Raw genomic sequence first — 1,041,861 nt, 5'->3', positions numbered from 1 at the left:
TTGTTTAGGAGAGTCCGGGTGGCTCTCTAAATCCCTCCTTTCTTTTAGTTCAAACTCTAAGTTCGCCCCATCATGGGGAAGGGTATATAAAGTCTGCCAGTCTTTGACTTGGGATCGGGTTAGGACGGAGGCCATGCCTCTGACTCCGGGTGTATGATTCCTGGGAGCTGGGCGGCGGAGTGGTTGGTGACCTCACCTTGACCGGATCCGGACCGGTGGGTCTTTGACAGTCCTCGCCACCCTGTGGTGACTGCTGGCCGGACACCGGAGGTGACAGCACTCCTCCTGGAGACCCCGGGGCACCACCATCCGGAAGAGGGCCTTGAGATTGGGGCTATTCCCCATCTGTGCCCACTTCCACGACCGCCTTGAAGCTCGACACGTTCCTTGTAACAACCTGTTGGCCTCATCTGGCTGTAACCATAGTCCCTCGAATCGCCGTTACCGTCCACACCTCGGGCTCTTAGGGAGTCCGGAATTTCCATCCAGGGTGCCGATCCTTGATGACCACTCGGTCTCCGACTCGAACCAGTGGCTCTTGGGCTCTTCGAGACTCGCTCGCCTTCTGGTTCGTGCCTTCTCGTCTCGCTTGGATGGCCGCTCCGTCTCTCTCAGCTGGGACCCTCCCTGGATCGGACGGGATGATGTCCCGCGGGGCTCGCTTGAACAGGATGTGGGCCGGAGCACATTTAGTTGTGCTGTGGGGTGTTTGGCGGTACACTCCGAGAAACTGGTCCAGGGCTGCCTCCGGGTCTTCTCCATTCTCCACGGCAATCCGCAGCGCTCGATTAAGCGTCCTCATCAATCGCTCTACCTCCCCGTTCGCCTGGGGCCACAGGGGAGTTATCTTCCGTTGTCGGATCGCTAGATTTGCAAGGTATTCCTGGAACTCCCGCCCCTAGAAGGGGGGCCCGTTGTCCGACTTGACTTCTTCAGGCAGCCCCATAGTCGCGAACACTCGGCCTAAAGCCCGTTTGACAGAGGGAAACGCAGTTGATGCTATTACCTCGACGACCGGGAACTTCGAGAAGGAATCGATGACGACCATCATGTGTCGGCCATCCGGGAAGCTTCCGAAATCCATGCTGAGATGCGTCCACGGTGTCTCGCACGCTTCTTCGGTGATCACGGGAGCTGGGGCCGGGTCCCCTCCAGTGATAGTGCAGGCGTGGCATTGCTGAACCATCTCATCTGCTTTCGAGTCCATGGCCGGGAACCAGACCTTGTTGCGTAGCCGGGCTTTAGTCTTGGCCATTCCCTGGTGACCCACATGCGCCAGCGCAAGAATTCTTTCCTGGAGGCTTTCAGGGACCACGATGAGGCGACCCCTTAGAATTACTCCTTCTTCTCCCACGCTGAGCTCACTCCGGACATGCCACAGTTGCTGTCGAGCATGGCTGACCTCTGGTCGCAGGGCTCGGGCCCCATCCATGAAGCGGGCCCATCCGTTGCTGTCCAGAGCCCTGCGGACGCGAGTGAGGGTGGGGTCTTCCCGAGTGGCTTGGCCGATCTCCTCCAGCGTCATGGCCTTGGGGCATGCACCCTGCGTGATTATGCTGACAAATGCCTCAGTGCCACATGTGTCTTCCGGTGTGGCGGGCGGTGGGGTTAGCCCCGGGTGACGGGACAGATAGTCCCCGGGGTTGTGAGCCCCTGGCCGATAAATTACCTTAAAGTTGTATGCCTGAAGCTGTACAGCCCACCGTTCAATCCTCGGCGGCGCTAGCCTCGACAGCCCGGTGAACAGTGGGATCAGTGGCTTGTGATCTGTTACGACAGTGAAGTCTTGTCCGCACAGGTATAGATGGAAGTGCTGGCAGGCCCATTTGATAGCCAGCGCTTCCCTTTCGATCTGGGAATACCTCGTTTCAGTGTCAGTGAGGGCCTTGCTGGCATACGCGACTGGCTTCCACACTTCGTGACTATGCTCCTGCAGGAGGACAGCCCCAAGGCCCACCGGGCTGGCATCCACAACCAACTCCGTTCTCCTTCGAGGGTGAAAATACGCCATGATCGTCTTGTCGAGGAGCCCCTCTTTGATCTCTCGAAAAGCCTTGTTGGCCTCCGGTGTCCATTCCCAAGGGTGATCGTGGTGCGTGAGAGCGCGTAGAGGCTCTGACATGGTGGCCAAGTTAGGGATGAAATGCCCGCAGTAGGTAGCCATCCCAAGGAAACTTCTCACTTCAGTAGGACTGCGAGGCGTGTGGGCGGCTCTGATGGCCTCGGCCTTCTTCGGGTCTATCAGAAGCCCTTCCCGAGTGAAGGTGTATCCAAAGAAGTCCACTCTGTTTTGGTAGAAAGAGCACTTTGCTTTATGTAGTGTCAACCCACATTCTGCCAATCTCTTGAGCGTGGCCCTGAGGTGAGAGTGATGTTCCTCTAGCGTGTTAGAGAAGACCAGGATATCGTCGCTAAGGTTGATCACCCCTTGCAGCCCAGACAGGGTCTCACGGATCGCATTTTGGAAGACTTCCGCTGCTGAAGAGACTCCGAAGCTTAGCCTTTTATACCTCCGGAGGCCGACATGAGTCGAGAACGTGGTAATGTACCGGCTGCCCGGGTCTACCTCCAGCTGGGGATAGTTGGCATTTAGGTCTAGCTTCGAGAACCATTTCGCCCCGTTGAGGTCCGCCACGATGTCGTCCATCGTAGGGGTGATATGCCGCTCCCTCTTCACTGTTGTGTTGGGCAGCCGCATATCCACACAGAGTCTGATGGCCCCCGGTTGCTTAGGCTTGGGTGCCACGACCAGCGGGGACACCCAGGGGGTGGGGCCGGACACCTTCTCAATAACATCCAGCTCTTCGAGCTTTCGCAGCTCCTCTTCCACTTGGGGGCGTAGGTTAAACGGCACCCTCCGGTGCCTGAGGGCTACCGGCCATACAGACTGGTCTATGTGCAGCTTGAATCTCTTGCCCTTGAGTTTTCCCAGGCCGGTGAAGAGTGTAGGGAACTCCTTAAGTATGTCTTCGGCGTGGGAGTCGTGAATCTGGTTGGCAAAGAACACTAGACCTAGGTCCTCCGCCGTATGACAGCTGAGTAGAGTCCCTTTCTTGCCTTCCATGACATGAAACTGTGTCTGAGTGGAGTACTCCCCACTGGCGATGGTAGCGCTGATGACGCCACAGAGGGGAAGAAGATCCGTCCCTCCGTACGTATAGATGCGCGCCCTGGATGGTGTCAGGGGGGGTCGAGGTGACAGCCGGTCATATTGATCAGAGTCCGTCACATTGACCGAGGCCCCAGTGTCTATGAGGGCTTGTATCTTCGTGTCTCCCACCGAGACTGAACACATGGGCGGCGGCCTTCGCCGGGAGCCTGTCCGGCTGACGTACGATACCACAAAGACCTCGTCATCTTCGTCTTCATATATTGGGGGCCGCGGCTGTGGTTGGCGGTCCTGGCTCGGCAGCGGATCTACATGCGAGATCTGGCGCACTTGCTGTGGCCTAAACCTGGGTCTCGACGACGGCTGTCGGAATCACCCGCCCCGGCACACTCGGGCATAGTGATTCATCCTTCCGCAGCTGGAGCACGCCTTCCCTTTCGCCCCGCAGACGGCCATTGCCGGGTGGTCGTCTCTGCAGTACCCACACGACCCTCCTGGTGCGGGTTTAGGCACTTGGCAGGGTGTAGCGGGACGTCGCTGTATCACCTCCACCTTTTCTTCCTTAATGGGTGTGCTCTTGAACCCGGACCCCGTAGCCACGGGTGCGTGTAGGGCCGCCTCCATTTCTTCCGCCCGGGCATCAGACAACTGATGGGACCGGGCAATCACTAGGATCTCATCCAGCGAGATTCCTGGCTGCCGGAGGATCAACTTACGTAGGAGCTTGGAGCGACAGCCTAGGATGATCTGGTCCCTTATCTCCACTCTTTGGTCCAGGAATGGGCACGTGCTGGCCAGCCGCACGTAGAACATGTCGACGGATTCCGTGTCGGTCTGCCACGCCCTTCGGAACTTAAACTTCTCGAAATCAGGGTTGAGGTGTGTGTCAAAATGTGTATTCAGCGCAGCAACCGCTGCGTCGTAGTCATCGTCATTCCCTGTGTTGGGAAGTGTGTTGAATAAGTCGTAGATTTCGGCCCCTCCATAATAAATGAGTAGTGACCGCTTAACTGTCCCATCGGTTTCCCAAGTCCCTTTAAAATAGTGGTTTAATCGCCCTACCCATGCTTTCCAACTTGGCGCAGCCGTAGCCGGATCCGAGGTCTCACTAAACGGTGGCAGCGGTGCCACTGCGGTGTGGGTGACCATTGGTGGCGGTGGTGGATTGTTGCCGGCGCCTTGATTGGACCCACCCGCTTGCGGTGCGCCTGCACCTGCCGCAGGCACCGTGGACATCGTGCGGCTGTACTGGGTGTTGCTGTGGTGTTATTACCGCGTGGTCAGCTCTTCCCCACCAGGTTGGGTGGCCTTGCCAATGCTTGTTTTTATTGTTCCACTGCTTAGGATTAGTATTGCCCACACTTGTCTGGCTTTGCCAATGCTTGTTGCTTTTCTCCTTTTTTATCTTTGTATGGTGCTTTATTGTACACTCTCCCCCTCACTTTTGGATCTGTCACCTTTATTGTGTCCCAAACTTGCTACACTCGGTGCGAGTGAGCATCCAGGCAGGCAGGATCAGGACAGCTCTGCCAAGGTCCCCTTTCTGGAGATCGGCCGAGTCAGCCGGGAGTCAGCGTGAGGAGAGGCACCCACATGGACCCCAGCGCCGGGGGCAGGAAGCAGAGCAGGACACGGAGGGGGCGTCTGGGCAGCCACTCACCCCTCAGATGGCACGCAGCGCCGCAGGCCGCAGATCATCAGCCGGCAGCATGTGGGTGGGCTCCGCGAACTCCAGGCAGCACCAGGTGAGCGACAGGGGCAGCAGCGTTGCGGGTGGGCTCCGCACGAGCCGGGCCTTCCGACGTGCACACGAGGGCGCGACCGGCCTCGTCGCCAGTGTAGCGCGGTGGGCCTGGGTCTCAGCAACTGCCACAACACGAAGTAAAGAACACGCACACCACAGTATATCGTTCTGGGCTGGAAGAGCACGTGCGGTCCCGCCCACGTTTATTTATCCCCTCGGGACCAGCCCGCCCCGAGGGGTGTAGGGATGCGTGTGGTAGTGCAACATTGTTTAGGAGAGTCCGGGTGGCTCTCTACAGAATGGAGAAAGAAGCGCTATCATAGGTGCCATGATTTCCGTTTGCTTAAGTGTTGTATTTCCATCTTTTCAATATGCTCGTATGACATTTTAATGTCTTATGTGTGTTTGTTTGCTCCTCTGTGAACTGTTATACTCTAAAAACAAAAACAAACAAGCTGCAACATTCCTGAAGTGCTTATGCAAGGTCACCGATTACATTCTTTGCTAACATGATTTGGGCTACCTGACAGTTATGGTAGGTAATGTTCTTCCCACTGTGTACGTCTGGGCCATGTGCTGGTAACAATTTCAGATCAGGGACAGACGGTGAGCGACAGTCATGACCTGCCCAAAAGAACAAGCTTTTGCAATGCAATAGGTCTCGCATTTGTGAGAGTTTAAGCTATTGGCATTGTAAATGAGACTGCATTTCATTTATGTTCTGAAAACTCACACATAAATAAAAGACATTGCAATTTAAAATGCCAATAGCTCAAAATCTCGTAAATGCGAGACTTACTGCATTGCAAATGCTTGTTTTATATTGCATACACATGCCACATGGTGCAAAAAAAAAACAGATGTCATGAGATAAAAATGGTGGCTATATACTTCCAAAAAGATGTTTAAATACATTAAAAATAATAAATAATTCACTATTGCAAATAATTGTGTAATAATACAGTAGGGGTGCTTCTTAGCGAACAAGTGTATTAGGAGCGTGCATTGAAACCATAATTTAGCTTTAAAGCACAGAACAGGAAAATATGATTCCTAATGATGCACAGAAAAAGAACAAGACAAAAATTTTAAAATGATAAAGAATGGAAGCTGGGCTTTAAATGTGCCAGGCCCTGAGCACCAGCAGTTGCTTCGGTGAGTAAAAAAACATCAACTCTGCAGCAGTACTACCCTTTACTGCCTTTAATGTAACATCAAAGACACTGGTTATAGTTCTTTCAAAGTCTCATCTTTTTAGAACTGAAGCATTTTCAACATAATACACAACAAAGCCATAGTTGTTTTTTTTAATGTTATGCTCCTAACAACCATTGACAAAGCCAATAGTCCTGGCTTGTTGTAGGTGAAATGTTACTTGTTGTATTACATATGTGGATGCATTCACAGAAGCAGCAAAATACCAGTCGGACGGCACACTATGCTAAGCACAGATTTTTAGCTACTGTGTTTTAAGCCACGCTCTCATTACATCGGCCACGCCCCTTTGAGAGACCCCTTAGTTTTTTCATCCCACTTAAAGCCCTGTATGGAGGGAAGCAGTTTAAAGTAATTTATTGGCGCATCAATCCTGTTCCTAAAGTGTACATCTTTTTAGGCAGATGCGCACGTGTTGAGGCAAAATGCATCGTCCACAGTGCAAGAGAGCCCACGACTTAAGTGAGCTGACCATGAATTACCCCATGTGTTGCCTGCTGCGTTGGTAGAAGCAACATTTTATTTGACACTTCAGTAGAGCAATGAATAAAGAGGGCTGTTCCAAAACCACTCTATATGTCTGCTAGTATTTTTTTATTCATTCAATTTTTATTTAATTATACGAAGCTGACTATCTCTTGGCTAGGACGAAAAAGGTTATGTATGAATCACGAAACCTAAAAAATACAGCAAGGGGCATCCTGGTTAAGTCCCTTGAAGAGAAACTGTACACACACACACACACACGTCCGTCAAAACGAATGGCGTATATTTCTGTTTCTCTACAACTGCAAGGTATTCATAAGCTATCAAGCACCAGTTGTCTCCAGATTTTGCCGCTTCACCAACCTTGGAATCACCCCGTGCCCCTCCAACCTCAATACCACACCCTTCTACCTCAGTCATCACTGCCTCATGTGACGGAAACAATTGGGCTTGCAATAATAACACTTATCCCAAATGCGCAATACAATCTCCTGATTTGTGAAAGGAAAGTTGACAGGCCAGCTTGAAAATATATTTATTACATGGATCTGCCTTCCTTTACCAGTCCAGAAAAATGCATTTGGAAAAAAATAAGAATACAAATGATAAGTGTGTAGTGAAGGGGTATGCCTGTTCCTTATGCCTCGAGTAGCAACCACCCAAGACAAGTACTCTTCTCTCCTCCATTTACAAACACGCGTCCCCTCCCCGGGCTGGCTCTGCTGCTTAACATATTGTGGTGAACAGAATTCTAGCGCCTACAGCCTGTGCTTGTGGCCAGCAGTGCTATACTGGTGCGACACATCCTGCAAGCCACATTCATTGAATCCACCTAACGTTGTGCAACAGCAGCGGCGTCACCAGAGGCTACGAGACAGAGTGGAAAAAAGAAAACAGGGAGGTATTATGATTTCTTATTTTTAGAGAGTTCGCAAGAATGTGGCTTAAAAGCTTAATGGCAAATCGGACGACTTTGAAGCTGAGGAACCAGGTTCGAGTCAGGCGGGAGGCTCAAACATCCTGTGATTGCGGACACATTACTTAATCTCCCCATGTCATGTTTAAAAATAATACGAAATTAAGGATTCCATCTGTTTAAAAATAATAAGAAATGGAGGAGTCCGCCTGAAGAGTGCCGCTAAATAAACAGGGTGATAAGCAGCACGGGCGGAAAAAAAATAGTTCTCTTAGACTAATAGAACAAGCTCATGGCCAAACGTTTTCTGTGCAGCAGATTTCACTTCGTTGCTACAGACACTTATGACAGCCTGTTCAACAAGCATTTGTGAAGCCAATAGGTCTCGACTTTCTGACCTATTGACTTTGTCAATCGTCTTTAGTAATGCCGTACATCATCCCTTATGCTTTGTAGCATGGCTACAAGAACAAACACCTATGATGCGGCAGCACATGTTATTTTGTAGGGGCGCACATGCTCATGCCTACAAAATGTTCAAGGTGCTTTTTTATCTTTTTTCTATAGATCTGAGCTGGGTCGATAGCGGAAAAGAATGCTCTATAAAGATCGTTTTAAAGCAAGCCTGAGGGAGGCAACATGGGGGCGCGCAGAAGCAGCACGGGAGTGCGGTTGGAGGAAAGCAACACATAGGGCATGGGGGTCTGAAGAAAAGCATATGGGTGAAAGGGAGAGCAACATGTAGCACAGAGCAATGGAGACAAGCGCGTTCCTCGCACTAAAAGGAGGCAGCAGGGGGAGGAGCGAGAGGAGGGGGCGAGTGAAAGCGTTTCACTTGCAAGAGCGAGCAGTGCCAGGAGCGATAATTGCTACCATATGGCGCTGCGCGCTTCCGCAAGTGAATCTCCACATGTGCACGCGTTGCCATTGAAGGAAATGGAACGCGTGCACGTTTTTGGCTGAAAAGCCAAACCGATTGCAAAAGGTCTTTTTGCCTATGCACCGCATGCGCGCTGCGAAGGCGAGACCTAACAAGGAATGGTAGTAGTCAGTGTGTGTTTCCTGCGGAGGATGACTTTTGCCGATGTGGACCATTCCCTATATACTTTTAATGGCTCAGAGTCCTTGGTTGCAGTAAAGGGACATTGTGTCGTAATCAAGAGGACAGGCTTTCAGGTAAGTTCTTTTTCTGTAAGATTATTTCTGTTTCTTCTCAGCAAACTGCCGTTGGCACACAGCATAGCAACTGGCCATATAGAGTCCCTCCCTACACGTGGAATCCTAACATTATTACATCAAGCTTCCACGAGCCCACATGCAAGAACTCTACATACAGAACACTACATGGCTCTTTCTTTCTCAAATACAACAATATGTAAACAGGGAAAAAAAATCAAATCTCCTCATGTAAAATATGTCGCTACCAGAAAATATATATTAACTAGAACACAGAATAAGAAGCAAATTTGAGCAAATAAAAACATAAATAAAACTTTAAGAACTTACTGTAAACACACAGTAGCTCTTAGAGGGTTGAAAATATAAACAAAAAGAACTAACACATATATGACAATGCACCAGAAAATAACATGAACAGCTACATCACTCTCTGAAGCGCAAAGGTACAATCCTAAATAACATGAAAAGCTGCATCACTCTTTAAAGCGCAAAGATAAATTACTCACCCTACCCTGACGCATCAACCAAGATTCTTAGTCCATAGATACTAAACACTGTTTCGATCACAAGAACTTTCTTCTTCTCTGTTCACCACTTCACTGTTCACACCTCTCTCAAAATCCTTCATTCTCACCACATTCTTCGCATTCCACCATTGACCACCTTGAACTCTCACACTACCTCCTTTCACATCCACATCTTTAATGGGAACACCAAATTTGCTCCCACTTTTAGCTACATGTACAGGTTTCCAGACGCAAACCATATCTCCCACCTTGATATCTAACACTTTGACCCTGTTTCTTTCTTCAAAGTATTTTTTCTGTTTCCACTGCACTTTGCTTACTTACTCTAGCCCTGTTTTTAACATCCAAGGCTTTGCCCTTATTCACTTTCACCCACGTATTCACCCATTGACTGGGCAAAAACAAGTGGCAGCCCTTCTTCCACGTAGTAATTCAAATGGTGAAACACATGTTGCATGATGAGTGGTACAATAAACTACAGCATACTCCTTACAGCACTGACAACAACACGCTTATTGGTGATTGCCCTCTGAATGTGCTCCCCCAACACTCTATTCATCTACTCAACCAGCCCATTCATTTGGGGATGATACAGCGAACTCTTACAATGCTTCACACCACTAGCTTCCAAAAATACCTCCATTACATTGGCAGCAAACTGCACATCATTATCCGATACTAACATGGCTGGGAATCCCTCTTTCAAAAAAACTTGTTTCAGAAATTCTACTACTACTTTAGAAGTCACCTCACAAATTTCACCTTAGGCCACTTACTGTAATAATCCATCATTACTAGTGCACATCTCAAAGTATTAGCCAATGCGTGAAAAGGTCCTACACTGTCAATTCTGACCTTTTCCCAGGGTTCCCCAGGTAACTCAATTAGACATAACAAGGGAGTTTTTACTTTCATATACTTGTCACAGCTCAAACAAATGACGCACTCCTTTACGATTTGGTCAACCTCAGGATCCATAGCAGGCCACCAAAACCATGATTGCAAACTTTTTTTGTTATAGTAGCGCCTAAATGACCTTCGTGTGCGTCTACAATTATAGAATTTTTCAATTAAATTGGAGGAACAAATCTATCCATTCTCATGAGTAACCCATCCTCCACAGACAATTCCTCTGCAACTTTAACAAAAGTTTAAAGATCAAATTCAAGATTCCTTTCTTTTCACAACCAAGCTCAACATAATTCATGACCAAACACAAGGTAGCATCCTCCTTCAATGCTTTTCTCCACTCTTGTTCAGAGTAGGCCCGCGATTGAGGCAGATCTATGGATGCCACAATACAGTCCTCATTGTTCTCATCATATATACCTGCAGCCTTCTCCTTAAAAGTAGGTGAGCATGATAAAAAATCTGCACAACCATTCTTCCCTCCTGGAATGTACTCCGGTCCAAAATCAAATTGCACCATTTTGTGGAAAGCCTAGCAATACAGTGTAAACCCCTTAGAATTTCTACCACTCAGAATATACACTAAAGGCTTATGATCGGTTTGAATCACAAAAGGCTTACCCCACACATACTTCCTGAACTTGATCACAGCTCAAACAAATGACGCACTCTTTACGATTTGGTCAACCTCAGGATCCATAGCAGGCCACCAAAACCATGATTGCAAACTTTTTTTGTTATACTAGCGCCTAAATGACCTTCGTGTGCGTCTACAATTATAGAATTTTTCAATTAAATTGGAGGAACAAATCTATCCATTCTCATGAGTAACCCATCCTCCACAGACAATTCCTCTGCAACTTTAACAAAGTTTAAAGATCAAATTCAAGATTCCTTTCTTTTCACAACCGAGCTCAACATAATTCATGACCAAACACAAGGTAGCATCCTCCTTCAATGCTTTTCTCCACTCTTGTTCAGAGTAGGCCCGCGATTGAGGCAGATCTATGGATGCCACAATACAGTCCTCTTTGTTCTCATCATATATACCTGTAGCCTTCTCCTTAAACGTAGGTGAGCATGATAAAAAATCTGCACAACCATTCTTCCCTCCTGGAATGTACTCCGGTCCAAAATCAAATTGCAACATTTTGTGGAAAGCCTAGCAATACAGTGTAAACCCCTTAGAATTTCTACCACTCAGAATATACACTAAAGGCTTATGATCGGTTTGAATCACAAAAGGCTTACCCCACACATACTTCCTGAACTTGATCACAGCTCAAACAAATGATGCACTCTTTACGATTTGGTCAACCTCAGGATCCATAGCAGGCCACCAAAACCATGATTGCAAACTTTTTTTGTTATAGTAGCGCCTAAATGACCTTCGTGTGCGTCTACAATTCTAGAATTTTTCAATTAAATTGGAGGAACAAATCTATCCATTCTCATGAGTAACCCATCCTCCACAGACAATTCCTCTGCAACTTTAACAAAAGTTTAAAGATCAAATTCAAGATTCCTTTCTTTTCACAACCGAGCTCAACATAATTCATGACCAAACACAAGGTAGCATTCTCCTTCAATGCTTTTCTCCACTCTTGTTCAGAGTAGGCCCGCGATTGAGGCAGATCTATGGATGCCACAATACAGTCCTCTTTGTTCTCATAATATATACCTGCAGCCTTCTCCTTAAACGTAGGTGAGCATGATAAAAAATCTGCACAACCATTCTTCCCTCCTGGAATGTACTCCGGTCCAAAATCAAATTGCAACATTTTGTGGAAAGCCTAGCAATACAGTGTAAACCCCTTAGAATTTCTACCACTCAGAATATACACTAAAGGCTTATGATCGGTTTGAATCACAAAATGCTTACCCCACACATACTTCCTGAACTTGATCACTGCCCACCAACAGACTAACAACTCTCTCTCAATGACTGAATATTGCTTTTCAGTACAGACAAAACACGAGAGGCATAACCAATAGTCCTGCTCTGCATAACTTTCACCTGAGTAATCACAGCTCTCAAGCCAACATTCCTTGCATCCACTGTCAGTACACAATTGAGATCAGTATCAAAATTCTTCAGGACCTTAGATGCTAACAATTGGTTTTCTACCCACCCAAAAACTTCCTGACATTCTTCACTCCATACAAATGCAACTCCTCTCTTCAGCATACAAGGCAGAGGCCGTAATTTCATTGAATAGTTCTGAATTACTCTTAAGTAAAATTCACACAGGCCAAGGAACAACTTCAGTGTCACTGTATCCACAGGAGGTTTAGTTTGTGTGATACTTTCAACCAATGCAGGTTTGGGACCAATGCCTTCACTTGTAATGCAGTGTCCAAAATACTCGATTTTATCTGTAAGGAAAACTCACTTGTCCCTCCTGAGCACCACTTCATTTGTTTCAAACCTTTTCAACACCTCATCTAGGGCCATATGTAGGTAGCCTAACATTTACCGCTTCATAAATACAGAATTTTACCGATTCGGTATTTATGAAGCGGTAAATGATATGTAGGTAATCTATCGGTAATATTTACCGATTCGGAATGGGTCGGTAATTTAGAATCGGTATTTACCGATTCGGTAATGGTAACTGGCTTCCCATTGATTCCTATGGGCCAGGAGGCCCATAGGAATCAATGGGAAGCCAGTTACCAATACCGATTCGGTAATGGGGGGAGCACAATCAAGGGTGGCAGGGTGTCACAGTGACACCCTGTTGCACCCCTGATTCCTGCATGTGTGCACATGTGGCGCACATACATGCCCTAAGGGCATGTATGTCTGCCACATGGCACTGTTAGTCCAGCAAAATATTGCTTTTTGCAATGTATTCGGTATTTAGCACCAACATATATTTGGTGCTAAATACCTAATTATTTTCCCTACACATCACTCATTTGAGTGTCACCTACATCTCATTTCAGGATTCGGTATTTACCGAATCGGTAAAATTACCGATTCGGTAAATTACCGAATCCTGAAATGTGCCCCCTACATAGCAAAAGCCTAAATACCGGTCGGTAACGGGATATTTACCGAAAATCGGCCGTTACCGACCGGTATTCGGCTTCCTACATATGGCCCCTAATGTTTTGTCATGAGACTGCTGATCTGGGGCAAAAATCAAGATATCACCCTGAGAAATTGAAATCACATGCACACCTTTAAGCCTTTTCACCATCACTCTTTAAAAAGCGGAAGTCGCAGAGGCCAATCCAAACGGCTTCCAACAATATTGATACGTCCAAAAAGGAGACACAAAAGACGTCAGATGCCTTGATTCAGCCTCCAACTCTACTTGATGGTAAGCTGAGGCTAAATCCAGTTGAGATGTTTTTTTAGCTGCCTTCAATTCAGCCAATAACTCTGAAACGTTAGGCAATCGATGAGCATCAACCCAGATCGCTTTGTTTAAACAACGAAGGTCAACACATACCCTCAACTCACCAATGTGTTTACTTGCCACAACCAAAGGTGACAACCACAATGAGAAATCCACTAGCTCATTGATCCTCTTTTTGCATAATGTGTCCAACTCTTTTTCTAAAATCTGAGTGAATATTAAAGGGCACTTTCCTAAGCTTATGTTTCACAGGTCTTGCTCCCTTCTGCACAACAATCCTGTGTTTAAAGTCTTTAATCTTGCCCAATTTACCAGAGAACACATGGGGATATTTGTTCATGAGATTTTCTAGATCTTGATTATACCTAATAGCAAACACTTGCTCACTTGTGCCTGATTTTAAAACCATGTCAAAAAGACCCAGGTGAAACCAACCTAGGATATCTAGCCCTTTGTGTGCTACATAAAGTTTACCAGCAATTCTACGCCCTTTAAATTCTAGAACATCATCAATGTATCCACACAATCCTATACTGTGTCCTTCATACGATACAGCAGTCTATTAGGCCAAACCTTGTTGAATAGAGTTTGAGTGATCATGGATACACATGTTCCAGAATCAACAAGTAGCTTTAAGACCTTGTCACCCACCTTCATGTCAATATATGAGTCAACATTCATACTTGGGTCACCTGTTCTTACATCACTTTTGACAACCGTAACCATGTCTCTCAACTCTCTACCAATGCTCTCTTCATCATCCACAGCACTCTCATTTGAGATGTACTTGATTGAAGTGTCTCCCTCAAACGTCTGACTTTGGCACACCTTGGGAAAATGTGCACACTTGTTACATTGCCTACAAACTACATTTTTAGCATTACCACAACGAAAACACATCTCACACTGTGAAAAAAATTAACCAGGTCTTTCAGCTCGTTTGAACTTCCTGGTGGTTACATCAGTTTTCACAACTGAAACTGGATCAGGAGCTTTGTTCTCCAATTCTCCAGCAGAAATTTGAGACAACTTAATGCCTTTGGCAGTTCTGACAGTAAGATTCATCAATGTGTTTCCCATGGACAGCAACTTTTGTTTGATGGTTTTGTCACTCAAATGTTCTATGAATTGATCCCTCACCAACTGATCCATAAAATTCTCAAACTGACAATGAGCTGCCAGTCTCCCCAAGGCTGTGACATAAGTGTCAACATCTTCTCCTGAATTTTGTACCCTCTTAAAGATTTTATGCCTGACCACCACAATGCTGGGTTGTATATCAAATCTATTCTGAAGTTTATTGACAGTCTCCTGGAACTCATCTACCTCATCCTCACATTCTTCAAACCATAAATCCAGGAGATGTTTCAAGATTGCTCTACCCTCAAATCCCAGTGAATGTAGTAACACATATTTTTCATTCTGGGTGAAAACGTAATGCTCCAAGGGCACCTAGATAAGCTTCAAAGCCATCATACCATTGTTTCCACCAGGCTCACCAGGTGTTTGAAGGAAAGGTGGCGGTGAATTCGCAGCTTGCATTAGTTATGACTTATAGTAAAATATCATCAGAAAAGATAGTGTTAAAAGTAAACAATATTAAAAGAAAAAAACAAGTTTCTTGGAAAAAAAACTTCTAATGAGTGCCCAAAAACAATCTTTGGAATCCTGTGCACACTAGCATGAAAAATGTGCCTAAAGTCCTGTCAACTAGCATATTTGCATAGTACTAAACACACCCATAAACCCTATACAAAATAAATGTAAAATTCTGACGAGTCAAACACTTCAAGCATTTAAAAAAAATAACCTTGGATGAGGATAGCCGTGCAGGTCAGCGAATACACCTGCTCACATGAGAGGAGATATTTGTACTCTTTGCCTATCCACTCTGCACCCTCTGACAACATAGAAAAGTGCTGGATCCTTTGCTGAATCCTACGACGTAGAGCAAACTAAAAGCTGGAGCGGTACTCACAAGCACGTACCTTCCTCAAAGGTCCACAGGAGTGTGCAAAGACATGACACTGAACAGCCACAGACTCGGATGTTCACGCCGCATTCCAAAATGATGCGTTCCACCAAACTTGGATGCTCACAATAAACGTTGTGTTCCACACAAAAGCACCGATAAGCTTTTTTTTCATTATTTTTCCAAATCCGATTTGCCCTCACATGGACAGAAACCACAGTGTTTGGCTCTGTGTGCCACAATCCTGAAAATTCCGGTCTTAGATGTTGTGCATCGGCTAAACTCCACTTCTGGTATTGAAAACAAACAGCTGATATAAACAAGGCACATCGGATGCACAGAGTATTCGTGGTACTCCACAGAATCTCACTTTCTGTGCCAGCAGCAGCGGTAATGTTCGATGCAGAAAAGGCATTTGAATCATTGGAGTGTCCTTTTCTGAGGGTGACGCTGGGCAGAATGGGCTTCCCACAGGGACTCATTGCCTTTTTAAGCTGTTATATACTGAACCATCAGCCCGCATCCACTTGAATGGAACATTGACAACACCTATATTCCCCACTCGTGGAACACTGCAGGGGTGTCCACTTTCCCCCCTTCTCTTTGTGCTGGCACTGGACCCCCTGGTGCACCACCTACAGGAGAAGCACCTTCACTGGGGCTTGCAGTTTAAAACAGGGCCTTTATTAATTAGTCTATATGTTGATGATATAATCCTATGTGTGAGACTCCCAGAAGTTAGCATAGGCTCATTGATCAGGGAAATTCAATGTTATGGAACTTTGTCTGGTTTATACATTAATTGGGGTAAATTGGTGCTGTTCCCCCTGATTCCCCTCCACCTTGTCATGGATAACAATTTTCCACTGACAAGTTATGACGATTCGGTTAAATATCAGGGGATTCATATTGATAGTTAGGTAGATCAAATACTAAGTCTCAAGTATGGACTGGCTCTGAAGAAGCTTGAATCCCGAAGTTGGCGGTGTATGCCAGACGTGGGTCCCTTGCTCACTTTGCCACTGGATTCAAGCTAGCCTGGCTGATGAAGGGTGTTACCCAGAAACCGGTCCCAGGATGCTTGTTTACGGTTCAGGAAAGACCTGGCTTGGCAGTTCGGGCTAGACTGTACCCATGAGGCACAGGTTCAAGACTGATTTGCATATTGCTGGGTCTGAACTGAGGTGACGAAGTGAGCTAAAGAACGATGATGGAGTCAATCCAGATCTGTGACTGGGGGTGAGTGTCTGAAAAGTTTCAGCGCTCCGTCCATCATCTCCTTGTGTTTGCTTTGTTCGCCCTAAGTTGGCAGGGTATGCCCAGACGTGGGTCCCTTGCTCACTTTGCCACTGGATTTAAGCCAGCCTGGCTGATGAAGGGTGTTACCCAGAAACCGGTCCCAGGATGCTTGTTTCAGGTTCAGGAAAGACCTGGCTTGGCAGTTCGGGCTGGACTGTACCCCTGAGGCACTGGTTCAAGACTGATTTGCATATTGCTGGGTCTGAACTGAGGTGGCGAAGTAAGCTAAAGAACGATGATGGATTCAACTCAGATCTGTGACTGGGGGTGAGTGTCTGAAAAGTTTCAGAGCTCCGTTCATCATCTCCTTGTGTTGGATATAAGCTCTGTACAGAGATAGGTAATAAAGTATGTCATTGGTTATGGGAACATCAGTGATTTGTAACTGATTGCGCTGTCAGTAATAAAATGGGACAGTACTACTGTATAAAATGGTGGGATACTGGATTAACTTGTACCATCCTATTGATGCATATATTTGGTGCCTTGTTGTACAATAAAAGAAAATAAAGTTTAAAAAAACGAAACAAGGTACGTCGGTCTGTGTAGGCAGTTCACCAGCGCACGTCGACAACAAAATGTCTGTTTTAATTAAGAGGACAGACAACCAGGTAAGTTCTTTTTCTGTAGGCTTATTTCTGTTTCTTCTCAGCAAACTACAGGTGGCCCATGGCGGAGCACCAGTCCAAATAGAATCCCTACCGACACGTGGAATCGTAACATTACTACATCAAGCTTCCATGAGCCCACATGCAGGAACTCTACATACAGAGCACTACACATTGATTGCGTGTGGCGGTTGTCATGCCTAGGGCATGGTTTTGAGTTTGGTGGTAACGGAAAATCCTTTTATTTTGAAAGCAAGTGCTAAAACTGGAGAAAAATCCACCTGTGGTGTTTCTTTCACCATACCACTTCCTTGGTGAAGGACATTTCATCTGTGGATTTAGTTCAAGAATTATCACTTCATCCAGGGAGCAGAGCAATCCAAATAGCCACCCACTCCAAAATGCCGGGGTTTCCCACTGACTAGCATTTTACTGGCATGGGCAGAATTTTGATGCTAAGACATTTAAAACAAGTCAGGAAAGTATCTCTAATTTTTTCACTGGGGTATATAAACTGAAAACCACATTTACAAGATAAAAACTGGTCAAAAGAATGACAGTGCTGTCTAGATTCTTCCTAAATTGGTTTAACAGCAACAAGAGACAGAATCACAGTGTTTTACAAGAAAACAGAGGATTTTACACAAATTGTTATTTAAGCACCACCTTCTGGCCCGTCCAGAACCTCAAAACACACACACATTGCTAATAATGTTTTTTTGAGATGCGGGCAACCTTACCTCTAAATTGGGGATCATGGGGGCGTGGCCAAGATGGTGACGGCGTAGCAGCTCTCCTGAGGAGCTCTGCTGGACAGGGCAAAATAGCAGTGGTTCTCAGCCCTCTTTGCCCGCCGCTGATGTTCGGCACACCCCCGGTGTGAGCGAGACTGCCGGGGCACCCGTTGATGAAGATACTTCTGCCAAAGACCCTCCAGAGGCGGCCTGTTGCTCGCTGCGGCCTCTGAGAATAGTGAAAGCAGACACCCAGCCTGCGGAAGGAGTTGCGGTCGCGGCCTGAGCCGGCACTGGGACTCGTGATGCGGCAGTGAAAGCGACTCGAGGGGCTGCTCAACACCAGCACTGGGATGCAGGCCCCTAGTGCGGAGAGCAGCGCCCTGGGTGAAAGGCACCCCACAGAGCTATGAGGAAGGCCACCTGTGGAGCAGCAGCCTCACCGGTGGTGTGAAGGTGAGGAGGGGGGCAGTGGGAAAGACAAGGGAGCCAGACAAGGTCCCAGAGAGACTTGAAGACTGCAGCCTGAGGAACAGCAGACCGGGACACTGGACGAGACAGGAGAGGAGAAGCAGACTGGCTCCAGCGCTGATAAAGGTGGACCACTGACCGGTAGTCTGAGAAGCAACCACACACCACTATGGGCCTGAGTGGTGGCCCGGCTGCATGATTGGAGGCTAACCCACAAAAATAGAGCCGGGACTGGCTCTCCTGCAGGACGATCCCCAAAAATGCTGCCTCATGTTAAAATGGCTGCACGTAGGGGCCCAGCGAGGTAGAGCTGGCAGCTTGGCAGGACCCCAGTGGTGATCGTGGTGCTGCTTGTTGGAGGAGTTGCAGGCCCAGAGGAGCTGCAACTTGTTATGACTGAGTGATATATCTTGGCCAAGCCTTGAAAGTGCACCCTGGGCTTACCAGTTGGAGCCTTGGTCCTCAAGCTGGTGGGAACCTAATTAGGGGAGCCATTGATAAGTTGGAGCTGGGGGAGGGAGATGCCTGTGGCCCGGAGCAGTAGTGAGATACTCTGGTCCAGGCGACCTAGGAACCCCAAAGCGGCCTACTTCTAGGGGGCATCGATGATCTGAACAAAAGTGGGTGGAGACACGCTTATGTAGAGCCCAACGACTGGCTAGGTAAAATATGGCGTCGGCCCGCTCCAAAAAAGACTCCTCCATAAAGGATCTCCTAAACAAAGCACACACAAAAAGAGGTGAGACGCTCTCTGATTCCCCGCCATGGATTCCGGCTGGAACAGCACTCCCAGCGGCAGAAGACGCCGGTCAAGAGGAGCCAGTCACCTTCCTTGAGCAGCTGTTCAGCTCCTTGAGAGAAGACATTGCTGCCTTGTGACAAGAAGTGGCCACCGACATCAAGAATATTAAATCCGACGTGTCCGAGCTGGGAGACCGAGTGGACTCCCTCCAAACAGCTGGGAACTGCCGTGAACATGAGCTTCATGATCATGAACAGGAGCTGTTGGACCTCAGAGACAAGAATGAGGAGCTGTATTACCCTCTAGAAGATTTGGAAAACTGATCCAGACGAACAAATATCGGCATCAAAGGTGTTCCTCTGCAAGCAGATGCAGGAAAGATAGATGACCTGGTGGTGCGCCTCTTCCATCATGTAGCCCCAACTCTGGGGGACAAGGACATATTTCTGGAACGCACGCACAGAGCTGGGAGGCCTTCTTCAGGCCCCAGTCAAACCCAGAACATCTTAACTTGACTCCACTCATTCGCACAGAAGGAAATGATCATGTTGTCGAATCGCAACCAATTGGTCATATCCTTTGAGGGTATGCAAGTTGGGATATATCAAGACCTCTACCCAATCACTCTCCAGAGACGTAAAACCCTGCGACTGGCCACAACATTTCTAAGGGAGCATGGAGTTCGATACAGATGGGAGCATCCCTTCTGACTGATTTTTATTTAGAACAAGGAAACCTACAAGTTCTGCATGTTGGAGGAAGCACAGTCGATATTGAGCCTTTCACTAGAATGGGACACTGACAACCACCAAGGTGGCCCAACACCACTTCACGGGAACAAGTCATGGCGCCGACGTCGGAATGGGAAGGACCCATTACCGAATCCCACGGATGCTGAGTGCCTCAGGGAAAGAGAGGCTTTCCTTTGCCAGCTTCAACAGAAAAAAGAGTCCTCGGAGGCCTCTGGCTCATAGCCCAATGCTAACATAGAGATGCCTCGGTGTGTCTTTGCCCCCCCCCGTAGCGGCGGCTGGGAGGTCTCTCTAATGGAGCTTTGTCTGGGGGAGCCTCAAACTCCGACCTGTTCCTGTTCCTGAACTATAGAGATGGCTGATCGCCAGACAGACAGATTCTCCTTAAGTGGTGGCATCGTTTCCCACCCATGGGATTCTTTATATACTCTAGTTTTACTTGTTCATGTTGTTCTTTCTGGGCTTTCTTTTTCCCCCACCCTTAACCCTTTGGAAAGATTTTTAAGTCAAGTTTTAGGAGCCGACTTGGATTATACCCTCATGAATACAACTCACACCCTGCTATTGTGGACAATTGTACAGCATAGTACCGGAAGCTTTACTAATCCCCTCCGACCCACTATGCCCCACGATGGGGCCCATAAACATGGACACCTGATAACACAGCTATGACACGATCTCGGTACCACGTCTTCTAGCCAGATCAGAGGGAACCCCCTCCTTTCACATCCGACGGCTCCCCCCACTCCCCACTGGGACTTCCACTATGCTCAGTCACGTTCCTGCCACGTGACCCACTGTGCCCTCACAGTCGGTCGCTCCTTACCTCTGCTCCGCTCTGACGCCGCCTGCTGCCTGCTGCCTGCCGCCGCCTGCTGCCTGCTGCCGCTGCCTCTCTCCCTCAGGTGGGGAACACCTCCTGCTCCCCGCCGGACGCTAAGCTCCTTGGCGCCTTTTCCCGCCGCCGCTGCCCCTGGTGAGTCGCTCCTCCCGCCGCTGACCCCAGACCCGCCTCCCATTGGTCGCCCAGCCTCCCGCCTCCAAGCCGACCCTCCCACCCGGCTACCTACTTATGACGCCCCCTCAGCGACCGTGCAGCGGACGCGTGCAGCGGGAGCGCCGACTGAGCGCCGAAGGTGCGCCAAAGGTAAGCCCGTCTGCGCCCGTCCGCGCCTGGACCGCGCCCAGCGCCAGACCCCCTGGCCCCCGCGCCCGCCAGCCCCCCCGCAGGACCTACGATGCCGCCACACTCATCGCACTCAACACCGCCCGAGCCCCCGGGTGCTACCAAGCATCCCCGCGACGCACCCATGGACCCTTCGCCTGCCGATCCTGCAACTTCTCCTGCCTCCGACCCGGCACCGCGCCCATCAAGTCGAACAACAGCAACCACCTCAAGTGCATCCTGCTCAACACCCGCTCCGTCCACAGACACGCCGTGGAACTCTGGAACCTCCTCGACACAGCATCTCCAGACGTCGCCTTCCTCACGGAAACCTGGATGAACGACTCCTCAGCCCCCGACATCGCCATAGCCATCCCGGACGGCTACAAGATCATCAGGAAGGATCACGTCAACCAGACCGGAGGAGGTATCGCCATCGTACACAAGAGTACCATTCGCATCTCGACTGACTCCATCGACGTATTCAACGCCGCCGAATACCTGCACTTCCAGATCCACACCGACCCCAAGACTACCATCAGAGGCACCCTCATCTACAGACCCCCGGGACCACGCGCACAATTCTGCGAGGACATCACGGACTTCATCAGCCCTCACACCCTCCCCTCCGCCGACTACATCCTCCTCCGGGACCTCAACTTCCACTTGGAGAACAACAATGACCGCAACACCACCGCCCTGCTGGACAACCTCGCCAACCTCGGACTCCAGCAACTGGTCAACACCCCCACCCACTACGCCGGCCACACGCTCGACCCCCTCTTCTCATCCAGCAAACACGTCACCTTCAGCCACTCCACTGGACTTCACTGGACTGACCACAGCTGCGTCCACTTCAGCTTCAGAAAGAACACGGTCCACCATGACCCGAAGCAGGTTCCCCACAGAAACTGGAGCAAGATCACCGCCGACCAGCTCGCCACCTCCCTCAGCCAGAGCCCACCTGTCAGGACTACGGACCCTAACACAGCAGCCCTCGACCTCACGCAGTGGCTGACCTCCTGTGCCGACGACCTCGCCCCACTGAAGAACCCACTCACCAGGCCCAGAAGCAAGAAGGCCCCCTGGTTCACCGATGAACTTAAGGACTCCAAGAAGGCCTGCCGCACCTTCGAGAAGGCCTGGCTCCTCAACAAGACCGCCGACAACATGACCGCACTCAAACTCGCCACTCGCAGACATCACCAGCTCATCCGCACCACCAAGAAGAAATCTCTGAAGGAACGACTAGTCAAGAACGCCCATGACAGCAAGGAGCTCTTCAACATCGTCAAGGAATTCTCCAACCCCAGCACCGGCAACAACGACTTCACTCCCTCACAGGACCTCTGCGACTCCCTCGCCTCGTACTTCCACCGCAAGATCGCCGACATCCACAACAGCTTCGGCATTCCACCCCCGCACCCATCGGTCGAACCTACGCACCCCGCCGCCACCCTCCAGACATGGACCGAGGTGACCCCCGAAGACACGTCACGCATGATGAACACCATCCACTCCGGATCTCCGACCGACCCGTGCCCCCATCATGTCTTCAACAAGGCCGCCTCTACCATCGCACCCCACCTCCGAGACATCATCAACACCTCCTTCAACACAGCCACCTTCCCGGAGAGCTGGAAGCACGCCGAGCTCAGCGCTCTGCTGAAGAAACCAACAGCGGACCCGACCGACCTCAAGAACTTCCGCCACATCTCGCTCCTTCCTTTCCCTGCCAAAGTCATCGAGAAGGTCGTCAACAAGCAACTGGCAGCCTTCCTCGAGACGAACGGATCCCTCGACCCATCGCAGTCCGGATTCAGAGCCAACCACAGCACCGAGACCGCCCTCATCGCAGCCACCGACGACATCCGAGCCCTGCTCGACAACGGTGTACCAGCGGCACTCATCCTCCTAGACCTCTCCGCAGCATTTGACACTGTCTGCCACCGCACACTAGTCCAACGCCTCAACGACACCGGCATCCAAGGGAAGGCTCTGGAATGGATCATCTCATACCTCTCTGGCAGAACACAGAGAGTACGCCTCCCTCCGTTCCGCTCCGAGGCCACCGAAGTCATCTGCGGCGTCCCGCAAGGATCGTCGCTCAGCTCCACTCTCTTCAACATCTACATGAAACCCCTCGCTGCCATCGCACGCCAACACAACCTCAACATCATTTCCTACGCCGATGACACCCAGCTGATTCTCTCCCTCTCCAGAGACCCCGACACCGCCAAAGCCAGCCTACACGAAGGGATGACAAACGTCGCTGAATGGATGAACATCAGCCGCCTGAAATTGAACACGGACAAGACAGAAGTCCTCCTCCTGGGACCATCGCCCTCCGCATGGGACGACTCCTGGTGGCCTCCAGCACTAGGCACCGCACCCAAACCAACGGACCACGCACGCAACTTGGGCGTCATCCTGGACTCCTCCCTATCGATGGCCAGACAAGTCAACGCCGTCTCCTCAGCTTGCTTCCACAACCTCCGCATGCTCAGGAAGATCTTCCGATGGATCCCGACCGAGACCAGGAAGACGGTCACCCAGGCACTCGTCACCAGCAGACTAGACTACGGAAACACCCTCTACGCCGGTACAACAGCCAAGCTTCAGAAAAGACTTCAGCGTATCCAGAACGCCTCCGCCCGTCTCATCCTGGAAGTCCCCCGACGCAGCCACATCTCGTGCCACCTGAAAGACCTGCACTGGCTCCCTGTCAACAAGAGGATCACGTTCAGACTCCTCACCCACGCACACAAATCCCTCCACGACCTGGGCCCAGGGTACCTCAACGACCGCCTCACCTTCTACACGCCCACCCGCCAGCTACGTTCCGCGAACCTCGCCGTCGCCGTCGTCCCTCGCATCCAGAGAGCCACCGCCGGAGGAAGATCCTTCTCCTACCTGGCGGCTAAGACTTGGAACTCCCTACCCGTCCACCTGCGGCTGACCCAGGACCACCTGGCCTTCAGGAAACAGCTCAAGACCTGGCTGTTCGAGCAGTAGCAGACCCCCTTCCCCAAGCGCCTTGAGACCCTTCCGGGTGAGTAGTGCGCGATATAAATTCCATGATTGATTGATTGATTGCCTTAGTGAGCCATGGACCCCTAGCCACACTTACGGTAGTGACTCAACACCCCTCCCCCATGCAACCCATTAATATAGTTAGTTTCAATGTTCGGGGACTCAATGCCCCAGCGAAGTGACTGGCGCTGTATGAGCTCCTTAGGGAGTATAGCTGCGAGATCTGCCTATTAGAAGAAACACATTTAACCCACCCTGACTGGAAACGTCTCTGGTCTCAGTGGTTTGATCGCCAGTACTTCTCGTCAATGGCTGGGAAGAGGGTGGGGGTCACCATCCTGTTAGCAACAGACGTTCAGGGGAAGATCCTCTCAACTCAAGCTGAAATTCCAGCTAGATTGTTGTCCCTAAGGGTGGGACTTATAAATCATACATGTACAATTGCATCACTATACACCCCCAATGACTCTCCAGAATTGTTTATTAGGAACACACTAGAGCTAGTCTTGAAGTCCACAGACGAGGATACAATAATGGAAGGGGATTTGAACATAGCCCAAGACCCCCAAATGGATAGATCGGTAGAGGGGTCTGGGAAGTCTGGGTCACTCTCGGGTGTTACATGAGCATGGCTGGATAAGGTGGGACTGGAAGACGTATGGCGCCAGTGAAACCCCAGCGCAAAAAGATTCACATTCCAATCAGCCGTGCACCAGACATATGCTAGAATAGACCTTTTCCTGACCTCCCCACGTATGACCTGGGCCACAGTTGAGGCTGAAATTGGGGTGGCTGCACGGTCAGATTACTCCCATATCCCCATCTAGGTGGCGATTCATAAAGGTCCTCTCCCCAACAAGACCTGGCGGTTGAATCACAGCATACTTTCATACAAACCCAATGTACTAGCAATACAGAAGTTCATACATGTGAGTAGCTGGCTTGGTATATGTTGTACAGTTATGTAAGTGAACATCTTGCACCAATCCAGACAACCCTTATGGTGATTTTAGTGGTCTTAGGCAACCTTAGAAAGCTCTCATATATGCAATGCACACAATGCTTTTCAATAGGAACAGATAAGTAGCACAAAATACACAGTGGTCACCAGGGGGAGACCAAACCATATACTAAAATAGTGCGAACCACGTCTTGAGTCAAGACTATACCCAGAAGACGTAGAAGTGCCGGGCACCCAAGGAACCACCCAAGGTAAGTAACCATGAACCCCACAGAGGCCGTGCGCAGAGTGGGAACACGACCGTGGGATCAATTCAAGTCGCGGTTGCAATTTTAAAGAAGAAGGAACCTTCCCAGCGGACCCTGAAGAAACCCTGTGGAAGACAGAAGTTTGGAGAGCCACCCCTCCCGTGGATACCCTAGGAACCAGGATACCTACACCAGGGAAGCCGGGTGCATAGGTGTGAATTGACGTCGGAAACCGCCGTCGAACCCAGTGGAGGACTTCAGGAAGATGCCACTGCTGGATAAGGTGAAAGTGTCTGCTGGAACCCAAAGGTGGGTTCAAGATGTGAAGAACCTGCAAGCAGAGGGGACAGAGTCTATGGCACTTAGGAGTGATCAGGAGGCAGGGAAGACGAATGCCCACCGATGTGGGGTGTTGCAGGGAAGCTGACGGTGACTTTGAAACTGCAGCTGTGTGGACCAGGCTATGCTGAGGACAACCAGCAGATACATTCGAGCTCTCCCACATCGGATGTCGAGAGGTCGGTGTCCGGCAGGAGCACCAACAAGCCTTGGCAACTGCAACCAACGTGGAATTTGATGAAGGGACAATGTTGGGGCCAGCAAGGTCCAGGGGACATACCACAAGCAGGGGAGTCAGGGCAGGCCCCGAGCAATCAGGGAAGCCCAAAGAATACAAAGATGACCCTCAAGAGGACCCACAGGCCGGAGGCACTGGAGTCACAAGAGAACCTCGAGCAGCTCACCAAAGATGCAAGCCCACGATGCAAGAAGATGCAGTGAGGATGAAGATCTTGGTCACTGGAGATGCTTGAGGTTGAGGCTACTTGGAGCCGAAGATCTTGGTGGAAGGAAGCCAACAAGCCTTTGCAAATGCAAGTTGATTCGGTACACAGGGGCTCGGTTCCTGCCGCTCACACGAGGGATACTGGCCGCGAACTTGGTGAGAAGACAGGGCAGGCCTCGAGGGATAAGAAGAACCACCACCTGTGTTGCTGTGCCTTTCGGAGTCCGAGGAAGCCCAGGATCAGCAGACCGGTCAGCTTTGTTGTGGTGCCTGCAGATGCAGTTAAGTGACTCCTTCACTCTAAGGGAGATTCCTTCAGGTGTCTTGGGTGCCCACAGGCCTTAGAAAGTTCCTGTATGGTGCACAGGCATGGATGTTGCAGGAGATGAGCAGGGCGAAGAAATTAGGAGCTGCAGGAGTCTTCCCGGTTGCTGCCTTAATAGCCAGAGCGAAGTCCAGCGAAATCCAGAGTGCCCAGATGGTTGAAGAAGAAGTGGTGTCAGTATTGTATCTTCTACCACGACGAATCTAGGGACCTACCCTCAGGTAAGCCCTAAGGAAAGGGTTGGGACAATACAGGGGTCCCTCCCTAAGGAGGGGCTGTACAAGGGGGAGGATACTCCCCTGTTCTTTGTCCATGTTTGTGCCAGAGCGGGAGCCAACAGCTCCCCGAACTGGTTTGCACTGGACTATGCTTGGAGGGCACCAAATGTGACTTGCACGCAGACTATGTGGCGCTAGCAAGGGCTCCCACCCTGCCCTAATACACTAAATCCTGTCTAGGAGGTGGTCACACCTCCCTGTGACAGGATACCTATTGTTATGCCTTCCCCCTGCCCAAGTTTGGCTCAGCAGCAGGAAGGCAGAAACATGTCTCTGGCTGGCAGCAGCCCTGTCTGGCAGCCCGGATCCGGAAGACTGGTACCAGGAGCGCCGAGGGCCTCCCAAAGGAGCTATACTGTACATGGAATCATACCTCCCACACAGTTTATGGTGTGGGGTATGATTCCAACATGTTCGTTACAGCCAGTTTTGAGATGCTGATCGCGTAATGACCCGGTGCCCCTCTACATGTCGTATGGCTGTCTCACTTACAAAGCGGTACAAAAGTGGGTGGTGATGGACGGAGCATCAGAACCAATCAAACACTCACACCCAGTCAACAGATCTGGGTTTGATCCATCACCGTTCTTTAGCCCACTCTGCCACCCCAGCTCAGACATGGCCATATGCAAATCAGTCTGACCCTGTGCCTCATGGGAACAGTCCAGCCCGAACTGCCAAACCATGCCTTCCCTGGACCGGAAACAAGCTTCCTAGGAACGGTTTCTGGCATTTCAGCCGTCTTCAGCCAGGCTTGCTTGAATCCAGTGGCAAAGTGAACAAGGGACTCACGTCTGAGCATACCCTGCCAATTTATGGCGAACAAAGCGGTACAAAAGGGGGTGGTGATGGACGGAGCATCAGAACCAATCAAATACTCACACCCAGTCAACAGATCTGGGTTTGATCCATCACCGTTCTTTAGCCCACTCTGCCACCCCAGTTCAGACATGGCCATATGCAAATCAGTCTGACCCTGTGCCTCATGGGAACAGTCCAGCCCGAACTGCCAAACCCCGAAACCGGTCCTAGGATGCTTGATTCCGGTCCAGGGAAGACGTGGCTTGGCAGTTCGGGCAGGACTCTTCCCATGAGGCACAGGGTCAAGACTGATTTGCATATGGCCATGTCTGAACTGGGGTGGCGTGGTGAGCAAAATAACGATGGATTAAACCCAGATCTGTGACTGGGGGTGAATGTTTTGCCAATGTGCAACATTCCGTCCATCATCTTGTGTGTTTTGCTGTCTCACTTACAACCCAGGAGAATGGACTCCATGGGCTGTAGGGGTGTCCTGCTCATGCAGCGGCACCCTCCCACTTAGAACAAAGCACCCTGCCTTCAGGATTGTAAGGCCTGCTAAAGTGTGACTTATAGGTTTTAAGTGTAGTAATCCTAGATATAGGGAAACCTATATCTTTCATAAGTGGTGCTAGCACCAGCTTACACAGGCTGTAATGGCAGGCCTGTATTTGTAAATTGAGTGGTCTCATATGGGTGGCATAATAAGACACAATCAAGACCATGGGCACAATCCACTCCGGCTCGCCGTTTGACCCTTTTCCACACCACATCTTCAACAAAGCCGACAGCTCCATCGCACCCCACCTGCGCAACATCATCAACCTCTCCTTCGAGACCGCGACCTTCCCTGAGAGCTGGAAATACGCCGAGATCAACGCCCTAAAGAAGAAACCCAAAGGCGGACCCGAGCGAACTCAAAAACTTCTGGCCTATCTCCCTACTTCCGTTCCCATCTAAGGTCATCGAGAAGATAGTCAACATCCAGCTCACCCGCTACCTCGAAGACAACAGCATCCTGGACCCTTCCCAGTCAGGATTCCGCAGCAATCACAGCATTGAGACCGCCCTCATCGCCGCCACAGACGGCATCAGGATCCTACTGGACAACGGCGAGACGGCAGCCCTCATCCTTCTGGACCTTTACGCCGCCTTCGACACCGTCTGCCACTGCACACTACGCACACGATTCCACGACGCAGGGATCCGAGACAAGGCCCTGGACTGGACCTCCTCCTTCCTCTCCTGCAGAACCCAGAGAGTCCGCCTCCCCCGTTCCGATCTGAAGCCTCCGAGATCACCTGCGGCGTCCCGCAGGGATCCTCCTTCAGCCCGACGCTGTTCAACGTCTACATGGCGCCTCGCGCACGCATCGCCCGACATCACGACCTCAACATAATCTCCTATGCCGACGACACGCAACTGATCCTCCCCCTCACCAAGGACCCCCTCACCGCCAAATCCATCCTCCACCAGGGAATGAAGGCCGTCGCCGACTGGATGGAGGATAGCCGCTTTAAGCTGAACACAGACAAGATGGAGATCCTCATCCTCGGGCCCAACCCCTCAGCATGGGACGACTCCTGGTGGCCCGCATCGCTGCGGACACCCCCCCCCGCACCTACCAACCAGGCACGCAGTCATCCTCGACTCGAAACTCACCATGACCAAACAAGTCTATGCTGTCTCCTCCACCTGCTTCAACACCCTCCGCATGCTCCGCAAGATCTACAGATGGATCCCGACAGACACAAGGAAAACAGTCACCCAGGCCCTAGTCAGCAGCAGACTCGACTACGGAAACACCCTCTATGCCGGAGCCCCGACCAAGCTCATCAACAGACTGCAAAGAATCCAGAATGCCTCTGCACGCCTGATCTTCGACGTCCCGCGCCGCGACCACATCACCCCCCACCTGAGAAACCTGCACTGGCTCCCCGTCGACAAAAGAATCTCCTTCAAGCTCCTGATCCACGCACACAAGGCACTCAACAGTCGACTCTCCTTCTACGTACCCAACAGGAAACTCCGCTCCGCAGACCTCTCCCTGGCTACCGTCCCACGCATCCGTAGAACCCCAGCCAGAAGCAGGTCCTTCTCCCACCGTGCTGCCAAGACCTGGAACACCCTCCCCCTCAACCTGCGACAAACCGAAGACCCTCTAACCTTCAGGAGACGACTCAAGACCTGGCTGTTCGACCAGTAGCAACAGCACCCCCCCACTCCCCACCCTCAGCGCCTTGAAACCCTTGCAGGTATGTAGTGCGCTTTACAAATTATTTGATTGATTGATTGATTGATTGATTGATAATACATGCTTCAGCCCATGGGGGACCCCTGGGTTCCTTAGTACCATATACTAGGGACTGATAAGTGTACACCAGTGTCAAATCTGGGATGTACCTAAGTACTTACCAAACCAATTTATGGGAGAAAGCACAGAAACAGGGGTTCTTATTAGCAGGATTCCAGTCAGACTAGTCGGAAACAGTATTATATCAAGGACAACGTGTGGGTAACCATGAAAGCAGATCCTACTTTCCTACAATACAGGACTACCTGGACCTCAACAATGATAACTGCACATCTATTGCATTGCTGTGGGACCCATTAAAAGCAGTACTCACTGGGAAATTCATCGCCATTGCGGCTAAACCTAATGGGGACAGGAGAAGCAAGAGGGTACAACTGGAGAACAGGGTTAGGGAGCTGGAGGGAGGTTTAACCGACGCACGGGCTCTATTCAGGCAAGACGACAGCTCACTGTGGCATGCACACAGTTGAAGGCCTTGGACATGGACATGGCAGAATACGCACTTCTGCGTACTAGACAAAAGTATTATGAAGGGAGAGACAAGGCGGGTTAAATATTGACTTATAAGCTGCGTGCGCAAATGATCCAATGCACAGTACAGGAGCTGATAGGTCCGGAAGGGGAAGAACTGCGGGTGGATGAACAGATAGCAGGAGAATTCAAACGCTTTTACGCGACACTCTATTCCGCAGAGACACTTGATGATGCGACAGCGGCAGACTATGCTGCACAATCCCTGGTCACTCCACTCCCTGTAGCGGATGCTGCTAAACTAGATGCCAACATAAGCTCTGAGAAAGTGATCCACGCCCTCCAGAGGCTCCCCCTGGGTAGGGCACCTGGGGAAGATTGTTTTACTTTCATAAAACATTTGCACTTATCCTCGCCCCCTTACTCACTCGCCTCTAAAACTCGTTCAGTGCCACTGGGGCCTCCCCCCCTCTACATAAACTGAAGTAATTGTGGTTTTGCTAAAGCCAGGGAAGGACCAAAGAGTTGTGCGTCATACCGACCTATTTCCTTGTTAAACGTAGACCTGAAAATCTTTACTAGCATCCTGGCGGCCTGCCTAACTCCTTACATGCAGGGTCTTGCTGACCCAGACCATTCCAGAGTCATCACCGAGAGGGGTTGTATTGATGGCACCTGGTGGCTTTTTCACCTCCTTTACAAGTCACAACGTTCTCAGTTACCGGCCCTACTCTTGTCAATAGATGCTGAGAAAGCTTTTGACAGGGTACATTGGCCCTATCTGCAGGTAGTACTAGCTAAATTCGGACCAAGATAGAGATTCCAGCGGTGGATACAATGCAACTATACCTCCCTTGTAGCAAGGGTCCTGGTGAACGGTACATCATCCAACACCTTTCAGAGCTCATGTGGAACATGCCAGGGGTGTCCCCTATCGACCCTGTTATTTGCGCTCTACATGGATCCATTGGCAGAGCGAATCCGACAATAGGCCGACATCCCCTGGATTCGCATGGTTGACAGAAAATACAAAATCGCACTGTACGCTGATGACGTACTACTGAATCTGACTCAACCGTTCCTTTCCCTACCTGCCCTGTTGCGAGGCATGGTGGAGTTCGGGGCAGTGTCTGGTTTTAAAACTAATCTCCAGAAGACACAAGCGCTAAGACTAACGATCCCCAACGAGGACAAATCACATCTGACAGCCCTGTTTCCCTTCGCCTGGGTGACCGAAGGGGTGCCTTATCTGGGACTATGGATTTTTTCCATGCCTGAACGTACGCCACTTTTCTCGGTTGTATGACATAATTTCGAAAGACAGAAAATCGACCTACAAAAATATCGCAACAAAAATATCGTGGTCAAGAATATCGACATCCTATCTACAACATGGTAAGTACAAAAATATCGATAATTTAATATCGATGTCAAAAATATCGTCATTAAAAAATATAGTTTTTTTTTTACTTTAAAAATATATGTAAAATAAACCAAATAATACTTATAAATAAAAGAAACATAATTAAATATATTTTATAATATGTAAAATTTATATTTAATATATATAATTAAATAAAACTTTAATTAAACATATATATATAATATATAATATATACACTTACATAATAATTACTTTTAATAATAATTTCTGTAACATATAAATTATTAAATATTTTTTTTAATTACTAATACATCTATACACATAAAACAATAACATTAACAACTATTAAATAATTACATATAGCAAATCATAATCAATATTTTTAATTTGAATAATTTTTATTATAAATTATATATTACAATAGCTAAAATATTACTAAACATATTAAATATCAGACACAATAAAACTACTAGTCCAACTCCAACAAAAACAACAGTAAGGAAAATGTTGGATAGCGTAGGGGTAAAAATAACTAGTCCAACCCCCGAGAGTGCAACAGTAGGGAAAGCGTTGGATAGCGTAGGGGTAAAAATTACTATTCCAACTCCAGAGAGTGCAATAGTAGGGAAAGTGTTGGCTAGCCTAAGGGTAAAAATTACTATTCCCACTCCAGAGAGTGCAATAGTAGGGAAAGTGTTGGATAGCGTAAGGGTAAAAATTACTATTCCCACTCCAGACAGTGCAACAGTATGGAAAACGTTGGATAGCGTAGGGGTAAAAATAACTATTCCAACTCCAAAGAGTGCAACAGTAGGGAAAACGTTGGATAGCGTAGGGATAAAAATTACTATTCCAACTCCAGATAGTGCAATAGTAGGGAAAGTGTTGGATAGCGTAAGGGTAAAATTTACTATTCCCACTCCAGAGAGTGCAATAGTAGGGAAAGTGTTGGATAGCGTAAGGGTAAAAATAACTATTCCCACTCCAAACAGTGCAACAGTAGAGAAAACGTTGGATAGCGTAGGGGTAAAAATAACTATTCCAACTCCAAAGAGTGCAACAGTAGGGAAAACGTTGGATAGCGTAGGGTTAAAAATTACTATTCCAACTCCAGAGAGTGCAATAGTAGGGAAAGTGTTGGATAGCGTAAGGGTAAAATTTACTATTCCCACTCCAGAGAGTGCAATAGTAGGGAAAGTGTTGGATAGCGTAAGGGTAAAAATTACTCTTCCCACTCCAGACAGTGCAACAGTAGAGAAAAGGTTGGATAGCGTAGGGGTAAAAATTACTATTCCAACTCCAAAGAGTGCAACAGTAGGGAAAGCGTTGGATAGCGTAGGGGTAAAAATTACTATTCCCACTCCAGTAAGTGAAACAGTAGGGAAAGCGCTGGATAGCGTAGGGGTAAAAATTACTATTCCAACTCCAGAGAGTGCAACAATAGGGAAAGCGCTGGATAACGTAGGGGTAAAAATTAATATTCCCACTCCAGATAGTAAAACAGTTGGGAAAGCACTAGATAGCATAGTGATTCTATGAACATTATAACCAATTCAATAATTTGTTATAAAAAAATTGCATGTTAACAATGTATTTTTAAAATAATTATTATTAAATACCAATTATATAAAATAAATATTTAAATAAATAACTTTAAATTACATCCCACACTATTCCCCCTTTAACACACAACACACTACACATACAAAATACACAATAGATTTAAATATCAATTTATCTCTTATTTACAATTAATAATACATTCTTTATAATTAATATAGTTATTAATGGACTAATTAATACATATTAACTACGTAATTACAAATATTCACCTATTAATTATTAAATAACAATACATTAATTAGCAATAACAACAAATAAAATTCAATAATAAATTATTTATATTTACTATATTTAACTAACTAATAACAATTAATTAATAATAATTACAAATAAATAAAACATATCATTATTTATTTTATTTTAATTACATCCCACCCTATTCCCCTATAAACCCACAACCCACTGCACATAAAAATTCACATAATTAATTTAATTATCAATTAATCACTTAATAAAATTAAATCACCAATTAATTACTAATTAACAATTAATTAATAAACAATAACAATAAATAATTATTAACAATAAACTAATTATAATGTATATAATTAACCAATTAATAAAATTATTTTACAATTAATAATTAATTAACAATTAATTAATCAATTAATATTATTATTTACCAATTATTAATTAATTAACAATTAATTAATCATAAATACCAATTAAACAATACATATTAATTCATTAATTATAATTAAATGACTTCCCACCCTATTCCCCTATAAACCCACAACCCGCTCTGATGCTAAAACGCTAAGCTAAATTTAAAATAATTATTAATCTCTAAACATTTATTTTTAAATGTATTACAATACATTACAATAATTTTAACATACAAATAAAATACATATTAAATTACATTACACTAAATAAATATCGATATTATTGACATCGAAATTTTTGCTTACGATATTACTTACATCGATATTAATTACTTCGATATTATTAACTTCGATATTACTTACCTTGGGATCGATATTCTGTCCATCGATATTCTTGACTTCGATATTCTTTACCTACGATATTAAAAACACGATATTATTGTAGGTCGAAATTTTGGCTAAACACCACTTTTCTCGCTATGGCAAAATAGGAACTTGTGGCTTGGAAGAAACATACACTGTCTTGGCTGGACAGACTGGCGGCAGTAAAGATAACCCTGCTTCCTCAAACCCTGTATATTATGCAGACATTACCACTACAACACCCCCATCGATCCTCACTAAGTTGCAGCACCTCATCGGAGACTTTGTGTGGTTAGGCAAACGACCCATATGGCCTGGCAACTGACATATCTCAAACAGAAAGATGGAGGTCTGGGAGTCCCCCACTTGGAAAGGTATTACCAGGCAGCCCAACTGCGATACATGGTAGAATGGTACCGCACGGAGTCTGAAAAGCACTGGTGCTTTATTGATCGTGCAGTGGCAGTGATCCACATTTGGAAAGTCCCCTGGCTGCCGAAGAAACATAGACCAGCTGCAGTGTATATCTCCCCAGTAACAAGGGCTAAGGTGGGAGTGTCGGACAGGGTACAGGTTGCACATCACCTCTCCACACTGACTTCGCCATTGACTCCATTCATTGGCCCCTTGGTGTTCCCCCCATTGCTGAAGGGTGAGGGATTCATTAAATGTCAAGTAGCCAACTGTAAGCGGGAGAGGGACCTCTTTGACAAGTGTGGGGGCGATGGACTTCACCCACCTACACGTTGGATATGGCATATCTCAGGAAGCTTACTGACAGTCGGTCCTTGACATACTTTGAGAAATGGTTTATCACTCGCAACTCAATAAACACCTACTCTCAGACATATACTTGTTTCTGACCACACCACTAGAAAAACTCCAGCACAGCATAGGAGGGAATCTGTGTGTGAGCGTTAATTCTCTCCCAGGGAATGGCAGGACATTGTCCACAGAGCAAGGGCCTCCTCATGCAGCACGGCAGGAAAAGAGATGTTCCTCAAAATTGCTCATTATTGGTATTACACCCCAGGGCGGGTGGCTCGATGGAACGTGGGTGGTGCTGGTGTGGTTGCGGGCAGGAGGACACCCTGACCCACTTACTGTGGGACTGCCATAAAATTCAGTCATTCTGGACAGCAGTCCTGTCTGAGATCAACATCATCTATGAAACAGAATTACCCAATGTACCTATTACTGGGGCTACCTAGTGCTTTGACCTATCCTCTTATATCCTGCCATGGCAGAACTATCACCTTGTTGCTGAGTGCAGCTAAACAGCTTCTTTTATCCCATTAGGGCACAGACACAATCCAGACCCGACTGTATTGTTTATATAATATATGGGAACTTTTAGATATGGAGAAACTCACAGCCAGTGTTACACACACTCTCCCACTCTTTGATCAAACTTGGGTCTCCACAATAACATTTTTAGTAACTGAATTTGTTGAACCAACATGTTCGAAATACTTAAGGGTACTTCACCCCACTAGGGCATTACAAATGGCAGAGTAATTTGATTGGGTATGTTACACAGCAGCTGGTCTAGCACACCCCTCACTGAGACCATCCTTCTCGGCTGTCGAATGCTTTCTTTTCAACCTTCCTCTATATCTTTCCCTTCCTTTTCCTCATTTTAGTTATCACATTTGAAATGGTTGCTACTCACCACCAGCCTTCAGATGTAGGTGGCTGCTGTTGTTACTATGATATAAAACTCAATAAAATGAATCATAAATTGGGGTCATGACTGCAATACCATGTGTCAGAAAGCACTAACCTTCTACTCGGAATCCAGCAGGAGAGATGTATGCTTCCTCCCTTCACCGAATCGACCACAAACACATTAAAGCAGAAATATGTGGGTCAAGAGTGGAAATAGGGAAACACGAATTGGATAAGCGAGAAAACATAGGCACTGGATCTCACCCTCTGATTCATCACTCTGCTGGTCACTGACCTCTACAGGTCAAGATGGATATCTAAAGGCAAATGGATATCTTTATAGTAACAGTAAGCTTTATTGTATGGATAAAAATCAGTCACAATAAAAAATAAGAATAAAAGATAAATTAGCTTTTAAGCCGGTTATTGCTTTACATCGATTCCAGCCATCGAGAGGAAAGTTTTTGTTTCTTGAAGAAAATACATAAAATTACTGATATACCTATTAGCATCTGAGAAAATAAATAAATGTGTTGCTTCTCAAATTGTCCTGTATACAGTCTCCATGAATATTGGTAAAAGCAAATTCCTTCTCAAATGAAGTAAAGGTGGACATATTCATATTAAATGTTCAATAGACAGAAAAAATCCTTTTTAACATCTATGTGCTCCCCTGTCTAAAGTGATCAGCTCATGTTGTTTTAATGTTATCTCGTTTGCGGATTACACACAACATTACTTCGTTTTCTTAACTTGATCTGCACCCTCCTTGAAGATGAAATCTGTAACACAGACTTTACAGTTCTTGGGGAGCTAAATTTTCACCTAGATTCCCAAGAAGATAAAGATACCATGGCACTCTTAGGAAATCATGAAGGATTTCGGGCTCCCTCAGCTACCCATATTGCATGCCATCCACAAGATGCCATTTTTCCCAACAACAAATCACTCACTGGGCTGAACATCCTACCGCTCTCGTGGTCTGACCATTCTGCTATTTTTTTTAATTAAGAGGCGCCAAAGAAACTCCAGACATAAATGAGCAACAAGATGTGACCTCCTATCAAGCATGAGCAACATCAACTTTAGTCAATTGTGGCAACAGCTCACTGAAGTCCTGCCTCCCCCTTCATATGACGCCGAGCATGCCACGCAGGACTATTTAAACTGGCTAGACACGGCCTTCTCTCACTACCCCCCACTAAATATATTAAGTAAGGTAAAAAAAAAAAGTCCTCTGCGCCTTGGTATTTCGAGGCGCTATGGGTAGAAAAACAAAACTGCAGACGACAAGAGAGAAAATGGAGACTCAATTATGAATCCCATGAAAAGGAAACTTATAGACTCTCTTTGTTAAAATGCAAAGCTCAGTTGATCAAAGAAAAAACTGCATATTTCACCTCCCGGATTGAATTCTCTAAAAACTCTGCCAGGGAGCTTTTCCAGGTGATAGATAATTTTACCAAACAACCCTAAGACAAAGGCACTAGTAGTTGTCAAGCCTTTTGCAATACTATTGCCTTATTCAACTCCTCTGGTAATAAGTACCTTACGTCACAAACCGAGGACATCATTGGTAATGACAAGATGCGAAATGACACATCTTTGGTCAGTATGACCAACTTTATCCCAGTTTTTATAAAACAGGTTGAGCATCCTATTCCGACCACAAAATCAGGGTCTCCGAATGATCCTTGCCCCCCTTCAATGTTAAAACAAATCCCTGAACTTATAGCAGAGGTTTTGGTAAACATCTTTAACTCCATTTTCCACACAGGCATCTTCCCCTCTCGGTGGAAGAAGAAACTCATTCTTCCTCTCCTAAAAAACCCCAACCTTGATTCAAGATGTTCCCTCCAATTATTGACCTATCTCCAGACTTCCTTTCCCAGATAAAATAATAGAAAAAATCAAGAATAGTCAATTGACACAATTCATTAAACATAATAATCTTAGACCTGACTCAGTTTGGGTTCTGATCAGAACTCAGCACCGAGACAGCACTGATTAAAGCTACAGATTAACTTGAGACCATCCTGGATGGAGGAGGCACTTCGGCTCTGGTCTTAATGGACCCGTCCGTGGCCGTCGACACTGTTTATTCAACATTAATTTGTCACCTGGAGACCTTAGGCATTAAAAGTACAGCCCTGGAGCTTCTTAAATCTTTTCTAAAAGATAGGGAAACACAATGATGCTGCATAGTTTCAGCTCCAACACCTTCTCTCTTTCATGTGGAGTACCTCAGGGATCCTCACTTAGCCCCACCCTCTTTAACTTGTAAATAACAGAACTCGACCCCCTGATTAGATCCTTTGGCTTTTCACTCACCTCTTACGGAGTTGACACACAAACTGTGTTATCTGCTGCTAATGAGCTTAATTACACTATATCTCAGAGAAATAGGCACCTGGATGAGCAGGTACTGCCTTGAATTAAACTCTGATAAAACCGGGTCATCCTCCTCAGAAACAATCCTCGATTCTGGACTCCTTCTAGCTGGCCATCAGAAATGGGCCCACTCCTATTGGCAAACTCCAAAGTCGAGAGTCACGGAGTGATACTCAATGACAAACTAAATTTCAGCAAGCAAGTCAACACTGTCATATCCTCCTCCTTTAACACTCTAAGAATCAATAAAAAGGTTCTCCAATATCTTACTATCAACTCTAGGAAAACAGTCATATCCTCTTAAATCCTATCCAAAATGGATTACTGTAATGGTCGATACATCAATCTTCAGGAACAATATATTAAGAAACTGCAGGTTTTTACAAAACTCCAACGCCAGATTTATTCTTGGCATACCCAAACATCATTAAGTCTTGCAAGCCATCAAGGATCTCTACTGGCTGACTGTTGGGAACCGGATTAATTTAAAGCCCTTTTCTTCACTTTCAATGCCTTGCATGACACAGGACCAGAATTTATGAAACAAGCCATCTCCTGGTACATACCTAGCAGGAACCTCAGATCTAAGGGAACTCATAAAGTCACTACTTTTAGGTTCAAGAAAACTAAATGGGGGGGGGGGGGAGCAGCTTCCTCTCAGGTGCAACCAAACAATGGAATATACACATTAGATCTGCCTCATCTCTACAGGTTTTCAGAAAACATCTCAAAACATGGCTTTTCAACCAATAATTCCCCTACAGTTTCCTCTTATGCTGTCTGCTAAGCCAGTGCTAAGACACCCTAGGTTATTGATGCATTTTACAATTTTATTTAACATAACATAACATCACTATGGGGCCAAATCTGGAATCTACCAAACTAAGATTCAGGTAATGTATGGGAAAGAATGCCTCCTGGATGTCTGCTAACTATCTTCAACTGAATGTCAGTAAAAGAGATTTTGATTTTTGCGCACTCCTTTTGGTCCAGTGACTGGTGGCCCACAGAATTGGGGCCGATCCTAAGCCTAAAAAGGGTAGTCTGGAATCTGGGTGTCTGGATCGATGAGAACCTCTCTCTAAAAGAACATGTTGACACAATCACTGGATCTTACTTTGGTCTGATGCGTTTCTTCAGGAAAGCTTTTAAATGGCTAACCTTATAGACCAGGAAATCTCTTACCCAGACACTCATTGTTAGTCGCCTGGATTATGGTAACACTTTAATGGTAGCAATGAATGAAGGTCTCTTTGACAAGATCCAGGTTGTACAGAGCATGGCTGCCCGCCTGGTCTGTAATTTGCCTCATTGAGCCCCTTCAGAACCCACGCTCAGTTCCCTGCATTGGCTCGCCATAAAAAAAGTGGCCTTTTTAAGCTTCACTGTCTGGTACATGGAGTGGTACACGGAAGTGCTCCACGCTACCCTCAAAATAAATTCCAACCCTATGTTCCCACATGTAATCTTAGATCTAGAGAGCAACTCTTATGTCGATGTCGTATACTGATAGCCAGGTATGGGTGTCTGTTCCTTTTCCTTTCTGGCCCACCAAAAATTGGAACCAGGTACCCGTGCATCTGCATACATGCTCTGAGTTAGTTTTATAAAAAATAATCCCTGAAAATCTGACTCTTTGAAATTTAAATTTCTGCAATTTGTTTTCTGACCTTTGCAGGATGCACCAGCGGTTAGAGACCTTCTCGAGGGAGATTCATTTGCGCTCAACAAATGCCAATAATAAATAGATTCATCATAATGATTACACAAATGACATAAGCTAGATTTAAACTTCAAACTGATGAATTGGTATATAAAATAATCTGCAGGCTAAAAGATTATATTTTTTTATCTTAAAAGATAAATTAGAGTCAAGGTAGAGTTGTTGTCCCTTAGCGTAAAAATCCTGAATACAAGTGTGAAATTTATGTTCCAGAGAGTTCTTTGAGTCCCAATCAGAAGCCTGTTTTTTAAATGTGTTTTTGAGAAGTAATACATATGAGCTGAAATTGACAGATAAACCATGACCTCTAGTGATGGTAGTTAATGAAGAGCTTAACTTTAATGAAATGCAAAGTGTTACATAAACAACATATTAAGTTTTGATATTTTTGGATGGGCAGGGCTGTGGATCCATAAAGTAAAACAGGGACAAGCTTGTGGGTATGAAAAACATGCGCTGTCCCCGAGCGGGGAGGCGTCTCCCAGTTGCACTCTGTTGTGAAAAATTCAATAAATTCATACAAATTGTTTATTAATTCTTGTTTTGAAAAAGTCTTTATTTATTTTGTATCATTGTTCTGTTCTTGAATTCATTGGATTTTTTACTTTCTTCAGTAACATCCTTTTTATACATCAATTTGAGGCCAATGCATCTCGGGCATTACCCTTCTTCAGGGACCTTATTCTGTAAATAAAGAATTGACAGTGGCTCAGTACATTTCATTTCCAGTATAACCGGTGTGTTGTAACATATGTTTACCATATTCAACTTCTGTACACTGACAAACATTGAAATCAACAAAATATTGGCATAACTCTTTGTGTGTTATTGAAGACGTCTAGATGTACAGAAATTATATATATAAGTGTGAAACAGTGAATTAAATGAAGTCTACCGCTTTTTTAGGAAAACTCGAGTTTTAGTGAATGTTACATGACCAATTTGAGAAGACGAGAACAAAAGTTGTGTTTTTTAAAAGGTGAAGGTGAACTCGTAAAAGCAAGTACTTTAAGGATAGACGCGAGTGCAAATGCTTAAGATTAGCTGACTGTGATGGATTCACGTGAAGCGTCGAATAGTTCTGTATTAGATGGGAATTTTTGGTGAATGTTAGTAAATCATGGTCGACATTGGTTTTGTGCCTAAAAATTGATTTACGAAATCGCTGTTGTTTTTGGAGTTTCGATGAGGTTACACAGTTCCAAAAATGAATAGTAACCTGTAACGGTATAACTGTGTTTAGTATTACACCAAACACGCTATGAGGTAGTGAACAATCTTGGGTGAAAAACGATCTCGAATGGAAATCCCGCTTACCTTAACTTTCAGAAATTGTGGGGCTTCAATTCTTTGCAGTTTCTCCCTGCAATTAGTGATGCTGGGAAGTGAGATCAGTATTTCACCCCAGAGGTTATCAGTCACGTGTACATGCTTAACGGAAAAGTGAAAGACGGACTAGTTTTCGGAACTGTCATTACCTGGTGAAGTTAGAGTGTGTTAGTGACCCGGAGGTTGGCGATCACATGTACGTGCTTGACGAAAGACAGACTGAACTGTCATTGCTAGGTGAAAAAAGTGGTAAACAGACTGAATTTGAATTTATGTGTGTAGCAAGACAAAAAAGTGGCTCAAGGTTTTTCATCACATGTGTTTTGTGTACAATCAATTCAAAATGAGCCGGAACTCAATAGACAAGTGCAAAATTAATAATGTAGAACAATTAACCCCTTGCGTGTGCACGACGGCTCCTGGCCGTCGTGCATTACGGTGGGCGTGTGCGCACGACGGCCGGGAGAAATAAACCCGCACACAAGGGGTTAATGAGGTGGTGTGATTTTTGAGAACGTGATAAAGAGATTAAGTGTAACCGTGTGGTAAAGTGACCCTGAGCGGTTTTTTATGAAAGTACATGAAACACTATAATATAAGTTTGAAATCTTCTTTGAAAAGATGTTTTTTGCAATGCACTAATCATTGCATCTTTTATGTGACACTTATGTAAATAAATAAATCAATGTTTACATACTGAGAATGAACAAAAGAGAAATTATTAACATGTTTGAGAAAAACATTGAATGAAATTCTTTTATAAGAAACAACTTAACTCCAACCGTTCATTTAGTCCTTTTAGATTGACTGTGTTCAAGTTATTAATCCAAAATGTTTCTCTTTGCAATAAAAATTGTGCATTGTCTCTTCCTGGTACTTGCTCTCATACCAAAAATCTTAATTGACTCGTATTATGATTGTGAGCGTTGAAGTGACTTGCCACTGTGGATTTCGGGTTTTTTAAACGTTTGGTTCTTTTATGTTCATTCCATCGTATCTTAATTTTCCTTTCCGTTTTCCCCACGTATGCTTGTCCACATGGGCACTTTAACATGTACACTACATTGCTGCTGTTACAAGTCGCTGTTACGTGTAACTTGACGTTTGTTCCACGTGTAGGATGTGGAATCTGGTTTCCCTTTATGATGGCATTACATTTGCCGCAATTCAAACAGGAAAGAGTTCCCCTGTAATCAGATTCTTTCTGGTCAGTTTTTCTATTAAGTAACTCCTTTAAGTTCCATGTACGTAAGTATGCAAATCTTGGTTGATATGAAAAGATGCCTTTGAAATCTTCTTCCAATGCTAGCATTGGCCAATGTTTTCAAATGGAATTTTTTATTCTGAAACTTCTGGTCGCGAATTTAGACACGAATACCATTCTTCGTTCACCATCGTTGCTGTGTTTTGTGGAGAACAAATTGTCCTGTTTTTCCTTCTGTGCTTTGCTGATTGCTTCCTGTAAAATTGTTTCTGGGTATCCCCGTTGTCGGAATTTTTTAACTGTTGTGATCATACTTTCAATATACAATTCTTCAGTTGATGAAATTCTCTTTAATCTCAGGAGTTGTGAAAACGGTAAATGTTTTTTTAGGGATGGTTGGTGGAAACTTGTGAAATGTAAAAGGTTATTGCGATCAGTGGGTTTGGTATATACACTCGTGGTTAGTTGCCCTTGTTGGTTCCGGATCAGGACGTCAAGAAATGTGATTTCTTCTTCGTGAATAGTGTTTCATGTACTTTCATACAAAACCGCTCAGGGTCACTTTACCACACGGTTACACTTAATCTCTTTTTCACGTTCTAAAAAATCACACCACCTCATTAATTGTTATACATTATTAATTGTGCACTTGTCTATTGAGTTCCGGCTTATTTTGAATTGATTTTACACAAAATGCACGTGATGAAAAATCTCGAGACACTTTTTTGTCTTGCTACACAGGTAAATTCAAGTCTGTTTTCCACTTTTTTCACCTAGCAATGACAGTTCAGTCTGTCTTTCGTCAAGCACGTACACATGATCGCCAACCGCCGGGTCACTATAGCAAGTTCTGTGACTTAGGGTTGATCATGGCCAAGAGGGAGCTAACCATGCATTGGAAGTCAAGGGTGGGGCCTAGCTTTCTGAGGTGGAGGACGGCGTTCGCGAAATGGGCAGGCGTGGAGGGCACACTTCGCCTGCAATTAGCGCATAGGAGGAACGACGAAAAGGCGTTAGCGATGGCCCGTGCATGGGAGTCACTTGTGGTTGAACTTCAGGGGCTGATGTCAGAAAACATAGGAGAGGGGGGCATACCTGACCGACATGAGGATGCGATAAGCGGGGAGTAGGAGGGGGGTCACTATGGTAGGTGGACACATTCAACGCGGCTGAACCTAGGGGAACGCCCAAGCTGACAGAGACAGGATTGAATACCCCTATATGCATCATAGTAATAGGGAGGGCCACATCAGTGGGAGGATAGGAAGACGGGGGCACACTGACATGGGTTGCGGGAGGGAGTGGGAGGGGGGGCCCCAGCGGGAAGGGTAACTTCTCCAATGCATAACTGGTTGAAATGTCGTATGTAATATTCTCTGGTGAGTTGCTGGTGCTTTTGTGGGAATTGGATTGGTATGTTGGTAAGAAAACAATAAAAAAATGTTTAAACAACCTCCGGGTCACTAACACACTCTAACTTCACCAGGTAATGACAGTTTCGAAAACTAGTGCGTCTTTCACTTTTCTGTTAAGCGTGTACACGTGACCGATAACCTCCGGGTCACCGGGGTGAAATACTGAGCTCCCTTCCCAGCATCACTAATTGCAGGGAGAAACTGCAAAGAATTAAAGCCTGACAATAACTGAAAGTTAAGGTAAGCGGGATTTCCATCCGAGGTCCTTTTTCACCCGAGATCATTCACTACACTACACAGTTATACCGATACAGGTTACTATTCATTTTCGGAACCGTGCACCAGCATCGGAATGCCAAAAACAATAGAAATTTCATAAGTCAATTTTTATGCACAAAAACGTCGACCATGATTTACTAACTTTCACAAAAAATTCCCATCTAATACAGAACTATTTGACCCTTCACATGAATCCGTCACAGTCAGCTAAACTTAAGCATTTGCACTCGCGTCTACCCTTAAAGTACTCGCTTTTACGAATTCACCTTTACATTTTAAAAAACACAACCTTTGTTCTCGTCTTCTCAAATTGGTCATGTAACAATCACTAACACTCGAGTTTTCCTTCAAACGTGGTAGACTTCATTTAATTCACAGTTTCACACTTCTACATATAATTTTTGTACATCTAGACGTCTTCAATAACACATAAAAAGTTATGCTAATATTTTGTTGATTTCAATGTTTGTCATCGTACAGAAGTTGAATATGGTAAACATGTGCTACAACACACCGGTTATACTGGAAATGAAATGTACTGAGCCACTGTCAATTCTATGTTTGCAGAATAAGACTCCTGAAGAAGGGTAATGCCCGAAATGCAGTAGGCTCAAATTGATGTATAAAAAGGATGTTACTGAAGAAAGTAAAAATCTAATGAATTCAAGAACAGAACAATGACACAAAATAAACAAAGCATTCTCCAAAACAAGAATTAATAAACAATTTGTATGAATTTATTGAATATTTCACAACAGAGTGCGACTGGGAGACGCCTCCCTGCTCGGAGGCAGCGCATGTTTTTCATAGTCAATCATCCTCACACAACAAAACTAACGAACTTCATTAACGGTCTACCACCAATTTAAAAAATCTCTTACTAAGAAGTGCGTGAGTCCAAAGCCTATTTGCAGCACATTTAATACAAGCTTGTGGATCACATCGAGAGAAGGGCCGATAGCCTTACGGCCAAAGTTATGTGGCGAACCTCATAGTAGAAAATGTAATTTCCCTACATTTATGTTTAAGATTTGAGAAGTGCAGATTCCAGCCAACTTTATTCTCGATTATTAAACCGAAATAAGGATATCTAGTAACTTGTTCCAAAGTTATAGCATCAATTTTCCATTAAAAACGGTTTTTGCAGCCAAAGTGAATAATCTTTTATTTTTGAGATATTTATTGAGCAACTATTTATTTGAATATATTGCTCTATTCTATGTAGTTGATGTAATTTGATCTGCATCCTTGATAGAATAGCTACATCCTCAACATAAGCCAAATTATTTAGTCTTGTCCTCCCCACCTTTGGAACTAGCTCATCCTTGTAATTCAAGAATTTCAGGAAGTCTGCTATATAGAGAGAAAATAAAAGCAGAGCTAGTATTCAGACCTCTTTCAGACCTATAGCATTAGTAACCTGGCATTTAATGTATGAAATTTATCATAATAATATAGACTGCATAGCTTAAGAGTATCTCCTGAGTCTGTGTTGTCAAACTGATGCTGATATTTCAATGTAATGGTTTATTTGTATACTTTGTTTAAAAAACTCTGCAGATGAAATATTTAGTTCTTAACTGTTCTGTATGTGCAAGAGTTTACTCGTAACCACATACATTAGTGAAACAGTATCCCTCAGATGGGTATGCTCTAAACAGTGGTCTCTTATTGAGGCGGATCCAAAAGTTGGCAAATTGGTTGCACCACATCTCCTCCTTAACATCCTAAATCAGTCAGGGACATCCTGGTACACAGCTATCTCAAATTACAACCCAGATAAGGATGGTTAAAAGGACAGAAGGTTTCTTCAAGTGTCGTAAATGTAAAGCGTCTTGATGAATTAAGAATAGGAATGTGCACAATTACCAATTGGGAAGTTTGGAAACATCATGAGTTTCATCTCATGTAATAGTGATTATTGTGTTTATGTTCTGGAATATCCCTGAGGCCTACAATATGAAGTTAGCACAATCTTCTCGATATAAACGAGAGTATTATTGCATCTTAGAACAATTAAATACTGTGATCAGAACAATCCAGTAGCCAGACATTGGCAGTTAAAACCTGATCATAATGTGGGGGGTGGTCATGCAGGGTCTGATGGTGGTTTGACCGACACCGAGTGCCTGACGGTGGCGTTCCTACCGCCATCGTAATGAGGCCCTATGTTTTTGGGAGCAATTGTCCTTTGATCCGTTAAATTTCCCCCTATTGGATACTTCATTTGAGATTTGGTAGGTGAAAACTTTCTGCATATAATATGGAGTTGGTAGAGGCTGTTTTATATATCTATCTATATATATATATATATATATATATATATCAAAACCAAACCCGATCTTCTTAAAATCGGACACCGACACAGGAGATATACTTAGCCATCCGGCTAGGGTTTATTCCTTTTAAAGCAACGCGTTTCGGCACAACTGCCTTGCTCACACAAATCAACATTACGAAACACTTTCATTTAAATACAAATCTCAGGGTCACATGATCTCTTTAAAAATAGCCACTGAAAACAGACTCACGCTATTTATCTCGTAATGTTAAGGCTTTTCACACAATGCTTCTTAACACAGTGTAGGTCATCTTGGCATTGTGCAACACTCCCTCCTCTCTCAATATATCAACAATCCCAAATTTCATTTTCATTTAAGGATTTTAAATATACAATTATTACAATTATATTAAAAAAACTAATTAATCTCATAGAGGATACCGGGAGTAGGTGATTCTCTAGCCTAAAAGCCCTTACAACATTACACAATAATATATTTACAATCATATATTACAAGAGAACAGTGGTAATTTTCAAAACTTCATACACGAATCCTGGGCCAGTGCCCCATGATTGTCATCAGTTGTTCATCAATTGTTGTATTGATTGGGTACAGCGTGGTGACTATTTTCTGTCAATCCAATATTCATAACCTTGTTAAGAACAAGAATCAGAAAGAAATATCATAGGATGATCCTTTCATGGTACATACCCTTTAACACATCAGACTGATTTCTTTAACAATAAATAATATAAATATTAAAATTAGTTAAAAGATACTAGTGTATAATGATTTCAAGTAAAGTGCTAATGCCTACTGTGTGCAAAAACGCAATTCCAGTAAAGTGCAATTATAATAAAGTGCAAATGCATTACAGTACTCTACCTTAAAAACAGTCTACGAATCATGTGTTGGGTATGATCTTTCTTGTCTTTACTAAATATAGAGAAATTCCTCCTTATACCATCCGCTAGTTTTTTAAATGACATATTCAATGGAATTGATCTATTCATCTGTGACCCTGTGACAGTTTTAAAATCCTTAAAAATTAAACTAAAAAAGAGGAACTACAATCTCTCTTGATGGATACTACTAAGTCAGATGTACATGGAGATCTTCTTCAACATTCAAACCATTTGGGCTTTTCGTGTTAAACATCATTATGTATTTAGACTCCAATTTCCGTAATTTTCTTTCTCTATCTCCTCCTCTTTGGTCCACGGGAATCTGATCAATAGCAAAGTACACCAGTTCATTGGTGTTACCTTTGTGGAATTCATTCATGTGTCGTGCTACCACATAATTTTTGTCATTGTTACCAATTGCCCTAAGGTGTTGTAGGATACGTACATGAACCATGTGTATGGTACTTCCCACATACATCTTAGGGCAAGAACATTTAAGGATGTAAACAACAAATTCACTTTTACAATTTAAGGGTTTCCTCAGCTTCCAGGGGCTGTTTAAAAGAGGTGAGGCTACCTGTTGTGTATTCTTTCCGTGTTTACAGGCTTTACATTTGAAGCATTTGTAAAAGCCCGGACTTACTTTTAGCCACCCACCTCGTTTTTTGGTCTCCACATTAGTCTTAAATAAATCATCTCTCATGGACTGGGCCCGATTAAACGTCATTAAGGGCCTTCTGGATACTGTCCCCTGTAAGATCGGATCCTGTTTGACCAGGTACCAGTGTCTACTCAGACTATCTCTCACCTGAGTCTGGTATGCACTAAAACCTGTTATCATTCGGATTTCACTCTGGGTGTGTTTCTTTTTTTCTTCGATTTTCTTTTTATCAGGCTTTAGTAACGCAACTCTATCCAAACCATCTACTTTAGCTTTTGCTTGATTTAAAGTTTCCAAACTGTACCCTCTTTGTAAGAACCTATGCGTGAGTGCCCCCTGCGCTTTACTAAGGGCATTCACTTCACTACAATTACGTTTCATTCTTAGGTTCTCCGCATATGGGATACTCATCTTCAGTTTGGTTGGATGGAAACTAACCGCGTGCAAGATTGAATTGCCGGCGGTAGTTTTCCTATACGTACATGTTTGGATTGATTGTTGTGCGATATATACTTCCAAATCGAGATACGTCACACTCTCTCTGCTTATTTGTTCTGTGAATTTTAGATTTAGGTTGTTTACATTAATCCGATCAATAAAATGTTGGGCTGACTCTCTGGATCCGTTCCATATGATGAATAAATCATCTATGAATCGGATCCACTTGACAATGTGATCCCTCCATTCATTACTGTATTCAACTTTGAGCACCTGTTCCTCCCACCAGCCCATATGCAAATTAGCATAGCTGGGGGCGAAACAAGTGCCCATAGCCGTGCCCTTCAACTGTTTGAAGGTGTCTCCTCCGAATAGAAAATGATTGTTGTTGAGACACAACCTACACATCTCCAGCAACATATTGGTATGCTGGTAGAGGTTGATCGGTCTCGAATTGAGGAAGTGTCTCATTGCTCTTAACCCATCATCATGAGCAATACTCGTATAGAGGCTCACGACATCTAATGTAATGAGTATATAGGAATCCTGCCATTGCACATCTTCCAATTTGATCAGAAAGTCCCTGGAATCTTGTATGTAAGCCGGTAGGGCTCTCACATGGTTTTGTAGGAATGAGTCTAAATACCTTGATGTGGGTTCAAAAAGACTCCCTATAGCGGAAATTATCGGTCTCCCTGGCGGTTTTTCCCTCTGCTTATGGATCTTGGGTATCAAGTATAAAATCGGTACAACTGGTTTATCTACCTTCAAAAAGGAGTACTCTGATTGGTTAATAAGCCCAATCCCTCGCCATCTGGCTAGGTCTTTCTCATACTTCATTTTTACTTCCACCAGATTACTTTGTGGCACCAATGCATAACAAGATTTGTCTCTCAGTTGCATATTGGCCTCAACATTGTAGGCATCCAATGACCATAGTACAAGGTTGCCCCCTTTGTCAGCCTGCCTTACCACTATATCCTGTCTCTTCTGGATTTTGGTCATCACCGATTGATACTTTTTATCAAAAGTCGTTTCAGTTTTCAAAAAACCTTTACTGGAATTGATTGATATTTCTTTTAGATCCTTAATCACTAAGTCAGAGAACATGTCTAAAGCATCCTTGGGAGTGTTGGGCGTGAAGGTAGATTTAGGCCTGAAATTCGTGGTTGAACTATCAAATACATCAAAACAAAATGGCTCATTTGTCTGACTGACCTGTTCTACCACATCACTCGCTACCCCTTCCCTCAATAGTTCATGGCAATCAAATAACACTTGCATATCTCCTACTTCCAAATTACCTGGATGTTCACTGATCACACTCTTATTCATCTTTGTGTTGGTGATCTTCATATCAAAGAATTTTTTAAGCTTCAGTCTCCTCACAAACTTAAAAAAGTCAATACGTGTTTGGGTGTAGTTAAAGTTCGTGCGTTTGCAAAAGGAGAAACCTAATGATAGAATTTTAGTTTCTTCGTCTGTCAGGGTCAAGTCTGTTAAGTTGATCACTGTTGGTGCTGCTTCTTCCACCCCTTGCGTTGGGATTGCTCCTTCTTCTTTTTCCCTGAACGCAATTCCATGCCTACTCCGTCGGTTTTTCCGTTTGCGTAATTTTCTTTTCTTTGATTTTGAAACGGTGGTCTCTGGTTTTGAGTCCGGTCCTGATATAAAAAACCGAACTCTTCGATAATGGAGGGTGGTGTGGGAGTTTCTATTTCCATTGACTGCACTGGTCCTTCTTCTGTAAGTGAATCAACATCAGAGCTTGCTCTTGAGCTCATGTCAGAACTTTCTCCCGCAGTGTTAGTTGAAAATTCATTTCCGGTTTGTTTTCCTTTCACTGCGCTCGTTTTCGAAAGCCGTTGTTTTCGAATGGTGTCGAAACGGCGCGCAAATGTATAAATTTGGCCACGTAGGTAATCCTGTCTATCTCGCTTAAATTTGGTGGCTTTGCGTTCTGTTATCGACTGCTCATATTTCTTTAAGCGAGTGTTCATTTCAAGCTTAAATTTATTCAAATTGTCCTCCCCCAAACATTTTAGCAGGTCCACTTCTAATGAAGTAATGTCCGCTAGTAGCTTTTCACGATCTTTTACTGCGTATTTTATCAGGATTCGCATCATGTTTTCTGATGCCTGTGCATTGTTTGCGGCCCATTCTTTGAGCATCTCCGGATCTGGGTTCTCGTATGTGGGGGCTGTCAATACGCGCAGTCCTCGAGGAACTCTCCCCACATCCAGGTATCTGCTCAGTGACTTTACCTCCCACCATTTTGAGATCTCGTTACGGTGCAGCTTCTCTATTTTTCTTTTCAAAGCTGCGATGTTATCACTCGGTTCCTTCGTTGTAGAATCCACTCCCTGTTTTGGATCCGCCGCTGTGTCACTTCCTTCCCCAAATACGGAGTCAGCTGTCTCCTCGCGCAGCTGAATTAGAGTATCCATTGTTAAGATAATTACTTTTATAAAATGTTCGTTGTTCGTTGTTCGTATGTTGATTAGATAATGCTTTTCACGCTGAATATACCCATTTGCCTGCCTAGTTATCTCCGCGTACGACTGTTACGTCGTGGCTCCTCTCCCCGCTGCCTGCAATCACTGACCGTTACTTCTGTAGCGATTCACCTCCGTGCTCCGCTTCCAGAAAGGCTCACAGTCCGCTGCTCCGATGTTGCTCTGTGCGCCCGGTCAGGCATTCGTCGGGACGGCTTGAGGGGGGTTCTCTCGTAGTGTTAGCCAACACTCCACACCAATTGCTGCCAGAAAATCGAGAGAACACCTAAACGAGGTCGCGTCGGTACTTCCGCTATTCCAGCAATGTAGCGGCTTAGTATCAAAACCAAACCCGATCTTCTTAAAATCGGACACCGACACAGGAGATATACTTAGCCATCCGGCTAGGGTTTATTCCTTTTAAAGCAACGCGTTTCGGCACAACTGCCTTGCTCACACAAATCAACATTACGAAACACTTTCATTTAAATACAAATCTCAGGGTCACATGATCTCTTTAAAAATAGCCACTGAAAACAGACTCACGCTATTTATCTCGTAATGTTAAGGCTTTTCACACAATGCTTCTTAACACAGTGTAGGTCATCTTGGCATTGTGCAACACTCCCTCCTCTCTCAATATATCAACAATCCCAAATTTCATTTTCATTTAAGGATTTTAAATATACAATTATTACAATTATATTAAAAAAACTAATTAATCTCATAGAGGATACCGGGAGTAGGTGATTCTCTAGCCTAAAAGCCCTTACAACATTACACAATAATATATTTACAATCATATATTACAAGAGAACAGTGGTAATTTTCAAAACTTCATACACGAATCCTGGGCCAGTGCCCCATGATTGTCATCAGTTGTTCATCAATTGTTGTATTGATTGGGTACAGCGTGGTGACTATTTTCTGTCAATCCAATATTCATAACCTTGTTAAGAACAAGAATCAGAAAGAAATATCATAGGATGATCCTTTCATGGTACATACCCTTTAACACATCAGACTGATTTCTTTAACAATAAATAATATAAATATTAAAATTAGTTAAAAGATACTAGTGTATAATGATTTCAAGTAAAGTGCTAATGCCTACTGTGTGCAAAAACGCAATTCCAGTAAAGTGCAATTATAATAAAGTGCAAATGCATTACAGTACTCTACCTTAAAAACAGTCTACGAATCATGTGTTGGGTATGATCTTTCTTGTCTTTACTAAATATAGAGAAATTCCTCCTTATACCATCCGCTAGTTTTTTAAATGACATATTCAATGGAATTGATCTATTCATCTGTGACCCTGTGACAGTTTTAAAATCCTTAAAAATTAAACTAAAAAAGAGGAACTACAATCTCTCTTGATGGATACTACTAAGTCAGATGTACATGGAGATCTTCTTCAACATTCAAACCATTTGGGCTTTTCGTGTTAAACATCATTATGTATTTAGACTCCAATTTCCGTAATTTTCTTTCTCTATCTCCTCCTCTTTGGTCCACGGGAATCTGATCAATAGCAAAGTACACCAGTTCATTGGTGTTACCTTTGTGGAATTCATTCATGTGTCATATATATATCAAGAAGACTCGAACTCCCATAACCTCTAGGTGGCGATGAAGGAGACAGAGACCCTGCAGTATCAGGCAAGATGTCGATTTAAAATCTTGTTCCCACGAACGACGCGTTTCGGGCTTCAAGAGCCCTTGTTCACATTATATATATATATATATATATACATATTACCTACTGGCGGTCGCCAGTAGGTAGTTATAGTTAGGACCCTGTTTCCATAGGAAATCCGCAACATTCTATTTATTTGGAATAACTTTGGCGCCGGTCGACGAATCCTCGCGAAATTTTCAAAATAGGTGGGGCGCTCCGCTCCGCTCCTACCCTGAAAGTCTCGGGGGGATTCATCAAGCGGGGGCTGAGAAAATAGGGGGGTCCCAAAACGCGTTTTTCCCATGCATTTCTCCATAGGACCTTTAGACACAGCTACAGCCCGAACGGCTGAACAGAGTTACTTGAAATTTGGCAGAGAGGTAGTCCTCAGGTCAAGGAAGTGCCTTTTGTAGGTCTGGTGTAAATCTGTTCAGTAGTTCCTGAGAAAATAGCATTTAAATCAATATATATATCTGTGGCAGCTTACGGTGCGCTTACTGTGCGCTTACGGTAAGCTTACCGTACGCATACGGTGACGTGCGCGAGCGCGATTCTGATTGGCTGTTAGATCTTAGTAAACATTCGAATCGGTCGAAACCAGGAAGCGACGGCCGCCATTTTCTCTCTCGCACTCTGAGGGGGGAAGAAAAAACAAAGGTTGAAAACATGTAAAGGGGCAGGTTAGACAGCTCCTAACCACCTAGCCTTGATTAAGGTGTCCCAAACGAACCCCCAAGGCAAAAAATTCAATGTTATATTTTCTTGAAAAAACGGCGATTACGTTTACTGTACGCGTACGGTAAAAATTAATTATAAAAAACAAATTAACCACATTTTACCCACCCCGTGTGTAAATGGTGCCCGCAAGGCACCTTTTGTACATGGCATAATAGTAATTTGAACATTTAATAGTTTACCTTTCACAACGAAGCGCATAATATGTCCTCCGTGTGCGGACGGTGCGCGAAGCGCATCGTGCGTACATGGCCCACCGTGCGTGCACGGCACTAACTGCGTAAAGTGGGCGCGCGGTGCGCGAAGCGCACCGTGCGCGCACGGAACGAACTGCGTTAAGTGGGCGCGCACGCCACGAACGGCGTAAAGTAACTTAGCATTTAAAAAACCGTACAAATTCACTGAAAAAACCATAGGTTTCACACACGTTATAGTTAGGAATTAGCATTTAAAAAACCTTGCAAATTCACTGAAAAAACCATAGGTTTCACACATGTTATGGTTAACTGGACATTTTACTCATAAAAAAACAATGAAATTCCCCCGTTATAGTTAGTGCAGGCAACTATAACTCACGCGACCGCAATCCTCTGCAGATGACATATGTGTCTTTATGAAAAAAAAATATTTGTAATATATGTATAGCTAAAATTTAATGGAAGAAGACATGGGCAAATAAGTGTCTAAATACAGTATTAGCATCAGCAGAGGATTGCGGTCGCGTGAGTTATAGTTGCCTGCACTAACTATAACGGGGGAATTTCATTGGTTTTTTATGAGTAAAATGTCCAGCTAACTATAACATGTGTGAAACCTATGGTTTTTTCAGTGAAGCTAACTATAACATGTGTGAAACCTATGGTTTTTTCAGTGAATATATATATATATATATATATATATATATATATATATATATATATATATATATATATATATATATATATTACCTACTGGCGGTCGCCAGTAGGTAGTTATAGTTAGGACCACGTTTCCATAGGAAATCCGCAACATTCTATTTTGAATAACTTTGGCGCCGGTCGACGAATCCTCGCGAATTTTTCAAAATAGGTGGGGCGCTACGCTCCGCTCCTACCCTGAAAGTCTCAGGGGGATTCGTCAAGCGGGGGCTGAGATAAAAGGGGGGTCCCAAAACGCGTTTTTCCCATGCATTTCTCCATAGGACCTTTAGACAGGGCTACAGCCCGAACGGCTGAACAGAATTACTAGAAATTTGGCAGAGAGGTAGTCCTCAGGTCAAGGAAGTGCCTTTTGTAGGTTTGGTGTAAATCTGTTCAGTAGATTCTGAGAAAATAGCCTTTAAATCAATATATATATCTGAGCCAGCTTACGGTGCGCTTACGGTACGCTTACCGTACGCGTACGGTGGCGTGCGCGAGCGCGATTCTGATTGGCTCTTAGATCTTAGTAAACATTCAAATCGGCCGAAACCAGGAAGCGGCGGCCGCCATTTTCTCTCTCGCACTGAGAGTTAGGTTTTAAAATAAAGCCCAAAAACATGTAAAGGGGCTGTTTAGACAGCTCCCACACACATAGCCATGTTGAGGGAGTCCCCAAAGATCCCCCAAGGGCAAAAATGTAATTTTTATTTTTTCGCTAATTTCGCCGATTACGCTTACCGTACGCGTACGGTAAAAAATTATAAAAAAAAAAAAACTATCCACACTCTCCCCACCCCGTGTGCAATTGGTGGCCGAAGGCCACCAATTGCGCATGGCTTATAAACAGTGTGATAAACTATAATATTTTTTAAAAAAATAATAAAAGAAAAAATTATCCACACTCTCTCCACCCCGTGTGCAAATGGTGCCCGAAGGGCACCATTTGTGCATGGCTTATAAAAATTACGAAAAATTAAAATATTACCTTTCAAAACGAAGTGCATCATATGTCCTCCATGTGCGCACGGTGCGCGAAGCGCATCGTGCATACATGGCCCATCTAGCGTAACGTGGGCACCACCGTGCATGCACGGCACTAACTGCGTAAAGTGGGCGCGCGGTGCGCGAAGCGCACCGTGCGCGCACGGAACAAACTGCGTTAAGTGGGCGCGCACGCCACGAATGGCGTAAAGTAACTTAGCATTTAAAAAAACGTACAAATTCACTGAAAAAACCATAGGTTTCACACACGTTATAGTTAGGAATTAGCATTTAAAAAACCTTGCAAATTCACTGAAAAAACCATAGGTTTCACACATGTTATAGTTAGCGGAAATTTGACTGATAAAAAACCAGTGAAATTCCCCCGTTATAGTTAGTGCAGGCAACTATAACTCACGCGACCGCAATCTTCTGCTGATGACATATGTGTCTTTATGAAAAAAAAATATTTGTTATATATGTATAGCTAAAAATGTATGGAAGAAGACATGGGCAAATAAGTGTCTAAATACAGTATTAGCATCAGCAGAGGATTGCGGTCGCGTGAGTTATAGTTGCCTGCACTAACTATAACGGGGGAATTTCACTGGTTTTTTATCAGTCAAATTTCCGCTAACTATAACATGTGTGAAACCTATGGTTTTTTCAGTGAATATATATATATATATATATATTTTTTTTTTTTTATTTCATCACACTGAGACTCACGTTCTTACAATTTCCGGCTTTATTACTTCACAAGCTCGCCCCCAGAGAGCGCAGTGCTCTATATGCTAATTAAGTCTGCAGCAATGCTCCGATGCCTACTATAGGATTATAAAGTGCTTTTAAAAGTGGAACACACATTGAACTTACCAAAGTGAATGACGACTGCTCACATCGGGAAACTTCATATTCCATCATGTAGCACATGTCCACTGGGGGCAAGCTTATGAAGTAATAAAGCCGGAAATTGTAAGAACGCGAGTCTCAGTGTGATGTTTACAGCAGCCCAGGATGAAGAGGCTTTAGGCCTTGAAACGCGTTGGCAGAATCAATTATGTTGGAGCAGGAAAGCAGACTGCATCAGGACGCCGTATGGCAGAGCACTGTCGAGTGCCCTCTCATTGTTCCGGGCACATTGTTTGGAGAAAAAAAATATATACATATATATATATATATATATATATATATATACATACACAAACACAATTAGATAAACACCTATTCAACATTGCACATAATCATTTTTAAATATTATGCACAAACAATGTTCTTATTGCAATAATTCTTCCTATTCCTCCATGAGAAGAACTACAGAATTTGGTCAAAATTTGTATTTATAAAGTCTGAGCTAAGAATCAAATGTTCAAAAGAGTTCAAAATGTTTCTCCTGACACAACTTCACAAACAAGTTTAGATAAGGTCTGTTTCTAGTGGTTCATCCCATTTTCCATACCACAGAACCTCTCAAACAGTTGGTCATCCACACTATGCTCCTTAGTTCAGTTGTACGACAGAACAACGTAGGGAAATCCATTGTATGCCTTAACAACACATTTTTAACCCCACATTGTTTTACAACGCATATGCTATTACAACGTATGCTGTTACCACTCATTGCATATATATATATATATAAAAACAATGTATTTGTGGGCAGAGACCCCCCAACTTACATAAATGCATGGTAAAGGCATGAATTCTAAAGACGTACATGTGGTAAAAATATGGGTGGTAAAAAATGTGTGGTAAATTCACAACTTGGTAAAAGCCTCATTGTAAAGTCAGTTTCCCCCTAGTTTAATCAATGCAAAACCTAAAGCCTCTCTTGGAGCCCAACCAATGCAGCTTCTCCTCCTCCTTATTGGGATGTGGCAGAGAGAAAAAGAAGGGGGCATGCCAGGGTGCCCCACATGAACGGGTGACACTATCTTTAGTAGAAAAAATGGCTGGGTCCCACACACCAACTTGTCTAGAAAAAAGGTGGTATATGGAGGTTGTACTTTTAGTTCACTGAGGCAGCACTTGGAAGTAATCACATTGAGGAGAACAGTTTTAGGGGTCAGAATTCTCAATGAAAAGTTGTGCATAGACTAAAAAGATGTGCACATTAAGAAGATTAAAACCAAGTTAGGGTCCCACTGCGGCAAAACAAAAGGTGCAGGAGGAAACATATATGTAAATCATTTAAAAAATGCCTCACAACTGGTGACATAAATAGAAAGGGCTGATCAGGCAAATGTAGAAAGGCCAAGAGAGCTGAGAAACAATCTTTAACAGTGCCCATGGCAAGGTTTTGCTTGGTGAAAGACAAGAGAAATAGAAATATATTAGAAAATTTGGCCTGCAATGGGTTGGCATCCATCACTTCAACGTGCAGGTCAGAACCATTCAATTGATTATGCTCAATCTTCACGAATGGAGGTATAGGTTGTGGAGATTCGGATGAACAGCAGCAAGTCCTCTCAGGGGTAGTCCGAGGGGAGGGCAAATGCTCAGGGTCAGGAGCTCGGAATACTGCCCTCTCCGAACCCATTCTGGAGCTATCAAGATGATCTGAGCCCTGTCTCACCTGACTTTCTTCTGAAGTTAGGGAAGTAGCAGCAGAGGTGGGTATGACTAGAGAAGACCAGAGTCCCAGAGAAGGTGACTATGGTCCCATATAGCCTTCAGGAAGAAACCCAAGAGCGAACGCAAATGGCTTGACAGTGCGTATTCTCAGTGGTAGTGAAAACATCTACCCAAGGCATGCCCCACTGGGTAAAGACATTCTGTAATTCCTCCAGGTGGAGACACCATTCAGCTAGCCCTGACATTCAGGAATCACAAGATGGTTGACAGCCAGATCCCTCGAAGGTTCAGCCAGCACCATAGTGTCATGAAACAAACAAAAGGTGATGTGAGGAATGCTAGCAATTTGTCTGACCACTGGCAGTCGATCCGGAGCATCCCAACCCATCGTTCTTTTGTGCACTATGCTACCGCAGCTTGGAACCAGTCATATACAAATCAGTCTTGACCATGCTCTTGGTTTGACTTTTTGGAAGCAGTCCCCCATCACCTTTTTTGTGTTTCCTGTATCACTCTAAGTGTCATGGGTATGCCCAGACATGGCTCCCATGCTCACTGTGTCACTGGAACCACGCTGTACCCGGTGGAGGAACCCATAACTGGGGCAAAACCAGTCCTGGGTTGATGTCTTCCGGTTCGGGGAGGACCTGGCTTGGCAGTTCGGGATGGACTGTTCTCATGAGGAATAGGCTCAAGACTGGGTCCAACCTGAGGTGGCATGATGAGCAAGAGTGTCGTGTCCCCCAGGAATTTAGGTGTGGCCCCGGGTGACGTTCCCTTGCGATTGCTGTATTTGGGATCCTCATGTCCACGCAGATGCCGATCTTTGAGGTATGTTTCTTGGGAACTGCCACGATCGGGGACACCCATGGCGTTGGTCCTTCCGCTGGTTCGATTATGTCTTGCGCCAGTAGACTTGTTATTTCATTTTCAACTTGTGGTTGGAGATGTATTGGTACTCGTCTGTGATGCTGAGCTACCGGTTTGATCGCTTCATTGATGTGCAATGTTACTGGTTTCCCTTTCAGCTTGCCAAGACCTTTTAGTATGGCTGGGTATTCTTGTAGGATGTTTTTTGTTTCCGACATGTGGTATGTCATTGCTATCAGCCCCATCACCTGTGCCGTCACATTGCTGAGTAGGCATGGTGCTGGGATGTCTCCTTTGAGCACATGTATTTCCTCTTGGCAGAATCTGTCTTTGTATGTCAATATTTCCGTGAATTTACCCATGTTTTCTACTGGCCTTTTGGAACCCCACGTGAACACATCCACTGCTGACGGTGATAGTTGTGGTTTGACTCTCATTTTCTGGTATTCTGACATGCACATGATGTTGCATGTTGCTCCACTGTCAAGTACAAACTTAGCTTGGTGGTTTTCTACACCGATGTACACCGTTGCTGTCTTCTTTATTTCTTTTTTCTCCACAAGATGAATGTGTTCTGTCTCTTTCCCTTCTCTTGGTGCATCTGACATGAGATATAGTCTTGCTTCCGACACCGGAGCTTCTCTTTCTTCTGCTTCTTCTTCGGAGCTGCGATTTGCTGTTTCCATGTGTCGTGCGTACCTGTTACTTGTCATCCTCGGTCTCATTGTTCTGCCTCTTTCACTCCTGAATTGTCTTGTCATGCACGTGCTTGAAAAGTGATTGTCCCTGTTGCACTTCCTGCACTTTTGACCCATGGCAGGGCAGGCACCAACGTGTGGAAATTCGAGGCCGCACCGGTAGCATGTCTCTTCGACCTTCTTTGGTACAGTCTGCGCCTGGAATTCTTTCTTTTTGAAGTTCCTAGTGACGCGATGTGCCACCGCTACTTTCTTCTCTTTTCCTAGCTCCATCTGCTTGGCGTGCTCTGTGGCCCTTGCTTCCGTGCGAGTCAAAGTCAATATTTTCTCCAGCGTTGTTGGTTCCTTCAAGACGCGTGCTCTGAACACCATCAATTTACAGCCTTCGATGATGCGCAGTCTTATTGCTTGCTCATTGTCAAATTTGTCGAACTCGCAGTATGTGACCAATTTTCTTAATCTCGTTGCAAAATCATCTAGACGCTCTTCTCCTTGTTGGCACGCAGCGTTGAATGTGTATCTCTCGAAATCAACATTTCGTTGAGGGTCAAACTTTTGAGTGAGGCACTTAATCACTCCTTTGTAGTCCGCCGTTTGATCAGCGGGGAATGTTAACAATAGGTCCTCTATTTCATCCCCTGCAAGATTCAGAAGCAGGTGCAGCTGCTTGCTATCCGGGACATCCGTGGTGCTCATGTAGCGCTCAAATTTCCTTATCCATCTCTCCCACCGGATGCCCGCTTGTGGCTCCGACAGGCTGAACGGTAGAGGCCTGCGGAATATGGCTTGCGTGCTCGTCTTCTCCTCATTGTCGCTCATTTTCCTTCTCCCTTGTTCTGTATTTATTTATTTGTATATTTTTATTTCTTTCCTTTATTTGTCTTTTTATTTCTGCCGTATTCTGCTTTGTTTCACTGTTTTTTCCTTTCTTTTGTGTCTTTTTCCTCTCTTTTTCACTTTTTCTATTGATTCCAATGGCTGCCTGACCTCAAAATGGCCGCCGCGCTGGTTTTTCGCTCTGATTGGCCCGTTTTGCCTGACTTCAAAATGGCCGCCGTAATCTTGCGATGTTTCGATCTTCTCCCAGTCTGCCTGACCTTTCAAAATGCCACCGCGCTGTTCTTCGCTCTGATTGGCCCTTTCGTCTGACTTAAAGATGGCCGCCGCTCTCGCGAGAGTTCATTCAAATAGCGCGTTGTTCTGCTCGATTTTCCCGGCCTTCTTGTGAGGCACAATGATTGAATGTGACTTCAGTCTCTTACCATTCAAGCCTAAGGGTTAGAGTAGTGAATGGAGCCTATTTACTAGGCACTTCGACATGATTCTGTGCTCTTCCCCATAGATCAGGGCTCGCACACATAGCCTAGGGGATAGATTCGTTAGTATTAGGGATAACCTGTCCTGTAGTGAGGGTATTTCACAGAGCTGTGCTGAATTCAGGCCTGGTAGGCCTCAAACGGGAGAGACTCCATCTTTCTTTCTGCTCCGGCAGCTTGGGATGTTTCTAGGTCAAATGTAATGTTTTAGTTATGAGGTGTTATTCGCTTGGAGAGAACCGGTTCAGGCCGGCCCTTATCGAAGGATTGTATTTTTCTTCATGCCGAAGACACTACATCAGGCCGGCCGGCTGGGAACGTGTCCTTGGTACGGGGAGGTACAAGAATTTGGTGGGTGGCAGGTTACGGGCCGGAATTTTCCATGAGGAAACGCACCTCTATATTAGTGAAAGTCTGAGGCAGTTACATGTTCAGTCCGTAGGCGGCATCTAGCCGTTAGCAGTAAAGCTACTACTTATTCCAGGGAAGACAGACGCCATCTTGAAGGCGGAGAAGAACCGAGAGACAGATGCTTTCCTAGCAGAATAGCCAGAGAGGAGAGAGTAGCCGATAAGGAAGAGGTCCCAGTGACTCGGAGAAGGGTGATTCCAGGCGAGCCGAGGCACAGACGAGAAGGGAACCTAGATGACCACTGAGTGCAGGCTACATACTACTAAGGTGATGTCGACCCTTTCTTATTAGAGTGTACAACTTAATCTTTCACTTTTCTTTGCAGGTTATGTGTTATATCGTAATGTTATGTGATTGTGTATGTAATGAGTAATAAAGTATCCAGTTTGTAGTGAACCAACATGTGCTGCGTGTTCTTGTATAAGAGGGTAGCCTATTCTTCTAGTCAGCTGCGGCTACATGAACAGATGTTAACCCTGATCAGGTAAGTGGTAACTGAATAAGGGAAAGAGGAGCCCCTCGAACCTGAGAACAGGCTATGCTCGAACTGGCAATCCTTGTGTGATCTGATGAATAGTGAGACTGATTCCCTTTTTGTATGTTATGGTGATCATAGGATGAACTGTCGTATGAGACTGCCGTCTAGGTAGAGAGGTCTGGATTCGTATAGGATCGCGAGGCCGCCACTTGTGATACTGTCGTATGGGCAGAGAGGTCTGGATTCGTAGGGGATCGCGAGGCCGCCGATTGTGCTGAGACTGCCGTCTGGGCAGAGAGGTCTGGGTTCGTATGGGACCGCGAGGCCGCCACTTGTGATACTGTCGTATGGGCAGAGAGGTCTGGATTCGTAGGGGATCGCGAGGCCGCCGATTGTGCTGAGACTGCCGTCTGGGTAGAGAGGTTTGGGTTCGTATGGGACCGCGAGGCCGCCACTTGTGATACTGTCGTATGGGCAGAGAGGTCTGGATCCGGATGGGATCGCGAGGCCGCCGATTGTGCTGAGACTGCCGTCTGGGTAGAGAGGTCTGGGTTCGTATGGGACCGCGAGGCCGCCACTTGTGATACTGTCGTATGGGCAGAGAGGTCTGGATCCGTATGGGATCGCGAGGCCGCCGATTGTGCTGAGACTGCCGTCTGGGTAGAGAGGTCTGGGTTCGTATGGGACCGCGAGGCCGCCACTTGTGATACTGTCGTATGGGCAGAGAGGTCTGGATCCGTATGGGATCGCGAGGCCGCCGATTATAAGAGGTCTTGGTATGCATAGTAGGAATCCCCTGTCCTTAGGTGGTAGATATATGTGGTTGCAGGATTGTAAATAGGTTCTAGGGAGGGGGTAACGTTCTGGCTGGGTTAGTGAGGCTCTGATGAGCGGGTTCTATCTGATCCGAAAACCCAAGCAGAACACGCGTGCTCTCTCATTCAGTCTTCTCGTTACACGCTATGGTGCTGGCGCTTCTCACTCCACAGGCGGGCGCTTTAATTATTTAAATTGCGCTTCTCACCGCATTACTTTTTCCGTGGCCGGGGTGGGCTCCCGCGCCGTTTTCCGCTCCACTGCTTCCTCAGACCAGGGTGGGCTCCTGGCTTCTCTGATCGGCGCGATGATCGGCGATCCGCGCGCTTCTTCTTCAATCGTTCGGCGGACCAGGGTGGGCTCCTGGTTCGTCACGCCGGCTTCGTTCGGGAGGACGACGATTTTTGAATTCTGTGGATCCCACCTGTCGTCGCCAGTTGTCGTGTCCCCCAGGAATGACGAAGGACAAAGGTATGGGTTGTCTTCTTTCTTTATTACTCTCTGTGCACGAGCTCCTTACATCTACCTCCACCCTTGTTCCCTCTCGTCCCCTTTCTGTCCCTCCCCACACCCTTGACCGGATGTGGTGTCCGGTTGCCCTTTCGTCCCCCAGTGTCCAGCTGCAGGGTCCTAGTGCCCTGTCCCCAGGTCACTACAAAGAGAATGATGGGTTGGAGTGATACTCCGTGTGATTACAGCATAGCTGCAAAATTGGCCCTGTAACAAAATCGGCCGAAAACCGGTCCTGGCAAAGAGCTCGGCGGCACACCCCCCCGGGGGCGGGGGCGAGCACTTTGCCATGGCTGGTTGTGGTTCCTAGTCCGGCCCTGGCCATAAAGTGTGGTCTGTGATGTGACTGAGGGCCGCATTGATGCCAACGGGGTGGCGTTTGCGGGGTGGGCCTTTGGCAGAAAGGCAGATGAAAGGGAAGCGAAGCATATACATCTAGTGGCTGAATTGCACAATGTGAAACCAGAAAACCGGGGATTAATACTGGCTTCTCCACTTAACCAAATTTTGTGATCCTAGGCAATTGTTTTGACCTTGAAATACATGAATTCAGGACATGCGCTGTAAAAAACCTTCTCCTATGTTTTATTTAATGAACTATAATATTGTGTATGTATAATAGGAACTCAGTTCACCCAAAGAGTGCACATAACAACTGACATGACTCTTAGTTCACGATTGGCTTTGTTACTAGGGTGCAGGGAAGAATGAATGCTTCTAAATTATTTTTTTTTAAAACATTTCAAAAAATACATCTCACTGTACTGATATAATCTGATTTACTAAGTGAAACGGTTCTGCATGGTAATGAAATACACTTTTTAATTTTTGAAGAGACTTTATCACATGTATACACTTTTGCTGCAAGATTTCTTTAAAAATTAAGGTGTTCCTATAGTTAAGAGGTGCAAGAAAACCTAGTGATTTACTTTCTTTAACTTCAATTAACCAGTGAATAGATACTTGCCGGTTTATTCAACTTCTTTTATTGTTAGTGCTGAGTTGAGTGAACAGCAGCCCAGTGCTTCTATTGACCAATGGGCTGCATGTAGAGGTCTAGAAGGCCGTATGCGGCCCCCTGGCCGTACTTTGAGTATCTCTGTGTTAGACAATAGGTCTATTTTATCATTCAAGACCATCACCTTAGTTTTGTCTCCATTGCGTTTTAGGGAATATATGCGCTTCCAAGACCAGATATACCGCTTTATGTTCTGGAAAGCAAGTTGTGAAGGCAATTGACTTTCAAGTCTCACCAACATTTGTGAGTCATCCACATATATGTATAACTTCAAACCCATGTTAGCAAGATTCTTAGCCAATGGGTAGAAATGTATTTTAAAAACGTGAGGAGACAGGTAGTATCCTTGTGGGACTCCACAAGCTGCAGGCCATCATTCTCCCTTAAAAGTGGAGAGTTACACTGCTCGGAATCAGACCCGTGCAGGCCTTTGATACCTGTGGTTTAGAAAAAGTCCATCATCAGTATAGAGAGGAGGAAAATCTTCAGCCCCTTTTCACATCATTCCTTCCATGTGGGGCATCATGAATTTCCTGTACGTCTAAGTCAAACAAAATCTGAAGGTACTGGCAGAGGCACTGATGAAGAACCTTGTTATACCACTGGCCATGGTTTGGCGATTTCATAGTGAGACACTGGTCAATATCTAGCTGAACTCAGCTCCCGATCTGAGACCAATGTTGGAGTTAGATTTAGGACCTGCATCAACCCTATCAACACTAACGTGGTCATCGGCAAGGGAGTGGAGGTACAGCCTGATGTTAGTGGTGGAGGCCTAACTGGGTCAATTGGAGCAGCGGAAGAAACCACCGGAAGAAGTCAGATTAGTGGTCCCGGTGAAATTGTGAGGCTCCAAGGTGCACCAAGGGGAACAAGAATCATCTGGAAAAGTAACATTGCCTTCTTTTGTTGCACCACGGGCCATGGCTCAGCCCGTGGCGCTACCCACTTCATCATTGCGGGCCACGGTTCAACCTGCGACACTCCGGTGGCGCCTTCTTCTCGGGCACGTCGCGGTGCTGCATGGCTGCCCGCTGTTTCAGCATCGCGGTTACACTCCATGACACTTATTTCTAGTCGGGCACGCCACAGCACCACGCGGCGGCCCATTAATCCACAGTAGGAACACTGCAACTCCAATTTTGGAACTGCAGCTTCCAGTACTTCTAAGGGGCATATTTTCACTCACCGTTTGTTTTGCACATTTCACTGCGGCTTCCAATATATTCTCCTGGTTCCATCTTGTTAATTCTTCTTCCCATGAGTCCTTAATCTTGTTTCCCAGAGGGCCTTGGGAAGGTTCTTTGTTTAACCCTTTCCAAGATGGTGACCTTTCGTATTTCTTACGTTTCCTTTTCCCTATCTAAGATGGCAACTGCTTATTTCCTGTTACCTCACCTCCTGTTACATCACTTCTTGCCTATGGGTATTTAAGGGACTGAATAATTGCCTTGCGTTGCAGCACTTCTTGCTTCTGCTGGTGACCTTTGCTCCTGCTGGTGACCTTTGCTCCTGTTTAGTGTATTTTTGCTTCCTGTTAGCGCACTTTTGTTTCCAGTTGGCACTTACTGTTCCAGTATGGATTACTTTAAACCTTCCACTTCTATTTGGAACTCTTGCCTTCTATTGTTCACTCCCTGCTGGTGTTTGTTCTTTTTTGTGGGTTCTTTCCTTCCATTCAGATCCTGGAGGCTACGCCATCAACAGAGGTTTTTCCCTACTAGTTCTTTCCTCTTGGGACTCCTTTTGGAAAGCACATTCTGCTCTGGCTTTTCATTGTCGGCAGCACCTTGGCTACTAGAAAGGGTTGCTCTTTCCTCGGACAGACCAGAACCCTCAAGAACCAAAGTCGAGAACCTCTCCAACACACCAGAACTGGTAAGAACATTACAAGGCGTGACACCTTTAAGGTGTCTACCTGCTGCATATTCACAGATGTCCTGGGAATCTGAGGGTATACTGGCTCCAAATGTGAAATAATATCAGAATCGAACGACTGGCACAAAGTCAGTTATCTGGCTAAAGTTGGGGCCTTTGAGTGCCAACAGTAGAAATGTTCCCTTGAGTGAATGCGAAGCTGGATTCTCATCTGGACTTCTTGTATTTGCATAGAGCCTTGCCCTTGGACTTTAGGCTAGACTTATCTAATGACCGGGACCTAATTTGGGATCAGGACTTAAAGCAGAAACAGGCTAGCAATTTGAAGCATGGCTGGCTCTGCTTCTTATCCTTATACACCTGTACAGTTTGTTGTACTATAAAGGGCACATAGGGTCCCCATGAGGCCGCCAATGCCTGGGGCGCCCCTTTGCCCACTGATTGCCTACTTCATAGAGACATAATTTTGTAAAAGGCTTGAGATGCTTGAAGACTCTAGCTTGAGAATGATGAAGTAGCTAACTTATCAGACCATACAATAATAATTCAGCAAGTTGTGAAGGCAATTGACTTTCAAGTCTCACCAACATTTGTGAGACATCCACATATATGTATAACTTCAAACCCATGTTAGCAAGATTCTTAGCCAATGGGTAGAAATGTATTTTAAAAACGTGAGGAGACAGGTAGTATCCCTGTGGGACTCCACAAGCTGCAGGCCACCATTCTCCCTTAAAAGTGGAGAGTTACACTGCTCGGAATCAGACCCGTGCAGGCCTTTGATACCTGTGGTTTAGAAAAAGTCCATCATCAGTATAGAGAGGAGGAAAATCTTCAGCCCCTTTTCACATCATTCCTTCCATGTGGGGCATCATGAATTTCCTGTACGTCTAAGTCAAACAAAATCTGAAGGTACTGGCAGAGGCACTGATGAAGAACCTTGTAATACCACTGGCCATGGTTTGGCGATTTCATAGTGAGACACTGGTCAATATCTAGCTGAACTCAGCTCCCGATCTGAGACCAATGTTGGAGTTAGATTTAGGACCTGCATCAACCCTATCAGCACTAACGTGGTCATCGGCAAGAGAGTGGAGGTACAGCCTGATGTTAGTGGTGGAGGCCTAACTGGGTCAATTGGAGCTGCGGAAGAAACCACCGGAAGAAGTCAGATTAGTGGTCCCGGTGAAATTGTGAGGCTCCAAGGTGCACCAAGGGGAACAAGAATCATCTGGAAAAGTAACATTGCCTTCTTTTGTTGCACCACGGGCCATGGCTCAGCCCGTGGCGCTACCCACTTCATCATTGCGGGCCACGGTTCAACCTGCGACACTCCGGCGGGGCCTTCTTCTCGGGCACGTCGCGGTGCTGCATGGCTGCCCGCTGTTTCAGCATCGCGGTTACACTCCATGACACTTATTTCTAGTCGGGCACGCCACAGCACCACGCGGCGGCCCATTAATCCACAGTAGGAACACTGCAACTCCAATTTTGGAGCTGCAGCTTCCAGTACTTCTAAGGGGCATATTTTCACTCACCGTTTGTTTTGCACATTTCACTGCGGCTTCCAATATATTCTCCTGGTTCCAGCTTGTTAATTCTTCTTCCCATGAGTCCTTAATCTTGTTTCCCAGAGGGCCTTGGGAAGGTTCTTTGTTTAACCCTTTCCAAGATGGTGACCTTTCGTATTTCTTACGTTTCCTTTTCCCTATCTAAGATGGCAACTGCTTATTTCCTGTTACATCACCTCCTGTTACATCACTTCTTGCCTATGGGTATTTAAGGGACTGAATAATTGCCTTGCGTTGCAGCACTTCTTGCTTCTGCTGGTGACCTTTGCTCCTGCTGGTGACCTTTGCTCCTGCTTAGTTTATTTTTGCTTCCTGTTAGCTCACTTTTGTTTCCAGTTGGCACTTACTGTTCCAGTTTGGATTACTTTAAACCTTCCACTTCTATTTGGAACTCTTGCCTTCTATTCTCCACTCCCTGCTGGTGTTTGTTCTTATTTGTGGGTTCTTTCCTTCCATTCAGATCCTGGAGGCTACGCCATCAACAGAGGTTTTTCCCTACTAGTTTTTTCCTCTTGGGACTCCTTTTGGAAAGCACATTCTGCTCTGGCTTTTCATTTTCGGCAGCACCATGGCTACCAGAAAGGGTTGCCCTTTCCTCGGACAGACCAGAACCCTCAAGAACCAAAGTCGAGAACCTCTCCAACACACCGGAACTGATAAGAACATTACAAGGCGTGACACCTTTAAGGTGTCTACCTGCTGCATATTCACAGATGTCCTGGGAATCTGAGGGTATACTGGCTCCAAATGTGAAATAATATCAGAATCGAACGACTGGCACAAAGTCAGTTGTCTAGCTGAAGTTGGGGCCTTTGAGTGCCAACAGTAGAAATGTTCCCTTGAGTGAAAGCGAAGCTGGATTCTCATCTGGACTTCTTGTATTTGCATAGAGCCTTGCCCTTGGACTTTAGGCTAGACTTATCTAATGACCGGGACCTAATTTGGGATCAGGACTTAAAGCAGAAACAGGCTAGCAATTTGGAGCATGGCTGGCTCTGCTTCTTTCCTTGGTGACGTAGAGCTTCACCTCCTGCTCCTTGATGGTCTTCAGATGGAATAGAGAGCATTTATTACATACCTTTTAATCATGGTTGGATCTGAGACACCAAAGACAGATGTCATGTTGGTCCATGATCAACATCTGCCTCCTGTAGATTCAGCACAGTTTGAAGCCTGTAGTCTGTTGGGAGACATCCCTAGCACTCTGTCAGAAAATCGTAGCACAGCATTAAACCTGTAGTTTTGGGTGGAGACATTCCTAGCACATTGTCAGCAAAATCGTATTGCAGTTTAATAAAGCACCAACAAACATTCAGGAGCAGCAGAGTTTTCCACATGCCAAAGATGGCCACACACTAGCGGAGCTTTGGAGGCCTCCACCAACTCTTGAGTACTACTGGAGCTCTTGGATCGCCTGGCCTGAACATTTGGTCAGTACTGAACCTGGGATTGAACTGCAGCCATGGTGTGGCATCCTTGGCGGCGCCCTGACCAAGGCGCGGCAATCAAAAAGACAGATGGCAGACCCAGGCAAATGAGAGGAGCCAGGCCATCACAGTGCTTTAAGGCAGGTCCTCTGTTGTGGGACTATTCACTTCAGGGCAGAAGTCCTGGTAGAGCCCTGAGTCCTCGAGCAGAGGAGCTTGTCAGGACAAGTTGGCACGGCCTCATGGATGCAGCAGAAGCAGCTGGTTGTGCTTCCCAGGCTGGGCCACCGGCTTTTGTGACTCCCCCACTTGCCTCCTCTACCGAGGATCTGGGGTACGGGGGATTAGGCAGGGTGGGCTTCCTGGCTGGGGTGCCTGTATTGGGCAAAGGTGGCACCACTGCAGTTTGCGGCCCCCTGTACAGTTCCGCACTCAGCTAAGCCTGGAGGCCGGAGTTTGAAGTCTCCCTCCTCAAGAGGAGATAGTTGTCGTCACAGTAGGGCCCATAGGCATTGCAGCAATAGCATGGAGGCCTCCTGTGCTAGGAAGCAGCACACGAGAGAGCCTATGAGAGTTGACCTGGTCAGAGCGACCTGGGCAGTGGCATTTGGGCATAACCTCACCCCTAGCTGGGAAAACTGTGAGGTTGGAAGTGTACCCGCAACCCCTTTGGCAGTAATCCCAACGCTCATACGAAGCAGTGCAACAGTATCCTGGGGGTGAGCAGCTATCAGAGTGCTGACTGCTGACACTGTGCGCGCAGATTGGAGGGGCTGGGCTCCCTGTGGCTGCGGTAGGTGCAACAACTGCCGCAGAGAGAACTGGCGGCCTTTGCCCTTAGGTAAGCCTGCTGCTACATCGGTGCCAATGCGTAGGCTGACGGGAGGCACTTGCAGCAGACTGACGCAATCCCAGGGGTCCTGGGACCTTGGACGCAGAGATCGCTGAGGCCTATCAGGAAGACGGATTGAATGTTAGGTATGCACAGATTGCAGCAGAAAACCCCGTTAACAACCCACAACCCCCACTCGCTGGGGGGAGTCTGCAGCTGGGAATGAAACAGAGGGAGCACATCAGGGGTGGGACACACCTTAAGGACACTGTTGACATCACCTGGTGTGGTTGAGTTGTGGGGGCCCGATGCTGTCCAAGAAGGATGCAAAGTGACATCTGCGACGCTACCTGGGAGCTCAGTGGAGAGCGGCAACCTAACGGCTTCTGGGCCGCATATCTGTGATTTGGGAAGCTATCTGAACTCCACCCGCTCATCTTTTTGACACACTGCACAGAACTTTAGCACAGATATTCCCCTGGCTGAGGAATGCTGGCGGTTGATACAGGTGGGGACTTCCCGGATACCATGGGCAGCACAAAAAGTGCCAGGGAGGTAACGACAGGGGATCGCCCCAGGACTGCTAATGAACCACAGGGAGGTGACATGCGTCAATTACTGGACCTCTTTGACAAACTGGATCTGATTTTGAATGCTGTGAATGAGGCGTGAGGTGCTAGAAAGCAAAATAGAAAATGTCTCTATTGATCCGGGTATTCTTTGTAATGACCATGGCAAGCTTTCTGAGACAGTAGAACAGACCTCCCAAGTGATTGAGGGAGTGAAGCTCACGGTTCGAGGGCTCCTGGAGACTGTGGCAGCTTAACTCCATCGCGTGGACCTGCTGGATAGACGAGGGTACGATGCTGAAGGGCGCAGCTGTTGCAATAACATCAGAATTATTCGACCAACCAAGAAAACAGAAGGGACCAACATGGTTTCAATTCTTGAGACCTGGCTGACCATGGTGGTCGCTCCCTGACACCTGTACAGTTTGTTGTACTAGAAAGGGCACATAGGGTCCCCATGAGGCCGCCAATGCCTGGGGCGCCCCTTTGCCCACTGATTGCCTACTTCATAGAGACATAATTTTGTAAAAAGCTTGAGATGCTTGAAGATTCTAGCTTGAGAATGATGAAGTAGCTAACTTATCAGACCATACAATAATAATTCAGCAGCAGAGGGCATCCTTCCTTGTTATTAAGAAAGGACTGAGTCAGGCAGATCGGCATCGGGATCTTAGCTGCCGAGTCTGAATCACCAAAGACGCCGAGAGGGCGCCAGCGGAGCACGCCTAACAAAGGGGCAGACAGAGAAGGAATGAGCAGCGGCAATTGATACAGCATCCTACTTGAGAATATCACTGGGGCGAACCCCTGAAGACCACCACTCCGCCACTGAAAGTGTGGACTCCGAGACTCTGCATGAGGACCTTGACTCTGGACCTCTGATGACTTCCAGGATGGCAGATGACTTTTAAATCTGACTTTGATTTGATCTTTCTCTCATTCTTGTTGAACCTCCTTGCTGGGGGGGGGAAAGAACCTATCTCATAGATGTCCCCCCAAGGCAGAAGGATTGTGCCGCGAACCGGCCCAAGATGCCAGCTCGCCTGTGTATGGGTGGACCAACTCAGGCAAAGAGTGATCCTCCATCATCCTACTGCGATGGAGACGGTGCAGTGCGGCCTTCATGATATACACTGGGGCAGCCACCCCCTCATGATAAAAAACAGATACACCGGTTTTGGTATTGGGGGTTTGGTTTCTACAGTTTAGTTTGATTCTTTGTTTTGGCCGGGGACCTGTTGCTACTCTGACCTGAGGGGAGGGAGTTGGACAGGGTTATATTGCTTCCACCCAGATTTGGCACATGATTACCCTGCTGTGCGATCTATGGCACGACCGGGGGTGGTGGGCAGTTGGGGGATGGAGGTGCTGGTGGGGGTTACCGAATTGAAGACCTACCACAATGGAGGGGCTGATGGAATATTTTTTTTTGACCTGAAATGTCCGAGGACTGGGCTTCATTGGCAAACAATATGAAGTCCTAGCCTACCTGAAGCACAGAACATGGATATAGCTCTATTCCAGGAGTCCCATGTAACAAGAGCGGAGGCGCCAGAACTACAGAGATGCTGTAGAGTCCAGATATATGCAACAGGGTACTCAGCGTTGTCTAGAGGGGTCCTGATTTGGGTCTGGCCAGATTCCCGTTAGACATAGAAAAGACATACACTGATGTTGGAGGCCGCTGTGTCGCTATGGTGGGAAGGGTTAATGGACTTTGATTGACATAAAACAAATAACTTATCTGACTGCCCTCTTCCAAATCCTTTCATATAACATAACAAACATTTACAGAGCATGTTGTTCACCTTAAAGGTATCATGGCACAATAGCATCTTTGCCACGTTCACTCTATAAAATACCGTAGGCCTCTATCAGCTCTGACGCACCCTCCACCCCATTCATCCGAATCCCTTACTGGAAAGAGAGAACTTTTTTAGGTGTTTCCTGAAGCTATTCAGACTTCCATTGGCTCTAAGGTTGGTAGACAGCTTGTTCCACATCTGGGCCACTTTAATCTGGAATGTCCTCCCCCCCCCCGCCCTGACTTTCCGTGATTTTCCTATGCAGATCAGATTAGCTGTAGCAGAGTGTAGGTTCCTTCTAGGTCTGTAATAGTGGAATTGTTTTTGTTACGGCACTAGTCCAGAGCCATTTAACGCTTTGTGTACTATGTACAATGCCTTAAAAGTAATTCTTTCTTTTACTGGCAACCGGTGTAGGGCTCTCAGCACCTCTGATGATGAATCATTTTTTTTACTCAAGGCCAGTTTTGCTGCAAATATTTCTACCCTGTACAATCTGTTGATTAGGTACTCCAAGGCTCCCAGAAGAAGCGCACTGCAGTAGTCTAATCTACTCAGAATTGTGCCTTGTACTATCAACCTTTTGCAGGCTTAGGCAGTAGTGGGACCATTTGCCTCAAATTCTCTGCAGACCAAAACAGGTAGCTGCTGTTTTGTTAATGTGTGTTTCTAGGGAGAGTATTTCATCTACATACACTTCCAGATTTTGTATCACCGGAGATGATTGCGAATTCTCTCTGTTGGCCCACGGCCAGAAGTTCCTTGGGAGTAATTTGGGAGTATTGGAGGGAGAGCAGCTTAAAAACTCAGTGTTCCATCATTGAATTTTAGGCAGGTCTTATTTAGCCAACTAGCCAATTGTTGTGTAAAAATGTGAAAATTATCTGTAGGGCTGGAGAATTTCTTTTTTCCAGGGTTACAATTAGTTGCGTGTTGTCAGCATAATTCACAAAAGAGAAACCAAAGGATCTATTCAGGTTTAGTAATGGACGCATGTATATGTTGAACAAAATTGGGCTTGAGGTACCCCATGTTCCATTTTTTTTAACTTTGATCGGAAAGGGGGTATAGAGATCGATTGATGTCTTAGGAATTATTCTAACCATTGTAGATTAGTTCTTTCCACTCCTATCTCTTTACGTCTCTGTAGCAGTATCTGTTGGTGGACGGTATGAAATACTGCTGACGGGTCTAATAATACCATGATGCAATTTTGGCTCCGTCAACCACCATCCACAGCTCGTCCATAATAAAGATTAGTGCTGACTCTGTTCCATGTGCTGGTCTAAAACCATTCTGTTCAGCCTCCAAGATGTTATGGTTTTTCAAGAAGTTTGCTTGCACTTTGCTCATATATTTCTCCACTATGTTGGTTAGATAAAGAAGTTGGGAAACTGGACGATAATTACTCAAACCATTTGGGGCTGCCAATGGCTTTTTCAGTAATGGAGTAAACAGAGCTTTTTTCCATACCTCTGGTACCGCACCGGTCTTCAGGAATTGATTTAAAATAAATTGTAGACTTGGAAGTAGTGCTTCTTCTCTATCTTTCCATACATAAGGAGGCAGTGGGTCCATGAAGGAACCCAAGGAGATACTCAACACCAATGTTTTAAATTCCTCAACCTTTATAGGTTAAATTCTATCTAATTTTATTTTGATTACTTCTGAGGGTGATGGGTCTACCATCCCCTCAGTCATGGGTTTGTTTTTTCTCATGGGGTCCTTGTTAATATATGCTAAAATTAATTTTATTTTGTAATGAAAATATTCTGACAGACTATGATGGAGTTCCTGTGAGGGCTTTATTGGAGGGAAATCTATTAATAAAGTAAAACAAAACAATGTGACACAATAATATGGTTGTAATCAATCAATCAATTAGGAAAAGCAGCCAGCCTCAAAAAGAGACCGATGTCTGAAGTTCAAAGTTCTGGATTACACGCAGTAGTATGTATACTGTAAAAGCCACAAAAAACATGGGTTTAAAATTGCTCCATGACGCAGATAGCAAGCTGGGCAGAAAAGATATCACCTAAACAAGTAAGTATTTACAATAATATATGTTTCTTTGTTTAGCAGAAGCCCCCTCTTGTGGGTTAGTTCTCAGAATATAATACAGAAACACATTTTTGGGTTTCTACATAGCAAGAGAATTATATCTTGTTTGATGTCAATAGGCCTAACCCAGCCTATCTGACTTTAACATATTCTCAACAGGCTTGCGATAAGGCAGAATCTACCCGTGTTAACACCCTGTGCTCAATGTCAGTGCAAAACAGTTTCAACTGTTGGCCTCTGGTTGTTTAACAGATAAAAATGTGGTGGCCTTTTCTGTGATGTCTGTACTAATTGTTAATGTCCTGTGAAGTTTGAGTCTGCAAAGAAATATAATCTATTTGTGTTTCAGCACAGTAAAATTCACCATGCAACCTTTATGTGTGTTTCCTAAAACGATGTGCACTGTGACCTATTTCTGCAGAACCAACAGCTAACTTTTTCAGCATGTCCTAGGCCTGTTCACTACTTACATCGATTTAAAACTTCCTCTTACCTTAAATGTTTGTATGGGGATTTGGACTTTTTATATACTTGTTTGTGTGCCTATATAATTTATTCCTATTGTTTCCCTACCTGAGCTTTATGGATTGTTTAGAGCAGTCTGGCTTTGCTAAATTATTCACCACACTAAGGGCACCATTACACCCGCCACCGTAATGGAAATTGGGACCGACCGCCAGAGGTGCGGTGGTCCCACAAGGCAAATTAGGATGCACCCGCCACACTGGCGGGCGCATTCTTGCCTTTAACATTGTGGCGGGGGGTGCTGTAAACAGCACCAGCCGCAATGTTAAAGGTGCATGTCGTAAATTGCAATGCACAACATGACAGGCACCGTGCGGTGCCTGCCACCTTGTGTATGGCAATAAAGGGGGGGACCACATGTACCCCCCGTGCAGCCACCCACCCCCCACCCCCTTGGGGGCCCCCAACGGTCCAACGGTCCCCCAAAGTCAATCTCCGCATGCCTTTCCATGGCGGAGTCTCAGAAGGCTTTCTACACTGGGTCACATTTCTTTCTGGTATAACCTCATCTAAGATATTTTTTATTGAATCCTGCAGGTGTACGTAATTCTGATCCACAGTTGCCTCTCCTTTAAAGCAATTTAAATTGTCAAATATCTTCCTATCCATCAGTTTATTTAATTTGTACCATGGTCTACCTCGAACTATCTTTTTTGCATTTAGCTTCCCCTCACCTGTTTTAGCACATGCCAGCTCAAAAAAGTTAAGTACATGATCTTATCAGCTTTTGAGGGATTACTTTTTTATGCTGTTTAGGTTTGTGGTGGTAAATATGAATTCTAAAATATGTCCTCGGAAACGAATGGGACCAGTCACCAGTAGTTTCATTCCTAAGATCTTGCATGTAGTTGAAAGTTCTCTGTTCTGAATACGGGAGGATGATATGATCCTAACTATCCATTATTACAGAGTGGGGTAACTATAATAGTGTAGTGGATGTCTCTCTAGATAGATCTGCTCCTCCCTTTGCTGATTTACCTGTGAAGAAATTAGCACCGAGTTTCCAAGACTCGCTAACCCACTGGACCATCAAGGACATATGGCCGGACCGGAACCCGGTTCGAAGTAAATTCTCTTTTCACTCCTAGGAGCATGACTTGCATGTCAAACTAGATAAGATGCTGGGACTGGCTCCCCAGGTCATCCGAATTGAGATTGTGGGGCGCACATTATCAGATCATAACCATTTATAGTTGGGGATACATTGGGGCAGATGCATGGTGCCCTCATGGAAACTCTCACCCAGCTACCTGTACAAACCCACTTTTCTGGATCCACTTGGATACTTCAAACCTTCAGTACGAATGCACTCACTGCCTTGCATACCAACATCGAGTGGAATGCATTTAAGGTTGTAATTAAGGGACACTGCCTCAGACAATCATCAGGGTTGGTCTGCTCACTAAGAGCTGAGCTGTCTACAATAGAGGATAATATCTGACAGCTGGAGAATGAGGTCCTGCGGCGCCGGAGACCCAGCTGACCCTTCAAGAGAAATAGGAAAACATTTGCTGGTGTTAGAAAAACTTCACTTTATAAGTAGACAAGACTATCAAACCACTGTGCATACTGAGGGCGGCCAAGCCGTCTCAGTGCTGTAACGGCGGACTCGCTCCGAGAGCAGGTGGAACACTATCATGCAGATGGGAGCAATGCTATACACCCAAACTGGTATACATTAAATCTTTACAGCTCAATATCAGACCTTACATGAGCCCTGTGCTCTTTTGCCGGTAGAAGCTTTGGAGCTCTTCCTGAACAGAGTGACAATGCTGCAGCTACCCGAGGAAGATAGAGAGGCACCTGGTGCCCCCATATCTAAACCTGAAATTAGAGAAGCCATTACAAGTATGTTCCAAAGCAAGATGCCCGGGGAATGGCCTTCTGGCTGAATTTTACCAGACCTATGCCCTGAAGCTGGTTCCAAGACTGGACAGATTGTACGCGGGCACTGTGGACTGTGGTCATCTCCCTGACACGACCAGGGAACCCTTAATCATGTTCACTCCTAAGCCCTCGAAAGTTGCCACAGACGCAACGTCTTATTAGCCCCTATCTATGTTGAACCTAGATTAGAACATCTTCAATAAGGTCCTGGCTATGGGTGTGCCTGACCGTCTGGCGAGATGGCTGCTGACAAGGGTGGCTCCCGATACCCACTGGTGGAATCCCCCACAATCCGTTCATGTATCCATCTTCAGCGAATCCCGGGCCTTCAACACCAGCAGTCACGTATATGCCGAAAAGGTTTTTTGCTGAGACAGCTGGCTGGGAGATGACAGAAGTGAGGTGCAGCCTACTACAGTGTGCGAGGCCACGGTCTCGAGTGCTCAGCCCGTTCCAACTGTCGCTGCTGGTTGAGAATGACCAATATGCATCCCCACAGTGTCCACCCATAACTATATGATCTTCAGGCTAAGAAGACTGTGGGAACATAAAGACTCCTTGTCGCTGCAGTGCCCCAGGACATCCTGTCCAGACTAAGCACACCGACCACAAAGCTAAGAAATATACCGGAGCAGCAGTGAGAGGCTGCGGCTGTACGCCCGGCAGCAAAGCATCTCCTCTCGGCGCACCCGGCCCCTGAGAGACTCTGACCAGGGACAGAGGCAGCGCCATAAAGTAATCATTGGCCTGGCCAGTGGCAGTGAATTTGATGTGAACCCCCTTTGGGGGAGAGCGGTTCCTCGTCTGACGAGCCCTAGGCACGCACTCCAAGGAAGTGTGCCTCACCGACTTCGACATTCGGAGCCACCAAGCATCTAACTGGTGTTGCCATTGCCAAGGGGGTCCTCTCCCTCACCAACGAACCCACAGCCACCAGAATCAACTTTCACAGCGGGATGAAGGCCCTTACCACCTGGATGAAAAAATAGCTGCCTCAAGCTCAACTTGGACAAAACCGAAGTACTCATCCAGGGACCCACCCCCTCAGCCTGGGATGAGTCCTAGTGGCCCACCGCACTGGTAACCACCCCCACCCCCATGGACCACGCACACAACCTTGGCATCATACTGAACTCCTCACTCACAATGAACCACCAGATTAACACTGTATCCTCATCTTGCTTCCACACGCTCCACCTGCAGATGGATCCCGCAGAATCCTGAAAGATGGTCACTTGGGCACTCATCACCAGCAGACTTGACTACTGCAATGCACTCTATGCCAGCGTCACCCATAAACTCATCAGGAAACTACACAGCAATCGGAAAACAGCACCCAGACTGGTCCTCAATAGCCCCCGCCACAGCCACATCACTGAACACCTTCAAGAACTCAATTGACTTCCGGTCAACAAAAGAATCATTTTCAAACTTCTCACACATGCCTATAAAGCTCTCCACGATGCAGGACCTGCATATCTGAACCACCACCTCTCATTCTACATACCTACTAGACACCTTTGCTCCGTCCAACTCGCCCTGGCCACCATGCCACAGATCAAAACTTGAGGAAGATCCTTCTCCCACCTCACTGCCAAGACCTGGAACACCCTGCCTCTCCACCTTAGGCAATCCCTGTTGCTGACTCAATTCAGAAATGAACTCAAGACCTGGCTGTTCGACTGAACCCCTGCACTCAGACTGATCAGCAGCCCCCCCCAGCACCTTGAGACCCTCACGGGTGAGTAGTCGGATATATAAACCCCTGATTGACCTGATTGATCGATTGAAGAGGGTAAAAGGAGCCACTACTGCCCAGGGTGAACTTCTTTTGAACCGTCACGACTCCACGCGAGTCCCAATGCAGTGAGGATTTCCAAAACAGAGCAGCCTGCGCTCCCCTCCTATAATCCATTTTGCTGCCTGCATTTAGTGGAACACACTCTATAGTTGTTGCACCCTGGTCCGTGTGACAAAAACGGACATGATTGGTGGAACTGGTGTAGGGACATGGAGCACTCATGGTGAGTGAGGGGGAATCTTTGCATTGGAGGGCTCTCCATTTGAACCCGCACAGTTAACTTGCTTGGCCGCACATGTACACTTGATCCATAGAGTCTACAACTGCCGACTACACGCTCTTCATCCTCTATTGGCTGAGGCGTACAGAGGATTGTACAGCAAGGTTCTGTAGTACAGGGTCTGTACCCTGACCAACACCTCCTACTAAAGGACTGCCTCCCATTACCAGACTCTTAGAGATCCACTTGGGACTGGACCTGGACTTTGCGTCATAAGTGTAGCTGGTTCTAGCCTGAAGCGTATCCCATGCAATTGAGTCGAGGCACATAGGGGGAATAATTGACAGGTCTCATGGAAGTAGTGTTGTGGTGAGCTCTCCTGACTGGCAGTGCCGACTACCTCAGTGCCCATCTCACACAAGAAGACCTTGAATTTCAGCGAACATGACCGGAGCAGAGGCGCCCAGGGAGGGGGCACAACAAAAAAATACTGGATACATTTGCACTCCCACGAGAGGGGGTGACGAACACTGGGACAATGAATGCTGACCAACCCCTGAATGAGGGTGATACCCTCACAATCAAAGACATGGCGGCAAACCAGGGAGTCTGAGGGCCCTTGGAAACAAAAATAGACACAGTTTCCACTGAAGTTGCGTTGGTCTGAGCAGACCGTGGCAAAATGAATACCTGACTAAATGATGAGGAGGACTCGATTGAGACCCTGCAGACTGAAACTGCGACCCTTAAACAGCAAGTCAAAGATCTGTGCACAACCTCAGAGACCATGGGGGCCAAATTGGAGGACTATGAAGGGAGATCTGGAGAATCAACATTCATATAGTTGGGGTCCCTGAGAGGGCAGAGGACCCTAAAGGAGCTGCAGCCCAAAGACTACTCAACTACTTTTCTGTGGAACATGGCCATAGAGTTCAGCGGCCCTGGCTAAACCTGGGGCGTCACTACATACAATCACAGCAAGGATTTTTAATTTCAGAGATTGATATGTAATCCTGCAGATGGATCTCAGTGCCCTGCCAGTCAAATACAACAATGCAACATCAATGCATCATCAATTTCTATCCGGACTTCAAGCTCTGTGTACAGTGACTGTGTCGTAGTTTTACAGAAGTCAAACAAGCCCTGTGAGAACAGAATCTGAAATACTCTGACATTCCAGGCCCAGTTGTGCATAGTGGCAGAAGGAAAGACCTAGCACTTTCCGACCCCAGAAACAACATGGGACAGGCTAGAGACCAGTTGGAGGAGCATGACTGCCATGCTTGCTGTCAAGGATGAGACAAGAGAGGAGGGGAGAGGAGTTGGCCTAACGGCTGGGGCGGTCGACCTCGAATCTGGGGAACTTGGTTAGAGTCTCGGCAATGACGCTGAACATCCTGTGATTCTGGGAAAAACACTTAATCTCCCCGTGCCTAACAAAAAAAATGTATGTGTCCTCATGTAACGCAACTGGTGCTATGTAAAGTGCTTTGATACCCGATACCTTCAGGTCAAGTTTTGCGCTATATAAAACTCTGTAAAAAAAAAAGACAAAGGATCCCTTTGACACCAGGGACAACATCAAAGAAGCACAGCAGTCCCAAAGATCGCCGTAGCGATGGAATACGGAGACAGCAGGTCACCAGGACCAGCGCACAGACTGGTTTGAAGGCGCTGATGAACCTAATAACCCTTTTAAACTGCAATAGCTCTACATGCACACACTGCAATGGTGCGGTTTCCTTTGCGTAAGGGTAGACACCTCTAGGAGCAGAGGACGATTGCTGGCAACAGACTATGCTGATGACATTCGGTAACATGTAAGACTCTTTTGCGGGGGTGATTGTTTGTGGTGACCACCATCTCCTATTGTTTTAGTGTTGGTTTGGGGTGACAGGCACTCTACAATATTTGTGGGGCAGGCAGTTTTAAGTCCGCTGTGCAGGGACAGTAGGTTTGTTTTGGGGATGTTTGTTTATCAATGTTATTTTTTGGTATGAAAGTTTGGTGGTCATGTGCATTACCGACATTGCAAGTTCACTCACACATACACAGCACAGGATATACTTACACATCTCCCTAAGCTTGCTGCTAAGTTCAATAGCTTACTGTACCTCAGCAACGCCGCACACCTGTGGAAAACTGCCCTTACACATCAGCTATAAAACTGTTATCCTGGAGTTGGAATGGTCTGGGTGACAAACTCAAGCAGTGATTAGTCATGCAATACATTAGTGCCAGGTACCTGACGTGGTCCTCCTCCAGGAGACTCATTTGTTGGGTACTACTTATCGTGCTTTAGATTGATGGGGATACAAAATGGTCGCCCATTCGGGTATATGACTGGCTCCAGGGGTGAGGTCATTTTAATAAGGAAGTTGCTCTCACTTATTGTTTAGCAGATCTGGCCTGACACCTATGGTAGATATGTGGCCCTTACTGGGAGCTGGGAGGGAACTATGCTCAACATATGTTCGGTTTATTTCCCACCCAGCCTCCATGACCTCACATTCCCTGACCTGAGTGCTCTGCTCCTCCAACTGCTGGATGGTAAATTTTTAATGAGGGGGGGAATTTAATACGACTACATGCGATCAACGAGACCAGTCGCCCCACAAGTCGATGAGTTCTTCCCATATCCCACTGGCAGAGTTCCTGACCGCCCCAGGCCTTACTGACATATGGCGAGCTTAACCCCAAGGCCCGTAAGTAAATGTTTCACCCAAGAGTGCATGGAAGCCTTTCGTATATAGATTATCTTCTCACACACACCAACTACAATACTAACTGGGGGCCCATTATCTAGCACGAGGGATATTGGACCGCTGTCCCACATGTGCAAAGTTTGCTCTACACAGAGGCTCGTCCCTTTGAACCATAGTGCTCAATCCCTGGTATCTCAAAGTCCCCCATATAAGGGAGAGTCTTCTTACAACAACAGAACAATACTTTTCTGATAACGAAAACTTGGTCGACTATGCACAGAAATTGTGGGAGGCATATAAGACTGTTATAAAAGGGCAGAGAGTGCCACAATGGAACAGCTAGAGAAAGAAATTTAGGCGTTGGAACAAAACCTCTTTGACCGACAATGCACAAACACTAAATAAGCCCTGCAAATTAAAAAAAAAATACAAAGATGCTGCCATTAATGCAGCCTAAATGAGCCACAGAACCACACAACACTGCCTCTATAAGGTGGACAATAAGGCGGTAAAACTCCTGGAGGGGTTAGATAAAAGAGATCAGGCTAGCCATTGGGTATTGGAGGTCAAGGTTGACAATAATACCATTATCAGAGACAAACGACGAAAAGCGAATGCCTTTGCCGACTACTATGCCTGGCTCTATTCAGCGGCAATTGTGCCACAGTGCAGGAATTGTTGCAGGGATTCTGCACGAATACAGAACTATACGTAGGATTATTAGTATATAGGGTCTGAGTCATCCTACCACCTTAGTACCCATGAACCCAGGACCCACTAGCTATAGTGTCTCACTTGCCCTCCTACTCACTCACAGAGGAACAAGTGATTAGACACCCCAGAACACAACACTCCTGACTCTCTCAGGAATCGCAGTTACAAAGCACACCCTTTCATTCACACTCTTGTACTTGTCCACAATAAGATCTGACAGGGACAAGAACAAGTTTAAAATGTTTATTTTAACTAACGTGCTCTAATATGCAGTATACATTCCACAATAAACAAAAAAATGCATAACACAAATGCAGTCAGCATAGCAAGTAGTCTGTAAATCATAAAAGGAGCTGTCATAATGAGAGACAGCGTAGCCTAACCTCCCTCCCCATGTATAGGAGCCGGATGATTATATATTAGAAGATCTCTGGGTGTTTTCTGCAGACCTCGTACCTCAGCCTATAGATGGTAGATCTACATCATAGGTGTTGTCATGTTCTTCACCCTGGAAAGATTCCTCTCCAAGTATGTGCTACCTATTTGTGTATTCCAATAAGAACAAAGTACGTATTCCCAAACAACAGATGCATCTGTATGTTTTGTCTAGGTGCTAGGGCCTGACCAGAACAGAATAACAAGTGGCATTGTTGTTCGACCTTATTCACAATGTTCAGACTAAATCCCAAGAACCTGTAAGGCGTGAAATCAGCGGTAGGTTCTCAAGTGAAAATATCAAAAGAGCTATTTGCAAAATTAAGCTTGTGTAGTAACATGCGCAAAGCAGCGGACAGTCAGCAGGTGCTCATGCTAACTTAGGGAAAGCGAGAATGTCCTCCTGGGCCACGTGATACCCTCCCCTTGGTCAGGACATTAGCTCTGGACTAAGACAGAAGTCATCGGTAAGCAGAACCAAAGCGCCTCCATCAGAGGACAATTTAAATACAAAGTGCCAAAGCAGGTCTGTGTAAAAAGGAAGAAGGAAAGTTTTACGCAAAAATATATCCAATTACAGCACATCCTCTGGGCCAAAAACTTTGCGTGACAAGTGGAATGCCATGAGCTCCAATAAGGCATCAGAACCTTCCAAATGAAAAAGCGATGCCATCCAATTAAGTAGTAGATAGGAACAGACATGTTCCTCATATCCTGAAGCCGCAAGGAGCACTCCAGGTCAACCTGTGTCTGTCTCGATGAAACGCAGATCCAAGAGGTGCTGTGCACGGGCACAGGTACTTGCTTTAGCCGTCTGTCCCAATAAAGGATTGTGCACAAGACGCATACCCACAGAACAGCCCTGCCAATGGGACATCAATGGACCCTTCAAAAGTTCATAATCCAGGGCAGCGGTAGACGTAGTGTAGAAACAGACATTCAGGGCACATTGAAAATGGCACTGGATGCAATAGAACACAGGTTGAACACAGGTGAAGTAGGTGAAGGTTAGCCAATAGCTGATGCCAAGAGCTTCCATTGGTTTTAAACCAAAAAGCTGCAGCATCCGTTCACTGTACAGCTGCAACTGTGCCTGACTGGGCAGTACACCAGATTGAGCATCCATTGCAGATCAGCAGTAGAAGTACCAGAACGTCACAAACCAGAAGGAGCAGGACGGGAAACACGCCGAATATGCTGGAAAAAATACAATGAATAAAAGCAGGTATTACTCAAAATATAGACTGAAACGATGTAACAAGTTGGGATCCCACAACTTCAAAAAAGTGGGCTGGGCTTGCAGTATCAGACTATTACATGTTTGGTGAATTAATTCCCCAACGTGTAGGAGGAGATTCGTGTTTAACAAAGATTGAATTTTACTCGATGTTCTTGCCACCTGCAGTTCGAAGGTCCCGCGTGCCGACGTGACAGCGACTTCTTGTTGAAACAACGCTTTGAGTCTGCTTAGCTTATTGAGGTCTGTTTTCAAAGTCGGAATGGAAGGCCACAGCGAACTATCTACACTCCTGTATCGGGGGGGGGAACAGGACATTGCGTCAACGAGTAACTTGTCATGAAACCGTTACTATGTATAGGAAGGAAACATCCATAACAATGCAGGCATTATATCGTAATGCCTTCACAATGCAGGCATTACATCGTTAGTGCCATTACAACGCATGCCATTACAACGCATGTGCAACGCATGTGCATTTACATTGACTGTCTTTACAACACATTTTAAAGGTAAGTTTTTTATTTTTAAAGGTATTATTTTTTGAAGTCTTTAATTTTTTGGTTTAAGTAGTTTAATTTTAAAGTAGACATTTTTTTAACATTTTTGTGTGTATTAATTTAAATTAATACTTTAGGTATCTAAAAATTAAATTCTATTACTAAAATTATTTTGGAATATAGGGTGCCAGGAAAATAGAGGTAATGGGTGGGGAAGTGTTTTAATAATTGGGTAATTTTTTTAATACCCAGGTATAATTTTTTTTAAAACATTTATTACTTTTTCATGTATATTTAAATTATCATTATTAATATTTTAAAAGGGTTTTGACATCTTTTCTCTGGCATGGATGCCAGGGAAATAGGGGTTTTGGGTGGAGAAGTGTATTAATACTTGGGTATCTTTTTAAATACCCAAGTATTTTTAAAGCATTTATACCCTTTTAAAATACATTTAAAATGTGTATATTAATATTATAAAAGGGTTTTGACACCTTTTCTCTGGCACGGGATGCCAGGAAAATAGGGATTTTGAGTGGGAACGTGTATTAATACTTGGGTATTTATTTTAATACCCAGGTATAACTTTTTTTACCATTTAAGGAAAAAAACAATATAATTATTAATATCTAAAAAGGGTATTGACACCTTTTCTCTGGCACGGGATGCCAGGGAAATAGGGATTTTGGGTGGGGAAGTGTATCAATACTTGTTTTTTTTAAATATCCAGGTATTAATGCTTTATTAAATGTTTCTTAAAAGAAAATACTGTAATATGTAAAACCTTAATTCAAAAATTAAAATGTACATTTTGTTTAAAATTTTAAAAAATAAATACTAATGTAGTATTTTTAAAAATAGGTTTTTCATTATAAAATACAAGGGACAGTAGTTTTATTCAAATAATAAATTTAAAATATATGACAATTTAAAGAAATTAAACATAATTTATTAAAGAAAGCATTTATGTACTCATCAGCATTCTAATATATATATATATATATATTTTTTTTAGTCCTCATTCACCAATAGATGAATCAGAGCTACTTGAATCACTCCTATGGCCTCCCTCTCAGATAGCACCAATTGGAGCGCTCTGAAATCAATTGGAGATGCTTTACACAAAACCTCACTTTATAACTGTTCTGTAGCCCGGGCACCCTACAGAACCATGGAGGTAAAGTATATATAGAGTAAAGGCTTAATCATTGGACCAGTATCTATATTAATCACAATTTCCCAACCAAGTCTCACACGGTCCCCAAAAGTCTAAACTATTGTCCCTATTGTTATTCATGATTTTTTTCCCAATTTAACTCTATCTAATTTCATCGTATATTTTATCGAAATGACCCAGTCTAGAAGGGTTGGGGATACCTCTTTTATCCACTTTTTACAGATTTCTCTTCTCGCCAACAAAATCAAATATAAACATAACTTATTTTCGCACCTGGAAAGCAGCTTATATTCTGGTAGCATACCAAAAAATACTAAAAGGGGGCTTACCTGAGGATTCAAACCCAGTATATCTCCAATACCTTAATTTACCTCCTCCCAGAAACGATGTAACTTAGGGCAATTCATAAACATATGCATATCATCTGCTTCAGCATGGAGGCATTTTGGGCATTTTGGTGTTGGACCTTTCGAAAACTTCGCGAGTTTACGAGGAGACCAGTACACTCTGTAGACACAAAAAATATGATTCCTTCTCAGATATGCAGGCTGCACAGTAGTGTACAAAATGTCATGAGATACTTGCCAGATATCATCCAGATGAACACCAGGCAAGCTCTCTCCCCCCAACTCCGTTGGTAGATTTAATTCTCCATCCTCCAGGTCCAGCATTAACCAATAATAAATTGATATCTCCTTCTTTTTCCCACTTTTTTTCCAGAGTACGATTTCTAATTCATTTACTCTGCCCACCTCAAACCCACAGTTCTGATGCCAGCTTCTTAATTGCCAATACTTAAACTTTGAGAGTCTATTTTCTGTAAGCGAAGACAACTCTTCCCATGATAACAAAGACTCTCCTGATACTAGTTGTCCCCAACATCGAAGGCCAGCATCTATCAGGGGAGCTGACATAGAGTCTCTGGTCCAGCCAGGTGAGCCTGGAGCATTCCAGATAGGAGCGAGAGCACCAAAATAGCTGATCTTCAAGGCTTTTCTGACCTATGCCCCAGTAACGGCAAATTCCCATAGTACTTTTGATCGGACTTTAAAACAAATCTCAGGTCCTCATATGTATATAGGAAACCTTGACTTCCGTTGTCAATGTCTAAAAGCATCGCCTTGAACATCAGTCCTACATCCAAATCATCCGTGATATCTAAAAGTAGTTTACCTGCTCTGAAAGAGAAAGCCCTAGCATATAGAACTAAACCTGGTAGGCATAATCCCCCCTTATTGTTTTTTCCTACATAGCTTTTTCCCCGATATTCTAATCGCTTTTGAGGCCCAAATAAAGGTATTGAATTTGGACTGAAGAGTTTTTAAACTTTTTTCATTAAAAGCCAGAGGGATGTTCTGAAGTAAACTTGGGCAAGAGCATCATTTTTATTAAATTTACTCTGCCTATCAGAGTTAATGGCAGATATGCCCAACCAGTCAGGGAGTTTTCTATTTCTTTTGTAATCTTTGGCAGATTTAATTCTGGAATCTCATCAATCTTTTGGGATATTAATATACCCAGATATCTAATCACCCTCTTCTTTGGGTACACACAAGTACTCAAATTCCACACCATACATTCAGTTTTTGTGGCGTTAATTTCATATCCTGAAATATTCCTGAACATTCTTGCTTCATTGTATATTAATGGAATTGAGATATCCGGAACCGGAGTAAAAACCATTGGATCATCAGCGTATAGCGCCACCTTTTTATCCCATCCCTTAAAACGGAAAGATTGTATATCTGGGTTTCGTCGAATTTTTTCCGCTAGAAGCTTGATGTATAGATTGAAAAGCATAGGCGAGAGGGGGCACCCCTGCCTAGTACCTCTTTGGATCTTAACAGGAGCAGATAGAATCCCATTCACTAAAATTCTTGCCGTTGGTGTTTTATATAGCAGAGAGACAGATCTACAGTTTTTTTTGCCTAAGTTATATTTTTTTAGTATAAATTGTAGGTAAACCCAATTAACTCTGTCAAAGGCTTTTGTAGCGTCTATCTCTATTATGGCTAAGGGAAGCTTATATATGGTCGCTATATCTAATGCTCCTATCAAGTTATATATAAGATCAAATATTCCTCTTCCCTTGACGAATCCCTTTTGGTCTCTATGGAGAATACACGACGTTACCCCATTCAACCTCTCTGCCAATATTTTCGCATAGCTTTTGTAATCATTATTGAGCAGGGAAATGGGTCGATAGAAATCGCAGGAACTTGGTGGTTTAGAAGGTTTAAGAATTAGGGAAACTGTGGATTCATTCCATGACGGGGGAATATCACCTCCTCTTTCAAATACATGGGCGAATAGTAACGTTAAAACTGGGGTAAGAACCTCTCTTAAAACTTTATATAATTCTGCAGGTAGTCCATCCGGGCCTGCTGCTTTCCCGGATTTACCCAAGTCAATGACCTTCCCAATCTCAGATTCCGAGATCGGTAGATCCATATTCCGTGATTTATCATCAGAAATCTCTTTAATGAGAGAATGGCCCAGCCAATCTTCTATCTCTTCTATTTGAACATTTCGATCTTCACAGTATACTTCTTCAAAATGAGATTGAAACACCTTTTCAATTTCCTCTGGGGAATCATGTACAACTTCTGGAATGGAAGAATTCATCTCACTGATTATTCCTCTGGCTAGATCTTGTTTGGTCTTCCATGCCAGGAGTTTACCACAATTCTCTCCATATTCAAAGTGAGCTAGTTTGCTAGCTTCCCCTTTTCTTTTCAGTCTTGAGTCAGGAATTGCTGCCAAGTCCGATCTCAATGATTGTAATCTAGTCCGCATGTTATTGTCTGGCAGATCGACCTGGTGTAAGTTGATGTAATTCTCACTTGCTTGAATTTTTTTTCTATTTCCTCGATTACCCTTTATATTTTTGTTGTCTAACAAACTGTATGGATGAAATTAGACTAGGGGTCTAATTACATCCATACAGTTTGTATAGCATCCCAAACAATATGTATTGAGGCACTGCCCAAATTTGTTTGAAAAAAGGCCCTTGTTTCTGATCTTAATTTTTCAATTAATTCTTCCTCGAGAAAGATGGCACGCTCTACCGTCCATCTTTTAGGCCTTAACCTAACCGGATTATTAAGAGTTAGAGAGACAGCAGAGTGGTCGGAAAGATGTTCCCCCACATGATTAACGACCTGAACCCATTTCTTTAGCAATAAACTCAACAAAAAATAGTCTATTCTAGATTTATGATTGTATTTTTTATTATGGAAAGTATATCCTCTTTTCTTACCCATCTTATTTCTCCACACATCATACCATGCAAGTTGTTTCATTGTGTTTCTAATCAAGGCCGCCGTTTTATGGTTTACAATAGCTCTACTACTCTGTGATTTATCAAGAGTCGGGTCCAGGACAGCATTAAAATCACCAGCCAGGATTAATGGGTCTGTATATTTCAATAACTCAGACAACAGACCACAAAAAGGTCCTGGGTCATCTGTATTTGGAACGTAAAATCCTGCCACTGTAAACTTGGATGTGTGGCATTTAATCCCAGCTATAACCCATCTCCCCATTTTATCTACCGTACTATACTCAAGAGACATAGCAGAATTATTTTTTTAAATTATAGCAACTCCCTTAGTAGGGTGTTGCTGAGAAGTGCAAACAACAGTTTGGATTCATTTTCTAGACTTGCAAAGAGATCTCAACTCATTCTCTAACAGATGCGTCTCTTGCAGAATGAGAATCTGCTCTGGCACGTCTCTTAAGTATTGAAATATTTTTTCCATTCAATATTTTGACCTCAGACCGTTGAGATTCCAGGAAAGCACCTTCAGCCTAAAATTCTGATCAACCATACGGCAGGCCATTCCTTTGATCACCAACCCTTCTAGAACTTTCTATTTTGATGACTAGGCGCTTTGGACCTAAACAATTTTTTATAATTTTTTTCCCACTGCTCCCCACCCAGTGCACCCCCCCATTCTAAAATAAATTTAATTAACATATAAAAATTAATAAACATTTATAATACTTTTTGTAATAAAAGACAATAAAGAGGACACATCAAAGAATTTATATTTTAATAATCTTTTATTTACCAAAAATGTTAACTTAAAATTCCATTACACATACACATACATATATTTGTTAAATAATTTAATAATAAGAAAAAAATGTACATTTACATTTTAAAAACTTTTCTAAACATTTTTCCCATGGTTTCCAATTGTATTCAATGACTGAAATTGCCCTTTTTTCGTTTTTACATTTCATATGGCGTACGCGGTTGAGTGTATGTTTCTACAGTTGGTGGAGCGTTGTGGTCAAGATTAGATGCAAGGAAGAGCTACGGGTCAATGTAATTCGCATTTCCGATCAACTCACAAGACAGTTGCTGAAGCATTGCATCAATGAAGTTGGAACCTAATCTGAAACTTAAGTTGAAGTGGTTATCTTTCTTTCCTTTTTTTTTTACTTGGTGTGTAAATGTGATGAACAGGGATTTGCTTCCAGATCACTCTGTGTGTCAAAGTGCTCTTTCGTACAAGTAATATTTTGTTTTTTTGCTAAGTGCCGTCTGCCATCTTGGACTGATAAATGTATTAAGATAAAAGAAAATGGCACCTTGGTCACTCAGTAAGCATGTACATGGACAGTGACGCATGCGCACACGTACGTCATCACACTTATTTATTACACACTGTGGCAGGCATATTTTATTGTAAGGAGAGTTGAGGGAGGTATTTAGATAGATGTATATATCCAGTTGTGTTTTTTTAATGTTTTTTTAATGTTTTTAACACCATTTCCATTCCTATGCAGGTAGCAGTTGTGCGCCCACAATGGGGTTTAGAAAAAAGAAACTCTCAATTGGGAAGAATTTCTTTTTTTTTTTTTTTAAAACCAAAGTGTATTAGAAGTAATGTTTTTTCTGAATCTTTTTTGGGCATCGCTACCTTTTTTAAAAAAGATGCGTTTTCATGGATTTTCAACCACGTGGATTTTTGGACGACGCGGATGGGATTGTTTGCCATTACAATACAAAACTTTTTGACATTTTGGAGTACTTTTGAAACTCTATTTTTTGGAAAAACAATTGATTTTGAATCATCCTATCGTTTGTTTTTTGATTTCAAAGACATCTTGAAATGAGAAACAATGGAAAGAGGATTGCTATGCTGGATTTCTAGTTGCATTTTTTGCCAGTTTTGTCAAAATGTTTGGGATTTTTTTCTGGGAAGCGTTTGTTTTAGGAAACACAAATTAATTTGCAGATTTATTTGCATTATTCGATTTGCAAATAAAAATGGCTATGCCAATTTTTGTCTTTTTTTCTAAACTTAAATGCGGGCCTTGAATCGAATTGGGGATTATGGTTACACACTTGGGTGCCGATCACAATCCGGTAAAAACCGGGTACGAACCGTCGGACGGAGCATATTCTCCGTCCGACGCGTACCCGGTCGTCAAAATATACAAACATGGAATTACGATTCGCACGGGTACACCATTACCGTACGAATCGTAAAAAAGACCGACCGAACAAAAAACACCTACCAATGCGATCCGGGAAAGCGCCGACCTGACGTCGGGACGCACGCAGCCAGCCATTCACGACCCAGGAATCACGATTCGCACCGACGTCACCCCGCACGGTGAATATTTTGCGGCACCCAAAAACTGCCGGGAAATCAGGACGACGCGAACAAGGACCACCAGTACACGACGGACAGACGGCGACGCGAACAAGGAGGACCAGTACGTGACGGACACACAGGACGACGCCACCAAGGAGGACCCGTACGCGACAGGACGACGCGATCAAGGAGGACCCGTACGCGACAGGACGACGCGAGCAAGGAGTACCAGTACGCGACGGACAGACATGGACCCGAACCTACGAGTCATCCCTGCCCTCATAGCAGTACACCTCCTCTACAGGTTACGACGCAGACGCCGCAGAAGGTCAGAATAACTAAGGGAGGGGGGAAAGTGGGGTGGGGTGGGGGTGGCACTACCAGGGCAGGCCACAAAACAACCACATGAGTGACACACTACACATGGCCTGGACATACCTGACTCCCATGCCCTGGTCACCACGAGGGGGTGGGGGCGTGTCCTGATAATCCAGCGACCGCCACAACGGAAGTCCGTCACCACGCGAACCGGCAACACAACCAGACAGGTACGTCCCGTACCCACGCCTGAAGAGCGTGGGTACGAGTCGGACCACGCCCACACACGTCACCCCAACAATGGCGGGACGGATCGCACCCACGTGGCAAAGGCCTGGGTACGGGCCGCACAAACATCACATAGCGTGGGGACGGATATGTACGGACCCTACCCCCACCCCATATGCAAGGAGCGTACCCCCCTGCCCAACAGTGTAAGTACGACCCGTACCCCCACCCGCGTATGCATGGAGCGTACCCCCCATGCCAACAGTGTAAGTACGACTCGAACCCCCACCCACGAATGCAAGGAGCGTACCCCCCTGCCCAACAGTGTAAGTACGACCCGTACCCCCACCCGCGGACGTACGGAGCGTACCCCCAGCCCAACAGTGTAAGTACGACCCGTACCCCCACCCGCGGACGTACGGAGCGTACCCCCAGCCCAACAGTGTAAGTACGACCCGTACCCCCACCCGCGGACGTACGGAGCGTACCCCCAGCCCAACAGTGTAAGTACGACCCGTACCCCCACCCGCGGACGTACGGAGCGTACCCCCAGCCCAACAGTGTAAGTACGACCCGTACCCCCACCCGCGGACGTACGGAGCGTACCCCCAGCCCAACAGTGTAAGTACGACCCGTACCCCCACCCGCGGACGTACGGAGCGTACCCCCAGCCCAACAGTGTAAGTACGACCCGTACCCCCACCCGCGAATGCAAGGAGCGGACCCCCCTGCCCAACAGTGTAAGTACGACCCGTACCCCCACCCGCGAATGCAAGGAGCGTACCCCCCTGCCCAACAGTGTAAGTACGACCCGTACCCCCACCCGCGTATGCATGGAGCGTACCCCCCATGCCAACAGTGTAAGTACGACTCGAACCCCCACCCACGAATGCAAGGAGCGTACCCCCCTGCCCAACAGTGTAAGTACGACCCGTACCCACACCCGCGGACGTACGGAGCGTACCCCCAGCCCAACAGTGTAAGTACGACCCGTACCCCCACCCGCGGGCGTACGGAGCGTACCCCCAGCCCAACAGTGTAAGTACGACCCGTACCCCCACCCGCGGACGTACGGAGCGTACCCCCAGCCCAACAGTGTAAGTATGACCCGTACCCCCACCCGCGGACGTACGGAGCGTACCCCCAGCCCAACAGTGTAAGTACGACCCGTACCCCCACCCGCGAATGCAAGGAGCGGACCCCCCTGCCCAACAGTGTAAGTACGACCCGTACCCCCACCCGCGAATGCAAGGAGCGTACCCCCCTGCCCAACAGTGTAAGTACGACCCGTACCCCCACCCGCGTATGCATGGAGCGTACCCCCCATGCCAACAGTGTAAGTACGACTCGAACCCCCACCCACGAATGCAAGGAGCGTACCCCCCTGCCCAACAGTGTAAGTACGACCCGTACCCACACCCGCGGACGTACGGAGCGTACCCCCAGCCCAACAGTGTAAGTACGACCCGTACCCCCACCCGCGGACGTACGGAGCGTACCCCCCATGCCAACAGTGTAAGTACGACTCGAACCCCCACCCACGAATGCAAGGAGCGTACCCCCCTGCCCAACAGTGTAAGTACGACCCGTACCCACACCCGCGGACGTACGGAGCGTACCCCCACCACACCAGTGTCAGTAGACACGTACCCTCACCTCTAATGCAGTGTGCGTAACCCCACCGTGTATGTGCCAAGCGCACATATCCAGAAATCGGAGGTGTGTGTGCAGAGTCCACCCAGCAGTGCCCTGAGACAGGAGGGGTGGGTGCAGAGTCCTCCCAGCAGTGTCCAGACCCAGGAGGGGTGGGTGGTGAGTCCTCCCAGCAGTGCCCAGAGACAGGAGGGGTGGGTGCAGAGACCTCCCAGCAGTGCCCTGAGACAGGAGGGGTGTGTGCAGAGTCCTCCCAGCAGTGTCCAGACCCAGGAGGGGTGGGTGGTGAGTCCTCCCAGCAGTGCCCAGAGACAGGAGGGGTGGGTGCAGAGTCCTCCCAGCAGTGTCCAGACCCAGGAGGGGTGGGTGCAGACACCTCCCAGCAGTGCCCAGAGACAGGAGGGGTGTGTGCAGAGTCCTCCCAGCAGTGTCCAGACCCAGGAGGGGTGGGTGCAGAGTCCTCCCAGCAGTGTCCACACCCAGGAGGGGTGTAACACATGTGTGTGATGCCACAATTACCCACATCCATACTGCCTACAAGGGAACATGTCCCCATGAACTCATGTCAACTGACTCCACACACAAGTACAGTGATCACCAAGGATGCCACGATTGTTGCAGGTGGAGACATGGCCATGCATGCATGGCCAAAGTAGAAGGGCTCCGTCACACACACAGCTCATGTAGACACAGCTCTGCGCTAAACATTGGGATCACCCTGCAGGGAAGAAAGCTGGGTACACAGAGGAAGGAATACACCCTGGGACAAGTGCACCATGCAGTAACTGCTTACATGAACAAAGAAAGTTAGCCAACACCTTGTGATGGCACACAGATCCTAGGGTGGCCCCAAAGAGCAGAACACTACTACAAATCCCACACACCCAAAGCCTTAAACACCACCCAAAACAATGTAGCAGCCCCACCAACACCAATACCACCATAGCAGGAGTGTGATAATGAAAAAAAAAATAAGCTTTAATCAGCATGAGCACAATGTCCGTGGATCAACGGCAGTTCAAAGTCAACAAAGGCCATAGGGCAGTCAATTATTCCCAGCTGCATGGGGGACACAGTGGGATGTGTGTCCCCTACCTTGCCTGCACAGTCAAATGCCATCGTCTTCCATACTGGTGAGGGCATCAGGGGGGGGGGAAGCAACAGGCACCGCAGGGACATCAGGGCAAAGGGGCGGCGTTGTGGGTGCAGGGATGGAGGACTCAACCACAGGGGGTGTGTCATGGCCAAAGGCGGAGGCCAGGATGGCACTACACACCTTAGCAAGGTCCTCCAGGGAGTCCCCTGCACCCGAAGTGACCTCAGGCCCCAAGGAGGGGGGGGGTTCAGAGGGATGGGTTGCAGCGCCACCGGGGGAGGGTGGAGACAGGGGGGGAGACTCAACCACCCTGACCGAGGACTTCCTTGACCGCTTGCGTGGTGGCGTCACTGTGGGGCTCAGGGACAGAGCGGCCATGAAGGAGTCCTTGGGGGAGATGTGGCCAGGAGAGCTGAGGGGAGGGGATTTGGAGGGAGTGGATTGTGTGGAATGCGGACTCCCACTCTGGCTGCGTGTCACACGTTTGCCCCCCGACCCAGTGGGTGTGCCTATCTCACCCTGTGTGTGCGTGTCAGGAGGAGTGCGGTGGACCTTCCCTGCTGGTGTGGTGCCTGTGTCTGTTGTGGTGGGTGCATGCCGACGTCTGGGTGTACGTGGGACAGGCATGGAAGTGGGAAGTGTGGATGGGGCAGGGGTAGGTGGGGGGAGGTCGCGCTGCAGGAGACCCACTGCTGCAGTCAGTGTGGAGTCTAGGGACCTCAGCAAGTTGCGTTGGTCAGCCTGCAAAGAATGAATGCCCTCCAAGAATGCCTCGATGTTGGTGAGGGTTTTCCCGTGGGAATGGAGGACATTCAGGATCGCAGCCTGACCAACCTGCATTTGCCGCTGGATGTCCATAGACTCAGCATTGGCGGCAGCAGTGGAGACAGGGGCAGGGGGTGCGGTGCCTGGCAGGAAGGAGACATGCGGTGACCGGGCACGCTGGGAAGGGACACGAGCAAGTGGGAGGCGGTTGGTGGGAACTGAGGGGGCGGTGGCAGGTGTTGTTCCACTGTCAGCTGCTGGTGCAGCCTCCGCCAACCCTGAGACATCCTCCTCGGACCTGTCAGCTTCGTAGTCTGATGTGCCAGTCGACAGGTCCTCGGCCACACTATCCTCCGCCTCTGTCCCACTCGATGTGCCAGCCCCGATGTCACGGCTGCCACTGGTGCTCGGTCCCTCCGCCTGGTCCGTGTCCATGTCTCCCTCTGTGTCCCCCGACGATGCTGTGGGCAGGGTGGAGAGACAGAAATTAATCAGACACCTGTACACATCTGTCACATGAGTCCAATCTACATAGTCAACATTGCATAGCCTGAAGAGGCAGATCCCTAACATCTGCAAAACAAGGTACCGATGTAGGGCATGAAACACAGTTGGTTGAGCCACCATGCCACTGAAATACCATGGAGAGCATGAGACAATAGCTGATGACAGGAAACGGAGTCTGACATAGCACCCAGGCCCTGGGGACAATCCTGCACTGCCTCTGCACCACACAGCGTTTGTGAAAATACCTATGACCAGGGACAATATCCATGAACTTGAGACACATGCTGCATAGGTAATGCTGCAAACATGCCCAACATAACTCGGTCACTGCACCTTGCGTGTGTGTCCAGTAACATCACACACTGTCCAGACCCAGCAATTAGGAATCAGGATTTGACACATAGGCATTGCCCGCCCCAAGCAACCCCCACACGATGCTAATTGCTGAGACACAGGTGGCACCAACATCTCATAGTCTGGGTGATAAACACAGTGGCAGGCAAAAGGCTAGATTGGACGCAAAACAGCAAAGGTGCGCCTGTACAAATAATGAGGTACCAGTGCCCATCCTCAGATGAGTATAACAAGACACACAGGCACTGGCAACTGTGAGTATGAAGAGGGACAATCAGGTCAGGCTGCACAGTGGACACCTGTACATAATAGCACGTCTATATACATGGTGACAGGGGACAATGGCACAGAGCACAACCTACGCTGTAGACAGTGAGAGTGTCCACGTTGATGATGACACAAACAACACTGAGGATAAGGTGCCCCAGGGGACAGTATTGGGCACGCAACTACATGCTACTGAATGGCTGAATGGGAATGACTGCTACACACGTCACCATCCCTGCACTATGCGTAGCGCACACTCATGCACATCATGTCACAGGCCACTACATAGGACATGCGCGCTGTAAGGCATGACACATGAGAGACCAACTCCCATGTCTGGAGCCAGCATCAGTGCCAACTGACATGGAACCCACATGCAGTGAACTTGACAGTTCACAGGCAAGGTCCCACAACCTGTTACCCACCACCACCACCCATGATGCTACAGTCATTGTTCTCGTGGACAAAGCGCCAGCCTACATTACCTTGTGAAGGAGTGACTACACACAGACCAGGGAACACATTGCAAGGAGGGGAAGGGTGGCAGGGGCGCAGCGCTACACTTGGGCAAACTGGATGGGCACAGCACCTTTAAACCCTGCCAGTGAATTAATGCCACTGTGCCCTTACAAATGCCGGTGACACACAACAAACGCACATGTACCTACCCCCTTCCGCCTGCTGCATCGCCTGTAAGCGCCTCTCCAGGTCTGGAAAGACCACCGGCAGCACACGCCTGTGGAGGTGGGTCAGACGGCGGCGGCCGCGGTTCTTGTGGCTCTCAGGTGAGTCCCCCAGCAGGAGCCGTGCAATCCTCCGCGTCCAGCACCGGATATCCTGCCAGCGTTTCCTCACCTGGGACAGGCTCCGCCTCCGACCATCCACACGCCTCACGGCACTGACGGCGGTCAGCCAGATCTGCTCCTTGGCAGAGGCGCCTACCTGTGAGGAAGTACAAGTGACACCACATCAATACACCAGCCACATGTCACAGAGAGACATATGTGAACATAATAGCTGGTTACTACATGGCATGTAATGCAGACAACGCATTGCACCTCTGTCATAGGGACATCATCCTCTGGTGAGGGAAAAGGCAGTACGTGCCATAGTGGGTACTCAGGTGGAATGATGGCAATGTCACAATCAATGATCAAGGCTCACACTGTGCATCACACCCACCCCTCCTGTCTCAGGGCACTGCTGGGAGGACTCCACACCCACCCCTCCTGTCTCAGGGCACTGCTGTTAGTGATAGGTCCCCACCCCTCCTGTCTCAGGGCACTGCTGGGAGGACTCCACACCCACCCCTCCTGTCTCAGGGCACTGCTGTTAGTGATAGGTCCCCACCCCTCCTGTCTCAGGGCACTGCTGGGAGGACTCCACACCCACCCCTCCTGTCTCAGGGCACTGCTGTTAGTGATAGGTCCCCACCCCTCCTGTCTCAGGGCACTGCTGGGAGGACTCCACACCCACCCCTCCTGTCTCAGGGCACTGCTGGGAGGACTCCACACCCACCCCTCCTGTCTCAGGGCACTGCTGTTAGTGATAGGTCCCCACCCCTCCTGTCTCAGGGCACTGCTGGGAGGACTCTGCACACACCCCTCCTGTCTCAGGGCACTGCTGGGAGACATCAGGCACCCCCCCCCTGGTACCCCCCCGACAGTACATGGCATGTGTGTCACACCGGGTCACAATGCCTGAAGACACAGTCACAACATAGGGACAGTCTGTGGCAGTGGCCTATGCACTCACCTGATACCCTGGTCGCCCATACAGCATGGGGTACTGTGGGAGGATCACATCCAGCAGAGCCATGTTCTCCTCCAGGGTGAATGGCTGTGTCCTCTCCACAGCCCTTGACATGGTTCCAGGGAATCAGTAGCAGCAGCTTGGTCGACAAATGCAAAGATGTGCAGGCAAGTAATCCCTCATGGGACCTGGCTGCCTTATATGTGGCCTTCTGCCCAGTCTCATGCACAGGAGTACAGAGTGATTGGTCACTCACATTTGCATCCTATGTTTCCACCAATCCCTTCAAACCTAGCAGTCTGTGGGTTCTCTATCGGTTTCATTCTCCTGCATGATGTCAGCCCCACAAACACATTGCAACAAAGTAGAAGAATTCCAACTGACTTCTGCTGTGCACCTTCCAGAACAAAATCGAAATTTGAACCTGGTCGCCATGACAACCAGCATGCATGTAGGCCTTAATACTTGTCCCCTATGTAATTAGGAGAATCACACACAGGTACGGTGCGTTTCCGGGCCCTAGGGCACCCCAAATGCATGGCAACGGCCCGTACATGCATGCCGACGTTCAAAATCACTATGGGTCTGCACGCGTATGCGTACACGTAGTGGTACGGACCGTACACACGCATGTACGCTCACTATCACTATGGGTCTGTGTACCCGTAGTGATAGTGAGCGTACATGCGAGTGTACGGTCCGTACCACTACGTGTACGCATACGCGTGCAGACCCATAGTGATAGTGAGCGTAGATGCGAGTGTACGGTCCGTACCACAACGAGTACGCATACGCGTGCAGAACCATAGTGATAGTGAGCGTACAGGCATTTGTACGGTCCGTACCACAACGAGTACGCATACGCGTGCAGACCCATAGTGAGAGGGCCGTACACTCGCATGTACGCTCACTATCACTATGGGTCTGCACGCGTATGCGTACTCGTTGTGGTACGGACCGTACACTCGCATCTACGCTCACTATCACTATGGGTCTGCACGCGTATGCGTACACGTAGTGGTACGGACCGTACAAATGCCTGTACGCTCACTATCACTATGGGTCTGCACGCGTATGCGTACACGTAGTGGTACGGACCGTACAAATGCCTGTACGCTCACTATCACTATGGGTCTGCACGCGTATGCGTACTCGTTGTGGTACGGACCGTACAAATGCCTGTACGCTCGCCATCACGATGGGTACACATACGGCAGCACTCCCACAGTGATTGGGGAACATACACAGGCCCTCTTAGCAGCAGTACGCCGGTTTGTACACATCACTGTGGTGATAGTCGACACACAGGTAGGAATAGGGCGGACATACTTGTCCATGGATGGACATACTTGTCCAGGAATGGACATCAAGGCATCGTCTGTGCATTACTACATGTGTGGGGCACAGGTGTGACAGGCTGTGATGTGGAACATGCCTCCTGAGTGGAGGAGGCACCAGATGTATGATGAGATGTGTACAGGTGTACTGTGTGAGGGTGCAATGTGTGCCAGGCATGCCCTTGACTCCTTTGACATGTGTGCATGTCGTACTGCGCACTTGGGGTGAGCGTCACTGGCATGGCACGGACACCAACACACGGAAGTGTCCCATGATGCCCGGTACAGGGGTCATGACACCTGACTTGTCACTACCCACAGTGCACAATGTGACTATGTCATTTATGTGTCCGGGATTTACATCAGGTTGATGTTGTAGCACCCTCAAAAGCTGCAGCCGTTGCAGCAACCAACATGTGTCTGTGTGTAGATTGTCATTGCACACTGTTCCGCACACCATGCCACATGTGGTATCTGATGTGAGCTGCACATGTATGCATGGGACACGGAGTAGCGTGACAAGGCCATGTCAGCATCCTCACAAGGAATGTGTGGTGAGTCATGACATGTGCACCTTCATGGCAAGGTGTGTGGGCAGGCCTAGTGTAATGTCATGTGACCTGTGGCTCCGGTGTTCCGCTACCAGTCTCTACAATCGGCATCCTACTTCTGCTGATGTGTGTGTGTATGTCACTTCTGTCTTGCGTCGGGCTGTTCACTTGCACTGGGACACAGCTATTCCCATGGCGTGGCATGGGGAGGTTCTCAATCACCGTGTGTAGCTGGGTCTTGGAAGGAGTGTCACCTTGCATCCATACGTGTCCTGGGCATGTAGCACATGCCTGACTCCCTATGTGGCATGTGTGTATTGGCAGATTTACATGTGCTCAGTAGACATGAGTTGTTCTCGTAGTGCACTCACTCTTCCTTGTCACTTCCAAATTACTGCAGAGCGCCTCCTGTTGCCCGAAGAATTCCAGACTTGGCCACCATGCAGGAGAATGACAGGATCCGGCTCTACCGCTTCACCCAACCGTTGATTCTGGAGCTGACGGCGAGACTGGCACCACACCTGCAACCGCAGCACAGGTATCCTACGGCACTGACACCCCAGCTGAAGGTAATGGCTGCCCTACATTTCCTTGCCACGGGTACCTTCCAATATACCATAGCCCATGTTGGTGGCATGTCCCAGAGCATGTTCAGCGGTGTGCTGCATGATTTCTTGGAGGCCATGTTGATTCACCTGGATGACTTCATCAAGTTCCCAACCCCTGAACAGATGACTGAGGTCAAACGTGGTTTCTATGCCCTGGGAGGGATGCCCCATGTCATTGGGTCCATAGATGGGACACATGTAGGTTTGGTACCACCACACGCACGGGAGGTGGCGTACCGCAATCGGAAGCACTACCACTCCATCAATGCCCTTGTGGTGTGTCTGTCCAACATGGTGATTTCACATGTCTGTGCTCGTTTTCCAGGATCAGCACACGATGCCTACATCATGAGGCGTAGCGGGATGCCTGATATGATGATGCAGCTGCGCAACGAACGTGCATGTGTTGTTGGTGGGTACAGTCTGTCTGTCCTGTATTCTGTTTGGCCGAGCAGCACTACCGCTTCGCCAGTTCTAACGATATCCATGTGCTTTCCATTTAGGGGACGCTGGCTATCCCAACATGCCTTGGCTGCTGACACCTCTCCGCAACCCCATCACGCCGGCCCAGCTCCGCTACAACACCGCCCATGGCCGGACAAGGCGAGTGATAGAGAGGACGTTTGGCATGCTGAGGAGCCGATTCCGGTGCCTCCACAAGACCGGCGGCGCACTCCCATATGCCCCGGCGAAGGTCTGCAAGATCTTCATGGTCTGCTGCATGCTGCACAACATGGCAGTTGAAAGAGCTGTGCCCCTCATCCTGGATCAAGATGACGAGGACCATCCACCCGTGGAGGACGAAGGGCTTGGCAATGGGGCTAGTGATGTGGAGGATGTGGTGCCTCAAGAGGACATCCGGACTCGGCTCATACGCGACTTCTTTGCTTAGTGGTGAGTACCAGGGTCTGAGTGTGCACGCATTGGTCCACGTGTGGCATGCGTTGTGATGTGTGTCTCCACCTGCATGTATGGCACGTGGGTCAGAGGTGTGTGTGGGTGTGTCACTGGAGTGATGGTGGCAGTGATGGTAGTATTTCCCCAGACATAATTGTGACCTAGCATGTTGTCATACATACATGTGTCGAGTACATGCACATGCAAGTGGCTGTGCTTCTTGTGGCTGACTTCTTGTGTGTCTCTCTTCCCCAGGTACCTGCGCATGCCGTTTGCTGGTTGCATTGTTGTGGCACTGCTATTCCTCATGGACATGGCATCGTGGGCTGACTCAGCGTTACAGGCACGGACACGTTTGGAAGTCTCCATGGGGTAAGGGATGCATCTGGGGTGTATTGGGTGTGGCAGTTGTTCACGATGTGTGCACACTGCCCCGGTCGGGGTTTGGGTCCTCTGCAGACATGTGGCATCCCCATGGGACACGACATGCAGCTGGGTACACCTGAATAGATGGGCTGCCTGGTTGTCAGTCATCAGTGATGGGATGGTGGATTGTGATGAAGGCATCAATGTGTGTGACACTGCCCTCGGACACATACGGTTAACATTGTCTTGACATGGCGTGGGACTTCCACATCAGCGGATGTATGGTGTATGGCAGGCTCTCCGTGAGCAGCTGTGGGTATTTAGCTATTATCCGACACTTGTGTGCCAGTTCCATGGCTATCACGCATTTGTGCTGCAGAGTGGGGTGCCAGTGTTGGAGCCACATGTTACTCCACATGATGTGTTCATGTGTACTTCAAGTTGCCTCTGCAATCCCAAACACATGACTATTAAAGATGTCCCTATGCCTCCAAGGTGCCTCTTCTCAGTCAATGCTGGTGTGTTGGCACGGTGCATCCTGCATGTCTGGCATGGTATTCCCTGATTGTGGCTATGTGTCAATGTGTCGAGTGGCAAGATGCAAGCTGTGTGTGTGTGCTGAGACTGTGTAATGGGCATGATGTCCATGACTGTGTGGGTATTGTGACATGTGCCATCCCCATGCATCCAACGTTGTCCATGACCCCATTCTCTGCATCCACCGGACTCAAGCTTGCAGGACATGGTTCTGCCACCTGTCTACACGTACCTGGGTGCCCCCCAGGACACGGGCCAGGATCCCTGACCTCTGCGCATGACTGTTGCTGTACTCAATGTGTCTGTCAGCACGGTTGTTCGGCCACCCCCTCAGCTGGTTCTGACCATCACGGGTGTGTATGGTGCTCCATGTCTGTCTTGCCTAGAAAACTGTGACCCATGTGTCCTGTGCCAGACTCAGGCCCCAGGGTGTGGATGGTTGAAGTGAACAGATGACTCAGGCATGTTTAGACTGTACAAGACACATGTTAGGTAATAATGCTACCAGCAGGCATCAACTCATAATAGTGTGATTTATTATTGGGGGGGGGGCCAAGTGAGGGCCTTTCCGGGATTAGGGAATCCAAAGTTCAGTAGGGGAGTTGGTGTCCTTGCCATTGGAAATCCTCAGAGTCCATGCCACAGTCTTTGTCAACATTGGTCAGCCAGTGACCAGCAGGGCCATGTGGCAGAGAATGTCTCTTGATGCTGTGATGCTGTTGCTCCAGTGGGCCAGGTGCCAGGCCAGGTGTCCTGGGAGATGGTGATGTAGCAGCCACCCTCACGGTCCTTTCCGTGGACGACCCGGCTTCCTGCGGGGAACCTCAGCAGCAGGCCGTGACGACGTCTGGGATGCTCCGTCGGATGTTTCCTCCTCCTCCTCATGATCCCTCCCTGTGGGTGGTGATGTTCTCCGCCTTCTGGCACAGGGAGGGTCGGCCATGGTGTCGGCCATCCGACGGAGTTCAGCGTGAATCCCCTGGGACGCCGTCACTTGCTCAGCCTGTCTGTCCTCCATCCTCCGTTGGTGTAGCTGTAGACAGGCTATTAGCTCCGCATGTTGCTGGGCCTGCTGGACCTTGATCCCCTCGAGGACGGACACAACCTGGGCCATGCCCGTGGTGTCCTGCCGGTATGAGTCCAGGATGTTACGGACATGTGAAAATACCGGATCCCCAGCCAACTGGTCAGGCTCGCGCCTCCGCCGCTCTCCACTCCCACCACCCCTGCCCACTTGCGTCTGGCCTGCACTTGTGGGCACATGGGGTCTCCGGGACCCCTGAGGGGTGGCATTGGCGTTGTCGCCTGCCTCCTCCTGGGTGCCCGGGACACCGTGTCCCTCCTGGCGAGCCTGGCTGCATTGTGGTGTTGGGGCAGGGATCCTGGGTGTCTCCTGGGATGTGGCAGGAGTGGGGGTGGTGGTTGGCACGGTTGTACCTGACGCAGGTGCTGCAGGTGGTTGGACACCAGAGGGGCCAGGTCGGTCGGGGTCGTCCGCAGAGTGGTGAGAGTGGTCGCTGCCGGTGGGATCGGTCTCCTGCAGATCCGGGTCCTGTGAGTGTTCCCCCCCAGTGTTGGGGGGTGCAGCACGACGTTGACCTGTGTGTGAGAGAGACAATGTTACTTTGGATCCATGCAACATCCATGTTGCATCCGTTACAAAGTTGGCACATTTCCTCTTGGAATTAGGATCTGTCTTGCATTCCACTCACAGTGCACTTGTGCATGTGTGTGTCCCTTGGGCACCAATTTGGCCCCTTTAACTATGTGTGGCACAGTCTTCCTTGCTGCGTCAAGTGTGACTGCAGTCAGCAGTGGAGTGTGCATGTGTGCCGAGCTATGCGTTTGCGCCTTCCTTGTAGCACTGTACATGTGCACATGGAGTGGATCCACACACTCATATGATGCAGGTGGCTGTCCTTGTGCTCGTGTACAGGTTGTGACATGGCCCTGCATTTTGCCATGATGAAGAGGGGGGGTTCTGGCACTGGGCACCCTTGTCTACATGCACGCAGTCCACCTGCTGACGAGCAGACATTCCCACACACCAAAGGACTGATTTGCTCTCCCTGTGTCTCCCTCCTTCTCTGTCCCCCTCTCCCTCCCTCTCTGTCCCCCTCTCCCTCCCTCTGTGTCCCCCTCTCCCTCCCTCTGTGTCCCCCTCTCCCTCCCTCTCTGTCCCCCTCTCCCTCCCTCTGTGTGTCAGCCTCCTCCCTCTGTCCATCTTCCTGTGTCTCCCTCCCTCTCTGTCCCCCTCTCCCTCCCTCTGTGTCCCCCTCTCCCTCCCTCCGTGTGTCACCCTCTGTCACCTTGGCCCAGCTTCCTGGGCACACACTGTTAGCAGATCTTTGAGTGGCCCTTGGCCTGTTGATGTGAGTTTGTTTCTGATCTCCAGGCACCCATTTTGTCTGCTGTGTGTCTGTGCGCTGCTGCTGTGGTGGTGTGTGCTGCCACTCTTTCACACTGTTGGCTGTTCATTAGCTGCTGGCATGTGCAAAACAGTGCCTTCACCCCCATGTGTTGATGCAAGGCATCCGCCATTTGCTGGCAAGTCATTCCTGTGTTGGGACACAGTGTTTGTCTGGCTGTGACCTAGGCCATATGGGCAGAGGGCATTGTTGTCTGCTTTGGAGTCGCACTATGTGATTCTTGGTGCCCAGCCTCCCGCCATCCGGCTTACCGTGTCATGTGTTGTTGTCTTCTGTGGCCTGTGACTTGACATTGTCCAGCTGGGTGCATGGGGCATGGTGGCAGCAGTGGCATGTGCCTGCTCATGGAGTGTGGTTGAGTAATGCGATGGCTTGTGGTGTTTGCGTGCCTGTTATTAATTTTGGTTGTGGTTGCAGTTCCCCCCATGTGAGGTGCGTTGTTTGTGTACTCACCCGGGTCTCGGAGTCCTTCTACTCCTTCAACTGCCTCCACCGGCAGTATGGCCATCACCCTCTCCTCCCAGGGATGGTACTGTACGGGTCTGCGGGAGGGCCCTCCTCCGGTGGCGTTGGCCTGGTCGTGTTCCTCCTGTCTCTTGGCTCTGACCCTCCTCCGCAGATCGTACCACCTGTTCTGGCAATCCTGCTTGGTCCTCCTGGTGTCCGCAACAGCATTCACAGCATCGACGATGGTCTGCCACATGGCTGTTTTGGCTGCCTGGCTGGTGCTTCTGACCAATGTTCCAAAGATCTGTGGCTCGACTCTGAGGATTTGATCAACAAGGACCTCCAACTCTCGGTGACTGAACTTTGGATTCTTGGTAGTGGGCATGGTGAGGGGTGTGGGTGGGGATGGTGTGGGTGTGGGGGGTGTGTGGATGTTGGGGGGGGGTGTGGATGGTTGTGTGTGTGTGTGAATGTGATGAGAGGGTGTTTGTGAGGGTGGTCGTGTGAAGGTGTGCAAGTGTAAGATGTGGTGTCGCTTGTAGTCTGGTTCTGTGGTGTCTGGCAGCAGTGGGTCTGTTGCAAAGGCTCATGGTTTGTGTGTGTGGGCCCTTTTTATTGGTCCATGGGTGGGTGTGGCAGTGTTTGAATTTTGGGTGGGTGTGTTATAAGGAGTGGTGGTGTATTGGGCCTCTGTTTGTTTTTGACAGTTGCAGGTCAGTGATTGTGTTATTTTAGTGGTTGTTGGCCATGTTTAGTGGCTGTGTGCCTTGCGAATGGTGTATTGTTGAGTTGTTTTGTTTTGTCCTTGTTGTGTACGTGCGTTTTGAGCGTGTGTACGGTGTGTACATGGGCCATTTGGTTGTACGATTTGGTCCTTGTGTGTGGCTTTGTACGACTCGTACATGCGGTTGTGATGTTGGGGCATGGGGTGCGCTCCGTACTTAGAAGGTTGTGTTGGGGGTGCGCCAGGAACGTACTGGGGTGGGGGTACGACTGGAACGTACTGGGGTGTTCATAGACGGTGGTACGACACGTACTGGGGTGGGGGTACGACTGGAACGTACTGGGGTGTACATGGGCGGTGGTTCGACACGTACAGGGGTGGGGGGGTGTACATAGACGGTGGTACGACACGTACTGGGGTGGGGGTACGACTGGAACGTACTGGGGTGTACATGGGCGGTGGTACGACACGTACAGGGGTGGGGGGGTGTACATAGACGGTGGTACGACACGTACAGGGGTGGGGGGTGTACATAGACGGTGGTACGACACGTACTGGGGTGGGGGTACGACTGGAACGTACTGGGGTGTACATGGGCGGTGGTTCGACACGTACAGGGGTGGGGGGGTGTACATAGACGGTGGTACGACACGTACAGGGGTGGGGGGTGTACATTGACGGTGGTACGACACGTACTGGGGTGGGGGTACGACTGGAACGTACTGGGGTGTACATGGGCGGTGGTACGACACGTACAGGGGTGGGGGGGTGTACATAGACGGTGGTACGACACGTACAGGGGTGGGGGGTGTACATTGACGGTGGTACGACACGTACTGGGGTGGGGGTACGACTGGAACGTACTGGGGTGTTCATAGACGGTGGTACGACACGTACAGGGGTGGGGGGGTGTACATAGACGGTGGTACGACACGTACAGGGGTGGGGGGGTGTACATAGACGGTGGTACGACACGTACAGGGGTGGGGGGTGTACATAGACGGTGGTACGACACGTACTGGGGTGGGGGTACGACTGGAACGTACTGGGGTGTACATGGGCGGTGGTACGACACGTACAGGGGTGGGGGGGTGTACATAGACGGTGGTACGACACGTACAGGGGTGGGGGGTGTACATAGACGGTGGTACGACACGTACTGGGGTGGGGGTACGACTGGAACGTACTGGGGTGTACATGGGCGGTGGTTCGACACGTACAGGGGTGGGGGGGTGTACATAGACGGTGGTACGACACGTACAGGGGTGGGGGGTGTACATTGACGGTGGTACGACACGTACTGGGGTGGGGGTACGACTGGAACGTACTGGGGTGTACATGGGCGGTGGTACGACACGTACAGGGGTGGGGGGGTGTACATAGACGGTGGTACGACACGTACAGGGGTGGGGGGTGTACATTGACGGTGGTACGACACGTACTGGGGTGGGGGTACGACTGGAACGTACTGGGGTGTTCATAGACGGTGGTACGACACGTACAGGGGTGGGGGGGTGTACATAGACGGTGGTACGACACGTACAGGGGTGGGGGGGTGTACATAGATGGTGGTACGACACGTACTGGGGTGGGGGTACGACTGGAACGTACTGGGGTGTACATGGACGGGTGGGGGTATACATATACGGGGGGTACGTGTCGGACGTACGGGGGCTGGGGGGAGTGTTGGGCGCGTATGCGGGCACATGTCTCCATGGTTGCTATTGGTGTTCGGTGCGGACGGTGTTTTTTCCATACGGTTGTAGGCTCGGACGCACGGGATGGATCGTGATTCCTCGGTCGGACTTGGATTTTTACGTTTGTAAAGTAAATCGTCCGAGGACGTGTCGGACACATTTTCCGTCCCGAGGACGTGTGGGGATTGATTCCCGGTGCGGGTCGTATGGACTTTTTACCATGCGAATCGTGATTGCCAGTTCGTACGGCACTTGGACGATTCGTACGGTAAAAAGACCCGATACGAGTCGCACGGGGGAATTTTTTACCGGATCGTGATCGGCACCCTGGACTTTAGGGGAGCTGCAGACTCTTGCAGGAAAGTGGATTTTTAGAGAGGAACAAGAGTCGAAGAAGGAAGGTCGGATCCTGTTTTTCTAAATAAAATAAAAAATGTTTTTAAAAAAGAAATCCAAATACAGTGAATTAAAAAAGCGCAAAACAGGCGAGTGAGATAGAATAGGTGTTAGTCATATTTAGAAATGTAGTATGTGAGCAATATTGTCAACGTAGTCTGAAGCCACCATCTCTCAGACATTTCCTTTGTTCTTTTTGTAATTCATGGGTTCAGACTACCAGTCCATGATTGTGCTATTCTCATTTCTTGGAAACTTTGCTCCTTCTTCAAAATTTCCCAAAAATGATAATAGTTAGGGTGAGGTTTGCCAATCAATTTATTGAAGGAGTGCTGCCATCCCTCTATGGAATTATTGGTCTTTGCTTCTCCCTCTAAGCAGGTCGTGTAACAGTTCCACCACTTGACAGGAAACCTCGGATTCCTTTTGCGATCCAACCTGTTTAGATGGCCAATCCATGTGTCCTCAAAGTAATTTAGTAGGGTGACCAATTTTTCTTCATTTGCAGTAAAATACTCTGATTCAGTAAATTGGCTTGTAGTATTCATCCACACTGTTAGGTGGAACAAAGCACAATGCTGTTAGTTTTTTAAAATTAAAATTGTAATTTACTGTCTGAAATGTAATCCTCAACTTAGGATATTTTTTTAATTTTTCGCCAATATGCCTGTGAAAAGTGAAAAAAAAATCCTTGAATTTCGGTTTCCAGGTAGGTTTTAGTAATGATGTTAATCTTTAAAAATTCAAAGTCAATTACCACTTTTCTAGAACTTTTGTTTTTAATTTAACCACCGATAAAAGTTCAGTGTATATGAGGATTGTTTATCAGGGAGTAAACAGTATACTAAGGGAACTACTGTTTTATTAATGTAGGCATGAATAGTGTATATTTGGGTGAATGGATGGGGTGTGGATGTAAACATCCCATCCATCATCCAAATATCATTACTCTCCAATTTCAAAAGGTTATGGGGTGTGCTAAAGATTAGTATTCTCTTTTGAGAGTTTTTGAAGTCGTGTAATAGAAAGGTTTCATTAATAACAGTGACAGATATTTCAGGAGGAATGTTAATATCAGAGAATGTTTGGGGTGTTACACTTTGGGGGTTACTGGCCTATTTTTCCTTTGAATAATTCTTCTTAAGTTAGGGATTGTGGGCATAGAGCTAGCTACATGCATAGGAATGTTTTGGGATACTTCCCTTAAAACTGTGCCACAGGGTTCATTGGAGGCAGGAGCGTAACACAGTCCCCCACAGCCACCGCGGTGCGGAGGAGCCCATAGCTGCAGGGGGCCCCCTCATCACAGTTCTCTGGCTTGAGAGCTCTGGATTAAATCCGGTTTGGGGGCCCCTCTGTGTACCTGGCAGGGGGCCCTCTCAACTTTCCTTACACCACTGATTGGAGGTGCATGCAAGGTCTTTCATTTGATTAATGTTTTCTTTTACCTCAATCTCCATTGCAGAGGCAGAATGGTTATGCACTGTGGTCCTTCTAACAGTATCTCCAAGAGTAACCGTTCTGCCTGTGCAATGGGATGAGTAATATTGCACACACCTCCAATGACTCCTAGGCTCAATTAGTCTCTCCTTATAATAAAGATCGCCACCATATTTAAGGAGAAGATTTCTTCTTTGGGACATAAGATAGATGGCTTTTCTTCTTGATGCCATTATGGTGTTTACTGTAAAAGAGGATTGAAAAATAGTTTTTGCGGTATTGCTTTTTAAAAGAATATTTAGCCTGCAAAGAAAATGTTATTTTTACATGTTTGTTTGTAGACATTCCTTCAATCAAGTTTTAATTTCTATAGCTGTTGTAAAAATCTTATCTAGTTTCGCATTGCTCATTGTTTACAACCTGTAAAAAAACTGGTTAGCAATTTTTTAGGTTGCCTATTGAGTGCACTAAGAACATGCTGATTATATTTTGGCCAGATTTTCACTTTTCCTTGGTTTGATTGTGTCCTATGGTTTTTAGATGGGTCTTTTGAAAAAAAGAAATAGTCATTTTTAACTGCAAATGTAGCAGGACTGGCATTGTGTATTTTGTACAACCTGCATAAAAACTGGTTAGCATTTTTTAAGTTGCCTATTGAGTGCAATACGAACATGCTGATTATATATTGTCATGAATTTAACTTTTCCTTGGTTTGATTGTTTGCTATGGTTTCTAGTTGGGTCTTGTGAAAAGAGAAATAGGCATTTTTAATTGCAAGTGTAGTTGGCCTCAACATAGTAAACTTGCTTGGTTTGATTGTCTGTTCTTTAGCTGATTTTGATTGTTGTCTTGAACTGATTGAGCTGTTTTAATTCTTTTTCTTCGGTGTGAGTTTGGGTTTGTCTAAAATGTAAAGTGGATTTTCAAACAGATGTTTTAAAAAACATTCACACTTGTGCTTCAGTTTGACAAATTAAAATTGGATTTCTGTAGAAATGTTTTGCTTAGTTTTGGTTACAATTTAAGGATTAGGAACAATTATACCTGTGATAGCACTTTGGTTTGTTTAACCTCTGTTCGGAAGATGCTTTCCTGTCCTGTGTATGGTTTTCAACCCAATGTTTTTCTCAGATAAATAAATTACCTGTGAAAAAAACATAAAGCACCTTCCCTGAGGCAAGCACTCTGTGATGTTAGAATAGTTATTTTGCCCCCCCACCACTGACCAGCACGTTCCCTGAGGCACGGACCTTGTGGTGTTGGAATAGTAATTTTTCCCCCCACCACAGACCAGCACCTTTCCTGAGGCAAGCACCCTGTGGAGTTAGAATAGTAATTTTTGCCCCACCACTGAACAGCACCTTCCCTGAGGCAAGCACCATGTGGTGGTAGAATAGTAACTTTGACCCCCACCACTGACCAGCACCTTCCCTGAGGCAAGCACCCTGTGGTATTAGTATATTAATTCTGCCCCCCACCAGTAACCAGCACCATCCCTTAGGCAAGCACACTGTGGAGTTAGAATAGTATTTTTGCCCCCCACCACTGACCAGCATCATCCCTGAGGCAAGCACCCTGTGGAGTTAGAATAGTATTCCCCCCCACCACTGACCAGTACCATTCCCGAGGCAAGCACCCTGTGAAGTTAGAATAGTAATTTAGCCCCCACCACTGACCAGCACCATCCCTGAAGCAAGCACCCTGTAGAGTTAGAATAGTATTTTTGCCCCTCACCAATGACCAGAACCATCCCTGATGCAAGCCCCCTGTGGAGTTAGAATAGTATTTTTGTCCCACCAGTGACCTGCACCTTCCCAGAGGCAAGCACCCTGTGGAGTTAGAATAGTATTCTCCCCACCACTGAGCAGTACCTTCCATGAGGCAAGCACCCTGTGGAGTTAGAATAATAATTTCCCCCCACCTGTGACCAGCACCTTCCCTGAGGCAAGCACCCTGTGGAGTTAGAATAGTATTTGTGCCCCCTCCACTGACCAGCACCTTACCTGGGGCAAGCACCCTGTGGAGTTAGAATAGTAATTTTGCCCCCCAACACTGACCAGCACCTTCCCTGAGGCAAGCACCCTGTGGAGTTAGAATAGTATTCCCCCACCACCACGGACAAGCACCTTCCCTGAGGCAAGCACCCTGTGGAGTTAGAATAGTATTTTTGACCCCCCACCACTGACCTGCATCTTCCCAGAGGCAAGCACCCTGTGGAGTTAGAATAGTATTCTCCCCACCACTGAGCAGTACCTTCCCTGAGGCAAACACCCTGTGGTATTAGTATATTAATTCTGCTCCCCACCAGTAACCAGCACCATCCCTTAGGCAAGCACACTGTGGAGTCAGAATAGTATTTTTGCCCCCCACCACTGACCAGCACCATCCCTGAAGCAAGCACCCTGTAGAGTTAGAATAGTATTTTACACCCAACACTGACCATTCCCATTCCTGAGGCAAGCACCCTGTGGAGTTAGAATAGTAATTTAGCCCCCACCACTGACCAGCACCATCCCTGAAGCAAGCACCCTGTAGAGTTAGAATAGTATTCCCCCCCCCCCCCCACCACTGACCAGTACCATTCCTGAGGCAAGCACCCTGTGGAGTTAGAATAGTAATTTAGCCCCCACCACTGACCAGCACCATCCCTGAAGCAAGCACCCTGTAGAGTTAGAATAGTATTTTTGCCCCCCACCAATGACCAGAACCATCCCTGATGCAAGCCCTCTGTGGAGTTAGAATAGTATTTTTGCCCCACCAGCGACCAGCACCATCCCTGAGGCAAGCACCCTGTGGAGTTAGAATAGTATTTGTGACCCCCACCACTGACCTGCACCTTCCCAGAGGCAAGCACCCTGTGGAGTTAGAATAGTATTCTCCCCACCACTGAGCAGTACCTTCCCTGAGGCAAGCACCATGTGGAGTTAGAATAACAATTTCCCCCCACCTCTGACCAGCACCTTCCCTGAGGCAAGCACCCTGTGGAGTTAGAATAGTATTCCCCCCACCACCACGGACCAGCACCTTCCCTGAGGCAAGCACCCTGTGGAGTTAGAATAGTATTCCCCTCCCCCCCCAATGACCAGCACCTTACCTGAGGCAAGCACCCTGTGGAGTTAGAATAGTAATTTTGCCTCCCACCACTGACCAGCACCTTCCCTGCAGCAAGCTCCATGTGGAGTTAGAATAGTATTTTTGCCCCCCCACCACTGTCCAGCACCTTCCCTGAGGCAAGCACCCTGTAGAGCTAGAATAGTATTTTTCCGCTCCACCACTGACCAGCAGCTTCCCTGTGGCAAGCACACTGTGGTGTTAGAATAGTAATACAGCCCCCCGCCACGGTCCAGCACCTTCCCTTAGGCAAGCACCCTGTGGAGTTAGGATGTATTTTTGCCCCCCACCACTGACCAGCACCTTCCCTGAGTCAAGCACCCTGTGGAGTTAGAACAGTATTTTTGCCCCTACCACTGACCAGCACCTTCCTTGAGGCAATCACCCAGTGGTGTTTGAATAGTAATTTAGCCCCCCAACAGTGACCAGCACCATCCCTGAGACTAGCATTCTGTGTAGTTAGAATAGTATTTTTGCCCCCCACCACTGACCAGCATCTTCCCTGAGGCAAGCACCCTGTGGAGTTAGAATAGTATGTTTCCCTCCCACCAGTGACCAGCACCTTACCTGAGGCAAGCATCCTGTGGAGTTAGAATAGTATTTTTGCCCCCCAAAAACTGACCAGTACCATCCCTGTGGCAAGCACCCTGTGGAGTTAGAATAGTAATTTAGCCCCCCACCACTGACCAGCACCATCCCTAAGGCAAGCCCCCTGTGGGGTTAGAATAGTATTTTTGCTCCCACCACTGACCAGCACGTTCCCTGAGGCAAGCACCCTGTGGAGTTAGAATAAAATTGTTGCCCCCCACCACTGACCTGCACCTTCCCAGAGGCAAGCACCCTGTGGAGTTAGGATAGTATTCCCCCCACCACTGAGCAGCACCTTCCCTGAGGCAAGCACCCTGTAGAGTTAGAATAGTATTTTTGCCTCCCAAAAACTGACCAGTACCATCCCTGAGGCAAGCACCCTGTGGAGTTAGAATTGTAATTTAGCCCCCCAACACTGACCAGCACCATCCCTGAAGCAAGCACCCTGTAGAGTTAAAAAAATATTTTTGCCCCCCACCACTGACCAGCACCTTCACTGAGGCAAGCCCCCTGTGGAGTAAGAATAGTATTTTTGCCCCCACCACTGACTAGCACCTTCCCAGAGGCAAGCACCCTGTGGAGTTAGAATAGTATTCCACCCCACCACTGAGCAGTACCTTCCCTGAGGCAAGCACCCTGTGGAGTTAGGATAGTATTCCCCCCACCACTGAGCAGCACCTTCCCTGAGACAAGCACCCTGTAGAGTTAGAATAGCATTTTTGCCCCCCAAAAACTGACCAGTACCATCCCTGAGACAAGCACCCTGTGGAGTTAGAATAATAATTTAGCCCCCCACCACTGACCAGCTCCATCCCTGAAGCAAGCACCCTGTAGAGTTAAAAAAATATTTTTGCCCCCCACCACTGACCAGCACCTTCACTGAGGCAAGACCCCTGTGGAGTAAGAATAGTATTTTTTGCCCCCACCACTGACTAGCACCTTCCCAGAGGCAAGCACCCTGTGGAGTTAGAATAGTATTCCCCCCACCACTGAGCAGTACCTTCCCTGAGGCAAGCACCCTGTGGAGTTAGAATAATAATTTCCCCCACCACTGACCAGCACCTTCCCTGAGGCAAGCACCCTTTGGAGTTAGAATAGTATTCTTGCCCCCTCCACTGACCAGCACCTTACCTGAGGAAAGCACCCTGTGGAGTTAGAAGAGTATTTTTGCCCCCACCACTGACCAGCACCTTCGCTGAGGCAAGCACCCTGTGGAGCTAGAATAGTATTTTTCCACTCCACCACTGACCAGCAGCTTCCCTGAGGCAAGCACACTGTGGTGTTAGAATAATAATTCAGTCCCCCACCACTGACCAACACCATCCCTTAGGCAAGCACCCTGTGGAGTTAGGATGTTGTTATGCCCCCCACCACTGACCAGCACCATCCCTGAGGTAAGCACCCTGTGGTGCTATAATAGTAATTTTGCCCCCCATCACTGACCAGCACCATCCCTGAGGCAAGCACCCCATGGAGTTGCAATAGTATTTCCCCCCACCACTGATCAGTACCTTCCCTGAGGCAAGCACCCTGTGGAGTTAGAATAGTATTTTTGACTCCCCCCACTGACCAGCACCTTCACTGAGGCAAGCACCCTGTGGAGTTAGAATAGTATTTTTGCCCCCCACCACTGACCAGCATCATCCCTGAGGCAAGCACCCTGTGGTGTTAGATTAGTAATTTAGCCCACCGCCACTGACCAGTATCTTTCCTGAGGCAAGCACCCTGTGGAGTTAGAATAGTATTGTTGCCCTCACCACTAACCAGCACCTTCCCTGAGAGAAGCACCCTGTGGTGTTCTAATAGTAATTTTGCCCCCCCCACCACTGACTAGCACCATCCCTGAGGCAAGCACCCTGTGGAGTTGGAATGCTTTCATGGCAGCCCACTCCACCATAATGGATGAATCAGTCCCAGTATTTTTGTGTGAAGTACTCGCCGATGGCCTCCCCTATTGAGTCACGGAAGATTAGGTCCTCCAGCATTGTCGGTTGTAATCACCTCATAGGGATGTCAGGGGTCCCGCACTCCCATGCCAGCTTAACGTAATGTGGGTTGTGGTCGGAATGTGTGCGACCCGGGTAATCTGAGCTCTTTATGTAAGGAAGGTGAGCATAGAAACCTATCCAATCGTACATGCATGTCATGGGGCACAGAGTAGAATGAATATATCCTCTCCACTGGATTACGATGTCTCCAAACATCTACCAGGTCCCACCCACGCACTCATCCGCTCAGTGCCGTTAAGTTAGCTGTGGCAGTTGTACATTTTAGGAGAGGGAAGGATCTATCTAAAACAGTATCCATGACGCTGTTAGCCACGGTATGTCACACCATTTAGTCAATATTTAGGACAACAGTCTAAAAAATTTACCCTGGTATGTGTTAGGGGCATACATGTTGCCTAACAAAATATAACGCCCATTCACCCTGCCTTTTAGGAACACATATCTGCCGTCATTATTGACAAGGACCTCCTTCACTGCAAAAGGTGTGCCTGGACGGACCCATACTAAGGCCCCACATGCAAACAGTGAGTAATCAGTGGCATATACCTTACCCCTCCATTTTCTTTGCAACCTGACCGTCTCAACCTTATTTAAGTGTGTCTCTTGTAAAAGGGCAATACGCACATTGTGTCTCTTAAGATAAGAATAGACCGCATACCTGCGGGACGGTGTACAGAGACCCCGCACATTCCAGGTGAGTATCATATGGTCTATCATGATGTTACGTTATGAAAAAATAGAATATCACCCGTCCTGTGTATGCCGCCGTATGTGTGAATCGGCAAAGTGCTATGTCACAGCCCATTTCCCCCAAAAGAGTCCTCTCAACTTAAGGGAAAGTAGGTAAGCCAACATGGCAATAGAGAAACATTATTAGAGTGGCCCCCCTCAAACAAGGGGTGCTGCCCAAATCCTGACGGAACAGAACTGTCCGCGTAACCAACTGGTTCCTTATATAAGGAAAAAATAAGAGGGGGTGTACGGCCATGCGGGATGTGCCACTGTGAAATCCCCAGGTTTTTCATATCTATGTGTGTAATAATGCGCAAAGCTAAAGAAGCTCCCAAGCACTATGAGTAGGCCTAGGTGCAAACCCCTCAGTATAATAAACAATGCAAAAGTTACAATACTAAAGGTCATCAGGGGTGCAGTTCTTTAGAACGTTTATGGTGCAAGTGTTGTGTCCCCAGTCTTCATACAATACCATCAGAAGTCTGTGGCGTGACATCTGGCATTCGCAGTGATACAGAGTTTGATAGTCCAGCTGCCGATGAGCCCTCATCTTTCGAGGAGTGAGCTGGGGTTCCTTCCTTGCTGTTCACCTCCGCAGCTTTAGCTGTCCGCTCTGCTACTCAAACCGCCGCCTGCTGCTTCTGTCTAAATTGGTCCTGACCTGGTGACACTGACAGGTCGAGGTTAGGCCGTCAACGACGATTCCTCATTGCGCTTGCCTCACCATTTGGCGTGCCTGGTATGCCTGTTGGCCGAGGACCTGAGAACTGGCCTGTGGTTTCCAGCCAGTCCCAGGTATCTTGGCCCACATGCATCAACACAAAAACCGGTCGCAAACGGGCAGATTCTCAGAATCTGACCCTTTGCTCCCGGTATTTTTGCATTTGGGATGCATCATCCCAAATGCAAAAATCGCAATTTAAGGAATCTTTAAATAGCGATTCCTTAAATTGCGATTGCATTTAAGGAATCTCAAATTGAGATTCCTTAAATGCAATGCATTAAAGTTAAAAAATTAGCGATTTCGCTAATAGGGGGAGCAAATTACTTCATGGTAATTTGCAAATACTTTGAAAAGTGCACTTTTGTGCATTTTTCAAAGTGTCATGTTGCGCACACACATGCCCTTAGAGCATGTGTGTGTGCAACATATGTGCACATATCAATTTCAGGGGTGCAATAGGGTGTCATTTTGACACCCTTGCACCCTTGAAATTGCATGAGCAATTTGCGAGTACCTACTGGTACTCGCAAATTGCTCATGCAATCTACAATTCATTCCTATGGGCCAGGAGGCCCATAGGAATGAATGGGACGGCATTCCTTAATCGCTACTCGCAATTTGCTAGTCGCAATTAAGGAAAGTTAAGGAATCGCTATTTGAATAGCGATTCCTACATGCATAGCCTTTTGCTATTCCTTATTAGCGAATCCTTATTTTTCGCTAATAAGGAATCGCAAATGGCATTGTTGATGCATGTGCCAGCTTGTGGTGTATCAAAAAATCTTGTTTTTCCATCAAAGGCCACTCAGAGTCTTGCTCGATAGAGCAATGAGTGTGAGATATCTAGTTGCCTAAGTTTCTTTTTGACTTGCAGGAAGCATCCCCGTTGACGCTGGCCCGTTTAGATTCAGCCGCTTTTCATGTGGCTGATCGCCCGGACCCTTGAGGGGCCAGCCTTGAACAGACTATTATTTAAACAAGTGCTTCTATTTTCTGTCTCCTTACAATTAGGAGATCCTATTTACACAGCGCCGGGGAAGGATTTACCTTCATTATCCTGATATTAACCTAAATCACGGTAAACGTGGTCCGGATCAGTACGCAAGGACTTATATGCACGCTTTCCTTCTACCGAGAACACAGACTATTGATTTGACTTTTTCCACACTTCCCCCCATTATACTAAGGATCACCATACCTGATTAAATGCAACTAGAGGCCTTGATCACAATAATAACGTACTATTCACACAGGCCATTTAGATTTACCACCACGGGAGCTCTATGTTTCCCTAGCCCAACAGACTATCCAATATGCGAGCTATACATGTACAAGCTAGAGGTTGGTCTGCCAAAAACAGCACACAACCTTGCATACCACGAATAAACACTAACGTGTTTGCGTTGTTGTATATTTGTTTCTTATCCCTATATGGAACATGACATTGTGACCTGGAAACCACAACTTTGTATGTATCTCCATGATTTTTTGTGAAATTTATGCTGCTATGCCCTATACAACTGAATTTTAAATTGGGGCTTGTTCTGATTTTATATGAATCTATTGACCCTGTTTCCCCTATCTTTTCACAACCTCTTGTTACCACCTCACACTGCACATACCCCAGATCGGTGCCCCACTTAATTCCATCTCTTTCTTCCCTTTGACATCGTCCTATTCAACCCTTTACCTATTCTTCTGCGCCCTTCCCTACTGTCTTTTGTCTTGGCTATAATTTCTCCCTTACTATTATTTTTCTCTATATCTCTTTGATTTTTTTCCTCACTCCGTTTTTTCCTCCCTCCATCTTCTTGCTCCACACGTCCCTCTCCCATCTCTTTCCTCAACTTGTCTCTGCGACTATCATGGTCCTCTATTTCTCTCTATTTCTTGTCCTTTTCTTCTCTGTAATCTATATGCTCCTTTCCCATTTGATTTTCTTTACACTGTATTTACTATATACACCTGTGCTGTTGTGTCCGTGTAAATATGTACCTAATACTGTTTACCGTATCATTATGCTGGCTTTTCACTAATGTACAGAACTAAGGAAGCCCCAGCCCAGATGGCCAAGGTGAGGGGGCGAAACACGTGTTGGCTGTGACATGTTTCTTTTTGTTTCGGGGATCTATGATTCATCTTTGCTCTACATGACTCCGAATCCTTAAAATAGTCAAGCACCACTAAAATTATCTAATGAAGGCACTAAATTGAATTTTCCATTAAAGAGTGACGGTTTTGACTTGTTCTGGCACATCCTAAATCTCTGTACCAATAATGGGGAAAGGGTCTCCCATTGCCTTGAACAAGTGAACCACACCATATATGCTCTATTAACGCAGGATTGCTAAGGCTCTGGATCCATTACCCCCCATCCTCTGACCAGTATCCGATTTTATACCCAACAGAAGTACCTTCATTAATCTGCGAAGCCTCTGTGGAGTCAGTACTCTCACTTGACACCAAGATGGTGTTTGATACGGTAGAGTGGATCTATGTGTTTAAAGTCCTGACCAGGTTGGGCTTTGGCGCCCACATTCTGAAGTGACTTCATCTACTACATTCTGGTTCAGTGGCCCTGGTGCAGGTCAATGGGATTAATTCTCAGATGTTTGAACTTAAAAGAGGCACGTGCCAGGGCTGGCCCTTGTCTCCGCTAATATTTGCATTGGTACTTGAGCCTCTCGCATCCTGAATTCATCAGGACCGCTGGTTCACGGCCTCAGTTGGACAGATGACTTTGAAAGACAGAATATCATTGCCTGCAGACGATATACTGCTCTACGTTACGGTCACCATATTATACACTGGACAGACTGATGCAGATATTCTCTTTGTTTGGATAATACACAATAAACTAGAACAAATCCTTATTTTATAACCTTAAGGGTCCACCACCGAAATTACCGTGAATGCGAGGCAATTATAGCTGCAGCGAGGTTCCAATTCCACGAAATCTATATTACAACTGACTCTGAACTGTTTTTTACCAAAAATGTGCTACCCCCACTGAATAGGCTAAAAAGTGATGCCCGTTATTGAGATCTCTGCTGTCGTCGTCGCTCCTCGGTAGAGCCACGTTATTTAAGATGATGTCTCTGCCCCGCTTTCTGTACACTTTACATAATATGTCCTACCTGGTTCATAACACATGCTTCAAGACACTAAAAGTGAACTCCAAACGCTGCTCTGGGATGGAGGTCAAGCCCGAATAGCACTACATAAACTCACAAGGGGATGGTATGATGGTGAGATCGCCCTTCCTGACATCCAGAAGTATTACTGGGCGGTGCAACTGACTACCGTAAAAAGCCAGGTTTTCTGCCATTAGATTAGCCAACATACCAAATGGACAGACTGAGGATGCACCTAAGGGGAAACCTTAATGCTCTGTATGGCACTATCCGAAAGCAAAAAGTCCACAATCCAACGACTGTGGTGATGCACCTCTAGCACACAACCATGAAAGCATTGGGCTGGAAGTGCAAAATCACACGAGCGTCGCCCCTCTGGAATACGGAAGAATTAGGCTCTGAAGGAACGCAAGCAGGGTTTGACAAATGGGATCTTATTAGCCTCTTCCCGGTTGGAGATTTATGGGCTCGAAGGACTTTCATTCCCTTTGTAGACATACAACGTGAGTATGATCTGGCCCGCTCTGAGTCCTTCCCGTACTTACAAATATAACACTCACTTAGTACACCTCTACCGAAAGGGACGTAACACCCTAAGTCCTCGCCCTTAGAAGACAGATTGCTGGATTAATTTATGCCACGCAAAGCCAAATCCATGACATATACAAAAACTGATCAATAACGTGCCTGACGCCTTGATATGAATGTATGATGGTATTCCACATGCATTTAGCACGCATGCCTTCTAAACACCGTCATTAGAACAAACGCATCTTGAGCACGCATTCGTTCAGCTCGCAAGTCATTTTAACGACTTGCCTTAGGGGGATGCTGTTTTAAAATAGTTTCATTTACTGTTCCCAATTGTAGGGTAGGTGTTGGACTTTAAATCCAACACCCTTCCACCAATGCGCCTCCCTAAAGCAAGTCGTTGTAACAACTTGCATGCTGAATGAATGCGGGCCAAAGACACGCTCGTTCTATTACCGGCACTGTGAAGGTACCGTGTGATTCCGGCTTCGTCATAAAGGACTTTTCCCCTTGATATACCTATGGGAAAGAGGGACTCAATATTGAGATGTCCTAGAGGATGACGATTAGCATCCCCAAGAGAGGTGGCCATACTTGCGGGGTTTCGTCTTGTTCAATTAAAAATACTTCACCGCTCTTAGTATGCACAACACACTATGATCAAAATGGGTAGGGTAAGAGATTAAGGTTGCAAGTGAGAATGGGGCAAACTGGTACCTTCTACCACATAATGTGGGACTGCCCGCTAGTCCAGCGGTTTTGGCACTGTATGAGTTCCCTGTGCAAACATGATGTTACTATCTCTGCTTAATGGTGTTTGTTGAATATCTGGGGAGAAAGTGACCTAAATTGTATTGCACGAATATGGGTTAAATTGGGGCTGGGCATGGCCAAAAGAAACATTGCACAACTCCGGAGGGCAGCAGCGGTGCCGCAACTATTGAGTTGGAAGAGGGATATGGACTGGTGTATGCTAGCAGAGAAAGTGGTGTACAAGAAATGCCCCCAGAAATAGACTAAAATTTGGGGACGCTGGAATGAATATCGAGGTTTAATCTGTGACTCTTTTGGTCCAGACACTGGAGAAACAACTGTTCCACGTCCTGGACACAGGTGGGATGCGATTCACTGAGGCACTTGTTCTCACTATAGACATGCGAAAGGCCTTTGATACCTTCCTCTGTGACTGCTTATGGGCTGTCATGGTCAAGATGTTCCTGGGTGACAATTGGAATAAATTATTATTATTATTATTATTATGTGTTCTTATATAGCGCTCAACTTACCCTTGGGCATCTTGGCGCTTGCATTGGGAACCCGTCCTGGTTTTTCCCTGTGAGATAAGCCGTACTGGGCATCCCCAAGGTAAAAGCCAGGCATCCCGCCGCGGGGGGCCGTTGTGGAGATTAAGCAAGCTTGTTGCCCAGAGCTGCATAGTGTGAACTTGTGCTTAGAGTGGGCACCGAAGCGAGAATTATCGAGTCCGTGGACAATTGGGCTCCGGACCCTGCCGCGTCGGGAATTGAACCCTGGTCCCGGGTCTGACCTCTGCTTCAGGGTATGCCTCCTCTAACCAGTAAGCTACACTTCTCCTAAATATATGAATAGGAATAGGAATAAATGGATCACTGCTTTACGTAGGAGCATGAGCATGAGTGCATATGGGCAGGTGCCTTTCTGAAACCTTTGAGATTGGCCGGGGCATGCAACAGGGCTGCCCTCTTTCAACCATGTGTATACGTTAGCAATCAAGCTGTTTGCCTGAGTGCTACATCAGGTGGTCCGCGATAAAGGCATTCCACTCCATGATGGAAAGCATGTGGGAATGCTATATGCAGATGACATGCTTGTCTACCTAAGCGATGCAAAACCTGGAATCCCCTAAGTGTTGCCCTACTGGAGGACTTTGGGCAATTCACAGGCCTTTCTGTGAACTGGCAAATGTTGTGCACTTTCCAGATGTCAGCGGGACTTGAGAGGCCACCAGCCTCAGTGACCAGTTCTGGAATACAAAGGAAGTCCAATGTTCTTAAACACCTGGGAGGTCAAGGTATATCATACTGATGCTGAGATAGGGGAGGGCAACCTTGGGCATGTAATATGTGACCTGTGCAATGGTTTGGCTTTTTGGCAGACATTGCAACTTCTCACCATGGCCTACATAGAGTTGGCTAAAATGGTGATACTACCTAGTGTTGCGGGGATTCTGCACATACACAGAACTATGCGCAGGAAAACAGGACCTCTGTGTATAGGTGTTGTACCTTCCAATCCCCTTAGTACCCAAAATCCCAAAACCGACTAGCTATAGTGTCTCTTTCGTTCTCCTACATAATCACGAAGCTACAAATGATTAGACAACCCAGAACACAACACTCTCTCAGGAATCGCGGTAGCAAGACATGCCCTTTCGCTCACTCACTCGTACTTGTCCACAATAAGAATTGGCAAAGTCACTGTAATAGTTCAAAATGTTTATTTGAACTATTGTGCTCTATAATGCAGTGTATGAGCCACTACCAGCAGCAAAATGCATAAACTCAGAAGAATTAGCATTGTTACAATTGCATAGAATATAAATGGGGATGTCAGCATATACAGACAGTGGAAAAAGGACTATAAGGCGTAACCTCGCTCCCCTTGACTGGAAGAAACTTTATTATTTAAAAGAAGATCTCTGGGTTTTGTCAGCAGACCCCATACCTTAAAGCCTGGATGGAAGGTTTACATCATAGGAACAGCATAGCTCTTCTCCATGGAAAGGTCTCTCTCCAAGTGTGTATTTGAACAACATGTATCCCCGTAATATTAAAGCACGAGTCTCCAGCAGTGCAGCTGTGTTTAGCATGTTTTGTCTAGGTGCTAGGGACTGACCAGAACAAAATAACAAGGGGCACTGTTTATCGACCTTGCACATCGTGTTCAGACTAAAATCAAGGAACTAGCAGAGAACGCGAAAAGCAGACAGTTCTCATGTAAAAGGCATAAACAGAGTCTTGCAAAATAAAGTCATGTAGTAACGTCCGCAAAAGAGGCATCATGGCAGCAAAGCTCATGCTAACTTTTGCCTATTCTGCCTCCATCCTCTTCCAACGCAGAAGTCGAGTATACTTACCCTACAGATGAATCCCAAAGTGAAGTGCCGAACAGACCTCGTCAACACCACGCTGATGCTGCCCTACCACCTCTCATACCCATGGGTGCGAGTGGTTATTTTGGGGACCATGCCAGCTTCTCTTATGACTCATATTCCTCGTCTTCCAGTTTGGCACTTCCACCGACTAAATTAAGCCTTTTCGTCTTAACTGGTCCCCCCATGGACCTACATCTGGTTGGTGCTTATCCTGATTTTCCTCTTCATGTCAATTGGATTTGGGACACTATTCTTCTTACTCATCAATGGTCTTTATTTGCCAGAACGCTCTGCTGTGATCTTGGTCGATGGAATTCTGGCCCCTCACACATCGTCCCATTTCATGAAACGTGATCAGACTCTTGTGAACATTTCAGCTTTCCCTGTTGCACATGGCATCGTTTGGGATAAAGTAGCTTTCGAAATTTACTGCCCGACAGAAGTGCTCAAGATACCATACGTTTTTCGCGTCTCATTAGGAGATGCAGTAACACGGGACATACACAAAATTTAGCAAATACACAAACAGATGGTGCACCACTGAAACAGCATATTTACTGAAATTATAAGATCTGTGTCCAAAGGTGTTCTTCAAAAAGCTTCCTTTATTTTAAATCAATTCTAAAAATTCTATAGATGAACAGAACAGCCAACGTGTTTCATCCAGAGAGATGGACTTCTTCAGGGCAGGTGTCAAAACACTCCTGATATAACATTCTGAAGATTGGGATGTGCAAGCAGTACATTCATTGTTTTCCGATTTAAAGTATCATGCTGCTTTTGATGCTGAGGATTTATATGTTAATTCTGCCAATTATGCTGATTTATTCTGCTACCAACACTATGGGCAGCATTTCTTGCATAAAACAAACACGTTAAGACCTGTTTTTAATTACACTCAATGGGAACATTGTCCTACTCCCGTACAGGGGAGTTGTACAACTCTTGGAGATAAGTTCACATATTTTACAGATTATGACACGTCTAATCAGGAATCCTATTTCTTTAAACTGCAATTATCATCTCAATCCAAATTTATCTTGACCCACACTAAATTGATTTATTCCAACTCTTTTAGAACTATATTGGCCACACAGGGTTATGACCACTGGAACAATACTATTGATTTAAAATCAATTTGGTGCACTAAGCCGTGGCAGGTTCAGGGAACTGAAGCTTTGCATCGTGCCTGCCTGGTCCCGACTCACATTTTATTTTTAAATGATACAGTGTACCAAACCACTTGCTTTGGCTTGGCGACTGCAAAAAATTTGAATATCCCATCCATTCCGTCATTAGCAGAATATGACGATTGGCGTGCTGAAACAAATTATACGATCGATGTATTACAGTCTTTGTTTCAAAATGAAGCTTTCAATATCTCTGAAATTGATTTGTCCGGGTGGTTGGTGTAGCAAACAAAATCAAATGCATGTCAACTGCGTTTTTATAATGTGACACCAGGTTTCACACACACTAGACCAGATCCTTGTTATCCACATTCACATTCGGTTACCATATAATCAGTGGGTAAATTATGCCAATAATGGTTGGAACATTCCACCTTGTCATCAGTGAAACAACACCTGGCACTGCTTGCGTGTAGGAGTGAGTTACATGCGGTTGGTTTGCGGTGTACTCTACTGTGCAGTGTGTTGCCACTTACATATAGCTCTATGTCAAGGAACTCAATTTGTGTTTTGCAGTGTTTAGATGTGAAGCTAATGCCCATGGTGTTTGAATTTAAGTGTTGGTAGAAACCCATCAGTTTCTCTTCTGAGCCTGACCACAATAGTATGCAATTGTCTATGTACCGGCCCCAGTATATGATGTACTTTTTGCAAGGGTTGCCTCTTTCACCCCAAATCCAAATGTCCTCCAAGTGCTGCTTTCGACACTGTCCATCATAACACTCTGATCCTCAGACTCAAAAGTCTGGGAGTGGTCGGCACTGCATTAACCTGGCTACAGTCTTTCTTGAGTGGGCGCTCCTTTAAGGTCTTCGAAGGAGATGTAGTCTCCAATCAGTTGCCTCTCAGTTGTGGGGCTCCTCCCTGAGACCCACGCTATTCAATGTATACATGAGAACCCTGGTGGAGATTTTCCATCCATTTGGCATACAAATCATCACCTATTGCAGATGATATGCAGCTCGTGGTGGCTCTTAACCACCCCGGGAGGTCATCTACCACCCTAGGCTGTTGCCCAGAGGGGGTTGCCAGATGGATAGAACTCTCATGCCTCAAACTCAATGGGGACAAAACACAGCTTATGCTCCTGGGCAACTCCCCCTCCTTCAACTCTGATTTGTTTTGGCCCAACTGTCTTAGGCTTGCTCCAGTCCCCAAAGACCAGATCAAGCGCCTTGGCATCTGGCTCAACAGTTCACTCATCTTCAATTATCAAGCAGCGAAACTCTCAGCCACCTGTTTCGGCTTGCTTAGGATGCTTTGCAAGATACTTCCCTTCCTCCCTTTTCAAGCTAGAAGGATCATGGTCCAGGACCTTGTCCTTTCCCACCTGGACTATGGCAACGTCCTATATCTGGGAGTCCCACAATACACCATCAATAAGCTTCAGATAATCCAGAATTGCGCTGCCCGCTTGCTTCTACAGATCCCCCTCTGGCAGTCTGCAAAGCCAGCCCTAGAGTCCCTTCATTGGCTGCTGATCCAGGAAAGGACTCAGTTCAAGGCCATGTGTTTAGCCCACAAAGCCTTTTGGAAGACTGACCAAGCTGTCATCCAATCTCTGATCACCCCCTACCAACCTAGGAGAGACCTCCATTCAACAGCGGTCTTTCTCTCTTTACCCCCCATAATAAAGAGAGTAAGATGTGGCGGACGGTCTTTTTCCTATAACGCCGCTATCCTCTGGAACGCTCTTCCACTTCATCTTCAAAAAGAGCCCAACCTGTTGGCCTTCCGAAAGCTTTTTAAAACATTGCTTTTTAGGAAGTGTATGTAATTCCAACTGCTCAGTCCTCTGCCGTGTCGTCTGAAGCGCTGGGAGGCCTCTGGGTAGCCATCGCGCTCTATAAATGTCATTTCATTCATTCAAGTGCTCCATGAAGAGGTTCGCAAAGGATGGCGAGAATTTTGAACCCATCACTACACCCTGTTTTTGTTATACCATATGCTGTTGAATAAAAAGACGTTGTTCTGGAGAATTATGGCAATCATTGTTAGTAACATTTCGGTGTGTCTCCATTGCGGTGCCAGCCTCTTTTCTAGTTGGTGTCGAATGGCTCTGTGTCCCAAGTCTGGTTGGATACTAGTGTAAAGCGCCACCACATCTAATGTCACAAGAAACATGTGCTCTTCCCATGTCACATCTGATAAGATATTCAAAATGTGTTTCGTGTCTCTTATGTGTGACAGATGATTTTGTACCATAGGTTGGAGGAATAAGTCCACGTACTCTGCCAGCATCTCTGTGGGACCCCTATACTTGAGACAGTAGGTCTCCCTGGAGGGAACCGAAGGTCTTTATGTACCTTAGGTAGGGTGTATAACCAGGGGTAGGTAGGCGTCAATACCTTCAGATAGAGGTGTTCGTCTTCATTCAACAAACCTTCCTAGTGCCATTCTCCTAGGTGTTTATTGATTTTAATTACTAGCGGACCTATGGGATTCATCTCTAGTCTTTCATAGTATACACTGGCGTTTAACTGTGTCAATATTTCCTGGTCATAGTCACCCCTGTCCATTACCACTATGTTCCCCCCTTTGTCAGCCTCTCTTATTATGATTTGGTCATTTCCGGTGAGTAGGTTGCTGCCCTCACGTTCCTCATTGTTCAGATTGTCCACAATTTTGCATCTCTTACTAAGTTCTCTCCGGTCTGCTCTGTCCAGGTCGTCTGATACAAGTTTGTAGAAAATGTCAATGGAGTTCCCCCTGTCAGTACAGGAGTCCATTTAGACTTCACTTTAAGCCCACTGGCTATGCTGTAATCTGTGTCAATGTCAAGGTCGCATAACCCCCGACTTTCAAAATACGTTTTATGGTCCTAACATTGATTGGGCGACAAGCACATAACCGGATTCAAGTCGTTTATTCTGTAAAACTGTGCTAAGTAATCCTCACATCACGGTTAGGAGCACAAATGTATATAGTGCACATGGAACACACCATAAGGTAGTTTCAATGGGCATCACGCTGTTAAATAAAAACGCATTTCACGAAGAAAATCACAGTATGACGTGTTTGGTTTGAATACATATCATGATACAGTAGTTACTGGCCCCGGTACGGGGTAATCCTCTGCACATGCATACGAATTCCTGTTTACCTGTCATGTCAAATGCCAAAGAATGTTTTCGTTTGAAACAATAAAAACAGATTTAAACAAAAAAGAAAATCACAGTATGACGTAAAGGTTTGAAACTTTGGTAGTCACATGGTGATCACCTTCTTTGTAAGTAAATGAGGTATATCCTCATATGTATTGTGTTGGATCAGCTGATCCCTGACACCGCAATTATGTTTTGTAGCCCTGAAGAAGTCGAATGGGAAAAGACACATGACGAAACACATGTTGGCTGGGCAATCCATTGTATTAAAGAACAAGAAAACATCAAAAGACTACAATTTTTGGACAAAAGCTAATTTTGCTGTATATTTTAAACCTGTAACTGTATGACTGACCATATACTAATCGGAAGTAATGATAGGAACAGCGTGTGCATAGGACTAGTGTTACCAGTTTAGTTTGGATCGTGCCATCCGTCCATTTTGAGGGCTCAGGGTTTCTTCCCTCACCTTTTTGCACCGCTAGATTAGTCAAAAATAGAACTATGAGCACTTGAGAGGTGTCACGTTCCTCACACGTAAGAACACCCCATTCACTATTTTGCAAACTATATTTGGTGTTGCCAAGCCTTTAGCGGAACTTCAAGGGACCTACAAGGACGATAATCCTGAGGAAGGGCCGTGGCAGTATATTCGTGAAACAAATAATCTGTTCCATCGCCTGCGGGAAAGGTGACCCAAGAATAAAATACCTTAAAGCGGTAAGCTGCCTCTGCTTCCACAACAAAGATAAGCGCAACACCAGTATCAGGTACTCCATATTGAATCAAATAAGCCATGAGCGGTGCGCGGTTAGGAGGGGCAATAACAATCGCCATAATCAATTATAGAGAATAAAAACCTATGCGTGGCAGCGCAAGAACGGGTTAATGAGAAAGAGAAAGACCTTTTAAAATTCAAGCTTGAAAAACCTATAAAATATCACAATATAGGAGGCAACACCGTCACAACCGTCTCCGGAAACAGAAGTGAGAGGATCGTGGACGAGCACAAGCACTACTCAGGAGTCTTGCAGGTAAGAACCAGACCAAACGTTGGCGGCACCATGTTGTGGGGATTCTGCACATGCACAGAACTATGCACAGGAAAACAGGACCTCGGTGTATGTAGGGGTTGTACCTTCCTACCACCTTAGTGCCCAAAATCCCAAAACCTACTAGCTATAGTGCCTCATTCGTACTCCTACATAATCACGAAGCTACAAATGATTAGACAACCCAGAACACAACACTCCCGACTCTCTCAAGAATCGCGGTAGCAAGACATGCCTTTTTGCTCACTCACTCGTACTTGTCCACAATAAGAATTGGCAGAGTCACTGTAATAGTTCAAAATATTTACTTTAACTACCGTGCTCTATAATGGAGTATACGAGCCACTACCAGCAGCAAAATGCATAAACTCAGAACAATTAGCATTGTTACAATTCCATAGAATATAAAGGGGAATGTCATCTTATACAGACAGTGGAAAAGGGACTATAAGGCCTAACCACCGTCCCCTTGACTGGAAGAAGCTTTATTATATGAAAGAAGATCTCTGGGCTTTGTCAGCAGACCCGATACCTTAAAGCCTGGATGGAAGGTTTACGTCATAGGAACATCATAGCCCTTCTCCTTGGAAAGGTCTCTCTCCAAGTGTGTGTTTGAACAACATGCATCCTTGTAATTCAAAGCACGAGTCTCCAGCAGTGCAGCTTTGTTTAGCATGTTTTGTCTAGGTGCTAGGGACTGACTAGAAAAAAATAACAAGGGGCATTGTTTATCGACCTTGCACATCGTGTTCACACTAAACTCCAGGAACTAGCAGAGAACGCTAAAAGCAGATAGTTCTCATGTGAAAGGCATAAACAGAGTCTTGCAAAATAAAGTCATGTAGTAACGTGCATAAAAGCAGCATCATGGCAGCAAAGCTCATGCTAACTTAGCAATGTCGACAATGACCCTAATGGCCATATAACACTAGAGTCCTTTAGTACTTTGTAAATTTCCCAATTTGGGTACCGAGAGCTTGGTTCAGATCCCTTGTTGTCCTGCTCAGGTAACTAATATTAAACAGACAGTGCCCTCAGCTGATATTGCACACACTCCAGAGACCTTCGACCATAGGAGGTCTAAATGTCCCAGATTACAAATTAAATTACCTTCAGCCTAGCTGCAATGGATTACCCACTGACTGGCGGCGGTCAACCTGGCAGAACTGGGAGATTTAAGCTCGTCCCAACTTGTAAGCCAAGACTTCTTCATATCACCCTTAAGTGCTGGAGGGTGAATTTGTTGTCAGAATTGACCGACCTTCCTCTATGCCCCAGCAACACCACTGGTAGGTAGGTGACTATACGAGGTGGAGTGGAAACTGTGGGGGACCACCACTCAGAGGGCTCCTTCTGGTCATTGGAGACATTAATGACTGAGAACGGCTTGCCTGGCTCCCTGTTCCTAACTTATAGGGTGATAACCCAGGCCATAAGCCGCTTGCTTGGGGTCTTTGAGCAGGAGCCACCCATACACGACTTTCCTGCAGACCAAATTGATGTTTGGCAGGAGCAGACACCTAGTCTTCTGGTTATTTAAGTTGCACTGACTATGTGGACAAATGACTTGCCGATTCTGAAGGCTAGATTGGAAGCCTACATAGATAGGTTCTTCTGCCGAAAGGAATGAGCCTGAACAATAGAAAGCACTTACTCCTACACTCGTAACAATAGATTCAGATGCACACAATTTAACTGTGAGCACTGCACGTACCTTATACCTTACATGCTCTCTATCATGCTACAGATTTGAGCTGCCCTAGATTAGCTCAAATTTATGCAGATTTTCTTCCCATTGTTTGCCCAATTAGAGTGTACCTTCTGGTTACAAGACACGATGGACCTAGAGCGCACACTAAACCGCAGGTAGTTACATACAGCAGGGATCTGCCTTCTTGGGTTCTACAAGGGGGACCTGAGTGGAAAATTGGCAACAGATTCTTGTACTTTGCTTTGGGGATAGCATACAACGGTATCACTGGATGTCCCCCCATCGCTCACCTCATAGGAGGTGACGTGCAGAAGTGAGAGTCTAGGCTACAACTGAGGGAGAGAGGCTATGTGCCAAATACTACATAGGACTACACAAACATCCACTGGCAGACTTGTTGAGGGAGGTGGTCTCTAGTTTCTTGAAGCTCGAGCATTAACATGAATTTTACCTGGAATGGGCACACTTTTGCTCCCTACTGGGTTAGATATGGAGACATGTCAGAGCTGGGAACTGGCCGAGAGAGTGGGAGGAGTTTTTGGAAAAGTTTCCCAATTCAGTCTGGCACCTAGGGGAATTTAAGAGTTGAGAAACATGCGGTTAGAAGTATCCATCAGAATAAAAAATACTTCTCTGGATGCCAAAAGGTGCTCCAGTAGTCTCTTTTTACTATAGTTCTCCAAATGAAAAACAAACTCAAATTCAATCTCAAAACTGTAGCACAATTACCTAGCAAGGACCTCATGGAACATGACAGAAGTTATCCCAGTGAGAGAAGATGGTCGCTGCCATCTCCAAACAATGTGAGAGTTCAAGGATTCCTTGGAACTATAGTTTTTTTGTCTTCCATTTTTTGGTGCCATCGCTTAGTGCATTCCTCACAGACGCAAAACCATTTTCTCCTTTTGCTTTCTTTCTCTGTTCACTTCCTCTCTTCTCACCCTCCTTTTTTGTCTGACCCCTTTTTCCTTTGCCTCTGTCTCCTTCTACTGCACCCATCCCCTCTTCCTTTTGTCTCTCACATCTGCTCAAACTCAAACTCCCTCCTCCCTTTACCTCCATCCTTACTTCCCCTCACTCTTCTCCCACTGACTCTCCTTCTCTCCCATCTGCTCCTTTTGCGCTTCCTTCTCCTAACCCACATTTCACCCTTCTTCTTTTGCCTCTCTTCTGTCACCTCCTACCTTCCTCCCTTTGTCTGCCTGTATTCTCCTTTCACCCCTATCCCTCGTACATTTGTTGTTGCTGCAATTACACATGTGAGACCAAGATAACAGTTTGAAGTACTGTTTCTCATTCAAATTGAGAATTGTTACAATTCAAAGATTTGTATTGCCTGGAGATAACCACTCATCGCTTTGAGACCCTCATGGGTGAGTAATCGCGCTTTATAAGATTACTGATTGAACTAAGATCAAACCAACAATCAAGTGTCCAGACCACCGCTACAAAAGTTGGATATATGCTGGCAAATCAGGAAACCAATGGATTGTAGGCTGTAATTCATACCTTGGGTATTAGTTGTTGATTCTTTGAGGCTGGTAATACTGCTTCTCAAATGTGTACAAAGAGGTCATAGATGTAAACCTGAAATGATAAGGAACAACAATAAGACAAGTTCACTAATTCACTTTGCCTAGATCTACAATAAGACTGAGTTCACAAATTCACTTTGCCTAGATCTTGCCCCTTCCCTCCCGCATGGTAACTCCATTATAATGTATGGCACTGAAGATTCCCTCAATGCCGCTGAGGAAGATAATGGAAGAGAAGATAGTAGACAGCCAAAGGGAACTGAACCTCAGTCAAATTAACATGATGGTCGAAGTAAAGAAGCGGGGTGTACAGCAGAGCAGGGAGACTTCTCGGGCCAGAGAAGAGGACACAGTCTCACACCAGAAGATGAGAAAGTCTCTTACCAAGAGAAAATGGAGGAGCTCTACAGACTGAATATCACAGTTGTATAAAAGAAAAAAATGACAATCCAGGCAGCACAACGGAAGGCAAATTAAACAAGCATTTGCAATAGGCCTTGCATATAAGCGAGTTTGAGCTATTTGCATTGTAAATGACAAAGCCTATTATTTATGTTTTGGTTTTTAAAACATAAATAAAGGGCATTGTGATTTACAATGCTAATAGCTTAAACTCTCACAAAAGCGAGACCTATTGCAACAAATGGGTTGCATTATGCTGGCAGAACGAATCGTCAGTTACGCGTGGTCTGTTGTGTGCGCATTGCAAGTCATCCGTAACACACAAATTAGGTGTGCGCGTCACAGTTGACAGTACAAGCCGTAAATCATATGCTAGCCTACTATGCTCCAATGACAGTTGACAGTCGCATGCAGATCTGGTTGGGAAAAAAAGAATAAAAACAGCTTTTTTTTTTTTTTTTTTGTCCTCATTACTACCATGGTTTCAGTGCCATACCAGATTACCCTACAGTCAGCTGTCTCAATTCATAAAAGAACTGGCAGGGATATATGACCAAGGAAGTGAGTAGAAGATATCCCTCAGCTATTGCAGTCTCAATCTTGGAAGGCGAAGAACCAGGCATTTCCCTTCTTATAAACCACCATGGTGTAAGTGGCAGCCAAGTCAGCCCGGACTAGGACCAGGTATGGTACGAATGGCTAGGACACCATAATAGGGTAATCATCGGACCCGGGGAAAAAAAAAAAAAAAAAACCCCGGGTATTTCAGTGTACCCATGGCAACAAATACCAAAAAGCTCTTTTACTCTGATTACCAGCCCTAGCCAGGTCCATACGTGATGTATATATGACGGAGGCCTGCCATTCGCCGAAGGAAGGAGGGGACACGTCCTTCCATTTCTTGCAGATCTCCCTTCTTGCCAACAATACCCTATCGAACACTAAGTTTTTGGCTGCACCTTGAGCTCCTTCCAAAATCCCGAAGATCACAAGAGGTAAGTCAATGTTTACTTTAACACCCAATGAAGTGGTTAGGATGTTACTAATAGCTGCCCAGTATGACACTATACTGGGGCAGTCAAAAAACATATGGGTGTCTGGTGCAGCCAGAAACCCACATCGAGAACAAGCTATTGAGTTGCCCTCGGAAAATTTAGATAGTCTGAGAGGAGAATAATATGCCCTATGCAGTGTAAACAAGTGGTTCCTCCGTAACCAAGAAGGCTTAACTATGCTACACAAAAGGCCAAATGAGTCTGTCCAAAGATTTTGTAAGTTTGGGCCAGAGATTGAAGGGCTCCAAAGCGAATCAGGCAGATCGAAAACTCCATCCGTTTCCTCCAGTAGGAGTCTATACCACTGTGAGGTCTCCTTTTTTCCAAGGGGGTTGTTCATCAGGTTATTTATGAGCAGGCTATATCCTCCAAGTGGAAACTTGTTTCTTTCTAAAGCTTGAGATTTGTAGGCCTGAGTCCAACTATGTATTTGAAGGTATTTGAGCCTTGATAGATTAGGGCCGATCTTAGCCTGAAGATGTTCCCATGTAAGCAGCTCCCCTTCAAAAAAAAGAACTCCCCAGACCTCTAAGCCTGCGTCTCTTATAGGAGCCGCTAAAATGTCTCCAAGCCAAACGGGGTTTTCAGGAAGCCCCATAGCGGCGTCTTGTCACAAAAATAGCTTAATTTTATAGATCTTGTGACTTCGGCCCATAATTTTGCCAATCCTTGTAATACCTTCAATTTGATCTTTTTGAAGTACTTGGGGTTGCCGAATTTGAAGAGAAAGGCTGATTGACTAGCTTCTTCCCCTTCTAACATGGCTGAGAACATCAGACCCACCCCGTAGTCTGTAGGTATTTTTAACAACATACGGGAGTGAGTTAACTGGAAGGCCCAAGCATATAATTTCAAGTCCGGGGCAGCCAAGCCCCCTTTGTCCCTTCGCCTTCTAAGCTTTTTCCAAGAAATCCTTGCCTGTTTGTTGTTCCAAATAAAAGATGTTATGTCTGACTGTAATTTAACTAAACAAGAATAATCGAAGTGCAAGGGAATGGTACAAAACAAAAATGAAATTTTAGGAAGGATCGACATTTTGATTAAGTTGATCCTCCCAATTAAAGATAGTGGGATATGAGACCATGAATGCAATAACCTACGGCATTCTTTAGCTACCGATGTTAAATTAATTTGAGCTATTTTTTCTATGTCCTTCCCTATCTGTAGACCCAAATACCTCATCGAGGAGCCCGCTTGTAAGTCTATAGCTTGCCCTTCATGATTCCAAACAAGCATCTCGGTTTTAGTATCATTAATTTCGTAACCGGAAACTTGGCCAAATGAACGAGCAATCCTTGAAATTATAGGGAGTGCAGAGCCAACATCTGAAGTAAGAATAAGCACGTCATCGGCATATAGGGCTACTTTCCTTACCCACCCTTTATACGAGAAAGGCTTAATAGAGGTCTCCTCCCTCAGTTGTTGCGCAAAGGGTTCGATATAAAAATCTAACAAAAGGGGGGAAAGTGGGCAGCCTTGCCGTGTCCCCCTAGTGATAGTAACTGGATCAGACAAATCTCCATTAACCAAGAGGCGTGCTACAGGGTTATGATATAACAAGCCAATTGCCCTACGTAACCCAGCCCCCACGCCAAACTTAGCCAAAGCCCCCGACAGGTATACCCAGTTGACTCTGTCGAAAGCCTTGGTCGCATCTAACGTGAGGGCAGCCAAAGGGAGGGTCCGAGCCGATGCTATATCTATGGCACCTATTAAATCATAGGTTAGCTCGAATAGTTGTCGCCCCTTAACGAAGCCCTTTTGGTCTGGGTGGAGGACCAAAGGCGCAATCACAGCCAACCTTGATGCCAAGATTGTGGTAAAGATCTTGTAATCCACATTCAGGATTGAAATTGGCCTATAAGATCCACAAGCCGTCTTTGGTTTCCCTGGCTTCAGAATAAGGGTGTTTGAAGCATTATCCCAGGAGTCTGGCGGGAACTGACCTTCCAGTAAGATTTGATTGAAAAGAACGGTGAGGAATGGGACTAATTCTATTTCAAGGGCTCTATAAATTTCTGCCGGCAGACCATCAGGTCCAGCCGCCTTCCCCTTCTTACTTCTTTTAATGGCAGATCTTACCTCATCCTCAGTGATAGCGTTATCTAAAAATTGAGATTGCTCGGCAGATAGCGAAGGTAAATTGATGTCCCTTAACCAACCCTCAACAGAGTCTGTCGAGATCTGCTTATCCTCCTTATAGATCACCTGAAAGTAATCTCTGAAGGCAGCCCTGATGTCCTCATCTGAAGAGAAGGTGTTGTTATCTACCATTATTGCGGCAATGTTATTCCGCACCAGATCAGTTTTGGTTTTCCAGGCCAGTAATTTCCCGGCACCTTCAGTGTATTCAAAATGGGCCAACTTACTGGCTTCCCATCTTTGTTGAAATCGAAGATTTAATATCGAACTCAAACTACCCTTCAAAGTCACTAATTGATTATGGAGAGTGGGCAGATCTAAACCGGAAGCCATACGGTTGGAGTCTATATCTTGTTGTATTTGAGATATCTGATCTTCAATGGAAGTGACTTCCTCTCTATGTAACTTCCTACGGTATGAAACTTTCCCAATGATAACCCCTCTCAAAAAAGCTTTAAACGAATCCCAGATTATTCTAGTCGTAGCTGAGCCACTGCTGGAATTCAAAAAATTATGGGTTTCTGATTTAAGAAAAGTAATATCCTCTAAAGATGAGAGAAGAGACCGGTCGAAAGACCATGTGATGGAACTCTTTTTAATCAAACTGGCAAGTTCCATTACTACCGCTGCATGGTCCGACAGATGTGATGGGAGGTAACTAATACTCTTTACGGAATCCACCAGCCTCAGACTTATTAGGATGAAATCTATTCTGGGCTGGTGGTGATATTTATAGTTCCGGAAAGAGACCCCTTGTTGTTGCCCCGACCTCACTCTCCAGATATCAACATACCCATATTGCTTCATGGCGCTTTGGAGCAGGGCCCTAGTCTTAGAAAAAACAGAGGATCGATTATTGGGTAATTTGTCCAACAAAGGATCCAGTACGATATTAAAATCGCCTGCCAGGATAATGGGTTCAGGGAAGGTAAGCAAGTGTGAAAATATAGACTCCAGAATGGAGGGGTCGTCCTGGTTCGGACCATAATATCCTAAAATTGTACTTTGTTTACCGGACATAACAACTGACACTATGGCCCAACTGCCACCTGGGACAACTGCCTGTGATATCAGCCTAGCTTTAGCTCCTTTTTTAAATACAACTGAGACCCCTCTTGTGTTAGTTGTTTGGGTAGTTGAAACTGTGAAGTCTATCCAGCTGTTTTACTTAATAAGGGTAAGCATTTCAGTGTGAGTTAGGTGTGTCTCCTGGAGCACCAAGACCTGCGCATCCAAGTCCCGCAAATATTGCATGATTCTGTTAGCTCTAGGCTTGGTGCGGAGGCCATTAACATTCCAGGAGATATATTTTACACTACCCATACTTAAAAAGAAAAAAAGTTAAAAAAGCCAAGATTACCGTTTGTTGCATTGATTCTTGAGTCAATATATACCTACTTCCATCTTTAATAGAGCTGCTTCGAGCAATGAGGACCATTTTATATTTATGCAACCCCCCAACCCCCCTCCTACCCCCGTGCAACATCACCAGCCCACCCCCCGCCCCTTGGAAAACTCTTGTGTTATCTAACCGGAAAATAATCCGGTAGAAGCACCCCTTTGACAACGATGGAAAATAGAAAGTGAAAAATACACGACGATAAAGTGAAACCCCCACCCGACAAGCAGTAGGAAAGAAAGTAACCAAAATTACTTTAACCGATTAGCTGCACAGAGATAGAAAAAAACATTTTAATCTGTATAGATAAGAAGATATGGCATAAAGTGAGGAGCCTAGACCTATATAGACCTATATATTAAAGGTGAACGCTATCTATAAGGCTTATCAAGAGAGAATCACCAAGGCTATCTCAAAGCATATATAAACTATTTAAGCTCCTTGCCTAACATCATCAAAAGCTCATCGGCTGCCTGAACTGACCTGATGTTATACATCCGATTATTATGCATAACTTTGATGGCTGCCGGAAACATGAGCTGAGCTGTTGCTCCTACTTTCCTAAAGGCATCCAGTCGCCTCCCAAACTCCCATTGCTTCTCCAATGTAATTCTAGAGAGGTCAGACCTGACTAAGAAAGTAAACCCACTCCCTACGAGAGATTTTTGCTTTAATGCCAAATTTAAAATCTGCTCCTTCAACACATACGTATGAAAGTTGACCAGAATTTTACGCGACTTCGATCTCTGGGGGTTCCGCCGAAAGGGATCTCTGTGGACTCACTGTATGTCCATGGCTAACTCCTCAACTGAGTGCTCTAAGCCCAGGGACTCCTTTAACAGAACAGAAATGAAATGTTTTATATCTGAGCCCTCAGTTCCTTCCGGAATATTGAGAATCCGTATATTCCCCCGCCTGGCATTATTTTCTAACGACTCCAATCTCTCGTTTAGACTTTGCTCCTCTCTAGTAAGCTTTTTTATATCATCCTTAACTTGCTCCAAGTTAGTAGAGAGTGCTGCAGAGGTCTCTTCCAAAGCTCCTGTTCTGACGGTCAACCCCTCAATCTTATTGTCCAGAGCTTCACAGTGTTTCCTTATCTCTAACTGATTTGCAGAGGACTCAGAAAACCCCTTCCTGATCTCCATCGTGAGCGCAGAGAACATCCCCAACAAGGAGGCGGCAGAAATGGGAGAATCAGCCTCAAAGTTGGCAGTAATAGCACCAGCAGAAGCATTCTGATACAGAGCCTTAATGTTCTCTTCATCCGCACACTCTCCACCAACTGCCCCCTCCATCACCGATGTCGCTGCCACCTGTACGTCGGAATTTGATCTTACCGACCTTGTCAGGTTTAGTGGGGGACTCAGAGGAGGACACTGTTCGATGATAGACAAACCCCCTGATGCCTGGACCCCCAACACCACCTCTTGACCTGCTCCGGCTTCTTCTAAGTCTTTCACTTGTGGGGTAAACTGTAGTGGTGTACCCGACCCCTCTTCTGTGGCTTCGTCCCTACCTGATGTGTGGAAGGATAATGATGACCCATTATCAGATGGAGAGGGGAGGGTGTCTGGGACAATCAAGACCCCTGCCATATTGTGATCTTCCACAAGGTTGAGAATCTGGGGGACTGCTTTAAAATAAGATCTAAGTGATGGAGTGATCTTGGAGCCCAGAGATAGTACTACCTTAGGACCCTTTACTTTGGATTTAGATTTAGATTTAGACTTTTGTTTACTTCCTCTAGCCTTCACTTCTGTATTTAAATAAGAAGAAGATTTCCCTCTAACCGATATCTGAGAGTACTGGACAGTGCCTGCCCCCCCAAGAGCTAGTGAAACTGCCTCACTTGACTCTTGAATAACCTGCTCCCCATCAGCGGTAAATGACAAGGCATCGAACCCCCCACGAATAACCTCGGACCCCGGCAGCAGTCCAGCCAGCGTTTCAGCACTCTTAGAACTCTCACCACAGAGAAAAATTTCTTTCGCCGACCTTCCTCCCTCGGCTTCTCCCCGAGGAGGCGATAGCGATAGCGACAGCACAGATTTCTGCAACCCGCCTGACGCGGCCTTAGTAGCTACCACTCTGGAGTTAGCCACATAGGCAGGACTACGAAGTGACTGCACCAGGCTCCGCAACTTTCTCCCCCGCCTTAGCTCCAGCGCGGCTGACCAAAGACGTAGCCTCGGCTTCCCCGGGGGCTCTTGCGGTGAAGAAAAAAGAATTTGGCCAGATACTAGCTCCTGGGGCGCCTTCTTCGAGGAACACTGGAGCACTCTCGCCTCTGTCGAAAAAATGACACTCACCACAGAGACAGTAGGGGGAGAGAAAACTCGGCAAGCACCATCCAGCGAGGACTCACACGGGCGAAAGCTGTAAGCAGAATGCAGGCAGGCAAAGTAACGTGGGGCGTCTGATGGAGAAACACGGTAATGCATCTTCGCCGTTAGTTAAAGGGACAGCCGCCGTTACCTGACGAAACAATAACCGAGCCGAAAATGCGTTTATCTTGATTCAAATTGAAGCATTGTAATCCCCAACGATCTCCATTGCAGACCCTACATCTCCGAACACCAAATTTCAGTCATTGCTTCCATCGCATGACGAGGTGAGGTTAGCTCCGACAGGAGCTCGCCTCGGAGCGCCGCAGCAGCCTAGCTAGCCGCCGCCATGTTTTCCCACATCAAGAATAAAAACAGCTTACCTGAGTTTGCATTTTCACCATCACAGTATGCAGTCCATTTATGCCCTTCTGCAGATACACAGGACTAATGGACTTTTGTGTGCTCCGACAAGGTAACCCGTTGTGTATATCACTAATGATTCTGAACTGAGACTGACTCTGTGGAGAAACTGGAACCTTGGTGTCCAGGTACCAACAGTGTCCATGACATGCTGCTCCTAAGATGGCGGCAGGTAGCATCACTATATGCCTCATCCACTTGACTTCCCATGTTTACATTAAGTTGCGGAGCCCCACAGCTGGAATGCAGGTGTATTTCTCAGTAGTTGGTGAGCCTAGTAGCCACTGGACATCGGCTCACCTTGAAAAAGCAACAGCACTCCTGAGCAGCGCCACCTCGTGCTCATGTCACACCAGGATCAGGTGCCACAGGGAACGCAAGACTTTATCTGTCAATATGTAAACTGGGTTCCATGAGAGGATAATGCTTCAGCACTCACTCGGAACAAATGACTTGCCTCCAACATGCATGCAATCCTTACGATCGCGCAGGGATCGTCGCCATTGAAAAGAAGCTGCGAGGCAAGTATAGGCACAATACTGTATTTCAGCAGAATGCGACCGGCAAGACCGAGGTCCGAAAAGCACTGTGGCCCAACTGACCCGCATTCCACAGGGTCATTAACACATTATCTAATGCCCCAACATTCCAGTTCTGTATACAATTCCACGGGCAAAACCCAACACATAACCATAAATCACAAGTCCCCATCTGCTCATTACGTAATGAGCTGCTGTTGGAGTTTAAAACAGACAACATTGTGATGCAGTGCAGTGATGGTTGGCCAATCTGTGATGTGAGGGTTCTTTGTCCAGTTCTGGCTTCGAACGAGAGATGTCAAAAAACTCAAATGTTCTCCTGTGGCACAGTGCTCAAAGCGCATTCATGTCGGTGGTAATCATTATTTCACCAGGGTCTTTGGCCATGCTTGCTTACCCTCTACTGAGTCATGTGTAGATCGCTGTGAGAAAATGAATAATACCCCAAAGCCGCTCTGGCCTTTTTCGGTCAATGTAGAGCAGGGCTTTTTTTGGCACTACAGCGCTGGGTCGCACACTGGGGGGTGTGTGATAGAAATTGGCACAAGGTGTGGCTTGTGGGCTCTGTCACACCACTAGGGAGCATGAATTACATACGTGACGGGTCGGTCCCTTCCGCTCATCAGAAATACTCTTCACTGCTGGAGTGCAGTGCAGCACAGTAGGGACCGCTCGGGTCCGGTTTTGAGTAAATAACGACTCCCTCCTGACTCTGACACTTGGAGGTGAACTGTGGTGTGTCGAGGCACATAACAACACCAATCCTCCAGCCTTTCAGAATACTGAACATGTGCTAGGGTGGTCAGAAATGCAGGGCTCAGAACATGCTCAATCTGGGACACAGGAGCCGTCCACAGCACTCTCCACAGGGCACGTCCCAGAGCAGAGGCAAGCCACCTCCCCCTGCCTTTCATTAAAAGAGTGAGACACTGTAGCTGCAGTCGGCGCTATGTTGGAAGGGCACGGCTTCCAGTTAGTGTCCTTAAATGGGAGGTTAATATCAATTGATTCCTCTCTCTTTACCCTGTATTTTTTGTAGCCTAACGGCAGGAAGAGCAAGCATCCTGTGACTCAAAACATATCCCTTAATCTCACGACTGCTCATGTAAAGCACTGTCATACCGGTGGGTCAAGTTTTCACTATATAAAATTGAGAAAAATAAACTGTGTTGGGAGAGCGCTGCTCACCGGGGCCCTTACATTCCAATAAAAGACACCTATATGCTCCCATTTAGCGATGTTCATAGACTGGTTGGGCTGCAACCATGATTGCAGCTCTTTGTATGCAATTGAAAACAAGCCCAATCCCCTTTCAAATAAAAAGCCCAAAATAAAGCAAATCCTATCAGAAAGAAGCCCAATGCCGTGGACAGCAAAAAGTTTAAAAAAACGAAATAAATACAATAAACAGAGCGGGGCAGCAAGAGGCACAGTGCCTGAGGCAGCACCAACACAACTGGGGCAGTAGAAGGAGATGGGAGGGATGCTATATTTCCATATAAGCAGCAATGGCACCGAAGCTGAACTCAGGGAAACAGTAACAGACCAAGCAAAAAAATAGTCCCCCTAAGACCACATAAACACCCATAGCGGAATGAGGCAGTAGTTAGTCCCTGCTGCATGGGAGGAACGGAAGAGAGAAAGGAGGGACAAAGAGGCAGGACTGACCACTGGCAAGCATGGATTTTTGAAGGACACTGAAACAAACAAATCAAAAGCTATGGGATGGCTTTAAGCCAACTTAAGAAATTACAACAGGTCTCGAATGCTCGACCTAAAAAGCAGGGTCTTGTTTGCAGGAAAATAGGTTTATATAATTGTAATCTATATCCAGGGTAAGTATAAGGAATAGGAACAGGAAATAGGATAAAACAAGGATAGTGTCCTGGTCAGAGGCTGCAGGCGGCTTTTGCCAACGTCTGCGGCCTCATGTGGGTGTCTTCACCTACTGGAGATGAATGCGGCTCAGGTGTTGACGGGGGAGTGTGCCTGATGGATCAACTTACCTTGCTGCTCAGGCCCGGGCGCCTCCTTCTTGTCAGCTTGTTATTCCTTGGCATGAGCACAGGAGCATGTCTCTTCATGCAGTTTCCTTCAGAGAGTTACCTGGCCTAGTAGTGGTAATTGAAGGAGGACTATTCCTCTTTCAAAGGCTTGTAGATGCCTTCTATTGGACAGTTCCTTAAGGTGGCCAATTTGAGATGACAGTCGTGTATTTTTCACCTCAGTTTAGTCCAGACTTTCATGGTGTTTCATCATGTGATCCGCCTTGTCATTTCCTGTTTTTTTCTCCTTATTTTAAAGGGGTTCTTTGCCAAGGATACTGTGTCACAGTGCAGCCGTAGTATTTTTCAGCTGTTAGAAATTTTTCCCCAGATTTCTTTTCCTTTCTGTAACCTTTTAGACTCTGGTTTCTCTTTATCCTTGTGTTTTTTCAGGATGTTGTATCCAGTTTCTGCGGGTTCTCGACTACGAAGCGTTCAGCAACAGCATATTGCTCTGTGTGGAGGCTTTTTGTATCTCTGGCTTTTCCCTCCACCTTGTAGCCCCTTCTTGTGGACACTTTTCATCGCACGTTTATAGTGGTGTGTTTGCATTGTGGCTTCTGGAAGGTTACTGACTGCCTGTTATAATGGTCATCCCAACCCCAAAGCAGTTGTTTCAGATTGTGAGTTTGCCCATTCCAAGATGACTGCCTCTGTTTGGCAAATCAAATCAAGTACATAAAATAATAATTGTTACTTCATCATAATTCCTTACGCAAAAGATATAAAAAACATGAAAAAAATAGCAAGCACATATTTTAAATACAACTATATAACAACAATACATTACATTAAAATACACAGAGCCCAGAATACAACAGTTTTAAAATAAATCACAATAATGCATTTAAAGCAGCATCTGTATTTTACTTTGGAGTAAAGAAAAGTTACCCAAAGAATATCCCTCACAGTAAATTAACTCTCTTCATGTGTCTCAGCCTTTTTGAACAATAGCTCCAAGAAATGGGGCAACATTTTACCCCAAACCAGTGCACAGCGAATTGTGCCATTGAGGCGGGTTTACTCCGTATTCAATAATTTATTCATTTTTTCTTAACGTACTCCTTTTTCTCCTGTATAGTTTCTCTGCAATTATGATCCACACGCGGAAATGTTAGCCATTTTACACGGTTTCTTATGGTCCCAATGTGTCCATCCGGACCTCTATACAGGAACACGACTGAAGCTCTGTTCATCCAAGGCAGTGTTTATTCAAATAAAAACCCAATGCATTTCGGGCGGAAAACGCCCTTCGTCAGGGGTCACTAGAAAATGACAATAAAATCATATTCAGTTCACGTTATTTGTCATGATTTTACGCAAATCTATTCAGAACAAATCCACTACCATATTGCATAATCACTCATTTCCTTGCCCCACAGCGACTTGTGTAATCCACAATACGTGCACATATAACATGAGTATCATAGCATATTCTTTTCCATTTATCTCTCCTATTCATCCCTTGATGTTATCGAAACAGTCACCTCCCCTTCATTGATAGCCCAGTTCAAACTGAACAAGCCTGACAATATCGAGAAACATCCTCAATCCCTTCCCTCCAACTCCCTCACATGGGTTTTCACCCACCTTCCCGTCACCATCTTAATCATCGAACAAGCTGATAAACTACATATTTCACAGCACCCCATTAGTTACTTAGCATTTAATTGTTTATGCTCCATTGAGCCTAAGTCATTAACATAGCTTTTCCCCGAGTGCAATATCTCAACCATTTCTCATACCTGCCATAAGCTTTAAAAATCCTCTAGCCGCATCTGTGCTTCAAGAAGTGCTTAATCGTCCCTTTCCCCCACTCCTAATATACCGGATATCCCATCTATTACTCCTCCCAAATTGGCGCGTAATTACATCATTTCCAGTCGTCAACATCTAGTGTGTGGAACAAAAAATACAATACCCATAATGCAATTGGATATGAACAAACTCAAATTAATGGAATATCAACTGCTACCACCATGCCCATTTTAACCCAATTTGTTATTGCGAGGGCACTGTCCGCAAAATCCATATGTCATTTCAAATTAAAAAGTCATGTTCATTTAAATTCAGCACCGTCTTAATCACTCATTTCCTTGCCCCACAGCGACTTGTGTAATCCACAATACGTGCACATATAACATGAGTATCATAGCATATTCTTTTCCATTTATCTCTCCTATTCATCCCTTGATGTTATCGAAACAGTCACCTCCCCTTCATTGATAGCCCAGTTCAAACTGAACAAGCCTGACAATATCGAGAAACATCCTCAATCCCTTCCCTCCAACTCCCTCACATGGGTTTTCACCCACCTTCCCGTCACCATCTTAATCATCGAACAAGCTGATAAACTACATATTTCACAGCACCCCATTAGTTACTTAGCATTTAATTGTTTATGCTCCATTGAGCCTAAGTCATTAACATAGCTTTTCCCCGAGTGCAATATCTCAACCATTTCTCATACCTGCCATAAGCTTTAAAAATCCTCTAGCCGCATCTGTGCTTCAAGAAGTGCTTAATCGTCCCTTTCCCCCACTCCTAATATACCGGATATCCCATCTATTACTCCTCCCAAATTGGCGCGTAATTACATCATTTCCAGTCGTCAACATCTAGTGTGTGGAACAAAAAATACAATACCCATAATGCAATTGGATATGAACAAACTCAAATTAATGGAATATCAAATGAGTACATGTGTTTAAACTTGAAAAATGGTGTGCATTCCATTCCCTACTTTGTTTGAATCATGCCTAAATTTGGGATAGCACCCGCATGTCGAAAATGGATGCATAAAATGGAACAGTTGCACGAGTCCACACGTTGGTGAAAACATCTTCGTTCATCTATAAGACGGTGCTGAATTTAAATGAACATGACTTTTTAATTTGAAATGACATATGGATTTTGCGGACAGTGCCCTCGCAATAACAAATTGGGTTAAAATGGTCATGGTGGTAGCAGTTGATATTCCATTAATTTGAGTTTGTTCATATCCAATTGCATTATGGGTATTGTATTTTTTGTTCCACACACTAGATGTTGACGACTGGAAATGATGTAATTACGCGCCAATTTGGGAGGAGTAATAGATGGGATATCCGGTATATTAGGAGTGGGGGAAAGGGACGATTAAGCACTTCTTGAAGCACAGATGCGGCTAGAGGATTTTTAAAGCTTATGGCAGGTATGAGAAATGGTTGAGATATTGCACTCGGGGAAAAGCTATGTTAATGACTTAGGCTCAATGGAGCATAAACAATTAAATGCTAAGTAACTAATGGGGTGCTGTGAAATATGTAGTTTATCAGCTTGTTCGATGATTAAGATGGTGACGGGAAGGTGGGTGAAAACCCATGTGAGGGAGTTGGAGGGAAGGGATTGAGGATGTTTCTCGATATTGTCAGGCTTGTTCAGTTTGAACTGGGCTATCAATGAAGGGGAGGTGACTGTTTCGATAACATCAAGGGATGAATAGGAGAGATAAATGGAAAAGAATATGCTATGATACTCATGTTATATGTGCACGTATTGTGGATTACACAAGTCGCTGTGGGGCAAGGAAATGAGTGATTATGCAATATGGTAGTGGATTTGTTCTGAATAGATTTGCGTAAAATCATAACAAATAACGTGAACTGAATATGATTTTATTGTCATTTTCTAGTGACCCCTGACGAAGGGCGTTTTCCGCCCGAAATGCATTGGGTTTTTATTTGAATAAACACTGCCTTGGATGAACAGAGCTTCAGTCGTGTTCCTGTATAGAGGTCCGGATGGACACATTGGGAGCATAAGAAACCGTGTAAAATGGCTAACATTTCCGCGTGTGGATCATAATTGCAGAGAAACTATACAGGAGAAAAAGGAGTACGTTAAGAAAAAATGAATAAATTATTGAATACGGAGTAAACCCGCCTCAATGGCACAATTCGCTGTGCACTGGTTTGGGGTAAAATGTTGCCCCATTTCTTGGAGCTATTGTTTAAATGATGCCATTTGGGCATGGCATCGAGCCAGTTTGCACGCAGTCTTAGTACAGTTCAAATGAGTACATGTGTTTAAACTTGAAAAATGGTGTGCATTCCATTCCCTACTTTGTCAGCCTTTTTGAAGCCACAAAAACCTCAGACAGTCCACCATGTTAGCCGTAGTTAGTGTTAACCCGCAAGCATACTAAATCAACTGATATCTTCACTCATGGTATAAAAGTCGGGGAGCAATTTCCTTTGTTTTATTGCTGTAAGAATAAAACCAACCACTGTGAAGCATATATTACTGTTTCCAAGTCATTGTAAATACAATAGTGCTGATTTGTGATGTGTGTAACCTACCTAATATATAGGGTTAGCCATATCTGTCTCTTTAGGTACTATAAAATGAACACAAAAAAATAGGTGTGCTGTGCATTGTTTAAACAGTGTGTCAGAGGGGCAGGTCTCCTGGGCCTCTGTCCATGTTCTTCTCTTTGGGAAAGCAACCAGATGGTGTACTATGTTCATCTAAATCTTATGAAGCAAGCAATGATACATATCAGGGACGATCCAAAGATGGCTTTGGAAGCCCTGTCCTAAGGATATCATAATATAGTTACTTACATGCGGCTTCTTCTCCTCTATAGCCGCCCTTGCAATCCTGGATATATCGATCAGCTCATTTTTGAGCTCCACTTTTGATATAACCAAGGTTGTATCTGATTGTTTTAGGTCCACATGCAAGCCCAAATATTCTTTAGCCAGAATATCTTGTAGGCATGATCCAGGTAGATGCAGTCTAGAATTAGGGCCTTGTTGAGGCTTGTTTCCGCCTTGGTCCATATGGAGTGCCATTATTGAACGGGCATTACTCCTGTGACATCAGCCACACAAGGACGGCCTAATTCGCAATGACAGAAAAATGATGGAGCTGCCTTAATATCGGGTTTTCTGTCTTTTGTAACCCAGATAGGCTGGTATAACCCCATATACTTGCTCCATAAGTTGCTGTCTTAATACTCTGTGTTATATATCGTGCTCATATGTCATAGTCCGTGGGCCTAGTTTAGATGAAAACCTAAAGATTTTCATGGCTGTAGAATTTAGTTGCTGTGATTTTAATGCCAATTGTGGTTTCAAGGTCCCCCTTGTTTCAAAACGTCTTCCTAAACAGCGAAATGGTTGGATGATAGGGATCCAAGAACCATCAATGATGAAATATACCTTCCAGTATGGCCTTTTTATGATGCCCACCTGCAAATACAGATTACTCATGTATGTGGTGAATCTATCAAATAATAGCTATAAAGATTTAGGGAAGAGCTGAGGAGGAGGTGCCAACCACCAGCATAAATGCTGAGGGCTCTGCTCAGCCTAGTAAGACCTATTATTTACTATTATTATTTCCCTAATGTTGGGTTTTATGATTGTTGTGGTCGTAGGGTAGAATCTTGGGGTATTGGAATGTTGATGCAGGGTTCCAGGACAGGAATTGCTGCCTGGTGTTGCTGGCGAGAAATAAAGTTGCTCTGACACCCTTATCAGACGTCTTCCTTTCATGTGGCGACGAGGATGGGATACGAACCCATGCGGGCAACACACAATGTATTAGCTCTTTTACCTCTGCCCGTTATGGTACGTTAAAATTTTGCCTTGCTTATTTTCTTATATTGTTCCTTTTTTTTCCAACTCCCCTATCTAATGTGTGTTTCATTCCTATTATCACTGCATTATCTTTTTTTCCCCCTATTTAATTTTGTTTTTTTTGGGGTAGCTGGATTTTTTCAGACTAGTCTCTAGTTCTTTCCCTCTCCCCTTTATATCGTGTGCTACTGTAAGACTAAGAACAGATTTTTAGTGCTCTTTTGTCTACTGTGAAGATTAGAGGCCCAAGGAAGCTAGTATTATAAATAATATTCATCATGTCTTTTGAGAAGGCTTTCTTTTTCTTGCTCATGCTCTAACAGTTAACAAGAGAGTGGCCATGGTCATGGACCACCTCCCCGCCTCACCCACCCCCCCAGCCGCCTAGGGTTGTGCTTTGTAATTCATTTATACAGTATATCAGCAGTTCCCATGACAGTGCAGCATGGCTGAAAAGTATGAGGTCCCATTGCATTTGCCAACCAACACCATATGACTTTCATTGACCATTATTCAACCCCTTTATTGTGCTTCAATGACTCAAAGTCATCATGATCATCATAGGCTATAACTCTGCCCTTTATTACTAAAATGTTTTGGTTGGGTTCACTACCTGGCTTTTCTAACATTGACAACCAACAAAAAAAATGCCCAGAGTGATATTTTTGTTAGAAGATACTGCAGTGCTAACCGAACTGTGGTGATGTATTGCAGTTGTATTTTTTTTCTTAAAAAAATATAGGGGAGGCATGTCTTGCATCAAAAAAATGAATAATGTTTTTTTCTGGCCACACACACCACCTGTGGCGCCGGCTTAAATGATGCTGCAGGAGAAGGAGAGTCATTTGGAGTGGGAGAAGCGGCGGCAGGGACGGGCGGTGGCAGGTAACATTGCTTGCTTATTGAAAACTACTATTATACTCACTAGTTACAAGGGTGTCGTTGTGCATCGTGAACACTCCACTTTTCCAGCTGCAACAGGGGTCAAGTTATGACCTCTTCTATCTGCAACTCAGCAAAAGCTTGCATAATGTGAATGCTAAAAATGATGGCTTGAGGTAAACGAGAGTACGTAGCTACTGGTAAAATTGACCAGCGGGAGGCATTCTCTACAGCCTTTTTGGTGGAGCATGCCTATCGGTCCCTGGACCAGAGGCCTGCTCCGGGGGCGACACCACGCCCTACTATTGTTCGAAGGCTGAAATACAGAACGTGGACTGGTCCAAAGTCGGGGAAATACCATTTCCTTTTACCCTGGCTTCACTTTGATGGTCCAAGAGGCTTGTTGTAAATTTGCAGAGGTGAAGGCTTTGCTCAGAGGGCTGGTGCTGCGCTAGTGCATGCTCTACCTGGCTCGTCTTCACGTGGATGTACAGGCTACACCTCCGCAATATTTTCATGTGCTATTTTCACAGCCATACCTTCTTTGCATCTCATTAGCGATGCGAGGCGAGGCTGTGAAAAACGGGCTCTACATCAAAGAAACACACGCTAGTGTGTCCTTGATGATATTGCGATATAATTATCGCCGCTTATCACCCGAAAACAGACGCTAAAGCGGCGATAATTATATCGCCAGCCCTCGCTAATATGCCCCGACATCCTTTGGGATGTGTGAGGGCAACAAGAGACAAAATTTGTGATTGTCTCTATTTGTGAGATCAGAACCTAGACTCCTCTGTTCTCTTCTCTTCCTTTTCTGTGTGGACATTAATTGTCCACACAATAACATAAGAACAATAACCCACTTTTTGGATTTACACTACTGTCTTCCTCCACTGACTCTGGGGATGATGAACACTTCTTTTTGATTCTCCTAAACTGCCAAGGGGCTCCGCTTTCTGTGGTGGTTTCTTCAGGGAGGCCGATGTGCTGGTAGACGGGGGCAATGGGTCGGATTGTTAAATATGCCATACTAATCCTTTATCCTGATTTATAACTGCTTGTATGAGTTTACAACAGAGACCAGTTGTTGATGTGTTGCCCGCCCCCTGCTGTGTACATAGCTATTCTCACTTGCCTGTTTTGGGTACTTTTTCAGTTTTGTTCCCCAAAGGGATTTTTCTGGGCACCGTTTTCCCTGGGATGGGTGGGGCAAGGTGGCTGGGATCGGGCTGTTTTTTGTGATTATGATTAAATACCATGTTGTGAGGATGATTGTGATACTTCATTTCGATGGTAGAGGTACGTATGTAGAGAATGCCCATGTCTTGTAGCACTGCAACAGGTGGACTAGAGATCCCATTCATGACTTGGAATATCTGAGGAATTAACAACGCCCGCAAGGGTAACAAAGTGCTACAGTACCTGGTAAGGCACGGGTTAAAGGTTGCATTTTTTGCAGGAGATGCACATGTCTCTGGGATCCTCTTTGACCCATGCTTCGACCTGCGTTCCACATAGATACTTTTCCAACTATCGTTCATACTCATGTGGTGTATGGATATTGATTCACTGCTCGGTCCCCTTCTCCTTGATAGATAGTATGACTGACACAGGAGGGAGATACGTGGCGGTAATCGGCCACCTGGCAGGCCAACAGAATTGCTCCTAAATATCTAGGCCCCTAACATAAACTAACCCAGTTTCTTTCCTGACTTAACGAAGATAATTGGGAGGGGTGGTCCAGACCATATCATAGTTGGGGGGGCCTATAACTTATGTTTACATCTGGCGTTGGACTCCACAGCAGCTGGCCCTAGCAGAAAGCCTCGTGCAACACATATATTGCGTGACAACGGTGTTTCATACATCCTTAAAGATGCATGGCGCCATGGGCATGCTCAACTTCCGGGCCACACTTTTTACTCTGCACCCCATGGCAGTTAGTCACGACTAGACTACTGGTTTCTTTCTCTCTCACTGATCCCCTGGCTGGGCGAGATCAGATGCCACCCTACACACTGTCGAACCATGTTCCAGTATGTACGGTTTTGAATGTTCCAGTTCCAGGCAGTGTGGCCAGAATGTGAAATTTTCTTTATCACCCTCTCCATGACTCCGTCATCAGTGACGAAGGTCGGACTGCCACAACAATTATTTTGAAATTAATGAAGACACAGTGGCCACACAGGCCACCCTCTTGGAGGCCTTTAAGGCTTACATTTGAGGGGTAGGTATTGCTAAGCAGTGTGGTATACTACGCTACATACGCCACTTCATGGAGCGGGTAGAAACCACTCTTCAGTGCATTGATGCAGCTGACTCAGGGAGTTTCGAAGATGATCAACTCTATCTCCATGCTAAGGCGATGGAGGAATGTCGCGAATTAGCTGACCTCGAGGTGCACTCGGAAAATATGCGGGGCCCATCGCTGCAGTGAGGGCGAGGACCCGGGCCATACTTTGGCAAGATTGCTTAGCCCGCAGAGGGGTTGTGATTACATACCGGAGCTCACACTTGAGGATGGGGCCCAGACACCAGACAATGGCGAGGTCCTGGCAGTATTGCTACAATATTACACCCGGCTTTACACTTCCTGGTTTGTGGAGGAAGGCAGTGCCCTGGCAGACTACGTCTAGGTGGTGGATATGGTGTGGCTGTCTGCTCCACAGCAACAATTTCTTCGTGAAAAAATAGCGGTGGAAGAAATTATCTCTGCAATAGATTCCATGGATGGGTCCAAGGCCCCTGGCTCTGATGGACTTACAGGACTTTTTTAATAAAACTTATAAAAACCTCCTTGCTCCGACTATTTTAAAAATCTATACTGAATCACTTGAGTATACTACCTCCCACGCGACACAAGGCGATCATAATCCTACTGTTAAAACATGGGAGGGACCCACTGCAGTGCTAATCCTATATGCTGCTGTCTTTATTAAATTTTGATAATAAGATTCTCGCTAAGGTTCTTGCTAGATAGTCTCTCCTCCTTGAAACCATCATCTCTCCTCTCCATTCAGGCGTTATTCCGCACCGATCCACCTCCATAACCCTTTGTACGTTGTTTTCAGTCTTGAACCGAATATCTCCTAAGGTCCCTGCAGCTGTAGCTCTACTCGATGCGGAAGAGGCCTTAAACTCCCTTGAATGGCCCTTTCTTTTCGCAACACAGCAGAAACTTGGCCTCCCGTGTGGGTTCTTGGCCCTAATCATGCTTCTCTACTCTCAACAAACGGCGGCTATTCGTGTCGATGGTTCTTTAACCTCTGCGTTCACACTGGCTATGGGCACCAGACAGGGGTGTCCACTTTACCCACTCTTATTCTTTATGGCCATGGGCCCGCTGGAGTGACAGCTGCAGGAGTAACACCTTTGGCGCGGGCTACAATTAAGTGGGCCGGGTATGCCCAGACGTGGGTCCCGTGCTCTCCATGCCCCTGGAGTCAAGCTATCCTGGCTGATGAGAGGTGAAACCCCGAAACCGGTCCTAGGATGCTGGTTTCAAGTCCAGGAAGGACCTGGCCTGGCAGTTCGGGCTGGACCGTTCCCATTGGGCTCAGGGTCAAGACTGATTTGCATATGGCTGGGTTCAAACTGGAATGGCAGGGGGAGTAAAAAAATGAAGGATTTAGGCCCATATCTCTGTACTGGGGTGAATGTATTACATTGTTCCTCATTCTGTCCATCAATTGTTCTTTTTGAGTTTAATCCATGCCCGCTGCTGCTATCACTTTATTTTTTATTTTTTTTTGCAAAAACATTTTTTATTGCATTACTCAAACACAATTGACATCCACAATGTTCATCTGGCCAGTGGCCGCCATCCGCTTATAAAATCACATCCAAATACAATCTGGGCCACTTCCACCTACCAATGCGCCGTCCCCAAACCCTCCCCTGAAATAATACAGCCCCCCCCCACCCACATGTCAGTGTGCCGGGACGACTACTACCAGGATAACCTCTCTCAGAAGGAGCCGTATTAAGAGCCATGAGCCGCCCCCCCCCCCCACCACAGACAGGCCCCAGGCAAAGAGGAAAAGGAGAGCCCCCGGCCCCCATGAGCCAATCAGCTAGCCTCCCCCACCCCTAAGTACCTGCCTGTTGCTCCAGTGCCGCAGGGCCTCCCTCCCCCGCTGTTCCCCATCCCTGGAGATCAACCATTAGTGCTTCCCACGCCCGAGCCATGTCCAGAGCCTTGTCATCGTTACTCCTAAGCGCAAGCTGCAGCCTGAACGTGCCCTCGCTACCCGCCCACTTGGTAAATGTCGCTCTCCACCTCGCGACGCTGGGACCCGTCCTCGACTTCCAGTGGAGCGTAATTTCTCGCTTGGCCACCACCAGCCCCAGGTCGCAAAACTTGCTAGTGATTTTCGTGCGCGGCGTGTGTGGAAACCAAAGCAGCAAACAGACTCCCATCTCCACCCGCAACTCCCGCCCTGTCACTTGGGCCAGGCATCCGACGACCTCCTCCCAGTAGCCACTTAAAACATCGCAGGACCAAAACATGTGTTTAAAGTCAGCCCCCTCCTCTCCACAACGAGGGCACTGCGGCACGGGGCCCCCAAAATACTGAAACAATTTAGCCGGCGTCAGGTATGCCCTATGCAGGGTGAAATACTGCACCAGCTGAAACCGGGCGTTACGCGTGCTCTGCCAGGCCCGTCTCTGAAGTGCAGGCCATGTCAGTTCCGGGATAGGTTTTCCGATATCGGCTTCCCACTTATCCTTCAGCGCAGTCAAAGGAGCTAGATGTTCCGTGGCCATTCTCTGATAGAGGCAAGTAATGGCCTTGAATGTGCCCGCCGCCATGACTACATACTGACAGCCGGCCGCCGTCCGCGGTTCCGAGAGCCCCACTCCCCAGTGCCTCCGCAGCGCCGCCACCAAGGCCGCGTGGAGGAGATAGTCGCCCCTCGGAATCCCGAAGGAGTCCTGCAGCTCCTGGAATGGCCGAAGCTCTCCATTTAGGTACAGGTCTCCCACCATCTGTATCCCTAGATCTTCCCAGCGGGCCAGCCCCGACCAGTCCCCGCCGTGGGGGAGGGCCGTGCACATACCCAAGGGGATCTCCGGAGCGTAAGGGCGAGCAGCGCCGGCCCTCCGCAGGCTCCGGTTCCAACACAGCCGGAGCGTTCGCTCTTCGAGCGTTAGTTGTGACAGCTCGAGTCACTGTTGGAAAACGATAAAGGAAAGCACGTGTCGCGGGATCATTCTACCCTGCGGACCCTCGGGGCCTCTAAATTCCCGTGCCACTGCCTGCGTGAGCCATTGTACTGCTGCTATCACTTTATGTAGATGACATAATGGTTCTCCTTAGATATCCCTCCATAAATTTACATCCTATTATTCAGGAGGTATAAAGGATTGGTCTTTTTTTCGGGTCTTCAAATCAACGGGAGCAAATCCAAGCTTTTTCCACTGACAGCAGTCATGCACCAGTTTCAATGTGATTTCCCTTTGCGTGGCGGGATGATACTGGTAAATATCTTGGTATATATATCCATTGCAATAAAGAACAGGTCCTCCGCCTTAACTACGGGCAGCTGTTAGTAAACTAATAACACAAGTCGATAGGTGGATAAAGTTACCATTATCGTCAGCTGGCCGCTTTTGGATTATTAAAATACTAACACCTCTTTTGCCACTTCGAGGGGTCTTCTGTTGCAGTTAATCTGGGCCGGCCTTAGACCGTGGGTGGGTTGGCGGGCGCTGGACCTCCCCTGTGCAAGAGGCAGCTCTAGTCAGCCACACTTCCACCTTTATTATTTGATTGCTCAGTGTCAATACATGTACCATTGAGCCACTACATACCACGGGAGATCTGTAACCGGGGGCCACGCCTTCTACTGGGCAGAGGACACGTGTTTTGCCACCATAGCGCTACCCTACAGGTTCATTTTGCATCCTATTCAGAGTGCTCTACGGGTTCAAACCCCCTTGTACGCCATTGCTCCTGATGAATTTATCCTCCTCACTATCCTCATAGGGGATGAAACCGGAGAACACTTGGTTTCCAGGCTGTACTGTTAATGTCTGGATATGCTGTCTACCGCAGACCGTCTGCCTGAGGCATGCATGGAGGACCTACCGCATCCCCTACCGACCGATGTCTGGGATTATTGTTGTTTTCAAACCAAATAAATCTCCCCAAATCATAGACATAAATTATTGCACTGTAAATCCCTCCTATGAACCTACATGACACCTAGTCTCATGGCAAGGATTGAACCCACCCGCCCCTCGACATGTCTCAAATGTAGCACCAAGAACGCAGACTTTTTGCATCTGGTATGGACGTCGTTACTGGATTGACATTTTCATGGGGCTTTCCCAGATGGTGGATATGACGCCGGACCCTCTGCTAGCGGTACTAGGGTATGTGGGTGGAGTCCCAAAGGAGCTTCAGCACTTTGTCGCAATTGCACTCCCGGTGGTGAAGCATGAGATTACCATATGCTGGGGGAGCAGTCGCTGCCCCATCCTGCACAGTGGGTCAAAAGTCTTGTTTTATGTGACACAACTAGTGAACTATACGCCCTGATGCAGCCACCCACATCTCGCCCACGAAATATCTGGTAACCCCTGCCACACATATTGCAAAACTCGGGAATGGCTGAACAGGAATGACTCCCTGGGGCTAGTGTTTCAATGTCAAGTACATATTGTGAATGCTGTTATTGCCTGTCTGCATTGTGGACCATGTTGTTTTCTTTCCCCTCTAGATCCACAGAGGTCACAGTAGATCGATTTACCATATGGTATTGAATTTTGGATTTGTCATGTGGCACTTCTTTCAGATATTGGTTTGGACCTACCTGTGTAACATGTTTCCTCACAATTCCAGTGGAACAAACGTGATTTGCTGTACCTTGTTATTTGCTATAATTGTGAACTATACAAATGTCACTGAATGTGGTGGTGTTCTTGTAATCGAAAATGATAAATAAAAATCTGAAAAAAGTTATCATAGTTTTAACAAAAAATTGAGACCAAACTAATACATGACACAACAAAGAATACCTGATAGTAATAAAATAGGAAAATAATGCAATAGTAACTTCTTCTGAGCAATGGGGTATTTAATTAAAACTAAAGTTATGACATTCTCGAGTCATGAAAAAGAGACTCAAAGTCTGGAGTGGACAAAGTTAAGCGTTTACACAACACAAGGCCTGAATAATGATGCAGATAACTGATGTTCTTCTATATCTAAAATAGGGATCTCTTTTATACATAGGTGGCTAAATGGGGCCAGTTTGGGATATTGCTTAGATAATAGAAGTTCCTGAAGTCAGTTGGTGTCACTTCCACCCCCAAAGTGAGTGATCCATTTATGCAGTAAATGAAGTCACATCAATAAATCACACAGCCTGGGGTAAGAGGGTTGGGGGTTTGATTAATTGATGGGAAAGTGGATTTGGGGAAATGTGTGACAGACAAAAACGACACAAGGAAAATATTAATCTGGGCAATGAGAAGCACATCATCATCATCAATCTGTTGTGGAGGGAAACAAAGGATTGAGTGTGTCACAGTACAGTTAAATGCATTGCAAACAGTCATTTTGCCTGGAGACTCAAGTTATCAGATATCTAAATGTTCTGGCTTCTAGGTTTGAAAAAAATCTAATTATGGAGGAGTAAACCCACCCAGTTCTAAACATTTGATTGTTAAAAGAAAAATTATACTGTATTACAAAATTGAGTGGTGCATCTGGAATATCTATTACTCTTGGGTGCCTATCTGGGCAGGTAAATGTAAATGTAAATGTGCAGGAATTTATATAGCGCAAATCACCAAGCGGTCTCTAAGCGCTTGCTTAGGGAACCCGTCCTGGTATTCCCCTGTGAGATAACCCGGCAGGGCATCCGCAAGGTGAAAGCCAGGCATCCCGCCGCGAGGGGCCCATGTGGAGATTAAGCAAGCTATTGCCCAGAGTCGCAGAGTGTGAACCCATGAATCGAGTATGCACTGGAGCGAGAATTATCGAGTCCATGGACATTTATGGGCTCAAGACCCAGCCGAGCCGGGAATTGAACCCTGGTCCCGGGCTGACCTCTGCTTCCAGGTCTACCTCCTCTAACCAGTGAGCCACACTTCTCCACACTTCTCCACAGGTCCAGTAGGTAAGCAGAAGTGTTCAGCTCAGCTTTCACCTTTTGTTCGAACAGGAAACTGGAAGGCCTGCAGATTGTAAAACAGAAACTGTATTGTAGAGTCAAGGAGAAGGACAGAAGGAAGGTAAGCTTCATAAGGAGGGTATCAAGAATACTCAAAGGCAGTGCAACAAACAAAAGAACTCAGAGTTTTACTTTTGCCACCCGGGCAACAAACACATTTCCAAATCAACACACCTCTCTCTATTCCACATAGCTGAGTACTAGGCCTCAGAGACATGGTGTCCCACTCCCTTTGAAGTCGATAACTTCTTTCTTCTAGCTGTTGATGAGGTAGTACCACCCTGAGTTCTTCCATCCTCCCCCTGACTTCCATGAATTCCGTCCCTGTCCCGACCTAAGCAAAATAGATGTCTAGTGCACAGCTGTTGAAGAATAAGTAGAGAAACAGAATTGCAGTATTTTCTATAAGTTTTTGTTTGTTAACTAACGTGACTGGTCTGGTCTCTGAAGAACCAGAAAAAAGGAGTGGACCCTGCAAGTAAATCTCACTCTGGGGCATGTGTACGAGGAAGTGGCGGAGTGAGGCGTTAGCTGTCTTGGCTTAACGCCTCACTCTGCCACTTCGGAAACGCAAGGCTGCACCATATTTACAAGGATATGGAACAGCTTTGCGTTTAACCCTCCGCTAGCGCTACACTTAGCATTGTAGCATCAAATCAGGCACCCTTGCAGGGTGTTTCCGTGCAGGGGATGATTGTTTATGTGTAGGAAGGTGTCCTTTCCTGCACATAAACAATCCTAAAATGCCATTTTGTCACTTTTATGTGTGCTGCTTCATGCAACACACATGAAAGTAGCAAAATTACATTCTTTTTACAGATTGTTTATGTACATGAAGGGGGACCTTCCTGTACATAAACAATCCATGGCAGTTTGTTTTTTCCATGTGTGCTGCACAAGGCAGTACACATGGGGGAAAAAACGAGGAGAAAGAATGCATTTCTCCTCGTTTTGCTAACTTAAGACCAGGTTTTCGCCTAGTCTTAATTTTGGTTCTGACTCCTGTGTACACTGCCCTTGTACATAGGGGGCAGCGTTAAAATCAATGGGTGTTGCGGTGGAATGCCCACCGCAACAGCCACTGCCCACCCCTTTCATGATAACCATAGAGTTAAAGGGGGCCTTATTTACAAGGCAGCGTTAAGCCACATTAAGTGGCTTGACGCTGCCTTGTAAATAAGGTTAAGCCCCTATCACCTGTCACCAGGATGCTTGTTTCCGGTCCAGGGAAGACATGGCTTGGCAGTTCGGGCTGGACTGTTCCCATGAAGCACAGAGTCAGTCTGATTTGCATATGGCCATGTCTGAACTGGGGTGGTGGAGCGCGCTAAAGAATGATGATGGATTAAACCCAGATCAGTTGACTGGGGGTGAGTGCTTGCATTGTTCAACACTCCGTCCATCATCCCCTTTGGTTTTGCTTTGTTCGCCCTAAGTTGGCAGGGTATGTCCAGACGTGGGTCCCTTGCTCACTTTGCTACTGGATTTAAGCTAGCCTGGCTGATGACGGCTGATTAGCCAGAAACCGGTCCCAGGGTGCTTGTTTCCGGTCCAGGGAAGACATGGCTTGGCAGTTCGGGCTGGACTGTTCCCATGAGGCACAGGGTCAGACTGATTTGCATATGGACATGTCTGAACTGGGGTGGCGGAGTGAGCTAAAGAATGATGATGGATTAAACCCAGATCAGTTGACTGGGGGTGAGTGCTTGCATTGTTCAACATTCTGTCCATCATCCCCTTTGGTTTTGCTTTGTTCGCCCTAAGTTGGCAGGGTATGCCCAGATGTGGGTCCCTTGCTCACTTTGCCACTGGATTCAAGCTAGCCTGGCTGATGACGTCTGATTAGCCAGAAACCGGTCCCAGGATGCTTGTTTCTTGTCCAGGGAAGACATGGCTTTGCAGTTCGGGCTGGACTGTTCCCATGAGGCACAGGGTCAGACTGATTTGCATAAGGCCATGTCTGAATTGGGGTGGCAGAGTGAGCTAAAGAATGATGATGGATTAAACCCAGATCAGTTGACTGGGGTGAGTGCTTGCATTGTTCAACACTCCGTCCATCATCCCCTTTGGTTTTGCTTTGTTCGCCCTAAGTTGGCAGGGTATGCCCAAACGTGGGTCCCTTGCTCACTTTGCCACTGGATTCAAGCTAGCCTGGCTGATAACGGCTAATTAGCCAGAAACCGGTCCCAGGATGCTTGTTTCCGGTCCAGGGAAGACATGGCTTGGCAGTTTGGGCTGGACTGTTCCCATGAGGCACAGGGTCAGACTGATTTGCATATGGCCATGTCTGAACTGGGGTGGCGGAGTGAGCTAAAGAATGATGATGGATTAAACCCAGGTCAGTTGACTGGGGGTGAGTGCTTGCATTGTTCAACATTCCGTCCATCATCCCCTTTGATTTTGCTTTGTTTACCCTAAGTTGGCAGGGTATGCCCAGACGTGGGTCCCTTGCTCACTTTGCCACTGGATTCAAGCTAGCCTGGCTGATGACGGCTGATAAGCCAGAAACCGGTCCCAGGATGCTTGTTTCTGGCCCAGGGAACACATGGCTTGGCAGTTTAGGCTGGAATGATCCCATGAGCCACAGGGTCAGACTGATTTGCATATGGCCATGTCTGAACTGGGGTGGCGGAGTGAGCTAAAGAATGATGGTGGATTAAACCCAGATCAGTTGACTGGGGGTGAGTGCTTACATTGTTCAACACTCCGTCCATCATCCCCTTTGGTTAAGTCCCTATCACCAACACAACATCGAAAGAAGTGACGTTGTGATGGCGAAATGGTCTTGTACATATGCCCCTGAGTGTGAAAGGGCCAATCACCGTCAGGAAAGATGATCACCTATCATTCAGACCCCAAACATTGGAGATCATCTAAATCAAGTTTACAAATTACAGTTAAATACCCTCCACCATTGTCTGACACCACATGAATCATCACTCAATAATATATCACTCATTGGTGCAATATTTACCTGCTCCATTTCAAGCAAGGTGGTAGGTACACAATTGTATCTCCTGCTTGATACAAGCAACAGATTGGAATTAGGCAGGCTTTTAAATCAAATGATATTCTGGGGCAGTCCTTCTAGGTGAAGGAAAAGGAAGGATAGGAGTGGACCATAAAGGTTCATTTTTGCTAAACAAGTTCAAAAAGGCCAATTACCTTCAGGAAATATGATCACCCATCATTCAGGCCCTAAACATTGCAATTCATGTGAATCAAGTTTACAAATTACATTTAAACACCCTCCCTTGCTGTCTGCTACCACATGAATCATCAATCATCACTCACAATCACTCACTCATTTGATCCAATAGTTGTAGTTACATCTTCCAATCCAAGCACAGATAGGTTAGGTAGTAGATGCACAATTATATCTTTGATACAGGCAACACATTGGAATTTGGAATTGGCACTCTTGTAAGTCAAAGATCTTCTGGGGGCAGCCCTGCTAAGTTATTAAGTTATGCAAAAAAGGATAGGCATGAGAGGAAGGCAGGCAGTGTCACCAATGTGGAGGTTTTTTCACTGCACACTGGTCCAACGGTAATCCAGCCATATATGTGAGTAAAATGTGGTGAGGCAGCATAAATCTGAAACAAGCATAGGGTTCCACTAGCTGCTTTTCTTTTCTGTCTTTTTTTTTAAAAGAAAGAAGTTCAACAAGAAACAATTAAAAAGTTCTATGGTAGCACTGGCATACTCAGTCCGGAAAGTAGAGTTCATCCTCAAACTCTGGTGGTTCACCCAGAAGTTGGTCAGCTAACATGCTTGATTCTGACCAATCCTTCCCCATCTCTGCTGTTTCAGTAAGGTTGTAATTGTGTTGTATGAAATGTTGTTTAATTTTGATCATGGTCAATCTCTTTTTGAGGCGAGGAACTGGTCCTTCTCACTGTAACAACTGCACCAGCTGCACTGAACACATGCTCAGCAGACACACTGACTACAGGACTAGCCAGATACTTTATTGCCAGCCTGTTGAGCTCTGGCCATTGGCGCATCTTCCCATACCAATACATCAATGATTTTTGATTCACATAGACCTCTTTTTGCTCATCCAGATACTCCTGGAACATCCTCTGGACGGTCATTGTGCTGCCGCTTGCTTGATCTCTTTTGTCATCGCCTCTGCACTGGACTCAAGCCCTGCCATTTGATACCAATACAATGCAGCAGTTGGGTCTGATCCTTTTGTTGCTGGTGTTCTGCTTTGATGGTGTTGTTGGCTGCTGTGAGACAAGATTGCCCCCTCTGGAAGTTGAAGGCGTCACCACAGAACCGAGGGGTGGGACTCTAAGTTCCAGCCGTTCTTCTCCCAGGTCTCTGGCTTGCTCAACAATCCACCTCTTGTATGTTGAAACATCTCTTTCAGAAAAAGTCATGAAAGTGGGCACAATTTTTTGTACCGTGGATCAAGCAGTGTGGCACAGATGTACTGTTTGTATGATATTGTCATTTTGCAGCCTTTAATTAGAAGCCAAGTGAAAGAGTAAGCTCTCAATCAAAGCATGCGCTTCTGTGTTTTCGTTCACACCTACCAGGGCGAACCTTTCAACAATAATTGTTTCAGAATTGTTATGATTTTTACAATTGGATTGTTAGGGCCTTGTGTAGACCTCAATTCCAATAGTACTTTTAAAAGGCCTAGGTGAGTTAGGAAAAAAGTTTCAAAGTTTTAAAAAAATGTTAAAAAAGGTCTCAACTTCCAAGTAGAAAGTTAGGCACAATGGAGGCTCGTAAGGTTCTCGACTTGTCAGTCATCCCAGGATCAGTGATCTGTGGGTTTTGTGAAAAGAAAGGGGCATTATAGAGTGACAGCTATAAAGGAGGAACTTGAAAAAGCCCTCAGCTCCAATGAGAAAAACGACTAGAGAGGGAGGGCCATACCTCCAGGAGAAGACCCCAAAGATGGCAAGGATGATGCCCTAGCCCAAATTGATAATTATGGGGAAGAGCTCAACTCTCCAACCTTGGAAAATGGCCCTCTCTGAAAGGTCCCCCCAAATGTTTTGCTGACATTCTTTTTGTTGGCTTTAGGACTCGGAGCACTTTACCACTGCTAACCATGCTACAGTGCATGGGCTCTCTACTTTAAACATGGTAAAATTGGCTCATATCCAACCAACCTATTTAATTTACTTGTAAAGCCATTGTAAAGTGGTATACCATATACCCAGGGCCTGTACGTTAAATGCTACTAGTGGGCCTGCAGCACTGATTGTGCCACCCACACAAGTAGCCTTTCAAACCTGTCTCAGGCCTGCCACTGCAGGGCCTGTATGCACAGTTTACTGCCACTTGGACTTGGCATTTAAAACCCTTTGCCAAGCCTGAAACTCCCCTTTTATTGCACTTGTCACCCATTAGGTAGGCCCTAGATAGCCGATAGGGCAGGATGCTGTGTAAGTTAAAGGTAGGATGTGTACTTTTACGTTTTGCATGTCCTGGTAGGTTCAAATAACTACATTTGTTTTTTACTACTATGAGGCCTACTCCCCTCATAGGCTAACATTGGGAATTCCTTAATACACTTTTAAGCTGTAATTCCTGCTCAGGAGTAGCTGCATATGTTTTATTTCTTAGAAATGATAATGATAAATCCTCTTTATTGGTATAGTTGGGTTTAACATTACTATTTTTTGACATGCCACTTTTAGAAAGTGGGCCTTTCTCTATTCTTTCTGCTCTGTGTGCCTTGCAGCCTGTCTCCAATCAACGTCTCGGGTAGGTGACAACTACATTTTGTGCATTCTCTCTAGAGAGCCACAAACACGTGAAGGGTGGGTGTGACAGAGAACTCATCTGCATTCTTATAGCTCATCTTAGCAGGAAGAGAGGGGGGATCTGACACACCTGAATAGGCAATGTCCTTTTTCCCACACAAAGAGCTAATTACCCACTACTGATAGTCTGGAGTCAGGACTTCGAAGAAAGGGGGACATGTGCACTCCAAGGGCCTGCTTTAGAGTCACCCCCACTTCAAGGGCTCAGCTGGGTGTAAGTACTAGGGGGCAGATTTACAAGCCCCTGGCACCACTAATGCGTCACTTTTTCCATGGTAAAAATGACGCAAAAGTGGTGCAAGGGGCTTGTAAATCTGCCCCTAGGTCTTTAATCCTACACCACTTTAATCCAGTACACCACTGGACCTGTGAAGAACTCTGTCAGGAGTAAAGACTGCTGTACTACAAGGGATGCCGCTCTGCTTGACTGCTGCTATGGAAGAGATGCTTTTCTGCATTGCTGTACTGCCCTGCTGAACTCTGCCCCACTGAGGACAAGGACTGGACCTATCTCACTTAAACCCAGAGTGACTCCAAGGGCTTGCTGGCTTGTCCCCGGTTCCGAAATCTCAATAAATCAATCAATCAATCAATGATGGGTATGTTAAGCGCAACTTCTCACCCGAGTTGGTCTCAAGGCACTGGGGAGGTCCGGGATGTTTAAGGAGATCCATTGAAGAGCCAGGTCTTGAGGTCCTTTGTGAACTTGAAGAGTGTTGGTGTTTGTCTGAGGTGGAGCTGGAGGGTGTTCCATGCCTTGGCGTCGAGGAAGTAGAAGAAGTGACCTCCTGTCCTGGTCTTCTTGATGCGAGGCACCATAGCGAGGGAGAGCTGGGCTGAGCTGAGGGATTTTTGGGGTGCATGGAATGTGAGCCATTAGTTTAGGTATGCAGGTCCGGTGTTGTGGAGGGCTTTGTAGGCGTGGGTGAGGAGCTTGAAGGTTATCCTCTTATCGATGGGGAGCCAATGTAGTGTACCCAGGTGTTGGGTGATGTGGCGGTGGTGAGGAAGGTTGACAACTAGTCTGGCGGACGAGTTCTGGTCATTCTGGAGTTTACGGGTGAGGTCCGTGTTGATTCCGGCATAGAGAGAGTTGCGGTAGGCGAGTCTACTGCTGATGAGGACGTGGGTGATGGTCTTTCTGTGTTTGCGGGGGATCCATTTGAAGGTCTTTCATTGGAGTCGGAGGGTGTGGAAACGGGAGGATGAGACCGCGTTGATTCAGAGGTTGTGTGCATAGTCCGTGGGGGTGCGTGGGTTCCTAAGGACAAGGGGCCGTGTTGGTAGGCAGCTGATCTTCATCCACTTGGTGACTGCTTCCATGCCATCTTGAAAGTTATGTTTGGATACAATGGGTTTGTTTGATAGGAAGAGGATGAGTTGGGTGTCGTCTGCATAGGATACAATGTTGAGTCCGTGGAATCTGACGATGTGGGCGAGCAGGGCCATGTAGATTTTGAACAGCGTGGGGCTGATGGAGGATCCTTGGGGAACTCTGCAGGTGATCATGTGGGATCCGAGAGGAAGGGTGGGAGTGTGACCCGCTGCGTTCTGCAGGAGAGGAAACAGCGGATCCAGTCCAGGGACTTGTCCCGGATTCCTGCATCGTGGAGTCTGATTGCTAGGGTGCAGTGAGAGACTGTGTCGAAGGCTGCGGAGAGGTCCAAGAGGATGAGGGCCACAGTCCCCCCTCTGTTGAGGAGGGAGCGATGTCTTCTGTTGCGGCGAGGAGAGTGGGTTCAGTAAAGTGGTTCTTCCTGAAGCCAGATTGTTAGGTGTCGGAGGATGTTGTTTCCATCAATGAAGGAGGCGAACTGGCTGTTGATGGCTTTTTCAATGACTTTTGCCGGAAGCGGGAGTAAAGAGATGGGTTTGAAGTTTTTGAGGTTGGTGGGGTCTGCCAAGGGTTTCTTCAGGACAGGGCTGATCTCTGCATGTTTCCAGTCATTGGGGAAGGAGGCAGTCTCGAGGGAACGGTTGATGGTTAAGCGAAGCTCAGGGGCGATGATGTCGGTGACTCTGTGGTAGATGTAAGGGGGCAGGGGTTTGTGGGGACCCCGGAGTGGATTGACTTCATTTTCTTCAGGGTGTCTTCGGTGGAGAAAGCGGTCCAGCCTTTAAGTGTTGGCTGCGTGGTGTCGGGAGTGAGAGGTATGGGACCCACGTCTTGGTTTTCGTCATCGAAGTTGTCGTAGATGGTTTTGATTTTGTGGTGGAAGTAGGAGATGAGTTTTTTGCAGAGATCCTGGAAGTGGGGGATGTCTGTAGTCTCACTGTTGTGTTGGGCAAACTCTTTGATGATGCTGAAAAGTTCCTTGTTGTTGTGTGCATGGGTGGAGATTCCGTCCTGGATTGCTTTCTTCCTTGTGTTTCTGAGGAGCTGGTGGTGGTGGCTGCTTTGAAGTTGTCATGGGCTACTGTTGTTTTGGATTTTCTCCAGATGTTTTCGATGCGTGTGCAGGTTTGTCTGGATTCTCGGAGTTCGTTGGAGAACCAGCTAGCTCTCTTGGCATGTGAGTTGGTGGTTTTCTTGATGGGGGTGATTGTTTCAGCACTGTCGGTGATCCATTTGTGCAGAGTTCGGACTGCGGTGTTTGGGTCGTTGTCCGTGGTGGTTGGAATGGAGCTGCTGAGGGAGGCGGTGAGTTGGTCATCGGAGATCTTGTTCCAGCTTCTGCGTGGGAGTTGGTGTGGAGGTTTGTTGCTGATTGTTGTTTTAGAAGGTGAAGTGGATGCAACAATGGTCTGTCCATGGGAGTTCGGAGATGTGGCTGAAGGTGATGGAGTTCCTGCTGTGAAAATGGGGCAGAGGATGTGCCCTGCTGTGTGCGTGGGTTTTGGTACAATCTGTTGAGGAAGTTGTCCAGGAGGGAAGTGGAGGTGGGGTCTTGGAGGTTGTTGAGGTGGAAGTTGAGGTCTCCCAGTAAGGTGTAGTCGTTGGAGGTGATGGTTTGTGGGGTGATGTCAGTGATGGAGTCAGTGAAAGGAGCGCAGGGTCCGGGGGTCCTGTAGATGAGGGTTTCCCTGAGGGTCATGGTTGGGTTGGTCGGTATCTTGAAGTGTAGGTGTTCTATCAGGTTTGTGGGCTGGTCGGTGTGGGTGTTCAGTCAGAGGTAGGATTTGTGGGCGATGGCAATGCCTCCTCCGGGTCGGTTGGGGCGGTCCTTCCAGGTGATCTTGTATCCTGCGGGGGTGGAGATCGTGATGTCTGGTCTCGTGGCGGCGTCTGTCCAGTTTTCTGTGAGGAAGGCAACGTCAGGTGGTGCTGTCGAGGAGGTCCCAGATTTCTGCGGCGTGTCTGTGAAGGGAGTGGACATTGAGGAGTTTGCATTGCAGTGTTTTGGGTGTGGTGGTGTTGTGATGGGAGGGTTGTGGGGAGTCCTGGGTCTCAGTGATGGTGACGGAGTGGCGGCAGGTGAAGGGTCCATGGGTGTCAGTTGGTAATGAACGCTTGCAGTTGTTGTTCTAGCCAGTGTTGAGTGCGTGGAGGGCCGAGGAGGTGTAGCATTAGCAGGTCGGTGGGCCAGCGTCCCTGGTCCTAATCACGGTTGGGTCGCGGACAGGCACAGATGGGCTTGCCTTTGGCACGCCAAAGGCACATCAGCACAGCAGCCGCCATTAAGTAGGGGTCAAGGGGAGGGAGAGCAGCTGGGAGGCGGGAACATGCGGGGGCGGGACCAGCAGCGAGGGGAAAAGTAAAAAGTAACAAGTGAAAAATAAGGAAAAATAAGAAAAGTGAACTGAGGCAAGAGGTGAAATAAAGGCTCTCAGAGGAGAAAGAAAAATAAAGGCTCTGCAAGGAAAAGTAAAGAGGAGATAAGGCAAAGAAAGGCAGAAGCACGGGCACAGGCGGGACTGGAACACCAATCTGTGGTTCAGGCAGCGTTGGGAGCAGAGACTCTGTGACGGAGCTGCGCGAGGAGAGAGCAATTTCCTGACCAGGAGGTCAGAAGTCTTGTTCACCCTGTCACGCAGTGGCTGCCATTAAGTAGAGGTCGGGGAGAGGGAGAGCAGCTAGGAGGGGGGAGCAGGAACACGCAGGGGGAGGGGCAGCCTGTAAAGCAGCGGCGGGAAAAGAGGGGAAAAAGTGAAAAAGAGTCAAAAGTGAAAAATAAGGAAAAATAAAAAAAAGTGAACTGAGGCAAGAGGTGAAATAAAGGCACTCAGAAGAGAAAGAGAAATAAAGGCATAGCAAGGAAAAGTGAAGAGGAGATAAGGCAAAGAAAGGTAGAAGCATGATCACAGGTGAGACTCGAACACCAAACTGCGGTTCAGGCAGCCTTGGGGGCAGAGACTCTGTGACAGAGCTGCATGAGGGTAGAGCAATTTCCTGACCAGGAGGTCAGAGATTTTGCACACCCTGTCACGCCGTGGCCACCATTAAGTAGGGGTCGGGGGAGGGAGATCTGTTGGGAGGCACGAGTGGGAACACTCGGCGTGGAGGGGCCACTGGGGTAGCAACTGCAGGAAAAGAGGGGCTAAGGTGAAAAATAAGAAACGGGAACTGAGGCAAGAGGTGAAATAAAAACACTCAGAAGAGAAAGCAAAATAAAGGCAGTGAAGAGGAGATAAAGCAAAGACGGGCACGAGCACAGGCAGGACTCGAACACCAATCTGCGGTTCAGGCAGCGCTGGGGGCAGAGACTCTGTGACAGAGCTGCGCGAGGGGAGAGCACTTTCCTGACCAGGAGGTCAGAGGTCTTGCTCCTCAGGGCTATCAAATAATTCCTTCAACTCTGCAACAGCACCTAGAGTCCTGCCCTGCCAAGTGGTGCCAATACAGTCCTGGGCTCAAGAAAGTAGGTTTCTGCTGTACAGAACAATCAAAATTGAAGCAGTGACATCTATGTGCTGATCAGAATGGATGCATTGTCCTTCGATGCCGATGCAGGAGCTGATCTACGATATCGCTTTGACAGACTGCACGGCTTGACAACAATGGACAGTGCAGCTCGATTAGGACGCAGCACTTGCGTCGTAAATGGGTTTGTCGAGGCCTTCATCGTCTTTGTGGATCGAAACGATGCATTGAGTCTTTGAGGTCAACACTTCCTCCATCCAAGCTACTTTTTCAGCTCGACCTGCATGAGTCCTATAGCCGGACTGCCCTCCATCGCGGCTGGCCTGAACGTTGGATTTACCCTGGTCCAACGTGACCTCAAATAACCCTAAGTGCAATTTGCTTCTACGCACTACATTTTGATTTATTCTTTACAAATTTATAATTCCTGTTCTATTTATTGGATTTTTGTCGTTTTGGTCTCGTTTAATGATCTATTTTCCTAACCCTGTGTGGAGTATTTTTGTTGTGTTGATCAAATAATTTTCATATTGCCTCTTTAAATACGCCTGACTGCTCTGTGTCAAGCTACCAGAGGGTGAGCACAGGTTATATTTAAGTGTGTATCTAGCTTACCCTGACTAGGGTGGTGGCTCCTGCCTGTGCAGGGTGCATACTCTCACAACCAGAAACCCCAGTTCAAACACAACCTTTCCCAGACCCCATTACCAGTGAGAAGTGACAGTAGATATACCCCCCCCCCCCCCCAATGTTAATGTGGTAGGAACCCTTTAGGATGAGCTTGAACTACTCTCCCTGGGGGAGAAAAAGCTTGAACTTAAGAGAGAAGACTAGCCCTTGAGGAAAGAAGGGTTAAGTTGGGCTTGGGCCTGAAGATGGTAGCAGCAATTAAAATATTGTTTGACAATAAAATCCCTTAAGGGATTGTCCCCAAGTACAGTGATAGAGATGACATTGATAAATGGTTTGCAGCCTTTGAGAGGACCTGCAAAATGAGGAGGATAAGTAACCAGCACTGGGGCTCTCTGCTTTGGGAGTTATTCTCAGTCTATAACAGAGATAGACTTCTGATCCTTAATAAGGAAGTAGCCGAGTCCTATCAGCATATGAATGCTACCATGATAAAAGGATTTTGATTCACTACAGAAAAGTGATGTTTAGAGATACTCATAAAGGTCAAAAACAGACCTGCGTGGACTTTGTGGACTCTTCAGTCACATCACTAGAAGGCTGGATAAAAGGCAATGAGGCAAACACTTATGATGGGCTGTATAATTTAATTTAAAGAGCTCATTTTAACAAATTGTACCTCAGACAAGTTACATCAGCAGAGAGATGGGCAAGAAAGCTGATGAGTGGGTAAGGACAAGAGTACCCAAGAAAGTCCAGGTGAGTGGCTCCAGGAAGGGGGGGGGTGAGGCCCAAAAAACACTAAGGAGGAAGATTGCAAGCCCACCAAAGAAATGGTCTCAGGACCGCATAACCCCAAACAGGAGGAGACTAGAACCTACCACAACTCTGGCAAGCAGAGTTGGGGGACCCAGGGCTAAAAAAACTCTTGGATAATAGACAGTGCTTTGACTGCCAACAGACAGGGCACTACAGAGGGGATGTAGTCTGCACCAAAAAGGTTGGTAGCACTGGGCTGTCCAATGTAGCCATAGTGGAGGACACCTCAGATGGGGAAGTCCTTAGCTTTCAACTGGTCGAAGGGTCCAGATGGTAAGCTGGTGATCTCTGAGGTCGGCATTAAGCACGGTCTACAGATCAGTATGTGTCAGGAGCACTGCCCAACAACCAAAAGATCCTGGGGATCCTGTCGCTAAAGTTAGGAGACTTGGGCCCCAACAGAAAGGGAAAAAGAGTAAGAAAAGGAAAAGTGAAGCCACTCTTAACTAAAGATCAAGCAGGCCAAGGGCATTCTAACCCAGTAAGTAAGAACCCCAATGTTGGCGCTGGTAAGGCCTCTCCTGACCCCAAAGAAGTCCTGAAAAGTCAGGCAGCTGTTCAGAATCGGGGTGTCACCCCTGTGCAGACAGAAGGGAGAGTAGAAGAAGGGTGTCTGCTGCAGGAAGTGGTATCCCCTCTCACTCTAAACAGCAAAGGAGGTTCCAAGGACCCACAATTGCCTCTAAGGTAGCTCCTCCACCTGTCAGTGTAGAGCTGTGGTTTTGAATACTGACAGCTGTCAGTAGCCTCCTCTCGGTGTTGGCCTTCATGGCAGCACTGTTCTTGGAATTGGAAGCAGACCCCATAGCCAAAAGTAAGTTAAGCCCTCTGACCCTAATGGCCTTGGTGGGTTTGCTCAAATGTTGGGTGACCTCTTTGGATAAGCTATGTCTTGCCCTAGCAAAGATCGGGTTTGAAGAGGTGGGCACCTCAATACCCAAAGTAAAAGGGGAGGAAGAAAAGTCATCTGTAGTTAAAGTTCAATTTAAAATGAGTCCTGTTGCTGTTGAGATGAGTCAACTGCCCAGAGAGAGTGACCTTGATAAGAAGATGTGAGCCAAAGTAGGCCCTACAATAATACAGTCAGTTTTTTGTCATTCTTCCTTGTTGACAAGCCAGGAAGTCTCTTACCGGCTGGGCTGAGATCCCTGAGCATGTTGGCTAAGGTGGGGTGGAGGGTGGAGTGTTGCTTGTGTGAAAATACAGGGTTTTGTGTGTCCATCCACTCCCCCCCGCCCCTCATTTTGACTACTAGGTGCTGGTTTTCGACTCTGACTGTGCATTGAAGCCTGCTAACCAGGCTCCAGTGCTCTCTTTCTAAAACATTTATATGTGAATTGGCAATCCCAATTGACAAGGACTTGACCCCCCCCCTTATATGTTCCTAGTATGAGGCACCAGAGGTAACCAGGGAATCAGTGATAATGGGGTTGCAAGGGCTTGCAACACTGTTTGTGTCACCCTGAGTGACCCAAATAAACTACTGATAGCAGGTCTGCCATTGCAGACTGCAGGAGCTGTGCAAACTGCTTAGACTCGATTTTGCCCTAACCATGGGGCATATTATCAAGACAGGCCATAACATTATCACCGCTTTAGCGGCAGAAAACTGCCGCTAAAACAGCGATAATGGGCTTGATAATATGCTCTATGGAATTCCAATTGAAGCTCAGGTTAGATGTCCTTCACATCTAACATGGGCTTCAATTGGAATTCCATAGAGCATATTATCAAGCCCATTATCGACGTTTTATCGGCAGTTTTCTGCCGCTAAAGCGGCGATAATTTTATCGCCTGTCTTGATAATATGCCCCCATGTGTGGCAAAGTCAATGCACTATCTTAGATATATGCCAGTCATCCCTAAGGAAGGCTTCCTAAAGCCCAGGAGACAGGGTACATTATATCAAACGTGTGGGCATGTACATAACGTTGAAGGACACTATAAATGATAGACGGTCCATAGGATAAAACGGGATAGGGATACTATAAATGATAGATGGTCCTTAGGATAACATGGGCTGGCACCAGGGCAAACTAGAGGTTGCCAGTTTCTTTATGGTAGCGCCTAAATATGTTGTGTTTGGTCTGTACACTAAAATCAGATTTCTGCCAACTTTGAGTGGTGGAATAGAGGGTTCTGGGTAGAAAAGGTGACTCACCTCCTGGATGTGGTCACCTTGGGTGGACTAGCTGCTCATTGATTACTAGGTCCCACATCCCTAACTTACCATTTGAAAAGAAAAAGCATGGACCTTGAAGCCAGTTTTATTGTGTAACTACAGTTGAAATTAAAACACCAGCTAGTTCGCCAATGCAGCAGCGACTGACGCAAAACTAATCTTCATAACCATTATAGATGAATGGAACTCAGAGTGAAGTCTTGTCCAAACCAGCACAAACCCCACACATCTTCCTCCCTTAACCCTGACAAATAAACTAAAAAACAAAGATTGAACAGTAAAGAGGAAATATAAATAGCAATAATAAATGGAATACCGTAAAAAGATATAAATAATCACCAAACTTAGCAATCAGGACAGTGCAGCACTTAAGAAATGACATAATCCTTATTCCGGATTAGGGCTGTCCATGTCCTAATTCTTCCTTCAACACCATTAAATGCAGGACTGTTTCTTTCATGTTTCGACACCATTCACGTCATCCCTTTTCAGGCTCATCAGATCTAACACGTATCCTGTCATATTCCTAAGTACCAAGATTAACATGATTGGGTTCTTTCCCAATCTTAGCATTTCACCGTAGGCTTATGTTTCTCTAGATCACTGTATACTGTTGTCTTGTGAACTCTTTTTTTGTTGTTTTTTTTACATCAGCAATGATAATCATTTTACATGAATCTATGTTTCCATTCCTCCCATTCTTTATTCATTTTTATTCATGCAATTATATATTTTAATAGGGTAAAATGAGACACCCCTGTAGTGATGTGGGTTGTAGTCCTTATAGACCATAATGTGTTCCTCAAAGTGCTTTTATAGTCAATTCTGCTACTAAAGCTAACTGCAACTGATCTTTCAAAACACAGTTCGCTCTCTCCACCAGTCCAATGTTCCTCGGGGGATAAAGTGGTGTTCCAACATGTTTGTTGCTCGTGGACCGCAAGAAATCTTCCATTTCAACAGGCATCAATTGTATCCCACTGCCTGTTACCAAAGTATTTGGATACCCTCCTTCACAAGTACCTCGTGCATAACTAATCCCCAGATGTCCTTTGTGTGCCAAAGATAAAACTTTGCCACACATCCCCTTAGAAACTACTAACAACCCACCCTTCCTAATCAGTCCATGATCACATCACCTCAGTAGTGATACGAGCAAAGATGTGAGTTCCGACCGTAACCCTTTAATGTTTGGCCAACTCTTAATCTTGTGCTCCATAACCTCCCCCAAAAGTGTATCATCTGCAAGACTTTGCCTCCACTCATTCTCGGACAGTATTCAAGTTAGCACACTCCTAAACTGAGTGACCATACAAACAACCTCAATCTCATTTTCCAGTTCAAAAGAATCTTCTAAACCAGGTACAGGCAATCTGGACAAATAATCCACTATGAAATGTTGTGAGCCAGGAACTTTTTCAAATTTATGCAAATATTTGCCAAACATTATTGCCCACTGGCAATCTGTAGAGTGCCATTACTCCCATTGCGGGTGGACAGCAAATGGATCAATGACTCATGGTCTCTAGGCAACATGAAATTAGTGATTCACAAGCATTTCCTAAAATAAATCATGTCCCACCACAGACCTAACATCTCCCTCTCAATGGTATAGTAGGTAGCCTCTGCAGCCTGCAGAGCTCTTTATCCCAATACAGTGAATTCCTTATCATTTGCTATGCTTTGCGATAGGACTACACCCAAAACATGACTACTTGCACACATCATGAGTATACTCACATTCTTGGTATCAGTGAGCCGTAACAATGTTTGACTTAATCATACCGAATGCACTCTCACAATCAGCATCCAACACATAGGGCCAAATGTACGGCCAAATGATTTTGTGAGTCTCTAATTGTAATTTTTTTTGCGACTCGCAATTAGAGACTCGCACAATCAAATGTACCAATGTGTCTGGGACACATTTGGCGATTCCCAAATGGGTCGCAAATGGGCCTGCTTCATCAATATTCATGAGGCAGGATGCAATTTGCGACGCATTGGGAATGGCTACAATCACAGGGATGGTGGCCTGCTGTGGTCAGCAGAACACCATGTCTGTGATTGCTTTTTAAATAAATCAATATTTTGTTTGGTAATGCAACCCATTTTCCTTAAAGGTCTATTAGGGACTCCTTCCCATTTGCGAATGGGTTCCCACCTCCTCTATGAAGTTGGTAAATTATGAATGTTTTGAGAACGCATTCTGTTTGCAAAACATTCATACATACCAGTGCTATTCGATATTAGGAAGGGACACCCTAAACACGCCCCTTCCCAATAACACATTTTAAAAAAAATGCGATTCAGTAAAAATGTTGCCTTTTGTACATGGACCGTTTGCAACCAGAAAAATGCTTTGTACGTCTGGCCTGTAGTGTTTATTTTTCCTTAGAAGTGAATGCAGAGGTGCAGTTTTTGGAGAAACCTGAAGTAACACTCCACTAAAACTAAAAGAAATCAGAACTTTTTTCTATCCACTGGAAGGGTAGCCTCTTCAGACGCTCCAAAAATCTTGAATTATGCTCTACTCCCTTGTTTAGACATGTGATGCCCCTCCTAGTCTACATTATCTGCCGGAAAGTTGCACTTGTCCATCTTTAAAGACCTATTAAAAGGCATACGCTTAGAGCCATACGCCCCTTCTGGAGTCACAAATGAGAAGAGGCGCCTAGTATCCTCATGCAACTCCATCTGGTGATAAACAGCATACATGTGAAGGAATATGAACACTTCAGAACCGTTTAATGTACACAACACTTCATTAATGTTCAGAAGAAGTTGGTAGCTAACACAAATGCTCCAATTTTAAATCTCTTTGGTTGACACACAACCTCAAGGTCGTATTGGCTTTTATAGCGAAAACCACTTAGGTCAACCACTTGGATATGTTAAATTACTCCTAGATCACATAGCTTTTGAATCTCACTCAGGAGTTCACTCCTCAAGTTTAAAGGCACTTTATGCGGTTTTTGTACAACATGCAATGCATTTTTCCTTAACCCAATCTCATGTTGGAAACCTTTGCGTTTTCCCAACGTATCAGTGAACACACTTGGAAATCGTTCTGTCCAAATACTCATTGCATCATCCACATCACAGATACAACCCATAGGAGAAACTCTTGATCTTGATATGACCTGTTCAGGAGGATTAGGATTTTAAACCATATTTAAATCTCCTTGCTTATTTCACCCTAGCAGATTTGCCCTGTCTCACGCAATATATACTGTCCTTAATTGTGTTTTGAAGCAAGATTTACAGGCAAAATAGAATCATCAGCCAGCTTAACAAAGCAGCAGCAACTGGCACAACAAGAATCCTTATGACTATTAGAGATGGATGGAACTCAGAATGCATTCTATCTCCAAACATGTCCAAACCAGCACAAACCCAACACCATCTTTTCCAATTCATTAGATAATTACTGTGTATTTATGTGTTTCACTTTAATCTTACTATCTTTCCATTTCTTCATCATATGTAGGCAATCTTGCAGTGCTTTTGAACACAGTTGACAGTGGTCCTCTAGGTTTTTTTATGACCATTCACACCTGTAACCAGCAGACTGAAACAGGTCTCTTCATCCAGTGAAATAATCACCTGAGCTAACTTAAAATGTAGTCCATTTGTAACCAATAGAGTAAGCCAAAGCAGCTATAACCATTTCATTTTTATTTGTTGTCATTACCTTTGATGCCATGGTTTGTGAAAATAAGGTGAAAGGACTTAGGCTTTAACTCCCCCCATATGTGATAGTCCTTAATGATCACACAGTCTGTCCCTTAATTGCCTTCTCCTTATTTATGAGTTCCTAGAGTCCTTTGCCGTGCTGCTTTTTTACAGCAAGGGAAATCACACACACTTCCTCTTCAAAGTACAGGATTTATGCAAGAATCACTTTCTTCTTCCTTGTATTGTTTATACATGTCTTTCTCCTTTGAGTAATATGTTGGTGTTTAAAAAATATACATTTCCTATGTTTACATCACATTGGGAGTGTGGTGGAAGTGGGATATTGATAAATTGCTTACCTGTTATCCTAGTTCTCTTCCAGGGGAATAGTCATCAAAATCATAAGCACTGAATAGTCCTTCCCATGCGCGGAGACACCGGAGCACATATCAAATACCCTATATCTGTATGTTTAATCCTTAATAATGTACGTAGTACTCTAAAACATACATATAATTTTATTAAATTACATTGAGGTTTTCATTTAAAATGAACCACACACATTCAACATTTCTGCAATACAGAAAGATGGAAACTTTAAAGTGTAAAATATATCCTTTATTTGAAGAGGAAATTGCAAGGGAATGAAAGGCATTGTTAGCCAATAGACTGCATTGAAAAGCACAAAATAAAAAATCGGCACCGTGACATTTAGACCTACAAGACCTCCTGAATCCCATCATGCCCACAGGTGACAGTTAGGGCAGGTTTTTTTGCAGTGACAAGCACATTCAGAAGATAACCCATAGCAAAGGTGCTGTGCTAACAATTCATCCCGGTAGGAGGGAGGGTTGCTTATGACTTTGATGACTATTCCTTTGGAAGCGAACTAGGATTACAGATAAGCAATTTATCCTTCTCTTCCAGTGGATAATCATCAATAGTCATAAGCACTGAATGGACTAGCCAGCCCATCCCATGCCTCCGAGGATGAATACAAGACAATTACTAGCAGCAAAGTAGAAAATTCACCAAAGAGGTTTCTTAACAAAGCCTGCCCTACTTGAACATCTACCTGAGTGTCTGAGTCAAGACAATAATGGCAAGCAAAGCTATGTACTGATCGCCATGTTGCAGCCTTGAAAATCTCTGCATTGGGTACATTTCTGAGTAGAGTTGTAGTGGCTGCCTTACCCCATGTAGAATGAGCTCTGGGTCTGTCAACAAGGAATGCGCTAACTGGTAGGTGAGCAGTATACAAGAGACTGTTCACCTAGAGACAGATTGCTTGGAAGAAACTAAACCAGTTCTTATTGGACCATAGTTGATATACAGATGGTCAGATTGTCTGATATCCTTTGTTTTGTCTATGTAGAACTTAATGACTCCCTTAAGATCTAACAAGTGTAACACCCTTTCTAATGGTGTGGAAGGGTTGGAAAAAAATGTTGGAAGAGAAATGGTTTAATTGACATGGAAATCAGAGCTTACCTTTGGAAGAAAACTGGGATGTGTCCTCATGACCACCCTGTTTGCATGAAAATAACAGATAAGGTGCATAGATCGGCTCGAATGGGGGGGCCCGTTAGGTTTGAGAGAACCACATTGACCTCCCATGAGGGAGAAGGTGGCCTTACGGAGTGGGGGGGTAGACCTTTTTCAAACCTGCTAAGAAGTCTTCGACTGCAGACATTTGAAAAAAGGATACCTGTGCGAGAGACTCTGTAGGCAGTAATGGACGCAAGGTGTACCTTTATAGATGAAAATTGCGATCCAGACTTCACTAGGTGAACAGATAAGGTAAGATTACATTTTCTTGGCCTAGGATCGGATGATGACTCCTCTGTGCGCACCATAAATAGAAGCACTTCCATTTGAAAGTGTATGATTTCCTGGTAGAAGGTCTTTTAGACTCTTTCAAAATATTCATACAGTCTCATGAAAGGCCTAAGTGTCCATATTGCAGGAATTCAGGAACCATGCTGTCAAGCTGAGTGAGGGAAAGCTGTGGTGGAAAATCTTCCCTCCTGGCTTGTAGAGGAGATCCGGTCTGCATGGCAGCTTCAGGTGTGGTGTTTATGGGGGGTGGAGGAGATCCGGGTATCACCACTAGCAAGGCCATTCCAAAGCAATCAGGATCATCCTGTTCATGGCTCTGCAGAATTTGTTACTGCCCATTGGGATCAGGAGAATGGGAAGAAACATGTATAGAAATGTCCAGGACCAACTGATCAAAAGGAGATTACCTTTTGATCCTGGTCGGGAGAACCTGGATGTGAAGTTGCAGCATTTTTTGTTTGTTATGTCTGCAAACAGGTTGATTTGCGGCATTCCCCATTTTTGAAAAATGTCTTGTGCGACTTCTTAGTTTAGTATCTAGTCATGAGCTTTGGGGAATTTGCAACTGAGAGTCTGCCTGAACGTTCAGCGTGCCTAGTAGGTGGATAGCTGAGATGGTCAGGTCCCTCTCATGTAGCCACTGCCATATGGTTTGCGCCTCTAGAGATGGGAGGGCATGACCGGGTTCCTCCCTTCTTGTTTAAATAGTGCATTTTGGTCATATTGTCTGTCTGTATCAGGAGGGAGCATGCCTGTATGTACGGATAAAAGGACTTGAGTGTGAGATGGACTGCCCTCAGTTCCAGCATGTTGATGAGGTACAGTTGCTACTTGTCTGACCACAGACCTTGAGTTTGTAGAGAACTCATGTGCGCTCCCCAACCCTGGGGAGAAGTGTCTGTAATGAGTGTCTATGTGGGAAGTTCCTGATAAAAAGGAACTTCTGTTGTGAGATGACAACTTTTCATTCACCATTGAAGCGATTCCTTAGCAGCCTGCTAGAGAATCACTCTGCAATCCCAGAGGTCTGAAAACTGAGACCACTGGTCTTCCAGTGTTTGTTGTAGTGGTCTCATGTGTAGCCTGGCATTGGGAACAATGTAGATGCAAGATGCCATTGAACCCAAGAGAGGGGCTACTTGCCTGGACGATGGATATGGAGTGTCGAGGTGAGATATATCTTGTTGATTGGTGATAACCTCTCCTTCGAAGGATACACTCTTGCGTCTATTGTACCCAGAGTCACTCCTATGTAAGCTACGGCTTGAGTAGAAATTAGTATGGATTTGGTGAAATTGACTTGCAAGCCCAGATGTTAGAGAGTTTAGATGCAGATCTTAAGATGGTCTTGAGTTAGAAGAGGATAACAACTTTTGATTAGCAGTCATCTAAGTATGGGTAGACAAAGATTTTTCTCCTCCGCAGATATGCAGCGACCACTGCAATGCACTTGAAGAACATGTGTGGTGCTGACTTGACCACGAATAGCAGGACCTTTCAAATGAAGTTTATGTTTTACATGTGAGCATATGCTGGAGGATCTCTTGTACATAATTTTGTGGTCCTGGATCAGATATTGGGGAGCGGGGTGGTCCTCCCCACCTCACAGGCACAGCAGGAGTGGGGGGGGGGGGGGGTCCTCCCCACCTCACAAGCACTGCACTCTCCACACCAAAGCAATTAAATATTTTGTGATTTTTCTTGGAGTGGCATTCCCCACAACCAACCACCTGAAGCAAGAAAATATACATCTAACATTACAACATGGTGGGAAGTTCTTTCAGTAATAATTTCCCTACAGTGCAAATGGAGAACTTCAAACACTAAATAACCCCTTAATGATATCTCCACATGAGACAACCATATTTGTGACTAAAGTATTTCACCTCTTCTACCCGATTGTAAAAAAGTCCTATGATCGCAGACCCTTCAATGGTTATGCTGACTACACAATCCTTGATGATATGCATCTGACGATACTGACAATATCTGTTTTAACATGCTGTATGATGTTTATTTTTCTTTAAGTGTCTCTTGTTCAGGCACCAACAATGGACTTGGATGGCCCTTCCATTCTCAGAATCTCATTTAATTCCGCAATCTTCTGGCCTCAGCTGTAATAAGGAAGCTGTTCAGTGTGTCATACATCTATGATATGCATTTTTACCAGCTAAACCAAGCCATGAGGTGCTAAATACCTTAACATAGCAGTCCCTTATGAAATAGTGTGGCGTTCCAGGCTATGTTATCTTCTGTCTGTCACCAACCAAGACTAACCAGAATGTTTCCTGCCACAGAAGAAATGTAAAGTTGGCCAGTCTTCCCTCCCAAGACACAAATCGCGCCCCAGCAGACCACACGGAGCCAACACAGCATATCCATTCTGCCTCCTCCACCAATCAAGGACAGTATTTCTCACTCGCTACTTCTGAAGGGCCCACCTGGGATCCCTCTGTCCGGGTATGCTCAGTCATAGCAAAAGAAGAAAATGCCATCATCTATTTGAGCCAGGAAGGGCCTTGTGATACAACCCCAGAACAACTGCAACAAGAACCTGCAAGGCAATACTTCATCACTCAGCTCCCATCAATTCCCGTCTGACAATCACACCCAGACTACACACACACCACACCCATACAACATTTAGATCCAACTTCATACAAATTCCCCTAACCACCTCAGAATATCACACACTCCACCTCATACTCATCAACACGGGCTCTGCAGTATGCCACTTGGCCTCAATGGGGTTGAAGTCAGGAATAGTATCTTGGCGTGTCATGTAGGGAGAGAATGTATGGCAAAATTGAAGGTATCTGTAGAACTGCGAACAGGGCTTGTCAAATTCAGTTTGTAGCTCCTGAAAGGATTTTAGGGTCTGACCATGGAGAACTGCCCCAATCATTGAGATACCAATATCCGCCCAGCCTGCCAATCCCTGCAGCCCGGACAGTTGTGGTAATAGACCGTTGTGCCAAAGAGGGGTTTCCTTAGTCAGTTTGCCCCAACATCCTATCCTCTGCAGCACTTGTCGCCATGTCACGAAGATCGTCCTAGTTTCGGGCAGTAGCATTTTAAGAGTCAGACCTGAGTATAGGATTGTATGTCATGGTTTAGTGTTCATTAACCAGTGCTCAACCGCATAAGCTGGATCCTGTCTATCACCATACCCCCAGTCGTTTAAAATAAGAAGGTGTGAAGCGGCATGATATGCTTAGACATCTGGAGTGGCAATAACCTTGCAATATGTGGTCTTGAAACAAGTTCTTAAAGCCACACGTACGGATCCCCCGCCCCAGAGGAAGTGGCGAAGGACAGCATTTAGTTGTCTGAACCAGGTGGGTAATATTGGGTAAGGGTGGTTTTGGAGTTGGTAGAGGAGGCGAGGTACGGCAACCATTTAAAGATGGCAGATCTACCAAATAGGAATAGCAGCAAATGTGACCAGAAGCGCGCTTGCTCCTTGACCTGCATCAACAAAGGTGCCAGATTTTTGGCCCATGAGATGGACTGAGTGGCCGACAGGAACATCCTGAGATATTTAAACCCATCCGGGACCACCGTCACTTCACGCATCCATACGTCCAATTGGTCTCCCTCATGTAAAGGCCACAGGAAGGATTTACGAGCGTTCATGTAAAGACCAGAGGTCTCACCAAAGATTTGCATTATCCTGAGTAGCCACGGATCCGATCTATTAGGTTGTGTTAAGAAAAATAATACATTTGTCTGCATATGGCGCTATGCGGTCAGAGACTTCCCACATCCACTCGAAGCCATGAACATCGGCATCAATTCTTACCCAAGCCGCAAGCGGCTCCAAGGCGAGTGCAAAGAGATGAGGGGACAGGGAACATCCCTGCCGGGTACCCCTACCAATAGGGAATGACTGCGAGGTTGAGTCCGTGACACGAACCGATGCAGTAATGTCCATGTAGAGGTGGATATATTTGATGAGTCGGGGGCCAAAATATAGGCGGTTCAGGAGTGTGAAAAGGTAGGTCCAGCTAAGGGAATCAAAGGCCTCATCAATAACGGCAAGGAGAAGCGCAGCTGGTTTGTCTAGCTGGTCCACCGAGGCAAGATTGTTATGAGCCCAACAAATATTGTATTGAGTGGCACTACCGGGCATAAAACCGGATTGATGAGGGTGGATTAGCTCTGCAATATGTGGCACTATGCAGTTAGCGATGACTTTTGCTAGGAGTGTCGCCTCAACATTAAGCAACGATATCGGTCAATATGAGGTATGTAGATCTGGAGGCCGACCAAGTTTGAAAAAGATAGCTATTTCCGCGTGACGCCAATCGGGTGGGAGTCCCCCCCCATCCATAGCAGAGTTGAGCGCTGCTAGATGCGGATCCATCAGTTGAGATTGGCACTTTTTATAGAACTCACAGGGAATCCGTTCAGACCTGGCACTTTGCCCGAGCACATGTAAGTCAGGGCGCTTTGGATCTCATTGGTTGTTAACTTGGCATCTAAGTCCTCCCGAACCGAGTCCGACAGAGACCTTAGAGGCAAGTCGGCCAGGAATCGATGGATAGTGTCCTCCAGGAGGGTCTCACGTGGAGCATATAAATCTGTAAAGTATTCAGGAAAGTGAGCCGCAATCTGGACAGGGTCGGTGAGAGCTTCTCCAGCGGGACTGAGTACACCAGGAATAGATATAGGCCGAAGTGTCTGTTGACAAAGGCAGTGAAGGAGAGCGCTGAACTTATCACCCCACTGATATATCCGGCTACGACATTTTTAATTCTTGAAAGAATATTTTTCAAAACATTTGACTGTAACTATATGTGCTGAATGTGGTTTGATGTGAATTGCAGATCTTGCTTGAAAAGAGAGAATGAATCCTGAACAATAGACACATTTAAAAATGAATGAAGTGAATTAATTCACTAATAGAATTATGGTAAAGTGAAGGTTAAACTTTTTTGACAGACTGAAAAGTGGAGTTTTTAATGGGAAATAAATAACATTTAACTTCAAAGGAAAGCGATTTCTTCCCCAAAGGTGTGCAGTCTGCTGGGAAAATAAAACATATTTTTATTTAGACTACAAAGCACGTCATCCAAAGACATCAATTTAAAGACCACAACCTCAATCGTGTCTTCTTGACGCAATTTACCCAGTAGGTTTGGCATCGCTTTTAGCACCCTTGTCTATCTTGCTGACAAAATAACCATCTCTGGCGGCTCTTAATAAACTTGCAGCCAGGACAACACCAGATTAGAGATGGAAAAGAATGTGAAAAAAAGTAAAACAACAGGAATCAGGCCTTTTCTGATTACCAACATCCCATTTCTAACAAGACCTCCCTCAAATTCCTTGATTTTAGGCAGAGAACTAAAGCACACCTCTAAAAAGAACACTACAGTTGGACACCACAGAGTCTCTTCTCCATAGGAACCCAGCTGCTCCTCCTCCCTTTATACTGGAAATGCTTACTGATTGTACTCTTTGTCTTAGGATCTGTACAGTGTTTTACTGTTTCTGGCAAGATTTGCCTATGTAAATACATACTTACATAGACACATAAAAGTATTGGCAAAACCAACACGCATGGCAACTACATGAAAGTGCTTTTATTATTGTTTTTTTGTGGATGGATGAGTCAATGAATGGAAGAATGATTTAATGGCTGGTTGGATAGATAAGTGAGTAGTTGAAAGCTTGGGTGGTTGCCTGGGTGAACGAGCGCATGTGTGAAGGACACACACATATTTTGTAGGGGGCAAATATAGGGTGTTAAGGTTCGGGCAGTGAGGAGAGGAGCATTGTTAAAAAGGTAGTATATGAGATTTCAGCAGTGAATTGGTGAGTGATTGAATGCATGAAATTAATTCTGAGTGCACTGATGGATAGTTAGTATGATGGGTGCTTCCGTGTACTCATCTTCTATACTTATTCCATATTAGTGCTTCTTCACTGTAACTGCTGGTGGTGTAGAGAGGACAGGTGTCTTGGTTGTCACTCACTCCATGATGCTTTTCTTGCTGGGCAGGTTGAACAATCACATGCACACCTGACTGGTGGAATACTGACTTTCAAGGGAGGCTTGACTATGTCTATGTAGCAGTGGGGTGGGATCACAGCATTGAAGTCAAGTTCTGGGCACACACCGTTGTCTGTGAGAGTACTATACTGTAGCTGCTAGAAGAAGGAAATATGTTACTTACCTGTAACTATAGCTATCCAGTAATGGTATCTTTCATAGATTCACATGCCTGAATCATTTTCCGTCGTCGAGATGGGAGTCCCACGGTACAATAAACAAGAAAATACATGGTTAGGAGGGTGGGTGCATGTGAATCTATGAAAGATACCAATACTGGATTACTATAGTTACAGGTAAGTAACTTATTTTCTTATTCAGTATTGGGGTATCTTTCATAGATTCACATGCCTGAATCAGAATAGTAGACAGTACCATCCAATCTTTTAGAATGTCTATTGCGGATGGTGGGAGACTTGCACATATTAAACCAAAATCTTAGCTTCTAAGTAGAAGACACTACTTATGAAACCAACAATTTGTTATATAAAAATATATATATATATATATATATACACATGTCCATAACGAGAGGATAAAAAACTTAAACAAAATAACGTAACTAAAGGCAAACCTTATAAAGAAAAGCTGTACGTATTTCCTTAACATATGCATATAAACTTATACCTATACAGTATAATATCTGCAATTATCATAAAGAAAAAACAAAAGTCTCTTTCCAAAGAAAAGAAAGAGGCTTACCTTAATGGAAAAGATGGCGAAGTACTGCCTGACCCACTGCTGCATCAGCATCCTGTGTGGATTCCAGGCAATACTGCTGCGTGAAAGTATGCATGGTACTCCAAGTCGCAGCATGTCAAATCTTTTCCAACGTCACCCCTGCGAATAGGGCTCTTGAAGTTGCAACTGCTCTAGTAGAGTGAGCGTTTACCATTCTCTTCAGAGACTTGTTAGCCTTGGTATGACAGAATTGGATTGCGCCAGAAATCCATCTTGCAATAGTGGCTTTTGTTATAGCAGTCCCTTCTCTGCCGTGGCCATTTGCAACAAGCAGTTGATCAGTCTTTCGAATGTCTTTAGTTTATTGAAGATAAAACTTAAGGCCGCGTTTGACATCAAGTGTATGCATCACCTGTTCCGCAGGAGTTGAAGGTTGCGGAAAGTAAGACCGGAGTATAACCAGCTCATTGAGGTGAAACTGAGAAGGCACTTTAGTAATAAACATGGGATTAGCCTTGATTGTGAAAGCCTGCATCTCGCTCACCCCCCTGGCAGAAGTAAGGGCCAGAAGAAGGGCGACTTTCCATGTGAGGTATTTCAAATTAACTTTATGAATGGGTTCAAAAGGCCTTTTCATAAGCTGTGCGAGAACTACATTTAGTTTCTATTCCAACGGAGGTGCTCGCGCTAGTGGGAAAACATGGAATAGTCCTTTCATGAATTGTTTGACAAGACTTGATGCATACTGGGAAGTGCCACTAGATGCACTTTAACCGAAGAGAAAGCTAAGCCTGATTTTGCCAAAGAAAGAAGATATGGTAAAATCTGTTGAGGGGATACATGAAATGGATGAAGATTATGTCGATAGCACCAGACACAGAATCTTTTCCACTTAAGCTTGTATGTCTTTTTGGTGCTTTCCGCTCTGGATTTTGAGAGAATGTCTCTACACTCCTGAGAAATACTCATGTCCTCGAATTCCAGGAATTCAGAAGCCAGGCATGCAAATGTAGGGATTCCGGATTTGGGTGCTGTACGTGACCGTTGTCCCTGGACAGAAGAGGGGGTGACAACTGCAGACAAATAGGTCTCGCTTCTGAGAGGTGAAGGTGTTTGGGAAACCAATGCTTCCTGTGCCACCTGGGTGCGATTAGAATCAGGCGACACCCCTCCAGCTTCATCTTGGTTAGAACTCTGGGAATCAATGGGATGGGGGGAAAGGCATAGATCCCCGACCATCGCATCGAAAGGGCATTGCCCTGAGATCCCTGGAGAAGGTACCTGCTGGCATAGAACCGGCATTTGGTATTGTTGTTCGTGGCAAACAGGTCCAGCATTGGTTTCCTCATAGAGCAAACACTCTCCTCAACTGAAATTGATTGAGTTCCCATTCGTGGCAATTGTCTGTCGCTCTGCTGAGAGCATCGGCCAGCGTATTGTGCAAACCTGGAACATTTTCGGCTTTGAGAGAGATTCCTTGTTCTGTTGCCCAATCCCACAGTTCCTGTGCTTCTGTGGACAGCATGAAAGATTTTGTTCCTCCCTGTTTGTTTATGTAAAACATACTGATGGTGTTGTCCGTACGGACTAGAACCGAAGATCCCGCAATTCTTGGAAGGAAAGCCTGTAGGGAGAGGAATATGGCCTTTAACTCCAGGCTGTTGATATGGCTTTGCTTTTGGGCATTGGACCATTTGCCCTGAATTTAAAGGTCCTGCAGATGGCCACCCCAGCCATCCATGGAAGCATCCATTGTCAGGATGAAATCTGGTATTTCCTGTAAGAAAGTCAATCCTTTTGAAAGGTTTGGGGTATGAAACCACCATCTCATTGCAGTCTTCATAGCTGGGGTAATGCGAATGATGTCTTCGAAAGATCCTGACATTTGAAGCCATTCTCTTTGCAATTCTTCCTGGAGAGGCCTCATCTTGAGTCTGGCTAAAGGAACCAGATCGATCACTGACGAGCACATTTCTGGCAGCGACTTGTATTTCCTCTTCGAAATTGACGTTTTTCTTGAAATGCTTTTTGCCAACAGACATTTGACGTTCTTCTGACAAGAACGCCTTGCATTGAACTGTGTCCAACCTGGCTCCCAGGAAAGGTAGTGTTTGACTGGGGGTGAAGGAGGATTTTCTGACGTTGACCGTCAGTCCTAACTTTTTGAACAGTTGTAAACAAGCGTTGGTGGTCTTGGACGCTTATTTTGCCGTAGGAGCTCTTAACAGCCAGCCGTCCAAGTATGGGAATACTTGATGACCCTGGGAATGTAAAGCTGCCGCCACAGGTGCCAGGTATTTTGTGAATATCCTGGGGGCCGACTTAAGACCAAATGGGAGAACTTTGAATTGATAGTGGGTACCAGCTACTGCAAATCAGAGAAATTGTTGATGTTTTCTATGAATGAGGATGTGGAAATAAGCGTCTTCTAAATCGAGGGAGGTCATGAAGTCTCCTTTGTTCAGACGTCGTAGAATCACGGTTAAAGTTATCATCCTGAAAGTCTGCTTTCCTAGGAATTTGTTTAACTTTCTGAGATCTAAGATCGGTCTCCATTCCCCTGACTTTTTCAGGATAAAAAAAAAACGGGAATAAAAACCTTGACCTCTGCAGAGTTGCAACTTTCTCTATGGCTCCTTTCACGAGCATAGTTTTTATTTCTTTCTGCAATAATTGAAGACTAGGGGGAGGGGCTCCCCTGAGGGTGTAGTTGGAGGTTTTCGTATGAATTCCAATGTGTGACTGAAAGTGACCAGATCTAGAACCCAACGGTCTGATGTTATGCTCCCCCAATGTTGGAGAAAACTGGATATTTTTGCACCCATGGGAAAGGAAATTGAAGGGGAGGCTGGTACCCTGATAAAATCACTGCCTTCTTCCGTTATCCTTGCCTTGGGACGATGTTCTTTTTCGGCCCCCTTGGTGAGAGAAACCAGCCGTAGTAGGTTGACGGTTGGCAGCAGGTTGGTAGGATTGCCTGTACTGTGTCTGTTAAGGTTGATATTGCTGCGTTCTTTGGTAGATTCCTCTATAAGTGAAAAAAACATGACCCTTAGCTCATCTGAAAGGAATCTTCCTGTATTGAAGGGAACCAAGGGACTTGGCAGTGTCTGTACCTTTTTTGATAGAGAGAAGCGCATCATCTATGTGTTTTCCAAATAAGGCATCCCCATCATAAGCCATGATCAAAACTTTAAATTAGACCTCTGGTCGAAATGTGGTGCCTTCAACCACCCATGTCGATGTAATACAGCCGCCCCTGCTAGTTGACGAAAACTCGTATTGGTTATGTCCATAGCACAATCAGTAGTTTCAGAAGCTGCTGGCTCTCCTTCTGCAAGGATCTTTCTGGCTTCCTGTTGCCTGTCTTCCAGAATAAGATCTAGTAATGAAGCCATATCACACCACATTTGTCTGTTGTAGCGCCCAATGATGGCCAAAGCGTTGGCTGCTTTGATATTGGTTGCAGCCATCGTGGAGAAGCACTTTCCAATAAAATAAAGTTTACGTCCTTCCTTATCAGGAGGAGTGGACATCGGGGTAGAGGGTTTTTTAGACCTCCTTTGTGCTGCCTGTGAGATTACAGAATCCGGCTTCGGATGCCCAGTTAAACAAGAAGGAGAGTTTTCCGGGGCTCTGTATTTTTTCTCAATGCGAGCTAGTACTGGCGGTATTGAAGCTGCGGTCGACATTATTTTAACCCCCTCTTGCCAAACATAGTCAATGATGGGTATTGTGCGCATTGACTTTCTGGTTTCCTCTTTAAAGTCATACAGGAAACATTCTGTAAGCTTAACCTCCATGGGAAGATGAAATCTGTTAGAAGCTCTCTCCATCAAGTTGTGGAAACCACCTATATCCTCTGGCGGAGAGTCCGCTGGATGATGTGACAGAGGTGATGGAGTAGGGATAATATAACTGTCCCAGGGGTCAACAGATGGGTCTGGGATCTTGCCCTCTTCATGTTCTTCATCTGAAGAAGAATGGTCAACAGGAAGCATCTCCTGTGGAACTGTAGGTGTCACAGGTGAAATGGGTTTTTCAGGAAGTTGTGCCGGTAATTATTTGGGAACCTCTTGCATAGTTTGCAGATCTTGGATTAAATTTGGAGGCAGATGGACCATCTGTCTAAGACGAGGCTCATGATATTCATAGTGATAGTGAGACGGTGGTGCCAGGTATGGCTGGTAGTACTGCTGGTCTTCATACTCATTATCATCAAAGTCCTAGCATTTTATGTGCAGCTCTGATGGACTGTGCGCTGCCCCGTATATCCCATCATCCTCCTCTTCAGATTTCTGAAGGTCCAACAAATGTGATGGAGGTAATGAAGAAATCTTACTATAGGTTGACATATCCGGATGGAAGTACTTTTTTGATACTCTAACTATCGTCGACGGTGGTGTCAATGGACTTCTGGTAACCGTTGCTGAAAAACCTGTCGTTGACCGTAAGATCGTCGTCGGGATCATCATCGATGGGTTCGTAGTTGATGGGATCATCGTCGGCGGGGTCGTCGTCGACAAGGGGGTCGTCGTCGATGGAGTCGCCGTCGACAGCATTGACGTAGATGGAACTGTCATCGACGAAACCTTCGTAGACAGCTTCATCGTCCGTGCAAGACTTGGCGTCGATGAAGACGTCGCGGTGCCTTAGCTGGTTTTATTGAAATTCTTAGCATTTGTAAAGGCGGAGAATTCGTAGACGACGTCAGAGTTGGCAACATCTTTGTTGAATGTATGGGTCCTGAAATATGTATAGGAGATGTTCTGTCGGGGGCGTTGCAATTCCTTTTGCTCAATATAACTAATATATCATAAACTTATAAATCACAAACATTACAAACTATATGTGTGTTGCTGTCACGCTAGTCCATGCAGCTTTCCTGACCCTACTCTAAAGTCATATTGAGTCCTAGGATTCATGTTTAAAAGAATGGACAGTTCAACCTAATTGCTATTTGTTTGTATATTATATGTATAGCACTTTTTTCACCATTCAACATAAGTCACTTTTTATGCACTTTATTCACGTTATTACCGGATATTGTATTGCCTCATTGACAGCCATATGAATTGACATGTAAATATATTCTTACAATACAATCGTCATTTTAGAAAAAACAATGTTTCCTTCTGTGTTGTGTTCTATTTACCTTATTTGGTTCTTGAAAAGTGTATTTGAACCATCTTCAACAAACCACACATATAGTTTGTAATGTTTGTGATTCATAAGTTTATGATATATTAGTTATATTGTGCAAAAGGAATTGCAACACCTCCAACAGAACTACTCCTATACATATCACATATACCCATGTTCTGAGGGACACAGGGTTACCCCATTACTACTAATGGGTCCAGAAATAGACATGGTCGGCGCTGTGACAGAAGTAGACTGGGCCGACGACGTGATGGTAAAACTCGCAGTCGTCGAAGATCCAGAGGATGTCATCGACGGTGTCTTCGACGACGGGAATTTTTCAATCCTGACCTTACCAGGATCAGCTGAAGACGCTCTGTGTTTCTTCTCTTTCCTCAGAAGGGTAGAAGAGACAGAGGTAGAAGGTTCAAAGGAGACTTTAGAAGGCTTCTCCTTACTTGAACCCTTGCTATCTGGAGACGGTTTAAGGTGTTTCCTGCCCTCTCCAGAGCCTTTTTCCTCAGACCTGGATCTTATGTGAGATCTGGGCGATCCATCATTGTCTTCATCATACGACTTTTGGTGCTTGGTGGACTGCAACCACAAAAGCAATCTTCATTCTCTGTCTCTCAAGGTCTTGCTAGAGAAAGTACAACAGATTTTAAACTGCTTTACCTCATGGGATGGATGGAGGCAATAGATGCAGTCTTTGTGAGGATCATCAACGCCGACCCTCTTCGTGCCACAGGTCCTGCAAGACTTAAAGAGTCCTATTTTGTCAGACATAATGACAGAGTTTTGATGAGATAAACCTGAAAGGTAGAACAAAAACTGAGCAGAGCTCAGGGAGACTCCCTTAACACACGACGTGCTGTGAAAATCTGAGGGAAACTGCCTCTGCTGGGAAAGTTCTAGAGGGTGCTAATTCACTGATTGGCCCCTTTCAGCTTTTGGTCCTTTTTTGAAAAAGGACATAGAAAGGTTATGATAACATGGCTCAGGGCCATTGTAGCCGATGGCAGTTCTGGAATACTGCTTGTTTATTGTACTGTGGGACTCCCATCTCGATGACGGGGAATTATTCAGGTATGTGAATCTATGAAAGATACCCAAATACTGGATAATCTATAAAGACAGGCGTGGTGTGGCTTGATTTAAGTAAATGAAATTGAAATGGTCCTAAAAACATTTTGTGTTTTGGTGGTTTGTAGTGGGTTGTCAGTTCAATATGGTGGTTTCCCCTATGCTCAGGTAATACATGTTTAAGTCTCCTCCCACTAGATACACAGTTGCTGTGGCTGTGTTATATGAGGATCTGGAACTATTGGTGAACACATTTTTGATTTGTTTCAGACACTTTACCCCAACTTTTTCTAGCAGATGGATGGTTGTGCTTCAGTGTGGAGGAGCCCGTAATGGATAGGGGTTGTATGACAGGGCAGTACCACCTACGTATTAATGGCTGGGTAAAGGGCTCAGTGATTTTCAGGTCACATTTTTGAGTCCCAACATTGCTTTCTCAGCAAGCCAATCCTTTAACGGCCGCTTGCGTACAATTACTTTGGATAAGAGTAAGACCTACTACCAACAGCACTTAAAACACACAAGTATGGTATAAAGTGCTTCACCAAAAACAAATCAGTAGGATTTTGGGAAACTCAAGTGACACCCAACCTCCTTGCGATACGTGTATATATTGCAGCAGAATACAAGCAGGGCTGGTTCTCTCATGACTTCGTGAGACACACTGAAAGAGTTACAGAAAAATTGCTGTTGCACTTCTTTTTACTATATGCCTCACATTCTCCCCACTTTGGTCTGTCCTATCTGGGAGAACTGAGAAAATCGTGATTGCACTGGAAGCAAATAGCACAGTGTGTCAGGCATCATCCCCTCTCTATGGGAGCTAGGTGTTTAATAATATGTATCTCGAAGCAAAGGGGCAAGAAATGTTGCTGAGATGCATATTATCTCTACAGTGTGGTCACTCAATGGTACAAGAGGGAAGGGTCTCCTGTATAAATGGACCTTCCCTTTGATTACCAAGGGGCATCCTGGCGCTTAGTCACCCAAAAGACACCCAAAAACCCCTTGTCATTACATGGTACTGACCACAGACAGAGCAAAAGGCACACATTGTCTACTCAGTGTTTGATAGGTGGTTGCGTCCTTACCAATTTTGAAGCACTCCTCAGCTCTCAACTAAAACTAAAGGCTTTATCTAAATTACAGGCGAGGAGGGGGCATGTCAACTACAAGTAATGGCAATAAATTCGGCTTATTACTGAAAGTTCCTCTTAAGAAGTATGAAAAAGACTTCTTGAATTAAATAGGCAGGGACTGGTCAGCAGCGCTCCTACATACCACACCAAGAAACTTGCCTGTCATGTTGGGCGGGCTGCAGACAGCTGGGTGGCGTGGAGGGTGCATAGCTGCACTTCTCTTCCTAGTCTGCAGATGGTGCTCGCTGAGCTGCACGAGTGGGCTCTCTCTCCTCCCCATTACTATACTCTAAGCAGCTACTCCGGAGACATGAGCAACTGCTGCTTCAGCTTTGAGGAACAGTTGCTTCATGATTTGATTTCTTTTAAAATAAACCAATTTACATGGGAAACTGAAAAGTTGTTCTAAAAGAGCTGTGCTTATGATAGGACAGATCTTCACATTCTTGGAAACAAAAATATCAGCGCTGACATACTTCATGCAGGTAACCAATGTCCGCACAGCTGGCGGGCACCACTACATATTGGTATTGTAATGGAAACATCCTGATCAAGTTGATGTAATAGACACCTTAGACAAGGCGACCCCTTTCAATCCCCCAAGGTTTGATGCCTGACCGATGCAGTGATGAGAGATTTAGTGAGCTAGATCACTTGCTTGCTATAGGCTTGACGAGTGCTTTGGGTGGGTACCCACGTTCAGCCTCTGGGGACCCAGGAAACTGCAGGCACAAGCTGCTGTAGTGCTTCAGACAGACTTCTTTCTGGACCAGCCAACACCAAAGCGAAATGTACACGTGGTTAATTGTAAACATCTGCAAAAGGCCCTGCTGGGTGGATTAAAAAGAACTAATCAGACAAGTCACAACTGCAAAGGGCTCATGCAAACGAGCCAATGGCTTAGGGAGGTTGTCTTCTGTATATTCTTTGTTTGACTGATTATTTGGCATATGCTGAAGCGGTCTGTTACTAGACCATAAAAGGCCTTCTCCAAATGTCCTTGTTGTCTTTTAATAAAGGGCTGCGTGTCAGGCTTCAAGTACTGACAGCGACGTGTGTTTGTAAGCAGAGGACACAGTATTCAGCTACAAACTGCCTTTTAAAGCACTTAGGGAAAATGAGGTACGCCCCCCACCGGCTTTATGGGCATGCTCCCCCTCAGAATTCAAGAACTGTGATTAATGCCAAGATTTCTACCTAAGAAAATACTTCCTCCCAATTTAGATCAATTTCCATCTGTTTTTCAGGATGCCGTTAAAAGTAATATATTGGATGAATAATGCAGCACTTGCTCGGAAAGGCTTTCAGTTCAGAAATAGGTTTGCATGCAGTAATCCACCCTACTCCTTATGCTGTGTAGATTCATCCTGCTCTGAGCCTGTGACGAGCAGATCGCCTGCAAGTTCCAAAAGCAGACGCTTAACCACCCGAGTTAACTAAGCAAAGTGACCAAGTGGCTGAAGGCCTACTCTGAAACGCATGATGTTTAAGTGCTAATGCAGATGGAGTGACTCATCAATGAATATAATTTTACGTAGATGCACATACCTTGAAGTTGAATTGGATGTTTTTAGTGGTTAGGAGGAACAGGTTTATGAGGCTCAAGCCTCATCCCCCGCACTGCACACAACAGCTCAAAGATAGATCGGTGGGGTGGCTGTGGCTGGAGATGGCTCTTTTGCCTCTCGGTGCTCGCCCATCTGGAAGAGGAGGCAAAGCCTCGGCCATGAGCACCGACAGTTCGAACTCCTCGTGGCTGGCATGCGGGCAGATGCAAAATGCGAATTACACTGAAAACTAAGCAAGGCTGAAGAGAGCTAATTCATGTCCCTTCTTGAATATTGTCCTTTGTGATGTTCGAAATGCAATGAACACAAGACTATTGGCGAAAGAGGGCTCACCGAAAGTCCCTTTCTTTGCACATTCTCTCTTCATTACATGAGATCTGACAGACAGTACAAGGCACCTCAATCTTTGCTGGACAATGGAACTGAAGCGCAGAGGGGTGCAGTGATTGACCCTAGATGCAGTCTTGCTTACAACGGAATCTCGTTATAAGGTTTTACCAAGGAGGAGTCAGGAAAGGCTTGCTCTGTTAAACGAAATATATTTTAGAAAGATGGAAATAATAAGTGTTCATGAAACAATTCTATTTTACATGTACAGTTCTACTTCCTCCTCTTCTGTCAGGACAGTTTCATTCTTCAGTCCCTCTGATAAATACACCAGGTTCTCCACTAAGGACACCAGGAGTTGGTACACCTGTAAAACAAGACACACCACTGGTTTAGTAGAGGAAGGACACAGCAACACAGGAAGTGGAGGGGAGGAAATAGCGGAAGGACACTGACAGAAAGCGGGTGAGATTTTGTAACAGTGACTCTGATGTGTCAGTGAAGATCAGAAGTTCAAAAACTGTGATGGTAACAGAAGAACCTAGCAGAAGAAACAAACTTTGGAAAGAGGAGAGGTGGGTGGAGTACAAAATAGCACATGATATTGGGCCAGGTTAAAGAGTGGGTGCAGATGCAACTACCGTGGTTTTCTGATTTCCCTCAACGCATTTAATAAACATGTGTAAAAGATAGGAATTGAAGAGTGTCTGCCCAAGTCTACTAGTCAAAACAGATCAGATAAATTAGACAAATGGGACAGTCATTATGGAGTGCCGGGTTTTGTCCTCCAGAACAGATTTCAAGATGAAAAGCTCAGTAGAGCACTATAAGCATTTTTTGGTACAGCACAATACTAAAAATATCCTTGAAATGCACAAATTATACCTCAAAATGCAACCACGAACCATGCAATTGCTCCATCAGATGCTGGAGTATTTCCCTTTCTTTCATCGTTAAACCTGATAATTTATTATATAGTATTATTTAACAGTTCCACACTCTAGTATTGCACAACCGTTTCAGTGACAAAACTATTTTTTTGCCATATTAGTAAGATTCACAGGCATTAATAATAATTTTTCTGACCCTTTCAAAACATACACATTTCCTTGAAATTACATTTTTATATATTTCCTAATGTATTTCTAAATGGTGCATCACTATATTTCAGTACAATGGTTCATTTATTTTTCTTGTGTACAGCGCTCTGCCACCCATCCACTGGCCTGTTTTGTGTCCTACTTAAATCTGACTAAAGAAGGACTAAAATATATGCAGTGGTACAGTGACCTCTATCCACAAACAGTAATATTTTCACATCTGGATCGCTCCCTCTGTATATTAGGTTCCAGGCTCTAGAAGATGCTGAGAATGATCCCTCAGGGGTTCAATACAGAACCTCTGTCTCCTGGTTACAGCAGTTTTTTAGGTCTGGCTACAGACAGCTTTAGCTGTGTGTCACAGATCACTTCATAAAGGCACAAATAGTAAACATAAAGTGGGCTTCTGTTATCACCCTTAAGCCATTGGCTTGTTTGGGTCAGCCCCCTTCAACCATTTTAGTTTCTTTCACATCTTTGGTTTACAATATATAATGGTTACTGGAAAAGGAGTTCCTCTTGGGATACATTTGCTCTTTGTAAACTGCTACATCCTGTTATTTTGCAATCCTGGTTAACAAAGAGTGTGACTTTACCTGCCACTTCAGCCCACATTCAATGAAAAGGAATAGCTTTTTAACAATGAAATACAGATAAATAAAAAGTTGTTCAGTACACAGAAAAGGGTCTTTATAAGTACTAGTGATTGGTAATACATATAAATATTAGGATGCCATCAACTGCTTCTTCTAGGGCATACATGAGGTGGGTGCACTCAGAGCCGTGATGCCTATCACCGTCAGAAGCCAGCATTGGCATATTTATTTGGTACAAAAAAATTAAGCAACAATAAACGTGAAGTTGTAAATTTGTGTCTTGAAGCTACGTCCTCTGTGGGATCTGCAGTGCAAAGTCAAGCGTTCTTTCATTGTTTCCTTACGCTTTCAACAAAAGAAGAAATGTACAGGAATCTGATTTCTCATTATTCGCAGGTGTCCTGAAACTGAGGTGTGGGATTATACTTGGGACGCCTATGGGATATTTATTAAGAACATGAAATACTGCAGCCTGGTAGTGTTAGAACTTGTCTCTGATTCAAGAGGGATATCTCACAACAGATTACAGTACTGCACCCTTGTGAAAGAATCTACAATGACTCGTGTGTGACTAAAAAGGAATATCAGCTCGAGCACAATTGTTCACAAGGAACCTATTTATATCAAAATAATTTTTGTTTTCAGCAAGTTCCAACTATCTTGCAATGATTTAAGCAACAATTATTCGGTTAATCACATGTCTGGAGAGAGACAGCCCAACCAGTTTTCTTTTTCAACACTCACTTCAACCGAGCGAATGCTTTTTAATTTGCAACAACATGAACAATTAAACATAAAATAGACTTTTGCTGTATATTGACACTATTTACATATATATTTATACGAGAGAGATTGTGACTCATGTGACCCCAGTGGAGTGACGATAACCAACAGGTGAGTGAAGTAAAGTGACAGTTTTAGAACGAATTGATTATTGGAATTAAAAGCTGTTCATTGTGTTTTTTTTAAAATCATGTGTTCTAGAGAATATACAAGTGTTCTGGACTATCCTTTGTAAATAGTCGACGACGTTTCGAACCTCTGTCGATGGCGGGGTCTCTACAGGACGGAAGTTCTGGGGACTGGCGAATGGGGAATTTAGTATTGTTGCAGTGGAGGGTGGGTTGTAATAATTGTAAAGAATAAAGCTTACCCAGGGCAATGGATGTAAGCCGTGGGTTCAGGTATGTATGGTCTTCCAATTTCAAGGATCAATTAATGGTGGAGTCTATGGTAGACAACCAAGACTGTTCTTAGTAGAATTCTGAAATCAATGGTGAAACAGCATTAGTGTTCACTTTGACAAACTAGCACTCGTATCCATGTAATGCAGCCGGCATGGAGAAGTGGGAAAGTGCGCATAACTGGTCACTGCACCCTTTTAGGAGTGGGCAAACTACTCCTCCACTGCCCTACTGGCAGAGCAACCCTGCCCATCCGCCCGCAAAGCAGCCAAACATAAAATTATAAGTGAAAGTTAAAATTTTATGTTTTTGCTTCTGCACTGCTTGAAAGCAGTGGGGCGATGCTCCTCCGCCATAGTGGAGGAGCCGCCCCTGAACATCTGCAACAGTTTTTGGTACTGCACCTTTGAGAAAGAATGGCCAACTGTTTCAAATGTTTAGAACTCAAATCACTTTTCACTGTAAGGACACCCTAATCTGCAATTAAACATATTATTATACAATTCAAGTGAGATGCCACGTGTCCAGGAAAGAAAAAACTATCCCTTTGCATGTTTTACAATTAACTGGATTATACATATTAATTATTGAAACAGACATTTGAATTACTTTGTAAATTCTAGTCACAGTGGCATGATTACAAAGTAACAAATAAAGATATGCAAATCCATTGACGAAGTAAAAGGAAACGAAGCTGTTATCCCACTGTAACATTCTTTCAGAAATGCACTATTTGAAATGGGGATGTGGTTAAACTGTAGTCCAACATCTTCAAAATCAGGTTCTCAAAAAATGTAATACTCTGCCTGCTATTAAGTCATACAGGTATTTTACGAGGAGAGGGATCAATTCACCCCTGGCCTCAATGTACAGTAGGTAGTTGTTGTCTGCATTAAAGAGAAAACGTGAAGATGAAGTTTCTTTCCCAGGAGCATGAATGGCCTTGTTTAACTTTGAAAAACTCTCTCAAAACAGAAACCTATCAATCAACTGTGGACTTTGAAGACCCAACTAAGTTGAACCTTGACATTAGTGATGTATGTAAGAACGGTTATAAAAGTACACTGTACATTTATTAAAAATATTTGCTGATTATGCCCACTGTTCCAGTACTTGTCTATGTGCTTTGCTGTTACTCATGAGGTTGCTTTTGGTGTAATGGGACATGTTTTATCGTTCTATAACATTTAATACTTCAGTTGCTCGTTCTTATTTGATGAATGTTTACATATTAAAAACAATTCAACAATGGATGGTATCCACAAAGCTTATTGATGCACTACTGTTGGAAAAAGGTATTTGGGAACAGAATGAGAATACTTCTGGGTGGTAAAAATATACATTTCATTTTTTTTATTGAGTGCATAATATTGTTTTTTAATCTATTTCCAACTCTTACAGCAAATCGAACACATCAGGTAGGTAGCTGATCCTCCGCTATGTGACAACCTCTAGGGCTGGGGTCTCCAACCTTTTCTGTAGTGAGAGCTACTTCTGCACAAGGAAAGTCTTCCCGAGCTACTAGCAAATTTTATACCAGTAAAATAGTGACTACACTATGACCACCCAAAGCAAGATTTTCAGTAGTAACCACCCAAGTATACCAAGTGCGGTTACCAGCAGAAATGCTGGGAAAAAGTTCTTCAATATTAAATGCCTCCCCTTGACTTATGAAGCAACATTCAAATCTTTACATGCCCAGTGGCACAAAGGACATAAGCACAGCAGTACGTCTCCCCAGCTCAGCTTGAATTCTCATTCACCAGTTTCTGAAAATGCACATTTTTCTATCTAATACTACTTTCCACTCTGGGCAAACAAATTCAATTTTCCAGAAGAAACCCCATTTTTGCAAACTAAAACTGCCTTTAAAATATCAGTTTTCGAGAAATGCACAGTCTCAAAACATCAGCTTGTCATTATCATCATGTACTCCCATGTACAAATGCCTCATATGGACAGACTACTTTGAATTCCTAGGTATTACAGTCATATGCCATGGATGCTCACTATTGGTATAGGAAACAACTGTCCTAGACTTCTTTAAAGCTACAATTCAGTTATGAAAAACATTCATTAGTCAAAGGGCATCCAGTGCATATAGAATTAGCATTGTATCATTAATGTACCACCATTTTTTTTACAATGCAAACAAGTATATCCTCAAAAGGCACAAAGGCACAAAATATCGCTCCAATAGTGACTGTTTATTATTTAGTTACTTTTATAACAGATCACCATATTCAATTATCCAAATAGAGAAAGAGGTTTGTGACTGGGGAAGGTCTAGGAGATCGGAGTCAGAAAGGAGGTCTACCACACGTCTGATCAAACGAGGTTTTATTGTACGGGATACAAGGCGTTTTTGTGATGCCAGTCTTAAGAAAACAGTAACACTGGGGATAATATAGTCTTATCCTGGGTCTTCTTATGGGGCACTACAGGCCTTTCGCGCTGCTGACTAATCTTCGGGTCAGGGCAGGGGTTCTTGTCCTCAGGGAGGTCAGCAAACCGCAGTCCAGAACGTGAAGGAATATCAAGCAAAAGAGAAGAAAAAAAAGAAAAGAAACCTTGCGTCAGGTTTGACCCTTAACGTGAACAGTATTCTACAGGGGAGGGGATAGTGCAGGGACACCGGTGCAAGGGAGTCACTCTCAGGTGTTTTTTTTTTGTCAGTTCTCGTGAAAAGGCAGAGGGGAGGTAACCAGCACCGGGTAGGTACAACAAAACAGCTACCCGTGTTCCTTCTCTTTGTGTCCAACCCACCCCGTGACTCGGTCCTGTACCTGAAGGAGCCACGCTCCTCCAGGAACGCGGCTGGGCGGTCCGTGGTAATGGTGGCCTCCTGGCTTTCCTTCCGACATCAGCTCTGGGACTCCGGCCGGTGTTCCTGATCTTCCGTGTTCGTCTCCGTCGTCTCGTTCAGGTCCGTGTCTTCCGGGTTTGTCCTCCTCCTCGTTCCTCTTGTCTCCCGCTATGAGAGGCTCCTGCTGGATGACATCACAGGCGTGGGCGGGGACTCCTCCAGGCGCGGACGGCTTAAAGGTACAGTGCTGTATTCCGTAAGGGTTCCCAGTCCAGAGGGTGTCAGTTTCCTCTCTCCAGTCTCCGGGCTGCAAAGCAAGGTGAGATTGCGTCACCGTCGGACAGGACCACCAGTCCTCAGGCATGTCCTTCTCTGTGAAAGGCTCACGTATAGGGAGGCGCATGGGGAACTCGTGACACCCCCCTTCCCTAGGAATCTCCCGATCGGTGAGAGGAAGTACCCAAGATAGGAAATCAGCATTCCCGGTCTCGGAGCCCCGGCGGTGCTTGACTTCAAACAAGAAGGGCTGTAGGGACAGGAACCAGCACAGAACTCGGGGGTTCTGTCCCATGTTGCGGCTCATCCACTGGAGAGGAGCGTGGTCGGTATACAGGGTGAAATGAGAGCTCTCCAAGTAATACCTCAATTTGTCAATCGACCACTTAATGGCAAGACACTCCTTCTGAACGGTAGGGTATTTTGTTTCTCTGGGAAACAGCTTCCGACTGAGAAACAGGATGGGATGTTCTACACCCTCAGCGGATGTCTGTGACAGGACTGCCCCTAGGCCGTGTTCTGAAGCGTCCGTGTGGAGAATAAAGGGTTTGGAAAAGTCAGGGGAGGAAAGAACTGGTGCACTAGTGATGGCTTCCTTCGAACGCCTGAATGCGTCTTGTACTGCTTCTGAGGGGTTTTGAAGCGTCCTAGGGTGAACGCCCTTACCCAGGAGATCGGTCAGGGGATTCGCTATTTCTGAGTATTGTGGTATGAATCGCCGGTAATATCCTAGGAGTCCCAAGAAGGCCCTTCCTTCCTTTTTAGATGTGGGAAACGGGGTTTCCTTGATAGCCCTGACTTTTTCTTCTTGGGGCTCTATGAGACTGTGTCCTAACACATATCCCAAGTACCTTACTTTTTGGAAGCCTACTCTTAATTTTTTTGGAGTTGATGTGGAGGCCGGCCACGGACAGGGCATTCAGGACACTCTGGAGGTCTTCCAGGTGTTCGTCCCATGTGGGGCTGTATACTATGATATCATCTAGATAAGCTGATGAAATGGCTTGGTGATCACGTAATACAGTGTTCATCAGCCGCTGGAAGGTGGCGGGGGCCCCGTACAAACCAAATGGTAAGACGGTGAACTCATATAATCCATCTGGGGCGGTAAAGGCGGTTTTCTCTCTGTCTATTTCCCGCAACGGGACCTGCCAGTAACCCTTTGTAAGGTCAAGGATGGTTATATAACGGGCTTCGCACAGCTTCTCAATCAATTTGTCTACCCGAGGGATAGGATAGGAGTCAAACTTTGATATAGCATTCAGGGCTCTAAAGTCCATACAAAAACGGGTGGACCCGTCTGGTTTAGGCACCATGATGATGGGGGAGGACCACTCGCTTCGGGACGGGCGGATAACCCCCATCCTGAGCATGTTTTGGACCTCGTTTTGTATGTCCTGTTTCCGAGCTGCTGGGACGCGGAAGGGCCGCTGCTTTACCACACGGCCTGGTGTGGTTTCTATGATGTGTTCAGTCAGGGTTGTTTTCCCTGGTTGGTCGGAGAATATGTGACCGAAAGGCCTGAGTATGGTGTCCAGTGATCGTTTCTGGGGGCTCTCAAAGGCGTCGTTAATCACCAGGTGGTACAGTCTGGTCCGGGGCTGGGTAAGGTTAGTCTGGCAGGGGTCGGCAACGGTCCCAACCATTTCTTAAGGAGGTTGATATGGTAAATCTGGGTTCGGTTAGGTCTCACCTGTATTTTGTAGCTAGTTCTACCGACGGTACCTATTATTTTATAGGGACCGAGCCACTCTGCTCTCATCTTGCAGGAAGACGATGGCATCAGGACCAGAACCCAATCGTCTACATAGAGTCGTCACCACTTCTTGCCGCGGTCATAGAAGTGTTTCTGCTTCTCTTGTTGCCCCTCAAGATGGGAGTAGGCAAGGTCCCTCAGCTTCCCTATTTTAGATTTGAGGTTTTGGGTATAGTCTAGGAAGTGCTGAGTACCCTCCTCTTCCTCCTTTTCCCATGCTTCCTTGGTCATGTCCAGGAGCGACCTAGGCTGCCTTCCATATAGCATTTCAAAGGAAGAACAACCCAAACTGCTCTGGACCTGACTTCGGACCACGTATAGAGCCAGAGGAAGAAGTTGATCCCATTCCCTTCCTTCTACCATGAGCATTTTTCTCAATATCCTTTTGATGGTACCGTTGTATCGTTACACCAGACCATCAGTCTGGGGATGGTATACTGATGTCTTAATGTGTTTAAGGTTGAGGAGTCTACAGACCTCTGTCATTAATCGGGAAACAAACGGTGTCCCTTGGTCGGTTAATATCTCTTTCGGGAATCCGACGCGAGAGAAGAGTTCTATCAGTCGGTCGGCTATGGCTTGGGACGTGGGAGCTTTCAGGGCGAAGGCTTCCGGGTATCTGGTGGCATAATCAACAACCACCAATGCATACTGATGTCCCCGGCTCGTTCTTGGAAGGGGGCCGATGAGGTCCATCCCTATTCTTGAGAAGGGAGTGCCGATCACCGAGAGTGGCTGTAAGGGCACTTGGGGTGGTCTGTAGGAGCTTGTTTTTTGACAGGTTTCACATTCCTGGCAGTGTCTTTTTATGTCGTTGTATACTCCTGGCCAGTAGAAGTGTCGCAGAACGTTTTGGGTCGTCTTTTCGCTACCCAAAGGGCCTGAGCGAGGTGCGAATGGGAAAAGAACAGAATCTGCTCCCTGAAGGAGAAAGGGACCAGGAGCTGGGGAGGGGCATCTTTATGGCTGACTCTATATAACAAACCGTCTTTCTTTTGAAAGGAGGGATAATGGGGTACCGTACCCTCCCCGATTTGGATGGCATTCTGCCATGCATGTTGAAGGGCGGGGTCGTTTGTTTGAGCAAACCGGAAACTCCTGTCCATGAGCCATGGTTTGGGTGTAACCAGAGCAGGGAGGGGGACCTTGGTGGGTGTGTCAGCGCCTTCTTTCTCTTTGCTGGTCCGTAGTAAGATTCGAAAATATTCTAAGAAATGGGGATTGTCTGTTCCTATGATAAGGTCTTCCGGCAACTCTTGCATTACCCCGACTTTCACTGTGCAGGGGGTCGCATTCGGGTGTGTGAGGGTGATTGTGGCTACGGGATAGGGTTTCACATCCCCGTGTACGCACCTAATGTGTACTAGGTCTCCCTGGTCCACCTGGTGTGACCTAACGAGATCCCCCTGAATGACTGACTGTTTGCATCCGGAATCTAGTAAGGCCCTGACTACACGTTCATTTACCCGTACACTCACATAGAAAGCGTGTCCCAGTTCTGCAGTATACATGACGGGCCTCGGGAGGTATCCGATGTCCATAGGTTCCTCACTCGTTTTCAGTTTGGGACAGGTGCGTGCGATGTGCCCCCAGTCACCGCAGTCAAAACACTGGGGGCCCCTCAGAGAAAGAGGCTCCGGTTGTTTCTGTTTGCTCCCGTCGTTAAAGGTAGGTTTCTTTACCGATGGTCTGACGAGCTTCCCGGGTAGGGGTCGGTATATGCGGTCGGTTTCAGTCCCACTGACACGGGGTTGGGCCCGAGAAAAGGTGGCCGCCATTTCCATGGCTTCCATGGCTTCCATGGTGGTAAGGTTTGCATGTTGGGTGTTGTACGGAAGAGCTTCTAAAAACTGCTCAAGGTATATTTTGTCCATTATCTCTTCCTTGGTGCAGTCTTGGGGCTTCAGCCATTTGTCCGCTGCGAACTTGAGGCGAGAGAAAAGCGTTTTCGGATTTTCCCCAGGGTGTCCTCTTTCCTTTCGAAAGCGAACCCGATACGCTTCTTCGTCCATCCCGAGATGATCCAGGATAATGCGCTTTACTGCGCCGTATGGGGTATTCCCCAGGGGGTTAGCTACCTAGTAGGCGGCTTGTGCTTCGCCAGTCAGGAGTGGTGCTAGGAAAAAGGACCATTTTTCCACGGGCCAGTTGCAGGCCCTGGCTACCCTTTCGAAATTGAGGAGGTATGCATCTGGGTCCTCGCCGATCATATATTTCTGTAAGGGGACTCCTGTCACAGGTGAGTCCTGTTGGACAGGACTTCGGATACTTGGTAGGGGACTGGCTGCTTGCTCGGTAACTATCCTCTGTAGGCCCTCCATCTGAGCGGCCATAGTATTTTTGAATACGTCTCTGTCGGCTTGAGCCAACGTCATCTGTCTCTCCACGGCCCATCCTAGCTTGTCCTGGGCTTTTACTATATGTTGGATTAAGGCGTCCATTATGTTCCTACTAATGGCGATTATGCCCGCATTCGCCACCAACTGTGACGAGGAAAGGTCTAGGAGATCGGAGTCAGAAAGGAGGTCTACCCCACGTCTGATCAAACAAGGTTTTATTGTATGGGATACAAGGCGTTTTTGTGATGCCAGTCTTAAGAAAACAGTAACACTGGGGGTAATATAGTCTTATCCTGGGTCTTCTTATGGGGCACTACAGGCCTTTCGCGCTGCTGACTAATCTTCGGGACAGGGCAGGGGTTCTTGTCCTCAGGGAGGTCAGCAAACCGCAGTCCAGAACATGAAGGAATATCAAGCAAAAGAGAAGAAAAAAAAAAGAAAAGAAACCTTGCGTCAGGTTTGACCTTTCACGTGAACAGTATTCAACAGGGGAGGGGATAGTGCAGGGACACCGGTGCAAGGGAGTCACTCTCAGGCATTATTTTTTTGTCAGTGCTCGTGAAAAGGCAGAGGGGAGGTAACCAGCACCGGGTAGGTACAACAAAACAGCTACCCGTGTTCCTTCTCTTTGCGTCCAACCCACCCCGTGACTCGGTCCCGTACCTGAAGGAGCCACGCTCCTCCGGGAATGTGGCTGGGCGGTCCGTGGTTCCTTCCGACGTCTGCTCTGGGACTCCGGCCGGTGTTCCTGATCTTCCGTGTTCGTCTCCGTCGTCTCGTTCAGGTCCGCGTCTTCCAGGTTTGTCCTCCTCCTCGTTCCTCTCGTCTCCCGCTATGAGAGGCTCCTGCTGGATGACGTCACAGGCGTGGGCGGCGACTCGTCCAGCCGCGGACGGCTTAAAGGTACAGTGCTGTATTCCGTAAGGGTTCCCAGTCCAGAGGCTGTCAGTTTCCTCTCTCTAGTCTCCGGGCTGCAAAGCAAGGTGAGATTGCGTCACCGTGGGACAGGACCACCAGTCCTCAGGCATATCCTTCTCTGTGGAAGGCTCACGTATAGGGAGGCGCATGGGGTACTCGTGACAAGGTTGCTCCAAGGGGAGTGTGAAAAAGGAAAGTGCTTGTGAGGTAGGACCGATATAAAGGAGGAGAATCCAAAAGGCAAATTCAATAACCGTTGTTTCCTATACCAATTGTTACCCAGGTCCGTGGACAATTGTGGGTTACCTCATTATATCATAATGGATGCTCACCATAGCACCACGGATGCCTGGATTATGCCAGTAATGCCCACCATTAAACTAGGGCCACAGTTGTGCCAAGGCTGGAAACCAAAAGGATCAGGGATAATACCACATATCAGTCATGAACATTAATATGCCAGGAATAGGTACATATAGACCAGTCATGCTCAGAGTAGGTCTATGATGGCTGCCAGCATACCACAACTAGACCAAAAATACTGAAATAGTCAAGGATGACTATAATCATGCCATTGACACTATTATGTCACGAATGGACACAATTATGCCAAATTTGTGTCTTTTGAGGATATACTTGTTTGCATTGTAAAGAAAATAATTTTTGCTTATTTTAGTTCCGTAGCGGGTTGTGGGTTTATAGGGGAATAGGGTGGGAAGTAATTTAATTATAATATATTTATTAATCATTTTTAGAAGTTATAAATGTTATAAAAATTAAATATTGTGTTTTAGTTCCATAGCTGGTTGTGGGTTTATAGGGGAATAGGGTGGGAAGTAATTTAATTATGACTAAGTAATCAATAATTTTTATTAATTCATATTTTTGTATTTAATAATTTAGATTGTTAATTGTGTTAACTAATTTGTTATTAATTAGTTATGAATTGGTTATTACTTAATAATTATTATTGGTAAATATGTTAATTGTGTCTTTTTTGGAGCAGGTTGTGGGTTTATAGGGGAGTAGGGTAGAAAGTCATTTAATTATAATTAACTCAGAATAACTGTTAATATTTATGTTTTAATAATTTATATTGTTAATTGTGTTAATTAATTTGTTATTAATTAGTTATTTACTGGTTATTAATTATAAATTAAAAATTGCTAAATATGTTAATTATGTCATTTTTTTAGGCGCGGTTGTGGGTTTATAGGGGAGCAGGGTGGGAAGTAATTTAATTATAATTAATTAATTGATAATTTTATTAATTAATCAATCAATCACTTAGGGGTTTGTAGAGTGGGCTACTCACCGGTAAGGGTCTCAAGGTGCTGAGGGTGGGGAGGAGGGAGCAGATCCGGATCAGTTGAAGAGCCAGGTCTTGAGGTCCTTCCTGAACGTGAGTAGGGTCGGGGAGAGTCTGATGTTAAGAGGGAGCTCATTCCAGGTCTTGGCTGCGATGTAGGAGAAGGCTCTCCCGCCGGTTCTGTTTCTGCGGATGCGGGGAACCTCTGCCAGGGCGAGGTCGGCGGAGCGGAGGTTCCTCTTGGGTACGTGGAAAGATACTCTGTCATTGAGGTATCTGGGTCCGATTTTGTTGAGGGATTTGTAGGCGTGGGTGAGGAGTTTGAAGGTGACCCTCTTCTCGACAGGCAGCCAGTGGATGCTTCGTAGGTGTTGGGTCATGTGCTTGTGGTGCGGTGTCCCTAGGACGAGTCTGGCTGCGGCGTTCTGGATGGTTTGGTGTTTGTGTAGAAGAGTTTTGCTGATTCCGGCGTAGAGGGCGTTTCCGTAGTCTAGTCTGCTGGTTATGAGTGCGTGGGAGACGGTCTTTCTGCAGTCGGGGAGGATCCATTTGAAGGTCTTACAGAGGATGCAGAGGCAGTTGAAGCTGGTGGACGCGACGGCATTGATCTAGCGGTTCATGGAGAGGGAGGAGTCGAGGATTATGCCGAGGTTCCGAGCGTGGTCTGTCGGGGTGGGTGGGCTCCCGAGGGCGGAGGGCCACCAGGTGCTGTCCCAGACGGAGGTACATGGTCCGAGGATGAGGACCTCGGTCTTCTCAGAGTTGAGTTTTAGGCAGCTGTTCTTCATCCAGGCTGCCACGTTTCTCATTCCTTCCTGGAAGCAGAGTCTGGTGTCTTCTGGGTTCTTCGTGAGGGAGAGGATGAGCTGGGTGTCGGCGGCGTAGGATACAATGCTGAGCCCGTGCTGTCTGATGATGGCAGCGATGGGGGCAGTGTAGATGTTGAATGAAGAGCGTTGGGCTGAGTGATGATCCTTGGGGTACTCCACAGTTGATGTCAGTGGGATCGGAGAGGAAAGGGGGGAGTTTGACCCTCTGGGTTCTGCCAGAGAGGAAGGATTGGTCCAGTCGAGGGCGGATCCCTGTATTCCTGCGTTGTGGAGTCTGGCGGCTAGCATGCAATGTGAGACGGTGTTGAAGGCTGCGGAGAGGTCAAGAAGGATGAGGGCTGCGGTGTGTCCCTGGTCTAGCAGCATGCGGATGTTGTTGGTGGCGTCGAGGAGGGCGGTCTCGGTGCTGTGGTTGCTGCGGAAGCCAGACTGGAATGCGTCTAGGATGGAGTTCTCTTCGATGAAGGCGGTCTATTTAATTTTGTTAATTGTGTTAAATAATTTGTTATTAGTTAGTTATTAATTGGATATTAATTAATAATTGGTAAATATGGTCATTGTCTTATTTTTTTAGGAGCGGGTTGTGGGTTTAATAGGGAGTAGGGTGGGAAGTAATTTAATTGGAAATAATTAATAAATAATTTTTATCAATCAATATTTGTGTATTTAATATTTTATATTGTTAATTGTGTTAAATAATTAATTAATTGGTTATTAATTATTAATTGATAAATGTGTAAATTGTGTCATTTTGTTAGGGGTGGGTTGTGGATTTATAGGGGAGTAGTGTTGGAAGTAATTAAAATGTAATATATTTTTTAAATAATATTTAGTTATTGCTATTTTATAGTCTTAATAGTATGAATTAATTTATTATTGATTGTTTTTAATTTGCTTTTTCATTGTTATTAGTTATTTAATTAATTGTTAATCAATTATGGTATTTGTGTCATGTTTTACAATATAGGTGGTGTCATTTATAGGGGGATTTGGTGGGAGGTAAATAATGTTTTATTATTTAAGTATTTGTTAATTGATGTTTACTTAATTGATGATAGTTTTTTTTGCTGGAGTGGGAATAGTAAATTATTCTACTCCGCTATCCAACACTTTCTCTAATATTGCAATTGTTGGAATGGGAATAGTCATTTTATCCCCTCCGCTATCCAACACTTTCCCTACTGTTGTACTCATTGGAGTGGGTATAGTAATTTTCTCCCTTAAGCTATTCAACACTTTCCCTACTGTTGCACTCCATGGAGTGGGAATAGTACATTTTTCCCCTCCTCTATCCAACACTTTCCCTACTGTTGCACTTACTGGAGTGGGAATGGTAAATTATTACCCTCCGCTATCCAACACTTTAGTAAAGTTGCACTTGCTGGAGTGGGAATAGTAATTTTATCCCCTCCGCTATCCAATACTTTCCCTACTGTTGCACTACGTGGTGTGGGAATAGTAAATTTTTCCCCGCCGCTATCAAACACTTTCCCTACTGTTGCACTTGCTAGAGTGGGAATAGTAAATTATTCTACTCCGCTATCCAACACTTTCCCTACTGTTGAACTCCCTGGAGTGGTAATAGTACATTTTTCCACTCTGCTATCCAACACTTTCCCTACTGTTGCACTCCGTGGAGTGTGAATAGTACAGTTTTCCCCTCCGCTATCCAACACTTTCCCTACTGTTGCACTTGCTGGAGTGGGAATAGTAAATTATTCCCCTTCGCTTTCCAACACATTCCCTACTATTGCACTCCCTGGAGTAGGAATAGTAAATTATTCCACTCCACTATCCAACCCTTTCCCTACTGTTGCACTCGCTGAAGTGGGAATAGTAATTTTATCCCCTCCACTTTCCAACACTTTCCCTACTTTCGCATTCCCTGGAGTGGGAATAGTAATTTTATCCTCTACGCTATCCAACATTTTCCCTACTGTTTTAGTTAATGTAGTGTAAAATGTTGTTTTAAAATTAAATAATTATTTTAATATTTTAATTTATTATATATATATATATATATATTATTTTTATATTTATGTTACAGATGAATGTATATATATGTATTTATAATTTTTATTATGTTTCTAACATTTTATAATTTAATAAAATAATTATTTATCAATATTAAGTAAATATATATATAATAATGTTTATATATGTATGTTTAGTTGTTTTTTATGTTACATTCATTATTTATAATTTTTTATTTTTTTAAATAATTCTAACTATGTTTGTATTATTTATATTTATTATTAAATGTATTTTATATTATATTTAAGACATTTAAAAAAACGATATTTTGAACAACGATATATTAAACAACTATATTTTGGTTTCAATATTTTTATACTTACCTTTGTAGATATAGGATGTCGATATTCTTGACATTGATATTCTGTACACAATATTTGTGTACCTCTATATTCCTGTCGTCGATATTCTGTCAGTGATCCTCTCAGGAGATTGTACCAACGCAAGCTCTCTGTAATTCCCTCACAAATCACCTTGAAGCTAAAAATAAATGACATTTATCAGAACTTCTCCAAAATAACTGAGCATGACAGCGACCTATTCAATCCCTGCTCCTCGTCTACCACCAAGGGTCCCACCTTAAGCAAATTTAAGCCACTCTCATCTGGCTGTTCAGAATGTAGTAGCAACTCCTCAATCAGGGTCTCTGGTGGATATTTCTACTACCCAAACAATCTATTACCCAGCAATCAGGCCAGAATCTTGCAGGAAAACTTTATCAGTCACAGAGGTCTATATGAGCTTCAAATGTCTGTGGACTTCTTGGTTGAACAGAAATACGATCAAGGCGCCACTGATCATCTGAAGCAAAATATCGTACTGTAGAGCCTTATAAAATTCACTTGCAAACCAACCCAGCTCAGGGGCCTTTCTTACTACACAATCACTTCCTTCAGTCAGTGAACATTCAACTGCTTTTGTGATTCCCCCTAAGTCCATCGCAATGTAACCCATCTAGAAACGATTTACTCAATGTGAGACACCTGGACTGCTGCATATGGTGCTTGGTGATATCTTAGGAAAGCCTCATTAAACCGCCCGCCACTCATCAAAACCACTGTATACGATAGCTCAGATGGCACCAGTTTTCTTTCTAGTTGGTAAGAGTGAAAAATGTGTTCTCTTTTACAGGGGCACAGAAGGCATCCTGCAATCAACAGCCCAATATACCACCTTCCTCTACCTCACAACCTTCGCTACTTCAGTAAAGTGCCCATATTATTCTAGGATCTGTTTAGCTTCAAATCTGTGATGTTTTAAAGACTCCCCATCTTCAAAACTAGGGACTCTCTAAACTCAAAACTCCAATTTATCTTGAACTTCTTAAAAGGTTATGGGATCATCAAGAATAGAGCCATGGACATTCACCAAAGTTAGCTGTTGGTCAGGGACACTCCCAGGTATGATCGCCTACATGCTTTCCTATCAATTGTTTTAGCTAGTATGCAGCCCTCATCCTCCTGGCCCTCGACGTAGCGTTTGGCACCGTCTCCAATGCTATCCACACCCAACTCCAGGACGATATCGGAATCCAAGGAACCGCACTGCTCCTTCCTCACTAAAAGACCCAGTCAGTCAGCTTGGTTCCCTACAGTTTTGATGCCTGCAAACTCATCTGCGTAGTTCCGCAAGGATCCTCCCTGAGCCAGACCTTTTTCAATATTTTCCCTCTGGTCAGCATCATACGCTTTCACAACATCAATGTCGCCCCACACCCAACACCTGCAACAAGTTGATGGGCTGCATGACTGAAATTGCAGACTGGATGAAGACCAACTGCCTGAAGTTGAACACCAACAAGACCAAAGTCATTATCTTTAAGAACTCCACCTGGTGGCCAACAGAACTAGCACCTATGCCTAAAGCTCTGGGATTGTCATCGACAGCAAGTTTACATGACGGTGTCACTGCCTCATGCTTCCCCACCCTGAAGATGCTGAGGAAGATTTTCAAATGGCTTCCAATCAATACCCGGAAAACCATCATGCACACCTTTGTCACTAACAAACTGGACTACAGAGACACTCTCTATGCCAGGATCAACATTCAACTCATCCGAAGGCTACAAACCATTCAGAACACGGCAGTCAGATTCACTTTCAATGTCCTCGCCCCACTCAAGTCACAATCAGGGACTGTACTCACTCCCCATACCCACATTTTCAAGGCACTACATTACACTGGCCCAGATTACTTCAATAAAAGCATCTTCTTCTACAAACCATCAAGGTACTCTGTTTAGCTGGAGTCCTACTGCCACACATCTCATGTATATAGAGAACCGGATCCGGCAGCTGAGCCTTCTCCTACATTGCTCCTAAAGGGTGAAACGAACTGCTGCTACACATCTGAGCTTCCATCTCAATTACAGAATGCTGCAAAAAGCTAAATACACTGCTTTTCAAGTAGTCCCACTAGGTCCTCGTGGGGATAGACCCACGCCTGCTCAGTGCCAAAATATCTTCCCGAGTGATAGTGCACTTTACAAATCAATGTAACATAGCACAACACAAAATAACTGGTATCCCACTACGTGACTACCCTTTAACATAAAGTAAAAGAGAAATACCTCTGAGACCAACATTTCCTGCAAAGTTAGTTAACATGAGCCACTTGTGAGAGGTGACTTTCTGGTATCATAGCCAGAGCAGTCTTGTGTTGCTCCAAGACCACCAGCACCTGCCTCGCTTCAATGTGATTATTAAACTCTCTGAGCTTTCAAGTAAGAAACTTAAATCATACTCCATTAACTGAACTACCATCCTTAGCCAGAATTGTGGAAATACAGATAGCAATTATGAAACAGGTCCGCCCACAAAATACAGCAGGTGGATACAGATACATTCAACAATGTAATATTACATATTTTTATAATAATCCAGCTGTCCAAAGCCTCACATCCTCTGCTTACTCCCCATCAAACAAAACTGACAGTACATACCCCATTAACCAGCTCCATAAATGGTGACAACGTAACCATTGTGCATCAAAGTACAACCTTATAAATCATTACACACGGAGGTGCAGCAAGGTGGCTACTGTAGCCAAGGAAACAAATATTTTAAGACATATAAATCAACATTTGAATCAAACACTGTTCTGCAGTCCACTAAGAAGATCTTCTGGATCAGCCTAGTCTCACAAATGCACATCCTCTGCCACACATCATGATACCACAAGGTATTGCTTCACATGTATTACACATGCCTGGGACTTTGGTGAGTACAGCACAGATTTGTGACCCAATTCAAGAATGGATACAGAAAAGTAGCAGAACTCTGCATTGGCTCTCATCAGTAACCCCCACCAGTTTGTAGCTGGTCTAATCCTGAGTTCAAACGTCCACTTATATCTCGTCTTATGATCCTTTAGTGCTTGCCTATTCTTTTCATTCCTTCCTTTGGAAATTAAGTTTTTGTGACCTGTGGTCGGCAGGGACATGCTGATCATTGAAGTCTTTGGCATTCTCACTTGCACAGAAAAAATGACTCCTGGTTCAACACACATTTTTGCCAGAAAGAGAACGGCATCTTTAATTCCATGTTTGCACTGTTTTTCATTCATTCTTTATTCTTTGTTTCGGTTGGTAAACCATAAAAGAACATACACAGATATATACAGACTATACAAAACAGATTAAAAGGCTACAAACCCATGATAAAAATAGTAGTAAATTAAAAATATCATTCAAGATAGGACATTAAAAAAAAGTCAGTCAATGGTATGTCCACCACATAGAGCTTAAAAAACGGGAAACAGCATAAGCAATTTGGAGTTCGGTATTGTATTTTAGGAGCCCAAATGCTTCTTTACAGTGTCGTGAGCCAAGGTTTCTACACAATTGGCTCCACCATCTGTGTCTTATTTTGTGGTAACCCGGGCAAAAGAAGACTACATGGATTTCAGTCTCCTCTCCCGAACTACAAGCTGGACACCCCAGAGTGGCACTACTAGACCATTTGTTAGTGAGTGTATGCAGGGGAAGAGAGCCATGCCGGAATTGCACGTAGAGTTTCCTGGCTAGTGCTGGTCGTATTTCGTTTAGACATGGCTCTAAGTTGTACATATCCTTTACTGCCAGAAAATTTACTGTAAGGGAACCAGTGGTGGAGCTTTCATGGATTTTGGCAAGTTTGCCCCCCCTGTAGCTACTGACTAGCTGTTCGCGCATAATTGCCACAAAGGCCGACTCTGGGTTGTACCATAGGTTGTCTCTACCGATAATACTAAGACCTTCTATATGTGCAAACCAAGCCAGATTGCCTATGCCAGGGAGTTTCAGGAGTTCTAAGAGCTCAGACCTGTACTCGGCCAGCTTTGGGCGTCGCCCATAGGTGCCGCCAGGCCATATTTTCGGTTAAAGTGAGGCCCAAGTAGTCGAAGACGGATACCCTCTCCAAGGGAACACCATTCATGTGTGGGTTGGAGTGGGTTGAAAACCATGTAATTTGTCTTTTGTATGTTGATCTCCAAACCCCTGTGCCTACAAAACTCACAAAACCCATCAAGTATTCTCTGGATGCCCATGGGGGATTTGGAGAGCAGTAAGGTGTCATCTGCAAACATCATTGCTAGAATTAGCTTGTGTGTTACCTTGGGGGCGTCAATGTCCCTCAATTTGCTCAGCGCGCCGACCAGTCCGTTGATGTATATACAGAACAAGGTAGGAGCGAGTACTCAGCCCTGTCTGACTCCCCTATTGATGGAAATGGGCGACGTGAGTTCCCCCTTCATCCCATCCCAAATTTGGGCATAGTTGCCGGGATGTAGCCATCTCAGCATAATCAAAAGATATTGGGGTATTCCTAGTTCGCTCAACACTACCCAGAGAGCATCCCTAGGAAACTGATCGAAAGCACTTTTGAGGTCCACAAAGACCAGATACAGACTACCACCTTCGAAATACACTGACTTCCAGTAGAGGAGTTGGAGCCTAAAAATCTGGTACAGAGTTGATGTTTTTTCTCTAAAACCTGCTTGTAAGGTACTCATGATCTTATGTTCCTCCAGCCAGGACTGCAGTCGATCTAGTAGGATCCTAGCAAAGACTTTTTGTGATATGTCGATCAAACTGATCGGCCTGTAATTAATAGGTGATAGAGGGGATCCTTTTTTATATACCAGAAGGATCTCAGCTCCTACCCAGGTATCAGGAAGTGCCATCCCCTGCAAGATGGCATTAAAGACCACCCATAGATAGGGACCCCAAATGTTGGGTTCAGCCCGGAAAAGATCCCCTGGTATCTTATCCAGGCCAGCTGCTTTACCAGGAACAATTCTGAATAGGCCTTTGGTAACTTCTACCAGGGTAATCTCTGGGGCAACTGGTTTAGGATTCAGGGGTGGCAAGATAAATAGAGTCTGACAACAAGCCTCGACATCATGTGAAGCGTAAAGAGCCAGAAAGTGCTCTTTCCAGCGGTCAGCCGCTATATTTGGCTCTAAAGTCGCCATACCAGATTTAACTACCTGTGGTTACAAGGTTCCAAAAAGTTTTCATGTCTTTGGCCACAAGGGCCAATTTCAGACTTTCCCATTGATCCATTTCCCAGGACGTTTTTGCAAGTGCAATGGTGGCTAGGAAAGAGGTCTTAGCAGTTTTTATTTTAGCGTTACACTTATTTTTCATGGCCTCGATCAGGGCCTTCTTTGCCTCTCGACAGCCATCATTGAACCAGGATCATTTTAACTTCGTCCCTCCCCCCCGGGTGCATACTGGCTAGAACACACCCACAAGTTTTTTGGTTAAGGACTCATTGATCTTAGCAACATCTGCGAGGGATGCAGCGATACCTGCTGACTTTACAAGCTCTGCCAGTGCCTCAAGGATGGGTATGATGGCTTCAAATAGGAGGGCCCCTTTTTTGGGCGATTGTTCTATCCATGCCCACCTAACTTTTCGCCTGTCATTGGTGAGTGTCAATCTATTATCAATTGTTGAGGTTGGGTCGGGAGTTCCCCCGAAGGCTGGCATAGACAGCTCGAGTATCAGAGCGTTGTGGTCGCTATCATGAGGTGGCCTGATCGTGAAATCCACAACCCTGTCCCACATCATAGTTTTTACTAGGATGTAGTTTATAATAGAAGAGTGACCAACTCTATTATAGGTGTGCTTCCCGGGAAAATCAGAGCTGGTTGGACCATTACAGGCTCGCAGGGAGTATTTTAAGGTTAGGGCTTTAATTTGAGAAGCCAGCGGTGTCCAGGCCCCAATCAGGAAAATATTGGACTCAGGGATTGCCCACAGCTCATCCTCCTCAGTGACATAAGTGCCATTAAGATCTTTCATGGGCTCGAATTGACAGTTAAGGTCACGCCCCCAGAACCACCATGACGTTGTTAGAAAGACTAGAAATCAGACCATCAAGTAGATCTAGGGTCGGTGATTCTTGGCCGATCCTCACCGGCCTCCAATAAACATTGATTAAGACTAGTTTAAAATCTGGTGCACAGGTCAACATAATGCACAGTATATCAGGTGAGCAATGCTCTACTGGGGAAACCGTGCAGCCTAGATGGGTACCTACCCACGTACAAACCCCCCAGAGGGTCTGCCACGTACCCCAAATACAGCTTGTATTCCAAATGAAGCAAACCCCAGACGTGTAGCTTCCTCCGTTGACCAGGATTCCTGAAACATACATATGTCACAGGTATCCACAAAAACCCCCTCAGTCGGGGCAGCCAAGTTTGCTCTTAAGACCTGCCACATTCCATGATAGGATCTTGAGTTTATCCACTACACATCAGTTGACTATAGTACCAGGAGGGTGGGTAGGGGCGTGTGGAAATATGGGGGTAGAAGGGTCTTGGTCCAGGGCCAGCATACTGTGCTTGGAGCTGGAGGATACTGATAAGCCTCTTAGTAGTTTAGGATGAACAGCAGCGGCAGGATGCACGTTCATAGGGTTAGTGTAAGGATCCTGATTTATGGGCCCGGGCACTGTGATTTTAACATCCACAGCCCTATCCACTGTAAGTACTCTCACTCCTGCCAACCTAGGAACCCTCCCAGCCCCAAGTCAATCGACTTCTTCCAAAGCCCCAAATCTATTTGCCAGGGGCAGGTTAAAAATGTGTAATCTCAAGTGAAAGGGTCTCTGTCCCAGTGTTAACTGATTCTGGTACCAGTCATTCTGTAGGTGACTGATATCGGCCCTTGTTTGGGCCACAGAATTTGAAATGTAAAAGTATGTGAGCAGAAGAAGTCTAATTGCGGTGACTGGTACATGGGGAATATGGTTCAAATGTAGAAGATGTTGTGGAGAACGAGGGTTTCTAAAATTGATTACAACGCAATCCCCACGAAGATCTTTGGGCCTATTTCCCACCCAACCAACCCTTCGAGTCATGAGGATTTCATTGGCATTTGAATATGCATAATGACAGTGTCTAGCAAGCCAGTGCAGACATTTATTTTTAAGCTCAAGCTGAGTTTCCTTCTGACCCTCCTTTCCATTTGGGACTCCTGCAAGGACAATAACATATGGCATTGAGGCTGGGGGATAGTTAATTGTAGGCAAATCTACCTCTGCCCCACATCCCTGGCTCTGGGGCCCAACTTTAACCAGACTGCTTTTCAAGATACTCTCTGTTAATGGTGCCCTAACCCCTGACTTGGGACCAGCAACAGGAATGTTAATAGCCGGGGCCGGGGTAGCGGAAGTCGCCTCGCAAGAAGCATTTGTCTTTTTTAGGGTCTCAACGATGCCAGAAGGTATATGACCAACAGAATCCATTATGCTCTCTCTAGCCCATGGAGGATTTGTAGAAGAGTTTCCTTCGTTAGTGATAAATGGGTTGGCCAGTTTATCAAATCGAGAAAGCACTGGGACTAGTTCATCTCTTACAATGTCTCTAATTAGCCCTCGTAGAACTTCCATCAGGGGAGCCGCCTAGGCTTGGAGTAACGTGTACGATTGCAATCTAGTCCCCTCAATCGGGACCTGATCAATCGCAGTTCCTATTATGACTGATGTTCCGTCATTAGACGTTTTGCGCTTGACCCCTGCCTTTGTAGGCTGTTTAGTTTTACTGGTCTTGGCTGCGCCCTTAATTTTACCCCCTCTCCATGTAATTACTTTAGGTGTTGATCCTGTGCCCACATCGGGTGCCTGTAGTGACAATACCGGAGATCTTTCCTGTGCACTATGGCTGGTAGGCGAGACCGTGTCTAAACTGACTTGTCGAAGGTCAGGGGTAAGTGACAGCCGACGTTCAGTGAGTTCTATCTCTGTGGCCACCACCCCGATGGCCCTCTGCAGCATCCTATCAATGGATGTCAGCAGGAGGGGGGGGTGGGTAGTGGCTGTGGTGGTGCATGATGGATTACATTGGTGGTGCACTTCCCTATTGATAAAATAAAATGACTTAGCAGATTATTAAAATAACAAGTGATGGCACTTATAAATAGTCCCAATATCGTCCTCTCTGGAGCTAAGGATGGACCAGCCCAGGGAACAATAGAGGTCCACTAGGTGAAAGGCCCTGGACACGATCATATGTAGATCCGGATGGAGGTACGAAGGGAAGGGTCCCAGCCTGTTCTCTTCCTGTCTATCACAGGCTAAGACGGGCCCGACATGGCCCGGTCTTTGCCCGGGCCGTGCCCGGGAGTGCCCGTGCGAGTCCCGCCCTGCTGGAGCACGCAAAAACTCTTGAAGCGCCTCTGGACGCAGAAGAATGGCGTCAGTGGGCGCGTTGGTGGCTGGGACCTGTGGTTTCGGTCCCCCGCGGGCACTGCAGGACAGCAGGGCAAACAGACAGCAAACAAAGACGGGCACTGTTTTTATATATCTTGGAAGGATTTTCTAGCTGTAGGTCCAGCCAATCGGACCTCTGGAAAGATCCTCCACTTAGATTCCTCATATTCCAACTCACCTTTCTTTCTACCCATATGAAGCACGGTGTCTCACCCACAGTGGTTCAGCAATTATGCTAAAATGAGTCTGTGTGTGTCCACGGGGTGGTGGTCATGCTAAAAGGTATCTGTGTGCTCGCTTCATGGTGAAATGTAGAAGAGATTCCGAAGGAGGTATACAAAGGACTTTATGTTTGGCATCGGCTTGTTCTTGTGTTGCCCTAGGCTCCTAATATTATTGCCCTAGGAAAAGCTCTCCAAGCCCTTCATCTTGACTTGCATTCCAATTATCTGCAACTGCAATGATTTTACTAGCAGAGAAGTGTGGCTCAGGGTTTAGAGGCAGCAGACCCGGAAGCTGAGATCGGTCCTGGACCAGGGTTCAATTCCCCGCCTCGGCGGGTCTTGGGCTAAAAATTCCACGGACTCGATAATTCTCACCCCGGTGCCTCCTCGACTCACGGGTTCACACTCTGCGACTCTGGGCAATAGCTTGCTTAATCTCCACAACGGCCCCTCGCGGCGGGATGCCTGACTTTCACCTTGTGGATACCCTGCTATCTCACAGGGGAATACCAGGACGGGTTCCCTAAGCAAGCGCCGGGAAACCCACAGCGGGTAGCTGTGCGCTATATAAGCTCAACTACATTTACATTTACATTTGCACTCTCATCGTCTATCAAGGCAAATTTTCGTAGTTCCAGTGTTTATCTAGCTCTATTTTGATATGTTTTAACTTATATTGTTGTACACTCAGTTTAGTGCCCAATCCTGCTAAACTCTTTTTCAGCTTATTAAACCATGACCACACAGCTTGGTGGATATCAGTGGGGGAAGTAGCAAACGTCTTACAATCAGTGTGCCCAACAGTCTTGCCTGCTCTATTGGTGTGCATCTTAGACTGCTGTTTATCCACTATCTTCATTGTGTAAAGTCACAAATGTGTTCAAACAACAACCAGTAAAGCCCAAGTCAGTGGTAGCTGTCAGACCTATTAGCATAGGTTGGTCTTTCCACCAACTTTTTGCCTTCCTCCATTTATGTCTCCTAGTTTTTGCCAGTATCTGAGCACTTTACCACTGCAAACCAGTGCTAAACTGCATGGGCTCTCGCCTCTAAATATAATATTGGCGTATTCCCCAATTGGCATATTTAGCTGGTAAAAGTGGTTTTAACTGATAAGAGTGCACTACATGTGCTTAGGGCCGGTAAATTAAATGCTACTAGTGGGCCTGCAGCCCTGCTTGTGCCACCCACTTAAGTAGTCCTTCAAACATCTCAGGCCTGCCATTGTAGAGCCTGTGTGTGCAGTTTAAACTGCCACTTCGACCTGGCAAAATAAACCTTTTGCCTGGCCTAAACGCACAAGTTACTTACCTTTGGTAATGATATATCTGTAAGAAACATTAGAAGTGATAAATTCCTTACCTTAGAATTACCCCCAGGCGTCAGACTGGATCCGGAAAGTTTTCTCCCCCTGCGCGTCGGAAGGTGGCATTGTGCGGCTCCGCGTCTGTCGTTGGCATCGTGGTCGTCGAGATGACGTCATGGCAGCTACTTAGATGCCGCCCTCGCGCGCTGACATCAGTTCTGTACACGACTTTCCGTACCAGGAACGCAAAGCCATGCAAGATACTGACCACTGGTGCCTGAAACTAGGGTCCTGAAAGGGATGACCTTAACCCTAGAAATCATTTTGCAGTACGGGGAGGATGGGTGGGGCAGTAAGGAATCTATCACTACTAATGTTTCTTACAGATATATCGATACCGAAGGTAAGTAACTTGTGCATCTGAAAGAAACACGTAGTGATAGATTCCTTACCTTAGAATAGATACCCCAGCAATACCAACCCTGGTGGTGGGTCTGCGAACCAAGATCACACCAGAAAGTCCTGGAGAACAGAACGGCCAAAAAAGCCGTCTCTCCGGACTTGGCTGTCCAGGCAGTAATGCTTGGTAAACGTGTGCAGCGAGGCCCACGTAGCTGCCTGACAGATGTCATGCAAGGGAACTCCCCATCCCAAAGCAGTAGTGGCTGCCGTAGCCCTGGTAGAATGGGCACGTAGCCCCACCGGAGGCTCCTTTTTAGCCAAAGAATAACAAGCCTTTATGCACAGAACGACCCACCGAGAGATGGTCCGCTTGTGCACGGCCCGACCTTTCTTGGCGCCCATGTAGCCAACAAAGAGCTGGTAACCCAGAACTGTTGAGTGCGGTTCAGGTAAAATGAGAGCGCAGGTTTTGGGTCCAGACGGTGGAGCCTCTCTTCCTCTTTCGAGGGATGCGGAGGCGGAAAGAAGGTGGGCAAAGTGATGGTCTGTCCAATGTGAAAGGCAGAGACAACCTTTGGCAGAAAAGATGGACGAGTCCTTAGAACAACTTTGTCCGGATGGACAGAGAGAAAAGGAGGTTTAGACGAAAGCGCCTGGAGCTCACTCACTCTTCTGGCAAAGGTGATGGCGACTAGGAAAGCAGTCTTTTAAGTGAGAAGACAAAGAGGACAGTTGTGAAGTGGCTCAAAGGGAGCACACATTAGATATGTCATAACCAGGTTCCAGTCCCACTGAGGCTCTATGAAAGGAACAGGAGGGAAAAGATGAGTAATGCCTTTTAAGAATCTATTTACAACAGGGGAGTTGAAAAGGGAAGGCTGATCTGAAAGCCAAAAAAAGGCTGAAATGGCAGAGAGGTAGTCATTGATAGTGCCCAGAGCAGAGCCCTGCTGGGCTAAAGAAAGTAGAAATAGAAGGACCTCTGAAAGAGGGGCAGAAAGGGGATCCACAGCCTTTGCTGTGCACCATGCCACAAACTTATTCCACCTGCAGGCGTATACCGTCTTAGTGGAGGGATGCCTGGCCACCAAGATTACATTACAAACTTCGGAAGGCAGGTCAAAAGGCGTCAACTGCTGCTGCTCAATCTCCACGCAAGTAGGTGGAGGCTGGACAGGTTCGGCTGGAGGACCGCGACCTGGTGCTGCGACAGAAGATCCTCCCGAAGTGGAAGTTGGATCGAGGGATTGATGGCCATGCTGAGTAGCTTGGGATACCATACTCTTCGAGCCCAGTCCGGAGCCACAAGAATGACTTGGGCCTGGTCGCGCTTGATCTTCTTCAGCACTCTGGGCAAAAGTGGTATAGCGGAAAGACGTACAACAGACCGCAACTCCACTCCTGATGAAAAGCGTCGCCGAGTGAGTGCCAGAACTGATTAAATTACGCATTCTCTTCGGTGGCAAATAGATCTAACCAAGGCTCTCCCCACTGCTGAAAGAGACCTTGTGCCACATCCGAGTTCAGACGCCATTCGTGATCCATCATGCACCGGCAGCTGAGTTCGTCCGCCCGGCATTCAGAGGACCTGCCAGGTGTTGAGCGACCAGGAAAATGATGTTACAGCCATGCACAGAGGCGCAGAGCCTCCTGACATAGGGTCCACGACCCCGCCCTGTTTGTTGCAGTACCACATGGCGGTGGTGTTGTCCGTGAACACCTGCACCACTCTTCCCCGGACAGAGGGAAGGAATGCCTTCAGTGCAAGTCGGATCGCCCGAAGCTCCAGAAGGTTAATGTGGAGCCCGGACTCCGCCAGAGAACAGAGGCCTCTGATCTCCGGATCTCCCATGTGGCCGCCACATCCCAGGAGGTACGCATCCATCACAACTGTGTGCTCCGGATGGGGAAGGGAGAGGGATCTGCCATTGACCCAATCGCGATTCATGAGCCACCACTGCAATTGTTGTGCAGTGCCCTCTGAGATCTGGATGTGATCGGACAGGTTGCCCTGATGCTGTGCCCACTGGAACTTCAGGTCACACTGCAGACCCCGCATATGCCATCTGGCGTGATCCACTAGCAGGATGCAGGAGGCCATCAGGCCCAAGAGCCGGAGTGTCATCCCGACCGAAACCCGGGATAGAGGCTGAAAGATTGGAATCATAGCCTGAATATCCCGGACTCGCTGCTCGGGAGGATAAACCCGAAACTGCGCCGAGTCCAGAACCGCTCCGATGAAGAGGAGCTTCTGAGAGGGAATCAGGTACGTCTTCGGCACATTGATGGAGAACCCCAGCAAATGCAGAAGGTCAGCCGTAGTCTGGAGGTGGGAGACGACTGCTTGGGGCGAGCCCACCTTCAACAACTAGTCGTCGAGATAGGAGAAGACTGGAACCCCTGATCTGCGCAGATGAGCTGCGACCACTGCCCTCACCTTTGTGAACACAGGAGGGGCACTGGTAAGGCCGAAGGGGAGCACGGTAAACTGAAAGTGCTTGTGGCCTACCATGAACCGCAGGTAACGCCAGTGGGCCGGCAGGATGGGGATGTGGAGATATGCGTCCTGCAAGTCCAATGCCACCATCCAGTCTCCAGGGTCGAGGGTAGACAAGAGCTGAGCTAGCGTCAACATCTTGAACTTCTCCTTCCGGAGGAAGCGGTTGACGTTCCTGAGGTCCAAGATAGGATGCAGGCCCTTGTCCTTCTTGGGGACCAGAAAGTAGTGGGAATAACAACCACGACCTACTTCTGGCCCAGTTACGCGCTCGATGGCCCCCTTGGCCAAGAGGGCCGTGACTTCCTGCTGAAGAAGCGCAAGATGGTCCCTGGACATGCGGTGGTGTTGAGGTGGCATGGCTGGAGGGGTAGTCTCGAAGGGGAGGGAGCAGCCCCTTTGGACTATTTGCAGCACCCACTTGTCCGAGGTGATGTTGTGCCAGTGGGGGAGATGATGGCGAATCCTGCCGCCCACTGGCATCTGATGGGCCTGAAAGGACGGACTAGGAAGGCTTGGAAGTGGATGCTGCGGGGGTGGAGGTGGACTGTCCCGCCCGCAGGCCCCCAATACAGCTTCGGCGGTTCCCACGTCCTCGGCCGCGCTGAGGTTGTTGTTGCTCTGGCCTGTGGCTATGAAATGAACGTGTTGGGGCACCCCTTCCGTGGCCGCGAAAGGAGCGAAAGGCAGAAGGCACAGGAGGCCGAGTGGCCAACAGGCCCAAGGACTTGGCCATAGCCCGCGAGTCCTTAAAGCGCTCCGACATACTATCTGCCTTATGGACAAAAAGGCGAGTGCCATCAAAGGGCATGTCCATCAGAGTGTTCTGGACATCCACCGAGAAGCCAGTTGTCCTCAACCAGGCGTGGCGCCGAAGCGCCACCATCGTGGAAATCGCCCTGCCCAGCGAGTCAGGGGTGTCAAGCCCACAACGAATGGTGAACTTAGCTGCGTCTCTCTCAGCTGCTATAGCTTGGGAGAGTACTTGTGGTGCAGCACCTGCGCAACCGTATCCCACACAGAGTGGGAATAACGGCCCAAGAGGCATGCGGTGTTCACCGACTGCAGCCCTAAGCTAGCAGATGAAAACTGCTTCTTGCCAAGCTGCTCTAGCTTCTTGGATTCCCTATCCGGAGGTGCGGAAGGGAATGCGCTCTGGGAAGCGGAGGCTTGGACAACCAAGCTCTCAGGAGTGGGGTGTTGGTAGCAAAAGAGGGGGTCGCCTGGAGCCGGGCGATGGCGTCGGGCCACGTTCCTGTCCACAGGAGCCCCTGTGTTGGGCCTGGACCAAGTGCCCAGAAGAACGTCAGAAAGAGCGTCATTAAAAGGCAGCAAGGGCTCCGAAGAGGTTGCCGCTGGCTGAAGCACTTCTGTCAGGAGGTTAGTCCTGACGGCCACTGTAGGGAGTTCGAGGTGGAGGGCCTCGGCCGCCCTACGCAACACCACTGCGTAACTTGCTCCCTCCTCTGTAGCCAAGGAAAGACGAGACAGCATGCCAAGATCAGGTGAGGTGGCGAGACCACTGGCATCCCCAAGTCCTCTGCCCAGTCCGGATCATAGTCACGTTCTTGTGTGAGAGGACCCTCAGACCCCTCCCAGTCCTCCCCTTCCTTCAAAGTCTGTGAAACAGGCTGAAAATAAGGAGGACGGACGTAGGGGTAGAAAGGCCCCATCGGCATCGGAATTGGCGTCATGCTACGCCGATCCGGCGCCGCGTCTGGTCGGGGCTGAAACTGGGGTCGACGTCGGCGGTAGCACCGGACGACATCGGAGGGGGTGCCGGAGAGGGGGTCAACACCAGTGGAGGTGTTATGAGGTCAACCGGTGTCACCCGGGATCCGAGCCCGGATCCAGCGTGGTCCTGCGGTGCCGGGGCCGAAGCCAATGGCAGTGCCGGGGCAGAAGCCACCGGCAACGTAAGGGCAGGACCCCCAGTTGGGCCCGCGGGGCCCGAAGGCGCATCGGCAGGGCCGGATGGCCCAAAAAGTCGGGCCATGGCAGCAAGAAACTCTTGCACCTGGGCAGGCATTGCCGACGGACCCAGAAAAGGTGGGTAGGCCGGCGGTGACATTGCAGGCACTGCCGGAGCCGTGGGAGTGGCACCACCCGCACCCTCAGCCGCGTTGTGCGACGGGTGAGGGGAAGTCGAAGAGCGACGGCGCTTCTTCGACTTCTTTGTGGAATGCTTTGACGTACCTGACCCCGACTCAGATCCAGCTGAACGATGGTGATGGCTCCGCAACCGGTCCCTCGACCCCCCCATGGGACCAGGACCTTGAGCGGCGCGGAGCCGACTGTCGGACTTCCAGCAACTTTCGGGACCGCTCCCGCAAAGTCTTCGGCGCCATGGCCCGGCAGTCAGGGTACGACTTGGAGTCGTGGTCGCGCCCCGGGCAGTAGAGACACACGCGGTGCGGGTCCATCACCGACATCATGCGGTGACAGTCCCCGCAGTTCTTAAAACCGGGCATCCCTACGACACCAGGAGTTGATTGTCTCAGAAGAAATGAGGTAAAAGGCCTCAAAAAAACTCAGTCAAAAAGTGACTGGTGGTACTTGCTCCCAGATCTGCGCTTGCTGGCGTGGAAAAAGAAAGAACTGACGTTAGCGCGCGAGGGCGGCGTCTAAGTAGCTGCCGCGACGTCATCTTCGCGACCACGACGCCAACGACGGACATGGAGCCGCACAACGCCACCTTCCGACGCCGAAGGGGTGCTGCTGACGAAAACTTTCCGGATCCAGTCTGACGTCTGGGGGTAATTCTAAGGTAAGGAATCTATCACTACGTGTTTCTTTCAGATATTCCTTTTTAATACAGATAAGTCACTCATAGGGTAGGCCCTGGACAGCTTAGAAAGCAGGGTGAAATAAATATAAAAAGCAGGACATGTACTTTTAGGTTTTACATGTTCTGTGAGTGAAAAACTCTTTAATTCGTTTTTCACCACTTCAAGGCTTATATCTCCCAAATTATTACACTTGGATAGCCTTATTACCTTTTATAAGTGTAATTTCCAAATGGGAAGGAAGCTGAAATTGGCTCAAGTTTGGTGTCTCTGGATCCTAATTTAAAATCCTAAATGATGGTGAAGTCGTATTTTAAATTACAATTCTAAATAATGACACTTTTAGAAAGTTGCCATTTTCTTCCCTTAGCCATTTGGTTGCTGCAGCCTGTCTTTGGTCACATGACTGGGTATAGTTGGGAGTTGAGCTTTGTGTATTCCTCCTAGAAGACCAACACATAATGGGAGCTTAGATGTGACTGAACGGGCCATCACTGACAGGATGGGAGGGAGGAACCGTACCCAGCCTCACTTACATCTGAATAGGCTGCGTCCCCTGCCACCCCACCTTGTAGTTAATCTGAAGCTAGCGCAGGGATGGCAGGGCATCTGTGCACTTCAGAGGCCTGCCTCTAGAAGTTTTTCCCCCATTCAAAGGCGCAACTCGATATAAAAGATGGACCGCAAACACCTGCCAGGAAGAAGGACTGCTGTGCTGCTGAAAGACTGCCACTCTGCTGGACTTCACTCTGATGGACTCCTGCATTGATGTGCTGTGAGGACCTGATGCCCGCTGCCCTCTTGCCAGGGTGAGAAGGACTGGACCTGCATCTCTTGAGCCCAGAACCCAGAGTGACTCCAAGGGCTAGTTGGCTGGCCTCCTGATCTGAAGCCTCAGGGGCATAACAAGCTTCCAACCCCCAGAACCTGGACACTGCCATCTGTGAGTCTACCCTGCCAAATGGTACCACCCCAGTCCTAGACCCTTGGAAGTGGGCCTGAGGTGCTTGCCAGCGGAACCAATGTATTTTCTCTGCTGAGCGATGCATCTCCGAGCAGAGCTGATGCCTCTACTCGGCTGAGTGGCACATCCCGTAGCCGAACCGACGCATCGCCACTGCTGCATGCATTGAACCCATCTCAAAAGACTCACATTGCAGCCGCAACCCGCATCTTGGGACTAACGCATTGTCTTCAAAACCATCACTGCGCGAAGCCTTTCCAAGCACAGGGGCTCACATTTCTCGTCAACAGCAGCCTCGACGATGATGCTGAAACTGCATCACAGCTTCACCACTCATCGGAATAGACAAACTGTCTCAGCTGCCGACACAACAGGACCTTGCACAGCTGCCTTGCCACATCTCACAACCAATGGATTGCCTCAGTTGTGCAATGAATCTTCGACGCAGATCCATGCAACGCTCCACAACCAGGACTTCAGGTACTCTGTTCAGCAGGCCTAACTTAGTTCCTGGTGCCGGCCTGTGTTCCATCATAGTCAGCCTGAACTTGTGACTTTGTTCTGATCTGGCGTGACCAAATATCCCCAATAGCGCTTTGTGGTGCTATTTCTCATTATGAACTTTAAAATTCAATATCTCCATTCCTAATTGGATTCTTGTCATTTTGGTCTTGTTTTATTTATTAAATTCAGATGTATTTTTTCTAACCTGGTGTGGTATCTGTGATATTTTCACGGATGTACTGCTCAGCCTTCCTGGACTAGACTCCACATAGAGCTGGCTGTAAGATGGACTACTCCTTTAAGTGGTCATCACTTCAGTAGGCCACACCTCTTGATAAACTGGAATTGACCGTGCAATACGGTGATCAGTTAAGGTAGGGAGATGTGTAATTCCCCAGGCAGGTCGGCACATAAGATTCTGCTCACCAATTCAGTGGGCTGCAGCTCTTCAATACTGAGTCTCTCATATCATCACAAATCATCTTACCAGTTTCAGAGGAACAAGAAAAAACTACTGCACTTACCATGCAGTCAGGTGGAATGTAGCAGGACACCACTCTCAGTGCATTGCTTGGCATCCACGAGGCCTGGACTGAAATGCACTGGTGCTTCCACTGACATGATCACATAGAGGGGTACTCTACAACAGAGACGGAGTGTCAGACTGGAATGCGATAGAACAACAGAGTTCTATATTTGCCAAAAGATGGCAGACTTGGGCTGCTCCTTTGTATACAAAGCTGACATTATGGGTTAGTGAAAAGGAGTGTGGTTAAGTCTTATGAATTGCCCTTTTTCTGATGAGGGTCTAATCAGAAGACTTTGTCTAAGGTTTCCAATAAAGATGAAATTGAGACTTCCTGTGTTGTCAGTTGCTGTTTAAATGATATAGAAAGGAAACTTTAACGAGTGAAGCATGCAATGCACTCATTTGATCCCTTATTTTGTATTGCTCAGTAGCTATTTGTATCCCTGATTTTTGCTCCTTTGCAGCTGGATTTCCCTTTTGATTTTCTCCTGGATTTCTTTATTGGCTCTTTCCTCATCCCTGAAGTGAGGGAAAGATTAGTGACTAGTTTATTTACTTCTACGTTACGCTTCATCTTCAATCATAACTATAGATGTGCCACAGAGGTTTTTCACACTTGTGTTTTTTTCTTCCTAACTGGGACCTAGGACACTTGACACTTTCCTCATGTATATCTAAGTGCATAGTGCCCCTATGACCCACACACCTGTTCTCCAGAATCAAGCAATTGCTGGTCCAGGACAGCTCCCCGCAGATCAACTGTGTGGCACAGACTCTAGATCACCCTGCCTGTACCACCCAGAGTGGTAGCACAGAACCCAGGTCAAGAGCAAAACCCCACTGATGCTGGGCTATCCCAGCACACTCCGGCCTCACTTTCGTTCCTCGGCCAGCTTCATGTCCCCATGGTCCCACAGTGGAAGATACTTGGCAGTCACACTGTGGTGATCAAACGGGGAGGCCTTATGCAGGGCCACAGGCAGCACTCAGCCCCGGAATCTTTAGCAGAGAAGCCACTGGGAGTAAGGAGATGAGCAAATCGTCACTGAGGTGTTTAGGTCCTTATTCAAGTTAAGTTTCTTTTGATACAAAGCTGGATTATGCAGGATTTTGATATTTATTCCATGTATGCCACAAATCTTACTTTAAATGGTCAAATCTAGGCCCATGGCACACTATAATTTCCGCAACATAGTTTTTAAAGCATACCTGGGGTTTCTGCTATCTCTATCATACTATAGGGTACACTTCTTGTGGAAAGTTGGGTAATAATATGCAAAGTCGCAAAAAGGTGCCCCCCACATTATCCAAAACTTTAAAGGTGGTCTTCTAGTTTGTAAGTAATATGTTCACTCACCTCAATGGAAAACATTTCTCCAAGTCAGGTATCACTTTTCCAGTTTTGAAGAAGGCATATTTTGGCAATCACCAATGGAGTGGCAAACCATCGACCCATCAAGTTGAGCAATATCTGGATAGAGCGAGAAGTCATGGAGCAGTACAGCAATACCACCATAAGTCTTCAGTTCTGCCAAGCGTTCTAACAGTACTGTCTTAGTGTTTGGCATTCCCATATTATATGTATTATGTCACCATCCGCTTCCTGACATCTCCAACATAAGGAGGTTGCCGACATCTATGCGTGCTGTAGTCTATTTGGTGACCAATGCTACCTATGGAGGATCTTAAAGTTACCAAATTGTAGCCACGCCTCCCGTAAGAATTTATTGTGATGTGCAAGAAGGTCAGACCAGTCTTCTACAGTATATTTGAGAGAGAATCGGGTGGTCCACTAATTTCTGAGATGGGTCCATGTGGTGAGTGAAAAGACTGAACCGATTAAAATCCTGTATAACCCCGATACCACTCCCTTGTAGTACCCCCATTGTTGCATTCTTTTATGCATTACTTCATCCTGCATTCAAGAAACGCTATTGCTTTTTCAAAAACGAGTATTTCACACTGTTTCATGCCACATGTGAACCCTGCGTAGTGAATACTACAAAGTGAGTTGCATGCAGTGGTCAGGTTATAGGTAGATGTTTATGGTAGGGCTCAGGGCCGGCTTTAGGGCAGTGCAACTGGTGCGGCTGCACTGGGTGCTGCCTGGAGGGGGGGGGGGGGCACTGACCAGAGGTGGGGGCGCTGTTTTTAGCAATACTTTATGATTTAAAAGCAGCTGATGAAGAGTTCTTTGTGCGTCCAGATTTCAGGAGCAATAAAAATGTCAAGATAACTCTTGTGATTAATGTTTCTACTAGGGAGAGTGATTGGAGTTTTGTCTAGTGGCAGTTTTTACTTGCCTTAAAGTAGTGCAGAGGGTTAATATGCCTGTTGCAAAGAACAGATCGGGTTTTAAGGTGGATAGCTGAATGGATTAGGAAGGCCAGCCTTTTCCAGTACTTTAAAACTAATTAAATGTATGTGAGAGAGGGGCTATGGAGAGATGAGGGCCACTTTTGCCGGGTGGTAGTGAGGGAATCTGAGGAGGAGCTCCTGGAGGGAGAGGGGGCGCTGAAAATGACTGTCGCACAGGGTGCTCCCAGTGGTAATGTACCCTGGTTGCGCCCAGGTTTTCATGCTTTAAGTCATCCCGCATTCCATAAAGGTTTCTGCATTTACTAAATGACGTATTTCACACTGTTCCATGCCACAGGGGACCCCTACATAGTGAATATTGTGAACTGATTTGGCTGCAGGGGTCAGGTTGTTGGTGAGTGCTCATGATGGGGCTCAACATTTCATACTTAACGTCATCATGCATTCTAGAAAAGTGTTTGCTTTTTCCAAATGGAGTGTTTCAGTACTTGTTTAGGCCACATGTGACTCCTGCATAGTGGATACTGTGAACCGAGTCTTCATCATGGGAGACCAAATGTCATCCTTTACATCAGCCTGCATTTCCTAAAAGTATATGCTTGTTCCGATTGGTGTCTTTCAATACTGTTTTATGTCACTCATGATCCATGTATTGTGGATACTGTGAACTATGCCCCGCAGATCCTCATGATGGGCACAATTTGAGAGATCTGGAGTTGAAGCTGAAGGCGGTGTGAGTTTCTTACTGTACCTGTCAATCTGTCATGAATGTTTTGAATTACATTCTTCACCAATTTTTGACCTTGTTGCAGAGCACACTGGGAAAAAATTGCATATATTACAATGTAATTGCCACCTTGTGTGAAAGTGTCTAAAGGTAGGCAAAGCTTTTTTTTGCAGCTTAGCTTGTATGTCTAGAATGTTGCTCATGTTACCCACATTCCTATTGCCCATATTGATTTTATAGATGTACATAAATACATATTTTTATCGAATCATATTGTGAAATTTGGCGGTCGTATGTTGCACTTGGGCAGCGGGTTGGATTTTGTAGGTAAGAGTCTTTTGGCCATATTAGTTTTGTGTGTGTTTCAGTCCTTTCTGCCAGTATTGTTATTGATGTTGCGTTTCTGTAGGTTGTGCAGATGATAGAATAGGTTAAACTGATGGATTTTACTGTGTATCACTGCCATTTCTGCGTATGTTATGGTGGAAGAATTTATATAGCGCTCGTACATCCAGGGTTTTCTTGGCACTGAAAGAGACAAAAGGCAGGGGGCTTGGAAGAGAGCTGCACTTAATGGGAAAGCCGGTCTGAATAGCCATGCTTTCAGTATTTTTCTAAATCTTAGGTAGTTTGGCTCATGGCGAGCTACCAGTGGAAGGGAATTACACAGAGAGGGGCAAGGGCATGAAAGTTTCTACCTCCCGCTCTTCCTTTTTGCACCAACAAAATGGTTCTGTTGCACAGACTTAACACTTATTACTTCATTCTTAAAGTAAGTGGTTAAACAGTGACTTCCACATAATTATTCAATCACCTTAAGCAAAAGAAAGGAGGGGAAATAAAAAGCATGTAGGTTCGAACAACTTCAATCAATCAATTAGGGTTTTATAAAGCGCGCAACTCACCCATGAGGGTCTCAAGGCACGTTGGGGGTGCAGCTCCGGATCAGTTGAAGAGCCAGCTCTTGAGGCTCTTCCTGAAGGTGTGCAGAGTAGGGGAGCGTCTGATGTTGACTGGTAGCTCGTTCCAGGTCTTTGCTGCGATATAGAAGGCTCTTCCGACTGCTCTGGTTCTGTGGATGTGCAGGGTCTCTGCCAGGGCAAGGTCGGCGAAGCGGAGGTTCCTTTTGGGTACGTGGAAGGAGACTCTCTCGTTGAGGTATTAGGGTCCGATGTTGTAGAGGGATTTGTAGACGTGGGTGAGTAGCTTGAAGGTTACTCTCTTCTCGACGGGGAGCCAGTGGATGTCTCGTAGGTGCTGGGTCATGTGCTTGTGTCGTGGGGTTCCAAGAACGAGTCTGGCTGCGGTGTTCTGAATGGTTCAGAGCTTGTGTAGCAGGGTTCTGTTGATTCCGGCGTAGAAGGCGTTGCCGTAGTCTAGTCTGCTGGTTATGAGTGTGTGGGTGACAGTCTTTCTGCATTTGGGGGGGATCCACTTGAAGGTCTTGCAGAGGAAGTTGAAGCAGGTAGTTGATCTGGCGGGTCATGGTGAGGGAGGAGTCTAGGATGATCCCGAGGTTTTAGGCCTGGCCTGATGGAGTGGGTGGTTGTCCGAGGGCGGAAGGCCATCAGGTGTTGTCCCAGGTGGTGGAGGAGGGTCCGAGGACGAGGACCTCTGTCTTCTCTGAAATGAGCTTCAGGCAGCTGTTGTTCATCCAGGCTGCGATGTCCTTCATTCCTTCCTGGAAGAAGAGTCTAGTGTCTTCGAGATTCTTCGTGAGGGAGAGGATGAGCTGGGTGTCGTCGGCGAAGGATACTATGCTGAGCCCATGCTGTCTGACGATGGCAGCGAGGGGGGCCATGTAACTTGGTTACTGAGTGACTACTATATATTGAGGTCGAATTATATCAATTAATAAAATTAGTCATTAGGTGTAGAAAGTGCTTGTGCAGTGCATCAAGAAAAAGACAGCTGTATGTTTATACAAATATTGGGTAAGACTGTCCACCATGTTCAAATTTGAAGTTTCTCATTAATGGGCTAAAGTCAGCTGTCCTGAAGAAGCAGGTCCTTCTTTTAACTCTAGACAGGTCTTTATTCGGTATAGAAGAACCTGGATTTGAAGTAAGACTTTCAAAGACCTTCAGTACTTCAAAAAAAATTTCAGTTCCTCTTATTATCAGTTAATGATGGCTTCAGTCGCTCATCAAAATTCCAACCCAAAATCTTGAAGTCTGAAGGAGATGCATGTGGGGATGTGTATTAAAACATCGCATCCCAGCTCGTTTAACTTTTTGTGTGTGAATGTGTTGCTCCTAATGAATGGAATCATATCCCGCTCATTGTCTGCGAAAACGCGTCGTCATAAGGAGAGGTGTGCTCTGAGATCTCAAAGCACGTGCCAGGTTATGCCTTTTAATTCTGGACGACATAAAAGTTGGGCCTCACTTGTGAATTGCTCTATATGTCACAAAAGCAGCCTTAAACTGGATTCTGACAGGGAGCCAATAAAGTTTATTTAGAGCCGGGGTGACATAAGTGTGCCTGGGTAGCTTGAGAATCATCCTTGACGCATTGTTGTGAATGACCTGGAGTTTGTGAAGGAGAAGGGATGCGAAGCTGAGATAAATAGAGTTGGCGTAATCAAGGTGAGAGAGAATACTTGCTCTAATGGCCTACTACAATGCTTCGGGGAGAGTAGTGAGGAAAGTTTCCTCATGAGTCAGGGTATCCACGTGTTGAATGAGTAATTGAATTCCACAAGCCCAGTTTTAGCTGGGTTTAGCTTGAGTAAGTTTCTATGCATCCACTTGCAAATAAACTAAGCCTAGTTTGAAGTTCCAGGTGGGAACTATGGATGCTCTTCAACTGAAATATGAGCAGCAGGTTGTCTGCTTATAAAGACGACAACCCCTAAAGGCAATCGCCTTAACCAGGTAAAATGAATAGAAGTTAAACAATAAGGTTGATAAAGAAGAGCCCTGTGGGACACTGCAGCCAGGTTTTACAATAGAAGAGTTTTAGGGGGAGATTTACTAAGATTTTGCGCCATATTTGCACCACAAAAGTGACGCAAATCAGCGCAAAATCTTTTTTTTCCCTGTTTACTTTCCAGCGTTAAACTAAACAGTGTTAACAGAAGAGTAACGCGAAGCAGCGCATAGCGCTGCTTCGCATTACTTTGCGCCATGGTGGCGTACCAAGGGTAGAGCATGGGCGTTCCCATGCAACCACTCAAGGTTTCTCATGCTAAACCCTATTTACTAAATAAATGTAGATTAGGTTTAGAGGGAGAAATCTGCACCCTTTTCATGTAGGCTCACAGAAGGAGAAATGCTTTCATTTCTCCTTCCTCTTTCTACTTTGCGTGCAGCACGCATACAAAATGGGAAAACGTTGTATTGTGTCTGGTGATTGTATTTTGTACAGGAAGGGGACCCTTTCTGTTCAAAACCTATGAAAGACGAATGCACAAACCCTAGCGCTATGGCACTAAGATGTGTGCTTTGTGCACGGCAGCTGTAACCAGCGCCGGCACAAGGGAAAGGGTAGGAGTGAGCCATATCTCAGAAGAGAAGGCACTCTCCTGCTCCCTCCCTCTCGCCCAATGCAGCGCAGCCTCGCGGGAGCTGCGCTGCGTGATTTTTTGTAAATCTCCCCAAAGTGTCCTAGCTCTTAGGTTCGATCGTTGGGGAACAAAACAAGACAGCTCGGAGCTAGCCCAGATAGCCCCACCGCATTCAACTGGTACGTCAGAATCTTGTGGTCCACCGTGTCAAAGGTGGGAAAGAAATCCTGTAAAACCAGAGTGAAAGTATTGCCTGAATCGTTTTCCCACCTGAGGTCATCCCGCAGAGATAGCATTACTGCTTCCATGGTGTGGACAGCTCTGAAGCCTGCTTAGTGTAGATGCAAGAAATTAGATATGGGAAGGAAACGGTGGAGTTCCGGAGTGACAAATGAATCCAACACTTTGGCTGGGTATGGCAAGAGTGAGGTTGGGAGGAAGTTCTTGAACTGCTCAGGGTCATCACCTGGTTTCTTCAGTAGGGGGAGAAGCACTGGCGATTTAAATTGCAGAGGTATTAGACCCTGGGAAAGTAACATATTAAGGAGCTCCAACATATGGTCCGCTAAAGATTTGGCCAAGGCCTAAAATATAGCGGGAGGGCAGGGGTCTTTGGGGAGCCCGATTTCACCTTATTCAGTAGAGTGAGTATTGTTGTTATGTTTTCTTTTTGATATAAAGTACATATTGAGGGAGTCACACAACTACTGAGTGGGCTCTAACTCATGACTGGTCCTTTTGACACTTGATAATTAATGTAGGATTTTAAAGGTTTCTTTTTGTTTATTTATGGCTTTGTCAAAGGGGGTGCTGTAAAAGATGGTTTTAACCCTGAGCAGAATTGCTTTATACATTCTCAAATCTTTAAAAATATTTGTATTTTTGGTGCTATAGTAAGCACACCAGCGCCTCGCTTTCTACCTAAGCAAAAGTTTGTCGAGCCTCAATCCTCATTATACCATGAGGCATTCTGAGACGGGGGTCTAAGGAGGCCGTGGTATTCTGCAGCATTTTGGTTGCAGGGATCTTCAATCCAGAAATTGAAGCCTGTGGCTGTGCCATTCACCCGCGTTGTTAATTTAGAGCTGGAAGCTCTAAGAGTGACTGCCAGGACAGCGTTACTGACCCTTTACCAACCGTGGAAAAGATCATTGGAGCGTCTGGCTTGAGTGACCTCCCTTCCAGTGAGATCTCAGAGATAAGAAAGTGATCTGACCAAGCACAGGGAATGGTAAATATAAGGGTAACAGGTGTTTTGTAGGATAACAGCATGTCGATAGTGTGGACCTTGGCATGGGAAGGGACTTGAATTAATTGAGTAAAAGAGAGTGAAGTCCCACACAACTTCTCTATAAGGGCCTCACATCTAGGGTGAGAATAGGGAAGTACATCTCGGCCCCATTTCTGGTGGAACGAGGGACACGGCAGGGGTGCCCCCTGTCTCCCCTCCTGTTTGCCCTGGCTGTGGAGCCCCTAGCCATACGCTTGCGTCAGGGGGGCGAGACATGGGGCATTCCAATAGAAGACACAGTACACTGCGTATCGCTGTACGCAGATGACCTTCTGATCTATGTACGGGATGTCATGAGCGACCTTACGCCGATATGGACAATATTACAAGACTTTGCAGAGGCCTCCGGACTCAAAGTCAATTGAGACAAATCTATGATCTTTCCACTAAGCCCTCACCGGGCTCCCTCAGATATAACAATAGGAACCCAGAAACTCAGTTGGAGTGCTACGGCACCGGGTATCTAGGGGTGAGACTGTATCACTCACCTGAGAACCTCTATGAGGGGAACCATCGCAAGACATTGGCTGGGCTATGTGCGGCGGTCGCCTTCTGGAAGACCTTACCCTTGGCCCCCATAGGGCGTATAGCCCTAGCAAAGATGATTATAGTACCCAGACTGCTTTACTCCTTTACCAATCTTCCTGTAATACCACCATGCTCCTTTTTTCAGGAGCTCGACACATTACTCCCAACATTAATATGGGGGGTGGTAGACACAGGGTAGCCTTACATTCACTGTACTTACCCACAACACAAGGGGGATTGGGAGCTCCTTCCTTCAAAACTTATTTCTTAGCAGCTCAACTTCAGTGGCTATCTCAATGGACAGCCGAACGCCACATCGAGGAGACGTTTTCCGACAACGGCCGTGTACCTGTACCTCGCCCGGCCCTCCGGAGAATACTGATGCCGGGTACCAAACCTATACGTACGCACCCCCTACAGGTATCAATAGCTCATAAGTGCTTGATGTGTATACATCGTATTTCAAGAAGACAGCTCCTATACTCCCCATTACTCCCATTAGTAGGATTCCCCCAAGGGGAGAAATATTACACTTCCGGGGCCCTCCAGATATGGACCGATCACGCAGTGACAGAGGTTGAGTCCCTATTTGAGGACAGGCAGCTGAGAACATATGCCCAAATGAGGGAATGCTATGATCTCCCACCGGGACAATTCCTGATGCATAGACAATTATTAGATAGTGTCCGACACTGCTGGGATCTTAATGAGGGGGACCCACCGACACATCCGGTACTGCACACTATCCTGCGCATGGGTACGGGGAGACACTTAGTCACCTGGCTAAAGTGATCCGCAAAGCGATCCGGGAACTGATCATCGCTCCCCTGCATGTCTTACGACAGAAATTGGAGGCCGAGATAGGACGGGTGTTCCATGACAGAGAATGGGAAAAAGCATTGGAGTACCCAAAAAAGGTTTCTAGGAACGCACGCTTCAAAAACATTCAATTCAATATTTTGAATCGTGCATACCTAACACCACACCGGCTCCACCGTTTTTATCCTGATACGCATTTCGCATGCCCCAGATGCCAGACTCCCGAGGCAAACTTTAAACATATGTTTTGGCACTGTCCCACAATCCAACAGTATGGGGATAGGGTACACCGGACACTCTGGGCGATGGTCAACCTCATGGCCATATCTACATGGGAGGCGTGTGCCCTGGGAATCTTCTGCAGGCGGAAGACAGAAAAGGTACAGTGCCGGTTTGCATCCCTGGCCATTCCTTTAGCGAAACGTGGAGTAGCTATGCATTGGAGGGCCCCAGCAGGACCCCCAGAAGCAGCCTGGGTAGGTGGCATAAAAAATGGGCGGTGGCAGAGGAAGAAACACTGAGTGCCGAGGAAGTGAAGGGGATACGTAAACATCCCATATCTATGGAATGGGCGCAACTCCTATTCCAATTTATGCAGGAGGCAACACCAGAGGAATCACCCACGGCCACACAATCTCAATCCCAAACTCCACCCCTATCCCCCACTGACCAAACAATAACCAACACAAGGCAGCCGTGTGACACATGAAACTAACTGTGTGCTGGGGCACTACCAGAGAAGGCACCTCAGTCCCCGATGGGAGACACCTCCCCCCTCCGGCCCCTCTCTACCCCCACTGCAGACACCACAGCACACTAAAAGCAAACCAGGATCAGCCACATAACAGATACATTCCTACAGCTCCCCAACCCCCCCCCCACTTCCCCTGATCCCCCCCTAAAGTTAACAGTTCTATGTTTTCCTCCAGACACCCCCAAAATCGGCCTACCTAAATTGGGAACAAAATCATGGACACTATACAAGAAGGTTCACGGGGATAGAGATGGGGACTGAACACCAACCCACGCCTCCGGGAAACCCACGTAAGCAGGGTCTAAGAAACATAGCAATACAAGTAAAGTCCAACTGAAGGGTAATCCCCATTTTATCTCACTGTTTCTTACCCGTGATGCATGTTATATGATGGGATAGTTGTTCTGTGCTGCAATGATATCATCCAAATGCCTGCACTCACCTGTCAACATGTGTTAATAATGATGTGTAACTATGTACCATGAAATGTAAAAATCCCAATAAAGAAATAAAAAAATAAAAAAAAGAGAGTGAAGTCATAGCTTCAAAAAAGTCTTCATTATTAAGAAGTGGTTGGTCATACATGTTGAAATCTCCTACAGCAATAACTCAATTATAGGTGGTGCGCAGAATTCACATAACTTGAAAAGAATTACTTGAAAAGTTATGAATGTGCTGTGGGGGGCGATACACCAAGCAGCTTGATGGAAATTAGATTTTTACCAAGGCTAGGTCAGTGTTAAAGATGATATTACATTCCAATTACATTTGCTATGCAGGCCACAATTACTACTCCACCCCCTTTTATTCTGTTTGCCCCGATTTCTGTTATAATATACTGAGGGAGGGCCACCAGAATATACAGAGTGTTGTAAGCCTCTAACCATGTTTCAGTTAAAAAGAGATTATCAAAAGGGTCATCTGTTATATGATGGATGAGTTCAGTGCTATGCTTGGGCAGAGAATGAGTGTTTAAAAGGGCCATGTGGCAACAGAAGAGAGGACTTGTTGGTCTATTTTGCTTTGGAGGGCCAAAAGCTGCGTAGTGGGTTGGGAAGAGCTTCTCCAATACAGGGATGTCAGAGGTTGCATGCTTAAGGTATGCTAAATATTTGACCAGAAAAACTAGGAGAATTACCCAAGCCTGTTCAAGCAGTAAAGAGTCTATGCTACTGGATAGATTATAAACTCACAGTGGAAATACAGGCCAGAAAACTTACAGGATCCTGTTTTTGCATCCTTAGGTCCCTCAGAAAGTTTTTACATATATTACCATAATCCACTAGGAAGATAGTGGTACAGGGTCTAATAATCTCACCTCTAGATTATGGCAACTCCCTTTACTTAGGGAGTCCAAAATACATGATCCACGTTTTCCACAGCGCCGCAGCTAGAGTCCTTTCCAAAATACCTAAGCACCAATCAGCTAGACCAGCCCGAGTAGCCCTTCACTAGCTTCCAGTTCAAATGAGAATTCTTTTTAAGGCTCTTTGCATGACACCGAGGGACATTCATGGGAAAGGCCCACTTATCATGCAGAACTTAATTACCTCCTATGTTGCAGTGAGATCTCTCCAGTCAAGGGTTCCAAAGTTAAGAGAGTGAGAAGGGATAGCTGCTGTGAGAAGTTGGCCTGACATATGCTGGTCACTAGTTATAGTGGCCACCTTGCACCAGTCCAATTCGACTCTTATGGTCGATAAGTTTAAGACAACCTTTTAAAGAAAGCTATCCTAGTGGCAGCCTTCAGGCTAAGTCTCAGAGGAATGTAAAGCAGCTTGTTTTACCTTATAATCTCTTGAATTACCAAATGAAAAGACCCACAAAGGTATATATATCAAATATATATGTATTTATTACTAGACACACTCTACTAATCTCTTTATGAGATTAGAAGTCAGGAACATATGCAAATATCAATGTTTCACAATAAGTTAAGCACAAATATGGCTGGGGCCCTAGGGGCGTACCAGACCATATAATAAAAAAAGAGGTTTAGGAAAGTCGACCTGTAGAGGGACAAGGCCTAGGGCCTGTAGAATCGCTGGGGCTTCACTAATCCACCCAAGGCAGGTACGTAAAAGACCCACGGGAGACGCGTGCAGTGTGAGAACACAGCCGCGGGTTCCCTATCGATTTCAATGGAGCAAGTCGCGGTTGGATTTTTAAAGTTTTAGGGTACTTCGAGGAAGTCTACAAGCAAGCCACTTACAAGGTAAGTAATTCGAGGGCCAACACACACTAGGGCACCTGAGTGCACTTGTTACCTCACCCAGGGAAGCCGGGTGCATAGGTGTCTTTTGGTGTCGGGTCGCTGTTTTCTATGGAAGCCAAAGAAGATTTGCTGCTTGCGAAGACTGAAGAAGTGTCCGGTGGAATCCAAGGCTGGATTCAAGATGAAGATGACCTGAAAGCAGAAGGGACAGTGTTCACAGTCACTTGCCAGTGACCCGGGGCCAGGAAGATGGATGCCCTCGGAAGTCGGGTGATTTCAGGTGATCAAGGGTGTTTTGACTCGTCGCTGACGAGGACCAGGAGGCATCGACGATGACCAGCAGCTGGATTCGGAGTGTCCCACGACGTCTGCAGCTTACTGAGGTGTCGGCAACCGGATTGGAGCCAACAAGCCTTGGCAACAGCAAGTCTTGTGGAAAGTGAATATAGTCAATGGTGCAGACCAGCAAGATCTGAGGGACTCACCCAGCGAGGGTAAGTGAGGGCAGGCCTGGAGCAAGCAGGCGGAGCCCTTTGCTTTGATCAGAAAGTCTTCAGGGGACCCATAAGCCAACGGGCAAGGGATCGCGAAGACGCCTCGTGAGGAAATGCTTTACAGGAGCCCACGGTCCCTCGGGACGGGGTAGGCCTCTGATTTTCGGTGCACAACCTGCTGGAGGCTTGGGCCACAAAAGGTCCAATGCACGAGTTCGTAGAACGTCGTGAAGGGGTTGCACTCGACAATAGTGCATGGTGCCCGGGTATTGCTGTTCCTCGTCACTCGTGGGGTCCACTCGCCTCAGCTCTGCTGGGGACTCACAATGGCCGTCGAGAAGTCAGGAAATCCACTTCCGGGGCTGCAGGGACTTTGGACTCCTGCAAAAACAACAGGTGATGGACAGAATGCAGAACAATGTCATACATTCACCCCAGTACAGAGATCTGGGCCTAAATCCATCGTTTTTTTGCTCACCATGCCATTCCAGTTTGAACCCAGCTGTATGCAAATCAGTCTTGACCCTGTGCCTCATGGGAACAGTCCAGCCCGAACTGCCAAGCCAGGTCCTCCCTGGACTGGAAACAAGCATCCTAGGACCGGTTTCGGGGTTTCACCCCTCTTCAGCCAGGATAGCTTGATTCCAGTGGCATGGAGAGCACGGGACTCACGTCTGAGCATACCCGTCCCACTCGGGGTGACAAATGCAAAAACAACAGGTGATGGACAGAATGCAGAACAATGTCATACATTCACCCCAGTACAGAGATCTGGGCCTAAATCCATAGTTTTTTTGCTCACCGTGCCATTCCAGTTTGAACCCAGCTATATGCAAATCAGTCTTGACCCTGTGCCTCATGGGAACAGTCCAGCCCGAACTGCCAAGCCAGGTCCTCCCTGGACCGGAAACAAGCATCCTAGGACCGGTTTCGGGGTTTCACCCCTCTTCAGCCATGATAGCTTGATTCCAGTGGCATGGAGAGCACGGGACTCACGTCTGAGCATACCCGTCCCACTCGGGGTGACAAATGCAAAAACAACAGGTGATGGACAGAATGCAGAACAATGTCATACATTCACCCCAGTACAGAGATCTGGGCCTAAATCCATCGTTTTTTTGCTCACCATGCCATTCCAGTTTGAACCCGGCTATATTCAAATCAGTCTTGACCCTGTGCCTCATGGGAACAGTCCAGCCCGAACTGCCAAGCCAGGTCCTCCCTGGACCGGAAACAAGCATCCTAGGACCGGTTTCGGGGTTTCACCCCTCTTCAGCCAGGATAGCTTGATTCCAGTGGCATGGAGAGCACAGGACTCACATCTGAGCATACCCGTCCCACTCGGGGAGACAAATGCAAAAACAACAGGTGATGGACAGAATGCAGAACAATGTCATACATTCACCCCAGTACAGAGATCTGGGCCTAAATCCATAGTTTTTTTGCTCACCGTGCCATTCCAGTTTGAACCCAGCTATATGTAAATCAGTCTTGACCCTGTGCCTCATGGGAACAGTCCAGCCCGAACTGCCAAGCCAGGTCCTCCCTGGACCGGAAACAAGCATCCTAGGACCGGTTTCGGGGTTTCACCCCTCTTCAGCCAGGATAGCTTGATTCCAGTGGCATGGAGAGCACAGGACTCACGTCTGAGCATACCCGTCCCACTCGGGGGAACAAATGCAAAAACAACAGGTGATGGACAGAATGCAGAACAATGTCATACATTCACCCCAGTACAGAGATCTGGGCCTAAATCCATTGTTTTTTTGCTCACCATGCCATTCCAGTTTGAACCCAGCTATATGCAAATCAGTCTTGACCCTGTGCCTCATGGGAACAGTCCAGCCCAAACTGCCAAGCCAGGCCCTTTGGACTCCAGCGGGAGCGGGAAACTTTGCGACCGTTGATTAGAGTTTTTAGTGCCTGCCAAACAGGGGAGTCACTCCTTGACTCCAAGGGAGATTCTTCCGTCTTCCAAAGGTAGTGGAACTTTGAAGGGCCAGGATTCTTCTTGTAAAGCGTCGTCAAGGGATATCTAGTTTGCAATGGCAAGGGTTCCCAATCTTATACTAAAAGAAAGGGAGGGACTAGCTTTATGACCACTCCTCTGGGAGGGTCAGGGGAGTGGGTGGTTACACCCACTTCCCTTTGTCCAGTTTCGCGCCAGAGCAGGGACAGGTAGCCCCTGAACTGGTTTGAACTGGCATATGCACAGAGGAGCCTACTGCTCCCCCAGTGCAGGACTTCAAAGCACTCTAGGAGTGCACCCACCCAGCCCCAATACACTAATTCCTGTCTAGAAGGTGGTGACACCTCCCTGTGCCAGGATGACTATTGTTGGGCCTCCTCTACTGCGAGTTTCAGTCAGCAGCAGGAGGGCAGCCCAGTGTCTTTGCTGGTGGCATCCATTTTGTGATGCCAGGGCTCTTTCAGATTTCTACTGTGTTACCACAGTAGGTACATGTCGTCCCCTCTAGAAGGGTGGGATCATACTCCCACACAAGTTACTGGTGTGGGGGTATGATTCCAAGTTGTTTGACACCAAACACAACATGATTTGATGCAGTCATTCCAAAGTTAGCATTTACCGTTGGGTTATAATGCACTTAAGAGTATATGGTTTAACCGCATCCACAAACAGCCACAGAGAATAGACCCTGCCAGCTGCAGAGGGGTCCTGCTCATGCAGAGGCACCCCATCACATTGTAAACCAAGCACCCTGCCCTCAGGATTGATAGGGCCTGCCTTAGGGGTGACTGATAGGTTTATATGTGTGTGTATGGTGAGATATAGGAACCTATACCTCAGTGAGGAGTGCTAACACTACCTCACCCAGGCTGCAGTAGCAGGCCTGTGGTGTCAGATTTAGTCTGCTTCCCAGGGGTGGCATAATACATGCTTCAGCCCCTGGTAGGCCTGTGAAGTACCTATGCCCTTGGTACCTAGGGTACCATATACTAGGGGCTCATAAGGTACCACAGTATCCAATCATTAGTGCATCTGATATGCACTCCAAGTTGTTTAGAGAGAACAGAGAGGCTGGGGCCCTCCCTGATTAGCAGGGTCCAGACAGACTATAGCCAGAAACCAGTGTTAACATCAGAAAAAAAGTGGGGGCTACATAAGTGCAGATCCTACTCTCCTACAGCTGCTCCTTTGGGTAGCTTGTTCCTAAGTTCTGGAACATACTCCTCGTCACCTTCAGAAGTCAGCAGTCATAAGACGTTTTCAGAACACTTCTTAAAAAACACCTTTCCTGAAGTGGGGGCTTTAGCCAAAAAGTTCATGCAGGTATTTCAGAGAGGTTGTTGCAATAAGTGCTGGGAGGCTTGGTTGGGTAGCTATACACTATATAAAAACAACTGAATTGAATTATGCCCCACCTTCTTATCCACTAGGTCATTGCTAAGCTCAAAGGCTGCAGCAGCGGAGTATTCATTGTTGTTATGTCTGGTAAGGCCTTCTTTGTGAAGTAGAAGGAAGGTGGATTGGTCAATGGAAGAACTTCCAGTATTAAAGAACAAAGCTACGCCTTTGATTAGGAGTAAAAACTGCCATAGTGGCTGACCCTGGTCCCGGATGGGCTTGCTTTGGGCAAGCCAGTGGCATGACAGATGTGCTCGTCAACAGCCCTTGAAACAAAATGTCACCCTGAAAAAACTACACGGCCAGCCCCAAGAAGACAGGGGTGCGGTTAAAATTATGCCAAGAACAGATTTGTGGAGCCCTTCAGATTCTGGAACTTTCCCTCACAGAAATATGAGAAAAACGTGTTTTCAGCAAAAGTTTGCAGTGTCTTCTGCGTAAAAAAAAACCTTGTGAGATGCACCCAACTCACACCATCATGGACTTCCTCAGGTGTGTGAGTTTGGTAGAAATCCCTGGGTGGCAGCTGAGGCCAGGCCCCCAAATCCACAGCAAAACATTTTTGGATGTGGTTGGAAAAACTGATCTGTCCATGTTGCATTTTGGACCTTTTTCTGTCCTGGGCGCTAGGCTCACATACACAAGGGGGGTACTATTTTTTATCGGGACACATGTGGGTGGTAGGCAATTTGTGGACCCCCACAGATTTCAGAAGTTTTCCTCATAGTAATGTGAGGAAAATGTGTGTTTTTAGCCAAAGTTTTATGTTTGCAAAGGCTTTTGGATAAAAAAAACCTTAGGAAATCAATGCAAGTCACACCACACCGGCCTCTCCCACCTGTCTAGTTTTCAGAAATGTTGGTAGGTTTTCCTGGGTGGCAACTGAGCTAGAGTCCAAATTCCACAGCCACCCACACTCTAAAACAAACGCAAAGCGTTGATTTTGCTGGGTGAAATGTGATGTCTCCAAGAAGCGTTTTGGAGCATTTTGTGTAGCAGACACTTGGCATAGCCATAAAAGTGTGGTACTGTTTTTATTGGTAGATGTGCGGTAATACAGAATAGTAGGCTTTTTGTTATTTATTACAAGTTGAATTTCTGCATTTTTAGCTTCCAAATGTAAGCCAATGTGTATAAAAGAAGACATTTTGCAAAATGTCCTCTGAACCATGGTAGTCTGGGTAATCACAAAGTCCCAAGTGTGCAAATAACCACTGTTCTTTAACTCAGTATCTTGTGTATATTTCCGATATACATATGTTTCCTTCATTCCCATTTTTCATTCATTACATTTTACTATATGAATTCCTGTATAGTGTGTACACAATGAAAAATTATTATTCGGTGTAGCTTGGTTGTTGGCTCTGAATATAGTGTCTTTTTTGGAGAACCAAAAAACCCTGTAAATCCTCCAATCAGAAGAGTCTAGCAGGCGTAACAGTATATTGCTTTTGTAAAGTTGGCTATTGTGACAAAAATTTATCAGATTAAAACAGTGTCACAAATGGCTGTTTTTTCCTACTCATTTTGATTATGTTTTATTTCAACAATTGGTTTCTGTAGGAAAACCTTGAGGAATCTACACACATGACCACTTGATGAATTCTAAATTGTATCTACTTTACAGAAATCTATATCTTTCCGTGTCCACCTATTTGTTTCACATCGTTTCCACCACAAACTGCTAGCAGGTTGAAACCACAAAAATTAGGAAAAAATAACTACCTCTTAGTAAAAGGCAAAAACGGTGGTAAAAATTAGTTTTTTGATACAGCTCTGCATATAGGATACCTCTTGTGGAAAGAAAGTTGTAACGGTTTAAGCATGAACTACCACAAACATCTAAAAAAAAAGGCTAAGGGCCAGGGAGGGTCTGGGTGGGGGAGGCTTAGCAGCCAAGAGGATATGTCATGTGTTCTGATCAGGTAATCTGCGCTCCAATCTGCATCCACACACTCAGAACACAAGCATATTTCCACTTCTAACTTCATGGCTGGGTTATTTTAGGCATCATATCCGTGAACAGAACAAGCCGCCCTGATTGTTTCCTAACACTACCAGAGGAAGTGCTGCAAGGAACCATGGCATTTTGCGTAGAAAAAACATGACCAAACAGTGCAAGGCTCAGAACGTTGTTTGAAAATGTCTCTAAATTACAAGAATCAATGCGTCCACATTTTATTAATGTATACGATTTGATCACTTTGCTATAAGGTTTTGGTTCTTCTGACAAGCGTTTAAAATAACAAACATGTAGCTAAGTCAAGAGTTTAATATCTGAATGGATCCCCACTACTGGTCTCTGCCCACTGACCCTTTTCCATGTTTTAACACCATTAGTATTAAAAAGTACAGGCTGCTCTCCACAGCCTATGACTTTGGTCTATTCAATTGGTATCAAGGGTCCCCTGCTCAAAGGGCCAGATAAAACACACATGGATTGCCATTTTTCTCTGCTCAATACACGACACACATGGAACCAAACTCAAAGCCCCCTAAACTCCCTACAAGTTCTGGTTTATCAACATAACACCCTCCACAACCCCGCTGAGGTATCAAGGTTCACATGTCAATAGCGCCTCCAGTCCAGATTTTTTATTTTCATTCTGGATCTTGTAGTCCTGATTTTATAATGGGTCAAATTGACTGCTAAACCCAGAATGCAAAGGATAAAACCCTGAACTGGCTGAGCTACTCATGCGCGGAGGTGGGAAACTAGCGAGCTCTGCACAGCATGTCACACAGCCCAACACAGAAATTTAAAGTGACAGTCACATGAACACGGATCAACCTTTTGAGATCAATAAAAACAATGAATCTTGGAAACAAGTTTTAAGCCTACAATAATCTTTTCAGCGATTTACTTTTACATGTGGAAACAATCAGTGCCATTTTATATCTGTGAAGTATAATTTGTCATGGTCTATGACTCAGTTTTCTGTCCTTTAATTCACTTTCGAAGCAGTTAATTATACAGAATTCTGGCGACTCCACATATGTTCCAATTTAGAACACGTACACAGTTAGTCCGGTATCAAAATACTAACACCCTAGAACTTGAACAAATGTATTGGAATTGCTGGTTTTATGCATAAGGTGTCAACATCCTTTATACTTTTTCTTTAGATTGCAAGCTTTTTCTCCATACGACATTCAATAGCATACTGAGTGTGCATACTAACCCGGGCTCATTGCGGGATAGTAATCTAATTCCAATACATGACAAGCATTCACAAAGCCAGTAGATCGAGCGGTCATGTACTTACACATGCAAACACAGGCATGTTCACACGTTGCTTGCATGAGCTTAACATATTAAAGCCAGATCTACTGGCTTTGAAAATGCATGTTCTTTGAGTGTTTTCAGTGACCGTCAGTCACAGCGATAGACACGTATGGGAATCAAAATCCTGTAAGTGAAGGGAAATACCCCACTCATCACAGAGTAAATTCTGCATCTCTCCACAATTAAACTGAGGGCCCGATTTAGAGTTTGGTGGGCAAGGACACATTCCTTGCCACTCACGTAGAGATGAGCATACCTTAAGTATTACATCGACTGAGCCCTTGTTGGCTGTCAATGGAATACTTGCTCAAATGGAATAGGGGCAGTCGGAGGAAGATCATAACACCGCACATCTTATTTAGGGTGGGCGGTGTAATGTCTATTTTTTTCGTCCACCACTGTTAGAAAAACCTGGTGGTGAGGGACAGAATAAAAACATAATAAACCCTAAACCCTGAGAGAAACCTAGCAACATGTGGAGATTATAAGTTTTTTTGTTTTTAAGAAACAAATTCCAGCTTTGGGAGATTGTTTCTGAAGATAAAAAAAAGTAAAAAAATTACAAAACCGATGGCAGCCGTCCACCCAACTGTTTGTACACTGAAAAGAACAGACGTCCTTTAAATGTGCAGATGTGACTGCTGGGCTGGTGGTCATCTCTAAATTTGGCTGATGGTAGTACATCAGGATGGTAGAGGTAATGTACCCTGAGTTTCTGACGGAAGGAGTACCACCTGTCAAATTCTAAATCAAGCCATAAGTTCCTAAGCATGAGTCCTTATTCCTTTCTTCTCTCTGGCGCGCCTTGCATTACAGGTCATCGTGGGACAGGAGTTGCAATAATAGATTAAGAAACACCTCACACAGTATAAACCCTTTTAACATTATCTTTATGCACTACTCTGAGTTTCAGAAATTCCAAGGCTTTTTGCTCATTTTGAGGGAAAGTAATAAACAACAAACTAAATGGAATACAAACATATGTGAACGTTAGTAGCATTGCACACATTAGCTGAATAATAAGAGTCCCAAAACATGTGGCACAAAATAGAGAATTCAGCTGCACAGGTACATTTGTCTTCACAATATTTTGGTTAGCAATATATTTTGGCCACAACATTTTTATATGACCATATTTCCGCCTTCAATATTCTGACATACAACCTCCAAGTACATAAGCAGTGCTCTCCAATGCTGTCAAGCTTTTGGTCTCAGCTTGATAGGTAGTAAATTAGAAAACAATCATGTGCAGATGTAATCGATTCCATCAGAAACTACACTGCTTACAATACAACAAAGTCTATGTATTGCACAGATGAACAAATTACTTACTGTGGAAATGTGGATTTTCCTGGTCAGTTATGTCCCCTATCTTGGACCCCAACGGTTCTATGTGCATGTCACAAGTACATGTATGTTCCCTCCAGTTCCAGTTATGAAGACGCAAATACATGTGCGTCCACCGTCAACATGTCCTCTGTCAGATCCGCCATGAATATGCCGGATATTCCATTCCTAAATATGAAAGGCCACCGGCTTTATATGGTTCACTTATGCCATTTTACAGTCCAGGCAAGTAGGCCCTGATTCTGTCATCAAACTCCTTTTGCCTTCTGCCTCTGAAAGCTCCAGTCTGAGCCTGCATCTGTGACCATGAACTCTGTCTCATTCTCTGCGCGGCTCACGAAGCCTGACATCAGCCTATTCTCTGCCAAGAGCTGTATTTCACCTTCGAATTATCTGCTTCCCCCTCAGCCGATGCATTCCTGCCTAGTAGCTTAAGTAAACATTCTTCCAGTTACCAAGCAAGAGGCCCGGCTTCTCTGCCCTCATGCAAGTAATTCATAGCCCTGTCACCATGGAATATTCCTATCCCCTCGCATTCAGTGTAGACACTTAGACGCTTGTACACACACGCACAGTCAGTATAGAATAGATTCTGTCCGAGAGTCCTTCTTTATGGATAACATAGTTCTTTAAACATAGGATGTTAGATATGATTCGGGATTAGGTTGATCTGACCCCCAGACTTTTCGTCTCCACATGTAGAGCTAATGTCAAGTTCCCTTCACCCCCTAGTTACACGTCAATTACACGTCATGCTGCTGCGCGCGCATCTATGTCAAGTATTATCTTATAGATCCACCTATGCATGATATCATAACCAATCATGTGTCTTTTTACTCCTTGTAAACACCCATTTTCGGTTACGCAAGTACCACGTCAAGTTCCTTATCAATTATTACGCCTACTGTATTTGCTTCATTATAACGTATGTACTATAAAAAGTTACTTCTTGTCAATAAAGTATGTACTTCACTTCCTGAACCCCGTGGTGATGGAACTTGAAGCATCCGATTATAATCGATTATTGGAATAAAGCCCATTCAGAAACTCTAATATCACGGATCCTGCCTCTCATTTTACTGAGCTATTTTATTATGATTATGTATCAAATTCAGTCCAGGTAAAGGAATTTTTATTTACCACATGATGGCGCCCGAACAGGGACACTTTCTCATCTCACGCGCCGGCGGTGAGTTGTAGGCCCGGTCTCCTGCCACAGCTGGACGGACAATTACGCGTACCAGCAGGATTTCCTGTATCTCCCTCCGGTCAAGCGGGGGCGACTGAGACTACGATCAACACCCAGACGAGGCGGTGAGAAGTGCGAAGTATCCCGACCAGAGCCTAGCTGAGAGAGCAAGATCCGAGGTATATCGAGACCCACCAGTTCGAAGTCTAGCCCAGTTCCCGACGAGTCGAGTCGAGTCCAGTCCGGTTCAAGTTCAAGTTACTGAGGCCTTCCGTTTCCGAAGCTACCCGGTGAGTACCATTTCTGGGGAGGCATTTCTGACGTGCACAGAGGTTGTGCCGGTCAAGACGGGTTTGGGTACACAAATCCGGTCTGCACTGTTTTAGCAGTGTATCTGTACTGTTTAGCAGTATATCAAGTATTCCGAAGTATCTAGTAAGTGTCAAGAATTAAGCATGGTGATTTAGTTATGCAGACGATCATCATTGTTGTTTCAGTTAAAGGTTTAATGTTTTAATGTTAAATGTGTTAAACGTCTTGCATATTGTGGTATGAATGGTTGTTCATTAGTGTGCTTTTTGTATTAAGTGTGTTCAAAATTAAGTATCGGATCAGTTGTCAATATGCCGCTCTTTTCGAAATTAAGACAGATCACTACTAGGAAAGGGGTACTTGAAGAAGCCGTCCCTATTCCTCCTAGGGATACTCCAGGGCACTTTATGTATCACAAGCATGGCTTAGATGCCATATTATTTCTTGATTTATGGGTAGATTATACCAAGGGATTGCCGGAAAGTCAGAGGTGGCCCGCAGCGGGAACCTGGGATGCAGAGTGCATCATGAAAGTCGAGGAAGAATTATGGAAAAGAAAAGTCAGACAGTCACAGAAAGACGCTGTTGAGTTATGGCGTAAAGAATCTCATAGACGTACAGAAAAAGCACGTAGACAGGAAGAGAAGAGTAAAGAAAGTTCAAATAAAGTTCAAGAAAATCTATTAATTGAGGAAGGTATCCGAGTGAAATCGGAACAAGTAGATAGACAAAGAAATGCCCTTATGAATGGTATGTATCCTCTTCTAGCCGGAGGATTACCTAAGGCTGCTCCAGAGATGCCAAAAGACTTGCCACCCCCATTATTTCCAATTAAGGTACATCCTAAAGGACATCCCAGAACCGCAGAAGATGTTTTTCTTTCCTCATATCTAGATGACGCAGCTCCCGAGTATGCTAACCCCGCACCACATAGACCGTCTGGCGGGGGGGTTCAACGTCAGGATCAGGTATCTGTCCCTGTGCAACAGCAAGTCCCGACACTAGCTTCGGCAAGCACATCTGTTTCCGCATCTGTCTCCGCAATCGATTCTACAGTGGTGTCCACACCTATAGTTGCTGTGTCACGTTCGACGAATCCTTTCACACCCGACGCCCCAGATGGGGCCACGGGAGGTGCTAGCAATACTTTTACGCCACCTAGAATAAATAAACTTGTTTTTCAAGAGTCAGCGCATTCACGTACACCCAAATTCGTAAGTGAACGTGCGCTTAAGGAACTTCTTATAGATTGTAGATATGACCCGGTGGTCGGTAAAGAGGACGAAATGGTCCTGGCATCATTACGTATCAGACGAGCCGCAGAGTATTTAGCGAAGTTACCAGGAATGACTGCGCATCTAGATAAAATATATCATTTTGTTCAAACAGGGCGAGATCCAGAATGTATTAACAGAGCTATGGAATTCCAGAAAGTAGAGATACAAGGGGAACTGCTACGTTTCCTCATAAACTGTGTGATCAGAAATCAAGACCGACCGGGGGTAGACCCGGATGCAATGCATATTCTTACAAAATGGAGCCAGAATATATCAGAAGGAAGACACGATAAGCAAAATTGTATAATAGCCATGTGCCGAAAGATCCGTAAAGAAATAGAACGGATACACGAAGAGAGATTACAGACAGACGAGTTCGAACAAAGCGAGGAAGAAGGGTCAGGACCGCCCGCAGGACAGTTGGACACCATAGCCTATGTAGGTAGAGGAAGATCTTGTCATAGGGATCAGACTAGATGTCATATTGACTCAATGCGTCCGATATGTCCAGATAATAACAGGAATTTCCAAATACCTATAATTAATATAAGGTCTAACGAGCATTCGTTCCAAACTGCTGACCAACTACTCCGAGAACGAAGGGGTTATCATTTTCTCGATTCTATGGATGAACAAGATCTAGCCAGGGCAGCTGTCCACTGGGTGGACAGTCCCGGAAAATATAGTGATGCTACAGTAGTACGCACATTTTTGAATCTCACCCCAGATGAACAGAGGTTGGCTGGGATTTATATGATTCAACAACTCATTATACTATATCGGAGTCAGCATTCGGACCCTGGTCCGTTACCTGACATATTGACTGAATTGCTTACAAATAAATGGAGAGGTCCAGGTACTGAATTAATTAAAGAAATTCTAATATCAAGAAAGCAGTATATTCTTTTTATATGCTCAGAGCATACCTCATTGCCCAGCAAGGAAAGAACAACGTATCACATGGATAGACAGAATCCCTTACGAGAAGTACACCCAATAAAAGGCGAGGGCGACGAGTTTAGGCGCGTATTTGTATATACGCCCATATCAAAAATAGAACTGTTAGAAATGAAGAAAGTGGTACCCAGTCATGACAAAGACCCAGCGGGTTTCCACCGAGAAATTAAAGACATGTTACTCATGGGAGAGTATACCTATCCCGACATTATGACGATATTAAAGGTGTTGATGCCTGCTGGCATTTATGAGAAACTCAAGGAAAAGGAGTGGGAGGTAGGAGACCAAAAGATAGAATGGTCAGTGTTAGAAGCGGAAGAAAAGGCCCGAACTGCAGGAGCAGGACTCGGGGATAAAACTAAAGCACTACCAGGTTTGCTAGTACAGGTACTGCCACGTTTATTAACTACGAAAAAGGAAGATTGGGGTACAATTTCAGCCTGTAAACAGAAGCAAGATGAAGACACTAGTGATTACTATGCCCGATTTGAAAAATGTTTTGGTATAAATAGTGGCATAAAAGCAAGTAGCGAATCATACCCGCATCTGTTTGTAACAAAATTAGTAGAAAATGCTCTGTCCCCGGTAAAGAATAGAGTATTAAAATTCGAGAGTACCTGGCAAGGTAACACTCCAACACAAATGTTACAAATGTTACAGTACCATCACAATAGAATTAAAGAGGAACAGGAACATGAACACAGACGCATGAAAGACACAAAAATGAAAATGCTAGTTGCCCAGACAGTACCAGCTGAAGGACATAAAAGGGGTATGACACATTCCGATTCAGCAGGACCGGTAAAAGGGACATGCAATTATTGTAAGAAGCCAGGTCATTACGTACACGATTGTCCAGTTTTAAAACATAATATCGCCATAGGTAAAACACAAGAAAGACCACGGCCACTCAGACAAGATCAGAATGAACAAGGAGCTATGCAGCATGCCCAGGCCATGCCAGCCGCACAACAGCCAATACAGTTTGTGCCAGCTGCACCACCGTTGCCTACTGCTGCCACACAGACCACAACACGACAAATGTATCAGACTGCACAGTATGAATATCCTGAGTATCAGCGTTACGCATGAACTAGCCCAGAGAGGGAAGTTGACTTACCCCTTATCGAGATTCCTGTAGATCAAGAAGGACCTTATGTACATAGTGAATTATTTGGTCAAGATAGAAAATTCTTACTCGATACAGGGGCAAGTCGAACAACTATAAAACGTAGTGAAGTTCCAGGGGCACCCCTCTCAGGCTCTCAGAATATCTCCCTTGGTTTTTCAGGAAAACCTATTGTTAATGAAGTATCACAGCCTCTTCCACTTACGATAGGACCTTTGACACGAACTACAGATTTATTGCTTACTAAATCATGCCCAGAAAATCTGTTAGGAATTAAAACTCTGAAAGCCCTAGGAGCCATAATATGTTGTTCTCCGGAAGGAGTAAGGTTGTTTTTACGTGATTTTAAAGGTCACTATGTGTCTAGAGACATGGATCCCCTACTACAGACTTTACCTACACATCTATGGGCACAAGGCCCTACTGATGTTGGTTGCATGAATATTACACCATATCGAGTCACACTCAAGGCAGGAGTGGTGCTACCACGAATGCGACAATACAAGTTACCACCAGATGCTGTAGTGGCTTTACTACAAATCATTGACGAGCTAATTGCCCAAGGAGTAGTTGTAGAAACAGACTCCAATGTATGTAATTCACCGATAATTCCGACTCTTAAACGAACAGATCCTACAGCCCCGCCAGTATATCGATTGGTTATTGATCTGCGCGAGTTAAACAAATGCATTGTGCCACAATTCCCTGTGGTCCCAGATATCTCGTCATTATTGACAGCTATTGATTCCGAAGCAACATTCTTTACTGTAATTGATCTCAAAAATGCCTTTTTCAGCGTCCCAATAGATCCGGAAAGTCAATATTTGTTCGGATTCAGTTTAAATGGGCGCAGTTTTAAATTCTCACGCGCACCTCAAGGATTTACAGAAAGCCCCAGCATCTATAGCCAAGCACTGAAACGAGAACTTGACAGTATCCACATGCCAGTTAACACCGCTCTGCTTCAATACGTCGATGATCTGCTGATCACCGCAAGAAGCGAACCTGAATGTGAAAAAGCATCGCTGACAGTTTTACAATTCCTAGCCGAAAAGGGGCACAAGGTGTCCCCTTCTAAGCTGCAATTCTGTGTCCAGCGAGTTGTTTACCTTGGACACTCGCTGTCCAAGGAGGGAAGGCAGCTTACACCCGACCGCATTCAGTTAATAGCTAACATGCCAATACCCAAGACACAAAAGGAAGTACGAGCTTTCATAGGCCTCACGTCATATTGCAGACAGTGGATCCCTCAGTACGCATTTCTAGCAAAACCACTCATTCAGTTAACCACACAGGAGGCAGCCACACCGACTGTTCTCCCTTGGACTCAGGAACACACACAAGCTTTTGAAAGCTTAAAGAAAGCTTTATGTCAAGCACCCGTTTTAGCAACACCATGTTACAGAAAACAGTTTACACTCTTTGTTACAGAACGCGAAGGTACTGCCTTGTCAGTACTCACACAGGAACAAGCAGGAGCACACAAACCATGTGCTTATTTTTCTAGTACATTAGATCCCGTAGCTCAGGCTTTACCTGCATGCCTGAAATCAGTAGCAGCGACAGCTTTAGCAATCAGACAAAGCGATGCTATAGTGTTAGGACATCCATTGACAGTTCAAGTACCACACGCAGTAGAGGTTCTTGTGAATAGAACGCAAACACAACACTTGACCATAGCCAGACTTACAGGATATGAGCTTACATTGTTTCAGCCACATATAGAAATCAGACGCTGTAACACATTGAATCCTGCCACACTTCTACCTGTAATAGGAACAGACCCACTAGCCCATGACTGTATTGAAGTTATTACGATAACAACGAAACCCAGACAAGACTTAACCGATGTCCCATTATCAGACCCAGACCTGACATTGTATGTAGATGGTTCATGCATGAGAACAAGTACAGGAGAGTTAGTGGCCGCTTACGCAGTCACAACAGATACTGAAGTCATTGAAACTAATCGTATAAATACTTTGTCAGCTCAAGCCGCAGAGCTCATCGCTCTGACACAAGCCTGTATTCAAGCCACGAATAAAAAAGTCAACATATACACTGACTCACGTTATGCATTCGGAGTTGTACACGACTTCGGCGTGCTGTGGCGAGAGAGAGGTTATTTAACTTCCCACGGTGCCCACATTCAGCACGGACCCCTCATTCATGCCTTATTAGATGCAATACATCTACCCACTGCAATATCAATCATGAAATGTAAAGCTCATACGAAGGTTACTGATATCATTTCTCAAGGCAATGATCTAGCCGACAGAACAGCTAAACAGACTGCTCAAACTCAAATCCCCGACGTGACAAAGACAATAGTCCCGACACATTGCATGACAGTTAAAGATCCTACTCTTGACGTAATTGACATACAGACACATGCTACACCAGATGAAATAAAGAAATGGACTGAGTTAGGGGGGATCCAAACGGACCAAGGATGGATGATGAAGGAAAAGTCTGTATGGTTCCTTCCTGACTCAATGGTCCAAGTTATAATCAACACTATACATAGTCCAGCGCATCTAGGAGAAAAAGCTATGCTAGACAGCATTCAACACATTTGGTTCAATAAACATTTACGAGCAGCAGCAAAACAAAAGGTCCGTACCTGTATGATCTGTTGTCAGTTTAACCCAGGAAAAAGCGTTCCCGTAGAACAGGGTGGATTTCATACTCCTAACCATCCTTTTGAAGTACTCCAGATGGACTATATCCAGATGGAACGATGTCGAGGATTCAAATATGTTCTTGTAGTTGTCTGCGCTCTGTCCCGTTGGACAGAGGCATACCCGGTTTCAGATTACACTGCCCCGACTACTGCCAAACAGTTGGTTCGAGAATTCTTCCCACGATACGGTTTACCACGTGCTGTTTATTCAGATAACGGCCAGCCGTTCTCATCCGAATTAATGAGACACGTTTCACTTCTGTTAGGATATCAGTGGAAATTCCACTGTGTCCGACACCCCGAGGCAGCAGGCCTCGTAGAAAGACATAACCAGATCCTGAAAATCAGAATGTCCAAAATATGCAGAGAAAAAGGTGTCGACTGGGTAGTAGCGCTACCCGTTGCACTCTTTTACATGAGAATGGTAGCACACTCTCGAACAGGGCTATCCCCGTATGAGGTGATCTTCGGCAGACCACCGAATATGTGGGGGACGCCTATACCTCGCAAAATAACTGATGTTGACTGTAATATGCTGACAGATTACTTGGCTTCCTTGATGTCTGCACTACAATCTTGTCGTTCACAGGTAGCTGCAGCTTTTCCCGACAACACCGAGGTGAAACCCCATGACGTTGTTCCGGGTGATTTGGTGTTTGTGAGGAATTTCGACCGAAAGACCCAGCTGGAGCCCAGGTGGAAAGCACCCAAGTTGGTCCTGTTGACCACGAGGACAGCCGTGAAGATCGAGGGCCGCAAGGGCTGGATTCATTCAAGCCACGTCAAGAAATTTCATGGACTATCCTCGGATATAGACATTGTGCCCTGCACTCCCTCACAGACTGATTCAGAACTTCCCTTTGTTGAACCAAATGACACTAAGAACTACAAACTAAAGCTTAGGCCCAAACAGTCGAGCAATTTGATTGTTTAAGTCCTCTCCAAGGTGAAGCGGTTGAATTGTCTCTGACATGTATCCCTTGGACCTGAGTAGAGAAAATACCCGGAAAATGTTGAAACGACAGGCGTATTGTAAATCACTGCGTAGCTACTGTATGGGGACATTATTAATTCTGTTTTTATTGAGTCTTTTAATAATTATTACGAGTATGTTGTTGCACATATATTACCCTATTTCTAGACATGTTTATAATGTTACTACTGAACATTCTTTTAGTGACTTACCTCCGCATGAATTATCTTACAGACTTGCGCTGCGCAATAACACATTCATTAGTATGTTACATCATTCCCATCAGACTAGTAATGCCACCAATTGTTGGGTGTGTGGCCGACTCCCTCCCTATCAGAATTATGAAGGAGTCCTGCCTTTCTTTCCACATCCATTCACACATAATGGCTCCTGTGGAGCATGGTTTAGTTTAATCAATTCCATAGACTCAGACACAGCAGTTTACCAAGATCATTGGATATGGGGAAACCTGAACCTAGTCTTACTCAAGGTCTGCTACCCTGACAAGGAGGGTCGCCCCAAAAAAACAGGAACTGATCTAGAAAATGAAGTATATGGATTAGGTAATTTTACACCTAATCTCATGATTCTAAATGTCGTATCCGAAGTTGAACTAGTCTTGCCCACCATGTCAGTATTCCCAGCGAAGGGTGAATTGTGTGTAAGAAAGGTTGGTTCCATACCTATGGGCCATAGTAAATGCAATACTATAGTAGAATTCCGTGATCAAGGCAAATCTTCATTTAGAGCTTCTCGCCACTCCTACTTCATATGTGGTCAGACTGCATATATGCGTCTACCTCCAGATTGGGATGGTACCTGCTACATTGCATTCCTTTTGCCACCTGTTTTTCTAGCTCCTCCTGATTACTACAGAAATATTCATTTAGTACACAACAGAAAGCGGAGAGATCTCCCCATTGTCGATTACACTGAAACGGCATGGGACAAGTATGTAGATTTTAATAAAGGCATCTTTCCCTATATAGGTACTGTTACTAATAGTAAGCTGATACGTAGATTAACCAGAACCCTTGAAGCAGTAGTGAATGAGACTATTTCCGCCTTAGGCAATTTAACAGAAGAGCAGTCTGCTATGCGGATTGTTGTGCTTCAAAATCGTCTTGTCCTTGACGTCATCCTGGCTGATAGGGGCGGAGCTTGTAGGGTCATCGGATCAAGTTGCTGCGTATTCATACCAGAAAATTCGCCATCTGTATATAAAGCCATCACTCGCCTTCATAAGATTGTAAACCAGATACACCAGAACCCAGGCACTTGGACTTGGTCCAGTTGGTTTTGGAGTGTGATATCAGCCTGGGGATGGAGAGTTTTATCCTTCCTAGGTATTGGCTTTCTCATACTATTCAGTTGTTGTCTATGTCTACAATGTGGACCAGCGATTTGTGGTCTGTGTGCCACATCGTGTATTCCACCACCAAGATTTCATTCAAGATCCCGGAAGAAGAAAGAAGAACAAATGATGCTATGTGAACAGATCGATGGATTAATGAAGATCGATATCTCTTGAAGGGCAAGTAGGGGGACAAGGAGGGAATGTGGAAATGTGGATTTTCCTGGTCAGTTATGTCCCCTATCTTGGACCCCAACGGTTCTATGTGCATGTCACAAGTACATGTATGTTCCCTCCAGTTCCAGTTATGAAGACGCAAATACATGTGCGTCCACCGTCAACATGTCCTCTGTCAGATCCGCCATGAATATGCCGGATATTCCATTCCTAAATATGAAAGGCCACCGGCTTTATATGGTTCACTTATGCCATTTTACAGTCCAGGCAAGTAGGCCCTGATTCTGTCATCAAACTCCTTTTGCCTTCTGCCTCTGAAAGCTCCAGTCTGAGCCTGCATCTGTGACCATGAACTCTGTCTCATTCTCTGCGCGGCTCACGAAGCCTGACATCAGCCTATTCTCTGCCAAGAGCTGTATTTCACCTTCGAATTATCTGCTTCCCCCTCAGCCGATGCATTCCTGCCTAGTAGCTTAAGTAAACATTCTTCCAGTTACCAAGCAAGAGGCCCGGCTTCTCTGCCCTCATGCAAGTAATTCATAGCCCTGTCACCATGGAATATTCCTATCCCCTCGCATTCAGTGTAGACACTTAGACGCTTGTACACACACGCACAGTCAGTATAGAATAGATTCTGTCCGAGAGTCCTTCTTTATGGATAACATAGTTCTTTAAACATAGGATGTTAGATATGATTCGGGATTAGGTTGATCTGACCCCCAGACTTTTCGTCTCCACATGTAGAGCTAATGTCAAGTTCCCTTCACCCCCTAGTTACACGTCAATTACACGTCATGCTGCTGCGCGCGCATCTATGTCAAGTATTATCTTATAGATCCACCTATGCATGATATCATAACCAATCATGTGTCTTTTTACTCCTTGTAAACACCCATTTTCGGTTACGCAAGTACCACGTCAAGTTCCTTATCAATTATTACGCCTACTGTATTTGCTTCATTATAACGTATGTACTATAAAAAGTTACTTCTTGTCAATAAAGTATGTACTTCACTTCCTGAACCCCGTGGTGATGGAACTTGAAGCATCCGATTATAATCGATTATTGGAATAAAGCCCATTCAGAAACTCTAATATCACGGATCCTGCCTCTCATTTTACTGAGCTATTTTATTATGATTATGTATCAAATTCAGTCCAGGTAAAGGAATTTTTATTTACCACAATCTATTATCTGGTAGACACATGGTCTAGCCGCAGTTCATTAACTTTGAATTCTCCCCAGGCATCAGACTGGATCCGTAAATTAATCAGCAGTACCTCTGAGAGCCGGGGGACAGCGCCGTACTGCTCCGTAATGACAGACTCCAGTCATGACGTCAGTGGAGCTATACAAGTCCCCTCTTGCGTGCGGATGTCAGTTTTTTTCTGTGAAATCTTCTGCACCAGAACGTGGAGCCACTATAGAAACTGGTTGTGAAAACAGTGTGCCAAAAAGATCAAAAATCTTTGAAACATTAATAAAGAAGTAACATCAAAAGGAATGTTAATACCAGATATGGAATTTCAAAGAAAAGCCCAAAAGAATCAACGAAATACAGGGCTACGTGAACCCCTGTACCCTAGTGTATAGCCAGCATGCAAAGGAAAACACCTTACACTCTACAGACCATTCATCAATGGTAATGAATGGAATGGAAATACTAAAACACAACCACTAAAAACAACATCAAGCTGGTTTGTGAATCACACCATTACGTGAGATAATGACAAAGGCAATACAAGGTATGATAATACTAGACAAAGACTTTCAAAGAAAGAACCAAATTAATCAACACTGCTCACTGGTGTTTAATCTAGTGTAAAAGAGAAAACACCCCCCACTCTACCGATCACTCACCATGGGAAATGGATAGCATGGCAACACCTAAACAATACCTATGTGGTAAGACAAAGTGGTCTGTTGAGTCCCACCATTACTTGAGAATGTGGTCACCGATATATAAAACCAGTACTGAAGAATGGTATAACGCTTACCTCATAGGCCGTTCGCAGAGTTGGGAGGATGGGCAGGGCGTTAAGGAATCTGCTGCTAGACTGTGTCTCTACCAGATAATACGTTGCCAGGAGGTAAATAACTTGTTCATCTGATAGAGACATCTAGCCACAGATTCCTTAACTTTGAATTAAATACCATAGCTATACCCACCCAGAGGAGGGTCTGCAAACTAATCTCACAAATGCTCTCAATAAGAAGCTGTTGGTCTTGACCAACAACTGACCAAATATAGGAATAGAAGAAAAAGAGCCTGAGCTCTTAATAAAAACCGTTGCAATGACCACAGACAATATAAATAAGAAACAACCCCGCAGGCACGAAATAACTGAGGCTCAAGGGGAACAGGATACAACCCTGAGCAAGACCATCTGACAACAGTCAGAAATTAGTAAATAACCCCAAAAGGGAAGGAAAACTCCTATCCCAGAAGGACCCAGGACAAAATGAATGATGTATTCTCTACATCAATAAATAAATATATGAAGAAGACCTGACCTAAAAAGTCCAGAAAAAAGTACTTACAGAACTCATTCCCATTAAAACCAAGATAAATAAACCATCATTGCAAGGTCTGGAGGCTCAATTCATGCACCAAAAAAAAAAAGAACAATCCATCCCTAGAACAAAAAATATTCTTTAGACAAAATGACCACCCAAAGGTTTACATAATGATAGCCAGAACTATATAACCACGCTTCAAGCATTCATGTAGAGCCAAATTAATAACACATACCCATACATACAAACATGTATATATGAAAAGATATTTACATCTAAGGAATTAATTTAGAATAAAAAATACAAGAATTTTAAGTAAATATTTTTACACCTATATTTCAATATTGGATTATCTTGAAAAATCTAAATGAACACCCAACTAATGCTTTTAACCAAATTTTCAAAATGGGTGTAAAATAAAGGGCCAAGACACCAATTTCATCTACATTTCTGTGGTCACAATCATAAAAGAAACTAAACATAAGCTAACTTATCTAATTTGTTTTTAACATTTTGTATGAACATAACAGGTTCCTTTAAAATCATCTTCAGTTCCGGAACATATAAAAGCACAAATGCAGGTATCATTGCACAACAGTCTTATTCCAATAAAGATATGCCTCAAGTATGTTTCCCGAGACACCAGATAAGAGTGCTAACGGCAAGCCTTACATTTCATACAGCATATATATTTACATTTATATTTTATTGTATATGCTGCAGTGGTACGAATCTCACACCAGTCTTCAATGGAGAAGTAGCCAGGGTATCAGGTGTTCTTCCAGCCCCTAAGTTTGCCAGTGAATCTGCTTATGCGGACATCTGTGGAGAAGCGTTCAAGGGTCCCAGACATTGCTTAATTTCCATGCACACCTCACTGAGAGATTAACAGCGGCTTCACTATATTCTTAAACCTGCTCCACAAGGAAGACTTTAGGAAATCCAGGAGCTGAGCTTGATTTCTGTCCCTTTCTTTGTCCTCTTTATTCTTCTTTATTTTTATCTTGATTTTCTTTCCTGTAATCATACTGTAGTTCTCTTCTTTCTTTTTCTCCCTGAGAAACTTCGATATCTGCACAGGTCTTTATTTAATTTTCTTTTTCTTTTTGTCTTTCTGTTTCTTCAGCTTATTCTGTTTTTTCCGTACCTTTTTGTAATGCTTTTCTTTTTTCTTGTTTTTCGATTAAACTTTGGAAGACTCTGCACTACTTGAACTGCTGGATGACGAGGAAGATCTTGAAGAGGATGAGGATGAAGAGCGAGAGGAAGAAGACATTGAGGTACTAGAGGACAATGGTGAAGAAACAGAAGAAGATCTGCTTTGACTTCACTTTCGCTTTCTCTTTGATCTCCCATTTGTGATATCTACCTCTTCTTGTGATGCTGTGGATATTCGTTTGCATTTCTCAGCACATCTGCTTTCCATACCTGCGATTAGAAAAGCCCTTTACCAGCTTGTCAGGTCAGTTTGTCACAAACCCATTGCACATCCAACCAATAACACCAAGAATTTCCCTCAGTGGTACGTTAACATTCCTTTGAACGTATACCGTCGAGAATCACAGCAAGTAAAGGGCACAGGGATATATGTATCACCAAAATTACAGTTGAAATGGGAAGCAATCGCATCCCACAATAAAATCTTTCCTTTTGGAAAAAATATAACATATATCTATATATTACCTACTGGCGGTCGCCAGTAGGTAGTTATAGTTAGAATGTATTTTTCCATAGGAAAAGCGTTTTTTGATTTGCCAATACCTTTGGCGCCGTTTGACGAATCTTCTTGAAATTTTCAAAACTAATGGGGCACTCCGGTGAGCTCCTGTCTTGAAAGTTTTGGGATGATTCGTCAAGCAGGGGCTGGGAAAAAAGGGGGGTCCCATAACGCGTTTTCTCCATGTTAATTTCCATAGGAATTTTGAAACAGGTTACAGCCCGAACTGCTGAACGGAATTACCCCAAATTTGGCAAAAAGGTAGGTCTTGGTACAGAAAGCGACCATTAATTTAAATGGTGTAAATCCGTTTAGTAGTTCCGGAGAAATTAAAAAAAGAAAAATATCGATATCTGAGCACCTAGGAGGGTTTGTGAACCCGCATGAGTTTCACTCTGGTTGGCTGCCAACACTCCAAACCAGGAAGTGTTGGCAGCCATCTTGTGACTCAGTAACCAAAAAGATGAAAAACAAGAAAAGTGGGCAGGGTAGAAACACCCTGACCCCCTAGGCCTGCTCAGCCCAAAAAAAGCATTTTTTTTTTAAAAAATCAGCAGAATTCGCGCTGGGTGCGCGAATCCCGCCAAGAAAATAAAAAGAAAATGAATCGCGGGCTCCCACGTTACATTTTAATGAGCCCACGGGTGGGCCAGGTCCCAGGGGAAATGCAAAATTAAATAGCGGGGACCCGTGGGAACCCCAGCAGCCCCGGGGACCGTCACCTCCCTGGGGCGATGCTAAATCTATGCGTGGGCATGCGGCCCCCCACAGCCCCGGGGACCGCCACCTCCCCGTGGCTTTAATTGAATATGCACAGGGGCATGTGGCCCCCCCGCAACCCCGGGGACCGCCACCTCCCCGGGACTTAAATAAATGTAAATAGGTGTGGGGGAGCTCCTGCTCCCCCCACACTGCCCGGGGGCCACCACCTCTCCGGGGCACTAATTATTCAAAATTGGGGGTCCGTTACGGACTCCCAGCCCCGGGGACCACCACCTCCCCAGGGCTTTACAAATGGAGGGAGGGGGGCTGTGCGGCCACCCTCCTGGAGCCCTTTATGGTCCTGGGGACCACCAGCCCCCAGGGCCGGCTCCCGCAATGTCCCGGTGTGCCCACCCCCAGGACATTGCTGTTTGCTAAGGCAGGGCGGGCGCACAGCTCCCGCCCTGTCATAGCAAACTCTGCTTTGCTTTGTTTACTTCCCTATAAATATATAAAAAAAGGAGGCCATGCCCCGAGTGATGGGGTCCCCGGGGCCAAAAGTGGCCCAGGGAAGGGGGAGGCCACGCGGCCCCTTCCCTATAAATATTTAATAAAAAAAGAGGCCATGCCCCCGGGGATGGCGTCCCCGGGGCCAAAAGTGGCCCAGGGAAGGGGGGGGCGCACGCGGCCCCCTTCCCTATAAATATATAAAAAAAGGAGGCCTTGCTCTGGGGGATGGGGACCCCGGGCTGAAATCGCCCGCGGGAGCGGGGCCGTGTGACCCCCTTCCCTATAAATATTTAATGAAAAAAGAGGCCATGCCCTGGGGGATGGGGTCCCCAGGGCCAAAAGAGGCCCAGGAAAGGGACAGGAAGGGAAGGGACAAACAATGAATAACTCATATAGACACTCATTTAGCTACTCACCAACCTATGCAACCGCTTACACACCAAATGACAGACTAATACAGACATTTACACAGTTTAGTCAGTAACCCATGCATTCAGTAAAATACGTTTAATCACTCACTTATACAGTCAGTCACGCACCTACTAAATCATCCGTTCAGACACTTAAACACCCACTCATTCTTCAATACACCTTGGCATATATATATATATATATATACAAAACATAGTTAAACTTTACAGAAACCCCTAGTCACTGGATGATGTCATCAGTGATGTCATTTGAGATGTCATCAGTGATGTCACTGACCATGTCATGAATGATGTAATATGTGACGACATCATGAGTGCATTGCGGGGGCGCGAGTTATAGTTAGCTGAACTAACTAGAACGGCTGAATTTCTCTGGTTTGGTACGAGTGAAATGTCCAACTAACTATAAAGTACCTGAAACCTGTGGGTTTTCAGTGAATTTCTAAGGTTTTTTAAATGCTATTTTCTAACTACAACGTCTCTGAAGCCTATGTTTTTTTCAGTGAATATATATATATATAAATATATGGAGGTGTCTTGAGCCTGGGAGAAGAGGTTGATTTTTTAGCCATCGACCGGCGCCACACGTTAAGACCGAGGAATCGGAACAATCAACCAAACGAAAAAAGAGAAATGCCAGAAGAAAAGCAAGACGGAAATGCCGGAAAACCAACACAAAAGAAAAAACAGCAATGGCAGAGAAAGAGGCGATAATTGAACAAACAATAATTAATTTGTCAAATGTCGAACTGTCCAAAGCAGAAAAACAGCTTCTATCCCTAGGACTCAGCTTCTGTCCTGAAAGCTCTTTTAACTATGCTAATACCAGGATTGATATTTTCTGCTTCATTCGCAAACTCAAATTAAAAAAATTCTTTGCGGTTAAATCTGGTCTGGATATATGTCAAACAACGCAAGACAACCTGCCTGGAAACGTGCTAGGTTTACAAGCTGCTGATATGCCGACCCTTCTAACCATGCAGGAATTGAGCAATGAACAAGCTGCGATACAATCTGATGCAGAGGCTGGTTTCAACACCCAGAACAGATTGTCCAATGAAGGAATTACTCAATATGGAGCTGGGATCAGTCTGTTTAAACCGAAGAGCACCTTCATTCCTATGATGCCCAAAGACTCAGTGGATGTATTCCATGACCGTGTGACAGATGATATTTAAAAAAATTGTATATTCAAACCAAAAAGAAACCGAAAAATTCATCTTACATGAACAATCAATATGATCGTCTGATGGCTAAACTGGGGAAGAATAATGAAATTATCATCACTGCATCTGATAAAGGTGGCAATATTGTACTCTGGCCGAAAAAGGAATATATTACTGAAGCAAAAAGACAACTAAACAATCAAGAATGCTATGGTAAATCAAACCTTAAAGAGTACAATCTTGCCAAAGAATCACTAAGGAAGCAATTATTAAAATACAAAAGGGAGGGTCTTATTTCTTCATCCGAATATAAATTTTTAGATATGGACTTCCCTGTGATACCCACACTTTATTTGATTCCAAAGGTGCACAAACTAACCCAATCAGTACCAGGAAGACCGATTATTTCTGCCATCAACAGTGCCAGTGAACACGTTTCCCAATATATTGACTTTTTTTTGCAGGACTTTGTTAAAAAACTTCCCAGCTATATTAAAGACACTGGTGATTTCTTAAATAAGATCAGGAACATCACATGGGAGACAAACTTCTTATTGATTGTTCTAGATATTGAATCGCTAGATACTAGCATCAATCAAACGGATGGTTTGAATGCTGTTAATTATTTCCTTGACTCAAGGGGTGGAGAACTGTTTCTTCATAACAGAATGCTAATCAATTTGATAAATTGGTGTCTGAATAACAACTTTTTTCTATTCGGAAATGACATTTTTAAACAACAAGGAGGCGTGGCTATGGGATCCTGTTTCTCCCCCAGCTATGCCTGTTTACATGTTGGCTGGTGGGAGGAACAGGTCCTCAAAAAACAACATGGGGAAATTTTCAATCATCATGTGGTGCATTGGCTACGCTATATAGATGATGTTTTTGTGGTTTGGAGAGGAAATGAGGAGAGTGCAATCAGTTTTATTTCTACCATCAACCAGAATCATATGAATTTGCACTTCACATCACAAATTAGTACAACCACGGTCGAATTTTTAGATGTTAGAGTGCTGATTGAAGACAATAAACTTGAAACAACTTTATTCAGGAAGCCCACAGCGGGCAACAGCACTCTACATGCCTATAGCAGCCATCCCAAACATTTAATAGAGAGTATTCCGTTTGGTGAACTACTGCGGATCAAACGTATCTGCAGTACAGCGGAACAACTTGACAAATGCACCAATGATGTGTTACACAGATTAAAACAAAGAGGGTACAGTGACCAAATCCTGACCCGTGCTTTGTCGAAATCACGAGACAGATCTAGAGACACTCTTCTACATGGGACAGCCAAAGTGACTGACGTAACTGAAGCTGACTCATGTCCAAGGTTAATCACTACATACAGTAGACAGGAGAGAAGGATAAAAGACATTATCAATAAGAATTGGCCCATAGTTCTTACAGATGGCGTATTGGGTCCTCGTCTCCCTGATATTCCTACTATCACTTTCAGAAGAGCAAAGTCTATGAGGAGCCAGTTAGTTAAAAGCTGTCCAGAAACAGGAACGACTGGCACTTGGCTGAAACCAAGAAAAGGTTTTTTCAAATGCTACACGTGTCGTGCGTGCAAGTTTGGTGTCAATACTACACATTACACCACCCCGTTTTCGGAAGAAAAATGTATTATTTACGGGAATTACAACTGCCGCACTGAGTTTGCGGTGTATGTTTTGGCGTGTACCTGCGGCTTACGTTACTTTGGCAGTACTAAGCTACAGGTGCACGTCAGAATTCTTCAACATATTCGGGCTATAGTCAACAATGATTCTTCTTAGCCTGTAGCCAGACACTTCAAACGAGAACAAAACAACGATCTCAGCTGCCTCTCATACTTTATCAATGCGATTCCCCCCTTGAGAAGGGGTGGAAACAAAGAAAAGAAACTAAGACAATTAGAATCTCGCATCATTCTAGAACTGGATAGTAAAGCACCACATGGATTGAACACAAACGAAGATCTGCACAACTTCCTCTAGAAATATGTGGCTGTCCGCCTGTAATACTGTGTTGACAAACCCCCCCCCCCTTTTTCTTGGACCTGCAATTTTGTAGACTATTTATGAATTTTTATAAAAGGTTTTTACAAGTTTTTATGAATTTTCATGGATGTTTGCAGGTTTTTGTAATTTTCTGTACTAATTTTTTGTACTGATTTTAGTCACCTCTTTACTTACTTGACCCTCATTCCTTCGCAATATCTTGTAGGGTCTACAATTGGTTTTTTCAATCAATATTTGGTCTTTTTTGGCGGTATTAGATACCCATTATAGAACTTTAGCTGCTTCGACACGTTTTGCACATTTTTGCACATTTCTGGCCTTTTAGATTTTTTAGATTCTTCTAAGATCTTTTAGGGATTTGTTAAGGTTTCACTTATTGTGGATTTTCCTTCCTTTTTTCAACAGAGATGACAATAAACTTTTTGAAGGATAGGACAAATCAGGTCATGTTTTTGCACATATTTGTGGCACTTTATATTTATATTTACCTCAGACTATGTATTAAGACAGGCAATAACCACATTCAAGCCATATCCATATCATTAATAGCATTCAGGCTGTTATGTATTACCTTCGCTGGTTTATTACTGGATCATGTGGCACTATTTTTTCTGTTTTATTAGCAATATTTTTATCCTATTTATTAACAGTTTTTATAATGTGTTACACTCTTTTATCCATTACCAGTGTTGTTGTAAATATATTTATATATGTATTTGCATTATTTGCACTTTGAACTGCATTCAGTGAACCAACTGATATACACTTTACGATGATGCTGTTTTAATTTTATTTGTATTTATACAGATATATCGCATACATCATCTAGTAATTTCGTAATGCATTTAAGCAATTTGTGGCGAATATATAATGGATTGTTCAAAATCTGTCTTCTTTGCAAGTCTGTTGCTTGTGTCTATAACCACGTGACACAGGAAGTGAACTCACCCTGTATATTTAAATGGCTTTGGCAAACTGTTACCTGTGTGTGATCAAGGGCACGGCTGTGCTCGAAACGAGTCACTAGGTAGAGGAGCAGAAATAAAATCTTCCTGCCAGCAATTGGGGTCCGTTTACTCTGTTCGCCGCTGCTGCCGTGTGTGTGTAGCGGAGGTTCGAGGAGTTCAAAGAGTTGCATATATATATTTCCAACTACTGGTCCTTTAGATTTATCTAAGCCCTCAGCGACCAATCTGGAATACCTTCTGAATTTTTGGATAGTTCCTTTATCAAGTGGAATATATTGCTCATTTCGTATTCTTCACTCTCGGAATATTAAGCTTGTGATCAACTTGCTGTCACTTTGAGCCCTGAAGAAGTTCCGTTAAAATTTTTTTTGTCTTTAAGGAACGAAACGCGTTGGCTGCGGTTGTGTATCTATCTAAAATAAACATTAAACAAAGAAACAAAAAAACACTTTTGGACTCCTTTTCTATGTTCAGTGCACCTCCATTCATTGTGAATTGTTTGTCAGAATTTCTCTTTTTCTGAGGCACCACTAGGTGAATGGTGCTGGAGTCTCTGTGCACTAACAGCCGGATAAGGCAATAGCATTACTAGAAGTGAAGTGCTACCATTTAAGTCCGTCACCTTTGTTAGTTTTGATATATATATATATATATATATATTTTATCTACTGGCGGTCGCCAGTAGATAGTTATAGTTAGGACCTATTTTCCATAGGAAATCCGCAACATTCTATTCCCAATAAGTCTGGCACCGGTTGATGAATCCTCGTGAAAGTTTGGCCAGCTCCGCTCCGCTCCTACCCTGAAAGTTTTGTGGTCCGAACCGCTGAACGGAATGACACCAAATTTGGCAAAGAGGTAGTCCTCAGTTCAGACTCGTACCTTTTGCATAAATGGTGTGAATCCGTTCAGTAGTTCCTGAGAAAATTAGAGTTAAAAGTACATATATATCTATGACCCGCACCGTAAGCGCACCCTCCCCGAACCAAGCGCACACCCTCCTGATCGCGCGCTGAATGCTAATTGGCTGTCGAGTGTCTGTCTACATTCGAAACCAGGAACTGTTGGCGGCCATTTTCTGCCTCGGTAGAAGCGAGGCTGAAGAAGCAAGGGGAATAAGTGTGTAAAACATATAAAGGGGGCAGAGTGGAAATACTCTGACCCTCTAGAGGTGCTTAGGGGTCCCAGAAGGACCCCCTGGGGCCCCCCCTTTAAAAAAAAAAAACGGCGAAATGCGTGCACGGTGCGCGCATCCTATTGCGTTGGATGCACGGATTCTCTCGCGTTGGGTTCGCGGATCCAAGGAAAAAAAAAATGAAATTGTTCGGAGATAAAGATCAAGGTTAAGTGTTTTGTTCTTCAGTGGCTCTAAAAAGAGCCGTTGTGTTCATTCAGAGTTTTTGGTACTTATAAGTAAGTACCTATACAGAGTCTAAAGTTGTTGAGGAAGACTCTGTTTCCTTCATCAGTAAAGTGTACTCCATCTCTCCTATACATCTCTTGCATATGAAAGAGCAGATTGTTATTGTAAATGGACCCCATTCTGTAGTCTCGGAGAAAAGCAGAAACAGATTTATTCACATGTTTCCTAGCTTTCTCAATCTGTGGACAAAAATGATCGGACCAGTTCCAGTTCTGCCTTTGGCATATGTTAGAATACACAAAGGCAGTTTTAGGGAAAAGTGAAATCAGTTCTGCAAAGGTGTCCTTCATAAGCATTTCCAGACCTACCCCAGTCAAAGTGCCTAGGTCATTGCCACCACAGTGCACTATTATGAGGTCAGGGTGTTGGATTTGCATGAAGGATTCCACCAATGGCATCAATTGCTGCCACTTTAACCCTCTCTGTCCAATCCTTTTAATGTCTACATTTGGCAAACCTAGGTCTTTGTGAATGCCTTTGTTTTCTGCATACATTTGGCTCCAGAAAATGTAGCTGTGTCCCACAATCCACACTGTAAGCATCTTGTAAGGAGGTCTGGATGCACTCAGATGGTCTCTGTAAATGAAATGGCAGTTTGGAAAGTAAGATGTTTCTAAAATGGTGGCTAAGATGCAATTTTGAAAAAAGACAAGAAATCATTGGTTGTTTGACAACCTTCTACACTGAAAGGTAGGGTGTATATTTCTGTTTTTTAAACGCATGATTCTTATTGGTTAATAAAAACTGATTGTAGGGAACATTATATATGATAAGCTGATATGTTGAAAAGTCAAGCACACTTGCTGTCTTGATTAGCAACATTGTGTGTGCTGAACTTGTGACCTGTGTGCTCAGTACAGTGTTCCATGACCTGTTTCTATGGTAACGGGCAGAAGGCAGATTGGGGTCAGGGTTGAAATTTATGTCATTTGGAAAGGGTTGAAATGTTTAACCAATAGAAATGTGTGTTTGCTTTTGAATTTATGTGGGAAGGAATGTGATTTGATGTTTACATGTATATGTGTGGAAAATAAGAGGGAAACTTTGCCATTCTTTGGTTCTGCTGACAGGTGCACAGTGCATAGATTCTGTATAAGAAAATCTGGTGTGTGACTGATATCTGGTGTGTGACTGATATACTTCTTAATCTACAAAGCAACTTGAAAGGTGAGTTATTTAATTGTGAGGGGATGTATGTAGACTATTTTGATTTTAATCAGACTAATGTATTTCTTCTGCTAAAGTGTAGGGAGTACTTTTTTTCTCTACAATCTTATTGACAGTGTGTGTGCATGTAGAAACCATTCTGTGATAAGCATTTGTGTTTTTCATGTGTTTGTAGACAGATAACTGTGCAGTTTTTATATTTTGGTAGAATTAGAAACCCGTCATTGTTTATGAATTTGTGAAATGTTTCTGCACTAAAATGTAGTACTCCTTGTAGATGAAGAAATGGGTTTTGGTATAGTGCAAGGGATAGTGTTGTTTGTCTAGAATCACAGTGTGAGTCTGTGTGCATTTGGGAACCACTGTGAGAGAAGCATTTGGTAACATCATGTATTTGCTGACAGATAACTCTTTTAAAACCTGTCATGTTGTCAAGTTTTAATAGCATTAGAAGCCAGTCTTTGCTTATGCGTTGATTAAATGAGTCAGGCTTTGACACAAAAGTGCAGTCTTGAAATATGTACATTCTGTGCAGTTCCCTTACCACTTCCATAGTAGTGAATACGTTTTGGTAAACTCCTAGGGATAGTGGTTGTTGTCTAGAATCACACTGTGAGTCTGTGTGCATTTGGGAACCACTGTGAGAGAAGCATTTGGTAACATCGTGTATTTGCTGACAGATAACTGTTTTAAAACCTGTCATGTTGTCAAGTTTTAGTAGCATTAGAAGCCAGTCTTTGCTTATGCTTTGATTAAATGAGTCAGGCTTTGACACAAAAGTGCAGTCCTGAAATATGTAGATTGTGTGCAGTTCCCTTACCACTTCTACTGTAGTGAATGAGTTTTGGTAAACTCCTAGTGATAGTGGTTGTTGTCTAGAATCTCACTGTGAGTCTGTGTGCATTTGGGAACCACTGTGAGAGAAGCATTTGGTAACATCGTGTATTTGCTGACAGATAACTGTTTTAAAACCTGTCATGTTGTCAAGTTTTAGTAGCATTAGAAGCCAGTCTTTGCTTATGCTTTGATTAAATGAGTCAGGCTTTGACACAAAAGTGCAGTCCTGAAATATGTAGATTGTGTGCAGTTCCCTTACCACTTCCACTGTAGTGAATGAGTTTTGGTAAACTCCTAGGGATAGTGGTGCTTGTCTAGAATCACACTGAGTCTGTGTGCATTTGGGAACCACTGTGAGAGAAGCATTTGGTAACATCGTGTATTTGCTGACAGATAACTGTTTTAAAACCTGTCATGTTGTCAAGGTTTAGTAGCATTAAAAGCCAGTGTTTGCTTATGCATTGATAAAATGAGTCATGCTTTGACACTAAAGTGTAGTACTTAAATATGAGGATTGTGTGTAGTCTCCTTATCCCTTGCACAGTAGTGAATGAGTTTTGGTAAGCTGCTAGGGATAGTGTTGTGTGTCTAGAATCACACTGTGAGTCTGTGTGCATTTGGGAACCACTGTGAGAGAAGGATTGGGTAACATTGTGTATTTTCTGACAGATAACTCTTTTAAAACTGGTCAAGTTTTAGTAGCATTAGAAGCTAGTCTTTGCTTATGCATTGATAAAATGAGTCAGGGTTTGACACTAAGGTGCAGTACCATGTACTATTATCTTCACTGTGCCAGAACTGACAATTTAAAAGTTTTACCCAGGCACTGTCCTAGAAGTAGTCTGATGATTTAGTCAGTTTCTAAGTACTTATGTTGTGAACCATTCATTACCAAATAGACTACTTCAAATGTCTATGCAGTATGCATGTAGTCTTCTAACATACTATACACTTGTCGTTTACACCTTCAATTCCCTAGTCAGTATCCATACACTTCCAGGAAACACCCTGTCACTCCCTTTGCAGTCCTCTAGTGACCCATTCAGCACCATGTACTAATCCATTCACTGTGCCAAAACCCAAACACTTTTAAATTCACCAAGACACTCTCTTTTCAGTATTCTAATCATTCAGTCACTGCCTAAGTTTTAATGCACTGAGCCAGGCCTTAGCACATGGACTTCTTCAAACCCCTATCCACTATGCATGCAGTCTTCTAACCACCTAGACACTTGTCTTTCACACTTTCAATTCCCTAGTCAGTATCCATACAGTCCAGCAAACATCCTGTCACTCCCTTTGCACTCTTCTAGTGACCCATTCAGTACCAAGTACTAATCCATTCCCTGCGCCCAAAAGCCTACCACTTATAAATTCACCCAGGCACTCTTCTTGCTGTACGTTAATCATTCAGTCAGTACCCAAGTACTCATGCAGTGAGCCAGGCCTTATCACATAGACTGCTTCAAACGCCTATTCACTATGCATGTAGTCCTCTAACCACCTACACAGTTGTTTTTCACACCTTCAATTCCCTAGTCAGTATCCATACACTTCCAGGAAACACCCTGTCACTCCCTTTGCAGTCCCCTAGTGACCCATTCAGAACCATGTACTAATCCATTCACTGTGACAAAACCCAAACACTTACAAATTCACCAAGACACTCTCTTTGCAGTACTCTAATCATTCAGTCAGTGCCTAAGTATTCATGCACTGAGCCAGGCCTTAGCACATGGACTGCTTGAAACCCCTATCCAGTATGCATGCAGTCTTCTAACCACCTAGACACTTGTCTTTCACACCTTCAATTCCCTAGTCAGTATCCATACTGTCCAGCAAACATCCTGTCACTCCCTTTGCACTCCTCTAGTGACCCATTCAGTACCAAGTACTAATCCAATCCCTGCGCCAAAAGCCTACCACTTATAAATTCACCCAGGCACTCTCCTTGCTGTACTCTAATCATTCAGTCAGTACCCAAGTACTCATGCAGTGAGCCAGGCCTTAGCACATGGACTGCTTTAAATGCCTATCCAGTATGCAGAGGCATATCGAACTCCTGAGGCGGAAGCCGGGAGAAAGCGCAAATTGCATTTACTTTTAAATTTGTTGTATTAACTGTATTTTTATCTACTCACTTTCCCCTCTTGGGCACTTGCACTTTAACTATTTACGCTCTGGGCAGTCCCGCGCAGCTGATTGCATAGCTGCAGCGGGCCACAACATCTTCGCCGCCATTCCCCAGAGGCCACTGGCCACACCCCCCTCCAACAGGCCACGCCCCCCGCCAAAGTCATTTAAATGCGCTGAATGCGAGCGCGAGGCAGAGGCACATCGAACTCCTGAGGCGGAAGCCGGGAGAAAGCGCAAATTGCATTTACTTTAAAATTTGTTGTATTAACTGTATTTTTATCTACTCACTTTCCCCTCTTGGGCACTTGCACTTTAACCATTTACGCTCTGGGCAGTCCCGCGCAGCTAATTGCATAGCTGCAGCGGGCCACAACATCTTCGCCGCCATTCCCCAGAGGCCACTGGCCACCCCCCCCTCCAACAGGCCACGCTCCTCCCATCTCCCTTCCTAATAATAATGTGCTTTCCCCGTACGCGCAGCGGAAAGGCGCAGCGGGCGCGCCATCAGCGCGCCGAAGACGCGCCAAAGGCAAGCCCGTCCGCGCCCTTTCGGGCCCAGGGGCCATACCCCCTGGTCAAATTGTGTGCCCTCGATTATGCTATGACGCTGATCAGATCCTCGCTCTTAGACCTACAAGGGATCATACGACAGCTACTTTTAATATGCTAGATCAGTTTCCACAATGCTGCCCTCATTGCTCCTTCCATCTGGATACTCCACAACGATGTTGTAGCCTAGCTTTCCGAGTAGGAAATCACTCCCCTTTAAGTTACACCTTCCTCAGCTTGAATTGCCGTTCCCTGCCCAAACACAAACGTGAGATTTTCGATCTCCTCACAGATGAATCCCCTGACGCACTTTTTATTACAGAAACGTGGCTTCGCAATAGTTCCGGACCAGACATGGCAGAAGCCCTCCCTGCTCAATATGCGATTGTAAGGCACGATCGCCCCAGGAAAATTGGAGGCGGTGTGGCAATAATATTTAAAAATATTTATCAATGCCATCTTGATCCTGCTCCGATAAACGGCTGTGAGGCAGCGTATTTTAAGCTGGCTCTCCAACCTAAAACCACCCTTTTGGGCCTACTAGTGTATCGCCCTCCAGGTCTTGCTAACACATGGCAGTTACAACTTTCTGAACTCATAGCCTCGGCTCTAGCTACATCTAGTAACTTTTTCGTCGTCAGTGATCTGAATGTTCATTTGGACGACCGTAATGACAGTCTGGCCTGCAACCTTATTGCGGACCTTGCTTCCATGAATCTCTTTTTATATAACAAGGGCTCCACCCACAAGGGCGGACATCTCCTAGACCCAATCTTTTCTAATAGTATCCATGTCAAGTGTTCTGCGTCGGTGCCAGTCATCTGGTCTGATCATTTCTTAATTAAATTTACCGTCACTAACAATGAGAACACACCTACCCACAAACCTGATACTAACACACAGAAAAGGGACTGGAAAAAGTTCGACTCTGCTGCTTTTAATAAAATCCTAACTGATCTCAAGCCTGAAAATATATTCGCATCCAATGATATGGATGTGATGGCCAGTGCCGCTAATGATTGGCTTTTTAAAGCCATAAATACCTGTCTTCCCACTACCCACAAGAAAGGGATAATCCACAAAGCCCCCGCTCCTTGGTACAATGATACGCTCCGCATGCACAAATCTAAATGTAAGAAATTAGAACGCTTATGGAGGGAAGATTACTCCCTTATATCTGATACCGCCTATAAAACAGAGCTGAAATGCTATCATAAGGCGTGTGCTACAACCAGGGCTATTCACGTCAATAAGACTATCAACGAAGCAATAAATAAATCAAAAACTCTGTTTAACGTGGTGAAGGAGCTCGCTGGTTCACAGTCCACGGCAACACCTCCCCAGTTATCCAACACGAAATGCGATGAGCTTGCCCAGTACTTTATTTCCAAAATTACGAATATACATCAGGACATTTTTGCTCAAAGCAACTTAAATGTTTCCGTGATTTCTCCTCAGACTAGGGAAGAGGCTGTCAACTCGTTGGTGTCATCTTCGCCTCAACTGTTGTCCTGGCCTGATCTCTGCCCGGAAACTCTCTCAGAAACATTGAGCAAAGTCAAGTCAGTATCCCCGCAGGACCCTTTGCCCGCCCCCGATACTACGCTCTCTGAATTCTTCACATCTTTCCACTATTTGTAAAATGTTAAACCACTCGCTTGATACTGCAACCGTTCCCAGTTGTTGGAAGCATGCTATGGTCACCCCGCTCTTGAAAAAGCCGCTGGCGGATCCTAAGGTGACCGCCAACTACCGTCCCATTTTTTTACTACCGGTATTTTCGAAAATTTTGGAACGACACATCCATGTTCATCTCTCAAAATTTGTAACAGACAATAGCCTTTTGCATCCATCCCAGTCTGGATTTCGCCCCAGCTTCTCTACGGAGACGACCCTTTTGGGCGTTACAGACAATCTGCGCTTGCTCTTGGATCGAGGAGATACAGTTGCGCTGATCTTACTTGATCTCAGCGCAGCTTTTGATACTGTGTTACACAGTATCCTTCTCAAATCCCTCGCTGCCATCGGCATTGGCAATAAAGCCTTGGACTGGCTCGCATCCTTTTTGTCTGATCGTACCTTTCAAATCTTTTCTAAGTCATCCTCCTCAAAGAGCTACTCCTCCCCCCATGGTGTACCCCAGGGGTCAATCCTTAGTCCTCTTCTTTTTAATTTATATGTCACACCTTTGGCTTATGTTGCACAATGTTCTGGCTTAAACCTTTACTCTTACGCTGATGATTCACAAATTGTTTTTTCACTATCTCAAATTGATCCCACGGTTCCTTCTCCTTTGCAAGCAGGACTCAGCAAAATATCTGGATGGATGAACAGCAACTTACTCAAATTAAATGGCGGAAAGACTGAGGTCCTGGTCCTTGGTAACAAACCCGACCTCTGGAACCTAAGACATTGGCCTACTACCATGGGTCCCCTACCAACTCCATCTGAACAAGTGCGAAACCTGGGAGTAATTATCGACAGGGGACTATCCATGAAAGATCAGGTCAACAAAGTCACAGCCACCTGTTTTACCATCTTACGATGGCTACGTAAAATCTTTTGGATACTCCCCAAAAACACCCAGAGATCTGTTGTGAATGCCTTGGTAACCTCGAGATTAGATTACGGCAACGTGCTCTACCTGGGGTCTACCAAGGCCGTCACCCGGCGCCTTCAGCTGGTACAAAATGCCGCAGCTCGGCTTCTCTGTGGCTGTCGGAAACGTGACCATATTACAGAATGCCTGAGAGAGCTGCACTGGCTTCATGTTGAAAATCGTATAAAGTTTAAAGCTTTGAGCTTTATGCATAAGATCAAAATCGGATCAGCTCCCCTCTACCTTCAGGCCCTTGTCAGCCCCTACCTTCCTGCTCGCTCACTTCGTTCCTCATCCCATCATCTCTTCAATGTACCAAAGTTTAAACTCATCAGAATGGGCGGTGGTTCCTTTGCGAACTTAGGACCCAGACCGTGGAACTCACTTCCTTTGGCCATTCGGATGGAAAACTGTCATATGCGATTTCGCAGAGCGGTGAAAACCTGGCTCTTTGATCTCTAAATCTTCTGCCTGATGTTGTTGATCTGTCTCTTAGCGCCGGGAAACCCTCATGGGTAGCTGTCGCGCTCAATAAATTCAATTAATAAATAATAAATAAATATGCATGCAGTCCTCTAATCACCTACACAGTTGTCTTTCACACCTTCAATTCCCCAGTTAATATTCATACACTTCTAGCAAACACCCTGTTACTCACCCAGTGTGTCTCCTTATAGTACTGTAATCATTTAGTCAGTTAGCATGTAGTGTTTTAGTGAGGTAGGGTTTAGGGCATGAACTGCTTCAAAGTAGTATGCACTATGCATGTAGTGTTTTAACCATCGTCGCACTTGTGGTTCAGAGCTATAGTTTCTTAGTCAGTTTGAATATAAAATGTGTTTGTACAGTAATGGAATAGTATAAATTTGAAAGTTATTAATATACTTTTATTTGTGATTCTTTTTTACAGATACTGTTTTTCAACGTTAAAATAGAGAAATCATGCCAGAAAAAAAAGAAAAAGAAAAGAACAGAGACAGGAAGATTATTTGAAGAAACATCAACCACAAGTATTGAATGTACAAAATAATGTGGCTAAAAGGAAAACATCTTCTGGTAAGATCACGAAGCAATTTATTAAAAATGTTTGTAGGCGCAAACAGAATGTAGATAATGCTGGAATTACTGAGAATTTTTCAAGTAAGAAAAAATTCAAAATAAGAGGAAAAGTAAAAAAGCAAATGGTCAGTCAAAGGAGATAAAGTATGGTAAAAGAAGGCAAAATCAGTATTAGAAGAAGCATATTAAAAACATTGTGGAAAAGGCTTTAGAAGTAAAAAGGAAACTTTATTTTAGTGTTAAACAGAATTCGATCACTAGATAAACCAATATATGTAATGAAGGCCAAAAGTAGGAGGAAAAGAGTTATTAATAAAACAAAAATGTGTGATTTTTTTTGGGAGAATGGAAACACAGTTCTAGTTTAGAGCCTTTTTTTAATGAAGAGAGTTATTCACTGAGCGAAAAATTATTGTATGCAGTTGACACCAGTGGTAGAGGTTATGAGGTTAGTGACGGTTGTCCAATGGAGAAAGAGAAAATGGTTGAAAGAAATGCAGAAGAAGTGATAGCTGATGAAGTTTTAGGGAGACGTGCTGAAAACCCTGTGTACACTTGGGATTGCAGTAGTGTTTGCAGTGTACGACAGGAATCTATTGAAAAGTTATGTCGTTTTTTACGAGCCTATACTAAAAAAAGTGTAAAACAAAAGATTAAGCTGTTGCAAGGACTAGACCCTTGCAGAGTGAGAAAACATACTGGTTTGCAAGGTCATTCTTTGGCTTGTCTTTTTAGGAAAGTTTGTGAAAGTGTCTTTCACCATTTCAGAATGCTGGCAGTACATCATACTCAAATGTGGAAGTTAGTGAGAAGGTTGTATTATGCAAAAAGTCCAGCACTAAAGTTAAGTGAGTTGAACAGTGCTCTTTTGCGTGGGTCAGTATCAGATGTGAAGCAGGAGAGTGAAGAAACTGACACATTAGTAGACCAAAATGTTGAAGAGAATGTAGAACCCGTAATTACAGAAATATTTGAGGATGAAATCACAAAGTTTAAGGTAATTTCAGGTGAAAGACCAAATGTTTCTTGTATTTGTTGTCGGCGAAGTCACTATAAAAATCAGACTAGGGGTGTCAATCTGTATTTAAAAAGTGAAATAGAAGATAATGATAAGTGGATGGAATTTGCAACTTATTTGTTGGTAGAGGATTGTTTTGATTTGGGATGTGAGCAGCGTATTTGCAAATATTGTCATAACAAATTAGATGAGAATAAAATGCCTGCTAGAGCTGTTCATAATAATCTAGAGTTGGTTGCTATTCCTCCAGAGCTGATAGATTTAAATACGTATGAGTCTATTCTCATACAATGTGTTCACCCGTTTCAGGCTATTGTTCGTATGGAGCCCAAAACAAGTAAATTACCTCCATCAGAGTTGCAAAGAGGATTGAAAGGAAGAGATGTGTATTTACCATTAGATTTAAGGAAAAATTTTGAAACTATTGGTGTAGACCATGCAGAAAATGAGCCACTAGTCATTCTAGTTAATGGTGTTCCTACTAAGAATAAGAAAATCTGGCAAGAGTTAGTGGATGTTAGAAAAGTGCAAAAGGCGTCATTGTATCTGTTAAAAAATAATGAGTACTATAGAAATGTGTTTGTTGGAGAAGAAGAAATAGATTTAGCAGAAGATACTGAAACATTAAGTGGACAAATTGAAAAAGTGGACATGTCCAGATGTGAAGAGATCTATAAACATTACAGTGTACATCCACTTCATTCCAAAGAGGTGATGGGGAATACTATTGAGTTATTTCAAATGAAAAAAGCAACAGGAAGTCCCATGAGTGTATGGGAAGAGACCTTGGAAGCTCGTTGTTTCCCGCAGTTGTTTCCAACAGGAAAAGGTGGACGATATGATGAACGTCCTGTGCAGATTCCTGCATCTGAATATCGGAAAACAAGATTATATGCAGAAGATCCAAGATTTCGTCAATGTATCCCTTATATGTTTCATCTTCTGTTTGAAAGTGACTTGTCTGGACTTTCATATGCAGTAAATCACATTTTAAAAACTGGAATGCATCTTCAAAATGTAACTGCAAAGGATTTTATGGATAAAGTGCATCAGAGAGATGATCATTTAGAATCTCAGTTGATTAATCTGATGGCATGTCAGCGTGGGACTAATGAATATTGGTACCGTCGACATGGAGAACTGAAATGTATGCTACGGAACTTGGGAACTCCTACATGGTTCGTTACACTAAGCTGTGCTGAGTATGCTTGAGATGATTTACTTGAATTTCTTCGAGAGGCAAATTCCAATATAAAAAATATTGAATACAAGACACCTGGAGAATTGTGCTCTTTGGATCCTGTCAATGTATGCAGATATTTCAATCATAGATTTGAAGCTATGATGTCTTTCATCTGCAATAAAAAGAATCCTCTTCTTGGAGAAGTTGTGGATTTCTTTTGGAGAAAGGAGTATCAAGCAAGTGGTGCTCCTCACATACATATGTTGTTATGGGTCAAGGACGCCCCCAAATTTGGAACAGATTCAGATGAAACTGTTTTGTCTTTCATTGAAGATTATGCTACATGTGCTCTTCCCAATAGCAGAGAAGACAAAAACTTAAAACAACAAGTCTTACGATTTCAAAGCCACAGGTGTGGAAAATACTGTCGACGAAAGTACAAGTCAAAGGATAAGTTCTATACCAAATGTCGTTTTGGATTTTCACGTCCTGTATTATCCAAAGGAAGAGTGAACAGTTTTATGTCAGCTATACGAAATGCCATCACAAGAAAGTCTCCGAAAAACACCTACAACTTAAGAAGAAGTAAAGAATCAAAATACATAAATGACTACAATCCAGTTATTTTATCTATGTGGAACGCTAACATGGATATTCAGTATGTTGCGGACAATTCCATTGCTGTTGCTCGATATGTAACGTCTTCCATTACTAAATCAGAAAAGACTGAATTGAAAAAAATGTGGGAGGAGATTTCTCACGAGAAGACTCTAAGTAAGAAATTATACAGTTTCAGTTTGAAGATGTTATCGCATCGTGAAATTGGAGCATATGAATGTTCAGATCTGTTATCATCTGCAAGTCTATATTCCAAAAGTAGAAGAATCATTTGGGTGAGTCTAGGTCTTGCAGGAATGCGAAATCGGGTACTGAGATCTGTTCAAGAAATTGAATATTTAGCAGAAAATGACCCTGAAAGTACAGATATTTTGAAAACCAATATGTTGGACACATACTATCAAAATAGAAGTCATCATCTTGGGAACATGTGTCTCTATGAAGTACTGCAAAACTACACTTTTAAACGGAATACTACATAGAACATCAACAATGGAAAATATGGAGTGATTGGTTCCGAAGGGTGTCTGGTGAAACAAAGGAAAGGAAATTTAATGAATCACAGAAAACTGAGTTGCGACACTGCTAACAAAAGGGAATTTTACTATTTAGCCCTTTTGCAAATGTTCAAACCATGGCGTTCAGAACTGGAATTACTTGGAGATTTTCCCAGCTATGAAGATTCATTTAATGCTTGTAAAGATAGCATACAATGCAGTGCTTTCGCAAATTATGTCAAAATGTTGAATGATGAAATTGATCAAGAAGCTATAATTTCAGCTGAGATTGCTAGAGACAGTTCTCAAGACAGTCAAAGTTCTGCTGCACTGAGTCAATATCCACTAGGACAACCAAGTGTTGCAAATGAAGCAGCGATTGCAATGAATGAGGTGGAAACAGCAATGTATCAAGCACAAGAAGATGCAATACAGTTAGGAAACTTGGAAGAGCAACTAAATGTTGAACAGAAACAAATTTATCAGCAAGTGAAAGGGCAGATTGACCATGGATTACTTCATGAAAAGAAAGGGTGCTCATGTACATCATTTCAACCTATCCGAATGTATGTGAGTGGTCAAGCTGGAACAGGAAAAAGTTTCTTAATTAAAGTAATTACAAGTCATCTGCAAAAAACAACTGAGTCGCATTTGTCTTGTGTTGTCACTGCTCCAACTGGGTTGGCAGCACATAACATTAAAGGAATTACTTTACATCGTTTACTAATGCTACCAGTAGAGCATGAGAACAAATTGAAATACCACAAGCTATCTGGAGAAGCTTGTTGTGAAGTTTCAAGAGTCCTGAAGAAAATGAAACTTCTCATTATTGATGAGGTGAGCATTGTTTCAAACTTGATGCTTGCCATTGTGCATTTAAGAATGCAGCAAATTCTTAAAACAGAGTATGACGTGTTATTTGGAGGAAAACACATCATAGTTTTTGGAGATCTACTGCAACTGACTCCGATAAAAGGACAACCGGTATTTAAAACACTTGCCCATGAAGATACCAGAAAGTCTCTTGGCAGTGTTGGTAATGTGAACATTTGGAGTAATTTTGAATACAAAGAACTGACAACAAATATGCGACAGGCAAATGATGCTGAATATGGAAGTATTCTTCAAGATATCAGAATTGGAATTCTTTCAAAACAAGGGAAAGAAGCTTTGGAGAGTTGATTACTTTGGAATGTCTTTCCAAATGAAAATGCAGTTCCTGCAAAAGTGTACGTGGAAATTGCTAAAAATAAGTCAGTGATTTGCTTAATGCCAACACTGCGTGAGTGTTCAATATTCAACGAAGAACTATTGAAACTGGAAAATGAAGAAATTGTAAAAATGGAAGCCATCGATAAAATACTGCATGAAGGAATCACTATTATTTTGACGGGAAAGTTGAGATCAAAACTGGATTGTTTAGAAAAAAAAATATCTAAAACTGCTGGTTTAGAAAAGACACTATATGCGTGTGTAAACTGTCGGGTAATTTTAGGCTTAATTTGGATGTAGAGAAAGGTTTAGTTAATGGTGCAATGGTGCAAGTGGTGGATTTTGTGAATTATCAGAAAAAAGAAGGAATTCAATTTTTAAAAATTAAATTTGATCAGATTGATGAAGTTAAAGAAATTGGTCGTTGTTCAGTTCGTTTTTTGCTTGTTAAAGATTTATATGTCCGTAGGAAACAATTTCCATTTTCTCTGGCATATGCAGTGACTATTCATAAATCTCAAGGATTAAGTGTAGACAGTGCATTGGTGAACATTGGATCTACCGTATTTAAAGAGGGTATGGGATATGTTGCTTTTTCGCGAGTCAGGTTTGTTTTTGATTAATTTTGATGAGACAAAGGTTACTGCAGATGCAAACTGTGTAAAAGAGTATAATAGGTTAAGAAGGGTGTATGCTCCAAATTTAGGTCAATATCCTGTATTTGAAAAGCGTGTGGTTGGTCGAAAAAGAAGGTTAGAGAATATCTGTTCTGAAGGTGTCAAGAAAAGAACAAGATATGGTTGTGATTGCAGGTAAAAAGAAATTGGACACTGTTGGAGAGATTGTTGGTTATCAGTTTGAAAATAGTTCTGGTGTCAACTGCTATGCTAATGTAGTGGTCAATGTTGTTTTTTATCTTGAAGGTTTGCAAGAGCAAATTATGGAGAATCGGCAAAAAAGATTTTGTTCTCTGTTGCCTTTCTGTTTATGAAAAATTGACAACAGATAGAAGTAAAATACACCTGTTTCAGATGTTCGTAGTCTTTTGGATGTGTGTTCTGGTTCTACACAATTTACACAAAATATCCAACAAGATGCTCAGGAATTTTTAATGTATATGCTTACCATTTTTGAAAATGAAGGTGTAGAAATAGAAAATATTTTTGGCCTTTCTTACAAATGGGAACATTATTGTGAAAATTGCATGTATACATGTAGCACCAATGTAGACACTGAGAGATTTCTGTATTTAACATTACCAGACTGTAAATCAGTGTCTTTCAATAAATTAGTTAAAGGTGCTATTCAAAACATGGAGTGTAGCCAATGTAAATCAGAAATGTTATCCACATTATTCTTAACAAAATATGGAAAATACATAATTTTAATGATGCAACGTTGTACAGCTGCTGGAAGAAAATTGGATACTTTAATAAAGCAATTTTGTAGCAGCACAACTATCAATATCAGGAAGGACTTTTGTAGCAATTGCAATTATTTTCCATGATGGTCCTTCCACCACATCTGGACATTACACTGCCTATCTAAAATGTGACAAAGGCTGGACACTTTGTAATGAGGCCCAGTTGGTTTTCAAACAACGTTTGCCTAGTGAATTACCAAATTCCTACCTAATATTTTTAAAGCCAAAGTTTTAGCAAGATAATTCACTCTCTGAGTATTTTATTATTATAATTTAATAGGACTACCATTGGACAATTTACATAAAGAAGAAGTGCAAAAATACCATTTGGCCTCAAGGAAAGGTATATTTTTGAATTATGGACTTTTTGGTGGTCATTCAGTCGGTGATTATTTTAATGCGGCAACATTTACAGTTTTTACAAGTTAAAGTTATAACATTTTGTAATCTATAAGCATTTCATATATGTGTGATTTGTATTTTCTGGTATTTTACTGAGAATAGTAGGTTTGGTTTTTTTTAACAATCTTTCTGATTGTTTTTTTTTTGCCCGCTGTTAAGTGATGAGTACTGTTTCACAGATCCAAATTTTAAAACAAGCAATTTATATGAATTTAGATTGCAATGAAAATATGAAAAAAATGTATACCATTTTTTATTCCTATTATTGTGAAGATTAGTTTAACTAAGTCTCAATATGCAGAATGACGAGGTCTGCAAGAAGCTACAAAGTTGAAACACGTTTCTAAAAACACTCTGTTTATACGTATGTAGTTTTGAAATCTGACCATAATCAGATATCATGTGACCTTCCAAAAAAGAGATTTGAGGGGTTCATAATATTTTCCATTGTACCTATTGAAGGACCGCAATCATTTCAATAATTGTTCTTTGAGCATCTTTGCAGACAAAACTCTGTGCTTACCTTCTATCATTCGCAAGGAATTTTAAAACCGGAAATATGTCACTTTTTGTAATATAGTTATTGCGCAAGACACTCTTTCATATTTACAAAGAGAAGAAAAGGCACTCTGTGCACTTTTTATACTCCATGTAAATACAACCTCATTATGCACACCACTTTGCGTTGAAAGGGTGTTCTAACATTTTTATATCTTCAATGCATGCTAAAATGTTCAGCATACATTGAAGGAGAAAAATGCATTTTCTCATTGTTTTTTTGGCAGGAAGGTGTGACTTCCTGCAGAAAAACAAACAGTACATGACACAGATATCCTTGCACTATGGTGCAAGGGTGCCTAATGTCACCACATGGCTGCAGTTTAAGCAGCCGTGCAGAGAGAAGCATAGATTTGCAACATATTTATGTACAAATGATGCATCCCTGTGCTTCAGAAGTACTACAGCACACTGTAGTTAAAGAGGTTACTGTGTGATTCTGCAGCACTTCCTCATAGTTCTGCACTTATACATTCACCATATGCTACTAATGCATTCATTCACTCAATTACGTACTGCACATACATTAATCTAAACTTTCACACACTACAAAGAAATGTAGCTCTTTTTTTAAACCAGGAAAGTTAGTTCTTACAAGAACTTTTTCTTTCTTCTTTTATATTTTTTGGGGGGGTTTCTGAATAATTTTTTTTGTTTTTTCTGCAAAAAACCCCAAAAAACTAAACAGGAGGAACCAAACAATGAACTTCAGGGAACAATAAAAAAAAACAAAAAACTAGCAAATGTGACTTTCTTGCCGGCGGCAGATCAGATCGATCGACTGCTCACCGTAGCACAAAGTCGCATTGCACTTAGTGAAGAGCACTTTTAAATATTGAAATTGAGGACGGATGTCCAAGTTTTGGGCTGATGGATGCACTCTTGAAGTGCTCGGCTGCGATGAGGTGGAAGGCGCAGGAGCAGGAGTGTTTCTCATCCGTTGGCACTCTTCTCGTGCAAGATTGTTCGGATGATAGTCCTCAGGTGCTTCATCATACTTGCCGTGCCGCACGAGTATTTCTTGTTAGGATCCCCTCGCGACAGCACTCTTTTACAAATCTTGCATGTCACCAAGGTGGCATTGGTCTTATTCTGCCCCTCGGGAAAAGTAAAAAATTTCCTCACCACTGAAGAAAAACGTGGTGTGCGTGCTGGCTCCTCCAAAAATTCATCCTCAGATGTATGAGGAGATGCAGGTGATGCCTGCTGCCCTGAAGCCATTTTTAGGAGAAAAAAGTTAGAGCCAAGGGTAAACTTAGTCTAAAAAATCTTCTTCTCTGCAAAGAGATGCTCCTCCAAAGAAGGTCAAAGAAGAATGATTGAAATGGGTGGGGTCTTTCAATAGTTAGAAGAGGAAGTGTAATGAACCAATCAAATCTCTTTTTTTGCAGGTCACATGGGATCCGCGCACCCTGCGCATACGCAGCACACACCCAGCACGCATCCGCGAAATTGAATTAAAAAAATTTATAGGATTAGATGTAAAAATATATTAGTTTTAAGACTAGTTTACAGTTTGTCTTCAATTAATATTCACTTGAAATACATATATATGTTTTTTTAAATGTTAAATATTTCGCGGGATCCGCACACCTACTGCGTCATAGACGCAGATGACGCATCGCGGAAGTGCGGAAACGTCACCTTACGTACAACGAACGTGTCGCGTATAGGCTGGGAGTCGCGTACCAGTCGCATTGGAATCGCGCACTAAACACGTACCCGACGCATACCATGCACGGATGCTATCGCATAGGGATTGAGAATGGTCCGCTTAGGGTGGGCGGATCCAAAAACATTGAAAAAATATATATAAAATAAAGTTTTGAACATATAGTTAAAAAAATATTTTGAAAAATACAAAAAAATGTTTGAAAAACCCATTAAATTCAAATAATATTTTTTAATTTTTAAAAGAATTAATTGAAAAAATAAGTTTAAAAAATGGTGATAAAAAAGTATTTAAAAAAAATATTTAATGAAATTGACACACTGAATTTGAAAAATATACAAATCCAATCAAAATCATTAAACATGATATCTTCAGAGATAAGTTAAAGATAGGAATTAGCATTTAAAAAACCTTTGAAATTCACTGAAAAACCCATAGGTTTCATGCACGTTATAGTTAGGAATTGGCATTTAAAAACCTTTGAAATTCACTGAAAAAACCAAAGGTTTCAGGGGCGTTATAGTGAGGAATTGGCATTTAAAAAACATTAGAAATTCACTGAAAAAACATAGGTTTCAGGGGTGTTATAGTTAGCTGGACATTTCCCTCGTACAAAACCCTAGAAATTCCCCTGTTATAGTTAGTTCAGATAACTATAATTTGCGCCCCCGCAATGCACTGCTGATGACGTCACATATTACATCACTCATGACATGGTCAGTGACATCACTGATGACATCACTGATGACATCTCAAATGACATCACTGATGACATCATCCATGTGATAAATTAGTGCATCTTCTCACACCCTAATTTAACCTTTGATACACCGACTCAAAATTTCAGACGGCCATTTTGAAAACCATAGATACTCCAATACCAATAACTACATACCCACTCATTAACTCTTAGGTCAACATACACCTCCACTCACTCACCTGTACAGTCACTCATACTTACAGTCCCTCCGTACAAGACTATCATATGCATTTATACACCTATATAGACACTCACACACCGCCAATCATCCATTGAGGTACTGACACACCTAGTCGTGCAAGTAATTAAACACAGTCGAATTTACTCACCTATACAGTTAAACACACTCAAGTTCACTTACTCATAAAAATAGTACCACATTCTTACGCTCTTATACAATCATTGATACAAGCACACACTCATCCATACAGCCACTCTCACAATAACACACTCTCACATATACCCACTTATATACTCTTATACACATATATACTGCCTTTCACATATGTAGTTAGTCACACATGTACCACTGAGATATACATTCAATCCCTAACACACCCATACATACACTCACCCAACCATACAGTTCATCACAGATGCACTCTTAAAACCATGCACCCATAGAATCACTCACTCACACATCTATGCATAGAGTCACACACACCCTACCCACACAAACACTCAGGCACCCATACAGATACTCAGACAACCAATCAATAACCCATATAGACACTCATATGGGTATTCACAAAACCATGCAGCCACGTATACACCTGCACACAGACACATACAGACATTCACACAGTTTAGTCACAAGTCTGCAGTAAGATACATTTAATGACTCACTTATAGAGTCAGTTACGCACCTAGAAAATCATCCATTCACACACTTGTACACCCACTCATTCTTCCACAGGTTCTTTCACTATAAATATATAAAACATATTTAAACTTTACAGAAACACACAGTCACTGAATGACGTCATTAGTGATGTCATCAGTGATGTCATTTGAGATGTCATCAGTGATGTCATCAGTGATGTCACTGACCATGTCATGAGTGATGTAATATGTGACGTCATCAGCAGTGCATTGCGGGGGCGCAAGTTATAGTTAGCTGAACTAACTATAACAGGGGAATTTCTAGGGTTTTGTACGAGGGAAATGTCCAGCTAACTATAACACCCCTGAAACCTATGTTTTTTTCAGTGAATATATATATATAGAGAGAAACTCTATTCAGTCATGTGCACACACTTATGTATACCCTGTAGACACGATAGATAAATAGAACTGAAAAACCAGCCCTACAACACCATACGATATAACATCGAAAAGAATATTGCACCATCAATAAAACACCGATAATAACTTGCATAAAGATAATGCTGTCTGACAAAAGAAAACATAAACATGAACCCTTGCCATCAGCAAGCACACATGATCACACTTGCCTCTTCAAGAAATCACAGATCATATGCTCGCACCAAGATCTCCCAAGGACTGTAAAGTACAGAGAATAACAGATGCACACTAGAGAAGGTACATATTTCCTCAAGGAGACAGGTAACATCTAACCTCCAGACAGAATATGCCATGCTAAGAACATTGCAGGAAATTGAAAATGAAGAAGAGCTTTGAAAAAATCTTAAAATTCTCCTACTATGTAAGGCATGGCCAAAAGCAGCCTGAAGGTAAAGTATTTTAAGACACTGCCTCTCAGATAACTTTAAACAGAGAGCTCACATAACCAACATGTTCCAAAACTGAACCCAGAAATTACATATACCCTCCAATGAAGGCGGAAACTAAGAGTGTGAGTATTCGAAAGAATACAAAACATAGAGCTTACGAGGGCAATGCTTCAAAAAAGTGAAGCACCTACAATGAACATGCACACCACTTAAAACGTGAAAAAGGGCTGTGCTGATTACCTGACAGAGTATATACACACCCTAGGTACCAGATACAGACATGACAATATGTCCTCATAGGAAATACTGAAAGACAGAAGCCATGCAAATTTAGCATACCGAACTGCTTCAAAGACGCATGTGAACAGATAAGCTTCCCAACTGGAAGACACTTTTTTTCAATACACCTTTTTAGTGTAAAGCTCATCCTCAGAGGTAAGAGAAAAAAGGGACACAACCATTCTTTAGTGAGTCAACCCCAATAAAGATGGTATTGAAACAAAAACATCTGCTCCTTGCAGGAACACCATTTGGTGCACCAAAACTGGACCTGACAATGCCCTAAACAGGGCTTAACCCTTGATAAAGAAAGAGCTTGCATCACCTATACCATCCAAGTATAGGCCAAATAGCATATAAACAGGGAATGAGGAATTACGACTTTGCATTCCTTAGCCTATCACAGAAGCGTCTTAATGCCACAACGGCTTGAGCCCCAAAAAATGGGGCACCATAAAATGGCATGTTGACCAAAGTCGGCTGAAACTGCCAACCAAGAACGACACCGTAGCGCCACTGCAGATGCCATGGCTTGACCTACAGAATCTGTAGTGTCCATGCCACATCTAATTGAAAGTTTAGCTGTCTGTTGGCCATCTCTTATCAAGCCAGCCAGCTTAGAACAAAGTTTATCCAGAAGAGAATTCAACATATTCTGCAAAGACTTTCGCTAAGCTTTGGAAAAACGCCCCAGCACACAAGAAGTATTGGGGGATCTCAAGGCAGAGCGGGGCAGAAGCAATGAGGTGTTTGCATCTTGACTCCTAGAATCCTTACTCCCTGGAGTCTTAGGCACACAATCCACTTGATGAGAAGATGTTGCAGCCTGAACCACTAGACTAGGAGTGGAAGGATGTCTATGGAGGCAAACTGGGTCACCAGGAGCAGGCAAATGTCTGCAAGTGATATCCCGATCCAATGAGACCCCTGACTCAAGCTTGGCCCTAGTTCCTAACAAAATATCAAACAGGGCCTCACTATATGGCAGAATAGGCTCTTCCTGCATCTGTCCTTGGCAAAGGACCTCAATCAGAGTGTCGGTAGACTTCTGCTCCGTAGTTAGCGATAAGTCAAAAACTGTATCCACTCTCCTCAGCATATCTGCAAAGGAGGAACTCGCCTCTGTAGTGAGTCTTGGAGGACAAAGTAACCCCGAAGCTGGTGAAGATTGTAGCTCACTGACAAGAGCAGATATCCAGCTGTCCTCCACCTGAGATGTTATGGTATTCAAGATGGGCTGAAAAAGCCCTGTCTCATTTGACACAATATGACTTTCAGAAGCCTCCTCCTAAGAAGGCACCAACAACAGCACTTCCCCTCCATCTGTACTGTTGACTGTTGGCATTTGATGCTGTATGACGCCGAGAAGGCAATACCTCAACACCGATAGGAGAGACGATTTCAACCAGCGCCGCCGACGTCACTGTCAGAGTTGTCTGATCAAAAACAGGCGCCATAGGTGGAGATCCTGAAGGACTGTATACCTGCACCGAAGTGGAGCTGACCGACTCCTATCAGTGCCGAAACAACGACTCTGACGACCCGACCGTCACAGAGGTTGAACCCTCCAACAGCGCCCCACTCACTTCCTTAGGACCCAAAGGCACTCCAGTAGGGTATGGAGTCCCAAAGATGATGTGTAAAGAGTTATAATACTCCCTCATCTGGGCCATTGATGCCCCGGCTCCCTGAAAGACGGGGAGACGCGGTGAGGAGTAGCGTAAGGTCTCCTCAACCGTCGAGCAGGAGGAGCCATGGGAGACAGAGTCTCCACGTGGTGAAACCAGGGGATGCCGCGACTTCAACCGCTTCCAACCTTTTGACCTCTCTGGACAACAACGTTCTCTGGACCGGCTCCAACTTTTAAATCAAACCCGCAAATGGACCTCCTTCTGGGACGATGAAGACAGAGGCCAGGAAGTCTCTGAAGATCCCGACATACGTGCTGCCAGAAACTTCATACGGCGCTCTTAGGTGCCTTTGGCTTCAGCTTTTGGTAGGAGCTGCAATCCTTGGCATCGAGGTGTTTGCCCAAACAACACATACAAATCGCATGTGGGTCTGTAACTATCATTTGCCGACTACACGACTCACAAGACTTAAAGACTGAAGACATGGAGATATGGAGAAAAAAGGGCACACTGTTCCCAACGACAAAAAACTGTTGAAGTAGACCAAAACGGACCTGAGTAACAGCTTCTCGAGATCCGCGTTGCTGCTTAGAAAAGAAGAAACAGATGTCCGCACGCCGGAGAGGACTCATTAGGCTCTACTGACGTCATGACCGGAGTCAACGTCATCACGGAGACGTCCCCGACCCACAGAGGTACTGCTGAAAAATATCCGGATCCAGTCTGACACGAGGGGAGAATTAAAAGTTAAGGAATTTGTGGCTATATGTATCTATCAAATAATGTTTTTATGTAAAGGGTATGTGAGAGATTGAGAATTGGGTCACGACTGGAGGGGAACATGGCGGCCAGCTAGCTAGCCGGTCGCGGGTCGTCTGCCCTCTAGCCTCTGCCATGAGATTTTGTTGCTGAAAATCCCCTGGTTTCCTTAAAAAAAAAAAAAAAAGAGTTTGTTCTTACTTCTTCTACTTTTTGCTTTTTGTCCTTTCTCCGTGCTGCGTTCCTGCTCGGTGGATCGGGGTTGGGTTGAGACCTTCGAGCCTTCGTCGGAGCCCCTCTGCTGGTGTGGGCGTGCTGAGCCTCCTCTGCTGCTCTGTGTATTCCGGAACGAGGAGGAGTTGGTGCTGACGCGGCATCACGGACAGCTAGTGGCGCCTTCAGCCCACCGAAACCTCGGGGAAGCGAGGCAGTGGAGACGCGAGCTCAGAGTAAGGGATAGGGGGGGCGACCATGGATTGCTACTATTTGCGAGCTTCTGGATATGCGGCGAGCCATGATTCCCGCTATTCAGGGCGGCGGGGGCACTTGCTGGGCGTCGTTGCGCCCGGTGCCTTTTCCTTGATCAGCTGCTTAGTTCCTGCCCGAACTATTGTAGGGGTAGTTTTCGTGGTACACCTTGCCCAAAAACAATGTCCCTCATTATTGCTAGGCGCCACTCACAGCTGGATATAGGCACTGAGCTCAGAGTTGCCCCAGGAAAAAGTTATTTAGCACCGGGCCTTGTTACATGCTGTGATAAATTAATCAAGTTAACTAAATTAAGGAATGAGATCGCCCCTTGCCCTATGGAGTTAGCCACACAACAATCTGGGCAGTTTGAAAATAGAGGGGATCAGCCTATTGAGGAGGGACTGTCAAAGCCAAATAAATCTGAGGCTTCCCTAGGCAAAAGGTACAAACTAAGATCCTACCCTTTTAGTAGCAGAGTCTTTCGCACAACAACTCGGTCAATCTTCTCAAGTAGTAGTAAATCATAAACATAGGAAGCCGCTTAATAAATCTGGGAAATCTACTCCAGTGAGGAGTTGGAATAAAAATAAGAACCAAGTCCCTACTAAAGTGACTCCCTCACTTAGGTCATACTTCATGGCTAATACTCGGGGTATTGGGGAATCCGCAAAACAGGCTGCGCAAGTGCCAGGCGAAACCCAGGATTTAAATACTGCCATTCCTCTCTCTAATCGATTCTCTCCATTAAGTGAGATTACCATGACTTCCATGGTAGGGGGTGGTAGCCAAGTTGAACTAGACGAGCCAGGTGATACGTTCCCAGCCCTAGTAGCGCAAAGCCCGGACACGTTACACAGGAAGTTAAGGCAGCTATCGGTGGAGATTGGGGTTCGCTTCTCCACTTCTGAAACCAACCAAAGAAGATTCAAGATACCTGTACTAGTTTAGAGGAAAATCTGTTGGCACTGACGCATCGGATGGAGACCCTTAAGAATAAAGTGGGGGAATTGGGCTTAGATGTTAAAGATAATACCCAAGAAATGCTTAGACTGAAAGAAAAAGAGCGAGACCTACAAGAGAGGTTGGAGAGGCTCGAAAATATTTCGAGAAGCAACAACATTAGGATCTTAGCCCTGAAAGAAGGGTTGGAAGGTGATAATTTAAAGGCCTATGTTGTAGACATTTTGGTTAAAGCCTTACCCCAGATCGCTGTAGCCCATGTTTGGGAAACTGAGATCTAGAGAGTTCACAGGGACCCCTTTAAGTTGAATCCCGCCCGGAAAAAGCCTAGGAAAATCCTAGTTTATATTCAATCCTATCTTCTAAAGGAGCCACCTTTGGGGGCGGCCCTTAAACTTAAGTCTATTCAGGTTCAGGATGCCTCCTTTAGAATACGGTCTGATATCTCCCGAGTCACAGAAGATAGAAGATGGAAACTGGGTAAGAGAATGGACGCATTAAGGGACCAGGGAGCTCAAGTGCAGCTGTGATTTCCTGCCTTTCTAAAAGTCGTCTGGGCTAACAAGATGTACAACTTCAGGTTCCCAGAGGAAGTAGACAGTTTCTTGGCACAAACTAAATAAGCGTATAGTTTTCAGTTAAAAGGGATTCAGCCCCTATCATAATTGGGTTTTTTTCAGTTTTTGTTTTTAGGCTGGAGGGCTCTGGCCCGAAAGGCAATAGTTTATTGCCAATGGGTAGTCAGCGAGGGTTCCTGTGGGTGGGTTCGGGGGGTGTGGGTGGTAGTGAGGGTTTTCACGTTTGTTGGTGGGGAGCATTGGGAAAAAACAAAAACAAAAAAGGCGTAACAACAATCTCATGCGACATTATAACCTCCAGTAGTTACAGCAGATGCTGCTCGAAGGGGGTTGCAGTTATACTTAAAGTGAACTCAGGAGTCAAGCTCATTAAGTCTCAGGTAGTTGACAGAGGGTGCTGGGTTATTGTGGAAATTAAATGTCAGGAGTCTAAATATACACTCGCTAGCTACTATGAGCCCAATGAGGACGATATAACTCCCTTGAATAATCTTTGTCTTGCATTGACTGTCTATGAGTCTCCTTTGATTTTGGGTGGAGATTTATTTCAATGTACTATTAAATAACAAACTAGATAGATCCTCCCCTAGAACGCAGGTAGCAGTTCCGCGTGTTAAAGCCCATCTCTTGACTATATTAAAAAATGTTAACCTCTGCGACGTATGGCAGAAAAAAATGGGAGAGAGTAGGGAATACTCCTTTTACAGTAAAAAGAATTCTCATTACGCCAGAATCAATTATATATTTATGGAGCACTCTGATCTCGATAAAGTCAGCTCAATCGAATACCTGCCCATACATCTATCTGACCATGGTTCGATAGTTTTTAATCTAGAACTCCCCCCACAGCCTACTCTGAGGAGGTGGACTTTAAATAGGAGATTTCTTCTGCAATCTTCAACTCCTGGCTTTCTGAAATCTGAAACAGACAGCATCTTTCAGGACAATTTGGGGTCTACCCCTTTGAACGTGGTTTGGGATACTTTTAAGGCCTGGTTGAGAGGGACACTAAAAGGAGCGGTTGTGGGGTGGGCTAGTGTTGAGAGGAAAGAACTGGCCGAAGTACAGATAGCAGGGGCAGAAACAGACTTAAAGGCAAGAGGTCCTCTCGGAACGGAAAACAACAACCTAATAAAGAGAGTTGAAGAGTTGCAGTTGAAGTTTAGACTTAAGTCTGAAGAGATCTTACTCCAAAAATGGGAGGCAAGTAAAATGAGTGACTTTGGGCAAGGGGAGAATTGTGGCAAGCTCCTTGCTATGAAGAGTAGGGTTGACAGATCTAACAACTATATGACTAAGATCAAAGTCGGCACACAAATCATTGAAGATAAAGGGAATGTAGAGCAAGCCTTCGCACAATTGTTTCAGGAACTATACCAAGAATACCTTCAGGTGGTAGAGGAGCACATTGATGGGTGGCTTAAAGAGAAACAGCTTCCAAAATTAACTGAGGCCAGTCAGGGAATTCTCACATCAGAAATAACAGGGAGTGAGATATTAACTGTTTTAGATACAGCTAAGAAAGGGAAAGTGGCAGGCCCCGATGCGATCCCGATTGAGGTTTACTCTATTTTGAGGGAGGTTATCCTGGTCTGGCTGAAATTGTATAATGAGATCTTGGATGGTACATCCCCTCTGCCCGACTCCTGGAGCGATGCAGTTATTGCATTGATCCTGAAGTCCGGTAAGGATCCAACGCAGTGTCAGTCATACCGGCCAATTTTGCTACTAAGGGCCATATGTAGGAAGCCAAATACCGGTCGGTAACGGCCGATTTTCGGTAAATATCCCGTTACCGACCGGTATTAAGGCTTTTGCTATGTAGGGGGCATATTTCAGGATTCGGTAATTTACCGAATCGGTAAAATTACCGATTCGGTAAATATCGAATCCTGAAATGATATGTAGGGGGAGTGTCTCGTCGGTGTGTGGATTAGTTATTTACCACCAACTAAAAGTTGATGGTAAATGACGAATACCTGTAAAAAAGCATTATTTTGCTATTTGAAATGTGCAATGTGGCAGACATACATGCCCTTAGGGCATGTATGTGTGCCACATGTGCACACATGCACGAATCAGGGGTGCAACAGGGTGTCAATGTGACACCCTGCCACCCATGATAATGCCTCCCCTATTACCGATTCGGTATTTACCGAATCGGTAATGGCAACTGGCTTCCCATTCATTCCTATGGGCCTCCAGGCCCATAGGAATGAATGGGAAGCCAGATATTTACCGAATCGGTAATAATTTACCTACATTACATTTACCGATTCATAAATACCGAATCGGTAAAATTCGGTATTTAAGAATCGGTAAATGTAATTTACCTACATATGGCCCTAAATGCTGACTATAAGGTCTTTGCTGGGATTTTGAATAATCGGCTCTGTAAGATCATAGGGCCAATAATCCATGAGAACCAAAAATGTTTTTTGCCGGGACGGCAGATGTCGGATCTGGTACATACCTTAATCAGGGCTGCCGATCTAGCTTCATCACAGGATCTTCCTCTTTCGATTATTACTGTTGACGCAGCCAAAGCTTTTGACCCCGAGAACTGGCACTTTTTGGATAGGGCCCTGAAGATCTTTGGCTTTGCTGACGGATTTAGGGAAATCCTTAAAAATATATACAAGTCCCCCTGGGCTCGGATTTTGGTTAACAGTAGCCTTTCTCCTGTAGTCAAGATAAAGCGTGGTACTAGGCAGGGTTGACCGTTGTCCCCCATCTTGCTTGACTAATATATAGAACCTTTTGCCCAGAGTTTAAGACTAAACCAGAAGATTGCTCCTTTTCAAGTAAATGGGTTTGTGAGGAAATTAGCGCTATACGCGGATGATTTGATCTTATTATCATCTAACGTTAACATTACACTCCCGGAGCTTCTTGCTGAAGCCCAGATTTCTGGGAAATTATCGGGTTACGAAATAAACAACGATAAAACTGAGATCATGGCATGGAATATCATTGATCAGGAGGGGATCTTTGCTAGGGAGCTCAGATACCTTGGAGTTATATTAACTCAGGACCTTACTCAAATTCCTAAAAGTAACTTAGACAGAGTGTCAAAATAGGTTGATGTTTAATTAAAAAGATGGCAGAACATTCCACTCTCCCACTATGGTCGGGGTAACTTGAGCAAGATGTGTGTCCTCTTGAAATACACCTATCTGTTTAATAAAATCCCGTCAGAATTTGCAAAAGCAAATATTCTTAAAATCCAGGGTAAGATATCTTCCTTCATCTAGGCAGGTAAAGGGATCTGGTTGTCCTGGAAAAAACTTAGGCGCAAATTACAGCGAGGGGGCTTGGGTTTACCAGATGTTCAGTTGTATTGTTGGGCGTACCAATTAAAAAATTGTAGGATGCTACTGCTTATTCCAGACGACTCATTGATAGGTCGCATGTTTAAAGCTATGCTATTAGGAGCAGTGGAGCTCGGATTCATGTACAAATTCGGCTCTCCTAATTTTTTTTAAAAGTCCATCTGAAGACGTTGCGTATGGCGGCCAAGTTATGGTCGGACTGTCGAGATTGGTTGGGACTTTCTTATTATAGTGATTGGGCCCCAGTGTGGGATTCTCCTGGTACACCGGAGTGTCTTCTGGACGCTCTAGCCCATCCACTAAAAGAGGCAGGAGTCTCACACTGGAAGGAGCTCGTATTGGGTAATAAATGTCATCCATTGGACTTCTGGAGTCATACTACGAGCAGAGCTCTGTCTAGGTTCAAGTTTTGGCCCCAAGAAAGAAAGAAGTGGCTCAATGGTATAACCACCTCCTGGCAGCAACAGATAGAAAGATGGAACAGCCATACCGGGTCTGGGAGAACTACTTGCCGAGGGATGAGCTGAAAGATTTATGGCAAGTATCTTAGACATTCTTTACCCATTTAATAAATCTGCTGCACACAGAAGACATCACTTTTTCATGCTCCACAGGATCTGCTGGTCCCCTCTTAAGATATCCAGAATAAAGGGCAGTGGAGTAGCTAGTTGCCTGAGATGCGACTGTCAGAATGCAGATGATGTTCATGTATTTGCTTCTTGCTCCAAGATACAAGAATTTTGGAGAAGCGTGGGTAAGACCATCTCCAGGGACCTAGGTTTCGTTGTGGAGGTAAGCCCATCTTTTATATTATTTGGTATTGTACCTACATCGGGGGGAGTGCTGGGCCCGATAGGGTTGCAACATAAATTGGTGTTTTATCTGATTCTGCTGGCCATGAGAGAGATTTGTAAATTGTGGCGTCAGACGGAACCTCCCACTTGGAATGCTTGGTGGAACTCTGTAAGATATTTCAGAGCTTTAGACCAGAGGGTAAACGGTTATAGAGAAAGGCCAGATATGGGGTTGTTTTGGAATTTGTTGGAGGATCCTTCTCTTGGATGAGACATATTAGACTAAGGGACAGGATAAGTTCCAATGATTAAAACCTCTGGTCAGCTCAGGTTGTGTGTTACAGGTGCTCCCTGTGAAGAACATCAGCTGAGAGTAGAACCACCAAGTTATATGCACCAGAGGTGGAATAGGTCGAGTGGTTGCTATAGCTACCAGGTCATATGAGGAAAAAAAAATTTATATGAGAGATTGAGTCGTATCAGAGTGATATGTGACTTTCAGTGAACTACCTCTTAGAAAAAAGCAAAAATGGTGGTCAAAAAATAGTTTTTTTGATACAATGTTCTTGTTAAAAGCTGGGAAGATAGTGATCCTAGCATAGCAAACCTTTTGTTGATGCCATTTTTAGAAACAAACCATACATAGAATGTTGGATAAAAAGGAAACAAATTGGGTTTGGATACCTCATGTGGAAAGAAAGTTTTAAAGGTTTAACCACAAACTACCACACACATCAAAACAAGCATTTACAATGCAATGGTCTCGGCAATATTATAGGTAGAGCTATTGGTATTGCTCATTATTTTTTTATTATTTTTGTATCCCTAAATAAATGGCAGTCATTTCTATTGGCATTAGCTTTTTTTTGCATATGTGATACCTATTGCATTAGCAGAGAGAGAGTGAGGTAGTGAGATAGAGAGAGAGTGAGGTATTGAAATTGAGAGTGAGGTAGTGAGAGAGAGTGAGGTAGATAGAGAGTGAGGTAGTGAGATAGAGAGTGAGGTAGATAGAGAGTGAGGTAGTGAGAGAGTGAGGTAGTGAAAGAGTGAGGTAGTGAGGGAGAGGGATGTTGTGAGGTAGTGATATATAAGCATAGAGTGATGTTGTGATGTAGTGAGATAGAGACAGAGGTAGTGAGATAGAGAGTGAAAGTGAGTTAGTGAGATAGAAAGAGTGAGGTAGTGAGATAGAGAGTGATTGAGGTAGTGAGTGAGAGAGAGTGAAGTTGTGAGGTTGTGAGCTAGAGAGTGAGGTAGTGATGTTTTGAGAGAGAGAAGTTGTGAGGTAGTGAGATAGAGTGGAGTAGTGAGGTAGAGAGAGTAATGTAGTGGGAAAGAGTGAGGTAGTGAAACAGTGATGTAGTCTTACACATAGAACTACAGAATACTCTTTTTCAAATATTCATTGGGCTGTTGGCCTTTCCAGCTGTTCTCTGTGAAGTAAGCCATCCCATGTACAAGTAATAAATAAAACCGAAGACTAAAATCTATAGTAGTCTATTTGCACAATATAAGCGTATTTCCTATTTTTTTACTTGAGCAAGACTTAGTGTGGACATGGGCATTGGGGTCTATGTAACAGGTTCTTTATATTTTCTGTTTGGTCTTCTACTCGAAGCAGGCTTGAGAAGTCACGATTCCAAGGTTAAACGCTCAGGCATTTAATAAGGGAATCTGCCATCGGAGGTTCTTTCTGAATTCCTGAGAGAGGGAGAAGGAGAGGGGAGAGAGGGAGAAGGAGAGGGGAGAGAGGGAGAGGTAGGAGAGAGAGAGGGGGGAGAGGGAGAGAGAAACTAGAACACAATTTTATATATAAAAAAGTGCTCAAGAGTTAGTAGTTTTTAAGGCATACAAACCAATCAGCCATGCATTTGACTGAAAAACCCACGCAAAAAATCATTTTAAAACTGAAAGGAAAAATGGTGCTCATACAAGAGTGAAAACTGCCTATTGCACTTTAAGAATTGCACACTGCCCCAGTCCATAATGCCCTGCAGAATAAGTCAGTTAGTTTTTACTCTTTCACATAGCTAGGATTCCCAAACTTTCTCAGAAGCTACTTTAAAGTTTATTTTTAGGTTTCAATATTTTCATGGTCAAACACAAATGGCCTGGCAGTCAAATACAAATCAGCCACCGCAAGCAGTGGCAATCCACCCATCGGGTGCTATGGTGCTGGCTTGCGAATGCTTTGCCTACTTCCCTCTCTAATTAGACTGCTTGACCTTACAGGTTTTACCGGAAAACAAATGTCACAGATAGTTTAGTTATGTGTGGCAGCTGATGGAGCAGAGGGCTCAAACTGCTGGCTTCACTGGCACTGCGCAGGTAAGAAGAGAGTGATTGCTCACAGCCCCGCCTCACACATTCACAATACATAGCTGATACCTGCAATAGCCACAGGGAGCACAGTATGAGCCATAGCAGAGTTTCAGGACTTGTCAATCAGGCGCCCTTGAGCCCCATGAAAAGCCAGGATTGATAAGGAGGTCCCGCCTCTAAGTGTATCCTGGCTGCTCATTTGTCAGAAGCTTGGGAGCCTGCCTTGTACAAGGGAAAGGTTCCAATCGGTGTAGCTTCCGCTTGTTTTTTCTGGAATGCAGAGCAGTTTCCACCAGGTTAGTCGAGGTGCAGCACTGGGAAATGACAATAAATTACATGCTGCATATTAACACTTTTTTCTTGTGTGGTCTCGACAATATTCTAGGTAGAGCTATTGGTATTGCTCACTATTTTTTTATGCACTTCGACAGCCACAAGTGTAGATATATCAGCCGGCACTAAGACAGGAGAGGCCCCGGCAGCGCTGGACGTCACCTCGCGTCGGGTGCTGAGAGAAAGGCCTGCGAGCTCCGGAGCACATCAAGAAGGTGCGGCCCCACTTATCTCCATCGCGCTCACGACCGCCGCTCCTCCCGCACAGTCACTGATTCTCCTGCGGCGGCCCCCGAAGAGACGCGGAGGCCAGCGGGTAAGCCGGCACAGCTGGGTGCACGCAGAGGGCCTTCCACACTGCATCGGTGACTCCACACTTCACGGCAGGGGTAGAGCAGCGATCCCCCCCACTTCTGCCTCTCCAGAGCACTGAGTCTGGGGCCCATAGCCTAAGTCTACCCCCCGAAGCCCGGAAATTGAAACGTTGGCTGTTTCACCTGCCCTTTGGATGCCCCTGGCAACCGCGCTTGCAGACTGTGCCCCACGGACCATTGGATAGATTTTCAGACGCCATATCCACCGCTGCCTTTCTCCGAGGCGAAGCAGAAATGCCTCGGAGAAACGCAGCGGCGGTTTCAGATTCGGGGGCGTGTTTCTTTTTCTCTCCTCTTGCCATTGGCAGGAGGAGAGAAAAACACGCCTAAAAAAGGGCGTGGCTAAAAAGTGGAAAGAACAGCACGGAACACGCCCCCGAATCTGAAAAAGACGGAGCCTATTTGGAGGGACGGCTCTCTCCTCCAATGGCTGGCCTCCGTTTAGGAAGCCAGCCAATGGAGGAGAGGCAAAAAGAGAGGCGGGCTAAGGAGCCACTCTCAGAAACATTAAATCTCCGACTTCCGGTTCTGCCTTCGGCAGACCGGACAGTCCTCGACCTAAAAAGGGCTAAAGGCCGGGGAGGTTTTGGGTGTAGGAGGCTTAGCAGCCAAGTGGATAAGTAATGACTGGAAACAGAAAGTGGAAAAGGAGGTAATCATAGTGCTGTAACTTATGTGGAACACAAACAGCCCTTTTCAGTTTAATGTAAGGAGTAAGGCGTGTGTATGCGTGATTGAAGAGTGAGAAAGTTATGTTTGTGTTAAGTGTGTGATCAAAAGTAAAAGAGGAAGAACAGCTGTCTGTGTGCGAGGCAGGTGCAATAGAGATGGTGGTGAGAAGCAGTCTGGATTATCGATGTGTGTGAGAAAGTATGGTGAGCAGGGAACGAGTAAACATCTGTGGGTATATGTGTAGAATGAGTGTGCACAAAAAGAACAAGATACTTATCTTTGGCAATGCTTTTTCTGGAGGATAAAGTATCTGCCTGTGGATTCCTCACCTTTTGAATTACCCCTTGCGCAGGATTCCATTGAAACGTTTTTCATAGCTTTCCCATGCCGATGAGGATGTCACAATAGCATGGCTCCGCTCGCGACTCTACGTGACGTCATCGGAGCCATAAAAAGACCTTGTCGGCATGCTGACGTCAGTTCCATACATTCTTTCCGTGCCTTCGAGGCGAGCAGGTGAACCGACAACATTTTGCAAGTATACACAGTATGCAATATATACACAAATATACACAGTATATGATTTAAAGAAGAAAGAAAAATGGAAATGCTAAAATATAGACATTTCATAGCCACAAGCATCATATCAGTGCAAATGACAATGAAATACAAGAAAGTCATGTCCAAAAATCTTTTGGTATAAGTAGGTATACAACGGGGAGGCGGGTGGGTCAATGAGGAATCCACAGGCAGATACTATATCCACCAGAAAAAGCTTCACCGAAGGTAAGTAACTTGTTTGGATACATCTGCCTGTGGATGCTTCATTTTTTTAATTGAATCCCCAAGCAGTCCCGCTCCCCAGGAGGGAGTACACCTACCTATACCAAAAACTCCTGCAGCACAGAACAAGCAAAATGACCGTCCCTCCTCACCTTTGAATTCAAGCAATAATGTTTTGCGAATGTGTGGAAGGAGGCCCAAGTTGCTGCCTTACAGATGTTTACAACAGGGACACCTCTAGCCAAAGCAGAAGAAGAAGACATAGCTCTAGTAGACTGAGCTCTAATACCCTTAGGCTGCTCCTTCTTGGCCAAAGCGTAGCAGATCGTGATGCACAAGATGATCTACCTGGAAAGTGTTCGCTTGTGGACAGCTTTGCCCTACATTCTTCCCACGTGACCAATTAATAGCTCGTCGTCCAGCCTTAAGTCCTTAGTTCTGTCCGGGTAGAAACTGACCGCCCTCCTAAGGTCCAGGCGGTGAAGTCTCTCCTCCTCCTTAGAAGGGTGAGGGGAAGATAGAAAGTAGGTAAGGTGATAGACTGGGTGAAAAGGTGTAACCACCTTAGGCAGGAAAGCAGCTCTGCTCCTGAGAATCATCTTATCTGTGTAGATAGTGGTAAAAGGAGGCTTAGAACTAAGAGCCTGAAGCCCACTTACCATCCTGTGTATGGGTAGGATGTGCCTTCAAGGGGTTTGTTGAAAACTTAGTTATATGACTTGTTTATAGGATAAATATATACCTATAAGTGAGATCAATCTTTTCTCCTAGATTCCAAACGATTATACACTATGCAATAGTCATATGTATATATGGATCTCTATTTACATTGATTTGAAAACAGTTATACAATCAAAATGAAGGAAAATGAAAAATAGACGAAAGGTGTGTGAGGAAAAAAATTCATTTATATCAGTGAATGGTAATAAGGGTACATAAAAATACGACAGTTATATATCAAAAAGGAGACATGATTTTACATTCAGTTGTTACTCCACTAAAAAATATATCGAACACTTTTTCAAAGATATTAAACCAATTATCTAGAAAGAAGTGTGACAGTCGACGTTTCGGTCTTCATGTGTGAATTTGTGAGACCATCTTCAGGACAAGAAGTTAAAAGTTGACCCCTACAAGTTAAAAAATATATAATGAATATATAGAATATACATAACACACACCTAAGCCAAAAAGCCATAGTAATTACAATTTGACAAATTAACATATAAAGGGAAATCGATTTTATCGTTTAGAAAACGCTGTATCAGTCACTTAAACATCCAATGATTGTTAAACATACTATAACAGTGAAAACACTCGAATTTAGAGCAGAAGAGTCAATTCCACTGAAACTCCACCTCACTAAATTATTCACAGTAAGATTCAACAATGATCATTCAAAGTATGAATTCCTGTCTTTTCTTTTCATGAACAGAGGTAGCTGAATATTTATTCTGTGTCTTGACCAATAGTGACATTTTTAAATGATATACTACAAAAGAAGAAAATTCGATTTATCCTTTAGGTAAAACTCAATGAATTGTTTGGACATCTAGAGGTTGTTATAGATGCCTAAAACCATGTATGAATCAAATTACGACAGGGTTTTTGCAGAATAAGAAGAAAATCAATCGTAGTTGCACTTAAACTGGTGAAATTATTCACCATGAAATTTGAAACGCTCAATCATGTTGTTTAATCACCGTAATGATCAGTAAACGCTCTATATGTATTCTGACCAATAGAGACATCGTTCGACTAATATAAGTAATCGAAGTAATTTTACCTCGTAATGTGTGATTCAATTAGAAAAGTCGCGGGTATCTTGCTTCCTGTGTGTTTAGATTTGAATCATAACGTCTTGGTTGGCACTATGTAAAAAAGTCATATCGTAAATCTTCACTGCTCAAGAGCAACTTAACGTGTACACTCCCCCAAGTAATAAAAGTGTGTCACAATACCTTTTCAATTCAGGGATTTTTAGAGAATCAAAGTGTCAACGTATTAACGGTACTGTATGGTTACACGAGCAGAATGCGGCATTCGGGCATTTAAGGACTGCAAGAGGAGAGTGAAAGCATTTAGTATGTTTTAGTTTCAGTTGTTGACACTTGCATACAAATTAAGTGAAAGTAATCTCAACTGACCTAGCAATGATGTAGCTGTTGGTTCAGATGAAATAACGCCAAATAAGGAGGGCGCTTTACTTGCTTCCTCCGAAAGTCGAGGACTGGAAATTACTAGCAACGGTACATCAAACAACTCCAGTGAGTCAATGCCACAGTTGGGGGGCGTTTTACTTGCTTCCCTCGAGAATTGCTGCAAAGGGAAAGTGGGTAGTATTAATTTAAATTATTCTACCTTGAGGGCATTGATGGCAGAAGCCAAACGGAAGATATCGACTAACCTGGCGTGAGTACAGCAGTAGAGTCGCGGCGTGTAGCACTGGGATTGCCGAGATCGGTTTGTCTTAAATACACGTATTGCGGCGGTATAGAGATAGGACTTGAAATTAGGTCACATGGTATGCCGGCAGAGATGTACGCGTCGGCCATGTTGGAATGGGGTAATAGCATCCCGCTATTCGAATTTTTTAGAGTGAATTGACAGCCACACTCGAATGTAATATGCCTGTCAGGTTTATTTAATATATTAGTAATATGCTAAATATATTCTATTTTCACCTATTCGCAAGCCTGATCAACGTATATAGAACAAAATATTGGGATAAAGGTCAATTCTATTATATGTGTCTGGGAGACATATGCTGTGAAGTTTCTTATGCCAAAGAGTAGGCTATACAGCAATGTACCTATAATTTAACCTATGTAACAAAAGGGGTGAGATTGAAACATTCATTATATGCAACAGACGGAGCTTGTTCATCACATAGTGTCAAGAATTATATATATAGAGACAAATATTGTGCTCTCTCTGACACACCGTAACGACTACTACACCATTGATACAGTCAAGAGATAAACACTATACATTTGTTACATAGTTATTGCACATATTTACATTACATGTATTCAAAGCTGTTCAAATAAAGAATATCCATGTTATCATCAATGGTACCTCAGTTAGCAGCTCTGACATTAACAGTAAAATACATACAGATCAAATCATCGTGTAACCCTATATACTGTTAAAGGATACCTCACAGATGGTTTAATTGAGTACATAGGGCTATAGCTATTGCAAATTATACATTCTGTGTCATAGAGCGGTATCTGTTACAGATTATGGATTCCATATCACCAGATTATAGCTGCAATCTACAGACATGCTAGAGTGTGCCATTCAGATGTTGAGTTGAGACCACGGTTGATCAAATCTGTCATACAGATAAATCTGCCTTCCTTAATAGTCAAGAGTCGATCTACATTACTTTGTCTCTTAGAAGGTTTGATCACATCTAAAACCCACCATTTCATATCTTTATCTGAATGTCCCTGTCTCTGGTAGTGTTCCACTAATGGTGCGTTTTCTGTGTGGCATCTTATCCGAGATTGGTGTTGTAGGATCCTTTTCTTGATAGGTTGAACTGTTTTTCCAATATAATGTAATTTGCAAGGACATTGTATGCAATAGATTACATTAGATGTATTGCAATTTGAGGATGATTTAAGAGAAAAAGTAATACCATTGATGGTACATTTCTTGATTGTTTGCGAGGTGTGGCATGCTAAACACATATTGCACTTGAAATGTCCGACAATGGGGACCAGCTGTCTCATGTTGTCTACTGTGTTATTGGGATGGTCTTCATAGGCTCTCACCAATCGATCTCTAAGGTTAGTTCCCCTTTTGAAAGAGAATAGGGGTTTTGACTGGAATTCAGGAAGATTTCTTAATAAATTCCAGTGTCGGCTGACAATCTTCTTTATAGCATTGGCGTGAGTTCCGAAAGTCGAGACACATACCAGATGTGGTTGTTGTGGCCGATCTTTCACAGTCAATAATGTTTCTCTGTTGTTATACCATGCTCGTTTCATGGATTTTTTCAAAAGTTTGGAGGGGTACCCCCTAGCTTTTAATTTTTCTGTAAGTTTTTTAGCCTCAATAAAGTAGTCATTTTTAAAGGTACAGTTCCTGCGTAAACGCAAGAACTGCCCAAAAGGAAGGCCATCTTTAAGGGCTTGAGGATGGTGGCTCTGATATTCAAGCAGGGTATTTCTAGACGTTGGTTTTGTATACAAGGTGGTATATAAATGGTTAGTAATATCATTTTTGATAGTTATATCCAAAAAGTTCATCTCCGCATTGTCAGATTCCATAGTAAATTTCAAATGTGGATTTCTATGGTTGAGCCAAATGTGGAAGGTGTTGAGTTCTTCCTTTGTGCCATGCCAAACCAGGAAAACATCATCTATGTAACGAAGCCACTTCCTGATGTTGGAGGAAAATGGGTTCGTTACATTGAATATGAACTCGTTCTCAAATACAGAGACATAGATATTTGCAATGTCTGGGGCATAAACAGCTCCCATCGCTACTCCTTTTCGTTGTTGATAAAAGGTATTTTGAAAAAGGAAAAAGTTCTCACACAGAGAGATACGGACACATTCAATAATGAACTCTGTGGGTACCTGATGTGGTCTGGCTCTAGTGTCTAGAAGATTGCATAGAATCTGTAGAACTTCTTCTTGAGGGATGTTAGTATAGAGGCTCTCTATGTCCATCTAAGAGACAAAGTAATGTAGATCGACTCTTGACTATTAAGGAAGGCAGATTTATCTGTATGACAGATTTGATCAACCGTGGTCTCAACTCAACATCTGAATGGCACACTCTAGCATGTCTGTAGATTGCAGCTATAATCTGGTGATATGGAATCCATAATCTGTAACAGATACCGCTCTATGACACAGAATGTATAATTTGCAATAGCTATAGCCCTATGTACTCAATTAAACCATCTGTGAGGTATCCTTTAACAGTATATAGGGTTACACGATGATTTGATCTGTATGTATTTTACTGTTAATGTCAGAGCTGCTAACTGAGGTACCATTGATGATAACATGGATATTCTTTATTTGAACAGCTTTGAATACATGTAATGTAAATATGTGCAATAACTATGTAACAAATGTATAGTGTTTATCTCTTGACTGTATCAATGGTGTAGTAGTCGTTACGGTGTGTCAGAGAGAGCACAATATTTGTCTCTATATATATAATTCTTGACACTATGTGATGAACAAGCTCCGTCTGTTGCATATAATGAATGTTTCAATCTCACCCCTTTTGTTACATAGGTTAAATTATAGGTACATTGCTGTATAGCCTACTCTTTGGCATAAGAAACTTCACAGCATATGTCTCCCAGACACATATAATAGAATTGACCTTTATCCCAATATTTTGTTCTATATACGTTGATCAGGCTTGCGAATAGGTGAAAATAGAATATATTTAGCATATTACTAATATATTAAATAAACCTGACAGGCATATTACATTCGAGTGTGGCTGTCAATTCACTCTAAAAAATTCGAATAGCGGGATGCTATTACCCCATTCCAACATGGCCGACGCGTACATCTCTGCCGGCATACCATGTGACCTAATTTCAAGTCCTATCTCTATACCGCCGCAATACGTGTATTTAAGACAAACCGATCTCGGCAATCCCAGTGCTACACGCCGCGACTCTACTGCTGTACTCACGCCAGGTTAGTCGATATCTTCCGTTTGGCTTCTGCCATCAATGCCCTCAAGGTAGAATAATTTAAATTAATACTACCCACTTTCCCTTTGCAGCAATTCTCGAGGGAAGCAAGTAAAACGCCCCCCAACTGTGGCATTGACTCACTGGAGTTGTTTGATGTACCGTTGCTAGTAATTTCCAGTCCTCGACTTTCGGAGGAAGCAAGTAAAGCGCCCTCCTTATTTGGTGTTATTTCATCTGAACCAACAGCTACATCATTGCTAGGTCAGTTGAGATTACTTTCACTTAATTTGTATGCAAGTGTCAACAACTGAAACTAAAACATACTAAATGCTTTCACTCTCCTCTTGCAGTCCTTAAATGCCCGAATGCCGCATTCTGCTCGTGTAACCATACAGTACCGTTAATACGTTGACACTTTGATTCTCTAAAAATCCCTGAATTGAAAAGGTATTGTGACACACTTTTATTACTTGGGGGAGTGTACACGTTAAGTTGCTCTTGAGCAGTGAAGATTTACGATATGACTTTTTTACATAGTGCCAACCAAGACGTTATGATTCAAATCTAAACACACAGGAAGCAAGATACCCGCGACTTTTCTAATTGAATCACACATTACGAGGTAAAATTACTTCGATTACTTATATTAGTCGAACGATGTCTCTATTGGTCAGAATACATATAGAGCGTTTACTGATCATTACGGTGATTAAACAACATGATTGAGCGTTTCAAATTTCATGGTGAATAATTTCACCAGTTTAAGTGCAACTACGATTGATTTTCTTCTTATTCTGCAAAAACCCTGTCGTAATTTGATTCATACATGGTTTTAGGCATCTATAACAACCTCTAGATGTCCAAACAATTCATTGAGTTTTACCTAAAGGATAAATCGAATTTTCTTCTTTTGTAGTATATCATTTAAAAATGTCACTATTGGTCAAGACACAGAATAAATATTCAGCTACCTCTGTTCATGAAAAGAAAAGACAGGAATTCATACTTTGAATGATCATTGTTGAATCTTACTGTGAATAATTTAGTGAGGTGGAGTTTCAGTGGAATTGACTCTTCTGCTCTAAATTCGAGTGTTTTCACCGTTATAGTATGTTTAACAATCATTGGATGTTTAAGTGACTGATACAGCGTTTTCTAAACGATAAAATCGATTTCCCTTTATATGTTAATTTGTCAAATTGTAATTACTATGGCTTTTTGGCTTAGGTGTGTGTTATGTATATTCTATATATTCATTATATATTTTTTAACTTGTAGGGGTCAACTTTTAACTTCTTGTCCTGAAGATGGTCTCACAAATTCACACATGAAGACCGAAACGTCGACTGTCACACTTCTTTCTAGATAATTGGTTTAATATCTTTGAAAAAGTGTTCGATATATTTTTTAGTGGAGTAACAACTGAATGTAAAATCATGTCTCCTTTTTGATATATAACTGTCGTATTTTTATGTACCCTTATTACCATTCACTGATATAAATGAATTTTTTTCCTCACACACCTTTCGTCTATTTTTCATTTTCCTTCATTTTGATTGTATAACTGTTTTCAAATCAATGTAAATAGAGATCCATATATACATATGACTATTGCATAGTGTATAATCGTTTGGAATCTAGGAGAAAAGATTGATCTCACTTATAGGTATATATTTATCCTATAAACAAGTCATATAACTAAGTTTTCAACAAACCCCTTGAAGGCACATCCTACCCATACATATTATCTGCCCAAGCCCTCAAGGGTATATTGGGTTATCCATTACACAGATTGCACTTACCATCCTGGCAGATGTTATAGCAATCAGAAAATCTGTTTTGAATGTAAGAAGCTTCAACAGGCAACTATGAAGAGGCTCGCTCAAAGGGAGACCCCATCAGGAAGGTAAGATCCAAATTTAAGTCCCACTGAGTGGGAGGAAATTTATTAGTGAGACCCTTAATGAATCTCATAACAATGGGAAACTTAAACAATGATGGTTGGTCTGGCAAACAAAGGAAGGCTGATAAGGCTGCCAAATAGCCCTTAACAGTCGTCACAGCACAACCTTGCTGGGCAAAAGAAAGAGAAAAGCTAAGAACATCAGACAAATGGGATTCTAAAGGATCAATTGAAATCTCTTGACACCACTTAACAAATCTGGCCCATCTACAGGAATAGACAGATTTGGTGGAGTATGTTCTGGCCGATAATGTAACATCCACCACATCCGGTAGGAGAGGGAAAGAACTTAGGCTGCCCCTTTCAATCACCGGCGGCATTTTGCACACGACCGTGGCATCCCGGTGATCCACAAGCCTTGGATTTATTCCAGTACCTGAACTTTTCCCCTCGCGACAAGGTATCATCCCGAACCTTGACAAAACCGATCAGGGTTGTAGCCCTGCAACCATTTCTTGCCTTCCCTCGATTGCTACCCCCAGCCGATTTCTTCTGGATGATTCATTCCTGACGCCCAGCCTAATCCTAATTCGACCACTCAGCGGCTTTTTCCTCCCCCCCGCATTCTCCTGCGCCAGTACCTAATTTGACGCGCATCAGCACTCTCCGAATAGGCCACCCAGGTCCTGAAGATGATCCTAATTTAATAGGATCGAAACGCCGTCGACCCTTGCCCACCAGCCAAAACGCTTTAGGCGCACTTTGAATTTTGGTTCCCCAAAACAATGAAAATGACGAATTATGTATCTGAAGTAATTTCTGTGTAAACTTTTTAATCTTGTATATATTTTGTACCTTCTCCTGCGCCGTACGCTGTGGAGTTCTTTCACGTTGTCACTTGCGCCGTCACCTTTCTGTCACGAGCACTATGTGCACTTTTCTTTAGGGTTGCCTTGGCATTTATGCCTAACAGTGCTGTAACAACTGTTGTGTGTATTTTTTGATCTACTAAAAATATATGATGCCCAAGGGCACATTGAACAAATATCTTGAAGCCTCTCGTCTTTTGTGCTTTAATTGTAATGTCTTGTACATACAAATATAAACAGTCTTACTGAATCCGGCTGCGATATTGTTGTATTTATACCTTTCAATCTCCAGGCATGAAGGTGAAGGCTCTGGAGGTGGGGGTGTAGAACCTGCCCCTGCGATTGCGAGAGGAGGTTTGCCCTGAGAGGGACACGGAGCCGAGGGTGCGATGAGAGGTTAAGAAGGTCTGTGTACCACACCCTTCTTGGCTAAACCCATGGCAATCAATGTGACTTGGGCCCAGTCTTGGCGAATCTTCCTCAGAACCCAAGGAATCAAGGGTATGGAAGGAAACGCGTAAAGAAAACATGAACCCCAGTCTAGCTGAAACGCGTCTCTCAGTGCACCTCGCATTGAATTCTGGAGACTGCAGAACAATGGGCAATGCATGTTATCGTGAGTGGCAAACAGGTCCAACTGAGGAAATCTCCACATCCTGAAAATGTGATGGCCTACCTTCGGATGAAGACGCCACTCGTGATCGGCCGAGTATTGCCAACTGAGACTGTCCACACGTACATTCAGCACCCCGGCCAGATGATTAGCAACCAGGCAAATCTGATGGGCCTGAGCCCAGGACCAGAGTTGCAGATGCTCCCTTTAGAGACGATATAACCCTACTCCTCCCTGTTTGTTGATGTAACACATTGCGTTAGTGTGGTCAGCGAGGACCAGAACTGACTGACTGCAAAATGAGGGAAGAAAAGCCTTGAGAGCCAAACGTATCGCCTGCAATTCCAGAAGATTGATATGATGCAATCTTTCCTCTGGAGATCAAAGACCCTTGATCTCCAGATCCCCCAGATGAGCAAACCACCCCAGAGTGGAGGCATCCGTTATCACGATGGTCTCCGGAGAAGGAGGTTGAAACGGCTTCCCTTGAGTCAGGTTGCCTGAAACACTCTACCATAACAGATCCGAAGCATTGTCTCTGGAGATTTTGATCACCTCCCTGAGATCTCCATTATGCTAAAACCACTGTCTGCAGAGGCACCACTGCAGTGCCATCATGTGCCAGCGTACATGATTGACCAACAGTATGCAGGAAGCAAACAGACCGAGCAGACACAAAACCTTCAGGACTGGAACAGCCTGATGAGGTGGGATAGCACGACTCAGAGAATTATCCAGTACCACCCCTATGAACAGATTGTGCTGAGAGGGCACCAGGTGAGATTTGGGTACATTTATCGAAAAACCCAAGTCGAACAACAGTTAAGTTGTTACTTGTGGATGATGAAGCACCATCTCTGGAGACCTTGCTTTGAGCAGCCAGTTGTCCACATAGGGGAAAACCGGAATACTTGACCTTTTGAGATGCGCTGCTGCCACTGCCTCACCTTTCTAAAGACCCGAGGCACGGATGTAAGACTGAACGGAAGGACCGCAAACTGATAATGTTGAGATTCCAGCATAAAACGGAGACACTTCCGATGCGACTTCAGGATGGGAATGTGAAAATACGCATCCTGTAAATCGATCGACACCATTCAGTCTTCCTGCTGCAGTGCCAGCCCTGGCGAGGAGGGTAAGGAGGGGGAAACTCCCAGAAGGGAAGAGCCTACCCATTTTCTACAAGAATCAAAACCCAAAGATCTAACGTAACGGATTTCCAATTTTTTAGAAGATGGGACACCTGACCTCCAACAGGACCAACATGCTCCAAGATGGGGGATCTAGAGCTGCTTCCCTGCAGAGCCAGTGGTGGGAACAGGGGAGGAGGACGAGGAGGAGACCTGTTGTTGAGCAGCCCTCGCAGACGACCTCTTCCCTTCCCTCCCTCTGTATGACTTATACAGAGGTTTCTGTTGTTGCTGTTGCTGCTGTCGGCCTCGAAAAGGAGAAGCCTTCCCAAAGCCTCGAAATCTCCGGAAACCAAAACCCCTAGGCTGTGATTGCACGCCTAAGAGTCTAGCAGTAGCTCTGCTATCCTTAAATCGTTGTAAAGCTGAATCAACCTTGGTTCCAAAGAGTCTTGCTCAGTCAAAGAGAAGGTCCAACAGCACGGCCTGAACATCAAGAGAGAAACCTGACCCTCTAAACCAGGCATGCCTCCTAGTTGCCACCGAAGAGCCCATCACTCTGACAACGGAGTCAGCAGTATCAAGGCCGGACTGGATCACCTGATGGGCTGCATCTCAGCGAAGTGACCCTGGACCTCCTCTGGCAACTTAAGTATTACCTCCTTAACTGAATCCATCAATGCATGGATATAACGCCCCATCAAACACGTGGCATTAGTTGATTTCAAAGCCATGCTGGCTGACAAAAACACATTTTTTGTGGATTATTTCAACTTCTTGGAGTCCCTATTTCCCAGAGTAGAAGGAAAGGAACCAGCAGATTGTCTTAAGGAACAAGACGCTTGAACCACAAGGCTCTCAGGCGAAGTGTGCGATGATAAAAATGCTGGATCAACAGACACCAACTTATAGCGCCTTGCCACTATTCTTGACACAGCAGGGGCAGACATTGGCTTCTGCCATATATCCAAAATCGGATCCGTCAGAGCCTTGTTGAAAGGAAGCAAAGGCTCCACCGCAGAAGAAGGAGAGTTCAGTACCTCAGTTAAAATATAAAATTTGACCTCTGCTGTTGGCAACTGTTAGTATTGTATTGTATTGTATACGGTACTTGTAGAGCGCAACTTTCACCCAACGGGTATCTTGGCGCTAGTACGTGAATCCTCATCAAGCAGTGGAGGGAAGAAACAGGCATAAACTGATAGGACAGCTTCAGAATTTATCAAACTCTGGGAAACAGCCATGTTTTAATATTTTTCCTAAACTGTAATAGATCATACAGCTGTCTAAATCCCAGAGGGATGCTGTTCCAAAGCTTGGCAGCAGCCGAGCTGAACGCTCTTCCTCCTGATCTAGCTCTTTGAATTTTCCGGGACTTTCACCAAGCAGGCGGTGGCAGTCCGGAGGCACCTTGATGGAGTATACCATGTGAAGATCCCGTGAAGAGGTCTAGGACCCAGGCAATGAAGAGCCTTAAAGACCAAACACAGAGACTTAAACTGAACCCTCTGCATTATAGGTAACCAATGAAGCTCTGCAAGCGCTAATGAACCAGACGAGCGTCGTGGTTTCATCTGTGCCAACTTGGCTGCCACAGTTTGGACTCTTTGGAGGCGCTCAACCAGGAATTTAGGGGTCTGTAATAATAGGGCATTACAGTAGTCAAGCCTACTGAGGATGAAGCTACCAACAACCAACGCTCTGGCCGTCTTTGGCAGCAGCGGAAGGATCTTCCTTAGTGCCTTAATCAGGGAAAAACAATTTCCCACCACCTTATTTACCTGCATTTCCATGGTCAGATTTGCATCAAGCATCACTCCCAAATTACGTACTGCTCCAACTGGCACCTGAGCAGACGTAGTTGGAGAAGGCCAAAAATTGTGCGGGAAAAGGGGGGAAAACCTTCCCCACAGCACAGTATAAGACTTCTGTCTTATCTGAGTTAAATTGGAGTGAATTAGTTCTTAACCAATGGGCAGTATCCTGCATGCAATCATGAAAAGATGCTAAGGAGATCGACTGGTCTCCCTCTAAAGAAAAGAAAAGTTGGGTATCATCTGCGTAATTTACCACTCTCACACCTTGCGCCTTCATAATTCCTATCAAGGGTCTCATATAGATGTTAAAGAGAATAGGGCTTATGGCCGATCCCTGAGGAACGCCATGGTGGATGTTGGAAAATTTAGACTGGTACGGCGGAAGGGAGACTGCTTGACTTCTGTCAGATAGATAAGAGCGAAACCACTCCAAGACCATCCCCGACACCCCGACTTCTTCCAGCCTGGTCAACAGAATACAGTGATCCACTGTGTCGAATGCGGCAGAAAGGTCGAGCAAAATAAGAATGCCCGATTGTCCCCTGTCTCCCTGCAGTCGAAGGTCGTCTATCACGGTCACTAAGGCAGTCTCAGTTCCATGAACGAGAATGGAGCGAAGTTTCACTCCTGAGCCCGGCGCACAGCTGATTTCGTGATATCCACGCTTTTTTTAATTTTTATTCTTGAAATGACTTTCCTGATGATAATGAATCCATGTACTCCAAATTTTTGATTACTTTTATTTATTTCTTTGAGTTTTTCTCCACTCGTGAGATACTTAAATCTTAAACTGCTTCTCATGCCACGAGTATGCCCATCCAAGCCTTTTCCCGGGCACGTCTTAAGACATAAAACATCATCAGTTGTAAATCTTGTGTGACCCAATGCATTTCGGGCTGCTTAAAAGCCCTTCTTCAGGGGTTTTCTACAATTAAAAGAACATTGCTATTAAAATACAGTTTCAAGCCTTTGTCATGAACTATATACAATCCTACACAAGTCAATCAATGCCATGTAATAGTGCAACGCTTTCCCTCTAAATACAGAACTGTATTACTCTCGCCGTTATACCTACTCCACTCGTGAACCCATTAATTAAACCTCCAGTTTTTAGCCTGCTTATTAATGCCAAAAAACACTCTGTTGTTAACCTCTTCTCCTTTACCCGCTACTCTCTCCCATCTATCGGTACGTTGCTTCTACTCCTAAACCTTGCCGCTTACTCACTTCAAAACAGAGACTACCGGCAAAGTATGATAGGTCAAGCTGTTGAGGCGGGGCAATGTCACATGTGTTTAAATCAAAAGGGTAGTCCCGTGTGATTTAAACACATGTGACATTGCCCCGCCTCAACAGCTTGACCTATCATACTTTGCCGGTAGTCTCTGTTTTGAAGTGAGTAAGCGGCAAGGTTTAGGAGTAGAAGCAACGTACCGATAGATGGGAGAGAGTAGCGGGTAAAGGAGAAGAGGTTAACAACAGAGTGTTTTTTGGCATTAATAAGCAGGCTAAAAACGGGAGGTTTAATTAATGGGTTCACGAGTGGAGTAGGTATAACGGCGAGAGTAATACAGTTCTGTATTTAGAGGGAAAGCGTTGCACTATTACATGGCATTGATTGACTTGTGTAGGATTGTATATAGTTCATGACAAAGGCTTGAAACTGTATTTTAATAGCAATGTTCTTTTAATTGTAGAAAACCCCTGAAGAAGGGCTTTTAAGCAGCCCGAAATGCATTGGGTCACACAAGATTTACAACTGATGATGTTTTATGTCTTAAGACGTGCCCGGGAAAAGGCTTGGATAGGCATACTCGTGGCATGAGAAGCAGTTTAAGATTTAAGTATCTCACGAGTGGAGAAAAACTCAAAGAAATAAATAAAAGTAATCAAAAATTTGGAGTACATGGATTCATTATCATCAGGAAAGTCATTTCAAGAATAAAAATTAAAAAAAGCGTGGATATCACGAAATCAGCTGTGCGCCGGGCTCAGGAGTGAAACTTCGCTCCATTCTCGTTTCTGTTATACAGCGCGTGAAACCAGGGCAGTTCACGCAACCCAGGACGCACGCATTCAGGAGTCATTGTCAATACGTTTGGAAACATGGGAGTATTTTTTGGAACAAGGTGTGCACGGCTACTTCAAGTTCAATATAGTCTCAGTTCCATGACCAGGTCGAAAGCCAAACTGAACGTCATCCAGCCTAGAATTAGATTCCAGGAACCGAGACAGAGAGTTGCTGACCAGTTGTTCAATGATTGTAATTGGGTAAGGTAAGAGAGAGATTGATCTGTAATTCCCAGCACATGCCGGATCCAGAGTCGGTTTTTTCAATAGCGGAGTAACCATCGCCCGTTTCCAACAGGCTGGCACTGAACCAGAAGTTAAAGAGTCGTTGCAAATCTGGCAGAATAGGAAAGAGCTCAGGGCCCAGCTCCTTCCAAATCTTATGAGGGAGAGGATCTAAAGGGGACCCTGAAGATACACTCATGGCAATTTTATTAAAAGCTTCCTCCGAGGGAAGCTCAAAATAACTCAGGGAGGACAGTCGACCTGATTCTGCTCCATTATCCCTCCCCAAGTCTTGTGTCTCATTGTGTTTGAAAGTGAAGCCTTCTTTCTGAGAAGAATTATTCTTATTCAGTCCATCAATGATGTTACTTATTTTCTCCATAAAGAAAGTCGCTAGACTATCCCACAGAGCTTGAGTTGGCATAATTTTGGACTGTGTACACTCCGGGACAGTCATATCCTTCACTATTTTGAAAATTGCTCTAGAGTCATTCTTAGAGTTTTGGATAATATTAGCAAAATATTCAGATTTAGCCAAATCGATTCCCTTCCTGAATTCTACCATAGCAGCCTTCTGAAAGACCCTGTCCTCATCCAAATAAAACTTCCACCGTTTACGCTCAGCCTTTCGGCAAGTCAGTTTTAGAGTTTTCAGATGATCATTGTACCAGCAAGCCGACGGCCTACCGGTCTTTTTACAATTTTTTAGAGGAACGATCAAATCAAGCCGACTTTGAATCTGTTCGCACAAGTCCATATAATTATCTTCCACTGTTCTGTCATTATCAAGAACCTGTCCTACGGAAAAAGTCGAAGAGAAATCGGTCTTTTTTAAAAAAAAAAAACCTTCCAATCTCTACTCCTAAACATTCTTGTTACCTTGGTGGCAGGCCGACCCCTTCTAGGGTCAAGTATCTGAAACTTGACCAAATGATGGTCAGACCAGCCAACCGGAAGGATCTCTACTGCTTCCATGGCCTGTTCCTTAGAAAAAACAAAATCCAATATATTCCCCCCCTTTATGGGTGGCTTCAGTAATCCACTGGCGTAGTTGCAGGCTCTCACAAGCCTGAATAAGATTACTGTATCCAGAATCTAAATTTCCATTACACCACAGATTAAAGTCACCCATGAGAAATATGTTGGAGTGGGTAAGAGCCATATTGCAGATGATATCAATCAATCCCTGCAGATGAGATGATTTTATAATTCCTGGGGGTCTGTAACAGATAATGCCCACCAGTAGGCAGCCCCTAGAGTCTTTGAGAGAAAAACCAAAGAGTTCAAAGCCCTCAGTTTCATCAATCTCTATTTGGGTAAGGTCCAGAGTTTCCCTAAAAATAATCCCTACCCCACCTCCTCATCCTATAGCTCTTGGTTTGTGTATAATTTTATAGCCCGGAGGACAGGCCATGCCCAATTCTACCTCCAATCCCAGGTGGGTCCAAGTTTCAGTCATAAAGAGAACATCTAGGCAGTGAAAGTCAAATAACAACTGAATCTCCACATGATGTTTAGGCAAGGACCTAACATTGAGCAGCCCTCCCATTATGACATTCTTCCCTACAAGGTCAGTCTTAATACCCGTTGTACCCTTCAGACAGGGTATAATAACCCTATCACATACTGACCTACCTATCTGTCTTAGCGCCTCACTGGAATAACAAATCCGTTCTCTGACGGCGTCCTCTACATCAAAACGGACAGCGTGGCTGGCGCTGTGCGCGGCCCGAGCGCGGACGGGCGCAGACAGACTTGCCATAGGATCGCCCGCTGCGCACGTCCGCTGCGCGGCCACGCCAGCATCCAACTTATGTAGTCTGGGCAGGAAAAAGACTAGACTGTTAACCCAAGAATGGCGGGTCCGCTCTCTCAGGCGGACACCGCGAAGACAGTCTAGGGTCGGGGTTCGAGCAGAAATGTAATCAGTGCAAAATTATCAGTTCCCAAATCCCAAATTCCCAACTTTCAATTAAAACATCCGAACGCTCCTTTGTTTAAAAACAGATTGTGCAAATACGCAAGTTCACAGCCCCCCGCCACACAGAGAGATACGTAGCTTTAGCTGCACTGCCACGCCAGCGTCCAACTTATGTAGTCTGGGCAGGAAAAAGACTAGAATGTTAACCCAAGAATGGCGGGTCCGCTCTCTCAGGTGGACACCGCGAAGACAGTCTAGGGTCAGGGTTCAAGCAAAAATTTAATCAGTGCAAAATTATCAGTTCCCCAAATCCCAAATTCCCAATTTTCAATTAAAACATCCGAACGCTCCTTTTTAGAAAAAACAGATTGTGCAATTACGCGAGTTCACAGCCCCCCGCCACACAGAGAGATACGTAGCTTTTTTAGTCCAAAAGGTTAGCAGCCTTTCTAAAGACCGAATGGTATAAGGCCACATCCTGAGAGGGAAGAGCTTTTGGAGAGGAGAGCTCCCACTTAGGTGCTGTGTCAAGCCCACTGGCGTCTTGCCATCCTGCAAAATCATCCATAGGGTCTAATAACTTCCCCTCCTCAGCCTGCACCTGTTGCTCCTGGAATTCCTCCTCTCCCAGAAGACTCTGAGCCTCCATCCTCGATCGAATCTTCGAAGTCGGTGTCAGCGGTGCCAGATGCGGCACCCGAAACCTCGGAGCCACATCGAAGGAGGACCTTCAGAAGCAGGAAGAGGCACCCATCAAAGTCGAGACGGAGCAGGAACCGAGCCTGATGGCGCCGGAGAGTAGCCCATCCTTCCCTCCTGAGATAGAATCGGCATCAATAACCTCGGCGTCAGGAGAGGCCAAGATGGAGTCATTGGCATGAATTGCATGACTAGTGCCTGGTCATAATGCTGGGGAATGCCCAAATTTTAAGAAAGTGGTCACACAGGGCCAGCCGGTGTGCCAGATGGGTTAACCGCCCTGGCAAACATGCCATACATCGCATTAAGAAAATGCCACAGATCCACACCTGGACCCAGGAAAGGTGGGTATGGATCCTGAACCACCTGAACTGAGATAGATCGAGGTCTTAGAGTGGGCTCTGGCTGTGGCGCTGGAGACGCCGGATCTGGTATCGGAGTGTCCGGAGAGGTGCAGGCAACTCCCCCATGGGCACCGCAGAGTCCCTCGGTGTCGGAGAGTGCACAGGAGACACCAGGGGTGAAGGAGAAGGGGAGATGTCATCTTTCCTTTGACGATGCTGGACCGGGTACACCAACTTCGACGACTTCTCCTTCAAAGAGCGATCCTTGGACCCGTGTCATCTCTTTTTCGTGTGCTTTTTTGGATGACCCCGTGGTGTGTGGAGTCGGTGACTTCCACCTCGATCTATCTTTTCCGATCTCTCTTCTCCCTCTTCGCTCAGGCCATGCACAACTTTGCTTGCCTATCCTTAAGTGCCTTCCAATTCATCCGACGGCACGAAGAACATTCTCCAACGTCTTGGTCTGACAACAAACACCAAAGGTAGTCTTTGTGGGGTCTGTAACCGACATATGGCCCCCACATTCCCTTCAGGGTTTGAAACCAGGCTTCTTCTGAGTAGCCATCGTGAATAAACAGTTTAAGGACAACTGCAACAAATTAGACTACAAAGAAATGGTGGGACCTCAAAAAAACGTTACGCGTCGACAGCGCGGAAAAAACTAAACTGATGTCAGCACGCCGGCAAGGTTTTCTTATGGCTTCGATGACATCACGCAGAGTTGCGAGCTGAGCTGTGCTATTGTGAAGTCCTCATCAACGTGGGGGAGCTATGAAAATAATTTCAGTGGAATGCTGCGCAATTGGTAATTCAAAAGGTGAGACAGACCATCGTGAATTGTATTTTGACAGCATCCTCGGGATCAGTCCTAGATCTTCACACATCAACTTTTCAACCTATGTCTGAAGCCAGTTCTTGCCCCCTTACAGAGGCTGTGCAATGCACAAGCTAATTTTAAAGAGAAAATTCTTTACATTCAGAAAATTATGATCCTCTGCATGATTGTTCCTCCATTCATTTGTTTCTACCACCAGTCCTGTGCATTGTATGGAGCTTTCATGGATAAATTTCATGCATTCAGGAAGGAGGACAACCAAAAACACTTTCCGCTATAAATTAGGCTCATCTTCAGATCTCTTAACACCCAGCATTCTTGCCATGGGCATAAATGGAATTGCAACAGTTCTGACTAACCAATGCAACTTATCCATTATTTCAGACAAATTTTTAATCAATGGAAGCATGCACGTATAATTCCCTTCCTCGAGAAATCCCCATCTGGTCCATCCCTCTTCCTCTCCCTCTCCCTCTCACTCTCCTACCACTATCTATAGAACAATGAGCTTTCAGACAGTTCACAATCAGGTTTTCGGGTTAAAGAAAGTACAGAATCTGCTCTACTGGAAGTTACTGACAATCTCTGCCTTATTTTAGACCAAGGAGGATCTGCCATTGTTATCCTGATTGACTTGTCAGAGACTATCAACACAATATCTCATTCATTACTCCTCTCTACAATTCATGATTTGTGCATTTGCTTTAAAGCCCTCAAATGACTTTGCTCCTTTTAATCGGACAGTACTCTGGTTGTCTCTCTGCCTCACTTTCATCTTCATCCAACACTATTTTTTGTGCTGCCCCTCAATAATTGCCACTCAGCACCACCTTCTTCAATGTTTACCTATCTCCTTTAACAAACTCTATACGATTTTGTGGCTGTGATTTAATCTCATATGCCTATAATACCCAAATAATAGTTTATATATCTCAACCAACCCCTCTAATTGTCTAGTTCCAATTTAACAGTAATTAAACCGAGATACTGTTTTTTGGAAAGATGACTAATACATGATCTAATTTCTTTAGGTGACCTGAGGTGTTGAGCCTCACCCTAGCTCCCTCAAGCTCAGCTAGAAATCTTGGAATCTTCATGAACAATCAACTTACCATGACTCAGCAGGTAAATCAGGTCCTCCCTGTTTGTTGATGTATCACATCGTGATAGTGTTGTCCGTCAGGATGTGAAACAACTGACCGCAAAGGGATGGAAGAAAGGCCTTGAGAGCCAAATGTATTGCCTTTAATTCTAGAAGATTGATGTATAACAATCTTTCCTCTGGAGACCAAAGGCCTTTGACCACCATATCCCCCAGATGAGCTCCCCAACCTAGCCTCAAGCGACCATCCTTTTTGGGAATCAGGAAGTACCACGAGTACCATCCTTGACCCCTTTCCTGCTCCGGAGCCATGTCAAACGCACCTTTTTGTAATGACAGAACCTCCTGCTGGAGAAGCAGAAGGTGCTCTTCTGAGCACGAACCCTGGTGGGAGGGAAAGGAGGAGGGAACTCCCAGAAGGGTAGGGCATACCCATCCTCTAGGATGTTCAACACTCAGAGATCTGTAGTAACAGACCTCTAATGTTGTAGAAAATAGGACACCCGTCCTCCCACGGGACAAGCATGTTCTAGGATGGTGGAGCTAGAGCTGCTTCCCTGCCACACCAGTTGGAGGGGCAGAAGAGGAGGAGGAGGAGGAGGAGGAGGAGGAGACTTGCTGTCGGGCTTCTCCCTGCAGACAACCTCTTTCCTTTCCCCTGCAAGATCTGCACAAAGAATTTGCCTGCTGTTGCTGCTTCTGTGGCTGCTGCTTTGCAAAAAAGGACAAGTTCCTCCCAAAACCACATAACTTGCAATTTTGTCCAAAGCCCCCGGGCTGAGACTGAAGTCCTAAAGACCTTGCTGTGGCTCTAGTGTCTTTAAAGCACTGCAGCGCCGAGTCTGCTTTCGTCCCAAACAGGCGAGAACCATCAAATGGCAGGTCTAACAAGGTGGTTTGGTCATCAAGAGAGAATCCTGAACACAGCAACCAAGCGTGCCTCCTGGTAGCCACAGACGATCCCATTGCCCTGGCAACTGAATCAGCAGTATCCAAACCAGACTGTAGGACCTGGCGGGCCAAAGATTGGGCATCGATTAGTACCTCTGGAAAATGCCTTTGCACATCCTTAGGCAGTTTTGGGAGCACCTCCCTGATAGAGTCCATAAGGGTGAGGATGTAGCGAATCAAAAGGCATGTGGCATATGTTGACTTGAGGGCGCTACTGCCTGGCGAGAATACCTTTTTGGCAGATTGATCCATGTGTTTCGACTCCCTATCAGCAGGTGTAGATGGGAAGGAACCTGCAGACTGCTTCGAGGAGCATGAAACCTGGATGACTTAACTTTCTGGTGAAAGGATGAGTGGACAGGAAAGCAGGATCCCCCGGTGCCACCTTGAACCTCCTGGCCAAAGACCTGTACACCGCTGGAGCAGACATCGGTTTCTGCCAGACGTCAAGAATGGGCTCTGTCAGAGCCTCATTAAAAGTGAGTAAAGACTCCGAGATATATGAAGGAGAATGTAGCACCTCTGTCAAGATGTTAGATTTTAATTCCGCCGTAGGAAGAGGCAATTCCAGCAGATCCGCTGCCTTCTGGATCACGGCGTGATAAGATGTCACCTCCTGCATTGGGAGAGCTTTTGGAGATGAGAGCTCCCATTCAGGAGAGGTATCCAGGCCACTAGCTTCCTGCAAACCTTCAAAATCCTAAGCAGGATCCACAATCTCCCCTTCCTCAGCCTCTTCATGCTCTTCCTGATAGTCTTCTTCTACTAATAATCTCTGTGCCTCTCTCTGAGACCTCATCCTCGGTATAGGCGTTGGTGGCACCAGACGTGGCGCCGGTTAGTTTGGTGTAGGTGTCGAACGGAGGTCTACCGGAACAGTAGGCTACGCCGGTCGAGATTGAGTCGGCGCCGGTTCAGAACCAGACGGTTCCGGGGACGATCCATCAAGTGGCACTCGCCTCTCCAGAGATGGCAACGGCATTGAAAATCTTGGCGTCGGAAAAGGCCAACTCGCGGGAGCCATCAGCATAAAAGGCGGAAGAGGTGCCTGAGGGAAATGAGGAGGCAAACCTTCCAGGGAAAATGTCAGCGGACCCATAGAGACAACAGGCGCACCAGTAGTGTTTGCCGCTCTGGCGAACATGTCAAATATCGCATATAAAAAAATGCATCGGATCCGTTCCCAGAGTCGGATAGGCAGGATACATCGATCCGGCACTGCAGGCTCTGAAGCCGCTCGAGGAGGCAGCACATTCGGTGCTGGCTGTGGCGCCATAGACCCTGGATCTAGAGGTGGAGAGGATGGCTTCGGCAACTGTGGTGGCGTTGCTTCTCTTGGAGCCGATGGAGTTACAGCTCTTGTACTAGAAACGGGCTGGAGTCACCTCAGGAGAAGAAGATGGAGAGATTTCATCTTTCCGATGACGCCTGGGAACAGGGTAAACCGACTTTGGCGTCGCATCCTTCGACGAACGACACAGAGACACATGGCATCGCTTTTTCTTGTGCTATTTCTACGACCACGAAGTATGTGGAGTCGGCGACTTGTAACGGGACCTCAACTTTCTTCGATCCCTATTTTGCACCTTGGCCATGAATAATTTGGCCTCCCTCTCCTTCAGCGCTTTGGGATTCATGCGCGGGCATGAGGAACACTCCTCGATGTAGTGGTCCAATGAGAGACGTCATAAACAGTCTTCATGGTGGTCAGTGATAGACATCTGGCCCCCACATTCCCTGCATGGCTTGAAACCAGATTTTCTCTGAGTAGCCATAGTTAATGCTTCAAAGACACTAAGACTTGCAACAAAGAAACTCCCAGAAATGGAGAGCCCTTGGAACAACCGTTATGCGTCAACGGCACAGTAAAAAGGGAACTGACGTCAGCACGCCGACGAGGACTTCTTTTGGCTCCACGTGCTGAGCCATTCCATTGTGACGTCATCGTCGACGTGGGAGAGCTAAGGAGAAATGTTTCTGTGCTATGCTGCACATGGGGGTAATTGAAAAGGTGAGGAATCCACCGGAAAGATGTATCCATCAGAACTTGGCTGTTCTAGAATTGTTAAATCTGTGGCATCCCCTCTCTTATCTTGGTTTTGAGTCTCAGGGAAAGAAGTAATACATCACAAATCTTTAAAAAAAAAAATTAAGAAAGTAGTTGTTTGTGTGAAAGTGTTTGTGTAAGTTATTTCGGGAACTGCGGTGGGTGTGTGAGGAGTGAGTAGGTTAGAATATTTTTGGGATATAGTGGGTAAACTGACCTGAGTGTAGAGTTTTTCCTGGTACTCGGCCTGCACTGCTGGATCCGACTGCTGCATTTTGTGCTCCGGGGCTAGGCGATCCAGACTGTCTGTGGAGGCGGTCAGGTCTTTAAAATCCCGGGATATCCTTACACCTCTCTTTTCTTCCTTTCCTTTTGTCTTCCTGCTCACAGGACGATCCTTGGTAGACAAAGAAGCAAGATGAACGGTGAAATGATGCTATCAGCAGACAGATTAAAGCACGGCAACAAAGGAGAAGGGGGCTAGGCAAACAGGGAGATAAACAAATGGGTAAAAACTGGTCAAGACATATAGGGTGTACGAGGCAGACGCAGAGAAATGGCCCAGGAGAAACAGTTGGAAGGAGGTATGCAGAGAGACGTTGACCACAGTGACAGATGAACAGCCATTCAGTGAAAGTAAAGAGTAGAGGGAGAAAAACTAGGAAGGGGACGGGCAGACAGAAGAATTGTGAGGCCGTAGTCGAAAAAACATGCAGAGTGAATTGTAAAAAGGAAGAGGACAAGGAACATGCAGAGGAAAATAAACAAACAGGAATAAAACGAAGGTGGGGAAATTCAGACACAGGCAAACAGAAAGTGGCAAAGCAAGCAGCCAGTGTAACGCCTCTCCCCATCTCAAGCTTTCTTTGCTCCATTTCCTGTTTGCTCGTCTCCCCTCCTCTCAGCATCTATTGGGGCATATCTTGGACCTGCTTTCCTTCACCATCTTCAGCCTTCTCTGCGCCACCACTTCCAGCTTCATCACGTTCGTGATCACGTAGCAAATATGTTTCTACATTATTTTTTACCCCACTGTCTCCTCCATCTCTGGGATCGTCTATTTAGTCTCATTACTTCCTCCCTCCCTTTCACTTCATCCCCATCACGGGACTGCTGGCAGGGCCTCTTCCATATCTCAGTTTTCTGTTCTCGGCCTATTACAGCCATTACATCCACCAATATCCTCTTACTCTCATCTTATTTTTCTGATATATATATAGACTCTCTTCTGTCAGCTCTGGGCCAAGCAGTTTATCCTGCTCACTCTCCAGCTCTATTATTAGACCCAAATCAGAGCCTACTCATCATGCACATCCCTTACCTCTTCCCTCTGACATCACAAGCCTCACCCGCTTCCATAGATCCACTCCTTTTTAAATCTTTAAATTCCACGTGTTTTGTGTTCTCCCCCGCCCCTAGCCCCCCCCCCTCCCGACCCCCACCTATAATCTCTTATTCCCTATTTATAGCATTCACAATTCGAATCATGCACATTGACAAAGAAGTCTGGATATTTTATACCTTGTACAAAACCTTTATGTTCAACAATCTACCTCTTTTTCTAAGGAGCGATCTTTCCCCGGAGGCTTTGTTGCTCCTTTTTCTCGACTACCGGTGTTCTTTTTCTCTTCTCTCAAGCCACCGCCTTTTTTATCTTCTCTTCCGACTTTTGAAGCTCGTCTTAATTCCACTGCAACACAAAATATGCTACTAACTTCAGTCCCAATACACAGCCCCAATAGTAGGCCCCAAAACACACAAAGTACTAAGAACAGGGTCCTGAAAGCAGGCTCCCAAACTTACAACAGAACCAATACCTCGGCCCAAATATAATCAAGCAACTAGGAAACTGATCCAGCCCCAGCTAGTTAACTACAAACAGAACCCGGAAATCAAAGTACTTACAGCAGAGATGTTCTCTTAACTAACTGCAATGTACATTAGGACGACTGAACATGGCCTAAAAATATTGCCGTTGCAAGCTGCTACAAATCTCCCCTTTGGTCCACGCAAAACAAAAGTGCAAACTTAATACTTAAACAGAATTTGCCCTTTCAATTAGAGGGCAAGTAACAAGACAGGGAGTGGAGAATTATAAGTCTTAAAGGAGTACTGGGGGATGCCATCCATTACCCTGTTCTCAATATATGGCTCAAATGAAGAGAAAGAACGATTTTACACAGATTGATTTACACGATGGCCAGTAGAAACCTAATTATGGGTGCTGACTTTAATGTTATGGTACACCCTATTAAAGACAGATCTGTCACCTGCTATAAGTGTCAAAATGCACCAGCCACACTTCTACAAGGAATAACAGCTATAGACGATTGGACAGTATCAAAATCTTTGTGATAGAGGCTATATGCATAAGTTACTTACCTTCGGTAGCGATATATCTGTAAGAAACATTAGTTAGTTATAGATTCATTACCTTAGAATTACCCCCAGGTGTCAGACTGGATCCAAAAAGTTTTTTTCGTCAGCAGTACCTCTGCCCGTCGGAAGGTGGCGTCGGTGGGCTCCGCGTCTGTCGTCGGCATCGTGGGATGACGTCGCGGCAGCTACTTAGACACCGCCGCCTCGTGCGCTGCTGCAGTTCTGTACACGACTTTCCGCGCCAGAAACGCAGAGCCATGCAAGACACTGACCAGTGGTGCACAAAACTAGGTCCGTGAAAGGATGTACTTAGCCCTAGAAATCAGTTCGCCGAAAGGGGAGGATGGGTGGGGCGGTAAGGAATCTATAACTAACTAATGTTTCTTACAGATATATCATTACCGAAGGTAAGAAACTTGTGCATATGAAAGAAACACGTTAGTTATAGATTGCTTACCTTAGAATAGCTACCCTAGCAATACCAACCCCGGTGGTGGGTCTGCAAACCAAGATCACATCAGAAAGTCCTGGAGACCAGAACGGCCAAAGAAGCCGTATCACCCGACTTGGCTGTCCAGACAGTAAACGTGTGCAGTTATGTCCACTTGGCTGCCTGACAGATGTCAGTTAGAGGCACTCCCCTTCCTAAGGCAGTAGTGGCAGCCGTCGCCCTGGTGGAATGGGCGCATAGCCCGACTGGAGGCTCCTTTTTAGCCAGAGAGTAACATACCTTAATACACAGCATGACCCATCAAGAAATGGTGCGTTTGTGTACTGCCCAACCCTTCTTTGCACCCAAGTAGCCAACAAAAAGTTGATCACCCACCCAGAACTGCTTTGTGCGATCCAGATAGAAAGAGAGCACACATTTTGGGTCCAGACGGTGGAGCCTCTCTTCATCCTTTGAAGGATGCGGAGGCGGAAAGAAGGTGGGCAAAGTAATGGTCTGCCCGATGTGGAAGGCAGTGACCACCTTATGAAGAAAGGACGGACGGGTACGGAGAACCACCTTGTCCGGATGAACAGACAAGAAAGGAGGTTTTGAGTTAAGAGCCTGGAGCTCACTCACCCTTCTAGCAGAAGTGATGGCTACCAGGAAAGCCGTCTTATGGGTTAAGAGACGTAAAGGACAGTTATGAAGCGGCTCAAATGGAGAGCACATTAAGTAAGTTAGCACATGATTCAAGTCCCACTGAGGCATAACGAAAGGTACTGGAGAAAAGAGATGCGTTAAGCCTTTCAAGAAACGGTTAACTACCGGGGACTTGAAAAGAGAAGGCTGATCTGGCAGCCGAAGGAAAGCAGAGATGGCAGAAAGGTAGCCCTTGATAGTGCCCAGAGCAGAGCCCTGATGGGCTAAAGAGAGAAGGAACAAGAGTACTTCAGAAAGAGGGGCAGAAAGGGGATCCACAGCCTTTGCTGTGCACCATGCCACAAATTTGTTCCACCTGCAGGCGTATACCGTCTTTGTGGAGGAACGCCTGGCTGCCAAGATTATGTCACAGACTTCGGGAGGCAGGTCAAAAGACGTCAACTGCCGCTGCTCAAGCTTCATGCAAGGAGGTGGAGACTGGACAGGTTTGGGTGGAGAACTGTCCCCTGCTGCTGTGACAGAAGATCCTCTCGAAGAGGCAGTCTGATCGGAGGATCGATGGGCATGTTGAGAAGCTCGGGATACCATACTTCGTGCCCAATCCAGAGCCACAAGAATGACTTGGGCCCGGTTGCGTCTGATCTTCTTCAGCACTCTGTGCAGAAGTGGTATAGGCGGAAAGGCGTACAACAGACCGCAACTCCCCTTGTGACAAAAAGTGTCGCTGGGCGAGTGCCGCCTTGGAAATTCCAACGCGCAGAATTGCTGACATTGCGCGTTCTCGTCGGTGGCGAATAGATCTAACCAAGGCTCTCCCCACTTTTGAAAGAGACCTTGCACCACCTCCGAGTGAAGACGACATTCGTGATCCATCATGCACCGGCGGCTGAGTTTGTCCGCCCTGGCGTTCAGAGAGCCTGACAGGTGTTGAACCACCAAGGAAATGCCCTGATGTTCCAGCCATGTCCAGAGGCGGAGAGCCTCCTGACATAAGGTCCATGACCCCACCCCACCCTGTTTGTTGCAATACCACATGGCGGTGGTGTTGTCTTTGAAGACCTGCACTACTCTTCCCCGGACAGAGAGAAGGAATGCCTTCAGTGCAAGATGAATCGTCCGGAGCTCCAGAAGGGTGATGTGAAGCCCGGACTCTGCCAGGGACCAGAAGCCTCTGATCTCCGCCTCTGCCATTTGGCCGCCCCATCCCAGAAGGGAGGCATCCGTAACCACAGTGTGGTCTGGTTGGGGAAGGGAGAGGGACCTGCCACTGACCCAATACTGGCTTGTGAGCCACCACTGCAGTTGTTGAGCAGTGCCCTCCGAGATCTGGACTTAATCGGACAGATTCCGCTGATGCTGTGCCCACTGGAACTTCAGGTCCCACTGCAGAGCCCGCATATGCCACCTGGCAGGCATGATCGATCAGCAGGATGCCGGAGGCCTTGAGGCCCAGCAGCCTCAGGGTCATTCTGACCGAAACCCGGGACAAGGGCTGAAAGATCGGAATCATAGCCCAAATGTCCCGGACTCGCTGCTCGGAAGGATAGACCCGAAACTGTGTTGTGTCCAGAACCGCTCCGATGAAGAGGAGCTTCTGATAGGGGATCAGGTGCGACTTTGGCACATTGATGGAGAACCCCAGCTGATGCAAGAGGTCGACCATAGTGTGGAGGTGGGAGACAACTGCCTGGGGCAAGCCCACCTTCAACAGCCAGTCGTCGAGATAGGGGAAGACTGAAACCCCTGATCTGCGCAGATGAGCTGCGACCACTGCCATCACTTTCGTGAACACCCGAGGGGCGCTGGTAAGGCAAAAGGGGAGCACGGTAAACTGAAAGTGCTCACGGCCTACCGTGAACCGCAGGTAACACCGGTGGGCCGGCAGGACGGAAATGTGAAAATAAGCATCCTGCAGGTCCAACGCTACCATCCAGTCTTGTGGGTCGAGGGCAGACAAGACCTGAGCAAGCGTCAACATCTTGAACTTCTCCTTCCGGAGGAAGTGATTGACGTCCCAGAGGTCCAAGATAGGACGCAGGCCCTTGTCCTTCTTTGGAATCAGAAAGTAGTGGGAGTAGCAATCACGACCTACTTCTGGGACAGGAATGCGCTTGATGGCTCCCTTGGCCAAGAGTGCCGTAACTTCCTGTTGGAGAAGGGCCAGATGATCCTACGACATGCGGTGGTATCGCGGTGGCATGGCTGGAGGAGTAGTCTTGAAGGGGAGGGAGTAGCCCCTGAGGACTATTTGCAAATCCCACCTATCCGACGTGATGGTGCGCCAGTGAGGGAGGTGAAGGCTAATCCTGCCGCCCACTGGCATTTGATGGGCCTGAAAGGTTGGACTAGGAGGGTTTGGAGGGTGCTGCAGAGGGGGGGTTGGTGGACTGGTGCGCCCGCTGGCCCCCTGAACCATGACGCTGGTTCCCACGTCCCCGCGAAGGTTGGGTAACTTGCTGCGGCATGTGGCCTTGGGTGGGACGTAGCGTGGCACCGCTTCCGTAGCCACGAAAGGGGCAAAAAGCCGACTGCGCCGGATGGGAGGAGAGGCCCAAAGAGTTGGCCGTAGCCCATGAGTCCTGGAAGCGCTCTAGGGCATTTTCTGCTTTGTCACCAAAAAGGCGACGGCCATCAAAGGGCATGCCCATCAAGGTGTTCTGGACATCCCCCGAAAAGCCAGTGGACCTCATCTAGGTGTAGCGACGGAGCGCTACCGATGTTGAAATGGTGCTGCCCAAAGAGTCGGTGGTGTCCAGCCCACAACGGATTGTAAACTTAGCTGCATCTCTCGCGGTGGCGCCAGCCTGAGAGAGCACTGCCCAGGCCTCCTTCGGACACTGAGGCAGCACTTGCTCCACTGTATCCCACACTGAGTGCGAATAACGGCGGTGTTTAAGGACCGCAGTTCTAAGCTGGCGGAAGAGAAAATCTTCTTCCCAAGATGGTCCAGCTTCTTGGATTCCCTTTCCGGTGGAGCGGTAGGGAAGGCGCTTTTGGAGGTGGAGGCTTGGACCACCAAGCTCTCCGGGGTGGGGTGTTGGGAGAGGAAAGTGGGGTTGCCCGGAGCCGGGCGGTGGCGTCGGGCGATCATCCTGTCCACGGGAGCCCCCGTGTTGGGCCTGGACCACGTGCCCAAAAGGACGTCGGTGAGGGCCTCATTAAATTAAATGGCAGCAGGGGCTTCAAAGAGCTCGCTACCGGTTGAAGCACCTCAGTTAGGAGGTTAGTCCTGACTGTCACCGTAGGAAGCTCGAGGTTGAGAGCCTCGGCCGCCCTACGCAACACCACAGCGTATGACGCTTCCTCCTCCGTAGCCACGGTAGGAGGAGACAACATGCCAAGGTCGGGTGAAGTGTCAAGACCACTGGCACCCCCCAGTTCCTCTCTCCAGTTCTCCTCAGGCTCAAACTGGTCAGTTAAAGGGTCAACTGACCCCTCCCAGTCCTCCTCATCTTCCTCTGGGTGCCACTGTGGTTGGAAAGGGGCCCCAGGAGTGAACAGGGGCTTGAAAACCCCACCTGGCACCGGATCCGGCATCGGTCGATGCCCGTACAGCGCCGTGTCCACGTCGGGAAGGAGGCTGGGGTCGACGCCGGCTGGGGGGTAACCGGCGTCGGGCACGGTAGTGGTGCCGTTGGAAGCAGCGCCGGTGGAGGTGTAATAAGGTCAACCAGCGCCAATCTGGATCCAAGGGGAGCCTGGGGCGCCGAGGCCGGATCCGCCGGCAGCGAAGACCTAGGCCCCCCAACCGAGTCCGCGGGGCCCGAAGGCACGCCGGCGGGGTCGGTCCGCCCAAAGATGGCATGCGTCGCCTCGTAGAACGTATGAAGATGGGCGGGTGTTGCTCCGGGTCCCAGAAAGGGAGGGAAGCTCGGAGTTGACCCTTCAGGCTCCGCGCGCGGAACCGCAGAAGTGGCACCACCCACGCGCTTCATCGAGTCAGCCGACTGACGAGGAGAAGGCAAAGAGCGATGCTGCTTCTTTAACTTCTTCTTCTGCTTCGACTTACCGGACCCCGAGCGCGAACACTTGAATGACTTCAAGCCGGAATGATGGTGGCTCCTCGACCGGTCCCTCAATCTCCCTCTCGACAGGCACCTTGAACGGCATGGAGCCGACTGCCGTCTTTCAAGCAGCTTTCGGGACCACTCCCGCAAAGCCTTTGGCGTCAACAACTGGCAGTCCGAGCACGACTTGGGGTCGGGGTCGCGCTCCAAGCAAAAGAGGCACACGCAGGGAGGATCCGTCACCAACATCAGTCGGTTACAGGAACCGCAGGCCTTAAAACCGGGCATCCCTCGTGCACCTGTTGGGAGTCGCAGACTTCGAAACAAGACGTCGACAAAAGTCGAGAAAAATGTAGTCAAAAATGATTGAGGTACCGCTCTTCCCGGATATGCGCTTGCTGGCGCGGAAAAAGAAAGAACTGACTTCAGCACGCGAGGGCGGCGTCTAAGTAGCTGTCACGACATCATCCCAGCGACCACGACGCAGACGACGGACGCGGAGCCGACCAATGGCACCTTCCGAGGCGCAGAGGTACTGCTGACGAAAAAAACTTTCCGGATCCAGTCTGACGCCTGGGGGGTAATTCTAGGGTAAGGAATCTATAACTAACGTGTTTCTTTCAGATCTATTCATCAAATATGCAGAATTCAAATAACAGGGTCAATAATTTTCTGGCTAACAGAGCACTGATGGTATCATCATTTTTACTTTTAAATGATTTTTATTGATTTTCCGATGATATGGTATACAGTACATGATCAAAATCAACCAAAGATTACAGTAGCAGTAAAGTATAAAAATACAACTGAAAAAAATAGGGCGTAGGCATAAAATCAGTTAATCCAATATAATACACTGGTGATATGATTAACAGCCTGTACCCTTGACAAAACATTATATAGTACATTTACGATTTAGTAGCTTCATATATCTTCAGCAGGGCACCACCTTCCATGCTTTTACAAGACCAACAGATTTTCCAGGGTATACACCAAAATACTACTAAATTCCTATAAAGTACAGATTTTACAAAGGCAATGGGTTAATTAAGTGCATTTGTAGGTTAGTCATGAAATCCTGAGGTTGTCTTAGATCAAATATAAGGTAAACACAATACATTAAATAAAGACACACTAATATATACCCACTATAATAATAAGATCCATGCTTAAGGACTCCTTCCTGACCACAGGTGTATGACACATTAGTCACTGTAGAAAAAACAGCCCAAGACAACTGAATCGATGGCCCCTCCACAGATAAAAACATCTTCGACAGCTCAGCTGGAAATCCAAATAAGGGCTCTCCATCCACTCAGATATGGAAGACCAATTTAGGATTCACCATTTCAGCGCACTTTGTCCCTTGTGGTCATATAAACCTCTTTCCATATTATGCATGGGGAGAAAACCTGCTCTCCACTCTGTGAATGTAGAGCAATTAGGGCTGATCCACCCTGAGACAACACACATGCGAGCCTCCGCTATTGACACAAAGATCAAGTACGTTTCCCCTCTAGATAGCCCCTGGTCCTCACTCAGCCCTAACAGTACTGCTTGAGGTGTGATCTTCTCTTGCTTCTGGAGGATTAAACTGATAAATGCCTCGATTTTTTTGAAGTAGTGAACCGGGGACAAGAGCAAAACATATGCATCATTTTGGCTATGTCTGCCCTACACCTGTTGCACTTTGAGTCTACTCTCATGCTCCATTCAAATAGCTTATTGGCATATAGTATAGGTCTAAAACTGTTTTATAGCGCTGACTTTTCAAGCCGGTGGTCAGGAGGATCTCCTTACAAATCTCAAGTGAACCATCAAGTAGTGACCCTTCAGAACCCAGCCTTGCTTCCGATTTAGCATTCTGGGGTTCCATATCATCTGAAAGTCCCTGTATTAGTGCATCATAAATTTGACGAGTTCGACTCTCCTGACTCACCACCTCAATGACCGCACATTTTACTGTAGACATGTAATCTAGAAAAACGTCCATGCACGCCCTCATCACCAGCAGACCGGACTACGGCAACGCCCTCTATGCCAGAATCAGCAAAAAAATCTTCTACAAGCTCCAGACTGTCCAGAACGCCACACCCAGACTAATCCTCGACATCCCCCGGCACAACCACATCACAAAACAGCTCAGCGATCTACACTAACTCCCCGTCGAAAGAAGAATAACGTTCTAGCTGCTCACGCACGCATGCAAGGCCCTCCACAATATAGGACCAGAATACCTCAACAACCGTCTCTCCTTTCACGCGCCCAAGATAAACCTCCAATTAGCCGACCTATTCTTGGTCACCGCCCCACGCTTCTACAGGACCAGAGCAGGTGGAAGGTCCTTTTCCTACCTCGCAGCCAAGACCTGGAACGACCTCCCCTCCACCTCTGGCAAAGCCCTACACTGCTCCAGTTCAGGAAAGATCTTCAGATGACCCCTACTGAGCCACACAATCCCCCCCTTCCCCCCAGCGTCTTGAGGCCCTAACAGGTAAGTAGTGCTCTTTACAAACCCCTGATTGATTGATTGACATGTAGTTTTTATCCTGCTTACTAATATAGTCACATCTTTGGAGATATTTATCAAATTTCTCTTTAGTCGGACCAAACTTGTCCTGTAGCATAGTTGGTCATTATACAAATCCCCAGTCTTTGAAATACCATAAGCTTCAAGCCTCTTACATATTCCATCTTGGAATATACCCAGCAAGGCAGGGAGCCCCATAAAGGTGTATAACTATTTAACTTGGTAATATTCAGCTTTCTTTTGATCTGTTGCCAAACCTTGAATGCTCCATCTACGGTTTTAAACCTGGTCTTTTTGTAGTAGTTTCTCTCCAAATCCCTCGAGAAGCAGCTCCTAGCCTCAGAGCCCAATGTAAGCTGATATATGGATGGCGCCTCAGCTGAATATCTGTTATGAGTTATCAAAACCATGAAGTGCTGCAGCATGCAAGACCAATAGTACAGCATGAAACTGGGGACCACCCACCCCCCACAGTCTCCGTGGAGGATCACATCCCTTGACTCTTTCAAGGCTTCTTGAACTGCCACAGAAAGCTAAAGCTTAGGCTCTCCAATGAGATAATTCTAAATAAGTATAAAACTTTCAGGAGAATGAGCATCTTTAACAAGTTACACCTTCCCACAAGTGTTAAGTGTAAATTAATGATCCTAGGTAGGCATGGTTATTCTTTCCAAGCAATGGGGCTAAATTTCACTTAATCTTCTCTAGGGTAGATGTTATATTAATTCCCAAATAAGTCACCTCTTCAACCCACCGGGAGACCCAAGTACCTGCACCTTCTTGCACCTGGGTCTTGCACTCATTAAGATGGTACCCTGAAAAGGCCCCAGCCTTATCTTCAATAGCCTTCAGAGCTTTACAGGGGTTGAGTGTTATAACCTCCGTATCATCTGCCTATGCCAACACTTTGTAATGAGTTTGACAGAGGGACTTTCCACGCCAGAAGTGAAGAACCATGGAGTGCACTGACATTGGTGTGTTTTTCTTTTTTTAAAACTAGGGCCCTGAAAGGGATCAGCCCTGACCCTAGAAACCTGTCCACAGTGGGGGGGGGGAGGATGGGTGGGTCGGTGTTATACTTGACACCATTGGCGTGGGTCTCCCTTCCATTTTTTGCTGTTGCTTCATATGTTTTTGCTGGTCTAGATGCTTTGGGCACTTTGTTACTGCTGTTCAGTGCCAAAGTGCAAGTGCTCCCTTTGTAAATTGATGTGATGGATCAGTGATTCTATGATTGGCTGATTTGATTTACTTGTCAGACCCTAGTACAGTGCACCATGTGTGTCTGGAGCCTGTAAATAAAATGCTGTTGGTGGACTTGCTGCACTGTTTGTGCCACCCACAGAAGCAGTTTGTAACATGTGGCTCAGGCCTGCCATCGCAGAGCCTGTGTGCAGTCTGGGACTGCCATGTCGAGTTGGCAAGTGCACACACTTGCCAGTCCCCAAACCTTCCCTTTTCTACATGTTAGTCACCCCTATGGTAGGCCCAAGGTACCCCTATGGGCAGGGTGCATTGTATGTGGAAGGTGGGACATGCCCTGATGTATGTTGTATATCCTGATAGTGAAATACTGCCAATTTTGTTTTCCACTATTGCAAGGCTAACCTTTCCCATAGGCAAGAATGGGGAGTTAGTTTATAACATCTTATAAACATAACTGACCGCAGGAACAAGATAGGAAAATAAGGTTTAGTATGCTTGAACTCAAAATGTTAAGATGTATCTTTTAGTGAGGGTGAGTTTTACATTCTGTATTTGAAAATACCACTTTTAGAAAGTAGGTGTTTTCTTGCTTAACTATCCAGTGTGCCTCTGCTAGGTTTGTGTATTGCATGTCTGGCTTTTGGATGACAGGGGGCTGGAGAGGGCTGTGGCTGCAGAAGTCTGATGAGTCAGGGCTGGGCTGAATAGGCTGGGTCTACATTTGGAGTGGTGGGAGGAGTAGCATCTTCACCTGAATAGGGCTGTGCCTGTCTTCCACAATGACTGCTCCGCCCCATGTGGTGTGTCTGACGCCAGGGCTCACACGGACAAAGAAGGTTGTTGTGCATTTGCAAAGCGCCCCATAGAACTGGTTTTGGCTGGGTACAAACACTCTCTGCTTCAGAGAACAAAGGATTTAGGTGTATAAAAAGAGGGGCCCAGACCCCAGACTTTTAGATCACTTCTGGGAATCAAGAGAAGCCTTTGCCAAGGAGAAGAGCTGGAGAAGCTGAGGAGGAATACTGCCCCTGTACTGTTTGCTGTCTGGGGTTGGCCTGCTGTGACTGCTTGATGCCAAGGAAAGGAGAAAAGGACTTTGCTGCTTGCCTTGTCATCATCTTGAGGACGATCTCCAAGGGCTTGAAACTGAGCTTGCCTCCTGTTCTCAATGCTCAGGGACACAAAGACTTCACCACCAGCTCCCCTGAATTTCTTTGCTGGGAATTCCAACCTGCAAAGAGGTGCCTGCTGCTGTTCAACACTGAAGAAACGTGTCACATCTGCACTGGTTTCCCAACGCATCTCAGAAGAGACCATTGCAGCATCTGCCGTGGCTCGAGAAATCGCAGCCGCCGCACCGATCCCGAAGCAAGACTGCTGTGCGGCTGCTCGAAGACATGCATCATACCGGATTGACGCATCGCATCGAGGTGCCAAAGACTGTCGCATCGCTTGGGGTCCGCAGTAAGAAACAGACGCATCAACTCCCCACACAGTAAGGAACTGACGCATCACCTCCCCTGCGCCGCAGTAAGGAACAGACGCATCCCCTCCCCTGAGTGTAAGGAACAGACTCATCGCCCTCCCAGCGGCCACTTTGTTTGCTTTGCATGTAACATCTAAGGTACTTTTGAGAAAAGTGTCACATTTACAACTTGCGTTGAACTGAGCTATTTCTACCATTTGAAAGCCTTATTTCAATACTGTATTGTGGATTTTTGTCATTTGGTCTTGTTTTGGTTTAGATGAAGATTACTTATTTCTAAACTGGTGTGGTGTCCATCTGTAGTGTTTTCACTGTATTACTGTATGCGTTCACAAATGCTTTACACACTGCCTCTGAAATAAGCCTGTCTGCTTGTGCCAAGCTACCAAGGGGGTGAGCAGGGGTTATTTTAGGAGTGTATCCCCCTTACCCTGACTAGAAGCAAGGACCCATATATGGACAAAGGTACCTACCTCTGCCAACTAGAGACCCCCATTTCTAACAGTCAGTAAGGAATCTGCGACTACATAATGTCTCTAACAGAAAAGGCATTGCCAAAGGTAAGTAACTTGTCCATCTGACAACTAGCCACAGATTACTTACCTTTGACCAGCTACCCAAGCAATACCATACCTGGAGGAGGGACCGTGGACAAATTCATACCAGGAAGTCCAGCAGAACAGAGTGCCCAAAAAGGCCATCCCTGCGGATTTGACAGTCCAGGCAGTAGTGCTTGGTAAACGTGTCCAGGGATACCCATGTTGCCCCCTGACAAATGTAGAGGACTGGAATTCTACATTGCAATGCTGTGGTAGCAGCCTTAGCTCTGGTGGAATGAGCCTTTAAGCCTTCAGGACGCTGTTGTTTGGCCAGAGCATACCAAAGTTTGATGCAGAGAACAACCCATTGCGATTCTGCACTGTACGACCTTTCTTTGTTCCAAAGTACCCCACTAAGAGTGTGTCGTCCACCTATAACTCTTTAGTGTAGTCAAGGTAGAACGACAAAGCACTTTTTGGGTCCAAATGGTGGAGTCGCTCCTCTTCTTCAGAGGGATGAAGGGGGCGTAGAAGGTAGGCAAGGTGACAAATTGGCCCACATGTAATGGTGTTTCGACTTCGGATAAGAAAGAGGCCCTAGTGCGAAGTACTAACTTCTCAGGGAAGATGGCCAGGTAAGGAGGTGTGGATGACAGTGCCTGCAATTCTCTCACCATCATGACAAATGTGATTGCCACTAAAAAGGCTGTTTTGATAGTAAGCAGCTGGAGGGGGCAATTGTGCAAAGGTTCAAATGGAGAACCAAATTAAGGTCCCACTGAGGCATAATGAAACGGGAAGGTGGAAACATATGTACGATGTCTTTGAGGAATCTATATACAATGGGAGATTTAAATAATGAGGGTTGGTCCGGCAGCCTCAGGAAGGCAGACAGGTCTGAAAGGTACCCCTTGAGAGTGCCCAGTACAGAGCCCTGCTGGGCAAGGGGCAAAATAAAAAGCAAAACTTGAGGAACAAAAGCAGAAAGAGGATCAATAGACCTTTCTGTGCAATATTTCACAAATGTGTTCTACCAGCAGGTGTATATGGTCTTGTTGGAGGTTCGCCTGGCTGACAAAATATAATTGCAAACTTTAGGCAGAAGGTTGAATGATACCAATTGCAAACACTCAATCTCCACGCAAGAAGGTGTAAAATTGACAGGTTCGGGGGAAGGACCCTCCCCTGCTGCTGTGACAGAAGATCCTCCCAAAGAGGCAGCCTGATCGGAGGATTGATGCTCAATTGCAGAAGCTCAGGATACCAGATTCTCTGTGCCCAGTCCGGAGCAACAAGAATTACTTGGGCCCGACTACTCCTGAACTTTTGGAGCACTTTGGACAGAAGACGTATGGGCAGAAAGGCGTATAGAAGGCATGAGCTCCACTCGTGACAAAAGACTTCTACAAACGAGAGCCACCTGGGAAACTCCAGCGCGCAAAACTGCTGACATTGCGTCTGCTCACGCAGAGGCAAACAGATTTTATCAAGGCTCTCCCCAATGTTGAAAGAACAAGCGCCATCACTGGATGGAGACGCCATTCGTGAACTGCTAGGCATTGATGGCTGAGTTCGTACGCCCTGGTGTTCAGAGGACCTGCCAGGTTTTAAACCACCAGGGATATGATCTGCTGTTCCAGCCATGTCATGAGATGCAGGGCCTCTTGACAAAGGGTCCACGACCTCAGCCCACCCTGTTCGTTGCAGTACCACATGGCGGTGGTGTTGTCCTTGAACACTTGAACCAGCTTTCCCTTGATTGAAGGAAGAAAGGCTGTCAATGGTAAGCGAATCACTCAGGTGTGAATTCGGGAGGTTGATAGTGAACCCTAGGGAATGAAAGAGTTTGCTCTACTGTGGAAGTGGAAGACGACAGCCTGAGTGAAGCCCGCTTTCAACATCCTGTTGACTAGCTAGGGGAAGACTGGCACCCCTGATCTGTGTACAAAAGCTGCGACCACTGCCATCCCCTTGGTGAACACCGGAGGGGCGCTGGTAAGGCCCAAGGGGAACATGGTGAACTGAAAGTGCTCATGGCCTATCGTGCACTGCAGGTCGTGCCGTTGAGCAGGCAGGAAGGGAATGTGAAAAGAAGCGCCCTGCAAGTCCAACGCTTCCATCCAGTCTCCTGGATCTAGGGCAGACAAGACCTGGGCATCTTGAACTTTTCCTTTTTGAGGAAGTAGTTGAGGGCTTGCAGATCTAGGATAGGAGGAAGGCCCTTGTCCTTTTTCAGGACCAGAAAGTAGCGGGATTATCAACCACAGCCTACTGCTGGTGCCAGAACTCTCTCTACGGCTCCTTTGGTCAAGACAATTATGAAGCAAAGTTAGGTGATTCTCCATCAGCTGGTCGTAAGTTAAACATGGAGGAGGGAGTAGCCCCTTCGGACTATATGGAGAACCCACCTGTCTGAAGTGATGCACTGCCAGTGGTGGAGGTGATGGCTGATCCTGCCACCAACTGGCGGCCCATGATCTGGAAGGGTCGGACTAGGAAGGTTTGGAGGCTTAGGCTGCAGGGGGGTGGTGGACTGACCTGACCTCTTGCCGCCTGACCTACGGGGTCGGAGCGACCCACGCCCACTCACAGAGGTTGCTGAACTTGCGCGTTCTGATGGCTGGGATTTGGGGGGTTGAAAGATCCTTCCATAGCCACAAAAAGGGTGAAAGGCAGACGGGGACGTGTGACCACTGAGAAGCCCAAGGACTTGGCCATAGACTGCGAGTCCTTAAATCGCTCCAGTGGCATGTCTGCCTTGTCTGCAAAGAGATGGGTACCATCAAAGGGAATGTCCATGAGAGAGGCCTGGACGTCCCTGAAAAAACAAGAAGTCTTCAACCAGGCGTGGCATCAAACAGCCACTGTCAATGTAATCGCAATGCCCAGTGAGTCAGTCATGGCAAATGGCGAACTTTGCCATATCTCTCCTGTGTGATACTGCTTGGGAGAGGAGGGCCCGGGCCTACTCCGGGACCTGTGGCAGCACTTGCACAACCGTTTCCCACAGTGATGGGAGAAACGGCCCAATAGGCATGCAAAGTTCACCAACCGCAATGCAAGGCAGGCAGAAGAAAATAATGCCTTACCCCAACTGTCCAGTATCTTAAATTCTCTCTCCAGGGTTGCGGAAGGGAACACGCCGTGGGAGGTAGAAGCTTGGTCCACCAAGCTCTCTGGGTAGGGTGGTTGGTGAGGAATTTTGTGTCACCTGGTGCAGTTCGATGGTGGCGGATGATTGTCCTATTCACAGGAGCCCCCATGCCTGGCTTGGACCTGGTTGCTACAAGGACATCTGTTAAGGCCTCGTCGAAGGGCATCAAAGGTTCCGAGAAGGAGACAGCTGCCTGCAGAACTCTGTCAAGATATGCGTCTTGACTGCCATGGAAAGGAGCTGAAGGTCTAGGACCTCAGCTGCTCTTTGCACCACCATAGCCATGGTAGGCGGAGAAAGCAGGCCAAAATACCGAGAGGTATCCAGTCCGCTGGCCTCACCCAATTCCTCATGCCAGTAATAAGGCTGGTCTTGTAAAGGTTCCAGCCACCTCTTACAATCTTCCTCCATTCCTAGTTCTTCAGAATAAGGCTGAGGAACCAATCTAGGACCTAAGGGGTCTGTCGGCGCCCATACGCGCCAATCCGGCTCTGAGTTGTCGGTGATGAGAATTGGGCTGGCGCTGTTGGGAGTCTCTGGGCAGGCGCTGGGGAAGTTCGCATTGGCACTAACTGTGCTCCGGATCCTTCGCCGTATCCATGGGGGTCACCGGAGCCCCGTGGGGGACCCGATGGAGCCCCCTCTGAGCCTCCGGGGCCCAAAGGCACGCTGGTAGCGTCAGACCGCCCAAATATGAGGAACATGGCATCATATAATTCTTTGAGCTGGGCGGGGTTACTCTGGCTCCTGGGAAAGCAGGGAAGCACGGAGCCGACCCTGGCTCAGGTTCAGAGAAATGAGGTCTCGAACAGTGAGACTCCTCTGTCGCGTCGGCCGATGGCCGGGGAGAAGTCAAAGCTTCGACTTCTTGTGTTTTTTGTGTTTCTTCCCTAACCAACTCGATGACTTTGAGTGGGAGAATGAAGACTTAGGACTCCCGGAGCGGAGCCTGGATCTTCCTCTTGACTGGGACTATAAACAAGACCTCTGAGGAGAGCAACGCAGTGCTGAGCTGCAAGTAGCTTTAGGGACGGTGTCACACAGAGGTGACCGATGCCACCTACTGGCGTGCAGTGGTATTGTTCGAAGACAAATCTTCCAGTTCCAGTCTGACGCCTGGGAAATTCAAAGGTAAGTAATTTGCGGCTTGATGTCTCTATCAGATACAACATACAGTTGAGAGTTGCCCAGGCCTTGGAGCTTGCGAATGCACTTTGCACAAGCAATGTCAATCAAGAGGACTCTATTAAAGAAAGCTTAATGTCAGATGAAGCTTGAACATTATGTGGCCAAAACAAGGTTTATCAGACATACCAAGCAGTAAGACACAGATGCAAGTAGCCAGTAAAGTGGTGGTTTGTTGCCTTGGTGTTGGAAAAGCACCTTCTAGATCTGTAGGTATATGCCCAGAATTCTCCAAATAGGTTCTCAATGATTTGACTGCATACCAGATTTTGCCTTTGGAGTGAATAATTTCATAACCCTCCCAACTGAACTTTTAAGGGGCTGTTTCAATCAACAGAGCCCTGCCACTGTGCATGGCTCAATAATATGACATTAACCATTTGCTAATATACAGGGATCAGGTGATGGATTTCCTGACAGCTGATAGAACATCCAGTTGTCTCAGGAATGACCTTGCTGGAAGAATGTCAGCTCTTCAGGAATCAGACAGTAAAAATGACCTGGTTACTTACCGGTGATCTTTATTACTCCGAATATAGTCTTCCTCGCTACATGAGTTACGCAGTGAGCTTCAGCTCCACACCAGAACCCTCCAAAGCAAAAGTTAGCCTTCCATGCCTCCCATCCCTTCCCAACATGGCCGACCCATATCACCCCTGACCTCTATAAGAGGGGGGCCGGCCAATTCCACTTCCTGTAGAACTACCAAGCCCCAAGAACCACGTGAAGCTGATAGTCAAACAGGGAGGGAGGGATGGGAACTCATGTGGCATGGAAGACTATACTCGGTTTAATGAAGATTATCGGTAAGTAGCCAGGGCATTACCTCCTCGTAAGTCTTCCTCGTCACCAGAGTTAAGCAGTGAGCACATACCCAGGCCCAGCGACTTCATGCAAACTCACAAGAAACCACAGACAAAGGGACAATGCAAAAACAAGAAGGTGTAATCCGAAAACTAACATTCAGACACCAACCAAGAGGAATCACAGACAGCGAGATCAACTACAACCAGAAGGACCAGTTCCAAGAACCGCCCAGCAAAAACATCAGCAGAAGGACCACTCGACACCACTCCGTGGCGAACCAAGAACAGGAGCGGGGAGGACCAGGCGGGGGCCCAGCAGATAGACAGACCCCCGGGAGACCGACCCGACACCCGGGCAGACACAACAAAACCCGGTGCAACAGAGGCCAGCAAGAGAGGCCACACAACTCAGCAACACCAGGATGAGAGAGAAACCAAAAGAGACAAACAAGTTGACCCAGCAGCAAGAAGATGCCTGAAGCCCCAAACGGAGCAACCCCTGCCCCACGGACACCAAACAGCGAGAGAGCAGAAGCCACCACAGACCAACGACCGAAGGGAAAGAAGGCAAAACACTCTCCTGGGAAAGGGTGACAACCGATGGGACCCAGGGCAGGAAAGACAGGAACCGGATGCAGCACTATCCGGAACAGCAGGACGCGCAGGAATGGAGGAGTGCACAGAAGAACTCAGTCCAAGGATCCCAGGGGCATCAACGGACCCACCAGAAGGGGCCCACAACACCAACAGAAGAACCCAGAAAGGCGCAAGGCAAAACAACCCAGGACGCAGCAGGAAACAACCTGAAGCAACCAGGCTGTCCAAGGACCCAAACCGCTAACAGAGGGCTGGTGACACCCGCAAGGTTGCCCAAAGAACTTGAAGAGCAGAGACGGCCAGGTTAACACAGAAAGGAAACAAAACATCCCTCACTGGGAAAACTGAAAAAGAGTCAAAACTCCCAGAAACTCAAAACCACGAACAAGGCCTGAAGAAAAACACAGGCATCAGAGCGCCATACATGAGCATCAGCCCAGAGTCACGACAGAGGGACACACACACCCTTTGTTAGGCCCAGGGAGAGCAAGAGAATAGCACAGAAACACAGGATGCAGTGCAATGGAGCAGAGACACAAACCTGGGACATCAGCCCAGAGGACGACCGCCCCAGCCGAAAGGCTACATCCTCTCCCCTCAATCAACAAGAAAAAGACCCCCAAATGTGAGAAATCCAGACAGAAGAGAAGCCGGGCAACAGAAGCCCCCAAGCAACTCCATCGCCGCTAGGGAGCATCCCCGAGACAGCAGGCCCAACCAAGGAATCCAAAAGATTAAGACGAGCCAGAACCCCCACAGGAAACAGGGGGCCCGCAATGGGTTATGAAAATCCAAGGAACACCCAGAACTCCCGGACGGCCACCACCCCCAGCAGAGGAAACCAAGGGCGGCGAACCCAGCCAGGAAACCACCACAGAACACATGACAGTTCCCGGTGAACAAAACTAGTGCCAACAAAGGAAACGGATGAAAGTGGAAGCAGGGAAACCGGCCAACGGAACAACATTGCATCCAGCAACCACACCCCGAGCATGGGAGGAGAGCGCAGAAGTGAGGCAGGCCAGAACCCAACCCCTCTACAAACAGAACCACTCTCGGGCACCCAAACTGGACCGCCAACACATGGAACACGGCCACACACAGGGAGAAGGAAGGCAGGAAAAACCTGTGCAGGCGAAACACCCCACAGCACACCAACCCCACTCAGAGTGAGAACACCGGCAACGGGCCAAACGCAACCAGTAATCCCAGGCGGTCTGCCAGCCAGGGACTACCCAGGCCCAACCCTGCTGAACCTGTGAGATCAGACGAAACCAGGCGCTCTCAGGGTAGTACGGCCGTAGGCCCTGGAAACGAGGCAGGCCACCACCAACTGCAAGACCATTTGGACTAGAACAGGAGGACCCCGAAGGGCTGGGACCATCCCCAGACAAGTCAACAAAGTGCACACAAATCCCGGAAGCAGGACCCGCAACCCGCGGGCAGGCGAGCACACCAACCCAACACAGATCAGGCATCCAACTTCGCCCCCAATTGCCGCGGGCTGGCAAAAGTCGAAACCAGGGGGAGAGAGAGGACTCCTCCAACCATCAACCCCAAGCGGGCTGAAGCCGAAGAGACAGGACCACTGGCAGACCATAGAACATGGAACCAGAAGACCCCAGTCACAAGAGAAGGAACACCAAAGGCAAAAGATGGAAGTCGGCGATGCCGGGACCCTAATAACTGACCACCAGATGACAGCAGAAAACTACAGGCAGTGAGCAGCAAACAGAGCTCTCAAGCCTGCAGTGGCACAGTAGGAGCCCAAAAAGCAGAGAACACACAGGCCACGTCCAGGTATGGGAACACCAACCGGGATGAAGTGAGCCAGGCTACAGGGCCAAGGTGCCCCTGAACAGAGAAAGGACAGCGAAACAGGACGTGCAAGAAAAGTACAACTCAGACCTCCTGTGCACCGGAGTACTAGGCACCCAGCCAACAGCACGTGGCACGCCCAGGCGGACTCCCATTCAGGTACCAATCAGGGTTGACCAGGGGAGAACAAGTGCAGTCAGACATAACCGGGAAAGAAAGACAAAGGACAAAACCTTGCCCACAATCTCAGACCGATGAGGCCAGCGCCCAACACAAAAGGTCACCGAGGCCAATAATGGAAAGAAAAGCACAAACTCGGACACTGTGGGGACAGGAGACAGGACGCGGTGCAGAGCAAACAAACGCACCCATAACACTGACCGACCCCCAATGATCCAGGTCTCGGACAAAAGCATAGGGAAAAACAAAAATGGACAAACACAGCCGCCAACGGCTGAAACCACCAACAAGATACGGACAGTCCATACTACACGCCACGACCGGACACATACGCACAAAATGCATAGAAGAAAAGTGAGTGCTGCCAGGCAGGAACGCAAGCAACATCACGAGACTCGAGGGAGTAGCCCAAAAACGGCAATGCCGAGCAACAAAAGGGCAGAAAAACCCAGACGAAAGGGCGGGTGAGCCGGAAATGAGTAACTGCACACCATAGCTACCTCCTCCTCCCTGCCACCAGAAACAAAGTGCGCCGGGTGCCCACGGGCAGAACCACACGCATCCACCCAACACGCACTAATAACAGAGCAATAGGCTCAGGTCGCTGCACTTGCGGTGACAACAGTGCAGAAGAGGGGAAGACAACAGGAGCAACCCCAGCGGCGGTACTAATTCTATTGGATCTTTCTGCAGCTTTCGACACGGTCAATCATGCAATTCTGATTGACCGTGTCTCAGCCATAGGAATTCAAAATTAAGCTAAACAACTTCTTACAGCTTTCCTTGCCGATCGTTCGCAAAAAGTAAAAATGGGCCATTTCATCTCCCACTCCTTTACCCTCCCATGTGGTGTTCCACAAGGATCATCGCTAAGTCCGACACTATTTAACATTTATGTTTCGGACTTAGTGAGGGTAATAAAATCCTACGGAATCGCCCTTACCACATACGCGGATGACACAAAACTTGTGTTGTCGATACATAACGACGGCCAAACGGTTGCTGCAAATTTTCAAGAGGGTATGCGGGCCATCAGTTCCTGGATGTCATCAAATTCTCTCAAATTAAATTCCGATAAAACAGAGGTGATGACATTCGGGAAACTGCAGCCTGTCTGGTCCCCTCAATGGTGGCCACCAGAGATGGGAGCCCCCCCTCAACCAGTTACTAGGGTTCGCAACCTTGGAGTTATTTTTGACAACAAACTGACGTTTGTCCACCACGTCAACTCTGTGGTTTCCTCATCCTTCTTCATTTTAAAAATGATCAAAAAATTACTGCCATACCTTCCACCTTCAGCTGGCAAAATTTTAATCAGTACCTTGGTTTTTTCAAAAACGGATTACTGCAATGCCCTCTTGATGAATGCCCAGGAAAAGGTCCTAAACAGACTACAATTAGTCCAAAATGCTTCAGCCCGAATTTTACTGGGAATCCCGAAGTTTAAATCTATTACACCATACATCAGGCATCTACACTGGCTCCCAGTTAGAAGCCGGACAAAGTTCAAGGCACTATGCATCGCGTACAAAGCAGTTAATAACGTTGGCCCACAGTTCCTCAGAAGTGCATTTCGCCCTCTTGAACACTCCAGAACACTCCGTTCCTCCTCCGCTCACTTACTCAAAGTGGCACGAACCAGGAAGGTTAATTGGGGTGACAGATGCTTTACGGTCTCCACAGCAAAAATTTGGAACACACTGCCTACTCATGTCAAAACTGCTCCTACCCTCTTGAGTTTTAGGAAGAAACTGAAAACTTGGCTTTTTTCACCTTGATTTACTTGTTGTAGCACCATCTCCGTCCCTTGAGCGCCGAGACACCCTTGGGTATTTGCGCGCTTTAAAAATTGCACAAACATAAACATAAACAAGGAAAAAGATGCACCAAGACCAGACTCCAGTGAGCCAGCATGTGTCACTGGGAAGCCACAAAGCAGGTGCAGTTACACCCGAAAGGTCCCAGGCTTGAGACCGGCAGAACAGCCACCAGCTGGATGCACACAGTGCATGAGATTACCGCCACACATCATAGGCAAGCAGAGATAGTAGAGGCTGACAAACCCACAGCAACCAGATGCTACACGCCCCAGGGGCATAGCACTTGCCCCGGGGACAGAAAGCGGCCACCGAGGAGGAAAGTCCGAGCAGGGTATGTCCGGCCTCCAACCCCCTGCAGAGAAATGGGGGGAGGGAGGGTGGGGCTGTGGCAGGAAGGTGAGGCCGTAAGAGAACCTGAACCAAAAGGGAAGAGGAAGAGACCGATGCACCGCAGCCCAAACCAGAGTCAAACAGGGAGGCCAACCGGCATACACACTCTGGCAAATAGCGAAACGGCCGGGAGCACCAACAAGAAGCACGAGTAAACCCCACAGTGGGACCCAGGGCTGCAAAGACACCCCCGAGACAATAGCACACGGGCCCACCAGCTGCCGGACGGAACGCTGCAGCGCCATTCACCACCAGGCGCTGAGAACCCAGCCCACTGCTGTGCCCCCTGCACGGCACAGTCCCCCGGCCCACAGGACACCAGCGGACCTGAGCGCCACCACAGCTTCCAGATGAATGAGCTCAAGAGAGAGGCCGTGGCATGACCTGCTAACTGCTCCGAGGGCCCAGAAGCCGGGATGGCACCGGCGAGCCCCGACCAGTGCTCGTACTCACGAGGCACAACAAGAGACAAAGAGGCTGCGGGGGCCCGACACAGCCCCTGCGTGTCAGGGACACCTCAAAAAGCTGGAAGAGAGGGAGAACCAGCCGCAAACACACCACGCTAGGCAACCCACCCCCGGCAGAGAAGCCAAGCGGGAAGTCGGCCGTGTGAGGCGCCTCCCCCTGGAGACACCACCGCAGTGCATCGCCAAGAATAGGAGGCACAAGGGAGAGCGGCAGGGGCCTCAGGTCCCAACAGACCGCCTGCAAATAGAGCATGTCCCGGGAAAGACGCGCAGGGCCGAAACTCAGCCGGTTGCTCGCGATCCAGCAATTGAGCAGAAAATGCAAAACAACAGGTGAGCCCACTAGGGCAGGGCTGAACACACATCGAGGAGCCTGCTACCCCCATAGCCCATTGGTGCAGGGCTGCAATAAAGACAACAGTGCGAGGGCGGCTAGCCACAAGGTAGGGGAAACACCCAATGCATGAGCCCACTCGCGCAGGGCCTCCACCCCAGGGACGTGGGACCTGCTAGAGCAGGACCTCGCCCCCACTTACCTGATACAACATTATGCTCTGGAGAATCTGCAGTGCAGAACAAAAAAAACAGGAAATGGGATGGGCAGGCTCCCCTTTTATAGAGGTCAGGGGTGATATGGGTCGGCCATGTTGGGAAGGGATGGGAGGCATGGGAGGCTAACATTTGCTTTGGAGAGTTGTGGTGTGGAGCTGAAGCTCACTGCGTAACTCTGGTGGCGAGGAAGACTTACGAGGAGGTAATAAGTGGTTCTAGTGAGGAGTGAAAGCTCTGCACCTTGTCTATTGTAAAAAAAAGTCTGGCCCCAGGAAAACCAGATGGCCTCCTCTGTGCAGGATGCCGAAGATCTAGAGAAGGTATGGAAGCTGTAAGGAAAAAAAGCGGGGTTAATGAATGGCATATAGAAAACTTCCCAACTAGTCCAACATCAGGTGTATTTGTAACATTATTTTAGCATTGCGGCTTCCAACTTATGGAGAAAGTGGAAAGCTCAGCTCAGGGTACCAGCTCTACAGTAAGTGCGCTCTCTCTGAAGATGGCATCTACCAAAGCCAGCTCACAAAGAAAGTCCACTGGTACCAGGAGGTGAATAAAACCTTGAAGCATGACGATCTTAAGATTTGGGTAAGGGCTATATAGTTGTTATACTCAGGGTCCTGTAAAAGGTTTATGGTTAGGTGTAGGTGCGGGGACAGGATTATAATTAGTGTGAGAAGTAGGATTACAGCTTTATGTAAGTAACTAATTTGGGATATGGTTAAGATAAGAGTAAGGTTTATGTTTAGCTTTAGAGTTCGGGTCGTAACATTTTTGCTAATTTTGGTGTATTTCAAAATTATTTTTTCCTAATTGTCAAGGCAACGTAAAATGAGTTTTTCCATACAGCGTTGATACGATCACATATTCGTAATAGTAGTTGTTCATTCTGCGTGGTTTAGTACCACAGAGATCCAGAAATACATCTCGGTGAATCCAGCAAGGCCCAAAACAAGCAGTCAGGTTAAGGCCTGCTACAGTACTGCAGGCTGCGCCACAGTGCTGACTCACAGCCAAGGACATGGACAGCAGTGCTGCCACGCAGCTGAGGCTGTGACAGAAAGTGATGCGCTCAGGGTTCACTCAGCATTTGTGACTATTGACTTTTGCAGTTAAGGTTTCAAGAATAGCTCAGCTTGACTTTAGTTGAATAATGTAGGTATCCATCTATCGATCTCCCTCCTTTCTGCGCTCAGTCCCTGAGGGGAAAGGAAGCTGTTTAGACAGACGCTGCAACAGCAATGAGGAATTTGGGGTAAGGGCGACCTGCAAGTGTTCATGGCCAGAGGGAGTGGGAGGTTGGTGAATGGCAGAGAAAGAGAGAGGCAGAGAGAAAGTAAGCAAGAAAGTGGGAGAGAGGAAAAGACAGGGAGGGAGAAAGAGAGGTCGAGAGTAGGAAACGAGATTTCAACACAGCTGAAATTTGCAGTGTTTGTGTTCGACCTTAAACTTTTCTCGAGGTAAAACCTGGTGCATACATTGCGGATAAATCAAGCACATTCCAGCGTTGTGCCCCTCAAAAGGAAGGCAGGCGCAATTTGTGCATTATTCCCCATTCCAAGGTCTGTAGTTTTGAATGGTGAGGTAACTTCCTACCTCCTAGTTACCAAACGCAGCAGAGTTGTATTGCTATAGTCCTCGGCACCACATTTTGGCTGACATTAGCGGGTCAGTTGTAATGACTCCCTCCAGTCTGCAGGTAGAGAGTCAAAGGCAGCCTCGGCGCACTGAAGTCACGCCGGGGCTGTGGAACTTCAAAGTTAGAGCGCTTCACCCTCACATCCATCGCTACCGTTAGAGTCTCATGTCCAGTGAGTGCTGTGCCACCCAGCGGAGAGGGTACATTACTGCATTGTACTGTAGTAGCATTTATATGTTGGTTTCTACCCCTGACAAGGCTCTGAGGCACTTTGCACATGGGCTGCACGATACACCACGTGGAAAGGGTGTTGTACCTGTGAGACTAGTGGGAAGCATTTTGGTGTTATGTTCAGTTGGTATGTAGATTTGTATGATGGAGATTATCAACTGTGAGGGTATCCTGGCGCCTCATCAGGAGGGTAGGTCTGGAGGAGCTCCTAGTTGAACAACCAGGTTTTCAGCTTCTTGCAAAAGTCGAGGAGAGGAGCGGCGGTCCTGACATGTAGAGAGAGTTTGTTCCAGCTTTTGGCTCAGAAGAAGGTGATATCGCAACCTCCTGTATTACGTCTGCTGATGCAGGGGATTTGTGTGAGTGAGACAGAAGTGGAGTGTAGATGTCCGAAGAGTTGGTAGAGTTGGAGTTGGTCATTGAGGTACGCTGAACCTGCGTTGTGGAGGGCTTTGTCGGCGTGGATGAGAAGCTTGAATTTGCCACTTTTCTAGAAGGAAAGTCAGTGCGGTTCCGCGAGGTAGAGCGGTTCTATGGGCTTCTGGTGATGTCTAGGATGAGACTGGCAGCGGTGTTTTGGATGGGTTTGAGTCTTTACATGAGTTGGCTAGAAATGCCGATGTACAGTGTTTGCCGTAGTTGAGTCTACTGGTGATGTGGGCCTGTTGTGACCTTGCGTCTAGTGTGCGTGCAGAGCCATGTGAAGATTTTGCAAAGCATTCTGAGGATGTGGCTTCAGTATGCAATAATGACTTTGACTTGTTTGTTCATTGAGAGCTTATCATCAAGGACGATGCTAAGGTTTCTGGTGTGGTCTGAGGGAGTGGACGTAGGACCCAGTTTGAGTGGCCACCAGGAAGAGTCCCAGGTGGATTTTTTTTATCATTATGGAGTTTGAGGCAGTTTTCGCATCCAGTTTGCTACGTCAGACATGCAGACTGTGAAGTGCTTCCAGGTGGTGTTGTTTGTGTGGGTGAAGGAGAGGATAAGCTGAGTGTCATCCGTGTAGGAGACGATGTTGATGTTGTGGGTTCTTATGATGCGGGCAAGAGGTGCCATGGTCAAACTGAGGAAGGAGCCCAAGGGGACTCCGGAGATGAGCTGCTTGAGTTCGGAGGTCAAAATGGCGATCCAACTTAGGGCGAGTCCTTGGACTCCTGATTCCTGAAGACTGGCGATGAGGATGCCATGGGAGATGATGTTGAAAGCTGCCACGAGGTTGAGAAGGATAAGTGTAGCAGTCTCTCCTCTATACCTGATAAGCGGATGTCATCTGTTGCTGTCAATTGAATGATCTCCGTGCTTTGTTGCTGTGGAATCCTGATTGGGTTGAGCCCAGGAGGTGGTGCTGCTCCAGCAGGGTAGATAGCTGCATGCTGATCGGTTTCTCGAGGAATTTGGCTGGGAAGGGTAGGAGCGAGATAGGCCTGTAATTGCCAAAATCCTTAGGATTAGCGGAGGGTTTCTTCAGCAGAGCAGTTACCTACCCGTGTTCCAGCTGTCCTGGAAGTACCCGCTGAGGATAGAGGAGTTGATAATGGTGTAGAGGTTGGTGCTGATCAGTGTGCTTCCCAGGTTGTACATGTGGTGAGGGCAGGGGTCTAAGGAGGACCCTGAGTAGATGGTCTGTATGATTCTGGTGGTGTCATTTGTGGAGAGGGGGCTACAGTTTGGTAGGAGGTGGGTGATCCTGGTGGTTGTGGGAGGTTGCATGATAATGTCCTCTATGATGGGTTTGGATGTGAAGGTGCACTAGATTTTGAGGATTTTGTTGTGAAAGAAGTCCAAAAGGCTGTAACTGAGAATCTGTGATGGGATGATTGTGTTAGTGGAGGCTGTCGAGTTGGTGAAATCCTTGACAATGTTGAAAAGTTCTTTGTCAGAGTTGGCGCAGGATACAAGTCTCATCACAAGGGTCGCTTTCCTGGCTTCTTTGATCTGTGCATGGTACCTTCGGAGAGCGGATTTGTAAGTGGCTCTGGAGGTGGTGTCATGGCTGGTCCTCCATCATCTTCCCAGCTGCTTGCAATAGCACCTGGGGTCTCTGAGGTGCTCGGTATACCAGCATGCTTACAAGCAAAATATTGAGTGTCTGATTTTTTTCATGTTGGCCAGGATGTTGGTGCACTTTGAGATCCAGTTGTCGAAGGTGGGTAGGTGTTTCTGTAGGTCGCCTGTCAGGTTTGGTTGGCGTGGTTCCAGTCTGCTTCTGTCATGTTGCTGCAGTTGTGACCAAGTTTCATGGTCAGTTTAGGTTTGTTGGGTGGGGTACGCTGAAGTAGAAGTGGATGATGGAGTGGTCTGTCCATGTGAGCGGGGAGATGTGGCTGAAGGTGATCTTGATGCTGGACATGAAGACTGGGTTGAGTGAGTGTCCGGCGGCGTGAATCGAGTCACGTACAAGCTGCGTGAAACAGATGTTGTTGACGCTTTCTAGGAGGTCGGTGACATTGTGGGTCCATGGGGTCAGTGAGATGAATGTTGAGGACGCAGAGTAGGAAGAAGTCATTGAATCTAATGTTGATGTGGGTGATGAAGTCAGTGCGGAGGTTGCTGAATGTGGTGCGGGGTCCAATCGGTTGGTTGCCAAGGGTGCCTGAAATTGTCGTGGAGTAGCTGATCTGCAGTTGGAAGTACAGGTGTTCCATGAGCATGGTTGGTTCATCCCAAGCGGTGGTGCAGATGATGATATCCTTGTGGATGATTGTGAGGCGTCCTCTCGGCTTGTGGGGCCTGTCACAGCAGATGATCTTGAATCCAGGGGGATGGCCACGGTAGGGATGAAAGATGCTCTCATCCAGGTCTCAGTCAGGAAGGGAATGTCTGGGGAGAGAGTGTCGATGAGGTACCATATCTCGGTGGTGTATTGCGGCGGGATCTGTTGTTCAGAAGCATGCAGGCAATACGGGGTGAAGTGTGTGCAGAGGGTGTTGTGGAGGGACATGCTGCAAAAGAAGCAGCAGTGAGTGACCTGTTGTGTGATATGGTTTGCCTTTGGTGCCCCTGCTGCACGTGCCCAGAGGCTGCCATCAAGTCGATCCTAGGAGTGGAGGAGTGTGGGGGGCGGGGCTAGGGAGGGGCGGTATAGCAGTGGGAGTAGGCAGCAGGAGAAGCAGGTAAGGAGAGGGGGAGAACGGAGGTGGGAAAAGAGGGGGAGGAAGGAAGAGCACAATTACGGACACAAATACTGGGCAGAGCAGAACAGGCGAAAAAATATAAAGGCACATAAAACGGGCAAAACAGGCACAAAAGACAAAATGTGTACAGAGGAAAAACTAGCATAAAAGACTAAAGTACAAAGGGCAAAACGGGCACAGAGGCAAAACAAGTACAAAAGACCAGGCACAAAAAAGGGCACAAAAGACAAAAGATTGGGCAGAGCAACAAAAAGGGAACATACATAATGGGCAAAAAAAGGCCAAGCACAGAGACAGACAGGAATGAAGGAAGAGCGCAGAGAGACCGATTCCAGAAGGGCCTTAGACTGGTCAGAGGACCAGTCCAAGGTAAGCGAGAGCTGGGGCCTAGGCGTGCATGTAAGGTGTAATGAATGAACAATGACAGAGGTGCTCTGAGCATGACCACAGCACATTGCGGTGTAATGGAGGAAGCATAAGTAAAGGACAGGCACCTTTGGATTATAATTAGCTTGCAGTTATCATGTACTAGATGCCACAGCACACTGCTGTAAATGCAAGTTCAGATTTACCCATCCATTTTGAATGCAGGAACAAGACAGTACATTTAGTATTTCCTTTTCCCAGAATCTTCTCTGACTTCAGAGAGAACAGGAGAATATAAGACTTGAAGCCCCCGGGGATGGCTGGTGAGAGGTGAGATTAACGGTACCTTTCACCTCAGAAGAGCTGGTGTACAATAATATGAGTCCTTTTGGAAATGACAGTAGTTGAGCTTGAGTGTTCTTTGCTCAGTGCAAGGGAGTCTCTGAAAATGGTCTGGTTAATTACCTTCTTCCTCCTGGACAACCTCCCCCAGCGACTCCTTCTCGGGCAGGCCCAGAATAGACCGGAGCAAGATGGAATGATTGACAAGACCATCTATGGCCTCGCGCCACAGCTGCAAGCTGCAAGACACAAAAAAATGTTACACAGGCCCCTCTGATTCTCTGATCAATGTGTGTGCATATGTATCGCCTCCAGGATGAAGCAAGGCTAATCTCATTCCTCTCAGATGTGATTTATGACATTTAAAAAAATGGAGACATAGTAAAAATGTGAGCTACTTAGATTTCCTCAGATTGCTACCTTTTCCCCTAAAAATGATTAACTTGGTGATACCACATTACTTCACAGAAATTACACCTTGCAAAACACTGGTGATATCTAAGCATAAAAAAATGAGTTAAACCATGCACACAGCAGGTGCAGGATTTACATCTGTTGCTTTGCATGTTTTACTAAATTGTTTTTGGTTTGACTTGTATGGTGTACCATTTTATTTAACATTTTATTTTTATTTGTTTTTTAATGCAATACAAAATATGAGCCGAGGGTCCAATTAGTTTGGTGAAGCATTACTATAACATCATCACTTAAATGCTGTTATGTAATTAACCAATAGGTAACCACGTTACACCCCACTCCGTCCATTGCCCCAACTTTAAAATAACAAGAGAAAAGGTTTTTAACTAGCAGGGCATGTTTATGTGACCATGTATACTGTGCAGTACCAGGTGCCCAAAAGAAGGTGCCAATTTGCTTTGAATCGCCCCATTTAACACATGTATATGTGCGTTGCATTGTGCTTGTTAAGTGGAGTAAGAACGTCAAAAGTTCCGGGACCGAAGGAGTTGTGTCAGATGTCTCGGCTAAACATTTGCAGTGCTCTTAAGTGGGAAATGTTTAGAAAGAGATGTTCTCTCTTAGACAAATTTTCTACTACGGATGGTCACCTCGCTGTGAACTTGGGTTCTGAATGTGTGAGCCTGTGCATAAGCTGCTCCTTGGCCAGCAGGTGGCAAAATGTAAAGAAGCAAAGAGCATTGGATGTAGCCTCCTCCTTTAGAGGGCTATAATCTGTCTCGCTGCCCCTACCATGTGCATTGTTAGAGTCCAATTGTGGGATGAGTTGCCTTCCAGCCCTTCTGGTCTAATTCCAAGTAGCAATATAAACAACAAAAGTGAAACAGCAAGCTTATGGAGCAACCGCACCTCCCTCAGCGTTCCCCCACTGTTGGTCCAGAGTCCAAAATTTGAAAATGTTTAGCGTGCACATCCGCTACTCCCGCTGTTTTCAGAGAGTGATCCCAAGGACCAAAATTGATTAATTCACGACTGCGAAAAGCACCACAATGAATAGTTTCTAAAATCATATTGTCCATCCAGTCAGTTTGTATCGAAAATATTCTTTAATCTGCATATGAATATTGTAAAAACAGCAAATGTGTTTCGTCCAACACCTGTAGACTTCATCAGGGCGTATTTATTAGTTGTATTCCTCTGTTGTTATTAACATCAGTGCCAACACTGTAATTATTCAGATCAATAGCCCCTCCTTTCATGTGCTCGATCCCTCATAAGTCCATGGTCAGGTTCAATACCACTTTACTTAGTGATGCTGCAACAGTGCCTTAGTAAGCCCCAGTTGCCGCTGCAGTAGTCGTCGTCTCTTCTATGACATAGACTCTGCCATCTGTGAGTCTGCCCTGCCAAGTGGTGCCACCCCAGTCCTGGGCCCTTGGAAGTGAAGCCTCAGGTGCTTGCTCCAGCAAAACCCATGCATCCTCTGATGAACTGGTGCATTGCCCCCACTGCATGGATCGACATCATGCGGCCTGCACCTTCGATGTTTAAGCAACCAGGATCAAGGTACTTTTGTTCAGTGGGCCTCACTGGGTAACTGTATTCGGCTCGCACTCCATCGCGGTCAACCATAACTTCTGATTTTGTCCCGGTCCGGCACGACTAGATATCCCAAATAAGCATTTATTGCTTCTAAGCCCTATTTTACAGTTTATTCTTTAAATATTTATATCTCAAGTTCTACTTATTGGATTGTTGTCGGTATGGTCTTGTTTTATTTATTAAATTAAGTTAGCTTGTTCTAACGTGGTGTGGAAGCTTTGTGGCATTTTCACTGCTTTACAATTTGAAGTGTGGCACAAATATTTTATACATGGCCTCCAAAGTTAAGCCTGACTGCTCTGTGTCAAGCTACCAGAAGGTGAGCACAGGTTAATTTAGGGTGTGCTTGTGCCTTGCCCTGACTAGGATTGTGGTTGCTGCTTGACCAGGGCTCACACCCCAGTCAGCCAGTAACCCAATTTCTAACAGTGTCACATTGTATAATGGACTCAGTAGGGCTCATGTGTGTAGTAGAGGTGGACTACATTAGGTAACCCAGTACGCCGGGCCTCCTAAGACAAACGTTTTGCAATACCATTACTTGTTTTTCCATTTTCCTGTCCCAACCATATCACATAAGCCCAAAATGCACCTTGATGTAGGGCACAAGAAAAAGAACTTACAGTTCACTCACTTGTAGTTGAACACAGATTGCATAATTATGGCTGGGGATAAAACAACCCATGACAAACGCCTTTATTTACAAATAACCTATGGCACACAACAGTTTATGAAGGAATGTTGCCCCTTTCCAACCAATCACTTTTAATTGTGAATTGATCATTCTTGTTTTCCTCGACATAACAGACCAGACTAGATGCCAGCAATTGTTAAGGATCCTACTGACATCATCCAACCCTACATATCAACTTAACAGGTTTTCTCTTATAATTTCACACAGCAGCCTGGTCCCCATCTTTTCCTCCGGTGGGATACGACAATTTAACCCCATTGATAGAGTAAGGTACCTGTTATTTCACCACATGTTTCATTGCAGTGACCACACCAGCACAGACACAATTTTCTGGTACCTGAGTGTACATCGTGTTTGCACTATGTTTACATTTTATTATTCTCTAGCCTGCATTATACAGATATAATTAATTTTAAACAGATGCGTCTAGTAGTTGTATCAATGGTCCTGATGAAAGCCCCTATGCCTCATTAGAGTGTGGCCATAGTGCAGAAACATGTTGACCTCTACTTGTGGGTTGAAATAACACCCACCTTCTTTTAATCCTAGCTTTGGCACAATAAAGACTCATCTTGTCCACCTTGAGGTCATTTTAAAATCCCTACATTCTTCTCTGCATTGAGAGCTCCATACCCTAGTATTGCTCATTACTTGGCACACATAATAACCATGGCATTGAAAAACATCTCATGAACTCCCTTAAATAAGAAGTAGCTCACACCTTGATGGATCTTGATGACCGGTGCCAGGAGGTCTCTTAGGCGGGTGAGAGCTTTATGTCCTGTTAGCAGGAAGACCTGCATACAACATGTTTGAATCAACACACGTTTTCTGAGCAGGGAATGTGTTTACGTGAATTAGAGAATATCTCTCATTGCTACACCTACCCCCTTTCCTTTTGTGGGATTAAGTTACTCCACACTGTGGTACTGCAACTCCTGGCACCTACAGTCTACATGAGAAGGGGTGTACCCCAAACATCTACTGAAAGGGAGAGAACTGTGGTTCTGCATCCCCCAGCACCCATAGACAGACTGAATGAGACTGCAGTGGCTACTCCACACAGCCACTGCAAGTGAGAGGACTGTGGTACTACAGCTCTTGCCATTAAATGAGATGGAAGTTACTCAACATAGTAATTGAAAAGGAGAAAACCGCAGCAGTGCAGCTCCCAGCACCCTGAGTCTGAATGAGATGGGAGTTACTCTACACAGCCACTGAAATTGAGGGAACTGTGGTACTGCAGCTCCTGACTCCCACAGAGTAACTGAGATGGAAGGTACTCAACAGATCCTTTGAAGGGAGAGAACTGCACTACTGCATCTCCTGGCACCCCAAGTCTGAATAAGATGGAAGTCACTCCAAACAGAAACTGAAAGTGAGAGAACTGTGGTCCTGCAGCACAGGGCACCGATAGTTTGAATGAGACGAGGACCAGGCTAAACAGGGCCCTGGAGAGTAAAAGAATAATGGCATTGCAGCACTCCATACACAAAGTCAGAACAATTTAAGAGACTGCAGATATCATGTCAAAAATACTGTATAGACACCTGGTTCCACTACCTACTGTCTGTATATTTGCAGCACTGTTAAACTAATATTAAGGTAGAAGCCTGCGGTGCAAAATGTACTACGGCCTACAGTCTGAAATGATAAAATGCATACACATTTTGGATGCTCTGCAGGTTTGGCCCCACTCTTTCTTGACTTACCATGTCTGATAGAGAAGATCTGGCTGTGTTTCCTCTAGTGGAAAAGAAAGGTCCAAAACCCCCTTATTTAACTGGGATAGGATTGCTTCTCGCTGTTCCTCATCATGTATAGAGAGCATAGCCTGTAGAAAATAAGTCACACTCAATGAACCAGCCAATGCCAGTGCAGTGCTCAGATTGAGCTATCTGCAAACACTACTAAGAACTCACTCACAAGACCGGCTTAGATCAAACAAAAAAGATTAGCAATAAGCCTTGTAAATACATATAGATAATCTTCATTCCTCCCACTTACTTTTATAACCACAAATTACAAATGAATCTCAAAATAAAAAATGTCTCACCTGCTAACACGTATAGGAGAAACAAAATCCAAAGTACTCTGGCAGAATTAATTTGAACCCTAATATCAGCATTCACACAGTACATAAGAACCAACCAACTAACCCTTTCAAGTTAATTTATTAAACCACCCATGAAAAACCTGTGAACGACAGCAAGGGCATCTTAAAAACTCAGAGCCTTCCTCAGAGAGCTTAGACCTTTAGAGATTAGCTTTGAGTGAGGTAAGAGATGCTAGATCAGTAATGCAGATGTATGTCAAGCAGCCAATTGTGAACTGAGTAAGAGTTATTTCTTTCAGTGTGAGTTAGGGCAATGGCTTCTTAGGTCAAGTAATGCAATCTTTTCTCTTAGTCTTTGGGTTAAGACAGCATTTTGGAACCCCTGGAATCAGTGAATCTGAAACAATGAGATGCGTGCATACAGAGCATGACAGTAGTCAAGTAGTAGGTAAATAACCATTCCCACCAATAGAGTAAATTGGAAAGAAGCAGTTGGATGAGTCTGAGTTTGTGTATTTAGTTGAAGCATCTGCTAAACATGGCACTGATGCGTCTGTTGAGGGAAAGGTCAGAATCAAAAATGATTTGTGGTCTTCTTCACAAATCCACTACTGTAATGTATTGTCCAGAGAAGTCCAGATGAGGGGGCGTTAGGACGTTTCATTTGTACTCACTTAAGCACTCAATCTATAATTCTTTGATCTATTTAGCTGCAGGCTAATATCTCCGGTCCCCATTTTAATCTCACTGAGTGTTTTCTGGAGAGCTGTCACCACGGAGGAGTCTTGAGAGAATGTGATGTATACTTGCCTATAACTGTAGAGATCTCAACTGCTACAACCTGGTCCCATAATTGTCAAACAGGCATTGGAAAAGTCAACAAGTCTGGCTCTTGTTAGGGAAAGAGAGTGTGGGTGTGTATTCCACATCTGTCCTTGAATCATAATCCCATAATGAAACATCTGCGTTTTTAGAGATGAGTGTTATGAAAAGGAGTCAGAAGATTATGTTGTAATTGCTAAGCATAACAAATTGCATAATGGATACTTTTAACAAAGGGCCATATTGCAAAATTCAGCAACATGACAGCAAAATAAAATATATAAACCCGCAAGAGCTGTTAGTGAATAGAGGAATAGCAGTGTGTTTTTACAACAGGCCAAGGCTTCCAATAACAAACTCTTCCTAAACCAAAAAGCCATAAATGGGAGATTCTAATGGGACCATAAACAGCCCACTCAAGCAATGCCAAACCATGAAAACCACACAAAAGCCAGTGTTTGAAGGGAGGTGACTCAAAGCCCACTCTCTCCCTGTACTTCTTATTATACTTTCTTGAAGAATTGATGACATGAGGTATCGAGACAACTTATGCTTATTCCAGTGGAAAGTCATAGATGGGTGAACTTCCTTACATCTAAACGGGCTGAAGGGGACTTTCTTGGCATGACTGGTCATCTTGTAAAATCCAGCATGACTCCTACGTCCAATATGTAGAGGGCATCGGCCAAAAAACTAAGCAAATCTCAGTGACATGCATATGTCAAAGGACCAATTGTATAGAGAATTAACAATCTCCAGTTCATCTGGAGTTCTCACAACTTTCTTAGCAGGCATGAGGCAACATTGAATGGAGGAGTTGGAGGGAAACATCATTTAGGGCTAGTGGCACTACGCACAAGCTGCAGTTGTCACCATGCCTATGTGTGTATCGTGGTATGGAGGTTCCCACCAATCAAGCTGAAAATATATTTCAGGGGCTACATAGCCACACAGGGTGCTTCCTTGCAGATTGAAAAATTCTGTCACCCGTTCAGACAGATTCACCAACCAAAATCAATATCTTGTCACAAAGCTTGCAACAAGTACAACGCAGCAAGGAATGGAAAGTCCAGACGGGATCTAAAAAGGGTAGGGGCAACCCCAGCTGCAAGCTGCTGTTGTCAGCATCAAACTGGAAGCACCATCTCACCCACCAGGCAAACTGAGAATTGCATTTCAGGATTGCATAGTCATGCAGTGTACTGTTTATTAAATGGACGCATGCTGCCACTTGCCCAAGCAGATGCACCAACTGGAATGTAGTAATATCTTGCTTGTCACAAAGCTCTCAAGAGATAGAGGCATCATGGAATAAAGGATCCACTGGGGAGCTAGGAAAGGGGTGGTGCACCCACTGATGACAGCTGTTGTTATCAGTACTGATTTGGAGGTGACCACCTCATCCACCACGTTGAAAAGTGGTATATCAGTAGTGATAAGTAGGGACCTACCACTAGTAATAAGGCCGCACACACAAGAAGGTTCAGTCAAGGTCTCAATAAAATATTCCCTTGCTCAATCCCTTGGTAGCTGATTAAAAACCCGGGTCCTCACCCACTCATCAGCTTTCTCCCCCAGTCCAGACAGCTTAGAGTCCACTAGATACTGGTGTAACTTCTCTTGAACACAATGAGTCAAGATCTGCTCTTTAAGAATTACATTGTACAGCCCCTCATAAGTACTCACCTGTTTACCTTCATGCCAATTCTCCAGTGCCTTCACTGAGATGTCCACAAAGTACACCCAGGACTGTGTGTGTATCTTTGTGGTGTTCCTGAACTTCACCCTGTACCGCTCTAAGGTCACACCAAAGTTCCTGACTAGGCATTTCTTCATGTGTGGGTAGGATTTTGCCTCATCCCCTAATAGAATCAGGAGCCTATCCCTCCCAACTACTGGGATCGACTCCCACAGGAGTGAACCCCTATATTTAGAGTGGACCTTCTCATCTTAAGGGCCCTTTCAAATGCAGCCATCAATTTATCAATGTCGCCCCCTTCTACATACATGGAACTATTCCCTTGTAAAGTCTGGGACTAAACCCACCACCCCTGGACATCTTAACATAAGGACAGCACCCTCCCCAGCAGCTCAGCCGCTCCGTCCACCGCGCCAGCAGAGTCCTCCCGCCATACAGGGTTGGAGCCTGCTGCTCGTCAGGTCTCGCACTGCATCTGCTCTGTGTCCGTTTTTCTCTGCTTCCCTGCTGCCCCTGCATTGCCCGTACTGTTTTTGTTCTTCTGGGTTATTTAATTAAGTGTTTTTGGGTCAGTACTTTCCCCTTGGCCCCTCGCCACTGTTCTCTTGTGTTTCTTGGGGTTGACTCCCTTCGCCTCTGCCCGCTTTCCCGCCGCTGCTGGCCCTGCGGCCCCGCCCCCTACTCAGCCCCGCTCCCGCCTCCCGACCTCTGCTCCCGCCCTCCTCCCCTATATATGGGGACCGCTGCGTGGACGCGCACCGGATGCGCGGAGCGGGTGCGAGGCAAGCCCGTTTGCGCCCGTCCGTGCCTGGACCGTGCCTAGCGCCAGACCCCCTGGCCCGCGCATGCGCCACAACACCCGCCGCTGCTACGTCGCCAACACCCTCAACACACTCAACGCTGCCCGATCCTCCACCTGCCTACAGGCCACCCCGAAGTACACCCATGGACCCTCCACCTGCCGAAAGTGCAGCTACACCAGCCAGGGCACACCGGCACGTCCTGCCCTTCCCACCAAAGCAGGCTACAACAGTCTCAGATGCATACTACTCAACACCCACTCAGTCCACCAGTACGCCGTTGAACTCTGGGACCTTCTCGATTCAAAGTCCTCGGACGTCGCCTTCCTGACGGAGACCTGGATGAACGCCTCCTCGGCGCCCGACATAGCCATAGCCATCCCGGATGGCTACAAGATCACCCGCAGGGACCGAAACAACAATCCAGGAGGAGAAATCGCCATCGTCCACAGGAACACCATCAGAATTTCAACCAACATCGAAGACTCCCTCAGCATGGCCAAACACCTGCACTTCCAGATCCACGTCGATCACAACACCACCCTCAGAGGAACCCTTGTCTACAGACCCCCGGGACCCCGACCACAGTTCAGCGACTCCAACGCCGACCTCATCAGCATGCACACCCTCACCTCCACAGACTACATCCTCCTCGGAGACCTGAACTTCCACCTCGAGAACCCTAACGACAGCAACTCCACAATCCTGATCGACAACCTAGCCAACCTCGGACTCAAACAGCTCGCACAATGCCCACCCACTCCGCCGAAAACACTCTCGACCCCATCTTCTCCGCCAACAAACATATCACCTTCAGCCACACCACCGAACTCCACTGGACCGACAACCACTGCATCCACTTCTCCTTCGAGAAACACACCACGCACATCCAACTGCAACGAATCCCATACCGCAGCTGGAACAAAGTCACCGAAGACAGCTACTCACCACCCTTGCCCGAGACCACCCATCCGATCCCTCTGACACCAGCGCAGCGGCCCACACAGACAACGGATCGACGACTGCGCCAACACCCTTGCCCCAATCAGGAAACCCTCCAACAGGCGCACCGACACGAGAGCCATCTGGTTCAACGCCGACCACCAGTCTTCCAAACAAACCTGCCAAAGAATCGAGAAGCAGTGGCGCCAAGATCAGACAACCACGCAGCCCTCAAGAACGCCAGAGGCAAGAACCACCAACTCATCAGATCTGCCAAAAGGACCTCCTTCAAGGAATGCATCGACAACAACACACACAACAGCAAAGAGCTCTTCAGCATCGTGAAATAACTCGCCTCCCCCAGCTCCCGCAAGAACTCTGCGACTCCCTGGCCACCTTCTTCCGCCGCAAGATCGCAGACATCCACGACAGCTTCGACACACAGACACCGACGACAGACGACAGACGACAGACGCCGACATCCCCGACCCAACACCCACCAAACACACGACCTCCTGCTCTCCTGGAACCACGTCAACGACGAAGACACCATCATAATCATGAACACCATCCACTCCGCCTCTCCTTCCAACCCCTGCCCCCACCACATCTTCAACAAAGCAAGCTCCATCATCGCACCCCAACTCTGAAAGATCATCAACAGCTCCTTCGAGACCGCCACCGTTCCGGAGAGCTGGAAACACGCCGAGATCAACGCCCTGCTCAAGAAACCTAAGGCGGACCCAAAGGACCTCAAGAACTTTCGCCCCATCTCCTTGCTCCCGTTCCCGGCGAAAGTTATTGAGAAGACCGCCAACAGACACCTAACCCACTTCCTGGAGGAGAACAACATCCTGGACTCCACCCAATCCAGCTTCCGCAGCAACCACAGCACAGAAACCGCCCTCATCGCTGCCACAGACGATATCAGGACCCTCCTGGACAACGGCGAAACCGCGGCCCTCATCCTCCTGGACATCTCGGCCACCTTCGACACTGTCTGCTATCACACCCTATGCACACGCCTCCACGAAGCAGGGATCCATGACAAAACCCTGAACTGGATCACCTCCTACCTCACCGGCAGAACCCAGCGAGTCCGTCTCCCCCATTCAGATTCAAAGCCACCACGGTCACCTGTGGCGTACCCCAAGGATCATCCCTCAGCCTGACCCTTTTCAACATCTACATGGCACCGCTCGCCAACATCGTCCAAGCACACCACCTCGACATCATCTCGTACGCCGACGACACCCAGCTAATCCTCTCCCTTACCAAGGAGCCGGCCACCGCTAAATCCAACCTCCACGAGGGAATGAAGGCCGTCGCAGAGTGGATGAAGACCAGCCATCTGAAACTGAACTCTGACAAGACGGAAGTCCTCATCCTTGGCTCCACCCCCTCCGCATGGGATGACTCCTGGTGGCCGGCCACGTTGGGAGCTGCCCCGACACCCACCAACCACGCATGCAACCTGGGTTTCATCCTGGACTCAACGCTCTTCATGACCCAGCAAGTCAACACTGTCTCCTCCTCCTGCTTCAACACCCTCCGCATGCTCCGCAAGATCTACAGATGGATCCCCACTGATACCAGAAGGATGGTCACCCAAGCCCTTGTCAGCAGCAGGCTGGACTACGGTAACGCCCTCTACGCAGGAACCACGGCCAAACTCCAGAAAGACTCCAATGCATACAAAACGCCTCCGCACGCCTCATCCTTGGAATCCCCCACCACAGTCACATCACCGTCCACCTGAGAGACCTGCACTGGCTCATGATCAACAAGAGGATCACCTTCAAGCTCCTCACCCACGCCCACAAAGCACTCCAGAACGCCGGATTGGCATACCTCAATGAACGACTCACCTTCGACACCCTGAAGCGCCAGCTTCGCTCCGCAGACCTCGCCCTCGCCACCATCTCACGCATCCGCCGAAAGACCACTGGCGGCAGATCATTCTCCCACCTCGCCGCCAAGACCTGGAACACCCTCCCCATACACCTGCGACAGACCCAGGACCTGCTGGCCTTCAGGAGACTTCTCAAGACCTGGCTGTTCAATCAGTAGCTGCTTCACCCCCCCCCCCCCCTCTCCCCCCCACCAGCGCCTTGAGACCCTCACAGGTGAGTGGAGCGCTCTATAAATGTTCTGATTGATTGATTGAACATCTTCCTCTTTGTTGTTGCCACCATTTCTTCTTGCTTCCTCCCTTGCCCACTTCTTCACTAGTTCCAGTTTCTCCTTCTCTAACACGATAGACACTAACTGAACCTCAAGCTGTCTCTCTGCAAGTGACAGCTCTGGTTCCTATGTGAGGAAGCCTCCACCCTCCACTAGCTGGAAGTATGATCCTGGTGCTAGAAGAAATGGAAGAGTCTTCATCATCATCCACTTGGAAGTTGTTGAGGGGCCATCTTTCCCCACCCCTTCATTCCCTGGAGCTGACTCTGCCCAGACCTACAGTGACCTAACCATCTCTGCCTTTCTAATCCTATTTGTAGCAGGTAGCCCCCTAGCCCTACACTGTATCCTAATCTCAGCGCATTTAGACAGGTTAGCCAGATCAAACTCCATGGCATCCCTAGATGTGGGTCACAAAAACTTTGGCAACACAGAGATCGAACAATTTAGAAACATAAAAAAATTGATTTAAAAACAGTTTGAATCCAAATTTCAAAAATTCAAAAATCTATTTAGAGGATTTTCAAAGATCTTCACTTAATTACTGTATGGTGTAGTCAAACACAAGATACTTATCTTCACCACTGAACACCAAATGTTGGAAAGTGGTTTATTAGTAGTGATAAGTAAGGACCTAACATACAATAAAAGGCTCATTCGAGGTCTCAATAAATTATTCCCTTGCTCAACCCTTGGTAGCAGGCTTAATTTAGGAGATAGGTGTGTAAAGCATTCAAAAACATCAATACATTAAATAAGTAAGACACAACACACAATAAAAATACAACACCATCTAATAATAATAGGTTATATTTTTATGATTAAAATGACACCAAAATGACAAAAATCCAATGTAGGGAACCAGAGATATGAATTTGTAAAGATTAAAGGTAAAACTAGCGCTTAGAAGCAAATCGCGTTCAAAGGGTTAAAAAAGGTTGCGCTGGACCGAGACAAAGTCCAGAGTTCAGGCCACCCATGATGTAACACTTTACACTTACTTCCAAAAGTGTTTCAATATACAAGAAAGTGGTCCATAGCACCAGCTAAGGGTTCCGATTCTCCGGTCTGCCACTTGGCGTCAGGGACTACAACTCCCACAAGGTGCACCTGGTGAACTTATGGTGCTTTTCAATAACGTTGCTCCAAACTTCTGAAACTTCTTCTTGAAGTTCCTCTTGTGGGTTCAAAGTGTCCAAAACACCAATCCAAGGGTCTAGAAGCTCTGAGATGGTCCTTGGGATGTTGGGACTATGTTTCCTGCAATGCACCTGGCTAAATCTTTAAAAGTCCACTGGACGCATTCAGATGGGTTCTTTTTGGTGGAGATGATGAAGGTGGATCTCTTTTAACCTGTTGTGTCAGGGAATCACTCCTTTCACTTTTGAAACAAGGCAAAGTCCTTAGGGCTGTAGCACTAACTATACAGCAGGTGCAGTCCTGCAGGGTGCAATCCTTTGGGTGCAGGTCGGGGTTCCAGCAGGGCAGTCCTTCTTCTGTAGTGTTAGGCAGGGAACTCTTGTAGTTCTTTTGTACCTTTCGCTCCTTATTCAGAGGCATAGCCCTTAGGGCGGTAGTTCCAAAGTGTGCAGCAGGGGAAGTTCTTATGACTGCAGTCCTCTTAGAGTACAGACCAGGGGTTCCAGCAGGGCAGTCCTTCTTCTCTAGATTATTCCAGGCAGGGACCTGAGTTGCTGTGCAGCTCTCACAGTTTTTATCTTGTGCTGATGGGGGACAATTGGGGGGGCACCCCTGACCAATGGGGTTCAGGGTGAAACCCAGACGTATGACATCTCCCTCCAAAGTGTTGCATACTCTTGTCCCGGAAAGCACTATTCTTCCAAAATCCAAAATGGAGAAACTTTCTCCTAGAGGTCAAGATCTGGCTAACTAATCCCACTGGCGTGGCTTAACACTCTCCTTCCAACCCATCTGCTAATCGAATTACAGAGGCACCTGCCTGGCTGGGAGTGCAGGATGTGGGGGTGAGCCTGTGCTGCCCTAAACTGCCATACCCTCTTCGAAGACCAGTTTGGCTCATCCACCCCATCTGCTTTTGGTCTGCAGCTTGCAGTTCTCCTCCCACAGGAAATCCTTTGTCTCTTGTCAGGCCACTTCACACATCATTAAAACAGATTGGCTCAGCCTGGCAGAGGGCTGCTGGAAGGCTGGAATCTGACCTACAAAACAGAAAGTTCTATAGCTTCTTTTCGGTGAGATTTATGATAAATCTAACAGTGGCAAGTTGCTGGATTTTTTTCTGTCATTTTGATACTGTGAAGTATATTTTTAGCTCCTTTCTTCCAATAGTTACAATTTTTTTTAACAATCTTTTTATTATTAAAGCCATCTTTTCGCACAGTTTTTACAAGACAATAATATCACAATAGCACAGGGTACGCACCACTCTGAGCATCATATTACGTTTACAACAACTTGCATCATATATTCTTATACATGTGCCAAAGTGAGACCTAACCGAGACTAACTTTGTTTCGATTTTAAGTGCTGTACAGTCTACCTTTCATCTATCTGTCTTCCAACTGTATATATCCCTAGTTAACCCAGCATTTGGCCTCTTACGATTGATTCTCAACTTGCCTTGTTTCGCATTATTTAGTGATCTATGTGTCATCCCTCAGAATCATGTCTGAGCACACTAGCTGTTGCCTCCTGTGTTCTCCGTTACTATGTCCCATCGTCCCCTTCAGGTACCCTTTTATTCTCTCTCTCCCCTGCCTCCCAGGACATATTACCCATAAGAGCCGCCCACTCTGTCAAGTATTCTTCCAGCTTCTCGCCCCTACGGGTCTTTTTCATATGCATCTCTTTTGCTTGGGCCCATTTCATCATGTTTCCATGCCATAGGTCTATGAGGGTGGTCTCTGGGCCATCCAACCAATGGCTAATCTTTGCATTGCCAGCACAAGAGCCAGCTGCAAGTATTTCCAACTCCTACCCTCCTTTGGCTTCTTGACTATACCGAATAGACATTCCTGTCTGTGGCTTCCTGGATCGGGCAGGTCACCTCCTTCATTCTTTCTGCCACCTTCTGCCAGAATTGGAGGACCCCACTGCATTCCCATGCCACATGGAAGAATGGTGCGCCATCCTCTCTACAACTGGGGTATGTTGCGTCTCTCACCACATATATCCTGCTAAGTTTAATTGGCGTTAAGTACGTGCCTGGACCACCTCTCTGCAACGAAGCCCTGTGGCGCTTACTGGAGGTATCTGGTGGCCTAGTTGACCCCCTGGGGCCCTCAGGATTGAAGGGGACTTAATTCACCAACTTAAAACGCGCCACAGGGCGTGTTTGCACACGTCACCTCTGGCCCCGCCCTCTCCCTTTACCACTGTGGAAAGGTGCCCTGTGGCCCGTTTTAAGTTGGGGGATTAAGTCCCCTTGAATCCTGAGAGTCCCTGGGTCCAACTAGCGCACCACGTACCTCCAGTAAGCACCACAGAGCTGCGTTGCAGAGCGATGGTCCAAGGCCATGCCCCATTTTACACCCTCTGCAATGCAACTCTGTGGCACTTAATGGACGTACCTCGTGGGTTAGTTGGCCCCCTGGGACCGTCAGGATTCAAGGGGACTTAATTCTACAACTTAAAACGCGCCACAGTGACATCAGGCGCCATTTGATGAATCTTCGCTAAATTTTCAAAACTAATGCCCTGCTCAGGTCAGCTCCTGTCTTGAAAGTTTCTGGGTGATTCGTCAAGCGGGGGCCGAGGTAAAAGGGGGTCCCAAAACGCGTTTTCTTTATGTTCATTTTCATAGAAAACTTTAGACAAAGCTACAGCTCGAACTGCTGAACAGAATTACACCAAATTTGGCAAAAAGGTAGCTCTTGGTTCAGAAAGTGACCTTTTTTTTAAATGGTGTAAATCCGTTCAGTAGTTCCTGCGAAATACATACATAAAAAAATATTAGTATTTGGTGGCCGCGGTGGATCCGCGAACCCTCCCTAGCACAAGCTTGACCCTGATTGGCTGCCAATACTTCAAACCAGGAAGTGTTGGCAGCCATCTTGTGACTCGGTTGAACCGAGTCACAAGAAAAAAGGTGAAAAAACAAGAAAATGAGGCAGGGTAGAAACACCCTGACACACTAGGCCTGGTGAGAGGATCCCAAAAAAGCAAAAAAGCATTTTTCTAACATTTTCGAAAATAAAAAAAAATGAAGCGTGGGCTCCTGCGCTTTGTTTGTTTTAAGCCCCTGGGTGGGCCAGGTCCCAAGGGCAATACATAATTATATAGCGGGTACCGCAGCCCCGGGGACCGCTACCTCCCTGGGGCTTTTTTTATACAAATGTGTGGGGGGCTTCTACCCCCCATGCTGTCCAGGGGACCGCCACTTCCCCGGGCTTTAATTTATTTTGGGTGGGGGGGCTTCGCGGGCCACCCAAGCCATCACCTCCCCGGGGCTACTTTTAAAAACAAAGTGTGGTGGGGCTCGAACCCCCCCACACATTCTACCGGGGACCACCACCTCCCCAGGGCACTAATTATTCTAATATGGGGGTCCCTTGCGGACGCCCGGCACCAGGGACCACTACCTCCCTGGGGCTGCACACATGTTGTACCGGGGCCGGAGCCCTCAATGGCCTTAGGGATCGCTGACCCCCAGGGCCGGCTCCAGCAATGTCCCAGGGTGTCCCCCCCGGGACATTGAAGTTTGCTATGGCAGGATAGCAAACACTGCTTTGCTTTATGGAAGCGAGAGCAGGAAACCTGCTCTAGCTTCCATGAAGCAAAGCAGAATTGCTTTTGGGCAAGGGGAGCCAGCAGCGAAAGCAGGGGCATTGGGCCTCCCCCGCGGTGCCCAACATGAGGCCAGGCCCTGGGGGATGGGGCACCCGGGGCCAAAGGTGGCCCGGGAGAGAGACCGCGCAAAATGTTTTTTTAAATAAAAGGCAGGCCAGGCACGGGGGATCGGATCTCCAGGCCAAAAATGGCCCAAAGGGGCCATGCAGTTCCTCTTCTATAAAAAAAAGTTTTTTCCGGGCCCCAGGGCCGAAATTGGCCCGGGGAGGGGGGGCGGAATGGCCCCACTCCCCTATAAATAAAAAAAAAAATAAAAGGCCTAGTCCTGGGGGATGGGATCGCCAGGGCCGTAATCGGCATGGGAAAGGGGCGACGCCCACCACTCTCACATTTAATTTTTTTAATTTATATTTTTTTAAATGTCTAAGGCCCTGGGGATGGGGTTTTCTTTCTGCACCCATCTTGCCTGTTGCTGCACCTCACTTGTCTCTTTCTGAACCTCACTTGCCTCTTTCTGCACTTGTCTTGCCTCTTTCTGCACCTCACTTGCCTCTTTCTGCACCTCTCTTGTTTCTTTCTGCACCCTTCTTCCCTCTTTGTATACCTATCTTGCCTCTTTCTGCACCTCTTTTGCCTGTTTCTGTAACTCTCTTGCTTCTTTCTGCAGTTCTCTTGCTTCCTTATGCAGCTCTGTTGCTTCTTTCTGCACTTTTCTTGCCTCTTTCTGCACCTCCGTTGGTTCTTTCTGCACTTCTATTGCTTTTTTCCACATTTCTCTTGCTTCTTTCTGCACTCCTCTTTGCTCTTGCTGCACCTCTCTTGCATCCTTCTGCACCTCTATTGCTTCTTTCTGTACCTCTCTTGCCCTTTTCTGCACTTCTCTTGCCTCTTTCTGCACCTCACTTGCCTCTTTCTGCACTTCTCTTGCTTCTTTCTGCACCTTTCTGTACCTCTCTTGCCCTTTTCTGCACTTCTCTTGCCTTTCTGCCTCTCACTTGCCTCATTCTGCACCTCTCTTGCGTCTTTCTGAACCTCTCTTGTCTGCTGCTGCACTTCTCTTGACTCTTTCTGCACCTAACTTGTCTCTTTCTACACTTCTATAGCTTTTCTCTGCACCTCTCTTGTTTCTTTCTGCAACTCTGTTGTCTCTTTCATCAAACAAAGGCCTAGTCCTGGGGATGGGGTCGCCAGGGCCGTAATCGGCCTGGGAAGGGGGGCGGCGCCCACCCCTCTCCCTTTTAATTTTTTAATTATAGGCCCCGGGGGATGGGGTCTTCTTTCTGCACCTCTCTTGCCTGTTGCTGCACCTCACTTGTCTCTTTCTGCACCTCACTTGCCTATTTCTGCACTTCTATTGCCTCTTTCTGCACCTCCGGTGGTTCTTTCTGCACTTCTAATGCTTTTTTCTACATCTCTCTTGCTTCTTTCTGCACCCCTCTTGGCTCTTTCTGCATTTCTCTTTCCTGTTTCTGCACCTCGCTTGCTTCTTTCTGCGCCTCTCTTGCCTTTTTCTGCACTTCTCTTGTCTCTTTCTGCACCTCACTTGCATATTTCTGCACTTCTCTTGCCTTTTCTGCACCTCTCTTGTTTCTTTCTGTAATTCTCTTGCCTCTTTCTGCCATTCTCTTGCCTTTCTGCACTTCTCTTGCCTCTTTCTGCACCCCTCTTGCCTGTTTCTGCATCTCACTTGCCTCATTCTGCACCTCTATTGCCTCTTTCTGAACCTCTCTTGTCTGCTTCTGCACTTCTCTTGACTCTTTCTGCACCTCACTTGTCTCTTTCTACACTTCTATAGCTTTTCTCTGCACCACTCTTGTTTCTTTCTGCAACTCTGTTGTCTTGTCTCTTTCATCACTTCTCTTGCCTATTTCTGCACCACTGTTGCCTTTTTCTGTACCTCACTTGCCTCTTTCTGCACTTCCCTTGCCTCTTTCTGCACCTCACTTGCCTCTTTCTGCACTTCTCTTGCTTTTTCTGCACCTCTCTTATTTTTTTATGCATCCCTCTTGCCTCTTTGTGTACACTTCTTCCCTCTTTGTGTACCTATCTTGCCTCTTTCTGCACCTCTCTTGCCTGTTTCTGCAACTCTCTTGTTTCCTTCTGCAGTTCTCTTGCTTCATTCTGCATCTCTGTTACTTCTTTCTGTACTTCTCTTGCCTCTTTCTGCATCCCTCTTGCATGTTTTTGCACTTTACTGGCCTTTTTCTGCACCTCTCTTGCCTCTTTCTGTACTTCTCTTGCCTCTTTCTGCACCTCACTTGCCTCTTTCTGCACTTCTCTTGCTTTTTCTGCACCTCTCTTGTTTCTTTCTGCAATTCTCTTGCCTCTTTCTGCACCTGTTGCTTCTTTCTGCATTTCTCTTGCGTCTTTCTGCACCCTTCATGCCTCTTTCAGCACCTCAGATGGTTCATTCTGCACTTCTATTGTTTTTTCCACATCTCTTGCTTCTTTCTGCCCCCTTGCCTCTTTCTGCACCCCTCTTTCTTCTTTCTGCACCTCTCTTGCCTCCTTCTGCACCTCTATTGCTTCTTTATGCACTTGTCTTACCTCTTTCTGCAGTTCTCTTGCCTCCTTCTGCACCTCTGTTGCTTCTTGCTGCACCTCTCTTGCCTTTTTCTGTATTTCTCTTGCCTGTTTCTGCACCTCACTTGCCTCTTTCTGCACTCCCCTTTCCTCTTTCTGCACTTCTCTTGCCTTTTCTGCACCTCTCTTGTTTCTTTTTGCAACTCTCTTGCCTCTTTCTGCACTTCTCTTGCCTCTTGCTGCACTTCTCTTGCCTCTTTCTGCACCTCACTTGCCTCTTTCTGCACTTCTCTTGCTTCTTTCTGCACCTTTCTGTACCTCTCTTGCCCTTTTCTGCACTTCTCTTGCCTTTCTGCCTCTCACTTGCCTCATTCTGCACCTCTCTTGCGTCTTTCTGAACCTCTCTTGTCTGCTGCTGCACTTCTCTTGACTCTTTCTGCACCTAACTTGTCTCTTTCTACACTTCTATAGCTTTTCTCTGCACCTCTCTTGTTTCTTTCTGCAACTCTGTTGTCTCTTTCATCAAACAAAGGCCGAGTCCTGGGGATGGGGTCGCCAGGGCCGTAATCGGCCTGGGAAGGGGGGCGGTGCCCACCCCTCTCCCTTTTAATTTTTTAATTATAGGCCCCGGGGGATGGGGTCTTCTTTCTGCACCTCTCTTGCCTGTTGCTGCACCTCACTTGTCTCTTTCTGCACCTCACTTGCCTATTTCTGCACTTCTATTGCCTCTTTCTGCACCTCCGGTGGTTCTTTCTGCACTTCTAATGCTTTTTTCTACATCTCTCTTGCTTCTTTCTGCACCCCTCTTGGCTCTTTCTGCATTTCTCTTTCCTGTTTCTGCACCTCGCTTGCTTCTTTCTGCGCCTCTCTTGCCTTTTTCTGCACTTCTCTTGTCTCTTTCTGCACCTCACTTGCATATTTCTGCACTTCTCTTGCCTTTTCTGCACCTCTCTTGTTTCTTTCTGTAATTCTCTTGCCTCTTTCTGCCATTTTCTTGCCTTTCTGCACTTCTCTTGCCTCTTTCTGCACCCCTCTTGCCTGTTTCTGCATCTCACTTGCCTCATTCTGCACCTCTATTGCCTCTTTCTGAACCTCTCTTGTCTGCTTCTGCACTTCTCTTGACTCTTTCTGCACCTCACTTGTCTCTTTCTACACTTCTATAGCTTTTCTCTGCACCACTCTTGTTTCTTTCTGCAACTCTGTTGTCTTGTCTCTTTCATCACTTCTCTTGCCTATTTCTGCACCACTGTTGCCTTTTTCTGTACCTCACTTGCCTCTTTCTGCACTTCCCTTGCCTCTTTCTGCACCTCACTTGCCTCTTTCTGCACTTCTCTTGCTTTTTCTGCACCTCTTATTTTTTTATGCATCCCTCTTGCCTCTTTGTGTACACTTCTTCCCTCTTTGTGTACCTATCTTGCCTCTTTCTGCACCTCTCTTGCCTGTTTCTGCAACTCTCTTGTTTCCTTCTGCAGTTCTCTTGCTTCATTCTGCATCTCTGTTACTTCTTTCTGTACTTCTCTTGCCTCTTTCTGCATCCCTCTTGCATGTTTTTGCACTTTACTGGCCTTTTTCTGCACCTCTCTTGCCTCTTTCTGTACTTCTCTTGCCTCTTTCTGCACCTCACTTGCCTCTTTCTGCACTTCTCTTGCTTTTTCTGCACCTCTCTTGTTTCTTTCTGCAATTCTCTTGCCTCTTTCTGCACCTGTTGCTTCTTTCTGCATTTCTCTTGCGTCTTTCTGCACCCTTCATGCCTCTTTCAGCACCTCAGATGGTTCATTCTGCACTTCTATTGTTTTTTCCACATCTCTTGCTTCTTTCTGCCCCCTTGCCTCTTTCTGCACCCCTCTTTCTTCTTTCTGCACCTCTCTTGCCTCCTTCTGCACCTCTATTGCTTCTTTATGCACTTGTCTTACCTCTTTCTGCAGTTCTCTTGCCTCCTTCTGCACCTCTGTTGCTTCTTGCTGCACCTCTCTTGCCTTTTTCTGTATTTCTCTTGCCTGTTTCTGCACCTCACTTGCCTCTTTCTGCACTCCCCTTTCCTCTTTCTGCACTTCTCTTGCCTTTTCTGCACCTCTCTTGTTTCTTTTTGCAACTCTCTTGCCTCTTTCTGCACTTCTCTTGCCTCTTGCTGCACTTCTCTTGCCTCTTTCTGCACCTCACTTGCCTCTTTCTGCACTTCTCTTGCTTCTTTCTGCACCTTTCTGTACCTCTCTTGCCCTTTTCTGCACTTCTCTTGCCTTTCTGCCTCACACTTGCCTCATTCTGCACCTCTCTTGCGTCTTTCTGAACCTCTCTTGTCTGCTGCTGCACTTCTCTTGACTCTTTCTGCACCTAACTTGTCTCTTTCTACACTTCTATAGCTTTTCTCTGCACCTCTCTTGTTTCTTTCTGCAACTCTGTTGTCTCTTTCATCAAACAAAGGCCTAGTCCTGGGGATGGGGTCGCCAGGGCCGTAATCGGCCTGGGAAGGGGGGCGGTGCCCACCCCTCTCCCTTTTAATTTTTTAATTATAGGCCCCGGGGGATGGGGTCTTCTTTCTGCACCTCTCTTGCCTGTTGCTGCACCTCACTTGTCTCTTTCTGCACCTCACTTGCCTATTTCTGCACTTCTATTGCCTCTTTCTGCACCTCCGGTGGTTCTTTCTGCACTTCTAATGCTTTTTTCTACATCTCTCTTGCTTCTTTCTGCACCCCTCTTGGCTCTTTCTGCATTTCTCTTTCCTGTTTCTGCACCTCGCTTGCTTCTTTCTGCGCCTCTCTTGCCTTTTTCTGCACTTCTCTTGTCTCTTTCTGCACCTCACTTGCATATTTCTGCACTTCTCTTGCCTTTTCTGCACCTCTCTTGTTTCTTTCTGTAATTCTCTTGCCTCTTTCTGCCATTCTCTTGCCTTTCTGCACTTCTCTTGCCTCTTTCTGCACCCCTCTTGCCTGTTTCTGCATCTCACTTGCCTCATTCTGCACCTCTATTGCCTCTTTCTGAACCTCTCTTGTCTGCTTCTGCACTTCTCTTGACTCTTTCTGCACCTCACTTGTCTCTTTCTACACTTCTATAGCTTTTCTCTGCACCACTCTTGTTTCTTTCTGCAACTCTGTTGTCTTGTCTCTTTCATCACTTCTCTTGCCTATTTCTGCACCACTGTTGCCTTTTTCTGTACCTCACTTGCCTCTTTCTGCACTTCCCTTGCCTCTTTCTGCACCTCACTTGCCTCTTTCTGCACTTCTCTTGCTTTTTCTGCACCTCTTATTTTTTTATGCATCCCTCTTGCCTCTTTGTGTACACTTCTTCCCTCTTTGTGTACCTATCTTGCCTCTTTCTGCACCTCTCTTGCCTGTTTCTGCAACTCTCTTGTTTCCTTCTGCAGTTCTCTTGCTTCATTCTGCATCTCTGTTACTTCTTTCTGTACTTCTCTTGCCTCTTTCTGCATCCCTCTTGCATGTTTTTGCACTTTACTGGCCTTTTTCTGCACCTCTCTTGCCTCTTTCTGTACTTCTCTTGCCTCTTTCTGCACCTCACTTGCCTCTTTCTGCACTTCTCTTGCTTTTTCTGCACCTCTCTTGTTTCTTTCTGCAATTCTCTTGCCTCTTTCTGCACCTGTTGCTTCTTTCTGCATTTCTCTTGCGTCTTTCTGCACCCTTCATGCCTCTTTCAGCACCTCAGATGGTTCTTTCTGCACTTCTATTGTTTTTTCCACATCTCTTGCTTCTTTCTGCCCCCCTTGCCTCTTTCTGCACCCCTCTTTCTTCTTTCTGCACCCCTCTTTCTTCTTTCTGCACCTCTCTTGCCTCCTTCTGCACCTCTATTGCTTCTTTATGTACTTGTCTTGCCTCTTTCTGCAGTTCTCTTGCCTCCTTCTGCACCTCTGTTGCTTCTTTCTGCACTTCTCTTGCCTCTTTCTGTATTTCTCTTGCCTGTTTCTGCACCTCACTTGCTTCTTTCTGCACTTCCCTTTCCTCTTTCTGCACTTCTCTTGCCTCTTTCTGCACCTCTCTTGTTTCTTTTTGCAATTCTCTTGTTTCTTTTTGCAACTCTCTTGCCTCTTTCTGCACTTCTCTTGCCTCTTCCTGCACTTCTCTTGCCTCCTTCTGCACCCCTCTTGCCTGTTTCTGCACCTCACCTGCTTCTTTCTGCACCTCACTTGCCTCTTTCTGCACTTCTCTTACCTTTTCTGCACCTCTATTGTTTCTTTTTGCAACTCTCTTGCCTGTTTCTGCACCTCACCTGCTTCTTTCTACACCTCTATTGCCTCTTTCTGCACCTCTCTTGCCTCTTTCTGCACCTCTCTGGACTCTTTCTGCACCTCACTTGTCTCTTTCTACACTTCTATAGCTTTTCTCTGCACCTCTCTTGTTTCTTTCTGCAACTCTGTTGTCTCTTTCATCAAACAAAGGCCTAGTCCTGGGGATGGGGTCGCCAGGGCCGTAATCGGTCTGGGAAGGGGGCGGCGCCCACCCCTCTCCCTTTTAATTTTTTTACTATATATTTTTAAAAATGTCTAAGGCCCCGGGGTGTTGCAGGGATTCTGCTTATGCGCAGAACTATGCGCAGGAACCCAGGCCCTCAGTGAATTGCGGTGTACCAAAAACTCACCTCAGAACCCAGAACCCCCTATCCGGCCAGCATCAGTGTCCCATTCGTTATCCGAGGTTTAGCTCGGCGGTCCCAATGTATAGACAACCCAGAACAAGCGACTTAGTATATTTCTCAGGAATGGTGGGAATCAGAAACACCTTTTCGTAATTATTCCCGTACCAGTCCACAACAGAATAAACAGAGACACGGGAAAAGTTTAAAGAGTTTATTTTATAAACCTCGTGTCCTAATATGCAGCAGTTTGGCTAACATTAGCAGACAAACGATTAAAATCAAAACCATCAGCATAGTTAAAATACCATAGAAAATGAAAGGAGTAATCATACTAAAATGACAGTGGCTCTAGGCCACCTTCCTTTCTCTAACACACTAATAGTATTATTAGACTAATAAAAGGTCTCTAGGCTTGAATGGGGAACCCCATACCGTATAGATCAGCTCAGAGAGTTCACATCACAGGATCAGCTATGCTCTGTTCCTAGGAACGCTCTTATTCTGAATCAATTGAAAACATGTAACACTGCAATATTAAAAGCATTCGACTTTCAGGTATTTGCAGCTGCGTGCGTGTTATGGCTAAACTAGTGGGCCGATCAACCTGAACTCAACAACATGCACCGTCTAGCGTCGCGACCCAGACTGTTTCTGTTACACTGTGCACAGACCAAGGTCGCTATTCACTGTTTAGGATGTTAACAACAGACAGTTCTCATGTGAAGCAAAGTCAAGTAAGCATTTCTCAATTTAATAACATGTGACTACAGTGTCGTGTGCAAAAGCAGCAAAAGCGGCAAGATGGCTTTCTAACATTCAACGCGGTTATGCTAACTTAGCGTTGTACATAGGTAGATAACGATCTTCACTACACCCCCCCATGATCGGACCACTAACCAGTAGGGGCGCACTTGCAAGAACGCAGAGTTCAAGTTTGATAGAACGGAACCAAGGGCATGAACTATAAGTCCATATAAGGGAAGTGAAAAAGTTCGAAGAAAAAAAAAACCAAAGCAAAAAGTTAAAACGGATTAAAAAAAAAACATGTAGAGGATAAAAAAACATCATTGACGGACATAGGACGAAAAGAAAGTACAAAAGTCAATCCATCAATGTATAGGCACAATAAGTTGCAACAGCTTCCAAGAGGAAATCATTGGAACGTTCTGCAAAATTATCTGCCATCCAGTTCAGTACGGGGAAAGAACATACATGCTCCTTAACCACCGGAGCCTCCAGCACCTGGCGAGGACAACCGGCGTGTACCTCAAGGTAACTGTTCGCTAAGAAGTCAATCGCCGCCGCTCCGATGTCCCAATTTCCAAGAACTCCATGCGCTGCAGCACAGGCCATAATCCCGACACCAGAACAGTCCAACTCGTGAGCCACTAAGGGGCTCATAAGCCGATCATAATCCGGATCAGGAGACACCGGGTTTGACAGACACAAATCCAGAGCCCATTGGAATGGACAATCTAGGCAATGAAAGACTGACTGCACACAAGTAAAGTAGGCAAACCGGAAGGACAATCCATAGGCTACGCTCAGAGTCGCTGGTGGTAAAGCGCCATAGAATTCAAGCATCTGGTTACGAAGATGGAGCAGCCGGGACATGTTGTCGTACGACGCAAGTTGTGCATCCATAGCGCAAGGCACAGAGCAACAACAGTATTCCAGCTACGAGGGCGAGAAGTAAAGGGAGACCTCCGAAGACACTGGAAAAAATAGAATGAAAAAAGACCGGGATCACCCCAAAAATAGTTTGAAAAGAGGTCACGAGGCCGGAGCCCACGATTTAAAAAAAATTACCTATGCCACTTGTGGATGAGGCATTAAAGATAGTCTGTATCAAGGTCCCAAAATGAAGCGGTAAATCAGTATTTAAAAGAGCTTGCACCTCAGTGCGCGTGTTCGCTACGTGAAGGACACATGTTTCCCGGGACGAAGTCAAAGCGACTTCTTTTTGAGACAATAGAGCCCTTATTCTGCTCATCTTGTTGAACTCTGCTTTCAAGGTTGGAATTGAAGGCCAGATGGATACATCCAGCCGGCCATGCGGGGGTGGGAAAAGGACGTTATTACAGCAAACCACCCTCTGTGATACAGTCACTATGTAGGGAATCCCACAGCAAGCCTCATTATTTAACAGCAAATAACTACCGTTAGCAAGCAGCGTAAAAGATGGAGTAATAACTGGCACAGGAATCCCTTTCAGGACGCAGGCTAAATTGGGGGCATGCACATTACATGCACCATGCAATTGAATGTGGCTACACACAACAGAGTGATCCGGAGTGGAAGTGCACTCTTCACCTTTCAAGTAAACCTCCTTGCCATCCCTCACATATCTGTATGTGAAAGGGAGCGACCAGACTTCATGCAGGAAGGCAGTACCCAATTGTTCGTATCTGCCTAGAGCATAATGTTTCATGCACGAACTAAACTTAAACAGGGAAAACAGTAACGTGATCAACCCATGTACTAACCACACGGCAGAATTCAATTCGGCAACAGAGAAAGGCAAAGGTTCTAATTTTTCAATGTGTAGCAATGACTATGTAGCATCTTTCATGGACATGAATTGCTGTTTCGCAGTCAAATTAAAGGGAAGGAATAAAGATGAAGTATTCATGTAATCCCAAGGGACTTTCCCTGCCTTTAACGTTTGCAACGTCCATGCAAACTGCATAATAGAACGCAATTGATTCTGACCTTGATACAAAACAGACAAATCATCCTGCACAATGTCTACTACAGATGAAACAATATTATCTAAAGTATAAATTCTGGAAGACAGGGTGTTAATGCTATTATCTATTACAGCCAACACTTTTTCCATATTGGCTTGATCAATAGCACGTAATCTGGAAGCAGCCTCAATTTGTGACAACTTCCAAACTTCGTTATAAACAGCATACACCCATCGTTTGGGCCTGCCGACTGCAGGACCCTTAACAAAATCATTCAAATCTATTTTGTCATTTAATCGTGCTAAATGGAGTTTAACAGACGCTAAAGTGGAATGTTGCAGCCAAGACTGGCATAACTTTCCTACTGAGTAGGTAGTTACAGTGTGAGAAGATTCAAAACGGGGGTCCACACGAACCTGTGTATACCCCTGCTTCAAATCCAGAAACCTACATTGACAGGAGTCCGAACTCGTTTGCCACACCAACCACCCCTCCGGATTCAATTCAGAAATATTGAAGGACGTGTTGGAAACCAGTGTCTGCAACATATCAAGGGATAGATCCGTATGATTACCCCAATTGGGATAAGCACCCAGATCCGGCATCGAGGGAGAATTACATTTTTTAGACGTAGCCAATCCAAAACAGGTTGTCTGAAAAATCGAGGAATTTAAAAATAACATATGATTTGGGATAAGACAGGCACGATGCAAAGCCTCTGTTCCCTGTACTTGCCATTGTTTGGAGCCCCAAACCGATTTAAGATCGACTGTAGTTTTCCACAGATCATAGCCGCCAATTGCCAACTCGTCCATAAAGGACTTGGAATACAACAATTTGGTGTGTGTCAGTCTAACTTTAGAAGCAGCCTCAGGCGCAACCTTAAAATAAAAGGAGGCCGGATGGGCTACACTAAAATCAGAAAAATAAGTGAATTTTTCCACCAACTTGGCAGAGCTGCCCATCCTAGGGGCGGGGCAGTGTTCCCATTGTGTAAAATTTACAACATTTCTAAACGTATTTGCTTTGTGTAGGAAATGCGTGCCATAATATTGATAACAAAATTGTTCATCATAATTAGCAGTATCTAAATACAAATCTTCAGCATCAAATGCAGCATAATATTTCAAATCAGAAAACAGTGCTTCTATGGCTTGAACATCCCAATCATCTGAGTGAATGTTCTGCTTAACGACATCACCCATAGAAACACGAAATACATTTGGCACATTATTCACTTCAGTGGGGCCATGAATCTGAAATTTTACGGCATCCCAAGCAATCCCATCACGCACAGGCCAGGAAGTAATGTTCACAAAAGTCTGGTCCCTCTTCATAATATGTGATGATGAGTGGGGGGTCAAAGTTCCATCAATTAGTCGAATTGTAGACCGTTCATTCAGGTAGTGTCCATTGATAAGTCTAAAAAACACTACCACAAATCCAATGGACATAAACAAAAAAACACATATGAGCACCAGCCAAATGTAAGTCCAAGGGGGAATCAAAACATGTCTTTTGAACCAAGCCACAAAAATTGAAACCTTGGACGGGGCAACGGAAGTCACTGAACGAGACTCAAAAGAGTCTTGTGAGAGGGCAACTGTGGTGGATTGTAAAACAGGTAAGGTAACATCCGCAGGATAAGCATACTCAACTTCTTCAAGCACACCACTAGGTGTTCGTGGCAACAAGGGACCAGTAACGGCATGCATCTCGACAGCAACATCAGGCACTGTGTCAGAATTTCGGGCCACAACAGAATTTCTCAGCATCGAGGGGCAGGAAACCGCCGGAGCCACACTAAGAAGAATCGGCCACTTGTTGTAGTTTGACATTGTCAATCGAAATGTACCTGTTATCCTTTCGACCAGGAAGTGGAGGTAAAATGACTGTTCTAGGTTCAGCTGAATCAAAGGAATCCACTTTGCGGACATTACCGGACCCGAGTAAGGGAACGACTAGATCCCAGATTTGGGACGACTCTACTTTTACCGCCTTTGATGTACAGAAAGGAATTTGTCAAAGAGATCATCTGGGAAGGTGACTGATGATTCTCTGTACTAAGACACACATAGCTGAAAAAGATAGAGTATTCGCCTGCACCAAGCATAAATATTTGGTAACGCATTCGTATAATCTTAACTTTCATGAGGATACCAACGGAACAATGTATGTGTGAAGGGCTACGATCTAAACAAATTTAAAGAACATATGAGATCCTTGATGAAGCCTAGGCGCTGAGTAGTGGATTCAATCCTGACAAGAGGGATCGCAATTCGTGGATACTGTTACAACAATTTTAATATATATAGAAATTGGGATCTGCAATTAATCCTGAGGAAGGTGCTGGCTATATACTATGGCCTACCGAAACGCGTCGATGCTCTAATTAAAGGAAATCGTACAAAATCTGTAATGACGACGGTTCTGTGGCATATATACTGTGGTTGAGCTGTATTGTGATCAGAACTGATTTATCTTTGATTCAACGATTTCCTTCTTCTGAGTAGGATTATTTGTCCTGTTCTTTTTTCTTTTTTCCCAATTTTATGTTTTGTATGTATATTGATGGTGATTTATTATATTATCTGCATATGAATTTCAAGAAAGCTTTAATTCATGTTTTAACATTTGGAAAATTGTTTTAATATTTGGAAAATTGTTTATTTTTTTAATGTAAGTGTACAACGTTTTTATATATTTTCTGTGATTTTTTGATTAATTTAAAATAAATTTGCTATCAAGTAATTGGTTTGCTTCGTTGATGCCATATCTCATCCTGTTAATGTGAAATCTGTGTGTTTGAATGACGGTTGATATATATAGATCCAAGGGAGGTCTTTCTTTTTGACTACGGGCTAGTACCCTGCACTCCAAGCACTGGAACCGGTGCACGATAAGAGGGGCCGAACTCCTTCTTGTTCTCCACCTTTTCATGGACCAGATCACCAACTCGGGGTAGCCAGCCGACAACCGGAATCAGAACTTCAGCTTCAGATGAGGAGGGTACGTGTTCCTTCGCTAGACTGTTTCTGGCTTCTTGAAGAGTCTGCAATACAGCACAGTGTTCATCTACGTCAAAGGGTGCGGCTGACGCCGCCATGTCTAGACCATCAAGGTCTGGAACAAACATTCGAACACCAAAGAGCATCATGTATGGGGTCCGCCCGCCCAGAGACATTCTAAGGAGATTATTAAGTGCACGTTGCACGTCATACGAGTGGGTAAGCCAGTTCCGGCCAGTACCCAAAACTCTGGCTGTCAAAGATTGCTTTAAGTCACGGTTCATTCGCTCCACTACACTATTGCCCTCAGGCCGGTATGGAGACGAAAATTTGACTTGGACCCCCAAATTTCTCATGGCCTCTTTGTACGCCTTAGAGGCGAACGCCGTGCCCTGATCAGAATGAAAGGTACCACACGCAAAACTTCCAACAAAGTCACGCAAATCTTTTATGACAGTGCGAGAATCAGCACTCCTTTGTGGCCACACCCACAGAAAACGTGTGCACGAATCCACTGCAACCAAGATGTATTTGTATGCAGTATCAGAGGTAAACGGACCGCAGTGATCTAAATAAACACAACCCAATGGTTTACTAGATATGTATAACTGTGTTTGTGGTGGGCGCGCCGCAGTTGAAGGTTTAATCTGCTGGCAAATGTCACAATTAAGAACATAAGCTCTGGCCTGTTTGTACAAACCGCACCACCAGTAACGTTGTTGTAGCAAAGATACAGTAGCCGCAACGCCGGCATGCGCGGACGCCATGCCCTCGTGGGCTGCCAATATCAAAGAAGGTCTGCAGTCCGCGTTGGGAATCAATCTGTCACCAACATCATTAATCCTCACTAATGGGACTTTATCAGGACTTAAGCAATAATGGTAACGAGCAGGGAAACCTTTTGGTGGCTTTGTGCCCTGCTCTGTAGCAGCAATAGCTGCAAAGATGTCATCATCGATCTTACTTTTGGACCTTGTAACTGCTGCTACTAAGTATGTTGCCACTGCTGTTTTCGCTAGCTCGTCAGCTAAGCTGTTGCCGACAGCATGGACACCAACACGTTGGTGACCAAGAGTGGGAATTACATTCACGAGAGGCAGACGGTCTTTAAGATCTGCCACTCGAACCCAAAGCAGTTTATGCTTAATAGTGCTATCTTTGGAATCATGGTAGTCATTCTGAGACCAAAAATGTAGATTCTCGTTGTAAGATTGAACACAATAAAAGGAGTCACTCACTATAAGTGTAGTGACTCGGGGATCAGCAAACTCCAGTGCAAGCACCAGAGCACGAAGCTCCGCCAACTGAGCGGTACAATCACCCAATGACTGCGTATGCATGACATCGGACAGGAATTCACCATTTACGAAAGTACCGACTACAATTACGCAAGCTGCTGAATAGGCGTGCTTAGATCCAGTTGCGGGTTGCGCAGACCCGTCAGTGTATATGACACAATGATAGTCCTCGAGCGGGCGCAGGGACAGAGGAGCCGGATGAACGAATTCATACTGCAAAAACTCCTGAGTCTGAAGTGCCGCGTCAAAGATAAAAGTGACGTCCGGCGAGGTCAAGGAAGTGGTCCATTGTATCCACCTTGGATGCAAAGCTTTAGAATTCGGTACACTCGCTTTTGTCACTGCCTCTAGGGCAGGATAGGGTGTTACCACCAATATGCGTTTCCCTTGCGACAGTGCTCGTTCTTTCAGAATCGCCATCTGCACTGGTGTCAGAACCTTCTCGACAGCGGAAAAACGCAGTTCAGCTGAAGTGTACAAGTGAGATTTGTAAGCAATAGGGACGGTGTCGCCCTCATTGAACGTTAAGTATGTGAAACCAACTGCGCCGGGCACTATTCTTATGACCAGGTTAGTGTGGTTATCACGTGTCAGTAAGTACTTAGAAGCAAGAAGATCAGCTTGCAATAACTGCAATATAGCTGGCAGCCAACAGGATTTTGAAAAAGTAGGTTGTACCAAGGCGTAAAGCGGCTTGATACGCTGGGCATAATCCGGGATGTAAGTTCGACCGAAATTCAGAAAACCCAGCAGGGATTGTAATTTCTTCAGTGAAGTAGGAGCACGGAAGCATGCGCACTTTTCTAGAAAGTGCGGAGCCAATCCTCGACCTTCATTGTTGAGTTCGTACCCCAAGAACAACACTGTATATTCTGCTATGTGCGACTTCGCAAAATTGAATTTGTAATCGAAGTCTGCAAACAAAACAATAATGCGATCAACGCGCCGAAGATGCGGGTCTAATTCGTCATCCGTGAGATAAATGTCATCCACGTACGAGTACGCATCTGGGTCTATACCCTCTAAGAGGGAGACCACGCGAGCGGCAAAGACTCCCGGGCTATTCTTATAGCCCATCGGTAATCTTTTGAATTGTTTTTGTTTGCCACCAGAGGTGAACGCCGTCCACTCACTACTAAGAGAGGACAGGTTATGGCTGTAAAAGCCATTGGAAATGTCAAGTGTGGTTTTAAACGTTTTTCTCACGAGACTATCGACGAGAGCCGAACTGTGGGTGTTCTGTACTGCACGTGACACACATGTTTCGATTACTCCCTGATATTCCAATTGTTCAAGGATCGATGCTACGTGAGATCTAGCTTCAAGACGCATGGGGTATTGGGGTTGTGGTTGGGGCGTTGTCCGCAACGGAATCTCATGGCCGGGGGACAATTTATCCCAGCCAACTTGAGTTCGATATAACGCAGGCGCTTGCACCTGAGCCCATTCCCCGGCATACTTATCAGCTAGGACCTTAGGCACTGTGTGCGCAAAGGACAGTAGGAGTACTTCCTCCCCTCTAGGAGCAGCTAAAACGAAAGCCGGGGGCCAATCTGCCTCCGCCAACAGAATATCATAGGTAGTGGTCAGATTATCCCAAAAAAACCTTGAATTGTACGTTGTATGTCACCTTCAATGTGAATGACTATATTATACAGTCTATCAGGGGGAGACACTCGAGTGTCAGCAGTTTCAATATTCACAAATATATCAGTTGCTGTCGCCACCAGATATGGACGCAGTGCTTGTCGCACTACTGTAACTTCCGCCGTGCTGTCTAGCAGCGTTAGCGCCCATGTCAGGTTCTGAAGCTGCGTCCGTACCATCTGAGGCATACCTCGCTGTCAGTGCAGCAACTTTCTTCTTCTGAAACGGGGGTCGTTGACGTGCAGAGTCTTCTTGCTTGCCTTTGCCGTCAGTCTGTCGGGACTGCTCACGTGGTTGTGGTGCACCCCGACTTTTGCCACCGCCTCCGCCACCGGACTGTGAAGCCGATGTTTCCTGTGAAGAACGAGGAGAACGTTGGTCAGAAACCTGAAATCGATCAGGTGACTTAATAGTAGCACGATCACGCAGATCATAAGTGCGCTCACTACTTGACTGAACTGGAGAGGCAGGACGTGACCCCTGTTTCTGTTGCTGCTTTTCCTGCTTTTTCGCCCTCCAACTTTGTTTTGGAAAATTAGGGCGTTCATCCTTACCAGATGAGTTTGCCTTCGTCTGCTGAATCAAATCAGGATTCTTCACAGTTGGTTTAACACCTAACGCGCTACGACCAACTTGTCTATAGGCGTTCGCGATAAATTTCGCGAATTCCCTCGGCTTGTCGTCTTCGTTCACTGTCTCTAATTTATTAAGCACTTGGAATTCCATAGCATCTCCTTTGAGGTTGCCCATGATCATGGTAGCAACCACATCGAACACACCAACAAGCCACATTCCCAATTCAATAGCAGCCCCCGCACCATGATTCTCTTGAACACGTTTAATCACGGAGGGCAGTACCGACAGAGACGGAGTGCCAAAGCACTTCGAGTATGTCGCTGCAAAGACCTTACCCCAGTTTTCGCAATCCGCCATATCTGGGACTAAGTCTTTAGGCAAAGCAATGGTAAGGATCCTGTGCTTCTCCACAGGAGATGTAAGCGGATAAACCGCTTCTATTTGATCAAATTTCTCAGCAAGCCAATAAGGGAAATCATCCCTATTTTGGGGTTGCTTGCCCACTACCGAATTGACCATAACAGGACTAGTAACCACCGCGTGGTGGTCCATCGGCTGTCCCGCAACAGCAGTAGCGACCACCTGCACGTTGCGCGACACGTACTGCACCAGAGCCCTATGTACTGTAATAAGGGCAGTGTGCAGTACACGCAACTGATCCACCGTTACCTGCAGGTAGCGGGGATGAGGCGTATATCCGGCTAACACCGGCCATGTGGCTCCTGCGATCGACAAAGGGCCCATTCTCGCCGGTGTAACCGCATGGGGAAGGGCGCCATTAAACCAAATGTTATGCTGCCAGGCAGAAATAGGAATTTCTTGAGTCCTATATGGCGTATAGTTGGCTGGTAGCGCCGTGGCAGTATAAGTGTGGAATGTATCATCGTCATCACTCACCGCTGGCAAAGTAACCCAAGAGTAGAACAACTCAAAAGGGAACAACGCATCAGCACTTACTACAAAAATCACAGCCATACCATCGTCTGACACCCCATACTGCGCCAGATGACGTTTCAGAGGCGCCCGGCTATGAGCCAGAATTTCGACCGCCATTAGGACACTAACAATAAATCTACAAGAAATCAGTAGCACTAGGGTTCAGATTAAATAACCTTTTTAATGATCAAGCTTGAAAGAATCTATTTAGTCGAAACACAGGTAGGTTAAACCGTCACTCCCGTTATCCGGAAACCAGAGTGAGGGTGTTGTGGACGAATACAAGCACTACTAAGGCGTCTCAAATCAATAGACCAAACGTTAGGTGCGCCATGTTGCAGGGATTCTGCTTATGTGCAGAACTATGCGCAGGAACCCAGGCCCTCAGTGAATTGCGTTGTACCAAAATCTCACCTCAGAACCCAGAACCCCCTATCCGGCCAGCATCAGTGTCCCATTCATTATCCGAGGTTTAGCTCGGTGGTCCCAATGTATAGACAACCCAGAACAAGCGACTTAGTATATTTCTCAGGAATGGTGGGAATCAGAAACACCTTTTCGTAAATATTCTCGTACCAGTCCACAACAGAATAAACAGAGACACGGGAAAAGTTTAAAGAGTTTATTTTATAAACCTCGTGTCCTAATATGCAGCAGTTTGGCTAACATTAGCAGAAAACGATTAAAATCAAAACCATCAGCATAGTTACAATACCATAGAAAATGAAAGGAGTAATCATACTAAAATGACAGTGGCTCTAGGCCACCTTCCTTTCTCTAACACACTAATAGTATTATTAGACTAATAAAAGGTCTCTAGGCTTGAATGGGGAACCCCATACCGTATAGATCAGCTCAGAGAGTTCACATCACAGGATCAGCTATGCTCTGTTCCTAGGAACGCTCTTCTTCCGAATGAATTGAAAACATGTAACACTGCAATATTAAAAGCATTCGACTTTCAGGTATTTGCAGCTGCGTGCGTGTTATGGCTAAACTAGTGGGCCGATCAACCTGAACTCAACAACATGCACCGTCTAGCGACCCAGACTGTTTCTGTTACACTGTGTACAGACCAAGGTCGCTATTCACTGTTTAGGATGTTAACAACAGACAGTTCTCATGTGAAGCAAAGTCGAGTAAGCATTTCTCAATTTAATAACATGTGACTACAGTGTTGTGTGCAAAAGCAGCAAAAGCGGCAAGATGGCTTTCTAACATTCAACGCGGTTATGCTAACTTAGCGTTGTACATAGGTAGATAGCGATCTTCACTACAGGGGGATGGGGTCTTCTTTCTGCACCTCTCTTGCCTGTTGCTGCACCTCACTTGTCTCTTTCTGCACCTCACTTGCCTATTTCTGCACGTCTCTTGCCTCTTTCTGCACTTCCGGTGGTTCTTTCTGCACTTCTATTGCTTTTTTCCACATCTCTCTTGCTTCTTTCTGCACCCCTCTTGGCTCTTTCTGCACCTCTCTTGCCTCTTTCTGCATTTCTCTTGCCTGTTTCTGCACCTCTCTTGCCTTTTTCTGCACTTCTCTTGCCTCTTTCTGCATTTCTCGTGCCTGTTTCTGCACCTCACTTGCTTCTTTCTGCACCTCTCTTGCCTTTTTCTGCACTTCTCTTGCCTCTTTCTGCACCTCTCTTGCCTTCTTCTGCACTTCTCTTGCCTCTTTCTGTAACTCTCTTGCCTCTTTCTGCCATTCTCTTGCCTTTCTGCACTTCTCTTGACTCTTTCTGCACCTCACTTGTCTCTTTCTACACTTCTATAGCTTTTCTCTGCACCTCTCTTGTTTCTTTCTGCAACTCTGTTGTCTCTTTCATCACTTCTAGTGGAGTGGTGTGGCTCACTGGTTAGAGGCAGCAGACCCAGAAGCAGAGGACGGCCCGGGACCAGGGTTCAATTCCCGACGCGGCAGGGTCGTGGACCAGGCCAGCGGACTCGATAATTCTCGCCTCGGTGCCTACTCTAACCAGGGAGCACACTCGGCAACTCTGGGCATTAGCTTGCCTCATCTCTACAACGGCCCCCCACATTCGCCGGGGATGCCTGGTTTCACCTTGGAGATACCCAGGAGGGACCATCTCACAGGGATAACCAGGACGGGTTCAACAGCGGTCTACAGCGCCAGGACGCATCAGGGCAGCAGTGCGCTTTACAAGACGCATAAGGCAAAGGCAAAGCCCGTCTGCGCCCGTCCGCGCCGGTACCGGGCCAGGGCCCACACCCCCTGGTCCACCCAACAAAAAAAACCCTAATAAACTACTTACCTACTCATCGTAACAGCTAAAAACCATATCTCTCCCCTCCTGCAATTTCCAGCAGAACTGCTGTATTTTCAATCCTGACAGCTCTGACCCTCTTCTCTTAACCTGCTGCCCCAACTGCTCATTTTCTCTAAACCATCCACACCCTCCCTCACTCCCTCACTCCGTCCCCTCAGCTCATACTTAAATTTACTCCGCCCTTATCAATGCCCGATCCCTCCCAAAACATAAATACGAAATTCGGAACCTAATTGAAAATCACAAATTGGACCTTCTATTCATAACCGAAAGCTGGGGAGACCCTTCTTCTGGCCCTGACTTCTACACAGCTACACCAGATGGTTTTTCCGTCTGCAGATTTGATAGACCTGGTAAAAAAAAGGCGGAGGGCTCGCACTCATTTACCGGGAACACTATTTCATTAAGATGGCCACAATCCCCACAAATTCTTACGAAGTCTGCAGCTTCACGATCTCAGTCTCACACTTCCCTCCTTTAAAAGGCATCTTGCTATACCTCCCCCCGGCTCACGATCAGAGTTCCTAGCCTCCATGGACTGCCTACTCGAATCAGTAGCAGGTGAAAACAACTTCGCCATCTTAGGAGACTTTAATTTTCACCTTGAATCACGGGATGACCACGATACATCTGCACTTCTATCCGAAATTGAAGCGGTGGGCTTATCTCAAATTGTCGCCTCCCCCACACACTCTGCTGGACACACTTTAGACAGACTTTTCTCCAATCACCAACACCTGGTCCTAGGCAATATTCTCCCTCTGACTTGGACAGACCATCACGCAGTTTTCTTTGATATCCTTACTAAAACTACCCCTCCCCCACTTTCCAACCCCACACCACCTCTTCAGTTTAAGGCCTGGAGCAATTTAAACCCTCTCAAGTTCCACTCTACCTTACTTGCCTCACAGCCTGACCTTCCACCCAATAACCCCGATTTAGCCGCCATTTACTACACACAGTGGATTAGTGATGCAGTCAATCTAGTTGTCCCTATTAAACAACGATCTTCCAACAGAACTAAGGTCTCCGCCCCCTGGTTCAATGATTCCCTTAGGCGTGAGAAACAAAAATGCAGACATCTTGAACGTCTTTGGCGTCTAAATTACGATCCTGCCCAAAAAATCCTTTACAAACAATCACTTGCCAATTATAAACACCTTCTTATCGCGGCAAAAAGCCTCTTTTACTGTAACCAAATTGAATCCGCACAAGATTCTGTTAAGCAACTCTTTCAGGTTGTTTCTAAGTTATCAGGACAAGGAGTATCCCCTCCCATCCCTGCCTCCCAGACTCTCTGCAATTCGTTGTCTTCATATTTCCAAGAGAAAGTCACCACCATATATGACAACTTTACCTCAAACAACTCATCCAATAAAAATAATAAGGCAGATACCAATCATTACACAGCCCCTCCCCGTCTCCGGGAATCTACCGTCATTAATACACCTCATTCCCCCTGCTTCAAGAATTTCACTGATGTTTCCCCTGATCTTATCTCCCACCTTCTCTCTTCAACCAAATCTGGTTCACCAGACGATCCTTGCCCCCTGACCTCCCTCAAACTCTTTCCTGACGTCATAGGCTCCAAGCTAGCCGACATATTTAACTCCATGTTCAAAATGGGTATCTACCCCTCCATTTGGAAAAAGACAGTCATTAAACCTCTTATAAAAAAGACAAACCTTGACCCAGTCGACAGATCGAGTTATAGACCTATCGCTTGTCTGCCCCTACCAGCTAAAATCGCAGAGAAAGTTATGAACACTCAAATGGCACACTTTATCGATGAAAATCATTTGCTAGATGACACGCAATTCGGCTTTAGAAAGGGACATGGCACGGAAACTGCCCTCACCAAAGCATCCGATGAAATCAAAAAGATCTTGGACTCAGGAGGAGCTGCCATTCTCATCCTGCTCGATCTCTCTGCGGCATTCGACACGGTCGACCATGCCATCTTAATTGACCGTGTCTCCACCTTAGGCATCTCTCATTTGGCCAGGACTCTCCTCACCTCATTTCTCACTGACCGAGCACAATCGGTCACTCTGGGTAATTTCTCCTCCCCCCCTTTCACCCTCCCTTGTGGTGTGCCACAAGGTTCCTCGCTAAGCCCGACCTTATTCCATATTTATGTGTCCGACTTGGCTAGGGTCATTAAATCCCATAACTTGAGTTTAACATCTTACGCTGACGATACGCTATCGGTCCATAAGGATGGATCTAAAGTAGCTGCCAACTTCCAGCAGGGAATGCTAGCAATAAGCTCCTGGATGGCAAACAACTGCCTTAAACTGAACTCCACCAAGACGGAGGTGATGATCTTTGGCAATCTGTCACCTGCCTGGTCCCCTCTCTGGTGGCCAGCAGACCTTGGTCCTCCCCCTTCACCCGTCACTAAAGTAAGAAACCTTGGATTCATCTTCGACACCAAGCTCTCATTCATGCACCATGCTAACGCAGTGGTCTCTTCAGCCTTTTACACCATTAAAATCATAAAGAAACTTCTACCATATGTTCCAATAACGACCGCTAAGACTCTTATCAGCACTCTTGTCATGTCCAAAGTAGACTATTGTAACAGCCTTCTCATTAATGACCAAGAAAGAGTTCTCAACAAACTCCAATTGGTGCAAAATGCGGCAGCAAGGCTCCTAACAGGCACTCCCAAGTTTCATCCTATCTCGAATGTAGTTCGTCATCTCCACTGGCTCCCGATCAGAAGTAGAACCAAGTTCAAGGCACTTTGCCTTGCCTACAAGGCTACCCATTCCATCGGACCCTCCTTCCTCATACAATCACTTCGTCCTTACATCCCCCCCCCAGACCACTTTGCTCCTCCACAGCTAATCTTCTCATCGTCCCCCGCACAAAAAAAGCATCTTGGGGCGATAGATCTTTTCTGTCTGCAACCACTAAACTCTGGAACAAACTCCCCCTCAACATTAAGACCTGCCCATCCCTTCTTACCTTCAGGAAGCAACTAAAGACTTGGCTTTTCAACCAATAAACCATCGTGCTCTCCTACCTGGTCCATCGTCCTCAGCGCCGAGACAACCACGGGTTTTTGCGCGCTTTATAAATTGCATAAATAAATAAATAAAATACATTTACATTTACATCTTGCCTATTTCTGCACCACTGTTGCCTTTTTCTGTACCTCACTTGCCTCTTTCTGCACTTCCCTTGCCTCTTTCTGCACCTTGCTTGCCTCTTTCTGCACTTCTCTTGCTTTTTCTGCACCTCTCTTGTTTTTTTCTGCATCCCTCTTGCCTCTTTGTGTACCTATCTTGCCTCTTTCTGCACCTCTCTTGCCTGTTTCTAAACTCTCTTGTTTCCTTCTGCAGTTCTCTTGCTTCATTCTGCACCTCTCTTGCCTCTTTCTGTACTTCTCTTGCCTCTTTCTGCACCTCACTTGCCTCTTTCTGCACTTCTCTTGCTTTTTCTGCACCTCTCTTGTTTCTTTCTGCTACTCTCTTGCCTCTTTCTGCACCTGTTGCTTCTTTATGCATTTCTCTTGCGTCTTTCTGCACCCTTCTTGCCTCTTTCAGCACCTCTGATGGTTCTTTCTGCACTTCTATTGTTTCTTCCACATCTCTTGCTTCTTTCTGCCCCCTTGCCTCTTTCTGCACCCCTCTTTCTTCTTTCTGCACCTCTCTTGCCTCCTTCTGCACCTCTATTGCTTCTTTATGCACTTGTCTTGCCTCTTTCTGCAGTTCTCTTGCCTCCTTCTGCACCTCTGTTGCTTCTTGCTGCACCTCTCTTGCCTCTTTCTGTATTTCTCTTGCCTGTTTCTGCACCTCACTTGCCTCTTTCTGCACTTCCCTTTCCTCTTTCTGCACTTCTCTTGCCTCTTCCTGCACCTCTCTTGTTTCTTTTTGCAACTCTCTTGTTTCTTTTTGCAACTCTCTTGCCTCTTTCTGCACTTCTCTTGCCTCTTTCTGCACTTCTCTTGCCTCTTTCTGCACTTCTCTTGCCTCCTTCTGCACCCCTCTTGCCTGTTTCTGCACCTCACTGGCTTCTTTCTGCACCTCTATTGCCTTTTTCTGCACTTCTCTTGCCTCTTTCTGCACCTCTCTTGCCTTTTTCTGCACTCCTCTTGCCTCTTTCTGTAACTCTCTTGCCTCTTTCTGCCATTCTCTTGCCTTTCTGCACCTCTCTTGCCTCTTTCTGCACCTCTCTGGACTCTTTCTGCACCTCACGTGTCTCTTTCTACACTTCTATAGCTTTTCTCTGCACCTCTCTTGTTTATTTCTGCAACTCTGTTGTCTCTTTCATCACTTCTCTTGCCTATTTCTGCACCACTGTTGCCTTTTTCTGTACCTCACTTGCCTCTTTCTGCACTTCCCTTGCCTCTTTCTGCACCTCACTTGCCTCTTTCTGCACTTCTCTTGCTTTTTCTGCACCTCTCTTGTTTTTTTCTGCATCCCTCTTGCCTCTTTGTGTACCTATCTTGCCTCTTTCTGCACCTCTCTTGCCTGTTTCTGCAACTCTCGTTTCCTTCTGCAGTTCTCTTGCTTCATTCTGTATCTCTGTTACTTCTTTCTGTACTTCTCTTGCCTCTTCCTGCATCCCTCTTGCCTGTTTTTGCACTTTACTGGCCTCTTTCTGCACCTCTCTTGCCTCTTTCTGTACTTCTCTTGCCTCTTTCTGCCCCTTACTTGCCTCTTTCTGCACTTCTCTTGCTTTTTCTGCACCTCTATTGTTTCTTTCTGCTACGCTATTGCCTCTTTCTGCACCTGTTGCTTCTTTCTGCATTTCTCTTGCGTCTTTCTGCACCCTCCTTGCCTCTTTCAGCACCTCAGATGGTTCATTCTGCACTTCTATTGTTTTTTCCACATCTCTTGCTTCTTTCTGCCCCCTTGCCTCTTTCTGCACCCCTCTTTCTTCTTTCTGCACCTCTCTTGCCTCCTTCTGCACCTCTATTGCTTCTTTATGCACTTGTCTTACCTCTTTCTGCAGTTCTCTTGCCTCCTTCTGCACCTCTGTTGCTTCTTGCTGCACCTCTCTTGCCTTTTTCTGTATTTCTCTTGCCTGTTTCTGCACCTCACTTGCCTCTTTCTGCACTCCCCTTTCCTCTTTCTGCACTTCTCTTGCCTTTTCTGCACCTCTCTTGTTTCTTTTTGCAACTCTCTTGGCTCTTTCTGCACTTCTCTTGCCTCTTGCTGCACTTCTCTTGCCTCCTTCTGCACCCCTCTTGCCTGTTTCTGCACCTCACCTTCTTTCTTTCTACACCTCTCTTGCCTCTTTCTGCACCTCTCTTGCCCCTTTCTGCACCTCTCTGGACTCTTTCTGCACCTCACGTCTCTTTCTACACTTCTCTAGCTTTTCTCTGCACCTCTCTTGTTTCTTTCGGCAACTCTGTTGTCTATTTCATCACTTGTCTTGCCTATTACTGCACCACTGTTGCCTCTTTCTGCACCCCTCTTCCTTCTTTCTGTACCTCTCTTGCCTCTTTCTGTACCCCTGTTCCCTATTTCTGCACCTCCCTTGCCTGTTTCTGCAACTGTTGCCTCATTCTGCACTTCTTTTGCCTCTTTCTGCACCTCACTTGCCTCTTTCTGCACCCCTCTTGTTTCTTTTTGCAACTCTCTTGCCTCTTTCCGCACCTCTGTTGCTTCTGTCTGCACTTCTCTTGCCTCTTTCTGTACACCTCTTCCCTCTTTCTATACCCCTCTTCCCTCTTTCTGCACCTCTGTTGCTTCTTTCATCACTTCCCTTGCTTATTTCTGCACCTCTCTTGATTCTTTCTGCATCCCTCTTGCCTTTCTACCTCTTTATGTGCATGTCCTACCTATGCAGGCATAGTTAGAAATTAGCATTTAAAAAACTTAGAAATTCACTGAAAGAAACATAGGTTTCAGGGGCGTTATAGTTAGTATTAGCATTTTGAAAACCTTAGAAATTCACTTAAAAAAAACCACAGGTTTCAGGGACGTTATAGTTAGGAATTAGCATTTAAAAACCTTAGATATTCACTGAAAAAAACACAGGTTTCAGGGACGGTATAGTTAGGCTGACATTTCACTTGTTCAAAAGCAGAGAAATTCAGCCGTTATAGTTAGATGAGCTAACTATAACTCGTGCCCCTGCAATGCACTGCTGATGACGTCACATATTACATCACTCTTGACGTGGTCAGTGACATCATTGATGAGATCACTAAATGACATCACTGATGACATCACTGATGACATCATCCAGTGAGTGTTTTTAAAAAGTTTAAAAGTGGGTGAATGAGCGTATGAATAGAAGATTTAGTGGGTACGTGACTGACTGTATAAGTGAATGATTAAATGGGTCTTAGTGAATGCATGGGTTAATAGGACTTCTATAGCGCTCTGTTACCCTGAGGTGTCCTGGCGCTGTGCGCTACCCTCCTAAAATGAACCTATGGTTATTTACTGGGATCAGAATTATGTGAATAGCCAAGTTTTTAATTCTTTCCTAAAGGGGAGGAGCTCAGTTATGTTTCTAAGATGAAAAGGCAGGCTGTTCCATGCCTTATCAGCACAATGGCAAAATCTCCTGCCACCCCCAGTAGGCTTTGTTATAGCGGGGAAGGATCACTTGTTTAGCTTGCGCCGAGCATAAGATTCTTCCAGGAACATATCACTGTAAGGCATGTGTCAGAAAATCAGGACCAACTCCATTGAGTGCCTTAAACACTATGCACAAGGCCTTGAACTGTATACGTTGTTTAACAGGTAGCCAATGGAGTGTCCTAAGACCTATCCTTACCGAGACAAACCTAGGTGTCCTAGTGATCAGCCTAGCTGCCGCATTCTGCATGATCTGGAGTCTGGCCAGGTGTCTCTTTTGGATGTTAGTATAAAGGCTATTACAGTAGTCCAGTTGCGACAGAATGAGCGCAATGACTACTGTCTTCAGGCTGTCTTCCGGAAGGAAGAATTTGATTTTCCCGAGGCTTCTGTGAATAAAAAAGCAAGAAGAGACAACCCTGCTAATTTGGTCGCTGAAAGAAAGCTTCAGGTCAAGAATCACTCCCAAGTTCTTAGCTCGCGCCGCAGGGACTGGGGGTAGACCCATTGCAGTTGGCCACCAATCCGGTGTCCAGAGGTTAGTGATGTTCCCACAAACAATCATCTCTGTTTTGCCTGCATTCAACTTAAGACAATTGGATGCCATCCAGGCTGCAATCGCCTGCATGCAATTATGGCATCTAGATCCGGTCTCAGCCTCGGACCCCTTCTGGATAGACAACACAATTTGCGTGTCATCCGCGTATGACGTTAACTGGAATCCGAATGATCTGATCAGGACTGCCAGTGGTGCCACATACACATTAAACAATGTAGGGCTGAGTGAGGATCCCAGCGGAACACCACAGGGAAGAGAAAATGGCCTAGATCTATCTCTACCAAGATCTACCATCTGAGTTCTGTTTGTCAGAAAAGACTTGAGAAGCTCCCATGCCTTGCCTTCAACTCCGACCGCCGATAAACGGTCCATCAACACTGCATGATGGACCGTATCAAATGCGGCCGAGAGGTCCAGCATAATGAGTATAGCGGCACCACCCTGGTCCAGGGCCTCTCTGATCTCCTCAGTAGATTTGATCAGTGCCAGCTCAGTGCTGTGTTCAGCACGAAAACCGAACTGTGTAATGTCTAGCAAAGAGTTGGTCTGGAGGAATGAGCTGAGTTGACCATTCATTGCCCTCTCAATCATCTTTCCTGGAAAGGGGAGACGTGAGATGGGCCTATAATTACTAGGATCGAGTGGATCCAGGTTGGGTTTCTTTAGGAGGGATGCTATTTTCCAAGGACTCGGGAAATGGCCAGTTTTAAAGATAGATGCAAACAGTGGAGTGAGGACTTCCCCAATGATTTAAGGAACCAGTTTCAGTATGACAACTGGACAGGGATCCAGAGGGGAGCCTGCCCAAATATCAAGTAAAAGTTTAGTAACTCCTGATAGATCCAGGGGTATGAAATGATCTAGCGTAGGAGTATGCCTATTGTTATCAAGAGGCCCTGTTATAACGGCCTCAGTGGCATCTGTGGGTGTGAAAATGAAGGAGGAAAAATGTTTTCAAACTTTTGTAAGAAGAAAGCCGCCAGGGACTCACATAGTTCTACGCAGAGCTCCATCTGCCAAAGCGTCTCCACATGATTCGAAAAATACATTGGCTGTTCCCGGCAGACGATATATCAGAGACCCCCCCAAAGTGAAATGGGCAGAGAGTTCTAAGCTGAAGTCAAGGACCTCACATGCACCCCAGATAGTAGATGATTCACTTTGTAGGGACCAGCATTCTCTATATAAAATTGCCAGGCCCCCACCTCTGCCGACTGGGCGTTCAACTCGATAGATTTTATAGCCAGCAGGAGTGGTCAAGGCCACAATGGGGTTAGAGAACGCATCAAGCCAAGTCTCAGTGATGAACAATAGATCTAGAAGATTATCAGAGACCAAATCTGCGACGTCTACATAATGCTTCCTCAAAGATCTAGCATTAATGAGGCCGGCACTAATGCTCCCCTTGTGGTAAATTTAAATTACCTAGACTTAATTTATGCGGTAAAGTTCAATAAGAATAACTCAGTAAAAATAAGAGGCAGAATCCGTGGTATTTGAGGTTTTAAAAGGGGATTTATTCCTTACAAAGGAATTGGTTCGAACCAGGCAATCGGATTCCGTCACCACGAAGGTTCGGGAAGGGATCGAGCAATACTTTATTGACAGGTTGTCATATATATAGTCAGTGCATTACAGTAAAGACATATGCAGAAGGCGTAACAGCTGAGAAGAGAGATAAGAATACACATACGTAATGAAAAAAGGCGTTACAATAGGCGTGCATAAGGGCGTGTACTAGAAACGTCATTATGATGACACAGGTGGGTGGATCCATAAGAGAATCCTGCAAAGTCAGCAGAAGTACATGGCAGAGGTGCGCGCACGGCAGCATGACGTGTGATTGACGTGTAACTGGAGGGTGAAGGGGACTTGACATTTAGCCCTACATGAGGAGACAGAAGTCTGGGATGTCAGAACAACCTAATCCCAAATCGTATCTAACATCTTGTGTTTAAGGAACTGTATTATCTGGAAGGAAAGGTCTCTCAGGCAGAGGCTATCCTATACTGACTGCTAGTGCGTGTATAAGCGTCTACGTGTCTACATGAGATGCGAGGGGGCATGGGCCTACCATGGCAACAGAAGCTATGAATTACTTGCACGGAGACAGTAAGGCCGGGCCCTTTGCTCTGTAGCTGGGAGGATGTTTACCTAAACTACTAGACAGGAATGTATTTCTCGAGGAGCGGAGCAGATAACTTGAAGGCTGAATACAGTCTTGGCAGGCAATAGGCCGGGCCAGGCACCGTTAGCCGCGCAGGAAGTAAGACAAAGGTCATGGATACAGATGCAGGTCCAGGCTGGAGCATTCAGAGGCAGAACGCAGGAAAAGCTCGATGGCAGAATTCAGGGCCTAACTTGCCAGAGCTGAAAAACGTGAAAGGTACTCTATATAAAGACGGTGGCAAGGCATACTTAGGGACAGAATATTCGACCCATTCATGGCGGATCTGAAAGAGGACATGTTGACGTTGGACACAATTGTATTTGCGTCTTCATAGCTTGAAGTGGAGGGAACATACATGTACTTGTAGCATGTACATGGAGCCGTTGGGGTCTAAGATAGGGGACACAATTGATCATAAAAATTCATATTTCCTCATTCCCTCCTTGTCCCCTACGGACCCTTCATGAGATATCGATCCTCAGGAATCCATCAATCTGTTCATGTAACATCATTTGCTCTTCTTTCTTCTTCCGGGATTTTGAATTAGAACTTGAACGTGGAATACATGATGTGGCACACAGGCCGCAAATCGCTGGTCCACATTGTAGACACAGGCAGCAACTGAATACTATGAGAAGGCCAATACCTAGGAAGGATAGGACTTTCCATCCCCAGGCGGACAACACACTCCAGAACCAACCGGACCATGTCCAGGTGCCTGGATTCTGATGTATCTTGCTTGCAATCTTATGAAGACGAGTTATGGCTTTATATACGGATGGCGCGTTTTCTGGAATGAAAACACAGCAACTTGATCCGATGACTCTACAGGCTCCGCCCCTATCGGCCAGGATGACGTCAAGGACAAGACGATTTTGGAGAACAACAATCCGCATCGCAGACTGCTCCTCTGTTAAGTTGCCTAGGGCAGAGGTAGTTTCATTCACTACTGCTTCAAGGGTTCTGGTTAATCTGCGTATCAGTTTACTATTAGAGACAACACCTATGTAGGGAAAGAGACCTTTATTGAAGTCTGTGTATTGTTCCCATGCTGTTTCAGTGTAGTCGACAATCGGGAGATCTCTCTGGGGTCTATTGTGTACTAGATGGGTATTTCTATGATAATCAGGAGGGGCTAGGAAAACAGGTGGCAGAAGGAATGCAATGTAACAGATACCATCCCACTCTAGAGGTAAACGTATATATGCGGTATGACCACAAATGAAGTAGGAATGACGGGAAGCTCTAAATGTAGACTTGCCTTTATCACTGAATTCGATCACAGTAGTACATTTACTATGACCCAAGTGTACTGAACCATTCTTTCTTACACATAATTCACCTTTGACTGGTAATACTGACATAGCAGGCAAGACTGGTGCGGCTTCGGATTCAACATTCAGAATCATGAGGTTAAGTGTAAAATTACCTAATCCATATACTTCATTTTCTAGATCAGTTCCTGTCCTTTTGGGAAGTCCCTCCTTGTTAGGGTAGCAGGCTTTAAGCAAAACTAAGTTCAGGTTTCCCCATACCCAGTTGCTCTGGTAAACTACGGTATTTGAATCTAAAGAATTAATCAAACTAAACCATGCGCCACAGGAACCATTGTGTGTGAATGGATACGGAAAGAGGGGCAGAACTCCCTTGTATTTCTGGTAGGGAGGGAGTCGGCCACATATCCAACAATTTGTAGCGTTGTTGGCCTGATGGGAGTGATGTAACATACTAATGAATGTGTTGTTGCGCAGCGCAAGTCTGTAGGGCAACTCATGTGGAGGTAATTCGCTAAAAGAATGTTCGGCAGTAACATTGTAAGCAGAATGAGCACGCTTGAAAATAGGATAGTATATGTGCAACAGTATACTTGCAGCAATAATCAGAAGATTTAGAAAAAACATAATCAATAATGTCACGATACAGTGACTATGAAGTGATTTACAATATGCACGTTTCTTGAGCTGTTTCTGTCTATCTTTCTCTCTATTTCGGTCTAGAGGATACATGTCAGAGACTAATTTAACCGATTCACCTAGGAGAGGACTTAAACAATCAAATTGTCTGACTTGCTAGACCTTAGTTTCAGTTTATATTCTTGGGCAGCAGTTTTCTCGACCAGGGGGAGTTTTGAATCAGTCTGTGGAGGAGGGCAGGGCTGAGAGTTCAAATCAGAAGGCAGTCCATGAAATTTCTTGATGTGGCTCGAATGTAGCCAACCCTTGCGACCCTCGATCTTTACTGCTGTCCTCGTGGTCAGGAGTACTAATTTCGGCGTTTGCCAGCGAGGCTCTAGCGGGCTCCTTCTGTCGAAGTTTCTTATAAAAACAAAATCTCCGGGAACCACTTCATGGGGCTTCACCTCGGTGTTGTCGGGAAAGGCTGCAGCTACCTGTGAACGGCAAGATTGTAGTGCAGACATCAAGGAAGCAAGGTAATCTGTCAGCATATTACAATCAACATCAGTGATTTTACGAGGTATAGGCGTCCCCCACATTTGGTGGCCTACCGAAGACCACCTCGTACGGGGATAGCCCTGTTCGGGAATGTGCTATCATTCTCATGTAAAAGAGTGCAACTGGTAAAGCTACTATCCAGTCGACGCCTTTCTCTCTACAGATTTTAGAAAGTCGAATTTTCAGAGTCTGATTATGACGTTCCACGAGACCTGCTGCCTCGGGATGCCGGACACAGTGGAATTTCCATTGATAGCCTAACAGGAGTGAAATGTGTTTCATTAGCTCGGATGAGAACGGTTGGCCGTTATCTGAGTACACGATACGGGGCAAACCATACCGTGGGAAGAATTCACGAACCAGCTGCTTGGCAGTGGTCGGGGCAGTGTAATCTGAGACTGGATATGCTTCTGTCCAACGAGAAAGTGCGCATACAACTACGAGGACATATTTGAATCCTCGACAACGTTCCATCTGGATATAATCCATCTGGAGGACTTCAAAAGGGTGATCGGAAGGTTGAAATCCACCTTGTTCTACAGGAACGCCTTTACCTGGGTTGAACTGACAACAAATCATGCAATTACGCACTTTCTGTTTGGCTGCAGCTCGTAAGTGTTTATTAAACCAAATGTTTTGAATACTGTCTAACATAGCTTTCTCTCCTAGATGTGCTGGACTATGTATTGTGTTAATGATAACTTGAACCATTGAGTCGGGGAGAAACCATGTAGATTTTCCCTTCGTCATCCATCCCTGATCTGTTTGGATCCCTCCTAGTTCAGTCCATTTCTTGATTTCCTCTGGTGTAGCATGTGTCTGTATGTCGATTACATAAAGGGCGGGATCCCTAACTGTCATGCAATGTGTCGATGTCGGAACTATTGTCTTTGTCAAGTCAGTTGCATGAGTCCGATTCTGTGCTGTTTGCTTAGCTGTTCGGTCTGCTAGGTTGTTACCCTGGGAAATGATATCGGTAACTTTTGTATGGGCCTTGCACTTCATGATAGATATTGAAGTAGGCAGATGTATTGCATCTAACAGAGCTTGAATGTGGGGACCGTGTTGAATGTTGGCACCGTGAGAAGTCAAATAACCTCTCTCTCGCCAAAGGACTCCGAAGTCGTGTACAACTCCGAATGCATAACGTGAATCTGTGTATATGATGACTCTTTTATTTTTGGCTTGAATACAGGCTTGTGTCAGACGATGAGCTCTGCTGCTTGAGCTGACAATGTGTCAATACAATTCGTTTCAATAACTTCGGTGTCTGTCGTGACTGCGTAAGCGGCCACTAATTCTCCTGTACTTGTTCTCATGCATGAACCATCCACATAAAGTGTCAGGTCTGGATCTGGTAACGAAACGTCTGTCAAGTCTTGTCTGGGTTTCGTCGTAATAGTAATGACTTCAATACAATCATGTGCCAATGGGTCTGTTCCACTTAATGGCAAAAGTGTGGCAGGATTTAATGTACTACAGCGTCTGATTTCTATGTGTGGCTGAAACAATGTTAATTCGTAACCTGTCAGTCGTGCTATAGTCAAGTGCTGAGTCTGAGTTCGGTTTAAAAGAACTTCCACGGAGTGTGGAACTTGCACTGTCAGTTGATGTCCTAATACTATGGAATCGCTTTGTCTGATCGCTAAAGCTGTCGCTGCGACTGATTTCAGGCACGTAGGCAGAGCCTGGGCTACTGGATCTAATGTGCTAGAAAAGTAAGCACACGGTTTGTGTGAACCTGCTTGTTCCTGAGTGAGTACTGACAAGGCAGTACCTTCGCGTTCTGTAACGAAAAGTGTAAAAGGCTTACTGTAACATGGTGTCGCTAAAACAGGTGCTTGACATAAGGCTTTCTTTAAGTCTTCAAAGGCTTGTGTATGTGCCTGAGTCCAAGGGAGGACAGTCGAAGTCGCTGCCTCCTGGGTTGTCAACTGAATGAGTGGCTTTACTAGAAATGCATATTGGGGAATCCATTGTCTACAGTATGAAGTGAGACCTATGAAGGCCCGCACCTCCTTTTGTGTCTTGGGTGGTGGCATGTTTACAATTAACTGGATGCGGTCAGGTGTGAGCTGTCTCCCCCCCTTGGACAGCAAGTGCCCAAGGTACACAACTTGCTGAACACAGAATTGCAGCTTCGAAGGGGACACCTTGTGCCCCTTGTCGGCCAGAAAATGTAAAACCGTCAGTGATGCTTTTTCACATTCGGGTTCGCTTCGGGCGGTGATCAGCAGATCATCGACATACTGAAGCAGGGTAGTGTTAACAGGCATGTGGATACTGTCAAGTTGTCTTTTCAGTGCTTGGCTATAGATGCTGGGGCTTTCTGTGAATCCTTGAGGTGCGCGTGCAAATTTGAAGCTTCGTCCATTTAAACTGAATCCGAACAAATATTGGCTTTCCGGATCGATTGGGACGCTAAAGAAGGCGTTTTTTTTTTTTTTTTTTTTTAAAACCTTTATTCGGATATTTCAGATACACAGCTATTCAGCCGACAGCCCGGAGGTTCGGCAGCTCGTCAATCAACATGTGTAGTCTTCTATAGCTTTCAAGCAGGAGAGGAAAGAAGGTTTCAATTTTTAAAGTAAAACATAACAAGCAAGGCAATATACATCATGTGTTCGCGTCAGTTCCCACCGATGAGGCGGCCCCATATCCAACATCAGATCAGCCCTCAAGTGTGGAGGGGAGGGAGAGGCAGAGGCACTAACTTTCTATCAGATTTCATCAGCAAAACTCAAGTCGGAAGTGGGGCTAGGGGGAAAGGTGCTCCTCTGGTGGGTCAGTGGCAGGCGGCAGGCAGATGTACCCCCTATACTGGTTCCAACCCCCCCACACCTTATGCCATTTCTTGGGCCTCCCCCGTGCACAATACACTGTTTTCTCCCGAAACATGCACCAGTCCATGTTATCCTTCCATGCATCCAGGGTGGGCGGGCTAGGGGACCCCCACAATCGTGCAATATCCCGCTTGGCCACCATATTACCAAGGGTCACCCATTGAGTCTGCGCAGCATCGTATTCTGTAGGGCCCCACACGTTCAAAAGACAGCGCCGCGCCTCTGAGTGCAACACAATACCCGTGACCTCCTGCATCACAACGTGAATCTGCTTCCACAATTCCGCAATCACACCACACTCCCATATAATGTGCAGAAAGGTGCCCATCATCCCGCAGCCCCTCTTACACAGCCCGTCCTCGGAGAAACCCATGTGGACCAACCGGGGGCCAGTGACATAGACTCTATGGAGTATCTTAAGCTGGACCAGCCGCAGCCTGGCGGGGATGGCAACCTCTTTCGGGGAGGAGACAGCGTACTGCCAGTCCTCATCGTCCAGCTCAAGACCGTCTCTAGTCCACTGGTCCCGCACCCCCAGGAGGAGGTCTGTACGGACGTTCACCAGCTTCTTATAAATGAGAGAGATTGTGCTCTCCGGCACATGGCCGTCCAAGATCCGGTCCTCCAGCGGAGAGGATTCAGGCACCTTCTCCCCCTCAACGAGGACCGACCGCAGCGCATGGCGCACCTGCGCGTACCGGAAGTATTCCGTGCCCTCTAGCGCATATTCCGTCTGCAGCTCTTTAAATGACTTAATCCGCCCCTTGGCCAGCATGTCCCCCACCCTGGAGATACCAATCAGGTCCCATTTATCGAAACCCTTAGAATGCCAGAGTTTCCCCAGCATGTCAGAGTCAAACAGCGGAGTGGCCAGTGTGAGTCTATCCTTCCACCCCAGGGAGTTCGTGACTGCCTTCCACACGTGCACCGCCACCCCGGTCGGCCCCGTGAGGGACCCAGCCGGGGCCCTTGAATAAAGTGCTCTATAGTAGCCACCACTCCGCAGCAACCACCGGTCCATCGCGAAGCCGGGGCTAAGCGCAGGACCGTAGACGCCGTGGTTGATCGCGCTCAATTGGGAGGCCCAATAGTATCTCCGGATGTCAGGAAGCGCGATACCCCCGTCATACCAAGGGAGAGTTAATTTTGCTATCGCTATACGCGGGCGGCCGTCCCACAGCAGCGAACGTTGTAGACTCTCAACCTCCCGAAAGTAACTGGCTGGAACCAGCTCCTGGGTGTTCTGCAGGGCATAGAGAAAACGGGGAAGCGACATCATTTTAAATAGCGCCGCACGACCGAGGAGGGAAAGCGGCAGCCGCCTCCAGCCTGCCACGTCCCGCCGTAGGCGCGCCAACGGAGGGAGCAGGTTTCGCTCATACCGTACCGTGGGGTCGGCCGAAATATAGATCCCAAGATACAGAAAACCCTCCCGGGCGATCTGGATCGGGCAATTCCGCGGGGGAACCGGAGCGTCTCCACACAGGGCGTACAGATATGACTTACCCCAGTTGATGGTGAGCCCCGAGTTCCTCCCGAAGGAAGTCAAGATGTCGCAGACAACTATAAGGGACTGCCGGGGTGAGGTAAGATAGAGCAGAATGTCGTCGGCATAGAGGGAAATGCGGTCCTCGTGGTCGGGGGACCAGCGAATCCCCCTCACGTCTGGGTGCCACCGTATCCATGCCGCTAGCGGCTCAAGGGCGAGAGCGAACAACAGCGGCGAGAGGGGACAACCCTGCCTGGTACCCCTTCCCAAGTCGAAGGGACTGGAGGCCCTCCCGTTAACTGCAACTTTGGCGAGAGGTCCTTCGTATAGGAGCCTCACCCAGCCCACAAATCCGGGCCCGAAGCCGAACTTCGCGAGCGCGGCCCACAAATATGCCCACTCAACCGTGTCGAATGCCATCGTTGCGTCGAGCGCAGCCACCACGGCCGGTTCCCGCATCGTCCCGACCCTTGCGATCACACCATGAATGCGCCTAAGATTCAACGCAGTATTACGATGTGGGATGAATCCGGATTGGTCGGGGTGGATCAGGTCACCGACCACCCTGACTAGCCGGCTTGCGAGGATTTTAGCAAGGATCTTCGGCTCAGCATTAAGGAGCGAGATCGGCCTGTATGAACTGCACCTGTTTCTAGGCTTGCCATCTTTATGGATGGCCACGATCGTTGCCAGGCGCTGGTCGAGCGGGAGGCAACCCGTCGCCCGCGCCTTCAGAAACATGGCTCGTAAATGCGGAGCGATCTTGTCCGGCTGGAGTTTGTAGAGCTCAATGGGCAGACCATTCGGACCCGAGGCCTTGCCCGGACGCAAAGAACGGATCGCCCCCGCAATCTCATCGACCGTGATGTCGCCATCAAGATCGTCCCTGTCCACGTCGGAGAGGCAAGGCAGGGCGAGATCGCGCAGGAGCGCACATGAGTCCTCCACTGGCCTGTCCGAGACGGATGTATAGACCGTGTGGAAGTAATCCGCAAAGCACTGGACTATGCCATCCGGCTCCGTGACCGTGACGCCATCCTCCGTCACTAGGTCCGGCACCACTCGATTGACCCTCTCCTTCTTGTCCAGCCACGCGATCAATTTCCCGGCCTTGTCCCTGACGTCGTACAGACGGCCCCGCTGTTCCCTACTCAGAGCCTTGGCTGCGTCAGTCGCGAGGGCCCTGTACTCCGATTGCTTAAGGCTCAATTTGTGCAGCGCCTCCTCCGTGACCTCCCCCTCCAGGGCCAGCTCTAGGTCTGTGATCTCCGCCTCAAGCTGGGCGACTTCCGCGTCTTTCCGACGCTTGGCCGCCGTAATCAAGGAGAGGGCCTCACCCCTGATCACGGTTTTGAATGCTTCCCACAAGGACACCGCCGACGTGACCGAACCGAGGTTTTCTTGAAAATAGCGGTCGATCGCCTTAAGTATCTCACTACGAGTCACGGGGTCTCTAAGATGCCACGGGTTAATTGGGGCCACCCTACCACCCACTCCTCTGGCAACATCCACACAGATCCACACCGGAGAATGGTCAGAAATACCTCGTGCCATGTGCCTGGCCTCAGAGACAAGGGAAGCGTGTGCAGCCAGTGTAAGGACATAATCAATTCTGGAGAGGCTGCCATGCGCACCTGAGTGGAAAGTGTACTGCCGTTGTGTGGGATGCAACATTCTCCAACAATCGACCAGCCCTAGGGTATCTATGAAATCAGGAAGCCACTTCTGAGCCCCCCCCGAAGTCCTCTGCGGGTGCCTGTCGAGCAGGCCTGAGCCGACCGCATTAAAGTCACCACCCACCACCAACACTCCCTCTGGGAGATCCAGTTGTCCTCTCTAAGTCCGCTAGGGTAGAGGGCTGCAATGCAGGGGGACATAAACCGACACCAGGACCAGCGTCCTGCCCTCCCACCGTCCCGCTACTGCCGCGAAGCGCCCCCTATCGTCTACAGTAGTGGAGTCAACCTCAAATGGCAGAGAGGACCTGACTAGTATTCCCGCCCCTCTGGAGCCCGAGGTGAACCCGGAATGCGCAACAAATTTATAACCTTTACGATTGAGTGCATGGCACGTGTTGCCAATCAAGTGCGTCTCTTGCAAGAGGACAATATCAGGGGCACATCTCCTCAGAAATTGCAGGACAATCCCACGCTTAATACGATCCCCCAGGCCATTCACATTCCAACTGAGTATTTTGAGGCCCCTACCCGCCATCCAAGCATGTAAGGAGACCACCACCACCCGCGTGGAACCCGACCCGAATCACCGGAGCTTGCATCTTGACGCCTTGCAGAACCAAAAACAACAACAACCCCAACAACAAACCCCACCCACCCCCCACCCTGCACCCCTGCGTAAGCTCTAAAGTGCCCCCCAACTTGCAGTGTGCCTGTCGCCCCTTATAGAACTAGTCTACGGAAAGAACCCCAGAGGAGGAAAAAGCTCCCCTACTGCCCCCGCCACCCCCCGGACTATCAACCTCCCGGAGGGACCGGAGTCATGGTACTTAAGTCCTGGTTCAATGTTCGTCACCAGCACCATCTGCGCCACCAGAGCGTTCCACGTCAGTCTGCCCTTGGGGCAGAGTGTCCAGCCAGTCTCCGACCATGTCGGGTGCCTCAAAAAAGAAAGTTCGCTCTTCGAACACCACCCGCAACCTTGCCGGAAAAAGCATGGCATATTTTAGTCCCATCTCACGCAGTCTTCTCTTGACCGCCATGAAGCCTTGCCGCTGCTTTTGCACCATCTGGGTGAAGTCCGGATAAAAGCTTACAGTAGTGTTCTGGAATGGCAGCGGGCCGGCCGTCCGCGATGCTTGTAGTATGGCATCTCGATCCCTGAAATTAAAGATCCGGGCGACAATCGGCCTTGGTGGGGCCCCGACCTTGGGCCTCCCGCCAGGAACTCTGTGGGCCCGTTCGACGGTAAAGAACTTGCTAAGGCCTTTGGGTGCCAGATGGTTCACCACCAGGTCCTCCACGAACAGGTCCACCGACTGCTCCTCCGAATTTTCCGGGACCCCAATGATGCGCACGTTGTTACGCCTTGCGCGGCCTTCAAAGTCCTCCAACCGACGGGCGAAGTGATCATGTGCTGTCCGGAGAGTACCGACTTCCCGCTGGAGGCCGGAGACATCGCCCAGGAGGCCGACAGTCTTGAGGTCCAAGGACTGAACCCGCTCATTAGTTTTGCCGAGGTCGGCCCGAACCAGATTGACGTCAATCGATATGGCATCTACTTTTTGTGCCAGGGTCTCAAATTGCTGCCCAATCGAGGACTTCATCCCTTCGATGGCCCCCATGATGTCCTGCAGGGTTAATTCTGTGGAGGGGGATGCCGCGTCCTTCGAGGCTTCCGACGTCGGGCCTGATCCGCCCGGGGACCCCCTCTGATGGGCATAGCGGTCCATGTTATTAGTCTGGGTGTAGGTGCCCCGCCTGGTGTTCTTGGGCCTCTGTTTTTCGGCGTCCGATCTGGTCGACATCGCAATCAGCCGTGTAGACAATCTCCTGGCCCGTACAGGGTAAATGGGCATGCAACCAGTGGCTGGCGCCGCGCACGCCCCGTCCCTGGCGCCCTGGAGACTGGAAGGCGAAAGCGAAAGCGAAATCCTCACCTCCGCCGACTCTTCCCCACCCAGGCCGCTGTTGTTCAATTAGGGCACGGGCACTGTGCCAACGCAAGTCCCGGGCATCGTGCGGGGAGTAGGCCCCAAACTTCCAGGCGGTATAACTTCGGTCTCCGGTGGGCGATTTCGACCCGGACAGCAGCTCCCGCCTCAGCAGCGGCTCCCCTCCAATAGTCCGGGCATCAAGTACAGGATAATAGGCAGGATAGATGCCGGAGGGAGCGAGGGTCTCGGGAGCTCTAGGCTCACGCGGCCATCTTGATCGCGCGCTAAGCTCCTCCCCCAAAGAAGGCGTTCTTGAGGTCAATTACAGTAAAGAACGTTGCTTCTGAATCTATAGCTGTCAATAATGAGGAGATATCTGGAACCACGGGATATTGTGGTACAATGCATTTATTCAATTTGCGCAGATCAATAATTAATCGATGAACTGGGGGTGCATTTGGATCAGTTCGTTTAAGAATCGGAATAATAGGAGAATTACATACATTGGAGTCGGTTTCCACAACCACTCCTTGTGCAATGAGCTCGTCAATGATTTGCAGCAAAGCCACTACAGCATCTGGAGGTAACTTGTATTGTCGAATTCGTGGTAATACCACTCCTGCTTTGAGTGTGACTCGATATGGTGTAATATGCATACAACCTACATCAGTGGGGCCTTGTGCCCATAAATGTGCAGGGACATTCTGTAACCGGTGATCCATGTCTCTAAATACATAGTGACCTTTAAAGTCACGCAAAAATAGTCGTACCCCCTCCGGGGAACAACATATTACAGCTCCTAGAGCTTTTAGTGTCTTTATACCTAACAAGTTTTCTGGACATGATTTTGTAAGCAATAAATCTGTAGTCCGTGTCAATGGACCAACTGCAAGAGGAAGAGGTTGCGATACTTCATTAACAATAGGCTTTCCTGAAAATCCAAGGGAAACATTTTGTGAGCCTGAGAGGGGTGCCCCTGGAACCTCGTCGTGACTTATAGTTGTTCTGCTTGCCCCTGTATCAATTAAAAACTTTCTGTCTTTCCCTAATACTTGACTATGTACATAAGGACCCTCTTGATCTACAGGAACCTCAATAAGGGGTAAGCCAACCTCCCTCTCTAGGCTGTTTCATGTGTATCGCTGATAATCGGGATAGTCATTTTGTGCATACTGGTACATCTGTTGTGTCGTGTTTTGTGTTGCGGCAATAGGCTGTGGTACCGCTACGGTCTGTTGTGCAGCTTGCATAGGCTGTACATTCTGAGGTACTTGTTGTTGGATCTGATCCTGTCTAGGTGGACGCGGTCTCTCCTTGGTTTTACCCGTAGAGATATTATGTTTCAGAACTGCACAATCGTTTATATAATGACCTGGCTGTTTACAATAGTTGCATGTCCCTTTAACAGGAACCGCTGAATTATTGGACTGTGTCGCACCCTTTTTATGACTGTCAGCTGGAACTGACTGGGCGACGAGCATTTTCATTTTCGTGTCTTTCATACGTCTTTGTTCGTGTTCTTGTTCTTCTCTAATTCTATTCTGGTGGTACTGTAACATTTGTAACATTTGTGACGGGGTGTTAGCTTGCCAAGAGCTCTCTACTTTCAATACTCTATTCTTAACCTGTGGCAAGGAATTCTCGACTAATTTTGTTACAAAAAGATGTGGATATGAATCGCTACTTGCTTTCAGACCGCTATTAATACCGAAACATTTTTCAAATCGGGAATAAAAATCACTAGTGTCTTCATCGGGTTTCTGTTTGCAAGCTGAGATTGCTCCCCAGTCTTCCTTTTTCGTAGTTAATAAACGTGGCAATACTTGTACTAATAATCCTGGTAATGCTTTAGTTTTGTCCCCAAGCCCTAGGCCTGCAGTTCGGGCATTTTCTTCGTTTTCTAATGCTGTCCAATCAATCTTTTGTTCTCCCACCTCCCATTCTTTTTCTTTGAGTTTCTCGTAAATACCGGCAGGCAATAATACTTTTAATATTTTCATAATGTCAGGATAGGTATAATCACCCATGAGTAACATGTCTTTTATTTCACGGTGAAAACCTGCTGGATCTCTGTCATGGCTGGGCACTAATTTTTTCATTTCCAATAGTTCTATTTTAGTTATAGGCGTGTACACAAACACGCGTCTAAAAGTATTATCATCATTTCTAACTGGGTGCACTTCGCGTAAGGGATTCTGTCTGTCTATGTAATACATTTTTCTTTCCATGGAGGGAGCTGGATCAAGCTGTGGACACAGAAAGGCACTATATCTGTGTCGATATTCTAGAATTACTTTAATTAGATCGGTACCTAGACCTCTCCATTTATTCATGAGTAGTTCTATCAGTATATCAGGTAGGGGACCAGGATCGGAGTGTTGGCCTTTATATAATATAAGGAGGTGTTGTATCATGTACGTACCAGCTAAACGCTGTTCGTCTGGTGAAAGATTCAAAAACGTATGTACTAGCGCGTCATCACTATATTTATCAGAACTGTCAGCCCATTGTACTGCTGACCTGGCTAATTCTTGTTCATCCATAGAATCGAGTACATGGTACCCCATTCGTTCTTGAAGTATTCTATCAGTAGCCTGAAATAAGTGTTCAGGGGTCTTTGGGTTTGACATGGCTGCTTGAAAAATTCTCTTACTTTCTGGACGTATCGGAGGTAACGAATTATTAAAGGATCTTCCTTTACCTACATAAGCTATCATTTCTCTAGCTGGTAGTTGTAATTGTCCTGTTGTCATTTCTAGTTGTTCCTCCTCCCCTGAGGATTCGGTTTTATCTGCATCTATTTCTCTTTCAGGCTGTTCTCTTTCACATATTTGTTCTACTGTTTTTCTGATCCTTCGGTACATACTTTCTATACTATTCTGTTTATCATGTTTTCCGTCAGCTATATTCTGACCCCATTTGTTAAGTGCTTTCATTTCTTCCGGGTCTACACCTGGCCTATCTCTGTTTCTTATCAGGCAGTTTATGAAGAAGCGTAACAACAGTTTTTGCGTGTCCACTTTCTGGTATGCCATGGCCTCGCCAATACTTTCAGGACCTTGCCCTGTTTGGACAAAGTGATATATTTTGTCTAGATGATCAATCATTCCTGGTAATATCATTAAATAGTTCGCAACTCGTCGTAGACGTACTGATGATAGCATCATTCTGTCGTCTTTACCTGGTACTGGATCATATCTACAGTCTGTAAGAGGCTCTTTAAATATGTCATAATTCGCTGTTTGAGGTGTACGTTGGTGTGCTAAATCCCTATAAGTCAATCGACGCACTGATGGCGGCGTATGAAAACTTCCTGTCGCACCTCCTGAGGTGCTAGGTCCAAAAGGATTCGTTGGGTGTAAGGTAGGAAGAATAGATGCAGGAATAAGTGAAGGAACGGGCGGAAGGTTTTGAACGGAAGGAGGAGTATGTTGCTGCGGAAGTGGGGGCAGATTATCTCGGGGTCGAGCGTCATTAGCAGGTGGTGTGCGTGGCGGCGGAGCATTAACATATTCGGGGGCTACATCGTCTAAATAGGAAGAAAGGAAAATGTCCTTTGCGGTCTTGGGGTGCAATTTAGTCGGAAGCAATGGAGGTGGCAGATCTTTTGGTACTTCCAGGGTGGCCTTAGGTAAACCCTCGGCCAGAAGAGGATACATACCATTCATAAGGGTGTTTCGTTGTCTGTCTACTTGTTCTGCTTTTGCTCGGATACCTTCCTCAATTAATACGTTTTCTCGGGCCTTGTCTGAATCCTCCCTACTTTTCTCTTCTTTTCTGAGTGCTTTCTCTGTGCGTCTATGCGATTCTTTACGCCATAATTCAATGGCATCTTTCTGTGACTGTCTGGCTTTCTTTTTCCATAATGCTTCTTCTACTCTCATGATGCAATCTGCATCCCATGTCCCAGCGGCGGGCCATCTCTGATTCTCTGCTAAATCCTTGGTGTAGTCCACCCACAAATCGAGATATAATACGGCGTCTAGGCCATGTTTATGGTACATAAAGTACCCTGGAGTGTCCCTAGGTGGAACGGGAACGGCTTCCTCGAGTATCCCTTTTCTAGTTTTTATCTGTCTTAATTTTGAGAATAACGGCATCTTAAACCTTGCTACTTGATTCTTTCTCGGACTTGAACACAATTAATACAATAAACACAGTAATGAAGATCGAACAATCACTCATACCACGACATTTAAAACATATTAAAACATTTTAAAACGAACAATAATAATTAGAATAAAACTAGCTAACTGCATAATACTAGATGTACTGCTAAACAGTACAGATACACTGCTGAAACAGTGCAGACCGGATCTGTGTACCCAAACCCGTCTTGACCGGCACAAACCAATGCGCACGTCTAGATGCGTCCCCAGCAACGGTACTCACCGGGAAGCACGGAACGGAACAGAAGGCCTCGGAAAGTCTGGACTGGACTAGACCAGACTGGACTCGACTCGACTCGTGACGTAGATACTTCGGAACTTCGGAACCTGGTGGGCCTCTGTATACCTCGGATCTTGCTCTCTCAGCTAGGCTCTGGTCGGGATCCTCCGCACTCCTCACCGCCTCGTCTGGGTGTTGATCGCAGCCTCAGTCACCTCCGTTGGCCTGAGGGAGGTACAGGAAATCCTGCGGGTACGCGTAGTTGTCCGTCCGGCTGTGGCAGGAGACCGGGTCTGCAACGCACCTCCGGCGCGTGGGGTGGGGGAGGTGTCCCTATTCGGGCGCCAATTATGTGGTAAATTTAAATTACCTAGACTTAATTTATGCGGTAAAGTTCAATAAGAATAACTCAGTAAAAATAAGAGGCAGAATCCGTGGTATTTGAGGTTTTAAAAGGGGATTTATTCCTTACAAAGGAATTGGTTCGAACCAGGCAATCGGATTCCGTCACCACGAAGGTTCGGGAAGGGATCGAGCAATACTTTATTGACAGGTTGTCATATATATAGTCAGTGCATTACAGTAAAGACATATGCAGAAGGCGTAACAGCTGAGAAGAGAGATAAGAATACACATACGTAATGAAAAAAGGCGTTACAATAGGCGTGCATAAGGGCGTGTACTAGAAACGTCATTATGATGATGACACAGGTGGGTGGATCCATAAGAGAATCCTGCAAAGTCAGCAGAAGTACATGGCAGAGGTGCGCGCACGGCAGCATGACGTGTGATTGACGTGTAACTGGAGGGTGAAGGGGACTTGACATTTAGCCCTACATGAGGAGACAGAAGTCTGGGATGTCAGAACAACCTAATCCCAAATCGTATCTAACATCTTGTGTTTAAGGAACTGTATTATCTGGAAGGAAAGGTCTCTCAGGCAGAGGCTATCCTATACTGACTGCTAGTGCGTGTATAAGCGTCTACGTGTCTACATGAGATGCGAGGGGGCATGGGCCTACCATGGCAACAGAAGCTATGAATTACTTGCACGGAGACAGTAAGGCCGGGCCCTTTGCTCTGTAGCTGGGAGGATGTTTACCTAAACTACTAGACAGGAATGTATTTCTCGAGGAGCGGAGCAGATAACTTGAAGGCTGAATACAGTCTTGGCAGGCAACAGGCCGGGCCAGGCACCGTTAGCCGCGCAGGAAGTAAGACAAAGGTCATGGATACAGATGCAGGTCCAGGCTGGAGCATTCAGAGGCAGAACGCAGGAAAAGCTCGATGGCAGAATTCAGGGCCTAACTTGCCAGAGCTGAAAAACGTGAAAGGTACTCTATATAAAGACGGTGGCAAGGCATACTTAGGGACGGAATATTCGACCCATTCATGGCGGATCTGAAAGAGGACATGTTGACGTTGGACACAATTGTATTTGCGTCTTCATAGCTTGAAGTGGAGGGAACATACATGTACTTGTAGCATGTACATGGAGCCGTTGGGGTCTAAGATAGGGGACACAATTGATCATAAAAATTCATATTTCCTCACCCTGCAAACGTGAGTCAGCAGACATGCTGTCTGAAAGAAGCTGCGGTGTAAAAAAAAACCACAGTCCACACAGACAGAAACACTAGTAGAACCTACCAAGTTGTCGCTGTGTGACGGACATAGTGGAGTTCTAAATGACTTTAAAACACGCTCGAATACTGAAAGCTATGGGTGAGTGGCAGTGTGTGAGTGTCTGTATGGATATATTAGTGCATATATCAGTGGCTGTATTGATGAGTGACTGTGTGTATGAGTGACTGTATGGGTGAGTGGATGTGTGTCCAGACCTATGAATCAGTGAGCGGGTATGTACTAACTGGTATTGGTGTGTCTATGGTTTTGAGAATGGTAGTCTGTATTTTAAAGTGGCTGTATCAAAGGTTATATTAGGGCGTGAGGAGGTGTATCAGATATTAAGTGGATGATGTCATCAGTTATGTCGAGTGATGTCATTTGAGATGTCATGAGTGATGTTACTGACCATGTCATGAGTGATGTAATATGTGACGTCATCAGCAGTGCATTGCGGGGGTGCGAGTTATAGTTAGCTCAGCTAACTATATTTGCTGAATTTCTCTGATTTTGTACGAGTTTGGCTTGGATGGTATTTTATCAATCCAAAGCTGTAATACTGTGCCTGGAGTGGTAAAGAGCTTAGGTCATTTTACAGCTCGGCATGGATAGCACTGGGCTACTATGCTTAAAGACTTTGCTGTAGAAATGGCAAAAGAATTTGTCCCTTTCTATCTCGGCATGAATGGCATTGTACTAATCCTAAGCTTAGAGACTTTGATAGAAAAGCAGACATTTGAGGTGAGCAAATTTAGAGTGTCACTGGGGTTGAGTGTGCTCTATATTGGAGCTGCTTTCCAATTAAACCTGAGAACTACCCAGAGTTCTCTTTTCTGGATATATATGACGGTCGCCAGTAGGTAGGTATAGTTAGGACCTCGTTTCTATTAAAAAAAAATGTTTTCTTTTGCCAATATCTTTGGCCCCGGTTGACGAATCTTCGCGAAATTTTCCAAACTAGAGGGGCGCTCCGGTCAGCTCCTGTCTTGAATGTTTTGAGGTGATATGTCAGACAGGGTAAGAGAAATAAGGGGGGTCCCAAAACGCTTTTCCCCCATGTTAATTTCCACAGGAACTTTAGACAAAGCTACAGCCCGAACTGCTGAATGGAATTACACCAAATGTGGCAAGAAGGTAGGTCTTGGTTCAGAAAGGGCCCTTTCTCTTTTTTAAACGGTGTAAATCCTGTAGTTAATGAGCAATTAAAAAAAATATATATTTCGATATCTGAGCAACGAGGAGGGTTCACTCTGATTGGCTGCCAACAGTCCAACTCTCAAACAAAGGAGCCTAGGGGGTTAAAGGGTAGGAAGCCCCCCTCTCAAGACCATACAACACAACAAGACCTACCCCGAAAAAAAATTCTAATTAAAATTTTTATATAGTATCTAGGTACTCAGTATCTGTAGTGCCTATCTCACTGTCACTCACTGGTGTTTCTGCCTCATAAAATGAAAAGGTTGGTGTTAAGCACTACCTGCGCATAAATTCACAGGGTGTAACAACAACAACACGACCCTAAGTGTCAAAGTGTTTCCCTGCACTGTGGTGCTGTAAAAACCTGCTAGTAATCAGGCCAAAACCAACAAAGGTAAAACAGGTAAAAAAGCTGTGATAGGACGACAGCGCCTCACGGAAGCAGCCCCAACGAGGTTTATGTAGACAGGTACTCGCCTACTACCTCCTGTTGTCATCATCGGTCACTGCCGCCCAAACAGAAACAGAAAAGTAGGAAAATGATAAAGAACGCTGGAACCCTCGTGTTAGTCCTAATGACTGGTGTCTACGGGGCAAACTATATAGTGAAATGTGTCTGGAAATCTAAGAAAAAGAGGAAGTGTCGACCCAACTGTTGGTGAAATGAGTCTGATCAGGACTCAAGTCACTCCAAATAAAACCGAGCAGCACTACACTGGCTATATGGTACTTTATTCTAAGCTTTTAGTCAGCACCGTCAAAGTGGCTGTCATACCAAGTCCCGGCACACAGGCTAACGAGAAACGCAGTTCCGCAGCCGTGGAAGAAACAGCCAAAGGGTCTTTGCAAAAACTTTACAGATACTTACACACTGAAGGTGCAGGTATGCTGAAAGACAGCCACTTTGACGGTGCTGACTAAAAGTAATCGCTGGTCTACACTAGCGTTGCAGAGAGACCAGTCGACCCAAGCCCTGATGAAGTTGCCGGTAAATTGAACGGGCAACGAAACATGTCGGTTTTAATGAGCAGCGACACAGCTTAGAATATTCCCCTCCTGTTACCTCCAGTAAATACCACACAGTGGGATGGCTAAGAGGTGTTCGGAGGCCACGCCCCCTTTCTCCACCACTCTGCAAATGCAAATGCTGCCCCTGGCGCGTTGTAAGTTGGGAAATTAATTCCCCTTGAATACTGAGGGTCCCAGGGGGCCAACTTGCCCACCAGGTACCTCCAGTAAGTGCCACAGAGCTGGATTGCAGAGAGGTGGTCTAAGGCCACGCCCCTATTTACACCACTTTTGCAAATGCGTCTTCTAGCGCACTTCTGCTCGGAGGATGAAGTCCACTTGTGTCCTGAGATCCTCAGGACACAAGAGGACGTCATCGCCTCACCATGTCATGAATGATGTAGTATGTGACGTCATCAGCAGTGCATTGCGGGGGCGCGAGTTATAGTTAGCTCAACTAACTATAATGGCCGGATTTCTCTGGTTTTGTACGAGTGAAACGTCCAACTAACTATAACGTCCCTGAAACCTATATTTTTTTCAGTGAATTTCTATGGTTTTTTAAATGCTAATTTCTAACTATAAAGTCCCTGAAACCTATGGTTTTTTCAGTGATATATATATATATTATATGTAGTGATCAAGGCGGTTCGCCGTCGAAACGCGTATAGGTCGTTTGATGGAATAATAAACTTTTTGTGTTATATCCCCACGGAGTCAGCGCCTGTCATTTGCAGATGCCAGAATTGAATATATGTATATATATATATATACTCACACACAGATATGTATGTAAATGGAAAAACAAAACTTTTTCCAGCTTAGAGTGCTGCATAAATAATGCAAAAAAGAAGCAGAGAACTCGGAGTAGGTCCCAAGTTTAGATTGAGAGCTGCACCTATATAGAGCACCCTACACCACCACCTCAAATATCTGTTTTTCTAGCAACGTTTTTAAGCATAGGATTAGCACAGTGCCATCTGCACTGAGCTAGAAAAGGACAACGTTTTTTTCATTTATACAGCAAAGTCTTTAAGAATAGGATTAGCTAGTGCCATCCATGCCGAGCTGTAAAGTGACAAAAGCCTTTTCCCACTCCAGGCACAGTAATACAGCTCTTGATTGGTAAAATACCATTCAAGCTAACCTGGAATAAATAAAAGCAACCCCTGACAAGTGGTTCACTGTCATTACATCTCTTCAGATACACTGAGCTTCAAAGGAGCACCCAGTAGAAGTCAAAACAATACCCTTTCAGGCTTAGAGTGCTACATAAATTATGCAAAAAAGAGGCAGAGAACTCAGAGTAGGCCCCAAGTTTAGATTGAGAGCTGCACCTATATAGAGCACCCTACACCACCACCTAAATATCTGTATTTCTAGCACAGTTTTTAAGTATAGGATTAGCTAGTGCCATCCATGCCGAGCTGTAAAATGACAAAAGCCTTTTCCCACTTCAGGCACAGTATTACAGCTCTGGATTGGTAAAATACCATTCAAGCTAACCTGGAATGAATAAAAGCAACCCATGACAAGTGGTTCACTGTCATTACAGCTCTTCAGAGACATTGAGTTTCAAGTGAGCACCTAGTATAAGTCAAAACAATACCCTTTCAGGCTTAGAGCGCCACATAAATTATGCAAAAAAGATGCAGAGAACTCCGAGTAGGTCCCAAGTTTAGATTGAGAGCTGCACCTATATAGAGCACCCTACACCACCACCTCAAATATCTGTTTTTCTAGCAAAGTTTTTCAGCATACGATTAGCACAGTGCCATCTGCACCGAGCTAGAATAGGACAACGTTTTTTTCATTTATACAGCAAAGTCTTTAAGAATAGGATTAGCTAGTGCCATCCATGCCGAGCTGTAAAATGACAAAAACCTTTTCCCACTCCAGGCACAGTATTACAGCTCTGGATTGGTAAAATACCATTCCAACTAACCTGGAATGAATAAAAGCAACCCCTGACAAGTGGTTCGCTGTCATTACAGCTCTTCAGAGACATTGAGCTTCAAGGGATCACCTAGTATAAGTCAAAACAATACCCGTTCAGGCTTAGAGTGCCACATAAATTATGCAAAAAAGAAGCAGAGAACTCGGAGTAAGTCCCAAGTTTAGATTGAGAGCTGCACCTATATAGAGCACCCTACACCACCACCTCAAATATCTGTATTTCTAGCACAGTTTTTCAGCATAGGATTAGCACAGTGCCATATGCACAGAGGTAGAAAAGGACAACGTTTTTTTCATTTATACAGAAAATTCTTTAAGAATAGGATTAGCTAGTGCCATCCATGCCGAGCTGTAAAATGACAAAAACCTTTTCCCAGTCCAGGCAGAGTATTACAGCTCTGTATTGGTAAAATACCATTCAAGCCAACCTGGAATGAATAAAAGCAACCCCTGACAAGTGGTTCACTGTCATTACAGCGCTTCAGAGACATTGAGCTTCAAATGAGCACCTAGTATAAGTTGGTTCACTGTGATTACAGCTCTTCAGAGACATTGAGCTTCAAGTGAGAACCTAGTATAAGTCAAAACAATACGCTTTCAGGCTGAGAGTGCCACATAAATTATTCAAAAAAGAAGCAGAAAACTCTGGGTAGTTCCCAAGTTAGGTGGAGAGCAGCTCTTATATAGAGGAGTGGATTGTATGAAGTACTGAGACTGGATGCTCACAAGTCTCCATTGCAAGGATGCTTAAATTAAGAGACCTGCTCAGTATTGCTCTAGAGCCCTACATAAGGGATCACGTTCTATGATCTGTACAAATGGTGTAAGATCCGACTTGAACTGCAATGCACACAGAAAAGTAATAGACAAGGGTGTTTGTTGTTCCCCACTTCTTATAGGGGTGGCATTGAGACAGCCTTCATGGTGTGCTACAGCTGATGGCACCAACACAGTAAAAAAACAAGCATTGGCATAGCCAATAGGTCTTGCCTTTGGGACCTTATAAGTGTTTGGCCATGCAACAGTTGCATAACTAAACACTTATAAGGTCTCAAAAGCGAGACCAATTCGCTATGCCAAGCGGCCGTGCGGCCGAGAAAGTGATCGCGATCAAACATCAAAGTGGCCGTGCGGCCGCGAAAGTGAAATTAATCACGGTAAAAGCGGCGCGCGCCCGCGAACATGCACTGTAGCTCTATGCTGGCCTGGTAGCACTTTTTGGAGCCCTCTCAATAAGTCTCGCCAGACCAGCGCATACGCTGGGTCAGGCGAGACATAAAAAGGAATGCATTTTGGTCAGCCACATTGAACTATTGGTTGCCTTGTGTCATCCTCATTTAGCTACTGATTAATAAAAATATCAGCCATGACGGATAAAATATTTCCTCTTAACTGTCATGCTATCTGATTGGGAATTCCGTGTATTAGTTTACCAATGATATACTTGGATGATGAGGTGAATTGCTATCTGTAATTGGTTGCCACTCAGACCTTTCCGTGTAAAGAACAGGGTGGCTTGGGTGAGGTTTATTCAGAAATCCATGTTGGTATCCAGAGAAAGGGGTACCAGTACAGAAGTGCCCCATCCCTTGCATGCACCAAGGAACATTTGACTGAGTCCTGCATCCAACAGCTGCTTCCTGAACAGTGTTGGCCAGGTAATACCAAGGAGTACGGAGTTAGGTTAAGTGTTCTTCCTGCGTGAAACTGTGGCTGGGGTCTCAGGGAGGGTGTCACATTCAGGGAACTACTTTTTTCGTTTGCTGTCAGCACTCCATGAGAATTCATGTGTTGTCTTTCACTCTTCCTTGGGTGCTACTTTCCAAAAAAATAACTGGTCCGTTACCCCCAAGCACTCCATGTTGGTGGCTCCTCACCCCCCTCTCCCAAGTCTTCCATTGCTTCTTTCAACAGATATTTTTTGTTCTTTATAATTTTTATTATTTACTCCACCAACCTCAACTTCTCCGTTCCTCACCCACCCAGCGCCTCATTTCTCTTCCATCCCTCATTTGACTTCTCCAACATCAGTTGATAAACTCTGCAATCAAACATGTTGCAGTGCCATGACCAGGAAGTATTGTAACTAACTACCTTCTACTCTGCTATACCAGCTTGCACTTCTATAGGTCACCTGTTCACAGTGGGGAAGTGCTGTGTCTTCTGGTGGCCCTTACAGTATTATACACACTTTCTGTTTTGTTTAAAATTAAGTTTTTCAGTCCAACGTGGTCACTTATGATTTACAAGCACACTTCCCACTCCCATCTTGTTTAGCAAGTTCTCTGACAAAACTTCCTCTGATTTAGGAAAGTGTATTTTTTGGTTGGTAGAGTGGTACTGTCTGAGAGTCTGTGCACAATGCACTCTTTCTTTTTGAAGGAAAATGCAGGTATTGTTCACTTTTTGGCTTTGCATCAAATTGAAATATAGAGGTGAAGGTACTCATTAACCCCTGCTACCTGTTTGCTATGGAGAAGTGCTTACATCGTCCTATTAAACATATTGCACCACTCATGAGAACTAGTGCTAGTACCCTACATTTCAATTTAAGTAAGTGAAGTCTCTCAGTATGTGACAATTCATGACCATTTAAAGGACTGCTTGTGGGTTTAAGGCACAATCTCTGCACTGATAGAACATGGAGTAAAAATAAATGGGTTTTTCAGCTGTCTAACTAGAAATGAAGAAAGCTTATTTCCTGAAAAGCCTTGTTATAGAGCCTGGGGTTCTAGTTTCCTGTTAAAACCAATCAAATCCAAATAACTTTATTTCAGCCACTAGGGCCATCAAAGTACAGTTCACAATTCAACAAGTATAAGACATTTGTAGTTAAAAAATTATAGATTTCTCAAATTCATCTATTAAACAAGTCATCTAGTGGACATACACAAATTAAAAATCTCACAGTAAACTAAAAAAGCTTCATGATGCAATCATTAGCCGATTATAAAAAGATAAAAGATAAAAGCAGCCGACTAGGGGAGAGCTGCACTCAAAGATTAATACACAGCTAAAATATGGGGCAACGACACTACACCCAAAGCATGAATATAATTGATTGATGAACCTATCTAAATTCAGTGCATTTCTACAGCACCGTGGTTCTGCTTTAGGATGGCTCGTCGGATGTGCCACATGCTATTTAAAAATCGGGATACAGCAAAGACCATTGTTGAATGGGTGTCATACTTTAAAACTCTGTAGGCCTCTGTGCAGCGCACAAAGCCCAGGTTCTTACAGAGTTGTATTAACCAACGCTTGCGCAGCAACCAATAGGCTGGACAGAGGAACAGGACGTGTATTTCAGTCTCCACCTTATAATTTCATGCAGGGCAGTCCCCCTTTTGTTCTTTGACCCACTTGCTGGTAATTGCTAGTAACGGGAGGGTCCCTAGTCTAAATTGCACGCAAGGTTTCCTGGCCAGTGGGAGTTGAATAAAGTCCAGAAACTGTTCCTTGCTGTATGTATTTTTTGACTAACAGAAATTCCGCTGTTAAGCGACCACATGAGCCACTTTCTTCTAGGGACATTAAATTAATTTGTCTGAAATATTTGACTAGTTCTGACCTAGATATCATGGCACATGATGCTTCGGGAGTTCTCCAGAGGCCTGGTTTACCTAGCTTAGTGGCTAGGTCCCTAATGTGACGGAGCCACTGGATTGTTTTAATAGTGCATGAGGTCAGGAGCTCCTTTAGCTCAGCCCTGTAAACGGACAACTCTGGGGTCACCCATAGTCTCCTCCAAAATGTTAGTGGTCTCAGGGCAATCTCTTGGTCAAGGAGCCTGATGCCCATGCGGAGGGGAATGAGAGGAGTACTACGGGGTAGGCCCACAAGCTGCCGCACAAAGATGTTCTCGACCTTCGTTAGGTTGGAGGTGGAGCAGTGCCCCCCAACTCCACCCCGTATAACGTGGCGCCCCTTGCTTGAGCTTTATACATTTCCACCACAGGGGCTTCTGGTTTAAAAACTGAACTTCTGTACATCTGCATTATACCACCCACTGTCTGGCTTAGCCGGAGTCTTGCTTTGGCCAGCTAGGGCCCCCATTCAAAATGCTCTGACAGGGTAACTCCCAGATAATCAAATATCTTTACTCTTTCTCGCGGAGTACCATTTAAAGAAGGGTTTGGCCTAGTCATGCTAGGGGGGTTGTAGACCATGTATTTAGTTTTAGTTAGATTGATCTCCAGCCCTTGTAGCTTACAAAAATTAGCAAAGTTATCGAGCGTGCGATGGATGCCCATCGATGTTTTTGAGAGTAACAAGGTGTCGTCGGCAAACATCAGCGCAGGCACCCTCCCTGATGCTAGCTTGGCAGCGTTGTTGTCCTTGATGTTTATGAGTTAATCGACCAGACCGTTAATGAAAAGACAAAATAAGGTAGGGGCTAGAATGCATCCCTGTCGACCCCCTTTTGGTCAGGGAAGCGAGAAGTAAGTTCCCCATATTTTCCACAACGTACTTGGGCAAAGTTTCCCAGGTGGAGCCTCTCTATGACCTTGAGAAGATAGGGAGGAATCCCAAGATCATTCAGCACCTTCCAGAGCTTCTCCCGAGGGACCAGATCGAAGGCCGACTTCAGATCAACAAATATAAGGTAGAGGCTTCCACCCTCTATAATCACCGTTTTCCAGAAGAGTAGTTGTAATCTGAATATCAGGTCTACGGTTGACATGTTTGATCTGAAGCCGGCCTGGTAGGGACTTAGTATTTGTTCTTCCTCCATTCAGCCCTGGCGACGGTCCAAAAGCACCTGGCTGATGAGTTTTTGGGTAATATCAATTAAACTAATCGGCCTGTAGTTAGAGGATGAAAGGGGACAGCCTTTTTTAAGTATGGGCACTATCTACGCCCCACGCCAGGTATCAGGGGGATCCAAAACCTTCAAAACGGCATTAAAGAGGGCACACAAATATGGTACCCATATTTTTGGTTCTTCCCGGAAGAGGTCCCCCGGTAGTTTGTCTAGACCGGGCTCTTTGTTGCGGTGTAACTTTTTAATGGCATTTCCCACTTCGGTCTCCGAAAACCCCGCCAAGTTGACCTCCGCTATCATACTAGGGAGAGTAGAATTGACAGGCCCACCATCCCTGATGGCGTATAAGGACCCAAAGTGGATTTCCCAGGCTTCAGGCGCTATGTTGGGCTCAATGGCCAATCTCCCTTCCCCGTCACCCGAGCTTACTATGGCCCAGAAGGTTTCCAGATTTTTATCGTTAAGGGCGATCCTAAGGGATTCCCACCTCTCTAATACCCAGGTTTTTTTCCTGGTAGGTGATCCTAGCAAGTTTGGTAAGTGTCCTGTCCTTTGCCTTCACCGCATCCAGGAGGTCCTTCTTAGCTTTGCAGCAATTATCGTTAAACCAGGAACATTTGTTTCGATTGGTTTTCCACCTGCGCACAGGAGGGAAAAACACATCAGCCAATTTCGGGGTTAGCTCGGTGTGTATTTTCCCTACCTCTTCTAGGTCCAGGGTAGGCCCATCCTCCTGTGTTGCCTCCCACATTTTAGCTATCATTAGGATTGCTAGCTGGTACACTTTGGCGAGCTTAGAGGGAGACTGTTGTATATTGCCCCATCTAACCTTTCTTCTGTTATTTGTTAGACTTAGTGGGCCTGTCCCATTTGTGATGCTAGGAGGGGGATTGGAAATGCCGAGGTCCCATGGTTTTAAGATCAAGTTCAGGGCATTGTGGTCACTGTCCTGCCTCTGCGTGATGTAAAAATCGAGGACCTTGTCCCACAATCTCGTTTCCACCATGATGTAACCAATTAGAGAGGACTGACCTACTCTGTTGAATGTGTGCTGGCTTGGCTGATCGGATTTAGTCCGTCAATTGCATGCCCTGAGTGATAGAGTTAGGGTAAGTGAATTGAGCTGCATTACCAGTGGTGACCATACTTTGGTAGGGGTGGTCAGGGGATCAGGAATAGACCAGTAGAGATCTTCTTCGGTGAAGGCGGAGTGGTTAGGGTCAATGAGGGGTTCAAGATGGCAGTTAAAGTCACCCGCCACAATCAACCATATCTCTGGGTCCAAGGTAGGAATAAAGTGACCCAGGTGGTCGATTGTGGCAGATTCTTGACTACTGTTGACAGGGCGGGAGTACACATTGATTAGGGCGATTTTCGTCTTTGAGGGAAAGGAGAGCAGGACACATTGGATGTCGTTTGTGTGTGTTATCATCTGCTCTGCCCTACAACCAAGGTGAGTACCTACCCAGATGGAGGCCATCTGAGGGTCTGCCCCTCCTCCCCAAGGATGTGTGGTAAATATTTAAATTACCTGTACTATTTTTTATGCGGTAAAGTCTAGTAAGAATAACTCAGTCAAAATAAGAGGCAGAATCCGTGGTATTAGAGGTTCTGAAAAGGACTTTATTCCTTACAAAGGAATTATGGTTCGAACCAGGCAATCATATTCCATCACCACGAAGGTTCAGGAAGGGATAGGCAATATATTATTGACAAGTAATGATATATATATATGAAAAGCATTACATTAAGACAGATGCAGGAGGCGTAACAGCTGATAATACAGATAAGAATACACATACGTAATGAAAATAGGCGTAATAATAGGCGTATACTAGAAACGTCATTTAAAATGATGTCACAAGTGGGTGGATCCATAAGAGAATCCTGCAGTGTCAGCAGAAATATTTGGCAGAGATGCGCGCGCAGCCGATGACGTGTGATTGACGTGCAACTAGAGGGTGAAGGGGAATTGACATTTAGCTCTACATGTGGAGACAGAAGTCTGGGGGGTCAGGTCAACCTAATCCCAAATCGTATCTAATATCTTTGTTTAAGGAACTGTTTTATCCAAAAGGAAAGGTCTCTCGGACGGAATCTATTCTATACTGACTGTTAGTGCATGTACAAGCGTCTATGTGTCTACATGGGATGCGAGGGGGCAGGAATCTTCCATGGTAACAGGGGCTATGAATTACTTGCATAAAGACAGCGAGGCCGGGCCCTTTGCTCGGTAGCTGGAAGGATGTTTACCTAAACTACTAGACAGGAATGCATTGGATGAGGAGCGGAGCAGATAACTTGAAGGCTGAATACAGTTTTTGGCAGGCAACAGGCCGCGTCAGGCACCGTTAGCCGCGCAGGGAGTAGGACAAAGTTCATGGATACGGATGCAGGTCCAGGCTGGAGCATTTCAGAGGCAGAAGCAGGAAAAGGCTTGATGGCAGAATTCAGGGCCTACTTGCCTGAACTGTAAAACGTGAAAAGTGGACCATATAAAGTCGGTGGCCAATCATACTTAGGAATGGAATATTCGACCCATTCATGGCGGATCTGAAAGAGGACATGTTGACGTTGGACGCACATGTATTTGCGTCTTCATAGCTGGAACTGGAGGGAACATACATGTACTTGTAGCATGTACATGGAGCCGTTGGGGTCTAAGATAGGGGACACAATTGACCATAAAAATTCATATTTCCTCATTCCCTCCTTGTCCCCTACGGACCCTCATGAAATATCCATCTTCATCAATCCATCAATCTGTTCATATAGCATCATTTGTTCTTCTTTCTTCTTCCGGGATCTTGAATGAAAATTTGAAGGCGGGATAGACGATGTGGCACACAGACCACAAATCGCTGGCCCACATTGTAGACACAAGCAGCAACTGAATAGTATGAGAAAGCCAATACCTAGGAAGGATAGGATCCTCCATCCCCAGGCTGACAACACGCTCCAGAACCAACCGGACCAAGTCCAGGTGCCTGGATTCTGGTGTATCTGGCTTATGATCTTATGAAGGCGAGTTATGGCTTTATATACTGACGGCGCGTTTTCTGGTATGAAAACACAGCAACTTGATCCGATGACCCTACAAGCTCCGCCCCTATCGGCCAGAATGACGTCAAGGACAAGACGATTTTGAAGAACAACAATCCGCATCGCAGACTGCTCCTCTGTTAAGTTACCTAAGGCGGAAGTAGTTTCATTCACTACTGCTTCAAGGGTTCTAGTTAATCTACGTATCAGCTTACTATTAGTGACTGTACCTATGTAGGGAAAGAAACCTTTATTGAAATTTGTGTATTGCTCCCATGCTGTTTCAGTGTAGTCGACAATCGGGAGATCTCTCTGCTGTCTATTGTGTACTAAATGGGTATTCCTATGATAATCAGGCGGGGCTAGGAAAACAGGTGGCAGAAGGAATGCAATGTAACAGGTACCATCCCAATCTAGGGGTAGGCGTATGTATGCGGTGTGACCACAGACGAAGTAGGAGTGACGGGAAGCTTTAAATGTAGACTTGCCTTTATCACTAAATTCTATTACAGTGGTACATTTACTATGGCCCATGTGTATTGAACCATTCTTTCTTACACATAATTCGCCTCTAACTGGAAATACTGACATAGCGGGCAAGATTGGTGTAGCTTCGGATTCAACATTCAGGATCATGAGGTTAAGTGTAAAGTTACCTAATCCATATACTTCATTTTCTAGATCAGTTCCTGTTCTTTTGGGAAGTCCCTCCTTGTTAGGGTAGCAGACTTTAAGTAAAACTAGGTTCAGGTTTCCCCATACCCAGTTGTCTTGATAAACTACTGAATTTGAATCTAGGGAATAAATCAAACTAAACCATGCTCCACAGGAGCCATTGTGTGTGAATGGATACGGAAAGAGGGGCAGAACTCCCTTGTATTTCTGATAGGGAGGGAGTCGGCCACATATCCAACAATTTGTAGCATTGCTGGTCTGATGAGAATGATGTAACATACTAATGAATGTGTTGTTGCGCAGCGCAAATCTATAGGACAACTCATGCGGAGGTAATTCGCTAAAAGAATGTTCGGCAGTAGCATTGAAAGCACGCTTGGAAATAGGGTAATACATGTGTAATAATATACTGGCAATAATAATCAGAAGACTTAGAAAAAACATAATTAACAATGTCACTATGCAGTGACTACGAAGTGATTTAAAGTACGCATATTTCTTGAGCTGTTTCTGTCTATTTCTCTCTCTATTTCGGTCTAGAGGATACATGTCAGAGACAAATTCAACCGATTCACCTTGAAGAGGACTTAAACAATCAAATTGTCTGACTTGCTAGACCTTAGTTTCAGTTTATAGTTTTCTTTTTCTGGCTTATCAACCAGGGGGAGTTTTGAGTCAGTCTGTGAGGGAATGCAGGGCTGAAAGTTCAAGTCGGATGGTAGTCCATGAAATTTTTTGATATGGCTCGAGTGCAACCACCCTTTGCGTCCCTCAATCTTCACAGCTGTCCTTGTGGTCAATAAGACGAGCTTGGGCGACTGCCAGCGAGGCTCCAGCGGGTTCCTTCTGTCGAAGTTCCTTACAAGCACAAGGTCCCCCGGAACCACGTCATGGGGCTTCACCTCAGTGTTATCGGGAAAAGCTGCAGCTACCTGTGAACGACAAGATTGTAGTGCAGACATCAAGGAAGCCAGGTAATCTGTCAGCATATTACAATCAACATCAGTTATTTTACGAGGTATAGGCGTCCCCCACATATTTGGTGGTCTACCGAAGATCACCTCATACGGGGATAGCCCTGTTCGAGAGTGTGCTACCATTCTCATGTAAAAGAGCGCAACTGGTAAAGCTACTATCCAGTCGACACCTTTTTCTCTACATACTTTGGACAGTCTAATTTTCAGAGTTTGATTATGCCGCTCCACGAGACCTGCTGCCTCGGGATGTCGGACACAGTGGAATTTCCATTGATAGCCTAACAGAAGTGAAACATGTTTCATTAGCTCGGAGGAGAATGGCTGGCCATTATCTGAGTACACGACACGGGGCAAACCATACCGTGGGAAGAATTCTCGAACTAACTGTTTGGCAGTAGTCGGGGCAGTGTAATCTGAGACGGGATACGCCTCTGTCCACCGGGAAAGAGCGCATACAACTACGAGGACATATTTGAATCCTCGACAACGTTCCATCTGGATATAATCCATCTGGAGGACTTCAAAAGGGTGATCGGGGGGTTGAAATCCACCCTGTTCTACAGGTACGCCTTTTCCTGGATTGAACTGACAACAAATCATGCAGGTACGTACTTTCTGTTTAGCTGCTGCTCGTAAGTGTTTATTGAACCAAATGTGTTGAATACTGTCTAGCATAGCTTTCTCTCCTAGGTGCGCTGGACTATGTATTGTGTTAATGATGACTTGAACCATGGAGTCAGGAAGAAACCATATAGATTTTCCCTTCGTCATCCATCCTTGATCCGTTTGGATCCCTCCTAATTCAGTCCATCTCTTTATTTCTTCTGGTGTAGCATGTGTCTGTATGTCAATTACATCAAGGGCGGGATCCTTAACTGTCATGCAGTGTGTTGGTGTCGGAACTATTGTCTTTGTCGTGTCAGTTGTATGAGTCTGATTATGAGCAGTCTGTTTAGCTGTTCTGTCAGCTAGGTCGTTACCCTGAGAAATAATGTCAGTCACTTTCGTATGGGCTTTGCACTTCATAATCGATATTGCAGTAGGCAGATGTATTGCATCTAACAGAGCTTGAATAAGGGGACCGTGCTGGATGTGGGCACCGTGAGAAGTTAAATAACCTCTCTCTCGCCAAAGCACGCCGAAGTCATGGACGACTCCGAATGCATAACGTGAATCTGTGTATATGTTGACTTTCTTATTTTTGGCTTGAATACAGGCTTGTGTCAGAGCGATGAGCTCTGCTGCTTGAGCTGACAAGGTATCGATACAATTTGTTTCAATAACTTCAGTGTCTGTTGTGACTGCATAAGCGGCCACTAACTCTCCTGTATTTGTTCTCATGCATGAACCATCTACATACAATGTCAGGTCTGGATCTGATAATGGAATATCTGTCAAGTCTTGTCTGGGTTTCGTCGTAATAGTAATGACTTCAATACAATCATGTGCCAATGGGTCTGTTCCACTTAATGGCAAAAGTGTGGCAGGATTTAATGTACTACAACGTCTGATTTCTATGTGTGGCTGGAACAATGTCAATTCATAACCCGTCAGTCTTGCTATAGTCAAGTGTTGTGTTTGGGTCCGGTTCAAGAGAACCTCTACTGCGTGTGGTACTTGTACTGTCAACTGATGTCCTAACACTATGGCATCGCTTTGTCTGATCGCTAAAGCTGTTGCTGCGACTGATTTCAGGCACGCAGGAAGAGCCTGAGCTACGGGATCTAATGTACTAGAAAAATAAGCACATGGCTTGTGTGATCCTGCTTGTTCCTGCGTGAGTACTGACAAAGCAGTACCTTCACGTTCTGTAACAAAAAGTGTAAAACGTTTGCTGTAACATGGTGTTGCTAAAACAGGTGCTTGACATAAAGCTTTCTTTAAGCTTTCAAAAGCTTGTGTATGTTCCTGAGTCCAAGGGAGGACAGTCGATGTCGCTGCCTCCTGTGTTGTCAACTGAATGAGTGGTTTTGCTAGAAATGCATATTGAGGGATCCACTGCCTACAGTACGAAGTGAGGCCTATGAATGCCCGCACCTCCTTTTGTGTCTTGGGTGGCGGCATGTTAACAATTAACTGGATCCGGTCGGGTGTAAGCTGTCTTCCCCCCTTGGACAGCAAGTGCCCAAGGTACACAACTTGCTGGACACAGAATTGCAACTTCGAAGGGGACACTTTGTGCCCCTTGTCGGCTAAGAAATTTAAAACCGTCTGTGATGCTTTTTCACATTCAGGTTCGCTTCGGGCGGTGATCAGCAGATCATCGACATATTGAAGCAGGGCAGTGTTAGCTGGCATGTGGATACTGTCAAGTTCTCTTTTCAGTGCTTGGCTATAGATGCTGGGGCTTTCTGTGAATCCTTGAGGTGCGCGTGCGAATTTAAAACTTCGTCCATTTAAACTGAATCCGAACAAATATTGGCTTTCCAGATCGATTGGGACGCTAAAGAAAGCGTTCTTGAGATCAATTACAGTAAAGAACGTTGCTTCTGAATCTATGGCTGTTAGCAATGAAGAGATATCTGGGACCACGGGGTATTGTGGTACAATGCATTTATTTAATTCTCGCAGATCAATAACTAATCGATATACTGGTGGTGCTTTTGGATCAGTTCGTTTAAGAATCGGAATTATCGGGGAATTACATACATTGGAGTCGGTTTCCACGACCACTCCTTGTGCAATGAGCTCGTCAATGATTTGCAGCAAAGCCACAACAGCATCTGGGGGTAACTTGTATTGTCGTATTCGTGGTAGTACTACTCCTGTTTTGAGTGTGACTCGATATGGTGTAATGTGCATACAACCTACATCAGTGGGGCCTTGTGCCCATAAATGTGCAGGTAGATTCTGTAACCGGTGATCCATGTCTCTAGACACATAGTGACCTTTAAAGTCACGCAAAAATAGTCGTACTCCGTCCGGAGAACAACATATTATAGCTCCTAGATCCTTCAATGTTTTTATACCTAACAAGTTTTCTGGGCATGATTTCGTAAGCAATAGATCTGTAGTCCGTGTTAATGGACCGACGGTGAATGCAAGTGGTTGCGATACTTCGTTAATAGTGGGCTTTCCTGAAAAACCAAGGGAAATATTTTGTGAGCCTGAGAGGGGTGCCCCTGGGACTTCACTGTGACTGATAGTTGTTCTGCTTGCCCCTGTATCGAGTAGAAACTTTCTGTCTTTCCCCAATACTCGACTCTGTACATAAGGACCCTCTTGATCTACAGGAACCTCAATAAGGGGTAAGCCAACTTCCCTCTCTAGGCGATTTCATGTGTAGCGCTGATACTCTGGATAGTCATTTTGTGCATACTGGTACATTTGTTGTGTCGTGTTTTGTGGCTGTTGTTGTGGTTGTTGTTGTGGTTGTGGTGCGGTCTGTTGTACAGCTGGCATAGGCTGTATATTCTGAGGTACTTGTTGTTGGATCTGATCCTGTGTATGCGGACGTGGTCTCTCCTTCGTTATACCCGTAGAGATATTATGTTTCAGAACTGCGCAATCGTGTATATAATGACCTGGCTCTTTACAATAGATGCATGTCCCTCTAACAGGACCCGCTGAATCATTGGACTGCGTCGTACCCTTTTTATGACCGTCGGCTGGAACTGACTGAGCAACAAGCATTTTCATTTTCGTGTCTTTCATACGTCTTTGTTCATGTTCTTGTTCTTCTCTAATTCTATTGTGATGATATTGGAACATTTGTAACATCTGTGACGGTGTGTTACCTTGCCAAGTACTCTCGAATTTCAGTACTCTATTCTTAACTTGGGGCAGGGAATTTTCAACTAATTTTGTCACAAACAGATGTGGATACGACTCACTACTTGCTTTTATGCCACTATTAATATCAAAACATTTTTCAAATCGGGAATAGAAATCACTAGTGTCTTCATCTTGTTTTTGTTTACAGGCTGAAATTGCACCCCAGTCTTCCTTTTTCGTAGTCAATAAACGTGGTAGTACCTGCACTAATAATCCTGGTAATGCTGTAGTCTTTTCCCCAAGCCCTGAACCTGCAGCTCGGGCCTTTTCTTCGTTTTCTAATGCTGTCCAATCTATCTTTTGGTCTCCCACCTCCCATTCCTTTTCTTTGAGTTTCTCGTAAATACCGGCAGGTAATAAGACTTTTAATATTTTCATAATGTCAGGATAAGTATACTCTCCCATGAGTAACATGTCTTTTATCTCACGGTGGAAACCTGCTGGGTCTTTGTCATGGCTAGGTACTACTTTCTTCATTTCTAATAATTCAATTTTAGTTATGGGCGTGTACACAAACACGCGTTTAAAAGTATTGTCATCACCTCTGACTGGGTGCACTTCGCGTAAGGGATTCTGTCTGTCTATGTGATACGTTTTTCTTTCCTTGGGGGGAACTGAAACATGTTCTGGGCATACGAAGACAATGTACTGGTGTCGATATTCTAGAATTTCTTTAATTAAATCAGTACCTGAACCTCGCCATTTGTTCGTGAGTAATTCTATCAGTATATAAGGTAGGGGACCAGGATCGGAGTATTGGTTTCTATATAATATAAGGAGGTGTTGTATCATGTATATACCAGCTAAACGCTGTTCGTCTGGGGTAAGATTAAAAAACGTGTGTGCTAGCGCAGCATCACTGTATTTTTCAGAACTGTCAGCCCATTGTACTGCTGACCTGGCTAATTCTTGTTCATCCATAGAATCGAGCATATGATACCCCCTTCGGTCTCGGAGTAATTTATCAGCAGCCTGGAATAAGTGTTCAGGGGACTTCGTATTTAGCATAGGGGCTTGAAAATGTCTGTTACATTCTGGACGTATCGGACGTATCGGATCATTAAAGTATCTGGTTTTGTTACAAGGTCGTCCCCTACCTACATAAGCTATCGTTTCTAATTGTCCTGTGGGCATTTCTGATTCTTCCTCTTCCTCTCCTGATGCAATCTGCATCCCATGTCCCAGCTGCGGGCCACCTCTGACTTTCTGCTAGATCCTTGGTGTAGTCCACCCATAAGTCAAGATATAATACGGCATCTAGGCCATGTTTATGATACATAAAGTACCCTGGAGTGTCCCTAGGTGGAATGGGAACAGCTTCTTCGAGTACTCCTTTTCTAGTTTTGATCTGTCTTAATTTTGAAAAGAACGGCATCTTTAAACCTTGCTACTTGATTCTTACTTGAACTGGACTTGAACACAATTAATACGATAAACACAATAATGAACACTCATTCATACCACAATTTTTAAACACAGTAAAACATTTAACATTTAACATTTAACGAACAATGATAATTAGAAGAAAACTAGTTACTGACATAATACTAATACTAAATAATACTGGATTATATACAAAACATACTAGATATACTGCTAAACAGTACAGATACACTGCTAAAACAGTGCAGACCGGATCTGTGTACCCAAACCAGTCATGACCGGCACAACTTAATGTGCACGTCTAAATGCCTCCCCAGCAACGGTACTCACCGGGTAGCACGGAACGGAAGGCCTCGGAACTGAACTGAACTGGACCGGACTGGACTCGACTCGACTCGGAACTTCGGAACCTGGTGGGCCTCTGTATACCTCGGATCTTGCTCTCTCAGCTAGGCTCTGGTCGGGATAGTTCGCACTTCTCACCGCCTCGTCTGGGTGTTGATCGCAGCCTCAGTCACCCCCGCTTGGCCGGAGGGAGATACAGGAAATCCTGCGGGTACGCGTTTTGTCCGTCCAGCTGTGGCAGGAGACCGGGCCTGCAACGCACCTCCGGCGCGTGAGATGAGAAAGTGTAACTATTCGGGCGCCAATTTATGTGGTAAATATTTAAATTACCTGTACTATTTTTTATGCGGTAAAGTCTAGTAAGAATAACTCAGTCAAAATAAGAGGCAGAATCCGTGGTATTAGAGGTTCTGAAAAGGACTTTATTCCTTACAAAGGAATTATGGTTCGAACCAGGCAATCATATTCCATCACCACGAAGGTTCAGGAAGGGATAGGCAATATATTATTGACAAGTAATGATATATATATATGAAAAGCATTACATTAAGACAGATGCAGGAGGCGTAACAGCTGATAATACAGATAAGAATACACATACGTAATGAAAATAGGCGTAATAATAGGCGTATACTAGAAACGTCATTTAAAATGATGTCACAAGTGGGTGGATCCATAAGAGAATCCTGCAGTGTCAGCAGAAATATTTGGCAGAGATGCGCGCGCAGCCGCATGACGTGTGATTGACGTGCAACTAGAGGGTGAAGGGGAATTGACATTTAGCTCTACATGTGGAGACAGAAGTCTGGGGGGTCAGGTCAACCTAATCCCAAATCGTATCTAATATCTTTGTTTAAGGAACTGTTTTATCCAAAAGGAAAGGTCTCTCGGACGGAATCTATTCTATACTGACTGTTAGTGCATGTACAAGCGTCTATGTGTCTACATGGGATGCGAGGGGGCAGGAATCTTCCATGGTAACAGGGGCTATGAATTACTTGCATAAAGACAGCGAGGCCGGGCCCTTTGCTCGGTAGCTGGAAGGATGTTTACCTAAACTACTAGACAGGAATGCATTGGATGAGGAGCGGAGCAGATAACTTGAAGGCTGAATACAGTTTTTGGCAGGCAACAGGCCGCGTCAGGCACCGTTAGCCGCGCAGGGAGTAGGACAAAGTTCATGGATACGGATGCAGGTCCAGGCTGGAGCATTTCAGAGGCAGAAGCAGGAAAAGGCTTGATGGCAGAATTCAGGGCCTACTTGCCTGAACTGTAAAACGTGAAAAGTGGACCATATAAAGTCGGTGGCCAATCATACTTAGGAATGGAATATTCGACCCATTCATGGCGGATCTGAAAGAGGACATGTTGACGTTGGACGCACATGTATTTGCGTCTTCATAGCTGGAACTGGAGGGAACATACATGTACTTGTAGCATGTACATGGAGCCGTTGGGGTCTAAGATAGGGGACACAATTGACCATAAAAATTCATATTTCCTCAGATGCCAGAATGTTAAATGAGGAAAAACCATCCGGTGGGGGTTTTCCCTTGCCCATGTCTCCTGGAAAAGGCATATATCATGTTCATCAACAAATTCACCCCAGTCAGGGCAGAGCAATTTGTTTTTGATACCTGCCAGGTTCCACGAAAGTAACCTCATCCCACTTACCTGCCCTCTTCCCTCCCTTACGACCTTGGGGGCACCAGCACGGTGAGGTAGAGGGTCACCAGTTCCAACCCCAGACTGCATAACGGATGCCCCCCTCAGTTGACCTTCTCTTATTATGATGCCCGGCACGACGGGGGAAGTTACGGTGTGAGTCCCACTTGATCCTATCCTACCACCTGCCGGATCATTTCGATGAGGGAGGCTAGAGCTATTACCCCTGTTTGTAGATTTCGAGCCACCACCCTCTTTGCCCATCGTGTCATAGCCTGCCGGATCTCTATCCACACCCTTAAGATGTCCCTCCATCTACCCCTCGAGGCAGCCATATCTGTTGTTCACCGGGATATTGAATTTGGGGAACCTAGTATGGGCATCCCTGTTTCTCTCTTGAAAAACCCTGGACCTTTTGATGGAAGTACAGATAGTACAAAGCTTTTAGGGTAAGCTTGAGGTTGTGGGTAAAAAAAGCCCAGAGGACGGAGGCTCATGACTGTTGGTGGATTGTAGCAGTTGGGGGTGGTTTTTAGTAAATTGGTAACAGTTTGAGGGTTATTAAAATTAATGACTACACAGTCACCCGGTTCGCTCTTTCTGCAGTTGCCTACCCACCCAACCCTTCTAACCATTAGTATTTCCCCTGTTGTGTGCAGATTTAGATTCCGTATATAGGTTTCCCGATTTATGTCCTTATATAGGTACAATTCACATTGCCCTTATTTGGACATAGAAATTCAGCCCTTATTTAGACATTGTCCGTACAAACCAAATACAGGCATGGCCACCTACATCCGTCCATCCAACGAATTCTTGGAAAACCAAACCCTTAAGCCTTTAGAAATTTCCCTTAGCTTGAATATTGATTTCTCAAAGAACTCATTAAGTATGCATGAACATCTATTCCTTAGGGGTTCATTCATGACGTTCCTCTGCCCGACTTTTACGTCAATACTGGCATTCCTAGACATCTTCAAGGTATAAATATACCAGAACTTGCCCTGGCAAATTGCGGTTCCCGGAGGATTCGATCCGACCCAGACTACGCGGTTCGCCACAGCAAGTTCGGAAGGAGATCGAGTTCCAGCCTGATGCACTGACCTGATGCTGCCATCCTCCTCGCAGAGAATCCAGCTCCAGTGCTCTCTGACTTCCCTTGTGGGGGGTTAGACTATCGAGTCCAAAAAGGAGATTCCAACCTCTCTCATTCTCAGGTATGGAGCTGACTAGAACTTAGAGAAACGTTTGGCAACTCTGGGCCAAACTAAAATATAGCTAGCTATACTTTAGAAACAGCACCTACTTCAAACCTCGTACTGCACTTAGGTTAGGTACACTGGGGTAGAACAATTTAGAAGCATCAGATGAGTATCACTTTTTAGCATTATGTTATTTATGGATGTATTTTGATTAATATATGTCATAGCTACAAACCATGCTATTGCAGTATTATTTTATCTTACTGCTAACGTCGTACATATTGTACTTCGCAGTCTTTCTTACGATTGTAGCAATTCATATCTCTTGCATGAGAAATAAGACTGTTCAATAAACCCTTTTATTGAAACGCCTGTCTCTCTATTTCTGTGCAACTCTGTAGAAACAAAGCATGCACGATTGACTAAGTGAACCTATTATCTATTGTTTCCAGATTCTGAGATTGTTCCGACTCTAAGGGAAACAAAGTTGTCATGTTTATGAAGTTGTCAGAGACTAATCCCTTCTTGTATATTCGAAATGTTTCTAGTGACCTCTGAGTTAGCTGGCACACACAAGTAATTAAGTTTAATATACTCGATAGAGACATACTGACCTTAGTCCTATGTCAAATCTATAGTGTGTGTTATTCCAATGCGCAGAGCCTATCAGGGATATAGGAACTACACTACATGGCGCCCAACGGTTTGGTAAGGCACTAGTTTAACGCTAGATACTGAAGTAACTCTGTCGTGCTTTTCTCAGAGACCCTCTACTCATAAAACTCCAAAAAGACGTCTGGAGTGGGTAGGGATAATTTCCGCCATAGCTGAGTAGGACGAAAGTCCTATGTATTAGCCGTTTGATTTTGTTCAATGTTGCAGGATACAGTGTTCCAAAATATTGTGCACCTTATCTTTGTTTCCTTGAAGCTTGCTCTGCAAATTTTCATTAAACAATGTCCGAAAACGGCACAAACACCGATACTGGTGGAGCTGTGGCTGACCAAGTCAAAGCAGCTTTTAATCGTACAGGTTTTCAAGAAACCGAGGAGGATGCTATAATCATCCATCCAAATTTAAGGCGAGCCATCACTCTAAAAATGATAAAACATGGCCTGACACCAAGAGGTGGTAGAGCAGTTTTTGTGATAGAGGCACATGAATCTCACCAGACAGAGGTATTCTATTCATGGATAGTATTCCCAGAATCAAATCCAGTAACTTTTTTCACTTCTACAAAGAAGATGAACCACCAGAGGAATATATTCCTATCGAGGATAATGGAAATTCCACTCACATACCAGGATCATGAGCTCTGGTTTAAAGGCGCCCTAAAATATTACAATCACATTACCAGGCTCGGTCCACTAGGTAGACCAGGAGGAACATGGCCGATTTTAGCCGGCTACACATCTCATCCTGACATTGAAAAAATGTCAGATGTGGATCTACTAGCTCAACTCAAAGAGGTAATCAAAATTTATAGACAATTGGTTCAATAAGTCATGCGGACTTTCACAGTCTAACCACCATTAACCATTCAAAATCTAGCCCCTCATCAGGGGAATACACTAAAAATCACTCCACAGACTTTACACGCAGTCATGGGAAAAATTCCCACAAAACGTGAACAAATTCCATTATGGATAGCTCAAAAAATTACTCAAATCGAGGCAGTATTTACTAATACTAGCCCTTATGAGAAACACAGAATTCTAACAATCTGTTTACCAATGGGGATTACACCACATCTGGAAGACTGCACCTCTTGGGGCACAGTCTTTGCTGCTATCTACACAAAAACACATGGTGTTCCGTCTATGGCGGTAATACCTGATGTCCTGAAACAGATTCAAAATGAATACGGGGCAAACCTGCTCTGAATTTAGGTATGAAGTTACTTAAAAATTTCGACCAGGTCTCAACAATAATATTATCTAATATTAAAGGAGAAGCAGTATCAGTGGCGATCCACCAGAAACTAAGGGAATTTGATGTAACAGAACAACCTCAAGAACTAGCCAGAATAATTGAGAAATCCTATGAAGAATTAGGCAGAGACAGTTTGGGGGGTAAACCAGTAAAACCACAACTGTCTGAAAGTTCTGATAAGGTCTTTTCTAAAAACACTCCTACCTCTTCTAAAAAGAAGTGGGAAAATAGCAAACAGAATTCCAAAGAGAAGCGTTCTCATTCCCGAGGCAGGTCTCCTCCACAGAAGGAGCACTCTGAAAGGAGGTACAACCTCAGGAATAGGGATAATTTGAGAAAACCTGACAGATATCAAGATAATGATACACGTTCCTCTCGTACCTTTCAGATATCGTCACAGACATCCGAAAGAAGAGGACAGTCAGAAAACAAGGAAGAACGCGTGAAGTCCAAAGACGATCAACACGTTCAGAAAAATAAAGCAAAACCTCAATTCTCCAAGAAAAAGGTAGCAGGTCTAAAGATCAGACATGCTGAGAATACTGAGTATCCAACTCAGGAACGGAGAATGGGCCCAGACCATGCTGGACAGTGCAGCAGAAGTTACAATAGCTCGCCAAAATCTGAAGGGACTTCTAGAGACAGTGGACTTGAATGAAGACATATAAGTTGAGACTATAAACACCAGGGTTAGTTCTCCACATAGGTTATATGAAATAACACTCCGGATGGAGGGAGACATACCAAGAAAAGTGAAAGGACTCTTTTGGGAGCATCTTTCAAAGGGTTATGATATACTTCTAGCAGAACAGGACTGGCCACCAGAGTTTGTCAGGGAGTGCCCACATGGTGAGGCCATCATTATGCCTGCCTTCTCCAACCATATTCCAGTTCATTTAAAATATACATTAGCCAGGAAATGGGCAGTAGCCCAAGCCCCAGCACTGTATAAAAATCATGTAGGATGGGATGAGGACTCACCTCACCATAAAATCCAGTTAAAAAAATCAACCGACTGCACAAAGGCAGTTCCCAGTTAAGCAAGAAACTAAAAAACAGGTCATGGAGATCTTAGATCAACTTGAATATCAGGGGGTGATTGAAACATGCACCTCATCAATGAACAATCCTTTGTTTCCTGTCTACAAACCAGACAATACATATCGTCTAGTATTGGATTACAGACACTTAACCCCTTCGGTGCTCATGACGGAACGGTTCCGTCATGAGCCACGGTTGAGCTGTGCTCATGACGGAACCGTTCCGTCATGACCACGCCCGCGCAAGATTCCGTCAGCACAGCGGCGGAATCTGCGCAGCATGGAAGGGGTTAAATTCTTGTTGCAAAACATTTGCAGTGCAAAATGCATATAGTACAGCATTAATGAATAACATTGTACGTAAAAAATATAAAACCACATTAGACATTTCAAATGGTTTCTTTTGTCAAAATATTGCATCAGAAAGCAGATATTTGACTGCTTTCTCAATAATGGGGACCCAGCGTCAATTTTGTTGACTGTCCCAGGGATTCAAAAAAAGCCCGGGGTTATTCTCAGCAAGGGTAACAGAGTTACTACAAACTTATGATGACGAGGCACTGTCGTATTTCGATGATATATAACTGACAGACGATGACCTGGATAGGGTGAGCACCATAATATTGGTTTCGCCTCAGAGGGTTACAAATTCAACTTTAAAAACTCAAGAATTGCCCACCTCAACGTCCTGTTCCTAGGATATGAACTATCAAGTGAAAGCAAAAGCCTGGCAGCCAACTTTCTAGAAAAGTGTGCACTGCTCCAACCTCCAAAAACGCTGAAAATTTTACAGTCGATTCTAGGTTTCCTGAATTTTGGAAGAACTTACATTTTAAATTACGCAGAAAGGGAGTAAACCTCTCTACGAATTAATCAAACCTGATTTTAAAATCACACATTGGACACAAAAACACACAGAAATTTTGAGTTCAGTATAAACAGACATGTTCGCAACTAAACACTTGCAAACATGCGTAAACGTACGCAACTTAGTGATCCGAATAATTCCGGGTCAATGCGGATTCACCTACTTAACTTTTAACAAAGGTGAAAAAGTACCAATTGCATACAAATCCCACTTGTATACACAAGCAGAAATGAAATTCACTTCTACAGAAACAATTCTGACAGCAGTTCAAACCGCTGTAGCAAAAGAAAGAGCCCCAGGACAGGGGAAACGCATTATGGTTGTGACTACTGTACCAGCCCTAGAGGCAGTTACAAAGGCTAGCATTCCAAATGCAAAAGCTTTACAATCGAGATGGATACAATGGGTAATTCTCTTGCTGCAACTGATGTTGAATACGTTTTTGATCCATATTTAAAAACACAGGCATTCCTGCAATATGAACACGAATGTCCTCTGCCTACTGAAATTCTCCCTCTCGACCAGAACGAATTTATAATTTATACTGACGGATCTGCACAGCCCGCTACGGGGAGTAAACAAGCTTACAGTGCAGCGTGTGCTATCGTTAAAGGTCGCATGCTAGTTGGCAAATTCAGATCAATGGTCACAAAAACCCAATCTCTAGGAGATAGTACAGCTCAGCGAGCTGAACTACAAGCATTTAAGATGGCACTTGAAAACACGGATCGCGAATTCCCCACAATCATAGTGTGCGATTCCTTTAACTGTGTTCAATCCTACAATGATTATTTACACAATTGGATTCAAAATGGTTTCAAACATGCAAAAGGTGGCACAATCAAGCACAAATTGCTTTGGGAACAAGTAGTTCAGTTGCGAAACGGACTACAGAAGACTCACGTGATACACATGCTGAGTCACCAACGTGATGGCGTTCACGTTGAAGGGAATTCATTGGCTGATGAAGCCACGAAAGGGGCTGTGCAAACGCCTTCCGTACCTGCAATCGCTCGTTCAAAAATGAAAATAGACAGCGAAACAATGCTGGCTGTCAATGCATCAAGCAAAGGCAGCGGTGCGGCATTACCTAAAAAGTTTCCACTCAAATACTCATATATAATTGATGCAAACAATGTTCCGTTTGCTCGAATCCCTGGAGTGGGGGATAGAGTAATTCCAAACATGGAACATAGACTAGGGCTAATCCTAGCAGCACATGAAGGGCTCGGTTCTGCCCATGCAGGTGTTTCCGCCACAGTTGCATTATTAAAACAAAGGTACTGGTGGCCCGGCATTAGACTAGAAATTATGTTTTGGACTGTGAGATATGCCAAAAGATGAAAGTCTCTACTGTGAAACGTCCTGCGCAGACGCCCCTGTTAATTTCAGATAACCATTAGCTTGTGTTTACCTGGACCACTGCGGTCCCTTACAAAGGGATAGGAACTATAAATATATCATGGTCGCAGTGAATTCGTACTCTAGGTTCCTATGGATGTGGCCTCAGCGCTAGGCTGACGCTCGAACAGTTATAAAAGAATTGCGAGTCTTTATCGGCACATACGCAATAGACACACTACATTCTGACCAGGGTCCTGCGTTTAGCTCTAGGGCTTACAAAGAAGCCATGGCCAGTCTGGGCATAGCATTGCGGTTTTCTTCTCCATTCCATCCTGAGGGAAATTCTGTTGTAGAAAGACAAAACCGGGACATAAAGCAGTCTATAACAGCTAGGGTATTAGGTTCGGGTGATGGGTGGGTCAAACATTTATATGGGGTCCAGCGCGCACTTAACAATTTGCCAAGAAGTTCTCTAGGGGGTGTCACTTCATATGAGGTCCTGTTTGGGACTAGAATGTTGGTTCCGGACTTAGATATGAAAGGCACAGTGGTGGAAAATAAACAATTTGATATCAAAGATCATTTGGCTGTTTTACAGGACTTAAATGAACTTAAAAAGCAACAAAGCAACGTGGTCCTGAAGCCAACCACCACTGAGAAAAATCCAGCCGTCCCAGCAAGGCCTGTCTGGATCCCAAAGCTTGGAGATCTAGTCAGAGAAAAGATCGCGGACAAGAAGCAATTTGGGCCTTCTTACAGGCAACCAGTACCTGTCCTAGCAATCCACGGATCAAGAACAGTACTTTTGCCTCCCCTTGCTGGTAAAAAGGAGAAAAGATTTGTGTCCATCGACCTGATCAAACCACACTATGTGGCCGATACTGAACAGTAGGCCAAGTGGACTCCGCCAATGTAGCAGACGCACTCCTCTAGCTACAATCCAAGAGGTTCAAACTGAGAGACTCATCACCTTTGAAGATTTGACAGTACGAAATAGAGGACTAAGCAACAATGCTATGGACCTTGTACCTATTGAGACCCAAATAACAGTTAGTCCAGATACACCTATTTACAACGAAGTAACACATGATCAACTGGTTCCAGCAATTTTATCAAATACGGGTGCAATTCCAACCACTGACAAAACTGCTTCTGACTATTTTATGAACTTTGATACGTTTTCTGAGGATCCCAGCGAGCCTGAAACGACGCCAGTACACAGAACTTTCAAAGAACAAGCAACAGACTTTTATCATCTACTGAAAAAGACTTATCTGGTTTCACCATGGATCGAACTATGGATTGTTTTGGGAATATTCTTCCTTCTACTTTGGTTAGCTCTGGTAATAACTCTGGGTATGCTGATTAATGGAAGATATATTCAAATGGACACAGCAAGTAAAAGAGTGAACTTACTTCTACAGCCACACAAATCACCCCATCGTGAAGCAAGAGACTTTTCAGCAGTGAACATCACAGCGATTCCTATACCTGATGGCATAGTTTGGGACAAAACCGAATATGACATTTTTGGTCCGTCGGAGCTTTTGAAGATTCCACATTTGTTTAAAATTTCATTAAGTGACTTTATAACCTCCAGTACCTTTTCTGATGATTGGGACTTCAAGACTGTTAATAATATGATGTCTGATCTATAGATGTCAACTGCATTTACTAATAATGAATATTTACATGGTTCATCAGACTATAAACAATTGTATTGTTATTACCACTATGGTCATCATTTCTTGCATAAATCTGCAACACCTAGAAATGCATTTATGTATAACCAATGGGAACATTGTCCTACGCCACCAAAGGGTAGCTCGAAAACATTTGCAATGAAACTTCCATATTTTTCAGGGTTTAATATCTCGAATGCAGAGACATTTTACTTTAAGAATGTCAATAAGACAGGAATGAAAAGTATGTTAACGAATACCAAACAGATTTATTCTACAGCCTTTATTGCCCAACTGTCTAGACAGGGTTACGACTTTTGGAAAGACAACATTCAGACAAAAACTGTCTGGGGTACTAAAGATTGGCAAGTACAGGGAATAGAAGCTTTGTTTAGAGCCTGTATCATCCCTGAGCAAATTATGTTTTTGAACAACACTGTCCAACAAACATCATGCCTTGGAATAGCCAAGATAAAAGACATGAACACTCCGTCTATACCTGCACCTACAAGTGAAAGCACTACACAGCGGGAGGTCGACGTACATACTATTTTGAAAAATAGCAGCTCAGATCCTGAATGGGGAAAATGGTTGCTCTGGCCCTTAGACACAAACAACTGTCAAGATAGATTCCTGAACAAGACACAACGTTTTACCTTTCATAGACCAGACCCACATTATGTCCAAAGACAGCATCCAGGGGTAGTAACAACTTACAGTGTAGGGAAACTTTGCCTTGATTGGCTACAGAAAGCTACACTAGAGGATGTAAAACAACACTTAACTTTACTTCAAGAAGGCGCAGACCTTAGGGAATTCTTGCTAGGTCCAAAAAAAAAACGTGTCAAAAACGTTTCATATATGCCGGTATCTACGCTGCTTATAATGAAGCATGGAAGGTCACCCAAGCAGAGACTGCAGAACGAATACGAGAAATTGATCATATTAATTTAGAGAAATCTCTGTCTGTAGTAGACAATGGGTTAACGACTCTGTCGTCCAGGATATATTCTTTGGACAGCATTGTATCCTCTGTCATAGACATCATGGAACAAGACTAGGTCATGTTGCAACATGGTCAGTCACAGCTACGTTCTATCATGCTATTAGACTAGACGCTTCAAAACCTGCGTTCTGGCTATGTGCCTTGGCATTTAATCGTCACTGTTTGCAGAATTCAATCTCACTGATAGACAGATCAAAATGGCACAAAGGGGAGCAGACTATACGGTGCTGAGCATTGAAAAACTGGAAAAAATAACCATTCACAGTGGCAGAAAAACCAGCTACTGAGTGGATCATACATGGTAAGATTACTCTACCTGTTATGACTTTCCATTTTCAGTATTGCCTAAAAATATACCAGCAGGCAAATATGAAAGGTTGGGTAAAGAATGCATCAAGACATCCTGGGATTTACCTTACACACATAGATGTTGGAGTTGGGGACGTGAAGTGTTTCTTAGAGGTGAAAACTGTGAACATGCACTAAGTGGTTCTCTCCTTTGTCAGGGTATTAATGTACACGGGGCCTGTGACGGTTCCACTACAAACTTATCCTGCCACCTGCACGGTTCACCTGCAGCAGTGATTAATCCAATCTTTAGTCAACTTTCAAATGGGAGTTACAATATGTTGAATGAACACAGCTGCTGTGGCATGCTGCCAGGTATCCCATATCTAGTAATGGTTACATCCAGGGTCACTTGCTGTATGCAAGCCTTTATGGCCTTCACTGAATATCTCTTCTATACGAATTGATACTCTAAGCAGAATGAAAGCCATTCTTTTGCAAAAAACTGTGCCTTTGACCTCTGCCAACGAAACTTATGATCTCCAAGTCGCAAGGACTTCTGCGGAGATACATACCCTTGTGTATACAAGCTGCCCTGTGCATTTATCAGAAATGTTAGGTCATATCTTAAACATGTCTGATACGAGCGGTATTGTACTTGTATTTAAGAACGTATGTGTAGGACTGTTAGCACCTTTTCAAGCAGTCCTCGGAATTTTTCCAAACTTCGTGCACTCTGTGTTTGGTGGACTGCCGCTCCTTTTAGCACTCGTTGCAGGGATACTATTTTTGCTCCCACTGCTACGATATGGCAAGCCACATCACCAGCGACACCCAGTTCACCATGGAAAGAACTCTATTGGAGATGACGTGTCGTGAGCGCATCGTCCAAATTCTGAGTTTACCTCGTCTATGAGAATTAAACACCACTTGGCTTCTGTCATTCAGACCAATATGTCAAGATTGCATCTTACCCATTCTACGCAGCCTGCTATGCGGTGAAGAATGCGTGCTGGACATTTGTCTGACACTCCCATCAGTCATGCCTACGGATATCGATACTCTGCTGGACCCGATAACGGCCCATGCTATGTGTTGTCCCCAGCAGGCTATCAATTCTGATGGCGGCATTCATTGAGATCTCACAGACGCAACATGCTACTGCTGAGGTACGAGAGGAGACACCAGGCGCACAGGTAAAATCCAATACGGACATTGCTGATGCTTCCCATGCTGAAGGCGATAGTTCGTATCTATGTGCTGTTGATCTTCTACACGAGGTATTCCAACTCTCACCCACAACGGTAGACGACTTGTTGTTTACAGGATTAGAAAATGTTATGTTTTCTCCATCCCCACACACTGACTTTTGATTCAAGCCCACAGCCCACAGTGTTCCGGCGAGACTCTGAATTTGGCCTTCATTCCTTTTCAAACGTAATACTGACTTTGGAACTTTTTCTATGATTATATATTCTTTTTCTTCCCCCATCCCAATGCCTTTAATATGTACAACACTTTATGCATAGCAATGGTTTTGTAATGTATTTTTAGAACATATGTTTTAGATATGCTTTTAGCTTGTTTTAGCAAACTCATGCAATACTCTGTTTTAAGGTATGTTTAGAACGTTTAGGATTACGAAACTGGAGTGGGTGTTCTGTTCAGATTTAGATTCCGTATATAGGTTTCCCAATTTATGCCCTTATATAGGTACAATTCACATTGCTCTTATTTGGACATAGACATTCGGCCCTTATTTAGACATTGTCCTTACAAACCAAATACAGGCATGGCCACCTACATCCGTTAATCCCAGTCACAACGAATTCTTGGAAAACCAGACCCTTTAGCCTTTAGGAATTTCCCTCAGCTTGAATATTGATTTTTCCAAGAACTCATTAAGTATGCATTGTGAGTGAGTGGGTTTTTGTTGCAGTAAACCCCCACTTTTTTAATTTTTGGTTGCCAGACTACTGATGCTCTTTGACTTGGTGTGCCCTGGGCTCCTGCCAATCAGGTGCCCAGGGCCTGTGTTCCATCCCTAAAGACTGCCTAACAGCCAAAGCCCAATTGGCATCTCTGGCCACATGTCAGCCCCTGGTAAATGGTACACTAGGTACCCAGGGTGTTGTGACCAGAGAAGGCCCCTAAGGGCAGCAGCACTTATTGTGCCAACCTAAGAGGCCCTGTACCCTGACATACACACACTGCCTTTGCAGGCTGAGTGTCTTGGTGCAGAACTAAACAGAGAGTCGACATGGCACACATCCCTGTGTGCCATGCCCACAACACACACTGCCCTGGCATACCTCAGTCACCCCTCTAGCTGGGTGCCCTATGCCAGTGGTGTGAGCACAGGTGCATGAGCCCTGTGCCCCTACAGTACCCAGGTCCATTCCTGGGCACTGTAAGTGCAGTGCTATCATTAGGAGTATATGGCGCTGGGAGGTCGTCAACACGAACTCCACAGCACCATGATGGCAACACTGAAGACTGAGAAGTTTGGTATCAAACTTCTCAGTACAGTAAGCCCATACTGATGCCAGTGTGGGATTTACTGTAAGATGCACCACAAAGGGCATCTTAGGATGCCCCCTGAACCTAACTTACAATCCACGTCCTGTCTGAGGGGCTGCCTAGGCTGCCACACAGCAGCCATGTTGCTGGACCCCTGGTTAGAGAGACATCCGCTCTCCTGGGCCTGCAACAATGCACATCCTGGGTGAGGTGCTAGGTCTCCTCCCCCAGGATGGGCAGGGGAAGCTTCAAAGGCATGCCGCCTTTGTGAGCTTCTTCAGGCCACTTGCTGTACTCAGCAACTGACACCCACCGGTTCTGACCCCCTCTCTAGCGGGAACATCGGCGGGAAAAGCTAAGTGAGGAAAGGGGGTGTGCCAGCCTCTGCCAACCCCACCCCTCAGGTGGGAGAAGCGAGGTGAAGCACATCCCCGGGCTCTCGCCATCTTGAAGATGGGGAGCCCTGCCCAATCAGAACTAGGCTACTGCCCCCCTCCCACAGGAAAGTAGCAGTATAGGGGGTGTACCCACCCCAGGGAGGGGACCCATTGGTCCCTGCCCTTTACCTACCTGTAACACCCCTAAATTTAGTATTTAGGGGCACCCTGAACCTCAGATCCAGATTCCGAAACAAGAAAGAAGAACAAGGAACAAGAAGACCTGCCGTGCAGCTGCTAACAAGAGCAAGACAACAACTGCTTTGGCCCCAGCCCTACTGGCCTGTCGACCCTCGAACCTGCCCCTGCTAAACCCCGGCATCTCCAGTGGTCAGCAACCTCAAAAACCCCGGAGGACCTGTCTGCCTTGTGACTCTCACTACCTGGGACTCCCACGAGCAGTGGTACTGCTCAAAGCAAGTAACTGACCCCTGGCATCAGCCAGGACCCGCGAACCCTGCACACTCTGCACCCGCCAAGCCTGGCCTGTGCCGGAGTGGACAAAGACCTCGTAGACGTCCCCCTGGTGACTGTGTCCCCGAATCCGGCACCCAAGGACCCACCTCGACGCTCCTGGCGACGCCTGCAGCCTCAGAACCAGGGACCCCTCCTCCAACCGCGACCAGCAGAGGGAAAGATTTCCCGACACACCAAAAGGCATCCCTGCAACCAGTGCCCTGCGGCCCCCTGTGCCAAACTACTGGGTGCCTACCTATCCTCCAACTACCCAACTTACCTCTCGAAGTGGTGGTCACACCTGAAGAATCTTCGTCCCCGAGCTTGCAGCATTTGTTCGTTCTTGAGCTTCTCAATTGCAATCCATTGAGCGCCCGACAGCTCAAAAGCACCCTGCACCCAGCCGCCCGAGTGCCCCTGGCAGTGCAACCTCTACTCTAATCTACTTCCCCATTTGCCCTGAGCAAGTGACCAGGAGCCCAGCTCCCACAACCGCGTGGCCTGCTAGCCAGCAGCCACCAACCAAAGGCCCCCTGCCTCCCATAGGATAACAATGGGCCTAACTCACTCTGCACCCGGCTGCCCCTGTGCCACTGAGGGTGTAACAACTGTACTTACCTGACCCTGTGAGACCCCTGAGTCTATGCCCAGAACCTTAACTCTGCCAGCCGAGTACTTACCCAAAAGCAGATAACTCACTTTTCTTCCATAGGGTAACATTGACTGGTTTCACTTGGAAATTCTTCTAAGTGTCGAGTTTTGAAACTTTAAAATATTCATCTACAATCAGCCGAAAACGAATTTACTCACCTGTTATCCGGAGAGATCCCAGTGCTGGATCTTGGTGCCCAGCACTGACCCTGAAAAGTAATTACAACCGTACTTACCTTTAACTTGATTTTCCTCCATAGGATAACATTGCCTGGTTTTCACCAGAAATTCTTCTGTCGATTTTGCAAACTTACAAATATTCGTTAAAAATCGCCTGTATAACAAAATCACATTCTTTCAACTGTTTACAGGAGATGCCCTAGTGCTGGATCCAGGATCCAACACTGAGTTAGAAAAAGTAACCATAACCCCACTTACCTGCTAAGTGAATTTCCTCCCTTAGGATAACATTGGTGATTCTATGTGAAAAAGTTTCTAAGTGGCAACTTTTAAAATACAATAATATTCCTTAAAAATCATAACTGTAACCAAAACGTATTTACTTAATTCTTTACAGGAGATGTCCCAGGACGGAATCTAGGATCCAGTCCTGTGGTAAGAAAAGTAATCCAAAAAGTAATTATTGCATTTAACTAGAAATTCCCATTGAGCTCAATGTATAATTGTGTTTGAAATTGTGTTGCCTATTGCAACAATTGTAACATTGCATTCAAAAGTCTATTGCCTATTGAAAAGTATTTATATAAAGCATCTCATTCTGAGAAAGTATATTTTGATAACTATTGTTGGTTCTAAAATAAAACAAGCATATATTTTTATATACAAACCATTGGCCTAGAGTTCAGTTCTTGAGTGTGTGAGACCATTTGCTGACTGAGTGTGTACAACAAATGCTTTACACTGTCCTCTGATACTGCCTTACTGCTCGACCAAGCTACCACTTTAAAGAGTAAGGTTATATCTAACTTTAGCCTCTGCCAAACCTCTGGGGACTGTGGACTATGTTATTTATGTATGTATTTTGATTAATATATGTCATAGCTACAAACCATGCTATTGCAGTATTATTTTATCTTACTGCTAACCTCGTACATGTTGTACTTCGCAGTCTGTCTTACGATTGTAGCAATTCATATCTCTTGCATGAGAAATAAGACTGTTCAATAAACCCTTTTATGGAAACGCCCGTCTCTCTATTTCTGTGCAACACTGTAGAAACGAAGCATGCACGATTGACTGAGTGAAACTTATCTATTGTTTCCATGATTCTGAGATTGTTCCGACTCTAAGGGAAACAATGTTGTCATGTTTATGCAGTTGTCAGAGACAAATCCCTTCTTGTATATTCGAGAAGTTTCTAGTGACCTCGGAGTTAACTGGCACACACAAGTAATTAAGTTTAATATACTCGATAGAGACATACTGGCCTTAGTCCTATGTCATATCTATAGTGTATGTTATTCCAATGCACAGAGCCTATCAGGGATATAGGAACTACACTACACCCCTGCTCTGGCATGGTCAAAGTGCTTGTCTCTAGCCAGCCAGAAGAGACATTTGTTTCTCGGCTGAAATTGGGTTTCCTTAGTGTTCAATTCAGTTGGCGGGACACCTGTCAAAACAGCTACGTACGAGCAGCAGGGAGGGGGAAGATTTATATTGGGCAGGTCTGTATTTGAATAGGCCTGTCTCCCCTCACTGGGTTCTTGTACCTGTTGCCCTCTGACTTGTCTGTTAATAACTTGATCTTGGGTGCTGGATGTGTCACGCTGCCTATGGGGGGATGACCTATTTTTTACTCTGAGCTCATGGCTTGGACCCCTGCCTCTCTGGTGCATAAGGTCATTCTGCTCCCCAATTCTTGTTTGGTAGGGGGACCATCGTGGTCATGTATCTCCGCCCCGGGCCGGGATATTGGGCCCACGCTGTCTGCCTGGCAGCCCATGTCAATCCCTCTCCCCATCTTACTAGGGGAATGGTTATGAGAGTCAGTTGATCTAGCTTCCCTTGTTGCCAGTGCTTTCTCCAGACTGTCTAAACGCTTGATAAGGGGGGTCACTTCTTCTCTGATAATGCCCCTCAAGTTGTTTTGCAAATCTGTCATCAAATTCAGAGCCCACGCCGGATAGGTTGGGTGTATGATGTCTGTCGGTGTTCTACCAAGGGTCAGTTCTTGTCCTTCCCTCTCCAAGTGGACTGTGTTGCCCTCACAGCATTTCTTTCTGTTCTTTTTTGGACCAACCTCCAGTGATGGCTTGCACTTTCCATTCTTAGGAATGTTCATGGTAGTTTTACTCTTTTGCACTACTTTCTTGTAGGGGACAGCCAGTGGTGGAGGTGACAGGGGTTCAACGTCTGACTTAGTTTTGGAGATGTCTGGTGGCATAGCCACATCGGGCGGTGGAATAAATAAGTCTGGTGTAAGTGAAAACCGCCTTTCTGTTAGCCAATTTCAGTATCTACCGCCCCTATTGCCCGCTGCAACATTTTGTCTATAGCTGCTGGAGATGGCGGCATTGAAGGTACACTGGTAGTTTTGGCTTTAGCTCGACCTACCCTCCTCCCCATTTTGCAGCCTCCTACTGGTCCAGTACCCCAAGGCTCTCTGCCCTAAATCTAAACAGCAGGTGACTATTGTATAGGACCTGTGTTTAGCTTCACCACTTGGGAGCAAAAACCAGAGAAAGCCAAAGGCCAATGACCAGGTGGAACAAAAAATGCAGACTACCCCAACAACTTCCTCCTACTGCCCTGCCAACCCAATTGCTCGATGAATGTGGTGTTAGTTCAGTCTGCTGGACCTTGAAGCTCCACAGAACACAGTTCGAGCCAGTGGTGTAAATGATAAATCCTTGATAGAAACTGCTTAATGCAGAGGGACACTAGAGGGCTTACCCTCTAGTACTGCTGAGTCACGGGTCGCCACGGACAGGGGTTCTGGCCCTGCCCTGCCTCTTCCTGACGATGACGGGCCCGCCCTTGGCCCGGGCTTTGCCGCAGGAGTGGCGGACATATGTGGCTCCAGCTTCATATTGGGGGACCAGACGGAGGTGATGTGGATTCGCACACTGCCAGCTGTTAGTGTGCAAGAGAAATGCTGAGACTATTTTCCAGATCCAGTCTAGCGCCTGGGGATACTCACAAGGTGACCCATCAATGTGAACACTGATAACGACTGATTTTTAAAGTTTTGAAAGCACGGAAAAAACCCCACCATCATTCAAATCACATAAAATCTGAAAGCAAGAAAGCCTTTGAACAAGAAAATAATGGAGTAAACTACATTTGCTGTTTCTGTGAGGGGAATATATCAAAAATTAAGTTCCATGATACATAAGCAAGACTGAAAAAGAGCCCTGTGTTCCTTTCACACAAGCATATATATTTCTGTGATGACAGAGATATGTGTGTTAACTATTTCAAGTTTAACTAAAAACTTAAATTTATTTAAAGCCTTTATTTAGAACTGTTTCAAGTTGAGGGAACTGAAGTGCTTCACAACTTTCCTCTAATAAAAGGACTCTATTACCCTTTCTGGGTCTATTCCACAGTTTTTAACAACTGTGAAAACAAATGGAAAGTATTGGTTCTGGCAGAGATCCCATAGCTAATGTCCTGCCTCTCTTCCTTGGAGAACGGTGACTCGCTGGCAGAAACCCTCGGAGTATACCTTAATACTACAAAAAAAGTGCCTACAGATTAGGTGGCCAATTTAGAGTTTGGTGGATAGTGTTAGTACTGTCACCGCCGCGGAGTACTTTACACCCGCCGTGGTGAGGGCAATCCGCCCGCCAAAATTAAGGATGCCCACCCGACATCTCTAACATTAACAAGATCAGCTGTCACGGGGTTCACTATAAATGGACTGAAAGTGTACTGTGCGACTCCATCAACATGACAGAGCTGCACTGCACTGCACATTTTCATTTTATTTTTTCTGTCTTCCAAAACAAAATCCTGAAGAGGGGTTTTGCTTTTGGAAATAAAAAAAGCAATGATCTTCTCGCCATGAGAGTTTTGCGAAAGTAAAAACTGGCCTTGTGTCTGCCCAGTCAGGAGGACACATGGCCAAACTGCTGATTACCCTTACTCTGTCAGGCCATCGGAGTGGCATGCAGGTGGCAGAGATGGATTAGTCTCTACATAGGTCTGTCTGTCTATTAATCAGGCGGGTGGACCTTTAGTTTGGCAGGGAGTGTACTCCGTTGCCCTTGTGATGGAGTACACTCTCTGTCAAACTCTAAATTGACCCCTTATATCCTGTCCTTATCACATCTCTACATCGAATGCCACAGTCAGATGTACGCAAACTACAATATGTTAAAGAAGAACTGATAACTGCCTAGAATATGTAGCAGAAAGTGAAAGTCTGAAAGTCATAGTTACTGAGAGGCATTGCGTATCCTGACATAATATATTATGAGAGTTATCCTTTTCGTCAAGCTAGGAACTGACGCATATTCAAAAATATGTGGAGACCCCAATCCACTACGTCAGAACAACGGCTTAATATAATTTTCTTTACCCTTCTGTTTCTCCAAATATGACAATGTTAGCAACAGTTAATTCTGCTAGACGAGTATTCGGGGAGAGTGAGTGAGTGTGAAGTTTATCTAAGTTTATCTAAGTGAGCAATCCGTATGTAAAACTGCACCGTTAAACAATTAATTGGAACAACTGGAGTAACCTCAGAATTGTTTACATTATTCAGGTGTGAAACAACAGAAATATAGTAGCCTCTGACGTCTTAAAAAAATAGAAGTTCTCTTAATGTGAACTCTGGGACAGCCTGCTTCTATAACTTTAGTAAGATCTAAATCATCACTGTCTATGTAGAGGAAAACTGCGTATCCTGATTTAGTTTCTGCCCTCTTAACTATCAACTGTAAAAGTAACACAGAACCTCTCTGTTAACGTGGGACTCAAATGTCTTGATGGCTTCTACTAGGATCAACACTTATGAGTTCTTCACTGCGGAATGGCTTACTAGCCTCTGACAAAAGCATTGTCCTGACTTGCAACTTCTAATAATACAACACAAAATATTTCTGCTAGTGTATTTGGCAACTTAGAAGCTGTACAACACACACCTCAAAGAAGACTCATCATACTGGAAAATACAGGGGGCCCGATTCACAGAACTAACTTAAGACAAAATCCTAAACTTACTACCATTTTGGTATTCACAGAAGGAACTTACTCATTTTGGTATTCACAGAAGGCACTTACTCATTTCGGTATTCACAGAAGTTAGGACTCCTAACTTTAGGACTCCTAAATGCCTTCTGTGAACACCGAAAGTCTTAAAATTAGGATTTTTCTCAGTTTAGTAGTAGTATAGTTAGGACTCCTAACTTTAGGACTCCTAAATGCCTTCTGTGAATACCGAAAGTCTTAAAATTAGGATTTTTCTCAGTTTAGTAGTAGTATAGTTAGGACTCCTAACTTTAGGACTCCTAAATGCCTTCTCTGAATACCGAAAGTCTTGAAATTATGATTTTTCTCAATTTAGTAGTAGTAAACTTAGGACTCCTAACTTTAGGACTCCTAAATGCCTTCTGTGAATACCGAAAGCCTTAAAATTAGGATTTTTCTCAGTTTAGTAGTAGTAAAGTTAGGAGTCCTAACTTTAGGACTCCTAAACTGAGAAAAATCCTAATTTTAAGCCTTTCGGTATTCACAGAAGGCATTTAGGAGTCCTAAAGTTAGGACTCCTAACTTCTGTGAATACCGAAGTGAGTAAGTGTCTTCTGTGAATACCAAAATGAGTAAGTGCCTTCTGTGAATACGAAAATGGTTGTAAGTTTAGGATTTTATCTTAAGTTAGTTCTGTGAATCAGGCCCACCGTATCTAGGAGTGGATAAACAGTCCTCGAGTTTTGGAGGAAATAATGTCTCCAGTTAGTTTAATTACTAAAGTGTAGCCCTTCCTGAACAATTCATTTTTGCTCTCAAATGGCCTGTTTTCAAGTATATAACAGATACATGTTGTTTCTTGTAGTTTGCAACAAGCCTAGTTCTTGCAAAACGAATTATACTGAACATGTGCAAATTGATTGTTGAACAAATTATCAGCCCATGCAAACCCACCAGAAAAGTGTTTCTAGCCACCCAGGGGTATAAATTAACTTCTAAAAACATCTAGTACAAGTATTTAGAATCTTATGACAAATTCATTAGCCCTTTTTTACTTGCACAGTACTACCTGATTGGGTCTTTACGAAAGGTTGTTGGATTTCTTCATTATTTGTGACTTGTATGTATTGTTCAGAATATGTATCAAATTATCTTTTTATTCTATGTTTAGGTTGTGTTGGCAGATAGCTGCACTCCTATTACAATGTGAATAAACTTTATGATATACATAATGCACGGCCCTTTAAAAAAATCCCTTAACAAATTTTCCACGGATCAATTTTTGCCCCAACCTACCCACCCTTGTTCAACTTTAACCTACTGAAGTACGGTTGTCTGGGATTTAGATGATTTTGTTTTATTTAAAATATTAAAAATCAAACAGATGGCTAACAAAATGTGGAAAAAGTTAAAAGATACTCTTGGCATATCCTGTGAGGTTTATATTTAATCATTTTATATTCCTTAGCTGTTTCCAGAAGTGTGTTTGTGTGCTGTGCATGAGTGACGAACTCATTTGCTTGCTATATCATATTCATGCATAGCATAAGGTCATATACTCTAACAAGTGCAAGCTTAGAACTCACTGCAGTTTGGCTCAAACCTCAGCTGTCCACAGAGCCTCAGGTTCCAGTATGTGAGGGATAGGTCACCTTGCTCAGAGCAATTTGTTCCAAGAAGAAGAATAGTAAAGTGTGTTACTTACACAATTACTAAAACTTAAATTATCACTCTACTCTATAAAGTATCCATACGTATATTTGATGTACTGACAGATTCACGCACACAGATACCTTACTAAACACCCTCCTATAGATACCACCCTGCCAGCTGCAAAACATATGGTAACTCTCATCCAGCCAACATAAGAAACTTAAAAATAGAGCAACCAGCACCTGTTTGAAATCATCCATTGACAGATTCCAGGAAGAGGCGGGGCCTTCTAACTTCTCTGGGTGGATTATGTGGCTCCTGACCTCTCCAATTGCAAGACTCATGGTACCTCTGACCTCTTCGATGGTGGAACTCTTGTCTTTGATGGGATGCTGACTATTACTGAGCTCTGTGGCAGAGGCACCTTTTAAATCCCTCACTTGTTCTGGAGCGGGACTTTTGAGGTCCCTAATCTCAATAGAAGGTAAGCTCTTGGGGTCCCTGATTTCAGTGCTAGGGGAAGTTTTGGAATCTCTGACCTCTGTGTATGGAAGATTCTTGAGATCCGGAACCTCTGTGATGGAGAGCATCTTGGAATCGACACCCACTTCAGTGGGATGGCTTTTTGAATCTTCATCTTCTTCAACTGTGGGAAAATCCACTTGGTGCTTCCACACTCCATGCATCTCTCTCACCACATGATCTTTGTAGTATAACTATTAACAAAAAAAGCAGAAGAAAAGTGCAGGATGACATGAAACAGAGAGGAAAAAATTTGGCTGAAGTGTAAAAAGAGCAAGGAAAGCATGCTAGGGGAAAACAAAATACACATACTCGCTCTTTGCTGTCACGATTGCTTGTAATTCCTAAGATATACTAAAGGATATACTAAAGAAACATTGAATCTTCTACTGCCTCTTCACACAAAAAACAATCCGGAATCTGAATCTTAAGAGTCTTACTTTAATAGATATGGGGAGGTCATCACTGTCCTGGGTATCCACTCCACATACAAACATCTCAAAACCCAGTATTGGGCATCTGTAAACTTGCTTTTTGCAAGTTATCACCCATTATTAACATGTTCCTACCTGTGGATTCTTCATTCTGAATAAGTCCTCCTCCGAGACATAAGTATTGATTGGTGACGGTGGTCGCTCAGGGCTCCGGACACCACTGAGCAAATCAAGCAACAGCTCCTCTGCGATAACAACCGCTTCCTTAGCTTCCAGTTCACTCTGAGACAAGGGGCAGAGAAAGAAAAGGATAGATGTCAGCAATAGGGCACAGAGACAACTCTGACGCTTACTGACTGGCTACATAAACTATATGACTTACTAGGTATGGAAAAATTGACAGCTGTTGTAGACCATAAACTCCCACAATTTGACAAGATATGTGGTCCATGCACACAATTCCTTGTGTGAACCTTCCAGTTCACTTGCCCGGCATACAGTTGCAAACACTTTAACTCACCAGCATAAAGATCAACAATGAGTGACTGAGAAAGAGCAGACTAGAGACTTCCATGCTCTCCCCGCAACCTAATACCATTGCTTCCTCATGGCAGCTAGAATAGTCGAGCAGTTCTCTTCCCTCACAAGCATTAACTATCCCTTCTCTCCTCTTCCCCCCCCCAGCCTCTAAAATGTTTGACTGGATTGACCTGCTTCCCTAATGATACTCCCTTCCCGCTACCTACCCTAGTTTGTCTATATTCTTACCCTTGTATTATAGCTCACTGGCCAGTAGATGTAGGTGAGGTCCATGTTTGTATTTTTTATATTTCTTAGAAACTAATAAAAGATATTTAAGCCATAACACTAGAGATTAGGGAAATTAACAAAGGCTTTGACAAGGAGGCCAAAAAGGCAGTCCTTTGGGAAGTCCTGATTATATGTGTTTTCTGCAGTAGCAAAGTGGACCGCAATTGACGCTCTGCACTAATAGAAGCATGTTACAGTTCTGCCTGTGCTGTAAATGTCAAGGTACCTATAGAGCGCACTGTCACCAGACGGCCACCTTGTGGTGTCGCCTTTTGCGGTTTCCTGGCGCTGATACTCATACCACTGTGGAACCCCTCCTGGCTTTCCCTGTGAAGTGTCCACTCCTTAGAGCACCAATAAAGTTTATTTTGTAGCCCACTAGCTGATTATTTTAATTATCCCACTCCACCACTACTTCACTTTCACTACACATAGTCCACAAGTTTCTAGTGCTCCTACGTAACACCGCAAGTCGTAGCACGCCTCAGTCCGTAGAGGACTGGGAGGACCCCTATGATGAAGCATGTCACCGTGGGGAAACCCTGGTGAGTGAGGGGACTATAGAAAGAGATAATTCTTCCCTTTCTTTCTAAAACGGTGTCCTTAAGGATCAAATTGTTTCCTACACCTTTTGTCTTTCCCGGTTAGGTTCCTGTCTACTTGACTCGTTCAGGTAGTTTTTTTGATAATTATATTAGTGGTGGGTGAACCTAACCTTAAACCTCTACTTTCCCCTTATTTCTTGATAAACACCCCCAGGGTGAAGCCAGGCATCCTTAGCGCTGTTGGGGCCGGTGTGGAGGCTAAGCAAGCTATTGGCCAGAGTTGCAGCGTGGGGCCCATGATTAGAATAGGCACCGAGGCGAGACTAGACAGGTCCGAGGAAATTGAGCCCGAGCCCCGCCGAGGCGGGAATCGAACCCTGGTCCCTGGCCAGAACTCTGCTTCAGGGTCTGCCGCTCTAACCATTGAGCCACAATCCTCCACTGTGCTGCATGCATTTCCCTATTTATTTGGGGCATCTGGTACTTTTGACCTCTGCAGGCAGTGTAGTCAGTGCGGCATGCTAAACACGTCTGAGCAGGTGGGGGGCCAGCGGGGGCACGTGGGTCTGGGTTTCAGATAGCGGCCTCGGAGAGGGGGAGAGGGACAGCCAGCACGGTGGTGAGGCCTGGTGGTACACAGGACCCCCCAGGTTGTAGTAGCCTGGCAGGGGATAACGTGAGGCCGGCAGGAAGGGGGGCGATGCCAGCGGCACGCATGATGGCCCCGACCTACCCTCTAGTGAGGGATCACGCAGCGAGCACAGTAGTACTGGAGTGTGCCGGAAAGAATGGCATGAATGCTAAGGGTCAGAAGAGAGTGGTGTATGATGAGGTGTGGGGTGCAATGGAGAGTGAGGCTGAGATTGTGCTGGATTACAGGGATGAGAGCAACGAGTGGGAAGAGGGAGAAGTGCATGAGGATTGAGAGGATGCTGTGTGACACTCTTGGGCAGCGGGAAAGGCAACCAGCAAAATTGGTGTTTTACAGGAGGCAAGTGTGGACAAAGACAAGGTGAAGCCCGTGGAGCAGAAGAAGAACAGCAGCCGTGGCAAGGACAAGGAGGTTCAAGGCGGACTCTCAGGTAATGGGGATCGGTGGACGCATGGGACGAGCGAGACATGGGCATTAAAAAGAAATGCTGCCAATCTGTGGGTGTGGGTGATGGGACAGTGAGAGACTTGGCAACAAAAACAGGTGCAGCTGCGGCGCCTGTGTTGGCGAAAGGGAAATCCGGTGCCAAGTGTTTGGTGGGTGCATGTGTCCAGACGGACAATCTGGAAGGGACTGAAGGCAAAGAGGACAAAACGGATAATAAACATCACAAAAAATTACCATACATGGGGCTGGCGATGCCATTGGGATTACATCTGTCGGAAAAAACAGGATATGGAAACATGAATATGTCGATGTTTTCAAATTATTCCATAGAGAGATACAAGCAAAGCTGGGCTCCAAAGAGGAAGAGTGGGAGTTGACAAGGAGGCCGAGGGTGCCCATTAGCATTGAAAAGTGGAATTCTGCTTTCCTAATTTATGCCAGCATTTACTGTGAGAGGCATTTGGAGAGGGCAATTTCCTTGCTGAAGTACATGGATATTATTTGTAAGGCACAGATGCATTTTGGGGGTTTCGCCTGGCTGAGCTACGATGAGGAATTTAGGGCCAGGTTCACCATCAACCCAGATAAACCTTGGGGTGAGGTAGGTCACGAACTATGGATGCAGTGGATGTCCTCTACACAATCCTCGGCATCCACACATACAACCTGTGGCGTATCAGTCCTTTCAGGCGCGTCCCGCTCATCAAGGAGCGGGAGGGTTTAGTTTCTGGGCAGGAGGATCAGGTTTCACACCATAGCAGGTGGGGGCCTACATGGGGGCAAGTTGGAACTTTAACAAAGGTTTCTGTTCCAGGCACCTATGTAAATTTAAGCATAAATGCTCCATATGGGGGGGAGGCATCCACTCACACAATGTTTCACGTTTGCCACCCCGGCAGAGCAGTGAAAGGCCACTAAAGGACAAGGGCAGTCTGGGCCAAAGGGCCCCTTCCCAGGTTAGTATTGAGGCCATGGGCCCGTGGCTCTCGATTTATACCGACAGGGAGGCGGCACTACGACTGCAATGGGATTTCATCGAGGGTTTTCGAGTAGGATATCAGGGTCCACGGGGGCACAGCTGGGCAGACAACCTGAAATCAACTAGAGAATTGCCACAGGTGGTAGCAGCGAAATTAAAAAAGGAAGTTGAGGAGGGTAGGATTCACGGTCCATTTACGGATTGGCCCCTGGAGGACTTGATCATTTCACCTTTGGGGGTGGTGCCCAATAAGGAGCTGGGGGAGTTCAGAATGATTCACCACCTATCCTGGCCAGAAGGGGTGTCAGTCAATGATTTCATCGTAGAGGAAGACTCAAGGGTGCTGTACGCCTCAGTGGATGATGCCATTCGCCTGGTGCGGGTGCATGGTCAGAAAGCAGAAATGCAAAATGTGACAGCAAGTCTGCCTTTAGTTTACTCCCCATACACCAAGTGAATTTTCCGCTACTACGTATGCAATTTGATGGGGCCATATATGTGGACAAAGTCTTGCCAATAGGCTGCGCAATTTCCTGCACCCTGTTTGAAACGTTCAGTACATTTCTGCAGTGGGTATTCACGAAGAGCAGTGGCCACCCAGGGGGTGTCTCATTACCTGAATGATTTTTTTGTTCATAGAAGGGGAGCCTCCGGGGATTGCGAGAGGGCATTACAACACTTCAAAAGATTAACACAGGCCTTTGGGGTGCCCTAGGCACCATAAAAAACAGCCGGGCCCAGTTTCAGACTGACCTTTTTGGGTATTGAGCTGGACTCGGTACATTGGGTGGCGCGACTGCCTAAAGAAAAACTGGAGGACATTCAGGCTTTTCCGATACAAATGACGGGTGAGAGGAATATTGAGCTGAGAGCAGGGCAGAAGCTGCTGGGTTTTCTGAACTTTGCATGCAGGGTGGTGAGAGCGGGGAGAACTTTTTGCCGGCGCCTGGGCATGGCCATGTCTGGGGCAGTGCTGCCGCACCACAGGGTGAGGATTTTGCTGGGAGTCAGAGCAGATTTGTGGGTATGGCAAACGTTTTTGGCTGATTTCAATGGTGAGTCGTTGTATTTTGTGGAGGAGAAGAAGGTCTGGCAGGTTAAAAAAAATTCAGACGTAGCAGGATCTTTAGGTTTTGGACTGTTCTAGGACGGATGATGGTGTGCAGAGAGTTGACCAACACATTGGCTGAAGCAGGGGCGAAGTATTGCATGTTTGTAGTTTTTTCCACTGTTGGTGGCAGTGGCTGTCTGGAGTGCGGAGCTCGAAAAGGAAGGTGCTATTCCATGAGGATAGTATGACAGTGGTGGAATTGGTGAACAGGCAAAAGGCAAGGGATTAGAGGGTGTTGCGGCTGTTGCGAAGGTTCATGCTGATGTGTTTGCGGCTGAATGTTGTCTTCCGAGCTAAGCATGGGCCGGGGGCCAACAATGACATTGCAGATGCATTGTCTCATTCGCAGTGGCAGCAATTCCGCGGACTGGTGCCCGGAGCGGAGGAATGCAAGACAGAGCTGTCAGACAACACTGGACCTGGGGGAGAATGAGAGTGATAGGCCTGGTTGAGAGGTCATTGGCAGAATCTATAAAACGGAGCTACAGACTGGCGTGGTCTGAATTTGGGGACTTTTTGGGTCAATCCATAGATGCACTGAGCCTTAAGCGTCAGGACGCGGAGCACAGAGTTTTGAGTTTTCGTTTTAAGTTGGATAGATAAGGGTTTATCGCATATGACAATTGCGGGAAAGTTGGCTGGGATATCTTTCTACAGCAAGTTATATCTAGATTTTGATCCTGACAAGGAAGAGATTCTGAGTAAAATGTTAAAAGGTTGGGTGCTGAAACGAGGGGGTGTCAGGTGAGGATATTATGTTTAAGTTGTTGCAAGAATTGTTGGGGGTCTTGCCAGACTGCTGTTATGACCCATTTGAGGTGTCTGTATTTAGATTATGTATGTTTTGGATGTTTTTTTGGAGCTTTGCGGGTCCCAGATTTGTGGGGGCGGCACGACAGGTGGGAGTGTCTTACGAGGAGGTGCGCCTGGGCCAGGGACGGTTAGGGATTTGGTTGAGTCATTCTAAGACGGATCAAGTGGGCATGGGAAGCTGGGTTTGGTTGACGGAGATTGGGTATAGGAATGTGTGCCCGGTGCGAGAATGGCAGAGTTATGTGTCAAGACCTGGCCAGCCTTTAGCAGGGGTTTTTTGCCATGAGTCAGGTGATCGAGTGACAGCTTTTCAGCTACTAGGGGTCTTGCGCATGGCACTACGCAAGGTGGGCAGAGAGCTAGCCAATTATGGCACACATTCCTTCCGAATCGGGGCTGCGACGGCGGCGGCGCAATTGGGGTGGTCATGGGGCAGAATTCGACAGATTTGGAGATAGAGGTCCAGGTGTTGTGAGAGATATGTGTGCAAATAGGGGGTTTAGTACAAGGTTTAGGGCCCGATTCACAGAACTAACTTAAGTAAAAATCCTAAACTTACTACCATTTTCGTATTCACAGAAGGCACTTACTCATTTTGGTATTCACAGAAGACACTTACTCACTTCGGTATTCACAGAAGTTAGGAGTCATAACTTTAGGACTCCTAAATGCCTTCTGTGAATACCGAAAGTCTTAAAATTAGGATTTTTCTCAGTTTAGGAGCCCTAAAGTTAGGACTCCTAACTTTACTACTACTAAACTGAGAAAAATCTTAATATTAAGGCTTTCGGTATTCACAGAAGGCATTTAGGAGTCCTAAAGTTAGGAATCCTAACTTTACTACTACTAAATTGAGAAAAATCCTAATTTTAAGACTTTTGGTATTCACAGAAGGCATTTAGGAGTCCTAAAGTTAGGAGTCCTAACTATACTACTACTAAACTGAGAAAAATCCTAATTTTAAGACTTTCGGTTTTCACAGAAGGCATTTAGGAGTCCTAAAGTTAGGACTCCTAACTTCTGTGAATACCGAAATGAGTAAGTGCCTTCTGTGAATACCAAAATGAGTAAGTGCCTTCTGTGAATACCAAAATGGTAGTAAGTTTAGGATTTTGTCTTAAGTTAGTTCTGTGAATCGGGCCCTTAGTGTAGATGGGGCAGGAGGGGCTAGGGCACGGAGTGAGTCTTTTTTCTTCCTTGGCCTAATCATCTTCTTTCATACTGCAGGATGTGTGAGCGGCCTGGGAACCAAGACGCTTACATGGATAGTTGAACAGTCTTTTGCACACTGGGCAGCCAAGTATGGGGACCAGCAGGTGCATGGACCTAATCTGGGTTTGAGAAGCAGCCACCATGAAGTATGTTGGTGGGGTAAAAGTGAAATGCAATGGGGGTTTTTATTGCCGTGGTTGACGAAGCTGGTCCCACAGAGGAGCTGCGCAGATATGCTATTGATACACTGAGAGAGAACAATCTAGTGCGTCTGTCAGGACTGACACTACTCCAACACATGCAGAGAAATTTGAAGGTCATAAAGGGACATTTTTCTGGAACATGTTTAATTTGGACTGAGTTTGTGCCTCGCAGAGTATGGAGGGGGGCCGTCTAGCATGCAGTGATTGAAATGGCCTCCAGGGAATTGAATAGGGACATGAGGGTTTTTTGCCAGGCAAGAGACAAAAAGGTTCTTGTACACATGGGACTTCTTCAGGGACGATGGCGTGCACCTTTCGCGATTGGGGAATGCCTACTATATGATGGAAATGCTTGATGCGGTTACTAAGTTGTGGAATGAATCTATCTGGTGCCGCAGGGTCTACTAAAAGAGGGCTAAAGGTGCGCAGGATTTTTTTGGGTGGGGCAGGTAACCGCCCTACGGGAGTTCCCTGGTTGGCGGTACTTTGGAGTTGTGGTGAGTCACATACGGGCGGATCCACCCCTCGGGGGGAGAAGGGTACACAGGTGACTGATGGCGGGGCACAGAATGCAATGAGCAACGAAAGACATTCAAGACAGGATTCTTGGAGGGCAAAGTGAATGTGAGAATGGGGAGATGAAAGAGGTCAACAAGTGAAAGCGGAAGAGTGAAACAGGTGAGGTGGTTTTAAGAGTGTGGAAGGGAGAGTGAGTCTCTATTGTAGAAGAAAAGTTATATTTTGCATTTATGTACTGTGCAACCTTGTCCTAATAAATGGCGTTTTAAGCTTCAAGTGACATCGTGGAGTGTAGTTATTGTGCGAAGGTAAGCAACCAGCTGTAATTGTTTGTCAAGCTGCGGCATGTACTGAACCTGCTAAAACAGATAATGAAAGAAAATATAACTCTTTCCAAAGAAGGGCATTAGGGTCGGGTAGTGCTAGGTTTATATCTAGGATACGTGGCGTTACATTGTTAATGAAAGTGGTAACAAAAAACACCAAATGGCAGTATATTAAATTGTTTTAAGACATATTAAACTAAAATGAAGACATTTATGCAATAAATCACGGGTCTCCCCTGCCCAGGTATTTGACATCGGCACGAATTGGAAATTTTAGTGGAACAGAGTACATCGCCTTGTTTACCCCCATTTCCACAAGCCTTGCAGTTTTGAAGTGCGCATGCGTGCTTTCTTTCTGCCAGCAGAGCATTCGGAATCGGGACATGCATTCTCTCTCTGGCTCTGCTTATTTTAATTTGGAAGTAACTATAGTTCAAAGAGCTTCATCCCCCACCCTACTGGTCTTTTAGAAGCACACATTATTATAAGTAACAGCTTCAAAACTGCTGATTTTGTACCTAGCCCAACCATCCGGCCAGAGGCACCGTTTCTGTTAACCATTTCAATCCCATATAAGTGGCGGCTTCATCTCTCGCTTATCTACAAACAAGAGCTATTCACTTCACTTATTCTTGTACAAAATATTACTTAGTTCCCCAGCTCCATCGGCCGTTTACAGCACCGTTTGTTGTAAATTTAGCGAAACTCTGCATACATTTAATATGGCTCATTCTGCATCAGCATGTTCCAAATTCTATTTATGGTGCTTTGTTGCTAGCTGGGACTCCATGCGCATGTCATGCTGCATTTTTAATTCCTAAACTCAGATTGATTTCAGCATTAAAAACAAACACTTGCACCTGTAGCATTGTGTTTACATTGTATTTATATCATGTATATGCTATAAAATGTTTGTGCCCTTTGGCCCTTCAGTAGTAGCGGATTCTTTTATATAACTGACAGAAGTACTATCCCGCTTAAAATTCACTCATTTTGACTTGCTTTACTAGCTCTTGCCAAATGCTGCATGTTTTACATCTCAAGCCCTAGTAGCCGTTCAAACCAAGCTACTTTATCTTTTACTCCCGCAGCCTAACTAGACGCATAATTCCACTACACACAACTAACATATTTGAACATCTTACAATACCACACAGCACAGTTCTGCTCCACACAATTCCAATCCATGCCACATAATTATAATCCTGCAAATTCAAATCCACTTATTTATACTCCGCTCCATGCCAAATAATTGCACTTAACATAATACAACTCCACACAACAGAATTCCACTCCAATCCACATAATTCCACTCCATGCAACACAATTCAACTCCAGATAATTTCACTACACATAATTCCACTCCACACTACATAATTACACTCTATGTCACATAATTACACTTCACATAAATACACTCCAAAACACATACTAACACTCCACAAAATGCAAGTACGAATTATGCCACATAATTCCACTTCAAATAATTCCATTCCACACTATGACACATAATTCCACAAAACGCCACACAATTCGTTGCCACACATTTCAACACCACACAACATAATTCCACTCCACACAATTCCATTTCACACCACATACTTCCACTCCACAACACATAATTCCAAAACATACAGCACATACATCCAGTACTCATAACAGAACTCCACATCATGCCATATAATGCAACACCACATAATTCCAGTCCACTCAATGCCACGACACATTGTTTCACTCCACGACACACAATCCTACTGAAAATAATTCCACTACACTCAATACTGCATAATTCCTATCCACATAATTCCACTACACATAGCTCCACTCAAAACCACACAATTCAAAGCCACACAATTCCACTCCAACACACAAACTTCCACTCTATATCATATAATTGCAATCCACACAATATAATTCAACATCATTACACATAATTCCAATCCATGTCACTCCACACAATGCTACTGCACATAAATCCACACCATACAACATAAGTACACTCCACATAATTCCACTCTGCACCATGCCAGCTCTATCAGCCTTTTGCAGCACCATTTGTTTTAAATTTACCAAGATGCTGAATCCATTTAATATGATTTATTCTGCAGTAGCATGTTCCAATTTCTACATATGGTTCATTGTTGCTAGCTGGGACTCGGTGCACAAGTCCTGCTGCACTTTTTATTTTTAAGAGTGTCATATTGGCCATCAATTTCCCAATAATGTATGTAGTAAGACACATGCACACACACCCTCTTTATATATCCACCCTCTGTCCTTCCAACATCCAGCTCCGCCCATCCGTCCGCACATTGTCCTTCCAACAAACACCTATGTACGTCTGTCCAGCTACCCTCCCACTATCTTTCAAAGACCCATTGGTCCAACCACTCACTGTCTTTCCAACACACATCTACATCCGGCTGTCGATTTACCCACCCACAGTCTTTCAAACACCCACCTCCGAAAGTCCATCTATTTCCCATACAAAGGTATAACATGCTAATAAAAATATGTACTTGGAGGGTATTAAACATAAATAACATGCTTGCAGCATATATGCTAGATAACATACATTAAAAACATATATCAACAATATAACTAAACACTCATAAACAAGCAGGCATGCACACACGTGCAAACGTCCAGTTGGGTTTAGTGCATTCTGGAGTCAGCATTGCAACCTTTTCAGGCTTTCACATCAGCATATTCTGATGTTGCTGAGTCCAAACTAGGGTGGCGTGTTGCGTAAAAAATGATGGATTAAACCCAGATCTGTGACGGAGTGTGAATGTTTGATTTGTTCAGTGTTCTGTCCATCATCTGTTCTTTTTGCTTTTGTCGCCCTAAATGGGAAGGGTATGCCCAGAAGTGGTCTCATGCTCACTGTGCCACTGGATTCAAGCTAGCTTGGCTGATAAAGGGTGATACCCCGAAACCGGTCCCAGGATGGTTGTTGCCATTTAAGGGAGGACCTGGCCAGGCAGTTCGGGCTGGACTGTTCCTATGGGGAGCAGGGTCCAGACTGATTTGCATATGACTGGGTCCAAACTGGGGTGGCGTGGGGAGCAGAAAAGAATGGATTAAGCCCACACTGAAGGTGAATGTTTCATTTGTTCAGCATTCCAGCCATTTTGACCATATCTTGACTATGGCGTATCTTAAAAATCAGCATATCTTGACATCAGTATATATTGATGTCTACACATCCTGATATCTATTTTTTTACAGCTCTCCCCCTTATCTATTCATCATGCCACATAATTCCCCTACACAAATCCACTTGACACCACACAATTCCACCACACACAAATCCATAAAACAATTCCAATCCAACCCACATAATTCCACTATACACTACATACATCCACTCCACTCCACTCTACACCAAAACACATGGGTAAAAGACATTCAGCCTCATGCATCAAGCCAAAATCCAGTCGGTAAAATACCGATTAGCTAATAGCTCCCGGTATTGAGTTAAAAATACCCAATCCCAATGCATCAACCCGAATACTAAAATCGCTATTTAAGGAATCCTTAAATAGCGATTCCTTAAATTGCAATTTCATTTAAGGAATCCCAAATTGAGATTCCTTAATTTAAGGAATCTCAATTTGGGATTCCTTAAATGCAATGCATGAAAGTTAAAAAATTAGCGAATTCGCTAATAGGGGGAGCAAATTCCCATGAAGATGAACTGCATGGTAATTTGCTAAAAGTTTGAAAAATGCACTTTTGTGCATTTTTCAAAGTTTCATGTTGCGCACACACATGCCCTTAGAGCATGTGTGTGTGCAATATATGTGCACATATCAATTTCAGGGGTGCAATAGGGTGTCATTTTGACACCCTTGCACCCTTGAAATTGCATGAGCAATTTGCGAGAACCTACTGGTACTCGCTATTTGCTCATGCAATCTCCAATTCATTCCTATGGGCCTGGAGGCCCATAGGAATGATTGGGATGGCATTCCTTAATTGCTACTCGCAATTTGCTAGTAGCAATTAAGGAAAGTTAAGGAATCGCTATTTGAATAGCGATTCCTACATGCATAGCCTTTTGCTATTCCTTATTAGCGAATCCTTATTTTTCGCTAATAAGGAATCGCAAATGCCAATGTTGATGCATATGCCCCCTAATCATTTACAATGCCAATAGCTCTAAATCTTGCACATGAAAGCTCTATTGGCTTTGTCAATGCTTGTTGATTCTGCTAACAGCCTTGTTAGCATATATTTCTCACTATCTAAAAGAAACAGAGCAAGTAGTCTAGATAGGCCGCACAAGCCTCTATTCTAATCATTTCCAATATTTCAGAAACAGGTCCCACATTTTATTAAACCGGTCCCCTTTTAGTTTGTATGCCACCTTTTCATGTGCAAGTAAGTGCCAGCGGCGCTGGAGCCATAATTCGGGTGTCGATGCACTGCCCCATAAGTCCAGCATTGCTTGTTTGGCCACTATTACTGTGACATATGCTGCCCTTTGACAGAGTATACTGGGTATGCTTTGCTCCTGGAATCCCTACGATTATGGACGCTGGGTCATTTACCACTGCCCCTCCTTCAATCTGTTAAAAACCAGTTTAATAATGCTCCCCAGAAGTCTTTGAGCTCCGGGCACATGCAGGATTGTGCCATCCTCCGCACATTGCCTCCAACAGGTCGTTGGTCGCCGACAGTGCTCTATCTATGGCATGCGCACATGCTGGCCAGCGGCGGTTTCTCCGTGGGAACGGAGCAGAGTCGAAAACACATACTACTGTCCAGAAAGCATAAAAATGTACAGGGTAATAAAATGATTTTATTACCATTTTATTTTTTACGCTTTCTGCTGGCAAACGGAGTGCGAAGGTAGGGTAGGGCCAGTGCGTCACTACTGCCAATGATTGGCAGTAGTGAGGAGTGGCCACTTAAGTTTGCATAGAGCATGTTGGTTTGGATGGCTACATTGCTAAGGCCAAACCGAGACGCGCAATTCAAAACTCTCCAACCCAGCTGTCTTGGACAGCTGGATTGGAGAGCAGGCACAGGCCTACAGTGCCTTTTGGAGCGTGGAGCCAGCCCGCTTCAGCCAATCAAGATGCTAGAACAGCCTCTTGATTGGATGAGAGAGTTGGCTGTGGACTTCGCACTCGGAGGGCATGCTGCAGAACAACGAGGACCTGCTGCATATCATGGACAAGCAGTATACGGTATGCGATTTTTTATGTGTATATTTATGTTAATGTGTATATTATTGGATATTTGTTATGTGTAATGTGTATATGTGTGAATTTATGTTATGTGTATTAGTTATGTGTATATATTTTGCGCCCCTGCCACTAATGCTGGTGTGTGTGCCACCTATATACATTTTTATAGAGGATCTCTCGTCCTTAGGCATAGTGAGCGAAGTTACCTCTCCATGTAAGAATGTCATCCCACTGTTTATGAGAGAGCGAGATTTGGAGCTGTTGTAAATAAAACAGCGATATGATTAAGCATTCACTGAAGACATGTGCTGTACATGTCTGAATTACGTTTTCTGCTTTATATTGACTAATGTTCAGGCTCCATTTTTGCTTAGCCATCCGCCATCTTGTATGGCCACGAAACCACGTGCTCTGCACGAGAAGAGTCTTACCTCTTCATTAGCCACTCCCGAGATCTGCCTAGCAACAGTCTATAAATAACTCCTTTGTGCGTTCAGTGCATGTTCAGAACTAACCACATCTGTCACTAATTAGGCTTTACTCGAATGTGTTTTCGCGGGTCTCAGGAAACGTTAACTCCACCCATGTATTGATTATGCACTGAACATGTCCATATAAGACCATAAATCTTGCTTCATGTTGTATCCGCCTACTTATGAGCCCCCCTATTGTGTATAAAAGGGGACCATGTGCACAAGTTCTTTGTGCTACTCTGTGCAATACTGTAGAGTGTTGCGCAGGTTGTAGAACCACCTTTGAAGGTTAATAAACTTTGTCTTTGTATTTGCAGTTTCCGTGCCAATTTCCTTCTAGTACTTCCCACACAGAAGGGCGAACCCTTTGTACTTGCGGGCCTAGCTGGGGCCTGTACTCATCAATTGGCGCCCGTCACGTGGGGCTCATCGGCGACTCGGATACTCGAAGGACTGGTCGTGACGAAGGAGTGGAAACTTGCCGGGGACGTGATCACTGCCAGCGGCGTCTTTAGTCCTGGCATCACGAGGCTTTCTTCCTTCCCTTCCGAGCTGACCATCTGGGTGGCGCCGGACTTCGACTGAGACCCCTTCTGTCGGTTTTGCCGTGCAATAGCCGTTTGGGCGAATTTGGAACTTGGCAGTTGGAATCTGGACGCTCTTGATTGGTAAGAACCGTTGTACGGTACTTGCTGCGAGCTTTTGAAGCCTGGGTAGGCAAGGCAGTTTTAGGATTAGCTTGTTGTGGCTATTTGATTTGATTTGTGATGACCGGTCATATTTTGAAATGAGTAATGTGAAAATATATGCGTTGCAACACATATAGGCAGGTAATGTGGAGATATTTCTCCAGGGTTGTTCGAATTTGAACGGCGCAACGTTTAAGTGCCATTTTTTGGATAATATTGCATATTTTGCATTATTCTTGAACATGCCTGCTTTGAGCGCACTCCGTAAGTGGTGCTGCTGTTTTGGAAACCGGCTAAGTCTTGAGGAATCTGAACCAGCCCCCCCAGAGGGGACTCCTAATAGGGACATGTACGTGAAGCACGGTCTTTCCCCTATAATGTACAGCACATTGTGGAGGAAATATACCAAGAAGGATCCTGAGTTGCGATGGCCTTTGTATGGATCGTTTGATATGCGTAAGATTGAGTATGTGGAACAGTGTATATGTAAGCGGCGTGCGAGGCAAGACATGTTTGAATGTATACGATTGTGGGTGAAAGAAGTGCGTGAGCGCGAGAAACGTGAAAAAGCGCTGATGGAAAGAGAACAACGGAAAAATGATCATGTGAAAGCACAGGAATCGAAAAAGCGTGAGGAAAAAGAACTGGCGGAAAAACAGGAGAAAGAGCACAGGTTGCAAATTTCGGGTCAGTATGCTGTTCGGCAGCCTCTTTATCCTGTCCTTACTAATCTTGAAGATGATTTTTCTCTATTAGATCGTTCTCCGCCACCTTATGTTGGCCCGTCCGCTCCGGGAGTCAAGGATCCTGGATTGCTCAAGGAGAAGGTAGACACGCGGTCCATGTTATCAACTGATCGCATGGGTGAGCTTCGGAAAGTTTCTTTTCGTGCGCTTAAAGATAAACTATCTCTCGCTGAATTATTGTCGTCTTTGGAAGGATGGCAGGATAGGGAAAAGTTATACTTTGCTGAAACTTTTTCTGATGAAGTGGTTACTGCTTTTCGGAAATACTCCGATGTTTTTGAGCCTGATGATATAGTATTAGATTCTAAAGCATTGCGTAACGGTGTCCTTTCTCCCTCTAAGGTACCCGATGCGGTTCGACGGCTGTTTGCGTTACGGGACGCGAAGTTTGAACTCAAAGAGAAAGCGCGCCAAAAGAAAGAGGAGGAGGAGCAATCGAATCCAAATGCAGGCGTAAAGCAGTCGTCTATCATTCATTCAGATAAGATTGAATTAGTGCATGCTAAGCCGATGCGAGAGGCAGCGCCTCTGTACGTTCCTCCTAAGGGAGCGGGAACTAGTTCGGATATGTCTTCCCCCGATGCTAGAGGATATTTTGTGTACAATTGGGTTTATACTCCTTGGCATAGGGCTGATGTTATGGCATTGAAGAATGCACTACCCGATCCCCGAAAGAATCCTGCCGCCTTTTATGAGGAAGTTGAGGGGGCTTTAAATTCTTGTACTATGACCTTAGCAGACATAGATTTGTTCTTTGGGCTTATTTTACCACCGGATATGTGGAGATCCGTACGGAAAGTAGATGATCAAGCTGTTTTTAAGGCGAAATGGTCTGACATAGAAGATGAGGATAGAGAAAGAAAACCCGCGCAAAAGCCGCCTCAGCTTATTTTAGATCTCCCAGCTGCTATTTTGACTAAGTTGAAAACAATTATCCCCCCTAAGAAGATTGATTGGAATATGTTAGCCTCATGCAAACAGAAGGTTGATGAATCTGTTTCTGATTTCTTTACGCGATTTGAGGAAACATTTCATGATTTTAGCGGTCAGTCACTTACGGATGATACGGGTCGACATCTTTTTGTTGATAAATATGTGTCGAATTTATTGCCAGGAGTAGCAGCTCGATTAAAAGCGAGTGAAAGCTCTTGGACAACATCGTCCCCGGCATTCCTCCTGACGATGGCTCAGTATTACGAGCATCAGGAACAAGAAGCGAAGGGTAACGAAGAGAAAAAGTCGAAAGATTTAAAAACAAAGGTGATGTTAGCGCAAGTGTATGATCCGCCTCGCCGGGGTGCTGAGAGAGGTGGAAGAGGATTTTATGGTCCCCCTTTTGGTCGCCCAGATGTAACTAAGGATCAATGTGCGTATTGCAAACAGTTGGGTCATTGGGCCAGGGATTGTCCGGTATTACATGCACAGCGCCAGGAGCGTGGTCAGGGGCCGATGAGAGGTAGAGGAGGTTTTTCGGGCCCTAGAGGACATTTAACTGAGCGTGCTCGATTTGATTCTAATATGCGGCCACGTGAGGGGCCTAATGTGTTTGATCGACAAAACCAGTATCAAATGTCCGATTATGAACGCCCTGGGTATCACGATTCACAACATGCATAGGATTGCGTAGGATGGGGGGAGGAATCAGTTGAAGTGCCAGTAGATCAGAGGGGTCCTTATGTTACAGCACATGTTTTGGGTTCTACTGATCGGTTTCTGGTTGATACAGGAGCTACTCGTAGCGCTCTGTCCAAACAATTGGTTCCGAGGGCTCCCCTGTCTGGCTTAACGGTTACATCGATAGGGTTCGATGGCACACCCTCACTTAGCCCATTATCACAACCCCTTGCATTTCATGTTAATAAGTTTTCTACACCCTGTCCGTTTTTGCTTTCCCCGAACACGCCTGATAACATTGTGGGTCTGGATATGCTCAAACATTTCCGAGCCACAATCCGTTGCTCCCCTGAAGGAGTGCGTGTGATTTTAAACGATAACTATCCAATGACAGGAAGGATGTGTGTGGTTGCAGAGGATACCGCATTGGCTTCTCTACCCCGCACTCTGTGGGCCACCTCGGATACTGATGTGGGACAGATGGTTATCCCCCCCGGTACACATTAGGGTAAAGGAGGGAGCTGTGTTACCACGCCTACCTCAATATCGTATTTCGCAGGAGGGGGAGGAGGCACTCACGCAGATAGTGCAGGATCTCATTAAGGTGGGGGTAGTGGAGGAAGTTCCATACAATGTCTGCAATAGTCCTATCCTTCCGATTTTGAAAAAAGACACTGATACTAGGATTTATCGTTTTATTATTGATTTGAGGGAGGTGAATAAGATAGTGATACCTCAATACCCAGTGGTTTCTGACATCTCGACATTGCTTACTTTGGTCCCGCCAACGGCAACCACGTTCTCTGTTATTGATTTGAAAAATGCTTTCTTTTCGATTCCTATTCATCCTGATAGCCGATACCTTTTCGGCTTCACTTTGAATAATCGTTCATATCGATTTTGTAGAGTTCCTCAAGGCTACACAGAAAGTCCTAGCATTTACAGTCAAGCATTGAAACGACAGTTGGATTCCTTTGTTTTACCTGAAGGGGTGGCCCTCATACAATATGTCGATGACATCTTGTTGGCGGCCGATACTCCTGAGCAATGTGAGAAGTGCACGTTATCTTTGCTTACCTTTTTGGCATTGCACAATCACAAAGTATCGAAGAAAAAATTACAATTCTGTAGACCAAAGGTAACCTACCTAGGTCACCTTTTGTCTAAAGAGGGGCGTGCACTCACATTAGATCGCATTCAAGCAATTTTGGACACGCCAGTACCTTCCACACAGAAGGACGTGCGTGCATTTTTGGGCCTCACTTCTTTTTGTAGGCAATGATACTGGGTTTTTCACACATAGTTAAACCGCTGTTGGCACTTTTGACGAAAGACACTCCAATTCCCCTTCCCTGGTCAGACGAGTGTGGAAATGCTTTTCAACAATTACGACAAGCCCTTTGTTCAGCACCAGTGTTAGGCACCCCTGATTATACGAAGCCCTTTACATTGTATGTGCATGAAAGAGATGGATGTGCGTTATCAGTTTTAGTGCAGATGCACGGCGACAAGCAGCGCCCTTGTGCATATTTCTCGGCAGTACTTGACCCTGTTGCCCGAGCGTTGCCTGGTTGTTTTCGCTCGGTTGCGGCAACAGCTGTGTCAATACGCCAAAGTGAAGGAATTGTGTTATCTCATAAGTTATTGGTGCTGGTTCCCCATGCTGTTGATGCCCTGTTGAATCAGACAAAGACGCAGCACTTAACTAGTGCTCGTCTAACAGGATATGAGCTGACGTTGTTGGCTCCTCATATCACATTGAAGAGATGCGCAACACTAAACCCAGCCACATTGTTGCCATTTCCGGAGACTCAGCCTGAGGCGCAAGAAACACATGATTGCATCTTTGTAACTGAGGAACAGACAAAGGGTTGTATTGATCTCCAGGATACGCCTTTTACAGATGTAGATGGAGAACTGTGGGTGGATGGGTCGTGTCTGAAGCTACCAGATGGTACGACTTCAGCGGCGTATACAATCACCACGTTACAAACAGTAGTGGAGACAGCACGCATACGGCAGAAATCAGCTCAAGCAGCGGAACTGATAGCATTAACACGAGCATGTGAGCTTAGTGCAGGATTGCGTGTGAATGTCTATACGGATAGCCACTATGCCTTCGGGGTAGCGCACGACTTTGGCCTACTCTGGAAGGAGAGAGGGTTTCTAACGTCACATGGAGCACAGATAATGAACGGAGAGTTAGTTCACAACCTCTTGACTGCATTAACACATCCAAAGAAGATTGCCATAGTTAAATGTAATGCACATAAAAAGGTGATAGATAAAGTGGGAGAAGGGAATGCTCTGGCAGATCGAGTAGCACGAGACACTGCGATGCAGCCTGACTCCACTGCAATGTATGTTGTGAAGTCGCAGGCAGAAAGATGGCACGATGCTAGGAGAGAAGTGTTAGAGATACAGAGGACAGCTTCCGATAAAGAACGGGAGCAATGGTCTAATGACGGAGAACTGGACGATGAAGGTTGTTGGGAGAAATAAGCAGATGGATAAATGGAAGTTACCCATAGCTTTGGGACAACCTATGGTTCAGATGGCACATGAGTTAGCTCATGTTGGAGCTTCTGCAATTGTAAAATTGCTCACACAAGTTTGGGAGCATCCAGAGATTGCTAGCACGGCAAAGAGAGTGATGCAGACTTGTATGATTTGCCTGAAGTACAATCCAGGAAAAGGGACACGAACTCCAGCAGGAGGATTTGCAACACCCACTGCACCTTTTGAAGTTTTGAAAATGGATTACATTCAGCTTGAACGCTGTAATAATCTGAAGTATGTCCTAGTAGTGGTTTGCGCCTTCAGCAAATGGATTGAGGCATACCCTACGAAAGACAATACTGCAATTACTACAGCCAAGGTGTTATTGAAGGAGTTCTTCCCTCGATATGGTGTTTGTAGATTGTTGTGGAGTGATAACGGACCTCATTTTATAGCAGGCGTTATCAAGTATGTCCTGAAAGGATTGGGAATCACCCAGAAATTCCACGCAGTGTTTCACCCTCAGTCTGCGGGATTGGTTGAGAAGTACAATGGCACTCTGAAGATTAAGATAGCGAAAATACAAGCTTCCACTTCTCTGACTTGGCCGGATGCTTTACGTCTGGCATTATGGTCAATCAGATCAGTGCCGCATTCTCGAACCGGTCTCACGCCATATGAGATCGTGTTTGGACGTCCGATGAACATTTGGGGCCCACCGAAACCAAAGTCAGTGTATGATGTACCTTGTGTAATGATGAGTGATTATTTGGCACAGTTAACCGATAAGTTGGTCTCTATTCATCAACAGGTTCGAGAAGCGCTCCCTGACCGGTCCACAGGTGAAGGCCATGATCTCCGGCCCGGAGATTTTGTTTTGGTGAAATCGTTTGAGAAAGCGAGCAGTCTAGAGCCGAGGTGGTGCGGTCCCGAGCAGGTCTTGCTTGCAACGAGAACAGCTGTCCGGGTCTCCAACCGCTAAAATTGGATCCACTCTATACATTGTCGTAGAGTGCCACCCGGATTGGTGGAGCCTGCTGTATTGACCGACCATCGAGAAATCCTGACTGCGAAGAAAGGCCATGCTGTGGACCCGGACGACACTGAGGAGCTCTTCCCGGACCAAGCGACCCCTGGAATTAGAAGATATCACCTCAGACCGAGGAAGTGAATTTCTGAGTATCAAAATACGTTGTCAGAGCAGCCCCATGGTTGGTGAAACGGAGAGCCAATGAGGCAAGGGGGGGGGGGGATCAGCCCTGCATTAGCGTAGCGACACCCGTCTTGGCCCGATGGTGAAGAAATCAACCGCTGCCTAGGGGGAAGAGTTCTGACAACCTTTTTAGTTTCAGGAAGATATTGACATTTGTTTGAAAATGGAGAAGAAGAACATTTTTTGCACGATAGGTTTCATTGTTGCTATGGCAATTGCTGCTATAACCACGTGGTTTGTTGAGGATGTAATTCCTGCCCGTGAGTTGCTTGTTGTGTCTACTCCGGTGCCTGAGGAGCACTACTTTTACACTCTTCCATACCAAGAATTGAAGCATCGCCAGTCCTATCTGAATAATACTTTCATCCAGATGCTGCATCATACCCACGTTGCTACAAATGCTACAAACTGTTGGATCTGTGGTATGATGCCAGCCCATCAGAAGAAAGGGGGAACACCATTTATACCTCTCCCTTTCTCCCATAACGGTTCTTGTAGAGCATGGTACACTTTGCTTTTTGCCACACGAAAGCCTACAGTGGGACGATTACTCTTCAGACTTAACAAAGAGTGTCATCAGGATAAAGAAGGCTACCCACAAGCCAATGGAACAATATGGGAATGGGAAGAATATCGACCAGACAATGAATCAATTCCCTACATCTTTACGAATACTAGAGACACTAATGGAAACGAGAAATTTGTAATTTCAGTGGCTCAAGCCCAAGCGGACATGTGTATCCAAAGCGTTGGTCATATTCCTGTTGGTGTCAGTGATTGCATTGTTGTACTGAATATAGACGGATTAAATAATAGTACATTTCTGGCCTCCCACAATACCTATTTTGTGTGTGGTAATAAAGGTTACTATCGTTTGCCTGCCGGATGGTCCGGGGTATGTTATGTGGCCTTTTTATTACCCCCTGTATTCTTAGCACCTGTGTCTTATCATAAAGATTTGAAGTTATTAAACAACGTAACCGTAAATAGGTATAAACGCACTCTATCTGTTGATGACGTTGACCAGACGGATACCAGTTTGCAACAGTATATTGATTTTAATCTAGGACTGTTTTTCTTTGTTGGAGCTATCCTGAATAGTAGGAAGGTTCGACGATTAACTAGGGTTGTAGAGGCTGTGACGAATCACACTGCTGCTGCTCTCGGGAACATTACGGAAGAATTGCAGATCACTAGAATTGTTACATTACAGAATCGTATGGTATTAGATGTTATGTTAGCAGATAGAGGTGGAGCATGTAGAATTATAGGAAGTAGTTGTTGTGTGTTCATCCCTGATCACACACCATCAGTTTATCAAGCTATTAATAAATTGCATAAAATTGCTGCTGACATTCATACAGAAAATGGCACTTGGACCTTTTCTGGATGGTTTTGGACCTTTAATTACCACATGGGGATGGAAAGTTCTTACTGGTCTATGTATTATTGTAGCAATTTTGTTCACATGTTGTATGTGTATTCAATGTGGTCCTATGATATGTTCTCTATGTGTTTCATTCTGTATCCCCAATAAGAAAGTTGTTGCCAATGCCACCTATCAAAAGAGCATAAACAAAGAAATAACTGAGATGATGAGAATCGATATAAATGATGATTATCTTGATTATCCTAGCAAGCCGAATGTCTTCAGCAAATGCTGAAAGGGTCGTCTGTTGTAAATAAAACAGCGATATGATTAAGCATTCACTGAAGACATGTGCTGTACATGTCTGAATTACGTTTTCTGCTTTATATTGACTAATGTTCAGACTCCATTTTTGCTTAGCCATCCGCCATCTTGTATGGCCACGAAACCACGTGCTCTGCACGAGAAGAGTCTTACCTCTTCATTAGCCACTCCCGAGATCTGCCTAGCAACAGTCTATAAATAACCCATTTGTGCGTTCAGTGCATGTTCAGAACTGACCACATCTGTCACTAATTAGGCTTTACTCGAATGTGTTTTCGCGGGTCTCAGGAAACGTTAACTCCACCCATGTATTGATTATGCACTGAACATGTCCATATAAGACCATAAATCTTGCTTCATGTTGTATCCGCCTACTTATGAGCCCCCCTATTGTGTATAAAAGGGGACCATGTGCACAAGTTCTTTGTGCTACTCTGTGCAATACTGTAGAGTGTTGCGCAGGTTGTAGAACCACCTTTGAAGGTTAATAAACTTTGTCTTTGTATTTGCAGTTTCCGTGCCAATTTCCTTCTAGTACTTCGTACACAGAAGGGCGAACCCTTTGTACTTGCGGGCCTAGCTGGGGCCTGTACTCATCAGAGCTCTTTCTCCCACTGACCTTGCTATGTAAAACTCAATTGGGTGGTTTCGTATTGATTAGTGAGTACTCTGGGGATACTAAGTGTTATGTGAACATTATTGCTTAGAGGAATTTTTCGAAGTTCATAAGTGGCCTTGTTGCTCCCGCTCTAATGTAGGGCTTTGTGATCCGGTGCTTCATTTGGAGGTAATGAAACCTTTCTCCTTCTGGGATTCCATTCGCGGTCTGCATTTCAATTAATTTTTATTGTTTGATTAATTAAAGTCTTTACAATTTCCCATCAATATTTACATAAAATCACGATAAAATTACAAAAAGTATAAAAAGTACTATTATCATCTTTTGATGACTGACCATTCGCGGTCTGAATATTTTTTTTAAAGTGTGGACCTCCACGTTGTGGTAGAATTCTTGCGACGAAAAGCAGCCCTTCGTCTTCCGGCTCCTACAAAGGGTTCTGAGTCTGACTAACCCTGGGTGAAGTCAGAGCTGCTAACAGTAGGCGCTATGGTTGGTGGGAACGTAGTAAGACTTTGTTTCCTTGGCAATCTATCCCAGGTCTCAAGCTATACTCTAGTCCGGGTGATATACAAGTTTCGGCTACACTCATTTGTAGGGACCCAGAGCACTCCCCTAATTGTGGGCTGTTAGATTCTAGCATATAAAGCACCACAATATATCGTTTAGGCGTGGAACCACTGTATTACATAGCGCAGCCTCGTTGTAGTAGCTGACGTCTCCCACTCCCCTGCCCCCGTGTCCAGGGTGCTGTGCACCGTTTGTGTGTGGGAGGCCTTATCCAGCCCCCACACAAGGGTACTGCATGGCCGCAGCCTTTGCTTCCTCTAAGACGGGCGCCGGCGCGTCCCTGCAGAGAACAGTTTTGCACCGCGCAGAAGAAGGGGGCACAGTACAAAGCGTTTCAAGTACCAGAAAAAGGTTAACAAGAGAAAAGATCTTTAAGAGCTGCATGGGAAGTTGTAAACAGCAACTACAAACTGGAGAAGCAGCAGGACCATCAATCAGCTCACAGAAAATGAAGCAAGCCTGCATGTTTTTGTCGCTATTCTCACTTTCAGTGAAGTTTTGGCTCCAGCATTTTAAAATGCTATGGTGAATCTCTTTAATTACTCTGCCGATCTGAGCAGTTCTCAATCTCACCGACCAGGTAAATTTGTAAAAAATAGAAGAGGCGGGGCTCTCACCAGGAGGCAGCTTGCATCAGTCATTTGCCCTGTTAGCCCCTCCTAAAACAGAACCAACTACTAACCATTAAAGTGGGTAGGCTGTCCTCCATAGTTCCCCTAAGTTTATTTCCTTAACTCCAAAGTACTCTTGACACCAGGCCACTATGTCGTGAAAACAGTGTTTGCTTAGGGAAGCGCATTAGAGACTTCTTAATATGCACCTGCTTTAAGCACAGATGTGCAGTGCAGTCTGTTTTCACATCTCCATGCACAGTGGTGATTTATAGGGCAGTGCCGCTTGTGAATACCAAATAACATGCTGGTTATTGGACGGCACTGCCTTTGGCTTCCACAAAGGAATTAGTGAGCGTTTCTCCGCGTTCATTTTAGTGCCAATATCGGCCACACTCACCAGCCCTCCCGCAGCAACATACAGGTAGCATAAATAGGCAGACAAGACAACTTTTTGGTGGAGAAAATTGCTGCAGGTTTATTAGCATACCAAATATGCCAACATGGTGGGTTATCTTACAGGCGATCCAAAGGCAAGCCGCCCCTCGCAGCCTACCACCTGATGGGCCAACTTGCATCATGGTCTTGGCCAATCTGTGCTTAGCGGTTGTGGTGAGGGGATAGCCCCTCCCACTTCCGGTGAAACATTGGTCCACCATATAACTCACGCCCCCCCCCCTACGAGGGGCGGAGCGTTCAAGCGACCCCCGGTTGAACAGGTTTTCAACCGCCCGTAGGACAGATGGGGCGCCGTCGCACCCCAGGGTCCACCGCACAGACTTCCTGGGGATATTCGGCCTCAGCACCCTTTGTGCTCCTGAAGAGGGTACCCCTGAGTACCTTTCCGCCTGTGGATCGCCATGTAACTCCGCCACAGCCTAGGTGTGGCGACCGTCGCAGCCAGGGCCCCCACCAAGGCCGGTGCTCCTACTTACATCCCGCTATTTCCAGGGCCTCCCCTAGGTCCAGGAGGAACAAGTCCATGCCTATTCTGGAGAGATGTACCCCATCGTCCTCGAAACACCCTGTGGATTTAGCATGTAGCAAACCATGTCTTATGAATCCAAACCCCATTTGTTCGGTGAATTTACGCATCGTGCAACTGACTCTCCTGCGCGCAGCCTCCATTGCCTCCCCAGATCGGGCTCCCTGCCACGGGAGCCAGGGGGTGATTTCATACCACTGAAGTTCACCTGTCCCCAACTGGTTGCTAATTTGCACCGTGTGGTCTTCTTCTAGGGTGCATTACTTCGCCACATTGACCAGACAATTTCATAGTTCTTTTCGATTTATCCCTGGTGAACATAGTAATGGTGTCACAACAGGTTTGAGGGAATAAGTGTATGGTGCCCGTTGTTAGACACTGTCGTGAAGTGACAACTTATGCAGCCTACCCTGCTTGCTGAACCTTCGACTGGTCACAGATGCCTGGTCCCTGCTATCCACCTGTGACCCTTGATACTTACACCAGTAATGATTTCGGACTACAAGATTTTGTGTCAAATGTTTCGCTGTAGTCCCTTTGGTGAATCCTCTGGGACCCTTCTGTATCCCTGCAACTGCTGTGTCACGCACTATAGCCTTTTAATGCCCTTGCCCGTCCTTCAAAGGCACCTGACAGCCTGATGCCCCCCCCAGCTTTGGTGAGGGTTTTTGGGACCAATACACCAAGTCTGTGCTTCTAACATTTATCTTCCCTAGAGGCGCCAGTTGGTGTGAGTGCCTGTCAATGGCCATTCCCCCTTTTGATGACTCTCCTGCCATGGGATATGTGACATAAGCACGGGTGTCCCCGTGTACCTGCCATGTAAGAGGGGGAACAACATGAATGAATACTTGCCCCTTCTTGCGCAGTGGGAACGCCTAAACAATCCTTCAAACATTTTAGCCAAATTATGTTCTGACCCCATGATCCCCTCAGCTTATTTCACCGCGACCCACAAGTTAGCTGGCAGCTTCCGCAAATGCCTGACTCCCTGGCTATAGGGCGGGTCTTTTGGTCTGTCCTGGATGGTCTCGAGGATCCATCTCTTGGTGAATGCTTGCAACCCTTAAAATGATCACCTTAGTTGGACAAGCCCACTGCCTGGCCGCAAGCTTAGCTAACATTGCCAACATTGGCGTCATGCCGTCTATGGTGTTTGGCTTCCCTTTGCTCCAGGCGAGAGCAGCCCTGTCTGGCGGTGTGTACTGGAGGAGATGTGTCCTGGAAGTACCATTGATACGAGCTCAAGTGTCATTACTTCGCAGTACTTGGTGTGTTTAATAAAACTAATAAGAGGTCTAATAAATCACTCGGGCATTCCCCGTTTACTTTAGGCATGTTGGATTGAGGGGATCCTGTGAAATATGTCAGATATCTCCCTTGGCACACCATCCCTTTAACACAAGGTTTACCTCTTTAGGCATGTCACTAATTGTCTCCATCAGGCGTTTAAGGCTAGTTTGTGACCTGCTTAGACAACATCCCTTCTAACACACCGTGTAGAGTAACTATTTATGTTTGTCTCTTGACAAGTCGCCCCGTTTGCCTGGCCCTCGTTGGACCCAAGGCAGCTTTTAACAAGCGCCCTATCCAAATGTATAAATCATGTTGCACAACTTGGAACACTATTACTTCCTCACTACGTCGTTCAGGCATGTAAATACTGCCAAAGGTCTCCCCACCTTAGTACCTGTATAACCACTAAATAAAAACTGTCTAAGGTAAAAAGATTACCAGTGCACCTGGCCAAGGGCCCTCCACTGCGTTTCAACCCCTGTCGTTGAGTTTACGACTGTTGATTTTCCCTGCCCACATCCGGACCCTTCCAGTAAACCAGCCACACCAATCGCCTGCCTGGCCAGTAACGTGCCAACATGTGTCCAATGAGATAAAACCAGTTAGAGGCTTTATTGACTCAGCCAGACCCGAGGTGGAGCCAGAGCTGAATGGTCATAGTGGGGTCAGACTGGAGGAGGTATGTGTGGCTAATGCAGGCCCAAAATCTGTGCAAATTGATAATGCATCACCATAATGCCAATGGGCCTGAGTATAAGAAACTGACGATGCTGTGATACAACTTATGTAAATGTCTCCGCCTGGGCCAGAATGTTGGAGGTATATGTATGGCTTGTGCAGGCCCAACTAATTTGCAGGGCTACCCAGCTCGCTCAGGCAATGTGCTGCATATTGCCTGGTATTTAGCCGCTATGTCATTGCCTCCCTATATTTACTACAAAAGGAGCACTACACCTACAACACGCCCATCTGTTGGCCTAGTCAATGCTTCTTAGTTGCATAAGATAAATAAGCCACAATTATAGCTTTCTTGCATAGCCAACCAAAGAGCTAGCCGCCCTCACCCATGTCTGCCAAGGTTTCAACTGCTATGTGTGACATTACCATAATTTCAGTGCACTAAGAGTGACATATAAAAGACTATGAATGACACTTTCTTGCTAGCAATCAAACCATGAAGATGAGGGAGACATACTGATATCAGTAATTACGCCCCTTTGACCAACAAGAAACTCTAAGATCTAAGAAGATCAAGGTATAGGGCTGCTTTTGTGAGATATTCCCGAGCTTGGAGTGTGCATGTGTGAGACAGTAACATTTATACGATACTTTGGGAGTCAACGTGCCTGGTATGGTATGAGACTGACGTAGCCCCAATGGGGCAGAGTATCACAAATATACACAGTCAGTCTGAACAGCCTGGCACAGTAAGTACAGGAGATGGGCGCATGCAAACTACAAGCCTTGTGTGATGTACACACCTTGCGCTGAGGGGGGAACCGGCACGTGCCTGCTTCGCCTCATACTGAGCACGCCACTCACTGACCCATGGTGCCATCATCAAGCTGCACCCCAAAGGCCCCCCAAGCAGCAACTGCATCTAGAGAGAGCACTGCCTTCCCCAACCCCGGGACGGGGGGCCCGAATCTGCCCCTCTCGAGCACAGTACACCAACCAGGCGAACAGCCCCAATATGGCTTTGGTGGTGTAGTATTCAGAAAATGCAACGATTCTGGACAGGTGGCACAAGTGCTTGTGGAGAACACAGTCCCTTATCAAATTGGCGCCAACCAAGTACAAGTCTCTTTATATAGCACATGGTTTACTTGCAGATCCCCTTCGAGGATAGCGAGAAGTGAAGGGCGGGAAAATTAGATACCGCAATATTAGACTGCATGATTAGCATGCACCTTTCAAATGACATAGATGGCGACATCTAATTGTAGAAGAATCATAACCTCGCACCACACCTTACAAGTCTTCTGGGAAAAGTGTGCCACTGCCTGCAATTTGCGGCTTCAGACATTGACTCGAGATACGAACTACAACAGTAGTTGCATGAGTAAATAAGAAACAACCAAGGCTCCGCAAGCTGAAAATTGGTGTTTAGCTTAGCGTGGTGCCAACCGGTAATCTACAGCTTATGTGATTGACCGGCGTTGCCTACGAGAAGAACACTACACCTGTTACCCGACTCCAGGGGTGACAATTGCCTAAGTAAGCAACAACTATGGCTCCATTCTAAGAATAGTGAACATGCTTCAGATCTGAAATGATGGGGCGAGCAAGCTATGATCAGTCACTAGAAGTTACATCACTGGCACAACGGTCACCAAATTACACCTACTCGCCGTGCTACTCCAGTTTGTGCCCCTCAACGTGAGCCATCCTCGACGCACATAGCTAACCGCCACCACGCCTTCTGCTGCTACTCTTCTAACCCTCCTCCTTGGAGTGGCTGTACTGAAGAACCCGTCCAGCATTTATTCACCGGACATTCTAGAGTTGAAAACCATGTAATAATCGGGCCTGTTGAGAAACCAGTCGAACAGTGCCACCTTGTGGGCTGACACTGTAAGCCATAGGGGGGAATACAACCACTTCCTTTCCAACTCCAGACGCAGGATAAACTCAAACCACACGACAACCTAACCCTGAATTCTATGGCGCACTAGTGCCTGCTGACCGGCCATAGTGTTGTGCCTCTGAATAAGTCACCCTGGGAAATCGATTCAGGCCGTAACAATGCCGCAGTTAAAGCTACTTCATACCCCTGACAAGCTGCAGAGGCGTGGCACCCACTGAGGCCCGGTTCACACTGCCTGGCCATGTAGCCACATAATACCCCAAATGCAATTCTGCCCTTTACCTCCGAACTGCCAGCAGAAATCACCTTGGAGCTAAGTGAAAAAACATACAAACTCGAGCCACTGACACTTCCACTTTTAAAAGTGTCAAGATTTCTGCTAAACTACCCTTTTTAACTTATCATCCCTTTCAAACCTTCCCCTTCACTTTTTTACCTGGCGAAGCTGCATTTGACTCCAACCTCTAAAATACTTGGCAGTGCGTTCAACATGTCGGAAACATCACTCAACCACAGAGCTGCTCGAGAACAGCCAACACGCAGCATAGAATAAACCCACATCAGTGTTAAAAGTAGACTACAAGTCCCAGAATGCAGCAAACTTTATGCGAAAAGTATTTTTAACGCTGTCACACGGCTCCAAGGGGTGGAGAGTGTCAACGGGCATCTTTCTTGTTTGCTGCCGCACTCTGCTCTCTGATCTCAGCCCATCCATCCTCTGTTTGCTCTTCAGACTCAACATTCACCCTGTTTATTTCTCTAAGATGCTATGCCGTGTCTCAACTTGCAAATGAAACAATATGAACCCCCTCCGGCGCGAGCCCTGGCCTGACGAGAAACACACACATTATGGCACTATCACAGTAAAATTTGTTTAACATCAGTCATCGTATCCTTTCTGTCAAACTCAGCTGTGTTGACCCACCCAAGACACTGAGCCTGCCATAAAACTGAAAGCCTGGAAACCACATCAGCTGTAACGAACTGCAGAGCAATCCTATCCTCTGGGCAGTGGTTTCCCCCCTCCACATACCGATAACAAGTCTTGCTGGAACAAAGATAGCTGCTTGCACTGGACCAAACTATTGACGCGCCGGAATCTACCTGGCAATCTGCATGCCTCTGCCCCCGCACCCTACTCTCGGCTGAAAATAGGTTCCAAATATATAGTAGGTCACGCATCGACCATACACCCTGTCTACGGAGGCAAAAGAAAACTGACCCCCCAAAAAAATTTAGGGGGGGCAAACTCACCACAAGAGATCACGGTCGCCTGATGCTGCATACCAGTTCAGGGCACCACGCAACACGACAGTGGGGAAATAACAGGGAGAACCAGGGACCGCGACGACAACCACGACATGACAGGACCGAGAGGCCAGGAGGACGGAAACCACTCTGAGGTCATGCCTGATCACTGCTATGTAAGGCTGCCCGGGGGGGGTTGCGCAGCGGCCCGCCCCTTGGAGGGCGGCCGCCTTAGTGCCACAGGAAGGCACAGGGGTGGGAGGTCGAGTCCCTGGGCTAGTCCGGGGGAGACCCCAACAGATAGCTGTTTCCGGCGAGGGCGCATGTTTCTTGGCAGTGTCAGAAACATTCAGAACGCAATGCTGGTGGTTAGCCTGTTGTCATGCTGTTCAGAGGTATTTTAGCTCAGGCATGGTCAGCCCTGGGATTCGTGTTAACAGGCAGGTGAAGCAGCAGAACTTGGAGGGGGTTGGGTTTGACCTCTTGATACAAGGGTGGAGCCTGGTTGCTCACTTATTAGCCCGCCCTTGAGTTCGACGAAACAGGTACCTTGATGCGAGTATCGGTACCGGGTAACTTCTCCCGCCCTCCAGCACTGGCTGGCAGCTAGGCAGGTTGTGGAAGTGGCTTATGGTCCATACGATTAAGGGAAACAACGGGGCAACACTTTGAGCTACAAATCTGCAGGAGAACAATTGGCGTTGTTCTCCTCTGTGGTCACCCTGATCTGTCTCTCTCTGGTATACTAGCAGAATTTTGGGAGGGCAAGGCTTTACATTTGGTGGTGACTGATGGAATACGATGGGCGTAATCCAACGGAGTGAAGGAGGAAGTAAGGCAGGCTTGTCAACTCTTACCTCCTCCCGCATGGGCACTGCCAGGCAGGAGTGACTTGGCAAAGAGATTGTTATTTAGCCATGCAAAGGCAACCTTGGACCATCGCCTATTTTAGGTTTAAGGTCATTCCAGTTAAATCCACGGGGGAGTTAGAAAGGATGGGGGAACCTGTCCTGATTGTGCCCGCTGGCCGCCGGCTCGGTTGTGGCGTAGACTTGTTTTGGCTGGACCTGGGGGAAGCCCGGTATCAGTATGCTGTAGGTATGAAGGCCTATCGGGAGCCATGCGCAGTTGCGCAGAGCAAAGAGGTCTTGGCTTCATCAGGCATGGTCTTGTACACGCCAAGTCCACAGGGTGCCTGGAGGGAGATGGGGTGCACCTCTCTAGTTTAGGCATGGACCTTTTCATACTGGACCTAGGGGAAGCTTGGGCTGCAACAGGTTGTAAGTAAACAGGTCTACCTTGGTGGGGGGCCCTGGTAGTGACGGTGGCCACTCCCAAGGCTGTGGAGGAGTTACAGGGCGATCCAGGGTCTGCACATACCAAGGGGTACAGCATGCAGCAGCACCGCGGGGTGCTAAGCCAGGATACCCAGGGATGTTTAGCGGGTCCCCTGGAAGAACGACGGCGCCCCGTTAACCGAAAGGCGGTTGTGGGTCTGAGCAACCGGGGGCTGCCATGTATGCTCCGCCCACCCATCACGGGGGGGCGTGTGAAGCATGTGGACTGGTGGTCCACGGATGGGAGGGGTGGACCCTCCCAATATTTGGTATACACCAGTTGGCGTTGCCATGGTGACTCTAGGCTTATCAGACGGGCAGGCGGCATAGGGCTGGCCTGCCCTGGGATCGCCCGTAAGATAACCCACCTTGTTTGCATATTGGTTATGCTAATAAACCTGCAGCAATATTTCTCCACTTACATTACAGTGTCGTGTGTTTTATTTATGTACTTATGTACTTATGTGCTTTGTGATAACTGTTGCCGATATTGGCACTATGTAAGGCTGCCCGGGGGGGGGGGGGGTTGCGCAGCGGCCCGCCCCTTGGAGGGCGGCCGCCTTAGTGCCACAGGAAGGCACAGGGGTGGGAGGTCGAGTGCCTGGGCTAGTCCGGGGGAGACCCCAACAGATAGCTGTTTCCGGCGAGGGCGGGCAGGAGACAGGGGTACTTATACTGTCTCCGCCCCCTCCTCGTCCTCTTGTCCGCCTTGCCCGCCCCTCCGCTTACCCGGCGTCCGGAGGGACAAAAAGGGGGGGGCAGGTTTTTCTAACAATTTTACTTTGTGTTGCAGGAGGAGTTACAGGGCGATCCAGGGTCTGCACATACCAAGGGGTACAGCATGCAGCAGCACCGCGGGGTGCTAAGCCAGGATACCCAGGGATGTTTAGCGGGTCCCCTGGAAGAACGACGGCGCCCCGTTAACCGAAAGGCGGTTGTGGGTCTGAGCAACCGGGGGCTGCCATGTATGCTCCGCCCACCCATCACGGGGGGGCGTGTGAAGCATGTGGACTGGTGGCCCACGGATGGGAGGGGTGGACCCTCCCAATATTTGGTATACACCAGTTGGCGTTGCCATGGTGACTCTAGGCTTATCAGACGGGCAGGCGGCATAGGGCTGGCCTGCCCTGGGATCGCCCGTAAGATAACCCACCTTGTTTGCATATTGGTTATGCTAATAAACCTGCAGCAATATTTCTCCACTTACATTACAGTGTCGTGTGTTTTATTTATGTACTTATGTACTTATGTGCTTTGTGATAACTGTTGCCGATATTGGCACTAAGCGTGGGCACTCCTCTTGCGATGTTTTGATGCCAATGGTGGGCCTGTTTGTACTCCGACTTGAGAGCGGGGGCAATCTAGCTGAATGGGGCCTGTGTGCCACCCCCGCATTACCGCGCTGCTGTGCGATTCGCAGCCCCAACCTGGTGCCAGGCAGGTCGGCCCAGCCATCTCACGACTGCTAAATGCCGCGGTGTCTTCCAAAACACCGGTTCAACCTGGATGCCGCCCCAGCATTGCCAAATGTCTGGAGCAGTGAGCCACCGAAAACTAAGACTAGCAGTGCGTGCAGGAGTTCCCTGGGCCCCTCATGTGTGATCAGAGTGGACTGCCTGCCCCAGCATTGGGTGTTTTGCTGGGCAGGGGATGTAGCATGAGTTAACGCGGGGCTGGTGTTGGGGAGCACAGCCAGATGGTGCTGGGAACGACGGAACACCGGTGCAGGATCGCAGAAGGCCACACCCCCAAAGAGGGGAGTGCCAGGCCAAGAGCGGGAGGAAACGAGCCCTGGGCTGCATGAACCAACCCCCGGTGCCCCTACCACGGCCTGGAGGCATTCCGCCAGAACACCGTGACTAGCACCACCAAAAGCAAGGCCGACTTCAACTTCCACACCAAAACTGGCCGCCTGCAGACAGACTCGCTCCTCCACGGTGGTGAATTGAAGGTAGGACGAGCGGGCAGACTGAGCAAGAGTCCGAATGCTCCCACTCTGACCCGCGCTACGAGGGCTCCTCTGTCCCGAGGGGTCAGATACTGTGTGGCCATGTTGGGCGCAGGACAGAGGCTTTGAGCACTACATGCAACGTGCCGGCCTCTGCACCTCAATGACCACCGCTTGCAAGGAGGAATCGGATTCCCCGAAAACTGAGGTAACAACGGCGGAGGGGGGCGGGGGGGGGCGCGAGGCCTCCCCCCCCCAGCCGCACAGGTCGAGGGCGAGCCCTGTCCCGCGTGGCCGCACTGCGTCCCTGTCCCAACCTCACCCCGGCATAAGTGCCATGAGTCCCGCCCGGCGATTCCTAAGTGCAGGGCCCCTGCACCCGGCCCTGTGCAGGTGGGAGCAAAAGCAGACCTCTGCGGGCAGAACTACTGAGACGGTCCTGCGGGAAGCATCGGCCGGGGGGGGGGGGGGGAAATCTGTCTCTCCTGGTAGCCTGCCGAGACCCCCGGAAGGTGAAAGGCGTGCGCGGGCGGAAAGCGAGCCACAGGGCACCCAAGAGGCGCAGCCTGTTCTCCCTGCCTCCCGAGCTGGAGCAGCCCCCACCACAACTAGACACCCCCGGGGCCAAACACAATCAGCCCACAGGACTTGTGGGCCCACAATATTTTTATTTTTTGCATCTTTTATATACACCAGCATACCTCCACCAGCATACCTCCACCTCTGTGCCCCCTACCCAGTCAGCACAGTGCTGGCCCTGAACGGAGGGGTGCCGCTGCCATAGCCCTCCAGGAGCTGTCCCTCCCCCCTCACTGGCGGGCCGCCGCCACACCCGAAGCCGGGTTGAGCAACCCAGCCTCGGGGGAGGTGGGGGGGGATAATCACTCACCGCGATAGTAGGTAGCTCTTGGGGACAGGACCGAGTTGGCGTCAGGGCGGGGGGGACAAAGAGGCCGCCAGGGGGGCGGGGGAGGACTATATACCTCTCCCTGCCCCCCCCCCGGCCAGAAGTGACGCGCAGGGGACCCCAACAGGGGTCACAGGCCAAACACTAGTCTGTCCAGTGTGCCATCTTCTGGCACTAAAGGGGCCGCCCTCTTATGAGGGTCCCCTGCGGGAACTGTCGGTCAGCCCGCATTTCACAAAACCATCTTGTGCCGTGATGAGAGTGGGAGAAAGAGCAGGAATGTGAGTGAAACAGTAAAAATTGAGAGTAAACAGGACTGCCATGGCGAGTATGTCAGAAGTCAGCAGAACAATGGAAGTAGTGAGCAACAGAGAGGCCGAGAGAGTTGTTAATATAAAGATTAGAGAGAGTGATGGAAAAAGTATTAGAAGATGGGTGAGAAGGAGCAAGAGAGGCTGTAATGGATAACGTGGGTTACAGAATGCGAGCAATAATGATTTAACTCGAAATTAAGTATGGTGGGGTGACTGATGAAGCTAGAGTGCAACAGGGAGATCAGGCGATCTAACAAGCACAGAGTGGGATCTGCCCGGGTTTAGCTAGCAGGGTGATTGTTGCCTCAGTCACAGAGTGGGTAAGACCACGAGTGTGCTCCATGATATTGTGATTGATTGATTGATTGATGTGGAACTTATATAGCGCAGCTATCACCCTACGGGCATCCTGGCGCTTTAGACTGGAGAGACATACCAAGGGGGACAGAGGGGGGGACAGAGGGAGGGACAGGGGAGCGGCATGGGTTAGACTTTGGGGTACAGCCAGGTTTTAAGTCCCTCGCGAAATTCGAGCAGGGAATTGCACTGTCTCAAGTTCAGAGGGAGTTTATTCCACATGCCAGAGGCTACTGTGCTGAAGGCCCTTCCGCCCACCCTGGATCGTTTAAATCTCCGGACTACCAATAGGCCGGCTGTGGAAGATCGGAGCTGCCTGATTGGTAGATGACGAGCAAACTTATCCTGTAAAGGAACTGGGCCTAGTCCATGCACTGCTCCAAAAGCCAGACACAGGGACTTAAAGGAGACCCTTTCCTTGACAGGAAGCCAATGTAGGTCCCTCAGTGCTCCGGTAGCCGAAGAGCTACGTCGCATATCGAGAACTAGTTTGGCTGCAGCTGACTGGATCCTTTGCAGTCCCTGAAAAATATACTGCGGGGCCCCCAAATATAGGGAATTGCAGTAATCAAGCCTGCTTAATACCGTACTGCGTACTACCATAGCTCGGGACTCCCTAGGAAGTAAGGGTAAAATGCTACGAAGCAGCCGCAGCAGGGCGAAGCAGACGTTAGCGGTCTTACTGGCCTGGGATACCATCTGGAGGTCATCATCATAATCACTCTCTGGAGAGAGTCTAAATTCGGAAGGAAGGTGTTTTGGAATCCTAGTGGGCGAGCAGAAGACCACCTCTGTTTTTCCACTATTGAACTGGAGAGAATTCCTTCTGAGCCAGTCCGTGGTCTGCTTCATACATTGCTGGAATCGATCCATAGATAGTGCGTCATCCCCTTCTAAAGAGAAGGCCAGCTGCGTGTCGTCAGCGTAATTCACCAGGCTGACTCCAAAAGATTTAATTAGGGGAAACAGGTAGATGTTGAAAAGGATAGGACTAATTGCAGATCCCTGCGGCACCCCGTACGCAACTGGAGACCTGCTGGAGGAGAAAGGTGTCAAGGTGACTACCTGCTGTCTACCTTCTAGGTAGGATTGAAGCCATTGCAGCGCCCTGCCTTTAACACCTATCTGCTTTAATCTCTCCACCAGGACTGGGTGGCTCACTGTGTCGAATGCTGCCGACATATCGAGAAGCACTAGAATCAAGGCGTTCCCATTGTCGGCACGCATTCGAAGATTGTCCAGCATGGTAGTCAGAGCCGTTTCGGTTCCGTGGCCAGGGCGAAAGCCGAACTGATCCCTGTCAAGCAGGAGGTTCTCTTCCAGAAAGCAGGACAGTGTCTTGCTCACTGTCTTTTCAAGGATATTCACCGGGTATGGTAAAAGCGAAATAGGCCTAAAATTAGCTGGTACCAAGGGGTCCAGATTCGGTTTCTTAGTCAGTGGGGTCACCACTGCTAATTTCCAGCAGTCCGGCACAGATCCAGCCGCCAAAGACTGGTTGCAAATCATCCTCAGCCATGGAAAGGTATTACGCCCTTATAATTTCCATATTTTGTGAGGGAAAGGGTCTAGAGGAGAACCAGAGGACACACTTTGTACCAGACTGTCAAAAGCCACCTGGGAAAGTGTTTGAAAGCTGTCAAGGGCCGCGGTCAGTGGTAGATCTCCATCGGCCAAGCTGGCTGTTTCCTCAGAACCATCCTGAGTGTTGTCCTGTAGTGTATTAACAATGTTAGCAATTTTCTCCTGGAAAAAGGAGGCAATTTCATTACACGGGGCTTGCGAGGGGGCTACTCTGTTATTCATGCAGTCCGGGGTTGAGAGGTCCCGGACAATCCTAAAAAGGGCTTTAGTCCCATTTGATGCCTGGGTAATAGAGCTGGCATAGAAATCTGCCTTGGACCTCAAGATTAGAGCTTTGTATTGTTGTTGAATCAGTCTCAGATCGTTTTTGTCGTCCTCGGCATAGTTTCTTCTCCATTTCCTCTCTGCTTGCCTTCGGGAAAGTCTGAGTTGATGCAGCTCCTCATTATACCAGGGCGCTGATCTTTTCCTCACCTTCTTTAGTATCTTTATAGGAATAATATGATCCAAGATCTTAGTTTTATGCCCGGTGAATGATCTATAATTTTCATCCACAGACTTGGCGGAAGAGAAGTAGCTGACATCCAGAGATGTAGTTAGGGAGTCAACTTTGGCCAGTTTGGCCCATTCTCTATCCTTCCTATAGGAGCGCTGCTGGCTGGACTTATTCTTCCGACAAGGCATCACCATGCTCAAGTGTATAAGAGAATGGTCTGTCCAGTTCAAGGGTGTTATATTTAATATCCTAGTTGTAGCTGGGTTAGCAAATACCAAGTCCAGGATATGCCCCTTCTGGTGTGTTGGACTAGCCACCAATTGATGGAGATTCAGGTTGGAGCAGGTGTGCAAGAGGTCCCTCAGTTGGCCACAAAGACCTCCATCCTCTCTGAGGTTAAAGTCGCCTAGTACAATCATGTTGGAGTGTGCAAGTTTTAGATTGATAATAGTATCAGCGAGGAGGTGGAATTGTGTGGTCACACCCGGGGGCCTTCTAGCATAGCAACCCCGTGAGTAAATTCTCGCTAGGAGACTGTAATGAAAATCCCATTATTTCTTTCCCCCCTACCTCATCGATCTGACAGGGTATAAAGTCTAAAGTATCTTTAAAAATCATACCCACTCCTCCTCCTCTACCCGTGCTTCGAGGTTTGTGGATGATTTTGTATCCGCTAGGGCAGGCACCGCTCAAACCTACAGTGGACTCAGTGGTGGCCAATGTTTCCGTTATAAAGAGTGCGTCTAACTCCAGGTCTTCCAGGAGGCCTAGGACCTCCGAGGAGTGTTTAACAAGCGAGCGGCTATTTATCAGTCCACACGTGAGGATATTACCCGATGAATTGTGGCCCTCAGGTAGGTTCAGCTGCAATAGTTGCTCTCTGCTATATATCAATCGCCCTAGATGGTCTTTTGAACGGGCAGCATTTCTGGCGCTGGGAGCGTCCGGGGCGCAGACGGGCTTGCCTCTGGCACGCCTCTGGCGCGCCACCGTCACGCCCGCTGCGCGCGCGCGCTGCGCGCCTGCATTTACAGACTTAAGTAGGTCGGTGTAGATGTTCCCCAACAGCTAGAACGCCTCCCAAGATGGCGACTGAAAATGGCAGGAGACCAGGTTCCCACACCCAAGATGGTGCTGCTAGTGAAAGCGAGTGATCGTCACGCTATACCAGCGTGTGGATATTGATTTTATAGTGTAGGTAAGCGGAATGGCAGTATATGTCACAAATTTTGAAGTAATTAGAGGGCAAGGTACCCCGAACAGGGCAGCATATTGTAAACTTCCGTTAGTATTGGAGCTATCAGAGGCACAAAGTGCTAGTAAAAAGCTGGCGTAGAGCCATCTGGGCCTGAAGATATGCCTACCTTAGGATTTTCAATTGCTGTAAGGACTTCGGACACTGTTAACCAGTTTGTGCGTTCTTGTTCCGGGGGTGGGGGGCATAGGGAGCATGAGCAGTGTAAATATACATTTAAGTCCTTCATATCGGTCGAAGACACTGCATATAACTCTGTAAAATGTGTGAAGAGCTTGCAATTTGCCCTCATCTCATACCTGCCCCCCCCCTTCTAGCGCCTGACTTTCCAGATATGTCTGCACTCCTTTGGCTTGGAGTTTGTTGGCAAGCTGGGCTCCTACTTTATTGCCTCCCTCAATGAGGTGAACACTTATTCTGGTCAGAATGTAATTCAATCAGGGGTTTATAAAGCGCGCTACTCACCCGTGAGGGTCTCAAGGTGCTGAGGGGTGGGGGGGAGAGGGAAAGGGTGCAGCACCGGATCAGTCGAAGAGACAGGTCTTGAGGCTCTTCCTGAAGGTGTGCAGAGTGGGGGAGCATCTGATGTTGACTGGGAGCTTGTTCCAGGTCTTTGCTGCGACATAGGAGAAGGCTTTTCCACCTGCTCTGGTTCTGCGTATACGTGGGGTCTCTGCCAGGACGAGGTCGGCGGAGCAGAGGTTCCTTTTGGGTACGTGGAAGGAGACTCTTTCGTTTAGGTATTTGGGTCCGATGTTGTGGAGGGATTTGTAGGTGTGGGTGAGTAGCTTGAAGGTTACTTTCTTCTCGATGGGGAGCCAGTGGAGGTCTCGTAGGTGCTGGGCCATGTGCTCGGTTCGTGGGGTTCTGAGGATGAGTCTGGATGGTTTGGAGCTTGTGTAGCAAGGTTTTGTTGATTCCGGCGTAGAGGGCATTACCATAGTCCAGTCTGCTGGTTATGAGTGCATGGGTAACGGTCTTTCTGCATTCGGGGGGATCCACTTGAAGGTCTTGCGGAGAATGAGGAGGGAGTTTAAGCAGGTGGAGGCGACCGCGTTGATCTGGAGGGTCTTGGTGATGGAGAAGTCTAGAATGATGGCGTGGTCCTTCGGGGTGGATGGGTTTCCGAGGGCAGGGGGCCACCAGGAGCTGTCCCACGCAGTAGGGGAGGGTCCAAGGACGAGGACTTCTGTCTTCTCCAAGTTCAGTTTTAGGTAGCTGTCGCTCATCCAGACTGCGACATCTTTCATTCCTTCTTGGAAGCTGAGTCTGGTGTCTTCGGGGTTCTTCTTGAGAGAGAGGATGAGCTGGGTGTCGTCGGTGTAAGATACTATGCTGAGCCCATGCTATCTGACAATGGTGGTGAGGGGGGCCATGTAGATGTTGAAGAGCGTGGGGCTGAGCGAGGATCCGTGGAACTTTATTATATTCTGCGGTATGGATCTGACCCCTAAGTGAAGTTAGTTGGCTCCCAATCCCTTTAAAGAGGTTTGCTGGTTACGCTCCAGGGTTTCCAGCTCTCTACGGAGGTGTTCAAGTTCATCTTATCTCATGCGATGTAAACAACAAGGTTCTTGAAGAAGCATGGCCCTCACTACTGCCTTTAGAGCATCCCATACAATATTGCTTCATGGATTTTAAGTAGGACCACATGATCGTTTCGGGGGGAGTCATTTAAGATCCATCCGCCTCCTATATGTTTGCCCTCTGCCTCAGGCCACTCAGGCACAAGTTGTATCTGACCATGGCCTGATGTTGTGTGGGGCACTTGTTCTACATCTCAGGTCTGGTGCCTCAGCCTTTGATTAAGTAAGATATGATCAATGTGAGAGTAGGTTTGGTGTCCTGCTGAGAAGTGAGAGTAATCTGTGTGAAGTGGGTGTCTATGATCCAATTAAGCCCAGCTCACGATGTGTAGTCTTACCAGGGCCACTGGAATTATGCAGCAGGAGAGTAACAAAGTATGTGGCAGGGTTGATTAAATTATGCAGCAAGAAGAGAGAAGCTATGCAAACTAAATGGCATGTTTTGTGGTAGTATTTCTTTATAATTAATCTTGTCATTTTTTTCACATGTTAAGATTTGTGCTAAGGTTTCACCTCATTAACACCAGCTTAACATCCAAATACAGAATAGGCAACTGAAACACGACCAGTTACCCTTTGCATAGGTCTTTCCACTAAGTAGCAACATAGGCCGGCATGATTTTAGTAACTTTTGACACGTTTGACCTAGAACCAACTTGTATATTGTAAAAAATCTGCTGATTATTCAGCAGATGATTGATTATGTGACAAATGTGGCTAATCCTGAATTATGCTGAAATGCCACAGTCACAGAATAGCATCATTCTAGTGGTCCTAAATTGTCCTGAAAAAGGTGCATCACACAAGTGAAGTCTTCTCCAAGTATGACAGGGTTGTTTGAATTTTTAGGACTAGGAGTTTTCTTACCCTATGTCGGGGGCATAGAGGGTGGCTATCGTGAGCGGCTGGTTCTTCCATTGTACCACCAATATCAGGCATCAGCCCTCTTTCTTTGCTTTCATCTCCCTTTCCACAAATGTGTGTTTGGTTCGAAATATAATGCTAACTGTAGCTTTCTAAGTGGAGGTTTATGCGTGGTACAGTATGTGGAACTACCTAGATCTCATGCTATATAGATCTGACCCCAAAAGGGGCATCTCTTGCAGAAGGCAAATATCCATCCTCGATTGCCTATGTTTCCCCAGTATATCCAAGCACTTTGTGGGGTTGTCCACTCCCTGAATATTATTTGTGACTATTCTTATTTGTGATGTACTAGTCATCGACGATCTCAAGCGTGAAGTGTATATTATTGGGAACAGGGGTCTGATGTCACAGAATGTCGAGTTATCTTGCCATGTAGTAAGATCTGGTGGTGTTATGTTTTTCCCTATCCTAATCAGCAACTGTTAAGAAAGTGTACCCTTGAAGCTGGGTAACTAAACTAAACTTGTAGGACTGTACACTGTAGTGCATATGTGTGATCGTTTGACTGGCTCACTGTTGAAAAATGGCCTCTCTGAAGGGTCACCCCCACCAAACCTTTTGCCTTTCTCCTCCTTTTTTTCTGATTCCTTCTCTTGGCCTTAGGACTCTGAGCACTTTTACTAACGCTACCAGTGCAAAAATGCATGTGCTCTCTTCTCTCAAATTGGTATAATAAGTTTACACCTGTTTGGCATATTTAGTTTACTTGTAGGTCCCTTGTAAAGTGGTATACCATATACTCGGGGCCTGTAACCTAAATGCAATTAGTGGGCCTGTAGCACTGATTGTGTCACCCACTCAAGTAGCCTTTCAAACCTGTGTCAGGCTTGCCATTGCAAAGCCTGTGTGTTCAGTTTACTGCCACCTCAACTTGGCATTTAAAACCACTTGCCAACTCAAACTACCAGTTATTACACACATGTCACCCCTAGGGTAACCCTAAGAGCAGGGTGCGATGTAAGTGAAAGATAGGACATGTACTTGTAAGTTGTACATGTCCTGGTAATGACATACAGCTAAATTCGTTTTTCGCTAATCTGAGGTCTACTCTTCTCATAGGCTAGCATTGGGAATTCCTGGACCCATCTCACTTGAACTCATAGTGACTCTTAGGCTTGCTGGCTTGCCCCTGCTTCTGAAGTCTCAGGACCATCAAAAGACCTCATACAGCTCTGCTGCTAGACTCTGCCATCTGTGAGTCCTCTTTTGCCCGAGGTGCCAATTCAGTCCTGGAACTCAGAAGTGGGTGGAACTCAGAAGTGGGTTCTGAAGCTGTTTATGTTTCAAGTCGATGCAGTGCCGACTTTGTGGCGATCGGAACCGACGCATTGCCCTTTGATGCGGACGCAGGTGCCGAACGACAACATCGCCTCAACGAACTGCGCGGCTCGAAACCGACCAACAGCGCGGCTCAACATTGATGCAGCACCTGCATCGTAAAGGGGTTCGACACCAAAGTCTTCATGGACTGCGCAGATCAGCCCTGAGTCTTATCCTCCATCCACAGGATCGACTCCTCACATTGAGTATTCGACGTCGGCACTTGCTCCATCCAACGCACTTTGTCAGTGGGACCTGTCTGAGTCTTGTAGCCGGCCTGCCCTTCATCGAGGTCAGCCTGAACTTTGGATTTACCCTGGTCTAGCGCAACCTCAAGTAACCCCTTAGCCCTACTGACTTCTAAGCAATATTTTTGGTTTCTTTTTTAAAAATTAATAACTCCGGTTCTACTTATTTGAATCTTTGTCGTTTTGATCTTGTTGTATTTATAAAAATATGGTATATTTTTCAAAAACTGTTTGGAGTCTATTTGTGGTGTTTTCATTGTGCTACATTGTGTGTGTGTTAAACAAATACTTTACCTCTCCTCCATAGGCTGGCCACCTATCCCAGAGCGAATCGCATAATTCCCGAAATCATAGATTGGGACGGTTTGGTATGTAATTCCTTAGCCGCAATGGCCCAGGCCTTTGCTTGGTATTATCGCCAACTATACACGGCCAGGACTCCCTCCCTGTCCCTCTCTGACATGTTGCGAGCTGGAGCCAGCCAACTACCTCGCCTGACATCAGTTGTTCAGGAAGACCTGGACCGCCCCATCACCGAAGAAGAAATTGGGGAAGCGATTACCCTGATCTCGTCCGGCAAGACACCAGGTCCGGATGGTCTTCCCCAGGAATAATATGCCCAGTACCGCGAGACTCTCACTCCTCACCTCGCCCAGCTATTCAGTGAGGCGGTGGAGAAAGGATCCTTTCCTTCCGAGACTGATATGGCCACCATCGTGGTCCTTCCTAAATCCCAACCGCCCTCCCCCTGGTGTGCGGACTACCGTCCCATCTCCCTTATAAACACGGAGCTAAAATTGTACGCCACGATACTTGCTCAGTGCCTTAAACCACACCTGCATACACTGGTCCATCCAGACCAATGTGGGTTCATGCCATCACGTGGTACCAGACACTGTCTGCGGAGGCTTCATTCAGCCCTGGTCCACCGCAACTCGATCACCCCCTACCTTGCACTCCTCCTGGTAGATTTTGAGAAAGCTTTTGACTCGGTAGACAGGGGTTTTTTAGAAGACGTACTGATGGAGATGGGTTTCGGACCCCGCTTTCGTAGTTTCATCCGTGTACTGTATGCTCGTCTGAGGGCACGTGCCCTGGGGAACGGGGTTCTATCAGAGCCCTTTCCGATCTGCCTGGGTACGAGGCGGGGGTGCCACCTCTCTCCCCTACTCTTTGCTCTGGTAATGGAGCCTCTGGCGGCCCTGATACGCTTGAGCGGACAGGTGCAGGGTTGGGAATGGCCTGCTAAGGAAACAGACAAAATGGCTCTCTACGCGGAAGATGTCCTGATTTATTTGGCGGACCCCGCAAAATCGGGCCCCCAATGCCTCCAGATCCTCCGGTCTTTTGAACAGGCCTCCGGCCTCCGGCTTAATCCTGATAAATCGGTCTTGGTCCCCTTTCATATGTCCAGAGAATGCTTCGATTGGCAAACCACCATACCGCTCCGCTGCCAATCATTTAAGTATTTAGGGATATTTGTGACTTTACTCCCTGAACTCAGCTGGGCTCTTAATGTCACTCCCCTGGTGAAGCGGGCTCGGGCAGACCTGTTGAAATGGCAATCACTGCCGCTGAATCCCATGGGAAGAGTCGCACTTTTCAAAATGATGATTCTTCCCAGATTCCTCTACATGCTTCAAAATACCCCCCTCATTTTTCCGAGAGCGTGGTTCCGGGAGCGTGACAGCCTGGCTTCCAAATTTCTCTGGGGGAAGGGTAGGTGCCGATTGGCCTTGGGCGTTTGTCAGATCCCTTCCTTTGATGGGGGCCCCTAGGGATGACCAATTTATACTTATATTATCTGGCTACACGACTGCTCTCCCTGTACAATTGGGTTCAACGGCGGATGGTCTGATCCGGCTTATAGGCTGGAGCTCGGTGAGTTGGGCTTGTCCAATATCCAATCGATGATGTATGGGGCACCTGTCCCGTCTGCCGGAAGTGACGCGTTCTGTGTTCCTGAGCTGGTGAGCCGCGTTGCATCACACCAAATGGACCCACACACTGACCCAGTGCACTCCCTTGTAGCAAGGTACCTGGCTTAGGGAGGTCAATGGATACAGGGCGTTTTTACAACTGGGCGACATTTGGGTGGGTGATCACATGCGCTCCTTTCAGGACCTTCAAGCTAGATTTTCCCTACATCACTCGCAGTTTTATAGATATTTACAGCTGCGTCACGGTCTTCAGGCGCACCTCACGACCGGTACAAGACTCCCCGACCATAGGCCTCCTGAGGCAAAAACGATGCTGGGGGACCTGGGGTGTGGGGGCATCTCCCGCATTTACCGGACACTCATTAACAATACCCCTACATCACTTGATCGGCTGCGGACTCAATGGAAGGAGTGGGTGGGTACCTTGGAGGAGGCGGACTGGCGTGACGCCCTTATGGCACCCAGGATAGTCACTGCCTCCGCCAGATTGCGCATGACACAGCTTTATTTCTTACATGTCACCTATTTGACACCGGAGAACCCACATCGCGTGGGACTCCTGACGACCTCTGCCTGTGCTAGATGCGGTCATGAGCCGGCCGACTTCCTCCACATGATATGGACGTGCCCATGCTTGGCACGATTCTGGGGGGACATTGAGGAGGAGCTCACCGAGGTATTGGGGTGGGAGATCCCACATGACCTGAAACATGCGATTTTAGGCATCACAGATGGGCTGGATGGGTCCAGACATGAAAAACTATTTTACACCACGGCAATGGTGGTGGCCAAGAGGGACATAGCGACTGCTTGGAAATGCCCTGATCCACCCACTGTTGGGAAATGGCGGGCTGGGGTTGACTGGTGCGCCTTGCAGGAGACAACAATGTATGCAGCGCGTGGCTGCCCCAAGAAGTATCGTAGGGTCTGGGGGAAGTGGTTGGGGGGCATGGTTTAATTTCGCTGAGGATGCTGAATTTGTATGTCCTTGACCTTCGGGTTGTCCTGATCACTGCTTATACTGCCTTGTTATCATGGTATCTTGATGATTGGCTGGTGCTTTCTGTGAAATCAATAAAAATGTGTTTATAAAAAAAAAAAATACTTTACACATTGGCTCTTTAGACAAGCCTGACTGCTCTGTGCCAAGCTAACATAGGGTGAGCACAGGCTATCTTTTAGTGTGTATCTAGCTTACCCTGACTAGGATTGTGGTTCCTACCTGGACAGGGGGCATACCTCTGCCAACTTGAGACAAAACAGTCAGAATATGTACAGTGATGCGCCCCTCCTTAATTTCGCCTGTCCCATTTTCGTGTGGGTAAAGTGTATCATGGGGAGCAATGGTCCTGGGACCTCTGCCTGGGCACATCCCCCTCCAATCTGGTAGTCTTTTATTGTCCCTTCGGAATTTTTTTTGCCACTCTTATAGTGGTGCCAGGTCCAGTAAGTCTATTTCACCTTTCACTGGGTGAAGAGGGTTCCAGGCAATCACAGGAGACAAGCTTCAGGTGTGTGAACAGGATTTGTTTGGTCGCTGTGATGTCTTTCATGATAAGTATTGATCTTCTTTGTTTATTCACCCCTGTTTTCCATCTCCTTCACATGTTTCTCATTTCTATTTCTTCCATTGTGACAGAGTAAGAGCTTTGACAATTTAGATCCATGAGAGCGCATGTTGGAAATGGCCCTTTTTGCAGGGTTATCCCCAAACTTTTTGATTTTTCCTTCTATTTTTCCTTGACCGGTTTGTGTTGGTTTTAGGACTTTGGGCACTTTACCACTGCTAATCAGTGCTAAAGTACATATGCTCTCTGTGTAAATTGTGTTATAGATTGGTGTTTCCATGATTGGATATTTGATCTACTTGTTAGCGCCTAGTAAAGTGCACTGAGTGTACCAGGGCCGGTAACTCAAAAGCTACCAGTGGGCCTGCAGCACTGATTGTGCCACCCACGCGAGTAGCCCTGAAAAGGTAACTCAGGCCTACCATTGCAGAGTCTACGCGCAGTTTGGAACTGCTATGTCGACTCGGCCAGTGCACACACTTGCCAGTCCCTAACCTTCCCCTTTGCTTACATGTCAGACACCCCTCAGGTAGGCCAAAGGTAACCCCTGTGGGCAGGGTGCAATGTATGTGAAAGGTAGGACATGCTCTGGTGTGTGTGGCATGTCCTAATAGTGAATTACAGCCAATTTCGTTTTACACTATTGCAAGGCTACCAGTTCCCCATAGGATAGAATGGGAGGTTTGTTTATAACATCTTATAAACATAACTGGCCCAGGGAATTCAGTAAGAAAAATTTTGTATGCCTGAACTCAGAATCTAAAGATGCATCTTGTAGTGAAGGTGAATTTTACATTCCGTGTTTGAAAATACCACTTTTAGAAAACAGGTATTTTCTTGCTCAGTCATCCCGTGTGCCTCTGCTGGAATGTGGATTGCCTGTCTGGGTTTGGATGACAGAAGGCTGGGGGGGCCGGAGGGGCTCCACATGGTCTAGGTAGGTCAGGAAAGGGCTGAATAAACCTGGGCTGCGATGGGGGAAGATTTCCTTGCACCTCAAAGGGGCTGTTGTGCCTCTGACAAGGCCGTCTCCACCTCATGCCAGGAATTCACACCAGAGAAGGCCAAACTGGTTCTGGCCGGGCACAGACACCCTCTGCCTGAAAGATCAAAGGATTTTTGGACATAAATACTGGGTCCCAGGCCCCTGAACTTTAGAACTCATCTGGAACAAGATCTTGACTGCCAAGAAGAAGAGCCAGAGAAGCTGCGAAAAGGAACAACTGCTTTGCTGGGTGCTTTGCTGGGCTGACCTGCAGTGGCTGCTTCTGTCTTGGGCAGCGAAAGGCCTGGACTGGACTTTCTGCAACCCAATTTGTAAGTCTCTCCAAGGACTTGAGGTAGAGTATGCCCCCTGTTCACGAAGTCTCAGGGACAGCAAAGACTTCAAGTTCTTCGACCCTCAGCACTGGGGACTGTCTGTGTTTTGTGCTGTAACCCGAAGAACACCAACTCGACGACGTGCCCGGAAGGCACCGCCGCAAAGCCGCACCGCAACCCTGGTCTCACCGACAACGCCTGTTGATGCCGCCACCCAGCCGCTGCTTGCACCGCGACCTGTGGGCACCACACTCCGCACCGTCTCGCTTCACGCCGAAGCTTTGGCACCGCAGAGGATACCGCCGCAAACGCAACCCTGGTCTCACCGACGACGCCTATTGATGCCGCCACCGAGCTGCTGCTTGCACCGCGACCTGTGGGCACCGCACTCCGCACCACCTTGCTTCACGCCGAAGCTTTGGCACCGCAGAGGGCACCGCCGCAACACCGCACCGCAACCCTGGTTTCACCGACGACGCCTGTTGACGCCGTCACCGAGCCGTCACCGAGCCGCTGCTTGCACCGCGACCTGTGGGCATCGCACTCCGCACCGCCTCGCTTCACGCCGAAGCTTTGGCACCTCAGAGAGCACTGCCGCACCACAACCCTGGTCTCACCGACAACGCCTGTTGATGCCGCCACCGAGCCGCTGCTTGCACCGCGACCTGTTGGCCCCGCATTCCGCACCGCCTTGCTTCACGAGGACGCCTTGGCCTTCCTGAAGCCGCCACTTCCCGACGAAATCGACGCCGCTGCTTGGACCGTGGTTCGAGGGCACCGCTCGTAAGTCACACAATGCACCACCCTCATCCTGCACCGTAGCCTTGGCCTACTGACACCGGCGCCATCGACTCTAGTGCATCACCCGACGACAGCGCTTCAGCATTGACGACGACGCTGCTTGCACCGTGACCTGCTAGCACCGCAGCGAGCATCGCCTTCATCTCGCACCGTGATCCTGGTCTTACCGACGACGCCATCTGATGCTGCCACCGAGCTGCTGCTCGCACCGCACGCCACACCTCTGCACTTTGCACCGCAGCACCCGATGCCTGCCGGCGCCAGCGCTCCTGATTCCATCAGACAGGAGTTCGACCTGCAACTCGAGTGACTTCAAGGGCCTCAACGCCCTGCATTTCTCACAGGTACTGCTTGCGGGTCTTCCCGACACCGTAGCTGGCCTGCAACCCCGCGACCAGCCGGATTTGCTATTCACAACGCTGTGATAGCCTCGGACGGAGATATTGACATCAAGGAAGCGTGTTTGAAACTTATTTTGTTAACTGCAGATTTTTAAGTATAGTATTGTGGATTTTTATCGTAATTGGTCTTGTCTTAAAGTATATAAAATTATTGGATATTTTTCTAAACTGGAGTGGTGTCCTTTTGTAGTGTGTACACTGTATTAATGTTGGTTATGTGCAAATGCTTTACACACTGCCTCCAAGTAAAGCCTAACTGCTCATGCCAAGCTACCAAGGGGGTAAGCAGGGGTTATTTTAGAAGTGTAACTCCCTTATCCTGACTAGAGTGGTGGTTTTTGCCTGGCTTTGGCCCCCGCCCTAGCCTACCAAAAATCCCATTTCTAATAGCGCATGTCTGGTTTGATGAGGCTAGGCTTCTTAGTGAGGTCTTCCACTGAAAGATGACGCAGAATGGGTGACCCCACCTGTATTGTATTCCTTTTGCCCTCAACCATTTGGTAACGGGTCAAAATGATCTGCACTTTGCCAACGTGATGGGTGATAGATTTTGAAACGGCTGTATTGATGCGTCATTGAAGGAAACCGGTCAACTATCTCGAGATTGCACCATGATGGCTTCTTTCTCCTTGAAAAAGTGAACTCTAGTCATGCCCTTGGTGGTGCCCTGTCACAAGGCATTTCTATGGGTTCTGTCAGTTTAATTGATTCAAAGAAGGATCGATCGAGAATGCTTTCAAAGAGGCCTTGAATATAGTTTGTGAGGTTATTGTTATGAATGTATGTTGGTATTTCACGGATGCAGATGTTACTTTTTCTGTTCTTGATCGATTCTCTAAGTATTTGCATTTTTCTTGAAGGATGACATGTTGTTCCCAGAGGGTAATCATCTGTTTTTTTGCAGTGATTTACTAGCTCATGGAGGCCTTTATCCACTTAAGCCATACGTCCAGGTAGGGTCGCAGCAGCTAGGAGTCTGATGATGTTTAGATTTAAAAGTAGAAGGAGGCGTAGAAGTATTATAGGCGGGGAAAGCTATCGTTCCCAAGGCAAAAAAAACACAACAGAACATTCAACAGGAAAACAACATCATTAAAAAAGCAGACGGTGCATTTATATTAAGTTTCTTGTTGAAAGATGCCATCTGTGGCATATAAAGATATACAGCGAGAGATAAGAGTATCAGAGCAGGAGTAATTTGATCCCTTCCGGCACCTCAGAAGATAAGAATAAAAGGTAGAGTCAACGATGTTAAGGACATAACGGGGATTTAAAATCACATTACATGTATATATTCGAGTGTGAATCTTTTTTATCAATTGTTTTTCAACCAAAACGTCATTCAAATAAGGTTTCATTAGTTTTCATCTATTGCATGTCTTCAAGAGTATCCGATCAAAGCACATGAATCTATGGAAAAGGCCAGGTTACCTCCAGCGCTTGTCTGAGCTCCGCTGTCTTATCCTCATACAGGGAGATGCCGAATAGTGAAAGCTGCAGCGAAGCCCCTCCAAGCAGCACCGGATGAGTGCAGAATTCCCAGGATTCGCTGAAGATTCCGGGACTTAGAGATCTGAACAGGAAAGAAAACGCCTTGGTGTCCCCTGGTAATATCACACCTGGAAAGGCAGTAAAGTAGGCCTACTGTTATGCAGTACACAGGCTCCCCACCCCAATTTCAAAGCCTTAATAAGCACTCTTCTGAAACTCACAGTGATTCGTCAAAAACGGTTTTAGCACAGTGTAAATAAACGGCATTGGGCACCCAAAGGTCATGCCCCAGAAGCATAAGAGCGCGCGCGGGCACGCAGACAACACACTCACACACTTTGCAAATATAGGGTATTATGCCTACTGAACCATACAGGGTATTGCGGACATAGTTTATAATACACCGTCATACACATATGGCAATGCACATGGACCGTGCACTACCACATCATATGCAGGGAGCACCGCAGTTGCAGATATACTGCCCGGGAATCTATACGCTGCAGACTTTACTGTTTTTTTGTGCAGGTTGTCCAGGCAATAGTTCACCTACACACAATGGTTATGGGCCCGATTCACAGAACTAACTTAAGACAAAATCCTAAACTTACTACCATTTTGGTATTCACAGAAGGCACTTACTCATTTTGGTATTCACAGAAGGCACTTACTCATTTTGGTATTCACAGAAGGCACTTACTCATTTCGGTATTCACAGAATTAGGACTCCTAAATGACTTCTGTGAATACCGAAAGTCTTAAAGTTAGGATTTTTCTCAGTTTAGGAGTCGTAAAGTTAGGACTCCTAACTTTCGGACTCCTAAACTGAGAACAATCCTAACTTTAAGAATTTCGGTATGCACAGAAGGCATTTAGGAGTCCTAAAGTTAGGAGTCCTAACTTTACTACTCCAAAACTGAGAAAAATCCTAACTTTAAGACTTTCGGTATTCACAGAAGGTATTTAGGAGTCCTAAAGTTAGGACTAACTTCTGTGAATACCGAAACGAGTAAGTGCCTTCTGTGAATACCAAAATGAGTAAGTGCCTTCTGTGAATACCAAAATGGTAGTAAGTTTAGGATTTTGTCTTAAGTTAGTTCTGTGAATTGGGCCCGATATAAACAAACGATGTATATTGTGTAATCGTACGCCTAATTGCTTCTTGGTGTATAAACTATTGAAAGCCTTAGGTGACCTAAGCAAACCCCATCTAAAATGGTTAAACAAACATGTCTGCCTAGACCTTCTGGCTGAGACAAGAGTAGAGGGACGGCAGTGAGAAAATGCTCAAAGAAAAGCTATCCCATAAGGCGCCAGTGCAGAAAATCTTGTCTTCTGTCCACACACCTCGACTGCTGTACTTTTAATAGAAGCAGGCTGGCAGAGTGAGGCCTTCTGCGGGGAGTAGAAGGACAGATTCTTTGCAGACTGGTTGGAGCTCAGCCAGAGAGACATTTAAAAGAGTAGCACAGAATCCTGAACAAGATCCAAGTCTTTGGGAGCAGCTAATGCAAGGATCTGAGGAGCTGAGAAACCGCGTCTTGACTCCGAGACCAATTATCAATCACCTTGCTGCACCTTGGGACCGTTGCAAGTGCTTAAATCGGTAACCTCGGATCCATCTATAACATTCCGTATTACAGGGTGGCATTTAGACGAGATGCAGACCTAACCAGGAGCTTAAGGCGGCATGTTTCTAAACAACCGAGTATGTCACAAGCATTGACAAAGCTAACTGGCGTGATTTTTGTACCGTGCACATGCAAAGACACACATACAAGCACGCACATATAGATCACACAAGAATGCAGCGTGTCGTGTAACTATACATACGGACCAGCAGACATTCAGGTATTTATGCACTCAGATCAGCAGATGTAAAGGCATCCATACTCTCAAACCAGAAGACACACAGGCCCCTATGCACAAAGAAATAAGACATAAAACTATATAAGGCGCATATATAAATAGACAGCTACACAAAAGCATATATAGACAGAAAGATACCAAAGCATATAAATGAACAGACGAACACGGATCCTTTGACCAATAGACATAGGAACTCATGAATGTACTAAAAGAAACAAGGCACTCAGGCAAACACACATGAAGGTAGCCATGCACTCAGACTGACAGATAACAGACAAACAAGTTACTTACGTTTGGTAACAATGTAAATGTCCAGTATTTGTAAAGTGCGAACAATTACCCGAAGGTGTCAAAGCGCAGGTTGCCGTCGGGAAGATTAAGCGAGCTATTGCCCAGAGTCACATGGTGCTGGGCTGATCTGCCGCCGGTCCCGGGGATTGAATCATGAGCCCCCAGGTTCCGGAGTCAGTCGCCCTGGCCGCTGCGCCACACCTCTTCTACTATATCTGTGAGAGACATATATTAGTTATAGATTCCTTACCTTAGAATTACCCTCAAACTGGATCCGAAGAATTTTTTCTCAGCAGTACCCCTGCAAGTCGGTAGGTGGCGTTGGTCGACTCCGCATTCGTCGTCGGGGTCATGATCGCTGGGATGACGTTGTGGTATCTACTTAGGTGCCCCTGCGCACTGACATCAGTTCTTTTACATGACATTCCATGCCAGAAAAGCAGAGCCATTTAAGACACTGACCACTGATGCACAAAATTAGGGCCCTGAAAGGGAGTCCCTTACTCTAGAAGTCAGTTCGCAGAACAGGGAGGATGGGTGGGGCAGTAAGGCATGTATAATTAATATATGTCTCTCACAGATATATCATTACCAAAGGTAAGTAACCTTTTCATCTGAAAGAGGATAGTAGTTATCGATTCCTTCCCTCAGAATAGATACCCCAACAATACCAACCCCGGAGGTGGGTCTGCAAACTAAGTTCACACCAGAAAATACTGGAGAACTTTATGGCCAAAGGAGTCGTCTCTCCAGACTTGACTATCCAGAGAGTAATGCTTAGTGAACGTGTGCAGTGATGCCCACGTGGCTGCCTGGCAGATGTCACCGAGGGGGACTCCACGTCCCAAAGTAGGAGTGACTGCTGTCGCCCTGGTGGAATGGGCGCGCAGTCCTACCGGAGGCTCCTTTATCGCCAAGGAGTAACAGATCTTAATGCAAAGGATGACCCATTGAGAGATAGTTCATTTTTGCACGGCCTGACCTTTCTTGGTGCCCACATAGCAACAAGGAGTTGATCGTCCACCCAGGATTGTTTCGTGCGATCCAGATAAAATGGTAACGCACGTTTTGGATCCAGGCAGTGGAGTCTCTCCTCCTCCTTGGAAGAATGCGAGGCGGGAAGAAGGTGGGCAAAGTGATGGTCTGTCCTATGTGGAAAGAGGTAACCACTTTGGGAAAAAAAGAAGGTCTAGTTCAAAGGACAACCTTGTCTGGATGGACAGCTACGAAAGGAGGTTTAGAAGATAGAGCTTGAAGCTCACTCACCCTGTGAGCAGAGATTATGGCAACCAAAAAAGCAGTCTTTAAAGTCAAGAGTCTAAGAGGACAATTATGAAGTGGCTTGAAAGGAGCACACATAAGGTAAGTTAAGACCAGATTCAAGTCCCACTGGGGCATTACGAAAGGAATAGGAAGAAAGAGGTGAGTAATGTCCTTAAGGAACTAATTTACAATAGGGGACTTGAAGAGAGAAGGCTGATCAGGAAGGCGAAGAAAGGCAGAAATGGCCTAAAGATAGCCTTCAAGGTTGCCCAGAGCAAATACCTGCTGGGCCAAAGATAGAATGAAGAGGTGAACCTCTGAAAGAGGGGCAGAAAGGGGATCCACAGCCGTTGCTGCACACCATGCCACAAATGTGTTCCATCTACAGGTGTATACTGTTTTAGTAGAGGGACGCCTGACTGCCAAGTTAACATAACAGACTTCGGGAGGAAGGTCAAAGGCTATCAACTGTCGCGGCTTGATCTCCACGCAAGTAGGTGGAGGCTGGACAGGTTCGGGTGGACAGTCCCCAGCTGCTGCGACAGAAGAAGATCCTCCCGAAGAGGCAGTCTGATCGGAGGATCGATGGCCATGTTCAAGAGCTGGGGATACCATACTCTTCGTGCCCAGTCCGGAGCCTCAAGAATGACTTGGGCCCGGTCGTGCTTGATCTTCTTCAGCACTCTGGGCAGAAGTGGTATAGGCGGAAAGGCGTATAAAAGACCGCAATTCCACCCGCAACAAAAAGCGTCGCCGAGCGAGTGCCGCCTTGGAAATTCCAATGCGTAGAACTGCTGACTTTGCGCGTTCTCTTCGGTGGCAAACAGATATAACCAAGGTTCTCCCCACTGCTGAAAGATACCTTGCACCACCTCTGAGTGAAGACGCCATTCGTGATCCATCATGCACCGGCGACTGAGTTCGTCCGCCCTGGCGTTCAGAGATCCTGCCAGGTGCTGAACCACCAGGGACATGCCCCGATGTTCCAGCCATGTCCAAAGACGAAGAGCCTCTTGACATAGGGTCCATGAACCCACCCCACCCTGTTTTTTGCAGTACCACATGGCGGTGGTGTTGTCTGTGAACACCTGCACCACCCTTCCTCTGACAGAAGGAAGGAATGCCTTCAGTGCAAGACGAATCGCCCGGAGCTCCATAAGGTTGAGGTGGAGCCCGGACTCCGCCAGAGACTTGAGGCATCTGATCTCCGCCTCTCCCATGTGTCCGCCTCATCCCAGGAGTGACGCATCTGTCACCACTGTGAACTCAGGTTGGGGAAGAGAGAGGGATCTGCCGTTGACCCAATCCTGGCTGTTAGCCACCACTACAATTGGTGTGCAGTGCCCTATGATTTCCGGACGCAATAAGAAAGATTCCTCTGATGCTGCGCCCACTGTAACTTCAGGTCCCACTGCAAAGCCTGCATATGCCACCGGGCATGATCCACCAGCAGGATGCAGGAGGCCATAAGGCCTAGTAGCCTCAGGGTCATTCTCACCGAAATCCGGGATAGAGGCTGAAACATCGGTATCATAGCCCGAATATTCCGGACTCGCTGCTCAGAGGATATGCCTGAAACTGTGCTGTGTCCAGAACAGCTCAGATGAAAAGGAGCTTCTGAGATGGAATCAGGTGTGGCTTTGGCACGTTGATAGTGGACCGAAGCGAGTGCAGGAGGTCCACCGTAGTCTGGAGGTGGGAGACAACAGCCTGGGGCGAGCTCGCCTTCAACAGCCAGTAGTCGAGCTAGGGGAAGACTGGAACCCCTGATTTGCGCAGATGAGCTGCGACCACCGCCATCACTTTCGTGCACACCCGAGGGGCACTGGTAAGACCAAAGGGGAGCATGGTAAACTGAAAATGCTTGTGAGCTACCGTGAACCGTAGGTAACGCCTGTGGGCTGGCAGGATGGGGATATGGAAGTAAGCGTCCTGCAAGTCTAACACTACCATCTAGTCTCCAGGGTCGAGGGCAGACAGGACCTGAGCTAATGTCAACATTTTGAACTTCTCCTTCCATAGGAAGTGGTTGACGTCCCTGAGATCCAAGATAGGATGCAGGCCTTTGTCCTTCTTGGGTACCAGAAAGTAGTGGGAATAACAACCAAAACCTACTTTTGGCACAGGGACTCATTCAATAGCTCCCTTGTCCAAGAGAGCCGTAACTTCCTGACGGAGAAGGGCCAAGTGATCCTCCAACATGCGATGCAGTGTCGGCGGCATGGAGGGAGGGGTAGCCTTGAATGGGAGTGAGTAGCCCCTTCAGACTATCTGCCAAACCCACCTGTCCGACGTGATGTTGTACCAGTGGGGAAGGTGATAGCAGATGCTGCTACCCACTGGCAACTGGTGGACCTGAAAGGTCGGACTAGGAAGGTTTGGAGGCAGCTGCAGGGGGGGGGGGCATTGGTGGACTGGCCTGCCCTCTGGCCCCCGGACCCACGACGCTGGGTCCCACGTGCCTGGCCGCGCAGAGGCTGGGTGGCTTGTGCGGGCCTGTGGCCCTGGGTGGAATGTGGTGGGGCACCTCTTCCGTGGCCACGAAAGGGGAGAAAGGCAGACTGCATGGGACGAGAAGTCGCTGCAAGGCCCAAGGACCTGACCGTAGCTCTAGAGTCCTTGAATCGCTCGAGTGCATGGTCTGCTTCGTTGCCAATCAGTCAAAGGGCATGTCCAAAAGGGTAGAGTGGACATCCCCAGAGAAACCAGAGGTTCTCTGCCAGGTGTAGCGTCTCAGGGCTACTGACGTGGAAATCTTCCTACCCAGCGAGTTGGCAGTATCAAGTCTACACCAGATGGTGAACTTTGCTGCGTCTCGACCCTAACCAACAGCGCCGGCGAGCACGGCTTGGGCCTCCGCCGGGCACTGTGGCAGCACTTGCGCAACCGTGTCCCACACTGAATGTGTGTAACGGCCCAAGAGACAGGTGGTGTTCACTGACCACAGTCCAAAGCTGGTGGAACAAAACATCTTCTTCCCAAGATGGTCCAGCTTTTTGGATTCCCAATCTTGAGGAGCTGAAGGGAAAGCGCTTCCTTTCAAAGATGAGGCTTGGCCCACCAAGCTCTCGGTGGTAGGGTGTTGGGAGAGGAAAAGTCGGTCGCCCGGTGCTGGGCGGTGACGTCGGGCGATCATCCTATCCACAGGAGCCCGTTTGCCAGGCTTGGACTGGGAGCCCAGAAGGATGTCAGTGAGGGCCTCATTGAAAGGCATCAAGGGCTCTGAAGAGGCTGCTGCCCGGCTGAACCACCTCCGTCAGATGTTAGTCCAGACCACCACCATAGGAAGCACAAGCCCCAAGGCCTCAGCAACCCTACGCATTACCACAGCGTAGGAAGCACCCTCCTCCATAGCCACGGTAGGGAGAGAAAGCATACCAAAGTCTAGGGAAGTATCCAGACCATTGGCAGCACCCAACTCCTCTCTCCAGTCCGGCTCTTCAAGCTGGTCTGCCAGAGGGTCAATAGACCCCTCCCAATCCTCCTCACTCTCCTCTGGCCGCCACTCAGGGTGATAAGGAATGCCAGGGAAAACAGCGGTACAAAAGTACCCTCCAGCGCCGGTACCGGCGTTGGTCAACGTCGGTCCAGCTCCGTGTCCAAGTCAAGGGCGAGGCCGGGGTCGGCGTCAGCCGGGGACGCAACTGGCATCGGAGGTGGCAGAAGCGTCATCAGAGGGATCGGCGCAAGGGAAGGTACAGTGAGGTCAACCGGCACAGATCCGGGCATCGAAGGCCTAGAGCCCCCAGCCGAGTCCGCGGGGCCCGGAGCCTCACTCGTGGAGTCGAACTGCCCAAAGATGGAATGGTGGGCTTTGTAAAATGCACAAAGCTGGGCAGGGGACGCTCCGGCTCCCGGCCAGGGAGGGAGGCTCACAGCCATCCGAACAAGCTACGAGGGCGGAGCCGGAGGACGACGACCCTCCGTGTCCCGCGTCACGTCGGTCAATGGATGGGGAAAGAGGCGAAGAGCGACAATGCTTCTTATAATTTTGTACCAAAAGGAATTGATTCCAGTCATATGTACATATTTATCTGACATGCACTGTTTTAGTACAGAATTAGGCCTGATGTTTTTGTAATAATCATATATTATAGATCTTGTGTTTAGCTTTTCTCTTTACCCCACTCGACAATGCTAGATAGGACATTGATCACTCCTGAGGCACAGCCGGGAGGAAACGCTCGCTAATTTGTTTTTAAAAACACTGTATTTTGTGTAATTTTACTTGTAATCCACTTACTTCTGGGCACTTTTCTAAGCTGCACTCTGCCAAATTCCCCCGCGCAGCGGATATTAGCGCTGCTGCGGGTTGAGATCGACACTGACGCCATCCTCGCGCCAAGACCTTGGCCACGCCCACTCTTACGAGGCCACGCCCACTCCGCCCCACCTATATAAGCCGCGCTGATAACTAGCACGCCATAGGACATTGATCACTCCTGAGGCACAGCCGGGAGGAAACGCTGGCTAATTTGTTTTTAAAACCACTGTATTTTGTGTAATTTTACTTGTAATCCACTTACTTCTGGGCACTTTTCTAAGCTGCACTCTGCCAAATTCCCCCGCGCAGCGGATATTAGCGCTGCTGCGGGTTGAGATCGACACTGACGCCATCCTCGCGCCAAGACCTTGGCCACGCCTACTCTTACGAGGCCACGCCCACTCCGCCCCACCTATATAAGCCGCGCTGATAACTAGCACGCCATAGGACATTGATCACTCCTGAGGCACAGCCGGGAGGAAACGCTCGCTAATTTGTTTTTAAAACCACTGTTTTTTGTGTAATTTTACTTGTAATCCACTTACTTCTGGGTACTTTTCTAAGCTGCACTCTGCCAAATTCCCCCGCGCAGCGGATACTAGCGCTGCTGCGGGTTGAGATCGACACTGACTCCATCCTCGCGCCAAGACTTGGCCACGCCCACTCTTACGAGGCCACGCCCATCACACACTATATCAATGTGCATTTCCCGAACGCGCAGCGGGCGAGCACAGCGGGCGCGCCGTCAGCGCGCCGAAGGCGTGCCAAAGGGAAGCCCGTCTGCGCCCGTCCGCGCCAGACTGGGCCCAGGGGTCAGCCAGGCCGGCCATACCATCACTTACTCGGCCGACTCCATGAGGGATCTACAACTCCCCAACCTCACTCCCTCCCCTTCTACCATCAGACGCATCTCCATGACCGGTATCTCCCCATCTGATCGGCGCCCCACCAATCTGGTCACCCCCCCTACCCAGCCTACCAAGAGCAATACCACCATCAGAGTTCTTTATCTTAACACCCGCTCCTTGGTTAAACATCACGCCGACATCTTCATCCTTCTATCCAACGAGAAACCGGACGTCCTCCTGCTCACTGAAACTTGGCTGACTGCGGACTCGCTTCCTGACATTCTGGCGGCCCTCCCCCCAGACTATTACATCCTCCGCGCCGATCGGCCAGGAAACCGCCCTGGAGGCGGGGTAGCGGCCATAATCTCCAAACGCCTTAACTTCATCTCTACTCCATCCATCTCACTCCTGGGAGTAGATAACCTTATCTTCAGCCTAAAAACGGATAGCGGGGCCTTAACTCTCCTTCTTCTTTATCGCCCCCCCCAACCGATGCCTTCCTTCGCGGCCACCCTGACCGATCAGTTGATCAACGTTCTCACTTCTCACCCCAGATTCGCCCTTTTCGGCGACCTTAATTATTGGTTTAATGACATCAACGCTGGGCCCCACGTCTTGGAGGTCTTCGAGGCTCTCACTAGCCTCAACCTGTCTCAACAAATCACCTCGCCTACACATATTAAGGGCCACATTCTAGACCAAATATGGACCCAAAACCTAACTCTCTCTCCCCCCTCCGTCTCACCCTGTACCTGGTCAGACCACCACTTAATAAATACCACCCTTACGATCAGTGGCAATCCCCCCACCCCACTGATGGCCGGTGGTCTATCTCGCAAATGGAACGCCTATGACTCCGAAGGATTTCTTGCGACTCTCTCAGACACCCGCCCTGCCCTCGTTTCGCGAACCAACATTGACAAATTAGAAAGTGACATATGCTTCTGGCTGCAGTCAGCCAGTGACCAATTTGCCCCCTTAATCAAATTTCCCCCGACCAGACACCACAACTCCCACCGTTGGTTCTCGGACGACCTCAAAAAACTTAAACTGAAGGTACGTCAGCTAGAAAGGGCATGGAGACGCAACTACTCCTAACCAGCCAGATCACAATACACCTCAGCCCGCAGAGACTACAAAATCGCAATACTTTCAGCCAAATCAACCCACTTTTCTGACCGAATCTCTTCTTCGGACAACAAATCTAAAGAAATTTTTAAAATCATGAACGAACTGACATCTGACGACAGAACCCTCCCAGGCCAAACTCCCACCCAAGAAACTTGTGACGCTCTCAACCTCTTCTTCGTCGAAAAAATTAATAAAATCAAGGCATCGATCTCCACCGTCCCTCAGATCACCACTCCGGAAACTCCCCTTAACAACCCTTCCGCCTTCACCGAATTCCCCCCCCCCCCATCAACCCTATTTCCCTAGTACAGCTTGCGTCCCGGATAAAATCAGGTTCCCCGAACGATGGCTGCCCACCCTCAGTCCTACGAAGTGTATGTCATTCCTTACCTGAATGCATCCTACCTCTCTTGAATGGCTCGCTCAGCACAGGTACTGTTCCCAGATCCTTCAAAGAGGCCATCCTAGTCCCGCTACTTAAAAAACCTGGCGCGGACTCAGCGGAACTCTCCAACTATCGCCCCATTTCGCTTCTGCCCTATTTCTCAAAACTTCTCGAAGCACATGTCACTACATGCCTCTCCAACTTTATTGAGACCTCTTGCTACCTGGAGCCTAATCAGGCCGGCTTCAGGCCTTCATTTTCTACTGAAGCCGTCATCTTAGCTGTTCTCGACACGCTGAGGAGAAATGCCGACTCAGGGACCCCCCAGGCCCTCGTTCTCCTGTACCTTTCGGCCGCGTTCGACACGGTTGACCATAACATCTTGCTCAACCGTGTCGAACAGGCTGGCATCCAGGACCCTGCCCTCAGCTGGATCCGGTCTTTCTTGTCTGGTAGAACCCAAGCCGTCCGACTGGGCCCCTACACAGCACCCAAGACCCCCACAACCTGCGGAGTTCCCCAGGGCTCCTCCCTGTCACCTTTACTGTTCAATCTCTACCTTCGGCCCTTACTCCACTCACTCCGTAACTGGGACATCACAGTTTATAACTATGCCGACGATCTGCAGATCATCTTTCCACTCAACTCCCCCAATGCGATAGATAACTTTCACTCCGTTATGCTCCACATCCAAGATTGGATGAATTCCAACCAATTGAAGCTGAACCCCGGGAAAACCGAGCTTCTTCTCCCGGGCTCCAGCCCCTCTTTCTGGGGAACCCAGTTCTGGCCCACTGAACTAGGCCTCCCACGACCCCTTCGATCTCTGTAAAAAGTCTCGGCGTGACTATCGACGCCGATCTCTCTCTCCGACCTCATGTCGGCTCCGTGATTTCATCCTGTTCCTTCCAACTCAGAAAGATCCGGAAGGTCAGTCACCTGCTCCCCCCACTTGCTCTGATTCAAGTAATCATATCTCTTGTGCTCTCCCGCTTGGACTTTTCCAACTGCATCTACCACGGACTTCCCAAAACCCTTCTCCACCGCCTTCAGGTGGTCCAAAACCAGGCAGCTCGTATCATCTTCAAATCTCCAAAATGGCAATCTGCCAAACCTCTGATGCATAAACTACATTGGCTGCCCATAGAACAGAGGGTGGCCTTCAAGTTGGGCTGCCTCACGTTCAAAGCCCTCCACTGCCCCAGTCCTGCTTTCCCGACTTCCCTCATCACTCCCTACTGTCCAAATCGCAATCTTCGCTCTGCTCATCTTAAATCACTTGTCATACCCAAAACCAGAACCAACAAATTTGGCGGACGAAGGTTCGCCCTTTTGGCACCGAAGTTCTGGAACTCCCTTCCCCTGATCATCAAATCGAGCAGCTCCCTCCTTCATTTTAGGAAGCTGCTCAAAACCTCACTCTTTCCCCCACCCTGCTAACCCTGCATTAACCCCAGATTGTGTATCACCTTTGTCCTATAGCGCCAGGAAACCCATGGTGTAAGTGCGCTCTACAAATTTCATTTAATGATAATAATAATAATAATAATGCTTCTTCGCCTTCTTCTTGTGCTTCAACTTACCCAATGACGAAGACTTCAATGATTAATGATGGTGGTGGCTCCGTGATCGGTCCCGCGACCTGCCTCTTGACCAGGACCTAGAGCAGTTTGGAGCTGACTGCCAGGCCCCCAGAAGCTTTCGGGACCGCTCCCACAAAGACTTCGGGTTCATGGACTGACAGTCGGAGCATGACTTCAGGTCGTGGTCGTGCTTCAAGCACTAGAGGCACATGAGGTGGGGATCCGTGACAGACATCAGCTTGTGACAGGAGTCACAAGGCTTGAAGCTGGTCCAACTATAGGACATCCCTAGGTGCACCAGGAGTCAAAACGACTCGAAAAAGATATCCACAAAAGTCAAAAAAGTTTTAGTCAAAAAGTGACTAAGGGAACCACTCTCTACGGATCTCCGCTGGCTGGCGCGGGAAAAGAAAGAACTGACGTCATTTCACAGGGGCGGTGTCTAAGTAGATACCGCAACGTCATCCCAGCGATCACGACGCCGGCGACGAACACGGAGTAGACCGATGCAACCTACTGACGTGTAGGGGTACTGCTGAGAATTTTTTTCCCGGATCCAGTCTGTCGCCTGGGGGTAATTCTAAGTTAAGGAATCTATAACAAAAAGTCTCATTCAGATATTGGAGTACAGAGGTCAGCAGAAATACAGGCACACATGTATTGAACCTGAATGACAGGTATTCATGCACATAGACAAGTGAACTTGAAGGTAGCTTTGCAGTCAGGCCAACAGACAGGTATCTGTGTACATAGCCCAAAGTACAGACAGGCTCATAGATAGACAACATCAGGGGCAGGGAGTTCCATGTCTTGGTGGCGAGGTAGGAGAACAATCTTCTTCCGGGTCTGGTCTTGTGGATCACGGGAATAGCCGGATCAGAGTTGTCTGGTGGGTATGTGGAATGTGAGGCGGTGGTTCAGGTACGCTGGTCCTTCGTTGTAGGCCTGAGTGAGGAGCTTGAAAGTTACTCTTTTGTTGACTGGAAGTCAGTGGAGTTGTTGGAGGTGTTGCATGATGTGGCCGCAGCGGGGGATGATAAGGACCAATCTGGTGGCAGCGTTTTGGACGTACGGCAGTTTATTGCGCTGTTTCTGGGTTTCGCCGGCATAGAATGCATTGCCGTATTCAAGTCTGCTGGTGATGATATACACCTAAAACCGTGCACATACACACACAGATAACAAACCTACAAAGGCAATTAGATGGTGGGACAGAAAACAGATTTAGAAAAAGATGGATTGTTAGACTTGGCATATCTTGGTGTGATTACCACTGACTTATTGCCTCTACCTCCTTTGTTTTTAGATGCTTTGGGTACTTTGCCACTGCTGATCATTGTCAAAGTACAAGGGTTCCCTATGTAAAGTGTAATGGTAATTGGTTGTCCATGATAAGTATGTTGGCCTTACTTGTAAAGTCACTAGTGATGTGCATGTGTGTGCAGGGGCTAGTAATGCAAAGGCGCGCAGAGAAGGGAACTCAGGTCTTCGGTGTAGGACCTGCGCGCAGAGTGCTAAGTTAGCATGTTGTCCTGACAAGTACAACCATTTGTCAGGCCTTCCTTTCCCTTTTGCATACACAGTGGGCACCCCTGTGGTAGGTCCAGGGTAACCCCTGGGCAGGGTGCAGTGTATGTAAAAGGCAGGACATATACTGAGGTGTGTGTTATGTCCTGACAGTGAAAAACACTCCATTTTGTTTTTCACTGGTGAAAGGCTATTCTGCCCATAGGACAGAATGGGGGAGGTTGGGTATTGTGTTTTGGTAGCCTAGTTTCCTGTAAGTTTATAATGGAGAGGTGAAGTGGTGAAAGTGGTTTTGTCACTGTTCAGAAACCCCTCTTTTAGAAATTGGCTGAGTTTTGTGTTTTAAGCATTTCTGTGTGTCTCTACTGAATGTGGATTGACTGTCTGGATCTGTGAGGTGAGAGGAGCTGGGAGAGGTCTTGACCCAGGGAGGGGTTGAGGTGGCACCAGGCTGCCCTGCATCTGGAGAGTAGGGGGAGGAGAAGCCCGGAAGGTGAAAAGGCCTGGGCTGGTGCTATAAACCAATTGACCCATCTCCTGCTGAGTGATTAAGGATCCAGACCCCTAGAATCAAAGGAAGAAAGGTGAGACTGGGAGGGAGACACCCAGAACTGATTTAGGGAGGGGTCAGAGACCCCTGAGTACAAAGAACTTCAAAGACATGAAGGGGTATAACCAAGAGAACTGAAACCCCTAGAATTTGGCGTAGTTTTAAGTGGCGAAATGGACAGGTCGAGTATGCAAAGGCCTCTTTCGTGGTCAAGTAGAGCCTCTGCCAAGAAAGAAGTTGCTGAAGAGACTGCTGGATAGGACTGACCCTTGCTTCGTGATCTGGGGCTGGCCTGCAGTTTGTAGCTTTTACTAAGGAAGAGACTGAAGGGACATTGCAGTGGGTGGTGTCCCCCCCCTTCTTGAACAAGACTGTGCTTTGTGCTGTGTCCTGAACCCCAAGGGCCTGAGGTGAGCTGGCTCCCTGTTAGGAAACACAGGAACATAAAAGTTTCCAGGGAAGTTCCAAGCAACGCGATGTGCGCGTGTTTTTGCAGCTTCAGACCCTCAGAAGTCGTGCCTTGTGATCGTGGGCACACAGGAGTAAACTGAGTCGTGGACGTGCAGGGAGCGTGTCGTGGTGCAAGCCAAGACATTGGTGAGGAGTGCCTGGTCGTTGTGTGCACCGAGCGAGGAAGTGAAACTTGGACGTGCAGGGAGCGTGTCGTGGTGCAGCCAGGGCGTTGGTGAATGGCTCCTGGCAATTGTGTGCACTGGAAGAAGAGAGGAGACTCGGACGCGCAGGGTGCATGTCATGGTGCAGCTGAGGCGTTGGTGAAGAGCACCTGGTCATGGTGTGCATCGGAAGAAGTGAGTCTCGGACACGCATGGTGCGTGTCGTGGTGCAAGCCGAGGAGTTGGTGAAGAGCGCCTGGTCGTTGTGTGCACCGAGCGAGGAAGTGAAACTCGGACGTGCAGGGAGCGTGTCGTGGTGCAGCCAGGACGTTGGTGAAGAGCGCCTGGTCATTGTGTGCACCGGAAGAAGAGAGAAGACTCGGACGTGCAGGGTGCGTGTCATGGTGCAGCTGAGGCGTTGGTGAGGAGCACCTGGTCATCGTATGCACCAGAGAAGAGGCGAGTCTCGGATGTGTAGAGTGCGTGTTGAGGTGCAACCAGAGGCGCTGGTGAGGAGTGCCTAGCTGGTGTGTGCACCGAAATCGAAATAAGTCTCCACAGTGCTGAGGTCGGGTCTCGGTGTCCACTGAGACCGCCGGAAGGAGGGCCAGGTCATCGGGCCCTCGGAGTGGAACAGTAGCGGCCCGGACCGGCAGCCCCGGAGGAGCTGAGCCGCCGGCCCGAGCTCGCCGTGCCCATTGTCGGAGTTCTGGATCAAGGCCCAAGTCGCTGCAGGAAGAGAGGAGAGTGGGGTCGCGCCCCCCCCAGGTAATGTGGATCACCACCTGGGGTGGGGTGCGGGCCCGGAGGGACACTCTCTCGGCCTCTCGCTTCTGTCAGCTACGCGAGCCTGTTGCTTCAGCTCGGATCTAGGCATGTGCTTGTCCAAGGAGGGGCAGTACTGGGGCCGGAGTGAGAAGCCGTAATTTTGTGTCATCATTGATCCATGAATAGGGGCCACTGTTAACGGAGCACCTAAACGGTCGTATTGCACTTTGCATTACTGCTGCTATCGAACTGTCGTATGACGCCTGACCTTATTTGTGCCTGACGAACTACATGCTGGGTGCGCTACACACTGCATTATTTTTCCCTTGCAGAGTACATGATTGTAACGTGGCGCATTGCATTATTTCTTCATCGCACAGTACAGGATTATAACGTGGCGCATTGCATTATTTTTCCATCGCACAGTACATGATTGTAGCGTGACGCATTGCTTTGTTTCTTCCTTGCACAGGGCATGCTGGTAGTGATACGCATTGCATTATTCCTTCTTTTGCAAAGTACATGACTGTGGCGCTACGTATGGCATTGTTTTTTTATTGCGCAGTACAGAAATATATCGTTACGCATTGCAGTATTTCTTTCCTTTTGCAACGTGTGTGATTCTAGCAATACGACTTGCCTAACCTTTTGGGAACGGTTAGAAGTAAAACTTAACTGTTGGTTAGAAGCTGTGGTTGGGATTAGAACCTACCAATCCACCGGAAGGAATACTACCCATTATTATATGTTGGTTTTTGTATCGTGTGGTCATATCGTATATCTTCTTCTATAAAGATTATACTTGTTTTATCAAACTCGTGTGGAGTCTATTTGTGGTGACATCATTGGGTTGCTGTGAGTGTGGTTGCACATACTGTACACTCGTGCCTTGGCGATAAGCCTGGCTGCTTGTGCCAAGCTACTAAGGGGGTGAGCAGGGCTATCTCAGACAGTCTCTTTACTTAGCCTAACGTTGAAACGAGGGGTCCGGATCTCGCACCTGGCAACAGGTGTGTGGGACAGGGACTTGCGCCTCCAGCATTTGGTGGTGGCGGTGAGGTATAAGGACCTCCACTTCCAACATGGACCCTTGAGTACAGGTATGTATATTTAGTTGTAGTGAGATGCAGGGTCAATATTCAGTCCTTCTACACATGAAATCACTTAGAGGTGAATAAAGAAGTTAGGTGTCTACGGCCATTCAATACTTGATTGCTTGTCGTAGAAATCTCCTCTATTTGGCACCAACATCATACAAGCAATAATACACAGAGGCCAACAGACATACAGACATACTTGCTCATAGAAAGACCGAAATACATGTACCATGCACAGGCAGGGACCCTTGCACACAAAGATAAAACACAATCATACACAACACAGAGAAAGGTACGAATATATGGTTGGATGGATGGACGGAGGTGAAGAGGGCAGGAAGATGGATTGCCTGAATATGGACTGTTAGAATCTTGAAGCATATATGAAAGCAAAGTTGGAACTGGGTTGATTGAGGATCCATGTCCACTTAGACCCTGATTACAGGTACTGTAGTAATACCGCAGCCAGGATGAACAATACCGTAGCGTACCGTAATTCCGGGTTGTGGTATTACTGCAGAACTACAAACTTTCCTCCAAGGAATGAAGAATAACACTGGGAATTCATGGCTTTTCCTCCATTTCAGGGTTTTTGCCCTCCAGAGATTTTGCAAGGTTTTGCTTTGCAAAATGTGCACAAAAAAGGACAACTGGGTGCAGTGTTACTGCACACCTGGTAGACCTTCAGGCCTCCAAGCAAACCTGCCGGAAGCTAGAGAAGAACTGGCTCCGAGAATGAACACCGGACAGCTACGCAGCCCAGAAGAATGCCACCCGCAGACACCATCACCTCATCAGGGCCGCCAAAAGAGCCTCCTTCAAAGACCGGCTAGACAACAACGCACACAATAGCAAAGAGCTCTTCAACATCGTGAAGAAACTCTCCAACCCCAGCTCCAACACCAACAACGTCCCACCTTCGCAGGACCTGTGCGACTCACTGGCCACCTTCTTCCATCGCAAGATCGCAGACATCCACGACAGCTTCAACGCCACGACCGCCCCGACAACCACTGAGACCTCCGCCCCCACGACCACCTTCCGCACCAACCGTCTGCTCTCCTGGACCAACATTAACGACGACAACACCGTCAAGATCATGAACACCATCCACTCCGGATCTCCGTCAGACTCATGCCCTCACCACGTCTTCAACAAAGCCAGCACCTCCATCGCACCCCATCTCCGGAAAGCCATCAACATTTCCTTCAAGACAGCTACCTTCCAGGAGTGCTGGAAGCATGCCGAGATCAACGCCTTACTCAAGAAACCCAAGGCGGACTCCAAGGACCTCAAGAACTTCCGGCCCATCTCCCTGCTTCCGTTGAAGGTCATCGAGAAGACTGTCAACAAACAACTGACCCGCTACCTCGAGGAGAACAGCATCCTGGACCCGTCCCAGTCCCGCAGCACCGAAACTGCCCTCATCGCCGCCACCGATGACATCAGAACCCTGCTAGACAACGGAGATACCGCGGCCCTCATCCTCCTGGGCCTATCAGCTGGCTTCGACAGGGTTTGCTACCGCACACTACACACATGCCTCCACAACGCCGGTATCCAAGAGAAGCCCCTGGACTGGACCACCTCCTTCCTCTCTGGCAGAACACAGAGCGTCCGCCTCCCCCCCTTCCGCTCCAAAGCCACCGAGATCATCTGCGGCGTACCCTAGGGATCATCCCTCAGCCCAACGCTGTTGAACATCTACATGGCACCGCTCGCCCACGTTGCCCGACTGCACAATCTCAACATCATCTCTTATGCCGATGACACCCAGCTGATCCTCTCCCTCACCAAGGACCCCCACACCGCCAAAACCAACCTCCACGAAGGAATGAAGGCCGTCGCCGAATGAATGAGGAACAGCCGACTGAAACTGAACTCAGACAAGATGGAGGTCCTCATCCTCGGACCCACCCCCTCAGCCTGGGACGACTCCTGGTGGCCGACCGCACTAGGAACAGCTCCAACACCCACCGACCACGCACGAAACCTAGGGGTCATCCTTGACTCCACCCTCTTCATGACTAAGCAGGTCAACGCCGTCTCTTTCTCCTGCTTCAACACCCCCCGCATGCTCCGCAAGATCTACAAGTGGATCCCCACCGAAACAAGAAGCACGGTCACCCAGGTCCTCGTCAGCAGCAGGTTGGACTATGGAAACGCCCTCTACGCAGGAGCCTCGGCCAAACTCCTGAAACAGCTTAAACGCATACAGAACGCTTCTGCACGCCTGATCCTCGACATCCCTCGCCGCAGCCACATCACACCCCACCTGAGAGACCTGCACTGGCACCCAGTCAACAAAAGGATCACCTTCAAGCTCCTCACCTACGCACACAAGGCACTCCACAACACCGGACCAGTGTACCTCAACAGACGACTCAGTTTCTACACCCCCACCCGCCAGCTCCGCTCCGCCGCCCTCGCCACAGTCCCCCGCATCTGAAGACGGCGACCACTGGCGGCAGATCGCTCTCCCACCTCGCCGCCAAGACCTGGAACACCCTCCCCATCCACCTACGGCAGACCCAAGACCTGCTGTCCTTCAGAAAACTCCTCAAGACCTGGCTTTTCGAGCAGCAGCAGCACCTCCTACCCCCAGCGCCTTGAGACCCTCACAGGTAAGTAGTGCGCTTTACAAATGCTATGATTGATTGGTAATCACGATTCAGCCATCATCGCATGTTTCAAACCGAATTCGCAATACTTTAAATCCTATCATTAGGACCTTAATCTGTAACCACTCGACAAAGAAAAAACTAATTTGAGGTGGATAAAGTAGCAGTGTGACAAGCTCCATTGAAGCCTTAGTGTCCCACAGGGAAAGCCGGACTGGGAACCAAAACCGGCCCTGACAAAGTGCTCGGCCGGCCCCCCCAGGGGGTTGGGAGTGCCGCCGAGCTCTTTGCCAGGGCCGGTTTTCGGCCGATTTTGTTACAGGGCCGATTTTGCAGCTATGCTGCAAAATCGGCCCTGTAACAAAAACGGCCCCCAGGGGCCCTAAACCGGCCCCCACCCGTGCGACGCACCGGGGGATTTCCCGGTGCCCGCTACAGCCAGTTCGGCCCTGAAATACCCAGTCTCGCGGCACATTCAGTTCTTGGCCTCTATCGAATGATCGTCTGAAAGTAACGAGGCAGTGCACTGTGCCCACCATTCCATCCTTGCCCCCTTTCGTATAACAACAGAAAAGCACTGCAGTTCAGTAAATGCATGCCACTAGTAATGACACGTGACATACTCAGTGTTGCCAGATCATGCCATGTATGTCAAAACTGTATGTCCTGTCATGGGCTTTTCCCCCCTTTTGTTTTTACAAATGATTGTTCTAAGGTGTAGGTACATTTGGTTAACTGTGACAAACAAAGACAACAACTCTCATTATGCACTGAGTGGCCACGTGAAAGTCCATACGTGAAAGCTTTGTGCAATACGGGAAACTTAATTACACTGCAGTAAGCATGCATTAACATAGCATTTTAAATGTTCTACAGAAAAGATACATTTGGTGCTTATGATGTTGGCACTTTAACTTATTTTTAATTTCCTTCTTTAACAGTAATTACATATATGTTCTAATGGCAATTTGCAACTGCAAAGATGGAATAAAGCAACTTCCTACACAAATCATTTTACTCTCTTTGGCCATCAAGCTTTTTTTCATTAGGCTGCGTTTACTTTTTTTGTGCAGTCCAAAGTAGTTTCATGCAGTAAATCATTGTAACGTAATATCAGACATATAAAAACCGCGGATCGACTTTCAAATCGATGGCTTAATTTAGTCCGGCAACGCAGTGATACACACACAGTAAATGTCTCTCTCCAAAATGGTTCCAGTTAAGATAGGGTTCCTTTGCAGTGTTACCAATGAAGGCAGATGTAATAATAACTTGGGACAACAGCTAAACAGAAGCAACAAGCAGGACAGTGCCATGCCTCGTTTGATAATCTGATCACCATGTCTAGAATTTCACATAGATCATACATGAAGAACAAATTATTTACCTTCGGCAACTCTTTTTCTGGTGGACACTCTATCTAACTGCAGAATCCTCACCTTTAGAATATTCCCCAGGTGCCAGACTGGATCCAGAAACCTTTTAGCAATGCTTCTGCACACAGTAAGGGGCATAGTGCTGACCAAGGCTGACTCTGTACCACCTCGGAAATGACAGCGTGGAGTTGCATATAAGCACCACCCCTACACACTGGGATCAGTTTCTTGCTTGACTCTTCCTAATAGATCTAGCCAGGGTTCCCTCCAATGTCAGAAGATGATGGCTGCCACCGTAATCTGCTGTCAAGAGTGGACCCAGAAGACGTAGAAGAGTCAGGGACCCAAGGAACCACCCAAGGTGAGTATCTAGGAACCCCACGGAGGTAATGTGCAGAGTGCGAACAAGACCGTGTACTCAATGGAAGTCAATGGGTAAGTCGCGGTTGCAATTTTAAAGGACCCTTCCCAGCGGACACTGAAGAAACCCCATGGAAGACTGAAGGCTGGAGAGCCACTCTACCCGGGATACCCCAGGATACTTACACCAGGGAAGCCAGGTACATTGGTGCGAAGTGGCATCCGAAACCGCCGTAGACCTCAAGGGGAGAGGAGGGGGGGGGGGTGCTTCAGGAAGATGCTGCTGATGAAGAAGGTGAGAAGAGTCTGGTAGAACCCAAAGGTGGATTCAAGGTGAGAGGTGCCTGCAAGCAGAGGGGACAGAGTCTATGCCACTTGGGAGTGACCAGGAGGCACGGAAGATGAATGCCCACCGATGTCAGGGATGAAGGAGAGTTGAGGGTGCCCTTGAAGTTGCGGCTGTACAGACCAGGGAACGCAGAGGAAGACCAGGAGCCGTGCACAAGCTGTCCCATGTCGGATGTTGAGAACCAGGAGTTCAGTATCCGGCAGGGGCACCAACAAGCCTTGGTAACGGCAAACAACATAGTAGAGAAAAGGGTGCAGTGTCGGGACCAGCAAGGTTCAAGTGACTCACCACGAGCAGGTAATGGAATGAAATGTTAAGTCAGAGAAGACCCTGAGCAAGCTGGGGAGCCCACTGGAGTCAAAGAAGACCCTTGAGGACCCACAGGCAGGAGGCACAGGAGTCGCAAGAGGACCTCGAGCAGCTCACTAAAGGATGAAGGCCCATGGTGCAAAGGATGCAGTGCAGGCAAGGATCTTGGTTGCACAAGATGCTTGAGGCTGGAGCTTCTTGGAGCCCGAAGATATCTGGTGAAGCCTTGGCAACCGCATGTCGACGTGTTGCACAGGCGTGCTGCTCCAGCGGTTCTGACAAGGGATACTGGCCTCCAACTTGCTAGGAAGACAGTGCAGGCCTCAAGGGAGTTGTAGAGCCACCATCCGTGGTGCGGAATCTTTCGGAGTCTGTAGGAGCTCCGGAACAACAGAGTGGTCAGCTGGGTTGCAGTGCATTCAGATGCAGGGAAGTGACTCCTTCACTTCAAGGGAGATTCCTTCAGGTGTCTTGGATGTCCACAGGCCTCATGAGGAACCTGTATGGAGCACAGGCACAGATGTTGCAGAAAGAAATTTTCACACTACTCATTGTCTAAGGTAAACTATGTTTTATCTGGACTTAAAAATTTTCTTTGGTATAGTGCCCAGCTCTTTGTCAACTATTGTAATACAACCGGAGGCAAACTCACAACAAAAACCAGTATCGGCAGACAGATCATCCCCAACATCTCACATTGTTATGATCTGCGATTTAAATCATTTGCATTCAATGCCATAGCACATTCTACCAGAGTCAAAGCTGCATCCATGGCATAGATATTTCTTACTATGGATTCAACCCCCAGGCAAGAGGTAGAAGAGATCCAGGAGGTAGGTCTAAGTTACTTGCATGGTGGCTGTTACTCCTAGCACACATGGTTCCTCATATTCACTACTCTCCCCCACCTTCCCACCTACCTCATTTCCATTGGGCCAGTATACTACTTTTCATTGAGGAGGAACTTGTTAGGATGTTTCCCCTCCATGGGATCCTCTTCAATAATCATAATCACTGAAATGTCCCGCCTGTATGATCCTTGTGCACTTGAAAAACATATGTATATATGTATTAACATATGCACAAAGCTTTTCAGCAGAAAAGCACAATTTGAATAAATATCTTTGAGGCCGCATAAAAGGCTAATCAAAATTGTCCAAATTTAATTTATTTTCATTTGTATAAAGGAAGCCAGTTACTGCCAAACAGTCACTAATGTAAGAAAAAGTGGCTAGAAACAAATTCCACTAACTTTTTAAAGTAAATCAGTTCAATGCTAGCAGACTAGCTGCCATATGCATAGACTGAAAAACGGACACTGTGCCTTTAAAGAACCAACCTACTCCATTGTCCCATCATGGCATACATGTGACAGCTTGGTTCTTTTTTCCAAAGTCTGAAAACAGAATCCTGGAGCCCTGGCTGGGCCTCGTGTAGGCCTGTTGTCATTGGAAATCTTCCCAAACCTTCAAAATCTGCTTTCACTCAACGTATTTTAAGACTAGGAGTGTTTTTTCAGTAATTTCTCTACAGGGACACCCCAAGCAGTTGACTTAAATAGAGATATCCTCATTGAAAAAGGTCCATGACATTGAGGACAGGTACAGTGGCAATATGCTCATCTTCGAAGGCTGGTATGCCACCAAGACTATGAAACTCAAAGTCCACTTTTGATGTTGAGGCCCATAGGCCATTCACCACCAAGGCCACTTTGACATTGAGGACTTTGTAGAATCCTCAGGTCATGTTAATATGTTCCCTTTCATCCTGTACCTAGCTGCTCAGCCAGTGTGAGTGTTCTGTGTAGAATGTTAGTGTGAGTGGAATGCTTGGGTGCCTGGTGTGTGTGGGTCAGTTGGAAGATGGGCTGAGCAGCTAGGAGGCTGCTCCTGGTGGGGCTCTGTATCTACTCTACTTAAGGACTTAATAAATTACATAAAAACATCTCGGCTACGTCTACTCTATCACCTGAACACGTGGGGCCAGCCCACTACAGACTTCTTCTCTGTTTCCTTAAGGGTTAACTTCAAGCCAACTTGACAAGTCAAGTACACTGAGCGGGTCGTAGCAGTCCTCTACTGAGTAGGGTCAAGAATTGAAAAAGGAGGAAATGTAGTATGCTGATAAAGATGACAGAGTCCATAGTAGTTTCCAAGATGGTTTATTCCAAGTTGATGTAACATAAGTAGATAAAATACGAACCCCACCAGGAGGAGCTTCCCTGCTGCTCAGCCCATACACCAACTGCCTCAGGCACTCCAACATTCCACATTACATCACACGTCTCAACATTCTCACAGCTACCACTCTGGCTGAGCAGCAGGATACTACATATCTCCTTTCTTTACAAAGAAAAAGAAAGAAGAACCAACGCACATAATAAATTAACCATGAAAAGATATAGAAGAAAATACACCAGAAAGCATGAATTGAAAAGAGGAAAAACATGCATTAGAAAAGTGGGAAAAATAGGAAACGCAACCAAGAAACACCAAAAAGAAACAAAGACTAAAACACTAACACCCTTTCACACAGAAAGACAAAACCCACATCCTCCCTCACATAAATAACAAAAAGAAAAACCCCTGTACAAAGATACGAAAGCTGGCCAGGCAAACATAAAAATATACAAGGGTAAGAGCAAAAAAGTGGAAAAAACAGAAGCAAATAGGTTGAAAGAGTGAAAGTCAACTTTAGAAAACAAACAAAAAGGATAGCTGACTTAGACTCAAACAAGAGAATGAAGGAAATTCCCCGAAAGACAGCAAATCCTGTACTGCAGAATACCTTGCAGAAAACCCTGCAGTACATAGAAATAAACCGTTGCCGTTGACATCCTAGTTGCACAGAAGGTTAAAAATAATGTAAAACACTATCATGCAATAACCCTGCACAATGACAAACACCACAAAATTTTGGGAGGAAGATGTACGGCAAGGCACACAGCACAAAATGCTACATGCGAATGAATTGAATGTGGAGAAAGACCACATAAACCATTAAAGTGTATGACAAAACATACTCGGCACAAAGTGCTACTTGCAAATGAATTGGATGTGGAGAAAGACCACATAAAACATTAAAGTGTACGGTAACCATACACAGCACAAAGTGCTACTAGCAAATGAAATGGATGTGGAGAAAGACCACATAAAACATTAAAGTGTACGGTAACCATACACAGCACAAAGTGCTACTTGCAAATGAAATGGATGTGGAGAAAGACCACATGAAAATAAATAGATGTGGAGAAAGACCACATAAACATTAATATTCCAACTAAACGCATAATAACACTCAAAACGAGGTTGAGCAATGAACATTTGCAAAACATTTTTAAAATAAATGATAACTCACTCCGGTGAGCGACTTCTCACCCGAAAACCAGGACAGTAGCAGGAAATGCTGTGAACCGGTACAAGCAAGTTCCAATGAAAAACTTGTGTGAAACGCCAAACAAAGTCTCAAGCAGAACGAACATTTGTAAAATCCCAAAACACATTGCTGCCTTTGAAAAACTCCTCGATAAACAAAAAGTTTGATTAGCTTTAAAACAAATAAATGAAAAACACAGTACCGCCTTATGAATTGGATATCCGACCAAAGCACTGTTCCAAATGACAACAGGAACCGTCAGCATGTTCCACGAAGTTGTGAGAGCTTGATAAATGACGATGTCTAGGTGAACAAAACGTTGGAACCAAAACTTGACAGGTGGAGGCTTCTACAGCCTCACAATGCGACAGCTTTACCAAACGGAAAACGTGGTTGGCCAAAAGCGAACTGGTTGGCAAAGGCAGACAGTATCACAGATGGATGTTTTTGTAGATTTAAAATGGCGGCACGCACAGTGACGCTTCGCCGGATGGCTCCAGGCATAACCACGCAGCAAATATGCTTGGTGACACTTGACTCTGAAGACGTCACAGTTGAAAGGAGCGTGAAGTCACGAAGCAGCAGGAGAACAGCAAGGTAGGGCTGCGTGCCATATGTGTGCTCGTGGCAGATATTTTTTTAAATGTTTTCAAAACGAATGAGCGTTTAAACTGCCAATAGCAAAACGAAGCAAAATGGCAAGATAGCCCAAAGCACCAAATCAGCCCGAAAATTACAATGTGGCGTTGACTAAAAAGAAACTAGGCAGTCACACACAAGCACACCAATACAGTACCTGCGCCGTGTTCAATTATCGCATGACACCAATTACCGAAGTGAAAGAGAACGGAACATTTCCTTTCAACAACGAAATTGCAGGCAAATAAAGTTACCGGTAACCTCCAGTAGATGGCAGCAGATATCCACTAAATTCTTCTTTCACCGGTTTTGTGTCTCTTACTTCGGTATATTTCTGCCTCGCTGGTACTGAACTCTCGGACACAGTTCAAAAGTCACAGTCCAGAATCTAGTCCTCTTCACTCGCTCTGGCCTCTGTGTCGCAGGGAATGGCAGGCACCAAATCAAATAGAAAGCAGGAAAATAAAATAAAAATAAGATCGTTTCAAAACTGCCACAGAAAATGGTAGGTAGTAAGTCAATAAGAGGTAGCAGAAAACGATAAAATAAAATTGCTTCAACCCTTGTTTCACGTAATGGCAGCAAGGACTGGCACTTTAAAATTGAGTTGCGGGCGACCGATGGCAAGGTCACTGGTGGGGCTCGTTGGTGCCAGTAAATTAAAATCCTCCTCTTCTGTTTTAAATAATGTCTTCTTGATCTTGATTGTGGGACTTTGTTCTTGAGCCTCTTCTTTTCAAACTCAGGAACCCCACTCCTGGTACCAAATGTAGTATGCTGATAAAGATGACAGAGTCCATAGTAGTTTCCAAGATGGTTTATTCCAAGTTGATGTAACATAAGTAGATAAAAAACGAACCCCACCAGGAGCAGCTTCCCTGCTGCTCAGCCCATACACCAACTGCCTCAGGCACTCCAACATTCCACATTACATCACACGTCTCAACATTCTCACAGCTACCACTCTGGCTGAGCAGCAGGATACTACAGAGGAAGCTTCTACACACCTCTGTGAGTACTTCCGGGTTCATGCCCCTGCCATACGTGGGAGGTGATTCCAGAAGCCCACCAGTCCAATACTCCATCTCTAAAGAGGTTGTTTTTCTCCTTGCTTTTCTCTAGCATCTTCAACTTCTTCACATCTACTGTGGAGAAGTTAAGGTGCTGCTACAACCTCAACTAAGATTTTCTCGTTGATTGTACTCTCATTTTCAAGACACTTTGGTGTAAAAGATATAATATCAAAACTTTCATCAATTGTCTCCCTGTTGGTGAGATCATCTTCCATGACTTCAAAGACATTAATCCCATCAACATGGGAAGTATTATCAGGACTCCAGCGAAAACGTAGGTGCAGTCTTGCAGAAGCCATGCTTGCTGAGGCCCATATGCTGAGGCCCATAAACGTCAAATATGAAATGGAGGTAAGGCTTTTAGGTATACTGCATGTTAGCAAATTAGTTTTTGCTTCAAAGGACAAGAGCTACCAGTATTCAAGTAACGTACAGAAGCAGTGAATTCACTGTGACAGTTCTAGGCAAGGAAAGGTTACTCCTTCCGAAGAACAGGATTTTTGCCACACTTAATAAAAGGTAATATGCTGCTTCCCAGTTTCTCCAATTACATGCCACCACCTTCCCACGTGTAGGCCCATCTTATGCCACTTAAATGACCTATGTTTAAATTACTTGACTCTCAGTAATTCTCATTTTTTTAAACCTCAAAAGATGAAAAACTGATACGACTCTGCTGGTATTCCTGTGATCTGTAGATTCTTGAATTCGAGCAACAGATAAATTAATACATTTTGATATTTTACTGGTTAAGAAACACATTTAGAGAATCTGTATTAGGTCTTTAGCTGTCTCGCCACACTAAATAAAATACTAAATAAATAAAAAACACAGAATAAATTAAATAAATACGAAATAAATAAAAAATACACACATAATATATACATGCATATGCATAGGGGGAGGGGCACTGGGTCATCTCTTTATCAATTGGTCTCTTCAGCTGTCATTCAAATTTTGCTTCCACCCACCACCACATACATAAATCAGTAGTAGTTCAGCCCACTTGAGCCCTTGGCTCTCTTGCACTGAGTGGAGGCATTTTTCCTGATCTCATATGTCATCCACCTAAAAAGAAAGGCACTTCGGGGCCAGGTCAGGTTGGCCATTTTTTTTACATGATTGATGCATTTTTATTCCCATTCCTTTTCCTACTTTTATTTTTTAAGTAATCTTTGGGAGTTTAAACTTTGTTTTCAGGCTATCTGAATTCAAAGCCAATATTTTCTTTCCACAAGTAAAAATCATATTTTCCTGTGATGTGCATTAAAACTTACAAATGTTTCTATACCTCATGTAAGTACACTACTGCATACAGATTTGGGCAGTAGGTTAGCCCACTTGAGCAGTTGGCTCTCTTGCACTGAGTGGAGGCATTTTTCCTGATCTCATGTGCCATCCACCTAAAAAGAAATGCACTTCGGTGCCAGGTCAGGTTGGCCATTTCTTTACATGATAGAGGCATTTTCCTTCCCATTCCTTCCCCTACCTTTATTTTTAAGTCATCTTTGTGATTTTAAACTATGTTTTCAGGCTATCTGAATTCAAAGCCAATAGTATCTCTCCAAAAGTAAAAATCATATTTTCCTGTGATGTGTATTAAAACTTCTATATTTTTCTATACCTCATGTAAGTACACCTGCATACTAGCAAACACCAATACTGGTCTATTCAAATTATCTGCAATGGTTATTTTTGGTTTTTAAATTCATTTTTAATTGCAAGCATGTGGCTGCCATGTGTAGGAGCGGCATGTTTTCTTTTTCCTCTTCCTTACTATTTGTGGAATATGCTTTTGCATTAAAAAATAAAAACATGTAACCATCGTACCTGCTGTCGTTCTCTTAGGTGCCAATATTTTACCCTTATGACAGGAGCAAATTATTTTATGAGCGCATTGGCAACTCAGGTGAGCAGGAAAACACGGGAAACATGCCATCGCGCGGAAAGTATTTTAAGTCCAATGAAAGCCAATTTAGTAAGAATAGTTGGGGAAAGCTGAGAAGGAGCGTATATATCTCGATAGGTATAATATTAATCAGAGCAAGGCACTTTCCAGCCCACCCTGCAAATGCAGCTACACCAGTCATGGCGAAGGCTTTAATGGAAATGCATCGTTCAAGATAGATTGGTGCATTCTAACTTAATACAATAACGGTTCACTTTTTATACATATACAGTATCTCAGCCCTTTAATATTTCCCCCAGCACGTATCCTCATGTTATGAAACTTAGGCATTTATACCAACCCACTGATAACCAAACCTATACAGCAGATGTATTAACCCACTGAGCCTTGTCGCTGGTTTATCTTTAAGTGCCTTTGTCAATTAACTGTAGCTGGAGATGGGGATTGAGTGCCAGAGCTGGAGAGGGGGATGGAGTACCAGAATGTGTAAAAAGAACAGATAATGGACAGAATGCAGAACAGTGCAAACATTCACCTGCATTCACAGATCTGGGTTTAATCCATTCTTTTTTTGCTCACCATGCTACCCCCAGTTTGGACTCAGCTATATGCAAATCAGTCTTGACCCTGCTCCCCTTGGGAACAGTCCAGCCTGAACTGTCAAGCCAGGTCCTCCCTGGACCAGAAACAAGCATCCTGGGACCGGTTTCGGAGTATCACCCCTCATCAGCCAGGCTAGCTTGAGTCTAGTGGCACAGTGAGCACGGGGCCCACACCTGGGCATACCCTTCCCACTTAGGGCGACAAAGGCAAAAAGAACAGATGATGGACTGAATGCTGAACAATGCGAATATTCACCTGTACAGATCTGGGTTTGAATTCATTGTTTTTTTGCTCACCACATCACCCCAGTTTGGACCCAGCCATACGCAAATCAGTCTTGATCCTGCTCCTCATGAGAACAGTCCAGCCCGAACTGCCAAGCCAGGTCCTCCCTGGACCGGATACATGGACCCTGGGACCGGTTTCGGGGTATTACTGCTAATCAGTCAGGCTAGCACGGGACCGACACCTGGGCATACTCTTCCCATTTAGGGTGACAAAAGCAGAAAGAACAGATGATGGATGGAATGCTGAACAATGCAAATATTCATCCACAGTCATATATGTGGGTCCCGTGTTCACTGCGTCCCTGGATTCAAGCTAGCCTGGCTGATGAGGGATGATATCCCAAAACCATTTTCACTTTGTTGTGCTCCTCTTCGGTTTCACTGGTGCTCCTCGGGTGTTAACGAAAGTGATGGCGGAGTTCACCATCAGTCTTCGTAGGTTAGGAATACCAGTCTTTCCCTACCTCGACAACTGCCTATTGAAGGCGGACTTACCACAGAGAGTTGTAGACCACCTCCATAAGACAGCAAACCTTCTGTATACCTTCTCTCGTAGGGGATTTCCATGTATAGTCATAAGCGATGAATAGAGTAGCAAGCTCATCCCCCCTAAGGCGGTGGAGTAGACAGAAAAGTACCAAATGTGAAGCCCCGTTAGGATAAAACATTCCTGAGGGATGCCTGACCTGCTTGTGCATCCGCTAAGGCATCTGTGTCAAGGCAGTAATGCTTAGTGAATGTATGGATAGACCTCTATGTCACTGCATTACATATATCTGCTAAAGGAACATTCTTCAGAAGAGCAGCAGTAGCTGCCTTACCATTGGTAGAGTGAGCTTTGGGCCTACCAGGAAGAGATTTATTGGCTAGTTAATAGCAGCAGAGAATGCAAGAGACAATCCACCTAGAGATTGAATGTTTAGAAGTCGCTAACCCTGTGCGACTGGGCCATAATTGATGAACAATTGTTGAGAATTACAAATGGCTTTAGTCTTGTCCAAATAGAATTTTAGTACCCTTTTAACGTCCAGTGAATGGAGAGACATCTCCGCTGGAGAAGAAGGGTTTGGAAAGAACATGAGCAAAGCAATGGTTTGATTCACATGGAAATCTGAGACAACTTTAGGGAGAAACTTAGGATGTGTGCGTAACACTACTTTAGAGGAAGGTTTATGAGTGCAAAGAGCCTGAATCTCATTAACTCTCCTTGCTGATGTAACGGCCACTAGGAAAGCGGTTTTCCATGTGGGATGCTGTAATTAAGTTTTGTGGATGGGCTCAAAGGGAGGAAGCATGAGACGACACAGTACTACGTTCAGCTCCCATGGAGGGGAAGGGCGTCTAAAGGGAGGAAAACACTTCTTTAACCCCTCTAAGAAGTTTTTAATGACTGGAATTCTAAAGAAAGATTTGTGAAGGACTTTTCCTATAGGCTGTCAAAGCAGAAAGATGGACTCTTATTGAAGAGTATTGGAGGCCCGACTTGGTGAGAGACAATACATAGCCAAAGTCGCACCTTATTCCTTCTCAAAGGCTTCCTGTCATTGAAGCTGTCCTGGATACTGTAAAATACCCTCCTGTGCAATGAGCCCATGGCTTTCCAGGTTATGGTCTAGATGTTTCATTATTAGTCCTGGATCTTGGTGAGAGCAGCTCAGTGCCTTCTTGGCCTTTTAGTCTCCTGCATTCTGCTTGTCGACTCCGCTTGGTGGCATATGCAGGCTCTTCTGTGGAATGGGAAGTCCCAGTGGGCCCAGTACCAGGGAAACCTGTCAGGTGCTATCCAGGTTTTGAAAGTGACTACACTTGATCTGCAGTGATGACTGCTTGACTGTAATTGAACCAGCCACAGACACAGCTTTCCTCCCACGGAAACCTGGCTCCATACCAATTTGATTGAGTTGCGGGCCATTCGCCTAGCACTGAAGGTCTTCCTGCCTTCCATCTAGGGGAGGCTGGTACAGGTCTTCACGGATAACACCACTGCTATGTGGTACTGCAAAACGCAGAGCTGAATAGGGTCCTGTAGGAAGGTAGGATCCTTCTGCATAGTTACCCCCACTTTGCCCCGTGTTGCAAGGGTTTCTGATTAGTCTGACTGAGATCCTGCTAATTAGGACCCCAGCCCCTGTGCTTCTTCCCAAAGTGCTTATGGCTTACATCTCACTAACATATCTGAAAGATGTTATGCCAATCAAGAGGTTGCGTTCCACAAACCAGTTTCACATCACAGGAAGTGGTCTGTTTGTACGGCTTAGGCACACGAAGGGATAAGATCATGTTAACATTCCATTTCACAGTAGGTTTTTTAAAAGTTATAAACATGTAGGATGGTGGTTGAAGATCTCATTAATAGTGGAAAAGGCCAATTTATGTAGACCCCAATGGCTGCTAAATAGGCCACTACTGACGTTGATTGTACTCCTGATTCAGCCATGTACTTGGCACAAAACACAGCAGCAAGTGAGAGGTTTAGAGACCTAAGGCAGGGTCCAATAGCAAAGCTGCAAACACTTGCACACTCCACTTCCCACACCTGACTGCAGACTTTCTGGTGTGGAACCAAAACCCCTCAATTTTCAGCGGAGAAATTAAAGTAACTGATATCTGGCTGCTCAGAAACCCGGTACTAAAATTTAGGAGTGGTGGAAGAAGTTTCACCCCTGCACACTGTCAGCAATTTTGCTCAGTTGGAATCTGAACAATCTCCTTGTGAGAGATGCAAGATGTCTGAAAATCAGACTTGATGGGGCCATTCTATGTCACTCAGAATGAGTGAGCATTTGGGACTGTCTGTAGGAGAGGAAGCATCAGTCGGAAAATCGATACGGCAGCAACCAGTTCAAGACTAAACCCCTTTCCTATGGACCTGCATCAAAACCCTTCCAAGCAATGATGCTGTCTAGCGTTTTGCTCATATGTATTCTAAATGCGTCTTTATTTGGGCATCTCCAGCCTTTGAACAGAATGTCAAGGACTGCTTGTTTAACCTCAGATTTATAAGGCAAGTGGAAATGCATATACAAGTTCTATACCATCTGATTTTAAATCACTGAAATATGAGAGGAAATTTGGACTTATACTGGGAAATAATCCTTTACTAAAAGTCCTGCGAGCTGACATATTTGGTCCGAATGGGTTTCTCCTTGTTTACAGGTTCCGAAATGTGTCTTGGTATAATTTGTGTTCACCCTCTACCCCCAGGTTGACCCTAAATCTGGGGAGGAGACTCTGAAAATATGACAACTACTGTCTCCTACTCCAATATGCTTATGTAGTGGCAATCTGAAGGTGAACCACAGTGCATTGACAGATAGGTCTCCTCCTACCCAAGACAAACTCAGGAGTCTGGCAACTGGAAGCAAGGCCACAAACAGGATTGGCAGCGGTGAGCAATAGGCTTGTAAGAGCTTCCAGAAAAGGCCAGGCTCTGAGTCCAAGTCTAAACTGGGATGAACGGCACCTAAGATTCAGGCAATGGCAATGTGGGGAGACTAGTCTTTGGTACAAAGACTAGTCTAAGTACCGGCTGAAGCTGATGAGGGCAGGAAACTGGAAGCACTAATGCATACATCCTTGCCTGTATTTGGCATTCAAGATGTCCACGAAAGAGTCTGACCCTAGGAAGGAGACAATAAGTTGGCAAAGCCAAAACATGAGTCAATTGAATCATGCATCTGCAGACTAGCTCCTTGCTGTGGACGGTGCTCAGTGTTCAAGGGACTGCCAGTGGGTACTCCAGCAATGTTGGAGACTACAGTTGGTGACTCAACGGTATGTATCAGGTGCTGGAGAGGTCCTTCCAAAAGAAATTAAGAACTGACACAAGATATCAACTTAATCATCCGAGGTTTAATATGGAAGAGAGGATGGTGGTGTAATACACACCAGGGTCAGAGACGGAAGTAGCAATCCAATGAGACTGGTGTAGAGAACTTGTTGGAGGAATGAACTTGCCAGAAACCAATACTTTCACTTCGCTCTATACAGGGGACCTACTACAACCTGGTCTCTTCAACTAAATTCTTGCACACCAGGCTTTTGTTCCCAGACTTAGTATCGACCTCCTTCCAACTACATCCTACACAGAGCAGGAATGGAACCTGACTATGGCCCTGTAGCCCATAAGCTGCCATTATAAGTATAGAGAAAGAAAACTGTGCCTTTAAGAGAAGAGAGACCACCAGTATCCCATCATGCTCAGTCAGAGCTAGTTACCACAGTTCTTTTTAAAGGCTAAAGACACCCGATAATAAACGGAGCAAGAGATAATGTGTCCACTCCACCGGGGAGGAGGGAGGGTTGCTTATGACTATCAAGGAAATACCCCTACGAGACAACTAGAATTACAGGTGAGAAAGTATACCTTCTCTCGTTGGGGATTTCCGTGTATAGTTATAAGCGATGAATAGAGTAGCAAGCTCATCCCCCCTAAGGCGGTGGAGTAGACAGAAAAGTACCAAATGTGAAGCCCCGTTAGGATAAAACATTCCTGAGGGATGCCTGATCTACTTGTGCATCTGCTATGGCATCTGTGTCAAGGCAGTAATGCTTAGTGAATGTATGGATAGACTTCCATGTCGCTGTATTACATATATCTGCTAAAGGAACATTCTTCAGAAGAGCAGAAATAGCTGCCTTACCCCTGGTAGAGTGAGCTTTGGGACTACCAGGAAGGGATTTATTGGTTAGTTAATAGCAGCAGAGAATGCAAGAGACAATCCACCTAAAGATTGAATGTTTAGAAGTCGCTAACCCTGTGCGACTGGGCCATAATTGATGAACAATTGTTGAGAATTACAAATGGCTTTAGTCTTGTCCAAATAGAATTTTAGTACCCTTTTAACGTCCAGTGAATGGAGAGACATCTCCGCTGGAGAAGAAGGGTTTGGAAAGAACATGAGCAAAGCAATGGTTTGATTCACATGGAAATCTGAGACAACTTTAGGGAGAAACTTAGGATGTGTGCGTAACACTACTTTAGAGGAAGGTTTATGAGTGCAAAGAGCCTGAATCTCATTAACTCTCCTTGCTGATGTAACGGCCACTAGGAAAGCGGTTTTCCATGTGAGATGCTGTAATTAAGTTTTGTGGATGGGCTCAAAGGGAGGAAGCATGAGACGACACAGTACTACGTTCAGCTCCCATGGAGGGGAAGGGCATCTAAAGGGAGGAAAAAACTTCTTTAACCCCTCTAGGAAGTCTTTAATTACTGGAATCCTAAAGAAAGAGATTTGTGAAGGACTTTTCCTATAGGCTGTCAAAGCAGAAAGATGGACTCTTATTAAAGAGTATTGGAGGCCCGACTTGGTGAGAGACAATGAATAGGGAAGAATAGCATCTTCCTGGTAGGAAGAGGGATCAAACTGGTTAGAATAAATACAGAATCATTTCCATGTCAAAGCATAAGCTGTTCGTGTAGATCAGAGCTTTCCAAACTTTTCATGTTGGTGACACACCTTTTCGACAATCTTCATCTTGCGACACGGTAACGCGAGCGCAGCGGGCAAACAAAGCACTTCCAAAGGGGGGTTCCGGTGGGGGGGAAGGGGGTTCTCACCCTGAGAACATTTTGAAATAATAGTGGGCAAATGGTGCATTTTCAAGCAAATTTGAGAAAGCAGGAAGGTTAATAACGCAATTGTGAATCTGTTCTAACAGACAGTGACTGGCAAAACTGGGTGTAAGGTTACGCCAACACCCCCTTCATACAGCCACACAAAGAACACCATGTGTCAACACAAAGAACGCTCATACTTCACACACCACCATACATCCACACATACCTCATCTCAACAAAACTCCTGTAAATTCCCTAACACTAAAGTTGAATGGGTTTTAAGGCTGACCAATATATTAACAGTGTCTTTGCCATAAAAATTAACAAGGTGTAACATTAATGAGAAAATGTGCTACCTTTACCTCATGGGCCCAACCCCACCATACTAATTGATCCTCAACTGTCATGCCTGGCACCCAGTCTTCTCACCATCAGAGTAATATAACATTTGACACAGTGTAAAACATTAACTACTTTATATGCCAACACCTCCAACATCTCTTAAATGTCCTCACAGTCAGCCATATATGTTGACAAGCCCACCATTAAAAGATAACACATTCCCCATAAAACGACCATCCACACATCATCATATAGGACTGCCCAACCACCATTACACATCGGCATAGTCACCGGTATATGCCTACACACTACTTATCGGACAAACACATGGCTAATTTCATATACCCACACCCACCAACATACATCCCTACCCCAGCATCAACTGCCCACACATGCACCATTATACACCAACACACTTGCCATCCTGCATCAGACACCTGAAATGGTACATGTTCATAACCACCATCTGACATCCACCATCATATCACAACACATTGGCCCTCATGCACTGACAAAGCATTTACTAGTATGCAGTGTCACTCCGAGAACTCAGTCACACCATCATTCAACCTTTTACAGTACACAATTATAAATATATGGACCAATTAAAAAAGAAAGTAGTAAATGAGCATCTGTAAAAGTAGGTTGGTGTATGGGTGCTGAGTTACATTACATCTCCTGTTGAGAAAGGCCTGTTGTGTACCCCAATCAAATTGGAAGATAGTTAATTTCCCTTCCCATCCTGGAAGGAGAGTTACCTCATTTCTTGGCTGACGTAAGTCTCTGATCATTTCCAGGTTGAGAGAGTTTTTGATTGGAGTTTGAGAATGCCCAAAAATGTACGAGCTTTGGGAGTTTAAAAGGCTAACCAAGGCTTGAGTTTTAGGCTGGAAATGCATGTTTATGGTACTTTTGTGATTTGAACCCCCTCCCCCCCCCTTCCCTCAAAATCAGTCAAACGCATCTTCTTTCAAGTTTTTCTAGTAGTAACTGGAAAGGAAGTTAAGGGTTGGCTTTGTACAGGCGGATTAGGACACAAGGACAAAGTGAAGGTAGGACTGTAACTCATTGCTCAACACTGCAGCCACATACTTGTATATTTCTACTGGCCCTAACCTTTGTACTTTTTTTAATTAACAATCTATTCATGAAAGTTTAAAACACAGCCTCAAAATTATTATCTGCACCTTGAAAACAGCATCATAAACAATAACTCTCATAACGCAAAGCTGCATTCTTTTTAAATTCAAATCTACACCTTTAACTTAAACTAAATCTTGTTCTCTTCTTTTTGGTGTAGGCAACCAAAGGGCATACATAGTGCAGTATTTCACGTACGATTTTCAGTAAACCTTTCCCTATTTAAAAAGCACATTTTCAAGCTAGCTATCTTTAAGAAACGTGATATATAAAATGTATAATAACGTGTTACATGGTTCAGTGTTGCCATCTGGTGTGTCACGGACTGAATAAAATACACAGCATTTTATCCTCTGTTCGTCTTCATATATATGCATATAAAATGAAAATGCTGAAGTGTGATGAATACCCACGTACGCTTAACTACGGGCATTTTTAAAGGATGCCAGTTGGCATTAGCTCGAAGTTCCACCAGAGTTGCTTCAAGCTTTTGGCACCACACACTCGGCAGTCTGAAGTTGGTGAAACTACCTTCCCACTGCTAGCATGTCATTTAAACACTTCTGAACAGACTTTACCTCCGGACAGTGCTCCTCGTCTCCGGGCTGCCTCACCTATTAAAAGTACCGAGCGCCTGGGATGCAGAGGCGGCTCCGTGGACTAACAGCGCATTCAATGTTCAACGCGTGCGGCAAAGGGAACGAGGCCGCGCGCACATGTTCCTCTCCTGCCTTCGCATAGTGCGTCACGGACATGCGCAGACCGTCCTGCTTATTAGCATAATAAAATGAATTCACAAGTGCTTTTATTGAATGCTATTGTCTGCGAGATGCAAATAAAACCACACCACGGAAAATAGTGTGTAATTGGGACACGTCACTAGAGCCATACTGTATTTTATGTAATTACACATTTAGGATTTGCGACGTACTTGCAGATTAGAATACAGGAACATTAATCTGCCCGCAGACTTAATCATCGCGCGCCACACCCACACATGGCAGGCGACACAGTACTGTGTCGCGACACATAGTTTGGAAAGCTCTGGTGTAGATGGTCGATTGGCTTCCTTTAGGATGTCCATACAACCAGAGAGAGGTTTAAAAGACTATACTGAACAATCTCAGGAGCCATGCTGCCAATCTCAAAGATGACAGGCTGGGGTGTAGAAATTGACCTCTGAACTTCATGAGGAGGTTTGGTCCGCAAGGTAGTTTGAGATGTGGACGGATAGACCAGTGAAGGATGTCTGGGCCATTCTGGGGCAATGAGTATTATCTGGGCTGTTGTGGATGCCACTTTCTGCAGGACTGTCGGTATTAACGGTATTGGATGAAAAGCGTAAAGAAATTTGTTTGACCAGTCGATCCATAGGTCATTGCCCAGAGACTGTGGATGGCCAAATCTGGAGGCGAAGTCATGAAATTTTTTGTTTTCTTCTGTGGCAAACAGATCTATAGAAGGTTTGCCCCACAGACTGAAAATACTTTCCGCAACTTCTTCATTCAGTACTCAGTCATGGTTGTCGTCGAGAACCCTGCTGAGTGTTTCTGCCTGGATTTTCTGGTCCCCTGGAAGGTGAGCTGATACCAGTGTTAGATTCCTGGCAATGAGCCAATACCAAATCAATTGGGCTTCTTACGATAGAGGTCTGGACCTTGTTCCACCCTGCTTGTTCAGGTAGTACATGGTGGTTGTACTGTCCGTTTGAATAAGCAGGTTGTTGGTCGTGAATGACGGGTGAAAAGGTGTGCTGCTCGAAGTTCTAGAAGGTTGATATGATACCTTTGTTGTCTGGGAAACCAAACACCCTGTACTTGTAAGTGATACATATGGGCTCCCCAGCCGAGCAGTGAAGCATCTGTGACTATGGTCTGTGTTGGCAGAAGTGGGTGGAAGGGCATTCCGCACTGGAGATTTTTCGCGGAGCACCACCACAGGAGAGATTCCACTGCATGAGTTGATAGTGTAATCTTGTCATCCCAGTTCCCAGAGAATTGGTTCCATTGATCCTCTAAACATTCCTGGAGTGGACGCATATGGAGACGAGTGTTGGGAGTCAGGAATATGCAGGAGGCCATCGAGCCGAGGAGAGAAGAGACTATGCGTACTGATGTTCGGGTTAGCCGCTGAAGGTAGTGACATTTTTGGAGAATGATATCCATCGTTCCTCCGAAGAAAACACCTTTTCCTGTAGCATGTCGATGGTAGCTCCTAAGTAATGAGGAGTCTGAAGTGGCGATGCCGTGGACTTTTGCATATTGACGTGTAGACCCAAGCGATGAAGTAGATCACACGTCCTTAGGAAATGTTCTTGGGCTTCCGAGAATTTGTCCGCTTTGATCAGCCAGTCGTCCAGGTAAGGATATACAAATATTTTTTGTTTCCGAAGGTGCGCTGCCACCACTGTCATGCATTTGGAGAATTTCCTGGGCGCTGACTTGAGGCTGAATGGGAGAACCGCATATTGGTAGTGATAGTGTCCCAAGACAAACCAGAGAAACGTCCGATGAGACTTTGTGATCGGGATGTGAAAATAGGCGTCGTGTAGATCTATTGCACAGCGCCAGTCTCCCTTTTGAAGTTGAGGATAAATTTGATGCAAGGCCAAAATTCAGAATTTTTCCTTTTTGATCCACTTGTTTGCGATGCGAAGGTCGAGAATCGGCCTGAACTCGGGTCTGCCTTTCTTTTGCACTAGGAAGTATCGGGAGTAGATACCTTGACCGCGTTGGTTTTTGCAGGACAGGTTTGACCGCTTTTTTGCAGCACAGGATGTTGACTTCTTCCTGTAAAAGCTATAGGCGAGACGTAGATGCCTTCGGAGGAATAGAAGGAGGAGGGGCAGTGAACCTGAGACGATAGCCATGTTTGACAATATTCAAGACCCCGGCATCTGTTGTGATGTTTTTCTACTCTGCCAGATAATTTATAATGCTTACCCCTACCGGACTGGGTAACAGAAGAGGGGGAAGAGAGGATTCAGGGTTTTGATGCAGCGCATTGTCGTGCTCCTTGATTCGTTTTTTGGGAGTTACGGCCGCTGGTATTTTTGTGATCTGTTTGATTGCCATTGAGGGGTTTGAACCCTCTGACGAGAGAAACCTTGGCGGTAGGGACAAAAAGAACATCGCTATTCTTTTGATTTCTCTAGCCCCACCTCTTTCAAAGTATCCATCTCTGTTTTCATACATGACATCTCGTTGTCAGTGTGTGAACTGAAAAGAGTGGAGCCAGAAAAGGGTAAGCTCTGTAGCTGTAACTGGGCGTCGGGTTTCAGAGATGTTAAACACAGCCATGCATGCTGACATAGGGTTATTCCATGGCAGTAACCATAAGCAGACAGAAGCGAGGAGTCTGCTGCTGTGTGATTATTTGGTTGGAGACCATCGCATCCTCTTGAACTATTTCTAGGAAATCTTGCCTAAGTTCTTTAGGGACGTAGTCTGTGAAGTGCAAGATTGATTCCCACAAGGAGCGGTCATATCGTCCTAAGAGAGCCGTGGTACTGGCTGCTTTCATGGATGTAGCGGGCGTGTTGTAGATTTTGCATCCAGAAGAATCCATCTTTTTGCTTTCCTTATCGGGAGGAGATGTCGTAGCTGGAGAAGTGGCGTGAGACTTTCGTGCCACCAGAATTACCACTGAATAAGTAGGAGGGTCAGACCGTAAGAACAGAGGACCCTGTTCAGGTGGGCGGTATTTTTAGATGAGCCTTGACGGTGCAGATTTTGCCGGCGTGATGACCAACTCCATAGCTGGATCGAGCAGGCCTGGCACCATAGGTAGTAGTCGTCTATATGCCGTGCGTTGATGGAGTGTTTTAAAAATAACAGACGTTGCTGGAGTAGGAGTCTCCATAGAAATGTTCAGTTTAGCTGCACCACGAACCAGGACCTCTTGAAAGGTATTAATGTCATCAATCGTGGAGGACCGAGGTTGTGGTGAATCAGATAATGTAGGAGAGTAGTCTTTGGTAGAGGAGGACGTGTCTCTATGGTGGTGACGGTATGAATGTGATCTGGATCTGCAGTGAGAGTAGCGCCGTGACAGCGAAGTTCAGAGCCCCCTGAACTTCGCTGTCGGAAACCACTCTATCCATCTCCTGAGGCTTGTCCCCCCACCGCTATTGTGGATTATTAATGAATTACCCACATCCCCTTATTACAGGTTCCGGCACAACATCCCTCCGGCCAACACTCTCATCTCGGGATGCCTTGCTCCCGATTTGTGTAATCTTAGGCAATTGTTTACAGGCACTTTACTTGTTAGTCCTGATGATGAGCCGATATCCTCTTGATAAGGATCGAAACGCCGTCGACACAGTTGTCAGCCTTCCACACAGTATTTCTTGTACATAATTTTGTGTGAAGGTGACCTCTTGTATATTAGTTGTTTCGCCATTTAAGTATTTACTGAATGAAACAACCACGAACTGCCTGAGCCTTTTGTACTTTACTGTTTGTCTGATATGTAGGTCCTCGGGTACAGGCTTGTATCCCACTGTCATTTGACTTGCATTGTATGTACCATTGTCGAATTCATGTGTATATTAAAAGTGCCTCTGTCCGGCTGGATATTGGCATAAATATAGCACTGATTGAGGCTATATTCATTGCATAGATACTCTTTAACTTTTCAGGGACCCTTGTCTCTTGTAACAAATTAGTTCCCAAGGTCCCTGACGGATCTACTTTGGGTGCCCTTGTCCTTTATACATCTAGTGCATTTTTCATATATAATGGCAGCCTATGGGCTACAGAACCAGGCACCTCTTCATATATGTCTATTCATAGCAAAAGGCTTTGTGAAGTTCCTTTTTCTGTGCTATTACAAAAAAGATATATTCTGAGAGCATATATTCTCACAGTCTCTTCTTTTGCCATTACAAGATGAAGAACTCTGACCTCTGTGGCCTTATCTTAGGCTGCATTATGACATTCTTAAGTGACTTTTTCAAGGCCTTCCCGAAGAAAGGCGAACTTCATCACTTAAGAACATATTTGGATAAAGTGCTCCGGGGTCCCCGCACATGAGCGGGACTATTCATTGCTTTTGACTATACATGGAAATCCCTACCAGAGAATTGATGTGCCTTAATGGTGTCACACCCCTTCTAGGATAATTAGAATCTGTGATGCAATCTCCTGAGATCACTGGAATGAATGGAGAGTTTGGCCCTAAAATGTGCACAGGGAAGAAACAGTTTGTGGACTCATAATACAAAGTTCTGGTTCGACCTCACTCACAGAAAGAGGCAAGTTCAATTCCCAGGTGCAACAGATGACCAGAACATACACACTGAAAGTGAGATGGAGTAGAAATGACAATGCAGTGGTATTTGGGGAGATGAGGAAGGTCTGTTTCCTAGAGGTTTTCAGTTCTTGGGTGGGAGGCGCCTTTTCCTTAAACCCTGACAACAGGAATCAACTGAAGAAAATCTGTAGGTACAGAGGAAAATGGTAATTTAACCTTGTGCTTAGATCAATACCAAACGTTGAATCAGCAGTCCCAGGAACCTCCACATAGGAGAGGGAACATCCTTGGATAGGATTCCTACCTACCTCACTGATGTCTGAGGTGCTCAGCTCCATATCAGAATTTGGCGCACATGTATTTACCTTACATCTCTGCCTCTCCCTAATAAGTCGTAGAATGTCTCATGTAGTATTAGAGCACCTTTCTGTTGCATAAACACCTGTTGTTTTTGAGATATCTGATCCAAATGGCCACACAGAATCTGTGGTCATGTAATAATAGATAGGGGATGACCAGAAAGAACACACAGGTTAAATGAGCAGCAGCTGCTCCAGATTTCTTATGGGATATAACACATGACTTAAAGTCATCCCTAAAAAGAAGCAGGAGAAGACAAGCGGTAGAAGTAGCTACTGGCTAGGCGGTGCTGAATTTTATGGTGCAATTCTGTGGAATTTGTGTACATCATCATTTAGGAAAGCATTTAGGGGGTCTGAATTTCTAAGGCCAAGTAACAATATCATGACCATTTACATTACTTTCTTTTTAATTTTTATATTGCTACACATATGTATCTCAAGGAGTGTCCTAGCACTGAACACAAGAAGGGCCATGCTTCCATCTTAGAAACCAAAATGTTCTTAAGCTACCTTTTCAGGATCAACAATTGTATCTAAGGCGTAAAGAACCAGCCCTTCCGCCAAACTAAAAGGTCTGAAACAATGGAAAGCATCAGAAAGCGAATCTCGACCAGAAGGAGTTGTGTAACTCAGAATGTCCAATATACCTTACAATCCCTTGAATCAGGTTTCTTACTCAGTTTATTAGGTGAAGCAGAAGAAGCCAGTGGAAAAGAATCTCACCTCATGCCCATTATTCAGTGACGTCAAGCAGAAGATCCAAATGTCCAAATAGCAGATCTTGTTGAGATGTTCTGTGTTTTTTTCTAGAACTACGAAGATGTTGACATGTTAGATACAAGGTTCAATCTATTCAAGTGGTTTTACTGGTGTGTGATGCTATGCCAAGTAAAAAATGACTGATAGTTTCACATTTGAAGTTAAAAGTGGAATGTTAAGTTTGTCAGCCACATAGCAGATAGCTGTAGGACCTACTGCTCATATCCTTGACAGTGATGTTGGAGGATCGATCATAGTGGTCTCACTGTGATTCAAGTGAAGTATTGCTGTTGGGTCTTCCGTGCCTCGGAGTATTCAAATAATGTAGTGTCACTGAATGCCTAGAACAGGTGTCTCCAACGGGCTGCTCGGGAGCCATCAACAAGCATCCCTTGGATATGGAGCCCTGCCTAGTAAATGATTCAAATAGCGATTTTGCATCTTGTGTAGAGCAGGGGACAGCACAGCTGTGCTGCAGACCACTGAAGTGACAGCCAGCAAGCCAATGGCACACCATTCTCTAAAAACACTTGCACAAGATGATTGACAGCGTGTAGCCAACAACATGACCAGTCACCATGCAACATAGTCACATGCTGACTAGTTATAAAGCAGACCTTCGTGCTAGTTACACTGTGAGTGTGAGCACAAGGCTGGAAGGCAGGAGTAAGAATAAAAGAAGGAGTTTAATCAAAACAACAATCTTATGACCATGTCTGCGTTGATAACTATAGTAACATTTAATATATTTGATGAATATCATTGATCAGAAGTAGCTCTCATTTTGGAATAAGTTGGAGACTCCTGGCCATGAAGTATAGAAATGTGGCAATAATCTGCAATGGGGCATCCTGAGTGGCATAGCGTTATGGCACAGTGCAGTGTTCAGGAATGAGACACTGTAGGCCATCTCTTAAGTGTTTCTGGTGCTGTGTAAAATTCTCTCAGCATTATGGCACAGTGCAGTGTTCAGGAATGAGGCACCATAGCCCATCCCTTAAGTGTTTCTTGTGCTATGTAAAATTCTCTCAGCATTATGGCACAGTGCAGTGTTCAGGAATGAGGCACCACAGACCAGACTTTAAGAGTTTCTTGAGCTATGTAAAATTCTCTCCGCATTATGGCACAGTGCAGTGTTCAGGAATGGACAATGGAAGCCTTCTCGTAAGTGTTTCTTGTTCTATGTAAACTTCTATCAGCATTATGGCACGGTACAGTGTTCAGGAATGAGGCACCGGAGGCCATCCCTTAAGCGTTTCTTGTGCTATGTAAAATTCTCTCAGCATTGTGGCACAGTGCAGTGTTCAGGAATGAAGCACCGGAGGCCATCCCTTAAGTGTTTCTTGTACTATATAAAATCTTCTCAGCATTACGGCACAGTCCAGTGTTCAGGGATGAGGCACTGGAGGTTATCCCTTAAGTGTTTCTTGTGCTATGTAAAATTCTCTTAGCATTATGGCACAGTGTAGTGTTCAGGAACGAGGCACTGTAGGCCAGCCCCTTCCCTTAAGTGCTTCTGGTGCTATGTAGAATTCTCTCAGCATTATGGCACAGTGCAGTGTTCAGGAATGAGGCACTGTAGGCCATCCCTTAAGTGCTTCTTGTGCTATGTAAAATTCTCTCAGCATTATGGCCCAGTGCAGTGTTCAGGAATGAGGCACTGGAGGCCATCCCTTAAGTGTTTCTTGTGCTATGTAAAATTCTCATGGCATTATGGCACAGTGCAGTGTTCAGGAATGAGGCACTGTAGGCCATCCCTTAAGCGTTTCTTGTGCTATGTAAAATTCTCTCAGCATTATGGCCCAGAGCAGTGTTCAGGAATGAGGCACTGGAGGCCATCCCTTAAGTGTTTCTTGTGCTATGTAAACTTCTCATGGCATTATGGCACAGTGCAGTGTTCAGGAATGAGGCACTGTAGGCCATTCAAATCCCTTAATAGTTTCTGGTACAATGTAAAATTCTCTCAGCATTGAGGCACAGTGCGGTGTTCAGGAATGAGGCATTGTAGGCCATCCCCTTCCCTTAAGTGTTTCTTGTGCTATGTAGAATTCTCCCAGCATTATGGCACAGTGCAGTGTTAAGGAATGAGGCACTGTAGGCCGTCCCTTAAGTGTTTCTTGTGATATGTAAAATTCTCTCTGCATTATGGTACAGTGCAGTGTTCAGGAATGAGGTACTGGAGGCCATCCCTTAAGTGTTTCTTGTGCCATGTAAAATTCTCCCAGAATTGTGGCACAGTGCAGTGTTCAGGAATGAGGCACTGAGGCCATCCCTTAAGTGTTTCTGTGCTATGTAAAATTCTCTTAGCATTATGGCACAGTGCAGTGTTTAGGAATGAGGCATTGTATGCCATCCCCTTCCCTTAAGTGTTTCTTGTGCTATGTAGAATTCTCCCAGCATTATGGCACAGTGCAGTGTTAAGGAATGAGGCACAGTAGGTCGTCCCTTAAGTGTTTCTTGCGCTATGTAAAATTCTCTCTGCATTATGGCACAGTGCAGTGTTCAGGAATGAGACACTGGAGGCCATCCCTTAAGTGTTTCTTGTGCTATGTAAAATTCTCCCAGAATTGTGGCAGAGTGCAGTGTTCAGGAATGAGGCACTGAAGTCCATTTCTTAAGTGTTTCTGGTGCTATGCAAAATTCTCTCAGATTCATCTTTATTGTTTTTAGGTTCTGGAAGGTCTAAAAAAAACAACGCAGAATCAGACAGTGCCTCGGATGATTTAGGTTTTCAGTCAGGCAGATCCCTGATGAAGGGCATGATGCTGAAAGGCCACTTGTATTCACTGAATGCCCTAGCCTTCATTGAATTTAGCTGGTATGGTGGGGTGCGGACATGACACCTCTTTACCTATGCTTGTGTACAGGATTATTTTTGATGGTCTAATGTTATTTATTTATTTGTTTGGGCTGCATGATATTTAGACTAGAAATGCTTCACATAAGTTCAAATTGTGGTAAATTACTGGTAGATAAGGAGAAATGAGTTGTGGTCCTCAGCAGGTTAAATTCATTTGAGGAGCAAACTTAATAACATTGTCAAGTGGAGAGAAGGAAGTGAGGAAGGCTCACAAGTTGGCTGCTGCAGTAATGTAATTTACATTTCAAGACCAAAGCTTGATATGGAAATTGGGGAAGGGATAGCTTCATTTGTTAAGACCAGCTGCCAGTCTACATTAAAATCTCTAAGTGCAATACAGCGGCCAAGGAAAAAGTCTCAGAAAAAAACTGTAAGGATCCGGGTTTCAGCAAGCAATTGTTCTAATTCTTCAATTGTTTAAAATGAACCAGTTTCCCCCAAAAGTGGCACTCCTAATAAATTGCTTTTAGCAAATATCTAATTACCTGTTAGAAACTTTAGCTAGTATCCTCTGTGACACGAACACAGAGGTAACCCTTCACAGCTTTCTACACCGTCTCTCACCACACTCCCACCGCCAGACTCCACGACGCCGGCATACAAGGAACCGCCCTCGAATGGCTCGGCTCCTTCCTCACCGGCAGAACCCAAAGAATCAGATTGCTACCCCTCCTCTGCGAACACACAGAGATCAACTGCGGAGTACCTCAAGGATCATCACTCAGCTCGATGCTATTCAACATCTACATGGCCCCCTTAGCCACTATCGTTAGACAGCACAGACTCAACATAGTCTCCTACGCCAACGACACCCAGCTCATCCTCTCCCTCACCAAGGATCCAGCCACCACCAGACTCAACTTCCAGGAAGGAATGAAGGACGTCACATCCTGGATAAGCAGCAGTTGCCTGAAGCTCAACTCGGAAAAGACAGAGGTCCTTGTCCTTGGACCCTCCCCCACCTCATGGGACAACACCCGTTGGCCCAGCGCCTTCGGCAGCCTGCCCACCCCCACCGACCACACCCAGAGCCTTGGCACCATACTTGACTCCTCCCTCTCCATGACCCGGTAGGTCAACGCTGTCGCCTCCACCTGCTTCAACACCCTCCGCATCCTTCGCAAGATCTTCAAATGGATGCCCCCCAAATCAAGAAAGACCGTCACCCACACACTCATAACCAGCAGACTTGACTACGGAAATTCCATCTACGCCGGAATCAACAAGTCTCTACTCCGCAAACTTCAAACCATACAGAACACCGCAGCCAGACGCATCCTTGGCATCCTTCGACAAGAACACATCCCCCAACACCTGCGTGACCTCCACTGACTCCCTGTAGAGAAGAGAGTAACCTTCTAGATACTCACCCACGCCTACAAATGCCTCCACAACACCGGACCCCAATACCTCAACGAAAGACTATCCTTCCACGTACCCAAGAAAAACCTTCGACCCGCTTACTTTGCCCGTGCCGAAACCCCGCGCATCCGCAAGGCCAGAACGGGTGGAAGGGCCTTCTCCTACATCACGGCCAAGACCTGGAACGAGCTACCGGTTGATATTAGACGCGCCCCCTCTCTGCACATCTTCAGGAAGACCCACAAGAACTGGCTCTTCGACTGACCGGAGCTGCTTACCCCAACCCCAACCCCACCCCCCCCAGAGCCTTGAGACCCTCACGGTGAGTAGTGTGCTTAACAATTCCCTGATTGATTGTTTCTCCACAGAACTTACCAACCTCAAGAGAGATTCACCAGCTGGAGAAGGAAACGGGAGTCAGAAATATTCTATTGACAGCAAAACACAATATAAAACTAGGCTTGGAATTTACAAACATGGTGAAAGAACTGGTCATCAGTGCCTTCGACCCATCTGTTTAATCAATATCACAGATAAAATACTTGGCAGGATTATTTTGGATCGGCTAAAGGGTTGGGTTGAAGAAAATGGCATTGTTTTTTGCAGTCCAGTACGGCTTCAGAAATGGTCCTGGAACCATCAAGCAATGTCTGAATTACATTTAATTATCAGTAAATATACACTGGACAAGAATGAATCCTCTTATTTGGCATTTATGGATTTGAGTTCAGCATTTGACTGTGGACAACTCTGGGTGAAAATGTTAGAAATGGGGGTAGAAACCCTGTTGGTGGAGTTCTTAGCAAACCTACATGAGGATGTGGCTGGCTGTGTTAGGTACGGGTCCAATGGTGAATGCATCCAACCAATTAAGATCAATTGGGGGTGAGAAAGGGTTGTGTTCTTGCTGTGTTTCTTTTTTGCCTGTACATCAACAACTTGGATGCTAGCCTATCACTTGTGGAGGCAGATGTGCCGGGGGTAGGGACTAGAATTATTCCTGCTCTGTTATATGCAGGCTACTGTGTACTAACCTCGAGAACAACTATGGGTTTGCAGAGGCTGATAAATATATGTAACTATTTATGAGTGATCTTGACCTCTCGATTAATATTGGAAAGTCACACTATATGGCCTGTGGGCACCAAGCAAGTAATTTGAAATCCCAATTCATTAATGGAGATAAACTCTTAAATGTCCCGTTATTTACATATCTGGGGGTACTCTTTGATCCAAAATGTTCATGATCACATCTTATGAGGGTCAGAGAGTTAAAATTTGATAGAGCTATTGAAGCAATTTTTAGGTTTGCAGGGAAATTGGCATCAAAAACTTTTGATGCCATAATTTTCATATTTACAAGGCCCGGTGCTGTTCTATCTCTCCATACAGAGCAGGAATATGGGGGTATGGAAACATTTCACCTCTGCAGGTTAGGGAAAAAGTATTCTTGAGGAGACTATTATCCGTCCCTACTAGTGTACTCTTATATGCGTGCCATACTGAGTCGGGCATATTGTGGATCGTATTAGGTTAGCCCCTCTTTTCTTGTGGCACTCGATTTGGTCCAAGCAGGAAACTTTTCTGAATCAAGACAACATTTCTGACTGTCTAGAACTAGACCATGTCCAAAATGTGTCATGGTTGCGGTATATCAGGGAACAATTTACTTTACTAGGAAAGCTGCTAAGTTTTTCTAGGACACATAATATGTACCTTGTCATAAAAAAATTAAAAGCTGAGTTTTATTACTATCAAGGAAGGAGAAGGTAAAAGTCAAGAAATTCGGAAAAAGAATGTGACTGCCAATCACCTAATAGTAACAACTGATTGCAAGGAACCTTATTCTTACCGCACCATTATCAGCTCTTTTACTTGCTTAGATTTACGTTTAAAAAAGTGCATCTTTTAGTTTCATATACCAGAAATATGGAATATAAAGACAAACAATGATTTATACATATACATATATGTCACATGGACGATTTGAAAAAGGATACATATACATATATTTAACTATTATCTTATTTAATTTTTGAACTTTAAAATTATATATATTTTTTTATATATATCAATAATTTAAAATAAAAAAACATTCTATAATAAATTTAAACAAAATTATTTAAAAAAATTAAAACTTACATTTTGCAATACAATAAATGCAACAGTAGGGAAAAGTTTGGAAAGCGGAATAATTAAATATACTATTTCAATTCCAGTAAGTGCAACAGTAGGGAAAGTGTTGGATAGCGGAGGGGTAAAAATTACTATTCCCACTCCAGTGAGTGCAACAGTAGGGAAAGTGATGGATAGCAAAGGGGCAAACATGACTATTCCCACTCCAAATAGGGCAACAGTAGGGAAAGTGTTGAATAACAGAGGGGTAAAAATTACTAATACCAATCCAGTGAGTGCAAAAGTAGGGTAAGTGTTGGATAGCGGAGGAATTAAATTTACTATTCCAACTCCAGTGAGTGCAACAGTAGGGAAAATGTTGGATAGCGGAGGGGTAAAAATTACTATTCCCACTTTAGAGAGTGCAAGAGTAGGGACAGTGTTGGATAGCATAGGGGCAAAACTTACTATTCCCACTCCAGGGAGTGCAACAGTAGGGAAAGTATTGGATAGGGGAGGGGTCAAAATTACAATGCCCACTCCAGTGAGTGCAACAGTGGGGAAAGTGCTGGAGAGCGGAGGGGTAAAAATGACTATTACCACTCCAGTGAGCGCAACATTAGGGAAAGTGTTGGATAGCAGAGAAACAAAAATTACTAATAACATTTAAACAATAGGATTATTTTAAAAAATACTAAAAATAAAAAACAAGTTACTTACCTGTACACTGTGGTTCTCCAGTATTGATATCTTTCATAGATTCACATGCTTGAATCTTCCCCGTCGTCATGGTGGGAGTCTCACGGTATTAGAAAATATAGCAGTATAAAAGAAAAACTCCATGAAAACCAATACAAATGCATCACACTTTGGTAATCCATCACCATCATTATATGGTCCAAAAGTCAGCCAATGAAACGCCAGCCCTGAGATCACAATCCCCAACAGAGCCACCAGACCTCAGATTTCCAGCACCAGTGTGAGCCAAGTATAGTATCATGAGGTAAAAGTGGTCTACCTTACAAACGGGGAGGTAGGCAGGTCGCATGTGAATCTATGAAAGATATCAATACTGGAGAACCACAGTGTACAGGTAAGTAACTTGTTTTTTCTCCAGCATTGAATCTTTTATAGATTCACATGCTTGAATCAGAATAGAAAGCAGTATCTCATCCCTGAAAAGCGTTGTAAGGTTAAGACCTCTTTTCCTTATAGGTCGATAGAGCACTTTCAAAGACCACGAGATCTTCTAGCTTACATAATGGATTGTGTCTCTCAGAATGTGTAAATTAACAAAGACTACATATATACATATGAAATATAAGAAAAAGCAAACATATCATGTAATACTTCATAAACAAAACAATCTTTTAAATAGAAAGTACCATAAAGAAACAGTCGGCGCAGTACAGCCTGTCCCACCGCTGGATCTCCTTTCCATGCTGTGTCCAGACAGCAGTGCCTGGTGAATGTATGGACATTTGACCACGTAGTCCCTCTGCAAATGTCTGGGAGTGATACTCCCGCGAATAATGTAGCAGAAGTAGCCATCTTTCTTGTTGAATGTGCTGTAACTTTTGAAGTTAGAGGCTTTCCAGCCTTCTCATGGCAGAATGCAATTGCTGAGGCTATCGATCTGGAAATACTATTTCTGGATAATGGCAAACCCTTCCTTGGATTGGTGAAAGCGATTAACAGTTGATTTGACTTTCAAGAGGTAGTACAATAGGTTAGTTTAGATGGAATGACATTGGAACTTTCGGAATGAATTTTGGGTTCATTCTCAGTACAACTTTGTCTTTCTTGAACTGCATAAAAGGTTCGGATATCGAAAAAGCTTGAATCTCACTGACTCTTCGGGCTGACGTCAGAGCCAGGAGTAGAGCCACCTTCCATGACACAAACTTCAGATCAGCTTTATGAATGGGATCGAAAGGAGGCTTCATCATCTGTGTGAGGACTGTGTTCAGTTGCCAAGGTACTGAGGGACATTTTATCAGAGGGAACACCCTGAAAAGACCCTTCATGAACTCCTTTATTACTCTATGAGACCAAAGAGAATGTTGCCCCGGCCTTCTGTGATATCTTGAGATTGCTCCTTTAAAGATGAATGTGATAATCCTGCTTTGACTAAATGCAGTAAATATGGAAGAATTTGTTCTGGAGTTGAAAGCAAAGGGTGTAGAGAGTGATCCAAACACCACTGGCAAAACCTTTTCTACTTTGCCGCATATGTCGTATTGGTGGAAATTGCTCTTGAGTGAGCCAGAATATCCCGACATTCCTGAGGGATATTCAAGGATTGGAATTCACGGTCATGAGGCTCCAAGCTGATAAATTCAGTGAGCTTATTTGTGGATGTACCACTTGTCCCCTGTTCATCTATATCAGATCGTGCACCGGTGGAAACTGCACCCGAGGAGCATCTGACATTTGTAGTAGCTCCGTGAACCAGAATTGTCTCGGCCAGCCGGCGCTATTAGTATCAGGTGGCACGGTTCCAATTTCATTTTCCTCAACACCTTCAGAATAAGAGGGAATGGAGGGAATGTTTCTACTTTGCCGCATATGTCGTATTGGTGGAAATTGCTCTTGAGTGAGCCAGAATATCCCGACATTCCTGAGGGATATTCAAGGATTGGAATTCACGGTCATGAGGCTCCAAGCTGATAAATTCAGTGAGCTTATTTGTGGATGTACCACTTGTCCCCTGTTCATCTATATCAGATCGTGCACCGGTGGAAACTGCACCCGAGGAGCATCTGACATTTGTAGTAGCTCCGTGAACCAGAATTGTCTCGGCCAGCCGGCGCTATTAGTATCAGGTGGCACGGTTCCAATTTCATTTTCCTCAACACCTTCAGAATAAGAGGGAATGGAGGGAATGCATAAGCAAACATTCCCGTCCATCGAATTTTGAAGGGCATTCCCTCATGATCATGTTTGAGGGAATCTGCTCACGAACTGTTTGCATTTTTTGTTGTCTCAAGTGGCAAACAGTTCCAAGCCTGGAGTTCCCCACAGGTGGAATATCTGTAGAAGCCAATGTCGATCCAGTTCCCATTCGTGGCATAGGCCTGACGATCTTCTTGGAGAATTTGCCCACGTGTTGTGGATTCCTGGGACATGCTGAACGTGTAGAGTGATATTGTGCTTCAGAAGCCACTGCCAGATTTCCTGCGGTTGTGCTGATAGGGTTTTTGACCTTGTTCCTCCTTGTTTTAGAAGATAAAACATAGTTGTTGTGTTGTCCGTTCTGACAAGGACTGGGGAATAGTGAATTCTGAGAAGAAACACCTGAAAACACTGCTTTTAGTTCTAACAAACTGATGTGCATCTTCGCTTTTTGTTTGTTCCAATGACCTTGTATTTCTAGGTCTTGCAGATGTGCTCCCCATCCTTGCAAGGATGGATCCGTTGTCATTATGTAACTGGGAGATTGAGGTTCAAATAGTAGACCTGCCGAGAAATGTTTTCTTATCCCCCACCATGACAGTGCTTTCTTTATTAGAGGAGTGATGAGGACTAGATCCTTGAAAGACCCTTGAGCTTGGACCCATTGTAGGTTAAGAAGTTCCTGAAGTGGCCTCATGTGAAGACAGCAATTTGGGACTAACGGAATGCAGGATGAAAGCATTCCTAGCATGGACTTGAACATCCTCACTGAAACTGACTCTCTTTATTGCATCTGAGAACTCAGCTTTAAGATTTTCTGGATGCGCTCTTTCGACGGATACGCCTTTGCTTCTTTTGTGTTCAACATTGCCCCTAAAAACTGTAGCGTCTGGGACGGATTCAGAGAGTATTTTTCCACATTTATCTTTAGACCCAGAGACACGAAAAGATTTCTGCAAGTTCTTAGAGATGTTTGAGTGTCCTGATACATCGGAACTTTTATCAGCCAGTCGTCCAGATATGGATATACCTTGTGTCCTTGTTGTCTCGAATATGCTGCCACTGGCGCCATGCACTTTGTGAACACTCTTGGTGCGGAAAGGAGACCAAAGGGCAATACTTTGAATTGGTAGTGGCACCCCGCCACCTCGAATCTGAGATACCGCCGGTGTTTGAAGTGTACTGGAACATGGAAGTATGCATCTAATAGCTCTAAAGATGTCATACAGTCTTCTCTGTTCAGCATCAACAGAATTTCTTGCAGCGATAGAGCTGCTTTCTGATGTTTTTGTTTAAACCTCTTAGATCCATCACCTGCCTCCACTTGGTACTTTGTTCTTTCCATATTAGGAAACAATGCGAGTAGAATCCTTTCCCTTGATGTTGTTGAGGAACCTCCTCTATTACTCCTTTTATAAGGAGGTTCAAAACCTCTTTCTTAAGTACGGATAGATGATGATGTTTCCTGGGAATGGGAGGTCGGGTCGATGGTTTTTGAATGAATTCTAGGGAGTGACCCTGATGTATAATGCCCAACACCCATCTGTCCGATGTTATTGACGACCATTTTTGGTAAAACAAGAGAGAGGTAGTGGTCCTGATGAGGTTTGATGGTTGATGAGGTGGTTGGCGCCCTGAGAGTGTCACTGCCTCCTACCGTTGTCCTGAGATTTTCCTCTATCTGATGTCTTCCTTCTGTTCGCCTGTTGCTGGTAAGGCGCATTGGACGATCGAAACTGCTGTTTATTGGTAATTTGTCGACACCCTTGTTGCTGATAGGGTTGGTATCTATAAGATTGAAATGACGGCCTTTGCTGGTAATGGCCTCTTGTTCCTCTGCCCCGAAAGGACTGAAACCGTGTCTATATCGGTTTTAATCCCCTGAAGTGCATTGTCCAAGTGCTTGCCAAAAAGATTTTCTCCATCGAATGGCAAATCGATAATTTTGGCTTGAATTTCCGGTCAGAACGAGGTGGCCTTAAGCCAGCCCTGTATGCGAAGGGTGACAACCCCTGCCATCTGTCTAAAAGCCACTGCAGAGATGTCCATGGCTATGTCGATCATTTCAGATGCTGCCCTAGCTCCATCCTGAAGTATTTGCGTTGCTTCTCTCTTCTTATCCTCAGGAAGATGAGATAACAAAGGCGCCACATTTGTCTGTCATACCTGCTAACTATGGCCAAATCATTAGAGGCTTTTATGGACGCTGCTGCAATAACCGCAAAACGTTTACCTGCGCCATCTAGTTTTCTACCTTCTTTCTCTGGTGGAGCCGAACATGTAGCTACCGGGTTTCTAGAGCGCCTCTGCGCCGCTTGCATGACCACTGATTCCGGTCTGGGATGATCTATCAGACATGCCAGTGATGATTCTGGGGCTTTATATTTCTTTTCTACTCTCGGGACTGATGCCGAAATAGAAGCTGGATTTTTCATTATTTTTAGGTCTTCCTTCCATATATAGTTCACCATAGGGATGGTCCGAATCTATTTTCTAGCTGAATCTTTTAAATCGTATAAGAAACAGTCTGCCTGTTTCACTGGAAGAGGAAGATCAAACCTATTTGAGGCTCGCTCCATTAGCTCATGAAATCCTCCGATATCCTCTGGCGGAGAACTTGCTGGGGAAGGCGAAGGAGATGATGTAGCAATATATCGATCCCATTCATCACCCAATGGCTCATCTTGAGTCAACTCTCCTTCTTCTGGTTGTTCTTCTACATCACTCTCGATATAGTCATCTCTGATGGCCATTACTGTAGGAGGGCACATTTTCTGTGAGGCCTGCGGTGGTGCTGCCTTCTCAGCGGATGGTGCATTTTGTGTCTTGCTTGGAGTGTCCGGTAAAGGGGCATTTGCTTCTAGAAAGCGCCTATAATAGCCCTTAATCATGTGCCTCAAATCTGTGACCAATGAAAGTGGCACGGACATCAACTCTTCTCTGGCTGCTGGAGGTTCATCCTCCTCCTCCTCATAAACATAAGTATCTTGAAAGGATTCGTACCTCCGTGAACCTGAAAGAGGGCAGTTTTTAAAAGAGAATTCGTCCTGCAAAAATTCAGATTTATTGTGATATTCTTCCTCATCCGTGTCTTGACTTTGTATCTTAAGTTGAGAGGGACTGTACGCAGGTCCAAAAGAACCTTCCTCCTCTGATTCCTGAAATTTCCAACAGATGGGATGGAGGAAGCGGTGAGAATTTGCTCCAGGATGTCAAATCTAAAGAAAACTTTCCTGCATCAGGCATAACTAAGGATCTTTTTCCTTTAACCTTTTTATAGATACAGTCATCAGCGATCTTTGAGTATTTGGTGACTTGAATGCCATCGTCGACGGAGCCGTAGTCGACGAGGTCTTCGTCGGAGTCGTCGTTGTGACCTCCATCGACGAAGCTGTCATCGTCGTTAAAGTTGCCGTCGACAACGCTTTCGTCGCCGTCGTTGGTGTAACCGTTGTTGACACCGTCACTCTCATCGACGGAGTTGTCATCGACGGATCTGTCGATGGAGCCTTTTTTTCCGTAGACTGCTTGTGAGGAGTGTGAGGCACTGAAGAAGAAGACTTTTTAGGAACATCTTCAGGAGGTTGCAGTTCCAGTCCCGTGTCCTTAGATTTACTGGTTTTCCGTTTTTTAGAGTCAGCTTTTGATACAGTAGGCTCCAATTTTCTTTTTGGGATGGAATGAGCCTCTTAATCCTCAGAACCAGATTCTGATTTGGATTTCTTTTTCTGAAGCCATAGAAGCAAACATGCCTCTCTATCTTTAATAGTTTTGGCAGAGAAAGTCCTGCAATGCTTATACTCCTTTGGGACATGTTTAAGATGCAAGCAATGTATGAAATCATTGTGGGGGTCCTCAGAGAAGAGTCTGGCCTTCCCACAAGATCTACATGGTCTGAAAAGCCTCTTCTTAGAGCCTTCAGACATCTTGCTAAATGCAGAAAATAACAATACCTCTATTCAAGAGAAATACTGAGATGAAAGCCAGGTCAAGAGTTCACCACAGAGAGAAAAACTGAGCAGAGCTCAGGGAGACTCCTTCTCACAAGACGTGCGGATGGAAATCTGAGGTATGGTGGCTCTGCTGGGGATTGTGATCTCAGGGCTGGCGTCTCATTTGCTGACTTTTGGACCATATAATGATGGTGATGGGTTACCAAAGTGTGATGCATTTGTATTGGTTTTCATGGAGTTTTTCTTTTATACTGCTATATTTTCTAAAACCGTTAGACTCCCACCATGACGACGGGGAAGATTCAAGCATGTGAATCTATGAAAGATTCAATGCTGGAGAACAAACAATAGTAAAACGATCTACAATTAAATATATTAAACATATAAAAATAACACATATTATAATATAAATTATATATAACATAAAGGTACAAATATTACATAAACTAAATTAATAAATACATTTATAAACAATAATTATTTTATTTCCTACCCTATAACACCACACCAATAAAATAACACTTTAAAGTTGTATTTACATTTATTTCCATAATTAACATAATTAATAATCAATTACAAATATTAATAATAAATAAAATAATAAACATTCATTGAATACACATGCTTTAACACTATAATATCCACAACACACAACTAAAATAATTACACAATTACCATCATTAATTTCGAATGAATTAATTCAAATTATCAACTATTTGTTTATTCATCAATTACAAATAAATTACTTCCCACCATATACACCTATAAACACCACACCTAAAATTAATTACACAATTACCATAATTAATTAATAATTACTAATTAATTAAAATTAACTAATTAGATAATTCATCAGTTAAAAATAAATTACTTCCCACCCTTTACACCCAACACCACAACACGCACCGAAAATTATTCACACAATTACTATAATTAATTACTAATTAATTAATTATAATTAATTAACTAATTAATAATTCATCAATTAAAACTAAATTACTTCCCACCCTTTTCACCATTTACAACTGTAAACACCACAACACACACCTAAAACGAATAACTCATTGATCATAATTAATTACTCATTAATTATTTAAAATTAATTAACTAATTATTAATTCATCAATTGAAAAGAAATTACTTCTCATCCTTTCCACCATTTACACCTATAAACACCAACACACACACTTACAATTACCATAATTGCCAATTAATTAATTAAAATAATTAACACATTATTAATTAATACATAATAAATTACTTTACACATTTAACACTATAATGTCTCAATTGAACACATATTAATAAATAGAAAATATTCAATACATTTAATATAATTAAATTACTTTCCACCCTATTCCTCTATAAACCCACAGCCCTCTACGAAACTAAAAACGCAAAATTCAAATACATTTATTTTTATAACTACTAACATTTTAACACAGATTATAAAAATACAAACAATTCTTATATAAAAAACATATATCACATACCTATAAAATATATACTGAAACACATAACATTCATTAAAAAAATCGATATTTTCAACAACTATATTCTTGCAAACGATATTATGCACTTCAATATTTTAAACAACGATATTACTTACCTAAAATGGATATTCGTGACCACGAGAATTTGTCTGTCGATATTTCTGACCCACGATATTTTTACCTCAATATTTGGGTAAGTTGATATTTTTGCAACAATATTCTGTCTCTGCACCCAGATATATATCTTATGATTCACCTCTGGAGCCATATCTCGCAAAGAGCTTTAGCAAATTGATGTGGAGTCCAGATTCCACTGAAGACAAGAAGAGTCCTCTGATTTCCACCTCTCACAGATGGCCATCCCATCCCAGGAGTGACGCATCTATCACTACTGTGTAGTTTGGTTGGGGAAAGGAGAGGGGCATGCCTCTGACCCAATTAGCCACCACTGCAGGTCCTGCGCAGTTCTGGCTGAGATCTGAACCATGTCAGAGAGATTCCCCTGATGCTGCACACACTGGAACTTCAAGCACAAATGCAGACCCTGCATAGGCCATCTGGCATGTGTCTCTAGCAGGATGCAGGAGGTCATGAGGCCACAGAGTCATTTGCACCCAAATCCAGGCTAGAGGCTGAAACATCGATATCATAGCCTGAATATCCTGGACCCACTGTTCAGGAGGATTGGCCCGAAACTTCACTGTATCCAGAACAGCTTCAATGAATAGGGAGTCAGATGTGACTTGGGCAAGCTGATAGAAAACCCAAGTGAATGCAGAAGGTTAGCCATATTCTGGAGGTGGGAGACGATAGCCTGGGGGGAACGCGCCTTCAACAGCCAGTCGTAGAGATAGGGGAAGACTTACAACCCTAATCTGTGCAAATGAGCTGTGACCACCTCCATCACCTTGGTGAACAGCAGAGGGGTGCTGGTTAGGCCACAGGGGAGCACGGTGAACTGAGAGTGTTCACTGCCTACCATAGATTGCAGGTAGCGCCAATGGGCAGGAAGGATGGGAATGTGAAAATAGGTGTCCTGCAAGTACTACGCTACCATCCAGTCACCTGGGTCCAGGGAAAACAAGACTAGAGCTAGAGTGAGCATTTGAACTTTTCCTTTTTGAGGAAGAAGTTGAGGAAAGACAGATCTAGGATAGGGCGAAAGCACTTTTCCTTCAAGACCAGAAAGTAGAGGGAACAGCAACCACAGCCTACTTCTGGCACCGGAACCCTCTCTATGGCTTCCTGGGCGAAGAGAGTCATAACTTCCTCCTGAGGCAACGCCAGGCTGTCCTCCAACAGCCAGTCGTAAGCTGGACTCATGGAGAGGGTGGTAGTCTCAAAGGGGAAGGAGTAGCCCCCTCAGACTATCTGAAGAACCCATCTGTCCGACGTGATGTCCTGCCAGTGGTGGAGGCGATGCCTGACCCTGTCCGCCCATTATCTTGAAGGGCTGGACTAGGAGGATTTGGAGGCTGAGGTTGCAGGGGATGTGATGGACTGACTCCACCCATGGTTGCCCGACCCACGGGGCTGGAATGAGTCACGGCCACAGCCGGGCAGAGGTTGGTGAACCTGTGGCTGGGGTATGGCTGGTGTGGCGAAAGCTCCTACTGTTGCCACAAATGGGGGCGAAAGGCAGATTGGAGAAGAGTGGCAAGTGAGAGGTCCAAGGACTTGGCTGTAGCCCATGAATCCTTGAAGCACGCCAGCGCCATGTCTGCCTGGTCTCCGAAGAGACAGGTGTCATCAAAGGGCATGTCCATTAGTGTGTCCTGGACATTCCCTGAAAAGCCAGACTGTACTTAGTGAGTCGGTTGAGTCAAGCGCACAATAGATGGCGAATTTTGCTGCATCTCGCCTGTCTGACACTAATTGGAAGAAGATGGTCAGGGCCTTCTCTGGGACCTGTGGTAGCCCTTGGCAGGTCCCAGAGAAGGCAGAAAGAACATAGGCCAGCATGAATATCTTGAATTTGTTCTTGGTCATGACATTGAGAGGATGAAAATATAAAATAGGACAAAAGCCTCCATACTTCAGTACGAGTAGAGCAAATAACAACCAGGCCCTACTTCTGAGGCTGCCACCATCTCTATGGCTTCTTTGGCTAAACAAGCATTTATCTCCTGGTGCAAAGTGGACCGATGGTTCTCCAGGAGCTGCTCTGATTTGGGTAGCAGATGCAGTGGGTGAAAAAGGAACAGCAGTATGTAGGCCTGCTTGACAATTTGGAGGACCCACCTGTCAGATGTAATGCTCTGCCACACCCAAAAAAAAGTGGCTGACGCTACCTCCTATTGGGAGGCTGTGTGCCACTAAGCATGCACTAAAGAGGTTTTAAGGTTGTTGCAGGAGGGAAGGGGCTGGGGAAGAATGCTCATCATCCATGTCCCAAAGAGTGTGGTTGTAGCGTCCACAAAGGCAAATAGGTATTGACTGACCTCAAAGCAAGGCTGGTCGAGGAGAACATTCTCTTGCCAAATGTTTCCATATGTTTGGACTCTCTTTCAGGAAAAGTCATCGGAATGGCATTTGGGTTGACTTTGCTGGAGGACGCCTGCACCACCAAACACTCATGGGTTGTATAAGGAGTTAAACATTTGAGGTCTGGAGCTGGTCTATGGCGATGGGAGACATGCTGTTCTGCCCAAGTACCCAACAGCATGTCTTTGAGGGCCTTGTTCCAATGTTTGTTTTTCCCTCCTTAGTGAGAAGGTGGATGTAAAGAACTTCAGCAGCTCTCCAAATCATAGTGACAAAAGATGTACTTTCTTCCGTAGCTGATCTGAGAGGGGACACAAACCGAGTATCAGGTGAGGTTTTCAACCCACTAGCATCCTGTAGGTCCATTTACCAACTGTATTCATCATAAGGGGACAAACTCTTCCCCCTGCTTGTCGTCTCCACATGGCTGGCTCTAGTAGGAGTCTGAGCCAAAAAGGTGGTGTATTGTCTGTGCGCAACACTGCAGAACAGGAATTATGTTTGAGGAGTGGATACACTGTATGAGAATCTGGGTGAGACCTCAGTCAAAATGAATTTGGAGTGGCACCTACAATAAGTCATTCACTGGTTTACTATGTAAAGCTTTGCTTTGAGTTCACAAATGGCCTTTGGATTAATTTCAGTGCCGTCAACACAGCCATTTCAGTCGTTTGCAGAGCCCAAACACCAAAAACACACTTTGTGGGGATTTGTCACAAACATCTGTTTGCAACAGTCCCTACACGGCTTACACTCTGTAGTTTGGGTGAGCGGGAGTGGGGGGACGTCTGCTGCCTTACACACTGAAAACGTTTTGAAGAAAAAAAAACACTTCACAGAGTGAAGAAAAAGAAGAGCCGAGGTTCGGATACAAGTCTTAATATGCAGAAAGAAAGAAACTGACGTCAGCACACATGGGTGTCGCTTATAAACAGTTTCATTCGTCACTTCCAGAGTGGAATGAAGTCAATGCAGAGCTGCAAGGCATCACCTAAAAACACACAGAAGCACTGCTTTTTAGGTCTCGCCTGAACCAGCGCTTTAGCGCTGCTCTCGCGAGAGCTTTTGGAAAAGGGGGATTTGGAAGTGCAAACCAGTGCTTTCAGGCCGCCAACTACAGTGCATGTGCGCCGGGCGCGCGCACCATTTGGCAGCCTGCGTGATCATTTCGCGGCCGCTTTGATGTTCTCAGTGAGCCGCGCGGCCACTGAGAACATCAAAGCGGCCGCGAAAGTGCACACCATTTGCCACCCCCTCCCTTATCCCACTTCCTGCTTGTTCCTTCTCCCCTTTTTACCATCTCATATCTCAGGCTTGTCTCTTCATATTGTATTGTTCTATTCTTCCTGTTTATTTCCTCTCCTTTCTCTTCTCTTCCACTCCATACACTGATCACGCTACTTTCTTTTTCATTGCATTAAAGTTCACCCCCCACCGCTTGTTCTTTTTACTGCTCTGTTAGATGTTAAGACTTTAGGATCTGAGAGGACTCACTTTTATTGGAGTGCCTCGTAAGAGCCGGTCAACCCTGTACACAATTAGGTCGACAATTATGAATCTGGAAGACAAGAACGGAGGGCCAGGTTAATGAATTGCGAGACAGAGTGTGATTACTTGTCTCCGTCGCTCTGCTGTTATTTCATGCATGTATTCACACTTGTGAAATTACATTATGTCTATGTTCGTGCGTGAGCGGACCCGAAGCAATCAACCCCCTTTCTTGTACTGCAGACCACACTGGACACTGTGTGCTCACGTAGCACACACTCGTATACCACAGAGATCGCAACACAGCTCATGGAAATATCAGCTGATCTCAGCGGACATTTCTAGAGATATTAGTCTCTCTTACGGTGTGAGTGTAAGGGTGTAATGTAAGGTGTGGTATGACACTGCAGGGCTGGTACTATCCTACACAATGGTGCAGTGGACCCGGAGGCGCTTTGTGCAGTTGCATAAACACGCACAGACGACCGCAAGCTAGGTGCTCGCTCCACACATGTAAACACACACATATAAGTACCGTGCACGGCCTTCCACTCTATTTTATATTTAAACGTTCAGTCATGTGAACGCGTTGGCGTTCACGAGACTGTAAAACATTGGAATTATTAAAACCACCGAAAATGTCCTGAAAATCAACAATCGAATATACTAGCAAAGCCACTGCAACGCGAACGAGATGAACATATGGAACCACATTCCAGTGTTAGTGCGAATTCCACATAACTTTCTAGGGAAACAATAAACTGTTTAATGAACACGCGCGCAGACTCCGTCAGTGAGGTGAGTGGTTTTGGTTGTGATTGAAAGGTTTTCCAAAATTATTACAGTTTCGTTACGCCAGCTTATCTAAAAAATATATGAAATGGTTGAGTACATTTTTTTTTCTTAGCGATGTTACACTGAAAAAGTGGCAAGTTGGGCCCATCTTCGGTAATATTTTCTCGCAATAATGAGGTGAGTTTCAGAGTATACATAGACAGACGGGTACAGATAGGTGCACGGGCACACACTACTCACAAAGACACAGGCACAGAGGGAGATGCGCGCACACACACACACACGCACGCGCGCGCGAGCAGGCAAACAGACACCAAGAGCCACACAGATATATAGTAGTTGCGCTGTGCAACGTGCACGGAAAAACAAAGACGGGCCACGAATACTTCTATGCTTCTGTCTCGGCCAACTGATACTCCATTCAGAGAGTTTCTAGAGGCACGGTTTCCCCTTTTCCCCATGAAGCTCCCATTTTTGTATTGCCAGTTGGGCCCCACTTGGTGAAGCGTTCTAACTTGCCCACTTCTGCCAAAGCCTCACTATCCCCTCACATCCCAAGTAGACTGTCACTTCTTTCCAAACTGATATCACTTCTGTGTGTGGATAGGTGTATTCCTTTGAGTCTGTATCTGTATAATGCTGCTGCATAGCCGCTTTTGCCCATTGCATACCCTTCTATCCTAACCGTGGTTGCTTCTTGAGCTGCGGATACCCAGTCGTTCATCGTTGCCAGCTGTGTGGCTCAATATTATTTCTTGAAGCCAAATAGACCGCCCACCATCATACACTAACCTAGTCCATTTGTTTGTATCTATAGGGGGGCCAGCTTCCCATAATAACAGCCTGCTCTCAGCTTCCATCCTCATTACGAATTCCTTTGGGATGCAGCAAGGGGTGTTCTGGAGCGCATAGAAACCTGGGCATGGACACCAGCCTAAACATGGCCGCTTTGCTCAGAAGTGACAGCCGTAGAGTTCACCAGTGCCAGGCATCCCTCTTGATATAGACAAGTAATGTGTAAGGGTTTTGGTCAAATAACACATTTATATTTCTTGTTACATAAGTGCCCAGGTATTTAAAGCCCTCAAGTGCAATAAGAATTTGGCAGTCCCTTGGCAATCTCGATAATCCTCGCGTAAAAAGGTATATGTGGGATTTTTCAAAGTTAATTATATACCCAGAAACACATTCAGTTTTCTGGATATAGTCAGCTCGGGTTGCGACGCATATAGCAGAACGTTATCTGCAAACAGAGAAATTCTTTCCTCCCACATCTTGGCCCATCACACAATGGATCCTCTCTAATACAGACACCAAGGGACTCAACGCCAATGTAAAAACAAGCATTTGCAATGCATTAGGTCTCGCATTTACGCGAGTTTGAGCTATTGACATTGCAAATAACAATGCCTATTGGGATTGTCATTTACAATGCCAATAGCTTTAACTCGTGTAACTGCGAGACCTATTGCATTGCAAATGCTTGTTGAGTTACTGGATCGAATCAGGCTCTGAAGTGAAGAATCTGCTGTTAGATCTATTCATCAGAAAGTTTAGAATGCACCAGCAAGACTCCTTACTCCTGTAGCAAATGTGCGCAATAACATTAGCTTGGATCCACATGCTCACCTCCAGTTTTTTCATTAAAAAACGAAAGAATATCTTTCTCACTCACAGTGCTGACCCCTTTTTTAGGTCTCGCCTGAGACAGCGCTTTAGCGCTGCCTCTGGCGAGACTTATAGTAAGCGAGTTTTGGAAGTGCAAACAGTGCTTTTCAGGCCGCCAACTACAGTGCATGTGCGCCGGGCGCACGCACCATTTGGCAGCCTGAAAAGCACTGCCTGATCACTTCCTTTGATGTCCTCAGTGAGCCGCGCGGCCACGGAGGACATCAAAGTGCACACCATTTGCACTGTGCCCGCCCCCACTCCCTCCTCGTAAACTTCAGTGCGCGCTTGTTTCACTGCCTCACAATCGTAACGCACATATCCTTAACGAAATACGTTTTGTGAACCCGTCCTTGTTCTACCCCTGTGGGCTGGACCATAAGCAGCTCCGGCGCGAGTGTTTATCTTTCTGACGGGATGTTTATATCTGCAAAAGCCATCATTTTCCCCCCTTGTTAAATGAATATGGGAAATATGAAGTCATGCCTTTAATCTGCAGCCAAACTTCCCAGCCCGTCAGGAAATTAGCAGAGCCTTCTGGGCACAGAACATGTGGCGAGGCGCTCGACGCCGCGTGTTGTCCGTCAGTTGCACGCCGGGCACAGAGCACCCACTTCACCTCGGTCATTAGCCGCGGCCCAAACGTGGGCAGTGCCAAAACTGTCAGATTGGCACAGCCTGGGAAAGTTTAAGCCTGGCCAGAGGTGACAGGTTTGGGCGTGTTCTGTGAATTCTTCGAGTCGCTCAGATTTCCGGAGCACATAACACATTGTGAATTACAAGACACAGCCAGCTGGCCGAGCGGGAGCCAGTCGGGTTCTAAACAGCATAAACTGGCATGTCATATTTACAGCCACTTTTACAGACAATAACCAGGTAAAAAGAATAACGCATTTTAAGATTAGACTGAGCGTGTGCTGGTCATCAAGGAAGAAGTTTGGAAGACACTCGGAGTATGAACTTCAAATGGTCAGTGTGAGACCAAAATGCCTTTTCAGGGTAGCAACAAAGTTTTCATAAGCTATTAAGCTCACACAAGAACAAGGGTACAAGCAAAGAGTGGCCTTCTACAGGATTACTTTCATCGCCCCTTTAGCAGCTCAGCAACCTGGCTTTGAGGTTCAGACTTTCCAGCCACCTTGGAATCCCAAAAGGCAGAAAGGCCAACTAGATGTATATATTTCTGCTATTTTGCTTGACCTTTAAATCTCTGTAAGAAAGAGGAGCGGCAAAGTCCTTCATGGAAAGCTCATTCGATTGCTCATTCTTTGCTTACTAGTAAACTGAGGCATTCAAATAAATGGGGTGTGCCTGTGCACACACACAGTAATGAACTACTTCATGAACAACACAGGGTGTATTGTGAATGAGTGTCAAAAATACCCCCCCCCCCCCCAAACCTGTATGGCCCAGACCCTAGTATCAAACGCATACCTTACAACCTGAGCATATCAGGTTCATGCCACCACCACTTCACAAGTCATGGGTTAAGGGGACCTTGAAATAAACTCACTCTGGAATTAGCTTCTGCATATACTTGACAATCCATCACATTTAAGGATAGCCTAATAACCCTACCCAGTCCATAAAAGGTGAGGTAACAAAGCAGCAGCCTTGTGTATACAGGGTCCTCTGCACCTAGATGGTGATACACTGCTCCAGCGTTCTTAACATATATTATCTATTGGAGCAATGAGTATGTGGTGAAGGTTCAGCCGCACTTTCTAATGAAAATGCATTTTTGGGATTGTAGATAACATGCGTTTATTAGTAAACGTGCTGTAAATAACGAGCTATTAGGCCTCATTTATATTTGCTGGCATGGCATACATATGTATGGTTTGCAGAAACTAAGCCAGAAAGAGTCAGAGGTTTGTGTGTATGGAAGCTGATGGTAAATGGAAGAGATCACTACCAACTGTGGCATAACAAGACCCACAAAGTCCAAGTACACCAGGGGAGTATTTTTAAAATTCAGTTGAAGCTATCTGAGTCATATCGCCACAGAACCTGAAAGAAAACCTAGAACCTCAATGGTTATTTTTCGAGGCTGCCCCAACATTTCCCCTCGTATGTGGATATCACCTTGTTCCTATGAGCATCGTCTTGCTGCAACAGCTTATTATACACACAATCACAGCTACTGAAATAGGACTAGGGCAAAAACATGAACAAATGACAGACACAGAAACAGTAGAATGTAAAGTAATGTTGGTTCTGTCAGGGACAGAATTACTTTAACACTTATTAAATAATAGACAGTGCAGAGAGAATTAATTGCTTCAAAACTTAATAGGAAAGAGAGAAAAAAATGAAATTCTGCCCAACAAAGTGGTGGGAGACAATGCAAGTCAGATGCAGAACGGTACAAGCTTAATGGCCGGTCCGTTGCGAACGCAGGAAAAATCTTCTGTAACAGTGCCCGGCAATTCTGGCACCCGACCGCCAGGATCACCAAAAGTATACGGCTATCAAACTTGGACCGGTCTGCATCTGATTTGCTTACAGTCGCCCACCACATTGTTGGGCGGAATCTCAATTTATGCTTGTTGTGTTGGCCTTGCGCGGGTCCTTCCTAGTCATATTGAAGGTCTCGATTTACTTCTGACTTCGGGAGAAAATTATATATTGGATGCTCAGAACTTTGTCTTTAAGCTGTACTGTCTGCATGTGCGCTACGAATGAAACATGTGTTGGCAAGGGTGGCCCCAGATGCTCCTCACGCCTCCTTCCCGGGTGCTGAGTCAAGACTCCTATCTCCTTTCAAGGCTCGAGGACAAAAGGGAGGGACAGCGTGTGCAGCAGCAGCAGGGAAAGCTTCCCTCCCCCAGAGATTCCCGAGGGAAGCCTCAAGGCCTCCCAGACCCCAGCCCTCAGGACAAAGAACTCTCACTTGTCAAAAGGGCCTGTATGGGGTGCGGTGACATCAAATGGACAATACCAAGCGTGCGCGTTCATTCGCAGCACACGATCTCACCTCGCTCCAAGCCTTCACTAATGCGTTCCTATTTATGTAGCGCTTTCCACAGCTGAGGCGAGGCATAAGGCGCTTGCTTTAAAATAAAGTGCCATATTCACTAGAGATGGCAGCTGCCTCTCACGCCAGAGCATGTACCTTCTGTAAGTGCCTCTGACTGGAAAAAAAGTGCTCCACAGGAATACATGGTAGGGCACGGAACCCACCCTTTCCCTGAATACAAAATTGGGCTACGAAGCATATAATGCCGTTGGAGTCTCCATTATGCGAAATAAACACTTTTGTAGAAAGTCTACCCCGGAGTAAACAACGCCAAGTTCTGAAGGAAGACAACTTCTCACGGAAAAAATGTTTGAGAGTTTATTTTTTTGCAGTTTTCTTATATAGCGTGAACTCGACCCGAAGGTATCAGGGCGCTTTACATGAGCATCAGTTGTAGGACACATTCGTTTTTTTGGTACGGGGAGATTAATTGATTTACCCAGAATCACAGGATGTTTGCGCCGACACCAATCTCAAACCCAGTTCGCCAACTTCAAAGTCGCCCGCTCTAGCCATTAAGTCACATCCTCACGATTGGCAGGTCCAAAATGTTTAGCAAAAGACTTTAGCACTGACAGGTTTCACCTACCTCAACCGCTTACCCCTTCGACACAACTTCTCACACCCCTAGAGGTTACAACAGAAACCTAGAACTACAACAAGCATTTGCAATGCAATAGGTCTCGCATTTATACGAGTTTGAGCTATTGGCATTGTAAATGACAGTGCCTTTTATTTATGTTTTAAAAAACCAAACTTAAATAAAAAGCATTGTCATTTACAATGCCAATAGCTCAAACTCGTATAAATGCGAGACCTATTGCATTGCAAATGCTTGTTTTATATTTGGGGCAGTTTGTGCTTAAGCCTTCACAACGTTTTTTACATAAAACATATCCAGGCAAATTTGTGTCTTTACTTCCCATATATTGGGGGGACATAGCCAAAATTATCTTTTTTTAAAAAGTGTAGGTAGAAGTCTGTCGAACAAGAATCATCAAAGGGATTACTGTTAGGAACAGAGTTATAAAAATAAAAAGATACATAGATTTTTTCATGACTATTTTTGCAGATGACTAAGTGGTGGTCAATATTTTCTATTTTTGAAGTTTGTACCTGCCTGCAGTTTGTGGGAAAAAGAGGTGTGAAATCAATGGTTGAACCAGGAGAGCTATATAGCAATGAAAAGTAGACAAAATTCTGAATTCAGCAAAAGGTAATTTGTGTAGGTCGCTGTTTTTTCCCCAAATAAACTAATCATTGAAATAAAAAACAAAATGTGACAATTAGAAGGAACATATAGAAAGAAGGAACATATAGAAAGAGGTAACAATGTTTTTAGCTCTACATTTTGAACTAATAGCCAATCTACAAAAGTAATACACTACTACTACGTCCAACAGGCTATTCTAATCGCAGAGATATAGTGTTTGTTAGTTGTTTACAAATATTAGGTACCCATATTCATCAATCGAGCTGCAGCTTGCAATGATTTTCCATTTTGTTTTGTACATGCGTCAATTCTTAATGTAAAATCGAATTAATAAAAAATAGGTATGAAAGAAAGCTATGCATTTTCTCAATGTGCTCAATAATCTCATATTAGGAATAGAGGTAATTTGATATAATTTGTACCACTTTGAATTTGGAATTACCCACAATATCAAATGATGCGGAGGATATTTCACACAATGTGTTCCTTTGTGCACGCTGACATATTTGGAACCCAAAGTGCAGAGTAATTAAAATCAAAAACATCCTATTTTACTGTGTTTGCACACTTCTCCAGATAAAACCGGTAACCCACATGTGCACAGGATAAGAAACAACCCAAAACACGCCATGGAAACATCAATTATTTTAAATTTGAATTACATCGATTTTTGTGTTGGGGAATGCTGCAGTATTTAGGCTTGGGTTTGAATGCACCCACGGTCCAAACCTACCATAGACATTTCTAAAAGCAGACACTCAGGAGTCCAGGGTGGTGTGGTTTCTGTGGACCCAACTTTTATTTCACCCAGAATGCCTTGAAAACGTCAACCTTTGGTTAAAATCACAATTCTTCTTTAAAATTCTGTGACAGAACGTTCAAGAATCTGCAGGGACTGACAGAGGTTCTACCACCTAGTGTTTCCCTACTTATCCTGATAAAAACAAAACTTGTGTGGTTGGCCCTATTGCTTGCAACAGGAAAGGTCTCAAATGCAACATAGAAACTTCAAGATTTTTCTTTTAATTTTCAATGATTCGTGGGATGTGAATAACTGTGGTATTTGGACCCAGGCCAGCAGGCACCCAAGGAAACCTAACAATCCTAGACATGTTTCAAGACTGGCCTCCTAGGAAAGTTCAGCGTGGTGTGGCATATGTTGATCCAAATACTTTTTCTTACCCAGAATGCGCTCCGAACATCAATCTAACTATTATCCCAAATTTTCCTCTCATATCTGTGAGAGAAACTTCTGGAATCTGCGGGGAGCTACCACCCAGCATTCCTATACTTTTCCTGATAAAAAGGGTACCTTACTTGAATGAGTGGACATACCACTGAGTGGACCTACCGCTAGGAACAGGAAAGAACACAAAATGCAACATGGAAATCTCTAGATTTTTGCTTTGAATTCCAATCCTTCTAAGGATGTAGGTAGTTGAGATGTTTGTGCCTGGGTTGGTCCATCATCCAAGGAAACCTAACAACATTAAAAAATGGACACCCAATGTGGTGTGCTTTAGATTAAACTCACATTTTCTTACCCTTGAACACGACATAATTTTGTCAAAAAACATCCAAATTACTCTCATGGTTTAGGGAAGATGGCAGCAGTATTAGTACTAGAAAAGGCCCGAATACTGCTTCCCACCCAACCCTGGCTTTTCTGAAAATCAAAGACCAATGGAAATCTATGGTGGTGTGGCTTCCACGGATTCAGTACATTTTCTTACCCAGAATGCCCATTAAATGTCATGAGACAGCTCTGACTGGAGGAGGCGTGTCAATGCTGGATTGCTTCCTCTAGAAGAGAAAACAAATGGGGGGATAAATCTGGCAAACTCCGACACTGGCTGTCAACTAAAGATGAGGCTGATCCCTCATATCACAGAAAATGGGTACGCGAGTATTTACGGGGGTGGAGAGCGTATCCAACACGTAGATTACTACTGCTCCTTCTATGCCGCACAAGATCATCCCTCCCGAGAATACTCATGTCCACTTATTGTTTATCTACCATTATCAAGGATAGACTTCACTGAGCGGCTTGAGCAGGAGCACCTGCTTACAAAGGCAGACATTTAGGAGCCCTTGAAGAATATGAACCCCGGTAAAACACCTGGACCAGACGGTCACTCTGTTGAGTACTACTGTAGGTTTGGGCTGCTCCCTCTGCCTCTGTTATTGGATATGTATGTTGAGGCTATCCAGAAAGGTTGCTTCCCCGCTGATCTGGATTTGGCAATGACTGTTATCCTTCCTATATTCCCCCCCCCCCGACCACTCTGCCTCCTATCACCTAATTTCACTCATAATACTGAGGTCAAATTATATGCCATGGTACTTGACGAATAGGCTTTCCTGAGCGCTCAACCGACTAGTTAATTCAGATCAAAAAGGTTTAATGCCCTAGTGCAGGACCCGCCACTGCATATACATAGTACACTTGGCTGTAGCTCAAATGCACCACCTCAAGGACTCTGCTGCCCTTTTACTTATTGACTTTAAGAAAGGGTTTGAGTCACTGGATAGGGGATTTCTTGAAGGAGCACTTCTAAGAATGGGTCCTAAATTCATGTCTTGTGTCCTAGTCTTATATGCCCAAACAAAAGAACAGATTCGGGAGAATGATATTCTTTCTGCCCCATTCCCAATAAGTAGAGGCATCACACAAGGGTATTCCATCCCCCTCCCTTCTCTTCACATTAGCCATTGAGCCACTTGTAATGTGGGTTATATGTGATACTTAATTAACAGGGTTTGACTGTGGGGTTTCCGACGGATGACAGATTACCCTCTACACTAAAGATATGCTTTTGTCCTCTCCCGTCCCTCAATTACTGGTCCCCATTTGGTGCAAATGATAGATTTGTAAAGTGCTTACTTGCTTACGAGTGAAGAAAACGAGTTACTTACCTGTAACTTTAGTTATCCAGTATTGGTATCTTTCACAAATTCACATGCTTAGAATCATCCCCGCCGACGAGGTGGGAGTCTCGCGGTACAATACAATATATACATAATAGTCATAAAAAACATTATATCATAGGCTACTACGGACAGTAAGGTCACTACATTAGCCTATCTCAGTCTTTTTGTAAAAAGACCCAAACTTGGAACACAGCCAATCAGGCTGCAGCACCCTCTTAGAACCCTTCCACAGAGAGGCAAATCCTCAGATTTTCGTAGCACAAGTGACAGTAGTATGTAATAACAATAAGGTAAGCCTCTCTGGGGCGGAGGGTAGGTCGCATGTGAATCTATGAAAAATACCAATACTGGATAACTAAAGTTACAGGTAAGTAACTCGTTTTCTTATCCAGTATTGGGGTATCTTTCATAGAATCACATGCTTAGAATAAGAATAGTTAGCAGTAAAAAATCATTTTGCATAGTGGATGGTGGGTATCATTAGAAAAAGCAATAGATACCTCATAATACCAATACATTCTAACCCAAATAAGGGAAAGCATTATAACATATGCATGAATATAAACATAAACATATATATATATATATATATATATATATATATATATATATATATATATATATATATATATATATATATATATATATATATATATATATATATATATATATATATTCACTGAAAAAACCATAGGTTTCACACATGTTATAGTTAGCTGGACATTTTACTGATAAAAAACCAATGAAATTCCCCCGTTATAGTTACTGTAGGCAACTATAACTCACGCGACCGTAATCCTCTGCTGATGCTAATACTGTATTTAGACACTTATTTGCCCATGTCTTCTTCCATTAAATTTTAGCTATACATATATTACAAATATTTTTTTTTCATAAAGACACATATGTCATCAGCAGAGGATTACGGTCGCGTGAGTTATAGTTGCCTACAGTAACTATAACGGGGGAATTTCATTGGTTTTTTATCAGTAAAATGTCCAGCTAACTATAACATGTGTGAAACCTATGGTTTTTTCAGTGAATTTGCAAGGTTTTTTAAATGCTAATTCCTAACTATAACGTGTGTGAAACCTATGGTTTTTTCAGTGAATTTGTACGGTTTTTTAAATGCTAAGTTACTTTACGCCATTTGTGGCGTGCACGCCCACTTAACGCAGTTCGTACCGTGCGTGCACGGTGCGCTTCGCACACCGTGCGCGCACAGTGAGCACGCGGTGCACTTCGCGCACCGCGTGCCCACGTTACGCTAGATGGGCCATGAACGCACGATGCGCTTCGCGCACCGTGCGCACATGGAGGACATATGATGAGCATCGTTGTGACAGGTAAAATATATGTTTTGATTAGCTTTGATCAGTCATGCACAAAAGGTGCCCTTCGGGCACCTTTTGCACACGGGGTGGGGAGAATGTGGATATTTTTTTTTTTTAATTATTATTTCTTACCGTACGCGTACGGTAAGCGTAATCGGCGAAATTTTCGAAAAAATTAAAATTGCCTTTTTTCACTTGGGGGATCGTTGGGGACTCCCTCGACATGGCTAGGTGCTTGGGAGCTGTGTAAACAGCCCCTTTACATGTTTTTGCACTTTGTTTTTCAACCCCCTGTCAGAGTGCGAGAGAGAAAATGGCGCCCGCCGCTTCCTGGTTTCGACCGATTCGAATGTTTACTAAGATCTAAGGGCCAATCAGAATCGCGCTCGCGCACGCCACCGTACGCGTACGGTAAGCGCACCGTAAGCGCACCGTAAGCTGGCTCAGATATATATATTGATTTAAAGGCTATTTTCTCAGAATCTACTGAACAGATTTACACCAAACCTACAAAAGGCACTTCCTTGACCTGAGGACTACCTCTCTGCCAAATTTCAAGTAATTCTGTTCAGCCGTTCGGGCTGTAGCTGTGTCTAAAGGTCCTATGGAAAAATGCATGGGAAAAACGCATTTTGGGACCCCCCTTTTATCTCAGCCCCCGCTTGACGAATCCCCCCTAGACTTTCAGGGTAGGAGCGGAGCGGAGCGCCCCACCTATTTTGAAAAATTCGCAAGGATTCGTCAACCGGCGCCAAAGTTATTCAAAATAGAATGTTGCGGATTTCCTATGGAAACGTGGTCCTAACTATAACTACCTACTGGCGACTGCCAGTAGGTAATATATATATATATATATATATATGCAAAAAAGAAGCAGAGAACTCTGGGTAGTTCTCAAGTTTAGGTGGAAAGCAGCTCCTGTATGGAGCACTCTCAACACCAGCTACACTCTAGATCTGCTCACCTCAAATGTCTGTTTTTCTATCAAAATCTTTAAGCATAGGATTAGCACAGTGCCATCCACACCGAGATAGAAAAAGACAAAGTCTTTTGCCATTTGTACAGCAAAGTCTTTAAGCATAGGACTACCACAGTGCTGTCCTTGCCGAGCTGTAAAATGACAAAAGCCAATTACCACTCCAGGCACAGTATTACAGCTTTGAATTGGTAAAATACCATTCAAGCCAACCTGAAATGAGTGTTGAGAGTGCACCATACAGGAGCTGCTTTCCACCTAAACTTGAGAACTACCCAGAGTTCTCTGCTTCTTTTTTGCATAATGTATTCGTCACTCTATGCCTGAAAGGGTATTTCTTTGACTTATACTGGGTGCTCCCTTGTGTCTGGACAAAGCTATATCTCTCTGAAGAGCTCTAATTAGAGCAAAACACTGTGTCAGGGGTTGCTTTTACTCATTTCAGGTTGGCTTGATTGGTATTTTACCAATTCAAAGCTGTAATACTGTGCCTGGAGTGGCAACTTGCAAAGAATTGGCACTTCCAAGCAAAGAGATCCAGATTTAGCTTGCCCCACATCTGAAAAATGTGATCCACAACTGACTGGTCCAACTCTCACTCGTGACATGACTTCGACGTCCTGCTCAGAGTTTCCGCTAAAGTGTTGTGGATTCCCGGCAAATGTTTCACTTTTATCTTGATGTTGTGAGACAGCAGCCATTCCCAAATGTTTGGAGCTTCTCGAGACAGTATGTGCGAACGGGTCCCTCCTTGCTTGTTTAAGTAATACATGCAAGTGGTGTTGTCGGTTCTGATGAGGACTGATGACCCTTGAAGCCTTGGGAGAAAAGATTGCAACGCCAGGAAAATGTCACGAAGCTCCAGGAAATTGATATGCATGTTTGCCATTGCACCTTCCTCTTATGCAAAGATCCTGAAGGTGTGCACCCCACCCTTCTAGGGAAGCATCCGTAGTGAGGATGAACTCCGCTACGGAAGGAAGAAAAGTGAGCCCAATTGAGACATTCTTGGAGCGCAGCCACCAAAGAAGCGCTTCTCGCATAAGTGGAGTTATCTTCACTAGGTCGTCGATCGAACCTGAGATCTGTAGCCACTGACTGTCTAATTCCTCTTGGATCGGCCTCATCCTTAGACAGGTGAGAGGAACTAACAGATTTGCTGAAGACAGTATTCCTAGGAAAGACTTGATGAGTCTCACAGAAGCGAACCTTCTTTTTAAGAGATCTGATGCCATAGAAATCAGATGTGATTGCCTTTCTTTTGACAAGAATGCTTTGTCCTGAATAGTGTCCAACGTTGCCCCTAGAAATTGGATTCTTTGATTTGGACAAAGAACTGATTTTTGAATGTTTAGGGACAGTCCCAGGGATTGAAATAGTTGAATGCAAGTGGACGTTGCTCGAGAAGCCTGTCGAAACGAAGGAGCCTTTATTAGCCAATCGTCCAGATATGGGAATAATTGTATGCCTTGAAGTCTGAGATGAGCCGCCACCGGGGCCAGGAATTTGGTAAAGACACTCGGGCTGAACGCAGGCTGAAGGGTTGGACTTTGAACTGCAAATGTGCATCTGCTACAGTGAAACGAAGGAATTTTCGGTGTTTGGGATGAATGGGGACATGGAAGTAAGCATCCTGGAGATCTAAAGTTGTCATGAAATCTGCATGGTCTAGAAGCTAAAGGATTTCTTGAAGTGTGACCATGCGAAAGGATTTCTTTTGAAGATATTTGTTCAGCTTTCTTAAATCCAGGATAGGCCTCCATTCCCCTCACTTTTTCTTTATAAGAAATAAGCGGGAATAAAATCCTTTTCCCACCTGAGAGCGAGGCACTGTTTCTATCGCTCCTTTCGACAGCATGATTTTTGCTTCCTTCCTGAGAAGTGCCAGATGTGGAGGAAGTTTCTTTAAAGGTGGATGAGGGGGAGGGGTACTGACAAATTCCAGGGTATGCCCATATTTTAGAATATCCAAGATCCACTTGTCTGTGGTTAATTGTTGCCAATTGCTGAAATGTTGGGACACATTCTGAACCTTGTAACGGAGGTGTGGTAAATCTGTTGCAGGTGCCAATAGATCGTCACTGCTTTCTAGCAGAATCCCTGCCTTGAGGTTGACGTCTCCTATTCTGCTGTCTATAAGCGGCAGCTGGAGGGTTTCTGTAGGACTGTTGCTGTTGCTGATAAGCATATCTTCCCTGATTGCCTTGGCTTTGGTATCTTTGATAGCCACCACGAAAGGAATATGATCCTCTGCCTCTAGATCCCCGAAAGGGAGTCTTTCGATATTGTAAGGTGTCAAGGGCTCTGGCAGTGTCAGTGTCTTTCTTGATGTTTAACAACGGCTCATCTATATGTTTTCCGAATAACATATCTCCATCAAATGGCATATCCAAAGTTTTTGTTTGGACTTCTGGGCGAAAGGTGGTAGATTTTAACCATCCTTGACGCCTAAGGATTGCTTCACCAACAAGTTGGCGAAAACCCAAGGAGGCTATATCCATAGATATATCTATAATTTCTGACGCAGCCCTTTCCCCTTCAAGAAGAATCTCTCTTGCTTCTTGTCATCAGGTAAGCCATCAAGGTATGGAGATATATCCGACCATAGTTGACGGGCATATCTACTTAAAATCGCCACAGAGTTTGCAGCACGAACTGAGGCACCCGCCATGGTAGTGAAACGTTTACCAATGTTATCAAGGTGCCTCCCATCCTTAGCCGGTGGTGCTGTCACAGGAGTGGATGGATTCCGAGACTTCCGTTGAGCTGCCTGTGCAATAACGGAATCTGGTCTAGGATGTCCGGAAAGGCAAGCAGGAGCATCATCAGGTGCTTTATATTTCTTGTGGAATCTAGGGAGAATCGCAGCAACTGAAAATTGAGTTTTCATTATATTAGTGCCTTCTTCCCAGATATGGTCTATTATAGGAATAGAACATACAGACTTTCTACTCTGATCCTTAAAGTCATACAGAAAACAATCTGTTTGCTTCACAGATACCGGAAGATGAAACCGGGTTGCTGCCCTCTCCATAAGTGCATGAAAACCTCCTATATCCTCAGGAGGGGAATCTGCTGTCTGGGGAACTGGTGAAGATGGCGTAGGAATCACGTATTCATCCCACTCATCCACAGTTGTGGGTGATTGTGGTAATTCTCCGTCTTCCTCCACAGTATTGCCATCATCATCCTGGACCAAAGGTTGCCTTCCTGAGTTTGAACGATGGGGGTAGAAGGACCTGCAACCTGCAAAACTGTAGGTGTAGTAGGTTGTGTTGGAACAGGTGCTGCTGGTGGAAAACGAGTATGGTAATCTCTTAACATAGCAGTCAGATCCTGCATCAAGGCAATAGGCATTTGCACCATGGGTTCCTGAAATTATGTCTCTTGAGGGCCTCGCAGAGACTCACACGGTTCATAGTACTCGTGCTCATCATCTTCCTCCTGATACTTAATCCGAAGTTGAGATGGGTTGTGTGCAGGACTAAACAGCCCATCATCATCATCTGACTCCTCCAAATAATAACTAGGAGGCAAGGGTGAAATATGAGAAACGTCCTGGTAATATCTAGAAGAAGGGATTGATGACGACAATTTAGACGACAAAACTTGCGTAATTTGTAAAGATGCAGGTCTTTTACGCTTCAGCGTCGACGAAATGTACATAGACGGTGAACCAGCATCAGAAATAGTCATAATAGAGGGTGCCGTCGACGTTGTAATCATCGACGGAAAAACCATCGTCGACGATGTTGTTGTCATAGAAGCTGCTGTTGTCGTCGACGGTGGACTCGTCGACGGGATTAGTATCGTTGTCGACGGTGGGCCCATCGACGGGAGTTGAATCATCGCCAACGGCGGGCTCGTCAACGGGAGTTGTGTCATCGTCGACGGTGGGCTCGTCAACGAGAGGTGTATCATCGCCGAAAGCATAGACGGCAAGCGTCCCGTCGACAATGAGGCAGGCGTTTGAAGAGATTGGCATCGCCGACGGTGATATTGTAATCATCGACTATGGATGTTTTTCGACGACGACGAGGAATCACTCACCCTCTGAGGAGATTTCTTCGTTGACTATGCTTTTTTCGACGTCGACGGGATCCCAGAAGACTCAGAATGAGTTTTTTGCTGTTTTGAAGCAGTTTTTTCAGAAATCTTGATTTTTTCAGCAGATTTCGCCTCTGAAGAGAATGAAAGCTTCTCTTTTTTAGAGGAAGAGTGACCAGTCTCAGAGAGAGGCTTCTTCAAGGTCTTACTCTGTCGCCCAGGGGGATCATCAGATCTATCCCTCTTTTTGGCAAGAGTGGTGGACGCCTGGGGACCAATACAGCCATCATCTTCTGAAACAACTTCAGATTTAGCCTTCAGCTTCTCCAACCAGACCAGTAATCTTCCTTTTCTGTCTTTCAAAGTCTTAGCAGGGAAAGTTCTACAAATCTTGCAGTCCTTAACCTTATGTGCTGGATAAAGACAGTATATACATTCCTTGTGGGGGTCTTCAAAAGGAAGTCTCTTCTTCCCACATGAAGAACAGGGCAAAAACAAGCTTTTCTTAGAAGAATCAGACATAGCTACTCACAAAATTCAGTCAAACATGAAGAAAAACTGAGCAGAGCTCAGGGAGACTCCCTGTCACACGACGTGTGGTAGAAAATCTGAGGGTTTGCCTCTCTGTGGAAGGGTTCTAAGAGGGTGCTGCAGCCTGATTGGCTGTGTTCCAAGTTTGGTTCTTTTTACAAAAAGACTGAGATAGGCTAATGTAGTGACCTTACTGTCCATAGTAGCCAATGATATCATGTTTTTTATGACTATTATGTATATATTTTATTGTACCGCGAGACTCCCACCTCGTCGGCGGGGATGATTCTAAGCATGTGAATCTGTGAAAGATATCCCAATACTGGATAACTGTTGTAAGTCCCTGCTGGTGCTGCTGAAGGCAGTGAGGGATGTGAGGATCGGTCAAATTTACCGGTCTGCAGGCTAAGCTTCATGTATTTGAAGGTCCATGCTGCCTTAGAACACAATGTTACCTTGAGCTTTAATCTCAGCCTCCTAATGTTCAGGATGAAGCTGCACCTCACCAGATGGGCTGCACTTCCTTTGAAGATAGTGGACGGTAGCCCTCTTCAAAATGATGGTCCTACCATGTTTCCTGTATGCGCTCCAAAGATCTCCATTGATTATTCCCTATAACTGGCTCCGAGATCTACTCTCCAAAATTGGATCCTTTTTTATAGGCGGGTCAGCCCCTATGTAAAGTGTTTGGTAAATGCATTAAAACAACTTATGATGGAAGGATGGGTATGGCAAACATCCACCTATACTATTTGGGCATCCCAAACGCTGGTCCTTAGTGGCTAGCTTTGTGAGGGGTGGTCAGATCAGCATTTCAGTTGGAGATAGATCTGGTGGGATATGATAGTATTATGGGAATGTTTTATGGATCCCCGGTTCCCATAGTCTTTTGGAGATCACCAGGGTGGTTTTATTGCCATGGCAGTCAGCCCTCAGATGGCCTAGGTGGGAGGGAAAGGTCACATTGGAGAACCCTATGTGGCAGGGTCACTAGCTGGAACACTACAAGCAGCTTGAAGGGTTTAACAGATGGAAACTCATTGGTAAATCATACATGGGTCATGTTTGTGCAGGGTTCCCAGAAGAACTCTTTCTGAGATCTCCAAACGGAATTTAACCTACATAAATCTCAGTTTTATAACTATCTACAACTACGTCATGCTCTTACACAGCATTAGGACTCTCTGTCCGACGTCCTCGAATACAGCCCAGCAGAGGTCAAGGGCCAGATGTACAAAGCTTTTTTCAGGTCGCAAACGGCCCAATTAGCAGAATCGGGCCATTTGCGACTGGAAAAAAGCTTTTTTTATGTACAAAGCCCTATTTTGCGATTCAGTAACCTGTCACTGAATCGCAAAATGGGTTTGAGATTCAGTATTAGGATGGGGCAAAACTCAATTAAAAATGTTTTAAAAAAGGAAGGTGTGTGTTAAGGGCTTCCCTTCCTAATAGCGACTCTTAATGGTATGTGTGAATATTTTGCGACTGAAATGCGGTCGCAAAACATTTGCATTTTATCACCTACTTTAAGTAGGTGGCAACCCATTTGCAAATAGTGAGGGGTCCCTAAGGGACCACTTTACCTTTGTGAATGTGTGTAAAAACGATTTTTAGGAGCAGGCAGTGGTCGAACACACAATTGCCTACTCTTAGAAAATGAAAAGAAAACTTTTCTTGTTTCTTTTTGAAACACATCCTGTTTTCTTTTAAGGAAAATATATATTGCTTTATTCAAAAGCAACCATAGACATGGTGGTCTGCTGAGTCGAGCAGGCCACCATCCCTGTGATTTTTGCGATTCCCAATGGGTCGCAAACCGAGACCTACCTCATGAATATTAATGAGGTAGGTCTATTTGCGACCCACTGTGAATCACTATATGTGTGAAACACCCATTTGTACATCACTGTTTTCGATTACCTAATAGCGAATTGCTAAAATTCGCTATTAGGTAACCGCAAACCCTAGGATACGTACATCTGGCTCCAAGATCCTATATACAAGTAATTGGTTATTAATTCTCCTGACCTTTTAGTAGACTTGAAGGTAAACTGGGCAACATGGGTAGGCCACCTGAACAAGGATGATTTGAGGGATGCATGTATGGCCTCACAAATGCTGACCATCAGATCCCAGCTCTGACTAACACAACTTAACTACCAGCATGTTAAATACCTTATACCCAAAGATTGTAGTGGGCTTGGTGTTGTCCTACAACAGATTAACTGTTTCCATGTGGTATGGGACTGCCCTATTACTGCAGCCTACTGGCTGTGTGTCTTTACTACCTTCCTGAAAGTTCTTGAACGATCGATAGACCCCTCTCCTCGAGTTGACCACCTGGGGATTCAATAGGATTTGAGGAGGCCTCAAGGAGAACGCACTTTGGTGGCGATTAGTACTCTGATAGCTAAGAGAGACATTGTGAAACGTTGAAACTCTGAGGCTCCTCCCACCTTTGGCCGAATGGTGGTCCACTATATACTGGTATACGAAGCAGGAGGAATCCATATATGTGGCAAGAAGGTGCCCTCAGAAGCATTGGAAAGTAAGGGGGAAACGGTGGGATTGCTATGGACTGGTATTATGTATGTACTGAACCAAGATGAGTGTCGCTGACTGGAAACCCCATGCTGTGTTTGCACTGTTTGTTTTGTTCCCTCAAAAAATCAATACAATTTTATAACTGTGGCTAAAAAAGGAACGGGGCTTGACAAGCTAGAACATGGCAACGCTCTGAGTGAGCTCCTTCGGCTGCGAGCAGTATTTTTCATTATCCTGCGCCAAACACGGTTCTTTTAGGTCAGAGACGCTGACAGGATGCTGTCTGGAGACAAACACCAAGCATCTGTCCAGAATCGGATGCCATAGAAAAATCGTGAGACTACTGATGAACTCGGGAAGACGCTACGGCCGCATGGCCCAGGAAGGAGGAGGAGCTGGCGGATGAACAGAAGAGCCGGGAGGCGCAGTGGGTCGAAGACCACTGAAGAGCTGCTGGACTCCCTGGGTGCGACCGTTGATCGTGAACCTGCTGCCAGTGATTGGACTCGGCCGCTCCAGGGTGAAATACGCAGAGACTGGCGATGTGGATGGCACAGCCCGAGAATCTTCGGCGGTGAGTGAGAGTGGGGCACAGCCTACCGCGACAGGCAGCGGAGAGGCCCATTAAGAACCACACCACAGGAGAGGGGCGCACAGATGAGTAGCGCGACCCCCCCTTAACCTCACGTACTTAATTACAGGGCAATCTGGGGACAACCAGAAAATTATTAAAAACAACGGTTAAGGTGTCTGGACCACTGAGGCCAGTGCAAAGAGATGAGCTGCACGGCGCACACCGGTGGGATCCATTCCGCGGCTCCAGTGATACGGCAAAACGTGGCCCCTGAGCCACTGAAGGGTACTATACCTCACACAGCGTAGGCTTGGCAGGGCATACTGTATTATTAAATTGCTGCACAACACATAGAGGGGTGGAATAATAGGCAGAGGCAGGAAAGCCTGACGGTGGAGGAGATAAAGCTCAGAGGCCACTCTATCCTCAAGTTGCAATGCAGCTATCTGAAGTCCAACAGGCTATATAAGCGACACTGTTTCCGCCTCACTGCAGTTTGGAGCTTGGGGGAAAATAAATGCTGCTCACATCCCACCCCTCACTGAATCAGCTTACCACAGAAATGGGGAAAGTAGACAAGGTGCAGTCGAAGCTACAGTTTGACCTCCGCGGGGCCTAGGGCTGGTGCACTGCGAAACAGGAGGCTCCGGAGGCATTATCCCCAGACTCTGAAGCTGGAGGTGAGCTGCAGACCACATTAACCACCAATGATGGGAAAATTGACACCCTAACGTACCGTGTTGACAGACTGTCAGAAAGAATGGATAAACACGCAGAACGATTGGATATGGTGGAATGCAGAGTCTCCAACACAGAAGATGCCCAAAACACTGCTGCAGAGACCCAGAGGAAGATGGGAAAAAAAACTGGCAACCCTACAGACTAAGACAGTAGATTCGGAGGTGCGCTCCAGATGCAACAACCGTCGTATAACTGGAATCGAGGAAACCACGAACACAGGCAACATGGAGCGATTTGTGCCAACCCGACTGACGGAACTGCTGGGAGCTGAGACCTTCTCTAACATATTTGTGGTGGAGAGAGCACACAGATCACTGGCACCGCAACTGCCACCAGGAGCAAGGCCCCGGCCCATCATAGCAAAGCTTCACAATTATAGAGATAGAGACGCCACACTGCGTTGCTCCAGGGAACTACGGAGTGTCATATACGAGGGCATGGAGGACTCCATCTATCCTGATTTTATGACACAAGCCCAGGACGCACGTAAAATATTTGTGCCAATAAAGAGAAAGGTACAGGAAATGAACATTACATACTCTATGTTATACCCAGCCAGACACAAAATCACTATAGATAGCAAACCAAAGATATTCGGAGATCCTCAACATGCACAGCAGTTCTTGCAGAAAAGGGCCAAAACAAGTAACCAGCGGAAATCACCCCGAGGAGGAGAGACCGAACAAGGTTGCAATCCAGGTCTGGATGATCCAAACTAAAACTCCTGTTAATTGAGTCCCACAATAAAGTACATTCAACTGTAAATTAATAATCCTCTACATTGTTTAAACGAAGGACTGTCAGCACCACTACTGCTAAATATCGTCAGACATAGAAAATAGACCAGAGACATAACAGTGTTCCCAGTTTGGGGAAAGACAAACGCAGAATAATGCATGGACACATGTTATTGGCGAACTGAAACTGTTTGATACGCAGTCCCCCCTGCTGTATCACATCGCAGGGGTACTCAGCGGGCTGCTACTGCCCCCATGTGTACGTCACAACCATCGTCTAAAGCGGGAGGGAGAGAGGGGATTTGGGGAAATTGAGTTATGGGAAGGGTATGTCTCCAACACAATTTGGGTATCGGAGGGGGAGGGGGAGGGTATATGGTGGGGTTGGGAATGGTTCACATAGGCACCATTGGATACATTACGCCTGATTTGCTATCTGCTTTTAGGTTACACATTCCTACATACTCAATGACAAAACATATTAAAATGCATGATGGTGCCAACCTCTAGACCCCTGACCCTCTTACCTGGAATGTAAGAAGCCTGAATAACCCACGAAAGGTTCTAGCCTACTTAGATAGACACGGGTAGAAGTGCATGTTTGCAAGAAACGCACCTAGAGGCCCATGCAGAATTAAACGTGGGTGCTAGATGGTCGTCCACGCGTATTGCATCCTCATATTCGACATATGCCCAAGGGGTACTACTGATGGTTAAGAAAACCCTCCCATTCACATTACTAACATTACTACATACGATCACAGACTCTCATGGCCGATATATCATTGTGGAAGGCAACTTTAGTGGCATGATCCAAACGTTGGTTAATGTATATGGCCCAAATACTGATGACCAATGTTCCCTCTAACTTTTTTTTCTCTGTGTGCGGCAGTGTATGGTCTCTGTGTGCTGCGATCAAGCCTCTGTGCGCCAAGAAACCGACCACACGTGTGGGTGCAGCGAGTGGGGTTCCTGCTTGATTGTGCAGATAACTGACCTAGGTACTGGAATGCAGGAGGCCTGCTTGATGGGGCAGGCGGGCCGGACTGGTAACCCAAAGCAGCCCTGGCAATTTTTACGGAACGATGGGGGGGGGGGGGGGGCGGAGCACATGTCAAGCACTACTGCTGAACAAAACCGGTCCCCAGCACTGCTGCTTTTGTTACTGGGGACATTATTGGAGTATCGCTGCAAAACTTCCCCCAGTAACAAAACTGGCCCCCACCCTTCCAGTCTCTTGAGCAAATACCCGAGGCCTGTTACGGCCAGTCCTGCCCTGGAGAAGGCCTTCATGTTGGTGACTGGCATACACTGGTTGCGTCATATTGGAAATTAACAGGTGCAGTGCAGAGCATCTGCAAACACGACAAAATTACACTAATGTATATTAGGAAACCAGGGCAACCTGCCTCATTCCATAGCACCAATGAACCTCTGCTTTCCTAACTAACTACACAGGCGCGTCTGAGGGACATCTTAAGGATTTTACTGGCCCTAGGCCAAACGTATTTAAGGGGCCCCTTTGCGGATCACCTTTGAATTTATGATTCAGTTTCAGTTCTCTCGTGTCCTCTTTGGCCAGATCACAAACAGTGCACAGACACACAGGTTCAAATTCTAAATGTGTTTATAGTTAATATTCAGGGATAGTGATGTATTTTTCTTATATCTGAGATCCTGTTAGGATCTAAAAGAAACATTTTTATGGATGTTGCATGAAACAAAAACACATTTGTCATAACATGTCTTTAACAGACTCTCACACATTACCCAGACTTAAAATAAATTACAAGAAAATGCTATTTGCAACAATCTGTTTAAGAATTATTAAGGTAAGCAGGGCAAGACTCTCTGCAGAACAGAGCTGGCTCTACGGGGGAGGGGGGTATACTCTACTCTTCAGAACTGATAATCATTAGTTCATTTATCAGTTCTGAAGATGGTTTCCTGGATACACAGGGGGAGGAATGTGAATAGAAGTCCACCACTTGTTCTATTAGAATCACTAATATATGTTTGTTATTCTGAAAACACACACGGTGCTTTTGCGCTTGTTCAGGCTTTAAGTTAGATTAAAAAAAATGGGGGCTCTCTCAAAGGGCTTGACTGATGTAATTAAGGGTGTGGCTTAAAAACACTTTTGAGCTAAAAATCTGTGCTTAGCATAGTGTGCCACGCGATTGTTATTGTGCTGCCTCTGTCATTGCATCTAGATATATTGTATTGTATTGTAATTGCTTTTATATAGCCCTAGTTAACCATGATGGGCTGTTGAAGCACTTTTTCTGCGAGTAGCCCGCTACTCCGGAACCCATAAAGGATTAGTGTTGAATTAGTATAGTGAAATATAAAAGTAATTTGAGTGGTGGATATGTTAGTCTGTTATTTGGATTGAAAAGGATAGTAGAGGGATAGAAGAGGGAGGGATTTAAGAAACATATTTTTTAATATAAAACTATGCACAACTATCCTTCTAGTAGGGAAAGATAGCATCTGCAAGAATTTCCTTGGGGATCTTAAAATGCCAAAGCTTGAACCTGCCAATTTTTTTACTTGTGCCTCCATCGTGAAATTCTGCATTTATTTGAAAACACTTATGTTAAAGTCCCCAGTTATGTGGGGTTTTGCATATCAATCCTACATTTAGACATGTGCTCCACTGCAAGCACTGCTAATCTGATTGAAAAGCATAACTTGCGAGCAAAGAGCCACTGTTACCCCTCTATGCTGGTGCCATTCCACCAGTTGCCCAATGACAGCTACACTGGGCACTGAAGACAGTAAGCTTTTATAGACAATTCACCAGCCATCAGCTTAGTCACCACCTCCCATTGACTCCTGTCCCTTATAATGGAATGCAGAAAGAACAGGTACGCTATAAGTGATACAAACATACAAAGGGGACCTGAGGCAAGGAGTGCGATGGTGCGAATATCTTATCATAGGGAGGCAGTCCCGGGGGCGTGGCTAAGATGGCCGCCGAGACGGACGCGTCTAGCTGAGGCTCCGGGATCGGGCTTTCCCCTCGCCTGTTCCCGGTGAGCCTGGGGGCGACCAATGCATAGCTGAAGGTGCCCTGAGGGGCGGGGAGTCCAGCGCTGGCGGCCCGGTAGCAGAGCGACCCACGGGAGCCAGGACTTCGATGCGGGAGCTGCGCGGAAGAGCAGGCGCCGAGCGCAAAATGGCGCCCATCCGGCTCCGCCGCAACCGCTGACGGGGCGCTGAGGATCGAACGGGGAACCATCCTTGTCGACCAAACTGGATTAGGTCCTGGCGGCGATTGAGCAGTCGCGACTCTCTTTGGAGCAGCAGTTGGGCACCCTAACCACGGACGTTAGTCTCCTCCGGGATGACCACTGTAAACTAGCAGATAGAGTCACGGACAACGCCAAAGCAGTCGCTGACCTCCAACCTATGGTGGACACACACCAGGACTCGATGTGCGCTTTGACGAATCGCATGTCCACCATGGAAGAACGCGTTGATGACCTGGAGGGGCGGTCTCGACGCTGCAACATTCGCGTCCTTGGGCTACCGGAGGGAATTGAACGGGCAGATGCGGTGGAGTACGTTGAAGCCTGGACTAAGTCGTTCACCCCTGGCGAAGACCGTACAGCCTACTTCTCTGTTGAGCGGGTGCACCGCGTGCCGGCTCGCCGGCCGCAGCCGGGGGCCCCGCCTCGTCCGCTGCTGGCCATGTTCCTCCACTTCAGGGACCGGGATGCGGTACTGCGAGCGGCCCGACAGGCGGGCCCATTACGCATCGAGAATAACACCGTCATGATCTTTCCCGACTACTCACGTGCAGTCCAACGCCAACGGGCGTCCTTCATGGAGGTGAAACGGCGCCTTCGAGCAGAAAACATACAGTACTCTCTCCTATTCCCGGCCCGCCTGAAGGTCATCCACGGCGGTGTCACCCACTTCTTCACAACACCGGAGGAGGCGCACGACTGGGCGGACCAGAACTGTACTGGGGCCCGGCGGAACGGGCGCCCACACGAACAACGAGCGACTGCGGGGGGACGCAGGAGGCAGCGATCACGGAGACGAAACCGCCCAGGTACCCCAGGGGGGCCGTCACACACTTTGGGGTCACCGGACTTGGAGCAGATCGTCCAGGAGCGGCACCAGGCCCTCAAAGCGGCGGCGGGCCTTTGCCCGGCCTCCCCGGCAACGGACCTGGAGCATGCCCCCCATGTCTTCACGTCAGAGGAAGAGGAGGACAGTGAGGCAACGCAGTCCGGGGTTGACTCGGGGGCCCAGCCTTCAGTCACCCCGCGAACAGCAGACGACCTGATATGATCGGCTCTGTACGGAGGGCCACACATCCGCAGCCTGGGGTGCCGCCCCCCATCTCACGCATCTGCTGGCCCAGCGCTCCTAGTGTTCTCCCCGTTGCCCAGGGCCCTTTTTCCCCCCAGAAGCGCTTACATTTCCCAAGTGGCTAGTCATAGATACTGCGCACAGCCCGCTTGTAGAGCCTACGGCAGACGCCAGCCGAACCCCCTTTCCCTAATAGGTTCATGCTCCCATGCAACCCGGGAGTCAGTTTGGACGTATCGTACTTGGCGATATGTCCCCCGTGTTGGGGCAAGTTACGTTCGCCTCACCCTAGTTTCCTCTTCCCTCCCCACGCATACCTTCTGCACTATGTCCCTACCCATGCGCCGATGAGCTGCCGCGTTGATGGGCAAGGCCCACGGGGGTGGGACGCGGGGATTGGCACCGGGGGGCCTCTGGGGGACCCGACTGACCCGCCCTGCGATGAGCACTAGACACATGCACCGATGGCACAAGCCGGTAAAATCACACTTCTAACAAATGTGCGGGGCATGCATACGGCGCGCATCGATACTCCGTATACGCATACATCAAGCGTCACCAGGCACACACTGCGATCCTGCAAGAGACGCACCTCGCGGCGGGGGAGGTGTCGAAACTGCGCAGGTGCTGGCGAGGGTCCCTTTATGCCACAGCGTACTCTGCATTCGCCCGCAGGGCCCTCATATGGGTGCGTCCAGGGGTCCCTTTTCAGGAATTATCACACGTAATAGATCCGGAGGGTCGCTATGTCCTATTGCTTGGTCGGTTGGACGGACAGACGATATTATTAGGCAGCATCTATGGGCCGAATGTTGATCAATCCAAATCCCTTAAGCGCATACGCGCAGGTGCCGTGGATCCTGGGGGGCGACTACAATTGCGTACAAGATATAACCTTAGATAGATCCCACCCGCCCCTCCCCACTTCCCCCATCATAACGCAAGCCAAACGGTTCACAACCTGGTTGCATCATTGGTCTCTGGCGGATGCTTGGCGGGCTCGGAACCCCACCGCTAAACTCTACTCGTTCCACTCCAGACCGCACAACCTTAAAGTGCGCCTGGACTGTTTCTTTTGTTCCCCCACCATCCTCCCTACCGTTCTGGACGCTGACTACCTGGGTAGAACTATATCAGACCATGACGCCCACACGATCACACTGCAGTGGCGCCCGCCGCACCCCCCCGTCCCTGCTTGGCGCCTTCCTCGGGACAGCCTTGAAGACCCGGTCTTCTGCCAAACCTTGGCGGACCACATCGGTCACTATTTCAGGGAGAACGCCGGCACAGCTAGCACCCGCGCGTCGGAGTGGGACGCCTTCAAGGTTGTAATGCGGGGCAATTGCATTCGTCATATTGCGGGGGTTCGGCGGGTCCTTGAGGGGGACATTCAGCGGACGGAAGGGGCACTGGCCGCGCTCACTAAGGAGACTGACCCCGCTAAAGCCACGCCGGCAGCGCTAGCTAGAGCCAAGACTGCGTACGCCGTAGCGTTGGCAAGCATGCGTCGGTTTAATTTCGCGGCGTACGCTGCTAGGGCCCACACAGAGGGCGACCGCGCGGGTGCCCTGCTGGCGTGGCTCATAAGGCAGGACTCGAGCCTCCCGACCATCACGGCCATCCAGGACATCCGTGGCACCCTGGTGTACTCGCAGGGGCAGATACTCAAGGCCTTCCAAGAGCATTACAGGCTCTTGTACACTAGCCCCCGCCCCTCGGTGTCGACTGCCGCCCCGGCTGACTTCCTGGACCGTATTCAGCTTCCCCGCATAGACCGTGATACGCGCCAGGACCTCGATCGCCCTCTCAAGGCGGCCGAAATTCGGCGTGCCATGAAGGCGCTAGCCGCCCACAAGGCCCCTGGCCTCGATGGCTTCCCCCTTGACTTTTACCAGACCTTCGCGCCCCAGTTGGTCCCTCAACTAGAATTGCAGTTCCAAGCGGCTTTAGACGCGGGAGTCCTGCCTCACTCCATGCGTGAGTCCGTTATAGTGTCCCTCCTTAAACCAGATAGAGACCCGCATCAGCTAGGCTCCTTCCGACCCATAACTCTATTGTCAGCGGATTACAAAATCTATGGGAAGGCCCTGGCGGACAGGTACGCCACGGTCCTCCCACGGCTCGTCCACCCCGATCAGAACGGATTCGTGCCTGGTAGGCACACCTCTTCCAACCTTCGGCGGTTGTTCCACGTGCAGGACCGGGTGCGAGAACGGTTCCCTCGGGCGGCGTGTCTGGTACTAGACTTCGAAAAAGCGTTTGACACGCTCTCCTGGGCCTACCTGTTTCAGGTCCTGTTACGCATGGGCGTCGGACCCAAATTGTTGGCCTTCACTCGGCTCAGCTACTCCTCGCCCAGTTCCAGAGTGCGCATAGGCCCGCTCATTTCGGACTCCTTCCCGATCCGACGCGGGACCAGACAGGGGTGTCCCCTCTCCCCCTTACTATTCGCGCTGGCGATGGAGCCGCTGGCGACCATGTTGCGCAGGGCGAGTGGGGAGTGGGGCATCCCGATCGGCGACTATACCCATGCAGTTTCAATGTACGCCGATGACGTACTCATATATGTCCGGGACATCACGATCGATTTGACCCCTATATCACGCATCCTGCATGATTTTGCAGAGGTGACGGGCCTTAGGGTGAATTGGGCCAAGTCCACTGTCTACCCTTTAACACAAGTCATGCCCCAGGGTCCGATACGAATAGGAGACGTTGACGTCTCGTGGAGTCCCCAGGCGGTTCGATATCTCGGCATTAAGCTATATCATACGCCGCAAGATATCTATGAGGGGAATTACCGCGCACTGATGGGTAATATCCGATCCCAGGTCCATTTCTGGAAGGGCCTCCACTTGGCTGTTCCGGGAAAGATAGCCGTTGCAAAGATGATCCTGGTACCGCACCTGCTGTACCTCTTCTCCAATCTTCCGGTGGTTCCTCCGCGGTCCCTGTTCCGAGAGTTGGACACCCTACTTGGGACCCTCATCTGGGGAAATGGCCGCCGGCGGATAGCCCTGGCGAAACTGCAATTGCCCCTTGACCAAGGCGGGTTGGCGGCTCCCTCATTCGAGGCGTATTTCCTAGCCGCCCAATTGTAATGGGTGTCGCGTTGGACGGCGGGCCGGGCACAAGAGGAGTTGCTCACGGAGGCGGGGTGGATTCCAATCCCAGGTGTCCACCGCATGCTGCTGCCGGGTGCAGCACCGCCGTTATCCCGGCCCCTTCAGGTCATGACGGCGAGCGCCTGCCTGGCGCGCGTTCATCGACTTAGCCGGGGTACTCCCCTGTACTCTCCGCTGTTGCCGCTGGTGGGGCTTCCTAGGGGCCGGGCGTACTACACAGAGCAAATGATGCGGGTGTGGACGGATCACGCTGTAACGGAGGTGGGGATGCTGTTTCCGGGGAGAGTTTGCAGTCCTTTGAGGCACTGGTTGGGGACTTCGGGCTTCCCGGGGGACAATTCCTACGGCACAGGCAGCTTCTCACGGACTGCCGCAGGCAATGGAGGGGAATCGAGACGGAGCCCCCCACACACCCGGTCATCCATGCGATACTGCAGATGGGGTCGGGTCGCCATCTCGTCACGTGGATCTACAAAGCGGTGAGAACCCTGCGGAGTCCTACGTTAGCGACCCTCAGGGAACACTGGGAAGATGACTTCCAACGGCCTCTGCACGATAGAGAGTGGACTCGGGCTCTGGAATACACCAAAAAAGTGTCCCGCAATTATCGGTTTAAGAACATACAGTTGCATATCCTGCACAGGGCGTATCTAACCCCCGAAAAGTTGCAGAAATATTTCCCGGACGGCGTGTTTGGATGCCCCAGATGCCTGGAGCCCGCTGCCTCATTTAAGCACATGTTTTGGGACTGCCCGACGCTCTACAGTTACTGGAACACAATTCACACAGCCCTAAAAGCGGTTACAGGGTTGCGGGACCTGGACACATGGGAGGCGTGTGCGCTGGGTATTCATGAACGACACAAATCGCAGAAAGTGGAAAGGAGGTTTGCTTTCTTAATGTTGCTCCTCGCTAAACGATGCATCGCTATGCATTGGAAGACGCCGGGGGGGGCCCCCGTAGCGGCATGGGTGGGAGCGGTCAAGAAGTGGGGCAAGGCGGAGGAAACAACACTCAGAACGGAGGAGGCCCGAGGGATGCGCAAACACCCGATTTCCATGCCCTGGGCCATGTTAATACACGCCTTCACGCAGGAAACAGCGGCTGCGGCGAGTTCACAACTGATTGTTCCCCCGGGGGCGCCAGCGACTCCGGAGCCTACCCTGGGAACGGCGCAGGTAGTCCCAGCGCCCGGCGCCTCGCAGTGGCAGACATCACAGGCCCCACCGCCAGATCCCCCATAGGTTATGATCGATGTTCCAGCCCCCCCTGCCCCCCTCCCTCTCTCCGCATCCGCGACCACCCCGATCCCCCTCTTTTCTTTGTCCCCCACGATGGTCTAGCTATCGGGCGCATAGCCACAAGTACTTCTGATAGACGACATAGTGCACCCCCATTCCCTGGTTCGCTACCCCCAGTTCGTTCACGGTTCCTCATTGGCAGCACTTCTTTAGCTTCCGTGGCACCCCTCAAAGGGGTTTAATCACATTACACGGCACCCCCGCGGCGAGGCAATCAGGGCGCGCTCCAGTAGGGCAAACCCAGAGGCTGGTCCCGGACACGTGCCTGCAGCCCCACTCAGGATAGGGACGAACGGCCTACGCACCCACGAGACTGCGAAGCTGAATGGGCTGCGACTGGGCGCTCCTGCTATGTAATGTTTCTGTGATAATGGCGAAGCCGCCTATGTCTGTGTATATTACTATCTACAAATGCCAATAAAAAATGGTTTTCAAAAAAAAAATCATAGGGAGGCAGTCAGTTAGATCCCGAATTGCCCACTGCTGCAGCGTTACTTGACACTGCCAAGGCATTCGACTCTGTCGAATGGAAATAAATGTTTACAGTCCTCCCAAAAAATGGGATTTCCACAGAGCTATCTCCGCTGGATACAACTGCTGCACACAGGGCCGGTCGCTAGAATTCATTTAAACACCAAAACGGCAGGCACATTGCGCATTAATAGGGGAACCCGGCAAGGATGCCCCCTATCCCCGTTGCTATTCGCACTAGCCCTCGAGCTCTTGTTATGCAAAATACACCAGCAACACGGCAACGCAGCACTACGATTTCGGATGCGGCTCATCATTATTTCACTCTATGCAGACAACATGGCCCTGTATGTATGCAACCCAGAAGACAATCTAATGCCCCTAATAAGGGAATATGTCCAGTTCTAGAAATACTCCGGACTAAGCATAAACTGGTTTAAATCGGTGATCATCCCACTGGCACCCTGCACTAAACAGTTCCTGTTAGACTTTGGCGCCCCAGACTGTCAATTATACTACTTATGTGCTCAAGCATACTATGCGCATTATTGGCTACATCCGTACAACTACCTCCCACACATTGCGATTGAAAGCGAAATAACCCACCTAATCCCACCCGCTGCCACCATTCCACGAACGAAAATCAGGGCAACGCGCTCGGAGATAAACCTGGTCCAAAGTACCATAGCAGCTTGCAGATCACTGGGGCGATGGGCCCATAAGTGCTCCCACTCTATGCCCCAGCCCTCCCATTATCACTCCATGGAGCAGAGGGCGCAGACAATATTAACCGAAATTGGATTATGCACCATGGGAGACCTGTTACATGAAGAACAATTCATTAATACCCAGTCATTGCACCAGACACAACGAACACTCCATTGACTATCTTTACATACCCATGGCTGTGGCAGCCAGTTAAAAACCTATATACGACATTCCCTCGGGAACCTTTCACACTATTTACTCTGCAGACATTACTGAATGTGCCCACACATGCTCACCTCACTAAGCTCTATGCAAAAACACAGAAAGAACAGCACAGGCAAACTGAAAAAGAGCTTGAAAAATGGAAAAACATGCTAGAGATATCATTATCGGTAGAGGACTGGGTCTCTTGTTCTACACTAACTAAGATGCTCACACCTAACTGCAACTTGCGCATTATCCACTTTAAATTCCTGCAGCAAACATATTGTACTCCAAATCAACTGCATAGGTATGGCCTATGAGAGAATGACCAATGTATATGCTGCACAGCTACACAAGCAGACTTCCTACATGTTGCATGGGCATGCCCCCTAATAAGACAGTACTGGGAAGAGATAATGAGAACATTAAGAGAAAGTACTTGCAGAACCTAATGTTAATACTCCACAGCTCTGTTTACGGAGATTAGTTAAAACCCCGCAATTGTCAAACTGCAGACTGCTATCAATTACTCTTTTATTGGCCAGTGGCATGTTGCTATAAAAAATGGGCTAGTAGGAAAGCCCCAAATGTTAAAGATTGGCTAACGGACATGGTATGTTGCCAAGAACAGTTGCAGACATATGCGGAGGAACTACCAGTCGCCTCACGTCCAAAGGACATATGGGGCTGCAGAGGCAATACTTACAAGCAAAGTTCATGGTCTAGGGGGAAGGGAGTGATGGTGCCAATTGCGTATTGACCAATATAATGGGTATGAATCTAAGGTACAATCAGGCCCTGTATAGGACGCTAACGTCTTAAATTCCCAAGATGTATTATAATGTATTGTGTATTTAGTAATGGTGCAAAGTTTATATGTATGTGAAGCATGTCAATAATTCATATAATTATTACAAAATTAAATACAAAAAAAAGCTGTGGCTAAAAAATATCCAACTTTCTCAGACTTTCAATGGAGAAGTCTGCAGTATTGAGCTCATAGCCAGCACCCAGGAAAAAACTAGTCACCCTGAAGACTTCAAGATGGTGTGTCTTACATGAGTTACACCACTTTCTACTATCCAGAATGCCCTATAAATTTCAATTTTTGGGTGAAAAAACTACATTTTCTCATATTTATGTGACTAAAAATTTCCAACGTGCTGCCAACAGCAAAAGTTCTACTTTACTGCATTCTCACTGAATACAAGAGAGGAACATGTCAAAACGTAGATGGTGTGAGTCAATATGGTGTCATTTTTGTCTTTATATGGTAACAGTTTTGGTCTGTTCATATTACATCTGTTAGGTCCATCCACGCCTGCGGGGTACCGTTTTTCTCAGATGCCATGTGGTAAAGCAGGATTGGTAAGACTTTTGTCATTCGCTGAAAGTGCCCACAGAATTGTATAGATATTGTGTTTTTTTGGCTCATACTTTAGCATTTGCAGGGTATTCTATGTAAGAAGATGTGGGATCCACACAAACCACACCTCCCTGGATTCCCCTGGATCTAGCTTTCTGAAATACCCGAGGATAGCTGGGTTCCATTGATGCTGAATGACCTAGAGCCCAACAATTTGGATTTCTTTGGGCATAGTTTTGATATCTGGGCTGGCAGAAACTGAATAAAGCCTATTCTGTCCCCCCCAAAGGACAGAGGACTGCTTGGTGGACACAATGAGGCTCGATACTAAGAGGGGCTGATTCCACACCACATTCCTTTTCTCCCTTTTTTCCTCCTAGTGATATTGAGGGATTTCTACCCATTTGGGTATGAAGACTGATGCTAATTGTCCAAAGTTACCCCGCCAAGGGAGGCAGAAAGACAGTCTGGGCTCTTGGAACTGGAGCGGTCACTCAGTGCCAGTATGGGTAGGCCCACCACCCTATACGTTTTACTAATTCCTTTTTTAAAAACATTTTCCTGATGATCTACTAGGTTTTCTGTTGCCTAGGGGGGTACATGAGGATGTTTAACTTCAATCTCTTTACCCTCTTAGTTGCAGACCACTAGATAACTTGTTCCAAAGCGTATGATTTCCAGGGCCCAAACTAAATCACCTCAACTTCAGCCGCAAAACAACATGCAGAGATAAATATACACCACACAAACACAAAAATGACCAAATACTTTAATTTGAATACAGAAAAAATACAAAAAACATATTTTTTATTTTAATTGGAAGGCTAGTGCTTTTGTTTTATTTATGAAAGATGGAGCAATATTGTAGACCCTAGCATATCTCTTTTTCTTTTTTGTTGCCATTGCATGCTTTTTTTGTCAGCACATTCCAACACTTCAATTGAGACTACCATCCATCTATTCTAGATTCCATTTGATGTCCTTGCACTGCTCCCACATATCAGATACGGATTCCAACAAAACTTTTAGACTCCAAATTCAACTTACTTCAGGTTTACAAAACATTATTCATTTTGCTTTTTATGCAAAAATACTTTATTCATCTTCTAATATTTTTTAATTTCCTAAACAGTCACGGAACCACTAATTAGGCATCATGGACCACCATTTAAGAACTGCTGCACTAGACTACAAAGGAAAAATTGAGAAAAGGAATTGGGTGCTAGGCTTACCCATCTTGCCATTATGCTGCACCCCATCCTGGTCACCAGACAGTCATTCTGACTGGAGGGTTCACCGCCAATCATCCTGTGCGACATCAGGATTTAGGGTCCAAAAAATAAAGGAATGGCGTGGGGCACCATCTTGTCTAGGCATCGGACCCTAGCTCTGGGCACCAGATATTGTTCTCCAGGGGGTGAATTAAGCCTACAAATTTGCCTGGCCCAAAGGCTAGACAGACTATCTCTGGCAAAAAGGAATTGGGGGCTGCCCGGTGACAAGAAGACACTCTCCTTCATCCATTTCTTTTACAAACACTCCCTGGTGTGTAGGGAGCTTTATGCCCCTCTGGGCAGGAAGAATGTATTAAACACCTCAATCTGCTTGCCTGGGGCTGGTGAGCAGCCCAATGCCAAGATGGGTCGATCCCCCACCCCATTCCTACTTTCCCATTATTTTCCTGGTTGAGCCTGTAGGCTCCCTAAGGGAGAAGAAAGCCTTTGTTTTGAAAAAGCTTCAGTGGGATTTCCTGCCCTAAGTACAAGGACGCAAACCTCACATTACCCTCTCTTACTTGTGTTATTGCTTTCCCCATTTTACTTGCTTATCGCATAGTGCTCTTTTATCTGTAGAGCAAAAAAGGTGAATGCTGTTGTCAACAAAAAATATCTTCAGTACTAGTGAAATAGTTAGGGATTTGATGATGTGAAATAAGAGATGTGAGAGTATTTATTTACATTCAGTGCCTGATAGGATGCTGCTGTAGTGGTGTGATAGTGATTAAGGATTTAATGCACATACAAAGGTTTCTGGCTGGGGAGGAGAATGTCAATATGTTTAGAGGAACGTGGGTCGAACTAGGTATAGGGATTGCTGAAAAGGAGAAAGGGAAAAAAACCATCCTCGGTTTTGGAGGAGCTCAACGTGAGAGACCTGAGGGCCACTGAATGTTGAGTAGCAGTGAAGCTGTTAGAGATACATAATTTTAGACAGTGGAAGAGAGTGGGAAAGGAGAAGATTAGTGTGCATTGGGGCAAAGGTGAAAAGAGAATCCCAAAGAGGAGATGATGTCACCAAAAGAAGTGGTCTAAGCTTGAGGAAAAACCCTCATAGGCATTTATTTCTTGGCACAGTTTCAAAGTGTTTTTGATATTTTCAAGTATTCTGTCAGCCTGAATTTCTCACAATCCTAGATGGTTCACTTGGGCATATTTGACAAAGGGGACATTGCTCAGTCACGTCTGGGTCAGAAAAACAAACCACAGATAATCCATGTGATCTTTCTCCACACAAACTGCACACTTCATACCATACAAAAGTGAAACCATGGAAGATACCTTCAGTGAAAATCAAAAAGTAAAATAAGATTTAATAATCACAGGACAATGCGCTAGGTAGAATACGATGTCGATTGACTGCGGAAAACGATTATACAATGAACAAATTCCTTGTCAGAAACAGCCTAAGTGATGCAGCCCAGTGATCCAGATCCTGCTCATAGAAGCCGGAAAAAGAACTGAAGCAAATGTCAAAGAAGGGTATTTTGAAGCAGTGGAGCTGCTGGCTCCCTTAGAGGTACAGTGTTCTTCTTCAATTTCTTCTAAAATGTATTAGAAAATGTTCCCCTATTTCTGCTTTGTAAGGTTTAGGACTAAAATCGACCTCCTTTTAAAAGATAAAACAAACTAAATTATGTCAATATAAGTTCATTACAGGTACAAAAGTATTTTACTAAAGACAGTATCTCTTGCTAAAGTTCTCCAGGATCTTGCTCATGTGTGGCTATTCAATGTTAGTGAATACAATGAAGGTTCCCATGACAGAGATGCAGAGACATTTGTTCTTCATCTGATTCTGAAGAGTTTGAATCTTCACCTCCTTTTTACTTTTTCTTTGTTGAAGGTTATGAAGAACAAGTTACTTACCTTCAGTAATGATCTTTCTGGGTAATACCCTATCTAATCGCAGATTCATCACATTGTGAATATTCCCTGGATTCGGAAATGTTAATGTAATGCACGTCGTATGATAGTGCCAAGCGACTCCAGGCAAAAATTGTTCGGCTTTGGAAGTGACAAATGGACCTGCATAGAAGAGCCACTCATGCAATGATAACTTCAGTTTATTTCTTAGGCTGTCCACACCATAGTTGCAGGACCCATTGCGGATTGGCATGACCAGTGTGCAGAACTCTAGACTGGGACCAATTGTAGATGGCAAAAGACAGCAGTTCACAAAAAGGGGAGAGATGAGTCAGGAATCTGCGGTTAGATGAAGTATACAACATAAAGATCTTTTCCGAAGGTAGGTAACTGATTCTTCTGATGGATACTTTTAACTGCAGATCCCTCCCCTTGTGAATAGATATCACAGCAGTACCTCCCATGGTGGTGAGTCTGTGAGCTGGTTCAGAACAAAGAGTCTTGCAGGACCAAGTAGGCAAAATGCTCCTTTCGACAGACCTGACTGTCAAGACAGTGGTGCTTCATGAAAGTATGTACTGACCCCCACATAGCTGCCTGACACATGTCCAGAACAGGCATACTCCTGCCAACGCAGAGGTAGCAAATGTAGCTCTCATGGAATGAGTCTTTAAGCCTTCTGGGTTCTGCTTCTTAGCCATGGCATAGTAGATCTTGACGCACAGAACAACTGATAGAGAGATAGCCTGTGTTTGCACTGCCTTGCCCTTATTTGACCGGGAAAACCGTACAAATTCTTGATTGTCCACCTGATGGTCTTTGGTGCTATCTATATAAAAGCTTAGTAGTGTTTTACGGTCCAAACAACAAAGTATCTCGGCCTCTTAAGTGGGATGAGGAGGGGCAAAGAATGCCAGAAAAGTTAAAGCCTGCTTGACATAAAATATAGTGACTACTTTCGGCAGAAAGGAAGATAGGGTTTTCAATGCCAACTTATCTGTAAATAATTTAGTATAAGGTGGGTTAAAAGAAACAACCTGCACCTTTTCCCCTATTATGAAAATGAAAAAGACAATTTTCAGCATCAGAAGCCTCACTGGACAACTGTGCAGCAGCTCAAATGTGGTGCACATAAAAAAGGGAGAACTAAGTTCAAGTCCCACTGTGGCATCACAAAGGGTTTTGGTGGAAATAAATATTGCAAACCTTTTAAAAATCTCATCACAACAGGTGATTTAAATAAAGGAGGTTGATCTTGCAATCACACAAAACCCGAAACAGCCAACAAATAGCCTTTTACAGTGCCCAAATCAAGTAATTGCTTGGCCAGAGACAAATTGCTTGTAGTGGGTTAGTTTGATGGGTGCCACATCAAGCCTCAAATTTGTCCCAATGACTGACGTACACCAGTTTTGTTAAGTGAAGCCATGCATCCAAGATCAATAAAGTCAGGAGAAAGACCAACTCAGGTCAGCTGCTGCAGCTCAATCTACAAGCACAACGATGTAAATTGTGCAGGCCTGGGTGAAGCACCCTGAATGGCTGCTGCAACAGGAGAACCTTCTGAAGCGGAAACTTGATTGGCTGATAGATCCTCATGCCCAGGAGTTCTGGGTACCACACTCACTAGCCCAATCTGGTGGTACTAGGATCACTTAGGCCTGGTCGTACCTGATCTTTTTCAGAATTCGGGCAGGAGAGGAAGTGGCAGGAAGGCATACAGGAGTCCCAAGCTCCACTCTAAATGGAATGCTTCCACTAAACATAGCCTTTTTGGAAACTCCAAAGTGCAAAAGTGCTGATGCTGCACATTCTTGACGGTGGCGAAAAGATCAAGCCAGGGTTCTCTCTACTGATGGAAGATGCCCTATCCCTCCTCTGGGTATAACTGAAATTTATGTTCTGTTACATGTCGGCAGCTGAGTTTGTCCACCTTGGCGTATACAGATTCTGCCTGATAAATGGGAGCTTATGCAAAGGAGTCAGGTGTGCCCTCAGCACTTGGATAGTGAACCCCAACAATGTCTGGAGGTGGTTTACGACTGCCTGAGGTGAGTAGGACCTTCAACAGCCAGTGGTCGAGGTAGGGGAAGACTAGTACCTCCAACCTTCGAAGTTGTGTTGTGACTACCGCCATCACTTTTGTAAACATTCGAGGGGCAACGGTGAGGCCGAAAATGAGCACTATGAACTGAAAATGCTCCTGGCCTGCTGTGAATTGCAGGTAGTACATGTGGGCCTGCAGGATGGGGATATGGAAATAAGCGTCCTGCAGATCCAATGCCACTATCTAGTCTACATGATTTAGGGCAGACAGGACCTGGGGTAGCTTGAGTATCTTGAGTATCCTGAATTTGTCCTTTCGCAAGAAGGCATTGAGAGTGTGGACATCAAAAATAGGACAAAGGCCTCCGTCCTTCTTCGGCACTAGGAAATAGCAGGAGTAATACCTAGTTCCTACTTCTGATGTCAGAACCTTCTCCATGGCCCCTTTGGCCTAAAAGACCTGCACTTTCTGCTGCAAAATGGACAAGTGGTGCTCTGTCACCAGAGCGGGAGGTGCACAGGGTTGGAAAGAAATGGGACAACGTAACCTTGACGGAGTGCATGTGTGATGTAAAGGGGACACCAAAGCAGTTTGCCACTGCGGATGCTGACGGGGCATGGGACTGATGCCTTGGAGGTTGTCTTTGTGAACTGCAACCTCGACTATGAAAGGGCCTGAAGGACAGCTGGATTGGCAAAAGTGTCTGGTTTCAGTAAAAAGTAAATCCCTATCAGAGCCACGGCGGAGGTGAAATTCCTGGGAGAACTGTCTGATGGGGCAGACAAACCCAAAGAAGGTGCTGTGGCCTTTCTCTCTTTAAAACATTCAAGGGATGAATCAGCTTTGTCGCCAAAAAAGCATATACATTAAGGATCCTTGGACATCCCTGGAAGAGTCCTTGTACCTCATCCAGAACTGGCACCCATGGCTTGACCTAAGCAGTCAGTTGTGTGTAAGCCAGAGCGGACCACAAATTTTGCTGCAAGACAGCCATTCTGGTTAGCTTGAGTAAGGGACCCTGAAGGTCATCTGGAACTGCTGGTAAAACTTGAGCCACCATGTCTAAAAGTGTAAGGAAGTAGTGGCCTAGAAGACAGCCGGCGTTCACTGACCACAGAGCAAGACTTGGGGAGGAGAAAATACTCAGGTCGAAGGTCTTTATTCAGTTTTACTCGCAATCAGGTGGGGAGGCATGGACAGCGTTTGGATTTACCTAAGTGGTGGATACCTGCTCCACCAAAGTCTCTGGCATAGGATTTTGGGTAGGAATGACTGGGTTACCTGGCACTGGCTGATGTCAGCGAGCGACCTGCCCATTAACTAGTGGTCCCAAACATGTTTTTTTGCCAAGACCCCAAATAGTGTATCTCTGAGGGCCTCATTAAAAGGTAATAGAGGTCCTATAGGTGCTTGACCAGGCTGGAGCCTCTCTGTCAGAACAATAGCCTTCACATAGTTGGAAGCTGTCAGTGTAATACCTCCGCCACTCTATGCATAACTACGGCGAAGAAGGCCCTTTCCTTAATGGCAAGGTCAAAAGGAGAAACATGATCAGTTTCTGGAGAAGTATCCTTGCCACTGGTAGGATGAAGTCCTTAATACCAGTTTACCTCATAAAATTGGGTAATTAGATCATAATGTTCACCAAAATTAGCAATATCTAAGCCAGAGCCAAAAAGATTATGTAACGTTCTGGATCTACTGTGAGGGAAGGACAAGGTATCAGAAACAGAAGGGTGGCTGGTTGGCTATGTCCCGATGGGAGCTGGCCGGAGCCTTGGTCAAGGTCATATTGGATTTCGCTTGGCGGAAGTTGGTACCGGAGGTCATGCTAAACCTGATGAGGGTACGAGGGGCACAGACGGTGCTGAGGGTGGGCCTGCTGGCAGAAGCCCAAATGGAGACTCCTGCAGATCCTTGGGTCCAAAAGGGCACCAGAAGGAACTAGCAAAGTACAAAAAATGGGTAGCCTGGCCTACTTGCTGCAACCTCACAGACAGACCAGGAAACTTGAGTTGTATCGGGAGCAGACTTAGAATCAACCCACGAAGGAGATCGGGAGTGAGACTGATGCCCTTGAGTACTTTCTGGAGTCTGAGAGTGGTGGGAAAGGGCCTATTACCACTTCAACTACCTATGCTTCTTCTTGGTCTTACTCGAAGACTTAATCCACGACGATGATCTGCCATGGGACTGGCATTGGGAGCTTGAATGGGATCTTCCATTCGACTGGTCATGGCACGGAGACTTCCATTGTTGAGCAACATAAATGTTTACCTCGCAGTCCTGTATAGCCTTCGGATTAATCTGGGCGCAGTCATCACTGGCCCTGGAACCATGCCCCAACCCCTGGCACTGAAGACACACTTCTAATGGGTCTGTCACAGACATCTGTTTGTGACAGTCCTTACCCAGCTTGAATACTCTTGTCTTAGAGGTTGACATTTTGTACACTGGATGTTTCTGATGAAAAAGGGTCGTGAAAGACCAAGAGTAGCTCCAGATCTGCCCCGTTGCAAGAACTGGCACATCGAGGGGTCACGGCTAAAGAAACCGATGCAGCGCCACTCAACACCGCCACATCGATCGCTGCCGCATCCAAGATTTCTACGCATCGTATGTGTGCAGCAATTTTTCCCAACGCATCACCTGCGGACCAGAACCATCTTGGAATCGACGCATCACTTCTCCCTACAGATCGGATTCGACGCATCACTTCTCCTTCGTGCAGCAGAACTGTTGCATCGCCTCCCAATGGTCTCAGGAAGAAAACAAGTTACTTACCTGTAACTTTGGTTCTCCAGTATTGGTAACTTTCATAGATTCCCATAGCTTGTATCATTCCCCGTCGTCGGTATGGGATCATTCCTCGTCGCCGGAATGGGAGTCTCGGTAAATAGAAAAATAACATAGTAGTATATACAAAAGAGAAAGAAAGGCCTAGGCCTCATCTCATTTTGTAGCATATCCACCTCTTTTTGTAAAAGAGACCAAACTAAAGCAACAATCAGATTAGCCTCACTCCATAGAACCTTACTGAGAGAGCCTCAGAGCCTCAGATTTTCGTAGCCGTTGTGTAACAGACTAACCAAATTTGCTGAAGGCTGAGCTTTCCCAGGGGTGGAGGGTGGGCGCATGGGAATCTATGAAAGTTACCAATACTGGAGAACCAAAGTTACAGGTAAGTAACTTGTTTTCTTACTCCAGTATTGGAACTTTCATAGATTCCCACAGCTTGAACCAGATGTGAGAAGTTGGACTGATATATGATGTCACTAATTCTAGTGTACACCTTGTATCAGTCCAAACAACCCTTATGGTGATTGGTTGTAAAGTCAACCTTATAGACCAGCTATCCTAGTGGTAGCATGGACAAGAGCAGTCTTGGGCTAAACTCTGAATGGCATGTGAAGCCAGCTGTTATACCATATGTAATCCCTCGAATACCAAATGAAAGGACACCACAACAGATATATATAAAAATAGAATGTATTTATTCTAATCAAACCCTCAGCACTCTTTATGAGATTCGAGGTAAGTACAACACAGTCTTATTTAAGCATACATTAAGTCACACAGGTAAGTAATACAGTTAGGCCCTAGGGGCCACGCCAACCATATACTAAGTAAGTGGTATAAGGACCACTGTCACGAACATAGGATAGGCCTAGGCCTAGGGAATCGCTGGGGCTACACTATACTACCAAAGGTTAGGAAGTGGGAGGCCCACGGGATTCAGGTGCAGAGTGGAAACACTCACGCGTAGTGCTTAAAAGTCTATAGAAATGGAAGTTATTAGAAATTAACAGTTTTAGGACACTTCTGGTATAGCTAGGAAGTCGAGACCCGGAAACTAGACCCTTGGATAGTCAATACCCTTGTGAGCACCGAAGTACTCAAGTTACCGAGCCCACGGGCTGCGGGTGCATAGGTGTGAACTTGCATCGGGTTTCGTCGTTGACTCCTATGGATGCCTGAAGGAAAGTTGCTGACAGGCAGTCAGTGAAGAGTGTCCGGTGGATTCCAAGGATGGAATCAAGAAGGAAGGATACCTGCAAGCAGAAGGGACAGAGTCTAGGTCACCAGGCAGGAGCCGGGAAGGAACCAGGCGATGTCGTGAAGATGCAGGTGAAGAGGTGAAGCTTGTCGCAGCAGCCACGGGTACCAGGAGGCGTCGAGGACGACCAGGACCAGGAGGTGAGCTGTCCCACGAAGGCTCTTGCTGTCGGCGGCGTCGAAGTCGAGTCAGGACCCAACAAGCCTTGGCAAGCGGAACCCACGCAGGATGGAGGACTTGCTTCTGGTGCAGACAAGGAAGGTCTGGGGTGCTTCTCTTTTTTACAGAGGAGTGGGTGCCAGTCTGGAAGAGCCGGACTAGCAAAATGCAAACAAAGGTTCGTCGTCGCAGAGGTCACTAGCCAACGGGCAAGCAACCGGACAACACGTCGAGCAACTCAGGTGCAGAAGGGCCCCACGCAGAACACGTGAAGTGTGGGGAGCTGGTCTTCTTTGCAGATGGTGCTCGGGATGGGGGCTTCTCAATTCCCCAAGCACAGCCTCGAGGGAGCCTCGGAAGTCGCGCTAGTCAGGTACTAGCCACTTTTCCCAAGTCGCCGGTCCCACGTCCCTCGTCGCCTCCACGGGTCTCAGCTTCGCTGTAGATATGGATCTGGGTCAGATGTGTCTGGAAGTCTCGGCGCTGGTCAGTCTCTGCAGTCGTCCCTCGTAGGATCAGTCGCAAAGCAAGCAGCGGTCGCTGGATGGTGCTTGGTTGCCCAGGGTGGTCACTCCTTGGCCACAAGGGAGATTTCTTCAGTCTTCTTCCTGAGGTCGAATGTCGAAGGTGCAGAGTTTCTGTACAAGTTGCAGATTCAGGTTCATCTAATTTAGCAGGGCTCAGCTACCTACTGATATACTGGGCTAGTGGGCTGGGCTACCTGCAAGGTCCCTCCTATGGGTGGGACCAGGAAGGGGAGTGGTTACACCCCCTTTCCTTTGCCCAGTTTCGCGCCAGAGCTGGGGCTGGAGTGCCCCAGCACCGGATTGAACTGGACTATGCATGGAGCACCTTGTGTGCCCCAGGCATGTCTCATTCCTTTCAGCCCTCCCTGGCCCAATACACTAAAGTCTGTCTGGGGAGGTGCTAGCACCACCCCAAGCAGGAAACCTACTGTCCAGGCCTCCCTGGCTGGGAGGGCTCCCAGCTGCAGGAGGTCAGACTCGTGTCTGAGGCAGCAGCATCCCTTTTGTGATGCTGAGGCTTTGGTCAGAGTTAAACAGCAAGGTAGGATTTTAACATGTCTCTCCCTCTAGAAGGGGGGAATAATATCCTCATCACCAGAAATGGTATGGGGGTATTATTCCAAAGTGTTAGACACCTTACACGACATGTTTTGATAAAGCCAAACCATAGTTACCATAACCGTTTAAGATTATAAGGTACTTTAAGAGTATATGGTAGGCTATATCATAGAACAGCTATAAGGACATGGTTCCGAAAGCTGCAGACAGGCTCAGCTCATGCTAGAGCACCCTCTCACATGTTACCAAGCACTCTGCCTCCAGGATTGTTAAGGCCTGCCATAGGAGTGGCTCACAGGTACACATGTGTCTATTTTAAGGGTAGATATAGGTATACTATATCTAAGCAAGGGGTGATTACACGACCTTGCCCCAGCTGAGTGATCAGCCAGTTGTGTCTGATTGGAAGGCCAGACCAGGGGTGGCATAATACATGCTGCAGCCCCTGGGAGGCCTAGGGTACACCTATGCCCTGGGTACCTAGGGTACACTGTACAGGGTCCAATAAGGTGATCCTTACCAATTGGGTATGTACCTAGGGTACATGGAGTCCATTTTAAAGAGAGAACAGACAGCCTGAGACCCTGAATGGCAGGATCTCAGGCCAACTAAGTCGAAAAACCAGCTAGACACTAGGCAAAAAGTTGGGGGTAACCATAGTCAGATATCCACCTTCCTACACAACCCCCCCCCCCCACCCCCCAAACGAAAGGAGATAAGGCTGTCCTTGACCAGGTAAGCCTATATTGCCTAAGTGGCCATATAAGGAAGAACCAGCACTGGCATGGTGACCCCCTGTCTCATGGTCCACTAAGCAATCCCTCATCCTAAAGGTATCACAGGGTCTCCACCATAGGGAATCTCTACCTTTGGTGTGTCTTTGCAAAGTAAGAGGCTGGTGTTGAGATGGAGTACTGAAGTGAGTGTCCTCAAAGTGAGGCCTCAGCTTCCTCCAATCATCCTCCACCATGGATGCCTTTCTTTCTTTAACTGAGTTGCACTGTGCTCTCAGGGTCAGCCTCTGGCTACCTAAAGCTGGAGGCTGGGTCCCTTTGGTGGGCTTACTGGAGGGACAGGTCAGGTTTGGGGCCCTAAGGTCCCATGTTTGCCTGTGCCCAACAGAATCCCTCTGGGGGGGGGGGTCCCTAACTACCTGTAAAGGAGATCCCTCAGGAATGTTTTTAACCATCACCTGGAGAGGGCTACTAGCCAGGCAATCCTCATTCTTTTGATGGGGGGGGGGGGGGGGGTTCTTGTGGACAGGGGCCCTCTTGGGGTCCACTGGCCTCCCTGACCTCTGCAGCCCTGGGCTGACTGAGGCAGGGTAGAGAGAGGCAGGCTACCTGCACCAGACTGGGTCCCACCTTGGAAGGGTCCACTGACCTCAGAGGCTCTGCCAGGCCAGGCCTGGCTACCTCTGGGGCAGTTCCTTCACAAGGGGTGAGGTCAGATCACTGAGGAGGCTGACCTTTTCCTAATGTCTGGGGAGAGGGAGACTTTTCTTCCTCTCCACTACTCTCTGTTTGTGTGGAGTGATCCATAGTTTCAGGCTTCACTACACCTATGTCAGTCTGAGTATGGGCTGAGACCATTACAGCCTTGCCAACCTTTCCAGGGAGGCACTCAGTTTGGGTTTGAGCTGTGACTGTCTCAGCTCTGCCAATCTCTACAGGGAAGTCTGTCTTTGCCTGGGCTGTGGCTACCACTGCCCTTACAACCTTTTCAGGGAGGAAATCTACTTGGACAGGGGTTGTGGCTGGCACAACCCCACTACCCTTTTGTGAAAGGCCTACCATTTTAGAATGGGTGTCTTGTTCAACTCCAGCCCAAGCTGAGAGTTCCAAGTCATTCCCCAGTAAGCAGTCTACAGGCAAGGTTGGGGACACTGCCACCCTCTTAGGGCCAGTGACACCTCCCCAGCTGAGACATACCTCTGCCATGGGATGACTGTTCTGTTTGCCATCAATGTTAGTTACCTGGTATGAGAAACCAGACAAAAGCTGCTCAGAGGGAACTAGTCTGTGAGTCACCATAGTGATGCTAGCTCCAGTGCCTCTGTAGGCCTCAGCTTTTCTACCATTGATGTAGGGTTCCTGTCTGTACCTACCCAAAGTGTTGGGACAGGCAGTGAAGTTGGCAAACCCCATGCCACCATCACAGACAAGAGTAGCTGCTGTAGGGGACTTGGCTAAGCCAGGGCCCACCTGTGTTCCCCAAGAAAACCCAACCACATTTTTGGGGGCACTTGGCAATTGGAGGAACAGTTTTGTTTTTAGCCTTTGGGCAACTGCTGTCAGTTTTCCAATGCACAGGAATTTTACATTCATGGCAGTAAGGCTGTTTAACTGTGGTAGAGGAGGGAGTTTGGGACCCACCACCCTGTGTGGACTTTTGGGGCCCTGAGGAAGATTTCTCTTTTGTTTTATCCCTACCCTTCTCTTGAGGCTTGGTGGTATCTTTCTTTTGGTCACCACCCTGATTTTAGGCCTAATCCTGGTCCTGACCCATTTATCTGCCCTCTTTCCCAATTCTTGGGGAGATGTCAAATCTGAGTCTACCAGGTGTTGATGGAGAAGCTGGTTTTGACAATTATTAAGGATCTGCTCCCTCATAATCAAGTTGTACAATCCTGTATAGTCCTGCACCTTGCTGCCAGTTAACCAACCTTCCAAAGCCTTAGTGGCACAATCCACAAAATCAGACCAGTCCTGTGTCTGTGTCTTCTGGGTGTCTCTGAACAACAACCTATATTGCTCAGTGGTTAACCCAAACCCATCTATCAGAGCACTCTTCAGGACTTTGTAATTGTCAGCATCCTCATCACTAACTGTGAGGAGCTTGTCTCTACCTTTGTCAGAAAAGGAGAGCCACAAGATAGCTGCCCACTGACTCTGGGGTACCTGCTGTACTTTGCAGGCCCTCTCCAAAGCAGTCATCCACTTGTGGATGTCATCCCCATTCTGATATGGGGGGACTATCTTGCTTAGGTTTCTATGGTCATAAGACCTATCCCTATCTTTAGGAATTTTGCTGCCACCAGTGGGTCCTAGCCCACTTAACTTTTGCTCTCTGGCCAGAGCAAGTCTCTCTTTGACAAGGGCAAGTTCTTCCCTTTCAATCCTCAGATTGACTTCCCTCATTCTGGCCTGATGCTCTTTTCTCTCTGGAGAAGTCATACCCTTGTGAGAAGAGGCATTTGAGCTATTAGAGACATGGGAGTGGATAGATTCCCTTGAAAGGGATCTTCCTCTCCTGCTTCTCTGATTAAGTCTACTTGAGGGTCTGAATGGGGGGACCCCAGTCAGACTCCTGTGTAGGCTTAAGTTAGCCTGGCTAAGTCTCCCAACCTTGACCTGGCTGTCTACCTCATCTTCTGAAGTCCCATCTGACTCATCTGTAGTGGGTAGACCCTCACCTGTACCTAGGGTACTAACCTGGGAGGCCCTATGAGCATCATACTCCTCTAGGATCTCCACTAGCTGAATGAGGGTAGGGTTTGAACCGTGTTTTAACTTTCTGGAGGTACACAATTGTCTCATCTCCTGAAAATTTAGGGTATCATATCTAGAGGGGATCTTTCCAGGATCTACCCCTCCTGAGAGAGAATCAACTTGATCTTCTCTCAGAGACATGATCTAGTGAGGGTGTGGTGTGTGCACCTACCTACACTAGTTGTATCTACTAAACCTCTCAAGTAGTTGTAGTCAGGGTGTGCTAGGCCCTTCAACCTACAACAACTAAGTCCAGTAGGACTTAAGTATTTATAATCTATGTTATATGTACCTAACAATATCTTATGTGATCTTTCAATTTAGTATCTCAAGATTACAATGGTATTACAACAGCAAGCTCAGATCCCAACCGCTGCTCACCAATGTGAGAAGTTGGCCTGATATACGATGTCACTAATTCTAGTGTACACCTTGTATCAGTCCAAAAAACCCTTATGGTGATTGGTTGTAAAGTCAACCTTATAGACCAGCTATCCTAGTGGTAGCCTGGACAAGAGCAGTCTTAGGCTAAACTCTGAATGGCATGTGAAGCCAGCTGTGATACCATATATAATCCCTTGAATACCAAATGAAAGGACACCACAACAGATATATATATAAAATAAAGTGTATTTATTCTAGTCAATCCCTCAGCACTCTTTATGAGATTCGAGGTAAGTACAACACAGTCTTATTTAAGCATACATCAAGTCACACAGGTAAGTAATACAGTTAGGCCCTAGGGGCCACGCAAACCATATACTAAAGAAGTGGTATAAGGGCCACTGTCACGGAAATAGAATAGGCCTAGGCCTAGGGAATCGCTGGGGCTACACTACACTACCAACAGTTAGGAAGTGGGAGGCCCACGGGATTCAGGTGCAGAGTGGAAACACTCACGCGTAATGCGTAAAAGTCAATAGAATCACTAGCAGTTAGAAATAAGCAGTTTTAGGACACTTCTGGTATAGCTAGAAAGTCGAGACTCGGAAACTAGACCCTAGGATAGTCAATACCCTTGTGAGCACCGAAGTACCCAAGTTACCTAGCCCACGGGCTGCGGGTGCATAGGTGTGAACTTGCGTCGGGTTTCGTCATGGACTTCTATGGATGCCTGAAGGAAAGTTGCTGACAGGCAGTCAGTGAAGAGTGTCCGGTGGATCCCAAGGCTGGGATCAAGAAGAGAGGATACCTGCAAGCAGAAGGGACAGAGTCTGGGTCACTAGCCAGTGACCACGTGGAACCAGGAAGGATCCAGGCGATGTCGCGAAGATTGCAGGTGAAGAGGTGAAGCTTGTCGCAGCAGCAACGGGTACCAGGAGACGTCGAGGACGACCAGGACCAGGAGGCGAGCTGTCCCACGAAGGCTCTTGCTGTCAGCGGCGTCGAAGTCGAACTAGGACTCACCAAGCCTTAGCAAGCGGAACCCACGAAGAATGGAGGACTTGCTTCTGGTGCAGACCAGGAAGGTCTGGGGTGCTTCTCATTTGCAGAGGAGCGGGAGCCAGTCTGGAGGAGCCAAACCAGCGGTGAAGATTCAAAGGTGTGTCATCGCAAAGGCCGCTAGCCAACGGGCAAGCAACCGGACAGACGCGGCAAGCAGGAAAATGCAGAAGGGCCCCACGCAGGACTCGTGGAGTGTGGGGGGCTGATCTTCGGTGCAGATGGTGCTTGGGGTTGGGGCTTCTCAATCCCCGCTGCACAACTTCGAGGGTACCTCAGAAGCTGCGCTGGAAGATACTCGCCACTTTTCCCAGGTAGCCGGTCCCACGTCTCTCGTCGCCTCCACGGATCTCAGCTCGGCTGTGGATGTGGATCAGGGTCGGAGAAGTCTGGAAGTCAAGGCTCTGGTCGGGCTCTGCATTCGGTCCCTCGTAGAACTTCAGCAAAGCAAGGGGTAAGTCTCTTGATGGTGCCTGTTTGCACAGGGTAGCCACTCCTTGGCCATAAGGGAGATTCTTCAGTCTTCTTCTTTCGTCGAATGTCGAAGGTCCAGAGTTTCTGTTCAAGTTGCAGGTGCAGGATAATCTAATCTCCTGGGGCCCAGCTACCACACTTATACTAATCTGGGGGGCTGGGTTGCCTGCTAGGTCACGCCTTATGGGTGGGACCTGGGAGGGGGGTGGTTACACCCCCTTCCCTTTGTCCAGTTTCGCGCCAGGACTGGGGCTGGAGTGCCCCAGCACCGGTTTGAACTGGACTATGCATGGGACACCTTGTGTGCCCCAGGCAGTGTCTAGTTTCTTTCATCCTTCCCTGCCCCAATACACTAAGGCCTGTCTGGGGTGGTGCTAGCACCTCCCAAGGCAGGAAACCTATTGTCCAAGCCTCCCGTGCCGGGATCACTCCCAGCAGCAGGAGGTCAGACTTGTGTCGTGGCAGCAGCATCCATTTTGTGATGCTGTGGCTCTGGTTAACTTTAACCGGGTAAGTAGGTTTCAACATGTCTTCTCCCTAGAAGGGAGGGATAATATCCTCATCCCCAGATATGGGATGGGGGTATTATTCCAAAGTGTTAGACACCTTACACGACATGTTTTGATAAAGCCAAACCATAGTTACCATAACCGTTTAAGATTATAAGGCACTTTAAGAGTATATGGTAGGCTATATCATAGAACAGCTATAAGGACATGGTTCCGAAAGCTGCAGACAGGCTCAGCTCATGCTAGAGCACCATCTCACATGTTACCAAGCACTCTGCCTCCAGGATTGTTAAGGCCTGCCATAGGAGTGGCTGATAGGTACACATGTGTCTATATACAAGGTAGGTATAGGAATACTACACCTAAGCAAGGGGTGATTACACAACCTTGCCCCAGCTGAGTGATCAGCCAGTTGTGTCATAATGGAAGGCCAGGCCAGGGGTGGCATAATACATGCTGCAGCCCCTGGTAAGCCTAGGATACACCTATGCCCTGGGTACCTAAGATACACTGTACAGGGGCCAATAAGGTGACCCTATCCAAATGGGTTATGCACCTAAAGTACATAGTATTAATTTAGAGAGAGAACAGCAGGGCTGTGGGTCTGATTAGCAGGCCCACAGCCACATCTAAGTCAAAAACCAGTAAAGCAAAAGCAAAAAGTGGGGGTGAACATAGAAAGCAGACCCTACTCTCCTACAGTTCTTTAAAATCATAAAGAAAGCATTCCGATTGTACAGAAGGTATGGGAAGGTCAAGCCGTTTGGAAGCCCTTTTCATGAGGTTATGGAAACCTCCAATGTCCGCTGGAGGAGAATCCACAGGATCTGGCGACGGTGAAGCGGGATCCGGAATGACGTAGTCATCCCATTCCCTATCTGGATCTGTCCTACGCTCTGGTCATTGTCTGATGAGTCGTCATGCACCGTGACAACATTCTGGTGACGTTCTGATGGTTCCTGGTCCGAAGGTTGAGGAAGTTGAGGAACTACCATAGTTGGCGGTGGGAGTGGTGGCACCTGCACTGATTGTTGGTCAGAGGGATGTGATGGAAATCTCCTCTTATAATCCAACAACATGAGCTGAAGGTCAGTAATCAGCGAAGACGGCATGGCTATCATGCCCTGCTGCAACTGTTCCTGTGCAACTGTTCCTGTGGTCTTGATTGTGCCAGGTATTGTTGCTGGTCCCTAAAATAGTCTTCCAAGTCTATGAGTCCTGGTATTTTACTCGTAATTGGGATGGACTATATGCATCCCCATAAGGACCATCCTCCTCATCTGAAAATTCCTCCCCTTCTAAAAGGAGTGCCGGAGGTAATGGTGTCACCCTCCGAGGAGATGTCATCTCTGGTGTAATCTTTCTTTTTATTGAAATTTACACTTTTTGAATCGTCGACGAGGTCGTCGTCGGAGGGATCGTCGAGGAAAATTGGACCGTCGGCGACGATGGAATGATCGTCGACGGAACCATCGACGAGCTCGTCGTCAGTACCACTGTAGATGACGACGTCGACATCGTCGTTTTAGTCGTCGCTGTCGACACCATAGTCGACGTCATCCTCTTCGACATCGAGGTAGTCATCATCGTTGTCGACATTGTAACTGGCATCACCTGTAGCATCGATGATGCTGCTGTCGACGAAGTTGTTGTCGCCGCCGTTCTTGTCGACGCGCCCGTCGACGGAGCAGGAACTAACGTCAGGTGAATCTTTGATGTCAGCGTCGATGTACCTGAAGTTGTCGACGGACGGATTTTCTTCTCAGTTTTCCCCTCTGGAGGTACTGAAGCTGGTTTTTTTAACAGCTTTGGTTTCCCAGATGGTGGAGGAGGAATAGAAGGCCCAGGGCTCGCCTTTTGAGTAGAAAGTACTTCAGAAACCAGTCTTTCCCTCTCCTTTGCACCTCAGTAAGGAGAATTTAAGGGACTGCGCCTGTCAGACCTATCAGAGGTCTTTTGCAAGGCCTTAGCAGGGGGGTCAGCTGAAGTTGAAAGAGAAGACCTACCCCTCTTTTGGGATCTCCTCGAAGATGTTGCAGAGGAGGTCTCATCGCTGTCACTGGATACAGCCTCCTTTCGTGACTTTAGCTTTTGTAGCCAAGTTAGTAAACGTCCCTCGCGGTCTCTAAGGGTCTATGATGAGAAGGTCCGACAGATTTTACAGTCAGTGGCCTTGTGGTCAGGGTACAAGCAATAAATACAATCTTTATGCTTGTCCTCCACATAAAGCCTTTTCTTTGAACAAGTGCCACAAGCTTTAAATAAAGCCTTTTTCTCCTTGTCTGACACCCTGAAGAGAAATAGCAGTGAAAAGATGAAAAATCCAGAAGTTGAAGAGAAATCTGAGCAGAGCTCAGTGGAGACTCCCTTAGCACAATGTGCGGTAGAAAATCTGAGGCTCTCTCAGTAAGGTTCTATGGGGTGAGGCTAATCTGATTGTTTGTTGCTTTAGTTTGGTCTCTTTTACAAAAAGAGGTGGATATGCTACAAAATGAGATGAGGCCTAGGCCTTTCTTTCTCTTTTGTATATACTGCTATGTTATTTTTCTATTTACCGAGACTCCCATTCCGACGACAGGAATAATCCCATTCCGACGACGTGGAATGATACAAGCTATGGGAATCTATGAAAGTTCCGAAACTGGAGTAACTGACACATCTCTTTGTTTTTCCCATCTCTACAGCTGTTTGGCTGTGTGAATTTTGTTGCAACTACAGGTACTTTGAGAAAAATCACGCATCCATAGTTTTATATGGTCCAAGTTGCTTAAAACCTTTTTAAAGTCATATTCTTATTACATGTATGTTGGATTTTTGTCGCTTTGGTCTTGTTGAGCTTAGATAAAGATCCTTTATGTTCTAAGCTGATGTGGTGTCCATTTGTGGTGTTATCACTGTATTACTGTGTGTTTTGAGTACAAATACTTTACACATTGCTTAGGGGATAGGCCTATCTGCTCGTGCTAAGTTACTCAGGGGGTGAGGAGGGGTTATCTAAAGTGTGTATCCCCCTTACCCTGACTAGAAGCAAGGGTCCCTATTTGGACAAATGTACCTACCTCTGCCAAATAGAGACCCTAATTTTTAACACAAGCGTACATACTTCAGACACTGTCCATAAAGTGACGTGAGCTGTGCTGTCTGGAGCACTCAGTTACAAGCACACATACCTCAGACACTGTCCATGAGGTGTTGTGACCTGCACTGTACAAAGCAGCAAACCTGATCTACAAGTACACATACCTCAGACACTGTCCACGAGGTATCATGAGCTGCACTGGTCCAGTACAGCAAACCTCAGCTACAAGCACACATACCTCAGACACTGTCCATGAGGAGACATGAGCTGCATTGTCCGGAGACAATCATGCCTCAGGGGTGACAGTTGGGTCAGTTGTTCTTTACACAAAGATATACTTCTTCTATATTTAATAATACAGTCCTCTCATTTGCCTGGGGAGGCGGGTGGCTTGCTTATGACTTTGATGAGGATACCCCTGGAAGAGAACTAGGATTACAGGTAAGTAACTTATCCTTCTCTTCCAGGGGATCCTCATCAATAGTCATAAGTACTGAATAGAATAGCAAGCCCACCTTCCACCACAGGCAAATGAGAACTGCACTCTACATTGAAGATAACAACCGAAATAATCAGTTGTTGAACAGATTCCTCAAGGAGGCTTGCCCTACTTGAGTGTCTGCTCTGGTGTCCGAGTCCAGACAATAATGTCTTGTGAAAGTATGGACCGATCTCCAAGTAGCTGCTTTACAGATCTCGGAGAGTGGGATATTATTGAGAAAAGCAGCAGTAGCCGCTTTCCCTCGTGTGGAATGTGCCTCAGTGTCTGAGGTATGTGTGTTTGTAGCTGAGGCTTGCTGTACTGGACCAGTGCAGCTCATGTCACCTCAAAGACAGTGTTTGAGGTATGTGAGCGTAGCTGAGGTTCTCTTCCAGGGGATCCTCATCAATAGTCATAAGCACTGAATATTCCCGCCCATGTGCGGGGACCCCGGAAATAATAAAATTATATATGAAAAACACATATATATCTACAGCTCTGTATATGTATACACATATATTATTTTTTCCAAGCCAATGCAGCCCCCATAGTAGGCTAGACAATGTAGATATAAATATCCAATAATACACCATAGGTATAATAATACACCTAAATCTCTCTCTTTTTTTTTTTTTTAATGAGGTAAAAACTCATAAGAAAGAAAAGAGAACACTGTGCCAAACACAGATCCACAAAACATTGTTAGCCTGCAGGCTGCATTGCAATACAATACCATAGAGACTGAAAAGCCTTGGACAGGTAAAAACTGGCACCGTGCCTTTAAGGCAGCCCTGATTCCAATATCCCATCATGCCTCAGGGGTGACAGTTGGGTCAGTTGTTCTTTCCAGCTCCTTCTGTCAGGACCCTAGAATTCAGCTCTCTTCAGTTTTGACTTTCTAGTCAAGAATTGCTAGATTTCTAGTGAATTTTTTGCTTCATCTTAATTATCTCCTTTTGGTGAAGCATTTTTCCTGATTTTGCTGACAGATTTCAAAACTTTTTTCTGTCAGAAAATGCCTTCCTTGTTCATGCCCTGTCCATCCTGTGGCAAAAAGAAGGCTTCTTCGGATACTCACGATGTGTGTATCATCTGTCTACCGGATACTCATTCTCCTGCTTCCTGTCGACATTGTAAGGACCTTTCTAAGAGGACTTTGAAAGAAAGGGAGAGGATTAGGCTTTATGGCCTTTCTGAAATGCGGTCGACGTCGAAGCAGTTGATCCCTGTGTGTTCTCCATCGGCGTCGGGCTCAGCATCGAAGACTCCAGCGGCGGGATCGTCGTTGAGAGGTGAAGAGAAAATCAACGTCGATGCAAGATCCGGCGGCGAAACGCATTCGTTCGTCGTCGAAAACTTCGCCGTCGAGGGAATATCGTTCGGCGCCGAAGGAGAAACATCATCGTTCGACGTCGAAGTCAACATCTAGACGGAAGTCAATGTCGAAGGAAAGAAGGTCGACATCGAAATCTACTTCGAGGCGAAGATCGCCGTCAAAAGAACACGGGCGCTCATCGGCGTCGAGACTTGATTCGCTGTCGAGGGAGAAGCGATCGTCGTCGAAGACATTGCCGACGTCGAGACGAAGATCGTCGTCCGAGCATGAATCGACGTCGAGGCGGTCGCCTCCGTCTGGATCGACGTCGAGGCAGGCGCCTCCGTCTGGATCGACGTCGAGGCAGACACCTCCGTCGTTAAAGATGTCCATGACGTCGGCGAAGATACAGACGTCGAGGCGAAGTTCCCCGTTGGGATCTAGGCCTCCGTCCAGGAGAAGCCCTCCGTCGACGACAAGGCTCTCGACGTCGAGGCATGACTCATTGCCGGTTATCCACTCGGCGTCGAGGTCCAGATCTCCGGCGATAGGCCTATCACCATCGAGACAGTCCTCCGCTGTGGGGTATCAGGAAACGTCGAAACTTCAATCGACGTCCAGGTCAGCGTCGAGACGCAAGTCTCCGCATAGAGTGAAGTATACACCGGATGTGGCATCGGAGCATGATTCAGCCTCTGGCTCTCCGCCTATTTCTATTTCACCTTCAGCCTCAGCAGGATCAGGATCTCCTCCTTCAAGATCCAGATCACCTGAAGTGATAAATTCATCTCCAGCTCCTATTTCACCAATAGAGCATCCTGGGCCAACAAGTCCACAATTGACAGCGTCACGGACACCACTAAGGCAGGAAGAGGATCATCCTCCGGGACAAAGCCCCACCAGAGTGCTGCCTCAGTCCATACCACCACGTATGCCTTCCATAGCGCATGCAGTAAGCATTTCCTTAACCAGATTGAGGAATCTTACCCAGCCTAGGAGACCAGCAAGTTCCCACTCTCGGGAAACAGAGTATGATCGGCACTCACGTTCGCCCAGGAGAAGATCAAGGTCCACCTCTCGCAGAAGAGAGTCGGTGCGATCTGAGAGAAGACGGCGTAGGTCTCCTACATCCTCTTCTTCAAGTCGTTCTTCCAAGAGAGATTACTCCCCCACACTTTCAGATACTCCTCCATCTCGAGTTTCTCCAGTGGATGACATCAGCACTTTTCAAGATGTTTTGTGCAGAGGAGCGGCAAAGTTGAACATTCCAATGCCTGTTCAAGAGACAACTTCCTCAGTCATCTTTGAGACCCTTCATGAGAGAACGGCGTCTCGTCCACTGTTGCCCCTGGTCCCTGGGTTGCTTAAACCAGTGATGGACGTCTTCCTCACGCCGGCTACCATCAAGTCTGCTCTGGCGCGAATACGTAAGAAATATCGTCCTGCTCCGGAGGATCCTCTGTTCCTCAAGGCGGACCCTCCACCTGACTCTGTGATCACTGCGGCCGCCAGGATAAACCCACTCAGTGGCTTTGTCATCCACAGTGCTGCCAGACAAAGAAAGCAAGACGCAAGACTCTTGGGGAAGAAGAGTATGCGGACCGGCTGCCTCCAGTTTGAAAGTTGCCAGTGCCTCAGCGCTCTTGGGGCGCTACGACAGATCACTTTGGGATTCTCTCCAAAGATTCACCACCACGAGTTGTACGCCCTACTCGACACCGAGAAACCGGACTTACTGCTCCTGACCGAAACCTGGTACTGTGACTCCTCCCTCCCCGCCCTCCTGGCTACCCTTCCGCCTTCCTACGTGGCCCTACGTGCCGATCGTTCGGCGGGCAGGGCTGGCGGAGGGGTCGCCTTAATCGCCAGGTCAGATTTGCATTTTCTATCACTTCCTTTTCCCCCTATGCTCCCTGCTGACTTCTTAGTAGTCCGCTCCCTCTTATCCTCCCCTCCCATCACTTGCCTTCTCGTGTACCGCCCTCCTCAGCCCTCACCTTCATTTTTACCTGCTTTTCAAGACCTACTGGCCAATCTGGTGGTCAATTATGCCTCGGTTCTGGTGCTGGGGGATTTTAATTACTGGCCCTCAGACCCACACGAGTGCCCTGCCTCAAAGGAATTTACAGAATCCCTACTATCTTTCAACTTCGTGTCACATATAACTGTCCCCACTCACTCTCACGGGCACACACTCGACCAGGTCTGGTCTCTCAACCTTCCTTTGGCCTCGGTGGCTGTCTCTCCATGCCCCTGGTCTGATCATGCCCTCATCTCCTTCTCCATCCTCCACAACCCACTTTCCAAAACCCCGCGTGCCAAAAACACCTGGGCGCGGAACTGGAACAGGCTGGATCTCCCCTCCTTGACCTCCCTGCTCCGCAATTCCATTCCCTCCTTCTCTGGCCTATCATCTGCCTCTCAAGCCAAGGCCATTAACACCTGGCTGGCTGGAGGTTGCGACTTAGTGGCTCCTCTACGTCGCATTTCCATTCGCCGACTCAAGGACTCCAATAGATGGTTTAACGACCACCTAAAAGAACTCAAACTGAGCGCCCGACGGGCGGAGAGGCAGTGGAGGAAAGATTATAGCCTTTCATCTAAAACCCACTTCCTGGCATCACTGGCTAAATATAAATCAGCAATCCTGGCTGCAAAAACCGACTACTTCTCCACGAAAATAACGTCTGCCGACAACAAACCCAGGGTAATCTTTGGCATTGTGAATGACCTGGCATTCTCTGACCGAACTTCGTCCCAAATCCCTCCCTCCCAGCCCCTCTGTGATCAACTCAATCACTACTTCTCGGACAAAATCACAACTATCAAGGCTAATATCCCATTACCCTCGTCTGCTTTTGTTGATCCCTCCCCCCCCCACCGTCCAGAACCCTCTCACCCTCATCCCTCCCCTCACTCAGGAATCTTTTCTGGCAATACTTCCCAAAGTAAAGTCGGGGTCTCCGGCGGACGTCTGCCCCGCACGCATCTTACAGCAAATCTACTCTAGCTGCCCTGATCCCCCTATCGCCTTTCTTAACAGCTCCTTGGCTCAGGGTGTTGTGACCCCTGCACTAAAGGCCGCCACCATAGTGCCTCTGCTGAAGAAACCCGGCGCGGACCCTTCCATCTCGGCTAACTTTCGCCCCATCTCCCTGCTGCCCTTCCTGGGCAAGGTGATGGAACGCCATGTCACCGCGGTACTGAGCGCTCACATCGAGGCGAATGGGGGGCTGGCCTCTCGCCAGGCAGGATTCCGCCCCAGGCATTCGACCGAATCGGTCGTAGTCTCAGTCCTAGACAACCTCAGAAAGGGTATGGATGACAACAACCACCAGGCACTGGTCCTCCTTGATCTCTCCGCCGCCTTTGACACGGTGGACCATACCATCTTACTTGCCCGTGTCAAGGCGGCCGGCATCGGGGGATCAGCTCTGGTCTGGCTCTCCTCCTTTCTGAGGGACCGCACTCAGGCGGTCCGACTAGGCGATTTCACCTCCACCCCTCTCTCTGTCACCTGCGGTGTTCCCCAGGGCTCCTCTCTCTCTCCCTTACTCTTTAATCTCTATATCTTTCCTCTTATCTATGCACTCCAGCAGCTGGAGGTCACTGTTTACAACTACGCGGATGACCTCCAGCTCATCTTTGATCTGTCCCCCTCTCCTCTCTCGGTCTCTAATTTCCAGTCAACTATGACATTCATCAGGGACTGGATGAACCACAACCATCTTAAACTGAACCCTGACAAGACCGAGCTGGTTCTCACTGGTGGTTCATCCAGCCCCTGGAACTCTCTTTTCTGGCCCCCCTCTCTTGGCCCGGCACCATCCCCCTCCACCGTGGTCAAAACACTGGGTGTTAAAATGAATAATCAGCTCACTCTTCACTCACAAATCAGTTCCGTGGTTTCCTCCTGTTTCCTCACTCTCCGAACTATCCGCTCTGTCTCCCGCTTCTTCTCTCCCCAGGCACTTAAGATCATCATAGCCGCCCTGGTAATCTCACGATTGGACTACGCCAACGCCCTTTATCATGGCATTCCAGCGTACAGCCTGCGTAGACTCCAAACCATCCAGAACCAGGCGGCCAGGCTGATATACAGCCTTCCACGCTACCACCACTCCACCCCCCTTCTAAAAAAGCTTCACTGGCTCCCCGTGAAACAACGCTCCCTTTTCAAGATCGGATGCATGGTTTTTCAGGCCCGCCAGGGCACTGCCCCCGCTTTCATCGCCTCACTAATTAAACCCTATGTCCCCGCTAGAAATCTCCGGTCTTCCTCCAAGTCCCTTCTCCAGACCCCCCGCTTCTCACGCAAAAAGTGGGGCGGTTCTAACTTCTCAACTCTGGCCCCTACTTTCTGGAACTCACTTCCAGACAATCTCCGTTCTGCAACTCAGTATCTCTCCTTCCGTAGAGACCTGAAAACTTTCCTTTTCAGCCAGGCTTTCCCCGCCTAATACTTACTCCACCCTTCCATGGTCCTTTTTCCTCAGTTACTGAACCTCCAGCGCCAAGAAACCGCAAGGTGTACGCCGCGCTCTACAAGTGTTTTAAATTAGAAATTAGAAAGGACTTTGAGGAGATCTTGCAGGAGGGCAGTCTGGTCTCTAATCAAGTCATAAGTGCGGCAGCAGATGGAGCAACGCTGACAGCTCACTCCTACGCCCATGGTATTTCAGCCAGAAGATCTTCTTGGCTAAGATTAACGGCTCTTAAACCGGAGGCACAAGCCAGAATTGTCACTCTGCCTTTTTCTGGGAGTTTGCTTTTTGGTTCACATACCGATGACGAGATGGCTCAAATGAAGTCAGAACTAGAGACCATGAAAGCCGTGGGGCTAGAGAAAAGGAAAGAGTTCCGTCGTCAAAGGGGAACTGACAGGCGTACCTTTCAGCAGAGGGTTCAAACCCCTCACTGGCAGAAGAACCAAGACCAGCAAGGACAGAAAAAACAACAATTCCAGTCCCGCAGATCAACTAGAGGACGAGGAAACAACCGCCAGTCCAACAGTGGAAACAAGGCTCAAGGCAAGCAATGAGCAATCGCTTCCTCCAATACCGTCCACCGCTCCGGTGGGAGGAAGTATTTAGCGACATCTTCCAGAGTGGCAAAACATCACCAGAGACAAGTGGGTTCTAACTATACTGCAACATGGATACTCTCTTCGTTTCCGGAGACCTCCTCTATCTGTCCACCCGGTACATTCGTCTCATCAGCTCAAGATGCTAAGAGAAGTGGTGGCAACCCTCCTACTCAAATCGGCCATAGAAAGGGTTCCGAGAGCGCAGAGGGGGAGAGGAGCCTACTCCAGATATTTTCTAATTCGGAAGAGAAGTACAAAAACAGAGTTCAGACCCATCTTGGATTTACGAACACTCAACAAAAATATCAAGAGGGAGAAGTTTTGCATGCTTGCACTTCACCAAATATATCCACATCTCCGTCGAGGCGATTGGATGTGCTCGCTGGACCTGCAAGACGCGTATTTTCATATACCCATCTGCCAGCGTCATCAGAAATTCCTAAGATTCGTGGTAGGAACCTCCCACTACCAGTTCAAGGTTCTACCATTTGGCCTGAAATCAGCACCTTGAGTGTTCACAAAGTGCATGGCGGTGGTAGCTGCTGCCCTGAGGCGCGCAGGAGTCTTCGTCTATCCCTATCTAGACGACTGGTTACTCAAAGGTCCATCGCCTCAGACTGTAAGTTCACAGCTGACACGCTGCCTGGATCTGTGTCACCGATTGGGGCTCCAGGTGAATCAAAAGAAATCCACCTTCACACCAACGCAAAGGATACACTACCTGGGAGCGATTATAGATTCCGAACTAGGAAAAGTGTTTCCTTCGGAGGAGAGACAGTTATCCCTCGCTCAAAAAGGCAGGCATGTGATAACCAACAGGCTGTCTACAGCACGACAGATATCATCCCTGCTAGGGGCCATGGCATCTTGCAAATTCCTAGTGCCCAACGCCAGGTTGCGGATGCGTCCTCTCCAACAGGATCTAGAGGACAAATGGGACCAAAAGTCTTCTCTGTGGGAGGACAGAGTGTGTCTTTCGACAACGGCCAGACAGTCGATCAAGTGGTGGTTGAAGCCGAGCAATCTACAGGTGGGGATTCCTTTCCATCAGGAACCTCCATCGCAAACACTGATCACCGACGCATCGCTACAAGGTTGGGGCGCGCATCTGGGGTCTCTACAGACTCAGGGGCTTTGGTCCAGCAGCGAGCAGCTATATCACATCAACATGCTAGAGCTCAGGGCAGTACATCTCGCCCTCAAGGCGTTCCTGCCATCAATCAGCACGAGTTCCATTTTAGTACAAACGGACAACACCACCACGATGTACTACCTGAACAAGCAGGGGGGTACTCGTTCCAGGACACTGTAGCTGGGGGCTCAATCCCTGTGGCACTGGATCCTGGATCACTCAGTCGGCACTTTCAAGACCCAGAGGACTGGGTCCTCAACGACGAGGTGCTAGAGAACATTTTCGAGGAGTGGGGCCGTCCGCAAGTAGATCTCTTCGCGGACGAAAACAACACAAAATGCCGAGGCTTAGCCTCAAGGTACTATCGACCAGGGTCTCTGGGGAATGCCCTTTTGATCGACTGGTCAATGACATTTGTGTACGACTTTCCTCCTCTTCCGCTAATCCTGAAAGTGGTGACCAAGCTGCAACACTCGTCCACCAAGATGATCCTAATAGCACCGGACTGGCCGAGGCAGTGGTGGTACCCAGATCTCCTTCACCTATCGATCCGCCCGCACAAGCATCTGTCGTGCAGGCCGGACTTGCTAACCAAGATGCAGGGGAGGATTTACCATCCCAACCTTCCCTCGCTGAGCTTAACAGCATGGCTCCTGAAGTCCTCCAGTATGGCCATTTAAACCTTCCCCAGGAATGTATGACCATATTGAAGGAAGCTAGGAGGCCTTCTACGAGACACTCATATTTCTGTAAGTGGAAGAGATTTTATTTATGGTGTATTCAAAATCAATATAACCTACGAAATGTCAAGAGGAAGTGATATTACCTTATCTGCTTCACTTAGCCGGGGTGGGGTTGAAATTCTCCTCCATCAAAGAGCACCTGGCGGCCATTACGGCCTATAGGCGCTCTCCATCTCAGCATTCGTTCTTTAAGATTCAAGAGGTAAAAGATTTTTTGCAGGGACTCAAAAAGGTTTACCCCCCCAGTGAGGCCTCCCTCGCCTCCTTGGGAGCTGAACCTGGTTCTTTCAAAGCTTATGAGTCCACCTTTCGAACCCATACATAAGGCTACATTACAGCACCTTACGTGGAAAGCAGCCTTCTTGGTAGCTATCACCTCAGCACGTAGGGTGAGTGAAATACAGGCCCTTTGCTCAAAAGAACCCTACACGGTTTTTCACCTTAATAGGGTGGTGATGAGGACTCATCCTTCTTTTTTACCTAAGGTGGTGTCCGACTTTCATGTGAATCAGTCTATCTCACTACCAACTTTCTTTCCCAACCCTTCCTCGCCAGCTGAGAGGGCGTTGCATTCTTTGGATATTAAACGAGTTCTCAAATTTTACCTAGATAGAACTAAGGCTGTCAGAAAGTCTGACCAATTGTTTGTAAACTATGGTGCTGTCCGTACAGGTTTTGCAGCATCTAAACGTTCTATTGCCAGATGGATTGTGTCAAGCATTAAATTAGCTTACCAACTAGCTCAGAAACCGTTGTGGCCTCTACCTAAGGCACATTCCACACTAGGGAAAGCGGCTACTGCTGCGTTTCTCAATAATGTCCCACTCTCCGAGATCTGTAAAGCAGCTACTTGGAGATCGGTCCATACTTTCACGAGACATTATTGTCTGGACTCGGACACCAGAGCAGACACTCAAGTAGGGCAAGCCTCCTTGAGGAATCTGTTCAACAACTGATTATTTCGGTTGTTATCTTCAATGTATAGTGCAGTTCTCATTTGCCTGCGGTGGAAGATGGGCTTGCTATTCTATTCAGTGCTTATGACTATTGGTGAGGATCCCCTGGAAGAGAAGGATAAGTTACTTACCTGTAATCCTAGTTCTCTTCCAGGGGTATCCTCATCAAAGTCATAAGCAACCCACCCGCCTCCCCAGGCAAATGAGAGGACTGTATTATTAAATATAGAAGAAGTATATCTTTGTGTTTAGGACTACGGGTCCCGCAAAGAACAACTGACCCAACTGTCAACCCTGAGGCATGATGGGATATTGGAATCAGGGCTGCCTTAAAGGCATGGTGCCAGTTTTTCCCTGTACAAGGCTTTTCAGTCTCTATGGTATTGTATTGCAATGCAGCTTGCAGGCTAACAATGTTTTGTGGATCTGTGTTTGGCACAGTGTTTTCTTTTCCTTCTTATGAGTTTTTACCTCATTAAAAAAAAATTAAAAAAAATAAAGAGATTTAGGTGTAATATTATACCTATGGTGTATTATTGGATATTTATATCTACATTGTCTAGCCTACTATGGGGGCTGTATTGGCTTGGAAAAAATAATATATGTGTATACATATACAGAGCTGTAGATATATATGTGTTTTTCATACATAATTTTATTATTTCCGGGGTCCCCGCACATGGGCGGGAATATTCGGTGCTTATGACTATTGATGAGGATCCCCTGGAAGAGAACCTCAGCTACGCACACATACCTCAAACACTGTCTATGAGGTGACATGAGCTGCACTGGTCCAGTACAGCAAAACTCAGCTACAAGCACACATACCTCAGACACTGTCCATGAGGAGACATGAGCTGCACTGGTCTGGTACACAAACCTCAGCTACAAGCCCACATACCTCAATCACTGTCCATGAGGTGACATGAACTGCATTGGTACAGTACAGCAAACGGCAGCTACAAGCACATACCCCTCTGACACTGTCCATGAGGATACATGAGGTGCACTGGTAATGTAAGCAAACCTCAGCTACGCACACATACCTCAAACACTGTCTATGAGGTGACATGAGCTGCACTGGTCCAGTACAGCAAACCTCAGCTACAAACACACATACCTCAGACACTGTCCATGAGGAGACATGAGCTGCATTGTCCGGAGAAGCAAACCTCAGCTACAAGCACACATACCTCAGACACTGTCCATTAGGATACATGAGCTGCACTGTCCAGAGCAACAAACCTCAGCTACAAGCACACATACCTCAGACACTGTCCATGAGGAGACATGAGCTGCACTGGTCTGGTACACAAACCTCAGCTACAAACACACATACCTCAGACACTGTCCATGAGGAGACATGAGCTGCACTGGTCTGGTACACAAACCTCAGCTCCAAACACACATACCTCAGACACTGTTCATGAGGGGTCCTGAGCTGCACTGTTTGGAGCAACAAACCTCAGCTAAAAGCACACATACCTCCGACCCTCTAATGAGGTGACATGAGCTGCACTAGTCCGATACAGAAAACCTCAGCTAGAAGCACACATACTTAAAACACTGTCCATGAGGTGTCGTGAGCTGCACTGTCTGGAACAAACCTCAGATAAAAGCACAGATACCTCAGACACTGTCCATGAGGGGTCATGAGCTGCAATGTCCGGAACAACAAATCTCGGCTACAAGCACACATACCTCAGACACGGTTCATGAGGTGTAATGAGCTGCAATGTCCAGAACAACAAACCTCAGCTACAAGCACACACCTCTAAACCTTTGGAAACACTTTATCCAAAAAGTGCCTGGAGAACTGACAGAAGACCGGGATCTACATGCCAGCTAATCCACCAAGGTGCATCGCTGGTTTGCCTGACTTTGCGTTAGCTCCTGCTACCTTCTTCTACGCAGCAGCAATTCCTCTTCAGCAGGACCTCTTGGGGACAGTGTCCCACCTCATCGAGCCCTCTTCACATACAGCCTGCAGATTCTTCCCGCAGGAGGTGTTCGACTTCCAATAAGCTGTCTAAGTCCGAAGATAAAGATCTTCACTGGGCTCATTGGAGACTGGCTCCCTATTGATGATGATGCACTCCTCGGCCTGGAAATCCAGTTTTTCCCACCCTGAGCTTATTTCCACCATCATTGGCAGCTTTACTGAGACTTTGACCAGCAGCTCTTCTAGCAATGATGACTCTTCTTTGGACAAAGCCTGTTGCTTTGCCCCACTGAACTCTACCTTCTCGTAACTTTTCTTCAAGGGATTTTTAAGTCTGAAGGTAGACCAAGACCGTGGCCAATCAACCCACTGAATCCAACCCATGCTCCATCGCGGTGGGCGTTAACTTTTGACTATGCCCCAGTCTCGCATGACGAGATACTCATGGTTGACGAATTGATGTTTTGGACACCAGATTTCACCAAAAACTTCAAAAATTCATAACTCTTCTAATCTGCTAATTGGTCATCACATTTGAGAGCACATTGAAATAGTTAAGTTCAGGATGCACACTTTGCAAAAATCGGTCTTGGCTATGGTTTAGCAGACGAAAATGTTCCTTCATCTATAACAATAAAGGTTTATTGTCAGACCCTGTGTTGGAGGGTGGGAGGCAGCGGAGCGAAACACAGGGCAAGCAGGGGTCTCAACCCTGGGGCTAAGGTTTTGTCCTCTGATACCCCAGGGTCCGTTCTACTGTGGCTCAGCAAACTTGGCCAAGTAGAATCCCTCCCACACTTAACTCCCATTGGTAGCAATGGCAAGCAGTCACAGGCTTCTCAGTGAGGCAGTGTGAGGGCGCTCAAGCTCCAAACTCAGCAATCAAAAAACAACTTTATAATGGAATGTCCAATCCAGTGGTTATCTGAAGAAAGAAAAGTATTTTGCTACACACTAGAATGCAATACTACACATTACTTATCACAGCAAACAATTTAGTGTATCTGGGCACTATTCAGGCAGTGCTGCATCTCTACCTTTTTCCTCACTGCTCCTGCTTACCCTAGTCGAACCTGGGTCTCTTACATTCTCCTTCTCTAGGATATGCAGTAAAAGTGTGAATTAAGATCACCCCCAAATACAAGTGTGCTCAGTCTCAGCATAAAAGTTCTTACCACGCAACAGTGGAAAACAGAACAGGGGTGGTGACTTTAATGCCCAGCCTCCATAAGTGCCATCCACACTCTCTGCATGAGAGCAGGTGACAGCCAGCAGCTCTCCTGTGCTTCTACCTTGTGCACTGGATCCGCCCACAATACTGAAGTCACCGGGACCCTTAGGCGGAAGGAGTGGAGAAGCTAGCCCTTGTTATTTGACCAATCACGAGTGTCTCTAACTTCATGGTCTTGGTGACAGTCCCAAATTAGAGCCCGCAAGTCCATTGCTGGTGCCTCAATTTGTCAGGTGCAGCCACCTCTGGCTTCTCACAACTTTGGTAGTAGCACGGGCCACATAAAATAGGTAGTTGCAATCCCCACACTGGCTGATTACACAAAGCAGTCAAAGTCATGCTCAGGCTGTTTCCTTCTGGACAGTTATGGCCACAATTAGGCCGGTCACCACGCTTGGCAGTTGTGGCGACGCACAGCCCAATCACTAAAGTTGGCAGCTGCAACCTAAAACAGGCTGTTGACAATTCAAGCAGGCATGGCCAGCAGGCATTTACGTCCTTACACAGGTCAATTCTGATACCCAATCACTGCCCCCCAGGAACCGGCAGAGAGAGACTATGGGCTCTTAGTTGCTGAAGTCCAGCAGATTTCTCTCCTCAATACTCCCTTCTAATGTCCCACAGACACTGGAGACAGAAAGCACCACGCTCCTGCTGCACAGACACTCCTCCTGCCAGGATGGCTTGCTCCTTCTCTCTCTATGCACTCAGCTTCTTAAAGGTAAAGAGATGCACCAGCAAAGGATCCAGACTTTGAGTCTCCACACCTCTGGGAGACTGGCTATCCGACAGATACCAACTGTGGTTGCACAGCAGTCCTTTGAGTACTCTACAGAGCACTCCTTTCTTGGCCATTGTGGACTTGGAACTGGAACAAGTGGGGTAGTGTGGTCCCACTTTTATACATCATAACCAGAAGGAGATGTGATCCACTGTCAGATACTGTAAAACCAGCTTAGGTTGTTTCTCTTTTCAAGTGTCCTTTTCATGTCCTTTTCAGGATGTTCTCCAGACACAGCCTTTGCACTGAGCAATGTTTCTCATATCAGTGTAGTTTCAAACTTGGAGCACCCACAACAGAGACACAAAGAGGTGTGAGATTTCTGCACCTGGTTGTCATTAGCTCCACTGATGTAGTACTCAAGGAAAGAAAAAAGGGCAAATCTTACCTAAAGCGTCCCATGCCTGCACAAAAGAGTCTGCTTGCCATACTTCACCCCTAACATCCACCAAATGGCATTGTTCAGGAAGACTAATCAGCAGCTACTTGCTAAGCAAAAGTTATAAAGGAATATCTAAAGGAACCCTTTCGTCCACTCCCCTCACTTCAATGTCTAGATCTCGTTCCTCCAGCTTCAGGAATGTGAGCTCTAGACTTCCACTATTTGAGAAAACAACACTCAGCTTGATCTTGTGCACAAGCCAGGTCAGAGGCATCAGAAATGGAGCCCACAGCCTTCCTTATTTTGGCTCACTCACAAATGCCATGAAGAACAAGTTACTTACCTTCGGCAACGCTTTTTCTGGTGGATACAGTATCTGCCTGTGGATTCCTCACCTTGTGAATATCGCCTGCGCCAGCATTCCACGGAACTTTTCTTTCCCAGCACTCCACGTCGACGTGGGCGACGTCACAATGCATCGGTTCCGCTCGCGACTCCGTACGTCACCGGAGCCATAAGAAGCCCACGTCGGCGTGATGATGTCAGTTCCACCCATTTTTTCCGAGACCTTTGAGGCGAGCAGGTGAACCAACGACAACTCCAAGTATACACAGTATACAGAATACCAATACATATACATAGCATACAAAGCAAAGGAATGCTAAACAAACAAGCATTTTCTACAAATGTACAAGAAAGTATCAAAACATTCCAACAAGACCTCTTTCATGGTATACAAAGGTGGACAACGGGGAGGCGGGTGGGTCAGTGAGGAATCCACAGGCAGATACTGTATCCACCAGAAAAAGCGTTACCGAAGGTAAGTAACTTGTTCTTCTGATGGATACATCTGCCAGTGGATTCCTCACCTTGTGAATAGATTCCCACAGCAGTCCCCACTCCCGGAGGAGGGTGTCCGCCTTCCTATACCAGAAAGTCGTGCAACACAGAGCGCGCGAAGTGGCCCTCCCTCCTCATCTCTGAGTCCAAGCAATAATGCTTTGCGAAAGTATGGAGGGAGGCCCAAGTCGCGGCCTTACAAATATTTGCCACAGGAACACCCCGGGCCAAAGCAGATGTAGATGACTTAGCTCTAGTTGAATGAGCTCTAATGCCCTCAGGAGGGGTCTTACCAGCCAGGGCGTAGCAGATCTTGATGGCAAGGATAATCCATCTTGACAACGTGCGCTTGTGCACCGCTCTTCCTTTGGAATGACCAACATAACCCACGAAGAGCTGATCGTCCAGACGAAAGTCCTTCGTTCTGTCCAAGTAAAAGCTTACAGCTCTCTTTGGGTCCAGGCGATGGAGCCTTTCCTCCTCTTTGGAAGGATGAGGAGGAGGATAGAAAACAGGGAGAGTAATGGACTGCCCCAAATGAAACGGAGTGACAACTTTTGGCAGGAAAGCAGCCCTGGTCCTGAGAACCATCCTTTCAGCATGCAAGGTTAAAAACGGGGGTTTAGAACTAAGAGCTTGAAGCTCACTCACCCTCCTTGCCGAGGTTATGGCCACAAGAAAGACCACCTTAAAGGACAACAGCCTTAAAGGATAAGAGCCTCAAAGGACAGCTATGTAGAGGCTCAAATGGGACCCCATCAGAAAGGTTAAAACAAGATTAAGGTCCCACTGAGGCATTACAAAGGGAGTGGGAGGAAACATGTTTGTAAGGCCCTTGATAAACCTCAGAACAACCGGAGATTTAAAAAGTGACGGTTGATCTGGAAGGCATAGAAAAGCTGATAAGGCCGAAAGATAGCCCTTGACCGTGGCCACAGCACAGCCCTGCTGAGCCAAGGAAAGAGCAAACTGGAGAACATTAGAAAGATGGGCTTTTAAAGGGTCAATGGACCTCTCTCCACACCATTTAACAAACTTAGACCACCTGTAGGAGTAAATGGACTTGGTGGAGTGTCGCCTGGCTGATAAAATAACGTCCACCACATCAGGCGGGAGAGAGAATGAACTCAGGTTGCCCCGTTCATTCTCCAGGCATGAAGGTGTAAGCTCTGGAGGTGGGGGTGTAGAACCTGCCCCTCCGACTGCGAGAGGAGGTCTGCTCTCTGAGGGAGACGGAGCGGAGGGCACGAGGAGAGGTGGAGAAGATCTGTGTACCACACCCTTCTTGGCCAATCCGGGGCAATCAATATAACTTGGGCCCGGTCTTGGCGAACCTTCCTCAGAACCCGAGGAATCAAGGGTATGGGAGGAAATGCGTAAAGGAGTTGTGAGCCCCAACTCAACTGAAACGCATCCCCTAACGGCTCCTGCATCGGATACTGGAGACTGCAAAACGACAGGCAGTGCACGTTCTCGCAAGTGGCGAACAGGTCCACCCAAGGAGTTCCCCACATCCGAAAAACGTGACGAACCACCTCCGGATGGAGCCTCCACTCGTGGTCGGCGGAGAACTGTCGACTGAGACTGTCCGCACGCACGTTCAGCACCACAGCCAGATGATTTGCCACCAGACAAATCTGATGGTCCTGAGCCCAGGACCAGAGACACAGAGCCTCTCTGCAGAGACAACGCGACCCCACTCATCCCTGCTAGTTGACATACCACATCGCGGTCGTGTTGTCCGTCAGGACTTGAACAGACTGACCGCGAAGGGAAGGGAGGAAGGCCTTGAGTGCCAAACGTATCGCCTGTAACTCCAGAAGGTTGATGTGAAGCAACCTTTCCTCTGGAGACCAAAGACCCTTGATCTCCAGATCCCCCAGATGAGCACCCCACCCTAGGGTGGATGCATCCGTAATCACTGTGGCCACCGATGGAGGAAAAAGGAAGGGCTTTCCTTGGGACAGATTGCCCTCCACGCTCCACCAAGATAGCTCCGCTGCAGCTTCTCCAGAGATCCTGATTGACTCCCTGAGATCTCCATTGTGCTGATACCACTGCCTGCGGAGGCACCACTGGAGCGCCCTCATATGCCAGCGTGCATGGTTGACCAACAGTATGCAGGAGGCGAACAGACCGAGCAGGCGAAGGACCTTCAGAACTGGAACAACCGCTCCATTGTGGAATAAAGGGACCATTTCCTGAATGTCGAGAATCCTTTGAGGAGGAGGGAATGCCCGACACACAGTAGTGTCCAGTACCGCCCCTATGAACAGGCCGCGTTGCGAGGGCACCAGGTGAGATTTGGGCACATTGATCGAGAAACCCAAGTCGTATAACAGCTGAGATGTTACCTGCAGATGACGCTGCACCATCTCTGGGGACTCTGCCTTCAGAAGCCAGTCGTCCAGGTAGGGGAAAACTGGAATCCCCGACCTCCTGAGATGAGCAGCCACCACTGCCATCACCTTTGTGAAGACTCGAGGTGCGGTAGTAAGAACAAACGGGAGGACCGCAAACTGGTAGTGTTGCGACCCAACCGTAAAACGGAGATACTTCCTGTGCGACTTCAGGATTGGGACATGGAAGTACGCGTCCTGCAAGTCGAGCGACACCATCCAGTTTCCTTGCTGCAACGCTTGAAGAACCTGCGCAAGGGTCAGCATCTTGAATTTCTCCTGTTTCAGGTAAAAGTTCAAGATTCTGAGGTCCAGAATCGGACGCAATCTGCCGTCCTTTTTGGGAATCAAGAAATACTGGGAGTAGCATCCCTGACCCCTTTCCTGCTCCGGAACCACCTCTATTGCACCTTTCTGAAGCAAGGCTAGAACCTCTTTCTGTAGGAGAAGCAGATGGTCTTCCGAGCAATAACCTTGGCAAGGAGGGTAAGGGGGAGGAAACTCCCAAAAGGGAAGGGCGTTCCCAGTCTCTACGAGGTTCAAAACCCAAAGGTCTGTTGTAATAGATTTCCAACCCCGTAGAAAGTAGCACACCCGACCCCCCACAGGACTTACATGATCCGGGATGGGGAATCTAGGGCTGCTTCCCCGAAGCCTCATTGGGAGCAGAGGAGGAGGACGAAGAAGAGGGGTTGCGACCAGAACCTCTCCGACCCCTTTGCTTCCCTCTATAGGACCTATAGAGGGGATTCTGTTGTTGCTGCTGCTGCTGCTGCTGCTGCTGTTGGGGCTGTCGGAAGGAGCGAAAGGATGTTCTTCCGAAACCCCTAAACTTCCGAAAAGCTGAACCCCTAGCAGGAGCCTGCAGACCCAAGGACTTTGCCGTCAATCTGCTGTCCTTAAAACGTTGAAGGGCAGAGTCTGCTTTCTCCCCAAACAGTTTCTGTCCGTCGAATGGCAGATCAACCAACGTGGCCTGAATATCTGCCGAGAAACCAGAGGAACGGAGCCACGCCTGCCTTCTTGCGGCTATAGACGACCCCATGATCCTCGCCACCGAGTCTGCCGTATCCAGCCCTGACTGGATCACCTGTCTGGCAGCTGCCTGAGTGTCCGCAACAACCTCCAAGAAGGACGACTTATCCCCCTCAGGCAACTTAGGGGCCAAAGATTTAATAGAGTCCATCAAGGCATGAACATAACGCCCCAGAAGGCATGTGGCATTAGATGATTTCAGCGCCATACTACCTGAGGAGAAGGACTTCTTGGCCGCCTGATCAATTTTCTTGGACTCCCTATCAGTTGGAGACTGAGGGAAAGCACCCGAAGCATGTTTAGAACAAGAAGCCTGCACAACTAGGCTCTCCGGGGATGGATGTGTAGACAAAAAATCTGGATCCCCTGGTGCAACCCTGTACCTTCTTGCCACCTGTCTGGAAACCGCCTGAGATGAAAGAGGCTTCTTCCACACCTCCAAGACCAGCTCCAAGATGGCCTCATTGAAAGGCAACAAAGGTTCCGAAGTAGATGACGGAGAATGCAACACCTCAGTAAGTAAGTTCGATTTGTACTCCACAGAGGGCAGCTGCAAATCAAAGAAATCTGCGGCCTTCTTGAGCACCACATGATAGGGCGCCAATTCCTGAGGTGGAGAAGATCTAGCTGACGTATGCTCCCAGTCTGGGGTGGTATCCAACCCACTTGCTTCTTCAATCCCCTCAAACTCATCTGAAGAAGAGTCGACTTCACCTTCTTCCATATATCTTCCTTCCTCCAAAACCCTCTGGGCCTCCCTTCTCGATCGAATCCGGGGAGCCGGCGTCGTCGACTTCGTACGCGGCGTCGGTGGAGCCAGAGGTACCGGAGTCGGCGGCGCCATAGGTGGAGTCGGCGGCGCCGGACGCGGCGCCGATGGAGTCGGACGTGGCGTCGAAGAAGGTTCCGAAGTCTGATGGTCCATCCGAAGTCGTGTCGGATCCCCAGACGGCGCCGGAAACTGACACGAAGGCGCCATCGGCATAAAGGGCAAAAAGGGGGCCTGAGCATAATGCTGCGGCACCCCTAGCGTATACGCCATTGGACCCACGGGACCAGTTGGTGCTCCGGATGGGAAGGCCGCCCTGTTAAAAATACCATACATGGCATTTAGAAAATTTGATGAATCGGTACCTGGAGCCGGGAATTGCGGATAAGGAACAGACCCTGTATCCCTTTGTGGAGTCTCCGGCGTCGGCTCCGCAGTATCTTCCACCGGAGCCGCAGATTCATCAGGCACCGGAGCAGGCTCTTCCTGTTCTTGATCATCAATGGAGACATCCGACTCCACTCGAACCGGAGTCGACGCCTTAGACGGAGCCGGTGACTGCGTCGGGGACTGAGCTGGAGCCCGCTTCGACAAAGGAGAACCTCTTGGAGACTTCGAAGGAGAAGGTGAAGGTGACAAGTCCTTGCTCCGACGCCGACGGGGCGAAGTCGACCTCGACTTCCTGGACTTCGAGGACCGATGTCGAGAAGAATGCTTTCTCTTTTTGTGATGCTTCTTCGACTTCGACGACCTCGAAGTCGACGACTCCCGCCTCGACTTCTCTTTTCTTCTCCCTCTCTTCTCCTCACTGATCTTCATAAAGAGCTTTGTCTTCCTCTCCTTCAGTGCCTTAGGATTCATACTCCTACAGCACCCGCATTCCTCCATATCGTGGTCCGAAGAAAGACACCATAAGCAGTCTTGATGCGGATCAGTCATGGACATCAGACCTCCGCATTCCCTACAGGGCTTAAAGCCCGACTTCCTCGTCGAAGACATACCGAATTTTTAACAGTAACACAGCAATATACTACAAAGTAGCTAGAGAGCACTGGAAAAAACAGTTGCGCGTCGACGGCGTGGAAAAAAGGGAACTGACGTCATCACGCCGACGTGGGCTTCTTATGGCTCCGGTGACGTCGTACGGAGTCGCGAGCGGAGCCGATGCATTGTGACGTCGCCCACGCCGATGTGGAGTGCAGGGAAAGAAAAGTTCCGTGGAATGCTGGCGCAGGGGATATTCACAAGGTGAGGAATCCACTGGCAGATGTATCCATCAGAATGTACCATGCAGCCTACACTGAACAATAAGCTCAACACACTCGGAATGTTAACACTAGGAAGTGGGTAAGCATAAAGAAGTGAAGCCTTCATCCCAGTGACACAGATAAAAAGGTCTGGTTATTCTCAAAACATGGTGTGCTGCTACCACCACTCTATGTACTAAACGAACGACAAGGATAGTAGTGCACTCCAGCTGTCACAGTACAAGCCTAGTACCTATTCACGTCAGGGACCAGCCTAGGGCACTGAACAAATGCTAGATTGGTGTGATGCCAGGGCCAGAAATCAAACGTTAGGACACCAGATACATGTGGTCCAACACTTATGGCAGAGAAACATACTAGCACACCAGGCAGGGGACATTCCTATGCCAAGTCACAAAACAGCTGACTTGCTTCTGAGTTATTAATAAAACCATCAGGGCAGAATGGGGGTGGTTCACTTATTCTAACAAAGCACACTCAGTGCAATGGTAGTATCTACTGTGCTAATTTATAAGTTCATTCCTACGCTGTAAATAACTTGGTCAGCAGAGTCAATTACACCAGGGTGGGATTTCCAGGATGAGCTAAGACATGTAGCTCAACCAATAGTATTCAACTCATTGCTTCCAGGGCAATCCAAACAAAAAAGGCTTCAATCTTCATAGATCGAAAATCATCCTTATTGATAATATTTGTATCTTAATATACATCGATTAGCCAGCCCCGCCAACGCGTTTCGTCCTATACTAGGACTTCCTCATGGATCATATTAACTGCAGTTCATCAAGAAATACCAAATTCCTATCAAGCAACATGTTCTGTATCTAACATACCTCCTTCTTTTGAATTGCAAACAATCTGTATGCTTCACAGATAAATATAGCTCCACAAAGTTTCACAACTGTTCTTCCTGATATGCAGCACTACTTCCTTTGCCAGATTGAGGGGAACGCCGCACGCACTAACTACTCAATGAGCTCTACAGACAAAATGTAGAATAAAAGATGTACTAGGAAAAAGTCCTAGTATAGGACAAAACACGTTGATTGGCCTGGCTTTTCAATATATATTTGGAAGATGCAAGAATTATTAACATTTGGAGATTGAAGCTGTTTTTCTTTAGATCATCCTGGAAGGAATTAATTGAATACTATAGTTTGCGTTTCCTACTGAGAGGATAAGCATTATGAACGCTTTACAATTGACTCTAACAAAATATATCTATCAGGACTACTTTTGAGTACTTATTGCTTGATTTAAACTTCATAAAGTGTTTTTAAGGGGGGTTGGTGACAGTTAGGCCACTGGGAGTTAAGCACCATTAGTGGAATACTATTGAGTGGAATAGCCTGTGCAATGCAATTTTAACTGCCATTGTGTTTGAATTTTAAGACATGTAGCCTTTAGTCTCAGCAGCGCAGCTCTTCTAGACAGGATGCACCACAGGTGGGGCCATGGGTAATTATGAGACCTGGTTATCACGCCTCAGTGTGCTGTCCTTTTGGAATTGGAAGTAAGGCAGGAGATCCTTTGGTGCTCGCTCTTAAGATCTTCTAAAAAAGAAGGGTTTAAGACTTCAGCGGCCAACAGTGATGTAAAAGTGGAACATGAGATCCAGGTTAATTTGAAATATTCCTTTTGTGACTTCTGTTCATTTGCTCTTGGGAACAAACACATTTTTAAGTCTGCCAGCTCTAATGAAATGTACACCTTCAAAAAGAAATCCTATAATGAGTAGTGCTAGTTCCCCATGAATTTCTTGTTCAGCAACAGAGAACTGCTTCTGGCATTTTTATGTATGGGGCCTGGTGAGAAAAGGTTTTCGAATTTGTGTCCTGTCCTTGAAGTTGGTTGTCAAATTTTGTTTAGTGTGTATGTGTTTGCTAGTTGTTTCATCATTAACTATGTCTAGTTACATATGAATGTTAGATCAATACTGCTATATATTATACAAACTGTTGGAGCTGGCCCTTTTTGCGGTGTTATCCCCAAACATTTTGCCTTCTTCCTCCTATTTTTTCTGATCTGTTTTTGTTGGTTCTAGGACCCTGGACACTTTTCCACTGCTAACCAGTGCTAAAGTGCATATGCTCTCTATCTTAATCGTATAGGCGAATGGTTTGCCCATGATTGGTTTATTTTATTTACTAGTAAGTCCCTAGTAAAGTGTCTCAGGTGTGCACAGGGCCTGTAAATCAAAAAGCTACTAGTGGGCCTGCTGTAATACTGGGGGGTTGGGCCCTTAACAACCACCACCGTGGGCCTCTATTAAAATGCAAACAACTGTAACAAAGGTGGTTGGTTTTGATTCAAAGAATTTTACTAAAGGGCTGGTTAATAAATAAACTGGACCTATGTCTTCATATCACAATTAAACAGATATAATTAATGCATTTTTAACAACTCATAAAAAGGCAAACACGCTTTGCTTTGACAAAAAACAAATACATTGAATGTACCACAAAACAGATGGAAGTAAGTTCATAAACAAATTAATGAAAATGGTGTAACCTTAACAATGCTGTGGCTTGGAAATAATCATCCTTCCATTTAACATAAATCCCAAAGGTTCTGTGTATTTAAAAACAAGTGCATGAAGAAACACAACAATTGTTCAAACCAGTCCACTGTTTCTAAACCGAATGGGTTATTTTACAACAGCTCAAAAATAGCCTGGCCCTATCGTTACTGCCAAGGTTTCAAACCATCTAATATGGAGGGATTAATGATTGTGCAACTGAATTCCACTGTCTATATAGATGCAAACTGAATGGAATCCCGACGGTTGTGGCAACTCGTTTCGAACCACTGGTCTCTGAGGGTTCTCTTTAGGGCTTTGGGCTGGTGGTGGTTTTTTTGAATCTTGTATCTTCAACGGGAATTGATCACAACTAGAATTCTGCTGTGTGCAAAAAGAGACAACTTTATATACTTTATTTTGGAGATCTCTAAAATATTCTTCAGTATAGTTTGGCTTGGTGCGAATCACGGATCACTGGTGCCTCCATATTCGTCACGGGGTTAGTGAGCCTACAGCACTGATTGTGCTACCCACATGAGTAGCCCTGCAAACATGTGTCATACCTGCGAGTGCAGTGTTATACTGCCATTTTGACCTGGCCAGTGCAAACCTTTCCTTTTTATTACATGTAAGTCACACCTAAGGTAAGCCCAAGGCAGCCCCATGGGCAGGGTGCAGTGTTTTTAAAAGGTAGGACATGCACTTGTGTGTTTTACATGTCCTAACAGTGAAATACTGCAAATCTCGTTTTTCAGTATTGCAAGCACTATCTCTCCCATACGGTAACATGAGATTTGCCTTGAAATATCTTTTTAGTGTAATTTCCCATTGGGAACAGATGCAGATTTGGAGTCTTTTAACTCACAATATAAAAATACATCTTTTGGTGAATTTTTTTTTTGCCACTTTTAGAAAGTGGGCATTTTCTTGCTTAACATTCTGTGCCTCTACTTGCCTGTAGAATACATGTCCGGGTTGGCTGACATCTGGGCTCTTGTGCATTTATTCTACCCGGACATACAAAGGGAGCTGAGGTGTGCCTTGCATATCCTGATGGGCAATCACCAGGCTGATGGACCTTCCTGAGCTACAGTGGAAGGAGAAGTAGTCACTGACACTTGAATAGGGCTGTGCCTGTCCCTAGACAAAGCTGTCTCCACCCCCTGTAGTTTGTCTAGAAACATGTCATGGAAAGGCAGGGTCTTGTGCACTACAAATACTTTCCTTTGAAGGTTACCTACTTCAAAGGCGAAAGGGATATAAGTATTGGACCTTTGACATTCCAAAATCAGAACACTTCTGGACTGAGAACATTTTACCAGGAAGCAGTGCTTGCTTGCTACTTCTGTCCTGGGAGTGAAAGGACTGGACTTTGCTTTTTACATCCTGCTTTCAATGTTCTCCAAGGGCTTGTGCATGCTTGTCTTCTGTTAAGAAGTCTCAGGGCTATCAAAGACTTCACCTTTTTGCTGAAAGCCCTGACTTGCCAAGTGGTACCAAATCCAGTTCCTGGGCCCTTGGAAGTGCACCCTGGTGAGAAAATCCACGCACCGAATCTGAGCGGCAGGTTTCTTGATGCAGCACCTGCTTTAAGGCTGAAAATCGCTACAGTGTGAGTCTTTTGCACCATCACCAACGTCCGTGGCACCTGCTACGACTACGACACAGACCCTGCTTCGCCACTGGAGAATCGACGCAGCGCATGTTTCGCGTATGTAAACTCGAGGCAGCACCTGCATCATCGCTGTCGCATTGAAACAGCCTGTCTGGGTTTTCAATGCATCGTCCTTTGGTGCTGGGCCGCAGTAAGGAACCGAGGCTGTGTGTCCAGAATTCGACGCATCACCTCCCCTTCAAGTAAGGAACCGACGCATCACCTCCCCTGGCAATAAGGATCCTGCTTTGTTTTTTGATTTTTGATGCATCCAAGTTACTTTGTGCTAAAAGAAACGTATCCATTGATTTCTATAGACTAAATTTACTTAATCTTCGAAAAGTAATATCTTGACTTGTGTATGTTGGATCTTTGTTGTTTTGGTCTTGTTTTATTCAGATAAATATAGGCTATTTATCTAAACTGATGTGGACTCCATTTGTAGTGTTTTTACTGTGTTACTGTGTGTGTGTGTACAAATGCTTTACACATTGCCACTGATATAAGCCTGACTGCTCGTGCCAATCTTCCAAGGGGATGAGCAGGAGTTTGATTCCCTTACCGGGACTACAGTGAGGATCCCTACTTGGACAGGGTGAAAACTACTACCAACTAGAGACCCCATTTCTAACTGCCATCGATTTTATTATGCATGACCTCCTCAGATATCGCTGTAATAAAGACCTTTTGTCCTGTCTTGTTAGCCTTTGTCCTGAATTTTTACAGTCACAACCCATAATCTAGCTACTTGCCAGGTGGGCATCCTACCACTGCCCTATCTGATAGGTGAAAAAAGAGAAATGGTGGTGTTGGTAATGGAAGGAAGGGGGAGTGGTGGAGGAACTGTTGAGGGCTGCTCTTGCTGGGTAGGCTCCAAAAATGATTAAGTGATTGCATTCTTTTGGAGAAGTTTTATTTCTAGTCCTGGCTGCTGGAACAGCAGAAACTATCCAACTAGCTGGGAATAATGAAGAGCTGGAGGAGAGAGTGGAAGGGTATAAGTAGAACCACTAGAATTATGCAATTCTGCGGCCACAACTCGTTTGTCATAAATAGGGATTTGTCACATTTGCCACATAACCCATCATCGACTGCATAATCTGCAGATCTTATTTCTAAAAAAAATATTGTTTCTGGCTCAACCGGATCAAACATTAATAAAAATGTGGCAACATGTGTTTGCGCGCAGTGGAGGGCCCTTCGCAAATCTTAACTGGTCATCTTTTAGTTGCTTATCTCTGTATTTGGTTGTTAAACTGATACTAAGAATTAGAAATCTTTGTGCAGCCAGTATCACCATACATAAAAATCACAAAATAATGAAATAATATATTAAAAATGTGGCATATTATGCCGCATAATTTGACTTTTCTTGCTGCATAATTTAGTCAGCTCTACTGCATTATTTGGTGCTTTCCTGCTACATAATTGCAGTGGCCCTGAGTATAAGCAATATGGCACACGCACCTGAGTTGGTGTTGAAGTAGAAACGCTGCACGCTTCGGTCAGTGCAAATCTCTGGAAGGCCGGCAGGGTATGGAAGTCTTCGCCATTCATACCAAATGGCAGTTGTGCCATCATTGGCTACTTCCATGACAGATGTGGCCTTGTCTCCTGCAACTGCCTCGAACGTCATGCGTGCTGCGATGCCAATCTCTTCCTAGGAAAGACACAATAACATATACTGAAAGCACATAAGAACTAAAAGACCTGCATGGAAAAAGGAGAGAAGGTCATGAGATACTTATGAGTAGTTGGTTGGGTGGTGTTTCCGATCCTGACAGGATCCGCTGGGCAATTAACTACTGTGGTGAGTCTTTGCACAGTTAAAAATGCCAATAAAAACCAGTTTGGAAAAAAAATAGAAAACTAAAAGACCCATGTATGTGTGTGCAGTATCTGTTATATACACATTTCATTTTTAGGCCTCGCCTGAGCCAGCGCATGCGCTGCGCTGGTAAGACATTTCGTTGGTGGACTTTAAAAAGCCTACCACAGCGTTTTGTGTGGCATACTGCATGCGGATACGCGCACAGGCACGAGCAGAGGCTTTCCTCTCGCTTTCCCAAGCACGCGCGCCTCGCTCCGCCTCTCTGTCTTGCTCGCCCCTCCCCCCCCCACCACAGAGAGAGACCACCACAGAGCATGTGTCTCGCCGCCGCGCGTCTTGTTTGTTTTTTTTGCAGTTTTATTTCACTTGAATTCGACTGGAAGGTATTTCAAGTGCTTTACATGAGCACCAGTGATGTTACACAGGGACACATTCATTTTCAGGTACGCATAGGGGATTAAGTGATTTGCCCAAAATCACTGATGTTGAGCGGATGCCGAGACTCGAACTCTGTTCCCCAGCTTCAAAGTCGGCTGTGTTGGCGGTAAGGCCACATTCTCTCTCCTCGTTTTTGTTGTTATATTGGGTTAGGCCTCACCTCTTACCATCACAGCACTCACGATGCTTGCTACCTGAACTCCGGTTTCAGGCAGTGATTTTTACAGCTGCCCAACACCCACCCACCACACCACTTTTGTGCACGCAGCCTGGCCATGGACGAGGGGAATGAGGAAGAGGGATCCGTGAACCTCCCTGAGGCTCGGGTCGCAATGTAATTAAACTAAAAAGTACGCACTGAATTGTTTTGTATGCACATTAGATATTTTTTACTTAGATTGAATATATTAACATATTTGCTTAAAAATACTTGGCTACTTTCAGACCATTTCGTATGTTAAATATGTTTCAAACTATTTCCCCTGCCCCCTCCCCCCACCCCCCCCCCTCCCACTGCACGGACGCCACCCGCCCTCTCCCCCCATTGCACAGACCCCACGCTTCATGGTTCACAGGCGCGTTAATTAAAGAAGAAATAGGCAGACGCTTCCACCATTGTTTCCCCTCCTCCCGCATTCATGCTCTTCGTGTGGCTTTTACACTGAAGAGTTTTGCATACATATAGGCTTGGATTGGGGTCACAAATCGGCCTGGCATCCTAAAAAGGTGGCCCTCAGTCTAACATCAGACTGAAAACTTCTCAGTTACAGTAATTCCGTTCAATTTAGGGAGTGCATTGGTAGTGTTAAACACACCACAAGGTAAGTGTGCCTTCCTTCTTTCCAGCGCTTTAGCAAGAACGCAAAACAAGGAACACGTTCCTTGCCCCTGTGCTTTTTCCTCCTCTGTACTCCCTCGTGAGCTGTCTCTGCCTACCCTCTATTGCTCTTTCCTCCGCTTGCCTGCCAAGCCCCTGCTCAATGGCTTTCATGTTTTCTCACACTCCCATGTTTTTTTCCCCCCACAGTTTTAAGTAGCGCAAACCCAAATGTATCGGAGCGCTTTTACATTAGCACCAGTTACATTTAATTTTTTTAGGCACGGGGAGATTCATTTATTTGCCAAGAATCACTAGGTGTTGGGCCGACGCTGAGACTCCAACTTGGCTTCACAGTTGGCAGCTCTGAAGGGTCATATTTTGTCTCCTGTTGTTTACACACGTTCTCTGCCCCCTCCGCAGGGTGTGTAATTAGATTAAAGCATCAGCCATGAAAACAAAGAAATCGGGTAGCAAGCAATAACAAATTTCTTGGACATTTTGTGAATTACAAATATAATGCAAATGGAGAACTACTAAAGAACGAACAACGTCCATAAATAAAAGCTCAAGAGTAGACATCATCTTCAAGTTGCAGTACTTCTGTTCATTGCCTTCAACGAGAAGATGCTGTGTACTCTTGAGTTTTTATTTATGGCCAGGACACTGACAGTGCACAGTCGCACTCGTATTTTATTTGCAGTATTGATGTAGCACAGATCAAGCCATGTAATACAGTGAAGTGCACAGCACAGTCAATGTGCAATATCATTGCATGTGCATTAAAAAATAATGATCAGATGTTTTTATTTCAACACGTTATTTATAACATTTGATTTGCCACCATCCTTCTTAAAAGCATTTATCAGCACCGCTGCCTACCAACAGGGCCAGAGCAGAGTGCGTTTAAGAGCTTGCTTTAACTGTAAACCCACGTCACACACACATGGACTTCTTTGTATACTTCAGCTTTCCCACTATTTCTCCATTTCTCTTTGTACCTCTCTGTGTAAGTTTCTGCCCGTGTCTCTCCTTTCACTTCTTTTTATACTATGCATATCTCAGTCCATCCTTGCAACTGTCTCTCTTAATCTTGGTGCAAGTATCTCTTTCTCTCCTTCGCTTCCATTCTTTTTTCATATCTGTTCATCTTTATTCCTCTGGTTTCTTCCGTTCTGTGCTGTTGTCCTTTCCTGTCTTTGCCAGTCTTTTCGCTGTGTCTCTCCTACTCTCTCTGTATGTTTTAGTCCCACTGCACCTCTCTCTCTACCTATCTCTCACTCTCACGTTCTCTGGCCTCTCCCTCTACTGAGCAAGCATAACAAGGGAAAGGCCCTCTAGTGACTAACAACCTTAGCAGTTTTATCAATGCTCTAGTTTTGAAGGGGTGCCAAAGAAACAGTGCCAAATCATGATTTACACGACTTTAAAATGCTATTGCCCAAGACATGACTCACCTGCCTGCATGGTTTAATATGCATGATGGAATTCAACAAATGGCACCTCAAGCGCTTAGCAGTATGTTTTTTGGTGCAACTGTATGGTAGATGCACACCTGACTTCGTTATTGCAATGAATTACCAAAGAGAGGAGGAACAGGATACATTTAAGCCTTTAACTTTCAAACGATTTCCTATTATGCTGATTTTATGCATTGGCTGTTTACCCTACAGCTTGCACAATCTTAAAAATTGAAATGCTTTGTTGATCTGTGAGGGGGGGATATCATGGAATTAGAACCCTGGATTGGCAATCCACGCCTTTCTGCTCCAATTCATCCACCTTGTTTTTAGGGCGAACCTAGAGCAGCGCATGCGCTGCTGCTCGACTTTTAGTAAGGGGCTTTTCAAAGTGCTACCCACAAGCTTTTCCTGGCATAAAGCGTGCGTGCACGCCGCCATCTGCCTTTCTTATCTCTTCCTCCACATCGCTGGCCTAATTACTTTCACTTTCGCGGCCACTGCTTGTTAGGTCTCGCCTGACCCAGCGCATGCGCTGGTCTGGCGAGACTTATTGAGAGGGCTCCAAAAAGTGCTACCAGGCCAGCCTAGAGCTACAGTGCATGTGCGCGGCCGCGCGCTCCGTGTTTTACCGTGACTACTTTCACTTTCCCGGCCACACGGCCGCTTTGATCGCGATCACTTTCACTTTCGCGTCCGCTTGTTCTACTCGCAATAGTGTTATGCAGATTAAGTACACCATAGTTTTCTGTGATGTATACCTTATACAGAACCTTTTTTCAAACTGTGTCCCAGCACTTATCTAGCTTTTTCATTGCTTGACAGAATGTTATTTTCAACAAAACACTTTGAAGTGTGCGCAAGTTATGTTCTTAATAAATGCATAAAATCGAACCCACAAACCTTGTAAGTTCTCGCATTTCACGCAGTCTTTGTTGCCATGTGTTTCGTTGTATTTAAGTTGCTTCCATGCAGAAGCTTGTCTGATTTCATCGTCATCTGTGGCGCCTCAGTCACCATGGGCAGAAAGCAATGTGCTGTGCCAAGTTCAGCATGCCAGCCAGACCGAAGGCCTAAGAAAAGAGACGAGGCGGCTCAGCCCGCCCAGGTCTGTCCTCAAGTCCTTCTTCCCCCTTCTCATTAGCAAGTAGCAGTCTCTTCCTTCTTGTTGCTGCTTACAACCATTCGATTAAATCCGTATTTTGATGTTTAGAGTAAGTATTACTTTAGCTTATGTTAATGTAATTTTTTTCTATTTCTTTTATTATAAATTAATTCAATTACAAACAGCTTTAGTTCTTGTAATGCAGCATTAACATTAAGGATGAATGAATATGTTAAATTAAAATTACTGTACACCTTCAATTTTCAAAAGGAGATTAGTTGCTGGTTTGAATATCTTGCAACCTCAATTTAAAAAAAAATAAAAATGAAACAAACGTTTAATGGCTTGTCATATGATGGTCTTAGTTTCTGATGTCCCTCCCCTTAATAACCTTGCGGGACAGTTTGTGTGATGTCACTTCCTCTCACACCTGTGATTTTTGGAGTAACAGTGCTGCTGTGCTTGGAGGGTCGAGAAGAAGTGGAGAGCTCTTGCGAAGAGGCAATGACTAAACGTAGTGCATGATTTTCACCTCTTTACATTTTGAACATTTTAATGAGTGCATTCTGCATCTTGACTTTAATATATACTTGTTGTGACTTATATCGGCGTGTCTTCAGCAATTCTGAATTGACCTCAAAATAACCTGCTGTAGCCCCCCTAAATTAGACGATCTCGCAAATTAACGAGGCAATTGATTTCAGAAGAGAAGTGTAAAATCACGTTCTCCTTAAATACATTTCTTAAAGTATTTTAAAATTAATTGTGCAAATGGCCTAAATGTCAGTGTTATGACAAGTTTGTAAGTCATACTGAGGATGTAGTTATTGAAACATTTGCAGTTTTAACACCGTGTTTTACAGAATATAAATTATTTTTTTGAGATTTGGTATTGCACTGGAGATGGAGTTACTGATGAAGGTCCTTCCTTATTTTTGAGGACCTTTACTTATTGTAGTATTGTTTGTAGTCCAGTCATAATGAATGGTTTTCAGATGGCTTATTTACTACAATGTTTTGATAAAAGATTCATAGAAAATGTGTAGATGGTAATGTTCATATTTTTTTTAAGTGCCACAGCATTTTGTGATTTACCTACTTACAGTAGCTCATTTTTGGCAGATAAGGGTAATGACTCAGTGACTACTTGGGCAGCATCATGGGCTTGGGTCGAGTGGGGAAACTGGTGTTTGAACCGTGATCTCCTGGTTCGACAAATTTTAAGTTAGTGACGAGGTCTGGCCTCCTCTTCTGATTCCAAAGAAATCCGTTTTCTTCCACACTTGGGAATAGCATAGTCCCTGGAAGACTTGGGCTGTTGCCAGCTTTTTGGTGTTTGTTCGCACAACTGATAATTGCATCAGTTTAAGGGAAGAAGACCAGTAATGCTGTGCATTTGGCTGAACGTTTTTAAATGCCCGTGCTTGTTAAACCAGCTAGTTTGAGGACATACTACAAACAGCATCACCAATATGAGTGCGTCTAGGTGTCCATCGCTGGTGTGAGTTCAGCACTCACCTTGGTGGTCGTTGCATTGGTGGGCACATGCTGTTGTCGCCATGGGAAGGTGGATTACAGTGGTATTTGAGAGACAGTGTATTATCTATTTAGACCTATTGAAAGTATGTCCCGCTCCCAGATTGGAATTCTCTAAGCAGGTAGACTGTGTTGTGTCACCTTAATTCACTGTCTGCGGAAAACCGTTTTTGAGTTGTTGACACAAAATAAACTTGTCTGCAGGGTTTTGTAAAGATTACTGTTCTTGAATTTCCTCCTCGGTGCATGTGATGTGGCAGTATTTCAGCTCGGACTGTACTGTTCCAGGTCTAGTTCACCTGTTGTGGTGGTGCCAAGTAGTAGGATCGTCTAGATTGTCGGTGTTGAACTCTTTTCAAAACTGCTCTGATTGTGGCTGTTTAGGGAGGGCGTGGAATTAAAGACCACTCCAAGAGCTTCTCATTTCCTTATAGATGTGGCTGGAACTACAAGGCAAGGAACAAGCAGAGGTGTCTTCCACAGGTAATTAATCCCATGCACTTGTTGCCACTGAATGGCACAATTGTTGTTTCCTGCTGCACGTGTGTGGTATGCACAAGTGGTGTAGATGCCTCACCATCCTTCCCTGAATTGACAAGGCATCAATGTGGGCATCAGAGCGCAGTATACAGAGGAACATTTTTTACAGGGCAAAGAAAATCAAATATTGTAAAAAATAAATGCATTCTTGTACCGCACTTATTTCCACAGAGTTGCAGCTTCACTGCGCTGTACATGCCAAGTGTTGGGATTCTCCCCACCAAACTAAGCATGCTTTAGTTTAGACAGTGGAAAGAGTGAAATATATGAATGGGCGGGCACGCACAGATCTCTGCAGCAGCCCACCTACTGAGCAAATATGCTGTGATCCATCTACAAATGAACTCTCTGTAGTCTGAAATGGCAGCATCGTGTCCTCAGTGCCACACAGCTTGTCACCGTGAAGCACAACAGTTTGGGGGGCTTATTGGAGGACTTATTTTTCACCATCAGACTTTGACCTACCTAAAGAGATAGGAATGAAAGAGGATGGAGAGGAAACAGGTGCGTCATACCACAAAAATGTAGGTACAATTACAACAGGCCCTCCTTGTTTATCAGTGCATCCTTGTTACTAGCCAGACACAGATGGAACAAGCATTGGCATATTCAATAGGTCTCGCCTTTGGGACCTTATAAGTGTTTAGCCATGCAACAGTTGATGCTGTTGTACCAATGATATTGTGCTGCATAACTAAATACTTATAAGGTCCCAAACGCGAGACCTATTGGCTATGCCAATGCTTGTTTTTTTAGGTCTTGCCTGACCCAGCGCATGCGCTGGTCTGGTGAGACTTATTGAGAGGGCTCCAAAAAGTGCTACCAGGCCAGCCTAGAGCTACAGTGCATGTGCGCGGGCACTTGCGCCACTTTTACCGCGATTACTTTCACTTTAGCGGCCGCTTTGATGTTTGATCGCGATCACTTTCACGGCCACTTGGCATAGCCAATAGGTCTCGCTTTTGGGACCTTATAAGTGTTTAGTTATGCAACTGTTGCATGGCTAAACACTTATAAGGCCCCAAAGGCGAGACCTATTGGCTATGCCAATGCTTGTTTAACTTGCAGTGCGAGCGCGCTTCAAGAGGTTATTTGAATGTCATGTTTAATTTGGAGACTTCTCTACGTGTTTTACGCCGTTTCGTTTTTGCAGAAACGAAGAGTGCTCAGTGAGAAATAAATTGCGGTTGGTGTTCATAAATATATTGTAAAATGTTGTACTAACTATTTACAAATTGACCGAAATGATATGGGCCAAGAAGATAAATGTGAGTCGTACGTCGGACATTGAGAAATATATGGAGGGCTTTGATTTATTCTTGTGGTACACCAAGTTCTTCAGACAACCACCGGAGGGCGCCCAAACACTTTCATTGTAATCCTTATCATTGGATTATTTTATGGCTTGCATGATCACTCAGGAAAAAGAATGTATCTTTATTTTAAATTTTTGAATTTCTCTTGGTTTGTTTGCCTCTGTTTGAAATGTTATCATAAATAAGCACGTCATGTGTTAGCTGGCAGAAGGGAGGCAGGCTCTCGTTGGAGCTGTGATTCGATTTATTGTCCTCTGTCTAACCAGCACGTACACACGAGTGAGACGATCTAGACTTTGTTAAAAACGTGTAAACATTTATGAGTGAAACGATTTAAACTTTGATAAACACTTGTACACGTTTATGGCCGAGCATTAATTAGGGTAAAGAGACGTCTTTCATTACGTTCCGGATATTAGCTTGCCAAAGTCAATGAGTGCCACCACTTCTGTGCCGTTGTAAGCGAGAGTCAATGAGTGCCACCACTTCTGTGCCGCTATAAGTGAAAAACAGTGAGTGCCACCACTTCTGTGCCGCTATAAGCGAGAGTCAATGAGTGCCACCACTTCTGTGCCGCTATAAGTGAAAAACAGTGAGTGCCACCACTTCTGTGCCGCTATAAGTGAAAACCAATGAGTGCCACCACTTCTGTGCCGCTATAAGTGAAAACCAATGAGTGCCGTCAGTTCTGTGCCATTATAAGTGAGCATTAATTAGGGTAAAGAGACGTCTTTCATTACGTTCCGGATATTAGCTTGCCAAAGTCAATGAGTGCCACCACTTCTGTGCCGTTATAAGCGAGAGTCAATGAGTGCCACCACTTCTGTGCCGCTATAAGTGAAAACCAATGAGTGCCGTCAGTTCTGTGCCATTATAAGTGAGCATTAATTAGGGTAAAGAGACGTCTTTCATTACGTTCCGGATATTATCTTTTCAAAGTCAATGAGTGCCACCACTTCTGTGCCGTTATAAGCGAGAGTCAATGAATGCCACCACTTCTGTGCCGCTATAAGCGAGAGTCAATGAATGCCACCACTTCTGTGCCGCTATAAGCAAGAGTCAATGAGTGCCACCACTTCTGTGCCGCTATAAGTGAAAAACAGTGAGTGCCACCACTTCTGTGTCGCTATAAGCGAGAGTCAATGAGTGCCACCACTTCTGTGCCGCTATAAGTGAAAAACAGTGAGTGCCACCACTTCTGTGTCGCTATAAGTGAAAACCAATGAATGCCGTCCGTTCTGTGCCATTATAAGTGAGCATTAATTAGGGTAAAGAGACGTCTTTCATTACGTTCCGGATATTATCTTTTCAAAGTCAATGAGTGCCACCACTTCTGTGCCGTTATAAGCGAGAGTCAATGAATGCCACCACTTCTGTGCCGCTATAAGCGAGAGTCAATGAATGCCACCACTTCTGTGCCGCTATAAGCAAGAGTCAATGAGTGCCACCACTTCTGTGCCGCTATAAGTGAAAAACAGTGAGTGCCACCACTTCTGTGTCGCTATAAGCGAGAGTCAATGAGTGCCACCACTTCTGTGCCGCTATAAGTGAAAAACAGTGAGTGCCACCACTTCTGTGTCGCTATAAGTGAAAACCAATGAATGCCGTCCGTTCTGTGCCATTATAAGTGAAAGTCAACAAGTGCCGCCACTGTTGTGCGGCTATAAGTGAAAGATGTGCCACTATTACACCATAAGTGAAAGCCAACAAGGGATGCCACTTCTGTGGCACTACCAGTGAATGCCTGTGACTGCATCTGTACGTGAAAGCCAATGAGTATCACCACTACATGGAAAGCTGATCAGCGCCACCACGTGCAATGAGTGTGAGAGGCTTTCCCCTAAACATGGGTATATGGCAGGGCAGTGGGCAACCACGTCACGTGTGGCAACCACAAGCATTCGCCCACTGACATTGGAGCCAGGCTGACTACATTATAGGTGGGGATCCTGCCACTTCATCTGAATTACATCCAGGCCAGATGCCTCGTGTGGCCCACAGGATCCCCTGGCCCACGGGCCCGCTTTCCAAATGAAGACCTGGGAATGACCACGCTCTCTAATTTTCTGGAACAAGTCATAAACTGCTAAGTTATTAATTTTGAAGGCCGAGCACCCAAACTGCCCTATTTTGAACCTGGACAGCCGGGAACAAGCCTTAAAAGTACGTGGGAATTAAATATGCATTGTCCAATGATATTGCATTGTCGCAGAAACTGATATTTCAATCTAATGGATCTATTTTCAATTGAAGGTACAAACTTTGTTTGATATTTGTTATATACACATGTGAATACATGTGCAGCATACAATAATAATACAATAAGGAGCGAAAGCTTCTCCTCTTCCATAGACACTTCAACTCTAGCTAAGGTTTCATAATAAAATAAATTAAGTAAACAGTTTCAAAAGTATGCATGAGTATATATATACACAGATATAGATATACATATTCAGTCTTACATACCATGTAGTAAAACATACATCAAGGAATGCAATGATTGCTGTATCACAATATACATTATTATTCAATAATTCATTATATATGCACATTTCATCAACTGAATATTATCATGTGCCTTGCCAAGTACATGTCTTTGCATCACTATAAGGAGTGCTCTATTGGTGTAATTTTTCATCCACACATCTACAGAAGGTCTCATTATAAGTGTTTAGTTATCCAGCACAATATCCTTCATAAAACAAAATTAAGTGTTGCATGGCTAATCACTTATAAGGTCCTAAAAGCGAGACCTATTTGCTATGCCAATGCTTGTTCTGTTTTGCTCTGCTTGGATTTGTTATTTTCTTTTCCTGTTTCTATTTATTCTTCTCTATTTCCTCCTTTCTTTACTTTGGTAATCTTTGGACATTTTTGCTTTCTTTATTTCTCTCTTTCATCATTCTATCTTTATTGTGCCGTTTCCATTCCCCCCCTATTTTCTTTTCACTCACGTTATCCCATTTCCTCAGTTTCATTCCATTTCTGTTTCATTTTCCTCCTTTCTCTAGCATTCTTTCTGTTTACATATTATTTCCTCTTTCATTCCTTTGGTAGATAAAAGACATTGTCATTTACAACGCCAATACCTCTAACTCTCTCAAATGCGAGACCAATTTGCATTGCAAATGCTTGTTATTATGTTTGTATTAACTATCCTTTCCAGATATGCATCACTGCCCTTGTCTTCCCTCCTCCCAGGTCCATGTCGTGTGCGTGCGAGCCCCACGCGCTGCTTGTTATGAAAGTTCGATAACGGTTGGTCAGATCTTGTAAGGTGTTGGCGCTCCTTGATAAAGACTGAGTGTATTTACTATTCTTCCTGCCGCGTTATTACAAGGTGATTTGTGTTTCTGACCGAGATAAGACCACAGACCCTCCCTTGTCCCCAGCTCCGCCTTTGCATTCACAATATGATTCCTAGGTGTCTGGGTTCCCAAACTGGAGTCCGTGGACCCCCAGGGGTCCGTGACACATTCCCGGGGGGGTCCGCAGACAGCAGTTTTAAAAGCACTGCAAAGTTCCTTGTATAATCAGCAGTTTTTGGGCAGCAATAAAAGTGTCAAGATAACTCCGGTGATTAATGTACCTGCTGGAGAAAGATAGGGGTTTTGTCCAGTGGCAGCTTTGACTCATCCAAGGACATGCAGATGGTTAATATGCCTGCTGCGAAGAATGTCTACCATGCATTTCTTAAAAAGCAGTATTTTGTTTTGTGCATAGCTCAGTGGGCTCCTGCTTTTTGCCATAGAGATTATTTTGTTATTGTGCAGTACACAAGTTCCATTTGTAATCTAGCAGAGTGAGCTATGAACTGCCATCCAAGAGCTACATGCAAACTGCATGGTACAAGTTAGTGAGTTATGTTTTTTCCAAGTCTTTCATTATTCCGATATTGCTAAAAAGGTTTGTTTGGGTAGAAATAAATCATTATTATTAAAGTCAACGATAATCCCTGTGTTATGTTCTGAAAACTGAGTTTGTGCTTCTCTAGACCAAGCAGTATCGTCGACCAGACCTTGATCTTAGCCCTGAACCGTCCTGGATCCTGCACACCCTTCAGGACATTTACCCTGTGAACTTTCCCTTGACCGCTGAGACCTTGCTACCTGACCGATGCCCGGTGGAGCTACCCCGATAGCTATAGCGGAGTTGGACTGTGGATTCCCTCCTAGGCCGTCACCTACCCAGCCGGACATTGGGCAGACCATCCTTCGTCTCTCCTGCCGTTATCTTCCCCCTACACCCTTCCCTCTTACCCCTATCCAACCTGGATCCTGCACACCCTTCAGGACATTTACCCTGTGAACTTTTCCCTTGACTGTGAGACCTTGCTACCTGACCGTTGCCCGGTGGAGCTACCCTGATAGCTATAGGGAAGATGGGCTGTGAATTCCCTCCTCGGCCGTCACCTACCCAGCCGGACATTGGGCAGACCTTCCTTCGTCTCTCCTGCCGTTATCTCCCTCCTACACCCTTCCCCCTTACCCCTATCCGCCCTATTTATCCTTCCTCCATACTATTTAAATGTGTTTCATATAACCGATGTAACCTGTAACTGTTTTTAACTGTGTAATAATGTGATTCCTAATGTAAAGCGCTCTGATACCCACGGGTCTAGCCAGCGCTTCTAGTAATTTCTAGTAACTGAGATAACGTGTAACTGTTGTCATTTTGTAACTTCTGTGGAACCTTATGTAAAGCGCTCTGATACCTTCAGGTCTAGCCAGCGCTATATAAAACTCTCAAAATAAAATAAAATAAAGCACTCTTAAAAGGCCTATCAGTCTGGATGACAAGTGAATCCTACACCTTGTAGTTCCCCTTTGCCTTATGTAACATTTTCTATGTACTGATTTACACACGTATGATTCACTGTCTCTGTATATGTGTGATGTAAAGTACTCTGGCACCTTACAGTGGTATGAGAGGTGCTATAAAATAAATTAAACACATGTGACAGTGGGGCTATGGAGAGATGAGAGGCACTGTTGGAGGGTAGTAGTAAGGGAATCATTGAAGATTGCCAATCATTGAAGATTGCCAAAAGATTGTTTTATCATGGTGCATAGTAAAGTAATTATTTACTATGCTTTAAAAGCGAGTACAATTCAATATATAATGACAAATGTGTTGTAAAATGCACAATTTCCCCCCATATTTTCTTGGGAGAGGAGGAGCCCCCCAAAGCCACATTTGTAGTGGTCAGGCTCACTCGCTGCACTTGGTGTGCACTGTAAGGGGACTGGTGTGACAACATTTGCCAGAGCAGCTTTAGCTTTCCAGTCCAGCTTGGGTAGGAGCAGGAGCCTCAGGCAGCGAAATAAAACCAAACAATGAAAAATTAGTTGCAGGATGCAGCACCAACCTTCCCATCAAGATATTTCGATTTTTGCAAATATTTTTAATATACAAAATACTAAAATCTTTTGTAATTCAAGTCTAGTCTTTGTTTCATGTGTTTATTTTTTTGAATTACAGTTTTAATGTTTGACATCTAAATTTCACAAATTGCTTGGGTGTCCCCGGCTTCCAGTACTGACCCAATGGGGATCCTCAGGAGTAAAAGGTTTGGGATCCAATGGTCCAAAGCCTTCATTTATCTTAAATTTGATTAAGGAATTTTCCGTGGCAAAAGCAGGGATTCGGAAAAACACACTATTCAATTAAACATAAACATATTCGGGCATGAAATTCTACAGGGCTTAAACATTTTTCATAGGAAATCAGCCGTAAATCAATTGCCAGAGTAGTAAATGATCCCCGACCTGCCTTGCAGAAATTACAGCTCTCCTAACACCAAAATTCAAGTTTTGTTGTCAACAGGGGCGTAGTCATCAATAATATTAGTGGGGTGTGAGCTTGAGATTTCCCAACAGGCAGCATGGTGGACTAAACAAACAAGCATTTGCAATGCAATCGGTCTCGCATTTGTTAAAGTTAGAGCTGTTGGTGTTGAAAATAACAATGCTTTTTACTTTTGGTTTTTATTTGCATTGGATTTATTATATTTGCATAGCACTATTGCCAATGGTACAAAAAAGCAAATGTAAAAAACATGATCATTTTCAATACCAACAGCTCTAACTTTAACACATGCGAGAACTATTGCATTGGAAATGCAATTGATCTTGCATTTGTAGGAGTTAGAGTTATTGGCATTATAAATGCCAATGTTTTTTTTTTATAAAGACATGTTGCAGGGTGCAGTAGATATATGTCCAAAAGAGGTCCCATGGGCCCTCTTTTGGTCACATATGCTACTGCACCCTGCAAAGCTGGAGATATTGGCATTATAAATGGCAATATTTTTTACCTACAAATAATGAACAACCTCCCACGTGGCCTGAAATACGTTAATACTTGCTAATATGTAGCATAGCAACGGGTCATAAACTCATGATTTCTCCACACAAGGATTTAAGTTTCCTTAATATATATTTTTTAATTTTATGTCATTGTTTATTTATTTAAAAGCAATCACATAACTCTCTTAGTTTATATTGTCACATTATTTTTAAACACTTATTTCTTTACAATGTCAACAAGTTTCAATAGTACATTTTCTTATAATGATCACAATCTGTGCAGAAACCTCATAATCCGTACACAAATTCTTCTCAGGAAACTAACATCAATTTTACAAACCAAAATTGTCTACCCAACACTGACACCTCATTCACATATTCAACACTCATATCACTGATACATACTACACACATTCATACTCCCTAGTGCAGCATCGCATACACAGATGAAAACAACTCGGGTGGAAACATCAACCCTCAGATGCTATGCTGATGGCTGGGGCATCTTACTCTCGGGTCGACGTACGTTTCAATGGACATGACACATTGCCTCCATCTTCATCCGGACCTCTTTTCTTTTACATTATTATTTTTTCATGTGCAAGTGGACCGTGGGGATTCTGTTGGTTTTTAACTGTAATATATTTACACTCCAGCCGGAGAAATATCGGCCCCTGAGCCCTTGAAAGTTACTTGGGGTATCTGCAGTCAAAAACTAATTTTAATCTCGGAGCGCATCCTTTTCATTGTATGTGTGGAACTCTGATTTCATACATCAGCGCGATAAGCTCCGATCATTCCGAGGTAGGGGCTAACAGTATCCGCTATCTTATTGTTTTGCTTTTCTTTGATATAGATAATCTTTGTCGATACTAAATTAAGATATCCTGGACCCCGTGGCTCTCTGGCAATATCAGTTCGTTTCGTCAATGCCCTGTATTGCAAATCACGTGGCGTGGCGCTTCCTGCTGCTGCCTACGGTCGAACGTTTTTGGCGGGGAAAAGGCAGTTGTGCTGTTTTAGTAGAATATCCTTGACTATGAACCAATAGCATTATTGTAGATGCAGTCTTTGTAGCTTTCATTTTGATATTCCAAACTTCATTTAAAAGTGATTTGTCTCCATTTATTTAAAGCAGTTTAATTTTCACTGAGGTAATGCATCACGTCATGATATTTCACTTTCCTTAAAGAGCTTCGGATGGACCTAACCTTGTCAGGTGGTGCAGAACAGTTCAAATGGCAAAACATCTAGCTACCTGCATCAGTGAAGAAGTAAGCCTGTGATGCAGACCACTGGCCATGGGAGCTGCAAACTTCATGATGTCAAGAAATGACTAAGGCAAAAATTGTAATTTACTGTTTGAACACGAACTTTTATTCATGGACGTGCCCATAGCCATAATTGAAATGAAATGACAATGGAAAGATGCCTACAATATATGAGGTAGAACACAGCTGGGCCTTATGTCTGAACATGCTTTTAAGCTATAAACACTTTGCATTCTTAGACTTTCTGTCTCAAAGAAATATAAAATGATGTGAGCAAAAAAAAGACTAAGAGGAAACTGATCCAAATGACATGCAGGCAGTAGGGGCAACTGTCAGCTATGAGCCACATATGGGATATCTGCGTATGCTTTGTTTTAGTAACATGAGGTAGTGTGATAACAATTAGCGCTGGCAATGAGTGGAAACCTGACAGATTCTGGTTCCAACATCTAGTCTTGTGCTGGAAAAGCAGGTTTTGGGTGGCACTTGCTTACTTTCCCTACCTTGTCCAGGTGCATCGTACTGACATCAGGGTCCCTGTCCTATCTTAATGATAGCCCTCTCAAACCTAGTAGGATCTTAGGAGCTCACTCATCCCAGGAGTACAGTCGGCATCTCACTGAACAGCACCATCTGACAGGAGGCTGCTTACTCCAACTATCAACCACACTCAATACCAAATGCACGATTTGAGGCATCAAGCAATACAGCTAAGACACATAAACAGGCCAGCATTCAATCTCTATGTACCTGCTCAAACAGTCTTGCCCTGATTGTCTTTGGAGACTGTTACTTCTCTTATACATACTTGCAAGTTTAGTGATAGAGGAAGGTGGCTACAGTTGTTTTTCCAGAAGATCAACTCTTTTGGAGGCCTCCAACAGTCTTGCGAAAGCTGCAAACAAAACTGCTAAGAGGCTACAGCTTGCAGACACAGCAGAAAGACAAGTTGCAAACAACCTTCCAAGAAGGTGCCCAATGCTCTTTAATGCATGCATCACTTGCCAGCTGTTTATATCAATGATGTGTTTTCTGGTGAGCAGAGATGTAAGTGCAGTAAAGGCCAGACATGGTACTCTGAATAAAACATTATATGATATTCATCTCTCATGGTGTCATTTTAGATCAGCTTCATAACATAATTTCCTCTAATAATCTGGTCATTGTCATGGGATATCATCTTATTGTGATGAAATCAGTGGTACTGAGATCAAGTTATGTTATCACGTGTGATGCGAAATTGCACAAGCTCACACAAATTTAAACAAGACATTCTCTCTCGAACATGCTCCCTTGCAAGTGTACCCAAACCATGCAAGCAGGAATTGTTATGCCTTAACTCCTTCCCTGGCAATGGATAAGGAATGTGGTAAGGAGTCTCAGTTCCCTATTTGTAACAATATGGTTGGAACGAAGATAAGAGAAAGTGTGGACGGCACAAGAGGTGGGAAGGTAGAAGATGCTGAGTCCAAACCAAAAACTCCCAGCCGTTACAGTATGAAAATAGTGACTTTTGGTAGCTGCGAAAGAACGTAGGACGAGGTCAGAACTCAAGACAGGGCTCAAAATAATTTGAGGCACATAGCAAGAGAACCCCCTCGTCCTACCAACATAAAGGATAAAATGTTAAATACGAAGTGGACTAACAACTCCCGCCCTGTTGCCTACACACAAAAGAAGGAGCAGCTAAACATGGGGCAGTCCTCTCCTCAATGACAGGGCAGCATAAAAAACAGGTTTCTTATCTGTACACTGTGGTTGTCCAGTATTGATATCTTTTGTAGATTCACATGCTTGAATCTTCCCTGTCGTCATGGTGGGAGTCCCACAGTAACAGTAGAAATAGCAGTACTGAAACATTACCACAGACCTCCATAGAACAGAAACCACTATTTAGTAACCTTTCAGCCGTATTTTATAATATCCAAAGTTTAACCAACCCAGTAGAGACCTCATAGTAACCGAGCCCCACAGAGCCACCATACCTCAGATTTTGAGCACAAGTGTATAAACATATAAAACTCTGAGGTAAATGGTGAGTCTAATAGGGGAAGAGGGAGGGTCGCATGTAAATCTGTCAAAGATATCAATACTGGAGAACAACAGTGTAAAGGTAAGTAACTTTTTTTTCTCCAGTATTAAATCTTTTATAGATTCACATACTTGAATCTGACTAGTAAGCAACATTCCAGCAATACGACAAAAGAATGCTGGTGGGTAGGCGAAATGTCCCACCATGACGTAAAATAGGAACATCCTAAAACAAGAAGAATAAATATGTCAATATTCAGTTATATATAAAAATAACATGCAAGTATAAAATAGCCAACCAGCATATAAAGAAACAGAGGCTAATAGCCGCATACCTTAAGCAAAGAGGCGTCGAAGTGCAGCTTGCCCAACAGCTATATTTGCCTACTTCCAACCATCAAGGCAGTAATGCTTTGTGAATGTGTGAGCGTTAGCCCACGTTGGCGCCCTGCAGGTGTCAGGTAGAAATGCTCCTGCAAACAGGGCTGAAGAAGTTGTCACTTTCATTGTTGAGTGAGCCTGGTGTTTTTGCAGGCAGTGGATGGCCATCCTTTTCCTGACAGAAGACAATTGTTAAAGTGACCCAACGAGCAATGCTGGCCCGTACTAAGGCTTGTCCCTTTCTAGGTGCCGAGAATGAAATCAGCAACTGAGAGAATTTACAAAAGACCTTCATTCTTTGTAGATAAAATTTCACACGACGTTTAATGTACAATAAATGCAAAGTTCTCCCTGCCACTGAAGATGTATACGGAAAGAACGTGGGTAAGACAATAGGCCCATTGATGTGGTAAGTTGAAGGCACCTTAGGTATAAATGATGGATTAGTGCGCAGGATAACCCTGTCTCGCAGTAACTGAAGATACAGCTCTTTCATGGTGAAAGCTTGGATTTCACTGATACGTCTAGCTGATGTAATGGCCAAAAGAAAAGCCACCTTCCAAGAAAGGAACTTCAACTCGCATTGTGCACTGGTTAAAATGGAGGACGCGTTAGCTGTATTTAGTTGCCACAGAACTGGAGGAGGTTTACCAGGCAGGGAAGCTCTAAAGAGTCCTTTCAGAAATTCTTTGATGAGTTGATTGGACCACAAGGAAGATTGACCTGAGCGTCCTCAATATCTAGAGACTGAACCAAGGTGAACTTTTAAGGAAGATTGTGAAAGCCCTGCCTTGGCTAGGTGTAAGAGGTAAGGTAGCATCTGCTCTGGAGAACATGAAAAGGGATGCAATATATGAGTGGTACACTATGGACATAATCTCTTCAATTCAGCTGTGTAATATTTGAGCGTGGAAGGAGCTCGAGACCTTTGTACTATTGACTTGCATTTCTTGGATAAGCTCAATCCTCCAAATTCAGCATGGGGAGGAGCAAAGCTCACAAATGAAGAAAGGGAATTTGTAGATGAAGCACTTAGCCCAGGTTCAGGCAGAGAAGATACTCCTTTGGAGAAAAGAGAATTGGAGCATACTCTAATGCAGCTCGGTGTACCAGAATTGCATTGCCCATCCGGGGGCAATGAGAATGAGCCGCCACAGCTCCTGCTTAATTTTCTGAAGGACTGGAGGTTTGAGCAGAAATGAGGGAAAGGCGTAGGCGAACATCCCCACCCAAGAAAACTGAAAGGCATCTCCCCACGATTTCGGATGAGGGTTCCTGGTTGCGAAAAGAGGGCACTTTTTGTTGAGGGACGTAGCTAACAGATCTAACGTTGGATAACCCAAAGACTAGAAGACCACCTGCAACTGTTGGTCATTGAGCTCCCATTTGGGGCATTACCTGGAAACTCTGCTGAGAGAGTCGGCCCACTTGTTGTGGACACCTGGCACATGTTACACTTGCAAGGAGATATGGTTGGCAAGAAGCCATTGTGAGAAGTAGGCCTGGTATATGCTGTCCACTAGCTATAGTGGGCACCTTGAACCAGTCCAAACAACCCCTTAAAGGTGATAGGTTAAAGACAACCTTATTTGAAAGCTATCCTAGTGGTAGCTATGGAGACCAGCCTTTAGGCGAAGTCTTGAAGGAGTGTAAAGCAGCTTGTTTTACCATTCTATAATCTTCTGAATGACCAAATGAAAGGAGAACCACACCAGGTATACATATAAAATATATGTATTTATTTCTAAACACCCCCTACTAGTCTCTTTATGAGGCGAGAGGTCAAAGCACATATGCACTTATAATATCACAGTAAATTAGCACAAATACGTTAGGCCCTAGGGGTGAACCAAACCATATATTAAGAAATTGGTATAAGAACCACGACTTGACTAGATACAAGGCCTAGAGCCTGTAGAATTGCTGGGACCCCAGGGAACCACCCAAGGTAGTGACACAGGGGACCCACGGGGGACGTGTGTCGTGTGGGAACACAGCCGCGAGCTCCGTTAGCTTCTATGGGGAAAGTCGCGGTTGGAATTTTAAAGTTAAAGGACACTTAGAGGTGGACTATGAAAACAAACACTTTTGGACTTAGATGGTTCTAGGGCCAACACCCACAGGAGCACCGGAGTACTCGTGTTACCTCACCCAGGGAAGCCGGGTGCATAGGTGTCAAATGGTGTTGGGTCGCGTCGTCGTTCCCAATGGCAGGATACTGAAATGTGCTGCTGCCGGGAAGAGGAGAAGTGTCCGAAGTGATCCAAGCCTGGATCAAAGATGTGAAGAACCTGAAAGCAGAGGGGGACAGAGTCTGGGTCACTCCCCAGTGACCAGGGGCACGATAGACGAATGCCCACCGATGTCGGCTGCTTCAGGTGCGAGGAGGGGAAGCTTGACTCTTCAGCTACGAGGACCAGGAGGCGTCGAGGACGAGCAGGAGCTGGATTCGAGCTGTCCCACGAAGGATGTCGAGTGCTACAGCTTCGGTGCCCGGATTGGACACAACAAGCATTGGCAACAGCTACCCACACAGGAAGAGGAAAAATGCTTCGGTGCGGACCAGCTAGGGCATGGGGACTCCCCAAGTGATAGAGAGTCAGGGCACGTCTGGAGCAACTAGGGAAGCCCAATTAAAGTTAAAGTTGCCTTCACAGGGACCCACCAGTCAACGGACCAGGGATCGCGAATGTACCTCGAGCGAAAACACAAAGGGCCGACTCACGGAACACTCATGGAGTGTAGGCCAGCAATCTTCGGTGGAAAAGGTGCTCGGGGTCTGGGCTACAAGTAACCCAATGCACAGCCTCAAAAGACGTTGAGAAGCTAATGCACTTGCAAATGTGCAAGGTGTCCAGGGGTTCCGGTTCCACGGTACCCACGAGGGCTACGGCTTTGCTGGGGACTCGGGTCAGCCTCTGGGAAGTCTGGAAACCCACCTCCTGTGTTGCAAATACCTGGGAGTCCGGCGGGAGCTTCAGAGATGCAAACTGGTCAGATGCGTCTTTGGTGCCAGTCTTGCAGGGGAGTAACTCCTTTACTCCAAGGAAGATTCTTCAGTCATCTAGTCGCGTAGATCGTCGAAGTTCCGGGATTTCTGTATCAGAGCTTCGTCCAGGTGTAATCTAAAGTCCAGTAGCAAGGGGTTCCTTTCTTATACCCAAGGAAGGGGTTGGACATACCCTGGGGACCCACCTATGGGAGGGTCAGGAAAGAGGGGTGGCTACACCCATTTCCTTTGTCCAGTTTCACGTCAGAGCAGGGGCTGGTAGCCCCTGCAACCGGTTTGAACTGGACAATGCACAGGGACACCAAATGTGCTTCCAGTGCTGAACTTCAAAGCACTCTTGGACTGCACCCACCTAATTCACTCAGGCCTGTCTGGGAGGTGATAACAACTCACTGTGACAGGAAACCTATTGTCCAGGCCTCCCCTGCCGGAGCTTCGGTCAGCAGCAGGAGCCCAGATCCGTGTCTGTGGCTGGCAGCATCCATTTTGTGATGCCAGGGCTCTGTTAGCTGGTACCGGGTATACCGGTGCTGTCATGTCTCTCCCTCTAGAAGGGTGGGATCATATGATTCTAGGGTGTTTGACACCAAACATGACATGTTTCTGTGCAGCCATCCCAAAGTTAGCATTTACCGCAAGGTTATAATGCACTTAAGAGTCAGGCTGTATCACAGACAACACCGGAGAATTGATTCCGAAGGCTTCAGAGGGGCTCTGCTCATGCATGGGTACCCTCTTACATAAAACCAAGCACCCTGCCTTCAGGATTGATAAGGCCTGCCATTGGGGTGACTGATAGGTTTATATGTGCAGTGATAGGGTGAGATATAGTGAACCTATATCTCAGTAAGGGGTGCATGCACCACCTCACTCAGGCTGCAGTAGCAGTCCTGTGGTTTTATTTTGGAAGGCTTCCCAGGGGTGGCATAATACATGCTGCAGCCCCTGCGAGGCCTCTATGGTACCTATGCCCTGGGTACATAGTATACCATATACTAGGGACTTATAAGGGTACCCCAGAATCCAATTTGCAGTGTACCTAAGGTACAGGGAATCAATTTAGAGAGGAAGCAGCTAGGCTGGGGTCATGGATAGCAGGGCCCCAGCCAGACCAAAGTCGAAAAACAGTGAAACATCAGCAAAAAGTGGGGGTAATCATAAGAAGCAGATCCTACTCTCCTACATAAACCCCCCCCCCAAATGCAGGGACATTAAACTAACCTTGACCAGTTGAGTCTTCATGTTCTAAGTGGACATATCTGGAGAGTCCATCTGCATTGGCATGGTTACTCCCAGGTCTATGTTCCACTGTATAGTCCATCCCCTGTAGGGAAATAGACCACCTTAAAAGTTTGGGGTTTTCACCCTTCATCTGTTTTAGCCATAAGAGGGGCTTATGGTCTGTCTGAACAATGAAGTGAGTACCAAACAAGTATGGACTCAACTTCTTCAGAGCTCAAACCACAGCAAAGGCCTCCCTCTCAATGGCTGACCAACGTTTCTCTCTGAGGGTCAGCCTTCTGCTAATAAAAGCTACTGGCTGATCCTGACCTTCATCATTCAACAGTGACAGTACAGCCCCTACCCACAACTCAGATGCATCTGTTTGCACAATGAACTTTTTGGAGTAATCAGGACTCTGCAGAATGGGAGCAGTGCACATGGCCTGCTTCAGGTCATCAAATGCCTTTTGACAGCTAACTGTCCACTGAACTTTCTTGGGCAATTTCTTAGAAGTAAGGTCATTCAATGGAGTGACTATGGATCCAGAACGTTTTACAAATCTTTTGTAGTACCCAGTCAGGCCCATGAAAGGTCTGACCTGAGTCTGGGTGGTTGTAGCAACCCAGTCCATTATGGTCTGGATTTTGCTCTGCAATGGTTGAACCTGGCCTCCACCTACAAGGTGGCCCAGGTACACAACCTGACTCTGCCCTATCTGGCACTTAGTGGCCTTGATAGTTAGGTCTGCTTTTTACAGGGCCTCCAAAACATTCCTCACCGGGTGATCCTCCCAGGTGGAGCTAAAGACAGCAATATCATCTAGATATGCTGCACTATAGTCTTCCAGGCCTGTAAGGACTTGATTCACCAACCTTTGGAAAGTGGCAGGTGCATTCTTCAAACCAAAGGGCATCACCACAAACTGATAATGCCCACTAGGAAATGCTGTCTTTGGCTTTGCATCATCAGCTAGTCTGATCTGCCAGTAGCCAGCTGTCAAGACAAATGTGCTCAGAAACTTGACTGAGGCCAAAGTATCTATAAGCTCATCTGCCCTTGGGATGAGATGGGCATCAGTCCTAGTGACTGCATTGAGACCCCTGTAGTCCACACAAAACCGCATCTCTCTCTTACCATCTTTGGTGTGAGGTTTAGGCACCAGGACTACTGGGCTAGCCCAAGGGCTATCTGAGGGTTCAATGACTCCCAAATCCAACATCTTCTGGACTTCTGTCCTGATACAGTCCCTGACATGATCAGGTTGCCTGTAAATCTTATTTTTAACAGGCAGACTGTCCCCAGTGTCCACTTCATGAGTGCACCAGGTAGTCTGACTTGGAGTCAGTGAGAACATATGTCTGAACTGGCTGAGAACGTTTCTGCAGTCAGTTTGTTGCTGGACACTGAGGCTGCCTGCCAAGGCTACACCATCTACTGATCCATCATCAGGGTTCTGAGAAAGCAGGACAGCGAGTGGGTCACTCTCTTCCTCCTGTCCCTCATCAGAAGCCATGAGCAAGCCCATGTCTGCCTTGTCAACATATGGTTTCAGTCTGTTGACATGGAGTACCCTATGGGAACTCCTGGGAGTTCCAAGGTCTACCAAGTAGGTAACCTCTCCCTTCTGTTCAACAATTGTATGGGGGCCACTCCATTTATCTTGGAGGGCTGCTGGGGACACAGGCTCCGACACCCACACTTTCTGCCCTGGCTGGTAAACACTCAGCACAGCCTTTTGGTCATGCCAGGCCTTTTGTAATTCCTAGCTAGCCTCAAGGTTTTTAGTTGCCTTTTTCATATACTGTGCCATCCTGGAGCGGAGACCAAGTACATAGTCCACTATGTCCTGTTTAGGGGGTTTGAGAGGTAACTCCCATCCCTCCTTCACCAGACACAAAGGACCCCTAACAGGATGTCCAAACAAAAATTCAAAAGGGCTGTAACCAACCCCCTTTTGAGGAACCTCCCTGTAGGCAAATAAAAGGCAAGGCAAACGGATGTCCCATCTGCGCCTCAGCTTTTCTGGGAGACCTTTGATCATGCCCTGTAAGGTTTTGTTAAATCCTTCAACTAAACCATTGCATTGTCGGTGATAGGGTGTGGTGAATTTGTAATTCACTCCACACTCCTTCCACAGTGCAGTCTAGTAACCAGACATGAAGTTTGCACCCCTGTCTGATACTACCTCCTTAGGAAAAGCCACCCTTGAGAATACTCCCAAGAGGGCCCTTGCCACCACAGGTGCTGTGGTGGTCCTAAGTGGAATTGCTTCTTGGTACCTAGTGGCATGGTCCACCACCACCAGGATAAATCTGTGCCCAGAGGCTGTCCAAGGATCCATGGGACCAACTATATCAATCGCCACCCTCTCAAAGGGACCCCCCCACCACAGGTAGTGGTATCAGGGGGGCCTTTGTGGTTCCATCTGCCTTCCCACTGGCTTGACAGGTGACACAGGAGCGACAAAACTCCTTGGTGTCTTCAGACATGTGGAGCCAATGAAAGTGAGGAACAATTCTGTCCAAAGTCTTGTTTTGGCCCAGGGCAACTGCTAGGGGAATATCATGGGCAAGTGTTAATAGGAAGCCCCTAAACTTCAGAGGTATTACCAACCTCCTGGAAGCACCAGGCTTGGAGTCTCTACACTCTGAGTATAGGAGTCCATCATCCCAATAAACTTTATGGGTTCCACTAGTATTCCCAGCAGCCTCATCAGCAGCTTGCTTTCTGAGGGTTCAAGAGAGGGGCAGCTCGGCTGCTCCTGCTTCAGATCTACCCTGGAAGGGCCCCCTGTCCCCAAAAACTCAACCTGATCAGGCTCAAGCTTCTCTGGGACAGTTCCTTCTTCAGGACTAAGATCATCTCCCTCAGGAGGATGATCTGTACTCAGCAGTCAGGGGGGAAGGCACTGCCTTAACCCTACTGCTCCTCCTCTTGGGAAGCACCTGGTCCATTCTTCCAGGATTCAGGGCCTGTTCAGTGTTTGACATTTTGGCCTGTGACCTGGTCACAGCAAATACATGTGTAAGGATTCCTAGCCTTTCTGCATGTGTCCTGAGCTCCACTTCTTCCCAGGATGAAGTTTCTAGATCATTGCCAAGCAAGCATTCAAAAGGGAGGTCTGCACTTACCACAACTTTCTTGAGGCCAGTTACCCCTCCCCAGGAAAAATTAACAACGGCCAAGTAATGGTCTGTCCTGACATTGCTAGCATTGGTCACTTGGTACATTTCACCAAGTATAATCTGCTCAGGAGCCACAAGATCTTTTGTCACCATTGTGACACTTGCTCCTGTGTCCTCGAATGCCAAAGCCTCTTTTCCATTTATCCACGGCTGCTGTCCGTATTTGCCCAAGTTACTGGGACTCACAAAGGAGGACATGTCCATGCCTCCATCACAGATCAGGACAGCCTGAGTTGGAACTCTGACTAGGCCATAGTCCATCTCAGAACCCAGGGTTAACCCTACTACACCCTTATTCTGAGTACCACCAATTGTAGATGCACTAGGGGGAACAGATGCCTTAGGGGCAATGGTGGCTGGAGTTGAGTTTTTGGACTTTGTACAGTCACTAGTCGAAGGGGTTTTCTGCTCACAGATTTTACACCATGGTTTCTTTTGGCCTTTTCCTCTGTTACATTTACAGCGAGGTTATAATGCACTTAAGAGTATTTAGTCAGGCTGCATCACAGACAACCCCGGAGAATAGATTCCGAAGGCTGCAGAGGGGCTCTGCTCATGCATGGACACCTTCTCACATAAAACCAAGCACCCTGCCTTCAGGATTGATGAGGCCTGCCATAGGGGTGACTGATAGGTTTATATGTGCAGTGATAGGGTGAGATATAGTGAACCTATATCTCAGTAAGGGGTGCATGCACCACCTCACTCAGGCTGCAGTAGCAATCCTGTGGTGTCATTTTGGGAGGCTTCCTAGGGGTGGCGGAATGCATGGTCAGCCCCTGCGAGGCCTCTGGGGTACCTATGCCCTGGGTACATAATATACCTTATACTAGGGTCTTATAAAGGTACCCCAGAATCCAATCTGGAGGGTATCTAAGGTACAGGGAATCAATTTAGAGAGGAAGTAGCTAGGCTGGGGTCCTGGATAGCAGGGCCCCAGCCAGACTAAATTCGAAAAACAGTGAAACATCAGAAAAAATTGGGGGTAATCATAAGAAGCAGATCCTACTCTCCTACAGCCATTCTCAAATGTGTTGAGCTTGAAGGGAAAGCGCTTGAGATCTAGTGCTACCTTGCCTTCAAAGGGAAAACACTGTAGTAGTATTGTCCGTCCTGACAAGCACCAACGTACTCTTGATTTGAGGCAGGAAAGTTTTTAGGCCCAGAAATACTGCCTTGAGTTCCAGAATGTTTATATAGCACTCTGACTCCTGTTTGGACCATTTGCTGTAAACTTGTAATTCCTGAAGGTGAGCCCTCCATCCGTACAACAACGCATCTGAGGTCATCACTAGCTGCTTCACGGTGTGAATAAAAGTAAGACCTTGTGAAAGGTTTTCCTTGACCATTCACCAGGACATCTCAGCTCTCATTGCTGCTCATAAGTGAACCTTGTCGTTGAACGATCCTTGAGACTGAATCCACTGCACATCGAGCTGCTCCTGCAGCGGTCGCATGGGGAGTAGGGAACTGGGGATTAGTGGGATGCAAGAGGACCTCATCTCCAACCTGGACTTGTACTGTCTCAGAGAAACAAACTTTTCTGCTGAGAGAAGCCTTATTGTATCTTAAATACGCAATATTCTTATGTGAGTGGGAAAGGTTTTGGGGAGATCCGTGTCAAGTGTGCACCCAGAAAAGTCAGAGATTTGGAAGGGATGAGGGATGATTTTGTCAGATTGAGTCAAAGACCTAGAAACTGGAAGAGATTCTGAGAGGTTTTTGTTGAAAATGTTGCCACCTGAAAAGTCAGAGCTTTAAGGAGCCAGTTGACTTGGTAGGGAAACACCTGGTGATCTGAACGTCTTAAGAAAGCTGCTATCTGTGCCATGCACTTGGTGAAAACCCTGGGAGGTTGTTTGGGGATGGGTGGGAGGTCAAAAAAAAAATAAAAAAAAAAAAAAAAACCCTGGGAGCTTATTTTAAACCAAATGGAAGCACTTGAATTGGTAATGGCACCTTGCCACTTTGAACCGGAGGAATATTGGACGCTTGGGGTGGATGGGACTATGAAAATAGGCATTGAGGAGATCGAGACAAGACAGATAATCCCCTTTTCCATGAGAAGAAGAATCTCTTAGAGAGAGCGCATCCTGAAAGATTCTTTTTTCACATATTCAGCATTCTGAGGTCCACGACCTGCCTCCATTTTCCTATCTTTTTCTTCATGAGGAAGAAGAGTGAATAAAACCCTGATTGTGCTGGTTGAGGGGTACTCCTTCTATGGTCTGCTTGAGAATAAGTGATTCGATCTCCTTTTGGAGATCCGGAAGATGACGAAGCAGAACTTTTCGCAATGGAACATTTGGAGGATGCTGAACAAATTCCAGGGTGTGACAGTGCTGGTAGATGCCTAAAACCCAATTGTCTGAAGAAATGGAGTTCCATTTCAGAAAGGATTTGGAGAAGGCGGGATTGAATTGTAGTGGTTCTGTGGTGGCTGGTGCCTGGCAAACTAATTGCCTCCTATTGGGGTCCTGAGATTTTGCGGCAGAGTGCTGCCTCTTGCGTCCTGTTGGTCTAGAATAAGACTTAGCAGGGTTGGATTGAAAAGTTTGGCTGTATGGCTTGCAGGTGTTCTGCCGATATGGCTGGTACAGTTGTTGGAATCGCAGACGGCATAAGCAGTGCCCCCAAACTCTACACCAAAAGGACTGAAAATGGCGTTGCTGGAGACTGCCTAAAGCCTTAGCCGTGTCTGTGTCTGATTTTATGGACTGCATCGCTTCGTCTATGTGCTTACGTAACAAGCACTCTCTGTCAAATGGCATATCAAGCACTTTGGCCTGTACTTGGACGGAAGATAGTTGCCCTTAGCCAATCCTGACGACGCAGCACCGCTGCTCCTGCCATCTTGCAAAAAGTGGTAGATGAGACGTCCATGGCAATCTCAATGCGCTCTGAAGATGCTCTTTCCCCTTCGACAGAATGTCTTGAGCATCTTTTTTTTATCATCAGGAAGATACTCCAACAGTGCAGAGATGTCTGACCACATCTGTCGGTCTTCCTAAGATGGCTATGTCAAAGGAGGCTACAATGCAGGTGGCCACCAACGCATCAAACCTCTTTCCTATGTTGTCAAGGTGGTGCCATTCCTTGTCAGGTGGAGCTGTACATGGAGATGCAGGATTCTTGGCTCTCCTTTGTGCTGCCTGCATGATGACCGAATCTGGCCTTGGATGACCAATGAGACATGCAGGCAAGTTGTCAGGTGCCAGTTTTGGAATCACCGCTGAAATGGAAGCAGGCGTTTTCATAAGCTTGAAGCCTTCTCGCCAGGGATTGCCCCGATGGAACATTGAGTGCCTGACTTGAAATCATATAAGAAACATTCCGTTTGTTTAGCCAGCATTGGCAGATCTGAATGTTTGGAGGCACGCTCTAAAAGATTGTGAAATCCACTGATGTCTGCAGGAGGAGAATCTGCAGAGGGTTGGATAGGGGATGGCAGCATGGGTGCTATATAGTCATCCCATTCATCATGGACATCTGTGTCAGTATGGATTTCACCATCCTCTATCGGCTGCTGGTTCGCATCCTGGATATCCTCCATGATGATTATTGGAAAAGGCAAGACCTTTTCCCTGGTGGATTTGGGAGTACTTTGGCCAGGTAAATACCTAGGAGACTCTTGCGGAGGCAGAGGCCTTTGAGGAGTGGGAAAAGTCTATAATAATCATCAATCATATGACGTAAATCTGACACAAGGGAAACTGGAACATTCACTGATGGTTCCTAATATGATGGTGTTCCTCCTCCTGATCTTTATATGGGTAACGCTCTTGGAAGGAATCAGGCCGCCGCACAGAGGAAGGATCTCTATCTGTAAACAAATATTCCCCTGCAAGGTAAGAAGATGGATCATTGTCTTTAATGTCCTGATCATCTGAATCTTGGCACTTGACCCTTAACTGTGATGGACTATATGCAGGGCCAAACAAACCTACATCCTCTGACTCTAGGAAGTCCAAAAGGCGAGCTGGAGGCTAACAGGAAACCTTAGAGTAATCCTGTATTTGCTTGAGCTGAAGAAAGCTGGTTTTTCCATCCATTGACGGGCCCGTCGATGGGCTGGATGACGGTGCCGTCGTCGATATAGTCACCTGCAACACTGTCAATGCTGCATGGACGGTCTTCATCTGCGGGGCCGCCGTCACAAGAGTTGTCGACGTGTCTGTGGTCAATGATGAAATTCTGATGATGAAGTAGTCACAGTTTGAAGCCATCCCGCTGATGTTGCTGCCGTCAGCGTCTTGACTGTCGTCGTAGTAGCTGTCGCTGATGAGGCGGTCGACGGTGTGGGAACCTCAGTTTTTCTCGTGGAAGCTGGAATCTTCAACGACAAAGCCATCGATAGACGAGATGACTGGTCTCTGACAGGAGTCAGATGATCAGAAGCTGGAGCTGATGAAGATTCTGTAGTCTCCGCCTAAGGTTGTTTGTGGTGTTTCACCTCAGATTCATCTTGGGACTTGGATATTTTTGAGTCCCCATGATGGGAAGAGGAGCTGTCTTCCTTTGTCTTTCTTGAGGAAGAATTAACTTTTTCCTCAAGTTCAGACTCCAAGTCTGAGGCAGCCTTCTTCTTCTGGAGGCAGAGGAGTAGCCTACCCACCCTGTCCTTGAGGGTTTTGGCTGAAAATGTTTGGCAATATTTGTATTCCCTGGGTTTGTGGTCAGGGTAGAGGCAAAAAAGCACTGTTTGTTGGGGTCTTCAGACAACCGTATCAAACAATAGGAGAGCGAGTGTTAGAAATGAGGGGACTCTGGTTGGCGCAGGCAAGTACCCGCGACAAGCAGGGACCCTTTACTTCTAGTCAGGGCGAAGGATGACTCCTTAGAATAACCCCTGCTCACCCTCTAGGTGCGTGGCGCGAGCAGTCAAGGCTAAACCTCAGGGCGTACACGGTTAAGCATTTGCAATTATACACACAGTAAACTCCTTGCATGCACCACAAACGGACACCAGGCAGGTTGTATACAAAAATAAGGCTTTTATATATTTTCTGCAGACTTAGTACAAGACCCAGTAACGGTGAAACGGTGGGGCCACGAACTCTATGAATACGGAAAGTTCTTTTATACGGAAAGTCTTCTCATGCGGGCATCATGTGGGCCTTAGCGCAGTTTGCGCTGAGGCGGCAACCGGGAGGCACGCGTCAGACGGCAGGGAAAACAGAACGTTGCGGACCCTGGATCCGATGCGAGCTCGCGGTCGAGTTCGTAAGTACAGTACCTTTGTTTCTTTTCGTGAAGGCGGTTGCGGGACACTCAGCGGCTCTTTCAGAAGGGCGAGGCGGCGTCCGGGGCTCCCACGCTTCACAAGGGAGGTGTGGGCCTTCAGGCTCACAGCAAGAGCAGGGTGTTACAGGTTGGCAAGTGAGCAAACCGGGGCAGCCGGGCACGCTTTCTACGTCCGGGCCGTCCGAGGCTTGGAGATGATCACAACGCCGATTCCGGTGGGAGGGGTGAAGGTGCACAGCGAGCCTCCGGCGAGCGAGGTGACGGGGGCAGCCCAGCATGGCGTAGGGAGAGCGGCTCAGATCGAGCGAGGCTCTTCCCAAGGCAGGGGCGGCTAAGCAGTCCGGTCACGGCTCAAGGAGGGGCTGGGGGGCACGAGAGTCACGGCTCCGGCAAGGGAAGGAACACCACAGTCCAGCGGGAGGCGAGTGAAGGTCAGGATGAGCCCAATGGTCCTGGGGCTCAGTTCAGGGAGCAAGCTCGCTTCCAAGCCCTTGGAGATCGTTTTTGAAAGCACAAGTTTCTTGAAAATAAAAATAAAGCAAAGTCTCTAGTAAAAGGTTCCTCTTCTCTCCTTTGGCAGCAAGGTCACCACTGCAGGCCAGTCCCCCAGGATAGGGACAGTCTTCCTCCTTACAGCTTTCCTGGCGCCTCCTCCTCAGGCAGAGATTCTTCTTGGTTCAAAGCGGATCTGATTTCTTAGGAGCAGGGCTCCTACATTTATACTACATTTATTTTGTTCTCCCAGGCCAGGGGGGCCCTTGCCTAGTTCAGTCCAGATCTGGAGCACTTTGTTGACGCGATGCAGGCTTCTTCTTTCAGAGTGCAGGTCAGAGTCATCAGACGCTCCACAGGGGGCGGAGCCGGCATTGTGGTGGCAGAGCACAGTCCTATTCAGAGTCCAGGTGTACTCCTCTATTCACCACCAGGCTACCTAGTCCTGCCCATCTGGGTTTCCCCAGCCCTGTCACTCACACAAGCCAGACAGCAGATACACATCACGCAGAGGCGGGCTGAAATGGTTAGGCAAGCAAAGGCCAACTTTCTAAAAGTGGCATTTGCAAACGCAGAATATTAAAATAAACCTTACGAAAAGATGTACCTTATTATTCTTAGTTCAGGCATACTAAACTCGAATTTCTACCATGTTCCCTGGGCATGTTAGGATCATAGGATGTAACAATCTTAACAGCCCATTCTGGCCTATGAGAACAGGGTAGCCTTGCAATAGTGAAAAACGAAAATGGCTGTAATTCACTATTAGGACATGCCACACGCATCAGGGTTTGTCCTACCTTATGCTTACAACGCACCCTGCCCTTGGGCCTACCATAGGGGTGACTAACATGAAGTTAAGGGAAGGTTTAGGGACTGGCAAGTGTGTGCACTTGCCAGTCAGCATGTCAGTACCAGACTGCACGAATGGTCCTTCATTTTTAACTAACTACTTGTTTATTTAGTGGCATACCTATAGGCACTAGGTAATGAGCACACCATGCAACACCACCTACTGGAAGTATGCCCTAGTGGCTCAAACTGTCGACCTGAGCCTTATTACGTATTTTACACCACAGCCCAACATGCAACCCGTACCGCCTGCACTATAAACATGCACTATTACACTACAAGACGGCTAATTGCCAAATGCTTTTGTACCTTTATAGCACCTGATCACCCGACATTATCCTCTTGGACTCACGTATTTGCCCACTATCAATTGACAGGCACATGTTGCCCAGACTAAAGATTGCTCTTTTAATGTTGCTCTAAAATTGTTATATGTGTCCTGTCTTGTCTGTCATTTATTTCACAGGTACCTCAATTTCGGTTGTTTGGCGCCATCCAAACACTCCTATTTTCCCAACACACCTTAGCGAGTGTGTTGTGGCCATTCTACACACATGGCGTAATTTTACCATCCACTTTTTCACACTTTTCACCTGGTCCTGATGAAAGCCCCTCAAACCTTTAATTGTGGGCTGAAACATGTTGACCCAAATCGACAATTAAGAGACTAATCACTCCACTAGTTGTCTTTCGTCATTTTTAACATACCCTGGGCCACCACGAATAAAATTCCCATGGTCAAGATTCCCAGAGGTATTTTTAACTCACACTTCACTTCATCACACCACTGCACCACACCTGCTCCGCTGTAATCAGTCTGGGGACGTCCACATTGTTTACTTGTCTTCTGACAACCGCCTAGACTTTCCACAGATCTTACAGGGCCTAAAAAGCCCTTTCTTAGGCTCTGGCATCTTAAGAAGGAAAGGCAAAGACACAGTTCAGATATGCCTTGAATGTGTCAGGATTGCCGCGCGCAGGACGCAGTGAGCAGTGATCCTACGATCACGCATGCGCAGTAGCGGCGCTACCCTAGAAAAGGCTTGAAGCGCGATAGCTCAGGGCTTCGCGTTCTAGTGTTGCCCCGTAGCTGTGACGTCTATTTCCTGTTTCCTGTCTTCAATCCTGCCTTCCCTCCGGACGACGCCTTTCGGTGTTCTCGTACTCGGGACTGGAGTTCTATTGAAGAGTCCTAATTCAATTGCCCTGACAGAGCTCTGTAATTGGGGTAGAAGTGCACCGTTGTTTTCCGTGCCTTTGCCCCGTACTTTGCCCCGTGCCTTGCCCTGTGCCTTGCCCCGGTGCTTTGGCTAAGTCCCTTTGCCACGTTCCTTTTTCCAGAGCCGGTGTATCGTGCCTTTACCTTGTTCTTCGCACGCTACTTGGATTTCTATTCTTGCGAAGGCAGGCAGGTCCCTTTGTTGTGCTCCGCTCGACTCTCTGCTGGTGATATCGCCCTTTTCTTTCCTGCCCTTGCTATTGGTCCCGCATACTCAGCGCTCCGCCCGCCTTTCCAGAGTTGTCTCCCGAGGGCCGGCCGGGTGTCTTGGGGTGCATCTCCCCCATTTCCCCCATTTATTTGTCCCTAGCTCTCTCCCTTATCTCCTCTGGAATCCTTCTCAGCTTGGGTGGTGTGCATCTCTTGCCTCTCTGGACTTCGCATATGAGGCGCTGAGACCTATCTCGACCATCTAGACTGGGAGGCGCAAACAACACGTCTTCATACCGTCTGCTGGGAACTGGTTACAACCGGACTGTAACTCTCCCGGTGCTACAATGAACATTTGATCTACGCCCTACATACAGAACCGGTAACGGGGAAGGGACCAGTAGAGAGGGGAAGGGGAGGCTATTCAAGTTTAATTTTACTCATGTATGTTTTTCTATGTTTAAGAGATCACATGTAGAAGAGAAGATCTTCTCCACAGATTGCTCCCATAAAGTGTTCTGGCAACTTCACGTAGATATTAGGTATTCATAGATGCACCTCCTTTTCTCTGGTGAATGCTTTTTCTGCCTTCTCTCTCATTTTCTCAACCCTCTCACTCCGTTCTAAAATTCTTTTCAGATATCCTGTACCGCGAGTTTCATTGAGACCAGATACAATCCGGGTTGTGACATACAGAGGAGGCAGCTGGCTGAGACTACTGAGTTTTCTTCCCCTCTTTCCTTGTTTTGTTTCCCTGCTTTCCCCTATTGCCAGTGCTCTCTAGAGTCTGATAGAGGCATTTGGTGGTGGTGGAAGGCAGGGGTTAGCAACGATTTCACCACCAACTCCGTGGCGCTCCTGCAGAATCTATTTCGGGTAAGATCCTTACAGAATGTAGCAGAAGCTGGAACTGGAGGTCAAAAGTTGAAGATAGAACACTGTCACTGAGCAGAGCTGAGAGAGAGAGACTCTAACACACGACGTGCGGTAATAAATCTGTGGTGTGGTGGCTCTGTAGGGGAAGGATACTCTGCGGTCTCTACTGTGATTGGCAGAACTTTGATGTTATAAAATAAGGCTCACAGTTACTACATTGTAGTTTTTGTTCTATGGCGCTATATGGTAATGTTTCAATACTGCTATTTCTACTGTGTTCTGCTTGGGTTTTCGGAACCCGCTCAACAGAGCCTCTCTAACCCAAACCAGAAGGTTACCCCCTCCCTAGGGCCTATTTACACCTAAATAACCACATATACCACCTAAGGACAGGGAATTCCTATTACATACATGTATACCAAGACCTCACAGCCTCACGGTCCCAAACGGACCCAGGACTTCCTGCCCAGACGGCAGCCACAGCCTCGCGGTCCCAAACGGACCCAGGACTTCCTGCCCAGACGGCAGCCACAGCCTCGCGGCCCCAAACGGGCCCAGGACTTCCTGCCCAGACGGCAGCCACAGCCTCGCGGTCCCAAACGGACCCAGGACTTCCTGCCCAGACGGCAGCCACAGCCTCGCGGTCCCAAACGGACCCAGGACTTCCTGCCCAGACGGCAGCCACAGCCTCGCGGTCCCAAACGGACCCAGGACTTCCTGCCCAGACGGCAGCCTTTACGAGTTCATCCTATAATTACCACGACATACAACAAGGGAGTTAACAACAAGGGAATCAGTGTTACTATGTATCAGATCACACAAAGACGGCTAGTTGAGCACAACCTGTTCCCCAGTTTGAGGGGCTCCTTTCTCCCTTATTCAGTTACCACCTACCTGATCAGGATTAACATCTGTTCATGTCAAGTCACAGCTGACTAGAAGAATAGGTTACCCTCTTATACAAGAACACGTAGCACATATTGCTTTACTACAAACTGAATACTTTATTTAGTTACGACATGCACGCTCACGGAACATAATACATATCACATAACCTGCAAAGAAAAGTGAAAGATTAAGTTGTACACTCTAATAGTAAGGGGTTGACATCACCTTGGTCGTATGTAGCCTGCACTTAATGGTCATCTAGGTTCCCTTCTCGTCTGCGCCTCGGCTTCGCTTGGAAGTCACACCTCCGCAATCACGGATTTACTCCCGTCTCCCTCTCCGAGTCACCGGGACCTCTTCCCTTCGGCTACTCTCTTCTCTTTGGAATATCTATTTCTCTGTTTTTCTCCACCTTCGAGTTTGTCATCTGTCTTCCCTGGAATAAGTAGTAGCTTTACTGCTAACGGCCAGGTGCCGCCTATGGACTAAAAGCAAGTGCCAGTATCTGCCTCAAACTTTTACTAATATAGATGTGCATTTCCTCATGGAAAATTCCAGCCCGTAACCTGCCGCCCACCAAATTCTTGTACCTCCCCGTGCCAAGGACACGTTCCCAGCCGGCCGGCCTGATGTAGTGTCTTCGGCATGAAGAAAAATACAATCCTTCGATAAGGGCCGGCCTGAACCGGTTCTCTCCAAGCGAATAACACCTCATAACTAAAACATCACCCTCGACCTAAAAACATCCCAAGCTGCCGGAGCAGAAAGAAAGATGGAGTCTCTCCTGATTGAGGCCTACCAGGCCTGAATTCAGCACGGCTCCATGAAATACCCTCACTACAGGACAGGTTACCCCTAATACTGACAAATCTATCCCCTAGGCTATGTGTGCAAGCCCTGATCTATGGGGAAGAACACAGGATCATGTTGAAGTGCCTAATAAATAGGCTCTATACACTACTCTAACCCTTAAACTTGAATGGAAAGAGACTGAAGTCATATTGGTCCCTCTTTAACACAAGAAAGGCCGGGAAAATCGAGCAGTACATACTGTTACTGTGGGACTCCCACCATGACGACGGGGAAGATTCAAGCATGTGAATCTATAAAAGATACAATACTGGAGAATTAGACCAACCTTACCCCTGCCTGTGCCTGTGCAGACCAGGCACTGATAGAAATGTGTCTTTGTTATTACATTAATGATATCCATTTACATAACAGTATAATTTGGTTATTTTGGTTCTTTTGCCATTTAATTGTGTTTATTACTATCTGGCTGAACCAATTCATGGAACCTCAGAAGAAAGAAACATTGAGCAGAAACCTGCAAGGATGCTAATTTACACTACAAAAAGACTGGGAAAGGGGGGTTTGGGATGGTCTTCTAGAGGCTGCAAAATTAAATGATCATCGTTCATTCTGGAACCTGGTGTCCTCGGGTAGTAAGGATGAGTTTTGTTCCATGGATAACAACATTGCAGCCAGCGATTGGGTCACACATTTCTCCAGCGTTTATACTCAGCAGAGGGAAAAGCAGAGCTCTCCATGCAAATCACTGAGCCCCGGGGACATACATCAGAGTCCAATGAAGTGGGAGGGAGAGGAGGTTGTAAGAGCTGGGGATGTCTGCCAAGAGTTTGTTCTAGGAACACCCGAGTTTGGTAACAGAGAGGTCACGGAACAGGAAATCAGGCTGGACACTGGGGAAATTGCTGCCAACAAATCTCCTGGACCAGATAAAATCACTGGGGAGCTGTGTTTTAGTGAGCTGGATATTTGGAGGGCCTTTTATTCAGTGATTTTTACAGCTATCTTGCAAGAAGCTCCCATCCCACCATTTAGAGCTGATGCTGAAATTATTCCCATCTTCAAAAAGGGTAACCGTGACCAGCCCACGAATTATCAACCAATACATCTCATTGACAGTACCCAAAAGTTGCTTATGAGGGTAATTTTGGGCAGACCGCAAGAGAGGCTATCGGCTAATTACATTTTGACACCCTTACAGGCAGGTTTCAGAGAGTCCATCTGCACCATGGACCAAGTGTTCTGATTACAATTATTGGAAGACTGCCCCACCAGGAGGGGGCGTCTCTATGTTGACTTTGTAGACCAGCGCTTTGGTCTAGTCCCAAGAGAAACCCTATGGCAGGTCCTCCTTGAAATGGGAGTGCCTAGCTATTCCTTGCATTATATTGAGACTACACCAAAAAAAACTATGCGCATGTCAGGATGAGAAGTGCATGTGAACTGACCAATCCCTTTCCTGTGACCAGAGAAGTGAGGCAGGACTGCATACTTGCCCCCACGTTGTTCTCCCTTTATATAAATAGCCTGGTTAAGCATCTGCATGAGTATGATAATGACGCTCACAGTTTGGCACACATGATACTTTACTCCTCTCCTAATCCCCCACGGGACTCCAAAGGCTGCTGATTCAATTTGAGTGCTTTTGCAAGTTAAGGGGTTTGGAGATTTATTTGAGTAAATCAAAATGTACAGTCCTGAAGAACAAGTTACTTACCTTCGGTAACGCTTTTTCTGGTGGATACAGTATCTGCCTGTGGATTCCTCACCTTGTGAATATCCCCTGCGCCAGCAACATTCAGAAACTAATGTAGCAGTCCACACCGATGAGGTCGAAGACGACGTCACAGAGGCACGGCTCGGCTCGCGACTCCGCTGACGTTACCGGCTCCATAAGAAGACCTCGTCGGCGTGATGACGTCAGTTCCGCCCTTTTTTCCGTGCCTTCGAGGCACACGGACGGACTGACAGCAATATATACACAGTATACACAGTACATAATATACAAGCAACACACACAGTGTGGAGAATAAATAGAAAGGCAAAAGAAATAACACACTGCCTTTGATAATAACAAATACATTTTGAAACACCATCATATACTGAAGTTATACAAGGGTGGACAACGGGGAGACGGGTGGGTCAGTGAGAAATCCACAGGCAGATACTATATCCACCAGAAAAAGCGTTACCGAAGGTAAGTAACTTGTTCTTCTGATAGATACATCTGCCAGTGGATTCCTCACCTTGTGAATAGATTCCCACAGCAGTCTCACTCCCGGAGGAGGGTGTCCACCTTTCTATACCAGAAAGTCCTGAAGAACGGAACGAGCAAAATGTCCGTCCCTACTCAACCTCAGTGTCTAAGCAATAATGTTTTGCGAAAGTGTGGAGGGAGGCCCAAGTTGCCGCCCTACAAATGTCCTCTACAGGAACACCCCTAGACAAAGCAGAAGTGGAAGACTTAGCTCTAGTGGAATGGGCCCTTAAACCCTCTGGAGGTTCCTTACCAGCCAAAGAGTAGACAATCCATCTGGAAAGGGTGCGCTTGTGCACCGCTCTGCCTTTCCTGCAGCCAACAAAGCCCACGAAGAGCTGGTCATCAACTCTAAAGTCATTTGTCCTGTCCAGGTAGAAGCTCACCACCCTCTTAGGGACCAAGCGGTGAAATCTCTCCTCCTCTTTGGAAGGGTGAGGGGGAGGATAGAAGGTAGGAAGGGTAATGGACTGCCCCAGATGGAAGGGAGTTACCACCTTAGGCAGAAATGCAGCCCTGGTCCTGAGTACCATTCTTTCAGCATGAATGGTCAAAAACGGGGGTTTTGAACATAGAGCTTGCAGCTCACTTACCCTCCTTGCTGAGGTGATTGCAATGAGATAACCCGTCTTAAAAGACAACAGTCTCAAAGGACACTTGTGTAAGGGCTCGAAGGGAGAACCCATAAGATAAGTCAAGACAAGGTTTAAGTCCCATTGAGGCACAATAAAGGGAGTAGGAGGAAAGCTGTTTGAAAGGCCCTTTAGAAATCGTAGAACAATAGGTGATTTGAACAATGACGGCTGATCTGGCAAAGAAAAGCCGACAAAGCCGATAAATATCCCTTAACAGTAGCCACAGAAAATCCTTGCTGAGCAAGAGAAAGGGCAAACTGCAGAATGTCAGATAAACGAGCCCTCAAAGGATCAACTTACTTCTCTCCACACCAGATTACAAATTTAGACCACCTATAGGAATAGATAGATTTGGTGGAATGACGTCTGGCAGACAAAATTACATCTACCACATCAGGCGGGAGAGAAAAAGAATTCAGAATTCAGGTTGCCCAGTTCAATCTCCAGGCATGAAGGTGTAAGCTCTGGAGGTGGGGGTGTAGAACCTGCCCCTCCGATTGCGAGAGGAGGTCTGCCCTCAGAGAGAGACGGAGCGGAGGGCACGAGGAGAGGTGGAGAAGATCTGTATACCACACCCTTCTTGGCCAATCCGGGGTGATCAATATGACTGGGGCCTGGTCTTGGCGAATCTTCCTCAGAACCCGAGGAATCAAGGTTATGGGAGGGAACGCGTAAAGGAGTTGTGAGCCCCAACTCAACTGAAATGCGTCCCCCAATGCTCCCTGCATCGGATACTGGAGACTGCAGAATGACGGGCAGTGAGCGTTCTTGTGAGTGGCAAACAGGTCCACCCGAGGGGTTCCCCACATCCGAAAAACGTGACGAACCACCTCCGGATGGAGCCTCCACTCGTGGTCGGCGGAGAACTGCCGACTGAGACTGTCCGCACGTACGTTCAGCACCCCGGCCAGATGATTTGCCATCAGACAAATCTGATGGTCCTGAGCCCAGGACCATAGACGCAGAGCCTCTCTGCAGAGACAAAGAGACCCCACTCCTCCCTGCTTGTTGACATACCACATCGCGGTAGTGTTGTCCGTCAGGACTTAAACAGACTGACCGTGAAGGGAAGGGAGGAAGGCCTTGAGTGCCAAACGAATCGCCCGCAATCCCAGAAGGTTGATGTGAAGCAACCTTTCCTCTGGAGACCAAAGTCCTTTGATCTCCTGATCCCCCTAAAGTGGATGCATCCGTTATCACTGTGGCCACCGATGGAGGTAGATGGAAGGGCTTTCCTTGGGACAGATTGCCCTCCACACTCCACCAAGACAGATCCGCCGCAGCTTCTCCGGAGATCCTCACAGACTCCCTTTGTGCTTATACCACTGCCTGCGGAGGCACCACTGGAGCAACCTCATGTGCCAGCGTGCATGGTTGAGCAACAGAATGCAGGAAGCAAACAGACCGAGCAGGCGAAGGACCTTCAGGACTAGAACGACCGCTCCATTGCAAAATAAAGGAATCATTTCCTGTATGTCGAGAATCCTTTGAGGAGGAGGGAATGCTCGACACACAGTAGTGTCTAGTACCGCACCTATGAACAGGTTGCGCTGAGAGGGCACCAGGTGAGATTTGGGCACGTTTATCGAGAAGCCCAATTTGAACAACAGCTGAGTTGTATCCTGCAGATGATGTAGCACCTTCTCTGGCGACTCCGCTTTGATCAGCCAGTCGTCCAGATAGGGGAAAACGGAAATCCCCGACCTTCTGAGATGGGCTTCCACCACTGCCATCACCTTCGTGAAGACTCGGGGTGCAGTAGTAAGACCAAACGGAAGGACCGCAATATGATAATGTTGCGATCCTACCGTAAACCGGAGATACTTCCTGTGCGACTTCAGAATGGGGATGTGGAAATACGCATCCTGCAAGTCGATCGACACCATCTAGTCCTCCTGATTCAGCGCTTGAAGAACCTGCGCAAGGGTGAGCATCTTGAACTTCTCTTGCTTCAGATAAAACTTCAAGATCCTGAGGTCCAATATCGGACGCAATCTGCCGTTCTTTTTCGGAATCAGGAAATACCGGGAGTAGCATCCCTGACCCCTCTCCTGCTCTGGAACCACCTCTATTGCACCTTTCTGTAGTAACTTCTGGACTTCCTCCTGTAGGAGAAGACGGTGGTTCTCTGAGCAAGCCCCTTGACAAGGAGGGTAATTTGGAGGGAATTCCCGAAAGGGAAGGGCGTACCCATTTTCTACAAGATCTAGAACCCAAAGATCTGTAGTAACAGATTCACAATCTTGTAGAAAATGGGTAAGCCGGCCCCCCACAGGACCAGCATGATCCAGAATGGCGGATCTAGGGCTGCTTTGCGGTGGTGGGAGGGGCTGAGGAAGAGGAGGAAGAGGAAGAAGAGGAGGAGGAGAGCTGACGGCCACGTGTGCGACCCCTGATTCTGCCTCTGTATCCCTTATACAGAGAGCTCTGCTGTTGTTGCTGCTGTTGCTGCTGGGTCTGCCTGTAGGAACGAAAGGTTGCCCTTCCGAAACCCCTATATCTTTTAAATGACCCTCTTGACTGGGATTGAAGGCCCAAAGACTTAGCCGTAGCCTTGCTTTCTTTAAAACGTTCAAGAGCAGCATCATCCTTTTTACCAAATAGTCCAGAGCCATCAAATGGCAAGTCCAGCAACGTTGACTGCACATCAGCGGAAAACTCTGAAGACTTAAGCCACGCACCCCTCCTAGTGGCAACAGAAGACCCCATGACTCTTGCCACTGAATCCGCCGTGTCCAGACCACTCTGTATCACCTGGCGTGCTGCTGCCCTGGCATCCGTCAAAACCTCATTAAAGCCAACTCTATCCTCCTCAGATAGCTTTGGAGCCAGTTTCTTTGCAGAATCCATGAGCGCATGAATATAGCGTCCCAAAAGGCAAGTGGCATTCGTAGATTTAAGGGCCATACTGGCCAATGAAAAGACATTCTTGGTCGACTGATCTAGTTTTTTATCCTCCCTGTCACTCAGGACCTGAGGAAACGCACCCTTAGATTTCCCTGAACAAGCAGCCTGAATCACCAGGCTCTCAGGCGAAGGATGTGAAGTTAAAAACTCTGGGTCCCCTGGAGCCGCCCTATACCTTCTGGCAACTGTCTTGGAAACTGCGGGAGCAGAAAGAGGCTTACGCCACACATCCATCACAGGATCTATAATAGCCTCATTAAAAGGCAACAATGGCTCTGAAACCGTAGTAGGAGAATGCAGTACCTCTGTTAGAATGTTTGATTTAAATTCAGTTGTAGGCATCTGCAGATCCAACAGCTCAGCTGCCTTCCTTATGACTGCATGATATGGAGCCACATCCTTTGACGGTTCATCAGAAGGTGGAGTAATTTCCCACTCAGGAGATAAATCCAAGCCACTGGCCTCCTTAAGTTCTTCAAAAACTTCATCCGACTCTACAAGCTTTCCTTCTTCTGCCTCTTCCAAAAGGTACCTCTGTTCATCAAGCACCCTTTGAGCCTCCCTCCTAGACGGGATTCGTACAACCGGCGTCGGCGGCGCCGTGATCGAATCCGACGGCGCCGGTGCCGGCGTCGAACGTGGATCCACTGGAACAACCGGTGTCGAGTGAGGTCGAGTCGGCGCCGGTGAAGAAGGAAGCGGCGTCGAGGTCCTCGGTGCCGGTAGATGCCAAGACGGCGCCGCCGGGAAAAATGACATGAAAGGGGCCTGCTGATATGCTTGAGGCACTCCCAGACTGAACGCCATAGGACCCATGGGACCCGAAGGTGCACCAGTGGAGTAAATGGCTCTTGAAAATACCCCGTACATCGCATTTAAATAATGCGAGGGGTCCTGACCTGGTCCAGGGAACGCAGGGTACTGATCAGGCATCACCGGACTCGGGCCAACCGGCACCGACTGTGGAATTTGTGGCGTCAAAGGCTCACCCGGTACTGGAAGCTCCTCAACCGGAGCCGGGGACGGAGCCGGAGACGGAGCCGGAGACGGAGCCGGGGATGGAACCGGCGTCGGAGATGGAGCCGGCGCTGGAGAATGAACCGTTGAATCCACTGGTGAAGAAGGACCAGCAGGTGAATCCGGAACGGGTGAAGGAGACACAGAGTCCTTACGGCGCAGAGTAGGTGACTTCGGAGCCATACTCTTGTCAGAGTGACGTCGAGAAGAATGTCTCCTCTTCTTTTTGTGCTTCTTGGATCTTGAAGCATGCCCTGAAGTCGACTTCGACGCCGACCTCGACCGTGACCTGGTTCTCGACTTCCTCCTTCCTCTCTTCTCTTTTTTCATCCTCGTGATGAAGAGTTTTGCCTCTCTTTCCTTGAGAGCTTTGGAGCTCATCTTGCGACAGCAAGAGCATCCATCCACATCATGGTCTGAAGACAAACACCATACACAGTCATCATGCGGATCCGTGATCGACATATGTTTTCCACATTCACGACAGGGCTTGAACCCCGATTTCTTTGTCGACATTCTCACGAAAAAGTACAGCGAAATCCAGAAGAAACACAAAGTAATAGTGAAGCTACAGATAGAGATTCCCGAAATTCGTTGGCGTCGACGGCGCGGAAAAAAGGGAACTGACGTCATCACGCCGACGAGGTCTTCTTATGGAGCCGGTGACTTCAGCGGAGTCGCGAGCGGAGCCATGTCTCTGTGACGTCGTCTTCGACCTCATCGCGTGGACTGCTACAAAAGTTTTCGAATGTTGCTGGCGCAGGGGATATTCACAAGGTGAGGAATCCACTGGTAGATGTACCCATCAGAATCCAGGGCACTCTACCAGGGTGAACCATATGTTAGCTGGGGCTCCACTTGAGAGAGTGCGTACTTTTGTATACCTGGGCCTAACACTCACTGAACATATGGGGTGGCAAGCTTATATTAACCAGCTCAGGCTTAAGTTGGAGCAAGCGTTGTAAGGTATTTTAAAGATGTTGCTCAGCACCCAGTTTTGTCCCAAAAAGCCAGCCCTTCAGATTTATCTCAACCAGGCCCTGGGATAGCCTCTTGCGGAGCCGAACTGTGGGGCCATTTGGGCATGAGCTCTCTAACCAGGGTGCAAAATCATTTCATGCGCCAGCTGGTTTATGTACCTGTTAGCTCTCCTCTGATACCACTTAGGCTGGACTTTGGCTTGAGACCTCTACACGATAGGCTAGGTCCCCTCCTTTACTGAAGGAGGATCTGAGTATCCCCAGAGATCCTCTGCTATCAGCAAGGGCTGAGTCACGTTGACTCAGGCAAAATACCGTGGATTAAATATCTGAGATCCACCTTAATGGAGATAGGGTTTACAAGCCTGTGGAGCGCCCATGGTGATAATGGGATAACCACAAAGTCCTGCTTTTTGGCTTCACAAAGACTCATTCCTATACTCCCAGATATATAGGGGTTCCATTACAGATGCATTTCTTATTGTTAAGGACTCCTATATGCAGGACGATTTTTGGGATGAGATAAAGCCACCGTTAGCCAGAAGCCGGTACCTGCAATTTTGGTATGGAACCATACCCATTCTATTCTTTACTGCCAAGTGGGAACGAGGCCAAAGGACCACTGTCCTTCAGTGTCCAGCCTGTGGGGACAGCAATGAAACTGTGGTTTACTCGTGCTGACGGAGACGCTGCTGTGCCGGAACATGGGTGTTAGGGAGTATAAAAGGGAGTATAAAGGGGCCCTCAGGCTACTGAGGTATGACAATTGTAAAGCAATGATATTTCCACTCGCACAATATTTGATGGGTGTGTGGTAGATCAGGGAAAAATCGCGTTCAGCCTCTGAAAATCCGGTCAACGGTGTGTTATTAAATGGTTAATTTATTTCCTGGCCTGATCAGCATGTTGAGTCTCTGTCCATCTATTACAAATGTGTCATGGTTGCCCTCCGCACAGCACGTTGTTTAAGTCTACGGCTAAGAAGGACAAGTGACAAAATTGACTGCGAGCAAATGGAGATTTTACAAACTTTAGTGTTATCTTGCTATTTATGATATAGGTGCTTATTAGATGTGTAAAGCTATGTCAGCAGTCTAAACATTTTTTGCTATATATTAAGCAAGCCTTTTGTTTAGATGACGTTTTGTATACTGTTTCATTTTGGTTTTGTTCTCTTTTTTTAACCTTATGAGGGAATCTTCCCATTTAGGATGTGTTTCCTGATCATATATTTACATCAATTGTTTAGACATTTTGTACCATATATAGGAAACAATATTCATGTAATGTTTTCAGTTTTAGGTGGTTTTATGGCCTTGTGCCGAAATAACGTTTTTTGACTGACTGGCTAATTTACACATTGCTTCTTAGATACAGCTGTTTACAATGGATGCATAAGTCAGGGAGTTATTTTACCAGGATTACAATGTGTGGATCACAGAGAGTATGCATGACAGATATCCATAAGGATATCTCGAATAAACGTATTGGCCCATTGACATGTCTTACAGATTACACACTAATCGTTGACCACAGAAACTGTGACACCAGTAAATACATGAAGTCACAGAGGACCACAACCAAGCATTAATTACAGCATTTTAATGTGGCACTGTGGCATGAAGCGCTACAATCTAATCATTCACATGCTGACTTCTGAATGCAAGTAAACCTGCATCTAGGTAGGAATAGTGCCATCAGTATCATCAGAGCCCTGGTACCACTATCATACAGTGTGGGCAGAGGTAGGTGATGCCGCAACAGAGCCTGAGGGGGGTTCTCGGAGGTTAGGGATTGTGTCCCGAACTGAGAAGTCACCAAAGAAGGCTCATTTCCAGCTGCACAATAATCTTTATAGCAAAACATTTCGAAGGCATTAGTCATTTCAGGTGCTAAATACTGGGCCCTATATTTTGAGGAGGTGTTTGTCAATTCCTGAAATGGCGAGGCAACACTCAAAAGGGAGAATGCTCGCTCAAGCTGTGGCAATATTCCTCAAATCACTTGCACGATCTCTGGAGGGGAACACTGCTTTGTCAAATCGTGCTGAATTTACGTTTTAATATTGTACTTTTGTCACCTGAAAAAATCAAGTCAGCGATATTTTGAAGGCAGATTCAACACATTTTTTACTTTATCTCATTTTCTTGGCCCCTTGGAACAACGGACATGCCTTGCAATGAAGTGCTCTGCGGTAGAATCAGACTCCATGGGGCTCTGTGTGCTTGGTACAAAGCTGAACTACACTCCGTATCCCAGCAATGAAAGTTTACTACTGGATATGACTGGCATGGCCGCAAGCCGACTCTGAAATATGATTTGGGGGTGTTCCACCCCATGCACCCCATAAAGGTGCCTACATATTTGAGTACTGAAAAAAGCTCATGATCACAGTGAATGTCGTCTTATTTCTAAAGTGAGGTACTCCAATAGGAACAAGAAATTCACTAAACATTTTTAGCATCCACATTAAAGGTCAATGCCTACAAAAATACATTTTTAGGATCTGTTCCAGAGACATCTACAAAATGCCTTATAAAGATCCACCCCAGAATTACCTCTGCCGCCTACACTATTTTACCTTACCAAGTATTCTAATTAGCCCCTCACTAAACATTTGCTAAAAGTGGGTCCTCAAACAGTAACGCACAGCATGGATAAATACCTCACTAAGAAATCATATTTTTATTATTTATGAATTTTAACAGCTCTTACCCTATGAGAGCAGTTGCTCCCAATCCAGCGGGCTGGTTGACCGCAAAACTGTATCGATGGACCCAAAACAAGCTCTGGAATAACATCTGGGTAATCCTCCAGAGGGTCACTGAAAAACAGAAAAACGACACACTCATCATGGAGATCGATCTTTCAAAAAGTAAGAATTTAGATTAAACAAGACTAATTTTGGGGTCTTCCACAAAACAGATATGGATGGCGACACATAAATAGTCACATTGACAAGGATCAAAAGAGTTAGACATGAATAAATTAGACAAAGTTGTAGAGACTATGAAAGCAACTATCCTAGATCAGAGGATTCTGCAGTATGAGGCAATCCCTAAAATTCTTCAAAGCTGTTTCATAGGCGGATGACGATACTTCGCAAATCACTTTTTTAATTGAATGAGCACATACATACACTTTACACAATATAAATTTGAGAAAAAGCTACATCATGCAGCATATTTATTTATTTATTTATTTATTTTGGCGATTTTTAGAGCGCACAAATACCCTTGGGTGTCTCGGCGCTGTAGATGCAGAACTCTCATGTGGGGGGGGTAGGAAGGTTTAGGCAGGGAACAACCAGGTTTTTAGTTTCTTTCTGAAATTCAGAAGGGTCGGGGCACACTTGATGTGTAGAGGGAGTGTGTTCCACAAAATGGCTGTGGCCACTGAGAAGCGTTTGTCGCCCCAGTTGGCCCTTCTTCTACGGGGGACCATGAGTAAATGTGCTGAGGATGACCGCAAGGTTCTTGTGTGTTCAAGCGGTCGGAAGGCTCTTCTTAAGAATAGGGGTCCGTGATCATGGATAGCCTTATATGCTATGCATAATGCTTTAAATTTGATCCGGCTCCTCACCGGTAGCCAGTGCAGCTGTCGGATGTAGGGGGAGACCGATGCAAACTTAGGGATAGATAGCAGTATCCTGGCGGCTGCATTCTGCACTGTTTGCAGTTTATTGAGGACCTTTTGTTGTGCATTGAGGAACAGTGCGTTGCAGTAGTCAGTTTTGGAGAATACCAAAGTACTGACCAGGGTTTTGCCTGCATGAGGAGGAAGATATGGGATTAATTTTTTTATCCTTTTTAGAGTATGGAAGGAAGAAGAAACCACTGCATTAGCATGTTGCTGAAATGACAGCTTGTTATCGAAGATAACGCCCAGGTTGCGTACCTTCGTTACAGGTTCTGGGGGTTGTCCCATCTGGTGGGGCCACCATTGTGGGGACCAGGTAGGTTGGAGCCTCCCGAATGTCATCACTTCTGTCTTATCAGAATTGAGTTTAAGACAGTTGGATGACATCCAGGAGCTTATTGCCATCATTCCCATTTGGAAGTTGGCTGCCACCGAGATTCCATCGTTGTGTATTGACAGCACCAATTGGGTGTCGTCGGCATAAGTAGTCAGGGAGATTCCGCAGGATTTTATGACCCTCGCCAGGTCCGACACATAGATGTTGAATAGTGTCGGACTTAGCGAGGATCCCTGCGGTACTCCACATGGCAGGGAGAAGGTCTGGGATGTAAAATTGCCTAGCTTTACAGTTTGCGGACGGTTTGCCAGAAATGAGGCCAAGAGGTTTTTGGCTTTGTCTGTGATTCCTATGGCCTCGACACGGTCGATCAAGGTGGCATGGTCGACCGTGTCAAAGGCCGCGGATAGATCGAGGAGTATCAGTACTGCAGCTCCTCCGTTATCCATCGTAGCCCTAATCTCATCTGCAGCTTTTAGTAAAGCCGTCTCCGTTCCGTGGCCTTGTCGAAACCCAAATTGGGTGTCATCTAGTAAATTGTTATGGTGAATATAGTGTGACAGCTGGGTGTTCATAATCTTTTCAAAGATTTTTGCAGGGAATGGGAGGCAGGCAATGGGCCTGTAGCTGGCAGGCAGGAGAGGGTCTAGGCTGGGTTTTTTGAGTAGGGGTTTGATTATTGCTTTTTTCCATACTGAGGGATAGACACCTGATGCAAACATTGCATTGCATATGATGGTTAGAGGTGGAGCAATGACTTCCGGGATGAGGTTAAGGATACTTGGAGGGCAAGGGTCCAAAGGTGAACCAGATTTGGTTCGGGCGATTAGGGGAAGGGTGATTTCGCAGGTGGTAGGTTCAAAAGCTGCAAATGTGGGGCCAGTATCGGCAATCGATTGAGGGGGAGAGCGCACTACGTCAGGTGTAAATGTATTAAAAATGGCTCTGACCTTGTCCTCAAAGAATTTTGCCAATGAATCAGAGAGGGCTTGGGATCCCTCTGACTGGGGGGCAGGTGGGCTAGACAGATAAGTTACTACTTGGAATAGTTTCCCTGAGGAGTTTTTAGCCTGATTAATTTGATTTGTGTAATACGTGGTTTTCTCTATTTTAATGATTTTTTTATAGTTAGAGAGAGCGCTTTTGTAAGTGATCTTATCAGACGTATTAAAGTTACGACGCCACTGCCGTTCGAGGTTTCTGCAGTGCTGGCGCTGGAGTCTGAGTGATTCAGAGAACCAAGGGGCTGAAGGAAGTTTTCTACTCCGATGGGATGATTTGAAAGGTGCTAATTTATCGCAGGCTTCAGTCAGATTGTCCATGTAGGTATCTGATGCTGCTATGGGATCATGCTCATTAGATAATGGGCTGTCCTGTATCATCTGAGTGAGACATTCAAGATTTAAGTTTTTCCAGTCTCTGAATTTGGTGGGGGGGGGAAGAGGCAAGCACGGGGAAGTGGGTTTAGTAGGAATAGAGAAGCATATTGCTGAGTGGTCTGTCCAGATTAAAGGGAAGACCTCGGTGATGGAGATTTCAGGGTGGTTGGTGAATAATCCATCCAACGTATGTCCTGCTTTGTGCGTGGGTTTTTTAACAATTTGTGTGAGTCCGGCTGTCTCTAAATCTCCCAGGAGCGTTATGGTGTCTGGGTCATCTAAAACTTCGAGATGAAAGTTTAGATCACCTAAGATGGTAAACTGTGGTGATCCAATTGATGTCTCGATTATATGATCCAAGCGTGCTAGGAATTTGGCTCTGGATCCTGGGGGGCGGTAGATCAACATACCTTTGAAAGTGGCTTTACTGGATAAGCCTATTGAAAAGAGAAGGGCCTCGCATTCAGGGTATGTTGTGTCTACTGTAGTTATTGTAAGGTGATTTTTGTAAATGATTGCGACTCCTCCACCCCTCCTTATCGGTCTGTCTAACTTACACACGCAGTAATTGTTAGGCGTGGCGTCTCTGAAGTCCGGGCCAGAGGCTTCGTCTCCCCACGTCTCGGTGATGAATAAAATATCTAAATGTTGCGATTCTATGAAATCTGCGATTTCAAATTTGTGTTTCGGCAGTGATCTTACATTTATAAGTGCTGCTGACACTAGAGGCGGAGGTGTAGGGTGAGGGGTAGATGGCGTCTCAGTACAGGTAGGACACTTAAGAGGTCCGATCCTGGGATTGTTGTAGTAGAATTTAGGTAAGAAATGGGACAACCTACTTGTTTGCTTGATGCTGAGCAGTTGGTCCGAAGTATACGTTATTGGTGAAGAACTGATGCCGGGGTGGGAGAGTGATGGATCAGGGGGGGTGGCCCTGTGCCCGGTCTCGGCGCGGACGAGCGCAGACGAGCTTGCCTTATGCGCGCCTTCGGCGCGCAATCGTCGCGCCCGCTGCGCTCGTCCGCTGCGCTTCCTGAAGAAGCACATGGTATATACACATGTGAGTCAGGGCGGGGGGCGTGGCCTCCAAGGGGGCGTGGCCTGCGGGCCGAGCGCGGCGCCGATCAGGGGCTGATGACGAAAGCAACTGGCGTTACCCCGCTTTGTGCAGTTGTTAAAGGTAGGTGTAAGTTAAAACACAGTATCAACGATATTTAAAAGAAAGCCTAACTCCCGGCTTCCGCCTCAGGAGTGGTGCATCAAAAAGGTGGCGCTCGTGGATCAGCGTCTCTTAAGTAGTCAGGGCGGGGGGCGTGGCCTCCAAGGGGGCATGGCCTGCGGGCCGAGCGCGGCGCCGATCAGGGGCTGAAGACGAAAGCAACTGGCGTTACCCCGCTTTGTGCAGTTGTTAAAGGTAGGTGTAAGTTAAAACACAGTATCAACGATATTTAAAAGAAAGCCTAACTCCCGGCTTCCGCCTCAGGAGTGGTGCATCAAAAAGGTGGCGCTCGTGGATCAGCGTCTCTTAAGTAGTCAGGGCGGGGGGCGTGGCCTCCAAGGGGGCGTGGCCTGCGGGCCGAGCGCGGCGCCGATCAGGGGCTGATGACGAAAGCAACTGGCGTTACCCCGCTTTGTGCAGTTGTTAAAGGTAGGTGTAAGTTAAAACACAGTATCAACGATATTTAAAAGAAAGCCTAACTCCCGGCTTCCGCCTCAGGAGTGGTGCATCAAAAAGGTGGCGCTCGTGGATCAGCGTCTCTTAAGTAGTCAGGGCGGGGGGCGTGGCCTCCAAGGGGGCGTGGCCTGCGGGCCGAGCGCGGCGCCGATCAGGGGCTGAAGACGAAAGCAACTGGCGTTACCCCGCTTTGTGCAGTTGTTAAAGGTAGGTGTAAGTTAAAACACAGTATCAACGATATTTAAAAGAAAGCCTAACTCCCGGCTTCCGCCTCAGGAGTGGTGCATCAAAAAGGTGGCGCTCGTGGATCAGCGTCTCTTAAGTAGTCAGGGCGGGGGGCGTGGCCTCCAAGGGGGCGTGGCCTGCGGGCCGAGCGCGGCGCCGATCAGGGGCTGATGACGAAAGCAACTGGCGTTACCCCGCTTTGTGCAGTTGTTAAAGGTAGGTGTAAGTTAAAACACAGTATCAACGATATTTAAAAGAAAGCCTAACTCCCGGCTTCCGCCTCAGGAGTGGTGCATCATATGCAATAGGTATACAAGTAATATGACTGGCTGAGAGCATTGAGATCATTGAACCCTATATTAGAGATGCTCTGGATCTCTCCTATAGCTCCGGCATTGTACCTCTAAACTGGAAACAGGCTATAGTACTCCCGCTCCAAAAAAAACCCAACCTCAGTTGGGATAAGATGGACAATCTCCGACCCATCTCTCTCCTCCCCTATATGGCCAAAGTGGCAGAAAAGATGGCTAACTTTCAACTTATGGCCTTTGTGGAGAAGGCCAATCTGCTCCACACTACTCAGTTTGGCTTTCGTGCCCGCCACTCGACGGAGTCAGCATTACTCCTGGCCACTGAGACCATTAGGAGAGGGGCTGATGAGGGGCACACCATGGCCCTTATTTTATTGGACCGTAGTGCAGCCTTTGACACTGTAGCACATTTCACCTTGCTACAGTGTCTTAATAAAGGAGGAGTCACGGGCTCAGCGCTCAGATGGATCCAATCCTTCCTCACGGATAGGGGTTTTCAGGTTAGACAAGGAGAACACTACTCTCGTAGGGTCATTCTTGACCAAGGCGTTCCCCAGGGCTCTGCCCTCAGCCCCACTTTATTCAACCTTTATGTCTCCCCTGTTGCCTCTATTGTGGAAAGTCACGATCTCCAACTAGTGTCATACGCCGATGACACACAGCTGGTCATCTCGCTGTCACGAGCACCTGATGTTGCGGCATCCAGCTTCAGTGCCTGCATGCAGGAGCTTGCATCCTGGAAGTCTAACAACTGCCTGAAGTTAAATGGGTCCAAAACGGAAGTGCTCGTGGTGGGAGGTGTACCGAATGTGTGGTCATCTGCTTGGTGGCCAGCATGCCTGGGACCCACTCCAGTGCCTTGTCAGCAGGCTAAAAATCTGGAAGTACTGTTTGATATCGACCTCTCATTTACTGCCCAGATCAATCGGTGGTTGGAATATGCTTTGGCATACTTAAGAGCCTAAGGAAGATTCTTGACCTACTTCCAGCCAATGCCAGGCAGACCCTTGTTCATGCTTTGGTCACCTCTAGACTTGACTACTCTAATCTCCTGTATCTGGGTGCCACAGCAAAAAGCCTAAATCGCCTCCAGGTACTTCAAAATGCCACAGCCCGGCTGGTACTGAGGCTTCCTAGAAGATCACCCTCTAAAGCTGCCTTGAAGTCCCTTCACTGGCTGCCGGTCAGGGAGAGGATTATCTTCAAGGCACTCTGCATGTGTCATCGCATTATAATGAGTAGGGCGCCCTCATCCCTTTACAATCTCATTACTCCTTATAGACCGGAGAGGAGGCTCAGATCCTCAGACACGGGACTTGTAGTTGTCCCCACAATTCGTAAAGCTCGGATGGGAGGGAGATCTTTTAGATTTCTTGCGGCCAAGAATTGGAATTTGCTCCCGATGGAGCTGCGCCTCGAACCCTCAGAGACTAAATTTCGAAAAAAATTAAAAACTCACCTTTTCCGCTCTGCACTGATGTGACCTCCTTGCTCTAGCGGCCTCTCTTTTCCTCTCAGCGCGGGGACACGTCGGTGTACGTAACCATGCGCTTTATAAACTTCCATAATAATAATAATAATATAAAACTACATTGATTGCAAATTTGCTATGCAGGATTTATATAGTGATACTTAAAAAATTCCGGTGCTCCAAATAACTCAGTTACCTCTGAGCCTAGTTTCATACATATCAATCACATTCTATAGGTGGTGTAAAACATTATATTACATCTTCACAGATCACATCTTTACTCAACCAGTCATTCTTTATTTTTCGTGTCTACATATCCACTTGTAGGAATGTGTAACGTTCTGCTGTCTCATTGAAGTACACAAGGTTCCTTATTCAGCTTGCTTAATCCGGCGGGAAAGCTATTATCCACTTTAGTGCCCTCTGCTTCTTGGTCAGCTAAAACAGTAGCCAAGAGCACTGCCTCCTGTAAAGGTATAGTCAGGTCTACTTGGTTAGTAGGGTCTTTGTTGGGTTTCGCAGTATGACTCTGCCCAGTACACTCATTAATCTGACTAATGACCTCTCCACACAGTATGTGTAACAGATTGCCATCCGTAAAACTACATGTAGGGGCCATCAAGTCTCTTCTGGGATCAATCTTGTGTTCTACACTTACATTCAGTGCTCAGCTATTACCTCATTACATTCACCATCCAATTTTAAAAAGCATGCATCTTCAGCTGGTATTGGCAATTCACATATTGCATTAATGATAAACCCATAGATGTCTGTGATAAGATTACTGCACGCTCCTCCACGTATCATGTAATCTAAGTATGGGCACTTAAAGTTAAGACATCCCTCAAACAATCATGTGATCCTTCTCCGGATCTTCTGTTCTCCACAAACAATGTCCTCCCCCTCACTTTACTGGGAACCGGAATGTGTCTTCATCAACGGATCTAAGGATTATTTTTCAAATATTCAAAAATATATACATAAAACTAAAACATTCACAAGATTGAAAAGCAAAGCTTTAAGTCACGTCAAGGTTGGACATTTTTGAAAAGACTACTATCACAGTAAAAAGAAAATGAATATTTTACCAAAAGGTAAGGCTCACTGATTGCACTGTTATAATTTTAAATCATACATAAACACTGTGAAATGACAGTGGTAAGGTACCTGTGTAACTTCAGCTTCACTTCATGAATACACTATTTGTGGGTGAATCCTGCCTAGCGAAAGCGTTCATCTGTGACTTGAGTAGGGCAAGGAGGGAGTGGCCTTCCACAGGTCAGGTTGGTGTCTGCCAGACACCATTGCAGATCCAGTGCTTTCCTGTTTGAGATCTGAATGGCGTCAGAGAAGCAAGGCTGATGCTGGGCCCTCTGAGACCTGAGGGATCACTGCATGGTCCACATGTGCCACTTGGAATTCAAGATGAGTGGCAAACAGAGGCCAGGAGAACATATGCCTCAGAGCCATCCTCACAGAAACCTTGGACTGATTCCAAAAAATTGCGATCCTTTCCTTATTGTTCCGAACTCCCTGCAGCAGATGAAAGGCTTTGAACGCCACCATGTCCAGAATTGCCCCCAATTAATGGAATTATCTGTGTTTACAACTGACTGGAGCGAACCTGCCTTTAGCAGATAGTCATTGAGGGGCGGGAAGGCATTTACCCCTGACCTCCGAAGATGGGCAACAACCACTGCTATCACTTTTGTGAACATCCGAGGGACCAATGTAAGGCTGTAGGGGAGAATGGTAAATTGAAAATGTTCCTGGTCCACTTAGAGTCGCAAGTAACACCTGTGGGACTGAAGGACGGGGGTATGGAAATACCTGTACTGCAAGTCCAAGGTTGTCATGGGGTCCCCTGGGTCCATAACAGACAGGATCTTAGTCAGAGTGAGCACTTTGAACCTTTCAGTCCTCAGAATGGCATTCAGTGAGCATTGGTCCAGAATAGCCCTGAGGCTGCCATCCTTCTTCAGAGCAGGAAATTACAATAAGTAGCATCTATCTTCCCTTCTCTAAGTCTCCTAATTCATCTACATCTGCTCAATAGCACCGTTGGACAACAGAAGCTCTACTTGGGAAGAATATGGGGTTAAGAGGAAACAAATGGCTAGTCATAGCCTCTTTGAACAATTTGTAAGGACCACCTGTTTGACAGACGGGGATCAAATGTCAAATTCTGCCTCCTCCAAGCCTGGCATAAGCCTTATGGGATAAACAAGAGTCACTTGAAGCAGCTGCACTATGGGAGGAAGAATTGTAGTACTACTGTCCCTACTGGTCTCAAAGGCTTCTGCCGGCACCATATCTGAGGCATCAAAGAGACTCGACAGATTGTTGTGGTACATGCAGGTAGGGCTGGCATTGACAATAAGTTAGCCCTCTGCAAAAACCTCAGAATTTTCTGTATTGATGAGAAAAATGCTTAACTGACACCAAGAATCTCAAAGATCAAGCTGTGGCATGACTATCTTCGAATCATTCTACTGCTGAATCAGCTTTTCCCCTAAATAGTCAGGAATCATCGAAAGGCATGCCCATTAAAATAGCTTGCACTTCACCAGAAAAGTAATACCTTCTGAGCACAACGCTGGTACTATAGCTTTTCCAACGTAGTCTTTAGTGTCCATACCCACTCGGAGCACATACTTGGCTATATCCAGACCATTATCAAGACTATCATGTATTGTTTCTGCAGGTGAGGTACTGAGGTTCTCTGCTACAGCCGGAAAGATGTCACTTGCCATGTACCACAGTGTAAGGGTGTATCTTCCTGTAAGCCAAACCATTTATAGATCTGAGTGCTATACTAGAAAGAAGAAAGCATTCACATCCACAGGTCAACTGACTGGTTGGCATGAGAATGGTTTAGACCACATAGCCCGAGGGGAATCCAAAAAGGCTCCATTCATTGGCAATCAACAGCTCAGATAAAACAGACACTGGCTGAAGAATCTCAATCAATACATTTGTCTACTTCTCCACAGAGGGATACTGCAGTTCAAGTGCCTTAGTTGTCCTGCAAGCCACTTCAGCAAACAAAGTACTATCATTCATTGGTGGCCCAGCTGCCATGTCTAGCTCCATTTCACTGCCATTTTGTAAGTCTGTATATGACGAATCCTCAGAATAGTGGAGGAGGTTGAAGAGCCTGTCCCCATTCTCCTCATCATCAGTGTCTTGAGGGACAAAGAGTACTTCTTGCACTGGGCCTGAATCAAAACTAAAAATAGCGTGAATTGGGGCAGAGGTACTGAATTGCCATCCAGATGTATAACTACCTGTTGCAACTTTGTGATTTAAAAGCATGACAAAGGCCTAGATTGGGTCGATTTCAATTCGGGATAAGAGATCAGTATAAGGATCCAATCATCGACCGGCACTAGTGGAGTTGGAGTCGGTGCTGGCACAGAAAAAACAGGCGTGGACATTTGAGCCAGAGCAGACGTCAGTGCCAGAGTAGGCACATGTTCAGTAACAGACCCTGTAAATGCAGCTGGAATCGAGTGAACCTGCCAGTGAGGTACTAAAAGCAACTAACTGAAGAATGTTTGTCCCATTATGTGTAACTCTGGCGTGCTCTATACACAATGTGTTACAGAAGGCTTACAGATCCACTGCAGGTTCCCAAAAGCCTCTCCTGTACCAAGATTGTGGCAAACCAATAGGTGCCCCATTATGTGCAACTCCTAAAACTAATCAGAGTGATTGGTGTCTCTTGGCTCAACATCCTTTGTTCCCATTGCTTTCTGGTATTTGGCCAATGGTCTCTGATACTTACAAGTTTTCTTTTTCATTCTGTGGCAATTCCTCCTTTTGCTCATGTAGACAATGATTCCATACAGACGTGGAAGTGTAAGGACGCCCCTTGCCAATAACTTCCAAGCCTTCAATTTCCTATGAAAACAAAAGTAAAGGGTGTTATCATGTTACTAAGACTAACTAAAGTTTCTGCCCAGAGTACCACAGCCCAAACGAGCGGTCACAGAGATCCTTGTTAGAGACTTCTCTGCTGGGCAATTAAAACCTCTTTCAGGATTCATTTAAAAATTGGTCTAGGTTCTCACTTTCTGCTCTAGGTTAGAACCATTATTATACGTTAAACCTGAAAATCAATTGATAAATCAGAATTCCATAATCTGATTTAAATCTAATGTAACAGTAATTTCTAGTCATAGATTTATTTATTTTATTTATTTGAAAAGTTTTATATAGCGCTGGCTAGACCCGGAGGTATCAGAGGGCTTTACATGAGAATGGACAATGTTTCAGAACATTGTTACATCAGTTACAGTTGCAGTTACCAGTATATGCTTAGGAGAAAAACGTGATCTTACACAATAATATAAGATATTAGCGCGTAGCATATCCAAGACACACGTCTAATGGGGAATGGAAGGTAGTGGGGGAAATTGTAAACAGGGGAGAAGAAAGGAGACAGAGTCAAGAAGACCTGAAGGGGGAAAGTACTCAAGGGGGAACAAAGCAGTAAGAGAGAGACCGATAAAACAGTGAAGAACCGTGAAAAACAATGTCCGATTTCCGGCTGGGTAGGTGACGGTCGAGGGGGAAACCCAGAGCCAGACTCCTCTATAGCTGCATAGGACACCTCCACCGGGCAGTGGCCAAGGGTACTTGGGTTCTGCGGTAAGTAAAAACAGTTTTAGTTTCAACCTGTTGGGTATGGTCGTAGTTCCAAGGAAGGCATCAGTCCCAGTGTAACTGGGAGGTGTCGTTTGCCTCGTCCTCCAGCTTGCCCCCAGGTCAGAGGATGTAGGGAGGGATCACTGGTGATGTCAAAAGAAAAATGTTCCCTAGCAATGTAAGTAGTGGTAATGTCTCACTCAGAGGGGTGTAATGTATGTAGAGGGACAAAGTGTAGCCGCAACAAATGATTACAAATTCAGGAGCAGCTACAAGACTTTCAGGACACAGCAGTTTGATGGCATGCTGGGTTACCTTTGTGGTATTCCGTTAACACAGTGCATCAGATGCTGTTGGAAAGACTGCCATATGTAAAGTGTGGCGCCATCTTGACTGAAGAGCACTCGGCTGCCTCAACAAACGCAGACAAAGTGAGCAATAGGGAAGTTGTAACTGATCAAGGGACCATTAATGAGGGAGTGTTGTTAGCTAGTGTTCCGTATTGCACACGAGTCAGATAGTTGCAGTGAGTTAAATGCAGAAGAGGTACGAATGGGGAAGTTGCGGCCACCATAATGGAGTCAGGCAGGGACAGGCAGAATATCGGGACCGAACGTCGTGGATGGCGAGAACAATGCTACAATCGCAAACATATAGTACCTTGAGCAGAGGAATACAGATGGATTTCCTTATAAAAAACAGCTGCTTGGAGCAGGAAATAGATGTACTACTGGTCTAGAGGAGATGCGATCGATCGGGTGTTTCTGCCATATTGGAGTCGAAGGGGTATTCCCCTGCACAGATCATCCCAGGAGGGGTTAGCCAAGTGAATAGAAAATTATAGAGCCCTGTGTGCAATATCCTGGCGTATCCATTTACAGTAGATTTTGTGGCCATGCGTGTTGAGCAAACTCAGTTTAGGCTTCTTATTCTGTGGAATCTAAGCCTCGTAGGTGGCAGCCAACTTAGGGTCAGGCAGAGGGAGATAGCATACAACAGGGTCTGCCCTCTGGCTACGCCGAGTAGGACGTGGTAAGTGGCTGGTGTTCAGGAAGGTTAGCTGCATGCAGGTAAGGGTCTGAGGGTCGGTGGTCTTGCATGCCACTTGCGGGAGTCGCGTGTTGCCTGAAGTAGCGATATGACGTCCGCCATTTTGAGGGTCCAGGCATAGTGTTCTCCGATGGTCTCGGTGGCTGCTTGTAAACTCAGTAAAAAAACTGGCAGCGAGCTCTCTGTTTGAGCCAGTACTCCACTTCAAAAGGTGCTCTTGACATTCCGCCACTCAAGCCTGGCACTCAAGTTCTCCATTCACATCGTAAGTAGGTAGAAATTGCTGCTTGTCTGCGCGATGGTGGGAGCAGCGCAGCTATGCTCAGTGACCGATGCGGTGCAGGAGCCCATCGGTTCATGGCAAAAGCGTGGTGCTGTTCCTTCTGGTTATCCCAGAGGTTCTCTGTAAGTAGGGATGCCCTCCGAGAGGCCCGACTGAGGAGGCTTCAGCCCATTACCGATTCCTCCCGTCGGACGGAGGCTGAGGAAGACCGCTAAAGTCAATCACAGCGCCAAGAGCACTGCCAGAGCTTTGCACCAGCAGCCGGTCCCGGCCGTCACGTTGCACCCTCTTACCAGAAGCCGGTGAACAGCATCCAGGACCAGCCGTGTATGGTCTATGGTTAAGATCACAGAAGTCCATTCCGGCACTGCATCCTTGGGGCGATACCTGCAGTATATCCCAGTCAGCAATGCTCTGGTCCTCCACAAAGCCCAGGAACCACCAAGTGGGGTTTGAGGTCGTGGGAAGACTCTGTATCGTAAGTAAAAGCAAGCGATCGTGGTTCAAGTCTGCAGTGCGATGGGTCGGATTTCCAGGGATTTACGCCGATGGCGATCCCTTATCCCAGGAGCCCTCCGGAAGAGCTCCTTACCCAGCGGCCATTTTGCCAGATGGCACTTAAATGTAAATGTGGCATATAGTTTTATATTGGTTAAAAAATGTAGTTGCAGCAATAGAAAGAAAGAAAAGCCTTTTTCAAATAACTATGTATCTTGTAGAAGACCCTCGTTCATGGAATGAATAATCCAAAATACACGCCTCTCGTTCATTAATACTCAGGAGGGCACCGAGTCAGAGTCAGAGTCCGGCGCTCCACCCGCAGTTGGGCCGCTGGGAGAGAGAGAGCTGCGTTGCTGCCGGGCCGGTAGGCCTACACCAGTCACCAGCGTCCCCACCGATACTCCCCGGCGGTTGCGGGGAGCAGAGGACAAACCCCAATATTATTGGCGATTCTGCACAGGTGGGTGCTGCGGTACCGCCGATATTGAGGTGAGGGGCCCAACTGCTGGATGGAAGGAGCACGAAGACTCAGAAGGGCTGCGACAGGGTGGGACGGCGGAGAGAGCTCTGGGGCACCCCGCAGCCTAAGGGCCTAGTTAAACAGCGGGCCGGGGGCAGGTTCGAGATCGGCTCTCAACCTGGAGGGTGGCGGTGAAGGGGGCGACCTACTCCTCTAAGTGAGAGCACAACAGAGTGCATGGGCAACACGCAGCAGGGAGGACATGCTGTCAACAGGCCTGCGAGACGAGGGTGGACCCCGAGGCCACCACCCAGTACCTAGGGTGGCAGATCAGGACAGCAGAAGGCCCCCAGACATTAAGGAGCATTGAGCAGGCAAGAGGTGAGGCTGGGCCTGGATCGAAGGAGGGAGGCCAGGGTGGACGGAGATGAGAGGGATCTGTGTCACCCCATAGCCACTGAAAGCCGGACAAGAGTAGAGCTATTCCCACCCTGGCAGGTACACGATGAATTAATGCAGAACTGGTTACCATAGACTGAGCCCACAGTGACGCCGCAACACTGGGCGACACCCCGCAAGCGGAGGGACGGTGAAGTGCCCCCAAAAAGCAGTAATAAGGATCCACTTTGCCAGGCTGCAGATCCCCCAGAGACCTAGAGAGCTAAGGAAGGCGTCCCTGAGGGTGTTACTGCAGGTAGAGAAGAGACAGGGTCCTGCAAAGATGACTGTCTACCGAGGGAAAAAGGATCCAACAATTAAGGACCTCCTACAGAAACCTGGCACCAAAGAGGCAGAGCAGCAGGGGTCCCAAGGGCAGGAGAAAGATAGTGATCCCCCGGGAGGGCAGGCAGAAGAGCCAGTCACCCATGGCTTTCTGGAGCAGCTTTTTGGGGCCCTCAGAGAGGGTTTTGCGGGCCTGAGACAGGATGTCACCTTGGACATTGAGCAGATTAGGGCTGAGATGCAGGAACTTGGGGACTGAGTGGACTCCCTGGAATGGAACGGAGACCGACGGGAGGAGGAGATCACCAAGCAAACCTGGGAGTTGTTGGAACTCAAAGATCGAAACGAGGAGTTGTACCTCCATCTCAAAGACCTAGAAAATAATTCCTGGAGATCCAACATTCGCATTAAGGGAGTGCCTTTGCTCACAGATGGTGGTAAGCTGAAGGACTGGGTGATCAGATCCTTCAAACACGTTGCGCCGCAATTGGGGGATAAAGAAATTGTCCTGGACTGCACACACACCGCCGGGCACCCGGCCAGAGACCCGGGACAACAGCTGGACATCCTCACATGCCTCCTCTCATTTCAACAGCTTTTCTACGCAACAAGGGAATTCGCTATCGGTGGGGTCACCCCTTTTGACGATCCTTTGTCTGGGACAAAGAGACACGCTCTGTACGTTCACTCAAAGAAGCACAGGAGGTGCTTGGCCTGGAGCTGGAAGAGGATGACACTCCGAGATCCACAATACAGGGCGCTGCTATGCTCGGCACGCTAAAATCAGGAGAGCGAAGAGGGAACAGACGGGAGAAACCTTTTAAGCCCACCGCCACCGAAAGCCAGAAAGAAAGAGAGGCACTGCCCCGACAGCTCCAGAGCCGTGAAGGGGTAGGTGATAACCAGGTCGTCGGAGAGTAGAATCTACAGACACACTCTTCTCCTGCAATAGAACCCACGAAGCCGGTCCAGGGATGAAGGAAACCGGGCCCGGCGAGCCGGGCTCCACCCAGTCGATGAGATGACTGACTACCGTACACATGGACCCATGCACGATAGAACGATCAAAGCCGAATGGTTGGCGCTCTTCATTTTCCTGTTTAATCTTTCTGATTCTCTCTTCCCTATCTATCCTTTCTTATTTCGCCAGGCAGGGGGTACGTCCTCTCAACCACTGCAGAGAGTGTGTAGTCGGGATGGTCTTGACCGAGGCGGGACACGGGGAGGGGTGGCTGAGGGAGGGGGCAAGGCTACGGGAAAGTTGGCGGACACAGTTGTCGCCCGGTCCCATCAACGGTTTTGAGTCACCCATTAGATCCTATGCCGACAATTAAAGTTAACATTTTGAGCCTCAATATTGAAGAGACGGGCGCTGTTAGCACTCCCGTGGGAGACTGGTAGTGATATTTGCCTGTTACAAGAGACTCATTTGCTGCGAGCTGACTGGAAGCATCTTCGCTCCAGGTGGTTTGACAGGCAATACTTCTCCTCCTCGGGGGATAAGAAGGCTGGGGTAGCGGTCCTGTTTGCAACACATTTCCAGGGCAAGGTAGTAGGCATACAGGCCGAAGTGTCGGGCAGAGCGTTAGCTGTGAGAGTAGAAGTAGAGAACCACACATCTACCATTGCATCCATATACAGCCCAAATGAGAGCCAGGAGATGTTCCTCAGTGACACCTTGAATACTATCCTGGAGTCCCAAGATGAAGATCTGGTCATGGGGGGGATTTTAACATAGCACACAATGCGCAGTGGGACCGATCCATACAAAGACAGGGACACACTGGGGCGCTTTCCAATTACATGAGGCAGAGATTGAATGACTTGGGTCTGACGGATGTGTGGAGGATGTTAAACCCAACAGCCAGGGAATACACATGTTTTTCAGCTTCTCACCAAACGTATGCCCGTATTGACTGGTTTTTAACATCCCCGAAAGCAACTAGGGCCACCAGAGATGCTTCGATAGGGACTGCTGCCCTATCGGACCATTCTCCAATAAGACTGGAATTATTCATTCCAGGGCGTCCCCGGGGCCACAAACAGTGGAGACTTAATCATAAACTGCTCGAATATGATGCCAACATCAAAGATATATGGGGGATAATTAAGGCGTACCTTGAGACTAACAAGGAGGGGGTATCCTCCACCGCCATTCTATGGGATGCACTAAAAGCCGTAATCCGAGGGCGATTTATAGCAATAAGAGCAGAGGTAACAAAGATAGAAAAGAGAAAAGGGAACAAATTGAATTGCAAGTAAAGGAACTGGCGGGGGTCCATTGTAGAACTGGAACCGTTCAGGTCAGGAGACTGCTTAATGCTGCTAGAAAGCAGCTGAAAGCCCTTGATTATGACCGGACAGAGTATTCGCTCCTACGGATCAAACAGCGTTACTATGCTGGAGGTAATAAAGCCGGGAAACTCCTGACGACTCTGCTTCGAGCACTGATGGCCGCTAAACGTATGGGTGAAAGTAGAGCCATTCAGGGTGAGGTTTTACATTCAGACGAAGACTTAGCGGGCAGGTTTGAGTCCTTCTATAATGAGCTTTGCAGTGCAGACTTAGACCCAGAAGCGGCCAGATACTATGAGAAGGATGTCCCAGTGATGTCCCTCCCACTCCTGGAGACGTCTAATCTGGATGTGGACACTCACATAAAAGAGGTTCTTAAGTCCATAGCAGGCCTCAGTTCAGGGAAAGCATCAGGGGAGGATGAATTCCCGGCCGATTTTTATAAATCCTTTGCCCAGGATCTGGCCCCTGTACTGGTTTGCTTATTTCATTCCGACACTGGGGGGGGCTAGAGGGCGCAACGCAAAATGGCCACTCCGTAGAGCAGCTCCGCAGACTGGGACGAACATCCGACTATTACCCTGGTTTCCTGGCGACATCGACCCCTCACACAAAGAGGTCCAGTGGCAGAGTGTGAGGGCTACATTTAGGTGCCCTGGGTTGCCCCTGCTGTGCGAAGTGGACTGAGAGCGGAGCCATTGAACTTTCAGGCCTGCAACACCAACATGGCGGCCCGGAGCGGACTCTGGCGGCGGTGAGTGAGGCGCGGCCCTAGCTGCGGCCCAATCCGAGAGGGTAGGGGGTGTCACTGGTGGCCCACTGTTGTGGGGGCTACGTGGCCGGCGCTGGTTGGGTCAGGTGCCGGAGACGGTCGCATCGGCCACCGGAACCGCGGCCTTTTCTACCGGGCCCCATGTGGCACTCAGATCACGGGCTGCTGTGGCTGCCACTTTCCCGCTGTGACTTCAGGGTCCCAGTGGTTGGTTTGTGGCGGCGCGCCTGCTAAGTCCCGCTGACTGGTGGCAGTAGCTCTGGGCGCGGCTTGTGGTGTGTGCCTCCCCCTCACCTATCGGGCTTCATCGCCGTTTGCTGCGGCCTACACGCCTGTACACCACCGGTTCACTCATCTCAATGAGCCCGTGGGCTCCCTGCCTGCAGACTGGCGCTGGAGCATCCTGCTGCAGTTGCTCCTGACCGCGCCGCCCATTTGCACTCGCTTATCTGGTGTGCTCCAGCCTGGGGGCTGAGATACCTCCAACCTCCTACGACTGTCTGCTGTGCTACTACATGCTACTATATGCGCTGAGGCCTGACCTACCATCAGGTTGCTACATGTTACTACATCTACATGCGCATACTGCATGTGCTGAGGCCGGACTTACCATCAGGTTACTATATCCGCGGACCGCTGAGGCTGCGGGAGGCTGAGACCTACGCCCTGCCCTGTCTGTCTGCACGACCTCACCGCACTGTCCATTTCCTCTCCAACACGACGTTGGCGGTTGTGCCGGCCTCAGGCACTGCTGTACTTTGCCTCCTGCCCCCTGAGATCTGCTGTAATTCCACCTTTGGCTACGCGGCCCAGCCATAGACTCTGTCAACCTCTGAGGGCCGGGGTTGGGTCTGGCTTCCAGCCCACGCCTGTGGATCATCTCTAGGGGCGCCGGTGATCACTGGGCGCACTGGTGGGCTCTCCCTGCTGCCTGTATAGATCTCCCACAGTTTACTGGCTCGGCCCCTGCTGGTCATCACCTACGACACACCTGCGGGTGTTGCGGGCAGACGTGTTTACGGCACTGATCGCCTCCTGTACTGCTTGTTATACGTTCGGGGTGTGCTGCCATGGGGAAATCAGAGCACACTCAGCCGCCTCTCAACTTTGAGCCTCGCCGGTCCACCAAGACGTCCCAACAGGGGGCTTTGGACTCGAAGCTCGATGGCCCTAGCGACCGGCTGTCCAACATAGACACAACTCTCCTCGCTGTTCAATCAAGTCTCCAATCCATTGATGGAAAGATCGACAATCTGAATCTCCGTATGTCGCAGAAACTAGACAAGAATGCGCTTCGGCTTATGGAGGCAGAAACATGTATTTTGGATGCGGAGGATGGCCTGCAGCAGGTGACCACGAAGACGGCTTCCATGGAGAAGGTGCTAGCTGTAATTCAAGCAAGAAATGAAGATTTGGAAGCTAGATCAAGGCACAGCAATGTGCGCCTTACTGGTTTGCCAGAATCCACGAATACAGGCCGCCTCGAGACATATCTTGAGAAATTACTTTGCGATATCTTCGGCGCTGAACATTTCTCAAAATGGCTCACAGATCCCTGGCTGCTCGCCCTCCACATGGCGCATCGCAATGCCCCATCATAGCCCGTATGTTAAATTATAGAAACCGTGATACCATCCTTCGACTGGCTCGTGAAAGAGGGGATGTCACACACAAGGGTAATACGCTTGCCTTCTATCCGGACTGCACAACGGTGGTACAAGAAGCTCGTCGAGAATACCTACCTGTTAAAAAAATCCTCATATCCGCTAAGGTGTCTTATGCAATGCTCTATCCTGCGCGGCTGCGCATTGATGATAATGGGAGACCCCGGATCTTCACTACTCCCAAGGCAGCCATGGACTTTGCGAAGACTTTGACCAGGCGCAGCCGCTCCCCCACTGCAGCGGCGGGGAGCGATGGCAGCTGCACAGATGCAGTGGTGAACAATTGACGCCGGTGTCTGGATTTGTGAGTTGTAAACTGCATTTTGCCTCCTCATTGTGCTCTCCTTTGGCTAGAAAGCGTCTTTCCTGTAATATTGTTCCCAATTTTTTTCTCGGTGCTGTGTAAAAACTGCATATTGTGCCGGGTGGCACTCACTGGACCTGGTCCTAATATAATGCTCTTACTTCTATTGTAAACCTGTATCCTAATATGAGGGCTCTCTCTCTCCGTTTATTGTATTATTACATATTGCTTTCCAGGCAACATCACTGAAACTTCTCGGCCACCTCCCACTACACTGGGAAGGATGTTGTGTTCCTGCGTCCCCCTATGGGTGTTCCCCGCTACTGTTTTCCCCCTTGGGCCGTAACTCAAAGTGCATATTGGAAGGTTTGGGATGGCTTTGGCATGTTGGGGCTGCTGAAGTGGGTGGGGGGGTGTTGGGGGGGTTTTGTTCCGTGGCTACTTTTACGATCAACCTATGATTACAGTATATGTGATTTTGTATTGCACTGCATTGTCATGCTCATGTTATGCTCTGTTTCTGCATCACATCCTGACCACACTGTAGTTAACTGCCTCACTTGGAACGTACGGGGGCTCATTACTCCGAAAAAGATTAGACAGGTCTTGGCGTTTCTGGACAGACATGAAGTCGCTATCGCCTTATTAGAGGAAGTGCACCTCACACCCCAATCCGATGGTCGAACTGGGTCACAGTGGGCGGGTTATCGCATAGCGTCCTCCTACTCCCGTGGTGTCCTCACACTAGATAAAAAACATCTTCCCTTCACTGAGCTCCACGCCTGTATTGATGATGCTGGGCATTTTGCTATAGTACATGGGAAATTAGCAGGCATTCTTACATTCTTATCACCATTGTGAACACTTATGACCCGGGCTTTTTCGAACGAGTCATCTCCAAACTGCGTTCCTGGCCCAATGCTGTGATATTATGGCAGGGTGATTTTAACACACATCTTGATCCGGGGAAAGATAAGGCAAGCGGCAGGGGGGTCACTCACCTAAGGCGGCCCAAATTATTAATGATGGAATGGCTGAATTGGGCTTAATAGATGTTTGGAGACAGCTGAACCCAGAGGTGCGAGAAGGCACGCATGTTTCCACTGCCCACAACAGTTGGTCTCGACTAGACTATTGGCTGCTGAGTGAGACAGCAGGTGTGTGGGTCTACAACACTGCTGGGTTACCTTACACTCTCTCCCATCACAGCCCTGTGCTCGTGTCCTTATACCTCCCCTGCATCACACGTTGTGCTTTCACATGGTGTCACCGTACAGAGGATCTCCTCGATTCTCTTTACGCCACGACCATTCATGATGCTATTACATAATACTTTGAGGACAACAAGGGTTCAGTGGACAACGCATCGACCCTCTGGGAGGCCTTCAAGGCCACTATCCGTGGAAAGTGCATTAGCATGTCTGCTGGTATTGTACAGGATTTGCAAGGACAGCTTAGCAAACTGGAAGACAAGTTGCATGCTCTTGAGCGGGACTATGAGACCCTGCCCTGCGCTCAAACGATAGCAGCAATCAAGGAGGTCACGTTAGAATATGCTGAATTGGCCAAAAGGGAGGTCAAGGGGGGCGTGGCTTGGCCGGCTAGCATGGCGGACGCGCCTTAGCTCGGCTCCGTCCAGCCCGCCGATAACTATCCTTCTATTGATCCTTTTGCCCGACCCAGGGCTCTCCCCTGTAGCGGTAGGGGTGCGTGGCCACTGGTGGCAGCATCCGGTGGCACCCCAGCGTCTCCCGGAGTCTGTGGGACGGCACCGGGAGAGAGAGCGGGGCCTGGGCCTGCCGCGCCTCAGAAGCCGCGGCCTCCATTTGGGCAGCGGAGGAGGTCGTCCCGTCGGACGGAGTGGTGGACGTGGAGAGCCGGGAGCTGCGGTCATCCGCCGGACAGGGGCGGCGAGCGCTGGCCTAGGTGGATCCTCGTGGAGGTGCACTGGGAGCCCGGAGGTCGGGGCTCCCTGGGATTGGATCCGGAAGACAGCGGGAGTGGCGCTGCCCAGCAGATACCCCGGCGGGGGTGCGGAGAGCAGTGCCGCGGGAGTAGCGGTGAGTGGCCATCGACGGCGGACGGTTTCCCCCCCCCCTGCAGCTGTTGGTGGGCCGGGGGCTCGGCGGCCATTTCGGGCCGCGTGGTGGTGGTGGTGGAGGGGGTACATGGCGGCGGATCAGAACGTCAAGGCTGGTGGGGCCGGGCCCCGGATGGCGTAGCTGTACGGGGCCCGCAACGGAGGCTCTGGACTGGTGTTTTCCCCGCTTCCGCTTGCCGCCCTCCTAGAAGTGCTTTGAGTGAGAGCCCGGGTTCTCGGCGGCCATTTCGGGTCGCAACGGTCGAGGAGGGTCTTATTGGTGGTGCGTGGTGGCAAAGGGGCCGGCAGTGCGCTGCGGAAGGTGAGCCACACTCCGGGGACTGCAGTTTGTTTTGGCCTTCATTCGCCCCGCCGGGGGCCTCCTTTCTTGGCTGTGTTTCGGGGACCTGGCGGACGCTTCTCAGTGCGCCTGGAGTGGGGGCAGCAAACTCTTGGTCTTGGTCCGGACTCTGTGGCCGGGGGCCCCCGGGTCTGTGCCCAGGCACGGGGGGTGAGAGACGATCGCAGCATGACCAAGGATAGAGCTGGTGGGGCGCCGGCCAAACAGGGGCCTATCGACAAGTTTACGGGCCCGGGCCCGGCCGGGGGTGCGACCTCGGCAGCTCCGGACAACGCAGCCCTGCTGGCGGCCATTACCCAGTCCAGGGACATGTTGGACGCGAAGATTGGTGCGGTGGGCTCCGACGTAACATTGCTGCGACAGGACTTGCGGAACGCCGTGGCCCGCATCACGGAGGCCGAGACTAGGGTCTCGGGTGTGGAGGACGACGTGGCGACGCTGAAAAAACAGATGGCGGCCCTGGAATCTTCCCATAAGAACTTAGTGGGCCAAGTCGAGGATGCGGAAGGGAGGGCTCGCCGCAATAACCTGCGCTTCGTAGGATTTCCGGAAGGATGCGAAGGTACCAACATGGAGCGTTTCCTGACGGAGTGGTTGGTGTCCTGGCTCCCCCCTGACGCTCTTTTCGGCTGCTTCGTGGTGGAGCAGGCGCATAGAGCGCTGGTCCAAAAACCGCCAGTGGGAGCCCGACCGCGACCGGTGATCACCAGGGTCCTTAATTACCATGACCGAGACGTCATCCTCCGGCATGCCAGGGCAAAGGAACCACTCCAATTTGAAAATTCCCGCATTCGTATCTTCCCGGACTATACGAGGTTGGTCCAACAGCAGCGTCAATCCTTCCTGGTGGCTAAGACCCGGCTGCGGGAACTCCAGCTCTCCTACGCCTTGCTGTTCCCGGCTCGGTTGCGGGTGATATATAAATCCCGGACATTGTTCTTTGACACGCCCGAGGAGGTGTTTAAATGGACGGATGAAACTGTGCAACTTCGCTGTCACACTCCCCCCCCGGCAGAGACTCTACTTCCTCGCATGATGAGGCGTCTAAGACTGGCTGTCGGCAGAAGACGAGACGGGTCCGGCGGTCCAGGTCGCGCCGCCGCTCCAAATCTGGGGGAGTGCGGCCTGGAGCTGGGGGAGCTGCTGGGCGTCCACCTTCCACTCCCTGATTGCAGTGGCCGTATTGGCGGGGGACTCTATCACATTGTAGACTCTGTGTTGTAATTGATGATGTGTGTGGAGAGGGGGGGGTCCTGGGTTGGGTGAGTACGTAACGGGCAGGTGCCGCTGTAGCATCGTGCGAGCGGGGTAGTCACCTGCGACTTGTTGGTGGGGTTGTGTTTGGGGATCCATTGGTGGAGGGTTGGAGATCCAAGGTTGGGGTCTGGCGATGCTATCCACCGCAACAGGTACTTCAGTTGTTTTGAGGTATGGGGTGGGGGGTTGGAGTAGGTTGGAATTGTTGTTGTTGGGGTTATGGGGTTTGTTGGACCGCACACACCTGTGGAAGATGCCAGAGATGAATGGAATTGGGATGCTTCTGGATGGGTTCAGTGGACTACATTGACTGATCATGGCAGATATAGCTACTAGGGTCGATGGGAGACCTGCGGAACTCCGAGTCTTGAGTTGGAACGTTAGAGGCCTGCTTGACAAGATTAAACGGGGGCAGTCCTGCAGTATGCCAAGCGGTCGTCGGCGGATGTACTACTTTTGCAAGAAACATCTCCTGGGTACTAAGGCTCCCTGTCTTCAGAGATACGGGTACCTGCAGGTCTTTCATTCTGGGTTCACCAGGGGTTCCCGTGGTGTGGCCATACTCATTCACAAGCGGGTCCGATATACACACACGTGCTTATGGGCGGATACGCAAGGGCGGTATATCTTTGTTCAAGGAAAGATTGGGGCGGAAGTAGTGATTTTCCGGAGTGTCTATGCCCCACCCCCATTATCATGGACCCTGCCTGAAAAGATCATGACTGTATGAGCAGCAGGTATAGTGGGCGGTGACTGGAATGATGTTATGGTGGTGTCCCGGGATCGCTGTTCGGGGAGTGGTGCGCGAGGCGACGATCGACCAACCAAACTACAGGCGTTGGCTGACGGTCTTAATTGGGTGGATGCGTGGCGGCGGCTTCATGGGAACACACGGGCGTATACCTACCTCTCTGCCGTTCATGGGTCATTTTCTCGGCTAGATGAAATTTTCCTTTCAGGGGCCGGGGTGGAGGCGGATATCCTCCCACGTGGTTCATCGGATCATTCCCCGGTCTCGCTTCGTATGCGGCTCGGGGGGGTCAGTGGGCAATTTCGCTGGTGCCTTTCGGGTTGGCATCTTCAGCAGGAAGACTACTGTGCCTGCATGACGGAGGCTCTGGATCTTTACTGGGCTCGGAATGTGGGCTCAGTGTCAGGAGTTGATATCTTATGGGAAGCTTGGAAACCTACGCTGCGTGGGGTTGACATCTCATATAGTGTGGTGGCCCGCCGAGCGCGTGATGCGGGATTGGTCCGGGCGGAGGGCGAGATTAGGGAACTTGAGAGTCGAAGCCGAGGGGAGTCAGGTGGTACCGCACGAGGAGCCGGGTTTATCAGTGGGGCGACAAATCGGGCACAATGCTTTATAGGCTGTGTCAGGGGCAGCATCAATCACAGACCCACCCGGGGATCACAGATGGAGAGGGGCGCGTGTTAACAGACCCCCGCGCCTTGGCGGAAAGCTTTGCAGCCTATTATGCGGAGTTGTACGGATCACGGAAGACCATACCCGGGGGGCTTGTAGATCGGTTCCTCGATGATCTTCCCTCTAGAGCCCTTTCGGATGAGGCGCGTGCAGACTTGGACCGACCGCTGACGGTGGATGAGTTGGGGACGGCATTGGGGAGCTTGTCCCTAGGGAAGGTACCGGGCCCGAACGGGTTCCCGAGTGAGTTCTTCAGAAAATACTTTATGCAACTGGGGCCCCATTATCATGCGGTGGTGGAGGATGCCTGTGAGCGGGGGGTTTTGCCGGCCGACTGGCGGCATGCAGAGATTGTCGTATTCCATAAGCCGGGCCGTCCTCCTGAACAATATGCCTCCTATCGGCCGATTTCCCTTCTTAATGTGGAGGCGAAGATTCTTGCCAAGGCCCTGGCCAATAGGCTCTTGCCATATATCCATACCCTGGTCCACCCGGACCAAGCCGGGTTTATGCCACATAGGGCAACGCGTCACAATATCCGGCGTGCACATGTGGCGATTGCTGCGGTCCAGCGGCGAGAGGCTCGGGCAGCTCTCCTTTTGGCCGACATAGATAGAGCTTTTGACTCTCTTAGTTGGCGCTATCTCTTTGCCTTGCTGCAACGTCTAAACCTGGGGCCACGCTTCTTATCCTATTTAACGCTTCTGTATGCGGATCTTACGGCCTCGGTTCGGGTGGCAGGGGTGACCTCGGCAAGATTCCCGGTACACCGGGGGACACGACAGGGCTGTACCTTGTCGCCTTACCTATTTGCCTTAGCCATGGAACCGCTGGCCTCCTGGGTTCGTATGGATGCGCAATACACAGGGTTTGAGTGGGAACATGGCCTCTCGGATCGCATTGCCCTATATGCCGATGACGTGTTGTTCTTCCTTTCGGATCTAGATAAAACGGGACCGCGGCTGCTCCGCATAATGCAGGTCTTTGGGGAGACGTCGGGATTATACATGAACCCGAGGAAATCCACCCTTTGGGTACTGGGCGGTCGGGACGTACAGGGTGAGTGGACGGCGTCATTACGTCTTGCGGCCGGGGGCTGCAATATCTGGGGGTCTTCCTGACCTATGTGCCGACGATCGCCTGGGAGCGCAACGTGGTGCCGGTATGGGAGAAAGTATGTCGAGATGTTAAGCTCTGGGCGCGTATGCCTCTCACTATCTGTGGCCGCTCTGCCATCTTTAAGATGGTGGCACTGCCTCGACTTCTTTATCAGCTCCAAAACCACCCATATGAGATTTCTCCCAGTTGGTTTCGGAAGGTTAATGCGGTGCTGAGCCAATTTCTGTGGGAGGGGGGCCTGGCCAGGGTATCGCTGCGGGTTTGCTTTCTGCCGGTATATGATGGGGGACTGGCTACCTCTGATCTCTTATCCTATTATTACGCCTCCCATTTATTGGTCCTAAACGAATGGTGGTATGGCGATAGGGGGGACCTGGCGTATGCGCTGGAGAGGCGTCTCATGGACCCACATACGGTACATACCCTACTTTACGCGACTGCATTGCGAGAGGCACTGCCACCGGTCACTCAGGTGGTGTTTCGGGTTTGGCGTCGGGCTTTATGTCATATTGGCTGGTGGGGTAGGCTTACCCGAGAGACCCCGTTGTGGCAGAACGGGCTGCTCCCTCGGTTGGTGACCCTCTCTGGATTTAGGGGCTGGGACAGGATTGGTATCGCCACGTTGGGATCGGTGGTTAAGGGCTGTGTGATTAAATCCTTTGGGGACCTACAGCATGAGTATCAAATGCCACAGACGCAGTTCTTTAAATACCTCCAGCTGCGCCACGCCCTCGCCCCTAGACTGGAGGGTATGCACTTCATCCCTGAATTCAGTCCCCTTGAGGCTAAGGTGTTTATGGGGGATCTCCAAGAAAAGAAAGTCTCTAAAATCTATGTCTATGGTGATTCATAGTGCTCCGTCCCTGCAGGGTCTGCGTGAGCGGTGGGAGACGGATGTGGGGCCGTTGGACGAGACGGATTGGAGGGAGGCCCTGGCCTCCCCCCGTGAGGCTAGTATAGCGATCCGACTGCGTCTCGTCCAATTTCGGTATCCACACAGGACATATTACACACGGCAGCGGCTGTGGCGGGCGGGCCTTATAGCCTCCCCGGACTGCCTTAGGTGTGGGCGAGAGGTGGGGTCTTTGGTGCACACGGTCTGGCACTGCCCTGCGGTGCACCGGTTTTGGGGGGGAGTGTTAGGGTGCCTTTCGGAGGTGTTGGGCTGGGATCTTCCAGTAGACCCCAAATTGGTGTTGCTCCATATTATGGCCGATATTGGGGGTAATATCTATAAGCGTCACTTGCTGATTCTGGGCCTAACGACAGCCAAGCGGGATCTCACCCGGGCATGGAAGGCCCCGGCGGCTCCCTCTCTTAATGTTTGGAAACGAGGTTTAGATTTCAATATGGGCCTCGAGTAGCCGATCTTTAAGGCGCGTGGGTGTCCTCGGAAACACTTCAAGATCTGGAGGCGGTGGGCTGATTATAGGGGCATTTTCCTTGAACCGGTCCCTAAAGATGGAGACTTGGGGCCTATTTGAGTGTCAGGTGTGGCGCTGAGTACTAATTGTATAGAGATAATGCTGGTGGACTCTGGCGGTGGTGCGGTCGGGGGAGCGGGTGTTGGGAGTTGGGAAGGGAGGGGGTTTTCTTGCCAGATGATGTATGAATAGCTCTCCAATGTTCCTTGTTATGAAAAAATATCAAGAGCTGTCGCTATTTACTATGTGGCAGATCCCCTGGTTCTACAGGGGCCTGCAGTCCTTGCCTTCTTGATTTATAAAAGTGTTGTTAAAAAAAAAGGGAGGTCAAATATATTTCCCGGTGGCATGTTGCCCGTGCTTTTGGGGAGGGTGGACGACCCGGGTGGCACTTAGCTAGGAAAATCAAAGATCACATGACCCAACAGGTTATTTCTAAAATAACAGATACCTCCAGACAAGACCATTACACCACCTCAGAGATCCTGGAACAATTTAAGCTCACATACGATGCATTATACACTACACAAGGGGAGACGGACGCTGATGACTTGCATGCCCATATCTCTGACAGCCATAGCCTGATTAACGGACAGACAGCGGGAGTACCTCGGTCATCCGATCAAGGAAGAGGAGGTCCGCGCAGTTAATAAATCCCTCCCGAGCAATAAAGCTCCGGGCTCCAATGGCTTCCCTTGCGAATTTTATAAGGAGTACGCAGAGGAGATAACGCCTCACATATTAGAAATGTACGCTGAAGTCTTTGACTCTGACATACTGCCGCCCACCATGCGGGAAGCTCTGATCATCACGCTTCAAGAAAAAGATAAGCCCTCACATAGCTGCGACTCATACCGGCCGCTTTCACTTATCAACACCGACGCCAAGATAGATCTTGGCTAAACTGTTGGCCACCAGGCTACAACTGTTGATGCAAAATCTGGTCCTCCCGGATCAATCTGGTTTTATTCCCACTCGCACAACCTGCGTGCTCTTTTTGCTACTTTTCACATACTGGCACTGAGTCTGCCGGAGGAGGCTGTTATGCTCGATGCTACCAAAGCATTCGACTCTATTGAGTGGAGTTATTTGTTCGGCATTCTCCATCGTATAGGCTTCCCTCCAATATTTGTGCAGTGGATAACATTACTGTACACTAACCACATAGCGCGTGTTCGTGTAGAGGGCTGCACATCAGACCCAATCCGCATTACCAGGGGCACGAGGCAGGGTTGTCCCCTGTCACCTCTTCTATTCGCTCTGTCTCTTGAACCTCTGGCCTGCATCATTCGTCAGCGGCATTGGGCCGCAGCGCTTCAATTTGCCCACCGACCAGTCAGTATTTCCATGTACGCGGATGACATGTTGCTATTTCTACGAGAACCCCGCACTTTCAAGGCACCAGTGCTGCAGGAATACATCCGCTTTGGTCTGTTTTCAGTGCTGCAGATAAACTGGTCCAAGATGGTGGTAGTACCACTTACGGAGTGCACTATGCCTCACGACCTGGAATATCCACTTGAGTGGTCTTTGGACCCCGTGAAATATCTGGGGGAATGGGTACATAGAGACCCCGACATGGTGATACGTGCAAACTACGGCCCGCGTATGCCAAATTGGAGCAACAGGTAGATAGATGGGTGCGTATTCCATTGTCCCTGGCTGATCGCATTGCGCTAATTAAAATGGTAATATTACCACAATTCTTGTAGCTTTTTAGTAACATACCAATCCCGCTCACTCAACACTTCTTTAGTACTATGCGCACACTACTCCTTTGGCTGGTCTGGGGGGGTAGGCAGGTCCGGGTGTCATGGAAAATGCTTATCATGGACTACAAGCATGGGGCTTTAGCGTACTTGACCTATATCTATATTATCTCTGTGTTCAAGCACAATATGCCCACTACTGGTTTGGCGCGCATTAATTCATCCCACACGTAGCGATAGAGGACGGCGACGTCCATCCTGTCCCTTTAAGTTCCATACTAACACACGCTAAGAGGGAGACCCCCGCACAGAAATTAACATAATTGACACCACTATAAAAGCCTGGCATTCACTAGGCCGCCTGGCCGGTAAGCTACCACTGTACTCCCCTCTCTTACCTATTGCATTTCACACAGATCTATCGGTGACACATGAGACGGGGGCAATGCACACCTTCCGTCAAGTAGGTATAGTTACAATGCAGGACCTCTTTCCGGAGGGCTCCTTCTTGACGGCTGACGACCTCAACTATATACAGAACAAAACACTATTATTTATATTCCTTTTTCACAGACTGAAGAAAGCACTGCAAACGCTCTACCACACCGTCCCCACAGAACCCGCGACCCTCAATACTCTCCAAGTTCTCCTTCTTAGCCCAACATGTCACCACCTTCTTACCAAACTATATGGCGCTGCCAGGGAGGGAAGACCGCAGCCCCCCAACCGTAGCTTGGAGGTATGGAATACTTATTTGGACCCACCGTTGTCACTGCCAGACCGGGAGCACTGCTGCCAGCTCACGGGAACCCTGACCTCGAACTGTAATCTTTGTATCATACATTACAAGTATCTACATCAAGTATACTATACTTCCAGTAGATTATGTAAATATGGGCTTCGTGATAACGACCTCTGTAAGCGGTGCGGTACACCTGACTCTGATTTCTGGCATTTATCGTGGGTATGCACCAGGGTGGCTCAATTCTGGGTGGGAGTGATCCGAATACAATCCACAATGGTTGGTGTGCAGTTACAATGCTCTCCACATATCTGTTTGCTTGGATTGGTGCCTACTGTGAAGGGGGCTGTGGGCAGATTGGTGAGGGTGGCTCTCCTGATGGCTAAGAGGAGGGTGGCAATGACCTGGGAGAGGGCAATGACCTGGGAGAGCACGGCAGCTCCAACGACTGCACAATGGCACCAGGACTTGGCGAGTTGTCGAGACCGACTCATTCTTTATGCAGAGGAGCTCCCCTCCTCATCTAGACCTGCTGATATATGGGAACCATTTCTACAATATTTACGATCTGTGTCAACAGACAAGCCCCCAAATACTGTTGCAAGCTAACTTTAAGATGTATGGACCAACAGCATGATAATATCCTATTCATTGTAGATACAATCACATGTCAATCTTTCATGGATTATGATTTTTGCCACGTGTTGTGAGATTGTTTTTATTGCTTTGTATATGACCGTTGCTGATGATATTGTGCATTGTACATGCTCATCTAAAATCTCAATAAAATTCTTTTTTTTTTTTTAAATAAAAAAAGATTCCGACACTGGCAGAGTGACTCTGACTTTGACCATGGCTGAAGTTGTGATTCATAAACCCAGTAAAGATCCAGCAGACTGTGCCACTTACCATCCCATCTCGTTATTAAATGTTGATCTCAAGATTTTCACAAGCCTCCTGGCTGCCCGGTTGGCGCCTCATATGCAAGGGTTGATTGATCCCGATCAGTCAGGATTTATCCCGGAGCGCAACTGCAGTGACGGGACCCGTCAGATGTGCCATTTACTGGATAAAACCCAATGTACTCAGACACCCACGGTGCTTCCCTCGATCGATGCCGAGAAGGCATTCGACTGGGTTCATTGGCCGTATTTCCAAAAGACATTATGGAAATTTTGGAGCAGGAGATCGCTTTTTGAAGTGGGTGGACTGCATTTATGCGGACCCGCAGGCACGGATTAGGGTGAATGGGCTCACATCCTGACCATTCAGAATTTGGAGAGATACGCAACAGGGGTGCCCGCTGTCGCTCCTGCACATAGAATAGATTCGTAAGGCTTTCTGCATTATATATGGAGCCGTTTGCTGAGAGTGTTCGCCAACACCCGAGGATATCAGGGATCAGAATGGGGGATAGGGAGCATAAGATTTCATTATATGCAGACGATGTGGTCCTATTTTTAACTCAACCAGCAATCTTATTAACTCCCTTAATGGAGGAACTGGGGCTTTTCAGTCTGGCATCAGGCTTCAAAGTCAACATCCATAAAACTCAGGCTCTAAGCTTGCCCCTTCCTTAAGCAGAACAACAGGCCCTAACATCACAGTTCCTGTTCAAGTGGGCGTCAGGCGGCGTCCAGTACTTGGGTTTGTAGTTGTTCCCCACCCTTGTCAAAACGTCACAAGTGAACTATTCTAGCCTACTGGCCGGGGTTAGGAGCGAACTCATGAACTGGAAGAGGTACACTTTGTCCTGGCTGGGCAGATAAGCTGTCGTTAAAATGACCACTCTCCTGTGGATACTGTACGTGATGCAGAGTCTGCTGCTTAGTCCGCCTCCCAACATGCTATCACAAATGCAACACCTCATTAGCTACTTTGTCTGGGGAGGTATGACGTATTTGAAACAGGAAGACGGTGGGTTGGGTGTCCCGTGTTTGGAACGTTACTTTCTAGCGGCACAACTTAGATACATGCTTGAATGGTGCAAACTGAAATCAGAGCAGCATTGGTGTTTTATAGACCGCTCGATAGTGGGTATGCACATCTGGAAGGCCCCGTGGCTCCCACGAAAGCATCGCCCCTGCGGAGTATATGTGTCACTGGTTTTGAGGGCCATCCTGGGGGTGTGGGACAGAGTACAGGTGCCATACGGACTATCAACTCCTGTGTTTCCTCTGACCCCATTTATAGGCAACCCCGAATTTCCACCGGCACACACAGGGAATAGCTTTCCTCATTGGCAAGAGGCCAACTGTAAACGCATTGGTGACCTCTTTGACGATAATGGGGTAATGGAGTTCACTAGCCTCACAGAAGGCTTCGGAATCCCCCAGAAGGCGTACTGGCAGTACCTGGCTCTTCGCCATTGGGTTACCCAGTCACAGATATGCCCCATGCCGGTCGCACATTAACAAAGTTCGAGAAATGGTACATTACTAGAACGTCTGACAAACGGCTGCTGTCAGAGATATACGCCTTTTTAAATACTCCCAGGCCGCCTCCAAAACACTGGAATCGGAAGAACAGAGGTCATCTTGTTTGGAAACCAAGCCCCTTCTGGTTCCCTTAGTGCTGGCCTTAGGAAATGGGAACCCTCCCAACCCCTGTCAGGAAAGTCCGTAACCTGGGAGTACTAGTTGATGTAAACTCACCTCTGGGACCCAGGCAAATGCGGTCACATCTGCCTCTTTTTTCATACTTAATACCTTAAAGAAGATTCTCCCTTACATCCCTGCAGAGTTACAGAAGACAGTAGTCACCTCTTTCGTTCTGTCAAGAATCGACTACTGTAATGACCTCTAAACAAACATGCAACTGCAACACAGGAACAAATTGCAAACCCTGAAAAATGCAGCCGCACATCTGTTGCTAGGACTTCCGAAAGTTTAAATCGGCTTCCATAGCATTAAGGAAGTTGCACTGGCCCTTCATAGAATTGGTCGAGATTACTTAAAAAGAAATTCAAATGGTATTCACCACCTAGGACACTACGCTCCTCTGCAACAAAAGATGCAGTGGTCTCAAAATTCAGACTCGCCTCCTAGGGTGGAAGATGTTTTGTGACTTGTGCATCCAAAACCTTAAACTCCTTACCCATACACATCAAATCAATAAATACTCTGCTCTCATTCAGGGAAGCTCTCAAAACATGGTTTTTCATGCCCCAATGAGCACTTCATATTAGGCTTCAGTTGAGCTAGTGCCAAGACACCTCCGGGTATATGCACACTTTAGAAATAAATATAACACAACATAACAATATCTGCAGCAGGTACTCAACTTAACTACTCATTTCCTCTGGACATATGTACTACTACAGTCTATTTGACTAACCTAGGTACTCCATTTGTATTATTGACACTCAAAGTAAGACAAGTTGAGCAGTTAAGCCTCACTCCTGACGCACTGCTTGAAACATTAAAAACAAACCACAAAACTGTACCCATTTTAACCCTTTCCCCACTCATGACGGAACCACTCCGTCATGAGCCACGGTCGCCGTGTGCTCATGACGGAGTGGTTCCGTCATGCTGCGGCCGTTGGCGGCCGCGCCGTCCACGCGGCGCTAATTCCCCGCCTGTGCGGGCGATTAGCGCAGTGGGCGGAGTCATGACGGAACCACTCCGTCATGAGCACAGCTCAACCGCGGCTCATGACGGAGTGGTTCCGTCATGAGCACCGCGCCAACGCGCTGCCCCCAAACCCCCCCCAGCGCTGCGGCAGAATTCCCGCCGCAGCGAAAGGGTTAAGAGACACCACTATTGATGTATCAGTAATGGGAAATACAATGTTACTTGACCCATCCTGATAACAAAATGATTTGGGACAGGGCTGGGCTTAATTTGTAAAAAGAAAATAAGTGCCGGTGCCCAAAGCTCTGCTCTGATGGTGCTATTAAAAATAGGTGTGCCGAATACTAAGGCTGAGTAGCATTCAATCAACCTCATGCCACTTTAACTCACTAACAGACAGTGCCGCCCTTTTATCTCGCTCTTGCAGGTCCCTGCTTTCTCATTTTGTGTCAGATTTTCCATCTTTCTCTTCCTCTTCCTTTACTGTTTGTATGTTTTTTAGGTTGAGCATTTGAGACCTCTCGTATATACTTTAGTATATACTTATATGTCTATGTACTTTGTGGGCTCTGGAGATCAGCCCTAGGACTTGTCTGCTCCTGTTCAGGGACTTTTTTTGTGTTCAACTGCCTCTATTTAACTGAAAACAAAATTAGAGATGCACCACTTTGCAACGATATTTAGAAAAGTCCTTTGAATAATAATTCACTAAGGATCCACACAGTCGTTGTACACTGGTCAAGTTATTCTTTTCCTTTATTTAGTTCTTTAAAACGCAAACAGCCATTGTGTTTCGTCCTAAAAACCAGGACTTCTTCAGGGATGTAGATTAAAACATATAAAAGCTACTTTAACAATACAATACAAACATTAGTTCAAATGTATTCAGCATTTGAAACAACATAAAAACATTTCATTTTGGTTACCCCTAGTAACAGGGGAGTGCTCTTTTGGAGATTTTGCACACAAGAATCTACTTCTGTATCTGAATAATTTGTACTGGTGAGTGTATTGGATTGGTGCCTGATTGGTTGCCCATTTGGTCCACTGTCCCTCTCTTTGTGCTTAGTGCCTCTATTTAACTGTATTGATAGATAACGACCAGCAGAGGTCAGTAAAATAACAGAATTGCCTTCTGAATTGCCTTCTCTTTTTTAAAAAATTTTCTGGCAACTGCCTCAATTTAACTTTCTTGATAGAAAACGACCAACAGAGGTCAGTAAAGTACCAGAATCACTTTAGCATTCACTAGATTTCAGTCCATAGAAATTGTCTTCCATGAACACCCGTAGACAATAATATTTTTTTCAAATCTTGTATTTTCAGTGATATGACCACCGAAGGCCCTGATTTTATATTAAAAACAGAGCTTTGGACTATACCATTTCCCACTGAAAGGCAATATTTCTCTCCATGTGTTCCCATACCAGGCGTGTCACGCAGTTTGGTGCTTATTTTCCCTCCATGTTAAAGAATAGTAGATGTTTTAGCACCCAGGCTAATGTGCTGCATAGCTATATACATAATAGGTCCCAAAGGCAAGAACGATTGCATTGCAAATGCTTGTCTCTCTCTTGCTCGCTTTCAATAGCTGATGGGGAAAAATACGTTCCAGTCCCCAAAAATAAGTGCCGGTGGGCCCCATGGGCAATCCATTGGCCCAAATTAAGCTATGGGACAGGGTCTATTAACTGTCTAGGTGAGTTAGCTCTTGGAGCCTGAAAACCACCAGAGTGCTTTGTGCCCATTTAATATGATGCCAAGGCTGCAGTAATACCTTCAAGGTCTTTGAAGGAGTGAATCAGTCATCCAGTGCAGCACTGCACCATGCCCTGACGCTCCTATGCTGCATAGCTTTCTCATCCCAATACTTGAAAGTGTGTGTGCTCTCAGATAGATGGTACCAAGAGGTGATGCCACCACGGGCACTGTGCTGGAAGAAACATCTCTCTTTTCCAGGTCCAAAAGCCACTTTGCAGCAACAAAGGCAGAGATGAGTCCACCTTGGTGCCGGTACTTTATTCAACAAGGAAGGGGTGCGAGGGGTGGGTGGGGAGAGAAAACGTCTGCGAATCCCAGTCATGAAGGGGCCTGAAATTATCTGATTGAAATTTCCTAGGCAAGAAACGCAAGCCTTGTGAAGGTTAGTAGCTGAGAAGAAAACACTAAAAGAGAGTTGGAAATAGCGTTCTAAAAATATCTAACCAAACCAGAGAAAAAGCAACAAAAAAGTGAGGAGTACAACAGAAGTTTTCACTTGCATACTGCCAATAAGTGGAAAAAAGAGAATTGCAGCTGGAACGATTGCCGATTCATGGGAAGGTACTGATGCCAGGTTTAAGAAGTGGAGCATTCACGCAATTACCATTATTAATTAAAATTACATCATGAAAAAAGCTTTCCGCTCCTGCTTAAGGCGCTGACAATTCCAAACCCATCAATGTAAAAGGGGACACACAGACAACATATTTAGTGAGAACATCAGGGAGAGTCAAGAAGGCAGGCCAGAGGGGATGAAAAAGGTCTGGCCTGAAAGAAAACAGGTCCATACATCTGTCATACGCCACAACATCCAGTCTGATAGCACCAACAACGAGACATTCAACCTGGCAGCATTGACATCCACATTCCCAACCTTAGAGTGCTCACGTCAAAATACCTAGTCAGGGAACAATCACACTCTACAATCTTCCTGGTAGCAATTACAACCAGATATTCATTCCTAAGCCCCCAGCCTCGGAGCACTGACACCATGTCTGGGACGAGAGCTTGCTAGCTAGAACAGGTACCCCTGCCAAGGTTTCTAAACTGAGATTTGAAGCCTTCTAAAATGATTTTGCAGCAGCTCTCTGGTACTTTCAAATGGTTTGGACATTCTATGCATGTGTTCAAAGAGCTTTATGTACGCAAGAGTATGAGGAGCCCTGCTGCCCTAACCATCTCTGGGAGGGGAGTGGATAACTCTTTGAGAACCCAGGAGCTGAAGCCTGTGGTGAGAGGATTTGCTGCAGGGAGCTGCACGAGTGGATAGCTCAATATAAGCAGAAATGCCCTCACCGGCTCTGTGAAGTTGAGTTCCTCCAGAATTGGTCGCAGTTCAAGCCGGCGTTGAAGGAGATAAATACTCTTATCCCATGAGGCATTGACACGAGATCTCTTTGCAGGATAAACAGAACCTGTAAAATAACCCCAAAGTAAACATTATTTATTGTGAACAAATTCTCCTTAACCCTATGCTCCATACTTCACCCACTGTACTGCTGGACAACGATAAACTCAGTTTACTGGTAAATCGGAGTATACTTTAAGCGCTTCATACTGCATGCTAGGCTGTGAATAACCCGGTAGTCCCCAACTCTATAACACATAATATGTACACCTACCACTGCAAACCGTATTACGTTACTGTAGGAAATCCTGTCCTTATTTTCTGGTAGATACTAAGGGCCTTTTGACTCTGCACACTGAGAAATCACCAACATGTTTTTCAGTGCAAGTGCTTCTGTTATGTTGTACAAGTTGACTGTATTCAGTTTCTCATCCGCAGATGCACAACCTGCCAGTTCTTTGCAAGAGAAAGCTGAAGATGGCCTGTTTCTCTTTGCGCAACCTCTCATGGTTCTGCAGAGGAAGAAAGGAGGGGGTAGGACCACTTTTCTAGGAGCCAAGTTGAAGATCAGAAAGGAAAGTTCTTCACTTCAGTGAATCTTCAAAGGACCTGGAAGGGCTAGGATTTAAGAGGGGAATCTATATACTTTCATTCTGTCCTCCAGTGAGTCTAGGATCAGAGGATACAAAATCAGTTTAGGTGAGACCAGCCCTGGTATTCAATAGGAAGAGACCGATGTAAATTGGCTAAAATAAGGGCAGCCCGGTTTTTGAATATTACTAGTGTATACTTTCAAAAATATTTAAACTGACCAATGACAGCAGCATATCCTTTTTTCGTATAAGAGAGAATGTTGTACATTGTAGGTGTGGGAATCACAAAAGGTAGTTCCTCCACACCTCGACTAGGTGCTCTATCAATTGGTGTTTCAGTGAAAAGGATTGGATTGGACTGTACACAGGCATGCTGCTGCTGCTTGTCATTTGATTGAGAGCCTCAGAAACACACAGACCCTTTTAAGTGTGGGGAGAAAGTTGTGCGCGGCTGAATAGCTACTGAGACCAAACTGGGGCATAGCTGGAAGTATGAGGAAATATACAGACCCAAGCAGGTTTGCGTGGTGGAGGACTTGGGAGTGGATCAAATCTACCTTGTACTGTGGATGGGAATGTGACCTACTCAAACCATGTGTTTTACTCTACCAAAGGTTCAGTGCAGTGTCAAGGCTAATTCCCAGGTAGGCTAAACTGGACGACCATCAAAAAGTACCCAAGGACTCCTTCTTTTGAAGCAGACCAGTTGTAACTGGTATGGCACTGGAGTTGGTAGAAATTCGTTTTAGGAACTGGAAAGTGACTGACAAAAAGTCAAGTCAAGTCAAATGGTCTTTATTCTGATAAAAAAAAATATCCATAAAAGTGCAAGTCATCACCACCAATAGGATATAAATATACAATAACATGGAACAAAAAATAAAAATACATTTGGTATCATGACAACATTATTAATAATATGAGCAAAATGTGCAAGGATGGCAATAAAGTGCAAATAAGTTCAATGTGTGTAACATGTGAACGTCAAACCAACTGTTACATTTTGTGCAAATAGGCAATCCAAAAGCATTAAATGTAAAAGGTCTTTAAATGCAAATCATCACCACCAAATTAAAACGAATAGGATTTATCCAATCAGTATCATCAATATCACAAGACAATTGTGCAAACTAGCAATAAAGTGCTAACAAATTCAATGTGTACACTATACAGGCAACAAACCTAGCTGTATCAATGTGCAAATTAGCAATCCGTAAATATAAAATTAGATAAAAGGGGCCTCAGATAAAATGCAATCTATAGAGTGTCCATAGTTTTTCGGGAACGAACCGCAGATTGCAAAAATGAACTTACTCTGAAGATCATGTCATCACTTCCTAACCGCAATGTTTCGTTGAATGCCAATTTATAATCGATAATAGCATGTGACTTAAAATAAGAAATCAAGTACTGTTTGGTATATCTGATGTAAAAGTTGCAAAATAACAGGAAGTGTAAAATTGTTTGTTTTTGACCATTTCCACATGGGCAGAGCAAGTTCTCTAAATTTTTGTTAAAACCAAGTGGGAAACAGAGTGAATATTTTATGCTCCCATCCCTGAGGCGAAAAAGCAAGCTCCTATTCCATCTTCCGATATTTCTCTTAAGGTATTCCTGTAACATGTCTTTTTTATTACCTGAGCGTGTCAAAATGGAGATATATCTAATTATTGATGGTTTATGGAGCTCCGTGTGTCCTCTTTCCCTTCGGAATGAATCATACAATGCCTCTCTCACAGTTTTGGTGTTCATGCCGTCTATATTTAAGGGATGGGAGAAAATGTGTTCCAATTCCACACTGACTAAACTTTTCTTAACAGCACTAAGCCAAGGTATGCAGCTACCCCTATCGCATTTAAGGCAATCATTGATTATTTCCTGAGTTAGAATTGCTGCCGGGTTTTGCCATATCTTTAGCCAGAACAATGCTGGCCGAGATTTGATGAAATCCTCGACATAATACAGGTTTCATTCTTTATGGAATATATAAGTGGGTGATGAAATTTGGGCCCCTAGAACCTTTCTGCAGAATCTATTTTCTTCTGTTTGGATACCACTACAATTTGTGTACCCCCACACCTCGGCACCATAGGTTGCGGTTGGTAGGCATTGTGATTTATAGATCCGTAGTAGAGGTGTCACAACCTCAGCCCGCTTTGGCTGTCGTAGGCTAATTATTGAGTTAACTGCCTTACCGAGTTTGTTTCTACCATGAGCTACATGTGCTGACCATGATCCAGAATCTGAAAAAAATAAACCCAGGTACGGAAAAGTGCCAGTGCTTTTTAAAACATTGTCTCCTGATACTATATGATCAATACAATGTTTTTTGGGCCTGCAAGACATGATATATGATTTTTTACAATGGGTACACAAATCCAAATGTGCCATAAAAGAGACAAAACCCATAATTAAAATTCGGAGTGCTTTTGGTGTGCGGCCCATCAGGACTGCATCGTCTGCGTATAAGAGTACGGGGAATGGTTTGCCGTTAATTTTCGGTACATCGCATGTAGATTTATACAGGGATTTATTTAATTCATTTATATAAAGGATAAAAAGTAGGGGGGCCAGGACACAACCTTGTCTGACCCCCCTATCAATTAAAATATCCCCGGAGACCTCTCAATTATTTATCCTTACCCGAGCTTTTAGGTCTCTATGCAAATGTGCCAGAAAATAAACAAGTGTCTTGTCCAGCCCGTAATTTAAAATAATCTCCCATAATCTTGATCGATTTACAAAATCGAAGGCTGACGATAAGTCCATAAAACCCAGATACAAAGGGACTTTTTTGGCGATGGTGTATTTGCCTAGTATAAGATTTAAATTCAGACACTGTTCTACGGTTCCCACATTGCTTCTGAATCCCAACTGATAAGAAATTAAAATGTGGTTATCCTCTGCCCAATTCCTGATTCTATGAAAGATCACTCTGCCCAAAATCTTCAATGTGTTATCTATTAAAGATATGGGACGGTAGCAGCTAGGATTGGATCTATCGTCCTTCTTAAAGATGGGCACAATGATACTGGTTGACCAGGTTTTCGGAATTGTAGTATTGGACAGGTTGTTAAAAACATTACAAAGCAGAGGGGACCAGAAATCAGGTTCAGATTTAATAAGGTCAATTGATAACCCATCGGGGCCTGGGGCTTTATTCCCTACACTTTGATTTATGGCATCTTCTACTTCGGTTATAGATATAACAACCTTATTAACTGGGCGAAGGAAGTCAATAGTTGTTACTGGGGCTGTGTATATTCTTGCAAAATGCTCCTCCCATGTCTTACTAGGTATGTTACAATTAATGGGGGTTACCGCAAAGCTCCAGAAGAAACTCCAACGAATCCAAAACGCATCAGCCAGGCTCATATTAGACATCCCTCGCAACGAACACATCTCTGATCACCTTAAAGACCTCCACTGGCTACCCGTCAATAAGAGGATCACCTTCCGACTGCTTACCCACGCACACAAATCACTCTACGACATCGGACCAGATTGCCTCAACTCTCGACTGTCCTTCTACACCCCCTCCCGCCAACTACGATCTTCCAGCCAAGCCCTCGCCACTATACCTCGCATCAACAAGACCACCATGGGAGGCAGATCCTTTGCATACCTGGCTGCTAAAACATGGAACTCACTCCCCGCCTACCTTCGCCTCACCCAGAACCACCTAGCGTTCAGAAAGCAGCTTAAAACGTGGATATTTGACAAATAACCCTCCTCCCCTTCCTAAGCGCTTTGAAACCCTCTGGGTACGTAGTGCGCTATACAAATTCTATGACTTGACTTGACTTGACTTACATTGGATCCCGTGGACCTCATAGCTTTTAACTCGCCCCAGAACCCAGTTACATCTTTAAGTGCGGCAGTGCGTACAAGGGAGTCCCACCTCTCCTTCAGTATCTCTTCGGTACGCAATTGGATTGCTTTCTTATAACGTCCTCTCAAGGCCTTAACCAAAATCATGTCCCTAGGTTTTTCGGCTAATGCCTTGCGAAGGTCACGGTTTGCCCGTGAACAAATCCCGTTAAACCATCTAGGGTTCTTGCTTTGTTTCCTAACAGGTTTAGAAATTTCCTGTTTGATGTCAATACATAACCCGATAAAGGCCCGAATGATCTCTGTATCATGGCATCCGCTGGACAAGCACGTTTCCACAAGTAAGGGGTAGGATTTTATAATTCGTGCGAATAGGGCCTTATTATCTACGCCCTTCCAAATTACTTTAAGTTTGTCGGTGGATGCAACCAGGTTCTTTGCCCCCATTTCTTTTCGTTTAATAAATTTATTAACAAATCTGATAATTGTCAGAATTGGGTTGTGGTCACTATAGCTAGTGGATAAAACTTCAGCCTTGACTAAACAGTTCTCAAGGGATGATGATATAAAAACATAATCAATGGTCGATGAACAGCCGCGGCCTCTAAAGGTGGGCAATGGGCCTTTATCAGACATACAACCAGCTTTTTCCATAACGTTGGTTAAATCCCTAGACGATAGATGATTATACAATTCTTCCCCTCTTTTACACGGAATTACCGGGACAGGTGTAACTATAATATTATCCAATCTTTTGTGCAAATGCGCATTAAAATCACCCCCCAAACAAATTCCGTCCAATTACCCAAACCTTTTTCCTTCTAACATATTACCAATAAAATCAAATAGAATGATAAAATTCCTATTTGGCAGTGATCTAAAATCATTGTTATAAAAATTTATAAAACATATCGTGATCCCATTCGAATAGAGTGGGGCCTGAAAGTGACTATCGTTTGTTTCCAGGGGTTTGGTATTGCTTCCTGCAGTGATCTTTATCCATGTGGATAATCCCCCGCTAGGTCGGCCAATTTCAGGGCTAAGGGCAGTACTGTTGTAGCAAACAAAACCCTCAAGAAGCAAACTACTAGTACTCCATCTCTCCTGAAACGTCAAAACAGCTAACCATATTGGTCCACTCTACTATATTCATTTTTGATTTTAGGCCAGCGATATTCCAGCTGACACAAAGACATTACACTCACTGTGAACTGGTATCTAGAAAGAGGACTCGCCAGAGGATTTTGAAGACAACACTGACGATTGAGTTGTGAGCTGAGAAGGAGGGAAGGAGGCAGTACTTAATTTGTACCGGTACTTTCCGGTACCCAGCACCGGCACTTAATTGCCAGAACCGGGGCTTATGACTGTCTGCCACATGGTAGTGGTGTCTGACAATTTAGGTCAGGCACAACAACTTCTGTTTATTATTTCCATTTCAATTTCCAATTATTAGTATTTGCCTCCAAAGCCACTCTTATAGCTGTGGGGGCCTGTAATAGTATGAATGGTCACACTTTTAAGAGTGTGACGATTGGTAGTGGGTTGGTGCTGTCATTGGCAGTGCTGCCAGGGGCAACGGATGCTGAACGCTCTAGTGTCCTCCTGTCGAGAGTCCAGGCACTATGTTGTTTACAAATTAAGCATTGGAAGGGGGTACTGTCTACTGGCTTCGGCAGACTTGGAAAGACCAGAAAGACTGTCTGCCATGGAGAAGCATGCCAGAGACACCCCTACAACAACTCTGAAGTTTGGAAGTTGTGAACTGTTTCTCCAAGTACAAGACAATCAACTTCATCCAACCCCTTCGGCCTGACAGAAGGCTAAATGCAGCCTGTAGCTGGGAGTCGTGCAGTGTGACTGCATGGAGAAGAAGCATCCCGCTGCCACTAGTGAGTGCTTTGCAGGAACTTTCCTTTACTGTCAATGAAGAATGGAGGAGCAGGAATGGAACTGCCAATTTAGGAAGCAGTGACTGATCCAATTTCTATCGTTTTGGCCTTATTTTAGTCATAAAATACTTTTTGGTTTTACTAAGGGAACTTCATTAAGCGATTTCTTGATGCAAGTGTTGTACAGGTACTGTTGACCCACATTCTCTGAAGTTGCCTTCTGTCTCGGGCCAGCGCTCCTGAGGGGTACACAAAGCTATCTTAGAGAAACAGTATTTGCCTAACTAGGAACTGGTTTGGCACAGTGGTGGTAGAATTTGCCTCTCAGGACAAACCGGCTTCCTACAGTTATCCACTGTACTCCATGCTCTTTATACCTTTTACTGTATATCTGTGGGTGGGTGGGGTGTGCCATAACAACTCTATGTGGGCAATATAGTCTGAGAATGTAAACCTGTTCTCAGCACTCTGTAGTACTCTGTACAACAATCCCTTCAGGGAAATATGCTTTAGAGAGTTAGAAGGACAGGGTTCTGAAATGTTTATATATTTATTAATATTATGCTTTTTGGTCAATATTAATGTTCAGAAAATTCCTTTAATGGTTTAAGTACATACACTACACCTAGTAGAACACATTTCAGTAGTACTTTTCCTGAAACCTCTTTTTAGGTCTCGCCTGACCCAGCGCATGCGCTGGTCTGGCGAGACTTTTTGTGAGGGCTCAAAAAAGTGCTACCACTGTAGCCTAGAGCTACAGTGCATGTGCGCGCCTCACTTTCGCGGCCGCACGGCCGCTTTGATGTTCTCTGTGAGCCTGTTTTTTTTTTCCTGCTTATTACTTCTATGTAGTAATGGTGGCACCCGTGCGCCGCCATCACTACAGAGCAGTAATAAACAGAAACAAGCATAGGCATAGCCAATAGGTCTAGCTTTTGGGACCTTATAAGTCTTTAGTTATGCAACTGTTGCATGGCTAAACACTTATAAGGTCCAAAAAGCGAGACCTATTGGCTATGCCAATGCTTGGTATAAGGGTGTTGTTGTGTACAGACATCACAGGTCATGTAAGCACCCATCAAATCGGCATTAATACCCAGCCATCTAGTCTGTAAACCAAAATAGTATAACTTACATCATTTTGATTTCAAACAATAACACCCATTCAGCTCCACCCCCGACCCTACACCAAAATAAGGAGTTTATTTGATGATTAAGAGGTTACTAAAAAAAGAAAAAAACAGGAACTATGGCTTCACAATGAATCACTTAAATGTTACTAATCAAATAGACGTAGGGCCCTCAATCTGGGAAGGCAGGTGACTTCTAGGCAGTCATCTCCCATGTATAACAAAACACCACCACACAGCTAGCGTTGTCCTTTACAATGGAGGTGGGCAAGTGATCCATGTGCAGATGTCCCAAGCCTGTTGGTACCACATTTCAAGAACTGAAGAATATGTCTTCTTCCATACTATATAGTCTCATCTATTTGTGTCGAAGCCCAAGATCAGTGGGTGTCTGCATTCCCTCCAACATTGTCCAGAGTGGGTTTATGCATTTCAGCCTATCTGATGTTAGTTACATCATTGTTTAACCGAGGACTTTCCGTGCAGGTCTGATTTGTTCTGTAATGTCATAGCCGTCCATAGCTACTCCATCTTCCTCTCAGGGATTCTCTCTGCCAGGCGAAGTTTTCTATTTTTTGACATAGACCAGGCAGTACAGTTGTTTTGCATTAGGAGCTTGTATAGTTAGAGCACTCCCTTGGTGCTCTCTAATGTGGCAATATATTTTTCAAATGTTGTTAGGTCATGAGAGATGTCCTACATAACTCTTGGGCAAGTGGCCTAGATTTGAATTTGTCCGTCGTTATGCAGGTATGTAAGAGACCCAAAACCACCCTCTTTTAATTTCTGTGGTACCTCTGTATGCAGTCCACATAACAGTTGAGGCATTAAGGGAGATGGAAATGTTATCAGCAGCTGAATTTTAGTGATTTCAGACCCATATCTCTAGCAATGTTCCAGTTATATTATTATAGCATAAATGCTGTGGGTTTGCCACTCTGGGGAGTCACGCAAAGTCCCACAAGTATTGAGGCCCACCATTTGGTTCACGTGGGCCCGGTAACTTAGCTGATTTCATTTTTTGACTATTTTCCTTTTTATACCAGGTAAATTCCAGTAGGGCTTTTTAGCAAGTATTTAAAAGTATTTGAATCTAACTGGATAAGGAGTGTCTGAAACACGTATAATAACCTGGAGATTACAGACATCATTTTGCACACAATACACTGAGCCGAGTGACTTGTATATTATGTCATTAAAACCATCAATCAATCAATCAATCAGCCGATTTGTAAAGCGCACTACTCTCCCGTTAGGGTCTCAAGGCGCTGGGAGGAGGGGGGCAACCGCTATTGCTCGAACAGCCAGGTCTTGAGTTGCTTCCTGAAGGAGAGGTGGTCCTGGTTCATCCGTAGGTGGGTGGGGAGGGAGTTCCATGTCTTGACTGCCAGGTAGGAGAAGGATCTTCCTCCGGCTGTGGCCTTGCGGACACGTGGGACGGTGGCGAAGGCGAGGCTGGCGGAGCGGAGTTGTCTGGTGGGTGTGTAGAATGTGAGGCAGCTGTTGAGGTATTTGGGTCCCATGTTGTGGAGAGCTTTGTGAGCGTGGGTGATGAGTCTGAACGTGATCCTCTTGCTGACGGGGAGCCAGTGCAGGTCTTCCTCCGGATGTGGCCTTGCGGACACGTGGGACGGTGGCGAAGGCGAGGCTGGCGGAGCGGAGTTGTCTGGTGGGTGTGTAGAATGTGAGGCGGCTGTTAAGGTATTTGGGTCCCATGTTGTGGAGAGCTTTGTGAGCGTGGGTGATGAGTCTGAACGTGATCCTCTTGCTGACGGGGAGCCAGTGCAGGTCTTTCAGATGGGCAGAGATGTGGCTGTGGATTTCCAGGATGAGTCGTGCAGAAGCGTTCTGTATGCGCTGGAGTCTCTTCTGGAGTTTGGCTGTGGTTCTCGCGTAGAGGGTGTTCCCGTAGTCCAGTCGGCTGGTGACGAGGGCCTGGGTGACCGTCCTCCTGGTTTCGATGGGGATCCATCGGAAGATCTTTCAGAGCATGCGCAGGGTGTTGAAACAGGATGATGAGACGGCATTGACTTGCTTGGTCATCGTGAGGGAAGAGTCCAGGATGAAACCCAGGTTGCGTGCGTGGTCCGTTGGCTTGGGGGCAGTGCCCAGGGCAGGGGGCCACCAGGAGTTGTCCCAGGCAGAGTGGGATGGTCCCAGGATGAGGACTTCCATCTTGTCAGAGTTCAGTTTCAGATGGCTGAGCTTCATCCATTCCGCTACGTCTTTCATTCCTTCCTGGAGGTTGGCTCTGGCGGTGGTGGGGTCGTTGGTGAGGGAGAGGATCAGCTGGGTGTCGTCGGCGTAGGAGATGATGTTGAGGTTGTGTTGGCGTGCAATGGCTGCGAGGGGGCTCATGTAGATGTTGAAGAGCGTGGGGCTGAGTGAGGATCCTTGTGGGACGCCGCAGATGACTTCGGTGGCCGCGGAGCGGAATGGGGGGAGGCGGACTCTCTGGGTTCTTCCGGTGAGGAACGAGATGATCCACTCCAGGGCTGTTCCTTGGATTCCGGTGTTGCTGAGGCGATGTATCAGGGTGCGGTGGCATACGGTGTCGAAGGCTGCTGAGAGGTCCAGTAGGATGAGGGCGGCTGTTTCCCTGATCTGATTTACTGCCGGACACCAATTGGGAGGGATAGGCCTTACCAAAGTCTGCAATGCAACCGGTAATCAGGACCTAGGTATCTTAAGGTATTTACTGGCCTTAAGTTTGCCTCTCACCACCAAATTAATTGCTTCCCAAAGTGTTTCTCTTTGTCTGGCTGATCATTATCTTTAAGATACGTTTTTGTGGTTTGAGCAGTAAGAAACGCCCTAGGCACCACATACTCTCCCTGGAGGTCCAATTTACGTCCCTCATCCATACCTCCAAAGGGCATGAGCAAAAAAGTTATACTTCCTGTCTCCCTATTTGACCAGGCCAATAAACTTTTACAATTGAAAGATTATGTGAATTCTAGAATATGTGTGGTGCAAGTGGAGTAGGAAAAAAAGCAACTTACCTGTACACTGTGGTTCTCAAGTACTGATATCTTTTATAGATTCACATGCTTGAATCTTCCCTTTCGTCATGGTGGGAGTCCCACGGTAACAGTAAAATATCAGTTTAAAAGCTTAAAGGATAATCTCCCTTGAAAATCAATAGCATTTAGTAACCAGTTAACCTCATTAAAAAACATCTAAACTCCAGCCAGTCACATCACAGACCTAGAGTATCCATCCCCTGCAGGGCCACCATACCTCAGATTTTGAGCACAAGTGTAGTTAGTAAAATAATAGAGGTATGGAAGGTGCACCTGTAAAGGGAAGACGGTGGGCCGCATATGAATCTATAAAAGATATCAATACTGGAGAACCACAGTGTACAGCTAAGTAACTTGTTTTTTCTCCCGTATTGTATCTTTTATAGACTCACATGCTTGAATCAGACTAGTAAGCAGTACATAATGGATAAAGGAGGTGGGAAAAACAGGTGAACCGTCCCACCATGCGACCATAGTATTATAACCAGAATAGCAAACCAATAACATAACCTATGCATATGTAATATATATATATATATAACATTTGTCAAAACGCCAAGAGAAGAGCAAACTCAGAATAGTGGTAAAGGCAAGAAGTAATAATAATAATAATAAAGATAATAAAAACTCCTAATAAACCTCAATAAAATGAGGCCTACCTTAAGCGAATAGACGACATAGGGACGCTTCAGCAACAGCAATATCCGTAGGTATGGACGTTTGTTCATGTTGCAGCCCAGCAGATGTCGGGTAGAGATACTCGGGGAAACGGGGCCCGAGGACACTGACATCTTGCACCACCCCAGCATGCTGATATCAGTTAATTTTCACGACATTTCCAGAAGCACAGAGCCACGGAGTCGGCTAATATATCAGGGTGCTGGCACTAGGGACTTTAAAGGGGCCACCTACACAGAGCAATCCGTTCGCAGAGTGGGAGGGGGGAGGGGTAGTTGGTAAGGAATCTATAGCTACCTAGTGGAATGGCCAGTTACCTTAGATGTTAGCGGGCGTCCCGCTCTTTCATGACAGTACACTATATTAGAAGAACCCAATGTGCAATAGATGCTCTAGTCAAAGCCTGATCCTTCCTAGGGGCAGAGATAGTGATGAGGAGTTGGGTAGATTTACAAAGAGGTCTTGCACTGAGAAGGTAAAACTTCAAGTATCGTTTGCTATCCAAAGAATGGAGAGCTCTCTCCGCCGGTGAAGACGGAGCAGGAAAAAATGAAGGCAGGACTACAGGTTCATTCAGGTGAAACATGGTACCTTATGAATAAATGAAGGATTAGACCGGAGCACCACTCTGTCCTGCTGAAATTGGAGGTAAGGCTCCGTTGCTGTGAAAGCCTGAATTTTGCTAATACATCTAGCATACGTGATGGCTCAGAGAAAAGCCACCTTCCAAAAAGGTATTTCAAATCACACTTGGAATTGGTTCAAAAGGTGATTTCATGAGATGAGACAAAACTATGTTCAATTGTCAGATCACTGGAGGAGGTCAAACTGGCGGGTAGGTTCTAAAAACAGCTTTCATAAATTCTTTTACTAGACTGCAGGACCATAGGGACAACAGATTTGATCGTCTCCTATCCATCGAAATTGGAGCCAAGTAAACTTTAAACGAAGAGTGGGAAAGGCCAGTCTTGGTCAGAGTTAAGAGATACGGCAAAACATCCACTGGAGGAGAAGAGAGCTGATGGCAAGAGTGTTTTGCACACCAGGAGCAGTATCTTTTTCATTTGGCCGCGTAAAGGTTGACAGTGGAGGGAGCACGGGCCTTGTTAAGTATGGATCGGCAAACCTCCGTGATAGTTACGTCACCAAACACCGTGTGGTGAGGAGCCAGGCTGACAAGTGAAGAGAGTGAATCTGTGGATGAACCACTTGGCCATAATCCATGGAAAGCAGACATTCCTAGGGATGAAGACATATTGGAGAAGCCTCTGATAGGCGGAACAGGTCTGTGAACCAGAATTGCCTTGCCCACGCCGGGGTAATGAAAACTTATGGTATTAGTGGGAACGGAGGGAACGCATAAGCACATGCCCCATCCAAGGAAAAGTGAAAGGCATTCCCCAGAGAACCTGGCTCAGGAAATCTGCTGACATAGAATTCGAATTTTTCGTTGAGTGATGTAGCGAACAGATCTAGGGTTGGAAATCCTCAACACTGAAATGTTTATCCCATCTGAACGACATCCAACTCCCATTCGTGACACTGCTTGGTGTCTCTGCTGAGCAAATCGGCCCATTCGTTTAACACCCCTGGAACGTGCTGGGCTTGTAATGAAATATTGTGGTGAATCAGCCAAATTTGCTGCGCCAGACTTGAGAGCCGGAAATCTCATCCCCCCTTGTTTCTGCAGATAGAACATGGGGGTTGTGTCATCCATGCAGACGAGAATTGACTAACCCTTTATCCTTGGAAGGAAGGAATGGAGCCCTAGTAAGACTGCTTTCAGCTCCAACAGGTTTATGTGGCATAAAGACTCCTGGTCCGACCACCCCTCTTGGACCTGAAGTTCCTGAAGGTGAGCTCCCCCTCCTTCCATGGAAGCATCCATTGTCATTATCATCAAAGGTTTTGCTGGGAGGAAGGATAGGCCTTGAGAGATAGGATAGGCCTTGTGAGAGATTGCTTCTTAATGTCCATCAGGACATCGCCCTGATCATCTCTGGCGTGATTGACACGGTGTTGAAGCAACCTCGAGCTTGGATCCATGGGGAGTCGAGCTGCTCCTGAGGATGTTTCATCCGCAATCAACAGTGAGGAATCAACGGGATGCAAGATGACATCATCCCCAACATTGATTTGTAAATCCTCACAGAAACGTAGCTTCTAAAGGAAAGGGACTGAACCATCCTTTAAAGACGAGAAATTCTTTCCTCTGTGGGAAAAGCCATTGAGCGGCTGGTATCTAACATCGCTCCCAGAAACACCAGTGACTTGGAGGGGAAGAGCGATGACTTTTGTCTGTTGAGATCGGGACCCAGAGAGTGAAAAAGGTGAAGACAGGTGCTCGTGGACTCGCTTGCACCCTGAAAGGTTGGGCCTTGACCAACCAGTCATCCAGGTAGGGAAAAACCTGGTGCCTGGAGCGACGGAGACAGGCTGCCACTGGTGCCAAACACTTGGTGAAAACCCTGGGTGCTGACTTTAGCCCGAAAGGCAGCACCTTGAACTGGTAGTGGCATCCTGCCACCTGAAACCTGAGGAAACGACGGTGCTTTGGATGAACAGGAATATGGAAGTACGCGTCTAGAAGATCCAGGGAGGTCATGTAATCTCCTGTACCCAAGAGAAGGAGAATCTCTTGGAGCGACACTGTCCTGAAAGGCTGATTGTTGATAAACTTGTTCAACAACTTAAGGTCCATAACCTGCCTCCATTTTCCAGTAGAAGCCTAGGTTACGCTGACTGCGTGGCACTACTTGAATGCCTATTTGTCGAGAAGGAACTTTATCTCCCCTTTGAGAAGTGCCAAATGACGGTGAGCAGTCTTTCTTGGGGGGAAATTTGGAAGCTGTTGAAGAAAATTCAGGGTGTGACCATGGTTGAAAACATCTAACACCCAACCGTCGGATGAAATGAAGTTCCATTGAATAAAGAATTTGGAGCAATTTTGAGCCAATTGGATTGGGACTGGGGTGACGTGTGCCTGAAAATTCTCATTGCCTTCTGCCTGTATCATGGGATTTTCCTACAGATGCGGGGCACCTTCGTGCTGGATCCCTTGTGTAAGCTGGTGCAGGCATCTGACGAAAGGACTGTGCAGAATATTGAGGGTGGAAACCCTGTTGGTAGTAGGGCTGAAAGCGCTGCTGGAACTGAGGCTGAGATGTAAATTGGCCCATTCCCAGTTCTCGAAAAGAAGAGAACTTCTTCTGTTGCAGATTGGCTAAAGATTTTGCTGTATCAGTGTCAGATTTGATAGCTTGAAGCGCCTCAGCACATGTTTACCAAAAAGGTACTCCCCGTCGAATGGCATGTCAAGCACCTTAGATTGGACTTCTGGGCGAATATTGTCGTCTTCAGCCAACCCTGTCTGTGCAACTCGGCAGCGCCTGCCATCTGACTAACGGTGTTAGAAGAGATGTTTAGGCTTCATCACTGGCTTCCGATGAGGATCTCTCTTCCTCCGAGAGTATTTCTTTCACCTCCTTCCTCTTGTCCTCAGGCAGAAATATCATAAAAGGAGCAATGTCCGACCACATCTGCCTATCGTACCTCTCAAGTACGGCCATGGCATTGGAGGCTGTGATGACTGTTTCTACGAGCATGGAAAATCTCTTCCCAGTATTGCCGAACCTGCAACCTTCCTTGTCTGGCGGAGTGGTACATGGTGAAGCAGCGCTCTTAGATCGCCTTTGAGCAGCCTGCATTATTACAGAATCAGGTTTTGGATCATCAGTGAGATATGCGGGAGAGTCCTCACTCGCCCGTTACTTCTTGTCTAGTTTTGGAATAACTACCGGCACAGAAAATTGATATTTCATCAACTTAATGCCTTCTTGCCACAAGAAGTCAACAATAGGGATTGCTCTAACAGAACACTGCGTGGCAGCCTTAAAATCATACAAGAAGCATTCCGCTTGCTTGACCGGCATGGGAGGTCAAAATGTTTCGATGCCCTCTCGAGAAGGTCATGGAAGCCGCTGATATCTGCTGCAGGAGAATCAGCCACTGGCAGCGTGGGAGAAGGCGGTGTGTTTGCCACTTGGTCCATCCATTCATCATGGACATCAAAATCTACTTGTAGCTCCCCTTCTTCCAATTGTTGGTCACCACTGTCTGATGCTCGAGCAGGAATCTGCAGGGGAGGTAAGGACTTCTGTTTTGGTGGAGCAGTTGGAGTTTCCTGATCTGGTATAATGACAGGATCCTCCTGTAAAGGAACTGGCTTTTGAGTTACATTAGCATCAGGGAAACTTTTACAGTAGTCACTGAGCATTATACGTAAGTTCGTGACCAGTGACATCGGAACGTTAATGGAGGGTTCCTGTTGACGGGCCTCCTCTTCCTGCTCATAATAGGGGTAATGCTCTTGAAAAGTGCCCAAGTGCTGCATGCCTGAGCATCTGTCTGAGACGGAATAATCACCTTTCAAGTACGCAGAAGAGTCATCTGGTTGGTCTTCTTCCTTTGATTCGTGGCACTTTACTCAAAGATGAGAGGGGCTGTAAGTGGGGCCATAAGGAACTTCATCCTCCAATTCCTGGAAATCCAGAAGGTGAGAAGGAGGGAGAGGAGAAATCTTGGAAAAGTCCTGGAACAACGAAGGAAATGTTTTAGAGACTGTCATGTCCATTTTCCTTGTCGACGGGATTGTCGACGGGATCGTCATTAGAGACTGCGCCGATGGTGTGGAAATGTCAGTCGACAACGCAGCTCCCAACTAAACCATCCACGGCAAAGCTCTCAACGATTCTGAACTCACAGAAGCTGCCGCCGACATCACCACTTCAGTTTTCTCCAACACCACAGCCGTCGTCGTCTTGACTGTCGACGTCGTACATGTCAGTGACGGGCGGATTTTCTGAGTGGGAGGATGTGGCGCAGGAGGAAGAGCATAACCAGATTTTTTTGAGCATGAGATGAGCCAGGTTGCTCCTTTTTCACCCTCCTTTCCACAGAAGACTCCTTGCTCTGGGATCTTGACTTTTTTAGATCTCTCTGGACAGAAGGAGGATCATCTTCCTTCCTTTTCTTAGAGGAAGTATGAGGCCTCTCCTCATTCTCGGAGTCAGAATCTTTTACAGATTTTCCCTTTGAAGCCAGAGGAGAAGTCTTCTCTCATGATCCTTGGGGGGTTTTGAAGAAAACGTCAGGCAGTGCTTACAGTCTCTAGGCTTGTGATCTGGAGAAAGGCAGTATAAGCACTCTTCATGAGGATCGTCAGAGAAGAGCCAGGACTTTACACAAGTCTTGCAGGGCCTAAACAGCCCTTTTTTAGACTCTGACATTCTGCAGCAAATACAGAAAGAAAAGGATAAACTCACTTTCTAGCAGCACCTCAGTTAAAGAGAAGGTTGAGGAAAAGGAAATGCTAGCTCAAAGTTGAAAAGTTCAAGTTAGAAACACTGTGACTGCGCAGAGTCCCTAACACACGACGTGCGGTAAGAAATCTGAGGTATGGTGGCCCTACAGTGGATGGATACTCTGGGTATGTGATGTTATTTGCTGGAGTTCGGATGCTCTTTAATGAGGTTAACTAGTTGATAAATGCTATTGATTTTCAAGGGAGATTAACCTTTAAACTTTTATGCTGCTATTTTACTCTTTCCGTGGGACTCTCACCATGACGAAGAGGAAGATTCAAGCATGTGAATCTGAGAAAGATACAATACTGGAGAAGGGAAAGTCTTTCTCTTCAATTTGTGGTAGGCTCCATCTATGAATCAGCCCTATGTCCTCCAAAGTTTCTGTGGTATCTGGGGACATCATTTCATGTGAGGCATCTCTCTTTTTTTAATAAATATTTTTAGTTCAGAGAGTTAAATGATCACATGGTCCATAGCATAGTGAAACATAATATATGCCTATTAAATATGACTATAACATACATGGTGCCAAATTCATTCCATACAACATATTACATATTTCATATCATATATTATTAATTATTAAAGGTGGATTTATAAAATATGATCTAGGTGAGAATAATGACGAAGTAGCCTCCTTGACATTACAGGGTGATATATACCACTAATGAGTATTGCACGATTTCTATTGCACATTTTCTATTGCACTCTGCCCCGTTGGCCAACCTATTTATAAGGTAAAAACATTCATGTTACATCATTACTTCTTACTTGTTTTTAAGACAGAAACCTACACAACAATTTATACTTAGAATAAAAGCCTGGCCATAAAGCATACTTTTTTTCCATTCCCTCAACCCTGCGCATTTTATTTAACCACTGTTGGAATGTTGGGGTAGATTCCGTTCGCTAATTCTGCAATATTAAAGATCTGGCAACTAGTGTAATAATAAATAACTGTTTCACCTGTAGAGTGAGGAAATATGAATTTTGTGATCAGTTATGTCCCCTATCGTAGACCCCAACGGCTCCATGTACATGCTATACGTACATGTATGTTCCCTCCTGCTCCAGTTTTGAAGACGCAAATATATGTGCGTCCACCGTCAACATGTCCTCTTTCAGATCCACTATGAATGGGTCAGATATTCCTTTCCTAAGTATGAAAGGCCACCGACTTTATGTGGTTCACTTTCCACATTTTACAGATTCAGGCGAGTAGGCCCGAATTCTGTCATCAAGCCTTTTCCTGTCTTCTGCCTCTGAAAGCTCCAGTCTGAGCCTGCATCTGCGACCATGAACTTTGTCTTACTCCCTGCGCGGCTAACGGTGCCTGATCCAGCCCGTAGCCTGCCAAAAACTGTATTTCACCTTCAAGATTATCTCCTCCGCCCCTCATCCGATGCATTCCTGTCTAGCAGTTTAGGTAAACATTCCTCCAGCTACCGTGCAAAGGGCCAGGCCTCGCTGTCCTCATGCAAGTAATTCATAGCCCTGTTACCATGGAATATTCCTACCCCCTCGCATCTAGTGTAGACACTTAGACGCTTGTACACGCACTAACAGTCAGTATAGTCAGTATAGAATAAGATTCTATCCTAAGAGACCTCTCTTTTTGGATAACACAGTTCTTTAAACATAGGATATTAGATATGATTTGGGATTAGGTTGACATAACCCCAGACTTCTGTCTCCACATGTAGAGCTAAATGTCAAGTCCCTTTCTCCCTCTAGTTGCACGTCAATCACACGTCATGCGGCTGCGCACGCATCTCTGCCAAATATTTCTGCTGACATTGCAGGATTCTCTTATGGATCCACCCACTTATGACATCATGTATAATGACGTTTTCTAGTTACGCCTATTCTAGTTACGCATGCATAGTTCATTTTGTCTTATCAGTTGATACGCCTACTGCATCTGTTTTACTGTAATGCCTTTTCTATAAAAATGATTACCTGTCAATAATATATGCCCTTCCTTCCTGAACTTTCGTGGTGATGGAATAGAACGCCAACAATTCGAATTGTATTCCTTTGTATAGGAATAAAGCCTTTTTAAACCTCTAATACCACGGATTCTGCCTCTCATTTTACTGAGTTATTCTTAATAGACTTTACCGCATAAAAAATAGTACAGGTAACGAAATATTTACCACAAGAGGACTAGTGCGCATATCTGACGAGATATCTTTCTGCCTGGATCTGTCAAGGACTTTATCAATTCCCTGGTTGCAGTCCCCACCAATAATAATCTCCCCCTTCACAAATCCCAGTAGTTTTCTTGACATTGTCTGCATGAACCTCTCTTGTTCCTTATAAATAGGGTAGATTGCTGCTATAGCAAACATCTCTGAATATAAGAGCATTCCTTGAAAACATATGTGACCTTTTTATCCTGTAATTTTCCCAACATTACAGCTCCTAGGATATTCCTATTTAAGATCACCAAACCCACATTTTTCTAACAGCTGAGGCAAAGAGTCTGTACCTTTTGCTTGAGAATTACGTTTGCCAGACCATATTCCAAATTAGCACAGACCCTTGTATGCTTTACCACCAACAAGATCTTCAACATGTGAAGTAAAAACCTGTATCTAGGGGTTCAAATATATCACCAAGTGAATGGTGGCATTGAGGGCAACAAAAGTATGGAGGGGTTGGCATCTCAAGGTTCTATGTTATTTTGGCATATAGTTCTTCCACCAGTATTTGGCAAGGTGGCCCTCTACAATTTAGAGATCTTACCTAGCTTCCTATATTTCTTTGTCACCATACCAGTATCAATTCCTTGCACTCCTTTTTAATAGCTCTAATATGGGAAGCTGGAGACGAAGAGCTGGCCTACAAAACTGCATCTAATGTTGACTGATGGCAGGTGAGTGTTCTAGATTTTGAAATAAATTACTGACCACTCAGTTGCAATTGGTAGCACTCTGCAGCCAGATTGAACCCAGCCGCATCCTTTGAAACCCAATATGGTTTGGGATGAGTGGCACTGACAGAAATAATGTTTGGCAATAGAGTTTGCAGGAGAAATAGTGACACACTCACATATAAAACTATTGAACATAGCAAAGTACTGTTGGGGGAGATGCCTTAAGATAAAGGGATACAGAGTTGTGTAGTGCAACCTCTACCCTAATGGTGCCTTCCCAGAACCCAGTTAAAAGCCAAGATGACCATTAACTAAACATTGGTAAGGGTGGGCTTGGGTGCTTTAGAGAACTTTATGAAAACAGCAGATTCAATTTTGAAGACTGTATTGCACTGCACTGTACTACACAGCATATTTATAGACCCCTTTCTACATGTATATCCTTTCGTAAAGCATCTATGTACACATAGAATAATAACCTCAGAACATGGCATACTAGAGTTACTGCTGATAATTTGAGCCACTAGCAAGTGTGATCTTGCTATGCCATACCACATGTCAGTAGCGTTTGAGAATAAAAAGACATGGCTTTTAGCAGGAAAGTGATTGATACAGAATGAGCAGCAGCTCTGAGGTATCCTGCAATAGTGTCCAGGAGTGCCTGATTTAAACTACCACTATATAATTACTTACACCACGCTAACCTTACAGATGATTACATAGAATACACAAAAGAGTGCCAGAAAACAGGCCAATATATAATGGCACAGAGGCTGGGTTTTTGCACATGGGGTGTGAATGTGCAGTTCGTGTGGAATGTTGGGAGAAGATAATATTTGACAATAGCACTCTAACTGCTAGATGTACCACTAACAGTCCTGATGCTTGCATGTTAGGATTCTGTCCTGGGAAAAAACAAGAGAAGTACAGGTAAAGATTTGCTGAATGAGTACTTCTACTCACTAAAAGGCAGATGGCCATGAATTAACAGTTTCCATGTCTCCCAAACACCGAAAACTGGAGATTGGATTTAACAAATGGAGCAACATCAGAAAATGTAGAACTAATAAGATAGCAGAGCAACAAAGGTGGATAGAGAATTTCAATCCTCTTACCTATGAGGAAGGGGCTTTTCTTCCATGCCTTATCCACCTTGCTAAAGTGAAGTTGCACTCCTCCTCAATTATGGTGCATCTTGCAGCAGTATCAAAAATTCCTTCACAAATTTCCTTTTTCAGAATGCCTGTCAAAGATTTTCTGGAAGGCATTAGGAGATATATCGTCCCCTCAGGAGATCTCCAGTTAAACATTGTCTTCTCTCACATTATTCGCATTATGGGTCCTCTCTTCAAACTCATTCACAAAGCTTCTCTCCAAAACCTATCTTGGAAATACAGGATTTCTGTTTACATGAACCTTATTCAGTATTCCAAAACACCACAGTACGGATGAGGATCCATCCTAAAATCCTCCTTAAGGAAGTCTCAGATTTCCATGTCAATTAGACTATTACTTTGCCTACATTCTTTAAGAACCCCTATTCTCCTGCAGAGACGTCTTTCCACACTCTTGATGTTAGGAGGGTTTTGAGGCTTTATCTAGATAGGAAAAATATTTAAGAAAATCAAGGCAATTGTTTGTCAACCTTGGTCGGCTTCGGACAGGATATGCCACTTCCCAACAATCTGTGTCGCAAACAAAACTTTATCTTGTATATCTAGGGCCCACTCCACCAAGGGTAAATCAACTACTGCTGTTTTGCTTAGGAACATCCCATTTGCTGAGAGTCTCAAAGCTGCAACTTGGATATCAGTTCACACCTTTAAGGACACTTTTGTCTTGATTTGGATGCTAAGGCTGATGCCCAAGTGGGGCAAGCATCTCTAAAGAATTTGTTAGCCTAATTATACCATTCTCCTTTTTTTATCTCTTCCTTCACAGGTTTTTGAGGAAGAACCTAGCTAATCTCTTCATTACTTAGGATTATCAATGGAGATCCCCTGAGAGAGCAGGAATGGTTTCTAACCTGTAATTCTAGTTCTCTTTCAGGGGAATCTCCATTGAAATCAAAACAACTCTCCCTCCTCCCCGACGGAAGATATAAAATATGTATCACACTATACTGCAAATTCGTTTGCCAAAATCAACTAAGCAAACTGCCACCTACAGGGCACAATGGGACACTGGAAGTCAAGAGGCCCTTAAAGGCGCAGTGTCCTATTTGCATTGTTTCAGTGTTGCAGCCTATGCAGGCTACTTTGCTATGTATTGGTATTATTCCTTATCTCACTTTAAAAAGAAGTAAAAAGTGTATTTGAAGGACGTTTTTAACAGGTCACTTTTCATTTTGCTTAAGTGTCTTTTAAGGGTATGACCCTCTTTTTCTCCAAAATGTCAAAGTAATTCAATACAGTTCAGCAAAATAGCCCGTGTTTAAAGCTGCAACATTTTAGGTCTATCTCATATGTTTCCTGGCCTTTCTGAAGTAAGGCGAAGTAGATGTGACTTTGAAAGAACTGCTTTGGGGTCCCCACACGTGGGTGGGACTATTAAGTGCTTGTGATTATCAATGGAGAGCCCCTGATGGAGAACTGTTTTACTACTTAAACACACTTTTCGACCAAGTCGCTTTGCACAGATGTACATTATTGTATATTTTTGGAAAAGTGGTCCAGGATCCCATGAATTAGCAGAACATTTCAGTGCTTTTGACTATTGATAAGGAATATCCCGGAAGAGAATTGGCTTACTCCTCAGAGTTGAAACATATTACAGCACATGCATTTAGTATAACCCATACAGCAAAGAGTAGTCCAGGATATCACTTCGATGCACCCACTCAAGTTATTCTGGGATATATCTGCTAGGCTGTTTTCACTTGGTGATCTGGAGACCTTAGAAATTAACTGCCATTATTTGAAGGTATCAGGTCACCAAGAAGCCATCACCAAAATCTATAAACCTTTAATAGACAGAATCCTCAATCTTACATGTTTGATCAGTTGATATTTTATTGTGGAAAAGATTTTGAGAATCAAGTTTCAGTCTGCTGTTATTGTGAACAGGAACGACTCCAGATAGACCTGCCTTATATACATCTGGTATACAGGGGGGTGCTAGCGAGCCCGCGGCAAGTTGGCCGCACTGTAGTGAGACTCTGACAGCCGGGCTAACAATCCGACAATTATCTGCGGACCTGCTGATCATCGGACTTCAACAAAGACAGCGGTTTGTGGCGGACTCGTAGAGTAATCGCCCGGTTTGCTGCACTGCAATGCTAAGATAAAGAGGAGGCAGAATCGCAGCCTTAAAGTTTCTGCCGTGACCTGGAGGGTGAACATGACAGGGCCATAATACACCCTGGTGAGGAGTGGGGTAGCGAGTGCTCTGTGGCTGCAGAAACGCTATCAAAGCAGCGCAATCCTGGTATTTGGGGCTGACGGGCAAGCGTTTGTTCAATCCTGACTGTATTCGCCTAGTGCCGGTACGGAACAGTGCGCTGTCATGGCTGCTGCGCGGTACAGCGGCAGTAGTGGACACGTGCCTGAGCCGGTGTATGTCTGGACACTGACTACTGGGAGCCGTGGCCGGGGAGCCGTGTGCACTCAGGCGCAGCGGGTGAAGAAGCGGAGCGCCTGAGCAACAGGAGGCCGACTAAAGTGGTGTTGAGTCTGCATACCCCCTGATCCCTCTGATTGAAGCAGCGCTGGAAATGTGAGCAGTGGTGGGTGCCACATAACCGAGGGGCTGCAACCCGTGAGCAGCTGATGGTGCGTGTGTCCTCGGGAGCAGAGCGCATCGGACTGCTTGGTAGCCTCGCGGGTTGCCTTGCCTGGAAGACACGCAGGCGGAGATCTGGCCATTGCGGTGACTGGTGTAACAGTGGCTGATTCATCGGCCGGCGAGCTTGCGGGACAACGTGGGGAGCTATTCTCCATTCAAGTGTTTGCCCATTGTGCTGGAGTGCGCTGGGCGGAGGTGGTGTGTGGGTGCACCCTCGTCCAATGCTTCATAATGAAAGGAGTGAGACCACGTCTGAAGAGACCACATTAGGTGCATAAGTGCATCATATTAACTGCTACTGTACAGGTACCTCTAGTGCCAGGCGGGATAATAGTACGGCACTGTGCGGTCTCGTTGTGGCCTGCGGTGGAGTGACGCTACACCCTGAGTGTGACTGCTCTGGGCTTTTGAACTGGCTTATTAGTGAGCTGCGGGAGCCCTTTGATCCACGCCTTTGCCCGAGCACACTCGCGCTACTCGGACGGCGGGTTTCCTGACTCAGCAGAAGCGCTCAGTGGTGTTTATTGGTGAGTGCTGCAAAACGTAGAGAAGGTGGTCCTTATCACAGGCACATTTGGGTGAAGCGCACAGCAGAATGTGTTGCAACTTCGTCGCTGCAACTGCTTTGCTGTGAGGCGGAACATGGGGTACTGTATGTAGCAGACAAGTACACAATCGCAGCATTTAGCACTGTGGCAGTGTCGCCGTATCCGCTCCCCGGCATACTACCATGGACAAGCACCAGCCTAAGTTGTCATTCGAGTCTCGCAGATCTTCCCGTCCGGCAGTCACACACTCAGACACAGAGCTGGAACAGCCTCAATCACAGTCCTCAAATCTTGAGGTCACGCTGCAAGCTATACAACAGAGCCTACAAGCCATTAATGGCATAATTGATGGCCTGTCCCTCAGGATGGACAAAATGGCAGCCACACTAGATAAGCAGGGTGAGAAGCTCATAACAGCGGAGCAACGAATATCAGCCGTGGAAGATGACTCCCACACTACGACGGGCCAGTGCTGGGAAATCGAGAAGCTTCTACACTGAAGTGAAGAAGAAGCTACGCACATTGGAGATACCATATGCAATGCTATATCCAGCCAGGCTAAAGATCATGGTGGACGGCAAGGGTGTTTCAATCTCCGAGGGCAGCACATGACTTCCTCAGGCAGCTTCCATCTCAACGAAAAGCAGCGAACAGCAATACACCCCCTACACACTCAGCGAGATCAGACACAGAAGACCGGTGTGCGATACCTCAGAATGCTCCATATTGGCATCTGTGAGGCAGTGGGGGCGCTTCCACAGTGGGTGGTCCCCGACCTGTAGGGAAATCTTGTTGGAGATTTGCAGAATGCGGGGAAATCATCTACGTTGGCAAAGGGGAGACAGTAAGTGTTTTAGTTCTTCCTGTTTGTCAATGGCCTCCTGGACAGCACTGCTGAGGTTTGAGTACCATGAACATTGTTTAGGACAATGCTCTGACACAGTTGCAATGTTTTACAATGCATAGGGAGTCTGTTCTGTGGCGGGAATGGCACTGAAGTCCACAGCATCTTGGTACTATGTTTATATTTCTTAGATGGTGCTATTCTATTGTTGATGGTTATCGAAAAGTTATACAATGTTCATGGTGGGATCTGGCCTCTTGTTGGACTGCGGGGAAAAGTTATGGAAGGTGGACCTCTGGGTCATTCCAAGGCTCTGTGAAGCGACTGCGCGAATGTGGGAACGTTTCTGAAATGGTCAACAAAGTGTCCCAGGGGGAGGTATGTGATTGCAATATCAGCAGCTGCTTGGGATATGGTGCCCAGAACTATGTTAAGGGAGACTGTACAAAATGTGCAATGTTTTTACAGGAATGGTGGGGTAATAGGCACTATGTGGGGGACCTTTAAGCTATCCAACGTGTCAATATGTGGCGTGAGTAGAACCACAAATGCCGTACTCCTTTAGCATTGTGTTAGATTTTGACGCAGGTGTTCCCGGGTGAGGTGTCAGGTATACTAATGGTACAATAGATGTGAGTGGGGTCAATTACTACTGGCGGGCTGTAAGGGTCTACCAGAGGGTCACGCAAGGATACGGTGGGTCCAAGGTGACATAGCCCGGCCACACCTGCTTCGCAGGTGGGTAAAGGGTACCTGGTTGTCCCCCATGTGGGTATTCCCCAAGTTGTTTACTATGTTTTTTGCCCTGTTATTTGGGGCATGTCTTTGGCATGATTGGGATGCTGAAGTGGGTGGGGGTGTGGGGGAATGGTTTATTTGTTGTTGAAATGTGGCGCCATTGGTACAGCAGGAACATATGATCCAGTGGTTTGCCGTGGGCGAAGCAGTACAAGTACGACATTTTCTTTACACAACATATGGGGATGACAGAAAGTGACATTCAACTGCTGACATGGAATGTTAGGGGACTGAATAATCCGAAAAAAAGATCAGACAGGTGTTTGCCTATTTGGACAGACACCATGTGCAGTGGCTCTTTTACAGGAGACACACCTGACACGGGTGGAGGAGGGTAGGGTAGGCGGACTGTGGGCAATGGTAAAAGCGGCTGCTTTGTATTCCAGCTATGCCAGAGGGGTAATGAAACTGGTTAAAAAAGGGACACCATTTAAGCTACTATCGACGGAATCGGATCATCTAGGGTGCTTCACATTGGTGCGGGGGAAACTGGCAGGAACGGTGCTTACGATTATCAACACAAACGGCCTAAATGTTGATGATCCTGGCTTTTTTCAATGCCTTAAAGCCAAATTGTTACAAAACCAATCCAATCTAGTGCTATGGGGAGTGACATGAATACGTACTTAGATCCAGATATTGATAGAAGCGCTAACACACCATGGCAGGGGAAGGGGTCGAACAAAGTAATACATGATATTATGCATAAATTTCACCTCAGAGACGTCTGGAGAGACAGACATCCGAATGTTAGAGAGGGCACCTTTATGTCGGCGTTTCACAAATCTTGGTCTAGGCTGGACTATTGAATTCTCTCGAAATCAATGGCGTCTTGGGTAACTGGAGTTAAGCATATGCCACAAACACTCTCAGATCATGCCCCTGTAGTATTGGATATTAACATTCCAACCAGGCATCATCAACCATTCCAGTGGCGCTTTCCCTATTAGATCCGATATTTAAGGAAGGCGTACACCAAGCCATAGAACTGTTCTTTGACGAGAATGTTGGTACCGTGGAGGAAGCGGAAACGCTTTGGGAAGCCTTCAAAGCGACCATTAGAGGGGACTATCATTGGGCTCCAGGCTGGGGTTCTAAAGGCATTACGATCGCATATGAAAGACATCGAGATGGAGATGATGCGCCATGAAAGGGAGTGCACCCACACGTTGAACGTTCATAAACTGGCAGAGATAAAGGCCGCTAGTGACTGAATACAATGAGATGGATAACCAAGAAATTCAACACCTGTCTCGGCGCTGGAAGGCTAGATCGCATAGTGAGGGTGGTCGACCAGGTCGCACACTGGCAGCCAAACTCAAACGGGGGAGATCTCAGGAGTATGTTAACCAAGATAGAAGGGACTGATGCAACGCTTTATCATAACTCCCCAGATACTGTGGGTTGCTCCAGAGACTATTATGCCTCCCTCTATGGCTCAGGGGATGAAGCAGACAGTGTGGAGATCCAAGATTTTTTCGAGGCAATAGCATTAGTCTGGCTCTCAAATGCACAACGTGAGTACCTAATGCAATCACTCACGGTAGAGGATGTAAAAGAGGCCATACGGTCGCCACCGTCCGGTAAAGCCGCAGGCCCAGACGGAATACCTGGGGAATTTTACAAGGAGGACGCTGATATACTGGCCCCTCACATGGTGAATATGTATAGTGAAGCATATGAAAAAGGTTTGCGTCCACCCACCCTCAGAGAAGCCTTAATGGTTACTTTGCTAAAGCCTGGGAAACAGGCAGATAGTTGTGATTCGTACTGCCCCCTGTCCTTGTTGAATGTTGACACCAAAATAAGCTACTGCACCAATCGGGCTTTGTGCCGTCCTGTTCACAGTCCCATAATTTGCGCACATTGTTTGCGGTTTTACAACAACTAGACCCGGAGTACAGAGCAGTAGCGGTGTTGCTTGACGCCGCTTAGGCTTTTGATTCGGTTAGGTGGGGGTATATGTTTGCCACACTACGAAGGATGGGTCTGCCATTCCCATTTCTAAGATGGATAGAGATTCTTTAAACGGCACCGACGGCGAGGGTGCGAATCAACAATTGTCACTCGCAACCTTTTAAAATCCACAAAGGGGCCAGGCAAGGGTGCCCACTCTCCCCTATTCTTTTTGCCATCTTTGATGGAGCCGTTGGCTTGTGTTGTGCGACAGAGATTTGTGAGAGCAGCTTTGCAATTCAGCCAACGCCCCCTGATAATCTCCATGTATGCAGATGACATGGTTTTATATATCCACATCCCGGAGGAGAACCTGCATGCGCTTATCCAGGAATACCTTAAATACGAACATTTATCGGGGGCTCAGAATCAATTGGGGTAAATCCTCTGTCTTCCCACTCACACATAGCACATTGCACTTCCCGATGGAGTATCCTCTTGAATGGACAACGGAGCATGTGAGGTATCTCGGGGTGTGGATGCACTCTGATCCAGAGACAGTGCTGAAAGAGAATTATGGCAAGGCACTGTCTGCCACAGAGGACCAAGTGAATAGATGGTTGGGCTTACCTTTCTCTCTATCAGACAGAATAGCAGTAATAAAAATGGTCATTCTCCCCCGGTTTCTGTACCTTTTCACCAATGTTCCTATCAAGTTAAGGAGGGTCTTCTTCTCTCAACTCCATATGATATTATTATGCTTGGTTTAGGCAAACAAGAAATCCAGATGTAGCGGGGGGACGCTGACCAGGCCGTACTCGCAGGGAGGGTTTGCAGCACCTGATCTATATTTCTATTACATGTGTGCCTAAGCCCAACTTGCACACTACTGGTTCTTTCCTCTCCGGTTTATTCCACATGTGGCGGTGGAGGCAGATGATATGGCCCCTGACCGCCTGGTGGCCCTAATCTGGAAGGTAAAGCCTACTCACCAGTTCAGAGACATGTGCCCTGCAGATTGTACAGCACAGGCGTTGCGGGTGATGGCAAGCGTGCAGGCAGGCAACTTGCATATGCCCCAGCTCTTCCAATAGCGTACCATCCTAAACTCTCAGTAACTCAAGAAAAAAGGACCCTGGAAACATTGGCAGAAATGGGATTAGTCACAATGGGTGATGTTTACCCAGAGGGTACCTTTATTCTGATGGTGTAGCTAGACGACTGACACCGTAGTGAACCAATGTCAGTTTTTACCTATTATAGGCTGCAGGAGGCGCTGAAGGTTTTTAACGACAGACACCCCACTGAACCGGTTGCACTGACGTCCCTAGAGACACTATTGGCCGGGCCATCAAGGGGTAAGTTAGTCACCCGGCTGTACAACACCGTACAAGCCGACACTGCGCTCGCTTCCATCCGACACGTGAACACTGGGAACAGACATTGGGTGAGGGGATTAGCGAGGATGATTGGGAATTGTAATTTCAGTATAATAATCTTTAAATACCTCCAACAGTTGTACTATACGCACCTTCAACGGCACAGGTACAGACTGAGGGAGATGGCTAGCTGCAAACGGTGTGGGATGCAGGAGGCTGACTTTTGTCATTTGGCATGGGATTGTTTTAAGGTCAATGATTTTTGGATGTTGGTTACACAAGCTTTAACAATCATGGTGCTGGGGACAGTTGACTGCTCCCCTAGGATCTGTTTATTAGGTCTGGTGAAGTGCTTAAAACCAAAGAATAGGCGACTGGTCCTGATTGCATTGTTACTAGCAAAAATAAAAGTGGCTCAAACATGGGACAGTAAACGGGTGCCAGAATTTAAATGCTAGATACAGGACCTGCGGTTCTGCAGAGATCAGCTGGCATGCCATTCGGAGGAAATTCCAGCCCCCTTCGATGGATGACGATGAGGGAAAATTAATTAATTATTTTATTTTCCCTCGTGGTCGCCTGTTGAATCCCCCCCAACCTGGCCCCCACCGCTCTTACCTGCACAGGCCGCCCCTGCTGCCAAGTACTTGGAAGGACTGCACTGGTAGTTCTAGTTGTATATCCTTCCACCTTGGAAATTTACTGTATTAACAACTGATATAGGAATTATCTATGCCTTGGTTGGATTGTTTCTATCTTTAATATATAAAAAGGATTTTTTGATGTTGCTCTAGGTACTTTGTCAGTAGGATGTAAAAATCTGTTGATGGGAGAAGCCTCTGAGCAGGATTATAGGAACATCCTTATCTCTAGTACTATGGATTTCATTATTGTGGCATCAGTGTTAATTTCTGTATCTTTGTATCCCCATATGATTGGAAGAGTGTGCTCCCAGAGAAAGATTGATCATTAATTTTCTGCTGAGCATTCAGAAAGTGAGAAGTGAGGTTCGAGCAAGATCACATCAAGAGTACATTATAGTTGAACTGATCACCTAGTCTGAAGTGATCAATGCTTCCTTAAAAATCTTGCGAAACCCTCTCACCTATCCACAGAGAGGAGCACTACAAACTACTCCATTAGTCCATTTATATCTTGCTTCTTTGAGCGATATATCGAAGTTTGCCATTTCTTTATGGTCTGGCATGACAGCGTAGCTGTCAACAGACAATTATGTGAGCATCACTAGAGGGACTTTGGCTCTGCCCACATGTTGGGAGTCAGGAGCACTTGTTTCAAATGAGCAGATGTTGTGTGCTTCCACAAAAAGTGCTTGCCCTGCACACAGCGGTGACCATTTTATTTATTTTTCCAACTGCCTGAGGGTGATCTTTCAGGAGCCCACACATGATATTGTAATTTAATTAAGCTGTTTTAGACAACTAGAAAGTTTATAGTGTTTTTCCCTGGCAGCAGCACAGATAATAGTACGGCCGTCATTAACCTTCATGAATTTTTAGTTCTGGGTTGATAGTGCATTCATAAGCCAGACATATTGACATTGCCAGTGCTTGTTTTATTTAGTGACTCTACCCGTCTGCTGTCTATGTCTGGATGTGTGAAATGTCGTGAGGACATCAAAGGCAATCACAGAATCAACAGGTTTTTCACTCAGCAATAGAGTGGGTTTTTAGTTCTCGCCTGTTGTTGAAGACCTATTATCAACACTATAATACATAGGGTGGTATGTGGGTCAGCACTTTGCTTATGATTGGATGCTTTGCTGGTCCATCACAGCTTTATGTTCCTTATTCAATAGTTCTTCTCCTATTTTTGTGTTTGCCCTACACATAGGGCATTGCTGCTTCTCTTCGCTTCTGATTGGATGAGTTGTATGCCTCCACTGTTGTGCAATCAGTACTCTTTTTGCTCTCGCCCTTGTTCGCATGTTGGCCTTATCCATGATTTTTTATTTTAGTTCAGCTCTTACCCCACTCGTCCATTGCTCCTTTGCACATATCATTTTTTATGTTCCTTTTCCGTACTAAAATGGCCATTTTGGAAAGATAAAGCCAAAATGTCTGCCTGTGCTTCACGCCGCACACCACTGTGAGACAAACATCGAGAAGAAATAATTTCAGTGCACACGTCAAAGCTTAATATTTCTGCAACAATAGCTTACAAAATATAGCTCTTCAACGATGGAACTTTGCACAGAAAAGGGGCCCATGCTGAAGATCCATTCAACAATCACAAATCCGAAAAGCTTTGTCAGCATTTTAGCAACTACTGGACCTAGGAAGAGAGTTTTCTGATAGCTGGATGCAGAATAATGGTAAGGCTGCTTTTCAACCATGTCTGACAAACAAACGCATCATTGCTTGCTTAAAAAAAACCTTTGCATGTCTATGTCATCAACTGCCTTAATCTAAAAGCTTGCAACCATATTCTGCAGGGCTTCTAACCTCCCTTTACTCATCTTCGGATTAGTAGTAACTGCTCATTTGCCTCTCGTTTTGCAAAGTGCAAATTCTAGCTATTTGCATTCTGTAAAAGAAAAGAAAGGTACCTGCATTCTGACAGCAACACAAATTGAGTGATCACTGCTCAGTACTGTGGTTCTGTAAGTAGCTCAAGTAAACGCCTGTATATTTCCTTTTCCCTTTGCTACATCTGCGCCGTGGAGCATCCTTTTCTCGACCCATAAACGTTCTGCACTGTTAAGCAACAAAGATAGAACTTATGCTTTATGTTCTTCTTGTGGTGCAAATGATGGAGGCACTCCGCTCCTCACTTAACAGAAATCAAACCACTTCGAACCTCTAAACGCGTAGATAGCCTTCAAATATAAGGACCTAATCGTGCTAGGAACAATTGTGTGTTAAGGTAATGCCCCAGTAATAATAGGGTCTAACTTCCTCCAACTGGGGTAGAAACACATTTCTATTTGGAGTTAGATTTATCTATACCAAACCAAATTGCCTTAGGTTTCTGGCAATTTAAGTAAAGCTTATTTGTTTTAGGCCTTGCCTGAGATAGTACATGTGCTGTCGCTCGCAAGGCATTTTGTTAACTAAAGGGGCTTGGACCCAGCCATTAATTACCATTTGTTTGCTTCATTATCACTCTTATTTCCTGGCTACTGATTGGTTAGCAGGTGCTGGTTTCATGCTCGTTTCACTCTTTCCTGGAGCATGGACAAGTACTGATTGTTTCTTTTTGATTAGTGTACTTCCGCTGCTCATGCTGGAATTCAGGAAATTATTTTTTCTTTATTCTTCCCTCGTCATCGTTATTGTTGCTTGTTACCCCATCCCTACTCCCATGTAATTTCTTTCTTGTTGTTGCTTACCCACGCCAGCGTCGTTGTTTGGTCTGTTGTTGTTGCTTCCCCCCATCCCTGCGTTGTTGTTTGCCCTATGCCCCTCCCATGTTGTTGCTTTCCTCGTTGTTACTTGCCTGTTGTTCCTTCCCCATTTCTTCCCTCCCTCTGTAGACAACTACCTTAGAGTCATCCGATACTACTAAAAGCACCAAAACGTCCCTTGTAAGTTGAAGCAGGAAAAGTGTCAGGACTCAACTTTTTGTTCAGCCTGTGGCTCCAAGAATCACTGTACTAGAGCTGCGTGTAGGCCATCATCATGGAACATGTAAACCATTTGAACATGCAGAGGCTAAGTAATATATAGAAATAATATATAATTACTATCTAATTAATATTTAAAAAAGGTAATAGATTCAACCACACCTAGACAAGGAAAAGTTATTTTATTATTATTTTATTTTTATAGAAAGCAAAAATGTTTGATTTGGAAATTAGATGGATTTTATTTACTTTATAAAGTGCAAATATTTTCAATACTTTTTCAGTATTAGGGACTAGTGAGAAAATATAGATTGGCTAGTTATTGGATGATGGGCTTCTGGGTGTCATAATGTATAGCAAAGATTCTAAGTGTGATAAAATGTGGACTGGAGTTTCACTGGGTATCCTATTGACCCAATGTCCTTAAATACATTAGTGAAAGGTTGTACTTAGGCTTTCCGGTTTTCAGTTTCTACTTTGGTCAATTCTGGTTGGTTTTTATTCAGGGTTTAGCAGTGATTTCAATACCTTAAAAAACAGTGGTTATCAGTGGTCGCACATTTTCACGCCGTTAAAAACAACAAAAACAGTGTTTTTTTGGTGTATATGGAATGTTTTGCTTTTATTATCGCTTGCTTTCTGCACTGTGTGTAGACAGTGAACGTGCAGTATATATGAGGCCCAAATACATTTTCACAAATCAAACTTATTGTAGTACACCCTAAAATACTTCTTCAGTGAGTCTTTGGTCCTGCTCGCTGGCATTTCCTAACCATGTAAACTTTTATCTGTGAAAAGGCTCTCTTAACATTAGCACTTGAGACGGGCAACATCCAAAAAGTCAGTACACAATTTGCTAACTCTGGCCACTGACATAGCTTTCCATGTCAACACTTGTGCACCTGAAGATTGCGTTCTCTGGGACAGGTTCTGCAACATATGCGTTCAACTGGGCGCATATGCCCTCAGAGTTATTGAAGCAGCCAAAAATGAAGCAGTACGGAGAAAATTACCCTTTAAGGAAGGGATCTAGAAATTGTGACGAGTACCACAGTGAGGCTTCATTGACTTCAAATGCTACAGTTGGTGAAGGTAACAGTTATATGCATCATTGCAAGCCATTTCTCAATACATTAAAAATTACATTTCCTGAATTGCTTCTCAACATTTCTTTGCTTACCAAGTGGCAAGCATTCGAAAGTGGAACATGTTGCAGTGCCAAAGTCACTAAAAGTGTCGTCTGGCCTACTCTCACAGGGATGTTTTCACATCTACACCAATTACGCTGAACCCATAGTGGACAAGAGTGTTTTCAAACTCTAGTTTTTGGATTATGTCCTCTACAGCAGTCATGTTTTCCTGTAAAAATCTAAGAATGCAGTAGAGGCTACTTTTTTTCACATCATTGTCAATATGCGACCGAATATACTTACATTTATTGCCTGTGGTATTATCACTAAGCAAACATTCTCTGAACGATTGGCACATGGATAAAATAGCACTCACGGCCTCTAGGACTGAGAACCACTGGCTAAATAACAGAGTAGGATGACTCTTTCTTTCATGCCACACAAAGCACAAAATGATATATATGTGTGTTTTAAGTTCCCATGCACAACAAAACAGTGCACCAGAATGGACTACAAAGTCAATAGCATTCTTCATTAACTCTGAAGATTGTAAAGATGCTTTCAGCATACCATCTAGCAAGTGGCAAGGATCTCTTACAGGGAAGCACTTCAGCTCAGGTATTGATTTTGACAGGTCAACATACAACTTTTTTGTATACATAGCTGAATCACTGCAAATACAAACAATATCACACAAATCTTTGTTGAACTTGCTAAGAACTTTTTACAGCATTTAAAGTGGCACTGCATTCCATGTTTTCCAAACGCCTGGTCTCATGTTTCCAACACTATCCCAGATGCTTGGTGATAGCACTGTTTTCATATATACCTGTCACTATTATAGAGTTAGAGCTGATTAAAAAATGGCATGCTCGTACACATGTTAAAAATTAGCGTGGAAAATGATGTCATTTCTTGCTAAGCTGAGTGTGGTTTCTTCTTAGAAGGGTCGTACCATGATAAGGATCAATGCGGACATTAGGACAGGAATATGGCAACACCTATGGATCTACTCGTGAGTGTGCTCAAACGCAAAGTATTGTATATTTACTCCTAAGGTATCCGAGCTACAAACAAAATAACACACACAACAACTTCGAAATGAACAGCTATACACCATCTCAAAGGAATATATTATGTTGGGCACCATATAACAAGCATTGTTATATGCTAATAAACAGTGTTGATGCCTCACGCCACCACCCTCCCACCTGCTATAACAAAAAAAGCACTATGAGGCGGCCAGTGCAATTAAACTTTCAGCCATGATGCACAGTAGATGCGCTACTGTACAATATGGCTAAAAACAATGAGAAAGCCAATAACTCGCATACGCAAGACCTATTGGTTTTGCCAACACTTTTTTTATATAGTTGCATACAGTGACTAATTCTCTCTGGACCTTCCAGTATCATAGTGACATAGTCAATTAATCAAACAGGACTTATAAAGCACCGTTAATCACCCGCAAGAGTATCCAGGCACTGAGATCCAAGCTGCTCCGGTGGCATCAGTTGAATAGACAGGTCTTGAGTTTCCCTCTGAATTCCTGAAGAGATGGCAACGTCTGGAGATAGAGGAGGAGGCTGGATCCAGGACTTAGCTGCAAGGTAGGAGAAGGAGCGCTGATCTCTGATGCTTCGACGGATGTGGGGGTTTGAGGGAGGGAGAGGGATGCGGAGCGCAGGAGTCTGGAGTGTTGGTGGAAGCTCAGGCGGTGGTTGATGTATGCTGGTCCTTGGTTGTGCAGGGCTTTGTAGGCTTGGATCAGAATTTTGAATTGTCATCTCCTGTGGATGGTGAGCCAGTGGAGTTTCTTCTGGTGAGGAGTGATGTGGGTCTGTCTGGGGAGGTCAAAGATGAGTCTGGCTGCTGAGTTCTAAATGGTCTGCAGTCTCTTCAGGAGGTGTGTGGTAATTCATACTTAGAGTGCAGTGTCATGGTCCAAGCAGCTGGTGACAAGGGATTGCATGAAGGGGCGTTTGGTGGAGATTGGGAGCCATTTGAAATTCTTTCAGAACATGCACTGAGTGAGGAAGCAGGCAGAGTTGACTGCGTTGATTTGGTTCTTCGTGCTGTTCAGGATGATGCCGAGGTTCCGGACATGGTCCGTGGGGGTGGGAGAGCATCCCAGGAGTCGTTCCACTGAGAGGTGTTGTTCCCAAAAAAAAGTACTTCTATGTTTTCTGTGTTGAGCTTGAGGCAGGTGGTGTTGCATGGATTCTGCTCATGCACAGAACTATGCGCAGGAAACCAGGACCTTGGTGTATTGTTGTGTACCAAAAAAGCCACCTCAGCGCCCAGAACCCCAATCCGACTAGCAATAGTGTCTCATTCGTTCTTCGTACTACAGCGAAGCTACCAATGATTAGACAACCTAGAACATGCGACTTAGTAAACTCTCAGGAATAGTGGGAAACAAGAACACCCTTTCCTTCACACTCATACTTGTCCACAATGTGAGTAATCAGAGACACTGTAAAGTTTAAAATGTTTATTTTTAACTAACGTGCTCTAAGGGGCAGTACTCTAGCCAATACGAGCAGCAAAATGTATAAGAACAATATCATAAGCATTGTTACAATTCCACAAAGCACAATAGGGGAAATCATATTATAAGGACAGTGGAAACAGGACTATAGCGCCTTTTACCACCCTCTCTGTGCTCATGAGCTAGTTTAGAATAATTATAGAAGACCTCTGGGCTTTGTCAGCGAGACCCCATACCTACGAGATCAGATGCAATGAATTTCATCCCAGGATCAGCACAGCTCTTCTATGTTGGAAAGGTTTTCTCCAAGTGCCTTCTCATGCATGTAATGCCATATTAAAAAGCACCAGAGTTTCAGTTGGGCTGCTGTGCTTCATGTTATGTCTATGTGCGTGGGACTGACCAAAGTGAATCAACAGCATACATTGTTATTCAACCTTGAACACGCTGTGCTGACAGAGAGCACGGTGCCCAGCTAGATATGTGTAAGTTAGACAGTTCTCATGTGAAGCAGCGCCAGCAAAGTATTTTACAAGAACAGAGCCATGTAGTGTTGTGTGCAAAAGTGGCAGAGTGGCAGCCTAGCATATACTACTTAGGCTAACTTAGCAATGTCTGCAGTTAACCTAATTTCCTCACTACACCCTCCCCTTGGCCAGGCCAACGGACTTAATAGAACACAGAGTTCAGGTATAAGAGACCAAGAATTAAGAGCAGTACTCATTTTTGGGCAAAGAGTCACAGGTTGCACAAATGTGTGTTTAAAAATCGATTTGAAAAAGAAAAAAAAAAAGGTAAAAAAGAAAACCCATATCTGGAAGATGATGGAAGTCATCCAGGTTAATCCATTAAGGTGAATGAGCAGTAAGTTGCAACAGCCTCCAAGAGTAAGTCATTGATATCGTCAGAAAAGCAAGTAGCCATCCATTCCAGCAAAGAGAATGAACATACATGTTCATCAACAATGGGAGCTTCTAGCACCATCAGTGGACAACTTGCGTGTTCCTCAAGAAAACTTTGTTGTTGGAAATCATGTGCAGCTGCACAGACATCCCATTCCGCTAAAACTCCAAGCGCAGGCCATAATCCCAGCACCGGAACATTCCAGCTCATGCGCCACTAGAGGACTCATTCAAACGAGCATTCCAGGCAATGGAAGACTGGTTGCACGCAAGTGAAATAACCAAAACGAAAGGATAATCCATAAACCACGCTCCGAGTGGCCAGTGGCAAAGTACCGTAGCATTCAAGCATACGACTACGAAGCAGGCGGTTTCGGCTGTTTGGGGCCACAGAAAGAGCAGCCATTTCGGAGCAAGCAAATTACCAGCAGAATCCCAGCGACTAGAGCAAGAAATAGTGGCAAGCCACCTAAGACGCTGGAAAAAATAGAATGGATAAATGCTGGTATCACACCAAATATAGTTTGAAAAGAGGTCACAAGGCCAGAGCCCATAGCTTTAAAAAAAATGTTAGAAGAATTGAAGATAGTGTGAATCAACGCACCTAAATGTAGTGGGAGGTCAGTACTAAGAAGCACTTGTACTTCTGTACGGGTGTTAGCAACGTGAAGGTCGAATGTCTCACGGGCAGATGTGAGAGCAACTTCTTTTTGGGACAGTAATGCTCCTATTCTGCTCAATTTATTGAACTCTGCCTTCAAGGTCGGAATAGAAGGCCAAATCGAGATGTCGAGCCTCCCATGTGGGGGGCGGAAAAAGCTAATTTTCACAGCAATCCACACGTTGTGAGACAGTTACAATGTAAGGGATGCCAGAAAGCAAGTCGCAGCAGTCTTCATTATTTAAAAGCAAATAGCTAACGTTTGCTAGCAGGGTAAACATAGGTGTGATAGCTGGTACTGGATGACCCTTCAAAACACACTCCAAATTCGGTGCTGCTAAGTTACATGCGCCATGCAACTGTATATTCTTGCACACAAGAGAATGATCAGGCGAGGAATCACATGAATCCCCAGTGAAGTACACCTCTTTGTCATCCCGTAAGCATCTGTATGTGAATGGTAAAGACCACACCTTGTGAAGAAATGCACTACCTAAAGGTTCATAGCGGCCCAAGGGATAATGTTTCATACATGAACTGAATTTAAACAAGGAAAATGGCAGAGTTATTACTCCATGGATGAGCCACACTGCTGAAATAGTTTCAGCAACAGAAAATGGCAAAGGTTCTAATTTTTCAATATTTTACAGAGTGTATGTGGAATCTTTCATGGACATAAAGTGTTGTTTATCTGTCAAGTTAAATGGTGAAAATAACGATGACGTGTTCATATAATCCCATGGAACTTTCCCCATCTTCAAAGTTTGCAATATCCAAGCAAACTGCATAATTGAACGCAATTGATTTTGACCATGATACAAAACAGACACTTCATCACGAACAATATCCACAATAGATGAAACAATATTGTCTAATGTGTAAATACGGGAAGAAAGAGTGTTAATACTATTATCAACAACAGCAAGCACTTTATCTAAATTAGCTTGGTCTATTGCCCTTAGATGCGATGCAGCTTCAATTTGGGACAGCTTGAAGATTTCACTGTAAGTTGCATAAAGAAATCTTTTTGATCTGGGACCAGCAGGCCCTTTTATAAAATCTGTCAAGTCAATGTCACTTGACAACAATGACAAATGTCGTTTTACTGATGTAAGGGTCGAGTGTTGCAACCAATTTTGATATAATTTTCCTACTGAATAGGTAGTAACCGAATGGGAGTCAGAAAAACGTGGATCAGGTCTATCCTGAGTGTATCCTGGGGCCTTGCCTAGAAAACGGCGTTGGCAAGAATCTGAACTTGTTTGCCAAACCAACCAACCCGGTGGGTCCAGGCTAGAGATATTAAAAGTATTATTGGTAAGCAACAATTGCAAATCATCAATGGCTAAATCAGTATGATTATTCCAGTTCTCATAATGAGCTAGTGTGGGTATTTCAGGTGCTTTCATTTGTTTTGCAGTGGCTAAACCTAAACAGGTTGCTTGATAAATCGAACTATTCAAGAATAGGATTTGTATTGGGATAAGGCACGTACGATGCAAAGCTTCAGAGCCTTGTACCTGCCAGAATTTAGAACCCCAAACAGACTTAAGATCTACTGAAACCTACGGGTGATTTATGCGCCTTATAAATGCCAATACAAATACAAATACTGTATCCTTCCACAGCTCATAGCCACCCACTGCCAGTTGACCATTAAAGAATTTGCAATACACTAATTTAGTGTGGGTGAGCGTGACTTTAGAATTGGACGAAGTATTCATTTTAAAATAAAATGAATCCGGATTGGATTTATTAAAATCAGTGAAATATACAAATTTTTTAAAAAGAGTTTTCAAACTGCCTTCAATGGGAGCCGGGAAATGTTCCCATTGTGTGTAATTAAAAACATTTCTAAATGTATTAGCTTTATGCAGGCAATGATGACCATGATGCTGGTAACAAAATAAATCAGCATAATTTGCAGTATTTAAATACAACTCCTCAGCATCAAATGCAGCATAATACTTTAAATCAGAAAATAAAGATTGAATGGCTTGTACGTCCCAATCATCAGAGCGTATGTTATGTTTCACTATATCCCCCATAGAAACACGAAGTACATTTGGAACATTAACCACCTCGGTGGGGCCATGAATTTGGAAGTTTACTGCATCCCAAACTATTCCATCCACAACTGGCCCGGCAGAGATGTTGACAAAAGTCTGGTCCCTTTTCATGATGTGAGAAGAGGAGTGCGGTACCAAAGTTCCATCAATTACTTTTACTGCAGAGCGTTCAGTGAGGTAGTGACCATTTATTAAAAGGAAGAAGAATGTCACAAATCTAATCGACATGAACATGGCGATAAGCACCAACCAAATGTATGTCCAAGGAGGAACCAAATAATTTCTTTTAAACCAGGTGACAAAAATAGAAAATTTGGACAGGGCACTCAATGATGTGGAGTTAGTGTCAAAAGAAAAACGTGACTGGTTAAGGGTGTTGTCTTGTAAACTAGGCAATGACTCTGTATTGGGATAGGCATATTCAGTTTCCTCATGAAGACTGCAAGCTGGAGTTTTTAGCAAAGGATCAGTAACAGCAGTCATCTCTAAGGCAGTGTCAGGCCTGAAGTTGTTGAAATTGGCCAAGACTGTATTCCTGGATATTGTTGGACAGGAAGTAGCAGGTGTCATACTATGTAGAATCGGGCAGGCGTTGTAGTTTGACATTGTTCACTGAGATGTATCTGTTGTCTTTGCGACCAGGAAGTGGTGGTAAAATGACTGTTAGAGTACCCTTCACGCCAAGCACTGGGACAAGTGCACGATAAGAGGGGCCAAACTCTTTCTTGTTCTCCACCTTCTCACGGACCAGGTCTCCGATCTTGGGTAGCCAGCCGACTTCCGGAATCTGCAGCGCCGCTTCAGCGGCAGAGTGTAAATGTTCCTTTGCAAGACTGTCTCTAGTCTCTTGCAGTTCCTGTAACACATTAGAATGATTATCTATGTCAAAGGATGCTGCTGTCGCCAACGTGTCTAGACCGTCAAGGTCTGGAACAAAGATTTTCATGCCAAAGAGCATTTTGTATGGGGTCTGCCCCCCAGAGATCTTCTAGGGAGATTATTTGTTGCACGTTGTACGCTATACAAATGCGCGAACCAGTTCCTGCCAGTACCTATAACTCTAAGTGTCAAGGATTGCTTTAAGTCACAGTCCATTCGCTCCACAACTGAGTTGCCCTCAGGCCTGTATGGAGATGAAAATTTGACTTGCACCCCCTAAGACCTCATAGCATCCTTGTATGTCTTAGAGGTGAACGCGGGACCCTGGTCAGAAGGAAAGGTGCCACATGCAAAAATTCCCACAAAGACACGCAAATCCCTGATGACAGTTCGTACGTCAGCACTGCGTTGTGGCCAAACCCAAAGAAAACGTGTGCACGAATCTACTGCAACTAAGATAAACTTATACGCAGTATCTGAAGAAAACGGACCGCAGGGATCTAAATAAACACAACTGAAAGGTTTATTAGAAATGTCCAGCTGTGTCTGTGGTGGGCGTGCTGCCGTTGAAGGTTTAATCTGCTGTCAAATGTCACCAGAAAGCACATAATTACGGATTTGTTTATATAACCCACGCCACCAGTAACGTTGCTGCAAGATAGAGACAGTCGCCGAAACGCCGGCATGAGCCGAGGCCATGCCTTCGTGCGAGGCTGTTATCAAAGCTAGTCTGCGGTCCTCGTTGGGAATCAACCTGTCACCAACGTCATTAATTCTCACATAGGTAACTTTATCGGGACTTAAATGATAAGAGTATTTCGGAGGGAAACCCTGTGGGTACTTACTTCCCTTCTCTGTAGCGACTATGGCTGCCAAGATGTCATCATCAATCTTAGTCATGGATCTTGTAACTGCTGCAACAGAATATGTGGCTACTGATGTTTTAGCTGCTTCATCAGCCCAACTGTTACCGACCATGTGTACTCCTATGCGCTGGTGGCCAAGAGTATGAATTAGGTTGTGTCAGAGGCAGACATTCTTTAAGCTCTGCGACTTGAACCCAAATCATTTTATGCTTAATTGTGCTGCTTTTAGAATCACAATAGCCATTCTGAGACCAAAAGAATAAGTTGTCATTAAAAGACTGAACACAGTAGTAAGAGTCACTTACAATCAAGGTAGTCACATTTGGATCAGCAAACTCCAGTGCTAACACCAGAGCACGCAGCTCCGCTAACTCGGCGGTACAGTCCCCTAGTGCCTGCGTGTGCACGACACTGGACTTGAACTCACCTGCCACTATAGCGCATGCTGCCGAGTAAGAATGTTTTGATTCGTTCGCCGGTTGCGCAGAACCGTCGGTATAAATGATACAATGGTAGTCCTCGAGCGGGCGCATTGACAGAGGAGCAGGCTGAACAAATTCATACTTCAAGAACTCCTGAGTTTGCAATGAGGAGTCAAAGATATAAGTGACATCAGATGATGTCAACGAAGTAGCCCATTGTATCCAACGCGGATGTAAAGCTTTTGAGTTTGGTACAATGGCTTTCGTCACAGCTTCAAGAGCAGGATATGGTGTTAGGACCATCATACGTTTTCTTTGCGCCAGTTTACGTTACTTCAGGATCGCCATCTGGACTGCGGTCAATACTTTTTCAACAGTTGAAAAACACAGTTCAACCAAAGTGTACGAATGTGACTTGTAAGCAATAGGTACTATGTCACCTTCATTAAATGTCAAGTATGTGAAACCCTATGTGAAACCCACTGCCCCGGCACAATTCTTATACCAGGTTTGTGTGGTTATCACACGTTAACAAGTATTTCGATTCAAGAAGATCAGATTGCATGGATTGCAGAATAGCTGAATGTTCCGGAATCCAGCAGGCTTTTGTAAAGGTAGATTGTATCAAGGCATATAGTGGTTTGATACGCTGGGTATAATCGGGAATGTAAGTTCGTCCGAAGTTTAAAAATCCCAGCAAAGATTGCAATTTTTTCAGGGTTGTAGGAGAGCGCAAACGTGCGCATTTCTCCAAGAAGTGAGGTGCCAGGCCTCTACCTTCATTATTGAGCTCATAGCCCAGGAACAACACTGTGCACTCTGCAATGTGTGATTTTGCAAAGTTAAATTTGTAACCGTAGTCCGCAAACAAAACTATGATGTGGTCCACGCGACAAAGATGCTGCCATAATATGTCGTCCATGAGATGAATATCATCAATGTACGAGTATGCATCAGGATCAATGTTGTCTAACAAACAGACCACACGTGCGGCTAAAACGGCCGGGCTGTTTTTGTAGCCCATGGCCAATCTTGTAAATTGTTTTTGTTTGCCTCCCAATGTGAATGCTGTCCATTGACTACTTATAGAGGACAGATTGTGGCTACAAAAGCCATTGGAAATGTCAAGTGTAGTTTTATATTTTTTACGCACAAGACTGTCTACAAGACCGGAGCTATGGGTATTCTGAACTGCACAGTTAAGAGAATGAGTTCAAATGTCGTTAATCCAAAACTAAGCGGTACGACCCATCTGGTTTGGTTACAGTAAAAAGAGGGTTATTCATCGGTGACACACATGTCTCAATCACTCCTTGATACTCTAAGTGCTCAAGAATTTCAGAAACTGAAGCTTTTGCTTCCCGCCATAAGGGATATTGGGGTTGTGGCTGTAGCATAGACCGTAATGGTATCTCATGAGGTGGAGAGGTTTTATACCAGCCCACCTGAGTACGGTACAGAGCCGGTGCAAGCACCAAAGCCCACACTTTCGCAAAAGCCATTACTTGCTCCTTGGCTACGTTGTGTGAAAAAGTAGAGAGGATTACCTCCTCCCCCCGTGGAGTGGCTAAAACCAAAGGCGGGGGCCACTCTGCCTCAGCTAACAAGATGTCATACGAAGAAGTCCCGTTGTATATCACCTTCAATTTGAAATACATTTTCATATAATCTGTCAGGGGGAGCCACTCGGGTGTCAGCAGTTTCTACTGTGGTGAAAGTGTCAGTTGCTGTCGCCTCCAGAAATGGACGCAGTGCTTGCCACACTATTGTAACCTCTGCTGCGCTGTCTAGCAGCGTAACTGCCCATGTTAAATTCCGAAGGCGGGTTCTCACCGTCTGTGGCATATCTCGCTGTTAAAGCAGCAACTTCATTTTTCTGAAACTGAGGGCGCTGACGAGGAAAATCGTCATGCTTCCCTTTGCCGGCAGTCTGACGAGGCTCGCGTCCTTGAGGGGCACCTGGACCTCTGCCGCGATCCTGGTGATCACCTTCACTGGCTTGTGAGCCAGATGTTTCCTGTGAAGAACGAGGAGAATGCTGATCAGGAACCTGAAACCTGTCAGGAGACCTAATTTTTGCGCGGTCGCGCAAATCATAAGTGCGCTCAGAAGACTCAGGTACCGGTGATGCTGCACGTGACCCTGGTTTCTGTTGTTGCTTCCCCTGTTTTTTATTTTTCCAATTCGTTTTAGAAAAATTAGGGCGGGCGTCCTCAGTAGACTGCGCTGTCTGAGTTTGCTGTTGTGCCGGTATTTTAGCAAAAAGCTTAAAACCCAAACTATTGCATCCAATAGTCTTATAAGCATCTGCAATAATTTTTGGTACCTCATGGGGTTTGTCCCCATCTGGGACAAGACGCGAAGCATTAGACACTTGAAAGTTAACTGCATCTCCCTTGACGTTAGCAAATGTGAGATCAGCAACTACATCAAACACTCCGACAAGCCTCATCCCCAATTCCACTGCTGCCTCCTGACCGTGCTCATCCTGAATACGCTTAATCACGAGGCAGCATAGTCATAGAGGGTGTGCCAAAACACTTTGCATATACTGCTCTGGTATTAAGTCTTTCTGCAAACTTATTGTTAAGATCCTGTGTTTCTCCACAGGAGAGGTATTAGAAAATACCGCTTCCAGCTGGTCAAATTTCTGAGCAAGCCAGTAAGGTAAATCATCCTTATTCTGTGGTCGCTTGCCCATAACCAAATTAACCATGACGGGACTAATAGACATCCCGGCCGGGCCAGCTGGTTGTGCCGCAGCCCCAGGTGCTCCCATCTGGAGAATGCGGGAAACGTATTGTACTAGAGCCCTATGCACCTCAATTAAGGAGGTGTGCAAGACACGCTATTCGTCTACAGTGGCTTCTAGATAACGTGGATGTGGTGTGTACCCGGCCAAAACTGGCCAAGTGGCCCCTGGAATCGACAAAGGGCCTAACCGGACCGGAGTCACGGTGTGGGGGAGGGTGCCATTAAACAAAATACGATGTTGCCATGCCGAAATCGGAACTTCGAGTGTTGTAAATGGCCGATATAAAATAGGTATCGCAGTGGGAGTGTATGCATGGAACAAACCATCATCTCCATTCACTGCCGGAAAGGTTACCCAAGAGTAAAATACCTCAAAGTGGAAAGCTGGATTGGCTCCAACCACAAAGATAAGTGCGATGCCTGCGTCCGGCGCTCCATATGCGGCCAAATGATGATGGGGTGGAGCGCGGCTATGTGCCGCAATATCGACCTCAGCCATAAGGACTAAGAAGAGGAAAAAACCTAAAAGCGTGGCAGCGCAACAGGTTCATAATTCATTTGAATGAGAAAACAATTTTATAATATCAAGCTTGAAAAGACCTATAAAGTATCAACAAAGGTAGGTTATGCCGTCACCACTGTTTACCGGAAAGCAGGAGTGAGGGTATTATGGACAAGTAGAAGCACTACTATAGCGTCTCGTAAATAAGTACCAGACCAAACGTAAGGGGCGCCATGTTGTAGGGATTCTGCTAATGCACAGAACTATGCGCAGGAAACCAGGACCTCGGTGTATTGTTGTGTACCAAAAAAACCACCTCAGTGCCCAGAACCCCAATCCAACTAGCAATAGTGTCTCATTCGTTCTTTTTACTACAGCGAAGCTACCAATGATTAGACAACCTAGAACATGCGACTTAGTAAACTCTCAGGAATAGTGGGAAACAAGAACACCCTTTCCTTCACACTCATACCTGTCCACAATGTGAGTAATCAGAGACACTGTATAGTTTAAAATGTTTATTTTTAACTAACGTGCTCTAAAGTGCAGTACCCTAGCCAATACGAGCAGCATAATGCATAAGAACAATATCATAAGCATTGTTACAATTCAATAACAAGGGAAATCATATTATAATGACAGAGGAAACAGGACTATAGCGCCTTTTAATACCCTCCCCGTGCTCATGAGCTAGTTTAGAATAATTATAGAAGACCTCTGGGCTTGGTCAGTGAGACCCCATACCTACGAGATCAGATGCAATGAATTACATCCCAGGATCAGCACAGCTCTTCTATGTTGGAAAGGTTTTCTCCAAGTGCCTTCTCATGCATGTAATGCCATATTAAGAAGCACCCGAGTTTCAGTTGGGCCGCTGTGCTTCATGTTATGTCTATGTGCGTGGGACTGACCAAAGTGAATCAACAGCATACATTGCTATTCGACCTTGAACACACTGTGCAGACAGAGAGCACGGTGCCCAGCTAAATATGTGAAAGGTAGACAGTTCTCATGTGAGGCAGCTCCAGCAAAGTATTTTACCAGAAGAGAGCCATGTAGTGTCGTGTGCAAAAGCGGCAGAATGGCAGCCAAGCATATACTACTTATGCTAACTTATCAATGTCTGCAATTAACCCCATTTCCTCACTACAATGGTTTGCATCCAGTCGGCAACGCTGGTCATGCGCAGGTGGAAGCTGGCCCTTGTGGTGGATGGGCCTTCAGATAGAGAGAGGATGAGCTGTATGTCATCTGCATATGAGATAATGTTCAGTCCGTGGTTTCTGATGATGTTGGCCAGGGGGTTCATACAGGGGTTGAACAGAGTAGGACTAAGGGATTAACCTTGAAGGACGCCATAGATGAAGTTCTTGGGCTCCGTGGTGAATGGAGGAAGACGGATTCTATGTGTTCTTCCAGTGAGGAATGATGCGATCCATTTGTGGGCACCCTCTTGGATTCCGATCTGATGCAGCCTCTTGCATTAGTGTGTGGTGGGACACAGTGTCGAAGGCAGCTGAGTGGTCGAGGTGGATAAGGGCAGTATTCTTCCCCATTCTAGGAGGGTTCTGATGTTGTGAGTGACTGTGATCAAGGAGGTTCGGGTGCTGTGGTTCTTGCAGAATCCCGATTGGTAAGCGTCCAGAAGATTGTTTTTCTCAAGGTATTCTGTGAATTGGCAGTTGATGGCCTTTACAAGGACTTTGGCAGGGAGGGGGAACAGGAAGACAGGCCAGTAGTTGTTGAGCTTGTTGGGGTTGGCAGATGGTGTCTTGAGAAGGGGTTTCACTTCAGAGTGTTGCCACTTGCCTAAGAAGGTGGCCAAGGTGATGGATGTGTAGAAGATGGCTGTGAGCTCATTGTTGATAGTCCTCTTGCCGAAGTTGAACATGTAGTGGAGATAGGGGTCCGTGGGTGCTCCTGAGTGGATGGAGTGCATGATGTCAGTGGTGCTCTGCGTGGTGAGCTGGTCTCAAGAGGTGATCCAGTGGTTGGAGATTGTGACTGTGGAAGCGAAGAGGCTGAGATGTCGGCGGTGGTGGGTTGGGGTTCAAAGATTTTGTAGCTGGTGGAGATCTGTTGTGAAAGAAGTCCGGCAGAGTGTTGAAGAGTTCTTGGAAGAGGGTGATGATGTTTTCAGTCACTGAGGGGTTAGAGGACTTCTAGACAATGTAGAAGAGCAGGCTTTGATGCAGTTGGCTAGGGCGTTCCTTCTCATCTCTTTCAGGAATTGGTGGTACTGGTTGAGCGTTGTCTTGAAGATGGTCCGGTCAGAGAGCTCCTTGCTTCAGGAATCTCTTGAGTTTGGTGGGTTTGATGGGGGAGACCCTGTCATCGCAGTTGGAGATCTAGGTGGTGAAGTTCTTGACAGACTGTTCAAGGTTGGTAGTGGTGAAGGGGTGGGAGGTGTTGACAGCGTCAGTCCAGTGGCTTTCAAATACTTTGTTCAAGCTGCAGTTGGAGGTGCTGGGTGGTCTATTGGCGGATCTGGGGGCTGCTATGAAGGTGAAGTGGAGGATTGGGTGGTCCGTCCAGGTGAGCTCGGTGACATGGCTGTACTGGCTGTGAAGATAGGGTCCAGCATGTACCCTGTGATATGTGTGGTGGTCAGTGACTAGCTGGGTGAGGCTGATGTTGTTCATATTATCGAGAAGGTTGGCTGTGTTGGTGTTGTGGAGATAAAAGTTGCGGGCTCCGAGGAAGATGTAGTGTTCAGTGTCACTGGTTTGAGGAGTGATGACTTTGGGGTTGGCGTCACAGAAGCCGGTGCTTGGTCCTGGAGGTTTGTAGGTGATGGTACCTCTGATGGTGGTTTGGGCGCCTGTTCCGAGTTGGAAATTGAGGTGCTCCATGATCGGGCTGGCGTCTTCCCTGGCGGTGGTGCACTGGATAGGTTCCTTGTGAATGATGGCGATTCCACCTCATTGTTTGTTGATGCGGTCCCGGTGTGCTATCTTGTACCCATTGAAAGTGGCCATGGTGATGTTAGGTGTGGATGCACAGTTGAGCTAGGTCTCGGTGAGGAAGGGGACGTCGGGGTGAGGAAGGTGATGGTGTCTCAGATCTTAGTGGTGTGTTAACAGAGCAACTGAGCACTGAGCAGGAGGCAGTGAATTTGTCCAGGCATAGTCGTGGTTGGCAAGGTGGTGGGGGTTGCATGCATGGCTGCTCCGGTGTTGTAGCAGAAGAGGCAGTGGTGGCACAGAGAGATGCAGCAGTAGTTGTTGTTGTGGGGCTGAGTCTAAGGCTAGGAGCTCGGTGGCGGTGTAGCTAGAACGATGGGAGATTCAGGGTTCCTGGTGCTAGGCGATTCCGCTGCAGGGCTATGCTGCAGCCTCCATTAAGTAGGTCCTGGGATGGGGGAAGGGGCGCTGGGAGGCGGGAGTGGCGGGAAAGAGAAGCGAGCAGCATGCTGGCTAGCAGAGGCAAGAAAGCACAGTGGCAAGAAAGCACAAATGGCATTAAACCTAATAGCACACAGACAAAATACCATGCACAATATCAATTAAACAGCGGGAAAAGTACAAAAGGCACAAAACCAACAGCACAAGTGACAAAATTCGAGGCACAGGTTTAATAAACAGGCATAGATCACAGAATGGTGGTGAGAGCACAAAAAACACAGAACCAGACGCAAGGTGACAGAATAACAGGCACAAAACAGGCAAAGATAACAATATAAAGGGACACAGAGGTCAGCCGATACGGCGTAGGCAAAACAACTGGCTCACAAAGCTATGAACAGCAAGGGGGAGCCGGCATAGGGTGTCATGCTCCTTCACTCGCGGAGCCTTAAACAAAGACGCTACGGTCGCGTCTTCCCGTACCGGCACAACCAAGGCGAAAAGACTACAATTCCCAGAGGCAGGGTCATAGACAGGTGAGGACCCTTAACCCAGGAAGTATAAAAGCACTTCCGGGACACCAAAACGGCGCATGACAATCCGTATCGGATCCTGGCTGCAAGCGGACGCTTGCTTTCCCGCCGACTAGGAAGAGAACTATCGTTGGTATACACCCTCGAGGACTTCGCAAGAGCGGAGGGATTCCTACCGGAACCTCCGATTTCCTGGGCATCACTGAAGATCGCCGACAAAAGACCCGTGAGGACTTCACAAGAGCGGAGGGATTCCTACCGGAGCCTCCGATTTTCCGGAGCGTTGTTTCCGGAAGAAGGTCGGGACCGACCTTCTGTTCCTGATTTGGTCTGTGAGTACTCGGCGCTGGGTTTCTCCCAGCTCCCCCAACCCATTCCAGGACCCGTAGTATTCTCTGTTCCAAACACGGGAAATCCCCCTAGATTCTCCTGCTACTTTTCGTTTGCATTTAAGAGGCTTCAGAGCGTCTGTCAGCTTCCCGGAACTTTGTGCGGAAGTTGGGGCGCGGACCCGTAATTCAGTCGCTGTGACGAGTTAACAGCGACGTCAGTACGAGAGATCACAGTCCTGTAGCGGTGAAGTCAACTGCACAGGCGTGGCCCGTTGAAAGGTTCTCTGAAGGGACACCAGACTCTCAGGTGCGTCCCTGATAGTGGGAACTAGACCGGGGTAAACCAGGGACCGCGAACAAGGTTAGGAAGAGTGCTACCCTTCCCTAATGCGTGTTCTGTGTCTTTCATGCAGGCAGCTGAGACACCCTCGTAGACCAGACCCTCAGCCCAAGACCCTGAAGACCCGTGTCCCTGTTCCTTGTCCCCCGAGTGCGTACCCTCATAGCTGTATCCTAGTACACTCTGGGGAGAGAACGTGTTCGGTGGCGGAGGTAACATATTCTTCGCGACATCGTTCCTGCTGGCTGCTACGCAGAGGTTAGTGGGTTCTATTTTCCTTCTTGAGCTGCTGACTCCTGACATAGGGACCTTCCAGATCTTAGACGTCTCAGCTACTCTCACTTCAGCCAGCCAGCAACAAGGCGAATCCACTCATTTGTTTATATGTAGGTTTACCACTAGACTCAACAAGTCCTCATCCATGTCCAAAGCTTCCATATCTGCCCACAACAAGTTTTGTTCAACAGTATCAAATGTGCATTTAAATTCCATGAAGAACCAAAACAGGTAACCTTTTTTTATTGGTAGACGTATTTTGCAGCATGCAGGGGTAAAACAATGATCCCGTGTGATATCTGTTTGAAGAAATGTGTGAGATTGGTGGGAAGAATTTGATCATCTTTACCTGATGATTTAAACTTTTAGTTTTGCCTCTTATTCATTGTTATGATTGTGAAAAGTGCAATGGATACCTCCATCATGGGTTATGGAGAGGCCAAGAACTAGAGGTACCAGCGTTCTTCTCAGTGATTTTGCTAGTAAAGTCATAAAATAACAGATTTTGTGGCCAATGGCAACTTCCTTGTCGATCTATTTATGGTATCCTATTCACAGTAAGCAAGAAGCTTTCTCAATGGGATCATTTTAGGGGACTATATTGCCTGTACCTTGACCTTGATTATTGTCTGTATCTGGGACCAGATCTATTCATCTGAGGTGTCTTCTCCGATGGTAATTGGAACTCTTTGAAGTTCTGAGGAAGGCTTCAGAGGGAAAGGATACCTGGGTATTGATTCCTAGTGCAGCGAAAAGGGTGACACCGTCTTTCCTCTTTGCCTTGAAAATGCACCTTCTGACACTGCTATCCTATATGAGGAGGGTGACCTCGGGTTTTAATGGTGGATCATAGTGAATGGCGCCTCAATGAGAAGCCAAGGTTAATGGTGATTCCACTCACATCGGGGGAGAAGTTCATGACTTTTAATGTCTCAGTGTGAATGCCTCAGTGTCGACAGGAAGCAGAAATGACAGTGATAACACCTTTTCCATGAGTGGTCCCTGAAGCATCTTATTGTCTCTTTCTTTGAAGGTCCAGCTTATCCCTCAAGCGAGCTCCATTCTGTCCTGTATCTATGTTTCATTTTTCAGTACTGAGGCACAATAGAAGACAAACCACACAAACTACATATTTCCTTGTGCAACAGTATTTTCACCACCGCTGGGGGCGTTATTCAAAAGAGCCTGTCTATTTGCTAAATGCACAGTTCAGTGGAAACTCAGATGTGTATAAAAAAACGAAACCTACTTCTGCAGAATAAAGAGTGAGTTACACAGCGGAATTCCTCCAGATGCTGATTGAAACCCAACTATCTTTAAAACGTTAATTTACCTGAAAAGTATACCTTTGTTCAGGGATCCTTGCCCCACTTAGGGGAAACATTAAGGCCCTCATTACGAGTCACGCAGAGCTGAATTACCGCATCCTAATTAAAAAAGGGTCGTTTTTAGGTTTTGCCAGAGCGCATGCGCTGCTCTGCGAGACTTTAAGTAAGGGCTTTTCAACTCTAAACACACGCTCGTGCGTGTGCTTTTTTTTTTTCACCCGCTTATGGCCTTTGCATGCGTCTTTCTTAGAAAGACAGCATGCAATTGGCCCAAGGTGGGTGCATGTCCCGCCTTCTGTCTACTGTGGCCTAGGGTTCTTGGGAGTGAGCAGTAGAGCCATCTGTTTCCAATTATCGCAATTTGAAACAGATGGCGGTCAGCGCTGGTCGTGCTGGTTTTCCCTTGTAGCACGCGCACGTGCACACCACTCGCGGGCAATTTTCTAGTGCTTGTTTTTTAGGACAACAGCGCGTTTCCCAAAAGTGCTTCGTTGCAACCTAAACTGCGCTTTCAAAGATATTCACACGCGGCTTCAAAATGGGACCTTTTAGCTTTGAACTGTGGTTTATTCATTAGCGCCAGTGCACACAAACAAATGCTCCATTGTAACAGTGGTTGCGCGTTGAAACACACATACGCACTTCGAAATTGACATTGTTTTTCTATACTTTTATTTTTGGACATTGTCGTTTTTATCCAAAGTATTTCACAGCTTGATACTTTCCACATAAGAACTTCACCACAATACAAACTGCCACTCCCTGAGAGAATCATACGTGGTTTACGTTTTATGGTTCACCACGGTATATTTAACTGTGCTGTGCGCATAAACAAACGCTCAACTAGACCCGTGGGTTTACACACATATATGCGCTTTGGTAATTGAAATTACTGTCCCTACATCTTAATTTTTGGTCACTGCGGTTTTCATTAAAACCAGTCTACCGCCTGATACTTTCAATCACGCTTTGCAGGCAAAATCTATTTAACAATAACTTTCCAAGATATTCACAAGCGGCTTCAAAATGGGACATTTTAGCTTTGAACCGCAGTTCATTCATTAGCGCCAGTGCACACAAACAAATGCTCCATTGTACCCGTGGTTGCGCGTTGATACACACATATGCGCTTCGAAATTGACATTGTTTTTTCTTTAATTTTATTTTTGGACATTGCCGTTTTTATCTAAAGTATTTTACCGCTTGATACTTTCCACATAAGTGCTTCGCTGCAATACAAACTGCCTCTCCCTGAGATAATCATACGTGGTTTACGTTTCATTGTTCAACATGGTCTATTTAACTGTGCTCTGCGCATTAACAAACACTCAACTAGACCCGCGGGTTTACGCACATACACGCGCTTTGGTGTTTGAAATTACTGTCTCTTCATCTTTATTTTTGGTCACTGCGGTTTTCATTAAAACCAGTCTACCGCCTGATACTTTCAATCACGCTTTGCAGGCAAAATCTATATAACAATAACCGCGCACCTTTCGGTTAAAACATTTCTTAATAATTTACAGGTTTTAACAACTACGAGGACTAAAAGTGGCATCACAAACCACTAATCATCGAAAAGATATAGGCAAGTTTCTGAGTTTCCTCTATTAAACTTGTGCCTTTAACATATCAAACAGCAAATGTAATAACATAGCCAATAGGTCTCGCCTTTGGAACCTTATAAGTATTTAGATATGCAGCAGGTCCCAAAGGCGAGACCTATTAGCTATGCCAATGCTTGTTTAAACACCTGTTTTATCTGGTTGGGAGACAGCCAGACCCAATTTTATTATATACATGGTAAAATTGCATGAGGTTTTGGTTGCAGAAGCAGCCAAGCTTCATTCCTCATTGTCTTTCTGACAGTAGGAGCATACACTGCCTCCAACCCCTGCCAGAAAACATATTCCCCTTTGTAGTGTAGCGTTCTAGACTTCGCGGGTGCGCGATGACGTAGGACGCGGCGGCCATCTTAGATTGCAGTTAGTAGCGCGCTACCGCGGAGCGGACGTCTCCCGGTGCTCTCCTATGATTATTGTAACTTGGTAATAAATACAATATAATAGTCACGCATGAGTGCTTGAGTCATTAGCATGAGAGTGGAAGACCACGACATTACAACTGGCGACGAGACTGGGACCTGGGTAACAGGCGAATACTCAGGCAGAACCCAGAACCCACGTGGGCAACTCCAAGCAACCAAGCAGGCACAAAAGTGAAAGTAAGGAGAGCGCGGCAGAGGGGAATTGAGAGGAAAAAGGCAGGAAGCACAAGGCATACAGGGCTAAGCATAACTGCAGCAGGGCACTGGCACATGCAGAAGGACAAATATCCACGCACCCACGATCCAAGGCAAGGGTTAGTGGGCAGAACAACCCCATAGGAAGGACGCGGCCCACCATAAGGGGTATCCAGGGGCCGAGACTGCGACCGGAAAAGCGCAAAGGCCAGCGCTCCTGTCCGAGGAAGGCGAAGGCCCTGGCGGAGCAAGCAGGACACAGACCAGGGGGCGGAGCAGAGGGGCAACAGAGTCCCCCACGCTGACCAAGGCAAAGCGCGCCAGGTAGTCCCAGAGGTGAAGAAGAGTCACCAGGGAGGAGAGCAGACATGTGCGCACAACCGTCCTCGCTTACGACTCCCATCCCATTCCTGCCGAATCCAGGAGACCCGTCGATGAAGTGGGAAGACTGGAGAGAATACTTTATGAACTATCTGGAAGCCCTAGTAGATGAAAATGGAGAAGCATTCCCAAGTAAGAGAAGGAAGAGAATATTACTCCACAACCTTGGCCCAGAAGGCATCAGAGTGTTCCAGAACATAGTCCCAGCACCACGACAAGCGGCAGATGATGACGTATTCCAACATGCTATAGACAACCTAAACAAGCATTATAGACCAGCAGTGTGCACGTCCATAGACCGATACAACTTCCAGCAAAGGAAACAGGCAGTGGGGGAATCGGTAGATGAATATGTGGCCGCGCTGAGGAAGTTAGCAGCCACGTGTAAATTCGGCGCACTACACGACGAATTCATAAAGGATCAGATCGTAATGCACACGACAAATGCGACGATCCAGGACAAACTGTGGGTAAACGAAGAGGCAACCCTGAAGGAAGTTATAGCCATGGTGAAGAAGGCGGAGTTGTCGAAGAGATGCGCGGAGGCAGCGAAGAGAGAGTCGACGGTCAGGCCCATGGTGAACAAAGTCACCGAGGAGGAACCACTGGAGAGAAGCAAAGGAACAACAGGGGAAGGGAGAGGCCAAGCTAATTGGACGCCCAAGTCAGCACCGGTAAAGAAGCCGAGCAATGAAGGCAAGAATACGTGCTACAGGTGCGGCAGCCTTTCCCACCCAGCCTACGACAAACGTTGCCCTGCGTTCCGAGCGAAATGCATGTTTTGTGGCATAGTAGGACATTATGAGAAGGTATGTCGCAGAAAACAAAAGAGAACAGCGGTAAAGTACGTTGCCCAGGAAAATGAAGGGGAAGGTAAAGAGGAAGAAGAAGACGATGGAGTGTTGTGCATAGTAGAACATATACTGGGAATTGACTGCAACCGTCCCAAGAAACCCCAGTGTGACCTGGTGATTGGAGGCATACCGATAAAGATGGTAGCGGATTCGGGGTCTCCGTTCACCATAATACAAAAGACCGTATGGGAGGAACACTTCCAGACGCACCTAGGGAAGCACCTGGAACCCCCAGACATTCGACCAGTCACATTTACGGGAGATCCTATCCCCATGGTAGGGTACAGAAGATTGAAATTCGAATTCAAAGAAAGGAACGCAGAATGCAAATTGTACGTGGCGGAGAAAGGCCCTTCGGTGCTGGGGTGGATTGATCAAGGAGACCTGGGTATACAATTGAACCCTGGAGGCACCACGCAAGTCTTGATGACCGGAGAAGAACAACGACCAGTTACAGGGAAACTGAAAGAGGAATTCCCCACAGTGTTCGGAGGCAAAGTGGGAAAATTAACAAAATTCACACACAAGATCGAACTCAGAGTAGAAGCGATACCGGTGTGTCACAAAGTAAGGAACATTCCGATGGCTATCAGAGAGAAAGTGCAACAGGAATTACGCAGATTAGAGGTCAATGGCATCATAGAACCGATCACCAGTGCCGCATGGCTGGCTCCATTGGTCGTAGCGATGAAACCGAATGGCAAGGTGCGCCTATGTGTGGACTTGAGAGAATTGAACAAGAACATAATAGTAGAGAAATTCCTGCTACCAAGGATAGACGAAATGCTGCCAATGACCAAAGGGGTGAAATGGTTCTCAACCATTGACCTCACATCAGCCTACCATCAGATAGCCCTACATCATGCATGCAGAAGACTGACGTCATTCATAACCCCCTTTGGATGCTATCAATTTCGCAGGATGCCATTCGGACTAGCTTCGGCAGCAGTAGTATTCCAAAAACGTATGCACAGACTGTTCAAGGAAGTTGAAGGAGTTCAGTATTTCCAAGATGACATCTTGGTAATGGGCAAGTGCAAAGCGGACCATGATGCCAAGCTGTCCAAGGTCCTACGTGTCTTGGAACGCAATGGACTCACAGCAGAGTGGGACAAATGCCGGTTCGGGATGACCGCAGTTACATACCTAGGGCATGAGATCAGCGACCGAGGCATCACACCTAAACAATTCAATGTCAAGGCTATATGTGATGCGCCACCCCCCAGGACCAAGGAAGAAGTCAGATCATTCCTAGGCATGGCGGAATTCTATAGCAAATTTGTGCCTCACTTTGCTACCAAGACTCACCACTTACGCCAACTCCTAAGAGACAAATCAATCTTCAAGTGGACTGACGAGACTCCGGAGGAGTTCCAGCAGATCAAGGCGGACATAAGCACAACAGTCCCTTTGAGCGGTTATGATCAGCAAGCTAGGTCGGTATTGACGACGAATGCAAGGGAAAGGGGCCTGGGGGCGGTCCTAATGCAAGAAACAAAGGAAGGAAAACTGGCCACCCTGAGCTTCGCTTCCAGATCCTTATCGCCCACGGAACAAAAGTACAGCGTGATAGAGAAGGAAATGTTGGCAGCAGTATGGGCTATGGAGAAGTTTTGCCAATTTTTAAGGGGCAAAAGATTCAGGATCAGAACCGACCACAGACCCCTGGTCAAAGTCCTCACATCATCGGGTCATGCCAACGCAACCCCACGTATAGCAAAAATGACTTTGAAACTGCTGGATTATAGATACGACGTAGAACACATTCCAGGAACCAGAAACAAGGTAACAGACTACCTCAGTCGAGCCGCAGCCATGGAGGAAGCTCCGAGAGACTCAGAGGAAGAAGACCTTAGAGTAGCATTCACGGAAGATCACAAACGGGTGATAAGTGAACAGGAATGGGAGGGAGCATACATGGCTGACAGGGACATTGAAGAGGTCAAGAAGTACACTCTCGAGGGATGGCCAGAAAAGAGACACCTGAAGACATCGCTCAGAAAGTTCTTTGAGGTGAGAGAGGAGTTATCAGTATGTGACAGAGGGATCTTCCTGCGGAGAGGCGAAAAAGTAGTTCCGCCCCACGCGTTGGTGCCACGTCTGCTAGCCATTATACATGAAGGACACCTAGGCATCGTGAAAACGAAACTTAGGTCGAAACAGATGTATTGGTGGCCAGCGATGGACAACCAGATAGAAAGGCATGTGCGGGAGTGTGAACAATGCCAAAGAGAGGACAAGTCTCAAAGCATGATGCGCCCTCCCTTAGGAAAAATTGACAATCCCACTAACCCTTGGGAAGATTTGGCGATCGACATCTTAGGGCCGATATTGGACAACCAAGGAGTACAGAAATACATAGCTGTAATGGTGGACATACAGGAGGATATGGACACAGACAAAATATTGAAATTCTTAACAACTGTTTTCCTCAGGGAAGGTATTCCACGCTCGCTGTTGAGTGACAATGGACCTCAGTTCTCGTCAGACAAATGGAATGCATACATGAGGAGGAATGGGATAAGAGTCAAACATACCTCCATATACCATCCTGCGGGAAACGGACTAGCCGAAAGATTTAACAGAGTCGTCATGGGCTCTATACAATCAGCGATAGGATAAGGGAAAGATTGGGAGAAAGAACTCATGTGCATGTTGTGGGCGTACAGGATCACCCCGACTAGCACAGGATACAGCCCCTTCCAAATTCTCAGAGGCCGAGACCCATTCACAAGAGACAATGTTGTCTGGAAGGAGCACACGATTACTAGCAAGTGGTCTCCGGCGGTAGTACAATATAATCTGGAAAAGGCCCAGAGAATATATACCGGACATTATAACAGAAGGAGGAATGTTAAAGAGGCCGAACTGGAGAGAGGAGAATGGGTGCGAGTCAAACTAGCCCAGTTAAGGAGAAAGGGTGACAGCAAGTTCAGCGCGCCCTTGCAAGTTGAGGAGGTCTACAACCGAGCAGCTTTATTACGCAATGGGAAAGTCTGGTCCCAGGACAGGATGTCCAAATGCAACAAGATCCTGGGATGAAGTGAGAAAGAAAGCGGACTAACAGGAACCCCCCGGATACCAGTAAGGGAGAACAATCCGGAGAGGGTAGGACTGGGGGTAACCCGGGAAAGAGAAGGAGAAGAAGAAGTAGAGGAAAGGAGTGATCCGAGAGTGGAGGAACATTCGGGAAGCACTCTCAGCTCGCCATGCGGAGGAGTTCAATGGAGTGGAGAAGGAAGCGGAACCAGGAACACCCAAGAACTATCTGAGCACACTTCAATGACTCCGGTGAGGCGAACCCGCATGGGGTGAGCTGTTGTAAGGCCGTTGAAATACAAAGACTTTGAGATGGGAGAAGGGCACACGGCGAACAGCAAGTAGCCCAAAGACTATTCTTATTTGTAAATTGTTGTAACTGTAAAGGGGGGAGATATGTAGTGTAGCGTTCTAGTCTTCGTGGGTGCGCGATGACGTATGATGCGGCGGCCATCTTAGATTGCAGTTAGTAGCACGCTACCGCGGAGCGGATCGGACGTCTCCCGGCGCTCTCCTATGATTATTGTAACTTGGTAATAAATACAATATAATAGTCACGCATGAGTGCTTGAGTCATTAGCATGAGAGTGGAATACCACGACATTACACCCTTCCATCCTCTACTTCTCCCAGCTCCTTCCCTCACCCGTCCCGCAAACATGTACCACCTGCTCGGAGCAGGCAATACATGTATGTATTAAACCTTGCCGAATACGAACTTCCGCGTGGTATTCCTGACTGGAACGAAAGGCCCCACATACTAATTCCCCATTTCAAAGGGTTTATATTGATAATTGCACGGTTCTGGGCCAGATTCATCATATGATAACGGTAAATCTGCATGCAAACTTTCTGTGCGGTAAATCCACCTCAGTGCCGCAATTAGAGGGACTAGCACTGCTGTGCATTCTGCAATTTCAAAATGATTATGCCAAAAGGTTGATGCTTATGCAATCAAAGGCCACCATTGTGAGTGGCCCGGTGTTTAGGCCCATGTTTATGGGTCCCGAAAAAATTCATCTGCACTCGTTAAAGCTCACAGGTTTCCATAATAGACTCTCAATTAGGAGTCCCCGGTAAAGGGAATTGACAAGCAGTATCGGGTGCTTAGCGCGCCAAAATCCTCTTGTCCAAGACAATGATCGAGGAAAAACTTCGGAAATGCGGGGTCGGCCCCCAAACTCCTAGTTGCAATATCTGCAGTAACAGGAGTTAACCGGGCCACTTGTAAGGACAACCAAAGTGTATTTTTCAGCAAATACTCTTTTTAGGGATTGCATTTAATACTAATAGGTTCTTTATAAAAGACAAAAATATTACCTACTGCAAGCTTATTGTTCCTCATGAGGTAATTTTGAAAAGTACAATTTTAGTGTTTGATATTGTACCACATCATGTATCCATCATAGTATTTGCTTTGATAATCATAAACCCCAATCTCTCTCCACATATGTGTAATAATTGGAGCGAGATTGGGGTTTGTGATTATCAAAGCAAATACCAGGATGAAGAATGTCTTCTGTTCCTGTTCGGATGTTTGCTTATTAAAACGAATTAATCTTCAATCGTGTCTCAGTCTGTGCTTGCAGTTCCACCATATCCACAGAGTGTTACATTCACTGGCTTTATCCCGAGTGATTGTGGATAGCTCAATGACACTGGACCACTGCAGACCTTCATATTTACCCTGTTATACGTAAAACGTTGCCCGTACACAAATAATGTACACATCCCACGGTATGATTTAGACATGCACAGATCACACAGTAGCCCCATAATATGCAGTCTCTCAATATCCTCCATATGCTGCACACCCCTCCCCAACATGACCCTGCAAGAGTCCTTTATGATTATCGATACACCAGCTATGATAGCCATGACGTCTGTACACATGCTACTACACTCTATTGTAGCCCATATCAGACCGAAAGCCCTTCTCACTGATCCCCTCTCTGCTCGACAAATCCCACGATCCCACCCAACCTGCACAATTCCTGATATAATCCTACATTCTTTACACCCTGTACCTTAGAACTGGATGTCACATCTACGTTAGCCAGTACACAATCTTTTTCACTCCATTTTGGTAGTTGGCAGCACCCTAATACTGTGTACCCTACCCTAGGTACAACATAACGCGCATCTTCTACTGTAAACCTACACTTCGCCCTGAGGACTGAAGACATGTTTTTAACTGTTTGCCCTCTTAGCAGGTACCACTCTAACTAAGCTCAACTATCTCATCTCTCTTTATTCGATCTAGAAACTCACATATTTGTTGCTTGATAAGTGTCTGAGGAGTGAAAATACTTAGATTTTCACAAGATCAAGCACTGTAACAGTGGCAGCACTAAGAGTGATGAGTGAGAATGAACCTTCAGGTGCATTTACTAAGGTTTCCCCGAGGAGAAGGTGGCACTAGAGACTTAATAACGTATATCCGAAAGGAGTTATATAATCACCTGTAGTGGAGCACTGTGCCATTACATGTGGTGTATCTGTATGTGACAATCAGGTGCTTAGCTATGTCAGAAGTCGCCTGTGACTTGATAAACTTTTAAGGGAAAAAGTTCTCTCTGCATGCAACTGAGTTCTTGAATTTTAATTATTATGGCTTTTTAATTTAAGTTCCACATCTTTATAAGTAAACCCATTTTATTATGTGTGACCAGTGATCAAACTTTTAAAGGTCTGATTGTCTCCCAAAAAGGCCTTTCTGAGACCTAGGAAAAGACATGCACAACAGATCACAGGGCCTGCATGACACCTCTGCCATTCTGAATCTGTAATCGTTACCTTTCTCGAATTTCTTCCATAGGGTGTATTTATCACTTACGTTGCTTGCTACACATACCAGAGTGTATGATGCAAACTTCCTCACCTGCCTCCAGTTGAGTAGTTCTTGGTTTTCGCACATGAATGAGGGGCTCTGGATATCCCCGCTCCTTCTGAGTTAAAGTTACAGTCAAGCCACTGAGTTCATCTCCTATGTGTTTAGGTTGGTTCCAGAACTCACTTCCAGCTCGATAGCCCTATGAAGAGAGTGGAAAAATAACTACAACAAATTTGCCTGTCAAAAGACACTTATCCACCACACTTTTCAGCAGAGACTTTTTTCCATTTAACATAGACGTCACTTTGTTAATTTTTTAGCCAGGTACATTGCTCTGCCCAATATCTACAAAACATGTTACCTCTTCACCATTTTGCAAGAACCTGCTTTATTGGACAAGTCACCAGACATGCCTTTCCATTCTAGGACTGAAAACGCATATAACTTAAAATGAAAATAAGTTTATAAAGCGCTCGAATGCCGTGGCGTCTTGGCGCTGAATGATGTGAGACAGTGATGCTCTGTAAGTTCATATAGCTTATTTAGGAGGGAACAGCCAGGATTTAAGTAGTTTCCTAAAAAGCTGCAAGTTAGGTTGCAGCCTCATAACAGTTGGCATCTTATTCCACAGAGTGGCTGAGCAGTAGGAGAAACTCCTGCCTCCCCATCTAGCTCTGCAAAATTTGGTAATTTGAACAAAACCCACATTAGTTGATCTTAGGTTCCTCATAGGCGAGTACCTTAGGAACAATTTTTGAATATCAGCAGCTCTGCCACCATATAGTGCCTTGTGGACCTAACAGAGGGCCTTAAACTCCACTCGTTGCTGAATAGGGAGCCAATGTAATGCTCTTATTCCAGCTGAGGTAAAATGGCCTTTGGTGATATTTAAAAGCAGGCGAGCGGGTGCATTTTGTAAAGACTGTAATTTGGACATCTGAGCTCTGCCAATACCCACAAAAAGTGCATTACAGTAGTCAATTCTAGAGAGAATAAGAGCTACCACCACAGTTCTCCTGAGTTCCTGAGGAATAAAAAGGAAAATCTTACGTAGGATCTTCAGTAAGAAAAAACAGGAAGAAGGCGGTTTATCTCTCCTGCAAAATGTAATTGATTGTCCAAGATGATTCCTAGATTCCGGACCTTAGATGTTGGACAGGGACACTCACCCGCCTCTGTTGGCCACTAGGTTTGGTTCCACACGGAAGGGCCCTTACCAAACTCCATCACCTCAGTTTTCTTGATATTAATCTTAAGAAAGTTTTGACTCATTCAACTCATGATTTCGGTCAGACAGGTATGGAAGCTAACGGCAGTAGCTTCTGGATTTTTTTATACGGATATAATAAGTTGGGAATCATCCACATAAGAGACCAAAGCGAAACCGTGCTCTCTAATGATTCTAGCCAGAGGAGTGACAAATATGTTAAAGAGGGTGGGTGATGGAGCCGATCCCTGCGGCACCCGGCAAGGAAGATGAACGGTGTCAGATTGCAAATGGTCCCAGACTATGCTCTGCTCTCTACAGGTTAGGAAGGAGGTGAGGAGGGCCAGAGCCATTCTCCCAATCCCCAGAGCCTTCAGCCGCCATACTAACACCATGTGATTCACGATGTCAAATGCTGCCGATAGGCCTAGAAGGATGAGGATAGCCCGGCCCCCCCAGCAACCTGTCTGCGAATCTCTTCTGTAGCCATTATGAACGCCGCCAGCATCATAGTAGATATTTTGAGCCATTCAAGAGCTCACTAGTCATGCTACATCACACAACAGCTCACCTAACAAGCATTGGTAAATGCATTAGGCTACGCCTATGTGATTAATTATAATTTTTAAAAATTGTAAAAATAAAAATGAACACTTTCGTGAATGAGGCAATAATCCAGGAATGTAACTGCTAGAGACAATAAACAGGGTTTATAATAATGTACAATTTATGTATAAATTATTTGCAAGAGAGGGAGAGAGACAGACAGAGAGTGTGATAGAGCAATGGCGAGAAAGAGGTTAGGAGAAAAAGCATTCGAGAGGTGCATCGATAGAGCACTTTGGGGTTACCTGTAGTAGAGGGGTAGATCTTGCTGCAGGTCAGGAAGGAGATGTATGTTCAGGGCTGTTTTTGGGTGCCGGTGCTGAAAGAGAGGTGACGGTTGCATGCCAGATTTGAAATCCATGGCAGGAGCTGTGCAGGGGGCCCTCAGTTTGAATGGTAGTAGGTACTGCAGGCGGAGTTGATGTGCATTGGCGGAGTTGAGCATGGCTGTTAGTGCTTGGATAGCCGAGGGTGCTGTGGGTGGTGGTTTTGATATGGAATGCTTTGCTTTCAGGGCCTTTTCTGTGCATCGTGGGGTACAGTTGCTGCTTCTGGGCAAGCTGTTGGGGTTGAGGGAGGGGTGTGGGGGTGCGGCTGCGGGAATGGGGTTTGCTGGACAGCTTTCCAATGAAAGCACACACCATGGTTCTGGGCAGGTTTCATCTGTCTCAATGGCTGGTGTGAAACTCAGGGGCTAGGCAAGGGCGTCTCAATTGCTATATGCACTCATATGTATTGGGATCATCTAATGACCTTTGACTACCAGTATTTTAATTGACTATGTGTTTTAATTTACTCCAGCTTGGATGTGTGACCTAAGTTTTTGTGCATTTGCATTTTGACTTGTGATTTTATTTCGTGTCTCCTTATAGCTTCAGAGTAGGATTGTTTATCTTCTCCTCAGCACAGTGAAAAACAGCCTTGCCTGGAACAGAACGTGTGAGATGTGCATTTGAAAGGATGAGAGAGAGAAATTTGTGAAATGTACTTCTGTGTCTCAGAGTGTATTGCTGTAGGCAGTGGTGCACAAATGTGCATTAGGTTGTACATTGGGAAATGAAGTTTTAATTATTACCTTTACTTTTGCTCTAACTCCATGTTGAATTCTGACTCTGTCTGACCTAAGTTCTGCACACAGAAGCAGGCCCCAAGATTAATCATGGTTATTTAGGTCATTCGCGTTCAAGATTGTTTTCCTCTTTGAGGGTGTTTCTTTGTACTTCTGATATGTTTCTACTTTCTCGAGCTTCACTAAGATAAGGAGCTGGAAAATGTAGTGTGGGAGCGCAAGGAGAATGCATGAGAAATCCTTTGCCTTGGAATGCTTGCGGGAGCCTTGCCACATCAGTACGTTTCCTTGACCTAGAGTGTGTCTTTTCCAACCTTCTTGTGCATTGACAATATTATAAAAACTGGGGTTTATTGCCTCGAAAACCAGATTCTCTCCTGAGAGGTGGAGGCATCTGCTCAGTGCTGCATTTCCCGGCTTGAGGAGTCTCTTGACCCCATGATCGTAATTTGGTATCCCCCAGTCTTGTATGGGCTAAGATGAAGATATTGCAGCCGGTCAGGTATTTTCTGTGATTATTGTTTTTATATGTGTTTTTGTCTGTGTGCACATTAATTTCTTCATTGGGTCTTGTTCATTGGCATAATCTGATGTATTCTATATATATATTTTATATGCTTCCATGCTGTGTATATATGCTCTTTATATTTGAGTCTTTTATTTGACAGAGTTTATTTGTTGCATTTGATAACTTGCATTTGACATCGCTTGTTTCTTGCATTGGACGTCCATTATTATTATCTACTTATATATTACTCTCATTTGACTTGGGAATGTTCCATTAATATTACCTGCTTATATTTTACTCTCATGTGCCCTGTGAATGTTCCATTATTATTATTATCTGCTTATATTTTACTTGCATTTGACTTGTGAATGTTCCATTATTATTATCTGCTTAAGTTTTGCTCCTTTGCATTTAATTTGCGACTGTTTCATTATTTTCTGACTTGTAAGTCATTATATTCATTTGACATCTGGGAAAGCCTTTCTGTTCGAGAGTGTTGCACTAATAAAACCCCACACTTTATTCTGAAAACAGCCTCTTGATGAGCCTCATTTGGTGAGTGTGGAGACCCCCCCCCACCCCGCCGCTTTCCAGGTGCTTTCTTGCTTTACTGTGTGCCTCTGCTAGGTAGTGCTGAATTTCTTTTATTTGGGAGTGTAAAGCAAAACAGTCTGCCTGAAAAAGAATGCACGGCTAACGTAAGCTGCGCTGCCCGTTTGAGGACTTCATTCTTACCATGTTTGCAATGCGCTGTAGGTTTAAGATGGGTGACAGCCTGCACCAAGCATCCAGCACAGTATACTAATAACAGTCACATGACAGACACGTAGGCCTCGAGTGCACAGTAACTTCAGCTTTCAAGCTTGCCCCCCGGGCGCGATTTTTTTTTGTGGTTTAGTTTGAATAAAAACCTGTACTACCTTAACAAGTCAATTATTGTCAATTGTGTTTGCGGAAGTGTGTAAATGTAACCTCATATTTTTGTAGAGATGTCCAGTGTTTTGCTATTTGCAAAATCATTTTCAAATACTTTGGAAAGTATTGAAGTATCCTATAGAATGCTGCGAAACTTGCAAGAAAAAGATTAGCAACTCCCCACAACCCCTATGGCTTCATGTCTGCACTGCAGTCCTCCAAACCAAAATTTAGGTAACTATGCACTGCAAGGTATTCAGCGAGTCCTCTTATGTGCAATTCATGAACTTTCTGAGTAAAAAAGATCTAGCCAAGTTTGAAGTTTTAATAAAAAACATATTGAGAGCTCACTTTAATTTAAACTTTGAGCTATTCACAGAAGAAAACTTTGCATATGAAGTATATGTAGACACATACACCTGGGAACTCATTTAACGTGGTCCGAAAGATGGGCCAAATTGTCCTTATCCGTGGAGTTACAAATACCGAGGGTACCAGTGACTAGAGGAATGAGGAAGATACAGCACCTTAGGAGACACACTTTGATAGTCCACTAAGGAAAGAAATTACAGAGGGGATTAGTATTTCAGTGTCCTATTCCCCGGTAGTTCCTCATTGTTCCCATGGACTTTCAGCAGTTTTCAGCAGCCAAAATATCATTGTAAAAGTAACAAAGTTATAATTCCGATGGGGCCGTTAATTGCTGTTATTGGCCCCATCGTAATCAAGATGCCAGTCATAATGGGGGCCCTTGTGGCAAAGCTTTTTTGGGAATAATCCCTGAAAGTAACGCTTTTAATCATGCAAAAATATGTGAATCATTTAAACTTTCTCAGTGGGTTGAGCACTGTAAAGTTCTGTGCGTAACCTGCATATCACAGTTTAAAACTCTGGATGGACTACATTTTTTTTCTCTTGGTGCTTTTAACAATCGACAGGGTTAACCAACTTAACGGTACATCTGAATAGTGAAAGATTAAAACTGTCACTAATCATTTTTAGGTCGAGCCTAAACAGCACATGCACTGTCTGTAAGACATGCTGTATCCAGTCTAAGGGCTTTCAACACGCCCATCGCTTTTGGTTGGTTGTTTAGCCTGCCTTTTGAAATTCCTTTGCTCTGGTTGGTAAGTAGTGTACATCTGTCCTGCCTTTGGGGGTTTGGTATACTCCCAGCAGAATTTACTGATTGTTTCTTTCTTTTGGCCATCTCTGGCCACCTGTTGTTTCCTCACTTGCACTCCCTCCCGTCATTGCAGTTTTTCTTACCAAGCGGCTGCTTGTTGTTCCTTTTTGATGGCCACCTCAGGCCATATGATGCGTTCTCGCTCACACCCCCTCCATCCTGTCATTGCTGCCGTCCTTCCTACACCGCTGGTTGTTTTATTTTATTGTTAGTTTGTCAAGCTGGCCTTCAATTCACCATAGGTGTCTGCTAATTGGCCCCACTTGGTATTTTATGCCTTCTTTGGAATGCTGACTTGAGAGAAGACTATTTCCATAAGGAACAGTTAGAACATGAAAGCAGAAAATGACTGAACAATTCTTTCCCAACTGGAGGATAGACCGGAACTCTTCTTTTTTAGGTCTCGCCTAGCTATTGCGTTTACGCAATCGCGAGGCGAGACTCTAGTTAGAGGGGCATTTCAAAGTGCTCCCAAAAGTGGATTGCATGGCAAGCACGCGCACAATCACGTGCATCGTGCCACCATGCAATCCGTTTGGGGAAGCGCTTCAGGCCACTGGCGCGTGCACGTGTAGCCACAGCCTCGGCATCATACTTCAAAGGGTCCGCTCCCCCGCCTGGAATGCGCTCCCCCGCCACAGCATGCCGAGAGATTGTTTCCTAAGCGCGGAGGGGAGCGGAACACAAAAAACAACACTGCGCGCACCCCTCTCCGGGGATGCAGCCGATATCCCCAAGCCCGCGAACTGATATTTTTAACGTATATGTTCTTAATTTGCCAACCCCCGCATAAGGCACGTTTCTTGGGCCACAGCGATGGAAACCACCGCGACCCCCTATTCAAACCAAATTGTCAATTTTCAACCGTTTTATATTGCGTTTTAACTAAAGGCGGTCTTGCTATACCGCCATGGAACCCCCAACGTAACCTCTTTAGGTTTGGCAGCTTAATGGAACACCTATTACAAACTTTGTTTTTAAAAATAAATGGATTTCAAATAAGCTGCAGAAACCTAGATGCTTGTTTAACATCGTATCTGTTTGCCGCGCGAACGCTGAAACGCGCACCCTGGCCAGGACCGGCCAACGCTCAACACTGCAAACGCCTGGCAGCAGACCGCAATTAACAACTGATCGCCTCAAAACATCGCATCTTTTGAGAAGCGCGACCCCGGACCAGGCCACATTCAAAACCCTGACCATACCGCCACGCCCCCTACACCCGGGCACGCTCTTCACCCATCAGGACAGCAACATAAACTAAAATAATGGCCTCATATACCCCGATACAACGAGCACAATCAGCGGCCCTGAAAAGAGGTATTCGTACTCATGATGGAGCCAATAACCTTAATGACAACTTCTTGACTTTATCCCCCAGAGCATTCCGGATTTCAATGCGCAGTATCTCGAATTCCCCCTTTCTGAAATGCTGAGCTTTATTTGCTGTATAATTGCACCTGATTAATGATGATTGATATACGCAGCATTGCCTCGCTTTCCACTCGCAGCAACCTAAAAATTCCCTGAAAGCCATAGCACACTCCAGTTAGAGAGTCTTAAGGGCTCTCGGGAATGCAGAATCGTTTTCCTTCCGTTTAGCTGAACTCCTGATGCTCCTCAAAACTCCCGAGCCCAGAACCATGCATTTCTCATTGTAGTACGCTGCCACAGCCCCCAACAATGCATTTCTCATTATAGCAAACTTATGAAAAACTCTCCCCCACCAGCTACCGCCGCCAGTCTCGAAGCAATTAAAGTAGCATTTCTTTGAACATAACGCTAGCCTTTGGGAGTACGTGACTCAGGTCTCCTTTCTTGTATAGGCATTGCATCAAAACACAAAGAAAAAGTATGGCACATGAACTTTCAGTAATTTATTTTAGCCGATCTTTGGGGAAGTCTCTTTTCCCCAGCCCTCTGTCTGCATCACAGTGAACCAGTTTTCCAGCTCCCAGAACCTCAAACACAAAGGCCGCGCCATTCACCATCATCTACCGCAATGCCACGCCCATTCATCACCTCGTCCTCTGCCCATTGCCGCGCCGCAAACAATACCTATATGACATGAAATATAACATCCAAATACAACACATTAACCAACACTATGCCATAGCCCCCCCACCCCAGCCCGTCACACTCTGCCCGCCGACAGAAAACCTCTTTCCACGTCGACGACGCTCCTGTAGCCCTGCTGTGGTCCGAGGGGACAAAGAGAACAAAACTCCCCAGCCACAGCCTTAAATATCTTCTAAGTTTCGTTTCTCTGCGCCGCCCCCTAGGAATCACCCTGTGTGCTCCAGACCCTCACCTACTGTATTATGGAATCGTCTCCCTCTCTCCAGTCCTGGCATTTCAGACACGAATCGTTAGATCTCTCACACTGGTACTTAGCAGTCAGCAGGTGTGTTAGTTAATTAGTTAAATGGCAGCAGCTAAGACTACAATTCCCAGAACACACTGGTTTGGCTGATGAGAGATCTGTACGCTACAAAAAATAGCTGTGCAGCAGTAAAATGCCTACGCTCTGGCGCCACCAACAACCAGAGTCTAATTCTGGCTTCAACCTTTGACTAAACAGGCATTTGCAATGCAATAGGTCTCGCATTTGCAAGAGTTTAAGCTGTTGGCATTGTAAATGACATTGCCTTTTATTTATAGGTTTTAAAAACCAACTCACAAATAAAAGGACATTGTCATTTTTGCCAATAGCTGAAACCCTTGCAAATGCGAGACCTATTGCATTGCATATGCTTGTTTTTTTAAACCATTTTGTTACTGGACTTTAATGCTTTTTTTATAAGGATACGTGCATGTTATCGGCTGGTTGTCAATTAGCCACCTTTCATTAAGGGTAGCTATTCTGCCATCTTCTTTATAGTGCTAGTAGCAGCAGGATCTGATTTTAGTAAAATTACCCAGATGAGGACAGAGGGCTTCACTTATATGAGATGGAAATTTCAGCTTTTATTCATGAGATGCTTTCTTTCCCTGCAGTAATATTTTCAGTGCATTTATTTTCAGTATTTTCAGTATTCAGGATTTCAATAGTTTCAGTAATATTTTCATTTTCAGTAATATTTTCAGTGCATAGGTGTTTGTAAATATTTGTGGATCTGGTGTGCTTATTAGTAGTCATGAAATCTATGTGCTGGCGTGGCGAGCTGTGTGGACTATGAAAGAGTGTTACCAGCTGAGATGTGAAGTGTGTGATTTTAAGGGACAGTTACATAAAATTACATTATATTGCAATACCTATAGTCTGGGGATTACACAAATTTATATTTTGGAAGACCATTTTATTTTAAAACCTTGTGTGCATTTTAATGCAGCCTATCTTATACTGTGTAATGCAAATGTAAAATATTGACTTACATATTGACAGTGCTTTCTGTCACAGGCTTAGACCTCATAGCACTTACAATACAGAAGGCACTATTCTCCACTGACCAACTGTAGTGCTAGAGACACTCTTGTGTTCTGACACCCTGTGATGATCTTTGACTACCATTATTTTAACTGAATTTGGTGTGTTATTTTATCCTAGTCTGGATGTACGATGTCCTGCATATGCCTTGCTTCTCTTACAAGTTTCTTTCTTGTAATCTTGCAGTCTTTCAGTGGGAGCTGTCACGGAGTAGGACAGCCTTGCCAAGAACAGAACGTGTGGGATGTGCATTTGAAAGCATGAGAGGGAGAGAGAGGTGTGGAATGTACTCTTTGGTTTCGAAGTGCAGTGTTGTGGGCAGTGATGCACACATGTGCTCGGTGTTGTACATTGAGAGATGAAGTATGTGAATCTATAAGTGTTGTGCACAATTGTGCATCGTGTTGTATATTGATGAGAATTATGAAGTTCTTACTATTGGCTTTGACATGGCCTCATGTCATCCTTTTTTCTGATTTTGCCTTTCTTCAGCTTTTCTGCGTGCACAACAGTGCTTGCAAGTTGTTTGGGTTAATCATGTTCAAGGTCTTTTTGTTTTTGTGAGAGATTGTTTATGTACCCGGAAGGCTTTGTGAGCTTCGTAAAGATAAAGGCTGGAACATGCGAGATTTGAAGATGGGGATGTGAGAACTCCTTCCTGCCATGGGAATGCTTGCTTGGAACCTGGCCAGTTCTGGTAAGATTCCTCTGGCGTGGGGGGGGAGGTCTTTCTTGAACCTGCTAGTGTTTTTTGAGATCATAAAGTGGAGGTTTGTTGACTCAGAAACCGGGAGTTTGGAATCTGAGTGGGGACGGACGCATCTACCTCGGAGTGTGGGACCCTGGTTGCTGAGACACTCAATCACGGCTGTTTAACTTCCCCAGTCAGGAGTGGGTTAGATGCAATGTTTGCACAAGGTGATGTATTGAGTTTTGGTTATTGCTATTATGATGTTTGGCCAGTGGCTTTGATCATATGATGTATTTTCTTTGTGATGTGGGTGTGAGTTGAGGTGCACATGGATAAGTTACTTACCTGTAATGCTAGTTCTCTTCCAGGGGTATACTCATCAAAGTCATAAGCAGTGAATAGTCCTGCCCGCGTGCGGGGACCCCGGAGCAATAGCCAATAATATGCATATATCTACATATATATATACATAAATACCCATATATATAGATAATATGCATATATATCCATATGCAGCATGAAAACATGTTAGTAGGCTCAAAAACTGCCACAATTGCATTGTAAATCTTTTACATTTGAGAAAATAAAGACACATAAGTCATGATATACTTATGATACATATAAAGATAACTGCTTTGAGTTTGCTTTAAAACACACAACCTTTATTTTCAAAGGTAAAGAGGCAAGATCATAGAGGCAGATTAGCCTAGAAAGGCTGCATATAGAAACAATTGGAAAACTGGCGCCGTGCCTTTAAGACCTCCAGGAATCCCCAGGCTCCCATCATGCACCACTGGTGACAGTTAGGTCAGTTCTTTTGGACGGCGTATAACAGTTTAATCACAGTATGGGTAACAGATACATATATATATATGGCCATGGTATTCGTCCACGGAGGAGGGAGGGTTGCTTATGACTTTGATGAGCATACCCCTGGAAGAGAACTAGGATTACAGGTAAGTAACTTATTCTCTTCCAGGGGATACTCATCAATAGTCATAAGCACTGAATAGAGTAGCAAGCCCATCCCCGTACCCTGCGGACGAATACCAGCATATCAAAACCATTTTACCAAAAACATTCATTACCCAAACAAATTTCTCAAGGATGCTTGACCAAATTGAGCATCTGCTTGAGTGTCAGAATCAAGGCAGTAATGGCGTGCGAAAGTATGGACCAAACGCTATGTGGCTGCTTTACAAATTTCTGGAATAGGTACATTCCTAAGCATTGCTATCGTAGCAGCTTTGCCTCTTGTAGAATGCGCCCTCGGCTTGCCCGGGAGCTGCTTATGTGCTAGTTGATAAGATAACGTGATACATGACACTATCCATCTAGAAATTGACCTTTTAGAGGCAGGGAACCCAGTGTTCAATGGACCATAATTCACAAACAGTTGGTCAGTCTTTCGTACACTTTTTGTTTAGTCAAGATAGAATTTTAACACTCTTTTTAAATCCAGAGAGTGCAGAGAACTCTCCGCAGGAGTGACAGGGTTTGCAAAGAAAGTAGGAAGAGTAACCGACTGGTTGATGTAAAACTCAGAGACCACCTTAGGAAGGTGTACTGCTCGATTTTCCCGGCCCTATTGTGTTGATGGGTGATTAGGGTGACTTCAGTCTCTTACCATTCAAGCCTAAGGGTTAGAGTAGTGAATGAAGTCTATTTACTAGGCACTTCGACATGATCCTGTGTTCTTCCCCATAGATTAGGGCTTGCACACATATCCTAGGGGATAGATTCGTTAGTATTAGGGATAACCTGCCCTGTAGTGAGGGTATTTCATGGAGCCGTGCTGAATTCAGGCCTGGTAGGCCTCAAACGGGAGAGACTCCATCTTTCTTTCTGCTCCGGCAGCTTGAGATGCTTCTAGGTTAAAGGGGATGTTTTAGTTATGAGGTGTTATTCGCTTGGAGAGAACCGGTTCAGACCGGCCCTTATCGAAGGATTGTATTTTTCTTCATGCCGAAGACACTACATCAGGCCGGCCGGCTGGGAAAGTGTCCTTGGTACGGGGAGGTACAAGAATTTGGTGGGCGGCAGGTTACGGGCCGGAATTTTCCATGAGGAAATGCACCTCTATATTAGTGAAAGTCTGAGGCAGTTACGTGGCACACTTACTTCAGTCCGTAGGCGGCATCTAGCCGTTAGCAGTAAAGTTACTACTTATTCCAGGGAAGACAGATGACAAACTTGAAGGCGGAGAAAAACCGAGAGACAGATACTCTTCTAGCAGAATTGCCAGAGAGGAGAGAGTAGCCGATGAGGAAGAGGTCCCAGTGACTCGGAGAAGGGAGCTGTGACTACGGAGGTGTGACCTCCAGGCGAGCCGAGGCACAGACGAGAAGGGAACCTAGATGGCCATTGAGTGCAGGCTACACACGACTAAGGTGATGTCGACCCCTTTCTTATTAGAGTGTACAACCTAATCTTTCACTTTTCTTTGCAGGTTATGTGTTACACAGTAATGTTATGTGATTGCGTATATAATAAATAATAAAGTATCCAGTTTGTAGTGAATCAACATGTGCTGCGTGTCCTTGTATAAGAGGGTAGCCTATTCTTCTAGTCAGCTGTGACTTGACATGAACAGATGTTAACCCTGATCAGGTAAGTGGTAACTGAATAAGGGAGAGAGGAGCCCCTCGAACCAGAGAACAGGTTGTGCTCAAACTGGCAGTTCTTGTGTGATCTGATAAATAGTAAAACTGATTCCCCTGTTGTATGTTATGGTAATCATAGGATGAACTTGTACTGAGGCTGCCGTCTGGGTAGGAAGTCCTGGGTCCGTCTGGGACCGCGAGGCTAAGGCTGCCGTCTGGGTAGGAAGTCCTGGGTCCGTCTGGGACCGCGAGGCTAAGGCTGCCGCCTGGGTAGGAAGTCCTGGGTCCGTCTGGGACAGCGAGGCTGAGGCTGCCGTCTGGGTAGGAAGTCCTGGGTCCGTCTGGGACCGCGAGGCTAAGGCTGCCGTCTGGGTAGGAAGTCCTGGGTCCGTCTGGGACCGCGAGGCTGAGGCTGCCGTCTGGGTAGGAAGTCCTGGGTCCGTCTGGGACCGCGAGGCTAAGGCTGCCGTCTGGGTAGGAAGTCCTGGGTCCGTCTGGGACCGCGAGGCTAAGGCTGCCGTCTGGGTAGGAAGTCCTGGGTCCGTCTGGGACCGCGAGGCTAAGGCTGCCGTCTGGGTAGGAAGTCCTGGGTCCGTCTGGGACCGCAAGGCTAAGGCTGCCGTCTGTGTAGGAAGTCCTGGGTCCGTCTGGGATCGCGAGGCCGCCACTTGTATTATAAGAGGTCTAGATACATATATATATATATATATATATATATATATATATATATATATATATATATATATATATATATAGTAGGAATTCCCTGTCCTTAGGTGGTATATATATATATATCGGTGGTTACTTGTTGTGAATAGGCCCTAGGGAGAGGGTAACGTTCTGGCTGGGTTAGAGAGGCTCTGATGAGCGGGTTCTATCTGATCCGAAAACCCAAGCAGAACATTTGGCGTCACGAACCGTTTTCGAAACCTGTGTGCGTCGTGTTGTCTCGTGTTTGCTTTCGGCGTGTGCGTGGTTTTGTTTGTATATTATTTGTGGTATACTTGTGTGTATAGTTTTTCTTCTTCTTTCTTTTCTTTTTCTTTCTTTTCTTCTTTCTTTTTCACGATGTTTTCTAGAAAGTCAAAATCTACTTTTAAGTTGCCCGTTGATATTTCCGGATGGGATTCAACGCCTTATGAAGCCTTAGCCCGTGAGTGGGCTGATTCTACTGGTTTGAGTGAGAATTGGAATTCTTCTTTGGAGCTGGCGGAGCCGGCTAATGTGATTACTTGTTTACAGAAGGCACCCATCTCGAAGGGTGAGGAGATTCCCATTTTGGGGCGCAGAGGTTGGATTGTTCTGTCTGCGTACAGGATTCTGCATGAGAGGTTGTTGAAGCTACAGATATCTCTTAAGGATGTGGAAGCGCACTTTGTTGAGATTCAGAATTCTCATACTTTGTTGCGGTGTCAAAATAAGTTGCTTGCTGACAAACTTGAAACTTACCAAACTATTGCCGAGAGGGCGGCTGTGCGAATTGCTCGTTATAAATACAAGAATCGGCGCGGTCGGGTTTCGACACGAAAGGTGCGTCTGGTCGTGGCGAAAGCCGGACTGGATTGGAATCCTGATGAATGGGATGGTAATATCTGGAATTCGAGTGATTCTTGTTCCTCGGGTGAGGAATCTGTCAAGCGCGAGTCCTCTCGCTCCGGCCGTGCTTGTAAATCTGCTTCTTGCGCCTCTGATGGTGCACCCCGTGATTGCGCTCGTCCTTCGAGCGGGGTTGATGCTTCTTCCACTGATTGTTCCTCTACGTGTACTGGTCGAGCTCCTTGTGATGCTCGTCCCGCGGTCTCAGTGCATCCAGTTTTTCGTCGGAAGTTGCAGCAGTCTCCCGCTGCTCCGCAGGGTGTTTCTTTAGACTCTTTAGAGGACTTTACTCAACAAGAAATTAGTGATATTTTGCAGCGATTTCGGCAGCGAGCTGGTGAGACTTTACTCACATGGATGGTGCGCCTTTATGAACTGGGCGCTGCTGGCATTATGTTAGATAATGGCGATTGTTTGAAATTTTGTTCCTTGAGTTCGGATTCTACTGTACAGGATCATTTTCGTAACTATAATGGTGGTGGTCAAATTTCTTTACTTCAATTGGCGACTGAGGGTTGTAATATAAAGTATCCTACTGAGTCTGATTGGCCTGTGAATGACAAACCGTGGTATACTTTGCGCGACGCTGCACAACGTCTCAAAGAGGAGGTGATGAAAACGGCAATTTTTCTGGGTACTGCTGACAGGTTGCTTGATGGTTCGTTGACATCTTCTGTGCGGAATCGTATTATTCGTTCTTCCCCTGTTGCTTATAAGCAGGTCATGATGACTTTATTGATTAATCAGACTGGTAACGTGTTATCTACGGTACTGGAATCGGTACGCCAACTCGGTGAGTTGGGTGAGTGGTTTAAACCTGAACGTCAGTCCCGGCCTGACACTCGTACTCCTGGTGACAATAAACTTACTAGACGTGATATCTTTTCTGGTCTTCTGGCCGATGGTGTGCGGAGGGAGGACATTGACGGTGAGACTACTGCTCGTTTGTGGGAGTTGTTTCGCAAACGTGGCTTGGATCGGAAGGAGGGTGCCCGGCGTGTTCGGATGACTGAGTGTGATCGTGGTGGTTCTGACGGTAGCGGTGATGACGACCGCCGTGGGCGCTCTGTTCGTCGTGATGATCGACGTTATGTACGTGATATGTCCCCCCGTCGTGAGAGAGACAGAGAGAGAGAAGAGGAAAGGGAGAGAGGAAAAAATGATTATGTTTACAGCAGACGTAGAGATGATAGGGATCAATCCCCTGAGTTGAGGAGGAGAGAGGATCGTCATAGTTTGGCCGATCGAAACCAGCAGTGCAATGCAGAAGACACGAATCCATTTCGTACTGGGAATGGATATGAACAGGAGGTACCGATACCTAAGAAACGTGAGAGTCTTTATCCTGATTTATCCTGGTACACAGAATGCAGTAAGCATGACTAGGAAATAGGTCAAGCTCCAGTACACAGATGGGCTCACAGAGATAATAGACCCTATGTAGATATTGAAATTTATTGGAGACATCGTAATATCCAAAGGGCCCGAGCATTGGTAGATACAGGAGCGGAGGCCACTCTTATTCATGGAAAATCAAAGAAGTTTTTAGGTCAGTCTTTTACAATTACTGGATTGGGTGGAAAGGAAACTCCTGCCGTTCAAACTTTACTTGAAATGAGAATAGGTAGAATCCCTAGATAAGAATACTCTGTACTAGTGGTGCCACTCTTGGAATTCATAATTGGAATTGATATTTTGAGAGGAATGACTTTGCATTTAGATGATGGATGTTACCAATTTGGAACTACGCATTATATATCGTCCAGGCCTATACGGGTTGGTCGTTTACGAATGCCCCCCATAAAAGTTCCTCAGGCGACAAAAGTGGTTTGTCAGAAGCAGTATCGTATTCCAGGTGGTCATGAGGAGATTAGTACCACTATTCAGGAGTTGGTGGATGCAGGTGTTATAGCCCCAGTTACTTCTGCTTGGAATAATCCTGTTTGGCCTGTACGTAAGAGTGATAATTCTTGGCGTATGACTGTTGATTATCGAGAATTGAACAAACACACACCCTCCTTGACCGTTGCGGTACCGGATGTCATTACTCTAATTGAAAGAATCCAAAAACATCCAGGTACATGGTATGCGTCCATTGATATTGCTAATGCTTTCTTTTCGATTCCGAATGCCCCTGAGTGTCAGGAACAGTTCAGTTTTACGTGGAATGGGCGTCAGATGACGTTTAGAAGTCTTCCTCAGGGCTATGTACATAGTCCTACGATATGTCACCGGCTGGTGGCAGAGCATTTGGCTGAGGTACCGGTTCATCCACAAATTCAGATGTGTCATTATATTGATGATGTTTTGATCCAAGGCGAAACACAAGAGGAAGTTCAGACCCAATTGGACAGAGTCATTGAGTGCCTGCGTGAGAAAGGTTGGGAAATCAATCCGGATAAATTACAAGGCCCGTCCCAGGCTGTAAAATTTTTGGGTATTAATTGGCATGCAGGACACCGTGAAGTGATCCCTCAGGTTAAACAGAAAATTCTTGATTTTGCAGTTCCGAGGAATAGGAAAGAAGCCCAAAGCTTCATTGGTTTATTTGGTTTTTGGCGTCAGCATATTCCTCATTTGAGTCAAATATTGGCCCCCTTGTACCGTGTCACTCGTAAAAAGAATGCATTTGAATGGGATAAACCACAGCAAGATGCGTTCAACCTAGCAAAAGAGGCAATTCAACATGCTTTGGATTTATGGCCCGTACGTGATGGTGAGGTGGATTTGAATGTGTCTGTACAGGGCCTTTATGCGAATTGGAGTTTGTGGCAGAAGCAAGGCAGGAGTAGAGTGCCGTTGGGTTTCTGGACCAAAAAGTTACCTGATGCTGGTGAGCGTTATACACCTTTTGAGAAACAGTTACTTGCATGTTATTGGGCTCTGGTGGATACCGAGCAACTGACTTTGGGTCATGATATAGTTTTGCGACCTGAAATTCCTATCATGCAGTGGGTTATGAGTTCGCCGAAAACTCACCGAATTGGACATGCTCAAGAGGCGAGTGTGATTAAATGGAAATGGTATATACAAGACAGGGCACGTGTGGGACAGAAAGGAGTTGCATCTTTACATGAGCAGGTGGCGCGAGCGCCATCGACTAAGACTGAGAGTGAATGTTCCGTACCTTTAGTACAGGAGTCTCCTGTCAAGTGGGGTAGACCTTTTGATGATTTGTCCGCAGAGGACAGAAACCATGTCTGGTTTACGGATGGTTCAGCAAGGTTCATAGGGACGAAACGGCACTGGAAAGCGGTGTCCTATAATCCGATCACACAAAAACTGCTGAGCACAACTGGTGAAGGTAAGAGCAGTCAATTTGCTGAACTTTATGCTGTTTATCAAGTTCTGAAACAAGAGTTACCTGGCACATGTCATATTTTCACCGATTCTTGGTCTACTGCCAATGGACTGGCAGTTTGGTTACCGACTTGGCATTCCCATAATTGGGAATTGCATTCAAAACAATTGTGGGGAAAAGAATTAGGCAGGAGATTTGGGAGATGCTCCCACAGAGTACTGTTACAATCTTCCATGTGGATGCTCACACCCCGATAGATTCTCTTGACAAATTTTTTCATAACATTGCAGTTGAGAAATCTAAAATTGCTGAGGCAGTGGTGGACAGGCAAGATTCTGATATTGCGGGATTGACGAAATGGGCCCACCAGAAGGCAGGACATTTTGGAGAGAAAGCCACTAGCAGGTGGGCTGCTGATCGAGGAATTTATATTCCCCTAGATTTGATCAAGAATGTTATTTTACATTGTCCCATTTGTCAGCATATCAGACAGCGCAAAGTGCCCCAAATTGTTAAAGGTCATTTACATCGCGGGAAACTGCCCGCTCAAATTTGGCAGATTGATTACATCGGTCCACTTCCCATGAGTAGGAATTGTCAATATGTTTGCACTATTGTCGATACATACAGTGGCCTGTTGGTAGCCCTTCCCTGTAAGCAAGCTACCCAATTGAATACCATTAAAACATTGGAATTGATTATGATGTATTATGGTGTGCAATTCCAAATTCAATCTGATAATGCATCCCATTTTCGTGGAAGATTGGTACAGGAATTCTGTGTGGAAAACAATATTGACTGGGTATTTCATATCCCATACTATCCGCAGGCCTCAGGTCTTGTGGAGAGATTGAATGGTCTGCTGAAGGAGCAGCTGCGTAAATTGACAGATGACAAATATAAGAATTGGCGAGACTTTTTGCCCCAAGCGCTATTAATTTTGAATAATCGTCCTTTTCTAAATGCTGAATCTCCACTTATGCGTTTGTTCCCTCCGAATGTTAATGCTCAGCCAAATGAAATCAGAGAGACTGTGATGTACTGGGAAATTACTCCCGGAGCTTTGGCTCCATGTAGAGCGACCCCAGGGTCGGCAGGTTTAGACTTGCATGCCATGGATGACACCGTTATAAAAGGTAAAGATCGGGTCATCATCGCGACCGGTGTTGGTGTTCATATACCACCCGGGAATTTTGGATTAATCGCCCCTAGATCGGGGCTGGCTGTAAAAGGCATTCAGGTACTTGGAGGGGTCATTGACAGTGATTATCAGGGAGAGATTAAGGTGCTCCTGCTGAATAGCAGTGAGGCTGACTTGCTGATCCATCGAACTGACCGAGTGGCTCAATTACTCATAATGCCGGTCTTCAGTGGTGGGATGGTAAAAGGCACTGCCCCAACTTTGCTAACTGTACGAGGCCAGAAAGGTTTTGGCTCCACAGATAACCCTGGGGCCAGGGTTTGGGTGCAGTCGCCTAAGAATCCCCCTGAACAAGCAGAGGTCATCGCCACCGGTCATGACAACACCATTTTAGTTATGAGACCAGGGAAAGATAGCTGGGAAGCGGTCCCGGCTGACAAATGTTACTTACGAGAATGATTAATGCCTGTATTTGATTCTCTTTCAGATCATTCTTTGGACTGTTGCTGCAGGATGTGTCGTCGTCGGACAATATTCGGGTTGGTTCGACGAGAGAGGAGGAATCCCGTCAACCCGGGATGAGCTACGCACCCGAGTGTCGCGTTCCCTCGCTGCGTGGGATTCGTCATCGAACTTTTGGACCTTACTGGCGAAAAGGGTGACCGATGCCCCTCACTTTTGTTTGACGCCGATGAGATCTGTACACGACATCTTAGCGATCTGTCTGGTTGCTGTCCCTGCTTCGCTGGAAACTTTGACTAATATTTTTAACATTTCAAAGGCTCGCCCCAATGTTCTTCTGGGCGATTTTGCCACCCATGCGTATTGCCCCTTATGTACTGAACTACCAGACCAGATACCCCCCGTCCAGTCCCAAATAGTTACCTATAATATCACACAAGGAGATATGTGTTTTTTCCTTACGTGTAATCCTAGTGCAATTTCTGAATGTCTGCGTCTAAAATTGAAAGGTGCTACTTCCTTCACCCTTCATGAGCGAACTTTGTGCTTTCAAAAGACACCGAAAACATGTGCTTCGGTCCAGAACAATATGACTTGCAAGAGTTTGGTAGTTACCCCTAGTCATTATCGCACGATGTTACTACCTGCCTGATGGCTTTTCTCATGTGGTAATACTTCCTGGCCATATGTCCCCGCAAATATTTCTGGTGGCCCTTGTGCCATTACGAGACTCAGTTTACTGATGTTCTCGTCACATCCGAATGCCAATTCTCGTGTGATTCGAGATACAGTGATGTTACAGGAGGATTGTGACTCATCTTTGCATTTATATTCCAAGTCTGAATACCTTAGCCTGGCTATTTCAATTATTGGTGTTCCTGCTTTGGCGGTTTATAATGCTAAATCTATTGAGAAAATGGCCTGCTGGATGGTAAAATCCATTAATCATACTTCTACAGTCCTGTCTGACATGCTGTTAGACGCCCAGGGTGAACGGAGAGCCATCTTGCAAAATCGAGCGGCCATTGATTATCTTTTGCTTAAACATGGACACGATTGTTCTGATTTTGAGGGTCTTTGTTGTTTTAACTTGTCTGACCATACACAATCCATTCGCGCTCACATTGACAGGCTACATGACTTGACGGAGGAAGTTAGAAAACACATTGACCAGGGCTGGTTTGACTGGCTCTTTAATTGGTTACCTGATTTGTATCTGTTACGTCAAATATTAGGAGGTATTCTGATTACCATCGCTGTTTTGATTTCTATCTGTTGCTTTATTCAGCGTATTCCTTCACTACTTCAATTTTGCACATTTGGTACTAGACATAGATCAGTTAGCTTTGTTTCATATTATTCTTCCACAGATGTTAGTTCTGTTTAATGAATGTATAATAGACTGAAGTCAAGGGTGAAATGTACTGCTCGATTTTCCCGGCCCTATTGTGTTGATGGGTGATTAGGGTGACTTCAGTCTCTTACCATTCAAGCCTAAGGGTTAGAGTAGTGAATGAAGTCTATTTACTAGGCACTTCGACATGATCCTGTGTTCTTCCCCATAGATTAGGGCTTGCACACATATCCTAGGGGATAGATTCGTTAGTATTAGGGATAACCTGCCCTGTAGTGAGGGTATTTCATGGAGCCGTGCTGAATTCAGGCCTGGTAGGCCTCAAACAGGAGAGACTCCATCTTTCTTTCTGCTCCGGCAGCTTGAGATGCTTCTAGGTTAAAGGGGATGTTTTAGTTATGAGGTGTTATTCGCTTGGAGAGAACCGGTTCAGACCAGTGGCGTAACGAAACTTGAGGGGGCCCCCCTGCAAAGCACATCGAGGGGGCCCCCCCTCCGGAAGCTCGGCCCACAACCTACCACTTTGCCCTACCACCCAGAAATCTAGGCAAGGAGGCAGGAGCTAAAGGACAGAGCCAAGAAGACAGGGGATGGAGATGTCTTGAATGTGTTGTATTGTTATATTTACAGAGGGCCTACTACCCGTATGTGGAACACTGAAGCGCTTGCGTACATGAGTAGCAAGCTACAATATGTATAGGGTGTGTGGTTCGAAGGGTGTTGTATTTGTTTTGATGCTATGTTGGAAGTGTTCCGATTCCATGTGCTGCATGAGGACCACTGACTGGGGTGCATGCAGCATATTGTGCAATGGGATGTAGCGCTTAGCAATGGCTTACGAGGCGAGAGATATGCATACTATTTTGTTTTTCATCTCTCTGCAGGTCCCTTTATGTTATTTATTATGTTCAAATCCCACCTTGGTGATCACTGCACAGAGTCGTCCAATCTGAAAATACTGTGCCTACTGTTTAAAGTTAATGGTCCTGAGTAGGCATAGATTAAAGAGTGCACAATGAGTGATGCAACAGTGTGAGAGTAGGGTAAGAGGAGCAACTGCAGGGAGAGTGAGGTGACCATGTGTAAGTGCAGAGATGGACGAAAGAATGCCTCGTTAGTGATGGGCTTATTTGAGTGAGATTGCAGATTGAGCAGTGAGGGGGGACAGGTGAGTGAAGTGTGGCATGAGTGCAGGGTGAGTAGTGTGCTCGTGTGACTGCAGGGTGAGGTACTGCGTGAACAGCGCAAGTCACGTGCGCTGCGAGTGCAGAGTGATGACTGAGAGCAGGGTGAGAGGGTGAATGGTGTTACTGCATGGTGATCAGTGTGAGTGCATTGTGATTGCTGTGAGTGCAGGTTGAGCGTAAAAGTGAAGGGCGAGAACGAGGAGTAAGATGTCTGAATGCAGGGTGCATTCCCAGACATTTGAAGTAACTCAGCATGTGATTGACGGAGTCGTAGGGTTTCAGGTATTGTTATTCTGGCATTAATAGGGATAGAGGGCGTAGGTAATAATGTGCTGACCGTGCAACAAACTTCCAGTCTTATGATTAGGCTTGCCAGCTCATTATTTTGATGCCCCTACAGGACAAAAATAAGCATCACCTAAAGCCGTATTTTCAGCACTTATCTGTGCGTACTTCGAACAGCAAATATAAATAGAAAATACTTTTAATTGTGTTCTAGGGCTGCCTGAATGATCCATGACTGATAATTAAAGGAAACAAAGACAGAAAAGTCACATTACAAATGAATACATACATTTTTATTTATAACTCTATTTAGTGTCAAGACGAGGTCTTTCAGTGTCTTTAAACAACACATGGCTGGCATTTTTCTTTTGGCAACCCTACTTTATATTCCTTTGCATGAAATGCATTCTCACATTACAGCAGTAAATGTAAATTTCAAATGTAAGGAATAGGCAGAGTGGGGGCCCAGCAGGTACTGGAACCAGAAAAAAATAACTACGCCTAGGTAACAAGTTTACAAAGGTATTTAAATATGCAAATGGTCTCTGGCCTGGAGGCAGTTGCCTTCAACCCCCTTGCTTTTGTGCCTGGTACCTTTACACTAATCAACAGCCTTTGATACTGTCTATCATCAGACACTACTACTGTGACTTGAGAAGCTGGACCTATAAATAAATGATCACCTCCCACCTCAGCAACAGATAAAGCTTTGTATCTAAATCAATATTTAGCTCAGCTGCTCACATCCTGCTCTGCAACATCCCACAAGCGACACTCGTTTCACCAGTCTTGTTCAACCTCTACCTCACCTGATCAGATCAATCAACCTCACTTACTACAACTATGCAGATGACATGTAGATTATTCTAAAACTAGGAGGCCCTACAAGCGTCAATAGTCAGATGTTCTGTCTTTAAGGCACTTTACAGTTCCATAGAGACCTTCAAGGGGAAGGCACACAGCAGCGGGGAAGGCACACAGCTACAAGTGAAATTCCAATGATACAGAAAAGGACACTTCTGTTGAAACTAGCACCTCAACTCATCGCATCTGCTAATTACAAAAAGACAACTGGTGGAGCTACATTCTCAGTACAGGTGGAAAACACTCGGCCTCCTTGCCAGCAAAGATACGAAATCTACAAGTCCACCTTAATTTCAGGAAGGAAGTAAAAACCGGTTTCTTCCAAAGAGGAAAACCACAATAAATGGGTCCCCTGACTTCAAAACTAATTAACAGAAGAGAACACTTCAGTCAAGCATTCCGGAAGTCACAGAAACACCACCATCAGATTGCACGAGGGGTGGCTGCACACCGCGCAGGGTACATGAGAATAGTGCTCAGGCAGCACTGGAGTCAATACAATTTGATTCTATCACTGCTGAGTGTAATGATTGCAGGCTGGATGCTAATTATACCCTCTCAGTGGTGCCAAAATGTCACAGGACCATAGCCATTGCACTGCCAGTCGCAGGCTGAATGGCAAGTATACGGATTGCACATGGTGATAAATCACTTGTAGTCCAGCTAAGTATTATCATAACAGATCGGAACTGCAATCGGACACTGGCTGGAAACCACCACCAATCCACCGGAACCAATCCACTCAATGCCAAAGAGGACATGTACCTAATGCATGAAGAGATCTGCCACATGTGGCTGCCATCTTCGAAGACTTTAAGATATTCCTTCCAACCAGAATCTTCCCCCTCCCCCGTCATCACTGACTCATAGGACATGAATATAATGCAAACCAGCCAGGCAGATCAATTTCTTTGTTGTCTTTTCTTTCTCTTTACTAGACATACATGATTAGGAGTGCCGAAGATTTAATTGATGTGCTCAACAGAGGAGGTTGAATGAAAAATGTTTGTAATCACCATATTCTATACATTGGACTTCTAGAGTATATTGTAGCTGTCAGCTATTTATAACCACAGTCCTGTGCCTCACTTACCCTTTCTCTCATCACTCTGCAAAGAGCTGTGACCTAAGACACGATAACAGCATTATTCTGGTCACACATATCCAACAAACATGCTGCCTACATAGGCTCACAGAAAGCACATCCTTCCAGCCAAGCACTCCCCTATGGTGTAGTGTGCTACCCATCCGACAATGCAATATGGCATACTGCAGAAGGGCATGAAGCGCCATATAAATGCATCTTTGATACAATGCAATACAACACACTGTCTATCCATGTGGCACAAAGTCCTTGCACCATTTATTTATATGCCTCAAGCTACATCTTATCTGTCCTTGTTTTTCTCACTCTCCATTTGCCACACTGCGGTAGGGATCCCTGTACAGCAGAAAGCAAAACTGTGGCGCTTCTGGTGGCGGTGAGCTACCAAACACGCCCCCAGTCAGATGTTAGCATGCTGATATTTTAATCTTAATTGGCTTTGTGTAGTTTTTGCTGCATATTTACAGTGTTGTGTAATCGTTTTTATAATAAAAATTGATGGTGGGGACGGCCGCACACCTCACATCCGAAAAAATCGTGGCCCATATCATGCTGTGGATGCTGCCATTTTGTCCCACTATGCATTGTTAGGCTAGGGACGTGGAGGGCGAGATAGAAAACGGCAGCGACACCCTGGACGAGCATGGCCACGGGCCACCACCACCCACGCACCACTACTGCTTTGGACAGACTTACCTGAGGCCTGGCCTGCAGCTTCAGAGCAGGCAGGCGCGAGAGGCAGCAGAAGAGGTCAAGGCTTGCCAGGCTGGGGGCCTGGGACTAGTAATAATTAAATTATGCCCGGCGGCCGCAGCCACTGCACGGTGAAAGACGGTCCTTCTCAAGACAGTCTCTGGCGTGGCTGGGTCCTGGGATTCCTCTCACTTCACTGGTCACACGCACGCCCTCTATGCCGCAGCCCCACCCTGAAGACTGCGAAGAGCGGAGAAAACTGCACGCCGGGCACCCAACCCAACATTTAATTAAATGAAGAGCCCAGCCCAGAGGCTCGGCTGCCAGCTGAGGGGGTGAGGCCCGGGTCTGCGCACCAATGCATAGCTGCCAAGGTTTCAGATTGCTTATGTGTGACATTTTCATAATTTCACTGTAATTATGAGTGACATTCAGCGACTATGAGTGACACTTTCTCACAAGCAAAAATCAAGTAATGAAGAAGATGAAAATATATAAATATCAGAAATTGGATTCATTTGAGCAACCAGAAACCCTAAAAAGGTCTTAATAAAGTTGCAACGCACCAGAAATGGAAGGGCACTAACCAACATGAAACAGAGAGCTCTGGCCCCAGGCAGGCTACTTAGTAGTAAGTCTCATCTTCCATGCTCACAACACCAGTGTGCACATTAGTGCTATTAAAAACATTAACTAAAAGTACAGAGAAACGTCACGAAGAACGGGGCAGCTCTGCAAACAGCACTTGACTGTAACAGTTCATAACCTTCCGAATGACGTAACATTCCAGATGTAAAGCAAAATAAAAAACAGATGATAACGTTCATTTTCTTCTAATTCTTCTATGTAGTATGGTGGCTGTGATAAAAAAAAATACATTTCGTGCAGGGAAAGGTGAAGGCTTCAATATGTAAAAGAATGTATTTCGTACTGATTATTTAAATTGTCTTTCATTTTAAAGTGTGTGCTCCAGTTATGTTATATGCAGTCAAATATACTCTGCCTTTACCTCACAACCGGACACTGCCCACACCAATGCCAACCAGACATGGGGGCTCATGTTAAAAGTTTAAGCAGCAATTTGTTAGACGAGATTGCCTTACACTGTTGGCCTGCTGTCTTTTAACACACAGTAAACGTGACACGATAATGCTCATTCACCTTCTTAAGTCAAGATTGGTTATTTTGGGGGTTACGTAGCACCCCAATCCTTCTTGCACCTATGTCTTCCAGTGAACTAATTAGATGAAGATGTCAGCAATAATCTGTAGTCTAGGAGCAATGCTTTTAATCTCAAAGTGAGGTGGTCACACTAGTTTCAAACCTAAACCTTGTAAGAACTGAAAGCACAAACACGGTCATGCATATCGACCAGCAATGGCGAAATTAAAGTTCGACATTGCCTTCTGCGTGGGTTCTAGTCCCAGCCTTTCAAGGGAAGGCCACATTGGTCGACATTAGCTTTTCAGAAGTGCAGTCACTGCTGGAGCACCAAGTGGCGGGCGGCTTGTGCTGCACTGCGTCCCTGAATGGTCATAAAGTGCTTCGTGGACTTGAAAGCAGAAAAGCCTTTCCAGCTGGTACACCCTATACACCTCTGTTCTTACCCTTGCTCCCTCAGGTCTGAACATGACTCACTGCTCACTCGGCCAGTACCGTATGGCACTCTTCAAGAGATTGCTTTAGACTTTAGAGAAGATGTTAAGCGCAGAGCTTCGGGGACTGTCACAGTGAAGTAGTGAGTACCAGGACTCCAGCCAATACTGCCATGACGCAAATTTGCCCGCCCTTTCCTTTGGATCGAGTGCACATATAATGGGCGGTCGCACCGGGATACAGTTCATTGTAATAATATTTTGAAGAACTCTAGTGACTGCTACGAAAAATGTACTAACTCCACTCTGACTCACTGTCTGTGAGGTGAGCGGTCGGACCCTGACAGGAGCACTTCCCAGCCACGCCTCGGCACACACCACTGCGCAGCCTGCCTCTGGTCAGACAGATAAATAAATATAGGGTAATAATTACCTAAGTCTTCTGACAGTTTGGCAAGCCATGATCCTAGGCCACCAGCGTCATTAGGCTACAGGGACTGAATCGCGCCATCTAATGAAAAGCTGCAGGCAGTGACACTAAAATACTAGCTGCACTGTAGATAGCGCTGCAAACAGCGGAAGGCTCCAGGCAACTTCTTGTTCTCATAACTGCCTGCCCGCTCGCGCCGCAGGCACTAGGCCCGCCTACAACTTCTCTCTCAGTATTCTCATTGGCCAAATCATGGGACACACACTGTCTATTGCAGTCCGTGAGGCATCATGTTATTAAGAGGCCGGGGCCCTTAATTGACGAAGATGCCTTGGGCGGCGTACCACCAATTAATTCATGGGGCCGCGTGCGCACCATTTAGGCTTGCTGCCTCTGCTGAGAGTGAGGGGGCCCCCTGGAACGCGGGGCCCCCCGCACCGCGGGGGCTGCGGGGGCCTTTGTTACGCCCCTGGTTCAGACCGGCCCTTATCGAAGGATTGTATTTTTCTTCATGCCGAAGACACTACATCAGGCCGGCCGGCTGGGAAAGTGTCCTTGGTACGGGGAGGTACAAGAATTTGGTGGGCGGCAGGTTACGGGCCGGAATTTTCCATGAGGAAATGCACCTCTATATTAGTGAAAGTCTGAGGCAGTTACGTGGCACACTTACTTCAGTCCGTAGGCGGCATCTAGCCGTTAGCAGTAAAGCTACTACTTATTCCAGGGAAGACAGATGACAAACTTGAAGGCGGAGAAAAACCGAGACACAGATACTCTTCTAGCAGAATTGCCAGAGAGGAGAGAGTAGCCGATGAGGAAGAGGTCCCAGTGACTCGGAGAAGGGAGCTGTGACTACGGAGGTGTGACCTCCAGGCGAGCCGAGGCACAGACGAGAAGGGAACCTAGATGACCATTGAGTGCAGGCTACACACGACTAAGGTGATGTCGACCCCTTTCTTATTAGAGTGTACAACCTAATCTTTCACTTTTCTTTGCAGGTTATGTGTTACACAGTAATGTTATGTGATTGCGTATATAATAAATAATAAAGTATCCAGTTTGTAGTGAATCAACATGTGCTGCGTGTTCTTGTATAAGAGGGTAGCCTATTCTTCTAGTCAGCTGTGACTTGACATGAACAGATGTTAACCCTGATCAGGTAAGTGGTAACTGAATAAGGGAGAGAGGAGCCCCTCGAACCAGAGAACAGGTTGTGCTCAAACTGGCAGTTCTTGTGTGATCTGATAAATAGTAAAACTGATTCCCCTGTTGTATGTTATGGTAATCATAGGATGAACTTGTACTGAGGCTGCCGTCTGGGTAGGAAGTCCTGGGTCCGTCTGGGACCGCGAGGCTAAGGCTGCCGCCTGGGTAGGAAGTCCTGGGTCCGTCTGGGACCGCGAGGCTGAGGCTGCCGTCTGGGTAGGAAGTCCTGGGTCCGTCTGGGACCGCGAGGCTAAGGCTGCCGTCTGGGTAGGAAGTCCTGGGTCCGTCTGGGACCGCGAGGCTGAGGCTGCCGTCTGGGTAGGAAGTCCTGGGTCCGTCTGGGACCGCGAGGCTAAGGCTGCCGTCTGGGTAGGAAGTCCTGGGTCCGTCTGGGACCGCGAGGCTAAGGCTGCCGTCTGGGTAGGAAGTCCTGGGTCCGTCTGGGACCGCGAGGCTAAGGCTGCCGTCTGGGTAGGAAGTCCTGGGTCCGTCTGGGATCGCGAGGCCGCCACTTGTATTATAAGAGGTCTAGATACACATATATATATATATATATATATATATATATATATATATATATATATATATATATATATATATATAGTAGGAATTCCCTGTCCTTAGGTGGTATATATATATATATCGGTGGTTACTTGTTGTGAATAGGCCCTAGGGAGAGGGTAACGTTCTGGCTGGGTTAGAGAGGCTCTGATGAGCGGGTTCTATCTGATCCGAAAACCCAAGCAGAACAGAAGGAACCTTGGGAGAGTACGTAACACCACTCTGTTCGCGTGAAAAACGAGATAAGGCTCTGTAGGGCATAAGGCTTGTATCTCGCTCGCCCTGTGCGCAGATGTGATTGCTACGAGAAAAGCAATCTTCCACGAAAGATTCTGAAAGGAAGCTTTGTGAATGGGTTCGAATGGAGGACCCATTAGCTTAGATAGGACCACATTAAGCTCCCAGGGAGGAGATGGAGACCTAACGGGTGGGTAGACCTTAAGAGAGACCTAAATGTCCATATTGGATGAACTCAGGAGCCATGCTGCTAACCTCAGGGACGGCAGGTTGGGATGGAACACCTTGCCACCCGCCCTGGTCGGCAGATCCGGATGACATGGCAACCTCCTGTGTGGTACTTTGGACAGATGAAGAAGGTCCGGGTACCACCACTGGTGAGTCCACTCTGGAGAAACCAGGATCATCTCTGTCTTGGAATAGTACAGTTTCCTGATCACCATGGGAATGAGGGGAATTGGTGGAAAGGCGTAGAGTAATGTCTCTGACCAGTCTATCAACAGAGCATTCCCCTTGGAATCTGGTTGCGGGTATCTGGAGGCGAAGATGCGGCATTTTGCATTTTCTGCGTCCGCAATGAGATCTATCTCTGGTGTTCCCCAGCTGTGGAAGATGTCTTGCGCCACTTCTTGTTTTAGCACCGAGTCGTGTGCTTCTGCGAAATGCCTGCTTAGGTCGTCCGCTTGGACGTTAAGGACGCCTGGTAAGTGAATTGCGGAGACCTTCATGTCTTGTGCCAGAAGCCACTTCCAAATCGTCTGTGCTTCCAGTGACAGAGGTCTGCACCTGGTGCCCCCCTGCTTGTTCGGGTAGTACATCGTTGTTGTATTGTTCGTCTGAACAAGCAGAGCAGTCGATTTGATGGAAGGAAAAAACGCCTTGACAGCCAGATGGACCGCTCTGAGCTCCAGCATGTTTATGTGGTATAGTTGTTCTCTCTTTGACCACATTCCTTGGATCTGTAGTGACCCCATATGAGCGCCCCATCCCTGGAGGGACGCATCTGACACCAGAGTCTGCATGGGCAGTTCCTCTTGAAAGGGGACTCCTATGATGAGATGAGTCCTTTGCATCCACCATCTGATGGAGAGCCGGACAGACAGAGGCAGAGTTAAAGTGTCCTCCCAGTGATTGGAGAATTGGGACCACTGATCCTCTAGAGTCTGCTGTAGAGGTCTCATGTGAAGTCTGGCGTTTGCAACTAGAAAAATGCATCTGGCCATCGAACCCAGCAGAGATGAGACCTGCCTGGCTGTGGGCTGAGGTATCTTCAGGAGGGTCTGACACTTGTGGAGAATGGATGATAGTCTCTCCTCCGAAGGATAGGCTCTTGCGTTTACTGTGTCCAAAGTTGCGCCCAAGTAATGTATCCTCTGTGTTGGATTGAGGATGGATTTTTTAAAATTGACGTGGAGACCCAGCTGATGTAGTTGTTGCATGCAGTACACGACGTGCTGCTTTAGAAGACACACTCTTGAGAAGATAGTCGTCTAGGTAAGGGTAGACGAAAATTTGTTTCTTCCTCATGAAAGCAGCTACTACTGCCATGCACTTTGAGAATGTGCGAGGAGCCAACTTCAGACCGAAGGGCAGGACATTGAACTGGAAGTGGTCTGACTGGATACGAAACCTTAGAAACTTCTGATGCTTTGGAGAGATTGGGAATCTGAAAATAGGCACCTTAAAGATCTATGGAGCACATCTAGTCTCCTTGATGTAGATGCAGGATTATTTGATGTAATGCCAGCATTCTGAACCTCTCTTTCAGAATGAACTTGTTGAGAAGTCTGAGATCTAGTTTGGACCTGAACTCCTTGTTTGGACCTTTCTTTGGGACCAGAAAGTATCAGGAGTAGATCCCCTGTCGACGTTGATGCCATTGGACCTCCTCGATGGCCTCCTTTAGGAGTAGAGCAGACACCTCTTCTCTCAGAAGATTTATGCGATGGATGACAGTCTTTTGAGGAGGAATAGAGGGTGGAGGGGACTTGAACCTGATGGAATACCCATCCCTCACAATATTGAGCACCCACTTGTCTAACGTGATTTTGGTCCACTCTTCCAGGTAGAAACGGACACTTCCCCCCACGGAAGTTAGGGGAAGCAAGCACTCACTGCTTCTGTTGTTGCTTGGCAGCAGGTGTGGACTGCTTGGAGTTCCCTCCTTGTCCTCTACCAGGATGACGCTGGTAGGACTGATCTTCCTTGATGTTGCTGGGAGGACCACTGAGGGGTTTGAACCCTCTGTTGGTATTGGCGTCGATCGAAAGGGAGGTAGCGTCGCCTGAAGTCCTTCCTCTTCTCAAGCCCAACCGCCTTCACTGTATCCAGTTCGGTCTTCATCCTGGACATTTCGTCATCAGCATCAGAGCTGAAGAGCGATGTGCCATTGAAGGGGAGATTCTCAATACGATATAGCGCCTCTAGCTTTAAACTCGTCAATCTCAGCCAGGCAGAGCGACGGGCACAAAACCCATGTGCATAACCATGGGCAGCTAAGTCAGAGGCACCAGCCGCTGCACTGATGACCTGATTGGCCACCAGAATACCTTCGTGAAGGATTTCCAGGAAATCTTGCTTGTCTTCTTTCGGAAGCTTCGCAGAGAAGCGTGAAAGAGAGTCCCACAAAGAACAGTCATACCGACCCAGTAAGGCGGAGGCGCTGGCTACCTTCATATAAGATGCCGAGGTGGTGCACATTCTCTTGCCAACAGAACCCATGGCCTTACTGTCTCTATCCGGGGGTACCGCAGATGATGCTGCCCCCTTCTGGTTCTTCTCCGTGCCGCTGAAACAATAACAGAGTCCGGTGGAGGGTCAGCCCTCAGAAAAAAGGGGTCCTTCTGAGGAGCCTTGTACTTTTTAGTGATCCGATATGGGGCCGCCCCCACTGATGCTGGAGTAAGAAACTTTTGAAGAGCAGGCTCTAGCAGGCCAGGCACTAGGGGAAGCAAAGGTCTAGAGTAAGAGCTTTGGTGAAGTGTCTCAAAGATGACTGACGTTTTGGTAGTGGAAACAGGCATTTCAATCTTAAGCTTCGCAGCCTCTCGACATAGAACGTCTTCTAGGAGAGCGGTGACGAGATCTGCATGCCCGACTCCTAGGAAAACGTGATAAGCGCCTTCTCAAAGATGGGGACCTTTGTGGAGTGGAACGTAGCTCATGTCTTTCAGATGAGTGTACAGATTGAATTATAGGAGATCTGGATCTTGTAGAGGAACGTGGCAGTCTTGTAATCCTGCTAATCTTCCACTCTCTTATGTCCCCTAGCCACCTCGGGGAGATATTAGTTGCAGGAGCTACAGATGGCACTAGCGAGGGTTCAGAAGTGACTTACACTATCTGAAGTCCTGGGGAAGAAGAGGCACTCCTTGACGTCACCACCTGGGCGTCCCACGTCGAGCGGTCTCTCGATGCCGGCCTAAGTCTTGTTGCAGTGGGAGATCTCCTCAACGTTGATCTCCTCAACGTCGACCTAGAGCGCGATCTTCTTGATCTAGATACAGAGGGTGTTTTTCGAGCTCTCGACGTTGATCTCCTCGACGGCGACCTCTTTGACGTCGATGCCTTTGGCAACAGATGCATCGACGGCGATCTCCTCGACGTCGATCCCCTTGGCGACGGATGTGTCGATGTCATGCGCCTCGACAGCAAATGCCTGTGCTGGTGCGTCGACAGCGAGGGACTGTGCCTCACCGGCGTCGACGGCCTCGGTGTTCAGCTCGACGTCGATGCAAGTGGACCCCTCAACGTCGGTGGCGATCTCGACGTCACCATGACACCTGTTGGCGGCGGGCTTCAACGTTGGTGAGTCGACGTCGAGCCACGGCCTCTTGACGTCGTAAGTGAGCCAGACCTGGACCGCCTACACGTTGGTGTCAACCTCTTCTTATGGGTCTTCTCACCTGAAGTTGGTTACTTCGACGCCGAAGGACGCCTCGATGGCGAAGGACGCCTCGACGTTGATTTTGACGCCGACTCGGAACACCAAGGTATTTTGGATATCGAGCTGTCTCTCGACGGCGTGTGAGACCGATGTTTTCTTTTCTCACCTTTCTCTTTACGTTCCAGCCTTGGTTGAGAGGAGGGTTTCTTTGAGGGATGTTCTTCTCGCCTACTTGCTGTTTCTTTTCTTTTCCTCTCTCCTGCATTGAGCGCAGCTTAATCTTCTCCCTTTCCCTAAGGGTTCTTTTTGAAAACTTGCTGCAGTGGTAACACTGGTCTGGCTTGTGAGATGAAGTAAGACAAGCAATACAGACCGAGTGAAGGTCTGACTTAGCCATCTTTTTTCCACAGGCCGGGCACTTATTAAATAAGGCCGGCATTATGACAGGAAAAAATAGCCAAAAGTCAGAAAAATCAACAGAATTAGTAAGCTAAGTACTAAAGACGTCGAGTGAAACTAAAAAAGTTCACTTTAAATCAGAAAAATAGTGATAAAAATCACTAACTGGCGAGCTCAATGCTCCAGGATCCTCACAGAAGAAGCCGGAAAAAAGAACTGACCTAACTGTCACCTGTGGTGCATGATGGGAGCCTGGGGTTCCTGGAGGTCTTAAAGGCAAGGCGCCAGTTTTCCAATTGTTTCTATATGCAGCCTTTCTAGGCTAATCTGCCTCTATGATCTTGCCTCTTTACCTTTGAAAATAAAGGTTGTGTGTTTTAAAGCAAACTCAAAGCAGTTTTCTTTATATGTATCATAAGTATATCATGACTTAATATGTCTTTATTTTCTCAAATGTAAAAGATTTGCAATGCAATTGTGGCAGTTTTTGAGCCTAGTAACATGTTTTCAGGCTGCATATGTATATATATATATATATATATATATATATTCACTGAAAAAACCATAGGTTTCACACACGTTATAGTTAGGAATTAGCATTTAAAAAACCTTGCAAATTCACTGAAAAAACCATAGGTTTCACACATGTTATAGTTAGCGGAAATTTTACTGATAAAAAACCAATGAAATTCCCCCGTTATAGTTAGTGCAGGAAACTATAACTCACGCGACCGCAATCCTCTGCTGATGCTAATACTGTATTTAGACACTTATTTGCCCATGTCTTCTTCCATAAATTTTTAGCTATACATATATTACAAATATTTTTTTTTCATAAAGACACATATGTCATCAGCAGAAGATTGCGGTCGCGTGAGTTATAGTTTCCTGCACTAACTATAACGGGGGAATTTCATTGGTTTTTTATCAGTAAAATTTCCGCTAACTATAACATGTGTGAAACCTATGGTTTTTTCAGTGAATTTGCAAGGTTTTTTAAATGCTAATTCCTAACTATAACGTGTGTGAAACCTATGGTTTTTTCAGAGAATTTGTACGGTTTTTTAAATGCTAAGTTACTTTACGCCATTCGTGGCGTGCGCGCCCACTTAACCTAGTTCTTTCCGTGCGCGCACGGTGCGCTTCGCGCACCGCGCGCCCACTTTACGCAGTTAGTGCCATGCACGCACGGTGGGCACGCGGTGCGCTACGCGCACCGCGTGCCCACGTTACGCTAGATGGGCCATGTACGCACGATGCGCTTCGCGCACCGTGCGCGCATGGAGGACATATGATGCGCTTCGTTGTGAAAGGTAATATTTTAATTTTTCTAATAATATAATAAGCCATGCCCAAATGGTGCCCTTCGGGCACCATTTGGACATGGGGGGGGGAGAGGGTGGATAGTGTTTTAATTTTTTTATTTTTTACCGTACGCGTACGGTAAGCGTAATCGGCGAAATTATCGAAAAAAATAAAATTCCGTTTTTGGCCTTGGGGGATCTTTGGGGACTCCCTAAACATGGCTAGGTGCTTTGGAGCTGTCTAAACAGCCGGTTTACATGTTTTTGTCCTTTGTTTTTTAATCCACACTCTGAGTGCGAGAGAGAAAATGGCGGCCGCCGCTTCCTGGTTTCGACCGATTCGAATGTTTACTAAGATCTAAGAGCCAATCAGAATCGCGCTCGCGCACGTCACCGTACGCGTACGGTAAGCGCACCGTAAGCGCACCGTAAGCTGGCTCAGATATATATATTGATTTAAAGGCTATTTTCTCAGAATCTACTGAACAGATTTACACCAAACCTACAAAAGGCACTTCCTTGACCTGAGGACTACCTCTCTGCCAAATTTCAAGTAATTCTGTTCAGCCGTTCGGGCTGTAGCTGTGTCTAAAGGTCCTATGGAAAAATGCATGGGAAAAACGCGTTTTGGGACCCCCCTTTTATCTCAGCCCCCGCTTGACGAATCCCCCCGAGACTTTCAGGGTAGGAGCGGAGCGTAGCGCCCCACCTATTTTGAAAAATTCGCAAGGATTCGTCGACCGGCGCAAAAGTTATTCAAAATAGAATGTTGCGGATTTCCTATGGAAACGTGGTCCTAACTATAACTACCTACTGGCGACCGCCAGTAGGTAATATTATGCATATTATCTATATATATGGGTATTTATGTATATATATATATATATATATATATATGTTTTCACCAGGATAAGATCCGAGAATTCCCCATAATAAATCCAGCGGCACACCAAGGACAAACACAATAAGAGCTTTATTGTGTCAAACAAACAGAACTACGCGTTTCGGCGAAGCCTTTGTCAAGTATATAGTATATATATATATATATATGTATATGTAGATATATGCATATTATTGGTTATTGCTCTGGGGTCCCCGCACGTGGATGGGACTATTCAGTGCTTATGACTTTGATGAGTATCCCCTGGAAGAGAACCAAAGTAATCAACTGATGTATATATGTATCTCTTGCAGGACATCCAGTATATTTGCTTGAGTCTTATCTCATATTATTTGCTGCTTAATAATCAGTATTATTCATGAATTTAGAATATTGCTTGCATATAAACATATATATCTCTTTGTGTATTTGAATCCTATGCATTTGGCATCTATGAAAGCCTTTCTGTTAGAGCATTGTGTAAAATAAAACCCCAAGTCTTATTCTAAAAGAGAGAGTCCTTGCATTTTGTAAAATAAAACCCTTTTCTAAAGGTGCTGTCTTTATGTCTCCTGCTTCACCTTGTGGGTTTGGGCTAACGTGTGGAAGATTCTGTATTATCTGATAGGCGCAAGCAAGACACCAACCAAGATTTAATTCTGTGGCTCTATGGTTGCACACAGTTTTCTGCAGTACTATAGTGCATTTCCCCCTGATTAACATTTGTTTTATTTGGTTCTCATTTAAGCTACATGCTATTTTAAATGTAGCTACCTGAAGAAAAAACACTAAAAAAAACTTACAGAATGATTCGTTTTTTAGCCACACCTTTGACTCTGCCCCAAGTACACTGACCCTGCCCCGTAGCATGCAGCACCGCAGTTCACATATTTTTTTAATGCACTTCGACCGCTGCCCTGATTTATACACTCCTCTCCCTGCGTCAGTGCTGTCTCTCTCTCACTACAAGCGTTCAAGGTCTCGCTATCTCTGCATGCCTGGTGACTCCTTTGTTTTCTGGGTGTTTTCGCTTCCAGGTGTTCTCTCACCCTCTTAAGTGCCCAAAGTTTTTCGATCTATTTCCCCATTCCTTGTATTCTCTTTCTCGTAAAGTTTAGGTGCTTGTAGTGTTGCCTCTCTCAGTGTTTATGATTCTCATGTTCCTTTTCCACTGCACACCCTACCACATAATTCCACTACACAAATCCACTTCGCACTACACACAATGCCACAACTATCAATTCCAATCCAAACCACATAATCCCACTCCCGACCAAATACATCCACTCCACTCCAAACCAAAACCCATGGGTAAAAGACATTGTCATTTACGTCAATAGCTCTAACTCTAAAACATGCAAGACCTATTGCATTGAAAATGCTTGTTGAACCTGTGACACTGAATGGAGGAAAGTGACTGGAGCTTAAGGGGGAGGTTGTTTCACTCTTTGCTGTTGCTACTGCAAACAAGCGCTGAGCACCAGAGAGCTGGAAGGAGGTGGGCGGAGGTCAATGAAAGAGACTGCAGGGACTTGCGCCATCTATGACTGCAGGGCTCAAATGTAAATAAAAATGAAACAAGGCGTCGGAGGCAAAAATACAAACAATACATGCTGAGTATGTATCGTTTACCGGTGGACAGCTGCTGTAGAGCAGTAGCTGTGGAGTCAGTGGAGCGGCTAAACTGTGCTTGCAGGAGCACAGTGAGCTGGGTGTCTCATCCCACGGGAGGGAACAGGGCTGGGGCCAATGAGAAAACAAAGAGAGGAGCTACCTGTAGCAAGTGTCTGCCTACTAGCAGAGTAAATGAAAGAGCAGGTCCTGCACTGCTGAAGAAATAATGAGGCACCATGCCCCTTAATTCCTCTCCACAAGACACGCCGACTTTCGGCCTGGCTGGTGCCCATAAACGCGAGTTCACATATGACAAAGACCATCCAGGAGACCCCCTTGCTGATAAGGAAAACGCGCAGATGTTAGTTCAGAATTCACAGTCCCAGCTCAGAAACAGAAGCCGTTAGAGGCAAAAATGTAAACAATACACACTGTGTGTGTATTGTTTGTTTATCGATGGACAGCCGCTGTACACCAGGAGCTGTGGAGTCAGAAGAGCGGCTGCACTGTGCTTGCAGCAGCACAGTGAGCGGTGGTATCTCTCTGAGAGCAGTGACGACCTCGGCAGAGCTAAAGGGGTCCTTTTCCTGCCGCAGCACCGTCTTTAGAGTGGGATCTATGCGGTACTTGCAGTTCTTAAAGACAGCACAAGTGCTGCCTAGGCTCGACCTGAAAAAGTACCCGAAAGCAGATAAAAACAGTGCTTTGGTGCCAGAAAAATGATAATAGAAGCACACGAGGAACAATACAGTCAATCAATCAATCAATCAAGAAATTTGTATAGCGTGCTACTCACCGGGGGGTCTCAAGGCGCTTGGGGGGGGGGGGGGGGGGGGGGGGGTCCGCTACTGCTCGAACAGCCAGGTCTTGAGTTGTTTCCTGAAGGCGAGGTGGTCTTGGGTGATCCGGAGGTGGATGGGGAGGGAATTCCTGGTCTTGGCTGCCAGGTAGGAGAAGGATCTTCCTCCCATGGTGGCTCTTCAGATGCGTGGGACGGCGGCGAGGGCGTGGCTGGTCGATCGTAGTTGGCGGGTGGGAGTGTAGAAGGTCAGGCAGTTGTTGAGGTACCTGGGGCCCAGGTCGTGGAGGGCTTTGTGTGCGTGGGTGAGGAGGCGGAACGTGATTCTTTTGCTGACGGGGAGCCAGTGCAGGTCTTCCAGGTGTCCGGAGATGTGGCTGTGGCGGGGGATGTCCAGGATGAGTCGTGCGGAGGCGTTCTGGATGCGTTGGGAGTCTTTTTTGCAGTTTGGCTGTGGTTCCGGTGTAGAGGGTGTTTCCGTAGTCCAGTCGGCTGGTGACATGTGCCTGGGTGACCGTCTTCCTGGTTTCGGTGGGGATCCATCGGAAGATCTTTCGGAGCATGCGAAGGATGTTGAAACATGAAGACGAGACGGCGTTGACTTGTCTGGTCATAGACAGGTAGGAGTCCAGGATGAAGCCCAGGTTGCGTGCGTGGTCCGTTGGTTTGGGTGCGCTGCCTAGGGCTGGGGGCCACCAAGAGTCGTCCCAGGCAGATGGTGATGATCCGAGGATGAGGACTTCCGTCTTGTCGGAGTTCAGTTTCAGGCGGCTGTTCTTCATCCACTCGGCTACTTTTCTCATCCCTTCGTGTAGGTTGGTTCTGGCGGTGGCGGGGTCGTTGGTGAGGGAGAGGATCAGCTGGGTGTCGTTGGTGTAGGAGATGATGTTGAGGCTGTGTTGGCGTGCGATGGCTGCGAGGGGGCTCATGTACACGTTGAAGAGGGTGGGGCTGAGTGATGATCCTTGTGGTACGCCGCAGATGACTTCGGTGGCCTCAGATCTGAACGGGTGAGGCAGACTCTCTGGGTTCTTCTGGCGAGGAACGACATGATCCACTCCAGTGCCTTCTCTTGGATTCCGACGTTGCTGAGGCGTTGTACTAGGGTGCGGTGGCAGACAGTATCGAACGCTGCGGAGAAGTCCAGGAGGATGAGGGCCGCTGTTTCCCCGTTGTCGAGCAGGGTTCGGATGTCGTCGGTGGCTGCGATGAGGGCGGTCTCGGTGCTGTGATTGGCTCGGAAGCCGGACTGTGAGTGGTCGAGGGATCCGTTCGTCTCGAGGAAGGCGGCCAGCTGTCTGTTGACGGTCTTCTCGATGACTTTGGCAGGAAACGGGAGGAGCGAGATGGGGCGGTAGTTCTTGAGGTCGGTGGGGTCTGCTGATGGTTTCTTCAGGAGGGCGCTGAGTTTGGCGTGTTTCCAGCTCTACGGGAAGGTGGCGGTGTTGAAGGAGCAGTTGATGATGTCCCGGAGATGGGGCGCGATGACGGAGTCGGCCTTGTTGAAGACGTGGTGAGGGCATGGGTCGGTTGGCGATCCGGAGTGGATGGTGTTCATCGTGCGGATGGTGTCTTCGGTGTTGACTGGGGTCCAGTCGCGGAGGGTGGTGGTGGGGGGCGTTGGTTCAGTGGTGGGGTGCGTGGTCTGTTCGCTGAAGCTGTTGTGTATGTCTGCGATCTTGCTGTGGAAGAACGTGGCGAGTGAGTCGCAGAGGTCTTGTAAGGGAGTGATGTCGTTGATTCCGGCGCTGGGGTTGTAGAGCTCTTTGACGATACTGAAGAGCTCCTTGCTGTTGTGTGCGTTGTTGTCTAGTCGTTCCTTGAATGCTGTCTTCTTGGTGGTGTGGATCAGCTGGTGGTGTTTGCGGGTGGCGTGCTTGAGGGCGGTCATGTTGTCTGTGGTCGGGTTCTTTCACCAGGCTTTCTCGAGGGTGCGGCAGTTCTTCTTGGAGTTCTTGAGGTCGCCGTTGAACCACAGGGCTTTCTTGCTTCCGGGCCTGCTGGGATGGGTTTTCAGGGGTGCAAGGTCGTCGGCGCAGTTGGTGATCCACTGTGCGAGGTTGTGGGCTGCTTGGTTGGGGTCCGTTGATCTGGCGGGAGGGTTGTGGTTCAGTGATGTGGTGAGCTGGTCGGTGGTGATCTTGTTCCAGTTCCTGCGGGGGACCTGTTGCGGGAGGTGGTGAGTGGTGGTCTTTCTGAAGCTGAAGTGGACGCAGCTGTGGTCTGTCCAGTGGAGTCCGGTGGAGTGGCTGGAGGAGAAGATTGGGTCGAGCGTGTGTCCGGCGTAGTGGGTGGGGGTGTTCACCAGTTGCTTGAGTCCGAGGTTGGCGAGGTTGTCCAGTAGGGTGGTGGTGTTGTTGTCGTTGTTGTTTACCAGGTGGAGGTTGAGGTCCCCTAGGAGGATGTAGTCAGCGGCGGGGAGGGCGTGTGGGCTGATGAAGTCTGCGATGTCTTCGCTGAATTGTGTGCGGGGTCCTGGGGGTCTGTAGATGAGGGTGCCTCTGAGTGTGGTCTTGGGGTCGGTGTGTATCTGGAAGTGAAGATGTTCGGCGGCTGTGAGGGTGTCTTCGGAGTTGGTCGTGATGCGGATGGTGTTCTAGTGGACGATGGCGATGCCTCCTCCCGTCTGGTTGACGCGGTCCCTCCGGGTGATCTTGTATCCGTCCGGGATGGCTATGGCGATGTCGGGTGCTGAAGAGGCGTTCATCCAGGTCTCCGTGAGGAAGGCGACGTCCGGAGATGTGGTGTTGAGCAGGTTCCATAGTTCCACGGCGTGTCTGTGGACGGAGCGGGTGTTGAGCAGGATGCACTTCAGGTGGTTGCTGTTGGTGCTTGGCTTGGCGGGTGCGGGTCGGTTGCAGGTCCGGATGCAGGGGAACTTGCAGGATTGGCAGGTGAAGGGTCCGTTGGTGCGTCCTGGGGTGGCTTGGTGGCAGCCGGGGAGGCGTCCGGTGTTGAGTGCACTGAGGGTGGCGGCGTCATACGTCCGGCGGGTGGGATGGCATCTGCGGGGGCCAGGGGGTCTGGCGCTGGGCGCGGTCCAGGCGCAGACGGGCTTGCCTTTGGCGCACCCGCTGCGCAAGAACGCTGCGCGGACGTGCGGACTCTGCCATAAATGGAGAGTGGAGGGGGCGGAGCGAGGGAGGAGCAGCTGGGAGGCGGGAGCGGGGTGGCGAGTGGGGAGGGGAGCGATGCGAGGTGAGGCTGAAGGAACGGGGGTGGGGCCGCGGGGGAGCAGCGGCAGGGAGCGGGGAGCGGGGTGGATCAGCGGGAGAACGGAGAGAACAGAAATGCAATCAGGGGCACGACAGTGGCAAACAGGGGGAGCAAAACGGCGATAGCAGGCAAACAGTCAGGGGCACAACAGCGGGAGAAACAGAGTACTGGCACAATACAATAAAATAAAATACAATAACAATCCAAGAAACAGTTAATGGCAGTGGCGGCAGTGGCGGCGGCAAACGGGGACTAGGCACACGCAGGTGGGCCACGCGGCGGGTGGAGCGACCGACACTGACCAGGTCAGGTCAGGTCACAGCTCCCCGCCTCGCGGACACCACCTTAAGTACTCAGTGGGAGGGAGGAGCAGCTGGGAGGCGGGAGCGGGGTGGCGAGTGGGGAGGGGAGCGATGCGAGGTGAGGCTGAAGGAACGGGGGTGGGGCCGCGGGGGAGCAGCGGCAGGGAGCGGGGAGCGGGGTGGATCAGCGGGAGAACGGAGAGAACAGAAATGCAATCAGGGGCACGACAGTGGCAAACAGGGGGAGGAAAACGGCGATAGCAGGCAAACAGTCAGGGGCACAACAGCGGGAGAAACAGAGTACTGGCACAATACAATAAAATAAAATACAATAACAATCCAAGAAACAGTTACTGGCAGTGGCGGCAGCAAACGGGGACTAGGCACACGCAGGTGGGCCACGCAGCGGGTGGAGCGACCGGCACTGACCAGGTCAGGTCAGGTCACAGCTCCCCGCCTCGCGGACAGTAACCAACAGGAAACAGTTTGCTGCAGCCAATAGAGATGGAGGAAAAGTAAGTGGCAAGCACAGAAACCAATGAAAAGCAAGTAAAGCAAGGGGGTGGATGTAAGCCCCTTTTAAGATATATTTACTACAATAGATTTCACAAGCACAGCGTACAAGCTGTGCAGGCGAAAACCTAAAACGTCACTCCATTCAATAAGCTATCAAACGTTGCTCCAACAGATGGCTCTAACATGTTGTTTCATCCAGCATGTCACTAGTCACGCCTCTTCACCAACTGCTCCCTGGAAATATAGCCACAGTCGTCCATTTTTGTTGCTACATTGAACATTGCACAAGACACACTGCTAAAACAAGAATTTCAGACGTTACTCAGTGAAATCATCTCATTCAAATTTCTTAATCTAACAGCAAGAACAGTCGATCAGGAGGAGCCTAGCGCGCAACCAAGATGGCCGCGTAGGTGCGAGGCTCCCGAGGACCTCCGTGACCTCCTACATAAATCCTGAAAATATCCTGTCCTAGATGAGGGGACTGTGTAGGTGAGCCCGAGCTGAGGTGTCACCCGTTTTCCGTTTCCAAATTGGACCTCGGACACCGGCGGGAGCACCGATTGAGATTTGCGGCCTTCTCCACGCCGGCCCCCCGGATTGGAGTTGCGGGGTGATCCGGAGACAAAGTGATCAACAGCGGCGGGCAGGGCTGGGCGACTCGCGTACCCCGCACTTTCACTTTCGCTTTTGCACCCTCCTTGCTGCGTAGGCGAGGTTGGGTTGCGGGGCGGTGTGCGGTGGTGTGGCCTCGTTGGGGTGCCCTGCTGGCCCGCCGGCTGTGATCCGTCCTGCGGACCTGTGGTGGCCCCCCCCCCCCCGGAGCCCGTGAACTGGTTTGTCGGCCTTTTCCGAGGTGATCGGCACGATTTGGGGACTGGAACCATGTCCACAAAGCAAGATGGCGACCGGGCAAAGGTGAAATCGACCCGCCGTGGCGCAGCCCATCAGTCCAACAGCATGGACCGCTACACCCTCCAGAAGGGATCTCCCGAGGTGCCGCATAGGTCCCCTGAGGGCCCGACTGATGCTCCTGCGCTGCCCGCGGATCTGACCCTGCGAGACGTCATGGGCGCTATCGCCGAGATGAAGGCCTCGGTGGACCAGCGCTTTGACACACTGGCGCAAAAGATTGACTCGGTCCACGTGGATGTTGGCCTGGTGAGGGCCGATTTATCCAAGACCAATGACCGGGTCGATTCTTTGGCCCACACCACCTCGGGCCTTACAGCGGACGTGGCGGCCCTCCAAAAGGAGGTGCGCCGGCTTGGCCAGGCGAGCGCCCTGATGGATCGTCGACTGGAGGATTCCGAGGGTCGGGCCCGGAGGAACAATGTCCGCATTGTCGGGGTGCCGGAGGGACGTGAGGAGGCGGCGGCGGACCTGTTTGTGGAGGACCTGATTCTCACCCATCTCCAGCCCCGGGGGCTGAGTAAATTCTTTGCGGTGGAACGTGCCCACAGGGTTCCCGGAGGAAGACCTAAGACCGGAGCCCCTCCGAGGCCTCTCATTGCCCGGATTTTCAACTTTCGGGACAGAGACGCTATTCTTCAGACTTCTAGGCAACAAGGACCGGTCAGACTTGACAATATGGATGTAAACTTCTATCCTGATTTCACCCCAGCGGTCCAGAAGCAGAGACTGAGCTTTCTCGGAGTCAAACGTCGTCTACGGGACCTGAACCTCAAGTATGCGATGCTTTTTCCAGCTAAGTTGCGGGTGGAGGTGGATGGCCGCACGCACTTTTTTGATCGTCCCGAGGCAGCCGGGGACTGGTTGGACTCCTTGCCCGGGGATCGGGGCCGGGGGGGTGCGCGGTTGGAGGGGAGGGCTCGCCGGATCAGGACTGAGGGACTAATAGTACGCCTCGCTCTGGACAACATTGTCGTCATTTTTGACTGTTCGTTAAGTCTCCCTCCTGTGGAGGTGGTACGGGGTCTCTTGGGGGCTCTCCCTCCTCCTCTGGGGGACTAGTTAGTTTAATCATTCATGGGGCGACAGGCACACTGCACTTTGGGGGGGCTGTTTGGGCTCATGCAGGGGTGCAGGGAGGGGGGAGTTCTGTTGGGATGGGTGGGTTGGGGTGGGGTGTTGTTTGTTTTTACCGCAAGGCAAACCCTTTATTGTATTGGTATTTTTAAGGTGCTCTCCGGGGGACGAATGATGGCTTCTGTATGTGATGGGGGGTAGGGACCTGACTTTATTGTCCTGGAACGTTAACGGACTGGGGGATAGGATTAAGCGAGGTGTGGTCCTGCAGTATTTGAAACGACTTTCGCCAGATGTGGTCTTTCTGCAGGAGACACACCTTATTGGTAATTCCTTTTGTGCCATGAATCGGCGTGGTTCTCGCTTGGTGGCCCACTCGGGCTTCACGTCGGGCTCACGGGGGGTGGGCATCATGGTGAAGAACTCGCTCCCGTTGGAAATAGACGAGGTGCGCCATGATGAGAGGGGACGCTACACTGTCTTAGTGGGGAGAATGGAGGGTAAAGTAGTTGTCTTTGTCTCAGTGTACGTCCCACCGGGGTTACAGTCTACGACTTTTGCAGACCTAGGGCGCCTCCTCCTTGACCTTCCGGGGGGGCTTCTGGTGGTTGGGGGGGACTTCAATGCGGTGGTTTCTGGGACCGTGGATCGTCACCCCCCTAGGGACCTCCCCCGGGCGCAGGCGTGGCTGTCCGGCTTCTTAGATACACTGGGATTGGTGGACTGCTGGCGCTTAAAACATCCCACGCAGCTGCAGTACACTTTCCACTCGGGTGCCCATGGTAGCCTCTCACGGCTTGATTTTGTCCTTGTCCCTGCGGCCTATGTTGGGAGGGTAGGAGAGGTGCGCCATTTGGCGCGGGGTATTTCAGATCACTCCCCGCTCCTGTTGCAAATTGATGTCTTCCCGAGGGGGGAGGGCAGAGTAGCTCCAATCAATGCCTGGTACCTGCGCGACACCACCATTCGCGCTGATTTGATTAAATCCTTGCAGCGGTATTTCGATGAGAATGCGGGGTCCGTCCCTTCGGCTATCTCCCTGTGGGAAGCCTTCAAAACAGTTCTTAGAGGGGAGGCCCTCTCCTTTATTTCCCATGCCCGGAGGCGCGAGCAGGAGGAGGTGACCCGGGTGGAGGCCGAAATCGCTGAATTGGAGGGTGATCTAGAGGGTGGGGTGACGGATGCTGCACTACATGTCCTACAACTTAAGCAGGCGGCCTACAGGGCCCTCGTTACGGAGGCAGCCAGGGGCCTCTATAGAGAGCAACAGGGGCGACTGTATGATGTGGGTGATAAGGCTGGTAAATTGCTTGCATGGTTGGATAAAAAGGAGAGAGCGAGTCGTGTGGTCCCGCTGATTGAGAGGACGGATGGCGTGCGTGTCACCGAGCCAGAAGACATTGTCTCTTGCTTCGCGGATTATTTCCGCGAGGTGTATTCCCCGGTTTCTCCCTGCTCGGAGGAGGATTCCCATGCCCTGCTTAGGGATATCGCGCTGCCTTCCCTTTCGGTGGAGGACAGGGTGTCGTTAGATGCCGCTCCTACCTCCGACGAAATTGCCCTCGCCATACGCTCGGTCGCATCCGGCAAGGCCATGGGCCCGAACAGCATCCCTATCGAGCTGTATAAGCTGCGACCGGATGTACTGGCACCCCACCTCCGTGCGATGTTCCTGGCGGCCCACTCGCTGGGCTCCCTCCCGCCGGACCAACGTCTGGCTACAATTGTGGTGATCCACAAGGAAGGGAGACCTCGAGACCGGGTTACATCCTACCGGCCTATCTCGCTCTTGAATGCGGAGCCCAAAATCCTCGCCAAGGTGCTAGCCAACCAGCTGGTCGGCGTGGTGGGCGATCTGGTCCACCAAGACCAGTCCGGCTTTATTCCCCATCGCAACACGGCCCTTAATCTGCGGCGCTTGCACGGGGTGCTCGCGCGTGTCCCGTTTGTGCGGGAGCCGGCCATATTGGCGTCCTTAGACGCCACCATGGCGTTTGACACGCTCGAGTGGCCATACATCTGGGCTATGCTGGCGAAGTTTGGATTTGGCCCGGGGTTCATTAGCTGGGTCAAATTGTTGTATTCGGGCCCATTGGCGCAGGTGGTGGTGAATGGAAGAGTATCGGTCCCATTCGAGCTGGGACGGGGCACGCAACAGGGCTGTCCCTTGTCGCCGCTCCTGTTCGCACTGGCCTTGGAACCCCTGGCGGAGTGGCTGCGGTGGCACCCTTCCATCCGTGGTCTCCGTTGGACCCCCGAGTATGAGGACCGCGTGTCCCTATACGCTGACGATATCCTTTTGTACCTAGCCTCCCCGCGTAAATCACTGATTGTCCTGGTTGATGTTTTGCGCTCATTCGGCCGTAACTCAGGCCTTGTCATCAACTGGGCTAAATCATGTGTGTATGTGCTTACCGGGGAGGCTCCCGTCCTCCCGCGGGGCTGTCCGATCCAGATTGCCTCACAGGGGTTTCGGTTCCTGGGGGTTTACATTACTCTGGACCCGGAGGCCCGCTACGAGCGGAATTTGCTTCCCCCCCTCCAGCGCTTGAAGGAGGACGTCGCGCGCTGGCGGCGCCTGCCGCTTTCGCCGCTCGGCCGGGCGGCATTGTTTAAGATGATGTCGTTGCCACGCTTCCTGTACGCTCTCCAGAACACTATGGATTTAGTCCCGGCGCGCTACTTCCGTGAGGTGGAGAGTCTACAGCGCCGCCTGTTCTGGGACGGGAGGCCGCGTATTGCCCTGGCGAAGTTGACGCTCCCATGGTACGACGGGGGGATTGCCCTCCCGGATATTAAACGGTATTACTGGGCCTCCCAGCTAGCTGCAATTAATCATGGCCTTTACGGGCCCGCCTTAAACCCGGCATTTGAAATGGACAAGATGCTCCTGCCTGGTGGCGACTATAATCGAGCGCTCTACTCTGGCGCGCCCGGCCCCCGCCTGACGGGACCTACGCGTGTCATGGTACGAGTATGGCACGCGGCTAACGCAGCTATGGGGTGGAAGGACCGTTTGACCCGGGCATCACCGTTGTACGCGTCTGAGAGATTGGGCTCCCTGTGGACCTCGAAGGGCTTCGAGAAGTGGGACACGATCGGCATCAGTAAAGTGGGGGACCTCTGGACGAGAGGGGGATTTAAAACATTCGAGGCGCTGCAGACGGAGTTTCAGCTGCAGGGCAGTGAATACTTTCGGTACTTGCAGGTCCGTCACGCACTGGGCTCAGTCTTCCCGGACGTCGCCTCCATCCCGGAGTCTTCCCCCCTGGAGGATAGAGTGCTGGATGGCCACGTTCCAGACAGCACGATCTCCCTTATTTACAAAAAATTGATTAATGACCGCTCGGGCCTGCTGACTGGCCTCCGCGAGGCTTGGGTTGCCGACGGGCTGGAGTTGGACGACGAAGACTGGATTTCCGCGGTGGCCTCTCCGAAGGAGGTGGCCATACCGGCTCGCCTTCGCTTCGTCCAGATTAAGATACTCCATCGGGTTTACATGACGGGGCCAAGGCGTCTGCGTATGGGCTATGCTGAGGATGGGTTGTGTAAACGTGGGTGTGGTGCTTTGGCGACTTTTTTGCATATTTTGTGGGAATGCCCGAAGGTGGAGCGATTCTGGCGTGGTGTGCATGAGGTCCTGCGAGTGGTTACGCATATCGAGCTGCTGCCCGAAGCGAGGAGATGCCTGCTGAATGTGTGGGAACCAACTGACTACTCGGTTCCGCAGACGCGATGGGTGACTTTGGGATATATGATAGCTAAGCGTGACATTGCTCAACTGTGGGGATCCCAGAGGCCCCCGGCGGTGTCGGCCTGGAAAGAACACATGGATTGGTGCATGTTCCGAGAAAAGGTGGTGTATGTGGCGAGGGGTAAGCCTGGGGCATGGGTGAAAGTATGGGGCCCTTGGAAAGCCTACCGCGGGGGTATCTGCGCGCCACCACTGCTGCCTGCGGCCTCACCAGCCCCGTCCCCTTAGTTGACTCCTTTCCCTAGCCCTGAGCACGGAATTCCCCCAGTCCTCGATTTGTTCCCCTTCCCCTCTTTAGACTCCTGTGGATGGCTGGGGTCCCCCATTCGGGGAGCACGTGCTGTTACTTTCGATTGCAGGTTGCCTTGCGGGTGTGGTTTTTGTGTTGTTTGTATAAAATGAAACCGTATTGTGGGGTCAGAGTGATGTGGCCCACGACGCTGGTACCTCCTATTTTGCTCCTTTGCAACGCCAAGTGTTTTTGTACGTATGTCATATGCTCCTGTCATTCTAGCGGCCGGCCGAAAGGTTGTAGGCCCATACTTGTATATTCTTGAGATTGCAATAAACGGTTTCAAAAAAAAAAAAAAAAAAAGAACAGTCGATCAATCTAGTTACTCTTATATACCGGCCCCTTTTAGCCTTATATTTTATGGTATCATAACAAGTGCTTAAGAGCTTTAAAATGAAAAAGCTACTTAGCTGTAATCCTACTTCTCCATCAGGGTAATTCCCATTGAACTCCATGCACTGAATAGTCCAGTTCGTACATGAGATAGCGAAGACTTTACATTAAATATATATATGAAATACTTTGCTTTAGAAAGTAAGTCAATTTAAAAAAAACAAAAATATAATTTAGGCAATCAGATACATTAAATTGTGTATTTAAAAGAAAAAAAATGAAGCCAATTCTATTTTAAAGAACACGACTGGTTTAATCAAAAACTAGGAAGTAAAACTCTTTCATGGGACATTTTTTGAAGGAAAAATAAGAGAAAACAAGCAGAATTTAACTAGGCAGGCCGCAACCTTCAAAGGCTGGAAACTGACATTCGTCCTTTAAGGAAGCACACTCCACCAGTATCCCATCAAGCTCTAGCAGTTTCAGATGCTCCGGTTTGTGTGATCCGAGATTTAAGACTCTGCCTAGTACAAAAATCAATATTTCCTTCATTAGACCAGGAAAAAGGAGATTTGCTTAGGATTTCAACAGAGATTCAACTGAGAGAACTAGGATAATAGGTAAGTTTACTTCTCTTTCACGGCACCATTAGTGATAATCATGAACACTAAACAGTAGAGAAAACGCTTCCCTTTAAGAGGTGGTGAAGGGGGCGTGGCTGGAGCAGGGTCTCACTAACATGCATCTCTGTTCTATATCAATATCAAAATGTAGTGTTTAGTTAATTAAAACCATAACAATCAATGATGTGTGTCTGTTGAGCAGGAATCATAAAGGCCAATCGCATTGTTAAATAGAAATGTGAAAAAATTCCTAAAGATTTTGGTCACCTCTTTTAACCCAATAAGACTTAACCTGAAATCAGGCTGGAATCATGAGGAATAGACTGGCAACGCATAATTTACATCTATTGTTAGCTTTTCATTCATATAGCAGAATGAACCAAAACTAGATACATTTGTATCAAATTAGATGCTGAGAAGGCACTTGATAAGAAGGAATGGAGTTTCATAAAATTACTAGACAACAGAGGATTTGTTGAAAGCATGTAAGCCTTTATTCTAACAAATTTTCAAAGTCCAAAAAAATGATTTTAACAAGGGAAACTAGACTGTATTGTCCTCTCTCCATTCTAATCTTAGCTAACTATTAAAAGCATCCAAAACAATCTCAAAATTTTAGGCCTACTATTTTGAAGAGGGCTGGCTCAGATAACAGATAATGTTCCCTGCTTCATAACATGCCCTGAATCACCCCTTCCCATGTTGGTGATGGAATGCAGGTCTCAGCACAGGTTTATTTAGAGGGGCAGTATTCACACACCAGTTACTAAAGTGAGTAACTATTTCAATAGGCATGCCCGTACAGCCAACAAGTCACACGTTTGGGTCATTTTTAACTTTTACAAAATAAGTTTCAATCCAAAATAATACAAAATCATACTAGCTATTTCTCTTCATCCAAAATGAGACGACTGTTCACTCAAAGTCTCGCTAAATTAATCTGTCAGTTTATCACTGCCCATCCTACACATTACTGAACATGTCAGAAACAGCACTGCCCAATAAATATCTCACCTTCCCATCTTGTATTGCAGGAAGGCAACGATCAATCAGATTCCTCTCTTCCTGGATCATCCTGTAGTCATCGATGTTCATGAGCAGCTCATCGGCAGGTTTCGCTAGATGCTCTAGTCGGAGCAAATCATAGAAGTGTCAAAGGAATGAAAGCAAAAGAATCAGACTCTACATAGGATTGTAGCAAAACCTGGGACATGACTACTATAGGTCCCCCTGCAATAGGAGCAGTAAGCAGAGCTGGAGACATGAGCATAACACCAAGAAGTCAACAACTCTACACTGGGAGTACAGAATGGGAACAAACACCAGACAAGGACGTAAAGACTCAGTTCAGTGCCCAGGTACACCAGCACTGCAAACCCAAAGTATATATGAACCTTCATCCCTACTATACCCAGACTATACCCTTTCTTCAGGCATGACCCACAGGGCGCTCACTTGCTATTCACACTGTCTACAAATGTGACAGAGCCCTCAATCCCACTTTACTTGTAGAGCAGGCTGGCTGAGTCAGGCTAGATGTACAAGAAGAGGGACCTGGTCAGGATGAGCTGTCCTTACCCGTTTATTCTGTCCATCCACGTATCCAGTCGGTAACTGGGTGTTGTGGGGAGGGTGACACGTAGGTAGGTTGTGATCAAGCTGCATGTTCCAAGCCCCAAGTAGAGAAGCAAATGCGTCTCTCCTCCAGGTGCTAGTGGGAGGAGCCGTACAAAGGAAGGCAGTGTCTCACTTTTACTTACAAAGGAAAATGAGGTAACATCCTCTATACTCTTAAAATCTGGGTATCAAATTACAGTAACAGGGGAGTTCCTTTGGGTATTTATTTCATACAAAATTTGATATATTCAATTAAAACTGTATATGTACGAGTATTTAAATTAATGCCAATGATCAATATATTGCATACCTTTCTTAATAATGCGTACAATATTTTTTAGAAACTTGAGTGTTTACATGTCAATCACAATCGTATTCAAGAGTTTATGTGATATTTTCGGACTTTTCTACGGTCCACAGCATATGACCGTGCAGACTGTGTGCTCAAGAAAGAACAGAAATATATAAAAACAATAATGCCGACGTCTGATTGACAAAAACGGTCTAAACCATTTGCAAAAACACAAACAGGTTGTTTCCTCAGAACAATTTAGATTATTGATTACAGTCAGAACATCCCTTTTACTTGCAGCTCGTAGGACGTCGCCTAGAGATGCTCTCACATGTAACTGTGAAGTGCGAGATACTGAAACTGGAGGCTTACAAGTGCCAATTTCCAGTTAAAAAATTCATTTTGAACATAGTATCAATGACTTTTAATTTAGCAGTGAGACAGGACCTCACCCTGGATCCGTGCGGGTCCTCCACTAACCTTTATCCCAGGTAAATGGGGCTCGCTCCATCTTTGTGATATGCTCCCCAACTTAAAGGTTTCAAGATAGATGTCAGAGAAAGGTCACTTTACAATGGATTAGACTATATTCTTCATGAGTGGAGACACCCCTGAGGCCTCGGGGAAGAAAATCCACTGGGCACTGGTAGTCCAAAGAGGAGAGAGCCTTCCATTTAGGAAATCGTGGATGGAGAGTTGGGAGTTATTTTTGGACAGGGTCTGTTTCTGGGAGCGAACTGGAGATGGGACATAGTACAGAACGTGTTTATACCCTCTCGAGGTGCCCAGAAATCCCCCACAGGTTGTGCTGAGGTAGGTTAAGTTTATGTAAAAATCATTACCTGCAACAGAGTTCACATTGTTTGTGGCATAGGAATGTGTGTTCGTATTCAACGCTTGTTTGCACTAATATTTCTAGGATTAGAAGGCTTGATTCTTCAGACCCAGAAAAATGTGTTTCAAGATTCTAGTTTCTAGCAGTTGGGGTTGTTTTCAAGTGCTTCTGTGCTTGTCCCCTACCAGGCAAACTTCACCTCTGCTGCGTTGCTTGCAGGACCCCAGCCTTAATGTTTACTGACCTGCGATTAGAGAGGCCCTTGTACCCATGTTACCCACACTCTTGCTGAGGTGGCGGATTTCCAAGTTATACTTCAGTACTTACTTGATAAATTCCTCATCTGCACTTTCCTCAGGCCCATGTGATAGTTCCAGTTTTCCAGCGCCCTGTGTTGCTTTGGTGGAGCCCAGCAGCTCTCGTCCGTCCCTCTGTCTTTCATCTCATCTGTAATGGCAGACTGAAGCAAGGTGGCTGGAGAAGGGGGGTCTGGGATCAGCTCAAGAAGCTAGAAGAGAAGGGTAGAAACCAGATTTTAACAAGCATTAACAATGCAATGGTCTCGGCATTGTTAAAGTTAGAGCTATTGGCATTGCTCATGACATTATTTTTGTTTGTTTTTGTTTTTAAAACATTTAAAGAAACGGCATTGTTATTTACAATGTCAATAGCTTAATCACTCAAATGCGAGACCTATTGCATTTGCACCCACACAGAGCCACCCACACACAGAGCGGCGGAGGCATTAACAATGTGGAAAAGTCAACAATTATCCCGATGCGGCAGGAAAAAAAACACAATGTCTACAAATAAACACACGTACAGCTGGTAAGACGAAAAGGAATTCAAGCTTACAACAGGTGGGACACAGACTGTGTACACAACTATATTTATAAAAGACCTTCGCAAAACTAGAAGGAGGAGCAGATAGATACCAGTGATGACAAAAAAAAGGTACATTTTACACGCAATGAAAAACAAACAGAGAAAAGGCATGCATTTTCAGAGGCCGTGGGCCGGGTATCTGTGTTCTGGTATACACCGCGCAATATACATGTAGTTCTTCCATTGAAAAAAATACCATAACATCTCCAAGAACATACCTAAAGCAGACCAAAACATACACCGACAATAGTGTGAAGGACTGTTTCGCGCGCTGACAGGCCCGTGTACACGGACACTACAGACAGTTGCACAAAGCACTGGGAAGCCTCCTAGGCTACAGCTGGTGCCACCAAGGTGCAGCCTCGGTGTATAATCCAGTGGTAGTGTAAGGAGTGAAGATTGCGGGCACAGACCGACATGTAGAGCCGATTAAATGCAAACAGCAAGGACAATCCGCATAGGAGCACAAACCTTTTGTTACCATATACAAATGTAAAATACATGACAGCAGTGGAGGCGCAGTCTATCAAGGCACACACTGCTGAGGCACACGTATACTGCAAAATAAAGGTCTGCAGTGTACACTATATATATTACCTGTGTGTACAGAGACTTGATACGCACAAGCAGCCTGTATTTTAAGGCCCACAGAATCAGCTCAAGCAGCAGGTGGGCACAGAGAGTACATTTGCACGCAATTTAAGAGGAGTTATCTGTGGGAGTAGCGGGTACACGAGACACAGGCGAAGCCTTAACAAAAGATATGCGCATGAGATCTACGCTTGAGCACAGCCACACGATCTATGTATGTGCACAATGTATAAGTGGTTAGCACATGTGCAGACTGAGCCTAAGGAGTGTATGAGCAGAGAGAAAGTTATCTGTGCATGTTCAAGATGAAGTAGCAAGCTGTACATATACAAACTATTACAGTAATCGATACTTGAGCATTGTATCAAACATAACCAAAGCATGAGCAATCGGTACGGAGAAACGGAGCTACCGCAAGCAGACACAATAGCCCAGTCCGTCCATGCATTAAACAGAGAAGTGACACGCTTTGCTTGTAAATAAGGAGCTTTTGCCGCTTGTACATGTCTATAGGTGTGCACATTGTAGTAGCTGTACGCACTTGCATGGCTTGTAAAATTAAGACACTCGGCTGTGGCTAGTACTCTATGCTTGAATGCATGGCTCATTAGCAGTTCGTACACATGCATTCTGTATGTACATGCACTTTTAGAACAGTCTGTGCATGCGCTGTTTACAGGCGTAGGTGGTGCGAGGCAAGTATCACACGCTAAAGGTGCTGTAATAGACCCTAAAGGTCGGTCTCATCGTGACAAAGTGCAGTGTGCGTGCATTTGGGGGCCATGGCAATCAGTGCGAGACACACCGCGCTTTGAACAGCGCCTGCAGCCAGGAAGATGCCAGAGAGCCGCACAATGCGGCTCCGGGACAAAGGCAATGGCTCCCTCCAGCTCTCAACTCGCCCGAAAGTTCCTGTGAGTGCTGTAAGGTGACACCACCGGCGCGGGAAGGGGCTTCCGCAGCCACTTCCCCAGACATCTCCCTGTTGCGCCCTCACGTCTAAACATAGCCCCCCATTCCCCGGCTGTAAACCGGACTCACCGCCAGCGAGCAGCAGCAGGCCGCAGCTCACCAGCACCAGCAGCGGGAGGCACGGCTCCATGGCCGCCTCAGGCCGGGGGCTCCATCAGGCTCCGCCAAGCTCTGTGGCCTTTCTTAGCGCAGTTCCCGGGACACGGGGCAGAGGGGGTCGGGCCGGGCTGCTGTGGCAAGAGAGACACGCCCCTGACACCAGGACACGCCCCACTGCAAGAGCCCCTCACAAACACAGGCCCCTTCACTAGCGCTATCTCCGCCCCTTCAGCGTTGCTTCTGTGCTAACCACGCCCTCTAGGGTACGCAGGTCCCTGAAACCCGAACCCGCCCTCCGTAACCTTCCTGAAAGACAGCACCTCTCTTTATTTATCCAGTTTGCTGTAGCGCGAACATGTTCTGTGAGCATCACAGTGCTTTCACAAGTGATCTAAAGTCCAACAAAAGGTTGCAAAAGTGCGTAAACAAAAAGGTAGGGTAAGCTATGGCGCTAGGCTTAGCCTTTTGAACCTACTGGATACTGGCCCAGACGCCCCTTTGAGTAGAAGCGCAGCTTACTCAAACTTTGCAGTTGTATTCGTAACAAGTCGGTCTGTCCCCACCTCTCGGTTCTTGCCACACCCCCGTGCCCCGCCTACACGCTGGGACACCCGCCTGCCTTTTTCCGATTTTAGCCACGCCTCTTTTAGCCTAAGACACTCCAATCTTTCTCCCTTGAAAGCCGAAAACTTTTTGTGCTGGCGAAATCTTCCTATGGAAATGACATCTCGCGAGAGTAGAAAAGGCGTTTCAGGTCGAGACAAGAAGACTTCCGGTGTGCATCTGTTGCGCTTATATTTTTCGTAGCAAAGTGAAGTGTGACGTTTGTCAGAATAGTAAGTCTGTAGTCCGTTCACTATCGCGTTTTATGTGTTTTTTGGGCAGTTTTATACACCGCAACCTCGACCCGAAGGTATTGGTGCGCTTTAAGTGAGCAACAATTATTTTACACAAGTGTGGTGACCTGGGCAGGCCACGCTATCAAGACGCTTGACGCCCGACACTGCGTTATGTAGGGATTATGTAGTGAGTGGGGAGAAAACGCCGCCGCCTTTCTCCGAGGCGAAGCAGAAATGCCTCGGAGAAAGGCAGCGGCGGTTTCGGATTCGGGGGCGTGTTTTCCTTTCTCTCCTCTTGCCATTGGCTGGAGGAGAGAAAAACACGCCTAAAAAAGGGCGTGGCTAAAAAGTGGAAAGTAGAGCACGGAACACGCACCCGAATCTGAAAAAGACGGAGCCTATTTGGAGGGACGGCTCTCTCCCCCAATGGCTGGCCTCCGTTTAGGAAGCCAGCCAATGGAGGAGAGCCAAAAAGAGAGGCGGGCTAAATAGCCACTCTAAGCATCATAAGATCTCCGGACATCCGGTTCAGCCTTCGGCAGACCGGACGGTCCCTCGACCTAAAAACGATCTCACACACCTAGAGCACCCAACGAGGACTACTGCGAGCCCCCAATCAAATGGCAGAAAGAGTGACAGGAGGGGAATACTTGGTGAGAGCTATCCGTTGACAGGCATACACTAGACGGAACGACGGGAAAGAGCTACAAATAGAAATCTGCGAGTGCAATGCGAAGTGAGACAAAAAGGTGAAGGGGTCTGTTGTAATGAAGACACTGCTGCCAATATGTTGATAGAAGAAGTAAGCACTTTATTATAAGCGCAGAGACATCGTTGGTAATCCCCCTGAGGTCAGCTCACAACTCGCCACTCGTGAGTGCAGCTATGTCATAGTACAGTGCAACGATGGAACTAAACTTAGAACCTTTGTAATTAAAGGAGCAGAACACATGTGATCAAAGTATAATTTACAAGTACAACACATCCTTCTCCCTTTAACTCTTTCACATACAAAATAACAGAGTATAACAAAATGTCAACTACATCACTACGAAATTAGTGACAAATACAATATGACCTTGAAGGAAAAAAAAACATAAATACCTAGGATGATTGACATATTTTCTACATGAAACTAAAAGTCTCCACAGATGTAATCCTGTAGATATCTGGGTGAGCACCTTGACCTTTGAGGCCTTACATTATTAGTGATGTTATCTCCATGATCAGTTGGTGATACTTCAGAATGTCTTCCACTTGCTTCATCATCACTCATGAGGAGATGAAGATTGAGCCCACTTTCCGCCTCAATCTTGTCATTATCATCGTGTAATTTCCCTTTCTTATAGAGAGCTACCCTTCTCAAATTCCAATTTTCCCCATTATATAGTTTCACATGTCTATTATGAACATTCTTCACTTTATACGGACCACGAAATTTGGTAAACCCAGCACAGGTGCGCCCAGGTTTAACTTTCACCCAATCATTTGGTTTTATGCTTATTTTATGAGTAGGAACCTTATCACCCCCTACTTTATCACCATTAATACTCGCTAAACCAAGACAATCTTTCATCCATGCTGGTATTAATTTAGTGCTAACAGAACACAAAAGGGATTTTTCCTGAAACTGTATTCTCCGTTGTACGATAGGCCCAAACTAAATCATCCACCATCCTTTTCACATCGCCTTTACTCGCAACTGCCATTTGGATCACCCCTTTTATCATGCGATTTGCCCTCTCAACAACGCCATTTCCCTGTGGGTTATATAAAGATGTTCTGCTATGTACAATCCCACAGGACTTTAAAAACGAGGTCATTTCATTAGATATTAGTTGGGTCCCGTTGTCTGTGATTAATTTAATTGGGTAACCTTCTTCTCTAAAAATCTCAGACAAAGTCTTAATAGTATTTTTTGTGCTAATTTCTCTCACATATTTGACAATCAACCATTTCGACATAACATCTACCATGACCACACCAAAATTTATATTGTCACCGATACCAGCGAACGGACCAATAAAGTCTAAACAAACAGTGTGCCATGGTAAACCTGGATCATCAATTTTGCCAAAATCTACTTGGTTGCCAACTTTCAACCTTTTTTCACCTTCTAGACACTCAGGACATCTCTCGATCCAGTCAATAATTTGTTGGTCCATGGCAGGCCACCAAAAATGTTCTTTTAATCTCTTCTTAGTAAGGGACTGACCTAAATGGCCTTCATGGGCAAGTTTAAATAAGACAATCGTAAGATCTTGCGGTGGAATGATTTTCTCCTCTTTCATTACAATATTTGCTTCACTATCAAAAATGGATAGATCCTCAAGAACCTTTACAAAAGGCCTTAGCGCCATGAGAAGTGTACTCTCCCTCCTACCCCCTTTAACAATCAACTCTTTTTCTGTCTTTAAAGCTTCATCCTTGGCCATGCTTGCAGTCCACTGATTCTTGTCAATCGCCCCATTACACATCTCAACCAATTCATCAATAGTAGCAACCGCACCTTCACACTAGAAAGATTCAACATTTGCCTTATCGACTACATGCCACGGTAAGGGCAACCTACATATCCCATCTGCTTGGAAATTCTTCCAACCTGCAATATATTCAACTTTATACAAATATTCTTGTAAACGAGCCGCTAGTCTGGCTAATCTTGCTGAACCTTTATTTGCACCACCTGGTGACAAAATCTTGACGAGTGGTTTATGGTCTGTTTCTAAGGTGAAATGGAAACCCCACAAGTACATACGAAAATACTCAGCCCCCCAAGCTGCAGCTAACGCTTCCTTCCCTAATACTGAGTTATTCCTTTCCGAATTTGTAAGAGATCTTTATGCAAAAGCAACAGTTTTTACACCTGAATTGTGTGCCTGTGCCAAAACTGCTCCAATTCCCACCGCACTGGCATCTACAGTTAGAATTGACCTCAATTTGGTGTCAAAAGGAGTCAAGATATTGGCTTCACAAATATCTTTTTTAATTCTCTCAAAGGCATCTTGTTAATCATTGGACCACACAAACTTGTAGCCTTTCCTGAGCAGTACTTTTATATTTTCCGTCTTCTCTGCAAAATTATGTACAAACTTCGCATATTATTCTATAAGACCTAAGAAAGATCTGAGCTGGTCTTTATCTGACGGAGCAGGCGCTTTCTTTATTGCTTCTAACAAATCTCTTTTTGGTTTAATCCCATTGGCTGATAGTGTATAACCTAAATATTCTACTTCTTCGACTGCAAATTTACATTTTTCTTTTTTTAGGGTCAATCCTGCATTTTCCATCTTACTCAACACCTCTTTCAGTACCAACTTGTGATGTTCTACCGTGTCCCCAAATACCAACACATCATCCTGAAAGTATACTACATTATCCATACCTTTCAATACTGAACCCATCATTCTCTGGAATACACCAGCCGCTGATGCCAAACCAAACGGCATCCTTGTGAATTGGAATAACCCTTCTGTGGTAATGAATGCCGTTAATGGTTTGGAATCCTCATGTAATCTAATTTGATGGTAAGCGCTGCGTAAGCCCAGTTTTGAAAAATACTTACCTCCTTTTAAGGATAAGATTAACTTGTTTATGTTGGGAAGTGGATAATTGTCTACGACAATATTTTGGTTCAGGGTGCGTAAGTCCACACAGAATCTGTAACTACCGTCGGGTTTGCTCGTGATAACTACTGGAGAAATCCAAGGAGATGTTTCAATTTGCTCTATGATGCCTTGTTCGACCATTTCAACAAGCATGCGTTTGACTTCTTGTCTGGCAATGATGGGCACCTTTCTCACTTTATGTTGGAAGGGAATTGCATTCGGTTTGAGTAGTATTTTGTATCCCATCCTCGTCGCCATCTGTTGTAATGAAGACACTGCTGCCAATATGTTGATAGAAGAAGTAAGCACTTTATTATAAGTGCAGAGATATCGTTGGTAATCCCCCTGAGGTCAGCTCACAACTCGCCACTCGTGAGTGCAGCTATGTCATAGTACATAGCAACGATGGAACTACATTTAGAACCTTTGTAATTAAAGGAGCAGAACACATGTGATCAAAGTATAATTTACAAGTACAACAGGGTCCAAGAGACAGATGGTGGGAAGAGGTCGAAAGAGAAAGTGGGTGAGGACATGAACAATAAAAACTGTCATGATGGCAGCCAGAGCAAGTAAGCAAGCAGAAGAACGTGAGAAGGGAGGGAAAAGACAACTCTTTCCATTCAGTTATTCACATACCTTCTCAGATACTGGATCCCCAGCCCAGGCACCACATTCATTTGTGTATCAGCTCATCTCTGCCCGAACCCAAGATACATGCATTGATTCTTCTGAATAGATATCCTACAAATGTTATTCCGTCAGCTATTGTACCCCCTCGCTCAGATGCTGCCAACCAAATATGCGCCACACACATCCCCGACTGAAGGCTTCAATCACACTGATAAGACAATAACCATCTCCTTAGATCGATTGTTCCTCATCAAACCACAATAATGTACATTTAACACATGAGAGGTCAATAATTTTGTGACTGACAAACGCAGTTTAAAGAAATGTAAATACTGTGTGCTACGAAGATGGAGGAAGAAATCCCAACTTGCCATTGATCATAAAGAGAGCTAGACCACAACTATAACAATCACAATAATAAATGAATGCTGTATTTAATCTCATCCACCTCGCAATCTTACAAGCCTCATTCCAGTCCATCGTTTTGGCCCACTATGCCACTCTAGACAAAGACCACCCATATACAAGGCAACCTTGGTCCTGATCCGAAAGCCCAGCCTGACTTGCTAGGCCAAAGGAAAAAACAGGGGAACCCTACTAAGGAACCAGGGAATTAGTTATATAGGAAAGACAATGGTTCCTGTGTAATAATATAACCTATACTTGTAATAAAATGCACAATCGCGATACAGGGAGTTTAATTAATGTCAGAGGGCGAAGGAACCCCCAAGACCAATGATTCAGTATAACATACTTTATACATTTTCAAGGGAGACAAAAAAATATATACATTGTTCAAAATTCTATTGAAGAAGACATTTGTGCATAGTGTCCCAAGTGAAACGGGAACCTAAACCTAAGTGACAGTGTGATTTCTATGTACAAGGTTTCCACAATTTATACAAGTCGACCATTATCAAATAAATTCAATGTAAACAGCATATATACACAGCGATACGCACTGGGTAATGGTTCGCTTCTTCTGTTTGTCGACAGCGTTTCGACCCTCTAATCAATGTGGGGTCTCTTCAGGACTAATGATGTAGGGACATCTATGAGGGAAAATAAGGAGAGCATAAGGCCCATATACCGACACAAATGCGAAAAATGAAAAGGATATATGATGGAGGGGGTACCTGAAATTGCAATTGCGCAGCCTCGTGAGATTGATGTGCCACACGTGAAAAAGAAAAGAAATTATTACTCACATGAGGACCCGTCCAGGTACTAGTGTTGTGAGAGGAAATGAAAAGAGGAAGAACGTGGTTAAACAACAGTTGTGGAATTAAGGAGAATTCTAAAAGGAGGGAAGGGATCTGTGGTCTAAAATAATTGCCCAGGAAGCGCTTACCTCAATGTGAGGGAAGGCTGGCAATTGGAGGATGTAAATGAGCCTAACCGGCTCCTCGAATGACACGCTACAGCCGTAGCGATCTTGCAATTCCCTTGAAGGTGGGGACGGAGATGGAACAGTGTCAGTGCACTGAAATTATTCCTACAGGGTTTGGAAAAGAGTTTGTTGGTTGAATAAGGGTTATGGGCGTGAGGCTAAAGTGGCAATATTTGCTGATTCTTACCAGGATCATGGATTAGTGTAGAAACCAAGGACGGAGCTCCGCGCATGTTTACTCCAAAGCCGCCTGAGTCAGCTTTGTGTCCGGGTACGATGACAGGGATCCCCAGGGCAAACTGATGCTTTATACCGTGTTTTCCCGGTCTCTAGTCTCAGGAGCGGCAGGCCTGACTGGCGATAACCGCTCCGCCGTTCCATCTGGTTCTCGGTAACCGTAAAGAGTGAGGAAAGACCTCAGTGGGAGGCGGGGAAGTGAAAGAAAGAATACAGAAGTGTGTCACATAGTGGAGTCGCCGCGTTAGTGGCAAGTGCTAATATTTATACTGTACAGGCGATTTATACTTGGTAAAGGGAGCAGTATATTTTGCATAGCGTGAGGAATGTTGATAAATAAAATAACAATCCATACTGGCTTTGGCAAAAGGTTAATAACGTATTCCTTGGTATGGAAAGAGTTGAAATTGGATTTCTTTGATGATATAGACATGTCACAATAAAGGATTCAAAAACATAGGCAGTAATTGGAAGTATTAAACCACGTAACATCATGAGTGATTGTATGTGCACACCAGTCATTCAATTACTGCTGATAATGCATCCAAATTTCTATGACGGATCAAATCCTTAATTACCACCTGACAAGAAGTAGTTGCTCTGTAGAGCAATGCGCAATGGTATGTGCAATAGTATGATAATAAAGCTCGTGGGTACATAAATAGGTCTGGGCCTAGTTTCCAGCAGTTTTTCTATAACCTCGATACTCACAGAAAACCGAACAGAAATAAACACTCTCCTCTCATACCGAAGCCAACACCCCCATGCATTAAGGGATGGGCTGCCCTTTGGCCAATTCCTCAGGGTACGCCGCAACTGCACACACAAAGCAGATTATATGCGAGAGGCTGAGATACTTAAAACCAAACTGGTCACAAGAGGTTACCCCAACAGACTAGTGAAGAAGTCCTTAAAGCATGCCAGGCATTGTCCCAGAGAAGAACTTCTCAAAATTAAAGCCAAACCTAATCTTAACAAAATTGTATGTGTACACAACCTTTGGCACCCACACCAACCAAGTCCGCAACCTGATCACGAGAAACTGGAGCATAATTAAAAGTATTGATCCCACAATAGACACACCTCTGTTTGCATACAAATGAGGGAAAACATCAAATATCACCTTGTTAGGTCAGCAACAGACAAACATACATAGAACCAATACACTAATTACTGCATGGGGTCTACCAAAAATGAAAGGGCACCATAAATGTGGAAACTGTGTTTCGTGCAAATTCACATTTAACAGCAACACATTTGAACATGGTAATGTCAAACACAATTTAGAATCTTTGTCTAACTGTAACACACAGAATGTTGTGTATTGCATATGGTGTCCATGTGGCCTCCCGTATATTGGACAAACACAACAACCTGTCAAAGCCCATATTAGCCAACATCGCAGTCACATACGGAGATCTGTTACAAATGCCCCCCTGGTATCTCATTATAGCGACGAAAACCACACTGCAGAGGAGATAAAGTGGCAAGTAATTGATATCGCCACCCTGCCTGAGAGAGGAGGCGACATCTCACAGATACTACAACGGAATGAATGCCGCTGGATAGACTGGGGTAATTCAACAGAAGAAGGACTCAACTCAGCTGAAGAACTCTTTTGTGGCTCTGTTAACTGACCAGCAGTATGATTATGAAGTACCTGTTTATATCTTATCTACGTCACAGTGAATTATGTGAATAATTGGTCGCAATACAGGATTTGGTCCGTCATAGAAATGTGGATGCATTATCAGCAGTAAATGAATGACTGTGCACATACAATCACTCACGATGTTACGTGGTTACTTCCAATTACTGCCTATGTTTTTGAATCCATTATCAACATTCCTCACGCTATGCAAAATATACTAACCTGCTCCCTTTACCAAGTATAAATCGCCTGATAAATATTAGAACTTGCCAAGAACGCGGCAACTCCACTATGTGTCACACTTCTGTATTCTTTTTTTCACTTCCCCACCTCCCACTAAGGTCTTTCCTCACTCTTTACGGTTACCAAGAACCAGATGGAACGGTGGAGCGGTTATCGCCAGCCAAGCCTGCCACTCCTGAGAATAGAGGGCGGGAAAACACGGTATAAAGCATCAGTTTGCCCTGGGGATCCCTGTCATCGTACCCGGACACAAGGCTGACTCAGGCGGCTTTGGAGAAAACATACGCGGAGCTCCGTCCCGCGTTTCTACACTAATCCATGATCCTGGTAGGAATCGGCAAATATTGCCACTTTAGCCTCACGCCCATAACCCTTCTGCAACCAACAAATTCTTTTCTAAACCTCATAGGAATAATTTCAGTGCACTGACACTGTTCCATCTCCGTCCCCAACTTCAAGGGAATTGCAAGATCGCTACGGCTGTAGCATGTCATTCTAGGAGCCGGTCAGGCTGATTTACATCCTCCGATTGCCAGCCTTCCCTCACATTGAGGTAAGCGCTTCCTGGGCAACTATTATAAACCAAGGATCCCTTCCTTCCTTTTAGCATTCTCCTTAATACCACAACTGTTGTTTAACCACATTCTTCCTCTTTTCATTTCCTCTCACAACACTAGTAGCCGGACGGGTCCTCATGTGAGTAATAACTTCTTTTCTTTTTCACGTGTGGCACATCATTCTCACGAGGCTGCGCAATTGCAATTTCAGGTGCCCCCTCCATCATATATCCTTTTCATTTTTCGCATTTGAACTGTTATATGGGCCTTATGCTCTCCTTATTTTCCCTCATAGATGTCCCTACATTATTAGTCCAGAAGAGACCCCACATTGATTAGAGGGTTGAAACGCCATCGACAAACAGAAGAAGCGAACCATTACCCAGCGCGTATCACTGTATATAGCTGCTGTTCACGTTGAATTTGATAATGGTCGACTTGTATAAATTGTGGAAACCTTGTACATAGAAATCACACTGTCACTTAGGTTTAGGTTCCCGTTTCACTTGGAAGACAAACAGAAGAAGCGAACCATTACCCAGCGCGTATTACTGTATATAGCTGCTGTTCACATTGAATTTATTTGATAATGGTCGACTTGTATAAGCTGTGGAAACCTTGTACACAGAAATCACACTGTTACTTAGGTTTAGGTTCCCGTTTCACTTGGGACACTATGCACAAATGTCTTCTTCAATAGAATTGGAACAATGTATATATTTTTTTGTTTCCCTTGAAAATTTATAAAGTATGTTATACTGAATCATTGGTCTTGGTGGTTCCTTCGCCCTCTGACAGTAATTAAACCCTCTGTATCGCGACTGTGCATTTTATTACAAGTATAGGCTATATTATTCCACAGGAACCATTGTCTTTCCTATTTGACTTGCTAGGCCAGGCCCCATCTAGATGAGAACACAAGTCACCCCAGACTGTTGTTGCAGGACCCATTGCTGTGGCAGCTATGTCTTGTGCTGTTATTTTGCCTTATTTTCCAATATCATGTTCTCACCTGATGTTTTTTGGTCTCTTCGAGACATGCTGTATTCAGGATATGTGCATAAAGCTCTGCCCACATTCAGCCCATCTTGTTAATTGGCTCCTGTCCCTGTCCTTTGTAAATAGAGACTTTTCATTGATCAATAGGCTCAGTAGTCCCTCCTTAATACCACCCTGTCTCTTCTTGTAACCTCCCATGAGGACACACCCTGTTACATGTGTTGTTACTCCCGAGGGCTTAATTACAGCCTTAAGGCACTATTTTCTTTAAAGGCTTCAGGCAAGATGCGCACTTGGTCCTAACCTAGACTGGCAGTGGTTACTGCACTCAGGAGAACATCTCACTTTTATATGAGACCGTCTATGAATTTCCCTTCATCTGCTCCACACAGAGTACAACCTAATCCGGACTTAATATAATAATTCTTTTGTCACATTTCAAAGCTACAAATTTATTATATTGACATAGCTAGATGAATTTACTCGAAACACTGTCTTGCATGCAATGCATTATGGGTAGGGTGGATTTACCATATCTTCTGCACTCTGCAACATGGCTAGGCAAAAAACATTGGCATTTCCAATGCCAATAACTCCAACTCCAACAAATGCAAGACCGATTGCATTTCCAATGCAATAAGTCTCGCATTTGTTATAGTTAGAGCTGTTGGCGTTTAAAATGACAATTTTTTTACTTTTGCTTTTTTAAACCATTGGCAATAGTGCTATGCAAATATAATAACTCCACTGAAAATAAAAAAAACGAAAGTAAAAAACATTATTTTCAACACCAACAGCTCTAACTTCAGCAAATGCTTGTTATCTTTTCTGGTGAGATCAGCTTGCATGTTTCTGCTTTTAAATGTATGTCATGACCCATACTACGGTCCTATCTCTCTCTCTCTCTTGTGCTTGGTCTCAGTAAATCAGCAGAGTATAAGCTTTGTGTACACAGCTACCCAAACAGGGTCTTTTCTGTGGAGACTAACCACAGGTTTGTTCTCTGTGGGCAACATCTCAGAGTGTTTACTCAAAATCTTAAGGCCCATCTGAAGCGGGGAGGGGGAGAGGCGATATTTATGGGTCCGTAGATGTGATCTGACCACTTTTATGATGTAACAGTGTTATGAGCGTTGATATCTGATAATGTACCAACAGAATGCATTTGTATAGCTATCTCTGTGATTGTGCACTGCCCTAACTTTAATGATAATAAAAACAAGTTTAAAAAATCTAAAGGCCCACACCCTCCCCACAAGAGTTAACTTTCTATTGAAAGTTGCAGTGTTCTCTGATGGTCACAGTTGTTCACCCGATGTGGGCACAGCACCCACTCGAGACATTCAGATGAGGCATGACCTACCTGAGTGTTGCCTCTTGCAACTGCTTCTCGCTTCAGTTCCTGCAGACTTCCCAGAATGCTGTGCGGCAGAATCTGTCCAACACAATCAACATGGGGAACTTTCAGACCTGAAACCAGCAAGGAGAATTAAAATCAGTTCCTTTTTCAGGATTTCCAAGTGTTCAAGTTGGAAATAAACACTTAAAGGGGAGAAAGTCGAATTCGATGCATTTATAGGACTGGAAAGGGAGCATGTAAGAGCTGTACCTACAAGATTTGCGTGAGACTCTTAAAATGGAGGTTTATTCCAGCAGCCATGATGGCTCACTCTGTTGTAGATTAAAAGTGGACTGTTGGGGGCCCAGAGCGGCTAACTGCAGAGAGTGGTGCTCACGATTCGATCCCCGACGCCGGTAGCAGCTCAGCATTCTGTGATTCTGGGCAGTAGCTCACTTAATCTTCCAGACGGCCTCCCAGCAACTGGATACCCTTATTGGATACTTTGCCACCCATGGTTGTTCTTGCCTTTGCACGCCGTATGCCCTTATCATGGCAGATGTGGAAGGGGATTAATGATGTCTTATATCAAGTATATATTCCACCCCGGGGCGCTAGGTGGCGCCGGACCAAGATGGCCGCGCTGATGTGAGGCTCTGGCTGCCTGACCCGATTATACGTTAATTATTTGCCTAAGGACCCCTCGCCCACCGTCGCACTGCCCGCGAAACTGAGCTCAGCACGGGGCTGAAGACTCGCTGTAAGTTTGAAGCCGCCCCGCGGTTTCACCCCGAAGATATCCGGCTTAGTTGCGGCCCGGGGGAGTGGCGCCCCCTTCTGCTGGAGGTGTCCTGCGGCCACTGGCGCTACTCTAGCACCGGTGCGGCCATGCGGTGCTAGGCCTGAGGCTGCATTGAACACGTCGCGGCTCCTCCTGTCGGATCGCTCGGAGGAGGAGTGAGGCGGAGCCGATTCACAGTCAGCGCTCTGATGTTGGTGGACTCCCCGGGCGACAAGTGCCCCTGCAGTTCCCCTACCAGGAGCGGCGGAGATAGCTGAGCCCGGCCTGAGGCCCTGAGACCCCTCGAGTGAGGTATCTGTGGGGCCCCCACTGCGCTGCCGTGACCGGAGCCTGGGAGGTGAGGGCTCGCTGAGGCGGCGCGGGACGGATCGCCCCAGGCGCAGGTGAGTTGCCGCGGAGACTGGTAATCACAGTGTGGAGCCAGGACGGGCCGGCGGCGGAACGGGCGCTCGTCTTTGCCGCCTCGGAGCGGGGCCGGCGGAGGATGACGCATTGACTGGGCCCCACTTAGACATTTGCGTTGAAGTACATGAGGCAAGCTCGAGGCGCTAGCTGGCCTGCAGACCGAATGGGTATGATCTGAGAGGTGGCATACGATTTTCCATGGGAGACTGAGGTGCTGCTTGGTGAAGGGAGATCCCAACAATAAACAAAACAGAGAAGAAGAACAAACACAGGAGGGGGAAACCAACCTACAGAAAAGAGCATATAAAACGAACACAGAAGAATGCAGATAGCGCCCGTGACAGAGCTCTGCTGCGACTGGGGAGGCGCTTCACTGCTGCGGTGGTTGTGGGGGCGCCCTGCTGAACAGGTATTTACGAGGCTAGCATCATAGGGAAAGCGGAAGCAGGCCAAGCAAAACTGCCTTTTGAGCAGAAGAAAGCGGCTACGCGCTCCACTACTGAGGATGTGGGCGAGCCCGCCCCGATACAGGCGAATCCTCCTGAATATACCCCTAGTGAGGAACTAAAGACCATGCTCATAGCAATGCAGCAGAGTTTAAACACCCTTTCAGGGAAAATGGACACCATGAACACCCGGCTTGATTTCTTGGTGTTGAAAGTGGATAAACATGACGAACAGATTAAGGAGGCTGAAAAGAGGATCTCTGCCACGGAGGACAACACCACTACCATGGCCAAGCAAATGACACAAATGGACAAACTGCTGAAGGTGATTGCAGCCAAAAACGAGGACCTCGAAGCACGCAGCCGAATAAACAACATTCGCCTGATAGGAATTTCGGAGACCACAGCCATGGGACGAATGGAAGACTATGTGGAGCGGCTACTTACCTCCACTCTGGGGGCGGACTCCTTCTCAGCGCATCTGATAGTTGAGCGGGCGCACAGGTCGTTGGGTCCGCGGCCTCCGGCTGGAGCACCACCGAGACCCATAGTGGCAAGACTGCTTAATTATCGGGACCGTGATGTAGCTTTGCGGAGAGCACGGGACCTTACGGAGCAGCAATACGAAGGAAACCCGTTCTCCATTTACCCGGATTTTACTCTGGCTGTCCAGGAAGCGAGACGGAAATATGTTCAGGTGAAGCAGAAACTGCGCAAAGAGAATATCGAGTACGCCCTGTTATATCCAGCCAAACTGCGGATACGTCATCGAGACCGTACGGTCATTTGCACCAACCCACAGCAGGCAGAGGAGTTCCTCAGAACCCTAAGACGATCCTCCCCAGCTCAGGACAACATTGCCGTGCGACCCGGATCCCAATCACCTGTGGAAGACGACTGAACATTATGCACCACAACCGTTGATGGCTAAGTCAAGGACCACTGTTTATGGATTGCGCACTATAGTGGTGATAAGGGAGGAGAAATCCCGGAAACACTCTGGGACAGGGACGATAATGAGCAGACTTGCTGGCTGAGGTCGCATGCACTGCGCCACGCAGTAGCCACCGGAAACAAAGCCGTCCTGTGTCTGCAATGTCATCGTCAGATGAGTACCTAGGTCCGGGGTTGAACTGTTTTGTTAAATCATTGACTGGGAGGGTCCCCTGCACTGAGAGGCTCATGGTGTTCCAATATACACAGTTCTGATCTGAGTGTTCAACTAGATTGGGCTTGAAGGGGTATTTTGAATAAGGGTCGGGCACCCTCCACCCTGACCCTCCTCCATCCCAGCTCCACTGGGGAGGGTTCGGGGAGTTCCGCTGACCGGTGGGACAAGAGGGTTTAAGAGGCACACCAGCGCCCCACTAAGGGTGGTCTCCTATACCTACAGACAGAAAGCTGGAAGAAGCTTTGAATCTAGACTGCTTTTTTCTTGTTTGATTTTATTGTTTTGTCACTTGTTTATGTTATTGTTGGGGGGAGAAGGGGGAGGGTTCTGGGATGCCGGCGCATTTGGGGCGCTGATGTGGGAGGGAAAGGTGGGCGGGATAACTACGGGAGAGCCTCACGGGAGAACGAGAGCTGATCACTGTATGATTAGATTCCGACGCACTTTTGGAACCGCACAGCACTGCTTGACGACATCCGCGACTGCTTTCCACTGCACGCCTCAGTGGGCTATTGCACCATGCTCCACGCTTCTACGAACGTACATCCCTGACACTACTTTTGTAACATGGAGGGGACCCGACAGGACACGGTGAAATTTCTGTCATGGAATGTAAGGGGGCTGCGAGATCCCAGGAAGAAGAGGCAAATCCTCTCTTACCTTGACAGACATGACATTAGCATAGCGGCACTACAGGAGACACACACTGACCCCAGATGCCCCCCAACCTTTGGCAGCAAATGGGCTTCTAATAGTATATTCTCAGATTACTCCACATATGCGCGAGGCACGGCCATTGTGGTCAAGAGAGGGACCCCTTTTAGATGTGGAGGGAGAGGGCAGATTCTGCATGATGTGGGGCACCCTCGGTGCACATTCGGTGGTTATTGTTAGCTATTATGGTCCCAACATCGATAGCCCTGACATCTTAAACACACTGTGGGGACAGATACTGGAGGTAGGGGCCACTCATATACTATGGGCGGGAGACTTTATTACGGTCTGTGACCCTGCAAAAGATCGGTCTTCACACTTGCCCCACCACTATACGTGCAGCCAGGGAACATTAAAGGGATTGCTGGGAGACGGCGGATTAGTTGATTTGTGGAGATACAGACATTCAGAGAGACGGGAGGGGACCTTTCACTCGACAATACATGCGTCCTGGTCGAGGCTGGATACTGGCTCGGGTCCAGGGGGATCTGCCCTTGGGTGCGAGCTGTTGATCACATAGCCCGTACACTGTCCGACCATTCTCCGGTGTGCCTCACTCTGGACATCCCCGGCTCGAACGCCAGTCCCAGGTGCTGGAGACTTGCCCCCGAGGCGCTGCTCGATGAGGTATTTAAGACAGAATTGGGAGAGGCTATAGCTGATTTCTTCGAGCGGAATAGGGGATCAGTCGAGCAGGTGGGTACGCTGTGGGAGGCGTTTAAAGTGACCATACGGGGGATCTGCATGGCCAAAAGCTTTGGGGTATTGAGGGACATTCGCCGACGGCTCCGACGGCTGGAGTGAGAACTTAAAGATCTGGAGGCAGATATCTGGCGGCATGATGCTGGGGAGGGAAGGGTGAAGACAAGGGAGCTACTGTCCGAATACACGGAAACGGCTGACAGAGAGGCGAAGTTTAGAGTGAAGTATGCCCAAGCACGACGATACGGGGAGGGAGGTAGACCTGGGAAAGCTTTGGCGCTGGACATCAGACTGCCCCGATATGCTAACTATATACTGGAGGTAGAGGACGGGGAGGGTAATTGCCAGAAAGATAGTGCTATGATACTGTAGACCTTTACTGACTTCTATGCGGAGCTTTACAGCTCTAAAGGGACTAATGCTGCGGACTTCCCACACTTCTTTGGGGACATCATGCTGGGGTTTCTGGAAGACAATCAGAGAGAGTTCTTATGTGCGCCATTCTCGAATGATGAATTGAGAGAGGCGGTCCTTCAATTGCGATCCGGGAAGGCGCCCGGGCCGGATGGTCTTCCGAGTGACTTCTACAAACAATATCTGGATTTGCTCGCCCCTATTCTGCAGGAGGTGTACGCAGAGGCACTGGAGACGCAGGCACTGCCACCCACAATGAGAGAGGCCCTTATTATGTCCATTCTGAAGCCAGGGATGCCGGCTAATAAGTGTGACTCATACCGGCCCTTGTCCCTCATCAACGTGGATAGTAAAATTCTCACAAAAATGATAGCTAATCGATTGAACCTCCTGATGGATAAGTTAATTTTACCAGATCAGGCGGGCTTTATTCCCGGGATATCCACGTCCCATAATCTCGGCACCCTCTTTTCGATCATCCAACAGGTGGCCCCGCAATTGCCGTTGGCGGCCATTTTTTTGGATGCCACCAAGGCATTCGACTCGGTAGAATGGGAATATCTGCACGCAGTACTTCGTTGCATGGGGTTCCCGGTAGGGTTTTCAGCTTGGATCAAACTGATCTATAATGCTCCGGTGGCCCGGGTGCAAATTAATGGCCACACGTCTAAGGCAATGCCATTGTCTCGGGGCACTAGGCAGGGGTGCCCACTATCGCCGCTGCTGTTTGCCCTGGCGATGGAGCCACTAGCGGCTAAGGTGTGCCAATACCATCAGGAGAAGGCTCTAAGATGCCTGTTGCGTCCCATCCTGATTTCGCTGTACGTGGACGATGTCACCCTATATGTGAAGGACCCAATGAACAACCTCAACCCGCTCTTGCAAGAATTCGTGCGATTTGGGGGACTTTCTGGAATACAGATTAACTGGTCGAAATCTCAAATCCTTTCACTTACTTCGGCCGTCACCCCCTTTGTGGTTGACTTCCCATTGGAGTGGTGCGATACTACCGTTCGGTACTTGGGTGTGAATGTCACTATAGATCGGGAGGAGCTAATCCGCAACAATTATGGGCGCGCTATAGACACGCTCCGCGACACAATAACAAGATGGATAGCCATGCCATTGTCCATTGCTGACAGGATTTCTTTGGTCAAGATGGTTGTGCTACCTAAGTTCCTTTATTACTTCCTGAACATCCCCTACTACCCGGGCCGACCCTTCTTCTCTTCCTTGCGGACACAACTTCTGCGCCTCGTGTGGGGCGGCAAACAGCCATGGATTAAGTGGGAAACGCTGGCCAGTCCATATGCGGTGGGAGGGCTCGAGCTGCCTAACTTTGAATTATACTATATGTGCGCACAGGCGCACTATGCGCATTACTGGTTTAATGGCCCGAAATATACAGCTCATGTGGCCACGGAGCACTGGTTGACCGACCCCGTCCCGTTAGAGGGGGAACTTTTGCAACAGACATCACAGCGTGAACGGGACCCCACAACTGTAGATTGCATGGTGCGTGCATGGAGGTGGATTGCACACAAAATGCAAGCCCCAATGATTTACTCGCCCCGGATGCCGCTGGCGTTTCATCCCAAACTGACCCTCCTGCAGGAGGGTATCTTCAAAAAATTCAAACGACAGCGGGGAACTCACACATGGGGAGATGTATATCAAAACGGGAAATTTGCTACCCTCCAGCAGCTATTTTCGGAACCCCCCCAAATGTTATGGAAACATTCCTTTATGCCCGTCTGCGAGAGGGGATACGGGCCTGCACCCCGTAATATCCACAGGAACCGCCGGTGCTCCCCCAGGTGCACGCACTACTGGGGGCGAAAACTGCGTCTCACTTGGTGTCCATCCTCTACAATATACGTTGAAATTGGCACATCGCAGAGCGCTGCCCGAGCTAAATGGTCTCACGAACTGGGACAGGAAATCTCGGACCGGGAGTGGCTCTATTGCTGAACGCAAACAGAGAAGGTGTCTGCTAGTAGTAGGTTGCGTATCACGCACTTCAAATACTTGCAAAGATACTATTACACACCCGCTCGCCTGTGCCGGTTTGGGCTGCGGGAGGACGCCAGATGCGACGGATGTCTGGCAGATGGCGCTGATATGCTGCATCTGGCCTGGAGCTGCCTGGCCCTTCAGGAATATTGGGAACAGATATTTGAAGCAGTTGGGAAAATGTTGGATACTCTGCTACCGCCGTCTCCGCTGATGGGCATACTGGGCTATACGGAAAGGCTCCCTGTGCTACATAGGAAATTTGCCTCTGTTTGCTTCCTTCTTGCTAAGTGGAGGGTGGCCTGTAGATGGGGCAGAGGGAGGGCACCTAAGTTCAAGGATTGGCTAGAAACGATGATATTTTGGCAGGATCAGCTTGCCTTGTACTCTGACCTCCTTCCGTCAGCTTCTCGACCCCAAGACATTTGGGGTCCCCTGAAGACTTACTTATTGCTGACCCCGCTGTTGCCTGACGAAGCTGCCCCCCTCCTCCCCATCCAGATAGACGACTAAGCTACACGCAGCGGGGGTGAAAATGACCTTGGAAGTACCTGGGGGGCGGACTGCTGATAGAGTATGATGGCAGCCGCTTCCGACACCCCTGGAGGACGAGGCTACACGATGCTCCCATGGCCTCACGGTAACCAGGCACCTGCAGGGGCTGGCTGGGAGCTGTGAGATTCAGTGAGACGACGCGGCCTGCTGGGGGTGCTGGTGCGCTCGATGTTGCGGCATGAGGAGTCGGTCATGATGCTGAGATATCCACTGTAAGGCTTACGCCCTTAAGACTGAGTTCTATTGTTCCTGGCGCTCTCTGAATCGATACGCTACTTTAACTTTTGAACCACTCTCACCGTGAGGCTAGTTGGTTGTGTTCTTAGTTAGTTGTTATGTTTGGTTCTTAGGGATCGTGATCCCTTGTTCTATTAAACTGCAAAACCTACATATACTACGACGCGGTCGGCCCTTTTTGGGTTGTTGGCGAAACGCTGTGTACACCTCTGCCTCTTTCTTATTATAGCACGCTGCCGGCCAAGAGTGGTTGTAGGCATTATGCTGTGTACTGACATCATATGCTGAATAAAGGTTTTGGAAAAAAAAAAAAGTATTTATTCCACCCTAGAGGAGCGGGCAGGTATGTTTTGAGATAGATCAATTTCAGATATTGCCTTAGATTAGCTGCAGACTCTGCTTCCAACAGGGACGGATTATTTAAGCAGAACTAAATTATAATTAGATCAGTAGCAGATCATGACTGAGGTCAGGTGTAGAATCTGTTTTAGATGTGGGATATATTCTGCTACACAAAACGGGCAGATTATGAGCTAGAGGAGGGTATACTCAGTCACATACCAGTGGCACTTCAGAGGCAATATGAGCCTATGTGCATTTCACAACTTTTGTAACTATGAATGGGGTATGCCTAAGGACTTTTTTAATGAGATAGTAACTCTCAGTATGAGCAGATACACGCCTATACACATACATGCATACATAATATCTTTTGCGAATGCGGTCCTTAGTACTTACAAAACTCATCGTACTTTTAAAAGTTGTAAAAATAAAGCAAACTACCTACTTTAATATTAGTTTATTGAACCTAAGCTTTGGGACTTTTCTTCTATTTGCAATGATGTGGAGTCTTTGCAGCAAGCACACACAGCCACTGAATTGCCATACTTGTAACTGGCATTCAACTGCTGGTGGAGGATCTCCTGAAACTCTCCTCTTGACTGGTTGGGTTGCTGACTGGCTAACTGATACTCTGTTAGCAACATTCATACAGTGCACACAACTAAAAACTCCCTCTGGTGATCCAAGGGTCTTCGCTGATATTAGGAGGATGGCAAGCACACAGTACATATCAACTTGAACATACTTTAACAAGCTACAAAAAATAAAACAAACCACTACCTCTGATTTAAAATGTGGCAAGGAAAGTCAGTAGCACCCCATTTTAACAAAGTGCATAAAAGGATTTGGTCATAGAAGAGGTATTATATATTACCATTCATCGTAATTCTGTTAATAATAGGCCACACAACTACTAAGGTATTCGCCTCACAGATAATTACAGAAAGCAATGATCATCCATCCCTCACATTTCACATAGATTTCATTTTGTGAAGTGAATGGGTATGATGGGACAGCTCCCTTGGTTGGTAAGGGACAGGCGCAGTTCAGGTCTTAAATAGGTGGCCTACCACTTGTCTACAAATTCCCTATTTAATTTGCAATGATCAACCTTCACTGGGGAAAAGCCTCTTCTTGGTGAGGTGTTCACTCAGAAAGGCTTAAGCCTGGCAAAGGCTTACTCTGTATTTAGGTGTTACATAATTTGCTATAGGACATTAACCGCTGTTCAGCTGCCACCGGTCTCCTACTGTCAACAGAGTCCAGGAGGACACAATCCGACACTGCTTAGTGAACGTGGTATTAATGTTACATGGAGCACACCTTTCAGTGTCTCTAGAATTTTAGAGTGAACCTTGGCATTATCAAGAACCAACTTCACTGCCATAAACTTACTGGTGTTGGAGCAGGGCGGAGGACTTTCCACGTGAAAGTTAAGCTTCATACAGAGAGAATTCTGTCTGGTTTGATTTTGTATACATCTCCAATTGCCTCCCAGAATCTTCCTTATTTTGTTTGTGTCCATGTTTTCCTGTACCTCCAGTTCTGTCCCATGTTCATGTTTGCCTATAGTGTCCATATTTTCTATGGCTACTGTTCCTGCGGTTCACCTGTGTTTGTGCATGACTTCCCAATGTCTTTCTAGCATTTTTCAGCATGTTCTCTTCTCAGACCTGTGTCTTAACGTTCCTCCATTTGTCTGTATCTTCTCGTGCCCATGTCGGCCCATGTTACACGAATATTAATGGCATAGGAGATAAGCTCACGGACACAGGACTAAATCTTTACATGCAAAGATTTGACCTTATTGCAGTGCAAGAAACATGGACTGACTCACCACCAGCACTTATAGGCTATACCCTGAATTTCATCTCTCCCACACATAGCACAAGATTCGGCCACAAAAGGGAGGCCTTGCTATATATAGTTCAATAAGAAGTATATTCTCAGTAGTGCCACTCGCACACAAACTAGACCTAACGCTATACAAGCACTACGAATCTCCATTCGGGAACAGGTTAAAAAAGAGGAGATAATTCTGATAAATCTTTACTTACATTCCCAAGGAAAGAAGCAAGGAGCCCAACAGCTGAAAGAAGAGCTCATAAAACTGCTAACCACAGAGAAAACAAAGAGCCTGATCATCAGTGGCGATTTTAATCTGCACATGCTCAATAACCCAGTCGCAGAAATCACCACAGATGAGGACCCATTCGCATGGGAATCAAGCCCTCAAGATAACTCTTCGGGAGGCAGAAGTACAAAAACAGTGCAGCGACTTCTAGCGACACTAGAAGAACTGGGTCCCCGAGCACTTAATGGAAGACTTCCAGGGGACCGCCCCCAAACGGCAACGTTCCATAGCACAATGACCAGTTCCACAATTGACTTTACCTTCCTCTCCAGTAACCTGTTTCAATCGGCAGAGACTTTCACATCGGCTGACTAGATTTTAGTGACCACTTACCTCAAGAAGTCACAATAGAGGCCTTCACAATCCTAAACCCTGTAGGCGCCAAGGGGTACAACTCAGTCTATGCCGCAAATGATAGGCAGATAAAATGCAGAACAGATGACCCTCAGCACCTTCTGCTCTACGCTAAGCAAGTACTCAGCGATGCGCAAAATGTAACAATAGATCTAATCGAGAGCTGGGGGAAATTTGTAGAAACACTGCGCAACAATATGGGAACAAAACAGCAGAATAATCGGTTTGAAGGAGCAGCTAAATCTGAGAAGCACATGAGTTATCATAACTTTAGAAACAATGCTCATCTAAAAAACCTAAAGTCTCTCATCAGCCAAGCAGTACGAAGTCTGAGGACAGATCCTACCGCCAAAGAAGAGTTGTGGCGGCTAAAGCGCGACCGCAGGAGGCTGATCTGATGACTAAAGCGAGAGGCAGAAGAGTCCCTCTGGGCCAAACTCTTACAAGATGCCAAAACTAACAACAGCGCACAATTCTGGCAAAAGATCAAAAATCTGTCCAAGGAGCAGAGTAAAGGCATTAACTCTTATGTCACAGAAGATGACTGGACAATCTTTCTTATGACGCATTTCAACGATATTGAAACAAACAGTCAAAGAATATCTAATCCCACAAAGGACACTGAGGGGAGACTATTGTTGTGTTGCGAACACCACAATCCTCAGCAGCCAGATCAGGCAATTGTAATCACGAATGCACTGATCAGCATCAGAATCTTAAAGGGAAGACGTGCGGGGGCGCCTGGACCAAATAGGATTCCCCCCATATTGTTCAAGCAAGAACCGGACTATTGGGCCGCCGCTCTCAAACCAATGTTCTGAAAAATCCTGCAGACATCAATAATCCCATCATCATGGAGGGGAGCCATAATTTCACCTATCTTCAAAAAGGGAAACCGAAATGACCCAAAAAATTATCGGCTAGTGACCTTGCTCGACAACGAGGCCAAATACTTTGCGGGCCTCTTATTAGAGGAACTGACATCGTGGGCAGCTGAGGTTTCAGCAATTCTATACAACCAAACAGGCTTCTGCAAAGGTATGGGAACAACCACCAACATATTAGCTCTTTCTCTATTAATTGATGCTGCACTTGAAGTGAAGCAACCCCTATATCTGTGCTACATTGACTACAGCTCAGCATTCGACCATGTCAATAGAAATCTTCTGTGGGAAAAATTTAAAAAGCTGAACATCCCCCCGCTGCTCTTAAACCAACTAATACCTCTGCACAGCAAGACATGGGTGCAAGTCAAGTTAGGCTCTGGCGAATACCTAACAAGGAATATCTCAACAAGCACAGGGGTAAAACAGGGCTGCGTACTTGCTCCAATACTTTTTACTCTTTTCATGGGAGAGCTATCAACGCTGCTAAATGAAAGCAATGTGCACGCACCAAAGCTAGGCGGTTCCCAGCTGTCGAACCTCTTTTACGCAGACAACCTGTTACTTATAAGCCGGACCCCTGTAGGCCTACAGCAGCTACTGGACATTACGTCAAGATATTCTGCCGCTAATAGGCTTAGCATCAACAGCGAAAAATCCAAAGTTATGTGCATTAATCTCCCCAAAAAGAAAATAACACAGAATTGCCTCTGGGCATCAAGGAAGCTGGAAACGGTCTGTGAATATAGATACTTGGGGGTCATCATAGACTGCAAGGGCAACTTCAAGCCGCAATGTGACGCCATAAAAAGGAGAGGGCTAATGGTTGCGGTGGCACTTAGAAACTTAAAAAGCGCGGTCTCTGGTCCAAGCCTATTACCACTCATAAAGGTGATCCAGGCAAAATTAATCCCAGCCATCACTTACGGCAGTGAAGTGATGAGGGGAAGAGACGCTGCCTCAATAGATGGAACGGTAGCAAAGGCGCTACTCATAATCTTTGGCCTTCCTAGGTACACATCTCCCGCTCAGATGAGACTAGAATTTGGGCTACCAAAGGAAGAGCTGGCACATAAAGGAACCTACATAAAAAGCTGGCACAAAGTAAGCAGGGAGATCCAAAAACATTAAATGCTCTCCTATGGAAGGAACTTCAAGATAAAGAAACTTGCCCGGAATCGCTGTACTTGGAGGCTGCTATTGATCATCTCGGCTTACAGCAACTATGGGAACTCCCAAGCTCTCCAGCAGGCTTTAAAAAGGTGGTCAATAAGACAGCCCGAAAAGAATCATTGTTGCAGGACAAAGCCGCCATGATAGAGCACGCTCACGGCTGGCTTACAGTTCAATTGTACATCAAGCCCTCACCCCAAGCTTATCTACAGACAGGCTTCTCCAAAAAACACAAAAGAGAAGTTCCTGAAATTTCGCCTACGGCTACTGCAGTCAGCGGCCCACCTACCACCATGGTTATGCCCGCAGCTACCAATCTCATGCCGACTCTGCGGAAACGGCAAAGAGAACACAGTACATCTCATCGCCATCTGCAGCAAACTTATTCAAGAACGTTGCTCCCTCTTGAGACCACTTTTCAACAACCGCAGGATACGGACCTGCAGGCAAGAGGTGCTGGCTTGCTTCAAAGGCGAGGACATCCAACTAAGTTGCCGAATGGTAAAACTCCTTGAAGCGGCGGAAACCCGCTTCAAAATGTTGGAGGATATCCAAAAAACCTAGCAGCACCGCGAATGACGAGAGGATCAATCCACTCTAACCCTCAAAGAGTAAGCACCAGCTGGCATTGGCAAAGAAACAGGTGGCATTATGTCAGCATGAGGGGCGTCTAAATACTCCAAAGCATCCACAAACCAACTCTAGGAGAGCGTGGCCCCGGCAGGGAATCTACCAGACCCCAACGTCTACTGCTTTAACCATCTGGAAAAACAGTAGTAGCACAGAGAGAGAAACATACTAGCAGCCCACCTAAGAGGCAAGCGGATATGGAACCAACAGATGGACTACCAAGTTTCGACCAAACCATCTGCTGAGAACGCTAAGGAACACCGTACTGCACTTATTCGCATCAGCCCCTCGAGCATCGAGATCCAAAGCGCGCTCGCACTAAGGCCGAGTCTGTGCCAGACATTTGGTGAGGATGAATAACATGCTGCATCTCCTGGTTCAAATTCAAGCAGAAGGGCCATAATAAAAGCCCTTGAATTTTACCCAAGACTCATGTCACCATCCGCCAAGCCATGATTCTCACTATGTGGAGGACAATGCTGAAAGCAAACAGCCACTTTGAACTATACTGAATAACACTGACCACATCACAGGGAGAGCCCGAACTGTCATCATAACTAATCAGGGGCAGGATTCGTGGTTCCATATGCCCCGGAAATTCCTCTGGGCATGTGCACGGCCCTCCCGCATGGTGGGAATTGGTCGGCGTTGGCTGGGTGGGAAGAATGTGGGGTTCATATGATCGGGGATTTAGACAGGGAGGGTGTCTTGCTGCCTTTCCAGGATTTACAGGAGGCTTATGATTTACCGAGGGGGGATTACTTGTCTCTATAGGCGTTTATCTATGGAGAAGCTTACGCCCCTGAATGCCTTGCGGGGTAAATGGGAGGGGGATCTTGGTAGGCCCATCCCTGAGACGACTTGGCCCCAGCTGCTGCGACCGGCCTGGAAGGGCACACGCAATGCTAGATTTCAATTGGTTCAATTCTTCACTCTCCACAGGGCTTACTTAACATCGGTAAAACTTTTGCGGTACTTTGGAGGTTCCCACTCCTCATGCCCCCGGTGCAGGGCGGACGGGCTGATTTCGACCATATGTTTTGGTCCTGTCGGGGATTGGGCTCTTACTGGACGGATGTGGTGGCGTGTCTGAATCGAGTGACTGAGCGCGCGCTGGACGTGGAGATGGGGACTTGCCTCCTGCTTTGGTTTCCGCACAGTCCTCGTACTACAATCACGAGCAAATTCTATGATCTGGGTTTGATAATGGCGAAGAGAGAGTTCACCATGCACTGGAAGGCACAGGCCGGGCCGAGCTTTCGGAGGTGGAAGGCGAGTTTCTTGTTTTGGGCGGGGAGCGAAGGGATGCTTCGGCTGCAGCTGGCCCGGCGGGCGGCTAATGATAAGGCGCTGGATGCGGCTAGGGCATGGGGAGCGCTAGTGGAGGGGCTCCGCGCTTTGGAGGAGTTTGATGAGGAGGACGGGGATCCTGTAGACGTTGACCGGGGTATGGGACCCGGGGCGTGGCCCTCTGGGACTGCGGGGGAGACTGCATTGGATGAGGCCACTTAAGCGTATTTGGGAGGGGTCTGTGTCTGCACAAAGTATTGAGGTGCGCCTGGATGGTCAGGGCGGGAGCTTGAAGTGTATATGGCGGGGGACATGGAGCCTCAGGTCCTTTGAGATCCTTCCTGATGTCTTTTCCATTGCTTAGAGCTAGGCTGTGTCGGACCTCGGGGTGCTTAATGTCTCATTTTACAGGGGTTGGAGGCGGGCACGCTGACAGAGGGGGGGAAGGGGTAGAGAGGGTGGTGGGGGGGAGTTAGGGTAGTAAATGTTGAAGATCTGGTTTCTCCTGATATGTGCATTGATGACTGGGTCTTGTATAGGATGCTATTGTATGCAACATTGGTTTATTGGTTCGACGGTTGGAAAACCTCAATAAAATATTTTAACAAAAAAAAAAAAAAATCATAACTAATCAGCTTTTCTTTTTTAACGCACATATTTTTTTTATTGAAGTGGCACTTTTTAAAATGCTCTTATTGCACTGGCACTTTACCCCTCTAACAGCAACAAGGATCAACTTACTGCACATCTTATTATGACAAATAGGCTGCCTAAACTGAAATCATACTTTATTTTAACTTCGATGTTGCTGTCTTCGAATGTTTTTTACTGAAGGATTTATTGTCTTAATATGTATAAATTTGACCTTTGTTTTATTAACTGAACTCTTTTCTACATTGTAAAGGTTTTAAATAACCATGTACAATAAAGCATTACTTACTTACCATGTTTCACTTCGTACCTTGTCTCTGCAGGGCATGTACTATCTAAGTGACTCCCCCAGGTCCATTAATTCTGGTGCTAGTTTCCCACCAGTGTCTAAGTTTCTTGTGCCTTCCAATATTTTCCTGTGTTTCCCCAGTGTGTGCAAAGAGCCTTCTTGTGTCTCGCCTATTTCTATACCTTCTCAGCGGCTGGTGACATCTGAAAGGGGTGGGGCGTTAATGTTGTTCATGACTTTTTTATACCGAGCGATGTTAACATGTTCAATGGACAAACCTGGGGTCCAGGGTGAGTCCCTCTACCGAGAAAGAAATGAAAAAAGATTGGCAAATTATGCATTTTCAAGCAAATCAATGTAGCAATAAAGCAAGGCTTATAATGCAGTGGGAATGTATAGTCCTGAAATATTAAACACATTAAAAACTGCCCCATATCTTCCTTCATTAATATGTTCAACAGTTACTGTAGTGTGTAAACTATACAGCATGACAACTTTGGCCCTTTAAAATGCATGTTTTCCCCGTGTCTTGCACTGCATGCAGCATTAACTTTGGAAAACTATGCTCTAACCAGACGTCGCGAAGCACTCACATGTTCTGGCTGCAACCAGTTATATAGAAATATGTGCAGACGGGTCTTTAAATGGGATTTAAAAAGTGGGGGCTCTCTATAAAGGAACATTTCAAATAAATGTCTGTGATTCCCATAGTGTGCCACCTGACCGATATTTTGGTTTCTCTCACAGATGTAATTGTAGCCATATAAATGATACAACTGACATACACCTAAAGCCTGTTAGTATGATTGGCTTTGTCAATGGGTGTTAGCTGTTTAAGATAAATGAGTAACGATTTGTTATAAATAATTAACATTAGAAATGTTTTAATTCTGAAACTGTGAGTTTGTGAATTAAATAAAAATTGAGGCCTGTGGAAGGAGGTTTGGCCTTCAGTTATGTGTGATTTATTTTATATATGTATCCTATTTTTGTTTTGTTTTTGTTCTGTGTGCTCTGTAGGGAGGCCAACCTACTGACAGGCACTTTGTTTGACTTCAGCCTTAGGTCAGAGGGCTCAATCAAAGACCCTCAAACACCTGGAATGGCTCAAACCTCAAAGTATGCACAGAAAAAAATACAGATAAACAACAACATTATAAAATAACTAACACGTGGGAAAATCAAGATTAAGTAAAGCATGTGAAATAAGAGGAACTAAACTGCTGAAATGGACTCCCTTAACATTTTTAACATTCATTGTTTGCAAGTCAGTCCATGTTTTTGGCATCAGTGTTAACTCAGGGGCATGAAGACACTGCCAGTTTTAATGTCATACATCAGAGTATTGTCCACTGAAAGCACATATTAATCGCCTTGCTTGACTCCAATATTTGGATCAACTTCACAAGGGAACAAGAACCCTGCTCCTTATTTGGATCAATTTCATGTGGAAACAAATACAGTAGCTACACTTCTAATGGAGCAAGCAATCTGCAGTGAGGGCCTGGGTTGTCACAGTGGGGGATGTTAGCGTGATGAGGGGTCTTAGCACAATATACATAAGACAACAGCTTGCAAACACTTATCATTACCGAGAACAAGGCACCAAATCGTACTTGCATACACTGTCACTTATGACGAAAGGGTGGGATCTATGCCTTTGAATGATGGACGTCTGAAATGAAATCACCAGGATGAAGTCTCCAACGCCCGAAACCGTGACTTTGATTGCATCACTGGCCTACAGAGTGCATTCAACCATAGACCACAATGGCAGTGAAGGGATTTAAAACAAAAATCCCTGCGTGGTGCATCACTGTTCAGAAAGTTGATTTATTGCCTGGCTTCCGTCCACCCGCTTCAGAGCGAGGCGGGCAGGCAGCCTGAAACAGACAGCCCAGACTTAAATACATCAATTTATTTAGAGATTCGATCGTAACTCTGAATAAATCGATCTATTTAATATGTTTTTATGTAAATGTATAGAAATTTAAAAGGGTCGCAGCCCCTGAGCCCTAATGGAGAGACCGCACCTATACTCGGGATTTTCAGAGTTTTTCGGTATTTTATTACAACTGTGTTTTCTTGTGTATTCAGTCATCAGTATCTGCAAGTGTTAGTACCTCTCAGTGTTCCTGTCTCCCTGTTTTTAGGTCTCGCTAGCATGGCTGCGCACATGCGCAGCTCGCTCGGCGAGATTTAATGTTTTGGAGTAGTTTCAGTAAAGGGCTTTAAGCCCCGCCCCTCTTTTCCATTGGCTGGCGTCACCGTTTATGCTAAACCGTGGCCAGCCACTGGAAAAGAGCTGTGTGTGTTACCTCTCTTTGGCTTTTTGTTCTGTCCCACTTGGACGGCCTCGCCTGCTTTTCATTCGTCGTAAACGATTTCTTATCTTTATGGGGCCACTTTCGCGCTTGCTTTACGCCCTACCAGTTTACGTCACCAGCTGCCTGTAGCACGGGGTCATGGGGAGGACAGGGCCGAGGCAGTAGCCTCTTTAACTATTGCGGCCTCCTGTCTGTCTCCAGTCTCTTTTCTCTCCACCTCTCTTCCTCACTCCATGCCTCTTCCGCCCTCTCTCCTCTGTAACTCCTCCTTCCTCTCTGCAAGGGTTCCGGGGGTGTTCTCTGAGCCCTGGGTGCGGTGTGAGGGGCTGGGGTGGGTGTGTGAGGGAGGGGGGCTGCGGGCTGAGCCTGAGATGCCTCTGTGACAATTGCAAAAAAAACCAAAAAAACTAACCACAGTTGGCGCGCACTCAAACTGAACTGGTATACAAAATAAACCTGGTATTCAGTATAGTTCTGGCTTGGTGTGCACTCCCTGAAGTGGTTCCACCCTACCACCTTATTCAAAAGAGAAAGTAAGAACTAGAGTGTAATGTTCTAGACAGGGTGTGCACTACCTGATACACTACTAAAAGAGTGTGTGTAAACTATTCATATAGAATGCTTAAGACACTTTACACAAAAGCAAAACAATTTACACAAATATGCATCGAAATTATTCTTGATTTAACATCATCTCCAAAGTCCAAAATCATACAAAAAGATGAGTAGACCACCAGCCGCTTCCTTTGTTGGTGTACTTGTTTTATTCACACTTTAAAAAGTGAATCCAAATCAAAGATGAGTTCCACCAGTCAATATTGTCCTGGTCCCACCAATGAAATGCTGTTTATTCTTTTATCCCAATGCATTTCGGGTGGGGACGCTGCTTGATGCTTCTGGCTGGCGCTGCATCGGTGTGAGGGCTTTTCACACCCACGACTTGCGGAACCCGCTTCGCGGGTCCCGCTGCGGAACCCCCTCACCTCCACTTGCCGCTGCTGGTCTCCTGCCTGTCTGGCTGCTTCGTGGGGGCTTGTGAGGCTACAGGGCTGCGAGCGTGAACCGGGACTCATCTTCCCAGGAGTCCCGGACCCGGAGGCTGAGTCACCTGGCCCCGCTCTCCCTGAACGCCCCGCCCACACCTTGCTAAATTTAAACTGCACCTGGACCCTCTCTTCGTGGGACGCTGCTTGATGCTTCTGGCTGGCGCTGCATCGGTGTGAGGGCTGTTCACACCCACGACTTGCGGAACCCGCTTCGCGGGTCCCGCTGCGGAACCCCCTCACCTCCACTTGCCGCTGCTGGTCTCCTGCCTGTCTGGCTGCTTCGTGGGGGCTTGTGAGGCTACAGGGCTGCGAGCGTGAACCGGGACTCATCTTCCCAGGAGTCCCGGACCCGGAGGCTGAGTCACCTGGCCCCGCTCTCCCTGAACGCCCCGCCCACACCTTGCTAAATTTAAACTGCACCTGGACCCTCTCTTCGTGGGACGCTGCTTGATGCTTCTGGCTGGCGCTGCATCGGTGTGAGGGCTGTTCACACCCACGACTTGCGGAACCCGCTTCGCGGGTCCCGCTGCGGAACCCCCTCACCTCCACTTGCCGCTGCTGGTCTCCTGCCTGTCTGGCTGCTTCGTGGGGGCTTGTGAGGCTACAGGGCTGCGAGCGTGAACCGGGACTCATCTTCCCAGGAGTCCCGGACCCGGAGGCTGAGTCACCTGGCCCCGCTCTCCCTGAACGCCCCGCCCACACCTTGTCACAACACACCTTATTGGTCCTTGGGATATAAATACTGGAGAGTGACGCTGCGCGGGAGCGCGCAGGAGCGTCCGGGGCGAAGACCGGGCAAAGAGCGGGCCGTTTGAGGCCGTTCGAGTACGTGAGAGTCCGGTCCGGGCCCCCCCTCTTCGCCTGGATCCAAAGGTATTTGAACTGTCAGTAAAATGTGCACACGGGAAACCAGGAGCAAAACTTCCTCACAAACTGCATCTGGGGCCGTTAAAGGACCTATTGACACTTACTTTGCCAAAGCTGGCTCCCTTTTGTTTGAGGAAATAGAGGTTCTCGAGCGCAGAATCTCACAAGAAATAGACTGGGTAAGAAGGTCCTCATTGGGCCCCATGGCCCATGTTAGAACCCCAGAAAATAGATCTGGTCTTCCAAATAACCATAGTATAGACCCGGCAACATGTCCTATCCCAGCCATTAATTTCACCAATCCCGAGTTTACTACTGAGGCCCCGAGTTACCTTGAGGACATGAGCCTTATGGCCCTACCCAACACGCAAATCCCCCAGCTTACATCCATAGAGAACACTGAGATAGCTAAAGTTGCAGGAACTAACCTAGACAGCAACAGGGGTACCAGGGAAGGGGCTGTTCCTAAAAAGAAGCAGGGCCTCCAAAATAAAGTAGATCATAGGACTAAAACTTCGAAATCTAAGCAAGCCAGAGGCAAAAGGGAGATAGGTGCTTCCTCCGAGCACACTGGGAATACATTAGGACCGCCATCTCCCCTTAGAACGAGTAAGTTAACTTCATTACCACAACCTATTAGCAACGCACCATCAGACACTATTTCAGATGACATTACTTTAGAAGATATAGGCACCTTAGTTAGGTCTCTGTTGAGCCCTCTTGAGGCAAGACTGATTAAGATGGAAGCCAGACTAGCTAGTATTGAAAAGGCTACCGTGCAACTCGTAGACTCAAGGAAAACTGTCAACAGTGGGACCAAAATATTTAGCGAGGGATCAGGTTCAAAACTTACCAAAGGCAACTTCCCTCCCACACCAACTACTAATAAATCCCCGCAAATTAATCCCAAACCCCCACAACCTGTACCAATTAACGCTCCGGCACCATTGGTTGTAAATAAGGCCTCCACTCCCATTCAACAATCGGCTACTGCTATCCCAAAATCAACCCTCCCGCCGAAAGACAATAATATCCAGCCTACGGCCAAAGCTAAGAGTGACCCTCCTACTACTGGAGAGAAACCTGACATTACTTCTAAATCTAAATTCATAAACCTCCCCCCAGAAGTAGCACCTTACACTCTGGTTCTGGTGGGGGTCCCTGAATTAAATTCTACTACATCTGAATCCACCATCTCACTAATAAATAAAGTAATCAATTGGCTCTCCGTAAACAGACCGCTACCGAGAGGTACTACTAGCGATATAACCATGGCTAGGAGGGCAGCGTGGGTGGGCTACACTAAGAAATCCATCGGTGGCGACTGCATTCTGGTCACCTTCAGAGATCCGAATGCAGCCGCATATATCTGCACCCGTGCTGCTGATGGGGATTTTGCGAGCACCATCCAACCATTACCCCTCTCATTCTTTTACCCCTCAAATTTTTACAACCTGGAGGATCACAGGTGGAGGCATCACCAGGAGCTGTTGGAGGGTTGGGAAAATAGACGGAGGAAGAACAACAACTATCCGTCATACAGGGAAATACCAACAGAGCAGTTCCCTACTTATGGGGGTGAGGCCGGCTGGGAAACTGCTGCAAGAAGGAGGGGGGGAGGCGGTGGACAGAGGAGGGGAATTCCAGGGCCACATAGAATACACTACCCCGCCCATCTATCTACCCATAACCGCTTTAGTAGCCTTGAGATGGTAGACTGACATGCGGTTGATGAGGGGAGCGCAATTCAAATATCTCACATAAATGGGCTCAAATTTGACCTGGTTGCTGATATTCATCCTTCAGCATTTGGGACAGTTGATCCTGCACATGTCCCAAGTGTCGCCCCCTCCTCTCCCCTCCATGATAATAACCCCAAGGGCACGTCCTTCGTCCCCACAAACCTTCGGCGGCCCCACGAGTGCACCACCACCACTTTGGCTCATATGGGCACGGCCTCCACCCAACCACTAGAAATAATAGTGATTTCATGGAATGTGGCTGGCCTTGCTAGCAAGATAGATTGCACAGAATGGGGTACATATATCAGTTCGAAGGATATAATTCTATTACAAGAAACTTGGGCGCGTGAAGAAATAGCATTTCCGGGTTTTGCCTCCTTCTTCAAAGCAGCTAAATGTGGGGGGTAGGGGCAGGCCATCTGGGGGACTAACTACATGGGTAGCCACGGATTTAGGATGCCAAGCTACTTATCTAGAGACCGCTTCTGATGATTTACTGGCTGTCTCACTCGAGTGGCCAGACTCATCGAAGTTGATAGTAATTAATATCTATTCAAGGCCGGTTCCAATGCATAAAGAATCTGGCACAGTGGATGAGTTAGCCAAGCTCCTAGAAGGTATCCCAAGCGAACTGGCTTGCCTGGTAGGAGGCGATTTTAATGCTCAATATGAACCACTGCCGGGGCTACGTGATGGTCCTTCTCTGGAAGAAGACTCATATTGGCTCATACCTGAGACGGTGGCACCTTCCCCACGGGCTTGGACTCCACTAGCCCTACAGATAACCGCCCTCACCCTCAACCTTGGTCTAAGGGCATGCAACGGTCGCACTAAATCAGACACGCCAAGTATCCATACTTTTAATAAACCCGGCAGCGAATCCAGATTGGATTACATAATGGTTAAACTGTTCATGTGGTCAGCAATAGTGGACTTTAAAGTTACCCCAAGACTAGACAGTGACCACAACTCCCTGGAATTGACCTACTGTCTACCTGGGAGAGACCCAAGAATCAATGGGTTGGTTAAAGATAAAACGGGCCTCCTACTTGAAAATAATCGTAGGAAGGTCAAGTGGGAGAAACTGGCCAGCAACCCAGAACGAATATCCCGCCTATATGAAAGGATAATTCCATTACTGGAGGATGCCTTCCAGCTAGGATCTAGGGTTTTAGACGATGTTATGCGAGGAGAGCTTGCACAAATACATGCAGGCATCCTCACTACCCTAGAGCAGGATCTTTTTTCATCTTCAAGGCAAAGGAATGGCCTTAAACCAAAGACATCTTGGTACAATGCTGCTTGCAGGGAAGCCAAGGCCAACTTGCTACTTGCCATAAAGGAACATCACAACAAAGATGAAATTCGCGCCAGGAGAAGATCCTATAAAATCCTCCTGGAGAATGCAAGGGCAGAATGGGACCACGATTACTGGGAAAATCTCACTAATGCATTAACAACCAGAGATTCCCGTAAATTTTGGCGTGTAGTGGCGAATGGCACGGAGGATTTATCTTCCGCAATAGAGCCCAATATAGCCCCCACGGTATGGCAGACCCATTTTGAAGCCCTGTACGCAGAGGGTGGGGGTGAACAGAACAGAGATGGTCCCACAATTTCATTCTGCCCGATCGGGGTTGCTTTCACTGAAAAAGAAGTGAGGGAAGCCATTAAAGGGTTAGCTGCTGGAAAAGCCCCTGGTCTCGATGGGGTGCCCGGTGACCTGTTTAAGCAGGAACCCGGGATATGGGCACCCTATCTCACACTAATATTTAATGCCATTGCCGGGGGACTGGAGGTGCCTGATACTTGGAGGGGAGCAGAGGTGGTCCCAATCTTCAAAAAGCTCCCCTCCAACTATCGTCCTATCAGTTTAATCGATATATCCCAAAAATTGTTCGGTAGACTGATTTTGAATCGATTGCAGGCCTGGATCGAAGAAATGGAAATCTTGTCCCCTTACCAGGCAGGATTCAGGGAGGGCGTGTCAACCATAGACCAAATCTTCAGGTTAAATCTCCTCTACTGGAGAACAGCCATAATCGAGGGCGGCAGTCTATACACCATCTTTGTAGACTTACGTGCCGCCTTTGATTTGGTTCCCAGAGCGAGGCTATGGAGAGTTATGGAAGAGTTGGACGTACCTACTGACATCCTGACAATCCTGATGAGACTTCACCACAATAACTACGCTCGCGTAAGGTGTGGCAAAGGTGGCAAACTAACCGAAAGGTTCCCCGTTCGCAGAGGCGTGAGACAGGGTTGTGTGCTCGCACCGACCCTGTTCTGCATCTTTGTGAACGGGGTAGTTGCCCACCTAAACAGGATTCACAACTCGGATGCTCCAAAATTAACCGGCAGCAGGGTGCCTGCAATTATGTTTGCAGATGACACCCTGCTGCTGCTGTCTAAATCCCCTATGGGGATCCAGCGCATCTTGGATGGTTTTCTAGATTTTTGTAACGATCGGGGACTGGAAATCAACCCTCAAAAAACTAAGTTCATGATTCTGAACCCCAAGCCCCAGAATCGTGCCCCACCCAGGCTCGGCACAACACAATTGGAACGTGTGCACAATATTGAATATTTGGGGATCACGTTAAACGAACATCTATCGTGGACGTCTCATCAGGCCAAAGCGACCATCAAACTGGCACAGTTGGCGGGTGTCACTTTGCGCTTGGCGAACAAATCTTTCTACCGTCCACTGACCCCAATTATTCATATATATAAAACCCAAGCAAGGGCGGGTGTTACATATGGGGGTGAAATCTGGGGTCACACTCATGTCCCAAAGTTACAGTCCACCGAAAACAAATTCCTGAGACAGGTAACTGCCCTTCCTCAAAGCACTCCATTACTCCCCCTTAGATTAGACCTGGGAGTAAGACCAATATCAGAGGAGCTAGGTCTTAAACCCCTAACCTTTTGGAGGCGTTTGTGGTGTAGCTCCGATCTCTTAATTTACAGAGAGGAACTTCAGGAATTCTTACAGCTGCGGAACGCCTTGAGGATTCCGTGGCTGACCTATGTCAAGGGTAGGTTTGAGGATCTGGGCTATCCGGAACTATGGACCGATCCTTCCAAATCCTGTGTAAAGATTTCAAAGAAGGCACTCGCAAGAGCATACTACAATTTGATGCTCACAAGAGCCATCAACGAGAGCCGTGAAGGATCCTTGACCCACTTATTCCTGAAAGCAAAAGACTCCTACTGCCTTGAAAGTACTCTTGATGCGATCTCCCCTCTGCTAACGAGGAAATTATTCTTTCAATGGAGATATGGATGCCTTCCTCTAGCTTTTTTCACAGCGTCTTGGTCTCCATGCTCCACCACAGCAACCTGCCCTGTTTGTGCTCATCCGAAAGAAGACGAAGTTCACGCCGTTTTTTTCTGCAAGGGCTACAAGAGGAGCAGGAAACGCTGGTTAGTCCCGCTACTTAGGAACTTGGGCTTCAGATCCTTCCAACCAGCCTATAGGGTTTTAAAGTCAGACCTTTCTCCCATTGTCGTTTTTGCAGTTGCGAAATTCTTAACTTCTATGTGGTTCACCCGTAGCAGCGTCCTGAAAAGACTTGTATAAATTGACTTATTGTTAGATTTTAGCACAGTATACCATACTTCCTTTTTTCCCTTAATGTATTTTAATGTCTTAATTCATTGGATCACATCATGTTTAATACTTTTTTAATTGTCCATATTTTGCTATGTATCTTTTATGATCTGTGATCGAAATAAAGATTTCTGAAACGAAACTTATCATTACCGAGAACAAGGCACCAAATCGTACTTGCATACACTGTCACTTATGACGAAAGGGTGGGATCTATGCCTTTGAATGATGGACGTCTGAAATGAAATCACCAGGATGAAGTCTCCAACGCCCGAAACCGTGACTTTGATTGCATCACTGGCCTACAGGGTGCATTCAACCATAGACCACAATGGCAGTGAAGGGATTTAAAACAAAAATCCCTGCGTGGTGCATCACTGTTCAGAAAGTTGATTTATTGCCTGGCTTCCGTCCACCCGCTTCAGAGCGAGGCGGGCAGGCAGCCTGAAACAGACAGCCCAGACTTAAATACATCAATTTATTTAGAGATTCGATCGTAACTCTGAATAAATCGATCTATTTAATATGTTTTTATGTAGATGTATAGAAATTTAAAAGGGTCGCAGCCCCTGAGCCCTAATGGAGAGACCGCACCTATACTCGGGATTTTCAGAGTTTTTCGGTATTTTATTACAACTGTGTTTTCTTGTGTATTCAGTCATCAGTATCTGCAAGTGTTAGTACCTCTCAGTGTTCCTGTCTCCCTGTTTTTAGGTCTCGCTAGCATGGCTGCGCACATGCGCAGCTCGCTCGGCGAGATTTAATGTTTTGGAGTAGTTTCAGTAAAGGGCTTTAAGCCCCGCCCCTCTTTTCCATTGGCTGGCGTCACCGTTTATGCTAAACCGTGGCCAGCCACTGGAAAAGAGCTGTGTGTGTTACCTCTCTTTGGCTTTTTGTTCTGTCCCACTTGGACGGCCTCGCCTGCTTTTCGTTCGTCGTAAACGATTTCTTATCTTTATGGGGCCACTTTCGCGCTTGCTTTACGCCCTACCAGTTTACGTCACCAGCTGCCTGTAGCACGGGGTCATGGGGAGGACAGGGCCGAGGCAGTAGCCTCTTTAACTATTGCGGCCTCCTGTCTGTCTCCAGTCTCTTTTCTCTCCACCTCTCTTCCTCACTCCATGCCTCTTCCGCCCTCTCTCCTCTGTAACTCCTCCTTCCTCTCTGCAAGGGTTCCGGGGGTGTTCTCTGAGCCCTGGGTGCGGTGTGAGGGGCTGGGGTGGGTGTGTGAGGGAGGGGGGCTGCGGGCTGAGCCTGAGATGCCTCTGTGACAATTGCAAAAAAAACCAAAAAAACTAACCACAGTTGGCGCGCACTCAAACTGAACTGGTATACAAAATAAACCTGGTATTCAGTATAGTTCTGGCTTGGTGTGCACTCCCTGAAGTGGTTCCACCCTACCACCTTATTCAAAAGAGAAAGTAAGAACTAGAGTGTAATGTTCTAGACAGGGTGTGCACTACCTGATACACTACTAAAAGAGTGTGTGTAAACTATTCATATAGAATGCTTAAGACACTTTACACAAAAGCAAAACAATTTACACAAATATGCATCGAAATTATTCTTGATTTAACATCATCTCCAAAGTCCAAAATCATACAAAAAGATGAGTAGACCACCAGCCGCTTCCTTTGTTGGTGTACTTGTTTTATTCACACTTTATTTTTTATTTTTTTATTTATTTTTTTTAAAACCTTTATTTGTGCATATTAAAAGAACAAATACGGGCCTACAACCATCAGGCCGGCCACAAAACGGTTAAGCACTGAGACAAACATTACATCCCCTGTGCATCAATGGTCAAGATTAGCAACGATTCAGGAGTTATACACTGGAGAGATCCTTGACACCAGGGGAAGGAGAAGTGAAGGTTAATTTTAAGGTTTTCAAAATAATTTTATCGAGGAAAAAGTCAGTAGAGGATAGAACCAAGGAGATTCGAGTCCGCAAGATGGCTTCATCACACGGGAGAGCAGCAGCATCATTAAAAACGGCCATAGAAAATCTCAGACAGTGAGGCGATGCAGTTATATAACAGGATAGTCACATGAGTAAATACGCACCCCTCCAAAGCCGCCCCCACTCAATCCACCCCACACCCGGACCCCGAATCGGAAACAAGGAGAGCGCAGAGACATAGAAGAAAAAGGCCCATAGAACTAAAAAGAAACAGTAAATTACCCCCCCACCCTACACCAATGCGGAGGCTACGGCCTGCCCCCCCCCCCAGCATAGTGCCTGTCGCCCAATGAACCCGAAATATAGACAAGAGAGAAAGTAGGAATAAAGAAAAGAAAATAAGAAAACAAAGAAGAAAGCGGGGAGGAGCCCACGTAACCTCGGAGCGCCCGAAGCCACCGGCCAACTACGTCTCCACACACTGAGAACCCACTACACACAAAGGCGGTCGTGTGAAGATAACGTGTCACAACAATATAATGAAGGCAGACAATTCGCGACGAGTGCGCACAACATATGCAGACAGTTCCAGTCCCAGTCCAGCCCATCCGTGAAACCATGGTGATAGAAATCAATCTAGCCCTGGCCCGATCGCGGGCGTAAGATTAGACTAGCCCCCACATGAAGGCCCCGCAGCCCGTGCAGACAAAGACAATATGGCCGCTGGGGAGAAGATGGAGAAGTAGAGTCACAAAATGGCCGCCGATCATCTATTGAGGTCCCCTTGTGCACCATATAAAATCCAGACCTGGCCTGTAAAGTACAGGAGTTCCACATAAAAGAAGCCGTAGGCCACCGTGAACGGTTCCTCGAGGACGTCAGGTGTCGCTCAGCTGGATACTCTTGCGGGCGCGGTGAGGCAGGCAACAACAAAGCAGGCAGCAATGAACGGGGAAACAAAGTGTCCACAATTGAGCAGGAGATCGATTGATCCTGGGTGCCGGGAAAGCCAGATGCAGACACCAGTGTAGCACGGTTATACCCAGTCGTTGCGTCCCCGCAAGAGGACAGAAGCACTGGCAGACCCACGTCTTGTTGAGAACAAACGGGGCGCTCACGACCCGCAGCCGACAGTATGGAGTCGAACCGCTCACTCAGCGTTTGCAAGCCAACACACAATTGCAGACGAAAGTCCCGCAGGGCAGCCAGAACGGAGCCGCATGTCAGCGGAAGCTGCGCCCCCACATCGGCAGCAATCCGGGACGGCACTGTGGAGCTGGAGTCTGGTAGAGGGAGGGCGAAGCGGGCAGCGGGCGAGACCGGAGCATCACCCCCCAGCAGCGAGCAGGCAGTCAACGCCATGTTTTACCGCTGAACGGTACAGTGGCCAGGGGGGGGATCGTAACAAGGAGGCAATTCCCCGCAGGTCTGCGCCGCAACAGGTGAAAGCCAACAGTCGCTTCCCCTCCCTCGGACTCTCTTTGCAGCCGACTAGGCAATAGGAGAAGGGGGTCTGCAGTCTTCCACAGCGCGGGCCACGGAGCGGGGCAGGAGACCCGCCACACCGGGGCTTACCCTATAGCTCCAGCCCGTCCGGGGAAAGGTGAAGGAGGTGTCCGGGCGTCTCTCCCCCGGCTCGTCTGGCGACAGTCCGTGGTGTGAGGCGGGATCGGGGCCGCGGGGCTCAGATTTGCGCCGGGGGTCCAGTGACTGCGGAGCTTCCAGGGGGCCGGCCAAGGCCACAATGGAGCAGGGGTCCAGCGCGGAGAACAAAGGCACCAAGAGCTCCGGCATCCGGGCGGGCTCAGACTCCGGGAAAGCGGCGGCGCGGTCAGCGCGTCGTCGCGCACGTTGCACCTCGAAAATCGGCGAGGATAGGAATCAGGATGATAGTCCGAGGCCAAGGGCCGGCGGAGCCGGGCGCTCAAGCGTCTGCTCCGGTCGCCATCTTGGCTCCTCCCCCTTATTCACACTTTAAAAAGTGAATCCAAATCAAAGATGAGTTCCACCAGTCAATATTGTCCTGGTCCCACCAATGAAATGCGGTTTATTCTTTTATCCCAATGCATTTCGGGTGTAACCTGCACCCTTCTTCGGGGGATATCTACAAATGAATATATCATTTATAATATAAAAAATAAGTAAATAGACATGACTGTCTAAATTGTGACATGTATTGACATAATTCTCATAATTGAACAGAGAATGCACTTAAGTTAAATAGACCCATAATATCCGGGAAAGTACGAAAATACAGCATGAATGAGCTCTGAAAATTGGAAAAAGACCACTGAAATGTGTTGGATACGGCGACACAAAAGAACCAAGCACATGCAAAGTGAAAACATACAGACTCACCCCATGAAAAGAAGAAAGAAAAAACGTGCACGATATGTAATGGGAGAATATATCTACCTAATGGCGATCTGTTTAAAGACCAAATCACTAGTTTAACAGTTCAAATGTGTTAAACTGCTTGCAGAACCAAAAGAGAAATATGTATTATATAGCCTGAATAGCATGTAGATCGCCAGCATATATCGCCGTAGTGTTAGTGATAACAGGGAATACTCAATACTCACCCGACATATGGCGACGCCACTTGTAACCATATAGTTTTTTCCAAAATAACGGAATACAAATTCAAGAAGAATCCAACTGTTATGTGAAATCTGCAAGTGATATATAATCACTGTCAGCATATATTCATAGAATCAAATACGTCGAAATGTCACCAAACAAGTGAACACACTTACTACATGTTGGACCTCACGCTCAATTGCCACATCTCCTCCCGAAAATGTAAAACAAACGATCTATTACTAACTATGTCGCAAGTGGAATGCCCGAAAGCATATTCTCTCAATAGTTGCAGCAGCTGTGGGATGCATTGGCCTCTTCTCCTCGCCGGGCTCTCCAGCTCTGCCTAGGACCCCGTGGTGGGCACAACCCCCGCACCCACCACTGCCACCAACAGCATGCAAAGCTACCCCGCGCCTGCAGGAGGCACCAGTGCGCCCTGGCGCACCGAGCAGGCCACTGGGACGGCCCTGTCCTTTGTCTCTGGTGGAGTCTGGAGGGGTGCAGAGGAGTCTGGGCAGGAGAGCAGCGCCCCGAAGCCCACAGCTTTCAAACCAGGTGAGAAAGGTGCGGCGCCGTGCCACCCTGCCCGTCGTGAGCAGCACTGGGCTTGTCAAATGCACTTCCTATCGTGCAGTGCACGAAGGATGCACACAAGAGATGCTTTCAGACTTTTTATTTTTTTTATATATTAAAAAGTCACGTTTGGTCAAGCGAATTATTCGAATACGGTGCAGATTTCCGGATCTGATCACTTAAAAGGTTTTGTATTCATTGCGTCATATTTATATATGTGTTTTATACGTTTTATATTACCGGGTGCTAAGTGGCTGCGTCTAGCGCTATCCAAGACATAAACTAGTTTATTATACCGGAAGTTTGCATTTGACTCGTGGCTCCCGTACGCGGCATTGACAGATTTTTATTTCCGCCTTTTACCGACCCTTGTTGTAATCTGATTATCAAATACAGTCCGTTCCATTTCGGAAAAGTAAACTACCACTCCCATAATCCAACTGGTTATCAGGGAACGCCAATGTCAGGAAGCGCCGTATCCCAGGCTGCCTCTGCTACCCCTAGCTCACGCGCCACATAGGGATAATATCACATTATAGCGATTCGAAACTGCAAAATTGTACCCGCCACTATAGTGACACGGTGTTGTTGTTATTATTATTATTAATAAAAAGTCACTTCCGTATTATGGATTTCAGTGTGCTTGCAGATTATAGCAAAACACTATTTCAACAAAGGGGGAAATTAGTTCTGGGCAGTTTGTTGTGCAGCGTCCGCAGTGACGTAAAAATGCATGTACACGTCATTGTTAATAGTGGCTGCGAGATGTCACACAGCTCCAGGTGGCTTCAGACAAGGATGGCTGGCTGACTTCCACCGGATCCATGCTGTGTGAGCTCTGGCTGGGACTACTACCACGCACATATTATGAAGTGTAGTGATTCAGCGACAGCCGCCCGTGTTGGAATCAAGAGTCCTAACTTCTAACTCCCACTTGAGGAAGGAGTGTGATCCTGGGCACACCACTTCAACTCACCATACATTACTTCCCTTATCTGCTAGATGCGGAAGTGCCTAGAAAGAGACCATCCATTGGGCTAGGTGTTATATGAAAGAGAACGTGTTTGTGTATACACGAGAGGTCTACGTGTATGATGTAAAGAGAATGTGGTAAACATGTTCATGTGCTGGATGACAAACAGTGCGCTGTGGCGGCATGCAACCTTTCCATTTAAAATACATGATCCGTGCAGGGAGTTTACATCGATGATAGCCTGAGAAGATTGATGGCATATGTATGTGCTCCTGAGAAGGCAAATTCTGTATTTCAGGGCACCTCTTGCCAAACCCATCAGTGCTTAATTTGGGAAAAAATGAGTGCACTGGCCCTCTGGATTGATTAGTGTCTCTGCGATTATAGTTGCCCACACTGGAGTCAGAGAAAGCCAGCACCCGTCCATTGTCGTGCAGGGTCTGGGGTTGATGTCAGGCATGGGGCGGTTGCAACGAACGCCTGGGGTTTGGTGAGGGCTACTGGTGGTCGACGGGCTGCAGGAGGTGGAGCTGTCAACTCCGGGTGTGGACTGGGGACAGACCATCACTGAGAAGTGACCAGTGGTTCATGTTAGTATACGGACGGCAAGACCAAGAGCAGCGACAAGAATAAGGGTGTGACAATACTGATCGGTTGAACGAAAAAACGAGGAGGACGATTTTGAGGCGTACTGCTGCATTTTATCAGCACAAAACCAGAGAGAGGAGGTGGAGTTTTTGAATTTCCGCCCATTTTTTTAAAGAAAGAGAAGTCCGGTTGGTTTGAGAGCATCACGCATATAAGAAACGCGGAAGCAAGGTGCTAACTAATGGTAGCTCTGGGGACGGGCCGAATTGAAAATATCGAATCTAACAATCGAGCTAACGAACCTGTGTGGGACCCATACAAATAATACTTATAATCAAGTGATAAACTGTGGGCAAAAAGAATAAATTTATTTGGAAGAACCAATGTATCGGACAATACAATAGCTGAAGGCTCCCCTCTCAAAACAAAGGACAATAACAGAGAAAAATTAATCTACGGTCTTGACAAAGATGGAATGACAAGTTAAACCATCGAAACGCGTCGACGCATATTGATGTACATAATCTTAGGGTTAATCCGAGCCTGTATTTGGAAAACGAGGAGTGCAACCAGGCCGGTTTTTAATTAAATTACCCCGCATGATGGGGCGCTAGGTGGCGCGCGACCAAGATGGCCGCACACCAGTAAGGCTCTTACCCGACCGGATGAGATAATATCCTCTAAGTGCATCCTGGATTGCTATTAAGCCCTGCAAACCGCACTGTGCGGTGTCGGAATCAATGCGGATTGAGACGTGAGGCATCCCGAGCTTCTTCCGCTGCCTGAGCCGATCCTAGAGTCTGGGGAGGATTCCCGCGGCTAGGCGTTTCTCTGACCCCTGGGAGGAGAGCGGCGGCTGCGTGAGGCCGGCACTGTGCGGACTCCATGAGAGGTGGTGGAGGCCCGGCTCGGGTGTTTGCGGTGCGGGCGTGGCTGCGCTGACCATCGGAGCAACGTGGCGGCTGAGAGCATCTCTGGCTGGAGCTCTCTGTGATCTCGACTTGAGAGCGGCGTGCAAAGGGCCCGTCACCCGGCGGCCGCTCGGGAACCTGCCCAGGTGTATGAGGTGGGCTGCGCATCCCTGCGAAGTCTGCAACCGGGACGAGTGGTGGGACCCCATACTGCAGATTCGCCCTGAAGGCTGGCAAAGGAGCTCCTCGTGCTGGCGAGGCACCCCTGATAGGAGCGCCATTTGAGGACTGGGCTGATTGAACTTTACTGCCATTTTGTGTGCCGGGAGGTGAGACCATTCCCGTAGTGACTTGTCTTTCTGCCCCTCGCCGTAGGATTGGATGCTGCTTGGGGGGGCCTGGTGCCGTGCAATGAATCCTCTCATGGTGGCTGTACGAGGGCGATCTGGGTGAAAGCTGCCTGGATCTCCTGACAAGCGTGTTGAGCGGCGACCATTTTGCGTGGGCCCGGGGAGGATTTGCTGATGTGAAGGACTGTTCCCGTGACCATACATGCTATGGTACCCCCCTGATACCTTGGGTGAGCACTGCAGGAGCACACAGTTTACAGCGCGCGCAGTCTGAGGGGATTTACGGCTCTGTGGAACCACCGAGGTGGGAGTGTCAAACTGCTTAGAGGTAGCATCGTGTGGCCCCGAGACACCGGCTGTGAGACTCTGTGTTCTGGAGAGGCTAGGGGGGACGTCTCCCTCTGCGCCTAGTGGTGCCCGGGGAGCGTTGCAGGCCGATTCAGACGGACCCTATACCTGGAGAGGCCTGTCGCGACCTCAAGATGGGCCGCACTGACGCCAAGCAGGCGAAATTGCCCTTTGAGGCACGTAAACCTTCCAAGCTCAACTCAGCTGACCAAAGCAGATAAAGACAATATGGACACCCAGGAGGAGGATTGGAAGTCGCTGCTGCTGGGTATGAAACAGAGTCTCACAACGATCGTAGAAAAGATAGACACTATGAATGCCCGCATGGACTCTGTTGTTAATAAGTTAGATCATCACGAGCAGCGGATCACGGAGGCAGAAACTAGGGTGTCTGATCTGGAGGACGGTGCTACAGCACACAAGGCGCAGCTCTCGCAGATGGAGCGGCTGCTCAAGGTAATTGCGGACAAAAACGAGGAGTTGGAAGCCCGCTCCTGAAGGAACAATGTGCGCATTCTGGGTTTGGCGGAGTCGGCCAATACAGGGTGCATGGAGGACTTTGTCAAAAAGTTAGTGGTGGAGCTGTGTGACAGTGACTCCTTCTCAGCTCACCTAACGGTGGAGCGTGCGCACAGATCCTTGATAGCTCGCCCGCCCCCAGGAACACCGCCGCGCCCAGTGATTGCACGCTTCCTTAATTACCAGGATAGGGATGCGGTGCTGCGTCTTGCTCGAGAGAAGAAGCAGGTGCACTACGAAAACACCACGCTGTCCTTCTTTCCGGATTTTACACAATCAGTGCAGGAGGCGAGGCGCAAATTTGCGTCTGTGAAGAAGAAGCTACAGGCACAATCGATTCCATACGCCATGCTGTACCCAGCAAAACTGAAAATCACGCACCAGGGACGGCAACATTTTTTTCAGAACCCTCAACAAGTGGAAGTGGAAGAAGCATCGTACTAACAACATCGGGAGCACGTTCGCGGTCTGGATCGCGGTCTCCTATGTCAAATCCAGACTGACTTGAGCACTTGCGGCTACACGTACATGGACACTTGATGACCTATGTTCACGGAGCTGTTGGATTTTGGTGATGTACTCAGATTTATATAGCATGCATACTGTTCTTGTCTGGACTCTCTCCTCCCTCCCGCTGTAGCTACCTGCGTGTATAGCGGAGTAGTGGGTGGGTGCAATAGTGGAGGAGAGTGGGTAAGGTGCGTGCCCCTAGTGTTTTTCCCACATGGGTGTTCCCCCAAACCTCCTACTGGGAGGAATAGTGTTTGACGGGTTGATGTCCTTTCAGGGGGGGAGGGTGCTAATTCCCAGCGAGTTGGGGGAGCCGGAGTGTGGGGGGGGGGAGTTTCTTGGTGTACAGTTTTGTTACTCACCCAGATGGTCAGCAGGGAGCGGATAGTATTTCAGTCCACATATCATAGCCGTGCATATGGTGGAGGGCACACGAGACATTAACAACCTGAAATTTCTAACTTGGAACGTTCGGGATCTGAATAACCCTAGGAAAAAGCGGCAGGCACTTAATTATCTCGACAGACACCGGGTAGCCATTGCCATGTTACAGGAAACACATTTGCAAGCTGGCGCTGATCCCCCCTTCGCAGCGAAATGGGCCTCACATCGTTACTTCGCGTCCTATTCCGGATACTCTAGAGGTGTGGCCATACTTATTAAACGTGGTGTAGGGTTTGTACCAGGTAGGTCGGAAGTAGACAGTGATGGGAGGTTCTGTCTGGTGTGGGGGAAGCTTAACTCACATGAGGTGACTTTTGCCACTTTCTATGGCCATAACTCGGATGATTCACAACCCTTACTCTCATTATGGGACAAAATTCAGACGCTCGGCACTACATATGTCATTTGGGGGGGGGACTTTAACACGGTGGTGCAGCCCCAGGTGGATCGCTCTCGTGCCGCGCCAGCGCATTACACACACGCAGCAAGCATTCAAGGATGTGCTGGACGCTAGTCTCCTTCTAGACGCGTGGCGGTACACACAACCGACGCAGAGAGAAGGTACGCATTACTCGGCGGTGCATGCGTCCTGGGCCTGACTGGATTACCTCCTGGTATCGGTGGGGATGGCGCATTGGATCTCAGATGTTGTACACCTGGCGTGCACCTACTCTGATCACTCTCCTGTGATGATGACCATGCAGCCCCCAGCTCCACATAGTCTGTATCGCACTTGGCGTCTTAACCCCCTGCACCTCCAGGACACAGTTTTTCGCAACTACCTAGAGCAGGATATTAAAGAATTCTTTGAGCGCAATGTGTGCTCTTTCTCGAGTCTCACTACTGTTTGGGAGGCATTTAAAGTTACGGCCAGGGGCCGGTGCTATTCCAAAGGAGGTGGTGTCCTCAAGGCATAACGAAGGGACATTTATAGGCTAGAGGGCGAACTTAAAATACTGGAAACAACACTCCAGGCGTCTCCGGACGATGGGGCATGCCGAGCCAGACTGAGGGAGACACTCACAGAATATGAGGAAGCAGCGAGTAGAGAGAGTAGGTTCCGGGGGAAACCATATCTGGCCAGAGCTTACGGGGAAGGGGACCGCCCTGGGAAAATGTTAGCGCAGCTGACTAGACCCCCTAAGTTTTCCAATTATGTCACGGAGGTGGTGGATCCCCAGGGTAAGGTGCATCATAACCTCACTGACCAATTGGAGGTGTTCCGAAGTTATTATAGCGCACTCTATACCTCACACAGGGGGGACCCGTTGGATCTGCCGGTATATTTTGAGGACACAGCTCTGGCATGGCTAGGACCCACACAACAAAACTTCTTAAATTTTGACTTAGAAGTGGACGAGATCGTCGAGGCCATAATGACTATGAAATCAGGGAGGGCTTCGGTCTCTGATGGCCTACCAATAGAATTTTATAAAGCATACGCGCCAATTTTAGCGCCGATCTTGAAAGACGTGTTTTATGCGGCACTAGAGGAAGGAAGGCTGTTGACAACTATGCGGAAGGCCCAAATGATCTCGCTGTTAAAGCCTGGCAAGTCCCCGATACATTGTGAGTCATACCACCCATTATCCCCACTGAATTGCGACACTAAAATCCTCGCAAAAGTTTTAGCAATTCGCCTCAGTCTTTTAATGGAGCGCCTGGTGCTGCCAGACCAGGCGGGCTTTATTCCAAATCGTGCCACAGTCCACAACCTTCGCACCTTATTCGCAGTCCTACAGGACATAGATCCTAAGTGCTCTGCAGTGGAGGTCTTTCTTGACGCCACTAAAGCGTTTGATTCGGTGGAGTGGCATTACCTGATAGGTACTCTGCAATATATGGGGATGCCGTTTTCCCTCTTGAATTGGGTTAAACTGCTGTACACGCAACCGTTGGCGACGGTACTGCTGAATGGCACACGCTCCACATCCTTTCATGTATCTAGAGGCACGAGGCAGGGATGCCCGCTTTCCCCGATCTTATTTGCTCTAGCCATCGAACCCTTGGCTGCGAAGCTTTGGCAACACCACAAGGAGCGCTCTTTGGTATATCCCGCCAGGCACTTGCTCATCTCATTATATGCGGACGATATGACCTTGTATATTAAAAGGCCTCTGGAAAATCTCAACCCAGTGTTGCGAGAGGTTACCAAATTTGGTGCCATATCGGGCATCCAAATAAATTGGGCTAAGTCTGCGGTGTTCCCCCTCACGTCTAATACCCAACAATTCCCAATGGACTACCCCTTAGTCTGGGAGAATGAGGAGTTAAAATACCTGGGGGTACAGATAAAAAGGGACAGAGATGCATTGATGCGTGCCAATTATGGGGTGGCGCTAGATGGGGTTACCAACAAGATCGCCAGGTGGATCCGCCTCCCACTGTCGATGACGGGGAGAATTTCCATTATAAAGATGGTCCTGCTCCCTAAACTTCTGTATCTCTTTGTTAATATCCCCTATCATCCTGGGTGTTTCTTCTTTAATGCCTTAAATTCACAAATTACACGACTTATATGGGGGGGAAGCAGGCGCGCCTTAGCCTAGCCACGTTGATGTTACCGTATCAGCAGGGGGGATATGATGTTCCCAATTTTGAATGCTATTACTATTGCACGCAGGCACACTTCGCAGTTTACTGGCTTCATCCGCCTCCCTACATGCCACACTTAGCAGTGGAAGATGGCTATAAGTCCCCGACGCCACCAGAGGGGTACCTCTTCACCAGGGTGGCGGGGCGAGAGCACGACCCTTCCACGGTGGATTGTACAATCGCTGCGTGGGACCATATTGCGCGTAGGCTGGGAGCCCCCATAATGTATTCCCCCAAAATACTTCTACTGCGTAACCCCTTATTACAGGTCACTTATGAAGGGCTATGCCGCAAATTACTGGACAGGTTGCATTACACCACCTGGGGAGATCTCTATGTAGGGGGGCAATTCCGAACTCAGACGCAATTCTTTGATGGCCGGGAGCCCTCCACTATGGACCGGTTCATGTACACCAGGCTCCGGCAAAGTGTGAAGGCGGTTACCCCCGCGTTTCTGGATGAATCTGACACATTCCCTCCCCTGCATGACCTGCTATGGGTGGAAGCCCCACGACATGTCGTGTCAACCCTGTATAAACACATTTGTAAAGGGCCTCCCTCCTGCCATCCAAGGGCTAGATGGGAGTGGGATAAGGACTTAGATGCTCCACTGACGGATGAGCAATGGGAGCTAAGTTGCAGGCAAACAGAGGAGGTTACCGGTAACAGTAGACTTCGCCTCATACACTTTAATTATTTGCATAGATTATATCATACCCCTATTAAACTACACAAATTAAGATTGAGGGAGCATGACCACTGTGTGCGATGTGGGCAGCAGGGGGTGGACTTTCTACATTTAGCATGGTGCTGCCCTCAAGTGGCCACATACTGGGTACAAGTCTTCGAGGGGCTATCCACTATGATCGGAGTACTTATGGTCCCGGATCCGCTTGTGGCGCTATTGGGTCTTATCCAGGGCATCAAAACAGTACATAAGAAATTCCTAGCGCTGGCACTGTTCTTGGCAAAACGGCAGATAGCTTGTAGGTGGGGACGGGGCCGAGCTCCAAAATTCAAAGACTGGATAAATGAGATGGCTACGTGGCAAGGCCACCTGCATGATTACGCGGAACTGTTACCTATGAAATCTCGCCCGAAGGATATATGGGGTCCATTAACTGCCTTTCTTTTGGACTCTGGAGCATCCCACGGTGCAACATTGGTGGGAAAGGAGGTGGGACCCGTAGAGGACGGAGAAGCGGGTACTCAATTGTGATTCTCCCAGATGTGGGATAAGTACTTGGGGAGCTGCAGTGCTGAGTCTGTACAAGGCTGGTGAGGACAATGTGGCACGCGGGGGGACATGCCTTGTGCTTGCTCTAGACGCGGGTGGTCACAGACATCTGACTGCTGTCATTTATACAGGGGTGACCCGCATTGTGAGGTTGTTTGGAGGACCCGAATTTATAGGGACCGTGTTGCTCTTCATGCACTGTACTTTTGTGTTATCCTATGACCGGTGGGTGGACTGTTACACAGGTGGGGATGAGGGGGAGGGTGTTGTTTATATGTAGAGAATCTGCACGGGAAGGTGTAAGTTACTGTCGTAATAATTCAGCAATACCATGGATGATTGTCATTACGCTGATGTACTGTGCAGATCATCAATAAAGTTGTTTTGAAACTTCAAAAAAAAAAAAGAAAGAAAGAAAAATTACCCCACATGATATGTTATATCCAAAGACAGAGTGCATTGTCTAGAAACTTGTTTTTCTCTTGTGTTTATGTGGGTCTGTATTGTGATTTACGTCCTGTATAAAATTGTGATCATTTAATGAATTGTCTATATGAATTGCGTAATACTGGTTTGTGAGATTTTAGCAATTTTTAACCAGAATGATTTTTATTGCGATATTAATGACGGAATAAAACATGTTTTGTAATTTCTCTAATTGAATGAGTTTGTTAATGATTTTATTATTTGTATGAGCTGTTAATGGTAATAGTGTGGGAGGTAATAGTTATATCCCAACCTAGCAGTGGGCTAGGTGGTATTATATATACTGGTGTCCAAGGGATTGTCTGTTCTAACAATACTTATCGGTCATACACTTAACACAGAAGTATTGTTTAGAATTTTCTTTATATATTTGGAATATCATTGGCCTGTTATTTCCTGAGAAAACACTGTTTCCTATCCAATGAGGTCTATATGTTTGTTAGCAGCATTTGATAAACCACTTTGTGTAGCGCTGTCAAAGTCTGGGAGACCTTTACAAAATTGGAATTCTCGTTGATTGGATTCGAGGTTGTCTGGAATCATTGATACTGGATAGTGAAGATTGTATTTAGAAATCTTTTGCTTATCATGGGATCTTTAACGCTTTGCTGCGTATGCGTGTCTGAGCCAAAGACCGGTACTTTAATTTCCCTGGAGTCCATGGCTGTACAGTGCTTGCCCTCAGGCACTTGTTTTGCGCACACGAATCACTTGTGTGGTTTTGCAGTACTGTGTGCAAATGCGAGTGCTATTAAAGGTCACTCGTTATGATTTCCAGCCAAATAACGTTGGGCGCTATGGCTTGTGTGCTTAGGTGCCTGGAAGGCTGATATGTGAGGCTATATAATGAATACTTATGGACCAGAAAGTGCTGTTGATGTTACGGACATGATTTACTATATTTCATATCAAAACTGCTGGATGTATATGTGAAGGGCTGTCTGTTATCCACAGTGAGTTTGTGTTTTTTGTTTTCTTGGAATTCGCTATTTGGAGCTTCATGACAGATGATTAGGCGGGCACTGGTTGATTGCAGCAGCAGTTCACTAGTGTGCTTGCCTCTGTGTTCTTTTCGCACACAATGCGATTATAGGCCAATTGGTAGCCAGTCACTAAAACGTAATGTGAACGCACAAGGGGCATTGTAGCCAAACGTGAAAAAAACAGTTGCCTTGATGGACTGGCCATCCAAGCAGTAGAAAACTACAAACAAGCATTCAAAATGCATGAGGTCTCACCTTTCATTAAGTAAAAGCCATTTGCTTTGCTATACAATACCATTAGCAAAGCAAATGGCTTTAACTTAATGAAAGGTGAGAACTATTGCATTTTCAATGCTTGTTATTAGTGGCAACCTATTCCTCCCTAGACTTGTCCCATGTACATTTCTTCTACACAAAGGACAAGGCTGCAAAATGGCCCCTTTTGAGGACTCCACAAGCAAAAACACAAATACACTTTGCACTGTTCTGGTCTCTCTCTGGAAACTGTGTAGTTAGTGAGCGACTGTGACTAATGGAGTTATGTAGTGCATAGTATGAAGACGTCCATTCCAAAATGTGTTCTTTCTATGTTTGTGTACTATAGGGAGCGTGCATTCAGTATTGTATTCTCAAATTAATATTGCTTTTTTTATGGTCAGTTCAGTTCCTACCTGTTCAATTGAATGCCATAAATGTATTGTTGAACTGATACTTTATGTGTGTAAATGTATGTCTATAAATGTATATTTGTGCTTGTAAATGATTTAAAGTCTATTTTTTAATTGTAAATGGCTTTGTGGAGTACTATATTATATTGCAGAATTTCCATAATGTTCTCTTATCCCCAAGAAGGCCTCAAAGCACTTTCTGGGTAGTGGAATAAGTATCTACACAGATTGTTATGCATGGTTGGTGGAGAGTGCGTTCCATACTGTGGTCTGCATCAGAAGTATTAAGGTGTTGTCATGACGGCTGTGGGTGTACTCTAAATATTTTGTAGCAAACATGTGGCTGTGGTTAACCATGAAATGAAGCCAAAACCACGTGGGAGGGACAGACCAGAGGTTTCCAGACACTTACCTTTCATGCTTACCATCATTTTTTTGAAGTTGACTTTGGTGGTAGTAACTCATAACATGGTGGTTGGGCAGTAGGTGTGGCTTTGTAGTCCAGGCTACAGAAGGATGTGAACAATAATCATCACCATTCCTACATATTGCACCCAAGAACAGAGCTGCTTTGACCAATGAAGATCAAGAGACGCGATTTATTCATGGGTGTATGGGTTTCACCCAGAAGCAGCGATGGTAACACAGGAATACATCAATCATGCATGGATTTACAGAAGTAGGGATGGTATAAGCAGGAAACTCGAGAGACACTCTTTTTATACAAGTGTTATGGTGTCCACCTGGAAGTGAAAATACAGCATCCATAAAAGAGCACCTATTGGGTTCACACACAAGCAGAAGATGCTATGTCCGACTAAAATCAATAGACACCATTGGTACATGCGTATACGAGGTCTACCCAGTAAGAAAATGGGCAATGATAGGAAATTTGCAGATACCACTTGTAAATGGGCCTACAAAGGTAATCAGGAGCAGAAGATGCGGTGTCCCAGTCTTTCTGTGAGAACAACGTTGAGCAATATGCTTACAGCAAAGAGAAAGTAAACTTTAGTACAGAAACTCCCCTGCATGAGTGTACTGCCTTTCCTTGTTAAAAAGATTTAGAAAATAGAGCATTGCCCCCAGAGACATTTTAAAGCATGGGCAAAGTGGGCCCTGGCCCAGGGCCCCATCATTTCAGAGGGCCCCTGATACAGCCAGCTCTGTTCAGCAGAGAGTCTTGCCCTGATGACCTTGAATAATTTTTAAACAGATGGTTTTAAATACAATTTTCCTTTAATATACTCTTAGGTCGAGCCTAGAATCAGAGCGCATGCGCTGCTCTGCGAGCCATGCTGTATTGGAGTATGAACTTGAAGCCCCGCCCACTCTCCGCGAATATTTGTCATTGGCTTCAGTCATTGTCCTTCGTAAATGCTACCTTCTGATTTGCTATTAGGCTTTTTATTCCCGCCTTAGTGCCACCTTCTCTTCATTAGTAACCTCCAATGAGGACTGGCCCTTTTACTTTGGTTGTTACACAGTACGTCTTTTTTAGTCTGTAAGCACTATTTTCTTTAATGAGTTTTTCTTACTGCCGAAGGTTCTCTCATGCGCAGTTGTGACCACCGGCTTGTTTATTTAACTCGTAGCAAATGGGTAGCTCTTAGGGGGCCATTGAAGACACAAGGGGGCTACTCAGTAATGCCTTTAAGGAGGTCAAAGTTGGATGATGTAAATTCCGCTAGATCTGGTGTGTTCATTTTCTGAACAAACATCTATGTTAAACATGAATATGCTTTAGGTTTGCTCCTCCGCTCACTTGCTAAAACCAGGACTTCAACAAACGGCGATTACCCTCTTTTCTCAATTTGGTCCTCTGTGAAATGTATCCAAAAAAGAAAGAAACTCTTTGGCTGCAAATGTCTCTTTGGACACACTCTCCCGCAACCGCGGACCGGAAGGTATTGAAGCATTTTCCTCCTCGGCTCAGATTACCTGTAAAGGGTGTTCTTCCACCCCAGCTGAACATTGCTCTCGCTCATTTGCTTTTCTCCCGCTGTCCACCACATTGCTCTGTCTATTTTTTGCTTCCCTATGTCCTCTGTGCCCCTTCCCCTACCCTCGCCATCATTTTTGCTTCCCCACACCCTCGCTTTCAGTTTCGCTTCCCCAGACCCTCCCGTCTGTGTTTCTTCTGCTACCTTTTGTTTGCAACACCCCCCCACACACACTTTTAAAGAAGCATTTGGAATGCAATAGGTCTTGCATTTGCGAGAATTTAAGCTATTGGTGTTGCAAATGACAATGCCTTTTATTTATGTTTTAAAAACCAAAACATAAATAAAAGGCATTATCATTTAAAATGTCAATAGTTCCAACTCGCGTAAATACGAGACCTATTGCATTGCAGATGCTCGTTAATGTGGGAGAATGTATTACAGATATTTTGCAGAAAATATTTGTTTATGTTTATCCATAAAAGAAGTTTCTAAAATCAAAATAGGACCTCACATATGAGAAATGGGAAGGTGTCACAGATATTATTCGCAGTAATATTAGTGAGCTGCTGCTGTGTTACAATATCAAAAACATGTCACTATCCCTAAATATTAGATGTAAACACATTTAGAATTTGGGCGAGTGTGCCTGTGCACTGCCAGTGACCTGGCCAAAGGGGGCATAAAGAGCTGCAACTGGACCATAAATTCACAGCTGTTCCGAACAGGGCCCCGAAATATGTTTGGCCCAGGGCCCCAAATTCCTTAAGATGTCCCTGATATCCCAAAGTTCTGAGTTTTGCCCTCTTTCAAGGAGTATGTACTGTCCTCTGTTTGGGCATTGTGGGACTTATGACAGTGGTAATATGATTCTTAGTGAAGGAACAAGCCTTTTGTCTGCAGCCTTCAGGGGTCTACTGACGTCCACCATATAAAACATACACGCACTGCACGCGCATGAGCTGAAATGGGACAAAGTATGGGTGCCCCTTAGTATATTTAACACATAACAAATGTTGCGATCTGTAAAGTACGGGTGTTTACCTTTGCAAAAGTAATGGATGCCCTCTGCCCAATTTTTCCTAACTTTGCTCAAAAAAGGTGTAGAGAGACCTGGTAAGAGGGTTCAGTGGGAAAGCAGGGCTTGGGTGCCTGCACAAGACTCCGCTCACAGCAGAACCGACTCAGCAGTTCAAATTCCGAAGACAACAAAAGGATATGCATTTGGAAAATATCTGCTCATATATTTGTCATCTGTAAACATTTTGGCATAGTTCATGTTTTCATATGGCATTAAGCCCACTGTGTAGTCAAGCCCTCTGTGTTCCGGAGCCAACTTACACTTGTGGGGATTTCCTGGGGTCAAGCACGATAGAGGAACACACTAGTCTTCCTATTTTCTTACGTAATTATGTCACTACCATATATTGGCCCAGTCACACACTGTAGCACCTCTACTAATAATTCAAACTAGAGGTACCCAACAGAGCTCAGACAGGTTGGTGGAACCATGTGTAAGCGACAGAGCCATCCACTAGGCAGTAAGGCTGTTTGCTAGGATTCTGAATTGTGTGCATTGGCAGGGCTGGGGCACTCTGCTAAGATAGGGCCAGTGTCCATGGAGCCCAGGTGTGCCCTCTCACCTGGTTCCCAATGCCTGCAGAGCACGTGTGGGAGCACAGAGGCCTAGCAGTTCTCACTAAAGCACGGTCCGAAGCAGGGCCTTTGCCAGCGGTGCCCTCTCACCAGGTTCCCACTGTCTGCAGTGCAAATATTGGAGAACAGAGGCCTAGCACTTCTCGCTAAAGCATGGTCCCAAGCAGGGACTATGCCAACGGTGCCCCCTCACCAGGCTTCCACTGCCTGCAGTGCACGTGCTGGAGCGCAGAGGCCTAGCACTTCTCGCTACGGCATGGTCCCAAGCAGGGACTGTGCCAACGGTGCCCTCTCACTAGACTTCCATTGCCTACAGTGCACGTGCTGGAGTGCTGAGTACTAGCACTTCTCAATAGGAAGCACAGTCTGAAGCAGGACCCGTGCCAATGGTTGCGGATTATTGCAACCCAAATCTTAACTTAAAACCCAGGTCAAAATAAAGACTAAATAAAAAATGTTAAAGCTACACCTCGGAGCAATCCCAATCACCCCTCATCTGCCACCCTGAGAAAGGAAAAACAGCTCTCAGTTCTGCCGCTTATGTGGAGTAGGCAAGGAGGAAATTATTCATGTTGTCTGCATTTGCCCAAACATAAAGGACATTAGGCATAGCCTATTACGTCCATATTTTAAGAAGCACGTTATTCAAACCTGCAGGCAGGCAGTAAAACTGTGCTTCAATCCAGTTGAGACACAACTAAACTGCGGGCTCACAAAGTTTTTCGATTTAGTAGCAAAAAGGTACAAGAGCATGCTGTGCGTGGACCAACAAAACATAACTGAGCAGGGCACTACCTGATGGTAGCTTGAAACACCCATAGTCACACCAATGGACCTCCGGCGTCTAAGTTATAATGGCATAACATGGAAGAGAACAGCCTGCCTTTAGACCATCAACGTCAAAACTAGGTCCACCTTGGGAAAGACACCCCAAAAACGTTAACATTTTTTACTTGACCTGTGCAATTGTAAACAAAGTTCAAAGAGCGAGGTTTAGGATATCTACCACTAGGATTTAGTCAGAGAAGCACAAGCACTTTAAAGACCAGTCCAATCTAAGAAACTCTGTCTAGCTTATTGGGCTATGTGGCGGCATAAGCACCTTACGAACTATCGACGAACTCGGAACCGAATTGTGTAATTTGGCGGCATAAGCACCTTATGAACTATCGACGAACTCGGAACCGAATTGTGTAATTTTATACAATGCTTAAGGAAGGACTCTAAATTTTACTCTGATTCTGTAAAGTTGCTGCCCAGACGGTGTCAATTACAAACTGTTAACCGCTCTAGATGCCCAAGCACTTTGAAATCCACTCGATTAAGAACAATCTCAAACCGTTTGTCTAACCTTGATGCATTTGCACATACTGATGATTACAATTGAACTGTGTAATTTTAAGAAGTTGCTTAAATGAATTTCAACACTGTTTTATTGTTGCAATGGTTTTAATTAATCATGCACAATAAACTTACTTACTTACGCCCTCTCACCAGGTTCCCAATGCCTACAGTGCATGTGCTGGAGCGCAGAGGCCTAGCACTTCTAGCCTAGAGCATGGTCTGAAGCAGGGCCTGGGCCAGCGGTGCCCTCTCACCAGGTTCCCAATGCCTACAGAGCATGTGCTGGAGCGCAGAGTCCTAGCACTTCTAGCCTAGAGCATGGTCTGAAGCAGGGCCTGGGCCAGCGGTGCCCTCTCACCAGGTTCCCAATGCCTACAGAGCATGTGCTGGAGCGCAGAGGCCTAGTACTTCTAGCCTAGAGCATGGTCTGAAGCAGGGCCTGTGCCAGCGGTGCCCTCTCACCAGGCTTCCACTGCCTGCAATGCACGTGCTGGATGGCAGAGGCTTAGAACTTCTCACTAGAGTATGGTCGGAAGCAAGGACTGCTCCAGTGGTGCCCTCTCACCAGGTTCCCAGTGCCTACAGAGCATGTGCTGGAGCGCAGAGGCCTAGCACTTCTAGCCTAGAGCATGGTCCGAAGCAGGTCCTGGGCCAGCGGTGCCCTCTTACCAGGCTTCCACTGCTTGCCGTGCACATGCTGGAGCGCAGAGGCCTAGCACTTCTCACTAGAGTATGGTCGGAAGCAAGGACTGCGCCAGCGGTGCCTCCTAACCAGGTTCTCACTGCCTGCAGCGCACATGCTCATGCGCAGAGGCCTAGCACTTCTCACTAGAGTATGGTCGGAAGCAAGGCCTGTGCCAGCCGTGCCCCCTCACCAGGTTCTCACTGCCTGCCGCGCACATGCTCAAGCACAGGGGCCTAGCACTTTTACAGCGGGCACGTGCCAGCACGGTTAGATTCCTATTCAAACCCACGTCTTCTGTAGGTTCTGTTTTTACCAGGTTCTCTGTTCAGTCAAGGTGGTGTGTTGTTGACTTGAAAGTTAGTTGACTTGTGTGTGTTCCTTTTCATTATTATGACTTCAAGGAACTGCGCAATACTAACCCAATATGAATGTATTCAACTTCCATCCTTTATAAAACTACACTATGCTGATGGTTGTGAAAAATACTAAATAAATTGTGCTCCACGTCGTAAACGACGATTTATGTTTTCTTCAAACATGTTTCTACAATTTCGTTTCAATGGAAAATCTTGCAATTATTGCATTTTTATCTTCAGTCTCTCAAAAGTTTACATACCTAGTTTGCAGGGGCATCGGTACAGCGACAGTAGATTCACAAAATTCGCAAAATGGATCCAGTCTACCCCCGAAACACAAGTAGGTGTAATCCGGGAGCCACTGGCGTATGTTTACTCAACTGAACATCAATACATATTTTGATAAAAAGCCATTTCGAAGAGAAACCAAGAGAAAATTGCCTAACCAGACCAATAAATGGCTTCAGAAAGTGCTTGAAATGCAAACCTTATAAAATAGGCAAAAATATATGAGCCATACAAGATGACAAAGAGAAGCAGATAACAATCAATCATAGAATAAACTGTGAGAAAACACACCTTATATATATTCGAATGAAAGTGTGGCTTGAAATATGTGGGCATATACAATGTATCCTCTACAAAAACGGATCCTAGGCATTTGAAAATAAGGATACCATCCAGGCAGTTGCAAAACATGATGAAAGAACATAAAGGAGAGACATCGAAATCCCTAGTATAGTATGGAATCGAACATGTGCCAAAATCCACTAGGGGAGGGGACAGAGCACACTCTAGAAGAGAAGAAATCAAAATATAAAATCAAGCTTAGAAAAAATAGCTCGAGAGGCTTGAATAATGACAAGGAACTATACATACATCTGCAATAACTCCAACAGAGACTGTATCATTTCATGGACAATGATCATGAAACTTATACCTCAAGACTATATTGAGTGTACACATGACCCTGCATGATGATCAGCCAACATCACTTAGAGGTCAAATTGGTAAACTGTAACGACTACTGCTAATCGTTGTGAGTTAATTGTAACATTGGACGATGAAACAAAGTCATTTAACGCTACACTGTTGTGAAATTCAACGGGTAATACATATAAACTATCACCTCACTTAGAGGATGAATTAATCAAGAACTGACATCAAATGTACCAACGTTATGTAAATACAATTAGATGGTTTCATGCTGTAAATGTGTGTATTATATGAATAGCTACATCTACCAGAATGCAGCAGGCAAACTTGGCTGCTATGGTATAAAAGTAGAAACACATTTAGGATCACCAACTGTGATCAAGAGTCATAGTCAAAACGCGTTGGCTTGGTATCCATGTTAACAGTAAATAAAACAACGGTAACAGGAGCTGCTATGGGGGGCGCTTTTTTTCTTTGCCTACAATTTGTTTTTATATTAGTAATGGTAACTTACTAAAGTCTGTTTACATTTTTTTATTGATGACCTCAGTAGAGGTCGAAATCAATTAATAAAATATATTTGAAATATCATATTACAAGAATTTTTGCTGTAAGAAGCTTGCTTAGCGGGTGCAGTGAAGCAGTGGCGTAGCAAGGTCAGGTGGTACACGGTGCAAAAAATGTATTGTCACCCCCGGCTTAACTAAGAAATACACACAAATAGCATGCATCATAACATTTACGTTACTTACCAAACTCAATATCATAGAGAAGAGGATGATCACAATGAATCAATGAACAAAAAAAGTAACACAAATAAATTCAGCACAGCACTTATAAGCTTCAGTACTAATGCACAACTAACTTAACAGAATGACGTGGGGTGACTGACCTGCACGGCAGCGGATAGGATTGGTTGCGGGTTGAGTGATGATGAGTCACCGGTTGTTTAAGTCTCGCTCGAGTACAAACTGCAGAGACAGACTTCGGTGTAAAGAAACACCCCCTCCCCTTCCTTATCCATACGCTCTCCACTACACAGCGTCGAGTTCAGCTTCGTTGCGTTTGTTGACTGAACTAAAAAATTTCAATACGTATTATGTTGACTCGTTGAGGTTAATTAATTGTCAGACGAAGTTATTAAACTCGTTTTAAATAATATTGTTTCTTCTTTTTAAAAGTGTTTTGAGCCCAAATGTTTTATCTTATCTTAAAAACACATATTTTGCTATTTTGTCACCCCCCCCCCCCCCACCCTTCATTGATTACACCCACCGCATCCCCCTTCCTCCACCACTGCAGTGAAGTGGGATCACCCGGGCTAGATGTGTGTGTGTGTGGATAACTTTTTAAAGTCGTTCACATGCGTGGGATGAGGAGGGTTGATACCAATGCTGATGGACAGCCCCTAAACCCAGTGCCTAAAACAGATGATGCGCAGTAGCCAGTGGCTGATAAGGGGATGTTGAAAAATTCCTTTCCGTATGGATGTATACACATAGGTGCATTATCTATTATGTGGTGTGCGAGACATGACCATGATTGGAGATGACAAGTCCTTAAAAACAGCCAATAAATAGTACAGTTATATACCGTCTTGCAGTACACCAGAGACAGTACTCTATCAATTAAAATCAACGAGGCTGAGATTAGAACTACAGAGCCTATCATGTGCCCACGTCCCTGGCTACTACACCCTAGTGTGTCTGCATCTCTTTTTTTATCTCACAATATGATAGCTCCTGGTTCTCCAGAACCTTTTTTAATTTTATTTCTAATTTAGCCCCGCAATCCTTCTACCTTTTATCGACCCCCGACCCAGAAGGATGAATGTCTATTTTAACCGGCCGGGATTTAAACCTGTTACGGGGTTATAAAACACAGATCTCCGTAGTAGAGGCATTACATACACCCCTTATGCAAAATGTAAAAAAAAAAATTCACACACACGAGCTGTAGCACAACTTTGTTTAAGCTCTGTTGAGAAACATTTCCACCAAGGACATTACTATTTAATATTCTACTGCTACCACTCACTATTCATAGGTATGTTGTAGGTTTATTGGATTTGTTCTCCCGGCACGCTGAATAATCGAACTTCATACCCAGTCTCTGATTTTCTTGAGTATTTGCACCACTAACATCCTTCCAAATGTGGGCAGCATTTTAGGATATGGGGGTGCCTAGGCATATCAGAGGAAAGCAAATATTTTATCAGAGATGAAAACGCATGGGTGCCACGTACAACAATTGAATAGAGATTCAACATTCTGTGTGTTATAAGACCTAGGCTAGAGACATTCTCTCCCCTGACTACAATAAAGGTTCATGCACTAACTTCTGTCCTCTAAATAACGTGCACGGAATGTGTGCACATAAACGCAATCTAAATAGAACAGTAACTAAATAATTGTGCTTAATCGGAACTATTTGCAAATATTTTTGCAAAACTTGATTCGGTGAAGGGCGCCCAAATATCTTTTAAAGGTATTTTAAGTTCACTTAAGCAGAGACTAATGAAAATGTAGAGTGTACTCTAAAATGCACCATTAGTCACTAGAACCCAAAACTCTGCATCCTACGGGTTTGTCTACTGACCCAATGTGCATTACAAAAATGCATCATTTATTTATCATTCTCCTAAAATTCCTTGAGGGGGATACTAAAACCACTGTAGAAGTTGTTAAATTCTTGTTAACTCCACTTGACATCCCATCCAGCCGTTGCAGTTTTCTTCTGTGTGGTAAATTATGTTTTAACTTTCGAGATGCGTTCTCGTTGTTTGGATTTCTTGAACTTGCTTAGAGTATTTTCCAGTGTCTTTGTACTCTAAGTGCTTAAAGTCCCTTTTATGAGTAGGTGCATCTCAGTCTAAAAACAAGGATTGCTCCCAGGCCTCCTTGGGAAAGGCATCTGGAAAACCAGTGGCTAAGTAACCGACCTAAGCAGGTACCTAGTCTCCATCTCCCCTCCATGGGTTAAATGATGATATTAGTGACACTTAAACATGCTGTAAATTCATGGATAATATATGTATCTGCACAGATGGAACCACTGGTCTGCACAGATGAAACCACAGCACCACTGGAGTGTGCCATATATTCAGGGCATACTTTTTCAGAGAACCCCACTCTGCGCATGGTACTGTTGACAGTACTCATACTCTCCTGTAAATGTTGAGATAACAGCTGATCATCATTGAAGGAATCCATGGTGTAACGCAGGTTCTTGTCGCGCTTGGAGTTCTCGCTGTGCAGGGGGCTCCACATTCTGACTAAGGAGTATGGATATATTTAATATATGTTCGTCTGACTCAAACTGTCTGCAACAGCAACCACTGTCTTACATTTCATAATCAGTTTGGGGTGGTCCTCCTTCCAAATTTATTTCCAAGGCTGCTCTCCAGACACAACCTGTGTCACAGTCTGCAACAGATAAACAGCCAGCTGACATGGACTTGGCAATCGACTACAGCAGACCAAGGAAAAAATATGTCAAGCCATCAGACTTCTGAGGAATGTGGGAAGGCAGCAGAACCTGACAGCATTCCAGCAGTGGCAGTGAAGGCAGACATTGAAACACCAGCAGACATGCTCTACCCCACATTTGGAAGTATCTGGGAAAAGTAAAAGGTGTCATCAGACTACAAGGAGGGATATATCATCAAGATCCTCAAGAAAGGTGACCTGAGCAACTGTGCAAACTACAGAGGGATAACCCTTCTATTAATCCCAGGCAAAGTGTTCAACAGAGTATTCCTGAACAGAATGAAGAAACACGTTGATGCTCAGTTGCGAGACCAGCAAGCTGGCTTCTGTAAAGATAAATCCTGCACAGACCAGGTTTCAACACACCATATCATCATTGAGAAGTCAATGGAACAGAATCACCCACTCTCTGTCAACTTCAACGACTATGAAAAGCGTTGCCAGAGAGACCCTTTGGAAACTTCTCTGCCACTACAGTGTGTCAGATAAACTTGTAAGAATCACCAGGAACTCTTACAAGGAAATTACCTGCACAGGGCTCGAAAGATCCACTCGCTCACCTGCACTTGCGAGTCAGATTCAATAAGGAAAAGCAATTTTTAGGTCCTAATCGCCCTTTCTGGCGAGTAGGAAGACAAACTGACACTTGACCTCTGCCTCTGAAAGCAGAGCAAATGTGACAAGATAGCAACATTTAAAGGCATCTTTTTTGCTCACAAAGTGAATGAGTAATAAAAATGCCTTTAAATCTTGTTAACTTGTAACATTTGCTCAGCTTTTAGAGACAGAGGTCAACAGCATTTCAGTTAGGTCGAGTACATGGTTCACGTTACTAGACCTGCAGGTCTAGTGCAATTTTTATGGTTTTTCAAGCCCTGCTGCAAGATAGTCCATGGAAGACAACTCACGGAAGCTTTCCAAGTGTAGAATGGAGTTCGCCACTGTTATTTGCTCTTGCCTTTTCTCTTCCTGCTGACTGGAACATGAAGGCATCCACAGCAAGGGAAAGAAATGGGATCAAGTGAACACACCTCGATAACCTGGACTTTGCAGATGACCTGGACCTACTCTTCCATATTCATCTGCAGATGCAAGAGAAGGCAGACAATATGGCAGCCACATCAGAACAAATTGGCCTCAAGATCGACAGGGGAAAAACAAAGATCTTGAAGGCTAACACGGCCAGTACAACTGCGGTCACTCTTGCAGGTGATGCACAGGAAGAGGCTGAGGCCTTCACCTATCTGGGCAGCCATAAACAAGCACAATGGCACAGATACCAATGTCAAGGCATGAATCAGCAAAGAAAGGGCTGTCTTCATTCAGCTAAAGAAGACCTGAAGCTCCAAGGATCTAGCGTTGCAACCCAAGATCCGGCTTTTAAACACCAACATAAAATCGGTCCTTCTGAATGGAGCAGAAACTTGGAGGACAACAGTGACCATCAACAACAAAGTCCAGGCCTTCATCAACACTTGTCTGAAGAAAATCCTCAAAATCTCCAAACACCATCAGCAACAACGACCTATGAAAGCAGACTTTCTAACTCCCTGCTTATGAAGAAAAATGGAAAATATGCTGAAGCTATATAGGTCACACCCTCTTCAAGCCCTCATCAAACACCATCAGGCAAGCCATGACCTGGAACCCTCCAGGGAAAAAGAAAATAAGATGGCCAAAAAACAAGCACCTGGCGCTGAGGCCTTGAGGCTGACTGCAAGGATATGGGTTACATCTTGAGTCAGATTTAAAGAAAAGCCCAGGACAGCAATGGCTGGAGAGTCCTGGTTGATGGACTATATACTGGGAGGCATAGTAGGTGTAAGTAAGTATGTTTCCAGACACTGCCTTTGTGTAGTGATGCCCCTCACAACGGAGCAGTCTCCAGCCTGGTCACCTATAACCGGGATCAGTGGTCTAGCAATAGTCTAGCAATGGACAGATGGTATACATGATTTATGTGCCTATCAAAAATACCTAATATCGCACATTCCTCACAAGTAAATATTGTTATTTCTCTCTACAATGCTGCATAATCAAACTGCATGCTGTTTCAAAAATATTATGTACATACCCCTAAATCTGGCATGAAACACTGAACTTTAATTACCATTTCCGATTGTCAGCTCTCCTTTTTATTCACTCTCTTTCAAATGTCTGTCTCCTTCCCTTCCATCCTCTGCATGCCTTCTTTCTCTGAGAACAACCTACTCTGTTACATGCATGTTTGCCTTATTCTTTGTTATTGTATTGCTATAAATTACCCACAATTCATTCACAAGATCACAACCTCCCCGCCTTCCTCTGAAAGACATCCCTATGCAACCCAACTAAACCTTATCTCATCTCAATCATCTATTAATCCCGCTTACCATGTGCATATCTCACATACCCCCCACTAATGACCACAACTAACCCCTATTAATTTATTTCACCATAACGAAAATTGAAAGACTGCGTGGAATGGTTTGCTTGAGCCTACAAGACAAATCCCAAAAACTGACAGTAACTGATACCATTGGATTAATCACCAACCTTAGGTTCCGGAGTAGCGTGCTGCCTGGCGTAAAGAGCTTCAATGCCTCGTCAGGGGTAGAAAGTGCTATATAAATGCAATTAAAATCTGAGGGGCCTCTCACCACATTCAGCAGGGGGTCCTCTCATATTGCTTTATTCCACTGAAAGGAATAGATTCAGCAGAATGTCTGTTTTTAACTAATTTCCCCTGTTTTCAGACTGGAGTTGATAGAGCTTCAATTCCTGCTTCTATTTTGATAACACCAGCACTACTGTAAGGTACAACAACTCCAAAAGGGCAAGCAACCACCTTTGAGGCTTACTGCCTTTCAATACAGTAACGTCAGGGGTGTAACACAGTCCCCTGCAACCCCTGAGGCACGTGGGCCCTCAGGGAGGCCCCACCCCTTCAAAGGGGGCTTCATGCAGACCAATGCCAATAAAGATACAGAAGATGGGGAGTCCCTCATTACATTTCTGCAGGGGTGGGGGTATCGTTTTGTGTGAGGCCACAGACTAAAGATTTAGGATCAATGCCAAATATGCATATTTGATATTACATAGTGGTGCACTCATATGAGGAGAATTTGTATATATGATGGACTGGCTAGAAGGATACACTAAAATAGCAAATCTTCTCCGTCCCTAGGTGAAAGTACACCTGTCCATCACCAAAAGAGCCTATTCTCAGAATAGTTTTTGGAAACATCTCTGCCAAGCAACATAGACTGTTTTATTTTCAGTAGAGGTTGGCAAGCTAGGAAATTTCTAGGCAGAGCTAGACAAGGGCGTGACTTGGGTCTAAGAGCCAAAGTACGAGCTGGACCATTCAAGGATATGGAATGTATATGATAGAATAAACAACATGTAAAGTATGATGAAGACTTGCTGATAAAAAAATAGATAATTTCTTGAACGTTCGTGTTTCTCATTAATACATTAAATTATGTCACTGCACTTGCAATAGATGTCACTGTTCTGTGCAATTTATTATCACTGATGACTGGGGGAGGGGCCATGACTCAAAAGAGGTGAAGCCTTGAGTGAGTCATGATACACTTCCCCTCCCTCAAAAATGTTAATAGCCCATTTTAGTTTGCACATCTGCATATATGGTTTATGTGATGGCATTTTGCATGTTTATTTTTTTTAATAAAAGGTATTTAACCAAAAACAGGATTCTAGGGGTACATTTCTCCATTGAATTGAAGTCACGAGGAAGAGGTCACGCAAATATTAGGAGAATAGTTTCACTGTGAGAAATAATTGTTACATGCAATCTGTGAGGCAGCAAACAGTGTTTTTCTAATGTCACTTTTGTTGTACTGTGGTGTTAAACTGGGATTGGATTTTTGCAGAGTAATCATAAATGTGGGAATGTGTGTTTATTAGTACAATTACTCTAAATAACATGTTTTATTGGACCACATTTATTTTCACTGCCGGGGCATAACTATATATATTAGACACTGATGGTAGCCATTGTTTTTTTATGGTTAGGTCACAGTATCCACTGGAAATGTATTTGTGGTTTTCTTCATAACTCTGACGTCAGTCAACAAATCTGCACAAAACATTAACATTTCTCTGCTTTGGGTCTGGGCATGGCATGCTTTGTGCAGATCCGTCAAGCGGAGACCAAAAACTGAGAGATCAAAAAGGTGACTTTTCCCATTTTAATTCCATTAGGATTTCTGCTGTCTGGTACAGATGAAAATGGCTTAACAGAGTTACAACAAATTTGGCATGAAAGTAGAACTTTACTCAAGAAAGTGTCTCTACTTGGTGATCTGGTGTAAATCTGTTCAGCAGTGGTTGAGAAATCAGCATTTGACAACATTTTTTGGTGGGTATAAAGGGGTTAAATTATGGAATATCTTGAACATTAATTTGTGGAGGTCCACAAACTTGGTTTTGTAGATTTGCGCAGACTCAAAATTAGAAAATATTCACACCTGATTGGACGAGGGAGATTTTTCTCCAGTTGGATCAGCAGACTTGAAGTTCTCTGAATGGCTTGCAGCAACTTTAGGAAACATGTTGCGGGTGCCATTACAGGACACAGGAACTGAGTCCCCACACCCTGGAAAAAAAACTGAAAGGAGCCATAGGGAGGTATAGGGAGAATTTCCTGACCCACTGGTTTAGGCAGGTGGACTCTAAAGGTCCACATGTAACAAAAGATAAAAGAATTCAAAAACTGACTTTGCTGCCAGTGATCCCTGGGCTGGATTTGTGGCCCCTATTATGGCCTCGATGTCCGCAAACTCTTGGTAAGCTTCATGGGCCTGTGTTGAGCTAGTTACGGGGTTCACAGAGACCCAGAAAATGCTAGCAGACATACACAAGGTGTTACATGGACCCATTAAGCTGGCCACAGGTTCACAGTTCAAGACCATGAAGCTTGTTATGGGCTTGAAAACCTTAAAATAGTCTGTGATCCTAAACAAAAAAAAAGAGGCTGGCCCTCCATGGTGGGTTGGAAAAGTGCTGAATGTGTTATTATCATTATTATTACAATGTTTCATAGAGCACATGCCTACTCCACCAAGGTATCCCAACGTTAGGCAAAACCAAAGGCCGTGCATAGAGAGTTAGACAAGCCAGTTCTTCATGAGTTTCCGACAATCAAAAAAAAGGATTTAAAAAATCTCATTTAGGCAGGTAGAGAGCTCCACAATTTGGAACCTAAATAAGAGAAAGACCGACCACCTTGCCAGGCCTTCCTAAATCTAGGGACTATGGAAAGATTGAGATTGCTTTAGCAAAGAGACCGATTGGGACAATAAGGAGTCACCAAAGATTAGAGATAGAATGGTCCTGATTCATCAAAGCTTAATGTATATAGCACAAAGCTTTAAATTGGACTAGTTTATTAATCAGGAGCCAGTGAAGGTCTCGCAGAAGATTGGAGGCTAAGGGTGTTAGGGAAGATGGAAAAGTAGTCAGCTATCTGCGTTCTGGATCACTTGAAGGTATTTAAGTGAAGCCTTAGAAACCCCCACATAGAGAATATTACCATAGTCCAGCCTAGAGATAATTAACCCCTGGATTACTGTCCTTTGAGCAGAGACAGGTATCAGCCACAGTATTTATCTGAACCACCTCAGGACAGAAAAACATGTGGAGGCTTCCTTGGTGGTTTGATAATTCATCAAGAGTTTATCATCCAGTCAAAACCTCAGTTCTTAACTACTGAGACAGGGAAGGGGGCAGACCACAGAACATCAGGCCAAAGGTGAGGATGATTATCCACCAGCAAAACTTCAGATTTACTGCTGTTTAGTTTGAGAGAATTACTGTTCATTCATGTAAACACCTTCTTGAGCAGGAAATGAGGGTATCAGAATTATGATCATCATTGGAAAGAACAAATATAATAATCTGGCTATCATCCACCTAAGAGTGAGTCCACAGCTTTCCACTACATAAGCAAGGGGTCGGACTCATAGTCAAGCCCTGTGGTGCACCTGAGGATCGAGCATAGGAGTTTGAGATTTGAGCTTTGGTGAAGCCCTAGAAAGCGCGATCTTGTAGAAAAGATCTTAACCAGGCCCGGGTCAGATCCTGAATGCCCATATCCTCCAGTCCTAGAAGAAGGAGTGGGTGTGAAACAGTATTTAAGCCTTTGCTAAGATCTAGTAAGATCAAAGTCGCCGTACCACCCCTACCTAGTTGTAGCCTGAGCTGCTTGGTAACTCCCAGCAGAGGGGACTCAGTGCTGTGACAAGGCTTGAATCCCGATTGTGAAGGGTGAAAAAGACCATCAGTTTCTACAAAAGCTGACAGTTGTTGATTTACATGCTTTTCTAGCATTTTAGCAAATAACGGCAACAACTAAATCGGTTAATAGTTAGACCAGTTGAGTAGATCAAGATTACGCTTCTTCAATAGAGGAATTATCATTGCAACTTTCAGGGTCTTTGGGACTAGACCTTCCAACAGTGAGGAGTTCAGAAGATTAATCATGGTGTAAAAGAGCTATGGACACAATTTACTTAAAAAAACAGGTGAAGGGAAAGGATCAAGAGCAGAGCCGGATTTAATGGAATTCAATAGGGAAAAAAATACAGGGAGCTCAATAGGAGTGAAAGTACTCAAAAGGTGGGCCAAAGAGGTGGAAGGAGTAGTTTCATTTTTTGCATGTAGAGGGGAAGAAGAGGTCTGAATATTTGGTGAAAGGGAAGCATGGGTATCTGCCACTTTCTTTTTAGAAAAGAAGCCAGCCAGATCATCACATTGTATCTGAGAAAGTATGATAGAAGGAGAGATAGTAGCATGATCTATTATGGATTTGACAACTTGAAATAACATTTTGGGACAATTCTGGGCAAGGTAATTTTATCGGAGTAGAAGAAGGCGACACTCCTTGAGGTACTGTTTTATAGTCAGGGTATATTTCAACTTTTCCTCATCACAATAGGTTTTAAGCGTCTCCAGACGCTTACAATTCTTTTTAAACCCATGTAAAGAGCTGTTAAATCAGGGAGCAGGAGGAAGAGATCTGGGGTTAGTATTGGATTTAAGGAGGAGCACGGAATCAAGGGACAATCAAACCCATTTATCAATGACCAGTAATCAATGCTGTGTTCAATAAACACAAGTATCTCATGGTACCTGACCTGAGATATGTATAAAATGGCCCCAAAAAAATCTTTAAAAAAAGAATAAGTGTAACAGAAGAAAAAAATGCTATTTTCTTGATAATATTAGTGCCTTCCCCTGATCTAACGAACAGCAAAAGGGTAAAATATCAGCATCTCAATAACAGCAATGACATTGATTAAGAAAACAGAATACGCTGACATACTGCTCATGTTCAGCGAGACACATGTGAATTGTATGCAGCTCAGATCTGCTGCTGTCAAAAGACTCTGCTCGCCCACTAGCAATGGCGAGTCAGATTTTATGAGGGCAAGCTATGTTTAAGGCCTACTGGCCTGTTCTGGCAAGAGAGCTATAGCTAGCAAAGAACATGAGTTCTGTTCATTGGGAGAATGAATGAGCAATAAAGATGCCTTTAAATCTTGGTTTTAGCGGTCACGTTTGCTGTGTTCTAAGACAGAGTTTAAATGTCAGTTTATGTCTTATTACAAATTGCTGCTTATTTTATCTTGGAGACTGATGTTTACTTTTCTTTCTCTGACTGCAAAGTTAGAGGATTTTGGTAAAGTGAATTGTCTAACAATCATGCTGAGGTACAGAGAGAGTAAAATGAAAAGCTAAATATTTAAATGGTTTGTAAAAGAACAGTACAAATATTTAATATTATATTTTAGTAATGTAATTCTGAAGAGTGATGGAAACAAAGATTTGATGTGCAAATGATAAATATTTGCTGAAATTTCGATTTTCGCACATTATCGTTTGTGCACTAAGTAGCTTTATCAGTAAAAGTGCGTAGCTTTTCACTAGTGACACCGGACTCTGAGAACGATATCCTACTGATCATCAAGTCTAACTCGCCGGATGATCCGTGCCCACCGAACATCCTTCATGGTGTCTCGACCCAAATCAGCTCGCTACTCGCCCCCCGTCTAAACACTACCATAAGGTTTCGGGATTTCCTGTCAGCATTGAAGAACGCTTACATTAGACCCATTCTAAAGAAGTCGTCCTTGGACCCATGTGACTTTACAAGCTACTTACCTATCTCTTGCCTGCCTCTGGCGGCTAAGGTTCTGGAGATAGCTATAAACTCAAACCTAAACCTTTTTATGAATTCCAATAATTTGCTTGACAGCTCTCAACATGGCTTCCACTGTGGCCATTCTACTGAGTCTGCATTAGTTATGACCACGGAGGAAGTCAATTGATAGGGGTGGCAGGGCTATACTGATTCTACTTGACCTATCTGCCGCGTTCAACACGGTTAATCACTCAGTTCTTACGCAACGGCTGAAGGCAAGTGAGATTCAAGACAGCGCGCTGGCCTTCCTCACCTTGTTCCTGTCAGGCAGAGAACACAAGGTCTGCTGGGATAACATTAAGTCGGACATATTTCACCTCCCTTGTGGAGTCTCATAGGATTCGGTGCTTTTGCCCACACTATTCAACATATATGTGACTCCATTGGCCAAACTAGTCAAAAACCACGACTTCTCGCTTGTGTCGTACGCCAATGATACGCAGATCATAATTTCCATATCTTCAAGGGAAGACGTGCCGTTGGCTAGGTTCCACAGCTGTCTCGGCCACGTCATACAATGGATGTACCCTAACTATCTGAAATTAAATACTCAGAAGACAGAGGTTATGGAGCTTGGCACTGGTTCTCCCATTTGGAACTCTGCTTGGTGGCCGGCAGTGGCAGGATTGATTTCAAGGCACTATGTCTGGTCCATAAAGCCTTGTATGGAGGTGGAACAATGGAATATTGCAAAAAATTCCAATGGTACACCCCTGGATGCTTACTAAGATCAGCCAATCAGGCACTGGTCAATGTCCAGATTATCAAGAAGGCAAAATGGGGAGGTAGATGCCTCTCCTATCTAGCTTCCAAGCTCTGGAACAAGCTGCCTCTGTACATTAGATCCCAACCCGTTCGGACAAAAATCCAGGGCTTACTTAAAACCTGGCTCTTTCCACTCAGTAACGATCTGACCTTTCTGGGTACACCTCACACCTTTGACTCCCCAGCACCAAGACGCCTCAGCAATCGAGCGCTTTATAAAACTCTTACTTACTTACTTACTGTCATTGGGAAAGTTTGTGGCCATTTCAATGGAAAATGTGCTGTCTGAAAATGACTGTGTTATCACATCATGCTTCAGCAATATATGTATTAATAGTGAGAGTTTTTAAACATGAACTGGAAACATTCCTGCTCCCGCTTCTGAGGACAATGCTATTAGTGGATTAAAAGGCAAGACAGAGTTCATGTGTGCCCTATATGTGGACTAGATTCTTATTAAACATGGAGCAAACGTTAAACTCAAACAAAAGAGTTTTTTTGTAGTGCAGAAATACTGAACTCACATATTTGAAGGTGTTCTCATATGAATGAACGAATTAATGAGTTTTTATTTATATTGCACAGTTACTTAAAACCATTTGCAATATGACTTACATACAATTAAAAAGAAAGTTAGAACAACAATTGTTTAAAAAACATTCGTAAAAAATGGGTTTCTGTACAGCATTATTAAAACCGAATAAAAATAATGTGTTATATACATTAATAAAACAGCAAGAGATTGCCAGTTCAACCTTTTTGCAAATTTGATACAAGTGCTAAGGTTTAATAGTTAAAACGGCGTCTTCACGAGCTGGTTACTGGAGACTAATTGTTTAACAAACCAGATTGCCTTTTGTATTCCCTGGCCCCTCTTCTTCCATAAGCATAAGATGCAGCTTGGCCATGTATCTCCCAAATCTGGCCAAGTCTGACGGTCGGGTGTTCTCATATGTTATAATGAAGCAAAAGGTGACTCAGGGAAGTAAAACATTTGCCTGGGACCACACAATTTGAGATCAGTTTATATGTCAAGCGCATTACAGGTAGGAAGATCAAGTCCCGAGACCTAAATGTCAAGTAATATTTTAATGATTTTGCAAGGCCTGTGACAGATTGCAGAAAAGTACTTTTTTTATGCGTTCATCTGTCACACGTCTAGTGGTTTCTGTTTTGTAAAACTTCAATAGTCAGAGTAAAAGGTAGCGTCTGGGATAGTTAGCTCGTATCTCATCCCCATGGACTAGGTCAGAGCCAGACATTCAGCCTGCGCAAGGTTTAAGTCTTTCTAGGCTTGCCCACATCTACACCTTTCAGTCAATCAACATCTGAAAAGAATACTTTTTAAAAACATTTTATAAAGCTACTCAAGATCCACTGACAACTATGTCACTGTTGCTGTTGGGCAGTGGAAGGTGTGTATGAAGAAGTATGAGACCTGTGATCCTGAGTGCAAAAGCAATCAGTGAGGAAGGAGGCAGAGGGTCTGGGGACAGCAGTGTGTGGCTGAAAGGACCATAACAATACGTGATTAATTTATTGGACTTTCACCTACAGGTAATCCTATTTAAAAGAACCTTGCAATTGTTACCTATTGGTCACAGGTGTTTTACCCTGTCATGTTTCACACTGCCAGAGTTACTTCGAGGTAACAATATCACTAGGACTAGAGTTCGGACATGTTTGCAGAAGATGAATTAACCAGCTAACCAATTCCACTGTGATTGGAGCCTGTGACCAAAATGTCACACACAAACTTATCTCTGCAATAGGTGCATCTACTCACTGAGTTTTCAGGATGGTAAAAAGGCTCTTTCATTTGCAGACCAGGGTTGCTGCTTATGACCTGCAGGACACCCACAGAACTAAAGAAAGTGTGTTTTTTCCTGCAGCTTTCTTTGTCACCCTGATACTCTGCTTTGATATTTACCTTGTTTCTCTTAATTGCTCTCGCTTTATAATTTACACTTATTCTCTTGATCTACTTGTCAAGCACTTTTCACTTTGTTTTGTATTCTGTGTCTCTTTTGATTTCCCCCAAATTGTATGTTTTCTGAAATTTCTCTTTTTTCCTGGGTTTCATCCTCATGTGTATGTTTGGCATGGTACCCGAGGGTTAATGCACAGAGATACTGCCGAATAAGCAAAGGATTCTGGTCTTTGTTATATTATGCGAATTCTTATTGATTGAGTGCACGATCGCCAACGTTTTTTTGGCGCTATGGGATGAATTGTTGACAACTAAGCAGAGGAATGGACAGCTAACAATCGGAATAGGCTTGTTTGAAAAAACATGGTTTTGTTCTTTGTCAAAGTACACATAATTAGTCTTCAACCCTAGAGAGAGCGAGGGAGAGAATTCCAGATAAATGGAGCCATATAGGAAAAACTCTGGCCACCCAGTCCCACTTTCTTGAATCTAGGGACAGCCAGCAGAAACGCAGACGAAGAGCGAAGTTCCTGTATTGCAAAGAACTTTATTAATCTTTTCCTTACAACTTGAAGACCCTCTCCTACTAAAGTTTTGATAGTAACGCAGCAGATGACAAAACCTATGAAGTTAGTGAGGAGTTACTAACAGGAAGAGAAGCTGTCATTACAGGAACGTATTATGACCCTGTGTCAACTCAGGAGGCCAATATCATTGGCTCCATAAGCTGTCTTTATTGCATAAAATTACCATTTCCATCTTGTCGGCAGTAAGTTTCAGTTGGTTATTGGCCATTCACTCCTAAATGTACAGAAAAGTAGTTTGAAAGTTTTACTTGGAAGGCTGTAAAATCTTTCCGCCAAAAGAGGATCGTGGAGCTATCCGCATAATTGTATATAATTATCTTTCTTTAAGGAGTGAGAGATCTTTGGCAGATCATTGACTTCCCCAGATTGATGTTCTTATAACTAAGTCTGTTGATGGCTCATCACTGGCTCTCACAATACAAGATGAAAAGCCAAAATGCGTGAACGAGTCTGAAATAACAAACAGGGTAAAACGACTATGCTTTTCAAAGAGGATATGACTACGATGCACATACCACTTCCACTGTGAGAAACAGATCATTGAGCAGCTGAGGGGATCTCTCACCATAACAAAGGATCCTCTCGACTATCAGAAGTTTATCTAAACTCACACAGATGAGGCATGCCAACAGAAAAACTGTACAGAGACAGACTTCCCGCATTAGGTGTCCTATTGCCTCTATTGGGACAGGAGAGTATGGCAGACCATGAATCAGCTCCTCTCACTACAGTTAATAGAATGGGAACTTGAACATTCCAGGTCATACATGAACTCACTTGAGCACTCGCTGGAACATCCCACCTTGTACATTTCAAGGTAGATAGGATGCTTCTCAGGCACCACACTGGATTCCACTCACATCAGAACACACATCCTGGTTTAAACAAATCACCAGTAAACAAACTTTATTTTGCCAATACATGCCATAAAAGTTGTGCTACATTACAATAAAATTTGATAACATTTTCATTATGTAAAAATAGTATAAAACATAAAACCAACAAAGTGCCTTATTTGTAATATCATATAAGCAGAAAAAGATCTATCAATTAATTTAAAGTTTATTTTTCAAAAGTATAGTAGGATCATCAAAAATACAACACATAATGATCTTGTCTGGGTGTTGTGTTTGTTCAAACCTCTGTTCTAAAGTAATGCCAGGAGAACAAGTTTGGTTGATTCATTTGTAGGAGTATTCAAAACAAACAGAGTACTAGTGGCTAGTGTGATAAACACAACTGTAACTCCTTTACAAGTGGGATAAAGTGCAAACTCTACAAAAAAGTGCAATATACAATAATAAAGGGCCTCTGCACAGTAGCATTATTCTTCCCATTTCATACTGCTAAGAATCATGTTTGGAATCTAAAATATCTGTCTATTAAAATGAGAGCAGTTTCTGCTTAAAAAAAGTTAGTACTTTCCTTACGCGCAGCACATGGAAGCTGGTTCTATTAACTTTGCATTTAGATTGATATGGCTATCCGACTTATAATTCACATCCTTCCTAGAAATTTGGCAACAGAACAAGCGTAGAAAGATCTAGAGTCTGATCTTAGTATTCTTAAGGCTACTGAATAGTTTTGTGTGCCAATCTGAAGACAAACTGGCTTAATCCAAGTAGATCTCTGGCGAGAGTCTGTTGCAGAGGGAAAATAAAATAAGAGTGTTAGAAATGGGGTTTCTGCTTGGCTAGGATATGCACCTCAGCTAGGGGGTATCCACAACTCTAACCAGGGCAAGTAAGTTACACACCAAAGATATCCTATGCTCACCCTCTGATAGCTTGGCACAGGGCAGGCAGGTTTATCACCAAAGGCAATGTGTAAAGTGTTTGTGCGACACACTCACACCATTGACACAATGAATACACCACACAAGAAACTCTGCATAGATTAATATAAAAAGTATATAGTATAATATATCTATAACATAGACCAAAAACTATATGAATCATAAATACTGTACATACTATGCAAATCCTGAGATTGTACTCGTTCTCCCGACGATGCATGCATCAAAACAACATACAATATAACATATGGGGATGAGATGCAGCAGTTTATGGGAAAGCATGTGAATCATAGGTACTATGCAGGTAAGGTAATTTCTTAAATAGTGTTTGTTATCCTTTGCAAAGCAAGATCAAAACGGCTTGGATTGCATGAGTAATGTAAATCAAGCCGGTTTGTCAGAGGAAAACACATGAATTCCCCATGGCGATAATTTATCACTGAAGCAAGGAGCTGTGGAAGTAATGCCCGTAGTTTCAGAGACCAACACATGCATCGTCATGAAATCATAGGGTACGGCCCACCCGTGCTTCCATTAAACCTGATGCAATACTCAGCCTACACAAGGTAGGAATTGACACAGCGCATCTGAAGCCCTCTGGGGCTCCTCGAACTGCTATTGCAGACATCCAAACAATGTTTGATGGGGGCCGCCTGCGAAAACAATGTGGGATGGCTGGGTCACTCCCCCAGGGGCCGACTCATCCGCTGCACTTCTGCTGTGATCAGGGCCCTAAGGGAGGCTTCACGGGACTCCTGGGGGCGCCATTGAGCCTACAGGGAGTGCTCACCACAAGTCATCCAGCGCTGGCCTTTCCGCAGGCTGATGGGATTGGGGCAACATTCTACAGCCTCTCGCTTCATGCAGAGTAGGTAGGCTGCTCCAAATACTGCTCGCAAGTATGCCGCAATACACTGGGAGCGAATGTTAGCATTGCTGGAGGGTCGCACTGGGGGGTTTCTCTTAGGGCAGCTGCAGAAGTTACCAATGACTCCATGGTGCCTCCAATTGGCATGGGGTCCGTGGTAGTCCAACGGTGAAGCCATACACTGACGTGGGGCACTGAATAAATATTCTTCACCGTGCCGATCGTTAAGTCTCCCTCGGTAGAGACGTGATCAGCAGGTGGTAAGCGGCTAAGCTTACACATGCCAGTATCTCTGAAATACACGCCAGTGTCTTTGGGCCAGAACAGCAGGCGCAGGACAGTGAAAGTGCATCTGGTGGTCAAATAAATTTTTTTTAAATGACTCAGAGGAGATGTTGTTTTGCAAGTAGTGCACAGTCAGAGCACAAAGAAGACATTGATGTCCCTGATGCTTCCACAACAGTAGGCAAGCTTGACACGCCCTTGGAGTTCCTGGGTAGTATCCTTCCTCCCTCACTGCAGAGGCAGCAGGCCAACACATCAGAGCATACTGCAAGGCGGCAGTCCCTCCTGACAACACAGCAATCAGCTTGTAGTAGGCCAACACAGCAAAGCAGCAGCAAGGTGGCAGTCCCTCCTGGCAGCGTAACTCTTCTCAGTTGCAGTCTCCTCAGGACTCCAAACTGAACTAACTTGTGGGTGTCAGAGGTGCAATACTTATATCAAAATCTGTCTTTGTTCCAGGGGCCCTATAAAAGAAACCTTAGAAGTGCACAACACCCCCTTTCAACTCTGTCCAGACTCCAGACGCCAGTAGGGGGTAAATCAGCCCTTTGTGTGAGGACAGGGCACAGCCTATACAAATGTAAGGTGTGAACACCCCTCTCTTTCCAAGCCTAGGAAGACCATCAGTATGCAGATGAATGCAGATATAACCTTGTCACACCCAAACCTTTCAGTGTGATGGCTGTCTGGAAAGTATGCACAAAGTGTAGCTGTCACCCAGCCCTAGACTGGAATTGGAGTCAGGGTGCAAAGCACAAAGATTTTTGCACAGAAAAATGCCCACTTTCTAAAAGTGGCATTTCTAAAAGAGTAATGAAAAAGCCAACTACACCAATAAGCAGGATTTATCATCACCATTCTTAACATACCAAACAAGGCAATGTTACTCCTTTCAGGTCAGGAATTACCACTTAAACACATATAAGGGAATTCTCAATGCTAGCCTATGAGTGGAGTAGGACTCGCAGTAGTGGGAAACAAAATAGGCTGTTTGTAACTATCAGGACATGCCACACATTAAAGGTGCATGTCCTACCTTTTACTTACACAGCACCCTGCCCAAGGGCTACCTAAGGCCTACGTTAGGGGTGACCTATATTTTATAAAAGGGGAGTTTAAGGTTTGGTAAATCATTTTAGAGGCCTAGTCAATGTGGCAGAAAACTGTAAATGCAGGCCCTGCAGTGGCAGGCCTGAGACAGGTTTAAAAGGCTTAGTCAGTGGGTGGCACAAGCAGTGCTGTAGGCCCACTAATAGCATTTAATTTACAGGCCTGGTGTATGGGATACCACTGTACAAGGGACTTAAAAGTAAATTAAAAATGCCAAACAGGTGTAAACCAATCATACCATATTTAAAGGAGAGAGCCCATGCACTGTAGCACTGATCAGAAGTAGTAAAGTGCCCAGAGTCCTAAAGCCAACAAAAGAGGGTCAGAAAAATAGGAGGAAGAAGGGAAAACGTTTGGGGATAACCCTACAAAAGGGATCAGGTCCAACAATGGGCTACAGTGTCATTGTGAGTTTTACAAATTGGGCATAACAAAGATGTCATCAGTGTAGCTGCCCATTTAGCTGTGAACACATTGTAGGTATAGATTCTACCCTGAATTGAATATATAATTTCCTATGAATTGGATCAATGATAGAATCCAGATAGTAATAAAAAATAGATAGTTTTAAATTCAGCAAATTCATTTGACAGCATACCTCTATTGATGTTTTGAGCATCATTCTGCGCTGTCCATAGCCAATAAAAAATGTGTATTTGCTCTTTGTATGTAAGGGACTCCAATGTAGTGGAATCCCATACCTCTTTCAAGCCCAGAGAATATAGCAACTTCTTGAAGTTTTTAATCCAATCTATTTTGTGAAATCTGGCAGGTTTAACTACCTCTTGGCTTCAGCATAAACAGCTGGTTCAGGGATGGCTCTCAATCGCCTCCAGAACAAAACCGGTCTTATTCTTGCTTTGTCTAAAATCAATTTCCTCCCCATGTCAAGTTTTAGTGGAAATATTGGCGTGCTAGAGGGGAGGGTGGCTACATTTCTCAGGAAATTGTGAAAGCCCCAGAGTTCTGCTTCATACAGAACAGTGCCACTGACTTTGAATCATAAAGCTGCAGTGCTGGCCCGACTGGTTTGCTATACGATGTATAATGTTCTATCAGAATAGTGCCCACAATCTGTTTCAGGTTCATTTTGTCAACAACATCCACAACATATTAGTTAACTCCTAAATGATCTAAGGAATCTACTCTTTCCAGGTCTACTCCACGCAGGGTCATCCTTCCACTGTATGATTTATGTTGGTTAATAGTTATGCACTTAGTCTTAGCTATATTTACATCCAGGCCACGCAAGGAATAGAATTATTCAAAGTGATTCAATATTGATGGAGTTTGGGACACGAATAAGGTATCAACAAAAAGTAGGGTGGGCATTTTAGCCTTGGCCAAAGATGGAGCATCAGCAGGATGCAGTGAAAGGAAGTGTAGTATGGCATTCAGATACAAAGAGAACAAAGTAGGGGCAAGCAGGCAACCCTGTTGGATGCCTTTTTTAACAGAGATTTGGTTTGCAAGCTGTCCCTGCTCGCCCAATCGTACTCTGGTGAAGTTGCCCTCATGGAGATGAGTTGATAAAATGTTTGAGGGCATCCCCATACCAAGTTATACTTGCCACAACTTCTGTTGGAGTACCCGGTCGAAGGCAAACTTCAAAACGATGAAGGCCACCTATAAATGACCTCTGCCGGTTAATGTAAACTTCTAATATAGAAGCATAAATTGGAATACCTAGTCTATAGTGCTAGTTTTCTCTATAAATCCAGCACGTAGCAGGGTTAATATTTCTTTGTAATCAATCCCCCCCTTAATTTTTTTCCAGTACCACCCAACAAAAAACCTGAATAGAATTGATTAGATTTATTGGTCTATGATTTATAGATGATTTTCTGTCTCCCTTCTTATAGATAGGTACTACCTCAGCTCCTTTTGAGGAGTCGGGGATGGGCGTACCCCTTGCAGTTGCATTAGTCAACGCTAGGATGTATTTAGATCAATTTTCTTTGTCATGGATAAAGATGTCTCTAGGTATTTCGTCAGGCCTTGGGGCCTTCCCATGAACAATGGCATATAGGGCAGTTTTTATATCAATTAAATCTAATGCCAGATCATCCTGTCTCAGGGCTTCAAACATATGCTGGGCATCATGTTCGGGAACTTGTTTCATCAGTATATAAAAACGTAAAGTGATTAAACCAATCAAAAAACGATATATAATTGGTAGGTTGTGATGTGACTGCTTTGCCCCCCCACCCGCCACCAAAGGCCAACATTTGCACCAATATTTGTCAGAATGTGATTGTTTAAGATCATGCCATCTGTTTTCATCCCAGTCCCTTTTTGCTTTGTGTTGGGCTTGTTAATATGCCTTTCTTAAAACACTTTTTTGTCCTAGATCCTTTGGCATAATAGCCAGCGTTAGCTGCCTTCTGATGATCTTACACTCCTTATTAAACCATGTATTAATATTACAAAAATTCCTTTTGGTTTGTGCAGTAGGAGCTAAAAAATACAGAGTTTTGCGGTCAAAGAAGTGTGAATGAGTGCATGTTGCTTCCTGTGTGTTGGCATCTTTAGTCAGAATTGCATCTTAGTTGTATATTGCATCTAACTAATAAGTCAAGACTTATGGAAGACAGTGTATCATGCTGCACTGCTAGTTGGTGCTATTTGAGTTGACGCTTGGTATTGGTTAGCTGTACCCCTTTTGTTATTCGACATAGTAGGAATTCAGAGGGCAGCTCTTCCCAGAGTGACCAAAAGACACACAATTGATGGACGGAATGCAGAACAAATCAAAACATTCACCCAAAGTCAAGACATCTGGGTTAAATCCATCATTCTTTTGCTCACCATGCCACCCCAGTTTAGACCTGGCCATATGCAAATCAGTCTTGACCCTGTGCCTCATGGGAACAGTCCAGCCTGAACTGCCAAGCCAGGTCCTCCCTGGACTGGAAACAAGCATCCTAGGACCGGTTTCGGGGTTTCACCCCTCTTCAGCCAGGATAGCTTGATTCCAGTGGCACAGTAAGCCCAGGACCCACGTCTGGGCATACCTGGCGCACTTAGGGCGAGAAAGCAAAAGACACACAATTGATGGACGGAATGCAGAACAAATCAAAACATTCAGGACCTGGACTGGCAGTTTGGGCTGGACTGTTCCCATAGGGCACAGAGTCAAGACTGATTTGCATATGGCTGGGTCCAAACTGGAATGGCGAGCAAAAAAACGATGGATTTAGGCCCAGATCTGTGTACTGGGGTGAATGTATGACATTGTTCTGCATTCTGTCCATCAATAGTTCTTTTTGCATTTGTCTTCCCAGAGTGACAGCATGGAAAGTCATTCAGGGTTATGATCGCTTTCAATTATTTCCTTAACTATCATGTCCTCCACTTTATACCATAATCTGAGACCAATCAGAACATAATTGATGCGACTCTCGCAATTAGATTTATTGTATGTAAATGTCCCCTTGCTGTCTGACTTTGTTCTACCATTCGCTGCCCTGAGCCCATATTCGAATGCAAGAACCTTCATGTTTAGAACCGCTTGGGTCCACTTTTTGACAGGGGTTAGGTCAAATTGGGAAATGGCCCATTTCTCGTCTTCTCTATTTAAGTTAAAGCGGTCCCTATCCAGGGGTTCAAATATAGTATTGAAATTCCTCGCTAAAATAATGTACGTATGATATTTCTTCTACTGCAAATGATTCTCAAGTATTTGTAGTGTTTCTGACAATTAGTCTCCCTTGCCCGAGAGGCATTTGCTCTAACATAATATCCCACTACCAGTTGTTTGCCATCATCTTTCAACCTCAGGGGTCTCTTGCGACCAATGGTGCTGTTATGTTAAGGGATGCTATACTAGTCTATCCCATACATAGTCTGGTATTTTTGTACTTTGATTACTTGTAAATCAGTCCTCTCCGATGCTCACACGCCCAATTTTATGACCATTGGTGCCTCATCATTTTTATACCTACAAATTAATTTCCTGATGTCTGTACTTTACTCTTTTTTGACAATCCAGGCTTCAATCTAGTTTCTACTGCACCAATATAGAATTCGAATTGCTACATTTTTGCCAATATTCACTAGGTAAAGCACAATTACCTAATTGTTATCCATTTGCACTGTAATCCTTTGTAATATTTGAACATTACACTCTACCTACCCACCCTACCTACCCATCTTCTGTCTTCCTCCAACAAGCGCTGTACTGTAAATAACATTCGAGTTGCTATGTATCCAGACAACACATGGTTGGCTTCTGCCTGGTGTGTTCACACCCACTTCATGAACAGCTCTCTAAAACCCTACTGGGACAAATCTGTGCTATATAAGATAACAAAAAATAAATAAAACAATTGCAACCCGAGGGAGGACGGGATAAAGAATTGTCTTACCTGCATAATCCAAACCTTTTGGAGCTGCGTCTGAGGGGGCAGCACGTGCCACCACCAGATTTGTCTTCTTCACTTTCTCCTCTGGTCGATGTTTCCTGACCAGGACTCTGCTGGTTACTGGGGGCCTCTGCTCATCTGGGGGAGGCCTTGGGACACGGAGCTGGGAAGAGACAAAAACAAAGTACTTACAGCCTTCCACATGGCAGTGGACACGCATGGTAGGATTTCCATATATGTGGGTATTGAATCAGCTTAAGCGGCCTTTTAAACACAGGTATTTCAGAGGAATGCGTGTAAGCAGTGTCCAGCTTTACCCACGGTTGTCATTTGGGAGATGCCAGCGGTAGTAGTTACTTCCCATGCCCCCTGGCTTGTCCTTTGCGACCTCTGGCATGGTCTTTGCGACCCCACGAGTCTAACATTTCAAGGACAGCATCAAAGACAGAAGACTACCACAACTGTTTTTCAATGTAGTTTTATATAGTGCAAACTCGACCTGAAGGTATTGCTGCCAATGCTTTACATGAGCACCACTTACATTACACAAGGGCACATTCATTTTTTGTAGGCACGAGGGGGGTGGAGGGCATTAATTATGTGATTTGCCCGGAATCACAGGATGTTTAGCTGACACAGAGACCCGCGCCTGGTTCACCAGCTCCAAAGTTGGCAGCTCTGACTGTTACGCCACATCGTCTCTCCACTCTTTAACATAGGTATTTATTTTTTGTAGTTCTGACTCCCTTATCGCGGCCTTAAACCCACAGTAGCCGATAAGGAGATATTACAAGCCTATAATTGAGACGTGGAATGTAACGTTTATTTTATTTAATACAATTGTATATAGTGGGAACATTACCCAAAGGTGTCAGAGCGCTTTACAATAGAACGAAGTAAGTTACATAAGGTATTCGTGATGAAATTTAAATATTAGCAAGTTACATATACAACCACGATTATAAAAAATAAGAGGTGGCATAATTAGGGTGATACATGTACAGAAAACATAATTACAAAATTGAGCTCATGTGAATGCCATGTGGCCATGAGGGTCATGACCTGGGCTGAATTATTCTTGGAAGTGTCTTTGTAAGAGAAGAGTTTTAAGATCGGTTTAGGATTGGAGGTAACAAGCTAAAAATTCTCGTTGCATTAGCTGAGAAGGATTGCCCCATAAACCTTTCCCTTTTGAATGTAGGAGGTTCGAGCAGTAAGTTTTCAGTATTGCGTGAAGATCTGGAGCCGCCTGATATTTTACGTTTGGCTTTATGGGTGATGCAGGGAGTCTTGTAAATTGACCTAGCTTCAATGGAAAGACAGTGAAGAGAAAACATTATGGGTGTAATATGATCATTTCTTTTGGCCCCAAAGACGAAACGGGCCGCTGAGTGGAGGGTGGATTTTAGAGGGGAAAGGTGGGTTTTGGGGAGACCAACTAGGAGAGAGTTGCAGTAGGCCAATCTGGAGAGAACCAGTGACTGGATCAAAGTTTTTGGGTCTTGCTCAGGAATGAAACGCCGAACCCCCCAGAGAAGGCACAGTTGGTTGCGTGTGTTGTTGGCGATGGTGTTGATATGGGAATGTAGGTTGAGTCTTTTGTCTAAGATGGCATTTAGGGATTTGGAACAGTCCACAATGGTAGGATTGTCCACCCTTGACTGAACAGGAGGCAGAGAGATTGAGGTAAGAGAAGAAGGAATTATGTTTTGGAGGGATTCAGGATTAGTTGATGAGTTGATATCCAATCTTGGACGGAGTTGAGGGTGGTGTTGAGGATTGAAATGTCGTGTGCGGAGGACACCTTATAGGTAGATTTGGGTGTCATCAGCGTAAAGGGGTGATAGCAGATCCCGGATTTTATTAGAGATTTCTCAGTGGTTCCATGTAAAGATTGAACAGGGTGGGCGCAAGGATCAAGCCTTGAGGGATGCCTTGTTCCACAGCCTTTGATGTAGAGAGACAGTTTACTATTTTGATCATCTGAGATCTGCCCGGTATAATTCAAACCATTTGAGCACTGTGCCTTCAAAACCCATTCTTTGAATTAATGTGTTCAGAAGAGTGTTGTGATTAACAGTGTAAAAGGCTGCGGATAGGTCCAGAAGGATCAGGAGACATAGCTTGCCTGAGTCAACAACTCACAGGGCATTATCGATAACTTGTAGTAGGGCTGTTTCAGTACAGCAGGCTTTAGTGAAGTCACATTGAAATTTGTCAAGAAAGTTGTTGTCCTTGATGTGTTGGGAGAGTTGCTCCACTACACATCTTTCAGTAATTTTAGCAAGAAAAGGGAGGTTGGAGATTGAGCGGAAATTGTTGAGGTCATTCACATCAGCAGAGGGTTTCTTTAGAAGTGGGGTAACCTGCCCTGTTTTGAGAGCAACAGGAAGGAAGCTTTGGTTGAGAAAGATGTTAACTAGACTGGTCCAGCAGGGGGGCTTGTAGGTGTAGAAGTCCAAGACAATGTCGCTAGGGATGGGATCGATAGAGTGGTTTGAAGGTTTTGCTTTCTGAATGCTTTTGAGGAAGGCATCTTGTCAAATGTCCAGTATTTGTAAAGCGCGAACAATTACCAGAGGGTGTTAAAGCGCTGGGGGCCGTTGGGAAGATTAAGGGAGCTATTGCCCAGAGTCACATGGAGCTGGGCTGATCTGCCGCAGGGGATCAAACAGTGAGCCCCCGGGTTCCGCAGTCAGCCCCCCTGGCCACTGCGCCACACCTCTTCCCTTCAATGATGACGTCAAAGCTCTGCCACAAGACTTTGGATTTGCGGTCCTCAAGGGAGGTAGGATGAGGGACGCAAATTTATTTTTTCATCAAGGAATAGTGCGAATTCTGCTGCTTTCTTGGTAGGGTCGTCAAATTTGATGGCCAAGGAAGAGTTGATGGTAGTTTTGTTAAAGTCAAATAGCTTTATAGATCTGTTCTTGGCTCTGAAGTGATTTGCATTTTTACAAAAGATGCATTTGTGATAGCGCGATCCTGCATAACGGAGATTAGAGAGAATAATGGTGGAAGGGGATTGTCTCCATTGCTTCTCCAGGTGTCCCAAGATCTTTCTTACTTCATGGAGGGATTTTTTAAACCATGGTGTAGAAGGAGTGGGCCTTTTCTTTTTGTTTAGTAGTGGGGCAACATTATCAATCACGACTGAAAGGCTGGTGAGACATTGGGTGGTCAAGTCATTGACGTCTGTGTTGGGGTCTAAGACTGGAAGTGCCCTCATTGCTGTGTTGCAGAGAGTGTCAAGGTCAATGTTTCTGGTGTTGCGGAACCAAGTAGTAGTCCTTTTAGCTTGGCCAAGGGTTACAGAATGGACAGGTGCAGTGAGAAAGGAATAAGGAAGTGATCCAACCAGTCTACGGGTATAGGATCAACAGCAGTTAGCATATCTTAAATAATAATATGGTCAAGCGTGCAGCCCTTGGAATGTGTTGGTTTTGTGCTATGTGTGATAAATGATATGAAACCTGAAAAGGGAGCTGTGCTGTACTAGAATTTCCAGTGAAAGGCATTCAAAGGTGCGGAAAGAGCTGCTGGGAAAATCTTTTTACCGCTAGTCTTGTTTCTTACAGCATAACAGCTCTTACTGGCTGCTAGGTGGCTGGAGAGGTATGACGGGGGAGGTATGAAGAGCGGCCCTTCTTCTCTGTACCGGCAATAAGATTTGCACACAGAAGAAATCCCGCTAGGTCCTTGCCAAGCATGAGCCATCTGCGTGCTTACTGAAGCACAAATGACTCCAAAATGAAAAGTGCAGCAGGTGAATGGAAAATAATGGGTGGAGTCTCTTTTCTGCGTTTGCCGTACCATGCTACTGATGAGACTTGTGCGCAGGCCTCTGGTGCGACTAAATAAAAATAGGGCACAATTACAATGGGCTCGGTCAGACCTACATCAATTATTTACTCTTTTATTGCCACCACCCCAGAATTGTATTTTTCTCAGTGCCTGCTTTCTGCATTTCTTTCGGGATGAGAGGATGGCAAGTAGGCTGCACTTGAAAGCAGTTTTAACATGGGGCAAGTGTTTCAGCGCCTTTGCCCTCAGAGTTTTTGGGGGGGATGTTCTCTCTCTTCAGTGGTCTGTCCTTCATGTGTGATGTTCTGATCCAAAGGTCACTGAGAAAGCGAATGATCCAGACAGCGAGAAAGCAATGGGGCTCAGATGTTGATCTTATTTTCATGGACCATGAGGAGACCCTCATGACTGCCACCTGGGTAGGTGATTGCTGCAGCTGTGTGTTATCATGAATTCCCCAATGACACATTGTGGCACACCACCCTAGTTTTTTTTTTTTGTAAACACATTTTATTGATTATTTCTGTTGCGTCATAACATTGCAATACAGCAGTTCAATTTGCATCTTTTGACATGAACTTTTTCATATTACTTTCAATTTGTTATATGTGTAATCAATCTGAATGTTCAAGTAAGGTTAAAACTATAACATTAACTAATTCCCTCCCTCCCCTCGAGTCATCATATCAATAGATCCCGTGTGGGGTGCTGGGTCCATGTAGGTCGTGATCCATCAATTTGTACTACTTATAGGGTAGTTTGGTGCAATCTTGGTGAGTTACAGTTTAGTGTCTCATTGGCTTGGTACCTTTAGGTAGGTTGTCATTTCTTAACATGTGTGTCAGGGGTATTCCTTTTACGTGGCTTCTCTTTCATCTTCTGGGGTTTTTAGTTCCAGATGTGCTAGGTCGTGTACCAGTGTCTCCCAGGATCTAGCTATCTCTAAATGTCGCAGCCCTCTTTTGGCTTGTGGCACTAACTTCATGAAAATAGATCTGCTTTAGAAAATATGTTATTTTAGTAATACTGCACTTATTACAGTTTTTGTACTTCAGTATTGTCACTTTCTGTGAAGTCTTTAGGGTCAATTGTAATATGACATCGCCTGTGATGTTATGAGTGGTAACATGTCACATGCCATCACTTGCAGTGATGATGATGCGGGTCAAAGGGCACACAATGTCACTTTCACTTCCACTTGCATTTTCGTGAATTGATTTCCATGTGGCTTTATCTAGTCTAAGAACGTACAGTTTGGAAAATGCACAAATCAATCGCACTTAAACAGCCCTTGTCATTGTGTCATCGATACAGTTATTGTTTGTAAAGAAAAATCAACCTAAAGCATGGGATGCCGCCCGAGGTAAACCAAAAAAATTATCATTAATGGGATACAGTTCAGAACAGTTACAAATTCCTTGAGGATGTAGAAGGCAAGTAAGGGTGTGTATGTCCTTGGAACAACGCACCCCAACTTTGAAAACAAGAGATCAACGAGATTCAAAAGCACATTTACAACAATACTATTGTTTGACCAACATGCATCCCTCTAGCACCCATTAACGTTTTAATTGTTAGAGAAGTAACTGGTACTCACAACAGTAACTCATGTACTGTTATGTTAATGTCTTGTTTAGCACTTGAGCGTGTAATAACTTGCCTTCGGACAGGGATGGAGGAGGCATATATCACCTTAAGATCAATGAACTTGAGAACAAGTGGATCTTCCCACACCTGTGTTTTACCCCACCTAGGATCCTTCAGGTCAGGTCCTATAAATCTGCCCATATCTGATGGTATTTTGTGGCTTGGACAGTGCTGAGAGGATAGAGGAGGAGTCGTACCACTAAAGAGTCTGAGTGCCCAAGAATTAGTACATTTTACGTCCATTGTCTATAAACCCTATGCATTAGTGCTCGGTTTACATCGTAGAGGTGGAAGTACATAACACAATCTAAGAAAACATACTTTAGAATGGTTTCACCAAACTGAATGTCAGCCATGATAGCAACATCCATATCCCTGTGTTTACAGAAAGCACACAACGAGCCTCAGGTGGCTTACTTCTCAGATGACATTGATGGGAATATGCCTTTAAAAAACTACTTTGGTCATCACATTGTCATAAAAAATACTAACTGTAGGAGAGAAACCTTGAATAACCTCATTCACCATATTGGAAGACACAGTCCAATCGGTGTGGCTTTGATCATTTTTATCTCCAGAACATGTAACAATCAGCTTCTTAGGTTGCTGGTAAGGTTTTCTTCTAGCGTGGGGAGAGCTCTTCCCACACTCACGCTAAGGAGAGTCCTCCCTGCATCTGAAGAAGGATTTAGACGAAATACCTTGAGACAAATTTCCTGTCTTCGATAAAATTCAAACCTACACCTCATCCTTTATAAAAGTAGTCAAGAGTTCATCAGACAAGAGAGTCTGCAATTCACCAACTTACTGCCACTGGCAATAAGTAGTTCACAGGCCATTTTTGTAGCACAACAGCACACAGAAAGGCCCCTGCTAATATTCAAATCTCCCCCGAAAGGCGCAAAGTCAAGATGGCAGCCATATATGACACTTTCCTCGACTGCTCTGCCAGCCTGCTGCAACAATCAGCATCCACAGCCGGTCCTGTGCCAGAAGACGTTACTACAGGAGAAAGGACCCTTTGAGATAGAGAGAGATGGTGTGCGGCCCGCCAAACGGCTGCCTCGCCCTCTGAGCGATTTCGGACTCTAGCCCCTGGACTGTACAGACTAAAATGATGCCAGTGAACTGAAGTATCTCGTCCCACCCACGGCGGGTCAGGAGCGGCCTTCCTAAACATCGCCTCCAACACCTGGAGTACCTAGAAGCCAGAAACCCCCATGACAGCACAGTACACGCTTGACGGCAGTCTCAAGACCAACATAGTCCCCCCACTAGCAATACCTGAGCTCTGGATCGGGAACAACCCACCCGAATCTAGTGAGAGCACCCACGCCACACAACACTGCAGACTGGCTGCACAGTGGTGGAGTTGTGCCCCTTGTTGATGCAGCCCTGGAGTTTATGAAGCACGTGCTTTCGCAAGACTTCCAGGACGTCAAGTATGAGCTAGCGGAGGACATTAACAGGGTATCTACACTTGAGGACAATAAAATGGCTCAAGGTTAGGAGATCGAGGCCTTAAGACAAAACGTACTGTGCCTACTGGAGCAACAAGCCACCCTATAGGCCCACGTTGAGGACCTTGAGAACCATTCCAGCAGGAACAACATATGCATACACGGAGCACAACAGGGAGCCAGAGGATGCAGACATAACAAGCAATGTGCAAGTTCTCTTCCGTCAGGTTTTTGACCCAGCAACGGAGACCAACAAACAGTTGGACAAGGTCTACAGAGTGGGGTGCCCAGCGAAGGGGGGCTCGCCAGATATCCACACAAACGTCCATGACTTCCAACTCTAGGAGAACATTTTGGGCAAAGCATGAGGGGCCCACCCTGTGCCGTTCTACTGCCACAAAACTGCACTGTACCAAGACCTCTTGGTCCTGAATCTCCAAAGGTGCAGAGCCTTCTGCCCTGTCACAGAGTTTTTTAGGAACAAATGAGTCTCATACAGCTGGGGACACCGTTTCACCTCATCTTCCACTGGGGCGATGCCCTACACCAACTGAAATCATTAATGGCGGCCTGCCGGCTCCTGAACATCCTGGATGATGCTGGGGGCTACCCCACCACGAGCCAACAAGCCATGTGAGGGGCACCCACACCAAGGGCTTCCACCTGCATCGCAAAGTAATTTCCCTAGAGAGATACGTGATACTCGACAGTCTGGTGGGCGACTCAGACCGTCCGAATGTCAGCAAAATGTGGGCTTCAGCTAGACACTGGCTATTGGATCCCTCTTGCAATGCAGATGCCCACTGCCTGAGTTGCCTCCGGTGGGTGGCATGTGAGCCAGAGAATTTATCCCCAGACACCAAATGAGGATTGCCACGACCCTCGTCCAGGAGCCAGTCATGTTTTTGTAAGGGGTTCACAAAGGGATTTTGCTCAGTCTACTATAGAGAGCTACACATATGCTCAGGTCCTTCTCCACTTGAATGCACCACAGCTCACAATCACTCCAAGCACCGACCATAAGTCACAAGCCTACACCCGAAAGCCGAGACTCACGAGCACCCACTCTTACACCTGCACATGCTGCGACCTGAAGATTCTATCCCTCAATGATCGAGAGCTCAATATCTCCGTCAAGCAGAAAGTTGTACTGTCCTACCTAGAACACAATGGGAGTGGCATCTGCCTCCTCCAGGAGACACATCTAATGTCCGAACACTTCTCCAGGAACCCACCAAAACAGGGAGTGGGGAGTTGGTCATCTTTTTCTTCTGATCCTTCAGAGGTACAATTGGAGACGAACAAACACAAGCCAGCTGGTACACAGAGGAACCTCGAAGCCCCAAACAAAACTGTAAGCAGCTAGAGAGGAAATGGAGACCCAGCCAAAAAACCATCTGATAAAACCACCTACAAGTCTGCACTCAGACGCTACCAATAGCAACTAAGAGACACCAAAAAAAGTGAGTGCTAGCTGACCACATTGAAGGAAGCTCCAACAGCTGCAAGGAGATCTTCACCACACCCTCAGCCTCTGCAAGCATCACACCCTCCCAAAAACTGTGCAACAACCAGATTTCTTAGACAGCAAAATGACAAATATCTACAACAACTTTGCGCACCTACCTGACCCTATCAAACTCATCGCCAACCTACACATCACTAACCAAGAGGACCACCTGACAGAACGGACAGCCCTCACTAGAGCGACACAGCAACAATCACACAAACCACCCACTAAGTGGCTCCAACGGATACCTGCCGCCACCATTTCTACAACCTGGGAGCCCCTCTAATCAGCACCACAGGACCCACACCATCAAGACCTCCATCACATCCGCCATATTCCTGGACGATTGGAACATGCAGAGAAGTCAATGCCCTTCTCAACAAACTATCAGCAGATCCAAATCAACTGAGCAACTTCTGACCCATCTCCCTGCTCCTCTATCCAGCCAAAGTGATCGAGAAGGCCATCAACAAGCAACTCTCAACCCACCTTGGAACTCACTACCGGCTGCACTACACCCAATCATGATTTAGAAAGAACCACAGCACTCAGTGTGGCCACCAACGACATCCAGACCATCCTAGACCGAGAAGAAGCAGCAGCCTTCATCCTGCTTGACATCTCCGCTGCCTTTGACACTGTCTCCCACAACACTCTCATCAGAAGACACCATGAGATTGGCATCTAAGAATGCGCACTCAACTGGATCTGCTCCTTTCTCAAGGGAAGAACCTACAGATAAGACTGCCACCCATCACGTCACAGAACAAGAATATGATCTGCAGAATCCCTCAGCCCCACCTGTTCAACGTCTACATGACACCGCTTGTCAATATCATTTGTTCCTAAAACATCACCATTGTCTCCTACTCGCTGCGGCAGCCTAACAACTATGGCAAGGTCCATTACGTCTGGTGATGACTGCGCAGCGTCCGTGATGCCGGCCGCACACAGAACTACAGTTCCCATGAGACCATGACGCGCGCGTCACGCCGAAGGGAAACGCCATAAAGGCGGAAACGGTGCGAGGCAAAGCGTAGGAAATTCTTCTTCCCCGGAGGTGGTTTTTGGCGTCCTGTGTGTCCAGCGAGGTCCGGTAAGGGTGCATTGCACCGACACTCCCTCAACCTTTGTTTCCTGCGGGTCCCGTCCTCCGTTGGTGTGCGTCACTGCGCTCATGCGGAGGAAGGTGGTTAGCCTGCTTCAGTATCCTGGTAATTTGCCTGCCCTGGTAGGCTACCTGCCAAAATTGCACGACGGTAACTCGGCCCACATCACGTTGTGTACCTGGTGTTCTGACCTCGCCGGTCATTGGATTTAGTCCTTATCCTTGGAACAGCGGTGACTGGGCTTACGTCATGCTGTTAACTTTTGAACCTGGTGTTTTCACCCCTACATCCTTGTTTGTTCTTCATCGTGTTTTGGAGGTCATGGTGATTTGAACCATGCTATGGATTGAGACTTTAATGACAATGTTATATGTTTTAATATGATAAAATCATGGAGTGAAGATTTATGTTTTGTTGTTCTTGCTCTATTTTCAACAGGGGTAACAAGGAGTGGTATAGGACTACGCTCTATCCCTGTGAGGCATAGTGGAGTCTAGAAAGGGTAGGTTGCTATTAGAATCTATTTCATGTGTATTTTGGGGGTAGTGCGATCCTTAAGCATTGTTCTATGAATGGTGTGATTTCTGCTCTATGAATGTTTTCTCCTATATTTCCCCCAATCCAGCCAAAACGAAGAAATGGGAATTCTTCCACCGAAATCATTATTTTTGTAGAAGTACCTCAGTCCACGGGTGTCATTCTTTTATGTTACAGGTATAAGAGATTGCGCTTATAAGCCATTGTTCTTAAAGTCTATATCTAGTGAGGGGTGAACATACAGTGCTTATAATTGTTGTTATCGTTTCAGGTCTTTCTCCCTGCTGTTCCCATCCTTTCCTTCCCTCGCTTGAGGCTCCCACTGACCTGTGCGATTACGGCTATTAAGGCTTGGGGATATCAAGAGGTGGACCCTTCTGAGCAACAAACTGATCCTGAGGACAGACCAACATGACACCCAACTCATCTTTTCACTGACGGACAAGATAACAAGAACCAACTTTACCGACTAAACACCAGAAGGACCATTATGCAAGCACTCATCCCCTGCAAGCTTGACTACGGCAACACACACTACACCAGAATATACAAGTAACTCCTTCACTGACTCCAAACCATCCAAAATGCTGCCACAAGACTCACTCTCAACTTCCTCAGCAGCACCCACATCACACCTCACCTCATGGAGCTTTAATGGTTCCCCATTCACAAGCTCTGCCAATTTAAACTTCTTAAACACACACATAAAGTCTTACACAACACTGGACCAGCATACCTGCAAAGCCACACACACTTTCACCAGCCTGCCAGACAGCAGGTGTGCCTCACACTCACACATCACCCACAATCATAAAAGCAGAGCAGGAGGGCGCTTCTTCTCCTACATCACACCCAAAACAGGAACTGACCTCCCTCAACACATCAGAGCCTCCTCACTTCTTGAGTTCTGCAAGAAACTGAAGACCTTGCTCTTCGAATAGCTCCTTTGCAACTACATGCCTGCACAACTGCTCAAGCACCTGGATACCCTCATGGGTGATTAGTGCACCATATAAATTCATCATAACATAACAAAGTTGCAGAAATACAGGAAAGGCTACTTGTATACTTGGCTACTTGTATACCACATGTGGCTCTCCGTCATGATTGCCTCTATGTACGCCCCAAACGACAATCAGGAGGGATTCCTGAAACAAGCTTATTGGAGACCCGAGAGTCCCCAGACCAGGCTGTCCTTATTGGAGGTGACCTCAATTTAGTGCTGAACAATGAGCTAGATAGATCTGGTAAGCATTGTGGTTAGGCAGGGGCCCTCACCAAGGGAGGCCCAAAGTGGCTACAGAAGCCGGGCAGCGACACCTATGGAGGATGGCCCACCCACACACTAGTGGTTTAGGGACCACAATTATTATTCCCCTGCCCATGAAGCTATCCAACCAAAATTCCCTTTCCCTCACACTCTGGGTGGATGCCCCACAGCGACGGTCATGCCCAAGGAGACTATGAGATAGCATGCTATAAAGGCCAAATATGATAATTAACCTCATATCACTGACGTCTTAGTATCCAACGATACCTCTGACATATCTACAGCCATCCTGATGGGAGACACTGAATGCTGTGGTGATTGGGTAGTTTATTGCCACTTCTGCAGCAGAAAATAAACAGTTCAAGGACAAGAGGAAGGAACTGGAGAGGCCATCCACAAACAGACAGGTCCCCATGGATCTGGTAGAAGCTGTAGATCACATGGTCCCAGCTGTGCAGCCTAGACAGGGATAGGGTGGAATAAGCACTGCTCTGCCTCCAGCACACTCTTCTAGATAAGAGGGGACCAATGCGGCAGACTAGTCGCCCGTAAACTTTGAGCCAAGCGCCAGGCAGATAGAATTTAGGTCATTTGCACTTCAGGTGGCGAAGAAACAACTGTTGATGCCAACTTAGCATCAACCTTCAGGGACTTTTACACGTCCCTGTATGGTGCATGGGACATACAGGTAGCAGACTCATACAAGTACCTTCAGGGCTCCCGCACCCCCGACTAACCCCACAGCAGGCCTACTTCCTAGATAAACCAAATTGAATCAAAGCTGTGATCTCTGCTATCTCATGCTTGAAACTGCTTAAATCCCCTGGCCTCAATGGGTTTTCCACCCTCTTCTACAAAACCTTTTTGTCAGGCACTTGCACCAATCCTCACCAGACTCTTATTCCTTTGCAGCCACAGGGACTCTCCCCTCTTCTATGCTAGATGCCTCAATTTCAGTAAACCTCAAGGACAACCGCTGTTGCAGCTCCCCCCCCCCCACCCTTCTCGCTCAGAGATGTAGACTCCAAACTCTGCACTACAATCCTGGCAGCGAGATTTATGCTGCGACTGGTGAACCCTGAACCAGTCTGGGGTTATCTCCCGTCACCAATACAGCGACAACACTAAGAAAATGTTACACCTCATAAGCAAAGCCAAGCGTTCACAGTGGGAGGTGATGCTGTTGGTTAATGATACTAAAAAGGAGTTTGATAGAATGCATTAGTTTTACCTGGAGGCCACTCAGGACCACTGAGGTTTTTGGCCCAAGTTTTGCAAGTGGATACTTTGCAGCTATACTGATCCTAGGGCTAGAGGTCGGGTTAAATGACAACTATCAGCTCCCTTCTCTATACTTAGATAGATGCTCCAGAGATGTCCTTTGCCCCCCTTTCTGTTAGCCCTATATATGGAGCAAATGACACAAAGAATCAGGGATGACCCACGGATTGACGGGGTGAGATTCGGGAGAGACGATCATCATAAACTTTTATGCAGATGATGTCCTGGTGGCGCTGGACATCACCCTACACTCCTTGCCAGCCTTCTTGGAAGAGTTAGAGTGGTTCAGAAGAGTGCTGGGCTTTAGCATCAATCTTCATCAGTAACAGGCACATAACCTTTCGGTCCCGATCCCCTGCATACATAGCTGGCCTTCACTTATCCACTAGCATGGGCTGATTCCTCAATATGGTACCTTGGAGTACAGATCTCCCTTACAACACAAGACACGGCAATTCTTAACTACCGCACCCTACTCCATCAGGTCAGACCAGATCTTGCCCTGTGGAAACACTATCGCCTCTCCTGGTTAAGAAGATTAGCAGCACTAAAAATTACAACACTCTCCAAAGCCCTATTCCTGGTTCAAGCCCTTTCACTGACCCTTCCGGCAGCCATGCTTATAAATCCCTACAGACAGAACTTAATCGACGGGCATGAGCCCTCGTATGCTTTGCAAATAGATCCACTGCTCCACTGTAGAAGGTGACCTGGGAATCCCGAGTCTCAAGCGCTATTAAAATTCGGAACAGATCCGCTTCCTAGTGAAGCAGTAAGGAAACCAAAAGCACGTGCTTTATGGATCATGCAACAGCGAGAGCACCTTTGGAATATTCCTTGGCTACACCCGAAGCATAGGGTGTGGGGTCTGTACACCAAGTCCTTGCCATTCACCTAAGCTACCCTCACAGTTTGGAACAGGGTGGCCACTCCAAAGAGGCTAATCACCTTCCTCTCACCACTAACACCCTTACTAGTAAACCAGGATTTTCCCCTGAGACTCCACCCCACAGCTTTTTCGCCGTGCCAACACTTCAGATGCAGATGTGTTGGCACTTCTTCGATATCGACGGACCCATCCTCTTTGAGCAATTAAAGCCTACTATGGACTTCCTGAAGCTGAACGCCTCCATTACCTACAGCTCAGACACTGGGTCACTCGCCCCGATGTGTGATGGGGAGCACAAAGTGCTCTCGCTCCTTTAGAAAAATGGCTTCTTGTCAAAGAAGGGGGTACACATATTATTACTGAATTATACACTGTCTTGATACAGCCCTGTATCAAGGAGAAGACACCGGGTTAGAGGCAATGGGAACAGGACCTGGGGCGGCCCCTAAAATTTAAAGAATGGAAGCTATATACTACAGAGCTCACCACACAGCAAGTGTAGAAACCGCCACTAAAATAGTCACCTACAGGTACCGTACCCTAGTCAGACTACACAGGGGCAACCCAACCCACAGCGAGGACTGTTGCAGAGCTTGTGCAGCGCTGGGGAACACTTACACCTCCAGCGACTGACATTATTGGGACAAAGTCCTGACAGCCACTTACTTTGATATGAAACTCTAGCACTTTCCTGCCTATATTCTTTTGGGGCTCCCCAAATCTCTAACCATATTCCCTGAAATCCAAACGAGGTTGGCATATCGTTTGGCACTTGGTGCGGCGCTCAAGACGATACTTTGCTACTGATCACAAAGCCTGGCTAAATAGACTATAGAGCATCTTGGGCATGGAAAAGATGACCCATAGGACCACCCACAACCCGGAGGCTTAACGAGATCTGTCGGCCCCAAAAGGGGGTGGGGGGTCTTTGGGAAAGTGGATTGTTGGAATAATGTTTTGATTGCAAGTAGTGTAAGTACTGGTGCATTTCAAATGATTGTCACCGCCGGGTGAGCCCACTGGGATGCAGCCTTTAACCGCAGCATATTATTGATTGTACCGTCTTGTTTTTTTAAACACAATAAAACAGATTTGAACCATAAATGCCTGAAAACTAGGAGGCCAAGAAGCCTCAATTTGTAAGGAAAATGTTTTTCTGCAGTATCCAGTACTACATGAAATAAAAAGGGAAAGGGTGCAGGATAAATAAAATTGTATTAATGGGGGGCTTGAAGTTATTTCACATTTGCTTCAAAAAACAAACAGCAAAAACAAAATTACTTGCTCTTGTGTTATTTCCTGACTAAAGCTTTTCATGCTATCTGGATGATAGCCAAATTATTTGCAGAGAAGAGTGAATGATGGTATGTTAAACTCACATAAGGGGCTCAAATGCAGAGAATGTGGGAAGAAATACATGATCTTACAACTCTTCTCCTGCGAAGGTGATTCCTCTATCTCTGAGATCAGCTTGCAAGGATAGCCCGTCAATTTCTCCAGAACAGTATCTGGTTGCACCAAAAGTAGTCACCAAGATTAGTTTGCATGGAAAATGCTTACAGAATTTGAAGATCTGCTAAGGAGAGCCAGGTGAGTACAGAAATGTATATGTAATGGGCTTGGTAAAACATAAAAGCTGTGTTGTCTCAGGAAATGAGAACACCTCTCTTTTCCACTAAGGAAATAAGTGAGAAAACTGCCTTAAAAGCTAAATTATTAACCTATTAGACGGAATGGTGTAGGGATATTCTAGGTGACCAGGACTCCGCATTCTGAGAAATCGGATGGTATAGACAACTCTGATTTGGGAAGGACAAATGGTGCTCTCTCTAAAAGTAGTCATCTGTAGACTATCATTTTAGACCTTTTGGAGACAATGCGTGATTTCTAAAAAGGGTCAGAAATCAAGACCTGGAGAAACCACGTATTAGGGCACTCCTCTTTCCAGATATCGCAGGCCTCGTCGCATTTTATAACTTTGACAAACTACAGCACATAAACATGGCTCTCCCCCATTTACTCACACACCCTAGACACCCTTATTCCAACAGGCTACCTTAGTATGCAGGCAAAAGACACAAAAAAGAGGAAGGCATCCCTGTCATCAACAAATTCTTGCGCCCTCCACTCTGGCCATGCATATTCAACTCCAGGACATTAGGCATATGCAGCTACTCACCTGCTATCACCCAGCCCTTCCCTTGCCACCTCATCTGCAGACCTCCTCAGAGAGAACAAAGATTTCATAGTCAAATTCTTGGTTTTGCTCATCACTACATCCATCTGACACACCTATCTCACCATCCTTGGTGAATTTAATCTCCCAAGCAACTCAAGCACAAAAAAGCCCAAGAGATACCCCCCTAATCAACACACTTCATATAGTACAGCATGTCATCCAAGCTACCAAAATCCAAAGGGTGATCATTTGACTACATCTTATCAATATCACCTAAAATTCAAAGGGAATCACCCACACCCCTGGACTGGCCTTCTCATTTTGCAATCAACCTGTTCCATGTCCAACCTGACGATTGATGTCAACCTAAAAGACAACCACAAACCTTCAGACCCATTAAGGACTTCTCCACCAACAATATATGGCTCAAACTTATCTGTGCCCCGTCATCACTCCTCAATGTCAGACATCAATAGCCTTCTGAATAACTTCAGCTGATTCCTTAAGTCTCTCTGCACCACACACAAAGAACTTACCACATCAGCCAAATACACATCCTACAGCAACTGTAAGAGATCAAGGCAATCAAGACCCTCTCAGGACATCTTATCATCTACATAGCTGCAACACTCTTGACTTCTTCTTCAGTGAACCTGAAACACACCGGCATCACCAAGCCTGTGGCCCTCACCACCCATCTACACCCATCATCCTGCAATTGTCATTCTTCAAGCCGCTTTCTCACAGACCTCATAAGCCTTTGCAAACAACTTAAAGGCACCAGATTGAAGACAATGTCCTACTCTCATCCAACATTCAAATCTCTCACCGGAGAAACTATGTCACCCATAACCAAGGTATCTTCCCAGAGACCCTCAAGAGGCTAGATCATCACAATCCTCAACAACCCTACACTAGACCCTTATCCACTTGCAGGCCATCTGCCCATCACCCATCTGCCCTTCATGAGCAAGATCCTTTAAATAGCTATGTACAACTGCAAGGTCACATTAATGCCAACCATCACATGTGTGACTACCAGTCTGATTTGAGTCATGCTATAGCACTGAAATTGCCATCTTACAAATCAAAGCCAACACTCTCCGTACCACAGATAATGAAATTCCCTGACTCCTTATACTGCTAGCCCTTTTAACTGCCTTTGTCACCATCAACCATGGCCCCTTATTCAAGCCCTGATGTCTCAATTGGGGTTCACTTGCAATATCTTTCAGTGGTCTTCCTACAAGGTGTTAAACTAGTACCAGTTTGTCAGCATGGGCCCCTCCATAACCCAGACGCTTCCAGTCACCTGTGGAGTCCTCCAGATGGCAATACTCTCTCCAGCATTCTCAACCTTTACATGAAGCCCTTTGAAACCCTACTCATGCAGACAATGCACAATTGTACATAGAATTTGACTACATCAGTTTACCCTGATGGACTCTACTTGCTCCCTTTGCCAGCTTTCACCATCCTCAGTAGGAGTGGCATTGTATACAAAGCGATTACACTCTGTACCATAGCTTTTCCAGCTGGCACGCTCACCATTTCCAATGGCTCATGACTAAACAATTGCCAGGACATCACCAGGCAGGAGATGAAGTAATATAAATACACTAAGAATCTCGAATAACAAAATTACCATACCGTTCAGGCCTACCCAATCCTCCTACAATTCAGGAAAAACCTGGAGACACATCTCTTCACACAACACTACGTCTTAATGCCATTGAAGTCCTATTTCCATATCCAAATTCAGCCGCTTCTCTGCCCTTGCAATTGCTTCCTAACTCAACTCCTTGCCTTTTACACTTTAAAGCAACCTGCTGCTTCTGGCTAAAGTCACATTATATATTTATCACATGTATACATACATACGGGGCTGATAATGGCAAAGAGGGAGCTCACCATGCATTGGAAGGCAAGGGCCGGACCGAATTTTCGGAGGTGGAAGGCGAGTTTTTTGGTCTGGGCAGGGAGTGAAGGGACGCTTCGTTTACAATTGGCCAGGCGTGCTTCTAATGACAAGGCGCTAGACGCTGCTCGGGTGTGGGGAGCTTTAGTAGAGGAGCTTCGTTGTCCGGGGGAGCTGGATGAGGAGGACAGGGCTCCTGTAAGCATGGACCAGAATATGGGGATTGTGGTGGGGCCCCCTGAGACCGCTGGGGAGACTGCTCAGGATGAGGCCGCTTAAGTACTTCCAGCGAGGAATCAGCGTTTGTACAATATATTGAGAAGTGTCGAGTGGTCAGGATGGAGACATGGAGCACATATGGGTGGCAGCGTGAAGCCTCCGGCCTTTCTGGGAACAATGACGGGGTTCTTCCCATAGTTTTGAGCTCGGTTCTCTCGGTACATGGGGCACTGTATGCCTCAATTGGAGGGGGGTTGACACGGGCACACTGACAAGGGGTGGTGGGGGTAGAGAGGGGGCGTGGTGGGGTGTTAGGGAGAAAATGTTGAAGAACCGTTTCTCCTGACATGTCCTATGATGATTAGGTCTCTTGCAAGAGACTATTGTATGTAACGTTGATTTTTGGTTGCACTGGCTGGGGAAAATTCAATAAAAATCTTGAAAAAAAAAAAATGTATACATACATACACATTTCAAACAAATCGAAAACCAGCCCAGGGGAAAAGTATGAAATATAATGAATCTCCACTTGGATATTTATTGAGGAAAAAGGAGTTTTTCCTAGAGACCCCTCACCCACCAGGGTTACGCCTTGGTAGCATGCTTCATCATTGGGGTTCATCCTAATCCTCTACCAATTGAGGCTTGCTACGACCAGACGTTTTTGCGCGGAGTCAATGATAAAGACGACGTTGTTGAAAGAGAGTGGGAAAGTCGGTGTTGATGAGTTAAAAAATACCTGACTAGTAGGATTCCTATTTAAATCCCGCCTCTAGTCCGTATGGTTAAATCAGGGGATGTGGCTGGAAGCGTGGACTATAATGAGTCTGTTCTCTTCAGAAATAGTTGGTCAACATGTTTAAAGCCATTCCCCTAATGGCTCTTCTTCAGGACCTATAGGAACAATGATCCCATTGGCACCGCTCCACGCAGTCCTCTAATCAGGACACAAAAGATAACATGCCATGCGCAAACCCCTATTAATACATATGGTAACGCTTTTTCAGTCCGTATCTTAAACGGCAACAAAATCATTTAAAAACAAAAGCGGCTTATCAGCCATGGCTGACAAACCCCAATACGTAAAATACAAGATAAATCTGACCCTAAACTCTGTGGTGATGGTGCTCAATACAGCTACACAGACGTGAAAAACAATGTTGCCAATTATCATAGCTCTCAATTCAGTGGGTATAAAAAAGTCTACACCAAGTGGTGAGACACATCCATAAAGAGGACAAAACACACAAACACAACAATACATACAATTTCATAAATTTTGGACGCCCTACCGTTGTGTCATGGTCTTTCCAGGACGGAAGGGCCTGTAGTCAAACCCTACGAGGAGAAAAAAAATTGGACAATAATTGCCCTCTGTTTTTTATCCAGCGCAAATAGCAGAGGAGCTGGAGCGAGTGGAGAGGAACGTGACAGTAGTCAGTTGCGCGCTTGCACTTGCGGCTTTCTAGTAACGAGCCATGTCACTTACTTCATCAAGGCTGTCCTCGGCCTATTCACCTAATTCTATTCCCTGGAGACCGAGTCTTACCCATGTGTGCCTCCGGTTCTTTTTATCCAATACAGTTTAGCGGTCATTTCCCCACACATGACCTAGTCAGTAAATGGACTAGACCGCTCACTCTGTAATCATAGATGCTACGCACTAGTAGTAAACGCGGGATATTTTGGAGAAGTCTGTATTCACCAGTGGGTTATTGAGGGTGAGATGGTATAGACCGTTCACTCTGCTATCGTAGATGCCGCCTGAACGTTATGAACGCGGGGCCATCTTGGAAAAGTCTATATTTTTCGGAGGATTATTGAGAGTGAAATGATATAGAACGGGGATAACTCTTAATACCTCCTATGAATGGTTAGGAGACCCAACCAAAAAATGTTGCCACTTAAAACTGCATTATACTTTATTTCTACTCCAAACTGCAGCACTTTAAAGCATACTTCAACCGCACTTAAAACTTCAGAATTAAAACCACTATACAATCCAAATAAACCAAACCCCAGCAGCCATTGTCCTCTTTTATTTGCTGCTCCTTGACAGTTCAGTATCTGTTAGCACATTTTGGTGTTCTATGTTATTTAGACAAGAAAATGATGTTTAGACAAAAATAAGAACTGTATTTGATATAGAACAATGTGTTGAAATATTATTAAGGTAGGAGTATGTCTTGCAGTTTGTTTTTTAATTTCAGAAAGAGTTGTGATGAATTTGTATTTGACAATTATGAGGATGATGGATGGGATTTAGATTATGATAGGGTAGAGAAGAAAAGGAAGGAGAAAGGTTTGGTGAAAGATCCTCAGGGGATAGATATGTTCAGCTCTGATTTGATAAGGCACCCAAGGAGTGCAGACTGGTGACAGCTAGCTCATGTGGCAGAATTTATAAGTCTTTGGATTAAGAGGCCTTTTGAGAAAGAGGCAAGGTCTGTGAAGAGAGCAGAATGCTCTCTCCCCATGATTGAGAATAAGGCCTGTTTGACCCCAGATTTAGACCCTGATTTTATCAGTTTTTTAATTAAGATGGGTCGTGACCCCAGAAAGAGGCTAGAAAGGGCACTCAATCAGTGCCAGGATAGGTTTCTTGATGTAATTTGCCTTCTTGCTAGGATAATGATTATGGCAGAGGAAGCCAAATGTAAGTCCGTCTCTGTGGATACAGAATTGATAAGGGTTTGGTCACAAAAATCAGTTTGATTCCTTGGAAATGCTAATGCAGCCTTAATGACTGAGCGACAGAAAGCTATCCTCATGCACATTAGCCCTAAATTGGGGGATTTTGCAAAAAAGGAGCCTAGCGAGGACCCAAAAGGTTATTTGTTTGGCGACGGCTTTGTGAAAAGTGTGGGGAAATATATCTCCAAATCACAAGCTTAGATAAGGCTCAGAGCTCCCTAAGAAGGGTTTTTGGTGGACGTGTTTTTGACACGGCCGGAGCAAGGTGACCTTTCTCTGGCCGATCTTACTCAAGGTCTCTATATCAATCACAAGGACGACATCTTTCAGAGGATTCCAGTTAGCCACTGGTTTCTATCCACACAGAGGAAGAGATAACAGAGAACGCCAGCCCAGAGGAAGGGCTCACTTTACACAAGGCAGTCAAGGTAAGTACAAAGACGATTTCTGTTTTTTTCCTAAGAAAGGTAGGGGGGCGATTAAGGGATGACATTCACATTTGGAGGAGTTTGACAAAGGATCAATGAGTCCTACATGCAGTGCAAGGGTACACATAAAGTTCAGAGAATTGCCTGTTCTGGAAGTAGAGCCAAGGCACAAGCGAGAGTTAATAAATATGGAGGTGGGAAATATGTTAAAGAAGGTAGTAACTGAGAGACAGTATGGAAGGCATGTAGGTTTTGTGAGCACAATTATTTTAGTGAAGAAAAAAGGACAAGGGATGGCGTCCAGTAATACATTTGAAAAATCTGAATTGGTATTTCATTTACAAACAGTTCAAGATAAAGAGTATTCATCTATGAAGAGATATTCTGGAGAAGAACGATTGGTTGTTAAAACTGGATTTGAAAGACGCTTATTTTACCATTCCAACAGCAAAAGAAAGTCGCAAGTATTTGCAATTCAGATGGATGGGAGACCTTTATCAGTTCACTTGCCTGCCTTTTGGTCTGGCATCAGCACCTTGATGTTTTACGTAGATACTGAGACTGGTGGCCTCTTCACTCAGAGAGAGAGGAACTCGGATAATTATGTATCTTAACGACTATCTGATTATGACTCAGAATCAGGAAGAGTTGAGGGCCCAGCTATCTGCAGTACTGCAACTATTGGATTCCCCGGGGTTTTTGATCAATGTGGTAAAATCAGTACTGATTCCTTGTCAGGAATTATAATTCCTTGGGTTTCAGGTCACCACAACTCATGCGATTTTGAGTTTACCGGAAAAAAAGGTTGTAAGAATAAAAACAGAGATGAGACAGATTCTGAAGAAGCGATTAATTACCATGAGGTTATTAGCAAGAGTAATAGGATTATTTTCTTCTCCTATTCAGACAGTCTTTCCAGGACCTATTCACTTCAGGGGTTTACAGAGACTGAAGGCGGAAGGCCTATCGAGGTGTTTGAGGTATAGAGACCTGGTGCAGGTTTCTACGGAAGCGCAGGAGTTGAATTGGTGTCTAGACAATTTAGAGGTATGGATTGGCTGAGCAATTTTTGGGATATGTCCAGATTTGATTCTGGAAACAGATGTGAGCCTTTCCGGATGGGGAGCTTGTTTGGCTCAGCAGGAGACTGGTGGCAGATGGTTATGGGAGGAGAGTCAGGGCCATATAAATGGGTTGGAGTTGAGGGCAGGCCATTTTGCTTTGCAAAGTTTGGAAAAAATATTGAGAAATTACAATGTTTTATTGAAGATGGACAATGTATCTACTGTCTGTTATATGAATCAATTGCATGGCAGCAAGCCAAAGAATTTAACTCAGGTGGCGAAGGAGACATGCAGTTACTGTCTCGAGCAGAAATTAGGTGTGCAGTTGGAATGCTTGCCAGGTCTGTACAATACAGTAGCAGATTGGAATCAAAATACCTCTGAGATTACAGCAATTGTAAGCTGAGTGTGCATCTGTTCAGGTGAATTCAGAATGTTTGGGGTCCCTTAGGGGTGGATTTGTTTGCCTCAAGGTTAAAGTACAAGTTACCTCAGTATTTCAGTTGGAGAGCAGATCCTCCAGCGGAAACAGTGGATGTTTTTCAGCAAGTCTCAAAGGGACTTCAAGACTATGCGTTCACATCATTCTCAATGATTTAGAGGGTGTTGATGGTGAGGAGACAGAGATGTCAGATTGAATTAAATATGGAGGGTAATAGCAATCCCTCAACAGGGATGAGCCGCACTTCAAGTGGATAATGTCAGTCAATATTAACAAAGATTATTAGCGCTTTGATAATTTCTAAAATTGGGGTGCTGTACAAACTGATGGCACTGATTACCCAAGAGTGCTAATAACAGGTCAAAAACCTGCATGTACACGTGAAAGTTCTTCAGTAATAGCACTCCCTAGCACAGTTACATTTGGCGCTCTTCGCCCAAAATACAAATGATAAATGCTTGCATTCTCAATAAATTGTCCACTATTGATGTATATTCGTCTTCTTTATTCCTTTATAATGAATTTCCCAGCAAATAATATAAATCAGGCCAACACGTGTTTCGTCTGTACCACAATGCGTATTCAGACTTTATCAAGGCGATTGCGCAGATCAAAGCACGTCGCAGTGATCATATGATAATCAAGATCCCAGATTGCACAAAAATCTGGAGTAAAAGAACACGGTCACGTGGGGACCGACCAATTTAGGTCACTTATTTAGACGAAAGTCTTTAAATCAATTATGTAAAACCACAAGCAATGGCCGGTAGTATCTTCGGTTCTTCAATAATCACAAATGATCAAAAACCCAAACGAGTCAAGTGCCAGGTACGTGTCATGTCTCACAAAGAAATAAACAAAATTATCAAGTCCTCATGTGAAACCGCATAACGGCCAGCCCAACCATGATAAGCCGGCTCCCTGGTAACGGTCTTTGCTCCACAAAAACAGTGCGCCCAGTGAATACTGTTACAGGATTGACTCGTTTGGGTTTTTGCTCATTTGTGATTATTGTTTTTTAAACAGAGAGGTGCACAAGCACCGCGTAGACGTTCGCCCAGGGGCGAGCAAGAATCTCAGGAGCATGCTTCGGATGTGGAATAATAGAACATTGCAGGGGACGCTGACTCCTGGACAGATCTGGCAGCAAACCATATGGACACAGATAAGTGCACAACCCAAACTCACGATGTATAATGTCAGTTATGCTTAGCCCTGGTGGGGGGAACAAGTTTACAATGGGTGTGTTATTGCACCAGTTATGAGCGTCTGAGTTGATTCATAGTTGACATGGGAAGGAGGAGTTGGGTATCATTGCAAATTCAAGGCGACCCCCATGTGACGGCTGTCACTGGGCCCACTGGCTGGCTGCTCCTGTCCCCATGTGTATACAACACAAGATGTTTCATGGCTTTGGCGAATTGGGACTGCTGAAGTGCGTGGGGGCAGGGGGGAGGGCGTTGGTTCAGGGTAGGGGAAGAGGTGTGGAGCCGCGCCCAGGGCGACTGACTCCGGAATCCGGAGATCACGGTTCGATCCCCGGCGCCGGCGGCAGATTAGCCCAGCACCATGTGACTCTGGGCAATAGCTTGCTTAATCTTCCCGACGGCCCCCAGCGCCTAGAGACCCTTACGGGTGATTGTTTGCGCTTTACAAATGTGGATTATTATTATTATTTATTAGGTTTGTTGGCTGTGACCATACCGAATGTATTGATGAGACGAGTTTTGAATACACCTCTTGTGGATGGCACCACGACAATGACATTGGCTATTCAGCTACACAAGAATGAGCATGGGTGAGAAATACAACTGTATAACCTGGAACGTACGCGTCTCAACACCCCCCAAAAAATTAGGCAGGTGTTTGCTTATGTAGACCGCCATGATATTCAGATCACTCTCCTGCAGGAGACGCATCTCACTGCGGCCTCTGAGACTAAGATTGCACTTAGATGGGCAGGATACAAACTGGCTTCCTCATACTCCTCATATGCTAGAGGAGTGCTTATTCTGGTGAAGCGGGCGTACACTTTACACCTTTCAGCACCCACACGGATAAGGATGGACAATGCGCCATGGTTCCCGGTAAATTAGGCACTTCCCTCATTACCCTGATCAACATCTATGGCCCCATAGCGGATTACCCGGAGACCTTCACACGACTATACAGCACTCTGCGCGAGTGGCCTGAGGCAGCCACAGTGTGGGGCAGGGACTTTAATACATATTTAGATCGTCAGCTAGATAAATCTCACCCCCAAGGATTACGCACACCTAAAATTGTGAGGAGTGTCAACGACGCTATGCTGGAATTTGGGCTAGTGGATGTGTGGAGACTCCGGAATGGTGCAGCCAAAGTGGGCACGCACGCCACACCCACACATAATAGCTGGTCTTGCCTTGATTATTGGCTTTTAAATGGTGAGGTGAATAATTGGGTTACAGATGTGGTGATACTCCCTCGCACGTTGTCAGATCACAACCCAGTGCTACTTACATTCAAAATAGAATCCAATGAGCGCCGACCCTATACATGGCGCTTTCGGGCGCAGACACTATTGGATCCTCTTTATGATGACGCAATACGTACGGCCATATAGCAATATTTTGAAATTAACATAGGCACGGTGGACAGTGCGGGCATAATATGGGAGGCCTTTAAAGTCACCATCAGAGAGGTTTGTATTAGCACCACAGCCGGTATTTTAAAAGATATTCGCGGGCAACTCGCTCAGGTTGAGAGTAAGTTGGCGGAGACCGAACGACAATATACACGCACCCCCAGTCCTGATATACTGGTAGGCATACAAGACTTGTTACAACAGTATGACTCTCTGGTGGAGTCCGAGATTCGCTATATAGCACGCAGGCGGGTTGCACGTGCTTATGGAGAGGGGGGTCACCCGGGCCATAATCTGGCCACAAAAATAAAAGTGCAGGAGGATTTTCACCACATTACTAAAATTACAAACACTCAGGGGGTGGCCCACCATGCACCAAAGGCTATAGTGGAGCAGTTTTGCGACGTCTATTCTGATCTTTATGCGTCGCGGGGGGCACGTCAGAGCCGGAAATGGATTCTTATCTGGCAGACATAGCATGCGCCTGGCTCTCGAATGTTCATCGCCAATATTTAGATCAAGCCATTGATGAGGCAGATATCAAAGCAGCTATACGGTCAATGGCCAATCAGAAAGCGCCGGGCCCGGATGGGCTCACGGCAGAATTCTACCAAGCTTACATAGATTTAGTTACCCCCCACATACCTGAGATGTACGCGGAGGCGCATGAAACTGGCCTATTGCCACCGACTCTTCGCCAGACATTGATTATCACACTGTTGAAAAAGGATAAGCCCCCTGACATTTGCGAATCTTATCGGCCACTGTCATTAATAAACATTGATGCCAAGATTTTGGCAAAGATATTGGCTACTAGATTACAGCCCTTAATGCCCAGCCTGGTTCTCCCAGATCAGTTGGGCTTCATCCCGGAAAGATCAACGTCTTATAAATTGAGAACGCTCTTCGCTATGTTCCATGTTTTAGATCCCGAGCTGCCTGCTGCCGCGGTTCTACTGGACACGGCAAATGCGTTCGATTCCATTGAATGGTAATATATGTTCCATATATTAAGAAGAATGAGATTCCCGCCGTTATCTCTTGGATGGGTGCAGCTTTTATACGCTGATCCCTCAGCACTGGTGCGGGTTGGAGGACTGACCTCCCGACCATTTAAAATTCACAGGGGCACTCGCCAGGGATGCCCACTCTCGCCGCTACTATTTGCACTGGCCCTCGAGCCGTTAGCATGTGTCATTCGTCAACGTCACAGGAAAGCGGCTCTAAATTTTTTACATCGCCCGGTTGGCATATCGCTCTATGCTGACGACATGGTATTATTTTTAAGGGAGCCGGGTCAATATTTGGCGGAAGTGCTGCGGGAATATATACGATTTGGTCTTTTTTCGGGACTGCAGATCAACTGGGATAAATCAATTATCATACCACTCATGGCCAAGACTGTTAGGAATGCTGGGCTCCTCAGGGTCCGGGCGACGTAATAGGGGTCCACCTCCAGATATCCCCGGGCTCCAACCAAAAGGTTACAGAGCCCAAAGGCGATCAGGCGAGGGAGAACAGGAAGGGGGGAAGGGACAGCGGGGAATGGAACCTGAAAGACAAATGACACAACAGTTATATCGAAGTTATAACGACTAGCTACTCTCATATAATTCTCACTAATAAAGGTAGTTACCATGTGAGTGGGAATCCTTCCCCGCGATCACTGAGATACCTCTCTCAGGACCGCCAAAATCTCACTCCAATACCCAGGCGTATACAATGTCTGACAGCCACCACACTCCGCCTCAGTCACACCCGCAAAGTCATGAGCCTCAGTCTTCCTGCAGACTCGAGGTGAAGTTATCCACTCCCCAAGTGCCCATCCGGCTCGGATGTACCGACGGTTGGCTTCCACGGTGTCTATACCGCCGCCTGAGTATTACTAAATAGATAGCGCTCCTTCACACCCGTGAGGATCAACACGCTACTTAGTCTTGCTTCCCCCAAAAGTACCGCTGCTGCTCGGTGGTTGATCCTCACCACCAATACAGCAGGTGGGTTGCAAGGCTTCCCAACCCTAGGGTCCCCCTGCTCAGCCGAGCAAGGCCTGGTCTGTAATCTCCTCCTCTTTACCCAGAGGGGGTCGGTGTGGGGGTGTGTAGCACCCTCGACAATAGTTCAAGTCTGTTGCACCTCCTATGGTGCTCCCTAGTGATAACCGCTCCTCGCGGACCAACAGTTCTGCTCTCTCGCTTCCCCTCTGGGTTACGAGCGCGTGAGTATGGGAAAAGGAGCCAGGGACACACTTCCTACCTGCTCCTGAACGAATCACTGCAGACACAGGATGGTTGCCTTCCGCCGTGCGCGGCGTCCGTCTGCTCGGTGCTTTAACTCCAGTGCTCTCTGAGGACAATACGCAGCTCCGCTCATCTGCGGCGAACACGGAAGTTCCTCCGGAAAATCGAATAACGCACACCTTCGGCTGCGGGGGACGTCGTTATATGGCCGTCCACTTCCGGGTCCTCGAGGCTGCTGGGAAATGTAGTCTAAGCGCTAGGTAGGCGCGTCGGGCTACGAATCCTGACAGAAGGCCCTCCTCCCAAGCGCCTCCTAGCACCCGGCTTCCCCGGATGCCTGTTATAGAATCTCCTCACCGCGAGCGGTGCGTGCACCGCCTCCGCGGGCTCCCAGGAGTCGTCCTCCGCCGTGTACCCCTTCCACGCGATCAAGAACCATAACTTGCCCCTGCGATACTTCGCGTCAAGGATGCTCCTGACTTCGTACTCCAAACCATGCTCACTCCAAACAGGAGGCGGGGCTCTCCTCCTGGCCGTCACCGCCGGTTTCAGCAGGCTACAATGAAAAACGGGGTGGATCCTGAGAGTTCCTGGAAGCCGGAGCCGATAAGCCACCGGATTGACTTGCCTGACCACCACATAAGGCCCGATGTATCGTGGGTGAAAAATGCTGCGCAGCTTGAACCTGATGTTCCTGGTGGACAGCCACACCCTGTCACCCACAGCATACTGGGGTCCATCAATCCTGTTCTTATCAGCCCACCTTTTGTAGGACCGCTTGGCTGCCTGTAAAGCGCGTTGCACCTTCCGATGCAGCCGTCTGAGGGCGCGGACATGCTCCTTCACCGAAGGATGATCGGACACCTCTGTTGGTATGTCAACCGGGAGCGTCTTGGCGTGGAACCCGAAAGTCGCCATAAACGGGGACATCCCCGTCGAACTGTGTAGGGCGTTGTTATATGACAGCTCCGCCAACCAAAGCCAGGATACCCAAGAGCCCTGTGCTTCCGACACATAGCACCTCAGAAACTGTTTCAGAGTTTGATTCAGGCGCTCCGTCTGTCCGTCGGTCTGTGGGTGAAAGCTGGTTGATGTGGCCGACTCCACTTGCAGCGCCTTACACCAAGTCTTCCAGAAACTGGCTATAAACTGAGGGCCTCGGTCCGACACGATCACCGATGGCAGTCCGTGGAATCGCACCACATGATTCAACAACAGTTGCGCGGTCTGCCCCGCCGTAGGGAGGTTCTTGCATGGGACGAAATGGCCCATCTTGGTCAAACTGTCCACCACCACCAGGATAGCCGCACACCCCTGATCCAGGGGGAGACCGGTGACAAAATCCAAACTGATATTCCTCCAGGGCTGTTTGGGGGTGGGCAGTGGGAGCAGTTTCCCCTTCTTTCGGCCTCTCTCTCCTTTGATGCGGGCGCATGTTTCGCATTGCCTTACCCACTTGTGTATGTCTTGGGTCATGTCGCCCCACCAGAAATGCCGTCTCATGGCCTCCACTGTTTTCCTGATTCCGGGATGACCTGCCACGGGCGACACGTGACACCATTGGAACGCCTGGTGCTGCAGTTTGGGCGTGGGCAGGAACAGCCTGTTTCTATGAAAGGGGAGCCCCTTCTTCATGGTTCGCTCTGTGTCACTCTGAGCCCACTTCTTCCAGTCGCCCACGGAACGGCTGATGCGTACCTCTTCCACAAATTGATCTGCCCTCAACACACAGATCACCTTGGATGGGTTAATGATAGCCACCGGCGCTGGGGTGAGATGGTCCTCCTCCACGGCCTGTCGAGACAGCGCGTCTGCCTTCTTGTTCTCTGAGCCTGGTCTAAAAGTGATTAGGAAGTTATATTCCTCAAAAAAGAGAGTCCACCGCATTTGTCTGGGCGTCAAATGCCTGGCCGTCTTCATGAACTGAAGATTTCGGTGGTCGGAATATACCGTCACCGTATGTTGGGCTCCCCACAAGTAGTGTCGCCACTCCTAGAAGGCCTTTTTTATTGACAGCAGCTCCTTCTCAGCGATGGTATAGTTTGCTTCTGCCTTGTCTAGCTTCTTTGAAAGAAAGGCTACCGGGTGCAACCTCCCTGTGACCTTATCACGTTGAGACAGTATGGCCCCGATGGCCTCATCCGACGCATCAGCTTCCACTATGAATGGAAGGTCCGTCTGCGGGTGTCGGAGGATGGGAGCCGAGGTAAATGCTTTCTTGAGGCGTTCGAAAGCCTGGGTGGCTTCAGAGGTCCACACAAACGGCACTCCCTTGCGAAGCAGGCGAGTAATGGGCACGGCGATCTGGGAGAATTCATGTATGAATCTGCGATAATAGTTCGCGAACCCCAGAAAACTCTGAACGTCCCGAACTGTCCCGGGAATGGGCCATTCGCGTATCGCCTTCACCTTTCTCTCCGACATGTTCAACCCATTCGGACTCAGAATCACTCCTAGGAACTCCACCGTGTCCACCCCAAACTCGCACTTACTGAGCTTACAGTACAGCTTATTCTCTCTTAGTTTCTCCAAGATCAACCCTACGTGTCTGGTGTGTTCCTCTATCGTGGAGGAATAGATCAAAATGTCATCTATGTAGACGACTACAAAGATGTCCATGTACTCTCGCATGACTTCGTTCAAGAACTGGAATGCCGCCGGGGCATTACAGAGCCCGAACGGCATCACCAGATATTCATAGAGCCCAAAACGGGTCTTGAACGCCGTCTTCCACTCATCCCCCTGTCTGACCCTTACCAAGTGATAGGCCCCTCGTAGGTCTAGTCGAGTGTATATGACTGCCTTACGCACTTGGTCCAACAGAACGCTGATAAGTGGCAACGGGTACCTATTCCTGATGGTGTTCTTGTTCAGACTCCTGTAGTCGCAACATGCTCTCAGCTCGCCATTGGCTTTAGCTATAAAAAACAAGGGAGAGGCTGCAGGGGAGCGGGATGGCCGTATAAATCCCAGTGCCAGGTAGTGGTCTAGGTACTCCCTCAGATGTCGTGTTTCAGGCTCGGACAGTGCATATACCCTACACGTGGGGATGACGGCTCCCTCCACCAGGTCAATCCGACAATCGTATGTCCTATGTGGAGGAAGGCGTTCCGCCTGTCTCTTATTGAACACGTCTTCGTAACCTGAATACACAACCGGCAACTCCACCTCTTTTTCTGCCGCCGTAGCGACACAAAAGGGGTAGGTCAAGGCCAGGGCAAGCGCTTGATGTTCCTGTAGACATCTGTCCACACAACCGGGTGAGAGAAACCGGACCGTCCGGGCTTTCCAATCCACCGTCGGGTTGTGGCAACAGAACCACGGCATTCCTAGAATAACCTCGTATTGAGGGGCCTCGATGATATTTAATTCTATGACTTCTATATGATGATTGGGCCCATCTCTTAGGGACATCTTCAGGCTTTCGGTATGGAGCGTAATGCGACCCGACTTCAACGGCTTTCCATCTACGGCCAGTACTTCCTCCGGGGAGTCCCGGGGGACTACCCCTATCGATAAGGACCGTACTAACCCCTGATCAATGAAGTTGCCAGTGGCCCCCGAGTCCAACATTACCAGTACCTGATGCACCTGCTGCCCTACTTCTAGTCCGGCTTGTAACACTATGTGGGCTTCAGTGTGGGTGGACCGAGTCGTGGTCAACGACGGTATTCTCCACTCCGTATTCCCCGAGGGTTCCCCCGGGCCCTTCTCCAAACCGCTGCTTTCGTTACTCAAGGTAGACACCGCTACCCTCTTTCCTCTGTACGACGGATGGGTGGTCTTGGGTTTCGCCGGACATTCGCGCACGAAATGCCCGCGTTTCCCGCAATACATACAAAGGCCTAGGGTGCGGCGGCTTTCCCTTTCTGTCTTGGACAAAGGGGCTCTCACTGCCCCCACCTCCATCGGTTCGCTGTCAGAGGCCACCGGAGCCGTGTCTCTCCGGGCGGATCTGTAAGTGGACCCTATCCCTCTGTGTCTATCTCCCACCCTTTCCGCCATGCGCCCATCCAGTCGCAATACCAGATTCATCATGGCGGTGCACGTGGTAGGCTGGGGGTCAATCTGGGCCACTAGGTCCTTGAGATCCTCGCTCAATCCCTGGTAGAACAAGGACATCCGCTTGTCTTCGGGCCATGACGTCTCCGCCACCAACCGGTTAAACGAGGTGAGGTAGGTAACCAGGTCGCTCCTCCCTTGCCTCAAGGATAGCAATTCTCTGTCGGTGCTGAACGTGGTGGTTCGTCTATCGAACACCGCTTCAAACGCCGCTCTGAACGCGTCCCAGTCGGACAGAACAACATCATTGTTTCTGACCAACGGGACCGCCCAAGAGGCCGCGTCTCCTACTAGATAGGATATCGCAAACGCTACCCGTGAGTGATTGGTGGGAAAAGAGGAGGGCTTGCACGAGAAGTATAGCATAATCTGGGTCAAGAAGACTTGTATCTTTTGGGGATCTCCGGAGTACCGTTCCGGACTGGCTAAGGGAATGGGCGGTGGCACTGTCACCTGAATCTGTGGGCTGCCCCCTGGGGACGCATCGAAGGGGTTACGCGTCAATCTGTCTACCCTGTCCCTCAGGGCTGCCGTCTCGGTTCGCGATGCCACTAGTTCCTGCTGGACCAAGGCTAGTGCTTGTACTACGTCCTCTAAGGTGGCCATGTCGTACACCTCGGACCAGGAGGAGCACGATTCGTGGGTGCGTTATTCTGTTAGGAATGCTGGGCTCCTCAGGGTCCGGACGACGTAATAGGGGTCCACCTCCAGATATCCCCGGGCTCCAACCAAAAGGTTACAGAGCCCAAAGGCGATCAGGCGAGGGAGAACAGGAAGGGGGGAAGGGACAGCGGGGAATGGAACCTGAAAGACAAATGACACAACAGTTATATCGAAGTTATAACGACTAGCTACTCTCATATAATTCTCACTAATAAAGGTAGTTACCATGTGAGTGGGAATCCTTCCCCGCGATCACTGAGATACCTCTCTCAGGACCGCCAAAATCTCACTCCAATACCCAGGCGTATACAATGTCTGACAGCCACCACACTCCGCCTCAGTCACACCCGCAAAGTCATGAGCCTCAGTCTTCCTGCAGACTCGAGGTGAAGTTATCCACTCCCCAAGTGCCCATCCGGCTCGGATGTACCGACGGTTGGCTTCCACGGTGTCTATACCGCCGCCTGAGTATTACTAAATAGATAGCGCTCCTTCACACCCGTGAGGATCAACACGCTACTTAGTCTTGCTTCCCCCAAAAGTACCGCTGCTGCTCGGTGGTTGATCCTCACCACCAATACAGCAGGTGGGTTGCAAGGCTTCCCAACCCTAGGGTCCCCCTGCTCAGCCGAGCAAGGCCTGGTCTGTAATCTCCTCCTCTTTACCCAGAGGGGGTCGGTGTGGGGGTGTGTAGCACCCTCGACAATAGTTCAAGTCTGTTGCACCTCCTATGGTGCTCCCTAGTGATAACCGCTCCTCGCGGACCAACAGTTCTGCTCTCTCGCTTCCCCTCTGGGTTACGAGCGCGTGAGTATGGGAAAAGGAGCCAGGGACACACTTCCTACCTGCTCCTGAACGAATCACTGCAGACACAGGATGGTTGCCTTCCGCCGTGCGCGGCGTCCGTCTGCTCGGTGCTTTAACTCCAGTGCTCTCTGAGGACAATACGCAGCTCCGCTCATCTGCGGCGAACACGGAAGTTCCTCCGGAAAATCGAATAACGCACACCTTCGGCTGCGGGGGACGTCGTTATATGGCCGTCCACTTCCGGGTCCTCGAGGCTGCTGGGAAATGTAGTCTAAACGCTAGGTAGGCGCGTCGGGCTACGAATCCTGACAAAGACGACATCCCCCAGCATGGAATATCCCTTGATGTGGACCACAGAGCCAGTGAAGTATTTGGCTGTCTGGGTACATCGTGACCCTGATCTCGTGGTCAGGGAAAATTATGGCTGGGCGTGCATGAAATTGGAGAAGCAGGTGGACAAATGGAACAGGTTACCACTTTCCCTTGCTGATCGCATAGCGATCATCAAAATGGTTGTATTGCAGCGTCTCCTCTATTTGTTCACAAACACCCCGATTAAATTGACACGCCAATTCTTCAAGGAGGTGCAGACCGTGCTCCTACGCTTGGTATGGGGAGGTAAGCAGGCCAGAGTGAACTGGGCTACACTGACGCCGGATTATGTTAGAGGTGGATTTAATGCACCAGACCTATATCTCTATTACTTATGTGCGCAAGCACAATATGCATATTATTGGTTCAGGCCACACGCTTTTACTCCGCATGTTGCGGTGGAGGATGGGGATGCAAAACCGGTTCCGTTGGCGGGGGCTATCACACATAACCACAGGCACACGCCCCGTGCAGAAATCAACTCAGTGGATACAACAATACGAGTGTGGCAGGCCATAGGTAAACTTGCTGATAGATTGCCTCTATACGCACCAGCACTACCCATAGCACACAATGCAGCCCTCTCTGTCACACAAGAGGAAGGCCCCATCAAAGCCATGAGGGAAGTTGGTCTCGTAAGCATGCAGGATATATATCCAGACGGGCGATTTATTACAGAGGAACACCTGTTCTACATTGCAAATCCCTCACTATTGTTTACTTTCACCATCTTCAGGTTGAGGTGCGCAATTAGGGATCACTATCATACATACCCAGATGAACCTCCAACACTACGAGCCCTACAGCTGCTGCTGGTAGCGCCTTCTCGACGCAAACTGATTACTAAACTATACAGGGAGGTGAGGGTGGAGAGGGTCTATGCGCCGGACAGAAGTCTTGCTCGGTGGAATCAAAGTGTAACTCCTCAACTATCAGACACAGATTGGGAGCATATTTGTAGACTGACGGGATCCCTTACTCCTAACGGAAATTTGTGTATAATTAATTTCAAATACGTTCACCAAACCTACCATACCCCGGCCAAGCTTCATAGATATGGGCTTAGAGACACAAGTAATTGTAAACGGTGCGGTCATCCTAACGCTGATTTCTTTCGCCTTGCATGGGGATGTAGTCGTGTATTCATGTATTGGGAGGGTGTGGTGCAACGACTGCAAGAGATGACGAGGGCTACCCTGCAATGTACACCTGCTATATGCTTGATATGTTTTGTGCCGCAGCTGAAGGGAGCAGTGGAAAAGTTCGTACGTATTGCACTCCTGCTGGCTAAGCGTCGAGTGGCGCTACATTGGGAAAGCATTTTAGCCCCAACTATTAAATTGTGGATCAAGAATATGGTATATTGCAATGAACAACTGGCGCTATAAGCGGAAGAACTGCCTATGATGTCAAGGCCAAGAGGCATATGGGAACCGCTCAAACAATATCTTCAGCAAACTGATACCACCCCACAGATTGAATAACGATATACTGCTGTACAAAACAGTGTAACGGACTCTTGAGGTGTGTCAAAATGAGGATAAGGTATACAACGGGACTGTGTTACTGCATGTTCAGTGGGTCACAGCGTTGTTGTAATGTTTGTTAATGTTCTACGGTGGAACGAGGTTTGGTGGAACTCCCTGCCTCTCGAAATAATATCCTGTACAGATCTTATGAGCTTCAGGAGGCTCCTTAAGACATGGCTGTTTAGGAAGGCTTACGAGTAAAATCCCAGGACTCTGCACCACTTAGAATAGCGCCATGCAACCAATTTGGTGTACGTGCGCTTAATAAGCAATATTTAACATAACATAACACATGTACATAGTAACCGCTAGATAGGCAGCCAAAAATATGAAGGCTCTTCAAAAATTAATAAATACCACTTTTCTTTTGTTGCGCGCTGAGCCAAGAGTGCAATTTGAGCGCAGGAACACATTCAGTTCCACGGGTCTGAGAACCCGGAGAGCGAAAACACAGACAATAGTTTAACTTTCCCCTGAGCAGAAACAAACAATGATTTCACTTTCCTGTCACTCATCAAAAAATAATTAAAAGCACTTACATTTTGCTGTTTTCCATTATGTTTACCAGGGCATTTATACATTTACTCCCGAGACGGGATGCAGAAGATTTAGGGGCAATGGATGTGTTAATAATCTGCTACTATTTTTAAATGCCTGAGTATTAATTTAATTAGTATTTGATTTTTTGAAATACAAAAAAAATAACAGTCAGGACGAGATACATGGGTTTTATGAAAAAGAGAGATGAAGTGTACTAATTATTATACAGGAGTCGGGTTGAAACGTCGAGGCCTACCATCAGCAGACCTGGACCATAAGCCCCTTCCTCTATCTTGCAAATAATGATACATTTTGTTATACTTTATGAATCATGCGGAACAAAGTAACTGCATAATCAAGTATCATTGGCCAGGCTACTTTAGATTGATATTTATTATCAGTCCGACTTGATTTGTAAAAAACTTTGCCTTGTGGTCCTTGTTGGGAATTCTTCCCCCTCTTTATTCTTTTCACATTAGAGCACCCCTTTCGCAAGTTCTTTTTGAGCAACCTTTTCTTCTGTCCCTCCAATTACAAACCAGTAAGATTTCTACTGTTTGTTGCTCTAAAAATGTGTGTTTAATAAATACATGCTGTATTGAAATTGATATTGTTGTTGCACATCTAATACTTACATTATCTTTCTGGATCTATGCAACCGCGAGCTGACTTTACGCATGCTCTTAAGTAGAACTGAATGATAATTATTTAAAGTAGAATACTGTATGAAAGGAGAGGTTTTTGGACCATTGTTTTTTGTATCAGCAAGGACATTGGGGCACAGCAGGAGGGGAGGGTAACTGTTTACGAAGGCAATATCTTTGCACAATTACAGTATACAAACACGTAGTATGACAAGACCATCATCCAACATGATGTATCCCCCTTCATACCCCTGTTGAGATACATTTCATACCCACATTCGCAGCAACTTTGTAGGCTGCAAAATACTAGGGTTATCGGGAGGCCACACTAGAATTCGCCATCTGGGTGCCTGCAGGGGACTGGGCTCCCACTGCTGTTGATCCTCCGGGGTGGGGTTGGCTGACTATGCCCCCAGGGGAAAGACAGTCTGACAAGGGAGCAGGGAGGACCCCAACTGGTGCATAAAAACGGTGCCCAGGCCCAGAAGTCCAAGTCCAGCCTTCGGCGAGCTATGTAGGTCTCACCAACCCCAGGGTTTACACCAAATGGAGCCCTTCCTATAGTTCCAAAACAAGGAAAATGCTCCAGTGACAGGAGCCAGGTTTCTCACACGCTTAGGGCAGGGATGTCCTCAAAACTTCGAAAAGAAACAACCACGTGACCCCAATTCACAGGGAAAAATCCATTAAGTCCATTAGAGTTACCCACATTGGGCTGAGCGCACGAGTCCCAATGGCACATCAGACTCTCTATGCAAAAGAACAGCAATCAGACATGATTCCATCAATCCACCTGCAGGACCATACAGGGGCCATGAACGTCTCCTCGACTACCTGCAATATGCTGCGTCAGAAGCAGCATCACCCAAACCACAGGTAAACATCCAACACGACCCTCATAAACCAGCCCAAAAGAAGCCAAAAATCCCCAAACCTTCCATAATGAGGGCATAACCCAACCCCATTCGAGAATATTTCATTACAGGCCACGTGCAGAGACCCGAGGGATGCACACGTGTCAATGGAAACATCAACCTAAAAATTAAACATCCACTTCCCCTCGCAGTTGCATGTAGCCCATACAGTTCAAAAGGACATTACGCACTGGTAAAACTTTTTTTTTTTTTTTTTTTTTAAACCATTTATTACAGAATCCAAAAAATATACAAAGATGGGCCTACAACCTTCGGGCCGGCCGCTAGCAAACAGAAGGAGCATGTGATACAGACAATAGCACGCATGCCGCGGCAGAGGGAAAGTCACAGGAGTTGGAAGAAGCGTTGGCAGCCACACCATCCGAACCCCACATAACGGTTTCTTTTTAATATAAATAACAACAAAAAACAAATCCACAAGGCAACCCACAATCGGAAACAGCAGCATGTGCTCCCCAAGGAGGGGGACCCCACTAGTCCATAGGAGTATCGAGGGGGGAAAAAGGTCAGGACGGGGACTAAGTAGACTCATTGCCCAGAACCGGGAAGACAAACTGGCTAAGGAGACGGGGCTGGTGACGGATCGGGCAATAACGGCGGGGTACAGATTCCCCCACGGTAGGCGTTCCAGGGGCCCCATACTTTCACCCATGTCCCAGGCTTACCTCTCGCAACATACACCACCTTTTCCCGAAACATGCACCAATCCATGTTATCCTTCCACGCCGAGACAGTCGGCGACCTCTGGGAACCCCACAGTTGAGCAATGTCACGTTTGGCCACCATATATCCCAGAGTCACCCACCACGTCTGCGGCACCGAGTAGTCGGTTGGCTCCCACACATTCAGCAGACATCTCCTCGCCTCGGGCAGCAGCGGCACACGCGTAACCACCCGCAAAACCTCATGCACACCATGCCAGAATCGCGCCACATCCGGGCATTCCCACAAAATATGGAGAAAGGTCCCCAAAGAGCCACACCCACGCTTACACAACCCGTCCACAGCATAGCCCATACGCATCAGCCTCGGCCCCGTAACATAGACCCTATGGAGTATCTTGAGCTGGACGAAGCGAAGGCGGGCCGGTATGGCCACCTCTTTCGGGGAGGCCACCGCAGACACCCAGTCCTCGTCATCCAGCTCCAGTCCATCGGCAACCCATGCCTCACGAAGGCTAGTCAGCAGTCCCGAACGGTCATTGATAAGTTTTTTATAAATTAATGAAATCGTGCCGTCCGGTACATGCCCATCCAGCACTCTATCTTCCAGCGGGGAGCACTCCGGGATGGAGGCGACGTCCGGAAAGACGGAGCACAACGCATGACGAATCTGCAGATATCGAAAATACTCCCTGTCCTGCAGCTGGAATTCTGTCTGCAGCACATCGAACGTCTTGAATCCCCCCCTCGTCCAGAGATCGCCCACCCTGCTGATGCCTATCATGTCCCACTTCTCAAAGCCCTTCGAGGTCCACCGGGAGCCCAGCCGCTCAGATGCGTATAGTGGCGTCGCCCGGGTCAAGCGGTCCCTCCACCCCATCGCCACGTTAGCCGCATGCCACACTCGTACCATGACCCGCGTGGGGCCCGTCAGACGTGCGTCGAGCGAGCTAGAATAAAGCGCCCGATTATAATCACCACCCGGCAGTAACATCTTATCCATTTCAAAGGCAGGGTTTAGAGCGGGCCCGTACAGGCCGTGATTGATCGCAGCCAGCTGGGAGGCCCAATAATATCGCTTGATATCCGGGAAGGCGACCCCCCGTCGTACCACGGGAGCGTCAGCTTCGCCAGGGCGACACGCGGTCTACCCTCCCAAAACAGTCGGCGCTGCAGACTCTCCACCTCGCGAAAGTAGCGCGCCGGGACGACGTCCATTGTGTTCTGTAAAGCGTACAGGAAACGTGGCAGCGACATCATCTTAAACAATGCCGCCCGGCCGAGCGGCGAGAGTGGCAAGCGCCTCCAACGCGCGACGTCCTCCTTCAGGCGCTGGAGGGGGGGAAGCAAATTTTGACTATACCGGGCCTCCGCGTCCAGGGTAATGAAGACACCCAGGTACTTAAATCCCCGCGGGGCGATCTGGATAGGACAACCCCGCGGAAGGATAGGATCCTCCCCAGAGAGAACATACACACACGATTTAGCCCAGTTGATGACAAGGCCGGAGTTGAGGCCAAATGAGCGCAATACATCAACCAGTACTATCAGTGATTTACGTGGGGAAGCCAGGTACAGAAGAATATCATCAGCGTATAGAGATACGCGGTCCTCATACTCAGGGGTCCAACGGAGACCACGGATACAAGGATGCCACCGCAGCCACTCCGCCAGGGGCTCCAAGGCAAGCGCGAAAAGGAGCGGTGATAACGGGCAGCCCTGCCGCGTGCCCCTGCCCAGCTCGAACGGAGCTGACACTCTACCGTTCACAACCACCTGTGCCAGCGGTCCCGAGTACAACAATTTTACCCAACCGATGAATCCTGGGCCAAACCCAAACTTCGCGAGTGTCGCCCAAATATATGGCCACTCAAGTGTGTCAAACGCCATAGTGGCGTCCAAGGACGCCAAAATGGCCGGCTCCCGTATGAACGGGACACGTACGAGCACCCCATGCAAGCGCCGCAGGTTAAGCGCAGTGTTGCGATGAGGGATAAAGCCGGACTGATCCTGGTGAATCAAGTCGCACACCACGCCAACCAGCCGAGTAGCCAACACCTTGGCGAGAATTTTGGGCTCCGCATTCAACAGCGAGATAGGCCTATAGGATGTGACCCGGTCCCGCGGCCTCCCCTCCTTATGAATAACCACAATAGTAGCCAGACGCTGGTCTAGCGGGAGGGAACCCGCCGAGTGGGCCGCGAGGAACATAGCACGGAGATGCGGCGCCAGCGTATCCGGTCGCAGCTTGTACAACTCGATGGGAAGACCATTAGGACCCATGGCCTTGCCAGAAGCGACCGAACGTATGGCGAGGGCAATTTCCTCAGATGTTGGGGCGGCGTCCAACGACACCCTGTCCTCCTCCGAAAGGGAAGGCAGCGCGATATCTCTGAGCAGGGCATGGGAATCCTCCTCCGAGCGGGAGGACACCGGGGAATATACCCCACGGAAATATTCTGCAAAGCAATCGACAATTTCTTCCGGTTCAGTGACACACACACCATCCTGTTTCTCAATCGTTGGGACAACTCGACTCGCTCTCTCCTTTTTGTCCAGCCACGCAATCAATTTACCAGCCTTATCACCCACATCATACAGTCTCCCCTGTTGCTCTCTACTGAGGCCCCTGGCCGCCTCCGTGACGAGGGCCTTATAGGCCGCTTGCTTGAGTCGGAGAACATGTAATTTGTCATCCGTCACCCCACATTCTAGATCACCCTCCAACTCGGTTATCTCAGTTTCAATACGGGTCACCTCCTCCCGCTCGCGCCTCCGGGAATGGGAAATAAGGGACAGGGCCTCCCCCCGGAGAACCGTCTTGAACGCCTCCCACAGAGAGACCGCCGATGACACAGACCCCACATTGTCGTCAAAGTATCGCTTAAGGGATTTAACCAACTCTGCGCGAATGGTGGGGTCACGCAGGTACCAAGGATTAATCGGGACCACCCTACCCTCTCCCCTCGGGAGAATATCAAAGTGCAACAAGAGCGGGGAGTGGTCCGAAATACCCCGCGCCAAATGGCGCACCTCCCCTATCCTCCCGGCATGCGCCGCCGGCACCAGGACATAATCTAGCCTTGAGAGACTACCATGGGCCCCAGAGTGAAAGGTGTACTGTAGCTGCGTGGGATGTTTCAAACGCCAACAATCCACCAGCACGCACTGGTAAAATTAACACCTTTGAAAGAAGCAGCCCACAGAGGAAATTACTGTCCCCACCGTAGCAAGGATGGGGGGGGAACCAAAGTAAAACTAGCACTAATTAGCTTAAACTCACGATTTCCTAAAAATGCTAGCACCTCCTACCAAAACCCCACTAGAATATATTGCTCACAGTGGAGCCATAGAGTGTATCAGTAAAAAGCAAATTCATGAATTTTACGAAAGACTGCCTATGTGTTTTTTCCAAGCTAACCTATAACCCACAGCTCTTATCATACAGGTCTGCGATCGAGCCACACATGCATCAATATTGCCGTGTTCCGCCGCCCCTTTAATCAAAGCTTACAAAAAGGACTTCAACATGGCCAACCACTCAAGTACACAGACTACAAATTGACTTTTTATAAAAAGACTCTCTTTGCACTGCACCAAGAAAAGACACCTCTGGGCGCCTAGACGACAGACATTTTCCCTGAAGACCATCCCACAACCTACGACTGGCAGTATGGTGAGCTTGCCCAGCTCATCCCCGGATGGCGGGGCCTCTGCACCCTTGTGACTGTATGGTCCACCCCAACACTGGTCATCCCTGGTAAATATCTGTCTGAGTTTTCTCAACAGAAGAAAACAACTCTGATGCATCAGGCTCGATGAAGAAGAACTGCAGATTTTTTAGGCTGGGCTCAGTACAAGGATATTCTGGAAGAATTTAGACTGTTTTCAGAGACTCAAGTAAACGCAGGAGGGTCCATACCCTTCTTCACCATGTAAAAGAAGGCGAACGCCCACTGATTACAAATAACCAGGTGGGAGATGTTAAAAATGTTAAAAAGGATTACCGACACTGAGCTTGGCCTAAACGCTATCAAGGATGAACTGAGAGCCATCCGTCTTATGGTGATGCAACATCGGTATATATTGGACTTGAAGGACGTGATGGAGGTTGGGGTGTGTGCCAAGATTGGTGCTTCCTGTTGTACTTTTATCCCTGGAAATGACCTCAAGAACGGAATTCTCGCTCTTGCCATCCAAGCACTGCATTGTCTACAAGAATGAGGAGAAGGAGGAAGGTGTTGCTGGGCAGGACTGGTTTCATAGTATTTTTTCTTGGATCCCCCTAAGGGTGTGCAAACTATTCACGTCACTACTTCCAGTTTTCATTGGTGTACTACTGTTGTGTGGTTTCCTATAAACGGGGGTTCGTGCTGTAAAAACACAGTCCTCAAATGAGGTAGTATCCAAATATCTAGGTAAAGGATAACAGACACTACAGAAACATACATGGCCTCGAATAATGTAAGCGTCATGACATATAGGGGGATGAAGTAGTTGAAAATTCAACTAGAGGGAGGGAATGTTAATGTCAGAGGATACAATGTCATTACACACCATGATATATGTAGGCCCAACCACGGCAATACCAATAAATGCGATGTTGATTCTCGCCATAAATATGCTCGCATAATAATGTTGATGCTAGTATGTCAATGTATGCCAGAATCTAAGCATGCATAACAATGTCGATACCAGTAAAAACAATGTCAATGTATGCCATAATCTATGCACACATAACAATGTCAATATAAGTAAAGACAGTATTGATGTAGGCTATGACAACTGTACACACAATACTGAGGATGTGAGTAAAAATTATTTCTAAGACCGCCATGTTAATTGTTCACATTTTAGCTAACTCCTATCATTACTGTTGGATTCACCCAAAGTGACCTCCCAATTGGCAGGTCACAAGGGGGGTTACACTTAGCCAAAAGACAAACAGGCACCCAGGGAAAAAACTGATCGATACCACCGATAGGAAGTCACACCACAAACATGTCCAAGGAAATTGGCCCCAATAAAACACCTTTTGCCAAAGGCACGTATTCCCAAAATACCACAAAGACAGATGCCACATGTAGTTAGGAACACTCAGCAAATCAGAACACAGCATGAACACTACAGGCAGTGATCGCGCACTCCCCACACCAGACATCTGGACACATACACACTGGTTCACACTAGCTCTCCTCCAGGTCGGGAGCCACCTGTGTCCCACTTATCGGATGGCTGTACTTGCTGTTTATGACTAAGTCAAGAATGCCAGATGGGTTTTTGTACCTCGCAAACAGTATAAATGGTCTGCCAAAACTTCTGTACAACAAGAGACTTTTTTCAAACCCTACTCTGTTGATACTCTTGCGGCCGCTGCATTTAAACCAAATTGTTCCTGTTCTGCCAAACACCTCTTATCTTTTCATTTTTTAAGGTAAATTCATATCCCAGCAACAGATGTATTAAGGTGAAAGTTGCCAAAATATCGGACCTGGGAGTCATTGAGAGATCTTGAAGTCCTTGGTCTAGTCCTATGTTTCTAGTACCAAAACAAGGGTCTACTGACTTGTGGTTCTGAGTGGACTACTGAGTGCTCAATGAGGGAACCAAAACAGATGCCCATCCAATCCCCCGTGCGGATGAACTTTTGGATCAGTTAGGTGCCGCAAAATACTTGAGCACCTTTGATCTGACCAGTGGTTATTGGCAGATTACACTGGCACTAAATGCCCAGAAAAAGACTGCATTTTCTATGCCAGAGTAGCTAGATCAGTTCAAGGTGATGCCCTTTGGGTTGAAAAATGCTCCTGCCACTTTTCAGCACATGGTGAACCATGTTCTCACATGGACCCCCATTTTCTTTTGTGGTTGCTGGGGCATCCTCTGTATTAATAAATTGTTTTTTCTACCTTCAAACACCAGCCCATACCTCTCAACAAAGCTGAATGTGTCAGAGTGGTCATGGAACTCCAACATCTGTCTGTATCTCTTATTTGCGAAGAGTATACCCATGCCCACCAGGGCCCGTTCCCCCCTTGCACTCCAATTTCTCCATCACACCAAACAGTGTCACTGGGGGTGAAAATTGTGTGTGGTGTCTTAAATCCACGGATAACATTTGAACGGCTTTGTGCAAGCATGTTTCAGTCTGAGGAACTAACCATATCATGTGAAAGAAGCCTCTAATATTTGCCCCAAATTTGTGCTACTAGTTGAATGCGACCATTGCATTTTCTATAACCGCCGAGGAGTGAGATAAATTCTTTGTAGGTATTTAAACTGCACCAGCCAGAGCCTGGCTGAAATTGGTAGTTTGCAGGATGTCAACAGAACATCCCTCCACTCTTTATCATCCAAGGGGCCCAAGTCCTTCTCCCATGTTGTCTGCAATGTTAATAAAGTATGTGGAAAATTAGTTATGAGGAACTGGTAGGTACAACCTCAATATGCCACCACAGCCTAGGGTTTCCGCTGCCGAATAAGCCAGCTGCCAAATACGCCTTTTGCGTAGTTCATATTCTTACGATATTGTGACAAATGATTTATTGGTGTTTCCCTGCCAGAAATACCCTGGGTATGTGAGCCGTATATGATCCCTTTTCCTAAATCCCTCTAGCCTTGCTGTAGGTGGCGAGTATATATGATGTACCAATATGTACCATGCCATAATTGGTGTTTCCTGTGTAGCATGCCATACATGGCATACCTACCCTCTCTTCACAACTTCCGTTGTTTGTCCTCCCATCATCTCCAACACAATGCCTTCCTCCAGTAATGTATTGCAATCTGGTTGTGTGTGGGAGAGTTCTGGGGATTGGTATGCCATAGAGAAGGTTTATTATACATATCTCTTCAAGTAGGCCTAGTTCAGTACAAAACACTGGGCCCCCACTATCTCCAAAGAGCCAGTCAAACATTATAATCAGTTGGGTGTCCAAGTAGTACAGGTACCTGTCTTCCATTTCAAATTCCCCTTTCAAAACATAGTGAGTGCATTTATTGAAGGCAACCCATGGAGGCTTATTTGTTCAAAGAAAGGCACTGGCCTTCTATTGTATCTGATAAGGAAACTTTTGTATTAGTTATTCTGGAATATACACAGAATTTTGGACAGTAAAATCATTTTACATATTACAGTCCTGCCGAGTATGATCATAGGCAGCCTGCTCCAACTCACAGTGTTCTCTCGGATCTCTTCCCACAGGGGCACAATGTCCAGTTCTCAACTTCTTCGAAGGTCGAGGGCAATATGAACATCAACAAATTTAAAATCTATGGCCTGGACAGACATTTGTTTACTCCAACCATTGGAAGTGGAATCGCATTGAAGGGTGACCAGGATTTGCAGCTATTGACCTGGAGCTCAGAAGCTTCCCTGCTATGCTTCATCGTCTACATTACTCGTTGGCCTGTCCAGTTCGAGTTATGTATGAAAAGGAGTATGTCGTCCACGTATAAAGATATGCGGTCTTCAATGTCTCCCTCCTGTGGGAATCCCAGTACTAGACCATCACCTCTAATCACGTTGCCAATGGCTTGACTAGAAAGGCAAACAGCAGGGAGAAACAATTATAACACTTCTAAGTGTCCAGCCTCATCTAAAAAGCAAAAGCAAAAACCCAAATGACCTGCACCCTCGCGTTTGGGTGCTTGAAAAATATTCTGACATATAAAATAAATCATGGACGAAAGTTGAATTTGTGGAGTATTTGAAACATAAGGCCCCATTATAAAAAGTCAAACACCTTCTCAGAATCAATGAGCATCAGTTTGCATGAACAGGAGTACTCATGTAAGCGTGCCAAAGCCGCCAGTTTTAGGGCTTGTTCTACAACCACATTTGGCACACTCACCTCTTTTATTGCCCGTCTATTGAGCTAGAAGATCACTGATCCTTTAGGCATCTACCCTTCCAACTTGCTTTTGATTAACCCAGACTAACCTAGTGTAGCCAACTGATTCCAGTTAGTTTAGACAGTTATCTGCAGGACAGGTGGCAGTGTACAGAGCAAGTTCAGCCTCAGTGCTCTACTTCCCACTAACAGAAAAACACAGAATAATTCGTACTGTGGAGCCTGCAATGTTAGGGGATACCAGGAATAAAAAGCATGTGATTATTTCCACTGTGCCTCTCAGCTCAATTCAGTAGATATTTTCCAAAGCAGAAAAGCAATAGTTCCTACGAGACACGGAAGAGGCTTGAAAGAAAATCTTGTGTGTTTTTGAGATATTGATGAAGAGATGCCATGCAGAAACCATACCATGTATAATCATAGGTAAAACTAGGAGGGCCTTCCCCTCTCCTGTCTGTTGGGGTTCAGATTACTGAAATCCTTGAGAGAGCCAGTTGGAGGAGGAGAAGATTAATGTATCACGAATTGCCTTTTTACATATTTCATTTTCATATCACATTGTCGAATTGTTTGCTTTTGTTGGCAAAGGCCATAACCTGACACTTTTTTATACAATTTGAATTTATTCGTTTTGAACCTGTTGACAAGAAGTGGAGAAAGGGTCTGCTGTGTGAACTGAGGGTTTGCCTTTTCCATGTCTGAAGATGATGTAGAGATCATATGCGGATCATTTTTAACAGCCAGGGTGAGGAGGATTCAAGGACTGACGTGCTTCTAGAGCCACTGGAGATGGAGAGCTGGTCAATGAATGTGAACTGTTCAAGACTGAAACCCTACAGAATCAGTAATTCTCTTGATGTGAAATTCCCTTAATGAGCAAGACACTAACCTCTGGCTATCTTCGGTGAGCTGAGTCCCTCCCCTGCTGGTATTGGTAAAAACGTCGGGATCTTTAATGATACTGACCCGCTCAAATTGCTGGGTTTCCAAATCATGTTTCTTCTAACTTCAAGTCATGCTACGCGCTCTGTCTTTTTCAAATTTGTCCCACAGAGAAGTTGTTGTGGGTACCTTTATTTATTCACCTCTCGACTTCAGCAACTCCGTCTATTTAGGGTTTTTTGTGGAATTCCTTCTCCTAGCAACAGATTATTCACAAAGCTGCAGCTCAAGTCGGTTTTGGGTTAAAAAATGTACCATGTCGAAGCTAAAATAAAAGAGTACTGGCTGTCAGAGTAATGGCGTTTGTGCCTTATGTCAGCCTGCTGTAGGCCCTGTATTTCCAATCCAGCCTCTCCCTATTTCCTGGCTAATAAATCTGTAATATTCGGTTAGATTCATCTCCGGTGCTCCTGTGGTCTTCTGTTTGTCTTACCCAAGGTCAGGAACGCCGAATTAGATGGCAAGTTTAAGAGCTCAAGACGCACCACTTTGAAACTCCCTACCTCTGGAATTGAGGAACAAATGTGACTTTCTTGTGTTTAGATAGAAACGAAATGCATGCGAAGACTAGACTGAGACATTTTTGGGGATTTTAGGTCCCCCCTTTTTTCCTCTTGCCGATGGGCCGGGTGGGGTTTGTTGTGGTTGCCGAGGACGTATTCACTTCCGACACACTCCCCCCCGAGACAGGGCTTCGTAGAGCCGCCAGGTTTCTGACCTAATTAGGACCAGGGCCATGGCTCGGTCTGGCCACCTGCCTGCCAGCGTATGCACCGTTATTCGTTACACAAGGTTTATACTTTATAGTTGGGCCCAGAGTAGTTCAGACGCTGAGCCGAGTTTTGTTGTTGTTTTGGGGAAAAGGGACTCCTGGTCAAGCTTGATATATAGGCTCCACGAGGGCTGGAGCTCCATGTTGTACAGAATAACATGCCTGGGTCAGTTCCCACCTTAGGGTCTTATAACCTCATTACCTGGAACGTGCGTGGACTGTGGGCGATTCAGAAATGACACCGAATACACGCCTACCTCCTCAGATGTAAGACTCATGTGGCATTTCTCCAAGAATCTCACCTCACTGACTCTGAAACACAAAAAATGCGTAAAAAATGGAGAGGCCAGATTTACTCTACTAACTACTCGGCTTTTGCCAGAGGCGCGACTGTTTGGGTGCGCCACGGGGTCCCTTTTCTGGAGACGGAACGCCGAGTTGACAACCAAGGGAGATATATCCTGTTGAGAGGCACACTAGATGGCTCCCCGATAGTCCTGGGCAGCGTTTATGCCCCCAACTTCGACCAGGACCGCTTCCTCCATAGGCTGGGACGGGCGTTGGTGGACTGGGAGGGTATCCCCTGGGTGTTGGGAGGAGACTGGAATGCTGTGCTGGACACTACCTTAGATAGATCACACCCACCCCTGCATGGCACCAACGCCAGTAAATTGGCTGAGCAGTTTACAACTTGGGCCGACGGATGGGCACTCTTGGACGCCTGGCGCCGTCTTCACCCCACTCACAAAGAATACTCCTTTTATTCTCCAGTGCACAGCCTCCACACCAGAATTGACAGGTTCCTCTGCTCTAGATCCATCCTTACACAGACGAGCCAGTGTACATATCTAGCGAAAACCTTTTCAGACCATAACCCGCTGGAACTCACACTTAACTGGGGTAACGTGCCTACCCCGGTCCCTACTTGGACATTACACCCACAGCTATTGGAAGATGCCCCATTCCGCTCAGCTCTCTCTGACACCATAACAAAGTACCTAGCAGAAAACTGGACCACAGCCTCCTCTAATCTGATAGAATGGGATGCCGTGAAGGTGGTAGTCCGTGGGTCGTCGATAGGACGGTTAGTAGGGGCTAGGCAGGAGATACACCAACGACTTTTGCACATAGAAGGACGACTGAACGCACATGAACATGAAGCGGTGACAGACCCCGATAAAAAAATAGCACTACAATCTGCCCATATTGATCATGCGGACGTCCTGGAGACACTAAGGACCATAGATCACAAAGCATTCCAACAGCGGACGCACGCAGAGGCGGATAGGTCGGGTGCTCTGCTTGCCCGCATAGTTCGGGACAGACCGGATACACCAATCATAACCAGGATACGTGCACCCACCGGTCATATCGTCACTACACAAAAAGACATTAACACCGCCTTCTATACACATCTTAGGGCGCTCTATGCGCCGCCCCCCCCTGCGGAGGACTCCTCGATAACTGAGTTCTTACAAGATCTCCCCTTCCCGAAACTCCCTGAAAATGTACAAAAAACCATAGATGGCCCCATAACCCAACACGAAATCCGTGAGGCGATTAAGGGCCTGTGTCGCAATAAGGCGCCAGGGATGGATGGACTACCGGTGGAATTTTACCATACATTCCAAGAGACCCTGGTACCCAAACTAGAATCAGTCTACAAACTTGCGTTTGACACTGGCCATCTCCCTCATTCTACTATGCAAGCACTGGTCGCATCGATACTCAAACCAGGTAGGGATGGTCTAGAACTGTCTAATTACAGACCCCTCTCCTTGCTATCTACTGAATATAAAATTCTCAGTAAAGCTCTCGCTAATCGTATACAACCACACCTTAATAAGCTCATACACGAGGACCAATGCGGGTTTCTACCGAACCGCAGCACGTCCCTTAACAATCGACGACTGCACCACGTGATGACGGCTACTCCGCCTGCGCACCAGCTTGCGGGCTGCATAGCACTGGACCTGCGACAGGCCTTCGATTCCCTTTCCTGGGACTTTATGTTTGCGGCACTGCAGCGGTTTGGGTTACCCGACACATATATCAAATGGGTTCGCCTCTTGTATACCTCCCCGACAGCCAGAGCACACACTGGCCGTCACATCTCCGAGCAATATCATATTTATAGAGGCACTAGATAGGGATGCCCACTGTCGCCGCTGCTGTTCGTGCTCGCGCTTGAACCCCTGGCCTTAGCATTCAGGGGTTCGGCGGCACAACTCGGCATTCCAGTTCACGGTACAGACCACTTGCTATCCATTTACGCAGATGACATACTATTGTATTTACGAGACCTAACGGCAGTCGCTAGCCCCCTTCCGGAGATATTTGCCACCTTCGAACGCCTTTCCGGTCTGGCCATCAACCCGGAGAAGTCTGCTGCTTACTTCTTCTGGGAAACACCATATCACAACACTCTACAGTTTGGTGACTACACACTGTCGGTGGCCCCCACCACGTTTAAATATCTAGGCATACATGTGTATAGAACGCAGTCGGATCAAATTGACGGCAATATTGGGCGAGCGATAACGGCCCTGCGCGCCAGTGTAGACTTCTGGGCATCACTACCTTAGTCGGTAATAGGCAGAGTCGCCATCTCGAAGATGGTTATCTTACCCCGCCTATTATATTACTTTGTAAATCTGCCCGTCGTCCTCCCACTGTCCATTTTTCACACGCTTAATACTATACTGATTAATCTCATCTGGGGTGCTGGTCGCAGGCGAATGAGCCTGCGCAGGCTACAACTGAACACCCGAAGTGGGGGTCTGGGAGTCCCTGACTTTCAGGCCTACTATTACGCCAGCCAACTCCAGTGGTTGTCGTACTGGACCGCGGGGAAAAACCTACACGAGATCAGATTTACATCCCCTAGACTAGACCGGGGGAAATTACACTCCTTACTATTGCCTAAGACGCAAATCCCTGCGGATAGCCCTCCTCTATTAGCGACGGCTCTACAATGCTGGAGAGGGGCACTGTCGTACACTTCCCCTGTCGCCCCTTATGCACCGAACATTCCCCTCTTGGGAATTCCCACACCACAAGGTAGACTCACAAAAAACAGATTACGGGATTGGGCGGACGTTGGGGCTTTCTTTGGCGATGGTACTCTGCTAGACCACGATCTCTTCCAGCAATATACTGGGGCAACAACACGTCTCTATTTACTACACGCTACGGTGTCCCACTATATTAAACGCGCCTGGGCCCCACAGAGGACCGAACCTCCACATCATAATTTGGTACACCTTTTGTATTATATGGGGAATGGGGGACACCTGGTCAGATGGCTGTACACCGGGATCCGAACGCATGCAGCAATTCCGCTCAAGACCCTTAGGGCTCGTTGGTCCGAGGACGCCAATAGTGCTCTTACGGATAAAGACTGGGAACGTATGGTCGAACACCCCAAAAAGGTATCCCGTAACGCACGGCTGAAGTTTATACAGATGATGATCCTCCATAGAGCATACCTTACCCCTGAGAGGATTCATCGTATATTCCCAGATTCCCCTCATCATTGTCCCCGCTGTAGGGGGGACGAGGCAGACTTCCTACACATGCTATGGTCCTGTCCCTGCCTCAGAGACTATTGGGTGGGGGTTAGAGATACCTTGAGTGCCATCACTGGAATCCCTGTCCCGGAAGACGCATTATATTGCCTCGCAGGCCTCCGTAGACGCACAAAAGTGCAGTTACGGTTTGTAGACCTGGCCCTTGTTATGGCAGTGAGGGCTCTTACTATGAGATGGAGGTCTCCTAGGAGCCCGGCGGTATCCACGTGGCAGTGATATGATTCAGTGGGAGAGGGCAGAGGGAGCAGCGCTTCGCAGGGAAGAGGATAGAGGGCTCAGGAAACAACCAGTGTCGCTAGACTGGGAGGCTATGCTGCTTAAGCTGGAGTCACTTGATCTCCTAACCCCGCAGAATATCGCGACCCAGTAACGAGCACGGTTCCTATAAGACCCTTTCCGGATCGCTTTAGTACCCAGACACACAGCTTCGCTAACCCGAGGGCAATGCTACTATTTGAGGTTTAGGTTATACCGCTGCAGGGAGATAGATGTTGAAACCACAGCACGATTGACCAGGAGTGGGGAGAGGGTGGGCTAGGGAGGGGGGAGGGGGGACGGTTTAACTAAGATTCCTTGTTAATTGGAATGTAGTTGTCCTTTATTGTAGATTTCCATTGTCAGGTCAAATTGTATTGATGTTAACAACACCATTGGACATTCTCATCCTCGCTTTTCTAGCTCAGGAAATGTCACATGTAGCCAGTATAAGTCATATGTATAATGTTTTAATATAACAACAAAAGACTGTCTCTGTGGAATGGCTATTACATTTCAAACTGTTGAAGTCATCAATAAAGTTTGTTAAAAAAAAAAATAGATAGAAACGAAAGACTTGGCTGTTTCAATCTTTAATTATAACATTTGTGTGATTCCTAAAACATAATTAAGCAGAAACTGATGTATACATGGATCAAATAAAGGACATATAATAAATTACTAAGTACTCAATCAAACATGCGCTCACTAAATAAGGTGGACAGACGTCTTGCCGGCAGAAACTCTTCCGCACCCGCCCGCAAATATGTGGTATGCAATCTGCAAGAAATGGGGGCAGTTCAGCTACATGAGTTATAGAGCCACATCCAAAGCAATGTAATGGTGGAGATAACACCATGAAAGTCCTCTACAGAAGAGGTGATGGACTATCACTGAAAAATTATTATGGCATCCTTAATGCCTAGCACGGAGGGAAGTGCCACCCAGCATGTTAGGCAGACTAGATGTCAATCACTACTCTGGAGGTACATTTCCAGCGCCTACATTTGTTGGCCGAAATTTGACAGCAGTGCTATACTTTGTTTCTATCCCAATTTGGGGCCCCTCAAACTGGAAACAACTACTTTGGGGAGAAACCTCTGCTGCATAGATGGATTTGTATTGCTTGGAAATATGCCTGAATGATAAGAAGAAATTCTGCCAGCTCAACTTTAAATAAATTCCTTGGAAACAAAGTAACATTTCATGAGGTGTAATATCTTGTACCCAGGAAGTTAGAGAACGGAATGCCTCTAAAAATGCACCATACAAAAGAATGTTTACCGACTGGTCTACTCCCAATTTGACCATGTTCTGCAAAAATGGCTGATCTCTATCCACTGACAAATTAATAAGCCTCAGAATGAGCTGCCAGGGAATCCAAGAGAATGAAGCTAATATTTGCTAAAACTAGGCACTAGTGACACCAAATCGCCCAAGCTGACTTGTAAGGCTTCATATTTCCCAGAGTGTGGGAACTTAATAAGCCATGTAACCTCCTCTGAAAAAATCAGGGATTCTCCAGGTTAAGTGAAAATCCTCCATGTGTATAGTCTCGAAAACTGTGAGAAAAGAAAAAGCATTGTGAAACTATCAACAGAAGATGCTGAAAATAAGGAGAAAAGAATTGGATGTCCACTAACAGTTCCCGAAGAGGAAAGGACTGAATCAGAGAATGTCTGAGCAGAGGGAGTAACACTGGGGATGCTCCCTTTCTGCAAATCTGAGCTAAATGCAGGGCACCAACCTGAGAGTAATCCACAAGAAATACATTCCAACAACAAGACAGGTGAGTACTGAGACGTGTGGTGGAGAGTCCAGTACAATTTAGCTCCCTGAAAACGTATGAATGAAGATGCTGATGGTGTAAATGTGGAAATGTCTCAAGGGCAAGTCTGCCATTGCCTTTTGAATCCTGGGAATATATGTTGACTATATAGATAGGCAGTTACTTCATTGAGTGTTTTGGAATTATTTCCTGCAAGTTGACTGAGATAGCTGATGGCCATCAATTTTTCGCTACGAAACAAAAGCAAGCACTGAGCTTAGTTCTCGGTGAAACTGTGGATATCAAAAACATCTAAACAATTTATTTACAACGTACATTCCACCTAAAACCTTGTCCTGGCCAATCTGCCTGTGTACTGCTGGACCTTTTTGCATCTGGCTCTAGGACTTGTTCAAAGAAAAACTGAATGTAGGTTTACAGTTCAAGTGATTGAGCCATCACTCCAGTTGTGACCAAGCGTATTGACCTAAGGAAAATGTATGTATAAGACATACCCCTCATAAATAAGGAAGTTTTATTTATTGAAAAGCCCTATATTGCAAACGGAAGAGGAAAGCGAGTTAAGATATGCAGGGCCACTGGAAATATTCGATTTTGCGACTGCAGCATTTTCCGCATAATAATTGCTTTGCCATATTTCCCACATAATCCATCTCTGCTGCATAATCAACAGATTTTACCAACATATATTGTTTCTAGCTCAAACAGATCAAAAGTGACTAACAATGTGGCAACACTTGTTGCCGTGCAGTGATAAGCAAAGTTAAAAACACTGTCTGCAAATTAGCAACCTTAGATATCAAGAAAGTTTGTAGAGGAGGCTGATTCGCTAATATTCTAATCTCTACGGTTGAGAATACATTTGTTTGTTCTTGTTAAAAAAGATGATTTGTCATTGCCCACATAGGTTGTTGGCCCCAACTGTAAAAGATCTTACATTCTAGCAGACAACCCTCAATCCTAGCCTGTATCACTGGATCAAGAATTTAGGGAAGGGGGCCCTCACTTTCCAAATAACCTGGACACCTAGCCTGCCACTTGCCTGTGGTCTCCAGTTCCTGCTTGTTCCAGCCTGATCAATTGACCCCGCCACCGCCTGGGTTTTCCCACCCAGGTTTTCCCACTCACCTTTCTTCCCCTCAACAGAAGTCCTGCCCACCCCACAGCCTTCTTAATGCAGTCCACAGTGTGACCGCATCAGGATGCACCAGCATACCTAGACTTCCACTTGTCTGTGGCCTCCAGTTCCTGTTTATTCCAGTATAATCCAGTGACACCAAAGCTTCCCGGGTTTTCCCCGCTCCTCGCTCTCCCCATCAACAGAAGCCCCACCCACCCCAGGACCTACTTACAGCAGTATGCAGAGGTAAGCTCATCTGCGCCCAAACCTCTGCCACTCCTTGACCCCTGGACCTCCTGCCCCCTGAAGATATTCCATCGACAAGCTCTACACCCTTGACACGGACGCCGAAATAAACACTGCCCCCAAGCAAACCCACGCTCCACATTAGGAACTTTCACCTGCACCCACTGCCACTTCACCTGCAACAGCACACACACCAGCCCACTGACCAGCCCCACCTTGAACACACCACAGACAACACCTGAATAAAAACACCAACATGCATGCGTCCTTCTAAACACACGCTCACTATGCAAACACACCACCGAGATTTGAAGACCTCATCTACATCCTCGCACTTTCTCACTCAATCAAACAGGTGTTTGTTAAGCGCGACTACTCACCCGTGAGGGTCTCAAGGCGCTGGGTGGAGGGGGTTTCGCAGGTTCCAGTCCATCAAGGAGGGGGTCTGTCGAAGAGCCAGGTTTTGAAGTTTCTTGTGAAGATGGGGAGAGATGTTGTCTGTCGGAGGTGGAGAGGGAGGGCGGTCCAGGCTCTGGCCGCGAGGAAGGAGAAGGATCGGCTGCCTGATCTGGTCTTTCTGGTGCAGGGGACCCAGCGTAGGAGAGCTGGGCTGATCGTAGGGTCCTTTGGGGTGCATGGAATTTGAGTCGGGTGTTCAGGTATGCTGGTCTGGTGTCGTGGACGGCCTTGTGAGCGTGGGTGAGCATCTTGAAAGTGACTCTAGCTTCGATGGGGAGCCAGTGGAGTGTGCGCAGGTACTGGGAGATGCGACAGTGTCTTGGCAGGTTGAGTACCGGTCTTGCGGCGGCGTTTTGGATGTTCTGTAGCTTGCGGGTGAGGTTTTTGTTTATTCCGGCATAGAGTGCGTTGCAGTAGTCGAGCCAGCTGGTGACCAGGCCATGAGTGATGGTCTTTCTGTGTTCGTGGGAGATCCATTTGAAGGTCTTACGTAGGAGGCGGAGGGTGTCGAAGCAGGAAGACGAGACGGAGTTGATCTGGCGGTCCATTTTGAGCTCTGAGTCCAGGATGATTCCCAGGTTGCGTGTGTGGTCCATGGGTTTGGGCAGGCTTCCGAGGGCAGGGGGCCACCAGGTGTCGTTCCAGGCATCGGGGTTTGGGCCCATGATGAGTACTTCCGTTTTGTTGGTGTTTAGTTGTGGGCAGCTAAATACAAAAAGGAAGGTGCACCAGTAAAAAAGTCCAAATCCCAATAGGTATCCTTGATATTTCTTTTATTCTTGTAGTTCAAAAAGATAAAACTCAGCCTTTTTTCATCCATTTGGCAACGGCTTCCATGCCTTCTCGAAAGTTGTGTCTGGCGGTGTTGGGTTCGTTGGATAGGGAGAGGATAAGTTGGGTGTCGTCTCCGTATGACACAATGTTGAGTCCATAGGTTCTGACGATGGGGGCGAGCGGAGCCATGTAGACATTGAAGAGCGCAGGGCTGAGGGAGGACCCCTGGGGAACTCCGCAGGTGGTAAGTGTAGATTCCGAGAGGAAAGGGGTGAGTCTGACCCGCTGCGTTCTGCTGGAGAGGAAGGTGCGGATCCAGTCGAGGGCCTTGTCTTGGATCCCTGCGTCGTGGAGTCTGCGTATTAGGGTGCGGTGAGAGACTGTGTCGAATGCCGCTGAGAGGTCGAAGAGGATGAGGGCTGCTGTTTCTCCTTTGTCCAGTAAGGTGCGGATGTCGTCTGTTGCCGCAAGGAGGGCGGTTTCCGTACTGTGGTTTTTTCTGAAGCTGGATTGGGAGGAGTCGAGGATGTTGTGCTCTTCGATGAATGTGGCGAGTTGGCTGTTGATGGCTTTCTCGATGACTTTAGCTGGGAACGGGAGCAGGGAGATGGGTCTGTAGTTTTTGAGGTCGGGGGGTCCGCCAAGGGTTTCTTCAGGAGGGTGCTGATCTCAGCGTGACTCTCAAAGTTCGGTGGTGAACCATCTAGCTTTCTTGGTGTGGGTGTTGTTGTTTTTCTTGAGGGGGGCTATGGTGTTGGCGCTGTCGGAGATTCATCTGTGCAGGGTTCGGGCTGCGGTGTTGGGGTCGTCATTTTCCGCGATGGTTGGGGTGGAGTTGCTGAGTGATGAGGTTAGCTTGTCGTCGGTGATTCTGGTCCAGTTTCTTCGTGGGAGCAGGTGCTGGTGTCTGTGGATGATGGGTATTCTGAAGGTGAAGTGGACGCATTGATGGTCAGTCCATGGGTGTTCGGTGGTGTGACTGAAGGTGATGGAGTTTCCTATTGTGAAGAGGAGGCCGAGGGTGTGTCCTGCTGAGTGCGTGGGTTCGGTCACGATCTGGCAGAATCCAATGTTGTGGAGGTTGTCCAGGAGGGATGTGGTGCTGGGGTCCAGTTGGTTATCGAGGTGGAAGTTGAGGTCTCCCAGTAGGGTGTAGTTGGTGGACGCGATGGCATGCGGGGAGATGATGTCCGTGATGGCATTGGCGAAAAGTCAGCGGGATCCAGGGAGTCGGTAGATGAGGGTTCCTCATAGGGTGGAGGTAGGGCTGGCCAGTATCTTGAAGTGAAGGGGTTCCATCAGGTCTGTGGGCTCGTCGGGGAGTGTGCTCAGGCGTAGGGTGGATTTGTGGACAATGGCGATTCCTCCTCCCGGGCTGTTGGGGCGGTTCTTCCTGGAGATCTTGTATCCTTGGGGAATGGCGATGGCGATGTCCGGTCCCGAGGTGGTGTTGGTCCAGGTTTCGGTAAAGAATGCTACGTCTGGGGTAGTGCTGTCAAGGAGGTCCCAGATTTCGGTGGCGTGTTTGTGGAGGGATCGGACGTTGAGGAGGATGCATTGCAGGGTCTTCGGTTCGGTTGTGTTCTTGCGGGCAGGTTGCGCTGGGTCCGTGGTCTTGGCGGTGCAGCAGGTGTGCCGGCAGCGGTGACAGCTGAAGGGTCCGTGGGTGTCGGCTGGTGATGCTAGCTTGCAGTTGTCGTTGCGGCCTGGGTTGAGAGCATAGAGTGCCACTGGGTCGTAGCGTTGGCAGTGCAGAGATCCAGGGATCCTGGCACTGGTCGCAGTTGGGTCGCGGACGGGCACAGACAGGCTTGTCTTCGGCGAGCCGGCGTCGCGGCCGCTGTGCAGCTGCGCAGTGGCCACCATTAAGTACAGCTGGGAGGCGGCAGTGGGGAGGGGAGCTGGATTGGGCCGGTCGCACTGGTCGTGCTGCGGTGGAGGGGCCGCGGGGGCAGCAGCGGCAGGGAAAAACGGGCTGAAACAGGCAAAAGGAAAAAGGCAAAAAGAGAGAGAAAAGTGCAAATAAGCCAGTAAAACTGCAAGAAAGAGTGGAGGAAAGACACAGAGGACACCGAAGGAGAGTGAAATGGAGAGATTGAGATGAGGGTAAAAAAACGAGTGAAAAACGGAGGAAAGACACAGAAGGCGAGTGAAGGGGGGAGCTTGAAATGAGGGGAAAACAACAGAAAACGGAGGAAAGACCCAGAAGGAGAGCGAAGGGGGGAGATAGAAGTGAGGGGAAAAAACGAGTGAAAAAGGAGAGAAAAAAAAAGGAGAGCTAAAGAATGGAGACAGAGGTCAACTGGACCACCAGGGATAAGGCACAGGTGAAACCTGCGGGTGGAGGAGGGCCTCGTACACCAACACTCGAGAGTGCAGGGGCTCGTGGGACGGCCTCACTTAATGGTGGAGCTGCGAGGGAGGGAGAGCAATTTCACTGACAATGAGTCAGTGGTCTTGCTCGGGGAGGGCTGGTCAGTTGGGAGACGGGAGTGGGGAGATCTGGCTCAACCCCACTTTCATGCCCAATATCCGAAGGATACAAGATCACCCCCTGTGACCACATCAACAAGCCTGGTGGATGGATCGCCATCATACACAAGGAATCCATCAAATTCACCACCACAAATGACGACATCACCACAGCCATGGAGCACCTCAAGTTCCAACAGACCATCAGGGGCACCCGTGCCTACCATCCTCCAGAACCACATCTAGCGTTTTACAACTTCATCGCCAACTTCATAGCCTTCCTCGCCATAGACTCAAACAACTACATTTTCCTCGGCGACCTCAACTTCCATCTCGACTACCTCAAGCATACCGCAGACCACACTGTAGACCCCATCTTCACTTCCAGCGACCGCATCAGGTTCAGCCACACCAAGGAACTCACCTGGACCAACCACTCTATCATCCACTTCAACATTGGCAGCTCACAGACCTCCGCCCCCAGTATGCCCAATGCCCCCCACCACAGCTGGAGAAAAATCTCAAAGGACGCATGGATCAACGCCTTCAACACCACCCACCTGTCTCTTCCAACAACCTACACCAGAGCGTCAGAAACTTCAACGACTGGATCACAACTGCGCTGTCGGGAAGGACACCAACAGAAGGTCGACCAAGTAGGCTAGCTGGTACACTGAAGACCTCAAAACCGCTAAACGACACTGTAAACAACTGGAAAGGAGATGGCGCACCAGCAAGGACAACTGACAAGACTGCCTTTAAGACAACCCTCAACCTCTACCACAGACACTTGAGTGAATTGAAGAAAAAGGCCTTAGCCTCACACATCCAATCAAGCTTCATTAACAGCAAAGAGCTCATCAATATAGTCAAAGAATTCCCCAACTACTCAGCTGCAACAAACAACATTACCTCCTCACAGGAATCTGTGACAACCCTGCAAACTACTTCCATAACAAGATTGCCAAATCAACAGAAACTTCAAACACCAGCCCAAGGCCACCGATTTCTTCAAGCAGCACAACAATCCCACTCCCACTGCAGACACACAACTAACCGAATAGAGCCAGCTCGCCCCACAGGATACCCACCTCCGTCATGAACTTAGTCCACTCAGGGGCCCAACCAAACCATGTCCTCATCACATCTTCAACCGAGGCAAAGCCAGTATCGGCCACATACTCACAACATTGTTCAACACCTCAATTGCCACAGCCACCTTCCTAGAGGACTGGAAACATGGAATAGTCAACGCCCTACTAAAGAAACCATCGGAAGACCTCAATGAACTCCCATTCCTGACCAAAGTATTAGTAAAAGCCATCAACAGCTCTCCTCACATTTGGTATAAAACCTCCTACTGGACTCCTTCCAATCAGGATTCCGCAGCAACCACAGCACTCAGACAGCCCTAATCACAGCTACCGACATCCGCGACCTGCTTGACCAAGAACAGACTCCTGCTCTGATCCTCCTAGACCTCTCGGCAGCCTTCAATACGGTCTCCCACCACACACTCATTACACAGCTGCACAACAAAGGCATCCAAGGAGCCGCTCTCAGATTGATCGCCTCCTTCCTCACCGGAAGACCGCAAAATGTCAGCCTTACCCTTTCACTTCTCATCCAATAGGCCGAAAACACACAACTCATCCTCTTCCTCTATGAAGACACCACCAAGATGAACTTCTACAACTGCATGATTGACGTCGCCAACTGGATGAAGGACAACTGCCTGAAGCTCAACACGGACAAGACAGAGGTACTGATTTTCAGAAATAAGCTACCCACTGTACCCATTCTGGTGGCCATTAGAAGTCGGGCCGACCGCTACCTCCACTGACCACGCTAGGAACCTAGGCATCATTCTAGACAACAAACTAACCATGATGACTCAGGCGAACTCGCCTCCTTCTGCTTCTTCATCCTCTGCATGCTTCGCACGATAATCAAATGGCTACCCCAAAGCTCAAGATGCACCATCACCAAGGCCCTCATCTCCAGCCGACTGGACACTCTCTAAGCAGGGATTGCAGATCATCCCCTCTAATGACTACAAACCATACAGAACGCCGCAGCCAGACTGATCCTGGATATCCATAGCTAAACCTACATCACCCGGTACCTCAGGGAACTCCACTGGCTCACTGTACAGAAAAGATGCGAGTTCAAGCTCCTGACCCATGCATACAAGGCCCTACGCAAATGCGGACCCGCCTACTTGAACTACCATCTGAACTTCCATCAGCCCACCAGACACCTCCGTTCCACCACCCTTTCTCTAACCCTCGCCCCCTGCATACGACGTAGCAGATGCGCAGGTTAGTCCTTCTCCTACCTAGCAGCAAAGACATGGCATGAGCTACCCTTTGATCTATGGACTACCAATATATTCCAGAGTTCCGAAAGTCCCTGAAGACCTGGCTAATCAGCTGCACCCTATCAGGGCCTGGATGGCCTCACATGTGGCAAGTAGCACTTTACAAATATACTAATTGAATGATTGACTATGCCCATGTTTAAAAAATGCCCATGTTTAAAAAATAAAGGCACAATTTTTGAAGATACCAGTAGAGTAGACACTACCTTGTCAAAGACAAAAAGCAGGAACCTTTAGAGCGGAGTTTGCCTCTTCATGGGGTGGCACACAAGGCTGATTGGCTAGTAAATAAGTATGAGACTATGACAGCTGGTAATTTGTTTTTTTGGTCTGAATTGTGTACTTATCAGTAGATGTGCCTCTCATTCAGCACAGTCCCTGTGTATTTCTTTTTATTGTTATGCATAGCATTTGCCTCTGGAAGACCCCATTATAAGTCTAAAGTCTGGAGACTGACATTATCTGTTTGGACTAGCTAGTGGGATCCAAGAAGACTGAGGCAGAGGTTTCTCTTGAAATTGCTCTTAAAGAACCACTGCTCTTATGGGTCAAGTAGAACTCTGAGTAGCTCACTCACGCTGCCCGTGATTACGACAGGAGTAGGCCTGTCCTTATATAAATTGCAATCCAAATAGGAGATACTTAATTGAAGGGATAGTATGAAACTGTAAAATATGTATGGTAAATTGGTATAGAAAATGTCCCTCCAAATTAATGGTTAATAGAACTTATGTAAGTATGAAATCACACATCACACCGCAGCTGGGAGCTCTCAGATTCAAGCTGTCAACACTAAAATTACTATGTAGAGAAAAAAGGACGGAGGACTGCTGGACCCAAAAACACTAGATAGACAGTATTGCTCCTAGCCCTATGCCCTGTGTCTCAGCCTACAAACCCGTGCCATAAAGCCTGAAAGCAGGCACAAGTTAAGAGGCACATGTACTCTCAAATGACTGCGGTTAATCCCTCTAATGACTCATTGGTAGCAAGTTCCACATTGTGCTGCTCAGGAGCCAATAAGCAGCATGTGAGGGGCCATGGCAGGCACTGTGTTGATTCATACCACATCAATAAAACAATTTAAAATTGAACAGTACAATAAGGAAAAACAGTTAACAGTATATATGCGGAGGAGGAGCCAAGATGGCGACCGGGACGGCAGCGTAGGCTCCCGGCTCCGTGAACCTCCGCACCCCGCACAGATATCCTGCACGAGATCCTTAGCCTGCGCTATCTACCCGTGTTGGTGAACGCGAGCGGCAACCGGCCGTGTGACCCCGAAGTTTCTGGCAGCGGTACCGCCGGAGAAATGTCCGTCTGAAGTTTGCGGCCTGCGTAGCCCCGGAGCCGGGACCTCGAGTGAACGCCGTGGCCGGGCGGCAGTGCAACAACAACGGCCTTTGGTGACTGGGTGGGGTCGGACTACCGGAGTGGTGCGAATGTCGGACTGCGCTTCGCCGTGGTCGCTCCTACCACTAAGCATAGCTGAACGAGTGCGTGCCCGAGGTGGCAACTCCAAGACTCTCCGGTGATTGCTTCAGCCTTCGCCGGTGAGCTGCCCGGACGCCGCCCGTAACCTGTCCCGATTCTTGCGGGCTGCTCCCGGATTTTCGCGGGCGCTGGTCCGTGGTGGGGACGACTGTGGCCCGTGACCACACTCCGGACACATTGTTTGCCTGCCCTCGGAACCCAGTTACCGGTGCCATGGAACCCGAGGCGCTGGTGTCTGAGCCCCGGTCCCGCTCTGGGATGGATCTACCCGGCGGCCATTCTGGTACGCCAGAGTCCACCATCCTGTACACCGGGTTGCAGCAGGATTGGGAGGGTGCGACTCTGAGGAGCGTAGCGGAGCGAGCGCCGGGAGCTGTACTGGGGTACGGTGACCTTCTCAGGGCTCTCGGTGCCCTTCACTCCACCCTGATTCACGGAGCCTGGGTGTTGGGGAGCAAGCTTGATGGAGTGACATCAGCGTTGGAACAGTTGCCGCCTGCCTATCCCCAGGTACACTGGGACTTCTCACGCTGCGCACGGGGGGACATTGTCGTGGCCGCCCCTGTAAATAGTGCACGCCTGGACCCTCCGGACAGTATATTAACGTGCGATCAGCTGGCTGTGGATTTGGTCTGTTCCGGAGATTTCGGACCTGAGTGGGGGGTGGTGGCCTTGTCCCGTGCGCGGTCCCCGACGACCCAGGCAACGTCCAAGCAACGGTCGCCTGCCCTGGCTGATTCCGCCTTCCTGGGCCTGGTGTGCAGTGTAAATCCTGGCTCGGCATCGGGAAAGACGATCCTCCCTAGAGCTGACTGTGTCGATCTTCAGAGCCCTCTACCCTACCTGTGTGTGTCGCTTCCTGAGTTTTGTTGGACACTTCTCTTCGTGGTAACATTGGACATGGCACTGGGACGGGGGGTATGCATGGGTGGGTTTGCAAAGAGTGGCCAAGGATGATGCTGACCCTTCCGAGGTGGTCACCTATTAGGCGGGCGGGCTCGGGAGTTGTGTGCTCTCACGGCATAACTGATAGTGTACCAAGCGTGTAATGCTCCTTACTCCTCTTTGACAGGGTCGATTTTGTGTTCATTATTGTATGCTTTATGGGAAACCGTGTGGTGCGGGAGGGAGAAACCGGGGGCGTGTTTTGTAGGCCCTCCTCCAGTTTATTAATACTCTTTCTGCCCCCCCGTCTGGTGGGGGCTCTTTTCCCACTTCTTTTCTCTGTTTCTTCTATATTTCGGGTCTGGTTCCGGGGCGACAGGCACACTGCTGGGGGGGGGGGCCGTACTCATCTGCAGAGGTGCAGGGTGGGGGGTTGGGGGGGGGGGATCCTTTAGTCTTTCACCTCCTTTTTCTATGGCCTCTTTTTCCTCTCTTATTTTCTTTGTCTTTTCTGGGATCAGCATGGTAGTACTCCTTTGTTGTTAATCACTGCTGTTTCCGGAGTGCCATAATTTCCGTGGAGTTTCCTGGGTCTTGGGGCAGGGGGTTGCAGGCGCAAATGGCCGTGTCATTCCTCCACATCCTGAACTTCCTGTTTCAGCGCCATAGCTTACATAGACTGCTGTGTATTGTTTACGTTTATCGTTCTGCCTGCCATTTTTCGCTGCTGGGAAACTGTTTGGCACCTGATCCTTCCATCCTTTTCTATTATAAAATGTAAACCTTTATTATCCTGGTTTCCTACTTGGGCTGTTCAGAGACTGAGAGTATGTTAGCGTCGAGATTTTGCTCCCCGAGGTACTGACTGTGATATACCTGCTTTTATTATTCTGATTGTTTAGCGGCCGGCCCCGGGGGTTGTAGGCCCGTATGTGTAATTGAGTGAAATGTCAATAAAGGTTTTCAAAAAAAAAAAAAAAAAAAAAAAAAAACAGTATATATGCAAGGAGAGTACGTTCTTGTGTGAGTAGAATATAATGGTCCTGAAGTCTGTATTCTCTCTAACGTACGCGATTGGGCAGCAACTCAGCACGAGTTTCCTTGCTGTACACAGATAGCATGACAGCAAGCACACAAAGCCAGTAAAGATAGAGACAGTGATTATCATACTTCATAGAGGACATCATAATATCATAGCATGCCAGCAGGGAACCACGCACAAAAGATTTAGGGCTAGATCCCTGTCTATTCAAGTTATAAGCATCTGTAAATCTAAATATGTTACTACATTGAATAGCAGCTTCCTGTGGCAGATCCTGCACTCAACCTTTAACACAGATGCGTGGTAGGCACTCAAAATAAGTACATGCAACTAAATGTTGAAGTGTTAAGAGCTGTATATATGCAATGAAAATGTTACTTACCCGGTAATCATCTCTTCATAACTTGCAGTGCTGTAGATTCACATACTTTGCATACTCTCCAGTTATGAGATGACCTATAGCCTTAGTAGGCAATAAGCATGAGCACCGACTCCATGTTAGATTGTTTTCCGCACAGCTGGTGAGAATAAGTATGGATTGGCGAGTGAATGCAGTATGGTGCATTATGTGGATTGAGGAAGTGAGTTAAATAATAAAATCTGAAATCTGCAAGTAGAGCCGTACGCTTCTGTAGAGGAGGTTGGGAGCATGTGAATCTATAGCATTACACTCTACGAACAGATGCTTACAGGGTTTGTAACGTTTTCTGTTTGAACCATTTGCTGATGTAGATGTACAGACCCCCTCCTTGATGGACTGGAACCTGCCCCCCCAGCGCCTTGAGACCCTTATGGGTGAGTAGTCGTGCTTAACAAACACCTGATTGATTGATTGATAGATTCACATTCTATGCAAAGACTGAAAATCCTTTACTCCCTACAAATTTTGGCTAGGGTGTGACTGATGCAGTTACAGTCCTTAAGACTGTCTGTCCAACCAAAACCTGCTGGTAGGCAAAGATTTCCATACAACAGCACTTAGTGCAAGTGTGTGGGGTTGACCAAGTGGGCGTCTTACATATGACAGCTATCACGATATTGCCAAAGAAGGCCATGACTGCTGCTTTCTTGTGTGTAGAGTACACTATAAGAGGAACAAGGAGGGCTCTTTTACTGTCACAATAGAAGGGTTGGATGCACTTGACTATCGAAAGGCAATACCGGCCTTGGAAATAGGCTGGCCTTTGTGAGGCTTAGCAAAGGGTCCTAATAACTGATTGTACTTGTGGAAGCACTTAGTCTTGTTGATATAATACATGAGAGCACTTTTAATACCTAGAGTCTGAAGGACTCTCTCTGCTACCAAGCTTGGTTGGGATTGTCAGATCTATAGTCTGGTTGAGGCGGAAGGGGGAAACCAATTTGGAGAGAAACTTCAGGTTGATTCTGAGAACAACCCTTTCCTGTGGACCTGAATGAAAGGTTCTTGAAGTGTGAGCACCCACAACTCACCAATGCATCTGAGAGATGTTATGGTTAAAAATAAAGCTACTTTCCAGAAGAAGAACTGCAAGGGCCAAGGAAACAAGGGATCATGGGGGTTCCTATAAGTCTGCAAAGGACCATGTTGAGTCTTGACTCTAGGAGGGGTGACCCCCTTGAGGCCCTCCATGAATGACTTGATTCCTGAGATGCAAAAGTGGAAGGAATGTTCCCAATTTTGCATGTAGCTGCTAGATACAGTCATACAGAAATTGTAGATGATGTAACGGACACTGGTTTTAAGAGGGTCCAAGTGATTGGTGATGCAATTTTGGGTGAACCTCTTACATTTTGCAGTGTAGCAGGCCCATGTGTTATATCTAAGAGAGTCCTTCAGGATGTCCATGCATTACTGCGGGAGGCATACGTAGTCAAACTTCATCAGGTGCCAGATTGCCATATAGAGTTAAGTAGGGTCTGGGTGTCTGATATAGCCTTGGTTGCATGTGAGAACGTATTGCCTGTTGGGAAGCTTCTTGTGGGAGCTGAAGAACACCTCGAGGAGTGTCGAGTACTATCACTTTCTGGCTGACGACCAGGATAAGTTTTTGGGATGTTTGCCACATCTGCCGAACAACATAGAGAAGGAGTGGGAAATAAGGAAAAGTGTAGGCAAGCATCCCTAACCAGTTCATCTCTAGTGCATTGCCTATGGATTGAGCAAGGCCGTGGGGCTGAAACGATTTTTATTGAGCTGGAGCATATGTGTCCTAAATAAACAACCAGTTTATTTGCAGTCCTGAGGGCACGCGTTTACGTTCGTATGCATATACATCCATATATATATATATATTCACTGAAAAAAAACATAGGTTTCACACACGTTATAGCTACGAATTAGCATTTAGAAAACCTTGCAAATTCACTTAAAAAACCATAGGTTTCACACATGTTATAGTTAGCTGGACATTTCACTCGTAAAAAACCAATGAAATTCCCCCGTTATAGTTAGTGCAGGCAACTATAACTCACGCAACCGCAATCCTCTGCTGATGACATCACTGTATTTAGACACTTATTTACCCATGTCTTCTTCCATTAATCTTTAGCTATACATATATTACAAATATTTATTTTTCAGAAAGACACATATGTCATCAGTGATGTAATATCTGACGTCATCAGCAGAGGATTGCGGTCGCGTGAGTTATAGTTGCCTGCACTAACTATAACGGGGGAATTTCATTGGTTTATTACGAGTGAAATGTCCAGCTAACTATAACATGTGTGAAACCTATGGTTTTTTGAGTGAATTTGCAAGGGTTTCTAAATGCTAATTCGTAACTATAACGTGTGTGAAACCTATGGTTTTTTCAGTGAATTTCAAAGGTTTTTTAAATGCTAACTTTTAAGTGTGATAGTAGTTATATCTATTTTTTGTACTGATTTTCTACAGTTTAACTGTTTATTTATAAATATTTTATTCATTAAATAAGATATATTTTTCTGAAAATTGCAAAAAAACATTTTTTAATTAAACCTGAAATATTGCTTAATTTTCTTGTTTTCATTTTTTATTTTAATATATTTATATCATTTTCTTTAAAAAAATAATTCCAATTTTTTTCGCAGTCGCGCACTCAAAGTGTACACATCACGGTGGGTGCGCGCATTCTAGCCGCCATTTTAGAAAAGTCATGAAGGATCCGCGTATGGTGTGCGACGGCTGCGTGTTTTTCAGTTACATCATATACATTTAATATCACGTGGTATGCGACCAGTCTGTGACTCCTGCTCCCGCGCATTCGCGACACATGCGCATTATGGTACAAGATGTTTGTGCGCTTGCGGGTCCCGCGTGACATCATATATGTGCTGGGGCGCGCTGGGTGCGCGACTCCCGCAAAAAAATTTATGTTCCAAAATGATATGTATGTGTCTTTAATATATATATTAAGGCAAGAGATTATGTAAGATATTCATCAAAATAATATATTTGTACTTATAAGAAACTTATATTATTTTTAAACATATTTTCGCGAAGTCGGGTGCGTGCGTCGTGAGTGCAGAAAACCAGGTCAGCAGAGCTGCTGTAGAGCCAGAGAACCAGGTCAGCAGAGCTGCTCTAGAGCCTAAGAACTAGGTCAGCAGAGCTGCTCTAGAGTCAGAGAACCAGGTCAGCAGAGCTGCTGTAGAGCCAGAGAAACCAGGTCAGCAGAGCTGCTTTAGAGGGAGAGAACCAGTCAGCAGAGCTGCTTTAGAGCCAGAGAACCAGGTCAGCAGAGCTACTCTAGAGCCAGAGAACCAAATCAGCAGAGCTGCTTTAGAGCCAGTGAACCAGGTCAGCAGAGCTGCTGCAGAGCCAGAGAAACCAGGTCAGTAGAGCTGCTTTAGAGGGAGAGAACCAGGTCAGAAGAGCTTGTATAGAGCCAGAGAACCATGTCAGCAGAACTGCTTCAGAGCCATAGAACTGGGTCAACGGAGCTGCTTTAGAGCCAGAGAACCAGGTCTGCAGAGCTGTTGTAGAGCCAGAGAACTAGATCAGCAGAGCTGCTCTGTAGCATAAGAACTAGGTCAGCAGAGCTGCTCTAGAGCCAGAGAACCAGGTCAGCAGACCTGCTGTAGAGCCAGAGAAACCAGGTCAGCAGAGCTGCTTTAGAGAGAGAGAACCAGGTCAGCAGAGCTGCTTTAGAGCCAGAGAACCAGGTCAGCAGAGCTGCTCTAGCTGACACTGTCTGACTGACACTGACTGACACTGACTGACACTGATTGACTGACACTGACTCACTGACACTGACTGTCTGACATTGACTGACTGACATTGACTGACTGACACTGATTGACTGACACTGACTGACTGACACTGATTGACTGACACTGATTGACTGACACTGATTGACTGACACTGACTGACTGACACTGACTGACTGACACTGACTGACATTGACTGACACTGACTGACTACTCTCTACTACTCTACTACTGACTCTCTACTACTCTCTCTCTACTACTCACTCTACTACTCACTCTCTACTACTCACTCTCTACTACTCTACTACTCACTCTCTACTACTCACTCTCTACTACTCTACTACTCACTCTCTACTATTCACTCGCTACTACTCTCTACTACTCACTCTCTACTACTCACTCTCTACTACTCACTCTCTACTACTCACTCTCTACTACTCACGCTCTACTACTCTCTACTACTCACTCTCTACTACTCTCTACTATTCACTCTCTACTACTCACTCTACTACTCTCTACCACTCACTCTCTACTACTCTACTACTCACTCTCTACCACTCTCTACTACTCACTCGCTACTACTCTCTACTACTCACTCTCTACTACACTCTCTACTACTCTCTCTCTCTACTACTCTCTACTACTACTCTCTACTATTCACTCTCTACTACTCACTCTCTACTTCTCTCTACTACTCACTCTACTACTCTCTGCTGCTCTCTAGCACTCACTACTACTCTACTACTCTCTCTCTACTACTCACTCTCTACTACTCACTCTCTACTACTCACTCTCTACTACTCACTCACTCTCTAATACTCACTCTACTACTCTCTACTACTCTCTCTCTACTACTCACTCTACTATTCACTCTCTGCTATTCACTCTCTGCTACTCACTCTCTACTACTCACTCTCTACTACTCACTCTCTACTACTCTACTATTCACTCTCTACTACTCTACTACTCTCTCTACTACTCACTCTCTACTATTCTCTACTACTCACTCTACTACTCTCTCCTACTCTCTACCACTCACTCTCTACTACTCTACTACTCACTCTCCACTACTCTATACTACTCACTCTGTACTACTCTCTCTCTACTACTCTACTACTACTCTCTACTATTCACTCTCTACTACTCACTCTCTACTTCTCTCTACTACTCACTCTACTACTCTCTGCTGCTCTCTAGAACTCACTCTCTACTACTCTCTCTCTACTACTCACGCTCTACTACTCTCTCTCTACTACTCTCTACTACTCACTCTACTACTCTCTACTACTCACTCTCTACTATTCACTCTCTACTACTCACTCTCTACTATTCACTCTCTACTACTCACTCTACTACTCACTCTCTACTACTCTCTACTACTCTCTCTCTACTACTCTCTCTGCTACTCACTCACTACTACTCACTCTCTACTACTCGCTCTACTACTCACTCTCTACTATTCTCTACTACTCACTCTACTACTCTCTCCTACTCTCTACCACTCACTCTCTGCTACTTAACTACTCACTCTCTACTACTCTCTCTCTACTACCCACTCTCTACTACTCACTCTACTACTCTATACTACTCACTCTGTACTACTCTCTACTACACACTCTGTACTACTCCCTCTCTACTACTCTCTACTGCTCACTCTCCACTACTGATTCTCTACTACTTGCTCTCAACTACTCTCTACTACTCACTCTACTACTCACTCTCTACTACTCTACTACTCTCTCTACTTCTCACTCTCTACTACTCTCTCTACTACACACTCTCTACTACACACTCTCTACTACTTGCTCTCTGCTACTCGCTCTCTACTACTCTCTAGTACTCACTCTAATACTCACTCTCTACTACTCTCTACTACTCACTCTCTACTACTCCACTACTCTCTACTACCCTCTCTCTACTACTCACTCTCTACTACTCACTCTCTACTACTCACTCTCTACTACTCTCTTTACCACTCTCTACTACTCAATCTCTACTACTCACTCTCTAATACTCACTCTCTACTACTCACTCTCTACTACTCTCTTTCTACTACTCTCTACTACTCACTCTGCTACTCACTCTCTACTACTCTCTACTACTCTCTACTACTCACTCTCTACTACTCTCTCTCTACTACTCTCTACTACTTTCTACTACTCACTCTACTACTCACTCTCTACTACTCACTCTCTACTACTCACTCTCTACTACTCACTCTCTACTACTCTCTACTACTCACTCTACTACTCTCTACTACTCACTCTCTGATACTTTATCTACTACTCTCTACTACTCACTCTCTACTCTCTATTACTCGCTCTCTACTCTCTACCTCTCTACCTCTCTCTCTACTACTCTATACCTCTCTACCTCTACCTATACCTCTCTACCTCTACACCTCTACCTATACACCTCTACCTCTCTACCTCTCTGTACATGCACACATATGCACATATATATATGCATATGCATTTATATATGTATGTATATATATATATATATATATATATACACATACATAAACATATAATCTGCATATCTATATAAATATAAATTCATGCAAATATATACATATACATATATGCATACATATGCATGGTATGTATATGAAATTTTGAAAAACACTAATAAAAGCAAAGCTAAAAAGCCACCTAATTATAAACAGAATTGCTTTAACTTAAACGAGGGCGAGACCTATTGCATTTTCAATGCTTGTTTACTTTGGTTCCATCAAGAAGGCATTCAGATGTGACACATTTGCCATAAATTCTGAATGGTAGCACTCTAGTTCCTCATTAGATCACTGTAGCAAAGCTACTGCTCACCATGGAAGTCTGCTGCTGGTATTCAAAGTGCATGTTTCAGTCTGCATGTCAGAACTTTTTAATGAAATAGAAGAGGATTTGAGAAGTCAAAATGTGCCCTAAGTTTTCTTTCTGCAGCACTAATCATAATTTCTATAGCAAAAGGAACCCCCTCATTTTGTTCCTTTGCAAATTAAATGTTTTAAATGTTACCACTTTATTCCAATCAAGATGGCTTCGGGTGTGCCATACCTTTGTCATACGTAGGACTGTTAGCGCACTAGTTGTTCTTTAAAACACTCTGGGATTTCTGTCATTGGGCTATACTTGGGCTAGATCTCGGTGATATTTGTGCTACATTTGGGCTCTTTTGTCTCTGGTGGCCATCTTGGGAACCTTGCTATGAAGATTCCTAATTTCCTCATTTACTGCAGTCTCCTCAGTAGGCATACTGTCAGTTTTTTACTTTGATTCAATGAAGAAGGCATTCAGATGTGTCACACATTTGCCATAAATTCAGAATGTTAGCACTCTAGTCGCTCATTAGATCACTGTAGTAAAGCTACTGCTCACCAGGGAAGTCTGCTGCTGGTTTTGAAAGTGCATGTTTCAGTCTGCATGTCAGAATTCTTTAATGAAATAGAAGAGGATTTGTGAAGTCACTCAAAATGTGCCCTAATTTTTCTTTCTGCAGCACTAATCATACATTCTATGGCAAAATGAACCCTCTCATTGTGTTCCTTTTTAAATTAAATGTTTTAAATTTTACCACTTTATTCCAATCAAGATGGCTTCAGGTGTGCCATACCTTTGTCATAAGTAAGACTGTTAGCGCTCTAGATGTTCTTTGGAACACTCTGGGAAGCTGCAGTAGAACACAAAGGAATCAACTGACAGTCTTTGCCCTTGTTGGATGTACATGTTTTACTGAGAATGTCAGACTTCATTCTCACATGACTGAGAAAGATAATGTGAATTTACAGAAAATATGCTCTCAGTTTAGCTTATAGATCACCTTCCAAACCTCTGTGGGAAAAGCATGTGAAAATAGTTTTCTCTCAAACATGATTCATGATATCTCAGCAGAAGGCTTTTTCACATGGTAAAATCACCTTAGAACATACCACAATTCCTAAAATGAGTATGGTACCATCAACAAATGATTTATAATGTAACTAAAGTCTTAAAACCTTCTATTAACTGCAATGCTTTTTAATGAGGTGTTATCATGTATATTGGTCCCAAGATGGCTGCCAACACTTCTTGGATGAAGTGCTGACAGCCAATCAGATCTCACAATGAGATATGTGGTTAGGCTCCGCCCAGATATGTATATGATTTTACTTTTGATTTTCACAGGAACTACTGAACGGATTTACACCAGACCTGCAAAAGGCACTTCCTTGACCTTATGGCTACCTCTCTGCCAAATTCCACGTAATTCTGTTCAGCCGTTCGGGCTGTAGCTGCGTCTAAAGGTCCTATGGAAAAATGCATGGGGAAAACGCGTTTTGGGACCCCCCTTTTTCTCGGCGCCCGCTTGACGAATCACCCCGAGACTTTCAGGGTAGGAGCTGAACGGAGCGCCCCATTAGTTTTGAAAATTTCGTGAGGATTCGTCAACCGGCGCCAAAGTTATTCAAAATAGAATTTTGAGATTTCCTATGGAAACTAGGTTGTAGTTATAACTATCTACTGGCGACCGCCAGTAGATAATATATCTGTGTGTATGTGTGTGAATGTGTAGATATATATATATATATATCTGTGTACTGCAATGCGGCTTGGATTCGGATCGCTCAGCAGCGGGTGCGAGTGTTGGGCCAAGCCAGCGGCCAAGAGTCAATTTTACAGCAAATGACACTCGCACTCAGGAACCTTGCAGATATTTTATTCTTTAACAGAGTACCCTTCTGTTACACCAACGCGTTTCAGCCCTGTCGGCCTTGTTCACGGTATATCTATCTATCTCAAAGCTACAAGGTTCCCACCTGTGGAGACGCACTCTGACATCCACTGCAGCAACCTTCATGAGGTAAAAGCCAGATCGATATATCCTGGCGGTCCTGGCCCCTCAGTTATGGAACTCTCTTCCTCAAGACATTAGATGGATGACATCATATCCACAATTTAGGAAACTTTTAAAGACCTAGCTCTTTCGCCAGGCGTATGAATGAATCACTTAGCGACAGAACTCCCTGGACCACAGTGCCATGAAACCGGGTGGTGTATACGTGCTTTATAAGCATTTTGAACATATATACATAACTTGTAGGATTTAAGAATACATCTTATACAAAAGATATACATATCTTATGAGGCCACAATTGCTATTTTGCACAATATTTTTGCACTATGCGACAGTTATTGCAATTTGCACTTACGAGTTTGAACCTGCTAATTTGCACAATATTACTTGCTTCAACTTCAACTTCAAAAAGCTTTATTCGACAGTAAGTCTTAAAAGCACATTGGTACATTAAATAAAAACAAAATAAATATCACAAGACAATCCGCACACATTAAAAAACCATTAAATCCAATTAATTACTGTCGAAAATATGGTTAAAATCTTATTAATAGCTAAAAATTCACAAAACATAAAAAGGAAGGCTTAGCTCATGAAGGTCACTAGCTAGCAACAGGTTGGATGGAAGTTCGAGTACGTATTATCCAAGTCCAACTTAAAAATTTAGCCACAGCCACCGCTATGCAAGGTGAACAATCAGAGCCTAGTATCCTTAGTGCTTCTTTGTGTCTTCGAATAGCTAACCTGAGACAGATGGGTCTAAGCCATTTGCGACGCGGAGCAACATAGAGAGGGCATACAAAAAACACATGTGCTACAGATTCAGGCATGTCTAGACAATTATGACATCTGTCATCCATAGTGGAGGACAATTTACTTGTAAATGACTTGACCGAAAGAGTACCTACTCTAAATTGAAAATATAACTTCCGGTCTTGGGGCCTCTCAATAATGTCCCAATATGATTCACATTTTGGGCGTAATTTGTGATCTAGAAACCGACCAGTTATATTTGTGGACATATTGACTCTATGGGATTCTAGCTGGACCATTTCCCAATATTTTTCTTTTATATGTTTTTTTGTTGGGAAGATTGAAAGGTCCGGTTTATCCCATAAGATACTCAGGTCTAGCTTTAATAAAAGAGACCTAATTTCCTTTAGCCACTGGATTTTATGAAATTGGTCAGCCTGAATCACATCCTTCAAACCCGGAGCATAATGCATTAGTTCAGGGGTTGTCCAAATACGCCTCCAATACAACAATGGACGCAACCTGGCTAGATCAGCGATGTTTTTGCTACCTAGATCCAACAAAAAGCGGGACAGTTGGGGTGCTTTGGGGCACACCTACCAATTTGCGTAGAAAAATATTCTCCGCTTTGGCTAAACGGTTCAAGTTGCACAATATTACTTGCACTTAGCGCTTATTACTTTAATCTTCAGGTTTTAAAAAAACATGCCTCATGAGATCATAGCACCTTGTCTTGTTGATATGCAATTTGCACATTGCACAGGTCACTTTCTTATTTTTATCCGACACCTTTGGGAACTTATCTGCTTGGGATAGTGCCACTTGAGGCCATGGTATCAAGTGTTAACTGTATTTTCTTAAATATCGATTCAGTCTAAAGATCGATCCACAATCCAGTTACAGCTTCAACCCAGTAGTCTTCTCCTGTCTGAATGTATATACAAACATGAGCATGTTTTGAATGATTCTCGAGGTTCATCACGTCTTATGTCTATGTGTGAAAGTTTTCCAAATTTTTCACATGCCGATATAAGGATGAGTACTTTACTGAAAATACCGCTAATATTGTTTGTATATTTAACAAAAAAAGTAAAACTAAATGAAAAATGGCACTTATTTCATGCCAGACTCACACAAGTTGAATGTGGGGTTAGCATTCTAGTCTATTGAAAAAAACAAGGTAATCCCTTTTTTAAATAATTTTTTTTTGGACTCTACCACTTTAAAAAGACTTTCTAGATTATGGGACTCTATGGTCCAGTTGAAGGCATTCGCCGAAACGCGTCGACCGTCCCTGCTGTTTTGCACCTGGTGTTTGAAGAAAATGAAATAAACACAAATTGAACTACCTTGCCGTGCTGTGGAATTCCTCTGTGCTGTGGATACTCTGGTGAGGGACGCTGCCGAGTTGCTTTGAAGATATTAGTGCAGTGGCTGATCTGCACACCGCAGGCACTCCATTCTTGAGGTGAAACAGTTTTCCTCCGTGAAGCCAGCCCTGCTCCGTGATACGGAGCTTCTGAACTGACGCCTCTGCCATACGTTTCGAGCAGCGAAGAAGGACCACCCAACGTCGCTGTGAAGGGAAACGCCGAGGGCGACAGTGAGGAAGAGCTGCCTGGTGAGTACGGGGAGACTGTGGGACGCCGTGTGGGATTCAAACTTCGCTGTGGAGACGGCGGGGGGGCTAACGCATAGCTAACCCGGTCTATACCGGAAAACCACGACAGGTATCATCCTCACGAGAGACGCAGCGAAAGCGGTTGAAAGTGAAACCGCTTAGCTCACAGCGTCCTGCGCCCGTAATAGGAAAGCAGTACGAATAACAAAGTAACTGCCTGTGGCATACAATGGAACAATACACACTCGAAAAAATTATGAGGTGTATATGAGGAACACAGCGCGACAAATCAATAAATATATTATTTATTTCTAATAACTGACACTTTACACCAGATGCTCAACAAGGTTAACTAACCCCATGCAACTAAATTGAGCCAACGTCTGTCACATAATTTGAACATCAAAATTGAGGAAGTGCAACTGACGAACACCGAATCGATCAAAAAACATGGCGGACAGAAACCTTAATCGAGCACAGAGAGCCAATGAACTTTTGGATGACAACTCGGTTGTCATAGATCCATCTCGTCCTAACAGCGTGCACACAGATGGGAGGAGCAAAACGGTCCAAACCCTGGTTAAGGAACTACAACAGGCAAAGATAATGGAAATAAATAAGTGGTGGGAGAAAACTACGCTAGAAAAGTACATCGAGTTAAAAGAGTACCGAGAAGTTTACGAATTCTGATCATGCCCACACTTAATGATCTGGACACGGACCTTATCAAACAATGGCAAATGGACACTAATGAATGCTCCCTCAGATTAATGAAAACATTAATCATACATGCTGAACGCAAACTGGCAGGCACTCTGGAAAGAGTTAAAGCGATGGAGGAGGAGTTAGATAAACTTCCAAACAATGATGAGAAAAAAGGACTGATGGAGGCAATGGAGAATAAAATAACTAAGCATGAAATCGATGTAGAAAAAAGAAAAGCTAGAAAATTTAATCGTGATCGCATCGATTATGCTAACGGCCGCATTTATACATTCGCCAGGAAATATGATTCCTTAAGGAATAGAGTGGTAATGGACAAGTGTATCAGTCACGACTCACTTGGGATGTATGATAGCTCAGATCTGAGCTCGGCAGATGAAGACACAGAGATTTCCAAACTGGATTTTTGTGGGGCGATGAGACTAGCTCAGATGGAAACGCGACAACGAGGTGGAACAAGAACAACAACATGGGAAGGGGGAGGGGACAAAACCCACCCCAATCAGACGTGGCAAGACAAGGAGCAAGGCCAAAAAGAGGAGAAGAAAAGAAAAAGCAAAAATAAAAAAAGCATCACTCAATAAGAATCTGGTTATCAACCTCTCCAGCATGATCCTAAACTCAGATCACATCAGCCTGCTCAATAAAGGACTTACATTTTGCCCTAATACAACTTTGGATATCCCAAATGTACGCATTGACCTATACAAGTTCTGTCGCAAAGCCAAGCTAAAAAAATACTTTGGAAGAAAAACTGACACCAGTAGGAGAGGTATTGACCTCCAAAAATCAGGACATTTCCCTGACCTGCCAGCCTTAAAAACACTGTTTAACCTTGGAAGTTCGAACCCTGACAGATGTATTAATTCTAGTTCCAGCATTGAAGACGATTTAAAATTCTGTCAAGAAGAAGGCATCAACACTCATTTAGGTGGTGTAAGTGCATTGAAGTCACAGTCTAAATTTTGTCCACAGCTACCCCCTGGAAATAAGATCGACCTATTTCATGAAATTGTAGTAGATGAAATCAACCAACTTTCCGTGAGAAAATCGAGGAGGAACACTAAATCATCATGGAATCTCACACGGGGAGAACAGAAAGCATTGAAAGAACTAAGAGAGAACCACAACATCATCATAAAGGCCGCCGATAAAGGCGGCAATATTGTCCTACAAAATCGTGAGCAATATATTGTTGAAGCCCACAGACAACTGACGAATCAGGAACACTATAAAAAATTAGACAAAAATCCGATGATACAATGGACCACGGAATATCATTCACAACTACTGACCTGGAAGGAGAGAGGGCTAATCAACTTTGAGGAATTTATGTACCTCAAGGTTGATAATCCAGTCACACCCACAATTTACTTTCTTCCGAAAGTGCATAAGTCAACTGTAAACCCCCCAGGCAGGCCAATTGTCAGTTCCATGGGTTCCCTGTTGGAAAGAACATCCCATTACATCGACGTGTTCCTGATTGAATATGTGATGAAATTGTCTTCATACCTAAGAGATACGACGGCCTTTTTGAATAAATTGAAATCCATCCATTGGAACGAACGTCAGATCATGATCACAATAGATGTGACCTCATTGTACACATCCATTTGTCACAAAGATGGTCTTGCAGCAGTGAGTACATTCCTGGAAACTAGATCATTGAGCTTTTTGGAACATTCACAAATGATCATAGACATGTTGGATTATTGTTTGACACACAATGTTTTTCTTTTTGATGAGGAGACATTTCTCCAGAGACAAGGCACAGCAATGAGGACTTCTTTTGCCCCGACATATGCCAATCTATTCATGGCAGTCTGGGAAGATGGTCTTCTACAGAGCAGATACAGGCCCAATATCAAAGCGTGGATGAGGTACATAGACAATTTGTTTTTAGTTTGGGAAGGAGACGAATCGACATTGGAAGAATTGATCCAGAGCCTGAATGAGAATAATTTCAACTTATCCTTCACGTCCAATTGGAGTAAAAATCAAGTGATCTACTTGGATGTGGAAGTATTCATACAGAAACAGCAGCTCTGTACTAGAATCCATAGGAAACCCACGGCAACGAACAGCATCCTCCAGTAGCGGACATCCACAACATCTAAAATGGAGTATTTCATACGGCGAAATGCTTTGCATCAAGAGGAACTGTTCAGAAACCCATGATATAGAGAGAAATCTAGAAGACACAGGTGCTAGATTTCTGGCAAGAGATTATCCCCTGAAAGTCATAGAAGAATCAAAGAACAGGATAATGGAAAAACCTAGATCAGAATTACTGAAAGAACGAGATCACCTGGACGATGATGAAACAATTCGGATCATTCTGGATTTTAATGTTGACAACAAGTGTCTAAGGAAAATCATCAAAAAGAATTGGAATATACTTTTGCTTGATGACTCGTTAAAAAGAAATTTACCATCAACTCCTAAAATAACCTATAGGAAGACTTCCTCACTAGGTGACATCCTAACACAAAGTCACTTTAACAGACCCGGAAAGGAAAAAGGAACCTGGTTGACAACGCCTGGATTTTGGAAATGCTCCAAATGCAAAGCGTGTGAACATGGAACTAACACACTCTCGTACACATTAGCAAATGGAAAAAAGGAACGGATTATTGCACATATCATGTGTGAAACAAAATACGTGGTATATGTTTTAGAATGTCCTTGCAAACAATTGTATGTCGGGAGCACCATCAATAAATTAAAACTACGCATCCTGCAACACCTACGAGCAATAAAAAATAAAGATCTGGCGTACCCAATGGCCAAGCATTTTTTCGAAAAACATCAAGGGAATGCACAAGGGTTACGCTATTTCGGAGCCAAAGTGATCAAACAAAATGAAAGAGGTGGTGATAAAACCCTGGAACTCAGAAGAGCAGAGTCCAAATTTATAATAGCTCTGGGAACAGAAAAACCTTTTGGCCACAATTTGGATGCAGAATTACATGTTCACCTATAAACCCTATGGAAGTCCTAGTCTTAAATTAATTTGCTCATGGAAAAATCAGGGAGAATGACAAGTATGAGTTTTGAAAAAATCATGGCTGTAAGAAAAAGATTGAACATAGACTGAATTTGAAAAAATATACATTGAATAATTGGACTGTGACATATCCCAAGTCAATATATATATAAATATAATTTTCTAAAGGTTATGAGGAATTCTGAAAATATCAAATTTGGAAAATGACAAAGTATTTTTTTAATCCTGAAAATGCAATTTTGCACAACATATTTGCACTATGTGTTAGTTACTTTAACTTGTAGGATTTAAGAATACATCTTATACAAAAGATATACATATCTTATGAAGCAATTGCTATTTTGCACAATATTTTTGCACTATGCGACAGTTATTGCAATTTGCACTTACAAGTTTGAACCTGCTAATTTGCACAATATTACTTGCACTTAGCGCTTATTACTTTAATCTTTAGGTTTTAAAAAAACATGCTTCATGAGATCATAGCACCTTGTCTTGTTGATATGCAATTTGCACATTGCACAGGTCACTTTCTTATTTTTATCCGACACCTTTGGGAACTTATCTGCTTGGGATAGTGCCACTTGAGGCCATGGTATCAAGTGTTAACTGTATTTTCTTAAATATCGATTCAGTCTAAAGATCGATCCACAATCCAGTTACAGCTTCAACCCAGTAGTCTTCTCCTGTCTGAATGTATATACAAACATGAGCATGTTTTGAATAATTCTCGAGGCTCATCACGTCTTATGTCTATGTGTGAAAGTTTTCCAAATTTTTCTCATGCCGATTTAAGGATGAGTACTTTACTGAAAATACCGCTAATATTGTTTGTATATTTATATTTAACAAAAAAAATAAAACTAAAAGAAAAATGGCACTTATTTCATGCCAGACTCACACAAGTTGAATGTGGGGTTAGCATTCTAGTCTATTGAAAAAAACAAGGTAATCCCTTTTTTAAATAATTTTTTTTTGGACTCTACCACTTTAAAAAGACTTTCTAGACTATGGGACTCTATGGTCCAGTTGAAGGCATTCGCCGAAACGCGTCGACCGTCCCTTCTGTTTTGCACCTGGTGTTTGAAGAAAATGAAATAAACACAAATTGAACTACCTTGCCGTGCTGAGGAATTCTTCTGTGCTGTGGATACTCTGGTGGGGGACGCTGCTGAGTTGCTTTGAAGATATATATATATATATATATATATATATATATATATATATATATATATATATATATATTTTGTTATTGACATCCTTTTCCAAAATGTTAACCAAAAGCGGAAGCGGAGAAATGGGATGATAATTACTCAGACATAAGGGGTCCGCATTATGTTTTTTTTTTTATTTTTTAAATACGAATACTGTGGCGTGCTTTCAAGGAACCAGTTAAGCACTGGGGTCGGAATGGACTTAATAATAGGGGCTCCCAGAACAAAAATGTGAGCGGGACAGGGGTCCGGAGATCCAGAATCCAGATTAACTGGCAAGAATAGCCTGATGAGAATCTAAGAGAGTCAATGGGGCAAACTTTACAAGGTTGGCACCTGCTGGGATAGATGAATCAGAGTTGTAGATCGTCAGGGAGTCAAGTGATGGTTGCTCTGGAAACTGAAAGGAGATGCTAGCAAACTGATTATTTATGAAGGTCGCAAATTATTTGCAAATTTTTTAGGAAAGCACAATATTTTGACTAAGCGCAGTGGGATTAAGCAGCTTTTTCATGATCACAACAATTTCCTCCGACATGTTTCTTGAGGTTTCAACCCTTTCCGCAAATTAGGAAGAATGAGCGAAGCATATTAATTTATGGTAATATTTTAGGGCATTTTTATAGCCCACTTTACCATTGCTTTCATAATTGTGCCTCCAATTACATTCCATCACGTTACAGTTCTTCTTGGCAGTGCAAAGAGATTGTGGAAACCAGGGAGCTGAATAGACTTTCCGAGAGAATTTTGGTCTCATACAGGAAGTAAGTGAGACCAGTGCTAAGGTGAACCAAGTCCCCAGACAATCTGCTGTGTTATCTATATCAAAAGACTGCCTATATGTTGTATCTCTAAGAGTTTACAGAAGTCGGTGGAATTTATCCTAGCCCAGGGTCTAATGAGATTGTCAGGGTGGGTGGGCTTCATAAGGGGTTGTTTGGGGTGTAATGCAAAAGCTTATTGTAAATGTATCAGACCAGGGAATATGAACTGCGTTGATAACTGATAATAAATTAAGATTAGCTCTAGAATATGACCCACTGTATGCATGGCTTAAAGTACTTTTTGTACATGACCTAGACCATAAGTTCTTGAAGTTGCGCTTTGGAAGTATTCAGAGAGACGTTGCTGAGATGAATATTTAAATCCCCTTAACTAGACAAATAGATAAATTCACAAAATGTAAGGGCAAATAGAGCCATTACTTAATTAGTCTTTGAGGTCCGTAAATTAAAGCTTCGGAGAAGAAGAAGCCACTGAGCTTAAACATGAACACTAAAACTTCCTCTGCAGAGACATTAGTAACGGTGTTGATGAACCAAGTGAACCATTGTGAATGGATAACAACTACTCCACCCTGGGAAACAAAGTGAAATCCTGGCGGCATACAGAAAACCCATCAGGAATAGCTTGGGCGATATCAGAAGCAGTTAAACAGGGACGGCTCCTCCATTTCAGAGGAGGAGAGTCGCCCCACAGGCCAGAGCTGAAAAATTCAATGATAATAAAGTATATTTATTACCATTTTACAAACTGAGTGGCAGCACAGGGCTGGGTCAGTGCCTCTAAATGGCAGCAGGGAGCCGTGCGTTTTAAAATGCACATGTCTCTTTAGCCAGTTTGCGATGGTCAGCTAAACATGCACATTATAAACTTCTCTAACCTAGCTGTCTCTGACAGCGAGAAAGTGCAGGCCTCCACTGCTCTTGAGAATGCGGAGTGAGGCCACTCCCACCAGTCCTGGGGCTGCTCTCATGCTTGTGAGAGCAACGTCAGGATTGGTTAGTGCAGTTTCCTTGGAACCGTGTTGGAGCCTGCCGGTGGAGGAGGTCATTGCGTTTGTGCCTCAAGGTAAGTGTTTTTTTATTGTATTTGTTTGCGCCCCTCCCCCTACCCCACCACGCTTGGTACATGGCAGCTGCCACTGGAAGCAGAAAACTCATTTAGGCAAGTTTCTGTTTGAAATAATGCTGTCAGGTTTTATGATTGTAAGAAGTCAAAGATATCGAAGCTATGCTTCTGCAGGGATCTTGTTTTCAAGAGCATAAACTGGGCAATGGTCATCTAAGAACAGGGACGAGCTGTCAGTTTCGCATCATGCTAGCAGCGTGAGGGCGTGTCAATTTGTTTGTTGTGGATTACCAATATTCTCTACAGGATATGGGCCCTAACAGTATGTGTGCTTTGAGAAAATTATGACAAGAGGTATTATCTTAGTGATTTAAAAAGTGGAGGATTTCTGCTCCTCGTGGGGGGCAATCTAAGAAAGAAGACTGGGGTACTCATGCTGGGTATGGCCTGAGTGTGGATGGGCACACCTTGGCTTGCCTTTGGCACCACGTCGGTGCACATGCATCAGTGCCTCTAATAAAGGGTGTCATGACCGTATCAACTTTATGAGATCTAGTGGCTTTGTAAGAGTGGCTTGGAGTGGAGTTGAGTGGCATTGTGTATAATGGAGTGGCACTGTGTCGAGTGGAGTGGCACTGAGTGTAGTGGCACTGTATGGAGTGGCATTGTGAGGCGTGGAGGGGCTTTGTGTGGCATGGAGCAGAGAGGCACTGCGTGGAGTGGCATTGTGAGGCATGAAGTGGCATTGTGAGGTATGGAGTGACACTGCATGGTGTGGAGTGGCATTGTGTAGAGTAGAGAGACACTGTGTGGGGTATAGTGGAGTGGCATTATGTGGTGTGAAGTGGAGTGGCATTGTGTGGTGTGGAGCGGCACTGCCTGAAGTGGAGTCGCTCTAGGAAGCATGGAGTGTAGTGACATGGTGTGAAGTGGAACTGTGTGAAGTTGAGTGGAGTGGTACCCAGTGGAGTGGCATTGAGTGGAGTGGGACTGAGTGGAGTGGAAAGAAATTGTGTGGAACGGCACTGTGTGGTGTGGAGTAGCACTGTTGGGTATGGAGTAGTATTGTGTGGCATAAAGTGGTATTGTGTGGCGTGGCACTGGGTGGCAGGGACTGGAATGGCATTGTGTGTGTGTATGGGAGTGGAGTGGCATTGGGTGTGGTGGCACTGGGTTGAGTGGTGTGGCATTACGTTGAGTGGAGTGGCGTAATATTGTGTGACGTGGAGTGAAGTGCCACTGTGTGGCGTGAAGTGGCATTGTGTGGTGTGGAGTGGCATTGTGTGGTGTGGAGTGGCATTGTGTGGGGCATGGAGTGGACTGGCATTGTGTGGCATGGAATGGAGTGGCAATGAGTGGAATGGCATTGTGTGGCGTGGAGTGACACTGTGTGGAGTGACGTGGGCTGTGAAGTGGCATTGTGTGGCATGGAGAGGTGTGGAATGAAGTCGAGTGGAGTGGCATTATGTAGCATGGAGTGGTATTGTGCGGCGAGGTGTAGTATTGTGTGGCCCGGCATGGAGTGGAGTGCCATTGTATGGCATGAAGTGCAGTGGAATGGAGTGGGGTGGAGTTGCATTAGGGAGAGTGGATTGGCATTGAGTGGAATAAAGTGGCATTTTGTGGAGTGGCGTGGAGTGGCATTGCGTAGATTGGAGTGGAATTGTGTGGAGAGGAGTGGGATTGTATGGAGTGGAGTAAAAATGTGCAGAGTGGATAGTATTGTATGGATTGGAGTGGAGTGAAGTGACATTGAGAGGAGTGGAATGCCGTGGAGTGGCATTGTGTGGCATGGAGAGCCAGGTTGTGGTGTGAAGTGGCACTGAGTGAAGTGGCATTGTGTGGGGCAGCATTATGAGGAGTGGGGCGGCATTATGAGGAGTGGAGTGGAGTGGCACTATGTGGCATAGAGTGGAGTGGCACTGTGTCGGATGGAGTTGCATCGAGTGGAGAGGTACTGTGTGGAGTGAAGTGGATAGAGTGGCATTGTGTAGCGTGGAGTGAAGTGACACTGTGTGGTGTGGAGTGGCATTGCGTGGAGTGGTGTGGTATTGTGTGACATGGCATGGCATGGAGTGGAGGGCGATTGTGTGGCATGGAGTGCAGTGGAATGGAGTGGAGTTGCATTAGGGAGAGTGGATTGGCCATGAGTGGAATGTAGTGGCATTTTGTGGATTGGCATTGTGTGGGATGGAGTGGCATATGATTGTGTGGAGTGGAGTGAAATTGTGTGGAGTGGAGTTGTATTGTGTGCAGGGGAGTGAAGTGAAAGTGAGGAGTGGACTGCTGTGGAGTGGAGTGGCATTGTGTGGTATGGAGAGCCGGGTTGTGATGTGAAGTGGCATTGAGTGGAGTGGCATTGTGTAATGTGGAGTTGCATTTTGTAGTTTGGAGTGGAGTGGCACTGTGGCGTAGAGTGGAGTGGCATTGTGTGGCATGGAGTGGCACTGAGTGGAGAGGTACCATGTGGCATGGAGTGCAATAGAGTGGCATTGTGTAGCGTGGAGTGAAGTGGCACTGTGTGGCATGGTATTGTGTGGTGTGGAGTGGCATTGCGTGGAATGGTGTAGTATTGCATGGCGTAGAGTGTCACTGTGTGGCATGGAGTGCAGCGAAATGGAGTTGAGTTGCATCAGGGAGAGTGGATAGGCATTGAGTGGAATGGAGTAGCATTTTGTGGATTGGCATTGCGTAGATTGGAGTGGAATGGGATTGTGAGGAGTGGAGTGAAATTGTGTGGTGAGGAGTCGTACTGTGTGGACGGGAGTGGAGTGAAGTGACATTGAGTGGAGTGGAATGCCGTGGAGTGGAGTGGCATTGTGTGGTATGGAGAGCCGTTGTGTGGTGTGGAGAGACAGTGAGTGGAGTGGCATTGTGTGGATTGGCATTGTGAGGAGTGGAGTGGCATTGTGAGGAGTGGAGTGGCATTGTGTGGTGTGGAGTGGTATTATATGGCATGGAGTGAATGGCATTGTGTGGCCTGGAGAGGCAGTGTGTGGTGCAGAGTGATACTGTGTAGTTTGGAGTGGAGTGGCACTGTGTGGTGTAGAGTTGAGTGCCATTGTATTGCATGGAGTGGCATTGAGTGTAGAGGCACTGTGTGATGTGGAGTGGAGTAGAGTGGCATTGTGTAGTGTGGAGTGAAGTGTCACTGTATGGCGTGAAGTAGCATTGTGTGGCGTGGAGTGGCATTGTATGCCGTGGAGTGCATTGTGTGGCATGGAGTGGACTGGCATTGTGTGGCATTGAATGGAGTGGCATTGTGTGGTATAGAGTGGCATTGTGTGGAGTGGAGTGGTATTGTGCGACATTGAATGGAGTGGCATTGTGTGGAGTGGCACTGTATGGTGTGGCGTGGAGTGGCGTTGTGTGGCAGGGAGTGGAATGGCATTGTGTGGAGTGGAGTGGCATGGTGTGGTGTGTTGTGGAGTGAAGTGGCATTGTGTGGTGTGGAAAGTTGCTACAGAATTACTCTATAGCTCCTTAAAGCCCTGTCCTATATAAATGCAATTACGATACAATATGTTATCAATATGTCGACCTACAATCTTTGTAAATAGCTGAAGCTTTTAATTCGATGCAGGAGCTCGTTAGTATGTACAACACTTCTGCAAGAACTGGTTTGTTTACAAATAAATTCATTTTAGACCGGGAAGGGCTAGTGGGCGAGGGAGCAACATATATCATACCTGTTTGGTATAAGGTTAGATGGAGCCAGGTGGTGGCAGTGCTGTAGAGCTACAAATGTTAAATGACAGGAGTAGCAGATGTGCTCAGTACTCAGTCAGTACTCAGTCATGATAGAGAATTATAGAGATTAACAATCACCTTGTTTTGAGAAGTTTAAATCAAAGATATTCCAGAGTTGAAAATCCGGGAACTCTATGACAAGTCTGTCAGACATAGGGATGAGGAGTAAGAGGTGAAGAATCAGCTTGATGGGGAAGTAGCAGAACGGAGCAGGGGGTGGGAGGGATATTTGAAATATTACCTGAATCACATCGCCAACAGTGGATGAACACTAATTCTAATAAATTAATATGTGCTTGGTCCATGCTCCACAAAAGAAAAGGAAGTGATACATGGCACACACTGGCCAATTAGGAGGGAGTAAAGAAGGGTAGCAATTATGCCAATTAATGGTAAAAAAAGGATGGGCTCCACATCCTTACAGCAAACAATACCCCCTGCAGCAACAGCGCATGTGCGGTCAGCAGGCAAGACACTTTTAAACGGCAAGCCGCCTTATGTGAAAGACTGGAAATGGTATAAGGAAAACTGGAGCCCATATGCTCCTGTGTTCATAGGTAGGCTGCCTGCCAAGGGACACAACTAGGAACTGCAAAGAGGTGAGGGAAGGAAACCATAAAACCAATAAAAGTCGTTGAAGGACTTAAATTCTAATGTGTCCACACAGTTAAGGAGACAGCCAGAAAATGTATACAAAGGAGACAGAGATGTCATCTAGCTTTAATCAGAAAGTAGTAGCCATGGTTACAACCTAGCAGCAAGCTCGTCTGGTGACCATATGTTTCACTCATTAGAAAAGAGCAGTATGTACTTCAAACACTCACATGTTTGCACTAGTCCTCCCAAGTGCACTCTGATCCATCCAGGCCACAGTATTCATTGTACTCATATTTATAAGGAAAATATTTGCAGAGCTAGCTCTGAACATTTTCTGATGTGTGTTCTGTGGTATGTGTGACGCATCAGAGTAGAGCAGTCATGCTTGTAACGCATAACAGTTTGCTTCAAAATTCATCAGAGTTCTCCCTATTGAAAATAATCTCCATATCAAACTAGGGACATAACTGACGCCACCTCCTCAAATGTTCATACATAGTATAAAATAGAGGAATATGTGATACTAACAAGTCTAGACTTGCTCTGTTTGCTAGAGAAATGCCCATTACAATGATTATTATCCTAAAGTACTGTCCTTACTTTTATCTGTGTTTCCGCTCACGTCTTAATTTTGTCTTTGTCTACTTTTGTCATTAGTTTGTTTGATTCCATCTACCGTCTTTTTTTCTTGTTTACACATCTGATTCGATTTTGTGTGCCTGGTTGAATAAGAGAATTAGGATCTTCTTCTTTGCAGTGGTGGCTTAAATATGTGAATTGTTACGAAGATGACCAATCACTGAATACCTAAGTATAAAAACAAAAAGTAATACAATTTGGAGGCAGCACAGTTTATAGCACAAGACCTCTTACTTTCTCCAGATCCTCCACTCGGATAGCCAAAGCCTGGATTTCCTCTCCACTCAGGATGGTGCTGCTGGGAGGCTCGGGTTCTTCTTGCACAGGGGGTGTAAACACATCTAATCCCTTGGATCGTTTTTTTTCTGAAACACAAAAAGAATATTTCCCTATTTTCCTGCAAATTAAAACACACAACATCTGGACTCTTTATAGTTTTAGAAAGTAACAATTCTCAAATCAATTGCCCTGTATAGAGGGCCTTATAAACAATGATAGGTATGGCCCTTATCATAATGATATAGTTTGTAATTACGATAGTGCCTGTCCCTGTTATTGAGACACCAGTCTTGTTGTAGGCGTGCTGGTCAATGGTGCTGGCATACTTAAACAAAGGGATCCACCCGCATGTATAACATACCAAGAGATTCCCATTCATACCATGTGTGTCCCACGGTCGTGGAGAATACACATCTGTTGTTAAAATACCCCTCACACACCAAAAGGGCCCTTGGTGTCATGCTTCATCATAGGGGTCTTCCCGCCCCTCTACGGGACGGGGCGTGCTACGACCAGCGTGTACGTGGGAGCACTGTTCTTGGTAGGACTACTATGTGTAGTGCAGGGGTGTGCAAGGAAGGGTCAGGAGTGAGTGGAGAGTGATGTTAAAAAATACCTGGCTTACTGGACTAGGAAAAAATTTTTATTCTGCCATCTAAGCTGGTATTAGTAAAAATGTGGGGATGGAGGGTGTATGCCTCAATGAGCTTGACCTCCTGATGTCGACATGTTTCGAAGCTTACCCCAAGCTTCTTCGTCAGGACCTAAGAAGATCCCTTCCAACAATGCACTGTGATGTGGTGAGAAATAGTGGGTGTAAAAATAAACATAGGAGGTAAATAGCCTCCAAAAGTTGGTACCGCCCCACTGGGTCTTACGTACTCCTTGTGACTTGCTGCAAAAAGGATGATTTCCTCATGAGCTCATTTACCGGGTGGTTGAAGTGCCAAAATAGGCTACGCCTCCTAGGATCAATGTCCTGCTGGAAAAACCACCCCGGTCGGCTCCGTCCGCCCGGGGTGGTTTTTCCAGCAGGACATTGATCCTAGGAGGCGTAGCCTATTTTGGCACTTCAACCACCCGGTAAATGAGCTCATGAGGAAATCATCCTTTTTGCAGCAAGTCACAAGGAGTACGTAAGACCCAGTGGGGCGGTACCAACTTTTGGAGGCTATTTACCTCCTATGTTTATTTTTACACCCACTATTTCTCACCACATCACAGTGCATTGTTGGAAGGGATCTTCTTAGGTCCTGACGAAGAAGCTTGGGGTAAGCTTCGAAACATGTCGACATCAGGAGGTCAAGCTCATTGAGGCATACACCCTCCATCCCCACATTTTTACTAATACCAGCTTAGATGGCAGAATAAAAATTTTTTCCTAGTCCAGTAAGCCAGGTATTTTTTAACATCACTCTCCACTCACTCCTGACCCTTCCTTGCACACCCCTGCACTACACATAGTAGTCCTACCAAGAACAGTGCTCCCACGTACACGCTGGTCGTAGCACGCCCCGTCCCGTAGAGGGGCGGGAAGACCCCTATGATGAAGCATGACACCAAGGGCCCTTTTGGTGTGTGAGGGGTATTTTAACAACAGATGTGTATTCTCCACGACCGTGGGACACACATGGTATGAATGGGAATCTCTTGGTATGTTATACATGCGGGTGGATCCCTTTGTTTAAGTACGCTTGGTTGGGAGGAAGTATCCACCTCCACCACTCGTTGAGTGGAACCTCTCTACTCCCCCCCTTGTTTCTCTTTCAATGGTGCTGGCAGCCAGTCCTTGGTGGAGGCATACCAGTACATGCTGGTATGCCTTATATGAGTATTACTAGGACACCAATCCTCGGTACAGGTAAATCAGTGTTTGTTAGTCGTACAACAATCTATGTTATTGTCAGCGATTGTCAGCAGGTTAAGGTTAATTTGAGTATGTAGTTCCAAAACGGTCAAAGCAGAGACATCAAAAATGTTGTTGAAACTCTAGTTCATGTACATATAAAAGGAAGGGATATAGGGGAAGCCTAGCTAAAGAGCAACAGAGCGCTGGTAGTGCCTCCTTGTAAAGTTTGTTTTCGTACACCTCCAAGTCACTTTGTTCTGAGCTCACCCTTTCCTGACGAGCTCCCTGTCAAGTTCATGGCTATTCCTCACCCCTACTTAACAAAACTACTCCTTCTTTCACCCGCTTCCTGCCCTACAGCCATGCTACAACAAGAGATGCGATGATGACTTTGGAACTTGGGAACAAAGTCCGAGTCTTGCCGCAGGCTCTACATCCTATTATTCTGGACAAATTCTTTATTTATTTGAAGGTTTTATATAGCGTGAACATGACCCTAGTGTATCAGAACGCTTTACATACATATAAAATTACATGAGTTCATAATGAGAATAGCAAGTACCATCGTGTAGGAGGTGAGTATGTCTGTCGCCAGTGGCGCAGACTGTCAGTACAGGATAGGGTGGCAGCTTCTAGCAGTGTTTTTTTCATGTAACATTAGTGATCAGGTCATGAAATTGTGTTTGTGCCTTGTCCAGTCATTCTGGTGACCAATCTGTTCGTTAGGATCATCTTAACTTCTTTTTTGAAGGCTGAGGAAGAAGGGTTAGCCCGTCTTAGCTGGGAGAGAGTTCTAGGTTCTTGGTGCTGCCCCCGAGAATGTGCAGTCATGAGTCTTCTTTTTTCTAAACTTCAGGGGTTTAAGGAGCATACAAACCACACTCCATAGAGTATGACTGACTCCTGAGATAGAGAGTTTCTGGACCGGGTATATGGGAATGTTCAGGTGTAGGGCTTTGTGTGTCTTACACGCTATCATCAGTTGAATCTTGGTCTTGAAATGGTCCAGTGTAGTGATTTGAGAATAGGAGTGATGGGGTTGCAGCATCTTGATCCTGTAATCAGCCTAGCCTCAGTGTTAAGAGAAGCCTTGAGTGAAGCAGTTCTTGCTTTGGAGAGCCCTGATAATGTTGCACACCTCTACTCCAGTCTGGATATCACTAGGGATAGCACCGCTGTTTTGACCTCTGTTTGTTACCGGCACCACAAGGCTTGAACCCAGTAGGTTTCTTCAAGGACATCTGAAAATAAAGAGAAGAACAAGCATTTGCAATGCAATAGGTCTCGTATTTACTTGAGTTTGAGCTATTGGCATTCTAAGTGACAATGCCTTTTATTTATATATTGGTTTTTAAAACATAAATAAAAAGGCATTGTCATTTACAATGCCAATAGCTTAAACTCGCGTAAATGCGAGACCTATTGCATTGCAAATGCTTGTTTTCTGGAGTAGTTAGACAGATGATGAAGTTATGATGCTTCAGTGGGATTACACCACCATTTCTTGAAACTGCAGTACTTAAGTCTGCACTGTCTTCCAAATGCCAGGTTTGGACTCAGTGTAGATTGCACGTGTATTTTACACCTATGCATCGTCTCACATTTCTAGTGTTTTCTAATTACTCGGCAGCTGTATCATTTTGGTTCGATTATTTGTGCAAAGAAACAGAGAAGTCAGAAGATGTTTTGGTTGTTTAGTTAAAATCAACAAAATGATATATAAACGGTGAATGGTATAATAGGAGGGATGAAAACCTAGGACACAGTCATACAGTGACGCAATAACTCTTTTGTTAATTTGTAAACATTTCTGACCTACTTCTGCACAAATTATCCATGATGTAGATTGAAGTGCATGGAATTTAGGGACATAAGTGTCCTGCATTTGATTTACTCCTGGAAAAATGTTGATGTGAATAAGTAAATGCTCCGACAACACCTGGGGTGGTAGTGATCAGTATTAGGCAGCGCATTATTTCTCTCTGCAAAGCCTACCTTTCTTGTTGAAAAGCGGAAATATCAGCTAACAAGATTCCGTCAGTACCTTGCAGTCAGTCAGTCAGTCAGTCAGTCAGTCAGTCAAACTGTATGGCTCGCGAGGGGGGAAATCGATGTAAATGCACAAAGGAGAAGCGTCTTTCTAACACAAAAGTTTGAAAAATCCATTTTCATTGCTGAAGTAAGGAACACCGGGGCAGTGATTCATTGTAGCCGGCATCACTTTGTGGGTGGTGGAAGCGCTTGGCCACGGGCCTCCTGCCACACAAAACACCCAAGCTGTTGCAATATGTTGAGCTGCCTGTCACGTACTGCTCTGGTGTTTAATTAGAAACGCCATTTGTTGCATTAGTGGTAACCAGAAAGTAACACGAACAAAAATCCCAATAAAGTAGTAAGGGTCGTTTTTTTAATTACAAATAGTAAATACAAACATCTGCAAGGGACAAAAAGAGCACGAAGCTGCGAGTACCGCAGGCTTAGACCTGGCACCAAGGCGTGGGAAAAGAGAAGCGGGAGCCGCACCTTGATGCGCGGTGCACAACTGAGCCATTTTAAATGATGACCTTTTCACAGTGAATAAACAACAATATCTCAACTGGTATAATTATGAGAGACGGTTTTGAATATGCATGTCAAAGAGCATTGCATCACAAGAAAAGGAAGACTCTTGGTCAGCGTTTTTTTGAGAGATGCACAAGGCATCATATATTTTTAAACATAATCAAGTACAGTTGTAGCAGCACTGTAGGCGAGGAATTGCATAAAAACAACCCGACATTGAACTTGGTGCTAGAAGGTGCATGTGACAAAACAAGTGCCGACGCAAGTGACAATGTGTATAAAGCGAAAAACGGCGCAAGGTAGGATAATATATACAGTGAAGGATGGTTCGGACAATGCTTTCAATAAATTATGCAATTATTTGATGGAACCATAATGAATAATGCGCTGTAAAGTTGCGCTGAATGGTCGACGACGTTTCGATCCTTTAGATCAGGATAATCTTCAGGACCGGGTTGTTGGTTTAAAGCGGTGCTGGTAGTACAATCCTCGAAGTATGTACGGGGCGAGTGCCGTAAAGGTCATCTATAAGAGGGTGGCATGTAGTCCATCTTCCAAGAGTAGCAGCAAAATTGCTTACCAAGGACAGTTGTGAGAACACGCCCAACTGCGTGTAAGAGAAAGACCGGGTGTCATTCACGTATCTATTATTCACAATCGCAGGATAGGACCCGTCAAGGAAGAACCACGTAGTGGTTCCAATGGGAATGCGTTGATTTGAGGAATAAATCCAGTCAAGGTAGGGTGTGCCGTATCTGGCGACTCGCCTTGGCAAGCAATTTTGCTGCTACTCCTGGAAGATGGACTACATGCCCGCCCTCTTATAGAGGACCTTTACGGCACTCGCCCCGTACATACTTCGAGGATTGTACTACCAGCACCGCTTTAAACCAACAACCCGGTCCTGAAGATGATTCTGATTTAAAGGATCGAAATGTCGTCGACCATTCAGCGCAACTTTACAGCGCATTATTCATTATGGTTCCATCAAATAATTGCATAATTTATTGAAAGCATTGTCCGAACCATCCTTCACTGTATATATTATCCTACCTTGCGCCGTTTTTCGCTGTATACACATTGTCACTTGCGTCGCCACTTGTTTTGTCACATGCACCTTCTAGCACCAAGTTCAATGTCGGGTTGTTTTTATGCAATTCCTTGCCTACAGTGCTGCTACAACTGTACTTGATTATGTTTAAAAATATTTGATGCCTTGTGCACCTCTCCAAAAAATCGCTGACCAGGAGTCTTCCTTTTCCTGTGCTGCAATGCTCTTTGACATGCATATTCTAAACCGTCTCTCATAATTATACCAGTTGAGATATTGTTGTTTATTCTCTCGTACCTACCCACCTCTCAACGTGGTTTATGGGTTATACTCCTGTCGTACCTTACAAGACCTTTTCACAGTGGCACTGATGCAGCAACTAGGACAGGGAGCCAGGGAGTGAATATAAAGGCCTCGGGGAAGAGGCTGGGGCGTAACTGTAGACAAGGTTAGAATAAACTGACCTTCACACAGGGAATAAGGAATGTATTCATTAGCTGGGGTCAGAGGGATTTGTGGGTTTGTTGGAAACATTTTCTGTGTGTTACTCCATTGTTTTAGAAGGTGCAATGTGGCTAAGTGATTTTTGGTTTTTTTGCTGCAAGAAGTAAAAGAAGCGCGGTCCCGAAAGTGAAAGAGGACAGCGCTGCAGCCGGAGCATGGGTGGATACTAGCCTACTCGCCCCAACCGAAGAGCAGGGAGAGCAAGCATGTTACAGAAAGGAGGGTTCACGCGCCCCTTCCCTGCTGCTAAACACAAGTGAAAGAACAAGCATCGATCTCTTGTCTTTATGGGGCCATGTGTTTCTAATTGGAAACACATGGCCCCATAAAGTCAAGAAAGTGCTTTGTGACAGCTGTAAAGCAGGCGACCCAGTCGGATCGGAGACGAAAGGGCGTCCACAAAAAACCCTAATTTCCAATGGCAGGCCACCATTTAGCATAAACGGTGACGCCAGCCAATGGAAATGAGGGGCGGGGCTTAAAGCCCTTTTCTGAAATCCCTCTCTCACAAAATGTCTCGCCAGCGAGCAGCGCATGCGCTGCAACGCAGGTGAGACCTAAAAAAGGCAAACTAGCCGACTTTGACAAGATGTTGGAAAAAGCTAGTCAAACAATTACTGAAGGAAGCTTGTTCAGATCTGGTCTGATGGCACCAAAAAGAAGGAACCGAGGTCAGCGCTCTAGGGTGGAGCTTATATAGGCACCCTGCACGTCACTTCCAGCATGGATGATGCCATGCAGAGCCAAACGACACCACCTATTAGCGAGTAAGAAGATTGCAACAACAAAAAAAATCTGGATCCATTCTGATGCCTGGAGAATAATCTATGGTAAGGAATCTGCAAAGAAGCCTCTATAAGATACCAAGGCTGTGTAGTACTGAATACACCTTATGCCTCTTCAATCTACAACCAGACACTCCCTGATCCTTTATCTATCTTTCTCTCTCTTGCAGGTCCATTCTTTCTCCCTTGGTAACGTTATTTATTGTCTTTCTCTTCCTCTTCCTTTCCAGTGAGTGTTTTTTTTCCCTCTCTTGCTTTAGGGAAATGTCTGATGAAGTAAAATAAGTGCAGATCCCTGAAATTTAGTGCCAGTGGCCAACACCGGCAATCACTGGCTCAAATTAAACACTGGATCTGGGTCCTAATGACCTACAAGCTTGACAATATACTGATCGATCCGAAGCTAGTCAATCCATCTTTACACTGTACAGTTTGGATCTACTGCCAGTATATTATTGCTAATAATGCATCTGGTACGTTATCTTATGTTACAATGTTTGTAAGATGGTCAAATGCGGATTCAGCCCGCTAGTGTAGTGTGTCATTCTGGCACCACCGATGGAAGTTCAAATTAAGGAGTTACAAGAAGTAGAGCAAAAATAAGGTGAACTTTGGTGCCAATATTAGCTCCAGTACGAATAGCTGTTCTCAGCATATGGTACTCCTTAATATTGGTATGGAATCAAATACTGATACGGTTATCTTCCACCCCCGACTTTAGAGGTCAGTCAAAGATTCCAGTCACTTAACCCTAAAACAGTCTCAAATTTTGAAAATAGTCAAGCTTTGACATGGTCTATTAACTTTTAGAAATGGGCTTTCTGGTTGGCTAGGGTTGCACCTAAGCCAGGCAGAATCCACCACTCTAGTCAGGATGAGCTGATTACGCATCTAAAATAACCCCGGCTCACCCCCTTGGTAGCTTGGCACAAGCAATCAGGCTTATCTCAGAGACAATGTGTAAGGTATTTGCACATAACAAATAGTAATACAGTGAAAACACAACAAAAGAACATCACCCGATTTAGAATAAATATCCAGTATTTATCTGTGTAAAACAAGACAAAAGAGGTAAGTATTCAACATACAGTTATCAAAATACAAATATTTCAAAAATATGCTTCATATACAGTTCCTTGAGGTCGATAGCTCCATCCGGGGCGATCACGGCATCGTGAACAAACAAATCCAACAGTTCCGGTTGGCCGTGGAGTCACGGGCCAGCTACAGTGTCAGTGAGACCCGTAAAACAGTACCTTTTGAGATGCAGGGCGTCGTACCTTGTGGTGAGCTCTGGAGGAGTAACGTGGGAAGGCGTCGGTTACGGAAGTCGGTGCAGGAGTCATCAGGCCCTTGAAGTCCCATGCGTGGCAGATCGAACTCCATGAGTTTGAAGTCAGGAGCTCAGGCAGGTGTCAAGGCTGAGATGTGAAGTGGGGCGGAGCTACATGCGGTACTCTCAGGTCGTGGTGAACGCACCGGCTCAGCAGCGGCCGTCAAGCGACGTTGAGGAGAGCAGAGCTGCAGTGCGAAGTAGGGCGGTGCACGTTGTGATGCTGACAGGTCACGGTGCAAGCAGCGTCGTCGTTGTAGCTGAGACACTGTTGTCAGTAGGCCCAAGGCTGCGGTGCCAGATGGGGCAATGCAGTGTGTGGGGCCCACAGGTCATGGTGCAGGCAGCAGCTTCAGTTGACAATCTCGAGTCCAAAGAGCTGGCATCAGTGGCCAAGGCTGGGGTGTGGGACGGGGCCGTGCGCCGAGTAACCTTAGAGCAGTGCCCCCAAACCACGGTTCAGTCAGCAACGTTGATGTCAGCTTGGAGCGTCATCATCATTGAGACCAGGACTGCGGTGCGAAATGGGACGGTGCTATGTGTTCTCCACGAGCAGTGTCCACAGGTCACGGTGCAGGCAGCGGCGTCAGTGACGGCGTTGCAGTGTGCTCTGGGATACCAGGGCTGCAGTGTGAAGCGAGGCAGTGCGGTGCCCACAGATAATGGTGCAAGGAGTGGCTCAGTGGCCCTGTCATCAGTGAGACCAGGGTTGCAGTGCTAGGTGCAGCGGTGCCCTCTGCGGTGCCTGCAGAGCACAGAGCTGGCAGCGGCATCATTGACAGCATTGGGTTGCATTTTTTTCTGTTGCAGCACAGAACACATAGTTCTCAGTGCTGGTACCAGAAGACCTTGAAGCCTTTGTTGTTCCTGAGACTTCTTGAACAGGAGGCATGCTCTACCTCATGCCCTTGGAGACACTCAGAAAGAAGATTACAGAAAGTTCAGTCGAATCCTTTCTCTGCCCAAGACAGAAGCAGCTACTGAAGGCCAACACAGCAAAGCACACTGCAAAGTGGAAGTCTCTCCTCACAGCTTCTCCAGCTTTTCTTCTTGACAGGTTCCTTGATCCAAAAGAGTTCTAAAGTTCTGGGGTCAGGGCCCCAATATTTATATCACATTTCCCTGTGAAGTTGGCACAAACAAAGTTCCACTGGCATACATAATTCAGTTCTGCTGGCTCAGGCCAGGCTCATTCCAGGGGGCGGAGACAGCATTGTGGAAGACAGACACAGTCCATTCAGGTGCAAGCTATGAATCACCCAGGAAAGGCAGGACACACCTCAACCCTCACCCTGGGTGTCTATCTAATATGAATTCACAAACCAGGCACTGAACGTCTAAAGCCCAGACAGCGAACACACAACAGGCAGAGGTACAGAGAAAATTAGACATGAAACACCCACTTTCTAAAAGTAGTATTTTCAAACACGCAATATTAAAATAATTCTTTACTAAAAAATTTATTTTTAAATACTGAGTTCAGGAAGCTTAAACTCCATTTCTCTATCGTGTCACAATAGAAAGTAATGCTTGTAAAAGTTACAAAGCACCTCTCATGTCAGCCTATGGGCCAGATAGCCTTGCAATAGTTAAAAACGAAATACACAGTCTTTCACTATCAGAACATGTATAACACAGCAGTACATGTCCTACCTTTCACATACACTGCACCCTGCCCATGGGGTACCTTGGGCCTACACGAGGAGTGTTTTACATGTAAGAAAAGGGAAGGTTTGGGCCTGGCAAGTGGGTGCACTTGCCAGGTCGACATGGTAGTAAAAACTGTGCACAGACACTAAAGTGGCAGGTCTGAGGCACATTTGAAAGGATGTCTGTGTGGGTGGCAAAATCAGAACTGCAGGCCCACTAGCAGCTTTTGATTTACAGGCCCTGGGCACACACAGTGCACGGTACTAGGGACTTAATAGTAAATCAAATAAACCAATAATAGAAACACCAATCCATAAACAAAATGTACATGGCGAGCATATGCACTTTACCACAGAACAGCAGTGGTAAAGTGCCCATTGTCCTAAAACCAACCAAAACAAGGTCAAAAACAGGAGGCCAAAAAGCAAAATGTCTGGGGGTAAACCCGCTGAAAAAGCCAAGTCTAACACTAACACGGTGACCTTACCAAGTCACTAGAGAGAGCAGTTGACATGACTGACAGCATGTGCACTGAAATTAGCATTGGTGTGGTAAAAGGTCACTGGGATGAGTTTAAAATGTAAGCGCTGCAGCTACTGCTCAATCTCTCGGGGTGGGTGGAACTCGCTGCGTTTACCTCCACGGAGTTACATGAAAACTCCACAAAATTCCGCGGAATTCCACGAACAGGCGAAAATAAGCAAGTCGAGCTGCTCACTCTCGTTTTTAGCCCTGGGAGCTTGTTCCATGTTCAAAAATTGGCTCCAAGAACGGCAACAGAGGGTGCTGCTTCTTGAGTTGGTTTTGCTGCGCTTGAGTAGATTTTCTACTTGGGTACCAGCTTTCTCACCGTGAACGGTCGTGACAGCCCGGACTGGAAAATCTCGCCGGGTGCACTTATAGCATCTGAAAATTGCGCCAGGGGATGCCAATACTCACTCGCCAAGTTACCGTTGGTGAGCGAGAAAAAACTCCACCCCACGGCGTTGCCAGAATTTGGCTGTAAAAAGTAGCAAACTCCACCAGCAGAACACAATTTATCGCCCACCCCTAGTAATCTCATGGTCAACAAATGAGTGCCAGTATCCAGTGGCATAATGCCAAATTATGGGACTCCCCTGCACAAAATGAAGAGGGGCCCTTGACTCTAACATCTCACAGATCGTCATTGCCTTTGGCCTGGTTAGGGGACCCCTAAAAGGGTTGAGGGCCACTGAAGAGGTTGGAAGCCCCTGAAGAGTTTGGGACCCACCTGCAGAGCAGGGGCTGCAGGGGCTTGTTACACTCTGCCAGTACCCCATCCTAAGCATTAACAAGCAATACTCACCTTGCAAACGAACGTGCAGTAATACCCCGCCACCAACACATTCAAGAAATACTTTTATGCAAGCTCGGAAAAAATTGACACATTATTCATGTAACAATAAATCTCCAATATTGTAAAATTATATCTTCACCATTATGTTAACATCAGTGTGAGGAACAAAATACATACATTATCCCCTAGTATATTTCACTGTGTCCTCTATGGTTGCATGTGATTCTAAATAACACAATGCTGAAGCAAAGTTTAAATGTCACAGGTATGTCAACTCCAAGTAAGCAATCTAAATCTATAACCATTTCTCTGTTGATTGTTGCTCCTCTATTCTCATTAAAGAAAACACAATATGATAATAAACAGAGGACCAACAAGGTAGCAAGACTATTTCAAATCATTCACCGATATGTCCCATTGACTTTCTTCTTGCACATGCATTTATACTGTGCCTGGTGACTGGCAAAATACACTTTACTCTTTTACACTAAATACTTACATACTACAGACGAAGACCCTCAAAACACCCTTAACACAAGTTGATTCAAGCACAGGAAGGCAATGTCATTTATTAAGGATTCAATTGAAGTATTCTGATGCTTATATTTAGATCTTAGCTACTATATCGAAGCTGCAATTTGCCTCTGCATACACATATCCATTTCCTTGGTGAAGTCAAAAAGATGGATACATTGTCTAGTGTGCGACAAGTAGATTCTGCTAAACGAGTGTAGCTGGTATAGAATGCTGCATTGAGACTTATTCTTGGCTCAAGTAAAAAAAAAAAAAGATTGTGTTTCCAATGTAAGAAGGGCCTTACATTGGCCAACGCGAATTTCTAAAACTATGTTGACTGTCCCATAATTGTATCCATAATGTTACATGCAAAGCGCATTAGCAAAATACTTCCTTGCAGCCGGAATTCTTTTTGGTAGGGGGGGGAATATTTTGTGTGTCTGATCTCGCTTTTCATTCAATGCTCCTAAATCTTTGTGCAATCTTCCTAGGAACATGAGATTTGATCAATTCCCGAGTCTGTATGAAAAAACTTTAAAACAGTTTTTCTTAGTTTGACCATGGCCACCACTCGGACTGTCTGCTTCATAGGACCCTGAGGTGAAGTACTTTGATGATCAGCACCTCACAATATTGCACAGGGTGCTATATGAATTTAGCTAGGAGCAGGACAAAATGGCCTATTCTGTGGACGAATTAAGAAGGTAGTTGGCAAATGTGGATTAAAATACATCATTAGACCCTGCTCTAAAGTAAGCATTCATGGGGGAACTCCCATGCTTTTGTATCTTGGACAGGCTTGCATGCTCAGTACCAGAGACTAAAGTTGGACAGAATTGCCTGATACAAGTATGGTAAACTTACTAGCACCTATTTTTAGGGTGTTGGCTAACGTGTGTCCATTTTCAGGACATGGACTTACACCGGTCCCTGTTGTGCATGATTGTCATGAGCCCTGTTGTTTGTTGATACTAGCTTTACCTCTGTCTCGGTTGTCAATTTTCCTGCAGAACTTATTCAACCCTTATGTAGAGAGGAGGGTAAAATGTCAAACTCCCCTTTGTCATTGGTATTTGTCACAGTTATTCACAAAGTGATCATCTCAAGGTATTTGAAGCAGTACCTTTCCTTGGGGATATTCAGAATACTCTCACAGAATCCCCTTTATCCTCCCCATCAATATATATATATAAAACCTTAATGGACCTGTTCCTTGCCACGACTACCAATTTTAATCAAATGATTGTACTATCACAGGGTGGCCCTAAAATTTAAAACCATAAGCAAATGTCTCAAAAGATATGAATCATGGATGGACAATAATACCTTAAAATTACATCAACCAAAAATATGTCATGTTCATGGAACCAAAAGACTTGCTTATAATCATTGCCACCCTTTTGGCGATCTAGTTACCATCAAAATAAAAAATTTGAAACCTGTTAATTTGTGGGACATGCACCTCAGCCTGATATGATTAGGGGACGGAGGATTAAAAACCGTATTCAATCAAATCAACAAAGAAAAAAGCCCTGTTTATTTCCCCTCATTTGTTGGTGGGGGCATTGGTGAATTCATGACTACACTATGGGAACATGTTGGACCTCTAGTTATCTTGCTACCAAATCAAAAGACTCCAGCCAATTAAAAATGCATCTGGGAGACATTTTTTAGATCCAGCCTAGGCAGTGCGCATTTTCTGTCTTTGAGACATGGGGTATTTACTATATGGGCTTCCAACACGCCCAGCACTTCTCATTGGTTGTTTCCTCTGACTTTTGAAAATCCTTTGCTGTTGGTAAATGTTTACATTTGTCCCACCTTTTGGCTGTTTTATTGCCGCCATGGAGACTGCCTCTGCTACATGGATACTTTCCCTATTGGCCATATGTTTAGTTTATGCACACTATTTTTATTTATTTTATTTTTGCAACTTTGGCTGTCTTGCCCAGATGGTTAGACTCCCACCGAAACTCGAACCTGGTTCCCCAGCATCAAAGTGATGCACTCTAGCCGTTACACCACTTCCTGTCCCCTGTCTATTGCTTAACCAGAGAAGCTGACGCACCATTTCTGTGAACAGGCCTGTAAATAATATTCTTATCTTGTTCAACTACTAGCTGATGGTTGTTTCCGAACAGCAAAATGTAAACAAATGGCTGGTATGTTTTTTCCTGTCCTGTCCCCCAATCATTATCTTCCTTCTTGCTCCTCCTGCGCTCCGGTGACTGCAACGCTGCCCAAACAACGGACGCATCGGAAGACCGGGATTAAACCCTTGTTTCTCTCTGTGTTGGTACTCTGTGAAGCTCTCAACTGTTTTAGCCGACACTCTGAAATCCAGGCGGCAAGAGAGAACTGAATGGGCAAGATTTAGATGGGGTAAGTGTGAGTGTCTCAATGTAGTGCAAAGAAGCTTTTTTTTTCAAAAGTGCATAGAGTGACTTGTAATCAATATTTGGCACTGGTTTTGCAGAAGCAAATATATTTCAAATATTAACTTTCTTCCTGAAATATTAGGCTTCTCAAATGTATATATTCATTTGTTTTTAAACTACATTACATAAATTATTGAATTTCTCCTTAAACAGCTGGAAATATACGTCCTCAACGGCGACTGTGACATTTACGCTCAGTGGGTCCACTTTATCAAATCATTAGTTCATGCAGTTATCTGATAAGTTGGATGAGGTTTTCCGGCAGACTATACAGCGCCAGGCATTGCAGCTGGTACAATTAGCCACAGCTTTCTGCTCAGCAGAGGCTAGTGAGGAACTCTGGCTTTGGGGTTCAGCAGCAGGTGATCTTTGTAACAGGAATAGTGGGGTCGGGATGTTAGAGTACATTTATGGTGACCTGGTTCCCATGTGAACACACTGTAAAAAAACTCATTAGAATGGAGACCTTTAAATTACAAGTGCCAAAGCTGCCAAATTGTATTTTGCTACTAATATTCTGCTAGCTACCTACACTTACATTGGATGCTTAAAAGCTTGCTTTTTGTACCGTGTAAGGGTGCGTATTTGGAACAGTGATTTTGATGATCCTGTCTTGAGTCCCTCGCCAGAGTAACGGTATATAGGTGCTCCCACTGCGTCTTCACTTCTCTAGCAGGCGATGGCATATCAGGTGGCAGTATTTGATACTCCCGATGACTTCCTGGCACACGGGATCACTGCATCTCGCAGCACATGGGCTCCTGCCTGATCGGCATGGTGAACTCCTTCCGGCATATGACGTCAACTACTGCGCAAGGCCACGGCCCTCACCACAAGACAGTCTTTTCTATGTTGGCCCCTCCTGGCACATAGGATCGCTGTCTGCTACTACACAAGGCTACGGCCCTTACTGCACTGCAGTCTTTTCCACTGCAGCGCTCCCCTGGTTTACGGGGGTGGCATCCACATATTCAATACCCTGATGGGTGCAGCAGCTGTTTCCTCACACCTCGTACAATTAGTCCACTCGACAGGGCTCTCTACTGGACCTCACTCCTGACAAATCTCTACTCTTACTCAAAGGCACATTGGTTTCGGCAAGCCAGCAGGCACTGGTGCTCCAGGCTCCCGGGTAGGTGGCCTTGAATTCCCTTGGTGATGTCCCTCACCCAGCAGGGAGACAAGCAGGCCTTGGCCCCCAATCCTAGTCACAGGCAGAAGTTTTACAGCACTTACCCTCCTAACAGAGAATGTCTGCTTCCCCTCCTCACACAGCCTGGCTGATTGCTAAGCATATGACAATTGCTGGGGTTCCAAACGTCCCTTCTCAAAGTCCATTTCCATACACCGAATGTGATTTAGGGTCTGTGTCTTTGAAGTTTTATGCTGGGGTTCTGCTTCCTTTGAAGTGTCTACTCTCTGCTCCCTCTTCCTCTTGAAAAGCAGTCTGTCACAGCAGAACTGTCTTCATAACTGATAGTCCCTCAACACAGGTCATGGGAGTGACTAGAGTTTACAACTGGATGTCAGCCACAGTGATATGTGAATCAAAAGGTTAGCCCAGGACCCCAAGCCCTACTCTTTATGATTCTCTTATCAGCCCCATCTCCTTCCTGAGATGTGCCCAAGCCCCTTCCTTGTGACTTTTCATTTAATCAAAGAGCACCCTTTGAAGTAATCAGGGATAGCCTGACACTCCCCTCCCTAGTTTGTGCCCCACTACGCTGACAGGAAAGCAGCAATAAATCTGCTATGGGGATCTCTCTACTTCCTTTTCAGGTTCTGGGTCTCCCAAATGGAGTCCAGCGCCCTCCATGTATTGCACCATTCGCAGGCACACGTACACCCACTGCATGTATAAAGAATACATGCACTGCACAGTGCTGTGTCCTCCATGTACTCTACCACTAATAGGCACACATACATCCAGCATATGCATTTAACAAGTCCACACTGCCCAGCACTGAATCTTATGTACTGTAACACTCATAGGCACACATACATCAAGCATATGTATTTAACATGCACTCACTGTCTCTTCATTTATTGTACCACTCATAGGTACACATACCTGCACGAACTACACAGCGCTACATCCTTCAGATACTGTACCACGCATAGGCATATATACACCTGCCGCATGCATTCACTAAGCATGCACGGCACAGGCCTAATATTATTCTTGCGTTGTACCTTTCCCAGGCACACATACACCCAGAGAAGATACTCCACTTCTGTGCTGCGCAGCACTACATGCCAAACTGATGTAGGCCAAGGGTGGGTTAAGCGCACGGCAGAGAAACTTAAAAAAATTAGTTAGCTTCCAGTGACAGAGATTAATAAAGGCAGCACACACAAAGTGGGTAAGTGTATAAAAAATATGGAAAAGTGGAGACACATGCTCAGTGTGAAAAAACTGCCCTCACTCACAAAATTGTGTAATGCTTCATTATAGGGCGTGCTACTAACACCCCTGCACAGACCAACACCTGGGGTGGAGCAATAGGGTGGGGAAAACAATCCACAAAATGAAATTTGGGATCACCGAAGAAAAGTGCAGCCTGTGAAAATTAAAACAAGTTTGGATGTATACCTGCTCAAAATTTTTATTCCTGGGCCATCCGGCTAGGTTTAAAAACGTGAAGGATGGAGTGAAAGGAGAGAATTAAAATTCCTTCACCCCTCGGTCGACATGTTTCTGCCGTATAAGTCGTGCCCACAGTGATGGGTTACTGCGGCATTCATCAGGACCCTTCGGATCCCAAAAAGAGGTACCCTCTAATCCTACCTCTGGTATCTGTGGAATATAATCCTTCCTAATCAGGGAAACCCTATTCAAGCAAACACTCCGTAATCAAGTTTCATCAAACAGATCGCTGGAAATAGCAAGGTGCTGGGAGTGACCCCCTGTAGTCAAATTTACATCAAGGTAGGTGCACTTCCTGGATATTTTCCACCCGACGCCAATTAGGTTAATAAAGACCTGTTCACTACACAACATTATGGTGCAACCACCGTGCTCGTGCTGCTTAACTGCTGGTGAAGGGGTAGCCTTCCATCTCTATGAGGTAAGCGCTTTGGGTGCCCCTTCCAGTCCAACAAGATCGCAATCTGTGAGACAAGCCTATGTCATGCCGCACACACATGATCTGTGCTTGATTATGACAACAAAAATCTGCATTTGAATCTATTCACTATATGCCATGATATTATCAACAATACATGCCCCATGGGCACAATACGTGCCTTTCTTGGGAACAAGTGATTGGAAGGGATATTACTGAGGATGAATGGAAACACATATAGCCAGGCACAACCACTCAGTGGCCCTGAATGAGGCCTACTAGAAGACACTTTTTGACTGGTATTTGTATCCTACTAAACTCAAAAAGATCTTTCCAGACACCTCCGACGGCGAGGCTGCGGCCTACAAGGGGACTTTCACCACATATGGTGGGATTGCCCCGTTATCCACGCGTTTTGGGAGGAAATCCTTTCACACATCAAAGACATACTTTGTTACCCCATTTCGACAACTATAGAGGGAGCTCTTTTGGGCATCGGGGATCCTGATCTTGAACACCAGACAAAAGCAAACAAGGCAATAATGTGGGCATGCTTAGGGGTGGCCAAAATAACAATAGCAGCAGCCTGGAAAAAGAAGGACACGTCAGCGATATCGTTCAGGCATGTAGATCTTTGCATCAGGGTGGCAATTCTTGACATATTGTGCGCATCTGTTTGTATCGGCTACCAATTACAGGCGTGTAAAGCTATGGGTGGCACTTTGGAACATTACGTGATGGGTAACAAACAAATGTCCTCTACATCTGTCTCTATTCATGGGAAGAGAAGTTCATAGGCGCATTATCCATCCATCCATACACCCATTCTTAGTTATCCATCTATCCATCAAGGCACTCAATCAATTATCAGTCCACACACTCAAACACCTATTTATCCTCCCATGCACTTTTCCATTTCTGCATCTATCTATATAATCATTTATGCACTCACTCGGGTATCAAGTCTTCCAACCGTTGGCTCATTCTCGCGTTCACCAAGTACTCGTCAATACGCGCCAATCAATAAAGAAATATACTTCAAAAAATAAACCGCCCTACTGACTTAGTCATTTTTTGCTTTCCTCTGGAAACGAGTTTTTTAGTGTTGCTTTTCCTTTTACAAATGTAAAACCACAAGCGTCTACGTACATGGAAAAAACATACAGAGTAATTTATTCATGAGATATTAAGGAACTTGATTTAATTGTCTGTTAAGCCAGAAGAAGGCAACGGGGCTGCCTCAAATCTCAGTATTTTGTTCCATCACGCTCTTTATCAGCAGTACACAGTATAACTAAAACCATATATACCCGGTGGAGTCTTGGTTCTTGAATCCTTTTTGGCCGGTCTATTCGCCATGCCCGCTCTCTCTCTCACTCTGGCTGCTCTCAGCGTCTCCATAGAAACAGCAAACAGTCGCAAGCGAGTCCGAAGCGCAGGCTAGAGAGGACGCGCGAGACTCCGGGAGCATTGACAACGATAAGAGACTAGAATTGTGGCCATTTTGGAACGGGGGATTAATCTATCGCAATCCGCACATCACTTTCGCATTCATTTTGCGATGGGAATCGTCGAATCCAGTGCACTTTAAATATCACTTAAGGTTATCCACCCTATCTCCGACAGAATTCATTGCAATATACTCGATTCCGGCGTCTCCCGACTGAAAGTACTAATTGGTATTTTAAAGCATCCCACTTTCCTGTTCTAAAATGTTGGTATGTTTGCGACAGACAGCTCGAAGATGTCCCGCGCGGTCAGAGCCTTCTCTTGGACCGCAGAATTCTTAAACAAGTGGAGTGGTAATGCTTAGCTGCCAATTTTTCAGACTGCTGATGTATAATATTCAAATGTTTCCATGTGTATGTGTGACATTGAAATGTTTTCGGAGTTAATGCTTGTGATATGAGAAACTTTCAGAAAAAGAAAAGATTGGATGACACATTTTGCCATTACTTGGCCCTTTAAAGGTAACTGCAACGTTGCATTGTGGGACTTGCAGTTGTTTTCTTAAAGCTTGCAGGAGGTTAAAAAAAAAAAAAGGACACATGCGGCAATAATAACCCAGCTACAGTTATAGTGCCTATATAGACAACCCTACCCACCTTTGCAGAGCCAAGCATGCAATTGGAATAAATAATCATGCAACACAATTTTGTTGGTAAAAGTTTACTGCAGGTTTATTCCAAACATAATTATGCCAACGTGGTGGGTTAATTTACGGGCGATCCAAGGGCAGGCAGCAGTGACTGGCCAACGCTGCCCTGCCCGCCTGAAGAGCCAAATTGCACCGTGGCCAACCCAATCAATGCTACCAGTTATGAAGGGAATTTGCCCCCTTGAGGACTGTGAACCAAAGGTCCACCACTTTACTCACGCCCTTTTAAGGGCGGAACATTACAAGGCAAGCCCCAGGTTGTTCAGGCTTACAACTGCCCGAAGGACTAGCGGGGCACCAGTGATTTTCCTCCAGAGACCTGCCATAAAGATTCCTGGGGTTTGGCACAGTCTTCCCTATTGTGCTCCTGAAGAGGTACCCTTCCACCTTTGGATCGTCCAGTAGCTCCGCCAATGCCCAGGATGTGGTCACCCTCATATCTGGGGGGCCCCACCATGGCATGCTCCTTAACCACCTGCAACCTGCCATTAGCCCTTCTAGGTATACCATTTCCTTATCTACTTCTGACAGGTGTACCCCGTCCCTATCAATACCATGTGGTGTTCCACGAAGAGGCCACGCCTAATTTAACCAACCATTCTTAATTTAATTTGATTTGAACCATGCCCTCCAGCATGGTGGGCGTGTCCCTGGCTTTATTTTCCTTTCCGTAGGAATGTGATGGCCTCCCTGGAAGGGAGCTCCATTCTTAACCACAGCTTTATTACCCTTCAAGCTAATGCAGGCGTCAACCTCCTGCAACCTGTAGTTACCAATCCTTCTAGCTGGACAATCACCCGATCTACCTCTGATAGGTGTGCCCCGTCCCTATCCGGGTACCTAGTGGTGTGTGCACAAAAGAGGCCATGCCTCTTTACCAAGGCCTTCTAATTGGTTTGCATTTGAGTTGACCCAAGCCCTCCTGCTTGGTGGGCTTGTACCTGGCTGTATTTACCCATATTTAACTATTCGATGGCCTCACCGAAAGTTGGGAACTCCTGTTCCCTTCTTTAACCACAGCCACGAATACTCTTAAAGTTATTGCTTGGGGCCAACCAATCCCTATCTCTACCCACTGACCTCCAATAGTATGGGAGTGCAGTGCCAACAGGAGCTAGAACCCCAAGAGCAATAAAACTAAGCCCTTGTTTACACCCCCTACTTGGTGTTTTCCTAATTTGAGGGTTCGAACTGATAACAATATGCCGCACCATCACCTAGGCATAGCCCTTTCATCCTTAGGAGTCATGTGACACGTCACACTAAGCTGTCTCATCTCCTTACGAGGATGCCAGGTGACCTCCTAACCTAAACCAGACAGAGGTAGATCTACCCACAGGAGATGAAGCCCAAGGTTCTTTTAAGGTACTCCTAATACTCTGCTATATTTCATGTCCTTATTGCTTGCAACGTCAATTACTCAAGAAAAGTAGTTCTACCTTTGCATATATAGGTGGATCATATGAATCTCACTGATATGTCACCCAAGTCTGATTGTCAGCAGCCACATCATTTGGAAAAGGACACGAACACATAAATAACAATATAGGGTTGAAGATAATGTTTTTTATCTTTATTGTTTTGATACAAAAATTCAATTAATGAGTCTGCAAATGGATCGTGGATTAAAGATAAACAACACAACAGAATTTTTTTGATAATGATAAATACAAAAAATCAAAAGTGGGCCCCCATCAGGGGATAGACAGAGTAAATGTACAGTTAAATAGCAATCATATTGTCAGGCACACCATACATTCGTACACAGTCAAACAAAAACATAAAGCATACATAAACTCTCCATTAAAATATATGAGAAAAAGCGGAGGAACAAGGTCCTCACAATGTGTAGGCGTCTAAAGGGTTAAACACCACTAGTTCTATAAGGGGGATACGCCAGATCAAAACAACGGGACACGCCGACGCGCGTTTCGGTGCAATCACCCACTCAACAGGGTGCCACCTTCTTCAGGGCGTTTTCTCTAATTACAGGGGGCCCAGCTATAACTTCATCAGAACCTCGTCGAGGGTAGACTATCAATAGCAAGGGAGATGATAGATAGATCCGCTTAGTATAAGAGTCCTTTCAGCTTGAGTGGCAGAGACTATCGGTAATCAAAACTTCAGGGCTAATGGAAATGCCCCAATATTTGTAGATGGAGACGGTTAAATGCCGTGGGTAGCTAGGAGCTAGGGATAGATGCTATGAAGGTCAAGAGGCAACTCAATGCTCGATGTAGAAACTTTTCAGGACTAAGAAGAGTGCCCCAACGTCTGTTTGTCGACTCAGAAAGCTACGATAATGGCTAGAAAGCTTGAGATTGGAGGTACGATATTCAAAGAGCAGCTGAAATCGTGTTCGTTTTGCCACACGATGGATACACAATAAAAACGGGTGGCAGCCACTCAACAGAAGATCACGATAATTGTCGAAGCGGTAAGGCTGTGGCTGAGGATAGGATTCATGCTGTCTAAAGCCGACGTGGGGCACAGGAAACGAGGTTCCAGGAGAAAGGTTACCGTACTTGCAACACCCATCAGTTTGGCTGCGATCTTTAGATGCTGTGTCACTATGCTGGTGCTGGAGCGGGTAGTGCAAAATTTTGTATACCCCCCCATTTCTGCATGTTTATATTAATTCGAATAATCTATTATTGTAACATTATTAATCTGTTTGGAGTGATAACTCACCAATTATATTAATGAAAGAATTACACGTGGGATTTGCATGGTTAAACTGACTGTATACTAATATATGTACGCATACTAATGGTAGAAAATTAGAATATTGCTTGACATATGTTGCTTTTGTGACGTAATCGTAAGTTGCACCAGATGACATCACTGGGTGAATATAAATGCTTTAAATGTTGCTATCATGCTAGATAATTACTTACACATAGGGGAATTAGTGAGGGGTTAACATTTCATTAGACATTTCAATGTTTTAATTACGTTTTGTGTTTGATTTACTTAAGTTGACCATTTGGGCCTAAGAAAAGATGGCTGACCGAGAGACACGACGTGACTACTACCGTTTCACGAGGTTTAAGGTGAAGTGCGCCTGTGCCACCGCCAGCAACAAGTGGCCTCGTCCTGACCCCAGACAAGTTGTACCCATCAAGGTCACACTGGGAGAATCGCCAAATTCACGAAACAAAGGACTGTCTTTAAAACCGGAACCAGCAAGTGTGATGACTTAACCTAAGCAGCCAATCAGGACTACCTAAAACTGATTTTTGTTACATTTTGACGTTAGTTTCTTTATAAAAGTTGGTAGACAAAGTGAATTAGGAACCTTCTCATTGAGCGAACTTTCCTTTTTCCTGACGTTATGCTGAAGAAGAGGACGGTGTGCTGGAGCAGAGTTTTCTGTTGAAAATTTATCGAGTTTTAAACTCCAGTTTGTGTTATATGTCGTGATTAAAATTACTGATTTATAATTATAAAAATACTAACTTTGTTGGTGTCTAAATTAACCAACATTACTAATGAGAGTATTACACGCGGGAATGCATTTATGTTGCTTATTAATACGTGAACTAAATTGGTGAGCAAATTAATTAAAAGTGCTATTTGTTTCGCGTTTGTGCTTTTAAAATAACGTGCTCTAATGCTTCTTTGTGTTGCAGACGGCTAGGTAATTACATACACATAAGGGTATTAGTGGGGATTAACACTGTATAATCATTATGATGTGGTAACGTTGTTTTGTGTTTCTTTTAATTAAGATGGTCCGTTTTGGCCTAAACAAAGATGGCTGCCATTTACAGCCTGCGCTCGAGTGATTGAGATGTGACGAGAGGCCTTGCTGAACATGGTTGAAAGTCACCTGACCACAGCCTCTGTCCGATTCAAAAGTTTCCGTGAGGACAGCAGCTCCGGGCATGTTTCCAATTGTCCTTGGAGAAGAATTAAGCCACAATGAACATTGATAAATCTGCGGTGGCTCTGCTATGGTACTAAGGAAGAGCATTCATAAATGTTTCGCTTGTAAACTCGAGTTTCCTTCTTCCGTGTTTTTATTTTTGTGATTTTTCCTGAGCGGAGGTTTTCTAAATGTTACCAAGTGACATCCTTTCCTGCTCGCTCTGCTCAGTGGCTCAACGGATATATGAAGTTTGTTTGTAACTTTATTTTTCGATATTTTTGTTATAAATATACTAGACTAGAGAGGGTCCGTGTTCTTTGTGGTCATTGCGTTTTGGATTTTTGAGACCACTTCTTCCTGAACCTATGTGGAGGACGGCAGCTCGAGAGACTTTACCGAGAGACCTATCCTGACCCATTTAGCTAGAATAGGTAACTATGAGAATAATGATTTTGCTATTGATTGACTTTCATTTTGAACTAATTTAGATAAACAGCCATTTGTTTGAATTCCAGTGTCAGGTGGTTATTTCTTTGTCATTTATTGAGTTTTCAAATGTATTTCCTATGTTTAAAATCATGACTCAGGACAATTTCTTTATGGTCGCATTGACCCTGTTTAGATGCAGATTGGTTTAGGTTTTCTCTCCTATATTCAGTGTGGATAGAGTAATAGTGTGAATTTAGTGTGATGGGCCCTAGCGTATGATGAGTGTATGTGCGTGCGACTGTGGATTTACTCTGTCCATGGAAGTAGGGAGAATTTATATGCGCCGATCTGCAGCAGTGACACTGCTGGACAGCTGTTTTACTGAATCTTTGACAGACTGAATTGCTGCCTGACTTTGATGAATTAAAGACTTTTCCACGACTTGATTGACTTAGAGGACGACTAATAGCCAGATTAGGTAAATATGATGTTCCGTGGTTTGGTTTATGATTTATTAAATTTGCAATTAATTAGATAAACAAAATTATTATTTTAACAAACATATGTGTTGGGTGATTTATTTGAAGAGACTAGAATCAGATTAAATGTAGATTAAAGAATTGAGTCACCAAATATCCAAATTCAACTAACTGATCCATTGGCTAAATTAGGGGAATATCTCGAGGTTCTGAGTTTAATAAAGGTACTTAATGTATGTTCAGGTAAACTAGGTTCTTTAGTTGAAAAGATATTCCTTTCATGTCAGCGTTTGGACAATTTATCTCTCCAGTGAGAACGGATCAATGAAGTGTGAGTGTTGGTGTTATGGGCCCCACCAATGAAAGTATTGAGTGAATGAGCTAGTGTGATATTTGATCTGTGACAAAGGGAGGATTTAAAATTCCACGCTGCATCAGTTTTTCTGGTAGCAGTATGATGGTTGTTATTGTTTTGGGTTGGTGATTATAGCTTGTAAATTGCTTATTGGTTATTGATTGATATTGGTTTATGTATTAACACTATGTTGAATCGCGTCGAGTTCTATGCTGTTGGCACGGCTTCTGGGATGTAGGATGTTGGAAGTGTGTAACGGTTCCGTAGTAGGGCAGAGGTAAGCGCTGCTCTCGGGAAAGACGGAATTGTTGTTGCCCTGTAGGTACACAGGGAAAAACGCATAACGATTGAAGATGCACGACGCATTGTCTGGGTTCGATCTGGTGACATCGTCGCGTGTTGCCATTAGAAATAACTCCTGTATGAAAGAAGTGTATGGTAGCGAAGGTCACCTGTGAAGTTTTGGTCTTAGGTACCAGGAGTCCAAATGGCACTCCGATAACGCTTATCACTAGAAAGGTAATAGGTGCTCCCTAAGCTTGTTAGAAGGATAAAGTAGAGGGAAGTGCTACTTTATCAGCGTATGTCATAATTCTGTAGTAGGACAGACTGTTCGCTGTTCTCGGGAAAGACAGGATTCTGTGTGAATGTACTACATTTTCTCGTGTGAAAGTGCATGAATATGAAGGCATTCGGGTTAATTGTGAAACTCTAGTTTTATTTCTCAGGAGCATTGGGTCTCCAACCAAGTGTCTTAAATCTGGAGAAACGGTTAGCTAATGCTTGTTAGAAGGGTAAGGTAGAGGGATGTGCTACTTTATCAACAGAAGTAACGATTCCGTAGTAGGGCAGAGGTAAGCGCTGCTCTCGGGAAAGACGGAATTCTCGTGAGAAAGGTCTATTGCTGTTCCTTGGTTAGCGAAGCGGACAATGGTGGTGTTTTTGTGTTGTTACTAACAGAATTGTAAATTTGAAACAAAACTTACCGAGTGAATTTTGTAAAGGAGGGGTAGACAGGAGCAGGAGCTGCAGCAGCGGCTGCCGACGTCAGAATGACAGCGCTGGGATTGGCCAGTCAGTCGGAAACGTAGAATGCTCCAGATTGGTGTGTTAGTGTACGCCGCGCTAGGAGTGGAGAAGCAGAGGGTGACATAGATGTTCCGGATTGGTGCATTAGTGTGAGTCGCGCTACAATTGGACAGGAAAGCGGTACGGTTAAGAGGAGAAACTAGAGATACACGAAAAGGCAGAAAATATGTATTACGACAGCACAGAAAAGGAGAAGTCCTGGTTCAGTAGAATTAAAAAGTGGTTTAAGAAGGACAAACCGATTGTAACTAGGGAAGGACAATTACTTCCGCCACCGAAAACCCCCGCATCCTTTATGGTTGCGAAATATGGATATCACACCTGTATTTGGTTAGACAATTGGGTCAAGTATACTGAGAATGACTGAGTTTTGGCTTTTCCAGAACATGGTTCATTTAATTTGGCAGTTTTGAGAAATGTAAGAGAGAAAATGATGACTTTAGAATCAAGACCTAGACGGACACAATTTGAAGCATTGAGAGAATGGGAGGATGAGATGCATGATCGAGAAAGACAGAGAAGTGGCGGAAGGTATAGGTACATGTTTGGTAGGTCATACGGACATGAGAATCATGATGATCGAATGAGAAGGTGGCGGAATGCGAGTATGACTGAGGGTTTTTTCCCTGTAAGAACTGCAGGAGAAAATGAAGGAAGAAAATGCGCAGAAAAGAGACAATGTGGAATCGAGAGGGTATGGAGTGAATGAATCAGAGGATGATGTTCTTGATGACATGTTCTATTAAAATCCACCCCCATATCGGCCAGAACCAGAAATATTAACACCGAATGCCCCAGTAAAGGAAACTTTACGAATCATAAAATCGGAACCAGAGTTTCAGGATATGGGAAAAAACAATTCCATTAGAGAGGTAGAAAGGAAGTCCGGAAGTAAAATAAATGGAGAAAATTCAGCGGAACTAGCAAAGACAACCTTAGAATACAGAGAAAATAAGAGAATTAACCAAAAATCTGGAAGCTGTAACAGTTCCAGTAACGATAGGTCCAGTAATGCCTATTTTCGATAAACAAAAAGATGGCGAACATTGTTTAACGGTCCCTTATAAAAGCAATAAACAGGTTGAACAGCCAAAACTGAGTCAAAATGACAATCCATGGAGACAGACAATAAGTATGATTGAACCAAATATTTCAAATAATCCGTTTGTAGGCCAGAATTGTGCAGAAAGACGTATAACAACAGTGGAGTCAATATTAGAAACACAAAAGGATTCTAGACAAGGTAATGTAGAGAAGTCAGTAGGACCATCTACAGAGGAATTAAGTGAATGGTTGAGAAGCTTGCAGAAGAAAGACAAAGAATCTCAGTCAATAGATGTGGCCAGACTACGAATGGTACTGGAAGAGTTAATAGTAGGAACTATCTCTACGGAGAAACCTACCAGGATGAGGAGTTGTTATTTCTGTGTAAAAGCATAACTTGAAGAGCAAAAAGTCTCCATGAAAGATTAGAAGAAGTGGCAAATGAAATGGGTATAGATATTGAAAAGGTAAAAGCCCTACAGAAACCATTTCTAATAGATTTCACTGAAAAGGACATTGAAAATATGAATACCACAGGACGAATGAGTCAGATTAAGGAAATAATTATTTTGTTGAGAAAATGGGGAGATGTGGACAAATGGAAAAGTAGATGGTATCGAAAACGAGATGATGCTTCAGATCAAACCTTTTCAGCTTTCCCTGTTAGAGAAAAAGAGAAGGTAGTAACAGAATGCCCTATGAGAGAAATTCCAGGAGGAGGATATGTACATGTCCCATGGACTAGGCAAGATATTTTGTCATTCACAAATGACTTCCCTCGAGTACGTGAGAAACCCGTCGAGTGGTATAGACAGGTAGACAGATTTGTGAAATTGTCTAAAGTATTATGGATTGATCTAAACAGTCTGTTTGACATAATAGTACCAGCAGACCTATGGACAGAGTGTAAAATAATGATAGATTGGCCAACGCAGGAATACCCAAGAGATCCAAAAACAGGGGCTCCAGACCCTGAGGTAATGAAGAAATACGAACAGGTTATTGCCTTTCTGGAGAATGAGGTTCCACCAAAAGAGACAGATTGGGTAAAAATTGACAGAACGCATCAGGAAAGTAAAGAGTCAGTACATGCATATTATGAGAGGTTGATTTTGGCCTTTAAACAGTTTAGTGGAGATGAAAATCTGAGTGAAAAGGATCTTAGTCATTTTGTATACAGGTTCGTATATGGTCTTCGTCCAGAAATTAGTGAGATGATCTAACAGCATACTGTAGACTGGCAGAATAAGAAAATAGATGAAGTATTGAGATATGCTAAATATTTCAGTGATGAAATTGAAGCTAAACAGCGAAAATTGAAAGAAAAAGCTATGTGGGCACAAGTGAAGGTAGCAGAGAGACAGGAAGCACAATTAGCACAACAAGCGAATAATACTGGATCAAGACAAAAATTTAGTCCTGGGAAAGGTAAAGGAAATATAGAGGAAGCTAAGAAGAAATTCCCGTGTCATAATTGCGGTAGGATAGGGCAATGGAAATCCAAGTGTAAATTTCCCCCAAGTACTAACGATGAAAATGCATCATTGAATCCACAGGTGCAGAATGAGGTGAGTGGTCAACCGCAGCGACAGCAGCAGGTTGTTACCCAACAGAATCAGGTGCCAAAACCGCCTTTTCCACAGAGCAAAAATTCCCAGAGGTATAGTAGTGAAACGGGATTCTACAACGGAGAACAGGTAAATAAACTGCTGCGCGCTAGCGCTCCTTCGCAGTATTGGCTGCAACGCGATGAGAGTGATTCAGAAGAAAGTTATTGACGGTGCCGAAGGGAGGAAGAAGAGTGCGTACTTGGCGCAACTCTAGAAGTAGACCAGTCAGGCCCATTTGTAGATGGAAAGATTAATGATGAAAGCATTACTTTCCTAGTTGATACTGGTGCTACTCGATCAACTGTCAGATCAGCTGATGTTAAGAATCTTCCTCTCTCGGTTGAAACGATCCAAGTATTTGGTGTATCCAACAGGCAGATTAAAACCTACCTTACAGACCCAGTGAAAGTTAGCATAGGGAAATTTTCTGAAATGCACCGCTTTGTCTTGTGCGATACCAGTCCTGTGAATCTGCATTTGAAACCCCGGATAAAGATGTGCTGTATAAAATGACAATGACAAACAGGGAAAATAAGGTTATTGAAACCTATGCTGTATTTAACCCTGATGAATTACCTAAAGAATTAAAACAATCCGTTAAGGCAGAAGTTTGGGATTTCACAGAAGAAGATGTGGGATTAATGAGAAATGTAGACCCAGTAAAAATAAGGAGTAAGTTATCCAAATGTCCCTCAGTATAAATTGACACGTGAAATAATTGAAGGAGTGACTCCTGTGATTGAAAAAATGATAAAACAAGATATTTTGCGAGAAATAATGAGTAGTCCATGTAATTCACCGATAATGGGACTGAAAAAGCCTAGTGGGAAGTTCAGGATAGTACAAGATCTGAGAAAGATAAACAAAATTGTTGTGTCATGTTGCCCCATTGTACCAAATCCATCAGTGATTCTATATCAGATTCCCCATGACGCAGAATGGTATACAGTAATTGATCTATGCCATGCTTTCTTTTCCATCCCATTGCACCATGACAGTCAGCAAATTTTTGCATTCCGTTTTGGCAAGCGTATTTTGGCTTGGTGCCGAATTCCACAGGGGTATACAGAAAACCCCTCGATATTTAATCAGCTATTAAAGAAGTCTTTGGAAAGTCTAGAAATGCCCGGAAATTCAGTATTAGTCCAGTACTTCGACGACCTTCTTGTGGCGTCAAAAACCCGTGAGGCTTGTGAACTTGACACGATAGCCTTGCTGAATCATTTGGCGGATGGAGAACTTAAAGTGTCACCATCAAAATTACAATTTTGCAAGAAAGAAGTACAATATTTAGGACATCAAATTGAAAAACGGCTGAGAAAAATAACGATAGATAGAATCAAGATCATAAAAAGAATGAGTGCACCCATGACCCAAAGAGAGTGAGAATGTTTCTGAGAATGTTGTATATTGTCGTCAATGGATTAGCAATTTTTCGTTGATTGCAAAACCTTTGGTGAGACTGACAAGAAGTGATGTGAAAGATCCTATTGATTTGACCAAAGAAGAATTGGCAGCATTCAAAAGAATGAGAGACGGGTTGTGTGAAGCACCTGCATTAGGTATGCCTGACTATGAAAAGGAGTTTGAGTTGTATTGCAGTGAGGGAAATGGATGTGCGCTCTCTGTGCTAATACAGAAGCATGGGAAACTGAGGAGACCAATTGCATATTTTTCATCGGAGTCGTACATGACTTCGGTCAAATATGGCTGCAGAGAGGCTTTTTGACATCAAGTGGAACTCCCATTAAGAATGCTGAAGTGGTTGGAAAATAGCTTGAGGCGATACAGTTGCCTAGGCAATTGGCTGTTGTGAAGTGTGCCGCCCATAGTCAAAGTGGTGATTATATTGCCACTGGAAACAAATATGCAAATGACATGGCACAATACTGTGCCCGAAATCAGAATTCCATTAATCGGGCTAAGGAAAGAGAGGTGATTTCTTGCTCTTTGATGTTTACTAACACTGTGGGAACATGGGAAGAAGTAAGACAATTGCAGGAAGAGGTAGGAGAAGATGAAATGAAGCAGTGGGTAAAAGCAGGATGTGCACCCAGAGAGAAAGATCAGGTGCGGGTCTATTGAGATGGAAGACCAGTCATGCCTGATAGCAGGTTGTCTGCCATGGCACGGATGTATCATGGTCAGGGACACATAGAGAGAGATGCTATGGTCAGGTCATTTAAACAAACCTGGTATAATGCAAAATTCAGACTTGTGGCAGAAAGTCTTTGTCAGAGATGCCTAATATGTCAGCAAAACAATCCAGGAAGAAAGACAGTAGTGAGTCTAGGAACAATAGGTCGAGAAGGAGGGCCTTTTACCAGAATGCAAGTGGATTTCATTGAGATGCCTCCCTGTAACAGACTGAGATATGTTTTGGTTATGGTCTGTCTGTTTTCCAGATAGGTAGAGGCATTCCCAACAAGAAGAAATGATGGGATGACAGTGGCAAAATTACTTTTGAGGGAATTCATTCCTAGATTTGGGTTCCCAGTGACAATTGAATCAGACCGAGGAGGACATTTTCATAATGAGATCATAAAATTGATTTGTGAAGCATTGAATGTACAACAAAAACTACATTGTGGCTACCAACCAGAGGCTTCTGATGTGGTGGAACAGATGAATGGTACTATCAAAAACAGGATAGGGAAAATGTGTTTAGCCACAGGTATGAAATGGCCTGATGTCTTGCCTCTGGTACTCATGACTATTAGATCAATTCCAGATAGAACTACAGGGTTACGCCCCCATGAAATCATCATGGGACGAGCCATGCGGCACGTGTTTATACCAGTCAACAAGCTGATGACTATAAATGATGACATGGTGTTCGAATACTGTTAAAGCCTGGCTGACGCAATTCATTCTGTGTTTCATCAGGTTGGAGCGGATGCCACCACCCTTGAAAAGAAGCCAGCCCATGATCTAAGCCCAGGGGACTGGGTGAGAATAAAAGTACACAGAACAAAAAACTGTTTGGTCCCAAGGTGGGAAAACCAAGACTAGTCATCTTGACCACAACAACAGCTGTAAAGTGTGCTGGATTGAAAAACTGGATCCATGCAAGCCATACATTGAGAATTCCAAATCCAGTAGACGGCAAGGAGAAGGAGTATTTTGATGAATCAGAATCCAGTACTGAGTCAGATGACGAAGAGCCAAAAACAAAAGAAAACCCTGAAAGGGGGGGGTAAGCAGAACAAAGTCTAACACATGTTCCAAGAAGTATTTCCCTGAGAAGGAGGTTACAGATTTCTGATACCAGTTCAGACTCAGAGACTGAACAAGGTGCGAAGTGTTCAAAGGAAAAACAAGAGAAAACCAAAGAAAAGACAGTGAAGAGACAATAAAAGAAATTCATGAAAAGGAAGTGCCAGATGAAAGATTGAGAGAAATTCCACCTGGAACAACACATCTAGATGGAAAGGTGCCAGATACAGAGACAGGGGAAAAGATTATTGCGGTAGACCCCCGAGGAGGGTTAGGGAACTCCAACATCCAGTTAGAAACAGGGACAAGTAGTCAGCAGGAAGATTGCGTGACAGAGATTCGAGGAGGGACAGAAGTAGGGAAAACTAAAGAAGTGGTGGAAAAAGAAACTGTTGAGAGTAAAAAGCAAGTTGAAACAGAGTCAGAAGAAAGCGAAGATGAAATACCTGAAAGTCGAGTTCTAAGAAAGAGAGCTTGGAGAACTGAAAAGAATGATAAAGGAAGTAGATTGAAAAGAGCAGCAAAAGATGATGTTTGGCCGAATAAAATAAAAAGGTTGAGATACCAACTGACACGAGTAAGTTCACCAAGAGCTGAACATGTGAATGAAGTGACAAGTCAGGTGAAATCAAAAGATGAAGAAACCACTGAAATTAAAGAGTGCAAAAGAACCAGAAAACCTAACCAGACGTATAAATCACCAGAATGGACATATGTGGCCCTGCCT

General features: G+C 46.1%; 1 protein-coding gene across 2 annotated transcripts; it reads right to left on the bottom strand.

Moving 5' to 3' along the window:
- Positions 1-193,004: 193,004 nt before the first annotated feature.
- Positions 193,005-1,028,309, bottom strand: MYCBPAP (MYCBP associated protein). 2 transcript variants are annotated; one of them, XM_085617113.1, is made up of 19 exons: positions 1,028,194-1,028,309; positions 1,009,768-1,009,898; positions 922,772-922,931; positions 852,004-852,110; positions 838,264-838,444; positions 836,207-836,319; positions 787,105-787,255; positions 726,602-726,720; positions 700,937-701,052; positions 690,828-690,936; positions 644,740-644,932; positions 505,420-505,607; positions 456,157-456,303; positions 455,308-455,781; positions 357,248-357,369; positions 352,946-353,061; positions 324,452-324,588; positions 323,116-323,295; positions 193,005-193,169 (listed from the first exon to the last, which is right to left on the bottom strand). In XM_085617113.1, exons 1-19 carry the CDS (start codon positions 1,028,282-1,028,284, stop codon positions 193,062-193,064), a joined length of 2,943 nt encoding a protein of 980 aa, XP_085473239.1. In that variant the 5' UTR covers positions 1,028,285-1,028,309; the 3' UTR covers positions 193,005-193,061. The 2 variants fall into 2 exon arrangements, with proteins under 2 accessions (XP_085473239.1, XP_085473240.1); XM_085617114.1 differs by having other exon boundaries at positions 455,605-455,781.
- Positions 1,028,310-1,041,861: the final 13,552 nt, after the last annotated feature.

Source organism: Triturus cristatus, chromosome 7 (assembly GCF_964204655.1).
Source record: "Triturus cristatus chromosome 7, aTriCri1.1, whole genome shotgun sequence".
In the NCBI taxonomy this organism is placed as follows: domain Eukaryota; kingdom Metazoa; phylum Chordata; class Amphibia; order Caudata; family Salamandridae; genus Triturus; species Triturus cristatus.
Note: the sequence above shows the minus strand (reverse complement) of the source record. Positions and strands in the feature narration are given on the sequence as shown.

Excerpts from the sequence above, each read along its gene's own strand:
- MYCBPAP (XM_085617113.1), bottom strand. The coding sequence starts at position 1,028,284 with ATGGAGACGCTGAGAGCAGCCAGAGTGAGAGAGAGAGCGGGCATGGCG. Across the intron at positions 852,111-922,771 it reads AAAAGGTTTGGATTATGCAG|GTCTGAAAGTTCCCCATGTT; the intron begins GTAAGACAATTC and ends TGCTGGTTTCAG. Across the intron at positions 456,304-505,419 it reads AGCTCAGACAAGCGCTGGAG|AGTGAACTGGAAGCTAAGGA; the intron begins GTAACCTGGCCT and ends CCCTTGTCTCAG.